Here is a 1,018,638-nt window from a genome sequence, read left to right as displayed (position 1 = left end):
GCACTTAATATAGATGTAATAGTTTAATGGTCAAAAATAAAGAAGCCAGCCTGATGTTCCTGGCAGTCACTGAGGAAGTGAAATGAAGTCCTAACACCTGATATAAGCACTGGAGACAAGATATTGGATTTGATGGACTATTGGTCTAATTTGGTATGCCAAATCTTGTGTTCCTGTTTGCCCCTAAGAGCATGGCCAAGCATAAATCATAAGACTGAAGGAACCAAACAGTCCCTGTTCACCATAACTTTAAAGTAGCATCTTTTGGAATAGAAAGTCTCTGACCCAGGCCTTGGTGAAGTACTCTGGGCCACTTATCTATTCCCATGGGGATGTAGCTCACCGCGGGTATTGAGAAGAACTGTGGGTATATAGTCATGGGAGGGCATTTAAGTACGTAGATCATTCAATAAACACTATATTGATTTATTGAGAGCACAGTTTCTTATTTGTAAAGCTGTTTAGATAATAAAATGCCAATACAGAGCAGACTGTGTTATACAGGCAGAACAGATGATTCTGTTCTCTGAGTGGCTCTGGGCTGGAGAAGGTGGATATTTGCTGATTTGCTTACTCCAGCAGAACCCCTAGAACTGTTTGTATAATATGTCCCTTGTTTAAATATGCTTTCGCAGTGACTAGGAATGCTTCAATTTATGCTGCCTTTTAAAAACTAAATAATACACTGGGCTTCAAGATCAAATGTGGCTGGCTCTCTGCCAGGGTAGTGCCCTGTAATGTCCTCAGTGTCCTTTCAGTTCTCTTCTCTGTGATGTGGAAACCACATGGCAGATGCAAACTCATGCATCAGGAGAAAAAAAAGTCATCTTGACAGATTATCTTCAGGAACTGCCTCCCGGGGTTTGATGACCTTGGGCATATTTTCCCTCTGGCTGTATTTGTATTCTACAGCAGACTTCATTTCTCCAATAGCTGATGATTTCAAATTGTCAGTCTTATCTGTTCTTGTATTTTTGGAAGTGACTTGCTTCCTCATAGCTAACCAGGGTCTCCTGCTACACTGGTAAGTAGATTTCTTATTTAGGCCCACCTGTGCTTCAGAAGATTTGAAATCAGAAAAGTTCTTCTGTGGCTTATTACATGACACTGTAGACATTGAAATACTGGCTGTGTGGGGAGCATTGAAAAAGCTTCCAAGAATTTATCATGTACCATTTCTTGACCATAGTGGGGGCTTCACCTCTGACGGAGACAGGGCATGAAAGTCTCTAGAGCTGAATAATAACATGTAAAGGGGAAAACAGTGGGTAAAATCCACTAATATTTAGTTAAAACCATTTTGATTCTTATCCTGAATCTACTCTACAAAAGAACAAACCATGAGCTTTACCTAATAAATTCTATTTTTTTCTCCTCCCTTTCTGTAGTAAATATTTAAATTGCTGCTAGTTTAAACTATTAATTTTAAGCAAGGTACACTTATTACCTAGATATGAGTTTAATTTTAATTTATTTTGCAATTATGCACAGATGACAGTTTGTTTAAATCCATTCACTATTGTTTCAGAAGCTGATTTTGTATGAGTTAGATGATGAAAATTGAATGGAATAGTTTCGCAAGAATTTTGAAGTTTTTTTTCTTTCTGTAGCCTTTAGGTAGGGCCTAAGAATAAGTACCACAAATTTAGCATTTTCAAAATGTAATCAGTGTAAAGAAAATATAAAGCTTTATATTTTGTTAATGAAAACATTACGACCAAGTAATATCAGTGGTGAGCTGAAGCCACTTCGCACCAGTTCACGTGAACTGGTTGTTAAATTTAAAACCAGTTGTTAAAGGGGTGGGCAATTGTGAGAGGGAGGTTGGATAAGTGGCAGAGAGTGGGTGAAGGGGGCGGAGGTTCTGGGGGTGGGGGTCAGGGGATGGGGAATGGAGGGGGTTAGGTAGGCATGGGAGTTCCAGGGGTCTGTAGGGGTGGTGGTGGATGGGGTCGGGGCAGTCAGGAGACAGGGAGCAGGGCAAGTTGGGTAGAGGGTGAGGTCCTGGGGGGCAGTTAGGGTGGGAGGGTCTCAGGAGGGGGTGGTCAGGGGACAAGGAGCAGGGGGAGTTGATGGGTTGTAGGTTCTGATGGGGGCAGTCGGGGCAGGACGTGGATGGGGGTGGGATTGGGGGGGCAGGTTGTTTTGGGAGGCACAGCCTTCCCTACCTAGCCCTCAATACAATTTTGCAATCCCAATGTGCAGGGCCAGCTGTAGGAAGTGCAGGGCCCGGTTTGAACAGCTTTGATGGGGCTCCGGCAGGGATAACTTAAAATAAAAACACGTAAAAAAACACATGGGGCTTGTACTCACCGGGTGGTGCTCCGAGTCTTCAGCAGAGGGTCCTTCACTCGCTCCGGATCTTCAGAGGCACTGAAGGACCAGCCACCGAAGGTCCGCCAAAGACCTGGTAGGGAACCGATTAAGATTTTGGCAGCTCATCACTGAGTAATATCATCATTTCTGTTGTATCTAGGTGCTCCCAACCAAGACCGAGGTTCTGCTGTGTTAAGCACTGTCCAAAGGCATAGAGAGAGCTCCTGCCTCAAGGAGTTTTACAATGTAAATGGATAATACAGACACACAGTGGGAGGTACAATGACTTTCCCTAGATTGCTTAGCAGATCAGTGCTTCTGATTCTAATCTAGAGCTCTTTTGACTAGACCATTCTGCCTTCCATTTATTCTTCAGAATATCATACTATCCTATCTCTTTCTCCATATAGGTGAAATTCACCCTTGCGCAAAGAGCCAACACAAAGTCTGTGCATCAACGAAATCCTATGTTTAGGCTTTATTGAATGGTACTTAACAGGAACCTGGGCATGTGGATTAATTTCACTCTGGCAGAATATTACCCTGTGTTTCTCACCAGCCACAGAAAATTCTTTCATCTCCAGCATGGCCTTTTCCCTGAAGCTACAGATGGGATCTGAGTGTGGAATTGGGGCAGAGGTTTTTTTTTTTTCATAGTTAAGATCATTTTGTGGTTTCCCAAAACATTTAGAATGCTCCTAAAACATATGAGCCCCAAACATCACTAAGTTCATCCCTTTCAAGTGAAATCTCAAAAGTTCTGTTCCCAGGCTTCTCTCTTTCCAGTTACCTCTTCTGTCCTTTCACAGATATGGTACTTACTGCACTTACCTATCAAACAGTCCCAGCAAACTTCAAGCTCTGTGGAACACTAGCTCTAGTAGGAACATTATGCTGTTTTTTCCAGCAGTATTTGAGTTAGTTTTTCAACTTGGATGAATTACTCAGCCTTAGAACTTGTAACCCAGCTACACCAAACTAGTTTGATGATCCTATTGTTATGAAGTCAAATAGAGTCAGGAGAGTCAGAGACGAAAAAACCCTGAGACATCTATCTAGCTCATCCTTCTGCTAGCAATGAATTGTTGCCTGAGAACATGTTTACCAGCGCTTTGTGCAGTTTAGTTTTAAATATCGTAAGCAATGAAACTCCCCATTTCCTTGGAAGATTTAGAAAGACGTTTTTGACTCTGTCAGGATGTTGATCTGGATTAAGGTTGAATGAATTACTCATTGCAAATGTTTTTTTCCCGATGAACTGAACCTTCCCTGAGTCTCCTTCTTCTGAATTATCCACGGCCTCAGTAAACAATCTTTCTATCAGTAACATTCTAGGTGGCACGTTCATTTGTCTATTGCAAGCAAAATTACTATGTTAAAATTCTCCTGTAAGAATAATTTTTGTATTAAGTTGCATTACCTACAGCTCATCAATCTACAGTGAATTTTAAACTTTTCTATTAAACCAGTTTAGATTAAATTTACAATCCATACAGGGACAAAATACATACCACCTGTAGGAAATATTATGGCTCAGAATGTCAGCATGGTGCTTCATAAAAGCTTCCAGACAATAGGGAAATAAACCTCTTTGGAATATATTTGGGAAAATGCTATGTAAGTATCTAGCAAATATTCTTTGGCTAGCTGCTTTCAGATCATACCTCGTGGAACACAAAGGATATCAGCAGGAAGATATGGAAATGTTACCCATAAAGCACAATTAAGAGTCTCTCTTATTTATTGGTAGCTTTATGCCAACTGCTGAAGCAGAATTGTATTGGATAACTACTGCTATGAAACGCAGTAATCTAGAGATCAGGGGCAGGATATGTCAGCAACAGGGCACCAGACTGGGAATCAGGAGACCAGGGTTCTCTTTTCCATTCTGCTACAGACTTATGTGACCTGGGACAAGTCTCTTCATTTCCTCATGTCCCCGTTTCCCTAGTGGTAGAAATGGGATGATAAATCTTACCCACGCTTGTAAAGTGCTTTGTGATCATAAGGACAGTCTACTGTGGGGATTTTTGCATCAGTGTAGCAAAAGCCAGGGTAAATGACACTGGTGCAAGCCTCGCTTTACACCTGTGCAGCACACCTACACTGGGGATTTGCACTGGTATACAAGGTATACAAGCCCTTAGAGGGAAGCACTAGTATTAGCTGCTGCTGATGCATGTGAAGAGGCAAGCTGCCTTTCTCTAGAAAGATCTTTTCACAATATGCCAAGGGCCTAGTCCTCACTTCACCTTGTACCCCATGTTCAATCAGTGCTACATGATGAAAATGCATGGATCACGGTGGTGAAGTCCAAATTCAGCACCAGAGGACACCGTTTTTGTTGTGTGATAATAGAGAATTACAGAGCAGTGGTGCTGGAATACTTTTAATAGTAGGGGACCTGAAAGCAGTTATTGCTTTTTACCTCATGCTCCCCCTTACCGCTGTCTGTGTCACACACACCCCAGAGCTGGGACCAGGAGTAAGGCCATGTCTCTGAGGGGGGGGGAGCGAACCCAGACAGGGGTAAGGGGGCTGAGACTGGGGCCACAGCTGGGGGCAGGCACAAGGCCAGAAGCGGGTGCTGGGCAAAGAGCCCCAGGCACTGGGTCAGGAGCCAGGGAGCGGGGTGCGGGGCCAGCGGCTGGGACACGAGTGTGTGGCTGGGGTGTGGAGCTCTGGGTATGGGGCCAGTTGTTGGGGCCCCAGGTAAAACCTGGAGGTGCTGCAGCAGCCCCCCTCCACACCCTTAGTTCTCCCACTTATGTTACAGTCTCTTTCTTCTAATGCTGAATAAGTAGTTTCAGTAGAATGAGGAAAACAATATTGTACCAGACCCTATGTGCAGCCCAGAACTTTTTCCTAGCTCTTCCTGCTACAGTTTTAAAGAAACAAGAGACATTGCCTCAGAGTCTTCCTATGAATGCTTTTCAAAGACATGGCCATTTGAGTGTCCAGAAGTAGCGAGGAAGAAGTTCAGCCTAACACCAAAATTGAAGGCTGCTTAACAATCTGAGAGCAAACACCCTCAGAAAAATGTGAGGTTGCAGAGAGAATGAGTGCTTGGGAAATTCTGCCTTCTCCTCACTAGCATCACCTTAGCCTTTGCCCTATTCACCTGCTGCCTTGGGAGATGATAATTTGTGTGTCTGATATATATAAATGCAGGATCAATGCTTCACAATATAGTACAAAATGGCTATGTGACATGCACCACCACAGCGTTAACAGATTTTAAGTCCAGAAAGTACCAATGTACCAAAGTACCAATGTGATGACCAACTCAAACATCCTGCATAGCAGAGGCCATAGAATTTCACCCAGAAATTGCTGCAGTAAGCCCATATCTGTTGAGTGAGCTAGAGCATATGTTTAGAAACACATTGAATCTGGATTTAAAGATGTGATGGAGAATCCACCACCTCTCAATAAATTACTCTATTTGTTAATTACCTTCACTGTTTAAAAATTGCACTTTATTTCCAGTATCAAAATATTTTGCTTCATCCTGGCCACTGGATCTTGCTCCACCTTTGTCTGCTAGACTGAAAAGCCCTCCATTTTCAGAAATTCTCTACCCATTTAGGTACCCATAGACCACAATCAAGTTATCTTTTAACCTTCTCTTGGCTAAGTTAAATAATTTAACATATTTAGTCTCTCACTACAAGGCAGATTTTATATGTGATGTAATATTCCTTGTTAATGGTGGTTTCCTCCAGAACTTTCTGATTTTTTAAAAGTGGATTTCAACATTGAAAACTGAGGTGGGGTTCAGTTATTTCACTTTGTGCATTTGACTGCACTGTGTAAATAGTCACTTTCACAGCTTTCTTTCCCCAACCATGTCTCTGATGTACTGTCAGTTTTTCCTATTGTTATCATGTGACCTATGCCAAGGAATGAGACAGGAACACTTACAAATATGAAAAGATATTTGTAAAGCCAGAAAAATTTGCAGGGTGGCCAGGACCAAGTGTATATGGTACCTGAAAGTACATATACCTCATTTTAAAACAGAAATTGACTAGATATGCTGATGACCTTTTCTCTTCTGACTGCAAAATTTGAAGTCAAACTTGCACAATTTTTAGGGAGATTTTTCTGAGTTGCAGGTGTGAAGTAAATGAATTATTTTACTCCTTTTGGTTTCACACAGTCAGAACAGAGAGTTTATAGTGTTTCTTCTACTGAGTTTGGAAAACATTTCTATCAGGGCAATGATGACTGCAACACAAAGTTCTGGAGTATCTTTGAAGTTTTCCCTTGGCGTTACAGTCAAAGGTCTTGGAGCTTTTGGAAGGCTTACAATTATCTCATTATAACGCAGACAATGTGTTAATTGATCTGTTTTCAGAGAACTACATTGTTCGGATATAATGTGGACAGTCAGAGAGCAAATATATTCAACACAGTGACCTTCCAAGAAAAGTCATCTCATAAATTTAAACTCTTTGATGCTATCTTAAAATTTTTAGGAAGAGCCAGAATTTCCCACGGGTTTTTATTACAGCTATCTACTTAGCAGCATAAGAGCGGGGGCAAAAGAGAGAAAGCAATTCATAAATGTGGCATTGCTTAGAAGCCTTTCACGCAGAGATGATTTTCTTTTCTTAATTTTCTGAAATTGGAACTGTCGTTCTCAGATAGCGGTTGGAGTGCTCAGTGTGGTTTTTTCCATCTGAGTACAGGTCAACTCTGTAGTTGTTTACCAAACTACTTAAGTAAACATCTCATGGGAAAAAAAAACAAAAAACCACCAGACCTTTTCTGCTGGGATTAATATACAACAAAAGTGATGCATTGCCTGAGATTTAATTTATTAAATTTATTTATTTATTTTTTATTTGCAGAGGCTGAAGCTGGCTTGCATCTTAATGAACACTGAGACACTGGATAAAGAGGGGAACAGAAATGGAGATAAGTTGGTGCCAGGATATTCAACGTTCACTCAGTTGCTCATTTTCTCTGTCCTTCTCTTCTCCAGTCAAGACATTGTTTACACCTCTTGGTCCTGTAATAAATGTACTCAGGCCCCTGTGTATTCTTCAAAGCTGCAGCTATGATTGAATTCGCCCTTTTCTAGGTGTTAACTCGAGAATTTACTGTAGGCAACATTCCTGCACTGGCTGCATGGGGATGGCCTAGGTGAAATAACTGATCTTTTCCATCTCAAACATGTCTGATTCTTGGACAATCCCATTTATGTGGCAAATATGATTGCGTGGAATGAGGGGTAACGTGTTCACTCCCCCTAAAGAAAGAGGTGGACAATAGCCCATACTCAACACCTGTTTCAGTTACTTGATTCCTCCACTGAAAAAGAATAAGGAAAAAACGAACCTTGACACATGCAAGAAACTTGCTGAACTAGCCAGTGGTGTCGTTAAAGGACAAGACTGGAAAGGCAGTAAGTTTGTTATTTCCCTCATTGTTCATAAAAAAGCTGCAGGGTCATCTCCTAGATGCTAGGATCAATTTGTTTAAAAGTGGAAGAGTAAGACAAATTTTCTGATTACACCAAAGCAGAAAAAGTTAGGAAAATGAAAGCTTAACAAAGCAGCAAGCACAGATGAATTATTGAATATATTTCAAAGTCATCCCTACTTTCTCCCATGCTCCCTGCTACACCTGGGTTAATGTCCCCAGTCTTATTTATTATTAATCATATCTATTAGGGTACTGCATAAGGGTCAATTGAGAATGGGGTTCCATTTTGCTAGACACTGTACAAGTATAGACTGAGAGACAGTCTGTACCCAGAAGAACTTGCCATCTAAATAAACAAGACAAAGTTTAGAGGTATAACTAGACATCTATCCAACCCCCCCGTTCCCTGTCTGCTGAACCTCCATGCCATCCAACCACTCCCTGTCCCCTGACTGCCCCCCTCGGACCCTATGCCCCTTATCCAACCCCCAGCCTGCCCCCTTACCCTGCCCCTTTACCATTTTGCCTACAACTGGCTGGTTTCTATTGACTCAAATCTCATGCAACAGCCCCGTTTAATAATTATAATAGAACAGGTTATGGTTCCTTCATGTACAGTGGTGGAAGATAAGTAACTGAATTGGACTGTCTGTTTCTGGAGTCAGGCTGTGACTGTGGCAGATATTAAGAGTTTTCCCCCTACATATGACAATGGACGAGGCAAGAACTTCAGAATGTTTAGAAGATGACTGGGACTGTGATCACACAGTATGTAGCTGTGAAAACGCAGCATGGAAAGTGTTAAATAAAAAAATTGTAAGACAAACTTTAAAAATAAAATTCTACTCTCGTTGTACATGTGGTGTAACTCCATTTACTTGCAGCCTGTCAGAATAACAGAAGCATGAGCAGTAAACTGCATGAGGCTAAATCTTGTAGTATATTTGGATAATATCAAATCATTTAGTTAAGCACAGCGCATGAAATAGTGAGCATGAAGTAATGTCACTCAAAATTAATTCAGATCAGCTTGAATATAAGCAATGATGTGTTTGAAAACTGAATGAAGGCCATAAAAGGTAAGGACAAAAGGTAGCATAATCGAGCAGAGGGAGGTGTACAGCCAGGATTTTTGTGCCTTCTAATGTCATTTAATGTCTTCATTTGTGACCTAGAAGAGAATGACAAACGCTAGGAAGTTGAGGGAAGTTATGCATGCTGTAAAGACAAAGATAGTGCAAAGGGTCAGCAAGAGATCACAGAATAATCATTCACCTTGGATGCTCAGATACCTGGAGAAAAGCAGGGGAGGGGAAAGATATTTAGTGTGAGGTGTAAAACCTGTAAGATACTGAATCCTCACAAATCAGACACCAAGAATTGTAACGTTCAAAAACCAGTAGGAGAGCACTTCAGTCTTCCTGGACATTCAATAACAGATTTAAAAGTCACCATTCTTCAACAAAAAAACTTCAAAATCAGACACTGCAGAACTGGAATTAATTTGCAAACTTGACACCATCAGGTTAGGCCTCAATAAAGACTGGGGGTAAGGCTACACTTGCAACTGTACAGCGCTGGGAGTTACAGCTGTCTTCATACAGCTGTGTACAGGGCCGGCGCTACCATTTAGGCAGCCTAGGCAATCGCTTAGGGCGCCAGAATAATTGGTGGGCGCCATTTTGCTGGAGGTGGCGGCAGGCAGCTCCGGTGGAGCTGCCGCAATCGTGCCTGCAGAGGGTCCTCTGGTTCGCGACTCCGGTGGAGCTGCCGCAGTCGTGCCTGCGGACGGTCCGCTGCTCGCGCGGCTCCGGTGGACCGCCCGCAGGCACCACTGAGGCAGCTTCACCGGAGCTGTGGACCAGCGGACCCTTCGCAGGCACCACTGTGGCAGCTCCACCGGAGCTGTGGACCAGCGGACCCTTCGCAGGCACCACTGCGGCAGCTCCACCGGAGCCACGGGACCAGCGCGCGGGGCGGCGAAATTGCCGTCCACCTAGAGTGCTCAAACCCCTAGCGCTGGTCCTGGCTGTGTAGGGCCAGCGCTGCAGTGTGGCCACACTGACAGCTACCAGCGCTGCAGTATGGCCACATTTGCAGCATTTGCAGCGCTGTTGGGAGTGGTGCATTATGGGCAGCTATCCCACAGAGCACCTCGTCCCATTTTGGCTCCAGGGATTGTGGGAAGGGGATGGAAGGGTGCGGGTCATTCCGCTTCCTGTCCCAACACCCCGTGATGCATCGCTTCACATCCCAGCAGTCACTGTTTTTCCGTCCACATTTGGCGCCATTGTGACTCTCCCAACGGTTTCTGTGCAGCTCGATTTCTGTGGGAAATGGAGCTCGAGCTGCTGAGGAGTATGCTGATGAGTCTTGCCAGCACATCATGTTTGGCAGTTGAGCTATTCCTTCAGTTCCAAAGTGACAGTGAGGAGTCTGACGATAATATCGAGTCGCCTGACATGTATGACACTAAATTGCTTGTGTCATTCATGGAAATGCTCAGCACCGTGGAATGCCACTTTTGGGCTCGGGAAACAAGCACTGAGTGGTGGGATCACAGGCAGTGGCTGTAGAACTTTCGGATGAGAAAAGCCACTTTCATGGCACTGTGTGCTGAGCTCGCCCCCACCCTGCGGCGCAAGGACACAAGATTGAGAGCTGCCCTGCCAGTGGAGAAGTGAGTGGCTGTTGCAATCTGGAAGCTGGCAACTCCAGACAGCTACCGATCGGTCGCGAACCAGTTTGGAGTGGTAATGTCGACCGTTGGAATCGTGTTGATGCAAGTTTGCAGGGACATTAATCGCATCCTGCTAAGAAGAAGCCTGTCTCTGGGGAACGTGCAGGACATTCTGGATGGCTTTGCACAAATGGGTTTCCCTAACTGTGGAGGGGCGATAGATGGGACGCATATTCCTATTCTAGCACCACCCACCTAGCATCCGAGTACATTAATCGGAAGGGGTATTTCTCTATGGTTCTCCAGGTGCTTGTGGATCACCATGGGCATTTCATTGACATTAACACAAGCTGGCCTGGAAAGGTGCATGATGCATGCATCTTTCGGAACAGTGGCCTGTTCAGGAAGCTGCAGGCCAGGACTTTTTTCCCAGACCGCAAGATCACAGTAGGGGACATCGAAATGCCCATTGTGATCCTTGGAGACCCTGCTTACCTGTTAATGCCTTGGCTCATGAAACCGTATTCAGGGAAGCTTGACAGGAGCAAGGACCGGTTCAACTACAGGCTGAGCTGGTGCCGAATGACTGTGGAGTGTGCTTTTGGCCGTTTAAAAGGGTGCTGGCGATCTCTGTATAAGAAGCTAGACTTGGGGGAAAGCAGCATCTCTGCGGTTATATCCACATGCTGTACCCTCCATAATATTTGTCCTGCAGTTTTTTCCTCCAGTCCTGCAGTTTTTTACTCTGTCTGGCAGAGTGAGCCATAACTGCTTTCAGCAAGTCTTCTTTGCTTTTTCGCGGCTTCTTCCTGAGGTTTTGTAGCCTCTGAGCAGTCGATGATACGGGCAGTGACGTAGTCAAGGACACTTTTTGAAAGGCAAAAATGGCAACAGTTAACAGAGGCATCATTGTTTATAATCTCACCCAGACAGTTATTCCCACACAGTGAAGGAGTTTACAGTCTTCACTTTAGCATACTTTTCCCATTCCAAACAGAGTGCACATAACCCACAGGAGCCATGAAATGGTGAGTAAGGGGACTGATTGCTTCAGAGATGTTTAGGGGTTTCTGTGCTTTGGGGAAAGCAAACTGCTGCAGGGGGCATCTATACTGAACAGTCTCACAATATTATCCACAGGAGTTAATCCTGGAAGATATCTCACTGCTGCGGGTCACCTGGGAAGAGCGGGAGGGTCTTCTACAGCAATGCAGATTCTGCCCTGGCCCCTATGCAGCTTGCCTGTGTGCAGCAATGGTCCCCCCACCCCTTGCGGCACAGTGGCGTGGACGCATTAGCCTGACTGGGACAAGGACCACAGTGGCTCTCCCTATAAACTTGCGCAAGCGCATTGCCCATGCTCTGGCTGAAACTTTTGAAGAGATTACTGAGGCCGATTACCACGATGTGATAGACCACATCAATGGGCTATTCCACATCTAGGCATGCATGCATGCAGCCCTAACCCTGCCTCCTCTCCCGAAACATTTCCATCCTGAAAATAAAAGCCGCTTACTGGTAACCCGCTCCTCTGCTTGTCCTTCACCAAGTACCGGCTGCTGCGACTGGCTACCTTCCTCCTGACTTGAGAAGAGCTCCTGGCTGCATGCCTCCTGGGACTCCAGGGTGTCTCCCCGCACCCTAGTACCCTCACTCTCGGTTTCCTCTCCCACCCTCCCCCCCAGCTCTGAAGTGTCCATCGTGGTCGTCGGATTGGCAGTGGGGTCACCTCCAAGTATCGCGTCCAGCTCCTTGTAAAAATGGCAGGTTGTGGGGGCAGCGCCGGAGCGGCGGTTTCCCTCGCGGGCTTTGCAATAGGCACTCTGCAGCTCCTTCACTTTAACCCTGCACTGCACCGCGTCCCGGTCATGGCCCCTTTCCAGCATGGCCCTTGATATCTGCCCATAGGTATCGTAATTCCTACGGCTGGAGCGCAGCTGGGACTGCACAGCTTCCTCCCCCCAAACACTGATGAGGTCCAGCAACTCGCCATTGCTCCATGCTGGGGCTCGTTTGGCATGTGGAGGCATGGTCACCAGGAAAGATTCACTGATTGTACTCCACACCTGGCTGAGCAAACAGGAAGGGGATTTTTAAAATTCCTGGGGCATTTGAAGGGCGGGTCACCTGAGGCCAGGACAGTAGAGTTCAAACTGATGAGCAGAGTGGCTGAACAGGCATTCTGGGATACCTCCGAATACCTCTGGAGGCCAATTACAGCGCTTTTGGTGGCCACACTGGCAGAGCAGTGCTGCATCACCAGCGCTGCAGTCATTATTCCCCAGGCAGAACAGGAGTACAGCCAGTGCTGCAGCCAGGGAGATGCAGCGCTGGATGTGCCTTGCAAGTGTGGACGGTGAGTAGGTTGGAGTGCTTCAAACCCACCACCAGCGCTGCAACTCTCCAGTGTAGCCAAATCCTGGGAGTGGCTGGGTCACTACAAAAAGTAATTTTCCCTCTGTTGATACTCTCACCTTCTTGTCAATTGCTGGGAATGGGCAACATCCACCTTGACTAAATTGGCCTCGTTAGCACTACAAACAGTAATGTTCCCTTTGTTGATATTCACCCCTCTTGTCAACTGTTGGGAATAGTCCACATCCACCCTAACTAAATTGGCCTAGTTAGCATTGACACACTCCCGCCCCCCCGGTAAGACAACTCCCATTTTTTCATGTGCTGTATATTTATACCTGCCTACTGTACTTTCCAATCCATGCATCTGATGAAGTGGGTTCTAGCCCATGAAAACTTATCCTCAAATAAATTTGTTATTCTCTAAGATGCCACAAGGATTCCCTATCAATATAGTGCCCTGAAGAGGAGACCAGCAGTGCAGGCAGAGGGAACTAAGCCTGTTACAGGAGGATGGCAGGGCATGGTGAAATGAAGCTGGCCCAAATTTTCCATTAGTATTAGGTAAGCAGCCCTCCCAAATGTGTAGTTAGTGCATCCATCACCAAATGGAACCAGAGAGGAAAAGATTTTGAGCAAAAGAAATATTCCCATTAGATGTTTATTCTAATATTTCTGCGAAGAGGTTTGGACAAGTTTTGCTATCTAAAGCAAAGCTCCAAGGTATTAAAAATCCATCCACCACTGAACAAGAGCTGCTTTGCACCAGACCAGGATATACAGCTTCATGCAAGCTACATTGTTGAGCTTGCTGAGTTACGTGAAGATGTTGGTATTTTGATCCAGAAAGATGCAACCATTCGTGAGACTGAGAGAGAGTGTTCACAAAGTTCTGCTGGAGTTAGCAACATTCCATGCAACTTAATCTATTTAAAACAATTACTTGATAAAACAGCTTTTTAAAATATATTTCTTTGGTTTAAGAGAAGAATTGGAGGGAGGACTAAGAGAGTACTGACAGTTCATTCATGTTCACTATGATGGAAATGGCTGTTGAAGAAGCCTAGGAAAGCTACCAATAGTAACAAGCCAAACCAGAAATGTCTGAGGCTAGAGTAAAAGTCCCAGGAGACAGTTGTCTAAGAACATAAGAATGACCATACTGGGTCAGACAAATGACCCATCTAGCCCAGTATTCTGTCTTCTGACAGTGGCCCGTGCCAGATGCTTCAGAGGGAATGAACAGAACTGAACAATTAGAGAGTGACCCATCTCCTGTCATCCAATTCCAGCATCTGGCAGTCAGAGATTTAGGGAGACCCCGAGCACGGGGTTGGATCCCTGACCATCTTGGCTAATAGCCATTTGTGGACCCATCTTCCATGAAGTTATCTAATTCTTTTTTGAACCCAGTTATACTTTTGGCCTTCACAACATCCCCTGGCAACCAGTTCCAAAGGTTCACTGTACATTGTATGAAGTAGTACTTCCTTTTGTTTGTTTTAAACCTGCTGCCTATTCATTTAATTGGATCTTGTGCTGTGTGAAGGGGTAAATAACACTTCCCTATTCACTTTTGCCATACCATTCATGGTTTTATAGACCTCTACCATTCCCCCCCTTCCACTTAGTCATTTTTTTCCCATGCTAAACTGTCACAGATGTTTGAGAGTGGTAGCCATGTTAGTCTGTATCAGCAAAAACAACAAGACGTCCTTGTGGCACCTTAGAGACTAACAAATTTATTTGGGCATAAGCTTTTGTGGACTAGAACCCACTTCATCAGATGCATGAAGTGAAAAATACAGAAGCAGATGTAAATACATGAAAGGATGAGGATTGCTTAACCAAGTGTGAGGTCAGTCTTATCAGATAAATCAATTAACAGCAGAATACCAAGGGAGAAAAAATAACTTTTCAGGTGGTAAGAGAGTGGCCCATTACAGACAGTTGACAAGAAGGTGCAAGTAACAGTAGGGAGAAATTAGTACTGGGTAAATTAAGTTTAGGTTTTGTAATGACCCGACCACTCCCAGTCTTTATTCAGGCCTAATCTGATGGGTATCCAATTTGCAAATTGATTCCAGTTATGCAGCTTCACATTGGAGTCTGTTTTTGAAGTTTTTTTTGTTGAAGAATTGCCACTTCTGGGTCTTTTATTGAGTGACCAGAGAGACTGAAGTATTCTCCTACTGGTTTTTGAATGTCATGATTCCTGATGTCAGATTTGTGTCCATTTATTCTTTTGAATCTCTCCGCATAGGGAAACATTTCTATAACCCTAATCATTTTTCTTGCCCTTCTGTGTACCTTTTCCTTTTCTATTATATCTTTTTTGTGATGGGAGACCAGAACTGCATGCAGTATTCAAGGTGTGGGAATACTATGGACTTATATAGAGAAACTATGATATTTACTGTCTTATTATCTATCCTTTTCCTAACAATTCATAACATTCTGTTGGCTTTTTTGACTGCTGCAGCACATTGAGCGGATGTTTTCCAGACACCTATCCATGACTTCAAGATCTCTTTCTTGAGTGAGAACAACTAATTTAGACCCCATCATTTTATATGTATTGTTGCCATTATGTTTTCCAGTGCACATTACTTTGCATTTTTCTCACAATGAATTTCATCTGCCCAGTCACTCAGTTTTGTGAGATCCCTTTGGAACTCTTCGCAGTCTGTTTTTGGCTTAACTACCCTGAGTAATTTAATATTTTCTATTTTGCTATCTCACTGTTTATCCCTTTTTCCATATCATTGATGATATGTTAAACAGCACTGGTCCAACTACAGATTATTGGGGGAACCCACTACTTACCCTCTCCATTTCTGAAAACTGACCATTTATTCCTAACCTTTGTTTCCTGTCTTTTAACCAGTTACTCATCCATGAGAAGATCTTCCCTCTTCACCCATGATGGCTTACTTTGCTTAAGAGCCTTTGGTGAGGGACCTTATCAAAGGTTTTCTGAAAGTTCAAGTATACTATATCTGCTGGATCATCCTTATTCACGTTGTTGACCCCTCAAATAATTATAAGAGATTTCTGAGGCATGATCTCCCTTTATAAAAGCTGTGTTGATACTTCCCCAACAAATTGTGTCCAATAATTCTGTTCTTTACTATAGTTTCAAACAGTCTGCCTGGTACTGAATTTAGGCTTACTGGCCTGTAATTGCCAGCATCGCCTCTGAAGCCTTTTTAAAAAATCAGCTTTACATTAGCTATCCTCTAGTCATCTGGTACAGAGGCTGACATAAGTAATAGGTCATCGGTGCAGACTCTGTGGGTGCTCCAGGGCTAGGGGTGAGAGCTTGGGGGAAAGTGTGGGGCCCAGAGTAGAACGGGAAGTTGAGCACCCTCAGGGTCTGGAGGAAGCCAATGCCTGTGTAATAGATTACATACCACAGTTACTAGTTCTGCAATTTCATATTTGAGTTCCTTCAGAACTCTGGGGTGAATATCATCTGGTGCTGATGACTATTGGCTGATTGAGCCTTAGTGTTAGCTTTTGTGGCATAGTGATAAACAGAAGCTTTGCTTCAGTTTTGTGGCAAATGGACAGAATAAATATAGAGGTTTTAAACGTTGCTGGTAGAATAAGTGGTCTCTGTAGTGAGAGTGAGATAGGAAGTAATCCTGCCAACGTGTGGGAGGTGAGATTAGGCGACCCAAGTGGTCTTTTCTGCCTCTCTGATATGTCTATATATAAGTCTAACATAACCCTTGTTACTATATAATGTGCACAACCAAGTAGCCACTATAATCCAGAGATAGTGCTGCTTCTTACTTCAGAATGAGTTACATTTGAGTAACAAAAGACCAATATAACTGAAGTGGAAACAGTTGGTTGCTGACAATGTTTGTTGTAAAACCAGATGCAGCTGGATAATATAATCACAAGACTGAAAATAATGCGAGAAAAATAAATACCCTTAATTAATTGTAATAATAATTAAAGTGTAGATTGTATTTTCATTCAGAAATCCTATTCTTAATCCCCAGAGGCCACACACAGAGGAACAATAACCCATGTGCCCCATAAGGAGATATCTCTTTAAGAGATCTAGAGAGAAGAGAAATGAGCTGTGTCTGGGTCACTGTTGCTAGGCCGATACACAATTCACATTCCACACCCAGAAGGTTCTGGAATTGGGTGCTGTGGTCATTTTGGGCATCTCAGTAGGTTCCTTGTACTTAGACTCATAAACTCCACTGAGGGCAAGTAGTCGGGGCAGTTTACAAAAGGACACATGAGCTGCATGGGTTGGATGAAGGTCATTCCCTGTTTCCCCCTAACTCTGAAGCATCGTGCAGCAGGTTAGTGCTATTGTTAACTTTTCAACACTGGGGAGCCGTGCCAGCGTTAATTATAGAAAGAGGAAATTGGGGGGGGGGCTAATTTTTTTCATTTTTTCTAATTTCAAATTTTCTTACCCAGTCTGGTTCACTAGCTCTCATCTTATTTAAATGGGACCCTAGGGAAAGAGCCATCTGTATTTTGCTATTTTCAGCCTTGTATTGTTCTTTTTATAGGGTTTTTCATGTACGTACTTAATACTGATTGGTAAGTCAATTAGTTGGAATTCCACTTGTATTATTTCCAGCCAAGCAGGGGTTAATCATATACTGTTGATATGGTAAATTAAAATAATTTGCTCTCTGTTGATGACACAGCATATTCAAAACGCTTTCCCCCCTTCTTCCATTTTTCCCATTCTTCCATTATAATTCACCCTCCTACAGCTTTTTCACATTCTCCCATGAATAATTTCTCTTTGTCTGCATCAACTGAATTTAATGCTTTGTAAAAGCTGGAAACTGCTTCTTTTGTACTGGTAGCTACTATTAATAAACCTTGCTATGGTTAACAGTTCTCACCTCAATGCGTCCTAATTTTCCCCTTGTGCAATGTAATGTTTAATTTGTAGAAATTAGAGAAGAGACAAATCAGTGGATTTATACTTTTCCTTAACTTGAGGTAGATCTCAGATATACACTTATACATGTTTTGGCCATTGTTGGAAGGAGCAGATTCTATCCACATGTCCATTCTTGATGTGAACGTTATTTTTCCCTAGCTTGAAATTTTCAATTTCAAGGACTGACCCTAGCTTCTGGGAATGACCCTCCAAACCTTAAGAGAGACAGAGAGTGTTTTACCGTCTCACTTTTCTGTAGCAAAATATATTTTCCCAAATTACAGGTTGGAGAGGCTCATTTCCATGCTATGTTTATTTGACTATTGGGCGCTGTCATAACATTTTTTTCCCAGATCTGGACCTTAGCGTCCAAAATATGGGTGTTAGCATGAAAACCTCCAAGCTTAGTTACCAGTTTGGACCTGGTAAAGCTGCCACCAGCCAGGGATTTATACAGTGCCTAGCTCACTGTGGTCTCCCAAAATCCTTCCCTGGGGGACCCCAAGACTCAGATTCCTTGAGTCTCACAACAAACGGGAATAACCCATTTTTCTTCCCCCTCCTCCCCTCCAGGTGTTCCCTCCCTGGGTTCCTGGAGAGATATACAGAAGCAAGCTCCATGAATCTAAACAGAGGGACTCCACCCTCCCTGTTTCCAGTCCTGGAAACACAAGCACTGAGAGAGCTAATCTCTCTTCCCCCCTCCCCCAGAGGGTATGCAAAGTCAGGCTTAGTAAATCTAACACAAAGAGATTTTCCCCCTGACTTATTCCTCCCACCAATTCCCTGGTGAGCTGCAGACTCAATTCCCTGGAGTCCCCACTAAAGAAAAACTCCAACAGGTCTTAAAAAGAAAGCTTTATATAAAAAGAGTGAAAAAGGACATAATATATAGTCTCTGTATTAAGGTGACAAATACAGGGTCATTTGCTTAAAAGAAAAAAATGAATAACCAGCCTTATCCAAAAAGAATACAATTTAAACATTCCAGCAACTACACACATGTAAATACAAAAGAAAAACAATATAAACCTATTGTCTTACTATCATTGTACTTACAACTTGGAAACAGAAGATTAGAAAGCCAGGAGACAGAAAGATCACTCTCAGAGCCGAGAGGGCACAGACACAAGACAAAGAACAAAGAACTCACACCCAAAACTTCCCTCCACCCAGATTTGAAAAAGTCTTGTTTCCTGATTGGTCCTCTGGTCAGGTGTTTCAGGTTACTCCTTTCCAGGTGAAAGAGACATTAACCCTTAGCTATCTGTTTATGACAGGCGCCTAACCTGAAATAACTTTCTTTAAGCACTGTTAGTAATGTTGAATATTAGGGAAGGCTAATGTTGTCTTTTGCCTTATACACAACACCACTTAAGTGTTGGACCTAGGGGTGCTGCAATACCCCTTGGCTTGATGTGGTTTCCATCATATACAGGGTTTACAGTTTGGTTTAATGGCGCCTCACTATTCAAATTATTCCAGCACCCTGCAATAGTATTACCATGGAGAAACCCCAGGTACCATGGGGCACAAATAGCAACGTTCAATAAATAGACACAACATGTAAAGCCTATGTCAGGGGTGGCCAGCCTGTGGCTCCGGAGCAACATGCAGCTCTTCAGAAGTTATGTGGCTCCTTGTATGGACACCAACTCCAGGGCTGGAGCTACAGGCTCCAACTTTCCAATGTGCTGGGGGATGCTCACTGCTCAACCCCTGGCTCTGCCACAGGCCCTGCCCCCACTCCGCCCCTTTTCGTCCTCTCCCCTGAGCCTGCCGTGCCCTCATTCCTTCTCCCCTTGCCCCCAGAGCCTCTTGCACACCACAGAACAGCTGATGGGGAAGGAGGGGGAGGCGCTGATTGGTGGGGCTGCCAGTGGGTGGGAGGCACTGGGAGTGGTGTGGGTAGGGTGACCAGACAGCAAGTGTAAAAAATCAGGACAGAGGGTGGGGGTAATAGGTGCCTATATAAGAAAAAGCCCCCAAAATCAGGACTGTCCCTATAAAATCAGGACATCTGGTCACCCTAGGTGTGGGGAAGCTGAGTGGGGGCTGCTGATGTATTACTGTGGCTCTATGGCAATGTACATTGGTAAATTCTGGCTCCTTCTCAAGCTCAGGTTGGCCACCCCTGGGCTAGCTACATATACACAATGCTGCTCTGTCTGGATCCAAAATACAGAATACAGTGAGCATTGGAGGGCTCACTAATTCATTAAAGGGATTCCACCTAATTCCTATCCCACCATGAGGCAACCCCCTGCTGAAATAGACAGTGTTCCTCTTAGCCACTTGTTTCTCGTTTGTCCCAGGAAAACTCTTAGGGCTCTCTCTCTTACAGTTGCATCTGCATTTTTCCGCCAAAGGAATATGACTTGCTTCTTTCCCACTCTCTGGAAGAAATTGACAAACTCCTCAGTTCTTCCAAGAGCTGCGTAGATCGAGGAGAACTTCTGAGGGTGCAGAGCTTCTATCTTGGCCACAAGCCACCTTCTGCTGTGCCCCCACATCCTCTTAGACACCTCAACTTGTTCCTGCTCCAGCACAGAATGATAATACAGACTGTACTACCATAACTTTCCTTTGGATTGTCGGCTGGTGGTGGGGAATTCTGCACATTCCCCTTCCTCTGGGCCATAGTCTCATTTCACCCCATGCATGGAACCCTCCCAAATCCATGAGGTCCTGGGGAAGGGGGAAATACTGCCACGGAGGTGGCTGATACTTCTTTCTGCAGGTGGGGGAAATCTGCATAAATCACGACAGTATAATCCAAGCATTAGCTAACTTGCTCTAGGATCTTTTAGGGTGATGGAAAATCTCCATTAATCTTATTTGTTAACCTTAAATGGTACAAACAGATTGGAAGTTCCCTATAACTTACAGTTGTAGCTGGGTACACATTCAAACATTTTAAAGGACTAGAAAACTCTATAGAAAATTAAGGGCTAGATCATGAAAATAGGTGTAAAGCCTGAACAGATGGGATGTATTTAGTGCTTTCTGGGCAGGAACTATTCTCTCCTCTGAAGCTACATAACCATTCTGTGGCTACACTCAGGGCCGGATTAACTCTCCTGTGGGCCTGGGGCTATTAGATTTTGTGGAGGCCCCTGTATACAAGATTTTTTCCTAATTTAAAACAAAATGATCACAATTATGGCATCGAGGCTATTAAGACTATACTAAACTTGCCTTTTAATTAACATAAAGCCATTCCGTGGTTATATTTCAGTCTTAAAACATGTAGAATATAGTTAAGTTAATTCAAAATAGCCTACTTCTTACCTTAGAACAGCTGATATATTAGTTTCTTTCTGGGAGGGAGTTTGGGTGCAGGAGGGGGCTCCAGGCAGGGGCACAGTGTTGCGGTACAGGAGAGGGTGAGGGATGTGGGATCTGGGAAGGAGTTTGGTGCTGGTGGGGATTCTGACCTGGGGCAGGCGGTTGGGGTGCTGGAGGGATGTGAGGGGCAGGCTCCAGCCAGCGGTGCAGCAGGGCTCAGGCAGGCTGCATGCAGTGGCCCCATGCCACTCCCAGAAGCGACCAGCTGCTGGCACATTTCTGCGTGCCCTTAAAGGGGAGGAGGACAGTGTTCACTGACCATGCCAGCAAGCGCCACCCCTGAAGCTTCTATGGCATGGGGCCATGGCATGCAGGCAGCCTACCTGAGCCCTGCTGCACCAGGGCTCTTGGCTGCAACCCCTAAAGCCCCTGCGTTAATCACCTGGCTACAACTGCAGCCCCAATTCTGCACTGGTTCCTGAGGCTCCCGCATCCCTGCACCATATGAAACACTAGTTGGTGAATTAGCATAGGGGCAGAACCTTTGGCCCTGCCCTTTCCCCTAGACCCTGTATCTTTTGTACGACTATAGATAGGAAAAATGGAGAACTAGCCTCCACAGTGTTAAGGGAAGACTAATTGAACCTGAAATCTCCTCCTGTCTCTCACGGAGTGGATCTGCACTGGTTCTGCTGAGTATAGCTGCCACACTCTCCCCGACTGTTTCACACTTCATTGTTCTGTTGTTTCCTCAAATTAGGGCTTGACTTGATAAGGTGCTAAGCACCTCCTGTGAGATACGGATTATCTGTAACTCCTAATGAAGTCATTGAGAGCTAAGGGTGCTCAGTACCTCACCTCAAGAGGAGTTCAACTTTGTGCAAAAGTAAATTCAAATCAGTTGCCCATTGAAGTCAATGGAAGGACTACCATTGAATTCAGTGGGTGTTGGTTTCGTTCCTTCATGAGAACAAAAGGAAAAGATTGACTCAGCAGGAGAAAAAAGAAGCAGGAATTATTCACCACCCTTCGAAAACTGAAGAGGAAAGCCAGCAATCAACTGGAGCTACAACACCTAAGCAAGCAAAGAACCAGGGATCTGAAATAGTGCAATGCGTGGACTGGAGAGAAGAGCGGCTGCAGGACACACATAGTCCTGATCCTTAATGTGCTACACTCGGGGCCCCCTGTGTGGGAGGGAATAAAACAGCTTTGCCACCCATGTTTCCCCTAAAATGCCCTTGTAAGCAAGAAATTGCATCTTAAAGTGATACTTATTAGTGATAATAACAGAAAGATTGTATATACTGTAAATCCTAATAGCAGCAGTTTCAGTGTCAGGCTGATGGATTGGGTGATTGAAATATATTAAAGTCCCCCATGCTCCTTACGTTTCCTACTTCAGATATAAAGATGCTGAAAGAAACCAAACAAGGGCAAAGGTTGACACATATGAACTTTTATAGGTAAGTCATGAAATCCAGACTGATTGATCTGGACAGCTTGCAAAAGAAACTAAGATATGATTTCCCTAACAATATTAGGTATATAAATACATCTCTATGGGCAGAGTATTCCTTGGGCTGCCTACTTTATCTTCTCTTTGATATTTTCTTAATTTTAGTCTATTGACTACCTGACATTTCTAATCTTTAAAAATTCATTTAACAAAAGTTACCTAGACAGAGAATTTCTAAATTATTTTCTTCTGATGAACAATCATAGAATCATAGAACTGGAAGGGACCTTGAGAGGTCATCTAGTCCAGTACCCTGCACTCAAGGCAGGACTAAGTATTATCTATACCATCCCTGACAGGTGTTTGTCCAACCTGCTCTTAAAAATCCCCAGTGATGGAGATTCCACAATGTCCCTAGGCAATTTATTCCAGTGCTTAACCACCCTGACAGTTAGGAAGTTTTTCCTAATGTCCAAACTAAACCATCCATGCTGCAATTTAAGCCCATTGCTTTTGTCCTATCCTCTGAAAAGAACAATTTTTCTCCTTCCTCCTTGTAACAACCTTTTATGTATTTGAAAACTGTTATCATGTCCCCTTCTCTTCTCCAGACTAAACAAATCCAATTTTTTCAATCTTCCCCCATATGTCATATTTTCTAGACCTTTTATCATTTTTGTCTCTCTTCGCTGGATTCTCCAGTTTGTCCACATCTTTCCTGAAATATGGCATCCAGAACTGGACACAATACTCCAGCTGAGGCCTAATCAGTGCGGAGTAGAGCAGAGGAATTACTTCTCGTGTCTTGCTTACAACACTCCTGCTAGTACAATCCAGAATGATGTTTGCTTTTTTTTGCAGCAGCATTACACTGTTGACTCATATTTAGCTTGTGACCCACTATGACCCCCAGATCCCTTTCTGGAGTACTCCTTCCTAGGCAGTCATTTCCCATTTTGTATGTGTGCAACTGATTGTTCCTTCCTAAGTGGAGTACTTTGCATTTGTCCTTATTGAATTTCATCCTATTTACTTCTGATCAGTTCTCCAGTTTGTCCAGATCATTTTGAATTTTAATCCTATCCTCCAAAGCACTTGCAACCCCTCCCAGCTTGGTATCATCTGCGAACTTTGTAAGTCTACTCTCTATGCCATTATCTATATCATTGATGAAGATACTGAACAGAACTAGATGCAGAACCGATGACAGCATGACTGTGAACCACTGATAACTACTCTCTGGGAACGATTTTCCAACCAGTTTTTCACCCACCTTATAGTAGCACCATCTGGGTTGTATTTCCCTAGTTTGTTTATGAGAACTCATGAGAGACAGTATCAAAAGCCTTACTAAAGTCAAGATATACCATATCTACTGCTTCCTCCTTTCCACAAGGCTTGTTACCCTGTCAAAGAAAGCTATTAGGTTGGCTTGACATGATTTGTTCTTGACAAATCCATGCTGACTGTTATTTATCACCTTATTATCTTCTAGACATTTGCAAATGGAATGCTTAATTATTTGCTCCATTATCTTTCCGGGTACAGAAGTTAAGCGGACTGGTCTGTAATTCCCTGGGTTGTCTTTATTTCATTTTTTATAGATGGGCACTATATTTGCCCTTTTCCGACTTCTGGAATGTCTCCTGTCTTCCATGACTTTTCAAAGATCATTGCTAATGGCTCAGATATCTCCTCAGTCAGCTCCTTGAGTATTCTAGGATGCATTTCATCAGACCCTGGTGATCTGAAGACATCTAACTTGTGTAAGTAATTTTTGACTTGTTCTCTCCCTATTTTTGACTCTACTGCATTTTCACTGCATTCGCTACTTTAGATTTCCAGTCGCCATCAACCTTCTTGGTGAAAACCGAAACAAACAAGTCATTAAGCACCTCTGCCATTTCCACATTTTATGTTGTTGTCTTTCCTCCCTCATTGAGTAACAGGCCTACTCTGTCCTTGGTCTTCCTCTTGCTTCTAATGTATTTGTAGAATGTTTTCTTGTTTCCTTTTATGTCCCTAGCTAGTTTGATCTTGTTTTGTGCCTTGGCTTTTCTAATTTTGTCCCTACATGCTTATGTTATTTGTTTATACTCATCCTTTGTAATTTGACTGAGTTTTCACTTTTTGTAGGACTCTTTTTCTGAGTTTTAGATCATTGAATATCTCCTGGTTAAGCCAGGGTGGTCTCTTGCCATAGCTCCTGTCTTTCCTATGCAGTGACTTCACGCTGTGCGAAATCACTACCTCTGCTTGAAGGAAAACTGCCTTATTTAACTATGCTGTATCTCTAAAGAGCGCCATCTTAATGTGTCTATCTGTTTCTCCCTTATAGACTTGTATAGCATGCTAGTCACTCTGATATCTGAATACCTCTGTGATATATAAACATCAACGAAGATGCAACATTTCATGGTAAAACCCTGTAACACCCCTGAACTGTCATCTTGACATCAGACAATCTCTTCCACTTGGGTACTGAAATAGTTCAAACTAGATTTTAAATAGCTACAAAAGTCTACATCCAAGTGATGTAAACGTTTAGATCGGATTCTGAGCTGGTGTAAATCTTCAAGGAGCTGTGCTGACTTACCCCAGCTCAGGAGTTAACCCTTGTTCTTTTCGTAGTTGTAGATGGTGGTATGAATGTGGGGCACCATACCAATTATAGAGTGCATTCTGTGGCTACTAAAGCAAGTTGGTTACATGCCAAATGATAAGGGAATGAATGCAGAATGCAACCCCTGGAGGAAATAGTAATTGTCTGTTGTCCCTGCTGTTGGTTTTATAGTTTCCTCAGAACTCTTAATGTTTGGCAAATCAGAAGTACCTCAGGGTAGATGTCACAAACAGGAGGTGGGAGAATGTAGAAACATGTTTTAGCTCACTCTAAGGAACCGGAACAGCTGTCCCAGCAATCCAAGAAGACAACTGGAGGAATTGCAAGATGATTTGTTTGTCTCCATCCTGGGCTGCTGCTTTCAACTGTGTTTTTCATTTCAGCCTCAAGCTACTAAACAAAGGGAAAGACCTGTCTGGAGACCCATACGCATGTTTCCTGTTTGCCAAGTACAGAAATATATATAAAGAGAAAATTCAGTTTCAACTCTGCAGGAGTGGAAGTGGCTTCCTTCTCACTGGAGAGCAGTCTGGATACTGAAACAGAGTCAAAGGCTTTCCATCTATGAGCAGAGCTCATTTTGCTAAATGTGCTAAACATTTTTAGATTACGTTTAAGGGCATTAGAACATTGTAGCCATTGGGAAGGATTACTGATGTGTGGATTAGGGGGTGTCACCACACTGGCACGTTTAGGGAGTTCTGGAGGGGACCACTCCCCTTCAGATATGACTTTGTTCACTATTGTGGTCGGAAGGTCTAAGCTGGGCCACAGTGTGTAGTAAAGGTGTGCCAGGCACCTGCCATCGGTCTGGGTTGCTAAAGGTTAATACAGAGGTACTGCTGCAAGACCAAGTGCATCCTGTGGCTCCTCTTATAGTGCCTTTGTCTCCAATCAGACTATCCATTACAAACTGCAGCTCTGGAATGCTGGGGTAACAAGAGCTAGTGTTTGAGGCTCATTCAGGATTCTAGAGCCATATAACAGAAAGTTTAGCAAGTACTCTGAGCTGCTGGGTTTCATGGTGATGCAAAAGTCAATGAATCACCCCTGAGTACAGCTGGCTACACCTCAAGAGTCTGCATGTGATTGATAAAAGCAGCAAAGAGTCCTATGGCACCTTATAGACCAACAGATGTACTGGAGAATGAGCTTTCATGGGTGAATACCCACTTCGTTGGATGCATGTGATTGATGGATCTCTGGTATTCTAGGGAGACATAAGTAGATATGGAAAGATGGAGAGCACTGATCTGCTGTAAGGAATAACCTGCTCCAACTGTTTTTGCTTCTTGCCTTCCTCAACAGAGTCACATTGTTTAACATGACTTAGATGAGTCTTCTCAGGCTTCATGTGACAATACAAACTAAAGAGATTTGCCTCTCACAAAGTAGAGGATTCCTGAGACCCAGGTAAGGAAATACATGACTTCATGGTAAATATGTATTATTCATTGGAATATGCCATTACAATCTGTTTCTGCAAGCTGTTGAATGCTCCTGGTTTGGAAATTCCTGTGTATGTGCATTGAGGGGTGGTGACTTTGCCTAACTGCTTTTATAATTCTTCATTGAATGTTCATTCGGTTTATTTTGCATTCAGAAGGGTTGGTCCTGTAGTTATAGCACTGGACTAGAGTGCAGGAGATCTCGATTCACTCCTTGGCTTTGCCACTGACTCCCTGTGTGACCTTTAGCAAGTCACTCAACATCACTGTGCCTCAGTTCTCTGTCAGTAAAATGGAGAGAAAGAGGAAGGATTATTGTCTTTAATCTCATTGGGTCAGGGACCATCTCATTCTATTTGAATGTACAGCGCCTTACCCTGCAACCCCAGTTTCATTTGGAGCTGTGATGATCATTGTGTACATGGCTGCAGATGCACCTTCTCTGACTACTTTCCCTTCTGCTCAGCAGTTTAAACCTCAGCAGTTTAAAACTCTTTGCTCCATCTGTTTGTGGTGAGTAGCCTGTTCCTCCTTTGCATGCAGTGCTGAGATGACTTGCGGTGATTCCTTTCTAGACAGTCCTTTGTGAAGCTGGTAGAACTAGATGAAAAAATGAAATATTTTCAGTTTTCACTTTTTCCTGATGAAAATTGAATTTTCTAGAATAATAAATTGTTTTGACAATGCAACGTTGGGAAAACATTGACCACAACTGAAAAAACTTATTGGAGACAGTGGCTAGGTGATGCTGCTCTGCTTATCAAGCATGCTTCTGTGTACCAGATGAAGCACCAATGGATAGGATACTGGACTGGGGGCCAGGATACCTGAGTTCTATTCCTGGGTCTGTCACTAATCTACCATGTGATGTGAGCAACTCACTTCTCCTCTATGTGCTTGTTCCTCTCCCATGCTTTGTCTATTAAGATTTTAAACTTGTCGGGGCAGAGTTTTGGAGACTATGGGTGCTTAAATACTAGTAAATTCCAACCTACCATCCAGTACCTTGCTAGTAGTTGCCAGAATGGAAACTGAGCCCTGACAGAGGACTCCAGCCCTGGAATCCAAATGACATAAAGCCGTGTTGGGGGAAATTAAAAGGATATCTGGCCTTCTCCAAATCCACTAAAATCAGTGGAAAACTTCCAGAGAAGAGGAACTGTTTTGTTGGTCCACCTCTGGAGACTGATGGAAATAGATATTTGTCACCAAGTAATGGCCAACATTACTGTAGTATCTGAGGCTTAGATTTAGGCTCCTAACATCCATTGAAAAATAGCCTGGGTACATAAGTGCCTAAAAGATTTTTTTTAAACTATATACAGGGGAAAAGATTGGGACCAGACTAGGAAGGAGTTTAGTCATGAAAGAAGCCTATTGGAACATCTCTGAGGGTGAGATATTACCTGTAATCAGTTTCTTAATGTATTAAGCTTAGACTTGCATGTTTTTGCTTTATTTTGCTTGGTGATTTACTTTGTTCTGTCTGTTCTTACTTGAAACCACTTACATCCTGCTTTTTATACTTAATAAAATCACTTTTGTTTATTAATAAACCCAGAGTAAGTGATTAATATCTAGGGGAGCAAACAGCTGTGCATATCTCTCTATCAGTGATCTAGAGGGTGGACAATTTATGAAGTAACCCTGAATAAGCTTTATTCAGAGTGAAACAGATTTATTTGATGTTTGGAGTCCATTGGGAGCCAGGTGCTGGAGCCAGGTAAACTTCTGAGCTGTTTGTATTTAAAGTCTGCAGCTTTGGGAGCCTGTGTTGCAGATCCTGGGCCTGTGTTGCAGCAGGCTAGCGTGTCTGGCTCAACAGAGCAGGATTCTGGAGCCCTAAATTGGTAGGGAAAATGGGCTCAGAGGTAATTTTGGCACATCAGGTGACAGTCCCAAGGGGGTATCTGTGACAGAACCCATCACACTATGCTCCAGATGGCTGAGAAGGGTTGATAATGGGATAAGGAATCTTTCAACTCTAGGCCACTGTCTCAAACTAGAGACAAGACAGCATGACAAAGAGCCAGATTCTGATACCCATATTCACACCCAGTAGCAACTTGTGCCCCAATTAGTCCCATTTGGATCAAATCTCTCCTGCACCAGAACTCCACGTGGAGAGTTGAAGCCAGCCCCAGCCCTGACAATACCTATAGCCGCTTCCAAGCAGCTGTAAGATCAGCCATTGGTGTAGTGTCTGTGCCCCGTCTTTATTGCTGATGCCAGAAACTATGGGGCTGCCGAGGTGCCGTGCCTGGATCCAGCTCAGGTGAGCCAAAAGGGGACTTCTCTGCTGGTGAACTGTGGACAGTTTCTGGCCCCTGTATGCCACCTAAGTAGCACAAAGGGGTTGGAATATAGAGAAGAATTTGGCTCACAGACTTCAATGGGACTTCTTGCAGAGGGAGATGCTGCTCTTACATTAAGTATCAAAATTTGGCCCAAATTGTGTATGCAGTTCTGGAACAACCCCAAGTTTGGGGTAGGGAGGAAAGGGGTATTATGAGAGAGCTCTAGAACTGTATATGTGGAAATAGCTAGCAGACGATGGACTTGAAGATGGCAATCAATAAAACGTTATGTAGTTCCTAGGGTTTGTAGGACCAAAAAACTTGTTATGCTTTGCAAATGGACTCCCCATAGCAACTCTTTATATCAGCTCCTAACAGTGGAAGTCAGATCATGGGTTTGATTCATGCCCATCTTTAGTTTGAGCCCTATAGCTTCGGGTTACAGAAAGTCATTATCACTGATGGTTGTTTGATGGCCTAGACTCTGGTTCAGACAGAAGAGACAACCATATCGCAATGGATGCTAATTGGTGCCTGGGTTAGCAATCTGAAAGGAGAAGAACAGAAGGAATCCAGGGTGAAGAACATTAGTTTTACACTGCTGCTTGTTAGTATTGCAGCAACAACACCACACTGGAAAGGGCATGACTTTAATGATCACAGGCTTTTCTGTCATAGGGAAAAGTTTATTTTAAATTGGATACGCCTGAAAATATATTTTCTTCATAAAATTGTTGTAAAGTAAGTTGTCTGATAATCTTAAATCATTTATACAGTGTGTGATCACCAACTTGTAACACTGCCTTTAAATATTAATGTCAGATTTTTGTTAATAAATGTAAAATATGTGCTAGGACCAAACCGATGTGCCCTTAAAAATACTGCTGAACCCTCACTGAAAAACTTTGAAGACTGTTGAAAATATAAGGATTGTCTTTTGTTTCAGGGGATTCTGAGGATCTGGCTACAATTCCCAGGTCTGGAACAGACTTCCTGTGTGACCGTGGGCCAGCCACTTCTTAATCTCTGTGTCTCAGTTCATTATCTGTAATATGGGGACACTAATAACGACACCTCAGCTACATTTTGTTTTCTGTATGTGTTGCCCCTTTTATTTTTAATATGTGGGATATTTGTATAAAAAAGAAGTGAACATCCTCTAAGAATTCTGTTGTAATTAGTGGGGTGATGTTGCAGGTGGAGTGTTATGCCAACTGATCAAGGATCAGCAGTAGGAGTTAACAGAATCTTAAACAGAGGTCTGATGGCCCAGAGGTTCAGCAATGGAATACCTCTCATCCTCTGATTGAGAGTGGTTCCAAGGTCATGACTGGTTGGTGTCCTTTGAAAATGGCTGGCAGTCAGTATCTAGATTCTGGTGGACAAGTGTCCACAAAACAAAACTACCGCTGCAATCAACTCTGATTAGCATCCTTCTACATAGCCAAGAAATGAATGGACGTAAACTGAGGTGGTTTCTCCAGAAAGAGGTTGAGTAACAGTACCTCTCCAATCTACCTCTTCTTCTTTGTCCTTTTAGCTACAGTGCTTAGCCTGGCCTTGGTTCCCTGCAGACGCAGCTGCTGGAATCTCCTGTCTGGCCGCCTCTATCCCTATTTTGCTGCCCTCTATTCCACTGCAGCTAAAATCACTACCCTCACCCATCACAGACTATATCACTCCCCTCCCCTAGTCTCTTCACTGGCTTCCTTTGCCTTCTCCCAGCTCTCTAGGCTCTTTTAACCCCCCCCCCCCAAGGCTTCACATACCAGCAAAGCCACTGCAATGCTAAACCCACCTCCCATTAAAAACATTCTTGCCCAGCACTTAGCCTACAATAGCTGACAGAAAGACAATGGGGAATAAATAAAGAGGAAAACAAAGCTGATGAAGGGTGAAGCTCTTAAATCTTTCTTCTGGGTTTCCCAGATCCTGTCTATTTAGATGATAGGATAGAGACTTTAGGTTTGAATCCCAAGCCCAGTTATGGCCCCCTTGTGCCAGTCAGGTGCATAAGGGCCATAAACCTGCCACAACCATATCTGAGAATTCCTTTGATGTAGGCTGCTGGCCCAAGAGTGCTGCTGTTGGACACTGTGCCTCCCTTCTCCTCCCTCCCCCCACCAGCTTAGGGGGTATGTTGTAGAAAGTGGCCTGGCAGGACTGTGCTCAGCACTGATCAGGCCTCACTGCACTTTGGGAACGATGTGGAAAAACTGGAAAAAGCCCAGAGAAGAGCAATAAAAATGATTCAAGGTCTAGAAAACATATCCTGTGAGGAAAAGTTGAAAAAAAATTGAATTTCGCTTTGGAGAAGAGAAGACTGAAAGAGAACTTGATAACAAGCTTCAAGTACATAAAAAATGGTTATAAAGAGGAAAGTGATGAATTGTTCTCCTTGTCCACTGAGGACAGGACAAGAAGCAATGGGCTTAAATTACAGCAAAGGTGATTTAGGTTGGACATTAAGAAAAACTTCCTAACTGTAGGGGTAGTTAAGCACTAGAACATATTACCTGGAGGTTGTAAAGAACAGATTAGACAAACACCTGTCAGAGATGGTCTAGATAATATTTAGCCCTGCCTCAGTGCAGGGGACTGGACTAGATGACCTGCTGAGGTCCCCTCTAGCCCTACATTTCTATGATTCTGCTTCTTCCTATCTGTCTTAGATACTTATATGGCTTCTGTTACCATAGTGTCTGAGCACCTCAATATTTATATCCCCACAGTACCCCTTTGAGGTAGGGAAATGTTGTCTCCATGTTACAGATGAGGAACTAAGGCACAAAACTAAATTACTTGCTCAAGATCACACTGGTTGTGTTGGTGGAGCAGGGACTTGAACTTACATCTCCCAAGATCCAGGCTAACTACTAGGCTGTTCTTCCTTGCTGCAGCAGCTACTCTGCTGTACCTACCCTCCATTGCTGTGGTTATAATCCCCTTTTTTTTTTTCTGGCATTCAGCCAAAAAACCTTATGGCTGCAATTGTAGCTGCTGTTTGTACTTGTTCTGAGCTGATATGGAAACATTCCCAGACAAAGCGACAGCATAGAGCAGTGGTTCTCAACCCACGGGCTGCATGCGGCCCAGTTAGCACACACAGCTGCAGCCCAGCTCAGCTGTGTGCTAAAGGCCACAGGCTCCCAGCCACGCAGTGGGCTCTGTGCTCCTGGCTGCCCAGAGGTCTCCTAGCTGCCGTCTGGCCCCACACAGCAAGGTTCGGGGGCTGGGCAACTGGCTGGTTTGGGGGGTGGTTAAATGGGGAACACAGTGGTTGTCAATCTGTGGCCCAGGTAACACTTTGTGGCCCGCTTATGTGGCCCACAATGATAAATGGGTTGAGAACCACTGGTATAGAGCCTTGAGTGACTGCAGATAAGTATTTGCTGTTTCAGCACACAAGAGGGAGCACAGGAAGCTGTTAACCATGCTCAGCAGATGTTTGAAGCTGGTGTGGAAGGCATCACTAAGGTCAGATATCCCTGCATGTACACACACACACCTCCTTGGTTAGAAGCTGGAAGCTCCTGGCCATGCAGTAGTGAGTTCTGTCAGGTGCACAGCGCTGGCAGCCATGTTGAGCACCTGTCAGATCCAGCCCAGCCCTGCAGGGAGGAGATTGAGCTGCCAGGAGTAACCCAGACTGAATCTGTGGATTGGAGCTTGTGACAAAGTGGGAATGTTCTTCATGTTTTCTCTGAATACTGTATGGGTCCTCCGTTTCCCCTATGCCCAGGGCCGCCCGGGAGGGGGGGGGCAAGAGGGGCAATTTGCCAGGCCCCGGGCTCCGCAGGGGCCCCCACAAGAGTTTTTCGGGGCCCCTGGAGCGGGGTCCTTCACTCGCTTGAGGGCCCCAGAAAACTCTTGCTGGGCCGGGCCCCGGAGCTTCTTCCGCTCCTGGTCTTCGCTGGTGGGGGAGTCCTTCTGCTCCAGGGCGGAAGGACTCCCCGCCATCACATTACCACTGAAGAGGGACCTGCTGCCGAAGTGCAACCTGGTCTTCGGCGGTAATTCAGCCGCGGAGGGCCCTTCCGTTCAGGGACCCGTCCCCGAAGTGCCCCGAAGACCAGCGGCGGGGGCCCCCCGCCACTGAATTACCACCGAAGAGCAGGCTGCACTTCGGCGGTGGGTCCCGCTTCGGCAGTAATTCGCCGGTGGGGGGCCCCCGCTGCGGGTCTTCGGGGCACTTCAGCGGTGGGTCCCAGAACGGAAGGGCCCCCTGCCGCCGAACAGGGCCGTCTCTAGACATTTCGCCGAGCGGGGGGCCCCCTGCCGCTTGCCGGTCCCACGGCTCCGGTGGACCTCCCGCGGGCATGGCTGCGGAGGGTCCGCTGGTCCCGCGGCTCCGGTGGACCTCCCGCAGGCATGCCACCGGAGCCGCCTGCCGCCGATGGCCCCAGGCCCCCGGAATCCTCTGGGCGGCCCTGCCTATGCCTTTCTTAAGTATCTAGGTGGTGGGATATAAGTGTGTGATTGTTGCAGAGCCTTAGAGGGCCAATGTGCACAGAGAATGGCTGACACTCTGTCTCCTGGCAACTGATGGCTGAGCCCCTCCCCTGCAAAGGTGCCAACTGAAGATCTTGGAAAACAAAGAGATCAAGTGACCTCCTGGCCCAGGAAAGAGACAAAGGCCAGAGGAGGGGCAGGAGAGTTCCAGTTTGGAGCTTGCTGGGGAAATGGAGGCAGGGCCCAGACAGGGCTCTATCTTCCCTTCCCAATATGGACCTGACTTAGGGGTCCTGTCCTGTACCTACAAGCTCTGTTTTAGACAGTGTTCCTCTCATCGAATAAACCTCTGTTTTACTGGCTGGCTGAGAGTCACGTCTGACTGTGGAGTTTTGGGTGCAGGGCCCTCTGGCTTCTCCAGGAGCCGTGCCTGTGCGGACTTGCTGTGGGAAGTGCACGGTGAGAAAAGGGGATACTGAATGCTCCAAGGTCAGACCCAGGAAGGCTGAAGCTGTGTAAGCTTCTTGCCCTGGAGACAGTATGCTCACGGAGAGGAGGCATGCTCCCCCAGAGTCCTGACTGGCTTCATATGGAGTAGTTCCAGAGCATTGCCTGGTGATGCTGTGACAGAGTTCAATATAGTTTCCTGTAACTTTACAGAAATCTGTGGAATTGAGAATGGGAAATAGTACAAAGGAGGAATTGCAGACTGGAGGCCAAGTGTCTTTCTGAGGGTACATCTACAGTACGAAATTAATTGAACTTACTCTATTCAAATTTTTGGAAGTGATTTTATACATTCGGTGTTGTGTGTCACTACTAAAGTGTGTGAATTCAGTACCGAGGCTAGCACTGAATGTCGGAGACCTGCACTGTGGGAAGCTATACCACAGTTCCTGCAGTTCCTGCTGCCCACTGGAATTGTGAGTTAAGCTCCCAGTGCATAATGAGGCAAAAACATTCTTGCGGGTGTTTCTGGGTGTGTGCAATCACTTGCTCCTCCCTCTGTGAAAGCTATGGCAGATGTCATACTGCCAGCAGATGGTGTAGTATGCTGTACCGTCTGTCTCCTGGTACTATAAATCCACCTTGCATGTTCTCTTGTCTTTCTATCTACTCTTTTATCTAACCATTTCCCGCCTTTTTTCAGCTACTGTGAACTGAGCAGCACAGCTTCTGCCGCAAACTCTGCTCTCCTGCTCTTGAGCTCTAGCGAGCTTCCCGATTCCATGAAAGCTACAGAAGACAACCATTTACCACCTTTTATCGGTCATCTTGAACCGGACAGGTTCCTATGTTTCGCGCCCTTTTCCCAGGATTACCCATGCAAGCGCCATAGTGCGGCAATCATGGAGTCCACTCAGATCTCCACTGCAGTTTTGACCATTGTAAATACCGTGCACATTATCCAGCAGTATGTACAGTACCTGCAAAACCAGGTGAGGAAGCATCGACAGTGCAGTTACTTTACTAATGAGGACATGGACACAGACGTTCCTAGAAGCACAGCATATGGCGACTGGGAGATCATGGTGGCATTGGGCCAGGTTCATGCTGTGGAACGCCAATTCTGGGCCCGGGAAACAAACACAGCATGGTGGGACTGCATAGTGTTGCAGGTGTCGGATGATTCCCAGTGGCTGCAAAACTTTTTTAGGCATAGGGCCACTTTCATGGAACTTTGTGACTTGCTGTCTCCTGCCCTGAAGTGCAAAGACACCAAAATGAGAGCAGCCCTCACAGTTGAGAAGTGAGTGGCTATAGCACTGTGGAAGCTTGCAATGTCCGACAGCTACTGGTCAGTTGGGAATCAATTTGGATTGGCAAATCTACTGTAGGGGCTGCTGTGCTGCAAGTAGCCAACGCAATCATTGACCAGCTGCTATCAAGGGTAGTGACTCTGGGAAATGTGCAGACCATTGTGGATGGCTTTAATGCGCTGGGGTTCCCTAACTGTGGCGGGGCAATGGACGGAATGCATATTCCTATCTTGGCCCCGGCACACTGTGGCAGCCAGTACGTAAACCGCAAGGGGTACTTTTCCTTGGTGCTGCAAGCACTGGTGGATCACAAGGGACATTTCACCGACATCAGCATGGGATGACTGGGAAAGGTGCATGCTTGCATCTTCAGGAACTCTGGTCCATTTGAACAGCTGCAGGAAGGGACTTATTTCCCAGACCAGAAAATTACTGTTGGGGATGTTGAAATGCCAATAGTTATCCTGGGAGACCCAGCCTACCCCTTAATGCCATGGCTCGTGAAGCCATACACAGGCATCCTGGACAGTAGTAAGGAGTAGTTCAGCTATAAGCGGAGCAAGTGCAGAATGGTGGTAGAATGTGCATTTGAATGTTTGAAAGGGCAGTGGTGCAGTTTACTGACTCGGTTAGATCTCAGCACAACCAATATTCCAATTGTAATTGCTGCTTGTTGTGTACTCCACAATCTCTGTGAGAGTAAGGGGGAGACTTTTATGGAGAGGTGGGAGGTTGAGGCCACTCACCTGGTGGCCAATTTTGCACAGCCAGACAACAGGGCGATTAGAAGAGTGCATCAGGGCTCGCTGCGCATCAGAGAAGCTTTGAAAGCCAGTTTCATGACTGGCCAGGGTATGGTGTGACAGTTGTGTTTGTTTCTCTTGAAGTTACCTGCCCTCTATATATATATGAAAGGAAATAAAGTCAAAATTGTTTAAACTGTTCTTTATTATTTGTTGTACAACACATTGAGAGAAATCCAAAGGTAGACCGTGTGTGTGTGTGTGTGTATTGGGTTAGGGGGGTGGAGGAGGAGGAAAGGACAACTCCAGAAGCCAAATCAAAAGTTCACATATGCCAGCTTTCTGGTGCTTGGGCGATCCTCTGGGGTTGAGTGTGTGGGTCCCTGTAGCCTCCCTGCTCGTGTTCTTGAGTATCTGGGTGAGGAGGCTATGGAACTTGGGGAGGATGGAGGGCAGTTATACAAGGGCTGCAGCATTAGATCCACCATACAGCGGAGCATGTCAGTTTGCTCCCCCGTGAGCCTGTCTCCTCTCATTGCTTGCATCCCTCATCTCTTTGTGTTCCTGTAATGCATTAAGGGACTCCACAATTGTTTGCCTCCATGAAATTCAGCTGGGCTCTATCAGTGTGGGAAGGCTGCATGAGCTCGGCAAACATGTCGTCCTGAGTTCGTTTTTTCCGCCTTCTAATCTGGACCAGTGTCTGGGATGGAGTAGATAGGTGCTGTGTTGAAACATTTGCACCTGCGGGAGGAGAAAAAGGGAGGGTAGTATTTTAAAAGATACATTTCAGAGAACAAAGGAGACACTTTGGTATGAGTAAGCCATCACACACTGCCGGACAACAGAATTCAGCTTGCAGGCAGCCCCTAGGGGCACATGAAGTTCTGCTTCTTCTACATTCATTTCAATGCTTTCAAACTGCTGGGCCCACTTTCCTATAGCAAGCAATGCCTGGTGGGTTTGTCATATAAAAGGAGGGTCTGTGGGCTCTCTCGGATGATTGCTTTACACAACACCCCCCAGCCCTGCACCCACCGTGTGACTTTGATGAGGCTCTGAGCAGGGATGAGCCCTTTACACTATATGCAAACAGCCCAGTGTGGCTGGGTTTCCCCCCGTCCCTCCACCGCATGGCTCCAATCACACTCTCACTCACCAGAAGTACCTTCTCCAGGGTCATGGTCCGAGAGCCCACCTTGGGAGTGGGGGGGAGGCTATTGGCTCCAGCATTAAGAATAGTTCCTGGCTGGCGGGGAAATGGATTCCCTCTGCTGCCTGTGCACTGTCCTCCTCCTCCTCCTCCTCCTCTTCACCCTCCAATGACTCTTCATCCTCATTCCATGCAACTCCCCCTTGCAGGTGTCCATGGACAGTGATGAGGTAGTGGTGGCGTGACCACCCATAATTGCATGGAGCTCACGGTATAAGCGGAATGTATGGAGCTGTGACCCAGAGCACCCATTTGTCTCCCTGGCTTTTTGCTACGCTTGCCTGAGCTCCTTGATTTTTGTACCATACTGCTCTGTGTCCCTGGAGTAGCCTCTTTCTGTCATGGCCCTGGAGACTTTAGCTTACACATTTGTATTTCTTTTTTTGGAACGTAGTTCTGCCATAACAGACTCATCTACCCAACATGTGATAAGATCCAGTACCTCCCGTTTGGACCATGTTGAAGCTTGTCTGCGAATCCGGGACTGTGTGATCTCCTGTGATGGTGGACTTTGCTGATTGTCACCTGTGCTGATGGTGACCAAACAGGAAACGAAATTCAAAAGTTCCCGGGGCTTTTCCTGCCCACCTGGATAGTGCATCGGAGTTGACAGTGTCATCCAGAGCTGTCACAAGGGAGCATTCTGGGATAGTTCTCGAAGGCCAATAATGTCAAATTGCGTCCATAATACCTTTAACCCAGGATTGCAATCTCAATTTAAGCACTACTCCATTTGCCAAGGTGGAGTACAGAAATCAAATTAAAGAGCACTTAAAATTGAAAAAAACGGTTTGGTCGTGTGGACAGAATCTTTTTTTTTTTTTCGAATTAACTCAGCTAACTCCAAAATAATAGACTAGTGTAGACCAGGCCTGAGGTATTACATCATTGATCTGAAGACACTGTGTGAGCCTAATTGTCAGGTTTTTCTTATTTGAAATAGTATATGTGCTCAATATTGTGCAGAGTGAAGCAACTGGTTGTGGTGCAGCTAAATGTAGTATCTTGTTGTCAATGTAAGCAGAGTCAGGATGAGCTCTACCCTGACATCTGGAGAAAAGAATTTCAGAGAGTGTATTTGCATAGGCACACCTACCCCATCCCAGACTGCCGAGCTGTGGGACTGCTTTGTGACAGAAATGACTCAACCTCAATTGTGTGGTACTTGCTAGACAAGGGACATGGGTTCCAAAACCCAGTGAATTGAGAGAGGCTGGGGACAGCCTGGTGGTGCAGTCTCCTTGTGGAGCCAGAAGCACCAATTCCACCCACTCCTCTCTCCACTGTGGAATGTCAGAGTTGATTTTTTATTCCCTTACGAATCTAGATACAGGTTACTGAACTGAACTCACTTTGGGCTAATGGTGCACTAGCCCTGGGGCTCCCCTACTATAAGCTGGGATCACTAAGAGTTGAAATCACTAAAGAGCTGGAATTACTGAGCTGAGACCACTGAGTACTGTGCTAACTAGTGGGGGAGCCTGAAGTTATACTGTGGAACAGAGCAGCTGGCAGAGTGGCGTGGAGCAGTTTGTGGGGACGGCTGGAGCGGCCCACGGAGTGAGCAGAGCCGAGCAGTTTGTGGGGACAGCTGGAGCAGCTCACAGGACAGCTGGTGGAGCAGAGCGGCTGGTGGAGCGGAGTGGAGCAGTTTGTGAGGACGGCTGGAGGAGCAGAGCGGAGTGGCTGGTAAAGCGGAACAGTTCATGGAGAAGGCGGAAGCACAACCCCACGGAGAGACAGGGCAGTTGGCCCCGGACCACATAAGGTGCCCCTTTCTACCCAGGCTGGGGGGAGGGACGTCTGCAGATAGACTCTCGAACTTTGGGGCTGCATTGACCCAGGACAGAGACTTTTGGATTGTGGGTCTTTTGGGACTGTGGGTGATTTCAGGGTTGCTGGACTCAAGAGCCCAGGGAAAAGGACACTGCCCAATTTCCTGGGGTGGGTCTTTGCTCACGGTTTGGTCTATGAACTCTAGTTAAGGAGTTTTCCCAATTTAATGCTTGTTTTTTATCTCATGTAACTAAACCTTTTCTACTACACCGAGACTCTGTGCTTGCGAGAGGGGAAGTATTGCCTCTTCGAGGCACCTAAGGGTGTGTGTAAGATTTTCCCAGGTCACTGGGTTGGGGCCCGAGCTGGTTTGGCATTGTGTTATTGAAACGAAACCCCTGGATACTGAACCTGGCCCTTGTTGCTGCCAACTCAGAGGGGCAGAAGGGTTACATCAATATACTACTAAGCAGGGTGAACCTATGCAAAAGCAGATCTCTGATTGATTATCAGAAGTCCTAGTCCCTGTACTTAGGGAGTGAGTCTGTGCGTGTGTTGTTAGGATATAGATATTCAGGCCTGTCTGCAAAGGCATATACTTTAAGAATTTAGGTGTATTCTTATCACTAAGCTAGTTATAGAGGCAGTGCCCTAACAAGGGCGAGGCGAGTGAGGCACATGCCTCGGGCACATACTCGGGTAGCGGGGAAAGGAGGGCGCAGAAAGTGGTGGAGAGAAAAGAAAAAATAGTGCTGACACAGAGATATTTTTAACCCAGGTGATCTCCCTGCCGGCCCCACCTGCCACCCCTGCATGCCACTTCCAAGTGTCCCCCAGCCCCGACTTGCTCCCCACCCTTCCCTGGCCCCCAGAGCAGAGAGTCCCTGTCTTTCCCCTGCAGCAACTTCTGCTGCAGGGTCCTAGTGCCCCACATCTCAATGGCAGGGCAGGCTGACTCTGAGCCTACCCTTCCCCCTCAGACCCTTTCATTTTCCAGTGGGACTCTTCAGCAGCACAGCTCCTCCCCCTGCCTGCAGTCACCACTCCTGCCTCATGCTGGGCAAGGAGGCAGCCCCATCCCTCACCCCCAGTGAAGCTACAGTTAGGGGCAATAGCAGGAGAGGAGGCACATGCAGCGTCCCCCGGCACCCACAATGGGGGAGGCAAGGGAAATTCCTGGACTTGAGAGGGGCCGTAGGAGCACATGCAGTGACAGTGTGCTGCTGGGGGGCAATAAGGGGGGGTCCTCCCCCAGAGCTTGCTGCTGCCAGCAGGGAAAGGGCTGAGAGGAGTCGTCCTCTCTGGCCCCTGTCTCGGAGCAGCCTGCCTGCACCCGAAACTCATCCCCAGCCCTGCCCCACTCCAGAGCCCACACCCCCAGTCAGAGCTTTCACCCCCCACTGCACCCTCAACCCTCTGCCTGAGCCCTGAGCCCTCCAGCACCCCAAACACCTCATCCCCAGTCCCAGCCAGAGCCTTCACCCCCCCACCCCAACTTCTGCCCCAGCCCTGAGCCTGTCCCACACCCTAAACCTCCAATTCCCAGCCCCAACCAGAGCCTTCACCCCCCACACTCCTACTTTTGCCCTGATCCCCTCCCACACCCCAAACCTCCCATTCCCAGCCCCAGACAGAGCCCTCACCTCTACTCTTGCCCTGAGCCCCTCCCACACTCCAAACCCCTCATTTGCAGCCACAGCCCACAGCCCTCACTCCTGCACCCCATCCCTATGAACTCCTTCCATCCCCAAACCACCTCCCAGAGGCTGCACCCCAATCCCCTTCCCCAGCCTAGGGCCTGCACCCCAGACCTTCTCCCTCACGCAAACTCCCTCCCAGAATCTTGGGCAGGTGGGGGTGCAAAGTTGGGGGGGGGAGTTTGGGTGGGGGCAGGTTCTGGGCACCACCAAAATTTCTACAAACCTGCCACCCTTGATCCTGCCCTGCAAACCTGAACTCCCAGCATTCTCAGGACACATGCTGATCCCTAGTGGCCACTGCTGATATCCAGCACCTCCCTCCTCTCTTTACCTGTGAATCCCTCTCTGGACTGGAACTGGACTGGAACCAAAGACCATCTTGGAAGCAACATTACCAGCCCAAGCAGTCAAAAATCATGAGTTAGACCCCCCAAAATCACAGGTTCTACCGCCGCCGCTTCATTCATTCTTCAGCGGCAATTTGGCGGCAGAGCCTTACCTCTGAGAGGGACTGAGGGACCACCACTGAATTGCCACCGAAGAGCCGGCCCTGGGGTAGGGCGCAATTTTATAATCTTGCTTTGGACGCAAAAATACCTAGTTATGGCTCTGTATAAAAGAAAGAATCAAAATTACTGTTTGTATGTGTAAGGGCCTTCTCTCACTGTGACAATCTGAGCCCTATTCTTAAGGCTAAGGCCTTTGGCTGAGTAGCAGAGGCAGCCATAAACTGGGAAGTGTATGGTTACATCCTTACATTTCAAACTAGTCACATTGAAATAAGGTGCTATTGGGTTGTTAGGAATACAATCCTGTCCTGTATCAGAGGGGTAGCCGTGTTAGTCTGGATCTGTAAAAGTGGCAAAGAGTTCTGTGGCACCTTATAGACTAACAAACATATTGGAGCATGAGCTTTCGTGGGTGAATACCCACTTCGTCAGATGCATGTCCTGTCCTGATATTCCTATCACCTCCAGAGAAAGGGAAAAGTCTATAAGATGTAAAAGGAAACTTCGTTTGATAGCATCCTGTCTGGCAAGAACTCACTTATCAACAGCTGGGATGTGAAATCCTCATTTCTGTATTGTTCTATCACTGTAGTCTCCACTTCCCTATTGTTTGTCTGTATAATCTCTGTCTGGTTCTGCGATTGTTTCTGTCTGATGTATAATTAATTTTGTTGGGTGTAAACCAATTAAGGGGGTGGGATATAATTGGTTAAATAATTATGTTACAATATGTTAGGATTGGTTAGTTAAATTTTAGTAAAATGATTAGTTAGGGTATAGCTAAGCAGAACTCAAGTTTTACTATATAGTCTGCAGTCAATCAGGAAGTAAGGGGGGAATAGGGGCGGGGGAATTGGAATCATGTTTCGCTAGGAGGGGGAAATGGGAACAGGGAATGGGAACAGGGACACAGGCAATGCTCTGTGGTGTCAGAGCTGGGAAGGGGGACACTGAGGAAGGAAACTGGAATCATGCTTGCTGGAAGTTCACCCCAATAAACATCTAATTGTTTGCACCTTCAAACTTTGGGTATTGTTGCTCTCTGTTCATGCGAGAAGGACCAGGAGAGAGAGAAGGTGAAGGAATAAGCCCCCTAACATGTGTGTGTGTAAAAATTAAAATATAAGGTTTAGGCCCTGTGTTGTATTCTTCATGTTAAAGGAAAATAAATCTCAAGTTACTAACATTAGTTTAGCTAGGTTGCACTGTAACTGCTGTGCTGCAACAATTTATCTTTGGAGTGTTACTCACTAAAAGACAATCCTATTAACTTCCACGTTTAGTGTTTACAGAGCTCCTTTAGAAAAATACCTTCAGTCCAATAGAGTTCAGTAGCACAGAACTTACCTCGCCTGTGCCATTAGTAGTACCACAGCTGAATGTGTCAGCAGCTCTCTAAGCTCAGTGAAGCAGAGCGGTGTGCTTTTTGGAAAAAGCATTTTAATGGAATGAGACCATCTCTGTTTTTTTAAAAAAACAAAATCTAGTATGGAAATTGATTACAGTTCCCTTTGTGGGGTGCATCAAGTGAGAAAAATGTGCTGAAGTCACAGAATCCAAGCCATTCATCAGTTGCGTACATAGGCAGGCTTCCTAAAAGTTTTTACTGTGCATTAATGATGACACCTAAATATTAACTGAAGGCTCATTTGAAATGGTGCTGTACAGATTGTGAACTGGGTGATAGTTCTGAAGGGAGATGTCACATTTTGGGGTTCAGCCAGATCAGTGAGAGGTTGTCATCACTTGTCCTGTAACCGTGGGTGTCTTAAGTGCCCTGCTGACATGGTTTACATGGGTTGGCTGTTGGTGTCCGGGCTAAGCAGTTCCCTGACTGTGCTGTGCAGTCCTGGTTCACTACTCTGACCTCCGCAGCTGGTCTACAACACAACAGCCCCACCCTGGTCTCCACCAACCTCAGTTACTACTTGCAGGGTGACCCCAGCACACTCCCCGTCCTGAATTTCCCCAGACCCTCTGCCCTGGAGGGTCCAGCCCACTCCTGGAGCACTCAGAAGTAAAGGAGTGAAGAACCTTATTAAAGAGACAGAAGCACAGCTCATTGCTTTATCTGGAGTAAACGATCACTTCAGTTCAAACACAGCACTGGGCTGGTTTAGATTAAAAGTAGAACAAAACCTATCTGTTTTTGATTAAATAAACTTCAATGAGTTCAAGTACAAGGGATAGAGACAAAATGGTTACAAGCAAGTAAAAGTAAAATATGTTTTCCAGTCACTAAGGCTTACCAAGCTACAGCCTTGGCTCAAGGTAGATTTCTTAGCAATGTTTTTCTTCCAGCCATGGCTGACTTTCTCCGTCAGGACTTTCCACAGAAATACAAGCTGTTCATTCCCCTTATCTTCCTATGTGAAAGGGCTTTGCCTAAGCAGGTTTTTCATTTATATTCAGTTTTTGGAGAGATTTCAACCCCGTTGGTCAAAGGACCCATCCTGCTGAGCTTGCAAGGCTCTGTACAGTGATAGATCCCCAGATGGCTTCTTCTCTTTCCTTATGCTTTCCCAAACTCATTGATTTGTCCCCAGGATGACCTCATGTTGTTCTTTCCTTCCTGTGGACTTCCCATCTCCATGCTGATTCATATGTAAATGGGACTTCCATTGTTTTTGGTCACACCTTGCTTAATTTCAGTGGCGGTCGATAGCTGCCTTCTCTCCAGTTTGGGACAGAATTCAAACTGCTTTCTTTCTTTTCTTTCTTTGTTTGGTCACAGACATTAAAGCATTCTATCGGTGAGTATTCATAATCCTTCATATAGTGTTAATACATACATTTTTACAATGCTATTAATCACCAGTGTGAAAAGACCTTATGTGATACATTTTTATAATACAGTAATATCATATTCAATTGCTTATCATTTGAGGTTCAGATCCTGTGCAAGAGGCTATCTCCCCTACTCCATAGGTTGATGGCTTTGTTTACCTTTTGTGTAAATGTGCCTTCATTGTCTTTGCCTAACAACAAGCAAATACCCATTCCTTTGTCTAGGGCAGATGGGGCTGATGCACTGCTTGCCAAACACATTTTAAGAACATAATTCTAGAACATCTCCATAACTCTTTGTACATAACTCATACATCATGTAAGAATGTTAATGAGCAGTGAGTTATTAGTTGTCCAATGATTTATCATATGCCTAATTTTGGGTATGTATCATGATAGTGTGTTAGGTGTAGTGAGTATATCAGGCCTGACAAGAGTTGCTGACACAGAATAGTGAACCAGCAGTGACACTCTAGGAGGGTGTGATGGTTCTTAGGGTGCCCAGGACTGAGTCACCTTGTTGCCTCTACTGCCTCCAGCGAGAGAGAGACTGGTTCATCCTTGACACCACCAGCCGGTTAGCTACCCAAACAGTCTCCTCGGGGCAATGCTAGCCCTCACTTTGCTGTGTAGGTTAACAATAGGTGGACCAAGACCCTCTGAAAACATCCCCCTGTATTATCCAGCCTCTGTCACTGGCTACTCAGAATAATACCAGGTAAGCTGTTCCCAAAGGAACAGCATACACACTGTTTGTTTGATCCTGCTGTGGATTAGCTTCTATATAACATCAGGCACTGAGACATTAGAGAGTGAGTAAGGATAATAGGCACAACAATATAAAACAAAGTAACATGTTTGAGAAATTAAGTTTTCCTCAACAAGCTAAACCTTTGTCTGAAGTAGCTAATCTCAGCTGAAGCAATCTCTGAGTCTCCAACAGACATAGCTAGAATTCCCCTTTTATAAATGCAAAAAGCACTGTCCTTTTTTCCTCTCCTTATAGCTCCCAAACTCATTGTTTTGTCCCCAGTGTCAAGATTACCCCAGGTGGTTCATTCCATGGTGTGCTGGCTCCATGTTGCCTTCATATCCTCATGTTTACTCCATATGGAAAACAGGGCGTCCATTCTGTCGTCTTAATCTACATGTGAACCAAGGCAGGCAGATGATTATACACCCTTTTGTCTGCAAAAGCTGTTTGTCACCCCCTGCCATATATACAATTTAAATATCATCTGTACATACATCTTACAATGATTAAGGCTCAGTATACCACAAGCTTTTATTAGAGACCTCACATGACCCTTTTTGCAGGAAAGCAGTGTGCTAGGTGTGATGAGTTTGTCAGGCCTGATAGGAGTTGCTGTTTGAGGCACTATGTACCTCAAAGCAGCACCTTGGAACCCCCATATTCACCCCTGTCATATAATTGATATGTTTCATATAAAGCATGCCATATAAGATATCACATGAGAAGTCATGATCTGCTGTAACCCATTGTTCTGTCAAAATATGTGTATCGGGGTAGGCAACCTATGGCACACATGCCAAATGCGGCACACGAGCTGATTTCCAGTGGCACTCACACTGCCCGGGTCCTAGCCCCTGGTCTGGGGGGCTCTGCATTTTAATTTAATTTTAAAGGAAGCTTCTTAAACATTTTAAAAAACTTATTTACTTTACACACAACAATAGTTTAGTTACATATTATAGACTTACAGAAAGAGACCTTCTAAAAACATAAAATGTATTACTGGCATGTGAAACCTTAAATTAGAGTGAATAAATGAAGACTTGGCACACCACTTCTGAAAGGTTGCTGTGTATGCTTATCATTAGTATGTATGAAGTTGAGATTTTGCTGTAGGGTGGTTACTGAAATATGTTGTAATTTTGAGAGTCTCCACTGCTAGCACTCCAGTGACCACAAAGGAGGGTGTTACATGACCATTAATTAGCAGGAGAGCTGTGAGCAAGGGGTTTACAATGCTGCAAGAGAGCTGGGCAAGCATCACAGCTTTCACCTTTCTCCCTTACAGGAGATAAAATGAGGCAAACCCTGTGGACTCTTGGGGTATCGCCTTATAAACCAGCAACAGGTAGTTTAACATTTCATCCCAGTCGCTCACCCACCTGGTTGCATACATTCCCAGCATAGATTTTAGAGTCCCATTGAACCTTTCAGTTAAAGGGTTTGTTTGAGGGTGAGATGAGGCAAATCTCAGCAGTTTTACCCCACACATTCTCCATAATTCACTAAATAACTGGTATATGAAATTTGACCCACAATCTGGTAAGCTGTCCTTTGGCAAACCTACTTGGCTGAACATAGCAAACAAAGCTGCAGCTGCTGCATCAGCCTCTGTATTAGACAGAGCAGCTGCCCCTGGGTATTAAGTGGGGAAATCCACTACTACCCAAATATATTTCTTTCCCCTCTGGGCTGTGTAGGGCATGGATCCAACTATATCCATTGGCATCTCAAAGAATGCTTCCTTGATTACTGGTAATGGGTGCAGGAAAGCCTTGTGGTGCCCTACAGGCTTCCTCTACTTTGGACAGAAGTAACAAGACCTGCAGGATTCCTTTACCTCATTCTGAATATTGGGCCAATAAAAATTCTTCTTTAACCTCTCACAAATCCTCTCTGATGCCAAGTGACTTGCAAAAGAACAATCATGGGCTAACAACATTAACCCCCCTCCCTCATGCTTACAAGCAACTGACTATGCCTGCTAAGGCTCCCCTTGACTTTGATGTCCTCTGCCCCCCAGGTGCCTTTCTCTACATTCTTTCCTCTTCCGACAAAATCTTCCCCTGTTTTTCTTAGTTGAGTCCTTGCGATGGTGTGTCCATGCCTATACAAGGCAAAGCAGGTTAAATTAGGTCAATTAACCTGATAGGCTGCACCTACAGGACAGCCAGACCTTGAAAGACTGATTGATGAAGTCCAGCTGGCCTGGGACAGGCTAAGTCTGTATAAAGCCAGCAAGCTGGGAACAGAAGTAGGGAGGGATTGGGGTGGAGATAGAGGGGGTTAAGTGTCCCCTGTTCTGGTCATGCTGGAAGCTGAATAAGAGTCTATTAGAGGGGGAGAATGGATACAAACTGGGGAGAAAAGAGTAGAAGCAGATCAGATAATAGTTGCAAAAAAACAAAGTTGAGGCTGAAAATAAACCAAAATATTAACTGTAAGATTCCTAGCCAAAAAAATAAGATTAGGTGATATTAATGCTGTGAAAGTACCTGACTGTAGTTAAAATAACGTAGGAGTGACTGTAAGACCTAGGAGGTTGTGAGCTGGTGATCATTCAGTACCAAGTAAAACCAAAGACCAAGCTGATAAACTGCTTAAAAAGTAAAATGCTAGGGAAAGTTAAAATAAATTGCCAGCTGCCAAAATAATTGAAATGAAGGGGGTGATATCTGGAGTGCCATTCGAGCTGACCAATGATGAGCTACCCAAAAGGATAAGTGAAGATAAAGTGTTAGTAAGTAAGCAACTAACTAGTAAACAAAGAGGAAGAAAGCAAGTCATCAATAGCTGTACTGATTACATTTAAGGAAGAGATTCTGAGAAAGCAATGAGGGTTTCAGATATTCAGAACCAACCCATATATCCCCCCTCTCCCTTAAGGTGTTATAAGTGACAATGGTTTGGGCATGTAGCAGCTGTTTGTAAAGGGAAAACAAGATGCAGCAAATGTAGGGGCAAAAAGCAGTGGCTTGGTAGGTAGGAGTGACTTAATGAAATTCTATTTGTAACAACACAGTTAATATAGATGGGGATACCTGTAGCAGTCGCTTAGATCCCAGTGCATATTCGGATAACAGGGAATGAAATGGCAGACAAAGCATCTAAAAATGCTGTAAGAAATGGAGGATTGATATAGACATACTCTTGATTAAACAGGAATTCAAAAGCCTAATACAGGAAAAAAATTAAATTAATGAAAAAGAGAGGAAGGAGTTCTTTTTTTTTTTTTTTAATTATGCCCTAGAATTGAGGATTACAATGTACTTAAGGCCTAGATAGGGCTAATGAAGTGTTTTTGCATAGAGTTCTAACCGGCCATTGTGGCTTAAACAATAATCTTTTTTTGAATAAAAGGCAAAGATGGACTATTTGCACTCTCTAAAGTGGAAGAAACAGTTGGTCATCTTTTATATATTAAAATGAGCAGGCTGATATAAAAGGTCCCTTTGAATAAACAGGACTTCAAATCTTTCATTGAGAGAGAACTTAAGAAGGAATGGGAAGAGCTATGGATCAAAGAGAAAAAGGATAAACTTTTCATGAAATATGTCTCCAACTTGAGGATAGTGATATAATAGCTATGAGAGAAGTGAAGTAACTATATTTAGAGTGCTAGCAGATCACTGTGATTTAATGGAAATTCATATTTACTAAATCAGCACAAAGATGGGTTGTATGACATATGCAAAGTCCAAGAAACAGTTGAGCATCTGCTGTGGCAATGCAGGGAGAATTGCACAGAAAGAAAGATCCTTTATGATGAACTGAAACTCCTCAAAGTGAAAGAATGTAGTCGAAAGGATTGGTGAGACTACCAGGAAAGTAGGGTGGCATTAAAAAAGCATTACTTTGCTTTTTTTTAGGCTACGGACTGGGTGAGTGGATACAGGTTTTTGCTTATGTAAAAACTGGGAGGTAGAAGTTATAGTCTAACACGCCAAGGCTGTTACATCATAAAACTATGTGAAAAGAAAAATTAAGAAGGAAAGGGGCTTCAGGGGAAGTAGTCTTCAGTCACTCCCTGGGGGAAGGATGTTTGAGTTGGTAAACCCAGAGGGGTGGGGTGTGGGACCAGAAGATAGAGAAAATATTAGGAAGGAGTCCAGGGAAATTGCAGCTGGGTCTAGGACAAAGCAGGTCACACATACCTGGCTTCTGCTAGCAGTGAGAGAGCAGTCTCAGGTTTGGGAGGGGTGACTTCTCCCCTGCTTCACCTAGCCACATTGCTATTTTCTGCTGAACAGGGGCTAGAGATGTTCTCTTCCCCATGAGCTGCTTTTCTATCCTCACAGATCACTTGTGGGAGCTCAAAACCATATTCCTTTTTACTATGGGTACCATAGTAACACTTAGGACAGACAGTAGATCATTACCAATGAACACATCAGCTGGAATGCTATCTAGCATGCCAACATTTAAAGTACCTTTTAGACCTGCCCATTCCAACTCTGTTTGAACTAAAGGCACAGTGGTTTCCAGCATTCCCAATGCACAGAGTTTTACATCTTCCTCAGGAACCATGTCAGCTTCCCTAGCCATGTCTTTTCTGACCACAGAAATCTGGACACCACTATCTCTCCAACCTTGGCATACCTTACAATTCTCCTTGGCAACTTTAAAAAACTCTTTATCAATCTCCAATGGGTCAGGGTACCATCAGGTATCCCGGTGGGTTCTGAATCCAACATAGTCTCATTAAACTAGATTGACCTAGGTTTGTATTTGGATTTCTTTTGTTTAGGTCAACTGCGTCTCATGGCGCAGTGGAGCCAGATGAGTAACATTTTTCTTGGATGTGTGATAGAGGCCTGTAAATATGATTAACAGGAGGGGATCAGTTCTGGGGTGGCGGGTTCCTGGACTCACCACTGCCCTCCCAGTCCTTAACTCACAAATTTAAAGTAACTTTGGACTTGAAAGGATAGGATCATATCTTTATTCTCTGTACAAGGCCTGTTAAATAAAAGGTTTTTAGTATATATTCATAAAAATGTGAACACATACAGCCTGTGGTAGGCATAAGCAGGCTAAGCAATTGCTTAGGGCCCCTAGCAGCTCAAGGGAGCCCCCTATTCACTTTTGATTAGAACTTGCCTCTTTTAGTATTGTGGGTGGAGACTGCCATAAATATTCCTGGTTAGGACCTCCCCCAATGGGCTAGCACTGGCTCTGTATACACACATAACATATGGTAAAGGTGTAAGTCCAGACCTATCCCATGTGTAAAGGTAAAATCTCTGAAGCAGATACTGAAACATCTTTAAGAGAAAATAAATAACCCACAGTTAAGAAAGCCTGTACCTTCTGGTTTACATGCAGCATTTTTCTTAATTTTATTGTTAATACATCCTGGATCAAGAACTCTGAGGACCATGAGACACACTGTTAATCTTTTGTTCTTTGGAAAACAGTCCATCTACAATCCAGCTTCTTTGTTCATGTAAAGACTGTTGTGGAAAAGATGTCCACTCAGTTAATTTTGGGTCAGACAAGCCGAGCCTTCTTTTATTGTTATAACAAGACTACAAGATTACAAATATGCATACAGGGAGAGACAGCGTAACCCTATGCAAGAGGTAGGCTGCTCTGCCCTTTACAATTTTACCAAGCTTATAAAGGTTAAAACCGCAAAACGTCACACATAAACATGCCCATATTTGGGTTATATTGCTAATACTGCAATTTAAGATTAATATTTTACCGTATCTGGCATAAAATATTGCAAATCAGCAAGCTATTTCAGCATGTTTTATGTGTTTTTGGCAGTTGTTGCCCTGGTCATTTTGTAACCCCTCCTTGCAGTTACCTTAAGTAAGCAATATTTGTCACACTATACTTGCCTAAAGCTGAGCTGGCACTTAAGGGACCCCTTGTCCTCCTTCCAGTTCCTCTTTTGTTAGTGTTTCTTACCCCGTTTTCTTCATACCTAGTTTCTTCATGCCCCAATGCTCAATATGCTGATAAACAATTTTAGCAGAAGTTTGTAACTCTTGCTTTTATTTAGCATAGTTTTGAGCTAAAGGCTTTGGGCTTGAAAGGTTGAGGGGATATAGGTTATTCTTATTTTGAAACTCTGAATTAACGGGGGGGGGCTATTTTCCCTATCAAAACCAATATAGGTCAAATCATTCAGTGATGCTAAAGTTTAGGAAGTAGACTATTTTAATGAAAAATTCTACTAAAATCCAGCTTCTGCTGATCTTTCCCATTTCTGTTTTCCTGATACTTTGTTCTTCCTACTTCTAACCACCTTGCAGTACAATTTTACTGAATTTTCAGTGTTTTAGAACAGTTAACCCTCTAGAAAGTGCTCTATTCTATTGATATAAATTTCTAGCTGCCGTAGTCTCTTTTACACACACACGCGCGCACACACACACACACACACACACACACACACACACACACAAAATTAAATGACACTTCAGAAAGCTACAACTCCTTTTATCACACTTCTTATATATGACTGGTTGACCATTTTTTGTTGACACTGTTTTTAAATGGAAAATTATTTTTTTGGTGATAGTACAATGTGCTCATTAAGTGTCATGAAAAAACTGAGAGGCTTTTGGCCAAAACTAGAAAATTTAATTTTTTGACAAAAAGTCAAAATTTTCTAGGAAAGAAAGTTTTTGACTAGCTCTGCTTGTAACCCTCAGATATGAATCAAGGAATATGATCAAAAAGGCCTGCCACACAACATGATTGTGAATGAGGCTTTTTTTAAACAACCAACAAAGTCACCCAAAACACAGGACTCGGTGGTGATGAGGGACTTCAACTACCCAGACATCTGTTGGGAAAATAACACAGTAGGGCACAGATCATTCAACAATGTCTCCAATAAATTCCAAGAACATCTTTTATTTCAGAAGATAGAGAAAGCTACTAAGGAAGAGGCTGTTCTAGATTTGATTTTGACAAATACAGAGGAACTGGTGGTTTGAAAGTGAAAGGTAGCTTGGGTGAAAGTGATCATGAAATGATAAGAGTTCATGCTTTTTAAGGAATGGTGGGAGGGAGAACAGCAGAATTAAGACAATGGATTCAAGAAAGCAGACTTTAGCAAACTCAGGGAGTTGGTAGTAAGACCCCATAGGAAGCAAGTCTCAGGAGAAAAACTGTTGAGGACAGTTGGCAGTTTTTCAAAGAGACATTATTAAGGGTGCAAGAGCAAACTATTCCACTGGATAGGAAAGATAGGGAATATGGAAAGAGACCACCCTGGCTTAACCAAGAGATCTTCAGTGATCTGAAACTCAAAAAAGAGTCCTACAAGAAGTGGAAACTAGGTCAAATGAGAGAGGATGAATATAAACAAATACCACAACTATGTAGGAAAAAAAATTAGAAAGGTCAAGGCACAAAATGAGATCAAACTAGCTAGAGACATAAAGAGTAACAAGAAAACATTCTACAAATACATTAGAAGCAAGAGGAAGACCAAGGACAGGGTAAGCCCGTTACTCAATTGGGAGGTGGGAGAACAATAGCAGAAAATGTGGAAATGGCAGAGGTGCTTAATGACATCTTTGTTTCAGTTTTCACCCAGAAGATTGGTGGTGATTGGACGTCTAACATAGTGAATGCCTGTGAAAATGAGGTAGGATCTGAAGCTAAAATAGGGAGAGAACAAGTCAGAAATTACATACACAAGTTAGGTTTTTTTCAAGTCACTGGGTTCTGATGAAATGCATCCTAGAATGCTTAAGGAACTGATTGAGGAGATATCTGAGCCATTAGCAATTCTCTTTGAAAAATCATGGAAGATGGGAGAGATTCCAGAAGACTGGAAAATGGCATAATATTTGCCCAGCTATAAAAAAAAGAAATAAGGACAACCCGGGGAATTACAGACCAGTCGGCTTAATTTCTGTACCTAGAAAGAAAATGGAGCAAAAAGTAAAGCAATCAATTTGCAAACATCTAGAAAATAATAAGGTGATAAGTAACAGTCAGCGTGGATTTGCCAAGAGCATATCGTGTCAAGCCAATCTGATAGCTTTCTTTGACAGGTTAACAATGCTTGTGGATGAGGGGAAGCTGTAGATGTGGTATATCTTGACTTTAGTAAAGCTTTTGATATTGTCTTGCATGACCTCCTCATAAACCAACTAGGGAAATGCATCCTAGATGGAGCTACTATAATGTGGGTACATAACTTCTCTCTGGGAATGGTTTTCCAACCACTTATCAATGATTCACAGCCATGCTGGAAGGGCATAACTAGTGGGGTCCTGTGGGGATCAGTCCTGGGTCCAGTTCTGTTCAATATCTTCATCAATAATTTAAATAATGGCATAGAGAGTAGACTTATAAAGTTTGCGGATGATACCAAACTGGAAGTGATTGCAAATGCTTTGGAGGATAGGATTATATTTCAAAATGATCTGGACAAACTGGAGAAATGGTCTGAAGTAAATAGAATGAAATTCAGTAAGGACAAATGCAAAGTACTCCATTTAGGAAGGGACACTCAGTTGCACACATACAAAATGGGAAATGATTGCCTAGGAAGGAGTACTGCAGAAAGGGATCTGGGAGTCATAGTGGACCATAAGCTAATTATGAGTCAACAGTGTAACACTGTTGCAAAAAAGCAAACTTTATTCTGGGATGTATGAGGAGTGTTTGTAAGCAAGATACAGGAAGTAATTCTTCTGCTCTACTCCACGCTGATTAGGCCTCAACTAGAGTATTATGTCCAGTTCTGGATTCCACATTTCAGGAAAGATGTGGACAAATTGCAGAAAGTCTAGAGATGAGCCTCAAAAATGATAAAAGTTCTAGACCCATGAGGGAAGATTGAAAAAATTGGGTTTGTTTAGTTTGGAAAAGAGAAGACTGAGAGGGGCCATGATAACAGTTTTGTAGTACATGAAAGGTTGTTACAAGGAGGAGGGAGAAAAATTGTTCTTCTTAACCTCTGAGGGTAGGACAAGAAGCAATAGGCTTAAATTGCAGCAAGGGAGGTTTAGGCTGGACATTAGGAAAAACTTCCTAAGTGTCAGGGTGGTTAAGCAGTGGAATAAATTGCCTATGGAGGCTGTGGAATCTCCATCATTGGAGATTTTTAAGAGCAGGTTGGACAAACACCTGTCAGGGATGGTCTAGATAATACTTAGTCCTGCCATGAGTGCAAGAGACTGGACTAGATTCATAAATTCAAAAATTCTAGGACTGGAAGGGACCTCGAGAGGTCATCGAGTCCAGTCCCCTGCCCTCATGGCAGGACCAAATACTGTCTAGACCATCCCTGATAGACATTTATCTAACCTACTCTTAAATATCTCTGGAGATGGAGATTCCACAACCTCCCTAGGCAATTTATTCCAGGGTTTAACCACCCTATAGTAGCCTCATCTAAATTATATTTGCCTAGTTTATCGATAAGAATATCATGCAAGACCTTATCAAATGCCTTACTAAAGTCTAAGTATACCACATCCACTGCTTCTCCCTTATCCACAAGACTCGTTATCCTATCAAAGAAAGCTATCAGATTGGTTTGACACGATTTGTTTTTCACAAATCCATGCTGGCTATTCCCTATCACCTTACCACCTTTCAAGTGTTTGCAGATGATTTCCTTAATTACTTGCTCCATTATCTTCCCTGGCACAGAAGTTAAACTAACTGGTCTGTAGTTTCCTGGGTTGTTTTTATCTCCCTTTTTATAGATGGGCACTATATTTGCCCTTTTCCAGTCTTCTGGAATCTCTCCCTTCTCCCATGATTTTCCAAAGATAATAGCTAGAGGCTCTGATACCTCCTCTGTTAGCTCCTTGAGTATTCTAGGATGCATTTCATCAGGCCCTGGTGACTTGCAGGCATCTAACTTTTCTAAGTGATTTTTTACTTGTTCTTTTTTTATTTTATCTTCTAAACCTACCCCCTTCCCATTAGCATTCACTATGTTAGGCATTCCTTCAGACTTCTTGGTGAAGACCGAAACAAAGAAGTCATTAAGTATCTCTGCCATTTCCAAGTTTCCTGCTACTGCTTCTCCCTCCTCACTGAACAGTGGGCCTACCCTGTCCTTGGTCTTCCTCTTGCTTCTAATGTATTGATAAAAAGTCTTCTTGTTTCCCTTTATTCCCATAGCTAGTTTGAGCTCATTTTGTGCCTTTGCCTTTCTAATCTTGCCCCTGCATTCCTGTGTTGTCTGCCTATATTCATCCTTTGTAATCTGTCCTAGTTTCCATTTTTTATATGACTCCTGTTTATTTTTTAGATCATGCAAGATCTCGTGGTTAAGCCAAGGTGGTCTTTTGCCACATTTTCTCTCTTTCCTACCCATCGGAATAGCTTGCTTTTGGGCCCTTAATAGTGTCCCTTTGAAAAACTGCCAACTCTCCTCAGTTGTTTTTCCCCTCAGTCTTGATTCCCATGGGACCTTACCTATCAGCTCTCTGAGCTTACCAAAATCCGCCTTCCTGAAATCCATTGTCTCTATTTTGCTGTACACCCTTCTACCCTTCCTTAGAATTGCAAATTCTATGATTTCATGATCACTTTCATCCAAGCTGCCTTCTAATTTCAAGGTCCCTTCCAGTCCTATGGTTCTGTGATTAGCAATAGATTACAAGTTCATGGATATTCACAGACCATTTTTGCTGATTGGATTCAGATACAAATTTTGTATCCATGCAGGGCTCTACCCGTGAACACTCTTCAATGTGCAGAGAGCCATTTATATCCTTCAGATAGTTCTATTGCAAAATACTATGAACCAAAGTACTGAAAAATCTTGTATTGGGCTCCCATTGAAATCAATTGAAAAAATCATGTTGATTTGAATTGGACTGAGATTTACCCCATAAAATCATTGTACATTATAGATTCTGCAAATAAACTCCGAGGCCAAGATTTTAAAACATGTGAGCCTAAAATTAGCTCTGAAGTCCTCATCAGATGACAAATAATGTCTGATTTTTTTATTTTGGAAGTCCTGAACACCTATGAGCTCCAGTGAGTTCAGAAACCTACTCTCCGGCACCTACTTTTGGATAACCTTGGGCCCATAGTAATTTTGGGATTCTTACCATATTAAATTGACTTGAAAACAGTTTCCTCTCTCCAGACATTTAAACACTTGCATTAGTGAATAGTTGCCAGGAAAGGATCAGCTCCAGAGTCTGGTACTTTAATTATCATACCATTTATCTTGCTCAGCGTGTCTTGGGTACCCTGTTCAGCATCTGGTGGCAATAACATTAGCTTTCTGTATAAATCATTTTTCATCATGCAATAAGAAATACACTGATTGGTGGCATACATTTGCACTGTAACAGGCCAGAATAGCTGCTTGCTTCACTTTCCCAGATTTATTTTATAAACGTAAACAATCTACACAGTCCAGTACTGCATAAGTTTAATGTAGCTTCTCTCTATTTTAGTACAGAAGAGTCTGACAAACCTCTCCAGTACCCTTCATTCTGAAGGCCATCACTCATTTTAGTCCTAGAATTACCCATGTTCTACATATCTGGTGCTCCCTCACTAATGATGTAGCAAACTTGACACCAGGTAATGTATAGGAATGGAATAGTATCCTTTTAAACAGGAGAGCCCTCTAGCAGTGCTCACTTTGTTCTAAATTTTAAAAGCCAGCAGAAACCAATCAGAGAAACAGTGCATATGTCGCTAGGCTTTACAGGTGGGTCTACATTTAGTAAACATTGTTCTTTAGGACGCAACTGTGCCCACGTGGGGTTTTTTCATATCATTTTGTTGTGCAAAGAGCAAAAGACATGACAATCAGAAAGAGAATCATTGCACTGAGACTACAGCTCTATTTATACTCAAGGAAAAATGAACATGGCTGTAACACCGTTTCTCATATTTTTCATAGTACTATTATGATATGATTGTGTCACAATCATAATGTTTTTCATTCAAGATAAGTCATGTGAGGTATCATTGGAAAGGTTATTATTGATTATCCTCTTTGCATACATGTATAATTTTTGTATCTAAAGTTAGGAATTTGACTATGCATCTGTACTATAAAAGTGTTTGCACCAGGGGAAAGCCCACCAGACAGAATGCAATCAGTCTGTCTGGCTCGTTGGGAAAATGTCAATGGACCATTAGGGAGAACAATAGTCTTTGAATGTGCTAATCTCCCACGTCCTGAGAAGCTTTCCTGGGATGCTACAAACAGCCTCTGACTCTTGACTGCAGGTCATGTGATCCAGTCACATGGTACTGGACTCCATGATAGAATACCAGTATTTTTCCATGAGGGGGAACCACACTGGAAAACCAAGAATTCCCACCATATGTAAAACCAATTTAAAGTAAAGGAGGGACATCATCAGTGTTCATTCTGCACTGAATCCCCACCCAGGATGACTTCTACAAATACCTAAGAAACAAAGACAAAGGGGCGGGGGAGGACTGAAGCCAGGCTAGCGGGTGTCTGGCCTGTAAAAGAAATACCTGAAGTTTTAAGCTGCAAGCAAGAGATGCTTGCCTTCAAGAACCTCTGCAGTCTGCCTAGAACAACATCTAGGATGAGTAATTACTGCTTGTAACCAGTTTTGTTAATGTCTTAAATTTAGTTTGCACGTTTGTTTCATTTGATAGATAATCTGCTTTGATCTGTTTATAAGGGTTAGCAATCACTTAAAATGTATCTTTTGTAGCTAATAAACTTGTTTTTGTTTTTCCTAAAACCAGTTGGGCTTTGGCAGCATGAAAGATGTGGATTTTGCCCATAGACACATTATATTCTTTAAAACTCTATCTACCTAGATAGACATTTGGCTGTCTTGTGTTTCCACAGTATCTGAGTGACTCCCAAGTATTTAAACATAGAATTAACAATAAATCACTCACTTGCTTCCTCTGTAGCCTGTAAGACATCTTATAGAAAACATTTTATTCCTCTTAAAACTTTTGGGTGATGGTGGTAGTGATGTTTGGAGGGGCAGGCAAAACCCTAAAGCCTTCCAACTCTTGAAACCTGAACTTTTTCTTTTTGGGGTTTTCATTTCATGCATACACACACACAACTTTTATGGGGGTGGGGAATACTTATGTTCTGGCCAGTTCTGGCAAAACGTGTGGCTGAAGAGATGAAGTTCCTTGAAAGTCAGTATATTGAGTTTTTAATTTCATACAGCTATAGTAAGGATGCTCCTTCCATATTTTGTATGGTAAAGCTATTCAATATCAACTATATAGTTGCATATAGTTTTATGCTGTGTGTTCAGTTAAAAATTGGAGTTGTCTAAGATGTTTGCAATACTTGTCATGTCAAATGTATGCTCTGAAGACGGAGAGTTGCAAAGCCTGCTCTTAATGAGGAATCATCTGTTTTGCAACATTAAGGTGTATTTTTAAAATTCTATGACATTAATCAAAGTAAAACTACTTCCCCCCTGCATGTACTACTGCTTGTAAATTTTCAAAGGCAAAACAAAAGTAAGCCTGTTTTAACTGAATAAGTAACAAAACTTATTTGAGATACTTGATTTATGTTTCTTACTGATACTGGTATATAACTTATTCCCATATTAGTTTAAAATAGTTACAGTCTAACTTTTCATGACGTACTTTACAATCCAGTCAATACAAATAAAGATGAAAGTGCCTGTTGTTCGTTTGAAGGCAGCAGCTGTCATCCAGGTCAGGAAAATACATGCTGGGCCTAAGGAGAGGATAAGTCATTGGTATATATAGCATTATGCTTTGTAGGAAAAGCAAAACAATAATATTTACATCTGAAAATACTATTTCAAGAGCTATGTGGTTAGTATTCAAGAAAGCAACTCTTGCTGAGTCCAGGAAGGAAAACTAAATGCATACTTCTAGTGTGTTTTCTGTCCTAAAGGACCCTCAGGCAATTTCAAAGTTTACATGCATTCTGGGGAGAACTGCATAACTTAACAGCACACAACACAACTACACAACAGATTAGGATGAGAAATAAATGAAGTAAGATTACACTTAGACCCAGGGCCCGCATTTCCATTTAGGCGGCCTAGGCAATCGCCTAGGGCGCCAGGATTATTGGTGGGCAGCATTTTGCCAGAGGGGGTGGCAGGTGGCTCTGGTGGAGCTGCCGCAGTCGTGCCTGCTGATGGTCGGTTGCTCCCGCGGCTCTGGTGGACCTCCCGCAGGCACGACTGTGGCAGCTCCACTGGAGCCGCAGGACCAGGGTGCGGGGCGGCAAAATTGCCGTGCGCCTAGGGCGCTAAAACCCCTAGCGCCGGTCCTGCTTAAACCATAAGCTTTTTGGGGTAGGGACCATCTTTTTGTTCTACATTTGCAGAGTATCTAGCATAGTGATCCATGACTGGGGCTATGAGGTGCTACTGCAATAGAAATTAAATAAACAATTTAATTTCATGTCTCCCAGTTGAATCTCCAGTAAGTGCTAGGTTTTACCTATGGCCCGAACTGTCACTGGATCTTGACTTAAAAGATTTTACACATGGGAAAACGTCCATAGGAAAAGAGATTGAAAAGACTATGACTGTTTGTTGTAGAGGATGCAATAGTGGTATATAAAATAATGAATGGGACAAAAAAGATAGATGAGGAGGTTCTGTGTACTGTAGCCCACAGAGCTAATTTAGCCTTTTGTTTTACTCAGCAGTAATGCAAGGATTTGGACATGGAAGGCTGGGCATCACAATTCCTCTAATATAAGAACAAGATGACATTCAATGAAATTGAAAGCCAGCAATTTTAAAACTGCTAAAATAAAATTCTATTTAAAAAAATGCTGAATTAACCCATGGAATTCATTGACACAAGAGACAATTGAGACAGAGAGCTAAGCAGGATTCACAAAAGACTTGGGTATTTATACAGATGATGATAACATCCAATATTATCTTAGATAGGATATTTATTTTAATTTGGAAGGGATAGCTAGCCTCATCCTATAGGAAGAAACTTCCCGTATAAGTTATTTCATAATTACCCACTTCAAGTTTTTGACATCTTGCACAGAAACATCTGGTTCTGGTTATTGTCACAGACAGAATACTGGACAAGATAGACCGTTTGGTCTGATCCAGTCAGACTGTTCCTATGTTTAATGAACACATGTACTCAAAACTGGAGCTGGTTGGAAAATTTCTGTCAAAACAGTTTTCCATCAGGAAAAAAAATGTCTTGGAAAATGTGTGTTTCAGAAAAAAATCAAAATTTTGTTTCAAATTATATTTTAATGTTTTTTCATTGCGTTTTATATTACTATTTTTTACATTTACTGCATAACCAGTCAACAGTAGTGGTGCATAATATTCCACTGTGTGGAAATTTTGAAAATTTTTGTTTTGAATCTGACCTAAAACAAATTCTGAAATATTCAAATTTCCTGTAAAATGCAAATTCTGAGTTTCCACCAACTCTGTACAGGACCGCTGTTTTATGTCTTATCGGACACCCATCTCCAGCAGTACAAGACTCCACAAGATCATGAGGGTGAATTTGATTCTTGAAGCTGCCAGACTGTCCTTATCTCACTACCTTCAGTGAGTAGGCATGTCAACACATACCACTGTTAATCCAGTCCTACAACACTTTGTGGTAACAGTTGTGCACTAAAACCTACTTTTAACACTTAAAAATAAATTGGTGGAATATATTTATCACCGTTGATACATATTTTGAATGCACTGCTGATTATATTGGGGAAATGAAAAGATACATATTTAGTAGGATTCTGTCAGAGGAGCAGAGCCATGAAAGACCAACTTCTTTGATATTTATTTCTCTTTGTGATGGAGTTTGCTAAACTCCTTGTTCAGGTCAGGGGTCAGGAGAGGGAGCTGTTGAAACAGAATCACAAAACAATATCAATATTCTGAAATCACTGTTGTAGGCCTAGCAGTGGGGAAAAAAGGCAGATAATATCTTGCACACGGAGGACCAAATGTAAGCAGGGGCAACTCTTCCAAACATCTGTACAGCAAAGCTATATTAGTAGGCTTCGGTTACTAATAACCTGTTTTAATCACCTGTGCTGTAGTTACCTATTTCAATGTAACTATTTTGAAGTTAGTGAAGTTGCCCCTGCTTACATCAGATCTGAATTTGGTCCTTAATATTCAGGATATTCGCTCTCCATTTGTATGCAAAGCCTTCGTTTTCCTTCTTAATTAGTAAACAAAAAATCTGCAGGGAAGTGGAGAGTGGGTTGGTTTTTTTTTAAACTGATTTTTGCATCTTATCTGGAATGATGCACATGTGTGCAAGGCATTTATCGATTTAATTTACATATCAGCCTTAAACAATGCAAACAACAATACAGCTAGTGCTTTAATACTTTCTTACATCTTATCTAGTGCTTGCAAACAAGCTGCTTTGCATTGAACTGGATAGAATCAAACTCTGAATGTATACAAACTTAATAAATATAACTTTTCAATAGTGCTGTAGAATATAGGGAGAGATTGTTGCCTGCTCATTAAAGCCATGTACTAAGCATCAGGTTTCTTGGGTTCTAGCCTCAGCTTATTGTAGATCTGCTGTAACAATAAAGTAAAATGTACACCCTTGTACATGTCTCCTGCAACCAGATTTCTCTTATGCAAGGGTGTGTGTATTTGTTTTCGACTAGTTTACATAGATGATTGCAGCTCTCTGATTCATGCACCTCTTTCTTCTGAGTGAACGGAAGTACAAGTGAGCTATCTGCATACAACAGTGTCACTAAGCACTGCTCTTCTGCAAACTTCACATAACACAAGTACCTGGGGCCACCCAATGAAATTAACAGGCGATAGGTTTAAAACAAAACAAAAAAATGAAGTATTTCTTCACACAACACAGTCAACCTGTGGAACTTGTTGCCAAGGGCTGATTTGAAGGCCAAAAGTATAAATGGGTTCAAAAAAGTATTAGGTAAGTTCATGAAGGTTAGGTCCCTCAGTGGCTATTAGCCAAGATGTAACCTCATGCTCTGGGTGTCCCTAAGCCTTTGACTGCCAGATGCTGGGACTGGATCACAGGGAATGGATCACTTGATAATTGCCCTGTTCTGTTCATTCCATCTGAAAGATCTGGCATCAGCCACTGTCAGAAGACAAGACACTGGGCTAGATGGAACATTGGTCTGACCCAGTATAACTGTTCTTATGTAACCAACAAACACTTTCAAAAGCAGATGTCATTTATGCAACCTGAGTCAAGGCAACAGATGAAATTCAGCCTTGTGCAGAGGGCCACCCCAAGACATACACAAAGACTAGGGACGTGATTTCCCTCTCACTTATATCAGTTTTATAACATTGACTTCAATGGAGTAATCCCTGATCTACACGTGTTAGAGGAGAATCAGGCCCTTAGTTATATGCCAAGTCTAAATCCCTCACTGTCATAAACAGATAGTCAAGGGTTAATGCTTCTTTTACCTGCGAAGGGTTAAGAAATTCACCTAGCATAGCTGACACCTGACCAGAGGAACCAGTGGGGGAACAAGATGTTTCAAAAGGAAGGAGGGAAGTTTCCTTTGTTTAGAGTCAGTTTCAGGTTCAGCCAGATTGAAAAAGATCAAGGAACCAGCCTCTTATCAGAGTAGTAAGTTTAGAAAGGAATAAATAGGTTTATGTTTATTTTCTTTTGTAACTTGTCTTTGTGCAATTAGAGGAGTAATAAAATTTGAGTATTCTTGTGTGTATTAAGGTTTTTGCCCAGGGGAACATCCTGTGATTTAAATCTGTTGTCTGTGAGATCAGCTTGTATGCTGTCTCCCAGAGGTTTTTTTCTTTTACCTTTCTTTTCTTTAATTAAAAACCTTCTTTTTAAGAACCTGATTGATTTTTTCCCTGTTTTTTAGATCCAAGGAAATTGGATCTGGACTTACCAGGGATTGGGGGGGGAGGGGGGAGTAATTCTTCCTTGTTTTAGTATCCAAGGGATTTGGATCAGTGTTCACCAGGGACTTGGTGGAGGAGTCTCTCAAGGTTACCCAGGGAGGGGAAGGTTTTTGGGGGGAAGAGCGTTTTCCAGAAATCTGGATGGTGGCAGCGAGACCAGATCTAAGCTGGTAGTTAAGCTTAGAGGTGTTCATGCAGGTCCCCACATCTGTACCCTAAAGTTCAGAGTGGAGGTGAGACCTATGACACTCATAATTGGGTTTAAATGTTAGGTGGTACATAAGACATGTTGGCTTTCTGCACAGCAGTGAATTTCATCCTCATTTTGTATGTAAAGGTTTGCAAGGTTGAGGTGCTACTTTAAATGTTCCCTTAGATCTCTGCATGAAGCATAGCCATAAACTCAGTTTTCATCAACACTGTTTTCTGCAGGAACATTTGATAGATTTTGTTCCCAGGTTAGATGTCGTCAGCAGCTCTCTCACTGGGGAGTTTTGTTTATGCTCTTTGGGAGCTTATCTCTCAGGAACTGTGAAAGGGGCTTTTGTGACAGCTGCAAGGAACCTTTAAAAGGAATAAAGTGTGTGTGTGTGTGTGTGTGTGTGTGTGTGTGTGTACATCAAGGCATTTATCAAGGAAGGTTGTAGGGTTTGTTCTCAGTGGTTTAAAATGCACAAATAATGTCATTGTAGTCAAGGCGTGAATTCCCAAGCTGTCAACAACCAGAAACTAAGCCTTTTAAACACCCAAGGTGTGAAAGAAAAACCTGAGCAGAGGTTTCAAAACATTATTTACAGCAATAATAGTCATTTATATTGCAGTAATGTCCCAAAGCCCCAGTCAGGGGTAAAGATCTGTTGTGCTAAGCTCTGTACACACAGACTGTTTGAAATCTAAGTGTATGACAAGTGCCAACAGGTGGATATAACAAGCAAATGGGGGAGGACAAGTAACAGTGAGATGATCATGATTAGCATAATAAGTATTGGTCACAGCACAACCACTTTTTAGCTTCCCAAGGGTTCAGTAGGGGCAAATTGTTGAGTAAAACACAAATATACACACACTACCATAACCCTCTTGGAATGGATCCTGATATAACATGTTTCTAAATTAATTTACTCAGTGACAGATTTGAAGGTGGCAATTTTGCAACAAAAAACTTCAAAAACAGACTCTAAAGAGAGACTGCTGAACTTGAATTAATATGTAAATTAGATACAATTAACTTAGGTTTAAACAGAGATTGGGAATGATGGGGTCATTACACTAATTGAATCTATTTCACTATGTTAAATTCTCCTCACACCTTCTATGGGTCATCTCAATTATCACTTCAAAAGTTCTTTTTTCTCCTGCTGATGATAGCTCATCTCAATTGATTAGACTCTTCCTGTTGGTATGCATACTTCCACCTTTTCATGTTCTCTGCATGTATAAATGTCTCCTGTCTGTGTGTTCCATTCTATGCATCCGAAGAAGTGAGCTGTAGCCCACGAAAACTTCTGCTGAAATAAAATTGTTAGTCTCTAAGGTACCACAAGTACTCCTGTTCTTTTTGCAGATACAGACTAACACAGCTGCTACTCTGAAATCTAGAATTACTAATCCACTCATTTCCCCCCTCCCTTTAGTGGATATTGCTGCATTGTGCAAACATCTCATCTTTAATATAAAATATAAAGGTTTTCTACATTGTTTTGAAGGTTTCCTCCTGCAGTGGGTCTCTGCTGTGCGTACTCAGATTGTTCAACAGCTTATTTGTTCTACACTTGGACAAACAACAGAGCACTGACAATATCAACCTTGCTCATTCATCTTTGATGAAGTGTTAATATCAGACTCCCTTTCTCCCTGCCTCAATCTCTATATCTTCCTGCTGCTGTCTCATCACTATGACAGAAAGCTCCAGTGAGCATATGGATAACGTTCGGATCAAAACCAAGTGATGCAGCAAGCTCAATATCATCTTTTAACCTTCCCTTACCTCCATTGTGGGGAACAGAAAGCAGCCTATTCATCTGTCATAAAATGTCAAATTTCTTTATATGTAGAAGAAAATTGACCCAGCTGCCATGTGAGAAAAGCAATTTTATTTTCCACACCCAGAAAACTTGAAATTGTCATATTTTGCCAGCTTAGCAAAAGAGAAAGAGTAAAAATAATTAGAAAAGAAACATAAGAGTCTCTGTCTTGGGAATTGGGGACGAGAGGAAAGGAGATTTCTTAAAGTGAAAGGAGAAAAAAATCCTAAACAAAAATGCATAGGACATTATAGAAAAGTACATCTGAGACAAAACTTGGAGGGCAAGAGTTAGATTTTCAAAGTGATTTAGCTGTCTAAATAGGTGTCTAAGTCCAAAATTTAGATCCTCAGAAACCTTTCCCATTGCTACCTAATCCTGTCAGCACCTAAATTTCCACTGGGCAAGTCACTGAGGTATCTGAATTTCCACTACTAAACATGTGCACTGCCATGTCAGACCTGTGCTTTGTCTTCCACTTTCCATGGGTCCTGCAGCGAGTGGACTTAGGGGCTGAAACCAAGCCAGTTAAGAAGGAAATAAATAAATAAATAGAATTAGAACAAATGACATAAATCAAGAGTCCAAGACAGCCCTTGTCAAAGAACTCATCCACTACAAGATTGTAATCACCTACATCACAGAGGCTCACCTGCCACAAAGCAATCAAGTCACTGTGGAAGGAGCAACTTTCCTCCACTCCAGTGGTCCACACCAAATTCAAGGTGTGGCACTTATTACTAGACAGCCTCTCAAAGATATTTTAACCACATGAAACTCCATCTCTTTATGGTTACTCCATGTCTGGCTTCAACACCATCATAAGTCACTGTGGCCTCCCCGGCCATGAAAGATGCATCACGTGTGGAAAAGGATGCATTCGACCCCCAGCTAGCACCAGAAATCCAGTCAACTCTGCCACATGACATACTGCTAGTGCTCAGAGATTTCAATGCCATGACTGACTGTGATCAAATTGGGTCTGAAACTGTGATATAAATCCCTTTGGTTCAGCATCCTCAAATGACACCACCATTCAGTTTTTGACACTTGTGTGCCACTGAGGGTTTGCCTGTCATGGGCTTCTAGTTCAGGCATCTGAGTACCTACTGCAGGATCTGTATTTCAAACACTGGATGTGCCATGAAAAAGTTCACCACCTCCTCCTCATAAATCACTCTATACTGAAATTTCACCTGGTCTTCAGTGGTGTGGAAGTACGAGTAAATTCAGACCACAGACTACTTGTCACTCAGCTCTCACTTCATTTTCAAATTACTTGCAAAGTAGACCTCCACCAACAGACCAATGTCCAGCATCTTTCTGAGGATTCTGTTGAAGCTGTGAAAATACAAACAGCCATTGAAGATTGTACACAAACCCTCTCTGGCAATGTGGAGATCACCTGGAGTGGTGTACATAATGCTGTATCACATGTCACTGCTGAAATAATCCACTTCGGATGGTCAAGCAAGTAACCTTGGCTTTGATATATTAGCAAAAAATCATGCTATCAGGAAGATGTTTAAGAACGTAAATGGTTGAAAGGCATTTTCCATGCCGTGGCACAACATAACTAATATCTGCATCAACTCCCTGGTCAACAAAGCAGAGGAGAGCCAAAAGCACGACAATCTGCATTCTGCCTACACAGCTAACATACAGCTGGCTGGCAGCCATACATAGCTTTCTGTCATTCCCATCACAAAACCAGGTGGCTCTTTCTGCTCATCAACAGACATGGTCCTGGGCAAAGGAAAAACACGTTATGGAAACTGACTGAACCATACACTTGTTGACGGCTGTCCAGAACCATGCGACCTCGCAAACCATGTAGCTGCAGACCCAGGGATGAAAACTGATCCTCTGACATTCAAGGAAACATGAAAGGCCTTCCAAAAGTTACAGAATGGATCTGCTGCTGGACCTGATAGAATTCCACCCCAGCTGATCAAAGCCTTCAACCCAGCGAGCATAGGTCTGCATCAACTGTTCTGGAAAGTATGGGCATCAAGCAGAGTGTCTTTGTACATGGCTAAGGGCTGTCATTTCAAGTGTGGCAACTACAGGCTGATCTTATTGCCACCAGTCTCTGGAAAGGTCTTCACTCACGTTCTGCTTGGCAGGATGCAGCCGCTCCTTAACAGACCTCATCATCCACAGCAGTCCGGTTTCACCACTGGAAGGCTGGCAGTGGATGCTGTCCTTAACTTCTGGCTTCTGGCTGAGCTGCACAGAGTATTTAATGCCCTCTTCACGTGGCATATACGACATCAAAGTGGCTATTGATTCAGTTGACAGGTCAGCACTTTAGCTTTTATTGGAAGGAGTTGTCATCCTAGTTGCTCTGCTAAATCTGGATTGTGGTCATCACACCAGTACTGGACAGTAAATTGGATTATTTAGTAAGTTTATTGCCTAAATGTTGTATGAAAACATCTATTTCCTCCTTTTTTTCACATGTTCCCCATTAACTTCTGTCCTTCGCAGGCATTTATGAAAGTGCTTTTTATTTTACTTGGCTTGCTTTACTACCATGTCAGTTTTAATACATCATGTAATTGACCCCACACTGGAGTTACAAAGCAAGTAGAAATAATACCTAGAAGGGGAGGAGGAATGGGAACAGACTGTCTATGCTTTGGACTCCAGATTGGTTGTGTGGTTAAGCTACCTGGGAGATGGGCAAAGAACGGGGGTTTCCCACTCAGAACTTTGATTGACACTTTACAGCAGCAAAGAACACTCAGGTCTCAATGCTCTGATTGGTAGATATGGGCATCTGAGACCGTTTTGTAGGGTAGTGATCTCAATTGGTAGGCTTAAACTTGAGAACCACAGTTAACAAAAACAAGTGGGGGGAAAAAAGTCCTGGTTTCAAACGTTATTAATTGAATGTCAGCATGGAGCATCCAGCAACTGTGTCTCTCTTTATTCCCTGTCTCTGTGCTGAAAACTCCTGTCCATGTTTAGACATGGCTTCTACAACCATGGAGTTCATTGGACTTGTCAGGCAGTGCCAAGCTAGCCTTGCCAGATGGGGGATTCTGCCTCCAGCTGAGTTCCAAAACTATATAGCACAGGCAAACTACAGTCTGCTTCTTTTGCAATATTTTTGTAAGCAGGAATCTCCAGCCTACAGGACTTATCAAAGCCAGGAATTGCATCAAGCTAGGCTAAATCCAGCATCAATAGGTGCATTTGTGCAGGGTCAAAAATATGCACTGCTTTTAGAAACCCCGCTGCAGGTTGTTGAGCTGTTTTTGCTATATCGTTTGACTTTTCCCCATAGCAGTAGTATTGTCTGAGCTTCTTTGCCATGCAAGAAAACACCTGGTGAGCACTGGCATTTAACTCAGCATTGTCAGAATGATTTTCATTACGCTTCAGCCCAGAACAGTACACCCATTACTTTGTTGTACGCTTGGTGGATTGCGACATGTTGAGATTCAAACCAAGTGATTAAGTCCATGAGTCCTATGGCATTTTTGGCAGCAAACTGAACTTCCTCATTCAGCTGCGCATCATTTAGACAGCTTGACAGTTCTGTTAAAACCTGTGTTTTCAGTGTCAGTATCAGCTCCTCTGAGACGAATTCAGAGTAGTACTTCAGGTGAGCTACATGATATTGTACAGCCATAACCAGAAATTCCAATGAGTAGTTACTGGCTCTGGGGGAAGTGCAATTCTTTGTTCCCCAATTTCAGTCATTTCACTCGTGTTTGCAATGTGTTGCCTGTATCAAAGTTTGTGGCTAGGACAGTGTTTAATGATCTTTTTAATGTAGCTGACCAGTTTATCAACTTTACCAAACTCGCATCTCCACAGCTCACTGATAAGAGAAATTATATGTGCATTACATGTAAAATGGACAGCATTTGGCATTAGACCTTGGAAAACCAATCTGAAAGATTTCATCATGTAAGTTGCATTGTCACTTATGAAAGCAGATACTTTGTCAAAGTTCGCACTGTTGTTAGCTTTCCTGTCTGTACATCTTTGGCCTTGTCAGAAATAAAATCAAACAGATCATGCAGTACATAGTTATCTTGCTCATCTGTGGACTCATCCGAAATAATTGCAAAAGATGCACATGAGTTAATTTGAGACTTCATCTCCTCACAATGTGTAGCAAAAACCTTTTGGAAGATAGTCCTGTCGTAGCTTATTCGCATTTGGTAAGAAACCGGCATTTTGTACATTCTGTTGAATGAACTCACACAGCTTTGGGTGATCAAGTTTTTCTAAGGGTATATTAGCACTTGCAAATGCATCCACAAGTTCTATTCTAGCTAAATGACAGGTCTTAAAGCTCTGCCTTCTTCTTAAAAGAAGAAATTATTATTATTTTTTTAAACTTTTCGTCTACTAACAATGCACTTTCTGCAGCCCCCTTTCTGCTTTGATGGGTTTCCAAGTCTAAATGGCGCTGAGTCGTTGCCTGATGTATGTGTGATCTAGTGAAACATTGCAGCTTATACAAAATAGTTTGTCACCATTGACATGTAGAATTTGACTTCCAAATTCTTTCATGTGACCCACTGCAGGAATCATTTTTGAGGTTTCCGATTTGCTTTGGACACTCATTTTACAGTAATTGCATGTGTCTTCTGGTAGGTAGTCAATTGAGATCACTACGCTACAAAAGCTCCCCAATGCTCATATCTACCAATCATTGAGTTGATCCCTGAGTGTGACTTTTCTACTGTCAAGTGTCAATCAAATAATTCTGTCAGGTGCCTCATCTTTCTTTTTCTTTTTATTGAAATGAGCCAATAATTGCATCTGGAAGGAGTGGGGAACTTCCATGTACAATGTCCCCTCCCCTAGCAGCTGTAAAGGAAGGGGGACAGGAAGCGAGTTGGGAGAAGGGGGTGCGGAGCTATCTGCAGCCGGGACAGCTACCCAAGAGCAGCTTTGCAGGGAAAGAGCAAGTCCTGTCTTGCCCAAGCCATGCCCGGACTATGAGCCCCCTTGTGGGCACTCCCAGCAGCACAGGGAAGATTGGACCCAACTCCACAAGCCTCCTCCAGCTGCAGGAAACTCTAGGGCTGCTGCCCAGTTCCAGAGCGTCCTACAGCAGGAGCAGGCACCTGGAGTGGGTCTGAGCTCCCCCTGAGGGTGGCTGTGCAGGAGGTGGACAAGTCCTGTCCCTCCCCAGCCTAGCCAGAGCTAGAAGCCCCTTTTGCTGGGATGCTTCTGCACTGGGGGAGATCAGATTTATTTGATCAGATTTATTTCACTGTCTGTGATGCATTTTTCATGGCCGTGAAATTGGTAGGGCCCTAGCTATGAGACAGGTTTTCTAACCCTTCATTCATTCTCATGGTTCTTCTCTGAACCGTCTCCAATTTTTCAACATCCTTTGTGAATTGTGGAGACCAGAGCTGGACACAGTATTCCAGCATCTTTCACACCCGTGCCAATACATAGATAAATAGCCTCTCTACTCCTACTTGAGACTCACCTGCTTATGCATCCAAGGATCACATCATCTCTTTGAAGATGACAGACTGCATAAGAGATGGGGAGTGGAAGGTAACTCTCTGAGATGATGAGTATGTGGTGATTAGTGTGATAAGCATAGGTCACAGCAAACCAACTCCCTAGCCTTTCTCAGTCGATCCTCAGCATCTCTCCAGCTGCCCTGTGGAATGTTGTTGTCATTATCATTTATTTGCATCTCCCAGTGACCTCAATCAAAATCAGGGATCCATCGTGCTGGGTGCAGAACCATAACAAAAGCGAACTGTCAGCCAGGTAATAGTCTGCTCTGTATCTTTAGGCTGCAGCCTGTTTGTTCCCTTTCCGGGTCACTAACATTTGATTATTATCTACTTAACATGTGCAGAGACTTAACTAGTTCAGCTTAGTTTGGGCCAGATCCTCAGCTGGTATAAGCCATGCTATGAAGTCAATGGAGCTGTGCTAACTGACACCACCTGTCTGCTAAGTTCCAACCATCGCTAGTAAGAGTTTTCCCTGTGGTAAGGACATCTAGAGCATGGTGAAGTGGTGTTCCCAGTCATTCCTTTCAATAACACTGTACATTTGGACATATTCTGTAGCATTCATGCATTCGGTACACATTATTGTATTGTTTCCTGGATGATATCAATAACTCCATTTTGTGAATCATGGTAAATACTGTCTCTTAGAAAATGCAGCTTTTTCATTCAAATTTTCCCTTCTGTGGGTGAAGTCATTATGATGACAATATGACTTTTACAGATCTTTTAACATACATTTTTGCTGATAAGGATGCCTGCAGTTAGATTCTATTGAGTTTCCTTCTGATAAATATTTCCCTCCTCTCAGCTAAATTAATTTGCAATAACAATTTGTCTCCAACTAAAATTGGAAATAATCACTTTAAATGGGAAATGAAAAAGACAATTACCCATTTGATGGTATTATTCTTATATTTTATCTGTTGTGATTATGAACTGCACACAGAATAATATTCTCTCTCCGCATGCCCTGGCTGTTGCCACCTCTGCAACTCATTCGTAGCTGCTGCTGGCCATCACCTCTCTGCAACATCACATTCTGAGGTTCCACCACTTAACTTAGCTCTTAGTGATTTCAGCAGGTAGAGGGGAACCTCACTGCCAGTACAGTTTCTGTGTTTTTTCACTGCAACTGTGTCCCCACACAAGGTATAAGGCTTAGCCTCTAGATTTGCTCAGCAGGGATGCCAGTGCCAGGAATCATAGGTGCTAGAACTAGGGGTGTGGGGAGTGCTGCCGCACCCCTATCTTGAAGTGGTTTCCACTATATACAGGATTTACAGCTTTGTTCAATGGCTCTCAGCACTCACACTATACAAACGGTTCCAGTGCCCCTGCCAGGAATCATCAACCAGAAACAAGGACTCTTAACTGAGTCTAATCAGCTCTGTTTTTAAACACTATGGAGGAGCAGGCCAAATGGTGTCTAGGACTTTTTAGCAGAGTCCACACCACCATATAGAAACACCTGTCTAGACTCTCAGCTCCACTGGGATTTGGCATCCCTACTCCCTGCATAGCAAGTCAGTGACTCCCTCAAACAAGGCAGGCTAAGTATGGTTCTGCTGCTTTTTACTCATACAATGGGGATAACAGCATGTCATTACCCTTGGACTCAAGTATTAGTATTCACCCACAAAAGCTCATGCTCCAATACGTCTGTTAGTCTATAAGGTGCCATAGGACTCTTTGCTGCTTTCAAATATTAGAATGATTTGTAATCCAACATCAGCCAAAATTCATCATTTTGGCAAAGCAGCTCCACCTGCTGCACACCTGGAGAGAGTGGGCATGTCTGTGCAAACAAGGTCTGCTCCTGAAGTCTTTCCCCACAGCTCATCACTAGATATCAAGGTAGAATTTACTCAAACCCTGCTTACATACAGAGCCAGTGGCAGATTAGCCACTGGGCCAATGGGGCCCATACCAAGGGGCACCGGTCAATTGTGGGGGCCTGGATAAATGGGCATCTCCACACCAGAACCCCACACCCTGACCCTGCTCCCCAGCAGGAGCACTGGGCGGGGTGGGAGAACCCCTGTGCCCCAACCCCATTTCCCGAGCAGCAGCAGCACCGGGGCAGGGGGTGGTCCAGGGGAGACTGCAGGCGGAAGGGGTGGGGAGGTGCCCCCACTTGCTCTGGTCCAGAGCCCCACAAAACAGTAATCCGCTTCTGTGCAGCGCTTGTCCTCAAGGTAGGGAGCTGCTCTGAAGATAGAAAGCAGTAAAAATGAAGATGAACTAATAGAAAGATCAAAAGATTGTCTAATAAAAGATAAACCCAATAGACAAAAAAAGAGAGAGAATACTGTCCTCTTTTTGCATGAAGAAACCAACACCAGCTTTGTGCCTTTTCTTCACTTGTAGACCTAAATTATTGTATAATCATAGAATATCAGGGTTGGAAGGGACTCAGGAGGCCATCTAGTCCAACCCCCTGCTTAAAGCAGGACCAATTCCCAACTAAATCATCCCAGCCAGGGCTTTGTCAAGCCTGACCTTAAAAACCTCTAAGGAAGGAGATTCCACCATCTCCCTAGGTAACCTATTCCAGTGCTTCACCACTCTCTGAGTGAAAAAGTTTTTCCTAATATCCAACCTAAACCTCCCCCACTGCAACTTGAGACCGCTACTCCTTGTTCTGTCATCAGGTACCACTGAGAACAGTCTAGATCCATGTAATATCATCGTAAGTTTTTAAATGATTAACATCATCCACTCCAGGATTTGAGGGCCAGATTGAGATCTGTATGGAGGTATCTATCCATCTGTCTTGCTGTCCACATGATAGTTTAGAGAGGTCTTTGGAATGGAAACAGTAAAATAAATTCCAAAATTTTCTATGAGCTTTATCTGTCTCTTTTCCAATGCCTCGTTTTTCTTACTCTTTCTTTTACTACCTCTCTTATTCCTGCCATTCCCCATCTTACCCCCTCCAAATACTCCATACCCAATCATAACAAAACTGTGTCAGCCTCATGCTTATTTGCTTCTCTTTGCCTCAGTTTTCATGTCTGTAAAATGGGGATTGTAATGTTTACTGGTGATGTTGAAGCTTAATTAATCTTCATAAAGCACTGTCAGATCTGTGAATAGCAGGTGCTCTAAAAGTATAAAATGGGATTTTCAGAAGTGCTCAGTGCTGGTCTAAATGCTGCCACTGAAGTCAATGGGAATTTTGCCATTGATTTTAGTGGGAATCAATGCTGAGTACTTTTGAAAATCTCTTCTATAATGTATTATTAAATCTCAACCAGCAATGTTAATTAGATCAGCACTCAGAGGGCCATTAATTACCATCAGGGCAGAAATTGCACTTTATGGGCAACATAAAAATCTTGTTGGGGATTAGAACCCCTGGCAGAACTGGCCTTAAATATGAATGACACCTGTTACCAGGTCAGAGTTCTGAGACGACGTACTCTAAGAGTGCCTTATGGCAACAGTAGGGGATAGTCATGAGCAGGGGTCCAGGTGCTGATGCTGAGGGGGGCAAGAGGAGCTTCTCCAGGTCTGTTGGCAGCATATGGGGAGAAATGACTAAATTCCTCTTCCAAAATCCTGCATTAATGCCATAAGGGGGCAGGATTGGCACTGGCAAAACTCCTCCCCCTTTCTTCACGGAGATGCTTGTAGGGGAAAATAGGATGAAAGGGAGGCCGTGTGTTGTCTCATCCATTTCCTTTACTAACTAAATGAGCAGTAAAAAGGGACTCAGCGAGCCAGTCTGAGACCTCCCATTTTCATAAGGCTAGGGATCAATAATCAAATAAAAATACATTAGTGAAAAATTAATGTTTAAGGCACTTTGTCTCAGTGAAAAGCTAAACTTAGCTTGGTCTTCATTATGATCTGTTTGTTTTATTTTATTTCAGCCTTTGGTAATAGCAGCATGTATTTATTAAGACATGTATAATGGTATCAATCATCAGGATAACTTGGATGCCTATTGGACCTATTTAAATAAATCTGTTACAGAATAACAAAATATTAAGCTTTTCCATTTAAAAGCTCAATAAGATCCAAACTTGATTAATAGCAAGCAAAACTTTCCCAATTACTGAACTAAGCTGCAGGCTAAGAAACAGCTTGGCTGGACAAATAACTCTTGCACTATGCCTTGATGTATGTACTTGAGCTCCAGAGAGAGTACTGTAGTTTCCCGAGGCCTGGGCACTCTAATGTAAAAATTCTGTCCCCCAGCTATGAAGAGTTTAATCCAAGGAGCCAAGCAACAAGAGCAATTCACCAGGTTGTTACATGTGTGTTGGGTCACAGGGAGACAGATGGCACTCAGGAAATGGGGTACTTATAATGTATAGGCATGGGGTAGTATCCCCTGTTACAGAGGGTCCCTCATGGCCAGAGTTCCCCCTGCAGCATCCTCCCCTTCTGTTCTCTCTCTCTTCAGGCTTTTTATGAAATCTATACTGTCCCTCTTATGAGTAGTACCAGCCCTCCATTTGGGGCTAGTTTAGTGGCTGCAGACTGTTCCACGTAGTCCTTAATGTCTCAAAATAGCATTGAGCATTGCAACCCAAGGTAGGGATTGCACTTCCCTTTGGCTCTTTGGCCACTCACACGGAGCTCTTCTGCCAGCATCTGTTCTTTGCAGAGTCACCACTCCTAGCCACTTCTAGCTGGAGCTCAGCCGTCTGGTTTATGCTCCAATACATCTGTTAGTCTATAAGGTGCCACAGGACTCTTTGTTGCTTTCTCCTACCAGTGTCTCTTCTGTTCTTTTCTTTTCTTTATTTTTCATGGCAAAGCAGACCTCGTTGGATAGTCTATAGCAGGGGGTGGGCAAATTTGTATGGCGGGCAATGAATGCTCACAAAATTGGGGTTGTTCAGAAATGAGGAGTTCAAGGAGGGGGCCCTGGGCTGGGGCAGGGGGATAGGGTGTGAGGGGGGGGTGATGGCTCTGGCTGGGGGTGCGGACTCTGGGATGGGGCTGGGAATGAGGAATTTGGGGTGTAAGAGGGTGCTCCAGGTTGGGACCAAGGAGTTCAGAGGTGGGAGGGGGATCAGGTGGGGCAGGCCGTTGGACATTGCGGGGTTAGGGCTCTGGCTGGGGGTGCAGACTCTGGGGTTGGGCTGGGGAGGAGAGGTTTGGGGTGTAGGAGGGTGCTCCAGGATGGGATCGAGGCGTTTAGAGGGCAGGAGGGGGATCTGGGCTGGGAAGGGGATTTGGGTGCGGGGGAAGGCTCAGAGCTTCAGGCTCTGGGTGGCGCTTACCTCCCGGAAGCAGCAGCTCCCAGAAGCAGCGACATGTCCCCTCTCCAGCTCCTATGTGGAGGCATGGCCAGGAGGTTCTGCTGCGCACTGCCCCATGCACGGGCACTGACCCTGAAGCTCCCATTGGGCACGGTTCCTGGCTAATGGGAGCTGTGGGGGTGGCGCTTGGGGCAGGGGCAGTGTGCAGAGTGGAGCCCCTTGGCTGACCCTACGCATAAAAGCCAGAGGGGAGCCGTGCCACTGCTTCTGGGAGCTGTGCCCAGCAACCCCTGAACCTGCTCCCCAGCTGGAGCACCAGAGCGGGGCAAGCCCCAGACCTGAGGGCCAGATTAAAATGGCTGGTGGGCCATAGTTTGCCCACCCCTGGCCTATAGCCATCACCAGCTATAATTTCTAAATACCTAGTGGTTTATATTCTCTCCTTCTACCCTGCGTCTTTCAGATAATGTAACAACACTGCTCAGTGGTTTGAGTATTGGCCAACTAAACCGAGGGTTGTGAGTTCAATCCTTAAGGGGGCCACTTAGGGATCTGGGGCAAAAATCAGTACTTGGTCCTGCTAGTGAAGGCAGGGGGCTGGACTTGATGACCTTTCAAGGTCCCTTCCAGTTCTAGGAGATAGATATATCTCCTATTATTTAATTTAATACGGCCCCATTTCCCAAGTATTTTTATTAAATAACATAATGTAACTTTTGTTACCTTAAATCATTTAAATGCCTCAAAAAAGCTTTTTTCTTTCTTTATCACAGTCCTTATATACCCATAACAGGTGATACATTGTTTTGTTTACCTTACAGCATGCACATAGTCCATCTTTTTTGTGTGTATACAAAAAATATTTTTGTTAAAATCACTTTGGCCAGTTTGTATTCTAAAAAAACAACACTTCTTTTTTCCTTTCCAAGTCCTCAAGTATGTCATTATCCTCAACTGTAGGGCACAATTTAAAAAAAATTAGCTTTTTATTTATTTATTAATTTATTTTTTGGTGATCCAAATTTTTTGCCATTCCTCTTTTGAATTTTTCTGTGTTAGACTTTTGAATTCCTGTTTTACGCAAGGGTATTTCTCTGTCAATCCTATTTCTTACAGCGCTTTTAGTGACTTTGTCTGTTGTTTCATTTCTAGTCACCTGAATATGTTCTCAGATCCAGTCTAATGCTTTGTATCCTCAACTGTACTAACTCTGTTACTAGAAATATACTTTCATTGATTAAATCACCCGTTTTATTGGAATACTGCATGATACAGAATAGAAAAAAAAAGATTGCTGCTCGGCTTACATCCCAAATCTAGTTTAATGCTAGTATTATTGCTATTAGTTTAGCTGTCATGAAAGCTACAACATCAGATATTTTTAGACATACTAATTCCTAATTTTGGCATAAAATATGCTATATCTACTTTCTGCTTTTTCTTTTTTTGAATCCATTTGTATATTTTTTATTTAAAATTCTAATTTTTTAACTTGTGATTATTATGCTGACCCAGAACTTTGACAACCAAAGTTGATAACTGGTCTGATTGATGCTCTGAGTACCATCACAGTGTTTTCTTATCTGCCCCTCCAGCTAGTCCCAGGCATAGTTTTAAACAGGTTGATCATTCCTTGCATTTATGTTTAATATCATCTATATGATCTTTCCAAAATAATTTAGTAGCAAATATTTACCCTAGGAATTTAAACCTTTTTTACTATATCTATTTGTTTTTCATACAGGTACAGTTTACATTCTCTCCTCTGTTCTGAGGGAGAAGACTGTCTATATATTGCCCTCCTCCACAGAGCTCCTTTTGACTGGCTGGAAGAGAGGGGAGCTCTCTGAGGCTCCTGGTCCAAGGCCCTTAGAGTGACAGTGTTTTGGGTTTTTTAACTCATCCAACTACTAATTTCACAGGACCACTTCTAGTCTTCTACCATAAGGCCATTTCCCGAGTCTTTGTTCTTTCCAGCTTTCTGGAACAGGGTCTTCTGACCCTTCACTACTCTTAAAGGGCTGCTGTACCCTATTTTAATCCCTTTAAATAGTCGTCATTGTCTTCTGAATTTCAGAAGCCAGCAGAACCCTGCCAGAGCAGTAGTGTGATTCATATTATGTTTGTTACATAAAGAGACAACAGCAGTAAACTATTAAAGCTTACATCTTTCACAGTTTGGCATACCAAATTGCAGCCAGAATGTATCAGTGGCTGATGTAAAGCACAGAACACTGGTAGAATTAGCTCATTATTGCTTACTCAACACAATAAAAGAGCCATCATGTCATCACTGGATGAAGCTTGCAGGTGCAAGGAAGCAAAGCCCATTGCAATAGTTGCACCTTGAGGTTAAAATGGCATGAATCACTGTGCCAAGGTCCACTTCTGAGCCACAGCATCAAGTCCAACTGTAAACAGAAGAATGTACCACTGTGCTATAGCTGTCTGTGAGAATCCAGGAGTGACAATGGACCCCAAATCTGCCTGTGTCACGACTAGGGTGAGGGAGGCTCATGCTGGAACCTGGGCTATGGGAACCTCCTCCATGATGGGGTCCCAGAGCCCAGACTGTAGCCCAAACCTGAACACCTACATTGCTACTAAGCAGCCCTGTAGCCCAAGCCCCACAAGCCTGAGTCAGCTGACATGGGCCAGCTGTGGGTGTTTAATTGCATGTAGCCATACTCTTAGGGTCATCTTGGTCTCAATGCCAACACTCCACGTCTCCTTCCAGATACAGAGCATCTCACCCTCAGCATAGACAGTGGCAGCCATGTTTAGGCTTTGGGGCTGAGCTAAGCTCAGAGACACAGTGACATCCTGGGCCCTGGGGAAGTCCATTGTAGATGCTACCTCAGCACACAGGGGTGAAAGGGCAACAAACAATTTGAGAAGCCCCCTGCTCTAGAAAGATGAGAAATATTGTATTAAAACTTGTAGTGCAATGGATACCATTTGAAAATTGGATGTTTATCCCCTTCAGCAGTTGCATTTCCCATTGTATGTATAGGGGAGTTGCAAATACTGGCATAAGAGTAAAAACAATGGCCAATATTGTACTGTTTCCTTGTACTCTACTGTCTGTCTGTATCCATCTCTTGTGTTCTGTCTTAAATTTACGTTGTAAGCAGTCTTTGGAGTAGGGATTGCCTTTTTGTTCAGTGTTTGTACAGAGCCTAGCTCAATGGGGACCTTGTCCAGAACAAGGGTTCCTTGGTGTTATAATAATAATAAATACAAATAATTAAAGTAAATTTCAATGGTATCCTCTGTGAATGGACAAATATTTAAATATGCCAATTTTTACAAAAACATTACTAAATAGTTGTGTAGATGTGTCCTCTCATGTGAGATTTTTATCCTGCCTATAGATGGAATAAATGCAGTGATCAAATGTGTCTTTTTCATCTCTAACTTCTATAATCCTTCATAGTAACTAAAATCTCATTTTACATTTCCTTTACTTTTATTAATTGCTTGCGCAATAGGACCAACAAATTGTTTTTTAAAAAAGAAAACTTACAAAATCGTTAGCCATGTTGCAATCTTGCAACAGAGTCAGTATTCACACATCCTCAATATGTAGTCTGTCAGGTAGGAATAAGTCACCCAAAGAAAAGTTTAGGATGGCATTTTTCCAGCCTAACTGTTTGGTGAAGTACATTAACAAGATAGGCAAATTGAGTAATCATCCTAAAACACACTGGTCCCAAGGTGCCATCTATGTTTACAGGGACCTGAGTGTTCCACAGGTAATTTGGACATGTTTCTATTGTGTATTTCTATTGAAAACAAAATGTAGCTTCTAACTTACTGTCCACGAACAAGTTGCTTAAAATGTTGACAATCATTATAAATGCCACCTGTTGGGATGTCCACTGTGTATAATGACAATATGAGAAACTTCTTTTTTAAACTTCTAAATATTAATCTCAACTCCACGGGGGTCCCTTAGCAAAAGTGATTTCTTCCAAATATGTTATTGTGTCAAGACTTTTCTTAATTAAATAGTACTGGCGAGAATCCAGTAATAACAAGAAAATTGGCACACAACCCAATGTGAGCAGGAGACTGGGGATTCAAGATGCCAAGCAGCCTATCACAATATTCTGTATGTACTTAACATTAATTAAAAACCAATGAATTACATTCCAAGTTTTTGCTGCAAATCTTTCCTGTACTAAGACTATGCAAGAGGCCTAACATAATATTGCTGTGCTGCTGCAATTCAGCGAACACGCCAACATTAATTTCTGTTGACATGTAAGCCTGGACATGTAACTTGGTACTAAGAGTAATGGACCAGTCTTTATCTACATAACCATACAGGTATTCCTGGCTGTCCCCCACACCCACAAAACTGTGTAATTGCTAGGACTGCAAAACTATTTGAGTACATATTCGCTCTCTTCCAACCAACATGGGATCTTCAAATTCTATACCTTCCTTTGTCGGTCACATTTTGATGTACTTCATTTGCTTCATTGTTCTACATTAATTCCACACATTTGTAGCATTCAGTTTACATCCCTGCTTAAAATCTGTTGTATGACATAAAACCTGAAATTAAAGATGAAAAAATTACCTATATGAGATGGCGATTATTTGGTGAATACATATAACTTGTATCTACAGTGGGTCACGCAGCAGGGTCAGCAGTGGAGCAGGGAATAGAAGCCTGGTCTTGAAACTCCTGATCCAGTGACCTAGTCATTTGTCTGTGCTGCTCTATAGCTATAAATATCACAGCTATTAATCTGCTGCCTCTAATCCTGGGAGGGAGGGAGGAGATCCTGGACATGAAAGTCATGTCATTTTTATGTAGAGAATATTTGTCACCGACCCAAGACTGGATATTGCCTTTCTAGGACCTATGACCAGTGTAATTTCAGGCGGTAAATTCTACACTTAAAGGAAAGAATACAAAGGTGGTTTTGTTGCGAGTTGATTTTTGAAAAATGATGTTGCCTATTTTAAACTGCTCAGAGGTTTGGAATTTTAAGAATAATCCCAGGTGACAGGAATTAGTGGGCATTAGACAGGTGAGGCAAATGAAGGAGCATGCTAAATACATGTTACTATATAGTTTTGCAATTACCTTTCATCTTGACTGTGAATCCTAATAACTGGTTGGAAAACTGTTTCCAGAGAGTAGTTATGCATCCAGTTATAGTAGCTCCATCTAGGTTGTATTTCCCTAGTTTATTTATGAGAAGGCCACGAGAGACCGTATCAAAAGCCTTACTAAAGTCAAGATATGACACAACTACTGCTTTCCCCCTTTTCACAAGGCTTGTTACCCTATCAAAGAAAGCTATTAGGTTGGTTTGACATGATTTGTTCTTGACAAATCCATGCTGACTGTTACCTAGAAGGTAGTAAGTTGATAAGCAATCAATTTGTAAACACTTAACTATTTACTCCATTATCTTTTTAGGTACTGAAGTTAAACTGACTAGTCTGTAATTCCCTGGATTGTCTTTATTTCCCTTTTTTATAGATTGGCACTATATCTTCCCTTTTCCAGTCCTCAGGAACCTCTCCCACCTTCCATGACTTATAAGAGATAGTATCAGAGGGGTAGCCGTGTTAGTCTGGATCTGTAAAAGCAGCAAAGAATCCTGTGGCACCATATAGACTAACAGACGTTTTGGAGCATGAGCTTTCGTGGGTGAATACCCACTTCCTCAGATGCATGCAGTTATAAGAGATAATTACTAATGGCTCATATCTCTCCTCAGTCAGCTCCTTGAATATTCTAGGATGTATTTCATCAGGCCCTGATGACTTGAGATCTAACTTGTCTAAGTAATTTTTAATTTGTTCTTTCCCTATTTTGGCCTCTGATCCAATCTTGTTTTCATTGGAATTCACTATGTTAGACGTCCAATCACCACCAACCTTCTTGGTGAAAAATGAAACAAAAAAGTCATTTAGTACTTCTGCCATTTCCACATTTTCTGCCGTTGTTCCCTCCCTCCCCCCTCATTGAGTAATGGGCCTACCCTGTTCTTTGTCTTCCTCTTGCTTCTAATGTATTTGTCAAACGTTTTCTTGTTACCCTTTATGTCTCTAGCTAGTTTTATCTCATTTTGTACCTTGGCCTTTCTAATTTTGTCCCTAAGTACTTGTGTTATTTGTTTATGTTCATCCTTTGTAATTTGACCTAGTTTCTACTTTTTATAGGACTCTCTTTTGAATTTCAGATCACTGAAGATCTCTTGGCTAAGCCAAGGTGATCTCTTGCCATACTTCCTGCCTTTCCTACACAGTGGGATATTTCGCTCTTGTGCCCTTAATAATGTCTCTTTGAAAAACTGCCAGATCTCTTGAACTGCTTTTCCTCTAAGACTTGCTTTCTATCAGGGCCGGCTCTAGCTTTTTTGCCGCCCCAAGCAAAAAAAAAAAAAAACCTGCACGGCGGCTGGAACAGCAAAGGGGGGTGGGAAACCAACCTGCCGCCCGGCTGGAGCAGCAAAGGGGGCGGGGGGCGGAAACCAACCTGCTGCTCGGCTGGAGCAGCAAAGGGGAGGGGGGGAACCAACCTGCAGCTCGGCTGGAGCAGCAAAGGGGGGGGGGGGCGGAAACCAACCTACCTGTTGGCCGACTGGAGCAGCAAAGGGGGGAGTGGGGAGGGGCAGGAATTCCAGGAAACCTGACAGCCGGTCGGAGCAATGAAGGGGGGGACAGGCATAAAACAAACTGCCCGGCCGTCCAGAGCGGCAAAGAGAAGAAAAAATAAAAAACCAAAAAGAAAAAAAAGACCTGTGGGGCGACGGGAGCATGGGTGCAGGGGGATTCCCAGCCCTGCAGACCCCAGACAGCAGAGTGCACACCCCAGCTAGTGGGTGTGGGGGGTGGAGAGAGAAGGGGGCGGCCAAGGCTTCCTTAAGCGAGGCGCTCGCCATGCAGCCCCTCCTGCTGCGCCGCTTGCTGGGAGAGCTCCGCGCTGCTCCAGGGGCAGGCAGGGAGGGACGCGAGCTTGCTGCAGAACTGGCACCGCTGCCAGCAGCTCCCCTCCTCTGCGCCACCGCCCCCTACAGGGCGGCAGGAGCAGCAAACCAAAATTAAAAATCCTGCAGGGACGGCTGAAGCAGCGAAGCACAAAACAAAATGGTTTGGGAGGAATGCCGCCCTTTGGAATCTGCCACCCCAAGTACCAGCTTGCTCGGCTGGTGCCTGGAGCCGGCCCTGCTTCCTATGGGATCTTACCTTTCAACTTCCTGAGTTTGCTAAAGTATGCCTTCTTGAAATCCATTATCTTTACTATGGCTGTTTTCCCTCCGACCATTCCTTAGAACTCTACCATTTCCTGATCACTTTCACCCAAGCTGCCTTCCACTTTCAAATTCTCAACCAGTTCCTCCCTTTCTGTCAACATCAAATCTAGAACAGCCTCTTCACTTTCTGAAATAAAAAACTGTCTTCAATACATTCTAAGAACTTTTGGATAATCTGTGCCCTGCCGTGTTATTTTCCAGACAGATGTCTGGGTAGTCGAAGTCCCCCATCACCTATAAACCTTCCCTGTTTATATCCTCCACCGGAGTTCTCAATCTTTATGAGTGCAAACACCCTGTGAGAAGCAAACTATTGGCTCATGCTTGAATATTTGTTGTAATCAAATATTCACATGCTGAGGATAAGGTGCTTAGATATGAAAGGCAAAATACTCCATTTGCTGCATCAGTGCATATTTGCACTGTAATGTAATTCTTATTATTTTACCTTTAAACTTGTGTTTCTAGGACAGGAAGAGGAAACTTTTTATTTAATTAAGGGCATGACTTGTTCTCTCTTAGTTTCCTTTCTTGCAAAGCATCCCATAACATGATCGATGAAGTCAGCTCAGTATTACTGTAGTTAAGAAAAACGATGATATCTGTTTTGATGTGTATAAGAACAGCTTCCAGCTGAGAACAGCTTTGCACATCTCCTGTAGTCTCAGCAAGGGGGTTGAGTCCCAGTAACTCACCTGATAAATATGCTGCTTGACTCCTCCGTGGTAGCTCATGGACTGTACACTGAGCAAGTCCAGTCAAAGAGAGGATTGATGTGCTGCTAATTGGCTAAATCCATTCCAAGGACCTGGACACTGGTCAGCACAGGAGAATGCATTAATTGGTAATGACGGGAGAATTATGTGCAGTCTGAAAAGGTGATGACTAGATGATGTGTGTGAAGCAACTTCCAGCTGAGAAAAGCTTAGCACAGATCCTTAACTGCCTCTGCAAGGGACATGTATTACCATTTAGTTCTCCTAGTAGAGATCTTATTTGTGGACCAAGGAGTTTTAGCACTGCACTGGTTTGCAGGCCACAAAGACAGTGGGTCTGATGCTGTAATGGTATAAATTAGGAGAATTTCCACTGTTGTCAGTGTGCAACAGCAACTCAACCCATAGGGCAGACAAAGGCCCCTATTAAGTGTAATGGTGGAGGCGGGGGGCACAGAGGAGCCTGTGCCTGGTTGGCAGATGGAGCTTGTTCAGTAATGTTTCACTTTTCCAATTAAGAAGTTTAGATATAAACAAAACAAAGAAACAAAAACAAATTGCTGAGATTTTTCTTTGCTTTTTTGGGGTTTTCATTGAAAGACTAAAATTTTTGGTCAAAACTGGACACTTCCATTTCAACAGAGTTGTTTTCGTCTGAAAAATCTTTGACAGCAATTTTTTTGCCTAGCTCTGTCAGCAGATACAATGCTCCTGAATTATTCATCACTGAAGTAAACTCCCTGTAATGTTGAATGAGCAGTGGGAAATCTTTTCTGCAAATATTCATTTGAATTCAAAACAAATCTCTGTTCCATTGGGTCTGTGAACCTTTCCTGGTTATATCCTCCAACACTGGAGTTCTCAATTTTTATGAGCACAAACACTCGTGAGAAGCAAACTATTGGCTCACGCTTAAATAGTTGCTGTAAATCAACTTTTAAATAGTATATTCAGTTGCAGAATTCATTCTTGTGGGTCTGCAACATACATCTTCGCAGGCATGATAGGTATAGCTATCCCATCCTGATTTCACAGCGAAGAAACTGACATGCAGGAGGTATGTGTGTGGCAACAGTTTGCAGGGTGTTTGTAGCTACGTTCTGCAGTGAAAAGCAGACTGCAGTAGATGCAGCAGTGAAAGGCTCTGGCAGTGAGAAAAGACTCCAGCAGTGGGGAGCTGCCAGAGCCGTTCCCTGCTGCCTTCCTGTGCTAGATCCCTCTGGTGGGGAAAAACTTAGCCAGCAGGACACTATGCCAAAAAAAAGCAATGTAGATAGGGGAGGCACTGCCTGGGCATGTAGAGAACCGTGTAGGGTACATACCCTAAGGGTTCAGACAGGTCTTTACTCATCTAACCAGTGCCTCACCATCTACACTGCTATTAATGCCCATTTTGGGGGCAGTGTAGTGTATGTACTGTACACACTGCTGACAGAAGTGTGCAGTGTTGATGTACCCAGAGAGTTAGGGCCCAATCCTGCATTCCTCACTCCTGCAAAGAATCCTATTGAAAAAAAGGGGAATACCAAGGTGGCGGGACCCATCCCCAAGTATCTTGCCTAAAGTAGCACAGCAAGTCTGTGACAAAGCCCAGCATAGAACCCAGGTCTCCTCCCTCCAGGCCCTTGAGCCATTGATCATTCTCCCTCTCAGCTTTTAGGAAGCCAAAAAAGTAAGCAAAGTGTCCTATGTGTGACCATGAATTGTCTCACAGAACAACATTATTTAATTTAATTCCTGTATACAATGAACTATCTAGAATATAGAATAAAGGGAGGAGATATAGCAAACTCTCCTCTTGTTCTGACCTGCAAATTTATTTATTAAGAACAAATTAAAGAACATATTCCAATAGCAATAAGATACCCCAGGACATGTTTTATGGTCCATTAATACATATGCTTCAGGGGCTTAAAAAGAACAAGGCCACACAACGCAGCTGGGTCTGTATTAATTAACATAAAACATGCCCGCTTGTATCTGATTGCTTAATTAAATGCTACATAAACTAGTGAAGTACAGTTATGTCACTATAGAGAATTTAAAAAAGGAGAATAGGACAGGCAACCATTAGCACAAATCAGTTGTCTCCTGCCACGGATCAGCTGATGTTTTTTCAACTGATAGGAATTTAAATGGAGCATGAATGGGAAAAAGAAGACTCTATCCAAAGGCAACAAAACTAATAGATGTTTGCTGTTTTTTTTTAAATGCACTGGTGTAGAGAACCTTTTCTGTCTGAAAATAGTTTATTTCCAAAACTTTGTCTCAACAAGGAAGAATCTTTGCACCTGAAAATGGTGCTTGTTAGCTGAGGTTCAACAAATATTAATTAAGGTTAACATTCCTTGCCCCACAGTGAAGCCTAGGTTCCGCAAAGTACTTAAGCATGTGTGAGGTCCCATTGACTTCAGGCTAACTGAGTGCTTAGGTGCGCTGCTGAATTAGGATATGAGAGAGATTCCTTTGCAGTGTACTAAAGCGAGCCATAGAGAGAGTAAGAGGCTGGCTCAAGATCACGCACTGAGTCAGTAGCAGAGATTGAAATAGAATTGATCTAAGAGACTTACTCTTTCCTGGTTTTAGATGGTCATGGGTAATACATCATAAAAACCCTTCTCAAATTAATTTATTTATATAGCAGCTCAGATCCAAAATGCTGAAGATTGTTAAATGAGAAAGGAGATATCACTGATTTTTGCTGTTCTGCTGTTCTGAGAGAAGCACTCTTCATTTATTATCACATTGCTGAAGTAAAATACCGCTTTTATTGCCGAGTAGCCTCTGTTAGTGCCGCGGAGTGTTGTTAAGGCCACTAAGTACTTCTGCTTCTGTAGCTCTGATGTCAGCTTCAGTAGCAGAGAGTACAACTTGCCAATTCAGCAGTCCTTCATTTTGTTCTTAAAGAAAGACCACAGACTCAGTCTGGTGGCAAAGGCACTCAACTGGGTTTATTGTCAATAAAGCATGGTACTAGTGCCCCCCAAAAAGCTACAAGTACACTAACACATGTATGCGTGCCACAAGGTACCAGCTCAGTCAGGACACCAGCCTCTAAGCCCGCACAAAGATACCTCTCCTATGACTTTTCTCCTTTTTACATTAATACAAACAAGTTATATATTACTCTTCAGGTGTTGTTAGTTATCACCCTCCTCCTTGTACCCGACAGTTCAAACAAAACGTCCTCATCCATTATCCTGTCATCCCATCCTTACCTTGTGAAGGGTCAATGTGCTCTTGTACCACCTCTTAAGAAGGTGTTTATATAATCACTCGAGAGAAGTGTGTGTCTTTGTACCCTCCTCTCCCACCAGGAATGTGCTTATTTGGTTAGCTGATGCCTGGTATGTTGTTTTGCCAAAGCCAGACCTACTCTAGTTCACAGCCTTTGGTTCATACTGTTACGTATGCTTAGGGCTCCAGCAAGGCCTAAAGCCTCTATGGCAACTTTAATTACTTAACTGCAATTGGTAATTGCAAGAAACCACTGAGGAAAAAGAGAAGTTTTGCCATAGACAGAAAGGTATGGAACATTTCCTTCAGGCAAGATTCGAGATGGGACAGGGGCATGCTTTTATTCATCCTGTTCTATGATAGGTTATTGACTCCTTCCTCTCCTCTTCAGACTAACAATAGAAATGATATCAGAAGCAAACTGGAGTCCATTATGGAAGGCTTAAAGGAGAATAGTGAAAGTGTGGGTTGCTCGAGCCCAGTTTTCAAATCAAGTATTTTCCAGTTGTACATATAGGTCAGGGATCAGCAACCTTTGGCATGCGGCCCACCAGGGTAAGTGCCCTGGCGGGCTGGGCCGGTTTGTTTACCTGCCACTTCCACAGGTTTGGCTGATAGCGGGTCCCACTGGCCACGGTTCACCGCTCCAGGCCAATGGGGGGCTGCAGGAAGCAGTGCAGGTTGAGGGAATTTTCTGTCAGAATGATTTTCTGACAGAAAATACAGTTTCCGGGGGAAAAAAAAAAGCCAAAAAAGCAGGAGAACAAACAAAGCATGACTCAAAACCAAGCATTTCAGGTCATTTCAACAAACCAGAATGAAACATTTTTCTTTTGAGAATGTTGAAATGTCTTGTTCTAGCAGAGACTTTTCCTTTCAATTTTTTTTAGAATATCTTTTCAATGGAAATTTTTGAAAATTTCAACTTTGTCTTGTTTTGAGATGAAAGAAAATGTTGAAATTCAATTTTGCACAGCTCTAATTATTGCTATCACAAATGGTGGCCACAAACACTACTGCATCAGGGAGATTGAATGGTAGATCTTCCACACCAAATCCGTGGGCTCTACCTCTTGAGCTAAAGGACAACTCTTTTAACTGTGACTAGATAGCTGTCATACTGACTGTGGTCATATAATAAAGGAAGACACAATCACATGCTCTAAGCAAGTATATTACATTAGTAATACAGGGGAGGATACTCTTTTGGTTTCAAAAACCTTTTGAGACCTGTGCTTTTTGGAAGAGGAAGATCTGAGCTCTATTCATTGTCCTTCAGTGAAGTTCCAAGTGTCGTGTGTCGTGTAGCTACAGCTATGGCAAGAGATTTTTATGTCTATGGTAGGACCTTGATTTTATGTACATGAGTATTACTAATGACTAGTTAGACAAACCATTTTTTCCCAAGGAGGAAAGAAAGATCACATAATGAAAGTGATATCCATGAAGAACAAGTTGACACAGTCACAGTGTAATCTTCACAGTCTGATGTCTTCAATGCACTGGAAATAGCTTGTAATTGGTTTGAAAGACAAGAAGAAAACAATGCAGTGCACCTTACTGCAACTTATCCATCGGACCTACTGTTGTTTTATAAACTTTTTTATTTTTATGAACTCAATCCACAGTTAGTTCATAAAACAGTGGTTCTGCTGTAAGCATTTTAACAACATCGTAGTTGCATTCTATCAGTCTAGTATGTGGAAGGTTTTACAGGATTGGGATGTTAATAGTCATTTACTTTTCCTAACCTCCTTTCCCATAAGATAATTTTTCTCTAATAGAATCTTTCTTTCCTTTATAACCAGCTTTCTCATTGCTCTTTTTATTCAGTTGCTTTAATAATGCCCCAATCCACTGAATTAAATTTTAAAATTAATTACATGGAATGAGATGTCATCAATAATGGGCTTGTGGTCTCACTTCAGGAGACAGGTAATGGGAAGAGAAAATTTGATAACAAAGAAGAGAGATTGTGTTTACCAACCACTCCCTGAAGCCCAGATTGCGCAGTTCTCCTTGTGAGCTCCTACTCACACTGACGGGCACTTATTCACATGAGTTGTGCCATGGAACTGCTCTTGTGAGTAAGCATTGTACAATCTAGGCCTTGATATGGTAATCAATAAAGATGGAAAAAGAATGCAAAATAGAAGTATAAAAGTCAGATGGAGCTTTGGTAAAATAGGTGTGAGGGCTTTAAAATGGCTGGCAGTGTGGCCAACTCTCAAGATTTTGTCAAAAGTCTTATTTTATCACAGTATTTGGTGGTTTTCTGTTAGCCCCAGTTCCTAAAGGCATGTGATTACTTGAGACTCTGAGGTTTCATTTAAGAATAAATGTTTCTAACCCTCATGATTAAAGAGAAAAGCTGAAAAACATTGAACACCAGGATGCAAAGACGAAAATCCAAAGCATTTATTTAAGATCAAGTGATTTTTTTTAAGCCAATTTCATGATTTTTGGGGGCTGGGTTATGATTTCTGAACTCGTGGGGGTTGGCAAGACTACTGAAGTGAGGAGCCCAGTGTACAAAGACCAAGTGGTAATAGCTGAATAGGATTTATTTCCTGCTAGCCTAACGGCCCCCTAGTACCCTGTGTATAAAGTGGATCTGAGAAGCCACAAATAACACTTCATGAATCAGTGGCTCGTTTAAGGAAAGCACAAAAAGAGATGGAGAGAGTTGAGACCATAGAAGAGGATAGTGAATTCTCCAGATGTACGTCATGTAGAAAATAAATCATCTTCAGATATCTGCTGGTGAGCCTTTGAAATTAACTTTTTTGCTGCAATTATTCAACGTGAGGGACATGCCCTTGGGGCTGCTCCACCTTCTTTACTAGCTGTCAAGGTTTTTCCCCACTTTGAACTTTAGAGTTCAAGAAGTGGGGACCTGCACGATCACTTTTAAGCTTAATTACTAGCTTAAATCTGGTACGCTGCCACCAGCCAGAAGTCTGTGTCTGGCACACCTTCTGTTCCCCCAAAACCTTCTGTGGAGAACCCAAGACCCAAACCCCTTGGGACTTAAAACAAGGAGAAATTAACCATCCCTCCCTCTTTTCCCCCCAGACTCTCCCCTCCCTGGGTTGCTTTGAGAGGCTTCACACCGATCCAAACTCCTTGGATTTTAAAAAAAGGAGGAATTAACCATCCCTCCTCCTTTCCCCCCACCAATCCCTGGTGAGTTTAGACTCAATCCCTTGGATTCTAAAACAAGGAAAAATCAATCAGGTTCTTAAAAAGAAAGCTTTTAATTAAAGAAAGAAAAGGTAAAAATTATCTCTGTAAAATCAGGATGGAAAATGCTTTACAGGGTACTCAGATTCATATAGACTAGACGGAGCCCTCCCCCCAGCCTTAGATTCAAAGTTACAGCAAACAGAGGTAAAAATCCTTCCAGCAAAAAGACACATTTACAAGTTAAGAAAACAAACATAAAACTAATCCGCCTTGCCTGGCTATTACTTACTTTTTTGAAACATGAGAGACTGATTCAGAAAGATTGGGAAAGCCTGGGTGTATATCTAGTTCCTCTTAGCCCCAAGAGCGAACAACGAACAAAACAAAAAGCACAAACAAAGACTTTCCTCCACCAAGATTTGAAAGTATCTTGTCCCCCTATTGGTCCTCTGGTCAGGTGTCAGCCAGGTTCACTGAGCTTCTTAATCCTTTCAGGTAAAAGAGACATTAAAGCTTAACTATCTGTTTATGACACTAGCCCTGTACTTTCCCTTGTTATTAACACTTGAAAACTGACAAGGGCTTTTGAGAGCTACATAAAATCAAATCAATATCAGTGCTTCCTGGGATGTTTTAGCTGATAAATCTCTCAACCACCCTTGTATTTTAGGGACTAAGGCTCAATACCAGGCCTGTGTGCTAACAGCATCAGAACAATAATATTGCCTCCCAGTGGTAGCTTGATGTTCCTGTTTTCTCTGGTCTCTATGCTTTCACAAAGTCTCTTTGATCACTCCATACTGGGATGATAATACCCAGGACGGTAGCTGATGACTTCAAAATGTCTCTGTTGGCTGTTGCCATGCATATGCTTGGCATATGTAAGACCACATTACTGGAGCACTACTGCCTCAAATGGCATAATACAATATGGCATGGTATGTAACATTGTCTCACAGTAAATGGGAATCTGTATTAACGGAAATTACAAGTCACATGCATGAAGCATCTGTCTTATCACATGTGGGAGATAACACATCAGCAGTGTACCCTGTGACATTTGAACTGTAATTGATTAAGAGATGACTTGACTCCACTATAATGTGATTCAGCAACTTGCTGCTCTTTTGTCAGGAAATAAAATATTATGTGTCCATAACTCATTATGAGTGGTGTGATACAGAATTAATTTCATCAGTTACCATTTACACTGCATAACTAAACCTTGTTACTTATTTTATATCCTGCAAGGTCCAGAAATCCACAAATATAAACAACAATAATAATTTTGTTTTAGGCACCAGTGTATCAGGGATTTTCTTAGATGTCTTAAATAAAATGAGTCCAAAATCAACTAAAATTGGGAGCCAGTGTGGCCAAGTGGATCAGACACTGGAAAGGTACTCAGGAGATCTGGGTACAGTCCTGACTCTACATGCTTTTTGCAGGGTGACCTTGGGCAAATCATGATCCTTCTTGGTGCCTCAGTTTCCCCATGTGCAAAATGGGGATAATGATACTGCTCTCCTTTTTTAAAGCACTTTGAGATCTATGGATTTAAAAGTGCAATATAGGAGCTAGGTATTATTATCAAATTTGAGGTCCATGATGAAATCCATCTGAAATTTTTACTGATCAATTTAAAAGATCTAAATCTGAGATGCTGTCAGTGTCAAGAGAGAAGTGATTCCAACCATCCTGGATACAACCAGTATCCTTCCTGATGCTGAATGCCCTAGTTGTTTAACATCTCATATGCTCTAACATAACTGGATGGAATGGATGTAGGCAGTCAAAAGATCAGCAAAGTAATAAGCATAGTCCACTGAAGAATTAAAGTGAAAAGGCATATACCCATTTGCATGCAGCCAGTGTGGAGCGAAGCAGTATGGAGAAAACCCTTTTATGCATCTCTGACAACTAAGTTCCTAACTTCAGGCAACAGCTCAGTATATTGGGTACCCCGCAATAAAAGTGGCATGCATTGCAGTAATCCATCCTTGATGTCACACAGTCATACATCACAGTCATTCTAGTGTGAGTGACAGGGCTGCAATCTGGCAAAGTGTGGTTCTACTCTGGAGTGTCTTGGTAAAAATGGCAACAAATTTGTGTCCAATTTGTATTCAGAGTCCTTTTTGGTGACCTTATTTCTGTTAACCCAGAAGCCAATATAGCTAAAAAGGAGGACGCTATGATCTGTACTTTCTTGTACATCATCAGCAGAATTGGTTACGAATTCCAATCGCTTACAGCGGTGCCAAACATATTGAGGAAAATGGAATTGCAGATGTCTTTGAGGACTTAATTTGAAGACCATGGTATTCTCAGGTAAAGTTGAGGGTAGAAATGCTCATGAAGGAAGAATGCAGCTTGACTGACTCATCCCACTTAGAGTTTTCAGAGCTGGCAGTCAGAAATAAACACATTTAATATGATGTCAGTGAGAGACAAAGAATATGAAAGGCCACAGTGCCATTCTTGTGGTGCCACTTTTCGGAGTGGAGCGGCACACAAGTTGCTCAAAAATTGCCTAAGGGGATGAGACCTTGCATCTGTAAGGGCTGACATGATAATGGAGTGCTCCTACTGAAATACACACCCAGAGAACTCTGACCTCAGTTCCTGACCGCAGATAATGGAAATAAGGGGCATCTGTATGTGGTTAATCAGTAGTGCTTTGGCCTCTGAACAGAATGCAGGCTACTGAATACACAATCTCACTAACTTTGCCTATGAAACACTATAATCTCCGCTCTGGACAAACTGTACCACAATTCTGAAGTCATGAAATTATCCCCTTGAGAGCAAAGTGGAAATCCAGACAGGACAAGTAGAGTAGAGAGAGACAGGTGGTGCTGGAGAAGAAAAGAAATACATACTGTGTGGGAGAAGGAAGGCTTTAAAGCTTGCATAGTGCAGGGCCACTGAGCGTGGAGAGGATAGCTCATTGATGGGAAGCCACTTGGAAATGTAAAGGGATTCTGCCAGTAGAGAAGAGCACATGCCCTGTGGGGCTTATGGGGAAATGTCTGCCAGAGTCAGCATTTGGATGAGGATGTACATTGACCCTTCCTGCATAATTCCATTGAGGAAGAGAAGCTGACAGGAGACAATGCAAAGCCTGTGATAGCGTTAGTTGGGTGCACAAATGAAGAAGACAGTGTAAATGCTGACAGGAAAAGAGGTGCATTCTATGTAGTGGAAATAGACTCCTGCTCTTTCTCTGACCTCTGCTGATTAGTAAGCAGAGGAAAGGAAAGGAACATGATTAAACAGCATTTCCTCAATGTAAGAGTCAATGCAGCTGCTTTATTCTCATGAAAGCCAAGTGTCATCTATGAAGGACAGAATCATCTGTTCTGGAACATTGACTCTGCAAAAGTCCCTTTACTAGGAGCAGTTGGGGCAGATGAGAATGGAAGTAAATCTGAAGGCAAGGCAGCTGAGAACTAAAGGTTGAAGATGATTAATTGTTATAATTCAGTCTATGACAAATGATTCTTTATAACATGAGTTTGGTTTGCATTACCTCTAACATATTTTTCCTTTTAGTGGCTCAGAGTGATTTTCTTGTTATATCATAAAACTAAGATTTTTATAATTTATGATGAGCTAAAGTATAATGGGAAAAAATAGGTGGGTTGTTATAAAATAGCTTTTTTTATTGGACAAGTACAGACTGTACATTTCATTTCTCCTCACACATCCCCAAATAGAGGACTAATCGTTTAAAAGATCGGTGTGCAAGTGTAACCTGTGAGGGAGATGTGCTATAGGTCCATCTCTACAGAGGATATGAGCGGTTATAGGCCCAAATTATAGTGGTTTGGCACTCTAGCTCATGTATTTAGCTCTCCAGGGTCCTGGTTCTATCCCCAGTGTGTTCATCATGAGGGTGGTCACCACACAAGCATGTGGTGTTGGAAACGATGGTATAAATATACACACATTTCTATGGTACTCATGACAATGGTATCTGTGCACCTCAGAAACATTAATGAATTTATCTTCCCATTATTCTTATGAGTAAGGAAAGAATTAATGAAAGCAGAAACTTATGCACAAGGGGACAGAGTTAAGGTTACACAGGCACAGTGTTTAATTGCATGCTCATAGTACTTTTTCTTCAGAATCTCAGCCTCATTCAGATTCCAACTTTAGATAAAGACAGTACTAGTGGAGTCACCTGTGTTACTTTAACTATAGGCATTGTTCTGTGTGTATGTGTGTGTAATAGAGTTGTATTAGTAGGGAAAGAAGCACAGATCACCATTATTATTGTTGCTTTGTATTGTGGTAATGTCTAGAGGTCCCAGTCATATATGAGGACCCCACTGTGGTAGGCCTTGTACAGATACAGAACCAAAAATATGGTTTACCCCCCAGGAAGTTTACAATCTAAATCGGGTCAAAGCAGGAGGGGTACCCCTTATATTCCACCTGTCATCCTAAAATAAGAATTTTAGTGAAACTGTCTTTGGCATCCATGAATAAAATAGAGCCTGGAAAGGCATTTCAAATTTTATGTCCCATGATGTTTCTGGTTATATAAACTATTGTCACAAATAATTTCCTGTGATACTTTAATTTTGCCTTATAAGATTTCCTACATCCCCCTGTTTATACACACCATATCTAAAAAGGCATTGCCTGAGATCTGTAAATTGGTCTAGCAGTCTAACTGGTAAAAAGCTGTCTGAACACAGAACTTTATTGCACGATTCATTACAAAGATATGCCTCAGGTATGAGAACATACTAAGGGATTAATTTTAGGATATTTACTCCCTCCTGGTGCCATGGATAACTAGGTATGAATTAAGCCATGGGAGGTAAATTTTAGGAGACCATGCAGTCAGTGTGATTTTTATTTTGATCATTGTGTCCAATCCATCTCCAGATATAAACAGTATTGATACCTGCAGAGTCGTCTACGCCTTAAAGATAACTAGTTTTATTTTGTAGGCAAGATCATCAGAAAAAGGGTTTCAGAAAAGATGCAGATTATAGTAAAGACAAACAATCTGAATGAAGAGAAAAAAAATCATATTGCTGCATTATAGTCAGGACATGAAATGAGCATTTCATACATAAACAGTCCAGCCACTCCTGCTGTTTTTAAGTCTTGTTGCATTCATGCAATTTGGAACAGGTATTAATCATCAGATACTAAAACCAGGTAAAACAAAACAACCAGTAATAAAAATATGTAATAATCTCCACGAGGTACCTTCAGAGCTGATCTTTTGCCTGAAACAAATTGGAGCTGAAACTCCATGTGTAACACTGTTTCTTCACCAAGTAAGTTTCCTTGCATATCAGAAGAATGGGGTTTAAGTAGATCAAACAGAGTCAAAGTTAATAATATAACAGGATCCAATTTATACCATCTTATGCATCATCTCTGAATTCGGATCATATTTCTGACATTTTTCCAGTGTCAGAGTTCATAATCTTTATGGTACTTGAAAATAGCTATCAATCATTTTACATATTCTTCCTGAAATTTCCAGCAATCATGAGATGGTCTTAAATTCTGTCATGCAGTCACTGAAGCATGCAGATTTTTTTTGTATTTGCCAGTTGTAGAATTTGTTAATTTGTGATCTATGGACCACTGGGGAGTTCATGCCAGAGATAGAATCAGAATAGACAGAAGAGAGTGATGAGCTGAAGAGCACAGGTAGTGTGTGTGTGAGGATGAAACACTTAGGACAGATTTTTAAAGGTATTTTGGCCCCTACGGATAGGTGCCTAGTGGGACTTTCAAAAGCATCTCATTTATCAAGAAAAGACAATGACTGGAGCTGAATGAAATTCATAGTCATAGTGGACAAGCCACTCAGCATGAGCTCCCAGTGCAATACAGTGGCAAAAAGAGCTATTGCAATCAATGGATATATAAACAGGGGATTAGTGAGTAGGAGTACAGAAATGGTTTTACCTCTGTATATAGCATTGGTGAAAGTAGCTAATAGGGATAATCATTGAATGGGGTTGTTTCCAATGGGATTCTATCAGGATTGATATTAGACCTGACACTAATTCAATAATTTCATCAGCGATCTGAAATTAAATATAAAATCGCTTCCGATAACATTTGGGGATGACACAAAGAAATATCAATGAGGACAGGGAAGTCAGAGAGATTGACCTGGATCACTTAGTAAAACTGACCCTATCCAAACAAAATGCATTTTAATACAGCCAAATGCAAAGTTCTACATCCAGGAACAAGGAATGGTGACCATACGTATAGAATGAGGTAGTGTATTCTCAAAAGCAAAGACTCTGAAAAGGATTTAGGAATTAGTAGACAAGCAACTCAGCATGTGCTCCCAGTGCAATGCTGTGGAAAAAAAAGGCTAATGTGTTCCTGGGATGTGTAAACAGAGAAGGAGTAGTAGAGAGGTGGTTTTACCTACATCCATGACACTGATAAGACCAATGCTATGTACACTTCTGGGTGTCCGAATTTTTAAAAGAATGCTGCAAAATTGGAGAGGGTGCAGAGAAGAGCCACACAAATTATTTGAGTGCTGGAGAAAATGCTGTACATTGAAAGATTCATAGAGCTCAATCTCTTTCGCTTATCAAAAATAAGACTCGGAAGTGCTTTGATTACCATATATACTGGTAAGTAACTTCAAAGGGAAAATACTAGGTACTAAAAAGCTCGTTAAGCTAGTGGAGAAAGGCATAATGTGAACCAATGACAGGAAGCTGAAGCAAGACAAATTCAAAGTAGAGACAGTGCACAGATTGTTCACAGAGAAGGTGATTAATCACCGGAACTACCAGAGAAGTGGCAGATTCTCTTGATGTCATCTGATTAAGGCTGGGTGCTTTTCCATTTTAGTCAAACACAAGTACAGGAGGACAAACTAGATGATCTAATGGTCCCATTCTGGCCTTAAACTCTAAAAATGTATGAAATCAGAATATCTACGCCAAGGGAAACTTCATTATTTCAATTGTTATTCATTCCAAATCAGAAAATTAGGATTCCAAAGATATTTTTTAAAATGTCAATTCAGAAATGTCAGAATGTTCTGTTTGGACATTTTTTGATTAAACTGAAACATTCTGACATTCCTAAAATAGAAACATTTGGTTTTGCATTGTTGAATTCACTTGAAAGGCTTTGTTTCAATTCAGTTTGACATCAAACTATATTACCCTGTTATGGCACACTGCCTCCTGGGATTTGCAGTTTGGAAACTTGATTCCCCCTCCCACCGCCCCACCCCCACCTTCTTCCCTCTAACTGGGCTCCCTCGCCGGACTACACTTCCCATGATGCACTGATGGCCACAGTCATGTTCACGGAGCAGCTTGGTAAGGGGGAGTCCATGTTGCATCATGGGAAATGTAATACCCCAGGGAGCGAGGCCACAGGAGAGAATGGTGGCATGAAGTATAACTCATGAGGAAATGCACCACAATAGGGAAATTAAGTTTAATATTCAACAGGCTCAAAGAAATGTTACGGATCAGTTCCACAAAAAGAAATATTCTGTTTTGGAACAAACCCACCCAAAATGGCATAGTTTGTTTTGATTTTCCATCAGATAAAATTGAAAACCTTTGGCTATAATAAAAATTTCCTGTGGAAAATTTTAATTTTATGGAAACTGCATTTTCTGTCAGAAAATTATTCCACTGGAAAATTGCTGTGGAAAATAATTCAGATTGATTATGACCTAACCAGTGGTCAGATGAAGACACATAGATTTTTAAGTCTAGAAATAGGGCTGGTAAAAAAAATTCCCATAAAAAATCCCAGAATATTTGGTTTTTGATTATATGAAATATTTTACAAAAATATTCAGTTTTTCATCAGAAAACTGATTTGTTTTTAGGTTTCATTAGAAAAAAAATTAGTTTTTCTAGTTTTGGTTTTTGTTGAAAAGGCAACATATTCCATTGAAAATTTGAATGAAAATAATAATGTTTAGGTTTCATCACAATTTTCTCCGGGGGAAAAAAAATTCTCACCAGCTCTAGCTAAAGGGAACTGCTCCAATCATCTAGTTTGATTTCTTGCATAATACAGGCCGGAGAATTTCAGCAGTAATTCCCAAGGGCATTTCCAGACTTCTTCCACTGATTGTTGCTTTGATGCCAATGTGTCTAAAGAAATTTAATTTTGTGTTGAAATTATTAAGGAAGTTAATAGTCATGAAAAATACAGCTTCAAAAAGCAGATGAATTGGCTGTTTTTTCTTAAAACTATGAAGAAGAAAAGCACCCAAACCACAGTATATGTTTACAAAAGAAGATATATAAAAAATCTTTAACTATAGTAGCATTAGAAGATGCTGTTATAATGTTCTTAACAATGTGCTCCCTACTGATCAGGGAGGAGGGACAGAAATTAATAGTAATTCCATATTGCTAGAAACCAACAGGATTTTAAAAGAAGAAAATGCTTGAAGACTCATGAACTACTAGACTTACATTTCTCTGTACTTTGACTATATCACTGGTCTCCTTAAGCTCAGAGCCTCATAGACTGTGCTGTTTACTAAGAAACCTGCAAAGGATTTAAATCCACATTCTAAGTACACTTAAAACCAATTTCACACTAGTGTAATTCCATTAAGTTTCCTGGAGCCACCCCTGATTTACCCTTAAGTAAGCGAGGTCAAACACAGTCCTTAGATCTTGATATTTTATCCTACCATTGTAGCCTCTGGATTCATTTGGGCGGACAAGCTTATCGTGTTTCCATTGCAAGTCTCTTTTTTATTTTGAATTGTCCCAGGCAGCTAAGGAGGGTGGAGAGAAGATGGAAACCATTCAGATCTGCATGTTTTATACATTTCCTTTTTTGGGGCGAGGGGGTTGTTGAAGGAGATGTTATTGATAAAAATAAAAATAAAATGGGTCACACAGCAGAATGTTGTCAAGCAAGATGGCAGCTGTAGTTTGGAATCCATCCAATGTGTTTCATATACACAGCAATCATAGTTAGCAGCAGAAATAGAAATCCTGTTCAGAATCTGAGGTTCACAAGAAAAGGTTTTCAAATATTAAGGCTGGTGGCTTATAAATTGGGACTCTTGAGCTCTAGATTCATTTCTCAGCTTGGTCACAGACTTTGTGTGGCCTTGGGCAAATGAATTAAACTCTCTAATGAGACTTTCCTGTATCATAGGTACTGTGAGAATGAATTCATTAATGTTTCTGAGGTACACTAGATTGAGTGCCATGAAAAAATACCTATAAAAATAAATCCAACGTTTGGATGCTAGCCTGACAATTTTAATGTGTTGCTTCTTTAATGTATTTATTATACTCAGATCAGTCTAATCTGTTTTTAAAAAAGTCTCCAGTGATGGGGATTCCACAACATCTCTTGGTAACCTTTTCCACTACTTAACTAGCCTTATAGTTAGAAAGCTTTTCCTAATATCTAAACTAAATCTCACTTGCTGCAGATTAAGTCCATTAGTTCATGTCATATCTTCAGTGGACATAGAAAACAATTGATTGCTGTTGTCTTTGTAACAGCCCTTAACATATTTTAAGAGAGACATCAGCTCCCTCCCGCAGTCTTCTTTTCTCAAGACTAAACATGCCAATTTTTTTAACTTTTCCTCATTTTTTGTTGCTGTCCTTTGGTCCCTATCCAGTTTGTTCACATCTTTCTTAGAGTGTGGCACCCAGAACTGGACACATTACTCCAGCTGAGAACTCACCAGTGTCAAGTAAAAGTGTCTTGTGTCTCAATACTATGTGCACGTGATGGGGTGTAACAGCCCCACACTGGGCAAGAAGGGGTTAACCCCATACTGTGCTCACCACTGCTGGGTATACTCCAGCTGGAGCCTCAGTATAAAAGGGAGCAGCCCAGCTTAGTTGGGGCTGACCGCCAAAGAGAGAGGACACACATTGCAAGCTCTCTCTCAGGAGTTGTGAGAGCCCCAGATCGCAGAGGCCAAGCGCATGAGACCTGGGTGGATATCCAGCTGCCTGCGGAAGCCCGAGAGGGGACAGAGTAGCTGGGACTTCCACAACCTGATGACCCCAGACGCCTGGGAGACCTGTGGACAGTATTGCAGGAAAGCAGGGTAGGCAGTAACCTAGGGAAACTAGACATTGATCCGGTTGCGAAATGGGCAGATCTCTGCTGACCTCGTGGTGAATCCATTTGCTGCTCTCAGGGCCCTGGGTTGGGACTCGGTGGAGCAGGGAAGACCCCTGGGTCCTCCTACCCCAGCCTCCACCCACTCTGGCCATTAGGCTACACAGCCCTGATTAGGAGGGCAGCCATATTCACTCTGACAATTAGGCCATGCAGCCCTGTATAGGAGGACCACCTGTTTGACCCTGACCATTAGACCACACTGCCCTGAGGCTAAGGACAGTCACTCAAGTTCAGCCATGGGACTATATTGCCCCTCCAGCTACTCAAAGGGTGATGAGGGTGTACCAGCCCTGTGACAGTGCACCCCTATTTATTTGATTGTATTTATGATGTATGCTACATGGTTATAAAGAGTTGACTCCTGTTGGAGCTCCTTTCACATCTGAAGGCACCAGGCAATGGCTTTAGATAACTCAGTCACTGGTACTTAGACAATTCAGAGAACTTACTGCTTTGAAGCCTATCCCCAAACCCTCTTCTCCCTGCCCCCAGTAGGGTGCATAACCCAGTTTGACTGCATTCAGGAGAAGGACTTACAAAGGGGTCCCTGGAAGTACACAGAGAGAGAGGGGCAGTATCTGCAGGGAAGCAGATGAAAGCCTAGTCCTCAGAAGAGGGCATACCTAGGATAAGTTGGATCTGGCTAAGCTTTGATAGAAACACTAAACTTTAGTTAAAATAAGGTGTGTGTGCGGGGGGAGGGGGCTCCTGTGTTATTTTAATGCTTTTCTCTGATTGCTCTGTTCCTATGGATAAATTATATATTTTGAAGAAAAGTGTTCTCAGTCACTGCATTTACCTACTGATCACAATGCCTGAAGGGGCATCTCTTGCAGGTGCAAAACCCAGTTGGGCACGCTGAGGAATCATGCTTGGTAAACATGGGTTCTGTTGCTGAGGGACCTGGTCTGTCAATAGGAAAATCATGGGATTCTACCCCAGGACAGGAATAGGCAAAGGCCTAATATCTGAGGGAGTGCACTCCAGAGAAACCAGTACGAGGTCAAAGGTGCAGCTTACCTTGTAACCATGACAGCAAACATCTGTAGCAATTTTTTGTTGTGGTTGACATTTTGCTTCATCCTTAAATGGAGAGCAGTCCTAAACAGATGTTGTTTCGAAGACATCTTGGAACTGTCTACGGTTATAAAACTTAATTTAGTTTAGCCAGGCTTTTCCTGTAAAAGACCAGTGTGGTACAATTATTGTAGTGTTTAAGTTAAAAAGTGTATACAGGAAAAATTTTTTTTAAGTTGACATTATTTAGCACTGGTGTGTAAACCATATTGGGGCATGAAGTTCATCTGTCTCCATAGAAACGGTCTAGGATACACTTTAGAGGGTGATGATGGCTCACTAGTCAATGAGTCCCAGAGTTTCCAGGGTAACAAATTGGCTGACAGCCTGTGTTTGCGCATATTGTCTCCTAAGCAACCTGAGCATCACCCACTGAAGAATTGCCAGGACACTGCACTAGATTGCCCATGAAGGATGCATCTGTCGCCATGGCAACAAACATTGCCAAATGAAACTGCTACATTTCTTCACATACATAGTTTCCTAAAACTTTAACAAAACATGTCTTTACCCTACCTTCCCCTTGGTTCTTCAAATGACTTGAGGGGAGCCACCTAGGACCTCCCAATTTTGCTGCTTGCTCCATCAGCTAAGTGCTGTTGGGATTCCCTCCAAGACCTTTTCCTACTCAGCTTCCCAAGAACTCAGTTCAACTCCAGGCTTTGTCACTCGTGTATCTGGAATATAGCAGTGTTATGCTGAATTGATCGGACTCAAACTTGGAGGGAGGGGGAAGTGGATGCAGGGTACATCACAGTTCCAGAGTTACACAGAAACCCTCTGCCTTTAGATACATTACACATCTCATTGCGTTTACTATAGACGGTATCACACATTTTTGGATTGCCTTGGTTACTTTTCAGGAATCAATTTCTGTGCAGCATGGTTCTCTTTACCTCATCTGCATTCCTAACAAGGGACAAAATAGGTTATCTAGTTCATAGTAAATAGTTCCCTTGGTGTGTTCACCCTCTTACCATAGTTGGCTCAGACATTCCGTCTTCTTAGCCTACTGACCTATTTACTTACCTTATTTAGCACAAGCATTCAGTTTTCAGCCTAATGATCTGTTTACCTTCCTGATTCTATCCTCCAAGAAATGAAGCCTCCCTCCAGATGTTATCTACCCATGTCAGGCCAGACCTCAACTGCAAGTGCTGGTTTAAAGGACCATTCAGGTAAAGACCCAGGTAGGATGTGAGATGACTAAATTCCTCCTGGATTATGAATTCTTTGGAGCAGGGTCCTGTCATAACATATTTCCCAGATTTGGACCTTAGCGTCCAAAATATGGGTGTTAGCATGAAAACCTCCAAGCTTAGTTACCAGCTTGGACTTGGTAAAGCTGCCACCACCCAAAAAATTAGAGTGTTTTGGGGCACTCTGGTCCCCCCCAAAACCTTCCCTGGGGACCCCAAAGACCCAAATTCCTTGAGTCTTACAACAAAGGGGAATAAACCATTTCCCCCTCCCCTTCTCCCTTCCAGGTGTTCCCTCCCTGGGTTCCTGGAGAGATACACAGAAGCAAGCTCCATGAATCTAAACAGAGGGACTCCACCCTCTTCGTTTCCAGTCCTGGAAACACAAGTACTTCCCTCTTCACCCAGAGGGTATGCAAAGTCAGGCTTAGTAAATCTAACACAAAGAGATTTTCCCCCTGACTTCTTCCTCCCACCAATTCCCTGGTGAGTTGCAGACTTAATTCCCTGGAATTCCCACTAAAGAAAAACTCCAACAGGTCTAAAAAAGAAAGCTTTATAAGAAGAAAGAAAAATACATAAAAATGGTCTCTCTGTATTAAGGTGACAAATACAGGTCAATTGCTTAAAAGAAGTATGAATAAACAGCCTTATCCACAAAGAATACCATTTAACACATTCCAGCAACTACACACATGTAAATACAAAAAAACAAACAATATAAACCTACTGTCTTATCTCTTTGTACTTACAACTGGGAAACAGAAGATTAGAAAGCCAGGAGATAGAAAAATCACTCTCATAGCCGAGAGGGTCAGACACAAGACAAAAGACAAAGAACTCACACCCAAAACTTCCCTCCACCCAGATTTGAAAAAGTCTTGTTTCCTGATTGGTCCTCTGGTCAGGAGTTTCAGGTTACTCCTTTCCAGGTGAAAGAGACATTAACCCTTAGCTATCTGTTTATGACAGGTCCATCTCTTGAATATCTGGAAAATGCCAAGCTCATCATGGGGGCTGCTATTAACATGTTTGAATAATAAGACAAGTAAGGTCACTATTCCTGACCCTCTTAACTTGGTCCTGAAATGCATAATGTGAATCCAAATTCCTCTGTCATAAGCACATTTTCCCCAGAGTACACCTCTACCTTGATATAACATGACCCGATATAACACAAATTCTGATATAATGCGGTAAAGCAGAGCTCTGTGGGGGTGGGGCCATACACTCTGGCAGATCAAAAAAAGTTTGATATAACGTGGTTTCACCTATAACACAGGAAGTTTTTTTGCACCCGAGGACAGTGTTATATTGGGGTAGAGGTATATGTGTCCCAGAGCATCACTGTGACAACTTAAAAACCTGTGCTGTGGATTCCCAGCCTGTGATTTGAATGAAATGCAGCAACCATTAGCAACAGGAAAGTAATCTATATATCTATGTCTTGGGAACCAGCCAGTCCGATATTCAGTGCTTTTGGAACTATCCAAATCCCTTTCCCTGTTCTACCTTACCACGTAAAAGCAAATCACCTATGATCTTATGTAATCACTAAAAACTAATTCTGTTCTAATAACACTGGTCTACAATTTTTGAGAAGTCGTCTGCTTCAGAGATAAAATGTGATATTTATTATGTATTTCAAATATGACAATTAAAACAACTGATTGGCTACTGTTTCTAAGATATTTAAGTTTTTACATTTTATGTCTATGTATATTGTGTAGATAGTAGAGTTTTAATCATAAATTGTAAACCTAGGTCTTTTCATGTGTTTATGGTTGCTTTACATGATAATATTTCACCTGTCCTGTTTATGTAACACTTTAAAAATCAGCAAAAGGGTTATATAAATAAAATTTATTATGAAACAAAAGGCAAAAAACTATTATGTACATAGTTTAGTCCTATTCAGTGTCTACTCAGTGCTTCTTGGCTTGTCTCTTGTATTCATTAAATGGAGCATCTCTTGTCACTGTCCAGCAATAGTCTGCAAGCATTGATGGGCTCCATTTGCCCTGATAGCCTGCCAGGAGATTCCACTGCTGTAGTCTGGAGCCCAACAGCTCTGCCTTACTCTTGGGTAGTTCCAAATCCCTGACAAGGTCATTCAGTTCACCTTGTGTTATGAGGTGTGGTTCAGAGGAGGAGGATGGGAGAAAATGTGGGTCCTGTGACATTGATGGTTCAGGACCAGAAGTTTCATCCTCTTCCTCTTCCTCGTCTGACTCAAGTGAGAACGATTCTGGTGCATCAGGAACTGGTAGTCCTTCTCTGTGGGGTACTGGGCGTATAGCTGATGGAATGTTTGGATAATGCACAGTCCACTTTTTCTTCTTTGACACACCTTTCCCAACTGGAGGCACCATACAGAAGTAACAGTAGTTGCTGGTATGATCTTTTGGCTCTCTCCAAATCATTGGCACTGCAAAAGGCATAGATTTCCTTTTCCTGTTCAACCACTGGCGAAGATTTGTTGCACAAGTGTTGCAGCATATGTGTGGGGCCCACCTCTTGTCCTGATCTCCAATTTTGCAGCCAAAATAAAGGTGATAGGCTTTCTTAACCAGAGTGGTTAGACTGCGCTTTTGTGATGCAAAAGTCACTTCACCACAAACATACCAGAAGTTATCTGCACTGTTCACACAAGTACGAGGCATCTCTGCTCACTTTGGCTAAACAGAAATGTGTCCCTTTGCAAAATCAAACACTGACAAATAAGAGAGCACAACACTGTATGATTTCTAGAGCTGATATAGGGCAATTTGTTTAGCAGAGTGATGGAAGCTTCGTTATGATCACATCATCTATGACTTCTAGGAATAAGATGATGCAATTCATATCGTGTATGACACAATACCAGCTTCAGATTGCATCATTTATTGTTTTGCCTAAAAAGCAAGTACTGTCCAAACCCAGTCATAGATTTATTCATAGATGCAGTCAAAGATGTATTTTAGTCATTTCTGGTTTAAGTTGAGATCCCCTCCCCTTTATAACTCACTTATCCTCTGCCATTCCCAAGTCAAGGGTCGTATATACTGACCCAATAGCATATCTTGAAAACTAGAGCCAATCAATAATTTTAAGCATCATTTTCGTTCTCAGTGACCAAGAACTAATAAAGTTGGACTACATTTATTTCAGAAGCATTTTGGCTGTAGAGCAGTGTAATTGACTCATTATTGCAACAATACAGCGCTTGTAAGAGCTCCCACTTCATCTCAAAGCCTTAGCCCAAAGAAAAATAACCACAAGTAGGTTAGATAAATGTCTATCAGGGATGGTCTAGACAGTATTTGGACCTTCCTTGAGGGCCGGGGACTGGACTCGATGACCTCTCGAGGTCCCTTCCAGTCCTAGAGTCTATGAGTCTGAGTCTATAAGTAAAAGAAAGCAAAATGTATTCAAACAAAAGGAAATCCTTCCACAAACAGCTTGACAATATTTACTGCCCTCGAGGTCTCCAGGAATCCACATGTATAGTGGAAGGACAAAACAGGCATATTTGTCATGGAACCACGCACTTCAATACAGCAGGAGACAGAAACTTTTCCCAAAGCACAATCCTTTCCCCTTTCAAGTGAATTTCAAAACTCCCAAGATGTTTCAGTGGAAGCGGGAAGAATTTGGATTCTTTCTTACGATAGTGAATATGCATTACTGAAGAATATTATAAGCCATGAGTTTGAAAAACATCACACACTTATGTTTATTAATGATAGGTATTGTATTGGAGAACTACACGACCACTTTATTCTGACAATGCCAGGTGGAACATTCATTCAAGTTAAATAACTTCTTATTCATGACCCTTACCCTCTCAGCCTATGCACCCTTAGGCAGCAGAGCTGAATGGGTTATTTTCAATAGAATCCAAGCTTCCACTGCCTAGAGGACATCTTTCAGATAGCATCAATAATACTAATTAGGGCTGTCAAGCGATTAAATAAATTGTGATTAATCACACTGTTAAACAATAATAGAATACCATTTAAATATTTTGGATGTTTTCTACATTTTCAAATATACTGATTTCAATTACAACATAGAATACAAAGTGTACAGCGTTCACTTAATATTTATTTTTGATTAAACGTATTTGCATTAAAAAAACGAAATGGTATTTTTCAATTCACCTAATACAAGTGCTGTAGTGCAATCTCTTTATCATGAAAGTTGAACTTACAAATGTAGAATTATAAACAAAAAAAACTTGCATTCAAAAAATAAAACTGTCAAATTTTAGAGCTTGCAAGTCCACTCAGTCCTACTTCTTGTTCAGCTAATTGCTTAGACAAACAAGTTTGTTTACATTTGCAGGAGATAATGCCACCCTCTTCTTATTTACAATGTCACCTGAAAGCAAGAACAAGCATTCTCATGGCACTGTTTTAGCTGGTGTCACAAAATATCTATGTGCCAGATGCACTAAAGATTCACATGTCCCTTCATGCTTCAATTACCATTCCAGAAGACATGCATCCATGCTGATGATGGGTTCTGCTTGATACCAATCCACAGCAGTGCAGACAGATGCATGTTCATTTTCATCCTCTGAGTCAGATGCCACCAGCAGAAGGTTGAATTTTTTTTTTGGTTGGTCCGGTTCTGTAGTTTCTGCATCAGAGTGTTGCTCTTTTAAGACTTCTGAAAGCATGTTCTACACCTCGTCCCTCTCAGATTTTGGAAGGCACTTCAGATTCTTAAACCTTGGATCAAGTGCTGTAGCTATCTTTAGAAATCTCACATTGGTACCTTCTTTGTGTTTTGTGAAATCTGCAGTGAAATTGTTCTTAAAATGAACAATATGTGCGGGTAATCATCCAAGACTGCTATAACATGAAATATATGGCAGAATGTGGGTAAAATACAGAGCAGGGGACATACAATTCTCCCCCAAAGAATTCAGTCACAAATTGAATTAACGCTTGTTTTTAATGAGCATCATCAGCATGGAAGCATGTCCTCTGGAACGGTGGCCGAAACATGAAGGGGCATACAAATGTTTAGCATATCTGACATGTAAATAGCTTGCAATGCCAGCTACAAAAGTGCCATGTAAATGCCTGTTTGCACTTTCTGGTAACATTGTAAATAAGAAGAGGGCAGCATTATCTCTCTTAAATGTAAACAAATTTGTTTGTCTTAGCGATTGGCTGAACAAGAAGTAGGACTGAGTGGACATGTAGGCTCTGAAGTTTTACACTGTTTTGTTTTTGAGTGTAGTCGTAGCAAAAAAAAATCTACTTTTGTAAGTTGCACTTTCATGACAAACAGATTGCACTACCGTACAATGAGGTGAATTGAAAAATACTATTTCTTTTGTTTATCATTTTTACAGGGCAAATATTTTAAAGCAAAAATAATATACACTTTGATTTCAATCACAACACAGAATACAATATATATGAAAATGTAGAAAAACACCCAAAATATGTAATACATTTCAGTTGGTATTCTTTTATTTAACAGTGCAATTAAAACTGCAATTGCAATTAATTCTTTTGAGTTAATTGCGTGAGTTAACTGCGATTAATCAACAGCCCTAGTACTCATGAACAATTAAAGCAAAGTAGGGGATTCACTGGCTCAACTAAAATTGCTAGTTGGACCTGGCTTTCGTTTGCCTTGTTCTTGATCAGACCTGCTTGTGCTTCCATATCTGCTTGGTGTCCTAGAAGTTTGAAAACATTTAACTAAATCACCTTCAGAATCCAATTAGGAAGCAGGTGTTATCTCTGTTTTCTTGCTAGGAATACTGAATGCAGAGATCAAGTCTCTAGCTGGTGGTTAAGGTCACACAAAAAGTCAGTGGCAAAGCTAGGATTTGAATTCAGGAGAACTCTTGGTTGTTAGGGTCATGCTTAATCTGCTAGAGCATGCTGCCCAGTTAAAGCAGTTTGACTGAGGCCATATCTACACTTACAGTTTTGCAGCGCTGGTAGTTACAGCTGTGTTCGTACAGCTGTGTAGGGCCAGCGCTGCAGTGTGGCCACACTGACAGCTACCAGCGCTGCAGTGTGGCCACATTTGCAGCACTTGCAGCGCTGTTGGGAGTGGTGCATTGTGGGCAGCTATCCCAGCATTCAAGTGGCTGCAACGTGCTTTTCAAAAGAGGGGGGTCGGGTGGAATGTGACAGGGAGTGTGGAGGAGACAGACAGAGTGGATTTTTAGAGTTGACACTGTTCTCAGCTCCCTGCCTTGCAAGTTCTAAGGACTGGAAGACACACAGTGCCTACCTTCAATCATTTTAAAAGTTCTAACTCCCTTCCCCCACTGCTCTCTCCTTCACTAAATGCAAATTATGTACTTTTAAATACCCGTCAGACCAGATAAGCAACTGCTCAACACAGACTTCCCCCTCCCCCTCTGCCATGTGAGAGTGCTGTTTCTCTCTTCAAGCAAACAGCTGTGAACATTCCAAAGTAATTCCCCTGCCTGCCTCCGCTCCCTCAGCAAACAGGAGCTGTGTTTGTTTTTTAAATAAGCAGTTTGGCTGAACTCCGAGCTCTCCCCTTCTTTTGGTTTGTTGTGGACAGGAATTCTGGGATACCTCCTTATACCCCGGAGGTCAATAAAAGCGCTGGTGGGCGTCCACACTTGCTGACCAGCTCTGGATCACCAGTGCTGGAATCCCTACACCTGAGGCTCGACCGGGTGTACAGCCAGCGCTGCAACCTGGAAGTTGCAGTGCTGGCCGTGCTTTGCAAGTGTGGCCACATCCTAAGTTGCAGCGCTGTAACCCCCTCACCAGCACTGCAACTCTCTAGTGTAGCCATGGCCTGAGTCACTGCAAAAGAGCTTTAGCTAGGTAACAAAACACCAAATGCAAACTCTCTCTCTCCTGACTGCATTTAAGGAGGTTTCTTGGGGATTTAGGCTAGTCTGGAATCCACATTTCCAAGTGAACCAGCCAATGGAGTTTATGGGGTCTAATCTGTAGCCTGAACACTCTAAATTGCACAACATTTGCATAACCCTAGTACATAATTTAGATGCTAAAATCCCACCTCTGTGTGCTTAAATGGCCAGCTATTGTCAGAATTCAAATATATCTTGAAAGCACCTCCAGTTTGAGGACAAATACAGGGCAAAGCAAAAGCCTAGTAGTATTTTATATTTATAAATTTTATGTCTACTCTTTGTGGTCAATAATCCCAAATGTATCTAGTTGGTCAGTCAGTATAGGTTAGTTGGTAGCATTCTTATGTCTTGGCCTAAAGGTCTTTGAGGGCTTGAACCAGGTTGGGTCTCATCCCCTGCGCTGGCACTACAATAAGGAACTGGAAGGAAATGGATGCACTTAGTGATGCTGCCATTTGGGTAAGATGTCAAAAGCCAAGGTGCTTTTACATGCTTCTCAGGATGCACAAACCAGGGAACCCAGGCAACCCATCGTCTCTGACCCCAGCACTCTTACCAAAGTAATATCAGGAATCATAGAAATCATCCTCAAACCACTCATCACACAAAGGCCCAGCTTCCTCCAGGACAGAACCGACTTCTTCCAGAAACTAAGCAACATTAATAGCCTCTCTCAGAACACCATCCTTGTCATTGTGGTTGTCACCTCCTATACACTAAAATCCCTCACAATGATGGCATTGTTGCCTGCCTCAAATATCTACAAGACAACACTCAGATATCCACCCCAAACAGATCACCAAACTCATCTGTTTCACCCATAACAATTTTACATTCAAACAAACACTTTATCCAAACCACGGGAACAGTCAGGGGTACTAGGATGGCTCTAGATGCCAACCTCTTCCTGGGCCAACATAAGAGAGAATTTATGGACAACTGCACAATGAAACCAATGATATGCCTGAGACATATCAATAATATTTTCGTTCTTTGGACAGGTGACAAATTCTTGCATAGATTTCCATCACACCCGCCTTCACATATTAAGTAACCACCCCAAATACACCAAGGAATCTGTTATCTACAGTCACATACCACACAATATAGTCCAAGGAGAAAATATGGAATATACAATCTAACACACTTAAAACCACCTTCACCAAACAAGGACACTCCACCAGAGAAGTACCATAGATTGCATCCACCCAAATAACCCAAGAGAACCTGCTTCAATAGAGAAATAAAACCCCTCTGACCGCAATCCCCTAGTTGCCACCTACCATTCCACCACACTGGAAACCACACAGGGCTTCATTAAACAACTGCAACCCACACTAAATGGGGACCACAGCCTGAAAAAAATCTTTCCTGAGCCCCCTCGTCTGCCCTCCAAACAGCTCCCCAGCCTCACCAAGTTCATCACCAGAAGCAAGCTCCCCACACACCAGGATTCACCAACTCGCAGTGGCACCAGACCCTGCCAGAACAACAGTTGTAAAACTTGTAGTCCTATCTCCACTGCTACAATTATCAGCACCCCCAACAACACATCTTTCAATATCTACACATGCCTATCACGATATGTGGTGGACTGATGTAAACCAAGGCAATTTAAATCAGTGATTTAAATCACTAAGTGGAAAGCCTCATCAATTTTAAACACCTTTCCCATTTGTACTTCAGTTGTTTTCTAAAGAAAGATGCATTCTCATTGTTTACTATAACCATAAAACTGTCGATTTACAACTAAATAGACCCTTTACAGTAGATCTGGTTTATCCTTTTGCTACTTAGGAGGCTACGCTATAACTGTGTACATTTAATCAGAGCAGTTACATAGCTTATTATTTTCAGATTCTTATTAATTTTTCATTTTTAATATGTTAGAAAATGGTGACTGATATATTGCTTATTTACTAACTAATTAATTTTTGCTCAGGGGTGTATGGGGTGCCAATGGCCAAGAAAGTGGTTCTGCAACGCTTTGTGGAAAGCGAAGGGCTTGACGAGGCACAAAAGACATCAAGGCCATCCACTGCAACCAAAGAAGTTACCAATCGTGATGATTTTTCGTACCATTGGTGTTTGGCTTCTAAGGTCGAGAGAGTGGCATTGCTCCCGTGCAATGGCTCTACCACTTAAAAAGCTTTCACGCACAGGTCCTGTGCAAATCATCAAACATCATCATACCACCCAAGTCCTGTGGTGATGGGGAGAGGCAAAGCGACAGATGGAGGTTACCACTGGGAGTCATAGTCCCAATCCTGCACGCAGGCGGCCTGTGAATAGGTGATCGTACAGCTCTGTACTTGGGGCAGCAGAGTTGCCCGGCAGCATCCCAGGCATCTGAGCAGCCCCCTTTAGGACAGCACTGCTCACCCTAGTAAGGGAGGGAACTAGAAAAGGTGGCCTAAAAATTGCCTGCCCTACAACAGCTGGCCAGCAAGCCGCGGCTGGCAGTTTAACCCAATCTGCGGCCGAAACCAAAAGAAAAATTTGAGAAAACTTACCATTGGTGTATGGAATGTTTGTACCCTCATGGATCGAGAAGCTGTTACAAGACCTGAGAGAAGGACAGCTCTCATTGCTCGAGAACTAGCCCGCTACAACATTGATATAGCGGCATTAAGTGAAACAAGATTACCTGGGGAAGGTTTCTTGAGCAAACCAGGAAGTGGTTACACCTTCTTCTGGAAGGGTAAGACTGAGTCAGATGACAGAATACATGGAGTTGGTCTGGCAATAAAAACCTCATTGATGCATCAACTCCCAGACCTTCCAGTGGGTATCAATGAAAGATTGCTGAAACTACGCTTCCTACTAAATGCCAGACGTCATGCCACCATCATTAGTGCATATGCACCCACTCTAACATGCTCTGACAACTCAAAGGAACAATTCTATGAAGATCTCGACAGACTGATCAAGGCCACACCTATAACAGACAAACTCCTCCTACTTGGAGATTTCAACGCCCGAGTCGGGGCTGACAATGATAAGTGGAAAGGAGTAACCGGGCCACATGGTGTAAGCAAAATGAACAGCAATGGACTACTCCTTTTGAGCCTTTGTTCTGAAAATGACCTGACTATTACCAACATTCTGTTCTGACAAGCGGATAAATACAAAATGTCGTGGATGCACCCTAGGTCCAAACAGTGGCATCAGATAGATTATGCCATTGTCAGAAGGCGAGACATCCGAGACGTAATGATCACCAGAGTAATGCAAGGTGCAGAGTGCTGGACAGACCACAGATTAGTCAGGACGTCTCTCCAACTTTACATCGCTCCCTCTTGGCACAAAATCCCTAAGCATGTGCAACCTGCTTTCAACATAGCCAAACTGAAGAATGCTCAATGTTTCAACAACTTTCAGAAGAGTCTTGATGACAAACTGACATCCCACAGACAACTGATCGGTACTGCAACCAAAAAGTGGGAGCAGTTCAAGCAGATGGTGACTGACACAGCAATAACATCTCTTGGACCAAAGAAAAGAACACATCAGGATTGGCTTGATGAGAACCAAAAAGAAATATGCTCAGCCCTGGAAGTAAAGAGAAAAGCCTTTATCGAATGGCAGAATGATCTCTCCTCAGTCTCCAAACGGGACCATTTCAAGTACCTTCAGAGCAAAACACAGAAAGACCTCCATCAGATACAAGACAACTGGTAGAAAAGCAAAGCCAAAGAAATCGAGCACTATGCTGAGACCCACAACTCAAAGATGTTCTTCAGTGCTATTAAGACTGCCTATGGACCTTCTAAACTAAGGACCACTCCACTGCTTTTATCAGACAACACAAGGCTGATTAAAGATAAAGAAGGCATCAACAAAAGATGGCAAGAACACTTTAGCAACCTTCTCAATAGACCGTCAACCGTGAATAATAATGTCCTCAATGAAATTCCGCAACAACCTGCTCTGACAGATCTTGACTCTCTGTCCATGACAGATGAGATTAAGAAAGCTGTTAGCCATATGAGTTCAGGAAAAGCTCCTGGAAAAGATGGGATTCCAGCAGAGATACACAAAGCAACAGGTCCAGCAGCACTAGCAGCGTTACACAGCGTGATCATCAGCATCTGGGAGGATGAAAACATACCACAGGACCTCCGCGACGCTACTATTGTCTCTCTTTTCAAGAACAAAGCAAGCAAAGCAGAATGTGGAAATTATAGAGGCATATCCCTCCTCTCCGTTGTAGGGAAAATCATCGCCCACATCATCTTGAACAGCCTAATAGCCAGTATTTCCAAGGCAAATCTACCTGAAAGTCAGTGTGGTTTTCGACCTGGCCGGAGCACGGTTGACATGGTGTTTGCTGTCAGACAAATACAAGAGAAGTGCATTGAACAGAACATGCACCTGTATGCTGTCTTCATAGATCTGACAAAGGCATTTGATACCGTCAACAGGGAAGCCCTTTGGACTATTCTAACACGACTTGGCTGCCCAAGAAAATTTGTCCAGATTATATGCCTTTTTCATGACAGCATGACAGGCGAAGTATTGGCTAATGGAGCCACATCTGCCCCCTTCAACATCACCAACGGTGTGAAACAAGGATGTGTTCTCACTTCTGTCTTATTTAACCTGTTCTTTGCATGCGTCCTCAACCATGCAATGAAAGATCTGGATCGAGGTATATATTTGAAATACCGGCACGATGGTTCACTTTTTGACCTCCGTCGCCTGAATGCAAAGACAAAGACAGTGCAGAAACTGCTTCTTGAGGCACTGTTTGCTGACGACTGTTCCCTCATGGCTCACACTGAAAATGATCTTCAGCACATTGTCAACAAGTTTGCTGAGGCCTCGCAACTCTTCGGACTAACTATCAGCCTCGGAAAGACAGAAGTTCTCCATCAACCTGTACCTGGATCAAATGCTTCTGTCCCAAGTATCTCCTTTATGGCACTCAGCTTAAAGTAGTGGAGAACTTTAAATACCTGGGCAGTGTCATATCCAGTAATGGATCACTGGATAATGAGATCAATGCACGAATATCCAAAGCAAACCAGGCACTTGGCTATCTGCATGTCAAAGTTTTAAATCACCACAACATCCGGATGTCAACAAAACTGCTTGTGTACAGAGCTGCTGTTCTTTCATCTCTTTTGTATGGGTGTGAAACATGGCCACTATATAGGCATCACATCAAGCAGCTCGAAGCATTCCGCATGCATTGCCTCCGCAACATCATGAAGATCTGCTGGCAAAACAAAGTGCTCAATCTTGAGGTCCTCGAGAGAGCCCAGATGACAAGCATCGAAATGATGATCATGGAGTGACAGCTATGTTGGACTGGTCATGTCAGCCGCATGGATGCCAACAGAATCCCCACCAGCTTCTCTATGGTGAGCTCTCCCAGGACATCCGGCATATAGGTCATCCACGAAAATGTTACAAGGACACCATTAAAGACAATCTGCAGTATAGCAGTATCAAACCCAGGGACCTTGAGGACGCCGCCAGCAACAGAACACAGTGGCGTACAACAGTCAGAAATACCTGCATCGCCTTTGAAGAAGACCGCTGCCAGCGTCTACAAGAGGCACGCAAACGACGTCACAGAGCACCAGCAGCACACAACCCACTGACTGCGAACTTCCCGTGCACCATCTGCAGCCAAATGTGCACCTCTAGAATTGCCTTGTATAGCCATCAGAGGGAACACCATGAGACCAACAATAGATGATTTGCTCAGATTTGTCATCATTGGATCGATGGACTACTAAGAATTTTTACTTATGATTTGCATGAAGCTGCATTAGGATGGTAAGTGGAATTTAATTAACACACAAAACAGCATATGCAATTGTTTTTTATTAAACAAAACCTGCCACTATTATGGTACATAGTGTCATATTTATAAGCCCTGACCATGAAAGATAAATGTTTCCCCTCTGATTCTGTTTTTATATAGAAAAGCAGTCTTTAACTTCAAGTTTATGAGAGCAGCTCATGGATTGAGAATGTTTTGTTTTATTTTAAGAGATTATAATAAATGTAGGCCTTCACATATATTGTATTAAATTCAGATTTCATTTTAAACAGATTTATTTTTCAAAAGAAAAACATAATCCAAATGGCAAAACTAAAAAAATCCAATGTAAATTTGAAAAATCCATTTTTATTATCAATTTTTGTCCACTCTGCTCATAGAGTGCCTAAGCCAGGGCAGTCCTTTCTCACAAGAAACTATGCAGGAGCCCAAGCCCCCAAACCCTAGTAATTAGAGCCCTCAACAGGGATGTAGGAGACCCAGGTTCAAATTTCCCCTTCTGCTTGATGTTCAGTGGATTATAGGAGTCATGTGTGTGTGCACGTGCCTCTGTTGAATCTGTTCCATTTTGTCTGAAATGCTTAAATAGTCATTATTCTGGCACAAAATAGAATGATTGTATAGCCCAGTGATTAGGGCATTCATCGGGAGACCCAAAGTCTGCTGACCCAAATGAAATTTTTGTCAACTTTTACAATTTATGAATTTTTTTTGAATTTTCATGTTTGATTGACCCAAACAGATTTTTTTTTCTATTTTTTTCAGAACTAGTCAGTAAATTGAAAAATCAGTTATTCGCCCAGTTCTAGTCTCCTATGGAACATCTTATTTCTAAACTAAATAATCAGTCTTTTCAATCTGTCTTTAGAGGAGAGTTTTTCCATGCCCCTGAATCATTCTTGTCTCCCTTCTCTGAACACCCTCTAATTCTGCAAGATCCTTGCCTCTGCTGTTGGTACATCAAGTATTAGGTTAATCCTAACCCAGCGATTGGTAACGTTTGGCACGCAGCCCGCCAGGGCAAGCTCATGGCAGGCCGGACCAGTTTGTTTACTTGCCGCGTCTGCAGGTTTGGCTGATCGCGGCTCCCACTGGTCATGGTTCGCTGCTCCAGGCCAGTGGAGGCTGCGGGAAGCAACGCAGGCCAAGGGATGTGCTGGCCGCAGCTTCCCACAGCCTCTATTAGCCTGCAGTGGCGAACCAAGGCCACTGAGAGCTGTGATCGGCCGAACCTGGCAGGCTGCATGCCAAACATTGCCGATCCCTGTCCTAACCCATGACAAGAGTTCCCTTTGCATGGCATAGATCTGTAATTCCTCAAGCATTATCTTAAGGATCTTTTATGATAATCTAAAACCTATAAATCCACCTTCTCTACTGTTCTTTATCTAAAGCTACTGCTGTGATAAATGAAGGGGTGGGTAGCTCCTTTTTATGGACACCCAGCCAGCCAGTTAGCTATAACATCTCTGTTAGTAACTGTTCTCTACTTGCTTTATCTGTAAAGGGTTAAATAATCCCCTAGGTAAAAGGAAGGGAGTGGGCACCTGCCCAAAAAAGCCAATGAGAGGGCTAGAACTTTTAAAATTGGGAAAAAACATTCCCTTTGTGTCTCTGTTGTTGCTCTCTGGAGAGATGGGACAGAGCAGAGACAGGACTGGAGCTATGCTGTAAAAAGCTGAGAATCAGGTATGAAAGCCACCAGATCATACCTAGAACTACTCAATTTGAAATCCCAGATATGTAAGTAGCGCAGGAAATGTCTAGAAAGATGCAATTAGGTTATTTCTTTTATTTCTGTAAGACTTGTGGACTCCTCTGTGCTAACCCCCAAATGCTTTTGTTTTTCTGGTAAACAAGCTGGACCTCAAGAAAACTATTCTTGATGCTTAATTATTATATTTGCTTTTTTAAAATCTAGCAGTAGCCTAAGTTCCAGATGTATGTTCTTTCTTTTTGTTTCAATAAAATTTATCTTTTTTAAGAACAGGATTGGGGTTTTTTGTGTCCTAAGAGGTTTGTTCTGTTGGGATTTGGTGGTTCCCAGTGAGTCTGATGCTGGGTAGAAATCATGGGACTTCGAGCCAATGCGATTCAATTCAATTCAATAAAGCTTTATTCAACATGTGCACAAAGAGAGCCCCTGGTACAAAGAATCAGGCAGAGTCCCTCCAGCCAGGAGCCTCTCCCCTTGCTACTTTATAGCACATGATGCTTATATAACAAGTTATATAACAACTTACATACATGAACCTCTAACCAATCAGAGTTAAACAAACCCATACATGGTTTTGTTTATCACATGCTCATAGTGCTCCAGTCCACATGCTGATCTCACACCCCTCCCCGTGGCCTTCTCCAGAATGTTCCGAGGCTGGTGAGCCACAGCATGTTTCCCTATGCATAAGCACCCTGTAAACCACATTTTATCTAAAATAAACACAACCATACCCTTCAGCTCATATGTTGTTTCATTAGCTGGAGGCAACAGCTGATTTCCTTTGTTTTCTTTCTCAGCTCTTCCCCGGGGGGGCTGGGATATGAATGAGCTTAAGAATACCCCACAGGAAGGAATTCCCAAGTGCTCCTTCCTGGGTTCAAAGAGGTTTTTTTGCATGGGCTGGTGGCAGCATCTACCCATCCAAGGTCAGAGAGAAACTGTAACCTTGGGAATTTAATACCAGCCTGGAGTGGACAGTATTAATTTTTAGAGTCCTTGTGGGCCCCCACCTTCTGCACTCAAAGTGTCAGAGTGGGAAACCAGCCTTGACAACTGCCTTCACACAAATCCTGACAAATCACCTCCTCAACTAACATCTTTTGCAGATAGGCTGGGTGGCAATTTTTTCCTTAAAACCCAGAATTGTTTTACCCCACTCTCACAAGCCAGCTGTGTGGGCTAAGCTGCTGAGTCTCCATGTCTAGCGTACCTGCAAAGCAGAGGATTCAGGGAGCCTGGGGTCATCAGCTGCGGGGGGCCCCCACTTTGACGGTAATTCGGCGGCAGGGGGTCCTTCCACTCCAGGACCCACCGCCTAAGTGCCCTGAAGACCCGCGGTGGGGGCCCCCCATTGCCGAATTACTGCCAAAGACCCAGCACTTCAGCTTTTCTCTGATGTTTTTACCCTAGAAGAGAGCAGTTGCGGTGCTGCTTGATGGCGCTAGCAGTGTCTGCGAAAGCTATTGTTATATAGTACCATGAGCAAGAGCTCTTTTTTAATGCTGCTCGGTACAGTAGTTTTCATTTACAGCTGCTGCAGATCTGTGCAATGATGAGTTTCTTGTCTTCTCTACAAAGTTGATTTCAGCAGTTACACTGCATCTTTGAACCACCCTGCTACATTTTCTGATGGAGCCATCCTATCTCGGCAGTTCAGATGGTTTGCCTTGTAACTTTATTCTCTTTCTCTGTGTATCCTGCATCCTCTTATCTGATCTGATAAAGTTTTAATGATTTTTCTCTTTTCTCAGTAAATTTCACCCCAAATTGTAATAAATTCCACTTCCTTGCTTTTTTTTTTTTTTTTTTACATAAAACAAATAATGACTTAGTGGGTTGTTGTTTTTTTTTTTATTTTCTTTTAACAGGTAGCAATTTGCGGCTAATGTAGCTCCACCCAACAGGAGAGGGGAAACTTTCAAAGCCTAGGAGATTGCTGCTGCATTTTACCCTAAAGGAGGAGGCACTGCAGCCTCATGGAAAGGGGTCCAGGATAAGGAAGTGCCTTTCAAATCCTGCAGAGCCTCAAGCTCCCACAGAGAAATCAAGATCCAGCAGTGGAGTCTCCCTGCAAAAGGTGTCCTCCTTGATTCTGTGCCACTGCTGGCCCTCCCCTCTAGCAGCAGCATGCACGGTGCTCCCTCTCTGCCTCCACCCTGCCCTGCTCTTCATAGAGGGGGATGTTGAAATTACACATAGATAGAGGAGAAACAAGTTCAGCTAACTCACAAATCCATTGTGTAGTTTGGGTTACCTCTGCTCAGGACAGGGCTGTGACTAGGACAGCTGCAATACTCAGGTACATTGACAGGGCTGTTAGGTGCAATGGGCTACCCACCTCCACAAGATTTGAAGGGGTTAAGTTGTCAGATAGGCCAATTAACTGCCCAGGCTGCACCTGAGGAGGAACCAGGGTGAAGGAATTGATTAAATGAAACTTAACTGGCAAGAACCAATGTGGTTTGTATAAAGCCAGGAGCTGGACATTGAATGGGGTTGTAGTCCCTCCCTGGGGATAAGTGTTTGGAGGCTACAGAGGCAAGTAGCCTGCAGCTACTCCTTAAAAGGAGGGAGTTTGGGCTGGCAAACTCAGAGAGGAGCCAGGAAGGCAGAAAAGGCTCTGGGGGAAAGCAGCAAAGTATGGGGTAGGGCAGATCTTTGCTGCTGAAGTGAGGGCCCTTGCGCTGGAGCCCAGAGTAGAAGCTGGGTCTGGCTTCCCCTGCTTCCTGGGTGAGAGAGAAGAGATATGTCACTGGCGGGGCAGTGAACTGGAAGACTGCCTGGGTCATAGATGTCAACTTTCCCTGGCGTCGGTGGGTGCTCGTGCCCCCCCGCCCCTGGCCCCGCCCCACCTCAACTCCACCCTTTCCCTGCCCCTACCCGAGCCCTGCTCCCTATTGGACCCCTTCCCCAAATTCCCGAGCCAGCCCCGCCTCTTCTCCGAGCGCGCTGTGTTCCCCTCCCTCCCAGCCGTGTGAAACAGTTGTTTTGCAGCGCAAGTGCTGGGACCTAGGGGGAAAAAGCGGACACAAAGCATGCTCGGGGGAGGAAGCGGAGGCAGAGGTGAGCTGGGTGGAGGAGCAGGGATCTGCCAGTGGGTACAGAGCATCCACCAATTTTTCCCCATTGGTGTTTCAGCCCCAGAACCCTCACAGAGTCAGCTCCTATGACCTGCATCACTGCAGGAGTGTCTGAGTCAGGGCAGCAGGGGTGAGGGCTGCCTGATGGTGTGGGTGGAAAGAGACTTTGAAGGACTACCCTGGAAGGGAAACCACTTAGTGACCAGGCTGGAGGGCTGAGTCACAAAGAGGCAATAGCAGCTCCTGGTGCAAGAGGGGCTGTAGGATGAGAGAAAAAGATGGGTGGCAAGACCGCCAAAGGAGAGTGCAGCACCTGGAAGGAGCTAATGCACAGATTGGCGAGGAGGTGGTGCCATTGTGGTGGGTGTACACTATGACAGAGTGTAAAAATATATAGCACCTGTCTGTGCTCTGCCAGGCTCTGTTGTCCAAGCATGTTGTTCCTGTCTCTCCAAACTTCTCGTGATGTCATTGAGGTACCACTATTGTGTTTAGAGCTCAATATAAGATGGAGAAGATGAGACAGGACTACATTGAGAGAGGAGTTTGTGTGTAACTTACACAATCCCTGGATTTAATTAAGCCTTGTCTACATTGGGGATTTGCCCTGATTAAGGCAGCAGCCACCACTACATTGGTTCAAACCCAGAGTGTAGACAAGTACAGCAATGGTGGAGCTTTCCCAGGAGCGCAAATCACGGCTTTCCTTATCTGCATTTGGAGTTTACACTGGCACAGCTACCTCGTGGGTGGGTGGGTGGGCAGATGGGGATACTGACAGCTGGCACCAGAGCAAATACACACTGTAGACAAAACAAGCCTTTATCTTGCAGCCTTGCCTCACAATTTTTAATGTATTTATACTTTAACACCCCTGTGAAGTAGGGAAGTGCTATTATCCCCTTGAAAAGCAGGCCCAAGCTTCTCCTGAGACTAAAATGTGTGTTCAGAAAGCCATTTCAGGAATCTAGCCTGGTTTGCTATTCAGGTGAGAAGGTACAAGCAAGTGAAGCATTGAGAACACAACACATCACTTAATTTATGCATCTGACGAAGTGGGTATTCACCCACGAAAGCTCATGCTCCACTTAATTTAGATCTCAAATCTCCACAGTGGCCCTTGACTCTCCCTGTGTACGCAGCCTGTGAGTCAAGATCAGAGAGGAGAATTTTAACCAACAATTCTGTGCACTAACGGATTAGTCAAATGTCCCTGAGGATATCCGTATTATCCATCGTTAATGGCTTACACTTTCCATGAGGAATGCATATGGAGATGCAGGGTAGCAGCACTATATGGTATACAGCACTCATTAAAAAAAAAATTGGATCAGATTCTCAGCTGGTGTAAATCAGTGGCGCTCCATTGGCTTCTGTTGTGCTATACTGATTTACACTAATTGAGGATCAGGCCCATTGTGTCTTGCTTTGGACCCAATCCTGCCCAGCTCTGATGTGGACTATTAGGCACAGATGTACGGTAAAGAGGGATGAAGAGGGCAGGAGGAGCATAGGGGAACCTGATCCCTCATTAAGAAGAGCATTGTTGCTCAGCCCCCCGCTTACTACTGCCTAGTATCTGGAGTAAGACTGAAGAGGGAAGCATATAGGTAAATGCCTTATTTGCAGGCTTTGAACTCTGCTTATCTGTGTCTCTTCAGACACACCCACTCGTAGCCTGCATCCCATCCCCTCTGCTCTCTTGAAATAGAGTAAGACGTATTTTTCTGAAGTATAGTTGTCTTGTTATTACTATTAATTTGTATTCCAGTAGTGCCTGGGGGTTCTGAAATTACTTAGGGTCTCAGTGTACTAGGCCCCATCCAAACACAGAGACAGAGCATACAGTCTAAATAGAGAAGTGATGTGATGTGACTTGGCCAATGTCGTGCAGCAGGATAGTTCCAGAGATGGGACTGACTACAGTCCAATGAAATACCCCCTGGGACTACACTTAAATACAGATTCAGAATTTATAAAGCCAGAAGGAACCACTCTGATACTAGTCTGACCTGATCTATAATACAGACCATGTGATTCTGGGGATAATTCCTGTTTGCACTAGAGCACATCTTCTAAAAAAATGTTCAATCTTGATATGCAAATTACCACCACAATGGTAAGTTGTTTCAGTGGTTAATACTTACTGTTAAAATGTGCACCTTATTTCTAGCATGAGTTTGCCTAGCTTTGCCAGCTATTGGAGCTAGTTATACCTTTGTTTGCTAGACTGAAGAGCCCAGTATCAAATTGTGTTGGTAAACTATGATCAGGTCATTAACCTTCTTCTCCTTAAGATAAATAGATTAAGCTCCTTGAGTGTCTCATTATAAGGCATGTTTTCCAGGCTAGTAATCATTCTTGTGGCTCTTCTCTGAACCCTCTCCTTTTTATCAGCATCTTTCTTGAACTGTAGACACCAGAACTGGATGCAGTTTTCCAGTAGTGGTCACTTCAGAATCAAATACAGAAGCAATATTATCTCCCTACTATTATTCAATATTCCTCTCTTTATACATCCAAGAATTGCATTAATTCTTTTGGCCACAGTATTGTATTGGGAGCTGATGTTCAGTTGATTAACCCTTTTTCAGAGTCTCTGCTTCCTAGGATAATTCCCCCATCCTGTATAGCCTGTATTCTTTTTTCCCAGATTTATAACTTTACACTTGGCTGTGTAAAAGTGCATGTTTGTTTGCACCCAGTTTACCAAGCAGTCCAGCTCACTCCATATCAATGCACTATCTATGTTCCAGCACATATGGCTTCAGCAAAACTGAATGGAGAGATGGGAACTAGGGCTGCTGCGCACTCCTGGCTCAAAGTGGTTTCCATTATCTACAAGGTTTGCATGTCTCTCAGCCCCCTCACAACTATAAACATTGTTCCAGCACCTCAGGCTGAAGCACACAAACTTTGTGTCTCATCCCATGTTCTTTATGTACAGTAAATTGCAACGTATCAGGGGGTAGCCATGTTAGTCCACAAAAACAACAAAGAGTCCAGTGGCACTTTAAAGACTAACAGATTTACTTACGCATAAGCTTTCATAGGTAAAAAACCCACTTCTTCAGCTGCATGGAGCGAAAGTTACAGATGCAGGCATTATTACACTGACACATGAAGAGAAGGGAGTTATCTTACAAGTGGAGAATCAGCACTGACAGGGTCAAATCAATCAGGGTGGATGCAGTCCACTCCCAATAATTGACGAGGAGGTGTCAATACCAGGAGATGGAAAGTTGCTCTTGTATTGAGCCAGCCACTCCCAGTCCCAGCAACTACACAGCACACGTGGGTTGGTGTTTCTGTGGTGTGGAATTGACACCTCCTCATCAATTATTGGGAGTGGACTACATCCACCCTGATTGAATTGGCCCTGTGCTGATTCACCACTTGTGAGGTAACTCCCTTGTCTTCATGGGTCAGTATAACAATGCCTACATCTGTAACTTTCACTCCATGCATCTGAAGAAGTCGTTTTTTTACCCATGAAACTTATGCCCAAATAAATTGGTTAGAATTAAGGTGCCACTGGACTCCTTTAAATTGCTATGGTTTGTCTTTCACGTTTCAGCTTCACTTTTCATTGAATGTTCCTATCATGTAACACATTAATATGGCACTCTATTTGATAGTAGTGTTTGTATTTTGCTTGGTGCTTTCATATAACGATGCAAACCACACAGATCCACGAGCATTTATCTCGGAACAAGAGAGAGATTTAAGAGCTCCTCTGCAGTAATCACAATCTTCTGTACTGATCTATAAATGAAATAGTAGGGGAATGGGGATGATGAGCTGTGCTTCCCTGTGGATCAGTGTACTGCATCTGTGGAGAAAGTGTGTTGCAAATGAGTAGAGGAGAAGAAACCTCAGCAAACGAGATGATTTAATAACTGCTGTCTGACTTCTATTGTGGCTGTTTTTGTTTGGTATGGGGCAAATCCTCAGCCTCAGTAGCTAGACCAGGGGCCCGATGGGGAGGAATCCTCCACCTAAGCAACAGAAAAGCTGCAGAGCAGGCTGTAGGCTGAATGGAAGCCCAGAAGCAGAAACAACCCATGTGGTGCTGATTGTTATGACTGGCACTAATCTATTAATTTAGATGAAACAAAGGACCCAAAGAGATAGAGGTTAACATAACTCTGTTATTGTCCAGGATTAAGCAGTGTTAAAAGGAGTTTGACATACAGAGACCTTGGCCTGCTTATTACCATGGCAAACACTATAAAATTCATGTCAAAGGTGAGAAATGTACTGATTTCAAACACACTAAAGGAAAAGAAGTAAAACAAAGCAAAAAGGATTGAAACTGAAATTGAGAGATGATGCAAAACATATAATTAACCCCCCTCCCCTAAAACTTTCCGAAGAAGGTGACTATTGGATAGAGTGTTTTATTCTACCAACCAGTCCTTCCTGCTGGATGTGACATTTTAGGGATCACCTGGACCAGTAAGGGAGTCTGGCACCACCTACACTGTATTTTTGGGGTGCCTCAATGTGGTGCTGCTATGGCTCAGATCTCTGACAGCAGTAGACTGCCCTCAAGCACAAGGAGTTACCCTGGCTTCCACCAGCCCAGTTACTCCTTGCAGGATGATACCAAGAGCTTTTCCCCCCATCCTTCCTCCCTGAGTTCTTCACTACCAAACACTTGGACTTTTTCCCCTCAAATTAAGAAACACAGTAAAAGAACTAAAAAAGAGCCACCGTGGCTTAACAACCATGTAAAAGAAGCAGTGAGAGATAAAAAGACTTCCTTTAAAAAGTGGAAGTCAAATCCTAGTGAGACAAATAGAAAGGAGCACAAACACTGCCAGCTTAAGTGCAAGAATGTAATAAGAAAAGCCAAAGAGGAGTTTGAAGAACAGCTAGCCAAAAACTCCAAAGGTAATAACAAAAATTTTTTAAGTACATCAGAAGCAGGAAGCCTGCTAAACAACCAGTGGGGCCCCTTGACGATCGAAATACAAAAGGAGCACTTAAAGACGATAAAGTAATTGCAGAGAAACTAAATGGATTCTTTGCTTCAGTCTTCACGGCTGAGGATGTTAGGGAGATTCCCAAACCTGAGCCCCCTTTTGTTGGTGACAAATCTGAGGAACTGTCACAGATTGAAGTGTCCTTAGAGCAGGAGCGGCGCCAGGGTTTTTGGCGCCGTAGGTGGGGGTCCTTCCGCGCTCCCGGTCGGTGGCAATTCTACGGCGGGGGAGGGCGAGTCCTTCCGCACTCCCGGTCTTTGGGACACTTCAGCGGCAAGTCCTGGAGTGAGTAATGGACCCGCCGCAGAATTGCCGTCGAAGACCCGGAGCGCGGAAGGACCCCCCGCAGCTGAATTGCCACTGAGGGTGGCAAAATGCCACCCCCCCACATCCTGGTGCCCTAGGCGACCGCCTAGGTTGCCTAAATGGAAGTGCCGGCCCTGCCTTAGAGGAGGTTTTGGAATTAATTTATAAACTCAACATTAACAAGTCATTGGGACCAGATGGCATTCACCCAAGTGTTCTGAAAGAACTCAAATGTGAAGTTGCAGAACTATTAACTAAGGTTTGCAACCTGTCCTTTAAATCGGCTTCGGTACCCAATGACTGGAAGTTAGCTAATGTAACACCAATATTTAATAAGGGCTCTAGAGGTGATCCCGGCAATTACAGACTGGTAAGTCTAATGTCAGTAACAGGCAAATTAGTCGAAACAATAGTTAAGAATAAAATTGTCAGACACATAGAAAAACATAAACTGTTGAGCAATAGTCAACATGGTTTCTGTAAAGGGAAATCGTGTCTTAATAATCTATTAGAGTTCTTTGAAGGGGTCAACAAACATGTGGACAAGGGGGATCCAGTGGACATAGTGTACTTAGATTTCCAGAAAGCCTCTGACAAGGATCTTACGTAAATTAAGCTGTCATGGGATAAAAGGGAAGGTCCCTTCATGGATTGAGAACTGGTTAAAAGACAGGGAACAAAGGGTAGGAATTAATGGTAAATTCTCAGAATGGAGATGGGTAACTAGTGGTGTTCCCCAAGGGTCAGTCCTAGGACCAATCCTATTCAACTTATTCATAAATGATCTGGAGACAGGGGTTGTCACGGTATAATCCCCCACTCTGAATCTTAGCGTCCAAAAGATGGGGTACCAGCATGAATTCCTCTAAGCTCAATTACCAGCTTAGTACTTGTAGCGCTGCCACCAACCACGAATTCCAGTGCCTGGTACACTCTGGTCCCCCCAAAACCTTGCCCGGGGACCCCCAAAACCCAGTCCCTCTGGATCTTAACACAAGGAAAGTAAACCTTTTCCCTTACCGTTGCCTCTCCTAGGCTTCCCCTCCCTGGGTTACCCTGGAAGATCACTGTGATTCAAACTCCTTGAATCTAAAAACAGAGAGGAAAATTCACCTTCCCCCCTCCTGCTCTCTCCTCCTCCCAGACTCTCCCTGAGAGAGAAAGTAATCCTAATACAGAGAGAAATTAACCTTTCTCTCCCTCTTCCCTCCTTTCTCCCCACCAATTCCCTGGTGAATCCAGACCCGTCCCCTGGGATCTCACACCAGAATAAAAAAAAAACAATCAGGTTCTTAAACAAGAAAAGCTTTTAATTAAAGAAAGAAAAACAGTAAAAAATTATCTTTGTAAATTTAAGATGGAATATGTTACAGGGTCTTTCAGCTATAGACACTGGGAATACCCTCCCAGCCTAAGTATACAAGTACAAAGTAAAATCCTTTCAGCAAAATACAAATTTGAACTCCTTCCAGCCAAATACACATTTGAACTCCTTCCAGCCAAATACACATTTGCAAATAAAGAAAACAAACATAAGCCTAACTCGCCTTATCTACCTAGCACTTACTATTCTGGACATATAAGAAACTGTATCAGAGAGATTGGAGAGAAACCTGGTTGCTCTCAGAACCCAGAGAGAACAACCAAAAACACACAAAGGCTTCCCTCCCTCAAGATTTGAAAGTATCCTGTCCCTTGATTGGTCCTCTGGTCAGGTGACAGCCAGGCTCACTGAACTTGTTAACTCTTTACAGGCAAAAGAGACATGAAGTACTCCTGTTCTATTAACCCTTAACTATCTGTTTATGACAAGGGTAAACAATGAGGTGGGAAAGTTTGCAGGTGATACTAAACTACTCAAGATAGTTAAGACCAAAGCAGATTGTGAAGAACTTCAAAAAGATCTCACAAAACTAAGTGATTGGGCAACAAAATGGCAAATGAAATTTAATGTAGATAAGTGTAAAGTAATGCACATTGGAAAAAATAACCCCAGCTATACATACAATATGATGGAGGCTAATTTAGCTACAACGAGTCAGGAAAAAGATCTTGGCATCATCGAGGATAGTTCTCTGAAGATGTCCACGCAGTGCACAGAGGAGGTCAAAAAAGCAAACAGGATGTTAGGAATCATTAAAAAGGGGATAGAGAATAAGACTGAGAATATATTATTGCCCTTATATAAATCCATGGTACGCTCACATCTTGAATACTGTGTACAGATGTGGTCTCCTCACCTCAAAAAAGATATTCTAGCACTAGAAAAGGTTCAGAAAAGGGCAACTAAAATGATTAGGGGTTTGGAGAGGGTCGCATATGAGGAAAGATTAAAGAGGCTAGGACTCATCAGCTTGGAAAAGGGGAGACTAAGGGGAGATATGATAGAGGTATATAAAATCATGAGTGATGTTGAGAAAGTGGAAAAGGAAAAGTTATTTACTTATTCCCATAATAAAGAACTAGGGGTCACCAAATGAAATTAATAGGTAGCAGGTTTAAAACAAATAAAAGGAAGTTCTTCTTCACACAGCACATAGTCAACTTGTGGAACTCCTTACCTGAGGAGGTTGTGAAGGCTAGGACTATAACAGGGTTTAAAAGGGAACTGGATAAATTCATGGTGGCTAAGTCCATAAATGGCTATTAGCCAGGAAGGGTAAAGAATGGTGTCCCTAGCCTCTGTTCATCGGAGGATGGAGATGGATGGCAAGAGAGAGATCACTTGATCATTGCCTGTTAGGTTCACTCCCTCTGGGGCACCTGGCATTGGCCACTGTCGGTAGACAGATACTGGGCTAGATGGACCTTTGGTCGGACCCAGTACAGCCGTTCTTATGTTCTTATGAGTCATCACTCCCACAGGTATACCACCACCCCCCATACCATTTGACTTTGGGATGCACACTGCACATGCTTTGCACACCAAAGATCTGCTTGGGGGTAGAAATAAAGTTTGCTTAATAGAAAAACTACACATTCAAAGTTGGAAATAGTAACAGAGAGCAAACATACTAGCTACTCAGAAAATGAACATAAAATGCAACCTCGACTTTGTATTTTCATATTAGATAAAATCCCTTTTCTAATACAAGCCTAATATTTGTCCTTTAATGGTTTCCCAGCTTACCTCTGACCCTTGGGGGAATCCACTGTTTCATGGACAGCTTCCCACTTAAAGGCTGCCCCTGAGTTTCTGGTTGAAAACTTCAGTTCCAAGCCTAAAAGGCTTCCCCCTTGCCCCCCACCCCCCTTTTTTTCCTTCTTCTCAGAGAATGATGACTCCTGGTTATTCAGAGCAGGGGACATTCGCTCTTGACTTAGCTAGGATGTCTCCATGTGTTCCCATTAACTGTAATAGTTCATTATATTTTTTTCCTAGACTGGACAATGGGTCATTACTTGGAACTAGTTTTTGTTGTAAACACCTAGCTTGGGACATGCTGCTCCCTGCTTAACTGCTCACACCCTGCTGTGATCTATAGCCGAATGTACCAGCACAAATTGAGGTCCACATACATACCTCATGATGCTCATCAAGTTCAGAACAATACAAGCTTTATGAAAGACCTTACTTGATATATTTTTACTCTGTGCAATCAGTTGGTTTAACTGCTTATTCTTTGGGTGCAAATCCCTTGTGCTGTCTGGACCATGCTTGTCATAGTGGGGAAGAAATATCTGAACAACTGAACTAAGCCTGAGTTGAAAATGATTGTTACTTTCCTGTGTTCAACAAAACAGACATGGAGGTGGGGGGTTGGGAGAAATATGGCTTCTGTTTTCTTCAGGATATAAGGTAGCTGGTCAGTGATGGATGCTTTAAGCTGGCAGATTGGCCACAACAGCTGTTGATCTGGACCCCAGCTTGCCTTCCTGGTCATGGATGGCGTCTGATTGGTCCAGACAGGTCCCACTCCTTCAGTGGTCCTTCTCCAGCAGAGCTGGATGGGCTGTCTCATCTCGCCATGCTGGGGCAGTACAGTCCATTTCAGGCTCAGATGAAAAGCAGAGAGAGGACAGGAGCAAGGTAGTGTGGAATGGAAAGGGGCACATGAGGGAGGGAGCAATGACAGTTCAGCATCCCATTGGCGGGTCAAGGTCTGGTGTCATGGCATCAATCCATCTGCTACAGGATCTCTCAAGCCTCTTTTTAAGGGCTCCAAAAAGAATGGTGCAGCTGCAGTTCATGAACCTCTTCCCACTTTCCATGGGTGAGATTCATAATTATTACAACACTCACGGCTGGAGTGTCTCTGGCAGCCCTGTGTGTAACTGCAGTTCAGAGCATCCCTTTCTCAGTTTCCCCCAATGGGCTTTCAGTGAGGCTTTTATGTTGTGAACAGTGCCCCTTCAGTGGTCTAATTTATTTAACCAAAGGCCAAAACATGGTACACAAGTTTTACCCTGTTAGGATGACCAGATGTCCCAATTTTATAGGGACAGTTCTGATATTTGGGGCTTTGCCTTATATAGGCACCTATTACCCCCACCCTCCATCTGTACCAATTTTTCACTCTTGCTATCTGTTCATCCTACCCCTCCTGTCCTAGCAGGATCAGCCAAATTAATCTAAGGGTTTATCTACACAGTACCACAGTCCAGACCAGGGGTCGGCAACCTCTGACACACGGCTCGCCAGTGGAAGCAACCTGGCAGGCCGGACCAGTTAGTTTACCTGCCGCGTCAGCAGGTTCGGCTGACAGCGGCTCCCACTGGCCACAGTTCGCCATCCCAGGCCAATGGGGTAGGTGGGAAGCGGCGCGGGCGAGGGATGTGCTGGCTGTGGCATCCCGCAGCCCCTATTGGCCTGGGTCAGTGAACCATGGCCAGTTGGAGCCACGATTGGCTGAACCTGCCAATGCAGCAGGCAAACAAACTGGCCCAGCCTGCCAGGGTGCTTACCCTGGCGAGCCACATGCCAGAGATTGCCGACTTCTGGTCCAGACTATGGGGGTGTGAATTGTAGAGTGCTCTAACACGTTGCGCTTTAAGTGCGCCAGGTAGACTCTGCTGGCATGAACTAAAAGATACCTAAAGTTCATGTTCGCCCCCTTTGAAACAGGAATATGTTCTGTTAATGTGAGCTAGCCACCATTTAGTTTGTGCAAGGAGATCTACCCAGGGCAGTTAGAGGGTAACATGTTAGCACTTGCTACAATTCTCACCCTCTGCAGTCCATAGGGCAGCACTGTGTAGACAAGTCCTTAGTCTATCTGCCCCATTTGAGTGCATCTGCCTCCTCTATCTAGGTGCCTTGCCACTAAAGCCTTCTTCATTCAGTGCTCAGCTCTGGAGTCACTTCTCTTGCCATCACCTGGAATGTGTCCTACTCTGGACATGGGTCTCCACACAGGCCAAATCACTTCAGCTTTACAGAGCAGTGTGTAGATCTGTTCTAGGGCTGTCAAACGATTAAAAAAAACTAATCACAATTAATCACACTGTTAATAATAGAATACCATTTATTTAAATATTTTTGGATGTTTTCTACATTTCCAAATATATTGATCTCACTTACAATACAGACTACAAAGTGCACAGTGCTCACTTTATATTTTTGATCACAAATATTTGCACTGTAAAAAACAAAAGAAATAGTATTTTTCAAATCACCTAAGTACTATAGCGCAATCTCTTTATCATGAAAGTTGAGCTTACAAATGTAGAATTATGTACAAAAAATAACTGCATTCAAAAATAAAACAATGTAAAACTTTAGAGTCTACAAGTCCATTCGGTCCTAATCCTTGTTCAGCCAATCGCTCAATCAAGTTTGTTTACATTTGCAGGAGATAATGTTGCCTGCTCCTTGTTTACAATGTCATCTGAAAGTGAGAACAGACATTTGCATGGCATTGTTGTAGCTGGAGTCGCAAGGTATTTATGTGCCAGATGCAATAAAGATTCATATGTCCCTACCTGCTTCAACCACCATTGGAGAGGACATGCATCCATGCTGATAACGGGTTCTGCTTGATAACCATCCAAAGCAGTGTGGACAGATGCATGTTCATTTCCAGCATCTGAGTCAATCAGATGCCACCAGAAGAAGGCTGATTTTCTTCTTCAGTGGTTTGGGTTCTGTCGTTTCCACTCTAAGACATCTGAAAGCATGCTCTATACCTCGTCCCTCTCAGATTTTGGAAGGCACTTCAGATTCTTAAACCTTGGGTCGAGTGATGTAGCTATTTTAGAAATCTCATATTGGTACCTTCTTTGCATTTTGTCAAATCTGTGGTACAGGTGTTCTTAAAATAAATATGTGCTGGGTCATCAGCCGAGACTGCTATAACATGAAATATATGGCAGAATGCTGATAAAATAGAGTAGGAGACATACAATTCTTCCTCAAGGAGTTTAGACTTACATTTAATTAATGCATTTTTTTTAATGAGCATCATCAGCATGGAAGCATGTCCTCTGGAATGGTGGCTGAAGCATGAAGGGGCATATAAATGTTTGGCATATCTGGCACATGAATACCTTGTAATGCCAGCTACAAAAGTGCCATGTGAATGTCTGTTCTCACTTTCTCACCAGACATGCCAAACCCATGAAAAAAACGCAGAAATTGGGCTTGTTTTTGGCTTAATTGGCTTGTGAGTTGCTTGTTGGCTAGTTTGGCTTGTAGCTTGTTGCTTGTTTTTTTATTGGCTCCTGGCAAGGGGGAGCAATGGGGGGGCAAGCAGGGGCAACTGGGGGAGAGTCAGGGGTACACAGTGGGTCCACCACAGTCCCAGACTGCACACTGGAGGGATCTAGTCACAGAGCGTGTTGGGGTTCTTAGAGATTGGCTTGTTCCGGTCTTGTTTTGAAATGGGATTAGCTTGATTTTTTGGCTGATTGTGAAAGTCGGGGTGCTTATTTACTGCATGGAAGTTGACAACTGTTTCTCACTCATGGACATCTGGATCATCCGGTGCAGTGAGATTCCAGAGCTTATGCGTGGTTTTGGCAGATTCAGCTCTTTGACAGATCCATAGATTTATAGACTTTAAGGCCAGAATGAAATCTAATTTGGCTTCCTGTATATCACAAGTCACGGAAATTCACTCTGTTACTCTCCACTGAACCCTTTGTGTTTGACTAAAGCAAATCTTCCAGAAAAGCATCCAGTCCTGATTTGAAAAAGAAGAAGAATCCACCATCTCCCTTGGTAGTTTTGGCTGGCACATCTACTTTTGGACCATTCTTCCCTGCCTCTTCCATGCCCTCTTGGCCCTGGCAGTGTTAGTAGAAAGACCCATGGTTGATTACCTTTTGTGACCATGCTCTTAGATTCGTCCTGTGACTGAACATGCACCATTGTTGGATTGTGTGATAAGGTACAATATCATATTTCCAGCTTTTGTGTGTATTATGTATATTACAGCAGGTCCTAACTGAGATCAGGGCCCGAATGTGCTAGATTATCTGCAAACACATAGCTTTGCTCTGAAGACCTCACTACTCTAAATAGACACAGATCAACTTCATTGCTGGGAATAGAATCAAAATCTCTTGACTTTCCACTCCATGCAGATCATTTTAAAATGGAATAAAAGAGAAGGTAACAAATCATGTGCTGTTAGATAATATGTCAGATATAAGTTCTTCTAGTAGAATGTGGATAATCAAGTAGTTTACACCTAGCAGAATTGGGAGGTCTATTCAGTTTTCTTTTGTTTATTTCAGTGGTGCACAGGGACCAACTAAGGTTTTTGTTTATTTCAGTGGTGCACAGGGACCAGCCAAGATCAGGGCCCTATGGTGCCATACACTGTACAAATTCAGAGTAAGAGACAGTCCCTGCCCAAATGATTTTACCATCCTAATAGATAAGATAGGCAAAGAGTAGGAGAAAAAGATATTTAACCATTTGCAAGTTCAGCGGTGGCTTTGTACTGTCCAATACATTAGACAAAAATTGTCATGGTCAACAATGCACTGTGGTCAAATACCATCCACTGAGTTCCCACTTTCACACAATAAATTTTACTATTAAATACATGGAACAATTGGAATTTAAAATGAATACATCAAACAGCATAATTTGATAGTTCCAAAAAAGATAATTAATGTTTGGTTAGATTTATTTTTCTTTTATTTTCCACTATGGAAATTTATTAATTGATTTTGTCAGACCGTCATGGCGTAAATCCCCACTCTGAACCTTAGCGTCCAAAAGATGGGGTACCAGCATGAATCCCCCTAAGCTTAATTACCAGCTTAGATCTTGTAGTGCTGCCACCAAAGGACTTGCAGTGCCTGGTATACTCTGGTCCCCCCAAAACCTTCTCAGAGGACCCCAAGACCCAGACCCCCTGGATCTTACACAAGGAAAGTAAACTCTTTCCCCCCACCGTTGACTCTCCCAAGTTTTCCCTCCCTGGGTTACCCTGGAAGATCACTGTGATTCAAACTCCTTGAATCTAAAAACAGAGAGGAATGCACCTTTCCCCCTCCTCTTTCCCCCTCCCCAAGAGGTAATACAGATGCAAGCTCTGTGAATCTAAAACAAAGGGATTCCACATTTCCCCCCTCCCTTCTCTCTCTCTGTCTCCCACCAATTCCCTGGTGAGTACAGACTCAATTCCCTTGAGCCTTAACAAGAGGAAAAAATCAATCAGGTCTTAAAAAGAAAAAACTTTTAATAAAAGAAAGAAAAAGAGTAAAAGGTGTCTCTGTAATTTAGTTGGTAAATGTTACAGGGTCTTTCAGCTTATAGACACTAGAGAGGAGCCTTCCCCCCAGCACAAATACACATTAAAATCATTCCAGCAAAATACACATTTGCAAATAAAGAAAACAATCAAAAAGACTAAACTGCCTTTGTACTTGTACTCACTATTTGAACAGAAAATTAGAGAGCCTGTAGGTATGTCTGGTTACCCTCTCAGAACCCAGAGAGAACAACAGACAAAGAAAACACACAAACAAAGACTTCCCTCCACCGAGATTTGAAAGTATCTTGTCTCCTGATTGGTCCTCTGGTCAGATGTTCCAGGTTCACTGTTTGTAACCCTTTACAGGTAAAAGAGACATTAACCCTTAACTATCTGTTTACAGACTAAAGAGATAATTGATGCAGACAGCAAAGGAAGTGTCTCTGTGATGACATAATGACTAGTGTGATCTAGTTAACTGCAGCAATTATGTCCCATCAGTGATAAGAGGGCAGAAGGTGTTTGACTTAAAAACCTGTCATCTGATGATATTATTTAAAATTTATCATGGCATGATAATTAAAAATCAGAGGTGGTGAAGTAGAGGAAAGTTTATGAAAACAAAAAGAATCTGAGAACTGAATAGTTTTGGAATTAATTAATAAACTTAACATTAACAGGTCACCGGGACCAGATGGCGTTCACCCAAGAGTTCTGAAAGAACTCAAATGTCATATTGCAGAACTATTAACTACGGTTTGTAACCTGTCCTTTAAATCGGCTTCTGTACCCAGTGACTGGAAGATGCTAATGTAACACCAATATTTAAAAAGGGCTTTAGAGGTGATCCTGGCAATTACAGACCGGTACGTCTAACATCGGTACTGGGCAAACTAGCTGAAACAATAGTAAAGACTAAAATTGTTAGACACATAGAAGAACATAAATTGTGGGGAAAAAGTCAATATGATTTCTGTAAAGGGAAATTGTGTCTTACTAATCTATTAGAGTTCTTTGAAGGGGTCAACAAACGTGGACAAGGGGGATCCTGTGGACATAGTGTACTTAGATTTCCAGAAAGCTTTTGATAAGGTCCCTCACCAAAGGCTCTTACATAAATTAAGCTGTCATGGGGTAAAAGGGAAGGTCCTTTCATGGATTGAGAACTGGTTAAAAGACAGGGAACAAAGGGTAAGAATAAACCATCAGTGAAATATCTGCACTCAAGGTAATTGGGGATTTCACCTCTTATTTCAATTATCCTTGTTTATGCTGCATGCTTGCAGGAAAGCCTGGTGGGCTAGTAATAGATGTGCAGCTTGCTGAGCCATACTCTAGACTAGAGGGTGTAGATTCAATTATTGTTATCAAATTATTGTTTGGTGAAACATGCAGGTATGTATCTGCTCCCACCTTACATCAGCCACAGTTCCTCTTGGGGTTTCCCACAAGGTGCAAACCAAAGCCATGTTTTGGAAGAGTATGGAGATTCTGTCTGCTCTGCCAGTTCTGCTTGCTGATTTGATTTGGATGGTGCAGGGGACAGGGCAATGACCTTATCTCCTTCTCAAAACTTTTAGGGAGCTAGTGGCCGTGGGACACTAGCCAGAGATGGGGACTGTGTCCCTCAGTGAGTTTCTGCAGAGAGGTGCAAGAAGGAAAGTGCCTCGCATTTCCTGCATATGCTCATAAAGCAAGAATCTGACTCATGATTATTATTCAATGCCAGCACACGGTAGGTTTAGAGTACATTCCTGAGTACCCAAAGGCTTGATTCAATACCTTGAAGTCAGTGGGAATCTTTGTATTGGCTTCCATGGACCCTTAAGCATGTAATGTGAAAACTGTTTAAAAAGGCAAACTACTTAAATTCAATATAGGAGACACACATGTGATCTGTCAAATGTATTTTTCTCCCTGAGTATCTACAGTACCAAAAATGCTAATTACTTCCCTGTCTTCCCTACTGATTTTGAACAAAATACAGGGTGCATAAAGAGAGAGAGTAATTCCATTTTTTTTAATTTGAGGATGTCTTCTAATAGTTCAATTACACTTTCAAATAAATCAAATTGGGAACACAAATTGGCATGTTTCACTGAATACAGTTGAGAGAGGGTTGTTCCTATGCTGCTTATCTTGGATTTGATTTTGTGTATTATAATAAAGTAAATAGAACTTTATTTCATAACTTTTTCAGGATGATATGGGTGTCAGGGTTCCCTCCCCACTCTGAACTTTAGGGTACAGACATGAGGACCCGCATGAAGAACCCCTAAGCTTATTTCTACCAGCCTTGGTTAAAAACTCCCCTATTCCTTGGATTAAGTAACGCTACACCACCAAGTGATTTAAACATTTAGGGAGGGCCACTTGGAGCCCTACCTTACCCAAATATCCCCCCAAACCCCTACACACTTTTTCCTGGGCAGGCTTGAGAATAATCACCCAAGTCCCTACACTCCCTTTCCTGGGGAGGCTTGAGAATAATATTCTCACAGATTGGTACAGGTGAACACAGACCCAAACCCTTGGATTTTAAAACAATGAAAAAACAATCAGGTTCTTAAAAGAAGAATTTTAATTAAAGAAAAGATAAAAGAATTACCTCTGTAAAATTGGGATGGTAATTACTTTATAGAATAACAAAAGGCTCAAGAACATAGAAGATCTCCCCTCTAGACAAAACCTTAAAGTTACAAATCCAGGGATAAACCTCCCTCTAGACAAGGAAAATCCCAAGCCAAAATAGAAGTAAGATAATGCATTCCGTTATTATTACTTACTAATTCTAATGGAGTTGGATTGCTTGACTTCTTGATCTGTCTCTGGCAAGCACACAGGACAAACAGACAAAGAACAGACAAAACAAAGCCTTTTCCCCCTCCCCAGATTGGAAAGTATCTTGTCCCCTTATTGGTCCTTTTGGTCAGGTGCCAGTTAGGTTACCTGAGTTTTTTAACCCTTTACAGGTAAAAGGATTTTGTGCCAGGAGGGATTTTATAGTACTGAATATAGAAAGGTGGTTACCTTTCCCTTTATATTTGTAAGAATGTGTTTATTTTGATCCATTTGAAATATGTTACTTGGCAGGATATCAAACTGATCTTTCTCCATTGTAGACCAGTATGTCAATGCCATGATAAATCCATCACTATCACAACTTCAGTTCTGGGAACCTTATGCTAAAGAATCTAAAAGGGATTCTGTTGATGTTACAGAAACAAGTCTTTAATGTTTTATAGATAAGCCATCCTCCTTTGTCTTTTCGCAGCCTGTCATTTATTAGCATCTATAATTTCCTAAATGATTAAATCAGAAATCACTTTTACTTTCACGGAAACATCTTCTCTTCCCCCACATAGCTGCAAGAGTTTAAAAAGAACAAGTTTCCCAATGGAAGCTATTCAGTTTCTCCTTTGTGTGTTTAAAAATAATCTATAATTTTCTCTACGTTGTTATGATGCTGTCCTACTAGTCTAGGAAGAAACATCCTTTATGGGTTTTTTTAACCTATTCTCAATAGCCATGGGAGTAGGTGGAAGTCTTGTGTTTAGTAGCCTGGGATTTAGACAACCTGGGTTCAGTTTTTATCTTTGCCACAAATTGCCTATGTAATCTTGGACAAATTATTTAGTCTTGCTGTACCTCAGTTTCCCTTCTGTAATAATTATACTTCCATTTATCTGTCTTATCAATTTAGATGTATTCAGACTTTTTAAGGGCAGGGATTCTCTCTTACTAGGTGTCCGTACAGTACTCAGTTCAATGGGGTCCCAATCTCAGTTGTAGCTCTAGAGCAGGGGTCAGTCAGACCTGCAGATGCAGCAGGTAAACAAACCAGCCCGGCCCTCCAGGGGGCTTACCCTGGTGGCCTGCGGGCCGGAGGTTGCTGATCCCTGCTCTAGACACTAGCATAATACAAATGATAATCTTCGGGGTCCAGTTGAGTTCTTATTTTAGCTGTGCACAGCATTTTCTATGCTTTTTATACCACCTGCAACATTCAAACCGAAAAGAAACTAAAGCAAGGAGGTGGAGGTGTGTGAAAAATGATGAGCTTGGAATGAAAGATCGTCTCAGTTACTGAGGCAGTGTGTACACTACAGCCTGGTCAATAAAAGTCACCTTTCATTGACAAAACAGTGAAGGTGTACACACAACAATGCTTCTCTTCCACCACCCACCATTTAACTTTCCTACTATGCCAATATAATAAAACCACATAGATGAACAGCATAGAGCTTTTTGTGTCTACATTAGAGTGACACCGTGTCAGTGTCAACACTGTATTTGCTCCAGGAGGTGTCTCATAATGCTCATCATGACCATTCTTGTCAGCAGTTTCAATTCCACTGCCCGGCAGCCAGGTACAGGCATATGTCCCTCCCCCTTTAAAGTTCTGGGACTTTTTGAGATTCCACTTTCTGTTTGCTGAACGTGGAGAGTTCACATTGCTTCTTCCCAGCTGATCATGCTGGCTTTCCGCAGAAAATGTGCTCCTGCCTGGACTGCACCAGAGTTGTTGGGTCTGTGGGGAGAGGAGGCTGTGCAGTCGCAGCTCGCAGGAACTTTGATACCTAGGAGCTGATTGCTCCTGGCATGGAGGAGAAAGGGCATGAAAGGGTCCTGCAGCAGTGCCAGGATAAGATCAAGGAGCTGAGACAGGAGTACCTGAAGGCAAGAGAGGCCAGTAGTCACTCTAGTATGGCACCAAAGACATGCTGCTTCTACAAGGAGCTGCATGACCTCCTTGGAAATGACCCCACCCTCACTGCCAACAACCCCATGGATACTTTGGAGGAACTGGAGGTCACAGCCAGCGGAGTCAACCCTGAGGATGAAGTGGTGGATGAGGAGGTTGTTGGAGGAGGATGTGGGATAGGTGGGAGGGTCATCTGGTGGCATGGTGATCCAGGACCTGTTTGTGACTCCAGAGGGATCTAGCCAGTCCCAGTGCCCTGGTGAACATGGAGCAGGAGAGGGAAGCTCCAGTAAGTAATCATTTTGCTTTGATAATGTACAGTGACATGAGGTAGAGGTCTCCTTTATTTTGTTACATAGTGCAAATGGGAGAAGGGATAGAAACTAACACTAGGTACTGTTTGCATTTGCTTCTCATTCCCTTGCACAGTTAAGCAGTGGGGGCCCTGTGAAAAAGTTTAATGCACACTGGGATCTCCCAGGATTCATCTATAGAGATCTCTAGGAAATGTTCCTAAAGGTACTCTGCAATTCTCTGCCAAAGATTCCTTGGCAGAGCTACTTTGTTTCTTCTCCTGCTGTAGGAAACTTTGCTGCACCAATTGGCAATTACTTCTGCAGGAACCAAAGCAGCATACAGACCTGATCTGAAGCTGCACACATGTAGGAGATGCACCCTTGCATCCTTTGTTACCAGTTGTAATGAGATATCAGTTCTGCTCACCCTTGCCTGTGTAGAACTGTGCAGGTATTCAGAATAGTGTCCCTAGGCGCTTGTAGTGATCCCCTTCTGAAACCACTCAAATCCTTTGTCCAATCGTGCCTTCCCCCCGCCCGCCCCAGGCTGAACTCATGTTTAGGGCTCTTGCCGTGCTGCATGCTTGCCAAGTGAAAGTGAGAAAGAGGTGTACGTAATTTTTAGGATTCAAGACTGAATGCACTCACAATACTGACTCTCTGATCAGTATTGTTTCTTTTGCTTTTGCAGATGTGCCCTTGAGGGCCAGTTCCTACACACTGGCACAGCACCTCTGTCAGATAAGGAGGCATGAAGTGCTGCAATCATCTGATCATGCAGATAGCTCCCCTACTAGCTCTGTTGTTTGGCTTTGCAAAATCAGCCACCAGGTGATCAACCTCAATACTCCACCCCCTGGGGAAACTTTCCCCCTTAGCTTCACAAATGTTGTGTAGAGCACAGCAGGCTGCTATGACCATGGGAATATTTTCCTCACTGAGGTCTAACCTGCCAAAAAGGCAGCATAAGCGACCCTTTAATCTGCCAAATGCACATTCTACTGCTATTCTGCACCTGCTGAGCCTGTTGTTGTTGAAGTGCTCCTTGCTTCTGTCAAGGTTTCCTGTGTAACACTCCCATGGCTTATGAAGCAAGTGGTATGCTGGGTCTCCCAGGCTCACTATGGGCATCTCAGCATCCCCCCATTGTAATTCTGTGGTCTGAAAGAAAGTCTCCGCATGCAGCTTTTTATAAAGGCCAGTGTTTTCTGAAGATGCATTCGTCATGCACCTTCCCTGATCACCCTATGCTGATGTCAGTGAAACAACCCTGGTGATCCACCAGTGCCTGCAATACCATAGAGAAGCAGTTCTTTCTGTAGACATACACCATTGCAAAATGGTCTGGGGCCAAAATTGGGATATGTGCCCTGTCTATTGCCTCTCTGCAGTTAGGGAATCACATTGCTGCAAAGCCATCCATTAGCTCCTACACATTGCCTAGAGTCACAGTCCTTTGCAGCAGAAAGCGATTAATGGCCCTGCATACTTGCATCACTTCAACCTCAACAGTGGATTTCCCAACTTCAAAATGATTCACGACTGACCAATAGCAGCCTTGAGTTGCCAGCTTCCACACAGCAATTGCCACTCACTTTCCCACTGTGAGGGCAGCTCTCATTTTGGTATCTTTAAACTGGAGGGCAGGGGAGAGCTCTGCACATAGATCCAGGAAGGTGGCTTTGTGCATCAAAAAGTTCTGCAGCCATTGTTTGTTGTTGCATACCTGAATCACAATCCCATCCAATACTTTTTTCCTGAGCCCAATATTGGCAGTCCACTGTATGAAGCTGCTCTATGAATGACAACATCAATCTTGAATTGTTTCTTTCCATGGCATACAACAGGGCAGACACCATGGATTCATTTTAAGATTTGCAGCTCATGAAATACTGCAGGATCATCTGTATTGTGTTCATAATGCTCATCACAAGACTGAAGAGCAATGCAGGATCCATGCTTTCAGGCAGAGAAGGCAGGCACGGAGTTTACAGGGGCGGTTGAAAGATAGTGTGAAATGTAGTCAGAAGCTCATGGAATGGAGAAATCTGCATCATGGGGCAGTGATCCCGCCCCCATGATGTTCTGGAAATGGATCGCAATACTCCTAATGGCAGAAGGTGATGATTTGCTAGAAAACCAACTGCGGATGCAGTCCGCCGACACAAGGAGCATTGTGTGTACATGCAGAAGTGATCTAATTACAGTGCTTTATAATTGTCAATGTAACTTAACTCTGTAGTGTAGATGTGGCCTGACACAGTCATTTTCGCACACTGCCCCTGGAAATTTTCCAGTTTTTCTTCAGCCATCGCCCACTTTTTTTTTTCTTCTGGTAGATCATACAGGAAAAAAAATGATTTGTTAATAACTTTTTAAAAAAAATATTTATTTAGCTTAAACTATGATGTCTTCTCCTTGGCTAGAGGCACATCATTTCTATTGATGCTAGTAGATATAATAGGTGTGTACAGAACACATTTCTTCTGCTGAAAAGTTTGGAGTGAATGGCTCAGGGCTCATGAGTTTTTCACCTCTCAGGGTCAGATTTTCAAAAGTATTCAGCACCCATTTTGGCACCAATGCCCATATTTTCAAAAGAGATGTGCATGTTGGGTGCTGAGCTCTTCTGAAAAGCTAGTTGTTAGTGTAACAATGGGAGTTGCTGAGTGTCGCACACCTTTGAAAATGTGGTCCTCATTTATGTGCCTAAATAAGAGCTGAGTTCTCTTAGAAATCAGGTTCCAACTTTAAGTGCAGAGACTTGGAAATCTGGACCCAGTTACCAGTTCATATCTAGCCCAGATCAATAGTGACTGAAAGTTATTGCCACCTGATTGGTGGCCTATTTAAAATGAGCTTGATGGTCTCAGTTCCTGTTTACTAAGATGGTTATTAATTGGCAACCTTTTTAGCAGCAGAGAGGCCCTGGATTGAATAGGGACAGAAAGTGGACTATGGTCTTGCTCCTAAAAAGATCTTTCTAAGTTACGAATCAGATTGTGACACATTTTAAGACATTGAACATAAATTAATAAGTGATAATAGTAATAAATAATAATAAAAAACAAACTGATGGGATGGTATGGAAAAGTTGTTATATGAAGTTTCATTGAACTGCTGGTGACACATTTAGCCAGGTAGTATATGGAAGCTTGTGCTGTTGCTCTCTGAGTAGAGGATAAATATAGGGTTTCAGAGCTGCCAAATGTCAGACAGCTCACAGGCCTGCCAGCATCTCAGATGAGAGAGAAATGTTCCTTGCAGAATACTCTTTGCCCTAGGGAAAGGTACACTGGGAACCATGAGTTTGCGACTCACCTCTTGTACTAATTACTATTACTACATCCATGTGGTTTATAATTCTTTTTACTGATCAACGTGTCATACTTCCTGCTCCCCTAGAGGCAGACTATCGTTCCCTACATTTTACAAATACAGTAGCTGAAAGGTTACTTAATACACCCATGTCTCTGATATTACAGACTCAAGTCTCATCCGGTCAGCCATACTACTGTGCAGAATGAATGTGCCAAAGCTATGTACTTGGCTATGCTGGCTTTAACCATTGATCACAGACCACACTCTGCTCCCAGAATCAAATATAGAACCTAGGAATCCTGCTCTCCAACGTTGCCCTGCAGTTCCATAAGTAACCTATTGGAGGCCAGGTGCCCTTTCATGTGTCACTTGTGTTTTTAGGCCTCAGTCTTAATCCTGCAAATACTTACACATGTGCTTAACGTCACACATTGTGAGCTGTTCCATTGAAGTCAGCAAGATGACTCATGTTGCCTGAAGTTAAAGAGGACCGTAACTGTTTGCAGGAGCAGGCTCTTATATTTTAAGCACTTCAGAGCTGCTATTAGCGGTAAATTTTTCAAAAGCTCCTAAGTGATTAAGGAGCCTAAATCCCACTGAGTTTTCAATTACTTTTAGAAAATGTGACTTAGGCTCCTACTTGGGCACTTTGAAAGTTATATCTTATATCAATATCTTTTTGTATTCTGCTTCATACAATAGAGGCCTTGACTGATTCTGATTGAAGTCACTCTGATGAATCCTGCACACGTGTTAAATTAACACAAACATGTTATAGAAAATAAGATGGAGACAAAGAATTTGGTTAGCATTTCTTTGTATTCTTTTTAGATCCACTCAACTCAGTTCCATTTGAAGGTTTTTCTCTGAGTGAGAACATATCTATCTAGTCACTTTTGTCTACTATTATTTATCTATCTAGTCACTTTTGTCTACTATTATTTATAATCATTATAACAATAGATGGCATTGTGCATGTATATGATATACATTTTTATAATGGTTATCATCAGTTGTTATAATAATAATAGTAACCACAAATGAGTTGTTAGAGCTGCCATTGGGGAGATGTTACATACTGAACTAGGAGCAATCTGACTGGATATTTTGTAGTGCAATATATTAAGCCTGTTTTTGTGCATTGTCTTTTTGATTTACTTAATATTTTGCTGGTTATTTGGTAGGAATAAAGTTGAATCTGCACCAGCAGATTACTGAATAATGTAGCCTCTACCTTCATGGTACACAAGTAACTTTGAACTTCAGAGGTAGAAGGACAGATTCCTTATTTAAATTAAATGATCTCTGATTCCTCCAGATACTCTTGCTCTCTCTCTCCTGCTCTCTCTAAAATGCTTAGTTCAGCCACTGTAAGGCTCCAATTCAGCAAAGTACTTAAACATGTACTTAAGTCCCATTGACTTTTTCCACTGATGTGCATAAGTGCTTTTGCTGAACTCGAGCATAAATAAATGAGGAAAATCATTTTATGGGGAATAATCCTAATTTATCTTTATTTATTTTTTTGCAAAACTATATCAGTGCACCCAACTGAAACAAGCACCCAACCGAAACAAGCAAAATGAATTGGTAGCCCTTTGACAGAGCCCTTGCCAACCATTTTTGTGACAAATGCATTGTGCCATTTCTTCTTTAAATCATCCTGCTCCTTGGTTTGGAATATGGAGGACAGCTGAAAACATGATGCTACAGAATGGCCCCATGTGATTTACACAAAATGATTATCTATCGGAAAGTACTTTATTTCTTAGAAATATATATTTTCAGGTGTGCTTGCTTGGAACATTGTTTTGAAGCAGTGACTTTAACTTAGAGGGCAATTCCATTTGGAAAGACCATGCAGCTAAAAGACAGCTAAATTGCAAGGTCCTCCAAGTCACATTTTCAGATAATTCAAAAAGTTTTGTAAAGTGTCATTTCCAAACCCGCTTGGACTTGAATCTGAAAATCACTCTGCACATGAACAAAATGTGTTCTAGACAGAAAGTCAAGGTCACGTTCTGAAGAGGTGCAACCTGCATCCCGAAGGCAGGTAGGGGACATGTAGATCCTCACAGTGAGGGGGGAGTGATACAGGACACTAATTCTATTCCCCTCTTCAGTCCATGCAACAATGCTACCTTTTCTTATTGGGTATGGCCAGGCAGGTAGCTAGAGAAGGTGAAGGCTATTTTCCCAGTGGCTTGTACAGCTGAATGGCCACTTGGTACTTTTAGCTAGGGAAGCAGTAATGGTGGTACTCCACAATGAAAATGGAGCAACTTTGGTTAGTTTAGGGGCTCCCAGAGGCTCCCACACACAGCAGAACAGAGGCAGAGACTGGAACCGAAACTGAGACTACCTGCCCCTCCTCTTCTTGAGACACACTAAGAGTCTATTGGGGACAGCTCAGGAGCCTGACAGATAAGCCAAGCAATAAACTGCTGCCCCCGAAGAGCCTACACATGGCTGGGACCACCCATGCATATGAACTAAGCCTGGGCAGACACCAGAGGAGAAGGAGTTACTGTGCCAGAGTCTGAGCAACCTGCATCAATGACCAACTACTGGCCCAGAAGAGGCTGTGTGTGGACAGATTACCCCATTGTGTAGGGGGAATGCTGACATTGGGGGTCAGTGGTGAGGGAGCTAGAAACACTAACAGATTTTTGTTGGAGGGGATTAATATAAGGACCAGAATGGAAAATACAAATGAACATCTCCTGTTAACACCATTAGTGCCTCTTAGCTTTCTGGTGCACAGGAGTGCAGGCTAAAGAAAGGGGTGAGCACAGATTGTGGGCTGGTGAGATCAAAAACATCCCAAATGCTGATAGAGCAGACTCTTCCCGGATGCTGCTAACAATCACACCCTCTGTTCTATGTGAAACTCCAGGTACCAAACTATGTTAGATGTCAATCCTGCAAAGGAGTCCTCAAGGGCAGACAACCCACCTGTGGGGTCAGTGGCACTCTAGCGAGCACAAGAGTTAGCCTGTGTGGATCTGTCTGCAGGACTGCGGCTAAAATTGTACAGTAGGCAGAGGCTTCTCCCTTATTTCTTCGACCTACTGTGCATAGGATGAATCACTAAGGAGGGACACTGAGTGTCATCAGCATAGTGTCCATGGTATGAGAGCCACCATATTGCCCGAAAGAGAAGGGAGTGAAGTGGAGACTTCCAGATCTGTAAGCACAGGTCACTCACTACAGCTTTAACTGAAGACCCAAGCTCTGTGTTGATGGGCTGTAATGGAGTCATATACTCCATGGGTGGGGCACAGAGAGGAACATGCCACATACACTTCCTGTACATGCTTCCTCTGGACAGAAGAAGCTTCTCCTAAGCAACTGAAATCCACAGCAGTTTGAATCCCAGAGAGACCCTACTAAGTGATGGCTGCCACTTGATGCTGATAGCTGATTCAGGATATCAAATCAGGGACCCACAGATCTATAAGTTTGAGTCTTTACAGCTGGAGTTCAAAGATCATGCTCTCTGTATTGCCCAGACTGTAACAGACTCTGTGGATCAGGCATGCAAGGCAATTTGTAACATACTGGCCAGTGGGTTAACAGGGTGAATCACTATCTTGGTGATCTCCTGTATCCATTGAATCCAAGTATAGTGTTGACTCATTTGCATATCTCTGTCATGACTCTTTTAACGTTTTTGTGCAGTGTATGTCACAGAGATCAGGAGAGTGGATTAGAGATTGGCTTTGTGGAGCGGAAGACAGAATTTCCCCCTAAGATTGTATGAATTGGTACTGCTATATTATTAACTAGGTAAATAAACATTGGAGAAAATATATGAGCCAAGAAAGATAATTTCAATTCTTTTGTTCGTGTTTCATAATGCTTTGGTAATTCTATGTGCACCCCACGCATCCTCCGAGGAAGGTTAATATTCTCTGACATCCTATTTTTCTTGAATCCTAAAATATGTATTTCTTATTCAGTGTTTACATAAGAAAATATTTTCCAGCAGCCAGTGCTGCATTATATCCCACACAATGCATCAGCAAACATTGCATTTTACATGTTGCTGTTCCAATCCTAATTTAGGGCAAAGCCCAGCAAAACTATTACAAGTAATAGAAGACATGCGGCATTCTGGGAACAAATCTCAGGTACAGATTGTCTGGAGGTTTCCTTCCTGGGGCCCATTATTCTGCCCTTTCATTAAATATAGTTTGCACACTGCCTGGAAAATGCAGTGACTCTACATTAAATCCTGTTGAACCAGATCTACAACTTAGTCTTGGTAATATTAAAGTGTTGGATCATGGCAGTGTTGTAATTTAACTGCCAAACAAAGGAAGGAAACTCTTTTTAATTAGCTTGATTTCTGTATATTATTATTATTTATTATTGTATTACCATAGCATCTAGGAGCCCCAGTAATAGACAAGGCTCCTATTGTGCTAGGCACTATGCAAACACTAAACAAAAACACATTCCCTGCCCCAAAGAGCTTGCGATCCAACTAAGTATTGCTGATTTGTAGTCCAGTCTTGCACCTGCGTAGCTTCACACACATGAGTAGTTTTATTGATTCTAATGGGATCAGTCACACGGACAAAGCTGCTGTGGTGCAGGTTTGCAGGACTGGGCCTTTGGTTTGGAATTTTCCCTAAAAAGCACTGCTACGCGAGGGCTGTGCTCCTGTAACACACATAAGCATGTGCTTCAGGCCATCGCTATCCAGAACAGCACATAAGCATGTGCTTAACTTTAAACACGTGACTTCCATGGAAGTTGCAATGGAAAATGATTAAAGTTTACTTCAATTAGACTTATGCACGTTTACTTGCTATGTTCACTAAGGAGACTTTTCAGTTTGGGCTACAAACTGTGAGACTCAAATCTTCAAAAACTTGTTTGTGCTTTGGTGGGTGTCCAGTTTAGGAAGTAGCAACTACCAATGTACATGAGCAGGTTGGAGTTTGCGCATGGCTATGAGGGCACAGAGCAGCATTGTATTGCTATTCCAGCTATTCATTGTAGATGTTTATGATCTATGGGGTGGCAGATAACATGTTATCTAATTTACCTGACATGTTCACCAGCAGTTCAATGAAACTTCATATAACAACTTTTCCATAGCATCCCATCAGTTCGTTATTTATTATTACTATTATTATTATTTATTAATTTATGTTCAATATCTTAAAATGGACCCAGCAAAAACTCTGGGTTCATATACAAACAATTAAAAACCCAAAACAAGCCTCGGAGCCAATGTTGGCATTAAAATCCTCTAGATCCACCAAAACTAAAAACTTTGGATGCAGGGAGAATGAAAGGCCTCCAGTCCTGCACAGTAAGGCAGCAGGAGAGAAGAGCCTAACCATCTTCATCTTCCTTCTTGAACCTGCAGACGTCTGTCATATGAACAGTTTTGCAGCTCCTGGTTCTGGAGGGCATGGCTGAGCAGGGGCCATAGCTGAAGGAGAATACCTCTATATTACATCATTTCCAGGTGAGCACTGCAGGAAAGTATCCACACAAATTGTTGCTGGACTTGCCAGTATTAACTCCCACGGTTTCTCATTTCACACTTTAAAGCCCTTGGTGGGTAAGAGTTCTTGGCTCAGACTCCGGTTTCTGTGGGAGCAGTGTTGGTAGTGGGACTGGGAACTAACATGGAGGAGTTGGGCTATTGTGCAGATCCTGTTAAACCCATGGGGTTTTGTAATGGATTTTACTTACATAATCCAGGAATAATGCGGGGTGTTTCCATTTTAAATAATCATCATTGGTGAAACAGTTAATATTGATATTTAAACTGTCATCATGAGACTTCAGAAAGAATACTCCATTGAGGTAATTGGGGACAGTTCACCACTCATTTCACCTATTGTCTGTCTGTCTGCGGGGTCCATGAGACAGTATTGTCTCAGTTCACGTTTGTAAGGGTTTCTTTAGCAGTGATGAACAGGACTGGTCGAAAATTTTCTATTAAAGTTTTGAAAATGGAACATCCAACCTCAAAATATTTTGATTCAGAAATGCCACTAAAAGTGTCTCATGGGAATTATAGTTCAGTTGCCTCATGTCACTCTTCTCTCATTTGGGCTGGGCTCCCCTGCCAGACTTCATCTCCCATGATGCACCAACTCACCTCACCAGGAGGAGGAGGAAATGGTGGTGACCTAAAAGAGAACAGAATTGAGACTGGAGTCAGAGCCATTAACTGAACTTTCTGATAGTGTTTCCATCTGCAACCCTTTAATTTTATCTGATTTTCAAATATTTCCTTTTTGACTCTGAAATTCTCACTGCCATGTGCATTTTTGGCAGAACTACTGTATTCTAATAAGATTGCTTACAATAACTTTGTTATCAAAAAGCTTTGAGTGGGAATTATTTTAGTTTTGTTTGGTAGTTGAATTACAAACTTAATGGGTGATACTCAGATGTCCAAGTACTGTAGTTGCTGCAGTCTGGAGCAGAAAGAGGTCAGAGTGTATGCTGTATAAAAGCCTTGGATGTAGTAGGCTTTTTTCTACTCTTGCTCCTTCTGCGCTCTTATAAAACTTTTTTCCCACATAGGAATCTTGTTCTGGTTCCCATGCTGTTCCTACAGACTTTATAAACTTTGCAGGAGCCCTGAGTGTTTATAAGCCTTCGAGGATTCATGGACTTTTTTTTTTCCTCTACCCCTATGGATAGAGCTTGTTCTGGCAGGATGAAAAACCTGCTTCTTCCATAGGGAGGGAGACTAACTTAATTCTGAAGCCATAGTGCAAATTGCTACAGCATACGGCAGGACAGCCATGGGGCCTCACACTGTGACTACTACTGTACAAAGCATGTTCAACTCCTCACACTAAGAGGAGTGAGCAGCTGAGCCTCCGGCTGCAGCTGAAACCTTAGGATTTGTCAAGAGGTAGTTTCTGAGCAAACAGAATTAGTGCCATGAATGCCTCTCACCTTCCGATGGTGAAACATGAGGGGAAGGGGATTTGGAATGGGAATGTGTCTTAGTGAGGCTGCTTCCTTGTAGCCTTTTCCTCAGCAATGGCCTGGCTGGAGCTAGGGTGATCCGGGAGCCAGATGAAAAAGGGACTTGGAAGTTAGAGAAGAATTTGCAACCAAAGGAGTAATGAGAACACAGCCTGAGGCAGCTCCAAGGCAGAAGTAGAGGTGGGAGGTTGGAGCAAGTGAAGAAGCTTCTGCACCCTCAAAAGCAAAGGAAAGAGCCTTGCCTAGTCAAATACAGTCCAGATGGCAATTCAGGTAAATCTTCCTAGAGTAGACAGAAATGGAACAATGGCATCTGGGAGTCAAATTTGGGATTGACCTTATTTATATGGTGCTATATGTTAGCAAGTGTGCATGGCACTGCCCTGAGGTCCCCAAGGCCTGATGCTCTATTGCCTTGCACCATGTGTCATCATTCACATCTTCTCAAGGTTTAAAATGCTGTAAAAGCAGAATGGTAAACAATACAGAAGGGGAAAGATTCTAACTGATACATTCTACAGGATAGAAGTGGCGACATCACTGAGATGGTATCTGTGTTGGGGGAGGCACAAATGATGTAATACCAGAAGGGAAAGGGCCAAAAGCGCATAGAATTATCTTTTATATTTAGATTTGGGTTTTTTTTGTGAGAGTTTGTAATCTTTTGCCTTATAATTATTGTATATGTCATAGTGTGTTAGCAACCGTGTTTTGGTCGGGTCTTTTCCTGTGAGTTTGTTTTTGATATAGAGGTTTCAAAAAGGTCAATAAGAATTAGACTCAGAGAAGTTATGGATAGGCTTCTTCAGCCCAGATCTGTTCCTGGGCTGAGTTCAGTGTAGCTAGGGTACAGTAAAAATAGCTGATGGCTTTGTGACATGTAGCAAGATGGGTCTGTAGCAGGAGCCACTAGATCCAACGGGCAGTGATCCCTGACATGAGGCAGATACTTATGTCTTACCATTTTTTGGTGTTTTTCTTTAAAGCTTCCACTTCTGGAATCAGGAGACTACAGCAGAATCTCGGGGGGGGGGGGGGGGTGTTTGTTTGTTTGTTTTTTAAAGTAAGTTTTAGTCCTTGTGGAGGAAAGCTTGAAAATATGAACCCTAAAGACTCAAAACCAAGAGGCAAATAATAAGAACCCTAAATATCATTATTTTTAAGCCAAACTCTTGAATTTTGGGACCTGAATTATGGTTTTTAAGTGCTTGGAGGCTGGTAATTCTAGCATGACCTTTGTAGCCTCAAACCACATCATGTGGAGTCAGTAGCTACTGGCGCCAATGAGTACAGGCACCCTTCCCTTTCCTGACTGCAAGGGGAAGAGGAGGGAGTATTCCCTGGTGCCATGCTGATCCTAGTTTGCCCCTCCTCTATTTTTGTCCATAAAGAGTGGGAGAGGACAGAGCTGGGATCCTGCCTGTGTTCCACATGCAGCACAGAACAGGCAGCTCTGTTTAGAGCACAGAGGTACCTGTTGCAGCATGCTCCATGATCCACAGCTTCAGAACTGTGAGGTGAAAAGAGAACATGCAATTTACAAGATTTCACAGAGAGTTAGGTCAGATTAGACACTTCCCTCCTCGCCAGATATTTGCCATGCCAGTGAGTTTGAAAGACAAAACTCTCCTTATTTCCTTGATGCAATCTGTAATCATGATAATGGTGAGTTCAAAGCTAGTCGTTCCTGGGTGAGTCAATGAAGGTTTTATTTCAATGTGAGGGGTAAATTAGTGTGGGAGACTATTTGATCCTGTCAGCTGCAGTGGGACGGGAGCTCAGTTTTGTTGTCTACTCTGAAGATTCATGATGTGGGAGAGCATATCCTTATGGATACAGTCAGGCAAGATAAGGGAAACAAACATAAAGTGACATTTTTGTTTTGAGGAATCTAGGCTGAGTGTCCCCAAAGCCAGACATCCCCAGGAAATGGAATAATATGGCGATACTTTAATATCATTTCTAGTGGCAGAATTTCAGGCTGCTGACTCTTGGAATTGAATCAAATCCACTGTACATAAGAGTTAGCAGCTGAGTGCCTAAAGCCTGCTTAAGTTCTCAGTAGCACCAATCACTGTGAAGGCACACATGATTGATTACACTGCCTTTCTGTTCTTGTCATGTTTGAGGGTTAGCAAGGGCCTTTTGGAGGAAATAGAGAGAGGTGAGCTTTGGAGTCATGTAAATACACCAGAATCCCAGCTTTTATTTTTTTTAAGTAAGTTTCTAGCCCTTATTGTGGTTGATGATAAGCTTGAAAATGCCAACCCTAAAGGTTCAAAAGCGAGATGGCAAATAAAAAACTCCAAATATGTGATTTAAAAAATCTCCTGCTTTTTAAGACAGTCTCATAATTTTGTGGGCCTTGACTCATTATTTTTGCACATTTTGGTTTGGCCCTCGATGCAGTTCCCGCGGAAGACTTCTGCTAACCCCAGCCTAGAAACAGAGCCAAATTCAGAGGTGAGTCTAAGGGAGTCAGAGTTGCTGTACCTTAAACCATCTTCCAGCATCCACTATGCTATGGCTCAGGAGGATTTAAATTGGTATAACTCACATGTAGAGGGGCCAGAGGAGACGGGCAGCAAGGAAAGTAACTAATGAGGGTACAAGAGGGCATAAATTAAAGTAGCTTCCACCCTACTTTAACTTGTAGCTTCTTGAATATTCATCTTCAGCTCAGCTACTGCCCTTCTTCCTCCCCATTCCCTCGAGCCCTGACACCTGGGGCAATGGCTAGCTGAGCTGGATTTGCCAGACACCTTTCTGCATGGATGTCCCTCCTGAGCAATCCTGGTCTGGCTTTGTGTCGCTCTGTGCCAAAGGTTACTCACTCCTCTGATTCTAAGGAGCCTCCTTCTTGGCTGGCAGGAAGAGAGCTCCACCTCCACCTTACGCTGACCTGGGGGAAAATGAAAGGGCCAGTAACTTTCACCACCTGCTGCAGCAGGATTTGCCCTCTCACCCTGCCCTGTGCTACAGGTTAGGGTTTATCTAGGGGAGATTGTATTGGCGTGTGATGGATGGATGGATGATACCGATGCTGTGCTGGCTAACGATTGTGTTTCCCTGTCAGTTTGGGTCAAACCAGAATCCCATCTGGGTATTCCCATTATTATTATTTGTCATTTGTATCATATTTCAGTCTGTCACAACTTTGGGGCTGACATAGGCTTTTCATAGGTAAATGTATTAGGCTCTTTAGTTCAGGGAGGAGAAGGCCTTACATCTCCCAGAATGGTGGATTCAGAGTGCAGCTGGGACAGAGAGCACTCATCAGCAGAAGCTGCCTTGAAGTCTGTCTCAGTGGCAGCTCTAACCCTCTCTCTGCGAATGGAATGTGGCTTGTAGAACAAGCCACAGGTGCAAAGCTGAGTGGACTGGACATTATCAGTAGGTAGGCAGCCATTTTGACCTTGATATTTGCCAACCAGGACCAAGGCTGTTGCGCTCATGCTCCAACTGTGCAGCTGCAACCACCCTCCTCCTTCATTTGTTTACATTTTTGTTCATTTAATAAAGTTGCAGCCATAAATGCCATTAACTTTTCCTTTGGTCATGAAAGTCCCTTTGAGGATCTCTTGGGCAGCAGCTCTTCATGTGAGACTTCCTTATGCAGCAGAAAGTGGGTGTAAGTATGCTGCATCAGCGAGTCTGTCTTCCACCACCTCATGCATGACCCTGAATTTAGCTCAGATGCTTCTGAGGGACATTCTGATACCAGGCAATGGAAGATATTTTGCAAGCTTTTATCTCTTAGCATTTACCAGTAAGTTGAGCTGTTTTATTTTTGTTGGTACATCTAAGCTCCCCATCCCTCTTTGACTTTGTGACTCGGTAAATATTAAGCATCAGTAATTTAACCCTGCTGTGATTGCCAATTTAATATGTGCCCTTAGTTACCCAGGGCATCTGAGATTATTTGCAGTTTTGTCCAGTTTTAGTACAAAATTAGACAAAACTTTAGGCAGAATTTTGCTTTGTGTTTTAGCATGTATTTGACCATGAAACTCCAACTGAAACTTGAGATTCATGAACCCACATGAATTGGAACCAAAATTGCAGACACTTCTGAACTAAAGCTGACAATTTTTGCATGTTCAGGTTCTGCTGCAGGAGTTCTGTCCTGTGAGGTACTCAGCACCTCACATGATCAGACCCCAAATTGATTAATTTGGGACATAGATTAGATTGGTGGGTTTTTTAAACAGTCCTTGGGGAAATAATGATAATTTACTGAGTCTGTTACTGCAGAGAAAGTGAATGAGCTTTGGAATGGTTTCATTCTGTCACAGTTGAGTAATTTAGGCTAACATTCTATATCTTTGTAAGTTATTTGACTTTCAAAAGTTTAATAATGAACTGCTTTTAATATGGAACGAATAGATTTCCTTTGGGAGTGAGGGATGTAAGGCAGATTGTTAACAGGTATCCTAAGTAGTGCAGCACCAAACAAACATCTTTTAAAGTTCTCTTTCTGATGACATCTTACTGTACAAGAGTTCGCTGGGGCTCAACCCTCTCCGGGGCGGTGGGGAGCCACACCGGCTCACTACACACAGTTGGTCCCGGGGAACTGGTCCGGCTGGGGGGTCTTCCTCGGTATCCCTTGCTGTAGCCGGCCGAAATGCAGTTAGCCTGGCCCTGGCTCAGGGCCGGGCAAGACCGCTAAGTCAGGAGCTCAGGCCCCCAGGCAGAGCTGAGCAGTAACAATAGTCTCTGGCCTCCTCAGGCCAGGGAGAGGGGGAGTCTGCCATCCACGAGTGGGGTGGCAGGGGGGACGCAGGCTCTCCCACTCCACTGCATTCCAGCCCGGGGCCCTAGCAGCGGCCGAAGATCTGCTGCTGAGTCACTGGGGATCCTTCCATAAAATTACAGAAAACTGTGTTAAGTATTGGGGGTAGCCGCGTTAGTCTGTATCCACAAAAACAACAAGGAGTCTGGTGGCACCTTAAAGACTAACAGATTTATTTGGGCATAAGCCTTCGTGGGTAAAACACCACTTCAGATCCAACCCACAGATTCAGGCTCGGTTATCCCTGACAGTTCTATCTCCTCCCTGCAAATCTGATCAGTGCTCAACATGGCTGTCGGTGCTGTACCCGACCGAACTCACTACTGCTTAGCCAGGAGCTTCCAGCTTCTAACTAAGGGGCTATGTGTGTATATGTAGAGGGTAGGTGCTTAACATACAAGGGATGTCTGCCCTTAAATGAAGTCTTCCATACCAGCTTCAGACAGCTACTGAGTTTGGTTAACAACTTCCTGCACTCCCTCTCCTGTGCTGAAACAGCAACTACTTCTTTGCAGTCACTCAAGGCTCTATACCGCCACCTTGTCTGGAAATGTTTTCATATCAGCTCAGAGCAAGTAGAAACAGCAGCTCTAATTACAGCAATAAGTGTTTTTAGCTCAACACCATGAAATAAGAAAAAGAAAAGAGGGTTACATATGGATCTGTTAATGCTTGCGGGAAGGGGTGGAGTTCCCTTCAGGCTTTTTGGACTTCTCCCATCAGGAGACCCAACCAAAGCCTTTAGAACCAGTGAACATGGGGATAAGGCAATGCAGTGCTGGGACCATACTGAAATTTGATTGAGGTTCATTTAACTGGTGTGAGGACACTTCCTTTTGCTGCATTCTTGCTGCAGTAACTTTATTATGTTTATTCTGTGAAAAAAAATATTAGTTTTGGCCACTAAAAAGAAAAAGGCAGGAGGAGAAAAAGAAATGTAGTTACTGCTGTGAAGAGAGCTTGGAGACTGGCCTCCTTTCTACAGCCAAAGAGTACAGATGCTTAAGATCATCCCTAGTGCATCTCTACTGAAGTTAATGGGGTTAAACCAGGCATGAATGTGATCTGTACGGTCTGATGCTCTTCTTGCTTACACCAGTGCAAATCTATTGATCTCAGTTGCGTTAATTCTGATTTACACAGCTGTAAATGAGAGGAGAATCAGATCCAACCAGCATTTGCTCTTGTAGCTCAGGCTTCCCCCCGTCTTGTCAATGTCCTGCTACCCGACCAGGAGGTTCCACCTTTAGAGATGAGTGCTTTACTAGTGAATTCCATTCCCATGTCCATTCAGTCTTAGCCTCTTTTCTGAGTTTGCCAAAGAGCTTGCTCATTAATGTAAATTGCAGTGGGGTTTATTGTGAAATGAACACTTCTCCACTAGGGACTTGACAAAAAACCGTCATATTTCACCTCGGATGAGTCATCAGATGAAAAATAGCTTTCAGAGGCGGTGCTTAGTGCTTACTTAGTACCAAAGTAATGGACTTTTTGTTGTGAATTATATTGAAAGAACCCTGAACTCAGTTTCTAGCATTTCATTTTGCTTGGATTTAATTTATTACAGGAATATCAAATTCTATCAATACAGGAATGGGGAAAATATTTAAACATTTGTAAACACTGGCCTAATTTTATTTTTCCTTTTTAAAATTGAGTCTGCCAGTAGGGCTTCAACTGCCAGGGGACCAATTAAAATAATTTGCCAATAGGCATCTTTGCCAGAGGACAGACACACATTTTCTTACCATAACAAAAATCTGTAACCTTCAGTGTAGCATATTATAATGCAGGGGTAGGCAATCTATGGCACGCGTGCCGAAGACGGCACGTGAGCGGATTTTCAGTGGCACTCACACTGCACTGGTCCTGGCCACCAGTCTAGGGGGCTCTGCATTTTAATTTAATTTTACATGAAGCTTCTTAAACATTTTAAAAACCTTATTTACGTTACATACAACAATAGTTTAGTTATATATTATAGACTTATAGAAAGAGACCTTCTAAAAACGTTAAAGTGTATTAGTGGCATGTGAAACCTCAAATTATAGTGAATAAATGAAGACTTGGCACACCACTTCTGAAAGGTTCCTGACCCCTGTTATAATGCATTTAGACATATCTGTCTTCTAGTAATATGGCATAAATGGTTGTTCTATCTTTCTGTTTCTATATAGCATGCAGTTAATTACAGGGATTCAGAACATCAGTTTCTTCCCATCATCATTCTAATCTACATGCCTTTGTGCGGTAGAAAGGGGTCATTTTAACTTGGCCACCAAGCAATTTTAAAAGTGACTACAAATATTTAGTGTAAAGAAACAAGAAATGGTAGGCCAGCTCTTACCAATTGTTTCTCTGACTGCCAACTCAGGGGTGTGACTACCCCTGTTTTAGTCACAGGTGTGCTTTTACTACCATGATCGAAACCAAGCAAAATATCAGTTATTAACTGTGGTTGTTTTATTGTTAAAGAAGGGAAAACAAAACGTTGCACAAATAAGGCAAAGGACAAAACACAAATGATAAACTGGTTACTTTCCTTCCAATCTCTTCTGTATGTCTCTCTGTAGAGAGCTTTTAATGGAGATTACACCTTTGGAGTGTGGACGCCCTCTGGGGGCATTCTTTGTTTGGTAAGTTAAGACCAAAGCATGTTGTTTCCCAATTTATTGTGATTTCAGTTTAGTATCTTATTAAATACTTTATGTATGATTTATGTATGGTTCACATCCACATTGGTCAATTCAGTTCATAGTCCGGGAGTACTCATGGGGTACCTCTATGCTGCAGGAAAAAAAACCCATGTCTGGCCTGGGTCAGCTGACCCAGGCTCATGAGGCTTGGACTGCTGGGTTCAGGGCTGGTTTTAGCCCTATTCCACCAATTCCCCTGAATCGGGCCCCGCGCCTAAGAGGGCCCTGCACCCAGTGAGAATCCCTTCCCTGGCTAGAGGCGCCTTTTTAATTTTTACTCACCTGGCTGCGCTCCGGGTCTTTGGCAGCACTTCAGCGGCGGGTCCTTCGCTCACTCTGGGTCTTAGTGCCGCCAAAGACCTGGAGCGAGTGAAGGACCCGCCGCCGAAGTGCCACTGAAGACTTGGAGCACTGCCTGGTGAGTGTAAGCCCCATGTGCTTTTTTACATGTGTGTGTTTTGGTTTTTTTAGTCATCTCTGCTGGGGCCCTGTCGAAACTATTCGAATTGGGCCCCACACTTCCTAAAGCCGGCCCTGGCTGGGTTAGCTCAAGCTTCAATGAATTCTTCATTGAGATTGCACCTTGGATCCCTTTGGAAACTGCCGCTAGTGTAGAATGCAGTGGCTTGCTTCTCAGGTGGACTTTCATGTTGTGAATACATAATACGAGAGCCAGAGTCTGCACTTGCTGCAGGCTAGTTAGTAGATGGGGTTTAAGCAGTTGGTATTGGTTAGAGTTGGCTGAAAAATGGAAAAAATAATTAAGCAAAAAACCCTCCAAATGTTAAAATTGTGTTGATTTTGTTGGGTTTAAAATGGATATCTCTCTCTCTCTCTCTCTCTCTCTCTCTCTCTCTCTCTCTCTATATGTGTGTGTGTAAATATATATGTATATAAATGTATCATATATATTTTAGATTTTTTTAATTTTTCATTTTCTTCTCTTCTCATTTTTTGTGGGTGGAGGGGAGGGTTTGTTTTGTTTTTTTTGTTTTGGCCATTGATTACAATAAAATGAGAAATGTCCAGAACTTTTTTTCTCACTTTTTCTTTTAATTCTTTCTACCCTGTAACTTTCCAAAACTTCTGCTTTGGAAAAGTTACAGCGTGGCAAAGTCACTGTTTCATTTTTTCTTTTTGTCATTTTGTAATTTTATCAAACATGAGAAATTTTGAAACATTAGAGTGGAAAAAGGGGGGAAAAGGGGGGAAGAGATCCCACTCCCACCTCCACCCTGGATGTCATTCATTTTATTGCCATCAGTGGCAAGTGAAAATACAAAATTTCTCTTTAAAATATCAGTTTTTGAAAACAAAGCAAATCTTCAGTTCTTGGTCTGAAATAGCCCCAATCTGTTGACTATCAGGGCCTGTGTCATAAACAGAGTGTTAAGGGTTAATGTCTCTTATACCTGTAAAGGGTTACAAGCAGGGAACTGGACACCTGACCAGAGGACCAATCAGGAGACAAAATACTTTCAAATCTGGGTGGAGGGAAGTTTGGGTGTGAGTTCTTTGTTCTTTTCTCTTCTCTCGGAGAGTCTGAGAGAGACCAGACATTGCTACAGGCTCTCTAAGTTTCTTTTCATATAGTATGTAAAACAGGCGGTTTAGGCTTTTTAATTGTTTTACTCTATTTGCATTTGTGGATCTGGCTGCTTAACTTTTACATGTGTAGTTGCTGGGAATATTTTGATTTGTATTGGTACTGGGGGGAAGGTCTCTTTCTGGTGTCTGTAAGCTATAGGACCCTGTATAGTTACATAGCTGGTTAACTTTTATATGTGTAGTTGCTGGGAATATCTTGATTTGTATTGGTACTGGGGGGAAGGTCTCTTTCTGGTGTCTGTAAGCTATAGGACCCTGTATAGTTACATCTTGAAGTTACAGAGATAATTCTTTACTTTTTTCTTTCTTTTATTAAAAGATTTCTTTTAGAGAACCTGATTGATTGTTTTTTCTCTGTTTCCCTTGTTTTATCCCAGGGGATTGGGATAACTCACCAGGACGGGTGGAGGAGACAGGAGGAGAGAGAGAGAAAATCTCTCTCTGTTTTCCTTGAATCTATTTGCCTCTTTGTGAAAGGAAAGGGAGATGTTTCTCTGTATGGTGATTTAAGAGGTTAGATCAGTATCTCAGGATAGCCCAGGGAGGGAAGTTCTGAGAGGGGAAAGGTGGGGGAATGGTTTATTTCTCTTGTTTTAAGAACCCAAGGGATCTGGGTTCTTGGGTCCCCAGGGAAGGTTGGGGAGGTCAGAGTGCCCCAAAACACTATATTTTTGGGTGGTGGCAGCCTATCAGATCTAAGCTGGTAATTAAGCTTAGGGAAATTCATGCTAGTATCTCATATTCTGGACTCTAAGGTTCAGATTTGAGAAAGAATGCTAGGACAGCCTGCTACAAAGCCCATTTATCTTCCTAGTCTTTTGGGGAGGAGCTGCGTGTGAGGCTGTGCAGCTGCAGTTTTGTTGTTCTTTGCTTTCTGTTTTCAGGAGACTGGTAGAGCTAGCTTAGTTGTATTAATGTATTGTATTTTTAATGTACAATAAAGGTGCCTGGAGCACTGGCTAGGCAGGTTTCTTATGTTTATATAAATCAAAATAAACTAACTAAATGAAGCAACCAAGAAGACCAGAGGCAATTTTGGATTTAGTTCCTGTGAAAATAAGAGTTATAATCAATTCACTAGAGATTTGGGCGTATTTCATTATGAGACTGCACTGCACAGTAATATCACACATTTCTAGATATGTCATTCTGACTCCAAAGTACAATATCACTTTTATTTCAAATAACCTGAAATTGCTTTGGGATCTCGCTGACCACAGGCTTGATGTTTTCAACTTCTTTTCATTCCTATAAGAAGAAGAGATTTCACATCACCCTGAAGATAGGTTGTATTCTTTTATTTTTTTAAAGGGTCTGATTCTGATTTCCTTAATCCCATGTAACTCTACTGACTTCAGTGGAATGACTCCTGTGTATGCTGGTGTCAGTTAGGAGAGAATGTCAGCTTCATTGATAAGAAAAGAGTTTGAGAGTTCTGTGTTCCATTCCTGGCTCTGTCCCTGACTTGCTGCGTGACCTTAAGCAAATCACTTGACTTATCTTTGCCTCTGTTTACCCATCTATAAAATAGGTATAATAACAGAGAGGTGAAGGATTGTCTAGTGCGTAGGGTGCTGGTCTTGGGCTTTGGAGATTCCATTCCTTATTTTATCATAGACTTCGTGTGTGACCTTGGCCAAGTCACCTGGTATCTTTGGGCCCCAGTTCCCCATCTGTAAAAAGGGCAGTGCAATTATCCTTAATCTCACATGGGTATTGTGGGGATAAACACATTAAAGATCATCAGTCATTCAAATACCATGGTGATGTGTCTCATACAAGTACTTAGGATGGAGGGACTAGACAGACAGCTGCTTCACAGAGATGTTGTAAGACTTAACCAAATAATTTTGAAAAGACATTATTACCTTTGGATGGGAAGATGGTGGATAAATACCCTGTATTCTATTACATAGCATTACATTACCACTTTATTTGCAAACAAGAGAGTTCCAGATATATCCTCTAGCTCGCATGCAAATTTGTAAACTGTCCGATATAATTTTATAGCAGATACATAATTGCTTAATTCTTTTGGTTGTCATAAACAGATAAGTAAGAGTTAATAGAACAGAAGTGCTTCATATCTCTTTGCCTGGAAAGGGTTAACAAAAACATTGAGCCTGGCTGTCACCTGACCAGAGGACCAATCAGAGGACAGGATACTTTCAAATCTGGAGGGAGGGAAGTTTCTGTGTGTGCTGTTAGAATTTGGTTGTTGTTCACTCTGGGGGCTCAGAGGGGACCAGATGTGCAATAGGTTTCTCTCCAATCTCCCTGATACAGGTTCTTATAAGTTTAGAATAGTGAGTACTAGGTAGATAAGCGAGTTAGGCTTATGGTTGTTTTCTTTATTTGCAAATGTGTATTTGGCTGAAAGGAGTTAAAATTGGTATTTTGCTGAAAAGATTTTAATTTGTACTTGTATACTTAGGCTGGGAGAGTGTTCCCAGTCTCTATAGTTGAAAGACCCTGTACCTGCTCCATTTTTTTTAAAATTTAGAAAGATAATTTTTACTGTTTTTTCTTTCTTTAATTAAAGCTTTTCTTGTTTAAGAACCTAATTGTTTTTTTTATTCTGGTGAGACCCCAGGGGACTGGGTCTGGATTCACCAGGGAACTGGTGGGGGGAAAGGAGGGAAGGGGGAGAGAGAGGCTAAATTCTCTCTGTGTTAGGATTACTCTCTCTCTCAGGGAGAATCTGGGAGGGGAAGAGAGGAGGGGGGAAGGTGCATTTTTCTCTCTGATTCAGGATTCAAGGAGTTTGAATCACAATGATCTTCCAGGGTAACCCAGGGAGGGGAAGGCTGGGAGAGGCAACGGTGAAGGAAAGGGTTTTCTTTCCTTGTGTTAAGATTCAGAGGGTCTGGGTCTTGGGGTTCCCCAGGAAGGTTTTGGGGGGACCAGAGTGTACCAGGCACTGGAATTCCTGGTTGGTGGCAGCGCTACAGGTCCTAAGCTGGTGATTGAGCTTAGAGGAATTAATGCTGGTACCCCATCTTTTGGACGCTAAGGTTCAGAGTGGGGAATTGTACCATGACAGTTCTCTTTAAGAAAACCTGCAATATTTAAGGGATATTATTCTCTCTTAAATTCTGCATGGGGGCTAGATTAGTTTCTGTGGAACCCTGTCTTAGAACACTGTTGATTTTATACCTATTAAATTCCACAGAATTCTTCCAGAGTTATAGTTTTTCTTTTCTTAGCAAGCATTTTTACATAATCAGGAGGTGTTCAAATACAACCTAGTTGGAGAAACATTAATCCTTAGATAGACAAGATAAAATCCCTTCTTCCCAACCTCAATCAAAGCTCCCTCCTTTCCTTCCTTGACTCAGTTCTCACATTCACAGTATCATACAAATTAACTATTTAAAAGACCCAATAAGTCATCTGGTGCCACCTCTATAGGGGACAATCTGCACTGGCCTATGGTATATGTCCCAATGTTTTCTGTGTTTAGGTGATGGCACTTTACTGTCTAAGGTCCTGTTCCTATAAAGGGATCTTTAAGTGCAAAGGTCCCTGCAGGTGAATCCCTTTGTAGGATTGGGGCCATAGAGATCTCTATCCTAGTGGTGAGGGTCTTCTGCTGCTCTTTCCAACCCCCTATCAGCATGGGTAAAAACTACTATGGATTCAGGAAAAAGCATAATGTTGGGAGATCTTTCTCTTGTATGGTACTCAGCTTTAAAGTACCAGGCATTGCAAAGGGGACCTTGGGCCTGATCCACCTCTAATGAAAGGCAGTCATTGAGTTAAAGTAGGCCCTATATAAATATAAAATGTACAGTTAGAGTAATAATGCTCATATACATGAAATTTTGTATTTATATAGGGCCTACTTTAACTCAATGACTGCCTTATGTGAATATAAGAACATAAGAACAGCCGTACCGGGTCAGACCAAAGGTCCATCTAGCACAGTATCCTGTCTACTGACAGTGGCCAATGCCAGGTGCCCCAGAGGGAGTGGACCTAACAGGCAATGATCAAGCAATCTCTTTTCTGCCATACCTCTCCATCCTCTGACAAACAGAGGCTAGTGACACCATTCCTTACCCATCCTGGCTAATAGCCATTAATGGACTTAACCTCCATGAATGTATCCAGTTCTCTTTTAAACACTGTTGTAGTCCTAACTTTCACAACCTCCTCAGGTAAGGAGTTCCACAAGTTGACTGTGCGCTGTGTGAAGAACTTCCTTTTATTTGTTTTAAACCTGCTGCCCATTAATTTCATTTGCTGGCCCCTAGTTCTTGTATTATGGGAATAAGTAAATAACTTTTCCTTATCCACTTTCTCAACATCACTCATGATTTTATACACCTCTATCATATCCCCCCTTAGTCTCCTCTTGTCCAAACTGAAATCCTCTCCTCATATGGGACCCTCTCAAACCCTAATCATTTTAGTTGCCCTTTTCTGAACCTTTTCTAGTGCCAGTATATCTTTTTTGAGATGAGGAGACTACATGTATATGCAGTATTCAAGATGTGGGCGTACCATTAATTTACATATGGGCAATAATATATTCTCAGTCTTATTCTCTATCCCCTTTTTAATTATTTCTAACATCCTGTTTGCTTTTTTGACCGCCTCTGCACACTGCGTGGACATCTTCAGAGAACTATCCTCGATGACTCCAAGATCTTTATCCTGACTTGTTGTAGCTAAATTAGCCCCCATCATATTGTATGTATAGTTGGGGTTATTTTTTCCAATGTGGCATTACTTTACATTTATCCACCTTAATTTAATCTACCATTTTGTTGCCCAATCACTTAGTTTGTGAGATCTTTTTGAAGTTCGTCACAGGCTGCTTTGGTCTTAACTATCTTGAGCAGTTTAGTATCATCAGCAAACTTTGCCACCTCACGTTTACCCCTTTCTCCAGATCGTTTATGAATAAGTTGAATAGGATTGGTCTGAGGACTGACCCTTGGGGAACACCATTAGTTATCCCTCTCCATTCTGAGAATTTACCATTAATTCCTACCCTTTGTTCCCTGTCTTTTAACCAGTTCTCAATCCGTGAAAGGATCTTCCCTTTTATCCCATGACAGCTTTAATTTACATAAGAGCCTTTGGTGAGAGACCTTGTCAAAGGCTTCCTGGAAATCTAAGTACACTATGTCCACTGGATCCCCCTTGTCCACATGTTTGTTGACCCCTTCAAAGAACGCTAATATATGAATCTGCCCTTATAGAGAATAAGACTCTAATATATGAATCTGTGACTGCTTCTGTAGAAAGCACAACAGTTTCTGCAAGTTCACTAAAGTACTGCCGGGCAGACCTGGAGACTAAAATCCTCGCTCATGCTTCCGCACATTGCCCACCCCTGAGGTGATAGGATCACTGCTAGCTGTGCAATAAGGCAGTTCAAGTCTTCATATCCATTCAGCCATTTTCCTCTTTCCTAAGTGTGTGATTTATCAGTGATCTGTCAGCAAATACCCAGAGATTTGTATTGTACTCCAAGTAATTTTTTGTGTGCAAAATAGGTGTTGTCTATAGTGCAATCTCCTGGAGAGAAAGGTCACTTAGATCATCTGTTGTGTTAAAAATTAGTTTATTTTACCTACAGGTGTCACCCAGCAGGATAAGAGATTGATGTTTCAGCCAGTGGCTTGTGTCAAGCCACTTGATGTTAGCAAACATCTCGACAAAGGCCCCTGGCCACAATGCTGCTCTTCTGTCCCAGTGGATGACACCTGTGAGTAAAATAAACTCATTTCTAATGGAACAGGTGGCCTCCATGCCCTCTTCTCCAAAAGACTGAGCTGCGGTGAATATTTATGATTGGAGTCAATGTATTCTTAGTCTAGAAGGATACCTTTCTCACAGAATGGAGAACATGTTCATTTACTTTTTTACACTGCAAAGAAAGAGAATGAAGAAGAAAAATACTCTCAAATGAGTGTGCTAGAAATCACCAGTCTTTTAAATCACCAGTCATGTTAAAAGAAATGTTTGTTTTATTGTGAAACTTAGTGTTTGCAAAGATAAAAAAAAGTGGGATTGTTTTGGCAGGGGCAGGGGGGAATTTACAAGAAAAAAATATAGGAACGGCTTCATTTTGCATGCACATTTCCCTAGATAAGTTCATGTAGGCGGTAGATTTAGAAAAGCATGCCTGGTATAAATGTCCAGTGCTGGTTTTTGCTCATCAGCATAGAAGCAGAGAGGATTTCAGTAAGTCTTTTTTACACACATAATATGTTCAATAAGGAATCAAAAGGACTGTAGTATTTGTAGCCAAACCTTTCACTTTGAATCGTGTCTCTAACAATGGTTCAAAGAAGACTTTCTAAAGATTTTTTTTCCTTTTCCATGGACTCAATCATATAGGTCCGTAGTCTTTACTCACATTCCTTGGTCCCATATATTTATTATGGTAGATTATTGGCTTTGACTCCTTCCCCCCCAACAATATTAATCTAACATTATTTAAAATGGAATTAATGACTTTTTAGTTTAAGATTTTTAATCTTTCAAAGTAAAAACAGCATAACATTAATTGAGCTTTATCATGATTGGGATGAAGGATGGGCTCATTTATCTATTTTTCTTATTAATTGTATTTATTCTTGTACCAATCCATAATGGGACACCATTGTGTTAAGTGCTGTATGAATCCCAAAGATCTTACAATTAAAATTGTAACAGGCCATGTTCTACAGTGTAACAACTGATATCTTTGAACCAAGAAAATACTTCAATGCATGCATGACTTTAGCCACAGGAGCTGACCTATAGATCTCAATGGGACCTGTTAACGTGCTTAAAGTTAAGTAGATGTGTAAGTGCTTTGCTGGTCAGTTGAAACAGTGTGAAAGGCTAATATGAGGGAATAGAGGGGAAGCGTAACAATAAGGAGATATTACATCGCATAATTTTGTGAAATGCTGAGGGGTCTAAGTCAGTGTTCTCAAACTGGGGTTGCTGCTTGTGTAGGGAAAATCCCTGCTGGGCCGGGACGGGTTGTTTACCTGCCCTGTCCACAGGTCTGGCCGATTGCAGCTCCCACTGGCCACGGTTCACTGCTGCAGGCCAATGGGGGCTGCTGGAAGCAGTGGCCAGTAAGTCCCTCGGCCCATGTCACTTCCAGCAGCTCCATTGGCCTGGAGCAGTGAACCGTGGCCAGTGGGAGCTGCCATCAGATGGACCTGCAATTAGGGCACCGTAACAAACTGGCCTGGCCTGCCAGGGGTTTTCCCTACACAACGGTGATCCAGTTTGAGAAACATTGGTCTAAGTCATTTGTGTCTATATCAAATAGCTGTCCAAGACTGCCACTCATCCTTATCATCATGGGTGGCTGTGACATTACCCAGGTTACAATCTGGACTGATGAACAGCTGTGTCCACCCACAGGTTGGAGAACTGAGAGCCTTTTACACTGCTTCACTACCCCTCCTGGTCTGCTTACACACAACCCTCAGCATGTAATTTCCAGTTATACTATATGAGTGTTGTAGCCAACCACTCATAAATTACACTGCAGAACAACACTAGCAAATTCCCAGTCCCAGACTCCCCCCAGAAATGTGTGTCTTGTCCAGGAAAGAGCTGGGCTGTACAATACAGGCTTGTATAAAGTATGTCATTTTATTAGTAGAAAATGACATGCACAAATCCTTTTATCCCAAATGGAGTTTCCCAAATACTTCAATCAAAACATACTAGTCTAGATAAATCAAGTTTATTAACTACAAAAGATAGGTTTTAAGTGACTATAAGTAATGAGGCATAAAAGTCAGAAATAAAAGTAACAATGCAACTAATACCTAACAGGCTAAGTGAATTCAAAGCAAAGGTCTCTCTCACCACATGTTCCAGTAGTCTTACTGGCTGAATTCCTTTCAGTCAGGATCCCTCCCTCAGTTCAAAGTTGTTTTCTTTGTTCTTCAGGTGTTGTGGATGTCATGGATAGAGAGAAAGAGGGGAATCATTTGGGGAGTTTGATCTCCCATCTTATTGCTCTTTCTCTTCTCCATCTGAGGTTCAGGAGATAGAATATCTTGTGGATGGGAACCCCCAAGCTGTTTCTTTGTCAAGATGTAGATTTTCACCCACATCTCTTCCTGGTCAATTTGACTTTTCTGATACCTGCCTGAGGTGTTGGCTGGCATTTTGTCTCTGGGGAACTGGTTTGTGTCTGCTCCCTCCAGACTTGGAGCATGTTTAGTAATACCATACAAAGGAATCCCACATGCCACACAAATTTTACCAGGAATAATGCTCAGAAAGTTATGAGTTTTCAACTGATACCTCACAAGACATACTTTGTGCAAAATTTATCATAATCCTGTAAAAGGGGTGAACATAGGGGTACAGACTGTCACAGTGGCTTATTTTTTTTAGATGTGTTAAAAGGTGTGTGTAGAAGTGTCTAAAATTTTTCTTTCAAATTAAACTTTTTCATTTTTTCATTCCTTACCTGAGTATCTGACACCAAATTTCTTGGTGCCTCAGTTGCATGTTAAAGAGTGTGTATGTGTAAGGTGCTCAGGTACTATGGTAATGGAGGCCATAAAAGTACCAGATTTATAAGATTTGGCTCTGGTGGTTTCAAAGACAGGAACTAAATTCTAACCTCAGACATGTGATGTGGATCACCAGGATCCTGAGAATAATCCATAGACACACACGTCAACCCAACAGAGCAGTTTGAGGTCTAAAGGATTATAAATCTAGGAACTGAGAATGTAGGCCACAGTGACTATGTAAAGGATGATGGACTCTATCTGGGAAGCAGTGACTCTGAAAAAGATTTGGGGGCATGGTGGATAATCATCTGAACGTGAGCTCCCACTGTGTGCCAGAGGACTAATGCAATCCTTGGATGTATAAACAGAGGAATCTCAGGTACGAGTAAGAGCTTATACTACCTCTCTATTTGGCAGTGATGCAACAACTAAATACTGTGTCCCACAGATGACTCGTACCAGCTGATACTAGTAGGGCACAATGTGAGGATTGGGGGGTGGAGGGGCACATGACCGTCCCTTGTGTTGCTTTTGGGAGGAACCTTCCAGCCCCATCTCCCTAGGCTAGGGCAACTAATCCACTGGCTCCTGGGGGGCTGGGCCACAGGAGCAGGGAGCACATACCAGGCTAGGCAGGCCCCAGCCTGGGGAGACTCACAGTACCACAGTGTCTCTACATACCTCTTGCGTCCTCACAGATGATTCAGCAGGGGGAGGGGCATGGGCAATGCCCATAAATCAGGCCAAGCAGAGGGACCCTGTTCCCAGGGCCTTCCCCGGCCTGGGCCCAGCCCAGGGCCGATGCACTCTCCTGGCTGGAATTACCTGGGGGAGGTCCTGTCCTTATCCCGCTGTGCCTCTCCCACCCAGCACATTTGTAGCTCACTCAGCCCCTGTCTCTGGCAGCCAGGCCCGGGGAGCCGAAGGCATGGGACAGAGCCACTTCTCTTGCTGAGTGAGGGTGGCTGCTCAGGGTCACTGTCTCTGTGCATTGCTGCGGCGTCTGCCTGCAAGGGCCTGCCTGGGGAGCTGTCAGGAATGGGGGCCAAGCGAGCTGGAGCCCTCCCCCTCCTCAGCACATTTCCAGCTCGCTCCACCCCACTCCCTAGCAGCTGGACCTGTGCAGTGGGGCAGAGTGGGTGGGCCACCACTGCCTCCCCAGCTGGACTCCCTCAGGCAGCTGCCATGCTGCAGGGAGGGAGCGACCCTGCACAGAGTCAGCCAATGTGAGAGGTGGCTGCATCCCACCCCCTCCACTCCCTGCCCGGGCTCAGCTGCTGGGGAAGGAACTCAGCAAGCTGGAAGTGCCAGTGGGGAGGCACAGCAGGTAGCTAGACACTCACAGAAATCGGGGGGGGGGAGGGGCACTTGACCCCGCATTCCCCTCTTATGTGTTGCCTCTGCTGTGTCCAGTTCTGATGTCCGCACTTTCAAGAAAAATTTTAATAAGCTGGAGAGGCTTCAGAGAAGAGCCATGAGAATGATTATAGGACTGGGAAAACGTATCTTATGGTAAGAAGCTCCAGGAGAGCAATCTATTTAGTTTATCAAAGAGAAGGTTAGAGGGTGATTTGATCACAGTCAAGTATGTACATGGGGAACAGGAATTTGATGATATATGGCTCTTAAGTCTAGCAAACAAAGGTATAATAAGATTGAATATCTGGAAGTTGAAACTAAACAAATTCAGAGAAGAAATAAGGCAAACATTTTAAACAGTGAAATAATTTACCAAGAGTTGTGGTGGAGTTTTTTTTTTAATCAATGGACATTTTTAAATCTATATTGGGTGTTTTCCTAACAGATATTCTCTAGTTCAACCACAGGTATTGGTCTTGAAAAAGGAATGAACAGTCTCATAGCACAGGCCATGCAGGAGGGCACAATGATCCCTTGTGGCTTCAAAATCTGTGAATCTGAAAATGGCACCTTAGAGGCCATAACTGGGCCTAACCTTATATTTCTCCTCAGACATTGAAAACTGAGGCTGAATAAAGAAAATAGTGTAAGAGGAGGGGTGGAGGAGAAACAAGGAAAGTCTTTCATTCATTCAAGCCTCTACTGTTTCTGAAATATATAATAATCCTGAAGGAATTACTCAGTATCACTTTCTTTGTTAAATGAAAAACGTATCTTAATTATTTTGTTAAGTTATAATGATGGAAGGTCAAAGTAATTAAGTATTATCTTTATTCTCAGCATGAGTTACCTATCCAGACAATAAGAGCTGACCTGCATGCAGCCCTCCTCTCTTAGCCCCTAGTTGTTAGAGATAAGGAAATTAGGCTGTTGTTTTGAACAAAAAGAAGTAACTGACATGCTCTGGGTGATTAAAGATACTGATTTAAGCATCTGGCTGCAAACAGAAATCAGCAGAATGCCAAGATCTGTCATAGAGTCTGACCTTATTTAGTTCAAAACCTTGAGGGCCTCCTTCAGATCTAGTCACAGCACCCCGACTTACACAATAAGCCAAAAATCAAAACAAACCAATCCCTAAGAACCCCAAGACTCTATGTGACTAGATACCGCTGGCATGCAGTCTGGGACTGTGGTGGGCCCCCTGTGCACCCCTGACCCTCTTCCCCCTTTGCCCCTGCTTGCCCCTTACTCCAGCTTGCCCTCCCTTACCCTGTTTGCTTCTGCTTGCCGGGAGCCAATTAAAAAAAAATGCAACAAGCTGCAACCAAAAACTAGCCAACAAGCAACTCACAAGCCAATTAAGCCAAAAACAAGCCCAATTTCTGCATTTTTTTTCCCACAGGTTTGGCATGTCTGGATCTAGTAGTATCTTACTTTGCTAACAGCCCCAGGATTAAGATGTTATTCAGCACGGTCAGAGTGGCAAAATCTGAATAATTAGGAATCATGGGATTTTTTGTACACTGGAAAATCAAGAGTGGTGGCTTTGATGCAGGGAGTGTCCTGTAGTACATTCCAAAGACATGATGTAGTCTGAATCTTGCAGTCTATATGGTGGAAAGCACTGAAAAGGTTTCTATAGCAAGGACTCAGCAGGATTAGACCTGGGAAAAGATTTTCTGATTAAATGTCTTTTGCCAGAAATGCCCATTCAGGTCAATGGAAACATTTCATGAATTTGTGTCAAATTCACCAAATAGTATTGGTTGAGGAGAAAAAAAGTTAGAAAAAAATCAAAATGTTGTTTTGACATTTCAAAACATGAAGTTTTGATTTTTAAATTTGAAAGTAATTTTTTGTTTTAAACTTTACTTCAATTTTATTTCTAAAAGGTTAAAAAAAACCCTTCAAAAACTGAATATTTTGTTTCAGGTCAGACAAAACATTTAGTTTGACCTGAAATAAACAAATTTCAACTTCTTTGGTATCATCCTTAACATTGGTGGTAGGGCTGTCAGGCTGAAGTTCAGTGACCTAGTTGCCCTTGAAAATCTGACCAAGTGATTTCAGAAAAGAAATCTCTTTCAATCTCTCCTTTCTTCTTCTGTTCACTTCCCTACTTTTAAAAGGTTTGCTCCTGCTCCTATTAAGTCTGCATCAAAATTCTACTTATCTAAACAGTAATATGACTGCAAGAACTGGAGATCTATTAAAATGTTAGGTAGAAATCTAGATGTCTTTGAAAATATGTGCCCACTAAAGATTCTGAGCATTGGATGGAGAGATGTTATCACCGAGAAATTACCAACCAGAAGCAATTTGCCACTGGAATTAGAAGAAAGCACTGGACATATTTGCACCATGTACTTGAATGCCAGCCCACAGACTCCCACATGAAGCTGTCAAGTAGAAACAAACCAGTTTGAGAACCTGAGGGTGCTCTCGAGAAACCTAACAAGAACCCTATCTGGGAGGATAGAACCATCAATCTCAACCCCAGAGAGCAAACGAAGCAGCAAGTGATGACAGAAGAGATGGTAGATACTAGTTTCTGCCCTGTGTGCTAAAATTGCATGAGAAGAATATTATGATAATAATAATTAGTTAAAATAAGGTAATAATATATTGGCTGGTTATATGCGAGATGGTTATTCTTTGCTCACACATTCAGCACTGGCATTTAGCTAAGTTCCCTGTAAGCTGCACTGGCCATGCAGCAGGCTGTCAAGGGCTACGCAGATGGGGAGAGGCGCCCCTCCCCAAGCCCAGCCTCTTGCCCAGCCTAGGCCCGCCGGAGCTGCAGGGAGAGGATCCCCACCCGGCCCAGCCAGGCTCACCAGAACTGCCATGGCTAGGGAGAGGAGCCTCTCACCTGGCCCCGAGCTGCTGCAGCGAGAGAAGGGTGGGGGAGTCTTCACTCCCTGCTGCAACCCCGGGGCAGCTTGCACCCTAAACCCCTTATCCCTGGCTCCAACCCAGAGCCCGCACTCCAACCCTCTGCCCCAGTCCTGAGCCCCCTCCCACACTGCAGACCCCTCGGCCCCACTCCCAACACACATCACCTCCATATTGGTGCACATACAAAATTCAGTCCGCACATGGACGTAAAAAATTAGAGGGAACCCTGGTCCTGGTAAGTGGAATTTTGAAGTGACATGCTCATAAGCAATACTGAGTCAATAGGGGAACAGTGGGTTCAGCTCACAATGCCTTTGCACTAACATTAGATAAGGTTCCCTTTCTTCCACAGGAATTTGTGGAGGCTCATCATTTGATATTTTTAAAAGATTATCTGGACAAAATATACTTTAAAGAATAAACTTTCCCAAGAGGATCTGATACCATTAATATAGTATTTTCTTTCTTAAAGTTTTATGAGTCTGATTCATTGGTAATATAATACTCAGTTTGGGGACTGTAAAGATAGTGTCAGAAAAGTTACCCAGGGATTTGGTAATAATAATGATTTCATTAGCTCTGTCAGGTAGTTAACATAAAATGTAATATTTGTCTGACCTATAAATGTTAGCTTCAACCTTCTTCTCTCTCCCTAACCAAACCAAATTTGGGAATTAAATCCTGACCCACTGAATTCAAATGGGAGTTTTGACTTGGGAACAGGATTTCATCTTCAAACAATTTGGAGCTGGGATTTTGTTTGGACCATTATAGATATTGAGCCAAGTGTGCAATCTGGTTTCAACAGGCATGTTTAGATCTAAGGTCTTCGGTCAGGGTCATCTCTAATATGAAGTTAAGAAACTGAAATATCAAGTGACATTTTGGGGGTAGATTCTCAACAACTGACTTTACTGGAATGACATGATTTACAATAGAGGAAGATCTGATCTATTGTATCCAGTACAATTCTGACAATAATTTTAACATGATTGTATCTCATTTTACATATCATGCTGCTTTCAGCTGGGATCTTTTGCCAGAAAGCCACTTGCTGCTTATTTGCTATTTTAATCAAACATCTTGTCTTGTTTAAGGGTAAATATGCAAGTGCTGTATGACACATTTAATTGATGTCATGCAATTATATTTTTGTGGCTGCTTTGAAATAACATCTGTCTGCCCCCTCTGGGTCCTCCAGAAAATTCCAGTGAGCAACATGGTCATCTCTGAGTCTTTCTTGGACGTGGTTTAAATATTGATCCAGTTTTGTTTCTAAGTTAATGTATACTAATGATGTCCCCAGTGCCATACATTTAAATTAACAGCTGGAGCTAACAGCCTGGAAGGAACCTCAGTGCTTTCAATTATTGCCTTGATTGCCCTGACAAATATATTGCTAACATATTAACATGTCCTTTTTAATTCTATTGAACCTGTATGTTCTTTAACTATGAAAGTATCATCCACAGTTGAGTGATTGTATGGTAAAGCATTTTCCAGGTGATTTCTATTGTGTTCAACTCATTATAAAGCATAAAGTGAAGAGTTTCAAAAGTGACTAATTTTAGGTGGCCATCTTGAGATACCTTAAAAGCTTGATTTTCAGAAGGCAGGTTGCTCAGCACTTCCTGAAAGTCAGAACTTGTTAAGGATGTCAAGTTGGGCATTCAAATCACTGGGTCCCTTTTGAAACTCTTGGCCTATGTTACTAGTTGAGATTTTTTTAAATATAAGTAAAATTAATTACAGGCACTATTCAACTTAGAATTCACATTAATATTAATAATAATATATACAACATTCTTGGTAGTGGTACGGCCTAGATTGAGTCACCCTTCCTCACACAGTGATTCCTCACACCATGAATAGTCCCAGTTTCTTCAAAGGTAACAAAAGCATGTAAACATTCACAAAACTAACATTGCTTGGCCCTGATATTTAATATTTCAGTACAAATGTACCTGACCACAATGCTGATCAATCCATTTGTTCACCTACAGCTAGCATCCTCTTAAGGGAGAGAGAAAAGATGGTCCTGTGATTGACACTGGCCTGGGATACAGGAGATCTGAATTGGGTTTCTACCTGTCTGTATGACCTGAGGCAACTCACCTATCTCTTTCCCCATCTGTAAAAAGGGGATAACACCACTTCCTTTCTCCCATTCAATTCAATGTGTAATCTCTTTGCTGCAGAGACTGTTTTACTATGTCTATGTACGGTGCTTAGCACAAAGAGGCCCTGATCTCCTGGTCACTAGGTAATGATTTGTTAATATTATCCTATGTGTCTTCATAAAGATACATAATTTGCAACATGACATTAAATCATGTTTAACATGTTAGGGAATTGATAAGGGGATGAGTGGCTAACAGAGTAGGGAACCTTGAATCAAGATTCTCTTATCTGTTCCCCATTTGGCCAAGGATTTGCTATATGAGCTTAATCACGTAATTATTCTCTGCCTCAGTTTCCCCAAATGGATACGGTAATGCTTCCTAGATGGAAGACAAGTTTTCTTGTGAACAAGAGTGCTGGAGTAGTAGGGCATGTCTAAAGAACAGGGTTCAGGAAAACAGCAAGGAGAATGGAGAAACATCTTGTTTAGAACAGCATGTAAGCCTGTGTTACATTTCAGTACACCTTGTCACTGATGAGGTGCTCTCAGTCTTGGAAAGGGGGGGCTAAAGAGAAAATCCACCCCTTAATCACTCCATAGGGATAAGGTATCTTAGATGCTGCTACAAAGGTCTGCTGCTAAACTGGGAATAAAATATAGACTAACAAAACTGAAATGAGAAATTAGAAAACCCAGACAGTCCTCCATGGTTGATACTGAGGGCCTCTGCAGACACTACACCTGCTCTCCCAAATCCAAACTTCCTACCCACAAATAACCATCCTGGGCAGAAGTTAGTATAATTCTTACTAGAGCTGATCAAATAGTTACATTCATTGGTTTGTGTCTGCATGAATAAAAGTACCGACTGCTGTGAGGGTAGGGTTACTGTTTGCTCTGATTCAATAATCATATTATTCATTATTCACAAATATTTGGATGAATGCTTGTTGAGTAGTACCTTACTCTGTGAAACTCATTGTCTTCAACAGGTCCACATGCAGCTTAAGGTCCTACTCAACAGGAGTAAAGGTTGCGTAATGTAAGCACTACTGTCTTGCACCAAAGTGCCAAATACTAACAAGCTTCACATCATCTCTATGAGGTAGGTATGCTATTTGAACAGGCCAGACTTCTCTTTTCCAGTAATATTTGGTATGAATTTGGCCCCTCTTTTTGGTTAACAAATTCTTTGCAAACCCATGCTGATTTCCACAAATTCATTAATCAGTTCTTGACTTTCCACCTAATAGTTTTAACCAGTAATTTTCATTGTCTGGGTCGATTGCTTTGACTATTTCATATTCATTATTTAGGTTTATGATTGGTCAGTTATGTCACATTATGCTGATTCTTCTCCCTGATTGGAAGACTGGAACTTCTCAAACAGGAGAATAAATGAGGAATAAATTTCTACTTTTGAATATTTGTGCAAACACTTACAAAACTTTCAGGACTTGTGAACATTTCATGATTGCTCAGTGGTCATCCAGATATTTGTGAGGTGGGGAGAAGGGAGAGAGGGCAAGGGATAAGCAGAAGAATAGGGAGCTTATAGTGAGACTTGTCAGACTTTGTTTTGATCCTACTGACATTTTAAAAATAATAGTATTGAATTTCTCAATACCTGAAAAGAGACCCTTGATCTTATGGTATGGGATATACAATTAGAAATCTTACCCACTCAGCTTGTGACAATGTATATCACGCCTTCTCTACCGCCTGCTGAAGTCATTGGTGTTCTGATGCTTCCCTCCCAAGGCAAATCCACTCAGACTGGGTAACCAACAAGATGGTTCTCCAGAGGCCTAGATGGACTAGGAGGAAATATTGACCAATCGAGGACCAGCATGCCAGTTAAGAAGGCTTGCCTGCCTTTGCTCAGGGGCAGAGCTGGATGAGACTGGAACAGAGGAGATGCTCCTCAGGGCTAACCCAGAACCCAAGCCCAGGCCTAGGCCTTGCCAAAAGAACTGCAAAAAAATCCTTTCAACCTTTGTGAATTTACATGTATTGCTTAGACATATTTTAAGCTGTAAAATTGATTTGTCTTGAGGGGGGAAATAACCTTCCTATTTAGGCTTATTTTAATGCCTGCCTTTTATTACTCAACTGTACTTTCATATTTCTAGTAAACATTGTATTACCCCTAAAAATAAAAAGAAACCCTAAATGCCTGCATTTGAAGGGATTTTCTCCCCTTTATTTAAAGGTTCAGACAGCCAAATCCTTAGTTGCTACTTTGTTACTTGATAGTTTGACAGCAAGCTTACAGCACAGGCTACCCTGCCCCAAGCAGGTGGCCAAACCTTGCAGACTCAGCTGGGGAATGCCTGCAGTACCACCCGTGGCCCTGAAGGGGGTACTGCAGATCAGCACCGCTTCCCACACTAACATTTACCCTTTCACATAGAATAAGATCACAGGCTGTGGTTTCAGCTGTGATAGCTGTACTCATGTAATTTAAAAATGTATATAATTGTATTTTGAGAGTTGATGTAACTGATATTTTCTATGAACTGTATTCCGTGATGTTTCCTAGAATCCCAGTGATGATGAGAAAACTGGAAACAAAATTACTTCATAAAAATTAAAGTATGTATACTTATCTTTTTGTTTCATTAGGGTAATTATATGAAAATTATATTAGGCAATTGTGATTTTAAATTGCTGCCAGTTTTAGATTCTTCAGAAGAGTTTCATATGTTGTCTATGTATCTGAGTGCTTGTGTTTGACCTCTGTCACTAGATGATTAGTGTGAACCAATGCAAACTGACACAATGTTCAGAAGAGTTTCATTGCTTGAACAATGCTGTTTCTATTTACAGTATCTAGTAGTTGAGTATATAGAAGTATATAGTAGGAACATATTGAAATGAGTTGAACCTCTTGCTTGATGAGAACAGGGTCCTGGATGTTGGTGTATTTCATGGTTCAAAAACATTGTATGCAAAATACTTTTAATGCCAACTTTTAAAAAGAAGAATGCAGCCATGTAAAGATGAGGTTCTATGAAATAAGTATGATGTTCTCGTGTATTTCTGCTGCAATAGGACTTAAGGATCTCAAAAGGAAGTTGGATCCTATTGTGTTAAGCATCGTACAAACAAATAACTCAAGGTACTCTCTGCCCCAGAGAGCTCACAGTCTAGGATTTACACCTTTCTAAATGGGTGTTCAGCCTTGTAGGGTCCTGAACACTCTGATCCCAATCCAGCAAATAACTTAAGTATCTACTTTTAGTATGTAAGGAGGCTGTTGACCTCAGTCACTTCACTGGGGCTGCACACGTGCTTAACTACTTTGCTAGATTGAGCTCAGAGTGTCTGAGACATTGCAGGATAGAGCCCCGGGTGAATAAATGGAGAAGCAGAAGTCTATGGGGAAATGGGGGAAGGACATGAAAATCACAGAAATGGGATCATTTGTACCAATGGGTGTTGGTGGTCATGGTTGCCAGCCAAATCATTTCCAGATAATAGGGGTTGTAGTCATCACAGCAAAGATAGGTTGGAAGAAGAGAATTCAAAGGGGATAAGGGCTTGTCTATACCATGCGGCAACACACACCAGCTGGGTGTGATTTTTGGCCCATGTGGCCCTGCTGGAGCACACTTAAAGTTCCCTTGTGCTTGAAACAGGACTACCCTTTTGTGCACTAGTGAACTTCTAGTTTATGCCTACAGGGTCCACATGGATCACATATTGCATGACATATTGATGCAGGCTCAAATCCACACCCCTCCGGTGAACATTGCCACACCCTATAGATAAGCTGGGAGGTGGTGGCTATGTCAAGGGAGTTCTTCACAAACATAAGAGGCAGCACAGAAGAAAGCATGAATGTGCCTATGGGGGGAAAACGCTGCTTACGTTATCAGTGTCACCACCATCTGTAATTCAGAGATGCAAGATATGGGTTTATGAGACCTAGAAGGGGGAATTAATTTAGCCCAAAATATATTTTATTTAACTTGCCTGTTTAAATACCGAGCATTCTTTATGTGGCTATTGTATCAATATCCAGCTTTACATAATTCAACTTTCCTTTCTCTTTTGTGTATTTTTATACATGAAATGCTTTATTTTATTTTTTATTTTTTTGCTTTTGCGAAATATAGAATCATATTGACTGAAAAATATTAATGGATGCTCTAAGCAAAAACTCACATAAGTGACACTGACTTCTGTTGTTGCTCATGGAAAGTTACAGGTATTAAATTAACCATAGGTATCTACTGTAATTGTCTAAATACAAGAGAAACATACTGAGAATTACACCATGTGAAAAGAATCATGTAACTGGGTGACCTGTTTGTTGAGAAATTTATAACTACACTTAGGAAAATGTTTATTTGTCCTGCTTTTACTGAAATCACATGGGATGTTTGCTACTGAAGCCAATGGGAACAAGATCAGATGTCCTTCTTTTTGCCCTTTCACCGAGGACCCAAGACTCATGTAATTTTTTTCATAAATGTAGGTTCTAGGGTCAACCAGAGAACAGGGATTTTTGAACTCTAGAGTAGAGCTGGATGCAATTGTTTGATCAACTAATAAATTTGCCAAAAAATATATTTTCAGGCCAATCAAAATTATTTGCGACTTTGGGTAGATTTGGCAAATAGTTTCAGCCCAACTACAAAAGTGAGGAAAAAAATTTTTAAAACAGAAACAGTTGCTTTTAATGTTTTGAGAGTTTTGACATTTTGGTTTCCAAATGATGATGTTTTGTTTAGAAATTTAGGTAGATGTGCTTTTAAAATGTATTTTAAAAGAATAAAAACTCCCAAAACATTACTAAAGGAAAATTTGGAGGAAAAAAAAGGTAATTTGAGGTTGAGCAAAATATTTTGTTAAACCTGAAAATTTTTTTGTTTGTTTTCTTGTTTTGTTCATAAAAGGCAAAAACAAAAACAAACAAAAACAAACAGTTTTAGTTTGGAAAAAAACAAATTTTTTTTTCTGATTTTTTTCTGTTTGGCCACTATGATGCTGTATGATTGAATATGGCCATTTATATTATTGATATTATCTTCTTCAGCTATCCCTCGATGTGAGGATGATATCTGCAAGAGGGTTCATTGGTGGGTTTTTAAGTGGCCGAGGAGCCCGATTCATGCTCTGCAGATTTTCCCACAGAAGTGACAGGTGTAATCTTGGAGGAGACATAGTTGTTGGCTGGAGTGTTGTGCCATTTCTTTCTTCCTTTGTTGCTTCTTTATCTCTTGAGCACATCTGTTCTCCTCAAAGTGAGCTGTGGCTTGGTGTAGGGTGTAGCACCACTGTGTTCTATTCTGCGCCAAGTCCTCCCAGTTTGTTGGGTTGATACCTCCTTTTTAAGGCATACTTTCAGTATGTATTTGAAGCAAATCCACTGCCCTCTGTGAGCCCTTCTTCCCTGTTAACTGAGAGAAGAGTACTTGCTTCAGGAAGTGAGTCTCAAGCATACATACACAGTGGCCAGCCCAGTAGAGTTGGTGTTTCATGACCTGTGCTTCTATACTGCTGATGCTGGCTGCAGAGAGAACGCTGATGTTAGTGCATTGGTCTTCCCAGCTGATCCTGAGAATCCTCCTGAGGCAGCGCTGCTGGAACCACTGAAATCGCTTGAGGTGTTGAGATGTTCTTGACTGTTATAGTCAGAGCCTGAGATTAAACTGATATCCGCACAACACAAGCCATGAGAGGTACAGATCACTGTTGGACAGACCATTGATTCGTAAGATCAGTCATGCTCGCCCCACCACACTGCAAACACCCAAAGACTAAACGGTACAACGTCAAAGCACTTCAAGACCAAGCCAGCTGTGAGACTTTCCAGAAACCTCTGTCTGATAAACTCTCTAAATTGCCTGACAACATCACTGATATTTAAGAGCACTGATATTACTACGGTTATACAATTACAACAAATCTTGTACAAAAGTATGTCATGTAAGGAGACAATGGAAAAGATATGATTTGCTATGTATAATTATCCTATTTGTATTCATGTATTATCATTGTATGTAAAGTTATGAATATTGTGACCATGAACTTGTATTTTATACATATATTGTATTGTAGTCCTGGGTAAAACTCACTAGATAAGATTTACATCAAGGCTAGACAGCTATCTGTTGATGGCCCGTTAAGGACACTTCACTCTAACAATGGGCCATAGAAGAAACTCACCTCACTCAGTACACCTTCCTGTGGAAGCCTCTGTAAAAATATGGGCAATGGCTGCCCCTGCGAGTCATCAAAGCACGTAAGGACATGTGATATGCTCATGTGACCCTGGACTTGATCTTGGGCCAGTAACTTTCCACAAACAAAGACTGTGAGGTTTGTTTAGAACAGTAAAATTCCACGCACCTGGCAGAGGATATAAAAGGACCCCTGAGATATCTCCATTTTGTCTTCATTTCCTGGTTCATTTCTCTGAACTGGATTTCGAAGAGAGCTCTAAACAAGGACTGAGGACATCCAACCTGTCTGGGTAATTTCCAGAGAGACTTTTGCAAGCTAGCAGTTTATCTGTCACAGGGTATGGCTACATTTGGAATTTCAATGTGCTGCCCCGGCAGCGCTGTGGGAGCGCTGCCGCGGCAGTGCTTTGAAGTGTGAGTGTAGTCGGAGCGGCAGCGCTGAGAGAGAGCTCTCCCAGCGCTGCATGTAAACCACATCCCTTACAGTGAAAAAACACACCCCTGAGCACAGCAAGTTACAGCGCTGCAAAGCGCCATTGTAAACGCCAGTGCAAAGCGCCAGTGCTCCAGCTCTGGGACCACAGCTCCCAGTGCTGCAAGCTAATCCCCACGGGGAGGTGGAGTACCTGCAGCGCTGGGAGAGCTCTCTCCTAGTGCTTGCGCTGCGAACACACTCGCACTTCAAAGCGCTGCCGCAGGAGTGCTCCCGCGGCAGCGCTGTATGGCTGCAAGTGTAGCCATACCCTGAGTCAATTCCTGGGGTAAAGTTACTTCCTGAGAACTGAGCATTGGTGTTTGAGCTGAGATTTCTGAAAGAGGGGATTGCCTGCATGCTGTTTGTGACTACCTCTGTTCAAAGACTGGAGTACATAGGGTAAATAAACAAGTCATAGTAGGAAAATACCTAGACTCCATTGTTTCTCTTTCAATAGGAAACTGACTTGTGGGGCCCTGAAAGCTACTCCTGTGCAGCAGAGAGGCAACAATATGAATTTGGGGCGGGATTTTCAAAAGTGCCCAAGTGACTTAGAAGCACAAATTCCATAGAAAGTCAATAAGACCTGTGCTCCTAAATCACATAGGGGCTTTTGAAAATCTCACCCTTAATCTAATTTTAGGCACCCAGGTTTAAAGATCTTGACTTAGCAGGGAAATAACAGGGAGAGTTAATGAGCCAAGGAGAGGTAAGGACTGCTGAGAAGAAGGTTTTTGCACTGAATGTTGCAAGATCATGTGAAGGTACAAGAAAGGTACTCCCCTTAGGGTACTTCTACCCTAAGGGGAGTAGAAGGAGTAAGAGGGAAGGTGTGCATGGCAGTCTACAATGTCCAGGGATGTTTTAAAATGCAAAAAGGACCATTTTGAATTGGATTATGGAACGTACAGGGAGCTAGTGGAAGTGGGAGGATAGAGGTGATGTGGTCAATCCTCTTTTGCAATGTAATAAATCAGGCTGCAATTTAAATTGGATTAGATTGAATAAGCATGGGAACTAAATGACCGTGAAGCAGGTCAGGATTGAGGGAGTGAACAGGGTAGCCTGTACTGTGCCCGCGGCCTGTTCTGTACTTGGCCCCTACATACAGGATTTTAGTCAGCAGGGCTGCCAATTCTGCAACTTACGAGTGCTGAAATTCACATAAAAACGTAAATGAACAACTCCTAAGCAGCCTCTTACTGTAGCTTTCAGAGCCTCATCTCTTCACACCCACAGTTTTTTAAAAAGTGTCAATAGCAATGAATTAAAAACCATTATGATATTGATTAGCTCTTAATTAATTCCCTCTGTCTCTAGCTCTAATTTTTCATGCATTCTATAGTTAAAAATATTATTGTACCTAATAGCTGTAATAAGTGTCAAATTAATCACAGTATCCTGTCATTTTGAAGTATAAGCTGGTGCTCTTGGTTTATTGTTTCTTCTTTAGGATAATTAAATTACAGTTTCACATAAAACCTCTCTAGTAATAATATTATGTGTATTTTGAATATGTTGGACCCGGCACCCTGTCATATTAATTTTTAATAGCCCTTTGATTTCCTTCTTAGAATTGTTTTGGTCATGTGTAGTTTTTAAGGCTGGATGAATCACGCCTCCAATATTCTGGGTTTATGCAAACAATCATAATATTTTGGACCTAAATTCATAATAGTGACTAAACATCCCGCAGAGTGCCTAGACTGACAGAAGGAAATCAGCAGCCTGAACAGGACAGAACAAAGGAGACTCTTAAATGAACCCTTTCTAGAACATCTGGCATTATATTGGCAGCCACTGATCAATTCTATAGCAGCTTTGATTCAAGTAGCTCAAAGTGCTTCACAACCATTAATGAAATGAGCTGTCACATTAATGTTTACCAAAGGGCCAAAATGCCCATCTGATCGCTACAACATGTCAGAGAGTAAGACCACAGCTTTCTCTGAATGAATCCCAGATTGTATTGTACTATATCACTTTTACAATGTCAGATCTTCAGAACTGGGGAGGTATTTATTTGGGGAAGATAACTAATGTGTACAACTATGGTGCTATGTAAATAATAAGTATGTATGTCCTGCAAATCCCTGTGTGTTTTGAGCACCATAGACTCATAGACTCATAGACTCTAGGACTGGAAGGGACCTCGAGAGGTCATCGAGTCCAGTCCCCTGCCCTCATGGCAGGACCAAATACTGTCTAGACCATCCCTGATAGACATTTATCTAACCTACTCTTAAATATCTCCAGCGATGGAGATTCCACAACTTCCCTAGGCAATCTATTCCAGTGTTTAACTACCCTGACAGTTAGGAACTTTTTCCTAATGTCCAACCTAAATCTCCCTTGCTGCAGTTTAAGCCCATTGCTTCTTGTTCTATCATTGGAGGCTAAGGTGAACAAGTTTTCTCCCTCCTCCTGATGACACCCTTTTAGATACCTGAAAACTGCTATCAGGTCCCCTCTCAGTCTTCTCTTTTCCAAACTAAACAAACCCAATTCCTTCAGCCTTCCTTCATAGGTCATGTTCTCAAGACCTTTAATCATTCTTGTTGCTCTTCTCTGGACCCTCTCCAATTTCTCCACATCTTTCTTGAAATGCGGTGCCCAGAACTGGACACAATACTCCAGTTGAGGCCTAACCAGCGCAGAGTAAAGCGGAAGAATGACTTCTCGTGTCTTGTTTACAACACACCTGTTTATGCATCCCAGAATCACGTTTGCTTTTTTTGCAACAGTATCACACTGTTGACTCATATTAAGCTTGTGGTCTACTATGACCCCTAGATCTCTTTCTGCCATACTTCTTCCTAGACAGTCTCTTCCCATTCTGTATGTGTGAAACTGATTGTTCCTTCCTAAGTGGAGCACTTTGCATTTATCTTTATTGAACTTCATCCTGTTTACCTCAGACCATTTCTCCAACTTGTCCAGATCATTTTGAATTTTGACCCTGTCCTCCAAAGCAGTTGCAATCCCTCCCAGTTTGGTATCATCCGCAAACTTAATAAGCGTACTTTCTATGCCAACATCTAAATCGTTGATGAAGATATTGAACAGAACCGGCCCCAAAACAGACCCCTGCGGAACCCCACTTGTTATACCTTTCCAGCAGGATTGGGAGCCATTAACAACTACTCTCTGAGTACGGTTATCCAGCCAGTTATGCACCCACCTTATAGTAGCTCCATCTAAGTTGTAGCTTTCCTAGCTTATCTGTCACCATATTGGGTGACAACCTATAATGGACTAAAGACAGTCTGGAATGACTAGCATTCCCTAATATATATATATATATATATATACACACCTCTACCCTGATATAACACTGTCCTCAGGAGCCAAAATATCTTACCGCGTTATATCGAACTTGCTTTGATCCGCTGGAGCATGCAGCCCCTCCCCCCAACACTGCTTTACCGCATTATATCCGAATTTGTGTTATATCAGGTCACGTTATATCGGGGTAGGGGGTGTGTGTGTATATATAAATATAATATTAATTCTATGCCACAGTGGAATTCAGAGAATAAAGACAACAGTGTTATTTTTAGCTGTAACCTATTCCAGAATGTCATTGAACCATTAGTTTCATACATTATAAAAATGGGTATACAATACAGATACATTGATCAGTTCAGCTGGTATTAGCAGCTGTAGGTGTTGTCTCACTGAAATTATAAACTGTAAATAGGAGTTATGATACCCAAGCAGGTGCAGCCATTTATAATATGGCCATAGGCAGATGGAAACTTACAGTATAACTCGTGGGAAGGAGTTGGATTCAGAAAGAAACAATGGATGGTTATTTGAGACTAGATGGTAGAATATAGAAGAGAGACACAAAATTAAGCTGAAATGAAATCAAGCAAGAACAAAAACACAGACACAGAAGGAATATGCCGTAAAGAACAAAGAGGCCAAAAAGAGTCCTAAGACAGGCAAATGAGATTTTATAGACAAAAATGGCAACAGAAATGTGGACTGCTGCAGCCCAAAATGACATAAAGGCAATGTACACTATCATTAGACAGTTATTAGGAACTAAAACAAATAAAAACCAACTGGTTCAAGACAATGAGGGAAACCTAACAACAAAGATAACAGAACAATTAAATATAAGGAGGTAGTGCTTTAATCAGCTAACGAATGACATGCCAATGGCCAATCCCCTGGATATAGAGGAAGGAGAAGATCTGAACATTGAACTAGAAGTAGAGAAGGGAGTCAATCAGTGAAAAAGTGGAAAGGCACCAGGCCTGGAAAATATCCCAACAGCAGTTCTTAAAGAAAACAAGAGACCTATCAAAATGTCTACTACAAAAGATATGGGAAGAAGAAAAATACCAGACAAGTGGGAAAAGGGTCATATAATGAAGCTGCTAAAGAAAGGAGACCATAGTCCGTGCAAAAACTTGAGGGACATTCAATTGCTGTCTATCCCATGTAAGTATTTGTGCATTATTCTAAACACAATAATGAACAGAGTAGATCAATAGTTACAACAAGAACAGGTAGGGTACAGACAGGAAAAATCGTGTATAGCTCAAATAATAATTCTGCATATCATCATAGAACTGACAAACGGTGGTCATGACTTTATAAAATTCATGTAGATTTCCAAAAAGCCTTTGATACACTGGATAAAACAGTTCTATGGAAGTTGGTGTATTACTAGAGAATCCCTCTAAAAATTGTGACCATCATGAAGAGGTTACACAAAAATATGACATGCCAGTAATACATAATGGTGAACTGACGCAGCCATTTTCAGTTATTACTGGCATCCCCCATAGATTGTAAGGCCAGAAGGGACCATTATAATCATCTAGTCTGACCTCATGTATAACACAAACTGTAGAACAGCCCCGAAATAATTCCTAGACTCTATCTTTTAAAAAACCTCCAATCTTGATCTAAAAATTGTCAGCAACACCACCACAACTCTTGGTAGATTGCTCCAATGCTTAATTACACTCAGAGTTAAAAAATTACATCTTAGTTCCAGTCTGAATTTGTCTTGCTTCAACTTCCAGCCATTGGATTGTATTATACCTTTCTCTGCTAGATGGAAGATCCCACTAGTGAATATTTGTTCCCCAGGTAGATACAAGCATGTCTTATGTCACCTATGGTCTTTTACTAGTAGTAGATTGGGTAACGAGAAGGACCAAAGAACAACCAAGCGGCATACAAAGGACTTTAATACAGAAGTTAGAAGACTTTGCAGATGACATCAAATTGCTATCCCATACCCATAGAGACATTCAAACCAAAACAAATGTTCTCAAGGGTTAGTAGGGTTTAAAATCAACACTGAGAAAACTAAAACCATGGGAAGTAATGCACAACAGGAAATACCAATAACTCATTCAGGTCATAGAAGAGGTCAAATATTCCACGTATCTTGGAAGCATTGTAAGTAACACTGGTGGAACAGACAAAGACATTAAAGCCAAAATAGTGAATACCAGATGTACTTTTGTAACCCTAGAGCTGATCTGGAGAAACAGAAATCTTGCCCTCCAAACTCTGAATATTTAACACCATTGTATAGTTGGTCAACTGTGTTCCTGAAACTTGTAGACTTAGGAGCTCACTAGCCAAACTCCAAGTTTTCTTAAATAGCTGCCTTACAAAAATCCTCAAAATCACATGATACAAAAAAATTACAACTAAAGAGCTATGCAGGACAAATCTGAAACTGATATGACAGGTAATTACAGAACAACAATGGGATGACTAGGACGCACATGGAGGAGAGCCATGAATAACATAAGACAGTAGTTGGACTGGAACTCCCAAGATAAAAGGTGACAAGGTAGACCAAGGAGAGGGTGACCAGACAGGGGCAGCTCCCCCACTCCAGTGGAAAAGGGGTTAAAGTCAGCCCTGGGGAGAAGGTTGTGGTTGAGAGCTGCTAAGCCAGGCTGATTGGGGAAGCGACTGCAGCTGGGCCATGCCCCAATCAGGCTGCAGCTGGCCTGTATAAAAAAGCTGTGAGCCAGAGGCCCAAAAACAAGTCTCTCTCCAGGCTGGGAGAGAGCAGTGCCTGGCTGCCTGCAGTAAGGGTACTGGAAGTGAAGCAGGGCTGGGGAGAGCCAGAGGAGCAGGGGAGCTCCAGGCTGGCAACTCCCCAGGCTGCTGGGCCTGGTCCAAGGCCGACAGAGGTATTGGGGGCACAGGAAGGCAGCAGATCTGAACCCCCTTGCCTATGATGAGTGGCGCTTACACTGCAGTCTGCCCCAGGGAGGGGGGGCTAGATGATGACTGGCAGTAGCCCAGACTGAGGCAAGGTGGGGATTAGAGGATTGGGGGTTTCCCAGAGAGGGGAGACCCATAGAGACTGGTGGGGTATTGCCAGGGGACAGCCTTAGGGTAAAGGGGCACCAGGGTCTGGGATTGACACAGAGCCAGCTACAAGCAGGACACTGGCCTGCAGAAGTCACTCAGGCTGGCAAAGAGCTAATTCCCTGAGATTACCAGCAGGAGGCACCACAGGGGTGAGTCCTGCATTGCTACAACCCAAAAATGAGGACTGTCCCTATAAAATCAGGACATTTGGTCACCCTAACCAAGGACAACATAAAGATGGGAGTTGTTATAACCAGGCGTCCTGGTTAGGTGATAACACCACTTGTTTCTTCTCAGACTCAAGCAACTGTGATGGGTTCCCTCCTGGGGTGCCACTTGAAACAGGAGTACCACCGAGCCTGCCTGTCCCACTAGCCTGGGTTCCCTTTACATTGTATTGCTGAGGCAAGGCAGCCAAACCCTCCCTCCGGCTTCAGACTGCACTTTCCCAGCACACACAGGTAGGGACACGCCCAGCTGCAGCTTTCACACACATGCTGAGATCAGCTCTGCATGGGACAGCTCAGCTAGGGAATTGCCCAGAACTCAAGTGCACACCCCCTCTGGAGAGTAAATCCAAAACTGTATCGTCTTGCACTGCACAGAGAACTGTGCAGTGCAAGCTCACTGAAACTTGCCTCCTCCCTCAGTGTGGAGGAAGATATGCACAGCTTTTTGCCCCTCCCCAGTTATAAAGTCCACAAACAGACTTTAGAGAAAACAAAACGAAGTTTATTAACTACAGGAGATTAATTTTAAATAATTGTAAGGGATAGTAAACAGATCAAAACAGATTACTTACCAAATAAAACAAACTCACAATATAATCTTAAAATACCGAAGAAACTAGTTACAACTCGCACATTCTCACCCTAAATGTTGTTTTAGGCAGATTGCAGAGATTCTTGAAGGGCAGCTGCACTGGCCTGTAGCTTAAACCTTCAGATATTTTATTCATAGTCTAGACATCCTTTCAGCCTGGGCTCAGTCCTTCTCCTCCCCTTCTCCACCTTACCTTTGTTTCTTAGATGTTTACAGCAGTCCTCCTGGGCAGGGATTCAGTGAAGAATGAACCAGGATTTCTCACTCCTCTGCTTTAAATAGGTTTTACATAAGGCAGGAATCCTTTGTATTCCAGTGTGATTCCCACCCCCAATCAGTGGAAAAGTACTAATTTTATCATGGAGTCCAGTATCAGATGATTTGATCACTGACCCCGCAGCCATAACTCAAAGTCTATTTGCAGAGTCCACAGGAAGGCTTTCCAGGAAGGTGGGAGATTAACGTTTTCAAAGACCTATTGTTTTTCCTAATGATCCTTTCCAGCCAGCAATGTAAATTGATTGCATTCTGTCTAGTGGGCGTTCCCCAGATGTAAACACATGTGTAATAGATGCTTAGAAAATATTCCTAACTTCAGACACAAAACGATATGTGCTTACAAATATGATAATCATATTCAGTAAATCATAACCTTTCCACTGATATCTCACATGACCCATCTTGCTTAAAATTCATTTCAGATATGCTATAATCATATCAGAACATCTCTATGAGGAATATGGGTCAACATAAGGGGTCACAGCAACCCTTTAACATCTCTTTGCTATCCCCCTTCCCAATGCCTTCACTGCAGGCCAACTTCAGTCATTTCTGGCACAACAGTCTCTGCTCTGGTTGCCATGAAGCCATGCAACAGCCTCTGAGGTTCCCTGCTTGGGCAGAGTCCCAGAAGACTATCAGCAGCAGCTTCTGACTTTCTATCACTAGCTTACCATCAGCTCCTGGCTTGGCCATAGCTCCTTATAGCAACCTCCACTCCCCTGACAAGGATTTCAGCTCCTTCTACACAAGTTGCAGTCCACCAACTGCTCTTCCTCTATCCCCTAATTCCTAATGTCTGATTTGTGTCCATTTATCCTTTTCCGTAGAGACTGTCCAGTTTGGCCGATGTACATAGCAGAGGGGCATTGCTGGCATATGATGGCGTATATTACATTGGTGGATGTGCAGGTGAATGAACCAGTGATGGTGTGGCTGATCTGGTTAGGTCCTGTGATGGTGTCGCTGGTGTAGATATGTGGGCAGAGTTGGCATCGAGGTTTGTTGCATGGATTGGTTCCTGAGCTAGAGTTATTATGGTGCGGTGTGCAGTTACTGATGAGAACATGTTTCAGGTTGGCAGGTTGTCTGTGGGCAAGGACTGGCCTGCCACCCAAGGCCTGTGAAAGTGTGGGATCATTGTCCAGGATGGGTTGTAGATCCTTGATGATGTGTTGGAGGGGTTTTAGATGGGGCTGTATGTGATGGCCAGTGGAGTCCTGTTGGTTTCTTTCTTGGGTTTGTCTTGCAGTAGGAGGCTTCTGGGTACACGTCTGGCTCTGTTGATCTGTTTCCTTATTTCCTCGTGCGGGTATTGTAGTTAGGAATGGCAAAATACAAAAACCTGTAGGAGAGCACTTCAACCTCCCTGGCCACACTATAGCAGACCTTAAGGTGGCCATCCTGCAGCAAAAAAACTTCAGGACCAGACTTCAAAGAGAAACTGCTGAGCTTCAGTTCATCTGCAAATTTGACACCATCAGCTCAGGATTGAACAAAGACTGTGAATGGCTTGCCAACTACAGAACCAGTTTCTCCTCTCTTGGTTTTCACACCTCAACTGCTAGAACAGGGCCTCATCCTCCCTGATTGAACTGATCTCATTATCTCTAGCTTGCTTGCTAGCATATATATACCTGCTCCTGGAAATTTCCACTACATGCATCTGAGGAAGTGGGTATTCACCCACGAAAGCTCATGCTCCAAAACGTCTGTTAGTCTATAAGGTGCCACAGGATTCTTTGCTGCTTTTACAGATCCAGACTAACACGGCTACCCCTCTGATACACAGGAATGTATACACATTCTGGGTAATATGAAAGAAGTCCATGTTTCCAAAACTAAACTGGCTCTTCGTTAAGAGAACTATTTACAGAGGTTCTGCAGCAGTAGCTCTCTAGCTACAGATAGGGGCTCCCCCTCTGAAGTACCAGAAACCAGGACCTCTGGGATGAGCCAGAGTCCATAAAACTGGCTGGATGGCTGTATGTACTGAGCAGCCCTAGCTTTCTCAGGACAGCTACCTCAAAAAAGGGGCAATGCTGGGAAAACCTGGACAGGTGACAACCTCACCTACAACCTGTGCTCCACCCTCCGTGTTCCACGCAGGTTGCTTCAATTATTATTGCTTTTTTTTTTTTTTCAACAGCATCATTCCTTTGCCAAATGACAACTCATGTCACAAGGCCTTGCATGGCTACTTCCCAGTGGAGAAGAAATTATTGATGAGCAATCTGGGATATTCTAAATTTAACTAGTTTTACTTACACATATACCTGTCCTGGAACAGAGATGCAGGCAATCTTTTCTTTCAGGAATCTCATTCCAACACCAATGCCCAGTTCACAGGGAGCAACTCTACTTCAAGGATTGACTATAATCAGAGGCCAAGGCAGAGAGCAAACTCTCCAGCTCCCACAGCTTCCTCTATCTAATGAGCACTCAGCAACCGCAAATAAATCAATAAACCTTCAGTACACACACCTGCCCCTATCCCTATCAGAAAAGTATATTAATACTGTATTGAGATGGAACTGCTTTTTATTTGTGAACCTCATCGCTATAAAAAAGTGGTTGCTCACAGAGGATTTGTGTTAGGAAGGCCTAGGATAATCAGTGGTCCTCTCTCCTCTGCAGAATTATGGCATTTTTTCTGTTGTGATTATAATGAATCTGCGTCGGTGTTTAACAAACACATCCTGCTCACTGTCTCTTTCTGACAGACACTTTGCTGCAGATCCAGAGGATCCAGCGGGAATCTTGCAGTTATGTAGCCTGGTTTCCTTATCTGTCAAGCAGAAATAGGTCTCAAACCAATACACTGGATCCAAACACATTCACTTGAGGACTTTGGTTCAGAACAGACACCTGGTTTCAGATCTGAGATTTACATCTAACCCTTATGTCTCCAAAGGACCAAGTAAAAACCCCTGGCTTTGAACACCTCAAAATATGGAGAGTTCAAAATCCAGATCAGGATCAGATCTTCCATTGACTGTCATGGAGCTACCTTGACTGACACCATCTAAGGATCTAGTCTAATGTTACATCCTTCCTGCCTCTTCTTTGTCCTTGTGACAGTTATTTGTTTGTTTTGCTTTAGATTGTAAGCTGTTTGTGGGCAAGGACTTTGTCTTACGCTCTGATCTGAAAAGCACATCACGCTCCTTGTACAAACAACAGGAATAATTATGATTTGCAGGCAGTCCCCACTTAAAACAGGCTGCATAGTAAAGGAGGGAAGCTGCACAGGAAAGCTGTCAGCTTATACTTTTCTTTGTGGGTGTACAAGCTGCTAGTGAGAGTTTGATTTGACCTAATTTATGTAAATACTAGAGAATTGTCAGTTCCTAACTGGGAGCTCTGCCAGATGGTCTGGCTAAAATGAGGTGTTTAGTGTTGGAAAATTGCTTGAAATTCACCATCAGTCAGACTGTACAGCTGTGCAGGACTGAGCAAAAACTGATGGAATTAGCACGGCTCTGTCAAATGAGCACTCTGTTGTATAATTAGGAATGCCAGTAACTCAATATATTGAAGAGTTAATTTGTCTTTATTAAACCTCAATAACTGTGTCAACAGTGTTTTGTAATGTAATGAAACTGGCTGTATTTGTGGCAATAAAAGGGTTTTTTTTCTGACTGATCAACAAAGGATATTGCTTGCAGTTTATAAGAAAACAGGAAGCATATGGGATGGTCTGGGGAAAATTGCTGTATGGTAAAGGACACAATTTCAATTACTATTATAGCTGTGGGGATGGTGAGGACATCAGATAGGGCCTTATCCTTGCAAGGCACTCATCTCCCTCAACTCCTTGTACATGTGCCGGTTCTCAACCATTCGGAAATAACTTTTTTTTCCCATCTACTGGTGTACTCTCTCTTTTCCAAATCAGCAGCTGAGATCAAGAAATGGAACTTGCATATCTTAAATTTCTTCCCTCACATTAAGTTCTTCCACTGTATAGCTAACTGGATTACTTTGCAGAAATGACCACTAAGGATATGCATAATGTGTCAGATATGCAATGAAATGTAAACATTTTTTACAGTATTTCGCTTCAGCTGTGAGATCTCCTCATAGGAGGCCAGAGAGGCAGCTTACTCTGAAGAAAGTTTACACTGGCTTCCTCATCTTGTATAACAGTGTTTCCCAAACTTTGGATGCTGCTTGTGCAGGGAAAGCCTCTGGCGGGCCGGGCTGGTTTGTTTACCTGCCATGTCCACAGGTCCAGCTGATCGTGGCTCCCACTGGCTGCAGTTCTCTGCTCCAGGCCAATGGGAGCTGCCGGAAGTGGCACAGGCCGAGGGACGTACTGGCTGCCGTTTCCCGCAGCTCCCATTGGCCTGGAGCAGCAAACCATGGCCAGTGGGAGCTGCGATCGGCCGGATCTGCATAAGGGGCAGGTAAACAAACCAGCCCGGCACGCCAGGGGCTTTCCCTACACAAGCGGCATCCTAAGTTTGGGAAACACTGTTGTTTAATATAAAGCAAATGGGGGTCTGGTGTGGCTAAAGGCCTGCTGGAGTTTGATTTTCTTGCACTATCTGAACATCTATCTCACTTCTGACATACAGAGTGACCACGGGCCCAATCCTCTTTTCTACTGCCAGCTCTTGGTCCCTCAGTCCTGTTGTACTGTTCTGGAGTGTATTCACTACCCCTGCCTTGCAAGTTAGAAGGGCTGAAAAGCTGCATAGGAAGGTGCTCAGATATCATCCCCCGTGATGGGGTTTATCAGTAATAGTGCTACACAGACCAGCTGACACCAGAGGCCCAGCTGCTCCAGTGTGGGGAAGTGGACTGGCCAGTTTCCACAAAAGGTATCACCGTTGGTTTAGGGAGGAGCAGGCTGGATGAAATGAGCCATTTAGAGTTGGAAGATCGATGGAAATTTAAACATCAGTCTGATGTTTAGCCGATCTAACCAGATGCCCCTCTAAGACATCTCTTCCCCAACTGCCTGCTCTGCTTTCTGAATACCACCAGTTCACAAAGCTTCTGATGAAGTGGCACCCATCCAGTTATCGAGTGAGCCATTCCCCAGCTTTGCTTCCATCCTTCCTAGGTATCCCCCTCCCATTGTCCCTCAAATCCTTAGTTTTCCCTGTTACTCAGGCTGGGTTATGCCTATTAGGCATAGACCAGAGTAAGAAGCAATGTGAATCCTCACTGCCTCAAGGGATGCATTATCTGGTATGTAGAGGAGTGTCCCACTTGCATGTTGATCCCTTTCCACAAGCTGGTGCAGGGGGATGGCAGAGAAGAGACAGGGCCATGGCTCCATACCACTTCCTTTCAGGCACTGTGCACTCCCAAGGGAGCAGGACAGGAATAACCCCTGACCTCCCCATTAAAACAAAAATTAAATTCTGCCTGGCCCTTACGTAGGCTGCACAGGGGCAGAAAGGCTACTTGATCCATCTCCCCTTCATTCATAGAAATGTAGGGCTGGAAGGGACCGTGAGAGGCCATCTAGTCCAGCCCCCTGAACTGAGGCCAGACCACATAAACTTAGAACATCCCTGACAGGTGATTGTCTAAGCTGTTCTTAAAAACCTCCAATGATGAGGATTCCACAATTTCCCTTACAGTCTATTCCAGAGCTTAACTATCCTTTTAGTTGAAAATGTTTTTCCAAATAACTAATCTAAATCTCTGTGCTGCAGAGTAAGCTGAAGACTTCTGATCCTATCTTGGATAGGATCTGTGATCTGTGATATTGGTCACAGTTCCCTTTTTAACAATCCTCACCATATCTGAAGACTGTTATCATGTCTCCATGTCAGCCTTCTTTTCTCAAGACTAAATGTGGCCAGGTTTTTAAACTTTTCCTCATAGGTCTGGTTTTCTAAAACTTATGTTGTTTTTGTTCCTCTCTTCTGCACTCTCTTTCCAATTTGTCCATATCTTTCTTCAAGCATGGAGTCCAGAATTGGATACAGGACTCTAGCTGAGGCCTTACTAGTACCGAGTGGAGCAGGATAGTTACTGCCTATGACTTACAACATGCCTTTTAATCCCTCCCAGAATGATAGAAGCCTTTTTCTGAACTGCATCACTGTGTTGAATCATATCAATTTGTTATCCACACATAAGGGGCAGGCCCTGAAGCAGAAGCCAGTGAAGAAGAAGGCAGAGGATTAAGAAAGCACCACTGATCATATTCATGTTGGCATGAACTACTGTCTAAGGCAGGGGTAGGCAACCTATGGCATGCGTGCTGAAGGAGGCACGTGAACTCATTTTCCGTGGCACTCACACTGCCCAGGCCCTGGCCACCAGTCCGGGGGACTCTGCATTTTAATTTAATTTTAAATGAAGTTTCTTAAACATTTTAAAAACCTTATTTACTTTTCATACAATAGTTTAGTTATATATTATAGACTTATAGAAAGAGACCTTCTAAAAACATTAAAATGTATTACTGGCACGCGAAACCTTAAATTAGAGTGAATAAATGAAGATTCGGCACAGCACTTCTGAAAGGTTGCCGACCCCTGGTCTCAGGTAATCTAAAACAAACCAGGGTCTGGCCTGGCTCAAGTCCTGCTAGAGACTGTTTTTCTTGAACTGTTTGTATTTATAAAGATGCACTTTTGTCTTCACTTATGCTTAATACATGGAGAAATATTGAGGCTAAAATGTAATCTAGTGATCTTGGTAGCCATCCAATTAAGTGCTGCATGCTGTCAGGTATTTAGAAGGATCACTAGTCATAGTGAAGTTTACTGGAATGGCTCAGCCAAATAGTACTCATGACATTTTTGGTCTTGCTTTATTTTCTCTCTCTGATAGGTAGGACAATAGGCTCTCCAAAGCACTTGACGTGTAGTTTTAGCGATCCCCTCATAACTATGCACCGAATGATCACAGAAGCAATATATGTATGAAGGTCTGAACCTTTCTGTAATATATGCTGTAGTTTCAAAGCTCTGTTACTACATTCCGAAGAGCAGTGTGCAGAATGATTACAGTCCTCTTATGTAGGACTGGGTAGGGATTCGGCATTAAGCCCCTGGTTACAATGACCAGAGCTAGCTGATCCTGTGAGTCCTGGTAGTCTTGCAGGAGGAATTCATTTCAGAGCAATGTAATTCACAGGTGTCACTTTGCATTCTCACTCTCAGTGTACCACTGTTGCCGATCAGTGGTAAATTTCTGGAAAGCCCCTTTAAACAAAAGGGGAAAGAGAATCTAAAAAGGATGAGTCTGTAAAATCCATTTAACATTTTTGCAAACGTTTATTCAAATACATTAATTTTTTCTAACATGTATTTTTACCCAGCAAAAGGCCATCACTGCAGAGTGGAACTTTGCATCTATTCATTTGCATCTATTGTTCCCAATCACCAAATCTGCCTCCTTGTTCCTTGCAGTCAATGATTACTTAGTTAAGGCACTTTATCTGGTAAAAGAGCTGGGGGTGCACTAGGAGAGCAGTTCTCAGCCTATGAATCTTGGCCCTCAGATGAGTCAGGAGCAGTTACCTGGGAGCTCAGTTCCACACTCATTCCCGACTGAAGAAGAATTGCATAAGCACTTCCAATGGATCCTCCCTGAGTAGCAGGAGTGATAAAGCTTCACACTGTTTTGAAATGCTGTGGGACTTACCATCTACTACGAAATACGATGGAAAATGGTGGAAAGGATTCTGGGGCACATCTGAGTGGAGCCAATTGCAAGTAGCGGAGTCAACATGTTGCACAGGTTCAGAAGCCCTACAGCGAGTGAGGAAGATGAGGAGGGATAAGCCCATACAAACACATTCTCAATGTAGTCAGTCAGAGCAGCAAGAAGCAAGGATGAGTCCAAGATGTAGCAGGGCCTATTTTAACTGCCATGAGACCAACTGGGAGCAACCTGATACAGTGGATCCAGGGGTTTCCCTCCACACTATGTGACATCAGCAAAGAATCTTGTGGCACCTTATAGACTAACAGACGTTTTGGAGCATGAGCTTTCGTGGGTGAATACCCACTTCTTCAGATGCATGACTATGTGACATGTCCTCCAGAAAGGATAGGTGGGCTCAGTGCCTTCTGGAGCTCCGCCTCACTCCAGATAGCACCTTCTTGCCTCTAACGAGCATTCCAAATGTCTGCAGGAGCATTTCCAGTAGGCATACTCTCACAAATGTCTGGCAAATCACTCATCTCCCCGGAAGTGAATAAGAAAGGTCACAAATAGGTCACTGTGGCATGTGGGTTGTGAATACTTTTTGGCTGTGTATACCCCTGCTCTGCTTTGGACATTTAAAACTAGCCTGGGAAAGCAGTAGAGCAGGGGTTCTCAAACTGGGGGTCAGGACCTCTCAGAGAGTTGCAAGGTTCTTACATGGCGAAGTTGAGAGCTGTCAGCCTTCATCCCAAAACCTGCTTTGCCTCCATTTATTTATACACCAGTACAAAAGTTTGCGAACCACTGTGGTAGAGAATGTACTATAGGAAGTTATCCAGCACTGGCAAGAAAATGAAACCAGTGAACCCAATTGTTTTTTTTCCAGCTCTGTCAGATCTATGGGTCTAAGAACCATTGTTTGCACTGGAGTAGAAAGAGTATAACGGTAGTAATGGAAAGTTCTTTCTTTAAAATAAATACATAAATCAATCCATCTTCGTCTGAGAACCTTGGCACCCTGGTTGAAATCTCTAATCCAGAGTTAGAAAGCCCTGAAAATCCTAGTTTATGCAAGGAAGCCTGACAGGCTTTTAAGCTTTCTGTCACAGAGAAGATGCTATAATGCTGGTCCAAGAGATGAAATGGCTATTTTCTGGCAGGGCATACTGCACTTGGTAAGAGCGAGACCCAAATTTAGCTGTTGAATTTTGTATAATGAAAAATATTTAGCAAAACACCTTCTCTGTTGTGATGGGCACAGTGCTTCCTAGTGATTTTGCTTTAACATTCTCAAGTTCTTGTCAAGTCAAACGCAGCAAAGACTCGCTGCACTGGAAGGATTTCGAAACAGAGAGCAGCAAGGACTGAAGTCTTATGGCCCTTAAAACATGTTAATCAAATCCATCAGGCCACACTTTGACGAAAGTGAGAGAATGGGCTCCCTTATTGGTCTCTAATGATTCAAGAAAGGAAGTAGCAGCAATTAGTTCATTTAACCTTCTTAGTCTGGTTGATCCGATTAGCTGGTTAATCCAGTATCAATATTATGGGTGACCCTTGTTTACCTGCACAAAATGAGGACACAGTCACTTGCTATGTCTGCTGATGCTTGCGTTCAAAGCTCATTCTTCCTTGGGAGTTAAGTGGCGATGTGGCCAGTAATTCATCAGAATTGATCTTTCACTTTTTCTTCCTTTTAACAACTAATCTGGCACGAGGATCCTTTTGTATTTGCCACTTTTCTCTAGACTGAGACTATCCCATGGGAAGTTGTAAAATAAGATGATTTTTCAAAATCATTCTTAAGAAGCCTTATGTGTGTCTGATCATTTTAGCTAGTAGGTTACGTATCCAATATTAATTTTCTACGTGAGAACCAGATAAGGGATAGGCTATGGAAAAGGTCCAAAAAAGGAAGCCTGGCCATTTTATGCTAACTTTTTTTTCTGATAAAGTATGAAATATAAAATTGCATATAATCATTCTTCAAAAAATGGATGTAGGACTGTCTCCACTTCTGATACACATGTATAGTCTTAGGCTTTGTAGCTGGATTCTTGAATCTATGATCAGTAAGATTCCCAAAGCGTAACCAGTTATGGTATCCAAAGATCAAAATCTACTATATCCATATCCCAGTTGTTGTGTTACCAGCCAGCCGAGGGTTAACTCCTGGGTTAGATCTCTCACCAGTGTGTGGAAGAGAGTAATGGAGCATTGTTGATGTCTGACGATATACTCTGGCACTCAGAGGCAAGCTAGTATCTCCCGGCTAATCATAGATGGAAGAGATTCCCGAAGAGCTGAACTTCACATCTGGTTCTCCTAGGTCTGGACTGTACCTGCAGCTGGGCTCTTTCTGGCTTACATATATAATTCTTTTTGTTTCTTTTGACTGTACTCCTTAAACCATTGAAATAATACAAATACATAACTCAGACTCTCACCATAACCAGTCTGAGGCAGACCACTTGGCAAGTTTGAAAATGTATGAACAACACTTTTCACATGCCTAGCTGGCTAGAGGATTGCTTGCCACTGATTATAGAAGATTGCCAGCCTAGGTGAAACCACAAAGTTCCTGGCACTCTTCAGGAAAGCTTGTTCTCCTAAGATTGGGAACCCCATTGGTTTTCTCTTCTGTTTCTCATTTCTAGGAAGGGAAAGGAAAGACGTACTGTACTACTTGGTCTAGCAGCATGTTAGTTTGCTCTTAGGCTACATAGGTACCTCCGTGCTCCCCGTTGCCTGTCATATTGAGCTCCACTTTCTCATTTTCCACTTCAAAGTCTGCTACAACTTCACCCTGGCCTTCATAGTGGTTGTTGTTCTTATTGTGCTTCTCTTCACAGAATTGCCAGTTCTGAGCTTCACTAAATCCTTCATCATCTTCTCCCTCTCTTGTCCTTATGGACTCTTCCTCTGGCCCCCCTATGTGATTAGTACAATTTCTCAATCCTAGTATGCCCCTCCTCTTTCAGTCCATTCCTAAAGGCTCTCTTCTTTCAGTTCTGTAACATCCTAGAACAGCTCTCTCGCCACCCCACTGCTTAGACATTTCATTTATGGGCACTGAACCCAGAATATTCCATAACTGGGAAAGCGATGCTGCAGTTGTATACAGGTAATATTTGATTTAACACCACATCTCATCTCTTTCAATTTTTTGCTTTATTCTTACTGAGTCTCTCTTTTACATTGCAAACTACTCAAAAGGCAGGGCTGGAACAATGCTGGTTCTTCAATAATCTAACCATCCCAATTAGCAGTTTAAAGAAAGAGAGAACAACAACAAGATGAACTTTAGCCCTCCTAGAGACAGCTCTCACCAGAGAAGAGCAGCAAGTGATTCATCACGACTATATCTGGAGTCATTTTTTCCCCTTGTCAGCAGAAGCCAACAGCTTGCTGAATTAATTACATGTCATGTCTTCTCAGGGTGAATGCCACCATCCACCAAAACCTGGGTTAAATTTAAGTTTTATCCTTTCTTGTGTTAACTGCCTGTGGAAGTCACAGCTCCCTTGGAACAGAGAAACAGAAGCCTGGTCTGTGCTTAAAACTAACCTAAAGACTTGTTGATGATGCTTTAAATTAGTTTTAATTCTTCTAATTGCCAAATTGAGTTGTTGCTGTGACGTGTTGGTAGGAGTTTGCTCTGAGGGTGTTTTGAAATCAAGTGAGTAATTAACTGCGAAATATTTTCACATAGGTTGCTGGAGATTTGAAATGATAGACTTGAAAATGTTGTGCATTCTTACTGGGGGTGTCCAATGCCCATTTGGGCTTTGAGGGAGAATCCAAACTCTCAGAAGTGTAGTGTTTGTGGAGAATCCATTCTGTGATCCATGCAGGCTTTTATATAGCAAGTGTAACAGCTGAGTCACAGTAGTTCAGGAGCAGACAAACTATGGCCCAGGGGCCACATCCAGCCCTTCAGATGTTTTAATCCGGCCCCGAGCTCCTGCAGGTGAGTGGGGTTTGGGCCTTTCCCCGCTCAGTGTGTGCCATGACTGCATACAGCTCCTGGAAACAGTGGCATGTCCCCTCTCCAGCTCCTACATGTAGGGGCAGCCAGGGGGCTCTGCACGCTGTCCCCAACTCAAACACTGCCTCCACAGCTCACATTGGCTGGGAACTGCGACCAATGGGAGCTGAAGGAGTGGCACCTGCAGACAGGCAGCGTGCAGAGGCGCCTGGCCACTCCTCCATATAGGAGCCAGAGTGGGGTCATGCTGTTGCTTCCGGGAGCTTCTTGAGGTAAGCGTCATCCAGAGCCTGCACCCCTGATCCCCTCACTCACCCAAATCTCTGCCCCAGCCCTGATACCTGTCCCATCCTCCGAACTCCTTAGTCCCAGCCCAGAGCCCCCTCCGCACTCTGAACTCCTCATTTCTGGCCCCATCCCAGAGCCCTCACCCCCTCCTACATCCCAAACCCCCAATTTCATGAGCATTCATGGCCTGCCATACAATTTCCATACCCCAATGTGGCCCTCAGCCCAAAAAGTTTGCCCACCCCTGCAGTAGTCCATTCCAGGCTTTGGTTTTGACTAGAAAGTGCAGACAGGGCTGGCTTTAGCAAGTGTGGGGCCTGATTCGTACTCACCCAGTGGCATTCCAGGTCTTTGACAGCACTTCAGCAGTGGGTCCTTCACTCGCTCTGGGTCTTCGGCGGCACTCAAGGACCCACTACCGAAATGCTGCCAAAGACCCGTAACGAGTGAAGGGCCCGTGGCCGAAATGCCGCCGAAGACCCAGAGAGCTGCCAGGTGAGTAAAAATTAAAAAGACGCTGGCACAGGGCCCTCTTAGGCACCAGTGCGGGGCCCGATTCTGGCCCTGATTGCAGAATTAGCTGCAAATGGAAAATCTGCATGATGTGTTGTGCGAGCTGCAGGATTAAACCTGTAGTGGTCTGTAGGATCTTAAATTAAATCTACATACAAGGTCTGTGTGATTCATTCCAGAAGTTCCTAATCAGTTAGGACACAAGATCCAGATTTCATAGCTGGCCCCTCTGAATCTCTGCAATGGAGTGAAGGAGCGTTGCTTAGAGCTAAGGTTTTGTTTAAGGCTTATCTCTCAAACATTTCCAATGACTTTTTGCATCAGAACTGTCTCACTTCAGCCACCACTTTCCCAAAGGTTTCCCTGCTTTTCCCCTCTGGGAGTGGAATAAACCACTGTGTCAGGGAGAGGTTGTTTAAAGCTCTGTCCACCTCTATGGGTATTCTGTGATTCTTATGCATGTGTGGGAGTTGCTGAGTAATAGGTCACCCCTCCATGCTGGTGGTATAATACAAGGTTTAACACTCACCTACTCTGAATGTGCTGTAATTGTTTCCAAATAAGTTGTGAAAGGAGAGCAGGAAGCCTATGTACTCTGTCTATTTACTTAATCAGCGTAAACAACTCCAAAACAAGCCTTTCAGAATTAGTGAGTAAATAATTATTGCCTAAAGCCTTTTCCCCTACCAGTCGACCACAGTTAGAATGGCACAGTATGTCACAAAGCATAATCATTTCCAGAGGGCTCTGTAATTGTGCTTTTAATGAGCACACCTCATTGTTATTCACTTGCAACATATACAAGCATAGAAATGTAGGATTGGAAGGCACTTCCATAGGTCATCTACTACAGTAGGTGCATTCACTGAGGCAGGACTAAGTATTATGTAGAAATACCATCCCTGACAGCTGTTTGTCTAACCTGTTCTTAAAACCTCCAATGACGGAGATTCCACAAACCATCCTAGGTAATTTGTTCCAGTACTTAACTACTCTTACAGTTAGGAATTTTTTCATAATGTCTAGCCTAAATCAACCTTGCTACAGTTTAAGCCCGTTACTTCTTGTGCTGTCCTCACTGGATAAGGAGAACAATTTACGTAATTATTATATCAATTTTTGTCACCTCTCAGTATTCTCCTCTCCAAAATCAACAAATTCAATTTTTTCAATCTTTCCAGGTAACTTCTGTTTTCCAGACCTTGAATCATTATTGTTGCTCTCCTCTGGATTTTTTCCAATTTGTCCACTTCTTTCCCAGAGTATTGTGCCCAGAACTGGGCGCAGTACTCCAGTTGAAACTTTATCAGTGCTGAACAGAATCAGAGAATTACTTCTCATGTGTTGTTTACAATACTCCAGGTATACAGCTCAGAATGATATTCACTTTTTTTGCAACTATATTACATTGTTGACTCAAATTAGTTTGTGATCCACTCTAACCCCCAGATCCTTTTCTGCAATACTCCTTCCTAGGCAGTCATTTCTCATTTTGTATTTCTTCAACTTCTTATTCCAGACATGGGCAAACTACAGCCTGCAGGCCACATCCGGCCTGCAGGACTGTCCTGCCCAGCCCCCGAGCTACCGGCCGGATAGCCTAGTCCCCCCTCCCCAGCTGTCTCCTTCCCCCCGCAGCCACACCGCCGGGCAGGCCGCGCTCTGGCCCACTGCTCCCACTGGGCAGCGTGGGGAGCGCAGCTGGCTCTAGCGGGGTGTCACGGCTGTGAGCTCCTGCTGCTGGTACGGGGGTGGGGAGTGGGGGGGTTGGGTAAGGGAGCAGGGGTCCTGGGGCAATCAGGGAGGAGGGGTCAGTTAGATGGGGTGGAGGTTCGGAGGGGGCAGTCCGGGGATGGGGAACAGGGAGGATTGGGAGTGAGAGCCCGGGGGGCCTGTCAGGGGGTGGGGATGTGGATAGGGGTTGGGAGGGCAGTCAGGGGACAGGAAGTGGGGGAGTTGGATAAGGAGGTGGGATCCTGGGGGGCAGTTAGAGGTGGGGGTCCCAGGAAGGGGTGGTCAGGGGACAAGGAGCAGAGGGCAGTTGGATAGGGGGTGTGAGTCCCGAGGGGGATGTCAGGGGACTGGGGGTGTGGATAGGGGTCGGGGCAGTCAGGGGACAGGGAGTAGGGGGGGTTGGATGGGGGGGTGGGGGTCCCGGGAGGGGGTGGTCAGGGGACAAGGAGCAGGGGGGGTTGGATGGGTTGTAGGTTCTGAGGGGGGCAGTCAGGGGGAAAGAAGTGGGAGGGGGTGGATAGGGGGCAGGGGCCAGGCTGTTTGGGTAGGCACAGCTTTCCCTACCCGGCCCTCCATACAGTTGCACAACCCCAATGTGGCCCCTGGGCCAAAAAGTTTGCCTACCCCTGGCTTATTTCTTACTAAGTGTCCTTCTTGAATTTCATACTATTTATTTTAGACCATTTCTCCAGTTTGTCCAGATCATTTTGAATTCTAAGCCTGTCCTCCAAAGCACTTTCAACCTTCCCAGCTTTGTATCACCTGAAAACTTTATAAGTGTGCTCTCTGTGCTACTATCCAAATCATTTATGAAGATATTGAACAGAACCAGATCCAGGATAGGTCTCTGCGGGACCCCCTCAATATGCCCTTTCAGTGCAATTGTGAACCATTAATAACTACTCTCAGAGTACAGCTTTCCAACCAGTTGTGCACCCACCTTATAGCAGATTTGTCTAGGCCAGTGTTTCTCAAACTTGTTTGATCATGCCCCCTTTGTGTCTGTCATTTACACACACACTGCCACACAAGTACATATACTGATTAAAAACACCCCTGCAATTCTCACTAAATATTAAACCAGTAAGGTATTGATTCAAACAGCCAACAATCCATTGTAATAAGAGCAAAAGCAAAATTGTGACTTGCAATTAATTATGCACACCACATTGTAGCAAACAGATGAACGTACAGATGGCAATGATTTCGTATAATGCTATGCAAGCTTAACAGAAATCTGTCAAAATGCACAGCACCTTATAGAGTCAAATGCACAGCATCACATGAACACCTGATATGTCTGGAGGAATCAGCTTTGCTAGTTATTCATTGCTGTGGATAAAATGTTTTTTTTCCTAAAGCTTCTCATGCCTGTCCCCTCCCGCCGAATACATTCTGGGTCCCCTAAGTGTGCCCACCTCCCAGTTTGAGAACCTCTGGTCTAGGTTATATTTCCCTAGTTTGCTTATGAGAGGGTCATGTGAGACAGTATCAAAAGCCTTACTAAAGTCGAGATATATCACATATACTGCTTCCCCCATATCCATAAGACATGTCAAAGAAGGATATTATGTTGGTATGACATGATTTATTCTTGACAAATCTATTTTAACTGTTACTTATTATCGTACTATCTTCTAGGTGCTTTCAAATTGTTTGATTATTTGCGCCATTATCTTTCCGGTGCCGAAATCAAGCTGACTGGTTTATAATTCCCTGGGTGTTCTTATTCCCCTTTTTATAGATAGGTACTTTATTCTCCTCTTTCCAGTCCTTGGATCTGTCCGATCCTTCACAGGTTCTCAAACATAATTGCCAATGGCTCAGAGATCTCTTAAGCCAGTTCCCTAGGTATTCTAGGATGTATTCATCAAGCTCTGCCAATTTGAAGACTTCTAACTTGTCTAAGTAAGTCTTAACTTATTCTTTCCCTATTTTAGACTCAGATCCTATTCCCTTTACACTAATGTCACTATGTAATCATCCAATCACTGCTAAACTTTTGGTGAAAAACTGGAACAAAATGCATTTAACACTTTGGCTGTTGCTGTGTTTTCTGTTATTGGCTTTTCCTCCTCAGTGAGTTATAGGCCTACTCTGTCCTTGGTCTTCCTCATGCTTCTAATATATTAGTAAAATATTTTATTGTTACACTTTATGTTCCTATATAGTTTTCTCTTCTTTCTACCTTGGTCTTTCTAATTTTGTCCCCATGTGCTTTTGTAATTTTTTTTATATTTATCCTGAATAATTTGACCTAGTTTCCACTTTGAAATTATTCTTTTTTGAGTTTCAGGTCATAGAAGATCTCCTGGTTAAGCCAGGGTGATTTCTTATAATACTATGACACCCTGGAGGTTCAATCCAGACCTTTGAGGGGCAGTGTCAGCCCTGCACTGGAACCTGGGTGCCTCACAATGCTTTGCTGCTATAGCTCCCAACCTGGGCTCCTCACAAACAAACTGCATGCAGGTCACACCCTGAGTGTCTGTGTATAGCCACAGCCCTGGTCCAGCAACTCTGACCCCAGCAGCCTGATAGCAAGCACCAGCCACACTTTGGCTTCTAGCAGCCTTGATTACTACTTGCAGGATGATCCCAACACACTCCAGTCCTGGATTTTCCCCCAAAATGTGTGTTTTGCCCTATTTAGTCCTCTTCTGGACACTTCAGATATATTATTTCTATGGCCCCTCTAAGGGGATCAACAAACAACAGTCTGCTACCTTACATTAAGTTATCCAGATAATTCACAACACTGTATTAATTTTAATTACAGAATTAAATGTTATTTACCTACAAATAGATAGGTTGTGAGTACAAGCAACAAGGCATTAAAGTCAGAAATGGTTACAAAAATGTAAAGATAAAACCGCTTTCTAAACTTAACAAACTAGACTTGGTTCAAGGTTGAAACTCTTATCACAGGTTTCCAGTAACATTGCTGACCAAATTCTCAGGCCAGGATCTGCTCCCAAAGTCATTCAGCTGTTCTTTGTCTTCTTAGGTGAATAGAGAAATGAATAGGGATGGATAACTTGGGGTGTTTCTGCCCCTCACTTTTATTAGTTCAGTTATGCTTTGAAATGCATTTTCCTGAGGGTTACCCCCTAGTTAAAGTTCTTTCAAAAGTTAAAGGTGACATGGTGACTTATGAGGAAAGGCTGAGGGAACTGAGATTGTTTAGTCTGCAGAAGAGAAGAATGATGAGTCAATAGAGTAGGAAGGAGAGTTTTAGGTTTCTTAGGAGCAAGGATGGGCTCCACCTAAACCAAAAGGAACCAGATTGCTAGCATGTAAAATTTAAAAAGTTGTAGAGGAGTTTTGAAACTAAGAGCTGGGGGAAAGCCAACAGGTACGGAGGAGTGTATGGTTTAGACAGAGACATCCCATAGGGGAGGATCTATTAACAGGAATTCTCTATGTCCTAGTAGGGAAGAGAGGATAGAAGTTGATAAAGAAAAAGTGGGAACTGAAGAGAAATAGTCAAATGAAAAGGAGTCCCATCCAATTACATAACATGAAGGTGGATAACTAAGAAGTGAAAAATTTTTTAAGTGCTTGGAGTCTAAATATGGAGATGGGTGAACTCGAGTGCCTGGTATTAAATGAGGATATTGATATCATCACATAAATGTGGTAAAATGATGGCAATCAATGGGACATGATAATACCACAGTACAAAATATATAGGAATGACAGAGTAGGTTGCACTGAAGGGGGAGTGGGACTATATGTGAAAGAAAGTATAGAGTCAAATACAGTAACAATCTTAAATGAATCAAACAATAGCATTGAATCTCTAGATAGAAATCCCATGTGTGAATAATAAAAGTATAGCAGTGGGAATATAATACTCACCACCTGACCAGGATGGTCCTGTTGGGTTCCGGGAAGTGGGTGGGTGCATATTAAAGGAGGGTAAAGCCTATGGGGAGGATCCACTGAGCCCAGGACTTAAATAATGACAAGGACAGGTTTGGGGGTCAAAGAGTCAAAATTAGGGAACCTGAAGGTGAAGATGAAGGGAATCAGGATGGAGGCGGTGATTAGGAAATGCTCAGGGAGATTAGCGAGGCTATTGAGACAGAAAATTCAGTAATAATTGGGGATTTCAACTATCCCCCCCATAGTATCTGCAGACATGTCACCTCAGGACGGATGCAGAGATACAATTTCTAGACACTATAGAGACTGCTTCTTGGAGCAGCTGGTCCTGGATCCCACAAGGGGAGAGGCAACTCTTGATTTAGTCTCAAGTAGTCCCCAGGTTCCTGTCCAAAGTGGAATGTAGCTGAACTGCTTGAAAATAGTGACCAAAATATAATTAAATTTAACAGGGGGGTGGGGATGGGAATACCAAAGAAGCCTGCCACAGTAGCATTTAACTTCAGAAGGGGAATGGCATGAAATTAGGATACTAGTTAAATGGAAATTAAAAGGAACAGCACAGGACTGCAAGCTGCATGGAAACTTTTCAAAACCATCATAATAGAGGCTCAAACTAATGCATACCCAATTAAAAAAAGTAGTAAGAGGACCAAAAAAGTGTCACCATGGATAAATAACAGAGTAAAGAGGTGGTTAGAGACACAAAGGCATCCTTTAAAAATTGGAAGTCAATCCTACTGAGAAAAATAGAAAAGAGCATAAACTCTCTGGCAAGTTAAGTGTAAAAGTATAATTAGGCAAGCCAAAAAGAATGTGAAGCACAACTAGCTCAAAACTCAAAAACTAATAGCCAAAAAAAAAAATTAAGTGACAGGGCACTTTTAGTGTGGGGTACTTTTGTGGTACTTGGTGGGCACCCCAGGGATTGAACCTACAGAGCTAAAAACATGAGCTGCTACAGTTTGAGCTAAAGTACCAAAGCTCTTTAATTAGCAGCTTCCACAATTTATATCCTCTGTGAGTTGGCACAGAATGGGACCTGTAGAACACACTCACCAGTGGGTTACACTTGCTCTAGAATTCACTTTCTCCCTGGGTTTCAAAACTCACCTGTTCTTGCAGGATTTTCCTTAGAGTGGAGGTAGAGAACTGGTTGAGGGAATAGATTTGGCAGCTATTCGGGGAGGTTGGGGAGTGTTTGTGGCTGGGAAAATACTTTGTTTTTTCTTGAATGATCTGTGCACTCATTTGGATCTCTTGTTTTCAAATGCTGCAAAAAACTGTTTCATTTGAGTTTGGGAATAAGCCTGGCATTTGCAAAGCAAAGGTATTTGAATAAATAAAACACACAAAAAGAATATGGTAGCAGAATGTCATTGAAAGTTTGCAAAACTCCAGGCATGCATGGAAAATATTACATAAATATGTAAGCCAAGTCTAAAAGGCTCCTGATGATGGATTAGACTGCACAGTCCTCCCTTGGATTCATTTTCCGTGGCTCAGTTTCACTCCAGAAAGTTTTCACTCCAGATTTACCATTTGAGTAACCTATTTAAGTACTTCTCTAATGTGTATTCCTTACTTGTACTTAAATTGATATCATATTACCTTATCACACATGGGCTTCATACACAGCTTTGACAGAAACCATTCCCACTCAAGTATCATCTGCAAATCTTTATTGAGAAGAGCATGTGTGTCATGCAACAAGGTAATGTGTGCTATGACATGTGCAGTGTTGCTTTCTATACACCAACTGCACTTTGTAATTGGTTATTAGACTTCGAAACCGGGGAGCTTTGAAACTAGCCCAGTCTCTAACAAAATTACATCTCCCTTTCCCTTTCCTGAAAATGAGTTTGAAAAAACCAAAATTGCAGTTTCTTCACTTTATTTCCCTGTATGTTACTGTCAGTTTGATACTTGTGATTGAAAACACTGGAGTCTGAAGACTTCTGATTATCGAGGGAATCGGCTCAGTACAGGGACGCTTCCTTCCCCTCCCAGTGTACCATTCTGGACTCACACCTGATACAGGGGTGAGTGCTTATTTCAGGCTTCCATCATTGCTTAGTCCTTGGACTGTTGCCTAAGACCACATACATGGATGGTAATTATGTTGTCAACACTCCAGTGCAGTTAAGAACCCAAGTGAGATGACCAATTCATTCCATATAGATCACCAGCCAGTTATCATGATATAAACTAGTAACCTCGCTTAAAAAAATTGAAGGTTTATAACTTTAACATAGCCAAAGTGCCCTTAATATAGCTATATTTATATATATTTGTGAGAAAAATGATTGGCAATTGCCTTTTATCTATTAAAAATGATCACCCTTCGATATAGTTTTCCCCTTCATGTACATTCAAAGGAAAGTAACCAAACCATTTTCTACCATTTAAACACATCCATCTGTTTTCTCTCTCTCTCCTTTAGCTGTCAAAAATATAAATTGCTATGCATATTTTTAATAAATTCCTATTACACTTTAATCATTGCCTGAAAATATCAGGTAAGCCTTGCTGCTTAAAATCCAGCTTCTGAAAATCTTTTAAAGGATGGAGCTAAGATTAGTGCTTTCACGATAATAACAGAGAGAAGTTGAGCTGAACTTGATTTATGCAAACTGACTTATTTGAAAGTAGTGTCCCTTCTTCCTACTCTCAGGCCTGGTCTACACTGGGGTTGGGGGGAGGATCGATCGGTCTAAGCAGGGCCGGCTCCAGGGTTTTTGCCACCCAAAGCAGCAAAAAGTAAAAAAATAATAATAAAAAAATGTCGTGATCGCAATCTGCAGCTCTACCGCCGCTGCTTTAGTCTTTGGTGGCAATTTGGCGGCGGGTCCTTCACTCATAGAGGGACAGAGGGACACACCGCCAAATTGCCATCGAAGACTCGGACGTGCGGCCCCTCACTGTTGGCTGCCCCAAGCAGCTGCTTGCTGGGCTGGTGCCTTGAGCCGGCCCTGGATCTAAGATACGCAACTTAGGCTACAAGAATAGCATAGCTGAAGTCGATGTATCTTAGATCAACTTACTTTGCATCCTCGCAGCACAGGATCAACAGCTGCCTCTCCCTCGTTGACTCTGCTTCTGCCTCTCGCCCTGGTGGAGTTCCAGAGTCGACGGGGAGCACGTTCAAGGATCAATGTATCGCGTCTAGACGAGACGCAATACATCGATTCACAATATATTGATCACTACCCACCGATCTCTTCTCTCTCCCGAGTGTCTAGATGCTCTTTTGCACGGGGACCACATTTTCAAAGGCACTCAACACCCAAAATGCTGGGCCTCTTTTTTTAAAAAGAAAAAAAATTGTCTGCTTATTCTGGTGTCTAAATGAAATCTTAGCTCTTTTGAAAATCTGGCCCATTTTCAATGCTGAGTTCTTCTGAAAATTTGGCCTGCGGAATCAAATTCTGGGGCCTTTGCTCATGTTGCTGAGAGTTTACTCATGTGAGTAGTCCCACTGAAGTGACTGGAACTATTCGGATGAATAAGGGTTTGTCTATATATGGAGTTATTCCTGATTAATTGTCCCTGATTAACTCCATATGTGGACACTTTTATTTCAGAATAAGAGTGTTTGCACACAGAGTAAATCAGGGATAACTCCTGTAGACCAACCCTAAGTGCTCACCAACATGTGTAAGGGCTGCCCAGTCTTGCCATTAGGGAGAGGCAGTGACGTAGCTAGGACAGAAAAACTAAGTGGGCCCCAGCTTTTGGGTGGGCAGGTGATGACGGTGGAGGGGAGAGTCAGAGGAGCATGGCGGGGGGGGTCAGGGGAGAGCAGTGGGAGGGAAGGTAGAAGGGAGGTGGGGCGCCTACTCCTACCCCCTCCAACCAGCCTTTACTACTCAGAAGGAATCAGAAGATGAAGTTGCCCGGGGCTCACAGGCTACAGGATGCACCCATGGCTCACAGGAGCCCCAATGCGGCTCGAGCTCCACCCACCCCTCTTGACCCTGGCTCGGTGTTTATCCGCGTGCCTGGCCATGTCCCTCTCCAGCCTGCACTGCGTGCTGCTTCTCCAATCTCCAGCCCCAGTGCTAGCCCTACCCAGACCCATCCCATGAGGCACACCCTACATGGGATGCCTCACCCCCCAGACTGTGGATTCGGGGGGCTCTGGCCCTGATTTGGATAGGCTTGGATGCTAAGTGGATGGGCCATGGCCCACCCAGACCCAGCTGTGGCTACGCCCCTGGGAAGAGGCACTGTCTCCACACAGGCGATTTGATCACCATCTTTCTATTTCCTACTTGTTTTCTGTCATGCCACAGTGTTTCCCAAATAGGAATACAGATGACTTTTGTGTACTATGTTTCCATTCAGGTAGAGCTCCAAAAGAGGCACAGTCTGGCTCCAAAAGAGGCAGTCTGGTCTAATGGATAGGGTGCAAGACAGGGACTTTGCAATGAAATCTGGTCCCATTAAAGTCAGAGTTTTGCAACTGATGTCATTGGGTCAGAATTTCACCCCTGCTTTCTAATCCCAGTTTTGATACTGACCTATTGTCTGAACTTGGGCAAGTCACTTCACCTTGGTGTCCCACTATTTTCACTCATCATTCATTTTTTATTTAGACTGCAATCTCCTTGGGGCACAGACTTTGTCTTACTATATATTTGTGCAGTGGGACCCAAAAGTTGGCTGAAATCTAGTAGCCTGACACCAGTTAAAATGAAAGATATATTAAATATCCAAATAACATGCAGCAGATAGAGAGCCACTGGGGAGATGGCTGGAATAAGTATAATCACAGTTACATCTGCAAGTCACAAAGCCAATATCAATATACACGATCATATTGATGCTAAATCCTCCTTGGAGGCTGTGTCCCTGTCCCAATATTCTTAGCAACAACTTGATGGACATCATGCATTTTCCCATATGTTCATACCAAAAGACAGGTACATTCTATTCTGTTCCATATAGGGTCTTATGCCTATGTAACCTTAACACCAGTTACAAAGCTAAATTCTCAGCAGAATAAACCCAGAAAAAGATACACCGAGATGGCCTCATCCTTTACAAACACCAACTTAATTGAGTAACCAAATGGGGGACTGGTATTTTAATTGCTCTAAAAAAGCATGTCTGGGTGAATATCACATAGTAGATAAAAACATCCCTTCCATTCAGTTGATTTGTCCCACTGAATGTGGACGAAGGTCACTGAAGATAAAGAAATATTGTGTTGTCTGTCACCTGCCAGCCAGGATATTCCATCTAGCTGTTAGCAGCTATTATAGCATAGCTAACAAATAGTGAGGTACTAATGGCTTGGCATAAATGCAACTCTTGCATCTCACATTGCAGCTGCTTCACTGACCCGCATACCACATGTACTGGTACCAGTATATCATGATTGTATCTAAGTGCTGAACCCAGTTATAGAAGCTCACAACACATAAGTAAGTTCTTTTTTCATTGCTCTAGGGCAGAGTGCAGGTGTGACTTGTAACTGAAAGGATTAAACAGGCATCCCACAGCCTGGCTCCAATACTTCAAATGCTCTTTCTCATGCACCTATTGGATGGTATGGCTTTGTAAAGAGAGGTTGGCAGTCAACAGGAGATTTATAAAGGGGGGGGTGTTAATTCTTTAAATGGAGACAGTATCACCTTCAACATGATTAAAGCTCTGTAAAGACAATTAGACTCCTCATCCTCCTTGTTATTTATTTGCACAGTCTCATTCAGGCTCCTTAAAGAGACAGCTACACCATGAGCCACTAAGCAAGTATCAATCAATATCCCAGGCAAAAACATAATTAATAATTATACATTAGTGTACTATTGAGTGACACTAAACTCCTTCACTTAAATGCAGAATCACTCTTTTTTGCCTCTGCAGCTTTTCTCACTGGCCACAGGCAGGTTACCACACACAAGCTTAGGGACCATTCCCTCCTAGTTACAAGTTTCTACACTGGTAGTGGGTAACACAGTTAAATCACCTTCATGCTTTCCTGGTGCCCTGGTCAAGATATCAACCTGATTAAACACAGTTGTCATATCCTTACCCAGCAACACCTCACCAACAGGCAAGATAGATGCATCAGCATTGCCCAATCCCTGGAACCTAATCATGACATTAATCATATGCAACCTGGTTATAATGTCATTACCCCTAACAGACCCAGCCTTAGGAACACTTCCTTCCTGGGTTTCAGTTAAGTCGAGAACCAACTCTGGGACAAATGACAAATCCTTAACTAGCATAAGCTGAGAGGCTCCTTCTGTCTGTTCCACAGACAAAGGCCTGGAGATACACTTTTCTTCAGCAGGCATATGACTATTTTCAACAGACAAACAATTAGAGAAACCCTCCATAGGCAAGTCATTGCCCCTAATATATAAAGGTTTAGGGGCACTTCCTTCCTAGTCATACTCTTGTTATTGGTAGCAGGTAAGGCAAGGGAATACCTTCATAGTTCCTTTGTGACTGGGTTATAGAATCATAGAACTGGAAGGGACCTTGAGAGGTCATCTAGTCCAGTCCCTTGCACTTATGGCAGGACTAATTATTATCTAGACCATCCCTGACAGGTGTTTGTCCAACCTCCTCTTAAAAATCTCCAATGATGGAGATTCCACAACCTCCCTAGGCAATTTATTCCAGTGCTTAACCACTCGGACAGTTAGGAAGTTTTTCCTAATGTCCAACCTAAACTGCCCTTGCTGCAATTTAAGTCCATTGTTTCTTGTCCTATCCTCAGAGGTTAGGAAGAACATTTTTTCTCTCTCCTCCTTGTAACAACCTTTTATGTAATTGAAAATTGTCATCATGTCCACCCTCCGTCTTCTCCAGAAGAAACAAACCCAATTTTTTCAATCTTCCCTCATAGTTCTAGACCTTTAATCATTTTTGTTTACAAAGAATATCAGGGTTGGAACGGAGCTTATCTAGTCCAACCCCCTGCTCAAAGCAGGTCTAATCCCCAGACAGATTTTTGCCCCAGATTCCCTAAATGGCCCCTTCAAGGATGAAGCTCACAACCTTGAGTTTAGCAAGCCAATGCTCAAACCACTGAGCTATCCCTCCCCCTTCTCTGGGCTTTCTCCCATTAATCCACATCTTTCCTGATATGTGGTGCCCAGAACTGGACACGATACTTCAGCTGAGCCTAATCAGCACGGAGTAGAGCAGAAGAATTACTTCTTGTGTCTTGCTTACAATACTCCTGCTAATAGATCCCAGAATGAAGTTTGCTTTTTTGCAACAGTGTCACACTGTTGACTCTAATTAGCTTGTGATCCACTATGACCCCCAGATCCGTTTCCACAGTACTCCTTCCTAGGCAGTCATTTCCCATTCTGTATGTGTCAACTGGTTGTTCCTTCCTAAGTGGAGTACTTTGCATTTGTCCTTATTGAATTTCATCCTATTTACTTCAGACCATTTCTCCAATTTGTCTAGATCATTTTGAATTTAATCCTATCCTCCAAGCATTTGCAGCCCCTCCAGCTTGCTATCATCCATAAACTTTATAAGTGTACTCTCTATGCCATTATCTAAATCATTGATGAAGATATTGAACAGAACCGGACCCAGAACTGATCACTGTGGGACCCCACTGGTTATACCCTTGCAGCATGACTGTGAACCACTGAGAACTACTCTCTGGGAACAATTTTCCAACCAGTTATGCACTCACCTTATAGTAGCTCCATCTAGGTTGTAGTTTTCCCTAGTTTGTTTATGAGAAGGTCATGCGAGACAGTGTCAAAAGCCTTACTAAAGTCAAGATATGCCACATCTACTGCCTCCCCCCTATACACAAGGCTTGTTACCCTGTCAAAGAAAGCTATCAAGTTGGTTTGACACAGTTTGTTCTCGAGAAATCCATGCTGACTGTTACTTATCACGTCATTATCTTCTAGGTATTTGCAAATTGATTTCTTAATTATTGCTCCATAATCTTTCTGGTACAGAAATTAAGCTGACTAGTCTGTAATTCCCCGGGTTGTCCTTGTTTCCCTTTTTTTATAGATGGGCACTTTATTTGCCCTTTTCCAGTCTTCTGGAACATCTCCCATCTTCCATGACTTTTCAAAGATATTTTATAATACTAACTTGACTGAACATAGCTTTAACATCATCCCCAATTAAAGATCAGCCGGCAATCACTTCCTTACACCAACTATAACTCCATGTTTAATACCCTTCCATTCAAGATGGCTTCAGGCTAAAGGCACATTCACAGTAAACAAAGAGAGGATTACAATATTCACAGTCTTATCTGATAAATAATCTTCCTCTCTGACAAGACTTGCTTTAACTAAAGTGATGTTAGAAGCTGTAACTTGGCCTAAACAGCGTTATCATTGGGCCTGTTGTGTTCAGTATAACTCAGCCTATGGCATCAAGTGTCACATGTATGTTTCATCCAGTGTATTAAACTTCTATTGGCTACTTACCTTTTTTTGAGGGGGTGTAGGAGGAGAGGAGGGAGGAGAGAAGTCTGATTCTTTTTGTTCAATTTCTCTCATATCTCAAAACTTAAAATCACTTCAATTAAGAAGAATATGAAGGACTGAACAATCCATGTTTATGATGCAGTTTTAATTACATTTAATAAGGAGAACAATGCTAAAGTTTAAATTAAAATTGTTTCCTTGGTCAAAGAGAATAAGCACATAAGATAGAAACTGGCCAACATTACAGAAATGACTGACAGAGTTAAACATTGAATGAAAGCAACATTGTAATAAAGTCTTGGTTCATTATTTTTTTTTAAATGAAACGTTGTGTCAGTAGCGCACTGAACTCTTACAAATAACATCATTGATAGGCTTAAATTAAACTCAGGAAACTTTACTTGTGCAGGATTAATTCCTTGGATAGAACAAGTTATTCAACAATTAAAAGTACCTTTTGAAAAATAGTTGGCAAAGGAGGTGCAGCATTTAATGAACTAACTCACTGAGCAAACTCCAGGATTGCTGTATTTTTCCCCCATAAGTGATATGGCACTTTTGGCAGTGTGATTGGTTGTACGTAACGTGCTTGAATGATGTATTTACACATGCAAGATTGTCATGCTGTTTTAAAAAAAATTCTGTACACAAATAAATCTCAAAAATGTAGGCACGATGTCTTTGAATGCAGATGGCTTCAATGCCACATCAGTTTATGATATACAGCAGAGAGGGCTATTAACATGCTTTTACCATCTCAAACTAAACACTACTGGCTGTAACCAATGACACTAGAGTATCCAGCTTGCTAGTCTCAGTAGCTTTTCAATGGTTCATAGCTGCTAATTGTGCAAAATATTCTAAAGCATCAAAAGTCTACTTGAAATTCTGCAGTGTAGCTGGCTTTCACTCTACTGGAAGTGACTCATTATTTTAGATTAGTTTCACTTCAGATTGAAGGGGGGGCAAAATTTGATGCTCTGTCTAATTTTAATGACAATCATCTTTCATGGTGTGCTATTGTGTAAAGCACCGAGGAAACTTTAAGTATAATTAACCTTTCCTGTGGCAGACTCCTGCCTAGGGGCCTGATCCAATCTTTATTAGCTGAAACACAGATGCCACAGTGACAAAGCCTGGCATAAATACCTGGATAGAGAACAGAGGTTAGATAGATAAGCTAGCTCATGGCTCTGATTTAAAAAAAAAATCTAGATTATTACACTATATCCCATATAATCATATGTTATCAGCTAGGGCATGTGGGGCTGGTGAACACACTGCATTTGGGGGAACCTAATGTTATATCTAATATAATTAATAGAATATTTGATTCATTACATTTTAATCAAGGGGAATAACAGAAATGGTTAGAAAATAGATTTGCAACAAAGAGTTAAAGGGAAACTTTTAGCAGTGAGGCTTTGAGCTAAACAGGACACAAGACTCCCTGCTTGCACCAGAGTAGATGAAAGGGAAATTCTGCCTGGCCCTTTTTCATGGGAACTGTTTGGAGGAGGATATAAAAAGCCTGGCTGAGAGAAGAGTCAGGAACAATTCCAGTCCCTAAGCTCAGGAGTATAGGGACTGCTTCTTTCCTGCTCTCCTGGGGTGCATGGTTCCCTGAAGTGGGCAGACATGAGGCTGATCTATGGTTCTTCCCCACCATTGTACAACAGCCAGTTGGAGGAGGGGAGTGCGTTGTGCTTCTCAGAGGTGCATAGTAGTATATATGCAGCCTCTGCATACCCAAGCGCTCTGAGAAGTCTTACCATGTGGTGGGCAGCTGCATAACAATCCTTTCTATGGGTTGTGACTAAAGGGCACAATCTAGCCCAATGTGATTTGTGAACTGGAGCCAAGTTTGCCAGCTCATACTACCACACTGACATCAGTGGGAGTGCTTGCAAGAGTAGGTGCTACTGCCAGCAGTGAGTGAGTTCAGGATCAAGCTCTACTCAAATCGAGTCACACATGGGGTAACATTTTAAAGTGCCTAAGTGACTCAGGAGTCTGTCCTGTTTTCAAAAGTGCTTTAGACACTTAGGAGCCTAAGTCTCATTGAAAGCGGATGAGACTTAGGCTCCTAAGTGACTTGGGAGCTTATGGAAATTGTACCCTGGTCTTTGAGAGTTTTTTATTTGCCATTTCAAAAATAGATGGCTCAAGTCATGTTCCCAAACAAATGGTCTGATTTTCAAAATTGAAGAGTAGCCAGTACTCAATGGGAGCTGATCGGTACAAAACTGTCACTTTTTGGGACCCTAAATGTGGAAATAGGAGCCTCAGTTTAGGCACCTATTTTTGAAAATTAGAATTATCATTGCAGCACCTGGGATCCCTAGTCATGGGCCAGGAACCCATTATGCTAGGTGCTGTTCAAACAGAGTGAAAAGATGGTTCCTGCAAGAAAAAGATGGTCTAAGTAATCTTAGTTTAGGTAATCCTTATGGAGAACACATAATAATCCATTTTCATGCGATAGTGATGGCCATTAAGATTTTTTAAGGCAATCAGACTAGGGTATCATCCTAATTAACATTTAAAAAATGTCAGGAAAGGCTTTTTTAGGAGAAGTCTGTAAATTGTGCAAGTGACTGCTACTGGCATCTAGTACAAGAAGAAAACTGAGCATTCTCCTTGATTTGCATCACTCATTTAGGGTTTTACTCTTTGACAGGTTTTGGCATTATCAAAATGGGGTTATTAGTAGAACACCACCCACTATCACAACACTTGTTAAATACAGAACCTATCCTGAAAAAGAATGATCATAGCAAAAGTTCTATCTAATTTTGATTGTTATTGCCTATGTGATTGTTCTATCTAATTTTGATTGCCATTTAGACACAGCTCAAGTAAAAGATGGTGCAAAGTACCACCACTCTAGTGGGGGCACCAGGAGCCATTCTGTTCTGCACCACTTAGGGCTCCCAGGTACAATAACAGGGTGGAGTTTACTGCCCTCCACCCCTTCTTGGGACACCATGTATCTATATAGGATAGGGAGGTAGAAGTCTCTGTGTTCCCAGACGGGAATTCAACCTGGCCCTTATGTGGGCAATGCTACCAGGGAGATGATCCCTCATCGACACTGTGCTTGTACTAAAGTCCAGGTATAATCTGTCTCTTAAAGAGCAAATGGGGGATTTTTTTTTCATGTTGAGCAGTAGTGCTAGATATTTAATGGGTGAGGATACACAAATGAGCAGTTGGAAAGCCTGTCTCCTGGCGCTTTGGGTAGACATTTATTCCTTGGGTTGACGTAAATTTTCATCCTTGTTTCTAAGCATTCAGGTTCACATTGAATGTTTTCTACCTCTTCTGAACCCTTTTTAGCTTCCATTTTGAGTATTAATGCAGTTAAATGAAAGATATCGAAGAACATGGGAGAAGAATAAGGCTATTAAAGAGTGATTGCTACTGTAGAGAGCTGCTTTTGTCAATGGGCCTGATTCTGCACTCCTTTTGTGTTCTAAGTTCACGCTGCAGTCAAGGGGTGTTTATGTTGTGGAAGAAGTAAAGGATATAAAGGAGTGCTTCCTCATGTCTGGAACTGATTGTAAGTCCATGAGTATTCTTCCATATTCTGCCCTGATGTTAGTCTGTGTGAGTCTTCAAAAGGCTCAAGTTATCACTGAACACATGTCTTACATGCAGATGTGCTTAGGAGTCAAGTGCTGCATAGACCTGGTGCTGGCCACTGCATTGCAGCAGATTTTTGCCTCACCCACCCCCCAGTGTGGACAGTGGCAGTGGGGAGGGGAGGGAATGGAGGTGTAAGGGAATTTTGCTAATTATTTTGTGTCATTTTGCAAGGCCTTTCATGCTTTTGCTTTTTCAGTGATATACTGATGAAATGGCAACATTCACATGGAACACATGCAAGGAGGTGAATTGTCATGTTTTCATTGTGAAGCCATTTTGGCTCAAAAGCAAGGCATTTTTTACTGAACACATGAAGAAACAACAGCAAACAGAGCAAATATAGGCCATTCCTGATTTTGTATCTAAAAAGCACTGGCCCAGCTGGTGTAAATTGGCATAGCTCATCGTTCCTGCAGTTTTAGTACTTGTGATTATGTCACATCCGTAACCAGAAGGCCACCTCACCTGGTCTACAGAAGAGTTCATGGGTTCTTTGATATCCATTTTAGATACATTGAATAATTGTAAAACTGCATTACCATAGCCAATTCTTCATTGCACTGCTGAAGAATGATTTCCTAGATTATCATAGATTTAAGCTAAATAAATATGTAAAAATTAAAGGCAGCAACTTCAAGACTTCATCCCACAATCCTTAGATTGAGTGAGCATTTTGCTTGCACAAGAACTTCAGATCAGATCTTTATTTTGGGCCTGATCATGCAGTATGCATGGAAGTCAACAGGAGTTCTTCATATGGTAGCCAGCATTTTAGCTATCACCAGGTATTGGACTGGGGACTTCTAGGACTGAACACATGAGGCTCTGCAGAATGAGCTAAAGAACCAGGCTCTGTGGCTAGGCACTGTGAAACTCTTCCTCTGTGGATCCAGCCAGTAGGTTACAGTGGGAGGTCTTGCGAGATCAAGTTCTTTGTTACTGCAACCATGTCAACATGAAACATTCTTAATATTACATTCATATTATTATTTTTTTACAATGCAATTAAAAATAACTCTTGCCCTAGAGGTTACATGAAGGGAATTATTGCAAAATATTTACAAAAAGATCTTTTTTTAAAAATGATCACATCAATTTTTAGCAGCGTTTTCTGGATGTTGCTGAAGGAATAATTAACAAAGGATGAACCAGAATCAATAATGCTTCCTACAGTTTGACATTATGAACTGTCTTCATACATGCTTGATAGAGGTTGAGGCAGTCTATGGATTTATTATTTAGACTTAGGGTGTAGAATCCAGCCAGTGAAAATAGCCTTTTATTCCAATGGAACAGGAATGCTGGGGGGTGGAAGTGGGGAGGTTGTTTTTAAAATGTGTGGTAGAAGCTTAACTCAAGAAATGGTTACAAGGAATACTATCTACAAGATCCACAAATACTTACAATAATCTATATATAGACAGAGATTTATTTATTTAACTGTAAAATCTCCATCCTCATACAGTTCTTTTAAAATTAGAAGTGGGGCAAAAACTAATCATTCTAAATCCAAATGTGTCATTAAAAGAAGGAAGAGAGCAATGTGTTTCTGCCCCTGAGAATGGGCTACTCAGAATCAGTCAGTTGAATCAGCACTTTCAGTGTGAAATCCTGGCCTCATTGAAGTCAATAGCTCCAGAATTCCATCCTTAATATTTTATGAAAATGCTCTTTGAGGACGAAAGTCATCCCTGTAATCATGCCTGTGCAGAGGGCCAGCATATGGCCAATGCACCACATCAATCTCACTTAAACTCATTGAAGAAAGATCCATCCCTCTGTGCTAAAGTGGGACTTAATGGATAGAATCTCTGCAATAGATGCTCTGCAAAGGGTTGAGTTTCACTTCTACAGAAGAGTTTTGCTGTAAGAAACATTCTGAATAGCATCATTTTGTTATAAATTCAAAACACTAATAACATTTAAAATCAAATCAAGAAGAAACTAAATAGTTTAAAAGATCCCAGATAGTCTTCCAAAAGCAGAATAATTGCTAACAGCCTTCTGTCCCTGAAGCACCATTCTCATTTCACTAGTGACCCATGTAGAAGACAGGGTCTCCCTTTGATTTTTTCTGACTTTTTCTTAAAGTGTCAACATTTGATATGCTGGTATCATAAATATTTTACAGTCTTCACACCTGGATACTCATTTCCTCAAAGATGCAGCTTATTACACTCATCCTGAGTATGTTTCAAATCATGCTATAAACATATAACCTGTATTGTAGACTAATAAAATAGTTTCTTTTTTTCCATATCAGAAATAATTGCATCTTACATTTACAAGTTTTTTTCAAAATGTACAGTTGGAGGGAGGGATTTTCTAACTGTAATAAAGTAATGGATAAAATTAATTTACGGCTTTTTACATAGGTATATGAGTATATTATTACATGGAAAAATAAACTATTGCTAAATGAAAAGAGAGTTTACTATGGAAGAACTATGTTAGTCATCTATTTTAACTGGATTTATATAATTGATTTCAGGTTTAAATTAAACCTAACAGCTGTGCAGTAACATACTATATACTTGTTCTTTGTTTAGCAAGCACCACCCACCATCATTGCAAAAGTATTCAAGATGAAGAGTACCTTGTGCTGCAAATAGCCCCACTGATTTCATGTAGACACCATGAGGAGCAAGATAACAAGGTACTAAGTGAGAGTAAGGTTGGCAGAATCTGTCCCTTAGGATAAAGCATTTCTTCTGACATCTTTTAGCCAGTTGCAATGAAGGGCCAGATTTTGGAACCCATATATATCTTAGTAAGCTGTTACTCACATGAGTAGGCTCATTAGCTTCATTTGGGATTACTGATGTAAGTGCTCACCAATGTAACAATTCCAAAATTTGACCCCTAAGTTTTAAAGTGCAAATGTAATTAGAAAAATGACTTTGTAAAAATGTCAATGTCCATGTCACATCTGCTTCCTATAAACATATAGAATATCTGCTTACTTGTATGAGAAGTTATTACAGTACTACTTTTCATTTAGCTCTGCAGAGTTAACACAGCAATGGGAGTGTGAGCTGAATGCTATTCTGGCTCATACATCACCAAATGATAAACTGAGCTCCATCTGAGTTATCTTTAACACTAGTGTTCATCTACAAGTTAGAAAGGAAAGCTTGAATGTCAAATCTCAAGTTGAGCTAGAAGTCTGTATAAACAATGTTGTGAAGTAAGCGAATTTGGTGCCACCTCCTGCGTTCCCTGAGCACTCAAAATTCCCATTGACTTTGATGGGCATTTCACACACACACAGACACAGCAATTCCATATTCAGGTGCTTGGAAGAAATGGAGGGTGCAAGTTTTATAGAGCCATTTTCAAAGTGGAACTATGTTTTAAGGGTGGTTTCTTATAGTTAAATTAATTTTATAGACACCACTGAGACAAATTTGTCCTCTTTAAATCCATAGAGTAATAAAAGGAATGAATTTGGCCCTGATTCTTTAGCTATTTCTCTTGGGTCATCATTTAGTGTTTCTCTCTTTCACCATCCTATAGAAAATGGTTATGTCTCTCCAAGATCTTTGTCCACTTAGTTTTCATCAAAGCAGTACTATATGCCAGTTAGGCTCTTGTGCTTCAGAGCACATTAGAAATACCAAGAAAATATGGAAGAAGATTGGAAAATCTTTGGATTTGTCACTTTGCCATAAGGTTTTGACTTTAGATAGATTTTATGGCAGGCAATGAAAAGCATTAAAGTGAGTTCATTCTTTGAAATTTCTCTCTAAAAATAGGGTCCTATGTTTAATGTGTTTTAGTGACTTCATATCCAATTTGCTTAGTGGACAAGTTTTTAAATATTTTTCCTAATGGTCAGCACAGTAAACCCAATGAAAGCTTATGCTCAAATAAATTTGTTAGTCTCTAAGGTGCCACAAGTACTCCTGTTCTTTTTGCGGATACAGGCTAAAACGGCTGCTACTCTGAAACCAACTTGGAGTGTAAAAGTCAAGTTGAGTTCCTTCCTTCTTATTCAGCATCATTACTATAGTAATAAAGATGATGCAAGCTAAATTATACAGGCCATAGTGGGGTGTGCAGGTGTAACCCATGTTGTAATTTGGCCTGCATGATTGCTGTTAGTGGAGAAGGAAAGGACCCAGCTTGAATTTCAGAGCTGAAAGCTGAGTTTGCAGAGCTGACCAAAAAAACTTCCCTTTTATCTTGCAAATTGTGAAGAGTTGACCTGGAGTCAGGGCCAGCTCTAGCAATTTCGCCGCCCCAAGCACGGCGGCACGCCGCGGGGGGCGTTCTGCCGCTCGCCGGTCCCGCGGCTCCGGTGGACCTCCCACACGCGTTTCTGCGGATGGTCAGCTGCTCCCGTGGCTCCGGTGGACCTGCCACAGGCGTTTCTGCGGACGATCAGCTGGCCCGCAGCTCCAGTGGACCTGCCGCAGGCGTTTCTGCAGAGGGTCCGATGGTTCCGCGGCTCCAATGGAGCTGCCGCAGGCATGTCTGCGGGAGGTTCACCGGAGCCGCGGGAGCAGCAGACCGTCTGCAGCCACGCCTGCGGCAGCTCATCTGGAGCCACCTGCTGCCCTCCCAGCAACTGGCAGAGCACCCCCTGCGGCATGCCGCCCCAAGCACGCGCTTGGCACGCTATAGCCTGGAGTTGGCCCTCCCTGGAGTCGCACTAAAAGACCACAGACATGGAACCTCATACTGATATTTTTAGAGCAGCACCCCACTTGAAGTCAGCAACCGCACCTGCTCAGTGTACAGGAAACGTTTAAATATCTAAGGGGAGGTTTTCTCAAAACTGTTCGGTATTGGCCAAATACTGCTCGCACTGAAGTCAGTAGGAGTCAGTGAAGTAAATAAGCGTTTCACCACTGACTTCAATAAGAGCAGAGCTAGGTCAATGCTGAGCACTTTTGAAAAGGGACACTGTTAGTGACTCCCCTTCATTTTACCAGATTCTGTTTGGAATTCATTGTTCCATATAGTTTTTGGAGCCTACAACTCGCAAATGAACTATATATACTATATATAAAATTAAGAAGGCAACATTTATACTATACATTTTATATCTATTATTTCTGTATGGTTATTATGTGTCTATTGCCCTTCAGTATACACACAACTCCACCGAGTACCCATGGGAATTCTGAGCACATATAAGAAGAAGAATCCTCCTCAAACTAATATAAATGTGTAAACAATTGTCCAGTTACATTGTATCATCTGAAGGAAAAAAGAGAAACAATATATACAGAAGACAAATAGAATAAATAAACTGAGATGGAGATATATGAAAATCCCTGTCAAGAAAGGCATTAGTGTTAAAATTCTCTTGTAGGACAAAAGGACAAAATTCTCCTCTTCAGTATACAAGCAAAACTTGTTTCCCTACAAGTACATACACAGAAATGCCAAGTTTGACACATAGATAGAAAGCAAAGTATCTACATCAATCTCCATGTACATATGACAGGAAAAAATTGCCCTCAGCCTTAACTACTATACCTTTAAGCAAATTAATTCATTATATTTTCTAAGAGCCAAATTCTGACCTGGGATCACTTCATGACTCCCATTGAAGTGAATGACTGCCTCATCCACATTTTGAGGGCAGGATTAGTCTCTCAGAAATAAAGCAGCTGGCATTCATGTTCTACTTTAATTCTGAAGCTGATTTCAAATTGGTATCTTGTATAAAATATCAATTTAGAAGAGCAGTGTGTTTTATCAAGACAACAGGATTCCAGTCACTCTATGCCATTAACATTGAAAGCACAGAAAAGTAAGCAAGCATGAGTGTAATCTTATAACTACATCACTGGAGTTCTTAATTACACTTCTTTGCTTCACCATAGGACATTTACAAGGTATCAGTTTTGATTTGGTCATTGTTGTTTAAAACAGGAGAAGGCTTGCTCTTCTGACCTTCAGTCCCCCCTTTGGATGTGTCCTGAAAGAAAAGCTTTGGCTTCCACAGTGACATTAGGATTCGTTTATATTCTTTCCGAAAATTCTGGTTAAGAAGTCCGTATATTATTGCGTTAAGGCAACTGTTGAAGTAGGCCATGAAATAGCTTACGACGAACAACCACTCAGGAATTTTTGGTGCCATTTCCAAAGGATTGATAGCTACAGCTAATCCAATTAAGTTTAGTGGTGCCCAACAAAAGGCAAAGATCACGAAAACCACAAACATTGTGAGAAAGTTTCTGAAGTCACTCGGCTTCAGTCTTGGTTTTATTTCTGATTTGACTCTTCTTCTTACTTGAATCACTAAGATCCAAATCCGAAAGTAGCAGAAGCTCACAATAGTGATAGGTACTATGAAATGAATTATGACAACAGCGATGGTGTAATAGGAGCTAGCAGTCTGAACAAAAGTGCATGAATAGATGCGCGGATCATACTCTAAAGAGCCAACGAAAAAATTTGGCACGATTGCAACAACTGTTAACGCCCAAATTAGGCAGACGTATAGCATTGTGTTCCACCAGGTATACACTTTGTCATAAGCAAAGCTATGGCATATGTAACAGTATCTGTTTATTGCAATTGCAGCAATGTTGAAAATGGAACCTATTACACTTAGTCCCATCACAAAGCCACTCAGTTTACAGTGCATTTCGCCCAAGGACCATCCATTGTGGAAAATGGCTAAGAGCACCAGTGGATATGGATACAAGGCCACCACCAGGTCTGCCAATGCCAGGCTAACCACAAATGCATTACCTACGGAAGAAGAAAAGAGAGGCAAATAAATATAGTCGTATTTATGAAAGAAAAGAAAATAGTTTCAAACATTTGTAACACGAACGTGTTCAAGGAACCAGCAAGACTCAGCTATTTAAATAGCAACCTGTCTGTACATGAGATCTCGCTCTGTCATACGGAACAAGCTATCACATAAATGTCAGCTGCTGAGTGGCTTATAGCTATTAGTGACTGATCTTAGGCCTATGGGCCTTCCCACAGTAAATACCCTACTATCAGCATCACTTTACTATTCTACCAACTTAAACATCAATAATCCATTATATATAAATTAAGTCAGTTTATTGTAACCAACTCCAGTAGTTGGAGAGAGCCTTGTGCAAAAATGTGATTGAAAAGGCAGCTGGGTAGGCAGATGCTTGTGTAGAGGATCGTTACAGGCTGCAGCTGTAATACACCTAGGGATTCAACAAACTGCAAAGGGAAAAATGACAGAAAGAGCAGGGATGATGGTACCAGGATGATACATCATATATTTATTTCAAATAGCTACACAATAAACTGAACTATGGATATTTTCTTTGGTATGTTGCCTACCCCTTTGCAGCTATTTTGTCATTGAATCAACTTAGGAGGAAGAGTGAAACACCTCCACCATCTTCTATATAAAAGCACACCAAACTATGCAAAATCATAAATATAGGAATGCAATGGAAAGAAAAAATATTTGGATGCACTGAAGTCTAGATTCTTTTCTACTGTTGATGTTAGAAGAAACTTCAATAATAAAAGTGAGGCTTATTGTCTCTCTTTAAATAATACCCTTTTCATCTATTTGAAGTTTCTGGATTGTATCTATAAAATCATTCCTGTATAAAACAGTAGGATATCAAAATGTATATTTGAAATGTGAAATATTTTACAGTAAATAGTGGTTCCGTTGATTCTGTGGGAAGAATACCAAATACCTTCTTGGCAACTTCCCAAAGTAATACAATAGGAGAGTTACTAATATTAGGTTTCTGATATTCAGGAAACATAAAAGATGTTCTTAGCTTGGCTCTTTGCTTGTTTTGATTGAAATCCATATAGTACTAGTAAAAAAAATAATCCTTTACACTGTGAACATAATTGTGAAAAAGACCAGTGTATTTTTAAAATCATGTGTGAGCATAAATCAGGTGTTCATTTACAGTGAACAATTGAGGGCTCAATCCTGGAAGATGCTGAGCATTCTGTTCTTGATCCAGTGACACACCTATGCACATGCTTAATTTTAGGCATATGAATAATCCATATGCTTAAATGCATTGCTGGATCTGGTCCATAGTGCTTAGTCCCCTTGCAGGATTCAACATTTAGAAACAATGGCAAGAGCAGTGACCATACAAATTTCTCCACACACTTTAGCAAATATACCTTAACCATACGGAAGGAATATGGAGCTCTGCTATTCCCCACTACTCAAAGGGAACTCTACTTCCATTAACCCCTTCACATGAGGTAAGGGAGAGTTATGATACTAAAGGACTTTGAGCAGATCACTGCGGACTATATGGCTCTGGGAAGAAGGATAAAAGAGTTTGGGGCACAAGTGGTGTTCTCGTCCATCCTTTCTGTTGAAGGAAAAGGCCTGGGCAGGGACCATCAAATTGCAGAAGTAAATGCGGGGTTACGCAGGTGGTGTCAGAAAGAGGGCTTTGGCTTCTTCAACAACAAGCTGATGTTCCAGGATTACTGCTGGGATGGGCTCTATCTACTGACTACTAGGAAGAGCATCTTTGGACATTGTCTGGCTAAGTTGATGAGAGCTTTAAACTAGGTCCAATGGGGGATGGTGACAAAAATACAGCCAATGAGTATCTAGGCTCAAGTAACAAAGACAAGGGGAAGGGGCTAATTTCTGAAGAAGGGTCTAGAAATAACAACTGCATTCAAAAGGCAAAAAGAAAAGCAACAGGACAGTCTGCAAAGTATCTTCGATGCCTGTATGCGATTGCAAGGAATATAGGGAACAAGCAGGATGAACTGAAAGTCATGGTATATAAAGAAAATTATGACTTAATTGGCTCAAGGAGCTCTTTAGCTATCCAAAACCCAAAAGGGATACACACGAGAAATGGAAGGAGGGGCATGTCACCAAGAAAGTATACATGGGAATAGTGCAAGTACATAGGGACAGAATCAGGAAAGCTAAGGCAAAGAATGAGTTACAGTTGGCAAGAAATGTTAGAAACAACAGGAAGGGGTGACCAGATGACTAGTGACGTTACCATAGACAATAAAGGGAAAGGGATGCAGATCAGAGTAAGTTAAGAATATGTCAGAGATCTTCTGACCAATTTGAATAAATTTGAATAAATTCAGATCAGCAGGGCCAGATGCTATTCACCCAAGAGTACTGAAGGAATTAGGTGAAGAAATCTCGGAACCACTAGCAATAATATTTACAAACTCATGGATGACAGGAGAGGTCCCGTAAGACTGGAGAATGGCTACTAATATAGTGCTCATCTTTAAAAAGGAATAAAAAGAGGAACTGGGGAACTATAGACCAGTCAGCCTGACTTTGATACCTGGGAAGCTACTCAAGCAATGTATAAAACATTCAATTTGCGAATAGCTGGAGAGTGGAGGAGCAATCACTAGCAGCCAGCATGGATTTACCAAGAACAAATCATGCTAGAATAGCTTGATTTCCTTCTTTGATAGGCTAACTAATTTGATGGATGGGGGAATGTAGTGGATATAATATACTTGGACTTCATCAATGGTTTTGACACAGTCCCATGTGACATTCACATAAGTACGCTGGAGAAATTCGGGCTTGACAGAACTGCCAGTAAATGGCTACATAAACAACCACAAAGAGTAACTATTAATGGAATGATGTTGGATTGGAGGAAGGTCTCAATGGGGTTCAAAAGGTATCTGTTCTGGGGTCCGGTCTTGTTTAAATCTTTAATAATGACCTGGATGTAGGTATAGAGAGCATACTGATCAAATTTGCTGATGATACAAAGCGAGAACAAGCTGCAAACGCTTTGGAGGATAGAGCTAAAACTCGGAGGGATCTTGAGAAATTGGAGACCTGGGCTATAGACAAAAAAGTGAAATTCAACAAAGACAAATGTAAGCTGCTATATTTAGGGAAGAAAAACCAAATGCACAAATACAGAATGGGGGATAACTGGCTTGGCAGCAGCATTACTGGGAAGATCAGGGAGTTTTAGCAGATCACAACCTCAACATGAGTCAGCAATGTGAAACTGTTGCAAAATAAGTAATGCAATTTTAGATTGCATTACCAGAGGCATATCATACAAGTCATGGAGAGTGATAGTACCACTCTACTCGATGTTGCATAGGCCTCAACTGGAGTACTGTGTCCAATTTTGGTCACCAGTGTATAGAAAGGATATAAAGAAAATGGAAAAGATCCAGAGGTGAGCGACACAGATGATCAAAGGGATGGAATGCAAGCCATCTGAGCAAAGGCTGAACAAACTCGGCGTGTTTAGTTCGGAAAAGAGGAGATTAATGGGGGATATGATAGCAGTCTTCAGATAATGAAAGGCTGCCATAAAAAAGATGGAGAAAAGTTGTTCTCTTTTTGCCACAGAGGACAGGACAAGAAGCAATGGTTTCAAACTGCAACATAGCAGATTTAGATTAAATCTCAGGGACAACTTCTTAACTGTAAGAACAGTAGAACAATAGAACAGACTGCCTAGGGAGGTTCTAGAAGCTTCTTTCTTGGAGATTTTCAAAAGGAGGCCGGATAGCCATCTGTCATGGATAGTTTAGACACAACAAATCCTGCATTTTGGCAGGTGATTAGACTAGATGAGCCTTGCAGTCCCTTCTAACCCTATGATTCTACCTTCCCTCTACAGCCAGGACAGGTACTCTGCAATGAGAGGAGACTGGCTTACCTCAAGACATATGCAGAAAATTTTTGAGGGAGCTCCTTGCTATAAATTTGGCAGCACTTTGCAGGCCCGGATCTTGCCAGCTTTATGATTCCCAGGATGCACAAACACCTTGATGTCCACTGTTCATTCCAAAACTCAGTTGAATGTTGGAATAATTTTCTTTAAGACTGTTGGATCCCTTTTTCTGTACTGTGTCTCTATGATGTGGAGTACAGAACTCAAAATGAAGGGGAGGCAGGGGATAAGATGACTTTAAGGCAAGTTTCCTGCCCTCCCAATCCTGAATTATTCTCATGGCTGGAGAGCGTCTGGCATCATTTAGACAGTCCTAGGAGTCTGGCTAATTTATGGCAGCTTTCCAGAATCTCCTCAGACCAACCCCCAAACTCTCTTCCTGCCCCCAGTTCCATTCCTGGTATGCACCTTACATCAGGATTGTGAAGAAGTCCTCAAAAAGCAGCCTTGTGGTTGTCTTCTGCAGTGCCTGGGCTGGGGGAATCCTCCACAGGTCAGATATAGGGGGTTTATGGCCCCTTTACTCCACTCTACCCTTCTTACTTGGCATAGAGGGGACAGAGCAGGGTGGGGAGGATCTCACCATGATGTGTATGCTTTATGGTAGTATCTTCACCACATTTTCCCCACATTGTGATAACTTTTGGGGAGAGAAAATTTAATCCAGGCCAACACATAAATCCCCTTAAATATCAACCAGGCACATATCTCAATTCAGCTAAAGGAATTGCCTATTACTTTCATAAAATTCTACCTTGCTTCTAGCCATCAGGAGATCTTCCCCATATAATTGAATCATTTACATTTCACACACACTTACAGGTGCAGCTTCTTATTAAATGCTGTGTAAAGATAATCCAGAAAAGCAGGTGGTGGTGCTGCTGGGGCAGTGGCAACAAGCCTTCTTTCCTTGTGAGAACATCTGTGAGATCCCTGAACATACTCAGTGTTTGTCTTACTGATGTCTTTCAAGAGATCATTCTCTCTCTAGTCCTGGAGGGGGCATGGCTGGAGAATCCGTGGTAATAGCTAATTAAATGTAAACCTGATTTCAGAGTTATCAACTAAAGCCACACTGTGAAGAGGGTTAGACTAGGTTGAGATGGCTGGGAAATTATTTACCCCTGTCATAAACAGATAGCTAAGGGTTAATGTTCTTTTACCTGTAAAGGGTTAACAAAAAGTGACCTGAAACACCTGACCAGAGGACCAATCAGGAAACAAGACTTTTTCAAATCTGGGTGGAGGGAAGTTTTGGGTGTGAGTTCTTTGTTCTTTGTCTTGGTTAGGTGACCCTCTCGGCTCTGACAGTGATCTTTCTATCTCCAGGCTTTCTAATCTTCTGTTTCCAGGTTGTAAGTACAAGGATAGTAAGACAATAGGTTTATATTGTTTTTTTGTATTTACGTGTGTGTAGTTGCTGGAATGTGTTAAATTGTATTCTTTTTTGATATGGCTGTTTATTCATTTTTTCTGTTAAGCAATTGACCCTGTATATTGTCACCTTGATACAGAGACCATTTTATGTCTTTTTTCTTTCTTTTTATATAAAGCTTTCTTTTTAAGACCTGTTTAAGTGTTTTTCACTGGTTAAGGCTAAGAAACGAAGGGAGGGGGAACATCTCTTTGTGTTAGATTTACAAAGCCTGACTTTGCATACCCTCTGGGTGAGGGGAGAGAGAGATTTGATCTCTCGGTACTTGTGTTTCAAGGACTTGAAGCAGGGAATCTCCTAGGGAACCAAGGGTGGGGAAATTTGGGAGGAGGTAAAGAGGGGGAAGGGAAGTGGATTATTTCCCTTGGTGGTGAGACTCAGGGCATCTGAGTCTTGGGGTTCCCAGGGAAGGTTTTGGGGAAACCAGAGTGAGCCAGACACTGGAATTCTGGCTGGTGGCAGCAATATCAGATCCAAGCTGGTAATTAAGTTTGGAGGTTTCATGCTAGCTTCTCATGTTCTGAACTCTAAGGTTCAGATCTGAGTAGGACAGTTATGACAACCCCATGAAACATTTTGATTAAAACAATTTTTTTTTAATTTTCAACAAAATTTTTCTTCAAATATTTCCAGGTTTTTGTCAAAAAACCCCCAACAAAAACGGAAATTGTCCAGTTTAAAAGAAACATTTTACCTTTCCATGGCCAAAGAGTGAAGTTTTTATTCAAAAAAAGAAAACTTTTCAGGAAAATTGAAAATATTTGGTAAATATTTCTGTTTAGTCAAGAAGCCATTTTCTGTTGAGGAAATATTTAGATGAGAAATTTTTGACAAGGTCTAATACTGCATAAGCAGCATCCAAGGAACACTAGTTTTTAGTCATAGCAAGGTGCACAGCACTTACATGTAGAAATAGAAATCAGATATAAAAGGCCCCTGGAAAAGATGCAGAAAGTCAGTGGGACTTGTGATCCTAAATGCATTTGGAGCTTTTGAAAATGCCACCTGTGATGAATAAGGCCATTCCAAACTGGTCCAGAAATGAATGTGACATTAGTGCATAATGTGTACTGCATTTTAGGAGATGGAGTGTAAAAGCCTGACAGAAGAATGCTTTCAGTGCTTTTTCAGACTATTCATTGCAAAATAAGGGCCAGAGTCTTGTTTCTTGTGGAGCTGAGTGCAGAATATGATCCTAAATTGTTATATTATTGCAATGAGTAGTTTGAAAAAGCAAAGAAAACCTTTTCTAATGTATAAATAATCTAAACTTTTGGAAATCAAAGGACTGTGATGTCTTTGAAGTTCTGTGAGCAAGCAAATGTTCCTTAATATGCCTATGATGCAGTCTCTAGCATGGGTATTATCCGTAAGAAAATTACCAGATTAGTGCAGGAACCACCCTTTGCTCTCTCCAGCAAGTCTGAAGCCACAGTATGCTCAAGTAGTTGGAATTAAGGTGACCAGATGTCCCGATTTTATAGGGACAGTCCCAATTTTGGGGGCTTTTTCCTACATAGGCACTATTATCCCCCACCCCCGTCCTGATTCTTTACACTTGCTTATCTGGTCACCCTAGTTGGAATGATTATTTCATCCTTACAATGTAACCCAAAGTAATGGGTTCCCAGATTTCAGTTCCATCCGCTACATTTGCTAAAAGATAGTGCTTACTGATCAGAAATACAGCTGCCCATTGGAAAGCTACATGATAAAATGACTTCATACTAAATAAAGCACATGTGCACCAATCAATGGTGAGCTACAGCTATTGAGAGCCAGATGATCAGCCCTGGATGCAGCAATGTACATGCACCCATTGTGCATTAAAATCTAACATTTGTGTGTACAGAGAGGCAAATGAACATTTATTTATCAATCCGTGTGCACAATTATACAGGTTGTACCCCCGATTTGATAGCAGGTTTGATAGTATATGTTTTTTGGTATGTGTGTTTGAGCATATTGTTTTTAATCCAACTTCACAGTAAATGGGATATCATTTAGGGTTTGTCTACAGTGGAACATCCAGGAAAATTAATCCAAAGTAAATAAAGATGTGAATTTGAAGTGGATTAGTTAAACCACATTAAATCCCTGTGTGAATGCTGTTATTCAGAATTAAAGTGGCTTTAATTCAATATAGTTTAATTCACTTTGGAAGTGAATTAAGGCCACTTCTTAATAAGAGGATTCACACAGGGTTTTAATGTGATTTAACCAACACATTTCAAATTCACACCTTTAGTTAATTCAGATTAATTTTCTTGGCTGTCCCTACATAGACAAGTCCTTAATCTCTGACAGTACTTAAATGACTATGGTGAGAAATTAAAGAACAAACTTTTTGTTAAAGCCAGGATTTTTAAATGCTGAGCACCCATTGTGGGAAAAGCAGGTCCTGTGAAGGTGTTTAAAGTTGGGCACCCAAAAATGGGAGTAGTTAAAATCATATTTTTAACTTTATTCTATTTCTTTAGTTTCAAATTGACATTATTTTATTGTTTTATATATTTTTATTATAGACTCATAGACTTTAAGGTCAGAAGGGACCAGCGTGATCATCTAGTATGACCTCCTGCACATTGCAGGCCACAGAACCTCACCCACTTATTCCTGAAATAGACCCCTAACCTCTGGCTGAGTTACTGAAGTCCTGAAATCATGGCATAAAGATTTCAAGTTACGGAGAATTCACCATTTAAATCACTAGTTTAAACCTGCACGTGACTGATGCCACATGCTGCAGAGGAAGGCAAAAAATCAAACAAACCAGGGTCTCAGCCAAGCTGACCCAGGAGAAAATTCCTTCCTGACCCCAACTATGGCAATCATTTAGACCTTGAGCGTGTGGGCAAGACCCACCAGGCAGATACCTGGGAAAGAATTCTCTGTAGTAACTCAGAGCCCTCCCCATCGAGTGTTCTGTCTCCAACTATTGGGGATTTTTGCTACTGGCAGTTGCCAATGGGCCATCATACCATCTTCTCCATAAACTCATCAAGCTTAGTCTTGAAGCCAGTTAGATATTTTTCCCCCACTACTCCCCTTGGAAGGCTGTTCCAGAACTTCACTCCTCGGATAGTTGGAAATCTACACCTAATTTCAAGCCTAAACTTGTTGATGGCCAGTTTATATCCATTTGTTCTTGTGTCCACATTGATGCTTAACTTAAATAACTCCTCTCCCTCCCTGGTATTTATCCCTCTGAGGTAGTTATAGAGAGCAATCATACCTCCCCTCAGTCTTCTTTGGTTAGGCTAAACAAGCCAAGCTCTTTGACCCTCCTCTTATAAGATAAATGCATCTGACAAAGTGGGTATTCACCCACGAAAGCTTATGCTCCAATACTTCTATTAGTCTATAGGTGCCACAGGACTCTTTGTCACTTTTTACAGATCCAGACTAGAACCGCTACCCTCTGACACTCTCATAAGATAGGTTTTCAATTCCTTGGATCATTCTAGTAGCCCTCTCTGAACCTGTTCAAGTTTGAATTAGGGCTGTCTAGTGATTAAAAAAATTAATTGCAATTAAAAAGACTAATTGCCATTAATCTGTTAAACAATAATAGAATATTATTTAAATATTTTTGGATGTTTTCTACATTTTCAAATATATTGATTTCAATTACAACACAGAATACAAAGTGTACAGTGCTCACTTTATATTTATTTTTGATTACAAGTATTTGCACTGAAAAAAACCAAAAGAAATAGTATTTTTCAATTCACTTAATACAAGTACTGTAGTGCAATCTCTTTATCATGAAAGTTGAACTTACAAATGCAGAATTATGTACAAAAAAACCTGCATTCAAAAATAAAACATTGTAAAATTTTAGCGCTTGCAAGTCCACTCAGTCCTACCTTTTGTTCAACCAATCACTCAAGACAAACAAGATTTTTTATATTTGCAGAAGATAATGCTGCCTGCTTTTTTTTTACAGCGTCACCTGAAAGTGAGAACAGGCATTCACATGGCACTGTTGCAGCTGAGATCACAAGATAACAATCCAAAGGAGTGCAGACCAATGCATGTTCATTTTCATTATCTGAGTCAGATGCCACCAGCACAAGGTTGATTTTTTTTTTTTTTTGGTCGTTCGGGTTCTGTAGTTTCCACATTGGATTGTTATTCTTTTAAGACTTCTGAAAGCATGTTTCCTACCTCATCCCTCTCAGATTTTGTAAGGCACTTCAGATTCTTAAACCTTGGTTCAAGTGCTGTAGCTATCTTTAGAAATCTCACATTGGTATGTTCTTTGCATTTTGTGAAATCTGCAGTGAAAGTGTTCTTAAAATGAACAACATGTGCTGGGTCATCATCCGAGACTGCTATAACATGAAATACACGGCAGACTGTGGGTAAAACAGAAGAGGGGACATACGATTCTCCCCCAAAGAGTTCAGTCACAAATTGAATTAAAGCATTATTTTTTTAATTAGCATAATCAGCATGGAAGCATGTCTTCTGGAATGGTGGCCGAAGCATGAAGAGGCATATGAATGTTTAGCATATCTGGCACATAAAAACTTTGCAATGCCAGCTTAAAAAATGCCATGCAAATGCCTGTTTTCACTTTCTGGTGACATTGTAAATAAGAAGAGGGTGGCATTATCTCCTATAAATGTAAACAAACTTGTTTGTCTTAGCAATTGGCTAAACAAGAAGTAGGACTGAGTGGACTTGTAGGCTCTGAAGTTTTACATTGTTTTGTTTTGTTTTTGAGTGCAGTTATGTAACAAAAAAAATCTACATTTATAAGTTGCACTTTCATGACAAAGATTTCACTACAGTACTTGTATGAGGTGAACTGAAAAATACTATTTCTTTTGTTAATACACACTTTGATTTCAGTTACAATACAGAGTACAATATCTATGAAAATGTAGAAAAACATCCAGAATATGTAATAAATTTCAATTGGTATTCTATTGTTTGACAGTGCAATTAAAACTATGATTAATTTTTTTGAGTTCATCATGTGGGTTAACTATGATTAATTGACAGCCCTAGTTTGAATAAATCTTTTTTGAACATGGGAGACCAGAATTTCATGCAGTATTCCAGAGGAGGTCTCGCCAATGCCTTGTATAATGTTACTAACACTTCCCTGTCTCTACCTGAAATACCTCGCCTGATGCATCCTAGGACAGCATTAGCCTTTTTCACGGCTACATCACACTGATGGCTCATAGTCATCCTGTGGCCAATCAGTACACCCAGATCTTTCTCCTCTGTTGCTTCCAACTGATAAGGCCCCAGTTTATAGCAAAAATTCTTGCTCTTACTCCCTACATGCATGGCCTTGCACTTTGTGTAAGCGGGGGAATGGTCCTGCTATGGTGGGGAACTTTCCTGGCTTCTGCACTAACTTCATGAACTGGGCTAGCAAAAATATCTGAGTCCTCACTCCCACTTCCTTTACTCGAAGGCCACCCTGCCCTTGAGGACTCCCCTTCCACTCTCCTGTCTGGCAGAGTCCTCATAACCCCAACAAGGCTGGGCCGAGGATTCCTGGGGGTTCAACCCCCAACCCTGCTGTGTTGCCTGGGATGGGGCTAGGATGTCCCCACTGCAGAGTGCTCTCTCTGCAGTGGGCACCTCCCTGACCCACTGATCATTTCATACAATTTAAAGCAAATACAAGTTGTTTAATTAACAATTACTTTACACAAAGAATAAGGAAAAATGGGAAAGGTTAAAGGAAAACACGTCACCCTGCTCTGTGGCAGGGAACTATAAACAGGGTCTCTGGACATCAGGGCACTTCAAAGTCTGTTCCTTGTAGGTATCAGGTCTCCTTCTCGGCCCTGGCAGTGCTGCAGAGATGCTGCGGGTTGGACATTTGCAATGGTGGTGGCCACACACCTCCAGGCTATCTTTGGTGGGACCCTTCTTCCCAGCTGTCATGGTAGAAATCCCCACTCTGAACCTTAGTGTCCAAAAGATGGAGTACCAGCATGAATCCCCCTATTCTTAATTACCAGCTTAGATCTTGTAGTGCTGCCACCAACCAGGACTTGCAGTGCCTGGTACACTCTGGTCCCCCAAAACCTTCTCAGAGGACCCCAAGACCCAGACCCCATGGATCTTACACAAGGAAAGTAAACCCTTTCCCCCACCGTTGTCTCTCCCAGGCTTTCCCCTCCCTGGGTTACCCTGGAAGATCACTGTGATTCAAACTCCTTGAATCTAAAAACAGAGAGGAGTGCACCTTGCCCCCTTCCTATCTCCCCCTCCCCAAGAAGTAATCCAGATTCAAGCTCCGTGAATCTAAAACAAAGGGATTCCACCTTTCCCCCCTCCCTTCTCTCTTCCTGTCTCCCACCAATTCCCTGGTGAGTACAGACTCAATTCCCTTGAGCCTTAACAAGAGGAAAAAATCAATCAGGTCTTAAAAAGAAAACTTTTAATAAAAAGAAAGAAAAAAAAAGTAAAAGTTGTCCCTGTAATTTAGATGGTAAATGTTACAGGGTCTTTTAGCTTATAGACACAAGAGAGGAGCCTTCCCCCCAGCACAAATACACATTAAATCCTTCCAGCAAAATACACACTTGCAAATAAAGAAAACAATCAAAAAGACTAAACCGCCTTTGGTTACTTATACTCATTATTTGAACAGAAAATTAGAGAGCTTGTAGGTACGTCTGGTAACTCTCAGAACCCAGAGAGAACACGGACAAGAACATACAAACAAAGACTTCCCTCCACCAAGATTTTAAAGTATCTTGTCTCCTGATTGGTCCTCTGGTCAGGTGTTCCAGGTTCACTGTTTGTTAACCCTTTACAGGTGAAAGAGACATTAACCCCTATCTATCTGTTTATGACACCAGCATCAGCCCCGTTGGGTTAAAATCCCTGTCCCAGTCTAGCCTGCAAGGACCCTTGGCTGGGAGTGTCTTTCTGTGCTGGGCCCTTTGCCTAAGGTCCCCCCTTGGCTGACCCCAATTGCTTACCTTACCTGGCTCTGTGGCTGCAGCTCTGCTCCTGGCACAGCATCTGCTCTCCCTGGACCATGTCTCTGGCTGCAGCTTTGCTCCCAGCACAGGATCTGCTCTCCCTGGGCCGTGTCTCTGGCTGCAGCTTTGCTGCCAGCACAGGATCTGCTCCCAATTCTGACCTGCTTTTCTGGCCCCAGCACAGCTTTGCTCCCCAGCTCAGCTTGGCCCCACTCTGTCTGACACAGGCAATTCCAGCTCACATGGAAGCCAGGACCCCCCCTGGCCTCCTGACTCACCTGCCCGCACTATCATAGAATATCAGGGTTGGAAGGGACCTCAGGAAGTCATCTAGCCCAACCTCCTACTTAAAGCAGGACCAGCCCCCAGATTTTTACCCCAGTTCCTCAAATGGCTCCCTTAAGGATTGAACTCACAACCATGGGTTTAGCAGGCTAATGCTCAAACCACTGAGTTATCCCTTCCCCTCAATCAGGCTTAGATGCGGAGGCTGACCTGGAGCATTGGCCTCTCCCCAATCTTTAGTGCTGGGAACTAGGCAACCAAAACACCCCCACTGAATGTTAGTAAGGGGACAACAGTCTATTAAATTCCACTATTAAATCTGCACTGTTAAATTCCATCCCATTTCTATTACACCAGTTTACAAGGTCATCAAGTTCTTCTTGTACGATATTCCAGTCCTCCTTCATATTGGAAATACCGCCCATCTTTGTTATATTTGTTCTTTATTTGTTTAGCCATGAATAAAATACTGGGCACTGGGGCACTGTACAATATACAAAAATAAAAAAGTCTTTGGGTTACATTTTTTTCAAGTGCAACTTACGCAATTAGCAGCCTACATCCTATTGAAGATATATTAAATATAAAATTTTGCATTAATATTAGAGTTAAGGTTACAGTTTTTAACACAGAGAAATAATGATATGCAAATGTCTTGGGGCTAAATTTTACTCTCGGTTACATCCATCTAACTAAGAGCAGGATTTGGCTGGAGTTAATGTTCCCTCAGTTGCATCCAACTGAAGTACACTGGACTTGTACATGGAAATCAGAAGGCAAAATTGAGCCCATTGTTATTTAAGACATATAGTTAACATTATAATTAGTCCTTCAAATAATCCTTCTGTGCACAAGGGCAAAATCAGTACTATGTATTAATGTAATAAGAATGATGATATGTTAGCCCTGTAATACAAAGACGTTAGTCTATCAAAGGGCAGTAGTGTGCTAGTTATCTTAACCACAAGAGAGAAGCTCAGAATAGTTTGTTTCCAGAAGCTCAAGGCAGAATGCCCTGGCATATTTGTTACTTTTATTAAGAGTTAAGTTGGAACATTTAAATGTGAAATCTCTGGTTTAGATTCCAGATTTCAAAAAGGCTGTAATAATGATACTATATTAATGGTATTGACTTCATAGTATTGACCAAGGAGGATTTACAGAGAATAACAAACCAGGTAGACTGGGAAAACTGAAAATTCAGACGGAAGATCAGCAAGGAGAAAGCAAACATTATGCCAATTGGAAGGCAAGAGGAAGAGATAAAGATCAAAGTTGGAGACAAAAACTAGAACAAGTGGAAAAATTTGTAAATCTTGGAGGACTAGTATCAAACACTGGGAATTGTGAAGATCACATAAGAAGAATTGGACTAGGTGCTCTTGCATTCAGATCTTGCAGAATTTTCTGGAAGGCGATAGACATTCAGATAAAAATGAAGATCAGCATACATAAGACAATTTTCATGCCAGTCCTGCTGTATGGTTTGGAGTGTTGAAATATGAGGAAAGCTAACAAACAAAAATGTTGACTGCAGAAATGAACTAATTGAGAGGAATATTGACAATTTCAAAACCACAGAAAATAAAAAATGAAGTGATAAGAAAACAGCTAGGGCAAGAAATAATGCTTTTACAGAAGATTCAAGAAAAATGACTGTGATGGTTTGGATACATGTTAAGGATGGACCTGGAAAGGATAATAAAACAATAATTAAGAGACATCAGAAAAGAATTCTGTATCCACTGTAGAGTTTGAATGGTGTGCAGTAAATAAAACACAGGGCCACTCACTGAATGGTGATAGAAAAAAATATTGAATAGGAAGTATGAACATGGCGCATCCTGTTATGAACATGATATGGATGTGTGAGGCAGGGGAGGGGCAAAATGAAAAAAACCCAAAGTTATCTCAGGTTATGGGCCTGAGTGACAGGGAGATAGTATTGTCCTCCGTGACAGAGAAAGGGTGAAATTCTGATCCTAATGAAGTAATTGGGAGTTTTGACATTGTCTTCAGTAGAACCAGGGATTCACTCAAGGTTGGTAAAATTGATAACAAAAAAACTTAGAAAATATGTCAAAATAGCAGACTGAGTGTGCCAGAGATGCTTACAATATGTTCACAGTTGGTGCATCTACGGGCAAACTTTCTGGCCTGACGGCCACACTGGATTTCCAGAATTGTGTGGAGGGCTGGTTAGGGGAGGCTGTGCCTCCCCAAACAGCCAGGCATGGCCCGGCCGTTGCCCCCTATCTGACCCTCCCTGCTTCTCACCCCCTAATGGTCCCCCTGGGACTTCTGCCCCATCCAACCACCCTTTCTCCCTGCCTGCCCCCAGAACTCCTGCCCCTGACTGCCCTCTCTGCTGCCCCATCCAACCCCCCTTTTTCTGATTGTCCCACCGCGGACTCCTGCCTCCATTCAACCCCCATTTCCCACCCTCTGACCGCCCCGACACCTATCCACACCCCTACCCCCTGCCCATCACCCTGAACTCCCCTGTGCTCTAACCCCCGCCCCCGCTCCCTGCCCCCTTACCCTGCTGCCTGGAGCACCGGTGGCTGGCAGTGCTAGAGCCGTGCTGCCCAGAGCACCAGGACAGGCAGCCACACTGCCCGGCTCAAGCCAGCAATGCCACCGTGCAGCACAGAGCACCGGGTCAGTCCACAGCTCTGCAGCTGCGCTGCTGGAATGGCAGTTTCTTACAAGCCTTTGCATCAGAAACTGCTACCAGTAGCACATTCCTATGGGGAGCAGTTTAATACACTGCACCTGCAGGAGCTCACAGCCCAGCCACCCAGAGCATTGTCCGGGTGGCACAGTGAGCTGAGGCTGCAGGAGGAAGGGGAACAGCAGGGGAGGGGCCTGGACCTAGTCTCCCAGACCAGGAGCTCAGGGGCCAGGCAGGAGGATCCTGTGGGTCAGATGTGGCCCACGGGCCATAGTTTGCCCACCTCTGGCCTAGTCCAATGTCGATGAAAGTCAAATGGAAGAATTCCCATTGATTTCAATGGGCATTGAACCAGGCCATTAAATAACAGAAGTATAAGGAAATAAAGGTCACTTACTCTAAAGTGGAAATCCTATGAGAAGCTGTTCTCACAGTACTTCCAACCTGACCTAAACCAGGTACTACAGGAAATCTTACTAGCAAAATCTGGCAAGTTTTTCACACACATTTCTCAACTAATGAGATCCAGAAAAGCATCTGCTCTCCAAAATTGCAGAAAATTGAGATGCACTAATTTAAGGGAACAAGATCTCCACCAATAAAAGATACAGTAATAAATGGGAATATGGAGTTTTCACAGGTTCTTACTTCAGTAAAGACTGTTAAATGTTTGTTTAACAAGAATGTGAAACACTGAAAACATATCGTATAGCTAACATGCACTAAATTGTGAAAGTCCAAGGCATGTGCACAAAATATGAAAACAAACAAAGAAAACCCCCAACCCATAATTTCTATCCAACCAAAAGTTTCTACAACTTTTTAAAGAATAGACTTCTTCTCAAAACAGAGCTAAGAAATAACCCACTAGCAACGTCAGGTAGGAAAAAGCCTGAGAAAAGGTCGGCCATGTCAAGGGAGGTGGCGAGGACAATCTAGCTGCAGCCAGGAAGTAAAAGGAAACTTTTATTTGTTAGAAAGGATCAAAGTTATTCTGCTACTCGGTTGAACTTCCCTAATAGCAAATGTAGCCAGTGGAATAAAAGCAATTCACTCATGTTTTGATGTTTTTCTGAAATGCTTATTACCCCATATCAGGGAGCCCTACATCTAAAGAAGTATATGCTAGGTCTGGCATTGGGTTTGCAAACATCTGCAGTATCAGTGGTTCTCAAACTACAGCCACCATTTGTTCAGGGAAAGCCCCTGGCGGGCTGCACCAGTTTTTTTACCTGCTGCCTCTGCAGGTTCAGCCGATCACAGTGCCCAATGGCTGCAGTTCGTCACTCAGGCCAATGTGGGCGGCAGAAAGTGGCAGCCAGTACGTCCCTCAGCCCGCGCCGCTTCCTGCAGCTTTCATTGGCCTGGAGTAGCGAACCACGTGAGCTGCGATTGGCCGAACTGTGGATGCGGCAGGTAAACAAACCGACCCAGCCTGGCCCAGCCCGCCAGGGGCTTTCCCTGAACAAGTGGCAGCCGTAGTTTGAGAACCACTGTGCTGTATGATTCAGAGCTTATTATGGGAGGGTCTCAGAATACTCATCCAAAGCTTACTCTGCTATTTTATAATGGGGTGTTCAAGTCCGTTAGCATCCCAAAAGGAGATTCTTATTGTCATGACATTTACTACTAAGCAGAAACATTGCCAGACTGGCCAGCCATGCTGGTGGGTTTGAGGAAACTGGAGTTGTTTAAATCTAGCATCTGTTACCTTGGATACTGAGAGAGTCTGCTGCTCCAGGAGAAGCTGGGGGCTGGGGAGATTGGGGTTAAATCCCAACTGTAGATTCTAATTTGAGATCATTGAAGCTGAAAGAAAGCAGCTGGATCCCCAGCTAAGCCTCCTGTTAACCAATGCAGCTGAGCTTTGTTCTGTAATCAAAGGTTTATAGAAGATCAGGCTTCTTCTCAGGGAGAAAGAAATCAAGGGAGAATTTCTGCTGTCTAACCAGAATTCAGCATGTACCTGGGTTGTTTTGTGTTGTAGATGATAAACCTCCACATGTTCTTTATCCTGTAGAAGCAAGATAATAAATGAAAGTCCCTAACACAGGGGTGGGCAAATTTTTTGGCCCAAGGGCCACACTGGGGTTGCAAAACTGTATGGAGAGCCGGGTAGGAAAGGCTGTGCCTACCCAAATAGCTTGGCCTCCACCAGCTATCTGACCTCTCCCACTTCTCGCCCCGACTACCCCCCTCAGAACCCCTGACCCATCAAACCCCCCCTACTCCTTGTCCCCAACCATCGCCTCCTAGGACCCCCTGCCCCTAACTGCCCCCGGGACCCCACCCCCTATCCAACCCCCCTGCTCCCAATCCCCCCGACTGCTCTGACCCTTATCCACACCCCCACCCCCTGACAGGCCCCCCTGGGACTCCCACACTTATCCAACCCCTGGCCCCTGACTGCCCCCCAAAACCTCCACCCATCATTCAGCTGGCCCCTGACGATCATCAAGTCTCTTTCAAACAGTGAGTGGCTTTTGTTTGTGACCAAGAGTTCTGTACCACAACAAGCTGGACAGTTGATACAATGGAACTGACGGGTTGGCCACTGTTTAGGGTTTCTTTCCCACATTACTTCTGGATGGAATTCTGTGCCACTGCACACCTGCAGAATCATATCCCCCAGAGATTTTTGTTTGTTTGTTTCCCTGCAGAATAATAGATTCTGATAGGGAAGCAAAGGGAAGCCACAAGAGGGATCATGTGCCCCCTCCCCGGCAGTGTTCCCAAGTGGTTCAGGCACTGGGAAAGATGTAAATCACCAACAAGGGCGGGGGACAAGGCTAGTCAGGCAAGACTCTCTCTCACTTGCTATCACGGTGTGCCCAGTGCTGAGGAGCAGAGCCCTGTGATGTTGCTGGGGCAGGTCTCCCTCTTGTGCAGTATTGGGTGCAGCCTCACTGCCAACTCTGTGTCCCTGGGGAAGGGTTGCAGGGTAATTCCCCATCTCTGTGCAGCCAGAGGGCAGAAAGCCCCAGCCCCTGTTGATGGCCCTGCTCTGCAGAGGCATGGGGCTGACCCAAGCAGGTATGGGGAAGTCACATGGAGCCTTGGCCAAGGGTACCATTTAGGGAGTGCATGGGGGTACCTACTCCCTCGTGAGTTCTGAACCAGAGGTCTGCTCACAGCTGCACCCCAGGCGGAGCTCCTACCTGCATCGCCACACAGTCAGATCCCCTCCTCCAGCTATCAGGGTTCTCCAATTGTGACTCCCATGGTCAGTTTCCTCTACTGCGTTAGGCCTCTGGGGGTGGGGCAGGCAAGGAAGGGGTCAGTCAGGGTTGGAGGGGTGAGCATATGAGACCCTGTGGTGGGAGTGTGTGAGCAGAAGGAGAGGGTTCCCAGTGTTGTAGCCTGGGGGAGGGGGCAGTGAGGTGGGAAAGGGGAGTCAATCTCCAGGGAAAAGGAGAGGTGAGGGCAAAGGGCTGTGCCTTGAAGGAAGGGGCAGAAAGTATGGGAGGAGCACCTGAAGAGGGATAATCCCTTGGTGAGGATCCGAGAGAGGGGGAGCTGAAGAAAGATCAGAGGCTAGGAGCAGCAAGGGGATCTTGGGATCCATTTGCCCTCAGAAGCAGGGATCACCCTTACCTGTCTCTGGGAAGAGAGTGGGGACAGACTCCACTAAGCTAATGCATTCTCTCAACTGACTAATCTGCTCTCTGCCTTCCTCCCCATCTCTCCTACTTCAGGGTAACTTGAACCTTGATCCTGCAGTGAGGATCCATGTGGGTGCAGGGGTTTCTTTAACTCTCTGCTCCTGGGGGAATCTTTTTTGTTGTCTGTATTGTTACAGACATACTTGTTGACTGGTATTTTGAAATAAATGGCAAAAATAATAGAAAATGATGTGATTATATTGGGTTATTTTGACAAAATGTGCAGAACTTTGCAGAATTTTTAATTTTTTTTTAGCGCAGAATTCTCCCAGGAGTAATGTGTTTTGTTTCTTTTGTTTGCTCTTCTTTCTTCCCCAAATTATTTATTATCAGAGGGGTAGCCATGTTAGTCTGGATCTGTAAAAGCAGCAAAGAATCCTGTGGCACCTTATAGACTAAAAGACGTTTTGGAGCATGAGCTTTCGTGGGTGAATACCCACTTCCTCAGATGCATGTAGTGGAAATATCCAGGGGCAGGTATATATATGCTAGCAAGCAAGCTAGAGATAATGAGGTCAGTTCAATCAGGGAGGATGAGGCCCTGTTCTAGCAGTTGAGGTGTGAAAACCAAGAGAGGAGAAACTGGTTCTGTAGTTGGCAAGCCATTCACAGTCTTTGTTCAATCCTGAGCTGATGGTGTCAAATTTGCAGATGAACTGAAGCTCAGCAGTTTCTCTTTGAAGTCTGGTCCTGAAGTTTTTTTGCTGCAGGATGGCCACCTTAAGGTCTGCTATAGTGTGGCCAGGGAGGTTGAAGTGCTCTCCTACAGGTTTTTGTATATTGCCATTCCTAATGTCTGATTTGTGTCCATTTATCCTTTTCCGTAGAGACTGTCCAGTTTGGCCGATGTACATAGCAGAGGGGCATTGCTGGCATATGATGGCGTATATTACATTGGTGGATGTGCAGGTGAATGAACCAGTGATGGTGTGGCTGATCTGGTTAGGTCCTGTAATGGTGTCGCTGGTGTAGATATGTGGGCAGAGTTGGCATCGAGGTTTGTTGCATGGATTGGTTCCTGAGCAAGAGTTATTATGGTGCGGTGTGCAGTTACTGGTGAGAATATGTTTCAGGTTGGCAGGTTGTCTGTGGGCAAGGACTGGCCTGCCACCCAAGGCCTGTGAAAGTGTGGGATCATTGTCCAGGATGGGTTGTAGATCCTTGATGATGCGTTGGAGGGGTTTTAGCTGGGGGCTGTATGTGATGGCCAGTGGAGTCCTGTTGGTTTCTTTCGTGGGTTTGTCTTGCAGTAGGAGGCTTCTGGGTATACGTCTGGCTCTGTTGATCTGTTTCCTTATTTCCTCGTGCGGGTATTGTAGTTTTGAGAATGCTTGGTGGAGATTTTGTAGGTGTTGGTCTCTGTCTGAGGGGTTAGAGCAGATGCGGTTGTACCTCAGTGCTTGGCTGTAGACAATGGATCGTGTGATGTGTCCAGGATGGAAGCTGGAGGCATGAAGGTAGGCATAGCGGTCGGTAGGTTTTCGATATAGGGTGGTGTTAATGTGACCATCACTTATTTGCACCGTGGTGTCAAGAAAGTGGATCTCTTGTGTAGATTGGTCCAGGCTGAGGTTGATGGTGGGGTGGAAGCTGTTGAAATCGTGGTGGAATTTTTCCAGACTCTCCTTCCCATGGGTCCAGATGATGAAGATGTCATCAATGTAGTGTAGGTAGAGAAGGGGCGTGAGTGGACGAGAACTGAGGAAGCGTTGTTCCAAGTCGGCCATAAAGATATTGGCATATTGGGGCCATGCGGGTGCCCATAGCAGTGCCACTGATCTGGAGATATATATTGTTATCAAATTTGAAATAGTTGTGTGTGAGTATAAAGGCACAGAGCTCAGCCGCCAGTTATGCTGTGGCATCATCAGGGATAGTGTTCCTGACAGCTTGTATTCCATCTGTGTGTGTGGGATGTTTGTGTAGAGAGCCTCTACATCCATGGTGGCTAGGATGGTGTTTTCTGGGAGGTGACCAATGCATTGTAGTTTTCTCAGGAAATCAGTGGTGTCACGGAGATAGCTGGGAGTGCTGGTGGCATAGGGTCTGAGTAGAGAGGCCATATATCCAGACAGTCCTTCAGTGAGAGTGCCAATGCCCGAGATGATGGGGCGTCCAGGATTTCCGGGTTTGTGGATCTTGGGTAGTAGATAGAATAACACTGGTCGGGGCTCTAGGGATGTGTTGATTTCTTCTGGTGTTAGTGTAGGGAATGTCCTGAGTAGATGCTGTAGTTTCTTAGTGTATTCCTCAGTGGGATCTGAGGGAAGTGGCCTGTAGAATTTGGTATTGGAGAGTTGTCTGGAGGCCTCCTTTTGGTAGTCAGACCTGTTCATGATGACAACGGCACCTCCTTTATCAGCCTCTTTGATGATAATGTCAGGGTGGTTTATTTATTACAATTATTTATTGTGTCATGTTTCCAAGGACTCCTGAGCACTTGCAAGTAGGGAAGACCCACCTAGGAAGATGATCAGGGAGGTTATGATTTAATTTCCCAGAGCCAGATGTAGTGATACAGCTCTGTATGGGGACTTTTCTGTTTTCAAAAAGAGTCCCTCCACAGATCTAACCCTGGGCTTGTGGCTGTCATTGGCACCTGGCAGAAGGGTTACATTTATTTTATCTGAACAGACTCAATTTTCCTAGTCAACACTGGGCCACCAATATCCATAATCCTGATGGCTCAGCTAGACCCTAGGCTAATCCTGGTGCTGCTACAGGGCTCAGTCGTGAGACCAGCTGTACAAGTAGGGAGCCACCGTGCGCCTGTCTGCAGGCCTGGCTTTCTTGTTTGGTATTGCCTTCTTTGAATTAAAAAAAAATGATAATTTCAAGATCCATTTGATGTTGGCTCTTGGTTTAAATCTGTAATGTCTGAGTCTAACCAAGCCACAACACATGGTCTCATTCTTCTTTTTCATCAGTGCATTAAAGAGGAGAAACCCTGCCAACCATATTCAGGCAAAACTCTGTTCATCTGAGCAGGAAAAAAAACAACAGGATTTGCCCCAATCTGCAGGTGGAGCATAGGATTAGATCTTTCATAGTCTGAAATTTAGATTATCTGTAGTACAAAGTGGATACACCATGGATCAATATCTAGGGTATTTTTTGAGATACTCTGGACATGAGTTAATCCTTATGTTAAGTAATGTACTGTGAACAGAAGCGTTAACATAATCCTCCTAGCAAGTATGGATGGGTTTGTTTGTTTTGCACAACAAAAGTTAAAAGTAGCAATGTCCTAATGTTGTTGCTACTTTCTCATGGTCAAAAATACTTTTTGGGTGAAACTGCAGAAGATTGATCTTGTGTAAAGTGACAGCCTAGATATTTTCACTAGGAGTGCGCCATCACACCTGAGGATTTGTGGATCAATAGCAAAAAAAAAAAGTTATTTTAAAAGTAAGGCAGAGGGCTTTGCCCTTGATCCATGGGCTATTGAGGGTATTTACTGTTAGTAGAAGCATGTCCTTAGAAGAAACTTTAAATACTTGGTGAGTATAATTCTCCCCTGGATATCTCAATTGAAATCCCTCTGATATGGCTAGGAGTTTTGTGTGCAGAACAAGAGATTAGGGAGGGGGAAAATATTTTTCCAGTAACTGATCCTGCATTTGTTATGCATCTTCTCAATTGCTTCTATGGGAGTTTGCATTCAGAAGAATAGGACCGGACCCTTCGTATTTTGAAAGCATAGGTATGACAGGGGGAGGACTTTGTAGCTTTATAACAGTGGTCCCCAACCTTTTTCGTCTGGCAGGCACCAGGTGATGAGCCATGGAGGACCGTGATGGTGGACAAGCATCCACTGAAATGCCACCAAGCAGCAACGTCAATAGGTGTCACTGCCGAAATGTTGCCAACAAGCGGCAACGTCAACAGGCATTGCCGCCAACAAGCAGCATCATCCAGAGGTGTTGCCACCAAAATGGCACCGATTTTGGCAGTATTTCAGTGGCAACGCCTCTGGATGACGCTGCTTGTTGGCGGCATTTCAGCGGATGCTTGTCTGCTGGCCAGTACGCAGGCGCACTTAGATGCCCCGGTGGGCACCATCGCACCCATGGGCACTGCGTTGGGGACCCCTGCTTTATACTTTAATATGATTGGGTGAACAAAATTCCTGCTCTATCCTTCTTAATTACAGAAAAAGAGTAAAGACAGTACTATAAGTGAGAGTTGTTTGTCCGTGCTGGTTCCCAAGTCTGTGAATTTTTTTATAATGTATCTCGAGTATAAAAGAAACTTCTGTGCTGCTCCATTGCTAAAAAGCTAATCTGGCACAAGCTATGTGACCCCCTAAATGTAGAACATTGCCCAGATGCAATGTCCCATGGTGAAATCAGTCAGTATTAATAATTTATATGACTCTGTAGTGCCACCTTGTGTTTCAGCTAAAATGGATATAATAAATTGTACTGTACCAACTAACTGTGGAAGGCAACATATACAAAGTGTGTGGTGGTTTGTGTTTCCAAAACAGACAAGCAACCATCTGATCTAGTCCTGAGAGGTACAAGGCTTCCTCAACTCCCAGTGCCGCTGAAAATTTAGGACACACGCAAGAGGTGCCCTGAATAAATTTATAAGCGAAGTTCAATGCAAGAATCTTTAACAATATATTTACTGTCGCTACTGTTTTGTAAACATTCAGACTCAAAAGCGTGATCATTTTGGGCCCAATTCCACCACTTTAACTTACGTAGAGCAGCTGTTACTCATGAGTTGTCCCACTGTGCTCAGTAGGATCCCTTGTTGGAATAAATGCCACTGCACATGAGTAAGAGTGACAGAAGTGGGCCCATAAATACAAATTTTATTATGTCCATTTTTCTTCTCCCCCTCATATAAATAAATAAAGTAATTGCTGTAGAACTTGCTTTGTTGAGCTTAGGTATTATTATTATTTTCTATTGTACAGAACTTTTCATCAGTAGATCTTAAAGCACAGGATCCTTCTCCCCATTTTATAGATGTGAAACTGAGACACAGAGAGGTGAACTGAATTCCTCAAGATCACCCAGCAGGCCAGTGGTAGAGCCAGGAATTGCACTCTGGTCTCCTGAGTCCCAGATTAGTGCTCTAGCCATTAGGTAACACTGCCCTCCCATGAAACTCCATTTAGGGCTAGGTCATGCCCTCAGGCACAGCCTTGATTAAAGGGCAGTGCATAGGAACATTGCCCCAGAGGGAGCAACAAGGGGCACTATGCATCATTATTACTGCTCAGAGGCATTGGCACAGATCCTCAAAGATGTTTACGCACTTAATTCCCATTGAAATCAACGGGAGTTAGCCCAGATCCTCAGCATATTTAGGAGCTATGTCTCCTCCTGGGATTCACCTATTGCACTGGAGCACACATTATTTTACAACACTCTGTTTCAAACTACTGTGTACTCCCCCCGCATAGCCAGCCAGCTCTGCTGACAGAAACTTGATGGGGTGGATGTATTCATGACTCCACTTGTTCCATGAGGAGAGATATGATATTCAGCTACTACATTTCCATCCCCAGCAGCACCTAGATATAAGATCCCACTAGCAAGGGGAGAAACCCTTACTCCCCTGCCTCCACACTGAGTAGCCGCCACAATCTAGCCCTCAGAATAGCCCATATTGTTACAAAGTGCATTTTCATTTCTAGTAAACTGCCACTTGTAGTGCAGTTCAGTGGAATGGGGGAAAGAAATTCACTAAGAGGTTTCCACTGTGTATGTTTGTGATACCTCATGCCTAAAAGCCTCTGGGTGCCTAATACAATCTAATAATAACAGCAATGGAAACAAATTTACTAAGGAAAAAGCATCGTGTTTCCCGTACCTGTCAGTAAAATCTCCATAATTTTCTTCACTTGAAATAATCCATAGATGTTGATTACTTCAACCACCAAATAATAGGAAACCTACATGAAGTATCTCAAGTATGAAAAACTCATCTACTGCTGACAAAAGAGGGTAATATTACCAATTTATAAAACACCAAAGATGTATTCTAGTAGGATCCCCCCCAATAACCAGCTACGCTATTTTCATTCTTATGCTCTCCTGTCATTTGTATTATGTTCCTTGTACCAAAAGAGGAATGTATAGAATTTTGTGGTGTGTTATTTTGTTAGACCTAAAAATACCCACTGAAAACTAGTCTGGAAGCAAACAATCAGATTAGGAAGTTTTCAGTGGTAGAAAAGTCTGGTCTATTCACAAAACTTTGCTGTCCCATTTAGGCCTCATAAATATGAATTTATTTTGTAAGAGTGGGCTAGTTCTTCCTCTGCTACATCCACTGAAACCTTTGTATCTGATAAATGCACCTCAGCTTTCTCTGCTCCTTTCCTTTAGTTTGTGATTTTCTCAAAGGAAATTATGCTTTTTTCTGAACATTGGAATGCAATATTGCCCAGGTTTATAAGACTATCTATATTGTGCCCTCTTTCAGAAAGGACAATCTCACACTCTGGAGCATAGCTGGCTGAAGAGTAAAACTTTCTTTGTGAGTTAAAGCACTGAGTTGGTTTGACATTAGTGGGTTTATGTTATTTGCAAGTATTCAGAGGAGAGGTTGATATTTGTGAAAATGTTCACAAATGCTAAAAGTTTCACAAGACTTAGCAAGATTATTCTGAGGTGCAGGAACAATTTGTATAGTGGGGGTGCTGAGAGCTATTGAACCAAACTGTAAACCCTGTATCAGACAGAAACCGCTTCAAACCAGGGGGTCCAGCAGCATGCTCAGCACCCCTATTCCAGCACTAGGCTATGAGAATATTCAGTCAAGAATTATTTGCCATTTATAATTTGCAATAAATAGTTCAGCCAGCAATAATGAATGGCAAATTCCTACTAGTCATCTTAGAAGATTGCAGGAAGCAGAGGATGTGAGCAGCAGTCCCTTAAGAGCCCATCTTTCCAGCTCAGGACCAGGGAGGGTTAAATGCAGGGCTAATATATGGGCTCAATCCAGGGGTAAGAGGCCTTTGGCCTGAGTGATACAAGAGGTCAGTGGTGATGCTCTAATGGTCCCTTCTGGCTGTAGAAGCTATGAATCTATATGATGGGGCGGGGGGCGGGGGACACCTTATTGCTAGTCCAAAAAGTAGCAGCATGTAATTTCTGCTAGCACATGCTGTCCATTAAGAGGGACCTACACAACTAAGCCAAAAAGTTCCCATTGATTGTTTTCTAGGATTGTTGGGTGCTCAACTTGAGAACCCTTATGCCTTGATTTGCAGTTCTGAGTGCTCTACTTCCATTAAATGTTATAGGAACTTTAGGTGCACCTTATCTCTGAACATTAAATCCTATCTGTTTCAGTGGCCACTGTTATACATTTGGGTCATAGGCTTTTACAAATGGAGGCTAAACTCCTTAGGGATGTTTAGAATAACAGTAGATCTAAGCAGCATTGGTAACACTCTGGATAGCTGTATAGAAGGCCTGGGTCTATCCTCTTAATTTAAAGATACCCCAGTGTGTCTGAAGCAGAGTTGGTTGAAAAATGGAAGGGGAAAATCACAAAAATTTTCATAAATTCTTTAAATTTTCATTCCTTGGATTTCAAAAGAGAACAATTTTTGCCAAAATTTGCATCAATTTATAGAAAATTATTTTTTTCTTTTCATTTTCTTCAGTTTTCCTCCTCTGCTCCCTTTTTCCTTTTCTCCATTTTGCCACTGAAAAAGGAAAATGATAGATGAAGGGAGGGAGGAGAAAAATGAAAGTGAAGCTCTGTTTAAATTTTTTGTTTTCCAGTTTCATTAAAAAAATGAATTTTTTTTAGTGTCTGTGAAAATTGTTGATTCAGGGAGAAAAAAGGCCATTTTTGACCCACCCAACTATACCATACCCTCCGTAGACCACAAAGTGATTTGAGGAAGGCAGTGTGATTTAGTGGCTACAGCACTGAACTGGGCCTCAGGAGATCTGTTTTATTCCCACCTCTGCCACTGGCCTGCTGGGTGACCTGGGGTAAGTCACTTCCCCTCTCTGTACTTCAGTTTCCCTGTATGTAAAATGAGGATAATGATATTGACCTCGTTTGCATAGTGCTTTGAAATCTATTGAGGCTATATAAGAGAGAGGTATTATTTACAAAGGAGGCGAGATCATTATTACAAACTGAAGCTCTACACAAAGGACTGATGACCCATCCCAGCGGGGGATGTTCTCTTGATTTGAACCTGCAGTTTACTCCATCACTGCTACAAGCCTGAACTAAGAACTTTGCCATTACTTTATGTAATTAATTCCATTATCCCTCCCTAGCTTTCTATTTCTTTATTGTGCTCTCTTCACAGGAATGAATTTTGCATCCCTGAAAAGTAGGAGCAGTGAAATAAACTTATCATTGGCAACATGCTTACAACAGGATCAGTGCATTTGGTGGGACATTATTTCTTGCATTAAAAAACATGGAGACCTTTTGCTAAAATATGCATGATAACAAGGGAATGGTTTGTATCTGTGTAATGCTTTAAATTTACAGTGTTACTGGAAGCAGCTGGAACTTGGAGGTAAAGTCTGGTGAGCATTTTGTATCTGTGGGTAGGTTCAAATCTTAACTGAAACAAATATAATTTCAAAAAGGAGAAAAAGCAGACTGTCATATACTGAATGAAATCCAGGAAACTTCTCAATACAGGCCATGTCTACATCTAAAATTTTGCAGCGCTGGTTGTTACAGCTGTATTAGTACAGCTGTATAGGGCCAGCGCTGCAGAGTGGCCACACTTACAGCAACCAGCGCTGCAAGTGGTGTTAGATGTGGCCACACTGCAGCGCTGTTGGGCGGCTTCAAGGGGGGTTCCGGGACGAGAGAGCAAACCGGGAAAGGAAACCAGCTTCGCCGCGGTTTGCTCTCTCGGTCCAGGAGCCAGCCAGCAAACCGCAGGGAAGGAGACCTGCTTGCTCGGGGTTCCGGGACCGAGAGAGCAAACCGGGAACGCCGCGGTTTGCTCTCTCGGTCCCGGAGCCAGCCAGCAAACCGCAGGGAAGGAGACCTGCTTGCTCGGGGTTCCGGGACCGAGAGAGCAAACCGGGAACGCCGCGGTTTGCTCTCTCGGTCCCGGAGCCAGCCAGCAAACCGCAGGGAAGGAGACCTGCTTGCTCGGGGTTCCGGGACCGAGAGAGCAAACCGGGAACGCCGCGGTTTGCTCTCTCGGTCCCGGAGCCAGCCAGCAAACCGCAGGGAAGGAGACCTGCTTGCTCGGGGTTCCGGGACCGAGAGAGCAAACCGGGAACGCCGCGGTTTGCTCTCTCGGTCCCGGAGCCAGCCAGCAAACCGCAGGGAAGGAGACCTGCTTGCTCGGGGTTCCGGGACCGAGAGAGCAAACCGGGAACGCCGAGTTCCAGGACCGAGAGAGCAAACCGTGGCGAAGCTGGTTTCCTTTCCCGGTTTGCTCTCTCGGTCCCGGAACCCCGAGCAAGCAGGTCTCCTTCCCTGCGGTTTGCTGGCTGGCTCCGGGACCGAGAGAGCAAACCGCGGCGTTCCCGGTTTGCTCTCTCGGTCCCGGAACCCCGAGCAAGCAGGTCTCCTTCCCTGCGGTTTGCTGGCTGGCTCCGGGAACGCGAGAGCAAACCGCGGCGAAGCTGGTCTCCTTTCCCGGTTTGCTCTCTCGGTCCCGGAACCCCGAGCAAGCAGGTCTCCTTCCCTGCGGTTTGCTGGCTGGCTCCGGGACCGAGAGAGCAAACCGGGAAAGGAAACCAGCTTGATTACCAGAGGCTTCCTCCTTCCGGAGGTCAAGAAAAGCGCTGGTACCTGTCTACATTGGATTACCAGCGCTGGATCACCAGCGCTGGATCCTCTACACCCGAGACAAAACGGGAGTACGGCCAGCGCTGCAAACAGGGAGTTGCAGCGCTGGTGGTGCCCTGCAGATGTGTACACCTTCAAAGTTGCAGCGCTGTAACTCCCTCACCAGCGCTGCAACTTTCTGATGTAGACAAGCCCACAGTCACCTGAGATGGAGCCAGTTAAGTATAAAGGCCTACTACTGTACTTAGATAAAGAAACACTTATCTGATTAATGAGGGCCTGGCGTCCTTTTGTGCATCTCACTCAAGTCAGAGGTCACTTAAACAGGAAATTTAAAACTAAGCACACTCTGCAGCATGGTTATCCGAAAGCAAATGATACTTAGATATGCCAGTCAGGAGGCTGTGATAAAACGTTGATAGTTCGTGTGACAGAAAGTGATTGGTAGTGATTCTAAACTATAGAGCACTCTAGGAAAGGCAGATTACTAAGCACTGTGTACTCATTGCAAAAACACCCTCATAGCAATTTACGAATAGTGAAAAACACTGCTTTTCCTTGCCAGACACTCTTTTCTGAACTGATTGCCATGTTGGCCTGTGACGTTATTGATATAAACTGGGACCATATAGAACATGGGTTCCAACCAAGGTCCAGTAGTGGCACCAAATCTTATGTAAAGGGGGTCATATAAGGTGTCTAAGACCAGATTATGGGTTACTGGTTATGATTATGCTGTCTGTACGTCTGTATCATTTTGTAGTTGAAGTTATAAGTATTGGCTCTATACTGTCTGTATTTCAATTTGGTGCTGCAGTTCTGGGACAGATCCCAGACAAGTTGGTGTTAGCTCTGCTTAGCCTGCTTAATGGCCCATTAAGGACCATCAGCTACACAATTGACCCATTGAGAGGAGGAAAGATAGCCTTAAAATGAAAGATCACTATTCTTACCACTTCTGCTCCCCTAGCCTGAATAGGTATTCTGCAATATTCTCTTTAAATAACATTTAGGCTGCATGGTTTAAAAACTCAAAAGTGAGGAAATGCAAATGTTGGGTCTAAACTTTTGGTGAACTTTGGAGCCAAAAAACACCCAGACTGGCCGTCTCTGCATAATCCTTTCTGAACCTTTTTGAACAAAGCACTGACCTGCAAACTACTCATGACACCCCCTTCCTCAAGTAGCCATTAGCCTTTTATCTCTATGCATTTACTTCTTAAACTTGCTCTTCCTGTAAAATCTTGATTGATTATGCATGACCATTATCTTTTGTTAATCACTTTGTTTACTTCTGTGTATAAATATTGATGCCCACCCCTAATAAAGGGGCCACACTTATTCTAAAGCTTTTGGGGTAGTGTGTGCCCGTTGATCAACGCATTGTGTCTGGTCTCTGACAGAATTGTGGGCCCATATTCCAACTCCGCACAACCTCGGGTGTTGGAGAGGTGAGTGAGGACTTGCTTTATTACCTAACAATTTGGGGGCTCGTCCGGGATTCCTTCTGGTGTGGTACCTCTGTCCAGTGGTCAGACCACTCATATATGAATTGGCAAGGCGCCACAGGAGATTCTCCTAGCCAATTCAATATTGAGGGGTCGTGTATTGGACAGCAGGGTAAACGCCAGTTGGAGGGCTCCTGTCAGACACCATGGGTCAAGGGACTAGCGTGCCTCTTGAGAGTCCGTTGGGGATTGTAAATAAGTTATGGAATGAAGGGAAACTCCCAGTACAGACAGGAATGTCTAGGAAGAAGTTGTACACACTATGTGTAAGGAATTGGACTGGGTATACCGCGGTATTGGCCGACTCGGAGATGAGGTGGCCTTCGTATGGCTCTTTCGAGCAGGCTGCCTTAAGAGGAGTAAAGAGCCAGATCGAAAAAGACCATCCGGGACAGTTATGTTACTGGTTTTGTTGGGACACAGCAGCAGAGCTGTGGAAATCTTTAAAAATTATGGCAGTCAGGTACTCTCCCGAGAGTGAACCCCCTCCAGGTTATTTCGATGAAGGGTGTAGACCACGGCGTGTTTTGACTCGTCAGCTGGTCCCCTCTGCACCTGCCCCTATTCCTCCGCAGGGGAACTCTCTCCTTGTAGCAGAGGGGAATCTGCAGGATCCCAGATTGGAATTTGTGCAGAAGGATGAGGAGGAATTGGAGGGGCCAACCTTGGGAGGAGTAGTTACTAGGCTTAGGTCCAAGCAGGTACAGCAGGGTGCATGCCCCCCCCCTGAGGATAGCCTAGAGGATGTCTCTGTCAAATCTCTTGCGAATAATAAAAGTATGGTTATAGAGATGCCTTTACAGGTGCACAATCAACCTTATATGAGCAATGATGGACGATTGCAACATGCTAGTATTGTGGAATATAAAGGATGGCTAGAATGGGATTTGAAAGAGTGGGGACAGTTGTCAGGGTCTTTTGGGGAAAATCCCCGAAAGATCATAGAACTTCTAGAAAGATTGTTTTTAAGTTATAATCCTACTTATACGGATGTGGATCAGTTGTTAAGTAGAGTTTTGACTGGAGAAGAACGTAGTAGATTGTGGATGACAGAAAGGACATGGGGAGATAGCAATGCAGCTAATGTTACTTGGATGGATAGGCGGGATCTGGCCGCTGGCTGGAATCCCCTAGACTGGACTCAGCTAAGGCTGACTCAGCTGCGAACAGATAGAGAGCGATTGTTAGAGAGACTCAAGGAAATGGCTCGCCGCTCGCCTAATCAGGCTAAGTTCATGCAGATTCGGCAGGAATCTGATGAGCCGCCCAGAAAGTTCTGGTCGAGGCTATTGGAGGGGGCCCGAATGTTCACTCAGATGGATCCTGAGAGAGAAGCAGACCACCCTACTCTTATTTCATTTTTTGTGAATCAGTCGGTGCCCCTGTAAGGGATTACTTCTTAAAGTTTCGCCCTGGTTGGGGAGGTGAGTCAGTCACTTCAGTGTTGGAAGTAGCTGATTTTGCCTGGGAGAAAGAAAGGGAAAGTAGTAAAAAGAAAGAGAAAAAGGAAGAATATAAGCTGATGGCTTTAGCTTTTCACGGTGGTGTTCGAGGCAAAGGCCGTGGCCGTGGCAGGGGATTCCAGGGTGCCCGGGGAAGAGGGTCCTGGCGACCCAGCCATCAGGAAATTGTTTTCAGTGCGGACAGCCTGGTCACTTTAAACGTGAATGCCCCTGGGGACGCCCAGAAGGTCTGGCTGCATCCGCAGATGCTTACACAAGTGAGGAATACACCCCTGCACCACCAGCTCAGCCCATCCCCCGGCCTGGATCAACTATGGAAAACAGCAGCAGCCGCAGCAAACTCAGCCTCCTCAATGACGGTACCCCGGGGGCGAAGGCAAACAATGTGATGGTCTTATTTCCTTAATGTCTTTAGCCGGCTCCTTCTCACTTTCTCTCCTCCCAGCGAAGAGCCTCGTTTAACCCTTTCAGTCCAGGGACTGCCTGTCTCTTTCCTCATTGATACTGGGGCTACTTTCTCTCTTTTAAATCATGCCCCCTCTCCCTGGCTATCCTCTGAGGTTAAAACTGCGACTGGGGTGGAGGGCAACCCACAGTCTCTGGGACTCACTTTGCCTTTGAATGTTATTTATGCTGATAATGTTTTTCTCACCGTTTTCTTTTTTCCCCAGCTTGTCCGATCCCTTTGATGGGCCGGGATTTACTCTGTAAGCTTGAGGCTACTTTAACCTGCACTCCTGAAGGGGTAGGATTATTGATGACAGTGTTAGGAGATTCGGCCCCTACTCAGGGTAATTGGGAAACACCCCCCTCTCTCTCCCCTGACCTCACTGACTTGCCTTCAACCCTCTGGGGAATTTCTGACACTGATGTTGGCCTGCTCCTTTCGGCAGAGCCCGTAAGGATTCAGGTAAAGCCTTCCTTAACCCCCCCGTCAGTCCCTCAATACCCCCTGTCGCTGGAAGCCCGGGAGGGCATCCGCCCCATTATTGAGGGATTCATTGCACAAAAGCTAGTCCGCCCTCAGCGCACTCCCTGTAACACCCCTATACTGCCTGTCAAAAAGCCTCCTAAAAAGGACGGAGACCCTGTTCGTTGGCGCTTTGTACAGGATCTACGAGTTGTTAATCAGTATGTGGTCCCTCTTCATGCAGTAGTTCCTGACCCAGCTACTATCATCAGCCAAATCCCCTGGGATGCTGAGTGGTTCACTGTTATTGACTTAAAATCAGCTTTTTTCAGCATTCCTGTGCACCCAGACTCTCAGTATCTCTTTGGTTTCACCTGGGAGGGACAAAGTTATGTCTGGCAACGACTTCCTCAAGGCTACAGAGACAGCCCCACGATTTTCAGCCAGTGCCTCCGCCACGACTTGGAAGGTTTCACCAGTCCGCAGGGGTCCACATTGGTCCTATACGTAGATGACATCCTATTAGGTAATCGCGAAGAAGCTGCCCTCCGCATCGATGGTAAGGCACTTTTATTATACCTACACACCAGAGGCCACAAGGTAGACCCTAAAAAGATTCAGTGGGTCTCACAGAAGGTCCGATATCTGGGCTTCCTGTTAACCCCAGAAGGAAGACAGATGGACCCAGCCCGCATAAAGACTATTCAAAACTGCCCTCTACCGAACACCAAGAAACAACTTCGAGGTTTCTTAGGATTAATTGGCTTCTGTCGCCCCTGGTTGCCGTCCTGCGGGGAGTTAAGCAAACCGCTCCACCGACTCCTGCTACCTTGCTCCTGACCCTTTGCAGTGGTCCCCGGACACTATTCAAGCCTTTCAGTTACTCAAGGACAGTGTGGCCTCCTCCATGTCTCTCCGCCCCCCCAATTACAGCAAACCCTTTCACCTTTTTGTCCACGAGAGGGGCGGAATTGCTAGTGGTGTCCTTACCCAGCTGAGCGGGCCCCACCATTTCCCGCTTGCTTTTTACTCTCAGCAAATCGACCCTGTCGCTCAGGGAACCCCATCCTGCACCCGGACTCTGGCAGCAGCTGCCCTGCTGATCACAAAGGCAAAGAGCCTAACCCTGGGTCATTTTACCACGGTTTGGACCTCTCATGCCTTGTCAGCCCTTCTGCGTAGGGGCACAACCCAGTCTTTTCGGCCCATCGTCAGCAACAGCTAGAGGCCGAACTCTTAGAAGACACTAACCTAATTTTTGAAAGGTGTGGACCCCTTAATCCAGCTACCTTGCTTCCTGACCTGCCAGTCCCCCAGGACCAGCACGACTGTGTGGAAGTAGTTTCCAGCATCTTACAGATAAGAGACAACCTGTTTGACGTGCCACTGGACAACCCCGATTGCATCCTCTTCTCGGACGGAAGCTCCTTCTATGTTGATGGCAAGCGTTTCACTGGTTATGCTGTCACCTCTGAATGGGACATTCAAGAGGCCGCCTCACTGCCAGGCAACTGGGGAGCCCAAGCCGCTGAACTCTATGCCCTGGCCCGAGCTTGCCAGTTGGCCGCTGGTAAGACCGTTACCATTTTTACTGATAGCAAATATGCTTTTGGAGTTGTGCATTGTCATATCCACCTCTGGAAGTTTCGAGGTTTCCAGACAGCTGCCGGTAAACCCATTCAGCACCTCCCCCTCATCCACAAGCTTTTGGACGCCCTCCAAAACCCTCCGTCCTGGCTGTAGTTCACTGCCGGGCCCATACTAAAGATAGCAGCCCCGTTACCCGTGGGAATGCCCTGGCTGACGCCTCCGCCAAGAAGGCTGCCACCTTACCTTTAGCCATGCCCACATTGGCTATTGCAACCTCCTCCTTTACTCCACCGCACCCCGTACCAGTACCCGCTGCTGAACTAAAATCATGGGAAAGCCTCGGGGCCACTCTGGTCAAAGGGACCTGGCTTATGCCAGATGGCCGAGCCTGCCTCCCTCGCTCCACATACCCTGTGGCAGTTCGCTGGCACCATGATAAAGGGGGTCACTACGGCACGCACGCCCTCGTGGACACTATCGCTCGCTTTTGGTATGCTCCAGGCATTCAACCCTATTGCCTATCAATAGTGAAAGCATGCAGCACATGTCAGCGTAATGGACCTGCTCCACCTCTTAACAAAATTAAGGGTGGAAGACCTCCGCCTGCTGCTCCATTTCAACATCTTCAAATTGATTTTGCAGATATGCCAAAGGCTTTTGGAAAAAAGCACCTCCTTGTTTTGGTTTGCCCTCTGACTTCCTGGGTCGAAGCTTTTCCTACTGCTAATTGTACTGCTGCCACAGTGGCGAAGATTCTCCTTAGAGATATTGTACCCCCGTTTGGCATCCCTCTTGTGCTCGACTCAGATCGCGGACCTCACTTTACTGGTCATGTCCTTGGCCATTTAGAACAAGGACTGGGCATTTCACACTCCTTTCATACACCCTACCACCCCCAGTCTAGCGGGAAAGTTGAGCGTATGAATAGGGAACTTAAGTTTACATTGGCTAAATACTGTCAGGAAACAGGATTAAAGTGGCCTCAGGTACTTCCCTTGGTCCTGTTTCACCTTCGTACTCGCCCAACCCGCGCATTGGGATTATCCCCCTTTGAACTGCTCTATGGACACCCCCCTTTCAAAGGCGGGGCGCTACCACGTGCTGATGTTTCACTATTGGGAGGGGATCATATGACTGCGTGTCAGTTTCTCTCCCTACAGGCTCGCCTCCGTACCCTTTGGAAAGCCTCGCAGTTTTCCCAGACCGTGCCGCTGGAGGAACAAATCCACCCGTTCCAACCAGGGGACTTCGTCTGGGCCAAAAAGTTCGTTCGTGACGACACCCTCCAGCCAAGGTTTACTGGACCCCACCAGGTTCTTTGACAACCCAGACTGCAGTGTTCCTGGAAGGACGCAAATCTTGGATCCACCACTCCCACGTCAAGCCAGCCGTAGTGGACCACAGTGACGGACCAGCAGCTCTTGTCACCACTGAGGACACTGCCTTCGACCAGTGGACCAGCTTACCTCTCTCAGACATTAGACTTAAATTAACTCGAAAAAAATGAGAGGACCCTTTATTCTGACAACTGTATGTTTTTATGCTTTTTCAGTTTATTTTCTGCTTATGAAGATAATGCTTTTATTAGATATTCCCATGAGGTTAAAACTCGTATTTTAGGAAATAGAAGTGATTGCTGGGTATGTACTCAATTTCCAGTAAATGCAGCACAGGGACTCCCCTTCACACCCATTCCCCTAACCACTGCTAATATGACTTGGATGCCACCGACTAGAATAAAAGATCCAGTCCAACCCAATCTTACATGGGACAAAACAGAAGTGCCAATTAACAAATATCTCAGGGTAACCAATCAAACAGGATCACTGTGTTTTGTTAAAGAAAAAGGGTCAACTTTTGTGGGAACAAGTAAATGCAACATATATTTTAATGGCACCGCCTTTAGTAAAAATCTTGGCTTCAAGCCTTGCGCATCCCACTTATCCCATATGTGGATCCCTCACCCCGATCCAACCTTTTCAACTTTTTCATGGAGGGGCAGGTTTTCAGAGTCAGTTTTTAAAAAGCCCTGCTCAGAGCTCGAGGGTGTCCAACTAATTGTTAAAGGATACACAATTGCCTTCTACAACTGCTCAAGCAGTACTACACTGCCCTTTGAGGACAACACTACCAAATTGTGCCTCTGCAGTTCACACAACGACCCCTCTGCGTTACCAGGGGAACAGTGGTACAACGGGCGGTGGGTTACCTCCTACTTTGAGAAATGGAATACCCAAAACGCATTATATGGAACATACTGGGTGTGCGGGCCCAAGGCTTATTATTTCCTCTCCCCTGATTGGGCAGGGTCATGTTATTTGGCATGGCTAGCACCGCCTTCTCGGATCTCCCTCACCCCCCCTCATTTTCCCCACGTTCGTAACATCCGTGAAACTGACAGAGATATTAATCTCCGTGATGGTTTGTCCTGGCAGCGGTGGGCTGGTCACACTAGCTTGAAGGGTGCTATCATCCGTCTACAGGGACTATTAGAATCTTTGACCAATGAAACTGCAACCCTATTTGAGAACCAGGCCGGGGAAATGTCCCAGCTGCGCCAGTTGGCTTTGCAAAACAGGATGGCTTTAGATATGATGTTAGCAGCCCAGGGAGGAACTTGCGCCCTCATAAATGAAGAATGCTGTGTTTTTGTAAATGACACCTACTCTGACACTTTTCAACGTACCAAACACCTAAGGGAAATGGCTAAAAACTACTCCTCTGGCCAGCCACCTTATGATTGGTGGGGAGCCTTATGGAATTGGCTGCCCGGATTTGGGTGGGTTAAAAACCTCTTGGTGGGTGTTGTTGGGGCCATGGTAGTCCTTATAATACTGTGTTGCTGTATTCAGTGTGTCCCCTCCCTCATAAACTCATGTAAGTCAGTTTATTCTTTTCCCACTTCAGCTAAAAGCCTTACTCTCTTCGAATTGGCCCAGGCTGAAATTGCCAAGCGGCCCTTGAGATCTTGAAATAGGGTGTAGCTTTTTGATTAATAGTTATCTCAAAGCTACAAATGGAGGAATGTTGGGTCTAAACTTTTGGTGAACTTTGGAGCCAAAAAACACCCAGACTGGCCGTCTCTGCATAATCCTTTCTGAACCTTTTTTGAACAAAGCACTGACCTGCAAACTACTCATGACACCCCCTTCCTCAAGTAGCCATTAGCCTTTTATCTCTATGCATTTACTTCTTAAACTTGCTCTTCCTGTAAAATCTTGATTGATTATGCATGACCATTATCTTTTGTTAATCACTTTGTTTACTTCTGTGTATAAATATTGATGCCCACCCCTAATAAAGGGGCCACACTTATTCTAAAGCTTTTGGGGTAGTGTGTGCCCGTTGATCAACGCATTTGTGTCTGGTCTCTGACAGAATTGTGGGCCCATATTCCAACTCCGCACAACCTCGGGTGTTGGAGAGGTGAGTGAGGACTTGCTTTATTACCTAACACAAACGCTAAGCTTGTATATGCAACTTTGGGCCAGATCCTCAGCTTGTGTGGCTCATTTGGAGCTAGACCAATTTATACAAGCTGATGACTCTTCCCCCAATCAATACAACATTTAATGACATGATTACATACTGCCTTTTAAACAATATAGGTTAGTGCACTGTGGGAAATGTATAGTGTTATGCTGGGACATTGGCTCAGTAGTGAATCAGAGGAAAGAGTGATACCTACTCAGTCACCAATAGCATATTTTACAGCATCTTGCATTTTCCTGGGATGTCTCTTATCAAAGCACTGATCAAGCCTAACCCTGGTTAGCTTATACCTGCAGAATTGAAGGGAATCAAAGATATTAAACTACTGTTTCAAGTTTCTTCTAATCCCACAGATGCAGGAGTTAGAGTTTACACTAGCACTCCATCCTTAACACATACCATCATGGTATTGTGAGACTGCCCATTTCCAATAAGTAAACCAAATGGGTTAGATTCTTGGGGCTAAAATGGCATTTCGGTTAGTTTTAGGCAGCCTTGGCAGCAGCTTTAAGTTATGGCAGCCTCCTGGTGCTGCCTGTGTTTTGTGGCATAAGACACGAAAACCGTAACTGCATGAACTATGGCTCACACACTTTAGCCACTGGCACTTGCAGGGTCCATTGCAGGCCCACTCACAGTGGTTCAGCACTGCCTGCACCAAGGGAATTCTCCCTCAATCCACTGCAGACTATTTACAACTTGTATACTCTGCCTGAGCAACATATGCGAGCAGACTCCTTCCCAGTGCAACAGCATTGATTTAAATGGTATTACATTTAGAATGATGTTGGCCCAATTGGGTAAATTAAGGGAAAATTGTCTCCTTGACTCAAAGTGTACTTGCTTTCCTTGGTCTGAATCAGACCCTTAACCTCATTTTAGTGTGTTGACTATACTACTTTTTCATCCTGACTGACAGTAGCAGTAATGGGAATAATGCCAATGCTGCCAGAGTCCCTAGCTGTGCTGTTTTGTTTTTTTTTCATCAGCAGGTCTTAATTTTTGTATGCTGTGGGAAAGCATTCATGTCCCTGCAATGGAACTCCTTTAGGTTCAAAAGCACATCTCCTTTTTCCTGCATTCTGTATCTCTGGATAGTGGGTATGAACAAATTTGCTAATAGTTGGGTTGGAGGTTGGAGCTGTGGGCTGTATTTCCCAACCAGATGATCCTATGGAGAGTAAGAGTTGCCAAGCACTTTTGAAAATGTAGCCTCTTCATTTCGGTGCCTAAGTGGGAACAGTTGGATGCAGAGCGCTTCTGAAAATCTCATTCTCTTTGTTGTTTTATATTTGTTAAATGTGAACAATGTGTTTGGCATTGCACCGATTGCAAAGGAAGACATGGTCGTGTGCCATAGAACTCACATTCTCAGTGGACTGACTGTAGATGTGCAGCAGTACTTACTACTTAGGTGGCTTCACAATGTACCATTTGCTGAGCCATTTCAGTAAAGGAAAGTTAGTTGCCTTTCATACCGAGAGTGTAGGAGGGAGTGCTTATTCACAGTGCGGGCACGAAAGCAAACATAAACCTGTTTACCTTAGCTACAATAGTGCTCTGCAGGGTCAGGTCCAGAGAGGAGTTCTAGGTGAAGATTCAAGTTCTGATTAAGGCAGAGGTCCCCAAACTGTGGGGTGAGCCCCCTCCCAGGGGCAGTGTGGAGGAATGTTCAGGGGAGAGTGGCAGGGCATGGGGTTAGCCCGCATGAGGGTGGGAGGGGTGGGGAGAGAACACCACACAGTGCCACTCTACCCCAGCCTCGGATCCCAGCTCCCAACCCCAGTCACGGCTCCCAGCTGCGGCCCCCTGCCATCCTGAGCCACAGCCCAGCTCCGAGCCTCTGCTCCTGGGGTGGACGGGATGGTGACACAGACAGGATTAAGGGGGGGCATGATATGAAAAGTTTGGGGACCATGGGATTAAGGTATTTTAGTGAAGCTTATACACTGTATTTTGTGGCCTCAGAGTAAGATTCCAGAATTCTGTCTCTTAGGTCTACATTGCAGTTGGGTGGGTGATTTGGTGTTCATGTAGACATATCCATGCTAGCTGTAATCTAGCTAGCTCGCTAAAAATATCAGTGAGGATGCAGCGGTACAGGCTTCAGTGCGGGCTGCACAAGTTCACTTGACACCCCACCCTGGGTACAGACTCACTTATACAGTTTCTGCCAAACCCCTCACCACCATGTCCTCAATGCCATGTTTAGCAAGTTAGTTAGACTATAGCTGGTGCGGGTACATCTACATGAGCTGCAAATCAGACCCCCAGCTACAGCATGGACGTGCCTTTGGCCTTCCCGGATATTTACTCAGTAGGGCTTTGCACACACAGCACACTAATAAGGTTCTGTTGTATTTCATTAAGAGCTTGTTCCTGAAGGGTGCTGTAACTGTCTCAGGGAGGTGCATGGTCTCTCACTGGATCAAGTCCCAGAGGAGTGTTTTGTCCTGGCTCCTAATTGTAAGGTAGTTTATTTTAACATTCCAGTACGATACCAGGATGTCAGATTGTTCTATTTAACAAAATTGCATGAATGAATGCAATAAAGTGTGACATATTATATACGGTCATTGACATTTATAACAAAAGTTCTTTGTTTGTGATGGGCTTGTAAATTTACTTTGTCATAACATTGGGGGTGAGAAATCAAACACTTAGCCTGGCATTTCCTGATGTGTAGGTACCAGGGAGAGTTTCATGAGATGTTAAAAAAAATAACAGGGGGGAGGTAAATGGGAGAAGAAAATGTAAGAAAGCATTTGTAAAAAGTGTAGGGGGGGAGAGAAATAAAAACACATGCTGTCACGTTGCAACCAATGTGAACTTTCACGCAAACATGGAGGTGCTGACTGCTGCATAGCAACTGACATGCAAATCACATGGGCACAGAGAGTGCTGCTGGGGCAGCACCAGGGCTCCCTCGATGGCTGAGGTTCCTAGAAGGAGGTTGGTTGTGGATGTAGGGGCTCGTGGTGGTGGGAGGAGGAAAGCAGCAGTCAGGGGCTCATGTGTCTAGGTGACTTCAGGGGGGCTCACCTTCCCTTGAAGATTGAGGGAGACTCCTGGGAGGGAGTGGGTATGGAGCTTTATGGGTCAGGGGCATCAGGCTGCAGGTTTGGGAGGGGTGTCTGAGAGGGCAATAGAAGGGTTAGTATGGTGGAGCCAGTGGCCAGTTTTTGTAACCCTATTTACAACTTTTAATATAAATGTAGGATCACATTATTGCCATGTTTGGAGTAGGGGAGTGGTCTGGAAATGATTTTTTGTGCTTTTAATTTTCAAAAAAAAACAAAACACCTCAGACCCCTGGGGTCAAATTAACAGAGATGAACCTAAAGAGGGTTGTGCCCTGAAAAAGTCTGGGAACCACTGATTTAGCTTAATGAAGTGTTGAAATCCTGTGGGCATTGGAATGTTTTTAGAGGATTGTAATAAAATCGGAGTTTGTTTATCTGTCAATTGAATGAACTTTGTGCTGTTGAAAGGTTCCATCCTGTTGGATGACTGGGACTGGTGGGTAGGTTTCAGTCAGCACAGCTCTGGATTTACATGAAAATCCACAGGCAACACTGTAGAGACAAACTGGCAACTTTTTCCTGTTAGGCTGCCGCTCCCCTGGCACTGTCAAGTCAGTGTAGCTGGGAGCAATAGGACCAATATAGCATTTTTTGTTTTGCTGGAAGGGAAATACTGTATGCAGTGCTCCCATAGAGTTATAAAATGAAGGGCTGGAAGGGACCTCAAGAAGTGATCAAGTCCAGCTCTCTGCACAGAGGCAGGACCAAGTAAAAGCATACTGGAGTCTCAGATGCATGCAATGTTAGGCCGTCACATACAGAGGACCTGACCCTGAGAAGAGACAATTTGAAAGGAGACTTGCAAGGAGCACAACACCTCTGAGGATTAGAGCTGGGCAAGAAACTCTTTTCCTATCCCAGGAAAAAAAATCAGATTCTGAACATTTTTCCTATCCTGAACTGGGACAGAGTCAAGATCTTAACAATTTTTGCAAACTGAGAATCCGGAAGAAAAAAATCAGTTTGGGTTAATCTAAATGCTTCACTTCAATCATTTTGAAACATTTAGTTCTCACATAGAATATTATTTTTAAAAAAGGTCAAATTAATTTAAATTTCTTAACAGAAAATCATTTTGAAATGAAAACCCACAATTTTTAGTATTGAAAATGTCAAATGGGGCTGTTGTGACAATTTTGAAGATTCATTGAAATCAACTCTTTCCTGCAAACAGATTTGTTTTCAAGGAATTGCCAAAACATTTCCTTGAAAAATTCCCAACCAGCTCTACTGAAGATCTGGCCCAGAACATGATTAGCAACAGATGGGGTACCTGGGAGCACCTGCCTGCTTAATAGGAGCAGAGCAGCTAGACACATTCAGCATGAAGGCAGCTCATAGAGGACATACCTCCTACAAAGCTGTTTCCTACAATGTAAGCAAATGGACAACCCAAAATAAACATCACTTAGTTTCCTTTTTAAGCACACTGAGTTAGGAAAGGCCTATTTAAAGTCAGCACATGAGGTGAAAGACTGGATAAGTGCACAGAGACAGATGCTTCCCTCATCAGCCAGTGGCAAGCTACTGCCAGGATAGCCATTCTCCTCTGACCCCGGTCAAGGTGGGTCCAGGTGGGCAGAGAATGCTTCTTTGAAAACTGTCCCAGGTAGGTTGATGTGGGCCTGGACAAGCTGGTCTGGAGGTTGTTCTGCCTCCAGCCGTGCTGATCCTGGCACCAGCTGGGCTTGCCTGGACCCAGCAGCACTGGTTAGCTGCTGGATCTGGGATCATCACTGCCCCATGTTGTGGCTGAGCTGGTGGGCCTGGAATTTCTTGTGCCCGGTGAAGGAGTTGTTGCATAGGCCACATGAAGGTGCATGTGCTGCTCCAGGGACCACTGGTCATACACTTTGCTCCTCTATGGGGGCTCCTGCACACTGGGCAACCTGGCTTCTTGGCACAGGATCTTGTCTTCATGCCTGTCTGGATAGGACTCCCCACCCAGCTGTTGCTTCCCCTCATTCTCCGATGAGGCATCCTGGGAGCCTCCTTTAAACCCACTTCCTTCGCCTTCCTGTTCCTCCTCCTTATCCTCTCTAGCAAAGTACTGCTTCTTCATCTGCTGGAAGTCATAGGGCTTTTTTGAATCCTCGTTGTCCTGAAGGGTGATTTCTGGCTGGGTCTGTGAAGACCATGGTTTGGGAATGGATGGCAGCAGAATGACTTGTATTTGTGAATGATTTTGCCCTTCATAACACCTGCTCTTTGAATTTAACTATCCCTGGTCTCTTGCTGCTGTTTATCTCTGCTCTGCCCAGCTTCAGTTGCTTCCAGATCTTTCCTGTCGTGGCTGGGGTGGGGTCTTTCAGATGTCCTTGTCCAGGTCCATGCTGCTGCCCTGGCACCATATACCATTCAGCTGCACATAAGAGGGCATGTCCTCTGGCTTGTCCAGCTGCCAGAACCGCTCCTGAAGGTAGCTTTTGCTGTCTTCAGGGCTGGCTCTAGGCACCAACAAACCAAGCATGTTTCAGGGGTGGCATTCTGGCCATTTTTTTTTTTTGCTTCGGGTGGCAAAAGCCTAGAGCTGGTCCTGGCAGCAGCAGTGCATTGTGCCCTAGGGCCGCTGCAGTTCACGCGGCGGGGGAGCAGAGCCTGCACCTTGTGGCTGGGCCTGGCAGGCTCCGAGCAGGGGACACTCAGGCAGGGGGCCACCCCACAGGGCAGATGGAGCTGCGTGCAAATGCCACTGGGCGGCCGCCCCCCCAGCGCTGCAGCCAGGGCTTAGCGAAGAGGCCCGAGCTACCCAGGGACTGCGTCAGGGTGGCCAGAAGCAACAGAAGAAGTGGGGCCATAGAGGGCAGGGCACTGCCGTGTGGGGCCAGCATCCCACTCTCCGGGACTCCAATCCTTCTGGGGCTACCCTGCCCCAGCTCCTCAGTCCCCTGCCAGGGAGGTGCCCTAGCTCTGCCCTCCCTGGTCCCAGCCAGTCCTGGAGGAGGGAGTCCTTGCTGGAGGGACCCTGGGCTGAGGTGTGGCTTGGGAGCCCCGCTGCTTACCCCAACCCTGCCAGTGCTGGACCAGCTGGAGGCAAGGGGGGAGCCCAGGGCTGGGGTGGCAGGGGATGGGGTGGGGTGGGGGGGAGAGCCCAGCGCTGGGGCGGCAGGGGAGGGGTGGGAGGGAGAGGAAGCCCAGGGCTGTGGTGGTGTGGGAAGGAGAGAGAGCCCAGGGCTGGGGCAGCAGGGAGCGGATGGGGGAAGGCACTGGTGGGCGGGGGTGAGAGACCAGGGCTGGGGTTGGGGGCAGTCAAAAATTTTTTTGCTTGGGGTGGTAAAAAAAACCTAGCGCCGGCCCTGGCTGTCTTGCAGCTCCAGAGCTCCTGAGCTGAGCTGGAGACCTATTGCAGAGTTAGGCCCTTGTCATGTTTGATGGCCCTGGAGACTAAATTCTCTGTCATCTAGAAAATACCTCTTCAGGGCACGGCCCATTTGCTCTTTCTCACTGGCTTTGAGGTAAGGCTGTTCCGGGACCTACCCCCACTTTAACACAGGTAACCACAGCTGAAGAACCCACCCAGGCAGTTTGTGTAAGCTCCATGATGTAGACACTGCTGCAACCAGGATCTGGTCTGATTGAAATGAGCAGCTACTTTACCCCTAAATGTGTGAATGTGACGCTGTTAGACAGCAGCACGATCTTATCAGAAAGCCCAACTAAAAATGACTCTCTGTGAAGAGCTGGATTATTATGCATTTAGGGCAAAATTTTCCAAAGCACCTAAATGTCCTGACTTTACTCCTAAATCACATAGGCATATTTGAATATCCCACCCTTAATACTGGTAGCACCGATGATATTCTTAAGAGATTTCTACACTGAAAAGGCATGGCACTTTACACACTCTAAAGACAAACGGAAATCAATAGGAAGGGATGCTATATATATGTAGAGTGGTCAAGTTGATGATTCACCGCCTCTAAGTAATGGCTACATTGAGCCCTGGCTTGGAGGATTTAATAGGACTCGTTGTTCTTCTAATATATAAAACATTCCTTCACCCCAGTTTGAAGTGTCATGGAAAGAATGATTACATTCTCCTTGTAAGACAAAGATGAGTGTGAAGCCAGCATTTTGCTCCATAAATATTGCTTATAGCCTCAGAATGTACAGTTTCAATGATATGGTTCACTAGTGACTTTCATCATTCATTACAAAAGATCTACAGACACGAGGTACATTTTATCCTGTCAGTTAAGAATGCTCAATAAATGTTCTACTTAGAAAATATTTACCATAATTCTTCCTGAAACCATCTGTAAGTTTCCCTGCTTCTTCAGTTGTGTATGTTTTTCTGACACTAGTAACAAGGAGAAGAGATGGACAAGTCAGACTTCTAAATGTTCTTCCTTCTTTGAAATGACTTTGTCGCTACTAGATATGAATGGTGGGGGGGGGGAAGGGTGAAATATATAAAGGGACAGATCCTGGGATGATTCTGAGACACACTTGGTGCAGCTCAAGTGCTATTTTATGGTCCCTGATCTTGGAACCATCTAACCATTGTCCAAGTACTTAGTATAAAAAAGATCAATCACCAGACAGCTCTATTTTATGCCAGCTGGAAGAACATGAATAGAGCTTCTAGGTACCACTACTAATAATTAACAATATGACCCACATCCTCCTTTCCAGCTCATTTGTTTTTAGGACCAAAACTTTTTTGTGCTTCTGAAGTCTATGGACAATATTTTCCTTCTGAAATGCCTGTGCACTCACAGGTGACAGTTGCACCCAGATTGCTAAAATACTATGCAAGAGGTTATCTTCTCTGGGCCCAAAAGGAGTGGAATCTTTTGAGAAATGTTGTTGCAAGATTTCCAGCCTGCTACTGCAGTTCAAATGATCTCTGAACATGTGGATAATTATCAAAACCACAACCAATCTTTCAAAGGTTCTCCAACACAGCTTAGTATGTATATTCAAATTAACTTCATTCAATAGTTAGACTATTCACATCACTTTAAACTTGTGCAGATATAAAAGCCAGTAAAGAGGCTGCAGATATAAAAGCCACTAATATGACTGCTTCAATACCATGGTGACGAATGAAATATAATAAGTACCTAGATATATTGGACAGAGACATAAATACAGAGAGATGATATAGGATTCATGCAAAACCCTCTTCAACATTTATACATTCTAGCACTGGAGTTGTGCTACTGTAGCGTAGACGTGTCCTACACTAGTGGAAGGGTTTTTTTTCCCATTATAGTTAATCTACCCCTTCAAGAAAAGGTAGCTAGGTCAATGGAAAAATTCTTCTGTTGACCTAGCTGTGTCAACACCCGGAGTTAGGTTGACCTAAGCATGGTGCTCAGGGATGTAAATTTCTCACACCCCTGCAAGAAGTAACTAGATTGATCTAATTTTTCAGTGCTCAAACTCAAATTAAGGGCCAAATCCATCTCCCATTGACGCCAATTAAATCTTTTCATTAGTGTCAATGGGAGGTGGATAGAGCTTTAAATCTTAAAATTGAGGTTTATGCAATGCATAGAGTTTTGTGTAAGTACTTTACACAGGAATGAATTTTACCCTTAGAAAGCAGCTCAAGATTTATAGTTGGTAAACAGAGTTATATTTGCAAAGCTGATATTGGGATCCTTATTTTACCCACTATTATTAGCCAAACAGCTAACTTTTGCATGCAACATTTTTATGATTGTCTTGCCGAATGTGAAGGATGTTATTTTATTGCAAGACAGAGTCAATGTTTGTGGGAGCAACATAAAACATAAGCAGAATCATGATATTGGTATTTAAATACAAAATATAAGCTGGATACAAGGTTTACATAAATAATATTTAAACACAGGAAGTGAACTGGATAAAATATAAACATTCAGGCAAATTTAATGATATCGAGTGAGGGATTTTACTGCACAATTTGTTTAGTGGCTATTATCAAATAGCTTAATCAAATGTTCAAGTAGCTCATTTGCAATTAAAAAAGGAAAAAAGCAGCAGTCCATACTCCACCTATGTATGGTGCAGACTTCAAAATATCAGTGCTTAATCTGTGCCAGGACCAAGCTCCGGCATCCGTAGGCTTGGTAGTTCATTGCCCTTGCACCACAGGGCTTGAGTTTTAGTTATAAAAGTAAAAAACTTGCTCGAGCCCCGGCATCTACTTGCATGAACCCTGGCACCTCTTTCATTACAAATTGAGCACTGCAGAATATCCTGGAAAGCTGACTTTTCATGGTATTTCTCATTCTCCTCTGTCAGTGCGGGTACACAAGGACAGAGCTAGGATAATATTACCTGGTGCCAAATAGAAGATGTGGCTGTTTCATCCCTGAGTTTAATATATTTCCTGTTTAGCTGAAATTACAGGAAAATGTTAACCATCCTAACATCACTCACACTTTGTACTTGCTAGCGCTAAGTCCAAACGTAAATTTGGGGATACCAGACATCATGGGCCATTTCTCAGTTATCAATTGGCATAGCCAGCAGAGAATTAGCCATAACATCTCCATTTATTATAGTTACTGGGAATTCTGTTTTTATGTCCCATGTTAAGGTAGAAGTTTCAGGACTGAAAAGATAATGGATTAATGAAAATCAGACATTGAGGTGTGGAAAATTACATCCTGTAGCACACTTTCTGCCACTTAGGCAAAGTTTTTGGTAAATCAGTCTAGGGTGGGGTACTACCAAGTTGCTACCGTCTTATGTTTTCTGAGGTCAATGTCACTTGTCCTCCTTGGAACAAGTCAATATGCTAGAACTTATTCATTTCCGCACTTCACCATTTGTCTGAACAGCATTTTAGAAGGAAATATAAATATAATTTCCTTGACCTGAGAGGCTAATATCTAGAATTATAGAAATGTAGGTCCAGAAGGGACCTAGAGAAATCATCAAGTCCAGCCCCCTACACTACTGCAAGATCAAGTAAATGTTGACTGTCCCTGACACGTGTTTGTCTGACCTGTTTTTAAAAACCTCTTGTGATGGGGATTCCACAACCTCCCTTGGAAGCCTATCCCAGAGTTTAACTACCCTTATAGTTAGAAAGTTTTTTCCAAATATCTAACCTAAATCTCCCTTGCTGCAGATTAAGCCCATTACTTCTTGTCCTACCTCCAGTGGACATGGAGAACAATTGATCACTGTTGTCTTTATAACTGCCCTTAACACGTTTGAAGACTGTTTTCAAGTCGTTCCCCCCAGCCCCTAGTCTTCTTTTCTCAGGACTATACATGCCAAGTTTTTTTAACCTTTCCTCTTACATCATATTTTCTAAACCTTTTATCGTTTTTGTTGCTCTCCTCTGGACTCTCTCCAATTTGTCCACATCTTTATTAAAATGTCAAGTATCAGAGGGGTAGTCGTGTTAGTCTGGATCTGTAAAAGCAGCAAAGAATCCTGTGGCACCTTATAAGACTAACAGATGTTTTGGAGCATGAGCTTTCGTGGGTGAATACCCACTTCTTCAGATGCATGTCTGCATCTGAAGAAGTGGGTATTCACCCACGAAAGCTCATGCTCCAAAACGTCTGTTAGTCTATAAGGTGCCACAGGATTCTTTGCTGCTTTTATTAAAATGTGTCATCCAGAGTTGGACATAGTATTCCAGCTGAGGCCACACTAGTGCCAAGTATAACAGGATTATTACTTCCTTTGGCTTATTTAGAACACTCTTATTAATACATTCCAGAATGGTATTAGTCCTTTTCGCAACTGCATCACACTGTTGATTCATATTCAATTTGTGATCCGCTATAACCCCCAGATTCTTTTCAGTAGCACTACCACTGAGCCAGTTATTCCTCCTTTTATAGTTGTAAATTTGATTTTTCCTTTCTGAACATACTCTCCACTTCACTATCTAAGTCATTAATGAAAATATTGAATAGTGGTGGACCCAGGACTGACCCCTCTGGGATCTCATTAAAAACACCCTTCCAATTTAACAGCAAAGAATTCATAACTACTCTTTGAGTATGCTCTTTCAACAAATTGTGCACCCACCTTATCAGGGCCACCTCCAGGCACCAGCTGAGCAAGCTGGTGCTTGGGGCGGCAGCTTCTAGCGGGGGGCATTCTGTCCAATCCTAGGGGGGCATGGCCACCTTTTGTTTGTTTGTTTGTTTGCTGCTCTGGCCGCCCTGTAGGGGGCGGAGGAAGGGAGCACCCTGCACCAAACTCAGCAGGGCAGCCCCTGTCCTTCCCTCCCTGCTGACCGGAGCAGCGCGGAGCCCTCCCGGCAGCCGGTGTGGCGATCGGGGCCGAGGGGTGAGCACCCTGCTGAAGCGCTGGCCGCCCCCCTTCTTTCTCTCTTCCATGTTCCCTTCTCCTCCCCCCCACTAGACCAGGCGCGCATTCTGCAGCACAGGGAGTCCCCCTGTACCCTGACTCTGGCTGCCCTGTAGAGGTTTTTTGTTTTAGTTTTCCCTGCTTTGCTGGCCACGTCACTCTCCATCCCCCCCGCCCACCCACTTTGCCGCCCCAGCCGTGCTGTGTTTTTGTTTTGTTCCCCCCTCAGGCTTTGCCACACTGCCGGTTTGGTTTTTTTGTTTCACCTGCTTTGCCACTCCAGCTGTGCCGTGTTTTTTGTTTTTTCCGCCCCCCACTTTACCGCTCCGGCTGTGCTGCAGATTCTTTTTCCCCCCTGCTTTGCAGTTCCAGCCGCACCATTTTTTGTCCTCCCGCCCCCTGCTTTGCCGCTCCGGCCACGCTGTGTGTTTTTTTGTTATTTTTTTTCCCCTGCTTTGCCGCTCCGATGCGCCCATCCCTTTTCTTTTTTGTTTGGGGCGGCAAAAAAGCCAGAGCTGGCCCTGCACCTTATAATAACTTCATGTAGACCACATTTCCCTAGTTTGCTACCTAACTTTGGTGAGCTCCCTAGGACATTGGTACTCAATATGGGTCCAATCGAACTCATCCTAAAGTCCATGGAAAGACTGCCATTGACTTCAGTGGCAATTGGATCTGGCTCTGTATGACAAACTGGCCCAAGGTGGCTCATGTCACAATCTGAAATATTAAGCAGTTAAAAAATTAGAAGAAAAATCCCCCCTTTAAAAATGATTTTCATTACTCCTTGTAGAAAGCATCTGGCATCTTCGCTCTCTGAATCAATGTGTCAAAGCATCTGCAGTGACACCACTGAATACTCAGCAGATCCTCTGGGTTTGGCCAGGATTGGAGCTCTCTTGTAGAGTGAACATTCTGTGGAAGTCAGAAAGCACTGTAAAGGGGCAGCCTTTCCAGAGTCCATGGGGAGATGCCAAGACACAGAGGAGTTGCCATACAAGATCATTTCAGAACTCCGCCTAGTTCCACATCCTGTCTGAGAGTAACCAGTACTAGTTGCTTCAGAAAGTGCAAGAAATCCCTGTATCATATTCATCTAGGTATTTTATCATTGTGATTTTTTTTAATGATCATTCAAACATTTTGCCCGCAGTAAGGCTCACGGATCTGTAATTGCCAGGCTCACCTCATGTCTTACTTAAAGATAAGGCACAACATTTGCTACCTTCAAGTCCTCCAGAGTAGAGAGGATTGCATATTTGCATTAGGGTTCAGCACTCCATTCTTAAATTAATTCAAGACCCAGGAATCTGATCGTGGTAGCTTGTTCCACATTCATTTAGCACTACATTCTACCACCTTTCTTTTTGACACCTCAGCTACATAGGAATTGCCATACTGTATCAGACCCATAGCCTATCTAGTCCAGTATCCCGTCTGACAATAGCCAGCACCTGATAATTCATAGGAAGATCCAAAAAATCCTGCAGTAGCAGATGTCAGATAATCTGCCCCTGAATTATAGTCTAATCATAATCCCTAATTTTTAGAGATTTATTTAAATCTGTTAACATGAGTTTTATATCCCTCTCATATTTTTTGTTCACATTAGCTATTACTATGAATGGCTCCTTACAAATGTTCAACCCCGCTTTGAATCTTGCTAAATGTGTGGTCTCTATACATTACTGTGGCAGAGTTCCATAGTCCAATTACACAGTGTGTGAAAAAGTATTTCCTTTTTCTTTTTCTTTTCTTTTTTTTTTTTGTTTAGAATTTTTTGTCTTTCACTTTCATTGAACATCCCCTGGTTCTTATGTTATGAGAACAGAAGATCCTGATCTCCCTTCACTAGCCCATTCATTGTTTTGTATCCATTCTCTAGCAGTACATTCTCTTTATTGTCTGAAAAGACTAGTTAACTCCCCACCATTGTCTGTGGCAAAGACTGATCTGAAATAGTCATTTAGTTTCTCACCAATGTCCTTATGGTATTGGGTGTTCCTTGTAACCCCTAGTAGCCCACATGATCTACTGATTATCTTGTGGGCTTCCTGCTTCTGATAAATAATATAGATATATAATCTTATTTGGTTTTACTTCTCTGCTCTTCAAATTCCCTCTTTGCACTCTGATTTCTAGCCTATGTGTTACCTGCTAGAGTTTATACACATTTCTGTTGGCTCCTCTTGGGTTGGATTTCCACTTTCTCTTTAGCTCAAATGCCCTCTTGTAACTTGTCATTTACCCAGACTAGGTTTTTCGCTTCCTTTCTTGTTTAAGGGTATGTATGCCTTTTATGACTCGACTCTAGCTGTTTAAATAGCCTCCATGTTGAGTCTAAGGAGTTTAATGTCCTTATTTTCAATGTTAGGGTCTTTTTGACTAGCTTCCTCTTTAAAAAATAAATAAAAATAAAGGATCAGATCCTCAGCTGATGTAAATTGGCATATATCTATTTACTGTAATGAAGTTATGCTGATTTATGCCAGCTCTATAAATAAATAAAGTTTGGTCAAAGTGTTAGCTTTTGATACACACCCTTCTCCAGCAACATTGAAGTGGATTATATTGTTATCACTGGGTGAAATCTTAGCCCTTTGAAGTTAATGGCAAAACTCCCATAGGGCAAAGATTTCAGTCATTATCACTTAGGCCTAGATCTTGAAAAGTATTTAGGCACCCAATGCTCATTAAAATTAATGTCTCAAAACCAGTGACTCAACTGTAGTTACTTTTTGAACTAGCTGACATGGAAGAGAACATGGCACTGGGAATCTTCTCCCATCCCATCTCCCAGAAAACAGAGACGTACTGTGTTTAGCTTACTAACGATGGGTAGAAAGAGTGGGCTGGTGGGGAAAGAAGGGAGAGAGTCTTGATGGAGGGAGGAAAGGGAGAGAAACAGAATGCTGTAAGGGATCAGTGTTTTGGGGATGGGAAGGGGTGAGTGAAGGACACGTGGGGGAATGTAGAGGTGAGATGACAGATTGATGTTGATGGCTAGAAAAGAGTAGCAGTACAATTGAGTGGGTAAGAAAGGACAGGTGCAGAGAGCCTGGGATGGGGAAAAAAAAAGGCGATACAGAGAGTGGAAATTAGATGTGAGAGAGAACATGGAAAAGAAGGGAGAGAACACAATGCAGGGGAAAAATGAAGGGAGATGTAGGGAGAAATGAGGAATAAGGGAAGGCTACAAATCATAATGGAGGAGAATATACACCCGTATGTAAAGAAATAGGAAAGAATGTGGTGTGAATGATGAGAAATGGGAAAATGAAGAAGAAAAGCACAAGTCACAATTACATTTTTTAAAGTTTATTTAGTAGGAAGTTGAATGCCAAAATTGTTAAAATACCATGTGCAGGAATGTTTTATTTTCTACAGATGTGTATATATTTACATATAGAAATAACCATTTATGCAGACATGTACATAATATGTGTATATATAGATATATAATTACATGTCAGGGGTGTAGGGGGTGCCCAGGGAGGGGTGGTACCTCTGATGGGGGGACTTGTCGTAACCCTTCGGCGGTGGTCTGTCCACTTTGGTCCCCATCTGTCACTCAGCTCTCACTTGTGGCTCCAAGTAGCTGCAGCATGCGCAGTGGCCACACCCCGGGCAACGGCTTCGACAGGTCGGCTAAACCAGGTGAGTGTAACTGATGGGACTCAAACCCTCAGTGAATTAGGGATATGCCTACCCTGCATGTGACGTCAGTTCCGGCGGACTGGGTGAAAGAGATCACTAAGATCCAACAGCCAAGAAGGCGGTACTGCAACGCTTTGTGGACAGCAAAGAGCTTGATGAGGCACGAAAAATGTCAGGGCCATCCACTGCAACCAAAGAAGTTACCAGTCATGACGATTTTTCGTATCATTGGTGTCTGGCTTCTAAGGTCAAGAGAGTGGGATTGCTCCCGTGCAACGGCTCTACCACTTAAAAAGCTTTCACGCACAGGTCCTGTGCAAATCATCATTTGACATCATCGGATTGATGGACTACCAAGAATTAATTACATGTCTATATACACCAGTGTTCTGATGACTCTGGGAGGGAAGAATGGAGGAAAGAGTGGAATTATTATTATTTATATAGTAGTAGCTTCTAGATACCCCAATCTAGATTGGAGTTCCATTGTGCTAGCAGCTGCTTATGAGCCTGTCTCTGTCTTTGTCTCTCTCATCTCGAGAGCACTAATATCTATATAAGAGCTAGTTTGGGACTGGAATAGTAGAGTTATCTATGTCTATATAAATATGGACTGAAAGTCTCAGAAGTGACTAATGATCTTAATGAGACCTGATTTTTTAGGGTGACTGTTCAGCTGAAAATGAGGCCCCTTTAAAGATATGTCAAAATTGGCAAACAACGATTAAGGCACCCAAAATCATTAGTCACTTCTGAAAATTCAGTACATTATGTCAAACCGAAAGAACAAGTTCGCTTATTTGATCTTTCCCACATATGAAGTTTTGTTTAATTTTGCAACAGGTTGGATAAAATTATTTCTCTTTCAAAATTAGACAATATAAAAGCACTAATTTCTATAAAATGAACCATTTATAGAGATCAGAAATTGCTCAGGATCTTACAAAAAGTCTGGCGAGAGTTACATAACTGGACAAGTGGTGTGGAGTCATACCAATTAGATATGAATTAGTAGAAAAAGCCTTCACAAATTCATTCCCTTTCTCTCAAGCACAATTGAGAAACAGACTTCAGTATGGACATCAAGCCTGCAGTTGTAATGCTGCCCAAACTCCCAATGTAGTAGGACAGAAAGATCAGGCCCTAAAAGCATCAGTCCTAACAATGCCCCACACTTCCTTGACTCTCCTCTTCTGCTGAATATGAATACCAACCTACACTTTTCTATATAAAGGCTAATGGGGCATTTCATTTCACTCAGTTCTGTGAGCCTCATATTATACGAAGGCTGTGAAACATTTGCTTTTGATCATTCCTTAACTGTATGGTGGATGATTCATAATTAAACAATTTGTAATTATCAGGATCTTAGTAAAACCTGAGACAGAACAGTGTGTCTAAATCTGGGGGCTATGACATAATGGTGTCTTGATTCCTGAAGAGAAGGTTATTAGTGATATTAGTTAAAGTAATTGAGCTTGGGTTCTTTATTCCCTAAATCCACACTGCTTAGTTGTAACCTTCATCTCACATCCTAAAACTCTCCCTCTGCCTCCACACAAGAGTTCACCAGCTTTTTCAGAGAGAAAGTAGTCAAGATCTGAAGTGGTCTCTCCCATTCATAGAACCACAGTGTTAGAAGGGACCACAAGGGTCATCTAGTTTAACTCCCTGCCAAGATGCAATATTTGTTGTGTCTAAGCCATCCAAGACAGATGGCTATCCAGTTTCTTTTTGAAAAGCTCCTGTGAAGGAGCTTTCACAACTTCCCAAGGCAGTGTGTTCCATTGTCCTATTGTTCTTACAGTTAAGAAGTTTTTCCTGAGATTTAATATAAATCTGCTATGCTGTAGTTTGAACCCATTGCCTCTTGTCCTGCCTTCTGTGGCAAGAGAGAACAATTTTTCTCCATTTGTTTTATGGCAGCCTTTCAAATATTTTAAGACTTCTATCATGTTTCCCCTGCCACCCTTAATGTGCCCCTTTCCAAACAAAACATGCCCAGTTCCTTCAGCCTTTGCTCATAAGGCTTGCATTCCATCCCTTTGATCATCTTTGTTGCTTGCTTCTGGATCCTTTTCAGTTTCTCTACATCTTTTCTATATAGTGGTGACCAAAATTCCTCCTATTTTCTCTCTTCCAGCACCCTGTCCTCCTTTTCTCCTGTCACCAACACCAAAGTTTTGGACTGCTCTCCTCCTCTAACCCTTCCACTGTCTCAGCCCCTCTTGTCTCTGACATCCATTGCCATCCACTCTCATCACCTCCTGACCTTCCCCAATATCTGACTCTCCTTTGCTCCTTCCCTTCACAATTACAAAGATGCTCAAAATCAACAAGATGAAATTCAATAAAGACAAGTGCTAAGTACAATGCTTAGGAAGAAAAGTCAAATGCACAACTATAAAATGTGGTGGCTAGGCAGCAGTACTGCTGAAAAAAGGATCTGGGAGTTGGAGTGGATCACAGATGAATATGCGTTAATGGCTGCAGTTGGGAAAAAGTCTTATCATTCTGGGTTGTATTAACAGGAGTGTTGTATGTAAGACACAGGGGTAATTGTCCCACTCTATTGACACTGGTGAGCTTCAGCTGGAGTACTGTGTCCAGTTCTGGGCACCAGACTTTCAGAAAGATTGGGACAATTTAGAGACAGTACAGAGGAGAGCAACAAAAATGATAAAATTTTAGAAACCCTGACCTAGGATGAAAAGTTAAAAACACTGGGCATATTTAGACTTGAGAAAAGAACATGGGGAAAATGTGATAAGCCTTCAAATATGTGAAGGGCTGTTACAAGAAGGATGGTGATCCATTGTTCCCCATCTCCACGGAAGGTGGGGTAAGAAATAATGAGCCTAATCTGCAGTAAGGGAGATTAGATAGTTTTTCCTAATATCTTAACTATAAGGATAGTTAAGCACTGAAATAGGCTCCAACAGAACCTTAACGCAGAGGGCTGGGCCAGATGATCTCTTCAGGTCCCTTCCAACCTTACAGTTCTATGATTCTATAATCCTATGCTCCAGTGACTTCAAAAAGTCAACTCTTGACCCACCTATCTTTCCAACTCCTGCCTCTTCTCTCTTCTTCCCTCCATCTCCAAAGTAATTGATTCTTAGCATTCCACACCTTCTCTACTACTCCATTAATGGTGATAGTCTTGAATGTCCATCTCTCTGATTCTCCCACAGTCATCTTCACACCTTCTTTCATTCTGCATTCTACACATGGAAATCTGACTGAATTGACCCATAAGCCTCTACCTATCTCTACCCCCTCAAATCCATCCTTAAGAGTCATTGTTTCCTGATGCCTAAAAATGAATTTGTGGGACAGTCACATGTAGATAAATATTTAAGGTTAAGAAGAGAATATGTATATTGAAAATAAATGTTTATGGTGTCCCTCTCCCTGACCCTCAGCATGTTGCTTGGCCTCATGAATTGTAAACTGTTGCTAGCACTTTGTGGGCACTACTGGACCTAATAATATGCATTAATAATTCTATTATGAAAATAATGCTTGTAACTAGTGACATCTTATGATACCACCATGCACTTCGATAATTAAATTTAAGTTTATTCCCACTATCATACTCACCAGTAACTTCTGTGCACTGTAAAATGAACAAAGCAAACCATATCAGCCTACCTACACAGAAGTCCTGATCATCCTTCCTCCTCTATGACCTGATGTTTCTGTCCATCTGAGCTTCACAAAGATGAGTGAACAAAGGTCTATTCATTTTCATCAACCAATGGGCACTAGTGACAGCAGTGTACTCCCAGACCCCCAGGGTTATTCAGAGCAGAATTGACACTTCTCTCAGTCTTTGGGTCATGCAAAGCTACAGTGATTCATATCTATGAGCTCTGATAAGTGATAGATCTATTTGTCTAAGGACTGGTAGGTTTTTGTGATGTTTTCTCTCCCCACTTACAGTATTTTCTCATCAGCAGAGGTACAGGTGGCCTCAGTGTAACAGGAGGAATTTTAAAATATGGACGAAAATGTCATTATCTTCCTCCTAACTAATTAGATTTCTACATGAAGTAAAGCCCAATAGAAGCATATTGTTTTAACAGTACTATATTATATGGCCTTCTAATCCACATCCTGCCCTTAAAATATAAACATTTTATCAAGTCACTAGGCAATTGATGACTAAACACAGTCATTTGCTAAAAGAAAACTGCTTTTAGATGAAAACTCAGCATCATCCCTTTTTCAGTTCAATATCTTCCTGATAGGTTATGTTCCTATATTTTCATTTTTCTGTTCCTTTGATTTATTTTTCCTACTGAAACTGATAGAGGCCAGATTCCTTTTTTTAAATTATAATAGTATCTAAGTATTGACCAAATGATAACAGAATAGTAATGATAGCTCTGTATATTGTATTCTTTCCAATTTCATTTATTTCTGCTTCCTAGAGAAGCATTTTTTCTTTGAAAAGCAAAGGCAACCTAGTTCTTAGTGCCTCTTACTGTTCAATTCAAGTCTAATCAGTATAGCTATAGCAGTTACTAGTGTCAAGTTACATAAACCAGAGTTTTGCACATCTGAAATGATCTTTGTACAAGTCTTATGCTTCAGCTGAACTACAAGAATACCATTTGTACCAGGTAAGTTAATACATAAGATAAAGAGATATTTCAGCCATTCTTATAGTAAATGAAACCTAGTGTATTGCATTGTCAACTGGGGGGGATGCATACAGATAGTTAAAGCACCAACGATAAACATTTAATGAACTGAAATGTCATCTCTTTACACACTATTTCATTTTTTGTATTTAACACAGGGACTGAATTTTCCTCAATTTCCTTCAGTTCAAGATCTATCCACAATGAATGTGAATCAAGAAAACACTGAAAAGACCTTTTCAAAAGAAATGAACCTCCCTGAAATAGACCTGCATGCTTAAAGTACTTTCATAATGATATATTACCAACTATATTTTATTAACAAAGGGAGGGTTCATAGCGAGGCTCCCGATGTATCTCTTTGACCTAAAATTCTTGTAGCACCAAAGCAGTCTCCCATTTAGCATAGAGATGGTATGGGGCATTCTGCGCCTAACTTGGATCTGGTCTTGACAAAGTTTTGTTACTTAGGACTGAGTTCCTTCACGTCAATAATGCATTGAAGATCTGAAGTAACAATAAAGTCCCGGAACCGCTTGTAATGGGAACTCTAACGATCTCGTTCCCTGCAGTTAGTGGGGATAATAACACCTTCCATTACATCCATATACCTAACAGTCGACTGAGTGCAAATATCCTATGAACAATCTAACTTTTTAGCACTTGTAAATGAACTCCTGTTCGGCTGAATCAGGCTGTAGACAGCACGTAGGCGGTATAACAAAAGTCCATTCAACGACATAAAACAAGAATGGGAAGTCATTCTAAAAGAGGCATGGCAAAGCAGTCCCATCTGGGTACCACTTATTTCCTCCCCCTGTCTAGTTCTGTAGGGCAAACAAATGTCTAGCCACCTGCATCTTTAGCCAACCCCAAACTGAATAAACTGCGAGGCAAACAGAAAGTTTATCAGTTACATCACCTCAAGAAATAAACACACACACGATTCGAAAAATCCCCTTTATTTGGTGTTTAAGGATGACCAAGCAGGCGGCAGAAAACGTTGGTTAATAAATATGAAGATTACTGTGAATTTGATAAACCCGCGGACAGTGGATTGAGTCTCTCTCTCCTACACACACACACACACACACACTCAAAAGTACCCTTAGACAGGTCTGAATCTCTACAAAGAGATTTCCCTCCCGTTCAGTTTTGGGGAAAGCTTTCAGTTAATCCTTAAACGCTATTTTATTACCCCGCATCCTTATAAAACACACGGCACCACACGCCGCACTAAGATTACCCGATGCGTTGCTAAGATATACTTGCTGCCCATTAGGAGCCAGTGCCGGGTTTAGCAGCTCGTTCGGGCTGAGGACAGGGATTGGCACAAGTGTAGGGCCAGCCCAGTGCCGTGGTTTCCGGACTGAGTTGCGGGGCTCAGCAGAGTTGGGAGGGCCCGGGCAGAGCTCTGGGAGTGGCCCAGTTGAAGGGTTCAGGAGAGGCAGCGGGATAGTTTCGGGCTGAGTACCAGGCTGCCCGTTGTATGAAGCCCCCTCCCCAGCCGGCCCGGCGCGGGGCTACTTGCGGAGCCGCCCCGTGCTTGGCAGCAAAGGGCTACGCCAGAGTCCAGGGGTGACTCTGGAAGTGGCCCGAAGCGGCCCCGTCCAGCCTCTTACCTGAGTTCCGGAGCTTGCGGTTCTTGAAGACCGAGACGACGACCAGCAGGTTGCCCACGATGTCCACCACGGTGGTGAAGATCAGCACGCTGGACAGCGCCGGGCACACCCAGGCCGGCCGCCGGGCCGCCGCCTCCCGCCCCGCCAAGCCGAAGCCCCCTCGCCCGCCCAGCTCGCAGCAGTTCCGCAGCGAGCCATTCCCCAGCATCGCGGCCGCCCGCGCCCCCTTCTCCCGCCCGCCTCCTCCTAGCACGGGCTGGGGCGCCCCGGGCTCCCCATGGCAGCGCCGGCTGCCGCCTTCCCTCCCGCCCCGGGTGCCCCGGCGCTGCAGACTAGCGGTGCTCGGCGGCGGGCAGGGCTTTAACGGGCTGCGCTCCCCCGCCCCGCTGCCTCCCCAGCAGAAGGCGCTGCGGGGCGGCGGCCGGGCGGGGCTGGAGGCAGCAAAGCGCCCCCCCCCACCACTCCCCCATCTCTCGCCAGCCCCCGGCCCGCAGCCCCGCCAGGAGCTGGGGCAGGCGGGGGAAGGGGTCGGCGCGGGCCAAGCGGGGAGGAGATTCAGAGCAGCCGGCCAGGTCCCTCCCCCACTGCCCCGCCTCCCCCCTCGCCCCCGCCCCACACACAGGCGCCCGGCGTGACTGCAAACTTTCCCGCGCGCCGCTCGCTGCAGCTCGGCTGCTGCCGGGGGCGCTTTGCTGCGGGGCGGAACCTGAGCAAGGGGAGGGGGGGGCAGCGGGGGCTCGTGAACAGGGCGGCTCCGAGTGAGTTAGGAGAGATCGGACGGGGGGGGTGGGGAAGCAGGCATGGGGAGGGAGCGTGTGTAAGGGGAGGGGATTCCGGACGGGGAGGGGAGCACATGCACAGGGGGGAGAGCAGCCATAGGGGATGTTATCACTGACGGTGGATAGGGGATGCATAGGGGAAAGGAGGATGCCTAGGGGAGAGGGAATCAAGGGGGGAAGGAAGGGTGCGTAGAGGAAGGAGGCTCACGGGGGAGGGGAGGATGCCTAGGGAGGGGGACATGATCAGGGCAGTGGCAGTCAACCTTTTTGCACTTGCGGACCCCTAAAATATTTCAAATGGAAGTGCAGAGGGACCCCCTGGGAAATCTCGGTCATAGTCTGCAGCAGTGGCATAGCCCGGTGGAGGGAACAGTGGGAGCGAGGCGCCAGCCGCTGCAGCGCTTTTACTGATGGGGCGGCGCTCCGGGCCTTCGGCGGCGGGCCCTTGACTCACTCCATGTGTCTTCAGCAGCATTTTGGCAGCGGATCCTTCAGTGCTGCCAAACACACCCCGGGGCAAGTGAGGAACCCACCGCTGAAGATCCGGAGTGAGTGAAGGAGCTGCAGCTGAAGTGCTGCCAAAGACCCCGAGCACCGTCGGGTGAGTAAAATTAAAAAGGCGGCAAGAAATTGAAAAGGCGCCACTTGTGCTCAGTGGGGGAGTGGCCACTGCTCCACTCCTCTCCCCCCCTCAGCTACACTACTGGTCTGCACGGGGTGCACCGGGGTGCACGGACCACAAGTTGAAAACCACTTAGTTAAGGGAATGGGGTGTGTGGACAAAAGGCAGAGAGCCCCAAACAGAGGCTGTGTTGGTGAGAGAGGAGTCCCAGATAGGCAGGCACCATGCAAGCTAGGGCCTGGCACCTGGTACAGTGGTAGTAAACAGCCAGGTGCAGGGCACTGCATGCTGCAGGGCTGGCACAGGGCCGGGGGCTGTGGCTGAGTTGGGAGTGTAGAGGATGCTGCTGCTGCTGCTGTAAGTGGGGCAGGCAGGGGTGATCACATGCCACAAGGGGTCTGGTCCTGCTGACGTGGATGTCCCCTGCTGCTAGCAGCAGTCTCACCAGGCACTAAGCCCAGCTGTGCCTCTGGGCTGTGTGAGGTGTGTGGGGTTGATCTTGAGCTGCAGATCCAGGGCCCTTCCTGTGAAGAGGCAGCGGGGGGGGAGAGGGCCCTGCATGGGGTAGAGGAGCCTTTCTGTGTGGGACAAGTCACAGCCACGGGTGGGGGTGGCAGCAGAAGGGCCCATTATGGCTCAGCTCACTGCTGCTGGGAGAGGAAGAGTTTAAAGACAATACTCATTAACAATAAGCCTCAGAGGTATCGATGTCCAGGCCTCTTCTTTCCCAGGACAGTGCTGGAGCTGCATGGCACCCAGCCAGGAGTCTGAGCTTGGACAGCAGGAGATGCCAGCTGGCATCCTGGGGCTTCCACATGACTCATCAGAAGAGGCTGGGTGAATAGCTGCCAAGGGAGCAATTCCTCCTTGGTTTCACTGCCTTTGACGTTTGAATGGCCTGACTAACCAAGATAAGGTAATTAAGGGCAGCAAGCAACCCTTCATCTCCTTTGTTTTAAACAGGGCAGAGCTTTGGATTTAGAGTTTATCTTAATTAAGAAGTCCATGTAATCCAGCTCTATCTAAACTATCTCTGTCAGGCTTAGAGTTTCAGAACTGATTTGGCAGGAGGCGATTTTCTAAAGCAAGTCTCCCTGCTAAAAGTCAGTAACTACACATGAGGCACCCAAGGAGGAGAACTTTATCTTCCTCAGGATTAGTCTAACAGCTAGAGTGAGTTAGTTGTAATGGGAAATCCCTCCTCACCTCCTGGCTCTACACCATCTGTTGTCTGGCTCTAAATGTTCCATTGCTTTCCCACCCGTTAAAGTAATTTCAGTCACTTTCTATAAAGTAATTTCAGTCACTTTCCATGGATTACGTCAGGGGTGCTCAACCTACAGCTCACAAGAGCATTTCATAGGTCCCACAGCCTGCTTCAATACAATATACTAATGGCCGATTCACTAGCATTTTGTCATCATGTTTACATCATTTTAGTTTACACAAGTGTGTAAATAAACAATACTGTACATAGAAATAACCTGTTTAAATACGTATGAAATAAGCTGAACTTAAAATATAAATCAATACAGGTGACTTTAAATCTTATTAAGATTTGTGGAATCTGTTTAGCCCACGCAAGATTGTGCTAAGGTTATGTGGCCCTCATGTGTAATAAGATTGGGCACCACTGAACATAATCATTTGCTAAATATAATACAATACACACTATGTATTATTAGTTGTGTTACGTTAATGCCAAGAGACACCACCTGAGAACAGGGCCCCATTTTGTTCGATGCTGCACAAACACTAGGGTGATATACAGTCCCTGCCCTCAGAGAGCTTACAATCTAAATAGGCATGACTTACAGAAGTGGCAAAGGTTACGCACATTGAACAACTATGATTACAGGAACCCAGATCTTTTCACTGCTAGTCTGATGCCCTATCTACTAGGCCACATTGCCTCCTGATATGACAGCAAGATTATATACAAGATCTAGACTTGTGTGCAACTTCACTTCCCCTCCTACTCCCCAAAACTTCACAGATAAATTGATTAATGTATGATAAATAACATCCAGTGTACTCTGTGAATTTCACAAGTCACGCAGATTTGACTTTCCTGGCAGACTTTGGCTATAATTTATTTATGTTGTAGGATTCACCCCTGTTGTCAGATGTGTTGTTAGAGGCTACCTGTCATAAACAGATAGCTACGGGTTAATGTTCTTTTACCTGGAAAGGAGTAACCTGAAACACCTGACCAGAGGACCAATCAGGAAACAAGACTTTTTCAAATCTGGGTGGAGGGAAGTTTGTGTGTGAGTCCTTTGTTCTTGGTCTTCTGCCTGTACTCTCTCGGCTATGAGAGGATTTTTCTGTCTCCTGCTTTCTAATCTTCTGTTTTCAAGTTGTGAGTACAAAGAGATAAGACAGTGGTTTATACTGGTTTTTTTCTTTTGTATTTACATGTGTGTAGTTGCTGGAATGTGTTAAATTGTATTCTTTTTGGATAAGGCTGTTTATTCATATTTCTTTTAAGCAAATGACCCTGTATTTGTCACCTTAATACAGAAAGACCAGTTTTATGTCCTTTTCTTTCTCTTTTATATAAAGCCTTCTTTTTAAGACTTGTTGGAGTTTTTTCTTTAGTGGGAATTCCAGGGAATTAAGTCTGCAACTCACCAGGGAATTAGTGGGAGGAAGAAGTCAGGGGAGTAAATCTCTTTGTGTTAGATTTACTAGCCTGACTTTTAATACCTTCTGGGTGAAGAGGGAAGTACTTCTGTTTCCAGGACTGGAAACAGCGAGGGTGGAGTCCCTCTGTTTAGATTCACAGAGCTTGCTTCTGTGTATCTCTCCAGGAACCCATGGAGGGAACACCTGGGAAGGAGGAGGGGGAAGGGAAATGGTTTATTCCCCTTTGTTGTGAGACTCAAGGAATTTGGGTCTTGGGGGTCCCCAGGGAAGGTTTTTTGGGGGACCAGAGTGCCCCAAAACACTCTAATTTTTTGGATGGTGGCAGCTTTACCAGGTCCAAGCTGGTAACTAAGCTTGGAGGTTTTCATGCTAACACCCATATTTTGGACGCTAAGGTCCAAATCTGGGAATATGTTATGACACTACCGGTGTGGTGCTCTGCTGTCTCCTTGTTGGTATCACTCGGCTGCGTGCGTGTGTTCCCTCTATGTGCTGCCCCAGCTCTGCGCAGATAGCTGACACAGCAGACCCGAAGAGAACCCCCAATGACCACAGAGTCTAGTAAGGTACGAAGGCACTTCGGCCAGGTTTATTGCCGTATTGGACACAATAATAGTTGCCTCTAGGTTTCTTAGCCTAATTCAGGGCATACTACGAATATGTACCCACGGTCAATGGACTCAGCTCAGTTAGTGGCGGGACTTTCCACTGCCCCCTAGGCCAGACAAAGACATCGCCCCAGGGATGCATTCTTATACACGGGTACAAACAAGTTACACATCACTCCTGACGTATTGAGGTGCAACCCCTCTACGTAGCAAGGTACAACCCCTCTACATAGTAAGGTGCCGCCTCTCACCTTGTACATGTTGGTTTGAACAAAACAACTCCATCCATCATATTACCCTTTTGCCCCTGTCATTGGGATGGGTCCTTGTTATCTGTGTGTAACGTACAAGTATGTGAATGTTCTGATATCTAGTGTTCAGTACCTTTTAGTATCAGAGGGGTAGCCGTGTTAGTCTGGATCTGTAAAAGCAGCAAAGAATCCTGTGGCACCTTATAGACTAACAGACTATTAGTTAGACTAACAGTCTGTTAGTCTATAAGGTGCCACAGGATTCTTTGCTGCTTTTACAGTACCTTTTAGGTACGTATCTTCTTGCAGCATCAGCCCTTTCCTTGCCAGCTTCTGTGAGCAGGGCCTGCCTCTGGCTAACAGCTTCACTTTGCTTTATGTTAGCAAAGTCTTGACCATTATTTTAGTTCAGGCCTCAGGCCTCATACTGGGCCTTTATCAGGGCCTTCACTTACTACAGCCCCTAACACAGACATATCCACCCTTAGGCTTCTGTTGATGGGCAATCACTCATTACCGAGTATGATCACCTTCCATGGGAGTTATGGGTCCTCAGGTAGCTAATAAGGCCAATCCTTGAACCATAAGTTCTATTACAATGAGGGCAGATGTTTTCAGGCTCAGCAGGAGGCTGTTGACCATGACCGGACACCAGTCTCTCCTTCCTCCTGCACCTCTTGTCCTCTTCGGCTTGTTGGTGAGCAAGTTCAAAATGCAAGGGAACATCATGTAGGACTTCTCTCCATTTTAAGCGGTCCTGGGCAAGTGTCTCCCAGGTATCAATGTCAATATTACATTTTTTTAGGTTGTCCTTCAGCAAGTCCTTATAACGCTTCCGTTATCCACCCACGTTACAGTACCCTTCTTTCAGCTGAGAGAACAGTATCTGTTTTGGGAGGCAATGGTCTGGCATCCAGACAACGTGACTATTCCAGCGGAATTGCTGATGGATGATCATTGCCTCAATACAGGTGGTCTTTTTCTCTTCCAGAACACTAATATTGGCATGCCTGTCTTCCCATTTGATCTTCAGAATCTTACGAAGGCAGCATTGATGGTGCCTGTCAAGGACTTTCAAGTGGTGTCTATAGGTTGTCCAAGTTTCGGACTCATACAACAGTGTTGGGAAAATAATGGCTTGATAAACAAGAAGCTTGGTGTCTGTTCAAATGTTGTGATCTTCAAAGACCCTGTGTCATAAACAAGAAAAAGCTACACTGGCACAGCTCAGGAGATGTTGAATTTCTGCATCAATATCTGCCTTGGATGAAAGATGACTTCCAAGGCAGAGGAAATGATTGATTTTCTCCAGTCGCAGTCCATTGATTTTGGGGCATGTTTGACTCCTGTTTGTACTTTGAAAGGTTCACTCTGGGAGCTAGTGCTGCTCAGAACAGTCACTTGAAGAAATTTTAGGACATTGATGTATTTACCAGGACATCCAGACTTAGAAAGTACAGTTCAGAGGGCATGGCAATTCACTGAGTCAGAGGCTTTAGTTAGATCAATAAAAGCCATGTACAGTGGTCAGTTTTGCTCCCAATACTTTTCTTCCAGCTGCCGTGCTGTGAAGATCATATCCGCAGTTCCGTGACATGGTCGGAAACCACTCTGTGACTCTGGTAAAATTCTTCTGATAGGAGCAGAAGGCAGGTTACAAAGCTCCACATCAGAACTTTGCCTGCAGTGGCTAGGAGGGAGATGATACGATAATTTCCACAATCCACTTTATTCTCTTTCTTGAAGAGGGTGACAATCAAGGCATCCCTCATTTCATTGGGTATCTCCTCCTTTATCCAGATTTTACAGATAAGCAGGTAAAGCTGCCAAATTAGCTCTGGTCCACCATTTTTGAAGATTTCAGCGGGGATCCCACCTAGACTTGCTGCCTTGTCGTTCTTCATCTGCATGGTGGCATTGTGCACCTCATAGAAATTGGGAGGGTCTCTGAGTTCATCCCTAAATGATTGTTGAGGGATTTGCTCAAGGACTTCATCTACAACCATAGAATTACGGTTAAGGAGATCTTCAAAATGTTCTTTCCAGTGAGAATTGATGGCTTCATTGTCCTTCAGAAGCGTGGTTCCGTCCTTAGAGTGAAGAGGATTCATGCCGTGACAAATTGGCCCATAAACAGCTTTGGTGGCACTAAAGAAACCACATGTATTGTGGATGTCTGTGAGGTGTTGGAGTTCTTGTGGTTTCTCAGTCCACCATTTGTTTTTAAGTTCTCTGGTTTTACGTTGTACTTCAGCCCTTGCCTTGGCATGGGCTTCTCTCTTTATATTACAATTTATGTCATTCTGCCAAGCACAAAATGCCATTCTCTTCTCATTGATGAGTTGCTCAATTTCAGCATCATTCTCATCAAACCAGTCCTGATGTTTTCTGGTGTGATAGCCTATGGTTTCATCACAGGCATTGACGATTACTACTTTCAACTGGCTCCAATGTTCCTCAATTTCATCTGGAAACTGATGCGAGCTTTTCTTCTAAGACTGCTTGGAAGTGGTCATGCTTAATATGGTCCTTCAAATCTTGAACCCTTCAGTTTGCGTCTGACCTGCTTCTTTTGCAGCCTCCATTTGGGAGCGATCTTAATTTTCATTGTGGATCAAATAAGGCGATGATCAGTCCAACAGTCATCAGCACTTGTCACTGCTCTTGTGAGAAGTACGTCACTACAATCTCGGGTACGAACTATGACATAGTTGAGGAGATGCCAGTGCTTTGACTGTAGGTGTCTTCAAGATGTTTTGGACTTTTCCTTTTGTCAGAAAAGGGTGTTCGTAATAATAAGTTCATGTTCAGCACACTGGTCAGGAGCAGAATTCCATTTGAATTACTTTTGCCAACTCCTTCTTTCCCGATTGTTCCTTTCCACAGGTCTGAGTCTCATCCAACATGTGCACTGAAATCCACTAGAACAGCAGTTCTCAAACTAGGGCTGCCGCTTGTTCAGGGAAAGCCCCAGGCAGGCCAGGCCAGTTTGTTTACCTGCTGCGTCCACAGGTTCAGCCGATTGTGGCTCCCACTGGCCACGGTTCGCCACTCCAGACCAATGGGGGCTGCAGGAAGGGCAGCCAGCATGTCCCTCAGCTCGCACCACTTCCTGCAGCCAACATTGGCCTGGAGTGGAGAATTGTAGTGGGAGTGACAGCTGCCACACACCTGTGTTCAATTAATACAAAAAGTAAGATCTGCAAGAGAAAGGAGGCCAAACCATGCATGTCTCAGTGCAAAAGGTCTGGGGGCCCACTTTGCACCATTTTCTGGAAGGATCTTGCCACATGCTCCTGCATTGCTTCTCTTCTTGCCCCATTATTGCGAATTTCTTGGAGAGGGGGGTGGCAGCTATATAATACAGAAAAACTTACTATATCGTATTTCCCTTCTCAGTGGCCCCTTCATGCTTTTTTTTACATGGGATTAAGGGCTACATAGCAAAGGGAGCATATGGCCCATAGTTTTTTCTCCCCATACTTTACCAAGCATTGAGTTTAGGATTAGCAGTCTACCGGTATTAACAGGCAAACTCCCCCAAAAGAGGCAGTTTTCTGGCCAATCCAACAGCAAAATTATAGTTACTCCATTATGGCCAGTTGCCTCTTTGAGGTACTTTCTCCACAGAAACTTGCACTGGTTAAACTAGTGCACACCCTTCAGTTTCAGTTTATTACTACTTTCTTGGTTTAATCAACTTAAGATAAACTGAAATAACACTAGTTAAAACCCAACTGTCCACTCAGCCTTTTGCATCAGTTTAACAAAATCAGTTTAAAAAATTTTGCTTTAAGTTAAAGTTGTGTAGCTTTGTATTTAGACATCTCTAAGGCAGCCTAGTCATCAACATCCTTTGCAAACTGTACATGAAAGAATGTCCCAAAATTTTGATATTTTGAACCAATCCAGTTCTGCCCTCAAAAGTACCACTACTGAGTGGACATTCCTCAGCTGCTGTCTTGATGCTGTAAAATAAAGAGCATTGTATCTGTTTAACAGGCAAGACTCAAGCCTACAATAAGCACAACTTTGCTTTCACTTTACCACCAACAAACTAGTAATGATCCATTTTAAATGGAAGTTTCATTGTTGTATTGTTCTTGAGGTATTTATCTTTAATGAGTTGTCAAAAGAATAAGCTGTCTCTGGACTGTCTCCAATTTGTCCACATCCTTCCTGAAATGTGGTGCCCAGAACTGGACACAATAGTCCAGCTGAGGCCTAAGCAGTGCAGAGTAGAGCGGTAGAATTACTTCTTCTGTCTTGCTTACAACACTCCGGCTAATACATCCCAGAAGGATGATTGCTTTTTTTGCAACAACATTACACTGTTGAGTCAAATTTGGCTTGTGGTCCACTATGACCCCCAGATCCCTTTCCACAGTTGTCATAAACAGATAGCTAAGGGTTAATGTCTCTTTCACCTGAAGCACCTGACCAGAGGACCAATCAGGAAACCAGATTTTTTCAACTTTAGGTGGAGGGAATTTTGTGTCTGAGGTCTTTGTTTTCTGTCTGCCTGCTTTCTCTGAGCTTTGGAGAAGTAGTTTCTGCTTTCTAATCTTCTGTTTCTAAGTGTAAGGACAAAGAGATCAGATAGTAAGTTATATGGTTTCTTTTCTTTGGTATTTGCATGAATATAAGTGCTGGAGTGCTTTGATTTGTATTCTTTTTAAATAAGGCTGTTTATTCAATATTCTTTTAAGCAATCGACCCTGTATTTTGTCACCTTAATACAGAGAGACCATTTGTATGTATTTTTTCTTCCTTTTTATATAAAGCTTTCTTTCTGAGACCTGTTGGAGTTTTCTTTTCTGGGAAATTTCAGGGAAATTGAGTCTGTACTCACCAGGGAATTGGTGGGAGGAAGAAATCAGGGGGAGATCTGTGTATGTTGGATTTGCTAGCCTGATTTTGCATTCCCTCTGGGTGAAGAGGAAAGTGCTTTTGTTTCCAGGACTGGAAACGGAGAGGGGGAGTCACTCTGTTTGGATTCACAGAGCTTGTGTCTATGTATCTCTCCAGGAGCACCTGGAGGGGGGGAAGGGAAAAAGGATTATTTCCCTTTGTTGTGAGACTCAAGGGATTTGGGTCTTGGGGTCCCCAGGGAAGGTTTTTCAGGGGGACCAGAGTGCCCCAAAACACTCTAATTTTTTGGGTGGTGGCAGCAAGTACCAGGTCCAAGCTGGTAGCTAAGCTTGGAGGTTTTCATGCTAACCCCCATATTTTGGACGCTAATGTCCAAATCTGGGACTAGAGTTATGACAACAGTACTCCTTCCTAGGCAGTCATTTCCCATTTTGTATGTGTGCAATTGATTGTTCCTTCCTAAATGGAGTATTTTGCATTTGTCCTTATTGAATTTCATCCTATTTACTTCAGACCATTTCTCCAGTTTGTCCAGATCATTTTGAATTTTAATCCTATCCTCCAAAGCACTTGCAACTCCTCCCAGCGTGGTATCATCTGCAAACTTTACAAGTGTACTCTGTATGCCATTATCTAAATCACTGATGAAGATATTGAATAAAACCAGACCCAGAACTGATCCCTGCAAGACTGAACTTTTTATGCCCTTCCAGCATGACTGTGGACCACTGATAACTACTCTCTGTGAATGGTTTTCCAACCAGTTTTGCACCCACCTTATAGTAGCACTATCTGGCTTGCATTTCCCTAGTTTGTTTACGAGAAGGTCATGCGAGACAGTATCAAAAGTTTTACTAAAGTCAAGATATACCACATCTACCACTTACCCTCTATCTACAAGTCTTGTTACCCTATCAAAGAAAGCTATCAAGTTGGCTTGACATTATTTGTTTTTGACAAATCCATGCTGACTGTATTATCTTCTAGATGTTTGCAAATTGATTGCTTAATTATTTGCTCCGTTATCTTTCCAGGTACAGAAGATAAGCTGACTGGTCTGTAATTCTCTGGGTTGTCCTTATTTCCCTTTTTATAGATTGGCACTATATTTGCCCTTTTTCAGTCTTCTGGAATCTCTCTGGTCTTCCATGACTTTTCAAAGATAATCACTAATGGCTCAGATATCTTCTCAGTCAGCTTCTAAGTATTCTAGGATGCATTTCATCAGGCCCTGGTGACTTGAAGACATCTAATTTGTTCAAGTTGAATATTGTGCACTGGTATGGAGCAGATGCAGCCACACACGACTTGTGGATACCCATCTGAATACAGTAATGCGGTGCATGACAGGCATCCTTAAGTCAACTCCAACACCATGGCTACCTGTTCTGTCTAACGTCACTCCCTCGCTGATACACCAAACTGCTGCAACATTCTGCAAAGCTCAGTGAATCCAGGAAAATGGATGCCTTCCTATCCACCAAGACCTTGACATTGATCCCCTGCAACGTCTTAAGTCCCACAGGCATTTCTGGGGACATTCATTAAGCCTCAAGCAATCAGGCTACAGTCAGAAGGAGGCTTGGAATGCAGATTGGGCTAAATAAGACTTAACAAATAAAATAAGACTTAAAAATTGTACCAGAACCCATTCAGAAGGTTCTTAGGTTTGACCTTCCATGGTCATCTTGGTCAACTCTGAACAGAATTCGAACCAACAATGGTAGATGTGCACATCTAATGCACAAATGGAAAATCAAGGACTCCTCAGCGTGCGAGTTTGGTTCCCCACAACAGACCATCAAACATATCACTACCTAATTCCCAATTTATGAATATGAAGCATGCATTACTGCAATAAATTCTGCAGTTCCTGATGTAGCCATTTGGCTCGATCAGCTTCAGGTGAAATTATAGCTGCTGCTCTGCACCAGCCATACAAAAGAAGAAGATTTAACTGAGATAAGAATTTGGTCCAGAAACTTCAGCCATACTTTAAAAAATAAGCACCTAATGTGGGGCACCTACCCCTTACTTAGGCACCTAAGTAAGAGGATCTGATTGTCAAAATTGCTGAGCACCATCATTTTCCATTGACCCTAATGAGAACTGCTGAATGCTGAACACTTTTGAGAATCAGGTAACTTATTAAGGAGTCCAAGAGCCCATTTTTTAAAGCCTTGACTATCTATCATTGCTTGGAATCATTGAGACTTTTCCCAGTAATGCTTTCCTGTGTTATGTCTGTGGATGCTCTCTCTAGGAAATGCTTCTTTTAGTTTTTTGAAAAAGATCACCCTTACTCTGATTTTTTTTTCTTTTACTTGAAGTGGGATGTGGTACTTCATCTACGAGTGAATCTGGAAAACTGCACTGAGAACAGTCATGGGTAATTAAAAAGTGTTTGTTCAGAATAACTTCTGCTGATTATATAAACAGATCAATTTTGTGGTTAAGGTACTCCTATTGAGCTGTAATATAGAGAAATGCCTTGGTATTTAAAAGTAATATTAAAAATCTTTTATTTTCATTTGAAAAATTCTACGCCCCTGCCCCTCATTTTATGTCTAGTGGAAGTAATTTTATTCTGTGATGTAGGTCCAGGCATTTTTTTTTTTAAGCAATATAAGGCTGTGTGTGTCTGCTGCAGGACAAAACCAAGGAATTGCCTGTATGGGGAGCAATCAAATATTCCACACATCACTCAGCTGCCCAAGGCTGTTCTCTGTGGATTGTTCTTTTTTTCCTGAAAATGTGTGGCTGCTTCCTGAAGATTCATTCATGCTCCCGTTTTCTGTGTTTTACTGATTTTTTTTAAAGGGACTTATCTTTAACCAGCTGTCACAAGTGTAAACTTTTCATGAACATGAATGTAATTTCAGAAGAAAGAAGTTGCTACTGCTGGCGTCCATTAAATTTTCCGTTTCCCAGTAGAACAGAAGAAAAAATTACCTCTCAGCACATTCATTATGTTATCACATGTTTCTGTAAAGTACCAATGCAATTTGAACTTGAATGCACCATCTCTTAAAACACCTTTATGCTTTCAGTTGTGTTAATTTCATGGTAATTTAAACTCTGCACATCCTGGTGGAAGCCAGAATCTAGGCTGCTCTCCTGCTTTCAATCTGATCCAAGTTTAATTCTTTCAAAAACAGTTTGACTTACTTTTGAGTCAAATCAGGCCCAAATTACAATGCTTAAAAGAAAGCCTCTTCTGCCCATCACTTCTTGTCTACTGTTGAGAACCTGCACAAAAAATCAGTATCTCCTTGCAGAAAGGAGAAACGGTGCCATCCCAGAAACAAAGTTGATTGACCGACTAACTTTTACTATTTGATGTGCATCTTTTTTGCTCCTACACTATAAGAAGGTACTTATCTAGAAATCAAAGCCTGTGTTGTTATCTTTGTTGTATATTTTTTCCACCTTTTAAAAATAGCTTTATTTTCCCCTAGAACTCTCCATAAAAGTCAGTGGGATCTTCCAACTGGGTGACTGCCATCCAACTCCCCACCACAAGAACAGACAATTATTATTTATTTGTAGTACAGTAATATCCAGAGGCCTCATCCAAGACTGGGGCACCATATGGTAAAAGCTGTGTAGAAACATAGAGACAGACCCTGCCCCAAAGGGCTTATAAGCTAAATAAACAAGACAAAGAAGAGTGAAAAAGGCAGTGTTCTCATCTCCATTTTACAGAGTTTAAGTGACTTGCCCAAAGGTCACACAGTGAGTCTGTGCTACAGCTGGGAACTGAATCCAGTCTCCTGAATCTTAATCACAAGACCTCTGAATGAGTTAAACTGGGACATGTGGAATAGTTTATTATTCCTAGGGTATGTCTGCACAACCAGAGCTATGCACAGGCTAACCCACTACAGCTAGCTTGACTCTAGCTAGCGCCAGTAACAATAGCAGTGAAGACAATGAGGTGGAGGGTTCAGAGTGGGCTAGTGAAGCAGGCACGAACTCAGGGTCCATACCAGGCTTGTACTACTCATGCTGTGTTGTCTTCATTCGTATAGTTAAACTAGCTGGATTCAAGCTAGCTTGGGTAGGCTAGCCTGTGCGCATACCCTTAGAAAGTAGAAACCTTTTCCCTTGATCATGTCATTTTTTGTGCTATGCAGCTTAAGAAATCTGTCAAAGCTGTATGGTAGATCTGACACTCGGCAATGGGATGGCAAAACAACAAAACTAGCCCTATGTGACGGAATACAGCCCTGTATTCACACCCTTTACACCACTGTAATGATCTTTGTACAAAATATGCCCCTGTGAGGTATCATTTAAAACTAATAACTTCCTGGTCAATAGTATTATGGTAAAAGGTATGTGGCACCATGTTCAAACCTGAGTAGGCAGGACTGGTCAAGCAGGTCAAGTTAGGAGTGAATTGAATGCTCTAAAAAGTGAACTAATGGTGGCTCGAGCATAGTGCAGTGCCAGGTGACAGTTCCAAGCACATCTCTGCTGACTCACCCCAGCTCTAATCTTAGATCCTCCAGGATAGGCCACTCTTGGGCCTCTGCTGCCATTCTGCATGGTGGTTTTATGGCATTTATAAACACAAGGCTGGAATGAAATAGACTAATTTTCACTCATGACCTAAACTAGTATTTGAGCATGCCTTTCCACAGGTGAAAGGCAAATTCCATTGTCCCACATCACCCCTTAACTAATTGCATTTAAAATGGAAAGCAGAGTCACAGAGCTCATATCATTAGATTGAGTGACCATAATTTCCTTGTCACGTAGCATTCAGGTTCTTGTACTAAAAGCAGCTGATAGTTTTAGCACAGCTAGAAAGGCAGGATAATCTGGGAGTAGTGACCACAGGGTGGCAAGTCAGCTGTCCCCATTGCCTCACCACACAGCCTTGGGTAAGATGTTTTGCCTTTCTGTCTCAATTGCTCTGACTTTAAAATGGGGATAAGGAAACTTGCTTACTTACCTCATAGATGTGAAGTGAGGATTAATAAATTAATCTGATTAAAAAGCTAGAATTTAATTTTACCTATGCCACCAAGCTAATACTGTTTAGGTTCAGGGCACACAAAACACTCATGAATATCCTTATGTCTATAAAACATTCTGTAATTCTCTGCCAGAACCCACAAGAATAACTGATATTACAAAGGTACTTTCGTGGTGTCTCTGAAAAATTCTCTGCTCTGATTTTAGTGCAGTTGCCTATCTGTAATTGAAAGCAGAACTGGGTCTGTTATGTGGAACAGGGCACAGGTGTGTGCTAGCTAATAGTTAAAACAATCTTTGAAATAAGGAAGGGGCTTGAATTTTCTCTTCGACATCTTCCTACCCTGCAGTGCTGCTTTGATAATTCAGAGTGAGCACAGTTTGTGGGAGGCTTGAGTCCTGTCATAGTGGAGTGAGACTGACTAGGCATATGCCAAGAGTGTGGCATGTAACGTTGGCCTTACTGGCTATGTGTGCCAGCTCATCTTGGGTTAGCAGACAGTGCTCTTGCCCCCTCACTTCATGCAGTTGAATACAGGACAGGTGGCTAACATTATAATTAGCATACACGATATAAAAGATGGATGGGAACCCTTGCTTTCCAGGTATAATTGAAACCCAGCTGGCCAACGCTGCAGGCTCAGATGACCCTGACCAAAAAGTCTGTTCAACATAAGCCATGAGAAAGATGGCGAGACAGTGCTGTTTACACCTGGCTCTGAATGCAGCCCCAACGCCACTAGATTTGAAGGTGTGATTACCTTGTATGGGAATCTTAAGAAGGGTGAAACGGGGGCACTATGTACCACACTGATGTACAGTTCACTTTACCACAAAGTCCCTGCTTGAGTTGACAACATTTCTTTCTGCAGAACCTCTGAGGTTGCCTGAACTAATTGGGTGACTTCAATTTCCAAATGGATGACAATCCCTGGGGGCCAACTTAAGCTCCCATGGTCAGCAGGACAGCCATGTGACTGTCCTATGTGGTTTTTGGATTCACATAGCTAGAGGTACTCTGGATCTTATTTCTGAGGTGGGATTGGAGGCAAAAGGGATGGTAAGTATGTCCTTTCCATGGACTGACAGGTTCTCTTGGGCCATGTTCTGCAGTACTTCATCAGTCCTTACTCAAGGAAAAGTCACACTACTCCAATGGATGTTTTGGCTGAGAAAAGACTGTGGGATTTGGCTCTCAAATTTCAATATAAAGTTCTGATTGTTTCTTTTATATGGTGCGTATATATGAATCTATGAAAATTTAAATGAGTGAAATCCTTACTTTTCAATAGTGCCAGGATTTGCCCCATTAAGTACTGCAATATTTCAAACAGTGGCATACAGTAGGATCTCAAAGTTACAAACACCTCAAGAATGGAGGTTGTTTGCAACTCTGAAATGTTTGTAACTTTGAACAAAACATCATGGTTGTTCTTTCAAAAGGTTACAGCTGAACACTGACTTAATACAGTTTTGAAACTTTACTATGCAGAAGAAAAATGCTGCTTTTAACCATCTTAATTTAAATGAAACATGCACAGAAACAGTTTCCATACCTTGTCAAATCTTTTCTTTTACAGTTTGCCTTTATTTTTTTAGTAGTTTATTTTTAACACAGTACTGTACTGTATATGCTTTTTTCCTTTTTTGAGGGTCTCCGCTGCTGCCTGATTGCATACTTCCAGTTCCAAATGAGGTGTGTGGTCAGTTTGTACCTTGGGTGTTCGTAACTCTGAGGTTCTGCTGTATTTCTGTTGATTTATAACCATTGATAGAAGTAGCCAAAATATACACTAGACATATTTATATAAATGCACAGGTTGCAAATCTTCTCTGATAAATGTCACCAAAAAAAAATCAGGAGGATGAAGAATTTATCCAGAAGTAGAATTTTTCATAAGGTTCTGTCAATAACAGGGGGAAAATGTACCCAGCTTCTGTTCAATGCTAAGGATTTATCCTCAGGAATGTAGACAGAACACTGGCATTTAGGATTGCATATTGATGTGAACAATAATGATAGAAACGCAGGGCATTTCCTGGAGATTAATGGCTGTCTGGGGCTTGAGGGTCTCAGCTGCACCAAGGGGCATTCACCTCAAATGGATATTAATCCCCAGGAAATGCTCTGCACCTCAATCATTATTACTTAAATTAACATGCAGATGTGGAAGTTCAGTCTACGTTCTTAAGTATAAAATGAAAAAACAAAAACATGATATGTGGCTATTTTTTAAATGGCTGATGCTGTTTCGGTTGGTACCATGTGTACAGGGCATCTCTAGACAACTACTAGCCTGGAGTTTACACAGTCAAATTCCTTAAATCATCTGTCAATATCATTATATGAAACTCTACTGCAGAATGGAATATCATTAAAGAAATGTAGAAAGAGGGGAGCTGAAGGCTCAGTGTGATGAATAGATATGCCACATACTGCCCCCAGTGATTAAAGTGGAGTGAAACGAGTGGCAGGTTGCTTTGTGCCAGCAGAGGAGGAAATTAGAGTGGTGGTCCCCCAAGACAGGGAAATGGGGGGGAGCTCTCTCTCTGCTTTTAGGTTCACTACCTCCAGTTCCCCCTTAATATAACTGGTCTCCCCTTTAATATAACCCCGTCTCCACTCACTCAGTCAGTAAAAGATACCAGGCTATTTGAGGCAAATTAAAAAAAAACTCATCAGATGAGCAGCTAACTACATACAACTAAGATGGTAAATACATTAAAAACATTCTAACCAGCTTTGCATCTTATGAAGCCACTGAATTGTAAACAGTAGCTTATATCAGCACAAAATTGCAGGCCTAATCTTGCTCTCACTGAAGCAAAGGAGAATCTTGCCACTGACTTCACTGGGGGGAACAAGATCAAGAGCTATGCACATCAGAGAAGGAAAAATGCTCTGGTGATTACAGTGCTAGAATCTAGTACCACTGATGGTGCTAGGTCAGTGGTTCTCAAACTTTTGTACTGGTGACCCCTTTCACATAGCAAGCCTCTGAGGGCGACTCCCCTTATCAAATAAAAATATTTTTTTTTATATTTAACACCATTATAAATGGTGGAGGCAAAGTGGGGTTTGGGGTTGAGGTTGACAGCTCACAGCCCCCCATGTAATAATCTCATGACCCCATGAGGGGTCCTGACCTCTAGTTTGAAAACCCCTGTGCTAGGAGGATTCCTGACCCCTGCATATCAGAAGCGTAAGAATAGGGACTGAGACTGGTCCCTTTCATAGTGAGGATAGGGCCCTATTGCACACCTACTAAGGTCTCAAGGTCTCTAAAATGAGCAAAGTCTGGTGCTTCATCAATGACTATATGGTTTTATTGACAAGCAACTCTGCATTGATCAGATAATAGCTGTTGGTTGGGGTTGTTTCCACTGTTGCCATGTCATTCAGAGATGCGGTTCTGTCATTGGTCAAAGTGAAGGAAATTAAATGACTGCTACCCAGGGTACTAACTTGCCAGAATCTCCATGGATCTAATGGGAATGGGTCACCTCTACCACAGATGCTTGGTGAAATGGAAGGACAATAAAGAGAAAAAAGTGGAGTGCAATTATGTCTGCTAGAGAGAATGGTACAGCACTGGAAGGGTTTGAAATTCCTAGATTCGGTAAGCCCTAAGGTTGGAACTCCAACAAGCTCAGCTAAGTCTTCCTCCTTTCTAAGTGAGATGGATTGAATAGTATGTAGTGCCCTTCATGTATGAAGTCCTGTCTGCTCTATGTGAACATGTGAAAAGTAACGAGCTTGTCCTGGATGTTTTTCCATGCCCGAAATATCACTTAATCCCATCCAGTTGTGCATTATCTATCCTCTGGAAGCTGCCCTTCATCCCTGCGAATCTTCAGTGACACGTATGTAGAGGGAAAATCATCTCTGGGAAGCACTTAATAGCATTTAAAAGTGAGAAGTAAGTGGTGCATCTGTCTTGTGCTGGCCCTTGGCCAAAGGTAAATTTCACCCATAGTTTGTAAGCCTTTGAGATGAAAGGCTAAATGTTAAATAATAAAGTCTTTCTACTTAACAGGAGAGATTGTTTCAACAGGCATCACAATGAAGCTTGGAAATGTGGGGGAACTATTTTTGCATTCTAGGCTCATGTAATAGTCTTTGTGTACTCCAGGCACTTTCCCATAGTATAGGGGGGTAAAATCATGTTAAAGAGCAAAGTTGTATTTATTGTAGATGTTAATTATTCAAACATTGACTGGAATTCATTAAGTAGAGGAAAAGGCCTGAAGGAATGTTTGTGGAGGTGGTACAAAATTGCTTTTTAACTCAATATGAGCATCAAGCAACAAGGAAAGCAACATTGCCAGACATGTTATTAAGTAACAGAGGATATGAAAACAAAGGCAAAGGAGAATGCAGGAAGCCATTTGGATCAAAGTGCCATTAGGATGAGTTTTAAACAACAAGGGGAAAAGTTAAAATAGTCAACGGTATAAAGATAAGTTTGGTTTGGAAGAGATAGGGGATGAATGGAATACAATTAAATGCTATAAGACACCACAGTGGAAGTTAGAGAGTGAAAGGAAATGTGACAAAACAGTGTTTCTTTCTACCTTTTTGCATTTCAAATGCTGTGTTACTAAAAAGCATATAATGGAGAAAATGGACTTATTTGAATAAGTAAAAAGATTTATAGTATCATTAGGAGGAGGAAAGAGACAATCAGAACTATTAGATGCTTATGGTTTCAGGGAAAGAAGACAGTGAAGTAGTGAATAGACTAAAATTCCAAATGTAAAACCTTAAGGAACATTACAATAGCAAATACATAGAAATGGTATTTAACTAGTATATTTCAGCCAGGGATCCTAGAGGACTGAACCTTTCAAAGCAGACTAGAAACTGTGAGTAATTGAGCTATGCAGGTTTACACCAGCTGAGGATCTGGCCCTGAATTGTCATGGATTTACTGGTAGCAGCCCTTAAGCAGCACACAACAATACTATGCAACTGAAGAATATCACATCCAACTCAACCCACATAGGAATTGAATTAGAATTGTAGAAGCTTGGTGCTAACTTCCTTTTTGTCAGCAAAGGGGTCACACATTTTTAATGATCAGTGCTTGGGCTGAAAGATGGCACCTCCCAATGCCCATCATATTAGGCTAAAAAATCAGGAGCAGCAGCACCACTTACTGAATTATCTCAACAGCTCCATTTCCTGCAGCACCCTTAGAGCAAGGGTAGCCAACCTGAGCCTGAGAAGGAGCCAGAATTTACCAATGTACATTGCCAAAGACTCACAGTAATACATCATCAGCCCCCCATGAGCTCCCCCGCCCTGCTCCCAGCGCTTCCTACCCACCAGCAACCCCGCTAATCAGCACCTCCCCTCCCTCCCAATCAGCTGTTTTGCAGCATGCAGAAGGCTCTGGGAGGGAGAAGGGAGGAGTGAGGGCACTGCAGGCTTAGGGAAGAGGTGGAGTGGGGGCAAGGCCTTTGGCAGAGCCAGGGGGTGAGCAGTGAGCACCCCCCAGCACATTGGAAAGTTGGCACCTGTATCTCCAGCCCTGGAGTCAGTGCCTATACAAGGAGCCACATATTAACTTCTGAAGAGCTGCATGTGGCTCTGGAGCCACAGGTTGGCCACACCTGCATTAGAGGATGGGGTTTCCAAATGTCATCAGTGGGATCAGAGTTAGGCCAATGAAAAAGTGGGTGGCTAATGTTTAATAGTTCTCAGATTTAAGAAATTACAAACAAAAAAACCTATATTTAAAGAATATTATCAGGGCTGCAAAGTCAAGTACTCAAAAGTTGGGGACATGCCAGAATTAAGGTATGTATAATTGACATTCTATACCTTGGGAGAGCACCCTGTAACCCCTATATTCTTTATTTACATAGAACTGTGATATGGCATATAAAGCATGCCGTGTAAAGATATCATGGGAAAGGTTATGATCTGCTGAAACCCACTGTTCCATCTAAATATGTACATCATTAATGCATATGAAGTAACGATAATTGTGTTGTAAGGTTATCACTAAAATATGCTGTGGGTTTAGGAAGCACCCAGATATTAGCTCCCCAAGACAACAGCAAGAAAAGTAACCAGCTCCTGGGCAGGTGTCAAACAATCATCAATAGCTATTGTCCAGCAAGGGAGTTACAATTCAGTGACTCACCTGAATAAGGCCACACCAGGAGAATTGCTCAACCTTGCCTAGAGACTCAGCAATGCCCACCAGACATGCCTGGACTTGTGTTCTTCAAGCACATTGGCTAAGGATATAAAACAAACACATTGGCCATGTGCTGGGCCTTTTCTCCCTCCCCCAACCTATGCTGCAAACAACAAGGCCACTCAGAAGACTGAAGACTCCAACAGGGGAGACTGACTTAAGTTTCAGTGGTGAAACCTGTGTACTCTAAACTGCAATATCTACTGGGATGAGAAAAACTGCTTAATCTAGATGTTGTCCAGTCTAATAGGGTTGAAATTGCTTTAGACTGCGTGCTTATATTTTCTTTTCTTTTGGTAATTAACTCTGACTTTTTGCCTATCCCTTATAATCTGTCCTTTGTAGGCAGTACATTTGTTTAACTGTTTATCTTTACCAGTGAGTTTGTCTGGAGCAGTGATTCTCAAACTTTTGTACTGGTGCCCCCTTTCACACAGCAAGCCTCTGAGTACGACTCCCCCCTTATAAATTAAAATAACTTTTTTAAATATTTAACAATATTATAAATGCTGGAGGTGAAGTGAGGTTTAAGGTGGAGGCTGACAGCTCGTGACCCCCTGAGTGGTCCCGACCCCCAGTTTGAGAACCCCTGGCCTGGAGTATTTTGTAAACCTGCTCAGGTTTGCAAAGGCTGGTGTATGTCCACTTTCCATTGATGAAGTGGTGAACCAATTGTCATAACCTTAGTCCCAGATTTGGACCTTAGCATCCAAAATATGGGGGTTAGCATGAAAACCTCCAAGCTTAGTTACCAGCTTGGACCTGGTACTTGCTGCCACCACCCAAAAAATTAGAGTGTTTTGGGGCACTCTGGTCCCCCTGAAAAACCTTCCCTGGGGACCCCAAGACCCAAATTCCTTGAGTCTCACAACAAAGGGAAATAATCCTTTTTCCCTTCCCCCCTCCAGGTGCTCCTGGAGAGATACACAGACACAAGCTCTGTGAACCCAAACAGAGTGACTCCTCCTCTCCGTTTCCAGTCCTGGAAAAATACATACAAATGGTCTCTCTGTATTAAGGTGACACAATACAGGGTCAATTGCTTAAAAGAATATTGAATAAACAGCCTTATTCAAAAAGAATACAAATCAAAGCACTCCAGCACTTATATTCATGCAAATACCAAAGAAAAGAAACCATATAACTTACTATCTGATCTCTTTGTCCTTACACTTAGAAACAGAAGATTAGAAAGCAGAAACTACTTCTCCAAAGCTCAGAGAAAGCAGGCAGACAGAAAACAAAGATTCAGACACAAAATTCCCTCCACCCAGAGTTGAAAAAATCCGGTTTCCTGAATGGTCCTCTGGTCAGGTGCTTCAGGTGAAAGAGACATTAACCCTTAGCTATCTGTTTATGACACACACCCCAAATTGCAGACAGTGGGGAAGCTCACTGGCGGCGATTTCCTTCTAGAACTTGAAAATAAACAGATTAATACAACACATGCACCTTTACATATACCCCTAAGTATATAACTAACAGACTTCTACATTTTAAGAACACTTTTTAACTACTGAATTCTGGGAAACTCTCACGGGAGAGTGCATCAGCTACTTTGTTAGAAGCTCCTGTGATGTGCTGAATCTCAAAATCAAAATCTTGGAGAGCTAAACTCCAACGAAGAAGTTTCTTGTTGTTCCCCTTGGCAGTATGAAGCCACTTTAGTGCAGCATGGTCAGTTTGTAGTTGGAACCGCCGTCCCCAAACATATGGGCGTAGCTTTTCCAGGGCGTACACAATGGCATAGCATTCCTTTTCACTGACTGACCAGTGACTTTCCCTCTCAGACAGTTTCTTGCTGAGAAACACGACAGGATGGAAGTTGTGATCTGTTGCTTCCTGCATGAGCACTGCTCCTATACCACGCTCAGATGCATCTGTGGTTACTAGGAATGGTTTGTCAAAATCCGGGGCCCTGAGCACAGGGTCAGACATGAGCATCGCCTTAAGCTGGGTAAAGGCCTTTTGACACTCATCAGTCCACTTAACTGCATTTGGCTGGGTCTTTTTGGTCAGGTCGGTCAGTGGGGCAGCGATTTGGCTGTAGTGTGGTACAAATCGCCTGTAGTATCCGGCCAAGCCTAAGAAGGATTGGACCTGTTTCTTTGACCTTGCGATAGGCCACTTTTGGATAGCATCCACCTTGGCCTGTAGGGGGTTTATGGTTCCTCGACCCACCTGGTGCCCCAGGTAAGTCACTCTGTTTTGGCCTATTTGACACTTTTTGGCCTTAACAGTTAGTCCTGCCTGCCTGATGTGCTCAAAGACCTCTTCCAGGTGTAGTAGGTGTTCGGGCCAGGAGTCTGAATAAATGGCAACGTTATCGAGGTAGGCAACTGCAAATTCTCCCAGTCCAGCTAGTAGACCATCTACCAGCCTCTGGAAGGTGGCGGGTGCATTTCGAAGGCCGAAAGGAAGGACATTGAATTCATACACCCCCGCATGGGTGACGAATGCTGACCTCTCCTTGGCAGGTTCATCTAGCGGTACTTGCCAGTACCCCTTGGTTAAGTCTATTGTAGAGATGAACTGGGCACGTCCCAACTTTTCCAATAGCTCATCAGTGCGTGGCATTGGATAGTTGTCCGGACGAGTTACTGCATTTAGCTTACGGTAGTCCACGCAAAAGCGTATTTCCCCATCTGGTTTGGGTACCAGAACCACTGGAGATGCCCATGCACTGGTAGATGAGCGGATTATACCCATCTGTAGCATGTTCTGGATCTCCCGTTCTATAGCAGCTTGGGCATGAGGAGACACCCGGTAGGGTGGGGTTCTAATTGGGTGAGCATTACCTGTATCAATGGAGTGGTATGCCCGTTCAGTCCGTCCTGGGGTGGCTGAGAACAATGGGGCGAAGCTAGTGCACAGCTCCTTGATTTGTCGCCGCTGAAGACGTTCCAGGGTGGTTGAGAGGTTCACCTCTTCCACGCCACCGTCTTTTTTCCCGTCGTAGTAGACACCGTCAGGCCACTCAGCCTCATCTTCCTGGACTGTAAACTGACAAACCTGTAAGTCTCTGGAATAGAAAGGCTTGAGAGAATTAACGTGGTACACTTTAGGCTTTAGTGAGGAATTGGGAAGTGCTATGAGGTAGTTTACAGTTCCCAGGCGCTCTTGGACCGTGAATGGCCCTTCCCATGATGCTTCCATCTTATGGGCCTGTTGCGCCTTCAAGACCATAACCTGGTCTCCTACTTTGAAGGAACGTTCTCTGGCATGTCTGTCATACCAGGCCTTTTGCTCCTCTTGAGCATCCTTTAGGTTCTCTCTAGCAAGGGCTAAAGAGTGTTGGAGGGTGCTTTGTAGGTTGCTTACAAAGTCTAGAATGTTAGTTCCTGGAGAAGGCGTAAACCCCTCACATTGCTGCTTCACCAACTGTAATGGCCCCTTAACCTCGTGACCATATACAAGTTCAAATGGTGAAAACCCTAAACTGGGATGTGGTACAGCCCTGTAGGCAAACAGCAACTACTGCAACACTAGGTCCCAATTATTGGAGAATTCGTTGATGAATTTTCGTATCATGGCCCCCAAAGTTCCATTAAACCTTTCCACCAGGCCATTGGTTTGATGGTGGTACGGGGTGGCAACCAAGTGATTCACCCCATGAGTTTCCCACAGTTTTTCCATGGTCCCTGCCAGGAAATTAGACCCTGAATCTGTAAGGATGTCGGAGGGCCAACCTACCCTGGCAAAGATGTCTGTTAGGGCCAGGTACACAGTGTTAGCCCTGGTGTTGCCTAGAGCTACTGCTTCTGGCCATCGGGTAGCAAAGTCCACTAAAGTCAGTACGTACTGCTTTCCTCTGGGCGTCTTTTTTGGGAAAGGGCCCAGAATATCCACAGCTACTCCCTGAAATGGGACCTCAATTATGGGGAGTGGCTGGAGAGGGGCCTTGACCTGGTCTTGAGGCTTTCCCACTCTTTGGCATACCTCACAAGACCGGACATACTTGGCAACATCCTTGCCCATCCCCTCCCAGTGGAAGGACTTCCCCAACCTGTCCTTGGTTCTGTTCACCCCAGCATGGCCACTGGGATGATCATGGGCTAAGCTTAAGAGCTTCCCCCGGTACTTAGTTGGAACCACCAACTGTTTTTGCGGCTGCCATTCTTCCCGGTGTCCACCAGAAAGAATTTCCTTGTATAAAAGTCCTTGGTCTATAACAAACCGGGATCGATTAGAAGAGCTGAGAGGCGGTGGGGTGCTCCGTGCCGCCGCCCAAGCTTTCTGAAGGCTGTCATCTGCTTCCTGCTCAGTCTGGAACTGTTCCCTTGAGGCTGGGGTCACCAGTTCTTCCTCAGACTGTGGACTTGGGCTTGGTCCCTCTGGAAGCGATGTAGGTGATGGGGTTGTTTCCGTTGCTGGTGTACCGCTCCCCGCTGGTGCACCTGAGGGTATTTCAGGCTCTGGCTGAGCCTTTTGGGTATGGCTGTCTTTTGCTTCTTCCAGTTCTGGCTCGCTGGCGCCTTCTGGCGTTGAGTTTGAAGATGTGGTTGCACTTGCTGGTGCTGGTTGCTGTTCCAGTTCCGGGCCTGGGACTGGAGATGCTGTGGCTGTTTCAGTGGTAGGCATGGAATCCGGGTCCACTACCTCTGTCTGGGTCTCTGGTAACACAGACGGGGCCTCTGTGGACGGCTCAGGAACAGGAATGGGTCTGGAAGCTTGCCTGGTTTGGCTACGTGTAACCATTCCCACTCTCTTGGCCCGCCTCACCTGGTTGGCCAAGTCTTCCCCCAGTAGCATGGAGATAGGATAATTGTCATAGACTGCAAAAGTCCACATTCCTGACCAGCCTTTGTACTGGACAGGTAGTTGAGCTGTAGGCAAGTCTACAGCTTGTGACATGAAGGGGTAAATTGTAACTTTGGCCTTTGGGTTGATGAATTTGGGGTCAACGAAGGATTGGTGGATAGCTGACACTTGTGCCCCCGTGTCTCTCCACGCAGGAACCTTCTTTCCGCCCACTCTCAAATTTTCCCTTCGCTCCAAGGGTATTTGAGAGGCATCCGGGCCTGGGGATCTTTGGTGGTGTAATGAATTGCACTCGCATGGTGTTCTTTGGACAGTTGGCCTTGATATGTCCCAGTTCATTACACTTAAAGCATCTTCCATCTGATGGGTCACTGGGCCGAGGTGAGTTACTGGAGACTGGTGAGGTGGAAGGGTAAGGTGTCTGTGGCTTTACTTGGGTGGTATGTGGGGTCTTTGGCTGTCCTCGGTTGTAGGGTTTATGGTCTGTGTGCCCCCTGGGGTAATCGTTCCCCTTGACAGTAGCTTTCTTGCTTTCTGCCAGTTCCATCCATTTGGCTCCAATCTCCCCCGCCTCAGCGAGATCTTTGGGTTTTCCATCTTGTATGTACCGTGTGATGTCTTCAGGAACACCATCCAAGAACTGCTCCATTTGTATGAGGAGGTGCAGTTCTTCCAAGGTTTGAACGTTGTTTCCTGTTATCCAGACCTCATAGTTTCTTGCAATGTAGTAAGCGTGTTTGGGAAATGACACCTCTGGTTTCCACTTTTGGGTTCTGAAGCGCCGACGGGCATGATCTGGGGTTATCCCCATTCTGTATCTGGCCTTGGTTTGAAAAAGTTTATAGTCATTCATTTGCTGCTTAGGCATTTCGGCTGCCACCTCTGCTAAAGGTCCATTGAGTTGTGGCCTTAATTCTACCATGTACTGGTCTTCGGGGATGCTGTACCCAAGACAGGCTCTTTCAAAATTTTCCAAGAAGGCCTCGGTGTCATCACCTGCCTTGTAGGTGGGAAATTTCCTGTGCTGTGGAGCAATAATTGGCACCGGGTTGTTAGGGTTGGCTGGCACATGCAGCCCAGCTTTTGCCAAGTCCAGTTCATGTTTTCTCTGTTTTTCCTTCTCTTCATTCTCTTTTTGTTGTTTTTCCATTTCTTTTTGGTGTTTTTCCATGTCTCGGCGGTGGGCTGCCTCTTCTTCTTCTTGCTTCCTTCTGTGGGCCAACTCTTCTTCTGCTTGTTTCCTTCGGTAGGCCACATCTTCTTCTTCTAGTTTTCTTTTGTGTGCTGCCTCTTTGATTTGTTCTTCTCTTTCTTTCATCTCCATTTGTCGCCTGTGTTCAGCTTCTTTGAATTGCTCTTCAGCCTCAATTTTTGCCTTAGAAGTCATGATTCCCCTGGCCTGGAGTATTTTGTAAACCTGCTCAGGTTTGCAAAGGCTGGTGTATGTCCACTTTCCATTGATGAAGTGGTGAACCAATTAATAAATTTGTACTGCTATTCTTGAATAGTGAAAGATGGTATATTCCTGAGGTACAAGGCTGGGAGTTGGGGGGATTTGGCTGGCGCTTTTCACTGTGTGATTCATGAGTGACTCTGGAAGCATTCATGCAATCTAGCTGAGTGTGGGGCTCCACATACAGTTGTGCTGAGTGATAACAGCACCTGGAGGAGTTTGCTGCTTGTCACTAGCAAAGCATTGTGAGAGACAGCCCAGACTGGAGAGTTAAGGGATCACAGTGGTCCAACAGTCCCAGGCTGCACTCTGGGGATCCCATCACAATAACATGATTGTAAGGATGATCCTTCTTGCAGCATCTGAACTTCTAAAATGATTTGTAGGTGTAACAATGCAAGACAAATGTCTTGCTATTGAAGGATGGGCTGAGTGCAAAGTAGAGTGAAAGACTTTCCGAGGCTGCCTCTGGAGCAAAATAAAGAGGTTTGGGTTCTCCACTGCCTTGTGCCCATTTACACCTATGTTAAGTATTTTGCACTCACCTTACAGAGGTCTAAAGTGACAACACAAGGTACAAGGTGGTGGAGAATCAGGCATAAGGAGCCTGGGAAAGAGGCTCCTATCTAAAGCAGAGAAGTGCTGAGGTTTAGGATTTTTAGTGACAGTGCTAGGCAGTAAGTAGTTTAATCCATTGATATAATCTAAGATCTGACCCTGGGGAACTGGAGAATGAAGCTGCAAATAGAGAAAAAGTAGAGGCGGAAATTAGCAAAAGTTGAGTGAGGATTCCATTGGCATACTGTGAAGAGTTCCAAGGGATCTCACAAAACTCAGGTGATTGGGCAACAAAATGGCAGATGAAATTCAATATTGATAAATGCAAAATCATGCATATTGTAAAAAATAATCCCAACTATACATTCAAAATGATTGGCTCTAATTAGCTGTTCCCACTCAAAAAAGAGATCTTGTAGTCATTGTGGATAGTTCTCTGACAACATCTAGGGGAAAAATTTGTATAGACGGGGTGCTGAGAGCCATTGAACCAAACTGTAAACTCTGTATAACAACAAGTCACTAAATATCATAATGCCACTATATAAATCCATGGTATGTCCAAACCTTGAATACCGTGTCGAGTTCTGGTCACCCTATCTCAAAAAAGATATTGGAAAAGGTACAGAGAAGGGCATCAAATATGAGTAAGGGTATGGAACAGTTTCCATATGAGGAGAGATTAAAAAGACTTGGACTTTTCAACTTGGAAAAGAGACAACTAAGAGAGGATGGGATAGAAGGCTATAAAATCATGAATAGTGTAGCGAAAGTGAATATGGAAGTGTTATTTACTTCTTCAGATAACACAAGAACCAGGGGTCACCCAATGAAATTAATAGGCAGCGGGTTTCAAACAAACAGAAGGAAGTATTTCTTCACACAATGCACAGTCAACCTGTGGAACTCATTGCCAGAGGATGCTGTGAAGACCAAAACTATAATGGGGTTAAAAAAAATTAGATAAGTTCATATTAGCTAAGATGGTCAGGGATGCAGCCTCATGCTCTGGGTGTCCCTAGCCCCTGACTGGACTGGACGATAGGGGATGGATCACCCAATGATTGCCTGTTCTGTTCATTCCCTATAAAGCATCTGGCATCTGGCATTGGCCACTGTCAGAAGACAGGATATTGGGCTAGACAGACCATTGGTCTGACGCAATATGTCCATTCTTATGTTCTTATGGCTCTGGAGATATCAAAAGGCGTTTCTACTGGAAATGGAGAGAGATTTTTATGAAAGTACGGTGTGAGGGGGGTATTAATGGCACAGAAGGAAAGGACCTGAATTGGATTTGTGTCTCCAGGACACAGCCCATAAAAATGGGCAACGCGTTGCTGTGTCACGCCAGCAGAATCCCAAGACTCAAAGAGCCACGATCCTTGCTCAAGGGCAGCAGGAGTGTGTGGGCGTGTTATTGGCTGCTGACCTATGCCCTCAGCAAATTACTGTCTCTTCCCTGTGCCCATGGACTGGGATGATAGAGGGTTGTGGCCAAGGGGGGGAGTAAGCAGCTGTGCAGATCTTTTTGCGTTTGTGCATCAGACCCAAAGTCCAACTCTTCTTCCCCCTCATGCCCCTGCAAGATTGTTTTCTTTGGGCTAGAGTGTAACTTGGCCCACACAAACATTTTGTGTGCCTACAACAATATTTGTACGACACCCAAAAGTCTTTGCTGAATCATCTAGGAAAGGAAAAGGATAGAGCTACTTAATAGCAAGGATGTGGAAGAAAGGCAGACTGACTAGTGGAGCAGTAGTAACTGAAAGGCTGGCACAGAAATCCACTTCTCTGGACAGTATTCCTAAATAAGTAAAGAAGACAGTTTTTCATAAACAGATCTCAGGCTTCTGAACATTGTCTGAGAAGGGGCAGCAGCAATCAGAGTATATGAGTTTTCTTTTTACAAGAGCAGCTGAGGAAGAGAAGGGTTACTATAGAACAGTCTGCTTCATCTTGTTTCCAGGCTTTTTTGCATAGCTTATGCAAAGGAAGATAGAGCAGGGTTTCATAACCAGAAATTTTGCATTCAACAGCAACTTACAAATAAGATTCTTTAAAAAAAATAACATTAGGTCTAATGATTAAGAGAAAAATCTATTTTATTTTCTTGTCCCAGTGTTCAGTTTATCTGGTTGGTTTATTTCTTGTCTTCGTTTCTCAGTGAATCCGTTGCTCTAGGCAGTTTGAATAGTTATGATTTCTGAGATTTCTTGGAGCATTTTTTTGCAGTTCAAAAGAAAGTTTAGGCCAAATATGAAAAGGGCTTGTGCCATTAGTTTGGGCTTTGGGAACTGCAGTATGGAATTTGTTCTTGCCAGGTGAGTGCAACAGAAGGCACAAGAGATGAGTTATATGTTTTAGAAGAGGCATGCTGGGATTGTGATCTGGAAAATTCCCATGCTAAGGAATTGTCAAATGTCTCTCTCAACAGCAAGTGGATTTTGGGGTGTAATTAAAAAATGACGAAGTGGGTACTCACCCACGAAAGCTCATGCTCCAAAACGTCTGTTAGTCTATAAGGTGCCACAGGACTCTTTGCTGCTTTCACACCCCTTTGTTCCAGTTTCTTCCAAGTATCCTGGGGGGTGGAGATGCTCTCTCTTTAGCCAGCTGAAGACCCAATGGAAGGGTTTCCCAGGGGTTTAAATAGACTCTCTTGTGGGTAGAGACCCCCTCCTCACTCCTGTGCAAAGTCCAGGTCCAAGATGGAGTTCTAGAGTCAACTGGGCAAGTCACATGTCCATACAGGCAGAAGCCATTTTCCAGATGGTATCTTGCATGTCTCCAGGAAGACTTTAGGTGGACTGGAGCATTCCAAGATGCATTGGACCCCAAGGGCTTCCTGATCAGGTACTTAACCTTGCAAATTTCGCCGTAAAGAAGCTGACCAAATGCCTCACAAAGCTTACTTAGAAATCAAGCAAGTATACAGCCAGTATTCTTAACATCAAGTACAAAATGATATATGTGTACAAATAGGATGAATAGATATAGTGGACCATAACTTTTACAGAGATATGTTACGTGGCACAGGCAGCACAAAACATGTTCATTATTGTCATTCTCATAAAGCATTATGGGGGACAGAATCACAGCCCCTTCAGGGTTGAACTCACAACCCTGAGTTTAGCAGGCCAATGCGCAAACCACCGTGATATTCCTCCCATAAGAGAGGAAAAATCCCAGCTTGATTTCCAGAGCCATGGCAGTAAGAAAAAAAAATTAACTTGTTAACTGAGCAAGTTTCATGCCAAAACTCAATGAGAGAATAAACATAGAACCCCAGGGTCGCATTTTTACAATCACTTTTCAGACTTGTATGCCAGTTTAATGTTTTTAGGAACTTCACCCTAAAACAAAGACTCAAGGTTCTGAATACAGTCTGCCTTTAGCTGCCCAAGCTCTGAGAATACAGCACTCCAGATGACTCTCAATCATATAAGGGTCAAACAGTGATTACATGTGGTGATCAAACAGTGGTAGAGAAACATCTTCATCTTTCTCTTAACATTACATGAAAATCTCCAAATCCCATACCATGAATTGTTCTCTCATCTACATTTTAAAATGCTAAAAGAATAATGTGCTTTAAATAATTAGGCAGTGGATTGCTATCTTTTAGAGGTAGAGATCTCATAATAACAGTCGCATCCAAGTTCATGTAAAGATTCATTTGTATACATTATTTTATCCTCACTCTTCCTCAATATACATCTTCTCTCTCTTTTCAGTTCTAGTCACTGCAGAAGCTCCTTTTCCCCAAAAAACATATTGCAGAGCTGGGAAACTGAGCTATGCAAGCCTTTTCTTTTTCTTTCTTTGTGCCTGTCCATATTTTTTTTTTAAAAATCAGTCCTATCTTCCACTTGCTAATTCTCTGGAAATGTTCAGTCTTTTTGCTGGGAGTTACGTCGTTATGTATTAGCAACTTGCATGTCACCAAGATTCAGAAAAGATGCTACCAAGAGACATTCTCAAAATATGGAGAAATCCTTTTGTGCAGCAAAATCATCTTGACCAAGTACCTTGTTATCTCATCTTATTGTTTCACAAAGATGTTAGTGAAAGTCATGAAGAGTGTGTTTAGGCTTTTAAAAATACCCTCTCAACTATAAAAAAAAACTTTATTAAATGGACATTTAAGTCCCTCACCATCCAAAGTTATCGCATCACCCATGCTCACTGAAGAACAGAGACAGCTGCATGAGACACCATCAGAACTGCTTAGAGAATGTCCTGCAGCATATGCATTCCAAAGAGATCCAAGGATTTAGTCACAGATTCTAGCCTTGTCACTAGCTCATTTGTAAGCATCACAAACTGAGAGATGATAAATGTACCAGTATGGCTACTCAGAAGGAACTAGAGTCATAGGTGATATATAGGATAGTGGCATTTACATGTCAGTAAGCTGCCATAAGAGAATATCAATTGGTATGATTTATACGATAAAGCAGGGGAAATGGGCACAGGAGGATTGTAAAAAGAGGGTAGATATAAAATAAGGCAGGATGGCTACAAGAATATAAAAGTGACTCTATAAAAATGTCACTTTCTTACCCAGCATATCTGCCCCTTTTCTGTCTTGCTTTACTGACCAAAAAACAAACAAAAAACAAAAAAAGCACACCACAATTTTTACTCCAGTTAAGCTTTATATTGGCTCTTCTGTGCTAAGGAAAAGTGAGCTGGATTCTCATCTGCCTTGTCAATGAAACAGTCAGCAAAATTCAAATGGTAGAGTCTTTATTACTGATAATAGTGGAAGAGGCAGAAAGAACACAGTTGATTTTCAGATCCTAGTTCTGAGTTTGTTTCTGGTAGCTAGACAAACCATATTTTGACTTGTAACATGTAATTACCCCACCCATCACTAAATCCCTCCACTGCCTCCCCTTCCTCCACTGCATTAAGTCCAAGCTTTTTATCTTTACCTTCAAGATCCTACATATTTCTGTCTTTCCCTATTCATATGCCCTTGTCCCTTAAAATGTCACCCCCTGCATCCTTAGTTCAGCCAATGCCAATCCGAATGGCATCTTGATCCACTACCCACACAACTGTCTCTATGCTTTCTTCCGTGCCACCCTCCCACTCCTGGAACACCTCCCTTTAACTTGGAGGCAGTGTGGTCCAATGGATAGAGCACAGAATTAGGATTCATAAGACCTAGATTCTACTCCTGGCTCTGCCACTGCCTGTTGGGTCACCTTGGACAAGTCACATTACCAGCCCATGCCTCAGTTTCCCCATCTGTAAAATGAAGATAATGATGCTGACCTCCTTTGTAAAGTGCTTTGAGATCTACTGATGAAAAGCATTATAAAGAGGTACTCTTATTATTATGAACTTTTCCACATGGCTACTGCCCTCTCCTTATTCAAATCCCTCTTAAAGATCTACTCCTACTGTGATGCCTGAAGAAATCAGACAACTAATAATAGCTAAGAAGAGGGGTGGTAGTAGGGGATCGTTTATACACATTGTACAGACTGACAATATCCTGAATTAACTTTACTGAATTAAGTTGAATGTCTTTGGGGTCCATTTTATTAAAAAATATGATTGTGTATGTGTTATTGTGATATGGTATTGTAACTGTAGTATCCTCCTGGCCAAGGCAGAGTCTACACTGCTGGGGGGAGTCTCTGGCCAAGAAAAGGCACATGGAGGAATGCAGCAGGGAAACTCCCTTCCACCCCAGAGGCATCCCCCGTCTCTTGCTGTAAACTCATGCACACACCAGAATAGTACAATGAATATGGGAAAGGAAAAAGGTTTATTTATATAGAGATGAATGAAGAAAAACAAGGGACAAAAGACAGGGGGAGTGGTAAAACAGGATGAGGACGCATGGGCCCGGTGGTACCACAGTATTAAAGGATAGATGCCAAGCACTGCATCTAGACACATAGTTCAGGAATCCTGGGCAGAGTTCCAGTCTGGTAGTGAGTCCTGGGTGCTCTGGTCATCTTCGGTGCCAGTAACCTTTCCCCAACAAACCCCTTCAGTGCCCTCATCTGCCATTGTCCACAAACCCACACAAAGCGACGTCCTCCCCACTTAGCTAGCTGCAGCCTCCCTCCTTATTCCCAGTGCAAAGTCACAAGTCCCAGTACTCACAGCCCCAGACAGCTCTGGTTACGATCACCATGATACTGGGTCTGGCTCCGATTTGTCCTTCTCAGGTGATTCCTTCCTGGCATGGTGCTCCTCCTGGTTCCTGTCCTGAGTCATCCCCAGTCAGATGCTCTGTCCCTCATGCGATTTGGGCTGGTTCTCAGCTGTTTTGCTGCATGAGGGCCTGCTCGCTGTAGGACCTCTTGTCTGGAACTACAGCCACCCACTGGTCCCCCTCCCCTGGAACAAGCAGCATTTCTCTGTCTCAGAATGAGGTTTCAAAGGGACCATGCTCTCTAAATCCCAAGGGGTTAGAGTGTGTCCCTTCTCTAGGAGGGATCCTAATGTACTTCCTGTTATCAGCCTTTGAAGCCACCCCCATGGAGAAATATGCATATACTAGTTCAAACTGGATTCTCCACAGACAAAGAAAGAATTTTGGGATAAAAAAATAGCCTGGTTTTTAACTGGCCCATGGCATTCTTTCTGATCCAACAAATAGACAGGATCTCTGGTGGATGGAGGGCACCAATCATAAAGACTGGGTGCTAGTTCTGAGCTCAAGCTGTGATGAATTGTGACCACAAAGGAAATCATGTGGGAGAGGTGTTGAAGGACTGCTCCTGCCAAAGCCCATGTCAGAGTCTAGGTGCTGTCTGGTAAGCTTATTAGCATGTGTGTAGGATCTTCTCTTATGTTTAATAAGTTGTCTCTGTAATGTTTTCACCTTAAAAATAAAATAGGCTTGCACAGGAAGTGCTGTGTGGTACATTATAACTATAGCAATTACACCTGGTAACCATCTCTGAAAAGAAACCAAGCAGATGTCCTTAGGTAGCCTGTCTGTGCTGGGGATAACACAGGGAACTATGCAGTTTGAAATACTCCAGTCAGAAGGGAGCAAGTGGCGGGTCTCCATCCAGAAAGGCAACAGCTAGGGAGCTGGAAGCCCGAGAGTGGGTGCCCTTGCTGGATCACTGAGGGGAAATTACAGGTGCAATTGCCCTGAACTGTGACACACATGACGTATCATTTCTTTCTAAAAATAGACTTAGAACGAACAAGCCATGTGTTGATAGTAACTCAACCATTTGGTTTGCATGTAACATTCCTTTCCCCTACCCTCCAGCCTTTCTGTTTCAATGGCAGAAGCAATCATCTTGACTTCCTAGCACCTTTCAGATGCTACACTAAATAATATAAAATGGTACTGAATCACTGAATAATAATACTGAGCACACTTTGATATTGAAATAGAGGCTGAAAAATATGAAGCCGAACAAAAATGATTTCTTCTACTTTAGTCACGTTTTCCGGCTATAACTTCACTTTAATATGAAATCCAAGATTTGAGAATTATCTCATTATGTCTGCCAGGATTTTAAAAACAACCTGCCCCCAACGCACACACACATCCAGGTAAAAATAAGCAAAAATAGTGAACAATGAGACCTAATTCTGAGATGACTTAATGTAAGTTACACACCAGAATGGGAGAAGGGCTAATCTGTAGCAGAAAATGGAACTAAAAGTAGGCTGTAAGATACAGCAAGAAAACTTTCTACACACTCCTGCTTGTTGCTTACCGTTTAATGCCCTGCCATTCCATCCCCTGTGCAGGTGACACAGAACTACTGATATATAACTTACACGAGCATTTATATCAGTTCTGAATTTGGTCCACCATCCTGTTTTATCAGAGAGATATAGGCAAAAGCTTTTATGTATTTCTTTGAAAATTTCAAAGATAATTCCTGAATTTGATATTGAAGTCCAGTCCTGCAATGAGCATCAAGCAGGCACAGGGGTCCACCCATATGAAATTAATTATGGCATTGGGGCCATAATCTGAAATATAACTATAAAAATTACATAATGACAAAGCTCCATTTTTTTTCTACCGTCAATATTTCAAAAGTTTTGTCTGATGACCAGCAGCAAACTCAAAATCCAGGCTCTGAAAACTGAAACTGTGTTTTTTCTGCCTCTTCCATTATCACAACTAATAAAAAGTATACCATTGGAATTTTGCTCGCCATTTTGTTGACAATGCAGGAAAATCCAGTTCCCTCTTCCATAGACCAGCAAAGCCAATACAGCATAAGTGGAATGAAGTGGGTTTGGGTCATTAAAGTAAGCAACTGTCTAAGAAACATGTGCGGAGCTATGCTGTGCAAGAAAGTAATTTCCTGATGATAGCCACATTAAAGCATCCGGAAACAAGTTCCTTATTGTGCAGGCTGAGTTAGAAGTCACAAACAAACAAACAGGAAGAATAAACTGAAAGGATATTTACCAGATATCATCATGTGGATCTTCAGAACATTAGCAGTAACTGGAATTTGTTTAAATTTCAGCTATATTAAGTTAATGGGTAATGCAGAGATGTAGGAATGCACTGGTCTTGTATGTCAATCACGTCACCTGCAGCATGTGTGAATTTGGTTTCCATCTAGACGTAGTATCACTGTAGTATGATATTACACTGAGGCTTCAAGTGAAATCAGAGTCCTGTTGTCCTAGGCACTGTATATGCACTAAAGGAGGACACTGCCTCCCCTGAGGAGTTTATAAATCTAAATAAAAAAGGAGAAACTGAAGCATAAAAAAGTGAAGTGACTTACCCAAGGTCACATACCAGGTCAGTGGCAGAGCCAGGATTAAAACTCATTCTCACTATTCCTAGACCAGGCCTCTATTTGATAAATAACATTTGTGGAGGGTTTCCCCCGCCTGACCGGGGTGTGACCTGGAACTAGGGTACCACCATAGGCGCCGACTTCCCCTGTATCCAGAGGGGTGCTCGACCCCACATTCCACCCTGGTCCCACTGCCACTCCACCCCTCTCCCAAGCCCCCACATCACCTATTCCCCGCCTCTTTCTGCCTCCTCCCCTGAGTGCGCCCTTCCCTTCCACCTTTCTGGAGCCGACCTGCATGCCGCAAAACAGCTGTTCATGGAGGGCAGGAGGCGCTGGGAGGGAGGGGGAGGAGTGATCAGCGGCGCCGCCAGCAGCAGAGAGACACTCAGGTGTGGGGGGAGGTGGGGAGCTTGGCTGCAAGTGGGTGCTGAGCATCCGCTAATTTTTCTCCGGGGCTGGAGCACGTACAGAGTCAGCATCTATGAGTATAACTGAGCCCCCTGACCCACCAGCCTGTGCTCCCTTTACACTGTACTGCTGTGACCAGCCTGGCAAACCCTCTCCCAGGTTCCAGCACATATACAGGTAGGGACACACCCAGCTGCAATCAGCTCTGCATGGGGAGGCTACAGCTAAGGAATTGCCCAGCTACTCAAGTGCACCCCCCCACCCCATAGTGTAAACCCAAAATTATACGGTCTTGTGCTGTGCAGAGGTCTGTGCAGCACAAGCTCATAAAATTCGCCTCCTCCCTCCATGGGGAGAAGGATATGCAACAGCTTACTGCCCCAAATTATGACTCCCACATACTGGTTTTAGACAAAGCAAAAATAAGTTAAACAAAAGATAGATTTTAAGTGATTATAAAGGATAGCAAACAAATCAAAGCAGATTACAGTAACTCCTCACTTAAAGTCATCCCGGTTAACATTGTTTCGTTGTTACGTTGCTGATCAATTAGGGAACATGCTCATTTAAAGTTGTGCAGTGCTCCCTTCTAATGTTGTTTGGCAGCTGCCTCCTTTGTCCACTGTTTGCAGAAAGAGCAGCCCATTGGAGCTAGCTGGTGGGGGCTTGGAACCAGGGTGGACCGGCAGCCCCAGGGTTCCCTAAGTTCCCTGTGCAGCAGCCACCGAGCTGGCTATCAATTGCTGGCAGTTCAGCTGTCCCTCCCACCACTGCCATGTGCTGCTCCTGCCTTCTGGCGTGAGCTGCTCCCGGGAGCCTCCTGCTTGCTTTGCAGGGGGCAGGGAAGAGGGGGACTAATGTCAGAGTGTCCCCCTCCCCTTGCTCCTGCCCCTCGCTTACCCCATTTCCATAGAGCAGGGAAGGGGACACAACAGGGCTCAGAACAGAGGGAGCTTGCTCACAGCAGCTGCTGTCTCAACTTGCTGATCTATTTAAAAAGGCAATGTACTTAGAGGGGTCAGCGTACTTAAAGGGGCAATATGCATCTCTCTCTCACACACATAGGGCATGTGTCTCTATCTCTGTCTGCCATGCTGTCTCCCTTCACTCCATTTGTGCTGCCTTGTAGAGTATGAGGCTACATTAACAATGTGTTAACCCTTGAGGGCCCAGCCGAGTACTAGTTTATTAAACTGTTTGTTTAAAACGTATGCTGTATGTATGTGTGTATATATATAAAAATACACCTCTACCCAGATATAATGCGACCCGATATAACATGAATTTGGATATAACGTGGTAAAGCAGTGCTCTGAGGGGCAGGGCTGCTTTACCATATTATACTCAGCAGTGGGGCTTGGGTGGTGATTTAAAGGGCCTGGAGCTCCCCACAGCGGCCAGAGCCCGGGGCTCTTTAAATGACCACTAGAGCCCTGCCGCAGCTACCCTGATATAACACAGTTCCACCTATAACGTGGTAAGATTTTTTGGCTCTCAAGGACCGTGTTATATCGGGGTAGAGGTGTATAGTCTTTTGTCTGGTGAAAAAAATTCCCTGGAACCTAAATCCCCCTATTTATATTAATTCTTATGGGGAAATTGGATTTGCTTAACATCATTTCGCTTAAAGTCACATTTTTCAGGAACATAACTACAGTGTTAAGCAAGGAGTTACTGTACCTAGTAAACAAACAAAACACACAAACTAAGCTTAATATATAAAGAGATTGGATATGAATAGCAAATTCTCACCCTAAATGATGATTCAAGCAGACTGCAGAGATTCTTAAGGGGCCAGCTGCACTTGCTTATAACTTCAAAACCCCAAGTATTTCTTTCACAGGCTAAAATCCCTTTAGCCTGGGTCCAGCACTTCCCCCCATTTCAGCCTTTGTTCCTCAGGTGTTTCCAAGAGTCTCTTTGGGGTGGGGAGTCATTGAAGAACCACTATGATGTCACTCCTCTGCCTTAAATAGCTTTTGCATATGGCGGAAACCCTTTGTCTCAAAGCTTGCTTCCCACACCAGTCAGTGGAAAAACACTGGTATTTCAAGATAAAGTCCAGTACCAGATGACCTGGTCACATCTCCCTGTAGTGCCACAGAAGCCATTGCTTGGAGGCTGTTTGTAGCATCCTCAGAAAGAGCCCCCTCCTCTCCTGTGGGAGATAAACTTCTTCTAAGGCCTATTGTTTTCTCTAATAGCCCTTCCCAGCCAGCCATCTAGACTGAGTGTATTCTGCCCAGTGGGCGTTGCCCATGTGTAAAAACATTTGTAACACAGATACGTAGTCAATATACACAACAATATTCAGAAGCAGGGGACTGGACTTGATGACCTCTCGAGGTCCCTTCCAGCCCTACAATCTATGAACTTCAGATACAAACATGATACATGCATACAACTAAGATAATCATATTCAGTAATTCATAACCTTTTCAATAATATCTCACATGACCCATTTTGCATAAAATACCTCATAGTTATGCAATAATCATATCATAGTAATATCTCTGTGAAGAATATGGGGTGTAGTGCCACAACACTGTCTCCGCTAGCAGATCTTTATGAAGTGTTAGTTTCCAGTATTGCCAACTTCAAGTGTTCAAAACTTGTGAGTTGAGCCCTATAAAAACAATGAAATTGGCTCAAATAATGAGTTTTATAAAAATAATACATTTGGGGTCCTTTTCAATTTAAATTTTGAGCCTTTAGGGTACACTCTGGTCACATTTCAAGCTTTTCTCCCCAACCAGGAGACCTAGAAACTTACTTTTTTTTAATTGAAGCTGATATTCTCACATGACGCCATGACTCCAAAAGCTGGGACTTAAAGAAAAACACCAAATATTGCAATGCTTGGGATAACAATCACACAAGCTGGCAATGTTGAAATTCTTCCATCCTTACTTTTGAGTAGCACTTTACTCTGTGAGTCGTTCTATTTAAATCAATGGGCTACTTATGGAGTAAGGTGCCACTCAATGTGACTAAGATGGCAGGCTCTAGTTCTATCTAGAATATGAAATGATACACCTGCAGAAACATAATACATGGGTAACCAGATAAGATTCTACGGCCTCTCTGACAGAGGAGGCCAGGCTAGATGATCCTTTCTGGCCTTAAACTTTATGAATAGACAGACAGCTCATGTAATTAACTATATGGACTCCCTCAGACCAAAACCACTCCCATTTTCATGTCTGTCCAGCTTAGGCAAAATCTGAACAAACAGATGGGTCTCACACGGCACAAGGAAGATCAAACACATCCCAATCACTATGAAATACAATTCAAATTGCCGTTCATGAACATCTTTGTGAAGAAAACACTGCAGAGCTCAACACACCTATGAGGCATCAGCCCTCCTACATCTCAAAAAGAGACAGGCATGTTTTCATGATCATGCTCCACCACCAGCAACACATGCCAGGAAGAGGATTAACTGTTAAGTGTGTTCTGATTACACTACTGCATGCATGTTGACTACATTTCTTGCACTTACCCTGTGGCAGGGTTAATTTGATTGGCTTACCTCTTGGTACGCATTTGAGCTAGGAGTGGTCTACACCACAGCGCTGAAGCTGTGCTACTGTAGCATTTCTAGTGTACCCCCACAGAGGAATCTTAGGCTTAAGTTACCAGTAAAGCTAAATCTCGAGAACAATGAGAGTTTGGACACTAACTCAGGCTCTGGGTTCTGATCTACTGACGATGGGTCAGAGACATAATCCATTCATATTCTGCCACAATTTTAAATGCCTTGTGTGTCAAGGACTGCTAGGGTGGTCTATGAAAAGGAGAAAAATTATGGTTCATTCACACAGCAGATAATCCTATTTTTAAAAAGAACAACTGCCAGAAAGATGAAGTAGCATGCTGAAATGTGTAGTCTTGTGAAAATGTGTGTTAAACAGTGAATGGAAGCATAGACGTAAGATCACCCGAATAAAATTTCAAGGTTCAAGCCTCATTGTTCTTTTCTTCTGAATATAATTAGATTTCCACTTTTGTTCCATTTATCTACATCTGTTCAAAACCAGACACTGCATTTTTTTCTTCATTCCTGGATTTTGTTAATGTTGTTGGGTGGGGTTCACCCAGTGACAGGTCACTAGAGTGTGGGGAGAAGGAAAAGACAGTTGCCAAAATTTAACCCTGTGTGTGCTAGCACAGTAGTAAAATAATGCCATTAAGGATGTTTGTATGACAGCATCTGTAGTTTTTGTTGGGGGATAGGGAGGCATAAGGAGCAAAGAGAGAGGAAATGGCCTGTTTGCCAGAGTCAGCTGGTTTTGGTGACAAGAGAACACCAGGTTTTAGGAGAGGTAATTAAGGAGCAAAGTTTAAATAATGGTGAAATTTTCTATAAGGATGGATAATTGTATTAGAAAAACACCTCTGATGTTCAGCAGAGAACATTCAGTGCCTGAGAAGCCTACAGAAGCGTGAAATCTGACATAAAAGAAATCCAAGGGACAAAATGCCAATTAGCTCCAACTTTGATTTACATAGTGGAGACTGTCATCCACTGACAGTCAATGATTCTGATGTCCTTTGCAGACACGGTACATGTGCAGATTGATTAATTGCCCACAATATCTCCTCATACAAGCCTGTCACATATATATTTTCAAAGGGAAATTTCCTCCAGATTTTAAGCTACAGGTATTATAGTTAAGGCTGCACCACAACTTCTGTTTACAGGTTGACTTTTCTAAGTATTTTAAAATGCACGTGCTTACTTAAATCCCTTTGAAATTTGGTGTGCCTCAAGACACTGCAGGGGAGGGTTAGTGATCCAAATTTGAAATCATTTGAGCTAGTGGTTGCTCAGATACAAGCCATGGGAAAATAGTCATTTTTCACAAGCTTCAAGGTGAGTTGGGTTTTTTGTTTTGTTTATGCTTGATTTTTTTTGTTTTTTGATCAGAATTAGAGGTCAAACTATTCATGGGATACAGGTCAAAATAGACTCAAATCTGTCAAGTTTTACCCAAGGAACCCACTAAATCACTAAATACAGAATAGTATCAGAGAGGTAGCCGTGTTAGTCTGGATCTGTAAAAGCAGCAAAGAGTTCTGTGGCACCTTATAGACTAACAGATATAATGGACCATGAGCTTTCGTGGGTGAATACTCACTTCGTCAGTGGGACATGCGTCTGATGAAGTGGGTATTCACCCACGAAAGCTCATGCTCCAATACGTCTATTAGTCTATAAGGTGCCACAGGACTCTTTGCTGCTAAACACAGAATGATATTTAAGATTTTTTTTTTTTACAATGCTCATGCACTAATACAGAAAAATGGCTAGAGGGTTTCCATTCCCTCCATTTTGTATGTTTTAAAGCTCAGCTCTTGTAAGTGTTCTACACAATTTTTTCCCCTAGTTGTTCTTCAGTAGCGTTAGATGGAATCCTGTGGGTGGGAGCAATGGGCTGTAAAAGGAGGTGAAGGGCTCGTACATCAGCAGCTCTGGGGTTGGCTCAATAACGGTATGTGTATTAATGGGCATAGTGGGGTTTTGCTGAAAAAGGGCAGAGTTAAGGTTGCATGGGTAATTTAACTGTGCATTTCCTGGTTTTCTGAAGCTGAGTGTTGCTCAGCTCAGCATTCTGCATGAGGACAACATAACTCTGTGTTAGTATATTTTTTTGCCATTGAAATATTTATATATATTTGCACTAAGTAACAAATGACCTTTTAATATCTGAACTGCTGCTGCGGTAAACGTGACTGACCACTGCTGCATATCGTGTTGCCTAACAATGTTGAGTAACTATGATACAGTATTATCCAGAACCCAGCATGATGACTGAAGAGAAGAGATTGGGCTAATTAGTATGTTAATTAGAATCCAAAGATTAATCGTGTCTGTTTTTTGACTACTAACAGTTCCTCATCTCTAGTGGTAAGTAACCCAGGCAGTAAGTACAATACCCTATATCATAGCAATTAAAAACTAAAATGACCCCCAAACCAAACATGGAATTAAGGGGAATACGTTCCACCCTAACTGCATTGAACACTTCCCTAACTGAGCACAGGCTGACCTTATATCTTGAGGCATCTTTACTTACTTTGTCATGTCCTCCATCATCATGTGATCTTCCTGTTCTCTTAGTTTCATCACCTGAGTCAGCCTTGAAACAGGCACATGGGGCCTTGCCCATGTTATACCTTTTGTGCCAATTCTTTGCGTCCGAAGGAAAACTCATTGATACATATTTTACACACATCCAAAAACATTCTGTCTGACTTTTGTGAGCTACATAAATGACACCATAAGATGAGGGGCAGAGAAAAATTGGGCCCTAGCTTTCCATGCTGTCACAGGATGATACTGACCCTTTCAGAGGGAGCAGGGCCAATGCTTCTAATCTGGCCAATTAAGAGGGCAGGCAAGCACATAGGGGCTAAGAGGGCCAGGAGAATCAGAGCCAGGAAGTGACCTCATGAAGGGAAAAGAGATTTGGTAAGAGAAAGAGAGACACTCAGCCAGGGTTACCTGGGTCAGTCAGGAATGACACCATGGAGTGAGGGGGGGGGAGAGAGAGAGAGCGTGCCAGTGAGTCAGAGCAGACTGAGTCAGTCAGGAGAAGAGAAGGAAGTGAGAGCTGTCTGAGGTTGTTTCTGGGAGAAGGCTGAAGGCAGAAGAGCAGCAAGAGGGGTTTGCTAGCTGGCGTCCCCAAACCAGAGAACCAGGGTTGGGGAGGGCTGAAGGCCAGGAAGCAACAGAGGGAGTTGTCTGCTGGCTCTATGCCAGAGAGATGGAGCCGAGGGCTGGAGAGGGTTGCAAGCAGCAAAGCAGTGGCAGAGCCTAATCGTTGACATCTCCGGAGCTGGAGAGCTGGAGTGGGGCTGGGGCAATGAGGAGTGTTCCCCGGTAAAGATGATCTCTCAGCAGAGAAGCTGTGGGGTTTCCTGTTAGGAAGTCTGGGTCTGCATGCCAGCTGGAAGGGCTGAAGTGGCTATTCTGGCAGAGGTATAGCAGAGGACTGAGAGAGTCCTGGCATGGCCAAAAGGTGCCAGTGTTTGGTATGTAGGGCATCAAGGGACAAGGTATCCTGAGTTTTAATGACTGCTTGCACAGGGTAGGGAAATGGACTTTTGTTGGCAATTAAATGAACTGTGTTTTGGTAATGAACAGTCCCCAAAAAGTGTGTGGGGGGTTATTAAATAAGAAAACCAGATGTGAATTTAGTGGGCTACCTCAGGAGGGAAATTGAGGCAAGCACATCTGTTCTGCCATGACCTGCTGCAGGAGGTTGCTCCAGGTGGAACTACCCAGTGATACCTGGTCATTCTTTTAGATCTGTCAGCAATTCTTTGAAACCGTTAGCCATGAGGTGGTGGTGATGCAGCTGAGAACCATGAGGTGAATTACGAAGTTGTATTTGCATGGATGTTCCTTCCACTTTCAAAGATCCCAAAGGAGAAATTAGGAATTTATCCATCCGCTCCGAGAGTTCTCTCACACAGGGTCTCTATTCTAAGATTACTCAGGGGGCTTGTTAGCCTGCACTGCCATGACTCATGCTGATGCCATTCAGCCAATGTCCTCTTTTGTTTAGACCCAGATGGTGCAATCTCAGCTTTCCCAGCGTCTAGCCAAGGCTAGTCATATTACATAATATTTGTCAAGCACTATGTATGCATGCTATTCAAGACACAAAACACACAGTCCCTCCCTCAGGAGTTCAAATTCTAAACTAGACAGGCACAGTGTGGACATGACTCACTGTGAAGCCCAGAAAAGAAATTGTTTATTGTCCCTTTTCTTGTGGACATTACAAAAGTATTTTAAAGAAAATAGTGTAGTGCTTACGTTATCTGAATTATTCCACTTATCTAGGTTTTATAAGGTCACCCATCTACATGTTATCCAAGTGCCTTCCACGAAAAAGGGACCAGGACATGCCAGGGTACAATCTAGACTAATGAGTAGCTGTGTCACTCCTGCCCTGTAACCTGCGGTGTTCTTTAAAATGCTTTGCTGCTGTGGCCTTCAACCTGGACTGCTCACAGCCTCCAGCATGTAAGTCACTCCCAGTTCTGTCTGTGTTTGTGCTGCAGCCAGCCAGTCACACCTTGGCTCTTATCAGCCTTGATTATGTTACAGGGTGACCCAACACACACCCAGTCCCAGATCATCCCCAAGAAATATATGTCCTTTGCTGCCCAGCCCTTTCCTGGACAGTATACATATGGTAAGTCCATTATTCCTTTAAAACAGAATAATATGAATGTAACTTGTTACCCTAAATAGAGTTACCCAGCCACTTCAACTTGAACACATTGGATTAGTCAAAACAATAAAACAAATTTATTAACTACAAAGAATAGATTAAGTTCATACAAGTAATGAGGCATAAAAATCAAAAATGGTTACAAGAAAAATAAAGATAAAATGCAACAAGTGCCTAACTCAAACTATATTAAATTCAAAGCAAAGTTTTCTCACCACATGCTTTCAGCAGTCTTATTGACCAAACTTTTTAGGTCAGGACCTGTCATCCAGAGTCCAAGGGCTGCATCCTGTGTCTTTTTAGGTCCAATGAATGCGGTGGGGAGGGAAAGAGAGAGATGGATGCTTTGGGGTGTTTGTTCCTCCTTTTCATAGTTTCAGTCCCCCTCTCTTGAAAAAAATTTCTATCTGAGACTCTGTGTCTCCTGGGTCTATGTGAAAGACTATTCCCTGTTCCCCTTCCCCCCGCTTCCCCACCTGTTTGAACTTCCTTTGTTTGCCCACCCTGCTTGATGACTCTGTTTACAGCTTAAATGCAAATTAAGGCAAGCATATATTCCTTTCTTTGTTCTGCCTTGGCAGGTTGTGGGGTTTGGAAGATGTGCTAAAGAGTAAGGGTACGAATCAGTCACAGATATTGCAGATTCCATGAGTTTACAAGTCCTCTGCAACTTCTTGAAAATTCCTGTAATTCAGCCCATTCAGCTTCAATCCTGCATAGCAGGGTGGAGGTCCACTCTTTAGTTTCTTCTGTGGGCCCCAGTGAGTCTAACACTGACCCTGGTTGTTGCTCAGCCAACAAGATGTGTTGTAATTGAGCAGTCAAGCATGAGGAGCACTTGTATAAGTTTTAGTTGAGTGAAATTAAAAATGGCAATGCCAAATACACCAATAAGTAAAGTGGCAAACACTGCTGCAATGCAGAGAACTAGTAAATTTCATTAAAGTGGCGAGTGATGTTTTATACAGCATGTAATGTTCCTGTAGATTACAAGGGAAAAGCAAGCTGCGACAAACATATAGAAAGTGCTTGGCAGAAACGTAAGTTACGAGGCCTTGAATCAAGTCTGGGCGAGAAAGCTAAACTACAAAAAAGGATGAGTGAACTGTTTGAAGACCAAAGAACAGATGAATCATAGGATAGATGTTTACTGACTTACAGAGGCTTTCTTCATTGCTAACATTCCACTATATGTGCTAGACAATCCTGCTGTGAAAAGCTATCTGGAAAGCTCCATGAAAAACATCAGTGCTATGTTTTTCAGAGATGGTCTGAAGTAGATATATTTGCCAAAGCTTTCTGAAAGACATGTAAGTGACCGGAAAGAACTGCTGAATCAATGGTTTGGAATTAGTCTCATAGCAGACAAAACTACTGGTGCAAAGGGTGCTACATAGTGATTATCCTGGCAGTGCCCCATTTGTATTTTACAGACATTTCAAACTGACAAGGGGAACGTAGTTTGGAACTGAAGTCTTTGCTAATATTGTGTGTATGTTTGGAGACTGTTAACTTTAAAACTGAGAGTCACACAGTGGTGGAAACAGTTCAGAAACACAGAATTCCTTTTGATAAAGTCACTGCTTTTGTCACTGACAATGCTGCATATGCAAACAAAACCTAGGAACGAAGTCTCAAACAGCTTTTTGTGAATGCACTGAACCTCTTCTCAACTTAGTGGTTGATACCTGGAGAAAAATATTTGGAAAAGTAAATGAAATTGTCGTTGACGTAAAACGTATTCACTACCTGCACTGCCCTGCAAAGTATGGTTCGGTCAATCATTGCAGGAAAGTGCCTGCAATTCCACCTTCACCGGTAATCACATTGTAGAACAGCTGGTTTGAAGCTGACCATTTTCATACTAGCCACCTGCATTTTTTTGAGGAGTTGGCGCAAAGCTGCAGTTCATCTGTTGAAGATGTGGTCACTTTAAGTAGATCACTGGAAATAAAAGCAGATATTGCAGCAACAGAAGTGTTTGTACCAAAAATGATGGCAACTCTTGTTGCTTAAAAAAAACAGAAATCAGCTCGCATAGGATGGCAAATAATTTAGCTGATTTTGCCATTTGGGTAAGTCCTTCAGTGGGACTATTGACAATGCGTGAGCTAAGAAAGCCCTTTGGGAAAACAGCTATAAAATCAAATCCGACTGGTTCTGAACAGTTTTTTCAATCTACTGCCAGTTTTTTTAAAGCCTGCTGAATGTTTGATCCCAGTCAAGCCAAACTTCTTGACGTTGCATCACTAAATGTATTTGAGTCTATTCCCATGTTTGAAGACAATGAGTTGGCAAAAGACAAGTTTTGTAGCTGTAGCAGTGCAGTTTCTGAAATGAAATGCCTTGACGTTGTGGAATTTTAGTGCAACTTAATAGATCGCTTTCCAAGTCTGTCCGTAATAAGCTCTGAGGTGTTTATTGGTGCCCGTTAACAGTGCGAACTGCGCAAGATCATTTTTGTCTTACAAAGATATTTTGCGAGATGATAGATGCTCAAGGAAAGATGACAACCTGGTGATGTACAAGATGCTGTTTCAGAAATCATGGAGAAATCTATTAGTAAACGACTAACAATTAATCTTGTCAGTAGTCAAAATTATATAAAGTTTAATAGGCAATTTAAAAGCTTCAGTACAGATAGTGAAAACTGCATTACTGTGTATACATTTCCCTGATTTATAGTTTATTGCCTAGGTCCTGTCTATGACTTTTAATAAAAATACCCGGGCCAAAATCATAGCCTTGCTAATGACATCATACAGGGGAATCTTATAACTTCACATACAATGCTGCCACACATATTTTACCATAACAATATGGACCAGCAAATTCTGAGTTTTCAAATGATACCTTACAAGGCATACTTTGTATAAAGATTATTACTATAGTGTGTAGGGTATGAATATAGGGGTATATTCTGTCACATGGTCATTTACAGATGACAGAGCAGTTGCACAAAGTCACAAGGCAGGTCAGGGGCAGGAAGAGAGCCCAGGTCTCTCATACATTGGACTATGATGCTTCCATTCATAGCGGGGTGCAGGGAAGAAGGCACAGACACAATTAGTGGAGCAAATGAATGGGGTGGGAGAATATGCATTGTGGTAATGGGGCAGGTGTCAGTACCTAAGATAGAAAAAAACACAGGTGAAGTATAGGCTCAGGGAGTGACTGCAAAGAGACTATGTCAGAGATGTAAGCCTGCAAGACTGGGGCCTGGATGAGAGATAATTGTCTAACCTTCAGTCTGGGTAAGACAGAATTGATACTGGTGGGATGGAAGAAAAGAATCAGGAGAAGATGGGGATTGTGGAGGCAGCATCTTCCTCCTTATTTGAGGAAATACGCTCACCGGTGCTTAATTTGTGCTAGAGCTTGCAAGGGCTGAGCCCTGGCACCTCTAGGCTTGGCAGTTCATAGGTCCAGCATCCCTGGGCTTGCCGCATCAGTTATGAATAGGGACCTACCAAATGCATGGCCATGAAAAATTTATCATGGGCCACAGAAATTGATCTCACTCATGAAATGTGCTCTCCCCTGTGAAATCTGGCTATTGATGGGGAGACTAGATTTCACAGGTCTGGGCAGCTGGAGAGCAGCAGCTGCTGTCTGTGAGCCCAGCGCTGAAGGCAGTGCTGCCACCAGCATGTTATGAAGGAGAGGTGAGGGGGCAGGGCTGATCATAGAAGTGGGTGACTGGATGACGGCCCAGAGCCCTATGGTCAAGGGGGCACCATGATCACCCCCACATACACACACAGCCAGCCCAAGGCCCCTTTAACTCCTGAGCACTGGGCTTGGAGCCGGGAAAGGCAGGGCTGGGGATGCCCCACCTGGATCTCCTACTGTGCACTGAACTCCATCTGCTAGTCCCGGCAGGCTGGGGGGGGGAAGGACTTCTTCCCCTGCACGGGCCAGGTCAGACCCACCTCCGGGAACCTTCCCTGGCTGCAGGAAGCTTGCAGCTGCTGGTTGGAAGCCAAGTTCTGAAGATCAGCACAGAAATGAGTGTGGCCTTGTATGGTATTGCCACCTCTGTGCTGCTGCTGATAGTGGCACTTCCTTCAGAGCTGGCTACCCAGTCAGCAGCTGCCCTCTGGTTGCCCAGCTCTGAAAGCAGCAGCGCAGAAGTAAGGGTGGCAATACTGCAACCCCCCACCCCCAACAAAAGTCTTACAACCCCCTCTCCCTCAACAATAGCCTTACAATCCCCTCCCCCCTACAACCCCATTTTGGGTTGAGATCCTCATGGTTACAATGCTGTGAAGTTTCAGATTTAAATATCTGAAACCACAAAATTTACAGTTTTTAAAATCTTATTGCCATGATGTGATGCATGGCTAGAAAGGGTTAAACATCCTGCTAAATAAATAACCCTCAAAAGACATGTGGGGAGATAATGTTTGTGTTTTTGTGTATTTACATATGTATGATTAGGGTTGATAATGTAATCAACAGTCCCTGTCTATGCTGTATTCTGGTATCATCTAAATGAATTATAAATATGGGATCTCGGTATTCATTTCTTTGAAATGTATAGCAAATAATCTGTGAATGGTGGAGGAACAAGCAAATGGCCTTATGTTAATTCATATAGCTAAGTACCAGTGATGGACCTCCTTCAAAGTCATCCTAATTACCTTTTGTTCCCTGAGGAACTCCCAACTTGTCAAAGAGGACATGAAATTGTATAAAAGATCCTTGGGTCCTAATTCTGTCATCTCAGATCTGCTTAGGCTTCATCAGAGGAAGTTTGAATCACAAGGCTGAGGTTCCAGTTATGCTGGTGTGCCCTGAATATATTTGGACATTGGACTGTGACCTATTAACTGAATTCTAAAAGAACTCTTTGCAGCTACAAAGCTCACCATCTCTGCTATGAATCTGAACATCAATGGATTGAATTCATGTCTGTATGTATGTTGATCTTTTAACCATACTCTCTTTTTAAATAAATTTTAGTTTAGTTAATAAGAATTGTCTGTAGCCTGTATTTGGGTAAAGACCTGGATAGTCAATAACCTGTGAGGTAATGTGTCTGATCCTTTTTTCTTTTCTACAATGAAATAAAATTTATAGAAATTAATATATTTGAGGTGGGTCCCTGGATGGAGGCCTGAGGCTGGATCACTTTAAGAAAACTGTGTTTGGACATCTGAATAACCATTAAGGTAATAAAGCTGTTTTATGCTGGCTTGGTAAATATAAGTATTGGAATATCCACCAACTTTTTGGGGTTTTACTGCCCCATTCTTTGCAGTTCACTGTAATTGAGTGACCACAGCTGGCCCCCATTAGGACCCCAATCACACATGAAATTGACTAAAATGGAGCATGAATTTGGTAGGGCCCTGTTATGAAAGTAAAAAGTATTGCTTGAGCCCCAGGAAGTAATTGCTTGAGCCTGGCACCATTTTCATTACAAATTAAGCACTAATGCTTGCCCTTTGCTAACAGAGTTCACAGTCTGGCGGTCCTGCTAGAGCCTCACATGCTCCTGGGATGAGAAGCAGCAGCAGCCAAGATATTTTTTTCCAATCTGTGCTTGGCAATCAGGTGGCAGCCATTTCTGTCCATTCCAGACCCTTCTCTAGTTTTGTCACTGCCAGGACAGATTCTCACTAAGTACTGCATATGAAACCACTCGGAAACTTCAGCCAATGCCTGCCTGTATCTTAATGGGTCTTCCTCCACAGAACATAATAATAGCTGTGTTACACAAAAAGCATTGAGTTCCCAGTTTAATGTTCCCCCGTTGCAACAGAAGGTGCTGGTTTTGATCTATAAAGCACTATGTAGTTTGGGTCCTGGACCAACCTTAGAGGCTACTGCTCTCTCCAAACCTGACAGCTGAAATCAGCAAGGTGATTGACATTGCCCAGATGGGAGCTGGAGGCAGCGAGTTCTCAATTCTGAAATGTCCCCACAGGTCTGCCAGAAACTGAGTTAACTTCCAGGGCATGTTCCCTGTCTATTCACTCAAGGCTCATTAGTGCTGTCCCCTGCACTATTCTCGAATGCTTTGGGTGGGCAAACTGGTGCAAAGAGGCTCTCTATAACGTGCACTCCTACAAAGGACCCAGCATAGTTGAGGTCCTCTAAGAGCAAAGTGGTGAGAAGCATGTGCACTCGCCTGCCAACAGGTTCTGCCATGGTGGGCGGGGGAAGAGAGGGTCATAGCTGTGCAGAGCAGGGGTTATGCCCCTTGGAGATCCACCAAGCGTTGTGCGAGCTGCAGGCACAACACCGCCTGAATCTCCCTCTTTGCAGCTGTGTCATGGCCAGCTCTTTATGTTTTAACGTAGGTTTGAAACAAAATTGAATTAGTGTCCATCCTGCCAATTATAATTCATGATCCACAGAGGCTGAAGAGTTATTTCCTTTCATGTCTTGCTAATTAACTATTCTTACAGATACCTACCAAAGTGAAGAGGGAATATGGAACTAGCAGCTTGTTCTTGGCAAACAGATATGTTTCTCACTCGCTTTTTTTCCTTTTAGTCTCTTAGTAGAAATGGTTGCGATAGCAGAAAAAACTAAATAATGTATTTTTCAGTGGGTACTCAGTAAAAGTTCATGTAATGTCTTTACCTGTAATGCATCACCTGATGATGCATTACAGGAGCTAATGATGAGCAAGATTAACTGTGACTCTTACCTTTTGATCATTCAGTTATTGGCTCATTTTTTCTGTTCTCCAGAATAATGGTAGGAGTGCAACCACAAAACTTAGTCATTGCGCCTCTTACATCTAGAATTATTGTTTCTTATTATAACCATGTAATAGGCATGAATGTAATTTCACTGTCTTTACTGGACCATGGTTAGTTGAATTTTTAGTTTAAGCGGTATTGACTTTTTTAGATCATTCCGATGTTTCCTTAAGAAACATTTAAGAAAATACTTTAAATTAGAGTATTTTCAAACTTAAGGGGTCTAGATTAAGCAGGGCACTTAAATGCATGCCTAATTTTCAGCACCCGGGTTGTACTATTGAAGATAATGAGTGCCAAAAGTTAGACACCTGCTTAAGTGTCCTGCTGTATCTGGGAGCCGTAGGTGAGAGTGAAATGGGTGTAAAACAGTGGCATTCTGCTCTGGTAACATTTGACACTCTCTTTGCACTGATGTAATGACAACACAAGGTGGCCAGGCAATGAAGCATCAAGCCAGAGGTATAATTTTCTCAAGATTGTTTATCTGTCACAAATCCAATGTCTGAGGTCAACATTTATTCATTGATATGCTTATTTGACTCAAAAGGTGATTGCACTTCATCCGTAAGTGAAGAGGTTGATTTTATATATGTATGTGCCCCATAACTATATCTCTCTATCTCTAATCGCTGTATGTCTCTATCTCTATATATATACCCTAGTCCTGCAAAAACATGCAATGGGACTACTTGCATGTATAAAGTTACATACCTGCTTAAATCTTTGCAGGATCAGCCCCATAGTTTGTAAAATAGGTCTGCCACCAGAATGAAAGTTGCTTATTTAGACATATAGAATTGTATTATCGTACTTGGTAAGATTAATGAATTACAGTCACTGCACTGCATGGTTTATTGACATTCAGAGTAAGTTACATAATATTTTCCATATCTGTTAAGGATTGGGAAGACTCTGCTAGGAGAACACAGAGATCTTAAATGTGTTTTTGGCGGCCTGTTTACAATGTGTGTCAATTATTGATCAAAAGGGAAGAGGCTGGAATAGTTACAGGAATGGTCTATTTGTAATATACGTCAAGAATTGCCTACAGCTAAGGATGGGTTGTCTTTTTAAAAATGAGTTTACAAATCTAAATAAATAAATGAAGGAATACATTATTAATGCAACTTATTACTCTATAAAAAGCAAGAGTAACACAACATAGATATGCAGAATGAGTGCAGAGGGGGTATAAAATGCTACCATTCTGACATAGTAACATATTACAATTGCATTGCACTGGAGGAAATGACTATCCAAGGTCCAGAGGCTTAGAAAAATGTGCCTTTTGTACAAGACCTGGGAATTTTTATTTCAAAATTGAATATCCAAACATTTAGGGCTCAGTTGTGCCCAGTTCTGTCTGGGCACAAAAGATAGGATAGGGAAGGCACAAAGAACATCTGTGCAGGGACCAGGCACAATGCAATCCTTGTTCTCTCCAGACCTCAAGGACCAGTGCACTTAGCTAGCACTGTTGTCAGTGATGGCCTTCTCAGAGAAAGAAAGGCTGTGACTGTGGTCCTCATTCTCTGGAGCACACGAGACAGATAGCGAGTCCCATGCAGTAGGGACTGCTCGTTGCAGGCTGTGAAAGAGAGGCACAACAACCACACTCGCATTTGTGCTCCTGGAGGCATTGTACCAGGATGAAGACCATGCTCGACAACTTCACTCCTTTGACACAATGGGACTTTCTGCAATAAGGGTAAAGCTCATCTGTGTAGCAGAGAACTTCCTCAGGGGCTAGTCCAAGACTGTGGAATGAACTCCTCCAGGAACTAAGGACCACCACAGAACAAAACCCCTTCCACTCCAAGTATAAGTTGCATTTCTTTGACCTGGTCTTCTCCAACACAAACATAGCAACATTATATAAATAAATAAATTCCAAAACAAACCCTGCACAGAGAAGCAACAATATGGGAAGGAATGTCACAACAGTGCCCTCAGTTTTCATTCCAAACCTGATGTTTCAGACACAGTCTTAATATAAAGTCCACCAACAGTTTGCATCCACACACAAATACACTATTAATCACTCACTCAGCTGCAGGTAGAGGAGGGGAGGTGGCAGCTCTGTGTCTGGGAAGCAGCCTTCACACCTCAGAGAACTCTTACACTGAGCATAAGGATGGGAAGCTAGCCACGAGTAGTGAGGTTGCCAACTTCCAGTCTCCATAACTCCTCTCTTCATGAAGCACTATCAGCCAAGGCACAGCCAGACCTGCTGGAGAGCACAGATCATGAGGGAATCACAGCCATGGACAGATATAACTCCAAACAAGTAGTAAACCAGAGAAAACTGATCACTTTCCCCTCAAACAGTACCCTGAATTCACATGGCAATGTCTGCATATAATAAACTGTTCTGAGGATTACCTGGTTTTATTGATGCAGAAAAGGTCCAAGATGCAGCTACTCTCAAACTAGGACCTATTATACCTGGCAGCAAGGTGCTCCAGCATTTTGTCAGTCACAAGTACTTCAGTGGGACACTAAGGCTCTCTTGTCACTTTACTCCCTAAGCCCATGTTTCCTAAAATGTGGGATGGACCCCTTTTGGCTATTGCAAAGGACCAGTCAAAGAGTCTTGGCCAAACATCTGTTCTTCAGTCCCAGCTTTCATTTTGAAAGGAAGTTAGTCTCAAGCTGCAAACATCATGAGGAAAACCTTGAAAATGTGCCCTGAATGTACTGATGCAGTAATGTCTGCCTGCATTTGAAGAGAATCTAAAACAATAGCTCTGAGTTTGAACTGCCCCATTTATCTCAATGGGTGTTAATAATGCTACTTTAGGTGTCTACATAATTAGCTATTTTGCTAATTATCACAACATGTGAGGAAGGAGAAGCATCATGTTATGAAGCTCTATACAGTCTACTTCGAGAGCTTGTTTACCATAGAAAAGGAGTTGAAGTGAGGTATCAGGGTTCCCTCCCCACTCTGAACTCTAGGGTACAGATGTGGGGACTCACATGAAAGACCCCCTAAACTCTTTTCTACCGGCTTAGGTTAAAAACTCCCCGGTTAAAAACTCTGCCGGTTTAGGTTAAAAATTCTCCCTTGTACCTTGGATTAGGTAAACACTGCCATCACGAAGTGATTAGACAAAACTCAGGGAAAGGACTACTTGGAGTTCCTACTCTCCCCTAATATCCCCCAAAGCCCTACACCCACTTCCATGGGGAGGCTTGAGAATAAACAAGATGAGCACAAACCAACCTTGGTTTTTTTTAGGACACTAAAAAAAACCCCATCAGATTCTAAAAAAACCCAGAACTTTATTAGAAAGAAAAAAGGTAAAAGAAGCACCTCTGTAAAATTAGAATGGAAGATAATCTCACAAGGCAATCAGATTCAAAACACAGAGGCTTTCCCTTTGGGCAAAACTTTAAAGTTACAAAAAGGAATACACCTCCCTCTCAGCACAGAGAAAATCACAAGCCAACATAAAAGTAAGCTAATGTATTCCCTTGCTAGTACTTACTAATTCTAATAGAGTTGGATTGCTAGCTGTCTTGATCTGTCTCCAGCAAGCACCCAGAACAGACAGACACAGAACACACAAAACAAAGACTCCCCGGCCCCCCCCCCCCAGATTTGAAAGTATCTTGTCCCCTTATTGGTCCTTTTGGTCAGGTGCCAGCTAGGTTACCTGAGTTTCTTAACCCTTTACAGGTAAAAGGATTTTGTGCCTCTGGCCAGGAGAGATTTTATAGTATTGTATACAGGAAAGTTGTTACCCTTCCCCTTATATTTATGACACGAGGTCAGTGTTAGCTTGGGATATGTTAACTAACTTCAACTTAACCACAACCATTTCCTTAGTGTACGTAGGGGTAAATCTTGATTCACTCAATTGGGATCAAATGTGTCACCCTGTGTCTACACCACGAAAAACATTGTGGTAAAAATATTAGTTAACCCACTCTGACCTGAGCTCAACTTCTTTGCTAGTGTATGAGTGCTGAGTGACTGTTCATTTTGGATATGCCTGTAACAACGGCAGGTTGCGACCGGTTTCATTTTTCTGGAGGAGAGACTCAGCTTTCAGATGTCTGGGGAACACTGCCCATGGGACGCATGTGACCGGACTGACTGGCAGCCAAACCAGACAGCAGCTGTGTTACAAAAATTAAGAATCATGATGACCTGACAGGACAGCAGCAGCAACTCCTCCTTTCTCTTAAGGACCTGTCCTATTTCTCCCCTTATCCTTCATCACCCTGGCTCCTGTTTAACAGCAAGAAGCGCTCAATGGAACGTGAAGGTGGAAGCGGTAGCAGGACACTATGGAGGCTAATTGGGCAGTAAAAGCAGGAGGACTTTTGACCTCTCCTTCCCTCTATACTTCGTGCTTGCAACATATGTTTAATGTCCTGCAAGAATTGCCCAAATTACCAGATGAGCTTCAATGGTATTTGTAGTTAGCAGGCTTATAATGTTAATAGCAGGTCCTTCTTCTGTAGCACCACTCGGTCCCAAAGAGGTGCTCCCTCCCTTCACCCTTGGTCCCCTGCAGGAGAGACCGAGAGGGGGAGAAATGGCTTGTGTGCAAAAACTACTATTGTCAGATGCTACCAGTGTGGTGCTCTGCTCTCTTCAATGTTGATATCACTTGGCTGCGTGTGTGTGTTCCCTCTGTGTGCTGTCCCAGCTCTGTGCAGATAGCTGACACAGCAGACCCCAAGAGAACCCCCAATGACCACAGACTCTAGTAAAATACGAAGGCATGTCGGCCAGGTTTATTGTCGAAGAGAAACATAGTCTCCAGCTCCCTGACAAACGAAGTCCAATGTGTTGCTAAGGTGCAGCTAGCCAGTACTTATGTGCTCCCTGGCAATAGACTCAGCTCAGTCAGTGGTGGGACTTTCCACTGCCCCCTAGGCTGGACAAAGACACTGCCCCAGGGATGCATTCTTATACATAGGTGCAAACAAGTTACATATCACTCCTGACGTACTGAGATGCAACCCTTCTACATAGCAAGGTACAACCCCTCTACGTGGTAAGGTACCGCCTCTCATCTTGTACATGTTGATTCGAACAAAACAACTCTATCCATCATATTACCCTTTTGCCCCTGTCATTGGGATGGGTTAGCCTGTTCCTTGTTATCTGTGGAATGTTCCAGTATTAGAGTGTCCTGGTACTGTGTTTATCCTTCAATACACTATATGGATATACGTTTATGCAACATCAGCCCTTTTCTTGCCAGCTTCTGTGAGCAGAGTCTGCCTCTAGCTCACAGCTTAACTTTGCTTTATGTTAGCAAAGTCTTGACCATTACTTTAGTTCAGGCCTTAGGCCTCATACCAGGCCTCTGATATCTCAGGGCCTCCTCTTACTACATTCACATGTGCTACTTGATATATTCTACCCCTCAGAGTGTTATATTCACATGGAGCGTACTAATGGGGTCATTAGCTCAAACAAGGGCTTAGACTACAAATTACACAGACTTGGTTTCTTCATAAAATACTTGGTGAGAAAAACAAGGAGCAGTTAATTTATAAACAGGACCTGGCACTGTTTTCTGTGGTGTCTGATGGGACTGCGTCTACATCTGTACCGAAGAAACGCTCATTCACTGCTTGCGGCAAAGAGTGAGAAGAAAAAAAAATCTGCCTTGAAGGGCAGTGAAAGCACAGGGAGAGGAGAAGGAGGAGCTCTGACCCCCTGAAGAATTGCATGGGCTGTGGAGAGGAAGTTCACAGGGTCACTCTCTCCCCAGTCAGAGTGGGGAGCATTGTTGGCTAATGTGCCTTTCTCACAACCCCATTAGTATAAATCTCAGAACTCTCCATTCCACCTTTCAGCCAAACACCTGCAGTGCTGCTGGCTCTTCAGGAAGGCCCCTGGGATCCTGTCTTCCCCTACTCCACAGTAGAGGGGGCTAGACTGGGGAAAGGGAGTGGGAATATTTCCTCATAGCTCCTGTCCTCAGGCTGTGGGGAAGTGGAGAGGCACATGGAAATATCACTCCCTTCCCTGAGGCAGTGGAGAAGAGAAGCAAGGGTGGGTACAGCCTGTGCAATGAGGAGGGGAGCTGGTGGCATCTGTCAGGGATCTTCACTGCCCCCAGCCATGGAGAATTTGTCAATCCCCACTCACAAGCACTAGGGTGAAGAGTTGGGAGGAGCTGCTGTCTGCAAGTGGGGCATCTTCATGTCTTTCCCCATAGGCAGAGTGAGTGAAAGATGTAGGGAGATGGGGCACAAGTCTTGATGTAGGCAGCAGGAAAGAGACTCATCGTGGCCCCAGTTCAGGAAACCATCCCTATTCAGCACAGCACTTCAGCACATGCTTGACTTGAAGTACATCTGTGATTTGCTGTCCTGAATGGGAATGGACTCTAACCAGGTGCTTAAGTTCTTTCCTGAACTGTAGCTGTGCAAGCAAAAGCAGTGTTTGCTTGGTGTTCTCCCAGCAGCTACCTGAGGGAGCTTTGAGCAACTGTGAAAGGAACAGCGAGGGATGGAATAAGGGCCAGAAACCCACCCCTTGCAACGCAAAAGGGTAACTGGCTCAGCTCAGACTGTGGGTGATGAAAGGAGGGAATGTGGGCACTCACAGAATACTCACAGAACCTCACTCACAGAATACTTGACAGTGGGAGGACATGTGTGAAGGAGAGAAAGCATGGCTGGAGAACCAGAGAACATGCAGCAGAGAGTCAGTTAAGGGACAGAAAAACAAAAAGCATGGAAAAGCAGAGGGCAAGAAATACCTCTCAGTGCAGAAGAAAAAAAATGAAGCCATCTATCCCGGCCACAACAAAAGCTGAGCAAAGAGAAAACATGTATAGAGTGAAAGAAAGAACCCAGCAAGAGGAACATGCAGCTGAAGAGCCAGGCTATCGCAACTGAGGAACATCTTCAGAGCAGCCATTAAAAGCACAGGCTTCACAGGAACTGAATTGTGATACTGCAGACATTATAAAGAGAACACAGAGAAAACAAACTAACACAATTGGAGCCACTTTCCCAGCAATAGCCCTGGAAAAGTTAAATTGCACAAACACAGGTTGGGCTGGAAGATTACAACACTTAAGACAGTGTGAGGTTTCAGTGAGACAGTAGATCCTTAAAGGTGCATATGAGGACTCCACCGTCTGAGGGAAATCCAGCATGCAGGGGGCATTCCTAGTTAGCTCAGGGATGGGGCCTAGTGTGGGAGGAGGTCTGGCCAGAGGATAGGTGGGAGACTTTTCCAAAGAAGCATAAGTTAGAGATGTCTTATGGCTGTTTTAACTTGCACTAGCTGACCCTAAGATTGTAGGGGCAGGAAAAGCCACCTTTCCTCCTCCTTCACTGGCAGCTGTACTAAGCAGGAGCTTCATATAACTGGAGAATAGAGACCAAGAATTCCCAGTAAGAGTTACTCAATGAAAGATGCCTCTGCTGAGATCCAGGAAATGCGTCTGTTAATTGCAGAAGCAAAAAATAATGACAAGAAGTTGAAACAAACCTTTGATGCTCACTGTTGGGGTCCATAATGAGAGATATAAAGTGCAATTTAACCACAGTTCATAGATTCAAAGGCCAGAATGGACAATTGTGATTATCTAGTCTCTCCTCCTGTGTAATATAGGCCATAGAACTTCCCCAAAATATTTCCTAGCACATATCTTTTAGAAAAACATCCAATCTTGATGTAAAAATTGTCAGGGATGGAGTCTCCACCACCATCCATGGTAAATTGTTCCACTGGTTAGTTACTCTCACTCTTAAAAATTTACTCCTTATTTCCAGTCTAAATTTGTCTAGCTTCAACCAGGGCCGGCTCTAGAGTTTTCGCCGCCCCAAACAGCGCACCTAATTGCCGCCGCGGACGGCAGGGGCAGTCCCTGTGCCCTTAGGGCAGCAGGCGCGTTTCTGCGGCGGCGGCAATTTGGGGGCAGCTTCTATGTTTTGCTGAAGCCGCCCCGGACAGCTAAACATAGAAGCTGCTGCTGAATTTCTCTCACTACGGAAACGTGCCTGCCGCCCTAATGGTGCATGGACTGCCCCCGCCGCCCATGGCGGCAATTCGGTGCACTGCATGGGGGCAAAACAACAGGGACTGCCGCCCCTTGCAGAATGCTGCCCCAAGCACCAGCTTGGAATGCTGGTGCCTGGAGCAGGCTCTGGCTTCAACTTCCAGCCATTGGGTCATGTAGCACCTTGCTCTAACAGAATATCCTTAGCAAATGTGTGAAGCATGATTTGCTTATCACAAATACTATCTTTGACGAAGGGACAAATATAAGACCATTTGGAAACACCCACATTCAGAACACTGGCATCTTCTTGAGTATGTCAACGTCAGAGTTAGTGATTGTACTGATGTCCATATTACAAGAATCATGAGAGGTACAGATGACTGCTGAACAGTCCATCATTTAGGCAGATCAATTATGAACATGCAGCTTACACCACAATACCATAAACAACCGAATGGAATGCAGAAGAGATTTAACATCAAGGCACTTCAAAATCATGCTAGTCATGAGACACTTCAGCCATGCCTCTTTGACAAGCATTCTGACCTACCTGACAACATCAATGACATCCAAACCATTGGGAGGAGTTCCAGACCATTATTCACAAGGCATATGCTGAATTGATTGGATACTCCACCCACCGCTGTCAGGATTGGTTTGATGAGAACAAGAAGGAAATCCTAGCACTTATTCATCAGAGGAGAAGCCCATTTAGCACTTGGAAAAATGAACTTTCTAACCAGCAAAAACAATAAACTTATCATCCGCTTAAAGCTGTAGTTCAAAGGAAGCTGCATGACATCAAGAATCAGTGGTGGCAAGCAAAGGCCATGGAGATCCAGAGCTTCACTCATCAGCATAACACAAGAAGCTTTTTTCAAGCAACGAAAGCCATCTATGGGCCAAGTTCAAACAGCACAACCCTTCTGGAATCCCAGAACAGCTTCACCCTTCTTAACAACAATGTAGCCCTCAAGCAACATTGGAAGGAGCATTTTGAGACTTTATTCCACTGCAAATCTGAAGTCTCAGCTGCCACCATCTAGTCCATTCTGCAGCACCCAGTAATAGAACCTCTTGCTGACCTGCCCCCATCTTCTGAGGAAGTTTACCAAGCCATAACTCAGCTAGAAACAACAAGGTGCCAGGCCCAGATGGCACCCCCTTGGAGGTCTTCAAAGCTGGTGGAATAGCACCATGTAAAAACCTCATCAACTTCTTGTTAGAATTTGGGTTAAGGAGGAAATTCTACCCAACCTAAAGAATGCCAATATTGTGACCATTTTTAAGAAAGAGGACAAGTCAATGTGTGGGAATTACTGAGGCATTGCCCTTCTCTCCATTGCTGCGAAGATCTTTGCTCACTTCCTTTTGAACTGTCTCCTTCCTCATCTCGAGGACATCCTTCCAGAATCCCAATGTGGTTTCAGACCATCTCGGGGCACCACTAATATGATTTTTGTTTCACAACTGATCCAAGAGAAGTGTAAAGAACAACACTAGCTCTTGTTTATGGCATTTAATGACCTAACTAAGGCCTTTGATTCCATCAATCATGACATATTATGGAAGGTGCTGTCTAGGTTCGGTTGTCCATTGAAACTCATTCATGTTCTCAGGCTAGTTCATGATGGGATGACCACCATCATCCTCTGTAATGGTTTGGAGATGGACCCTTTCACCATCCATACTGGTGTCAAGCAAGGCTGTGTTATTGCCCCAACACTTTTCCCCCTTCTATCTTCCCCGTGATCTTGATTCTTATTTGTGACCACCCTTGTTCTAGAAATTGATTGAGTATTACATGGACAGCCAGCTCTTCAACTTCAGGCATCTTCATTCTAAAACTAAGGACTGTTATGACCAACCTTCAGTATGCTGATGACTGTGCTATTCTCACACACACCAAGGCTGACTTGCAATCCACCCTATATCTTTTCTCAGGCTCCTATCATAGCCTGGAACTTTCCCTCAACATTGGTAAGATTCAGGTGCCCCACCAGCCTGTGCCAGCACAAGTTGCTCCCTTCTCCTACTAATTGTCATCAGTGATGAGCCCATTAAAAATGTAGATAATATCCCTCACTTTCATAGTCACCTCTCTCAGACAGCCAATCTTGATGCGGAGATTGAACATAGAATCCATTGTGCCAGCATATTCTTTGGAAAGCTGCTTTGTTGTGTCTTTATTGACAGAGATCTGCAGATGGAAACTAAGATCCTGGTCTACAATGCAGTAGTCATCCCCACTCTTCTCTATGGGTGTGAAACATGGGTGACATACCAAAGTCATTTAAAGTGTCTGGAGTGGTACCAACAGTGCTGCCTTAGGAAGATTCTCTATATCTGATAGGTAGACCATCAAACCAAGGCCAGTGTTCTCTCTGCAGTTAACGTCAACAGTGTTGAGTCAAAGATTATGAAACACCAACTTCACACACTGGGCTGGCCATTGTATGAGAACAGCTGATACTCATCTTCTAAACCAAGTCCTCTTTTCTCATCTTCTCAACATGGTAAGAGAACTTGCAGTGGACAGAGAAAACACTACAAGGACACCCTGAAAGTATATCTTAAGAAGGAAGGCATTGACCTCACAAACTGGGAAGAGCTGGTTGGCAATAGACTGCAATGGTGTCACATCAGACATCAAGCCTCAGCTCATTTTGAAGAGAATCGTCTTGCTTAAGAGGCTGAGAAACAGCAGAGGAGGAAGAAAGGTGTACAGCATCCTGGCCAGCAGATGTGTTGTCGCCAAGCACCCACCTGTCACATATGTGGAAAAACCTATAGAGCATGGATTGGACTCGGCCATATTGTGACTTTTCCACCTGGCAGACATCATCCTTGTATTGAGGTATAGTTGCAGCTGATGACCACCTTTCTTTGATAGACTGAAGAGCCCATTATCAAATATGTGTTCCTATGTAAAAGCAGCAAACAGTCCTGTGGCACCTTATAGACTAATAGACGTATTGGAGCATGAGCTTTCGTGGGTGAATACCTACTTCATCGGAAGCAAAGTTCACCCATGAAAGCTCATGCTCCAATATGTCTGTTAGTCTATAAGGTGCCACAGGACTCTTTGCTGCTTTTACAGATTCAGACTAACACGGCTACCCCTCTGATACTTGTTCCTATGTACTTATTTAGATTGTAATTCGGTAACCCCGTAACCTTCTCTTTGTTAAACTAAATAGATTGAGCTCCTTGAGTCTATCATTGTAAAGCATGTTTTCTAATACTTTATTCATTCTCGTGGCTCTTCTCTGAATTTTCTCCAATTTCTCAACATCCTTCTTGAACTGGACACAATATTCCAGCAGTGGTTGCAACAGTGCCAAATACAGAGGTGAAATGACCTCTTTACTCCTACTTGAGATTGCTCAGTTTATATATGCAAGGATCACGTTAGTTCTTTTGGCCACAGTGTCACACTGGGAGCTCATGTTCAACTGATTATTGACCAAAACCCCCCAAAGCTTTTTTGGAGTCACTGCTTCTCAAGATAGAGTGCTCCATCCTGTAAGGGTGGAGTACATTCTTTGTTTCTAGATGTATACATTTGCAATCAACCATACTAAACCATATATTGTTTGCTTGCACCAAGCAATGTAGATTGCTCTGTGTCAGTGGCCTGTCCTCTTCATTATTTACCACTCCTCCAACTTTTGAGTCATCTGCAAACTTTATCAGTGATGATTTTATGTTTTCTTCCAGGTCACTGATAAAAACATTAAATACTGTAAGGACAAGAACAGATCTCTGTGGGAGCCCACTAGAAACACACTGGTTCAATGATGATTCCCCATTTACAATTGCATTTTGAGACCTATCAGTTAGCCAGGTTTTAATTCATTTAACGTGTGCCATATTAATTTTCTATCATTCTAGTTTTTTAATTAAAATATTGTGCAAATACCAAGTCAAACATCTTACGGAAGTCTAAGTTTATTACAGTCAAGACTATTACCTTAATCGATTAAATTTGTAATGTCATCAATAAAATATCTAGTTAGTCTGACAGGATCTATTTCTCATAAACCCATGTTGATTGATATTAATTATATTACCCTCCTTTTATTCTTTATTAATCAAGTCCCATATCAGTCACCCCATTATCTTGCTTGGGAACAATGTCAAACTGACAGGCCTATAATTATCCAGGTGACCCTGTTTATCTTTTTAAAATATTAGCACAATATTAGCTTTCTTCCTGTCTCCTGGAATGTTCCCAGTGTTCCAAGACCTTAGTGAAAATGAACATATGTGATCCTGCGAATTCCTCAGCCAGCTCTTTTAAAACTCTTAGATGCAAGTTATCTGGGCCTCCTGATTTAAAAATGTCTAACTTTATTAGTTGCTGTTTAATATCCTCCTGAAACACTAGTGGAATGGAAAGAGTGTTATCATCATATGATGAGGTTACATCATCTGTTTTCCACTGAATGCAGAACCAATATATTTATTGAACACTTCTGCATTTTCTGCATTATTATTTCTAGTTCTACCATGTCCATCTATAAATGGACTAACACCATTAACATATTATTTTTGTTCCTAATATACTTTAAAACACCTTACTGTCCTCAGTTCTTCTGGCCATGGAGTTCTCCATATGTCCATTTGCTTCCCTTATCAATTTTCTACAATTCATAACTTCTGTCTTATATTCATTACCAACTTCCCTTTTTTTCCATTTGTTATATATTATTTTGTTTAGTTGCCTTCACTTCCCTGCTACCCTGAACAAGATTGTGTAGTCCTTTAAAACAGCTGTATAGAGCCTTGTAGAACTTTGGCAATTTTCTCAGTTACATGTAAGAAATAAGAAAACAAACACAAATAATTTACACAGTAAATGGACTGTGTAAATAGACCTCAAGCTTTTGTTGGCCTTAATGGCTGAAAATGCTTTGCTAACTTCCACCCAGAATCGAAAGATTTCACCTTGCATGCCTGTGAATTACCTAAAAAAGTAACACACATATGCAAACAGATACTAAAATTAGCAATGCCCCTCACAGGCATCCACTTAAACAATCTATCAGCTGAGTAACAGGACTTTGAGAAATATAACCAAATGCATGTGTCTCTGTGACAGAGGCTATACCAAAATCATCACCTAACTTCAACACACCACAGCAGTCCAAAAGGCAGACAGCTTGTGACTGATTAGGCCTTGTATAAGAGCCTAGGGATATAACACAGAATTGTCTGTGGACTTGATCGACAGGAATGTAACTGTGGTGATTATGCAACAAAAAAGAGTAATATCACAGATCTGACTAGCAAAGTTACAGATGAAAGTTCACAAGGGATTCCAGTGTATAAAGAAGTATCACACAAGAGCTCTTTAGTCACTGTGGTGGATTGGTGTCGGTCACAATTAAAAAGGAAAGAATGCAAAACCTTAACATGTGGTAATAAATAAAAAATTCAACAGGGAAGAGCAGAGATGTGACCAGTTTGTGGAAGGGGCACTCACCAGCTAGGAGGATATAGCTCATTCGGTGAAAAACATGACACATTAGAAACATCGATGTCAGATGTTGACCTGTGATTGTCTTCAGCAACCAGTTTGGCCAAAGACTTTTATTATAAACACACGGCCAGCTGTCCACACTTGCCTCAAAGACAGAGGGACGAATAAAGATTAGCGAGAAAATGAAATGCAAAAAATATCTGAAAGTCAGGGGAACCCTAAAAGACCTTAGTAATTAGCCAGCTTTGCCAGTACCAGCAATTCCTCTAGCATCACTCAAAATGGAAAGAATGTCTAAATTTAGATGTGTAGCTACTACCATGTATGCAACAACCATTTATAGGGAAAGCACAGGTATTCTAAGACTGTAACACAATGACCTATAGGCCTCAAGCCTGTATGACATTTATCTTAGCATAGCTAAGGCCTAGGTATAAAATGGTATGGTAGTAATGAAGTAGGCAGCTACTAGATAAATTGTATTTAACTTATAATTTGACTATAAGTAATAAGATAATTATTACCGTTAAAGAAAGTGGTATGTGATAGGTAAAGGTGAAGTGAGATACAATAATCACAAAAGCATACTTATAGAATTTTAGGGAGAGTTTAAAATAATGTTGAGCTTAACTGAAACTGACACGTACTAACTGCAAGTGTACCATGGTAACTAATTGGTATAAATGCTAACGAGTGTAATGTAAATGATTAGTTAAACTATGGAAGATGGGAACCCCAATATTACTGAGATATGGAATTATGTATAAGGAAAAGAGGCTAAAACCCCCATTGAATATGCATAAGATAGGAGGCACTAGACTAACCCTCTATAAAAGTTAAAATCCAGTGTAACCCATGCCTGCACCCCTGTAGTGGCCCCCATCCCAGTTAGAGTCTACAGTCTTGGCTAAGAGCCACGTGGCTTATAGCTCATGCAGTAGAGACTCATACACTAAGCTTCAGAAGTCCCAGGTTTAATTCTGTTCACTGACAACTGGGGTCTGTTGGTGTTACGCTAGTCTGAGGGCATTGGAACACATTGGTCTAGTGACCCTCTGTGGCTCACACCTGTTCCATAGTTGTCTGCAAAGGATGATGCAAGTGGTGGACATTTTGTATTGGCTCTGTCTCCTTTGCTATATTACAGTGTCTGTGATCCTGTTTGTTTTGCTAATAAAGTTTATAACATTGCTAGTAAAGAAAACACGCAATGGATTGTTTCTCATGGAGTCCTCAAGGCCCTCATTTTACTGACAGCTTCACTACTGTAGCCAGGTCATAGGCAGAACTCTCACAAACTACTGCATGGTAGACTAAATTAAATACCCCTCCCCCCCTTGTAAGTTGGGCTACAGATGCAAGAAAAAAGAGGCAAAAATAAAATAGCAACATGGATCCGATGTGAATATAATCTCCACAGAGCTAGTCATTTGCCTGAATTAAACCAAAGACAGTGTCTGGTGGCTTAATTTTCAGCTCCATGGCAAGGTTGTTAGTCACGCAGTGAGGAGGTGTAATAATCATGCAGCTCTACAATTCCAGAGTATACTCAGACCTGATTGATATTGCTGGGTATCACCATGATGAACACCACTAACAAAATTCATTATTTTCTCTATGGAGTATTATTTCAGCAAGATTCCCTACAGCATTTCATTGTATCATTTCATTGTATCAGAGACTGTAACACAGAGCAGCAAGACTGCAAAGCATGCTGTGCAATGTGCTAATATGTTGGATTGTAATGAATATCACAAGGGACATGAAGAGAGCTTACCTGCTAAGACTCTTTCAGCAACTTGCTCTCATGCTAGGGAAAATAATAATTCAAAAAATAAAATAAATCAGTGCTCAATATTTGTGAACCAGCTAACAATGGTTAACTTGAAGCCTGTTGGGTATAGTTCATGTTAATGTCATATATATACACACATGAAAAATTGCACATATTTCAATTATATCTTTCTCCTATAATAAAAGGCTGAATTGACAAGATGCTTTTTATCACCATGACTGCTTTCTCATATATTATATGTTGCTCGCAATCCTTTCCCTGTCCTTTGTAAACTGCTGAAGGTAGAGACCCCATTAAGTCACCTGCCACAGAAGCTTGCTCAGAACTCGGCCTCCCAGAACTACTACAATACACATAAAAAAGTTGATTGTCCTTAGTCTAAGCAAACTCAAATTGATCACAGACTTCCCAGCAAATAGAGATACTTCAGGTGTGATAAGAAGACTTCTGGTAATGAATACAACTAGGGAAACTCAGACCCCATCTTTTAGAGTTATACAGATACTAAGAGAGCTCATGTTTCCATCTATGCTGTGGCACTTTAAAGTGTCAATGGGAGAAAGCTGGTAGTGGCAGATGCTGCATCAAATGCAGTATGTACGTACTGAAAAGACAATAATTTCTGGGGACATATTTAAACCTTAATGAACTCTTCCCCTATGCAGTATCAAAACAGATCTTAAGCCTTTGCTGGCCATTCTTAAAAAAGGAAAAGAAGGAAAGGTTCCCCTGTCAGAGAGAGCAGGACTTTGAGAAACGAGTCCAAGTGCATGTTGACTTTGACACAGAAGATTCCCAAATCCACCACCCAATCACAAAAAAGTATAGCAGTTCAAAAGACAGACGTCAACCCAGATCTTGCAAAAGAAGTGAGAGACATAGGACAGAACTGCTTTGTGATTTTCATACATGAATGGCAGTAACCCTAATGAAAAGAGGTTTGTTGCTGAAGCAACATCACAGAACAACACCACAGTCTTTCTCAGCAAAGCTATTGAAAATTGACAAAGGATGCTAATGCATAAAGGAGTGGGATACAATGCTTTATCATCTCACCTTGAATAAAAAAATGTGAGCTCACGAAAGAGAAATCAGATCTGAAGACCATACATCCTCAGTCTTACTGATGTGACTGAATCTGATCCACGTAAGATAAAACTAGATACACAAAGGTATTTACGCTCCTAACTTCCATCAAAATCAACAGAAATCAAAAAGTTAGGAGCCTAAATACCTCTGACGATCTGAGCCTGAGTTTCCAGCAAATAAAAATGCTTTAAAATGATAAGATTCCAGGGCATGCGCTTACATCTCAAAACTTTCATACCCACTGTTGTACAAATAACTCCATCTGGTCTGGTGTGATATAATGAAAAGAAGCAGGCGATGGCAGTAGAAGATGCCCTATCATATGGCCAGTGGACATCCCTTTTGCAGCTTCAATAAGAGAGAGATTTGCTTTCATTTCCTGAGTATAACAGAAGCAGAGCAGTGGTGTGTGTGTATACTGTGAAATAGGGCACTTATGGACATTCTAATATGTTTAGCCTTGCTGTGTGTATGTGGAGTTCATGATCAAAACACAGCACAAGCCTGGCTTGGCCCTTCTTGGAGCAAAATGCTTGAATGGAAAGACATTCTCATAAGTAAACAAGGGAAATGTGGCCTACATGAAATTAATATAAGGTGGATGCACAACTGGTTGAAAGAGTGTATTCAAAGAGTAGTTATCAATGGTTTGCTGTCAAACTGGGAGGGCATATCTAATGGGATCCTGCATAGATCAGTCCTGGGTCTGGTATTAATCAGTATTTTCATTAATGACTTGGACAATAGAGTTGAAAGTATGCTTATAAAATTTGCAGAGGATGCCAAGCTGGGAGGGTAGCAAACACTTTGGAGGACAGGTTTAGAATTCAAAATGACCTTGACAAATTGGAGAATTGGTCTGAATTCAACAAGATGACACTCAATAAAGACAAGTGCAAAATCTTTCACTTAGGAAGGAAAAATCAAATGCACAATTACAAAATGGGGAACAACTGGCTAGGCAGAGGTACTGCTGAAAATCATCTGGGAGTTATAGAGGATCACAAATTGAATATGAGTCAACAATGTGATGCAGTTCCAGAAAAGGCTAATATCATTCTGGCATGTAACTACAGGGGTGCCGTCTGTAAGACACGGGAGTAATTATCCCATTCTACTCAGCATTGATGAGGCCTCATCTGGAGTACTGTGTTCAATTCTAGATGCCACACTTTAAGAATCATGTGGACAAAGTGGAGAGAGTCCAGAGGAGAGCAACAAAAATGATAAAAGGTTTAGAAAACCTAACCTATGAAGCATCCAACAAAGTGGGTATTCACCCACAAAAGCTCATGCTCCAATAAGTGTTAGTCTATAAAGTGCCACAAAGGTTAAAAAAACTGGGCATGTATCATCTTGAGAAAAGAAGACTGAGGTGGGACCTGATAACAGTCTTCAAATACATTAAGGGCTGCTATAAAGAATTTGGGGATCAATTATTATTCTCCATGAAGGGAGAACAAGAAGTAATCAGCTTAACCTGCAGCAAGGGAGATTTAGATTAGATATTAGGAAAAATAATATAATGGTAGTTAAAATCTGGAATAGACTTCTAAGGGTTTCTAAAACAGATTAGACAAACATCTGTCAGGGATGGTCTAGGTTTACTTGGTCCTGCCTCAGTGCAGGGGGCTGGACTTGATGGTTCATAACCCTACATTTCTATCATTCTGTGAAAGATCTACTGCCTAGAATCAAAAAGAATTTCACCTTTATCACCTGCACTTTATCTAGAAAAATACTACATGGATCAAAAAAGAGTGTCTAGCATTTGCTCTTGCAGAGGCAGAAGAGGACTTTGAGAAATGAGTCTGAAGTGCATGTCAGCTGATTGACAAAACCCACCATGCAATCTCCACAGATAGTGGCAGGTCAAAAGAGAGACAACATCGATTTGCAGGTCATCAGACTTTACAAAAGAGCCTGGGGACATAAGACAGAACTGTGGGTGGATTCTATTCCTTATTGGCAGGGAACGTTAACATGACAGAAGTTCTGCTGCTGATGCAATAATGATATTGAAAGTTTACTAGGCATTCCAATGCATAACAAAGTGTGATGCATGGACTCTTCATCTCACCTGCATTTAAAAAAGTGAGAGCAATCAGATTTGAGGAACAAGTGCTAAAATACTGTCAGTGGGCTTAACTCTTATTTAAAAAAAAATAAAGAGAAAAATATTCACAGACTTTTCAGCAAACAATAATAGTTCAGGAGTAATAAGACAACATCAAAGGATGAGCATATGTGTGAGGAAATTTATAACCAACCTTCCATGTGTTTTATAGCCAATCCAAGAACCACCTTGTTCTAGCATGAAAGGGTGCCTAGGTGTAGAACCTGGCAGTGGCAAATGTCTCACTGTATGATCTGGAGGCTTTTCTCAAACAACTTCAACAAGAAAGAGAAAGGCAACCAGTTGCCTTCGTTTCCTGAGGCCTAATAGAAGCAGAGGAGTGATATGTGGATAGAAAACCTCCTACCTTTATTGGCATGCCAATGTATTTAGTGTTACTGGATGGGTATGGAGCTCACTATCAAACCAGAACAGATGACTTCCTTGGCCTTTCTTGGATTGGAATCCCTGCATGAACTTCCAGATTTTGCCTTAGACACTAGCACTTTACTTACAGTAGCACCCACAAATGCCAAAAAATGCTGGTAATAGTAATTTCTAAGGCTCAACTCACCAGGGCCGGCTCTATAGTTTTCGCCGCCCCAAGCAGCTCACCGAATTGCCACCGTGGGCGGGGGGTAGTCCTTGTGCCCTTAGGCGTGGCAGCAGCAATTCGGCGGGGGGACTTCTATGTTTAGCTGAAACCGCCCCGGACAGCTAAACATAGAAGCTGCTGTGGAATTGCCGCTGCCCCGGAAACATGACTGCCTCCCTAAGGGCACAGGGACTGCTCCCGCCGTCCGCGGTGGCAATTCGGCGCGCTGCTGGGGGCAAAACAACAGGGACTGCCACCCCTTGCACATTGCTGCCCCAAGCACCAGCTTGGAATGCTGGTGCCTGGAGCCGGCCCTGCCACTCACATAGGCTTTGCTGAAGGAGACACAGGAGGCTGAGAATTTTTCTGTGTGTATTTTGACTCTATTACTGAGAATATTCCAAAATCCTGCAAGAAAGACCAATATCACAAACTTTGTGAGCACAGGTGATGTCAACAATTCACAAAGGATGCAGAAGCAGAAGCAAAGGCCATGCAATGGCCCTTTGGCCAGTATGGCAGATTGAAGTCAGCCCACAAATGCAAGAATAATGGGAAATTGCAACATATGCCACATACTGAAGTCTTATCTTCCAGAAGTAATGATGCCCACTTCATTTTTATAGAGACCTTCCAGCATGTGGCAAGAGATCTAGTCATCTTGAAGAAGAACATTGTAACAGAGTTCTTCTCATCTACTGAAGTGGTCGATTTGGAGAAAACAATGTGCTGTACAATTCATCGACTAAAGTCCATAAACAGTTGTTAACTGCCTGCTACAGCCTTTGATGGTTTTCCAATAGTTTAATTTAAACACATGACCAGCTTTCTTCAGAGAAATAGGGCAGTGGAAAGAGTCTGTGGAATTTTAAACCACCTGAAAATGTCAGGAAAACAAAACAAAAACAAAAAATGATACAACTCTCCTTGCAACTCTTTGATGCATGACATTTGCGCAGCAGAACTCTTAATGAGAACACGATTTCGTGGCCTGCTGCCTGTAGTTTAATGGAACTAATGACAGATTCCTGGGACCATGCATTGTGAATGCATCCAGTTATTACACAAACCATAGGGCTCTGGAGCTCCAGTCAAAAAGGTTTCCAGGGTGTCGCATAAGAACTTTCAGATTTCAGAAAAAAATGAAGAGCTTTCCACCTGTGTGAACTCCTTTCTTAAATGACATGGTAGAACGTCCTCGTGCACTGTGGAAGAGGAGAGAGGAATGGTCAGATGCACAACTTAAACTGATGCCAAACGAATTTTTTGTTCAATATTTTGAAAAGAGTAAAGAACTGGCAAATGTCAGTGGAGTGATGCTGAGAATTCTCCGTAAGTTATTCTTTATTTGCATTGTGGTAGCACCAACACAGAGCCACACTGTGTTAGGCACTGTTCAGACATATAACAAAAATGGCTCCTGCCTCAGAGAGCTTACAACTTCAATTGTATATTACATAATATACCACATTGAAATGGACATTAAGATACAAAATATGTTTGGAATGCTATCATTTTATTTTTTTCATATCAGGGCCCTGTTATTTGATCGTCAGAACTCTGACAAATATGGATCGAGGATGCTATCTCAAAAAAACCAACAATAAGGTGAGTCACAAATTGAATGTTATTGGACTAAGAAGATGTACAGCTATGACTCAATTAAAAAGCAAGTGCTCAGATGGCAGAGCAAGCAAGGTACCTTCTTCTCCCTCCCTCCCCCCAACCCTCCTCGAGGTGGGAGATTAACTCACACAGATGCATCTCTGAACCCTGGGTCCTCACTGACCAAGGACAACCACTGTGAGTGGGATGTGATGAGGAAGCAGAGGGGGCACAGAAAAGGAAATTTTGGTTGTAGAACTCAAGAACATGAGGCAGAAGACACTGCCCCATGCACTCTGGGGTGGGTGTCCTGCTCACAGTTTTGTGATTATGAATCTTGCTTGCAGTATTTTCCCTAATTAATGTCGGGTGACTTCCCTCCTTTCATTAAAAGTTTCTTTGCTACACTCAGACTCTGTGCTTGCAAGAGGGGAAGTATTGCCTCTTAGTATTGCCTTTTAAATCCCACTCCCATCCTGCAATACCCACTCCCACCCACTCCTGCATTGTTTCTTGGATTTTTATCCCACTCCTGCTATTATGGCAGTGGGACCCATGGGATTCCAGTGCCACTTCAGGGCGCATCCTCACATTAGGAATCATAGGTGGGTAGAAAACGTTTTTATTTTTCATCTGAATTGTAAACTACTGAAAAAAAATCAATGTCCCTACATGCCCCACCCCCATCCACCCCTAGAGGCTACAGCATATATTTAGATACCCTGGGCTGGTGTAAAGCAACGTAGCTCCACTGAAATCCCTGGAGCTACATTCATTTATTCCAACTGAGGATCTGGCTCATCATCTCGGGATAAGTATATTATTACCTCCTCCCCATCTGTATTCCTGTTCGCAGGTCACATGTTACTCTCAGGTAATATGAAAGATCCTCCATTATTAAAAGCTTTATTAATTATGTTCTCTATATATCAATATTCAGGAATGGAGTGGGGGCTTCATTTGCTTTGTACTGATTTGCTGCAACAAAACACAGGAATATAAATTTGTTTCCAATGCCTTAAATTTCTTCCTCATCCCTGTTCCTGAAACACCTTAGCCAGGGACCAAAGGCAATCTATTATTTATAAGTTTTATTTGCAGCAAGATATTTAGCAATAAACAAGATCCATCAGCTGTTGCCACAGCATAGGGATAAGGGTACGTTTAGCTATTTTACACTTTAGGTAAACACCAGGAATAACTTTATGCTTCAGATATTGGATGTTTGTTTGCTGTTTGTGGTTCAGCCCCAGACGCGGGGGTACTGATAAAGATTATTGGTGCCAAAAAAGAACAGATGTGTTCAAGCACCATCATGACTTTCAGGAAGCAAATCTCAGCAGTCACAGAGAAAAGTGCCAACAATTGCTAGGGTTTAAATTATGAGCTAGTCACCTCACTGGATATTAGGCTCTCTCTGTTCCATTTAATATGAATGTTGTGTGCTTGCCTGGTGAGTCTCCTCTGTTCAACTTGCTTATGTGTTTATTATTTTTATTATAAAACATTTAGCTAGCACTGTAAATGGCACTTCCCAAACAGAGAGAAAGCCACATTCCTTGCCCTGAAGTGCTCCCCGTGTAAATAAGAGAAGACAAACACAAGGCAAAGCAAGGATAACAGTCCAGGAGAGTATAGAAGAAGGGCTTATTGGTGGCCAGTGAAAAGGAGGAGGCATAGGTTGAGGTATTTCACAGTGCACTGATCAACAATGAATAAAGAGCATGTATCCAGGGTTGAGTGGGGAGGAAAAAATTGGCGATAAGCTTTCATGCTCCACCCACAAAATAAGCTCCCTCCCTGCGAATCCCCAGAAGGAGATGTCAGTCAATGGTGATTGCGCAAGAGGCTCAAAATATGATTGTGCTGCTCTACGAGGCTCCTTGAGATTGGCATCACCTTGGAAGGGCTTGAATCTGTCCATGGGCTCCACTAGGCTCCTTGGGCCAGATTCCCGGAGGTATAGGTGCAGATAGGCTCCTAGCAGAATTTGCAAAAGCACCTATGTCGTGGAGGTGCCTAACATCTCTTGGAAGCAAATGGGGATTAGGTACTTTTGAAACTCACACAGGTACCTTTGAAAATCCCACTAGGTGCCTATGTTCAGGTGCCTAAATACCTTTGTGAATCTGACGCCTGCACTGGAGGGGCACAATGTCAACATTGTTAACTATCATCATTCAGCATCTGAGCGACCCCCTCACTCTGATGAATAAGAATGATCTCCCTTTCTGAGCTATTACTCAGCAGGCTCCCCTAAACGTTCCTGTATCTGGTACACTCAATCCACATTTTTAGGGTTTCTTTGCACCCCTGCAAGCTAGAGGCTTACTTTTTTTAAGGAAAGCTGAGATTTTGGAGAACAAGACAGTGGTTTCATAGAGGTATGCCATATACTGCACCACCACCTCTCAGCTGCAATATGGAGAGTTGCCTAATTGGGTATTGTTTCTTTAAATAAGTTTACAGCAGTGAGAACAGGTTGCTGCTCTGACCAGAGCTGGGAAAGGAGGAGATGTTGTGGGGACAGCTCTTCCTAGCTACCCCATAAGGAGCCTGGAAACTAAGAAACGCTAGAAAACAGATTGAGTCTGTGTGTGCATGTAGCTGAGAGAGACAGAAAGAACTGTTAATGGTTCCCTCAATGCAAGGCCCCATTTCCTGCACACAAGGGACAACTGCCTGTGTGGCAACATCTCTCCCTGCCCCAAGCCCTACAGAGCATCCTCCAGGGGCTGGGAATCCTCAGATAACAGGGATAGGCCAGATACATGAAGGGATGGGCAGAGGACAGCCAACACACATTGTCCCTTATTATGTTCACAGCACAAACACAGAGAAGTTAGATCAAAACAAACACTCTTACTGTAAGCAAGGCCAGTGCACGGATGTTTGGTGTCCTAGGTGAAACTTTCATCTTGTGCTCCCCCTCCCCGTGCCCCCGCCCTGAGGCGCCCATCCACCCTGAGGTGCCCCCACCGCAGGAGCTACCCCCCTCTGCCCTGAGGTGCACCCCTTGCGGCAGCTTCCCACCCCCCACCTTACTCCCTGAGGTGCCCTCCCCGCCCCAGCTCACCCCTGCCCCGCCTCCTCCCCGAGCACGCCATGGCTGCTTCACTTCTTCCGCCTCCCAGGCTTGCGGCACCAATCAGCTTAGGTGCTGCAAGCCTGGGAGGTGAGAGAAGTGAAGCAGCCACTGCTTGCTAGGGGAGGAGGCAGGGCAGGGGTGAGCTGGGTTGAGGAGTTTCCCTGCGTGCCGCCCCCCAGTTACTTGCTGCAGGCGGCCCTCCCCGCGCTCCCTTGCCCCAGCTTCGTCCACCTAAATGCCAGTGACCGGGGTGGCCGAAGATCCAGCCACCATGGTCACTGCTGAAGAAAATGGCGCTCCCCAAATCTCAATGCCCTAAGCGACTGCCTAGGTCGCCTAAATGGTTGCACTAGCCCTGGCTGGAAGGTTGCAGTGGAACCATTGTGTCTCAGAATTCAGAACAATAATAAGATAAGAATAAAAAATCAGAGACACAGAGAGAGAGATTGCTGCTCCCTAGGCAGTGAGACACAACTCACCCCATGTTACTTTAAGCTGGCTCTTTTCAGACTGACTTTACTCCTATGCTTTGCTGCAGAGCCCGCTAGCCTGCAGACAGCACCAGGAACCCACCCCTCCATGCTCTAAAAGTGCTTGTTTGCAATGCCAACGCAGTCCTCAACAGACCACAGGCCTAGCCACCCTGGCCCCTCAAAGTCCTGTGAAAAACCCAATGGAAAATTAATGCACAGTGGAGCTATGTTAACTTTGCTGTGGCCCCAGCAGCGCTGGGGAAATCCATCTTAAAGGTGGATCATGAGGTCAGCAGTAACCGTGGGACTCTGTGGCAATGCAGCTCCATTTGAAAATGAGTGACAGGTTGTGGGAATGCTAGAATGCTTGTCACCCTTATCTTCTCTCCATATCCCCTGGATCATATTGGTGCATCTGCTGCTATTTGTATGGTATCTTTCCAGCTGCCCAGTGATCCACTGAAAACCAGCAGATAAGCTGACCCTGTTTCACTCTGCTGCTTGGATGCTATGGTCAGCAATAGCAGGGCCTTACTCCTCCACTACTACAAGTGGGGGGAAGGCTCTCTTCATCCACTCCCCCTTGCCCCAGCAGCAGGTCTCTGGAGCAGCAGCCGCTGGAAACTTACAAGACTCTTCTCTGTTTCACAGCAGTTGCTCAGAAGCTATTGGGAAGTAATGAGACTAAGCAGATCCTTGTCAATTTCACTCCACTCCTACCAGCTCCTGTCTACTTGCCAGACAGCTCTGCTGACATGTCACTACCAAGTGCATTTTTTCAATGACATTTGTATTATTGCAGTGCCAAGGATCGGCCATGGACCAGGAACCCAGCATGCTATGTGCTGTACAGACAGAGAACAAAGGAGGTAAGACAGATTTGTACATGAAAAAAATGACCATACCCCTTTGATGGAACAGCAATAGTTTTCATCCCTAAAGAGTGAAACAAACGTATTATAGAAATAAGAGAAACTCAAATAACCGAGGCTTTTACCAACGTTAGATTTCAGTGGTTGTGACTTAGCAGTGAGAACTGATATGATGACAGCACACACTGACCAACAAATTGTGTACTTTGGCCATCCCGTCATTCTGGACTGCCATATGTCTCCCTTCCTGCGCCTGCCTTTAACAGAGGGCTGCCATTCTGGCACCTCCCTTCCATTGACTCAAATGTGGAATGAAGTATGTGGCCTCCTCCAAGGTAGCCAACCATCGCATTTCATAGATAGACTGGCAAAGAACAAAGGATGCTGTTGATTCTGACCTTGAAGCTTACATGCTGAAAGGGACTGTACAGCTAAAATTAAACATAAAAGAGATACTCAAGAGTCAGGAAGTAAAGCAAATGACCGAACAGCAATAATTTTCTGGAAAGAAAAGACTAAAGTTACCTGAAGTTCACAGCCAGTATCAAAATCTTTATGGACTTCAGTGCACTCTCAACATAGAAAGCCCTGTGGTAAAATTTGAGTGTTAATTTTATACAAAGAGAAAATATTAATACACTAATGACAAAGAGCAAGGATCAATCTTTTTTTTAGGCTTTCTAATTACAGTTGCATTATTTAGAAGCTAATGGCCTCATAAGAATTGATAATGATCTGCCAAAATATTTAGATCCCGGCAGGGTATGAAATTGCAGACCTTAAATTCTGATTGTTAATTTCACTTTCCCCGATTTTAATTCTGGTACAATTTTAGCATCTTAGAAAAGGCTACTGTCAGAGGCAATTTCTTTATTCCAGTTTAAGGCACAGAGAAACACATTTTTAGATGGCATAAAACTTTGGATTCTAGCTCTAGTGGCATTTTAGAAATAGCTTTTAAATTACAATGTATGGAGGTTTAAGAGTTGGTGAGTGTGGGCCTGATGGGAATTTTGCCATTGATTTTAATGCTATCATTTTTATTTTGTACCTTTGTCATAAACAGATAGCTAAGGGTTAATGTCTCTTTTACCTGGAAAGGAGTAACCTGAAACATCTGACCAGAGGACCAATCAGGAAACAAGACTTTTTCAAATCTGGGTGGAGGGAAGTTTTGGGGTGTGAGTTCTTTGTTCTTTGTCTTGTGTCTGACCCTCTCGGCTCTGAGAGTGATTTTTCTATCTCCTGCCTTTCTAATCTTCTGTTTCCAAGTTGTAAGTACAAAGATAGTAAGACAATAGGTTTATATTGTTTTCTTTTGTATTTACATGTGTGTAGTTGCTGGAGTGTTTTGAATTGTATTCTTTTTGAATAAGGCTGTTTATTCACTTTTTTTTCTTAAGCAATTGACCCTGTATATTTTCACCTTATATAGAGACTATTTTTAAAGTATTTTTCTTTCTTTTTATAAAGCTTTCTTTTTAAGACCTGTTGGAGTTTTTCTTTAGTGGGGACTCCAGGGAATTGAGTCTGCAGCTCACCAGGGAATTGGTGGGAGGAAGAAGTCAGGGGGAAAATCTCTTTGTGTTAGATTTACTAAGCCTGACTTTGCATACCCTCTGGGTGAGGGCAGGAGAGAGATTAGCTCTCTAAGTACTTGTGTTTCCAGGACTGGAAGCAGGGAATCTTCTAGGGTCGTCCAGGGAGGGGAGCTTGGGAGGAAGTAACCAGGAAACAAGGGGTGGGGGTTATTTCCCTTTGTTGTAGGACTCAAGGCATCTGAGTCTGGGGGTCCCCCAGGGAAGGTTTTGGGGAGACCACAGTGAGCTAGGCACTGTATAATTCCTGGCTGGTGGCAGCTTTACCAGGTCCAAGCTGGTAACTAAGCTTGGAGGTTTTCATGCTAACACCCATATTTTGGACGCTAAGGTCCAGATCTGGAAAAAAATGTTATGACAACCTTATACTCCCAATCATCCAAATAGCAGAGGGAAAACAGATTTTATTCAGATAATCCCATGACACTAGGGCTGTAGAGGGCTCCCTACGCTGACCCTCCTTCCCTCTCTATTATTGCAGGCACATGGTGCAGGGTTGAAGGCTGTGGTTCTGGTGGGGCAGAGCAGAGAACCCCTAGTCAGGACCCTTAAAGGAACAGGATCCTGAGTTTTTCCCCCAATCCCTTCCTAATTCCCTAAATCTGCTTCTACTCTTCCACCAACAAACCATTTGCTGGGCCTTTGTTCACTACAGCTCCCTTGAAAGGGGTCTTCTGACCCCTTTAAGCTTAAAGGGACCAGGACACCCTATTATACCCCATTTTACAGCTGGATAACAGAGAGGGAGATTGAGTGACTTGCCCAAAGTTAGACAGCAAATTTGTGGGAAAGATAAAAAAAATTGAATGTAGTTCTCCTGAGTCCCAGTCCAGTGCCACAGACACAGGCCTACCATTCGTCTCATAGGATTTGGCCCTGTGTGTGGTTACTGCACCATTAGCTAACAGTTGACATAGACAAGGTAGTTAGACCGGGAGGGGAAACAGAGGCACAGAGGCTTGCTCAAAGTCACCCAATAGACTCATGTCAGTAATAGAACCCAGGTTTCATAATGACCAGGCCATTGTTCTAGCCACTACACCTTTCCCCCATAATGACTCTGGTTAAGTTAAACTTTCTGCTAATTGAGAAATTTCAACCGCAAACCAGTGAATTAGATTAGCATTCTCTCTCCTTGATTACTGGAAGAGGGAGGGGGGCAGGGAATCCTGTGGTCATTGAGTAAGACTTCACTACAGCCTTTGACATTAATGCTCCATCTTCATTGTCCATGATATATTCCAGTAAGGAGTGGCCATCTTAAATGTTTTGATATGTTGAGTTAAGGTTAGATAGGTTTGCCAGGTACCATTCTTTTTGAATTACTAATATTTACTAGTCATATTGTTTTATACATTGAGTTAAAATCAAGTCAAATATTTACAATATGAGTGGCTATGTAGACAAGGCTCACTGGGCTTAGGGATTTGTGACATGCTTAGTTCCAACACAGGGGTAGGCTTTGTATCAGATGATTGAAAAGTGGATTTCCAAAGCAGCCAAGACCAAAGGAGCCAATACCTGTGCCAAAATTTGCCTTTTCCTCCCTTATTGCTGTACTTTTACCATACACAAACCAGTTGAGTTTAGAAAACAGAAATAGGTTCCATAGGAATTAGCCTATTCAGTCTAATCGAATATCCACTTTGTTTCAATGATATGGGAGAAATAGCAACTGAAGCAAAAAGATGATGGAAATGAGGTTAGCAGGGGGAATGACTAATTCTCCCACAGGGAAGCATGTTAGCCAACTTTCAAATTCCATTTCCCCCTTTAGTTGTAGGGGAACATATCTTCTGATGAGGTGATAAGAAAAAGAGGATCTTCCCCAAAATATCCTGGACCTTTCATTCACCATGTGTCCTGAATAAGGAAAATGGATTACAGCTCTTCCAAAACCCCACGCCAAGCAGCAGTAGAAGAAGAAGAGAGCTCCACACAAGCTGCACACTTTAAGTAGATGCTACATTGATTGCCTGATCACAGATTAGACCAGGGGTTGGCAACCTTTCAGAAGTGGTGTGCTGAGTCTTCATTTATTCACTCTAATTTATGGTTTCACGTGCCAGTAATACATTTTAATGTTTTTTGAAGGTCTCTTTCTATAAGTCTATAATATATAACTAAACTATTGTTGTATATAAAGTAACTAAGGTTTTCAAAATGTTTAAGAAGTTTCATTTAAAATTAAATTAAAATGCAGATCCCCCAGACTGGTGGCCAGGACCCAGGCAGTGTGAGTGCCACTGAAAATCAGCTTGTGTGCTGCCTTTGGCACGTGTGCCATAGGTTGCCTACCCCTGAGTTAGACTGATGTTCCCTTCCGTTCCTGAAAGAACCAGCTAGCCAAAAGCTATGGATAGGAGTGGAAGGAAGAAGAAAAGTTCGGAGAAAAGGATAAAGTGTATTACCTAAGACCCAATGAAGTCTATGAAAAGGGTCCTCTTGATTTCTAAGGGCTTTGGATAAGGCCCCAAAGTCCTGCTTGTTATAGGTATTTTTCAGTATGGAAGCTCTTAAGACACAAAGGAAAGTGCTGTTAAATGCAAAATATCCGCTTTAACGTGACATTATACCTACATATATGTTCTCATCACCCACAGGATCTGAGCACCACCTCAGCATTAATGAATTTATCCTCACAACAAATAAGGGAAGGGAAAGGAAGCATTATTATCCCCCTTTTACAGATGGGGAACAAATATACAGAGAATTGAGGCTCAAAGTAACACAAAAAGTCTATGGCAGAGCCAGGAATTGAACCAGGATGGCTTGAATCCCACTTTAGCACCTTAAACAAGACTATTTCTTAACATACACAAATATTCAGGAAATTCAGAGACCGTTCCCTAAATCTGCTGGAACTTGGCTACATTGCATATGATCATAATATTGTCCTATTATATATTGTGCATTGAGAGGACATTGTCAAGTTTAAAATCATATTAAAAAAAAAGCACATTTCCTTACCTCTGGCACTTAGATTATTATAAGTGAAATCATTTTTAAACTCAGGTTTACCTTTCACCATTGTTGCTGGCTGTTTACTTGCGCACTTTGCTTAGTTTGGACAATGAACATAAATTAGTAGATGGGTTCACTTTCAGTTTAGTCAGTTCCTCTTTCTAATGTTCATACACCAGAATGATGCTATTATGTCATTAAAGTGCATGATTTGGAGTGAGACCTGGGACAATAATGGGTGCCCACAGTCAGAGATGCACAGTCCCCTGGGGAGGCAGGGATAGGACTGGTTCTAGGAGCCGATAAGCAGAGTGATTGCTGTGCCACTAGGCTGGGAGTGGGGGGATGGTGATGGGGAGTTGCCTTTTTCCCCTCCTCCACTCTGATTGGCTGGCTGTTTTTTTGGTTTTGCTTCACTGATTGGCTTTTGGCTGGTCCTTTTTGTCCCTCTTGTTATTGCATGGCTGTCTAGGGGGCAGTGGACACCAAAAAGGGGGCACCAAAAACATTTTCTCTCCTACCCTATAAAACAACTGAGGCTGCTCCTAGGTAAGGGAGGAATTGTGCCTCAGGAAAGCAGTCTTCTTTAGGGCTCTGTGCAGCTGAAGAGGGGTGGGTGGGACTAAGATAAACATGTAAAATTAAGGCACCCAAATCAGTGGTCAGCTTGGAAAATTTCAACATATGGGCCTGATTTGTCAGACTTACTGAGCTCCCACTGCTCCAACTGACTTCAGCAAAAGCCATAGGTGCTCAACTCCTCTGAAAATCATGCTCCAGTCTGCAGAGATAGGGAGCCATATTGAGAAACAGAGCGGCCTCATGGAGGAGTCTGTATTGAGGTTACTGAGCACACATACCATTTCAGAGTGGTAGCCATATTAGTCTGTAGCAGCAAAAAATAACAAGTAGCCCTTGTGGCACTATTCTCAACAGTTGACAAGAAGGGGTGAATACCAAGGGAGGGGGAAATACTTTTGTAGTGATAACGAGGCCAATTTAAACAATGGGCCACTTTGATTGCATTGGCCTCCTTAGCGCTACAAAAGTAATTTTTCCTCCCTTGGTATTCACCCCTTCTTGTCAACTGTTGAGAATAGGCCACTTCCACCTTAATTGAATTGGCTTCTTAGTGCTGACCCCCCCACCTTAGTAATGCAACTCCTATCTTTTCATGTGCTATAGTATATATTCTTCCTACTGTATTTTTCACATCATGCATCTGAGGTAGTTGGTCTTAGCCCACGAAAGCTTATGCCCAAATAAATAATCTCTAAAATGTCACAAGGCCTCCTCGTTATTTGAGCACACAGAAAGAGACACCAGCTCTTCCTGAGTCTCAAGCTTGCCGGCTGAGGCAAACAGCCTATGCTGAACAGTGTTACTGCATGGCATCTGCCTAACTCATCTTGCTCCAGAGGAAGCAGTCACGGAATGGCTTGCTGACCTCAATATCAAGCTTACACTGTGTATTTACTATTGGACCACAATATTCTATGCTCAGCTTGGCTTTGTTTCTGAATTATGACTCTGTTTTGTTTCAGAGTGAGGGGTCCACCTATATTTTTAGAGTCCAAGTCTAGTCAAGCCAGTTAATCAGAATAAAAGTAACCTCATTATGTTCATGAACAGTTTGCATGGCACACCATGAGCTTAACGCTGCATCTCAACAAAATAAACTCAGTAAACTCAGTGACTAACTTCACTTTTTCTGGCATTCGAATTATACCCATTGGCTAGATGGATATGATGCATTTTGCCACTGTGTGCTTCCATTGCCGATGAGGCGGAAGTGACTCACTGACATGTGGGCTGACCAACACAACCGAGTCTTCTAGCACTGAATCATATCTTAATTGACTATGACGAGACCATATCTCTCTTTTCCTACAATATTTTTAAAGGGCCCAAGGCCGAAATGTAGGCTCTTTTCCTTTTCGCAATCTTCTATTACTATACATTTAAAATATGGAATAAAATAGCTTAGACTAGAAATCACTTAAGACCAGAGTATGGTAAGTAATATTTTATTCTATGCTGAATAGCTAACACTAGGACTAGCATTGCTTCTTAATTAATTGTAAAGCTGGTCAAATATTATTCCTCAAATGTCTTATAGGGGTTTTATTATTGGCTAGAAAAATCATCAGACATATGGATGTGAAACAACCAGATTTGCGTGGATCATTTTTCTGCCATGCATAGGTGCCCTCAACTTCATGGAATAATTTATCTGTGAAGAAAGTTAACACTGGAGCTGGGTAGCAAAAATTAAATGATAATTTAAAGATGAAGTCTTCCTTATTACCAGAATATGCCCTTTTATGGGAGTTCGACATGCTAAATAGCCAGGAGCATTGTTTACGTCCAATATCTCTGATTTACGTGATGCCATCAACAGGAAAAAGCCAGTTAACAAACTTTTAACCCTTTCTCTGCTTAAATACCTTCTGGTACACTAAACCTGGTACATGGAATAGCACACAAGTTACAATCTTTAACCACTGGGCACTTCAGCCATCTATCCTCTTATGTCTTATTTAAGTCTCTTATGCATCTTTTTGTTCTGTGTTTGTATAGTGTCTAGTATAACTGGGTTGTGGTCCATTAGGCAATCTAAATAATAAATAGCATCTCCCCTGTTTTGTGGGTGAGCTATGCCTAATGTTGCTCATCGGTTCTGTTGTCAGAATACTAAAATAATGTCTTACACTAATTGATAATGTAGTTAGCTTGTGGAAAAGAAATCAGATGAGGTAGGTAGACTTCTGAAGACTTGAATGAAGCTGGTGGATATATACTATTTATTGTACCATTAAGTATATAAAAATGTATCTCTGCTGAAAAATGGAAGAGGCAGCATTTGCATCAGATGTAGCACCCATTTACATGCAGGAAATGTTCAGCCCCTGCAACTCAAGAAATGAAACCCATAGCAAACATAAATATTTCATAAGAAACTGTGAACCCTCATGAAAACTTATGTAAAAGTTGAATGGAACCACACAGAGATTTGTGAGCGGGGAATGTGGTGGGGAGAATGTTAGCGGAGCTGAAAATAAAACCATAGAAAATGAGTGGCAGAAAGGGATGTCAGATCTAGAGAGAGCTAATCCCCAGAGCATCCAGGAGGAAGTGCCCTAGCAGTGAGTGGTCAGGAGCTTGACTTCTGAAAGGAGGTAAGCAATGAAAAAATTAGAGATGAAACACCAAATTCTGCCCTCACATCTTTACAATCCAGCTAGTTCAGCCCTCGGGTTGATTTGGGGCCTAAATTAGAGCTGCTGTAACTGACGCTTGCCTGCCAATAGCTCCAAATGTGCTGTTTCCTAGGGGCTATCCTCTTGCCCCCAGCCATGCCCTGATGTACCGGTACACTGCAAGGGTGGCCTAGAACCTTTAATCGGACTCTGTGCCACACAGGAAATCCATTCATACCAAGGGAATTTCCTGGAGGGCAAAGGGACCATGAAGTCTTCATTTTAGTTCATGCTGTGTTTTTCATCACCCAATTGTCCAGAAAATCCACCCTAGCTCACCAAGTCTAAACTACTCAATATTTTTAAAGAGATAACAAGGTAAAGAAATAAACCATCTCATGGTCACCTTATCATGACTAAAATAAACATAAATCAAGATGAACTGCTCAAGTAAAATACCTCTGCAGGGCCCTGTGGTTAGCACCACTCTTGCAGCGTATTTAAAATGACTCTGTTTACAATACCACAATCAAGCAATCTAGAATTAATGTGGACTCAAAATAGCAAAGTGCTGTGCTGATCACACAATACATGGCCCCAAATCCTTACATTACCATGTTTGAATGAAATTTCATTATTTAAATAATCATAAACATTATTTCCTTCATTCCTGAGCAAGGCTAGCCTGATAGAAGCCCCTGCGGGCTGCATTAAGGTACAAAACAAATGTTAACGTAAGTTTGGTTCTAATGCACTGTGTGTAGGTCTGTGTGCTTTATATACACAGTGGTGTTGTAACCATGTTGGTCCCAGCATATTGAAGAGACAAGGTGGGCGAGGTAATATCTTCTATTGGACCAACTTCTGTTGGTGAGGGAGACAAGTTTTTGAGTTTACACAGAGCTCTCGGAATTTTTTTCAAGGAAAACTGGCTTCATCAGTTCAAAGAATTCTGCAAAATACCACATGGCTTTCAAGTTCTTTTGTCATAAAATGGCATTTTTAGATATAGTCAGCTAAACAGGCCCACGTAGATTTGATGGCTTTCAATTACTAGAACAACATCACCTGCAGTTTTCCACTGGCACTAAATAAGCTACTTCAGCCACATGAACTGCTATATAAAAATTGTGAACAGTGACTTCAATATAGCTCACCACGCTGAGGATTTTGCCATTCAGACTGTACAAAAATGGCAGCAATTAATTGAAAGTCACAATCAAGGAAAATGTTCAAAGAAAGTGCAGTATTGTTGGGATGCATTCTTCCCTCTGACACAGGAATACATAACCACACCCCTGATCTCTGCTTCACCCAAAGAGGACATGGGGCAGCTCAGCTGGGGCAGAGTCTTTAAACCACCTTTGGGCCACATCTCCCTTCAGATTCTGGACTGATTGAGCACCAGTCTAACTCCCACACCCCAGCATGACTTAGAATAAGACGGAGAATATATTATTGCCCTTATATAAATCCATGGTATGCCCACATCTTGAATACAACGTACAGATGTGGTCTTCTCATCTCAAAAAAGATATACTGGCATTAGAAAAAGTTCAGAGAAGGGCAACTAAAATGATTAGGGTTTGGAACGGGTCCCATATGAGGAAAGATTAAAGAGGCTAGGACCCTTCAGCTTGGAAAAGAGGAGACTAAGGGGGGATATGATAGAGGTATATAAAATCATGAGTGATGTGGAGAAAGTAGATAAGGAAAAGTTATTTACTTATTCCCATAATACAAGAACTAGGGGCCACCAAATGAAATTAATGGGCAGCAGGTTTAAAACAAATAAAAGGAAGTTCTTCATGCAGCACGCAGTCAACCTGTGGAACTCCTTGCCTGAGGAGGTTGTGAAGGCTAGGACTATAACGATGTTTAAAAGAGAACTAGATAAATTCATGGAGGTTAAGCCCATTAATAGCTATGAGCCAGGATGGATAAGGAATGGTGTCACTAGCCTCTGTTTGTCAGAGGGTGGAGATCGATGGCAAGAGAGAGATCACTTGATTATTACCTGTTAGATTCACTCCCTCTGGGGCACCTGGCATTGGCCACTGTCAGTAGACAGGGTACTGGGCTAGATGGACCATTGGTCTGACCCAGTATGTCCATTCTTATGTTCTTATGTATGTACATTGTGTACCCTACTCCTGTTCTCAGCTCACTCGGTGATTGTCTCTTCTTCTGCTCACTTGGCCCTCCAGCCAGGTCCCCATTTAGTTCACCCTTGTAGGAGTGAGGAAGTCTGACAGGATCACTGTCCAAACACCTTGTCCAGAGGGCGTTCAGCCCCAGCTTGGAGCTTTGTGTCACTGTACCACTGGCTGGCAGGGTAACCTGGGCCTTCCCGCTACTCTGGGTCTTAGTCCGGAGACACTATAACTAGCAATCCAGGTCTGCTCTGTCCCCATACCTGTTGCTGTTTCCCTGGGCTCCTTCCTACCCAGCCTCTTGTTTCCCTTGCCTGTGTCTGGGTTTACCACAGTACTCTACTCCCCATAGCTACTTCACTCCTTCCTAGCCTCTTCCTAGACTTCTTACTCCAGGATAGGCTCTCAGGGCTTTCTCTCTTCCTGGACTTCCTCCTTATCCCTGACCACTACCCTCATCCCAGGGAGCGACTGGAGCCTCCTTCCCCTGCAACCCTTCTGCTTTTAGCCTCAGTGGAGGCTTTAAAGTGCCGGCCCAGTCCTTCCCCAGCTCGGCCTCACTCTTCATTAACCTGGCCCTCCCTTTTGCAGGTGATGCCCTGCTTGGTCCCAATAACAACTCAGACATGTGGCTAAAGGGAAGAGACATTTTCCTGGGACTGGCAGAATGCAGAAGGTTGCAAATACCATAGTTACACTGCGTAAATAATTGCAATTCAAAGTAAAACAACAGCAGTTCCTATTTGGGCCCTTGGGGCAGTTCAATAGAGAGTTAAGGTTCCTCAAGTCTAATGCCTGTGGGTCACTATAGAAGCAAGCAGGAGCTTCCAGATTTCCAGGCCAAGATTAGTAAGCAGTGATTAGGGCCCTTCTGAACTGGTTCCCTGCCCAGCCTCTGCTGCTTCCCCACAGAATCTGCATAGGTTTGACTACAGCTGCAATGTACTCCAGTCACACCTGTTCACATGGAGTTCCCCAGCTCCAGCTTGCTTTGCATGCAGTTTCCTGGTTATCTCCCCAGCATTCAGCTTCCCTGATGCTCCCAGTTTGTCATGTGGTCACTGCTTCCCCCAGAATGAGGTTACTTCCTGGCTCAGGGTCCCCAGAAAATTTCTGCCAGTCCCTGTCGTGGCCAGACAAAGGGTATGTACTCGTATATCCACCTGGAGGGTCATAGGTCAGAGGGGAGGGGGTTGATGGCATGGTAGTTTCCTGCTTAGCAGATCATCCCATTCTTTCCTGCGTATCAACTGCAGTGTTTAGTGAGTTCCAACCAGTCATACCTGTACAACCATCCTGAAGGCAACAGCTCTCACTGGGGGTAGTATCTGGCCTGCCAAACCTATATTATTGGCAACGATGCATGGGAAGGTAAGAACCCAGCTGGACTTTAAGATCTTAAGGTGAATTTGTAGGGCTGACAGTTAAGAAATATAAATATTTTAATTCATAAAGTGAGCACACTTGAGACAAACCATTGAGACAAACCTGGAACATCATTTAGCTAGCTATTAGTATTAATCATTTGGATTGCGGTAGCATCTAGAGGCCCCCACTTGCTCGGTCCCGTTGTACTAGATGCTTTAGAAACATAGTAAATGACAGTTCCTATCCCAGAGATCTTACCAACTACAGATAAGAAATCATGGGGTGATGAGACAAACAAGCAAGGCGAAGAGGGTGGAGACCTACAGAGTGAGAAAGCATTTAGGATGTTTTTGCATCAACCAATTGTGTGCATATTGCGTAGCCATCAGTAGCAAAAATCACAAGGAGCTACCTGGTAAACTTCTGTACATCTTCTGTCTGTCTGAATTTTTTCCTTCCATTTGCCTCCTCAACTCCTGTGAATGAGTTTTCAGTTTCTTCTATACCTTGGCTGTAGCAGTATTAATCATTCTTGCAAGGCACTGCCAATTTTGTTGTGTTTTTCATTTCTAACCCCTACCTCCTCTCAAATCCTTTCCATTGTGTCAGAAGGATTTTTTTCGGACTATTTCTTTCTGATGAGTAAAATGTGATTTTTCCCCTTGGACAGTAATGCATTCCCTTGTTATACGCAGCAATAGCCCCAGAATGCCACTTTAAACTGTACTTGAATGATTTAGCACATAAACTGCAAATGAATGAGCAAATTTGTGAATAACTTCAAGTTTTCTGCCTTTGACTGTTGCACTTTATGACCTCAGCAACTCAAATTGCCTTTCCGAGACATAAGGCACAAGAATAAAAGCAACAAATAGGAGGGAGGGTGTTTTGTCAAAGCCCATTTCATTTAAGGGCAGGTGTTAGCAGCTAATATTTACCTTACAGGCAGAAATATACAGTTTAAATGTCAGATAGTTAGATATTGCTGTCTATATATAACGGGCCAGATTATTTGATACCTTCAGCATCTGCCATGCAAAGCAGAGATGGGCATCATCAGGAAGCCAGTTACGGTTCCTTGATTCTATGCCCAACCTCAGATGCAGATTGGAGCAGCCTGGGGGCTACTCTACCATGCCCCAGCAGGCAGCTAGCACATAAGGGACTATCCACTAGTTGGGAATTGCACTCCAGACACCCACCCCCCTTGTGACCCTGGACATGCTTCCGGCTCCAAGAGATGTTGTGGGCAGAGAACTGTTAGAACCAACCGTGCTGACTGTAAACCCTTGGTGGAGTCCCCACATCAGGGCAATCCCCAGCACTGGCCTTGCAGCCAGTCTCTGTTCCCGAATGGGTGGAAGGAAAAGGAGCAGGGCAGAGACTCTACTCCCAAAATGTATGTATTGAAAAAGATGTGAAAGTACCTTGTATTCCTAGGTCATTTAGACCATTATGTACACTGTGGTGGGGAAGTGTGATTCCCAGCCTGGGTAGACAGACAATGTAGATGTTGCAGCGCTGGTGGTGGTTTGGGCTAGCCACCTGGGTCCAATCAACATGATGAGGATTCTGCTCATGCAGCTAACTCCGGAGCTCCGAGAACAGCAGCACTGAGCAGCCGTCACAACTTGGCAGCAGTAACAACATTCCTCAGCACTTAACAATTCCCAGATGCCCTGGTGCCCCAAAATGGTACCTGTCCATCTTTCTGCAGACCTAGCCAATGTTTCAGCCCATGAGCAAGCTAACCCGTTTGCCATACCCCTTCCCCATCCACCAGGATGGCTATGCTAAGAGGAGAGCTGGCTATATCCACCTTGCTCCTCAGCCATTTCAGAGACATTATGCTTCCTGCCACTAAAATGGTACATCTTCTTATTCAGACCTCTGAGGCAGCATAATATGGCCCACTGTCTCTTGAGAACCTAGGCTGAAAATTTCAAAGGGTCAGTTGGAGTTGGACACCCAACGCCCTTAGGCCTCTACAAAAATGCCATCCCTAGAGGATAAAGTGAGCCACAATAATACCAGACACCTAAGAGTGGCAGAAGGAAGGTTGTAGAGGCCCAGAAAACTATAGAGGGAAATAAATACTGTAGCTGGATTTGTTGCTGCTGTTGTTTACAAAAGACTAGATAGTTCTGTGATGGATAACACTTATAGTGATGCAGGATAAGATTACAGAAATCCTGCCTGGCATGGCTTAGGAAGAGAAAAAACTATAAGATGGCAGACACGACTGTATCTTCTTTCGACCAGGCCTGGGATTTGATCTCTCAGTGACAAGGCAATGGCAGACTGCAAGATCCTGAAGTCTAGTTCATGCTGATCAGCATAAATGAACTCAGCACCAACCACAATCTGAGTTAATGAACTCAGCACCAACCACAATCTGACTGATGGTGGCTCTGAACCTTCCTCATATCACTGAGACCTAGCTGCATTACCCTGCTGGCTCTGTGTTAGAACACAGCTCCGTGCTGATTAGAGCCGAGCATTAGCCTAGAGAAGGCCAGGGAGAAGGAGTGGCTGGGCTTTTAATTCTTATGTATATAGCACCATAAGCATACACATGGCTTTACAGAGCAGGGAAAAGACTGTCCCTGCCCCGAGGAGGAACTTGCAACCTTAATTTTACATAACAAGACAACAAGGCATGACACACGAGAAGAACAAGGGCAAAATGGTGACAGATCAAGAAATGCTGCATAACACACAATGTCTTGCCAGCTTCCGGTTTGCTTTGGTTTTGTATATTAGCACTATTCTGAGGGGAAGATGGAAGGGGGAGAGCTCAGGTAATAGGAAGGAGCAGTTCTTGAGGCGAGATGAGAAGGAAGGAGAGTAAGGTTGTCTGGTGTACAGGTGCTGAGAGGGCTTTTTGCATCAGAGCTCAGAGGCTGGAAACCTCCAGTTCCAAAGATGGACTGGTGTGAATGTCGTCACTGTGTCTAACAAAGCCAATGTGAGATTCCTCAGGGTGCACAGGGGAACATGAATGAGGTGCTAAGAAGAGCAAGTCACCACCTTAGATTTCAGGGTGAGAAGAAGCCATTCACACACTGTCTCCAGTAGGGCTGTAGATAGCACTACTGCGTTAGCTGAGGTAAACCAGGCTTCTCTCACCTATAAAGTCATCTCACTGCCATTCATGGAATGGCGCTTGTCTTATGAATGCTCCTTTGTCCCGACGTAAACTTGCAGCTGTCAGCACAGCCAGCGCTAACTGCTGTCAGCACAGCTAGCGCTAACTGCTAGTCTGAGAAGGAAACATTGCAAGCTACCAAGTCTCCACAATGTGCTAAAACAGCCGTAGAGGCAAGCTGCCAGCAGCTTTTTATAAACTGTGGGCCATATGTTCCCTTGACTAGCATGCTACTGAGCAAGGAAACATATTAAATAATCCCCCAAAGAGAGGGGACAACACCCTGAGCAGGGCAACAGTCCTGAATGATACCTTACAGAGATCATTTCCTGCCACTTGCCTCGCCCCAAAACAAGAGTGCATGAGCTCAAAGGAACCTTTAAAGGGCATGTTATAATGAGGGAGTGGGAAGAATGACCCTAGCAAGGAATTCTATAGTGGTTATTTGAGGAAAACCTGAATGAGCTACTGCTCATACAAGCGCAGCAATAACCTCCAGTGTATATGCCTGACTTGGATGCAGCCCTAGCTTCATAGAGCATGAGGTGAAAGACTCAGGGAGCAGCAGGGCTAAAACTGAATCACCAGCTTGCTGAACACAGGCTCTGCCTTGAAAAGTTTTCTCTGTAACTCCAGCCATGGAGCTCTTGTGGAGTATAAACTGCACTGGCTTTGACGGTCAGTGGAGTTTGTCAAAATACGGACACATCAAAGAGGCTGTTTGAATTTAGCTAGTCTTATACGATATCAAAACAGGTAACATTTCATGACATGCTGATCATTTCAGAAGAGGAGCTGATAGCACTGTATTAGTTAAGGTTGCCTGACATTTTACGTTATGAGACCCTGTATTCAGTTGCTAATGACTTTGATGAACATTAACTGTTTGGGTTGAAATATGTCATGTTGTGAGTCTGCCTCTGGCTAAATTTTCTGGGAAAATTTCAGAAAAAATGCTTCAGCGGTTTTTCAGAACAAGGTTAACAAAGAATACATTGTTTGGTCCAAGTTAAAAGGTTATTTTTTTACAACTTCTTTGTTGAGAAGCTCTAGCACCTTCACACTTTGGAGCCAGAACTAAACATTTGGTAGGAGACTTGTCCGGCTGTCAGGTATGTGCCTTTTGCAGTCTCTTAGAAAATCCCCCCCAAAAAAATTTCACCAAATTATGATTGTCTGAAAATCTCAGTTGGCAAGTGCTCAGCGGAGAGCTGCTAGCATTTGCCAGCTATATTCTCTGAAGATTCCATCTGCACTGTACATCTTCCATCCCAGGACTGTGGGGTCTGAGCAGTACTTTCTCTGCAGTTGCTCTTCCCAGTTGCCATGGGCTGCTGGGTACTGGAACAGAGAGCAGGATACTGTCTCTCCTGTGATCTCAATGATCAGACTGATGGTGCCCAGACAGCAAGGAGGAAGTTTGACTGGAATGCAGAGGGGTGAGGAACTGGGGCAAAGTGGGAATGGCAAAGGGGGTGACAGGGATAAGGGGCTGAGGTGGGTTAGGAAGACAAAGACTTAGACATGTGGGATGGTGGGGGTAGGGGACTGAGATGTGGAGCTAGAGGGAGGATTGGGACTGGGGCTGGAATATGGTGCTGAAGGGACAACCAAGGAGACAAGGGACAACCAAGACTGGGATAAGAAGGCAAAAGGGGCTGAGAGGAGACTGGGACTAGGAAAAGAACAAGCTGGAGAAGCCAAGAATCTGTATCAAATAGCAGGCAGGAAGCTCAAGAGTCCTGCATATCCCCATTCCTCAGCTGTGAAGCCCACTGACAAAATGTGTGCCTCATTTCCTTCTAAGGGTTGACTTACATAGAGGATAACAATCTACTACCACTGTCAGTTGCTCTGCTAGCTGAAGTAGCAGAGGGCTGCACTGTGGACCTAAAGATACCAACCCTGCTGATGAACCACGTGGGAGTCAGTGTGGTTCCAAATGATAGTTAGCTTTTCAGTTAGCTTTTTTTAAAAAAACCTGGGCAATTACACACAAGAAACTACATGAAGAGTATATCAAGGTTGCAAAGTCAAACATTCCAGAGATAGGAAACACCAGAATTAAGGTTGCCCCAGCTACAAATGCAAGAATTTGTATATCTCAGACTTTCTTAATCTAACTTGATAACCACAAATCTGTAATGGTCTGATGGGGTGTTTAGCTCACACTTGCCCGGAAAGGGTTAATGGAGAGTGAGCAGGGGGCTAATTAACCCACCAAGCCACAGCTGAGGGGAATCAGGTGGCCAAGTAATTGCCTGACTGCATGAGGAAGCCCACCTGCAGAGGAATGAGCTGGGATGGGACTATAAAGACAAGATATTGGAAGCAGAAAGAGGGCTGCTGGGAAAGTCTGGAGTCATTCCTTGGGAGAAGAGAGGTGTCTTTGGAGGCTGTAGGGATAGATAGTCCACAGTTACTTTCTGGGAGCACCAGATAATAAGGGAAGGGATCAGTGAAAGGCAGTAAGGTCTCAAAGGAAACAGACCTTGACTGCTGGCTAGAGGGTCCCTGAGCCAGTGGGGCTGGTTTCCCCTGCCAGCCACAGAGGGAATGGCACTATAAGGTAGTGAATGGGCAGACTGCCTAGGACCGCTGGAGAGGAACGACTTTGATAACTCGGAAGGGGACAATGCAGATCACAACCTGGCTGGAGAGCTGAATCACAAAAAGGCCACAGCAGCTCCTAGAGCAAGAGCCAGAGACAGAGGTGGAGTGACTGCTTGCAATTGTGGAGGGAGGTGTTGACCTGCTGAGCTATTCCCCAAATGACCAGGAGGAAGCGCCATGCCTGCAGTGCATGCAGCACTTCATTATACAAGAAAATTTCACTCACCCTGAGGAAGGTGGATAATTTGAGGATGAAAGCAGGTGGAATTCCTATTCTGTCCTAACTGAGCTTCCGGACATCCACACACTTATTTAAATGTGTATATATATACACACACACACACACACTCACATACTGTATATTTCATTTCAACTTTAAATAAGAATTATACACTTCCCTCTGAATTCCCAACTGAGTGTGACTATTCCTAGATTCCTTCCTTGTTCCTTGTACTCTGCCTCAGGGAAACGTTTAAACCTTTTATACTTCTGAGTTGGAGCTAATAAAGTCCACATGGTATGTCTATACGGGGACCTAGCATGTGACAGCCTGTGACAGTGTGTCTCACACTTTTAAATAAAAAGATTCCTAGGTTTTATTAATTTTTTTCCTAAAAGGGAATTAAGAAATGTATATGAAAGGCAGAGTAGCACTACCTGGTTTCCATGAGAGTCAAGTAAGAGATAATCTCATAGGATAGTAAATGGAAACCTTATTTTGAGGAATATTTTATCCTTGAAATTTTGGTTGGGTTTTCCATGCATCCTAGATAGTTTAGAAGTACTTGAACTGAAGTGTATAATGGGAGCGTATGAGAAGGAAAATCATCCCGATAGCATTAAGGAAAAACAAGCTGAGGGAAATCTTGCTAACAAATGTATTTACCTTAAAGAGTTTTCCTCGGGTTCAAGAAAGGATGTGTCGCCTGGGAATTTGGTAGCTGATAGAGAAAAATTGTGGCCAACTTTAGAGTCTGATCCTGAATTTAGGCCCTTAAAGATTTAAGGGGGCCTGATGGAAGTGAGAATTATCATCCTTCTCATTTGCTAGAAAAAGGTAACTCAATAATGGCTGAAGAAATCTGGGATGTCCTCAAGCCATGACACCAGGCCCCACAAAAGGACTTAGACATCTACTCCTACTTTAGGCACCTAAGTCCAACTTTTAGACACCACTGAGATCCTCAAAATCCCTACTCTGCTACCTTCCAACCCTGGAGGCACATAAAAATCCCTTGGCATCTACATTTCTGCCACTGAAGTCCCCAAGACACCTAGGGTATCTTTATATAGAAGCTGAGAGGGGTAATTCCCAGATCAAGTACAGGGCTGGCTCTTGTTTTTTTGCTGCCCCAAGCAAAAAAGGCTGGAGTGCCGAAGCAAAGGTGCCACCCCAAAGGGCCGGAATGCCGCCCTTTGAGAAGTGCCGTCCCTAGAGCCAGCCCTGATCAGGTAGATGTACACAGGCTAACTTGGCTCAGGCTAGCTTCTAAAAATAGCATGTGGCCACTGTGGCACTAGCTGGCCATCCAAGTGCATACCCAAGGCCTTGGGTGGGATTGTATTCAGGGGGCTAACCTGAGGCACTGCAGCCTTACTGTTTGTAGCACACTAGCTGGAGCAGGGCTAGCTAGGAAGCACATCTCCCAGCTGCTGTGTAGACCTACCCTACATTTCTGCCTCTGGGCATCTGCACTCCATGAGAGAGGTGGGGCTTATGACAGTGCTATTGGACAGTTAGGTGCCTGATCCTGGTTTGCTGGCTATTGTGGATCCCATACTTAGACGTCCAATTTTCCCCATGCATTGTATAGGGAGCCTAGCCCACCCCAAGGTTTGTGGATTCTGCTGGGTAATAGCTGCCTAAAAATTAGGCTCTGCATTACTGAGTGTTGCAATGTCTAAGTCCCTTTTTGGATTTGGGTCTAGGAGACCAGAGTTATTCAGGAGTTGGAGATAGATAGAGTAGCTTTGTTATTATCAGTGATGCATCATTTGTTAAGCGTTGGCAGTGTGCTCAGCATAGCTCTGCACACACGTCTATTACCCAGTTCTTGCTGAAATCAAGATGTATATCTCAGACCATGAAGAACTGACGCAGTGCATGCTCTGATTGGAAGCTGAGTAGGATTCAAGGTAAAGACATTGGCTCTGTGTGTGGGAGGAAGGTGAGGTCACTGATACAGAATCACCTCCTACACTTTGGCAGCCGTATGTCACACTTTGAAAAGGGTATTAAACATTAGGCAAGGCAACACATAATCTTTTAGTCAGACATTTTATTCTGGTCTGACCGTCGTCCCTCTGCACATTTGTGTGCTCTCTCCTAACTGCTCCTTTGGGGCAAAATTCCACTCTCCATTCAATCTTCCATTGACTTCAGAGAAGTTACTGCAGCTTTATACTGTTATAATTGAAAGCAAGATTTGGCCCCACATGTCTCCTCCCACTCTTATCTTTTAGCCACATTTCATGCTTGAAACTGCCTGTCACTTCTCATGCACCAAGCACCCTCTCTCTCCTCTTTCAAACCTCTCCTCAACTCCCTTATTTCATCCAGGCTTCCTACATAGCTTCCCCAAGAATGTCCATGCTTCTCCCTCTGCCTGAACCATTGTCCTGTGTGACTCTCCAGGGCATAGACTGTGTCTCTTTAAATGCTCTATAAAGGAGCGGGCATATTTATGATGCTCCATAATAACAGTATTATTCACAGCAGGTAAGTTTTACTATCCCCACTTTACAGATGAGCAAACTGAAGCACAGAGAATATAAGTGATTTGTCCAAGATCACAAGGCAAGTCAGCGGCCGGGCTAGATGTTGAGAACAGGAATCCTATCTCCCAGTCACCTGTTCTAACTACTAGATATCTGCACCCTCTAATGGAAAGAATTCTGGTGGTCCTAGAAATCTAATAAGTCCCTTTTCTTTGATTCATAGATTTTCAACATCAGAAGTGTCCCTTATGACCATCAAAACTGACCAGCATAACACAGGCCATAGAATTTTACTCAGTCATTCCTACACAGAGTCCAATATCTTTAGCTATGCAATATACAAACTCAATATCAAGATTATTTGACCCACTATTTCTCTGCTGTGTCCCAAATAGCCTGGAAATGAATAACACCCTCTAGCTGCACTGGACAGGGATGTTAATAATGACATTTCTCCTTGATTATTCTAATACAAAACACTTTGAAGAAGTAGACTACTCCATTTAAACTGAAATGATTGTATCAGTTCCAGCTTTTCCCATCTTTCCCTTCACAAACAGCAACCTGGGCAGCTAATATACAAGGGGTCAAATCTTCAATTGGTGTAAATCAGCACAGCTGTGCTGAAGGCCTTGTCTGCACTAACCCGCTAAGGCGATTTAAGTTACCCTAGTTAAGTTACTTAACTTAAGTCCATGTAACTTACATTGACTCACAGCAGTGTCTACACCATACTGTGTTAGTGGGAGATGTTCTCCTGTAGACATAGCTTCCGCCTCTTGTTGAAGTGGAGCACTGAAGTTGATGGGAAAGCGCTCGGCCGTTAACTTAACGCGTCTTCATTATACCGCTAAATTGATGCCCACTGCATCTATCACAGCAGCGCCAATTTAGTCCATAGGTCAGACAAGCCCAGAGTCACTGGAGCTCCGCGGATTGAAAGCAGCTAAGGATCTGGCTCTAAGCCAGTGTTTCTCAAATGTGGCCACCATGGCCGCATGAAGCACCAGGGGCTTTTTATATAGCCACGGCCTCCTGGGTGGTAATGGGGGGGTGGCAAAGCAATGGCTCCTCCTCTGGGGCCTGGGGTTGGGCCCTGCCATCCTCTGGAGCCACAGACACTGGAAGAGCAGGCAGCCTGTGTGAGTTTCCCACCTTCCCAGGGGCAATGGGGCTCAGGCTCTGTCCCCCAGCCATGGAGCTTGGGCTTGGGCTTAGACTCCGGCCCTGGCTCCGGCCCCAGTCTCACCACCGCACCCACCCTCATCGCCTCTGGGCCCCACTGCCTCCTATTGGCCCCAGGCTCTGGCCAATGACAGCAGGCTCCATCCCCCAGCTGCAGGGTTTCAGGCTCTGGCTGCAGGGCTATGGGATCCAGCCCAAGCTGTGCCGCAGCAGCAGATGCTGGCTCCAGGGTCACCCCCTACATCACGCCTGGCCTCTGCTCCATCCTCCAATGCCGGGTTTCGGCCGTGTGCTCTGTCCTCTGGCCACATGGTGCTGGGCTTTGAGCTCTGGCCTTGGGCTCACCATCCCACCTCCATTACCCCTGGCCCCTGCTGCCTCCCTCCAGCCAGCAACTGACTCCCTCAACCCTCCATCCATCCCCAATTGCCCCTGAACCCCGCTGCCTCTCTACCCACTTCCCCATCCAGGGCTGCATTTGTCCCCCAGCTTGCCAGGGCTGAGTAAGTCTGTTGTGAAAAGTGATATTTGTATGTTTGTTAATACCACTTTTCACTGCCTCCCAATTAGCTAGCAAGTCTTCTGCTGGGAAAAGTGATATTAAACATACAAATACCACTTTTCACTGAAGCAGACTTACTAGCTAGCAAGGCTAAAAAAAAGGCAACCAAAAAAAGCAAAAGAAATAACAACAAAAGACAAGAACATGCAAAGCACCTTATTTGTTTCTATTCTGTTTAGGTCCAGTAAAGAATAGAAACAGCAGTACATTCTTTTTATTATTGAGTCTGAAAAAAAAAACCCGCTACATAAATAAATTACAATGATTTGGACATGTGTATGTGCTTATTTATCTGTTTTCCTAAAGTAAATTAAATATTTTAGGAAAAATTGTCAGATCAGCCACCTGGAAGAGTTGGTAGCAGCACTCTGAGGCCACCAAAAAAATGTGTTGTGAGAACCAAGCACTTTAAAATGACCGTAGAGTGAGGATCAAACCTCTGTGGGTCATTCATTAGAATATACTCTCAGAATACTTTAGATCCATTTATTTTAGGGCAACTTCAGTTTTACAAACCACACAGTTCCTTTAATGTACACATGTAATAGGAATGGCCTCATGTCAGACACAGAAGATAATTCTCCAGCAATGGAAAATCTCACATCCCCACTTTGTCTCACACTGACAGATAATCACACATGGTAAAGGCCACGCGGGATCCCCGTGTACTGGAGTGCAGCCAGAAGCAAGGTGAGGTGGATGACAAACCTGAATTGCAGGGCAGGACATAGGACACTGTCATGAATATTTCCACGTTGAGCCAAAGGTCACCTTTCATTGAAACTCAGGGAGACCAAAAATCACATGCTCTAATGAGCAAAATGCTGATTTTTGACATTGCCTAACACTGCAACGCTGAACAGGACCAGTCGAGTTCTGTGCTTTCCATGGGGACACGGAGCAAAAGACAGATTCAATAAATCATTAACAAATTCACTCTCCGGGCAGGGCACATGGTAATTAATCTCATCTATGTCACTGTTGCTTTGAGAGCTAACTCTGTAGCTGACAAGCTTCTCTTTGGTACCATTTCTGCAAGTGGTTAGAGAGCTGGCATTGGTGGGGCAGCCCAGGAGGTTATGGAGTCGCTTGTAGGAGCAAGTAGCAGCCCCATCTCCTCCTTGGGACCCTGAAAGAGCCTCTCTGCAACAGTAGTTGCCAGCAATGGTCGAGATAGGGCTTTGATTTCTCCTGCCACTGACCTTTCACTTCATGCAGCCCCAGGGGTTTCTTTGTCAATGAGCGGGTATGGCTGCTGGTTTAGCTGCTGAATAACACATGCTTTTTGCAACAGTTGAAAAGAATTGTTACTCACGTGACAGCATCCACACGTTCCTCCCTCTGTTGTACGATTCTCCCTTTTGAGTTCAATGATTCTGTAATACTGCTGCTTTCTGTCAGTGCTACAAAGTTCCATCAGCAATAATTAGAAACGTGGGTGACATGTCTCAGGAGCCACCTTGATACCTCATTCTGAATGGGGCAGGGGAGGAGGAAATCAATCCATAACAGTGTAAAGAGTTAATAAGAGGAGTTCACACTTCTCACAAACAGACCAAGCAGAGGGGAAGAGAGACATAAAACTTAAAGGGCTTTGCTCAGGCATGAGTGATGAGCGGGTGCACTGGTAGCAGAGTCAAGATTCCAGCAGTTAAAGGAAATCTGCCTGACCAAGGGACCAGTAAAATGTGATTATGGCCCTCAAGATTTTTCCCAGTGGCTCCTGAGGCACTCAGCACCTATCAGGATATGACCTAATCCATAGGAACACAGGAATTGCCCTACCAGATGAGAGTGGTGGTCCATCAATTTCAGTACCCAAGAGTGGACAATACCAGGTGCATCAGAGGAAAGAAGCCTGCAATAGGGAGTTAAGGGATAACCTGCACCCAGGCAGGGAAAGCTTCCTCCTAATCCCCAAATTAGTAATTGGTTTATGCTGAATGCTTTGAGGGTGTCTATCCTTTTCAAAGGGAAACACGTGTTTTTAAAAGAAGAGCTGATCTTTTTTTTTTTAATTTGTACAACAGTGATAGAGTCCTTGCATACGTTCATCTCCCACTCTAAATGCTGCGCCAGAGGCAGGAGGGAGGAGTTTGCAACCTCACAAGATGGCAGGAGTGTGGTTTGCAAACATCAAGCATCCCAAGAATCTTCAGGGAAATCACGCCACAGGCATGCCAATTCCAAGCCCTCCCTGGAGGCAGCTTTCCCTTCCCCCCTAATACTTCCGCAGCGTTAACTCTCATGTAGATTTCTGATTAGGAATTGACAGGGTCCACGGGGGCAAATCCAATGGAGCACGGCTGCTCCCTGAAACCCCTGTCCTCAAAACCTGTGGAACATCAAACTCACTGTCTTTCTACAGTGGACTCCCCACCCCAGTTCCAGCTGATTTTACTCCTTGTGCAGAGTAAGTGTAGAGAGGAGTTGGGTTCTTATTGCCAACACTAATAGCCCTTCTACAACAAAGATGTACTAAATATGACTTACTCTTTTACTCCTTTTCAAAGAAGTCAGACGACTTTTGGACACCTTTATCACAGTAACAGGCCACAGCAACCAGTATAAAAAAGAAATTTGCAGAGAACTTGGTTCTTACTTTATTGTTGCACAGGGAAATAGTTTAACTATGAAAGCATTTTGAATCCCCCTAGAAAAAGCTGAGGCAGGAGGCTTTTGTGTGCACTCTGTGCTTCTGCTCTGCATAAACAAAATAGTCTGTAACTTCAGCGGGAAGAACTAGGACATCAGACCTGTTGTTTGTATAGTGGACAGGACCCACACTTATTGCTCTGACTCCTGGAGACTAGAAGAATGTTTTCAGGAAGTGGGAATGCAAAATGCAATCTTTCAAAGCAATGACTCTACCCAGGATGCTACTGTGTCTCAAACAGGACAAAATATCTCTCACCGACATAGCATGGTGTGGACAGCGCTTTAAGTTGGTGTAACTTACATTGCTCAGGGGGTTATCGTTTTCAGACTCCTGAGCGATATAAATTACATCGACTTAAGCAGTAATGTAGACCAGCCCATAATCTCACGCATCTCAGGGGTTGGAGGGAGCGGGGAGGGTTTGTAGTGGGTAGGGTGTTTGTGTGAAGAGAGAGACTTAGAGACTTATAAAAGTGTCTATCACTTTGGTATATTGTATGATGCACCATTAAAAACAACCATTAACAAAAACAAAGTCACAAACTAAAAATATCTAGATCAAAATCTTAAACAGATTTTATTAGACACTCAGGCATCTACGTACAGCATATTTCGCTAACCCTGGTAAATACCAGAAATGCTTCCAGCTAATATGTCCCATAACACTTTTTCTAACCAAAATTTACAAAAATATTGGAGTAATGTTTCATTAGTCTTTCCACAGTTTTGAATTCAAATTTCCTCCCCTCTCCAAAAGCCTGTCACCTGGCATTAATGGACAAACTTAAATATTCCAGCAAATGCCAGAAAAGGCAACTGATGTGTCTCTTAGTAGCAAAATGTGTAATACTCAGAAAATAGAACACACCTCCAGTTTATTTACAATGGGCAGGAGAATTGTCAAACACAGCTTTGACAGAGAAAATAACTATATTGGTAACAAATTGAGGAAAAATACATTGAAATGTGATGTGCAATGAATGCTTAAATTAGCTGTGGTGTAACACAGTTTGTACACTGGGGATTAGGTAGGTTTTCCTATGTTACTCAGGGGTGTGGATTTTTCAACCCCCTGAGCAATGTAGCTGGATCAACCTAACTTTTTAGTGTAGACCAGGCCTGACACTCACCACATTCAGTTTGTGCTGGATTCCAAGAGGGGGCATAAGTCCTCCTAGGAGAGGACACTGACTCCCATCCTGGAGGGTTCAACCCCAGGACCAGGTAGCAAGAGTCTAAATTGCTATGACAGGTCTGGAGATAGAAAGGTGATCTGCCAGGTGAATGGGTCTTTATTACTTAAGCCCAACATGTATTAATAGATTTGTTCTGGATTCAAATAATATTTTCATAGATTCCGAGGTCAGAAGGGACCACTGTGATCTCTTAGTCTGACTTCCTGGATAACACAAGCCAAATGATTTCCCTGAAATCATTCTTGTTTGGACTAGAGCATATGTATTCATTTGCCATGTGCTGGTGTCTGTGGATGATAGCTATTTTGAATCATTATCCTGTGCAATAATTTCCCCATAAAAGAAATACCAACTCTTGGAATAGTTCACAGTGCTATTCCATCATTTCCAAAACCACCATATGTTGCCATTCATGCAGGATCTCTCTAACAGGCAATAACTTTGTAGTGACTTGAAAATGACAGCATGTGAGTCACAGAGTTTCTGACCTGGGCTTCCAAACATTCTTCATCTTAGGCAGCTGATTAGTGAGTGGATTTGGCAAATATAAATATGCATAACAATGCATACACTCCTTAGTTTTCTCAACAAACTTTCTCAGTCTCCTCCGAGGCATTATAACAGACAAAACTGGGTTTAAAACTGTCCAATGAGACTAGACTGCATCACCCTACTTTGAGATTTGACGTATGGCCCAGTTCTTAGGTAAAAAACAATAATCCTGTGCCGCAGATTTGTCTCAGCACATTTCATATAATTAGGGGAGCCAGTGAAGAATCAACAGAGAATCAGCAGGGTTCTCCCCAGTCACTCGTATTTGCCTTCTGTTCTACTGAACAAGAATAGGAATGTTCTGAGGCCACCTACTGTTTATTTTAAGGACCTACATGTTAAACTTTAGGACACTATCCAAGAGATGTGACATTTCTTAATGACGGAAAAGTAGGCCTCATCATTTATTAAAAAGTCATGATAAGTTGAAAACAGAACAGCATGAAACTCACCTGCTTTGCTTTATGTGAATCTTTATTTTATTAATAATCCCTAGCTCATATATAAGGCTTTTCATAGGGAATAACTATTGTTATACCCAAATCTGTTTATTTCACTTTATCATAATGAATGCAACAAGTACTCTGGGAGAGCCTTTATAAGAATACAGTGAACAAAACTCAGACTCTCCCAAATCCTCCACTCTCAAATGCTGCTACCACCCTGCTCTGGAAAATTCTCAAGACATGGGGTGAAATTTGGGGGCCAACTGAAATTAATGTGGGGTTTTATCCTTGATTCCAATGGGGCCAGGATTTCATCCATGCTGTTTCTCCCCCCAACAGAGCCTGAATTTGCTGACTTCCAGGTGATACTGCAACTCCCATTTGTTCTCCCAGGTTTTTGCAATTGGGAGGGATGAGTAGAGGGTGAAGAGATAATGGTTGCAGCAACTCACACCACTTCAGAAACTATTCTTGACTGAAAGCCTCAGGCCACTCACAAGTCAACCCAAGCTGCATTTGAACACCTGTCTTTGCACTGCAGCACAAATGGAATTTAACCAGAAGCTCCAGCCCAGCACAATCTGACCCTACTGCCAGGTGTCCCTAGCAGTAGCAAAGACTAGGCTCAATATAATGCTTAAGGATCGCTTTTTAAATGCAGCAAAGAATCCTGTGGCACCTTATAGACTATAAGGTGCCACAGGATTCTTTGCTGCTTTTACAGATCCAGACTAACACGGCTATCCCTCTGATGCTTTTTAAATGGACACTTGGCTTGATCCTCCCCTGTTCAGAAAGCACTCGGAAGTCCTTGAAAAGATGAAACATGAAAATCTTTTATGTGGGAAACAGATATACAGCTATTGACATAATAAAATGAAATTAACAAAAGCCAGAAAGATTGGCAGACCCCACACTCTGAGTGGTTATTAACTGCCTGGCTTGTTGGGGGCGCACAACACTTGTTAAAACATAATTCCCGCACATCTATAACTCACTCCTACAGCCATGGAGATTAGGGACAGTCATCTGGTGCTGGGGCATATAGCTCTCCTCAGCCTCTCTGCTCCAGTGTAATGGAGGTCCCACTATGGTCTTTTGCTGCCAGGTCCCACTCAGCAAAGTCAGCTTCTGCCAAAGCTCCTGTTATGATAAAAATGAATGCAGCAAGGGTGTTGGGTGTGTATACAATCTGTGCATACACTCCCCAAAACATACCCTTGAACATCCCTCATATTAAAACTCTCCTATTATCTCCACCATGCTTTTGAGGGCAAGAGAAACAGGGTAACCTCTAGTTTAGCAAAGTTATCTCCTCCAGGTCTGCTATGCTAGGTTCTGGCTCAATAAAGTCAGCTCTACCAGGGATTGTGCATCAGGCCCTGTTGTGCACAGTCATCTGTACTATGTCAAGTGGTACTGTCATGGTATAAATCCCCACTCTGAACCTTAGCGTCCAAAAGATGGGGTACCAGCATGAATCCCCCTAAGCTTAATTACCAGCTTAGATCTTGTAGTGCTGCCACCAACCAGGACTTGCAGTGCCTGGTACACTCTGGTCCCCCCAAAACCTTCTCAGAGGACCCCAAGACCAGACCCCATGGATCTTACACAAGGAAAGTAAACCCTTTCCCCCACTGTTGCCCCTCCCAAGCTTTCCCTCCCTGGGTTACCCTGGAAGATCACTGTGATTCAAACTCCTTGAATCTTAAAACAAAGGGAAATGCACCTTCCCCCCTCCTCTTTTCTTTCCCTGTCTCCCACCAATTCCCTGGTGAGTACAGACTCAATTCCCTTGAGTCTCAACAAGGGGAAAAAATCAATCAGGTCTTAAAAAAGAAAAACTTTTAATAAAAGAAAGAAAAAAAGTAAAAGTTGTCTCTGTAATTTAGATGGCAAATGTTACAAGGCCTTTCAGCTTGTAGACTCTAGAGAGAAGCCTTCCCCCAGCACAAATACAAATTAAAATCATCCCAGCAAAATACACATTTGCAAATAAAGAAAACAATCAAAAATACTAAACTGCCTTTGTACTTGTACTCACTATTTGAACAGAAAATTAGAGAGCCTGTAGGTACGTCTGGTTCCTCTCAGAACCCAGAGAGAACAACAGACAAAGAAAACACACAAACAAAGACTTCCCTCCACCAAGATTTGAAAGTATCTTGTCTCCTGATTGGTCCTCTGGTCAGGTTGTCCAGGTTCACTGCTTGTAACCCTTTACAGGTAAAAGAGACATTAACCCTTAATTATCTGTTTATGACAGGTACAAATTACAAAAGGGTCATAGGAGCAACAAGAGGGAAATCGGTGGGGGAATCTGCTCAGCAACTTAGATCCAAGAAGCCTGGGGAATAAGCAGAAGAAATGGAAGTATTAATACTTAAGCTAAATTATTAATTAATTGGCATTACCAGGACTTCGTGGAATGTTTCATGTTTATTTTGCTTCATTATTCACTAAAAAGTTAAAGATGACTAGATAGGAAACACAACATTGACAACAAGGCAGAAGGAATGCAAGCTAAGATAAGGAAATATAAGCTTAAAGAATATTTAGAACATAACATAACAACGGCCATACTGGGTCAGACCAAAGGTCCATCTAGCCCAGTATCCTGTCTTCCGAGATTAGCCAATGCTGAGTGCCCCAGAGGGAATGAACAAAACAGGTAATCATCAAGTGAACCATCCCCTATCACCCATTCCCAGCTTCCAGCAAACAGATAAGTTAAATATATTCAAGTCAGCAGGGCCTGATGAAATTCATCCTAGCATCCTGAAGGAACTAGCTTAAGCAATCTTGGAACCATTAGCGATTATTTTTGAGAATTCATGGAGGATATATGAGATCCCAGAGGACTGGAGATGTGCAAACAGTACTTTTCTTTCAAAAGGAGAGCAAAGAGGACCCAGAGAATTATAGATTGGTCAGTGTGATGGGGTGAACTAGTCTGGATGCCCCTGCTGGAGGCCTTATAACCCTGTCTCACCCTGCAGCAGAAAAGAGCAAGACAGAGGTCCTCCAAGCTACCTAGAACAGCTGTGTGGGACACAGCCAATGAGAGGGTCTGCAGGGAGCAGCCAATCAGGGCCCAGCAGGCTTGCAGGGACTGAGAGAGAGCAAGAGGTGCTCCTGGCTGGTTGCAGGAGTTGAAGGGGTGGACAGAGCAACTGCAAGGGACTAAGCAGGTAGGTACAGGGAGTGAGTCAGTGGGGAGCTGAGGTCAGCAAACTGAGTCCAGGAGGGGTGGCTCAGCAGGGAGGCTGGGATCACTGAGGACTCAAGTAGAGGCAAGGGGTTCCCAGGGAAGAAGCCCTTGGGATGCTGCTCAATTCCAGAGTAGGACCCTTGTAATCTAGCCAGATCAAACAAGGGTGCCATGATGGCCTGTTGTACTGGTTAAAGACTGAGCCCAGGGAGGGCTGCAGAGGAGCACGCACCAATGGAGGGTACCGCGACAGGCCCTGTTGGACAGTGAGAGGACTGAGGCAAGGAAGGGCTGCAGGACACTTTTGATTGTGTACCTCGGAAGAGGTTTTGTCAGTTTTGCACACAGACTCAATGTGACTCGGCCAGAGGGCTGAGTCACTGAAGACTGGCCTGACAAGCGCAGCAGCTGACGGGGGCACCGTGAGTGAAGGAAACTGAGAAAAAACTGCAGGCCTGCACACACTCAGGGTTGCTCGCGAGAGGTGAGTGCACCCATTCTAGTCAGCCTAACTTCAATACCTGGAAAGATACTGGAACAAATTATTAAACAGTCAGTTTGTAAGCACCTAGAGGATAATAGGGTTTTAAGGAATAGCCAGTATGGGCTTGTCAAAAACAAAATATGCCAGGCCAGTCTGTTTTCCTTCTTTGACAGCGTGACTGGCCTAGTGGATAGGAAGGAAGCAGTAGATATGATATATCCCAAATTTTAGTATGGCTTTTAATACTGTCTCACATACAGTGTCATAAGCAACTAGGGAAATGCGGTCTAGATTAAATTATTATAAGGTAGGTACACAACTGATTGAAAGACTGAACTCAAAGAGCAGTTATCAATGGTTTGCTGTGGGGTCCTGCTGAGGTCAGTGCTGGTCAATATTTTCATGAATGACATGGATAATGAAGTGGAGAGTATGTTTATAAAATTTGCAGATGACAGCATGCTGAAAGAGATTGCAAGCACTTTGGAGGACAGGATTAGAATTCAGAACCACCTTGACAAATTGGACAATTGGCCTGAAATCAATAAGATGAAAATTAATAAAAATAATTGCAAAATACTACATTTAGGAAGGAAAACTCAAATGCACAACTACAATATAGGGAATAACTGGCTTGGTGGTAGTATTGCTGAAAAGGATCTAGGGGTTAGAGCGGATCATAAATTGAATATGAGTCAATAGTGTGAGGCAGTTGTAGAAAAGGCTAATATAATTCTGAGGTGTATTAATAGGACTGTCATATGCAGGCCATAGGAAATAATTTTCCCTCTCCATTAGGCACTGGTCAGGCCTCACTCGGAGTACAGTATCTAATTCTGGATGCCACACTTTAGGAAAGATGTGGACAAATTGCAGAGTCCAGAGGAGAGCAACAAAAATGCTAAAAGGTTTCGAAAACCTGACCTACAAGGAAAGGTTTAGAAAACTGGGTATGTTTAGTCTTGAGAAAAGAAGACTGAGGAGGGACCTGATAACAGTCTTCAAATACATTAAGGGCTGCTATAAAGAGGAGGGTGATCAATTTTTCTCCGTGTCCATGGAAGGTAGGACAAGAAGTAATGGGCTTAATCTGCAGCAAGGGACAGTTAGGTTAGATATTAGGAATAACTTTTTGACTATAAGGGTAGCTAACTCTGCAATAGGCTCCAAGGGAGGTTGTGGAATCCCCATCATTGGAGGTTTTTATAACGGATTAGACAAAGACCTGTCAGGGATGGTCTGGATTTCCTTGGTCCTGCATCAGTGCAGGGGATGGACTTGATGACCTTTTGAGGTTCCCTTCTAGTTCTACATTTCTAGGATTCTAAGTTCTGGTTCAATGAAGACAATTTTTTCAGGCTCCAGAATGCTAGGGAAGTAGCTCAGAGCAAAGCAAGACCCCAACATAGTCTCTCCTCTCTCTGTCTCTCTCTCTCTCTCTCATTCATCATCAAACTCAGTGTGTCATGAATGAATTGAACTAAAGGGACAGAGAATGTGAAGAGAAGAAAATTTCCAATTGTTTATGTATGAGTGCTAGGAGACTGGGTAACAAGCAATAGGAATGGGAAACTCTCATTGATGAGAAGAAATTTGTTACAATTGGCACTACTGAAACCTGGCGGGATGAGTCACATGATTGGAATGTTAAAATAACTAGTTATACCCTGTTTAGGAAGGACAGGGAAGGTAAAAGAGGTAGAGGAGGATGTTCTAGAGTTATTGATACCTCAGAAATCTAGAATGTTGAATGCATATGGAACAGTGTGCTAACTAACAAAGCCCAAGAGAGGGCTCTGTTACAGATCACCAAATCAAACTAGACAACAGGCTGCCTTACTCCTTAAACACCTAACTGTAATGTATGGAAAGAAAAATTGTGTTATAGGGTACTTAAATTTAGGAGATGTCCTATAGATCTCATGTAGCCAGTAGGAAAACATCATTAGAGTTTCTAAAAATTATACATTTAACACACAAGGTATTGCAGCCAACATGAGGAAACTCTATTTTGGACCACATTGTGATTGATTAAAATTAATTAATCACTGAAGTGGAAGATGGTGATTTCCTAGGAATCAGTGATCATGACCTGATTACACTCAATATGGGCAACCAGAGGGCAATCCCAATCAGTAAAATATGTGTGAGTGTGTTCTAAATATATATAGTTCTAAAGGGCTAATTTCCCAAAGATGAGGAAAATTATGAGCAAAACTGATAGAAAAATGTGAATGAAAACAGGGAGTTCTTTAAGAGATTATTAGATGGTCAAAAAGCCATGACTATACAATCAAAGACAACTTTGGCTAAATATTTCTGTTTTGCATTTGGAAAGAAGTAAGATGATGTACTCATATCAAATAAGGATGATTAAGTTCTCCAGTCCATTATTAACCAAGGAAGATATTAAATATTTACCAGGGCAGTGCTTCTCAAAGCCGATCCTCCACTTGTGCAGGGAAAGCCCCTGGCAGTCCGGGCCAGTTTGTTTACCAGCCGCATCCGCAGGTTCGGCCAATCACGGCTCCCACTGGCCACAGTTCACCGCTCCAGGCCAATGGGGGCTGCAGGAAGGGCACCCAGCACATCCCTCGGCCCACACCACTTCCATCAGCCCCCATTGGCCTGGAGTGGTGAACCACTGCCAGTGGGAGCCGCGATCGGCCAAACCTGCTGACATGGCAGGTAAGCACACCATCTGGCCCTCCAGGGGCTCTCTCTGCACAAGCAGTGGACCAACTTTGAGAAGCGCTGTACTAGGGGATAAACATTTTTAATTCTACAGGCCTGGGACACTTGCACTCAACAGCCGGAGAGAGTTAGCTGAGAATCTCTGGCCCATTGATGTTAATTTTTAATAAATCTAAGAATACCAGGGTAATTCCAGAAGAATGTAATAGCACTAATATTGTGCCAATATTCGAAAAGGACAAGTGGGATGACCTGAACAATTCTTTTCTTTAATCCATATATATTTTAAGAACTTCTACGCTGAATGCTTCATTGCATATTTTTAACACGGCTCTTGACTTGGCTGTGAAAGGATTATTTATAAATATATCCTATCCAGTCCTTAACTTTTTTCAGGCTCAGTTTATATTAAAGCTACAACTTTCAGATCTGGATCTTCAGTTTCCCAAAGAGTGATGGAGTGTTCTTCTGAATTTGACAACAAATCTTACTGCCTTCACAATGAAATGTAAAATATGCTTCTTCAGCATCACTTTCCCATTAAACTCATACACACACATTTCCTCCAACTTGGTGATTGAAAGAGAGAGAAATGTTGTATAAATTGCTCAGATACAAAGCTGATGTATTCAGAATGGGTAAGTAGATGAACTTAATCCTTTATCTCCAAATTTGGGGGTGCTTAGATGTAGTATTTTGGTCCAGAACCCCCTCATATTTCTTTACAAGTTTATTTTGTACTGGATTCAACTTTTTATCCTTCAGTTGAAGCAAAGCTCTCTGGGGTAAGTTAGCCCATTTGTATTTCATATTGCTAATTTTTAGTAATTTGTTACCATTACTAACATTTTAGTAGTGAAGGCCAAAAATCTGTGCTGATTTACCTTCCGTGCAACCCAGTTGACTTCAGTGGATTTGTACAAACTATGAGACAGCACAGAAATTGGCCCAATCTATTTGGCCTTCAGATCCATCATTAAAACAATTTGAGTTTAGCTGGTACAAGAACTACCTGGGATCCTTATTGATATATGATAAACCACTTGGAAAAAAAGACTTTGGGTTTTCTTCCACAATTGAATGTGCCATTTTAAGTAGTATTTTTACATGAAGTAGGAATATTGGAGTGTTTTAAAAAGTAGTTATTAGAATAATTACATTAATTTGCTGTGGTATGGAGGGAAGTTGTTTCTCTTGAATGCCTCATGCTTTAGTTCATTAATAACACTGCTCTACAGCCAAAATGCTTCTCAAATAAATGTAGTCCAACTTTACTAATTCTGGGTCACTGAGAACGAAAATGATGCTTAAAATTGTTGATTGGCTCTAGTTTTCAAGATATGCTATTGGGTCAGTATATACAACCCTTGACTTGGGAATGGCGGAGGATAAGTGAGTTATAAAGGGAAGGGATCTCAGTTTAAACCAGAAATGACTAAAATACATCTTTGACTGGATCTATGAATAATTCTATGACTGGGTTTGGACAGTACTTGCTTTTTAGGCAAAACAATGAATGATGCAATCTGAAGCTGGTATTGCATCATACATGATATGAATTGCATCATGTTATTCCTAGAAGTCATGGATGATGCAATCATAACGAAGCTTACATCACTCTGCTGAACAAATTGCCCTATATCAGCTCTAGAAATCATACAGTGTCGTGCTCTCTTATTTGTCAGTGTTTGATTTTGCAAAGGGATACATTTCTGTTTAGCCAAAGTGAGCAGAGATGCCTCCTACTTCTGTGAACAGTGCAGATAACTTCTGCTATGTTTGTGGTGAAGTGACTTTTGCATCACAAAAGCGCAGTCTAACCACTCTGGTTAAGAAAGCCTATCCCCTTTATTTTGGCTGCAAAATTGGAGATCAGGACAAGAGGTGGGCCTCACACATATGCTGCAACACTTGTGCAACAAATCTTGGCCAGTGGTTGAACAGGAAAAGGAAACCTATGCCTTTTGCAGTCCCAGTGATTTGGAGAGAGCCAACAGATCATATGAGCAATTACTGTTACTTCTGCATGGTGCCTCCAGTTGGGAAAGGTGTGTCAAAGAAGAAAAAGTGGACTGTGCATTATCCAAACATTCCATCAGCTATATGCCCAGTACCCCACGGAGAAGGACTGCCGGTTCCTGATGCACCAGAATCATTCTCACTTGAGTCAGACGAGGAAGAGGATGAAACTTCTGGTCCTGAACCATCAATGTCACCGGACCCACATTTTCTCCCATCCTCCTCCTCTGAACCACACCTCATAACACAAGGTGAACTGAATGACCTTGTCAGGGATTTGGAACTACTCAAGAGTAAGGCAGAGCTGTTGGGCTCCAGACTACAGCAGTGGAATCTCCTGGCAGGTGATGTTAGGGTTTCCATGTTCCGTGACCGTCAAAAGGATCTTGTCCCATTCTTCTTCATGGAAGGTGATCTTGTAGCCTGCAACAACATCGATGGTGTGATGGCAGCCCTCAACATCGTTCACGATCCAGATGAGTGGAGACTGTCCATTGATTCATCAAAGACAAGTCTTAAAGCTGTTGTGCTGCATAAAGGCAATGTTTTGCCATCAATTCCAGTTGGTCATGCAGTCCATATGAAGGAAACCTATGACAACATGAAACAACTTTTGAGGTGCATAAATTATGACCAACATCAGTGGCAGCTTTGTGGCAATTTGAAGGTTGTTGCTTTCTTGCTTGGTCTGCAGACTGGATATACAAAGTACTGCTGTTTTCTCTGCGAATGGGATAGTCGTGCAAGAGATTCCCACTACATCAAGAAAGATTGGCCACTCCGACAGTCATTGGAGCCTGGGAGGAAAAGTGTTCAGCATCCACCACTTGTTGAATCAAGGAAGATTTTGTTACCACCCTTACACATCAAGCCAGGTCTGATGAAGAACTTTGTCAAGGCCATTGACAAAACACAAGCAGCTTTCAAGTACCTCTGTGGAAAATTTCCAAGGTTAAGTGAAGCTAAGATAAAGGAAGATGTCTTTGTTGGTCCTCAGATTTGTGAACTTCTTCAAGATGATGCATTTGACCATGCACTGCATGGCAAGGAAAAGACGGCATGGAAAGCCTTCCAGTTAGTGGCAATAAATTTTCTCGGAAACAACAAGGCAGACAACTACAGGTTGTTGGTGGAAAACCTCCTCAAGGCATACAAAAGCCTTGGTTGCAACATGTCACTAAAGATACATCTTTTGCACTCTTATCTAGATTTTTTTTCCACTGAACTGCGGAGCAGTGAGTGACGAGCACTGCGAGCGATTTCACCAGGACATTGCAACAATGGAGGAACACTATCAAGGCAAATGGAGCTCATCAATGCTTGCAGACTATTGCTGGACAGTAACAAGAGATGTTCCATTTAATGAATACAAGAGACAAGCCAAGAAGCGCCGAGTAGACACTGAATAGGACTAAACTATGTACATAATAGTTTTTTGCCTTTTGTTTCATAATAAATTTTATTTATATAACCCTTCTGCTGATTTTTAAAGTGTTACATAAACAGGACAGGTGAAATATTATCATGTAAAGCAACCATAAACACATGAAAAGACCTAGGTTTACAATTTATGATTAAACCTCTACTATCTACACAATATACATAGACATAAAATGTAAAACTTAAATATCTTAGAAACAGTAGCCAATCAGTTGTTTTAATTGTCATGTTTGAATTCAGCATATCAAAATACATAATAAATAGCACATTTTATCGCTGAAGCAGACGACTTCTCAAAAATTGTAGACCAGTGTAATTTTCCCATTTGCTCTTTTTTAACTCATTAATTTTCAAATGTTGTAGATTGATGCTGAAGTGAAGCCAAAGTTATTCATTCATTCTGTCATCAGCTTCAAGCCATCTTACAATTATCGGTATTGAGAGAGACAAGGTGGGTGAAATCTTTTATTGGACCAACTTCTGTTGGCGGAGGGCACAAGCTTTCGTGCTCCACGGAGCTCTTCTTTGGGTCTGGAGTAGGTAACCATATGGATAGTCTACAAAAGTAAGTCAACATAAGGTATATCAACGTACAGGCACCACAGTAATTTAATCAGTGTTATGTCCACACTAGCGCCTTCTGTCGGTGGTGCACATCCTCACCAGGAGTGCGTGCACCAGCTGTCAGTGTGGAGCTTTGTGGTGCACCGATAGCTGGAGCCCCCCCACCTGTTCAATAGAAGAATTCATCCAGTGATCGAGCTACCACCTCTCTGAGATGTGAATTAACAACAGCAACAGGAGAACCCCTCTCATCACGGTAGTTAGCATCTACACTGAAGCACTACAGCAGCACAGGAGCGTCAGTGGAGTGTTTTAAATGTAGATATCCCTAAGGCCTGGTCTACACTAGGAAATTAGGTCAGATTACTGTGTTGCTCAGGGGTGTGAAAAAATCCACACTCCTCCCCCCTAAGTTACACAGTTCATAGAAGATTAGGGTTGGAAGAGACCTCAGGAGGTCATCTAGTCCAACCCCCTACTCAAAGCAGGACCAACACCAACTAAATCATCCCAGCCAGGGCTTTTTCAAGCCAGGTCTTAAAAACCTCTAAGGAAGGAGATCCCCCCACCTCCCTAGGTAACCCATTCCTGTGCATCACCACCTGCCTAATGAAATTGTTTTTTCCTAATATCCAACCTAGACTCTCCCACTGCAACTTGAGACCATTGCTTCTTGTTCTGTCATCTGCCACCACTGAGAAGAGCCTAGCTCCATCCTCTTTGGAACCCCCTTCAGGTAGCTGAAAGCTGCTATCAAATCCCCCCTCACTCTTCTCTTCTGCAGACTAAATAAGACCAGCTCCCTCAGCCTCTCCTCATAAGTCATGTGCCTCAGACCCCTAATAATTTTTGTTGCCCTCCTCTGGACTCTCTCCAATTTGTCCACTTCCTTTCTGTAGTGGGGGCCAAAACAGGACACAATACTCTAGATGCCACCTTACCAGTGCTGAATAGAGGGGAATAATTTCCCTCTATCTGCTGGCAATGCTCCTACTACTACAGCCCAATATATGTTAGCCTTCTTGACAACAAGGGCACACTGTTGACTCGTATCCAGCTTCTCATCCACTGTAATCCCCAGATCCTTTTCTGCAGAACTGCCACTTAGCCAGTTGGTCCTCAGCCTGTAACGGTGCATGAGATTCTTCTGTCCTAAGTGCAGGACTCTGCACTTGTCCTTGTTCAACCTCATCAGATTTCTTTTAGTGTCATCCGAGAACTTGCTGAGAATGCAATCCATCCCATCATCCAGATCATTAATGAAGATGTTGAACAAAACCAGCCCTTGGACCATCCCCTAGTGCACTCTGCTTGATACCGGCTGCCAACTAGACACTGAGCCACTGATCACTACCCATTGAGCCCGACAATCTAGCCAGCTTTCTAACCACCTTATAGTCCATTCATCCAATCCATACTTTTTTAACTTGCTGGCAAGAATACTGTGGGAGACCATATCAAAAACTTTGCTAAAGTCAAGATATATCACATCCACCACTTTCCCCATATCCACAGAGCCAGTTGTCTCATCATAGAAGACAGTCGGTTGGTCAGGCATGATTTGCCCTTGGTGAATCGATGTTGACTGTTCCAGATCACCTTCCTCTCCTCCAAGTGCTTCAAAATAGATACCTTGAGGACCTGCTCCATAATTTTTCCAGGGCCTGAGGTGAGGCTGACTGATCTGTAGTTCCCTGGATTCACCTCCTTCCCTTTTTCAAACTTACTTAATCCCCCACATAGACAACACTAGGTTGACTGGGGCATTCTCTCATCGACCTAGGTACCAATTTTGGGGGAATTGCAGTACCTACTCTGAGGGGAGACTTCCCTCTCATCAGCATAGATAGTGTCTTCACTGAAGTGCGACATCAGTACAGCTCCGCCACTGCAGCATTTTAAGTGTAGACAAGCCCTAAGATAAATACAAGGTGGGGCAGATTGGTAAGCATAAGGAGTCAACACTTGTAGGCAACCACTTAAAATGAAGTGAGCATAGACTCATAGACTTTAAGGTCAGAAGGGACCATTATGATCATCTAGTCTGACCTCCTGCACAATGCAGGCCACAGAATCTCACTCAGCCACTTCTATATCAAACCTGTTGTCATAAACAGATAGCTAAGGGTTAATGTCTCTTTCACCTGAAACACCTGACCAGAGAACCAATCAGGAAACCGGATTTTTTCAACTTTGGGTGGAGGGAATTGTGTGTCTGAGTCTTTGGTCTGCCTGCCTGCTTCCTCTGAGCTTTGGAGAAGTAGTTCTATTTTCTAATCTTCTGTTTCTAAGTGTAAGGACAAAGAGATCAGATAGTAAGTTCTATGGTTTCTTTTCTTTGGTATTTGCATGAATATAAGTGCTGGAGTGCTTTGATTTGTATTCTTTTTGAATAAGGCTGTTTATTCAATATTCTTTTAAGCAATTGACCCTGTGTTGTATCATCTTAATACAGAGAGAACATTTGTATTTTTTCTTTCTTTTTTATATAAAGCTTTCTTTTAAGACCTGTTGGAGTTTTTCTTTACTTCAGGGAAATTAAGTCTGTACTCACCAGGGAATTGGTGGGAGGAAGAAATCAAGGGGAGAGCTGTGTGTTGGATTGCTAGCCTGATTTTGCATTCCCTCTGGGGGGAATAGGAAAGTACTTTTTGTTTCCAGAATTGGGAACAGAGAGGGGGGAGTCTCTGTGTAGTTTCACAGAGCTTGTGTCTGTGTATCTCTCCAGGAGCACCTGGAGGGGGGAAGGGAAAAAGGATTATTTCCCTTTGTTGTGAGACTCAAGGGATTTGGGTCTTGGGGTCCCCAGGGAAGGTTTTTCAGTGGGACCAGAGTGCCCCAAAACACTCTAATTTTTTGGGTGGTGGCAGCAGGTACCAGGTCCAAGCTGGTGACTAAGCTTGGAGGTTTTCATGCTAACCCCCATATTTTGGACGCTAAGGTCCAGATCTGGGAATAAGGTTATAACACCTGTGTCTGAGCCATTGAAGTCCTCACATCATGTTTTAAAGACTTCAAGGTGCAGAGAACCTTCTAGCAAGTGGCCTATGCCCCACGCTGCAGAAGAAAGCGAAAAACCCCCAGGGCTTCTGCCAATCTGCCCTGGAGGAAAATTCCTTCCCAAGCCCAAATAGGGCAATCAGCTAAACCCTGAGCATGTGGGCAAGACTCACCAGCCAGACACACAGGAAAGAATTATCTGTAGTAACTCAGATCCCACCCCATCTAACATCCCATCACAAGCCATTGGGCGTATTTATCGCTAGTAGTCAAGGATGAATTAATTTGCAAAATTAGGCTATCCCAGTATATCATCCCCTCCATAAACTTATCAAGTTTAGTCTTGAAGCCTGATATGTCTTTTGCCTCCACTACTCCCCTTGGAAGGCTGTTCCAGAATTCCACTCCTCTGATGGTTAGAAACTTTTGTTTAATTTCAAGTCTAAACTTCCTGATAGACAGTTTATATCCATTTGTTCTTGTGTCAACAATGGTACTGAGCTTAAATAATTCCTCTCCCTCCCTGGTATTTATTCCTCTGATATATTTATAGAGAGCAATCATTTCTCCCCTCAGCCTTCTTTTGGTTATGCTAAGCCAAGCTCTTTGAGTCTCCTTTCATATGACATTAACACCTCTGCAGTTGTAAGATGATGGAGGGCTAGTAGGCAGCAGGGTGTATTACAAATAGTTGTAATGAGTCATAAAACCAGGGTCACTGCTAAAACCATGGTTCTTAGGCCTGATCTACGCTAGAAAATTAGGTCAGAATAACGACATCGGTCAAGGGTGAGAAAAATCCACACCTCTGAGCAGCATAGTTAATCCGACCTAAGTCCTCACATAGACAGTGTTAGATCAATGGAAGAATTCTCCCATCAACCTGCCTACCTGGAGAAGTGGATTACCTCTGCCAGTGGGAGAATCCCTCCCATCAGCATACATAATGTCTACACTGAAGTGGTGCAGCAGCACAGCTGTGCCGCTGTATCATTTTAAGTGTAGATGAGTCCTTAGTGTCCAGCAGAGTTATGAATTTAAATTCCCAGGTTCCTCTTCTGAAAGTGTTACATGAACCACCCTCCTTCCCCCACCCCATGCTTAACAATCTGTCCCAGCTTGTATTTAGCTTACACAGTCTAGTTCCATTCTCCAGTCCCAAAGAAGAGCTCTGTGTAAGCTCAAAAGCTTGTCCCTTCCACCAACAGAAGTTGGTCCAGTAAAAGATATTACCTCATCCACCTTGTCTTTCTCATATCCTGGGACCAACACAGCTACAGCGCCACTGCAAGCAATGATGGTATTATGATTTATTTACATTGCAGTAGCACCAGCCAGGGGTTAGGGCTCTGTGAGAGGTGCTGAATAAATGCAGATGGCCTATGCCCCCCAAAAGCTTACTACCTAGCTATAAAATGAGACAGGTGGATACGACAAGGGGATGAGGAAGCACAAGATCTTGGTGAGATAAAGCGTGGTGGGTGGGAGGCAATGTGTTGAGTTCTCCTGTCCCATGGAACTCCAGAGTTGTAATACATTGTCTCTCATTTCCTTCCAGCCATAATCCCTTCCTTATTGGGAAGCCTTAGGCACATCCATTGAGGTAGCATGGGAGGGCAAGGAACAGCTCTGCCACCAGGTGACATATATGAGACCCTGAAACAGTTGTGACTTATAAAGCTATTGGGAGTAAAATATTGTTTTCTGCAATTCTAAGGATCCCTGGTGATGCAAGTGTCATTACTGAGAGCTGGAAAGTAAATAAGAGAATCTGAACAGCTGGTAATTGTTTCGTTTCCTACATATTTCATCTCTCAAATGCAAGCAGCACATAGAGTAGAAGAGAAATTTTCTGCTGATAAGCAATTAAACAAACCAAGTGAAGCTATGGCCTACAATGGTCACTATTTGGGGATTATAGGGAAAACCTGGAAGGAATCCCCTCTCTCTGGGTAAAACCTTGGAACTCAAAGTACTCTCTTCCGGCAAAATTAGCTCCTGTGGAGAGTGCTAGCGTAAGACATAGGCACCATTATAATCCTACTTACATCCATTAGGATATCTGGCTAAACACTCCAGGCTTGGTAAAAACTTAATGAAAACATACAAGCTTAACTGCATCACATCAATTGCAAAAGCCAGCTTGAGTAGTTAATTTCTTCAGGACAGCAGAAAGGTGCTGTGTTCCTAGCTCTGCGCCGGAAAGAGCAAGCTGCTTATCAACAGCGCTGTAACAAAACAGAGGGCTTGGTTGAACTGTGTTTGGAATAAAGGGCCTATGTCATAAACAGATAGCTAAGGGTTAATGTTCTTTTACCTGTAAAGGGTTAACACAGGGAACCAAACACCTGACCAGAGGACCAATCAGGAAACAAGACTTTTTCAACTCTGGGTGGAGGGAAGTTTTGGGTGTGAGTTCTTTGTTCTTTGTCTTGTGTCTGTGCCCTCTCGGCTCTGAGAGTGATTTTTTCTATCTCCAGGCTTTCTAATCTTCTGCTTCCAAGTTGTAAGTATAAGGATAGTAAGATAATAGGTTTATATTGTTTGTTTTGTATTTACATGTGTGTAGTTGCTGGAATGTGTTAAAATGTATTCTTTTGGAATAAGGCTATTTATTCATTTTTTTCCTTTAAGCAATTGACCCTGTATATTGTCACCATAATACAGAGAGTATTTTTAATGTCCTTTTTCTTTCTTTTTATATAAAGCTTTCTTTTAAAGACCTGTTGGAGTTTTTCTTTAGTGGGGACTCCAGGGAATTGAGTCTGCAGCTCACCAGGGAATTGGTGGGAGGAAGAAGTCAGGGGGAAAATCTCTTTGTGTTAGATTTACTAAGCCTGACTTTGCATACCCTCTGGGTGAGGGGGAAGAGAGATTAGATCTCTTGGTACTTGTGTTTCCAGGACTGGAAGCAGGGAATCTCCTAGGGTCGTCCAGGGAGGGGAGCCTGGGAGGAAGTAACAAGGAAACAAGGGGAGGGGGTTATTTCCCTTTGTTGTAAGACTCAAGGCATCTGAGTCTGGGGGTCCCCCATGGAAGGTTTTGAGGAGACCACAGTGAGCTAGGCACTGTATAATTCCTAGCTGGTGGCAGCAATTACCAGGTCCAAGCTCGTAACTAAGCTTGGAGGTTTTCATGCTAACACCCATATTTTGGACGCTAAGGTCCAGATCTGGGAAGAAATGTTATGACAGCCTGACACCAGCATTTCCTCTGACAGCTCATTATTATAGCTAGAGCAGGGGGATGAACTTTTTGGCAAAAACTGTTTGTTCAAAAATGTAGACTTGGGTTGACAGAAACATTTCACAAATTCATGCTGATTTCAGTGAACTGTTTCTGTTGTGGGGGAAGGGGAATGGAAATATCCAAACAGTTCAATTTGACAACAGAACACTTCACTTCTTTGGGCTAGATTCACAGAGGAGCATAGAAGTCCAATTCCAACCTTCTGCCACCGTTTGAGAAACCCTGAAGTAGATGGTGCTGGCAGCCCCCTTATACCTGACAGCTCAGTGGTCGGGGCACTCCCCTGGAGAGAAGTACCTGCTCCAGAGCAGGAATCCAAGCCTGGATCCCGCACATCCCAGGTGAGTTTGCTAAACACAGGGCTATTACCACTCTGCCTACTCCTTGGTTTTGTGAATGGCACCTCAGTCATCCTGTGAATCCAGCCTTTCACTTACAAGTTGCCTTTGTATTTAATTTTTTAAAAAATAGTCAACAATGCCTAACATCACAATGAAATGTTTGGTTTCGGTCAACCCAAATTAATTAGTTTCATTTCTGGCTTTTCTGTTTGCCAAAGCTTCAGCTTTGGGTTGACCCAAAATGAATTTTTTCAATTTTTCAGAACTGCCAGTGGACCAAAAAAAACCCCAAACCAGTTATTCTCACATCTCTAACTATAGCTTCAAGGCCTGGTACACCACCATCTGAACCCTTGTGTAGTCATTTACTCCTGGGCAAAGTGAGTGTAAATGGTACCAGTCAAGATTTAATGGAGTTTTACATCCAGTTTGAACAGGGATAAATACATGAGGGGCAAGGCTCTGAAAAGTCACACCTCCATTATCGAATTGTTCTAGAGAAAAAGCAAGCATCAGCAGATAACAAAAAGCTACTACATCCACATACACTTTGCAAAAGAAGGAAGGTTAGTACTGAACAAGTTTTACAGGACTAGTGAGGCAGAACTAATGCAGGAACGATGAACTAGTGCACTGAGCACAAGCTTATCTTGTAGTCCCAACTTTGCTTGGTGGCATTGGACAAGTCACCAAGAGTCAAGCATTTAAAAATGGCCTCTCAATTTGGTCACTTCAGTTTTTGGAATCCCAGATTTTGACATTCAGAGCTGCTGAAATTCATGGAACCCACTGAGTTTAGTCAGTAATGTATACACTCAGCATCACTGAAAACTAAAGGTTACAGTAAGTATCCAAAGCTAGGCCCTCAAAAATGGAAGCACCCAAAACTATAAGCCTCTTTTGAAAAGCTAGGCCTTAACTTCTCTGTATCTGGTTTCACTTTCAGTAAAATGGGGATAATACTTGTCTCCTTGGGGCACTGTGAGGGTTCATCAGTTAGTGTTTGTGCAACACTTTCAAAGCATCACACGCCTTTAAAGTGCTAAGTATTATAGCAAGAAAATACTTCGCATTACAAACCTGATTTTAAATCTCTCCTTTAATGTCACCAAAATCCAACCAATCTGACTGAAATTTCTCATGCATGATGTCCTACCAATGGAGACTTTATTGAGGTGAATCAGACAAGGTATCTAGCATTAGCTAGTGTCCTAGGAGTGAAGACCTATCATAGAACCACAGTAGAAATTGTATTACAAGAGTTGTCTGCAGTCCTGGAGCTGTTTGGAACACTTGAGGCAGGCTGCTGAAGTTCTGCCATTAGAAGACTGTTGGCCCTGGCCCTGTGTATATATCCTTATTACTCCCCACAAGGAAGTAGCAGGACAATAAGGAAACGTTTGCAGGAAGGTAACACTTCTCCCACACTAAAAAACAAATTACTCGCCTCATGCTCATCACATGGCATTTTTACTAGCAGTAAGTGACAGCGACTTTTTCTGTTCTTGTCAGTAATATTTTCTTTTCTCAGATGAACTGAAAGTCAGTGGAACCTACAAAGTCATCCTATGATGAATCTCTGCGGTTTTACATTCTTTCACATATTTTGTTTTCAAATTCCTTTTAAAAAGTGTTTGTTCCAATTACTTTAATTCCTCCTTAACGGAGCTCTTGGCAGGGCTTCTCCATCATTCCTTGTTCAGAATGCACAGGGAGTCCAGCTATAGGAAATCCACAAAACTGGTAGTGCCTCCCTCCTCCCAGGAGGTGGGAGAAGGTGCAACACAAAGGGGTTTTAATATCTGAGAGTCGCAGGGGTGGGAAAAAAGGCTGCTTCTTTTCTTATCTGACCCCACTCCTCCCTCCTTCCAGAGCCTGCCCAAACCGCAGCCACCGCAAGCTGCCCATCTATTCAAAGAAACTTTGCTTCTGCTGGGTGCTGGCACTACTGCAAGCCAGCTGCAGAACCAGTATCTGCAGCTGCCTGATCCCATATTTTGAATCTAGATATACATGTCACATCACAATCACAGGTTGCAACAAAACTTGTGCTCTGAACAGTCCCAGTTTGGGGTTCAAACTCCAGTGTGGACTCCAAGCTTTCCTGAATAATTGGAGTGTTCAAATCTAGACGTTTGAGGAACTTTGAATTTGGCTCCAAATCCAAGTTTGTATCTGGGGTTTTGGTTCAGGCCCATCTATGCTTCTAATGCTAGTATGGCCCAGAATGGCTGTGACCATTTCTTGCAGGATCAGCCACTAAGTGTTGTTTCATAGCAGGTAAGTATCAGCCCCATTTTACAGAAAGTGAAACCTGAGACTGGGAAGCTAAGGTCTAGTTTTTCCATAGAAGTGCTGATGTCCAGATTCTGGGAACAAAAACCAAAAAATCTGGGTGTTCTTATACGCCTACATTTCTTTCCTATAGTAATGTAAACCAGTGGTTCTCAACCAGGGTACACATACCCCTGGGGTATGCAGAGGTCTTCTGGAAGTACATCAGCTCATGTAGACGTTTGCTTATTTTTACAACAGGCTAATAAAAAGCACTAGCAAAGTCAGTATAAATTAAAATTTTATATAGCCAAATGAGAAAGTAAGCAATTTTACAGTAATAGTGGCTTTGACACTTTTGTAGTTTTATGTCATTGTAAGTACATAGTTTTTAAGTGAGGTGAAACTTGGGGTACGCAAGACAAATCAGACTCTTGAAAGGAGTACAATAGTCTGGAAAGGTTGAGAACCACTGATGTAAACTGTAGTTAGTGCATTGCTATGTTGCCTTCTAGTGGTGGCTAACCCACACAGAGCCCAGTGGGAAGTCTTTTAGTTGAGACAGAAGAACCTCCTGCATTTAGATCCTAAAGTCCAGAGTTCAAGTCATATGGCCAATGAGTGGGGCACTATGTCACGGAAAAATAAACTGTTCATCAAGTGAATTAATTTTTGAACATATGGCTATGTTCTGTTATTATAAATTTGGAAGGGACTGAAAGTTGTTATTCTCAGACAGCTATTTGCTAGTCAGGTGTCCCTATCATAAACGTATCACTGATGCCAGCAGCCTCATTGTGGAGACGAAATGCCATGGATGGAATGAACATATAGGTAGCACTGGCTTATTACCTATGGGGTGGGCCGTCTAGATCATGAGTGAGGTTCATTGGCAGAGCCATGTGGTTAAAGCCTCCTGCCCCTCCTCCATGTTGTAAGTGCTCTGTGAATAAATGACATTTCAGTCACCCTGGCTCTCAGTCTGGTGCTTACCACAGGTAGTACAATGACTTTCCAAAAAGAACAAGGAGTCCGTGGCACCTTAAAGACTAACAGATTTATTTGGGCATAAGCTTTCATGAGTAAAAAACCTCACTTCTTCAGATGCATGGAGTGAAAGTTACAGATGCAGGCATTATATAATGACACATGAAGAGAAGGGAGTTACCTTACAAGTGGAGAACTAGTATTGACAGGGCCAATTCAATCAGGGTGGATGTAATCCACTCCCAATAATAGGTGAGGAGGTGTCAATTCCAGGAGACGCAAAGCTGCTTTTATAATGAGCCAGCTACTGCCAGTCCCTATTCAAGCCCAAATTAATAGTGTTAAATCTGCAAATGAATTTTAGCTCTGCTGTTTCTCTTTGCAGTCTGTTTCTGAAGTTTCTTGGTTCAAGAATAGTTACTTTTAAATCTGTTATAGAATATCCAGGGAGGCTGAAGTGTTCACTTACTGGCTTTTATATGTCCAATTTGTGTCCATTTTTTCTTTTACGTAGGGACTATCTGGTTTGGCCAATGTACATGGCAGAGGGGCATTGCTGGCACATGATGGCATATATCACATTAGTAGGTGTGCAGGTGAATAAGCCCTTGATGGTGTGACTGATGTGGTTGGGTCCTCTGATGGTGTTGCTAGAGTAGACATGGGGACAGGGTAGGCAAAGAGGTTTGCTACAAGGATTGGTTCCTGGGTTGGTGTTTCTGTGGTGTTGTGTGTAGTTGCTGGTGAGTATTTGCTTCAGGTTGGGGAGTTGTCTGTAAGCGAGGACTGGCCTGCCCCCAAGGTCTGTAAGAATTCCAAAGAGGCAATTGTTATTAGCTAACCCATTAATAACCAGAAGGTTTATTTAACAAACACTTGTATGATTATTATTCTCCTTGCACTGTGGACTTGTTTGTGGCTTTCCTTTCGGTAAACACTTTCAGTGGGCCCCATTTCAGTCTCAGGCCTAAACTATAAGCTCCTCAGGCCATGACACATCCTACCAGTGACCTTGAATTTCCATCTTTGTTTCTGTTAAAAATCATCATTCTGTTTGAGAATGGTTATTTTATTTCCAACTGTAAACAAGATGGTTATCTCTGTAGCAACAGCAATTTACATCAGGGGAGAGAAGTTGACGCAACAGGGAGAAATCAGTCATTTATCCTTGACCTCTCTTTGAAAATCAGAAAACCTCTTACTTCTAAATACTTTCATATTCACCTGCTAAGAATACTGCATCATTTCTGAGCCAGCTGAGGCCACAGAGATGGCTTTGATCAACAAAACTGAAGCACTTTAATGATAATTCTTCATTCTGCTAGCAGTATACTGGCCAATAACAAACTAACATTCCTCCCACCAAATATTTCATTTTTTCATTTAACATGTGATGGAAGTGGTAGGGAAAACAGTCACATCTGAACTGTTGAATCATCACACTACTTGATGCTGATGGCAACTTTTTGGGCCGATGTTGATAAGGACCTTTTACGTGGCCCATTCATCATGGGCTACACTTTTAACTTTCACTATCAACTGCCCCATGAAAGCAGGTTTTAAGCCACATTCTACCCCCAAATGCATCAGTGCGGGTGTTGAATAGATTGTCGATACCGGCAATGAGTTCCAAGTGAAGGATCATCAGACAATTAAATGAGTCATTTTAGCTGCTGTTGCCTAGAAAATTGTGATTCCAGCTGATAACAACAAGGATGATTATGAGGAAGCACTTGCCCACAGTTGATTAGGAAACATATCCAGGGCATCACCCTTCATGGAAAAAATTGCACGGAGTAAAACCTGGTAAGATTTTTATAGTTCAGCTCATAGTAGAGCATGAGGGATCTACCAGCAGCAAAGGATATGATTCTTTCCTTTTTAAAATATCACAACAGTGTCATTCCTGTTGTTGTTGTAAGATGCCTCGGAATTTAGGGCCAAATCGTTCAGTCCTTACAGAGACTTGCATATTAATTTCCAGGGGCATTTTACCAGTGCAACAACTAAGGTCCCTTAAGAAATAAAAATTGCAAATACACATGACATCCTGCCCTCTGCCCCTTATGAGCTTTGCAAACATAAAAATACCTTGTTCACTGAGTGGTTACACTGTGCGGGGACCTTACCCTATTATCCTTCATGCCCAAAGCAACCTAGGTTCTCCACAGCTGGGAAAGTGAGAGCAAAACTGACTTCTCCCTCATAGTTAAACTGAACTAAAGCCTAGACACCTCAATCATTTTTCTCTCAGAACTGGAATTCTTTCCGACTGTTCTTTGAGTACATTCCTCACTTGCAGCGTGGGTGCCTTGTAGTTCTCTGTGTACAGGAAAACCTAGGATTGAGCTTGACAGGAAAAAATGGAGGAAAAGTCCTGCCCAGAAAGACATCACTGTTTTTGGTAGATGCAGACCCTGCAGCATTCCCCTATAGAGAATGTTAATTATGAAGAAATAACAGTTACCTGGGTTGCTTTCAGTGATCTTATTTTGCCCCCTTAAAATTGGTTCCAGAATTTCTCTGCTTCCAAACATTGCAAAGCCTAGTGTGAGCAAGTGTTCCAATGCAGCCAAAGCAACAGTAAATGGGAGCTTTACATAATACAAAAATTGCTAATTTGATTCTTAAAAGTTGGGCCCAGATTGATTTCGCCATCAGTTCCCAAAAGGTTCCCAACTTTCAGATTACAAGAAGCATTCCCACTCTAGTGGTTAATGTCCTTCACTCCATGTCTTTTTTAGTTGTTTATATAGTTGTTAAATTAGATCCAAAATCTCACCCCTTCTTCCCTTTCCCCCCGAATGCAAAGCCTGAGTGTACAGAGAATTGCATGACAAACAGCACCTACAGAATTAACCAGCAGACAATGCAATCCTACATTCCATCGATCAGGGTATAAAATACACTGTTTCTATAGCAGCAGCTGTAACAAACTATTTGCTCTCTCATGTGAGTGTTTTGGCTGCTGGAAGAGTGTAAGAAAGGGCTGAATATGGAAGAAAGAATGGGAAAGAAGAAAGAATATGGCAACAAGTACTTTAAGCCAGTACAGGCCTGAACAGAATTCAAACCTAAGATATGCTCACATTTTTCAACCATGTGCTCAACCATGACAGATGACAGGCTATCTGCGCTTGCAGTTATCTCAATCGAAAACAAGATTGCCAGATCTCTGGTCTATGACGCATTGATTAACCAATTTGTGGAGAACAAGGCTCGAAAGAAGCGCTTTGCGTAAATACGGAATACATGTACACTGTAGGCCTATGTATACATAATATGAGCCCTGTATATTGTATAAAATAAATACCGCATTCCAGTTTCTGCATTGTAAGGGGCCCCGGACATATGTTCGGAGGGGGCCACATTCTTTGTTGCTACAGCCCTGGCTCTTATGTTGCTTCGAAAATAATTGCATAACCATAGCACATAGCACTTACACAGCCCTTTACATTTTCAATGCACTACACAAACACTGACTAATTAAACTTAAGATTCAGTCGTAAATCTCCTAACATGCCCATGCTGGGGAGTAAAGGGGCATAAAATGCCCTCTTGTTCTTCTGCTTGGGCTACCTATGTTGTTACTCAACGCACGTGGGAGAGAGCATCTGTCACCAACTTCCTGCTGTTATTTCTGTGCGGCTGGGAAGGGAGTAAAGCTGGGCAGGAAAGGATTTTTCCCATCATTGAAAAATATGAGATTTTGAAAAATTTTCCTTTCCCAAATAAGGATTAAAAAGTCAAAATTGCAAAAATTTTCATGAACCAACAATCCAGAAAAGAATTTGATTCAGGCCAGCCAAAATGTTTAATTCTGATCATTTCAAAATAGTGTTTTGATATGGACCTTTTTAATCTTTTTTAATACAATTAGCTTAAATTTGTAAATGAAACAATTTCTAAATTTCTCAAACAAAAAATAACTTTTAATTTCCAAGATGTCGATGTTTTGACATTTTTGAAAATTATTTTTCCAAAATTTGTTGAAAGTGACCCTTTCCCACAAAAAAAAAGGTTTGACAAATCAGCATTTTCCAACAAAAAATTGTTGTTGAAAAATTCCCAACCAACTGTGAGGGTGTGACAGCAGACCTCTGGCTCCACCCTGTTTTCCCCTCCCTCAGTGCACCATGCCCTACTCCTACAGCAGTGCATCTATGTGCTACCCCTTACATGGTGCAGGCTGCAAGACTATAATTTATCTCTTAGTTTGGCAAATCTTTGGGGCAGAGATTGCCTTTTATTACATGTTTGCATTGTGCCAAGCAAATTGGAGTCCTGACCTCAGTTGGGGCCACTAGACCCTACTGACATACAAATAATAAACAACTGACAAAGAATAAAACCAGAAAAATCTACAGAGTCATTGGAGTTTTTCTGTCTGTTGCAGTAGTCTGATGTTACCCTGTATGGATATTTTGAAAAAATGGTACTCAGAACAAGAAATACCAACCACATAGAATATCTAACCATTGCAACAAAACTCCTTGCATTGGCTATCGATGTCTACCAAAAAGCAGCTAATGCTGCTTGAAGATATGCCCATGAGAAGTATAAAATATATTTGCTATTAGCAGATGTGGTCAACATTTTTCTGTCCAAAAATGGCCACCACCACCACCAACTTTTTTTTTTTTTAAACTTTCATGGTTTGACAAAATTAGAGACAATAGAGAGAGGAAGTGGGGAAGGAGACAAAGGGTGCATCTACACTGTATAAAAGCCCACAAAGCAGTGAGTCTCATATCCCCAGTCAACTGAATGGGGCTCACACTACCAAGTTAACAATTGACATTCCTGCCTGGACTGGAGCCCAGCAAGAGAGGAGGGTCTCAGAGCCCAGACTCCAGTCTGAGTGGGAACATCTGCAACTGCTATTTTTAGCCATATTCCAATAGCCTGATTCAGTTGACCTGAACGCTGAGCCTTTTTTTTTTTCTTTTTGCAGTGTAGATGTACCCAGAGAGACAATCATGGGAGAGGTCAAAGAAAGAGGATGAACTGTAGAGTGATTTAAAGACAAGAGAGAGAAGCTTCAGCTGTTTGTAGAAGGTGGCCCTGCAGAGAGTTAAAAATGGATTGGATCATGTAAAGCACTGAGATCCCTCCCATCGCATGGCCTTCAGGAGATGTGCAATGTCAAGCCTTTTGTCAAAATGATGGGAGGGGAAGCTCAGAGAGCTATGTACTGGGTGGATATTGGTACTTCTTTTCATGGGCTGCGTGTGAACCTCCCTGTTTGGGGAGGCTGGCCCCCTTCCCCTCCCTTCTGCCCTGAGGCGCCACCCCTACCCTGCCCTTCTGCCCCCAGCTTGCCTACCAGAGACAGAGAAGTCCCCAGCATCCACCATGGCCAGAGGAACCCAGGTCTGCCTGCTGGCCAGTCCAAGCCCCAGCCATCCTGAGCCCTGGCCCACCCAGCCCCAAGCCCCAGTCCAAGCCCCAGACCAGCCACCCTGAGGTGAAGCCCACCCGCTGGCCCGAGCCCCAGCTGCCCTGAGTCCCAGCCTGCTAGCCAGTCCAAGCCCCAGCCCACCAGCCCAAGCCCTGGCCCACTGGCCGGCCCCTGCCTTGGCCAGCCCAAGCTGTGCCAAGCACCAAGCCCTGACCCACCAGCCAGCCTGAGTTGAATCCAACTCTTGGCCTGAGCCACCCCACCGGCTGGCTCAAGCCCCAGGTTGCCAGCTGCCCCAGCCCACCAACCAGCTCAAGCCCAGCCAGCCCACCCCTGGCCCTCCCGAGCTCCTGCAGGCGGGAAGAGGAGCCTTGGGATGGAGCATGGGCAGGGCCACTGCCTGGCTGTTTGGGGAGGCTTAGCTTCCCCGGACTATTATACATGCCATCTATGCTTCTTTCGGGTCTTAGCAAAGCTTTCCTTACAATTCACAACAGAATAAATGTAACACAGTACCTAAAGTTACTCTGTTTTATCTAAATCTCAAACTCTCTTCTCTTTAAAGTTCATTTCACCCCTTATGAACTCTCTTGGTAAAGGTGAAAAAAAGCTGCTGAGAGCATCTTAGTCACATCATTATTATTGTTTGCCCTAATGGTCTAAAGGGTGATTGCATTTCCATCACAGTACATTGGGCAATTTTTCTTTCCCACATCCTCATCCTGGCCAGCTCCAAACCACACAGCATCAGGAAATACACAGCACAGCACTATGCCTGGAACAAAAACAGATGCTACTACAGAAACTGCAACACGTAGCTGGTCTATTTCTTTAGGTGTGGGCTACACACAAAGTTGTCCCAATGTAACTAAAGGTGTGGTTTCATGCCAGTTATATTAAATCAGTGCAACTTTCATGTGTGGATTCTTATATCAGTTTAAAACTGGTGATACTGGTTTAGTTTACACTTGTACAGTTTTAAATCAATATACAAGATAGTCCACGCACAAAAGTTGCATCAGTTTAAGAAAGGTGACTTTAAGTTAAATCAGTGCAACTTTGGTGCACAGACAACTTCGTAGGGCTCCTCTACACAAGGAGTTATTTAAGAATCACTTTTGCACTTCAAATTCACACCCTACCTTAAGCTGAATTAACTTTCAAGCATCTACACCACCTTAGCGTGAAATTTTTGTCCTCCATGCAAAGACTGAATTCAGAGTTGAGCGACAACGAGGGGCCCGTTAAATGGGACAAATCCTCCCCCAACTCAGAGCAAGGTGCCGGGCACCTGCTATTACCATGCTGTTTGGGAGGGCCTCCTTCCCAAAGACGTGTTGTGGAGAGTAAAACTGTGAAGTTAGTGCCAGGCCTGCTCTTCAGCTCACCCATTCGCAAAACCTTGTCTGGCTAAGTGAGGCCCCCCTGCCTGGCACTCCATGTTGTACCACTATGGATGTTCAACTATATTTTGGGCCTTTCGTGGCACAGGGAACAATTCCTAGCCCCTTCTCTTCGTTTATTATGTCATCTCAGGGAGATGAGGCTCCAGCCTGGTTTACACTAAAGAGTTAGATCAAGCTAGGAGTGTGATAAAGCCATACCCCTGAGCGACGTAGTTAAGCTGACCTAAACCCTGGTGTAGACAGCAGTAGGTCACCGGGAGAATCCTTCCATTGACCTAGTTACCACTTCTCAGGGAGGTGGATTATCTACATAAAAGGGAGAACCCCTCCTCTCAGTGTAGATGGCATCTACACTGAAGCGCAGCTGTGCTGCTGAAGCATTTCAAATGTAAACAAGCCCTCAGAATTACTACAGTAAAATAAAATACTCATCACAGGTGATGAGTCCAGCATCCAGTGGAGCTAATACAAGATTGGGTATCAGGAGAGTGCGCTTCTAATCCCAGTTTTACTACTAAATCATGGTGTGTCCTTTGGCAAGTCACCTAGGCCAATGTTTTCAACAATATTTGCCTAAAGTTAGGCACCTAACTAAAAGTACCCTGCTTTTCAGAAGTACTGAGAACTTGCAGACATTCAGTATGTCTAGAAGTCAGTCCTCGGTGTATTTACATACCTATGTATGGATCTGGGGGCCTAACTTGAGGCACACAACTTTGAAAATGCGCTAGTGTAAATCCATGTAGCTCAGATGTCTTAAACAGAACTCACTCACTTTGCATTAGCCCAAGATTTGGCCGATTGGATTTAATCTGTCTGGCTTTAGTCTCACCATTTGTAAAATGAGGATAAGGATGAAACCCATCCTTTGTCATTATGCCTTGAGCTCACACTTGTTTTTGAGGCCTAGGGATGAAAAGCACTAAAAAAATACAAAGCCTTATTTATTAAAGGTTATTCTAGTATTACAGAGAGAAATTATAATATTTTTTGTTTAGTATATTTTCTATTTTGTCTCACAATGGGGCATTTCAACTGAAAAGTGCTAGAATCTTGCAAATATACCAAACAGGGTCTGATATTTAACATGTATTACTCAATACATATTAAAACAATAACATTTGCAAAAGCTAACCACAGCCTGATTAATATATACAGACCAAATTCTGACATACTTACTCACACTAAGTCGTATCTCAGTCTGTGAGCAGTCCCCTTGAAGTAAATGGGAGTAATGTGCTATTCATCAGGAGTAAGGACACCAGAATCTGTCCTTTGAGCAGGTGATGAGAAATAAAGGCTCGCATTGTCCTGTATTGCAATGAAATGTGCAGTTAGCTATTATACCTTCTGGGAGGTAAGGAACAAACTGCTCTCCACCTTTCCAGTCTGCTGCTCACTCAGTCTTCTGGGACTAGATCATTTGCTGCCATCTTTTCTTGCATTTATCACAGAGTAGTCAGGCACTAATATATTATTCATATGAATGAGAGTGGCAAAAGCATGACTGGTGTTCAGGAACAGGAAGGGAGGTAAAGAGAGAGCTGTAGAATCTTTATGTGCATAGGCTGTTGGCATGTATCCACTCCACACCAGTGCCTTAATTTGAGAATAAAAGAGTCGTAACTGGTAGCGTATGCCACTTTTATTTTCCTTTCAGCTACTAAAATGCTCATTTTTCAAAGAGGAAGGTTTTCGCCAGCGATGGAACGGGCCCTCAAATCAGAGAGATGGCAAGGAAGTGGACACACAAGTTTTTGTGGGTTAAGCAATACTCTCCACTGATGAAATCCACTCTGGGCAGATGGCCAGATGAAGCCCACTTAAGTCAGGCTTATGAGAGGACTTAAGCAGCACACAGGTCTTCTCCTGGCCTCTGTCCAAGGATAAATTTCACCCTTCTTAGGTCTCAACATTCTTTGGTTAAAAATGGCATCATCTCAGCAAAATCCGATGGAACAAAGATTTTCTAACAGGTGTGTGGACCACTGGCAGCCTGCATGCACACCCCCCTGGGGGCTGCAAACATTCTGAGGCATAAGCAGTGGGAATTTAATGGGAAAGGTGGGTCAATGAGACAATCTCTCCTGTACAAAGCCGCCCACAGGAAGAAAGAGCCAGTAAACCCCTGAAATAGTCACATATAATTTCTAACAAGAGAATTGGCAAAGTAAATGATAAAGGGCTTAATACTAGTCCCATTGCAGCCAATGGCGAAACACCTTTTGGCTCAAGTCCCCCCTATCACTTTTCCTTCTTCCTCTTTATAGTCTTCAAATGCCCTTATATGTAAATGTCTGACTTGACTGTACTTGCGCTGGAAAGTGGAGCAAACATGTGGAGCCCCTCAATGAACATACATACTAGTAGTGTGGGGAGGAGTGGGAAGTAGGAACAACAGCATTTTGGGGGAAGAGGGGTTAGATTCTCTTCCTTAATCACTGTAACAATCAACATGGCTTGCCAGTGTAGGTGTATCCACCGCCTGCTCTCATTTTATAAGCTCATTTTCTGAGCTTGTTCAGTAGGCGATTTGACCTTTGGTGAGAGATGCGGCTGCTGAGTTTGCCAGTGGGGTACAGAGTGACACACAAGTTATTTTTAGTCAGCTGTGTGTTCAGTTTCTTACTGGTCGCAGGTACACATGGAGGATAGGGAAGTTCTGGATTTGACGGATCTGTACACTCTCTGCCTTTCTTCACAAGGAGAGCTCTCCAGTATAAAGTTTGTACCTTTCTTGTGAGTTTAGTAGATACAACCAGTTTAGCAATATATCCTGATTTCTAGGGCATGAAATAAAAGTTCCCTAGTGGAAAATATATGTTCACCTCAGCGCATCATCCCTGGTTCCAAGTGCCTGAGCTGATAATCAGTGACCTAAACTCATGGGAATAACATTTATTTATGGCAATATTTTTGGTACCATACACTGGACCCTAAATATTATACATTCATAGTCCAAAAATATGCAGCAAGACCTCATTTCTGTTTTGTAGGGTTCAGGTCAGCTCTCAGTTAGGCACTGAGAACAATGGGAGCTGCTGGGTGCTGAGCAGGGTTGAAAAATCTGGCCACATGTATTTACATTTCTGTAAATATGGTCTTTTACACTAAAAGCTAATGCCATTTCTCAATTTGCCATGATGGGGTACAGTCTAGCTAAGGGAAAGGCATGCATAGATTAGCGTGTAGGAGTTGTGTGTCCATGATACTATCAATGAGTCCTTCAAGGCTTTACACCTGGACTGTTTCAGGACAGAAGGTACAAAGTGTGAGGATGTGCAGGGGACTGGCTCCTAGAGCAAGAAGCCTTCAGCCTGGGCATTGGGAAAGCAATTGTAAATCAATTCCCAGGCTCTAGGTCAGATTTCTTTCCCTCCAGCATCTTTTCTGATATGAAAAATGACAGCTGAGTCTCCTTCGAAAATCAACTAGGGAGAAAAATGAGGCTTAAGTTACACTAGTGAGAGCCCATTAGGAAGATAGATAAACAAAGCCTTACAGGGCAGTACAAGTAGGAAGGAGATTGGCATTATAATCAATCTGTGTGATCCGGACACCACCACTGTACAGGCACCAGTCTGAAACAAAGCCATGTGCTGCTGACACCAGACACACTATCAGTAGATAAATCTCACGTTCACCAGGGCTAGAACTCTGGTCTTTCAGCTCCAAAGAGGCAGACTGCTAAGACTTTGAGTTGAAGGGGGAACATGACTACATAATGGTAATTGTGTCACATTCTACGGAATGGGGAATCCCAGAAAGCAATGACTCTGGAAAGGATTAAGGGGTTGCAGAAGATAAGCAACTGAATGTGAGCTCCCGGTGTAATGCTGGGACAAAAAGGGCTAATGCGATCCTTGGATGTATAAACAGGGGAGTAGGAGCAGGGAGGTGATTTTACCTCTGTATATAGTCTTGGTGAGACCAATACCAGATTGCTGCATCTGATACTGGTGTCCCCATTATTAAAAAAAATGTTGAGAAATTTCAAAAGGCTGGAGGGCTGGAGAAAATGCCTTACTGTGTGGCCATGTCTGCTCTACAGTGGCTACAGCAGCACAGCTATGGCACTGCAGCGGTGTGGCTGCAACTAGGGCCGGCTCCAGGCGTGTGCTTGGGGCGGCATGCCACGGGGGGCGCTCTGCAGGTCACTGGGAGGGCGGCAGGCAGCTCCCGTGGACCTCCCGCAGGCATGCCTGCGGAGGGTCTGCTCGTCCCGCCGCTCCGGTAGAGCATCCGCAGGCACGCCTGCAGGAGGTCCACCAGAGTCACAGGACCGGCGAGCAGCAGAGCGCCCCCCACGGCGTGCCGCCATGCTTGTGGCAGTGAAATGGCTAGAGCCAGCCCTGGCTGTAACACTGTTGTGTAGATGTTTCTTACGTCAAAGGAAAGGGTATTTCCATCAATGCAGTTAATCCATGTCTCTGAGGGGTAGTAGCTTGGTCAACAGAAGATTTCTCCGTCAACCTTGCCATGTCTCCAGTGAGGGTTAGGTCAGCCTAACTACATTGCACAGGTCACAACATTTTTCACAGCCCTGAGCAATGTAGCTAGGTTGACCTAATTGTTAGGTGCAGACCAGGTCTGATAGACTCAAAGAGCTTGATGTGTTTATCTTATCAAAAAGATTGAAAGGTGACTTGATTACAGTTTTAAGTGAGGGGGATTAACCACTGGAATGAATTACAAAGAAAAGTGATGAATTCTCCATCTCTTGATACTTCAGATCAAGACCGGATGCCTTTCTGGAAGATATACTTTCGTCAAGTACAAGTTATTGAGCTCAATACAGAGACAAGTGGGTGAAATTCTGTGGCCTGTCATATATAGGAGGTCAGACTAAATGGTCCCATCTGCTCATTAAACTTCATGAAACTTCTCTGTGATCCAGCTGATAGCTGTCAGCATAATCATCCAGTTACATATGTGACCCTTCTGCCCCTCTGAGTTGGCAGCAACAAGGGCCAGGTTCAGTATCCATGGGTTCCTTTTCAATAACACAATGCATAACCAGCTCGAGCCCCCACCCAGTGACCTGGGACACTTACATACCACCACCCCCAGGCGCCTATAGGAGGCAATACTTCCTCTCTCGCAAGCACAGAGTCTGAGTGTAGCAAAATCGTTTTAATAAAGGAGGGAAACAATGCGGCATCACATTGGAGAAACACCACAAACAGGATTATAACACAAACCATAAGCAAAAAACCCACCTCCATGTACGTTTGGCAGTGTCCTTTCCCCCTTAGGGTCTTAAGTCCAATCACCCCAAAAATGTCTGGTCAGTGCCACCCCAGAGTTCAAAAGTTTATCTGCAGAGTTTTGCCCCCCTCAGTCTGGGTGGAAATGGGGAGGTGGCCCACACAGGGTGGTAAGGGGCACTTTAGTGGGCCAAGGCCAACTGCTCCGCCTCTCTGTGGAGTTCTGCTGCAGCCTTCACCATGACCAGCTCCACTTCACCAGCTGTGCCGCTCCTCCAGCCGACCCGTGAGCCACTCCAGCCATCCCCACAAACCACTCCACTCCGCTCACTGTTCCATGGGCTGCTCCAACATGCTGCAAACTGCTCTGCTAGCCACTTAGCAATAGGTCTTCAGGCTCCCCCACTAGTTAGCACAGCACTCAGTGCTCTCAGCTCAGTAATTCCAGCTCCTTGGTGATTTCAGCTCATAGTAGGGGAGCCCTGGTGCTGGTGCACCATTAGCCCAACATGAATTCAGCTCAGCCACCTTTAGATGTGGAATCAAATGGATTAGCTTGACTCTTTAACACTAGAGAGAGGAGGATGTACAATTGGTGTTCTAGGCCCTCAAAAGGGGCCCATACCATCACATACACACACCAGGCCCCAACCTTTATCAATTCACTGGGTTTTGGAACCCATGTCCCTTGTCTAGCAAATGCTACTTAACTGAGGTTGAGTCATTTCTGTCATAAAACAGTCTCATAGTTCCTCATTCACATAATCAGGGTAACACCACTTTATTCTTCCTGCCCCAATAACAAAGAAATTGGGGATCCCAGAGCTGTCAAAATAACCATCCCAGGCTGCCGTGGGCTATGCTAGGTGAGGTAGGCGTGCCAATGCAAATACCTGAAATTCCTTTCCACACTCCCCATAATTCACCACCAGATGTCAGGGTAGAGCTCATCCTGATTCTGCTTACACATACACTGTGGAAGCACAGAAAGGTATAGGATCCAGGGTAATACGTTACAAGGTTGTTAATATTATGCTTTGATACTGGCCACTGGAAATAAAATCATTTTCATAATTTGGGGAATTTAATGCTATTAACAGCAGTCGTCAGAAATGACCAGTAAATCTAATTTTTTCACTTTACTCCACACTGATTAGGCCTCAACTGGAGTATTGTGTCCAGTTCTGGGTGGCACTTTTCAGGAAAGATGTGGATAAATTGGAGAAAGTCCAGAGGAGAGCAATAAAAATGATTAAAGGTCTAGAAAACGTGATGTATGAGGAAAGATTGAAACAACTGGTATGTTTAGCCTGAAGAAGAGAAGACTCAGGGGGACACGATAACAGTTTTCAAGTACATAAAAGGTTGTTACAAGGAGAAGGGAGAAAAATTGTTCTTGTTAACCTCTGAGGATAGGACAAGAAGCAATGGGCTTCAATTGCAGAAAAGGAAGTTTAGGTTGGACATTAGGAAAAATGTCCTAACTGTCAGGGTAGTAAACCACTGGAATAAATTGCCTAGGGAAGTTGTGAAATCTCCCTCACTGGAGGTTTTTAAGAGAAGGTTAGACAAACACCTGTCAGGGATAGTCTAGATCAGGGGTGGACAAACTACAGCCCCTGGGCCAGATCCGGTCCCGCTCCGGCGCTCCAGTCCAGGGGCTAGGTCGGGGGCCGGACCACGTGGCTTGGCCCTGCTCTGGCACTCCAGTTCGTGTGCCAGTTTGTGGGCCACACCACATGGCTCCCAGAAACCGCGGCATGGCCCCACTCTGATTGTCAGTGGCCTCTCCACGCATAGGACCCTGAGAAGGGACATGCCACTGCTTCCAGGAGCCGCTTGAGGTAAACATCACTAGGAACCTGCATCCTTGAGCCTCTCCCCACACCCCAACCCCTCTGCCCCAGCCCTGATCCCCCTCCTGCTCTCCAAACCCCTCAATCCCAGCACAGAGCACCTTCCTGCATCCCAAACCTCTCAGCCCCACACCAGAGCCTGCACCCCAGCCAGAACGTGCAACCTTTCCAGCACCCCAGCCTGATCCCCCTCCGAACCCCTCGATCCCAGCCCAGAGCACCCCTCTATACCCCAAACTCCTCATCTCCAGCCCCATCCCAGAGCCACACCCCCAACTGCACCCCAACCCCAATTTTCTGAGCATTCATGGCTTGCCATATAATTTCTGTTCCCCAGTATGGCCCTCGGGCCAAAAAGTTTGCCCACTCTTGATCTAGATAATACTAAGTCCTGCCAGAAGTGCAGGGAACTGGACTAGAAGACTCTTAAGATCCCTTCCAGTCCTGTGATGCTATGATTCTAACCTCCAGTTAAGAGCTCTATTTCCTGAGCCTTACAAGGCCCCTGATTGAAAAATGTCTTTCAACTGTATTGCTCCTCACATTTTTCGCTTTCAGAGCACGATACTACAGCATGAATATATATTTAACAATGACATTTGCTATTTGATTTTTCAAGTGACCTTATCAAATAGTTTAGGCCTAAATTTAAGTTTTGTAACAATTCTATTGATAGAATTGTTTTTGTGATTGTTTGTGTTTAATAATGAGCAATCTTACAGTAACAAATATTTTCCCTATAAATTCAGGATGGAGGGGGAGAGAATCACCACGGAAAGAGACTGAACACTTCCAAGAACTTATTGTAAACAACCGCAAGGAAGAAATGATTATTTTTTTCAGAACATGCAGAATCCATTGACGCACATACACTCCTTAAGCCCGCTTATTCTCTATAATGTAGTGTATTGCCAAGGGGAAAAAAACAGCGCACTTCTACTGCCAGAAACTCACTTCATTTAATGAGTCATCTAATCAAGTGTCAGAGCAGATGCCTGGAATCAAACCTTAACTGTGATGCAGAGCAGAGGCTTTCTTGCCATACCAGTCACTGATATAATAGGAACTTGATAGATCACTTGGTTTTTCTAAATTTCTTTTTGGTTCATATTCTTTTTTTCATAGAAATAGGTAGCCTGTTCATTTGAGGAATAAAATGCATATTTTTGTCTCCCTCTTGTCCTCATCCACCCCCTTATGCAGGAGTACAGTAACTCCCCACTTAACGTCCTCTCACTTAACATTGTTGCGATCTTACGTCCCTGCTCGATTACAGAACCTGCTCCATTTAAAGTTGTGCAATGCTTCACTATAAGGTTGTTTGGCTGCCTGCTTTATCCACAGCTGGCAACCCCCCTATCAGCTTCCCTACACACACACCCCCACAGCATCTCCAGCCTGCCTGCAGACCCCGCAGATCAGTGCCTTCCCTCTCCTCCCCCCCCCACCTCCTGTCCAAAGCAATCAGCTGGCTTGAGGTGTTTGAGAGGGAAGGGAGAGGAGTGAGGACTCGACGCGCAGGATCCCCCTCCCCCCCTGCCTCTTGAACACCGAAAACCAACTGATTACCAGGGGCAGGAGGCAGGGGAGGGAGGGGGAGGCTGTGCGCCATGTCCTCGCTTCTCCCCCCTCCCTCCAGTCCCCTGAACACCGCAAGCCAGCTGATTTCCGTGAGCAGGAGGGAGGGGGGAGGAGCGAGGATGTGGTGAACCTCCCCCCTCTCTCCCCTGCCTTCTGCCCCCCAGCAATCAGCTGGCTTGCGGTGTTCAGGAGGCAGGGGAGGAAGGGGGGAGGAGTGAGGTTGTGGCATGCAGAGGAAATGGGAGGACGGGGGGAGAAAAGGCAGGTTAAGGGTGGGAGCTTGGGGTAAGGGGTGGCATGGTGGGCCGAGGGGTGATTCCCCCACCCTGGTGCTTGCAGAGTAGGGGAAGCTACTGCTGCGCAATGTGCTTCTCCTAGCCTACAGCACCTTCAGCCTCCTTGCCTGCCTCATTGTCTCCAGTGCCAGTGGGCTGTTCCTGTGTGGGGTAAGGCAGGGGCACCTCCCAACTATGGTACTGTACTGTACTGTATGGAAAAAAAAATTTCCTGGAACCTCACCCCACCAATTTAAATTCATTCTTATGGGGAAATTAGATTTGCTTAACATCGTTTCACTAAAGCCGAATTTTTTAGGAACATAACTACAACCTTAAGCGAGGAGTTACTACATTTGACTTTTAACTTGGAAGTTGGGGCATGCCCACACTACAAATGTAAGTCAACGTAAGTCAGCATATGCTGACCTAACTATGGAGGTGTACAATGCTCCTCCCACTGCTTTAACTCGCCTCCTAATAAAGTCACCTGGATGAGAAGCATAGAGCTTTTTGTGACATAGTTATAGTGACACAGTGTAAGTGTAGACACTGCATTGCTTATGTTGCTCTAAATGGCCTGCAGAAGGTGTTCCACAATGCCCACTGTGATCATTGTGGTCACGGTTTTGAACTCTGCTGCCCTGCAGCCAGGTACACAGGTTACTCCTGGGGGAATTGTGCATGCACACAGAATTCATGTCCCCCACAGATTTCTTTGCTTCCCTGCAGAAAAATGATTTTCTGACTGTAAGCAAAGGGAAATGGCAAGAGTGGTCATGCACCGCTTCCCAGCAGAGCGAGTGCATTGTTTTGGTAGCCTGGAGTAGCCATCAGAGAGGTAAATGACCACAAAGGGGGAGGGTTGGGAATGCCCCAGCCAGTGGCTCCTCCCCTGTGTCGGGTTCAACTGCTAGTCCTGGCTGGGATGGGGGTGGAAGAGGACAGGACTTCCATTTCCCCTCCAAGGAGAAGCCAGGGCCAGGGCAAGGGCCAGAGCCAGAGCCAGAGCCAGATCAGACCCTGTCATAACATATTCCCAGATTTGAACTTTAGAGTCCAAAATATGGGTGTTAGCATGAAAACCTCCAAGCTTAGTTACCAGCTTGGACCTGGTAAAGCTGCCACCACTAAAAAAATTAGAGTGTTTTGGGGCACTCTGGTCCCCCCAAAAACCTTCCCGGGGGACCCCCAAGACCCAAATTCCTTGAGTCTCACAATAAAGGGGAATAAACCATTTCCCTTCCCCCTCCTCCTTCCCAGGTGTTCCCTCCCTGGGTTCCTGGAGAGATACACAGAAGCAAGCTCCGTGAATCTAAACAGAGGGACTCCACCCTCGCTGTTTCCAGTCCTGGAAAACACAAGTACCGAGATAGCTAATCTCTCTTCCACCCCCCACCCTTCACCCAGAGGGAATGCAAAGTCAGGCTAGTAAATCTACACACACAGAGATTTTTCCCCCTGACTTCTTCCTCCCACCAATTCCCTGGTGAGTTGCAGACTCAATTCCCTGGAGCCCCCACTAAAGAAAACTCCAACAGGTCTTAAAAAGAAAGCTTTATATAAAAGAAAGAAAAAATACATAAAAATGGTCTCTCTGTATTAAGGTGACAAATACAGGGTCAATTGCTTAAAAGAATTATGAATAAACAGCCTTATTCAAAAAGAATACAATTCAAAGCACTCCAGCAACTACACACATGTAAATACAAAAGAAAAAAAAACAATAACCCCTATTGTTTTGTGATCTTTGTACTCACAACTTGGAAACAGAAGATTAGAAAGCAGTAGACAGAAAAATCCTTCCCATAGCCGAGAGGGACAGACACAAGACAAAGAACAAGGAACTCACACCCAAAACTTCCCTCCACCCAGATTTGAAAAAGTCTTGTTTCCTGATTGGTCTTCTGGTCAGGTGTTTCAGGTTACTCCTTTCCAGGTGAAAGAGACATTAACCCTTAGCTATCTGTTTATGACAGACCCACCCCCAGAAACTTCTCTCAGCTACAGGAAGCTCTACATCTCCTCCCGCCACACATCCCACCCCTATTGTTCTTCAGCCACAGGGGTCACTGTGTGGAGAGCTGTACCGCTGTCCATCCAACCTCCATGTATCCAGACCCCCATACCCAGATCCCCCCACCGAGCCTCACCTCCCACACACACACCCAGAACCACCCCACACATTGAGCCTCCCACACCCAAACCCCCACCCTGCCAAGTCTCACCCCCGCTGCATCTGGACCCCCACCCAGCCCCTCCCCCCTGCATCCAGACTCCCACCCCTGCACACAGACCACCCCTTGCTGAGCCCCTCACACTTGAACACTCATCAAACTAGCCACACTTCTCCTGCATCTGGACCACCCTGACCATCCCCCACCACCCCCACCCCACTAAGTCCCAACCAGGTGCACCTGGACCCCATATTACCCCACTAAAGCCCACTCCCCAAGCACCCAGACACCCCACTGAGCTCCACCCACCCAGACCTCTCCTGCTGAGCCCCAACCACCTTCACCTGGACCGCCCCCCAGCAGAGTTCCATTATCCCTGCCCCGAGAAACTCCAAATGAGCCTCTGTGCATCCAGAACCTCCTGCTCCCAGATCCCCACTGAGCTGCCCACGTATCACCCTCTCACCCCACACCAAGCCCCTCCACACTTGCATCCTGCCAAGCTGAGCCTGCTTGCCCCATATCTGATTGGGAGCCAGGCATGGGCATGCATGCAAAACTTTGCCCCTTTCACTTGCTATCTTGGTCCCAGGGTGTTTCTGGGGCAAGCCCAGCCCTTGTGCTGTGTCAGTGTATGTCTATACTATGGGATTATTCCGATTTTACATAAACCGGTTTTGTAAAACAGATCGTATAAAGTCAAGTACACATGGCCACACTAAGCACATTGATTCGGCGGTGTGCGTCCATGGTCCGAGGCTAGCGTCAATTTCCGGAGCGTTGCACTGTGGGTAGCTATTTTGTAGCTATCCCATAGTTCCCGCAGTCTCCCCTGCCCCTTGGAATTCTGGGTTGAGATCCCAGTGCCTGATGGGGCAAAAATCATTGTCACGAGTGGTTCTGGGTAAATGTCGTCACTCATTCCTTCCTCTGGGAAAGCAATGGCAGACAATCATTTCGCGCCCTTTTTCCCTGGATTGCCCTGGCAGACGCCATAGCACGGCAACCATAGAATCTGTTTAGCTTTTTTTTTTTACCGTCACCGTATGTGTACTGGATGCCGCTGACAGAGGTGATACAGCAGCGCTACACAGCAGCATTCACTTTCTTTTGCATGATAGCAGAGATGGTTATCAGTTGTTCTGTACTGTCTGCTGCCATTGTAAATTGGCAGTAAGATGACAGTTATCTGTTGTTCTGTACTGTCTGCTGCTATCATAGGTGCCCCTGGCTGAGGTCAGCCAGGGGTGCAAAGGCAAAACTGGGAATGACTCCCTGAGTCAATCTCTCCTTTAAGGTTTCTAAAAATAGAGTCAGTCCTGCCTAGGATATGGGGCAAGTGTACTAGAGAACCAGTGTATCAGAGAGCACAGCTGCTCCATGTCAGATCCTGCAAAAATGATGAGCTACATGCCTTTCATGGGGGGTGCCCCTGCAACAACCCCACCAGTTGCTTCCCTCCTCCCTCAACCTTCCTGGGCTACCATGGCAGTGTCCCCCCCATTTGTGTCATGAAGTTATAAAGAATGCAGGAATAAGAAACAGTGACTTGTTAGTGAGATAAAATGAGGGGGAGGCAGCCTCCCGGTGCTATGACAGTCCAGGCAGGACACTAAGCAGTGCGGGGGAGAGAAGCCCAGCATCCTGCTGCTATGATAGTCCAGGCACAGAATCTTTTTTTTATGCAGGAAAGGAAGGGGGCTGATGGAGCTCAGCCCCCAGTTGCTATGATGAGAACAGTTATCAGCCATTCTGTACTATCTACTGGGAATGACCGAGAATCATTCCTACTTTTACCCAGGCACCCCCAGCCAGTGTCACCTGAGGCCAACAGGAGCACTCACAGGCTGATGGTGATGGTGATGGTGATGGTGATGACAGATATCAGTCATATTGTACCATCTACCACCAGGGAGGGGAGAGGAGCGGATACTGCTCTTCACTGCTGCAGCATCGCGTCTACCACCAGCATTCAGTAGACATAGGGTGACATTGAAAGAAGTAAAGAAACGATTTCTTTCCCTTTTCTTTCACATGGGGGGGCGGGGAGTAAATTGACCAGCTATTCCCTGAACCACGCCGGACAATGTGTTTGAACCTACAGGCACTGGGAACTCAGCCAAGAATGCAAATAGTTTTTGGAGACTGCTGTGGACTGTGGGATAGCTGGAGTCCTCAGTACCCCCTCCCTCCCTCCATGAGCATCCATTTGATTCTTCAGCTTTCCGTTACGCTTGTCACGCAGCACTGTGTAGCCTGGAGATTTTTTTCAAACGCTTTGGCATTTCGTCTTCTGTAATGGAGCTCTGATAGAACAGATTTGTCTCCCCATACAGCGATCAGATCCAGTATCTCCTGTACGGTCCATGCTGGAGCTCTTTTTGGATTTGGGACTGCATCGCCACCCGTGCTGATCAGAGCTCCACGCTGGGCAAACAGGAAATGTAATTCAAAAGTTCGCGGGGCTTTTCCTGTTTACCTGGCCACTGCATCCGAGTTCAGATTGCTGTCCAGAGTGGTCACAGTGGTGCACTGTGGGATACCACCCGGAGGCCAATACCGTCGACTCGCAGCCACACTAACCCTAATCCGATATGGTAATACCGATTTTAGCACTACTCCTCTCGTCGGGGAGGAGTACAGAAACCGATTTAAAGAGCCCTTTATATTGATATAAAGGGCCTCGTAGTGTGGACGAGTGCGGCGTTAAATCGGTTTAACGCTGCTAAAATCAGTTTGAACGCGTAGTGTAGACCAGGCCTCAGAGTCGAGTGCAGCCTCACCTGCATCCGAGTCAGGTGCAGCTTCATCACCGAGTCTGTGTCCTGGGAGGGGCTGCAGGGTGATCTCCCACCTACGTGCAGCCACTGGCCTGTGCTCCCCACTGTCATGCTGGAGCCTCCACCTGTATTTATTGACAAAATGTGCAGAGTTTTGCAGAATTTGAAAACCTTGTACACATTTTTTTTTTGGTGCAGAATTCCCTCAGGCGTAAAAGGTGAATGCCCATCCCCCTTTAAAGCCTCAACAATTTTTTAATTGCTCTTCCTGTTTGCTTGGCCTGGAGAGCAACTGCCCAGCTCACCATGCCGGCTCCATGCAGCGAACACACTCCTGCCTGGAGTACCTGGGTGGTGGCGGATCTCCTGGATCTGTAAGGAGAAGAGTCTGTGCAGCAACATTGATAGCTACGGCCAGATCACTCAGGGCATGGTGGAGAAGGGTATGACAGCAACATGCTTCAGCATTGCATACAAATTATGGCATTGAGGCAGGTGTACCAGAAGCCAAGAGAGACAAATAGCCACCCCAGTGCAGAGTCCCAGACATGCCACTTCTACATGGAGCTGTATGCCATCCTCAGCGACAACCCCACCACCACCACCAAGAGCCCCGTCCAGAGTCACTGACCACCAGAGTGAACCCAGAAGATGATGTGCTGGGCAAGGAAGTGGAGGCAGAGGACGATGGGGGACAGGCAACAGGGAGATCCAGTGGTGTGGGGAGCCAGGACCTCTTTTTATCTCCTGACATTCTAGCCTGTCCCAGCAGTCAAGCTCCAGTGAGCCTGATGTGAGGGGGGAACCTCTGGTAAGTTCTCTGCTTGACTACTGCAGGGACACTTCGGGTCATGGACTGCTCTTGTAATCGGTCTACAAGAGGCAGTGAAATAACCAACACAGGTACAGATGCTATCTTCTTCTCACTTCCCTGTACAGCGAGGCAGAGGGAGCCCTGTGGAAAGGTTCATTTATGCACACCAGGCTGTCCCGTGACTCCTCCACAGAGATCTCGAGGAAACTTTCCTGGAGGTAGTCTGCAATCCTCTGCTGAAGGTTTCTTGGGAGGGCTGCTCTATTTCTCCCCCAGTGGTAGGAAACTTGCCATGTCACTCGGCAATTACTTCAGCAGGCACCATAGCAGCACACAGAGCAGCAGCATATGGTCCTGGTCTGCAACTGCAGGCATATAGGAGCAGGACCCTTGTTGCCTCGGTTAACTTCAGGAGTGAGAAATCAGCTGCATTCAACCCCGTCTGTGAAAAGCAGTGCCAGGATTCAGTACAGTAGCCCTTGGCACTAGTACTGATACCCCATGGCTACACCCCCTTTGTCCCAACTTACCCCCTCCTTCCTGGGGCTGTGTGGGCACCAAGGGAAAGTGAGAAAGATGTGCTTGTTACTTGTTTGGATCAAGGGTGTAAGTGCACTGACAACACCACCTCCATCTATTGTTTCTTTAGCAGCTGCAGATGTGTCCTTAATGGTCACCCATGCACCAGCGGAATGCCTCACTCAGATAAGGAAAAGAAACGGGAGGAGTAAGGCAGACACGTTCAAGGAGGTGCTGCAGTCATCTGGTGCTTCAGACTGTGAGCAGAGAGCACAGTGTGGGGGAATCAGGGAGAAATTGCAGAGCAGTAGTCAGGATAGGAACCAGGCACAGGAACAGATGATTAATGCTGCTCGGGGAGCAAAGACATGTTACGGTCCCTGATTGAACTTCAGGCTGAACATACCCATGCCTGCCTTCCCCTGAAGCCCATACAGAACTGCCTTCCTGCACCTCCCCTCACATGCCTCATTTCCTCAGGGCCCTCAACAGTACCCCAGGCATTCCACCCTGTGGGGCATTTCGCACAATGACTGCTGGACATACACCCAGCTCTGAGAGCCTCACTGGCAAACCTGCTTGGGAACTTCCTGTTCCTCATCCTTTAAAGATACTTTCCCCTGTATGCATGAAATCTAGGTTACCAATACATAAATATGTTTGCATGGGCGTGTGTGACGATGCGGTTCTGGAGGGATCCTGCCGACTATGCCACAGTGGCGTAGTCATGCTTGGATCCCGCCAGAACCACTGACGATGCTGTTCTGGCGGGACCCAACTGAGAGGGCCAGTTCAGGACCAATTGCTCAAACAGGGCAGTCACAGCCCAAGGCTGGGGTTTTTCCACCTCTAAGGTAAACCAAACCAGCCAGACAAAAATGACTTCGGTTTCACCCCACTGGCTAACCACAAGTCACACAAGCAATTTCCTTAGACACTCCAGTCTCCCAGTATCACTACCAGTGCCACTCATCCTGGGTATGAATGGTTATGAAAACCAACACCCCAATAAAAGAAAAAGGTTCTCTCGATCCCAAAGGACCAAGACCCAGACCCAGGTCAATATACACATCAGATCTTACCCACAAATCACGCTGTTGCCAGTCCTTTAGAATCTAAAATCTAAAGGTTTATTCACAAAGAGAAAAAGGTAGAGATGAGAGCTAGAATTGGTTAAATGGAATCAATTACATCCAGTAATGGCAAAGTTCTTAGTTCAGGCTTGTAGCAGTGATGGCATAAACTGCAGGTTTAAATCAAGTCTGTGGAGAAAATCCCCTGCCGGGATGGGTCATCAGTCCTTTGTTCAGAGCTTCAGTTTGTAGCAAAGTCCCTTCAGAGGTAGGAAGCAGGATTAAAGACAAGATGGAGATGAGGCATCAGCCTTATATAGGCTCTTTCAGGTGTAAGAACACTTCTTTGTTCTTACTGTGGAAAATTACAGCAAAATGGAGTTTGCAATCACATGGGCCAGTTCCTGCACACCCTTCTGAGTTACATGGCGTATCTGCCTCCTCTCAATGGGTCAATTGTGTAGCTGATGGTGTTTAATGGGCCATCAAGCAGGCTAAGCAGAGCTAACACCAACTTGTCTGGGGTGTCACTCGGAACTACAGCACCAATTTGAAATACAGACAGTATACAGCCAATACTTATAAGTTCAACTACAAAATGATACAGACAGCCTAATCATAACCAGTAACCCATAACCTGGTCTTAGACACCTTATATGACCCCCTTTACATAAGATTTGGTGCCACTAGAGGACCTTGGTTGCAAACCATGTTCTATATGGTCCCAGTTTATATCAATAACGTCACAGCGTGGAATAAAACTGAACTTATGGAAAGTGAATGACTTTTTATTATTCTCCAACATATGGTGACTATTGCTAACATTCAGAGATAGTACCAATAGGTGCATTGGCTGTGTTGTAGTAGCACGCACCCAACCCATGTGAAGAAGAGGAAGTAGCCGCTCCAATCAGCACACACCAAAGAGGAGACTTGAACTGCTCCTTGCGGGAGGGGCTACAGGCACACCTTCTTTTTGCCTGCCCATCCACAGTTCACAGCCCCAGGCACAGCACTTATTTCCCCTTAAGAATGGAAATTAGTTTAAAAACTACCTTTATCAGCTCCTTATTGCACTGTGACCTTTACAACCAATTGTAAATTTTCCATTCAATTTTTTTAAAAATAGAAAATATCTTTTTCAACAAGACAGATATTTGTGGGAAAAAGCTTTTATTTTGGACCAAAACAAAAAAGGGGGAGAACTTCTTTTGATGAAAACAATTGTTTAGTTTCCTGGGGAACCACAACAACAATCACAACCACACATGCATTTTTATGTTTTCTCACTGGAATAAAGATGGTGGGAGGAAAGAGAGTAAAAAAAATGAAAGAAAGTTTTATTTTGCCCCTCATCAAGGATCTAGTCCCTCTGCAGCACTCCCTTGGGGAGCAAGAAGGTCATGCACTTACTCAGGGTCTCGTCTGATTTGGGACAGTTGTCATCATCAGCCCAAGAACAGAAACTCAGCCCTCCAGTTGAATCCCTCTAGAGTTTACCACTTCTAGGATTCAGAGAAAACAAAAATAATGGTGAATGCAGGGAAGAAAAGAAATGGTTTTAAATGAGACACCAGCCCCTCTTCCTTCTGGTGGGCCTTGGGCAAGCTGCAGTCTAACTCAATGTCACTTGATCAACCCCCATAAATTTTTCAAGGTGATTGTTTAGAGTCCAGCCCAGCTTTCTGTCAGGGCGCTTAGACAGTCTGTAGGCATGGGAGCAGGTTGTGCCCTCCATCAGGCCTCTCACTGGGAGCTGGAGGAACTAGAGATCTGTCCTCATTCTAGAGCTGCCTCTTACTGAGCTGGGCTTCTCCCTGTTGGAACTCTTCCTCCAGTCCTGACATGCTGGGCAGGTGTGGCAGAGCAGTTCTACTCAAGCTTGTAGCAACTCCTTAGCTCTTCCTGTCTGGTGTGAGATCTGCACCCTGTCACATTGCAGCACTGAAACGATTGTTTTTGTTCAAATATGGAAAATTTGAAACCAAATGGAAGTTTTTTTATTTTTTCAAAAGTTTTCATTAAAAATGCTTACTTTGTTTTTATCAATTCCCAGTGGCCTTTTCGCTCTCCCCACATCAGTTTGCCATGGACAGATATTGCTAGAGCTGTGTCAAATTCATCTGTACTTTATTGTTCATTTAGTGTGAAATTTCTGCTTTGTGTCTAAGCACACTCGGGCGCAATCATTTCAGACATGAAGGTTACTGCACCTGAAGATAGGCACTTCATCAAAAGACACTCCCTGCTTTACTTGTAAAGTTAACCACAGGAAGTAATGCTTTCACATCTCTTTATACTGAGATTTTATTTTTAACAACAACAGAAACATCTTAATGATTAAGACAGAGAATACTTTGTGCCTGGGATTCAGTACTCTTGAGGTTACTTGCTCTCAACACTGCGGGGCTGCACAGGGGAAGGGGGAAAATCATCTGTCAGATAGTAGAGAAAATAAGAAATTAGATTGCCATGTAGAGGCTCCTTATTGTTTGTGGGCTTCTTCAGTGTGTGTAATGTGATCTTCTACTGTTGCTGGAATGCTTGCTAAACAGGTGGAGTGCCTCCATCAGCACTGGTTCGGTTTCAGTGGCTTTCTTGTTATGGGAATATTATTAGACTGGAAGACAAATGAATTCCAAAGTATGTTGATGGAGGAATGGCACTGCTTGGCTGGCAATGATGCAGGCACCAAGGTGAGATTGTTAGTGAGGCACATAAACTGAACATCCAGCCAGACCACCATAAGCACCTTGTCAGGGATCAATCCAGATGGCACTTGATCTGCAAGGATGCTATGTCCCTTTGGGATATGCCATGGTGGTCCTGGTGCTAGTTATGGTGTGGGCACAGAAGGGTGAATTCTGGTCTGTGTCCAACAAGAAAAGTTAACCCATCCTTGGAGTAAAGCTTTCAAACCATGCCCAGGAAGACAGAACTAATTCCTTCAGGAAAGTCCTTAATAAAAAGAGAGACTATTCTCCTGGGAAGCGAAACAGAGATTTTGCTCTGTGGAAACAGACCATGCTTATTTCACCCTTCTGACCTCATAGAACTAAAGCTCTTTTCAGCTGCAGAATGTGTGTACAATCATGGTTCTGCATTGGCTGAAAAATGCAGATCAGCCTCAAGCTCTGAGTGAGCCAGGGAAAAACAGAAACACTCAGCAGAAAAATTCCTCAGCCATCAGTAGTAAACCTGAGCCCCAACTGGGGGAAAACATCCAAGTTAACTGGAGTTCTCCTGAAATGGAAAAGAACTATATCTAGACAATATAGGGATGTGATCCTACCTAATGAACTAGACTGGATTCTTGGACTACTGAAATTGCTGAGCTCTGCATCCTTAAGAAATAAACTGTGATGCCTTTGCTCAAAATGGCAACCCAACACTTCTCTCCAGCACTGTCCAACTGGATATGCTCTAGAACAGAGGTTCTCAAACTTTTTCTTTCTGAGCCCTCCCCCCCGCCAACATGCTATAAAAACTCCATGGCCTACCTATGCCACAACAACTCAGCCTCTCAAGACATCCACAGTGCTGTCCAGCACTAAGGGGGGAAGTTTTGGAAGAAGCGGGTGATAATTCCTATTGATTTGCTCCCTGCCATTTGTGCTTCTGGAATTCTCCACCAAAGTTCCTAGATATGAAGTCAGTGTCACAAAGACAAGCAAAAGACAATAAACCAAGTGCCTAGCCCAACCCTCCTGCCCACCCTCAGCACTAATGTTCAGGGCAAAACTGTGTTGCCCACAAAATAATACAGCCTGGGTGTCCATATAGCGGCACAGATCTGTTGAAGGCTTTGAGGCCTAGAATCTAGTCCACAAGGCTCAGTTCAGAGCATTCAATGAACCCACGACCGGTGCGCTCCTTCTTGACATGCACAGAGGCAGCAAGGTGCTACCTTTGAAGCGATGCAACATTGCATACCTCACAAAGTCCTCAAGTGCAAAGCACAAGGAAAGGAAGTGGTGCTGTGCCATCAAAACTCCTTGCCGTCATATTGGACTCATGTCAGCACTGTCCCAGAGAGAGTCTGGAATACAACCATTCAAAACCAGCCTTCCCCTGGCAGTGCCTGTACCCAAGAAGAGAATGTGTTCCCATATCAAGGTGATAGCAAAGGATGAGCTGTTAAGCCCTTAGATTTCCAAAATATTTCAGCTGTACCAATAGTGCTCCCAGTTCTAGGGCAAGGAACTAGGAGATCCTGCCCTATCAAAGACACTTGTGTCATAACAGCCTCTCTCAGTCAATTCCACATACAACATTGCAGGGCTCCAAAAAGTCCAAAGTGGGAGAAGCTGCCCAGAAGCTAAGATGCTGGTGTGATGGAAGTAGGAATTCTCTGTAATATTTTCATGAACAATGTGCACATCAGTTGACCTGTTTGGCTTGGTATTGCTTTGCAGTGGTGCAGAAAAGTTAAAGTGCTTCTCCTGGAAAAGAGGGAAGGCATTTGGGTCACATGGCTGGCTGGGATGACCTGAATGAGTCATCAACAGATGGAATCAATACATATCAACGGAGGACCCAGAAAAGACAATTGGGACCTCAAATGACCTAACAATTATCACTTAAGAGGTAGGCTCAGGCAGGCTGAACATGGGAACTTAGCACGGTTTTGCAGCAGGACAATGGACTGGAGCCATCAGGGACCTGAGATAAGAACAGGGTACACAGACACTCAGCAGCTCTCGAGGAAGAGCTCTGTGTAGCTTGAAAGATTGTCTCTCGCCACCAGCAGTTGGTCCAATAAAAGATATTAGCTTATCCACTTTGTCTTTCTAATATCCTGGGACAAACATGGCTAGAAAAACACTGCATAGCTAAGAGCTAGATATTATTAATTATTATTATTATTTCCCTGGATTGTCTTTTTCTTCTCTCCTCTTTGTTTACATAGTCTTTTGTCTTTTCAAACAGACAGGAGAGCTAGGGCTAGTAAAAGCATATGCACATGCAGCCAAGAATTAAAGAAGGAATGACGCAGGCTCTATCCTCCCAGGCAAAGGAGATGGGAAAATTAAAGAGGGAATCAGGTGGGCAGGTTGATGTCTTTGCACTGGACATAGCTGACAGGTCTTCTTGCCTCATTGCTTCCTGGTAGGTGGAGACATGCTGCTACCTGTCAGGGCTGCTCGCGATCCCTGGTGGGAGGAGAGGAGGTATATGACAAAGAAATGGAGGCTAGCATAGCTCAAAGATTCAATTTGCTCACAGTGACTAAGGGAAGGGAATCCCTTTCAGCATTCTTTGGGAGCCAAAAATCATCCACCTGTGCCTCCATTTCCAGACATCCCACCTAGGTCATTGCCCAGGCAGCCATCCTCCCCTCAAATATGGTCACTAGCTATGTGAACACTTTAGGGGAGATCATGAATCAGCATGGAGTACAAGCCAGCAATGCTGCACAGATGAAGGTCAACTCTATGTTACCTTCACATCAGGCACCGCACATAGTGGTAGGCATCCTGCAAGAATGAGTCAGACAGACAAAGATGAAGACAGATAGAAACTGTTCTCTTACTTGGAGATAATTTTAAGATTCCAAATAGTAATTCCTAGTCTAGCAGAGTGTAGTACATGGGCCAGTGTGTATGCTAGCCACTGCCTTCTGCTGGAGAGGGTCAAACCTGCTCAAGTTGATAAGGGCTTGTTGACCTCTAGGGACAGCTAGACATTCCATTTACTTGGAATAGCAACTGTAATGCTCGCAATGGTCAAGTGGTGGTAAATGGCCTGTGATTTTGGACCACAGGCCCCAAGATCTGTCCTAACATGCTAGTACAACACCTTGGGCAGCTAACGTTTTCTGAGTAAAGATGACGCTGAAGTGCTTCACAGTCATGGATCCACTGTAAAATCCACTAGCCCTCCCTTGGAGCTGCATGGGACTGGTACAACTGTCTGCAGCATGATAATGTTCCCCTCACTTCATGCACCTGGGTGAGAAATTTGAAAGGCTCCTGTCATAATATAATTCCCAATTCTGGACCTTAGCATCCAAAATATGGGTACTAGCATGAATTCCCCTAAGCTTAATTACCAGCTTAGATCTGTAGCGCTGCCACCAATCAGGAATTCTTTTAGGGCCTGATACCCTCTGGTCCCCCCAAAACCTTCCCAGGGGACCCCAAGACCCAGATTCCTTGAGTCTCACTACAAAGGGAAATAAACCATTCCCTTCTCCCTCCTCCCCTCCAGGTGTTCCCTCCCTGAGCTCCTGGAGAATTATACAGATTCAAGCTCCGTGAATCTAAACAAAGGGATTCCACCCTTCCCTCCCCTTCTTCTTCCCTATTAAGTACAGACTCAATTCCCTCGAGCCTCAACAAGGGGAAAAGGAAACTAAACAGCTCTTAAAGCAAAGCTTTTAATAAAAAAAGAAAGAAAAAGTAAAAGGTTTATCTCTGCACTTTAGATGATAAACAGTTACAGGGTCTTTCAACTTATAAACAATAGAAAGAAACTTTCTCCAGCAGAAACACAATATAAGCTACTTCCAGCAAGTACACATATGCAAATGAAAAAGAAAACAAATTAAAATGCTATGACCGCCTTTTCTACTTACAATTCTGAACAGATAAGAGACTATAGCAGGGAGATTGGCAGAAACCTGGTTACACCTCTAGCCCCGTCCAAGACTCAGAGAGAACAAAGCCAAAACCAAAACCCACAAACAAAGGCTTCCCTCCACGAGCTTTGAAAGTATCTTGTCTTCTGATTGGTCCTCTGGTCAAGGTCGCAGGTCACTGTTTGTTAACCCTTTATAGGTGAAAGAGACATTAACCCTTAGCTATCTGTTTATAACAGCTCCTAATCAGCAGTACTGGCACATGGGATGAGATTCTGATTAGCTTCTGCAACATTTACCCATGGAAGTGAATTTGGCAGGAGGGTAGGCAGATGGCAAGTGTATCACCATCCTGTCTCATGATCAAGGGGACTTATTATTATTTGTATTCTGGTAGTGCCCATAATATGCTAGGCATTGTCTGCATGCACAGGAAGATACAGCCCCTGCCTTGAAAAACTGGCAACCTAGAAAGCCCATCACAAAGCCAGGATATGTAACACTCCACTATTTGCCTGTAAGGCCTCAGATATAAGGCCTCAGTTAGATCAGGCCCACGGGTGTTAAATGAGCAGCTTATGTTCTCCAGATATCTACACAGCATGCCTGAAATCACAAGACTAGGTAGGGTTCTTCATGGATACCTAGCACCAAATCTCACTGAAACTCAGGGTACGTCAGTACTACCCGCTGCATCGGCGGGTAGTGTTCGATGTATTGGGGATCGATTTATCGTGTCTCATCTGGATGTGATCAACTGAGTCGCTAATCGACACCCATACTCCACCTCAGCAGGAGGAGTAAGTGGAGTTGACTCGCCACCGTGAGGACAGCCAGGTAAGTCGAACTAAGATACTTCGACTTCAGCTATACGAATAGCATAGCTGCAGTTGCATATCTTAGTTCGAAACCCCCTCCTCCCCCCGCTAGTATAGCCCAGGCCTCAGTGGGACTGGTCTCCCCTAACTCCCTTTGTCTCTTTGTAAATCTCAGCCTTAGCTCTTTGCTGTTAAAGCAAATTAGATTGTAAGCGATCATAGAATCATAGGGCTAGATGTACCATACACGGCGTCTAGTCTAACCCCCTGACAAGATGTGGGATTTGTTGTGTCTAACCCATCCAAGACAGATGGTTAGTCAGCCTCGTTTTGAAAACCTCTAGTGAAGGAGCTATTGAAGTCTTAATGTGTGTTTGTACTGCATCTAACACAGTGGGGACCCAATCCTTGGACCTCTGGGTACCACCGTAGTACAAATAATAGGAATAGCGGTTAGCAGAGTTTTAAATACAATCCATTTCAGCACATCTGTATTACAAACACAAACACACACTCTGATTTTACAGATAAAAACATTACATTGAAACTCATCTGTTAACCTGTGTAGTGCCAGGAGTATGAATTTCATTTCCTCTTTGAGTGATTTATCTATGCCTGCATATTTGGCAAAGCAGTTTTCTGGGGTCAAAGCATGACAAGGTTTGAGCTTCTATTGAGTCAATTCTTTTGATGATTCCAAGTTTTTGGTCTTTCCTCAGTTATGGTGAGTGACGAGTAATTTTCCTCTAGCTGATAAGTTCCATTACCTTCCCCCCCTTTAAAATTAGCATCCTCTGCAGAAACCACATCAAAACAGTCATCTACTGTTGAAAACATCTCAGGCTAAAAAAAAAATAATAATAAAAAAGTGAACAAAACATCTTCCCCGACAATTTAGAAAAGGCTTTTATTCCTGCTGCCGAGTGCACAATGAGTAATTCCTTTGTAAATGCTAAGTCCACTCAAAAGGCATGTTAGAGTAATGTTTTTGAAGGATTATGCTTTCATAATCACAGCCAGGAAGGTGACGTTTCCTTACTTGATTACAAATCTGAATGCAAAATAAAATAAAAAACAAATAAATAAAGAGATGAAGTAACATGTAAATATTACATGTTATAAACCAAGACTCACAATCAGAAACAAAGTTAGTGGCACCTGCAAACTCCAGAGTATTAAAATATCCTTTAAAAGTGCTCTCATGCAAAGGCTGGGTCCTTGGCAATGTATTGTGGGAATGGCCAAAGGTTAGTCTGTGGGCCAGGAACATACCACAGGGTTTCCACATTTGTGGCAGTCCTCATCATTAATACATTCATAAATGTATTATATTATTTATAATAATAATAATAATAATCTATTATTAATTTAATAGATTCATAAATGTTATGTCCAGAAGGGACCGTGATGATCATGTAGTCTCACCTCCTACATAATACAGGCCAAACAACCTCATCCAGTAATTTCTGCATCAAACCAATAATTTCTGTTTGACCTAACACATATATTTTAGGTCAAAATCCAGTCTTAATTTAAAGATGTCAAGTGATGGAGCATCAACCATGTCCCTGGGTAAGTTGTTTCAATGGGTGATTATTCTTCTTGTTAAAAATTTGCACTTTAGTTCTAGTTTGAATTTGTTTAGTTTCAGCTTCCAATCACCGGCTCTTGTTATACTTCTATTTGCCAAATGAAAGATCTGTCTACTATCAGAAATCTCATCCCCGTGTAGTTACTTGTAGACTGAAATCAAGTCAGATATTAGTCTCTCACTATAAGGCCTTTTTTTCAAATATCAAATTAGTCTTGTAGCTTGTCTCTGAATGCTTTCCAATTTTTCAATATCCTTTTCTGAAATGTGGACACCTGAACTGGACACATTATTCCAGTAATTGTCTCGCTGATGCCACACACCATGGGACTACCACCCTCTGTACCCTTACTTGATATTCTCCTGCTTATACATCCAAGTATGCACCTGTCTTTTCACATACAGACTCACTCTTGGGGCTTGTGCTAAGCTGGTTACCTGCTATGACCCTAAGTCGTTCAGTGTTGCTGCATTCCAGGATACAGTCCCCCATCTTGTAAGGGTGCCCTACCTTCTTTTCCTCCCAGATGTACTGCCTTGCATTTGGCTCTGTTAAAATGTGTGTTGTTCAAATGAGTCCACTATGCTAAGTGATGCAGGTTGTTTTTTTATAACTGATGTGTCTGAATCATTATTTACCACTGTGATGGGGTACACAGAGCCCTCACTTGGCAACAGTGGAGGCTGAGGAACTGCTCAGGGCTCATGCAGCTCCACCCCACCACATCTGCAGGGCATGCATGGGCTGGAAAAGGAGCCTATAAGGGGGAGCAGAGCAGCTCACCTGTTGGCAGAGAATAGAACAGAGCCCTCAGCTCCTGAGGAAAGGGCTGACTGAAGGAAGGAGCTTTCTAGATGACCACTGCCAGATGGCCCCGCCTGATGCTGATGCATCCTGAGAGGGAATCATTCCCCTCTACTTCTTAACAACAATTTATTTGCATTAATTCCCCCTTGATTTTTGACTACCCTGGAAGGGGAGAGACTTTAAAGTGATTGCAGGTCACTGAAGAGGTGGAGCAGCCATCATCAGGAGACCCTGCAGGGAGAGAGCCTGGCCACAGGGAAGAGCCAACAGTGAGTCAACACCTTCACAACTGGTGGAGAATGCCAGCACCCTCCCCATGCCTAGAGAGAAGGGAGGACTGACTGACCCAGATAGTCAAACACCCTAGACCTAAAGGCATGGGTTGGGAGGCAGCCAACATGGATTGAGAGCTGGGGTGTCCAAAGTGTTGCTCGCTAGCTGCATGCAATTCTTTTACAGTTAAAGTGTGGCTCCTGGAGCCTCTCCTACCCCTATTCTCCACCTACCTGACTTGAGGGGGAGGGGGGAGAGCTCAGGACCTTTGCCTTGAAGCAGGGAGGTGAGGTAGGGACTTCTGCCTGGTGGGGAGGTGCTCAGGGCTTCAGCAGGAGTGGGGCTGACGCCCTGAGTCCTGGTAGGTTCCTCCTATGTGGCAGAAGCCCCAAGCCACAGAAGGCACACCCCAGCTCTCAAACTTCTAAAGATTGTCCTGTGCACCTCGGAGGGCCAGTAAGTTTGGTCACCCCTGATCTAGAGCATCTTGTCACGTGGATAAGTGAGAACCAGTAGCAGCAACAGGCAGCGCAGCAACAACTCTTGCAACGCATGGCTGCCTAGCAGCCACACTGGTCCAGGACTTGGGGGTGCAACAATAGGAACAGCAGCAAAGACTGGTCCAACAGGTATTGGTCCTAATGCAGCCACAGGATCTCCTAGAGTTTCCTCTCCGTTCACCATAGGCCCCATGGCCCTGCCTGTGCCAGTGAAACTCATAAAGATGGACTCCAAGAACAACCTGCAGGCCTTCCTGCTAATGTTTGAATGAGAGGCAATGGCAGCCCAGTGGCCACCTAACCAGTGCCGGCCAAGCTTACCTGACAGGACCAGTGCAAGCCCATATAGGGAGCTGAACACAATATCTGCCCAAGATTATGCCCAGGTGAAAGTGGTAGTCTCAACCACCTTGACATTCTGGAAGAGAACTTCTGACAGAAGTTCCATGGGGAGAAATACACCCAGCCTCACATGGTAGCCCAGAAATTAAGAGACCTGGGCTGAAGACCTGAAACCAGGTGACTCGGAATGGAGTTGAGGAGGCCGAGCTCACTGTGGTGGAGCAGTTCGTCTGCGTACATCCAGCTGGGGATAGCGACTGGTGCTCAAACGCTGACCAAAGTCCCTACCTATGCTGTCTGATAGAAAATAACCTAGCTGCAGAAAAAGCTCTGGCAACATCACATGAGCAACTGCCTGAGCCAAGGGGGCCCTTTGACTCAAGGGAAAACCCACCCAGGCAAATCAGTGACCGCACAATATGGTCTCAGCAGCACCAGCCTCTGAGGGACCCAATAGGTTGTTGGGCCTTGGTCTGGCCTCCACTGGGAAATCCCAGCATTTCATGACCCAGCCCACACAGAGACCCCTGGGACCTCTGTGGACATCTCCACAGGAATGCAAGGGAGTAGGAGCACATAAGGAAGGGCTCTCTCAGAAATTAGGCCCAGGGCCAGCATGCACTCAGCCAGCAATGGGGGTTGGCTTTTTATGCGGGTGCCCAGATTGTCAGTATCATGATTGCTCCTATATGGAGTGTGGTTATGGAGAGATGTGGCCTGAGGAAAGATGCGCCATAGGCAAACCCCAGCAAAAGTAATGGGCCCTGTTCAGATAAATGGAACAGAGATAGATTCCAGGTGAGGGCAGATCGTGGTCTGGGACAGCTTGGTCCCAAAGCCTAAGGCTCTCAAGGGAGCATATCTTTCTACATTGTATTCCTGGAAACATTAAACCCTGTCCCACTACGCATATGTGCTTGGCTGTAGGTGAAACATGAAGTCCCTTGTAAGTGGGGCTGGCCTGGACATTAGCCTGCCTCATTAGCCTGCCTTGGGTCAGGACTGATAAAATGACTCTGAGGTACTGAGGGAGGTTAAACCCGCCCCACAGGGATTAACTGAGATGGGCTCTCAAAACCTGTCATGCTGGCACGTGTGGGTGGGGAGCCCGAGACAGGGTATCTGACCCAAGGAGAAGTTTCCCTAGAAGGGCCACCTAATAACAAAGTGACGTTGGCCCCCCTCCAGAAAAACGGACATCCTAACTAGAAGGACTGTCTTCATAAAGGATCAGAAGGAAGACGAACCCTTGAGCCAGGCCAACTACTGAGGGTTAGCAGGGAGCTAACAGACTCATAAAGAGCAGAGCAGTACCGCTGGTTTGAGCTCTAGGCAGTATGGTTGTACCAACTAGAAAAAGACAGACTGATGGGTGAAATTCAACTGCAACTCCTCGTTCCCTGACCTCATAAGCACAAGATTATATGACTGGCTCACACTATCCCCTCTCCAGGTCTCCTCAGTCATGAAGAAGACTCTGTCCAAGATTCTGGACTGATTTTTTGAGAGGCCAGGATTCACCGAGAACTTAACGTCTTCTGAAGCTCCTGTCCCAAATGCCAACTTATAGGACCGAAAGGAGTGACAAAAAACCCTCTGATCCCACTCCCCATAGTAGGCATGATGTTTGAAAGGATTGGAATGGACCTCTTCAGACCCTTAGCAAAAAGTTCAGTTGGTACAAACATGTATTAGTTGCAGTCAGGACCCGCTGTCCTGAGGTAAACTCACTGTATGTCTCCTTAGGTACCCCAAAGTTGTAGTACCTAAGGAGATCCTCACTGATCAAGACATCAACTTTGTCATGTCTGCTGAAAGAGGTGTTGTAATCTATTGAAAATAAATACTTTACATATGTCTGCAACACCCTGAAAAGGATGTTAAACAAGTTCATTGCTGAGGATCCCATCAGCTGATCTCTCCCCTGTCATTTGTTGTTTAAGAAGTTCCCCAATCATCTACTGGATTCTCCCTCTTTGAACTCTTGTACCACAGGAGACAACCTTGGGGAATTCTTGACCTGGCCTGTGAGATGTGGGAGGAAACAGGTTCCTAGGACAAGAGTGTTGTACAGAATGTAATGAAGCACTGGGAGAGGCTCAAAACCCTAGGGACCTTTCCAAAAGAAAACTTTCTCCATGCTCAACAAGCCTAGCAGTGGGCCTACAACAAAGATGAGCACATAGGGCATATTTAAGCCTGGCAATTGGGTACTACTTCTACTCCAGAGTGCAGAGCCCACGTTACTTGATTAAATGGCCAGGGCCATACAAAGTAGTATGCCAGATCAGGCCAGTTAACTATGAAATCAGCCAGCCTGATAAGAGAAAGCGAACCCAGATCTACCATATTATCTTCTGAAGCCATGGAAGGAGTGGGAGAGCTTATTTATCATTCCTTATCTCCCTAAGTCAGAGCTGGGTCCCCAAGACCCACCTCACTGGACCCAGCTGCTATATAAATGGGAAGACACCTTTGCCCAGAACAGAGAGCCCAGCGAGAAACCTAGTAAAAGCCTTCTCAACGGTGTTTGTATCCCAGCCAGGATGGACTCATCTTGTGCAACACTACATACAAGCAGAAGCTGGGCAACTCCTGGGAGAGCCCACAGCAACTCCGCTCCCCCAAAACACAAGAGGCTGTGAGGCAAGAGGTCCATGCAATGTTGGAACTAGGGGTTATTGAAGAATCCTGCAGCAACTGGTAAAGTTCAGTTCTATTTGTCCCAAAGCTGGACAGCGCTATCCAGTTTTACATAGATTATAAAAAGGTCCATGCTATCTCCAAATTTTATGCTTAATCCCCTGCCCTAGTCAACAAACTACTAAACCAGCTAGGTGAGGCCCAATATATCATCACATTAGACCTAACCACGGAATACTGGCAGATCACGCTGACAGCAGAATCATGGGAGAATACTGCCTTTGCCATACTGTTTGGCCTCTATCAGTTTAGGACTATGCCCTTTGTTTAGGACAGTGCCCCAGCGATATTCCAATGGTTCATGGATCAAGTTCTTCAACCACATAGTCTTATGCTGCAATCTATTTAGATGATGTGGTTGTCTCCAGGTGAGATTGGGAGGAATATTTACCACAAGTCGCAGCTGTACGTCAATCACTACGGGGAGGGCCCGGCTAGCTGCAAACCCAGCAAAGTGTAAGATTTGGAAAGAAGAAAACATTTATCTGGAACATACTTTGGAGAACAGCAATGTCCAGCCCCTTGTGGACAAAGTCTAGGCTCTCAAAGCATGCTCTTCTCCAGCCATGAAAAAAGTCCAAAGGTTTTTGGGGCTTGCAGGTTATTACTAATGATTTGCCAAGATTTTCAGTAATATCAGCTCCCCTAATACAGCTAATTAAGGACAGTAGCTCCAAGAAGGTTCCTGGTTGTAGGCCTGTGAAAAAGGCCTTTCAGAAGTTGAAAGACCATCTATGCAAAAAGCCTGTCCTATTCAGTCCTGACTTCTCAAAAGAGTCCATTTTGCAAATCAATATCTCAGAAGTGGGCCTCGGTGCAGGACTCTATGCTCTATCTGAGCCATAAAGTGTTCCCAGGCATATTCTGTGATAAAAAAGGAAGAACTGGCCATGAAATGGGTCATGTACTCTTCTTGCTATTACCTCCTGGGAAATTCATTCAAGCTCATCACCGACCGTGCTCCCTTGAGCTGGTTAATCGCCATGAAAGACGCAAGGACCCCAGCTTATGTTCTGATATCTGTCCCTCCAGCTGTGCACCTTTCAAATTCAGCATAGAGCTGGAAATGTTCACCAAAATGTTGATTTTCTTTCCAAGGGGGTGGAGCAATCTGCTGGCCCAGATTTCCTAGAGGCCATCTTGAGGGGGAGGGCGTCTGATGAGGTTTACAAATCCCCCCTGGACAGCAGGGAATTAAGGAGCAGCTTGGGTCTCAGGCAGCTCCTCCTTAGGGGTGCTGGAAATTTTTTTTAGTGGTGGGTGCTGATGATGGAAACCATATATGTGATGTTTGTTATTACCACTTCAAGCCAGGGAGTGCACCAGCACCCCCACCACCCTTAGTTCTGGCACCACTGCTCCACTTTGCCACACCTGTAAGGCATGCATAGTTTGGAGGAGGAGCTTAAAAGGGGTGGCAGAGCGGCTCCCTTATTGGCAGACCAGGGGAGAGAACAGACCTGCAGCTCCTGAGGAAAGAGTTGACCGGAGGCTGGAGCTTCCCAGATGACCACTACTCAAAGACCCCCTTCCTGAGGGAAGGGAAGGCCAGATTCTGATGCCCACTGAGAGGAAATCATTCCCCTCTACTTCTTAGTAGCTCAGTTTATTTGTGTTAGTTCCCTTTGCATTTTTGTTAATAGGCTATCCTAGAAAGAGAGAGACTTTAAAGTGACCTGGCCAGAGGGCCAAGTCACAGGAAGAGGCACATCACCACAAAGATGGAGCAGCTGTCAGTAGGAGACATCGAGTGGGGAGAGAGCTGCTATGCCATGCCTGGCCACAAGGAGGCGCCAGTGGTGAGTCAAGCCACTTCACAAGGACTAAGGTAAATGTCTTACAAAAGTCTATAATGTAAATACAGTAGCTATTACCAACCACATTTGTGATAGCATCAAAAAACACTATCCAGTTTGTTTGACAAAACCTATTTTCCACAAAATCAAGTTGACTGGATTATGTTACCATCCTTTAATCCTTTTCTGTGTGCAGCCCATATCAGTGACTAAATGGATCAAATGCTGAGAAATGCTCTTACCAGTTTGTTACTAATGAGGGTTTTAGCAAGGATCAAAATTATTTTTTTTTCATAAATTTCCAGTATATCTGAAAAAATTGTGTATCTGGTGTAACATATTAAATTCTGCTAGCCAAAGAATCTATTACAATTTTTAGTACTTCTAAAAATAATAACTCTTGCATAACAATTCTTGTAAAGGTTGGCAGATCTTTTGGGAGGGTAATTTGCAGGCAAGCTATTTTCCCTTTCTTAGTATGTCTGCTGGAGCACTCTGGGAGTTTAGCTCCTAAGCAAGCAATAGGCCTTAGAGAAGTCTGGCCCATAGGTCAACAATTCTCAGCACCTGTGATTCCCACTGAAGTCAATGACTGGTGAACCTCTGCCTCCAGTGGGGTTTACAGCTGCCCAGTATCTCTCGGGATTTGAACTACATCCCATTAAAGCAACAGACACCTTTAACTCTGTGTCCTGTGTCCAGTTTTGGGCCCCACACTACAAGAAGGATGTGGAAAAATTGGAAAGAGTCCAGCGGAGGGCAACAAAAATGATTAGGGGGCTGGAGCACATGACTTATGAGGAGAAGCTGAGAGAACTGGAATTGTTTAGTCTGCAGAAGAGAAGAATGAGGGTGGAATTTGATAGCTGCTTTCAACTACCTGAAAGGGGGTTCCAAAGAGGATGGATCTAGACTGTTCTCAGTGGTAGCAGATGACAGAACAAGGAGTAATGGTCTCAAGTTGCAGTGGGGGAGGTTTAGGTTGGATATTAGGAAATACTTTTTCACTAGGAGGGTGGTGAAGCACTGGAATGGGTTACCTAGGGAGGTGGTGGAATCTCCTTCCTTACAGGTTTTTAAGGTTGGGCTTGACAAAGCCCTGGCTGGGATGATTGAGTTGGTGTTGGACTAGATGACCTCCTGAAGTCCCTTCCAACCCTGATATTCTATGATTCTAACTCCCCTGTTGTCTGCTGCAGTTGAGCTACTGACCATGGCTCCATTCCATGATAAATACCGTGAGATTTTCAGGTGAAACCCAGTGGAGGACTGTATGTGCTTTTTGTAGTCAATGGCATTTCAAATGATCAAAAGCAGTTCACCTCTGAAACAATTACAACAATGGGCAGTGGGACTGATGGCAGGATGGTTGAGTGTAGCTCTTGCTATATAAATAGGTTGCAGAAAGTATCTGCTTGTCCTAAAAGATATCAATGGTTGTTTTTTTTAAATACCCTCTATTTTTAAATGCACTGCTATTAGGTCTTGCCTTTCATGTGCCTGTTGTAGGTGCAAGGGCAATCATCAGGAGGAAATAAATGAGCATATTTCTATTCTCTTGATCATAGCAGTGCTTGCATGCTGATCACAACTGATAATGCTGTAACCAATAGCAGGCCCATTGGTTAATCTAGTACAGTTCTGCAGCCACTAGTTTACCCTCTGTTTAAAGTAGGGATCCATGTAAACTGTTATAAGCACATAAATAGTTATAAGCAACTGTAGACCTGTTAGGTTCTATAACAATTTATTATTTATTAAAACATCTATTCATTATGTATTAGCCCTTTATAAGCTATGTAGAAATATATCTTTAATATAGAATGTGTCCAAACCAAGATTTCTTTTTTTTTTAATCCAGCACAAATATACAAAAGAGCCATTCAGTTTAACTGCAAGTGGAGGTTTGTGGGAATCAACCCATAAATGCAGAGGAATATAAAAAGTTAACAGTTCAGAATTATATCCGGTCGTAAAAGTTTTGTCCAGAGTATTTTATTTAAACGTGGAAGCCTTCTGTTCTTATGTATCAGTGTTTAGAAATTATATATGCTATTGCTCCCTTCAAATGTTGTAAATTGCCATATTTTCTACATTGCAGAGGATTCATTTCTAAAGGCTAGGCTTGTTTATCATGAACATGACTTTTCTGTGGAAATTTAATGATTAGATACACCAGCTCCAAACACAGAATGGAACCAAATAATTTGTATTAGAGGTTATCAAGCATTTTGCATATGACATGTCTACATTAGGAAAAATAGATAGCTCCATAACAACTAGTCCATTGTAAAATCTTAGGGTAAAATCCTGGCCTGATTAAAGTAAATGGAAAATCTCCCGTTGACTACAGCGGGCTAGGATTTCACCTCTAGGATAGACTTGGTAGGTTTTAGTTTGACTTCATTATAGCTGTTAAGGTAAGCTTCAGGGGGAAGTCTAGGGTTGACCTTGACCAATTACATTGAGGTAGGACTACAACTTGCCCCATCAACACTACTCTTCTGTGTTAGCTACCTGGTTATAAAAACACACCTCCCCCCTTCCCCCAAGTATAGACATGATCAGATTGTGGATTACATTTTAACAGGTAGATTGTCTTGTGGACAGTCCATTTCCTGGTAGTCCATGCTACCTCCCCTCTCATTTGTGATCGAATGACACCCCAACTGCTACATGATAGTGGCAACTACAGCAAACGCTCACTTGGGAAAGTAACATCAGAAAATTATTTATTGCATTTTAGCTTCTTTGAATGAAATTTAGCAGATGGAGACAAGGAAGAGGAACCAGTACCAGGTGACCAGCACACACTTCATGATCCACCAACAAGTGCTCCACAATTTAAGGATAACTGTTCTATATGCTATTACGTTAAACAAAATCAAACCAAACTAACGTTAAAAGGACTGTTTTTTAAGTTGCAAAGTCAAACACTCAAAAGTTAGGAAATGCAGAATTTTGATTGTCCATGTAACCTTAACCTCTGACCCACAATCGTTCATTCCATTGTTAGACCCCCAAGTGGGGCCCCAGGGCCAGACTACGGGTGCTCCGGCCTCCACCCCCCAACGGATTTTTCCCCCAGCCCTCAGAACTGCCACTGGTCACGTAGCTGCTCAGAAAGCAGAACTTGCAACAGGAAAAGCAGCCTTGTGGTCAGCCAGCCTGGAGGGACACAGTTCCCCTCGCGACGGTTGCTTCCTGGGTAGAGATGTTGGGGCCCGTCTGCCTCCCTTGTATGGGCATTTGCCACTCGCGACCCCCCAATTGGCTTATCACAAACTATGACGACAAATTTACTATATATTGCCGGTCCCCTCCCGGGGACGGGCGGAGAGACCCCGAATTCCTGTCGAAACCGTATCCAGGCCTGATCACCCTGAGGACTCTCTCGGCTCACGCGTTTCCTGAAGCCTAACCGCTTGCCGGCCGTAATGAAACTGTTGTGGTTTGTATGTGTAAGTATAATTAGCTGTTAAGTATTCTGTACTGATAGATAAGAGGCAAAGACTGATTCCAGCCGCCCCAAGATTCCTGCTAGGGGAAACCCGTTGACCAGGAACTCTTGAAAGCAAGGGGGATCAGTTGAGCCTCACAATTTATTTAGGGAAATTAGTTGCTGCATTTATGATTACTAATAGCACCAATATCACTTCTACTAACCCCTGGAACGACCTAAATAACTATTGGGACTTGGAAAAATACCAGGGCCAGCTTTTATTTGTAATTGTAGTATTTGTATTATTTGCTTTGGTAGTGTATTGTAAGCCCCAGATGTAACTAATCGTGTTATCCCTTATCCCTATCTGTGATTCATTTAATAAACCCTCATTCTCTTGAACACTAAGAGTGATTGCTTGCGTGCTCTCCGTCGCTACCTGTGGGCACTTGACACCCCCCCCAGGGCATCCAGTGATCGAACCTCCGCCCTACCCCAACGCTCATTACCCGGTAGATAACGGGCACCTGGTGGCCATATCGGTGGAGCAAGGGGCGAGAGTAATCAGTAATCAACATCCATGATCACACACTGTTTTTAACACAGGACCCCAGACTCCTTCAGTGCACAGGATGGGTGGTGTTAAAGAAAGGAGGCAGCTGTTCAATACATTTAGCTTCATCATTTAATTAGTGGTTTCTGCCTTATTTACTGCACACATTCCCAGGCCTGCAGCACACACATAATTAATCATTTCCTTGTGACCTTTCACAGGACACTTATTACTGTGGTGTCTAAGTGTCTCACAAACAATGAATTAATTTATACTGGAACATAATAGGGTATTATTAGCGCCATTTAAGATATGAGGAAACTGAGACAAGAATTCACTGTAACCACACAGTGAATCACTGGCAGAGCCCAGATTGGAACTAAGGCTGCTCTGACTCCCAACACTAGGTTTACGCCTCCAGACCAGACAGCCACAATACTATGCATGCACAGCTTCCCTTGGCATCAGCTGGAGTTGTAAGCGTTCAGCACTTCTTCACCTCAGGCCCCAAGTGTCTCAAACTGGGCACCCAGAAAATGAGGAAAAGACGGTTACTCACCTTTGTTACTGTTGTTCTTCGAGATGTGTTGCTCATATCCCTTTCAATTAGGTGTGCGCACGCCGCATGCACGTTTGTAGGAGACTTTTTACCCTAGCAACACTTGGTGGGCCGGCAGGTCGCCCCCTGGAGTGGCGCTGGTATGTTGCCTGATATATACCCCTGCCGGCCCATCCGCTCCTCAGTTCCTTCTTGCCGACTACTCTGACAGTGGGGAAGGAGGGCGGGTGTGGAGTGGATATGAGCAACACATCTCAAAGAAGAACAGTTACAAAGATGAGTAACCGTCTTTTCTTCTTCGAGTGCTTGCTCATATCCATTCCAATTAGGTGATTCCCAAGCCTTACCTAAGCGGTGGGGTCGGAGCAAGACGTTGCGGAATGTAAAACCGCTGCGCCGAAGGCGGCATCGTCTCTAGCCTGCTGGACCAGTGCATAGTGTGATGCAAAGGTGTGGACGGAAGACCAGGTGGCCGCGCGGCAGATTTCCTGTATGGGAACATGTGCCAAAAACGCGGCAGATGATGCTTGAGCCCGAGTAGAATGGGCAGTTAGAGGACCCGTCGGAACATGGGCCAAGTCGTAGCAGGTCCGAATGCAGGACGTCACCCAAGATGCAATACGTTGGGAGGAGATTGCCATGCCCTTCATACGCTCCGCCACTGCCACAAATAGTTGAGGTGAGCGGCGGAAGGGCTTGGTCCGCTCGATGTAGAAGGCGAGAGCCCTTCTGACGTCTAAAGAATGGAGCTGTTGCTCTCGTCTCGAGGAATGCGGCTTCGGGCAAAAGACTGGCAGGAAGATATCCTGGTTAACATGGAAGGCGGAGACGACCTTAGGGAGGAAAGCCGGGTGTGGTCGCAGCTGCACCTTGTCCTTATGGAAGAGGGTGTATGGAGGGTCCACAGTCAGTGCCCGAAGCTCCGAGGCTCGTCTAGCCGAGGTGATAGTGACTAGGAAAGCTACTTTCCAGGACAGGTACAGCAGCGAGCATGTGGCCAAAGGTTCGAAAGGGGGCCCCATGAGCCTGGCTAAGACAAGGTTCAGGTCCCAGGTAGGGGTAGGCCATTTGACCTGTGGGTATAGTCGCTCCAAGCCCTTGAGAAATCTTTACACCACTGGGTGGGAAAAAACTGACTTGCCAGCCTCGCCCGGATGGAAGGTGGATATAGCCACCAGATGTACTCATAGAGAGGAGATCACCAATCCCTGCTGCTTGAGAGACCACACGTAGTCCAGAATAGTGGGGACTACTACGGACTATGGAGAATGGCAGTGCTGGATGCAACAGCGGCAGAAGCGCTTCGATTTCGCGAGGTAGGTGGAGCGTGTGGAAGGCTTCCTGCTACCCACTTGCTGTACTGCAGCGGAACAGCGCAACTCCGACTGGTTTAACCAGCCAGGAGCCATGCAGTCAGATGGAGGGACTGCAGGTCCGGATGGTGCAACCTGCCAAAATCTTGTGTGATCAGATCCGGCCAAAGAGGCAGGGGAATTGGGTCTGCCAGGGACAGGTCGAGCAGCATGGTGTACCAGGGCTGCCTCGGCCAAGCCGGAGCGATCAGGATGAGGCGGGCTCTGTCTCTTCGGAGCTTGAGCAGGACTCGGTGGATGAGAGGAAAGAGTAGAAAGGCGTAACAGAGACGTCCCGTCCACGGGATTGCACCGCTATTTTTCCTGTGGAGACACCACTTTTAGTTGTGGCCCAGCCATGAGCCTCCTCTTATATCCAATGAGGGTTAGCCCTTAAGCAGCTGGCTGCTTCCACACAAGTTCTTTCTTATGATTGACACTTCGAGAGGCTTAATTATAATAAAAACAATTTTTTATTATTTATTCTTCCAATAATATTCAAATGATAACTAGTAGTGCAATACTTACAAGCAATTAAATTAATACTAGCAGCAGATTGTATCTATCTCTAGAATATCTATTGTTACAGCTGATCAGGCCGTACGTTATAATAATAACCTTACCTTTTTAAAATAAGCGCCTATATATGTTCCTTTATTGCAACAGGCTTTTACTCTTTGAATGGCTTAAACGCAGCAAAGCTGAGTCCACTGTTGCCCCTGTTTTGCCTGTATCCCCAATCATCTGACGCCTCTGGTGGAACCGGATACTCTCTAGGGTGGTCCGGGTTCAATACGAGATCTCCCTTGGTGGGGATGTGTCTTGAGACCCTTCCCAATCCCGCTCACTTGGGCTCTTGACCCGCCACTCAAGGCAGATCTCCCATGGTGGGGATGTGTCTGTCTGAGCTTAGGCCTTGTCTCCAAGGATTTTGAGATTCTCACGGCTACCAGTTGACTGCGATTTCCTTACGGTCCGTGGACCGGGCAGAGACCACTATTGGCACGTCCTTCACTGAGGATCAGGTACCCCAATGTGGCTCGCCCCGAATGTGTGCCCCGAGCGTCTTTTATGCGATTTAGTAATACAGGCAAACACGTCAACAGCGCTTCTTATGCAAATTACATTTTGCTTTGTGGTTTGCGGTTAAGCGCATCCTGTTCAGTTATAGCGTATTTCATCCGTTGTTCTAAGAATCAGCGGAGGTCTCTTGCACAGCTGTTCAGCATAGCAACCGATAAGGCCATAGGTCAGAGCAGGCCCAGCATTCACAGGGATCAGGAACGCATCCGACAGGGAGCCCGGGGAGCGACCCTGAAGAGAGCAGAACCCCTGGCATTTCCTGTTCACTCTGGATGCAAACAGGTCTATGTGGGGAAATCCCCACCTCCGGAAAATCGAATAAAGGACGTCCGGACGGATGGACCATTCGTGTGATAGAAAGGATCTGCTCAGGTGATCCGCAAGGGTGTTCCGCATTCCCGGGAGAAAGGAGGCCACTAGATGTATGGAGTGGGCTATACAATAGTCCCACAGGCGTATTGCTTCCTGACACAGCGGGGAGGATCGGGTCCCGCCTTGCTTGTTGATGTAAGACATGGCCGTTGTGTTGTCCGTGAACACTGCAACACAACGGCCGTGTAACTGTCGCTGAAATGCTTGGCATGCCAGTTGGACCGCTCGCAGCTCGCGCATATTGATGTGGAGCATCAGTTCCCATGGCGACCAGAAGCCTTGTGTGCGCAGGAGCCCCAGGTGGGCACCCCAGCCCAGCGAGGACGCGTCCGTAGTCAGGGACATGGAGGGCTGGGGGGGGTGAAACAGCAGGCCCGCACACACTTGAGATGACGTCGTCCACCAGCCGAGGGAGTCTAGAACATCCGGTGGGATTGTCAGGATTGTGTCTATGGCGTCCCTGCCTGGCCGATATACTGATGCGAGCCAGGTCTGCAGCGGGCACATGCGCAGTCTTGCATGCCTCGTGACGAAGGTGCATGCTGCCATGTGCCCCAGGAGAGCGAGGCACGTACGAGCAGAAGTGGTTGGAAAGGTTTTCAGGCTTTTGACCAGGGAGACTATGGCTTGGAACCGGTGCAGGGGTAAACTGGCTGTCGCCAGGTTGGAGTCCAGCATTGCCCCAGTAAACTCTATCCTCTGTGTAGGCACCAGAGTGGACTTGTCTGAGTTGAAGGTCAAGCCTAGACTCACAAACAGCTCCCTGATGATGGCGACATGGCCGAGCACCTGCGCCTCCGAAGTGCCTCGGATGAGCCAGTCATCGAGGTAAGGGAAGACATGTATTCGACGACGGCGTAGGGAGGCAGCGACAACCGCCATACATTTGGTGAAGACCCGAGGGGCTGAGGAGAGGCCAAAAGGAAGGACAGTAAACTGGTAGTGATCCTGATTTACCACAAAGCGCAGATACCTCCTGTGCGGAGGATAAATTGCAATGTGGAAATATGCGTCCTTCATGTCGAGAGCGGCGTACCAATCTCCGGGATCCAGGGAAGGAATGATGGTTCCTAAGGATACCATGCGGAACTTGAACTTTTTGATAAATTTGTTCAGTCCTCGCAGGTCCAGGATGGGTCGGAGGCCCCCTTTTGACTTGGGGATTAAGAAATACCGGGAATAAAACCCTTTGCCCCGTAACTCCTCCGGTACCTCCTCTATAGCTCTGATTAAGAGGAGCTTGCAAACCTCCTGGATGATAAGTTGCTCGTGAGAGGGGTCCCTGAAGAGGGATGAGGAGGGGGAGTGGCAGGGGGTGGAGAAATAAACTGAAGATGGTATCCAAACTCCACCGTGCGTAGGACCCCACGGTCCAAGGTCAGTTGGGAACACGCCGGCAGGAAGGGGTGGAGGCGGTTGAGAAAATGAAGAGGATCCAGGGAGGGGATTGGTATACTGCTCTCAGGCGCACCCTCAAAAGTTTGCTTTGGGTCCCTGCGGTGGTTTGGCGGACCCAGAATTGTTACCCCCTTGAGGTCCCGACTGACGTCTGCGGTTCGGGCGGCCTCATCTCAGGGCAAAATCCTGTCTGGGTCGAGGCGGGGGGTAAGGGCGCTGGGGTTGTGGGCGGAAGGGCCGTCTCTGAGTCTGGGGTGTGTGCATTTCCAGTGAATGTATAATAACCCGGTTATCCTTCAGGCTCTGTAGTCTGGGATCTGTCTTTTCTGAGAAAAGACCCTGCCCGTCGAATGGCAGGTCTTGGATTGTATACTGCAACTCAGGCGGTAGTCCGGAAGCTTGTAGCCACGATATTTGACGCATGGCTACACCAGATGCCAGCGTTTTGGCTGCTGAATCTGCGGCATCTAAGGATGCTTGCAGTGTGGTCCTGGCGACCCTCTTCCCCTCTTCTAGGAGAGCTGAAAATTCCTGGCGTGAGTCCTGGGGAACTAATTCAGTGAACTTGCCGATAGCCTCCCAGGTGTTGTAGCTGTATCGGCTCAAGAGGGCCTGCTGGTTCGCCACACGGAGCTGAAGGCCTCCCGCAAAGTAAATCTTGCGACCCAGCAAATCCATGCGTCTGGCTTCTCTGGATTTTGGCACAGGAGCTTGCTGGCCATGATGCTCCCGTTCGTTGACTGATTGTACCACCAACGAGCAGGGGAGGGGTGTACGTAGAGGTATTGTACCACCAACGAGCAGGGGAGGGGTGTACGTAGAGGTACTCATACCCCTTGGACGGCACCATATATTTTCTTTCCACTCCGCGGGCTGTGGGTGGGATGGAGGCCGGGGACTGCCATATGGTGTCTGCCTTGGCCTGGGTGGATTTGATGAAGGGGAGGGCCACCCTGGTCGGGGCTTCTGCAGAGAGTATGCTGACGACCGGGTCCTCCACTTCAGGAACTTCCTCTACAGGAAGGTTTATATTTTGGGCAATGTGCCGCAAAAGGTCCTGATGTGCCCGGAGATCAATCGGCGTGGGCTCCGATGATGATGTGCCCGCTACTGCTTCATCTGGGGAAGAGGAAGAAGACAACACAGGGAGGAGTGGCTCTTGTACGGAAGCCTCGTCCTGAGGGACCTCCGTCTCCGGGACATCCTGCTGTGCCAGGGGATGCGCAGGGTCTTCCTCCGTACCCGAGGGGGGAGGCCGGCTGACTGTGGCCTCTGGTGCACGGTGCTCCAAATGGCTGGAGCGTGTTGGGCCCAATGGCTCTCCCTGGGCTTGGTGGTAGGCCCAAGGCGTCCAAAAGGACCATTGCGGTTGTCCATGGTCCAGGTGGGCCTGTGCATCAGAACCCCCGTAGGAGGTGCTGTCCGCGTGTGGAGAGGCAGACGAGTGGCGTGAAGGCCACGGAGGAGCTGACGACGACCGTGCCAGGCCTCTGCGCCCATAGATCTCACCTCTGTGCGGTGCCGGTGAGCGGTACTGGGAGTCGTGGCGGTATCTTGATCAGGACCAGGACCTGCTACCAGCTCGGTGCCGGGAGGTCGACCGGTGCCGTGTGCCATCGTGCCAGGAACGGCTGCGGTAGGAGCGTCGGTGCCGCGATCTGGACCGGTGCCAAGAGTAGCACAATGGCGACCGGGATCTTGAGCGGTGCCGCGAGTATGACCGGTGCTGTGGGGAGCAGTACCGGGACTGCGAGCGGTGCCAGGATCTTGAGCGATGACGAGGGAGAGAGTAGTCTCTAGATCTGTAGCGGGACCGACGGTGCTCGGTAGTGCCCAGTGAACGTGGCCGCACTATGGTGGGCTTGCCCATCGACTGAATAACTCGCACTGGCGGTGCTGGGGGTTGGGGCAATTCGGGCTCTGTAAGAGCGATGAGGTCACGCGCCACGGAGAAGGTCTCCGGTGTGGAGGGCGCGACGAGCTCAACCGCAGGTTGTGCTGGGGAGCTGAGAGGCACCGGACTCAACGGCTCCTGAGGAGCTGGAATCGACGGTGCGGAGATACTCGGTGCTGCGGCAGATGACGGTGCAGGGCAGTCCGGTTTGGAAGTACGCTCCGACTGCGGTGTAGTTGTAGGTGCAGCAGGAGCCTTGTGCTTCTTACTCCTCGGGGAGAGGGAGCGGTGCCGGCTCGGGTGTTGGGCCGGTGAAGGGTGGGGAAGCGAAGCCCTTGTCGGTGCCGGGCGGTCCGGAGCAGAAGAAATGCTTGGTCCCGGTGCTGGAGTTGGTGCCGACGATGGGGGAGTCAACGCTGCCTCCATCAAGAGCTGCTTTAAGCGACTGTCCCGCTCTTTCTTTGTCCGGGGTTTAAACAACTTGCAGATCCGGCACTTGTCCACAAGGTGGGACTCGCCTAGGCGCCTCAGACAGGAGTCGTGCGGATCTCCTGTGGGCATCGGCCGATGACAGGCCGCACAAGGTTTGAAACCCGGTGAACCGGGCATGGGCCCCGGTACCGGGGGAGGAGAAGGCACGAACCCCCGATCCTCTATAACTATATACAGAACTATAAATAACTAATTTTAAACACTAACTAGAACTACAATAAAAGAACTATATACACGGTACTATACAGGAGTGAAACGCTAGGGAGGTGGAGAACAGCTAGCCGTGCTCCACAGTTCCAATGACTGACACGGGCGGTAAGAAGGAACTGAGGAGCGGGCGGGCCAGCAGGGGTATATATCAGGCGCCATGCTGGCGCCACTCCAGGGGGCGACTTGCCGGCCCACCGAGTGTTGCTAGGGTAAAAAGTCTCCGACGAACGTGCATGCGGTGCGCGCACACCTAATTGGAATGGATATGAGCAAGCACTCGAAGAAGAACATACATTTCGTTAGTGGCTACCTGCCAAGATTTTGGTTTAAGTGACTTGCTGAGCAAAATAATGGAAAGCCTGTTCCAGAGGCAGGATTAGCACTGAGTTCTCCTCCATGGCATCAAAGTGCCTTAGCCATAAGAACACCCTTTTTCTTCCTGCAGCCGCTTGCCTTGTTCTCTTCCGACTTTTAAAGCAACTGAGGCTGAGATCCTACAAACAGCCTCAGACACTACACAACCCTCAATTATGGCCTGAGGATTGTCCAGCCTGGTTGCTGAATCATTGTTATTTCTATGTGGTGGTAGGGTCACTGAGTGACCTCCAAGGGCATTGAGTCCTGAACTGAATAAACCAAACAACAGGGGAAAGGACAAGGTAACAGTACAGAACTGAAACCAAGTAAACCCCCAAGCTGAGTTCGTCCTGCCAACTTCAGTGAATTCATAAGCCTACAAGACGACTGCCCCCAGAAGGACATGGGTCCCTCTCTCCAGGAAGGGGCAAGGGCTGGAATCTCAGACCACAGTTTTCTCTGAGCTGGCTTGGTTACTGAGAGGTTTTGTTGCTTGCTGTCATTTATTTTTGCTATTGAATAAATAGGTTAATAATAGCTGTGAGTTCTTTGCTTGTCTGAGTCATTACACCCGTTCATGGGTGAGAAGAGCCCACGTGACAAATAGCGGGATCGTGACCCTGAAGCTTAGACAATGGGGCTCAGTTATTACCAACCGTCTGCCAGCACGGACTATACTTTTTAGTAATTTTGAGATAGCAATAACTTGGTGTTCAACGAACCCTTAAATCATGCCTAAACCACGTTGTCCCTGTCTATATTCTAGCTCCCCCAGTTCCTTGAATGGCATCTGAGGAAAGACTGGGCTCCTGGCTGAAAGGAAAAGACAGTTACCTTTTCTGTAACTGGCGTTCTTCGAGATGTGTTGCTCAGGTGTATTCCACAGTAGGTGTGCGTGTTTGCCACCTGCACCGGTGCCGGAAGTTTTTCCCTCAGCAGTACCCGTACTGGGGGAGCACCGCTGTGATCCCTGGAGAGGCACCTCTATATCACGCTATAAGGGGAGCTGTGCACTCCTCCCACCCTCAGTTCCTTCTTGCCAGACAACTCCAACAGAGGGGAAGGAGGGTGGGATGTGGAATACACCTAAGCAACACATCTCGAAGAACTTGCCCGGGACTGAGGGCCTGACACTGGTGGTTCCCCGGGTATCAATAAGCTCAAGATGTCTCGCGTGGCCTCTGGTGTCAACGGCATCCTCACTGCAGGGGAGGCCCGCGCAGACAGAACCAGGCTGATCCTCTCAAAATGAGTCAGAGACCTAGGACCCCAGGGGAATTGAGGGCTGCCCGGTTCAGGACCAGCCTCACCCCTCTCCTTTTCTCAGTGCCACTGTGAGATGGAAGTCTTCCCTTGCTTCTTGGAAGGGGAGTGGTGCCAGCTAGTGGAGGGGACTTTGCTATGCACCAAAGATGCAGTGCTGGGTGCTGAGTCTGCTTGGCATGCTGGGGTAGGGACCAGCGCCGATTCCATCAGAAGAGTGTGAAGCCTGATGTCCCTCTCCTTCTTAGTCCACGGCTTGAATGACCTGCAGATCTTGCAGTGTTCACTCACATGAGTTTCGACCAAGCAGAGGAGATGGTCAGTATGTGGATCACTTCTGGGCATAGAATGGCGACGGGAGCTGCACGACTTGAAGCCTAGGGCACGAGGCATGCCCTGAGCCCACTCTAACTACTTGAAAAACTACTAAAAGTAACTGTACCACTAAGCTCAACTAGAGAAGCTGCAGCGAGGCTGGAGCAAGACATTCCGACTGCCTTCACTGGCGGCAAGAAGGAACTGAGGGTGGGGGGAGCGTGTGACTCCCCTTATAGCGTGATATAGAGGCGCCATTCCAGGGGTAGCAGCGGTGCTCCCCCAGTACGGGTACTGCTAAGGGGAAAACATCCAACACTGGTGCATGCGGCGAGCACGCACACCTACTGTGGAATACACATGAGCAATCACTCAAAGAAGAACATGCCCTGCTGAACAGAGGTGCTGCTGACAAAGGGCTATATTGACAGCATTGTTGTTCCCCGGTGTGGCTGAACAAGCAGGAGTAAAACCATCCTCCTTCCTCAGATGGTTACTCTGGCTGCAGGGAGGAGACAAAGGTTGCTTGCAAGTAAGCAAGGAGGAGCCCAGCCTCCCATCGCCCTAACAGATAACCGGCATCGGTATCCTGGTGAACAGGGAAGGGGTATGCTGCTCCATGGGGAGACGTGAGTAGCACACAGAAGGGCAGATCAAAGTTAGAGTTACCTATGCCCTGTCCCTTTAAGGATTGAAGGGCTGCTGAGAGGGGTTAAAGGGAACAGCTGTGGTTGCAGCAGCAGAGTAGTGTGCGCTCTGCAAGGACTGGGTTGGGTTGGGTCACGCTGTGTGTGTTTGTCTGGATACAAAGTTGAATAAAACTCCAGTTTTAAAATGGTCCCTGCTCTGGGAGGGTAACATGCGTCATAACTGACTTCCTCTCCAGAGCGTGGGAGGAATGGTGTCTGGTTGTGAATGATATGACAAGCAAAGCTGTTCCTAAACCTACTGCGTCAGACTGTACATCTCTCTTTAGGGGGGATGAATAATTAACATTGCTAGGGGCTGGGTCTAATTTATACAGGTCTTAGGGGAGAATTGTAATAAGATGATGAAAACAATGAAAGATCCTTTGAGATGAGAGCAGCAGCAGGGAGGGCTTCTTATTTTCTAATAAAAAATAATGCAGAATTAAGACTTGGAGCTATCTGCAGGGGCGGTTCGTACTTTTGGTCTTCAAGAACTCGCTGCCATGGGAACACGTCAAAACTTACACTGACTTCCGGCAGACAGGCTCTGGGAGCAGTAGGTGGTGCGCACTTCCATTGAAGATAAGGGGCCAGATTCACAAAGCTACTTAGGTGCCTAAAGATGCCTATGGATGTGGAGGCTCTTAGGTACTTTGGAGTTTTGAAATGAATGGAAGGTACCTTTGAAAATCTGGGCTTTAGTGGGATGTTTGACTTCAACAAGAGTTAGCGTAACTCATTGAAGCGCTTTCATAAAAGGCAGTTGGTGCCCATGTCCATCGTTAGGAGCTAGAATTCCTTTGTGCATCAGGCCCCTAGAATTGGGACTGATGCGTGGGACTACATGTGATTGAAATTAGGCACATCTCAACAACTTGATCCACGGCGGCAAGCCACTGCAACAGTACAGGTGGGACCACCTCATTGCAGCATGCAGAGAGACTCTTAGCACTTCATGTCTCTAGATCCCATCTATTTACTATCAGAGGGGTAGCCGTGTTAGTCTGGGTCTGTAAAAAGCGACAGAGTCCTGTGGCACCTTATAGACTAACAGACATATTGGAGTAAGAGCTTTTGTGGGTGAATACCCACTTCATCACCCACAAAAGCTCATGCTCCACTATGTCTGTTAGTCTATAAGGTGCCACAGGACTCTCTGTTGCTATCTACTTACTAGACATCCTAGCATCCAGTGCTAGGTACCAGAGCTAGCTGCATTCTTTTTATCAATGCAGTAAGTGCTACCAGTGAGTAAATCCCCCCCACACTCTGCCCTATGCTTGGGATCTTCACCTTTCCAGCACAGTCCAGCTCTGGGTCTAACAGCCACAATTTAGCTCTTTCTTTCAAGCTCCATGGACTAGTGACTGTGCCTCCTGCTCTGTTCTGTACAGCACCAAGCACAGTAATTGTTCTCAGTTAATAATCAAATGCAATAAGTTGCGATATTGCAATGAAATTTGCATGGTTAAAGTTCTCTGAAGTCCAAAACAGTCACTCCAACAGTGATAGCTCACCTGCATCACAGATTTGTTATAATTATTACATTGGTAAAGCTGCTATGCAATAGCACTAAATGTGTCCAATAAAATTACAAATGCATGAGGTAGGATTTATGGTATTAATTTCAGTGCACAGGTAGTAACAAATTTAACTATATATTTAACCAGGTAAGCAGGGACAGAAAAAAAAATATGGTTGAAATGTTTGCCCCACTGAAGTCAATGGGAGTTTTGCTTCAATGGAGCCAGGATTTCACCCTATATATTTGTAATGAGGCTGAATTAGCATACCTGTTATTATCGTCACACCTGTTTTTGGAGACTAACACTGTACTGCCCTGTAATTGTATTAAGAATTATCTAAGCATTTAATTCTTTAAGTTCTTTTAAAGAACATATATTGTGAAAAGTGACCTGCAAAGGAAAACAAGTGTTGAATGTGCATCTTTTTTCGCCTCTTTTGGAGGTATACACTAGGCATTCCACAGTGTGCCCAGCTAATGGATCATCACACAGAGACTGAGGGCCAAATTCTCTGCTACACCTGTTTACAGCAACATTTGACCCTGGGACACAAGCTTATGACACTTATGAGTTCAAACAACTAGTGACCAGATGGGAAAACCTGAATTTGGTTCTACACAATCCTGCACTGCTTTGGGCTCAACAGACTTCTCTGCTCGCTGAAGAACCCAGGGCCATATTCTTACCTGCCATTGACTTTACAGCAGTTCCTCTACTGTTTTGAGTGGAGTCATTCCTAATTTACACTGGTGTAAGGGAGAGCAGAAGTAAGCCCTAAAATATCAGAAATGAAAATCCAGTATCAAATTCTCTCAGGCAAACGAAAGAAGCTGATATTGGCAGGTATGAGGGCAACAAGTATCGTCAGGGAAACAGAAAGCCAGAGAGGCCTTGTCATGTCAAGGGAGAAAATACCAGCCGTCAAAGCTAAACTACTGGAGAAACAAGTCATAACTGAAGCAGTTTCCTCCACCTGCTGTTCAACTGTTCTGTCCTCTCTTCCTGGCTCATGGGTTCCGCTCCCTGCAGTTCATAGCCCTTATTTACAAGTGAGGAATTGGGGCTCGGAAGTCTCTGTTTGTTGCAGCATCTAACTACAGGTAGAGAGCAGGCAGGGGGTTTGTAAATTACTGTTCCCACACTGCAGAGAGAGTCCTAGTTACAGGGGTGATTTATTTTTAACTGGGAGGGAGAGGGGGAGAGAAACAGGAAAAGATGCTACCAGGAGTGGCAAGGCTTCAATTTGTAAATTGTGACACTCATTTAAGTTTAATGATCCTGAAGCCTCTATCTCTTCACTTCCATTCGATCCACACAGAGGACTGTGCAGTCTCTGTCAGTGAGATGCTCAGATACTACAGCATGGGGGCCAGAACTGCCTTGTTAGATAGATGGCTTCTTTTGCCGAAATGTTTCTGTTTTGCAAATGCAGCTTTTGTTTTACCCTGAACATCCCACTGTGAACATATAAGAAAAGCCTCCAGGTGAAAACCCAGCACCACTGAAATCAGTGAACTCCCACTGACTTCAATGAAGCTGACATTTCCTCCTCTGTACCTATTCATGTTTTCAATGCTTTGTTATTTTTATATATTGGAAACACTATTTATCACAAATGCTGCTTGTTGGCATAAAATGAAGAATTCCCCTTCTTTAACCTCATCTAATTACTCATACTTATAATGATAGTTTTATTGTCCCACATCTCTTAGTAGTTTTGAATAAAATTGCTACCGAATCCTCAGGCATCCATTCTGAGAGTGTTATGGGAGCAAAGAACCGGGGGCTGATACCAGAAAACGGGAGAATCACTGAACTGTTTGCCATGGAAGGGGAATAGAGTTTTACTTTAAGAGTGATTTTGAAAAAGCACTCGCTGTATTAGCAGTTCTAAACTGGGTTGAAATTAATTTGTTTTGCCTGAAAAAGATGTTTGCCAGTGTCTCCCCACAGATCTTGCACTCCCTACCTCTCCAAACAGGCAGATGGATCCTCCAATGGCTGAATTTTTGACTCCTAGTCCTGAGAGCAGCTTGCCTACATGTGGTCGGGTTCCAGAGCATCCACATCTGTTTACACTGTCTGTTTGGGGAAGCAGTGAAAGAGCAGCCTTCTACCTCCAGAACAAAGGAGATGTGGACTGAAAATAAATTAACATGGTTCAAATGAGGGCCCTGAAGTCTCAGAAAAGCTTTGTTCCCTTGAAAGGTATAGACCAGGGATGGCCAACCAGAGCCTGAGAAGGAGTCAGAATTTACCAATGCACATTGCTGAAGAGCCACTGTAACACATCAGCAGCCCCCCAGCAGCTCACACTACCCACTCGCGTCTCTCACCCACCAGCAGCCCTGCCAATCAGCACCTTCCCCTCCCTCCCCATCAGCTGTTTTGTGGCATGCAGGAGACTCTAGGGGGAGGAGGGAAGAGTGAGGGCATGGCAGGCTCAGGGGAGGGAGTGGGAATGGGTGGAGGGCGACAAGGCCTGTGGCAGAGTCAGGGGGGTGAGCAGTGAGCACCCCCCCGGCACATTCAAAAGTTGGCGCCTGTAGCTCCAGCCCCAGAGTCGGTGCCCATACAAGGAGCCGCATATTAAATTCTGAAGAGCCACCTGTGGCTCTGGAGCTAGGTTGGCCATGCCTGGTATAGATGCTTTTGCTTGGCATCCTGCTTTGTTTTCCCACTATACAACTTTAAATTCATGTTTCCAGGAGGCCAAGGAATAGTATCTGAATTCTGATCAGTGGTTTAGTTTCAAGTGATGCCATCCTATGAACATCACTCTGCCAAATTGGTGGTGTGAGAGGTCTAAATCCATTCTCCAAACGGTTTTGTATGGGAGTCATTTAAAAAAAAATTGTATGGTTGTGTTCTGTAAACAGGATTAAAATGTGTTTAAAGGGCTCTGAAACAAACAGTTTCCCTTCTTACTTGGAGCCAGTGTTTCTTCTCAGCATGTTGGCAGCAGGTGGGTCAGAAGATCTCAGCAAATGTGTCTAGAGTTAAATTAATCTTGTGGGTGGGTGATTCCCTTGAATTCTGCTGTCATGAATCCCTATACACAAAACTCTGAGTAGACTGAAAGATCTCTGAGACAGGGACTTTTTTTTAGTAAATCTGAAAAGTGCGTGCTTTCTGGATGACAACGAACAGTAGGGAGAACTATACATTGCAATGTGAATTTTCCCTAGACTGCTGGCAAAATTTATATGCCTCATCTGAATCCCTCTTTTCAAAATGCGTCCTAATGAAAACGTCAATAAATAGGAAACACATGTAGGTTTTTTTTGTTTTTTACTTAAACTTGTTTTAACCATCAACTTTAGCAAATTTTGGCAGTTACAAACCTGTACACTTTTTTTCCTTTTTTATAGCAAAAGAACACAAGACAATACTGCTAACAGCAATTATGAAGGAACGATTACTCTTCAGATGAGGGCCGAGATCCACTCGAAGTGATTACCTTCTCCTTTGCATACGGGTGTTTTTTTTGTCGATGAAGAAATGATGAATCTTAACAGCTACTTGACTTGGCGTAAAAATCATGTCTCTAAGTCTTTGTGCAAAACACACTGATTTTAAAAAAAGTCAATAAAAAAAATCTTCTTAAAAAACAGAAAAGTTAAATGAAAAGAGCTGAACCAAAAGGAAAGTTACAGTACATTTGAAATGAGTAAAAATTACCATTTTTTTCAAATCTAAATTTTTTTTTGTTTTTTTCTGTTATTACCTTAAAAGTTTAAACCAACTTGGATGACTTTCTTTTAATTATATCAAACAAAAATTTAAAGCAACCTGATTGGCATCAAATATCTACAAAAGCCTGGTAATTTGAAACCATTATATACATTATTTTTATAAATTTCTTTTTAAACACCAAAACATACATCTTTTACATACCAGCCTGCTTGTAACAGGTAAAATTTACAAGACAATCTTTCTGATACAGTGCTTTAAAGAGAACTGCTTCCATTTCCCAAATGCATTTGTCACTTCCTGAAAAGCAGTAGTATGGGCTCATAAAATTGTTAAATAGTAGCAATTCAGGTATTCATATGACGGAAGAATAATTACAGTACTGAGGGTTCCAATCTCATTCCCGTAATACAATTCAAGTGCATCCTTAACACTGGTAACAAGAAGTTATGGCCTTCGCGTAATACTACGTATTTGGAATTATTGCTTTTTGTTATTACATAAAGAAATGAATTTCATTTTATTCTTTTCCCGCCCACCCATCTGTTCCTCCCCCATAAGATGTGACTATAGGTAAATCAATGCCCCTTCTGTTAATGGCTGACTTTGTAGGTCAAGTTTACAGACTACAAGCTAAAGGCAATGGATAGTAATGTGAATACTGTTAATTTCTAGGGCTTGTTGTATTACTGATGTGTACTGAGAGGACAGAGATGCAAACTGGCAAAAAAGCAGAGATCTATACCATAGAGCACGTACCATCACGAATCTGAAGAAGTCTATCTCCCCTTTAGAACCTTTTAACTTCCATAATTACTCATGTAATAATTGAAAAAAAAAGACTATAATGGTAATATTGATCTAACAAAGATGCATTTCCTCTATTGGTTTAACATAACTGTTTTCCTTAATTATGAATGATACCAGCCTTTTAAAGAAAGCATTGCAGTAATCAACAGTAATGGTCCACCACATCTTGAGTTGCTCCTGGGTTGTGGAGTTTAAATATCATGGCATGATTTTCAAACAGGAATATGACTTGCTACACAAGTGTGTATATATATACTATTCCTGTTAGACCTGCCTTTTCCATTGAAACTTGTATTGAGGCAGGACAACAATTGTCATGTAACATATTGTAGGCTTTATAACAGGCTAGAATTCTTTTTGTTGAGGATCAAAGTTAAACAACTCTAAGATACATGCTCAGCATGAGATTCTGTGCTGTGCCTCTGAGAGGTGCAGCCCAGGTGGAGCTGGAGTCTCTAAACCACCTTCGTGTCTTCTTGACCATGGGCTGTTCCTGTCTTCCAAACCTTGCCTTGAGAAAGGACTCTGGAAGGTCAGCCCTATGGCTGCCTCCTGCAGTGCTTGTGCCAGGCGAATCCTCCCCCACCTTTATGTGGGACTTTTAGGGCCCCTGTACACCACTTTGGCCCTTTTACCCAGTGTAAAGGAGCCAGAGCAGGAGTACTTGTATTTTTTCCCTCAGAAGCTCATAAATTGGAGGCAAAATGTTAATAATAATTAAAAAAAAACATGTTTGCCAGATCCTCCTTTACGCTAGGGCCACTTTAGAGGGTCTTGGCAGTGTAAATGGCATTGACACCCACTTTAAGGCCCTTAAAGGAGCATTGGTGTAAATGAGAACAATAGAACATATGCATCATGTAAGTTAGACCCACAAACATACTTGGCAACCTAAGAAATTCTGATAAAGATACGAATTTATTTTCTGAGTAGTTGCTGCCTTTTTTTTTTCTTAAATAAAAAGCGAAGAGTGTATTTACCATAAAGGACGGTGGTTTTGCCATGGAATAGCATCATTTGATATTGCAGTCGGTCTGTGAAAACTCTTTACAGAAGAATCTGAAGGGAAATATCATGTAGTAGAGACATCTACAGGAATGTGAATTGTGACACTCTACAGGCACAGTTAGTCAAGACTAGCAGGGATTCTGAGGAAAGACCTAACGAGGCAGCTGAGAAGACAGCAACAGAAAAAACCCATCATACGACAGAGTAACATACATCGGATGGAACAGTGCAAACTACCTACTCATGCACTCAGTTGGTTCATATCAGAGTTAATCAAAGCACACCATTAATTAAAAAAGCAAATAAGATGCTGAGTTGTATTAGCAAGGAAACAGAAAGTAATGTGAGACTGTTATTGCACGCATTAATGCTTGAGAAGGTTTTCACCTTGAGATCTGCATTCAAGTTTGGTCACTGAAAAGAACTAGAAGAGAACCAGAAAGGCAATAGAAGTGGGGACAGGCATTGAGGGGTTTCTATGTGAGGAAAGACTGAATACAGGAGGTCTATTTAGTTTGGAGAGGAGGAGATATTGAGGTATATAAAATCATGAATGGTACGGAGAAGGTTAATCATGTGCTCCTATATCCCCTTCTCCATAGCACATTAACAAATTGGTGCTTGACTAAATGAAATGGTAACAAAATTTAAAAGCCAGAAAAGGAAGTATATACTGAAGCTACATGTATTTTACCAGTCAAACTCACTGCCCACAAGATATTACTGAGGCAACAAGCTTAATAAGAACCATTGGTCTTTTCTGGTATGACAACTGCTATGTTACAACTGTGTTTCCCTTTGTGACACTTTTGATATGTCCCTATAAGGAAAATAACTTAGATACCAGTGTCTCGGGGATCTAGTACCCAAAGATGGTTTCTACAGATGAAGATGGTGAGTATATTTAATAACTAGTTGGAGGCAAAAAGAGAGTTCATTGCATAATAGTTCAAAATGTGGTACACTGAGAGTTGACTTGAAGCAAACCCCAAGTATGCCACAGCCATGTGCTAAAAGAGTATTAAATTCACAGAAATTCATATCAGCATTAAAACTATTGCACAACAGCTAAACTTGCAGCTTTTTACATTTGTTAAAACTCAAAATATTCCTATCCTTGAAATAATACTAATCTATTCCTTGCAACCACTTCTCTGCCATGTAAACTTTGTAAGCAAGGCATGGTCATGCTGCATAACTAAATCTGTGCCTTGGCTGCAGCCAAACTATTTCATGGTGTGTAGGGAAGTCCCTCATTTTCCTCGCAATCATGATCTATCTGAAATCTGTATTTTTTCTTTAAAATGGTGGGAGAGTGGAAGGGAAAGGGGATCAGAATGTACCATGAACACATTTAGAACATATCACTCTTACAGAAGCACGTCTGCTTTGAGGAGACCAAGTGACATTCATAAATTCAATGAACACGAACTATATGCAGGCAAGTACTTCATAATACTTGTATGTGCAGTACATTCTCTTGCCTAAAGTCCACTTGATTAATTATGTACCTCTACGTACTGTAACTGGATTGTTTTCTAATGAAGAATTGTTGCACGATCCAAAGTAAAACCAATCTTCTACTGATATATGATATACTGGAGGGAAGCACTGAAATATCAGGTTACACTGCAAAGTTTAGAGACCATGTTTTATTAAAAGTGTCACAAGCTACACAACCATTTAAGAAACATTCTCAATAATCTGTTTCCTTTTGGGGCAACTTGTGAATAATCACCAGCTGTATGATAAGAAATAAGACAGACTTATGACAACTGAATGGGTAAAATTCAGTTCAGTTGGGAATCTCTCTTCCTAAAAACGATCCAGTTAACTTATTTGACCAAGAAACAGGATAAGACAGCAGCATGAAAAACCTGTTAGAGCATCCATTCATCCATAACTTCTACCTATCCAATACACTTTCAGAATGACTGAGTTCCGCTAGGGAAGGATGTGGATAATAAAACATTAATGCAAAGTGGAGACTTCCTCCTATTCAATGTACAATGTATAGCCACAGAGATGTACAAATGCTGTAGAAGTACTCATAACTGTAGTTAAAAATATTTTCACAGCATCGAGTAAAGGGCACATATAGATTTTTACTGCAGTGAGTGGAAAAAACAGGTTTCCATATTGCATTTAACCCACTCTGGATGATTAATGTGAAATGCCAAAATTAACCTGAGGTGGTGTTTTTGCATTTTACAGTATTATACAAAAGCGCTTTAACTCTGTGAATATGATTTGGGAGTTCTGAGGGAATACAGGACCAGATACTCAGCTGATGTTGATGTAAATTAACATATCTCCATTGACTACACCAGTCGAGGATCTGTTCCACAAACTCGAGGGCAGGACATTTTTCAGCTGTAGCTGATCTAGCAATTTAAGATTATAGTAGAGTGTGTATGCAAACTAATTTAACTGGACTATGACAGCATTATGACTGCTGTTAAAAAGCTGCAAGGAAGCCCAAAATAAAAGCAGCAAAACGTGGTAGTTCAGGTTCAGTTCTGTTCTCAGATACATGGTCACATTCGGTACACAAATCATTGGGAGTTACACATGTGTATCTAAGGGCAGAATTTGGCCATTAGTGTGTCAGACTCGCAAGGGTTAAATGTCACAATATTTGGAAAGTCTCATAATTCAACGTATACACACACATCTGAAAGTAAGTTTGAATAATGGCAACCAACCTAGTCTAGTTTGGTGTATAATATATAATGTATATATGTGTCTTACTCTATGCACACAAGGTAGGATTCGATGTGATATATAAACAAAACTATAAATAAATAGTTATTTATGGACAGATATCCATGTTGATAAGTTTTCTTTTAAATGCTTTTTTAACAAAACCAATGGAAATGTTTTACATATGACCAAATTATTTCACTCTTTAGCTGACGTAAAATTTCATGCAACGATGCCTCTTGGAATCATCCTCCCCTTTGCTAATACTGCAGGGAGAGATTGTAACACTTTTAATAATACAATACCAAATAAATAGCAGGTGAAGAAAGGGAACTTAAAAGGTGAAATTGTTTCCCCCCTCAGAAACTCTGTGAGTGTACTCTTGGTAATAAATAGATGGTACATATTCTCCAGATTGTCTGTAACAATTTTGTGGCACACAGCTTAACATAACTGGTCTCTTTATGTCTGCACATACAGTATCATTTTTGAACAAGTTAATAGGTTATATTGGATTTCTGCCTTGCCCAATATACATAGATACATCTTTACCAAAATGTCTTCTCAGTATTTATACTGTTAATTGGACCAAAAGACCACCAGAAAAAAAGTCTCCTTTACACTTGTGTCTGATGCTGGGTCTCCACAAATGGAATGTGAACGTTATCTAGGATGAGCTCCTCCACACTTTCAAAGTCACTCATGGCTACTTCGGAATCGTCAAAGCCACAGCTGGCTGAAATGTCAGATGAGGAGGCATCCAGAGAGTTGTGTAAGGATAAGGGCATCTTACCTGCACTAACATTTTCCATGCTCTGGCCTGGGACAACAGCAAAAGTACTAAATTCATTCACAGTCTGAGACCCAGCAGCATCCATCTCGTTGGGGAAATGATGAGGAGGGAGGTATTGGCTAGGGTGGAACTGTGGCCGCCGTCTGCAATCTGGGCTGAGTGTGCTAGCCATTGAGACTGGCTGTGATGGTGGAAGGGTTTCATATTGGTCTGGATAGTCCTCTGGGAGTGGAGGAGGTAACTGGTCCTGACTTAAAAACTCCTCTTCGTGAGGAGGAGGATAGTCACTATCGATGTCATAGCCACCAAGGTAGTAATCAGTTTCCAGTTCCCTGTTACTTCCATGATGCACCGAGCCTCCATCTGCTGTTTCATAATTGGGCACTTCCTCAATGTCAGACAAACGAGCGCTTGGCATCCAGTCAGAGGTGTCCCAGTGATAAGCTGTAAAGGGGAACAAACTCTTTAGGATGGAGAGTAACTAATAAGAACAAAACCTACTGCATGCACCTGCTACAGAGCAAATATTCACAGCAAATTTCAGCCACAGATGCAAATATAATCAGCATGCTCCATAGCCTGCTAAAACCGGTCAGCCATGCTCTCCCCAGAGGGGGGGGAAAAACAACTTTACATCACGGTGCCAACACAAAGATTAAAAGAAAAAACACAAAACCATCTGAAAGCATTTCACATTGAAGGATGCAAGTAAGTACAGTATATTAGAAATTATGAGTCTAAGAAACCAAAATGCTGGAAATCTGTGAATTAATATTTTTCACAAGGGATTAAAAAAATCCAGCATGCTCAAAATAGCATATCTGTCACCCCCAAACAACTTTGTTTTAGGAGAGAAAATACACAGGACACACAAAGTGAACAGCTGAGAGGTCAAAAAGTATGGATGGCCCCTGAAGTAAACACTGAATGGCAAAATTCCCAAGCATGCAGAATTTGGACATAATATAATTCGGAAGAGGGAAGACATGAAGCACATTGATACTGAGAAAACAGAAACCAATGCCTTCCATCCCCCCTCCCCCCCCCCCCCCCCCGACACAGTCCAATAGGCAGAAAGCATCTCAGAAAAGTCACCTCTGTTGTAGTTCTGTCCTTGATCCATAACAGACACTGTTAGATACAAAGTGAAAAGTAAAAGCTGGTAATTCAAAGCTTGCTACCAGCATAGAGTTACAGGTGAAAATACAACTCTTAGCATGCATATGTCTAAAATACAGCTGGCGGTACATTGTTTTAATAGCATTTTTAATTGCGCCTTAGTTTAACGTACCAGGTAAGCTTGCCCAATCAAACACAGGCATATATGGAAACATTCTGTCACTTGCAGCAGTAAGTCATATTCCTTTTCTTTCGTCATCCTAATTATCTATCCTCTCAACAAATATGGAATTAAATTAAAGCTGGAATTTAAATTAAATTAATTAAAGCCATCCAGAGTGAGTAAGGTTTATAACTGTATAATACATTTCTCTCTCTCTTGCTCACTTTGAAATGGAAAAATAAGAATCTACTATTCTCAGTTCAAACAAATCTGAGCTCACCCAAGTTCAGATACCATGATGATGGGCATGATATAAAAACCTGAATAGAACAGAAAGCCATTCCACGGAGTCATCAGCTATACTACCCAAGATTGCATGCTCCCCGATCCTACACCCTTGATGCCCAAATTGTTCTGCCATGCTAGCTGATAGGGGAAGGGGGATTCCAATATGGTGAAGTGAAGAGAAGAGGGATAAAGCAGTGTAACCTGTTACATTTTCTTAAAAATAAGTTCTAGTAATTCAATCACTAGTTACTATGCTCAACGCAGGAATCACTGAGCAAAAATCTATGGACTGTGTTATTGCAGGAGGTCAGATTAAATCATGATAAAGGTATTTTATGGCCTTCAGATGTATTAACCTATGTATCCCAGCCAGGGCTGAGATAAAAGAGTGAGAGAGAGAGAGAGTGTGTGTGTGTGTGCGTGTGCGTGCAAGGAGGGAAACCATCCCAGTTCCCTGAGCTGGGGCCTGGAGCAGAACTGGGTGGCACTCCCTCCCCACCTCATGTGGGGGCTGGCCTGGGCCCCAACTTTGCCCCGCCCAAATGTTCCTCCATGCACCCCCTTGGGGGGGTGTGCCACACAATTTGGGGACCTCTGGATTACACTGACAACACTCTTTGTTTGTAACCAGTATTATGCTCTCCTCCTAGCTATCTTCAGTCAGTGCAATTATACTGTACCCACGGCACACCAGATACCTTAACAGCTGCATCTTTTCACTACCCAGTAGAACCTCACTAATTTGCTGACCTGCACCACTCACAATTCCCACATGAAATAGTGTCCTCTGCCCCTGACTTCTCAGCAAGGGTTTAACAGCAGATGTTGGTGCGTGGTCTCGTGATTAAGGGCTTGCCTATACTGCGAGCGGCATTAGCTTTGTCGCAAAGCCATAGTCACACTGCTGCTTGCATCGGCAAAACTTTTTGTCTTTTGCAGCGGGGGCTTTTTTTGTCAACAACATCACAGCATAGACATACCCGAAGAATCCACTGCTTTTACCCAACTCTACTATGGAACATCTAGGTCTCACATCAGGAGTTTGGAGGTGGGCACAATATTTTCAGTGGAGGCTTCTGAAATTTATTTCCATATTGTCTTGAGTCAACTGACCATTATGGTATGGTGTGCAGCCAATTTGTTTTTCAAGTTTTTGTCTTGAGAAACTGAGGTATTGGCATTGTTTCTTATTTTCTTAATTTGGGGTCGAGTCTATTTTATTAGTTAACATTGATTACCTCATTGTATTGGTTTTATTACATTGTATATTTTAGACAACTGCCTAGGGTATATTCTTAGATCTCAGGAAATAAGCATGTATGTTCATAAGCTATTCCGGCTAAATGAATCTTTGAAAACTGCCATGAAAATACACTAGCCTGGGCACAAAATCATCTACCTCAGCATTTATTGCCATTATAATAAAGATATTATTTGCCCATTCTTAAACATTACTCAGCCTGGGCTAGCAGCAGTCTGTAAGGCTGGACTAAACTATACTTCCTAAATAAGGGTGAAATCCTGAGCAAGCCAGACTTGATGGGCTTAGTAAATACATAATAAAACCTAGCCCTTATATAGCACTTCTCACCAGTAGATCTCAAAGTGCTTTACAAAGGAGGAGAGTATAATTATTCCCATTTTACAAGTGGGGAAACTGAGGCACAGCAAGGTGAAGTGACTTGCCCAGCAAGCTAAGTGTTCCAGCTGGGAACAGAACCAGTTGTCCTGAGTCCCAGTCCAGTGCTTTATTCACTAAGCAACACTGCCTCCAATGGGGGGCTATGAAACCCTCACTCTAACTGAGAACCAGGACATGTTTTTGTAGTAGCATCCATAGCTTTCTGCACAACCCGTGTGTTGGCACTGTGGCCCATTTGGCTACGCCCACACCTGCTGTCAACCCCCATCTCCTCTCCATGCAGTCCTGTGACGTGAAGAGCTGCAGAACTTAGCTCCACTGTGATCAGGGGTTAAACAGTCCCCATGCATGGTCCCCCAGCATCTTTCTGTAGGACAGACACAGCAGTCTGGCTACGCCATGAGCTTAATCTTCCTCCCATTCAAGTCAGAGTAACTCCCATTGACTTGAATGGCACAGGATCAAGCCCCGTGTGCCCTTCCGTATCCTGGATGTCACCCAAAATTACCGAAGTGGATTTTGTGATGCATCATCCTAGCTCTTATTCTGTTGTGTTTGTTTGTGACCTTGCTAATTGGTAAAGCCATCAGCTGTAGTGGGTTTGCCAGTCAGTGTAGATTAGTGAGGTTCTTCTGTAGTGTTTCAACAAAGAATACAGGAGGCAATGTTTGCAGAATAATTATGAAAAAAAAATTAAATACCTTCATTTTCTATAGTGTCAACTACATTGTTGACAAGCTGTATGACAGTCACTATGGAAGCTTGTGGAAAAGGGAGAGCAGAAAATAAAGGGAGGGGAAGGATAGCTTTAGGTTAGTATTTAAAAACACACACAATATGTTCCCACATTAAACTTTCTCAAACAGAACTGGCATGGAAAAGGCTGCCAAACAATTCATGAATTATGCAGTGGTTTCCAACACATTTCATTTCAGATAATCCTGTCTATTTTTCAAATGGAAAAGCACATGGTGATAAATTCCAAAGCATTACTTCCAACAAGGCACATGCAATGATGAATATCAAATCATAAATTCAAACAGGACTGTCCAGCTGATTCAATTAACCAAAGTAGTATCTGGTTTTACCAGATACTAATCTCAAATTAATTCTTGCTCAAAGTCCTCCAGAGACAGTGGGGTGTGTTCAAAGCAATCATTATCTTTGAGGCAATCATGCAGATCTGAAATGGTGTTAAGCCTTCAACTTAATCTATTTCCTAATAGAGATATTTTACTTATTTACGGTGCATACCCTGCACCATAGTACCTCCAGGACATTAAGCAGTGCTGCTATAATTAGGACACAGTCACATTTTCAATCCAAATTTCGACCACGTTAAATAAAATGCTATGTTGAATGTCCTGTGGGTTCAAAACATGTGTTTTACCAGTAACCAATCACAGTTAAATACAGGACCAAACAGCATTGTATGGCATAGACATCTTGAGGGTAGCAATGAGTGGACTCCAAAAGGTCCTGGGTTTTGGATGAGCTACTTCAAGTTCAGATGCTTATCTGAACCTTCTGATCTCACAGCTTGGCAAACCAGGACTTGACATTTTTTGCGAACAAGCTTTCATAGGTGGTTTCTGAATGTGCAGCATTATTCTGATTAATATCCCATTCTGCTTCTGCTGGGAGGCTAGCCCCTGCACTTGAGGCATGGCCCCAGGCCCACTGGAATCGTGGAAAGACTTCCATTAAATTGGTGCTGAATCTTCATGAACGAACAGTCTTTCCCATTTCTAATTACCATGAGCCAACTTAATGGTCCTGGGAAGAAGGCCCCTTATTGAGCCAGAAATAGCCTCTCTTCTAATGGTATTTAAGCCCATCCCTCATTGACAGCCATTTAGCAGAGAGGGGCCTGGTTAACCAAATAAACCATATCCTTGAGCTGTGTTGACCTTATAGATACCATCAGTGATTATATGATTATAATCACATAAACAAGGGAGTCCCATATCTGTTAATGCACCATGAGTAACAGAGAGGGATAAAAAACCCTCCATTATATGGTTAGCTGCTGCATGACTGGGGAAAGAGGGTGAAGGGAGCACTACCTGGGGTGCCTTGCCAGAGATGCAGTGAAGTGCCCTCCACCACCTGGCTAGCAGGGTTCCACCAGCCTAAATCACAGAGTCACTGCTTAGCCTAGCAGTGCCAACTTGTGCAAGATTTGGCACACACAATTTGGAGAAATAAAAAAAATCTTATCCATCCCTCTGCTAATACAAATGCATGGCTAATGAAAAAAAAAGGCAAAGCCCGAAGAGAATATGATGCTAGTGTGAAGCATCTGAGAGACAAGAGTTGAAAACAAAATATTACAAACCAGGGTCGGCCTCGCATGGAAATAGCAGCACAAAATGTGAACAGAATGTTGGGAATCACAGAGAAAGGAATAGATAATAAGACAGAAAATATAATATTGCCTCTATATAAATCCATGGTATGCCAACAACTTGGATACTGCATGCAGATGTGGTTGCCCCATCTCAAAAAAGATATATTGGAATTGGAAAAGGCTCAGAAAAGGGCAACAAAATTATTAGGGCTATGGAACGACTTCCGTATGAGGAGACATTAATAAGACTGAGACTTTTCAGCTTGCAAAAGAGACAACTAAGGAGGGATATGGTAGAGGTCTATAAAATCATGACTGGTTGGAGAAAGTAAATAAAGCAGTGTTATTTACTCCTTCTCATAACACAAGAATTAGGGGTCACCAAATGAAATTAATAGACCGCAGATTTAAAACAAACAGAAGGAAGTAGTTTTTTCACACAACTCATAGTCAACCTGTGGAACTCCTTGCTAGATGATGTTGTGAAGGCCAAGACTACAACAGGGTTAAAAAAAGGACTAGATAAGTTCATGGAGGACAGGTCCATCAGTGGCTATTAGCCAGGATGGGAAGGGATGGTGTCCCTAGCCTCTGTTTGCCAGAAGCTAGAAATGAGCAAGATGGGATGGATCACTTGATGATTACCTGTTCTGTTCATTCCCTCTGGGGCACCTGGCAATGGCCACTGTCAGAAGATGGGATACTGGGTTAGATGGACCTTTGGTCTGACCCAGTATGGCCGATCTTATGTTAAGGAGTTACCTTTCCCCTTGGGATCTGAGTTTGGGTTCAGAGACCAGTTGCAAGAGACAGCAGGGACTGGGACTATTTGCAGAGGCTGTGCACTCAGTCTCCTCCTCATGCTATTCTGGAGGGAATCCCTCTGGCTGATTCATTATGACAGGGGTGGTACCCATGAACAGGATCAGCTCTGGCGGAGAAAACTAGGGGTCTCAGCGTATGGTCCCTCTGATCCCTGAACCAACTCACCCACCCTAGACCCCCAGTACAACAGTAACCTGACAGAGTCCTTTTAGGTTTGCTTTAGCCCATCCATTCAAAACCCCTTCTTACAGGAAACAGTAACTTGCCTTCAAAGTGTACTCTCAAAACCTGTGTGCTGAGAGCAGGCATTATTTTCCTATTAACGTTTACAAGGAATTTTAAGACATCGTTTTCCTTTTTTGGTCATAAAAATTAATCCTAACTACTCTGAGCACAACAAACTGAGACAAGCAATTTAAACACATTCAAATGTCATCTTAAAAAAACCCCAGTCACAATAAATGTTCACAATAAAAAGCATTCAAAAGAAATGTTAAGAGTTATGAGATGAACCTACTGAAGCTATGGAAACCCACAGAAAAAGCCCCAGACCAGCAACCCTCGGGGGGACGTATGCTGCCTACCCATGTATTGATACAAAGTGAATGAACAGTATGATGTTTCTCTTAGGAGGAAGCAGCAATACCTTTTGCTTGTAATGGCACTTTTAGACGAACTATTCCCAGCTCCAGCAAGATGAGCTTTATTGCTTCCATATATGGAACAAGCTTCCTGAGTCAGTGGAAGATGAAAACCCTACACAGTTTTGCTAATAATTTTTGCAACATGATGCAACACATTGCCCAGTCCCAAAAGAGGACAGTCTGTTGCAGTCCAGGTCATGTGCAACCTTGATGGGAAGTAGTATAATAATGACTCCTCCTTCATGTCTCCTTGAGGCTGGTGAGCAGCTATGCAGTTTCGGGGGCAACACTATGACCTTTACAAGACTGATTCATTCACTAACTTTAGAATGGAACTACAGTGTGGGAATGTGAGGTGGTGGGTCATCCCTGAACCAGAGCCTGATTAAACCATTTGAGGTGATGAGTCATTCCTCTGCTAAGCTACAGTCAATGCACAAGCCAGGAGCTGCTCTGGTGACTCTCAGGGCACCTATATAAGCCGCACAGGAGAAACAGAAGCTTAGTCTGCCCAGAGTCACAGAACAGCTTGGAACAATCCCTTGCCTGATAGTGGTGATGGGTCCCACAGGCCCTGCTCTTACTCCAGCCTTGTTTCCAGTCCTGCTCCTGGAGAACCACTTAACTGCTTTAGAAGGAGAGTGTCTCCTTACTCCCTGTGTGTTTCTCCATGTATGTCTGAATTCTGTCTGTGCTCCTCTTTGGGGGTCCTATAGTGAAAAATCACAAAAAACAGAACACGCTATTCTGCACTGACTTCTGTGGGATGAAGCCGATGACTTAAAAGGCCTTCCTATTCTCTCTGAAGCTCTCTGAGCCTTGATTACAGTAGATACTGGACTAGAATTCTTATCTTTAAGAGACATATTTTAAATACTGCTTCCACAAAATGTGTGTGGACACGAAGGGTCCAATCCAGCTCCCAGGAGGAGTTTTGCCTAAGGTTGCCAACTTTGGTTGGCAGTATTCCTGGAGGTTTCATCAGATTACATAATCTTTAATTAAAGATTAATCTTTAATTCCTGGAGACTCCAGGAAAATCCTGGAGGGCTGGCAACTCTAGTTTTGCCATTGACTTACAGGATCAAAAGCTTGCACTCACCCTTGTTAGAATTTGGTTGGTGTAAAAGGTAACTGCATGCACGTGCAAATGCATGTTTTGCAAATGCAACAGAAGTGCAACAAATAATGCAAGATTACATAGCCAGTTTTGAAAATTTGGTCTTGAACTGCATGGAAGCTTGGCCTTAACTGTAAGGAAACTGAGTCTCTGCTCTTTTTGTTTTAAATAAAAATGTGCATTTTTTTTCTTTTACTTATTTTGAAAGGGGAGGAAAAAATAATCAATTGGACAAGAAAATTTGAATGTGTTCAGTTTATTCAGATATAAAGGAAAAGGAAAACAGTCACTTGTTAGATAGCTACCATCCAGCTATAATCAGCATTTTTTGTAGCCTATGAATTAAAAAGATAGCCAAATTACTATCCTGTCTGTGAAAGAAAGAGTAAAATTCTCCCCTTCATTCCGGGGGAGGCATCAATTATACATTCTCCACTCATTCCAGACGGGATATGGATCCAAGAGGAGAATTTCAACCGAACACTGGTATGAGGTATGATTGGGACTGTTTACTTTTTATCACCAAGAACACATATTCTAAGCTTATTACTGTGCTTATCATTTTGGGTTTGAAAATTCTGAACATCTTACAATAGAAGGGGGAAGAGTGATTGTTGTTAAAGGACTGCACTGAGACTCAGGAGATCATAGGTTCACAGATTTGTTCCAGGCTATGCCAGGCTTTCTGTCCCTCAGTTTCCTCCTCTGAAAAGTGGGGAGAATACCATTTTACAAGGGAGCAGAGTGGATAGATTCATTCCTGTATGGGAGATGCTGAGACTCTATGGGCATGAGTACCACAGAAAAGGTGAAAATGTCTGAAATTTCTATTTTCAAGGCATGGATGAAAAGTCTGAGTCAAGTGAATAAGAGGAGTTACTCACCTGTAACTGGAGGTCCTTTGAGATGTGTGGTCCCTATCTGTATTCCTCTGTGGGTTATGCATGTGCACCATGAGCCCAGAGCCAGAACATTTGAAAATAGTGTCTGTTGGTCCATGCATGCTCCCTGCCTCACCTCATGCCTCACCTCACAAAGGACAGGCCGGACTGGCCACCTCTTTGGTTGCTTCTCTACCACAAATCAAATAAGATCTGAAGCAGAGGGGAAGGAGGGTGGGTAGTGGAATACAGATAGGGACCACATATCCCGAAGACCCTCCAGTTACAGTAACCTCCTCTTCTTCTTCAAGTGATGGTCCCTATGGTATTTCACTGTGGACGACTGACAAGCAGTACCTAAGTAGGAGCGTGTGAGGATGTAGATTGTAGGGCTGAGAGGAGTAATCCTGTCCCAAAGAAGGCACCAGCAGAAGAGTCCTATACCTGGGCATAATGTCTCGCAAATGTGTGAATGGAGTCCCATGGGGCTGCTTTACAGATGTCCTGGAAGAATGCTTCCTGAGGAGATACCAGAGTTGTTGCTTGGTAGAATGAGCTCTTACCCCACAGGGGCTGGGGGTTCAAAAGCTGATAAAGTAGAATGCAGCCAGAGATCCATCTGGAGATTATCTGGGTCGAGATGGTGTGTCCATTGACTTTTTCTGCTGTGGTGATGAACAGTCATGGGGACATCCTGGTTGGTTTTGTAAAAAGCCAAGGCACGCTAAACATCGAGGGAGCGGAGTCTTTGTTCCTCTGTGGAAGTGTGCCGCTTTGGGAAGAACACAGGTAAGAGAAAGGATTGGTTAAGGTGAACTACCAAAACTACTTTAGAGGTGAATTTCGGGTGTAGGTATAAAGAACCTTATCCTTATGGAATTTAGTGTATGGAGGATCTGCCATCATCACTTCAAGTTCATCAGCCCTTCTCGCTGAGATGATGTCTACATGGAAAGCGACCTTCCTGGAAAGGAAAGACATGGAGCAAGTAGCTAAAGGCTCAAAGGTGGAGCCTTGTATGTACTGAGAGAACACAGCTGAGGTCCCACTAGGAGGCAGGCTTTTGAGTAGGTGGGAAAGTTCACAGAGGGAGGGATAGCTCAGTGGTTTGAGTATTAGCCTGCTAAAACCAGGGTCGTGAGTTCAGTCCTTAAGGGGGGCCATTCAGGGATCTGAAGAAAAAAATCTGAAGGGGATTGGTCCTGCTTTGAGCAGGGGGTTGGACTAGATGACCTCCTGAGATCCCTTCTGATTCTATGATTAGGCTTTTCCAGAATCTATTGGTCAGCAGCTGTGCAAAGATCAAGTAGCCCTAAGAAGGTGGATTGTATGCACTGATCACTGCCAAGTGTACTTACAAGGAGCTGATGGACAGAGACAGGATACAGTCCAAGATGAGAGGAATATTTGTAGTCTCTGGGAGAATGCCTCTGCTTTGCCCAAGAAGAGAACATTTGAGAGCCAAAATGTCCTGTGGAGTGGCAACAGATTCAGATCTCCCCAGTGTGAGAGGTTTTGCCTGGGCCGTCAGAGCTGGTAAGAAGGGTGGTATCTGAAGTCGGCAGTGATCAGACTTGGTTGGTGCGGACAGATCCCGGGGCTTGGGAGGAGCCGGGGATGACCATGCCAGTGGACAATGGTCTGGTACCAATGAAGCCCAATGCTTTCAACTTCCTTGTTGTGCCTCTGGGACTTAGGAAGTACTAAATCCTCATAGGCCAAGCCAGTGGGCTTGCTTACAGCTGAGTCCAACTTCTTTCAAGTGGACTTAAGAGGAAGACTTAGTGCTTCCTAGCATTCTGACGTGACCCCACCGTAGGGTCTCTGCAGGCAGATTCTCTCATACCAGAGTCAGACTTCACAGCAGGAGGTGCACTCTTTGCTGAATCAGGCTGATGTACGGGATGTGTGTGGGGGTGTTCCTGGGCCTGGGTCCAACTGCGGCCTCAGGGTCTCCATGAGGATTTGCGGAGAGGAAGTTCCTGCCCTTCTCAGGTATGGCTGGGGAACAATCAGCAGATACTGCACCTTGCCACAATGTGAGTTTCCCCAAGGCAGTACAGGCCGCGCTGGTGGTCATCGCTGACTGAGAAGGATGGCGAGCAGGAGCACAGAGTTTGAAGCCTGAAGTCCTGGGCATAGTCTGGTACTCAAATGGGGCGAGAGTGGGGGGCTAATAGTTTTAAAAAAGATTAAAACTTTAAAAACCTATTAGAACTGTTAAACTATTTACAGACTAGATGATTCTTATTTTGTAGAAGGAAGCTGAAGCTGTGGACACTCAAGTTTTTCACCTGGACCCTGTGGCAGTGAGAAGAGACTGGAGAGGTGGTCGGTCTGCCCCCAACTCACCCCTGGGTTGGAAGCACAAGGTGACCCAGGGCATATGGACAGACCAGAAGGCACTGCTTTCAAATTCTTTAGCTCAGGGTGCATGGTGCATGTGTGTGCAACCCACAGGGGAATACAATAGGGACTATCACTCGAGGAAGAATCTGTGTGATCTGATGACAAGACAATTTCCCCCCCGAGGAAAAGCATTCGTGAGCACAACAAAAATAATCGCTATGCTGCTTGTGAGTAAAAGGTCACAGCTTAACCAAAAGGGTCTGTGAATGCACTTCACTTTAAGTGCTTTTTCTAATATTTAAGAGCACTTAAGGAAGAGCTGTACGTGATGACTGAGGAACTAGATCTCCACATGCTTCATTAACTGATTGTTGAGAACGTTAAGAACAATTTCTTTGTGATAATCTTCCTGATGCATCTGAATTAAGCATCCACTTACACAGCAGGAGCATCCAGCCTCTTTTCAGACCACTGCTCATCATATGCCATCCTTAAGAATAGAGGTTTGATCGGCTGCTTAATTTTAGGCCCCTTATATTCACCCCTTGTATAACCTTATATCAACCACCAAGGTAATAATTTAATACATGAGAGCAGGCAACTAACTTTCTCTGAGTTGGGATGTAACGGTATTGATCATTCATCCAGCTGTGATTCCTAGCATGACAGTCACAAATGACTGTCCACTGAAAGGTAGTGGAGGTTTTTGCTGAGACTCCTAAAGGAGACTTCGCAAACTTTATAGGATCTCCCTTTGAACGGACTCTTGAGACATGAAAAAGATATTGCTCCAAGGCTGAAAGACGCTGCTGCTTTATATCCAGGTCCATTACATTCCTTGCATTTTGGATCTTTGGGTCCGTTGTAAAGCTGGGTCTTCCTAGAACAGCTAAGGGCTTTTTTCCCTTTAATTGGCAAAAAAAAATCACAGAGAGGTTTAGAACCCAGGAGCTCTGTGCTCCCGAGCCTGTGCTCAGACTGCATGAGATTTTCTACTAGATTCCAGCCCTCTCTCTATAATGGCTGGATGGGTTTACAAGACGTGGAAACAACTGAAAGTGGTGGCAACCTGTGCTGATCATTCGTCCCCAATATAATAATGCTGGAATCATTTCTTACCATTATCATCACCTGAGTCTGACTGGAAGGAGCTGAGGGACTGAATTTCAGAGTTGCTGCCTTTATTACTTCCGGCAAAACAGGTCACCTCTTCAGCATCATCAACCTCTTTACCTTCATCAATAGCAAAAAAACAAAGCAAAATGGCACTGTGTAGGTATGCACATATGTCTAGTTATACAACTGCAGAGTGAGTTAAATGTTGCAAACAAGTAGTTCCCTCTTGCTTTTGTTGGAATAAAATTATTTACTTCAACTGTGGGAAATGACCTCATCTATTGGACAAGAGGACAGCCAATCTGAATTATGTTTTTGAAACATTTGACAAGTTTTGAAATGGCTGATGACAGCCGACGCAATGAAGCAGCAGCTGTTTTAAATTTTCCCATTTGAATGCTGTGTGGGATCAGAACTAATTAAAATTATGATTCAAAAGGGTGCTATAAACATCTTATACAATAGATCCTAATTACATTGATCTTTACTGTTCACTGTCCTGGGGCAGAATCTCATCCAGGGGCTGCTCCAATGCCCACTGAAGTTAATGAGAGTCTTTCCATTGACTTCAGGGGCCTCTGAATTAGGCTCTACTTGCTCTGCCACTGGTGAATAGTCACAGTGATTATACTTTGCACTTCCAGAGCCTTTCCTCTTCAAGCACTTGACAATTTCTCCTAACTCCTGAACAGTTCAGAAAGGTACTTAATTTAACTGCCGTCTATGGTATATATATATTTCCAATCAAACAACTATCAAAGTGGCACAATTACATTCTGTAAAAAGCATATTTAGGTCTTTATTCTTCTTTTGATCAATGAAACCGTGTTTATAGGTAAGAAAAACATATCTATATCTGCAAATGCTGCTGTCTTCAATATAAGTGGCAAGTCAAAAATTAAAACACTGCCAGAAAGCCTGAGAATTATACCCTAAGTAAATAAAGGTTATTCTTGTACTTCACAATGCTAGAAATATATTTGGTCAAAATTCTGACCTCATTTACATCATCCAATTGAAGTTAAAAGGTTAAGCTAGTTCTGCACTTGCCCCTTTGTTCTCGATTAATAATTTCCAGAACAATGGGACTTCCCATATTAAGATAAAGGTTGTAGTATGGGCTCCTTCAGTTGGAAGTTTTAGTTTAATCTACAAAACAAGGGTTTCAAGCTGCAACAGAATAAAAGAGGAATGAGTTTACTAAGAAGAAAAAAAAAAGATGAGGAAAAAAAAAACTTTGAGGACCCGTGCCCTAATACAAAGTGTCTTATCAAGCACTGCCTTGTGATAAGGCCAGAGGGACATACAGCCTAATATATGGCCCTTGGAAACTGCTATTTCCTGATGTGATAACCTGTATCATGTCCCATGTGTGGATAGACTGTACAGAAATTGAAGATGTGTTTTGCTATCAGTAAAAAGGGAAGAGAAGCACTGGGAACACAAATGGTTTAAATATGAAGATAATAGATTGTACAAGGTTTTAACATTTAGCGCAGATGAGAAAGTAATAGGTTGAAAATGTGGTTATAAGAGCAGCTTACACTCTTCCAACAAGCAGCTTAAATATTAGAGATAAAAAGCACTTATTAATTCATTTCCTGCATTAATTTTTAAGTGCTTTGTCTTGTCTAGTTCTAAATACCCCTTGCAAGACTGATTGCCCAAGCTAGGAGAGCTCACAGTCAGGAAACTTCGCCTAAAATTTTCCATTTCAACAGAAAGACACTTGCACTTCATCATGCGACCGGAATCCTCAGAGCAGTCTTCCTCGAATGTTCTGAACAAATATAAAAAGTAGGTGGGTTGTCATATTTTGATGATCTAAACAGGGCACTTGTATACCTAGTCTCATCCTAATTACATCCTTTCAGAACTAAGCAATCACTTTCTCTGCGAAATGTAACAACTGTGAGTACATTAGTCTGGGCTGCTTTCACTAAGACTCATTAAGTGTTCCCTGTTAAATTTACCTAGCGTTAACCAGACAGCACATCCTGCTTCATTCTCCTACCCTTGAGCTCATAAAACTGCTGTACTCTAACAAGAGCTGTTATAACATGTGTCAGAAAGGGAAAGTAACACCCAGCTTCAGATGATGCTACTCACTTTCAGTACCACCGTCCCAGGTACTCTTCCTGATGGAGTCACAGTCAGATCGACAGGGAGACATGGCTGGCAGGTTGGGAGCCACGCTGCACACTACCACACCCCGCCTTGCTGTTAGTATACGAGGAGACTCTGGATGAAATGTCGTCATCTCCTGATGCTCAACTCCAAGTCCATCCACTATCTTGTCTAAATTGTTCCGTGAGTCACTCTGGAAGCAAGGGGTGTAAGCCATGGGTCTCACAGGGACTTGCGGTGGCCCTACCTCTTGGTAGATATTGCGACTGTCCCCACTGTTCCTTAGGTTCTTGAACTGGATCCCGTTGCTCTTGTTGAGCAGAGCAGCAGTAGCCGGGTCCTGGACCAGGGTGATATTGTTGCGTGAGTAATTTTTCCGGAACACTTTTTTGCGGAAAACTATGAACAGGATGATCAACACAAAGATAACAAAAAGGACGACTGCTATTCCTATTAGTTCTTCTTTGCCGACGTAGGAATGTCCGGCTTGTATGTTGGGTACCACCACAGGCCTGAGGCCGCAATACTGCCCCACATATCCAGGAGTGCAGTTACACAGAAACGAGCCAAAAACGTTGATACAGGAGCCGCCATTTTCACATTCCTCTCTTTCACATTCGTTGACATCATCTTCGCACCTTAAGAGAACAAGACATGGCTATAGATCTCGGAGGAGAAACCTTAGCAATCAACACCACTTACCCTCATTTATTTAGGCTGTACAGTCAGCAACTGTGTTTTGTACTCTCCCAGTGTCTGGCGAATGAACATATTATCCAGCCACATTACAATATTTAAAATCTTCTAAAGATGGAAACAAGTTCTGCTGCTTTTTAAGTCAATGACAAGAAAACATACTGGAGAAAAGAACTGATTAATCCTACTAGTCAGGAAAAAGGACTGATTCACCATTGCATTACTCCCAGGTTTTATGCTGGTGCAACTCCATTGATTTCAGTGGAGTGAAACCGGTATAAAACTGGACCCATATAGTGATGAATCAGGCTCACAGACTGTAATAAAAATGCTAACTTTTCCGTAGGAGTTTTGGACCATTCCATGAGATTCAATACAAATTGATATCCCTGCTGTACAATTCCACAGAAGAGTTCAAATAACCTAACAAAAGGTTAGCATTGGCTATTAAATTCTATATGATTTTAGATGGTTAGGAAAGAGAAAGGGAATGGAAATGAAAGAGAACAAACGGGGGAAAAGGAGATATCAAAACTGTACTGATATGGGAAAGGAGAGGGTGATGGGGACTTTCAAAGGAGCCTATGGGAGTTAGGTGCCCAAATTTCAGTAGAATCCCTGAGCTAAACAACAACTTTGGGAGCTAAGTTTAAATACCCACATTGGAAAACTTTGGCCTAATTGATTTCTTGGATCATGTTGATGTAAGCAGAGTCAGGATAAGCTCTACCCTGACATCTGGTGGAAAGAATTTCAGAGAGTGTATTTGCATAGGCACGCCTACCCTATCCCAGACTGCTGAGCTGTGGGACTGCTTGGTGACAAATGACTCACCCTCAGTTGGGTGGTACTTGCTAGACAAGGGACATGGGTTCCAAAACCCAATGAATTGAGAGAGGCTGGGGACAGGTATTTGTGCCTGGTGGTGCAGGCTCCTTGTGGAGCCAGAAGCACCAGTTCCACCCCCTCCTCTCTCCACTGTGGAATGTCAGAGTTGATTTTTTTTATTCCCTCAAGAATCTAAATACAGGTTACTGAGCTGAACTCACTTTGGGCTAATGGTGCACTAGCACTGGGGCTCCCCTACTAAGAGCTGAGATCACTAAGAGTTGAAATCACTAAAGAGCTGAAATGACTGAGCTGAGAGCACTGAGTGCTGTGCTAACTAGTGGGGGAGCCTGAAGATATACTGTGGAACAGAGCGGCTGGCGGAGTGGAGCAGTTGTGGGGATGGCTGGAGCGGATCACGGGACAGCTGGTGGCAGCGGAGCGGCTGGCAGAGTGGAGTAGCTGTGGGACGGGTGGAGCGGCCCACAGAGTGAGCGGAGCCGAGCAGTTTGCAGGGAGAACTGGAGCAGCTCATGGAGCAGAGCAGTTGGTGGAGCGGAGCAGTTTCTGAGGACGGCCGGAGGAGCAGAGTGGAGCGGCTGGTGAAGCGGAGCAGTTCGTGGAGAAGGCGGAAGCAGAACCCACGGAGAGGCAGGGCAGTTGGCCCCGGACCACGTAAGGTGCCCCTTTCTACCCAGGCTAGGGGGAGGGACCTCTACAGAGAAACTCTCGAACTCTGGGGTGGCATTGACCAGAGACTTTTGGGTTGTTGGACTTTGGGGTGATTGGACTTAAAACCCTAAGGGGAAAAAGGACAGTGCCAAACGTACTTGGAGGTGCGTTTTTGTTTATGGTTTGTGTTATAACCCTGTTTATGGTGTTTCCCCAATGGGATGCCGCATTGATTCCTTCTTTTATTAAAGAGATTTTGCTACACTCAGACTCCGTGCTTGCGAGAGGGGAAGTATTGCCTCCTAGACGCGCCCAGGGGGGTGTAATATGTGAGTGTCCCAGGTCACTGGGTGGGGGCTCGAGCTGGTTATGCATTGTATTACGGAACCCCTGGATACTGAACCCAGCCCTTGTTGCTGCCAACTCAGAGGGGCAGAAGGGTTACATTAATATGGCCTCTTGGTAAGCCACGTGATTTGGCTATACTTTGTTAGATAACTACAGGCTTTGGGGTACAAGATGCCCTATGCAAAAAAGACCTGGTATTAAAATGATTCAAAGATGACAATTCCCCACCGGTAGTTCACTTACGTTACTCCTGTCAGTCCATTTTTGCAATTGCAGATGAAGGCATTGCCTATCGGGTCACACGACCCTCCATTCCGACATGGATTTGGAAAGCACACTGTGATCTCAGATTCACAGTTTCTTCCTGTGAATTGAGAGAGGCAACTACACTGATAACCTGGGAAAATAAAAACAAAAGCAACAACAGGCACCTGTAAATACAACTGTCAACACACGATACAATCTGGTTACATTAGTAGCTGCCGGGTAAATTGAAACAGAATCACTTGGGGTAGGGATTCACACAGGAATTCTGGCACGCAACTGTGACCCACATTAATAGCAATGTGAGAGTCTGTCCCTTGCTGGTGGCCAGACCTTATAAGAAGCATATACATCTGCAAATGCCTGTGCCCTAATGGAGTCGAACTTTTGGCTCCAGGAGTATAGCCAAATGTGTTTACATCTAGAGTCCTGGGTTCATTCCCAACAGATGACACCACCAAAGAAGCAGTTACAGTCAGTAAGATTTCCTTCATTTTCTGATATCAGCAACTGTCCTTTGAGAAATCCTCAGGGCTTCCGTGCAGAATAAATAAGTGCATCTAGACCAGGGGTGGGCAAACTATGGTCTGCAGGCTGAATCCACTGAGGAGCACTGAGGAGCAGGGTCTGATGCCTGCACTGCTCTGGTGCTCCAGCTGGACAGCAGGGTCAAGGTTCCCGGAAGCAGCAGAATGGCCCTGCTCCAGCTCCCATTGGTCGGGAACTAAAGCTCTGCACGCTGTCCCGTCCCTAAGCGCCGCCCTCGCAGCTCCCATTGGTCAGGAACTAAAGTCAATGGGAGCTGCAGGGGTGGTGCCAGTGGACTGGGCAGCACCCAGAGCTGCCTGGCTGTGGCTGTGCACAGGTGCTGGAGAGGGAACATGCCGCTGCTTCTGGGAGCTGCTTGAGCTAAGCACCACCCAGAGCCTGCACCCGTGAGCCTCTCCCTGTGCTCCAACCCTGATCCCCCTCCCGCCCTCTGAATCCTTGATCCCAGCCTGGAGCACCCTCCTGCACCCTTAACCCCTCATCCCCAGCCCCACTCAAGAGCCTACATCTGCAACCAGACCCCTCATCCCTTCCCACACTCCAACCCCTTACTCCAGCCCTGATCCTCCTCCCATCCTTTGAACCCTCGATCCCAGCCTGGAGCACTCTCCTGCATCCTTAAGCCCTCATCCCCAGCCCTACCCCAGAGCTCACACACCCAGCCGGAGCCCGCACCTCTTCCCGCACCCAACTCCTCGCCCCAGCCCTTATCCCCCTCCTGCCCTTTGAACCCCTTGGTCTCAGCCCAGAGCACCTCCTATACCCCAAACTCCTCATACCCATCCGCACCTCAGAGCCCACACCCCCAACCCGAGCCCTCATCCCCTCCCGCACCCCAACCCCAATTTCGTGAGCATTCATGGCCAGCCATACAATTTCTATTCCCAGATGTGGCCTTCGGGACAAAAAGTTTGCCCACCCCTGGTCTAGACACTTACAAAATATTTCCAGTTCAGACATTTACAAGGATGGTACACCAGAGTTTACCAATCTCACCACTAGAAGAGAAAATTGCATGACACTAAATTAAGAATAGACATGAAAACGATATTTAACATTTCTATATAATCTGCCATCTAAGAGACTCTGTGTGCTTTGCAAACCGTAACTGACCCATCCAACGCTCGAGTGAGGTGGGAAAGCAGTATGACATCCATGGTTAAGAACCTGTTTAAACACAGCCTGGTGTAAATCAGGATTTACTCCATTGAAATTGATGGAACAGCTTGGATTCGAGATCATACTATTGCCCCCAAGTTTCCTGCTCAGTCTCATACCGAAGGTCAGCTGCAGTTAGAAACAGAACCCAACAGTTCCTAGAGCTTCCAGTTTCCTTGCACACTCATTTTTGTAATGATGAGTAACATTAGTGAACATTGCTTAAAATTAATAACCTGGAACAAATTTAGTGTTGTGGATGCTGTCGCTGGGCCTATTAGACAACTGTAAGTATCACAAAGCCACATATTTTCAGTTTTCCGGTGTCAGTGCTGCATCTGCAAGAGGAGATGGGTTTTTTTCCCCCAAATTCAGACATTCTGAACATTCAAAGATTTGGACAAACACACAGAGTGGCCTAACGAGATGCGAACCTGGCAATTCCATATGCATTATATGATGCTAGCCTATTAGGAGGATTTCTTGTTACCTGGAAAACCATTTGCTTACAAATAGTTTGGAAAGGAATCACTGCATGAATGAACAAGATTATGTCAGTGTTCTACTAGTGACATCTATAGACCAAAACACGTCAGTAAAGCATTATAATCTCTCTGTGTATTTAACTTAACCAAAATATTTAATTCACATACAAAAGATTTTATGTAGAGAGTTGTCATGTGACAATGTAATAGCCGAACTAATATGTTTTCAGTAGATTCCTGACCTAACCAGACAGTATAAAATGAAATAAAACATTTTTATAAATCAAATTTCTTTATCTAAATTACTAATAATTACCAAGAATCATATTAAAATATAATTTTCTTGTCACTTTTTGTATGTCTCTGAGCTTGAAAACTGAAAAGAGGTTAGTCAATTTTTCTTTCACGTTCTCATACAATAAAGCATGATACTACAATGTTTGGATTGCTAAAGGAACCCTGTTTCCACTGGAAATAAAAAAGTATGCCATTTTCATTATTTTTTATATTATTTGCACTGAGAGCAGCATTTAGAAAATCTGAACCCTCAGATGCTCAGAATGGATTAAGCTCCATTGTGCTAGGCAGTGTATAAACAAAACAAAAAAGTCTCTGTCATATAAGTTTATACTTACAAAGCTGCATTTTACACTGAATTTTGGCCTTTAAAATGCAGTCAGACAGTAGCCTAGTACACTAAGCAGCACAATATCTAAGTATAGGGATCCATTTCTTAGGTTAGGAAAAAACATTCATAAAACAAGGTAAATAGAGACCACATTTATCACTGATTTAATCTCAGGGCACTAATCCGGAACCTACTTATGCTAATAGTTTGGGACCAAAAGTGGCGGGGAGACAGCTTTCCGGTTGCACAGATAGCCCAACTCACTGAAAACATGTTCAGGAGGATGCCACTCACTCCAGCACATTCACGGGTGGAGAACTATTCTCCGTGGGGAACTATAGAAGTGAAGCACTGAGTATGCTGGAGATTATTGCCAGCGGGCCAGTGCACAAAGCAGATTCCCTGGCTAAAAGACTGGCCATTCCCTTTACTCCTGCCTATCCCTTCAGAAGTGCCTGTGTTCTTGTTGCATGGCAGTGACTGCAGGTCAGGGGTGAGGACTCCATAACTCAAGGACAAGGTTTGACCTTGAAGCAATTCCCTTTGGCTACTGTTTCTGATGTGGGGTTCAGATTTAGGCCCCCAGGGAGGAGGTATGATACACATTGCATTTCATGGGACATACTATGTGATAAAGTTAACTATTATCCCACTGGCACTATGAGAAGAAAAACACAAATCTGCTTCCCTAAAAAGGCAGGCAGCGTTAAAGAAAACACTAATGACCTCAACCACGGAAAAGAGCACATTTCAGATGGTCTAGGGCTTGATCCTGCTGCTATTGAAGCCAGTTGGGGAGGCTGTGGATGTTCAGCACCTCTTCAAGTCAAGCCATGTATTCCGGTGCCTAAATATGGATTTAAATGCCTAACTTTATGTACCCAAGTTTGAAAACACTGGTCTATATACTTCAGTGCGGTATGAGTCACTGCTGAACTGATGTTTCAAAAGGGAGCAGAGGAAGATGACAGATAAAAAGTGTTAATTATTATAAATAATAACACAAATACTAAGACCATCATGTGTACTTTGTCTTCCTGACATTTTTAAAGGTGTGCATATTCAGTATAGCACTTGTCTGCCAGAAGGCCACCCTGCAAACCTCAGGCCTGGTCTTCAGCTGGTGTGAACAGGAGCAGTGCCCACAAACACCAGCTGAGGAGCTGATCTTTCAGCTTTTAATAAGGCTTTTACCACCACTCTACCAACTTGCCTCTCCTCAAGCCTCGACACTTTGACTTCAGCATCTTCCTTGCCTCCACTGCTCACCTCTCCCTTTTTGATGATATAAAGTGTCAAGAGGCACCAGGACACTCAAGCAGAGCTTCCATGAGGTCCCAGAAGAGGAGCCTCCAGCAAGCAATGACACTTGCAGTACTACACAGGCTTCTCATCTATACACATATGTTTGCTTGGCTCCCGTAGTGCTAAAGAAGTTGTAAGCAAGGAGGCACTGTGCCATTGTAGCAGATGGGATGACTCTATGCAGCTGTTGTGCAGAGAATGTGTCTGTTGCTGGTAGAATCTCCAGCCTGAACCTCTGAGGCCATGGCTACACTTACAGTTGTACAGCGCTGGGAGTTACAGCTGTCTTTGTACAGCTTTGTAGGGAAAGCGCTGCAGTGTGGCCACACTGACAGCTACCAGCGTTGCAGTGTGGCCACATTTGCAGCATTTGCAGCGCTGTTGGGAGTGGTGCATTATGGGCAGCTATCCCAGCGTTCAAGTGGCTGCAACGTGCTTTTCAAAACAGGGGGGTGGGGTGGAGTGTGACAGGGAGCGTGGGGGAGACAGAGAGAGTGGATTTTTGGAGCTGACACTGTTCTCAGCTCCCTGCCTTGCAAGTTCTAAGGACTGGAAGATACACAGTGCCTATCTTCAATCATTTTAAAAGTTTTGACCCCTTCCCCCACCCCTCTCTTATTCACTAACTACAAATTATGCACTCCTAAATAGCCTTCAGACCACATAAGCAGCTGCTCAACACGGACTCCCCTCTCTCCTCAAGCAAACAGCTGTGAACATTCCAAAGCAATTCCCCTGCCTCCGCTCGCTCGCTGGAGCAAAGAGCAGCTGTGTTTGTTTTTTAGATAAGAAGCTGCGGGGAGCTCGGAGTTCAGTCATTCTTCCGGTTTGTTGTGAGCAGGCATTCTGGGATACCTCCTAATACCCTGGAGGCCAATAACAGCGCTTTTGGTGGCCACACTTGATGAGAAGCGCTCCATCACCAGCGCTGCAATCGTTACACCCCAAGCAGACCAGGTGTACAGCAAGCGCAGCAGCCAGTGAGTTGCAGCGCTGGATGTGCCTTGCAAGTGTGGACAGTTACTAAGTTGCAGCGCTGTAAACCCACCACCAGCGCTGCAACTCTCTAGTGTAGCCAAGCCCTGAGCTGCTGCCTATCCTTAGGTTCACTCGACTTTATTAAAGAGGATGTTCCAAACAGCTGCCAATTCTTTTTAATATGCATATGGCTCCTGTTTCCATCAATTACCTGGCCTTCTTTTGTGACATGCTTTGCTTTTACATCAGTTTCAGGCATGTCGTTTCCATGCTGTGCAGTTTTATTTCACCAATTCAGGGTTGGACATACAGAAACAGGTCTTGCCTCAAATCAGTTATACAGGGAGCTGATTGGATGAAGTATTGGAGCAAAAGGGGAGTTCCCTGTTTTGCATTTTGATACGATTCTGTACATAACTGGTTGGTTTGGGGACCAGAGTATTTTTCATCCAAGCAGATTCCTGCCACCTCCGGTTTGTTTTAGCTTTCTCACACAGACATTGACTCCCTTGCCATTCAGACTGTAATTACAATGAATCTCTATGTCCTTCGTTCAAGACTCTTGGAACCAAATTGTTTCTGTGAATTTATGGTTAGAATCTTTTACCTAATTTGAAACCATAAAATTCAATCAAGAAATCTGGAAGAGCTGATCAGCAGTCGTTTAAAGTTATACAAATAATAAAACGCTCCAACTCTCTAATTTTTTTTTTAATCTTAAAGTCTTTTAAACATCAACATTAAATGGAGATGTGATGTTAAGATTCCTTTTGTAAATCACGGTGTTTCGTTTGCATCTCTCTGAAGGAGAAAGAAAGAGAGAGCGCGTCAGCGAATGACCATACAATTAAAGCAGCCTTTTGTTCTTTGCCTAACTTTCATGCGTGTTTTGAGAAATACCTGCTTCCCATGTTAAGAGCTGTAAAATGCATCAAAATTTAAAAATACCATATAAATGCTACAAAGTGTATTTTTCCCCCACTTGGGATTTAAATGGTATTTATGTAAAAAGCAAGAGCTCATAGAATGAGGAGGAGGAAGAGGAAAGGAGTGTTGTTCTCTACTCATACTTCACCCATGATCCCAGAGAAGATAGATGCCGCTGTTAAAATGATACATACTAAAATAGCTAACATTGATCTTTATGATGTTGTCATTAGGATTCAGAGTTAGTGTCTCACTAGTTAATAATGGGGCAGCTGCATCTTTCTGGGAGCTAGTGTCTATCCGTACAGATGGTAAGTCAGCTTCTGTCAGCTCATGTTCGAAAGATTTTCTTTAAAGCGGTAAGGGTGCGATTTTTTTATCCTTTAATTGAAAGTTTGAATTCTGCAGAAACTGAAGGGCTGAAAGAGGGCTGCTGGTACATAATGTCATCACATACTGGTTCAAACCAACTCCCGAGACTCAACCCAACATGATTTTGTTTTTCACTCAGACTTGGGTAAAACTGCCTGTTCAGACAATTCAATCAAGGCCAGATGTACAGCATTGATCAAATTAAAATGAAGTAACTGTACTTCTAATTACAAGGTTTGTAATCTAAGGTTTGTTTCTGTGACTGATGCAAAAGTTGGTCCAATATTCATGCTTGTACTATTAGTACATTTGGTTACAGTAACGCTGTGTATGCCACTGCTGTTTGCCTGCCTTTGTTCATCTTGTTACAGGAGCAGCTAGATTGCCATTTATTATAGGTGGGTCTGATAGCATTACTTATTATTAAGGTTGCCCAACACTTCTCATTTTAAGACCCTGTTTTCAGTGGCTTATATTTTTTTATCAATCTCCAACCGTTTGGGCTGAAATTTTCGATGCCTTGGGCTGATTGTTTGGGGAAACATTCAGCTGACACAGTGCATCCATAGGTCGGGGGAAGAGGCTGGGATTGGTTGACTGGAGAGGCTGGAATTGGGAACCGGATGAAAGCGAAATCTGGGACTGGCTGAGCAAGGAGACTAGGAGTTAGGAGGTGGGGAGCCCGGGAACTGGTGAGGGAAAGGGGGCAATGGAAGAACTGGGAGTCAGTTGCCCAGGAATGGGAATGTTGAGATTGAATGAGCAGCTGGGGAGCGGGGAGAGGAAACTGAGTCTGGCTGGATTAGGAGAATGGAACTAGGAACCAGTGGGGGGAATGGAGACAGATCGGACAAGGAGCTACAATGGGAAAACTGGGACTGGCTGAGCGAAGAGAGTGGGACAAGGAAGCAGAGAGGGGGGACATTGAGGTAAGGAGCTAGAAAAGGAGGTTGGGGCACAGCTCAGAGAGAGAGATTGGAACTGACAGACACTGGGGGGAGGGGAGAGACATTCTGGATGAGGAGCTGGGAGTGGGGAACTGGGACAGGATGTGGGGAAGAATCAGGACTAGGTCAGGGACAGGTTGGAGGAGATGGGACAGAAGGGTTCAAGCTTGCGGGAAATGGGTAGAAGAATCTGTGTCAACGAGACAACACTCCTCTCCAGAGCATGGACCAAAGAGTCCTGAGTCTCACTGCATCTCCCCTGTCAGAAAACAGCTGTGAAACCCACTGGAAAAGTCTCCCAACCTCCTTTACTGCCAGTCCACACAGCAGTGATAGGTTGTCATCCACCATCAGCCATGTGGCAGAGGTTTGTGTGATAGATCTAAGGGTTCCAAGCCTGCTGATGAGAATCTGGCTTAAAAAAAAAAATTCTAGGAAATCACACTCCTTCTCCCCAATCCTCTCTTAAAAGAACATTAAGGTTGCAAAGTCAAGCACTCAAAAGTTAGGAAAGGCCGGGATGATGCTTTCCTTTTAATTCAGCCTTCTTGCTCATATGCTTTATGATAGAATCTTTAATTAGATTAATTTTTCCCCACAGGATCCCTGCTTCATTCAGTACACAGGATGCCCCTGCTTTAGGAATGAATCAGAATTGTGTAGTAGAGAAGACTGTCGTGTGCAGGATCCCTGCCTTTTTTGATGCAGGAGCTGGAAGTAATGTGTAGTTATGAGGCAGGGGACTGCAGGAAGAGAAAGGCAGGTTTCACGGTTAGGGCAGCTGAATGATGCCAGGGAAAACTAGACTGCCTTTCCTGTGCAATTCTAAGCAAAGCACTTAAAGAAACTTTTTACAGGTAGTCCTTTTAATGTGTATTCCTCATTTTCTGGGTGCCTGACTTGAGACTCTAGGGTCTAAACTGTGGAAATGTGGAGCTGTGTGGCAGCTGTGCTTTGAACATAAAAAGTGATATACGATGCTAAGTGCTTTGACAAATCAGGTCCTGGGTGCTTCAAATTAGGCACTCAGAATTAGTGGAAACTTTTGACCTTAATCTCTCTGTGCCTCACTTCCTTATTTGTAAAATGGGGACAATCCCACTTCTTCACCTCTCGGGGGTTTTGTGAAAATAAATTAATGTCTGTAGAGAACACAGCTACTATAGATTCATAGATAAGGCCAGAAGGGACCTCTGGTTCATCTGGTCTGACCTCCTGTATAACACAGGTCAGAGAACTTCCTTGAATTAATTCCTGTCTGAACTAGAAAAATATACAATATTGATTTAAAAATTGCCAGTAATGGAAAATCTACCGTGATCCTTGTTAAGTTGTGCCAGTGATAAGTTACTCTCATTGTTAAAAATTAACATTTTATTTCAAATCTGAATTTGTCTTGCCTTGACTTCCAGGCACTGGATCTTCATTTACCTTTGTCTGCTAAATGTGATGTTTGCCACAGAAAAACAATGAGGAAATTAGTAATTCTGTATTTAGAACAGGACTTGAACAAATAGTGTACAATAAATAAGGCATGCAGCCACAATGAACAAAGAGAAAACAAAATAATGAATAGATGTTAATTAAGTGTGCACTGAATGAGGCAGGAGTCCTGCAGAAAATATAGTATGTGATCACACATTTAAAGACTTACTATAATGCACACACACAAGGGGACCAAACTGAGGTTGCACGGGCAATCTTTTTGAGTGCTTGGCTTTGCAACCTTCATAGTGTTCTTTTGATATGGTTTTTTGGAGTATAAGCCAGCATCACCACATTCTCTCTGAAACATTAATGGAATTTGCCCTTACAATGTCCCTGGGAAGTGTTATTACTCACACTTATTTAAACAGTTGGGAAACTGAGGTTTTGGGAAATTAACAGTATGTCTACACTGGAGCTGGGAGTGAGCTTCCCAGCCTAGCACACGCTAGCTTTGCTCAAGATAGTGCACTAAAAATAGCAGTGTGGACACTGCAGCATGGTAGGCGGCATAGGCTAACCATCCCAGTACAAGCCTACCCTCACCCCCTAAGTCTGTATTCAGGTAGCTACCCTATTCGTGCCACAGTGTCCATTCTGGTACTTTCCCCATGCTTGCTTGAGCAAAGCTAGTGTGTGTGTCTGTCTACCCGGGCTGGGAGGCACACTCCCAACTTAGTGTAGATATTCCCTACATGGCTTGCTGAGACGGCAGGCACCAAGTCTGCAGCAAAGCCAGGAATTTAACCTAGGTCTCCTGAGTCCCAGATCAGCACTTTACTCATAAACCATCCTTCTTCCTTGCCATGATCCATTTAGCTGATCATACTCCTGTGTGAGCCATTGCTTTGGCTCCTGGCACCTTATGTTCAGGTTCTAGATTCTTTTGCGTATCTAGCCCTTTCCTAGTTGGCATCATCCTATGGACCATCTGGTTATCCTCCATTCACGAGCAGAATGCCCACACAGGTCAATCAGAAGCAGTTCTCCGTATTGGTAGAAGTGCCCTACATGAACAGCATGTGGTCTTCAGCTTCTGAGCTGCTCAAATTGTACAGTTCTACCTTTAGGGTCCTCCATACTTTAATTTTGGAGAACTCCTTGCAGAAGGCCTCTGGTCTCAGCCCCTCTGTATGTCTTAGCAATACACTTTGATCTATTGGGAGTAGTCTTTTTCCCTTTCAGACATGTCATCTCTCTTTCTCTAGGAGTGCCCAAAGAATGGCCTGAAATGCCTCTAAAGCTGTAATGGCAAGAGGAAACCAAAGTTGATCAAATGTAGGTTTTATTGCTGATGTACAGAAATAACCAGCCATTTGTACTGAGAAAGGAAGGCATCACCTCAGGGATGGCATTACGGATGTCTGCATTTATTTTACATTTTTATGCAAATTATATGTAAATTAGGCATGACTACTGGTACATTGCCAATGACTCTTTGACGTCACAGTGTTTCGTCGTAGCTATAACTCTGAGCTCTCTTTGTTTTTTCTTAATTTCATGGCAAATTCTAGTAGGATTATTATAGGAAAAGGGAATTTACAATTGTAGGCAGACTACTCTGGAAAATTCAAATTCAAAATTTATCAAACTAAATTCTGCTTTTATGCTGAACACTGCTCACTTTGGGACAGATTCCAACACCCTTATTCATAGTTAGTAGCACCTTGCTCCAGTGACTTCAACGACCCTGTGAAGTAAGATGCTATGTAAAGCACTGGGCTGTAGGTGCTGCTGTGTTATCTCGATAGTCCTTGACTTAACTGGACCAGAATCGGGCACCTTTGGTAGCAAAATACATGTGTGTGCACTTCCCCCCCAAAGAAAAGCTGCCATCTCCTTTCCTAAGATAAAAATGAAGCTTTGTATATTTTATTTTAAATCCACTGTGGGTGCTACCATCTCTGCCAGCAAGCGCAAAGTTCTGCCATCCTTAAAAGCATGCTACGATTTGTGGTTATATAACTAGCATTTGACACGGTGCAGGGATCTCCTTTCAACCCAATGTAATTATATGCTTTTTTTATATACTGAGGATGGCTCACACTAACAGGATTGTTTTGCCTGGTGGAAAAAAATGGCCATGACTTGTCATAGCAGGCTGGTTTATAGAGCCACTCATGTATAGTTAGGGCCCACTGCTTTGAAATTATGGAACTATAACAACCTTTTATTTACATATATTGCTGAAATAGTAAAAAGAGCAAACAGATTTCTTAACTAGAGACAGCTGAAATATCCCCTCTGGGCACTTTCCTCCTCATTGAGGCAATAACGCATGCAAGTCTAAATAACTTCAGTGCCTGGATTCCAGAAGTAAATTATCTTGACTTGAACCATTTATATTACTCTAATAATAAAATGGACTCGACATTTGGAGCTGCATGCATCCGCCACACTGCCCTCCTGTAAATTGGAAATACATATGGTGTTGGGAAAAAGAATTACCATGAAGTGATTTGTTAGAAAGGTCTCAATATACTCACCATGCAATTGCTAGACAATACAATAAATAGATTCAAGTTAAATCAATAAAAGACGCAGTTCCTACTCTCCCCATCTTGCTAACTTGCTGAATACTTGACCTAATATATTATATATGGAAACTGAGTTAACGTTTCATCTTTACTTCCCAGGATTTCAATAATCTTGTTCAGCAGTTTCTCAAAAGCCGCTGCCTCTTTTTCACTCAGAATTATTTCCTTTCCCCCTTTTTTGCACGCTGCTTATTTTCTTTCCTTACATTCGCAGGTAAAGACCTTACACAAACACATGAGCTTCAACATTTGTCTTCGTGCTGCACATCGAAATCCCATTGCCATGCTTGGTGTTAATACTGAGATTCTTTGTTAATGCACGTGCTGTGGGTTCATTTCTTTTAACTATCTTTGCGCTTTCTTCCATTGACCATACGTCTACAGCTTCCCTGACTCATCCTTGATCTTACTTGTTGTGAACCAAAGCAAAGTAGGAAGCACTGAGGTAAATACTGGGATGGCAGCAGGGTTCTGTGGGCCAAATTAAACCTCTCACTAGCGGAGCTGTGAAGAAGGTATCTTGCACGAGCAATGGCTGCAGGCCATTCAGCAAGCCCTTCTCATATGCTCAGGGAGCACAGACAGACCAGTTATGGCTGCTTTCTGTACAAGAGCACTAGGGAAAGTGCCTATAACCTCCTCCACGTGAAAGCGAAAATCCAGCTTCTGTGTTTTCTTGAAATACTGCTGAAGAACAGGGCCGAGACCCGGAGCAGAAGAAGCTCCGGGGGCCCGGGCCCCGTGAGAGTTTTCTGGGGCCCCCAGAGCGAGTGAAGGACCCTGCTCCAGTGGCCTCGAAAAACTCTCGTGGGGGCCCCTGGGGGCCTGGGGCAAATTGCCCCACTTGCCCCACCCTCTGGGCAGCCCTGCTGAAGAATAAGCTTGCTTTTACAGAGGGAAGAACTCCGGAGTGTGCAAGTTTCCTGCAGATTTTCTTCCATTTTTAAAAGTGAATTTCACTCCAGTTGAACTATTTAATGTCTGTGTAGGGCTGGTACTGAGAAACAAGAAATAGATGCTAAGTAACATTATTACTAACAGGTGCTTGGAAAAGGTGCCAGACTGCTTAATAACTGGAATCGGAGCCCACAAAGCCAAGGAAAGGCTCTACCCCTTCAGGTGAGGGAGGGGCCACAGAGCCCTGAAATCAAGAAATTACAGGGGACAAAAAAATGAAGAAAGCAGGGACAGAAGTGCAGGTCACAGAGCCAAAACCAGGGCTCAAGAAGGGGCCGCCAAGCAGAGAACGCCAGGCAACAACGTTCCAAGGAGGAGTCCAAGGAGTCAGTGGATGCTGCATAGAGGAACCCTACCTAGACATGTGAACATATGAAGGACTGAAAAAAGGGCCCACAATATCTGAGAACAAGTGCCAGGAGGCGGCTGATGAGTAGGTCCTGGGATTTTGTAAGGCCACAGAAGATGCGTGCATAGAGGCGCCAACCTAACCTGACAGATATGGAAAACAAAGCACTGAATTGTGCATGGCAGAAAAAAAAACTTCCTCATTTATGCGCTGCGAACTCTGACCGGGAGGGCCTAGCCTTAGCAACAAGGAGGTAAATTTGTCTCCACACCCATTCAACACTCTCACTGACAGGACAGCCCAATCATACCAGTGTTTTATATGATTTGGGCACCTGCTCGTTGGGAATTTGCTACGAAACCCACTTCACACAAGCTGTCAAGACAGGAACAGTCACCTCCAATACAGGTGTGAGTCAAAACAATTGCGTTGCCTCGTTACCAAGACCCAGAAGAGTTCAGTTCCCCCGGGACTCTAATGCACATGGGCTTTGTCTGCAGTTTTATAACACTACAGACTCACAATTTAATATATAGATATGTACTCAAAAATGGATGACGGCGTTGTGGAAGTCTAAGTAACAATCTGTTCCGGTTTATATAGAGAAGTACAACCATACTGTGCAATCTGTGATGGATATTAGGTACCACCATTTTTGTTTGCAACCTCTGTTGCTGTAAATGGATTTTGAAAGCCTCAGCTGAGCACCTCAGTAATTGTTATGCTATTGGTATCTACATAAATAGGATTATAGTAACACCTAGTAAAATACAATCTCCTCCTTGAATACTAATACAGTGAGAATGGGTGAGTGCCATTTAGTTGTTGTTTATGAAGCTGGCAGCTTTTATAGACTTTGCCAAACCTTCAAAGCTTTTATAGAGTTTATGAGACTTTCCCAACGTCTTTCTGCATTGAAAGACTTGTGACATAGACTGAATGAGAGACAAGGTGGATAAGGTAAAATCTTTTATGGGACCAATTTCTGTTGGTGAAAGAGGCAAGCTTTCGAGCTCTTCTTCAGCTCTGTGTAGCATGACAGCTTGTCTCTCTCACCAACAGAAGTTGACCTAATAAAAGATATTACCTCACCCACCTTGTCTCTCAACATCCTGGGACTAACACAGATACAGCACTGCAATAGACTGAATGAGACACACAGACATTGCCTCCCCTGCAAAAAAAGTAAAATGGAATTAAAGACATTTACCACCAGATGGCAAACTAGTACAGCTCCCTCCGTTCTGGCAAGGATTCCTCTCACATGCATCAGGGTACAGAACGCAGCCAAGCTTTAATTCAGTCAGGCCAACCACTTCTGCAAAGCTGCTGCGCTTGTTTTGGAGCGGCAGTTCATTGTTATTCAGGATAACAGAATCCAGGCAGCCCTGAAAACCACTCAAGACCTGGGTTGTCCTCTTGTCAGTCAGGCTTCGGACATTATCCACTTGCACCAGGGCTCCAAAGTAGACAGAGCTATCTGTACTCAGAGTCTGGAAGTAGAGGGGAGCTTTGCGCCGCTCCACGTAACTGTCATCAAGTGATAAACTTGTGAAATTCCGATTGAGCTCCAGGAAGACCGAGTGCCAGTTCCCATCATTAACAGTCCTGCCAGAAATTCCCAGGATTCCCGGGCCACTTCCACAGTCTAACTGGAACCACAATTTGCCATCCATGATCTGTGAGGGTAAAAGCAAAAACCAAACTGCTTAAAATATTGGTTTTACAACACTTCCTTAATGTGTGTCCTTAAAACTGGTCTGATACTTCACACGAATACTGTGGTATATTGTAGCAACCATTCACAACAACACACAGACACAGCGGTAACAACATAAATAAGTTTCACACTACAGGAGAGAGAGCGTGACGGTGTAATCTAAGGGATAAGGCACTGGGCTGGGACACCTGGCATCTATTCCCAGCTCTCTCATGTGACTTTGGGCAAGTCACTTCATCTTTCTGTGCCTGTTTCCTCTCCCATCTAGGGCTGGTGCAACCTTTAGGCAACCTAGGTGGTCGCCTAGGGTGCTGGGATTTGGGGGGCGCCATTTTCTTCAGCAGCGACTGCGGCGGCCGGATCTTTGGCCGCCCCAGTCGCTGCCGGCATTTAGGCGGAGGGAGCTCGGGTAGGGTAGCGCGGGGAGGGCCGCGTGCAGTAAGTAATGGGGGAGACAGCACGCAGGGGAACTCCCCGCCCCAGCTCACCCCTGCCCCACCTCCTCCCCGAGCACGCTATGGCTGCTTCACTTCTCCCACCTCCCAGGCTTGCGGCACCAATCAGCTTAGGCGCCTCAAGCCTGAGAGGCGGGAGAAGTGAAGCGGCCATGGCGTGCTCGCGGTGCTCGTGTGCAGAGCAGGGGTGAGCTGGGGCGGGGGGGGCGCCTCAGGGCAGAGGGGGCAGCTGCCGCGGGGGGGGGGGGATGCCTCAGGGTGGGATGTGGGGGGGGGCGCAAGGTGGAAGTTTCTCCTAGAGCTTGAAACATCCTTGCATCAGCCCTGCTCCCATCATGTGAATATCTTGTCTGTTTAGACTGGAAGCTTTTGGGGCAAGGACTGTCTTGCACTGTACATTCCCTGTGCTTAGGACAATGGAGCTCCAATCTCAGCAGGGGATGCTAGGTGCTAATACATACAAATAGGTTTAATGGTGTTTACATTAGCTGGGCGGCAGGTTTCTGCATCCCTGTAGCTTTCACGAAGGAGCAGTATTTTTGTTGTTTTTCCTCATGTCACAAGGTCATTCCCCTCTATCAACAAACAGTGGAATCCTGATTAACCAGGGGTCAGTTATGACCTGTGGAGTTTACTTCTCTGCACTCCAGCTTCCACTCAGAAAATGAGAGAACTGCCTGAGAGCTTCTACTTTCTTAACTTCCCTCATATTTGTACTGAGCTCATCACTGTGGTGTCTGAGCCTTTAATTTAAACAACATCATCACCACAACGTAAAGGTCACACCTGAGTCTATTTCCTCCCTCTTCCTCTAGAGGCAGCTGGGGATTTATTGATGGTGGTGGTGATTATTACTGTTCCTCATGCTCCTTGTTGGGCTGGTGGCAGAGGAATGTAGGTGCTGGTTAGGAAAGAGAGTCTAGTGTAGAGAGGAAACTGGACTAGAATTCAAGAGACCTGGGTTTAATTCCTGCCTCAGACTCCTCGTATGCTATTGCGGAAGTCACTTGATCCACCCTATGCCTCAGTTCTCCATCCGTAAATCAGAGTTTGCACTTCCCTACATAGGAGGGGTTGTGAACATACAATCCACTGAAAATTGTGGGGAGGGCCAGTGCACGTACATAAATACTGACAAGTGGAAACCTATGCTTGAGTTTTCCTGAACTTGAAGCTTGGCAGCATTGTGGGGAAGGTGAAGTTCTTGGTCCCTCAAATCCAGAGCACAAAGATTGGCTTCCCTGATTAGCTGTTTATCCAAAGGTTCTGAGTGAGGACCATGAGGAACTTTAAAATGCCTGACAGATTTGGGAAATATTTCCCTTGATGTGCTAACACATTCATTGGATCCACACACTTTTAAAAGCTTTGTAACTGTTTTACTTTTATTTCTTACTAAATGCTGTCCTTCAGAGGCACAATCTTTTTGCTGTGAGGACACGCTACCATCTCATCTGGAGCATGGTGATACAAATGACAACCCAGCCTCTGATTTAACTGCTGCCATAACTACTTCTTCCCTTAAAAGTCATACAAAGTGGGCACCTGTAATAGAGATGTCTCAGCTTTCAGCTGTAGTGTAGCACAATGAAAGGAAAACAGCCTTCAGGCCTTAACTGATGTAGCATCAGGGATGAAACATACAGTTGGCAGAATGAGGATGGTGCACTTACTCTTTTAGCCCTAGAGACCAGTGTTCAGATCTAGATTAGGTTACTGGTGAAAATAAGTTTGGTGGTTTCTGCAGGTCCTTACTGTATGCTTTGCAGTTTTATTTTGAATAGCCTCTGCACTGTGACTCAATATGCTTTATCACATTCTCTAAGCAGTATTTACCCTCACCAGCTCCATTTTGGGACAGCTCTGTTCCAGTGTTTATCTCCCACGTAACGTATAGACACTGTATACTTCCACAGCATTCCATGCAGCAGACATTCTGCTAAGAGGACTCTTTGTGTCAATTTACACTGGTGGAAGCTGGCATCTACCCAGGCTGTAGCTGGTCCATATATCTAGCCCATTATATCTATTTTACACCTGGGTAAACTGAGGAAGAATAGTTAACTGGGATGCCAAAGGTCAAAATGCAAACCATGGCAGAGTTGAGTATAGAAACCAAGAGCGCTGACTCCAGATCACCTGCTCTACAGGGTCTCAAGCCATGGTCTGTGCAGCACATACCAGAGAGCTGGCAAGTCACAGGTTGCTGGCTCCACCTCCTTGGGTCAACAGGCCTATCATTAGAAGAAGAACACGGAGACTGTTGGAAACAAGAAAGAAGTGCCAGCCTACCTGCCTCTACTAGTAGCTACTGCTAGATAACAGGAGAAGATGGAACCGGAGCAGCTTCCAGGGACTGGAGCCAACCGCAGAATGACTACAAATAACTAAACATTTCCGCATGTTTACAGATGGCGTAGTTGGCAATGGGATGTTGTGCAACAGCGAAAGGGAAATAGTTTCCTCTGATCAGTAAAAGAGGTGGGGGGTGCGCAGGAGGCAGTGATCCCCAGCTCACTCTAGCCACCAGATACACTCACTGAAATGTGTCTGTCTCTGTCTGTGCATTGCTTGGTTCTAGAAGGTACTTTAGTTTTTTACTTTCATCTGCACTTGAGTTTGCACAAAAGTCCAATAAAATATTAAAGCTAACACATTCCTGGACATTTCCCCACTCCTTGACATTCATTTTTTTCCCACTTTGCTGGCTTTGGAAATCTAGGTAAAATATCTGGGACAAGTGCATGGGCTGAATTTTCAGCTACGGCCAACTTCCATAAGACCTTATGCCCCACCACTCACGGCTTCTGATCCTGAGATTGGCCAGATTTGGACTGGTTGTAAGTTTGAATGGGCCTGCTCCAATTCATGCTAGGGGACAATGGCTCTAAAGAGGCTGTTCCACTGCCCAGCACTCAGAGGATGGGGCGCAGAGCTGGCTAAGCCACTTGCATACCACATAGGGACTCTCTTCAGCTGCTTTACATGCAGGAGTGGTGCCTGGCAGATGAAATGGTCAGAGGACAAGGGGAAGGATTTGGCCTTATGAGTTTATCATGAACAACCCTTTATTTAAAAGGCCTTGACCAGACAAACCTGTAGGTGTCTGAACTAAAGAACTGAAGAAAATTGGAAATGGAACTAAAGAAAATTGGAAATGTTTCTAACACAACAAACTTAACTGATAAGAGTTTAGAAATCTAAGCTGTTACCGTCTATTCCCAAAGCTCAATAAAGGAAAAGGCTGAGACGTGTGTATAAAAGTAAATCTGGATTCACCTTCCTTTCAAAGTCTTATCTCAGAGGGCTTAAAAACTGGCCGTCAACAACTACTTTAAATTAAAAGCTGGCTTATTAAGCTATCAATTGAAGAGGAATCTTTTCATCATCAAGATGGCCCCAGAAACTACAGTTGTTGTTTTTAAATTAAGAAGCGGCAGTTTATTTTTCCCCACGCAACAAATAAACACTCCAATTTTGTAGGAGCAGTTTAGACAGGCGGTTTGAAAGCTTGGCCTGACATGGTCTAAATACAAAATACAAGGGCCAGGGGGGGGGGGGGGGGGGCAGGGAGGGACGGGAGGGAAGAGGTGCTTTGAAAAGTAGCCATTACAGCAGCGGTAAATACAGTTCTTTCCCTAAAGGCTTTTATTTCGCTTACTGTGGAGTCTATTCTCCTGCATAAAACTCCCATAAGGCTCATTATACCCTGAAAGGTCCATTATTGACATGCCTTTTACCGGTATCCACGTAACATGTTTTTCCAATTATCCATCTAAATACAGCACCGTACACACACTCTTGGGACAAACATGACACAGTTTTTATCTTGGAGACAATATTTTAAAGGATCTTGAGTTTAAAAATGCTTTACATATCTTCTCTTGTAGCTTTATCTTCTCTTTCCTTTCTTTGTCATCTGTTTCATCTTCTCCATTCATATGTTTATTAAATATTACAGCTCCTCTGTATGCTCTGAAATCTCATGTTAATTTCATTAAATGAAAAACACATGAAATTCAAGAGAGCAAGGATTGTCCAGGGGTTATGGCTCTAACCTAGGACTTGGGAGACTTGCATTTATGTTACCGGTAACAAACTGATAACTAAAACAGTTATAAGTTACCAGGACCAGAAAGTATTCACCAAAGAGTTCTGAAGGAACTCAGATATAATATTGTAGAATTGCTGACTGTGGCATGTAACCTGTCACTTATATCAGCCTCTGTACCAGATGACTGATATAAGTCAATGCCAATTTTTAAACAATACTCCAGGGGCGATCCTGGCAATTAGAGGCCGGTAAGCATAACTTCAGTACCAGAGAAACTGTTTGAAAGGACAGAATTATCAGACACACAGATGAACACGATTTGTTGGGGAAGAGACAATACATCTTTCGTAAAGATAAATCATGCCTCGCCAATCTATTAGAATTCTTTGAGAAGGTCAGAAAACTTGTGGATAAGAGGGATCTAGTGGATATAATTACTTGGACTTCCACAAACCTTTGACAAGGTCCCTCACCAAAGGCTTTTAAGCAAAGCAAGCTGTCCTGAGATAAGAGGGGATTAGGGATAGGGAACAGCTTCTATATGAGGAGAGATTAAAAAGAATGGGACTTTTCAGCTTGGAAAAGAGACAACTAAGGGGGGATATGATAGAGGTCTATAAAATCATGAATGGTGTGAAGAGAGAGAATAAGGAAGTATTATTTATCCTTGCACATAACATAAGAACCAGGGGTTACCCAATGAAATTAAAACAAACAGAAGAAATAACTACTTCACACAATGCACAATCACTAGGAACTCACTGTCAGAGGATGTTGTGAAGGCCAAAAGTACAACTGGATTAAAAAAAGAATTAAATACGTTGATGGAGGACAGGTCCATCAATGGCTATTAGCCAAGATGATCAGGGATGCAACCCCATGCTCTGGGTGTCCTAAATCTCTAGCTGCCAGGAGCTGGGAATGGATGACAAGAGATGGATCACTTGATGATGACCTGTTCTGTTCATTCCCGCTGGGGAACTTGGCATTGGTCACTGTCAGAAGACAGGATACTGGGCTAGCTGGACCATTGGTAAGACTTTGTATGATTGTTCTTACGTTATGTCCCTGCTCTGCTACAGATTTCCTGTGTGACCTTGGTGCCTCAGTTTTCAATCTGGGAAATGGGGATATAGCCCAACATTAAATACATTAAAGATTGTGAGATGCTCAGATACAACAGGGATGGGGACCATAAAGTACTTAAGAAAGACAAACACACAGACAGTTACAGCCCTTAATGTGGTCTACAAGGGAAGCAAGGTGTCCTGCTCAAACTGTGACTTCAGCTGCAGTACGCAAAGCAGGAGCTACATGATATGAGTAAGAGAGTGAGGGGGGCTGAGAGCAGGAGGAGGCCTGGCCCCACCCAACCTACTTGCTGGCTACAGAAGCTGGACAGACACACAGGGAGGAATAAACTGCTCCACAAAAACAGGCAAAGCAAGTTACTGCTTCTCCCAGAGCAGGCACTGAGTAAAGGAGAAATTGTTGCTCATTAAGTCACAATTCACCTCTGGTCTTTCTCTGGGGTAGTGAAGCAAGGTGCTGCCCCTTCCTTAGGGCAGGCTGTCAAGATACAATCTAATTTTTGGTAGTGCATTGAGAGATATGGGAAACAAAGCTAAAATTTTGTCTGAAGGTGGTAAATGCTAGCAAATGTTAAGAAAATCGAATTAAAAGCTGGTTTCAGAGTAGCAGCCGTGTTAGTCTGTATCCGCAAAAAGAACAGAAGTGCTTGTGGCACCTTAGAGACTAACAAATTTATTTGAGCATAAGCTTTTGTGGGCTTCAGCCCACTTCATCGGACGCATAGAATTAAAAGCTGATGCTTAAGTCAGGTTCTGCAGATTCCCATGCAAATAGCTTTTACGCCTTTGGACCTAAATTGAATGGCTAACGGTTTGCTGGTCTGGGACTTCAGCTCAGAACAGAGCCTCCAGTGCTATTTTTGCACATACAGCGAGGTGTAAACTGCCCCATCCTGTGGTAGTACAGTCCATGGCACCTCAGTGGAGACCCGCTCTGATTAAATTAAAGAATGATGCCATAGATTCACTGCAGGGCAGCCAGTGTTTCTTTAAACTGGTAATTCATGAACAGCTGAGTGCTTCCTACCTCAGAACACATCTTACCTTATGGACTCTCTCCTTACAGCTGCATGGGCTGTAACATAAATATATAAAGTAACTCCTCACTTAAAGTTGTCCCAGTTAACATTGTTTCGTTGTTACGTTGCTGATCAATTAGGGAACAGGCTTGTTTAAAGTTGTGCAATGCTCCTTTCTAATGTTGTTTGGCAGCTGCCTGCTTTGTCCACTGCTTGCAGGAAGAGCAGCCCATTGCAGCTAGCTGGTGGGGGCTTGGAACCAGGGTGGACCGGCAGCCCCCCTATCAGCTCCCCCATCCCACAGGTTCCCTGTGCAGCAGCTGCCCAACAGGCTAGCAATTGCAGCTGTCCCTCCCCCCACTGCCATGTGCTGCTCCTGCCCTCTGCCTCCTGCTTGCTGTGGGGGGGGAGGGGAGGAAGAGGGGAGCTAATGTCAGGGTGTTCCCCTCCCCCCTGCTCCTGCACCCCGCTCATCCCATCTTCTATAGAGCAGGGGGGGCACACGACAGGGCTCAGGACAGAGGGAGCTTCCCAGCAGCTGTCTCAGCAAGCTGCTTATCTAATTAACAAGGCAGTGTACTTAAAAGGGAAATGCGCATTTCTCTCTCTCACAACACAGTATGTGTCTCTGTCTGCGATGCTGTCTCCCCTCCCTCCATTCCTGCTGCCTTGTAGAGTGTGAGAGTTAACTCTTGAGGGCTCAGACAATTGCTAGTTCATCATTTAACAGTAAGGCATTCCCTGGGAAATATCCCACCCTCTTCCACCTTCTGACTCCTTCACCTCAACCAAGCTTCACAATCATCATCGTGTACCAGTATTAAATTGTTTGTTTAAAACTTATACTGTGTGTTTCTGTACATATATAATATAGTCTTTTGTCTGGCGAAAAAAAATTCCCTAGAACCTAACCCCCTCATGTACATTAATTCTTATGTGGAAATTGGATTCGCTTAACACCGTTTTGCTTAAAGTCGCATTTTTCAGGAACATAACTACAACGTTAAGTGAGGAGTTACTCTATTTGGACACATGTATGTGCCCTAGCATACAAATATATAAAACTCACGAAATATGTGACATAGGCAGAGAGATGCTTCTAAAAGGTGATGCAATTTGGTATGTTTCAATTGTTTCATTCAATAAGCAAAATGAGCAAAATGAATATTGTAAATTACATTAAAATATTAGCCTGGCAGAGGGACTTGGATCAGTTCATCAAGACAGGTAATAAAATGATCAAATGGTTCTTCTGACATCACCTTAGGCTTCCATAGTCCATCTACAATCACATACCATGGATACAACATGATGCCTCCTGATCTATCTAGGGAAATATTTTGTTAGTGGGATTACATTTCAGGTTCATGTCTGTAAAATGGTATATTTAATACTGAAATATTACTTGCTTCAACTCTAGAAACACCTGGGATCACACCCACGCTTCACTCTTATCCTGCATACCGTGATGTAGTAATACATTAAAATGTGTAAAATTCACTTAACTAAGCTATGCAAAGTTTCACACTGACTGCCTAGACTAAAAAATATAAGATCGCCGTATACCATTCAACAGTTATGTTTATTGCATGACAGGAAAATCAGTCTTTATTTTTCAATCTCTTTGATTTTATAAAACAAGTGGAACTTAAATGAGGATTCTCATCCAAAAGGGCCTAATCTTGGTTAACCTTATTACTTTTCACTGATAGATGTTACATGAGAGAAAGGAACGTGTGATGCAGTTCTTTGCATGTGTAATCATTCCTAGGGAAAAGGCAAAGAATGACATCTCATTTTGCTCCAACAGCTTAAAATCAGGAAGCATACATCTGAAAGAATTTACTTTTAGAATGGCTGACCCCTCTAAATCAATGGATAAATTGCTGCATTTGAAACAACAAAATAAAAACACCCCTATTATATCAAAGTACTATAACTAAAAGCTTTGAACAGGATGGTAGACATGCAGTTTGTTCAACTAAATTGATTATTCAGTGAAGAAGGACCCTGTGTTACGATTATGAAGCATTTCCATCCCCCGAGTTATCATAAATGTATGAGCTTCCAAAATTAAGCTGGTCATTTAAACATTAAAGACCATATTGTGCTATCAATTTTTCAGTAGATATCTGTGGTGGTGACGAAAGCTTATTTCCAAACCAATGGTACAATATGCCCTAAATATATCTCTGGCCTCAAGAGAGTTTCACACAAAGCCCTAAATTGGTAGCATCAATATTGGTCCATTTTCTACCCTCATTTAGGGTTTGATTCTGTGAAGTGCTGAGCCCTCTGGCTCTGATCCAGCAAAGCACCTAAGCATGTGCTTAAAACTTCGCACGTGTATAGTCTCAACGACTTCATGTGCCTGAGAATAAGAAAACAGTTCAGTGCTTTGTTGGATAGGGCCAGAGAGCTCTGCACACTGCAGGATCAATCCATCATCCCCTTCTTTGAAATATCTCGTCAGATTTAACTTAATTGAAAGCAGTACTCAAAACTTCTGAATAACAGTCTCACATTTAGAGACCTCTGTCTAGTCTATCAATCTCAGATACGCATATGACCGGCATTACTATAGTATTTGAGTGGCTCACAATCTTTAATGCATTTATCCTCACAACACCCATTTTACAGATAGCGCCAATTTTTCAAAGGTGCTTAAGAGATTTAGGAGCCAAATCCCATTTTCACAAGTGGCTTACGAGTCTAAGCCTGAAATGGGCTAAAGATGGCCTTCCACAGAACCACTTTTTAGGCTGTTCAGCAAAGAGTCAAGTCATAGAGACTTCATTCAATATAACAGGAGTCTCCACCTACCCCCCCGCCGCCTAGAAGAACAATCATAACTCACAGATTCGATAAGCCACCTCATACAAGCAGGGCAGCTTTTTTTTTTTAAAAAAAAAGAATGTTGTTTTTGAAATGCAGCGGTATGAAGGCACATTTTCCAATCACACAGATGCAAAGGAAAAACAAGTGTGGTTTAGAATACACAATCATCTGAACGGCCAGGTCTTACATCTCAAGTAGATCAACTCTTGCGCCTAGTCACATACAATGGTCATATAAGATACAGCACCCAATGGTCCATATTCAAAGAACACTACTACTGCAATGCATATCAAGCTGCTTTTTTGTTTTTTGTTTTTGTTGAAATTGCTGCTTTTCCCTGTTACCATGAAACAGATCAATCTTCATCTTCTCAACTCACAGCTGAAATGAGAACAACATTCCCCAAAGCAAGAGCCAATGAGAAAACATATAATCAGGAAAATAAGTGCAGGAAAGATAACATTTCAATTACCTTCAGAATTATACAGGGATTTGCTCTGGTGTACATTATAATCCCATTGCTTTGCAAGGTTCGCAGACGCAGAGCCAGCTTGAATTCTTCTTTCTTGCTATTTTCAGAAACCCGGTATTTGATGTAACTATTCCCAGCAAAGCTAAGGGAAGTGTGCCCTGAAATAGCCGTTTTGAGAAGATATATATTGCAAATGAAGTTAATAAGAGAATATAGGTAGCTAACAAAGAAGAAACTTTAAAATAAAACTCACCTTTGACTGATTAAAAATGTGTCTCCATTGCAAACCACACACCACAGGATTTGGGGAGAATAATTTCATGTAAGGGGGAAAATCCAACTCACCATTCTCAGACAAGAAACCTTATTGACTTCCTTGGAACTACTGGCAGGTGTAAGGTGAGAAGGATTTAGCTCTAGCAGAGCACCAGAAATCAGAATGTGCTGGTGAATTTGTACCCTCTGTTAGCATCAGGATATTTCTCACTATGAGTCCTACTGAAAGCCCATTGAAGTCAATGGAAATGGTCTGCTTGACTTTGCATCAAGACCCTAGTACCTTGGTAGTTAACATAAGCTGAATAAAACGTACAAGATTCCTGAAACGTTCTTTTCAAGACAGCATGGTATTTTTATCACAAAAATTACAAACGTAATGAATGTTAACAACAAGTAAAACCTTGAATTAATATCATATGTCTCCTAAAGGATCCCAAAGTGCTTTGCCGCTAGCAGGGCACTATCCAGTGATAGCAGTTCTCTAGAAAGAACTATCTGCTCAAAAGTCCCATGTTTTACTGATTTGGGGCACCATCCTGATCAGATTCAGGTCAATGAGAGTTTTGTTTGTAGATGCAGAATCAGGTATACACAACCAGCATTTCTTACAACACTCTTAAGTAAACGGAGTGAGACCAGATTCTGAGAGGTGTTGTGCATACACAACTCCCATTGACTTCAATAGCAATTCTCCGTATTATGATACATTGACAGCACTTATATAAAAATTACAATTTTAAGTATTTCCTGGTTACTCTTTTGATGGAATCTGCACCTGAACATTCTCCGAGCTTCCCTGGTGGGCACTGGCAGATGAATGGTCTTCGACTAGCTTCGTACCCCACACACTGCATGTCCCCAGGACACGGCTTCTCCATACAGGGATCACTGGACCCAGGACACAGACCTCCTGTGATCAATTGAAACACGTTAAGAATACAATGTCAAACATACACCTTGGCAACAGGAAGCAGAAAGAGACTTAAAAACTGTAACAGAATTTAACTTTAGATTGTAAACTCTGTGGGGCGGGGATGTCTTTTAAATAAGTGTGCGAACAGCACCTAGTGTAATGGGGTGCTGGTCCTTGACTGAGCACTTAGGTGATGCCAAAAGACAAACGAAAAATAAATATAATAATAAACAATTGTGACCAATTCACTGGTGTCATGATGGCTTTGCCAGTGTTTTCATTCCAAAACCCCTCTCTGGAGGGGATCTAGAGTTGACCCATGAAATACATTACTAGGGCTACATCCTTCTTCTGTCTTGCCTCAAGTCTGGAGAATTCTGTGCAGGCAGGCAGGGATAGCTACGCCCAGGTTGCACAGTGTAAGGAATGCTCCTTGTGCAGGTGGTCCTGCAGCATCCTCACGCTCCAGAATGGCATGCTGATCCTTCCAGAAGAGGAAACCAACCCCATAAAGCTAGATTCTGGATACACTGCTAGGCGCCACAAATCCTGTATCCTCCCTCCCAAATGTGGCTGCATAAATTCCACTGCATCTGGGATCCTGGACAAAAAAGGAGTGGACAGGATTTTTCTGTCTTTGAAGCTAAGTATTATCCTACAAAGGATTCAGGGTGGAGACATTTTTTTATTTTAAAAAATAATCATATGGGTTATTTTAAATTATATATTTTTAAGACAGGAGAAGTTTAACACTCTAAATAGTTAGCTTCACTTTACAGACTTAAATTGGGCAAAATAATCCTTAAAATACTCAAACTGTATTTAGTGGCATATGTAAATGGGTTAAAATTACTTAAACTTTGAATAGTCATGACAGCTGAGGCACCATCATTACTTTCATAAGGATTCTGATTAGGGACACAATTTTGGTTTGACCTATATCCATGAAGATCTCCTGCTGACCTTAAGGGGTAGTCTGGAGGCAGAATTGAGTCCTTAAAGTCTAAATCTTGCTTAAAAAATCTTTCCTTACAACACAGGCACTGCAAGCACTTCAAAAATTCCCTAAATATGTAACATCCAACAAACTCAGATGGCTGCTAAGGGCTTGATTTAAAGCTAATGGAAGTCAATGGAAAGTTCCCATTGAATTTAATGGATTCTGGATCAGGACCTTTTTTTGTCTTTTTAAAACCCTTAAATACATATATATTTAAATTATCTCAGTCTGGAAAGGCATGTAAACACTGTAAACCACAACGCAAATGACCACACAGCCTCTGAAGGAGGCACTGAAGCTCATCATATCAATCCTCAAACGCTTCTAGAAAGAGACACTTTCTTTTTAGCCACCACAAAGAAATGCAAAGGAAATTAACATGCACTGGGCCAAGTTCTGCCCTTGGATGAGTTTGTGGGACTTCTAGTGAAATACATGTGGTTATGCACGCCAGCCTATGCTTGGGATTTATTTGTTTCTGTTGATCTGTATCTATGGCTTGAAAGGAGAGAGGGCTAGTGGTGGGGGATGGATAGAGTTAGCACTTCCTAGTCTGTCTAACTTAAATTAATACATCTCAGAGTAGATTTAAGGACAGGAGAGTCCCCCCTTATTGAATATTTGCTGTTCCTGCTTTGTGTCACAACCTTAAAGTCATTTGAATGTGGGTTTTGGGTTTTTTTTTAGTGCATGTATTTTATTTACAGTGCATACGGAAAGTAATGAACTTGTAATATGGCAAATCCCTCCCACTCCTTGCGGTTACGAAAGAGACTACGTTACTGTTAACACACTGTTGTACAAGCCAAGCATGGCTCAGACTAAGCATAGCTCAAGTTACCTGGCATGGTAGGTATGTTCTGGAAACAGAAAACTTATTACTGTAGGTTTCAAAGTGGAGATGGTCTGCCTACAAATATGGCAGAGATTATCAATGTCTATGCTTGACGAGCAACACAGTCAGTTTAACCTTTTAACACCTCCCCTCCTTTGTCAAACATTTGTTTAAGATGTCTGTGCAGTAAACGAGCACTGACGTGAAATGATGCATCTTTATTAATCAGTGTAATAGGGTATATTAACAGGCATAATAATGAAGAAGAGTTCTGTGTAAGCACAAAAGCATGTCTCTTTCACCATCAGAAATTGCTCCAATAAAAGATCTTATTTCGCTCACCTTGCCTCTTATGCATAATACTAGTAATATACTATCACATTTCAACTCCTATAGATACTAACAGGGATGAAATCAACAGGCTTCTATGAAAATTTAATTTAATAGAGTTCTATAGAAATATTCTAAAATTATAGAATTTAACTGAGAATGAGATATTTTCGATAGGTGTTTTTGTTTGGTTTCTTTTTAAACAACAATCCTATAGAATTCTATAGCAAGGACATAATTCTCTAGAGAATGGTACAAATATTCCATTGAAGGATTATAATTTACTCTTCAATTCCATCAGCTATTTCAATACATTCTCATTAGTGTATGCTCTCTACATGCAAAGTATATCCGTTCTTTGAAGATACTTAAACTTTATGTAAGGCAGTAATTTAAGTGAACCTCTCTGTAGCTGACAAATAGACAAGTCACTTGGGCAAAAGCCCCAGAGCTTGTGAATATGCTGAACTGCTGAGATTTCAGAATGTGGCACTGCACATTTTCACAACCCTTTAACCTTTGATTAAAATCTCTGACATTAAGCAATAAATCAATACTTGGCTTCTCTATCAGTCTCTGCCACTTTTTAGCTGATTCTAACTCTTGATTTGTAGTTCAGATTCATCATTCCATGGTCCAAAAGTATATGGAAAGAATCTAATATATTTATTATCACCATGAAGATGTAAGCTTATCCTGGCAGACTATGAATGCTTGTTTTTTAGATAAACTACAAGCAAATTAACTTTTTATTCATCCTGTGGATTTCACAGCTGTGACAGAAGTTTTAAAATATTTAAGCCTGGGAGAAGAAATGTTTTTATGCCTATTTGTATGGTTATAAGTGCATAAGCTACAAATCATGCACTACTATATGGTACTGTTTTAGCTAATGTGCATGTTCAGGCTGATTTCATAACCACACTGAGTAAAATTGTAAAATAATTCAAGGATTTGTTATCCACAGCCAGAGTTGTCACATTTCCACTCTGAAGTCCAGCATTTTTACCATTCTTTGTTCTTTCCGAAAGAGATTCAACAATATGGACTAGGATTGATTTTATTTCCCCTAGACAAGTCCTGAAAATCCACGGCATTCCCATGTAACTCACATCACTATTAATAAATCTGTTTCCAAGAAGGAATTGCACAGAACCATGAGGTTAGGGTCAATCAGTAACTGACAGGAAATTTTGGGAGGGAGTTTGACAGATGATCTCTGTTTATTGCTCTAGGAAGAGGTAGAACTACTCCAAGGTCCCTGCCAGTACAAAGAAGAGGAAAATACTTTCTCAATTCTAACTGTGGCAACGACTTCATCCCTGTACATATAAGCAGGAATCACCCTGAATCATGTAATCCCATTTGCAGGGTTGCCCAGGCTCAGTGTTTTGTGTTTTTCTGAAAGCCCAAGCTCCTGGATATATGTGACTACCTAAAAAAATCTCTGATTTCATTTTAAAAAATAAATGTTTAACTCTCGGTTGCAGAGAAAAATTTGAAAGTGACTCCTAACGGCTACAAATACTCAGGCAAATAAAAAGGAGCCCAAACTTATTATTGTAAAAATCCTCAATTTTTAAGACAATCTCATGAATTTTTTGAGTGGGGGGGTCTGACTCATAATATTTGAATGCTTGGGTTGGCAATACTGCAGTTGTACTCTTGGATTAGGGTGACCAGGCATCTTCATCTGTTCTAATGTAATGGAATTTGTCCCTGGTGTTAGTGGAACTGGCTAGATATCTGACCACCTCTGCGCTAGTCTGTAGCAATTCCCACTGTGCCTGTCTCTACTTGCTTCACACACCTTTGGGCCTCATTCCTCATGGTTTATACCAGCTCTCTGCAACATCCCCTACCTCAGTGCTCTGGCTATCAACAGCAATCAGGGGTGAAAGTAATTTACAGGACTTACCAGTACTGCCGGAGTCCTGAGGGGGCATGTCCTCATCCAGAAGAGGCGTGGCCTCTCAAGATTTAAAAGCCCTGGGGAACCAGCTGTGGCTGGGAGACCCAGAGTCTTTAAATCAGCCAGGGGCTCCCAGCTGCAGAGGTGGCTGGAAGCCCCCCGGGGCTCAGGGGCAAATTAAAGGGCCCAGGGCTCTGGCTGCCAGGGGGAACCCCAAACTTTGCAGGGCTGGGACAGGGATTTAAAGGGCCCAGAGCTCCTGCCACTGAGGGAAGCCCGGAGCCCTTTAAATCCTGGCCCCAGCCTGTCCGCCAGAGCCGTGGCCGGGATTCAAAAAGCTCTGGGCTGCCCACAGCTGCGGGGAGCTCTGAGCCCTTTAAATCCCTGCCCCAGCCCTGCCGCTGGAGCTGCAGCTGGGATTTAAGGGGCTCAGGGCTGCCCACAGCGGTGGGGAACTCTGAGCCCTTTAAATCTCAGCCGCAGCCAGGATTTAAAGGGCTCAGGGCTGCCCACAGCCGCGTGGAGCTCTGAGCCCTTCAAATCCCGGCCCCAGCCCAGTCGCCGGAGCCGCGGCCAGGAGCTGGGCCCAGAGCCCTTTCAATCCCCACCGTGGAAGTCGATGCGGTCCAGCATGGTGTACTGGCTCTTGCCGGTACGCCGTATCGGACCGCACCAGCTTACTTTCACCTCTGACAGCAGTTCTCCTTATTGATACCCATTATGTGGTACCATAAGGGAATCTCATCACCTACACAACCCAGTGACAATTCCTTTTTTTCTCTTAAAAAACATGCCCCTTTCACTCCAGGGCCAAGTCTCTCTCAAACCATACCTCTTCTAAAATCTGAGCCATGTGGAAACTACTGATATCCTGTGGGGCACAGAATTCCAAAGGCTGATTACCCGGGGTGGGGGAAAGGAGGGGAGTCTTACCTTGCTTGTAATCTATACTTTAGCGGCTCAAAAGCACTGTGTGTCAAAGAGAAATGGATACAATCAACTTTTTCCAACCTTAGGTGGTGCACTGGCTTCAAAGGCAGCATACATGTTGTAGGGGAGAGATCTTGGTATTAATGCAAAAATGATATTAATTATATTATAACAACTTATTTTTTATTAGGTCATTACAAACTTTAATGGAGGATAGGTCCATCAATGTCCATTAGTCAGGATGGACAGGGATGGTGTCCTTAGCCTCTGTTTGCCAGAAGCTGGGAATGGGTGACGAGGTGGATCACTTGATAACCTGTTCTGTTCATTCCCTCTGAGGCATCTGGCATTGGTCACTGTCAGAAGACAGGATACTTGGCTAGATGGATCTTTGGTCTGACCCAGTATGGTTGTTCTTATGTTCTTAAACTTGTTTACGTATTTATTGAACATTAAGATACAGTTACAAGAACGTTATAGCCAGGATGCTTGGAAATATAACAATACACATGTTTAGCTAGTTATGTTACAAAATGTTAAAGCTAATCAAAGAAATTCAGGAAGATTTCTACTCCTATCCTCCAAGTATAAGCAAACATCAAGATGACAAACCATGTTAACCATGTTTTAGGAAGAAACCTGAATATGATTGGAATGTAGGGTGTATCCGAGCAATATATCTAGGTACTGTGGGTTCTACCAACCTCTACTCTCTTGTAAGAAAACTTATTTGTGTTCTTAAAACCTTTAGAGAAAAACATTGTCAGAGATGTTTTAAACTTTTGTTATTTCTTAAATGTTGAAATGACAAATAGCTTTGGAGATGTATGTTTGCAAAGGTATCTAAATGTAGGAATAGTAACATGTTTAATATATATATATAGCAAGGTAATTTGATGCTATAAATGTGTACTAATATAAGAAGTCATTTAAGTATAGAATATTTACATTAATAGGATGCTAATTATTTACTGGCAGTGTGCAAGCAAACCCTCATCCAACTCCAGAAGACAAGAATAATCTCTTCTAAAACTATGACAAGAATCAACACTTTTTTATATTATCTAAGCTGTAAAAAAACTTTCTCTGAGTTATTTAATTTCAAAAGACTGTTTGGAGAACTGAAATCTTTTATATAAAGAACGGAGTGTTTGGACTTTTTCAAAACGGAATTTCATTTTCTGTCAAACTCTAATAAAGTTGAAAGAATATCTCAGAGGATGGATCAAATAAAAAGAAACAGTTAAAACTAGCTTTGAAAGTTATCTGATGCTTTTGTCCACAAGAAGAACAAAGGCAATGAAAGAAATGTTGCATATTCATTAAACAGACTGCATATTCAGGAACTGGAAGTGTCAGCTAAGCCAACCCTGAAGGCATTAAGCCAATGAAAAGGTGAGAGTAACCAACTTTGAAACTAAACAAACCTGTGTGTTTTCTTGTAAATTTCCTAAAAATTGGAAAAAATGCATATAAAAGAGTCCAAAGTGAGCACCTCTCAGACACACACCCCCTGCTGTTCTGCTTAGACAGCAAGCACTACACAACTTATCCTGTGAATCTCTACTTGCAAGCTGCCATGGATAATTAAGAAAAACAGAGAAGACTCAAGAAGAAACCAGCCCAAGGAAGACCTCCCCAAACTTCAACATGGACAGGTGAGAGAAGTTAACTAAAACACTGAAAAGGGATTAGATTTAAATTTATATAATAATTTTATCGGGATACTTAAATGCCACTGTAATTTAAAATATTAACAGTTTCTCCTGATAACCACCAGCTGGTTAGGCCATGTATTGCTGGAGAGGAGATGGGATAAACATTGGTAAACAGAGAAATAGCGGGATTTAATTATACTTAGGATTCTTAATATTTGTAACTGGCCTGCTTTAAGATAGCTACTTTTAATTAAATAATTTAAATATTTCCTTTGATTTCAGATGATTTAGTTAAGATTGTAACTTTGCCCAACTACAAACTGCTCAGTTATCATTAATAACTAGACAGGATTCACTTGCCCTTAAACACATATTTTTTGCCTGTTTATCCACAGCTTTAAGTAGCTAATAAGATACTAAAACTGAATTCGGAATAATAATAATATATTTTGGTCTTAACTTACCAAAAAACAAAAAGCACCCCACCACCGCCAAGGGAATCCACTCTAAAAGGTGTAATCTCTACTAAAAGACCTCCATAGAAAGATATAATATAGTAGAGATCATTATAGAAGTATCAGTATTATTATCTGTGCTCTCTCATTTGTGTTATTTTATTTAATGCTTTCTTTCTTCACTAGTAAAATGACCATAATTAATAACTGATTATTTTGCTTGGTCTTAGTCATGGTCTCCTAAGATACATAAAAGAATCTCTATGACTGAGTAGTGGGAGTCACATCCATAATATGGCAATAAAAGAAACAATTAGTAAGAGCTGGCCAACCATTTCTGTAAACTAAATATTTCTAGTAATGTTTAAAATAAAATTACATGGCTCCCAACAAATAAAACGACGCCCCATACCGCACAATGTGTTCGGCACTTTGGAAGAATCACACCATTTTAATTTAATGCCTAAGTGCACACTGGATGGGAAGCTACGATCCCCCTCTCTCACTCAGTCTTCTTAGCTGTACTACCATGATGGCTTACAAGGGGCATGATCTATGTGGGCTCTATGGGAGTCAGCGGGTCTTTTGGAGGAATTTGAATGAGCAGAAAGTGCGAGTCTGCCACACTGGTATTGGCACTTGGGTTCACTGGTGTAGGACTGAGAGGTTGTGAGGACTTCTTAGCAGGTGCTGTGCACGCTCAACTCTTACAATGGGACCTGAGGGGTCACAGCACCTCTAAAAATTGGGCCCTTTTATTTATTTATTAGTGGCAGAGGATCACAGTGCATTATATTTAGTTATTTCTGCCTCCCTTCAGAATGGACCGGGTATAGCTCCGCAAGACCTAAAGCCTAGATTCCTTCTTGCCTCCCATGAATTTATGTTTTGGTACAGGACAGAAGAATCTATTCCTGTCACACTGTAGAAGCAGCCATATGCACTCTAATATAGAGGTGTGAGCTTTCACTTCCACACAACACTTTTGGGGACAGTGTTCACAAGGCTCCTGAATGATTAAGTCTGAACCATATTCGAACCTCTTCCCTAACGAACACATTTTTGTAACCCATGGTTTCAAACACTGCCTAGTGTAGTGCAGATTATGCTCCTCATAAAAGTTCCTTAACAGAGGCTAGAAATGGGACTGTGTACAAGACTTTATGGACAAATTGGTTCCAACAAAACTCACTCTCCACCCCCTGTGAATCTTTGTCCTAAAACTAAATGTAAACCAAATCTTTAAGTTTTTTTTAAAGGATAATATAACATGAAACTATCATTTCTGCCTCTGAAACACCAAAATATCAAGAGAATAGCTGTTTATTCCAGTACTTTTCACATGACTGGAAGCACAAATGCCAGAAATCTCAGGAGTTAGCCTGTTATTGCAAGATTTTTTAGTTATTGACTCTAAAGGTTCAGACTGAGGTGTCTGAACTTTTGGACTTTATCCTACCTTAAGTGAGCTGCTGAATCTTTAGAGGTTCACAAGTTACCTGCTTTAACAGTCTCTTGGCATTCTGGTGCTAGATAGCTTAGTTTCGTCGTAAAGGTAATCTAGGTTATGCACAGCTGGCATGCATAATTTGCGCATATTTTGACATCTGGCAGTGGGAACTACGTTCCAAGTCTGATACATATTTCAAGAATGTGTGAATTAGCTCAAACTCAGGCTTCCTTGGTTATAATTGAATCTGATCAGTGAAAACATATGCAATATTTTAACGGGTTTGTCATGCTTCAATCTATCAATATTTATTTGGCTACATCATTAAACTACTCTAGAAACAAATATAGTAGAACACTGATTCTGCTGAATGTGTCTTGCCAAAGCTATCACGTTAAAGGAACCATGAGGAAATCCATCCTAGTATTTTGTGTACTATTTTTCCGCTTGCTATATTTATATGCATATAAATATGCAGATACACACTCATTATGTTTTATCAGACAGAATACACACACCCATTTCTGAGGAAAGACTGATTAAATGAACTATCTATGGTTTGCTTTAACAAAAACTAAAGAGATTGAGGCAGGTTAATTTTCTACAAGTATCCAAAGGGAGCAAATGCCACTGACCAAGGTTAAATGCTTTGGATGGTAAACAAGGGGTATCATTAGCAACAATGAAATGAAAGTAAGAATGGAAAAATGTAAACTGAATAGCAGGAAAAAATTTCTGTCAGTGAGCTCTATGGGGGGAGGGATAGCTCAGTGGTTGGAGCACTGGCCTGCTAAACCCAGCATTGTGAGTTCAATCTTTGAGTGGCCACTTAGGGATCTGGGGCAAAATCAGTACTTGGCCCTGCTAGTGAAGGCAGGGGGCTGGACTCAATGACCTTTCAGGATGCCTTCCAGTTCTATGAGATAGGTATATCTCCATTTATTATTATTATATGGATTCCCCATTGATTGGTACATTTAAAATTAGACTGGACAAAGATACAGTTTCAAGACAGTACAGAATATACTGTAGGTAATAGTCCTGCACTGGCTTGGCTAGATGATATGATAGCACTGTGCAGTCCATTCTATGAAAGTCTCTATTGCACAGCTTTTGTATAGCCAATAATAGCAGGGATTACTATAACATACATTTAAGCCAGTTTGAAACACTTAACACTATCATTTAACAATTAGCTCTTAAATGTGCATAAAAGACCTCAGCTCCAGTATTCTGATCTTCTCACATGCACTCAACTATCGGGGCCCTATTATCTCCCCTCTGCAGGACTCAAGTGACTCCAGCTGAAGTTCCATGCATTGAGGCCTGACCCAATCCACTCTGAAATCCATGGTAAGACACTCATTGACTTCAATGGGAGCCAGAGCAAACCCTTAAGGAGGCTAGGCTGTCAGACTGAAGATCTGCCACACACATCTGACAGCAAAATGTGGTGCACAGTCTTTATGGGCTGAATGCAATATACGCAAATGCTGCAGCCTCACTGACTTCAGAGGAGTTTTGTCCATTGACACCAGCAGAAAACAAGGTACCATCTCTCTGTGGGTGTTTACGAGACGGGAGATTTAAATGTATTGATTTTACAGCAGCTTCTTATTTCACTCTTGGGCAAAGTGGAATGAAGAACAGAAAACTGCGCAAACAGAAGGAACAGATTTATTATTATAACTGCTTGAAGTTTTTTACCTAGTACACAGAAGCAGAAGGAAGATGGGCAACTTAATGAATACGCTGTCCATTCCCGTATGAAATCCCTGTAGAACAATTTCATGAACCAGTGCCAGAGTGATTAAAACCAAAACCAACCACACACAAAAATGCACATACCTGGAAGCCTGAGTGTAGGTCAAAAGGTCAGAAGCAGTACTTGCTCCCAATTACCATTATCATTGGTTTCCATCCCCCCCACCCCAAATATGAATGAACAAGGCCTTTCCATCTTTATCGCTCAGGTTAGAGGTCATCCTCACTTTCAAAATGCTGGGTGCAATCTCTAAATACTGACTGGGCAGTTTCTGACATGACCACACTTTATGTACATTTCAGGTCTGTTACGGATTGGGTGGAAAACCACAGTAGAAGGTTTGTTGATGGCTCTGATTACCATGCCTCCAGCAAAGTGGCCTTTGGTCACAGAAGGTGAAAGTTCACCATCTTCCATTTACATCAATAAACATGAACAATTCTTAACCAGCCTCAGAAATCAATTCCTACCATACATTTGCCACGTGCTCTTTAACTAAATGAATTGAACTGCCTCTTCCAATCTGCATCAGAGAAATAAAAACTATCCTAACCCATAATGTGGAAAGATTGAAGATGAAGAGGGAGTAGCACTCACCATTACATGTGCAGCGTACATTTCTGTAGAAACGGGGACACACAAAACTAATTCGCGCTGTGCTATAGGTCATCAGGGAATGGGAATCAATAGACAGGCTTTGTTCGCAGTGCTGCTCCTGACAATCCAGTCCAGAACAATTCTTCTCCAAGATAGCCGAGATGCGAATCACATTTTCTAAGTGTCTCCTTGCATTGGTAAGCTTCTGAATCAAATAAGCAGGCTTATAGAATCCACTGGTATGCATCTGAACTGCAAACAGCATGTCAAGCTGATTGGTGCCTGCCACAGGCTGAATGCTGATAATGTGCAGGCTATCTTGTTTCTGCGAGAGCACAGCATTCCGCAAGGTGCGCCTGAACCCATGCATGTGGAGCCCCACAAAATCTTCAGGGGAAACGTTCTCAAATCGGATGGTGACTGTGTTCCGCAGCATTTCTTGTATCAGCTGTTCCACGTGGACGACAACATCGATGGGCACTTGGAACCGGCCATCGCTGACGGACACATTCAGTGTGTACTTGCCATTATCTAGCCCTCCCAGGGCAATGATCTTGCCATCGTGGCTGTTAACCTTGAAGAGACTTTTCTGATCTGATTTCAGGGTGTAAGTGAGAACATCATACACATCTTGATCTGTGGCATGAATCTTTCCAATGACACCCCCTGGAAAGTCATCTTCCATGGTGACTATAAAGATCTCCAGTGGAATGGCTGTTGGTTTGTGAATGCTTTCTTCAATAACCCGCACTTGAATGTAAGTGTGGGACACCTGTTGAGGCTTTCCAGAATCTTTAGCCTAATTTCATTTGGAAAGAACAAGCACACACATAAATCACAGTCAATAACAACTCCTCACTCTCCCTTTTCCTCCTCCCTACTACTATATTTATATAGTCTGTCATCCTGACACTCTTTCAAAGCACTTTACTAACTACATACATACAGAAACACCTTGCTCCCACATTGCAATGCTGCCACCTCTGATGTGGAATATAAAAACACCTTATGGAAATTAAGAAAACTATATCACAGGGTACATCTACACTACCCACTGGATTGGTGCATAGTGATCGACTTATCAGGGATCAATTTATTGCGACTACTGTAGATGCGATAAATTGATCCCTCTGTTATCGACTCCTGTACTCCACATCGATGGGGGAGTGGTGGCAGTCAGCCCTGCGCCCTGAGGACACAAGGTAAGTTGACCTAAGATACGTCAACTTCAGTTATGCTATTCTTGTAGCTGAAGTTGCGTATCTTAGGTCAATCTCCCTCAGTGTAGACCAGGACTAAGTGAACTGCTGAGGGAAACATATAGGCAGACTGAAATGTGACCAGAAAACCACAGATAGAACTTGTACTCTGGTATTACATGGGATCTTCTATTACCACAAATGATCAGGTTTTTTATTTTAGTCCCACTCCCATTTGAATGATGGCCCCTCCTGCGCATCTGATGGCGCATTGGTTCAGTATGGACTCAAGGAAGAGAGTGCCACCTACTTAATCATCAGGACTGCTTTCTGCAGCAGCTGGGCATGTTTCAGAAGTTTCTGACCACCTTGACCCTGCTTAGCTTATGATGATCTTAGAAAGTTTGGGTTGGTTTTTTTAATACTCCTTTCTGTATTGCTTTACCTAAATCACTCAAGAAACATGCTTGAAATAAAGAAAAATTATCACTCTCCAAAGATGACATAAGATGCATGCTCTATTACTAACAATAAAATATCGGAGTAGAACTGAGCTTGGACAGCTGACTCTGTGACCCAGAGCACATATGATAGCATCATATGCACTTTTTATAGAGACCAAAAGAGCAAGTCTGACAAAAAACTCAAAGCCCTCCTGACAGAAGGCCGTGCAAACGTGGATCAATATCCTTTTTGTGTAGTAATAAAAATGCTCCATTCAGCTCACTATTAAGATTTACTACTCTTTCTGAAGGAGAACAACAAAAGAACACAGACCTGCCACTTGATCCGAAGATCTTTACTGGAGAATTGAATGTGGTTATAAAAATCAACAAGGAAAAAGAAAAAAATAGAGAATGCTAATAATGCTGTGCCTTCAAGAGGAGCAGTGGGTGCTGAGCACCTCTGAAAATCACACTCTCTCACTGTGAATAGGGCTGGAAAGCCAAAAAGGTAACTTTGTTGACCTGTCCCTCCTCCAAATTTAATTTTAATAAAAAAACAAACAAACAAAGGAGGACAGGTGGTAGAGTGGAAAGAGAGGCTCTTCTTTAAGCTGCCCTGAACTGTCAGATATGCTGGTGGGGTCCAAATACTCCAAACAACATTAAAAATGTTTTAATTGTAGAAGCCCTTAAATAAGAAAGGAATGTGAAGGGTCTATCAAGCCTCCAAAAGTCAACTACAACTTTTTTCTGTACATTTTGAAACATTTTAGACTATGATGTCTATCTTTTACTCCAGTTATATCACAGTCATAGGTACATCAGTAAAATTGCAACCACATTTCCGTTACATACGCTATTTATAGTCACACCAGAACTTTGCTTAGGAAAATTAGTTTGGCCTGAAAATTGGCAGTTTTATAATAAAGGTTAAGGAAAGGTTTGTTTTTTTTTCCTGTAAGGCTTGAGAATAAAATTGGTTTCAATGCTTATGAGTTTTAGGTTTGCCGCAGAATAACACCCAACTGTTTTCCCCCTGTAAATCATGAAGAGAAACAGACAACGTACTTTTGAGTTAGATATCACAAAAATTACTCTGGTTACGAAGCTCCTCAGTAGCGATTTCTATTATTAGCTCTTTTTTCACCTCCCTTATAAACTAAACAAACCTGGAAATTTTTCATGAGTTCTTGGTTTGTTTCGGAAAATGTATCACTATATTTGCGGACTTTGGAACTGATGTGATTTCCTTCCCTATAACAATATTTTGTTGTTGCTCTTTTTGTTGTGGGTTTATATGTGCAGAAGGTATTTTCTTCTGGCTATTCTATTCCCCTACTTTCCTTCCTGAGCTTTATAAAAAAATTAATGAAAATCTTAAATCATACGCCTGCTACTCACAAATCTCATTCCATACAAATAAAAGTGGCAAGGTGGCTGGTTACCTATTTATATTTATATGAAATTGGGTTTGTGAGCAGTGAAGGAAATGCACTGTTTTTGCACTGTATATTGCAATGCATTATGCTGACTAACTGAATAAAATCAATTAAAAACAAACCAAACAGGCAACATAAAAATAGTGGCAAAAATAACATGACACTAAGAGAGTTTTCTTGGTTTGTGCTGACATGCAATAATAAGGCCATACCTGCACACAGAGCATGTATTCAGTTGCTACCATGTGCCTGAAGATAACTGCAGACCTCAAAACTCCATGTGGGTCCAACATAAATTCCTCCTCTTCATTGCCAGTCAGAATGGTGAAGGTAAACGGGGGGCCATTGTGAAAAGAATCATTGTCTGTCACTACCAGCTGCAAAATACTTGTGCCCACGGGTTTATTCTCCTTTATGCATATGCACAGTGTATAAAGAGAAATTACAATCATCATATTGTTAAAATAACATTCAGAATACACAAGAAAATGGTTTTTGCAGAGCAGTACCCCATAGTTTTACATTCCACCCCATTGTGCTCCAATTACACACATGCAACACGATTCACTTGGCGGGAAGCACAGAGATGACTGATAGCAGAATTTGACACAGCATCTCTAGCGAGGTGTCCAGGTTTGGGTTTTTTTTTTAAACCACCACTGTATTTGTTATACATGACCATTTGTACACTGAATAAAGCGAAGAAAACTTTCAAGTCTTATCTGCTCATCACCCGGTTTAGGGTTGAGCAGCCATTGGTATATTTAGCAGGACCAACATGCATTTTCCAGGGTGATGCTGTGCTTGCCAGTCAGAACATTTAGCTGTCCCCAGTACTATGAAGGTAATCACACCACAATGCTGCTTCATAACATTTTTCATGACTGCACCCCAGTGTGATCATGCAGCATTGTGATACAATGTTCATGGTTTTCCCACAGGACACACTGAAACGGCTAACATGGTGTTGCCAGAGATTTAGATCCTCTCCAAACTCTTCCCCCAAAAAGAGCTCTGACCCTGTAAAGGAAGAAGTGCTAGAGACTCCATGGAGTCCACTAGGGACTCTGCAATTGCTCTTGATTTTATGGGGAAAGATACTGAAATACCACAGTGATTGGGGGCAGTATAAAACTCTAAGATAGATAGATTCATCTTCACAGTACTAGGCGTGGAATACACTAGTCAAGAGGGCAGAAACTCTTTTCAGAGGAGTATGGGAAATGGAAATTCCAGAACTTCTTTCATTTTCTTCTCTCCTCCTCTCAAAGCCTCATGCCCTTCCGATCAAGGAGAGCTTGAACCCTTTCTTTACAATTTGAGCTTATTCATTGTCTAGCTGTGGGACAGACAGGAAAGACAAGAAAGCCCAAGATGGCAGCTGGAACCACTTCATTTGCAGAAGAAGAATAAAAAACATTTCTTAGACAAGGGGAAAGTTTCTGAACCAGCTGGGATAAATGGTAAAATCTGTGGCAGATTCTGAGGAATCTCAGTAAACACAGAGGCCTGTCAAAGAGTTAAGAAAAACATGCTTATCCTTTGCTTGAAAGGAGACAATTTGATATACCTTGCGCTGATCAAAAGTAACTTAATGGTAACCAAATGCTTTCATGTTTAAAGGTCAGATCAGTTTTTGATGTGCAGGATAAACTTACTTGAATTACAGCTGTATAGTTGGCCGGTGTAAACACAGGGCTATTATCATTCACATCAGAAATGTCTATGTTGACCGTCACAGATGATGACAAAGGAGGGATGCCACTGTCTCTTGCCTGAATAACTAGCGAATATCCAGACACCTGCGAAAAGGTGAAAACATTAAATCAATGTGAAAGGGGTCCTAAATTTCAGCAATCATTCCTTCCATCCTGTGTGCCACGTATCACATTCTGTGGAAAGCTGTCTGGCCTCATTACTTGTCTTGCCCTTTGTATAACATTTCCCTGTTTAGTGCTTCACTGTGTCCCAAACTCTGTTTTATAAGGCTATCAATAATCTGAATGGCTTCACTATATTAAAATAACTGTACCAGACAATGCATACTGTAGATAATGGTACACTTCGAAAACAAACTGCTTGGTGCCTTGCGTATAATATGCAAAATTCACCATTACAACTTTAACTTATAAGCAACTCAATATTTTGAGTTTCCTAGATGTCAATTCCAAAGTTTTGGTCAGGTTCCAATCAAATCAGGATTTTAGGAATGGGTTTCAAGACACTTTTGTACATGATTTCTGAGAATGTGTCTCACTATCTATCTAACATGAAACATTTCTAACATGTCCTTTGCAAAGTATCAAGGTAAAGTTCATAGAGAGGTGGCCTAAATGATTTGAAAAACACTTTCAGTGGCAAGTAACACCAGTGCCTCTGTAACCCCTGGCTTGGATAGGTAGCTTGCAGCTGGATATCATCTGCCTTCCACTAAAGAGACAGATTTTTCTGGGTACTTATTAGAAACAGCCACACAATACATGTCATTAGGAGAGCAGCTGTCTTTAAACTTTTGGGACATGTTTTTACTTCAGACTATAGCACAAACCACAGGGTGCCTGCAGCACTATGTTTAAAACATCACAACAGCACCTGGGGAATGACTTTTCTTATTTCCCTCTCTCCTATGACAGGCTTTGGCTGATTCAGAGTTGGTTGTTGTCTTGGGACTTCTACGAATAATATTTTTTCTGTTTTTTGTCTTTCTGTGCTCTCTGTCACTTACCTTGGATTTAAGGACTTGACCTGTCTATGTTTACCCCTTTGAAATGAGTATTGTTTCTCCTTCCAAAAGTTTAGCCTATACATTTTTTTTGTAAATGAATGAGGAAACCCTATACTGATGTCCTAGAGTATATGCTATATTCTACATATTTCAGAGCTGGGCTTGCTATATTGTCTCTGAAGAACATCAGAGACAATGAACCAAACTCACTACTGATGTAAGCAGGTGCAACTCTGCTCACATTATGTAATTGCCCCTGTTTATACCAGTGGTGAATTTAGCCCTACATACATGTTTACATAAAGCACACATGTGTGCGTCCTTTGCAGCTATACTAAACACAAACATTAAATTAAAGCAAATTAAGAAATTAAGGCTGTACTGTTAAAAATATATAGCACCTATCTAGCCTATAGACCACAATGCAGCACAGAACAAACAGATGCAATGACTGCATGACTTCTGTGTCCTTAGCACCACTAGTGCTACCTGCATTGTTTGGGCAAACAGACAAGGATTTCCCTATGTGTTATAAGATTGCTGAAGTCATGTAGCTTTCTCCTATGCTCACACTAACACTAGGCAAATCATCTTTGTTTGCAAAAAGCTGTTATTTGAGAGGCGGGTGAAATGGTGATAAGTTGTCTTGGGTGAACGTTGTACTGGGGTAAACAAAGCAATGGGATCTCTCAAATATGACTACCTCTATAGTAGCTTGGCCACTTCACAACATAACCTTGCTAATGATATGTCACACACATTGCCAATTCAAAGTTGAGGTCTTGGCTCTGTGCCTGGTGTTATTGTCCAGAATGTGTTACAATCACTGTTGTGTATGTGTATGATAGAAACAGGGTGGCAGCTCATTAACACTACAGCTTTCTGCATTGTCACAGGTCTGTTTTCTTTAATCTGATTTTATGCCAGTGGAGAGGGGAGCATTTCAAGCTCAGTTTACTTACAGAAAGGACTGGGGTGAAAAGAGTGAATTGGGCAATATTAGAAATAGATGATAGAATATTTTTACTGACAATTGCAGACTACATAAATGACAAGCCTGCAGTCATGCAGAAAGCCCGCAGCACAGGTGAAGTAAATATACATATGCAATTTCTAGTAAGTTTAGAAGCCCAGCATGTGTTATCTTACCTTTTCTCTGTCCAATCTCTTTTTAATCTTTATAAGTCCCAAAACAGGATCAACTGAAAATTCATTGTCCCGATCACCATTCACTATGGAAAAATGAATCTGGCCATTGGTAGGACTATCCTGGTCTTCTGCTATCAACTTTTTGAGAAAAGAATAAAATTAACTATACAGATTAAGAAATATTTCTGTGGTACAATAAGAAATCAAACCCCCAAAGGAATAACTTTACATTCCATCAGGTTAGTAGATATAACTTACTGGACAGTGCATGTTTGTCTAAAACTTCTCTCATCGTGAATTTGGACTGGGAAGATTATTTGCAAGGGGCAAGCCCATGTGTGTGTTACACAAGTCATATGAAAAAAGTACCAATGAGCCCTTTGTGTTGCTGCATACGATCATACATTTTGTTTAGGCCACATAGAATTATAGGGTTAGAAGGGACTGCAAGGATCATTTTGTCTAACTCCCTGACAACATAGAACAGAAAATCAAAGAATCATAGGGCTGGAAGAGACCTCGAGAGGTCATCTGGTCCAGTCCCCTGCACTCAAGGCAGGACTAAATATTATCTAGACCATCCCTGACAGGTGTTTGTCCAACCAGCTCTTAAAAATTCCCAATGATGGAGATTCCACAACCTCCCTAAGCAATTTATTCAGTGCATGTGATCCACTATGACCCTGATCCCCTTCCGCAGTACTCCTTCCTAGGTAGTCATTTCCCATTTTGTATATGTGCAACTGTTTGTTCCTTCCTAAGTGGAGTACTTTGCATTTGTCTTTATTGAATTTCATCCAATTTACTTCTGACCATTTCTCCAGTTTGTCCAGATCATTTTGAATTTTAATCCTATACTCCAAAGCACTTGCAACTACTCCCAGCTTGGTGTCTTTATAAGTGTAATCAGTAATTTGTGAACTTTATAAGTGTAAACTTATAAACTGCAAACTTTATACGTGTACTCTCTATGCCATTATCCAAATCATTGCTGAAGATATTGAACAGAACTGGACCCAGAACCGATCCCTGTGGGACCCCACTCATTATGCCCTTCCAGCGTGACTGTGAATCACTGATAACTACATGCAGGATTTGTTATGTCTAAACCATCCAAGACAGAAGGCTATCCACATTTTAGAGAGAAGTTATTTTAGAAAATTTATTGACACTCTCGAGTGGGATTTTCAAAGGTGCTAGGTGACTTTTAATAGCAGCTGGATGTCTAACTTCCTTAGCGCACGTCCAGACTAACCCGCGGCATCGGCGGGTTAAAATCGATTGCTCGGGGATCGATATATCGCATCTAGTCTGGACGCGATGTATCGATCTCCGAGCGCGCTTACATCGATTCCGGAACTCCATCAACCCGAACGGAGTTCCGGAATCGACACGGAGAGCCGCGGACATCGATGCCGCGCCGTCCAGACTGGTGAGTACCTCGATTTTAGAAATTCGACTTCAGCTACGTTATTCCCGTAGCTGAAGTTGCGTATCTAAAATCGATTTTAATACCTAGTCTGGACGTGGCCTTAGGAGCCTTTGAAAATCTCAGCCTTAAAATCTTTTAATGCTACTCATTTACCCAGCCCTTCCCTACTAAAGCCAGCTGTCTCAGATACAGTAGAAGTTGTGATTTTGAGGTATGCTACGTTGCATGCCAGCAGGGCTAGATTAAAACACTTTTTATTTCACTGGAAAGTCATAAATTCTGCCTCTCCAAAGAGAAACACTATGTGTTTCTAGCTCTAATGAGCTGCAAGACATCAGACATCACCTGTCATGGGTCCAGGGCAAAATTATGCCTAGGGCGGAGTGCTAAATTGAGAGGAAAAAAGAAACCATTTAATCTTTGGGGTTTTTTGGGGGGAGGGGGTTGCAAATGGCAGCTGCTTTGAATGTTGATTGGTGGTTTGGAACATTAAACGTAGTTCTAGAAGAGACAGAATATCGGACAGACGGTAGGTGAGGTGGTCAAAGGTGCAGTGGCTATAATAGTTTATCATCTGCCCGGACACGGAATAATCATTTATTATATCCTTATGCAAACACAATTATTCATCGCAACACCTTGTATTGACTTTCTGTCTGAAATCATATATATTATACTCACCATAATCACAGAATCACCAACTGAAGCATCTTCACTGATGACTGCACTGTAGGCCTCTTGATTAAATTTTGGTGCATTGTCATTCACATCCGTTACATTTATGTTCACTGTTGTAATAGCACTTAGGGCTGGCATACCTCCATCTTTTGCTTCCACTCTTAGGTAAAAATCCTTACACATTTCATAGTCCAGAGCTTCAATTACAGAAATGGATCCTTTGAAAGAAGAGAAGGAATGTTAACAGCTCTAAAGAAGCAAACTCTGTGAACAGTAATATTATCAGCATAGTTATAGCCAAAAAATTACCAGTATATAACAGAATACATTATTTAACACCATAGCAAAATACCACATGATGCTACTGAAATGATAATGCCAGCAAATCCGAGGAAAACGTACAATTAGACATCTGCATTTCTTCTTGTATAAATTAAAGAAAGATATAATAACGTGAGCTTATATATCACTTCTCAGGATAGGAAGTGGTTCAGAGTGATTAATGGCACCACTAAAGGTAGCTTTTATTACACCAGTGCCATAGGTGGGTAAATGGAGAAAGCACAGTTTAATGACTTGCCCGGGCTCACAGGGAGTCAGTGGCAGAACTGGAAATAGAATCCAGAAATCTTGATTCACAACTCAGTGTTCTGAACTCAATAAACATTCTGGCCAAAATTTTCAAACCTACATAGCTAAAGACACCTAAATCTATCTTTAGGAGCCTAAATACAAGAGGTCTGATTTTTCCATCGCATTTAGTACACACTACTCCACCTGAAGTGGGAGCTGTTGGGTGATCAACAGCTTTGAAAATCAGGTTAGTTTTGTTTAGGTGCCTAAATATGGACTTAGGAACCTAAATTCAGGCAACCAAGTTTAACAATGTTGACCTCTGTCTCACAACACTGCAGGAGCAGAATTTTTCTTTATCCAATGATTTGAATACATTTTCATCTTATTAACTTCATGTACCAATGCTACCCTTAGGAAATAAGAACTTTAAATACAAATCATTAGCCAGAGGTTTTTCTGTACTGAGTAAAATGCATTGAGGGTGATACATTGGGCACTAAGGGGAAGGGTTGAGTAGCAATGCCAGTCAGATTGCATCACTCCCCCTTTGGCATGATTTGCTGAGAATAGGAGCGCTGAAGAGATCCTGTGGAGAAGCTTGCACTTGCTAGCAGGAACTTCCAGTTGATAAACGGCATGACTGAGGGGGATTATTTTTCAAGCCTTGATCAGGCATGTTACATCAGTACGTGGCTATCTGGAATCTCAGCTCCTGCATCAAAACTGGTAATAATGAAGCTGTCACACATTAATGAATAATAAATGCTATTTTCTTCTTGTGTGATTACACTTCACCTCTGTCTTTTATTGGCTTCATTGTCAAATGAAAATGTAACAATATTTAAGTATTTCTTTCCATGGTACTTATGTATAAATTCAACTACTCCTTGCTGAAATATTGTGGGATGAGGGAATCCTGACTGGGAGAGATACAGAAAGATGACAGCTCCTGCTGTTACTTAATCGGGATAACGAATAGATCCCAACCAGGAAACTGAAACAGCAGTAGCCTTTTGGAATACCCAGTGTTTCTGGGTATTTCTATGAAAAAGTCCAAGCAAGCTGTTTTTTTAAAAACTCGTTACATATAATAAAAACATAAAGGATTTAAGTCTACTTTCACAATGCTGTAAATCAGGAGCAACCTCACTGAAGTCAGCGCAGTTCTACACGGTTATAAATGTAAGGCCAGAGACAAGCCCTTAGTGCTCTGTCCATTGATCAATCTTCTCCCAGTCTGCTGAGCATCAGCAGTGAGTCACATTTGGGTAGCACAGCAGGTTAGTCCTTAAGGGCAGGATTGCAGAGCCTTTGACCACACTGGTGAGCACTTGAGGTGCTCCACTGTGCGTAAGTGTTCATGACTGTAAGTAAGGGCTGCCTAGTTGGGCCCCAAGAACTAGTTTCTGCTATCCGTACTCAGAGCTTATAACATCCAAGGCCACTGATTCATGGAGTAAGGTACTATCCACCTGTACTGAATCTGGCCCTAAATTACACCACTCTTTTTCATGTGGAACTTGTCTAAAACTAATTCCACAATGAAAGGATCTATAGAGCTGTCTTTGGAACTCATTGAGTTCTATAGGTTTCCCCAAAGCACTATTAGTTAGAGAGACTCTTTTCGTGAGTGTTATACTACAAACCCGTCTTTGAGTTGATCCTAAATTTCCCTTTCTCGTTTCCAGACCTGATGAGGTAGGTAATCTCTGCATTGGTACCAATGTCTTTGCTTGTTGCAAAAACAGCCAGTATTTTGGTGCCAGGTGAGGTATCTTCAGGCACTGTAACAAGGTAGTCTCTTCTCTCAAACACAGGAGGGTTGTCATTAATATCCAGCACTGTAATGGTAACTGTAGCAAATGAAGACAGGGAGAACACAAGGCTCTGGTCTGATGCTTTTACGCTGATGTTATAGGAAGGCTGCAGCTCTCTATCAAGTGGATGCTCCAAAATAATGATCCCTGATGACCTATCCACAGAGAAGTAACCATCTGCGGAGTCCGCTAGGGAATAGACCACCTTTCTGTTCACACCTGAAAGAGAAGCAAAGATGAAAAAAAAAATGCTTGAAGGCAAAACAGTTGCAACCTTGGTGCTCATTTCCCTAGCACACCATGCGATGTGGTGGTAGTGGAGTTGAGTGGCCTTTCTTATACCAAAAATCCCTGGTGAGCAATCTGTGCAATCCTTTACACCTCACCATACGGTGTTGATTCAAAAAACATGGTAATCCTTCAGCAAAACCAACAGGCAATGCAGTCTAGAAGCAAGGCCCAAAACTGCGAACCAGTGACTACTGAGATCTAACCCATGACTCTGTGGCCTTGAACAAGTAAATAACATTTCCATTTCATTTTCTCCATTTGAATAATGGCGATATTAATATTCGCTGACTTCACTGGCATTTGAGAGATTAACTAGCAAATATTTGTAGCAAACCTTGAAATGTAAAGTGATGAGGAAAAAAAAATTGTCATACTGCTGTGATAAATGTTTAGGGTCCAGTCCTTACTGAGGTCACTCCAACATGAGTTTTGCCTGAGTAAGGATGGGCCCTTATGTTGGGCATAGAAGAATTCCCACAAATGACAACAGCAGCAGTTGTGCATCTATTTCCCCTTTTATTCCATGTTGTTATTACACCATTCCATAGTGACTACTTAAATCAAGTACAGGGCCTCTGCTTTTCTGCTATGTACTGTACAGACCTTGAGAGAGACAGTTGCTGCCTGAAGAGTTCATAATCTAAATAAATAAGAGACAGACAGAATATGCTGAAAGTGCATTGCCTCAGAGCACATCTTGAAGAAACAGCAATGTATGTATGGAAAAACAAATACATCAGAACCCCTTTATCTTATCTAATTGGGAACGGGGCTGATCAGATTATCAAAAATGTGGATAATCAAGAGAATGGGGAAGTGTAAGGCTGCTTCCCCATCTAGTGGCCACAAGAGAGATCACCTGCTTCTGGATCTGTGCATGACGGTTGTTCGGTTAATACAAAGAGCTGGATAACAGCGGTTCAGATAAATTGGGTTCTAGTGTGCACATCAGGTGGCAAACTACATTCTTTCACTACCAACATTGCCTTCATTCCATTGTGCACACAGTATGAAAGTTAAAAATGTGTGTTGAGGAACAAAACTTTGTCTCTATAGGTTGAAATTTGTCAGATGGGATAGTTGCACCACTCAGTCCCAGCAACAGTATGGACATTTTAGAAAGGAAAGTATTTTTTTGGGTTGAGAACAGTAATGGAATTGGGTAATGTGGTCTTTTATTTTTCAGATCCCAGTTATAGTTCCAGAAAGGCTTGGCTTACTTACCTTATAGTAACTGGAATTCTTTGAGATGTGTGGTCCTTATGGGTATTCACTGTGTGTGCACATGCGCTCTTTGTGCCTGAGACCACAACTTCTCCAATAACCTGGTCCATGCCTGCGTCCTGCACCTCCTTGTGCTCCTAGCTGAGGACATAAGGGTAGCATAGACTGACCATCTCTCCAGTTCCAACTCTACCATGAATCAGAAGATGACACAAACAGAGAGAAAGTAGGGCAGGCCATGATTATCCATAGGGACTATGCATCTGGAAGAAATCCAGTTATTATAAGTTAAGTAACCTCCTTTCTTCTTCAAGTGTGGGTCTCTATGGATATTCACTGTGCATGGCTCCCAAGCAGTGTTTGTTGAGGAGGAGGGTATGCTGTGCCACCAAGCCAAGTGATTCATCCACAGTAGAAGCTTGGACCAGTGCATAATGCCTGGTAAAAGTTTGTATGGAATCTCATGCAGCTACTCTGCATATCTCCGAGGGGGGAGAGGTTCCCGTATTGATGCCACTTGCACTCTTGCATAATGGTCCCTGAGGGGCTTTCATAACATTATGGGAAAGAATGATGGAGGAGAAAATCTACCTAGAGAGCCTTTGCGAGGAAACAGCCTTCTTCATTCTTTCAATAATAGCAACAAAAAATTTAGGGGTGCTGTTCTGTGCAGGCAGAAGGATAAAGCCCTGCACACATCCAGGGAATGGAGTATTGTCTCCTCCATGCTTTGTTGAGGCTTAGGGCAAAACACTGGAAAGTGAACAGTCTGGTTAAGATGGAACTCAGTAGGCACTTCAGAGGTGAACATAGGATGAAGCCACAACAAAACCTTCTCCTTGTGGAAAACTGTACAAGTTAGATCTACTTTAAGGGCTCCGAGATTTCCAACCCTTCTAGCAGAGTTAATCATTGTTAAAAAGGTCACTTATATAGGTGCAGGAGAGGATGGGAGGCTAAAGATTCAAACGGTGGTCTCTTGTGAGCAGAAAAGATAAGGTTCAGGTCAAGCTGGATGTCTTGCGTGACAGAAGATACTCCAGTATGAGGGGAGTCCTGATCACCGGTTACCTGCTGGGGTATGCTGGAACCAAAGGGAGAATTGTTTCCATTTAGCAAAGTAACGTATCTGCATAAAAGGTCTCGAGCTGTAACTGAGAAACTCGTAGAGAGCAGGCTCTCTCTATGTTGGTTGTCTATCCAAAACTCATGCTGCCAGATGTAGAGATGCTGGGCTGGGATGGTTCATCCTGGCCAAGTTCTGGGACACCAGGCCCAGGAATGGTTGTAGGTAAATGGATGGCGTGAGGCTAGGTATAGTGTGGTAGTGAACAAGATTTGCCTCAGCCACTAAGGCGCTATCAGGATCACCGTTATTCCATCAAGTTTGATCTTCTTGTGTATGCAAGGAAGCAGAAGGGTGGGAGGGAAAGTGTATATCAGCGCTTCTGACCACTTCCCCAGGAAGGCATCCCCTTTAGAGCTGAGGCCATGGGCAGCCCAAGAGCAGTATCTCTTTTTGTTGTGCAAGGTTACAAACGGATCCCAGGATGGGACACGCCCCAGATTGTTTGAAGGTGGGGGGAGTTCGCACTGGTGGTCTTTGTGTAAATGCCTGCTGAAGCTGTCTGTGAGGGAAATCATCACCCTAGGACATGTTGGGTGATTCTGTGCCTGATGCACCAGTTCCAGAGCTGGACTGTCTCTCTGCAAAGTGTGAAGGATCTTGCTCCTCCCTTCCTGCTTGTTTATATAGTACAAGGTGGTCGTGTTGTCTGCTCTGACTTGGACGTGTGTGGACCAAACAGTGAGTATAAATGACTTGCTCATCTCCTGAGCTGCCCAAAGCTCTAACAGGTTGATATGTAGTCTGGATTCCTGTGGGGACCAGGAAGCGTGGATTGTCTGACCGTCAAGATGCACTACCATCCCAGCAGGGAAGCATCTGTTGTGAGTGTCTTTGTACGGAGCGTGGGAAGAAAGGAGAACCCCATACTGTGTCTCTGCTCTGCCATCAGGTGAATGATGTCAACATGTCCTGAGAAAGAGAGACCTTCTTGTCCAAGGGACCCCTGTTTGTGGCACAGACTGTAACCACATTTGAAGAGATAATAGGTGCAGACATACAAATGGAGAGATATAGGTACACCTCACCAAGTGACCTAACAAGGCCAAGGATTGGACTGGAGTCTGAGGGTGAGATGAAGCTGGTTGATGAGATCCCCAGTGGTGAGGAGTTGGTCTTGAGGTAGATTAAGGCCTTGATGTGACTGAGTTTAGACCCATCTCAGTGAAATCTATGGTTTGTGTGAGCATCAATGTGTCTAAATTGACTTAAGAGTCTGAGGGAATGAAAGAGCTGGAGTGAGGTGGTGGCTATTGCTTGTACCTCCTGGCATGATTGACCCGTGAGCAGCCAATTGTGCCGTCAGGGAAATATTGGTCTTTCCTGTCTGTGAAAGTATGTGGCTATGACTGTAATTACTTTTGAGAATACCCTTGGGGCTGTCAGGAGGCCAAAGGGGTGCATCTTGTACAAAAAGTGCTCTTGAACCACTGTGAACTTGGAGGAGATGTGAGCTTCCCAGAGGCAATACAGGCAAGTTTTATGCAGGTCGCTCATCAAAGCCCAGGGGCAGGCATGTCAAGGCTTCAAGCCTGGAATTTTGAGCACAAAGATGCCTGAAACGGTGGTGGAATTGGTGGCGGGAACCCCCTCTCCCCAATTTCAGCTCACTAACCATCACTACAAGCCACACTAACTAACTATCCAGACTAAAAGTCCTATCTACAATAGTTACAAATTTGATGAAGCAAATCACCTAAGAGCAGAAATTGACACAGAAACGGAGGTTCCATCCCAGACAATGAGTAGAAAAGGACTTGGAGAGGCAATCAGTTCGCACCATCCTTTGCTCTCAGTTGGGCTTACAATGGGGGACAGGATGGAGGAATGGACCAGCGGACACTGCTATTAAAGAATTTCTGGTCCTGGGCACACTTGTGCACTCACAATGATATTCTTAGGGAATAGCACTCAAGGATTGCAGAGATGTGTATGCTAAAGTTGTCTGCAGTAACAAGGCCTGAAGTGAAGGTACCATACAGTTATACTTTAGTGGGATAGCTATTTCAAATCTTTGTAAAAGCGAATGCTGAAACAACCCCACACAAGTTTCCTGGTTGCTGGTTTATTTAATGCACAGGTCCTAGGAACTGCAACCAGAGATTATTATTAAAATGCAAAGATCCATTAAAGTTGTAGATTCCCCATTCTTAGCCTCTATCAGTGGAGTATTTGTTGCCCTCATTGTCTGAGAACTTTACAAGCCTGACATTAATTGAACAAGCAAGAGCTACCGATCCCTTCCAGGCCTGTTTTGTTAATTTAAAGTTTGTGACAGTATTATTCTGCTTTACAGCAGTAGAAAAGCACTGTAAAAATGACTGATCAAAAGCCACACAAATCACATTTGTTTTCCACTTGACATAGTAGGAGTACAGTATTCACACCAGGGGGAGCTGAGGGACTCTCTTTTCTCCAGCCATGCTTACATAAAAGCAACAACAAGAACAAAAAAAATAGATGCTATTTAAATTACATTAGGATTAGCTGGCTCTCCAGAGAATCATGAAGTCCTTGATACACCTATGGTGTGTTTTAAACATTCAAATGTAATTAAAAATAGTCATATAATTGCCAGTATTCTAATTCATTGTTATTTGTGTTACAGTAGCACCAAGATGCACCGCCTGAAATCAGAGCCCTATTATGCAAGACACAGTAGAAAAACAGTCCTCGCCCCATCTAAACAGACAAATGGTGGAAGAAAGGAAGTATTATCTGCATTTTACAAATGGGGAACTGAGGTCAGCACAGAAAGACAGAGAGCCACTTGCTCAAGGTCACACAGGATGCTTGCGCTGAACCTGGAACTGAACCTAGATCCTCTAAGTCCCAGTCCAGTGCCTTATGCCCAACGTACATGGCTTAGACCAGGGGTAGGCAACCTATGGCATGTGTGCCGAAGGCGGCACACAAGCTGAATTTTAGTGGCACTCACACTGCCCGGGTCCTGGCCATCGGTCCGGGGGGATCTGCGTTTTAATTTAATTTTAAATGCAGCTTCTTAAACATTTTTAAAACTTTATTTACTTTACATACAAAAACAGTTTAGTTACATATTATAGACTTTTAGAAAGAGACCTTCTAAAAATATTAAAATCTATTACTGGTCGCAAAACCTTAAATTAGAGTGAATAAATGAAGACTCAGCACACCACTTCTGAAAGGTTGCTGACCCCTGGCTTAGACTGTAAGCTCCCTGGGGCAGGGACTATTTTTTTGTTCTGTGTATGTACAGCACCTAGCACAACAGGGTCCTGGTCTTAGGCACTATGGTAATACAAATAAATAAATACATATATAACAACAACAACTAGATGAACGCAAAAAACAATTCCCTGTACAGTAAGGTTCTAACACCCTGTGATCACCTGGGAGCCAAGTTTTTAAGAGGACAGAAATACGGAGGTCACTTTGAAAGCACAGGGAAAATGAGCTCGTACTTACGAAACAAGGCTAGAAAGAGAGATTAGTCTTAGGGATTTTCTAAATGTGGCCAAACATAGGCAAACTCCTGGAAGTAGCAGATTACGGAGGCAATGGCCTCTGTAGTTCCAGATAAGAACAGGTTTTGTGATGGGTGAGAGACAGAGAGGTGGCCCCTAGAGTAGCCGGGCCAGAAGGCACTTAGGAGTTTGCTGACTGTAACCGATACCTTGAACGAAACCAGGCAATTTGCAGGCAGCTATCTCAGAATATGAAGCCCAGATAGAATGTACCCTTGTTCTCCCATCCTACTCAGAAGGTGGACAGCCTGGTTCTGCAGTACTTGCTGAAATTTCTGAGTGGCCTTTGTGACTTGCTCCAGCCTAGAAGCATTGTGCAAAGGCATGGATGGAAACGGGCATTTGTGGCCACTGCTGCTATTTGGGAGTCTAGAAGCAGAGATGTACTAATGGGACCACAACTTCTTTGACAAAGGGAAGAGAAAACCTCAGTTTATGAGGTGATCATACACTCTCCTAAGCCCTCAGGATGCTTCCCCGTACTGAACAGCATTCTCGCCAGCCTTTTCAGGTTGATCTTAAGCCAAATGGTTTTAATGCAGGTCACTATTTCTTCCAGTCATTGAGAGATAAAGCTTTGAGTCTGTTTAACTGTGACACATCATCTAGAATATGAAAAGCAAGCCAGGCCTTTGAAGGACTTCACCTTTGGCTACTCATCCAGCGCACCATCAAACAGTCAAAAAATCTGATGATATACAAGGTAGCAGTAATAGCATCCCTTGTATATGGGTGTGAAATGTGGACAGATTTACATACACACATGTGCCTCTCAGGCAACTTGAAAATTTCCACATGTGCTGTCTCCAGTCTGTTCAGAAGCTCCACTGATGAGACCAGGTCTCAAACATTAACATCCCTGAAAGAGCAAAAACATCTAGTATTCAGGTGATGATCATCAAAGCTCAACTTAAACGGACACATTATCATGATGGGCAATGATTGTCTGTGAAATAAGTTTTCTATGGCGAGCTGAAACTTGGAAAGTGCAGGAGGGGTGATCAATGAAATGCTTCAAAGACACCCTCCTAAGCAGAATCTCACCTCATGCAGCATAAATGATAATTTTGAAGAAATTGCCACAGCCAGATCTGAATGGAGTGTAACTATCAATAAAGATCGTAAACGTTATGAGGAAGACAGGTGCAATAACTGATAGAAAAAAGGGCCAAGTGTCATGCCAAGTCTTCAGTGGGAATCTGCACATTCCTGTGTTATACCTGTTCATGATCTTGTACCTCATAGATAGATACAGCCATATGGAAACAGACTTGATGCTGTGATGCCATGATCAGATATGACGGACAGCCATCCACCTTGTGGCTAACTGTATCAGATGCTACTGTCAAATTGCAAAGAATTAGAAAGGACACATTCATCACTAAGAGAAGACTGTCAAGAAATTCCACCAGTGTGGTTTCTGACCTATACCCAGGTTTGAAATCAGACTGACCAGGCTCAGGGGAAACTGAAGATTTCAGATATCTCCAGAACTGCTTCTCCACAACCTTCTCAACAATCCTTCTCCAAACCAGAAATTCAATGCAGGTTAACAGTTGTGTAGACTGCCAATGTCAAGGTAGAACTTCTTGAACAGAGAGAGTTTAGAGTCTCTGAGAAAACTTGGCAGCCTGCCATCCCAAAGGGAGGCACTGACAATCTCCTCCAGTAATGAGCCCAGAGTCTCTCAACTGGCTTTAACCAGCCAGAGTGCATATGGGTCCGAACTGCAAGTTGTGTCTTGAAGTATACTCAGCACTTCTGGAACCTCAGCAAGAGAATCTCTTTGATTTCTCCGTTCAAAAGGTCCTTAAATATAAGTATTGGCTTCCATTGTCTGGTGAAGGATTGGTGGATGAAGCAACTTGTAGAATGAGTTTAAATGCAGGAAGCCATAACTCTGGGGTTTATAATCTGAATGAAGTATAAGCAGACTGATCTCCTCTTGCTGCTTCATCCAATGATGCTTTTTAATAGTCTTGGCTACATGATTAATAAAATATGCCCAGTATTCATTGATAAAACTAGTTACAAGGGATCCAACTCAGGGCATGGCTACACTGCAATCAGGAGGTTGCACCATACCTGAGCTAGTTTTGATCGAGCCAGCTCACTAAAAATAGCAGTGATGCTGCAGCAGCATGGGAGGCAGCATGGGTTAGCCACCCAAGTACATATCCAGGGTCAAGAAAAGGCTTGTACTTGGATGGCTAGCCCATACTACTGCCCGTGCTGCCATGGTTTCACTGATGTTTTTGGCAAGCTAGCTTGATCAAAGCTAATTTGGGTGGGCTTATATGTGGTGCAATCACACCCCCCAGCTGCAGTTTAGACATACTCTTAGAGGCCTGTCATGGGAAAAAGGGGGTATGGCTACTGCTAAATCTCAGGGGAAGAGATGTGCAGGTGCAGATGGAGGGATAGCTGACTTTCTGAGAGGAGAAGCCCTGAAATTCTTTTTGGGAAACAACAGAAGAACCCAACAGATCTGAATCTTGTTAAATCAGAGAGGCAGACACCCTGGGTTCTCATGACACTGACTAATGGTGTCTGCATCAGTGCTCTGCTGTGTAAGACAATCATGTCCTATCCAGGGGTGAAAGTAAGCTAGGCCACTTACTGGTATGGGCTGCGGGGGGGACCCTCCGGCCCACGGAAGGGCTGGGGCCTTGGGTGGAAGGGGAGGGGCTGGGGGTCAGCATCCCCCAACCAGCCCTTTCAGGCTTCCTGACTAGCGGAGGCAGCATCCGGAGCTGTTTTAAAGCACTGGCCCCAGAACAACTGCTCTCTTTGCCCTCCCCCCCAGCCCATCGGAGGCTGCGAGGGAGGGGAGGCCAATGGGGCAGGGACATTAAAGCACTGTAGGGCCCTTTGCTGCGGCAGCGCTTTAACGTTCCTGTGCCCCCCCATCGACAGCGGGTGGGGGCCCACAGGAACGTTAAAGCGCTGCCACGGCACAGGACTGTCCTTAAAGCGCTGCCATGGCAGTGCTTTAATGTCCCTGTCCCTTTTACCTCCCCTATCGGCAGCTCTGATGGTATGGACCCTAAGGGCAGGGCTGCTGACAGGGGAGGCAAAAGGGGCAGGGACATTAAAGTGCTGCCACAGCAGTGCTTTAATGTTGGCTGGGTATGGGCCGGTGCAGGTTCTTACTGGTATCGAGTACCAGCTTGTACCGGCTCACTTTCACCCCAATCCTATCAGAGACCTGTCTGTGTTGCATGAGAAAATGCTGCAGTACTGCTGTATGTGGAAACAAGACCAGGACCAGATAGGTAGTCACTCCTCGTGAAGACAGCCAGGCTGCCAGGTTGCAACATCAGGATGCTATTATGAGCCAGAGGAATCCAACTGGGACACTGATGGATACTGTTCTTTGGTGGGTCTCAGCCTACATGTACAAGCAGAACAAAAGGAGCCTGTAAGCAGTGGACCTGCAACCTTTCTGCCTCATCCCTCTATGGATCCAGATCTTGATGCTTGAGTATGTGGGCAAAATACATTGAAAGAGCAGCTGCTGCACAAACAGAAAAGAAAACATGGAACATGAAGAAAGTTTCATAAAGTGCAACAGAGGCTGACTCCATCCTTGAAGTTGAAATTGATGGCTCACAGGCAGGGTCCATTAAAGGTGTTGAGATAAATGGGCCTGGTAGATTACGAGATCCTGCTATCTGGCAGGAGGAAGGAAACTAAGGTCTTAATTTTCTGCTATCTGGCAGGAGGAAGGAAACTAAGGTCTTAATTTTCTCAAGCCATGGATGATCAGGGAAACTCTCTTGACAGACACTCACCCGGTGAGCCCAGAACTACGGCCCGAGGTAGCTGCTTGCCCAGAACCTGGACCTCTACTGTTAAGTGAGGCCCTTTCATTGGATCAGAAGATCCAATTGGTGCAAATGATCTCAGACTTTGCTAAGCTGTTCTCCTCAAGTCTGGAGAGAACATACACAATACAATATCATCAGGAAACAGCACCAGGGCAACCGGTTAGGGAGAATCCCTGACCTTTACTGAAAAGGATAGGGGACACAGTAAGAAAAGAGGTGAAGGCCATACTGAAAATGGGATACTGAGGAGTCTCAGAGCAACTGCAGGGCCTGTATATTCCTGGTCCCTAAAGCGGATGACACAGTTCAATTTTGCATTGACTTTTAGAAGGTCAATGACATTGTAAAATGCAATGCCTACCCAACGCCAAGGGTGGAGGAGTTGTTAGAGCAATTGGGCCCAGCACAATAGGTCAGTCCCCTTGATTTTATAAAGGGCAAACTCCCCTGCCTCCATCCTTCCAGAAGACGCCTGTATAATCAATCCCCTTTGGCCATTTCCATTTAAAAACTACACTGTTTGGGTTGCAAGGATTGTCAGCAACTTTCCAGCATCTTATGAACCAAATCCTCAGACCTCACCAGCAGTAGGCCGTGGCTTACCTTGACAACACTGTCATCTATAGCTATATGTGGGAAGATTTCTTACAGCACCTAAGGGCAGTACTGACACTCCTACAGGAGGCGAGCCTCATTGCTAACCTGGCAAAGTGTATGTTGGCCACAACAGAAGTAATTTATTTAGGGTATTGGATAGGTGGAGGCCACGTGAAACCTGTGTTAGACAAAGTCTTTGTGTGTTAAAATCATATCCCCTGTCATAGACTAGGCGACAAATACACTGCTTCTTGGGCCCGGTGGGACTCTATTGCCAGTTCATCTACAATTTTGCACTCCAGTTTAGCTCCCTTGCTAAAAGGTAAACACCAAGAACATCCAATGGGAGGACTGGTCTGATGAAGCTTTTAATACCTTGAAGACACTTCTAAGCCAGGTGTCGGTCATCATCAACCCTCACTTCACCCAGGAGTTTATTCTCTATACAGATGCTTCGAATGTCAGCCCAGAAGTGGTGCTCTCCCAGGACCCAATCCTATATGTAAGCAGGAAGTTGTTCCCCCGGGGGAGACAGTATTCAGTTATTGAGAAAGAAGCTCTGGCTATCCAGTGGGCTGTAGGCTCACTCAGGTATTACCGCCTGAGTAGGTCCCTTTTCCTTAGTCACTGACCATGTGCCCTTGCAGTGGCTACACTCCATGAAGGGTTAGAACCCCCACATTATAAACTGGTATCTAGCCCTCCAGTCTTCCAGCTTCTGGGAGCAGCAACGTGCAGGGAAAGAGCATACAAATGTGGATTTTTTTCCCAGGTTGACAGAGACTGGCCTGACACTTGAGCAAGAAACCTCTGTGGTCTTGGAAGGGTTGTGGGAGATGGGACACGATGCTATCCTGATGATATAAAGGTGTTCATGCACTCAGGTATCGCTAGTTAGGCACACCTGCAGAACATGTTCCACCTGAAGAAGGGGAGCTTAAAAAGGTGATGCTCGCCACAGGAAAAGAGAGAAGTTTACCCTGGAGGAGAGGCAGTTAGGGATTCCCAATTCGCTCCAGCAGCAAGGGAAGTGGCTAGCCTTCCCTTTACGCTCCTGCCTCGTGTGGGGCAAGATGGACATACAAGCCTGATACAGGCAAGAGGCCCTGTAAGACTGCTCCTAGCCAACAGTCTGTGGATGCACTAGGGGAATAGTGCCAGCATTTGAGGTAACTAGACTCAAAAAGGGCCCTGGGAATGAACTGAACTCCTGCTGGGAACAGTGAGATTGCCCAGGCATGGTAGGCTCCCATAGGGGACCCTGGGGCAAGAAACTGAAAGAGACAACAGCTGAGCTCAGGCTGAGGGGGACTACATTCAACCGAAGTCAGTGGAGTTACCTCAAGGATTGACCCGGACCAAGTTCAGCAAGGAGTGAGGATTATCAAATAATGCCTTGATTAAGTTGCTTTCTGGACATGACATCCATTTACTTTTCTGCAGCTCACAAAGCCTGCTGATGACACCACATAATCATTTTCTTTTCAAATATTAAAGGTTTGTAGTATGTTTCTCTTTCTGGTTTTAATCCAGCTCCATTGACTAATTAAGAAAAATGTTTTCTCCGGGAAAGTTAATTTACTCTATTTTAATTGAATTTTTAAAAGAATTCATTCTTTCTTTTTAAATAAATGAGATTGCTCAAGAAAACCAAAAAGAGAGGGTTGAAATATTTTCTTTACTAGAGAAAACAAACACACTGTTAAAGCATGGCAAAAAGTCAAGACAACCATAAGAAAAAATATTCTATGAATATGAAAAAAAAAAAAAAAGAAAGCTGTGTCACAAGAGCTGTGAAATAACTGGTTACTTTTCAAGTTAGCAATTATCTGTAAGCAGACTGCCTAACTTGGAGGAGGGATAGCTCAGTGGTTTGAGCATTGGCCTGCTAAACCCAAGGTTGTGAGTTCGATTCTTAAGGGGGACATTTAGGGATCTGGGGCAAAAATCTGTGTGGGGATTGGTCCTGCTTTGAGCAGTGAGTTGGACTAGATGACCTGCTGAGGTCCCTTCCAACCCTGATATTCTAAGAGTCTAATTACAGTGCTTGCTCCCATCTCCATTTTTCATGGTGTAATTATTAGCCTTAGGATGCTCCTATGGCAGTGGTTCTCAAACTGTTGGTCCGGACCCCAAACTGGGTCATGACCTGGCTTAGACTTGCTGGGGCCCAGGGCTGAAGCCAAAGCCTGAGGGTTTCAGCCCTTGGTGGCAGGGCTCAGATTACAGGTCCCCTGTGTGGGCCTGAAGCCCTGGGGCTTCAGCTTTGGCCCCCCCACCAAGAGCAGTGGGGCTCAGGCTTCAGTCCCCCATCCTGGCTTCATGTAGTGATTCTTGTTGTCAGAAAGGGGTCATGGTGCAGTGAAGTTTGAGAACCCCTGTCCTATGGCCTTTCCTGATTACTCAACTTTTAAAACCCAGAGTTAACGCATGGGGTTGGGGGTGGCACAACCAAAAACTGTAACTCAAAGGAGGGGCTCAGCTCACAAAGTTTGAAAATAGCTCGGTAGATGATTTGTGTGTGTGTGTAATTTTACATATATATCATACTCTGAAAACTGAAAAGGCAGACTGGGGAAAGATAGACCATACAAGTAAAATGGACAATGGGTCAGTGACTGACATGCACCTTGTTAAATTAATTCTTTATACACATATGCAAATTTGAATCTTGTTAACTTAATTCTTTATATGTATACACACACAAACAACAGAGAATTATCCACGTCCCTAGGCCTTTTTTGCTAGTAGTATTTCATTTTTATTGGAGTTTTAGTAGTTCCCTCGGTACTTGCAAGGATTTAAACACTTTGAAAAAGAGCAGAACTTCTGACAGAACAGATATTAATCATAGTTACTGAGATCTTTGCTGAAAATGTTGTATCCTCCCTCAACCAACAGAGGGAAAAACTCAGAGAGATGGCATTTAGAGATAACTGCAGGTACAAATTAACCATACATAGATATAGAAAACACTAGATAATGGAGCTTGATTCATTCTCTTTACAGAGCTGGGGCAAATGCACCCCAGATGGGACTGACTGTAGTGTGAGAGCAGAGTGTTTGCATGTCACCCTCACATACATGAGGGAAGCTATCACTTACTACACACAAGGGTCTATAGGAGCCCCAACTAGCAGAGCGTGCATGACATGGGATGTGCTGAACATAATGCATCCTCTGAGCTACCTGGACCTAAAGAGCACCACACACTTTTGGATGGGTGCAAGCCCATAATGCCGCTTTAATCAGACTTGGGCAAAAATTCTGCTGCCAGGAGCCTTCCGCTGCAGGCCATGACAATATCCAGCAGAAATCCTGAAGAAATCAAGCCCAGGAAATAGAATCTGAATGGAAGTAAATCAAATAGCAGAGACATACTGAGCCATAGGAGTCATACAAGATGTGGAGCAGCCAAGGTCATCACACAAAATATCCCACTGTGTGGATACATTTTTTAAACTGACAGGTACATCTCAAAGCATGGTGTTCTGCTATGAGGTTACAGCCTTTCAAAAGAGCAGGATACATCAGCAACTAAAAGCACCGCTTCACAAAACTAAAGGGATGCTTTGGAAATGCATCACAGAGCTTATTCATTGTATGTGTTGCTTTATGATGTATTCAAAACTTTTCTTTAGGTTTGTAGAAATCCTTCCCAAAATTGCACTCTTACACTATACCTGTGAAGTTTCACCCTCCCAGCAGAGACCATTCCTAGACTTGTCTTCACCTCAGGGAAGAGAGATATGTGCTCTAATAGTATAATTTGCTCTGGACAGTCTCAGACAACATGACCCCTAAATCCTTTTGAGCATCACTCCTTTCCACATATGGTCTCCGACTCTGTAGTTCTGGCCTGCATTCCTTGTTCCTAGATGTAGAACTCTGCATTTGGGTATATTAAAGTATATTTTGTTTGCATGGGTCCAGCTTACCAAACGGTTCAGATTACTCATATGACTGCCCTGTCCTCATCATTATTTAACACTCCACCAATCTTTGAGTCATCCACAAATTTTATAAATAGAGATTTTTCATTCTGTAATGGTGAAAAGCCAGCCTACAGAGTGGCTCAGTGAGAACACTGGCATGAAACAGTACTTCATTTTATCTCTGCTGTTATTTGGCATTGCCATAAACAGCATAGTAAAGAAGTGCATCTGGAGTACTAACACTGGTATAGCATCAGGAGATAGCAAATTATTAGAAGAGCTACACTTTGCTGATGATAGTATGCAACTAAGTGACATCCCCAAAAACTTACAAAAAGAGTCAATCTGGCAAACACAGCAGACCATGTAAGGCTCCAAATTAGTTATGCTAAAACAAACATACCGGAAACCCAGACATCAAGCAGTAACATCACACTAGATGGCAAAAACATCAAGGAAAGAGAACAGCTTCCCCACCTGGGAGCACTGTATTGGCCAGAGATCTCAAGAAGGAAAGGATGTCAAAGATATGAAAGGCATCTACAGTATTTACTAAACTCAACAACATATGGAAATCATTGATATACAGCATCAAATCAAAACTGAGAATTTTCAATTCAAACACATATGGCTGCAAGAAGTGATGATCTTTTAGACAGAAAACTAGAAAACTAGAAGAAATATGTGCCTATGAAAGATTCTGGGCATTGGTTGGAAAGACTTCATCACCAAAGAAAAGATCCAAGAAAATACGAACCAGCAACTTGTTTCCACTAGAATCAGAAGAAAGCGCTGGACATATTTGGAGCATCTACTCCAGATACCAACTCACAGACTCCTACATGAAGCTGGCAAGTGGAAACCAGCTGGTGTGCGGAAATGAGGGCACCCAAGAGAAACCTCAAGAAGAACTCTAAGCAGGAAGGGTAGAACAATCTATTTCAACACAATAGAACAGTGGAAGTAGCAGCAAATAACAGAGAGGAAAGGAGAAGACTAGATTCCACCCTGTGCAGCAACACTGGAAGATGCAATGTAAATAATGATTTTATATTTACTTCCATATCATTGATGAAAATGTTGAATAGCTTCAGTCCTTGTACCAATCCCTGTGAAACCCCACTAGAAACATCCTCATTCAATGCTGATTTCCCACTGGCACCTACTTTTTGAGATCTGTCAGACAGCCAGTTCTTAATCCATTTAACGTGTGCGTTATTGATATTGTATAGTTCGAATTTTTTATCAGAATGCTGTGCAGTCATAAGTTAAATGCCTTACAGAAGTCTACCCTTATCGACCAAACTTGTAATCTCATCAAAGAATGAAATCAGGCTTGTTTGACATGACCTATTTTTCATAAATCCATGTTGACTGGCATTAATTATATTCCTATCCTTTATTTCGTAATCAATTAAATCACATATAATCTTTTCCATTATTTTACCTGGGACTGATATCAGGTTAACTGGCCCATAGCTAACTAGGTCATTCTGCGTTCCTTTTTTAATATTGGCACAACATTAGCACTCTTCCAGTCATCTGGCCCTTCCTTAGTATTCAAGATTTATTAAAAATTAACATCAGCAGGCCAGAGATCTTCTCAGAAGGCTCCTTTAGGGATCTTAGTTGCAAGTTATCCATGTCTGCTGAGTTTACAGTGTTTACCCCAGTAGATGTTGTTTCGCATCTTCCTAAGTTATTAATGGACTGGAAATTACTTCATAGTTCTCATGTGATATGAGCACATCATCTTCCTTCTTTCCAAATACGGAAGAGAAATATTTATTGATCACTTCTGCCTTATCTGCATCGTTATTAACAGTTAGCTATTTAGTAATGGGCCTACAACAGTCAGGATTTCTTTTGTTCCTAGTATAACTAAAAAATTATTTCTGTCCTTAGCCCTGGCAGCTATGGATATTTCCCTGATGACTTTATTTTCCCTTATCAATTTTTTGCTCTTCATAACTTCTAATTTATATGATTTCTATTATCCTCCTTTTCTATTTTTTATATACTGTTTTTTATTGCTAATTTTTTCTTCATTTTGCCACTGAACTGGGTGGGTTTTCAGCCAAAGTTATCTTCTTACTTAATTGTGGAAATACAGCTTTTTTGAACGTTTAATGCATTCTTTTAAAGAACTTTGAATCTTCATACACATTATTCTATCTATTTTTTTTATCTCAATGAGGTTTGCTCAGCTTTCGGAAATTACCCTTTTGAAGCACGAAGTATTTATGGTAATTAATGGAACTGTCCCCCATTTGTCCATATTCAGTGTTATCTGGTCATGATCACCAGTCCCTCGGCACTTATCATCCTTCAGTCCAGTGATAATTCATCTTTATTCATCGTAAGGAGCTATCTTGTGTTGGGTAAAATATCTTTTGTGTTAAAAAATTATCATGTACAATTCTTAGAAACTGTGATGTTGGTTGAATGGTACCTCCAGCATATGTCTCCCATGACAGACTGATCAAATAAAAGACTGACTAGAAGGAGCTTGTTAGACTTCAATAAATTGCCAAAAACACCAGTACTGGATGAGGGAAATGGAGAGCTGGATCTGCCAGCTGGCCACCACAAATGTTAAAGCTCCAGGGATGGGGCCGACTCCAGGGATCAGCCCAGCAAACAGGTGATTGGGGTGGCCATGGGGAAGGGGCAGCACGTCTGGCTCTTCGACGGCGGGTCCCTCACTCCCGCTCAGAGCGAAGGACCTGCCACTGAATTGCCGCCGAAGGCTGAGGCAGCGGCGGTAGAGCACCAACAGATCACGATCACGGCTTGGTTTTTTTTTTGCTGCTTGGAGTGGGAAAACCCTGGAGCCGGCCCTATCTAGGGACCAGATTTCTAGAGGCGTGTAGGCACCTGAAGATGAATACTGGTGCCAGCCTAGTTGGAAGTAGTAGAATTTTTGAAAGCATCCAGGCACCTAACTCCCATTGGATTTCTCCATTAAGTTTTCCTGTAGGGAAGACGTTGCACAACAGATTCCACATATCAGATTGCTATGGTGTCTCTGCAAATCTGGGAGACTATCTGCTATGCCGTAAAACTAGTAACATCTCAGGTCCCAAAGCCTCTATACTCTATCTACAATAGCAGGATGGTGGGCTATTTCACTAGTTTGCATGATACAGGTGAGCTCCATGAAAAATCAGGAATTTCCAGTAAAAGTAGGGCAGATAGCAATGCTATATGTTTATGTTTAAAAAAATCAATAATTGTAGTGTAACAAAGGGAGTTGTGTAGCCCCTCCACTTTCTTCCAGATGCCCACTTAATTAACAGTTTGGACCATCCATCTTTGGGGAGAGGTAATATAAATTGAACTATGCACTGTATTGAACTATGCTCCTTGTTATCCAAAGCAATTCTCTTCAACTGAAAGTTGTGAAATTGGAAAGCAGAGCCCTCTCATTCCTGTCCCCCTCTAGCATGTGTATCTGCCTAGATACAGATGGGAGCTACCAACTGTGTATCCAAGAGTTCAGAAGAACAATGGAGGTTTGATCAGTTCATTCTTCTGCTTCCAGAGCCAGCCATATGAAACAAAATCAATGAATGTATTAAATATAAATCTGACAATTTAGGTTCAAATCCTGCATAGTACTGAGTGCCCTCTGTGATGCTGTCAAGCAGGTTGCCAGTTCCCACCAAGGCAGCAGGCTAATTCACTCACATGCTAATAGAAATCAAAGGAGTGTCAGAAGGCACTGTAATGTGATCAGGCCAATTCACTTGTGTGTTGTCATAATTAAAAAGGAAATGTGATGGTATTGTCTTCATTTATCTGTAACCTGTTGAATGCGATTACATTTTACATAATACATCACTGTACTTAATTAACCCTAGATCAAAGCATGTATTAGAGTTTAGATGAGAATTTACTTAACGTGTAAAACTGCATGAAAACTAATGAAGGATTGTTTCTGGCTATCACATTGTTCATGAAAACCAAGGAAAGACTGGCTGGATGGCTTAATTCAATGCATTATGTATGTCTCTGTAAAGTTAACCAGGATTGAAGTCTTAGAACTGTCAATGAGAAGCATGCTAACTTCAAAGCCTGGGTCCTTGTGTTCAACAAAGGGAAATCTACAGAACCATGTTGTGATGGGAACACATGCCAGGCTGCTTTCTGGGGAAAACAGCTATAAGAATCTACCTTGGGAGCGATCCTGCATCTCTGAGCCGTTTGGACACTTTCAGGGGGCATTCCAGATACAAGACAGAGATCCCCAAAGCTGTTTTGGGTAATCCTGAGAGATTTATGGAAATCAGGAGATTACTAAGCCTTTGCTAATCATTTGGATTTACAAACACTGACTCACTTGTAATGTATTTTTTTTACATTAATCTCTCAATAACTCTCATTTCTTTTTCTTAGCTAATAAATTTCTAGTTAGTTTACTAAAGAAATTGGCTACAACATTGTTTTTGGTGTGAGATCAAGCATATCCTTTGACCTGGGGTAAGTGACTGGCCCTTTGGGGTCAGGAGTGACCTAATGTGAGGTGATTTTTGGTTTTAATAATTTTTCATCACTTAGCCCAGTTTGTCTGGGTGGCAAGATGCATTAGAGAGCCTCAGGCAACTGTCTTTGGCTCCATGGTGAGATTAATATAGCAATCCAGCAGTGCACAGTTGTTACTGGCTTGGTGAAATTGAATTATAGAATATACCACCAGTTTGGGGTGTAAGAAAACAGGGCACACCATCTGACCTGAGATTAACGCTCCCACTTGTGAGCTACTCCAGACAGCATGACACCCTCAACTCTTACAGACTTCATAAGGTCTCTTAGGAAAAGCTCAGCACATTTCATGACCAAGCCCTTAAGAAGCAACCAGAGTCACATCCATGTGTTAAATAATATATTGAGAAGCAGGTACTGCACAACAAAAACCATCAATAACTTAGCAATGGCACCAAATCTTCCTACTGCCTGGAAATTGCCCTAATTATCCTAAGAGTATCTGACCAAACATTCATTCAATATAATGCCAGTTCCTCCACATGATGTATTATATTTAGTGGGAAGCGTTCCTGGAGCCAACAACATGGCTTGTCTTTCAAGCTCTCTCTCAATGTTCTCCATGCTGGCATTCCTTCCTTCATTCTTCTGAAAAGGGTGCAAGTTCTCTAAATTGGAATTCACACTCCTTACAGGTATCGAGTATATGGCTCTTCAAGGACCGAAATAGTAGAGGAATTGGCAGACACTGACACTGATCGTAAAATGCTCTGTGGAAAATATGTTTTTCGGCTCATTACAAGCTACACAAATGTTTTCAAGGGAAGTGGAGGATACTCTACAGAGATTTAACTACTGCATGTTATGAAAAAAATATCCGATCCTAATGCATTCATTTCCACAACAGTGGGAATACGTTTTTTTAGTGCTGACTAATAAAACACTGAATTGTATTAAAATCAGTTTCATAAACCAGAATAACTCCTCCATCTTACACAGCCGTCTATGATTTACAGCTCTAAACATTATAGGAAGCCTATATATTCTTTCATATTTGTCATCACCTATCCACTTCTATAAAAATATGCAGTCTCAGAAAGAGAATGAATGTAGCAATTACCTCCATTGTTCGTGAAAACTAATGCACAAACTCCATTGTTCATGAAAACTAATAGTTCATCATCTCATTATGTAAAGTTGATTTTAGCACAAACTTTTATCAACAACATTTATTCCAAATTCTTTGCTATCTTTTTTTGTTTTAAATGTCACTTCGTACATGAGAAAAAGCTAATTAAAACAGCAGTGGAAAATAAAAACACTGGGTTTGCAACATATGTATTGGCTTACTAAGAGTAATTGGCTTTTTCACTACAGGGCAGTACAATAAACAGTAATTGTGATTTTTCAACCAAGGAGCATAATGTGTTCTTTATAGATACAGTAATGAATGTTTGCAGCTTATTCTTTAACTTTACTGAATGCAGCAAATTTAAACTAGCAACCTTAACAACAGAGGATACTACCAGCATCTATTATAATTCAGAAAAATATGAATAAAAAGTATTTTCCACTCAGTGGAAGATCCTGGTTTGTAGGTAACATCACTCATGCCCAAAAATAAAGCAGAGAAAAGAAAAACTGTCAGACTCTATATTTATCTACCTAAAATAAATTAGATGAAAAAGAGCAAAGGTTTTTACAATTTAACACTTGTGTTACAAGACAAAAAAATCGTGCCTAGATTTCATGATTAAGTTCCTCACATAACAAAAGGCTGCCATTAAAAAAAAACCAGTAAGAAAATAACCAGAATATCTCCAGTCTATACAAAGTACAACAATAGCAGAGTAAAATTATAACAAAGTTGTGATGAATCAAGGCCTATATTTCTCTACCCAGGTACAGATTTCTACTGGTATATAACTATATTACCAGCATAACACAAAAAAAGGCATGGAGAACTTCAGCTCTAAAACAACTTGAGATCTTTATAGCACAAAAGTTTAAACTTAACTCTAAATCCATCATAACTGCTACCAGTGATCTCTACAATAAGAATATGGTGATGACAGACTTCCTTGGCCACTGCAATACTTATACATCTGTGACATCATGCCACACTCAACAATGAGCAGCAGCAAAGGGGATAACGAAGGGGAGAGGAAGGAAAAGCAGAAGGGGTGAATAAGGAGAGACACAGAAGGAAGAAGGTGCCATCTCTGTCACAATTCCGCCAACCCATGCATTTTTTCTGTGTACTAGTTATTCTTAGTAACATTTCTCACTTACCTACATCAGGATCCGTGGCCTGAACTCTGGTTAACAAAGCTTTAGTGGCTGTATTCTCATAGACACATGCGGTGTAATGATCAGTAGAAAACATTGGTGGATTATCATTAACATCTTCCAGGAAAAGATGGATTTCTGACTGGCAGAACCTGCCACCGCCATCTGTTGCCCTGGCAATCAAGTTGTACACAGGGATTTTCTCTCTGTCTAAAAGGGCTAAGGTTTTCAACTCACCTAAAATAGGGTAAAAGCAGCAATCATCATTATTAATATAAAAGATTATTCATTTTTAGATATTGTAAGTACCAGAAAGATCACATATTTTTCAGGAATTAAAAGAAAAAAAGAGGGAAAAAAATGGAACAAATAATAGTGTCCATCATTGAAAGGAATACAAAATCCTGAAAGCTTCATTTTTACTTCTCTTTATCCACCATAGTTAACTGCCAGTACAAATGCAGTACGTAAGCCAATCTGGATGACCTTCAAAGCCCTACAATTTCACCCATGGCTGAGAGTATAATAAACAGTATTTTTCATGTCTGCCTTTTGGTTACTCTCATAATCTCCATGGCTCTCTAGATTTCTAAACACATAAATGCACTGTAAATCTACTGATGACAGCCGAGATAATCAAACGTAAAGGGTCGTAATGCTGATCTTTGCCAACAAACAGCTCAGAGAGTCTCAGGAGGTGTCTCTGTCTTCCCGTTTAGATCAGATCTCTCATTCTCAGATACACGTTATAGGCCAATGAAAGGACACAGGTGTGACCATGGGCATTAAGAACAACCACAAGGTAGCTTGTTCATATGCCACAAGTTTTAAATATTATCTGCTTCTTATAAAACAGATAAATAGTCTTCAACCATTAACATATCAGCAAAGCATCTGGTACTAGTCAGCAGGACTGATTTAGTCTTTTATATGCCAGATCCCATATTTAAATACATTACACTTTATTCTGATAGGGGACAATAGCCCACCTTTAACATACTAAACACCTCCCACTGCTTCAACCTCTGTGATTTATGGAAACAAAACAGTACCATCAGATGCAATGCTTCCTGTTATTAAACCATGTATCAAATACCATGTATCAAATCAGCAATACCCCCACAACACTCCAACATGCTAATAAATACTATATCCATGGCCCTTCCACCCCAAAAGCTTGGATGAAAAGATAGTCCTTGCCACTGTACTGAAGATCAACACATTCAGGCTACTTCAGACCCTGGTGGAAGAAATGATTTCCAAAGCTGAAGGCTCCTCGTAAACGTTCGGTCAGCAGCTCCCTCTCTTTTATACCAAGTGGGTTCCAGCTCAAGGCCTCTGATGCCCACAACTGGTTTGAAGGTCTTGCTGGGAAACGTAAGGGTTAAATCCCCTTCAATGGATGGAATATCCAAGGTGGCTATCAAAGGGGTTCCTTCCCTTCTACTGTCCTATAACTGTCACCTTCAAAGTGGACATAAGTGCCTGCAATAATATAAACTGACAGCACAAGTTCAGATTTCCATGTGACACTTTAATGGAAAATGCATTAGCAATAATTGGCAAGAACTCTGGCCCCAACTGGTGGCCAGGGTTAGCAATGTCATTCAGAGACAAAACTTTTGTCACCTTACCGCTTTCTGGATCTAAAAAAAATTTATTGTTCCCAGGTCCAAACAGCGAATAGCGAATTTCACCATTGGATCCGATGTCTGCATCCTTAGCCCTGATCTTAAGGATGACTTTGTTTGATGGAATGTCTTCAGGAAATAATGCTGCATATGCAAACTAGGGACAAAAGCAGAAAACACGGGAGATACAAGAGCTGCAGTTTATATTATCTTTGCACAGACATAATTTTGCATGGTTACTCTCTATAGTGCATGCACTTACAAAAGAAAACTTTTCTTAAGGAACTTTAACTCATCAATATAAGATCTGAACCATTTTAAGTATCACAACACCAGCACAAACTAAAAACATTAGTAGGAGTGCAAAGGTGTTAGGAATAAAAAGGCAGACACACCTCATACACTGGCTACTCTGACTTTTTCTTGAACGCTCCCCTCATTTCACTACTGTAGCAGTACAACTTCATCCTTGATGGTGAGTGTGGGAGCGCAAGGACAGGACACAGGGTAATTTTACCACTGTATCATCTGTTCTCAGATAGGTCTAGATATCAGGGTGGTTAAACTGCCAGTGGCTACCTGTGTCCTGTCTATACTGACCCTCTCACCATTGTTACCACTAGAGGGGCTGCACCAACAATAATCTAACCTCACTACATAATAAGACAACTACCAGTGTGGAGAAGGCCAAGCCCCTCTAGCTCCACTGCTATGTTCTCTAAAACACTATCCTTCCACCTGCTTTAGCGAAACTATCTACACCCACCAGTGCCTCCCAGAACTCGTCAGGCCACTGAACTAAGAGTGTACCATGAATGGAGCTAAGAAATGAAACTGGAAACCAGTGATAAATAATAGTGAACTTTATAGGAAAACTTTATGTCTAGTAAAATATTACACAACTAAAATTTGCTGACAAACCTGATCACAGACAGGACTATTATCATTAACATCAGTGACCGTCACTTCCACAGCAGCTTGTGTTACAAACAGGCCATCGGTAGCAGTGATGTTCAGAAAATAAATGTCTTGTTCTTCCCGATCTAGTGGTCTCTTCACGTAAACCTTCCATTCATTCTGAACCAGTCCCAAGGCGAACTTCCCTTTGGGATTCCCTCCTACAAAGAGGCAATAGAGGCCTATCAGAGCTTTGCATTCATTCAAACATAAACACAGATGCAGTTTAAAGGTGCCACAAGTAAGCAGCTACCATTTCTCCTCATACCATGAGAAGTGCCTTCAAACTGGTAAAATTTTGGAAATCTGTAATAAGATTATGGTCCCAGGCATTTGTGGTCCCTTGTATGAAAGTAAAACACTAATATCCAAAGAAAACAAAATCCATTTAGCAGAGCTCAAGATGATCTCTTGTTTAGTTCTCCTGAAGGGCAATCAAATTCAAACTGTGAACAATCAATAGTCTTCTCAGGATGGTACAATTGTCTTTCCACTTAGTCTCAAGAGAGGATGTAATACACTGTAGCTCTTGTTACCAAGACAATTTCATTAGCTGTTGATTATGCAATCAAGGAATGGCAGTAGGTTCTATTAAGGAATCCTTTAATGAAAGCTTTATCATACAGCTGTGTTGTTCTTATACTCATTAGGATTCTAGCTGTTTAAAAAAAAAAAGTTTACATGACACAGAAAGACACATTAGTATTAAATAGCCCTAAAGAGGGGTCATTTAAGGAATAGTTCAAAGATAAGCATTGCAATTAGATCAAATTTATCAGAGAGTGAAAGCTAGCGAAAGCCAGCTAGGAGTGAAGGAGATGAAGCAGAACAGCTTTTTATTATGCTGAAACACTGACACCGAACCTGGCAATATTACTTTTCCACATCATTAAATTGCATGGAGACAAAAGCAGCTTGTAGAGAGAAAGACTTGTCCCCATCATCCTCAGAGACGGAAATAATGTCATTTCACACACTGAAGGATACAAGGAATTAAAAGTGATGTGAAAAGGGGCATGGTTCTTTGTCAATAACATTTCTAACGGTTATTTACACTTGCATTTGAAATGGTATAATCCCTAATCTCTTCTATAAGATGATCACCTTCAATTACCTTCCTTTGCTGTAGCCTGTTCTCCAGTCTTTGTCTTTATGTTGTCAGATTAGACTGCAAATTCTTTGGGTCAGATTATTACGACTTCCTATCTGTGTGTACAGCTCCTAGAACATGCCTGGTCTGTAAAACTACCTGTACACATTCACCACATTCAGGCAGAATGGCATCTGTTTATAATGAACTCAGATGCTGCACGAATTGAATGGGAAGATGGAAAAGCCCCACATTATTTCAATGAGCAAACTACAATTCAGGCTAACCTGCTATTTAAGCTTTTCCCACTAAGAGAAGTTTGCTACTGTTCTCTTAAAGAGAGACTGCAAAGATTTTTTTTTTTAAAGGGCTTGTGCCCTACTTCTTTGTAATGTAAAAAGGCAGCTCAAATGGTGTTTTTTCATTATTATTTTTTTCTCCTTAGCAATATCAAGAATGTAAAGTCTGATGTTCCTTGGCTTTGCTGGAGGGCTCACTTAGTGTCTTGGATGTGTGCTGTGAGATCTCTTGGCCCTTCCTGGAAAAGGTAGGTTTTTAATCTTTACTCCCAACTATTTATGTTCAGTATGTGAGAAAATAGGTATTAACAAAAACATAGAAAAGAGAAAAAGTTATAAACCGTTGGAATAAAAAAAAATCACTCTTCCCCTGTGATTACATGACTTAATTAGGTGTGGCTACCTAGCATCTCAGATATCATAACTCTGCCAGTTCTCCATAAAGTCTCTCAGGGGCCTGGTCTATACTAGGAAATTAGGTTGGTATAACTACATTGCTCAGAGGTGTGAAAAATCCACACTTCTGCATGACACCCTTAAACTGACCTAACCCCCAGCATAGACAGTGTTAAGTCGACGGCAGAAATCTGTCGTTGACCTAGCTACTTCCTCTTGGGGAGATGAAATACCTATGCTTTCCTGTCGGCATAGGTAGTGTCTTCACTGAAATACTACAGTGGCACAGCATTTTAAGTAGACAGGCCCAGGAAAAAGAGGGCAGATGAGACATTCCTGAACTTAAAACCAAACAGAAAGGTTGAACATATATGTTAAGCCTTGTGTGTATATCACACACCAGAAAAAGAGGGAAGTTTAGATTATTGATCAGCCACATATTTTATAGAACCTTTAGACTGAGTGTGTGCATTCGTATTAAAATATAAAGCTGGTATATCAAACACTTAACCGTTTTCTGTTTATAGCAACCCAATGGTCATAGGCTACAATCCTGAAAGGCCCTCAGCTCCCGGTGACTTCCGTGAGAGCACAGGATTCTCAATGCCATGCCGAATCAGACCCTTGCTAAAGCTGTGTAGTGACAAAAAATGGATTTCCCCAAAAGACGGTCAGTTGTATTTCATTATGCAATGTGGGCTGGATCCAAAGACCAGTCAAGTCACTGAGAGTCTACCGTTGACTTGACTGAACTATGAAGCACATCCTAATTGGGCTGGAGAGAAAGGTAGGCACATGCTGATTAACATTAAAACATCTCCATTTAAGTGCAGCATCAAGGTAAAGAAGCATAATGTTTCTCCACAGCTGGTTGCGAACCAGCCATAGCAAGAGTTCTGTTTAATATAACAAAGCCTTAAATGTATATCTTTAACTTCATGATGGCATTCAATACTTTTCTGCACTGTGCATGAGAGTTCTTTAGTTAAAGCAAATGATTAACAAGCTCCAGTTAACATGAAGCAGTATGCCCACCTCATGTATATCCCATTGCTAAGTAAAGAGGAGAGGTAAAAACTTCAATCAGTTGGCTGTTGGTCCTGTTAATAGTAATACCAGCCTTGAACAACTCTATAGTCATTACCACCATGTTGTTCATATGCTGGGAATTATGAGAGTGTGTATAAAATGTTTGGGTGTTTAAGATCCCACATTTCTTTCCCTTATTCTATTAGAAGATTCATCTGAATGATCAAGAAACCTTAGTGATAAACACAAAACATGTGAATCAAAGGCTTGATTCATATGTCTCTTCCTTTTTTGTTATCATTATCCTTCCTTTCTCCATTGCTCAGCACTGCTGCTATATTTTGCTGATGAAAGACTGAAGGCATATGATAAAGTGTTACCGAAATAATGAGATGTAAACAGTAAAACACTGTCAGGGAAATAGTCTTAAAAGGGAAGGAAAAAAATAAGCTGTGGCTCAGGGAACCATTTTCTAGAACTCATATATATGCCCTGCTGCAGATCTCATTCTGCAATGATTAATTAACTTTTCCACTAACATATTTAAGCAGATTCTGAGTCCTAAGGGCATTCTAATTAATTAGTTTTTCACTCTGAATAATGTAGAATTTCTAAATGGAAGCCTCCTGACTATGAGTATTAATGGATTCTTTAAAATCTGTTGGCAGTTTTCTTATGTTCTGCTTTGAATGTCACAACACTGAAGTGTTAGCTAAAAATAAAAGCAACGTTTCAGAATGACTTTGAGGCTAAGAGAATCTGCATTATCTTTCATCTTTTGTTACTTGAAGTTTGACTACTGGACTGTTCCCCCATGCCCTAGTCAGCACATGGTACAAAACCAACATGGGCTCAAGTTTAATGAAAGAAAAAACAGCTAGACACAATGAAATCCACAAACATGCTGATCCCAAACAAACAAATCTTGATACACATCATTACTAAAGCGCACATAGGTAAGTTATAACAACTAAAAGAGTAGCTGAAAACTAGATATTGATCACATGAGTTTTCACTGTGACTTCCCTATTCCTAGTGCACACTACAGTGGTTATTTTATTTTGTTTCTTTCTTTGGATTTCATATTTATTTATTTAGAAATGTCTGGTGCCTATCTGGAACTGTAGGGACTTTATGCATATTAAAACCAATAGTGTTTACACAACATTTAAGACAGTGCACATGCTCACTGAGCTGCCCAAATGATAAAGACAACCCACCAAATTCTACCACCACTACACCTTAGCTTTCGAGGAGGGTGGGTTAGTTCAGTGGTTTGAGTATTGGGCCTGCTAAACCCAGGGTTGTGAGTTCAATCCTGGAGGGGGCCATTTAGGGATCTGGGACAAAAATCCATCTGGGGATTGGTCCTGCTTTGAGCAGGGGATTGGACTAGATGACCTCTTGAGGTCCCTTCCAACCCTGATATTCTATGAAAATATTCTTATATCTGCCAATATAACTCCTCCCGCAAATATCAGGGCTCTCAGAAGTGGCTATCTGAATGACTCTAATGGTATGTCTACACTGCAAGAAAACACCCTCAGCTGGCTTGGGCGGTGGGGCTACAGAATTTCAGTACAGATGTTCAGGCTTGGGCTGGAGCCCCGGCTCTTGGACTCCGCAAGGAGGGAGGATCCTAGAGCCTGGCCTCCACCCCAAGCCCAAACATCTGCACCAGTGGCTCTCAAACTTTCCAGACTACAATACCTCTTTCAGGAGTCTGGTTTGCCCTGTGTACCCCAAGTTTCACTTCACTTAAAAACTCATTGCTTACAAAATCAGATATAAAAATAAAAAGTGTCCCAGCACACTATTACTGACAAATTGCATCCTTTCTCATTTTTACCAAACAATTATAAAATAAATATTGTACTTACATTTCAGTGTGACACTTGAGCCTGTTTTTCCACTTGTGAGCCTTGTCTGAAGCCAGAGCCCCAGGTGGTGAGGCTGAAGCCTGTGCCCCACTGCCTAGAGCTGGAGCATGTAACTTAGCTTCACAGGACTCAGTGTGGTATGGGGCCTCAGACAATTGCCCTGCTTGCCCCCCCCAATACCAAGCCTGCTCTTGTGACACCCTCCCCCAAATTCATCCTGTGACCCCCTCCTTGAGAACTGCAAACCCCAGGTTGTGAAACACTCTCTATATTAGTTGAGTAGCCCTTGGAAGACCTCTGTGTACCCTCAAGGGTATGTGTACCCCTGGCAGAGAACCACTTATCTACAATACAGTTTTATAACCCCACAGCCCAAGCCCCATGAGCTCAAGTCAATTGACATGGGCAGCCACAGGTGTTTTACTGCAGTGTAGACATACCCTAAAGGACAGATCCTCAGCTTTTGTTTATTGTCTCCATTGACTTCAGCCATTTACACCAACTGAGGATCTGCCCAGAGGTGCTTGAAATGCACACAAAGCAAGAATTAAAAATGTGCCACTCACCCCAAAATTATTCAAATACCCATTGAGCTTCCCAGGCAAAATAAACACAGACAAAAAGAAAATAATACTCACCACAAACAACATAAACTCTCCCTTCCACAAATACTGAGAAAGAGATGACTAAGGGATCCTTCTCTCTTAATCAGAAACATTGGCACTGGCTTCAATGATTTGCTGGATCAAAGTTATAACCTCTGCCACATTTTCTGGTTGCTTTCCCCCGATCCACCAGCATTACACCTCAGTCTTATCTGAGATGGGCATCAACCAGCTCACCCTCGCCCAGGGTCAGATGTCAGTCAGACACTGGGCTAGACAGACCATCTGACCAGGTAGGTCAGGCACACTGAGGATGTCAGACTGAGTTCCACTGGCACACTTTTAAGCTGCTATAGTCCATGCCTCCTCACTAAGGGCCTGAGCCTCTCAGCTGCTGAGCATCCTCTTGTTCCCACTTGCTTCAACAGGAACTGTGGGTGCAGAGCAGCTTCAAGGTCAGGGAAGCAATCTTAACAGCCTCAAACAGTGGTTATGCCAGTTACTTTAGGCTGTGTCTACATAGGGATACTCAGGAAAGTTAATGTAAATCAACTAGAGCTGTGAAGTCAATGCACATGGTGTGTGGATGCCCTCATTAAGGAGTAAAGTGGCCTTAATTTACAGTAACTTAATCTGTCTTGAGTCAGGCCCCCTCCCCCACCTCCCTGAAGGTGACTTCACACCTTTTAGTTGATTTGCCTTAACTTTCCTGAGTTTCCCTCAGCAGACAAGCCCTCAGATGTCTAAATACTTTTACAGAACCTGCAATATTTGCACAAGCAAGGGCATTCCCCTACAGTAATTACAGGGCCCTGTAGGCAATACTGCAAACACTAAGAAAGCCTTGTCTATTTGTCTAAAGCAATATTGACAAGTCTTCAGACAAGAACAGGAGCACTTGGGGCACCTTAGAGACTAACAAATTTATTTGAGCATAAGCTTTCTTCTTCGGATGCAGCATCCAAAGAAGTGGGCTGTAGCCCATGAAAGCTTATGTTCAAATAAATTTGTTAGTCTCTAAGGTGCCACAAGTGCTCCTGTTCTTTTTGCGGATACAGACTAACACGGCTGCTACTCTGAAACCTGACAAGTCTTCAGTAACCCGCATGAAAGGGCCCATGGTTTATTGCAGGCAACTGGCCAACATTGCGCTCTCACAAGAAAAGCAACAGTGCCTCTTCCATCTCCAGCTATCACTGCCAGGAACTTTCCGATATGTAACAGCCAGCTTTTATACCATGGCTTTCATCGGTACAGATCCCAAATTGTTTAACAAGGACTGTCAATAAATGGGCAAATAGGCATCACATCTTCCACCAGTGAAACGCAGATGGCTCTAGGTTCGAAAACGGCAGCTGTTTACCAGCACAGAGCAAGCCTGAAGAACAGGTTTGAACTGAGGAACTGTATCTAAATTAAATTGAAAGTGGGAGACGCATGTTAGTCAAGCACAGTGTTATTATCCATATTAAGAGTTGGCCAGAACACTGAGATTAATGACTGTATTCTTGGGGAAAGTACTATGGGAACTTTAGTCATCACAAGTGGTTAGAGTTTTGATTTTATGCCTCATCTAAAAGGCGATTTTTCCACACATTCTGTGTGTGCTGCACATCCTCAGGGAAAGGTATGAAAGGCTATTCTGAGTGCACCAAATGCCATTCTCATCATTTACTTTCTCTTCCCTTTAATTCAGTGATCCATACTTGCTCCAGTGAATGGCTTAGGCGTGGTGGTATTTACAGAACAATAATCTGGGTCTCAAAATACCTTCAAAATGACACAGTCACTGAAAAAAATCCCCAGCTATTTTGATGTCATGAAATGTTGAAATCCACTAGATGAACTCATTTTGAACTCAAAGTATGAATCAAATGTTTCATTAGTGAAAATGCAACTGTATTTTAACATTTGTTTTGTAGCCAATAGAATTAAATGTTTCTGGATGATTTTCATTCCACAATTTTCCATATCTAAGAGGATGTCTTAAAAAACTGAAGATAGCAAAGCCTCTTTGATATTATGTTCTAGCAGTTGCAATGGTATCACATGTGCCTTTTAAACCTCTTGTCTTTTCAGTAGTAGCATTTTTAGAATTTACTATGACAACACAAAATCAGGAAGGGATAGTTTTGAAACTTTTAGGTCTTATGGGAGGAGACTGGTATTAAACTGGTATTTTTCTCAAATTAATGAAAGTGGATTAATACATAATGTATCTGTATTGTGCATTAGAACAGGAGATTGACGACTTCAGGACAATTTACATAAATGGGAAAAATGCTAGTTAATAATTATCTCAGTGCACTAAACTACTCCCAATTTGAACATCACTGGTTTGCTTTTCTACAGCACTTCCCATTTGAGGATCTCAAAGCTCTGGACAGACAATAATTATATAGGTGTCACAAAGCCTCTAGAACACGGGCATTATTATTCCAGTTTTAAGAACAGGGACAATGAAGCACAGAGAGGAAGTGCCTTACCCAAGTCACACAGGAAGTGGGTGGCAGAGCCTTCCAGTTTTGTTCTTTATTCACAAAACTATCCTTCACCTCCTGTCCTTATAGACTATTCTGTGATACCCTATTAATATACCAGTTTAGCCTTTACAGGTGCGGAAGAATTTACTTTCAAACTGAATGAAGACTCTTTTCAAGTGGTCAAAATGAATTATTAAATGACTTGAAACTGATGGTATTGCGAACGTATATGATGACAAATCCATGGGACCTAAGACTTCATGATTGTTACTATACCACATGCCACGGCCATTCTCCATTTGATAGCAAAACCTAAGACAGAATTCAGATCCTCCAGTTCCAAATACACAAACCCATGCACCACTTGAGCTAAATGAGACTTCTTATTTTTGCCCATTACTTGTTAGCAGTACTGAGTCTATGACAAAACTGGTAACAGTTCTAATTCTATCCAGTGCAGACAGTGGTGCACACCAATAATAACAAGGTTATTACAATATAACCTTTACTCCGATATAATGCGACCCGATAAAATACAAATTTGGATATAACGCGGTAAAGCAGTGCTCTGGGGGGGCGAGGCTGAACACTGGTTGATCAAAGCAAGTTCAATATAACGCGGTTTCACCTATAATGCGGTAAGACTTTTTGGCTCCAAGGACACTGTTATATCAAGGTAGAGGTGCATTAGCAGCTCTGCAGGATGGGAGGCAGGAGGAACCAAAACTTTACTCGCAAAAATGTACTGGAGAATGCAGACAACAGACCAGACATAATAAACACAACTCATTTCCCCCTCCACCTCGCTTCCCCCACCCCAAAACATACAGACATTTAATTTTGCTCTGGAAATAGAATGGCAATAAATATAGCATGATAGGAACAAACAATATTACTATGCTTGGAAAAAAGATTAGTAATAAATTAACGTTTACACCATACTGCACGTAGCTACTGCATAGGTGCTAACCAGAACAGCAGTGAGAAGGGTTACTGCTGCCCTGGTTTGTGATACGACGCTTCTGGTAAGTGGGGAAAGTGTGGTATTCCTCCCTCCCTAATTTACAGTGCACATCAATTTTTCCACAGATAGTGATTTTTTAAATTGAATTTTTAAATGAAAGTTTAAATGAAAATTCCCCTCTCTGGAAGGGGAAGGGTTTAATTAAAAAAAAAGTGCTTAGAAATGTAAGGGCTTTCCTCTTGAGAATAAATGCTGTTCATTTTCCCTGGTTGATACATTAAGTTCTGATCTTTCCCATGCTGACACATCAATCATAATGGTTACACTTCCTTACAGCATGAAGTCTTGGGCTGTGAAACTGGGGAGGGGGTGAGGGAGAGTGACACACACACAAATCCTTTTCTCTCTCTCTCTAAGCTTCACTAGTTGCTACAAAATTCTGGTCAAATTAAGAACAATAAATCCAAGAGAAATAGAACTGACTTCCTTGCAAGCTGAGGATGTACTTTAAATCCTGCTAAAACTTTCATGCTAATCTGTACTAAATCTCAGTTCTTCAATAAGAGCAGGTTTCAGGAAGTAAAGGGGTTTGCAACATTCTTACCTGTGATATGGTAGCTAACCTGTCGATTGACTTCAGATGTGTCTTCGTCCCATGTGTTGAGAACTGCCACAACTTCACCAGGAGGGTCACTCTCTTTTACGGATCCTCTGTACACCTCGTGTTCAAAAATTGGTGCGTTGTCGTTTATATCTGTCACAGTGACAGAGACTAAGGTGGTGGATGAGAGGGAAAAAGCTTCTCCCAGATCTGAAGCCACCACTGCAAAAGTAAAAGTGGGATTCTTTTCATGATCTAGGTCCTTCAATGTGCTGATCCACCCACTGTTGCCATCGATTGTGAAGGCTTCCATGATCTTGTCCAGCTCCGATTCTGCTGAAAGAGTATATGTGACTTGCCCATTTGCACCCCAGTCCGCATCAATTGCTTTAACCTGGATAAGATTAATCCCTGTTGGCATCCCTTCCATTATTACAGCTTCATAGTTGGCAGCTTCAAACACAGGCTTGTTGTCATTTACATCCAACACTTTAACCTCCACATCCACAGTTAATACAATGTCCACTTTGTCTAGCTGTATGGTGGCTGCAACTTTAAAGTGAAAAGCAGGATTTGTCTCATGGTCAAGTTTCTTGTCTAGCTTTATGATTCCAGTGTCTTGGTCTATGATGAAAATCCCCTCCTTGTTGTTTTCAGCCAATTCACCATTAACGGTGCTATATACAGCACCCTGGCTTGGCAAAACATGTAAAATGTCAAGGGTGCTTCCTATGACAGTGTCTTCTGGTATTGTAAAAGAATATTGGGGTTGGGAAAAGGAAGGTAAAACAGCTTCTGGAGGTAAAACATGGATATAGACAGGAATAAGGGAATGCTTCATGGGAATGCCACCATCAACTGCTTTGACGAAGAATGACAGAACAGTGTTTTTCAGCTGGTTAAAGTTACCTTTGGTGACCATCCATCCATTGTCAGGATCAATTTCAAGCAGATCTGCCACTGAAACAGAGGCTTCACTATACAATGAATAGGTGATTCTTGAATTAGCTCCATCATCTAGATCTAATGCTTGCACTTGGGTGACCAAATGACCTTTTCCAACATCTGCTTTGACACTTGCTCTGTATTCTATTGTCATAAACTGGGGAGTATTGTCATTCTCATCCACTACGATCACTCTCACGGTGCAGAAAGTCGTTCTCCCACCTCCATCCAGGGCCCTCAAAAATATACTGATATCCCCTTCCAAAGGGTTCTCTCGGTCCAATTTCTCAGTTGTTAGGATCTGTCCATTGTTATCAATTAAGAAGCGGTCCTTGGCAAAATCATTTATTATGGAGTAGTTTATCTGACCATATATACCAGAATCTCCATCTGTCGCTTTTACATGGATTACCTTAGTTCCAGGGGCAGCATTTTCTCTAACCTCTATCACATAAATACTCTGTGAAAACATGGGGCTATAGAGGTTAGCACCAAGGATCCGGATATGCACCTGAGCTGTGCTGGTGAACAATCCATCCGAGACAGAGACATTTAAGCTATACATTGGCTCCATCCTCTGTTTCCGGTGGTTAGACAGAGTTATAATGCCACGCTTGCTGTCCATTATAAAGCTGGTCCGATCATTTCCAGACAAGATACTGTACTCCAGTCTGTCAAAATCAGAGCTGTCAGCATCAGAAGCTTGGACACAAGTCACAAAATGGCCCCTAGGGGCCAGTTCACTCACGTAAGATTCATATATTAACTGGTTAAAAACTGGAGGGTTGTCGTTCATATCTGTCACATAAATACTAACAAGAACTTCACTGCTCAGTGGTGGGAATCCATTATCAGCTGCCCTGACTTTTAAGCTGCACTGCTGTAATAGTTCATGATCCAACATACGGGCTGTCAGGATTAGGCCACTTGTGCTATCTATGTGAAAATAATCAGTGCTGTTAAAGGAGTCCTGGACAATCTGATACTGTATAAGTTTGTTATTTTCAGAGTCTGCATCGGTAGCAACAACCTGCAACACAGGAGTCCCAATCAAAGATGCTTCGGATAAGGTAGCATTATAGGCCGAGTGATCGAAAACGGGAGGATTATCATTTACATCATTAATAATTAAGTCCACAGTGACTTCAGCCCGAGCACCAGTGAGGGCATCACTGGCTCGTACTGTCAGCTTAAAAACAGAATTTACTTCATAGTCCAGTGGGCTGATGACACTCAGAATGCCAGTGTCAAAGTCAATGTTAAATTGGTTGTAGGGATCTCCATCAACAATGATATAAATGATACCCTGGCCCTCTGGGCTGGTTGCATTTATGCTAAGAATTGGGGTGTGCATTTCTATGTCTTCATTTACAGAAGCTGTATAGAAGGGCTTGTCAAACACAGGCATTGCTTTATTAACTATAGTAATAAGAAGTTCTACTGAAGCAGATAATGATGGATTACCACCATCTTTTGCAAGAATGATAACTAAATACTCTATATTAGATAAGTCAGAGTTGAAGGCTTCTCTTAAATTGACACTTCCAGTTTGTCTGTCAATTTCAAAATGCCCATAGTCTTCTTTCAACAGATAGGAGACTTCACCATTTGCACCCTTATCTTTATCAATGGCTGTCACTCGATAAATTAGGGTACCAGGCTCAGCATCAACTTGTACAGCAGCATAGTAAGGCAGCCCTACAAACACCGGAGCATTGTCATTGATGTCCTCAATGTTAACTCTGACAACCACCCTGGTCACACGCAGATGATCTAGTTCACGACTTGCTTCAACGACCAGCTCATATAGCTCTTGTTTTTCTCTGTCAAAGGGGATGCCCGTCGTTTCAATGACTCCCGAGGTGGATTTGATCATGAACTTGTTCCCCGGGTTTAATATACCATACTTCAAGGGCTCATTGAGACGGTTTCCAACAGCATTCACCACAGCTACCTTTGTGATATTAGTGCTGTTCTCCGAGATAGATGTGGAATAAAAACTTTGTGTAAAATGGAGCCCACTATCCATGGCTTCTTTTAACATTATGGTCACCATAGCAGTGCTGTAAAATTTCCCATCAGACACTCTTACTATAAGCATATAGTGATCTTTGGAAAGAGTATTATTTTTTATGGTGAGTACTCCAGTACTTGAATCAATCAAAAAATGGTCCACATTGCCTTCAATCAGACTGTACGTTAGCTCAGGTGGAACCTCTGAATCTGGGTCTGTAGCCTTGACTTTAAGAACCTCTACACCAACGTAAGTGGGCAGAAGCAAGACCGTCTCAAACACAGCCTGACTGAAGACTGGAGGATTGTCATTGATGTCAGTTACTTCAATAGTAACTTCGACTGGACTCTCCGCTGTGAGCTGTGGATTTCCGTTATCTCTAACATGCACATGGAAATGGAAGTGGGCTATGGTTTCATGGTCTAAATTTGCAATTGTTCTGATTGCGCCAGTGCTGGAATCTACAGTGAAGTATTTCTTAGCAGTGGATTCAACAATCTGATAGACCAGCAAAGCATTTTGATTACTGTCGGCATCCGTGGCTCGTATCACCAGTGGGTTGTTGGCTGAGCTCCGGACTATACTGTTTACAGGAGCAGCTTCACTTATGCTGCCCGAGTATTGGGAGAGGAGAAAAACTGGCAGGTTATCATTTTCATCAACAATCTGAATGCTGATGGTCGCATTTGATGCCATGCCTGCCATGTTAGTTGCTTGAACAATGAGCTGGTAAGAGGAAGTACGTTCATAATCAAGTGGCTTTTGACTCGTGATGACTCCAGAATATGGGTTTATAGTAAAGGCTCCATCCACATTCCCATCCTTGACCTCATAAACTAATGTAGACTGACTGATTGCAGAAATCAAAATGACTGAAGTTCCAATATTAACATTTTCATTAACTTCTGCTTGGTATTCCTTGTGTGTGAACTTTGGATGGGAATTATCTGACATGGTCACAGAAATGCGTACAATTGCTGTTGCAGACAGTGGTGGTGAACCTTGATCAGTTACTTTGACTGACAAAACAAATTGTCCCATTGTTGTCAAGTCCAGTTCCTTCAATACTGTGATGATGCCTAAAACTGGTTCGATCTTGAATATGTTCCCAGTGTTTCCTAAAAACATAAATGTTGAAAGCTATATTAGAAGTGAAATACTGAAAAATCAGAAAATTCAATGTTCTAAAACGAATCTGACTATGATACCGTCACATTAACCCACAAGCGGTTATCAGTAATACTAGTAATTGCACAGAATAGAAAAAAACAGGTACCTAAATCTGGGCTCCTAAATCCCTATTTAGACATCCAGATAAGTGGCTTGATTTTCACAAGTGCTGAACGTTCGGCAACTTCAACTGACTTCTGAAAACCTGACCACATATTCAGGTGTGTAAATATGGCCCTAAAAGCCCCTTTTTGAAAATCTTGATTTATACATTTGTTTCATATTGATTAAAACAAAGTCTTTTTCTCTATCTTTAAATATTTTAAATGATCTTAATGGTTAGTGCAGGCACTCAATATCTCTGAAACCCACTCTGAAACTTCTATTTAGGTGCCTACACATGAAATTAAGAGCTAAATTAAGATCTCTAGTTTGAAAATTTGGGCAATGTATATTATGCAAAAGTAAAATGTGGGAAAGTGCACCCCCCACATTATGGAATTAGACTATCAAATAGTTGCATACCTGAGACACAAAAAGGGAATCAAAGGCTAATAAGCCAATAGCTTGATAAAGGAATAACAATTCATGCCCTGAAATAAACAGGCTATTAAGCAACTGTAGAGAGGATTACTGTAGCTCAAGGCTACAAAGAACTGACTACAAAGTGTTAGAATATAATTTAGAAAAATTACAAGGAACAATACCATATAAAATAGATTAAAGTATCTTGTGTCAGAGAGGTTTACTATTTGATTTCTGAGGGAAGAGAAATCTAGATTAATAAGATTTTGTAGAAAATGTTTTGAGATCAGTGCAGATAGAGAGGTCACTGACTGTATAAAGAAGAAAATAATGTGTTTGGATCACAGGTTTTTTTTTTTTTTTTTTTTAACTAACATGATATACTCTCTGACTGTTCTTCGGGAGACAGATGCAAAACTTCAGGGTCTGTCCAAGTTTTTAACTGTTAAGAACATAAGAAGGCTATACTGGGTCAGACCAAAGGTCCATCCAGCCCAGTATCCTGTCTGCCAACATTAGCCAATGCCAGATGCCCCAGAGGGAGTGAACATAACAGGTAATGATCAAGTTATCTCTCTCTTGCCATCTGCCTCCACCCTCTCACAAACGGAGGATAGGGACACCATTCCTTACCCATCCTGGCTAATAGCCGTTAATGAACTGTTACTACATGTGACCTCTATTAGGCAACATTTTTTTGTGTGGCATCTTAAGTAAGTGCTTAAAATGTGGTTCACGGTGTGTGTGTATATATATATATATATATATATATATATATATATATATATATATATATATATACACACACACACACACACACAAGCTCTAAGCTCCTTTTTCTCATTTTGATTCCAAAGCCAAACAGCCTATACTAATTCTGTACTAATTCTGAATTTTTATTGTCAAACCATTCTTGATATCATGGTAGCTCATCATGGAGACTATTCCTGGGATCTTTTTGCTAGAGTCAAGGGTCCATGACCCCTGTAAGAACATTTCTCATACACCACTGAGTGGTAACCATTAGTAAACAGTGATTTTTTAGTGGCAACTGCTACAGCTGTTGTGCAGAGAGCAGCATGTGTGAAAATTCCAGCTGGAGAACAAACTATGTGGTGACCTAAGAAGTAAATAAATACAGATTCTCTGAAAGCTGTACCTGACTGCTAAAACTATCCGTATTTGCTGCAGGGTCTGAGGCACAGAGGCTAGTCCAAACACGTCAGCTATACGCACACCCGTATGAGCTACAGAGGCCCAGGGTCATGCTAGCTAAACCAAACTTTGTGCTGTTCACTGAGAAGCCCGGGGTGCGGATTCCCACAAGGATGAGCACATTGCTGGCACTGACAAACATTGCGTATGGCAGAGTAGTTTTATTTTGGTACTATTAGCTAATAGGAATTAGTTACAGTCACAGACTTATGCATGTAAGGATGGGGAGGAAGGTGTTTTTCTCCTTTCGAAATTTCTTATTAAGCTATGAGACTACTGCTTTCATCATTCAAAGTACTTCCTGTGAATGAAGAAGCTGTGTATGATCTGAGCCCAGCTGTTAAAATCAGCATCCTCACTGCACCCAATTTACAGATTATAGAAATTATAGCAACTGAAGCCTCAATTTTGATACATCCAGGATTGGAGCATTTGTGCATAATGAAACCGCAGGAGTTCAATTTTATAGTAAATGGAGGCTTTAAGCCTGGAATAGCAGACACAGCTCACAATGAAACAGAAACAACAGGCAGTTATAGAAGACAAACCTATATGCAAATACTTTGGAGGATAGTAAAATTCAAAGGGATCTAGATAAATTGGAGAACTGGGCTACAGACAAGATGAAATTCAGCAAGGACAAATGCAAGGGCTACACTTAGAGAAGAAAAACCAAATGCACAAATACAGAATAGGGGATAACTGGCTTGGCAGCAGCATAGCTGAGAAGGATCTGGGAGTTGTAGTGGCTCACAACCTCAACATGAGTCAACAACATGATGCTGTTGCAAAAAGAGCAAATGCAATTTTGGGTTGCATTTACAGAGGCATAGCATGCAAGTCACAGGAGGTGATAGCATCCCTTTACTCAGCACTGGTTAGGCCTCAGATGGAGTACTGTGTCCAGTTTTGGTCACTGATGTATAGAAAGGATGTAGAGCAGGGGTTGGCAACCTTTCAGAAGTGGTGTGCCGAGTCTTCATTTATTCACTCAAATTTAAGGTTTCGCCTGCCAGTAATACATTTTAACATTTTTAGAAGGTCTCTTTCTCTAAGTCTATAATATATAACTAACCTATTGTTGTATGTAAAGTAAATAAGGTTTTTAAAATGTTTAAGAAGCTTCTTTTGACATTAAATTAAAATGCAGAGCCCCCCAGGCTGGTGGCCAGGACCCGGGCAGTGTGGGTGCTGCTGAAAATCAGCTTGCGTGCCACCTTTGGCACGCATGCCACAGGTTGCCTACCCCTGATGTAGAGAAACTGGAAAGGATCCAGAGGTGAGAGACGAAGATGATCAAAAAGATGGAATGCAAGCCTTATGAACAAAGGCTGAAGGAACTGTGTATGTCCAGTTTAGAAAAGAGGCAGGGGTGAAAGTAAGGCGGTGTGGGCAGGTATAGTGTACCAGTAAAAAGTGGCTGCTGGTACCGGCTCGTACAGCTGACTTTAAAGCGCTGCCACCACCAACTGGGGCACGCAAAAGGAACAGCGACATTATAGCGCTGCTGCGGCAAAGGACCCTGCTTAAAACTTAACGTTGTTGCCCCTTTTGCCCCCTCCCCGGGCCACTAACAGGGTGTGCAAAAGGAGCAGCTTCCCTGGGGACGGTGATTTAAAAGCCTCGGGCCCTTTTAAATCGCCACTGGAGCCCTGGGGCAGCACAGGCCAGGCAGAGCGGATGGGCTGGCTGGGGGATGCTGACTCCCCAGCCCCGGCCCTTCCACCCGAGGCCCCCGTACCGGTAAGAGTTCAATTTCACTTTCACCCCTGAAAAGAGAAGACTAAGGGGGAACATGATAGTGGTCTTCAAATACGTGAAAGGCTGTGTGACAGGATGTACTTACCCCACACTAGAGAAGGAGAAGTTAACTCCACATGCTGGGTGGAGGAAGCCACATCCCTTTGCCACTGCTGGGCATGCTCCATCTGGAGCCTCAGCATAAAAGGCCAGCTCAGTTGGGGCTGAGGAGAGAGAATGCTCATTGCAGGCTCCTTCCTGGGAGCTGCTGGAGCCCCTGATCGTGGAAGCCAAGAGTGCCGAGACCAGGCCAATACCGGGCCGCCCACGGAAGCCCAAGTCATTGGGAGCTTCGCAAGCTGATGAGCCCAGAGGTCCAGGAGACTTGTGGACAGCAACACTGGAAAACAGGGTAGGAAGTAACCCAGGGGAACTAAAGATTGGTCCGGTTGTGGAACCGGGACAAAGGCAGCATATTTCGGATTGATCCTCACTAATCTAGTGGTGAATCCATTTGCTGCTATCAAGGCCATGGGCTGGCACCTGGTGGAGCAGGGATGGCCTGGATCCCTCTACCCCGGCTGCCAGCCACCCCTAGATGGCGGCCCACTTCTCAACTGGCTGCTTGGTCACACAGCCTTGACTAAGAGGGCAGCCATATTGACTTGGGCCACTAGGCCACATGGCCCTGCAAGTGAGGGAAGCCATATTGACTCTGGCCACTAGGCCCTGAGGCTCAGGGTGGTCATTGGGACTCAGTTGTGGGGCTATCATGCCCTTCCCCATGCCCCAAAGAGTGAAGGGGTGTATTGGCTCCACAACAGGTTGCCACAAAAAAGATAAAGAAAAACTGTTCTCTTTTGCCACAGAGGGCAGACCAAGAGGCAAAGGGTTCAAACTACAGCATAGCAGATTGAGATTAAATCTCAGGAAAAACTTCCTAACTGTAAGAACAGTAGGACAATGGAACAGTCTGCCTAGGAAAGTGATGGAATCTCTTTCACTGGAGGTTTTCAAAGGGAGGCTGGATAACCATCTGTCTTGGATTGTTTAGACACAACAAATTCTGCATCTTGACAGGGGGCTAGACTAGATGACTCTTGTGGTCCCTCCTAACCCTACGGCTCTATGATTCTGTGATATACTATGTAGAAAGGAGGAAAACATACAGCCTAAAAATGGCCATCTAATAACCTAAACATCATTTCTAATCATCTTATATTCCATCTCCATTATGTACTATATTACAAATGCATTGTAGCCATAGTCTTACAGCACTACATTATTTATCATGTGTATTGTGGTGCCACCTAGAGGCCAACCAGGTTGAGGTCCCATTGTGCTAGGTGTGGTACAAGGATACAGTAAATAACAGTCTCTTCTCCAAAGAGCTCACAGTCTCACGGATGAGACATCAAAGGTGGACAAGACGAACCAGTGGGCTGTGGGACAGATGGGCAAATAAAAATAGTAGGACATGTGCAATTCTCGACTGGCTTGCTGTCTACCTCTTTAAAAAAAGCAATAAACCAATCCCATGCCCTCACCCCCACCGAACACAGACACACACACACAATAGGGGATGTAAAACTATATCCCAGTGAGTGAATCATAGAGTAGCAGCACAGAGGGGAGTAGATGGCTTGGGTTATGGAACAAGGAGTATTTTATTACTAGGTTGCCGGTTGGAATCTGCTTCAGGTAGATGCTCAGGTCTGGTGGCCTTGAACAAAGTGATCTGCTGGCCTCTGCCCAGTGCTAGTGGAACAGAAACCCCTCGGTTCTGTTGCCACCCCCACTACTTACACTGGGCAAGTCACTTCTCCTCCGTTTCCTCACCCATCCTTAGTTTGTTTTGACTATTTGGACTGTTCTAAAACACCATTTCTTCGGCTCTCATATTGGAAGCCACAGCAGACTGGCCAAGGATAGAACAGGCACAGAGACAGAGACCTGGGTGCCCTCTCTCCCTGGGGTGATCCCTTAGGAAAGGGTTGAGGCATATTGGTGTGGCAGTGCGGGTGAACTTGAAATGCAGCTGCCCAGGCTGTGCTCATTCTGTGATGACCAGGGCTTAATTCTTCCAGGGTTATTAATCTATTGCCTTTCCTGAGGGCCACAATAAATCAAACTTATTGCATCTATTTCTTTCAAAGAAAAGGCCACCCGTAGAATGGTGATGTACTCTGTGCAGGACTGTATTTCCCCAACACACTACATCTGAACATAATGCTGTGCCACATGTATTTGTATGGCTGATGGGAGCACTGCCTAATTAATCATGCATAGAGTCATATGTTGTGGCAAGGAAGATGAAATCAAATCGGACAAAACCAGCCACAGCTGTCTGTCCATAGAGCTTGAGACCAGCTCCTCCCCCAGACAGTAAGTTGTCTGATACTCTGCTGGAGCTGCTCGCACTCTTGACACTGGCTGACCTTACAGGAAGACGTTCACAGGAAGGACAGGTGGAGGCAGAACCAATAAAGAGGTAGTATGAAGCAACGGATAGAGTACAGGATTGGGACTCAGGAAACCTAGCTTCTATTCCCACTTTGCCACCAGAAGGGACCACCGGATCATCCTGTCTGATTTCCTGTGTGTGACAGGAACACCAACACCATCCAGCACCTGCACACTAAACCCAACAACCAAAATTAAACCAAAGTATTACCGCCCATGGGAGAGCAGACTATTATGTGCCACAAACAGAGAATAGGAAGGAAGATGACCAAGACCCTTGGAATAGCAGGGAAATGATTAAGTGAGATACCCAGATAATCCTGGCAAGAGACTTGTATGCACATGCTGCAGAGGAAGGCGAAAAATCCCACAAAGTCACTGCTCATCTGACCTGAGAGAAAATTCCTTCCCAACCCCACATATGGTGATCACTGAGCATGTGAGCAAGAACCAGCCAAAAGCACCTGAGAGAGAGAGAGAGAGGTCAGTGCCATCTCAGAGCCATGGCCTTCCCTGCCCAGTGTCCCATCTCCAGCCTTGGCTGTCCTTAATGCACCAGAGGAAAGAGATTAAAAAAAACCAACCCAGAATACATGGGAATCCCTTTCTGACCCCTGAAGGTGGCTGGCAGGAACCCTGAAGCATGAGGTTTTAGGAACATAAAAAAAACAGGAAGTGAGCCCTAGGGCTGCTGAGCCCTGCCCCCCACCATCACACGCAACCCCATCACACAGGGCAGGGACTCCTTCTGTGCATCTGAACCCTTCCTAGTGCAATGTTCCTGATCTACGTTGGGGCCTCCAGAGGATATCATGATATAAATAATAAACCTGCATTCTGACCACATGCATAAATAATATATATGATTACTTAGATTGTTCAGCTTGGCTGCTTTTCAGGTCTGTATTTAACTGTTTTCTGTTTACAACAACTTATGACATTATCTTCTTATTTGCTTAATTGAAATTCCAATTCCTGTCATTCTTACAAAACCTCCAGAGTAGAGATGGGGTGAACAAGAATGGGGGTTTCTTAGGATTTGTCACCATGAGAAAGTTGCATGGTTTAATTTAAGGTATATAGTGCATAAAGCTGTGCAGGCACTCTTATTTTGGGTTGAGAGTGGCTTATTTCAGTTTAGTTAAACCTGTTCCTAATTGATGAGGGGAAAGCAGTGGACGTGTTATTCCTTGACTTTAGCAAAGCTTTTGATATAGTCTCCCACAATATTCTTGCCAGCAAGTTAAAAAAATATGGGCTGGATGAATGGACTATAAGGTGGCTAGATCGTCAGGCTCAACAGATAGTGATTAATGGCTCCATGTCTAGTTGGCAGTTGGTATCAAGTGGAGTGCCCCAAGGGTCGGTCCTGGGGCCGGTTTTGTTCAATATCTTCATTAAGGATCTGGAGGATGGCGTGGACTGCACCCTCAGCAAGTTTGCAGATGACACTAAACTGGGAGGGGTGGTAGATATGCTGGAGGGTAGAGATAGGATAAAGAGGAACCTAGACAAATTAGAGGACTGGGCCAAAAGAAATCTGATAAGGTTCAACAAGGACAAGTGCAGAGTCCTGCACTTAGGAAGGAAGAATTCCATGCACTGCTACAGACTAGGGATCAAATGTGTCGGCAGCAGTTCTGCAGAAAAGGATCAAGGGTTACAGTGGACAAGAAGCTGGATATGAGTCGACAGTGTGCCCTTGTTGCCAAGAAGGCTAATAGCATTTTGGACTGTATAAGTAGGGGCACTGCCAGCAGATCGAGGGACGTGATCATTCTCCTCTGTTTGACATTAGTGAGGCCTCATCTGGAGTACTGTGTCCAGTTTTAGGCCCCACACTGCAAGAAGAATATGGAAAAATTGGAAAAAGTCCAGCAGAGGGCAACAAAAATGATTAGGGGACTGGAGCACATGACTTATGAGAGGCTGAGGGAACTGGGATTGTTTAGTCTGGAGAAGAGAAGAATGAGGAGGGATTTGATAGCTGCTTTCAACTACCTGAAAGGGGGTTCCAAAGAAGATGGATCTAGACTGTTCTCAGTGGCAGCTGATGACAGAACAAGAAGCAATGGTCTCAAGTTGCACTGGGGGAGGTTTATGTTGGATATTAGGAAAAACTTTTTCACTAGGAGGGTGGTGAAGCACTGGAATGGGTTACCTAGGGAGGTGGTGGAATCTCCTTCCTTAGAGGTCTTTAAGGTCAGGCTTGACAAAGCCCTGGCTGGGATGATTTAGTTGGTGTTGGTCCTGCTTTCAGCAGGGGGTTGGACTAGATGACCTCCTGAAGTCCCTTCCAACCCTGATATTCTATGATTCTATGACTTAAACAACACGAGACAGTCAAAGAGCCAAGAAAACACTGTTGCTCAGGGCTGGGTATGTAGCCTTAGTTTTTCTGGAATGGCTAAGGCTACACAAATATCACAAACAATAAATATTTTGTGGCCATTGGAAAACTCTTATATCTCAATAAGAAATGAAGAGGATTGTTTAGATATTTTGGAAACTGGCTCAGCTGTTGAACTTTCTGAACCGCGTTTTCATAGGTATGCTTAGTGTTTGTCTATTCATATGTTTAAGATACTAAGAATAATGGACGAGATCCTCAGCTGCTGTAAATTGGCATGGCTCCATTGAAGTGAATGGGTCTCTAGGAGAGCATAAGCATTGCCTGCATAGATCAGTCTGCGAGATCAAGGTCTAATAAATGAAGTCTGTGCCTCAGTTAATCATTGGGACCATCATGGAGTATGGGATTCCTCTTTGTGATCTACAATTGAGAAGTGTGATATAGGTGCCAAGTATTATTATTATTAAAATGGAAAATTCACATTATTTTAAAATGCAGCGTGCAGCAGCAACACAAAAGCAATCTAAGAGATAGGATTTTCCATTTTCTCACTTTTTGCAAGTATCTCTACTGAATGCATTCTAATTTCCGGTTTTGGAAAGGGTTTCTAAACTCAAATCTATAAAAGCAATAAAATGTTCACCTCTTACATATATATGCATACACACAGAGATGCATTAAGGAAATTAAAGCATGAAAAAGACAGGATTGACAGCCTTGGGATTCACATCCACTAATTTTCCACAGCAGCAGCACAGCATGGACAAAGGCAATGGAACTTTCCAAAAAGTCTTGCTATTAGCTCTATTCTGGAATAACCAACTCTAGGGCCAGAAAGGAAACTCAGGCCTATGTTATACTTAACATTTTTGCCAGTATAGCTATGCCGGCAAACCTTCCCAGTGTAGAGATAGCTTATATGAGCAATAAAGTGCTACTGCTGGTATAGCTTATACTGGTTCAGTGAGAGAGATAAGCTGTACCAGCCAAAACACTTTTATACCTGTATAAGGTGCCTCTATACTAGGGCCTTCGCGTGCATAGAAATCTTGGCTGGGAGGAGGAGAGATAGCATACCCTATGCCAGCAAAAGTGGCCTCAGTCTCCCTGCTCCTCTGATTAAAATGTCAACAAAGATGCCAATTAGCACCAGCTGTCATTGTGTTAGTTTATGATGAAGCCATCCTGTCCACTGCACTAGAATGAAGCCAGTAAAACAAAAAAGTAGACATCAGATGGAATGACTATCAACTACTGACTTGTGGGTAATTTGAACCAATGACCTAGAGGTAAAAGCCTCCATAGCCATCTAATTAAAATGAAGTCAGCTCTCTCTGATCAGTAGCTTAAATGTTGAAAACAGCAGACAAGAATTTGTAGTTTTTGTACACTTTCATCAGGGGATAGCTAGATCAAGAATCTGTAAAGATTTCTTAGTGTTACCCTATCTCTGAATTAAAGCCAGCATAATCACTCTTTTTGGTTTATAGAATGCATCATGTTGCAAACTTTTCTGTCCCTGTGCTCTAACCTGCTTCTATAGTGTAGGTAAGCTCTGCATTTTCTCCTTTGTCTTTATCCAAAGCAGTGACCTGCAAAACAGCAGATCCAATAGCTGCTGACTCATACACCGAGGCTTCATACAAAGGACTGGTGAAGTAGGGACTGTGATCATTGGAATCTTCCACGTTTATGATGACTCTGGCCAGGTTTCTTCTATAGGGAAACTCCTGATCTCGAACCTAGAGAAAAAATGCAGGAGAAACATCTTGAAATAACTTTATTAGCAATAATAATAACTATCTGAGCCCTGGCAACGTGCTCACTGCTGTACAATACACAAAATACAGACTTTTTTCCACCCTGAAGGCCTTAAAATCTAAAAGACAGACAAACAGAGGATATGGAATAAAGTGAGAAATCAAGAGAAGAAAAAGACTTGGAGGGTATTTTAAATTTTAATTTATTGTAAATTTATTCCTAGTGCCCCGCACCGAAGATGTAGGTTTTTAAAGTGATACAAAATAATGCTGTAATGTCTCATTTGATGTTCAGTTTTGAGTTTGTGCCAAAGGTTCTTTAATGCTGACAAATATAATATAAACTGCTATGTGCCATGCCCCTCACTGACACCACAGAGTGAGAACAAAGCAGCAGTATGTACAGGGCATATCTACGTAGCTTTGTTCCTTCTTTAAAAATAACTGTATGTGATTGCACACACAATTACCAGTTATCTGGCTATTTAATCATTTGCATGTAAAAACCCGATTTGTGCATATAGGTTGCATATAGGCATGTAGATTTTTGTATCAGCAAATATGAACATACATTTTTGAAGATCACGGTACCGATGGTAAAAAGAATAGTGCTGATGCTAGGGGGGGCTGAGCACTTTTCACTTAGACTCCCATCAATAGGGATTGATCAAACCTCGCAAGAGGGACTCAAAACCTTGCAGACCTGAAGCTATTTACTCCTGTAGCTTCTTTTACTCTCACATCCAAAATCTCAGCACTGGCTACAGTGAAGATCCTACCAGCAGGTGTAAGACAACCTTGAATATTTTGGTTCTTCTTAAATAAAGCAAGCAAACTTCACATAATATGGAGGCTAAGCACACTGTCCCAGCAATGATTTCCATGCCCCAATGTCTCTATAGTCATGTCTGCACTTTTTCTTAGCTCCTGTCACATCTCACTCACCAGAGGCCTGCCTTCTCCTTGGGCTCTGCGTGCCTGAAGATAAGTAGAAGTATGTGGGATGATGCCTAAGTTGTTTCCTCCTAAAGCTAGACTTGCATCTAACAGGCCACTTGGTGGTGCTTCAAAGGGCTTATTCTGCAGAGTTCTTAGATAGCTAAAGAAAATTAGTAGGTTACAGTGTTTAAACTAATTTAGTTCTATGTTTTGTTTTAAAATTAACCTCCACTTCATAATATGCAACTTCCACATCAAAGCAGAGCACGCTCTGCTCTATAATTTAGGCACATTGAGCATACAAACCGATAATTAATTTTTTCTCTGCCTACTCCAAAGTTTGGAAATGTAGCTGGAAGCTATTTGGTATATGAATATCTACCTTGAAATAAACCTATATAAGTAAACTATATATCAGGCTGCCATGCTTCCAAAGGCTGCAGCTTTGTGAATGGCAAGAAAGTGATTCTTCTGCGAGTGACTTCTCAAAGAACTTTTTAGATTTTCTTCAAAAACTCTGAAAATGATCTCAGATGAAAGGGCCACACATGAAGAGATTATAACATTTCTTGTTTGTTGTCCATCAAGATGGCAAATTATGTCATATTACATAAAATGTACCGGTAATAAGTCTTGCAGAGCTTAAATAAAAAATGTAAAATCAATGCAAAGCAGTGCAGGAAAAGATTAAATTAATTACCATTTAACATACTGAAAACTCTTTGCTTATCCAAAAACTAAAGCAAATATACACTTTGAACAGCAATGACAGTGTTCTAGGTATCAAGCTTATGTTCCATTCTTACCATTACATTAAGGATGTGCTTATCTTGAGCTTCATGGTCTAATCTCTCGGCAGTGTATAGTACCCCTGTGCTGGGGTCAATTCTGAATTTTCTCATGCTGACTGAGTCAATGCTGCTGTGAACAGTGTAGCTCAACTTGTGTTTCTCGTCTCTGTCTATAGCTTCGACCTGCAGTATCTCAGTATCAGGGAGGATGTCCTCCGAAATCGTGACATCGTAACTTGGGTGAGAGAATTCTGGGCCATTATCGTTGTTATCCAATACTTTGATAAGAACCTACAGATAACATTAAATAAATAAATCAGTAAAGCAACTGTGACTAACAGTTACTGAAGGCAAGTCAGTTCACTCAACAGGCACTCAAAGAAATATGATTTGCTTTACACAACTGTATGATATGTTACTCATATACGTGCTGGGGCAGAGGAGTCGCGAAGCATCATTTAATGTTAAACAGTCACCTCCACAACCAAAATAAATAGCAAGAGTATTCAATGGGAAAGCAAGTTGATCTTAAGTAAAATGATCTATCCTAGAGAGGATCATTAATGATCTAAACAAGAGATTCGCAATACATAGGTTTCCAGCAATAATCAGAATAACTTAGTATTTTGGAACTTAGAATTGCTATAGAGACATTAGCTTTGTGGGTGTTACTAGAGAGCTGGACACAGATTCTGGGCATTTTTTCTCATGATCATCAAGGCCACAAAACTGATAATTTTCCTTCTGTTTAAACCTGTTCTCTTACCGGACTAAGCATTCATTAAATCCCGTACCCTTCTCAGCCCCACATATTGCACTGTGATGTACTATCAGTCAGTATGTTGGTATCCAGACACAACAGTGATGGGTCCCGCAAGTGTTCATCACATTTTAAGCAACAATCCTCTTGTAGGAGTGGAAATTTGGGCCAAGAATCAATTCAAGGCCACATAGATCTAAAGCCAGGTAAATCGGAACATATTTTCAAGGATAGGTGATCTAAGGGCACTGGCTACATGGCAGATTTATTTAAAAATAATTTACAATTCCATACAATCCCCTCATGCCTATGCTCTGCCCAGGACTCCAGCCTTTATGGCCCACTTGTTCAATTTTCCTTCAAACACTTTGGTGCTTTCCCCCAATCTTTGCCTTAAGCCTGGGAGGAGCTCTCCATAACAATCTGAAAAGCCACTACATTATTCTCTTTCAAGTCCCTCCTTAAAACTCAACTCCAAAGTGATGCCCACAAAACAGTGGTACACTGAAACTGCAGGGTATTATACTATTGTAACAGCTCACTGTTACCCTGGTCTATCCCCACCCGATTGTTGTATCCGCCTGCTCTCTCTCCTCATAGGTTACAGGCAGGGCCCTCTTTTCATTATATGTGCATGTGTACTGCCAAGAACAACAGGGTCTCAAATCCTGATTCTAGATGCTACCTCAATTCAAATGGTTAATAATCACCATCCCCACCTTCAAGTTTTTGCTTATTTATAATTTCGACAATATGTAACCATAAATATACCACAAAATGTGTTTATCACCAGCCGAGGAATCAGATCCCTGCTGTGGGCTTGCTTTCAAGCCTGAATATGCTATTGATTACTTCCGGGTCCCTGGCAGCAGAATCATAGAAGAGGACAAGGAAAAGTGTTTGTAACAGTGAAACAGACAACAACAAATACAGCTGTATCTTTCATTGCATTGGGGAAAAGCAGTCTCTCCCACAGAGGATGTCTGGGAAACTCGATACACGTTTTACAAAGAGTGCATGTAACACTAGAGATTAAGAATAAATGTACCACAGGAGGGAATCTATCATTCAAAAAAAATAGTCCTCACAGGTTGCCAGCTATAAATGGACTCATTATGATGGACTTTTATTATTCAAAAGTTTTAGTAAGAGATAAGGAATGAACTGAGACACTGCCTAGGAGATGTAGCTATAAACCAAACGCATGTCTGTTGAGTGATCTGACTATCCTCCAGGATACTACCTCTGGTATAAAGAAGTGTCTCAACCTGGCTCTTTTGTAGCAGAAAGAGTGTATTACAGTGCTGGACCAAGTCCAGCTCACCCACACTTTTTGTTTTAGTAGAGGAAAAATGTATTTAATCTGTTACTACAGTATCACATGAAAACACATGGTCTCAGAGGGAAATGAAACTTTAGAATTCCATGTTTGTAAGCCTTTCTTGAATACTTTACCAGACAGAGCACAAGCAGTTGCAAGCTCCAGTCACAATGACCTAGCCTGGGAACTGACTAAAAAGCAGTTGAAATGAAATAGTCTATGTCTTAACGCTATAAGGATTTCGCATGTGACTGTGCATTTGGGAAGGTTTAATCTTTGACAAGCTTATGGGGACATGAAGAAGGGAGGAAGCTGTATTAGGTTATTTTTTGGAGAGAGAGGCCTGGTCTACACTGGTGGAGGGGGCGGGGGTTCGGTCTAAGATATACAACTTCAGCTATGAGAATAGTGTAACTGAAGTCGACGTATCTTAGATCTAATTAAAATTACTTACTTTGCGCCCTTGCGGCGCGCTGCAGCTCCCCCGTCGACTTTGCTTCTGCCTCTCGCCAAGCTGGAGTTCAGCAGTCAACGGGAGAGTGATCGGGGATTGATTTATCGCGTCTACACTACATGCAATAAATCGATCCCTGATAGATCGATCACTACCTGCCGATCTGGTGGGTAGTGTAGACACACCCTGAGACGTATAATAGAGGGATAAACATATGTCATTAGATCTAAAATGATGACAAACTACCTTTACTCATTGCAGTTTTATTTTTGTTAACATACATAATACATCAAGATATGTTTCTAATCTTACTGAGATAAATGAATCCTTAAAAAAAACAGATATAGCACTTAGGGATTTTAGATGCCTTAAAACACGGGGAAAGATTTGGAATAAAAATAAAGATCCTAATTCTGCTCTACATGCACACAGAGTAAGGCTACCTGACCAACAACTTGCTCCTTTGTGATCATAGAAAAGAGACACTGAACCAATGTGAATGTCAGAGAATATGATGGGAACATGATCTCCAGCATCTAACACTTAATAAGAAAACTATTCAAATAGAACATTCCCTAAAACCTGTGACAGTTTCAACCCTTGCCACATCCTACTATAAAGCAGCGTGATTATTATTTGCTACATTGTTAACACAGACTATAAGGAAAAGAGATTTATTTTGATGTTGATTTAATTAGTGGCCAGGAGCTTTGTCATACCTCAGTTAATTGAGACAGTCTAACTGAGAAGTGCACACTTTTCAAACATTAAATAGCATTTCACTGAAATGCTGAGTGTATTAGATTGCACAGCTATTATTATAGCACAGATTACATTCATTTTGGGATCATTACAAGCTGCCATGTGAGTTTTTTTTTTTAAACTAATGCTAGAGTGTTAGTTCAATCCACTCTCTCGATAGGAAACAATGGTTATGCAAGCGTGGTAGCTCACAGTGACAAGTCTTAACAGCACTGAATTATGTGTTACAATGGGGACGTTAACCACACACACCATGGTTGCTGCATTGTATAAGATTATACAAATGGCACGGTCGCTTCTCTCTAGGTGTTTATGTGCAGGATTTCTGATTCCATTGTGGCAACCACAAGAGGTAAGATCAAGTGGTTGTGATATCACAACCCAGAGATGTGTACATGCCTTTGTTCACCACCCTGATTGTGCAATCACAACTCCTTGATCTATGATCTCATTGTGACGTTGCAGTCTATATGGTTTTATAAAAATATGCTAATGAGTGAATATAATGTAACTGGAATATGCTTCATGCAAAAGGTCTCTTGTAAGGCATCGTTACAAAGCTTATAATCTACTGAGTGTGTTCATCCTATTTGTATAAATGTACCACTCTTGTATCTGAAATTAGAAATATGAAATATAACTCTGAGGGCCTATTGTAATTATGCAAAGTGTGGGCCATTAATGGTGGTCTGGAATCTTGATGACTCCCATTAACCAGGACAATTGTCCGCAGATGGGTGTGTTTTACCTGAAAGTCTTCCTGTACACTGTGTGCTGGCAAGTGGGCAATGAAGTCTGGCAGTGATCATGTCACCTGAACTGGAATTCATCTTTAACCTGGTCTCTTTCCATGGGGGGGGGCAGAGAGGGACAAAGGATTCCTGCTTTGTGCAAAAGATATATAAAAGGGTGGAACAGAACAAAGAGGGGAGGAGCCATCATGGAGAAACTCCTAGCTACCACCTGAGATGGAACAAGAGCTGTACCAGAGGAAAGAATTGTGCCCAGGCCTGGAAGGTGTCCAGTCTGAGGAAAAAACTTACTGAAGCATCTCTGAGTGTGAGATTATCTGTATTCAGTTTGATTAGACATAGATTTGCATGTTTTATTTTATTTTGCTTGGTGACTTACTTTGTTCTGTCTGTTACTATTTAGAACCAATTAATTCTACTTTCTGTATTTAATAAAATCACTTTTTACTTATTAATTAACTCAGAATATGTATTAATAGCTGGGGGAGCAAACAACTGTGCGTATCTCTCTATCAATGTTAGAGAGGGTGAATAATTTATGAGTTTACCCTGTATAAGCTTTATATAGGGTAAAACAGATTTATTTGGGTTTAGACTCCATTGGGAGTTGGGCATCTGAGTGTTAAAGACAAGAACACTTCTGTTAGCTGCTTTCAGGTAAACCTGCAGCTTTGGGCCAAGTAATTCAGACCCTGGGTCTTTGTTGGAGCAGACAGGAGTGTCTGGCTCAGCAAGACAGGGTCCTGGGGTCCCAAGCTGGCAGGGAAAGCAGGAGCAGAGGTAGTCTTGGCACATCAGGTGGCAGCTCCCAAGGGGGGTTCTGTGATCTAACCTGTCACACTCTTTCAATCTCATAATCTAAGCAGGGCTGAGCTGGGTTAACATCAAGAGACCAAAATGGAAACCAAGATGCTACAGGAAATCATAGCAGTGATTCATAAGGTGGCATTCTTTCTGATATACCAATGAACCAATGATCCAACACATTCTTAGGGAGCACTGAGGTGGCTCATGTGCTCCTTGCATAAGACTGAGGTCCTAATTAGTTGTGGTCATTAAAAATCCCATGGAACCTTGCACTTTAAATTTTCTTGGTAGTTTCACGGATAAGGTGGTTTTCTTTTCACTTTCTGACCTGAACTTTTATGAAATCTTGATAGTTGCTGTTTAGTGGTTGCCAACTCCCTCCCTAGATATGACTGCATTTTAGTGGTGTGTGAAGTGATCCATAGCACATTACATATTATTTATTACGTACTTTTCATTTCTATTGTACCTTTCCATCTGGAGATCTTAAAGTGTGTTATGAACATTAATGACTGAAGATGACACTATCAACTTGAAATTTAGTCTATTAAAAAAGGAGTTAAAAGGAATTTCAGGTACTGTCACCTGCCCCTCTGTATCCCTGCCAATCTGTTATGAGTTTAGAATCATATTTTCCTGTGTTATTTAAAATCATGTTCTCTCCCCTATTGCTGAGTGAAAGTCCCCTCCCCACCCAAATAAAAACAGTGGAAACTGACTGTACAGGGGAAAAATGATTGTATACAAAGTGTTTCAACTCCACAAACTGGACAAAGTATAGAATTTTGTTTTCTCTGAGTTCTTTAAATTCTAGTAATCATAGGAGTTACTTGCAAAAACCGTAGGTAAAAAATGTGCAGACATGAGTATGATTTTTAAGGGGATGTTATCCTATTAAGCCTCACAGCACTTCTGTGCGGTAGATAAATATTATTATCCTCATTCTACAGATGGGAAAAAACAGAAGGGGGGATTATATGATGCTGTATGATCAAAATATAATCATTTATATCATTAATACTGACACTGTTAGACAGATGCAACAAATCTCGATCAAAGTATGTCACGTAAGGTATCAATGGAAAAGTTACAACCTATCAAATATGGTTACCCTATTTGTACGCATGTATCATCTTTGTATCTAAAGTTGTGCATATTGACTATTGTGACAGAGTCAGGCCAGATGGCTACAGGAGAGTGATAGAAGGCAGATATATTAGCCCCAGGTTAAGTAGGTCCCCTTTCCCTGGGTAAGGTAACAGGGAAGGTTCCAGAACAATCAGGAGCTTTCCGGAAACAATTAAGGCAGACAGGCTGATTAGAACACCTGTAGCCAATCAAGAAGCTGCTAGAATCAATTAAGGCAGTCTAATCAGGGCACCTGGGTTTAAAGAGGAGCTCACTTCAGTTTGTGGTGCGCGTGTGAGGAGCTGGGAGCAAGAGGTGCAAGGAGCTGAGAGTGAGAGTGAGAGTGAGAGTGTGTGCTGCTGGAGGACTGAGGAGTACAAGCATTATCAGACACCAGGAGGAAGGTCCTGTGGTGAGGATAAAGAAGGTGTTTGGAGGAGGCCATGGGGAAGTAGCCAGGGAGTTGTTGCTGTCATGCAGCTGTTACAGGAGGCACTATAGACAGCTGCAATCTACAGGGCTCTGGGCTGGAACCCAGAGTAGAGGACCGGCCTAGGTTCCCCCCAAGCCTCCCAACTCCCGATCAAACACCGGAGGAGTTGACCCAGACTGTGGGTTCCACCAGAGGGGAAGATCTCTGAGGCGAGCAAATCTGCCAATAAGCGCAAGACCCACCAAGATAGAGGGGGAACTTTGTCACACTATGTACCAGTATTTCAAATATGTTTGCTCCTGTGGTAACACTCACTAGGTAGTTTATGTCCAGTCTAACCCGCACATTGTGAATGGATCATTCAAGTTGATGGCCCATTAAGGAAAACAAGAGCCATAGAAAAAGCCTGTCCCTGGCCCAGTGAGCTTTCTTTTGGACACTTTAGCCAGAATATGGGTAATGGCTGCTCCTATGAGTTATCAAAGCATGCAGGGGCATGTGACTTGCTCATGTGACCCTGGACTCCATCTTGTGCCTATAATTTTCCACAAACTAAGACTAAGAGCAGTCCTTCCACATGGGAAAAGTTATAAAGGACCCTGGAAGGATCTCCATTTTGACCTCTTTCCTGCTCTGATCTCTGGACTATGGACTTACACTGAAAGGAGCATTCCAACTAAAGGACTGAGGACATTCCAATCTTTTGGAAGTTACCAGAGGCTTTACAAGTCAGCAGTCTGTAACATCACTGCTACAAACCTGATCCAAGAACTTTGCAATGACTGTATGTATTTGATTTCCTTAACCATTTTAACTCTCTCTCTTCTTTCTTTTCATCTTATAAATAAACCTTTAAATATTAGATACTAAAGGACTGGCAACAGCATGATTGTTGGGCAAGATCTCAATTATATCTTGATCTGTCTATGCAGCTGATTTGAGGATTAGAAGGACCTTTTGTCTGATGAAATTGGTTTTAAATAACTACTCATCAAAGTCTAGTGTCTGCATGGTGAAATGAGTGCTGGAATACCTAAGGAGACTATAGTTTGGACTTCTTGTTAACCAGTGTGAGAGAGAAGTTTACTTTTGTTACTGGCTTAGTATACCTTATGGAAGAATAACCATCAGTCTGGGGTGTGTCTGCCCTATTTCTCGTCTGTTCATCCTGAATTTGGCATCCTCAGCTGTGACCCACTGACACACAGTAACAGGCTGTTAAATGCCTGATTGATTATCACACAAGGGGTCTGGGGCAGGGCTGGGAATAGAATCCAGATCACTTGACTATTAGAGGTATATTTTTGATCCATTTCCGCATTAGTCCTGTCACCTTACAATATTTCCTTATCTTGCAGAAGATTTCCTGCTATGATGGTTGAATTTTATAGACTAAAAATGAGTTCCAGAGAGGAAAAAAAGTCCTTCTCTTCAAAAAAGGAGCAATGTTAAGGTGACATGAACATCACACACACACAAATAGGTCTTGATTACACACGTGAGGATAACGTTAAATGAGCGGAACTGAATTCAGTCAGAGTACTCACGTGAGTAAAGTTACTGAAATACACAAGTATTTGCAGGATTGTGCCAAAGTCCAGGGGTGAAATCCTGGCCTCATTGACATACTTTCCATTGACTTAAATGCAGCCATGATTTCATTCCTGAAGCCTGAAAGCCTAACCATCCTACAGTAAGGGAAGTGTCTTGTATTTTTTACAAGAATTAAGTCTTATCAACAGAATTGGATCCCAGGCTAACAATGCGTGTGTGTGTGTTTCAAACCCTTTTCTTTTGTTCCAAATTGAAAATTTGACATGAATGAATCTGCCATTCATTACTGTTACTTCACGGATCAAGTAAGCTTTTAATAAGACAAAGATTCATTGGCACACATCAGGACTGGCTTTGAAAAATATTCATATACTAGCTGCAGTTGCCGAAAGCTGTTGTCAACTTGGAAGAAGGTAACTGTTAATATTGTAGGTCAGTGGAGCATTATGTTGACAAAATACCTAGTATTTAAAATGAAAGTCTGATTTTAAAAGTTCTACGTTACATCTCCTCAGTGAGATGCAATGAAAATATTTAATGCTTGCATTCTGTTAAGTAGTAATGGCCTCAGGAAATCCTCTTTACTGAGGTCGCCGATTAAAACACTTTTCATATGCAAACGTTATCTGAAAGACTTTATCCACCTCATAAAGCAAACTTCCAGCACAGCAATCCTTGCCCAGATAGCCTTGAAAGCTCATATCTTTTCCAATATGTAGCAGGCTCTACAAAAGCTTGCCCATTTCTGGTCACATTGTGCCCTATCTAATTTACAGTCCGAACAAGTGTCTTGTTATAAAAGATCTCCCTCTCCCTACTCACTTCCTATTTCCCACAGTTCAAGCAAATTTCAAATAAAGGACCTTGTGGAACTCCAAGCTTATAAATTAGGCAAAGTAACTCTCAGAGCATTACCAAAGACTTTGTATTCAAAATGGCAAGTGACAGGCCTAGAGAAATACAATCAAATCAAAACAGAACAAAGCCTAATGCAGGAAGTCTCTCCAAAGCCGTTTTTAATGTTGCCCATCACAAATACTTCTGGTCGAGGCAAAATGTAGTTGAATAAAAACTGGACACATGCCAGGAGCTGCTTTACAGATATTTGAGACTGGAAGAATCCTCTTGGGCTAATTGCTTGGTCAGGGAACTGTGTTGTAGTACAACCCATTAAGTGCCTGAATTGCTTCACCTCAGCTTACGCTTTTGTACGGGTTTTGAAAACCTACTTTGATTTAATATTGCTTTCAAAAGTGTTACCACACAGGTTTATTTGCTACAGCCTGAGAAGTTTTTTTCTCTACCCTTCTAAATTTTCCATACAAACAATTTCTCCACCATCCTCAGTGGCCAGTCATTCATGCTTTGACATGTCTCTGAATTTATACTGAAATGAAAATGAAACATCACACACAGCCTCCACTCCACAGACTAGCATGTGGTAAGACAGTGCTGGGGTTGTGGCCTGAGGAAAAAGCCAGGCTCTGGAGAGTGGAGGTTCTCGTTCTGGAGAACTGTCCTGCTCAGAAAAGTAAAGAATTGAATTAGAACAAAATGTAGCTTCATCTCAGTTCTGGGCACCATTGACAGCTACTAACTTAATAGTTAAGTCTTCTAAAACTGATTGATATGGGAACAGCTGTGGTAGTGGCTAAGCCCATGTACCATCCATGCCATCAGGAGACAGCAGAAAAAGGACTTCAGTGAAAGATCCAGTTTGTTTAACTGGCAACCTGGTAGAGGGCTGAAAGACATTTTAAAAATGCATCGAATTGAAGTGCACATGCGGAGCTATCAAGGGCTATGATGCTCTGCTACATTTTGACCCATCGCCACTGCTGGTTGAAGATGAGCCTTTTGGCATTCTGCAGAAACAACTTTCCTCTCATGTGAAAGATCACTATGATTTATTAGGTATTCAGTTCAGCAAAACTATTTCCTAAAATAAACGTGTGCCCTGTACAAAGAGAACAAGTTCTACATCCTAAATGTGCCATCTAAAGGATTCTAATGAGCAGAAAAATGCCATGACTTTCTGCAGAGAGGAGGGAAAAGATCCATGAGTAATAGCTCTGGCTGAGGCACATTCAACCACAAGACAATTTGGCTGGGCTGGGCAAAAGCATTTTTAACAGGAACTACAAATATTGCTCACAGAAAAATGTGTAGGAGTAGAGACCTAAGCATTCACAAAGAATGAACCAAGCCATCATGAGACTGGTTTATAAATAATGAAATTTATTTTTTAAAGTTTTTTTTCCTTTACTGTTTGGATTTTGACCCTTCGGGGTTCACATTTTCTCTGAACCAGGAGGAATAAAACTTTCATTAACAAAAACCAAAAGGAAGTTGTGTTTCTGAAATGCCTGCAAGCTGCATGGAAACTACATAAAACCACCATAATAGAAGCTCAACTGTATACCCCCCTGCCCGCAAAAAACAAAAACAAAAACAAAACAACAACAAAAAACAGTAAGAGGACTAAAAAATGCCACTATGGCTAAACAGGAGACTAAAAGAGATGGTATGGGACAAAAAGGCAACCTTTAAAAGCTGGAAGTTAAATCCTACTGAGGAAAACAGAAAGGAATATAAACTCTGGCAAGTCAAGCCATTGTGGAAAAGCTAAATGAATTCTGTGCATCGGTCTTCGCTGCAGAGGATGCGGGGGAGTTTTCTACACCTGAGCCATTCTTTTAGGTGACAAATCTGAGGAATGGTACTAGACTAAAATGTCAATAGAGAAGATTTTGGAACAAATCAATACAGTAAATGGTAATAAGTCTCCAGGACCAGATGGTATTCATCCAAGAGTTCTGAAGGAACTCAAATATGAAATTGCAGAACTGCTAACTGTGGTATATAACCTACAACTTAAATCAGCCTCTGTACCAGATGTCTGGAGGATAGCTAATGAAACACCAATGTTCAACAAAGGCTCCAGGGACGATCCTGGCAAGTACAGGCCAGTAGGCCTTAGTTCAGTACTAGGCAAGTTAGTTGAAACTATAGTAAAAAACAGAATTATCAGACACATAGGTGAATACAATTTGATGGGGAACAGTCAACAAAGTTTTTATAAAGGGAAATCATGCCTCACCAATCTCTCAGAATTCTTTGAGGGTGCCAACAAACATGTGGACAAAGATGATGCCGCTGATATAGCATACTTGGACTTTCAGACGGCTTTTACAAGAACCCACAACGAAGGCTCTTAAACAAAGTAAGCCATCATGAGATAAGAGGGAAGGTCGTCTCATGGATCAGTAACTGGTTAAAAGGGTAGGAATAAGTGGACAGTTTCAGAATGGCAAGAGGTACTTAGTGGTGTCCACCAGGAATCTGTACTGGGACTTGTGCAGTGCAAAATATTCATAAATGATCTGGAAAGAGGGCAAACAGTGAGGTGAGAAGTCTGCAGATGATATTAAATTACTCAAGATTGTTAGCTCCAAATCTGACCATGAAGAGTTGCAAAGGAATCTCACAAAACTGACTAGGCAACAAAATAGCAGATGAAATTCAGTATTGATAAGTGCAAAATAATGCTCATTGGAAAAAATAATCACAAGTATATATACAAAATGAGGGTCTAAATTAGCTGTTACTGCTAAGAAACAGACCTTGGAGACATAGTGGATTGAACAGAATGTTGGGAACCATTAGAAAAAGGATATACAGTAAAACAGAAAATATCGTAATGCCACTACATAAATCCATGCTACATCCACAACTTGAATATTGAGTTCAGTTCCGGTGCCTAATTTCAAAAACAATATATGAGATTTGGAAAAGATACAGAGAAGGGGTATAGAACAGCTTCTGTATGAGGCGAGATTAAAAAGACTGGGACTGTTCAGCGTAGAAAAGAGATGATTAAGGTGGGATACGATAGAGGTCTACAGTACCATGAATGGTGTGGAGAAAGGGAAGAAGGAAGTGCTATTTACCCCTTCACATAACACAAGAAGCAGAGGTCATCCAATGAAATAAACAGGCAGCAACTTTAAAACAACCAAAATAAGTACTTCTTCACATAGTGTGCAGTCAAACCATGGAACTTGTTGCTAGAGGATGTTGTGAAGGCCAAAACTATAACTGAGTTCAAAACAAAATCAGATAATTTCATGGAGGATAGGTCCATCAATGGCTGTTAGCCAAGATGGTCAGGGACACAACCTCGTGCTCTAGATGTCACTAAACGTCTGACTACCAGAAGCCAGGACTAGGCAACAGCTCGATAATTGTCCCATTCTGTTCTTTTCCTCTGAAATCTGGCACTGGCCACTGTCATATGACAGGATACTGGGCTAGATGGACCACTGGTCTGACCCAGCATGGCTGTTCTTATGTTCTCATGTAACAGCACGACTCCAAGAGCTGGGGCATTAAGAAAAACCATCAAATAAAATTGCAAGAGTTGGTAGCACTGGCGTTGACACAAATAAATCATTCCCTACTCCTCTGTACCTTTCCATGTGTTTTAGAATAGTGAACAGCGGTTTAGTGTAAGGGGAGGCAGGAAGGCAGAGCACCCAGTTTCTTTGTTTCTCCAGCAGCTGGGCTGGAAGGTTCTTGTGAAATTGACAAGACACTTCCAGGTGGGCAGCTGGGAAACTAAATATTTGTTTTAGTTCTCCTAAAATGATCTTTTTCTTCAAATACCTTTTTGCAAAAAAAAATTGACATTTTGTCCTGGTTTGTGATAATTTTTTTTTAAAAGCCAAATTTTTCATGGGGAGGGATTTCTATTTTCTGGCCAGCTCTATTCCTGACCTCATTTTATCATGGCTGGTCAATACTGAGAAGAGAGTGGGGGAAAGCGTACCATTAAATTGATTGCGTGCCAGCAGAAGCCCCTCTTTGTTCAATTGAGGGCAATATACTCTCCATCAGATTAAATCTCATGGCCTAGAGCTAAAGCAGAGTCCTAGGGTCATGGCTTTATGGTTTCATTCAAGGGTGGGGACAGCAGATGTCCCCCAAGGACTAGTGAGCAGGTGATACCTGCAAGAATCACATTTCTCATGAACTCAGACGTGGTGTACAACTTCAGATTTTTATAAATTATCACATTGCCTTCAGCAATGATGAATTAAGTGGAGGAAAAACAATCCCCTCAATGGCTTGTTCCTGGCTTAGCCTTCCCAGAAGTTAATCAATCTAATAGGTACCTTCATACTCACGCTCCAATAATATATAAAGTAAATCAATATTCCTCCCTCACAACTACTGCTGCCACTTTGCTTGGATCATAGCAAGACTGCATTAAAATAGATTTTTACTGGCATAAAAAGTGGTAGTTGCAGCCTTGATGAAGGGGCAACATGGTAAATGGGAACAATACATTAACACGAATAGTGTCTCACTCATGAATCTGCATGGATCTCTGTAACTTGACATCGTCCACTCCCCCATCAAACATCCTTTAATTTATGTGGAAAGCTTTAAGGCCTTCTTGGGTTTCTTAACTTCTTTCTTTTGCCTTCACCAAAACTAATCTATAACACAAAACATGTGAGTTTTAAATCATAATGGTTTTGCTCCTCTTACTACACTGTAACATACAGTGTGCAGGGCCATGGGGTGAAGGAAGTCTCAATCATTTATCAGAATTTAATAAATGTGCAGCTACTGATGAAGCTAAAGTCGTTATACAGGTCTTCACCACTGATCATATTACTGAAACAAAAACCTTTGGCATTTTTACAATGTCTTTTACTACTTCTGACTCTGTAATGCACCAAATGCCAAAAAGAGAGAAAGGAAGAACAAGTGCTGTTGAATAAAAGGAAATATGGCGCCATTAAGCATGATGAAGATCAGCTGTTTTGTAGTAAACCACCACATGTTGGGGTAGGGGGACACGCAGGAGGGCTTCTTTTATTTTTATTTTTTTTAATGAAGCAAAGGGATTTATAGATGCATTCCTCCCCCGCCCCAAACACCTCTTCCAGAAAATATTTTTACAAGTAACATTAAAACTAGGGCTGTCGATTAATCACAGTTAACTCACAAAAATTAATTGTGATTAATTGCAGTTGTAATCACATTGTTAAACAACAGAATACAAACTGAAATTTATTAAATATTTTGGACATTTTTCTACATTTTAAAATATATGGATTTCAGTTACAACACAGAAAACAAAGTGTACAGTACTCACTTCATATTATTCTTATTACAAATATTTGCACTGTCAAAATGATAAAAGAAATAGTATTTTTCAATTCACCTCGTAAAAGTACCATAGTGCAATCTCTTTATTGGGAAAGTGCAAGTTACAAATGTAGATTTTTGTTGTTGTTACATAACTGCACTCAGAAACAAAACAATGCAAAACTTTAGTGCCTACAAATCCACTCAGTCCTACTTATTGTTCAGCCAAATGCTAATACAAACAAATTTGTTTACATTTACGGGAGATAATGCTGCCCGCTTATTTATAATGTCAGCTGAAAGAAAGAACAGACATTTTCATGGCATTTTTGTAGCCGGCATTGCAAGGAATTTATATGCTAAACATTCGTATGTCTCTTCATGATTTGGCCACCATTCTAGAGGACATGCTTCCACATTGATGATGCTGTTAAAAAATGTGTTAATTAAATTTGTGACTGAACTCCCTGGGGGAGAACTGTATGCCTCCTGCTCTGTGTTTTACCCGCATTCTGCCATATATTTCATGTTACAGCAGTCTTGGATGATGAACCAGCACGTTGTTCGTTTTAAGAACACTTTCACTGCAGATTTGACAAAATGTAAAGAAGGTACCAATATGAGATTTCTAAAGATAGCTACAGCACTTGACCCAAGATTTAAGAATCTGAAGTGCCTTCCAAAATCTGATCAGGACTGGGTGCAGAGCATGCTTTCAGAAGTCTTAAAAGAGCAAGACTCCTGTGTGAAAACTACAGAATCTGAACCACCAAAAAAGAAAATCAGCCTTCTGCTAGTGGCATCTGACTCAGATGATGAAAATGAACATGTGTTGGTCTGCACTTCTTTGGATTGTTACTGAGTAGAACCCATCATCGGCATGGACACATGTCATCTGGAATGATGGCTAAAGCATGAAGGGACATATGAATCTTTAACGCATCTGGCACGTGAATATCTTGCAACACTGGCTACAACATGCCATACAAACGCCAGTTCTCACTTTCTGGTGACACTGTAAACAAGAAGCGGGCAGCATTATCTCCTACAAATATAAACAAACTTGTTTGTCTGAGCGATTGACTGAAGAAGAAGTAGGACTGAGTGGACTTGCAGGCTCTAAAGTTTTACACTGTTTTATTTTTGAGGGCAGTTTTTTTTGTACATAATTCTACATATGTATGTTCAACTTTCATGATAAAGAGATTGCACTACAGTACTTGTATTAAGCTAAGTGAAAAATACTATTTCTTTTATTTTTACAGTGCACATATTTATAATAAAAATAAATATTAAGTGAGCACTGTACACTTTGCATTCGGTGCTGTAGTTGAAATCAATATATTTGAAAATGTGGGAAACATCCAAAAATATTTATATATGTAGTATTCTATTATTGTTTAACAGCACGATTGGTGGTTCTATGTCTGCAGTGTAATGTACCCTACAGAACTCTTAGTAGATTATATTACTATTTTACATGAGATATTTTTGACTTAGCACATGGGGTTTATTTTGTTAAATAAACAAATGTGAGTAACATAGTTCAGCTCTTTTTATCACTTAAGTGTGAAAATTCAAACTTTTGAATATGATAAAAATATCTCACATGAATTTATATATGAGAATTATAGAATATGAATATATGGAACACTATTCAGTATTTCCTATGTTATAAATTCTCATCTCTAACATTATTTCACACTCTATAAAAGAAAACAATCTTTCTGATTTTAATTCCTATTTTTACATATGAAAACATAACTTCTAGAAAAAACTAGTTAATAAGTTAATAATATGTCACACATGAAACGATAGTTATTGCTATATCTGCTTTAGCCTGTTACTGTAGTGTCTGAGTACCTCACAATATTTAATGTACTTATCCTCACTTTAGGGAAGTTCTACTATCCCTGATTCAGACATGGAAAACCGAGGCACAGAGAAGATAAGTGATTTGCACAAGGTCACACAGGAAGCCTGTGGCAGAGCACAGGGACTTGAGCCAAGCCACCCACAACCTACTATTTATTATTATTTTTCCTTATTTGTATTACTATAGCACCTAAGGGTCCCAGTCACAGACCAGGACCATGCTATACTAGGCACTGTATAAACAGAAGAACAAAAAGACAGTCCTTGCCCCAATAAGCTTACCAAGACCAGTGTTCTAACCACTGGGCCATGCTCTATTAAATGATGGGTTTAGGTGGATACCCACTATGAAGTACAATTTTCATTGTGGGCAACTGTTTTTTGGTTTTTTTTTGGTTCTTTCTTTTGGTTATTTATCAAGCATTTTAGTAACATACTATTCAATATCTAAATCAAATCTCTGAGGCTGCGTAAGTGATTGCATTGGATATGTAATGTGACATGTCTGGCCCACAGAGATTATGTTTATATTTAGGATTGGGATAAAGAATTAGCCAATATATGTAAAAAATTCAATTTGCTAGCTGCAAGCTTGTATGAAATGCTTCTGTTTAACTGTCACTGAAGGCTCTGGAGATAAATCAAAAAGTATAAACTGGAAGTACTGTAAATAGCGAAGGTTAAACAGCTCATAATTCTTGAAGGTTTGAGACTTTGATCACCCTTTCAAATATGGACGGGGAATTCCCAAACTAAGCAAAATGAGACATTTCTGATAACGGTTACGATAAAAAAGCAAAAAATAAATCTGCCATGACATCTTTTTGCATTATAAAGAAGCAAACAACATTACAGACCTAATGTTTTCATTTCCTCTGCAGGCCACCTTTAATCTGGGAGGCCCTGTACATTCCATGGATGTAAATTTCATCCTAAGAGTATTAGGTGCCTGCTTCATGCACACTTCACTCTCATGCTGAGTTAGGAGTCAAGGCACTAAGTAGTCCATACCTCTCTACTGTACCTCACTTTGAGGGACATCTCTCCTTTTAGTTCCAAAGTTGTCTATGCTCCACACAAATTCATCCCCTTACTTGTATAGTTGCAAATTACTGACATCAGAAATAAAGAACTGTAGAACTGAGGTTAGACAGTCATTGACAAGAAAGGAAGGAATCCCACAGCACAAATTTCCTGCCTGAATATTTTCGTCTGTCTCTCATTTTGGGTCTTTGCCATACATTATGCCACATTTAGGCACGGGTAGGTTGAGAGGTATGAACTTCATTTGAAAAAAAAAGAAAAGAAACAGAAAATAATCCACAGTATTCTACAGTAACATCCGCAAAAACTGCAGAATCACTATTGTAAGATGATGTCCTCTGGACCATGTGGGATAATACAAATCTGTGCTGTCAACATCTGTGCCTAGCTCCCATCTGATATGGAAACCCTCAGTTCTAGGACAGAATCTTGGTTCAACATGAACATGAAAACCAGAAGAAATGCCACTTTTCTAAGTATTAAACATTCAAGTCTCTTCAAAGCAAGTGGAAACATGCTTCAAAATATTCACCAAATGCCAAATCATTTAATTTGGCTCGCATGGGATGTTCTTTTAATTCAGATGGCACAATTGTTTTATAAAATTGCACAAATTCACCAAAAAAATGAAAAACTTGCACACAAAGAAGGCAATACTGTACCTGAGTGGCTGCAACATTTGTTCCATCGGTGACCTCTACAGTCATGTTATATATTGACCTCTGCTCTGCATCCAAAGGCTTTGCGATGACAATAGTGCCCACACCCTTCTCAGCGTCGAAAGAACTATCGAAATTCCCTCCTAATCGTTCACAAAAACACAATTCAATTAGCGATCTCTTGAAACTTTCCATAGAAAATGTATCTAGGGGTAGGTGTATCTGTTTACTGACAACCATGTTTAGGGCCTTCTTTGTGCATAACCCAGTGAATTTTAGTGATACTTTTTGTTCTAAAATAATTTACATTTTAAAGCACAGTTTTGTACACTGTAAAACAGATATTAGAAAAATGCCCTGAAAACAAAAGCTTCAACGATATATTTAAGTGAAGCATAATTAATTGCATTTATAAAAATATTTTAGGGGTTTTAAACCCACAAGATATGTGTCCTTGTAATTCCTGTAATGAACAAGCATAAGGTTTGTTTTAAGAAATTCATTTTAAGGGGGTTCAATTCTGCAAATTTTATGTCAGTGGGCGCAAGGACTAAAATAAGTACGGCTTATAATATATATTTGGAAAAAAGAATGTAATGCAAATGTCAAGAATATGAAAATATTTGTCAGGAGAGGTCAAATAATAAGTCTCTCTCAGAAATAATTAAACAGAGTTGACAAGGAAGACACTAAAAAAAACTCAAATCAAAATAAACCTCTGAAACTTCTCTCTGCATCTTACATCAGAATTGTTCCAAATACACAGTTGTCCTGCTAAACCAAATTACCTACAGCAGTGCAAAAAATATTGCAGCAGCTCATAGAGTAGAAAAAAAAATCAACAAAAGAATAAGGGAAAGCCATAAACAACCAAAGATTAAAAGGTTTAACAAGAATATTCTACCACAGCTACAGTTCATAAGTTAGAACTGCTCATTGTGCAAAAAGTAGGACTGAACTAACTGCTGCTGTGCTTCCCCCCAACTCAGGGAGGTCATCTATCCCAATTTTATAGGGACAGTCCCAATATTTGCGACTTTGTCTTATACAGGTGCTCATTACCCCCAAGTTTGCCTTCTGGTCACCCTACTCAGCTATAAAGAGGAGTTTATTATAATTCCAACTCAGAGATTTTCTGGAGCATGAGGAGCGAGAGGAGGAATAAGACTAGATGGGGAAATAACTCTTGTGCTATTTTAATTAAATGTCAGTATCATTCCAGGAGCTATATTTTCTAAAGGCTTGATCCTGTGAGGTGTGGAGTGCCTTTGATTCCCATTCATTTCAGTGGGTGTTTAAAATGTTTCAGGAGGTTCTTAGCCTCTCTAGCGATCAGGTCTGTAGTTGAGAGATTTCATTCCATTGATTGTTTTTGCCCCGTAATTTTACTGAATGGCTGCTTTGTTCCAGTGAAACCTTAACCATTTTTGGGAGGCGGGGGGCTACTGTTACTCCTTCCTCTCACACCCTGATACACAAAAAAGACTAGGAAGAGGAGCAGGCAGGGCCTCACCCTGACCTGCAACTGTTAGATGCACAGTGTGGGAGTTTAGGGCACCATCCGAAGCTGCGGGGCAGTCATTGAACTCCCTCTGCACATTGGGAGATCCAGAGGGACCTGTCTCTTGCACTGCCCCACCAGGGAACTGAGCCTATCAGGCACAATGTGGTCCTCCGTTAAAACACTGCAATTTGGTCTGCTGTGATTTACAAAGAAGAGAATCACTCTCATTCCCTGCCCCCTTTCTGTACAGCCAAACCATTTACAGTTCCCAGCAGTTATATATACTTAACAGTTTTTAATTGCTAGTGAAAGCATAATTGCTCTTGACATTTAATTACAGTTATGGAGATATCAAGTTATTTGAAAACTATAAGATCATACGTTTAAGGGTATTTTTTTACGTTAACCTAAAAAAAAAGAGAGGTCATCTCCCAATTAATGTTTTTAATTGATTTACTTGAGAAACACTACATGAAAAAAAAATCAACTCTGGGGAAAAAAAATCGTTTGAAGAAGCGAGTTTGTAGATGGTTGCAAGGAAACCTGCGCTGAAACGAAGCTAGCCTTGGGATAGTCTGCACTTTTCAAAGAAAATGTTTCATACTGATAACCGTGAGAAATAAAATGAAAGACTTTAATACAAAATGCTTTATAACTATCTTAATGAGCAATCAAAAACAGTGTTATCAGCATGCAGTTCCAAGGAAACTCTGCATTTAAAACTTCCAAGAAGTTAAAACTGAGAGATTAGCAATGCAAGTTTTTAAATGTCCTTTTCTTGCTTGCTATGTATAATGTTTAGGATGAGGACAATGCAGATTGTTCAACACTGTGCCACCAATAACACCTATCTCTACCTGCTCTATGAGTCACAGACAACTTTGACTAACTCCATAATACCTTCCCTAAAATTAAGAAACTTAATTCAATTGGATTAATAGTATAGGCTCTCATGTGGTCTTCCAAAATTATATTCACAATATATTTCTCTCCCTCTCTCTCTTTCTTGTCCCTCCAACCAATTAGCAGGGCCTCGGCTGTGTTTATCTTTCATGGTTCAGTTTTGTATTAAATAGTGTGTTACTGAGGAAAGGCTAGGTCAAAGAACTGGGTCTGCATATTAGGGTGAGGTTTGTTAACAGCCCAATCTCTGTTGGGATTTAGGGCCATATTTATGGGTAATTTGTATTTAGCATCAGCTATAGACAACAGAGAATTTGTCACTTGATTATTTCATTTAGGGGAATGACCTCTCACTCAGTCTGAGATAGTTGGGTTGTGCCTCTCTTCTAGCATACACCAGAGGCTAGTCAAACTTGTGACTGAGAGTTCCAGGGCTTAGCTACACTTCAAACAATCCCTCACCAGGTGAGTGTTTCCAAAAGTGTATTGAAATGTTGAAGCCTTACTAGTAAATTAGCCATAAATTCTTAATTGTAACAGCTTGTACAAATGTATTCACCACATACATGGACTTCAAGGAGGCAAAGATAGATGCACCCAAAGGAATTTCCTCAAATGGGACAGAATGGGGAACAGGTGTTTCCCAGAAACAAAATCATAACAAGATTTTGCTTCTGGAACCTGCTTCTCCCTAATCCGAGACTTCAGGGATGTAGAAAGCAATGGAGAAACAATACTAGGAAAGGAGGGATAAAGTAAGACAGAAGAAATAGAACTCTTGCCTTCCCTACAAATTAGTGGAATTAAATTATTATGTCACCAGTGCTTGGACCAACTTCCTTCCAAAGGATGCTTTCAGGGGATGGCTAAGGAGGTGGCAGCTTTACAGATTTCCTTTGCGATGGCTCTTCATGCTGTTGCTGTGGAAAGTACTTGGAGGGCTTCAATCCCATCTGCAAGTATTTTATTTGCAGCTGTGTAAGCTTCGGCGATGCAGTTTCACACATAGCCACAGAATATTTAGAAGCTTTCAAGAAGAGGAATTTAGGATGAAAGGAGACAAGCAAGGATGACATCTGCCTCAACTGTTCAGTTCTATTAAGGTAAACCACTAAAGGTGGGGGAAAAGCACTTTGCTATGGTCCTGGAACAGCTGGTTTCCTGTGCCTGATCTTTCTACCTTGGCAATGGTAACAGAATATTTTCCAATCTCTTGCATAAACCAAGAAGATGGAAGATCTTCATAAGGTCAAGGGTTAACCTAACACCTTAGAGGACTATCCCAGTTTATTTAAGGTCTGGCCCTGGTATAATAGATCCTGCCTATTGAGAGGACAAAGCAGAGAACTATGCAACAGCCCTATGAGATCTTAGCAGCACGGGCTTCTTTGCCAACTTGGGATGATGAAAATGATGGCTGCTTCCTCTTTTATCTTTTGAGTCACTCTTCCTAGTATAGTAAGGAGCAGGAGGAGGTGTAGGGAAGCTGAATTGGGACACCTGTGAGCCAGGGTTTCCGTTCTCTTGGTGAAGATGAGTTTCAGCTGCATTTCTTGACTGGCTGTAAATAGAGCCGGGGAAAGGTGTGCTATTTGGCACCAACTGGAACGCTTCTTGGATTAGGGGCTATTCTCAGTTACATGTCTGCTGATGGCTTAGCCAGTCCACTCTTGCATTCTATATCCTCTTCTTGTGTATCAATCTGAAAGCTAGAAAGTCTTCTGCACACAAAATAACCTGCCTCATTCTGGCAATTAGAACTGAAAGTTCTCTTGCTAATTTCTACATCATCTTATCTGACTCAACCAGGAAATGGCCCCTTTCTCAGGTAGCCCCTGAAATGAAGGACGGACAGGCTGACCATTTTTATCTCTAGGAAGTTGATGTTCTAGAGAGTCTGACTTTGTCCCTGATAACTGTGTACTGTGGTTCCCCAAGCGTGCTCCTTCATGGTGAGGAGCTGGCATCCACGGTCAGGAAGCAGTGATTTTGACTCTGATGGTAGAATCCTACTATCACATTGGCTTCTTGTTTCAACCACAGGCCTGCCACAGATGCAGACCAGGGAAACTGCCAAACTGGAGGTGCGATTTTTGTGTATTCTTGTGTAGTCTTGCAGGTGGGGTGACCAAGCAGACACAAGAGCTGCATGTAAATGTAGATGGGTGAAACTCAGACACTCCTTGTAGATTAACACCTGCATCTTGCTGAATAATACTTTTCTGTATCTGGAAGACTGGCCCCCTTCCTTGTATCTGTTTTGAAACCTAACTGTAATCACCTGTGAGGGAATCAGGGATTTCTTTTTTTTTTTAGCTGATCAGAGACCCGTGTTCCTGAAGCATGGAGAGGATCTTTAGGGTTGCCGGCTTTTTGTCATGGTGCTCTTAAAACATACTAGCTCAGAATAGGCACATGTGACTTTCTAGACAGCAGCAAAGAATCCTGTGGCACCTTATAGACTAACAGACGTTTTGGAGCATGAGCTTTCGTGGGTGAATACCCACTTCCTCAGATGCATGTAATGGAAATATCCAGGGGCAGGTATATATATGTGTGCTAGCAAGCAAGCTAGCGATAACGAGGTCAGTTCAATCAGGGAGGATGAGGCCCTGGAGAGGGTTTCTCAGGTTATTTAACCTAATAACATTAATTTAAAAATTCCATTTTATTTTTCCTTACTGACAGACGTGCACGCACACTGGGGTTTATCTCTTTGTGATACACTTGTCTTTATTACCCACACTGATGCAGAAAGGTCAAGAGGAGACAGTATCTTATTTCAGTGCCATAAACCTTCCCTCTTGTTGGAACGCCTCCCACTGACTCAACCTCATCCTAGTTTCCCAGGTATCCTCCCATTCCTATCAGCAGTTCAGGCTGAAATCCCAGTTTCAGCTGTAGCAACTTCATCCCAGGTAAAAGTCTGAAGGCAGCCGGGCACTTAAGGGAACTGGCCAGGCCAGCTTTCACAGGGCTCCTAGGTTAGGTAGTGCGTCCAACCTGTCGCACTCGCAGGCTGCCACATGCTGCCTTTTTCACGGGCTGGGGTTTTGTTCCCTGAGTTCCTTTGCTATTGTCATTTTCTCACTGAGTGGCAGGTTAGTACCTGCCACAATACTGGCTCCCAGTTTTGCTCCCCTTTACTAAGATTAGGCAGCCCCGCTTCACTGCGATAGCGGGAAAAGGCTTTTCTGTGCTCATTCCCTGAGGCCGTGTCTGCCTCCCGCTGGGTTACGGGAGTGGAAAGTGCCTCCCTTCCGGCACGCAGCGGCTCGGCCGCTGAGTGCGGGTGTAGCGTTGTACCGAGCCTCTCCCACCTTCCCCTAGTTCCGGGCTCTGCACTGACTGGATCGGCGATTGGTTTCCTCAGGCGGCACCTGGCGCGGCTGGAGCCGGGCTGGGCCACGCCGCACCGGTGTGACGGGCTTTGGGGCCGGGGTCTGGTGCCTAGTTCCCCGCTCGTTGCTCTTACCCCCCCCGCCGGGGTGCCAGAAAAGGCAGCATGTGGCAGCCTGCGAGTGCAACAGGTTGGACACACTACCTAACCTAGGAGCCCTGTGAAAGCTGGCCTGGCCAGTTCCCTTAAGTGCCCGGCTGCCTTCAGACTTTTACCTGGGATGAAGTTGCTACAGCTGAAACTGGGATTTCAGCCTGAACTGCTGATAGGAATGGGAGGATACCTGGGAAATTAGGATGAGGTTGAGTCAGTGGGAGGCGTTCCAACAAGAGGGAAGGTTTATGGCACTGAAATAAGATACTGTCTCCTCTTGACCTTTCTGCATCAGTGTGGGTAATAAAGACAAGTGTATCACAAAGAGATAAACCCCAGTGTGCGTGCACGTCTGTCAGTAAGGAAAAATAAAATGGAATTTTTAAATTAATGTTATTAGGTTAAATAACCTGAGAAACCCTCTCCAGGGCCTCATCCTCCCTGATTGAACTGACCTCGTTATCGCTAGCTTGCTTGCTAGCACACATATATATACCTGCCCCTGGATATTTCCATTACATGCATCTGAGGAAGTGGGTATTCACCCACGAAAGCTCATGCTCCAAAACGTCTGTTAGTCTATAAGGTGCCACAGGATTCTTTGCTGCTTTTACAGATCCAGACTAACACGGCTACCCTCTGATACTTTCTAGACAGAATTAGCCTGGCTAACATCATCATCAAAACTTTCATGAACACCCTTGTTGTAAAGAACAGGCTGAACAGAAGGGTTTTATAATGCTAGGAGCAATTTCCAAAGGTGAACCTGAGAAAGTGCCAATTGCAGGGCCTGATGGATATGGTAGGAAATGTGGCATGCTTTTTATCTTTTCTTTTCCATTTTCTTCTGTTTCCATTGTGGATTTTTTTACTTTATCTTTAGAGGGAGAAATATAGAAAGTAGAAGGTGTAAGAGCCCCGTGTGTCCCTCCTTTGCTTGTAATTTGTTTAAGATTACAACAGGAGTGTATTCCTGTAAGAGCCCGTATCTTCCTCTGGGAAGAAGGGGAAACCATGCCAGAGTTCCATGCAAATGACTCTATTACCCACTGATGTGTACGGAAGGAAACTCTAGAGCTTTTCCCCTTTGAAGAGCACTGGACCAAGATAGTGGGGTTGGACATACTCCTGAGAAATCCCTGATTGCAGAGGATGGTCTGTGTTGTCAAGTCCCAAGCATGATAGAAGACTATACTGAGTTTAGAGAGGTATCTACAGAGGAGACTTGGCTGAAGTGGGGGGATTTCTTAGCCCTTTCTCCTGGCGTCCTTGGGCAAAGTGTGCCTGGTTCAGCTGCTGGGCAGGTCTCCACACGGAGCAACTCTGGGTGTTCAGGTTGTCTTATACAGCCCTGCTTTGTCATGATGTGGAGGGAAAGAGAAAAGGAGTTTGGTCAGTGGTTCTGATTCAGGGAGCAGAAACCCAAAATAATATTTGTCCCAAGGCATGGGGAGGGGGGAGTCTTGCTTAGCCCTGCCCCAAAGTTGAGTTTTAAAACCTAGGCTGCTAAGAGAAAAACGTGGGACAGCTGAACCACTGCCCTGTATGCAGTGCTGGAGGCACAACGATGGAAAGGGAATGGACAGATTCCAGGGTCCCAAGGAAGAGTCTAAACTGCCTCTGGCATTTGCAGAAAGAGGTACAGCCCAAATTACTCAGACTCAGGGAGAGCTCAGGATAGGAAATTTAGCTTTCAAGTTCTGGCGGATCTAAAATAAATCTATATGCTGGCAAAACAGATACAAAGTATTCTGAATTCAACTGCAGCATTCAGTTAAAACATGGCATATTTTAGAAATAGTAGCAACATGACATGCAAAGCAAGACTTCATATGTAAAACATTATCTTAGGTCTGGTCTACATGGGGGAAGGGGAAATCGATCTAAGTAACGCAATTTCAGCTACATGAAGTTGACTCCGCCTGCGCCTCTCGCGGTGGTGGAGTACAGGAGTCAACAGGAGAGCACTTGGGGATTGATTTATCACGTCTAGACTAGACACGATAAATTGACCCCCACTGGATCAATTGCTGCCCACCGATCTGGCAGGTAGTGTAGACATACCCTTAGAAAGAGAAGGACACTGCAGAGATATTTTGAATTTCAGCAAAGTAGCTGTTAGTAGCAAATCCAAGGCTATGATTTTTGTGAGAAGCTGAGGACAGGGCAGAAAATTAAGGCGTAGGGGAAAAATATCAAGAAATATAGTACACACTTCTCATAGCAGATGATTCAAAAGAGGCTGGGGAACCACATGTTTTTGGCACTCAGTGAAAATCAGTGTAATGTGGTTTTCACGGGAAAAGTTTACATTATTATTAGCCAGGGATACTGAAATTACTGGAATTTAAGCACAATGGGGTAGGAAGGTCCTGCTCTAGTTTTAAAAGATGCCTGTCCTTTTAAAGGCCTACATCAGGAATAGCAGGAAGGGATAGAGAGAGACCTATTGGGAAAGTGTCAGAAGGGTTTTGTGCAACATGCTACATAAGCAACAATCAGCACCGTGCAGCTCAGCTAATGCAGCAAAAGTAGCACACTAATTATCGTACCACTCCCACCACCACTGCAAAGGGGTGAAAGAGACAGAGACACAGAGAGTGCTCAGTTTACATGGGAACAAAAAGAATTTCAACTGTCTTGGAGCTTCTATTCCATTGAAAATGAGTTTCTAATCCACCAGTAATTAAATATAACAAAAACTGAGAAAATGGGTTCTTGCATACAGGGCCTTCACAATGCAGTGCTGTGGGCTCGGTGTGACTTGACAGACATATTGAATACATGCTGAAAACAGAAATCAGGTTTGACTTTTCAACTATTATTGATTAGAAGGGCCCAAATAGAAGGCAGCCTCCTATGTGAGGAGGTGAATTCCAAATTAAACAAACAGGCAAGCAGATATCAGAAAAAAATAATGAAGGAAAATCATGATACTGGGAGAGTCTGGTTCTCATATATTTTATGAAGCCAATAAACATAAAGGTTGAACTCCAAACTCTGAGTTAAATCAGGCACTTGCATAAGCATGCAGGGCTCCCATTGACTTTACTGTGGGATGCTCATGGAGATGCAAGTGCAAAATTCAGATCAGGGCAAGGCTGCTGCCCTCTTTTAGTGTCTGGAGCCATCAGTCCCTCAGAGCTTCCCATATAGTAACTGACACTGATTAGAAGCAGTTAAATTAATCTAAACATAAAATACTTAAGACTGTAAGCTCTCTGTGGCAGGAACCACCTTTTTGTTCTTTGTTTGCACAGCACCAGGCACATAGTGCTACTAGGCACTACTGCAGTAGAACTACTACTACTAGTACTACTAATAAAGTAGATGGTCACAGGGAAGACTAGGGAATCAACTCTGCAATGTACTGGGAGGTGCCGCGTGCCCAGAATTGCTACTGAAGTCAATGGAAGTTAGGCGCTCAGCACCTCTTGGTACCGACTCAACATCTTTCAGTATCAAACCCAAGAGCCTTTATGGACAACGTTAGGATATTTTTTTCAGGGGGAGGGGGATTAAACTAAAACCTATTTTAAAAAGTAAATAAGCTATTCTAGCTGTAAGTACTATGTTGAATTGCAAACTACGGGCTCTAATTACCATGCATGCTCCTCATCAGCCACCTCTTTGGGAGGCAAACATGTTGAGCATCATTACGAGGAGGTGCTGGAACAGGAATAATTACAATGATGCGCAAGAATGTAGCTGGAAAGCAGCAGCCTTCTCTCAGAGTTGAAGTTGAGAGCATTATAATGAGAGTGGTGGGATTCACTGTGCAAAAGACAAAACAGAGTGAAGGGCAGAGAAGTCCAACAAGAAGTTCAAGTTCAAAAAGTGACAATAAAGTCAATGGGGAGGGGGCTCCCCCGGGAGGATAGTTAGGGTCAGCAAGAGGAAGGGAATGTAAACATGATGCTAATATAAACTACTCATGCTGTGCTAAAACTATCGAAGAATGCAAGGGAAGACAATAGGAGATGTGTTTTGCTCTTCTCAAAGGGCTAATGCAGGGGTAGGCAACCTCTGGCATGCAGCTCATCGGGGTAAGCACCCTAGTAGGCCGGGCCGGTTTGTTTACCTGCCGCATTGGCAGGTTCTGCCAATGAGGGCTGCAAGAAGCAGTGCGGGCCGAGGAGTGTGCTGGCCGTGGCTTCCTGCCGCGCCTGTTGGCCTGGAGCGGCGAACCACGGCCAGTGAGAGCCGCTTGGCCGAACCTGCAGATGCGTCAGGTAAACAAAGTGGCCCGGCCTGCCAGGATGCTTACCCCGATGAGCTGACCCCCGGAGCACAACAGCATTGGGTTTAGTTTTAATGATATTTGGCATCTCAGAAACCTAGCTACAGATACACGAGGAAACACAATAGTTTCCCCTCCTGAACTGCACAGATTGGCAGTTAAGGACAGAAAGGTTACAGAGATGTTAAGTGAGTTGCCCAAAGCCACACAAATAAATCAGCGGCAGAGCTGGGAACAGACCTCAGGAATGCTGTTCCAGCTGCTAAGCAATACTCCTTCTCCCCTCTTTTTCTTATATCCACAGACCTACTGCATTTGCCTTTGCATTTAAAATACCACTACTGTCATGCCCTCTCCTGCCTTTTACCAACCATGCTTGCTTTCCTTCCCCCACCTTTATAAGCAAAGTTATGGAAGGCAAATTGGTCAATTTTGTGCTTGAAATCTCACATCTAAATTTATTTCTCTTTTTCAGCTTGCATTCAAGATGATCATTTTGGTGGCTTCATTTGCAACCCACATGCTGATGCTGCTAACGCCTATTTTTTTTCCATTTCATGTTTTAAACGGACAGCACTGAACTGTAAAACATATGATTTTTTTTGTTAAAATTGTGAAAATCCGTGAATAAAGGGATAATAATTGGATACGATAAAAGCTGTCATAGAAAAGAATGTATCAAGTCCTTCTGTCACAGACACTTACGAAAGATGTAATCTAATTTGCTTCAAAGAACTTGTAAAAAAAAAAAAAAGGCAGCTTGGATAGTTGTATTTTAGCAAATGTGTTTGCACTAAGGGTACCTTCTGTTGAACAGTTCTGCCCACAAGCTGTCTGTAGAATATAGAACATCTCTCGAGCATGCTTGCCACCTTGAAGCAGGGCAGTCGGAAGCAGAAAAAAAAGAACAGAATGCAGAAAAAAGGTGAAGAGAGAAATGAAGGACAGCAAATCTAAGTACCATAAATACATTTAGAAATGAGATTAGCAAAGTATGATAATAGAATTTAAATGACAGACAACATCAAGATTGCAGTAAATAACATACTATGAAAAAAAAAAACAATCCAGCCATCCAGCGCTTTCTTTTCAGCTTAGCTAAGGAGTCATAACAAAAGCATGAGTATTATTATTATTATATTAAATTAGGCATTTTCATCTCAGCATCTCACATTTTTAATTTGGGTGATAATTCACTGTTAGTTTTCTCACTCTCAAAACCACACATCCTGAGGTGTTTTTCTTGATACCTATTCACAGCACTGAGTTCAAACTTACCGACTACATCAAACCACAAAGGTATGTTAGCGGGTTGCACAGAGACTACTCCCACAATTTCTGTCACTCTATCGCTTTCCATGACAGTGAAGTTGTAGAAGGGCTCACTGAAAGTCAGTGATACAGGTGAGGGTACAGGTTTCTTAATCCACTCAATATGGAGGCGCGCAGTTGAAGACTTCTGGGGTCGTCCATTGTCCACTGCTTTTATCTGTTACGTCAAGAGAGAACACATACGGTGGCTTAACATGCTGCTCTGTCAATGCATCTTGAGTATATTCCTGCCACCAAGGTAAAGTTGGGTTTACTGTGGACATTTTCAACAAAGTCATTTTTATCAAAATTTTTCATGTGAAAGTTTAATCTTTCAGCGAAAATCAAAATGGTTTGATATGGAAATGCTGCTGGCCTCATGGGAGTTGTATTCTGAGGACCTCATGCTCCCTTTCGGTCCAGGCTCCCTGGCTGGACTACAACCCCCAGCATGCACCACAGTTATTCCTCCTGCTGAGGGAGGAGGTTGCATCACGAAAGCCCCTGGCCATGGTGAGTCATGAGGGACATGGCCTAGCCAGGGAGGACAATGGGGACATGAGGAAACTGAACTAAAGCCCTTCATGAGGAACTGTGACAGGATAGCTGGCTCAAAATATTTCAGTTTTCAGCCTAAATATGTAAGTTTTCCATAGTTTCATAGGGTTAAGATCTGAAGGGACCTCCTGTGTATCCAATGCCACTAAATTTCACCCAAAATCAAAAATTTCTGCAGACACTTTTCACTGGTAAAATCTCATTTAGCTGAAAACTCAATTTTGTGCTAATTTTTTTAAAACTAACTAACTAAAATGACCTGCCCAATACCTGAGATAGAATTTATGTCTAAAGGGATTGTTACTACTTATGGTCTTCTCTGCACTTCTGAGGCAGCGAGGGGAACTTGACAAAAGTAAGTTATGTCAGAGGTTTGAAGCAATCCTTGCTATGCGGAAGGGATAGAAACCACTACAACTGGCACTGTCAAATAACACCAGCAGTATTGTAGGGACGCATGAACTAACAAAACAAATATTGAATAGAGAGGGCTTTCAGCATGGTAGATGATGATGACTTCAATATCCTATATAGGCTCTTTTCACCCTTAGCTTAACTCCATAGATTTTACATCTGCTGCAGTTTTTGTGAGATATCGGGCATTAATATTTTGTCATTCAAACAGGAAAAATAGCAAGATGGCATTTACATTAATGAGATGTAAAGATCTATGTCTGCTTGCCAGGCCAGTACTAAAAAGATAAGCAGTGGGGGAGGTTTAGGTTGGATATTAGGAAAAACATTTTTACTAGGAGGGTGGTGATGCACTGTGATGGGTTACCTAGGGAGGTGCTGGAATCTCCTTTCTTAGAGGTTTTTAAGGTCAGGCTTGACAAAGCCCTGGCTGGGATGATTTAGTTGGAAATTCGTCCTGATTTGTGCAGGGGGTTGGACTAGATGACCTCCTGAGGTCCCCTCCAACCCTGATAGTCTATGAGTCTATGCTACAAGTAACAGACAAGTAAGAATCTCAGCTTTTTAACAGTACATGTCATATGTTTCTAGTCAAATAATTCACACTTTTAACGTGTTATTAGTGCCTGAGTCTACCGGTGCTTTATTGATACTGGTCCAGAATTGGACTAATGTAGTTTTCATAGAAGACTTTTCTAAAATGTAATAGGCTTTCACTCTCAGGAAGTTTGACCTGGGTTCTATTCCTAGCTTTGCTACTAAGATACTGGGTGACCTTTGGGAAGTCACTTCACCACTCCATGCCTCATTTTCCCCATCTGTAAAATGGAGATAATGATATTTACCTTTGCACTTGCACTATTGACCTGCTGATGAGAAGCATTACATAAGAGGTAACTATTATGATTAATAATCTTCTCCAAATTTCCCTTAATTTCACCCCATTACTCCTATTTCCAGTCTAAATAATTCCTATGTCTTGTGTTTACACTGCTGTTGTTATTTTCATCATTATTTGTATTACTGGAGTCCTACTCAGAGATTCCAACTGAGATAACAGACCTACTTTGGCAAACACAAATATGATCCATGACGACATATATGTGGACCAATGGCCTTTTTTGCTATTGCACTTGGACTGCAAAACTATTAACTTTTCAGTATGTGATCATCCTTCAGTCTCTTACAGTACCATGTTTTGGATTATTTCAACCCATTTTCCAAAATGATTATTTTCTTCCTTTGTTTCAGTTTTTCTAGATCTATTTATGTTGCTTCTGTGCCTTCAGTGTTCACAATTCCTCCCAACTTAGGGTTAATTCTTATTAGTATTTATATTATACCGGGGTCAGCAACCTATAGCACAGGAGCCAATTTTTACCAGCCAAGGTCCCGGCCTCCGGCCCCACTTAGCCCACTGCCTGCCTGGGTGAATGGAATCCTAGGCCAACAGCAGGCTGAGCAGGGCCGACGGCCAGGACCCCGGCTGGCAGGAGCCGGCAGCCGGAACTCCAGACTGTTAGCTGGCTGAGCCGCTCAGCCTGCCGCCAATCTGAGGTTCCATCCACTGGCCACGCTCAGCCAGCTGCCGGTGTAGGGTTCTGGCCGCCGGCCCCTTGCCAGCTGGGGTCTCAGCCCCACTCAGCCCGCAGCTGGCCTGAATGGACGGAACCCCGAGCCGGCAGCGGGCTGAGTGGGGCTGATGGATGAGACCCCTGCTGGCAGGCGCCGGCAACTGGAACCCCAGACCGGCAGCGGGCTGAGTGGCTCAGTGCGCTACCGGTTTGGGGTTCCGTTTGTCGCCTGCGCTGCCAGTCTGGGGTCCCGTCCGCCAGCCCTGCTCATCCCGCTGCTGGCCTAGGTAAACGGAACCCCAGGCGAGCTGAGTGGGGCCAATGGTCAGGACCCCGACTGGCATTAGCTGGCAGCTGGAACTCCAGATTGTCAGCTGGCTGAGCCGCTCAGCCTGCCGCCGGTCTGGGGTTCCAGCTGCCAGCCCCGCTCAGCCTACTGTTGGTCTGGGGTTCCGGCTGCCGGCCCCTTGCCAGCTGAGGTCTCAGTCCCGTTCAGCCTGCTGCCGGCCTGGATGGCTCAGCTCACTGCCGGTCTGGGGGTCTGTCCACCAGCCTCTGCCATCCGGGGTCCTTGCCGTCAGTCCCGCTGTCCCTGACGCCAGCCCTGCTCAGCCCGCTGCCAGTCTGGGGCCCCTGTAAATGTAAAATTTATTACTGGCACGCAAAACCTTAAATCACTGAAGACTTGGCATGCCACTTCTCAAAGGTTGCCGACCCCTGTATTGTACTATCAATGTGCATGGTGCTTGATAAGCGTGATCCTTTGGGCTTGTCTATACCAAGAGTTAGTGCCCGGCTAGCTGGGGCGTAAATCTACAGCACTGCTATGTGCTAATTGGCTGCGTGGAACCTGTGGCCATGCACTAGAAGTTCCACACTGCACTTTGACCTACCGCTGTTTCAGAATGCAGTAGGTCAAAGCATACTGCAGAACTTTTAGTGAGATGCAGCAGGGTACACATAGTGACTTAGTGTGCAGCAGCCTGATTTAAAGCGCAGCTTACTGTACAGTAACTCTCCAGACAGACAAGCCCTATGTGTAGAAAAAGACATGGGATGACAAACATCTGGGTCAGAGAAGGGAGGATGGGGATTACAAATACAATTTCATGTGGGTGCTTTGGTCAGTTATGCCAACATCCTGAGAGTTTGGCTAGTTTTCCTTTATTTTAGTGTTTTTTCAAGTTATACACTATAGGAGATATTTATAAATATATATGTATAGTATCAATTAATGTGATTAACACACTTTTTAAAAGGCTGGCAGTATTTGCCTGAAATACCATATCCTGTTAGCCAGTGTTGATCTTGCTGGGAAATAGATAAAGGTAGTCTGGTGAACTGTAACAGGTGGTTTGTGGGAAACAGATTAAGGTGATCTGGTGAACTATAGCAGATGGCTTGTTACTCTGCTTGGATTTAAGAGGGGTTGGCTCTTTAGAGAGAGAGGATCAAGGCTGTATCCTGAGCAGTCCTGGGGTAGGAATCCGAGTGGGAACTCGGCCTGGGGAGAAGACTTCAGCTGACTTTACATTACAATATTTTATTAATAAAGCCAATTCCCAAGAAGTGAAAGAGACCTGGCTTGCAGTGTGAGATCTGAAAGGCACCTTTTCATTGTGCTGTTTACGCTGACACCTAGATCCCTGATGAAGATGTGAAATAAGACATGATGAAACATCGATTGATGCGGCACACTACTAGACACCTGCGCCCACTCAATACTTTGCTGTCATTATCCTTTGTTTAAGTGCCAACCATCAATCGTTTTCAATCACACAAGAGTGTTTCAATACATATGGATTTCTGGAGTTCATATGCCCCTAAATTTGATTCTATCAAAAGATACCACACATCTCTTGTCTCTCTCAGGCCTGGTCTGCACAGTTTTTGGGCCCCATAACTATTTTGGTTAAGGCAGTGGTTTTTTTTTACTGAAATAGTTATTGCAGTGCAACCCCTAGTGTGGGTGAAATTACACCAGTGTAAAAGTGCTTTATGTCAGTACAGCTTATTCCCCTTCACTTACAAGCAAAAACCCAGGGCTAATAAGAGGGTAGGGCCAGGAGGGCCATTTGACCTGGGCCTCAAGCTCAAAGGCGGACTCAAATCTAGACACCTGATATAGATTTTTCCTCAATAATTAGTGCATTTGCACAGAGAAGGGCTAGAAAAGCATTGGTTAAATAAAAAAAGTATTTAAATTATGTCTCACTCTTTTTTTGGTGCCATATTTTGTTTTCATGTATCGTCATTTTTTAATTTTTATTATGGCTAGGGGGTCTCAAAGCTGGAAGTGGCCCGGGCCTCTCTGGATCTCTGAGAGGGCCTCCATAAGCCATACTAGTATAATTACTGTATATACTCGTTCATTAGCCCATTCATTTATAAGCCGATCTCCCACGATGGTTAGGTAAAAAGAGCAAAAACTAGATGACCCTTTCATAAGCTAACCCTATATTTCAGGGGTTGGCAAACTTTGGCTCCTGGCCCATTAGGGTAAGCCTCTAGTGGATCTGGACGTTTTGTTTACCTGGAGCATTAACAGGCATGGGGTCCCAGTGGCCACGGTTTGCTGTGGGGCTCCAGGCCTACAGATGCTCCAGGTAAACAAAACAACAATGTATTAGATATTCAATTCAATGATTCCATAGAGTTTAAAATCATCAAATTTAGGTCTAGACCCGTTTATAAGCCAACCCCTGCTCTTTGATGCGTCACTTTTTTACCAAAAATAATCGGCTTATGAAAGAGTATATACGGTACTTTTATACCAGTATAACTGCCTCCACACTAAGGGGGTTGTATAGTTTTAACTGAAGTGGTAGAGTTAAGTGGTACAACAACTGTGTGTGTAGACAAGCCCTTGGTCTATGTTTTTTCCCATGCATTGGAAAGACAAACTGATGCTTTGAAGATCTACCTTTTGAACAACCTGAGAAGAACTCATTATGTGCTATAGTATGAAAACATTCAGAGTAAAAAGAGCTTATTTCTTTATCTATAGTTAGGTATGACAATTGGATTTCTTAATAGGTTAAGGTTTTACATATAACTCCTAAATTAGGGAAAACTATGTGACATTATTTATACTAACTTTAAAAAACATATTATTGAAACATCAAATGCTGTGTGCTTCTTCTGGTTAATGAAGCCTTACTGTTAAGATGTCATAATTCCCTGCTGTGAATTGCTTTCTGGAAGAAACCATCCCAGTTTTAGGGTCAATAAAAAATTTCCCATCATCATTTCCATCCACGATGCTGTAGGAAATTTCTGCATTCGGTCCTTCATCTTTGTCAAATGCAAAAGCTCTGTAGATTGGCTCCCCTCTTTTCTTGCGGTCCCTCTCAGGCAACTTGATCTGATAGACTTTCTCCGGAAACTGAGGCTTGTTATCGTTTTCATCCAGAACTTGAACCACCACCCAAACAGTAGATTGCTTGGGAGAGATGCCTCCATCTGTGACCGTCACCTGGATAAAAATATATTTTTATATATATATAAGAAGAATTATGGAATCTAAATCTAATGAAACAGTGTCAATGGGTAGAATGACCCACATGGAAAAATAACTCTTTGGCAGTCAGCAAGGTCTTCCCTTTAAGGAGTAATGTTTATAACAAGAAATCCAGCAAGTTCATAAAGGCAAAAAGAGAGAACACAGAAAAATCTCTAGCTGGGGGTTCAATTAAGAACCTAGAACCTCAGGTGTAGAAATCTATTACTTTTTCCAAAACATATTCTCCTGCCTCTCTCTCTCGAACAGCCCCTGAGCAGTGATGTCAAAAGAGATGGAAACGGAACTGAAAATAACCACTGCTCACCAGGGGGATCACGTGGGGCCTTTGCACGACTGCAATTTTTTTAATTTTTTTAGAAGTTTCCTGATTCATACACGGAAGAGATGTGATTTCTTTATAGCACTGATGACAAATTTAGCACATTTCTTCTTAAATTCTGAAAAGATCTCTGTCATTTTTTCATTCATTACCCAGAATCTGACAGCTCATTAATCCCATGATTTGTATGGCTGCAGTGGAAATAGAGATACATATATCAACAGAATAAAACCAGAGACATTCTTGGTAAAAATTCTTGGTGCATTGTGTAAACTATACAGCAAGCTGACAGTAATAAATAAGCACCGCAATATGAGGGAAAAAAAGAGTTAATTAGGAAGTTGGCAGAGACATAAAACAGAATTACTAATAATTTTAATTATTAAATATTGTGAAAATGAAATGATCCAAGATCAGCAAAAAGTCGAGAGACTCAGTAATACTCTTTTTTTAAAAAAAAAAAAAAGAATCAATCAATATACATGTCAAGCTTTCCCCCATCTTTCAAGTACAATTTTAACAAGTTAAGTAATAAGGCGGAAAGAGACTTCTTGCATGAAAGAAGCTTGGATTTGCTTTCAGTTAAATTTGCTAACATGCCAATTCCCACAATAGCAATTTTTGATGGTGGTCAGCCAAGATATTACATACTTTCTAGTCTGGCTGTGCCAACCATTGAAAGTGATGGCTCTGCTGGTTAACTGCTCAGTGGGTTATTTTTGTCTAAATGTCTCCTTTTTTCTCCTTACAAAACATAAAGTCCCATCGCCCAGTCCTCAGAGAAAGTAAAATTGTTCTGGAAATCTTATCCCCTGACATTGTTCACTCCCTGCAATTAGAAACCTAGATTTAGAGTAAACACTGAAGTAGTCTTGGAATCAGCAGCAGAAGCATAGCATTTTTTAGGAAGGAGACAAGCTGTTCCCCCCCCCATGTTTTTAACCACACTTTTTAAAACTGAAACCATGGAAAGTGCTGGACTGACAGCTGTGGAGATTCAAACCCTCTCTTTACAGACAACTGTTATGGCAGCACCCATCAGCAATGAAAGATTGCCCACATCATCCAACCACTCATCTGAGGAGAGGGACCTGCTCTAGCAGTGTGTCAGCCTTGGGCATCTCTCTTCAGAGACCGTCAACCTGGATGCCAATTAATACCGGTTGGGATTGCAGTGTCGTGATGTTCACACTTGTCTGCTGAGAACTGGACTGAGACCATCATTGTATTTCTCACAAGCCACTAAATCACCATCTGTCAGTCACTACCTGAGCAACCAGCAATCTAGAGGTGAAAGTAGGGTGACCAGACAGCAAGTGTGAAAAATCGGGATGGGGGTTAGGGGTAATAGAAGCCTATATAAGAAAAAGATCCAAAAATCGGGACTATCCCCATTCACCCTAGGTGAAAGACTCATTGCCAATGAGCTCAGCCAAATAGTTTATTGTCACTGTGGATTTGCCTCTTCCATACTGTGAAGTTAACACCTCTGGAAGTAGCAGTTGCTTCACTCAATAAACCCATGAATGCCAGATCATTTGTAAACAGAAAGCAATACCCCCAGTTTATCACTAGCATAAAAAAGTAAGAAAAAATCTGCCATCATGAAGGATGATCCCACCGTACTTCTGCTCTCTTGCTGCAGAGCAAGACAGGCAGTCGGCATGAACACAAGTTAAAGAAATCCTATTCTAAAACTTCTGCTGATTGAGAGATAAAATAATCCACAATACCGGCAGTACAGCGAGGATGTAGCATACCAAAACAAAATGAGCCATGCTAATTTCAACACCAATCAAAATACAGCGCAATGCTTTTATTATTTCTATAATGTCCCTAATGCACAGAAAATGCCAGAGTGAGAGGGAAAATACTGATGTTCGCATAATGAAATATGACACTATTACCAGGGAAAGATATATCTTCCAAACTTCCAGAGTAACATTGCGAACAATGGAGAATACAAATAAAAACATTATCGGTGGTGCTGGTAACACAGCCCTTTTAAGATCACCTGATACTTCTATTATTAGATCCTGTTTTCACTGCTTATGACTTTGCCAAACTTTAATTCTTTGGGCTGAAGTTTTCCATGCCGGGTGTCTTGCCTCAAATTTTTTTCCCAGCATTTTCTGAGAACAAGGCGAGGGAAAAATACATTGTTTTGCCCACGTTAAAAAATTATGGGGACCTTTTCTGAGAGAAGCTCTTGTGCCCTAGACTTTGGAGAAGGGATGTGACATTTGGCAGAGGGGTAGTCTTTGCGTCAGGGATGGGCTTTTTGCTGGCTCCGTGAAAATCTGCCCAAATTTCGCCAAGTTTTTTAGTCTTTGAAAATCAAAGCTCGCACATGCTCAATAGAGACTTAGATTTTAGCAGCTAAATACCTGGAAGGATCCATGCACACTGGGCATGTTCAAGGTTGGGGCTGAGCGTGACTTTCCCAGTAACAGCAGCAGGCTGTGGCGGGGGTCAAGACACCTGAACTGAACACAAATCTCTCCTCTGCTCTCAATGCCCCCGATGCCTGCGCAACCTTATTTTGTCCCACTTGTGCATATGTATTACTATGCAGTCTTTAACTGCATGATCATATGCTATTTTCTCATGAGATCCCTGCCCCATTCATCACACAGCCTTCTGTGAAGAGGGATCAGGGTTGTGTAATGAAGAAGATTGTCTGTAGGACCCCTGACTCATTTGTTGCAGAAGTTGGAAGGTCTTTAGTGAGTGAGACAGGGCATTGCAGAAGGAGGAGAAAAACATGGTTAAAGCAGTTGAATGCTGCTCTGGAGAACTGGATTCTATCTCTCCCTCTGCCACAAAGTTCCCATGTGATGCTCGGCAGGTCACTTAATCCAAACTTTTTATAAATGGTAATTAATTGTGTGCTCCTCATTTTCTGGGTGACTGACTAGAGATCCTGGGGACTGATCTGTAGAAGCAGTGAGCCACTGAAGTTAATAGGAGCTGTGCTTTGAACATATAAAGTGTTACATCATCAGGCCCGATGCTCTTCACATCAGGCATCCAAAATTAGTGGACACTTTTGACTTTAATCTCTCTGTGCCTCAGTTCCTCTCTGCAAAATGGGGATGATAATATCCCCTCATCTCACAGAGGTATTGTAAAAATAAATTCATTAATATTTGTGAAGAACTCAGGTTATATAATGATAAGCCGCTACAGAAAGACCACGAGGAAATTGTGAGTCTGTCTTTAGAACAGGCTTTGTGTACCAGGCCAGCTCTAGGCACCAGGAAACCAAGCATGTGCTTGGGGCAGCACAATTTCAGGGGTGGCATTCTGGACACTTCTGAGGTTGTTTTTTTATCGTTCGGCAGTTGTGCTCCCAGAGGTTTGTTGGTTTTTTCGCTTGGGGCGGCAAAAAAACCAGAGCAGCCTTGTTTGAGTAGCATGCAGTAAACAAGGCATGGGGCCACACAATGAACAATAAGGAGAGAACAAAATACTGAATAGCTGCTCGTTATGGGAACATCATCCAGTCTGCACTGAATGAGGCAGGGGTTCTGAGGAAAAAATAATGTGAGATCACATAATCTAGGGCTATCATAATGCATATGCACAAGAGGGTGGAATGCTGGCATTTTCTAACTTTTCAGAGCTTGACTTTGCAACTTGCTAATGTTCTTTTAATGCAGTTTTTTTGTGTACACAGATAGATCTAGATACAGATGAAGATGCCCTTTAACCAGACAGCACTGATTCTGGGGCCAATTTTGTTTTGGAGTTGATACAGGATCCAAGTTTTTCTCTCATTCCCTTTTTGCTTTTTTTAAAAAAAAAAGAAGTGAATTTTCTAGTTTCTTAATTTACAAAACTAGCTTCTCCTATTAGGAAGGCATTGGTACAGGCTATAGAGTTAAAAGCGTATTGTGATTGCTTCTCAAAGTTGAATTAAAATCCTTTGTTTTACTCTTTACTGACTGAATTCAGTCTCCAAACTTGGAACAAAAAACCTTTCAAAGTAAAACTGAATTTTCTATGGATTTTTTGCAGTAAAATATTCTGTAATTCTGTACAGACAACCTTTTAGAATACTCCCTTTCTGAATTCTGGAATTATTTTCCGGAGATTTTTTTTAAAGTCCATCTAATACAGGAGCCAGATGAACCACAGGGCTTCAAATTTTACTCATGTGGAGCAAGTTGTAGGACAGGGATCCATCTCATTTCTAGAATACCTTGGACACTGTCTACATAATGGGACATACAATAAATAAATTTAAAAGTTATTTCTAAAATTTGTGAAACCAAATCTATTCTGCCAATGGCAGCTGACAGATATGACAAATTACGAGGAACCGCCCCTAGCCCCACTAGTGAGTCAGTGGATGCTCATGAATCTAATTATTTATATAGCACCCGTGATCAAGAAGAACCCCCCATTACCATTACACTCAATTTATGTTTTCAATATTTTCTTAACCATGAGTGCTAAAAATTCCTAACACTCATCATTAAGAAAATGTTGATAAAATAAACTGAGTGTAATCGGAGTCTTCTGCACCGCCATGGGGCTATAAATTTTTGTAAAACCTATTTCTGGAACATCCACGGAATGACAAATATATTCAATGATTCAAATATACGTCAATAACAATTGAAGACAGTAATGGTAACAACTAGTAGGGTTAATTAAATAACAGAAATTAATACATTAATAACATTCAAAGCAACCAAAATTATACATTTTTACTTTAATCCTGAAATTTGTCAAGTCTGCTCTAAAATTGTATACCCTGGAGGAGAAAGCTTTATATTTAAGCTTCTTCTGGGTGACACAAGCTTTTCCAATTGCCAAGCTGCAGCTTCACATGAAAAGCTCTGAGTGCCAGACAGAGGAAACTGAAGTGTTAGTTAAAGCTTTATCTCTCAGGCATGTAAATTTAAAAAAATCCAAAACCCAACAACCAGAGATCGGATTGAAGTGCTATTCCACTCCCTGGATAGCCCTTTTCTCCACTCCATTGGCCTATCTCCAGCCCTGGATTGTCAGATCCCACATTTAAAACAGATTAAAATAAAAGAGAAAAAACAAAATGACTTTCAAAATCACCTCCCCCCAACCCTGCAACTTTGCAAGTTTAAAGTTTCTCAGACATATTCCTACACATCACAAATTCTGAATAGCATGGAAACAAGAAGATATCTCAACAATCACCCAACACAACACCAGCCTCCAAGCACTAGCTCATTTACATCAGGACACTCCAACACACCAGTATGTTACACTGAGCTCTCTAATGTACTCACTTTCAATTCAACATTACTACAGTCCTCAGAGCAAACATCAAATAGTTAAAAAACACACTGCAAGGTAGTGCGGTGATCCGCTCACAAACCCACGAAAAATCATCTGCAATTTTCTTGGAAAAATTGAAATCTCTTGAAGTTCACTGCAATTTTACAATGGCTTTAGGGATTATTAATCAAGGCTGTGCTGAGATATACTAGTTCATAGAAAATTTTAATTTATACATGCTTATCTGAAAATTCCATTTCTTCGAGTAACGAGGTCCATAGCTTGGTTACAATGGATACTTCAGCCATCTTGCAGCTTTGGAGCAGAACCAGAACTGTCAGTCACTGGCAGCAGAAGAATGCCTTGCCTCCTGGAACAGCATAATTCAAATCTATTTTCCTAAATTACAGATTGTGTTCCTCAATATACACTGAAAGAAGAAATTCTTCTACTGCAGATTATGATAAATCCCAAGTAATCACAACAAACTCAAAATCATGGATGTCAATTTCCGCTGCTATTGTGAATGATCCATTTTGTCTCCAGGATGAGCCAGATCTGTCCACCTTATTACTCAACAAAAGGAAATTTTCAGGTAATCATGGATACATTTTCCTATTCTTCATTACGCTAAGGTCTGCCTACACATTACAATCGGATTTTCATAGTAATGCGCCTCCAGAGTGGGATTCATCCTTTAATTACGGACATCCAAAAAAAGGTAGATTTTATGTAAGTAGCTCCTCTGTCTTCCTGACAACAGAAAGAAAATGGCATCTGCTAACACTGGATGACCAATATACAGAATTTGGTGAACTAATGGCTATCTAGCAGACCTCAGTACAGGAAACATGCCTACTCTGACCTGAGAATGCTGGTGCCTCTAAGTACTGGACTTGCTGATTAACTGAAGGAGGACTATTTCCTGAATTTGCTTAGGAAATGAATTCCATGGCCATTGTAAGAATGACTGATCTGAATTAAAATTACAATAATGGGTCTCATTAAAGAAGGCTCCCCCCAAAAAATAAAAAAACTTATCTGATTGGAAATCATAGCCAATAGGAAGCCTATATTAGGATGGGTAGTACATAATGACACACCCTGCAGGGGTTCACTCTGCGGAGTGCTGTAAATAGCTGAGGTTGTGCTTTATGACCTTGTGCAGCTAGGATAAGGTTGGTACCGTAAGGAAGTATAATAGATTGGGATTTGTACAAAACTTTTTTTAAACATCCACAATACAGCACTTCCAGAGGAATTCAAGGCTCTTTTACTGGTTTAACTTGGTAGCTAAACTATGGATTAGTTTACTTCTCTTCTGGGGTCCAGGAGATAAATAACAACGTAATTCAAATCTTCATTTTAAACATGTCTGTTCCTGGATGGAGCATTCATCTTGCAACAGCAGACCTCCTCTGTGAGACAGACATCCAAAGATCCAGTGTTAGGTTAATCAAGGCAGAAAGCTATAGCCTCTTCAGCCAGAAAGGGATAAACAGTCACTCTACCTCTCTTGGTTCCTATTTTTGGGAGTAGTGGAAAAGGTGGGAACACATATAGCAAGGACCTCCCATAGCTTTGTAAGATGTCCCCACATCCTGGATTGTGACACAGAAACAGACTACAGGGCACTTCATTTTCTGTTTTGAGGTGCAAAGAAGTTGACCACCAGCCCCGCTGCCAATCTGACTTCTGCCATGAAGGACATGGTGTTCATCTCCCCTTTTGTGGGCAATGCACACAGAGATAGGAAACTTTGCTCCGCCCAGGAGAGGAGAATTTCTCTCTGGGGTAGGTCTGCTTATGTTCTTCCCAGTTATTATGAAAACACTATCAGACTGTGATGGGGTGCTCACCCCCCATACTAGCATGTAAAGGGTTAATGTGGCTCAGAAAGGGCTAAACAACCTGATATGCCACAGATGTGGGAAAGTTAGGCTTGATAGGAAAGACCTGATTGAGAATGGATCCCAGCTGAACAGGAGCTGACAGGGCTGGTATAAAGTTAGGAAGTTTGCAGCAGGAAGGGGGCTGTATTGTGGAAGCCAGCAGTTTCCCTCTGCAGCCCAGAGAGTAAGGAGGAAACCCAGGGAGAAAGCAGAAGCCCTGGGATCCTATCCCTGAACAGAAGGTTTACCCAGAAGGGTGGTGGAGTGGAAGCCTGAGAGAGGTGGAAAGGAAAAAGCCCAGGGAAACGGCAGCAAGTTTTGGGACCAGGCAGACCTTGGCCTCTGATTCAAGAGCCCCTGAGCTGGAACCTGGAGTAGAGGGCAGGCCAGGGTTCCCCCACCGGTCACTAGGGATGCCACTCTGACGTGAATTGGATGACTGTGGGGAATGATACCTGGCCAGCCAGTCCAGGAAGCACCCCAAGTTACAAAGAGGAGGCACTGCAACTCCTGGAGCATAGGAGAGGCCACAGCACAAATAAAAGATCAGAAGGGGTGTCAAACCAGATGGAGCTATTCCTCAGACACAGCCACAAGCAGACACCCCATTGTGACACAGACACACTGACCTTTGTGACCAGAACAGGTCTGTTTTCCATGGGAGGTGTTCGGAGACCTCACTGAGCCACTCACTTCTAGCTGGTGGTGCTGTGTTCTCTCTTTCTGGAAATGATTCCCTGGACAGAATCGTAAGATCCCACCACAAAAAGAAATCTCCCAGTTGTGGGAGTGAAGAATATACAACTGGAACTAACTTTCTGCTGATCAATGATATAGGGCAAGATATAGGGGGGACATCCAGAATTAGTGGATAGGTATCATATGAATTGTGGATTACTGAAGCATGCCTGTGCATGAAATCAGAATTTCCAATAAGCTCCAGTAAGAAGTGGATTCTTGTTTCTGTGACACCACTTGTTTTATGATCATCTTCATCTTTTATTACTATTCTTGAGGTAAGACCTTATACCTGATAGTATTCATCCTCATTCCAGACCTTTAATAAACTTTCTTGGCACAATGTGTCTGTGTTTGTGCAGAATCCAAGACACTCCAGGAACAATATCAAACTGTGTGTTTACTTCAGCTTTCTCTGCATAGGGCCTAGATCAGAAAACACTGTCAGAAAAAGATGCATGCATTTCCTTCTCTTGTAAAGCCAATATTATTTGCTAACAGGCTCCTGGAGAGAGACCCTGGAACAAAACGGTAATAATCAAAGTTTGAAAAAGAAAAAGGACTCGAAAACATTAGGATTGTCTGAGGATTGAAAGATGGCCATGCTTTGAAGACAAGCCTCTAATAGATTCCTAGATTCCGAGGCCAGAATGAACCATTGTGATCATCTAGTCTGACCTCCTGTATAATACGAGCCATAAAACTTCTCCAAAATAATTCCTACAGCATATCTTTTAGAAAAACATCCAATCTTGATTTTAAATGTGCCCTAATCACAATTAGGAACTTATCTACATGTTTCAGATGGGGTCCTGCTCTGCTTGTCCCTGATTTTCTGAGACTAGAAATAGGAGGGTAAGTGGGTTGCAAATGTCCCATTTGTAGATGATGGATGATTTCATTCATTTCATTCATATTGTGGCTTTTCTATGTCCTAAATCTGTTCCTGAAATTTGTGCACAGTTCCATAGAGTACCCACTTTGGGCAATGTTCAGTGACCTCATTAGATCAAAGCTATGGATAGTCCTTTTACTCCCAAATCGAGAGAACTTTAAACCAACCAGGAATCTAACTTCAGAGAGGGCTGGCTGAGCTGTATATAGCTCTGAGGCAATAAAGGACAGTTACTGACCCTGCACTGGTAACTAGCTACCACTTGCAAAGAGTACTTCAACTTGCCACATGACTTGTGGTATTCCTTTTTGGAATGTCTGGCAGGAGTCAGAATCATAAGTCAACTTTTCTGATGACTCTAAATAGCCTCATCTTTCCATGAAGTTCCCATTGTATCTCTGATAGCTGGCAACAGCTTTGTCTGAGCGTCTGATCCCAAGGACTAAAGCACCATACATTTGCATGGAACAGATCTGAATCCCCACTTCTTCTTCCTCCTCCTCCTCCTCGGAGAAGCCCTTAAGCCATGTGATTTTTAGGTTAGGAGAGACCACAAATATACTATTCATAGAATCACAGAACTGGAAAGGACCTTGAGAGGTCATCTAGTCCAGTCCCCTGCACTCAAGGCAGGACTAAATATTATCTATACCATCCCTGACAGGTGTTTGTCCAACCTGCTCTTAAAAATCCTCAATGATGGAGATTCCATAACCTCCCTAGGCAATTTATTCCAGTGCTTAACCACCCTGACAGTTAGGAAGTTTTTCCTAATGTCCAACCTAAACCACCCTTGCTGCAATTTAAGCCCATTGCTTCTTGTCCTATTCTCAGAGGTTAAGGACAACAAATTTTCTCCCTCCTCCTTGTAACCACCTTTTATGTTCTTGAGAACTGTTATGTCCCCTCTCAGTCTTCTCTTTTCCAGATTAAACAAATCCAATTTTTCCAATTTTCCCTCAAAGGTCATGTTTTCTAAACCTTTAATCTTTTTTGTTGCTCTTCTCTGGACGTTCTCCAATTTTTCCATGTCTTTCTTGAAATGTGGTGCTCAGAACTGGACACAATAGTTCAGTTGAGGCCTAATCAGCATGGAGAAGAGCAGAAGAATTACGTCTCATGTCTTGCTTACAATACTCTTTACAATATTCACTATGTTAGCACTGTTTGTGAAATCCTGTGGAGAAATTCATGGGGTCACATGACTTGTTGGCATTTGTTTTGTCAGTTTGCTGCAACCTGAGAGTTTTCATGCTCAGAGGAGGGATCTGAGAGGATGCCTGCTTGGACATGGCTGCCTGTGAAGGGTCCATATGGTGAGAAGCCCATTGCTTCAGGTAAAAATCTCTCTCTGTTAGAAATGCCTACTCCCTGACCACCAACAAAAACAGCTGCATGTATCTTTGGTAGCAATACTAGGTTCAATTTTGATTGGTGCACATCGAGGAACGTTGTAGCCTTATAAAATGGAGACTGGTTTTTCCAGATATGGGTTGCTGTCCCTCTTGGCAATCCATAGCCAACTGCTGGGAAGAAGGTAGCTACAGCTGTCTAAGGCCATTACAGATCTCCTAACTGAACCTATTTGAACCTGTAACTCTCATTTGGAGTTCCCTAAGGAGAAAGAGTTCCCCTTGTGGTAGTGTGTGTACATATGCCTAGAGGTATCAGACTGGTCCTCTGTCATGTTTACTCTATAAGGGTGATCAGGGGAATGCAACACTAATGACTATCCCTGAGGCTGCACTCCATGGAAGTGAGCACAGGAACCGGGTGCTGGATTATCTGTCCCACTGCACTCAGCGAGGGTGACTGGGGAAACAGTGGTGATTCTATTTTTTATTTATTTCTCTCTTGAGAGTTTGTCCCCATAATCCTGCTTTGGAAGGCAGAAAAAAACTGGGCTCTGAGACAGCTCTGAAAATACTTCAAGTGGCTGGCATCTTCCTGTCCTCAGAAAGGCTTGGGCTTGTCTCCTCTCCCACACAGAGAATCGTAGGACTGGAAGGAACCTCGAGAGGCATGGCCCCCTTCTGACTCTCTCTGAAGGAAGGTTCAGCCTGGGTCTCAAGGATGGGCTTCCCAGAAGCTCTACCCCTCTCTAGTGCATAAGATCCACATTGGTCAGACGGGTCTGTGTTTCCCATTGTAGTCTCAGCCTGGGTTATCAGCACAGATCCCACATGGGGAGAGAGGCTGTAACAGAAGTGGCAGGAAGGGGAGAAAGAGGGTCCCAAGGGTCCCTCATCAAATTCTCTGGCATTGGCAGCATCTCTGCTGCATTTAGTGCCCTCCGTCAGCAACCCAGGGGAAACTGGAGGGGAGGAAACAGCTGAGTTCCATAGTCACAGGCAAGGCTGCTGGCATGGGCTAGAAGGTCTCAGGTGCAATCATCTTCAGGCAGAAGGGGGCTGATTACCCTGGAGCCAGTTCTTTTCCAATCCTTCCTAGCTCCTTTCCTGCCAGGGATGGGGGAGCTGAGCTGACCCCACCCAGAGTGGGCTGTGAAGGAAACTGCATTCTACAGGGGTGGAAGCAAGAAGCACAATCCTTTCCTTTGGCATCTCTGGCTTTCTGGGCCCAGCTCACTCCGAAGCCTACAGGGGCACCAGTTGCTACTAATACCTCAGACAAGGAAGCAGAGCTGCGGAGATTGTCTCCCCAAAACTAAATGAAGCCACAGGATAAAGCTGGGCATTATCTAGTCAGTACTCAATGCAACTGTTAGCCTAAAAGATTGAAGTAAAGTTTGGAATTTCCCTCTGCAGGAGGGAGGTCTGGCTGAGCTGCCAGCCACCATGATGGCAGAAAAATATGGAGGTGAGTTCAAGAGGCAGGGCATTCCCCTCCTGCCACTGACTGCCTGGTGTGGTTCTGCCTCCAAGTTGCAAGTGCACTGAAGTATCCATTGGATCTGATCTGCGGATGTTAGCATGAAGAAGAAAGATAAAGATTCTGAAGGCAGAAGCATTTCAAGAAAAAGATGAAGACAGCAAAATACAGCATGTACCTACAGTCCAGAGAAAGACAGGCATAGTGGCTACAATTTCCAGAGGTTTCGTTTAAAACAATACCCAGAATTCTTACTGGCAATGGCACAAATACAGTCAAATTGCTCTTCTGAGTTAGTGTGTGGGGAAGGTATGGTTATTGTGTGATCTCAGTGAAAAATAAACTATCTGGGAACTCTAGGACAATTATTTTTGTAAAATGTGCAATTTACTATACTAAATTTAGGGCTTATTGATACAAAAATCAACATGCAATAGATCTAAGAGATCTTGGAAGTAAAACAGACATGAGGTGGGCAGCTGTTTAGTTCATTTAATCTAATGCAAATTTCTGAAAAACACAAATGACTCCAACACTTATTGTAGAAAAGACTGCCAGTTATAGCAATGGGACTCATCTCTGCTTCTCTCCCATTGGAGAACTGTTAATCTGGTACTCATATGTTTTCAATCATGAAAATTAATCACTCACTTTGGCCAGATATGATAAATGAGTAATTTATAATTCAGTTTTAACAACAGTCTGTTAAACACACAAACACTTTAGGTAGCTGATTAGAAAAGCCACTCATTTCAGGCCACATCCAAACTGGAAAATAACCAAAACAATGTAATATTCAAAACTAAAGATTAAATTGTCAGATAGTTTCAAGGCCTTAACAAGAAGTATTGCTAACAACAAGTTTAAGAACATTAACTAAGAAAAAAGCTTTTGTTATTGAAAAAAATTAAAACAGTTATTGGCTTGGAAATAAACATTTTCAATCCAAATATTACAGGACTGTATTAAGAAAAGTTTTGATGTTTTTGAATCAAGACTGGATACCTTTTTGGAAGATATGCTTTAGCTGAAAACAAGTTATTGGGCTCAGTACTGGAATAATCTAGTGAAATTCTATGACCTATGCTATACAGGAAGTCAGAGTAGGTGACCAGGACATAACCACTCAAAGCAGCACCAGATCCTGCTGTAACAACAGATTCAAAACCGAGGATCGACACCCTACCTTTCAAGATGAACAGGGCCTACACATGCCTATCACAACATGTGATATATTTCATCCAGTGCATCAAGTGCCCCAATAACTATGTGGATGAAACAAGGCAATCACTACACTCTTGAACGAACTCAAAAAGAAAAATGATAGAAGATAAAAACATCACATCACCGACTGACAAGCACTTTCCACAAAATGATCACTCTATATCTGACACCTCAGTCCTCGTCCTCAAAGGAAACCTGCACACCTCCAAAAGACAAGCCCAGGAGTAGGGTTGCCAATCCTCCAGGATTCTCCTGGAGACTCCAGAAATAAAAGATTAATTTCCAATTTAAAGATTATGTCGTGATGAAACCTCCAGGAATATGTCCAACCAAAATTGGCGACCCTAGTGGTGCTTTAGTTCGTAACTTTGCTAGACAAAAATCATGACTCTATAAAGCAGTGGTTCTTAACCCGTGGGCCTCATGCAGCCCAATTAGCATACAGCTGCAGCCCAGCTGTGGGCTAAAGAAAATTTTGAAATTTGCCACCCTGGTGTGACAGAGGGCGGGGCTGGTTGAGGGGGAGACAGTGTCTGGCAGGCTGCTGGAGCACGCCTGGCAGCAGGGAGCTGTTGAGTGCCACAGGGGGGCAGGAGAGTGGGTCTCTGGGCAGGTTTGTGGGGAGGGGGAGCGCTCTGGGCAGTGAGAAGGTGGGGGGCACTGGGAACTAGGTGACTCGGGTCCTGGCTACCAGCTGCCTGGCCCTGTGCAGCGGGGTGCAGTGGCCCTGCACTGTCTGGCCTCACACCTCGCTCCTGGCCCCGCTGTGTGGAGGAGTCTCTAGGCATAGGAGACTGTGGAGGGGGGAACGTTGTGGTTCTCAGCCTGTGTCCTACATAACACATTGTGGGCCACATACACGGCCCACAGTGATAAAAAGATTGAGAATCATTGCTACAGAGACACAGGTTTTGTGTCTCATTACCACAATCAGTAGCCCACTAACCATCCTTTGTCCTGTGACTGCAGAAGTGTTAATTGCCCACTTGATCTTCAATTGTCTCTTGCAACATGTGTAAACTCCTTACGCTCAGCAATCTGTTCAACCTTATATTTATCTGTGACACTCTGATTATCTTTCCCAGATCTGAAGAAGAGCTCTATGTAGCTCAAAAGCTTGTCTCTTTCATCAACAGAAGTTGGTCCAATAAAAGATATTACTACCTCACCCGCCTTGTGTCTCTCATATCCTGGGACGAATATAGCTACAACACAACTGCAAACAAAAGTTAAATACATAAATTTATTTTATTGACCTAGTTGTTTGAAAGTCTAAAGAGCAAACAAGGGGAATAAATAGTGAAAAGCAAATTATATTTACATTTTAGTTGTAATAATCTAAGTTATTAATAGTAAGACAGGCAAGGATTTTTTGGTTATATAAAAACTTTTACAGTGTCCCTTCAAAAACAAAATACAGTCCCACATAGACACTGGTTCAGAATTTCAATACACTTGGAGACTGTCATAACCTTAGTCCCAGATTTGGACCTTAGCGTCCAAAATATGGGGGTTAGCATGAAAACCTCCAAGCTTAGCTACCAGCTTGGACCTGGTACTTGCTGCCACCACCCAAAAAATTAGAGTGTTTTGGGGCACTCTGGTCCCCCTGAAAAACCTTCCCTGGGGACCCCAAGACCCAAATCCCTTGAGTCTCACAACAAACGGAAATAATCCTTTTCCCCTTCCCCCCTCCAGGTGCTCCTGGAGAGATACACAGACACAAGCTCTGTGAATCCAAACAGAGTGACTCCCCCTCTCTGTTCCCAGTCCTGGAACAAAAAGTACTTTCCTCTTCACCCAGAGGGAATGCAAAATCAGGCTAGCCAATTCAACACACACAGATCTCCCCTGATTTCTTCCTCCCACCAATTCCCAAGTAAAGAAAAACTCCAACAGGTCTTAAAAGAAAGCTTTATATAAAAAAGAAAGAAAAAATACATACAAATGGTCTCTCCGTATTAAGGTGACGAATACAGGGTCGATTGCTTAAAAGAATATTGAATAAACAGCCTTATTCAAAAAGAATACAAATCAAAGCACTCCAGCACTTATATTCATGCAAATACCAAAGAAAAGAAACCATATAACTTACTATCTGATCTCTTTGTCCTTACACTTAGAAACAGAAGATTAGAAAACAGAACTACTTCTCCAAAGCTCAGAGAAAGCAGGCAGACAGAAAACAAAGACCTCAGACACAAAATTCCCTCCACCCAAAGTTGAAAAAATCCGGTTTCCTGATTGGTCCTCTGGTCAGGTGCTTCAGGTGAAAGAGACATTAACCCTTAGCTATCTGTTTATGACAGAGACACTATCAATCTTTGTGTACTAAGTTATATTTACGGCATTCTGGAATGGATAAGTGTAAAGCTTCAAAGAAAGAGCTATTACTCCATTAACTTCTCATGACAGCACTGCAGTCTGCTACATGTCAAGAGAAAATCCCACCTATCATCTTTCATTTGCTATCAAGCTTCCAATGCTCGCCCATGATGCCAGACTCCACTGTCCATTTGTGGAGTTTTCAAAAATGCACCTCAATGCTTTCTCCCAACCTGCCCCACGTGCTTGGTAGGCACTCCATGTAAACATCCACAAAGCTAATATTCTCCTTCAAATTCCATCTCAAGACTCTCCTTCGCCATGCTGCCTGCATAAAATGTGACAGTGGTTAGACTGCTACTGTGCCGGGACCACTGCCTATTATGCTGACCTAGAATGTCTTGCTCTTTCCTTGTACTCCCCCATCCGTCTATATCCACCTGTTGTCTCGTCTTGTACTTAGATTGTAAATCCCGTGGGGCAGGGATTATCTTTTTGTTCTGTGTCTGCACAGTGCCGAGCACAGTGGGGTCCTGATTCATGACTAGGGCTAGTAGACTCTATAGTAATATAAATGAAATATACATTAGCAATGCATGGGGACAGTTAGGTGCATAAGAATGCAATTCACAAATGCCACCATGCCAAGCTGGGAGCTCCCTGAACTAGCCAATAGGAAATGCCGAGGAGGATGCAGCGTAAACCCTGCCTCTCAAAGGGAGTTAGGTGCCTCAGTCCAGTCTGGAGAGAGGCACCTCCCTGCACTCAGGATTCACAGCTGTGAATGGTCTCCTGGAATTAGGCACCTAAGCCAAACCAGACTGTTCTCAATGGAAAACAACAAGGAACAGGAGGAAGTGGTTCACCTCTCATACCCTACAGCCCAGTGATTAGAGCACTAACCCAGAAAATGAGAGATCTGGGTTCAAATCATCCCTCTGCCTGCTGTGGAGCAGGAACTTGAACCCAGGTCTTCCACCTCCCAGTGGACTCTGGGCCAGAGGTGTGTGCTCCCCTCTCTTGTTGAAGCTGCTCTGCTTTGGACAAAATACTTATATAATCATTGGCCAGAGAGTGAGACTGACTCTATAGTCCAAGGGCTAGGGCTCCCACCTGGGACACCCAGCTTCTAGTCCCTGCTGCAGTGACTAATTAATTATACAAACTTCACAAGGTTTTTTTTGACCTTCTTCATGATCTCTTATACTATTTCACTTGAAGAAATGTTCAGGTTTTACCCACCTATGTTAAGTGCAAAGGCCGCCTTCAGTCCAGTAGTTCCTTTCCTAACGTACCTAATGGAGCATCTACTTTAGCCATTTGTGATTCTTTCTTCTCTGGGGCTGAGGAAGACTTGTGATCAAATACTGATATTGAGAGCTGTTCTTCTATATCCTTGCCTAGCTCCACTTTTGCAGATAACAGTCTCCTTCAAAACTCTTATCTTCAGACTTCAGAAAATAGAGTAGCTCTCAGCCTGACACCTCTTAAAGTCCTGGTGCCCGCCGGCAGAGAGGTGTGCATCAACTACTAAGCTCATCACATTACCATTCTCTTAGGAGACCCATCTACCCTTCATTTTCTATTCATAAAACTTGATTCCAATCTTCACTATCAGCAGGAACTAAACACCTTTTTCAAAGTTTCCTTAAAATTATGATGATTGCTATTCAATTCTAATCTCTTCCCTTTCACATAGGCTAGCCCAGTCTCTCCAATCACATGAGCTATTAAGAACAATTCTGCCATGAACAAAGACGTAAGATTTTAGTACCACTGTGATGGAGTGTTCACTCCACACTAGTCCTGGAAGAGTTAATAGAAGCAAGAGAGACCAATTAGCCAGAGGCTGCACCTAGAGGGGAAGCAGGCTGCAATGAGGATTAATTAGGGGTGAAGTTCACTTGATCAGAAACAGGCAGGGCTTCTATAAAGCCAGGAAGCTGCAGTCACAGCCCTGATACACAGGGAGAGAGCAGGAGCGCAGGAAGCAGTCCGAGGAAGGAGCAATAAAGGCTGAGAGAACAGACCTGAACTGCTCCTTCGAGGGCCCCTGGATTGGAACCCAGTGTAGAGGGTGGGCCCAGCTTCTTCTACAAGCTTGTGGGAGTGGCGTGGAGAGTGGCGATATAGGCTGCCTGAGACTCTGTGGAGAGACACTGTGGTGAGACTCTCTAGAAGGGGTGGATGATGGGGAGTTGGTCGGAGGCCTAAGCCACTAAGGAGAAGTGCTGTAGCTCCTTACCAGCAAGAGAGGGGCAGCAGAGGGAGACAGCAGGCTGAGCGATTGCTGGATGGGGCGTGAACAGTGGTGAGCTAATTTTCCAGGTGTGCCACTAGGAGGCGCCAGAGCAGTGTAGAGAGCAGTGCCCTGTCACAACCGCTATCAACAAACTGCCCGTGCTGTACCCAACTACCTTTTGCAGTTTGTTTCATGCTTTAACTGTCTCCAGATAGGCTGTGTTCAAAATACGATTCAACTTACCAGACACTGTAAAAAATTAATCAACAACAGAAGAGGTACATCATGTCCTAGCTACAGTCTGCAGACATACCATTTTTTACTATGACTCCTCCAAGCTAAGCAATGTTGGTGCAGGTCAGCTCTTCTATGGGAAACTTCCCAGGACTGTATTTATGATTTAATATGTAGCACTCTTCCCTCTGATTCATAATAAGCCAATGTCACTGCCTGGTGTTAGCACGTGCTGTAATGTTGAATGTGCCGTCTCTCAGATAAGACATAATACAGATGTCCCAGACTCCATTTTCTTTAAACCGCCCCTGGCATTTACTGAAAGATGTGCGGCGTTTATTGTACTATCCTGGCCATATCCCAAAGTGAGTAAATATATTCTGCCCACCTAAGTTCCCACTTCTGTTGCACCTGGATAACAGCCATTCTACCCTAAACTGTAGTGTAATACTGCAATTAACAAACGGTTGCCAAGTCTCATGTCAGAAGTTGCTGCATTCTAATAGTGGATCATGCAACCTTGTGTGTAGTTCTGTTATGGATGCACTGATGTTTAAAATGAAGCTTGTAAAGTTTTATGTAAAAAAAAAAAAATTTGCAAAATAAAGAGACTTTTTACTACCATACAAATTAGAGGTAGAAAAGACCTATTAGGTCATTAGTCCATTCCCAGGAGAGGCCAGAATTATTACCTCTAACTCCAGTTACCTCTAGTTGTCTGTGTCCTAGCTGATGCAGAGTTGTGCCACCATACTTGGCAGACTATTCCAGAACCTACAGCATCCAATCCTCAGGAAGTTTTTCCTGGTATTCAGCTTATTCCCTTTTTTAATTGTATCTCATCACTTTAAAATGAGTATTAGTTGAGAGGAATGATGGAAAATCCCTAAACATTATCAACACTATTCTGGATCTTCACACTAACTGGTGGTCAATTTTACTAGTTAATTTCAGAATCAGCCTGGGGCTTATAGTGGTCAGGACCAAAAATTCCTTTCAAATGCTATTTTTGGAGAAGTTTTTATCTTCATGATTTATTCTTTTTTCTCCTTTAAAGTTCAGTTATCAGTCTTGAAAACCCAGCCTGGGAAATGAAAACCAAATTGTATCTTTTTTGGCTCACCTATTGTGACCAGCACAAAGATTCTGCAATAGGAATTCCATTAACAATTCCGTTGATGCAGAATAAAAGCCAGTTTTTCTTTTTCATAGGTGCACTGGGTCTCCAGTTCTCACCGGAAGTAGCAAAACTGTATTTTTCCATTAAAGTAAGTAGATGTGGCTCTAAAGACATTTAGGGACTGATTCACTGTTGCCCTGAACCATGTGTAGGCATTTTATTTTAATTTTTATCTGAACAGCCCAGATATGGTAAGATGTATGGGCTGCTAGTAATACACGTTGAGAGGCTAGAGGCAAGCAGCATTGCCCTGCCGAACCAAGTGCATGTTGTCCAGTGAACCAGATTTACTGGAATCTGCTCAGTAGAGAAATATATCAGATGTGAAATTCTGGCCCTTTGAAGTCAGTGGAATTTTTCCCATTGACTTCAATTGGGGTAGGATTTCATCCCTAGTGCTTACTAATTTTACTTGAGTCCACGTATAGCCTTTTCCTAAGCTTTGGCTCCACGCTGCACAGCATGCAATACCAGAACCTGCAGGATCCAGGCCTTTGCTTAAAGAAAGGGGTACAAAAGATGCATACAACTGATTTCAGCGGAGCAGGATCAAGTCCCTCCCGTCTATAGTTATACTGGTTCACTCCATGCAATCAAGGTATATACATTCTCAGGAGATATCTGTCTTTGTCTGACTTCACTAAATCAGGACTTTTAAACTATGGAGCAAATAATTCCTTTTCGGGATATTAGCAACTAAATAAAGTGCTCAAGCATCACTCCTATAGTTTATGGAGTCACTATAACCTCTTGATCAGTGGCCCTCAAACTTTTGTACTGGTGACCCCTTTCACATAGCAAGCCTCTGAGTTGACCCTCTCCATATAAATTAAAAACACCTTTTCATATGTTTAACACCACTATAAATGCTGGAGGCAAAGCAGGGTTTGGGGTGGAGGCTGACAGCTCACAACTCCCCATGTAATAATCTCATGACCCCCTGAGGGGTCCCAACCCCTAGTTTGAGAACCCCTGCCCTTGATGGAATTATACAGTCTCATCATTTACCTGTTTATTCTCCCTATGGCATACCAATAGGAGAAGCTGGTGACACATGACAGAACAGAGGGAGGATAGCCAGAGAGAAAGATCAGCCAAGGTGAGTGATAACTGGATTCCAAAAGTCATAAAACGTGGCTGAAGTATAGGGAGTATCATTCCATGTAAACGTCTCCGTATTGCGAAATGAAAGTTAAGAGCAGAGCCAGTCATTTACATGTAACACTGAATTACAGGAGGAGATTTGAGGGTCCCAGTGAGCAGGACCCCCATTAACTTTTTAGTACTAGGGTCTAATGCTATTGGTAAAATGAGTGGATCTTAGAATGATGAGCAGGAATGTCCAACTGAGACAACTTCATCATGCTATTAGCCTTTTGAAAGACTGTCCTCTAGCAAATATGATCCAGGGGATAATAAAACACTGCACGAGACAGCGTGCTTAATTTGATAATGTGAGACTGACACAAGGGAGAAGAATCAGAATTTACCTTGACTGATTTTATGGACATCCAATTAGTTTGTAACAGGATGAAGAGAGAGAATGGTCGGGGCAGAATTAATTGTTCTGAAACAATTTTGTGGATTTTTTAGCATGATAGATTATAGAAGCGAAGTTTCCACCTGAGAATCTTCCTGACACAGGGCAAATCTCTGATGGGACAACTGTGCCCCAGCCAGGCCCTGGGCAGCAGTCCCCATCTCTAGGTATTCGGGTCAGAGGCAGGAGGTGCTATGGCAAAGTTCTACTATCCTCCACTGGAACAGGGCTCATGAAGCACCCTATGTCAGTGACGCAACAGAGCTTCCTAGCAGCAGCTCGAAATGGTGTCAGGGGTAGGGCTGGCCTTCAGAACCAACGAGCTGTAACTGGCTCTCTGTTCCCCCATCCCACCTGCTGTGGCTAGCAGAGCTCTGGCACAAGAGTACTGTAAAACTCACTGGCAAATCTCTTGTCTGCAAAACTATTATTTGAGTGTGTAAAATCAAAGGTCAACGTGATGTCCTCTTTCAAAAAGGGGCTTTAATCTACTAATTATTGACCTGATAGAATATTTAGATCTCATTAAGAGACTATAAAAGCAGCAAAGAATCCTGTGGCACCTTATAGACTAACAGACGTTTTGGAGCATGAGCTTTCGTGGGTGAATACCCACTTCTTCAGATGACATGCATCTGAAGAAGTGGGTATTCACCCACGAAAGCTCATGCTCCAAAACGTCTGTTAGTCTATAAGGTGCCACAGGATTCTTTGCTGCTTTTACAGATCCAGACTAACACGGCTACCCCTCTGATAATTAAGAGACTATTGAGTAAAAGGTAGGTTGTGTAATTCAGAGTGAGTTTAAGTGATCTGCAGCAAGGGAGATCTAAGTCAGATATTAGGAAAAACTTTTTAAATTTCTAACTATATGGATAGTTAAGCACTGGAATAGGTTGCCAAGGGAGGTTGTGGAACCCCTGTCATTAGAGGTATTTAAGAACTAGCTGGACAAACACCTGGTCTAAGTATACTTGGTCCTGTGTCAGCATGGGGGAAGAGGCAGACTAGATGACATCTTGAAGTCCCTTCCAGCTCTACATTTCTATCATTTTATGAATATTCATATTTCACTGCTCATGCATGGTGAGGTCCTGTGCTAAAAACCCTTGGGAAACAGTGCTGAAATCTGCATTTTAAATCAGCCATTTAGACATCCCAAGGCAAGCCTATATTCTGGAAAGGCTAAAAGCAGAAATAAGCCCAAATCACAAAGTTTGGATGTAGACTTGTGATATTGCCAAGGTTAAAGGATTAAGATACAGTGCTATAGTTGCCATCTCCACAACTACATGTGTTTAAACCATGCCCTTTGAAAACAAACACAATTTTTTTTGGTTACAAAGCACACAAAAAAAATGTCTTTTTTAGTCCTTTCTTCTCACCCTACCCCACCCCTCAGAAACAGACCTTTGTCTTGATACTTCCATACTGAGTTAGTTTTTACAGGAAATGGATGCCTGGGGATAAGAAATAAAAGCAAATTTGATTTTATTATTTTTTAAATGTCACTCCCTTGCTTAGCCTCGGCATCTCAGCCTGCAGTGAATTTGCATAGTCAAGTTATATCAAGAGGCTTATAATAGAAATGTTGAAAGATTCTTAACTATAGCAGGACTGGGTAAATGCCACTGGCATATGCAGAGAAGATACACCATGGCTTGGCTTTGGGTATTGCATTTAATTCCATGAAGAAATGGTTATACTGTACTCAGAATTCACAACATTGTGGGGAGTTGGTTGCTTGTGATGATTTGCCCATGATCAGAGGTGCAACACACAGCAGCTGCCACCTTCCTTCCTGCCCCTGTAGAAGAAAGCAACAAGGGACAGCCTCGCAGCTAGGGGATCCTGCTTCTCCATGGGGGGGGAAGCCCTGGCTGGAGTCTGTTGTGTATTTGGTTGTCATGGTTTTTATTGCTATGGAAACTGAGTTAGATTCTTAGGGGATAGCTCAGCCTGTTTCGGCCGGTTAGGCGAGCTCTGTGTCTGTAAACAAATCGGAATTTTGTTAGCTGTCTGCTCTCAAGTGATTTCTTCCTAAACCAGCTGCCCCCAAGGATATAACAAGTGGCGACGGAGGATAGGATTCCGGTGCTGCTCTAGTAACAGAAGGAAGTAGAAGTCAAGGTAAATAACAAACAAACAAAAAAACTGCTTGTTTGCACTGACTGTGAAAGTGAAACTAAAAATCATGGCTACTCTGACTGGGCCATTGGAACCTTTTGATGAGAATATAGTGCAGTGGCATGTGTATACTGAGCGTTTCGAGCTTTTTGTTATTGCAAATGACATTACAGAAGCGAAGAAGGTGCCAATATTCTTAAGCGTTGTAGGGGCTAAAACCTACTCCCTGATACGCAGCTTACTACACCCTGTTAAGCCTGAGACTAAATCTTATAGTGACATCATGGATTTCCTAGGGTCCCATTTTTCCCCCAAACCACTGGTTATTCCTGAAAGATATCGGTTCCACAAAAGAGACCAAAAAGAAGATGAAACAGTTGTACAATTTGTAGCAATTTTAAAAAAGCTAGCAGAACATTGTGAATTTAAATGATGCCCTGCTTGACAGGTTAGTGTGTGGCCTCTACAGTGAAGCTATACGGAAGCGCCTACTGACAGAGGCTCAGCTTTCATTACAGAAGGCTGTTGATATTGCTGTCTCCATGGAACTGGCTACAAGGGAGGCACAATACATTGGTGCATCCCTTAGGGTGCAAAAAGTGTCACAAGAACCTACCCACAAAACTGTGCAGAGTCAAGAATGTGTGGTAAGCCAGGTCACCAGGCATCAGAATGCTGGTGTAAGGACGTGGTGTGTCGACACTGTGGCAAAAAGGGACACATTGAGTGTGCCTGTAAACAAAAGAAAAAGAGGCCTGTGGTCTGGCTGATAAAAAGAGGAACCCTGCATACCCTAGAGCAGACCCAGGATGATCAAGGTGGCACTTCATCACAAGAGGAAGTGCCACTGCATGTTTTGTCTTTGGCGGTGGGCTCACATGAATACTGGGTAACCCCGTTGTTAGATGGCAAACCTGTACGCATGGAACTGGACACCGGTGCAGCTGTCTCACTGGTCTCCGAGACTGTGTATAAAGAAAAGCTACAGCATCTTCCGCTTAAGGCAACAAAAACTGTTCTGAAGACGTATATGGGAGAAGCTGTGCCTATGCTGGGCACTACTGATGTTAAGGTGGAGCTCAATGGACAGGCTGCTAAACTGCCACTGTTGGTGGTGAGAGGTAACTACCCAACCTTAGTGGGTAGGTCTTGGCTTGGGAAGATTCAGCTGAACTGGGCAGAAGTGCACCGGATGACTAAAGAAGAAACCAGTCTAAACCCTATACTAAGGAAACATGCTGCTGTTTTTGGAGATGATTTGGGAAGTATGAAGGGAATCACTGCGACATTGAACATTAAACCTGACGGTCAACCAAAATATCTGAAAGCTCGAACTGTCCCATATGCCATCAGGCCAAAAGTTGAAGCAGACCTGGAGTACCTGGTCACCAATGGAGTCCTAATACCAGTTACCCATAGCTCATGGGCCACTCCTATCGTTCCAATAGTGAAGAAAGATGGCTCTCTCCGGATCTGCGGTGATTTTAAAGTCATTGTCAACCCAGTGTTGTGTGCAGAGCAATACCCGCTTCTCTGCATCAATGACCTCTTCGCAAGCCTCGCTAGGGTACAAAAGTTCAGTAAGATTGATCTGAGTCAAGCATATTTACAGATGCACGTCGATGAAAGGTCCCAAGAGCTGTTGACTATTGTGAGTCATAAGGGGCTTTATCGATACTGTCGCCTACCCTTCGGAATAACGTCTGCTCCCGCCCTGTTCCAGAGGGCTACGGACCAGATCTTGTGTGGTTTGTCAGGAGTTCAGTGCTATCTGGATGATATCCTGGTCACTGGAAGGAATGAAGAGGATCACTTAAAGAATGTAGAGGCTACCCTACAAAGACTGGAAGAGTATGGCCTACGAGTTTGCAAAGACAAGTGTGAATTCTTCAAGCCCTCTGTTGAATATTTGGGACACATCATTGATTCTGCAGGTCTTCATAAGGCCCCTGCAAAAGTTAAAGCTATTGTGGAGGCTCGCCCACCTCGAAATGTAAGCCAGCTGCACTCATTTCTAGGACTACTGAACTATTATGGAAAGTTCATCTCACAGCTAGCCTCACTGCTAAAACCACTTCATGAGCTCCTGGGGCAGAACAAGGCCTGGAAGTGGACTGAAGCCTGTGATGTTGCATTTACCAAAGCTAAGGATGCACTGCTAAATTCTTAAGTTCTAACGCGCTTTCTTCCATCCTTACCCCTACAATTGGCCTGCGATGCCTCCCCTTATGGACTGGGAGCAGTCGTGTCACACATTATGCCTTCGGGAGAAGAGAGACCTATTGCTTTTTCTTCACGCACTCTAAGCAAAGCAGAAACTAACTACGCCCAAATCGAACGTGAGGCATTAGGAATTGTTTTTGGAATTCGGAAGTTTCATCAGTACCTGTTTGGGTGAAAGTTTACTCTTCTCACAGACCATCCACCTCTGACGTCAATTTTTGGACCCTACACAGGCATTCCCCCATTAGCTGCTAGTCGTATGCAACATTGGGCATTGTTACTTTCAGCACACATATATGAAATCAAATATTGGAAATCCACTCTGCACGGCAATGCAGATGGCCTCTCAAGGTTGCCTTTGCCGGTCAAACATCAAGATAGCGCCCAAAAAGAAATCTTCTACTTTGAACAGGTAGAGAATACACCCATCACTGCTACTCAGATAAAGAAGGCAACTCGCGTTGATCCAGTATTGTCCCAAGTTATGGACCTGGTGATGCATGGAAAATCTTGACAAACCTCTCTGGTCTCACCCGACCTTGTTACCTACATGTCTAGGAGGACGGAGTTATTGGTGCAATCTGGTTGTTTGTTGTGGGGGAGACGTGTCATTATTCCACCACCACTGAGATCACAGATGTTAGAACAGCTACATTCCGGTCACTGTGGAATAGTGTGCATGAAGGAAATTGCAAGAAGCTATTTTTGGTGGCCTGGATTGGACAGTGCTATTGAAGAGAAGGCAAAAGCTTGTGTGTCATGTTAGGGTGTGAGGAATGCACCCCAGTGGGTACCCCTACACCCATGGGACTGGCCTGAAAACCCGTGGCAACGTATTCACATTGACTTCGCTGGCCCACTTGAAGGAAGCATGTTCTTGGTGGCAGTAGATGCACATTCTAAATGGCCAGAAGTCTCTATAATGCCGTCCACTACTGCAGAGAGTACTATCCAAGAACTATGGGGACTCTTTAGTCATTTCGATATACCAGAACAACTTGTGAGTGACAACGAACCGCAGTTCGTCTCTCAGGAGTTTCAAAATTTTATGAAGGCAAATGGGATACACCACATCACGTCAGCACCATATCATCCATTCACCAACGGATTAGCTGAAAGATTTGTGCAGACAATCAAACACGCTTTGAAATCAGCAAGGGGACAGCACTCCATTCAAAAGCGTCTGGATACCTTCTTACTTTCCTACAGAAACACACCTCATGCTAATACCCAGGCATCCCCGGCCTTTCTAATGATGGGACAACAGCTGCGCACTTGCTTTAATCTGCTGAAACCTTCTGAACCCCGACAAATTGTGCAACATCAGCAGCAATATCAAGTCATCAGACGGGCACCCAGAGCAAAAGACCGAACCTTTAGCCCGGGACAGCCAGTTTTGGTTTGGAATTATACTTACAGAGCTAAACCGGTTCCTGCCATGATCATCACTCAAACAGGACCTGTTTCCTACACAGTCCGGACTGCAGAGAATCTTACCTGACGGCGACATGTAGGTCAGCTGTTGCCAGGTCATGCCAGTCCTCAGGACACATCTGCAGTTGAGTGGTCTGACTTCACCTCTTCTGGTGAGACACCGAATCACGAATCACCTGTTCCTGACTGTTTTCTTCCATTACTGCCAGCGGCTGAGATACCCCTTTGCCCAGCACGAGCTGATACCACCTCCTCACCTGTTCATGCTGCGGACCCTGAGCCCATGGTACTTTCGGGTGCAACAACACCAGAAGTTCGCCATAATACACCTAGAGACAGAAGGCCTCCTCATGGTTGTCTGCTGCTTTCAGGAAGGGAGGGGTGAGGCTGTACCCAGAACCACCTGCGACAATGATTTTTGCCCCATCAGGCACTGGGATCTCAACCCAGAATTCCAAGGGGCAAGGGAGACTGTGGGAACTATGGGAAAGCTACAGAATAGCTACCCACAGTGCAACGCTCCGGAAATCGATGCTAGCCTTGGACCATGGACGCACACCGCCGAAGTAATGTGCCTAGTGTGGCCGAGTGCAATCGACTTTATAATATCTGTTTTATAAAACCGGTTTATGTTAATTCGAAATTACACTGTAGTGTAGACGTACCCTTAGGGAATACCACTAGTTTCCCCTCTCCATTCTGAAGACTTACTATTTATTCCTACTCATTGTTCCCTGTCTTTTAGACAGAGAAGAAGTATCCCGCATGAAAAAAAAACTGTGGGAAAAAAAGAGCAAAGAGTTTTGAGGAGACCCAGAAGAGGACAGAATTGCAAAGGCCAAGAGAAGATTTCAAGGGGCAGGGTATGATCAGTGGAGTCAACAGCCGTCAAGGAGGCTGTGGATGGAGGCAGAGGTGCTGAGACTGAACTATGCAGGGGTCACTTGAGGCTTTGGGAAGAGTTATTTCACTGGAGTGGAAGGTAGAAAGCAGAAAGGATTAAGGCACTGAAGGAGAGAAACGTGAGACAATAGTTGTCAGTATGACACTCAGTGAGTTTAGAGGTGAAGTGGAGAAGGGAAGCGTGTGGCACGTGGAGAGGAAGATGGTGTTTTTGTAGTCTCCGGAATGTCAATGTACCACTCATTGGAAGAGCTAAATTAATTTTTTTAAACAATCAAAATTATACCTATATACTAATAGCTCACAGCGAGAAGTGTTCCCAAGTAAGAGTGAAGCCAAACTACCCACAGGGAAGACAGTGGTCTCCTATGCTGTACAGGAAGTGGAGAGGAGATAGGAAATGTACACAGTGGCCATCTTTGCTAGAGGTAGCCTGTAGCCTCACTCTCTCTGAGAACAAAGAGGATGATCATTCTGAAAGAAGGAAATTCTTTGTGTGGTTCTCTGAAGGAGAACATCAGTGAGAACATTATCCTTCAAAAAAAGAACAGGAGTACTTGTAGCACCTTAGAGACTAACAAATTTATCTGAGCATAAGCTTTCGTGGGCTACAGCCCACTTCATCGGATGCATAGAATGGAACACACAGACAAGAGATATTTATACATACAGAGAACATGAAAAGGTAGAAGTAGCCATACCAACTGTAAGATGCCAATCAACTGAGATGAGCTATCAGCAGCAGGAAAAAAAAAACTTTTGAAGTGATAATTGAGACGACCCATCTTTTTGCAGATACAGACTAACACGGCTGCTATTCTAAAACGGGTCATTATCCTTCAGTCACTGACGAGGGAGAAACCTTCAGTTCTGAAGGATATTATGGGGGGAAATGAACAGTAAACCTAAAAAAAATCTACACAAAAGATTTCCATTCTACCAGATTTATTCAAGATTCATCTCTCTGCCAATTTCTAGATAGACTGAAAAGACTTGAGCCAAAATCAGGAAAAGAAAAGGCCTCATACTGAGTGCTACAATTCTTAAAGGACCTATTTTAAAATTAATTTTAACTAATCAATAATTTTACTTATAAATTCTCAGAAAATGGCTTCTGTAATCAACAAGTAAGTGCTCTTAATTTTCAGGAGGCTACAGTGTATTTCTCATACATAACAAGGAAGCTGAATCCCTGCTTTAAGTGCAAAACACAACTCAACGTTAGCTATGAAGCTGCAGTTGGAAACCTCCACAATGAGCGTATGTTCTGTATATATATTATACACAGTCACAAATCAGGAATCCATAGCAGCTGTTAGGTACTGTAAATGATACAAAAACATGACATAGGACTAAAGTAGATACGCTTCAGATAACACAAAGAAGCTGTATATCCAAATAGATTCAAATTATGTGAAAGATTCCCTGCCATTTCCATAGAAGATTAAAACACTGGTACATTTATAAAAACAAGTGTGAAGATTTAGTAAACCAAGATGTCCTCCACAATGACTTTTTGTTTAGTAAAGCATGGAGCGTGGCAAGTGGTTCTGGAGGAGACATAGTAAGGGGATAAATCAAACCAGCATGAGCCTCGTGGATGGGCTCCGACCAATAAAACAGAATGTTGTGCATTTCTGAAGATCTGTCAAAGTAAAAACCTATGAACCTTGAACTAATCTCTGAGCTAATTCATCAAAAGGAAAGCTACAGCAGACAGAACTCCAAAATTATGACAGAGAACAAGATATAAATGAACTACAGAATTTGCCTACATAAACTTACTGCCAAGAAAAGTTTAAAACAGGAAGAGGGAAGGAAAACCATTATAGCACGGTCCTTTTTATTACATCATGCATTTAACAAACTTCTAATACCCTAATTTTCATAAGGACACAATAATATTGGGTGTTTTCTTATTAAAACACCCATCCATTCTGTTTACGCTACGGTAACACCCATCATCTCCTAGTTCTCCAAACACAAGGGATGACATAGGAAATGTCCATGTTAGGATAAAAGGTATATTTTAAAAAATGTGTTAGTGAACACATTTTAACGGACCCATTTTACAACCCTATCATAGACAGCTGGCCAAGATAAACCCAAGAGGGGAATCTAGGCTACGGCACAATTGACTAACATGTCTGTGAAATACAGCTAGCTCTGTCTAGCTAAATCATGTTAACTAATACGGTTTAAAAAACACACCTTTTCTCCTACTGTGGACAAGCACACTGTCACTGATGAGGAGTGTGTGAGACCTCTCAAAATATATATCCCATAAATAAAAATGGGAATGCTGCAGGTTCTTAACTCACACCATGGTAAATCAGGAATAATGGAGCTCAATGGAGTTAAAACTCACCTAAGTAGATCAGTGTTAATTAGAAAATTAGGTCGCATGAGAATATGACCATGACATAATGATAAATGTGAGTTGTCCCTAACTACAGCAACTGCAATGCTATATTATTCAACATGTCAGTTAACCAAAAGGTCATGTTCTCACACATTCTCATTTTCCAGTGAAGAGAAGCTCAGTGAGACCAAAATGGAGCCCAAGATGATGAGCCCTTTCTGACATACATTTAGGAACCTCAGCTCCAAGAGCTGCTCAACCCTTTACAGTTCATTTCTCCTCAGAATCTTGTTGCCTGGTGAAATTTGATCTTGTGGAAATGTCCTGCAGCTAATACTCCATTGGGGAAGTGAGACCCAGGGATGCCAATTGGCAGAGGGCCCAGGGTGGGCATAAGTTTTTACAGGGATCCCCTAGGTCAGAGATATACATAATAATTCATCAAAGGGTATGTGAGGGATCTACTGAGAGCCAGTAGCCCACTGGTCATCATAATCAATGCAAAATGTATGTACGGATATTGAAGGAGTTATGTAACTATGCTAAAAATTATGTTCTTAAGGTCTCGAAGTTAAAGCAGTTCACCTAGACATGACATACCTCGGAGATGCTTATTTCAGGCAGGAGGTAACAGACACCTATCTCCCTGTCTTCTCATTTGTGCATTGTATGCCTCACAACATCCACCTATTTGCATACTGAGTTACAGGCAAAAGAAGAAGTTGTGAAATCTACCAGGAAGGAAATCTACAAGATGAAACAAACAGCAGAGGGGTGTTCGGTTTCTGAATAAAGAGAAAGGGTTGTTCTGGTATACCTTGAGGTGCAAGAAAACACACTGAATCCCACATCTCAGAGACAAACTGACAAGGTACTTGTCTCATAAAAAGAGGACCAGAGCAAGGATTTTGGGTGAGCACTATTCTACAAGACATAAGAGCATCTTATTAATTAAATCTAGGTTCTAGAATGCATGTGATAATTTTGTTTTACATGTAACCATTTGTTTCCAATACTACTACTTGCTGCTGCCTGAATCTCAAAGTTGTGTTAAACTTGTAAGGAAAAAAAAATCCAATGCAGCCAAGGCCTAAATTAAGTAGTCGGTTAATACTTTAAAATTAAAGGCTAAGATCTGCAGTAGACATGAGTGAAACAAACATTTCCTTTGGGATGCACCAATTCCAAAGAGTTTATAGAAATATCACGCACAAGGATTTCCAGGGTTCATAGTCATTCTCATCTCAATAGTATTGTAAGCTCATCTCAAATCGATTGTGGACCTCAGTCCATCTCCTAGCAGATATACATACAGTCTCTTCCTTGCTGTGGTAAAAATTACCTCAGCGATGTTCACACACCTCTCACTGATTATGTGCATCTTGCACAGGAGCCTAAAGGGTCTTAAATAAAATAAAAATGGCTGTTTGTTTTCCGCAATATTCACGATGCTTTACATTTTAGCACTTTTTCTTTTGCCTTAAAAAAAATTCATTGTCAAATTTAGTTTTCCTGCTACTTTGGCCTCATCTACAGCCTTACTTCTCAAGTTGCTGTCTAGAATAACACAACATCTGGAATCCACTGAAATGTGTTGTAATCAAGGAAAGAGAAAAAAATATCTGTAACAATGCCATGCCTTAACTATTTTGCAGCTTTAAATTCTTGTACAGACCTCTTGGTTAGCAGATGAAGTAGTGATATTTCCAATCATGCATTTGATAACTCTGTGTTCTTGGGTCACATTAGTAAGAGATGATGCTGTAGTCTATGAGTCACTTATCATGGCGGACAGATGTAATCACAGCCAGACGACTTTCACATTCTGCTGTGTAACATTTTATGCCTCAATACTCCTGAGATGCAGTGTCCAATGTCATATGTAAATCTGGCTCCTGAGCAATGATTTTAACCTCCAAAGCCAGTCCCTGTCTTTGGAAAGTTTTTTTGCAACTTCTGATAATAGGACCTTCAGAGAAATGGCATTTTTAAGTGTGTGCCACCATTTTGCTGCTATTCGTTTTTAAGCAGGCTTCTGTAAAGATTCAAATTTAATTCCTTGGAGTGTGCAGAGCAGGGGCAGAGGAGTAAACACAGACCATAGACTTCAAGGTGTCCCTCAGCTCTTGTCTTTGATACAGAGGTAGAGCCCACAAAGAATGCAGATCTCAGCATTATTATTATTAACATTACTGTACTGCCTAGGAGCCCCTGTCATGGACCAGAACCCATTGTGTTAGGTGCTGTACAAACACAAGACAAAAAGACAATCTAATCTCTACCCCAAAGCCCTTATAATCTAAGCAATAGACAAGAGACAATGGATGGATACAGATGGACCAGTACAAGAAAGCACAGGACAGTAAAAGAAAACAATGAGACAGTATTGGTCAGCATAATAGCCTGTGACCTCAGCACACAAGGAATGCTGCAACTTCCTCTGAGTTGCCTGGCAGCTTGGCCCAAGCAATGGCACTGCATGCTGGGAACTGTAGTCTCAGTGTGCTGTACAGCCACATTGTTAAGTATGCTCCATTATATACACCTCTACCCCAATATAACGTGGTCCTTGGAAGACAAAAAATCTCACTGTGTTATAGGTGAGACCGCGTTATATCGAACTTGCTTTGCCCCCACCGTTCATTGTTCCCTGACCGCCCCTCCAGAGACCCCCATCCCTAATCACCCCCAGGACGCCAACCCCTACCCAACCCCCGTCCCCTGACTGCTCTGACCCCTATCCACACCCCACGCCCCCTGACAGGCACTCACCAGCAGCGGTGGGAAGCAGAGCAGCCCGGCCCCAGTCTGCTCCACTCCGCCAGCTCCCAGCCGTGGCGCTCTGCTACCCGCTGTTGGTGAGTGCGGGGAGGTTGGGGAAAGGACACTCCCTGTACTCACCTGCGGCAGGAAGTGGAGCTCTGCGGCTGGGAGCTGGTGGAGTGGAGCGGGTTGGGGCCGGGTTGCTCCGCCTCTGCTGCTGCTGGTGAGTGTGGCGGGGGAATCACTTCCCTTAAGCCCCCTCCCCCAAGCCCCTTCCCCCAAGCGACACAGCTGGGGCCAGGGCGAGGGAAACAGAGCCGGCTGCTCCTGGCCCCTCGCTAATCCCCCGGGCCACTCTGGGACTGCAGCTCCCCCAAAAGTGCCCTCCCACAGCTCCTGCCCCCCCAGACCCTTGGAGGGAGGAGCCCCTGACCACCCCCGAGACCCTCTGCCCCTTATCCAACCCCTTGGCCCTGGCCTGGCCCCCTTAACACGCTGCTCAGAGCAGCGTGTCAGAGCTTTACCACGTTGTATGTGAACTCATGTTATATCGGGTCGCGTTATATCAGGGTAGAGGTGTACAAATAAAGCTCCCAAACAAGTGATCCACACGCAGGGAGATCCACTAGGGTCTGAGTGTGGCCCACCACCTCCCAGGAATGAAACTATTGGTTGGGCAAAGTTTGGGACATCCTCTTGTCAGTTTCATAGGCCCCACTCACAAATCAAATCAAATTTCAGACCTGTTAAAGTTTATTTCTTTCCTGTTTTTAAGCATTTCTTGCAATGCTGTCACTATAATGTTGCTTTTATTACCTTTTGAATAGGGACGCTTAGACTTACATTGCCATGCCAAATGATCTTAGATCAAAGGCAGCCTACAACTTTTCTCTCTCCTCTCCTTGTGGCAAACACAGCAAAGCCATTCCAGAAAACTGTTAACTAAACAATTTTAAGTTCAAGCTATAAGTGGTAGTTTGCCTTCCTATATTACTAGTTTCTCTTGCATCAGCTAATGGACTTCAGTTTTAAAAAGGGAAAGGCATGTGCCCTTTTAGCAACACTTAAACCTCAGATAAAAAAAAGCTGAACCAGATATGTTGCCTAGTTTATATCCCAATTGCTAGCACGTCACCAAGAAGGAATGCAGTTTTCTTTGCCAAAAGTGGGCAAAGCTAAAGTTATATGAATAGATGTTTACACAAATTCATAATTTAGGATTTAAATAATCAATCCTCTGTATAGTACTGGCTACATCTCAGAAGCTAAGCAGGGTTTAGGTGTGTCAGTACATGGATGGGAGGCTTCCACAAAAAACCAAGGACACTGCAGAAAGTAGTGTTGTGAGATGAAATTCTTCCATATGACTCCATACTAAACCAGTGCTCTGGCATGGTGCGAGGAGGACACTGTGCTATTTTAAGTGCTATCTTTTGGGTGAGATGTCAAAAAGCAAGATCCTTACCCACCTGTGGTCATGCCACAGCTTCCAATAATACTTTTCCCCAATTTAATATTCAGGACAAATTTCAAATTGGTTAACAACATAGCCACATATCATTATTACCCTTGCAGTTTCAATTTTTCATTATGGATGGAAACTAACTTTTTAGAAGGATATATTTCTGACTGGCGGGAGGGGGGAGTAATTATGTTTCCCTTTGATTACTGCACATAAATATACGCTACATAACAGAGATTACATAGTACTCTTTGCTACTGTACTCACAGTAAATGGTAACCAACACGTTTCACTGGAGCCCTCGCATTTTGGCACTTACATCAAATCTACCCATTTATCTTCATTACAATCTCTTGCACTGTTACTGACCTCCTTCTCAGATTTATACTAAATCAGACCAGCAACAAGATTGATGAGACCGGTATTTACAGATTTGCTACAAAAGCAAGGCATTTGAGAGGTACTGCTACAACATTCTGATTGAACAAAGTTGGTTAGAAATAAGCAGGGAGTCAGACAAGGCACTCTCTTCCCCTTATTAATAATGATCCTTGAGCTGAAATTTCAAGGGCAAGCCTGTCACAACTGCTTCTTAAAAACCATTAAGTTATAGTTAAACTTTTCAGATAGTTAACATTTCACCCATGCTTATCTACAATGGCTATTAGCAGCTATTTTTTGTTCTTTATGGAGACTCTACTGAAACTACCTTTTGATCAATCATTTAGTTAAAGAAGTACTACAGAATAAGGTAAGAAATTACAAAGTCCCTTGTCAAGAATTTAAACATGGAAAGGCTATGAGTACATTTTCAAAAGTGCCTAAGAGAATGTCCACACTGCAAAGAAAAATCCGCAGAGCTGTGTCTCAAAGTCTGGGTCAAATGACTCAGGCTTGAAGGGCTCGGGCAGTGGGGCTAAAAACAGCAGCGTAGGTATACCTGCTGAGACCTGGCGAGGGGGAAGGGTCTTGTGATCTACTCCAAACAGGAAGATCTACGCTGCTGTTTTTAGCCCCACAACCCAAGCCTTGTGAGTCCTAGACAGTTGATCCAAGCTATGAGACTTGGTGTCACGGGGTTTTTCTTTGCAGTGTAGATGTGCCCTAAGTTTTTAGAAGCCCATGTCCCATTTTCAAAATTGACTACGGTATTCAGACACTTTTGAAATTGTACCCTATATTACTAGTGAAGTAAAAGGAGAAAGCAACATTTGACTACATCTTTTATGAAATTTCAAATCATGCTGTTCTCGGGTTTTGGAGCCTCTGTTGAGAATTGTACACTAAAACCTCAATCTTCTCTATACAAAAGGCTAATCCCCTTGTTAAATACAGGGCTTGCAGTGCAAGAGAGTCCTAGCTAACGAAACTCATCAGGAGCATGTAAATTTTACAGATGCCTGCCCAGGATGGCTTGAACCAACGTTTGCAACAGCTCATTCTGAAACCACTGAAATCGAGAACATATACTCAGATCTCTCTTACAGAACGAATGTGCAAGTCAATGAGCTGTAACTTGGATTAAACAATTCACTCCCATCAAGCTGCACATGTACACAGCAGAGCAGAACGGGAATTATTTATATTCCTGGTGTCTCAGAGTAAGCTGACAAAGAACAAGGTTGTAGAAATGGTTTACTTTCAGCCTCCGTATCTCAGACAGCTGTCACTACAGTTGCTGTAAAAGGCAGACCTAAACTTTTCACGCTCTTCCCAGAGCTAACATTCCAATAGTGCTGCCCACTGTTAGCTTTTACATCTTTGGTGAGTAAGAACTATGCAAGAAAAAATGAGGGACAAGACTCCAAAACCCAGGAAATATTAGAAAATGACAGACACACAAATCTGGGAGGGAAGCTGGATGAAGGCAGGAAGGAGCATCTGAGAAAGATGTAATAAAAATGGTGCAATGTCCAGTTATTACAGGGGAATAAAGGTAGAGTCCCTGCAAATTGTAATCACATCTCATTTTGAAATAGGTATTCATTTTAACTCACTTGCTTAGCAAGCAGATAACTACCACAATTTCACTCCTTTCATCAGTTTCACAAGTAAAGCATGGATCCATTTAAGATATTCTGCAGAATAATCTGAGAAAACTGCATTTGGATTGTTGTATGTTAGAAAGTAATGTAACAAGTTGATATTTCCCCCCTAATTTAAACTAGAATCATCCCACTAGTAAGTATATAGTAAAGTGAGAAACCATGCAGTATGTGATCCACTGAGATCAAATTACATCTGCCACGAAAAAAATGCTACTAGACAGTAACCATGTAATAATGTCCTAAATCCTAGAATTATTAAATGATTTTACAAACGTCAAAGAAATCAAACCTTTATATTAAAAAAAAAGGAGGGGTTACAAACTTTTCATGGCAGATTTAAAAGGTGCCTTTTTCAAAGAAATAAACAAATGCACCTCTGTCCTGTCCCTCCCCCCCGCACAACAATTTAAATCTTTTAGTCAGGAATCTAGGTAAGAATTCAGGAAGAGTAAAGTCTATCGCATAAGTAGGTTCTGAAAGTTAATGTATTCCTTTGTATGTATTCTTTGACGTGTGCAGAATACTTTAACTACGGCCATGGATGTTCATTATAAAAAGACGGACACTGGAAAACAGATAACTACAAAAAGGCATAGTCTAGGAGACGAAGGCACTAGATGGGGGTTCAAGAGATCTGAGTTCAATACCTGATGCTACCACAGACTCGCTGTATGACTTGGGACAAGTCACTTTGTCTTTGTGCTTCAAATCCCCATCTGTAAAATGGGGGTCATGGTAAACAGTCCCCTATCCTACAAGGTATTGTGAAGATCAATTCATGAAATATTGTGAGGCACACAACTATTGTGTGAATCAGGGGACATACAAGTACCTAGATTAACAGAAGGATGGTTTATATTGGACAGCTGTGGCAGAGTGGAATAAGCACGGGTACTGGAATCAGGAGACCAGGGTTTGCCACTAGTTTACTCTGTGACCTTGGGCAAGTTACTTGACCACTTTGTGCCCTATTTGCTCTGCCTGTAAAGCACCAGCGTGAAGCGCTTGGAGAGCTATGAATGAAAATGTGCTATAATACTGCAAAGTATCATAAACCATTAGCCCCCACAATCTCATTTTGCTTTGTTAACAGCTATTGTGAACGGGGCGGAGACAGACCTTTCACCAATGGAACTTGCTCTGTAAGTACTTTGTTGTCTGGGAACAATGCCTCAATCAAATTCAAGTTGAGAAAAGGGCCTGACTATTTAAAAAATAATTAAAAGGCATTCTAACCAGGAAAGGTCCATTAATGCCTCATATATGCACCATGCAAGCGGAAACACAGGTTGCCGGGTCAAGCTCTAATAAGATCCTTTCAGAGGGAGCCAGTTTTACTCTTTTTTATGCCAGACAGACTCTATTGGAGACAGGGTATGAAACAAAGCCGGAAGGGTAATAATCGTACTATTGGGAGACCATGGTAATCTTGGCAATTAAGGACTCCCTAGGAGGTTAATTAAACACATTGAGAGTCAAACATTTCACAAAATGTTTCAAGTATGTCATAAAAACATGCCCACCTTAGACAGCTCAGTTCTGAACCGTCAACAGCCTATTTGTTTTTGTCATGCTGAACTTGCCTCCAAGTATGCTGCACAAATGGCAAATGTTAACTTTTAATTAGCAAATGAAAAGACCAACTAGGTCATCTAGTTCATCTCCCTGTCAATGCACAATTCTATTCCCTGCAGTAAATTTTTGCCCACTTGGCCCAGTTTAGTATTAAAAGTCTCAAGCAACAGAGCTCCTTCCACTCTGTTCAAGAGGCTATTCCAGACCTTGCTGTTTGCATTTCTACTTTCCCGATTGCCTACACTTTTCTGTGCTCAGTTTCATCCTATTAATCCCAATTCTAAACCTCCTAGATCACCCTAAACACTTTATCTCATTCCTTTATGTATGCACCCTTCAAAAACTTGTAGACCAATCAATATCTTTCAAACTGGACAAAAATCTGAGGAAAGCATCCAGCCTAGCGGGCTAAAGCCTGAGTTTTATAAATAATACGAGAGAGTTCCCCTCTGCCTCCACCATTGAAGATGTATAACGCTTCCCTTTTTAAGGGGTGAATCCTTTGGAAAATTGGCATCTGGCGTGTTTCATTCAGATCCCCTGAGAAAACACAGATGCAGAAAAGACTTACAGTCCAGACTCCAATTTGTCCAATAAAAGAGATTACCTCACCCATCTTGTCTCAGACCCAAGTTTCTCATTAATATATATATATTCCAAAATCTATGCCAAATTCACTTCAGCTGGCTATCTTCCCTAGCAGTAAAAGCTGAAAAATCTCCAGTTATCGGAATAAAGAATTACTTAGCTAACTTTCCAACTGAAGAAATCTCTTAAAGGAGATAAAAAATTCCTTTATTCCTCCTCATTTATTTATAGCCTGGGATATTTGGGATTGTACAGAAACATATAGAGGAAAAAAAGTTAGCAGGTCAGATAAGAAATTAACCTTCCTCTCTTGTTGCTCTGTACTAGGCCAAGTACTTAGGATTTTCCTCAAGCAGTACTAACCAGGGGAAGGAATATCTGCAACCAGAGATTACTACATTCTTCTGCCAAATAGTGATTGTAACAAAAAAACATTCTGACCCTGCAAGGGTGCTTAATATGTCCACATATTCTTTAGTTAACACTGCTATGAGGAGAGTTTGCAAAATCATATTATATGGATGGCTGTGTCTATCGGATGATCTTACACAGTAGCCCTCGTTTTCCACTTGCACCAATGTGAATCAGGAGTAATTTCAGTAAATTCAGGGCAGTTATATCACTCACTGTAAATTAGAGTGAGATCAGAATCAAGTCCCGTATATGGAAAAGGATGGGAACATTTTATCACATGGTTTTTAGAGCGACGAGGAAGAAATCAAGTATTCGACCTGGCAATGCACAGGTACAGTTTTGTGAGAGTTACACATATTACAGATAGTTATTCAGATGAGAGGACACTATGGAGAGGGAGTTGAAATAAATCTTCCACTGCAAAGAGTAATTTCTTACTTGGAAACTGTAGCTGATAGGTTTAAATTTGAAATTTCAAAAATGATTCATCTTGATGATCCAGCCAGTGAGCAAAACCAGAGTTTACTTCCACTCACATTAGGGTTTTGCATATAGATTCAAGATGCAATCTTAGGCCTCAATCCTTCAAAAATTTAAACGTTTAATTGCACAATGGAAACAATCCCATGTACCAGCGGTTTTCAAACTTTAGCAACCTAAGGATCCCCATTTTGATTTAAAATATTTCAGGGACCCCAAACCCTCCCGCTCAGCCCCAGGCCCTGCCTCCACTACACCGCTTCCCCCAAGGCCCCACCCTTGCCCCACTTCTTCCTGCCTCCCTGCTCACTCCATCCCCCCTCCCTCCATCACTCACTCTCCCCCCACCCTCACTCACTTTCAGCAGGCTGGGGGTAGGGGGTTTGGGTGCAGGAAGGGGTTCGGGCTCTGGGTTGGAAGTTTGGCTTCAGGAGCGTGCGAGCTCTTGGATGGAGTTTGGGTACAGGCTCTGGGCTGAGGCAGGGAGTTGGGGTGCAGGATGGGGTGCAATGGCCAATGGGAGCTGCGGAGTCGGCGCACGGGGCAAGAACAGCAGGCGGAGACCTGTCCTTCCCCCTACCCCCCATCACAGGGGTCACAGGGACGTGCCGGCCACTTCCAGGAGTGGTGCTGGGCCAAGGGAGGCAGGGAGACTGCCTTAGCCCCACTGCACTGCCAGACTTTTACTGGCCTAAAATCTTCTGGTTTGGGTTCAGTAGCCTCCTGGAGATAGAGGGGGAGGAGTTGAGGGAGGGAGGGGGAGGAGTTGATCAGTGAGGTCTGCAGACCGCCTGGAATTCCTTTGGAGACCCCCAGTGGTCTGTGGACCCCAGTTTGAGAAATGCTGCCATATAGCACTAATCACAGGGTGCACAGTTATCCATGTGCAGAAGTCTTTGCAGAATAAGGGCCTTCCAAACTGCATTAGAAATTCATTAAAGGGACACAGATGACTGAAATATCACATGCTTCTCTGAAATATTTTAACTTATTGTTACAAGTAACAAAAAATTGCTACAACCAAAAGAGATTAGAAAAAAAATGAATATCTGTCTATTTCTAGTTTGTTCATGTGTTTGAAAGCATTTTGTGAATTGTCGACTGAATTATTTCCCCTGTATAGTTAGTCTGGTTCCCCTCTTTGTGATAGCAACAGGAGAGGGTAAAGCATTGTCTTAGAAATAGGGAGAAAAAATGGTTCTACTGAAAATTAACATGGAAAATTAGACAACAGGGGTAATATCACAAACAAGCTTTAAACTCATTATTCAAAATTGGAAAGATTTGAAGATGGAGGTACCCCTTTAATATGTATTCCCCATCAGAATTACCTCGAGAAAATGCTCTGCCTGCTGCTCTCGATCCAATTTTCTTGATGTTGTCGTAATCAGACCTGTGGAAAAAGGAGAACATTTGGTTGTCAATATCTGCTGGATCAACGTAAGTCTCTCCACTGACCATACGAAACAAGTTCATCTGCTGAATTCTCCAAAAGTGTGTGTGGAGGGATTTGGAACAGTATCATGCCTAGTTTTCTTGATGTCTCTCCGACATCACCACAGTCAGGGTTTGCCTGAAAATGAATCTGTAAGAGGAAAAAAGAATACAATATTAAAAACTGAAAATGGGTTACAATTGTGTTTATACAGTTAATACACTGTAGTTAGTATGGTGAATTAAAAAACCTCAGTAAAGAATCACTAGCTGTTTTGTAATTAGGAATTTTAATTAACATTTGCATATGAGTGAAATCTTACAGTAAGTACCTCATTAAAGATTTTCGAGTTCTTGAATAATTAATAGGATAGGCTGCCAATTACTTCTGTGCCAAAGATCGGTCTTCTGTTATTTAACTTTCAGATAGGTTTTTGATCTCTCTTTTTTGTTATTATATTTGACAAAGAAGGTTATTTCTGTAATAGCTACTTGTATGCATAATGATTGCCAGCTCTTGTGCATTGACGATTTTGTACAACGTCATCATTTTGTTCCATGTATAAAGAGCTTTTAAACAAAGTAACTTTTTACATTAAAAAGATCAAGACATCTTTACTTTAAACAATGCTCTTCTATACACTAATAACCTCATGCAGGATTTAGACTTAGCAAAGAAAATATGAGACACTCTCACAGACTTTACTATGTTGTTAAAAATAATTTTAGCTTTTATTTTTCCTCAGTAGCAATTAAAAGTTTCCACTTCTACCTCACACAAAGTGTTCTTTGAATAGCAGGAAACATTGTGTGCTGTCTTGGAGGTAGATTCTGACTAGTGTTCAGAGACCAGAATCCCAGAGGTATATATTTTGTTGAAGACAATGCCAATGTACCATATACTTTGCAAGAATTCATCCTTCACATTTGCTAGAAAAACAGGAGCAGTAATATCCCATGGCTGAGCTAAAAGACTCACTTGTTTAATGAGAGGATTTACCCTTATGACGACCATGATTTTGTTCCGAATAATAATTGTTATTAATTATAATTATTATATCTTACATTTATATTGTGCCTTTAATCTCAAAGCACTCTAAAGCACTTTACACACTGTCACTTTCTACTTAGGAGGAATCACTTCACTCACCAGTAAAAGAGGGGCTATAACTAGGAGCAATGGGATTAAATTAAGAAAGGGAAGTTTTTCCTGATATTTCAGACTAACAGCGAGATCTATTAGACTGAAAAACAGACTCCCAAGAGAAAGTGTTAGAAACTAGACTAGACTTGACAAAGCATCAGAACAAATTGTATACTGTGTTATTGAGAATAATCCTGTGCTGGAAAAGGATGACAAAGACATCAGCAGGCTGTTTCGATCTCAGATGGTTATAATTTTGTTATCTGGGCTGTAAGCTGACTGCAGTTGTGTGGATTTAGGAAGGCACCACAGTGGATGACAGGTTTGTGCCATGCATGCAACTCTGTATTCTGTTTGAATGCAGATCATCATATATGAACACAAGGAAGAAGTCACTACAAGCAGATGCTTGTTTTCAGCAACACCTTGTAAGAGCAACTGCCCCTTACAAGCAACATTTCCCCTGGGAACACATTCTCTACTGTGACTTATCAACACTCCCTAATAACAGCAACAGTTGCTTAGGAGCAACATAGCAAAAGGGCACTGATATAGTGCTACTAATGGGCATTCACTGTATTTAAGAAAATATTTCAGTACCAACAAGATTTTAAAGTGGAACTCATTAAGCTCTTTTGTGGCATTCAGACACCACTACAGACACCTGTGCTCAGCAAGGGCATGTATCAATAGAGCTCTCATTATTGCTGAAGATATGATATCTCTTTATATGCCCTCCCACTCTCTTTTTGCGAAGGCACTATTTATAAATGGTACCCAACTTCTTAAGCCAGCAATGTACATGCACAAAGAGTATGGACTGAAGGTCGGATAGTCAAATGCATCCTATACCTTCTCAAATGGTTTTGCACGCATGCGGCATGGCCAGTCATTACAGTGAGTGATATGATTAGGGTTGCCAAATTTCTAATCGCATAAACCCGAACCCCCTTACTCTGTCCCCTGCTTCGCCCCTTCTGAGGCCCCACTCCCCATTCACTCCATCGCTTGCTCTCCCTCACCCTCACTCACTTTCACCAGGCTGAGGCAGGGGGTTGGGTGCAGGAAGGGGTGAGGGCTCTGGCTGGGAGTACAGACTCTGAGGTGGGGTCAAAAATGAGGGGCTTGGGGTGCAGGAGGGGGCTCCAGGCTGGAGCCAAGGGTTCAGAGTGTGGGAGGGGGGTGCGGGCTCTGGCTGGGGGTGGGGCCAGGGATGAGAGGTGTGGGGTGCAGGAGGGGTCTCAGGGCTGGGGCAGGAAGCTGGGGTGGGGGAAGAGGTGCGCGAGGGGGGCTCAGGGCTAGGGCAGGTGGCTGGGTGTGGACTCTGGGAGGGAGTTAGGGTGCCAGAGGGGGTTCCGACCTGGGGCAGGAGGTTGGGGTGCAGGCTCCACCTGGGCGACGCTTACCTCAGGCGGCTCCCGGTCTGGGGTGTAGCAGGTCTATGGAGGCTCCCTGCCTGCCCTGGCTCCACAAGGCTCCTGGAACCTGCAGCATGACCCCTCTCTGGCTCCTAGACGAAGGGGCCAAGGGGCTCTGAGCACTGCCTGCGCCCACAGCATCACTGCCACAGCTCCCATTGGCTGCGGTTCCTGGCCAATGGGAGCTGCAGAGCTGGCACTCGGGGTATGGGCAGCATGTGAAGCCCCCGTGGCCACCCCTTTCCCTAGGAGCCGGACATGCTGGCCACTTCTGGGAGCCGCATGTAGCCAGACCAGGTAGGGAGCCTGCCTTAGCCTCGCTGCACTGTTGACTGGAGCCACTAGGGTCCCTTTTTGACTGGACATTCTGGTCAAAAACTGACTGCCTCGCCACCCTAGATATGATTTCTACCCCACAGAGACAGCACATCTTACTCTCCTTTTGAAATGAAAGGTTCACAATGGACTGTTCAAGCTAAACCTTCCAGTTGGTAAAACACCCTGGCACCTGCCACTGGACAGGCAAAAGGGACGGTCACTATGACCAATTTTCACAGGTGCGCTTTTATAAGTTTGTTGGGTTCTTTTAAGCTACAGACATTGGTATTACAGTTCTATCCAGTGGCCCCAAATACATCTGGCTCCCATTCTGCTATGTGTTCTTCCGAGCAGGCGCTGTCTATGTGTTTGTTCAGTGCCTAGCACAGTGGGACTCAGTTCTTGGCTGGCGCTTAAGTACTACTGTAATAAACATGATTAATGATATAATAATAAATACAAACACATAGCAAGTCCCTAGAATGGTTCATATAATTTCAATGAAATGGCTACAGGAAGAGAAGAGCAGCCATTAGACTCCACACTGAACAATGCTTAGTATACGCTCTTCAATCAAACAATCATCTTACTCAGAGATGGCTATAAATGTTTCCTATAAAGGCTGTTGATGTTGGGCCAATAATATCAGCCCCCAAGAGTGCCTTCAGCTGAATTTCATGGGTTTTAGTCAGAGCAGAATTCAGCCAATGGTGTTGTAACATTTTTTCCCTTGCCAAGGTTATTAATGTAACAAATAAGTGAAAGTAATAGTACTCAGCACATTTTAAATCTTCCAAGCATTATACACACCTTAACCAATCCATCTGCCAACATCTCAGTGAGTATAATCCTCATTTGAAAGGTGGGGAAACTGAGGCAACTTGACTAATGTCACCAAGCAGGGCAGTGGTAGATGTGACAGTAGTGCTTTATTTATTGATAGTTGGTGGGGCTGGCGGGTTTAGGACTACTACCATGCCCCACCCCATCCAGAGGAGAAGATAATTTGCTGCTCTGTTTGAAGGGCAGCCCCCTTTCTGAGTTGCCAGCTGGGAATTGTTCAGTCAGTCTCTCCCTGGCTGTCAGGCAGTGGTAAGGGAGGATGCTTGCTGCTCCTGACATTCAGATGTCAAGAGAAATTATCTCCCCGCCACCCCCACCGGACACCAAACAGGAAGAAGGTCCCCTCCTCGGGCTTAGGGAGGGCTTTGTAATCACAGAAGTGTGTTGCGCCAGCCAGCTTCAGGGGCTCGGTCCAGAGTCTTGGCTGTACACGAGCATGGGCGATGCTGTGAGATTTCCTGCTTTCATTCAAACCATCCTATCAACTGACCTTCTAGCACATCTGCTCCCAGCCAAGCACTCTAAGTGGAGAGTCAGCTAAACTTTTGTGAACTTCAAAACAGATTCGATCCAGGTCAAATTCTGGGTCCAGAGAGGCCTGACTAGATTAGTCTTAATTTGCACCTTTACAGAGCCTTTCATCCATGGATCTCAAAGCAATTTATAAGCATCCCCTGCAGGATAAACAACTATTATTATCCTCACGTTACAGAGAAGCTGAGACACAGATAAGCGACTCACCTTAGGTCACAGAGTGAATAAGTGACCCCACCAGGAACAGAACTCTGAACTCCTGATTCCATGTCTGCTGTTCTAGACATTGCACAACAAACCCTCTTTGAACCAGTTCACTAACCTTTGCTGTTAATGTACATATATTGCAGCGAACACGTTTGCATAGGAACAGTTCCGAGTTCAACAATGAGGCTAGCACTCTGCAATGGTAAAATATGGACATGGAATAACTAATATTAAAATAAGCAAGCCAGAGAGTGCCAAAAACTTTTAGCCCTTGTGTTTAGCTTTTTAGTTTTGCTGATTTGTGTCATCATGGGTATTTGTGTGATATGCAAAAAACAAGTTTATTTTTACTTAAAATGATTCCTTTGTGATTTAATTTTTTTAAAACAGTAGTTTTGCTTGGATGGTTAATCATGTGTTTATGCAGCTTTTTAAACTGTATCTGGGGAAATACCCAAAAGTACTTATTTGCATTACAGGCCTGATGCCATTTAGGTTTCAAAACAGAAAGCTAGATTCTCAGCTAGTGTAAATCAGTGTAGCTCCGCTGAAGTCAAAGGAACCACATCAATTTACAAGCTAAGGATTTCGCTGAGAGGATTTTGTTTTTTTAATTTTTGGTCTGCTTATCTTTAATCGTGAGTATATGAAAAACTCACTGTAAATCACTACTTTTTGTGTAACAAGAAAAAAAGTATTTTTTAATAAATTGCATCAAAAGTAATTTTTAGGCAAAAATCTGACAGTCCATGTCTAATTTCAGCATCCATTATTTTATTGGTATATGCAAGTTGTACTTTCTTTGAATGCATAAAATGTCATTTAACTCCTACCAAAGCTGCAAATCAAAATTAAGTTCTGCCAACCTTTCTGATAGTTTACCATGTACAGTACTGAAAATGTAAACATCTTTTATAGGACCTTTGTTACACTAACACAAAACTCATGTTTTTTGGGGGCTTATATGATTAACTTGACAAGGAATGTAGGTCTGATATGCAGGCTGAGAGAGTATCTTGTGTAAAAGCAGACAGGTAAAGGAGAAGCTAATAAAGGGGTCGGCAACCTTTCAGAAGCGGTGTGCCGAGTCTTCATTTATTCACTCCAATTTAAGGTTTTGCATGCCAGTAATACATTTGAACATTTTTAGACTGTCTCTTTCTCTAAGTCTATAATATATAACTAACCTATTGTTGTATGTAAAGTAAATAAGGTTTTTAAAATGTTTAAGAAGCTTCTTTTAAAATTAAATTAAAATGCAGAGCCCCCCCGGCTGGTGGCCAAGACCCGGGCAGTGTGAGTGCCACTGAAAATCAGCTCGCGTGCCACCTTTGGCACGCATGCCGTAGGTTGCCTACCGCTGAGCTAACACATGACTTTTCGCCAACACTGAATCTATCCTTTTAAGTCTAAGATGGAACTGATGTTGATTAAAATGGAGGATGACAAATAAACAAATGAGGAAATAATGCTTCAACTGTACTCTTCAAAGATGTGATACCAGAATCCCATATTTAATAGGCACAGGATTTAAATAAAGGTCCTAAAAAGTATCATCAAGAGCAGACAGACTACACTGTGCTGGGCACATGCAGCTCTGGCTTGCACCCTCGGAAAGCCCAACTGTCCCTAGGTTGTTAACATCCATATTGTATAGGTCAGTATTTCTACGCCTTCTTAAATAGCAAGGGAACAGGATATGCAGGATTTGTGATGAGCAGTATACGTAGGATTGCTCCTCCTACATGTACTGTCTCATGCAATTGCAAAGCAGGTGAAACTGGATCCTAACTCCAGTACTACCAAAGCAAAACAAAGAACAAAACAACAAAGGGACATGCAGACTGGCATAATAGGATTTGAGAAACCAAACTGCCAGGGATGAAATTACTGATTTCCATCCTCCTCCTCCATTAACCTGGGGATATGGGCATTTAAGAGTAGTAGTCCAACAGCAACACAAATGATCTGCATAGGTCCTGCTTATCATTATGGCAGCTGGCAGAAAAATACTTTCCAAAATGTGTTGGTAGCTGCTTTACAAAACTCAAGATGATACCTCTGCTCTTGGAGCCTACAAGCAGAGACGGCCCCTTGTCCAATGTACCCTGATTGCTAATACTCCTTCTAAGGTAATTCCCCTAATCAAACCTGCCAGACCCTTTTAAGGAATTTTAAAACCATGCTGCCAAATACCACTCAGCTACACACAGTGAGTTATTGGATTAGCAGCTAAAAAGTTGTAATTTAAACTGCTGCATACCCATTGCATTACTAGCTCCAGCTTCCTTCCTAATGTGCTGGCTACCTTAAGTTTAAAGCATCAGTTAACTCAAACTAGACATTTTTGTGCATGGACAGGAGTGTGGGTTAGTGGCAACACTCGAGTTACACCTTGAGTTAACAATGCAGTGAAGACAAACCGTTAAGTTAATCAATTTTTCATAATCTTATTTAATATGTATTATTCTAAATGTTTGCATAAAAATATTTGGAATATTCTCCACTGCTATCAATTATTTACATACACAGTCTGATTGGTTAATACCCTATGAGGAAGTAAACAAACCTGTGGACTCATCGTATAACTATCTTCAGCCAGGATTTTCTTCCTGTATATAAAAATCAATACATATCATCCTTACATATATTTGACTTCTGAGAAATATTCATTTAGTGGATCTTAGGTACCAAGGCATCTAAGGACTGAAAGTTAGTTTGCCGCAAATATTCCTTCACACAGAATATCTGAGTCTCCCTCATAGGTCTAATACTAATATTAATCCAGGGAAAGCTCAGTAGCTTTTTCCAATGAAATGAAATTATTTTGATTCTAACTGTAGGGCCAGATCCTGATAACCTTATTCAAGCTGAGCTGCAACTGACAAGGCCAGATGCAATTTGCCACAAATTGTAAAGCCTTTATGGCAAAGCCACATGGACTGATACTATATAGATTATAGCTGAGATCTCAGCCTGAAGCTTTGCTATATCCTGGTTTCATGGGAAAGCTTTCCTCTCACTAAGATATTGATCCTGGCCTCCAAATATATAGACTTAGAGATGGTACCTAGAATATAAAACTAGGGAGCTTTCTCCACAGAATTGTCACCGGTCTGTGCTCATTAAGGAGTTTTTGCACCTTCGTTGCCACTGATGCATATTCCCAGATTTTTAACTGCTGCTCTCAAGTGCTGCAATGAACAAAGATACAGTAAGAAGAAGACCCACCAGGTTATCGAAGCAACTTCCAGAGGATAGCCTTTGAAGACTATGTCCAGGTCCCAGCAGTCAGATGCTGAATAGGTCTATGCCTAAACAAAATAGTGAAGCTGACCCATAGTTTGAGAGCAAGAGGAAATTGACAGCATAGTCTCCAATGTTCATACTGATCTGTATCTGGGGTAGGATCCTGACCGACCAAAATAGAAATAGTGTGAGTAAACTGACACTAATTCCTAGTTGGCCTAGACAATCATATTTCTTGCTGCAGAAGTGTTCCTCAGCTAAAAGAAGGCTGGCCCTTCGACATAGGAGGCTTTCCCAGATGTAAGGAAGCAGTTGATTCTCTACTAGAAACTTCAGAACTGGACATTCCTTCTTTAAAACAGATCTTACCTTAAAGGGGAGTAATCAAGGAAGCTTTAAATAGGTTAATAACTGACCACATTCTGAGAGACTTATTTCCTGTGTGCCATAAAATACCACGACAATGATTCCTTCTCTTTGAGAGCGTGTATAGTTTTTTTTAATAGTTTTGATGCAGAACCCATACTCTAGTGCACCACTATTTGTTCTTTCTGCAACAGAAGGGTGTTCTGGAAAAGTCCAAGTATCCCTCCTATAATCTGTATGTATATGATTTCCTAGCAGAAAACCAGTTTCTTTCTTTCCCCATAGCCTCTCAAATACATACACTTGGTTCTCTTGTTCAAAGAAGAATGGCAGGCCATCTTTTTTCAAATTGCTTGAACTCGCTTGATTGAGAGTGAGATTTCTAAAAGTGCCTAGACTTGGAACTTGTGCTTCTAAATCACTTAGACACTTTTGATAATCCTATGCTTGGTCTCAGTCTTAGAAATTTCACCATTGGTGGTGAAGGCCTGTAGATCCTAACAAAGAAAACAGCATCTAAAGGTCCCTCGCAGGAGATTGAAACATTTATCTTTCTCTACCTAAACCCTCAAAGTCCTGAGGAGAGCCTCATTTTTGGAACCTGGCCTCAGGTTGATCAAAAGCCTAATTCCTCTTCACAGGATATGAGGATTCTGCCTCCAGCTTCTTTAAGGTAGAACCAAAGATGAACACTAGACTAGGATCCAAGCTCTAAACAGAAGTAGAGAGAATCAAAGGTAGCAGTAGGCTTCCATACTGGAATCTCAACCACCAATGAAACTTGAGTTTCAGGGAGAACACAAAGTATATCCTGTAGCCCAGGAAGCCCTTTATTTTAACCTGCCCCCTAAAAGTGAGATTGTCAAGGTTTTTTCCCCACTTTGAAATTTAGCGTCCAAAAAGTGGGGACCTGCATGGACTCTTCTAAGCTTAATTCCTAGCTTAGATCTGATAACACTGTCACCAGCCAAAATATAGTGTTTGGCACACTTCCTGTTCCCCCAAAATCTTCCCTGGGGAACCCAAGACCCAAACCCCTTGGGTCTTAAAACAAGGAGAAATAAACCATGCGCCCTCCTATCCCCCCCCCCCCCGCCAGACTTTGCCCACCCTGGGTTGCCTTGGGAAGCTATACAGATCCAAACTCCTTGGATCTTAAAACAAAGAGGAATTAACCATTCCCTTCCTTTCCCCCCCCACCAATCCCTGGTGAGTTTAGACTCAATCCCTTGGATTCCAAAACAAGGAAAAATCAATCAGGTTCTTAAAAAGAAAGCTTTTAATTAAAGAAAGAAAAAGTAAAAATTATCTTTGTAAAATCAGGATGGTAAATGCTTACAGGGTATTCAGATTCATATAGACTAGAGGGACTTCCCCCCCCCAGCCTGAGATTCAAAGTTATAGCAAACAGAGGTAAAAATTCTTCCAGCAAAAGACACATTTACAAGTTAAGAAAACAAACATAAGACTAATCCGCCTTTTCTGGCTAGTACTTACTATTTTGAAACATGAAAGACTGATTCAGAAAGATTGGAGAAAACCTGGGTGTATGTCTGGTCCCTCTTAGCCCCAAGAGTGAACAACCCCCAAAACAAAAAACACAAACAAAGACTTCCCTCCACCAAGATTTGAAAGTATCTTGTCCCCCCATTGGTTCTTTGGTCAGGTGTCAGCCAGGTTCACTGAGCTTCTTAACCCTTTAAAGGTAAAAGAGACATTAACCCTTAACCATCTGTTTATGACAGAGATGTTCAAATCTCTTCGCTCATTTAAGGAGAAAGGAACTAGGTCAGGTATCCTAGCTTAGCATCTGCAACAAAAGCTGCTGTGGATTTAGCCATTCATGGAATTGTCCAACATAATGCATCTAGTGGGAAAGATAAGAGACTGTTTCATCAGTGAAAAATTCACTTTATAAAAAAATGTTCTGAGCCTGTTCTTAATAATTCTAGGTAAGGTGATTTTAATAGGCAGGAACCAACGCCTGTTGGTCAACCCCTATTGGGCACTGATTCCTAAAAGGTGGGACAAGCAATTGAAAATATCTGGTACAGGTATGGAGATATCAGCCCAACAATGAAATAGAAGAAGAAACTAATGCTTGTGCTCTCAGGAAAAAAAATTCCTGACTGAAGAAGTCAAAGGACAGGTAATAAATATTGCCAATTAACAGGAGTTTACTAACTCAAATGATCAGAAACTCATTCCTGAAAAGAAGATGATGGGCCTTCTAGAAGACCCAAGTACACAGCAATTATAATCACAAGTCAGCATAGAACTTTCATTCATGAACTGTATTCAGGAAACAGCCTAAAGAGACAGGATACTTCTGTTCAGAAGCACAACCATCAACTGTAAACATCCTTGTTTTCCCCTGATGGTACAGAATTAAACCTGCAAGCCTAGGTTGATCAAGGAGGGTCACTAGAATACATTATGTTTTTCAGTAGTGCATGTTGGAGTATAAAATTGTCCAGTATCCATGACAGTGGAAGTGCAGAAATGATTAGCAATAATCAGGGCAACTCTATTATCCACGGTGAGCAAGAGGCATTTTAAACACTCTAACAGCCCATTCATCTAGCATAAGAAATTAGCGATTGACATAGTGAAATTGCATATCAAAGATAAATTATAGAATATAATTTAAATTTGACTTGGGGATGTAAACAAACATATCATTTTATATAATTACACATGTAAACCTCTAATTTAAGAGAATGTATTCTGATCCTAAATGAATGATCCTATATTGAAAAAAAAATTAGGAAAACAGGCTCTGTAATTACTTTAAAGATTACTGCATTACTGGTTTTGTTGAGATGACAATGAGACTGAAATGACCTCTCTCTCTGAAATAAGCGAAACATAAAATGCTACCACTTTAAAAACATTAACATTTTCTTTTTAACATGTGGTTATATTAAAAAACAACAACAAAACCCCCAAACAGTTGAAATTGCACTTTTTCCTTTCACTTACTTGTCCCTGATGCATTTCCTGAGAGATAGCTGCTTAATTTAACAGACAAAAAGGCGGATTCCTACAGTAAAGAGATGATAATTAAAATTCTAGACTTGACAAAATAAAGTGAAGGTAAACACAGTAAGGGAGGCAAAATGAGAGGATGGACACTAACAAGGCTTTTGATACTGTCTCGCATGACCTCATAAACAAACTGGAGAAATACAACCTAAATGGAGCTACTATAAAGTGGGTGCACAACTGGTTGGAAAATCATTCCCAGAGAGTACTTATCAGTGGTTCACAGTCATGCTGGAAGGGCATAATGGTTCTGCGTCCAGTTCTGTTCAATATCTTCATCAATGATTTAAATAATGGCATTGAGAGTACACTTATAAAGTCTGCGGATGATACCAAGCTGGGAGGGGTTGCAAGTGCTTTGGAGGATAGGATTAAAATTCAAAATGATCTGGACAAACTGGAGAACTGGTCTGAAGTAAATAGGATGAAATTCAATAAGGACAAATGTGAAGTACTCCACTTAGGAAGGAACAAACAGTTGCACACGTACAAAATGGGAAATGACTGCCTACGAAGGAGTACTGTGGAATGGGATCTGGGGGTCATAGTGGATCACAGGCTAAATGAGAGTCAGCAGTGTAACCCTGTTGCAAAAAAAGAAAACATCATTCTGGGATGTATTAGCAGGAGTGTTGTAAGCAAGACATGAGAAGTAATTCTTTTGCTCTCCTCCGTGCTGATTAGGCCTCAACTGGAGTATTTTGTCCAGTTCTGGGCGCCACATTTCAGGAAAGACATGGACAAATTGGAGAAAGTCCAGAGGAAGGCAACAAAAATGATTAAAGATCTAGAAAACATGACTTACAAGAGAAGATTGAAAAAAGTGGGTTTGTTTAGTCTGGAGAAGAGAAGACTGAGTGGGGACATGGTAATGGTTTTCAAATACATAAAAGGTTGTTACAAGGAGGAGCGAGAAAAATTGTTCTTCTTAACCTCTGAGGACAGGGCAAGAAGCAATGGGCTTAAATTGCAGCAAGAGCAGTTTAGGTTGGACATTAGGAAAAACTTCCTAACTGTCAGAGTGGTTAAGCACTGGAATAATTGCCTATGAAGGTTGTGGAATCTCCATCATGGGAGATTTTTAAGAGTAGGTTGGACAAACACCTGTCAGGGATGGTATAGATAATATTTAGTCTTGCCTTGAGTGCAGGGGACTGGATTAGATGACCTCTCGAGGTCCCTTCCAGTTTTATGATTCTATGATAAGAACAGGTTTCCATTATTTTTAGCATGTTTGCTTCTTGATGGTACTGTTTCTCTGTTTCTGTGGAGGTTAAGACACGAGTGTTGAGTGTGTAGAGACAGGACCAAGTTTTCAAAAACAGATGCCTGATTTGTGCTAACAAAATTGGAACATACACCAGTTGGGTGCACAAAGCCTGCAAGTGACATGCAAATCTGATACATGAACAAATTCCCTGTTTACAGACCCAAATGTAGTTTTTACAGGTGCAGGCTTTGAAAAGTTGGCCCATGTACTTTGAGATCTTTCAGGAAGCCAGACAGCATATACATGACAGCTATTCAGAGGTGCTGTGACAGCAATTACGGTTTAGGCTTTTCAAAATCATAACAGTATTTGGGCTCATTGTATAGAAAACGGTGACTTTTTACATCCCATGCCAGGGCCTCTGATGTTCGTCATTAATCAAAATTAATGGAGGGAGAATGGATGCTGCTACTGGTATTCAGTCTCTGCCTATTCCGTTTGCATTTTATTATGTATCCAGGCTAAACATGTACTCTATTCTATTCTGCCTAACAAACTCTAAAACTGAAACAAGCCAAACTCTTATTTCTCTAATGCAACCAAGTGCCTCACTATGAATATCAGCATGCGATAGAAATCAACCACCACCACATAATTGCAACGCCCAATGCCAAACTCCAAACATCCCTGTGTAACTGTTAAAACAGGTCTACAAAAAGATATTTTACCTGACAGTGCAGGCATTTTACTGAGAATACTAACGTATACTGGAGTCATCTCAGCTTCTGATACAAGTACATATTGACATTACAAGATAATCTCAGAGAATAAGAATATTTGGCAGAAGAAGGAAATGATAATAAACCCTATAATAACTAGTCTAGCAGCCAGTCTGGTCTTCTCAAGGAAGCTTGTGAACACCAGGGCATTACTTGTGTGCCAAACTGTTGTCTGAATTATACAGATATAACAGAGCGGAATATGACTTTTATATCCATAAATTGACTCCCAAGAATTTATTTCTCAATCTCCTCCTCTATATCTTGGATGGTAAACTTTATATTTAGAATATGCAAAGGGAACACAACACCCATATTCCACTAAAGAACTCCCAGATCCTCACATATTGGCAGCATTTTTCTTCTGATCTGTTTGGGAACTTACATCTATCTATGCATGGTACTTATGTTGCCCCTATTCCTGCAGTAACTGGGCATCTCACAATGTATTTAGCCTTACAACACCCTTTGAGGTGGGGAACTGCTATGAGCCCCATTTTACAGATAACGGAACTGAAATGCACAAAATGTAAGTGAGTTTCCCAAAGTCACACAGGAAGTTTGTGGTACTACAGAGAACTGAACTCTGGTATGATACCAGTCAGCTCTGTGTTCTTGGGGAACCAGGGCGCAAGTATCCAGCCTGTCTGACTCATAAAAGATACCCCCCACCAGCTTCTGCTTAAACCAAAACCTATCAGAGAAAAGACTTGCAGAGAGCAGTGAAGGGCAGTGGGAGACACATCTAGATCCCTCCTGACAAGGGTGACAAGATTAAGACATCTCCATTAGCATACAAAATGGCGAGCAGAGACAACTCCCCTAGCCTCATCTGCATGGAAGATGGGACAGGGATACATCTCAATTTACATACAGAATGGAGAACAGAGAACCACACTGAACTCTGGAACTAGAAAAAGTAGGGAAGCACTGCATCCTGGGAATCTCTGCTCCAGATGCTAATGAACCTATGCCTGCACACACCCAGCTCAGCAGTTACCAGACCAATTGTAGTAATGAATCCTTAACTGATATCCAAACACTGAAGCAGCCTACCTGCATTGTGAGATCCCTGGAAGAAAATACCACCCATAGCCAAGAGTGATCAGCTCCTACTGTCTAGCTTAAAGAAAAACCCTTGAGTCATCAGTTTACCTGTAAACAAATCTAGTGTTCTCCCTCCAACTATCGTATTTTCTCTGCAAAAATCCCTACTCACCCTCTAGTCAGGTTCTGATGCTTAGATCCAAACTATGCATCAGTTCCACTGAGACTCCATCTTCTCCTGACTGATTGTGCTGGGGGCTCTGCCAGTCTCCTGCCCTCAGGACCTGAGCTACCACCATCACCTGGGAACTCTGACCATTTCAAGCTTCAGTGAGCGGTGAGATCCCCTTCTCTTTCTCTCTCTCTCTCTCTCTCTGTTTTCCTTTCTACCTTAGGTGTTAACCTTTAATAATGTATGTTATGTTTGTTTAGACTTTCCTTGTGTAGTTATCACTATTATTCAATAAATAACTTCTATGGTTAAGTTGGTTGCTTCTCTCTCTCTCTTGCTGAACTTTACTCTTTTGTGTTTTTAGCTTCCCCCATTCACTCTACAGCAATGCTTCTTTTACCTAAGCTAAAGATCCCTGCAGCGCCCAGAATACTGTGGGGTTTGCTCATCAGATAGGTTACTGCCAGTACAATTGTGATGTGAGAGTGGGGACAGGGACGTGCTGAATTTGGGATGCATAAGGGTAACAGCTTAAAAGTGCTGCTTGACCCAGTCCATGGAGCCCAGGGGCATACAAGGAGAGGAAGCTTGAAAGTGCAGCTTCCTCCAGCCCAGTGAGTCCAAAGACAAATAAGGGGTCAGCTTGACAGTGCTGACTGACCTGGTCTGCTCAGACTTGATCTTTTAGAAAGAGAGTGAGTGTCTGTGTGTGCATGTTCATCCGGTTCTGGGGCTGGAGGAACCTGCAGGATACCTCCATTGGGAGGGGCCTTGCAGAAGGGAGAAGTAGAGCTCCATATGAAAACATAAGTGACACAAGCAGTACATTGATAGAATTACAGAACACACCTCGGCCCCGCTCCCAAAAGAGTAACCCGAATAAATGAGCATACCCCAAAGTAACAGACAAGTATGGTAACAGGTATCCCAAAGCCTTTGGCCTGAAGCACTGGATCATCCCTCTTTCCATCCTGACAACTGTCAATGTAATACCCAAGTGGCTTCCAAATATTATGGGGGAGTGGTAGCGAGGCCCTAGTTAAGGTTGCCTCAGAGAACTTTATTTTAAACCACAGAAAACAACCATAATAATACATCTTTATTCTTCCTTCTCAGTTTGTAGGATCTTTAATTCATTGTGTGTGTTGTGTGCACGGGAAAGAAAGACCAGATCCTGTTGAAAACCAATTAGTCTTATATGGGTTGAAGTTCAGAGTCATTCTAATTTCTTGTAAGAGTGAGCTCAACTATCTGGGTGCAGCCTGGAATGTGTATGTTTACACACACAATCCCTGTCACAAACAGCTCACATTCTAAGTAGATAAATGACACATGAGAGATAGGGAAGTTGAATATTAATCAAATATATATAATTAATCAGATTAAATTATCTGCCAGTACATTGGCGCATTTCGTTCCCTCCTGTTTTCTGCCTGTGGCCCACAATAGTTTAATCTCCTGAGAGCTGTAATACTTTGGTCTAATGCTGGTGGTTGGGATTGGTGTGGCAGTGTTTACTGGTCTGTGATATACAGGAGATCTGGTAGTCACTTCTAGTCTTCAACTCTATGACTCTATATAGAATTTGTATGTGCATTTGCAATTTTAAAATTACAAACTGCAATGGGGCAAGGCCAGATAGCCACAGTAAAGTACTGAGAAACAGGTATGTTAGCCCCAGGCTAAACAAATCCCTAGGACTCTGGTAACCAAATGGCAGTTGCTCCAGGTTAATCAAGGCACCTGGGGCCAATTAAGATCTTTCTAGAAGGCAGTGGAGATAGCTACTTTAATTAGAACACCTGCAGCCAATCAAGGCAGGCTAATCAGGGCACCTGGGTTTAAAAAGGAGCTCACTTCAGTCAGGCAGGGAAGAGCCAGAGGAGAAGGAGCGTGTGTGAGGAGCTGGGAGCAAGAAGCTGAGAGTGAGAGAGTATACTGCTGGAGGATTGAGGAGGACAAGCATTATCAGACACCCGGAGGAAGGTCCTGTGGTGAGGTTAAAGAAGGTGTTTGGAGGAGGCCATGGGGAAGTAGCCCAGGGAGTTGTAGCTGTCATGCAGCTGTTACAGGAGGCACTATAGACAGCTGTGATCCACAGGGCCCTGGGCTGGAACCCGGAGTAGAGGGTGGCCCCGGGTTCCCCCCCCCCCCAAACCTCCCAACTCCTGATCAGACACAGGAGGAGCTGACCCAGACTGTGGGTTCCTCAAGAGGGGAAGATCACTGAGGTGAACAAATCTGCCAATAAGCACAGGACCCACCAAGGTAGAGGAGGAACTTTGTCACAAAGAATATAAATTAAGTGTCAAACCCTCCTTGGCCCCTCAGCCACACAATCACTAACAGACGATTTTGTATAGGTGTTACGGTATTCAGTAGCCCTGAGGAGTCCATGATAGCTTCAATGCCATGGAAGGATTGAACAATTAACCAAGATACTGGCGGGGGGGGGCAGGCTGTCACAGAGGACGCAAGCTCTCAGGAATACTTCCCCACAGTGATTCGCAGGTTAAAAGTTTTACAAGTTCTTCATTTAAAGATAAATGAATAAATAAATTAGAATAAAAACATTTGTCTCCTTTGTGTTTTCCCTTCAGAAAAAAATTCAGTGCCTCCTACACAACTAATTGTTAATACGATGCCTCTGTGTAGATTTTAACAACTCCCTAGGTCACTCTTTCATTTTCAATGAGAAATTACAGCATTCCATTCTGGTTGTAATTAGCATCTAATTAGTACTTGTAGAAGTAGCTATAAATATATCTAACTCCTGGCTAGTTTAGTATCCAATACACATGATCATTATACAATTTCCTTTAATTTTTCTATGCACAAAGGCCTGCTAATGTCTAAATCGAGTGAGCCTAGCTAGCCTATGGTTATAATTTATGCCAGTCAGTTTCACCCTTTAGAAAAAAGGAAATTTGTACAACATGAAAGGGAGGAAAGAGGAGGTGGTGCTGCTCTCAGTAGTAAGAGGGTGTGCAAATAACTCACATGCCACTCTGTTGTTTAATGCATTACCAATCATTGCTTGATCTTCATTTCTAGCATATTATGACATTATAAGAAGGATAGGGAATTAAGTCCTCAGTCAGTGCTTCTGTAACCCATATGCGTAGGTCACAGCATGGTGAAGCTTTGGAATTTTCTTTTATCAATTGTAGGGGAGAGGTGGACAGTTCATCCCCTAACAAACAGAGCTGTCACTTGCGCCTCCTAATCCAGACTCTCTTGTCACCTTTTAAAGGAAAATGATTTTACATTTTTCCACCCACATTATGAATGAGCATTATACTTGACAATGGGTAAAAACCTCCCTTTTCTCCCAACTGTGATCAGAATAAAGAGATTGATTGCTTATTACAAGCAATTGTCTGTAGCCAGCAAAGCCAAGGTTTATCTGGACTGCCAAAGCACCATGTTAGCATTGCCCTTTGCTGGCCGTAGATTATCAGAATCAGGTAAATCTCATCTTCATCTCTAGTAAAAACACTTTGTGGTGTGACCTTCCCTCAGCCAGATGCAGAAGGCAGAGCTGCAGAATTAAGCCTCTCATCCAGATTATGGCCTTATTTCATGACCTAATTAGTACCTTGGAACTGTTAAAATCTGTTATAATTCACGAAGTGGCTAACGAACTGCACTGGGAGCCCTGAGTTCCCTTCCCCGCACTGCCACTATCCTGTTCTGTGACCTTACATGAGTCACGTTGTGTTTCGGTGCCCCAGTTTCCCCTACTGTAAAAGGAGAATAACAATGCTCTTTTTGAAAAGTGCCTTGAGACCTATAAAGCAAAAGCACTGTGAGAGCTAGATACTATTACCTAATAGTTCTGCAAAGCACCAATGAAATTCACCTTAATTGTTCTCTAAGTTTAATTGTTAAATAGCTAGGGGGGGAAGAAAAAAAAAACCCTCCTTCAATTACTGAAATAAATTCCTTTCCTTACCAGGGGTTTATACTTTCACTTGTCTGGCAGGGTAACCACCCCAATGACAAAAACTTATTTAAATGGATTTCATCATAAAAATAAAAACCATCCCAGACTACAGACGCCCTCACTAATAATAATAATAATAAAGCCAGCAGCAGCAGCAGCAGTAAACAAACAGACTTTTTCCTCAAACCCAGCATTTCTCTATTTCAGCTCCTGCAAAGATCAGTTTCCACCCCCTCCAAATGAAAATCCCTGCCTCAGCCTCCCTAGACAGCTACCCAAATGAGTGAGCCTTGCACGGTGCCTTACAGGTCAACATATTACAGGAGCGGGGCGAACAACACAGAGAGAAATTAAGGAGCCCTCATAAAGAAGTGTCGCAGACTCCAAGAGAGATGGGCAGTTCGCTGAAGCACATCCCCACCAGGTCCCTTTGCACCCCACAGAAGGGACCACTAAATCATTTAGGCTGATCTCCAATATAACACAAGATGCATAGTAATAGAGATTGAAGGCTCTAGAACAAGTTGGTGGCACCAGATTCATAGACTCCACATGGAAGCTGCGGGAAGTGGGGCGGGGTGGGCCACCACTTCCTGCAGCTCCCGTTGGCCGGGAACGATGAACTGTGGCCACTGGGAGCTGCAAACAGCCATTCCTGCCGACGCTCAGATAAACAAAGTCTCTCGTGGCCCGCCAGAGGCATACCCTGAACAAGCCATGAATAGTGTTTGGGAACCCCTGATCTAGTCTGACCTCTTGCACACTACAAGCCACAGAAACTCACCCACCCACTCCTGAAATAGGCCCATAACCTCTGGCTGAGAGACTGAAATCCTCAACTCTTGATTTAAAGACTTCAAGTTACAGAGAATCCACCATTTACACTAGATCAAACCACCAAAAGACCCATCCCTCACACTGCCAGAGGAAGGCAAAACCCCACCGTCCTCCAGGCTCTCTGCCAATCTGATCTGGGGGGAATTCTATCCTAAAACCAAATATGGTGATCAGTGAGCCCCTGAGCATGTGAGACACCAGGGAAAGACTTTCCTATAGTAACTCAGACCCCTTCCTGTCTCCAGCCATTGGAGATATTTGCTAATGGCAATTGCCAATGGGCCAGATGCCATTGCAGGCAACTTCATCATATCATCCCCTCCATAAACTTGTCAAGCTCTGTCCTGAAAGTTGGTGTTTTTACCCCTACTGCTCCCTGGGAAGGCTGTTCCAGAATTTCATTTTTCTGAAGATTGGAAACCTTCATCTAGTTTGAAGCCTCAACTTGCTGATTTCCAGTTTATATCTATTTGTTCTTGTTCCAATATAGTCCCTTCACTTAAATAACTCCTCTCCCTACATGTTTATCCCTCTGATGTATTTGTAGAGAGAAATCAGATCTCCCATCAGTCTTCATTCTGTCAGGCTAAACAAGCCAAGCTCCTTAGGTCACCTCTCATAAGGCAGGTTCCCCATTCCATTGATCATCCAGGTAGCCCTTCTCCATACTTGTTCCAGTTTGAATGAAACTTTCTGAAACAGAATTGCACACTGTATTCCAGATGAGGTCTCAACAGTGCCTTGTACAATGGCAATAAGACTACCCTATTCCTACTGGAAATACCTAACCTAGGATTGCATTAGCCTATTTCACCGCTGCATCACACTAAAGGCTCATAGTTATCATGTGATCAACCAATACACTGTTATATTAATTAAGATGGAATATATGGGCTAAAGGTATTAACATAACCCGGTCAATGTCCAACATTAAACCGCGTCAAACAAAAGCTTGGTATACAGAGACCTCCGGCTGCTTGCAATCATGGCACACACAGCATTAAAAATAATTTTTATTTTTATTAAAGATACAGAAAAGAAAGAAAATCAGTTAAAGCATTTGAAATTTAAAGTATTAAATAAACCTTTAATTTTAAAAACATCCCTTGTCCCTCTCCCCTTTAGTGGAGCGAGTTTTTTAAAGGACTCTGCCCCACTACTGTATTTTCTGGGGGGAAAGAGAAGTTGTTAGCTGAGATGGGCTGGAGATGCTGCTACTGCTGCATTCCAATCCTGTTTCATCTCAGGTGGTGTCTGGGATTCAGTTGGAGCTGCTGGGGGTGGCAATGACATCTGAAGCCCTCTCTCTGGTCAGGATAACTCTCAGGATCAGGATGATTAAGGCCTGGGGTTCCAGGAGATGGTAGGGAAGGGAGCCACGATGATGAAGCTCACCCCAGCAGCCTCTGTCTGTTCTTTCGTTATGTTCCTCTTTTTGTTCTTTTATACTTTCCTCACAAAATTTTTTTCTTGTAAGGACCCAAAAAGGAAGAAGTAGGGGATAGAATTATTTTGTCCACCAATTAGGCCTAATATCTGACATACCAATTTTGGCTCATTACCTTCCAGCTCCATATCTTCTGTTTTTAACACATAATGTCAACACAGTCCTTGAATCATACAAACTTGACCTTTTTGTTTAAATTAATTCAGTTATTCTGCCTCCTTTTCATACCTTTCCAGTCAATATTTTTATTATAGGTTACTGTAACATCTCATGACCTTTTACATACTTCTTCAGTTGAGCTCACAATTTAGGTAAATTCATAGGCTCAATTATCTCAACACCATCCAGGTCTCTCTCCTCTTCTGTTCTTATAAGTCCACTGCTTATAGCAAAAAAATCTTGTTGTTAGTCCTTAAGTGTCTGACCTTGCACTTTGCACTATTAAATTTCATCCCTTTTGCATTATTCTGGTTTCCAAGGTAGTCCAAATCTTCTTGTGTAATATTCCAGTCCTCCTCTGTATCAGCAATACCTCGCAACTTTGTGTCATCGGTAAAATTTTATTAGCACACTCCCACTTTACCTGCCAAGGTCATGAAAGTGTTTAAATAAGACTGGTCCCAAGACTGATTCTTGAGGAATTCCACTAGTTAACTCCTTTCAGCTTGACAGTTCTCCTTTCAGCATGACCCATTGTAATCTTCCCTTAACCAGTTCCTTACCCACCTTTCAATTCTCATATTAAGCCCCACACTCTCCACTTTTAACTAATAATTTCCCAAATGAAACTGTCTCAAATTCTTTACTGAAATCCAGGTAGAATAGATCTACTGCTTCTTCTTTGTCTAAAAAAATCAGTCTGGCACAATCTACCCACTGTAAAACTATAAGCAAGAGTCAATGAGTTGCTACTGAAACAGACAGACAACGTGGGGGTGGGCGGGTTGTGGAGTGGTGCCTGGCTGAATGAAGTGCTATCTGTGAGGGCAGAAGCACGAATGTTCAGAAGCTGGGCTGGAATGCTGCTAGAGGTTGTTGCAGCTGCAAGGAACCACTCTTCTCTCTCTTTTTTATAGTCTCTCCTCCTCCACCACACCATTGCTTTCAGCCATCACTTTTACAGAGCCTAAATGTATTTCCCTTCCCTAAACCTATTTCAGTCTTTTCCCCTTCTGTTTTGTTTGAGATCCTCCTCCCCCAGCCTTTGACTTCTTCAACCTATGATGATCACCTCCACATGGAGGAGGGATGAACATGGTTGTCTCCAGAATTCATGGATGCAGCTCTTTCAGTCACACAGCAGAGACCTGACACGCTGTCAGTGGGCACTGCAGTATTCCCAGCCCAAGAAGCAAACGGCATTGCTACAGATTGTAGTTACCACTGCACCAGTATCCCTTCTCCCATTCTCTCTATTGTGACCAAGTTCCTCCTCTACCTTGGTGGGTCCTGCGCTTATTGGCGGATTTGCTTCTCTCACAGATTCACCATGTGGGTCAGGAAGTAGCCCAGAGACCTTCCCCTCTGGTAGAAGCCACAGTCCAGGTCATTCCTCCTGTGTCTGATCAGGAGTTGGGAGGTTTGGGGGGAACCTGGGCCCGCCCTCTACTCCAGGTTCCAGCCCATGGCCCTGTGGGCTACAGCTGTCTAGAGTGCTTCCTGGTACAGCTGCGTGACAGCTACAACTCCATGGGCTACTTCCCCATGGCCTCCTCCCAACACCTTCTTTTTCCTCAGCACAGGACCTTTCTCCTGATGCCTGATAACGCTTGTCCTCCTCAATCCTCCAGCAATATGTCTTCTCACTCTCAGCTTCTCGTGCCTCTTGCTCCCAGCTCCTTGCATGCACGCCACAAACTGAAGTGAGGTCCTTTTTAAACTCAGGTGCCCTGATTAGTTAGCCTGTCCTAATTGATTCTAGCAGTTTCTTAATTGGCTCCAGGTCTCTTAATTATCCTGCCTGTCTTAATTGGTTCTAGCACGTTCCTGATTACCCTAGTGCAGCCCCTGCTCTGGTCACTCAGGGAACAGAAAACTACTCACCCAGTGACCAGTATATTTGCCCTCTACCAGACTCCTGTACCCCACTGGTCTGGTCTGTCACACTATCTATATAATTATTTCTCCTCCTCAATTATCTGTCTCTTTTCTCCCCCACCTCTGTCCTAACTTCCTCTGTTTTTATTCTAGGTGGGTGCTGCTGGTGACTTTGTAGCAAAAATGGCCATCACCTTCAAACTGTCATGACTACTGCAAGCTCAGAAGCAGCATCAACACCACATGTTGCATAACTAGCCTGTGTAAACTGTATTCAGACTCATTTGCAATACTTCTTATTGCGCTACTGGATACAATGATTCTGAGTAAGTGGGATGCTTGGTGAGCTTATTTGCATCTCATTACCCAGCATGCTCTTCCTCCTCAAAGCTATTTTCATAGCAGCATTGTTGTCCAAGCTCTGGGAACAAGCGGAAAGATTTGGACATGTTTTTGGATGCATGGAGTTCTTTTCTGCTTGCTTTGCTCCCCCTTAGTAATGAAAGGCTTTGCACAGTGGTCAAAATGATCCAATTTTCCATTTTACAGTCTGTGTGTTGGTTTTTTTTCCTCCAGTAATTTAAGTTATCAGGAGCAAATCTTGAACAAGGAACACGATTACAGACATGTGAGCCTAATGTTCCTCTCTGTGAGGTGCTCAAGCCTGAAGGTTTTGATCGGGGAGTAAGAAATGAGTTTAAGTTCCATGTGATTTAAGTTAGTTTGTAGGAAGAACATATTCCAGAAAAATGGGATTGCAAGCCTGTTACCTGGCAAAGGGCAAATATCCTCGATTATAACTCAGTGATACCAGCAGCTTGCTTTGCACATTACATGGTTCAACTAAGAGCACGGAACATATCCGCTCCTGTCACTATCTACATCTAAAGGCTGAAATGATTTCTCTCTGTCCAATTCATTTCAAAGTGTGTAGCTTCCAATTACAAGTATAATATGTCAGCCAGTACAAGGATCTATAGTCTGAGCCACCACAGTAAGTTTTTGCTTTCTGGCAGTTTTACAGCATCAAAGGGTTGATTTAAAGATCACTAAAACATTTTTTTCAACCCCCATACCAAAAAGAACAAAAGCGTTTCAGACATAGAACTCAAAACAACACTTAAATAACTTAAGTTCTTTATTGTTTTCAATATCTGCTTAGAAACGTGGACATAAAATTCCACTCGTGAATGATTTTACTCTTTTTCAATTGACACTTCGAACAAAGGAAAGAATTTAAAAAAAAACAAAAAAAAAAAACCAGGCACATCAGTTCTGTTCACTTGAATGGCACTTCTCATCCAAAGATTACACAGCACTTCAAAATTCTTAACGAGCCTCAACACCCCTTCTGAGGCACCTATTTCCTCCATTTTATAGAAGGAAAAAAACTCAGGCCCAGAGATAATGACAAAGAATATCTCTGGCAGAACGAGCATTAAATCCTATATCTTCAGACTCCCAGGCTTGTGCTTTAAAGATCAGGACCAGGCGTGTTCTTTCAAAATGAAAACACACAAATAATGTGGAGTAAAAATTATTCACACAGAAGTGACAAAATCTATGGGAACAAGAGACGCTTTCTGCCCCCTTAAACCTTTGGAGCGACAATTTCTCAGGCCTTATGCGACATGAGTCTCCAAAACAGTGCCATGGGAACATGCTCTAGAAGTTTATGCCTATATACCCCTTGGACAGACAATTACACCCTCCCACCCACACAGGTTATTCATTTTTCTAGCAATATATCCCTTCTGATGCAGTAATACGGGCCTAGTTTAGGGCCATTTCCATGACGGGCCAGCAATTGATCCTTTAGGATCCAAAAGGACTTTCATGTTCAGATTATACCTCTTCTGAGTGACAGGAATGTATACCATGTGGTGAAACCATAAGAAATGCTGCAAATGGCACAGGCTAAAATAATCACACTAAGCTGCCTTAAAAGATAGAGAAATACTGTCAACCTCTCTAAGGCTGAAGTTTCACATCCCCTATCATAGCAAAATGCATTCACACTGGAATCATTGGAGCTGGCAGTACTAGGTCCCTGGGGGAGTCATGCAGGAACACTGGAGAGGGATTTCTTGGGGGCTGGCCCATGGCTGTGGAATCCTCATGCAGCAGAAATCAGGATGACAACAAATTTTACCACTTTCTGAATAAACACACATTTTTTCACTCTCTCTGTAATGGCATAATAATAGAGTGAGCGGATAGGGAATGCAGCCCTGCACACTGTAGTTTTATGTAATTTTGTTGGTGCCCAAATACCAAGTGATGGTCACAATCGCTACATATCTCTGTATAATACACTTCAGTCTATGTCCAGCCCTCTAAACTTCAGAACATAAAAATGGCCATACTGGATCACACTAATGGTCCATCCAGCCCAGTATCTTGTCTTTCAATAGTGGCCAATGTCAGATGCTTCAGAGGGAATGAACAGGACGAGGCAATATTGAGAGATCTGTCCCCTGTCATACAGTCCCAGCATCTGGCAGCCAGAGGTTTAGGGACACCTAGAGTTTGGGGTTGCATCTCTGACCATCTTGGCTAATAGCCATTGATGGACCTATCCTCCATTAACTTATCTAATTCTTTTTTGAACCCAGTTATAGTTCTGGCCTTCACAACATCCCCCTGGCAACAAATTCCACAGGCTGACAGTGCATTGTGTGAAGACACACTTCCTTTTGTGAAGGCTCATATTGAATACGCCATGCCTGCACTGCACTTCTATTTCAAACTATCCATGGGCCAGTGCATTTCGTATCAAACAGAATTGTAAAGCTACAGCTAAAAGGTATGTTAATACATTATGATATTTGACATGTCAACGTTCATCAGCCCTGTGCAGAAGGCAGTTAAAGCTCAATATTCAAGTACTTCCTCATGCAGCCAGTGATTCCAGCAATATTGCACCGAACAGCCTTTGTTGTGTTTCATTAGTGAGGAGGCATTGAGGGGTGCTGCAGATGTGCATCTTGCTAAGAACTCCGTTCCACTAGCAGGACGAAGGTACCAAGTCACGGGTGAATGACAGACAGGCAAGGTAACAGTGGAACAGTTAGCAAAACAATTAATGTTCACCGGTCCACTCTGTGTGAACAATTATTACATTTTAAAACCCAAACCATTATTTTTGTCAGTCAAAGCAAGTAAGGCAAATAAAAATCAAATGGATTCATTTTTTTAAAGGGAAACAGTTAGCCACCTACAAACCTTATGTAATATTAGTAAATGGAGTAAATTTTCCCTGAAGTCACACCAGTGCAAGCCAATGGGTATCAAGGGATCAACAAAGGGAAGAACTGAACCCTAGGAGACCTGGCTGTGACTCCCAGGAGCTACAGTGCAGAGGATGCAGCCTAGGAGAAGGAAGGAGACACCAAGGTGGCTGTATGCAACCTGAGTTCCCTCTAGATTATGGGCTGTTATAGTCAGTCTGACCTCTGGCGTAAATCAGATCAGTTCCAGGATGTGCCTATGTGCCGCTGAGAAGCCAAGATTCTCCTGTAGTAGGTAACACATCCCCCCACTCCCATCGCCACCCTACCTTGTCCCTCCTCCAGCAGCCGCCAAACCCTTTCAGTGACCTGGTTCAATCCCTGGCCCCTTGTGACTTGTTTTATGCTACTGAAGCAGCACATAGGGCTAGAGTTGAGGGGGAAGAGGGCAGAAGTGGTCCCTGTATCTTCAATCAAAACAGTGTAAGTTATTTACACAATTCCATTTACACTTACACAAGCCTGATAAAAAGACAAAAGGTGAACATTCAGTCTGAAAGTTTCCATGCCACATTTTAGGCCTATTCTACACACAGATTTCGTACTACTATAACTACAGTATGTCAAGTTAGGTGTGTGATTTAAAAAAAAAAAATCGTTACACCAGGACAACCCCTAATGGAAGCAGTTCTATTGGTATAAAGGTGCCTTTTATGGGTATAGTTTATAGGAATAAGCTATCCGAGTATAAGCACATTTATACTGGTATAACTGCATTCACACTGGGGGAGGTGTACTGCTTTAAGTATACCAGTGTCATTAAAGTGGTACCACTTGCGTGTACAGACAGGATTTAAGCCTAATGGTAATTAACACTGACATTTTCAACTACCATGAGCAGCTGAGGCTTACAATGGAAATAGACAAAGACCTATAACAATTTGCTGTACTATCAGACATCGCTGTAAAACAACTCTTCTTTCAGTTGATTTTGTCACATTTGCAGGAATGTTATCTTTTAGCATGAGCCCTCAAGAACTAAAAGTTGCTTGTGACCATTTTTCTATTAGAACACTGCCTTTGGACAGCAAAACAAAAAAAATAATCAATTCAGCCAATGACATTTCTAATGAAAGGGCTAAGACAACACAAAGGCACTGATAAAAGTGGCAGTTAACCCTGTGGTAGCCGTATTGTTCTTGTTCACAAACACTGAAAACTTAAGCAACACCAGGAGAGAGAGGAAGAGGTCTGCCATCTGTTGCTAGTGGTGACATCACCCTATTTAGCTCAACCATTTCTTTTCAGGATTGTGTCTGCATCATTAATCAGTACCATCCTGAGGCTGCCCCATTCAGCCAGGCCTAAACTGTCAGCACTTGAGCTCTGCAGTTCAAAAGGGACCTGCCAAAAAGCTTGGCCTCATTTTTAAAGAGGCTTGGACTCATATCAAGATTCCTTTGGACAGTGTACTCGTCCACCAGTACTGGTAGAAATACTGCATTTTACACTATGTAATTTGAAGAATAAAGTAATCCAGGGTTAAAATAATCCCCAAACATACCAAACCAGATACTGCTTTCCTTCTGTGATCAAGAAGAGTCCTCGGTGCACAGTGAAATGATTTGCACCTATGAGTCTTTCCCTGCAAGCCCCAAGGAAATCTATATGGGAACCACAACAAACTTCTCGCACAGAAAACTCAATCTCTAATAAGAAAGTAGAGACTCCACTAATTCAGCAGTTCTCAAACGTCATTGCACCATGAACCCCCCCCACTTCTGACAACAAAAAATAACTACATGACCCCAGAAGGGGGGGAACGAAGGTGGGCGGGGGAGAGGAGCTGAAACAGGCAGGACTTTGGCTTCAGCCCAGGTGGTGGGGCTCGGGCTTTGGTTTCAGCCTCAGCCCTAGGCCCAGCAAGTCTAACACCAGCCGTGGCAACCCCATTAAAATGGGGTCACGACCCACAGTTTGAGAACCCCTGCACTAATTCATTAGAGAACTCTGTCATTTAAAAAGTGAATTTATCATAATTTGGTAAAAGGAGGAGAATAACCCTTACCGCTGGAATTCCCCATGAGACCGATCTCCCATGTGGCGATCTTTCACATTACTATTAAGTATTGTGGTAATACCTCAGAGCCACAGTCATTGTCTAGGGGCCCATTGTGCTAGGCAAATATGCACAAATATTGTAAATTCTTTCTAACATTGTACTTAGAGCACAGTGCCCCAATTACCATAGTATCGGAGTCTTTCACAAACTAATGTATTTATTCTCACAAAGTACTTTTGTCACCACTTTACAGATGCGAGCTGAGGCCCAAGGAGGCGAAGTGACTTGCCGATAGTCACACAAGAAGCCTGTGGCGCAGCAGGGACTTCAAACTAGGACAAGGATTTTTACGTCATGCACCCTAACACCACCAGACAAACTAATAAACAGTAATAATAAGGACAGTCTCTAAGGGATATTATGAAATGATGTTGTATGGATCTAGTCCATTATAACTCTGTATTTGGGGCTAGGTGAAAATAAATAAATAAATAAACTGTAACATTGGTTGAATTTTTCTCCCCCACACTTTTTCAAAGGCAAAACAAATTCCTCCTGTCTCCTGAAATCTTTGTGGTTCCAGCCATACTGCTATTCTTGCTGCTCAGTGGGTTTGGGATTTTTTTGCCTCTTTTCATTTTGCCTAGAGTCCCAGGACTCAGGGAAATAGGAGTAACATTGCCACAGGAGAGGTGGAAACAGTGAAGCTGCCAGAATCATGCATGGAGCAGGAAAGAAACATTCAGCATATTTTCTGAATCAGCTGTGAAAGAGGAATTTATTGAAGGGCAAAAACAGTATCAGAGAAAAAAGCAGCAAATACATAATTGATTTGACAGTGGGTCAAATTCTGCTGTGATTTCTGGACTGACTGCAAGGAAGTTGAGTCTGGCCTCGTATGTCACGAAAAGGGAGCGGGCAGAGCAATGCAGGGAGGATGACATGGTTTCATTACAGACAGGATTATCACCAACCTGGGAATGGCACTCAGAACAGGAAAACAGAAAGGGAGAAAAATTCAGGCCTTACTGAGACTCTCTGAATTTGGGCTGGATTAAAAGACATTTAAGAAGAAAATGGCTTTAGATATCTGAAGGTCTTCCACAGTTCACATTAGTCCATTATCTGAGTGCCTGATAATTGTTAACCTCCCAATATTCCTGTGAGGTAGAGAAGTACTATTATCATTATTGTACAGATGGTCCTACCTTCCTTCTTTGCCTGTGAACAGTTTGACTACATAGGATAAAAGGAAGAGAAGAAAGGTTTACTTATAAGGATAACAATAATAGTTCGAAAACTATGGAAAAAATAAGAAAGAAAATAATAATCTGTAATGAAAAGCTGCTGACCAACACTCTGGTTCATGGCATACGCAGAATCTCCAAAGTGGATGTTTTCTGTTTGGGAAGTTGCGGGATGAAAAGCACAAATATATTTTTCCCCTATTTAGTTATAAAAAGTTTAAGAATGTTGAGAACAGAGGTGGTAGGATATTCACCGAACAATTCCAGACATGAAATGTTACTTCAACAATTCCTCAAATCTGCTTCAGTTCTTATACAGTGCAACGGTCAGTGTCAAAACGAGGCATAAAAAAAGCAAGCTTGTTAGCTTGAGGCGATAGCTACCAAAACGCTAGCCAACCAGTGTTCACAGGGGACAGAATATAACCAAGAAATCCATCAGCTCCAAGCATGAATCAACAGCTACATATTTAAGGAATTTCCATATTTAATTGGACTGGTGCAAGTGGCACTTTCATTATAAAACCGACCATGGAGACTGGAATTGGAGATACCTCGTTGAAAAATAGTTTAGACTAGGCCTGTTGATTAATTGCCCTTAACTCATGAGATTAATTAAATAAATTAATTGTGATTAATTGCAGTTTTAATTGCACTGTTAAACAACAGAATACCAATTGAAATTTATTAAATTTTTGGATTTTTTCTACATTTTCAAATATCTTGATTTCACTAGAACACAGAATACAAAGTGTACAGTGCTCACTTTATATTATTTTTATTACAAATATTTGTACTGTAAAAATGATAAAAGAAATAATATATTTCAATTAATCTCATACAAGTACAGTACTGCAATCTCTTTATTGTGAAAGTGCAACTTACAAATGTTAATTTTTTTGCTACATAACTGCATTCAAAAACAAAAAAGCATAAAACTCTACAGCCTACAAGTCCACTCAGTCCTACTTCTTGCTCAGCTAAGAAACAAGTTTGTTTACATTTACAGGAGATCATGCTGCTCGATTCTTATTTACGTCTTCTGAAAAGGAGAACAGACATTCACATGGCACTTTTGTAGCCAGCAATGCAAGGTATTTATGTGCCAGATATGGTAAACATTCGTATGCTCCTTCGTGCTTCGGCCACCATGCCAGATGTGCTTCCACGCTGATGGCACTTGTTAAAAAAACAGTGCGTTAATTAAATTTGTGACTGATCTCCCTGGGGAGAACTGTATGTATCCTGCTCTGTATTTTACCCACATTCTACCATATATTTCATGTTACAGCAGTCTTGGATGAAGGAACACTTTAATTGCAGATTTAACAAAACGCAAAGAAGGTACCAATGTGACATTTCTAAAGATAGCTACAGCACCTGACCCAAAATTTAAGAATTGGAAGTGCCTTCCAAAATCTGATCAGGACAGCGTATGGAACATGCTTCCAGAAGTCTTAAAAGAGCAAGACTCCAATGTGGAAACTACAGAACCCGAATCACCGAAAAAAGAAAATCAACCTTCTGCTGGTGGCATCTGACTGAGATGATGCTTAGGTCCGCACTGTTTTCAATCATTATCGAGCAGAACCTGTCATCAGCATGGACGCATGTTTTCCAGAATGGTGGTTGAAGCATGAAGGGACATATGAATCTTAATGCATCTGGCATGTAAATATCTTGCGACGCCAACTACAACAGTGCCATGCGAACACCTGTTCTCACTTTCAGGTGACATTGTAAATAAGAAGCGGGCAGCTTTATCTCCTGCAAATGTAAACAAACTTGTTTTCCCTGAAGATCGGCTGAACAAGAAGTAGGACTGAGCAGACTTGTATGCTCTGAAGTTTTATGTTGCTTTAATTCTTTAATTCTTTAATTTAATTCTTTAATTTAATAAAGCTTTTTTGCACAACATTCTATATATGTAAGTTCAACTTTTATGATAAAGAGATTGCACTACAGTACTTGTATTAGGTGAATTGAAAAATACTATTTCATTTGTTTTTACAATGCAAATATTTGTAATAAAAATAAATATAAAGTGAGCACTGTACATTTTGTATTGTGTGCTGTAATTGAAATCAATATATTTGAAAATGTAGAAAACAGCCAAAAATATTGAAATAAATGGTATTCTATTATTGTTTAACAGCGCAATTAATTTTTTTAATCACATGATTAATCGTGATTACATTTTTTTAATCACTTGACAGCCCTAGTTTAGACCCAGAGTTTGATTTACCATAAGCTACTTACAGTCTGGTATGGACTGTCCTCTAGAACTAGTAGAAATGTGCTTATTCACAGTTTACTACTTTGCCCTCCAAAAATGGCAGCCTATCTTCCACATCTCAGCAGAGATTTGATAGCACACACACACACACAAAAAACAAAAGCTTTTGTGAGTATGGCTGGTTGAAAATTGTGCATCGATACTCTTTTTCGATGGACAATTGGGGTTTCGATTAAAGGTACTTTTTGGTGAAAAACCTCTGCTTTCCAAGGGAAATGTAGTTTTTTTCCTTGAAAAACCAAACACTCAAAACCCAAAGAGTTTTCAGTTTCCATCCAAACTGTTTCAGTCAAAAACTGAAATATTTAGATTTGAATATCCCAGTATGGAACTTCATGGGAGCTGTAGTCTGGTTCCTCATGTCTCTATTAGCCTCTATGGGCTGCTCTCCCCAGATGGACTACCTCACTTATGATGCCCCACAGCCAGGGACTCCAATGATGCAACCCCCTTTCCTTATCCATGAGAGGATACTGTGCTCTGAGCAGGTGGTCCAGCCTGTAGAAAGGGAGCATAAGGCACCTGAACAGCAACTCCCATGGGGCACCACACAGCAGCATTCCCAAAACAAAATATTCAGTCTTCAATTTTTCAGTGAAAATTAAATAATAATAGTAATAATAATACATAGGGCCAGATTCTAAGTTTTAGTGCCGTCCTCTCTGTGCTACAGGAGTGGTGCAACAAGGACACAATTTGGCTGTGTGTGGCCGTCAAAATTCGCCTGGTGGAGGGGAATTCTCAGCTGATACAGAGCTGGCCCTTATATTGACCTGACTCCTCCACCCTGGCTTAGGGAGCATGTGCTGGAGTAAGGGGATGGGGCAGACTCAGCACTTGCTATGAAGATATAGCGTTGAATTTTTTATCAGCTACACTTTCACTAATGCACAAATCTCTCAACAAGGTGATCGGGCAGCCCAATTCTGACTGTTCTGGTGTCAGAGTCAGACTGCAACCAGCCCTTAAATGGGTACTCAGGGATAACTGTGGTATTCCTCCCCATCTGGTGTCCATCATCAGCCACTGGAGATATTTGCTGCTAGCAATTGCAGATCAGCTACATGCTATTGTAGGCAGTCCCATCATACAGTTCCCCACATAAACTTAACAAGCTCAGAAGCCAGTTAGGTTCTCTCCCCCCCACCACCACTGCTCCCCTTGGAAGGCTGTTTGAGAACTTCCCTCCTGTGATGGTTAGAAACATTCATCTAATTTCAAGCCTAAACCTGCTGATGGTCTGTTTATATCTATTTGTTCTTGTGTCCACATTGGTGCTTAACTTAAATAACTCCTCTCCCTCCCTGGTATTCATCCCCTTTGATGTATTTTTAGAGGCCAATCATATCTCTCCTCAGCCTTCTTTTGGTTAGGCTGAATATGCCCAGCTCTTTGAGTCTCCTCTTATAAGTCAGGTTTTCCATTCCTTCATCATTCTAGTAGCCCTTCTCCACACCTGTTCCAGTTTGAGTTCCTCTTTCTCAAACATGGCAGGCCAGAATAGCACACAGCATTCCAGATGAGGTCTCACCGGTGCCTCGTATAATGGTACTAACATTTCTCAGTCTCTACTGGAAATACCTAGCCTAATGCATCCTAAAACTCCATTAGCCTTTTTCACAGCTGCATCACACTGGTGACTCAGTCATCTTGTGATCAACCAATACACCCAGGTCTTTCTCCTCCTCTGTCACTTCCAACTGACACGTTTCCAACTTATAGCAAACATTCTTGTTATTAGTCCCTAAATCTATGACTGAGCATTCTGCACTATTCAATATATAAGGAAAATATTCTTAAAACAAACTAGTAAGTTTTCAAGTACCGTTTTTCTCATTTTCCCTATCCATAAATTTCAATTACTATCGATGGAAATATTCTTTTGTTGGTCTGTGTGTAAAGAATGAAAATCAACATATACCAACTTTCACCGATAAACATCTAATCCTTCCAAGCCTAGTTCTATAGCACATAGCTTTTTTTGCTTAGCTGGAAAATGGCCTTGCAAGCAACTTTAGAAGAGAGCCCTTGCAAGCCACCAAGCCTCTGGCACAGTAAAATATACAAAACCGCACGGACCAGCACTCACTTGGGTCCTATTCTTCATCTTTCACTTCCGCCTCACTCCTCTCCTCCCCAGTTAAAAAATCCATGTGTGGCTTGTTTTCTTCTGGCAACTTGGTCTTGAAGTTTTACTGTTTATACAGTCAGACAATGATCATTACTACTGGTGTGAAAACACAGGCATCTGTGGTTCTGATTATGGCTAAATTCAGATTGCAACCTCAGCTGTTAACAGTTTAATGTCTGTCTCTCTCTCAAAAAAAAAAATAGCAGCCTCTAATTATAGAGGATTATTTGAAACATGTCTGGAAAATGTGCACTGGACCTTTCCAGTCAGCACTACTCTCCATGACCTCCTGCTGCCAGCAAAGCAATGAAGCAGAAATAACTGGGAAATTTCCTTGCTACATCACTTCTCAGATTGCGCTTGCCGTTTCTCAAGCCTGTCATCACACTCGTGCTTGCTTTCAGTAACAGCTCCTGGCAGGGAGTATTCTCATCTCATACCACAATATTCGCCAGTTGTCAGATATTGGCAATTTGGAGTCTAAGTACCAACACAGATAGAGATGGGGGGGGGTAATGTTGTTAGTTGGAGACAAATTATTGAACTTCTAGTGCAGCCTCCCCGTCTCCCCACTAAACCTCCCCAAAAAGTCTAAGTTTGTATGTTTTTTCCAAAACAAGTGCAGAAATTGTGGTTAGGAGATGGACACCATCTGATTATAAGAATGTATTTGCAAAGATTCTTAACATGGACCCACAGTACTTAACCTCCACTGATTTAAATGGGACCTAGATACCTTTACAAAACTGGGCCTATGTCTTGCTCTTTAAATTCTAGAGCAAAGGCTCATGTCTAATCTATACCACCATAGGGATAATGCAGGATGTACTGTGACTCACAAATACACCCGAGTCACAACTACACCCCTGCTTCTTCCTTCCTTCTGGAGACAGCAATTTATGCCAGGAGTAAATTACTACAAATATCTCCCCCACCCCCAGCTCTCCAGTGCTAGCTTGGCTATTATGATCAGCGAGTGGAAGGGGCAGAGCCAAGGTTCCATTCATGCCCTCTCCACTTGCTGCAAGGATGAAGTAAGTGGGTAAATAGGCCTGCTTATAGTTCCCCACGCAAGGCTTGGGGCTCCAACCCACTGCTGCTATGCCCTGAATTGACAGAGGAAGAAAACTGCCCCAGTCTGTCCACTCCGATGCTTGCTTTACAGGTAGCCAGGCAGGGAGAGACCTTGGCTGCTTCTGCTCTGTAGGCAGCGTAGGAGGAAGTAAAATGGGGGTGGGTTAGCGTAGTCCCGGGCTGCTGCTCCTCTTTGGGCAGCAAAGAGGAGAATCTAGGCAAGATAAATATGAACACAACAGGCAATTGGTACGGTAAATACGGTATCTTCCAAAGGCAGCTTAGAGGTTGTGACCTACATATGGCCTTGCTGGAGAGGCAGTGGACTTCTGCTGAAGAGCAAAGGGAAGAAAGCACCTAGGTTCCTTGGTGACAGGCGCATTATCCATACCACAGGTAGATGATAAATTAGCTAGACCTTCCAGGCTCTCCCCTAGAGTGTCAGTTAAGAAGATTTTATAACAGACACACCAGATAGAGCTGTCAGAACGTGAAACGTCCAGATACTCAGTGATCAGACTGACAGCTGTATTGGCTTCTCTTTCGCTTGGCTACCTCCAGAGAGGAATCAAAGCCTCTGTCATCCAGCAGCCATCATTAAAATTTTGAGATAACGAGCATCTTTAGTCAGAGTAGCTACATAGTCATCCCTTTCAGTTCCTGCTTCCTGTACCAAGGAAGGCGAAGTATCAGTCACAGTCTTCTTTTGACAAGTTTACCAGAGGCTCGCAGTACTGTTTGCCCATCTGCTCTTATGACACTTTGAGCATTCTTTCATGTTCTCCGCATCTCTAACACACTTCCGGCTCATTTAACAAAGCTTATGTTAGCTGCAAGCACTGAATGAGCCAATTTGCTCTCTCTCGCCAAAAAGGGATTTTACAGCAACCTGGTTGTTTCCTGTAAGGATGCTGAACTCCTCCTTCTCAAGCCAAAAAGTAAGGAAAGGCTACAAACAATTCCACAAGATAAATATACGCTCACTGGCTGAATGGCTCTACACACCACAACACGACCAACAGCAAATCAAAATAGGGGGAGAGGCTTGAGTGGATCCCCTACCTAGTAATGTTAGCACACAACTCCAACAGAACAGAAAGATGATCAAAGGACGGCTCCCTGTTCTTGATTAACCACTCCCAATATTTGCTGTTCTTTAAAAATAAAGTTGCAATTTGCATTACCAAGCAGAACAGCCTGATGTGTATAAATGTACATTTAAGAGATATTATGAATTGTATTTTGCATATAGACACATAATTTTACTTAGCAAATACATAATAAAATAAAGAGACAATATTTTAGCTGTGATAAAGTCAGGCTGGACAGCTACAAGAGGCTGACATGTTAGCTCTGGAATGTTAAAGGCCCTTTTCCCTGCAAGCTGAGAAGGGGTTACCTCAATGTCAGTTAGGGACACCTGATCCCAATCAAGGGCTGCCTGAGGCCTTTAATCCCCTCCTCTGGGCAGAAAAGAGAGGAAGAGAGAGACAAACTGCTGCCAGGCTAGTGGCAGTAGGGAAATAAGCTGCTCCAGGGAGAGAGTCTGTGGCTCCTTTCCATAGAGGAAACAACCAAACCTCAGTGCCTGTTGGGGAAGGACTGACATCCCAAGGCAATCAACAGGGCAACACCCTGCACCAGCGAGGAGGCAGCGAAAGGTACCTCTCTAGGGTTTTATTGTTCATGAGACTGTTTCCTTTTCATTTGGTGGAGGATCACCTCTTAGGTCGACCCTCAGACCTACCCTGAAAATACAACCCAGGGAGAACAGAAGGGGGAAGGCAAACCCTGCCCTGAGTGGGGCTGATTACCCCAGGCCCGCCATCACCAGAGGGGAAAACGTTAAGTCAGGTGAGACGGAGGAGAAGCTTTTCTACATAACGTATACAGTACACGTAAAGTGGACACAGAAAAGGTTCATCACACAACCGAAATTCTGTTTTTCCATCCATGATATTCTGAGTGCCTCATTTCTCAACCTTAATGTTTCATGAAGATTAGTTTTTGCAAGGAATCCCCACTCCCCCTACCCACAGTCTATGTTTTCAACAATGATTCTGGATGACTCAGTTTCTGAGTCCCATAACTGAGACCCTTAAAAGGCCCCTTTAAATTGTTTCAAATTGAGTACCCCAAACCATTAGTTGCTTTTGAAAATTTACACACAAGAGTGCATGCATGCCGTACACACATGGTGTAAAGACAATTCATATTAAGAGTCTACAACTTTCTGCTCAGTCAGTCTCCAACTGAAAACTTCTTTTCTGTGTCAGCTTCAAGAAGATAGCTAAGTTTTACATTAAGAAAATGACTATTTTAAAAGAACCATGGAGAAGTGGGCACATCATGACTGAGTAACCATGTTTCAAAAGCACTTAAGCTCCTTTGTCTTTCAGTGGGATTTATTGTCTGTAAGTGACTGGCACTTTTGAAAACTGGACTTAGGCTTCTAAGTTTTGTGTCTTCACCCCATTCTCCATATGGTTAGTGACTCTCACCCATTGTGTTATGCCTAAATTTAGAGTATATGTAAACCACCTAGTACTTTTTGGTGCTGTGCTAATAATTGGTAAAATATTAACATGAATATAGAATATCTGAATTAAGGTTTGCACGTCCGTCCTCTTGAATGTGTCATTATGACAGTTGACTGAATCCTAAGGTCTGGCCACCTTTTCAACTTCTAGGTTGTACGAGGTATGTGGTCATATAGAGTACAAGTGCTGATAAAAGCCATGGCAGCTAGAGTGCTCCCCTAGGGACTGCACTGCTGGCTGGAGATCCCTGAGTGTAGCATACTCTGGCCAAGCCCCCTTCCATGTCCATGGAATGCACCCTACTTCTGCATAAGGGGTGGAACAGGTGGCACAGGCCTGGTTCTGATGGCTTTACCTTATCCTGGGGCCCTCTACATTAGGGAAATCCTCCAGCAGTCATGTTAGGGGAGCTCAGTCATGCTGGGGAGATAGAACTAGAGGCTAGGTTCTGACCTATGCGTTTTAGTTAAATGAAGATGTACCATTTCTCAAATAACGCAGTAAATCTTTACTGATTTCGGACCAGATCATGAGATGCAACTTCAAGAGGAGTTACAGGTGCTTAGCATCTCTCAGGATTTTTCTCTAAGGGCCAAATTTTTAAAAGATATGTAGGTGTCTAGGTGGATTTCCAAGGCACCTCTAAGCCATAAGCCATTAAAGATTCACTGAACAACAAAATCCATCAATCAGAACAAGGGAATAGAACACGTTAAGTTGTTACACAGGTTCTAAGCTTATAGGAAAACGCTAGTATGCCATTAACTTTGTCTTCAGTTCCATGATAACAATCTGCTTCATGCTCTATTCCAGATTTACACCAGTGTAACTGGGAGAAAAATCAAACCTGGCACCATAACCTATACACACAAAAGGACTAGAGCTGATTTTGCACATGGGACCTTGACAACATTTAAAAAACGGTAGTAAGTGGAAGCAAGGACACAGAGTAGCCAATTGTGATTGCTCACATGCTGAGGAGAGAGATCTTTCTCAATTCTGTTTCAAAACAACGAAACTGCCCTAATCTATCACTCTAATAAACAGATAGCTAAGGGTTAATGTCTCTTCACCTGTAAAGGGTTAACAAACAGTGACCTGCAACACCTGACCAGAGGACCAATCAGGAGACAAGATACTTTCAAATCTGGGTGGAGGGAAGCCTTTGTTTGTAGTTTTTGGGTTTTGCTTTGTTCTCTCTAGGCTCTGAGAGTGACCACACATACCTACAGGCTCTCTAATCTTCTGTTCCAATTTTGTAAGTACAAAAGTAGAAAGACCGTTTAGTCTTTTTAATTGATTTTCTGTATTTGCAATTGTGTATCTGGCTGGTAGAGTTTTACTGTGTATTTGGGTGAAAGTATTCTAAATTGTATTTCTGCTGGAGAAAGCTTTCTTTCTATCGTCTATAAGCTGAAAGACCCTGTAACTTTTTACCATCTAAATTGCAGACATAGACCTTTTATTTTTTTTCTTTTTATTAAAAGTTTTGCTTTTAAGACCTGTCTGATTTTTCCCCTTGTTGAGGCTCAAGGGAATTGAGTCTGTACTTAACAGGGAAGGAGAAGGGAGGGGGAGAAAAAGGGCGGGGGGAACCCACCTGATTTCCCTGTGTTGTGATTCAAAAAGTTTGAATCACGGTGATCTGCTAGTGTACCCAGGGCGGGAAAGATCTGGGAGGAAGAAAGGAGAAAGGGGAATCCCTTTGTTTAGATTCACGGAGCTTGAATCTATATTTCTTCAGGAGCCCAGGGAGGGAACACCTGGAGGGAAGGAGGGGGAAGGGAAATGGTTTATTCCCCTTTGTTGGGAAACTCAAGGAATTTGGGTCTTGGGACCCCCAGGAAAGGTTTTGGGGGAGACCAGAGTCTATCAGGCGCTCTACTCTAAGTCCTGATTGGTGGCAACAGTACAGGATCTAAGCTGGTAATTAAGCTTAGAGAAATTCATGCTAGTACCCATATTTTGGACGCTAAGGTCCAGATTTGGGAATTATACTATGACCATCACTATGACAGAAATTTACCAAACAATAATTAACAAAATATGCTCAGACATATTACACTCCAAAACAAAACGGACCTCCAAGCTACCAAAGTACTCAATGACAGAAGGAGACATACGGACAGCATTTGTCTACAATATGAAGCTACAATGTGTGTCAACAACAGGGCAGCTGAACCTGAACAGGTTCTAACCAGGATTTCTAACACAGTGTGAAACATGTTTGTCTTTTGCTGTACTGGCAGCTAAACCACACACAGCATCAGTTCAGCTGCAGCTGTTATTGAAACCTGTGGCCAGCGATAGGTAAATTTCACAGTGAAGACACTATGTGGATAGGATACAGTAGAGAAGCTAAAATAAACTGATGCCAGAGATTATACCCAACTGCAAAATGGAAGAGACACTGAAAAGATTTATGGCCAAGGACAAATGCAGTCAAGAAACCCCAAGTACTGCTGGAAGGATCCCTAAAAGTGATATTTCTCCCCATCCTGGCTAATAGCCATTGATGCACCTATCTCCCATGAATCTATCTAGTTCCCTTTTGAACCCTGTTCCAGAGGTTGACAGTGAGTTGGTGAAAAAATATTTTCTTGTTTTTGTTTTAAACCTGCTACCTATTAATTTCATTTGGTGGCCCCTTGTTCTTGTATTTTGAGAAGGAGTAAATAACACTTCCTTATTTACTTTCTTTATACCACTCATGATTTTATAGACCTCTATTATATCCCACCTCAGTCACCTCTTTTCCAAGCTGAATAGTCCCAGTCTTATTAATCTCTCCTCATATGGAAGCTGTTCTATACCCCTAATCATTTTGGTTGCCCTTTTCTGAACCTCTTCCAATTCCAATATACCTTTTTTGAGATGAGGCGACCACATCTGCATGCAGTATTCAAGGTGTGGGCATACCATGGATTTATATAAAGGCAATATGATATTTCCTGTCTTATTATCTATCCCTTTCTTGATGATTCCCAACATTCTGTTTGCTTTTTTGACTGTCGCTGCACATTGAGTGGATGATTTCAGAGAACTATCCACAATGATTCCAAGATCTCTTTCCTGAGTGGAAACAGCTAATTTAGACCCCATCATTGTATATGTATAGTTAGGATTATGTTTTCCAATGTGCATTACTTTGCATTTATCAACATTAAATTTCATCTACCATTTTGTTGCCCAGTCACCCAGTTTTGTGAGATTCTTTTGTAGCTCTTCACAGTCTGCCTGGGACTTAACTATCTTGAGTAGTTTTGAATCATCTGCAAATTTTGCCACCTCACTATTTACCCCTTTTTCCAGATTGTTTATGAATATGTTAAATAGGACTGGGCCCAACACAGATCCCTGGGGGACACCACTATTTACCTCTCTCCATTCTGAAAAGTAACCATTTATTCCTACCCTTTGTTTTCTATCTTTTAACTAGTTACCAATCCACGAGAGGACCTTCCCTCTTATCCCATGACTGCTTACTTTGCTTTAGAGCCTTTGGTGAGGGACCTTGTCAAAGGCTTTCTGAAAATCAAAATACACTATATCCACTGGATCTCCTTTGTCCACATGCTTGTTGACCCCCTCAAAGAATTCTAGTAGATTGGTGAGGCATGATTTCCTTTTTCAAAAACCATGTTGACTATTTCCCAACAAATTACGTTCATCTACATGTCTGACAATTTTGTTTTTTACGATAGTTTCAGCCAATTTGCCTGGTACTGAAGTGAGGCTTACTGGCCCGTAGTTGCTAGGGTCACCTCTGGAGTCCTTTTTAAAAACTGGCATCACATTAGCTATCCTCCAGTCATTTAGTACAGAAGCTGATTTATATGATACGTTACAGATGACAGTTAGTAGTCCTGCAATTTCACATTTGAGTTCCTTCAGAACTCTTGGGTGAATATCATCAGGTCCTGGAGACGTATTACTGTTTAATTTATCAATTTGTTCCAAAACCTCCGCTATGACACCTCAATTTGGGACAGTTTCTCCAGTCTGTCACCCAAAAAGTATAGCTCAGGTTTGGGAATCTCCCTCACATCCTCAACAGTGAAGACCGATGGATTTAGTTGGGGATTGGTCCTGCTTTGGCAGGGGGTTGGACTAGATGACCTCCTGAGGTCCCTTCCAACCCTGATATTGTATGATTCTCTGAAAGAATTCATTTAGTTTCTCCTCAATGGCCTCATCGTCTTTGACTGCTCCTTTAGCATCTCGATTATCTAGTGGCCCCACTGGTTGTTTAGCAGGTTTTCTGCTTCTGATGTATTTTTTTAAAAATTGCTATTACTTTTGGAGTCTTTGGCTAGCTCAGGAATCAGCAACCTTTGGCACGTGGCCGATTTGTTTACCTGCTGTGTCTGCAAGTTCGGCCGATCGCGGCTCCCATTGGCTGTGGTTCGCCATCCCAGGCCAACGGGGGCTGCGGGAAGCGGCGGCTGTGGAGGCTGTGGGAGCTGCAATTAGCCGAACCTGTGGACATGGCAAGTAAACAAACCAGCCCGGCCCACCAGGGTGCTTACCCTAGCGGGCTGTGTGCCAAAGGTTGCCGATCCCTGGGCTAGCTGTTCTTCAAATTCTTTTTTGGTCTTTCTAATTATATTTCTCCATTAATATTTTTAAACTCACACCCAATTTTACTGTATCAGAAGCTAATTATGATTCTGTGATCAGTTGGCCAAAACAATAAAGATCATCTAGTCCATCCTTCTCCATCTAGGTAGGATCAATTATACCTAGACCATCCCTGACTGGTTTGTCTTACAAGTTCTTAGAAACCTCCAATGATGGCAATTCCACAAGCTTCCTTGGTTACCTAATTCTAGTACTACATCTTTATGGTTAGAACGTTTTTCTTAATATTTAACCTAAATCTCCCTTGCTGTTACCTTTAGTCAATATGTAGAATAATTGATCACAGTCCTCTTTACAACAGCCATTAGCATATTTGAAAACTGTCATCAGGTTCTCCTCTAAGTCTTCTTTTCTCAAGACTAAACATGCCCAGTTTTTTCAACTTTTCCTCAAAGACCAGATTTCCTAAACCTTTGATCATTATTGTTGCCCTCCTCTGGACTCTCTCCAATTTGTCCACATCTTTTTTAAAATGTGGCACGCAAAACTGGACACACTCCACTAGTGCAGAGTATAGCAGAAGAATTACCTCCTGTGTCTTACATACACAACAACTGTTAGTACACCCATAATCTCAGCCCTTTTTGCAACTCCATGTTGGCAAATAAAGCAGATGGAAACATGGTATTTTCCATTACAAAATTCAAGAACACAAAAAGGTAATAGAAATTTTTAAATGTTTTGAACTTTTTTTTCTGCTTTCAAAAGCCAATATTGGGAGCGTGGGGGGGCACGGGAAGGATTAAGTCAGAAAAAAATCAAATGCATTGACAAATTTTGCATTGTGAAAAGTATATTTTGCATAGAATAAGCAAGTTTTATCAGACATATTTTTTCAGCTCTATTGGCAAGTGAAAGAAAAGTGTGCCAAGGATGGCGTCTGAGGACACACCAGGAACACTGTCCTCTCCCTTTGCATGTTATAATGGGTAAAAATAATTAACAGAAAAAACTTGGTGGCCATCTTGCAGGAAGGCTTGGGATTTAACTCCCATCTTCCACTTCTATTGCCCCAAGATTTGTGTGTTCCCTCCAGAGGACTAGTGGGCTGGGGAACACTATGGTGACAAAAGACAAGTCCTTAGGAAAGGAGAGTGGAGCAGGACTTGATAATACTGAGGCCCTGGACAGAAAGGAGCAGCCAAAGTGGAAGGGGAGAAGAGAAGAAGAGAGACTTCATCACACAGTATAAATACTCTTCTCTAGCTTCAGCACTAGCTTGTGGCAACACCATTGACTTCAATCACCCTGGAAAACAGCAGGTCTATTTGTCTCTTTCACACACAACAGCACTTTTAAGACTAATCGCCAGCGATTTTCTACAAACAGCTATAAACTCCCCCAAAAGAGAACCACAAAAATGATTTCACTTAAGTCCCCAAAACAATTTTAGTAATAACAGTGTTATTTGCTGGCAGTCTTATATTAGGGATTAAATTCACACATTTTATTGTTGGCTCTTCTTGTATATCTTAACCTTTTGGATGCCACACTCTCCTTGCTAGGGCTGAAGGCAATTTATTTTTTATACGTGATAAGATCACCAGATTCTCATAAGCCATACAAATGCAGCTTCACTGTATATATTGTATTGCTGTGCTTCCAGGGAAACTTTAAAGGGACAGGTTCACCAGTACACCCTGGCGGCTTTGCAGTGATGCAAAGCTGCTGCAAACTCAATTTAACTGACCAACTAAATGGGTTTATGACTGTTATGCATGACTAGAACAGCACAAAGCAGCTGGAGCTTCTCAATGTAACTGGCCTCAGGGAATCAACATTCCATAGGAAAATGTTATGAGATTTAATGATGGCCATTCAAGGACAACATCAGCTTCAAATCTAGTCTTTTTGAAAGCATGAATTACAACAATAACATCACATAGTTCTTTTCATCAGCAGAACTTGAAGTACTGAAGAGTAGTAGATCAAAGTACTACACCTATCTAAACCCTCCTGCTGAATGTTGTGATTTTCCAGACACATTTAAAAATAAAAAAAAAAACTACTCTTTCTGTTTCACACTGCATGAAGGACTTATACAAAAAAAGACCTCTGGGACAAAGGGTATGTCTACACTATGGGATTATTCTGATTTTACATAAACCGGTTTTGTAAAACAGACTGTATAAAGTCGAGTGCACGTGGCCACACTAAGCACATTAATTCAGCGGTGTGCGTCCATGGTCCGAGGCTAGTGTCGATTTCCGGAGCGTTGCACTGTGGGTAGCTATCTCGTAGCTATCCCATAGTTCCCGCAGTCTCCTCCGCCCACTGGAATTCTGGGTTGAGATCCCAATGCATGATGGTGCAAAAACAGTGTCGCTGGTGATTCTGGGTAAATGTCGCCACTCATTCCTTCCTCTGTGAAAGCAATGGCAGACAATCATTTCACGCCCTTTTTCCCTGGATTGCCTTGGCAGACGCCATAGCATGGCAACCATGGAGCCCATTTTGCCTTTTGTCATTGTCACCATATGTGTACTGGATGCCGCTGACAGAGGCGGTACTGCAATGCTACACAGTAGCATTCATTTGCCATTGCAAGGTAGCAGAGATGGTTACCAGTCGTTCTGTACCGTCTGCTGTGCCACTGTAAATTGGCAATGTGATGACGGTTATCAGTCATTCTGTACTGTCTGCTGCTGTCATGGGTACTCCTGGCTGGCCTCAGCTGAGGTCGGCTGGGGACGCAAAGACAAAAATGCGAATGACTCCCCAAGTCAATCCCTCCTTTATGGTTTATCTAAAATAGAGTCAGTCCTGCCTAGAATATGGGGCAAGAGTACTAGAGAACCAGTGTATCAGAGAACCAGAGAACACAGCCGCTCCGTGTCAGATCCCACAGAAATGATGAGCTGCATGCCCTTCACTGGGGGTGCCCCTGCAACAACTCCACCGGTTGATTCCCTTCTCCCCCAACCTTTCTGGGCTACCGTGGCAGTGTCCCCCATTTGTGTGATGAAGTAATAAAGAGTGCAGGGATAAGAAACACTGACTTTTTAGTGAGATAAAATGACGAGGAGGAAGCCTCCAGCTGCTATGATAGTCCAGGCAGGACATTAAACGGTGGGGAGGAGAGAAGCCCAGCATCCCGCTGCTATGATAGTCCAGGCAGTACAGAATCTTTTCTTTAGACATGAAAGGGGGAGGAGGGCTGATAGAACTCAGCCCCCAGTTGCTATGATGAGGATGGTTATCAGCCGTTCTGTACCATCTGCTGGGAATGACAGGGAGTCATTCCTATTTTCACCCAGGCGCCCCCGGCCGACCTCACCTGAGGCCAGCCAGGAGGACTCATGGGCTGATGATGACGATGGACAGCAGTCATATTGTACCGTCTGCCACCGGGGAGGGGAGGGGAGAGGATGCTACTATTCATTGCCGCAGCACCGCGTCTACCAGCAGCATGCAGTAGACATAGGGTGACATATAAAAAAATCAAGAAAAGATTTTTTTCCCTTTTCTTTCATGTGGGGAGGGGGGGTAAATTGATGACATATACCCTGAAACACCCCGGACAATATGTTTGACCCTACAGGCATTGGGAGCTCAGCCAAGAATGCAAATGCTTCTTGGAGACTGCGGCGACTGTGGGATAGCTGGAGTCCTCAGTACCCCCTCCCTCCCTCCCTCCATGAACGTCCATTTGATTCTTTGGCTTTCTGTTACGCTTGTCACACAGCACTGTGCTGTGGCCTCTGTCTATCATACAGCGATCAGATCCAGTATCTCCCGTATGGCCCATGCTGGAGCTCTTTTTGGATTTGGGACTACATTGCCACTCATGCTGATCAGAGCTCCACACTGGGCAAACTGGAAATGAAATTCAAAAGTTCGTGGGGCTTTTCCTGTCTACCTGGCCAGTGCATCCAAGTTCGGACTGCTGTCCAGAGCAGTCACAATAGTGCACTGTGGGATACTGCCCGGAGGCCAACACCGTCGATTTGAGGCCACACTAACCCTAATCCGATATGGTAATACCAATTTCAGCGCTACTCCTCTCGTCGGGGAGGAGTACAGAAACCGGTTTAAAGAGCTCTTTATATCGATATAAAGGGCCTCATTGTGTGGACGGTGCAGTGTTAAATCAGTTTAATGCTGCTAAAATTGGTTTAAACGCATAGTGTAGACCAGGCCAAGGATAGCATGGCTCTGTGATTGTTTCCCTCACGCTTTGCATGATGGTTGTTTTTGGATAAAGATATAAAATGGAATTAACCAACTACATGACTATCATTATCCAGGTCACTTAGCTTGTGTGTTGTAATCCAGTTTGCCTCTCTATTTTTGTCTTTTCAGACTGGAAGGCTAATAAAGCAGTAACCATCTCTTAGTATGTTTTTGGACAGACAGGTAACAAAGCCCCACATCCTGATCCATCCCACTGTTCCCTACTGCAATAAAAAAACAACGATGAAACAGCACTTCCAGGTACAGGAGATGTTAAATTCCAGCCTTTAAAACTAGAGAACAATTTGTGAAACTGAAAAGCTCTCCTTTTCACAATCAAGGAAAAGCATCAGTATTTGGCACTGAAATACTGTTTCTAAAACCCACCTCTTAAGCAGCTTTACAATGAATATGAAACCCCTCTTTAATATAACAAGAATTTGAAGGATGTGAACACCAAGGAGATGTTTAAGGTAGTCAAAGTATAATGAGAAGGAATAGGATGAAGTTAAGGAAAAGGAGCATTTTGCCTAAATCAGGGGAAAATTCCTAAGGGTGAAGTTGATCAGGCCCTTGAAATGACTGAGTCACCGAGAACTGGACTGAACAGAACACTGAATAAATGGGAGGGAACAATCCTTCTCTGGTTCCAGGGGATGTGTTAAATGATCTAATAAAACCTTTTCATCTCCAATTGTAGAGGGGCAAATCCAGAAGACCTTACTGAGGACCCTGTCCTGCAACTGCATCCATAGGTTAATCCTTGCTCCTGCATAGAGCCCCACTGACTTCTGTAGGGCTCCCAGGGATCTGAGATTTAGACCCTATTCAGTCATTACTCAGGAAAACTCACATAGAAGTCTGTGAGTCAATGAGAATCTCCCCGATTAAAGGTCTGACTAAGGGCAAGATCTTGCCTCTAATGGAAAGGATTGCAAGACAAGAAGGGAGGAAACTCCATGAGATTTCTCTTGCAGAATTTTCTTCAGACTTTTGCACTGGGGATAGTAGAATCTTCCCCCCTCCTCTCCAATAAATCAGCTGGAGGCTTTGACTCCAGAACCTGCCAAAAGCTTCATGAGATATTTGTCTCCACAATGATTACAGGATCTCCAGCTGCACACTCCTGTTTATTATCCTACCCACAATTGCTCCTGGATCTTCTTTGCCCCTAAGAGTAATTCAATATGTGACCCAAGGACCTCTTGATGCCACCTGAGAGAGGGGTATATTAGCGTACAAGGCTCCCAAGAGTTCAGCAGGTCATGTAAGGTCTCTACTGAAAGCCTGTGTCACACTTGTTGTCATAATCACTGTGAGATGTATCTACACAAGCTATGTGAGGAGTTATGCATATATACTAAAAAATACGTTCTCTAGGTCTATAGTGAAAAAGTCACAAAGTTAGAGTGTCTTGAAGCAAACTTCCCTAGACAAGGGTGGGAGACACTTCTCTCTCTAGCAGACCATTTTGTACTGTGTGTCATATAACAGAAGTCTACTAGCATACTAAGTAAAATGCTAATGAATTGCTGGCAGAGACGTCAGAAGGACTTTAACAGGAAGAGGTAAACAATGAGGAAGGAGGAGGAACCCTATTTTCAGGTGGGCATCAAAGGTCAGTTCTGGTATATTTGGGTGTCCAGAGATGCATCTTTGTCATCCTTCCATCTGTGCGGATAAGCTTCTAGCAGGCTTGATCTTATGAAAGTGGGATCTTGGCCAATCTGCTTGACAATGCTGGAAAAGGACAGAGAGTAAGGTATCCTATAAGATACAAGGAGGTAAGTGAGGTAAATTTAGGCTCTAGAAAGTGTGGAATGATTTTTTTATATGTAACCATTTGTTTCCAATATTCTTTCTCACTATGACTTGAATCTCTGTTCTTTGATAAAAAACGGTTACCCACCTTTGCAACTGTTGCTCTTCAAGATGTGTTGCTCTTATCCATTCCAATTAGGTGTGCACGCGCTGCGTGCATGGCCGTCGGATAATTTTTACCCTAGCCAACACCTGGTAGGTCAGCTGTGGAGCCCCCTGGAGTGGTGCCTTCATGGTGCTCGATATATACCCCAGCCGACCCAGTCCCTCCTCAGTTCCTTCTTGTCAGCTACTCCGACAGAGCGTAAGGGGGGGCGAGTTTGGAATGGATATGAGCAACACAGCTTGAAGAACAACAGTTACAAAGGTGAGTAATCTTTTTTTTTTTTCTTTGAGTGCTTGCTCATATCAATTCCAATTAGTTAACTCCTAAGCCTTACCTAGGCGGTGGGGTCGTAGTGAAGCAATGTGGATTGTAGGACCACTCTACCAAATGCCATGTCATCTCTGGCGCGCCAGAAGATGGCATAGTGTGAAGCAAAAGTGTGTACTGAGGACCAAGTTGCAGCTCTGCAGATCTCCTAGATTGGCACCTGGGCCAGAAAAGTGGCCGACAAGGCCTGGGCTCTTGTGGAGTAAGCAGTGAGGGGCGGGGTCAGTACACCGGCCAGATCATAGCAAGTGCAGATGCAGGACATGATCCATGAAGAGATCCGCTGAGAGGAGACAAGGAGGCCTTTCATCTGGTCCATCACCACAACAAAGAGCTAGGTCGTTTTCCTGAATGGCTTTGTACGCTCAGTGTAGAAGGTAAGGGCCCTACGGACATCGAGGGAGTGCAGGTTGGAGAGTGGAGCCGGACTTGGGAGTACTAAGGCCCTGGACAGAAAGCAGCAGCCCAAGTGGAAGGGGGGAGGGGAGAAGAGAAGAAGAAAGACTTCATCACACAGTATAAATACTCTTCTCTAGTTTCAGCACTAGCTTGTGGCAACACCATTTACTGCAGCTGCAAAAGTATCCGGGGTAGACGGCAACTGGACCTCAACCACGCTGCAAGTCGGGGATTCCAGGGGTACCGGACTCAGTGGCTCTCTCCTCGGGGCCAGTGTCAACAGTGCCGAAGCCGGAGGCTGTGCCACTAGATGCTCCCCTGCGGGACATGTCTCCAGGGGCGGTTCCAGGGAGGCTGGTCTCTGTGGAGCTGGGCCACCCTTTTCCGGCTTCTGGTGTCACTTCTGGCTGGGAGAATGGGAGCAGTGCCGGGCTGATGATGTCGGTTGCAGTGCCGGGGAGCATCGGTGCCATGGGTCATGATCAGAGTCCAACTGCGGTGCCGTTTCTACTTCTGCCAACAGGGCGCTGCACATCGAGGTGCTCGGTGCAGAATCTAGCGTGCCACAGGAGACTGAGGGCTAAAAGCCACCTCCATGAGGAGCTGCTTTAAATGAAAGTCTCGCTCCTTCTTAGTCCAGGAACGAAACCCTTTGCAGATCCTGCACTTCTCTGCTTGATGAAATTTCCCCAGACATTTCAGGCAAGAGTCATGGGGGTAGCCCGTTGGCATAAGCTTTGAGCAGGAACCACAGGGCTTGAATCCCAAAGCTTTGGGCATGAGCCCAAGAGAAGAATCAGGGAGGAAGTGAAAGACCCTCCCGACCCCAAGTAAACAAACTAACTATAACGATCAACTATTAACTATTAGGTATACACTAGAGAGAGTGGAGAACAGTGAAGCAAGACTCCACAGTTCCAACGACCATCACGGGCGGTAAAAAGGAACTGAAGAGGCACTGAAATGCTGCTTCATTAGTTTTCAGTAGATTCTCAGCAGGATTGGCAGGAGGGATGACATATGTAGCACACCTACCACTCCCCCAATTTATGTGTAGCTCTCTCTAGGAGCTGGGATGAGTGCCAGGAGTAAATCCACACACAGATTAGGGATTCGTGCTCCAGTCTTGAATATGGACCTCAGAGCTAGTCCCTATGATTCTAAGAAACATCTCAAAGAGTGTAAAACTGTTTTAAGGCCTGACAAACCCTGCCCCACATATTTATAAATGATTTTATTAACATTAGAGTATTGCAAAGCCCCAGCTAGAACTCAGGTAACACGGAGAGTTGAGTTCAGTTAAAAATAATAACTGGTCTACAGATTAAAATATTACAACATATTTGTAGTCCTAACAAAATACAGACTCTTCCACAACACACCTAGAGCGAGCCAACACCTTGAAAAATTAGGACAAACCATCCAGCAGAGCTTTTCAGCACTACAGGTTATTCCCTAACCAGAACTGGATGGATTGCACCATAAAATGTCAACATCAAAACAATATCGAAAAAATAATTACAGACAGTGTTAGTGTTGTAAGCTGATAAGGACCAGATGGTCTTTTGTATTTATGGTTTGCCTTGTGCATACAAATGCTTTTGGGATCTAATTAATCTCCTACAAAACTCAAACTGGGTAATTACTATCATTATCCCCTTTTCAAATAAATCTGAAGTCTAAACTGCAATTAAGTTTTTTACCTTACAATTCATATCCACAGATTTTAAGAATTGTTCTTTTCATAAAATTACTTTCAGTGACTGATATAAATAAAGTGCAGAAACTTAAAATACAATTTTAAAAACAGATCCCTTCTGTATAAGGGAGGATTGGCTATATGACTGTAAGTGCTTTCCAAATAAGTGAGGCTTTAATGGTGGGATACACCTGATTTTGCCATCATTACTAATGTTGAGTGGTACTTTATTCCGATTAGCAAAATCCAGAATCAGGTCGTAATTAAGGTTCAGTTTTTAAGCTCCGTAATGGAAAGCAGCTGAAGAATTTATATGGAGAGCCATATAACTACTCATATACACAATGCGATAATCTTTTACAAGGTATGAAGTGGCAGTGATTGTAATTAACTTTTGACTCTGCCCCAATAGGCAACACACAGGTTGATCAAGGGCTATGAAAGAGCAGCGCTGCAAATAATAAGCAAAGAATGTCATTTTTATTGGTTTCTTGCCCTCAGGACAGCTAATCACATGACAAAAGTATCATACTACAGAAAAGCTTGACATTGTAATAATGTGAACCAGTGAACTCATTTAATGGAGAATTAATCAAAATCTGTCCAAAAATAGATAGTAGATAAGATGACAATGTTACAAGTTTAATCACACTCCCCTGACCTACATAAATGATTATAGGTTACTGAGGGGTCAGAATCCTTCCTTTTGCAAGACAAAAAACCAGCAAGCGGTAATCATCAGAAATAGTTGTTCCGGCCACTAAGGTGACCAGATGTTTTCAGGGACCCAAAACATTCTGGTTTTGCTGCTGAAATGTATATAATTTACACCTCTGTTTCTGTAAAGACTGTTTGCCATCCGAACTCTGAAATCAACCGAAACACTGAGCTAAAGTGATACCATATGGTTCATTTTATCATGGCCTTTCTTGTAACATTAACCACTGCTGTAATGGTTTCCCTAGCTGTGTTCTTGTGTGTGTTCTCCTCCAACCCTACCCCAACACCTCCACTGCTGTTTTGAGGGTCTATGCTAGGAATTTGTTTTTACTTTGCTGATGCAGGGGAGACTTCTTTTAAGTATTATTTATTATCTGTTAAGTGCTGATTTATATCACTTTTTAAAAAAAATCTTTGATCATTTGTGCTATTGCTACATTTTATTAAAATATATACTGAACTAAATTATAAATGCGGTGGGTTTTTTTCAAATGTCACTATTAGAGTAGGGTATCTTATCTGAATTTAACACAACTGCCACAGGCAAAAAAACAAAATACTGAAAATTAAGTCCCTGATCATGCAAACACTCAAAGCAGGTACATAACTTTACGCACATGAATAACCCCATTGACTTCCACTCGTGCTTAAGAGTAGTTAAACTCTGGAGTAGGTCTCCAAGGGAAGCTGTGGAATCCCCATCACTGGAGGTTTTGCAGAACCACTTGGAGAAACACCAGTCAGGGATGGTCCTGGTTTACTTGGCCCTCCATCTGTGCATTGGTCTGGACTTAATGACTTTTTGAGGTCCTTTCCAGCCCTACAATTCTATGATTTCTACGCACTTATGTATAATCCGTGGTGTCATGGTATAATTCCCCACTTGAACCTTAGCGTCCAAAAGATGGGGTACCAGCATGAATTCCTCTAAGCCTAATTACCAGCTTAGAACCTGTAGCGCTGCTACCAACCAGGAATTCCAGTGCCTGGTACACTCTGGTCCCCCCAAGACCTTGCCCCGGGAACCCCAAGACCCAGACCCTCTGGATCTTAACACAAGGAAAGTAAACCCTTTTCCTCACCGTTGCCTCTCCCAGGCTTCCTCTCCCTGGGTTACCCTGGAAGATCACTGTGATTCAAACTCATTGAATCTTAAAACAGAGAGGAAAATCCACCTTCCCCCCTCCTTCTCTATCCCCCTCCCAGACTCTCCCTGAGAGAGAAAGTAATCCTAACACAAAGAGAAAATTAGCCTCTCTCTCCCCCTTCCCTCCTTTCTCCCCACCAATTCCCTGGTGGATCCAGACCCAGTCCCCTGGGGTCTCACCAGAATAAAAAAACAAACAGGTTTTTAAACAAGAAAAGCTTTTAATTAAAGAAAGAAAAAGCAGTAAAAATTATCTTTGTAAATTTAAGATGGAATAGGTACAGGGTTTTTCAGCTATAGACACTGGGAATATCCTCCCAGCCTAAGTAAACAAGTACAAATTAAGATCCTTTCAGCAAAATACAAATTTGAACTCCTCCCAGCCAAATACTCATTTGCAAATAAAGAAAACAACCATAATCCTAACTCGCTTTATCTACCTAGTATTCACTATTCTGAACTTATAAGAGCCTGTATCGGAGAGATTGGAGAGAAACCTGGTTGCACGTCTGGTCCCTCTGAGCCCCCAGACTGAACAACCACCAAAAACTAACAGCACACACACAAACTTCCCTCCCTCAAGATTTGAAAGTATCCTGTCCTCTGATTGGTCCTCTGGTCAGGTGACAGCCTGGCTCACTGATCTTGTTAACCTTTCACAGGCAAAAGAGATATGAAGTACTTCTGTTCCATAACTCTTAACTATCCATTTATGACACGTGGATACAACTGTATTCGTACTAAAGCTTTCCCTTGGTGGAATAAAATGTTTGGCACTGCCAAACAAAATTGCTTTAGTGTTAACAAGGAAAAGTTAATAAGACTTTCAGTACTGTAACAAAGTTATTGGGATTTTTTTCTTTTTCTTTCTTTTTTTTTGTTTTAATGCACAAAGCCATATTTTTTTTAAATATGAGAGTCCCTAAATCCATGTTTAAGGCACCTAAGCATAAGATTTTTGAAAGCACCTTGGTGACTTAGGGGTACAAGTACCTTTAACCTCAAACTACAAACCCTGAGGAAGGAGTACAGCCTGCTCAAAGCATTTCAGCTTTCCTGGCATGTGAGAATTCCATTTTGGATGGGGCGTTGATACAACCATAGCCCAGACTATTTGCTTATCAGTGAGTTTTAGCTTGTTGTTCTTTTCACAGTAAGGATGTTAATGAAGCCCTGACCTTATCTTTGTCAGCACAGATGAGCATTTTAAGTATGAAACTTCTTAGCAGAAAAAAAAATCTGTATCAGATATAATAAAGCAATAAAATAAGGCTAAAAATAAATAGCAATAATTACAATTACCCAAGAAACCAGAATCTCTGACCTCAGCAAGCAACATCCCACATTTGCAGAGCAGCAACAGAAACTCCTTAAAAGCACCAAGAGGTCTTTTCAGCCATTCAGAGACAAATACATATGCATGTGTGTGTGATATAGTAGCTAATTTGCTGATCCTCAATTAAGAAATACCCCACATCAAAATCCAGCCCTGTCATGGCTCCTGTCGACCTGTGCATCGCGTTGCTTCCTTGCTTGATGTTTTTGGTGAGTGAGGGAATTTCATTCTACATGAAAAGGATTTCTGGTTATTCGAAGTTTATAGCTAAAACTCTTTTTCATAACCTCAAACTCAATTGTCCTGCTAGTGGCATGGCTTGCAGATGGCAGTACAGTTGTGCTGTGTCCAGAACAGTAATTGACTTGACTGTCCATTTTTTAATTGGGGATTGAAATATCAAATTGGTTCAGCTATTAATGCTGATGCTGCAGCATTCTGCCAGCTTGCCTGTTTTTTTGTATGACAAGCGGATTTGTGATCACACCATCATTAATGAGGTCCATAACTGCAGCAAGAGATTGCCTTGGTCATGGATTCAGGAAGCTGTGCTTCAGAAAATAATACAGCACAAGAGGGGAAAAATGGGTCAAAAAGACAAGAGTCAGAACAAGGAATGACAGGTGCTCCTGCTTCAAAGACCAGAGCATTACCAGTTTCATAGATTCAGTAATCTAAGTCCCTATCTTAATTCTCCATTCAAGCTCCCGCTGGTGCTAAACTTTGGATAAACAGATATCCAGAACTGGAGCATTAAAAGTACACACCTCTCATATGGCTTCATTTAACATAATAATAAAGATTACATTTAAATGGTACTTTTCACCTTGAAGGGTCCAAAAGTGTGTTTAGGCCTTGAATCTGGAAAACAGCACACATGCTGAAGTCCATCCATACTCAGCAAAGCACATACTTAACTTTATGTGTTTCCCCAAAGTGCTTTCTGAAGTGTGGCTTAGACAGACAGATAGATGCAAACAGGAGTAGCTATTACTAATTGTGGCAGTTCTCTTACCAAGGGGTGATAACACAAAGAGCATGTTACATATGCTATGTAGGATATCAGCAGGTTCCTGGGTAAAACTTAAGAAGTCGTGCTTGATCTTCTAAAGCCATATATGGGTTAGACCCCAGTTGCTTCAGACACCACTTCTCTCCCTGTATGGTACTTCAGTTACAATCATCTGAAGCAACTGTGATCAGCTGAGATGACCAAGCTAGACCCCTACTTGCTCCTCATTCAGACCAGTGGAGGGCTTTCTGGCCATGTGTTCTTGGACAAGGAGTCTGCAACCAAGAAAAATCACAACCCCTTCTTCCCCTAAGTCTATCAGAACCTGGATTTGGTGACATTCAGGACATGCTGTAAGTCTTGCCTGTTTCCCTAAGGCTTTTAGGGGTTTTCCCCATTTCTTTTTTAAGAGTTTCCTCGTCTTTTTTTAACATGGCTTTGATTACTGCTTTTGTAATAAACCTAGAGAACTTATGACCAACACAAATGGGAGGAAAAAACTAGGAAACCTTCCAAATAGAAGTAGCTATGTAGTTTATCCTTAATAATCCTAGATCATTATTGTAATTATTAATACATGTATGTATTATCAACAATACCACCTACCAATTTAGAAGTAATGAGGAATACTGTAACCAAAAAATATATAACTATATGGGAAATTTTGGGAAGGCAACACAAGATACAAAAGACAATTCATCCGCTCTTCTCCTGCAAAACATAACACAGGATCTTTAATGATCATGTGTGAGCAGGTCCTTAAGTATAAGTTTCATCTAAACTGGAGAAGTGGGGATGGAATCTAATGGATCCTATTCCCTCGTTGCCTTAATTATAATTATTTATGTTACCATAGTAACTAGGACCCAGTTGTGTGAAGCATTACCAGATGTTAATATTTTCCATCGCCTGGACAGTGCTGACTCACTGTTATGACAAGGAGCAGAATCAATGCATGGACTAAATAAGGAAGTGTGATTTATTCCTTCTCATAACACAAGAACTAGGAATCACCAAATGAAATTAATAGGTAGCAGGTTTAAAACAAACAAAAGGAAATATTTCTTCACACAATGCACAGTCAACCTGTGGAACTCTTTGTCAGCTGATATTGTGAAGGTCAAAACTGTAATAAGATAGACAAATTCATGTAGGATAGGTCCATCAATAGCTACTAGCCAGGATGGGCAGGGATGGTTTCCCCAGCCTGTGTTTGCTAGAAAATGGGAATGGGCAGCAGAGGATAGATCACATGATGATTACATGTTCTGTTCATTCCCTCTAGGGCATCTGGTATTGGCCACTGTCAGAAGACAGGACACTAGGCTAGATGGACTTTTGGTTTGACCCGGTATGGCTGTTCTTACATTCTTATGACTACTGGCTATTGTAACTCTTTAGGAAAAACTTGGTCTTATGTTCCACAGTAATGATACAAGTATCAGAGGGGTAGCCCTGTTAGTCTGGATCTGTAAAAAGCAACAAAGAGTCCTGTGGCACCTTACAGACTAACATGTATCGGAGCATAAGCTTTCGTGGGTGAATACCCACTTCGTCAGACACATGTAATGGAAATTTCCAGAGGCAGGTTTAAATATGCAGGCCAGAATCAGTCTGGAGATAACAAGGTTAGTTCAATCAGGGAGGATGAGGCCCTCTTCTAACAGTTGAGGTGTGAACACCAAGCGAGGAGAAACTGCTTTTGTAGTTGGCTAGCCATTCAGTCTTTGTTTAATCCTGAGCTGATAGTGTCAAATTTGCAGATGAACTGAAGCTCAGCAGTTTCTCTTTGAAGTCTGGTTCTGAAGTTTTTTTGCTGTAGGATGGCTATCTTAAAATCTGCTACTGTGTGGCCAGGAAGGTTGAAGTGTTCTCCTACAGGTTTTTGTACATTGCTATTCCTAATATCTGACTTGTGTCCATTTATCCTTTTAAGTAGGGAATGTCCAGTTTGGCCGATGTACATAGCAGAGGGGCATTACTGGCACATGATGGCGAATATTACATTGGTGGACATGCAGGTGAATGAACTGGTGATGATGTAGCTGATCTGGTTAGATCCTGTGATGGTGTTGCTGGTGTAGATATGTGGACAGAGTTGGCATCGAGGTTTGTTGCATGGATTGGTTCCTGAGTTAGAGTTGCTATGGTGCGGTGTGTGGTTGCTGGTGAGAACATGCTTAAGGTTGGTGGGTTGTCTGTGGGCGAGGACTGGCCTGCCTCTCAAGGTCTGTGAAAGTGAGGGATCATTGTCAAGGATGAGTTGTAGATCACTGATGATGCGTTGGAGAGGTTTAAGCTGAGGACTGTAGGTGATGGCCAGTGGAGTTCTGTTGGTTTCTTTCTTGGGCTTGTCTTGCAGCAGGAGGCTTCTGGATACACGTCTGGCTCTGCTGATCTGTTTCCTTATTTCCTCGTGCGGGTATTGTAATTTTGAGAATGCTTGGTGGAGATCTTGTAGGTGTTGGTCTCTGTCTGAGGATTTGGAGCAAATACGGTTGTATCTCAGTGCTTAGCTGTAAATGATGGATCATGTGGCGTGTCTGGGATGGAAGCTGCAGGCATGAAGGTAGGCATAGCGGTCGGTGGGTTTTCGGTATAGGATGGTGTTAACGTGAACGTCACTTATTTGTACCATGGTGTCTAGGAAGTGGACCTCCCGTGTAGATTGTTCCAGGCTGAGGCTGATGGTGGGGTGGAAGCTGTTGAAATCGTGGTGGAATTCTTCTAGAGTCTCCTTCCCATGGGTTCAGATGATGAAGATGTTATCAATGCAGCGAAAGTAGAGAAGGGGCGTGAGTGGACGAGAACTGACGAAGCGTTGTTCCAGGTCGGCCATAAAAAAGTTGGCATATTATGGGGCCATGCGGGAGCCCATAGTGGTACCACTGGTCTGGAGGTATATATTGTCACCAAATTTGAAATAGTTGTGTGTGAGGATAAAGTCACAGAGCTCAGCAGCCAGTTGCGCTGTGTCATCATCAGGGATACTGTTCCTGACAGCTTGTATTCCATCAATTTTCTCAGGAAATCAGTGGTGTCACAGAGATAGCTGGGAGTGCTGGTGGCATAGGGTCTAAGTAGAGAGTCCACAGTGATACAATTACAGGGACTGATGGAGTTTGTGACGATGAAAGCTGGCTGCCCTGACAGGACTGACAGTATTCCTCACTACTTCTGCACGTGCCAGTTTGCCTTAATGAAGTTGCTGAGATGTAAATTCAGCTGAGTTTTGGTGGAATCAATAAGATTCCAAGATTGATAGGCAGGAAGTATACTGATAACCTTACACAGTTGATATCAGTTGTCTGCTTATTTGTAGCACAGTTGCTTCTTAACAAACTGTAGGTGGCAAACTTCAGACAACTGCAAAGTGATCAGGGAGCCATAGAAACACACACAGTATTTGCTGCAAAAAACTTGGTTTCATTCACTAATACTTTCCGAGTTTGAATATATGGTAACTAAGAGCATTCAGTCAGGCTCAGGGCACTAGAGCTTCAAACACAAAAGAATTAAGATGATCAGATATTCACCCAGGGAATGCTGGAAGACTTCCACTTTTCTTGAAAGTGTTTTATGTCTACGGTGTCATAAGAAAGTGCCAGGGAATGCAGGTTCTTAGTGGTTTTATCATCTTATGACAATGACAACTTGAGAGTTCATTTGTTCACGTGTGTTGTATGCAGGGCCGGTGCAACGATTTAGCGCGCTAGAATTTGGGGGGAGGCATTTTCTTTGGCAGCGACCGTGGCGGCCGGATCTTCGGCTGCTCCAGTCGTTGCCGGCATTTAGGCGGAGGGGGCTGGGGCAAGGGAGCGCGGGGAGGGCCACCTGCAGCAAGTGGGGGGGGGCGTCATGCACGGGAACTCCCCACCCCAGTTCACCCCTCCCCCTCCTCCTCCCTGAGCACGCCGTGGCTGCATCACTTCTCCCGCCTCCCAGGCTTGCGGCGCCTAAGCTGATTGGCACCGCAAGCCTGGGGGGCAGGAGAAGTGAAGCAGCGACGACATGCTCGCGGTGGAGGCGGAGCAGGGGCGAGCTGGGGCGGGGGGATGCCTCAGGGCGGAGGGCGGCAGCTGGGGCGGGGGGGTGCGCCTCAGGGCAGGGGCTCGGGGACGGGGGAGGGCAAAAGGTGGAAGTTTCGCCTAGGACGCAAAACATCCTTGCACCGTGTCACAAATAGATAGCTAAGGGTTAATGTTCTTCTACCTGGAAAGGAGTAACCTGAAACACCTGACCAGAGGACCAATCAGGAAACAAGACTTTTTCAAATCTGGGTGGAGGGAAGTTTGGGTGTGAGTTCTTTGTCCTTTGTCTTGTGTCTGTCCCTCTTGGCTATGGGAAGGATTTTTCTGCCTCCTGCTTTTCTAATCTTCTGTTTTCCAGTTGTAAGTACAAAAAATAAGATAGTGATTTATATGGTTTTTATTTTGTATTTACATGTGTGTAGTTGCTGGAGTGTTTTGAATTGTGTTCTTTTGAATAAGGCTGTTTATTCATATTTCTTTTAAGCAATTGACCCTGTATTTGTCACCTTAATACAGAGAGACCATTTTTATGTATTTTTCTTTCTTTTCACATAAAGCTTTCTTTTTAAGACCTGTTGGAGTTTTTCTTTAGTGGGGAACTCCAGGGAATTGAGTCTGTAGCTCGCCAGGGAATTGGTGGGAGGAAGAAGTCAGGGGGAAATCTGTGTGTGTTAGATTTACTAGCCTGACTTTGCATTCCCTCTGGGTGAAGGAGGAGGGTGGGGGGGGGGGAGCTTGGCTCTCTCTTGGTGCTTGTGTTTTCCAGGACTGGAAATAGAGAGGGTGGAATCCCTCTGTTTAGATTCACGGAGCTTGCTTCTGTGTATCTCTCCAGGAACCCAGGGAGGGAACACCTGGAAGGGAGAAGGGAAGAGAAATGGTTTATTCCTCTTTGTTGTGAGACTCAAGGAATTTGGGTCTTGGGGTCCGCAGGGAAGGTTTTTGGGGGGACCAGAGTGCCCCAAAACACTCTAATTTTTTGGGTGGTGGCAGCTTTACCAGGTACAAGCTGGTAACTAAGCTTGGAGGTTTTCACGTAACCCCCATATTTTGGACGCTAAGGTCCAAATCTGGGAATAGGTTATGACACACCGGCCCTGCGTGTATGCTTGTGCATAACAGTATTTTTTAATTAGTTCTCAACAAGCGCAAGGCAATGGAGCCTCACAGTTACAAAGATTAGACACAGATATAATTATGAAAATATGAACTGTACTCTAAAGAAGATGGAGCAGACCAGGTCCTGACCCAAGGAGCTTACAGTCTGATAGAATGAACACTGCTGTCCAAGAACAGCATTAATTATAGCACTTACATTAGTGCATTTTGTCACAAAGCTGATGCTCTTCTGAGGAGAATTTTCTTCACTAAGCATCAAGAGTTTCACCAATGTTTATGCAATATACAAACTGTATCAGAGACCTCTTTTAAATACAGCTAAACAGCTAAGTTCCAAAAACAGCTTTAACATTTAAAGGGTTTAGTAGTTGCCAGCTGAACAAATCCCACCTAGATACCTAAATTCAGAATATGGCTGATGTTAGAAATGACAAGAATTGAAAGTTTATGGACATGTATCTATCTATAGCACTTATATGTTACCCATTGCTGTCGATCTGAGATCCTCACAACCTTTTTAATGTATTTGTCCACAGAAGCACTACTATTCCCATATTACAGATGGAGAACTGGGCATGGAGCGGTCAAGTGACCTGCCCAGGGTCACACAGGAAGTCTGGCAAAGCAGGGAATGGAATCCAGGTCTCCCAAGGTTAGGCTTGTGGCCTAAAAACTGGATCATTCTTCCTCTTCAATCAACGTGTGCCTTCCTATTAGAGGTTGTTTCTCTCCTGGACAGGGCTGAGGCCCATTGGCAAGGCCATGTGGGAAATTTCGCTCTGTTGCTGTCTGTGTTGTACATTTTCTATGGATTTACAGAAGGCTTCATTTCCCAGGAATGCCAATTTGTCATCTATTACAAGTGTTACATACTCACTCAAAATAAACCAACCTGAATCCAGTGTTAGAAGAAGAGTCCACTACCAAGAACAGAAGCAACAAGAATGCACGGGATACTCATGAAAGCTAGCTTCTCCGCTCCAGTGACAACATACTCTTTTGAAGGGATAGTTCACAATTATCTTCCCCCATTACTTAAAAACATTTAGCTATAATTTGTGCAGCCAAGACCACTTATCTTTCCTTGGAACAATTCACGCCAACTAAAAAGGCAACTACAGCTTTTATAGCGAAGAGGGGCATAATCATCTGGTTCACTGCTGTTTCCTATAACAACACAAGAGCACAATGATCCACCGCACCCTAAAAAACACCTTACCCTCCACCAAAAAAAAAAATACTGTCTTTGCTTACAAGTGCTACTGTAGAAATTAACATACTAATGCTGGTTCCATGGAAAATCCCACAAAGGTTACCAATGTTGATCTTATTGATGTTGTCATTTTTAATGTTGCATTGATTTTGTTTTCGCTGCAATTGTGATTGTCTTTGCTTGATGATAATTCTTGACGAATGTTCAAAAGAGGCAGTTCAGAACAGCTAAAGTAGAACAGCCAAAATAAAATGTGTTCAGTTTCTACATCTAATAAACCCTTTTTCTTTTCTGTCTGCAGCTAACAAGGTAATGATAATCTCATAAAAAATTGGTGGTAAACAAAAGCCTTTGCAATTCTGAGTTACATTTTATTTGAGAGGGGGGTTAAGAATCACATTCCTTATTACTTTTTGAACAAAGAACGGGGGGGGGGGGGTCGGCAACCATTAGCCCTCTTCACACAATTGACTATCACAATGTCATATTAGGGCTTTCATTTTCCCCAACATTTCATATTGTACAGAGGGCAATGTAGCAACAGAATAATCCTCTGGAGTTTTGTTCTTAGCTATTTGCCCCATGAATAATTTATTCACACTGAAAATAACAGACACTTCCCCATGAAAGATTTGTTTGGGGTTGTAAAATGGTAAACTTCACAAAAGCTGTAATCATCACTTAACACACATATTGCTATTATTAATTAAGTCCAGAGACATCAAAAGGGAACAATAAGCATCAGCTTTCAATTTCCTTTAGAAAAGACAGTAGCAAGCAGCACAGTAGCAGCTGAGTTAAATGGCAGCTCTGCTTCCACAAAGTTAACCATGTCACATGTTAGACAAAAAGCAGCAGGCACTCCTGGATTTCAAGTATTGGACCGAATTGCTTCAAAATGCTTCAGGGTCAAAAAAATCCTTTAAAATAAATTCTGCCTAGCTGGGAACTTAAAGTTTCTTTTATGCTGCATACAGACAACCATGAAGCAATGCTGAAGTCATATCGACATAATGGAGTGCTAGAATCCTACAGCACTGCAGATCATTTTACAATATGGTATGTTTTGCTTTATTATGCTTTTTAGCTTTGTGCTTTGGCTGAGGCCCATTTATACATTCTCTGGTCACTATTTCACCTGCTTCCTGGTACACTTCTCACTTCCTAGCTCCCATCATAATACCCTCACCCTCCTCTATTTTTTAAGCTAGGGAATCATTCCAGGAATGAACGATTAATTTAACCGCCACACCACGCCTATCCACACAGACACAAAAAAACTGGCACAACGTTGCTGCCAAACCGTGTGTGATCAGAATCTCTCTCTTTACATTTCATCATCATCATCATGATGATCCTATTATACCACTGGCATTTAGGGCAGTGATGAAGCTCCTCCACTCCTGTCTGTTTCTGGCAAGTCTTTCAATGGTTCCCCAGCTGTGCCCCAGGTTTTTCAGCTCAGCTTCCACAGCTCTTCGCCAGGTTGTTTTCGGGTGGCCTCGTTTTCGCTTGCCTTCAGGTGTCCATCTTATTGCTACTCTGGTGATGGAATCAGTTTCCATCCGAAGCACATGACCGATCCATCTCCAATGCCTCCTGGCAATGATGGTGCTCAGATCCTCTTGGCTGCACTGTGTCAATAGAGCGTGGTTTGAGATTGTTCTGGGACAAAGGCTACGGAGGATTTTTCTGAGGCAGGTTGTATGGAATGAAGACAGTTTGGACATGTCATACTTTCTCATTTCCCAGCATTCTGCACTATAAAGTAGTGTTAAAAGTACACAGCTCTGATAAATTTTGAGTTTGGTTTTGGTGTTGTATGTTGATGATTTACAAACTGTATTTAAGCTCCTGAAGGTGCGCCTGGCTTTACTGATTTTGTTCTGGATGTCCTGGCTTGTTCCACCGTCCTGGCTGATGGTGCTGCCCAAGTATGTGCATGTTCCTATGTTGGTGAGAACATAATCCTCTATCCATACTGGTGATGGTGAGGCAATACGAAAGGTCACAATATCTGTCTTATTGCAATTGATTTTCAGTCCAATTTGCAGACTGAATGCATTGACTCAAGTTGTTTTTTTGGTATATGGTGTTGCATATGTGATAGGAGAACGACATCCTCTGCAAAGTCCAGGTCTTCAAGGGATGAGAAGAGTGTCCATTAGTGCCTCTTGGCATGTCTTCTGTCGTATGCCGCATTACCCAGTCGATGGCAATGTTGAAGAGGATTTATATTTAGGACCTGTATTGTAATAAAGGAATTGCCCTACTGGATCAGAATCAGTATGCATCTAGTCCATCCATATTGTCTCCAATAGTGACTAGTACCAGTTGTTTCTGAAGGAGTTGAAAGCAATCACATAGTAGAAGTTTTTTTTCTAACCTCCACCCATTAGTCGTTGACTTATGCCCTGATGCATGAGAGTTTAAAGCTCTAGTAAATATCTTACCCTCTCTAATGCAACCGTAGTTAATCTCATTAACAACACAACTGTCTAATCCTTTTTTAATACTACTAAATTCAATACCTTGTGGCAGTGAGTTGCACAGATTATTTATTTAGTGTTATTTTTAATTCCCATAGTTTATTGCTTGATATAATAATAATAAAATAATAATAATAATAATAATAATAATTAATAAATCCCTTTGTAATTTGATCTTGTGAGACATTGAGCATCTCCAGTGATGTGCCCAACTCCCTCAGCTTCTATGGAGAGAAAGGCCCCCACAGCACCTTATAGGTGATACTTAGCACCTTTCATAAGATCAAAACCGATGGTGGAATAAAGACTACATGGAGCAACTATTTTCCCCTACATGTATTTCCATGTTCCCATAATCCCTATTAAATATGTATGTGGATAAAACTTCTAGCCCTACAGTTCTTGGAACATGTTTCAACATTTAAAACATTAGCAGCTTTAGTTCCTCTCCTTCCCTGCCCCACCCCTGAACAGAGCAGCAATTTAAAACCTTGCAGCAGACCCAATGGAGATGATCTGCATTGAAAATATGCTATTTCAAAACAAAAATGATGAGCTCCCTTTCTGAACTGACAAACAGATTGTAACTAACTGTGATGAAATATTTAATACCACAGGTTCTTTGTAGTTCACTTTTAAAATCCCTGATTCCTTTGAGAAAACTGTGGAAAACATACTAACAAATTCTGCTGACACAGTATATATTCTGGGGTTGTTGTTTTTTTCTTCCTCTGTTTTCATTACTAAGGAAGTTAGCATGAAAAATCGATTGTTGTTGCATAGAAAGTCATCTGTCTCTGTTGCTTAGTCCTCAACTGCAGCCATGAGCATGTGCTTGTGACTTCATAATTGCCTCCACAACAATTTACAGAAGAAGCCCCATTTTGCAAACTAACTGGGGACTGAGGAGTTCATAAAAGCGAACATTTCAAAATTACAATAGGAATGCTGCATAAGTTGCAGTATGGTGCACAGCATCACTTTCTTCCTGTCCTTCAAACAACTGCAAACATATTTCCAGGACACCGAAGGCACTGGAATGGACGAGATGTTGATTTGGTTCTTCATCAACATCACTTTCATGATGCGGGAGGTTTCCTAGGGGAAAATGGTTCATATAACTGGTTATTCGTAAGATTGATGCTCGTAAAATCAATGTTCTACTGTATTATGATGTTAGAAACAGAAGATTATTGACTTCCAGTGAGGAATAAACAGAACAGGAGCTGATGATTTCCAAAGCAACAGTGATCATTTTTCATATACATGTTCCTATAGGAACAAAGTAATAAACAAGAGAAGGAAATACACCACAATTTTATTTCACAGGGAATCTTTCACACACGTTCAACCACCACAACTGCACAGAATTAAATACAGTCCTACAGGAAAATACAAAAGTAGTATCCATGAGTTTTAGTTCAGACTGAAAATAAGAATAAATGAAGCAGACAGATGCGGAGAGAATGTATGCAGATTGCAGGAGCTGCGGAGGAGAAGGCTCTCACTCAGGCAATAGTAAAATTATGTGAAGAGGTAGAGCAAAGATAGGTCCTAAGATAAGAAGAAAAAAGCAGGATGGGAGGTCAAGAGGCATGAGATCCTGGAGGTAGACTGGAGTAAGTGCATGAAGAGTTTTATAAAAACAAGGATTCTGAAAAGAACGGAAAGATAGTGAAGCTGCTGTTCTGAGAATACAGATCGGATGATTGAAAAATAAATATTTATACTGTAATTCAATGTTTGCAACTAGGTACTTTTTCCATGAGATATCAGTGGGTCTTTAGAAGTAACACAACACTCATTATGTGAATACTCAACATATTTAAAATGTTAAAAAGCAAACATTTTTAAGTGCAACATACTGCTGAAAAGCTTTACCACAAACCATCAGAAACATTTCTGTAAATTTGGGAAACATGGAACCATCAATAATGCATAGTCAAACTTTAACATCCCGAATACACTAGTTGCTAATATCGATCCTTAATGCAAATCTAGGCCAAATGCTGACAGAGATGCAGAGCTTCACACATATACAGTTAATGCATATATCTTATATACACGGCTTCAGTAACCATTTCACTAGTGGGATTCTGTCAGTGCCTTCCAAATTAATCTGATTTACATTTCTGTTTCTATTGTTCCATGCTTTCTTCCACTGAGCTTCATAGTTGGAGCATGCAGTATGTTCACAACAACATATTCATCAGAGGGGTAGCCGTCTTAGTCTCTATCACCATGCCTCTGATGAAGTGGGATGGTTACAGCCCACGAAAGCTTATGCCCAAATAAATTTGTTAGTCTCTACAGTGCCACAAGGATTCCTCATTGTTTTTGTAATATAAGATTTATCAGAAAATGTATTTATTGTTGCCTGCTGACCATATTTGGGTGGACAGGTATCAAATAGGGTCCACAGGTAAGTAGCTCTCCTGAAGCCTTTTAATGTTACGACTAGTCAAAACAAAATCTAAAACTGAAGTGAAAGGAAAAGATTAAGACGAAGCACAACGGAGCTAGCAGAAAGAATGAGAGCCCGGCAGGCAGCATACCCTTTGCAAAGGGGAAGTGGCATAGCAAAATCTCTGTGTTTTTCTGTCTCCATCTGCTGGAAGAAATTATAAATGACCCGCTGTCTCGGCAACAAGGAGGAGGAGAGAGGAATTACATTTGCAAAGATGAAATGTAGTAATAATGAGAGGTCCATACAGGAGTCAGTACAATGAGTTCATGAGAAGCAAAAAAGAACCAAGCTTAACAGCTGAGAAAGGCAATAGAGCAGAATAAAATCTACCCTGACAGTCCTAACAATATCAGTCCCATATGTTCTGTACTTTCTCTATTAACCGTTTGTCTGAACAATAGAACCCAAACCTCTTACAAATCACAGGACTCGTGCTATAGGCCATCTGTCAAACAAGCCATTGTGACAATATCCCTAACTTGCCTCAACCAAAATTCAGTACTATGAACAACTTTCCTGTAGATGGAAACAGAATGTCTTTTAATATGAACCTGGTGTGTTCATTCTTGGGGATCTGACAATCATTTCAGGGGTTGCAAGAACTAAGAGAAGCTGAAAGCCTGACATTCAAATAATTCATACAAAGACCGGCTTCCAAGAAAATAAAAATGGGGCATTCGCTCATGGTCACTGTTGAGCTGGGTGGTCAGATTGTACTGGCTTCTTGTTTTCAGCTATTAACTTGCATTAAGACAGCTAAAAAATACATTAAACATCTTCCTAATGTCACTTTTCCATGTAAGCAACTGCTGAAGTAGCTACAGCGATGTTGTGTGACTGTGAATGGAAGGGGGAGGTGTCCACAGGCCATCGCTCTATTAAAATGTGTTGCACCTTATGAAAAAAATTGGAAATCAATGACAGATTTAAAAAAAAACAAAAAACAATCTGCAGCGCGGAGTGCGAGGAAGCAGCAGGTATTCTCCAGAGGGAGATGTGATCATTGCCAATAGTTACATTAAAAGAAAAAGAAGAGTGAGTCTGGTATCTAAGTGCATTTCTCTGCTAAATTTGACAGTAACAGCTCTGCTCCCAGTGCTCTCAGTTTGTGTCTTTTGAGGGCTCAAGTTGACAACATGATGGTGGCAAGTTTCATGATACTGACTTCACTAGCCTCAGGTGTCATTCGTGGTGATGACAGCAGCTGTCTTGGACTGTGTAGTGGGAAGGTTAAGACACAAATGCCAACATCACTGACTTACTGTGTGTTGCTAACAGAGAGCAAGTGCTGGCAGACAAAGTGTATGAATAGGCCAGGATGGCTCCAGACAGCCACCTCCCCATAAGTGCTGACAACATGATGCGCCAATAACAGAAGCTGAAACTATGATGCAACACAGAAGAAGACAAAAATCATACAGGTCTATATAATGGCCACTGATTTTATACTCTCTAAAGAAGACATACTGAGCTCCATTCCACCTTTGTTTATAACCCACGGACTTCAAAGGGGTTGCATGTTGCATATGCCAGGGCAGCACCTGTCCCTTATGTCCTTGGATTGAAATTCACTAAGGAAAAGAGAGCCTTTCAAACCTACCTGCACCACTTAAGCAGTAAGAAGAACAGGAGTACTTGTGGCACCTTAGAGACTAACAAATTTATTTCAGCATGAGCTTTCGTGAGCTACAGCTCACTTCTTCGGATGCACAGAATGGAACACGCAGACAGGAGATATTTATACATACAGAGAACATGAAAAGGTGGAAGTATGCATACCAACAGGAAGAGTCTAATCATTGAGATGAGCTATCATCAGCAGGAGAAAAAAAACTTTTGAAGTGATAATTAAGATGACCCATAGAAGGTGTGAGGAGAACTTAACCAAGGGAAATAGATTCAATTAGTGTAATGACCCAACCATTCACAGTCTTAGCAGCGGGTCTGTATAAGGATGGGAGAAGCAGCTATACAGGCAATCTCTATCTGTTCTGTGCACTGCAGAGGGGAACTCCATGTTGGCTCTGAACACGGTGATGGGAAGGGGATCACTGGGGCAGATCAGAAGAGAAGGACCAAGATCTGTATTTAGGCCTAGATGGTGAGCAGACCCTGTGAGACTGTGCAGAGGCAGATGGCTGAGCAAGATGCTTCCCCTCATCTCCTCCCCAGAGGAGCACACAGGACATTCACAGTAGTAGTCACTGCATTCTCTGGGGAGCACACAAACTGCTCACTCTTGTTCTCCCCACCTTCACCACACCCCCAGGGAATAGGACACTCAACAGGGGGCAGGGAGGTGGGATCAGGACCTGTTCCCACACTGGGACATGAAGCAAGCCACTGTCCTGGGGGAAGCGTTCTGTGTCAGACTCGGCACAATTACTCCTGGTGGAATTCTGCATCACTGAGCATGTGCAGAATTCATGTCCCCCGCAGATTTCTTTGCTTTCCCCACACAAAAATGACTTCTGACAGGGAAGAAAAGGGAAGTCACAAGAGCGGTCATTTGCCCCTCTCCAGCAGCGCAGGCAGGTCAGTTTGGGTACCTGGAGCAGCCGGTAAAGACATAAATCACCCTCGAAGGGATGCGGGGGGAGCAGTCTTGTGTGAGAGAGAGAAACTATCCCTCTCACTAGCTATTGCAGCATGCTCGGGTGGAGAGGCAGGGCTTTGGGGTGTTTCTGAGGAGATAGGAGTAGGGCAGGCTCTGTCCCTTCAGGCAGAGCAGAATGTAGCAGCCTGCTTGCTTAGTGAATTGTTCCCGTTGTCTTAGTGAATTCCCCCAGGAGTACAAAACAGATGTAACAGTTTTAAGGCTCCTTTACATTGCCAGAGTGGTGTAAAGTACAGTATGGCCTTATAAATGTTTATAGTGCTTTAGTGATTAGAACTGGTCTAAATTTTTGGACTGAAAAACATTTCCTGTCAAAATGTGCTCCCTGAATGGTTTGCTACTGACCTTTCTGGAGATAGTCAGTAGCTAATATAAATTGGGAGTTTGATTCCCCAGGCCTCACTTGCTCTTCAGTTGCCTATAATGTAACACTGAGCACATGGCTGCATATATTTGTTGACTAGTAACTAGAAATAAATGGTCAAGCCTAGCTATATTACTATTAAAGCAAGAGGATTTAGGGGTTTTCTCCAATGCTCCCCACTCTCATTCTCCATCCATTGTATTGTAGTTTAAATAAATAACCAAAATAACTGAAACCAGTGTGATTATATTGCATTATTCTGACAAATAAAATAGGCAGAATTTGAAAATATAATGTGCAGATTTTTTATTTTTTTGGTGCAGAATTCTGACAGGAGTACACAATGCACACCTCCCGCTTGCCTGGAAAGGGACAATATCTTCCCTGAAAAAAAGGTGTAAAAGGAAGCTTGGCTCTGCTGATTGTGAGTGGTTCAGTGATAATTATCCAAGGTTTCAGACGACTACAAATGACACGAGTGACCTACAATTATGGGGAACAAATGATGCAGTGATCGTTACAGGCTGACATGCCTGCTTTCTACTAAAAAAACAATAGTTAGCTCCTCAAAACACTATGGGACATGCTGTCTGATACCCATTTACTTTTATTCAGCATGCTCTGGTTTTAAATTCCCTTCTCACTAAGGCCTTGCCAAGTAGTAGGGTTTTTAGCCACTGGTATAGCTACAGTTATGCAAACTTCTAGAGTGAAATCCTGATCCTACTGGAGTCAGTGGGAGATTTGGCACAGACGTCAATGGGACCAATATTTCACCCCTAATGCAGAAGCATTACATCAATGTACACCATGACTTGCACCAATGCTGCACTCCTACAATGGGTGTTTGCACTGGAGCAGTTACTCGGGTATAACCACAATAATGGCTAAAAACCCAGTGTGGACCAGCCCTTACAATGGTATAAATCCAAGGATTTCAGTGTAATTGCACCTGATTTACAACAGCATACATGAAAAGAGAATCCAGGCTTCCTTGTTAAGCTATTTTCGACAAATCTGAAACATCCGATTCAGGTATTAAGAATGTGCTGTCACCGGCATTCATTGCTAATGTATTTATTGTGCTGAGATTTTGGTGTGTTTAGAAACAACTTCTGAAATTGCACATTGTATTCAAGCAACTACCTCCTGGGGATGCTAATTCTTCGTCAGTTTAGGTAGCAGTTCCAAAGGCAAACACAATACAACAGGAAAAACTACTTGTAATTCACAACTGCAACTGAAACAAAATGATCTAGGTCTCTGAAAAGTTATAGTAGAAGAAAACAAACATTCAGAAAATGTAGCTGTAAAGTAAAGTAAAAACATTATGGCCCAGGTCTTGTGTTGCCCTGTTCCTTGAACACACGTGCCAATTGAGATAAATCATCACCATTCTGATTTACTAGTGTTGTAGGCTCACTTTGCACTGGTGCATGCGCACTGGAGTCAGTGCAAATCACAATCACATGTTTACATATTTAGGACATATGGAGTTCATGGCAGCATTCTGGTCCTGTTAGTCCCTTGTGGCTACAAAACACACAGGCTTAAAGGGCCATTGTCAGCTTTAACATAAAATCCACCCTTGTCTGAACAGATTATAGTAAATTCAAGTAACGCCTAAGATTACTATACATTTATTTTTCTTCTGATCTCTTTAGTGCAGTAATCGCAGCTGTTACTTGGAACAATACCGAGTAGTAACGCTGCAGACATAAATGTGAATCATGAGCAGCCTACGTGTAACATTTTGAAAAGTGCCTAAGTTATTTAGGAGCCTACATCTCACAGACTGAGGCCATGTCCACACTAAAATATTAGGTCGACCCAGCTGTGTCACCCAGGGGTGTGAAAATTCCACATCCCTGAGCAACTCCTTTAAGATAACCTAACTCTAGTGTAGACGCATTAGGTGAACAGAAGAATTCACCTCTCTGGGAGGTGGATTAAACCCTCCCAGCGCTGTGGTGAGTGTCTACACTGAAGCACACCAAAAGCACAGCTGCAGCAGTTTCAGTGCAGACATAGCCTCAGGCTCCTTGGTGTGTAAGTCACGTAGGGACAAATTTCCAAATTAAAATCAATGGGAGTTAGGTGCCTAACCTGCTTAAGCACTTTTGAAAATCTCAATAAGTGCCTACTTGCATCTTTAGGCACCTTAGTGCCTTTGAAAATCTGTCCCTTAAGCACTTTTGAAAATTTTACTCTACATCTCTTTAATAAGGCACAATACTGGTCCCATAGTTAAATGGGAGGAGATTCTCATTTTTAAGCTGATATCTTGACTAGTTGGCGAGAGAGCACAATGGTCCCTATTAAAAAGCTATCAGCTACCACTGATACCACATTATCATAAATATTCTATAAAATGGCATAGCTTTAATACATGCTCATTACTGTGGTATCAGAGTACTTACGTCTTACATAGGAACCACAGGCAGATTTAGGGAGCCTTACACATAGGCATGCACCACCCATGCCCAACAAAAAGAGGAAATTAATTTTAAAAAAATTAAACCCCCAAGATCCTACCCCAAGCAGAATTTTGACCCCATAAAGAGAGACGTGCCAGACTCTCCATGAAGACCATTAGGGCACTTCACTATTGCTACTGACTTTATAGGGAAGGTGCTCAGATACTATGGTGATGGGTATCAGCATAAAACCCTAAAATAGCTATATAGGTTTGAACAGTATTCTGTAAAGCTCATGGCCATCAGACAACACAGCCAACATGGGGGAAAAATTTGGGGAAGAACTTGTTCCTTTCGAGTCAGACATCATTATCCTGCATCTGCATGTTAATGAAGCAGCTGTTTCTTTGCTAATTGTTCTTCCAATAAACTGGGGTTTTTTTGGTTGCAATTAAGATTTTCTCATGGGATTTATCATTAGAACCATAAATATGTGTATTTCAATTTTACAAAGACAACAAAAAGGTGCAGTTATATCACCAGGCTTACACAAGATGTCATCACATGATGACACAACCTGGAATCCTTAAAGGGGTGGTCAGGACGTGTGTGGCTACCTATGTACATGCTTATTCACTGAGTGTTTCCCTTCACACATGTAGTGAACAGTGTTTTTAAACTGGCTTGCTCACAGTTCGGCATCTAAATCCAGACACTGGCCCCTAAATAAATGGTCTGATTTTCAGAAATGATGAACGAGTCCACAGGTCCCACTGACTTCACTTTGGTGTCCTTGTAAATTTGGTATTAGAATCGGAGTTCAGCTTATTTTACAGTCAAATAATTGTTCTAAACACTCTTCTTCTTGATTAATTCGTTTTAAGATTGCCCAGCAAAACATTAATTATCCTTTCAAATGTGCAAGAGGTATGCAAAAACTCAAATCTGCACTTTTTTTTTTTAAATGGGATCAAATCAAAAGCACCTTATGAATAAACATATATTTCAAAGTCCCCATGAGAGTCCGCCAAAGACTATGTAAATTAGGGGGTACCATTTTCTGCTTCATGTTTCCAGATGTAATGAGAAAAACAGGACAAAAACTGGTGAAAACTGTATATGGGTACAATCTTCTGCCATTTGTTTTCACATGTAGTGGATTTGGCTTACGGTCTAAATTCAGAAGATCCAATCCTAGCTTTGACACTGACTTAATGAGTGACTATGAACAAGTCACTTAACTCCATGGAGCCTCAGTTTCTCCAGCTATAAAAATGTGGGTACTGATATCCTGATCTGAATGATGTGATGGATAAATGATAGTTGTGGTGTGCTATGTAAGGTCCTGATTCAGTAAGGTACTTTGGCATGCAGGTAATCTCACTAAAGTCAATAGAACTACTTGTGCTTAAAGTCAGGCATGTGTTTATGTACCTTGCTAAACTTGGGTCAAAGTTACAGTATTATTCAGGTCAATCAGGGACAAAAATGGGAATACCTGACATGGGGTCATCTGGACATTTTTTCCAAAATAAATTAGGCAGAAAAGATCACGCAAATGCTGCAGCATCAAACATAAAAACAGGAAAATTTGGTACAAATAAATAAATAGAAACCCATTCTGTCTAGCTTCCAGTACTGAGTGAAGGTTGTACTTTTATTAAAATTTCAACACGTCACAGTTGTGATGAAAGATTTTTTTTTTACCCTCTACTGTAGAGTGCTTGCTTGAAGCTCAGTTATTGCTATGCAACATCTCAGATATGACAACAGGTGTTACCTTGTATAGGATAAAACAGAGGAGTTACAGAAATACTGGTTATATCTTAGGGGCCCAACTTTCAGTCTCAGGACAGGTAAACACCCAGTGATTTCAACAGGATTTGTCTGCATTGAAACTGCTTGGTGAGTGGCCAGTTTCTAAAGGTGTGGGAGGAACTATGAGGAGTTGGGAATAGGGGGAACAGGGGAATAGACGGAATAGGAATGGGGAGAGTGCCACTAACGAGATGAAGGCTCAGATTGAAAATCTTATCGGTAGCAAGTCACTACTGTCCCTGACTTCTTTAAACAGAACAACTCTTCCCTCAGGCAGCTCTGTCTATCTGTCTCAGATACTCATATGGCCCCCAATGGAGAGATTTACAATCTTTTTTAATGCATATATTCTCACAGAGAACTGACTGGCTAGGTGACACGTCCAAGGTCAAACAGGAAGTCTGGACAGCACAAGGACCTGAAACCAGGTCTCCAAAGCCCTAACCATGATCATAATCATAACGAACTGAACTGCTCTCCAGCTACAGTATGCCAATGTTACTTTGATAACTCGAGAAAGAGCCACATTAGGAAGGAAATAATCACTGACATGATCAATTGTAACAGGGCACATTAGGACTAATATGGTTCCCTGCTCTGCTCAAAGAGGAATTGCCACACACAGGTTCATGAACCCAGGGAAGAGGCCAAGTTCGTTTTAACTGAAGTTTGATTTATTTATTTAAACAGCTAACACGCTTTTAAAAAGGCTGTGTAAATCGGTGGGATGATTGAGCAAAAACAAAACGCAACTACCAGAGAAAGACCTTCTCAGCAGGAAGGAAACCTCAAATGAACAAGGTAACATAAGGAAAAAGAGTTCCTCATCTGGGCATCAACCCAGCCCTCAGTGTCAAGTAGGGATTTGTCCCCTTTCTGCCTCTTCAGCAACCCCTCTGACAACTCTCCTCTTAAACACACGAGCAAGGGGAATTGCACAGGTTGGCAGCTGGAATTAAGCCCTTGGGAATGCTTCAGCCCTGTGTTACACACTGTTTTAAGTCACCAAATTCGTGAGTTCCTGATTCATTCTTTTTTCTGACTGGTCTTGCTTCAAATGCTTTGTCTCAGATATGTGTGTTCTGAAAAGATTCAGTGTTTTATAGACAACTGGCAGCATCCCCCCTAATTTATTATTCGCTAACTATCCACATTAAACACAAAGCAGGAAATAACTGTCCAGTTAGCACAGGTAGATCAGAGGAATGGACCAAAGTCAGGCCCCACTTTAGCCAATCAGATCAGATTCTATGTGGATGGCTCACAGAATTTGTACCTACAACTAATATTTTAAAGGAGTCAGGAACTTCACTGTTGAGGGCTAGTATGAACAACAGGGTGACCAGATGTCCTGATTTTAGGGTGTTTTTCTTATATAGGCTCCTATTACCCCTCACCACCTGTCCTGATTCTTCACATTTGCTGTCTGGTCACCCTAATGAATAATGTTTTCATACAAATGCTGAAAATAAATTTGTTCTTTACTTTGTCAGATCCTATCCAATGAATGGACACGACGATTGCTATTTCTGCCCTTTGAAACAAACTATTAGGAACTTGTCTTGTTAAAAGTGACCTGCACAAGCTTACAGGAACATCCAACAGCTTCAGAATCATACGCTCAACTTCCAGAGCAGCAAAGTTAAGAGGAAAGTCAGCCCATGAAATGTACACACAGCTATGTTTTTCTGTTCTCATTTTGAAGGCTTAAGATGTCACACCTTCCCTGGAACCTTGCTGCAAACTAGACATCACTACAAGGTCACGGAAGGATGCAACATTTTTAATAGAATAGTATGTTGCAAACTGTGACTTGCAATTGGAATAAGTCTGGGCCAGCAAAATTAGTGGAGGGGCAGGGGAATCAGGTAGGTAAATTTAACATCTTTAATTTTGTAAAATCACTGAACTTTTAGATTATTATTTTCAGATCATCCTTACAAATATCTAGGCTACAATACTAAAATAAATAATAATAAGTTAAAGTTATGTAGTCCTCATCCTGAGCGAATCCAAATTCAAAATTATATGCAACCCTGAAGCATTCAAATTCCATCTGTTCTGCAAGAAGAAGTATTTTGTCAGATTTCATTATTATTATTATTCTCAGGAACTCAGTGTCATTCAGTGGAATTTATATAGCAGGGGAGGTATTACCCTGAAGAACAGTTAAAGACTCCAGGACAGGTTTCAGGCTGTAAAGAGCAGATTTTGCGCAAGGTGCAATACAGTGAAAAGTGGTGTAGGAAATTCCAGTTAGTACCAAAAATGCAATAGACTCTAATGTCCACAAAGATCACTCAGAGTCTTCGTTTTTAAGGTCTCATCCAAAATAGGAAAACACATAAGCTGCACGGTCTGCAATTCATTTGCCAGCAAAGGAAAAAAGGACTGAGCTGATTCTGCCAAGATCAAACCTGTAGTTCCAGAGAATCAAGGTATTTTTAACCTAATGCTTAGACCACTAATTGATCTCCCCTGGCAATTCATGTGTCATCCTGAAGTACTGCAAAGCATTTGTAGTCCACAAATCATGGAATCTACTCCCGAAGCGCAGCCACTACTGCTTTGAAGTATGAAAGATTAACAGCACACAGCAATACTATAAAACAGAGCAGGCACGGACAGACACAACCAATGTTTTATGGGCAATACAGGAGGTAGCAACTTCATTTTTGCCATTCACCTTCCTTCTTCCTATTAAGTATGTGCACAATTATTGCAGTTCCGTCCATGATGACCATTTATTGTGTATGTGTTGTATAAATATTTTTACTAAAACACATTTTATATTTATTTTGCTGGAAATGGCCCGTTCTGAATTTACACCACAAATATATAAGTTAATCTAGATCTGGCTTTTGGAGTAATAACCATCTTTGACTTGCTAGTGCTACAGGTAAAAGTCAGAATGGAGACAGACACTGAGATTACGGGAGGGGGAAGTGGGAAGAGAGGACAAGGCATCCTTAGATAAAAGATCATGGTGAGCTTTACCAAATCCTTGTCAACACGTCTTACATGTTTCGTTATGAGTTACTACCCCAGGAAGACGACAGCTTCTCTGATAAAGCTATCAGGTAAGGGATTGTGGTCACATAAAAAAAAAAAATCCACATTCCAAGGTTAGGTCTTCTCACATCCAAAAGGATTAAAAATATATAATCTCTTTGATGGAATTGCTTGTTATTTTACAAACTATGGCTTTTGTGACCTCTCTGTCTGGTGCTTTCCACAAATATTGGTAAACCAGAGAGAAAAACAATGCAAATGCGTGACAATCAGTGAACTCTAAAATAAATTATGAATCTTGCATTTCAAAGCATGTATATTTTTTATTTATTCATTCATTCATTCATTTCTTCTGAGTTGCCCTTAGATGGAGAATATCTCCCCTGTGTCATTGTTAAGAGGATAAGAATAGTCTTATTGAAATAAACCAATAGTCCATTTACAGTAATCCAGTATTATATCTTCAACAGTGGTCAGTGCTGGATGCTTCCTAAGGAGTTGTAAAACCTCTATTATGTACCTATATGTCCAATTCTAGGCATCATGGAGGGAAATTTCTTTTTGACTCCAGCAGGTGATCATTTCCGCCCCCCCCCCCCAAAGAATAAAGACAGATATCCCTTATAACTTTTATCCTACCAAGTGTAACAGCATCTGTGCAATTCTTATTCATATGTGTGTCTTTTGTTGTTGTTTTATGAAATAGGTGTCTCTTACTCTACCAGAACTTCTGAATTTTGGCTTCTTGATCCCCAGAAAGCTCCGGAAACACAGGCCCTTCCCTTCAGTCGGTGAGGCCACACCTTAAAGTAATGAAGAGTAAATAGTGCTATTGTAAACCTGAGCCAATGCTCTCCCACTCTCCAATAAGGTCAGACAGAGAAAGGCTAACTCTGTTCTGTAAAGTGACTGTAAAAGTAACACAGTGGGGTTGTGTCTCCAATGAATCTGTATCACATTTGCTCAGTTTACAAGTAAAAAGAGGAATTTTCTAACTGCCAGCCCTATAAATTCTACCTGGCTCATGGAATGGCACCAATAATGAAAATTATATGGGCCAACTTTTCCCCTCAAAATATGCTTGTGCAATCCTATTCTCTTGACTGGGACTGTAGAGCTCTAAGTGAGGGATGAATCAGCCTCCCCAAACCAAGTTAGATTAGTGTAAAAAGACCAGAGTTTGGTTCTGCAAATGGAATTTAAAGCTAGATCCTGCTGCCATGGAAGTCAAGGGGACTAATATCACCGAGATCAGCAGTAGCAAGATTGAACTCTGAGTTAACAATTCGGTCAATGAAGCACAAGCCACAACTGAATCTGATTAAAATGTGCAAGTAAGAAATAACAGAAACTTGCTCTTTAGAAATACATTTTTCCCACCTTGCTCTTCTGGCCAGGGACCGTGTCTACACCTGTGTGTTTGTACAATAGGGATCTGATACTGACTAGGGTCTCTACACATTACTGTACTGGAGGTAATCCATAATAACCTTGAGATATTGCAGTAATGAGGTGATACAGGAGAGTCACATCTTACGCGGGGGTTAGGTTCTGAAATCAGCGCGTAAGTTGAAAATCGCATATAGTCAAACACTCATTGAGTGGAATGGCAGTCAGAATCGCCCGCACTACAGGTACAGTATTTAAATTGTTATTCTTCTCTTTTTGTTTTTGTTCTGCAGAATTTGTATAGCTAAAATCATGTAAGTTAAATGTGTCTATGATTCAACTCTACTGTACAGATCAGTATATTTCTGAATCTTGCTGGAAAAGGCCTGAAGAGAGAGAGAGCAGAAGATCAAATGTTCTCCCTGCCTTTAATGCAAATCAAGGGGAAATCAGCTTCCAAATTTAAAACTATAAAAAAGCATTTGCAGTTTGTAGGTAGTTTAACATTTTGGTAAGTCTGTGACCACTTCAGGCTGCCTGGCTGTTACTCTGCGACACACATTGGTCCTTTGTAACTTCATGATGGCAATGGAGATATATTTTAGATCCTCCTGTTTGCCTTTTCCAGCTCTCCATGGATGGAGGCCCTTGCCAACACTTCCATGCTGAGGCCAGCTGGCTCTCCTTGCCTGAGTCCTGCGTGGTCCCTGGCCAGCAACAGTATGTGTGGGTGGACTTGGCTGCTTTTGGCAGAATAAGCAGAGGTTCCCATCCAATTACTCCACTATGGGAAGAGAAGCTTTTTTACCTAGCTAGCACCTCAACATGGCTTTGGAGGGTGCTCCAGTGGTGGTTGCACCTCACTAATACAGAGAAAGGAGTTATACCTCTACCCCGATATAATGCGACCCGATATAATACGAATTCAGATATAATGCGGTAAAGCAGCGCTCAGGGGGGCGGGGCAGCACGCTCTGGTGGAGCAAAGCAAGTTCGAGATTACACAGTTTTATCTATAATCTATTTATCTATTTTTTGGCTTCCGAGGACAGCGTTATATCGGGGTAGAGGTGTATATCATAGGGCTCCACATGGCAAAGCAGCCTGATATTACACAGGTCAGAAACAGATCTGCAGATGTAGCCAATTCATACAGCGTATGATTAATTAATTAATTAATTTGAAGAATAGATGATCCACCCACCGGAGGGCCTGCAGCTGAGCAGGCAGGACACTACAGGAGTGGTCCTCAGTTGCTGGGTCATTCTCAGTCTGCCACTAACAAGTCTAGTTCTCCTTCCTAAAATGTAAGTAGGTGAAAAGCCCTCCCTCCGCCTTGAGAGACTGTATGGAGGAGACTGCCCATCACATCCTACTGTAACTCTGTTAGGACAATTTCATGCTTTGAAAACACTGAGATGCTTTGGCTGAGTTATCCTCCACTAAGAGCAGGAAGCAGAAATTGAAAGATCTTCTTCTTATTTTGCCTACATTTAAATTCTCTGTGACCCAGTCTAAGCCTAACCCTTGACCTAAGCAGCAGCAGAAAACCTGCTTTGGAGTAAGAGTGGAGAATACTATACACATGTTAACTGCTTAAAACCACTGGGCTGGTTGCTTGTGCAAGATTGGTTTCCTTTATTTATGCATCTTTGCATGACAAATTGTTCTCAATACAGCAGCTGATATAAATGTGAATGGCCCCTGTTAAAATATGCTAACCAATGTCTCCTCTTTATTACTGAGGTGTGAAGGAATTGTTTAAGCTAGACAAAGGATGACTAAATTTCTTCAGACATGCTATAGTAAAAGCCTGCTTAAAGTGCGGATCTGCTTCCTTAAATCAAGAACCCACTTGAGCAATAATAACCTCTTTTAAACGCAGCCTTTTTTTTAAAGTTATTTTTAACGTTATTTCACCTATCTGGCCCCCCTTTTTGGTCATAGGGACTAGACCTTACCTATTTATGTTAGGTCTGTAAAGGCCTCCATTACCGTAGTACCTGAGTGAGTCATAATTCTTAAATGTATTTTTCCTCACAACACTCTTGTGTGATAGGGTAGTGCCCCTTTATTACTCCCAGTGGAGAAGTGAGGCAAGGAGAGATTTTGTGACTTGCTGAAGGTCACCCAGGAAGCCTCTGCCAGAACAGAGAACTGACCCTAGGTCTTCCAAGCTAGCACTCTACCCACTGAACCATCTTTTCACTAGATCCCGTTTGACTAGGAAGTAGAGGCTGGGCTGGCTGTTGAAATAAGGGCATTTATCCACAGCTATGGAGACATGACACCTGCTACCTTTTCCACATGAGGATCCAGACCCTCCGAGGCTCGTGTGCTCTTGGCTCTAGTGGGTCCCAAGCATATCCTGTCACAAAGTTAGAGAGCCCCAATAGCACAACTTACAATTGGCTGCATATCATAGAATCATAGAATATCAGGGTTGGGAGAGATCTCAGGAGGTCATCCAGTCCAATCCCCTGCTCAAAGCAGGACCAACCCCTTCTAAATCATCCCAGCTTGTGCTTTGTCAAGCCGAGCCTTGACAAAAACTCCAAGGAAAGATTTTCCAGTGGGAATCTTTCAATAACTTGGCCATACTCATGATATAAAGGCCTTAGCTCAGGCATCCTTGTTCCTTTCATAGAATCATAGAAGATTAGGGTTGGAAAAGACCTCAAGAGGTCATCTAGTCCAACCCCCTGCTCAAAGCAGAACCAACACCAACTAAATCACCCCAGCCAGGGCTATGTCAAGCCAGGCCTTAAAAACCTCTAAGGATGGAGATTCCCTAGGTAACTCATTCCAGGGCTTCATCACTCCGCTAGTGAAACAGTGTTTCCTAATATCAAACCTAGACCGCCCACACTGCAACTTGAGACCACTGCTCCTTGTTCTGTCATCTGCCACTACTGAGAACAGACTAGTTCCATCCTCTCTGGAACCCCCCTTCAGGTTGTTGAAGGCTGCTATCAAATCCCCCATCACTCTTCTCTTCTGCAAACTAAATAAGCCCAGTTCCCTCAGCCTCTTCTTGTAAGTCATGTACTCCAGCCTCCTAATCATTTTTGTTGCCTCTGCTGGACTCTCTCCAATTTGTCCACATCCTTTCTGTAGTGGGGGGGGCCCAAAACTGGAGGCAATACTCCAGATGTGGACTCACCAGTGCCGAATAGAGGGGAATAATCACTTCCCTCAATCTACTGGCAATGCTCCTACTAATGCAGTCTAATATGCCATTAGCCTTCTTGGCTTGTTGACTCATATCCAACTTCTCGTCCATTGTAATCCACAGGTCCTTTTCTGCAGAACTGCAGCTTAGTTAATCGGGCCATAGTCTGTAGCAGTGCACGGGATTTTTCCTTCCTAAGTGCAGAACTCTGCACTTGTCTTCATTGAACCTCATTAGATTTCTTGAAAAACCACAATTATTTAAAACCTAGCAGCAGGTTTGTTATAGATCTAAGAGTTATAAAATGACTCAAAGCCATGTCTCATGAGCCGCATGCGGCTTTTTACACTTAAAGTGTGGCTTGTGGAGCCCTCCACACCCCGCCCCTCTTTTCCACCTACCAGACTGCAGGAGGGAGCCAGGGAACTCTGCCTTGCAGGGGGCGGAGAGGTAGGGGCTTCTGCCCAGTGGGGATGGGTGTCTCGGGGCTTCAGCCCCACAGGGAGCATTTGCTGGGGCTCAAGCCTTCAGCAGAAGCGGGACTGAAGCCCTGAGTCCCAGCAGCCGCATCCCGCGAGGCTGACGCCCCAAGTCCTGGCAGGTGTACCCCAGCTCTCAAACCTCTGAGGATTGTCGTATGTGGCTCAGAGGGTCAGTAAGTTTGGTCACTCCTGCATTATATTATCTGACACCTATTTGGTGGTCTCAGTTAAGTTCTCCGTCAACCGGTCACTATGTCACAAAATTAATCACTGCCAATGATTCCTTTCTGATACAAGCAAGTATGAATGGACATGATTTTGCTCTTGCCCCTAGAAGTGGGTCCCTCCCTATTTCAGGAATTAGGCAACTGCATTCTGTAAAGGTAGCAAAGTTTTTAGTACCACTGTGTATACCACACTTGTTCTGTAAAACTGTTTCTGGGATGGTCAAAGCTGGAACCTATCAGCAGCACTAAATTTGTATCAGGGAGAATGAAAATGTTTTTGATCTAAAAGTGAATTTTAGATAAGACTGTACAGTACAAACTTAACTCTTTAAAGAAAATAAATTACTCTGTTTATGTTCCCTTTTGCATTATGCATGTCCCACATCTATTTACTAGGTGAAGTATGTACTTTCAAAACAACAAAATAACCTTGAACGTCTGACTGGACAGAATCCATGCATTGTCTTACATTTTTACAGTCTGTCAAAGAGCTTATCACACTGGCTCTCCCAGGAGTTAAGTGACTGATACACAATAAAAAAAAATTATGATTTTGTCTATATTCTGCAGTTGCGTGGCGGACATTAATTTAAGGAATATATTGTAATTGCTTGTGTCTTCTCTATGCACTGAGTAAAAGGATAACTCACTTGTGCAACTGAACTCCTTTACCCTGAACAAACAACAGAATCTCAAATCATACGAAGCCAGATTCCACCACACTTACTCACGCTGAGCAGTAATCAGTGTGAAAACTGTTGGGACTACTTGCTGCAAGAGGTGCTACTTCGTGTGAGTAAGGGCAACAATTCATAGAATCATAGAATATCAGAGTTGGAAGGGACCTCAGGAAGTCATCTAGTCCAACCCACTGCTCAAAGCAGGACCAATCCCCAACTAAATCATCCCAGCCAGGGCACTGTCAAGCCTGACCTTAAAAACCTCAAAGGAAGGAGATTCCACCACCTCCCTACGTAACCCATTCCAATGCTTCACCGCCCTACTAGTGAAAAAGTTTGTCCTAATATCTAACCTAAACTTCCCCCATTGCAATCTGAGATTATTACTCTTTGTTCTGTCATCTGGTACCACTGAGAATAGTCTAGATCCATCCTCTTTGGAAACCCCTTTCAGGTAGCTGAAAGCAGCTATCAAATCCCTGCAAAATTGGGCTCGTAAGATGTACACCAGTGTGCAGGATGCAGAAAAGATCAACGTGTAAATTAAGCAACGAGACCAGATGAAACAGAAATAGTATATGCTGTTGCATACGTGTACTTTGTTTAAAAGGAAGTGAACAGTAATTGGGATGGGAAGAAAACCCACACATCTAATTTCTGGCCTTATATAGAAGCAGTACTGTCATTCAGAAAGTGTAAACAAGACTTCAGAACTTGAGCTGTTCACTTCCAGAAATCCTATCTGGGTAGAAAGAGGACCTTCGCCTTGAAAGCATTAAGACAAGATTGTGGAATTGGTTCTTTGGTGGCCAGATTGATGATAATGTAGAACTAGAATGAGTAGAAATCCATGTCCGAGTCTTGACGATACACCCTGGGTTTTATGCTCATTTCCCATCACTCCTACCACCTTAATGTCAGAGCAGGCAATCTTTTCTCCAGCTCAGGAGCACATCAACAATGGAGAACAACTGAAAATGGCTACACAAGATCAGAAGGCACCTTGTCACTTTCAACTCTTGGAGCAAGAGAGCAGTGTCTGTGCAGCACTCCCATCCCCGATAGCCTGAGAATAAGGCACATACTGGGTCTCTAATCTTTGTGTACAATTTAAGGATGGATAAACTCATGTTGCGTAATTTCAAATCTATTAAAAAATCATGGATTTGAAAGTTCAGCTCCAACACAAGTCGTAACCAGTTACGATTTCTTCTAGGAGACAGTGCAAAGAAATGAACACTTAGCTCGGTTTACAACATGATTTTGCATTTCTGGATTTATGGCACTGCCACAGAAATAAAGGAATTTGTCACTGCTCCTTTAATTGTACAATTATACATATACACACAATCTTTTAAGCACTTTCAGTGTGGCTGGTGCTGTATAGGCAGAAAAAGATCTCACCCATACCCCAAGAAGAATTCAAGGTTATCCCAAGCCTAAATCAGACCGATAAAGTTCAGGGACACCACACCGTAATACATCAGAGGCCAGAGACAAGTCCACTCTCAAAAACAGTGCAGATATCCTTCAATACCATCATCTACAAGTTCCTTCTCTTTGGTAGATGGCCACTGAAAAGTTTTGTGGAAGAAACACAGTGGTGCTGATATATTCAAAGTGATTCCCTTTGTATCAGCAAATCATTCGCTATGTTTCAGTGGGTCTTCAGCATGAATAACCTCTATAAATAAAAATGCCTATTGTTCCAATTTTGTCATATCCGCATGTGTCCTAAATGTATCAGCCCAAAAGTGTATCTAAAGTAATTAAATAAATAATGTTAGGTTTAGCAATGTTACTTAATGAAGCACAATAGTTTAATTTGAAAATGTATAAGATAAGTTCAATCTACTTAGCATTTTATACCCCAATTCTGGATACCCAGCGAATATAACCAGTGAAACATGGGCAGGAACATGACAAAGTTGACATGCAGATTTCTTCCTCTTTTTAATATATGCTACTGAACAAATGTTATCTAATTACTACTACTAAAAGAATTAGCTGCTTCATTATGAAAAAAACATACTACTTTTCTTTCACTCATTCCCTCAATATAGGGAATATTAAATGGATTTTCTATGTTTGTGTTAGGGTTTTAGTGGATTATGCTAGTGGGCAAGGATTCAACATAGCTCTAAATCCATTAATAAAAAGATACAAAATATGGCTTATCTTAAGCTATTGCAGAGAAAATGACTTACATAAGGAAAACAAATTCACAACAATAATAATAAAGGGATTTAATAAGCTGACGTTCTAAGATAGTTAGATCCTGCTGAGAATGTAGACCTATGCCATTGTACAGTTACCCTTACAGTCAAGGCTACCCAAATTCAGTGAAGCAGACTTGTGGAGCATCTACTTGCAATCTATATTTTATGTAGCTTTCTGCTTATTAGCCTGCTCCCATATGTCCCAAAACTGTGGCAGCCAGAAGGCACAGATAACACATTGACTTTTAAAAACCTATCTCATAGTAAGTTTGTGCTGGAATGCAGTCCGTTTCCGAAAACATATAGCATTTTGTTGATCACAATATATCTATTCTTGTCACCCCAGCCCCCCCCTAAAAAGGATTTTACAACAGCAGTAATTCTGAATGACCCTTTCCTATGCCTGCTATCTCATTCTTCATGTGGGACCATTTGGGTGACAAATATCTACTGGTACAAACGTTTGGACTCATCCCAAAATGTGAAAGTCAAGGGAAAGGAACTGTGCTGTGCTAGAAAATAAAAGTGTAACACTATTGACAAAGTATGTCATTAGATAACATATTCAATGCAGCTTAAAATGTGATCAAATAGCTTGTTCCAGTCCCCAAGTGAAACACCATTTGATTTTTAAAAAAAAGTGAAGTCACACTTCACCTGATGGATTACCATACAGTTTAAAACCTGATCTCAAGGTTGCTGCTTAGGCGTGGATGATGGAGGTAAAATGGTTATAACATTTAATTTAGAGGAACTAACTAAGGAATAAAATAATTCCACAGAATTAGCCACCTTCCCATTCCTTATCTTTAGTAGAATATCCGCATTATCCAAATGACTGAGGATTGCATTTCCAATCCCTTTGAAATTTATTTGGGCACATCTAATCTCAGTTCAAGATTTTACACTGCAACAAACTGCTGACCTATATCAAGTAGGAAAATCCCGGAGTACGTGTCATTCCCAAAATCTGTGTTACTATCATTTTGTGTTTCCACCTTAAATTATAAACAAGTAAATTCCACATATAAGAATCAAAGTGTGATCTTGTCATTTTTTCTCTCTTTAATATTCAGTCATTAACAATGTAAGAGGCAAATTCTGTACTGATATATAACATATCTGAGTTAAACTGAGTCAATGAAGTTATGAGTGGCAGTGAGCATGAAATTTGGCTCTTAGGCACTGCTTTGTACACAAGTCAGCATTTATTTCACACTTTCTCTCTGCAAATTTTGGAAATCAAATCTCTGTCCCAAAACATACAAAGCAAACCTAAGGATATCAGTCTGAAAGGCATGGGGGAGGGAAGATATTTGAAAAACACTCCATACACGTCCAGCCAAAATCCTGATGATCCTTGAAATAATAAAAACAACCCATTTTCCATAGAAAGGACTTTGCCCTCCACTTTGGCTGGAGTTAAAACCTTTCCCAGAGAATGCCTGGAAAATTGTAGTCATTTGCTTTTTGGACAGCTTCTGTGGTTAGACTGTGCATCCCTAAATCCGAGAAAGTACCAGAGTACACCATGGCATTCTGGATGGGAGGGAGATTTGTGCATTCAATTAAAAAAGGCCTTGGAACAAATTGTCTACTGAGAAATTAGCCCCCTAAGTTATTCTGAAGTGAGGTTTAGCTGTCACTGTGGCTTTTCAACACAGGGCTAGGAGAACTTTGATAGAAGAACCTTATTAACGTCTTTATTAAAGGCTTCAGCATTTCAAGGATTTAAAAGATATAAAGTACCTTTCAGAGGCTGTTTCTGTACTTATTTCTAAATGCCCTGGTGATCAGAATTTCCAGAATTAGTGAGTGAAGGCAGGAAAAAAGGATTGGGTGAGATAATATCTGAAGATTTTATTAAATTCCCTACTGTGAGTGCTACAGAGGTAAAAACAGGACATATTTCTCCTGTTCCCAAGAACTACAACCATAAGTTGTGTCTCCAGGACATACTTTACAGACATCCAAAAAAAAAAAAATCAGATCAAGCAAAAATATTCTTAACTAACCAAGAAAGGTAATTTAAATATATAAATAGTATATAAAAATGACTATAACCGCATCACAATAAGCTTAGTCATTTTTTTAAACGATCATACATACCATGTGCATTAACATTATAAATTCTTTAAAATCTGCTATGGCCCCTGGGGGAATCAAATACATATTACATTACCTCCTTCTTGTATATTTCATTGTTTAGGCTCTTAATAAACTCCCCCCTTCCCATAAAATCCATGGCTAAACACTAGGCTATTACTAAAAGTGAACAAGTATAATACACCCAAAGGAATGCACAACCAAGGTTGCCTAAGGTATTGCAGAGGTACCTTCTGACATACTATGAACTTCTAAGCATCAACCAGAACTGGGATACTCCTCTCTTAGCCTCCTGGCTGCTGCAAAGAGTGGGGTGGGAAGGAGGAGTCTCCATTATTTGGGTCATTCACAAAGGAAGAACCTCCAGTACCTGTTGTATTGCTGCTTGTAGTCTTACATGTAGCAGAATCATGAAGCTGACATGATCCTTGATTGTTTCACAGCTATCCAGAGGACTAGAGAGCAGAAGTGAAAATGAGCATAGTTTTAAGGGCCCTCTCAATCTGCTCCTAACTCATCGATGCTACCAGCTGCAGCAGAAGCACCTGAACTGAACATGCACAGAAATCGGAAGGCCACATAATTTCCATTTGCATTCAGCCTCATTTCAGAAGCTTAAAATGCCCATAAAACCTACATTTAAAAAATAAAATAAAAGCTTAAACTGATAGCTTAAGTCCCCATGCTGGTTAAGAAGAGCTTGACATTTGTCACTCATGAGTGGTTAATGTAACTTCCAAGAATGGATAATATATACTTTACTAGAGATGAGAGCAAGAGTGAAAAAACGATTACACTTAAAAAATGACTGCACTTTAAATAACAATTTTATCTGCATTACTACATGGAGTTCTGGATCTTTGCACTTGATTAATAACCACAGGTCACTTTTCAAGCCAATGGGCAATAGTTTTTCCACTCTAAAACCAGAGAGCAAAACTCAGTTGTCAGATAGATGCAGTAAATCTTAACTCTAATATTCTGCTTTACCTACACACCTGTATCTCCTATTTCCACCACCCTGTGAGCTGTGCACTGGGGAGAACAGCATATCATGAGAGCATTAACATGTGGATCTAAGTGGAGAATTTTGGACTGAGATGGCACTTTTGCTATTTTATTAGACTCATTATCAAAAGAGGGAGAAATAGTAAAGCAATGTTCACTTCTGGCTCTGCCTCCCTTCAGTTATCAAAGTTAATTACTAAATAGCTTTCAGCGGGAACAATTTATTTTTCTGGACAATATTCTTTGAAGGCTACAGTTAAAACAATAAATTAAATCTTGATAAGTCACACACAACATCTTTTTTTATGTAACCTCTTCAGAGGGACATATTCTCCATTTTCATTAACCTGCAAAAGCACAGAGGTTGAAAGGTTAAAGCTGTTTAATTGTTAGTATATGTTAATCAGTATAAAAATGATATTCTAACGCGCCACTGCTGGCAAAGATGTTCTATTTTCAGATACAGACCTGTATACTCTCCTTTTCTCATTAAGCTACATTCACAAGTATCACATGGTATATATAACTAGGCTTTAAAGAACAGAATTTATTATTATAGATAAGGTAAGAAGAAGCCCAAGTCAAATGTTTTGGGAGTATAGAAGTACTTGGTTCATCACCATTTATCATTATTATTATTTCTATTCTGGGAGCACGTAGGAGCCCCAGTCATGAACTATCACCCCCTTGTGATAAGTACAGTACAACAAAGGAAAAAGGTGGTCCCTGCCCCAAGGAGCTTACAACCTACCACATCCTCTCTCTTTACTGTGACTGTCAGGAGTTCCAGTAGGACTGGCTGCACATCCTGCTCTACCACTTTGGTGGTGGGTCTCCTCTTCAAGAGGAAGCATGTAAGACCCAACAACCAATTCCCAGCACAAAGAGAACAAGAATTCAGCCCAATGCCCACAATAACCCAGGGATCTCACTCCAGAGAGGGCAGCAGGCCACCAAGCCTCCCCCTCAGCAAGACACAGTATTGCCAGCACCAAACATTGAAAATTGTGAGTCAGACCTTCCCCTGTCCTGAAAATCACAAGATATGTTTTTAAACCAGTGATTTTTTTTCCCCCAAATAATAGAGTTTGGGTCTCTTTATTTGTCTCCTGGGTTTTTTAATCTTTGGGGTTCATATTTTCCACAACCACGAGGACAGAAAATAACTTCAATTCCAGGCTTAAAGAAAACCGCCAAATATTGCAAGACTAACCACAAAATGATGAAAGAATGAATGCTTGGAAGAGCACTGGAACTTAGGCACATCTAGAGAGACGAAGTGTGTGCTTCCCAAGAGATGAAGCATGGTCCAGTGATTAGGGAGTGGCTTAGGATTTGAGAGATAAGGATTCAGTTCCCTGCTCAACCATAGACTTCCTATGTGACCTTGGGACAGTGCGGGGAAGGGCAGCTCCTGGGATTCTTTACACACCTTTCTGTCCCTTCCTAGGCCTGCTGTTGCAAGGCAGGGAGGGGAAAGAGCACAGGAGCTGTCCCAACGCCACTGCTCCCAGGTGGGAGGGAGAGGATGGAGCAGAGCTGCTACTGGGCTTTTTCTGCAATCACTTTGCATATGTCTGCACAGCAGTTGGGAGATATGAGTCCCGCTCAGGTAGACATACACATGCTAGCTATGCTATGGCTAGCATGCTAAAGCAGCAGTGTGGCCACGGTGGCATGCACAGTGGTTCGGGCTAGATGCCTACAGACAATCCGCCTGACCCCTTAGACATGTCCTCAAGTGGCCATCAGAGCCTCACTGCTCTCTTTGGCACACTAACTCGAGTAGAGCTCGCACACGCATGCCTACCCGATGGGCACTGGAACTAAAGCTGCTGGCGGTGAGGCCAGTACCCCTTAGCTTGAAGTAATAATAGCAACCAAATGCATGGCTTTCAGCATCGACTGCATTTATAGTTTTATTCAACAACTTTATGCAATGGCTGTTAATCTCTCTGGGCCTCAGTTCCACATCTGTACAATGGAGGACAATAGCACTGCCCTGCCTCTTTTTTTTGGCTAAATATATGGAGATATACCTATCTTATAGAACTGGAAGGGACCCTGCAAGGTCACCAAGTCCAGCCCCCTCCCTTTACTAGCAGGACCAACTACTGATTTTGCCCCAGATCCCTAAGTGGCCCCCTCAAGGACTGAATTCACAATCCTGGGTTCAGCAGGCAAACACTCAAACCACTGAGCTATCCCTACCTCCGAAAGGTGCTAGTGAGGGTAAATACACTAAAGACTGTGAGAAACTCAGATAAAGGGGGCCAGACAAGTATCTTGGAGAGGTTTGCATAGCGATGGTGGAGTTGGATTGACCATCAAAGCTTAACATGATGTAGCTAAACTTCCGATAATCATCCAGATTATCGGAACAGAATCAAGATGACCTTCCATAATGACTGAGGTTAGCCTAGTGCTGCTTCTGATGGAGGCAGAATTTCTTTTCATGAGAGCAAAAGACAACTGGAAACACAGTAGGTAGGTAGGCAGGTGTTAATGGGACTGTGACTGTGGGGAATAAGAGAAGGAGGGAATAAGTGATTAGAGGAGAAAGCGAGATTGAGGCCTCCCTCTGAATTCAGAAGGAGAGTGACTAGAAAGATTTCAGCTATGTTCTCTTGCAGCCTTTGACAGTAAAAATATCTGCTGAGGTTGGGGCCCTGCAGAACAGCCCAGATCAGTGGATGGCTATATAAAGTCACATTCTCTTCTCTCTCTAAAATCCCTGCCTAACTGGCTTTAGATTACATTTCAAACAGTCTCTTCTTTAAAAAGCTAATTAGATGCCAAGATTTTTTTAGGTCAGTGACTGTGTCTCCATAGGCCTCAGTCTAGCTCAGGTGCTGAGCAGTATAATATTATTAATTATTCATAGCTAGCAAATACCTATCTAGAGATGCTAGGCCTGCCATTTAATGCACTTCTGAAAGGCGCTCAGCTGGCACGGTGACAGGAGTAGGATAAAAACCTGAAAAGAACAGAAATTAATTTAATCTAGGCATTTCTAAAGTGCCCATCATCACAGCATCTCAGGCATGATTTTAGCAACAAATTACACTTGTGAATAACCCTGTCTCCAGGACAAATGCCTCACGGTACATCCTGCAACCTGTGTGCCATGCAGCGGATCAGTAGAGCTTGGCAGAGAAAGCTCACCCCTTTCTAGGCTGGTGGCAGGCAAGCAGCTCCAGAGGACCCCTCTGCCCCTTCCCAGGCCTGGTATTGCAGGGAGGGAAGGGGGAGGTACAGAGGAGCTGTCCCATCTCTGGGCTCAGAGGTAGGGAAGGGGAAGAGGGGCAGAGCAGTTGTGAGGCTCTTTCTCCTCCACTCAACCCCAATTCAGTGAGAATGGTTTCCGGTTGCTGACGGCAAGGGAGATCTCTGCCTACAGCAGCGCTCAACTTTTTCTGACACAGGAGATGAGCAGAGAGCCAGTCAATCAGAGGGGGTTTCCCTCATGCAGGGCTCAAATTCATGTGAGGGTTGGAGCTTTTAGCTTTTCATGTCATTGCCAGGATGGGCTCCATCCCTGGGCAAAACGCTATCACTCAAGAAAAAAAAAATCATGACAGTTGGCAATACTGACGGTGCAAGTGCTTAGAAGACGGTTTCAGCATGAAACAGAGACAGAGAATGCTTCCTGCAGTCATTGATCCTGATCCTCTGCTCATTAACACTATTTTTAACACTGCTTGCAACATAGTTGACTGATCTGAAAGAAGAACGGGGGGCCAGATACAGGATCTATTCTACAACGGCTGCCAGGTTTACTACCTGCTGTGGGAGCAGCAGCAACCTGGAACACACATCGATAGATTTTTAGGCCAAAAGGGACCATTAGGTCAGCTAGTCTGACTCCCAGTGGAATATAGACATAGAATCTCACCCAGTTACCCCCGCATCAAACCCACTAGCTTCCATTTGATCAAAGTATAACAGGACCTAAGAAATTATCCACTGTAATTATAAGGTAAATATAAAAACAAGTAAAAAAATGCAAACCATTTACCTATACGATTCATTACCTTTCAGGACTGAAATATGGAGTTCAACAAATGACCCTACTGAGTAAACTGACAACGCACACACTTTAGCAGACAATCCAAACCTGTTTGGTGCCAAGACAGACAACTATTCTAACCCACCTTCCAAGAAGAAAACTTGAAAAATAAGTTCAGGTTTTAATATTCAGCAACTTAAATGTCAACTTAAACATATGGCCCAGGATGTACATTTTATAAAAAGCAAAATCCAATAAACAAGTTATTTTTAGATTCCAGTGGGGACAGTTATTCTTTTAAACAAATAAACATTCCCTTGCAGTGTTACCACCAGACCCCAAAACTGAATTAAATTATAAACCAAAACAACACTGACTTTACAGATTTCTGTCCATGCTGTTAGAAACACACCAAATAAATAGAGAACATAAATAATAACTAATGCCTAAGATTTCTTTTTTTTTTTTTTTTCATTTTTAATGACTACAATTATACCCATGAGCACTGACAAAGATAGAGGAGTAGCAACTGTCTGTCATGGAGAGCGCAATGGAAAGGAGAATTCTGAGAATTTCAATTTGCGACCAAGTCCCCAGTGAAGTGATCAGACAGCAGAGTGGAGTGCAGGACATCATTGTTGAGAGCAGGCATAGTAAAATGCAATGGCCTGGGCACGTGGTGAGGCTCACTGACAATCAATGGACTGCTATTTGAGAGAAGCAGCATCGGCTGCCCCAGTGGCAAAATTCTGACAGGTGAATACATGACCAAAGTGCCAAGGAGACAGATTAGACTAGATTAGACTATCCCTTCTTGGGGCAGACAACATTACTCACCAATTGTGATTGATAAATTCACAACAGTGTTGGTTTGCAATGTGTGCAGGCCTGAAACTGATGGTAAAAAAAAAAAAAAAGAAAACAAATACAATCTTCAATAAGAGCCTCTACCTTGCAATTGTAGAATAACACTAAAATTCACAAATACCAGAAGGATGGTCTTGATCCATTTTTAACAGTCTGAGAGAGGAGATATGTCTGGAACTCTAAATTAGCTGGCTAGATCTTCATGTCCCCGAACTGGTGGGTATTACTGTACATGGGTATTACTGCACATTTAGACTAATTTTCCTTGGCTTTTGCCAGTAAAGGCAGCACTAGATGAAAAAGTGAAAAAAACCCTTCATCCCTAGAAATCTACTGCTTTAAAAAATAACTCAATACTTTTTTCTTCAGGGGGAATATCCATGCAGGATGACAAATCACTAAGCCATACGCATCTATATTTTGAAAAGAAATTAAGTGACTAATCAGTTCAATGTGGGACACAGTCACCTCATCTGAACATAAGCAATAATTCACACAAGTTCAACCCTCTGTGTTTTCTCTGAATTTCAGCCGTTAGTGCAGGGATTATGGAGGGGCTGTGCAATGATTATAGGGCTGTGCAATGAGTATAGAGTTCTTGGTCCTTCACAGTGACCAGAGAGGGGCAGGATGTGTTGTAGAAGGAGCTTAATAAAGGGAGAGACTGCCTGGTCCAAAAGTCTCTAGTCACTACTTCAAAAGCCATGGGTCTTTGTGTTTATGGCCTCACATAAGAGAGAGGCGCTTAGGTAGCTTTATACTCCATATGCAAGTTGGACCCTTGTCCTTCCTGCTGGCAAAGGCCAGTGGGCAGGGGCAGTTCCAGGCACCAGCGCACGTGCCTCGGGTGGCAAGCTGCAGGGGGGCGGCCTGCCAGTCGCCATGAGGGCAGCAGTCAGGCTGCCTTAGGTGCCGTGCCTACGGGAGGTCCATTGGTCCCGTGGCTTCAGTGGCAATTTGGTGGTGGGTACGCCGAAGATGCGGGACTGGCGGACCTCCCACAGGCATGCCGCCGAATCCAGGTTACCAGCAGACCTACCGCAGGCATGCCACTAAAAGCCGCCTGACTGCCATGCTTGGGGCAGCAAAATACAAAGAGCCGTCCCTGCCAGTGGGGAATTGTATTGTCATTTGTCGCTTTGAGGAGCAGAACAATCTAGTGCTTCCTATCTGGAGGTCAGCCACAGTCTGGCTCTATTTAACACAGGTGTGGCTTTCTCTATTCTCTGCATTATAGTGAAATGCTGTACCTTACGTAATGGACTAACTCTTCTGTCTTAATTACAGTGTCTGAGTACTTTCATGGGCAGAAACTACCTGGTACTAAACGGTTCTTTAATCTATCAGAGAAAGGTGAAACAAGAAGCAGTGACTGGAAGTTAAAGCCTGACAAATTCAAATGGGAAATATGGCACAAATATCTAACAGCGAGGATGACTAATCACTGGAACAAGCTACCAAGGGAAGTGATGGATTCTTCATTTCTTCCTGTCTTCAAATCAAGACCTGTGTGGAAGACGTGCCTTAGTCAGATACAAGTTATTAGGATCAATGCAGGTATTTCTGGTTAAAATTTTATGGCCTGTGATATACAAGAAGTCGGACTAGATGATTTTATGGTCCCTCTTTCTGGTCTTTACTGGTAGAGGTATAACGCTATATCATACTGGCAACATACTCCTAGTCAGGATACAATTTGTCCTGACAAAGCTGCTGCTTTTCCCAGTATAGCTTATTTCACACACACACCCATAAACGAAACAAGTTATACCAGTAAAAAACACAGTTTCGCCAGTACAACTTGTGTCCATGTTAGTGGCTTCTGCTGGGACAGCTATGTCAGTCAAAGATCACACTTCTTCACGCCCCAAATGACATGGCTACAGCAGAAATGTGTAACGTAGACATGGCCTATGCATTCCATACTGTCTTACCACAAGTCTACACTACCGCACTACATTGGCACAGTTGCACCAAAGCAGCTGTGCCCTGTAGCGCATCTGGTGAAGACGCACTAGGCTGATGGGAAAGTTATCTCCTGTCAGCATTACTCCTCCAGCTCGGCAAGAAGTGTAAACTATGTTGGTAGGAGAGTGCTCTCCTGTCAGCCTAGCACATCTTCACCAGATGCGCTGCTGCTGTGCCGATGTAGCACTGTAGTGTAGACTTGCCCTAAAACACTATAGAATTCATAAGCCATGTCTACATTACAGACTTCTGCTGTAACCATGTCGATCACTTTTTCACACCTCTGATCTGCGATGTAAATTAGATCAAATTAACCAGTAGTGTAGACCTGCCCTACGAGATTATGCCAAAACATTATCAGAACAAAAACTGTTTCTTTATCTTCAATTTGTAAAAAAAAAGGGAATAATCCCACAAATTACAGTAGACATCTCAAAACGGACAGGCAAAAATGTTCTCTGCCCCTAAATTACATCCTCAGAAGGGAACAAAGTCTGGAAAATATCAGCTCTTTAAAATACCTGAAAGTTTTTCCATTTTCACCATCTAATTTAAATCTAATTTAATATAAAGACACGGAAGCCAGTTCAGACAGTTATCTTAGCTGTGAATTTGCACCAAGCAAATTATTGTTTCTAATAGTCTCAAATGAGCCAAACTAAATACATTTTCTCACTTCACACTCAGTCATTTGGGGCTCAATTCTGCTTCCATCTGCGACAATGGCAAAAATCCCACTGACTTCAATGAGAACAGGGCAGGGTTCTTATATTGTAGAGATTACAGGATAATCAGTTTAACTTTTCTTTTCTTTTTTTTTTAGACAACTATGAAACAACAGGAAGGGACATATCTAGTCTTGCAGAAGCAGGAGCAACGACATTGAACAATGAAGTTGCATGATCTTACACTAGTGCTCAATTAGACCCTATCAGCCTGGTGTAGTCTACACGTATTTATCACTGATAAAGTGCTGCCTGGTTTCCAGTGGCTATATGTCAAGACCATATAGAAGTATGTGCTAGCCACTTCTCAGGCAAAAAAGAAATTATGGAGTGTAAAATTTTCACACCTAAATGACATAGAAAACTAAGTTCATTTTCAAAAGTGACAAGTCCCATTGACCTTCAGTTTATAGTTAGGCTGCTAAATCACTTTTGAAAATGGGACTTAGGTGCTTTTAAAATTTTACCTATGGTCCCTTCCCCAACAATGATGCAAATCAGTTTCACACCAGAGACAATGAAAAGTACGTACAAAATTCAAAGTAGGGGAAGGATAACAGCTAAGGTAAAAAAATCACACAGTTGTTTACACTATGTTCACATCATGATAGTTCCCTGATGCTGAGGGTGGGAAGGGCTTTTATTTTTTCTGTAAATAAAATCACTTTTCAGGTGATGAAAGAAGTGAATATGTGATTTTTTTTTAAAAGCAGCTGAATAGTTAAATGCATTTTTGTATTTTAAGGGTAATTTCTAATTACTTGCACAATTACTCATCCATCTGTTTACTACATATTGTCGATGTCTGTGGTTACACATGCTTGAATAATTATTTAAAATTAAATATTGTGAAGAGTCAAATTAATTTCTCTGAGCATAGCAAATCGCAGGAAGGCTGCAAGATGATAAAATGTTTGCCCCCAGAAAAAGAACAAGCCATTCTTATCATACACCTCACCAAATGCATCTACGGCTGTTTTATACCTGATAGGGAATTTTTTAATTCCAAATTTGTAACAAAGAAAAGATTAATTACATTCTGCTATCACTGAAAGAGTGATTTAAAAACACAGTTTGCAAATATCACAACAGAAAACATCATGTTCCCACTAGGAGGCAACTTGCCATTAAGACATTTCTAGTTTTGTTCTAGCAGAAACATCAGACACACCTTTTGTAAAAAAAGATGGTGAACGTACTTGGTATTTGAACAACCTTGCCCAGTAGTAATGGTATTTTAGGCACGTACTAAAGGAAATCTGTTATTTGCATGCATCAGATCTTAAGTACCATGAATTACAAAAAAAATTAGAGTATTCATAATTGAATACATAATTCATACATTTTTAAGGAGGACCACTGATTATCTGGTTTGACCATCCACAGAACACAAGCCATAGAATTTCACCAAGTCCCACCTCTCGCCAAACTAGATCATACCTTTCAGAAAGACACCTGGCCTAGCTAAACTGTTGCAATTGTGGAAAGATTCACCCCATCTTCCCCTCCCAGCTTCTGGCAGTCAGAGGTTTAGGGTCACCTCAATATGAGGTGTCATAGTATAATTCCCAAATCTGGACCTTAGCATCCAGGATATGGGTACTAACATAAAGTCATCTAAGCTTAATTACCATCTTAGATTCTGTAGCGCTGCCACCAATTGACCAAAAAGACACTGAAGGGGAGGTGGTTCCTTGAGATAAACATGCAGCAAAGTGAGATGAAACATCAGCCAAAGCCTAAATCAAGCAGCCAGAGACAACAGTATCCTCATCCCAGCTTGCAATGCCTTACTGCAAATATTTGCACTCTTTTCTAACAACCTCCTTTAGAGGCCAAAATGGTCAAATTCACGTGTTTAAAGTTGGACTTCAACGTATACATAAAGGCCCCAGTTCCACAAGATGTTTTAGCATGTGGCTAACTTTAAGCATGTGAAATGTCCCACTGAGGTAAACAGAACACCACACATACTTAAAGTTAGGTACGTGCTTAAGTAGTTTACAAAATCAACAACACAGAAACCTCAACAGAATTGACGTGATTTCAAAATGTGCTGAGAGACCCCAGCCACTGCATTGCTCACCAGCCAGGGGCGGCTCCAGGCCCCAGCACGCCAAGCGCGTGCTTGGGGCGGCATGCCGCGGGGGGCGCTCTGCTGCTGGCTGGGAGGGTGGCAGGCAGGGTGCCTTCAGCAGTGTGCCTGCTGAGGGTCCGCTGGTCCCGTGGTTTCGGTGGACCTCCCGCAGGAGTGCCTGCGGAGGATTCGCTGGTCCCGCGGCTCCACCAAAGCCGCGAGACCAGTGGACCCTCCGCAGGCACGCCTGCGGAAGGTTCACCGGAGCCGCAGGTCCGGCGAGCGGTACAGCGCCCCCCGCAGCATGACATCATGCTTGGGGCGGTGAAACGTCTAGAGCCACCCCTGTCAACAGGGATGAAAATCAGGCCACTTTTAATTTAGGTGTCTACATATGGAATCAGGATCCTAACCTACAGAAACGTCAGTGTGAAGACTTTGGCCCAAGACTAAATTTAAAAATAATTATTTCAATTTTTGGTAACATTCTGTGGTATGCTATACCATGTCCACTCTGTCCTGTTTTCTGGCTATAAGACACACAAGGAATAAAAGGGTCCACTAAGCAGTGGAAGTGTGTTTTATATTTGAGAGTTTTATATATGCTGAGGGAGAAGAACCCAGCTTTGTCACAGGATTCCACTTACTTATTTTTTGATGATTGAAAGACAGTATATCTTGTCACAAAAAGGCCCATAAAATACTATTCATAATACACTTCTATTCTAATACTACTCTAAACACTAGACATGAGTTTTTCAAATCTATGGCTAACTGTCTCCCATAATTTCCTCCAAGTGAAGCTAAACATAGTATCAGAGCTAACTCCTTTATTTATTCATAACTTTGGTTATACTAGGCTTTTAACACTAGAAAAAAAGTAGCTTGAAATCAATACAAGTACAGTGCACACACATTTTTCTTGTATTTCTTAGGACACCGTCTCAAAATATTCTTTTTTCTAGCAAGACAAGCAACATCACATTCTGTCATCAGTGATTCAAATCTTAATCCTCGTGAGGTAGACTGCAATCTACACAGTTCCGCTATCTGCAGATTTTCAAGTGAGACCTGAAAAACTGCACACCCATTAACTCTGCATGGTCATTTACAGAGCCCATGGCATTTTGCTTCATGGAAAAACATTTCTAGGACCTGCCTGAAACCTGCATAACCAAGGTTCTGTCTTAGCATTCAGGTATTAGTCACCTTATAAGACTCAAATGTATGTTCTCTGTGTACTTAGATATTTCTATAGGTCCAATCACCACAGAAACTGACAGATTCTGTTACTTTTGGTAACATTTTGATGTGGGTGAAGGGTGGCAGGGATGCAGAGGCTACAGGAATGTTTGCTATAGAATACAAGTGACTAGTTGAACACACATTACTGGTGAAGATGCTTTTTGTGCCGTTATACTGTTATAGCATCCCCTTATCAGAGTACTCCCGTGCAGCACTGTGTCTTCTGCAGCTCCATCCAGCCTCCAATACCTTCTGAGTTGAAGAGACTTACCCCTCTGTCTATGTAACTTACGGGTCTATCCACTATGGGGCACTCAAATTCCACAGTAAGTATGAAGCAAAATAAACTCTTCCCCTTCCTCCAGAACAGTGGTCCCCAACATTTTTGTCTGGTGGGTGCCAGACGAAGGACCGTGGTGGCGGTGGAGCATCAGCCGAAATGCCGCCGAATTTCTGTGGCATTTGGGCAGCGACGCCTCTCAATGTCGTCACCTGTTGGCAGCAAGTGGCATCATCGAGAGGAGTCGCCGCCGAATTTCTGCGGTGTTTCGGCGGCGACACCTTTCGATGATGTTGCTTGATGCTGACAAGTGATGTCATCAAGAGGTGTTGCCGCCGAAACGTCGGAGATATTCAGCAGCATTTCGGTGAATGCTCCACCACTGGCCAGGACGCAGGAGCATTTAGATGCCCCTGCAGTCGCCATGGCTCCCGCGGGCACCGTGTTGGGGACCCCTGCCCCAGAAGATCTACTAGGCCACCAGTCTTCCCCATTTCCTGACTCTAGCCAGACATCTCTCTGACAGTGAGAGCACCACATCCTCCCTCTCTCTCTGCCTGCTCTCCTCTGATTGAACAAGATTTTCCAAGACCTACCCAGGAAGCCTGCCTCCTGCTCCAGATGTCTTAATTTGGCCTGATTAGGTCTTCAGCAGCCCATTAACTCCTTCTTGCTTTGCATGGAGTCTGTGTCTCCCATTATAGATATTTTGAAGATATAAATGTCTTCATCTTCACCAGCTCAAGAGCTATAAGGATGAGACAGATGAGAAACCAACTTTCCCCTCTTTTCAAAACCTAATTTTACCATACTAATTTCTCCCTACTGTTACTCACACCTTTTTGTTAACTGTTTGAAATAGGCCAAAAATGATTTTTCCTCCCTTGGTATTCTACTGTTAATTGAATTGTCCCATTAGACTGACCCATCCCACCCCACCCCCGCACCTGGTAAGGCTACTCCCATCTTTTCATGTACTGTGTATAAATATATCTGGTACTGTATTTTCCACTCCATGCATCTGATGAAGTGGGTTCTAGCCCACGAAAGTGTATGCCCAAATAAATTTGTTAGTCTCTAAGGAGGAATAAGGACCCCTCATTGTTTTTCCCTTCTTCAGTAATTTACCTTGAGTAGGGAGATGTGAGTGAGGGTATGCTTGCATGGGTTGATGGGAGAGACCCTCTCTTCCAGAGAATGGAGGAATACAAGAAACAGTCTCTGCCTGCTGCTGCAGCCCTAAGGCCAACAGCCCCTAGGCTTCAAACCTTTGCTGTGTGCTGACACAGAGGGAACAGCTGAGTGTGTGAAGAGCTCTTTCTCAAGCTCCAGACATTCTGTCCCTCCCCATTGTTACTCCACTGCTCCTTGGGATCTCCACAGCTGTGGTGGTGAAGGGCTCCTTCACAAGTGGCCAGGTGTTGAGAGGTGTTGCGCAGCTGCACATCTCCATGAGCTTATCCATTCTGAAAATCGGGTCACTTTATTTAGGTACTAAAATTTAGGTACCCATATTTAAAATGTTGGCCTCATTTTCTTCCTAAACAGATTTCCACAGAAGGGAACACTGTGATCATCTAGACTGACCTCCTGCATAACACAGGCCACAGAATGTCTCTAAAATAATTCCTACAGCTTTTAGAAAAATATCCAATCTTGATGTAAAAATTGTCAGTTATGGAGAATCCACCACAACCATTGATAACTACTGTTCCAATAGTTAATTAATCTTACCATTACAAATTTAAACCTTATTTTCAGCCTGAAATTGTCTAGTTTCAAATACCAGCCATTGGATTATGTTACACTTTTCTCTGCTAGATTGAAGAAACCATTATTAAATATTTGTCCCCCATGTAGGTGATGATAAACTGTTATCAAGTCACCCTTTGACCTTCTCTTTGTTAAGATAAATAGATTAAGTTTGTTGAGTCTATCACTATAACTATTAGGCATGGTTTCTAATCCTTTAATCATTCTTGTGGCTCTTTTCTGAACCCTCTCCAATTTATCAACATCCTTCTTGAATTGTGGGCATCAGAACTGGACAGAACTGCTCAGAGGATTCAGGGGGCCTGGGGCAAAGCAATTTCGGGGGCCCCTTCCATAAAAAAAAAGTTGCAATACTATAGAATACTATATGCTTGTGGGGGGGCCCCCGCAGGGCCCAGGGCAAATTGCCCCAGTTCCCCCCCCCTCCCCGGGACTCTGGAACTGGACACAGTATTTCCGCAGAAGTTGCACCAGTGACAAATACAGAGGTAAAATAACCTCTCTACTGCTCCTTGAGATTTCCCTTTTTATGCATCTCAGGATCTCTTTAGCCCCTTTGGCCACAGTGTTGTACTGAAATTTCAAGTTCACCTAATTATGCACCATGACCCCCAAATCTTTTTCAGAGTCACTCCTTCCTAGGATGGAATCATCGATATATACTCATGGTCTCCATTCTTTGTTTCTAGGTGTATACATTTGCATTTAGCCATACTAAAATGTATATTTGTGCTTGCATCAAGTTTACCAAGAGATGCAGATTGCTCTGAGTCAGGGACCTGTTCTCTTCATTATTGACCACTCCCCAATTTTTTGTGTCTTCTCCAAACTTTATCAGTAATGATTTTATGTTTTCTCCGAGGTCGCTGATAAAAATGTTACATAGCATAGGGCCAAGAACTGGTCCCTGTGGGACCCCACAGGAAACCCACTCAATGGCAACGTCCCACTTACAATTACATTTTGAGAATTATCTGTTAGCCAGAACTTAATCCATTTAATGTATGGCATGTTAATTTTATATTGTTCTAGTTCTTTTAATCAAAATGTCATGCAGTAAAGTCAAACCCCTTATACAATTGTAAGTATCCTATGTCAACACTATTATCTTTATCAATCAAACTTGTCATCTCATCAAAAAAAGATAAAGTCTGAGAGGATCTATTTTCCATAAATCCATGTAGATCTGCATTAATTACATAACCCTCTATGAGGGGGCTTAACCCACCATCACTTGTAAGTTAAGAGATAAATAAAGGATATTCGCTCACCCACCTGATCTCTTTATTGTGCATTTAAATAGTATAGTAAAGGGAGCCATACAATAATATGGCTAGGATCTCAGCTGACACAAACTGGTATAAGATCCATTGATTTCAATGGAACTGTGCTGCTTTACATGAGCTGAGGCTCTGTCCCAGAACAGAAACATTTTTACAAACACGTTCCTTGATTCCTTCCACCTGGAAGAAAAAAGTATATGACTTTGGGGGATGGATGTAAGAAAAAAGTATCAGGACTAATTTTGTCCTCAGTTACAGTTGCAGATACACAATACGTCACTATCGAAGGAAGTGCCCATTCTAAGACAACATAAGAGAAAATTTTATGGCAAATGAGAGAAAGCACAAAATGTTATTCCTAATGTTTGTGTTGGACTGTTTTAGTAATGACATTGTACTATTTATTGATCAGTGAAGGGACAAGCTAAACACAAATGAAGTGACTGACTGGAAAGTGGTAGCAATTAAAATCCCCCACTAACTCTGGCTGGTCTAGCATTGGAACACTCACAGTTCTGTCCTTAGCCCCCCCGGGACCCCTTATCCCTGCGAGAACTCAGCTGCTCACATGGCTTCTATATTATCTATATGCCGGTAATCCTCAAAATCTATCTCCCCACTCACTGATTTCTATTGTGAGCTGCAGTCTTGCATCAAAGACAAGTGCATCATTTTCATAGGGTGTTTTTTGGTTTTGTTTTCGTTTCCCTGCTATTATTTATAATAGTTTAGGACATGAAGTGAAGACTACCTTACTGATATAGATCTTTCAAAAAAATTATGTTGGCAAATGTTTAGCATCCCAGTGCCTCAGTAATAAAATTTTGCCATTATAGTATATAGCGTCTTTTATCCAATTATCTCAATTATGCCTCTGTCTCTGATAATTCAATGAATATTATTCTGTAACTTCTGAGTGTATAACAGACCTAATTACTAACCTTGAATATCAGTGGGAGGTGAATGACTGGGTGTGCAGTATATCAAAGTGGTTGCTTGACCAGTTTTGACTAATCATAGTGTCTAGAAGTGTTACGAATAAGGAAATGATACTGAAAGACAAGACAGCACAGAGCTGAAAAGGAGAGATTCTAGCTTTTGCTAACCTTTTGAACAGAGTAAGGTAATTGACATCATCTACAATAATTTAGATTCATAGGGAACTATTGCCAAAATTTCACATAACAAACTGCTCTAAGATCCAAATTCTGTATGGGCAGGAAGATAGAAGGAAATTACTTAACTGCATGGAAGTATTCGGAAGGGAGAGGGGTCCCAGAATTTGGATCACTACTCTTCCTTCTTGAAAGGGACTGATCCAAAGCCCAGTTGAAATCAACGGAAACACTCCTATTGACTCAATGAGATCTGGCTCTAAAGGTCTGATTCTGCCAATCTCATTCCTGTTGAATAGCAACTTCCTCTGTGAACAATATCAGCCTACTTGGCTATATCATACCAGACTTGTTAAGCAGAATTCCCCACTGAAGGAATATTCTCCTTTAAAGCTGATGGTACAATTAATGAACGATGGCATAATGGTCCAATGAAATCAATCAGGAATCTCATGGAGTGTACTACTACTCAAAAGGAACAAAAGTGGCATCACTGAGGCTTAAATGGATGTAAAATGTTCTGTAAGCCAGTTAAAATGTGCTGATCACAGAAAAATGAAGCTGGCAATTACAATAACAGCAGAGCTGTTGGTAACATTTAAAAAAGAGAGGCTCCTGCTCTCAGGAACTTCCAGCAAGCTGAACTGCCTCTGATGTTTAACAAAACAAAACTCCATCAGCATAAAACTACTCTAATCAGAGGAGACTGAAATGTTTTATTTATTATTGGATTAAAAGCAGAATTACATTAGCACCACCTGAGATCAGGGAAGCACTGTGCTTGGTGTTACACACAAAGACTAAGAGCCAGTTTATTCCCTGAAGAGATTTCAGTCAATAGACAGACAAAGAGTAAAAGGGAGGCAGGGGAGTGAAGTATCTTGACTAAAAAATCATACAGTAGGTGGGAAGTCAAGCTAGGAACAGACCCCCAAGGCTCATAACTCCCGCTGCAGTGTCCTAGCTACTAGACTACACTCTGATGCACTCTAAGGAGGCTGGATATGCATCTTGCTGCCTCAGCAAATAGCCACATATTTTTAAAATAGCTGTCATTTAGACAGAACTTTTCACCTTCAGAACACTTCATGACAATTCAATCTGACCACAGTCACATGAGGTAGGTAAATACCATTCCCGTTTCTAAAAATTGGGAAAGGGGGAAGTTATACAGCTAGCTCAAAACCAAAACCTGGACTGGCATGGAGGACTTAACTGGAAACATACTATAGGGAATAACCTGCATCAGCATGGAGATGGACTTGATGATTTATGTCTTTTCCATTTGCTATGTTTGTAGGTACACCTCTACCTCGATATAATGCTGTCCTTGGGAGCCAAAAAAACCTTATCGTGTTATAGGTGAAACCACGTTATATCGAACTTGATTTGATCGGGCGGAGCGCGCAGACACCCCTCCCGCCTCCGGAGCACTGCTTTACCGCATTATATCCAAATTTGTGTTATATTGGGTGGCGTTATAACAGGGTAGAGATGTATTTGCCTTGAGGCTGGGCCTGTGCCTAGCGTGCATGTATAGTGTCCCTAGAAGGTACTACAACAAATAATATTGATCTAAGGAGGTTATACTGTAGAAAAATATCTAACTGTTCTATGGAAACGTGTACTTTGGACTAGACTATGTAGCCCTTAGTCATGCTGATGAGCAGTTATACAAGTAGTCTCAGTGACTGGAAGAGGAAGGATGATTCTCTTCTTTGGGCACTAGCCAGAGACCTGGGTTCAATTTCCTACTCTACTACAGACTTCGTGGGTGACCCTGGGCAAGTCACTTCATCGCTCTATGCCTCACTTTCCCATTCTGAATGTAGCACTCAAAAAGCTACATAGACATTTTTTTCCCCTTGGAGAGAGATGAGGTTAGAGTTGCCACTACTCACAACTGAAAAAATTAAGCCATAAGAATAGCAAGACCTTTATTCATGAGGCTTATAAAGTGCCAGTCCAGAAGAGGTTTACTTGAAACTTTGATGGAATGCAGAATGTCACCCCTACTTCAAGATGGGACCTATGAAGGCATTTGTGAATGTTTTCAAGTCACAAAGAGACAATACAAGTTGCTTATTCTTGCAGAAATGATGGGCATATGAAATAGCTTCCAAACAATCTAGAGCAACAAAAGCACCCAAGTAATTTAAACATCTATTAGGTATTATTGATCCAGTGTCCATTTAAAAAAAAAAAAGTAGGTCTCTGTAAAAATAGCTTCACATAAACATTTTACGATCTTGCATTGTTTGTAACTACTCCATAGATTAAGGGATTTATAAACTGAATTGATCAGCCACATACAGTATGTTACCACAATGCAGTACTCCGGTCCTAACCAGGTCAACTTGGGTTTGCTCTTCCAAGGTACTGAACGCTTCCTGGTTGGAGCTGAGGGCCCTCAATTCCCAATGACATTAGCACCTCCCAGAAAGCTTTCAGCACCGCACAGGATTAGGCCCACTTCCCAGGGCAGTTCTGCCTCACTCTCAGATGATTCCCACTAGCTGCAGACTGAAGCAGTGATGACAAGCTCTGGGAGGCTCCACAGTCAATCACGGAAAAGCCACCACAGGACTGGGTCTTTAAGGGGCACGCAAATAAAACCACAATTTACTGAAAGATCCCAAGAGAGCTTCACTGTCTACATATATTGGAATGACTCATCAAGGAAACACCACTTCTGGGTTGAAATAAGGCAATTGTTGAACAGCATCTGGCTATATCCCTCAGGAGTATAGGATATGTGAATATTATATCCAGATGAAATTGGAGAGGGAATTTAGATTGACAGAATTTAGAAAACGTGGGAGTGTAGAGGAAAGGGGGGGCTGCGGAAATGGGGACCATCATCTGTAAAGCCTGTTTTGATATAGCACAGCAAATCAGACATCCTGCTTCTGGCTAAGCTAGGCCATATGCCCACTGCCTCAGATGGTGGCAAAGAACAATTTAGGCTCATAATACGCCTCAGCAATTGTCCAAAACTTTTCATGGTGGGTCGGAGGCATTTTATCTTGGTCCCAGCAATTAGAGTATGGCCTTCATTAACCCTATACTAGCTTGCATAGTCATAGAATTAACCAAGCCTCTCTTGAAATCCGTCTGTGGTATTTGAAAAGCCAGGTACTGCCACACCCAAGAAGCACTACTCTAAAAAAAGCACTGGGTTATATGTATCATTTCCAATTATATTAACGAATCTGGTGTTACAATGTAAGCACACAATAGTTTGGGAGTGTTGTTGGTCAGGCATTGTTAAATCAAATGGAAAACAGTAAACTGTACTTGTAACACACCAGGCAACCTAGGGACAAATTTAACTTACAGACACATCAGTATAAATCTGGAGTGACTTCATTAAAATCAATAATTAATTTGGAATTACACTGGTGTGAATGACAGCCGAATTTGCCTGCAATCATGCTAGTTAAAATATGTCTTAATATAATCTGCATTAGACTGAACAGAAGCCTATGGGGTTTGTCCAACATATCCTCTCCCCAAAAAAGTAATGGTTTGAATTAAAATTCATAATTTCTTTCAGAGCACTAAAAAGTAATAAATCAGTGCAGTAAATTACTGCTATGCTGCGCTGTGAAATTAACACCTACATACATGAAATAAAAATAAGAATTTATGGCCCTAATCAATCATTTTTTATAACTCCATCGTCTGTCTTATTTATCTTCTTCCACCATCCTCTTCCTGATAATTGATGCTAGCTTCAGCGCTAACTGTTTAGCATGGCCACAGAATTTCCAACAGTTTTCTTCCCTCACAGCACTACTAGCAGTGGTTAGAATTCAGCTAGCCTGAGAATTCATGCAACACTCGAATGCTTCTCTGTTTTCATCTCTTCCATCTCTGGTGATTTTTATATACAAATAACACACACCCATGCATCAGTTCATGCTGTTTATTTAGCTGCTCCATGTTCAGTGTTAGAGAAAGATGGAGCCCTAGAAGGCAAACCTGCATGTAGGTGTGATGAGACTAGCCATGAAAAAGGACGACGCTACACGTAAAATTTTTAAAAGTGCTTAAGTGACTTGGAAGCCATTTTAAAAAAGTTACTTAGGCAGTTAGGAACCTTAATGCTTAAGGGCCAGATTTACCAATGTACTTAGTAACCTAAATTGATAGGTCTTACTGACACTCCTATCTGCATCTTTAGGGGCCTAAATCCCTATGCAAGTCTGGCCCGAAGTCACTTCTGAAAATAAGACTAAGGGCCAGATTTTTAAAGATATTTAGGTGCCTAAAGATGCAGTTAGCCCCCAAATTAGATTTTCAGAAGTGCCTAGGTGCCTAACTGAAATTGGAATCAATGGGAGTTACGTGCTAAGGTGCTTTTGAAAATTTTACCCTATATCATCTTCATACATATGCAATCGCCCTTGCTGAGCAACACTAATAATGGAAACACCTAAGTTACCATTTTAAGTGCAGTAGGTGTCTACCAAACAAACAGGTGTAAACACACGTTTCCTTACTGTGACTACAACCATACTGCAGCCCCATTTGTTCCTTCCTATTTGAAGTGCACTTCTATCCACAAAAAAAAAAGGACAATATCGAATTTAAACACCCCTTGCACAATAAATCAGGGAAAGTCAGAGATGTCCTGTTGGACTTGTTAAATTAAGCGAACACTATTAACTGTTCTACAGGAAAAGGCAACCTTTAATAGCTCCCTGAAAGAGAGCACAGATGATTTATGGTTTCATACCGCTCATGTACTACATTATCCACTTGGTGTCTGTACTTATGCATATCAGCTCATCACAGAAAGCACAGTTCTGCCCACCGGATGCCACTTACCTATACATGATAACAAAATCTAGGACATGAAAGGAGGAACCTATATGTAAGGAAGCATTTGCACCACAATGTCTGCTGTGCTAGAGAGCTCAGGGATGATGGTAGGATATTCTGACAGTTTCTTCTGGTCATTCTCCTCTCAGATGTAGAAACAAGAGGTACTGAAGCCAGTTCTGCCACTCACACAAAAACACATACCCCAGAACAGTAGGATTGCCAACTTTCTAATCAAACAAAAACAAACACCCCTGCCCTAATTCCCTGCCCCATATCCAAGCCCAGCGGCGCAGCAGGGCTCAGGTAGGCAGGCTGCCTGCATCCCGTGGCCGGTGGCCCCATGCCACTCCTGGAAATGGTATCTGTGCACCCCTGGCATGGGGGAGGCAGCTCCATGTGCTGCCCCTGCCCCAGGCAGTGCACGGAGACCCACTGCTCACCTCCCCCAAAGGGGCACGCAGAGACATGCCAGCAGCAGCACAGCAGGGCTAAGGTGGCTCCCTGCCTGCGGTGCCTCCCACTACGCCACGCTGCTCCACTCCTGGAAGAGCCCAGCATGTCCCTGTGGCCCCAGGGGGAGGGTGTCTCTGTGTGTTGCCCCTGCACCAAGTGCCGAATCCACAGCTCCCATTGCCTGCCCCCTACAACCTAGGAGCCGCTGCCAGAGGGGTGTGCCAGTCGCTTTGGGAGCCACACCGCCGAAGGTAAGCGCCACCTCCCTGACCCCTGCCGCACCCCAAACCCCTGCCCCAGTCCAGAGCCCGCACCCAAACTCCCTCCCAGAGCCCGATCCCCGCACCCACTCCTGCACCCCAACCCCCTACCCCAATCAAGGTACCTCACTTTATTTTCATTTACTTCCTATTACTTGTAATATAGGAGGAGGAGAAAGAAAAAAATAATGAAAAAAAGGGTGGAGATAAGAGAGGATGTTCTTTTTGTAGGCTGGGTCCTGAGGATGGGGCCCACGAAAATGAAGCTGTGCACAGGGGCCCACAAGCTCTAAATCCGCCACTGGTTAAGGACCAAATATTTAAAGGTGTTGAGGTGTCTAAGGATGCAGGTAGACACCGCACGGGATTTTCAAAAATGCCCAGGCACCTAACTCCCACTGATTTCAACAGAAGTTAAGAGCTTAGGCACTTGGAAAATCCCTCTAGGCATCTATCTGCATACTGAGGTAGCAACAAAATACCCTAAAAAAAAATCTCACCTTAAGTCACTTGCCAAAAGTCTGCGGCACAGCCAAGAATCAACCCCAGATCTCCAGTATCCCAGTGGCATGCCCTCACCAGAGGGTGATACACTATGGTGATGAATATAAGATAAACTATGGTGTAATATAAACACATGGATAGATATTGCAAACCCATCCCATCAACATGACAGAAATGTATACAAATGGAATGAGCACTGAAGAGGATGAAGGCAAGCTTAGGAGAAAGAGAAGGTGGAAAACCTTGTCATTCATGAATTGGTGAACTGAGTGTATAGAAACAGCACTATAAAATGGACCAGCCAGAAGTGATTCTTTGGAAATACCAAACAAGCTGCACCCAACAAAGCCAAGGATTTGTTGAATCTATGATTTGTGTGAAAGAACACTCAATGGTCTCCTGTCCATGCCAGTGTGGTCCTAAATGGGACACTACTTTAATTTTCACTCACAAAACCTGACTAGTCATAGATGAAAGATGACCGACTGTTGACATTACTTAAAATTGTAGAACTGAATTGATCCCGTGGCACAGATGAATAGTCTCATTCTGAGGCAGAAATACCCAAAATACCACTCACCTATACTGTCATCGCTACATCGCCACCTGTGACATATCTGGGTTCACATTAAACATATTAAGCTTTATTTATTGTACAGCATGCTGCAGCATTTAAGTCTGCCTTGCAAAGCACTACATAGATTACAGATTGCTGAACATCAGATAGCACATAAAGCCAGCATGCCACACAAAAATCTAAGACTAATCTCTTCTGTACATGCTGGAGGATGATAAATATATTTCTTAATTACTAGAAAACATCACAGCTGTGAACCTGTTTCTTATAAAAATCCTATCAGTAAGAAACAATGTGGTTCGAGAGAGGTTTAAAAGTAGCTTGGTCAGCTAGCTGAAGGCTACTTTCTAAAGCTAACACCGTATGCTTCTCTCTCAGCTTTGAGTCTCCCATCTCCCATTGCTGTCACCGAAAACTGTGCTGCTAAAACCCACAGCACTTTGATAATTTATGAGACTGTGATTCCAATCCCGGGCTTTAAAATTGGAAACCTCCCTTCTCAGCACCATAGAACCACTGTGCACATATGCCATCAATCCATCCACAAAAGAACTTGAGGGGGAGGGGGAAAAGAGGCATCCCACCCAGTTTTCAGTGTTTCCCATTTTATTTCTCTTTAAGTAAGCTGCACAAAAGGAGTAGATTAATCCCACATGTACACAATCCTTCACAAATCATGCACTAGCCAGAAGGTTCCCATAGCACAATAAGGTCCTTCCTGAGTTACTGAAATGAACTTAAATATTAAAAATCTTACTTGCAGTCAGCACTACAAGCTCTGAGAATTTCAAGGGCTCAAGAGAGGAATGGCTGAAGCCTCTAGTTCCAGCCATATAACAGTTTTACCTCATAAAACTAAGCAAAGCAAGTTTCAAACTAAACTCTCTGTTGAAAAGAAGAGAGGTACCTTGTGAGGGGAAACAGTCCTGGTTCCCTGACCAAGGGAGCTCTTGTAGTGAATATGACTATTATTTGTATTACTGTGGTCTTGTTGCTGGACCTGGACTGCACTGTACTAGGTGCTGTATAAAAACAGACCAAAGAGATGGTCCATGCTCCAGTAAGCTTGACACCGAAGGAAGTGCAGTTGCACTGAACAGGCTGTGCTGTAAGGTTTGGGGAGCCAATGCAGGGGAAGCCCATGCATTATTACAACCCAGCTTACCTGGGGCTCTTTTCACAATGGAAATTTGGGGGTAGGGCTAACCCTCCTCTTCCATCCTTTATCATGGGAAGGAGTGTGATTGGGGCTTTAGGCTGTGTATCTGCAGCAGATTCAGCGACAGCACTTATTAAGGCCAGTCTGCAGGGCCATGTCTGAAAAGAAGTCCGCCAATTCTTTTACTACATTTAGTAGATGGGCTGCCTGGCCAAATACTGAAAGTTATTTACCCCGTTATTATTCACAACTAATTGTATTTGCCTTTGACTGTGCATACACCTTCTCTTTTTCCTCCTGTTCCTTTTGAAAGCTAATAGATGTAAGTCTTTTAAAAAAAATGTAAACTGAGGTTTATTTAAAAGCAGTGCAGGAGCTCTGAAATATCCCACCACCTCCTTGGCTACAGCATATGGTGTCAGGTCCACATCAAGTTGAGGAGGTTTGCAAGGCAGATAATGGATGGTAGACAGCTTGATAAACAGGTATGCATGCAGGATAACATATGTGGTCTCAGGCTCAACCACCTATTACACTCTTTACTGTTCCCGGGTGTTAATTCTTCCAGCTAAGGTGTGGTATTTATAGCACCCTTATTCAGGAAAATTTTAAAGCACATGCATAGTCCCACTGAAGTCAATAAGTGAGTGCTCAAGTGCTCTGCTGAACTGGGGCCCAGGTGAGCTAACAGGTGACTGCAGTGCAACTCAGAAGAATAGCCAGACAGACAGCATCATATCTGTAACATGTCATACATATGCCCAGAACCCCAGCTGGTATAAATCTGTGTAGATTTAATTTAAGGCCCAAGAGACCATTAGATCATGTAGTCTGATCTCCTGTACAATACATGCCATAAAATTGCATCCAGTTAACTCTTGTATTGAGTCCAATAACTTGAGTTTGACAAATGTTGACTTCAACAGGGCTACAACCAAATTACAACAGATGGGAATTTGTCCCATAAACTACAAGAGCTCTAACGCACTGGCAAATCTTCCCCAGCAGCATTAAGTGTATTTAGTACAGCAAAGCCCTAACCCTTCGGGTAAAGTTGATTGGTAATATCAAAAGCTATGAAAAGATGAGTAAGAAAAAGATCATCATAACGGCACAAAGAAAATATTATTTGTGTTGCATCATCTGCAATGAAGATGTTTGTAGGCATAAAGATGTACACAACAGTACCACAATCCTTGCACAAAGGCTATGGTTACTGCCACGCTATTTAATCAACTGTGAAACTGGAACTTGACTGTCGGGAAAAAAAACAGGCAACAATTTGCCCAAAACATCCACACACAAAAACAGCTTCAGAAAAGTCCAATGCAAGAGACACGCAAAGAAAAGCAGTTCTGTACAAAATCCATATTGACCAAGAAACAGAAAGTCGTAGTATCTCATTACCTGTTTTTGGATTGATAGCGAAGAAGTTCTGAGGGTTTCCACTTGTAATCCTGTAGGTCAGTTTTTCACTGGTGCTGGAGTCGGGATCTTGGGCCTGGATGTGAATGATGGATACATCCTTAGGGGAGTTTTCCATGACAGCCGGATAATAAATGGGTTCAGAGGTCAGAGGGGCATTGTCATTCACATCTTCAACTTCAATATAGACCTCGATGGTAGCATAAAGTGGGACGACACCACGATCAGTCGCATACACTGTTAGCCAATAGGATTTAGTTGTCTCTCGGTCAAGGACATCTGCAGTATAGATAACTCCTGCAAGAAAGAGTGTAAGCACATACTGTGGGTTACTCAAAAACAACAGAGATAATAAAAGGCACATCTTCACCTAGTGTTTAGAGGGAGAATACAGTGCAAATGTATAAAATGTATCAATCGCAAAAAAATGCCAAATCATTAAATGCGCATATGGACACAGTGACAACAGAAATCTATCCTCAGCAATCTGTTCTCAAACCCTGCTCAACAGCTCCACCCTTACCCTAAGAAAAATCTGGGAAAAGAGATGGGTTTAGCAGATTTGGAGTTGGGAGGGGGAAGGTCCAGAGTGAATAACACATTGCCAAAATGCCCCGGGCATTAACCCCATCTTCTTTAAACCCTGGAACTGTCACATCAGTGGCTGTCAACCTATCTACCATTGTGGGCTGCATACACAACACTCAATGAGTTATGTGGGCCGCATCCACACAATATACACCTCTACCTCAATATAATGCTGTCCTTGGGAGCCAAAAAATCGTACCACGTTATAGTGATACCGTGTTATATTGAACTTGCTTTGATCCACTGGAGTGCGCAGCCTCGCTCCTCCAGAGCACTACTTTACTGCGTTATATCCAAATTTGTGTTATATCAGGTGGTGTTATATCGAGGTAACAGTGTATATAGGCCTGTATGGCCCTGAGGATGTCACATGGGCTGCCACTATGTGCTGATTGGGCCACAAGCGGCCCACAGGCCACAGGTTGAGAACTACTGTATCAGATGATCACAATGGATGAGAGGGAGACAGTTCCTCCTCTGAAAAGACCTGAGACTTCGTTACAGATATTGAAACAAACAGAGTATGAAGATTATAATTACTGACAATGCTTTCAAATTAAACCAAACAGTGATAACTTATCACACATTGCATATGTCCCACATAATCCACAGCCTGCTACTTAATCATGGCACATCCAGTCCACCTGCTGAGGACAGAAAATATCAACAGGTTTCCCATCCACTCTGGGTGTGCATGTAGAGCTGCCACCCTTTAGGATATATATAACTATACACCATGCATTCCCTTTCCCAAAAGCCATCCACTGACCTTCAATTCAGTCTAAAGTGATGTACAGACCCATTTTTCTCCCACTGAAATCAACAGCAAATACCACACTGACTTCAGTCAAAGTATCACAGGGCATTTAAACTCTTAAATTGTAAATTTCTTGTGGCATAGACAATTTCTTACATAGCTCCAATCCTAATTTCAGAATTTACGTTCCTATCGACTTCAGAGCAGACTCTGTGTTTGAAGAATGATAAACACAATAACAGTGCACAAGTAATAATAATACCAAAATAAACACATTCAGGTGTATTTTTCCCCCACCACTTTTGGGATGTATACAGAGACCGTTTAGTTATCGTAAATGGTAGGGACACTAACATTTTGGCAGAAACACCAATATAGCTGAACTCAAGGATGAGATATATTAACAGGGACAGTCTGGAGAAAAGCAAGTCATGCTGCTAATAGAGAGAAATTGTGAAGAAGCTGTAGGGAAGGATGGTAACACATGACACTTGGATTTAGGCACAGATGCATTTGGTACTAGATAAAGAGTTTAAATGCATCAATTTATCATTCAGGAGGCAGATCTGCTCAGCACTAATGGGTTATTTTTGATTACATCATACAGCACAGGGGGAGGAGAGAGAAACTCCAGGTGTCTGAATGGCTTATGTACCAATGTGGGCCAAGGATTGTATGCAATCCACAAGGCTTAGCACAGCTCCTCCAGATAGTGAAAACAGCAGGGAATGACTAAGGCAACTCACTCATGTTGTTATACCTCCAGAGAAGTACCACCTTCTGGGGAGGCTAACATATTCTGATTCAAACTAGATTATCCAGAGATCAACAGACAAAGAAATGACTTTTGGATAAATAGCCCAGGCTTAAACTGACTCAGGGCCTTCGTTTTGGTTCATGACTGAGATGAACTTATAACCACAGGGAAAATCCAGTTGTGGGGTTTGACTGACACCTACCAGATTCCTATGTTGGAGTTGGGGGTGACCCCAGGTATGCTTTTTAGCATGTGTACAGGTTCTTTTATTGTTTTTATGTTTTCTCTGTAATGCTTTACCTTAAGAATAAATGTGTTTGCTTAGGTGGAGCTGTCTGGTAACTTGTAAGCAATACACTGGTCACTGCCCTCAGAGAAAGCAAAGTGCAGGCACTGGCCTTTTAGGCAGACTGGCTTGCTGGACGTATTGGTGCAGACCAGAGAGCCTTAAAATCGCTGGTCAGGAGGGCGTGAGAACTGGATCTCCACTCAGGAGAGGTGGCGGCTGGGAGTCAGAAACCCCTATGCGGGTGCCCTTGAAGGACCATGGAGGGAGAAATGCAGATGCAGTTACTGTGAAACTGTGACAGAAGTCATATCCGGCACCCTCCCCACTGATTTCTGTTCAGCCCTGGAGAGAATATAGGGCCCAAGTAGTCAATTAGTAGAAGTTTCTGAAGTAGGGACACTTGTCCACTAGGAAGTATACTTACGCTACTTACTTCTATGCTTTACAAAGTTTTTAAACATCATAAAGCAAAAAACCTTTTTTGGTGTGAACAGCCTATCTGATAAGAGCTCCCAGGCACTTCAATCCAACACACAGACGGAAAGACAGAGAGAGAGAATATGGCACAAATTCCAGCAATATAAAAACCCAAAGTCTTTTTCCAGAAACATCAGGTCCATGACCTTGCTGATCCAGATACATTAATCTCCTAACACAGGGAAGTAACACAGTGCTTTAGGAAAAAGGGAGAGTATATTCTAAATATCTCTTGTCGGCAGGCTCTGCCACATAATGACTTTCTGTAGAAACATGGATGAAATATGTAGTGAGGAGTGATGGAAATACCTAGAAGTCCAAAAGAGAAACGACATTCTGTGCATGAAAAGAGCCCATAATAAATAACACACTCTGGAAATAAAATAAATCAATCAATCCAAACAGGATGGGATAACGCAAAGAGATCAAGAATAAATAGCCATAGAAATGCTAATTTATCAAAAAGACAAGAGGAATTATTTTAGATATGTAAACAGAAATTGAAATGACTGATTTTTCTTTTCTCAAAGAGAGCAGAGGAATGTGCTGGGAAATTAACAGCTGCTTTTGAAGCTGAATTCCGCTAATATTGCGCTGACAATAAATATATTTTCTGAGACCTTCCTTTACTGCGGGCAACAGTTACTTTGCACTTCTGCATTTTAGAGGGAAAGGATCCCGAAACAAGTGTTGGCAATTGCCAATGGGTCTTTTCCAATGCATTTAAAAAGTGATTTATTAAAATGTTCCAGCTACAGATTAGTTTCCTTTGCTCAGTATTTCTTGTCATTTCACCTGTCGTGAAACAGAAACTTGATAAACAGATTAAAAGTTTATCTACTTTCATTTGGATGTTCTCTAAATATATCACCTCCCCATATCCTCTGCTAACAGAGTCTTTTGGAACTCCCCACAAGAGTACTCCCAAGTGAAGCACAGTAATTTCCTCCACATTTATTGTCACTACAAAAGCATCTACAGGATCCACTAAGTTCCTAATACCTGATCCAAAGCCCAATGAAGTCATTGAGAGCCTGTCTACCAATTTCGCTGGGCTTTGGATCAGAAGCCTAGTGCATAACCAACAACCCATCTGATGTTTCCTGCGGTCTGTTGGTGCCTCCCCCAACCCCCGCTTTCAATAGAAAGAGAACTTTATTTTAAAAAGTCTAACCTTTATGACTGTGAACACTTCTCAAATGTGAACCAATGCATCATTGTCTTCCTGTATGTCTAGACAAACTAATCTTAAGAAAGCTCTTAGACAGCCCCCAGACATTCAGAAGGATCAAACTTCATCTCAATGAGATGTTAACTCTGAAATCCCATGATGGCATTTCACTACCAATGTTTGCTGATCATTATATTGGCATGAAATAATGTGCATATCACAGAGTGGTTGATATAATATTATCACAGACATTAGGAGATGGAAAAGATTCTACTAGATAATCCAAAACTTGTCTTGAACTTATCTCTGTAGTATCTGTGTATGATTGAGAATGAGTAAGGAAGGAGAGTAGACAATGCGTGTGAATGCAGGATCACCAGAGATTCAGAAAAGACTCCATTCTCGTCAAACCTGTAGCCACTATTTTACTCCTTAGCAAATAAAATATGTCCAAGGTAGTTACAACTATGGAAATGTTTGCAGAAGAAAAGAACTGTATGTGCACCTGCCACAAAAGTCAAGAGAAGTGGAGATTTGTGCTTTAAGCTGCAAGCTTTTTCATGGACATGGGGTGACCTTCTTCATGTGCGAACAGCCAACAAATTTTAAAAGAAATACAAGTGAGACAGTCATCCCCACTGTGAACAATTCAAGAAGTGCCAAGGATCATCATCAGTGATTCAGAAACTTTTTTCAGGAGGGAGGGGGAAGATCTGAGTTATTTCCAGACCATTTTAAAGCTGAACTTGAAAAACACATTGATGTACAATGTTCCAATCCACTGTCACCATGTTTTATGAAAGACTCGCTTACTGAATTTTTATAAAATGACAGCTGAGTTCCAGATATACAGTATATAAGAAGGCAGTTTGTCGCACCCTCTGTGGAAGTGATTAGATTTGTGACCAAGTTTTTCTTACAGCGCTGCTATAGAAATCAAAGCTTTGCAACTCCCTAAAAGCCTGAAACTTATATTCCCTAAGGCACGTGGTATCCTCAGAGACAGAAACCCAAGCATCAAGAAGGTGGGGTCAGAAAAACACCACCATTGATCTGCCTTCCACTACAGCCATCAAAGTACATTTGGCCTGCGTGATTTGCAAATCACTGTGTGCGCTAAGAAAATTATAAATGAAAAACAACAACAGTGTGCATTTATCTCTGATTAAAATCCTACGCGCATTTCAATGTAAATTAAACACAGCCCTTGGACTCTGGGCAACATGCCAGCATAGCCCTCACTACTGCAAAGGTTGTGCTCAACTTTCTTCTAGAGGCCTGTTTTCCCTCTTTCCCCAGCAAAAGAAAAGGAGTTAGCCACTTTCTCCATTGATACTGATAGATCCTCACCCATGGTGCACACTGAAAAGCTACATTAAAATGAGAAAAATAAAAGATTGTGTGAATTAGTGGTACAGGGGACAACGAGCCAGTGGCCTGCAATTCTATTCCTGGCTCATCCAGTATTCTGCTGTGTCCTTCAGCAAAATCGCTGAAAGGGTCACAAAATCGCTGAAAGGGTCACAGTCACTACAGAAATCATCTGAAAGTTTTGTATTAACTTTTATTGCAAGAACCAACTCAAGGCGGTTACAACCAAAACGGATTAGAGAAAAACATTACCTGCTTGGCCTTAAACTCTGCTAGCCTGTTGTTGTTATTAAAATAGTACTTGACTAGCAGAGCCTGGTAGTTTGCAGTCTAGAACTGTAGTCCCGCCAAGGAATATACATTCTAGCCCAGCAGATCCATCCTCTTTGCCACCCTGTCCACAGAAGTAGATTCTGTAGATGCTGGGTGCCCGCTCTGCTGCCACATGGACCACCAGAGAGCTGCATAGTGGATGAGTAAAAAGAAAATCTGCCCTTTCGGCAGGTATCTCCTCTCTGCTCTCTTAGGTGTGGAGCACAGGAGGCAGGGATGTGTCACATGCATCAATAGCATTCCAGATGAGTGGGCATCATGGTTGTTATCAGTACTATCAGATCCTATTTGCACCAACCATTCACACAGAGAAGTCTCTCACCAGATCCATGTGTGATCTCTCAGCCTGACCAAGCCCAGCTTGGGGAGGAAATGCTGCACTTAGGAGTAGTCTGTGGTGGGGATCTGCTCTTGTGCCTGTGAGAATGTTTTTTATTCTAATGTTGGGACTTGTCCTTGGCCTTTGGTACCAACAGATCCAGGGCATGGGAGGTGCTCGGAGGGGCACTCACCACAGGTGACGGTCATTGTACCAGTCCCAGATCTGAATGTGTCCTCGGTCTCATAGCTTCCTCCATCAAGTTACTTATGGAGGCGTAGCTCTCAAGCTTCCTGGGTTTGGGGCAGGAAGGACTTGCAGATGGAACAGCAAGTTGCAATATTCGCCTTGCTGAGGCAGTAAAGGTGCCTCTGGCGCTTGTCGCTCACAGAGAATGAGCATGGGCAGGAGACACCATTTTTAAATCCCAAAATCCAGGGTACTGTCCTGGGGATTGCTGGAGGGGGGACAGGGAGCGATCTGTCCCTCAAACAGGGAAAGAAGAACAGTAACTTATCTATCTACCTACAACTATTTATAAGTATATGCTGAATAAAGACTAGTCATTCTTTCAGCAAAAACTAAGAGTGCGAAGGAACAGAGGTTCCAACTCAGACCATAAGGCAGTAAGAGGGAACTGGAGAGGCGTTGACCCACTCTACTTATTATGCCCTGAGCTGGGAGAATGAGGGGATGCAGTACACATGTGTGGGTCAACGGACATCGCTAACAAACACTTCCAGCCTCAGGTGCATGCGCGCCCACATAGGGACCATCACTCGAAGAAGAAGAAGAAGAAATACTGTTACAGCACATGAGAACTGGATTTCACTCCTCCGCCTTTGAAACAAAGGAGTCGAACACAAACAGTTTAGGAAGTAGTAATCATTCGGTCTTAAAATAAAAGTGTGCGCATTATGCATAGGTAGGCATAGATATAAAGAACATTGTAAAACTCTGCTTTATCACTCAAAATTCACAGGGGAAAAAAAGATTGATTTTCAAACACTACTAATTATTCATAAGCCTCATCAAAGGCTCGGTGCTTTTAATATTAGTGACCCTCAGATCACATTTGTCACCAACCAGTAGTCTAGTTCCTTGGTAATGTTTCCTTTTTAGCTAAAATAAATTTTAAAAGATAGTTGGATAAAGACATCTCTCAAAAGCTGACAGTTGAAAATAAAGAAAACAAAAAAGCTTAAAAACCAAATCAGGGCTCGTTGAGATTAATACATTATTCACAGTCAAAGAGAAAAAAAATATGGTTGAAACTAGGGCTGTCAAGCGACTAAAAAAATTAATCATGATTAATTGGGCAATTAAAAAAAATAATCACAATTAATCGTACAGTTAATTGCGCTGTTAAACAATAATATAATACCATTTATTTAAATATTTGTGGATGTTTTCTACATTTTCAAATATATTGATTTCAATTACAGAATTCAACATAGAATGCAAAGTGTACAGTGCTCACTTTATATTAAAAGATTACAAGTATTTGCACTGTAAACAAAAACAAAAAATAGTATTTTTCAATTCACCCAATAAAATTACTGTAGCATAATCTCTTTATCATGAAAGTTGAACTTACAAATGTAGAATTTATGTACCAAAAAACCTGCATTCAAAAATAAAGCAATGTACAATTTTAGAGCCTGCAAGTCCACTCAGTCATACTTCTTGCTCAGCCAATCACTCAGGCAAACAAGTCTGTTTACATTTGCAGGAGATAATGCTGCCTGCTTCTTGTTTACAATGTCACCTGAAAGTGAGAATAGGAGTTCTCATGGCACTGTTATAGCTGGCATCGCAAGATATTTACATGCCAGATGCACAAAAGATTCCCTTCATGCTTCAACCACCATTCCAGTGGCCATGCATCCATTCTGATGACGGGTTCTGCTCCATAATAGTCCAAAGCAGTGCGGACCGACATATGTTCATTTTCATTATATGAGTTAGATGCCACCAGCAGAAGGTTCATTTTCTTTTTTGGTGGTTCAGGTTCCGTAGTTTCCGCATCAGATTGTTGCTCTTTTAAGACTTCTCAAAGTATGCTCCACACCTCGTCCCTCTCAGATTTTGGAAGGCACTTACGATTCTTAAACCTTGGGTCAAGTGCTATAGCTATCTTTAGAAATCACAAATTGATACCTTCTTTATGTTTCGTGAAATCTGCAGTGAAATTGTTCTTAAAATAAACAACATGTGCTGGGTCATCATCGGAGACTGCTATAACATGAAATATATGGCAGAATGTGGGTAAAACAGAGCAGGGGACATACAATTCTCCCCAGGGAGTTCAGTCACAAATTTAATTAATGGATTTTTTTTAAATATGCATCATCAGCATGGAATCATGTCCTCTGGAATGCTGGGCTAAGCGTGAAGGAGCATACAAACGTTTAGCATATCTAGCACGTAAGTACCCTTCAATGCCAGCTACAAAGTGCAAGGCAAATGCCTGTTTTAATTTTCTGGTGACATTGTAACTAAGAACAGGAGACCATTATCTCCCTTAAATGTAAACAAAATTGTTTGTCTTAGCGATTGACTGAACAAAAAGTAGGACTGAGTGGACTTGTAGACTCTGAAGTTTTACATTGTTTTGTTTTTGAGTGCAGCTATGTAACAAAAAAAATCTACATTTGTAAGTTGCACTTTCACGATGAAGAGACTACACTACAGTACTCGTATGAAATAAATTGAAAAATACTATTTCTTTTATCATTTTTACAGTGCATATATTTATAATAAAAAATAATATACACTTTGATTTTAATTACAACACAGAATACCATATATATAATAAATTTCAATTGGTATTCTATTGTTTAACAGTGCGATTAAAACTGTGATTACCGCAATGAATTTTTTTAGTTATGATTTTTTTTTTAGTTAATCGAATGAGCTAACTTCAATTAATCGACAGCCCTAGTTGAAACTAGTATAGGTCAATCCATATTTATTTATTTGTTTGTTTGTTTGTATTACCATAATACCTAGGAGCCCTAGTCATGGACCAGGGTTCTGTTATGCTAAGTGCTGTATACACAAACAACAAAAACATGGTCCATGCCCTAAGAGGCATACTTGGAGGCATGGATCAGCATTCACATTGCACACCTCAGCAGTACTGAGCAGGGCCGGGAAAGCTAACAATCCAACCCGCAGACCAAATTCAGTGATGAATCCTGGTCACATGCTATCTGAGGCACATATGCTAAGAAGAACATACAATCCAAGTATAAGATAAAACACCTTTGATGGATACAGACAGACGGGGGAGTACCAGTGATCAATGAGAAAACACGGTCAGCATGAATACCAGTGGTTTCAGCACAGCAGCAGCCTAATCGCTGTCAAGTTCTTTGCAGCAGTCACAGCAAAAAAGAGTTTAAACGAAGGACCTGGAGGCAGATAATGAAGTTGCTTTGCAGATCTTTCTCGTGAGATTTGCAAATATAATCCCAAATGTCAGGACCAGCTCCTGCTCCTGGCATTAGCCAATTATACTATTTTTGAAGGACTGAAAAGTAAAGGTGTATAATTACAAGAAGCCTGACTTTAAAAGAGAGTGAAGAGTGACATAATTTGTAGATAAGATTTTTCTCTTAAAGATTAAGAAATAAAATGTAGGGTGTAAAGAGCCAATATTATCCCCAAACCATGTATTTTTGGCTTGGGAAGCTCTCAGAGGATAGGCCTTGATGTTAATAAAAATAGGGTCTATACCTCCTTCAGTAGATTAATCTTTGTATGTTGTATTTACTGTTTATCTAAATAACTTCAGTCCATTTAATATGCTGACTGCTCTCAATAACCAGTGCAAGAGCTGAGTTGCATCTTAGGGGCCTGATTCAAAACCCTCTGAAGTCAGAGGGACTCAGAGTAAACCTAGTACTGTATCCCACCCCACGTCAGGCCCCTTCAAGTCAGCAGCTATTCTTCTGAATGCTAGTGACATCACAGCAACCACAGAACCCAACCTGAGCACACGCGTGGCATATAATAAGTAGCACCCACTGCTCCCATTTAAGCACCTTTGAATATCATGCCACTAATTTAAGTGCTTAAAGGTGGATTTAGGTGCCTAAATCTAGGCTCCTCACTTTGAAAATTTTGCCTTCCCATTTTAAATATACCATCTCTTTTGTAAATTTTAGGGCGTATTAAAATGCCAACCCAACTCCCACTGAAATGAATGGAAACATTTCCATAGATTTAAATTGGAATTAGAGCATGCCAAGGAATGGTTCCAAAAGCAACATTAACTCCGTGCAGTCGTGCACATGTAGAATTTTCTAATATTATTTTTCTGTTTAAATGCATAGCTTACTATCTTACTGTTAATGTTGTGAAATGTATTCCATAAACATACCAACCATGCAATGTAAGCTTGTTAACATTCCCGCTGGAACCTTAAAACTCTTACTTTTTGCCATTTTTGACTGTGCAAATTTAATGTTGCATTAACAAGAAGCCTTTGCATTTGATACAATACTCCAGTTGATAGCCTAATAAAAGAGAATTAGGGAGCCAATTCTCACTAATGTAATTTCTATGGATATTAAACACTGCATGCCAATATAAAAATTCCAGCAGTCACATTGTTTGATACAATTTCTTGAACGTCCCAAACTACCCAGGGTTAACCAGGGTTGTGAGTGGCCAGGGCATTCAACATACAGTAAAAGTTTTTGTATCCGGCATGCTGGGGGAATGTAGGGTGCTAGTAAGTTAAAAAAAAGTCCAGTTAACTAAGAGGGAGAGATTTTGAGTGTGGGAGGGGGCTCAGGGCTGGAGCGCGGGAGAGTGTGTGGGGCGCGGGCTCTGGGAGGCAGTTTGGGTGAGGGAGGGGGCTCAGGGCAGAGGGTTGGTACGTGGGATGGGGTGCGGGATCCAACCGGTGCACACCTCAGGCAGTTCCCCACAAGTGGTGACACATCCCTGCTGCTCCCAGGTGGAGGCACATCTGGGTGGCTCTGCATGCTGCCCCCGCCCCACCCTGAGTTCTGGCTCCACATCTTCCATTGCCCAGGACCGCATGGCGCAGTGGGAGCAGGGAGGGAGGGAGGAAGCACCAGCGGGCAGGGACGGTGCCTGTGGACGGAGGCAGCGCACAGAGCCGCCTAGCCGTGCCTCCACCTAGGAACAGCAGGGACATGTCCTCGCTTCCAGGGAGCCATATGGAGCCAGGTAGGGAGCCTGCCGGCCCTGTGCTAACTGGACTATAAACAGGACTTTCAATGAAGATCAGAAATGCCAGTTATAGGGCTTTCCACTTGGTAAAGTGCCGGATAACACTGCTTTTACTGCATTAACACGGAAAAAAATTCCAGGTTTTCAGATCCACCAAAGCCACAGACCTCCAATTCATGTTCCACATGACATCTCATTACTTTAGTCATTTCACTTCAACCATGGAGCATAGCTGTGTCATAAACAGATAGCTAAGGGTTAATGGCTCTTACACCTGGTAAGAAGTAACCTGAAACACCTGACCAGAGGACCAATCAGGAAACAAGACTTTTTCAAATCTGGGTGGAGGGAAGTTTGTGTGTGAGTCCTTTGTTCTTGGTCTTGTGTCTATCTCTCTCTCGGCTATGAGAGGATTTCTGTTTCCTGCCTTTCTAATCTTCTGTTTCCCAGTTGTAAGTACAAAAGATCAGATAGTGATTGATATTTTTTTTGTATTTACATGTGTGTAGTTGCGGGAATGTTTTGAATTGTATTCTTTTTGAATAAGGCTGTTTATTCATATTTCTTTTAAGCAATTGACCCTGTATTTGTCACCTTAATACAGAGAGACCATTTTTATGTATTTTTTCTTTCTTTTTATATAAAGCTTTCTTTTAAGACCTGTTGGAGTTTTTCTTTAGTGGAGAACTCCAGGGAATTGAGTCTGTGCTCACCAGGGAATAGGTCGGAGGAAGAAGTGTGGGGGAAATCTGTGTGTGTTAGATTTATTAGCCTGACTTTGCATACCCTCTGGGTGAAGAGGGAAGTACTTCTGTTTCCAGGACGGGAAATAAAGAGGGTGGAATCCCTCTGTTTAGATTCACGGAGCTTGCTTCTGTGTATCTCTCCAGGAACACCTGGAGGGAGGAAGGCAAAAGGTTTATTTCCCTTTGTTGTGAGACTCAAGGGATTTGGGTCTTGGGGTCCCCAGGGAAGGTTTTTGGGGGGACGAGAGTGCCCCAAAACACTCTAATTTTTTGGGTGGTGGCAGCTTTACCAGGTCCAAGCTGGTAACTAAGCTTGGAGATTTTCATGCTAACCCCCATATTTTGGACGCTAAGGTCCAAATCTGGGAATAGGTTATGACAAGGTGTGCAGCGTTTGTGGGAAAGATAGAATCCAGAAGCCAGTAGGAATATTATATTTTTCTTTTCTCTGCTAGGGGCTTTTACGCAGAGAGAAACAGTTTGGCTTTAAAAGGAACCAGAGAGAATTTTTTTCTCTGCTCTCTCTTGCAGTTTCTGGCTTGCATATTAAGCAAGGTACCATTAAGCTGTGACAAACAGGTCTTTTGTCAGTCAATAGCACTCCCATTAGGAGTCAAATACCAGCACTATACACATGCAAATAAAGTGGTTTTTCTGGTTTTCTTTACATTGAAAAGATTAGCTAGAGGAAGAAAGGGAAAAAGGCACTGTTGCTAGGCAGACCCTAAGAGACAACAGAGCCTGCAGTTCAGACACAAGAAACAACACAACACAAGAAAACAGGAACCATGACTTCTAAGGCAAAAATGGAGGGCGAAGAACAAAGCAACGAAGCATAACACAGGCGACAACTGGAAAAAAGATAAAAAGAGGTGGAGCTGAAAGAAAGAGAAGAACAGATCAAACAGGCAGCCCATAAAAGAGAAAAAGACGCCAAAAATGCAGCCCACCACAGGAAACAAGAAGAAGAAGAGGCAGCCTACAGAAGACAGATAGAACTCCAGAGGGAGACCCACCGACAGGCCATGGAATTAGAAAAGGCTAAGCAACCTGCTCCAGCCAATCCCAACAACCCTTCGCCAGTACTTGTTCCACAGCACAGGAAATTTCCCACCTACAAGGCAGGTGATGACACTGAGGCCTTCTTGGAAAATTTTGAAAGAGCCTGTCTTGGGTACCGCATCTCTGAAGACCAGTACATGGTAGAATTGAGGCCACAGCTCAGTGGACCTTTAGCAGAGGTGGCAGATGAAATGCCTAAGGAGCACATGAACGACAATAAACTTTTTCAAACCAAGGCCAGATACAGAATGGGGATAACCCCGGATCATGCCCGTCGGCGTTTCAGAACCCAAAAGTGGAAACCAGATGTGTCATTTCCCAAACACGCCTACTACATTGGGAAAAATTATGAGGCCTGGATATCAGGACACAATGTTAAATCCTTGGAAGAACTGCACCTCCTCATACAAATGGAGCAGTTCTTGGATGGTGCTCCTGAGGACATAACACGGTACATACAAGATGGAAAACCCAAAAATCTCACTGAGGCGGGGGAGATTGGAGCCAGATGGATGGAAGTGGCAGAAAGCAAGAAAGCTACTGTCAAGGGGAATGAATACCCCAGGGGGCACACCGACCATAAACCCTACAACCGAGGACAGCCAAAGACCCCACATACAACCCAAGTAAAGCCACAGATGCCCTATTCTTCCACCTCACCAGTCTCCAGTAACACACCTCGACCCAGTGACTCATCAGATGGAAGATGCTTTAAGTGTAATGAACTGGGACATATCAAGGCCAACTGTCCAAAGAACGCCATCCGAATGCAGTTCATTACACCACCATCACCCAAAAGATCCCCAGGCCCGGATGCCTCTCAAATACCCTTGGAGCAAAGGGAAAATTTGAGAATGGACGGAAAGAAGGTTACTGCGTGGAGAGACATGGGGGCACAAGTGTCAGCTATCCACCAATCCTTCGTAGACCCCAAATTCATCAACCCAAAGGACCAAGTGACAATTTACCCCTTCATGTCACAAGCTGTAGACTTGCCTACAGCTAAACTGCCTGTCCAGTACAAAGGCTGGTCAGGAATGTGGACTTTTGCAGTCTATGACAATTATCCTATCCCCATGCTATTGGGGGAAGACTTGGCCAACAAGGTGAAGCAGGCCAAGAGAGTGAGAATGGTTACACGTAGCCAAACCAGGCAAGCTTCCAGACCCATTCCTGTTCCTGAGCTGTCCACAGGCGCCCCGTCTGCGTTACCAGAGACCCAGACAGAGGTAGTGGATCCAAATTCCATGCCAACCACTGAAACAGCCACAGCGCCTCCAGTCCCAGGCCCGGAACTGGAACAGCAACCAGCACCAGCAAGTGCAACCACATCTTCAAACTCAACGCCAGTGGGCACAGGGAGCCAGAACTCGCAGAAGCAACGGACAGCCATACCCAAAAGGCTCAGCCAGAGCCTGAAATACCCTCAGGTGCACCAGCGGAGAGCGGTTCACCAGCAACGGAAACAACCCCATCACCTACATCGCTTCCAGAGGGACCAAGCCCAAGTCCACAGTCTGAGGAAGAACTGGTGACCCCAGCCTCACGGGAACAGTTCCAGACTGAGCAGGAAGCAGATGACAGCCTTCAGAAAGCTTGGGCGGCGGCATGGAACACCCCACCACCTCTCAGCTCTTCTAATCGATCCCGGTTTGTTATAGACCAAGGACTTCTATACAAGGAGATTCTTTCTGGTAGACACCGGGAAGAATGGCAGCCGCAAAAACAGTTGGTGGTTCCAACTAAGTACCGGGGGAAGCTCTTAAGCTTAGCCCATGATCATCCCAGTGGCCATGCTGGGGTGAACAGAACCAAGGACCGGTTGGGGAAGTCCTTCCACTGGGAGGGGATGGGCAAGGATGTTGCCAAGTATGTCCGGTCTTGTGAGGTATGCCAAAGAGTGGGAAAGCCTCAAGACCAGGTCAAGGCCCCACTCCAGCCACTCCCCATAACTGAGGTCCCATTTCAGCGAGTAGCTGTGGATATTCTGGGTCCTTTCCCAAAAAAGATGCCCAGAGGAAAGCAGTACGTACTGACTTTCGTGGACTTTGCTACCAGATGGCCGGAAGCAGTAGCTCTAGGCAACACCAGGGCTAACACGGTGTGCCTGGCCCTAACAGACATTTTTGCCAGGGTAGGTTGGCCCTCCGACATCCTTACAGATTCAGGATCTAATTTCCTGGCAGGGACCATGAAAGAACTATGGTAAACTCATGGGGTGAACCACTTGGTTGCCACCCCGTACCACCATCAAACCAATGGCCTGGTGGAAAGGTTTAATGGAACTTTGGGGGCCATGATACGTAAATTCATCAACGAACACTCCAATGACTGGGACCTAGTGTTGCAGCAGTTGCTGTTTGCCTACAGGGCTGTACCACATCCCAGTTTAGGGTTTTCACCGTTTGAACTTGTGTATGGTCACGAGGTTAAGGGGCCATTACAGTTGGTGAGGCAGCAATGGGAGGGGTTTACGCCTTCTCCAGGAACTAACATTCTGGACTTTGTAAGCAACGTACAAAGCACCCTCCGATACTCCTTAGCCCTTGCTAAAGAGAACCTAAAGGATGCTCAGGAAGAGCAAAAGGCCTTGTATGACAGACATGCCAGAGAACGTTCCTTCAAGGTAGGAGACCAGGTTATGGTCTTGAAGGTGCAACAGGCCCATAAGATGGAAGCATCATGGGAAGGGCCATTCACGGTTCAAGAGCGCCTGGGAACTGTAAACTACCTCATAGCATTTCCCAATTCCTCACTAAAGCCCAGAGTGTACCATGTTAATTCTCTCAAGCCTTTCTATTCCAGAGACTTACAGGTTTGTCAGTTTACAGTCCAGGGAGACGATGCTGAGTGGCCTGTCAGTGTCTACTACAAAGGGAAAAAAGACGGTGGCGTGGAAGAGGTGAACCTCTCAACCACCCTGGAACGTCTGCAGCGGCGACAAATCAAGGAGCTGTGCACTAGCTTCGCCCCATTGTTCTCAGCCACCCCAGGACGGACTGAACAGGCATACCACTCCATTGACACAGGTAATGCTCACCCCATTAGAACCTCACCCTACTAGGTGTCTCCTCATGCCCAAGCTGTTATAGAATGGGAGATCCAGAACATGCTACAGATGGGTATAATCCACTCATCTACCAGTGCATGGGCATCTCCAGTGGTTCTGGTACCCAAACCAGATGCGGAAATACGCTTTTGCGTGGACTACCGTAAGCTAAATGCGGTAACTCATCCAGACAACTATCCAATGCCACGCACCGATGAGCTATTGGAGAAGTTGGGACGTGCCCAGTTCATCTCTACAATAGACTTAACCAAGGGGTACTGGCAAGTACCGCTAGATGAACCTGCCAAGGAGATGTCAGCATTCGTCACCCATGCGGGGGTGTATGAATTTAATGTCCTTCCTTTTGGGCTGCGAAATGCACCCGCCACCTTCCAGAGGCTGGTAGATGGTCTACTAGCAGGACTGGGAGAATATGCAGTTGACTACCTCGATGATGTGGCTATTTTTTCGGACTCCTGGCCCGAACACCTACTACACCTGGAAAAGGTCTTTGAGCGCATCAGGCAGGCCGGACTAACTGTTAAGGCCAAAAAGTGTCAAATAGGCCAAAACAGAGTGACTTACCTGGGGCACCAGGTGAGTAGAGGAACCATAAACCCCCTACAGGTCAAGGTGGATGCTATCCAAAAGTGGCCTGTCCCAAAGTCAAAGAAACAGGTCCAATCCTTCTTAGGCTTGGCCGGGTACTACAGGCGATTTGTACCACACTACAGCCAAATCGCTGCCCCACTCACCGACCTGACCAAAAAGACCCAGCCAAATGCAGTTAACTGGACTGATGAGTGTCAAAAGGCCTTTACCCAACTTAAGGCGACGCTCATGTCTGACCCTGTGCTCAGGGCCCCGGACTTTGACAAGCCATTCCTAGTAACCACGGATGCATCTGAGCGTGGTATAGGAGCAGTTCTCATGCAGGAAGCAATGGATCACAACTTCCATCCTGTCGTGTTTCTCAGCAAGAAACTGTCTGAGAGGGAAAGTCACTGGTCAGTCAGTGAAAAGGAATGCTATGCCATTGTGTACGCCCTGGAAAAGCTACGCTCATATGTTTGGGGACGGCGGTTCCAGCTACAAACTGACCCTGCTGCACTAAAGTGGCTTCATACTGCCAAAGGGAACAACAAGAAACTTCTTCGTTGGAGTTTAGCACTCCCAAGATTTTGATTTTGAAATTCAGCACATCTCAGGAGCTTCTAACAAAGTAGCTGATGCACTCTCCCGTTAGAGTTTCCCAGAATCCAGTAGTTAAAAGGTGTTCTTAACATGTAGAAGTCTGTTAGTTATATACTTAGTGGTATATGTAAAGGTGCATGTGTTGTATTAATCTGTTTATTTTACAGTTCTAGGAGGAAATCGCCGCCAGTGAGCTTCTCCACTGTCTGCAATTTGGGGGGCGTGTCATAAACAGATAGCTAAGGGTTAATGGCTCTTACACCTGGTAAGAAGTAACCTGAAACACCTGACCAGAGGACCAATCAGGAAACAAGACTTTTTCAAATCTGGGTGGAGGGAAGTTTGTGTGTGAGTCTTTTGTTCTTGGTTTTGTGTCTATCTCTCTCTCGGCTATGAGAGGATTTCTGTTTCCTGCCTTTCTAATCTTCTGTTTCCCAGTTGTAAGTACAAAAGATCAGATAGTGATTGATATTTTTTTTGTATTTACATGTGTGTAGTTGCGGGAATGTTTTGAATTGTATTCTTTTTGAATAAGGCTGTTTATTCATATTTCTTTTAAGCAATTGACCCTGTATTTGTCACCTTAATACAGAGAGACCATTTTTATGTATTTTTTCTTTCTTTTTATATAAAGCTTTCTTTTAAGACCTGTTGGAGTTTTTCTTTAGTGGAGAACTCCAGGGAATTGAGTCTGTGCTCACCAGGGAATAGGTGGGAGGAAGAAGTCAGGGGGAAATCTGTGTGTGTTAGATTTATTAGCCTGACTTTGCATACCCTCTGGGTGAAGAGGGAAGTACTTCTGTTTCCAGGACGGGAAATAGAGAGGGTGGAATCCCTCTGTTTAGATTCACGGAGCTTGCTTCTGTGTATCTCTCCAGGAACACCTGGAGGGGGGAAGGGAAAAGGTTTATTTCCCTTTGTTGTGAGACTCAAGGGATTTGGGTCTTGGGGTCCCCAGGGAAGGTTTTGGGGGGGACCAGAGTGCCCCAAAACACTCTAATTTTTTGGGTGGTGGCAGCTTTACCAGGTCCAAGCTGGTAACTAAGCTTGGAGGTTTTCATGCTAACCCCCATATTTTGGACGCTAAGGTCCAAATCTGGGAATAGGTTATGACAAACTGGAATATGGCATTGGCCATCAGGATTCTACTATTTATTATATTAGCCATATAACAACGTGCACCTTGACCCCAATATAACGCGACCCGATATAACATGAATTCGGATATAACGTGGTAAAGCAGCGCTCTGGAGGGGCACAGCTGCACACTCCAGCGGATCAAAGCAAGTTTGCTATAACGCAGTTTCACCTATAATACGTTACGATTTTTTGGCTTCCAAGGACAGTGTTATATCGGAGTAGAGCTATATTAAATATATATATATACATATAAATCATATATATATATATATGAAGGTTGTAAAACTACAGAACTAAAGTAAATACAGTATTTGCAAGTTGGAAGTCCCTCAGAGACTGAATTGAGGATAAGCAGCAGACTCTTCTCAGTAATAATACATTTATACAGCACCTTCCATCCAGAAGGATTTCAAAAAGTTTGACCATGTGGGGTTTAGAATCACTACAGCGACTTCTGAGCAGCAGCTGTTTAATAGCACCCCCCCCCCCATTAGGGTTGCCAACTTTCTAATTGCACAAAACTAAACACCCTTGCCCTGCCTCCTGCCCCTGCTCAGCCCAGCCCCTTCTCCGAGGCCCCGCCTCCACTCACTCCATCTCTCCTTCCTCCCCCTCATTCACTCGCTTATTTTCACCAAGCTGGAACAGGGTGTTGGGGTATAGGCTCCAGGGTCGGGCCAGAAAGGGGTTCAGGGTGTGGGAGGGGGCTCCAGGCTACGGCTGGGGGTTGGGGTTGGGGTGGGGATGGGGATGAGGGGCTTGGTGGCAGGAGCAGGCTATGGCAGGGTGTTGGGGTGCAGGAGGGAAGCCTGGGTGTACAGGCTTCGGAGTGGGGCCAGAAATGAGGGGTGTGGGTGTGGGAGGGGGCACTTGCCTCAGATTGCCAGCCAATGGGAGTTGCAGAGCTGGCACTCAGCAAGGGGCAGTGCACTAAGCCCCCATGGATCCCCCTTCCGTCTAGGAGCCAGACATGCCAGTCGTTTCCCAAGAGCCACGCGGAGCTGGGTAGGGAGCCTGCCAACCCTGCGCCAACTGGACTTTTAACAGCCCGGTCAGCAGCGCTGACTAGAGCCACCAGTGTCCTTTTTTGACCGGGTATTCCAGTCGCAAACCGGGCACCTGGCAACCCTAAACCCCACACATCAGCGTAGGACACATAAGTGAAGCATATCTTATCACACTGAAACTGCAAGTGTCAGGAATCTCAGTGTCCAAGCAACCTAACAAGCACATCTGGCCTGTATTAGGCTGCCTGACTGGCTATATATGCCTGACTGGATGGAAGAGTCAGCAGAGCAGCTGATGAAAGCATTCACCCATGGCTGCGATAGCTCCTGTGCCTTGTTCCCTGCCTTGCTCCTGCCTTGGACCCAACCTGGCCCCCCTCCAGGTAACCAGTTCTAACCCTTGGCTCCATTCTGGACTCCTGATTCCAGCTCTCCTCTTCTAGCCACTAGACATGACTCCTGCTCTGACTATGGGGGCTTGACTCCTGCTCCAACCACTAGGAATAACTACCCACACATGAGTAATGTGACAACAAGGAGAATTAGACAGGCTAAATATAATCATTAAGCTGAAATTTGCCCCAGACATAATAGACAGCACAATCGACTGATAAACAAAGAAATTGCCAAATTGCTTTAATAATCAGATTAGGTGAGAACCCTGGCTTCATGTTTAATTGAATGACAAAACCTCCAATAACTGTGCATTCTCTGGCATCATGCATTGGTTTACCACAGATTCAACATGTCTCCTACATGCAAATGCCTCCTACTGAATTGTACAATCATAGAATGTCAGGGTTGGAAGGGACCTCAGGTGGTCATCTAGTCCAACCCCTTGGCTCAAAGCTAAATCATCCTAGCCGGGACTTTGTTAAGCCTGACCTTAAAAACCTCTAAGGAAGGAGATTCCACCACCTCCCTAGGTAACCCATTCCAGTGTTTCGTCACCCTCCTAGTACAAAAGTTTTCCTAATATCCAACCTAAACCTCCCCCACTGCAACTTGAGGCCAATACGCTTTGTTCTATCATCTGTTACCACTGAGAACAGTCTAGAACCATCGTCTTTGGAACCCCCTTTCAGGTACTTGAAAGCAGCTATCAAATCCCCCCTCATTTGTCTTTTCTGCAGACTAAACAATCCCAGATCCTCAGCCTCTCCTCATAAGTCATGTGCTCCAGCCCCCTAATCATTTTTGTTGCCCTTCGCTGGACTCTTTCCAATTTTTCCACATCCTTCTTGTAATATGGGGCCCAAAACTGGATACAGTACTACAGATGAGGCTTCACCAATGCCGAACTGAGGGGAATGATCATGTCCCTTGATCTGCTGCCAACGCCCTTAGGTATTCAGCCCAAAATGCCGTTAGCCTTCTTAGCAACAAGGGCACACTGTTGACTCATATCCAGCTTCTTGTCTACTGACACCCCAGGTCCTTTTCTGCATAACGGCTGCCTAGCCATTCGATCTCTAGTCTGTAGCAGTGCATAGGATTCTTCCTTCCTAAGTGCAGGACTCTGCACTTGTCCTTGTTGAACCTCATCAGATTTCTTCTGGGCCAATTCTTTAATTTATCTAGGTCCCTCTGTATCCTATCTACCACTCCTCCCAGTTTAGTGTCATCTGAAAACTTGCTGAGAGTGTAGTCCATGTCATCCTCCAGATCATTAATGAAGATATTGAACAAAACTGGCCACAGAACCGACCCTTGGGGCACTCCGCTTGATACTGGCTCCCAACTAGACATTGAGCCATTGATCACTATCCACTGAGCCTGATGATCTAGCCAGCTTTCTATTCACCTTATACTCCATTCATCCAGCCCATACTTCTTTAACTTGACAGCAAGAATACTGTGGGAGACCGTATCAAAAGCTTTGCTAAAGTCAAGGAATAACACGTTCACTGCTTTCCCCTCATCCAGAGAGCCAGTTATCTCCTCATAGAAGGCAATTAGGTTAGTCAGGCATGACTTGCCCTTAGTGAATCCATGCTGACTGTTTCTGATCACTTTCCTCTCCTCTAAATGCTTCAGAATTGATTCCTTGAGGACCTGCTCCATGAATTTTTCCAGGGACTGAGGTGAGGCTGACTGGCCTGTAGTTCCCCAGATCCTCCTCCTTCTCTTTTTTAAAGATAGGCACTACATTAGCCTTTTTCTAGTCATCCAGGACCTTCTCCGATTGCCAGGAATTTTCCAAGATAATGGCCAATGGCTCTGCAATCACACCCACTAACTTCTTTAGCACCCTCAGTGCATCTGGCCCCATGGACTTGTGCTTGTCCAGCTTTTCTAAACAGTCCTGAACCACTTAATTTCTCCACACAGGGTTGGTCACCTCCTCCCCATGCTTTGCTGCCAGTGCAGCAGTCTGGGAACTGACCTTGTTCATAAAGACAAAGGCAAAAAAACACTGAGTACATAAGCTTTTTCCATATCCTCTGTCACTAGGCTGCCTCCCTCATTCAGTAAGGGGCCCACACTTCCCTTGACTTTCTTCTTGTTGTTAACATACCTAAAGATACCTGTAACAGGGTGGGACTCACCATCTGGCGCCTCCCGCTGGTGACTCCGGGAATTAGCTCTGTCTGGCGGAGTGCCCCCTCTTGGTGGTGTCTCATCCATCTTTCCGCCCTCTCCCTTGGCTTCTCTGGACCTGTGTTGCTCCCTGCTCGGCGGCATCCTCTTCGAAGCCACTGCCCTCCGGCTGGGCCCCTTGGTCCATCTGCACCCCCTTCCGAGGGTCGGTGATCAGCAGTCCTACACTCCAGCCACTATGTCCAACCACACCCTTTTAGTCCAATCCCTCTTGTCAGGGATCTGGCATAGTATAATGGCCGCATCCTACGGCAATTGGCTGGGTGTACTGCAAGGGGGAAGAGGGGGGACCCAGGCCCGCCCTCTACTCTGGGTCCCAGCCCAGGGAACCTCTGGTGGCAGCCTCGCTGTCGTCCTTCTCTCCCCATATCTGTCTGCTTCCCTGGGCCGCTTCCCCTACGGCCCCTTGCACCCGCTAGGCTCTTCCCTTGAGGGCCTGCAGCCTGGTGGCTATGGGCTCAAGATCTCTAGCTTCCCCGAGCCCAGCCAGCACTGCGCTGTCTGTGGTGCTAGCCTCCACCCTTAGAGATTGACCTTCTCCTCTCGAAGGCCTGGAACAGACAGACTGCTCCTGCTCTGGGCAGCCTTTATATATGGCTGAGCCTGGCCCTGACTGACTGTCTCTAAACCTGGCCCCGATTGGCTCTCAATAAGCACTTCTTTAATTGGCTCCCTGTCTGCGCAGGCGCCCTGGCCTGCCACAGCCCACACTCACAGGAAGTGAGGCAGTCCACCCCACTACAATACCCTTCTTGTTACTCTTTAAGATCCCTTGCTAGCTGCAACTCCAAGTATGATTTGGCCTTCCTGATTTCACTCCTGCATACCTGAGCAATCTTTTTATACTCCTCCCTGGTCATTTGTCTGATCTTCCACTTCTTGTAAGCTTCTTTTTTGATCAGCAAGGATTTCACTGTTAAGCCAAGCCATATTTACTATTCTTTCTACACATCGGGATGGTTTGTTCCTGCAACTTCAATAAGGATTCTTCAAAATACATCATCAACTCCGTTTCCTGCAGGACCTGGGTTTCCCTGAGGACCTCCACTGTCTTACTGGGAATAATTCTGCTTAATTTTGGAAACATGATGAGACAAACACCGAGGTTGCATGGCTGCTGATATTAATATTAACCTTCCTGAGAAAGCTGCATTTTTGTAACATTTGAAAAATTGTGCGTGTCCTTCTTAAGCCACATTAGGTATTCTACCATTCAAGGTTAAGTATTTTCCAAACTAACATCCTCAAATAACTTAATCTTGACACTGTCAGTTCCCATGAATTGGCTTTATCTCATTATATATATATAAACATAATTTCAAATCGAAATGAAACACCATTTTAAAATGACAACTGCAAAGCCACATATGAATTTCAAAGCAATTTTCCAAGATCATCATCAAGATATTGAACCGCACATTCAAGCCAAATACATTTTCTATTGTCTTCTTTGTATGGATGAAACTATATGATTTTGCCAATATTTTCACCTTACTGGGGCTTTTCACAGTTGTTAGATTTACCGATACAGTCCTATACTCAAGAAAATGTTCACTATCAATTTGCCTTAATGCCAATAGTAATTTATCGAGGCTCATTGGAAAGAAACAAACAGACTTTTATCTGGATCGATCAAGTGCATGTTTCTGAAAGCATACTTGCTTAGAACAGCCAGAAAAGAACCAAAATAGCTTTAACACTATCAACTTGAGTCTAGCTCTAAGCCATATACGTCCTAGTGCATAAATAATCTATTCCAAAAGTGGCAGCCCAACACACTTCATCAGCACTTACTAGTGCAGCAAAAATTGTAAAGCCTTCGGCAGAGAGGAAACCACAGTAATTCTTAAACTCTAACACCTATCCTTTCCTGCTCAATATTCCTGGGTCGGCCACGAGGGATGGTGAAACTATCCTGACAAATCTGATGTGTAACTGGACTGGACTGCCATAGTCCTGAAACCATACTGTTCACCCTGTATAGCCAAAGATCGTTACTGTCTGCATTTCCAAGAAGACCTATTTCTCTTCATCAGTTTTATATCCTGCTCACTTTCACAACATAAACACTTGCTTTATGACACCTATTTATTTATGATCAACCTCACACTATTTGCTGAACACTGCTAGGCTGAAATTTGCAACCAAAATGACAGACAGGGGAAAGGGCTGCAGTCACAGGAACTCTTCATCTGGCATTTGGAACTAGAGTAATGTATAAATGTTTATGGGAAGTTCAGCATGGCTGAACAGAAGTATGAAATAACTGAAGAAACATAGCTGATTTTCTGATTTGATGTCTATTGCATATATGCATTGCTAGCATCCTTTTAAAGAATGTTTCATGAATATTCCACATGCTAAAAATATTTCCCCTTTTATCTGAAATTCAGAGATGCTGGTAGGATCCTAAAACTATAGTGACAATGTCAATCAAGTCATATCAAGAGACATATGTGTGTGTGCATTCTCTCTCTCTCTCCCCCTCTAAATTCATCTTGTTCAATAGCATTAAAGTAAAACTAATATAAATGTAGAGATGAATTCTAAGACTGTAGAAAGCAGTGACTCTGAAAGGATTTGGGAGTCATAGGATGCGGCTATGCTGCAATGAAAGACCTGCAGTACAACCACCCATGACCCAGGCTATCCAATGCAGGCCCATGAGGCTGTGGGGCTAATCAGCAATGTAAAACCTTAGAGCTTACAAGTCAAAGCATGAAGAAGCATACAAATGTTTAGCATATCTGGCATGTAAATACCTTGCAATGCCGGCTACAAAAGTGCCATGTGAACACCTGTTCTCACTTTCAGGTAACCTTGTAAATAGAAAGCGGGCAGCATTATCTCCCGTAAATAATAACAAACTTGTTTGTCTTAGTGATTGGCTGAACAACAAGTAGGACTGAGTGGAATTGTAGGTGCTAAAGTATTTCTTTGTTTGGTTTTGAGTTCAGTTATATACCAAAACATTTTTACATTTGTAAGTGCACTTCCATGATAAAGAGATTGCACTACAGTACTTGTATGAGGTGAACTGAAAAATACTCTTTCTTTTGATCTTTTTACAGTGCAAATATATATGCTGGGCTTCTCATTCCTGGTTGAAGAACTAGAGGTGCAAACTCTTTGTCAGGATTGCTTCCTCCAACATTATTTCTCTTCTCTATCCTCTGAAGAGATGTGTGAAGGACATCTCACCTTTAATGAATTAAAACTACCCTATTCTAGACCTCCACAGGCTATTTCTACTGCTTGGAGCAGAAGCTCTCCTGGTTGCAGAGGGAAATGACGATTAACTGGAGGCCAAAGTTAGGTTTAGCTGTTTGAAGGAGATAACATCTGTCAACACAGAGAAAAGTTAGGGGTGACTATCCATCCAGTTTAATAGGGATTACAGTTCTCTTGTGCTTTTGCTAGTCAAAAGCTTAAGAAAACAGTGGTTTTCTAGACTCATTCCTCTTCCTGGGCAAAAAGGATGTGTCATACTGTCCTTCAATCACATGGTGCCTCCTCCTTGTCCATCTGTTATTTGGTGCAGGAATCATGAGTCCCTCACCACTCACACAGGAGCTCATCTGATGGAGTCCTCAACACACTTCCTTCTGCACTGATGCTTTACTGGAGCTGGTGGAACCACAATATTGGGACATGCTGTCTCCACTTACCTCCACCCATTGTGTCTGTATCAGGAGTTCCTAAAGGAGAGATGGGGCCAGAGTAACAGGACACAAGACAGGTGGTGATGAATAACATTTGGCAAGCTACTGACTTCTCTCCAAGTTGGCAGCCAGGGAGGCTGCTGAAAAAACTGGCTTCAGTGCTTTCATTAACTGTAGGTTGGATCTGCAGAGATATAGTTAGGTAGAAGGCACAGGGCCAAATGCTGCTCTTGGTTTCACACATGTGGCTCAGCTGGAGCCCTGCACATGTACCTGCAGAAGTTGGTCTTTCACTTGCAGCCAAAAAGGTGATATTATTGGCGGCCTGTTTCAAGCTCATCGACCCCAAAGTCACTTTTGCCAGCAACCTCGCTGGCCTAAGAATCCTACAAAGAACAACATTTCTAATATTTTAAGCACTTTGATCTTCTATAAATGCTGTTTCAGAAATATATAGTTTCATGTGGGAGATAAGAGTCCTCTGTGAACCTTCATCACTTCCAATAGCCTCATCACCAATATGTATCCTCCCACTAAAAAGTGAATAAGATGCAATAAGAAGCATCCTACGATTTCCCTGGAAGATCCACTTCCCCCTGAGTAACACAACAAATAACCAACTCAGAACTTTCTAATGGTGATGGCAACTTACATTTATAAGCCTCCTTCTCCCAGACAGCCCCCAAACTGATTACAAACTTTACCCAGAAACTATTTCATCTATCACAAAGAAGCAATTACCTCTATGATGGTGGAAAGTTAGAGAAGTAGAATGCAATTATCCTAATTGGAAGTTGGCCAAGACATTGCTGGCTACCAGACCTACTCCTGGGGGAAAATGGCATGGGACCTTTAAAGTGGGCAGAACTTTAGTTTCCAGCTCAGAAATTGAGTTCTCATTATGACAGTATATATAGCATGAAACCTTGGCTTGTACAAGCAGCATTTTAATTGTATTTCTGCCTCACTCCCCACAGTCTGTCCAATTCAGGGATCAGCAACCTCTGGCACGCAGCCCATCAGGGAAATCCGCTGGTGGGCCAGGATGGTTTTGTTTACCTGCAGAGTCCTCGGGTTCAGCCGATCGCAGCTCCCACTGGCCGTGGTTCACCATTCCATGCCAATGGGGGCTGCGAGAAGCAGCGTGCGCTGAGGGATGTGCTAGCCACTGCTTTCCGCTGCTTCCCGCAGCCCCCATTGGCCAGGAGCAGCAAACCGCAGCCAGTGGGAGCCGCAATCAGCCAAACCTGCGGATGCTGCAGGTAAACAAACAGTCCCAGCCTGCCAGCGGATTTCCCTGATGGGCCACATGTCAAAGGTTGCCGATCCCTGGTCTAATTCATGACAAAAAATGGCAGGGTCAGAAAGACTAGGCATAAGGAAGTTTGGTAAGAGGCAGTGTTCATTTAATCTTCTTGTACTTTTAGTTTGGAAATTTTCTTTGATAATATTCCCCAATCAAGACAATATTCCCAGACACTCTGCAGACAAGAGTATGGAAAGAAACACAAAGCTGAGAGACAAAAGGAATAGTGGGCAAATAAGAACAATGAAATAAAACCTATGATATGCACAACCATAGGCTGCAGTGTGATCTTTCAAGATCTCAAAAGCTAAGATGGGGAAAGCTGAGATGAGAGTGTGCTAGTAAAAACCAAGGTGATACAGGAAGTGGTATAGGTGACTCAGCAGGTTGTACTCTACCTTCTGACTCAGAATGGAATCAATCACCTAACGGCACTTGGTTGCACTGGACTGTTAGAGGCTCTGCCTTTCAGGTGGGTCATATAACCAAGTCCCTGACCTCTTATATGCTTTAAAGATCCAATGGCAACTTCTGATAGTTCCCCCCAGAGAAGTCCCATATGCTATTATGTGACACAATTGTCACTTTGGCTAGAAAAGCCACTTCCTCGCACGTAAGGACTCCCAGTAGCAGAGATGATCTAAAAGCTCAAGAGAAGCTGTGTGGTTTACTGCCCATTCACTTTGGACAATGCTAAAGGTATTCAAAAGGATTCCGGGGAAGTTAAGGTAGAGTGAGCTCACGCCTGGGACTTTGATTTTTTTTTTTTAATTTTTATTTTTTTTAGGAAAATAGAGAAAAAAAAACAGCAGGAAAGAGCAGATGGCAGCTACCCCCAGACCACTGCTGTGAGCAGGCCAAACAGGCAGTGGCAGAAACAGCTGGTGAAGTCTGGAGAGAGGCTGTCCAGCAATGGGTAGAAAGAAAGAGGCTAGTGGTGAACGAGGCGCCAGTGGTGAGCGAGGCACCAACTGGCACCAGAAGAGAAGGAACGCAATAAGTGGGAGCCAGTGCAGGGACCCCAGTGGCCAAGTTGCTTCGTTGTGAGGGTGTCAGTGACAGAGCTGAAAGGGAGAAAGTCCATCTGAGTAGGAACAGCAGAGATAGCCGTAAGAGGTATAAAAGGGAAAGATAAAGGAAGAACTGTACAGTTAAACGAGGAAAAATAACTCAAGTGTCTCTAAGTAATTAATAAATGATTAGAAAATCACTGTTAGAAAACGATGAGAAAAGTAAAGCAACAATGAAATATGAAGGAAGTAAGCTGCAATAAAAGAGAACCAGGCTTAAGAAATAAGGAGGAAGTAAGCTGTACTGAAAATAAGAAAAGAGTAAGGACTGTAAAAGAAAAAGTTCGGACAGTATCTTAAGATATACGATGTGAAGTGACAGCAATACAGAAATTGTCAGAGAGCAAATACACTAAGCCAGAAAGGAGCAGAGGGATAATTGCTCAATCTAGAAGTCAATGCATCATGTCAAGGGTAACTGTGGTCTTTATTTAATTTGGAACTTGGGTAAACAAATATTGTATATGAGGACTGCTCAAGAGGTAACATCCTAAGAACTTTTCTTCCAAACTCTGGGCTTACAGAGGCTGAAAACTGAGAAACTGAAACTGGAACTGCAGGGTTATGTTCTAGTGTGTTCTATTTTCTAATTCCCAATTCTGTTTATTTCATAAATATTAATTGTTACATATAAAGTGAGTTTAATTGAGACAGTAGATAATATGTAGTAGACAAGAGTATAGTTATTAGTAATTAATATATAGTAAAAGCAGCAAGAATCCTGTGGCACCTTATAGACTAACAGACGTTTTGGAGCATGAGCTTTCGTGGGTGAATACCCACTTCTTCAGATGCATTCTTGCATCTGAAGAAGTGGGTATTCACCCACGAAAGCTCATGCTCCAAAACGTCTGTTAGTCTATAAGGTGCCACAGGATTCTTTGCTGCTTTTACAGATCCAGACTAACACGGCTACCCCTCTGATACTTAATATATAGTAGGTAAGAGTGATAGTTTATAGTAGTTTATGATGTAAGCCTAAGTAGTAGTTCCTGCTAAAACAACTACGGTAACTTTGATACACTTGTGATTATTCCCCACTTAACTGATTTGTAGTTTCCCCCAACTGATTGAGATAGAACATAATTTGGCCTCTAGACTGTCTCTGGCTTGTTTTAAATGCATGCACACACAGAAATTCCAGCACCTCAAATTTAGAGTGTTTTATGACTAGACACTGATCTTTCTGAAAGGGGAAAAAAGGACATCACAATAAAGTAAATAATGAAATGTGTCAGTACCAATACTTACTGTATTATTCCTAGAGACAAACTACTGGCTGTAAGAGCTAATGAGAAATAAACCACAGAAAATAAAGGTTTTACTATGTGTGGATGCACCACAGATGCAGGCTTACTTCTGGCTATGCTTTACAGTGACTTCTATCACCATACCATGTTTATTCATATCAATGAAACTGTATATACATAGGTATGTACATTTTATACAGATGCAGACTCATATACCAAATGTAAGAGAAGACAAAAATGAAAGAAAAATGAATGGCATACACAAGCCAACATTTTTTTTCTCTGCATGGGTTGCCTTACAAACCCATATTCTTATTTAGGATGACATTCTGATAAACATTTGGCATTAGAATTTGCACTCTAGAATATTTTAGCTTTTAACATCTTCTTGTAATTTGTCCTTTAAGATCTGAAACACACAATAAATATGGTTTGCGCTTGGCCCAGGGCTAACCTAAAGGCCATGTTTAAGCCAGCAAGACAATACTGTTGGCTATTTATGCAGTATTTTAGACCAGGGTTCCTTTTTATAAAAGGAAAGGCAATATGAGCAAAGCATAGAATGCAGTTTAATTTAATTTTATTGTTTTATTTCAAATGTAACTTTGCCAACTTAACAATAAAAAAGGCAGGAAATTATCCCAGATCCAAGAGCAGGAAAAAGCATGGCTGCCTCTAATTGAGTTTCCTTCGTTCTTATCTCCTATAGATCCCTTAGATTGTTTTCCGATTTCCTTTCCATTTCTTCCAATAAATGACTCTAACCTATGACCTCCATTTACCACCACACATTTATCTTCTGTTCTTAATTGAGATGTAATGTGTCCACTTGCCCAGTTCTGAGCACCAAAAACTCTGACAACATGTTGATAAATACCAACTCATTTTAGAAAGCTCACTTTGACAAGGTGAAATGTAAAGCTATATTCTTGGGTAGTTCTGGTCCTTTAAAACAGAATTTATCATAAAAACCTACCAAGTAGAAGATCAGAAAAATGATCAGTTATGAGAAAAAGCAGTTATTGGGTGAGTGGGTAGGGGCGGTATTTGCTTTATTGGTGCAGTGTGGAAGTAGAGTATTTTTATTGTTGTTGAGGGGAGGTAGGAGAAAAGGTTGGGTTAGGAAAGTTTTGCAGTCTAATCATTTGTATTTTCCATGCTGAATCATTATAATATTTAAATTATTTGATATATTTTAGAATGTTCAATCAAACTTCCGCCACCTCTGAGTTTTACTTTACAGTAAGTGATATAATTGGTAACTTTATTAACAAATATTTTGAATTTCCATCCCCCCTTCCATTCAGGGATCTTGTACCCTTTTACAAACTTTAATTAAACCCACAAGAGGTACGCATTAGTGAGCCTGTTTAATAGCTGAGCAAGTCTATGACAGAGTCAGGAATACAGGAGCTTCACGGTTCCTTTTTCTATCTACGAAAACTCTGTCTGAGAAAGATATATGGAATTTTGAAACTTGCAGAAGCAATATTTTAAGCACTTGGAGGAATACCGTTAATTTAACCGGGTACCCTATGCTATAGTGAAGTCCTAAGTTTGTACAAAAAGCATGGCGGCCAAGCACTGAACCCTGCAAAGTAAATAAAAAAATCGCTACACACTTATTGTAAAACGCCCTATGTTTATGACATTGGTACTAAGTGAAAGAGGAATGTATTGGAATCATAATGGCAAGAGTCTGAGTGAAACTCTTTATTCAAATCTTGTGTACCAAGATTTTGCATGTTTATGGTTCTTTTCCCCCCAAACAGATGGTCTGAAAGGACCTGTGGTCAAACCATCTAAACTTAGTCTCACTTGGCTGGCCAGAAGAGATTGAGAGTTTCAGAAAGACAATACTCTTAGCCCCAGGGCAGAGAAAGAAAGGGAAGACATAGCGTCAGAGAGCAATGTGTTGGTGTAGTCACCAGCATTGGTTCCAGGAGACAACTTGTGCCTGGTCTTCAAAGCCACAGTGATGGGACTGATGGTGAATATGTAAGGTGTCTGATTATGTGCCCTGCCAAAAATGTAACAGGGTGGATAGATTAGGACAGTGTCTCAAACTGGGGTCGCCGCTTGTGTAGGGAAAGCCCCTGTCAGACTGGGCCAGTTTGTTTACCTGCCCTGTCTGCAGGTCCGGCCAATCGCAGCTCCCACTGGCCGCGGTTCGCTGCTGCAGGCCAATGAGGGCTGCTGGAAGCAGCGGCCAGTAAGTCCCTTGGCCCGCGCTGCTTCCAGCCGCTCCCATTGGCTTGGAGCAGCAAACCGTGGCCAGTGGGAGCCGTGATCGGCCGGACCAGCAGACGGGGCAGGTAAACAAACCAGCCCAGCCCACCAGGAGCTTTCCCTACACAAGCGGCGACCCCAGTTTGAGAAACGTTGGATTAGGAGGAATCTGAGAACAAATGACAACCTTGCCATGACAGGTCCTGTGACTGCTGACTAGCATGCTCTTTCAAAACGAGTGAGAACAGTATTAATATGATGGGCAAAATCCTCCTAAGAGGTTTCCCGTTCAGCCTTGATCTTCCCCATCTAAACACAATCAAAATGTAATCCAGCGGCTAAGGGCCCAATATAACATAGGTATTCTGAACAGAAATCACAGCTATAAGAAAACATCACCGCAGGCAGCAATGGCGCTAAAGAGAACAATGCCACTCTCAGCATGAGTGCTCTTTATCATGCGCAGTACCAAACAAGCATCTGCTGCCACCAGTTAAAGCACTAGTTCCATTCAGTGACATCCAGCATCATGAGTCAAATGAAACATTTGCTAATTCTTCCAAGAGGCAGCCAGAGCAAGCCAAAAAAGACAACAACAACACACACACACACACACACACACACACACACACACTGCTAACTTTGACACAGAGAGCTTGCCCAATGCAAGATTCCCACATCATTAACCACATCTTCAGTGAATCTGACTGTGTAAATATGCCTCCAACGTTTGCTTTGTGGTCCAGCAAGCAAGATGGGACAATTTATGCCAAACTCGGTAAATATGTCACACCACACATTGTTGTACAGCAGTGGAATTGGCCACAGGGCAAACCTCTCTCAAGTTCATATAGTACAGAGGGCAAAGGCATGCACTACTATTCACAGAAATGGTTAAAGCACTAGGGAAGGCAAAAATCTCAATATATGCATGTACCATAATAGCAAAGCACAGGGTGCTTTTCCCCCCAAGGACAAACAGACGCTTTATTTTTCTTTCCACTATAAATAATTGTTTTATTTTAATAGGTAAAGATAATCAGGCATGCACATGGTTTCCTGCAGAGCAGCAATATTAAACCACTATGTTACAGCCATTCATAAACTGATCACATGTCTGGAATTGCTTTTTGCTGTCCTCATTATTAAACCCGCAACACTAAAATGATTAGGCTCACAAGCCATTTTTGAAAATCTAAGTAACACCGTATCGGGCTCTTAATGAAGTTAAGCATTTAAAGCACTCAGATCTTCTCTTTTTGATGGCTGCAAAGTTCTGAACATGGATATGGTTAGAATTTATGGACCCGATTCTGGTCTCAAATCCCATTGATTTACACTGGTGAAATTTCATTTTCTTCAATAGATTTATTATCTAACATTCATATGCAGCATCTGATATGCTCATGGCATTGCATGTAAAAACAAGATCCCTGTCCCAGAGAGATTACCGTCTCAATTGAGTAAGAGAGCACAGAGAACAAGAAGTAAATCAGCAACAGGCAAAGAGGAAAGAGTATACTGATAAAGCCAAGGGGTAGGAAGGTGACACATCATGCATCCTGCCAAGTCAAGGCTTTTTTTCTTTTTTTAAAATGCATTGGTTATTGTTTGAGGGACTATTGGCAAAGGCGAGCTTTGATTAGGGATTTGAAGTACAGGGACATTGCAAGGTGTTCAGACAATGAGGGCATTCCAGATGCAGGGAGTAGCACAGGAGAAAGCACCGAGATACTTGTGCAAGGAAACAACGAACCAGGAGTGGAAAGAAATGAAACTGGAAGATCACAAGCTTAACATATAATCTTATTGCTGTTTCCTTCCTCCTCACTTCCCCTTCCCTCCTGTTTTTGATTACACACACTTGTTGCCTGTTGTCTTAAATCATACTGTAAGCTCTTAAGGGCAGAGACTATACTCAGCCTCCATCTCGACTGAGGTCTCTGGGAGTTTCTAGAGTACATATAATAAGAAGGGGAGAAGATGGCTTTGCAGCAAAGTTCTTCATGTGAGATAGGTGGAGGTGGAGGTTGCTGTGATCTATCTGGGACACATTTTGGCAGAAGGATGGACATCCAAGGAATAGATTTTGGAGCTACTGCAGAAGAACACCACCATGTTTGCAAGAGGTCAGAGAGAAACAGGACAAGGGGGACTGAGTTTGTGAGTCTAAGTAACAAGAAAGAGAGCAGAGTTACCTATTGTAATAGAGCAATAAAGGTTAGAGGGCTCAGACTGATACAGAATGTTTCCATGATGCTGAGAGCAAGCTGGTGGAAGGGTATCCAGAAGCAGTGGTAAGTCTGAAGAGAGAGGGAAGGTTCAGAGGAGGGGAGAGAGAGATGTATGAGTAACAAGCATAGAGGTGGCAGCTGATGCCATAAAAACAGACATGGTCACTCAGTACAACAGTGCAAAAAAGTGAAAAGGAAGGTGACCAAAGATGGACCCTGTGGGATACAAACAGAGTGGGAAGGAGGAGAAGATGAAACCACCAAGGAAAGCACTGAATAGCTGGTGGAAGGATAGAACACCAATTAAATATGGAGTTACAAAGTCCTGAGGAGGAGAGAGAGCATCGAAGAGGATAGAGGGATTGATTGTACTGAATGAAATAGACCGGTCAAGGATGATGAGGATGGGAAAGATGCCTTGGGATAAGGCCAGGAGGAAACTGTTAGTGATTTTAGTCAATATAATCTCAGTGGAATAGAGGGGGCAGAAACCAGAATGTAAAGGAGAGCTGTGGAGGCAGCAGGAGTAGGGAGCAAGCACAAGGAGCTTGGATCTGAGGATAAGAATAAGATGAGGTCATAGCCAGAGACCCACGAAGGTTTCAGAGAAGATTTGTATCTTTCCAGAATGAGGAGACAGTGGCATATTTGAAAACAGATATAACAGATGGAGAAAATAAGGATGGGGGCAGTGGGACAACAGGAAGAATGAGGGAGGTCAGAAGGCAGGCAGAGATGAGCTCAAGGGGAGCAGGCCAAGTCGCTGGAGAGTAGAAAGGACACTTTAGTATCAGGCTCATTTATAGACAACAGAGAACACTCAGTCCCTACCACACTGGGCTGGATGCAGCCAGTCACCTAGTCATAAAGGGTTCAGTACATCCTGCCACCAGACCCTGGAGCCACTGAGACACTATCTGACACATCACCTGTATGGGAAACCAGTATCAAAAATTGTAAAGTCACTTTCCAACCTACCTACAGTTCTGTATTCATTTCCCTTTTATAAGACATGAACTAGTTTAATAAATCATCCAGATGAAACCAGGATGGAGTATCTATTTCTTGTGTTTTAACATTCTCTAAGGTTAGAACCTGACCTGCCAAGGAGGAACTAGCAGCTTGGGCAGCTTTCAGCTACACAAGTTATAGTTACAGCACTTCTAAAACATTCACTGTAACCACCATACATGTCTCCCCTCCTGAATTTCCATCATGGAAATGGCAACTAGTTTCCATGTGCTGCTCCCTGTTAGACTTTGGGTGCAATCCTGACCCCACCGAAGTCAATACCAAAACTCCCACTGACTTCAAAGGAATCAGGATTTCACATTTTATTTTAGAAGTTTCCTATAAGATAAAGAAAAGACCCCACGAGACGTGCACTGCAGAAAATTCCTAAAACATTTTTGTGACATGCATGCATCAGTCAGTTTTGTTTTCTGACTTTATATATTAATAATCTCCCTTGGGACACCACTATTTACAGAATATAATATGATTTCCCAACTGTTTCTTTCATTAACTGGAGAAAGGCACTTTATGAACATATAAAAAAGACAGAGGCTCAGCCACAATTAAAACAAAATTACATTTGCTGACCTTGACAACAAAAGAAGTGTTGGGGGGAAATTCCATGTAATATTTTATGTCCTGAACTAATTAAACGTCTCATTCCCCAAACAGCCAGCTAGCAAAGATGAGCAGCACCTCCAGATGAATTCCTATTACTATAATGAGCACAGCCTCAAAGGAGCAAGTCAATAAAAAGAATCTCCTAGCTGGAGGATGCTGAATGAAATTTGGACTTTTCTTAATTTAACAGCAATTCCTTATTGCATCATTGCAATGGTCTCAGTTCAATTTTTCGGTAATGAATTTGGGGTTGCAAAAAAACACCCAAAATAAAATAATTCTGCCTCATCTTAGTCTGCTAAATTCTTTTCCTTCACTTGTTGCTGACGATGAAGAACAAAATGTCACTATTACACTTCCGCATGCATTTGAAATTTAATTTATTAATTTGAGAGAATATCACAACCAGACACTAGAATAAAAAGTGCCTTTTTATTGTGTTATTAAATTGATGTTACAGAGAGTGCCCTAGGCACATCACATTGTTCCTCAAATGCCTAGAGAGAAATAAAAAGGATATTTTCCTCCTCCCCACCATCTCCATTCCTTCACAAACACTGTGCCTCTGGCAAAAGAGATTACACTAGTGCCTTCTGCAAAACATCATACCTGAATCCTGTTGTGTCTGTTAGATCACATATGGCTTTCCTTAATTACCTCATTCAGGAGAGAGATCACTTTTCATAAAGGCATAGACCCAGTTACAATAACTGAGCTAGAATGTTCACTCAATTATCAGAACAAAATCAGAAATCATTAACATTTCAGGCCAGATTGTGGCAAATTAAGCCTTGACCCAGGTGCAGGGGGAAGAGAGAACAAAGGGAACTCCAAGAGGAATTCTGGATAACTTGGGAGTTACTAGCCTGCAAGTGATAATTACAGACGTAGGAGCAAGTGGGATTAAATGTAGAAGGAAGGGAGATTGGCAAGTAGCCCCCAGCAAATCAGGAAAACACAATATCATGAAAGCCCAGAGGAGGAACACATTTAAAGCAGGAGACAGATCAAGGAGATCATCTGACTGAGAGAAGACCATCACTGACCTTATTAGGAGCAGCTCCAGTGACTGAAATCATATTACAGATAATCTGGTAAGGAACTGAAGCATAAAAGTCAAGGCAGTGGTATAGATAGCACATTCAAGGTCTTGTGGGCAAATGGGAGGAGGAAGAAGTAGATGTAAGTCAGACCAGGTAAACAGGGCAGGGGAGAGGGGAGAGATTTTAAGGATAGGGTATTGCAGCCGTGTTTAAAGGCTGAGGGTAGGGTTGCCAGGTGTCTGGTTTTTGACCGGAAAGCCCATTCGCAAAGGTGGCTCCAGTCAGCACCGCTGCTGGGTCATTAAAAGTCCCGTTGGCGGGGCTGGCAGGCTCCCTATCTGGCTCCACGTTGCTCTCAGAAGCGGTAACATGTCCCTCTGGTTCCTATATGGAGGGACGGCTGGGGAGCTCCATGCACTGCCCCTGAGCCAAGCTCCAGCTTCACAGCTCCCATTGGCTGGGAACTGTGGTCAATGGAAGCTATGAGGACAGCGCACAGGGGGCACCACACAGCATTATCTTCTGCAAATGCACACAAACTTGTTTGTCTAAGCGATTGGCCTGAACAAGAAGTAAACTGATTGGACTTGTAGGCTCTAAAGTTTTACATTGTTTTCTTTTTGAACGCAGGGATTTTTTGTACATAATTCCACATTTATAAATTCAACTTTCATGATGAAGAGATTACACTATAATACTTGTATGAGGTACACTGAAAAATACAATTTCTTTTATCATTTTACAGTGCAAATATTTGTAATAAAAATAATATAAAGTGAGTACCGTACACTTTGTACTGTAATTGAAATGGATATATTTGAAAATTCAGAAAACACCCAAAAATATTTAAATAATTGGTATTCCATTATTAATAGCACCATTAATCGTTAATTACTTTAATCGCCTGACAACCCTAGTATATAGGCATATGTACCATCTCAGGTAAGCAAAAGATGTACAAAATATAGTGTAAAGCACCGTTTAGTTGTAAATCTACATGTTTTTAAAGTTATATCAAACAATGAAGAATGCATCTTTCTTTAGAAAATAACAAGTTGATGGAAAAAGTTGGTTAAAATCTATTATTCAAATAGTTTCCACTTGGTGTATGTTAAATAATGATTAAATCAGACTGATTTAAATCAATCCACTTTGCTACCAAGCCTCTTTTTAGCCACACTGGATACAAACTCACACACTGAGCACTATTTTACCTTACTCTGACAGGGATGGAGCTTCGTCCCACAGGACCTGATAATCTGTTCTCCTCTCCTCACACTGAACAGATAAATTAGTTGCTTATTAAGAGAGGGAGGAAGAAAGAAATCAGAAATGCATTTAAAACTTCTCTTGCCTGGTTGCAGCTGTGAAAAGCCATGCAAGAATAACTAAGGAGTTATTTTACAAAAGTGAAAAAACTGGTAACTATAACCTTATATGATACTAGCAGTCCTTTCAAGGTAGCAGCCTTGACTTTTCTCCTATAAGAGTATGTTTTTCTGTACAGACCACTAAAGCTAGATAGCCATCTCACTATACGTCTGAAATAAGAAACAGACATATACCATAAATATATAAAGCTGAAATTCAAGCTGATTATCATTTAATCACATATTACCTGCTAAGAATTAACAGTTAACACAAAAGAACTGGTCTTTCATCAAAAGCAATTTAATTAATTCCTAAGAAATGCATTTGTAGATGCCAAATCAGATGGAGGACTCAACAGGGGGATACATATATGTCTTCCATAACGGCGCACAAAATTCTAATTAAGGACAGAAACATAAAAGTGATAATGGAAGGAAGGGTTATAGGAGAGAAAGAAATCTTGAAAGAAATCATGCCAGATTTTCTATTTCTTGTTTTGGCTCCTCACTTTTTCCCTCCATATGCAATCAAAACACACACACGCATGCAAAAACCTTATATGTGCAGCCACCCAAGAGGCCTTGTTCTTACAAAATATCTGCCAGTGTCGCAAGTTAACCTCCTTGCTCTATTTGGGGAAATGGGGGAAATAAATAATAAATTCCATAATATTATTTTACTGAGCGTGTGCAGCCTTTCACCTAACACCTGTGATGCTGAATGGTTAAAAACCATGTGATAGGATACAAGAACATAAGAACATACGAACGGCTGTACGGGTCAGACGAAGGTCCATCTAGCCAGTATCTGTCTACCGACAGTGACCAATGCAAGGTGCCCCAGAGGGAGTGAACTAACAGGCCATGATCAAGTTATCTCTCTCCAGCCATCCATCTCCACTCCTTTGATGATCAGAGGACTAGGGACACCCTTCTTTACCCTTCCTGGCTAATTATGCCATTTTATTTGCTTTAGCCCACCAATGACCTTTACTTCCATAGTTCCCTTTTAAACAATTGTTATAGTCCCCAGCCTTCACAACCTCCTCAAGTAAGGAGTTTTCCGTAGCAAGTTGACTGTGTGCTGTGTGAAGAAGAACCTCCTTTTATCTTGTTTTAAACCTGCTACCTATTTTAATTTCTATCGGTGACCCTAGTTCTTGTATTATGGGAATAAGTAAATAACTTTTCCTTATCCACTTTCTCAACATCACTCATGATTTTATATACCTCTATCATATCCCCCTTAGTCTCTCTCTTCCAAGCTGAAGAGTCCTAGCCTCTTTAATCTCTCCTCAAATGGGACCCTCTCCAAACCCCTAATCATTTTAGTTGCCCTTTTCTGAACCTTTTCTAGTGCTAAAATATCTTTTTTGAGGTGAGGAGACCACATCTGTACACGGTATTCGAGATGTGGGCGTACCATGGATTTATATAAAGGCAATAATATATTCTCAGTCTTATTCTCTATCCCCTTTTTTTATGATTCCTAACATCTTGCTTGCTTTTTTGACCGCCTCTGCACTCTGCGTGGATATCTTCAGAGAACTATCCACGATGATGCCAAGATCTTTTTCCTGACTCGTTGTAGCTAAAATAGCCCTGTAAGCCGGTCGTGTCGGGGCTCGTCCCTCTCAGGCGCGCGGGGAGCCAGGGCGCCTCCTTACACACCGCAGTCCGGGTAGGCTTAGCCCCTCTGCAGGTGCTGAGGGGGGTAAAGGGTCTGCAAACAGGGTAGAGCCCCGGCCCCCTCTAGCCGGGGTCGGGGCTCTCAAAGTAATAAGCCCCAGCCCTTGGGCAGGGCGAGGCCGTAAGAGTTCTAGTTAGCCCTGGCTCTTTGGATCAGGCAGCGCAGGTGGCAAAGTCAAAGGGGCCCAGCCCTTGGTTCGGGCAGGGCACCAAACACAAGTCTAGTTAGCTCTGGCCCTCTGGATCAGGGCCAGAGCAGCGGCAATAGGCGGGAAGAGGGGGAGTCTGCAACCGGTTATGAGTGGCGGGGGAACGCAGGCCCTCCCACTCCACTGCGTTCCAGCCCGGGGCCCTAGCAGTGGTCAAGACCCGCTGTGGTCAGTGGGGATCCTGGCCACAACACAATGACATGGGTTCGGGCTCTTCAGGAGCCCAAACCAGGGTCGGCTATCCCGGGCAACTTCCAACCTCCCCCTCTCTGGGTACCTGGTCCTTGCCAGCGTCGTCTGGGGGGTCCCAGACCATGGGCTCCTCCGGGTACGGTCGTGGGGAAGCTCAGGCCACTCCTCGGGGTATCGGGTTACACAGCAGGTCAGGCCAAGTTCATCCGGGTATCGGGTCTGAGGGCAAGTCCAGTCAGCGCTCCTCTGGGTAGTGGGTGCGGGCAGGTCGGCTAGCGCTCCTCTGGATATTGGGTCACGGGGCAGGTCCGGCCCAGCGCTCCTCTGGGTAGTGGGCGCGGGGCAGGCTGGGCCTGGCGGGAGCCCGGGCACCAGCGTCTGTCCTCTCTGGCAGCCTGCCTCCAACTGAGCACTGGGGCCGGGCTTTTATACTTCCTGTCCCGCCCCTTGACTTCCGGGGGGCGGGGACAGGCAGTGCTGACTCCGCCCACTGAGGCACCTGCTCTGGCTCGTCCCTCTCAGGCACGGCGGGGAGCCAGGGCGCCTCCTTACAAGCCCCCATCATATTGTGTGTATAGTTGGGGTTATTTTTTCCAATGTGCATCACTTTACATTTATCCACATTAAATTTCATTTGCCATTTTGTTGCCCAATCACAGTTTTGTGAGATATTTTTGAAGTTCTTCACAATCTGCTTTGGTCTTAAATATCTTGAGCAGTTTAGTATCACCTGCAAACTTTGTCACCTCACTGCTTACCCCTTTCTCCAGATCATTTATGAATAAACTGAATAGGATTGGTCCTAGGACTGACCCTTGGGGAACACCACTAGTTACCCCTCTCCATTCTGAGAATTTACCATTAATTCCTACCCTTTGTTCTGTCTTTTAGCCAGTTCTCAATCCATGAAACGATGTTCCCTTTTATCCCATGACAGCTTAATTTACGTAAGAGCCTTTGGTGAGGGACCTTGTCAAAGGCTTTCTGGAAATCTAAGCACACTATGTCCACTGGATCCCCCTTGTCCACATGTTTGTTGACCCCTTCAAAGAATTCTAATAGATTAGTTAAGACACGATTTCCCTTTACAGAAACCATGTTGACTATTGCTCAACAGTTTATGTTTTTCTATGTGTCTGACAATTTTATTCTTAACTATTGTTTCAACTAATTTGCCCGGTATCAATGTTAGACTTACCGGTCTGTAACTGCCGGGATCACCTCTAGAGCCCTTTTAAAATATTGGCATTACATTAGCTAACTTCCAGTCATTGGGTACGGAAGCTGATTTAAAGGACAGGTTACAAATCTTAGTTAATAGTTTCCCAACTTCATATTTGAGTTCTTTCACCAAAATATGGGTGTTAGCATGAAAACCTCCAAGCTTAGTTACCAGCTTGGACCTGGTAAAGCTGCCATCACCCAAAAAATTATAGTGTTTTGGGGCACTCTGGTCCCCCCAACAACCTTCCCTGGGGACCCCAAGACCCAAATTCCTTGAGTCTCACAACAAAGGGGAATAAACCATTTGCCTTCCCCCCCTCCAGGTGTTCCCTCCCTGGGTTCCTGGAGAGATATACAGAAGCAAGCTCCGTGAATCTAAAACAGAGGGACTCCACCCCCTCCCTATTTCAGTCCTGGAAACACAAGTACCGAGAGAGAGCTAATCCTCTCCTTTCCTCCCCTCACCCAGAGGGTATGCAAAGTCAGGTTAATAAATCTAACACAAAAAGATTTCCCCCCCTGACTTCTTCCTCCCACCAATTCCCTGGTGAGTTGCAGACTCAATTCCCTGGAGTCTCCACTAAAGAAAAACTCCAACAGGTCTTAAAAAGAAGGCTTTATATAAAAAAAAAATAAAAGAACATAAAAATGGTCTCTCTGTATTAAGGTGACAAATACAGGGTCAATTGCTTAAAAAAATATAAACAAACAGCCTTATTCAAAAAGAACACAATTCAAAACACTCCAGCAAATACACACATGTAAATACAAAAAAAAATCTCTTTGTACTTACAACTGGGAAACAGAAGATTAGAAAGGCAGGAGACAAAAAAAATCCCTCTCATAGCCGAGAGAGTACAGGCACAAGACAAAGGACAAAGAACTCCCACCCAAAACTTCCCTCCACCCAGATTTGAAAAAGTCTTGTTTCCTGATTGGTCCTCTGGTCCGGTGTTTCAGGTTACTCCTTTCCAGGTGAAAGAGACATTAACCCTTAGCTATCTGTTTATGACAGCGTTACATTAGCTAACTTCCAGTCATTGGGTACAGAAGCCGATTTAAAGGACAGGTTACAAATCTTAGTTAATAGTTCGGCAAATTCACATTTGAGTTCTTTCAGAACCCTTGGGTGAATGCCATCTGGTCACAGTGTGACTTGTTATGTTGAGTTTATCAACTAATTCCAAAACCTCCTCTAGTGACACTTCAATCTGAGAGTTCCTCAGATTTGTCACCTACAAAAGCTAGTTCAGGTTTGGTGCACATGCTCCTGCCAAACAAGGAGTTAACAGTCCTTAAGCTTCCGCCATCCTTTTGCACAGGTGCTCAGGAGAAGAGCTATACATGGCCTAGCTTCAGTGAAAAAGAATGCCTATGTCAACACTTCTCAAAGAGTAGGTGCATCCCCCTGGCGGAGGGGTCCTCACAACAAATTTTTGGTGGCCTCAGAGTGCTGCCACCCAACTATTGCTGGTGGCCCACGCTGACAATTTTTCCTAAAATACTTAATTAACTTTAAGAAAAACAAATACATATGCACATACACAGGTCCAAATCATTGTAATTGATTTATTTATGTTGAGATATTTTGCCTGAGTTTGAACAGAGCCTAAAACAATAGTTTTGAGGCACAAACTACCTTGTATACGTCAATGGGTGCTAATTTAGCTAGCAATTATGATATTTTCTATGTGAATCTTCTTACCTATTTCATATTAATCAGTGCTGGTTGAACAAAAGTAATTCAGAAATTTTCTGACAAAAGAAAAGGAGGGGGTGGGGGGTACTTTTTCCACACAAAAATCAATCTGTTTTCTCATCAACTCTAGTGGGGATGCATCAAGTCATGAGACAAAGGAGAGGCAGTAACAAATTACTAATATCTACTTCAGCATTTCCTAAAGTGTGCGTGGAGGGGAGAAGAGAAAAAGAAGGAGAGGAATGCTAGGTAGGAGGGGAAATGCAAAAAATAAGATATGTAGGCCACCTTTTATCCCATGACAGGACTGCAAAAGGGTAATGATTTGTTTTATTTTCCCGAAGGGGACTCAGCTTTCAAAAGTCTGGGAAACACTGACCTATGGGAAGGCTCTTCACCCAGGGTTCTAGGGCTGGATTGAACTCCAGGCTGAGAGAATATTCTCTTAACTCTTTTTAGTTTCCAGTTAAACACATTTTTCTTTAAGAAGGAATCCTTGCCGATTCCACCTGTTTTGTTTCTGCTAAGTCATCCCACCAGCTTCCACCATAATACAGCAATATGGAGCTTGTTGAAAACCTCCAACTCGCTCTCAAACACTCAGACCTGCCTTTCAATTTGATGTTGGGCCAAGTGGACACCAGTAAGATTTCAAAAGAGAGATCTGATGCTAGCAACCGTGTGCTCCTTACATGAGTCTATCTGAATGTCAACACACCTTCTGGTAACTGGCAAAAAGATTTTTTTCTAATCAGGCATTATTTGTTTCCTGTAGCGTGCCCAGTGCGCTGGGAGCTGCGAAAGCTCAAAACAAGATGGTCCTTCCCCCAAAGATCAGATAAACAGGCTAAGGAGAGAGGAATGGGTTATCCCATTCAAAGAGCAGAGACAAGGTGATGACTGGCCCCACTAGATAAAACAGTCAAGTTTTGTTTGTTTTGTAAGTTGCATACAGAGACTGACCCTCAGCCTTTCTCTTTTTTATTCAAGTAATTTCTTGGAGATCAGAGTGCTCCGCATCATTGAGAACTGAGCTCTAAATTATGACTTCTCAGCAAGAACTCTGCTATTGTACCCTGCCAAGGAAGCAAGGCAGTTTGTTCCCTTGGCTCAAATACAGCAGTCACAAAGCTGGACAGTGGCCCACCAACTTCCACATGGGAATAAGGGAGCTGTGAAAATTAAGGGGGGGGGGGAAGGGGAGGAGCTGCCTTTGATGGACACCCACCCAGACACTTAGCTGTAAAATCCCTCTTGGTAGCTGTTCGCTACTTGCTTTACCTGTAAAGGGTTAAAAAGTTTCCCAGGTAAAGGGGAAAAAATGGGCACCTGATCAAAAGAGCAGATGGGAAGGCTCTTAAAATTGGGAAAGAAACTTTCCCTTTGTTCAGTTGCTCTCTCTGGGCTGCAGGGACAGAGCAGCAATGCTATGTGCAGGAATGCTGTGTAAGGTTTGAACCAGGTATAAAAAATTATCTTCCATACCTAGAAGGAATCATTTGGATAGGGAAGATTTAGATAAATGCGATCAGGTTTATTTCTTTAGTCTGGCTTGGGATCTCCTCTGTGCTAAGCCCAGATGCTTTTGTTCGCTTGTAACCTTTAAGCTGAACCCCAAATAAAACTATTTTGGGTGCTTAATTTTTGGACTTGCTCTTTTAAAATCTAGCAAAAAAACGGTTGCCCACCTTTTAGTAACTTTGTTCTTCGAGATATGTTGTTCACGTCCATTCAAACTAGGTGTGTGCGCGCCGCATGCACACCATCCGTAAGATTTTTCCCTAGCAGCGTCCATAAGGTCGGCCCTGGCACCCCCTGGACTGGCGCCACTATGGCGCCCTATAAAGGGACCCGCAGACCCTCCACCCCCTCAGTTCCTTCTTGCCGGCACTCCGACAGAGGGGCAGGAGGATGGGTATTGGAATGGACATGAACAACACATCTCGAAGAACAACAGTTACTAAAAGGTGGGTAACCATTTTTTCTTCTTCGAGTGGTTGTTCATGTCCATTCAAAGTAGGTGACTCACAAGCCTAACCTTAGGTGGCGGGTTGAGATCACTGCTGACTGAGTACTGCACAGCCCGAAGGCGCATCATCCCTAGCCTGGTGCGTGATGGCGTAGTGTGACGAGAACATGTGGATGGAGGACCACGTGGCCGCTCTATAAATCTCCTGAATTGAGACTGAGCCAGGAACGCCACAGAGGAATGCCTGGCCCTAGTGGAGCGGGCCGTGACCAGAGGGACAGGGGTCTTAGCGATTCTCTCAGTGGATCGCGACCTACATCCGAGAATGCTACCACTTAGCTGAGAGGAGACCGGGAGCCCCTTCATCCTATCCGCCACTGCGATGAAGAACTGAGTTGAGCGTCTGAACAGCTTGGTACGCTCAATGTAAAAAGCCACGGCCCTGCGGACATCCAAGGAATGTAACCTCCACTCCTCATTGGAAGAGTGTGGTTTGGGATAAAACACTGGGAGAAAAATATCTTGACCCATGTGGAACTGTGAGACGACCTTGGGTTGGAAAGCCGAGTGAGGTGTAACTTGGACCTTGTCCTTATAGAAGACAGTGTACGTGGGCTCGGATGTTAACGCCCTTAGCTCCGACACCCTTCTGGCTGAGGTGATCACCTCCAGGAAGGCAGTCTTATATGACAAATACAACAGGGAGCATGAAGCCAGGGGCTCAAAGGGAGGTCCCAGGGGGACAGAGAAGACCAGATTCAGGTCCCAAGCAGGGGCGGGCTGACGAATATGCAGAAATAGCCTGTCCATACCTTTGAGGAAATGCCCGACCAGCGGGTTCGCAAACACCGAGGTACCCCCCTCTCCCAGGTGGAAAGTCGAGATGGCCGCCAAGTGAACACAAATCGAGGAGAGGGCGAGGCCCAGTAGTCTGAGGTGGAGCAAATAGTCTAGGACAATGGAGACTGGGACCCCCAGCAGAATGTGACCACGCTGACCCGACCATATAGAGAAGCGCTTCCATTTGGCCAGGTAGGTGGCCCTAGCTGACTGTTTCCTACTACCAAGCAGCACTTGTCTGACCTGCTGGGAGCACTGCATCTCCACCGGGTTCAACCATGGAGCATCCATGCTGTGAGGTGAAGGGACTCCAGGTTCGGGTGGAGGAGGGAGCCCCGGTCCTGCGTCAGTTCCGGGAGCAGGGGCAGCGTCAGGGGCGCCTGAACGGACATGCGCAGGAGTGACGTGGCCACGCCGTAGCTATCAGGATTACCCGTGAATAGTCCCTGCGAATCTTCAAAATCACCCTGTGTATCAGGGGGATTGAAGGAAAGGTGCAGAGCAGACCGACCCCCCAAGACTGTAGGAAGGCGTCCGACAGAGACCCCTCACTGCGGCCCAGGAGAGAGCAGAACCGTCGGCACTTTCTGTTTTCCCTCAAGCCGAACAGCTCTAACCAGGGAAAGCCCCAGAGCTGGAAAATTGAGCATACCACGTCCCATCAGAGGGACCACTCGTGACCCCAGAACGAGCTGCTGAGGGTGTCCGCCAAACCGTTCTGCTCCCCCGGAAGGTAGAACGCCGTCAGGTGGGTTGCATTGTGGACACAGAAATCCCACAGCGCGAGGGCTTCTCTGCACAGGGGAGACGAGCGTGCACCCCCATTTGTTGATATAAAAGACTGCCGACGTGTTGTCCGAGAGGACTGAAACACATCTGCCGGCCAGGTGGGACCGGAAGGTCAAACAAGCCAGGTGAACCACTCTCAGCTCCCTGACATCGATATGCAACTTGAAGTCCTCTGGCGACCACAAGCCCTGCGTCCTGAGGTGTCCCAGGTGCGCTCCCCAACCCCGATCCGAGACATCTGTTACTAGGGAGAGGGAGGGTTGAGGGGCAGTGAAGGGGACACCCATGCACACTTTCTGCGGGTCGAGCCATCACCACAGCGAGCTTAGCACCAAATGGGGAATGGACACCACTGAGTCCAAGGGGTCCCTGGCCGGGCGATATACTGTCGCTAACCAGGACTGTACAGTGAGAAGCTGGAGTCTGGTATGGTTTACCACATAGGTGCACACTGCCATGTGACCCAACAGCCGGAGGCAGACTCGCGCCGTGGTAATCGGGGCGCGATGCTGTCCGAGGATGAGCTCAGAAATTGCACGTAACCTGGATTATGGCAGGTACGCTCTGGCATTGGTAGAGTCCAGAACTGCTCCTATGAACTCTATTCGTTGTGTGGACTTGGCTTTGTTCAAGAGGCCAAGATTGAGAAAGGACTGCCTGATGAACAACACCTGGGTCTCCACCTGCTCCTTGGAGCGGCCCTTTATGAGCCAGTCGTCCAGGTAGAGGAATACCTGGATGTCCTGCCAGCGCAGGAAGGCCGCCACAACTGCCATGCACTTCATGAAGACCCTTGGAGCAGCTGACAGGCCGAACTGCAGATGGGCGTCAGCCATGACAAACCTGAGGTACCGATGGTGTCGGGCATTGTGGCAATGTGGAAATAAGCATCCTTTAAATCGAGGGCGGCATACCAATCTCCTGGATCCAGGGAGGGAATAATCGAGGACAGGGAGACCATGCGGAACTTGAGCTTTCGTGCAAACTTCTTCAGCCGCCACAGGTCTAGGCTGGGTCTCAGGTCCCCTTTTGCCTTCGGTATTATGAAATACCAGGAATAGAAGCCTTTGCCGCTGAGCTTCCGAGGGACTTCCTCCACCGCCCCTGCCTCCATGAGGGACTTCACTTCTTGACTTAGAAGTTGAATGTGAGATGGGTCCCTGAAGAGGGACGGGGAGGGGGGCTAGTGGGGAGGGAGGGAGGAGAACTGGATAGAATATCCCCTCTCTACCGTGCGGAGCACCCAGCTGTCTGGGGACCAGGCTCGGTAGAAGGGGGACAGACGTGACCCAAAGGTAGGGGTAGAAGGATCCAGAGTCTCGATAGGTAGGTCGCCCTCGACTGTACCATCAAATAGGGGGTCTAGGCCCCTGTCATAAACAGATAGTTAAGGGTTAATGTCTCTTTTACCTGTAAAGGGTTAACAAGCTCAGTGAACCTGGCTGACACCCTGACCAAAGGGGCCAATCGGGAGACAAGATACTTCAAATCTGGGTGGAGGGAAGTCTTTGTTTTGTGCTGTTTTCTTTGTTCTCTGTTCTCTCTTGGGATTAAGAGAAACCAGACACGTACCAGATTTCTCCAATCTTACTGAAACAGACTCTAAGGTTCCAGATAGTAAGTAATAGATAGAAAGCGGATTAGATTTATGTTTGTTTTCTTTATTCGCAGATGTGTATTTTTGCTGGAAGGATTTACCTCTGTTTGCTGTAACTGTATTTTATGCTAGCGGGGAGGGAGGTCCCTGTAGTCTATATAGCTGAAGACCCTGTAACATTTTTCCATCTTGATTTTTACAGAGATAATTTTTACTTTTTTTTTCTTTAATTAAAAGCTTTTCTTTTAAGACTGATTGATTTTTTTATTCCTGTGTAAGGACCCCAGCGGCTGGGTCTGAACTCACCAGGGAATTGGTGGGGGAAAGGAGAGAAGGGGGAGGGAAAGGTAATTCTCTCTGTCTTAGGATTCAAGGAGTTGGGATTGGTGTCTCTCTCTCAGGGAGAGTCCGGGAGGGGGAGAGAAGGGGGAGAAGGTGAATTTCCTCTGGGTTTTAGATTCAAGGGGTTTGAATCACAGTGATCTCCCAGTGTAACCCAGGGAGGGGAAAATCTGGGAGGAAGGAAGGAGAGGGGAATGGTTTATTTCCCTTTGTTTTAAGACCCAAGGGGTTTGGGTCTTGGGTTCCCCAGGGAAGGTTTTGGGGGGACAGAGAGTGTCCCCAAACACTATATTTTGGGTTGGTGGCAGCGTGATAAGAGAGCTCGGGAGATCAGCTTCCCCTCCTTCACCAGGGCCGAAAACTCTGACCTCGAGTCCTGGGGAAGGAACTTCGACATGGCTGAACACGTGTTATGACCATATCAGCTTACAATTGCCTGTTGGGTGGCAATGCGGAGTTGTACGCCTGCCATAGAGTACACTTTTCTGCCAAAGAGGTCGAGTCTTTTAGCGTCCCTGCTCTTTGGTGTTGACCCTTGAAACCCCTGATGCTCCCGTTGGTTGGCCGCATCCACCACCAGAGAGTCGGGGGGGGGGTGTACAAGTGTTCATGCCCTTTAAAGGGGACAAAATAACGCCGCTCCGTTCTCTTGGCAGTAGGGGCCAGCAAGGCTGGCATTTGCCATAAGGTGCAGGACGTATCCGCTATGGTCTTTATCAGCAGGAGAGCCATCCTGGATGGCTCTGAGGGAGCCAGGATGTCTACTACAGGGTCCGCGTCCACCTTGATTTCCTCGGCTTGGATTGCAAGGCTCTGAGCTGCTCGCCAGAGCAGTTGTTGGAGGATTCGGATGTCCTCCAGGGCCAGTGCTGCAGCCGTCCCCGAGATCGCTTCATCCGGGGAGGAAGATGAGGAAATTACATGGATCGGCCCTTCCTCCAGTGCGTGCAGTCCTTCGGGGTCCTGTGGCACATGGTACTGTGGTTGCGGGGCCGGTTCCGATTCTAAATGCGGCACTGCGACCGGTACCGGGGTCGCCAGTGAGCAGCTTGGCATATTGGGCGGTGCCTGCTGAGCCCAAACTGTAGCTGCTGCTGGTGCCGCTGCCCAGCTAGGGGGTGCTGAACTTGGATATGGCACACCCCTGCCCGGCGACGGTGCCAATGGAGGAGGCAGCTGCGCCGGGGACACCGACGCCGAGGAGACCTAGGCCGACCTTGATAGAGGACCAAACGCCTGGCCTACCGACTGGTGGTAGGCCCAGGGGGTCCAAAACAGCCACTGCGAGGGCAGATGCCATTGCTGCTGCCACTGTGGGTAACACTGGTGGCTCGCCTCCGAAACCGATCTCCTGCTCCGTGACCGGCTGGAGCGGTAGGAGTCTGCCTCTGAGTCTGAAGTCTCTGAGTATGAAGACCAGCAGGGAGCAGCACCCGATGCCATTGGAGTGCGGTGCTGAGACGGCAGGGAGCGTCTTATCTGGTCCGGTGCCACCTTAGCGGTGCGGTGCGGGGAGGGAGGCGACAGCATGGCCGGCTTGCCCCTTGATTGACCTGGGGGATGGGCCGCAGTAGGCAACTCCCTACAGTGCGGGGAGGCCGGCATCGGGAGTCCCATCAAGTCTGAGGCCGCCTCTAACACCTCCGGTGTCGAAGGGAGGCGCATGTCTCCGCTGAGGTCCAGGGATCTAGGCCGGTCCAGACTTGACCACCCTCTCTGCGGTGCAGGAGTCGATGGAACAGCCAAAGGCTGTAGCCCAGTCTGTCCGCTTCCACCCGTGGATGGCGTCGGCCTCGAGTCCTGATGGGGTGACCGTTCCCTCATCGGCTTTCTCTTCTTAGTGGGCACCGGCGACGGTGAGCGGTGCCGCACTGAGGTCGACTTCTTATGACCCAACTCCATCCGGTACCGGGTTTTAGATGACTTGGGCTGGGCCCTAAGTCCTGATGCCGGTGCCGAGGCGCTCCGCACCGAGGAAGACGTGCTGGGCACCGCCTCAGCCAGTTCCGGGTCCGAGGGTGGCCGCAGGGCAGCCTCCATCAGGAGGACTCTAAGTCTTTGAGCTCTGTCTTTGAGAGTTCTCGGGCAGAAGCCTCTGCAGACAGAGCACCGGTCCTTTTGGTGGCTCTCTCCGAGGCACCTCAAACAAGCAGAGTGCGAGTCATTCTTGGGCATGAATTTCCTGCAGTCCTTGCAGATTTTAAACCTGGGGACTCGGGCATGCCCAGTGGGCGACGAAACTTAGGGGGGGACCCCCCAACTACCAAGAACTATATACAATGACTTAAGTAAACTAACTATAACGTAACTATATACACGGACTATACACAAGAATAGGACACTGCTAACTTGCTATGCGCAAGAGAAGTTCCAGCTAGCCGTCACCGGCGGTAAGAAGGAACTGAGGGGGTGGAGGGTCAGCGGGCCCCTTTATAGGGTGCCATAGTGGCGCCACTCCAGGGGGTGCCAGTTCGACCCTACGGACGCTGCTAGGGGAAAATCTTCCGGCTGGCGTGCATGCGGCGCACGCACACTTACTTTGAATGGACATGAACAACCACTCGAAGAAGAAGCCAAAGTTCCAGATGTATTTTCTTTTTTTTTGTTTTTAATAAAATTTACCTTTCTTAAGAACAGGATTGGATTTCTGGTCTCCTAAAAGGTTTGTGCACATGCTGTTTGATTAGCTTGTGGCAACAGCTAATTTCCTTTGTTTTCTTTCTCAGCTCTTTCCCGGGGTAGTGGTGGGGTGAAAGGGCTTAAGGATAACGCACAGGGAGGAATTCCCAAGTGCTCCTTCCTGGGTTCCAAGTGGGGTTTTGCATTTGGGTGGTGGAAGTGTTTACCAAGTCAAGGTCAGAAAAAAGCTGTAATTTTGGGAACGTAATACAAGCCTGGAGTGGCCAGTATTAATTTTTAGATCCTGCAGGCCCACCCTCCTGCACTTGAAGTGCCTGAGTGGGATTCAGCCTTGACAGGAGTACATGACAAGTAGCAGTGGGGGAAGTGTCCGAGAGGGAGTAGGCCCCACAGACCTGCTCCCCCCACCCTCCTCACGTAGGTGGGGAGGCTCTGCTTCCAAATGGGCATGGCAGCACAGCCACGCTGGTAGATGTATGCTGTGCCAGGTATACAGCTGGTACAGGTTAAGTCCCCTCCAGCAGTCAGAGGAAACCTGGAGGCAAATTGACACTTCCAGTTAAACTTGTTTCCGAGATTGCTCCTGGGACAGCACAACAACATGTAACCGTAATTGGTTGCTGGCACTAGGGGAGTGAAAAGGAAAGAGCAGTGGCAGCAAAGGTATGACTGAAGCCCCATGCATGCACAGCCCCTCTGGAACCTATCTGGGAGGGATGAGGTCATGGTCCTTCCCTCCCTCCACCCCACATTCCAGACAGCACCAGCAGGTATTTTCTGGGTAACCTGTTTTCAAAGCCCCTGGAAACATTATGTCATACATGACCATAATGTCTCCAGGCACCATTCTCAGGCTATGGATCATTTCCTTTTCCTAAGCATGTCTGTCTTTCTCTCTATGACATAAATGCACCTTAAGCTCACTGCACACCTCTAAATAATTTATTACAATAATACTTGTTTAATTTGCCTCTTCTTGAAGATTCAAACGCCATTCATCTACAGATCAACAACTCTAGAGTTCTAAAAAGCTGACTGCTATTAGTACAGGATTTTTTTTTTAATGAGGGTGTTAGGCAGAGATGCTGTGCAGAAGTACACATTCAGGACTATTTTGTATTTGCCACCTGTGGGGTTAATGGAAATAGTCCCATCCTTTCTTGTAGAAGATGATGCACTTTTTTCAGATTAAATCATTTGATATCCTCTCTCTGCATTATGTTTAATTTCAGCCCAGTGAAACTGATAAACTGTTGTCATTGGCTTCAACCAATACTGACTTTTAAATCTGTAGATTTTCATACCAAGATTCTAATGAAAGACTCATTCCCAGGCCCTAAAGTAATTTTTCAATTTACATCTGTCCCTCTTCTACTCTGTCTTCTAGACATATTCCATTTTAGGGTTTCAGTTAACAACAGATTTTTCCTATTGATAGATAGCTGGTTTTCTAGATAACAGAGATATTCATAGTCACCTTCTGGCCTTTACCATGTTGAATGTCAATCACACGGGTTAGTTTTTTTTCTAATACTGGCCTACTTCATCTAGTCCAAAATTCCCTTTTCCAGACACTTGACCAAAAAGCAGTAATATTTCCACATTAAAGGGGGAAAGCTCATGTCATTGCTCTTCATCAGGAATTCTCTGCCCCAGCAAAATACTGTTAATGAAACACACCACAAATGAATTCTAAAATTAGTCAGGTCTGAGATCACAAATATTAACACCTTATAAGGTAAAGTGGCCATATCTGAAATCCGCATTTAACTAGGAGGTTAGCCAGATCCCACCATGACAGGGGTTATTCTCGCCTGTACTCCTGATGTTCTTTTAACTAACTGAAGTGTAGGAGAAACTCAAGTCTTAGGTACAGGTTTAAAAACTTGGCATGTCCTATGGTTGGTAGAAAAAAATCAGATAAAATTAGATTTTTTTTTGTATAAATGAAATTTTTCACAAAAAGTTTCTTTCTATGGAAAATTTCTATTTCTATTTCTATTTCTATTTCTATTTCTATTTTTATTAAATCAATTAAATCAGTTCAATTACAGGAATATTTATTAAAACCAATAACTGGAAATGGTAAGAATCCCCTCATGCTTGTTTCTGGGTATTTAAATTCAGTTAAATGCACAATAAATTTTGCATTGTTTCAATTTACATGACCCTAGAGTCTTTACATATCCCATAGGCAAGATTCACATACTTATAAACTGCTATTAAACATGAACATATGGTGGACTGGAATGACCTGCACCATCACCACTCTTACAGGAGTGCTGCAAACAGCCTTACTGTCTCTAAATCCACTCAGACAGCCTAACACAAGGACAAAATCCCCCTTCAGGCCAATAAAGCTGCTTTAGTTCCAGAAGCGACTCAGATGAACAAATGTAATATACCAAGGAGCCTATGGTGAGGGTTCGGCCTCCCATGTGCCAGCCTGGCATCTTGGTATAAGTCTGACTCTGGTCGTCTCTCTGGAATCATTATCTTTCACACAAGCAGATCCATAAAATTTCAGTCAGATTATCACAGATTGTGATAATCTATTCTGACGTCCTATATGACAAAGGTCACATAATTTCACCAAGTGGCATGGATTTCAAGGGAGCACATGTAGTATAAGGAAGATAATTCCCCTATGGGCAGCTTATTTCCTAAGGGCTCTTGTGCCTTCCTCTGAAGTAATGGGCGCGGGCCAGAGACAGGACATCGGACTAGATGAGTCACCGGTCTGATTCAGTAGGGCAATTCCCATGCTCCATAAACCCTTCTCTCTTGTTTTATTGTTTCCCTATTTAAAAAAGGAAATTGGATCTATCAAGACAGATAAATAATTAATACTAAACTGATCTCTTATTTACTGATCACCTCTGCTGTCCCTTTCAATCCTTCTGTCAATACACACACTATCTCTAGTCTTTGTTTAGTTCTTTAGCAGCTTGCATCCTTCAATTATATAACATGTCTAGCAGCACATGTTCACAACAGTATATAGATCACTATGAATTCAAGTCTATCAAGACAGCAGCACATTTTGGTGCACATTTGTCCACTGGGTCCAGTGTTTATTTCCCTATATACTAACATTCTCTCCAGACATCGAAGACTTAGTTTACCTTGTGTACCAAGATACACAGAGGATGTGTGTAACTTGCAGCACATGTTCCTCACAACTAACGGCCAACTCAACCACACCTCCATCTTTTTGTCCATTGACTGCTATGATATTGCCACATTTATCTTTAAGACAAAATGGAGAGGCAATTACACTGTTGTATCATGCTCATTCACTCCAGATCCATCTGCATCTCATCATCCTATATAAGTACAGCAAAGCCAACAACAACTTCATCTTCTCTACGAAGAAGCACCTCCTTTTTTCATTTGCACTTGTCACCTTCTTTTTTCTTATCCTTGCTCCTGATATCACCAGCATCTCCACTGGATCTCTTCTTGTCTCACTAAAAGCTGCTGACAAAAATCTTACCTGATCTTTTCTGGATCACTCCAACTCCAACCTCCTTTTTCTCACTAAATCACTGGTCTTCCCTCACTACGTCTTCTGGCACAACCACACTACATGTTTTCTGACCCATGCATAGTACCAACAATATCCTTCCAGGGGTATCCAACAATTAATTCCTTGCCCCAATCACGGAGTCTTCTCTTCCAGTCCTCCATGTGACTTTGGTTTCTATCACTCTATCCTTCTTCAGTGTGTGAAACAAGATGATGCCTGCTGCATGTGGTTCTCCTCGTTTAAATTTAAGCTATCTAAGCACTTATTTCTCAAGTTGAGTGGAAGTATATCACTTCTGTGAGATGTCATAGCCCCATGCATGACACTCCTCTTCCTTCCTCCTTTTCCCTCTGGAAACTCAATCCTAGATTCAGCCTTGGACATCACTTCTCTGTGAATACCTAACTCTGTATCTTCATCAATCACATTGCTGCCACAGTCAGATATTTTGAACTCATCTGTAACACCAGTTTCTGTAACCCATAATAGGCTATGGAAATAGCAGTCACAGTTTCCCTACTTAAGACTAAGTTGAGTTTTGCATGTCAAACAAATTCAACCTCTTTCTCATGTATGAAAAAAACAGCATATCTTTCCCACATTTACATCACATATTCTTTGAATACAGAATGAATTTTCTGAGACTTTATAAGTAGGGCCATTAAGTTTATGATTTAAAATTAATCGAAAATGGGTCCTTTAAAAATGTGTCAACCAGTGTTTGATAATAAACTGCAATTCCTCCCTGTAGGAACACCATGAGGGGGGGAAAAAACTGATGCCTTTAAAAATCAGTTTACTCTAATGTGCAATAATGATTATTACATTGTTATTACATGGTGTACCCCTGGGCAGAGTTCAGAATTCTTTGGATGTATTAATTGCGCACTTCCATATCTTAACATGTTTGGATATCATGGGTTTACTATGCTTGTTTCAAGGATAATTCCAATATCCTAGTAATGTGTGTTAATCTAAATTCCAGACATGTACTCTCAAACTTAACTCCACCTTAATATAGTTTTTATCTAGCAGCCAACTAGAATCACCTGTGCAGACTGATTTTTTTTTTGTCAAAAACAGAAATTCAGAGAAAATTTTCAGAGGAAACCATATCCAATTTCACCATGGTGGCAACCAACCCAGACAGTTTCTGCTTATTCATTTTAATGGTTTTTCCAACTTATCAGTTTCAAAACCATAAACCACTTGTGTGCACACAGCCATATTCTGCTTTCTGTTTGAAATGGTTAATGGCACAGATTCCATCCAGAGGGAACCATTAGATCATCCAATCTGACTTCCTGTATATTACAGGTGTGATAGTTCTTGGGCACCTAGGACTGAGAGTCACTTTGGAACCCTCTGCCTCTAGGAAGACGGACTCTTTTTTGTGATAGCTGGTTGTTAGCTCCTTGACACCACCAGTCTTTCAGCAAGTCAAGTCCTCTCTGTGCTACGCCAGCTTTCCATCACCTTGCGTGTACCCCAACCCCATCTGAATCATTCACCTGTGACATCTAGCCCCTGACACTGGTTACTCGCAGACATTTCAGATCCTGTGCACTCTAAGATGCAGTATGCCCCACTTTACCAGCTTTACCTTAAACCATCACTCCTGTAAGTTACACAGCACTTGCAAGCACTTACAATGAAACACATGTAGATTTATTTAAGAAAGAATAAAAAGATTTAACTAGAAACAAGACAAAGTGAGGGAAATGAGGTTATAAAACAAAATAATAAAATGCGAGCCTGGGTCTGCACTCATCAATAGTTACTTTTCCTATATATTAAAGTAGATGCCTATTGCAGAGCTGGCTGGTTTCTTAATAACCAGGATCCAAAGCGTTCATGAAACCCAGTTCTCCGCCACCCCTCACCCCCCTTCCCCAAGGTGTTTCCTCAGTGAATGGATCCAAAGTGTCTTTTTCTACACTCTATTGTACTGAAAACAGTCTCTTGTTGCTATTCATGGCCAGGGTGAAGCTCTGTCTGTGTAATGTTTGTTTCTCACCTCTAAGAGATTTTTATAGCTTGGTGGTGCCTCTGATAGCTTCCATTGATAGTTTTGGGAGAGAACGAATCTGGTGAGCTGAGCCTGGCACTACCTCACCGGCTGATTAAGGAGACGTGACAACTCCCTCTTGCTTCGATACACCATCCCCAAGGCCCACTACATCTTGATGATTAAAATCTACTCCAAGGCCACTAAGCAGACTTTCAATATGCATACATTGCTCCTTGAATATTGCTTGTATGTACATCTCGCAAAGGTTATGAGTCAAGACAAGTTATGAGCTCTCTGTCGATACCTAACTCTATCCATTACATCATAAATGCTCTGCCAGATATATGTTTGGTGTAATGAATTTGTCAGGTCTGAGATGAGGACTATTTACAAAGGACCGTTTGCCAAAAGGTCTGTGTGTCAGAACAGGCCACAGAATTTCACCCAGTTACCCCTGCATTGAACCCAATAGCTTGTGTTAGACGAAAGCCCATTTTCCAGAAATGCATCCAGTCTTGATATGAAGACACTGTGAGACGGAGAATCCAACACTTCCTTTGGTAGTTTGTTGTAATAATTAATCACACTCACTGTTAAAAATGTGTGCCTTATTTCTAATTTGACTTTCCCTGGCTTTCTACTTCCAGCAATTGTTTTTTGTTATGTGGTTCTCTGCTAGATTGAGGAGCCCTTTAATGCCTGGTATTTTTATTCACTGTAATCAAGTCACCTCTCGATCTTCTCTTTGATCAACTAAACAGATTGAGCTCTAAGTCTCCCACTGAAAGGCATTTTCTGCAGCCCTTAAATCAATTTTGTGTATATTTACCAATTTCTTCTGATCCAGGCAAAGGACTCCACATTTCCTCTGGGAGCTCCCAACTGTCCCCCAAATCTGGACAGAGTCACTGAAGTCTCTCACATGCATCCGATGAAATGAGTAGTCACTCACGAAAGCTCATGCTCCAAAACATCTGTTAGTCTATAAGGCGCCACAAGACTCTTTGCTGCTTTTACAGATCCAGACTAACATGGCTAACCCTCTGATACTTAAAGGCTCTCTTGTCATGTGTATTCTCGTTATTTAACTAAAGCAGCATCAACCCTAGGACCTGTAATATACATCAACCTTCCAAGCAGCATTAAACTAATCAAAATACCATTACACTGAGAAAAAAAAATCAATGGGCTTTTCCAGTACTATAAAATGGATGCTGAAAATCTAGCTAAACAGATCACCACACCCCTCCCGATAACATCTTGTGTATTTATCAGCCTATTACCCTTCATGCTTGTAAAGTTTATTCTCCTGTTTGGCTCTTTATCACCAAATGTCTTGGCATACCCAGCACTTAGTATGTGCATGAAGAGGCACAGAAATAAGTGCTAACTGCTTTTGGTGACCCTATCTACAATAAAAACACAACGTTGCCCAAGGAGTTTGCATCCTGTAACAATAATAGTCAGGACGAAAGTTCCACGAAAAATAAAAAAACAATTTGGATCTAGGGTGAAAAACAAACCCTGAAACATCTGAACTGTTCGGCTCGTCCTTTGTTTCATAAAATCGTTATGGCTCATGGAGCCTGTTTTCTTATCCTCAGATAATGAAATTTTTTCCTATCACCATCTGCTTCCTAAGGTCTGTCTATAGCACGCCAGCACCGTGGTACTGGAATATTCTGAACTTCCAGGACCTTATGTTTAAACGAACAAAACAAAAACAAAACAAAACAGCTTTTACTCTCAGGTAAGGAGAAACCATCTGCAAGCTTTAAAAAACCAGAGATATAAAACAAAGCACTCCTTTCAAGTGAAGGCTACAACTACAACAATTTGCATTAAAGTTAGAAGCAACTTATGGCATGGTTGCTAGAACAAATAACTGCATCAGAAAAGGCATATTTTGATATATCATTGCTTTTGATAACATACGGGCACATACAGAATATCAGAAAACAACCGCAGATAGCAAAGAGTGATTCGTGGGCAGAGAGGTTACTCCAAAAGACCACTGTAAATAGAGACAGACTTTTCCCCAGCCTGTTGTTTAGAAGAGGAAAGACTTTGGGTTGTTCAGGGAGGAAGACTATGCACACAGTTAAGGCCCTGGACTGGGACTCAGGAGATCGGTTTGAGCATTGGCCTGCTAAACCCAGGGTTGTGAGTTCAATCCTTGAGGGGGACATTTAGGGATCTGGGGCAAAAATCTGTCTGGGAGTTGGTTCTGCTTCGAGCAGGGGATTGGACTAGATGACCTCCTGAGGTCCCTTCCAACCCTGACATTCTATGATCTTGATTCAATTACTGACTATTATCATAGAATATCAAGATTGGAAGGGACCTGAAGAAGTCACTTAGTCCAACCCCTTGCTCAAAGAAGGATCAAACCCCAACTAAATCATCCCAGTCAGGGCTTTGTCAAGCCTGACCTTAAAAACCTCTAAGGAAGGAGATTCCACCACCTTCTTAGGTAACCCATTCCAGTGCTTCACCACCCTACTAATGAAAAAGTTTTTCCTAATATCCAACCTAGACCTCCCCACTGCAACTTGAGACCATTACTCTGTCATTTGCTAGCACTGAGAACAGCCTAAATCCATTCTCTTTGGAACCCTCTTTCAGGTACTTGAAAGCAGCTGTCAAATCCCCCCTCGTTCTTCTCTTCTGCAGACTAAACAATCCCAGTTCCCTCAGCTTCTCCTCATAAATCATGTGCTCCAGTCCCCTAATCATTTTTGTCATCCTCTGCTGGACTCTTTCCAATTTTTCCACATCCTTCTTGTAGTGTGGGGCCCAAAACGGGACACAGTACTCCAGATGAGGCCTCACCAATGCCAAATAGAGGGGAATGATCATGTCACTCGGTTTGCTGGCAGTGCTCCTACTTCTATAGCCCAAAATGCTGTTAGTCTTCTTGGCAACAAGGGCACACTATTGACTCATATCCAGCTTCTTGTCTACTGACATCCCAGGTCCTTTTCTGCAGAACTGCTGCCTAGCCACTCGGTCCCTAGTCTGTAGCAATTCTTCCATTCTAAGTGTGGGATTCTGCACTTGTCCTTGTTGAACCTCATCTCAGATTTATTTGGGCTCAATCCTCTAATTTGTCTAGGTCTCTCTCCATCCTATCCCTACCCTCAAGCGTATCTACCACTCCTCCCACTTTAGTGTCATCAGCAAACTTGCTGAGGATGCAATCCAGGCCATCCTCCAGGTCATTAATGAAGATACTGAACAAAACTAGCCCCAGAGACGATCCTTGGCACACTCCGCTTGATACTGGCTCCCAACTAGACATGGAGCCATTGATCACTACCCACTGAGCCCGATGATCTAGCCAGCTTTCTCTCCACCTTATACTCCATTCATCCAGCCCATACTACTTAAACTTGATGGCAAGAATACTGTGGGAAACCATATCAAAAACTTTGCTAAACTCAAGAAATAACATGCCCACTGCTTTCCCCTCATCCACAGAGCCAGTTCTCTCCTCATAGAAGGCAATTAGGTTAGTCAGGCATGACGTGCCCTTGGTGAATCCATGCTGACTGTTCCTGATCACTTTCCTCTCCTCAAATGCTTCAAAATGGATTCCCTGAGGACCTGCTCCATGATTTTTCCCAGGACTGAGGTGAGGCTAACTGGTCTGTAGCTCCCCTCATCCTCCTCCTTCCCTTTTTCAAAGATGGGCACTACATTAGCCATTTTCCAGTCATCCAGGACCTTCCCTGATCGCCAGGAGTTTTCCAAGATAATGGCCAATGGCTCTGCAATCACATCCACCAGCTCCTTTAGCACCCGGACACAGTGCATCCAGCCCCATGGATTTGTGCTCGTCCAGCTTTTCTAAATAGTCCTGAATCACTTCTTTCTCCACAGAGGGCTGGTCACCTCCTCCCCATACTGTGCTGCCCAGTGCAGCAGTCTGGGAGCTGACCTTGTTCATGAAGACAAAGGCAAAAAAAAGGCATTGAGTACATTAGCTTTTTCCACATCCTCGGTCACTAGGTTGCCTCCCCCATTCATTAAGTGTCCCACACTTCCCTTGACTTTCTTCTTGTTGCTAACATACCTGAATAAACCCTTCTTATTACTCTTAACATCCCTTGCTAGCTGCAACTCCAAGTATGATTTGGCCTTCCTGATTTCACTCCTGCATGCCTGAGCAATCTTTTAATACTCCTCCCTGGTCATCTGTCCAATCTTCCACTTCTGGTAAGCTTCTTTTTTGCATTTAAGATCAGCAAGTATTTCACTGTTAAGCCAAGCTGGTTGCCCGCCATATTTACTATTCTTTCTACACATAGGGATGGTTTGTTTCTGCAACCTCAATAAGGATTCTTTAAAATAAAGTCAGCTCTCCTGGACTCCTTTCCCCCTCATGTTATTCTCCCAGAGGATACTGCCCATCAGTTCTCTGAGGGAACTGACTTCTGTATGGCCTTTTTTAATTCAATTATGGCTAAAATTGTAAAGGTATTTAGGCACCTAACTCTCATCAATTTAGGCATCTGAATACTTTTAAAGCAATCCAACATATATTCTCTAAGTCTTTCAGCTCTCCATTTGGACTGGTGTTTCTGGTTAGTTATCGAGTAAGTTTGAGCTTGAAAGTTATCATTTAAATTGTAGCAACTAGGAGCATCTCTTACATCTCCTCACAAGATGAGAAATCAGCGTCTAGTGCAGGGGTGGGCACACAGGCCGGATCTGCCCATCTGGCCCTCAGCATTGCCAACCACATGGCGCAGTGGGCCCCACACCATTCCCAGAAGCAGGCAGCACCAAGTCCCTGCAGCCCCTGGGGGAGGGGGAGCAGAGGGCTTTGTGCATTGCTCTTGCCTGTGGGTACCTCCCTCTACAGCTCCCATTGACGGGGAACGGGGAACCCAAGCCAATGGGAGCTTTGGGAGAGGAACCCACAGGCAAGGGCAATGTACGGAGTCCTCTGTTCCCATCCACCAGGTGCCACAGGGACATAGCGCTGGCCGCTTTCTGGAGCGGTGCGCGGCCAGGGCAAGCAGGGGGCCTGCCTGGCCCTGTGCATGCTGCTGCCACTCCGGAGCTGCTCCTGGCCCCGGTGCACACTGCTCCGCTCTGGAGCCTGCACCTCAACTTCCTGCCCTGAGCCCCCTGCCACACCCCAACCCTCTGCTGCACCCCTCCGGCACCCCAACTCCCTGCCCTGAGCCTCCGTCACATGCCACACCCCTCCTGTACCCCAACTCCCTGCCCTGAGCCCCTTGCCGCACCTTGCACCCCAACCTTCTGCCTTGAGCCCCCTACCGCACCCCTCTCTGCACTACTGCCCTGAACCCCCTCCCACAGTGTGCACCCTCTCCTGCACCCCAACCCCCTTCTCTGAGTCCCCTTGTACATCCCACACCCCTCCTATGCCCCAACCTCTTGCCATGAGTCCTTTCCTACACACCACAACCCCTCCCACACCCCACATTTCCTCCCCAATCGAACTCCCTGCCCCAGACCTACATTCATGGCCGTGCATGCAATTTCCCCACCCAGATGTGGCCCTCGGGTCAAAAAGTTTGCCCACCCCTGGTCCAGTGTCATGCTCGGGGAGTGGTCTGCTGAGTACCATCTCCCTTGTCACACACACACACTTTCCCGAATTTGCAAAATGTGCATTCAAGCTCAAGAAAGAAGACTTTTATATGCTGCTTCTTCCTAGGTGGGGAATCTGATTTCCTTCTCTTGTGCAGAGTAAGCCTCTCTGTGGAAAGTTTACTAGCTTTTCGACAGAAACAGAAGAACCAAGACTAGAATGCCTACTGTGCCATTACTGTCTAGATGAAGGTACACAACTTAGGCCATGCCTACACTTGCCATTTAAAGTGCAAAAAGTCCCTTTTTTAGGCAAAAACCATGGGAGCGTCTACACTTGCTAATGACTTTTTGCAGTGAAACTCAGAAGCTTCATCGCAAACAGAAAGCCACCTCCACGAGAGGTGAACAGTTCTTACCGCTGATCCTTGTACGTTGCTGTGCAAGTGGAGACATGTTCTTCCTGTGTAAACAGTTTTTAGCCTCCAGAGGCTATCCCCCAGTGCTTACAGTGATCACTCTGGTCAGCAGCTCTGTTGCTCTGACACCAGGTAAACAGACGTCTGTCCCTCCTCCTGTAAAGCCCCGGGAACTCTGTAACTCCCTTTCCTGTTTTGTTTGCTAGTGCTCATCTGGCCAAGTGAGCATGGCTGCTCCATGGAGCAAATGATCCCCCGCTTGGACCCTGCACTCACTCCCCCTTCCCACAAGACCCTATCATCAAAATGGAGAAAGCTGCCCTGTGGAATAGCTGCCCTCAGTGCGCTGCTCTAAGTGCTGCAAATGTAGGCACTATCTGATGCCTGTGGAAGTGAGCGAGTACACAAACCAGTGCTTTTCTTTCACTGGTTCCCTATCCCTGGTAACACTGACAGCGCAAAAACTCTGCAAGTGTAGACATAGCCTCAGTCCAAAGATAGGGGTCTGGCTTGCGTAGAGCTTGGGAAAGAGAACATAGGGGCCATCTGTTGTACTGGCTGGCCTCTGCGGAGTGAGACACCTCTCATGCACACCGTTGCCCTGGATTTGAGGGGTGTATATAACCCAGAATGTGATTAAGGTAAATTATGTGCATTCAGCCACCCTGAATTAATGAAACTGAACATCATACAGTTAAGGGTTAATTTGGCTTTTGGAAGAAAGGTCAAAAGGAAGGTCAAAACTAGTGGCAGTTTCTGCTAATCAGAATGGGAGGAGGAGGACAAACATATAAACAACTGACTGAAAACCTTGGTGGTTGGAAAATCTTGTCTAAATGCCTCTGATAATAAAAGTTTATTGAAAGTTAGAAAAGTGATGAGATGGTAGGGGTCATTATGACCTCTGTGTTTTGCAGAAGTTAATTATAAAAGATTAGCTAATGGGGTGTACTTTGGAGCAGTCCTCTGAAGCCATCTTGAGAGATGTTTTTCCTGATATCCTTTCTCCCCAGCAGGTGGGTAACTGCAAACTTGCTGTTAATTACTCAATGCCATTCCAGATGTTAGCTAAATATCTGGGATGTTCTAAATCTATTGCCTATGTTTGTGTGTGCTTAAATCTAATAAACTGCACTTTTAGACAAGAGCATGCTTACTTGCATTACTCCTTGATCAGACAGAAGTGCTGTGTTCCTGTTGATTTATTCCTTACACCACCTGGAGTAAAATAGTTAAGTTGCCCCAAAAACCCCAGGGTAACACCATAAGTGAAGTATCAGAGGGGTAGCCGTGTTAGTCTGGATCTGTAAAAGCGGCAAAGAGTTCTGTGGCACCTTATAGACTAACAAACATATTGGAGCATGAGCTTTCGTGGTATGTCTATATGGTGCCACAGAACTCTTTGTCGCTAACACAAGTGAAGAAACATGCAGTCGATGCGATGCAGTGCAAACCAGAATGCACGTTCTCTCTTTTCTCTCAGCTATCGCCTCCTATTTTCTCTCTCTCTACTTCTCTGTACTCCCCTAAACCAGAGTTGCTGCTAGAAATGATTGGCCAAAATTAAGGGCAGATGAAGATCATGATCAGTCTGATGAAAGATGGCCCATGGCTCTGCTGGACAGGCAGATCGCAAAAGGAAAATCAATTCGGTTAGACTGGTGGAAATTTTAATCTCAGAATTGTCACACTGCACGAATACATACACACACAAACACACTGTGTTTGCTGGCTAGAATAAAAAAATAAGGAAGTGTTTCACTGCCAGAACAAAAGCTAAACTCCATGAACTAGATAGATGGAGAGCAGAAATGCTGAGGAATGACTTTTTGGTAGTTGCTGGAGATTTAAATTAAACAGTTTTATTAAATAACACTTTGCAAAACTGGCTAAAAAATTACCTAGAACATAGGACTGGCAGGAACCTCCTGGGTACTAACTCCAGTTTCCTGGTATTTCAGGCAACCCCATCATATAATCCCAATCCTAAATTTACCAAGATCCACTTTAAAACTAGTTAGGTTGTTTGCCCTCATTACTCCTATTGGGAAGTCGTTCCAGAACCTCACTCCTCTCATGGTTATAATTTCCAGCCTAAATTTATTCAGGGTCAGTTTACAGCCATTTGTTTTTGTGCCAACAATGTCCTTTAGTTTAAATAGCTCTCCACTCTCCCTACTGCTTACTCTCCTGATGTATTTATAGACACTTTGATATTTACATAGCACCAATCAGCATAGTATGGAGGCACACATGCTTCTTTCTGAGTATCAAGGATTGATACATTAAGACCAAAGTATAACATCATGTCGAGTAAAGTCAGTCTGCACGAGGAGTCGTTATTCATGAATTTCATGCTGCAAACAGTGGGTGTAAGTTCTGTTTGTCCCAATAAAAACACAGGTTACTGATACAAAAATAAGTGAAGAAAAATTAGGTATTCCATTTAAAAAGTAATTAATTTTTGCAAAAGGACAGACTATACTTTTTGAGATGTATATAGAATTTTCTATTATGCCAGCACTTGCCTAATTTAGAAATTTTTAAGCATAAAGTATTTTCAGGGAGTTTGCACAGGGTTTCATACATCCTAAAAGAAAGCCCTGTGAGGAATTCTCAAACACATGGTCACTAATAATAACTGCCTCACCTCATGCAAGATATACAATTAATAATATTCAACCCATATCGTACAAATTCTGTCTTTTTTTCCTTTTGTTTTGCCAAGAAAAGACAGATGGCACAGACCATGAAATCTGGTCTCCCCTGTGAAATATGGCTATTATTGTAGGAAGGTCAAGGTATTGCCACTCTTACTTCTGTGCTGTCTACAAAGCTGGGTGGCTAAAGAGCGGCAGTGAAGTAAGGGTGGCATGGAATATACTGTATGAAGACATCTGCAAAATTTGCAATTTATGCTGTGACCAACCCACAAAAAGTGTGATTTTTTCCGTGATTTAAGTAGACCCTTAATTATAAGACTCTGTTTTCAACGGCTTACAACTTTGCCAAACTTTAACTGTTCACATTGACATTTTTCATGCAGGGTGTCTGCTTCAGACTGAGGTTTTTGGTTTTGGGGTGGTTTTTTTTGTTGTTTTTTTAAGTTCAGCAAAAATGGTTCAGCCATTTCTCAGAACGAGCTTAAAGAACAATATGTTGTTTTGTTCTTGTTCTTAGAAAAATCTCAGATAGCACATGCTCAGAAGACAACCTAGTAATGTTTGGCATCTCCATTCTCTGAAGATTATACCAACATTGAGCATGCTTTACCCCAGGGCTGCAGGAACTGAGCAGGATTTTTCCTGCAAATGGCTGCTCTCAGATTCTGTGGTTGCTGGACACAGGAACAAAGAGCAGGGAGTCTTCTCCTCTGCTCTCAAAAGTCACCTACTGGTGCACAGGTAGCATGGAGGAGGAAGTCACTTGTCTTGGAGCAGCCTTAGGAGCAGACTCAGACAAGGACCCCAGGAGGGTGGAAGGAAGACTGACCGTCTGAGCATGGAGACTGGAGAGGTGCAGACTGGGGAGACTGGGATGAGATGCTAGGGTGGTGAGGGAGAGGAGGAAAGAGAGGCAGGACAGGGACAAGGACATGCTGAAGGGGACAAGGGCAGAGGGTCAGTGAACACTAGAAGAGCCTGGAGTGGAACCCAGGATATCTTGGGTCTCACCATTCCTCTGCAATAATCAAATTTCTGTGAAACTCGCTGGCAAAGAATATGTCTCATTGCCCTCTAAAAGCTCATCCACACAGAGCATGACAACCCATCACTGCTATCCATTATTCTGTTCAACCAAGTGGCTGTGGATTTAAAGTTCCAGCGCTGATGATGAGCCATGTGGGTATCAATATAACAGCATATGACAGAATTTGGTTTTTTTCAGTATGCTTTTTTAAAGTCATAGGAAAACACATACAAAAAACTGTATTAAAGAACATTAAAGGCTCCAAAGTCTAGCATTCAAAAGTTAGGTAATGGCAGAATTAAGGTTGTCTAGGCAATATTAATTCAGGCCCCTTGTTTTAGGAGCCCCATTTTAGTCACCCAGGTTTTAAAATGTTGATCTTTGGCTTAATCCTGCAATAAGATCCACACAAGCAAACCCCTGCATTTGTTTGAAGCCCCATTGACACTATTACAGATGGGCAGACCCCTCCCCCACACCTAACACACACACGCACGCACACACATACCCACACACAATAACAAACATAAATTTAACTATCCAACATACAGCGAGGTATTTTAGAAAATATATCATAATGAACAGGTTTGACCTCACACCTATGATTTGGCTAAGTCTTCCAACCATAGCCTGCACTGAAACAGCTCCTGATGCATGTAATACCAGAGGAGATGATATGCGGAGTATGCAAACAGATGGTAAGCAAGAAAATCCCAAGTATGAGTGGGAACGGGTAGGAGGTACAAAAAAATTAAACCTGGGATAATTAAAGAAACTGCTAACCTTGTGTATTTAAAGACGTGCTTCATCAACCAGTAATTAATAACTTAAGCTTGTGACTACTTCAAATCAACTGTTTTACTATATTTGTTATATGTTTGTACAGTGCCTCATACACAATGGAACTCAGGCCTCTGGCCTTACCACAATGCAAATAACAATAATTTAGAAAACCATAAAACCCAATAATTCAAACATGGCCTCCTTTTGAAAATGCATCAGCATTTAACCTTGTTAAGTGTGTTGCAATATTGCCCGATGTAATAAAGAGTACTGACACGCATGCAAAGCAAGCATGACAGTGGCTTACACATAGGAATCTGCTGCATAATGAGAATTAAACAAGAAAAACCAACAAAAAAAAAATCTTAGAGAAACAGCATCAAAGCATTATTTTGCAACTTCAGTCCATCTGTTTTTGTTATTTTAATTCCTCTCTTCCATCTGCATTTATTTTGGGAGCGATACTGTAAAATGCTTCTGTGTACTGTAGTCGCAAACTAATTTGCCCTTGACAAAATCCTGATAGTGTTACTAGTTTTACTTTGCTTTCTGGTACAAAGCAAACCGGAGTCTCTCAAGACTTTCAACACGCAAATATAATTTCATTAGTTTTCAATCAGTAGTTTGTACACGTACAAGCAAAATAAATTGATTTAGCACCTTAGTCCTGTGATACTGAAGTCTAAAAGGAGTGCATTTTCTTCCTCTATTGTACCCTGTCTGCAAATATTAGTTACCATCATGGAATATCAAGGAAATCAAATAACGGACCCTTTTTTCATAATCACACCAGCAGCTGCAGTGGCATGTTTCAATGGCTATCCACTGGAACTCATTAAGAAAGCATTATGTATAGTAAATTAAAATGCAGAATTTATGATCTGCAGACAAAAGGATGACAAAGCTTATCAAATGTATGCCTTGGACAGGGCTTTAAATGACATCGTCCTCTTAGAACAGGTGACTGCGCTCTAGGATATTTCTGTTTGTAATGAGCAGACCAGAGCCAGACAATCTATATCTGGCTTTATGGAAATTGTTCTAAAGAAAATACTGCATTCCCTAACCCAATGAAGCAAAGATTTAGATTGGGGCTGAACAGAATTTTAAAACAGCTAAACTGTGTCTTTAAGGCACATACAATTACAGAACAATCACAACAGTAATACTAATCAGTGGTAATGTAAAATTATCCGTCGTAATAAACATCTGCTTTTGCAAAATCCATGTTGGTTTTAGTACAGTGTGTCCAAGGAAAGAAAAGCAAATTTAGAGACAATAGGCCAAAGAAGCTGGTCCAGTGAAGTCAATGACAAAACTCCCACTGGCTACTGCTACTCCTAACAGTTACAGTGGTGTAAATCTAGTAAGAATCTGGCCTTTCACATCTGCATTACCAAAGGGCTGTCTCTCCCCTTTCTAGGCAGCTTCACACTCAGGGCTAGTCTACATTAGAAGTACTACAGCAGCACAGCCGCACCAATCCAACTGCGCCGCTATAGCATGTCTGATGAAGACGCTCTCTGCTGACAGGAGAAGGCTCTTCTGTCAGCATAATAAAACCACCTCTGCAAGAGGCAGTAGCTATGTTGGCAAGAGAAGCTCTCCCGCTGACACAGTGCTGTCCACACGGGCGCTTAGGTGGGGGTAACTCATGTTGCTGAGGAGGGTGGCTTAATCAAACCCCTGAGTGACATAAAGTATACTGACATAACCTGTAGAGTAGACAAGCCCTCAGATTAGAATTTCAAGAATGGCCTAGTCAGTATCACAGCATTCAACCTCCACAGAACAAATAAATCCTTTGTTATCATTCAAATGAATGGACATTTGAGCAACACTGCAGTAATGGACAGATCTACAGGAGACTTCCAAAGCAGCTGACGAAAGTTAGTAACACAAGCCTGGTCTACACTGGGGGGGGGGATCGATCTAAGATACGCAACTTCAGCTACGAGAACAGCGTAGCTGAAGTCAATGTATCTTAGATTGACTTATCTCGCATCTTCACGGCGCGGGATCGACGGCTGTGGCTCCCCCGTCGACTCCGCTTCCACCTCTCACCCTGGTTGAGTTCTGGAGTCAATGGGGAGCACATTCAGGGATCAATTTATTGCGTCTTGTCTAGACGCGATAAATCGATCTCCAAAAGATCAATCGCTACCAACCAATCTGGCGGGTAAGTGTGGACGTACCCACAGTTTACAAAGTTAATTCTGTACATAAACCAAGCCCCATACTTGTCTGACTAACTGCCAGATCAGTTCAACAAGTCATGACAGTCTGCTGTTCGTCATTTTGTTTTTATGTTATGGATGGTTTCTAGGTGTGTGGAGCATATACCTTTAACATGATAAAAGGTTTTCATAAAAACAATTTGAAATCCAAAGCAAAGGACATAAATTGTCACAAGCTAACAGAGGAACGCAAAGAACATTCATCAGATGGTTTCCCTCAGACGCATAATTAGCTTTGCTTTTGTGCTGGCGTTGCACTGAACATGACAATGTAGGGATCACAGTTATGCTTCAGTAGATCTTTGATTTTCCAGGGTCAGCTCTCTTTGAAGAATATCACTCATTTACTACAAAATAAAAATACATCAACAAACTGCCCAGAACCAGAAAAGTGCTTAACTATCTGCTACATCTTTCATGCAACTACAGTGTCAATGTTTATGCTCCTTGTCTCACCTGTGAAAGGGGAAAAAAGAAACTCTCTCCCCCAGAACCCATTTTACAAACAATTGTCTAAAATTACTTTGGGCCTGAAAATCCAAATGCGACAAAATTTAGACAGGACTTCAGGGTAGAGGGACAGAAAGGTTAACAGCTGCTTTAAAAAAAAACAGACTAATTGAACATATCTTAGGCCCTTTTAAGCCAAGGGGAAAGCATTTCTATCTATTTTCCAGTGCACCCTAGTAATTGCCCTTATTTAACATATACTTTACAGAGCCTATATAAGCTGGCAAAGAGCGGTAGGTAAAAATTAAGTACAGAAGCAACAGAAACTTTGGCAACGGTTTGACATTCATTCACCAAAATAAAAACAAAGGTTTAGTAGTAGAGAGTACCATCATGCCACCGTGGCTCTCCAGAAGCGTGGAGTTTCACCTCTCTCATTCCTCCAAAATCCAGTTGTGCAAGTAGGCTGGTATGCTCCGGTACATTGTACCAGCAAGCTATTTATAGCCATTATGGCATGCAGTAACTCCTCACTTAACGTCCTCCTGCTTAACATTGTTTCAATGTTACACACCTGCTCCATTAGAGAACATGCTCATTTAAAGTTGTGCAATGCTCCCTTATAACATCGTTTGGCTGCTTGCTTTGTCCACTGTTTGCAGGATTCTCCAGAAGAGCAGCGACTTTATAAGACAGCATTGCACAACTTGTAAGCAGGGTGGGCTCACAGCCCCCGTCAGCTCCCCTACCTGCCCCCAGCGCCTCCCACCCACTAGTGGACCCCACAAATCAGCGCCTTCCTCCTCCCTCCCCCTGCCTCCTGCCCGCAGCAATCAGCTGTTTTCGACATTCAGGAGGCTGCAGGGGTGGGAGGAGGAGCGAGGCTGTGGCGTACTCTGGGGAGGGGAGCTGCTGCTGCTAAAGGTACTTCCTAGCCTAACATGGCACAGTCAGTCTCCTTGCCTGACTCACTGCCTGCAGTGGGCTGTGCCTGAGTGGGGTAAGGCGGGGGCACCTCCCAACTACAGTACTGCACAGTACATAGGTTTGTAAACACACAGCATGTGCCTGCTAACCCCCCCCGACTCCCCCAGCAACTCACCGTTGCTTTATGGCCCAGCCGCCACCCTGTTCGGGAATAGGGCACTACGCCAAGCGCTTGCAAGGCCACCAGCTGTCTGCAAAGCAGCTGCGGGAGATGCATAGAAATGGCCCTGCCTTGCTGTCTTGCAGCTGAATACACAACATTCCATCCACTCCCCCCCCCTTTGCTGGGGGGGGGTGTAAGAACACGGGGGCAGCAACCCACCCAAAGCAAGTCACAGTAATAGCGTTCCAGCACCTGCTTCACTGTAGCAAGGAGGAGAAGAGGCATAGAGATGCACAGAACCTGGCCCTGCTCCCATGAAAGTCTGTGAAATCCACAGGAGCTTTGCCATTCACTCTAATGCCAACTGCATCTCTCTGCCCCTGCATGCACACAGCAGGGAGGGGCACAGCCCTGCAGCAAATGTTATATTCCTCCTCTTACTACATTGGCTGCAATGTTACCTGGGTGCTGAGTGCATGGTTACTAGGGGAGATACAGCAGGGCCAGCTTTTCCAGGGCATCCTGGAAGACAGGTCTTTGCTCCTCTAGCAGGGCTCCTGCGAAAGTAAGAACTGCTGGGATTCTGCTCCTTTCCCCGCTGTTGCCCTCTCAGCAGGGAAAGGAGCAGAACTCCCAGCCCCGCCCCGCAGCCCTCTCCTCTAGTGGGGCTGCCGCTGTGTCTTTCTGGTACAGTAACTCCTCACTTAATGTTGTAGTTAAGTTCCTGAAAAATGCGACTTTAAGCGAAACGATGTTAAGATAATCTAATTTCTCCATAAGAATTAATGTAAATGCAGGGTTAGGTTCCAGGGAATTTTTTTTTGCCAGACAAAAGGCATTATATACATATACAATATAAGTTTTAAACAGTTTTAAACAAAGTAATTTAATACTACAAACATCACTGCTGAGTATGAAGCTGGGTTGAGGTGGTGGAGTCAGAGAGCAGAAGAGGATCCAGAATGAGACCTACAAAGTGCTGAGTAAATAATAAATGAAAGTTGACTTATTACATAAAGACTGTATTCTTCCCTCCAGGGCCGGCTCCAGGCACCAACCCAGCAAGCAGCTGCGTGGGGCAGCCAACAGTGAGGGGCGGCATGTCCGGGTCTTCGGCAGCAATTGGCGGCAGGTCTCTCACTCCCTCTCGGAGTGAAAGGCCAGCCACTGAATTGCCGCCGAAGACTGAAGCAGTGGTGGTAGAGCTCCCGCAGATCGCAATCACAGCTTTTTTTTTTCTTTTTGCTGCTGGGGCAAAAAGCAGCCTAGAGAGCTCCCACGAAAATCAGCACCAGATCTGGTATATATTGAAGGAAACATGAAGTCCTGGATTTATATCCTGACCCATGGACAATTATTAAAAATGGTCCTCTCCTTTGAATGGCTTTGACATTCCAGCTCTATACTGATGAAATCCTCCCCCAACTGAGTAGCACAAACAGAACACTCTCAAGTGTGACGACTCAGGTGATACCTTAGCTGCCCTCAAACTACACTCGGGCTCCATGTAGCTACTCGAAACACTGCAGAATAATATTCTCTGTGTTCCAGAAACTAGAGCGTGCACAATGACAATCTCAGTAATTCTGAATACTATCAGAGTCCTATTGAGATTCATTCTTCCAGAAAACGCTGATATGTTACAACAGAATGCATTACAGCTTGTCAGTAAAAATTACCGAAGTAGGAAAAGTACTCCACAGTCAACCACACTGGCCATTTAAACCAATTAGGTTCCGTTTGATCTTCATCAGACCCACAAAGCCCAGCTCTCCTATTCTTCTTAACAGGCCTTAATGTTAGGATTTCTTTCACTCTCTTCCCCGCCCCCCACTGTGAGAATTAGCAGGCCTCATTTGATAGAGCTAAGAAAATAGCCTAGAATCTGAAAATTAAAATGAGGCTTTCAGCTACTGGGCACTGCTAGGAGAGTGAACTTTCAGACAGGCATTATAGCTTTTTATGCAATCAAACAGCTGCAGATTGGGGTTTCCATTGGGCAGCTCTGTTTTCAAATGTTCATATGCTGTTATTTATTATTTGATGAGCTCAGACAGGGAAGGCAGGGCTAGGACCCTGCTCTCAAGCAATATGCAATCAAAGGCCCTGATCCTGCAAACTGTAACCACATACAACAATTTACACCAGAGGTTCCCAAAGCAGTGCCCATGGGCGAAATGGTGCCCGCGAGGGCATCTGAATGTGCCCGCATCCTGGCCGGCGGTGGAGCATCCGCTGAAATGCCGCCGAATTTCTGTGGCATTTTGGTGGCGACGCCTCTCGATGACGCCACTTGCCGCTGACAAGCGGCGTCATCAAGAGGCGCTGCCCCCGAATTTCTGCGGCATTTCGGCGGCAACGCCTCTCAATGACGCCACTTGTCGCCAACAAGTGAGGTCATCGAGAGGCGTCGCCGCCAAAATGTTGCAGAAATTCGGCGGCATTTCGGCAGGTGCTCCATCACCGCCACAGTCCTTCGTCTGGTGCCCACCAGACGAAAAGGTTGGGGACCACTTGATTTACATGGTGCATGCCCTTTTGAAAAGCTTTACTTTGGGCAGAAACTTTCCATGCTCTGTCACAGCCAGAAAGTGAACATTTGGGGAAACTTTCAATAACTTTATTTTAGCTGATTTTCAGTTCATCAAGGGAAGGGGAAAACTGGTTTGCTAGTTTAAAAAACAAGAACACAACCTCCATTTGTTTAAAGACATGAAGAAATCAAGGAGAGAAAAAAGGCTGACATTTGAAACTTTGCAAGGAAACAGTTTTCATTATAGGAGTAGAGGCTTCATTGTCATAGAAGTTAGAGAGTGAAAGGCCCTACCTACTGCATCATCTAGTCAACCTCTTTGTCGACAGGGTGTTGAGAGAAGCAATTTCAAGTTATAAGCACTCGCCGAGCATTTCACCTGCTAAGACTTATAACTATTAACAAATCATTATTATATATTTATGTTACGGTAGTGACCAAAGGCCTTAACTGGGATGAAGGGGGAGGTCTGTGCGTGGCACTGTGCAAACACACAAAACAGACAATCCCTATTCTGAGAGCTAACAATGTAATGATGTCCTTATCCTTTCATGACACCACTGGATATCAACCCTACTGAGTTGGACAGGAGATTGAAAATATCTGGCTGAAACACACCTGGCAATACCCTTGTGGGGTGGAAGGGAGAGAGCGAGAGAAAAGCAATTACTTTTAAAATTAGGAAAGGAGGAAATTAAACATCTCAAGATTTTCAGATCTCTAAAGCCAGTGGGCTATGAAGCGGTCCAGCCCATGCAGAATCAATTGCAAGATCATGTCCCAACCTTTAGAAAACTAAATTTCTAGCTCTTTCAATTGTGATGATGAAAATGCAGTTAGAGCACATAAGCAACCTTAACTCTGTCCTGTAATATTAGGCAACAACCATACAATTCTGATTAATGCACTTTAGTACCTGTGATCCCAGATTGGATGAAAGCAACTTATAAAGACATTAAGATTTTGTCATACTTGTTTTCCTCATGGTATCATTACAGGGCCGATTTAAGCATATTTGAATGGCAGTGATGGAATGTCCACCCCACACAAGGCCTGAAGAGGTTAATATAGAAAGGTGGGCCAATTAATCGCAGAGGCTGCACCTGGAGGAGGGTAATGAGGCTTAATTAAAGAGGAAGCGCAGCTGGACAGAAACAGGAGTGGCCTGTATAAAGCCCAGTGGCTAACTGTAGAAGGGGCGGCAGAGAGTGAGACAGCAGTCACTCTCAGGGTAAGAGAAGGCAAGGTAGGACGTAATCCAGGGATACAGAAGTAAGCTTTAGGATTGTGCAGACTTTGACTGCTTGTTGTAGGGCCCCGGGCTGGAAATCAATGTAGAGGGTAGGCCTGGGTTCCCCTACCAACCACTGGAGAAGTGGCACCATTAAGGGGGCAGTGGGTCCAGAGTGAGACTGATACCCTAGAAGTGGAGGACTACAGAGACCCAGCCAGAGGGCCAAACCAAGAAGCAGGAGCAGTTGAGTCCTTAAAGAGTGAGGCTTTGTCTACACTGGACTTTAGTCAGTAAAACTTTTGTTGTTCAGGGGTGTGGGAAAAAAAAAAACCCGAATGACTAAAGTTTTGCCGACAAAAAGCACTGGTGTGAACAACGCTTCGTCAGCAGAAGTGCTCTCCTGCCGGCAAAGCTACCGCCGCTCATTGGAGGTAGAATTTTTTTTGTCGGCAACAGAGCTCTCTCCTGCTGACAAAGAGCAGCTACCCTGTGCACCTTTTAGCATCATGGCAGTAGCAGCACAGCTGTGTCTCTAAAAGGCGCATAGTGTAGACATAGCCTTAGAGAGTGACAGAATGCAAGGAGCATCCATATGGCAGAGTTAATCCCCAGACTTGGCCAAGTGCTGGCGCTCCTGTGGTGAGCAAAACACCCTGTGACAATGGCCTAACTATACATTCCCATATCTTAACATGTTTGCATTTCTTATAAATTAAAATTAAATTGTAAATTTCTTGGGTTTGCAATACAAGTCCACACACGGAGTTGGACAGGAACAATTAATCTGCTTAAAATTCAGGATTAATTTCCCTATGTTGACAACCCTTACAGTGCTAGCCTCCAGGAGCTCAATCTGCTGAGTTTAACCAAGAGAAGGTTAAGGTGGTGACTTGATCACTGTCTATAAGTATCTATCTTGGGAACAAAACATGGATAATGGACTCCTCAACCTAACAGAGAAAGACAAAGCAAGACCCAATAGCTGGAAGTTGAAGCTAGACAAATTCAGACTAGAAAGAAGGTGCAAATTTTAACAGTGAGGATAATTTCTCATTTGAACAGTTTATCAAGGATTCTCTCTCCTGGCAATTCTTAAATCATGAATGGACGATTTTCTAAAAGGTCCACTCTATTTCAATCAGGCATTAATTGAGCAAAGTTCTGTGGCCCATGCTATATAGCAGGTCAGACTACATAATCACAATCGGTCCTTCTGGCCTTAGAATCTATGAAACGTCCATATATGTTTTTAAACTCTTAAGTTACTGACATGTACTCTCCACATTAATACACCTTTTTGTGGAGGAATTTCCTTGGTCTTTCTAAAAATTATTAAACTTTAACACATGAATACCAAAGAACCAACTCACTGAGAATGCTACTGTGTGATATTTGAAAACATGTGATATCTACCTTAACACATTTGTTTTTGAAATTTTGATTCCAATTCAGTAGCATGCTCCAGAGCAAACTCACCAAAGAGCAGTAGCCAGTTAAGCTGGTTGTACCTGCTTTGCGTCGCTGGATCAGCACTGAGCAGCCAAGGCATGGTGAAGCTGGCCCTTCATCTGCAATTGGGTTCTTGCAATAATTTTAACAACAATTTTTGTTTTTTTTAAAGGCAAACTTACTAAAGACACTGCCAGGATATGAAACAGTGGAATCCGGCTTCCCTAAATGAAAGGAAATAGAAATTCCCTTTATTTTGGTTATCTGTGTACGCCCAGATGCAAACTGGACAACCCCTGAGTCCAGAGATGGGTGAGATCAGGGCTGTGAGATGGCATGGAAGTGGAGAAGGGAGATGGGACTAGAGAGACTAGGGCAAAGGGGGAAAGAGAGAGGATTCTGGTCTTCATGCTGCATTATTACAGTCAATGGGAGGTTTGCTATTAACTTCAAGAGGAGCAGGATCAGACCCTCCATGAAAGGGTGAGGGTGCTGGAGCAAGGATCTACTTGAGGCAGGGGATTTCAGTGGTAATCTCAACAGTGATGGGGAGGCCAAGGACCTACCTGAGGCTAAAAGGGAGAACAAGGTTGAGCTGTATTGACCTGGCTTTGTCTGTAGACTATAAAACAACAATTAGATATAATAATTGTTAATTTAGCATAATTGTAATCTAATTTCTTCAAATGTAGCCTATGCATGAGATTTCACTGATTTTTAGCTATATGGAAAGTTTGAAGAGTCTGTGCTCTTTCATTATCATCATCATTTGAGACCCCGAAAAGGGGGGGGGAGTAATAAGCTACTAAATTTCTTAAAAGACCTGTTTTTCAAAATTAATTTGAGCTCAGAGCAGTTAAGAAGTTTACCAAAATTATCAGAAAACTCATTGTGCACTCAGCACATGCTGTCATTTTGGGAAGGAACATTGTTTTCTTTACACATAACAAAAATCTCTGCCTTACATGGAGAACTCAGCCTTAAATCTGTGCTATGGTCAGCACCTCCACACTTCACTTTCTCTCTCTCTCTCTCTCTCTCTCTCACAAACACACACACACACACAAAGAGCAATTCAGCGTCATCGCCAGTCAAAAATGACATATTATTCAAAATAAGCAAAATCCTGCTGTGCGTATCTCCTTGGGTGCTTTATGTTTATTTAAATTTATTTGCCAGTCATGGTCTACAAAGTATTTAGATTGAGATGGATTTTTTTCCCCCAGAATGTCGTTTACTATCGAAAGCTATAGGGAAGCCACAACTGTTTGATGAGCCTTTTGAACAGGAGAAACAGGCGATTGTTACTCAGAAATATCTTTTTGTCATTTATCACTCCACCACTACCCCCCCAAAAAAAATGTTTACACAGCTTGTGAAGATTATTTTTCAGGAAATTAAATCTCTGTAACACCTTCATCTCCTTAGCACACTTGCCAATTATTCCCCTCCCTCTGATTCCAAAGACAAGCAGTGCTCAGAAAAATGAAGCGCATGTATTTAACTTGGAAAAGCCATGTGTGTCTACTGTAACCGATAGTCCATGATTACCTCCTCTGTGATAAGTGAAATCCACTGTGTTAAGACTCATTGCTCGTGCATGAACGCTGCCTGCTGGGACGGTCGGTATTGCCAAGCTAGTTTTATTATTCTCTTTCTAGATGGTTCAGAAAGTGAAGATGCCAGAGCGAGTGGTGCGGAGATAGAATTACTTTATCCCCCATATTCCACAGAGTGGGTATAGTACGGGCCCCAGTAGTGCACGCTTCCCCATTGCCCTGCCAGTGCATTTCAATGCTTACTGGGACAGACCTCCCCTAGAAGCTGGAGAGTATTACTGGTCCTCTGTTTTATTCAGTCCTCATCTCCACTGCAGAGTATGGCAATGAGGGGACCAATCAGCCCAATTGCTGAAATCCTGCATATGCCTACTGGTGACAGCAGAAGTAATACTATGTTCCGGTGCTACAGTGCTGGGGCCAAGGACTTAATTCTGCCGGGTGCTGAGCATTCTGGCCCATTCCAGAGAAGTTAAAGCACATAAGCAATCCCCTTGCAGCTTTGCTGGATAGGGCCACAGGGTCAAGGATCGAGCCTCATGTAAGTACTGAGAGAGCAATAGTGTTCGAAGGGACCAATTAGGTTCAACAGATCTCTCCAGGAACTAGGTGCACTGGAGTATTTCTCCTAATTGCTTGGTCTGGCTTCATTTGTCCTGCGGCCCAGAAATTCCTTTGCTGCCAGAGAGACAACATTAACGTTCTTGGCCACTAATTGTTTCCAGGTCCATGTGGTTTGTGCTGCTGTCCGTTCAAGGGGTTCTTGGCGCTCCCATTTTGTCTCCCTCATTTTGTCCAAGCAATTTCTTTCTAGGGCTCTTCAGAAAAGCCTACTAATGTCTATGAAGCACGTTAATCCCCCCCAAGCCTTCAAAAAATAAAACAGCCTCCTGAATATGTATGACTTGTAAGTGCAGGAGCTGTAGCCACTGCAAAAAGGGCAAAAGAGCAATTAAGCAGGATACTGAAGGGCAGATATATCTGCCAAGATTTTCAGAGAAGCATATCTTATGAGGCGTGAACAGCGTAGTGGACTGATAATGGGATATAGATCTTTTCATCTCCTGGCTGCCAGTGACAAAAACCACCACAAACGGCATTGTTTGGTAATCTCAGCTGGGGCCTAAAACTGAGGGGAGACACAGAATGAATTTCCCTCCAGGCAGGGCTTGGAACCTTGTGCGGAGACTGCACTGCCTCTACAAGGTCTGGATCTGTTCTGGAGACAAATAGAGAACTTTAGTCTTCTGGGTTATCAATCCAGCACTTTTCACAAGCACCAAAACTCACATTCATTTTCATTATTTTAAATGTAAGCTCCCAAAAATGGAGAAATCTCACCTTGGAGCTGCACTCAAAGCTACTCATCCACTGTGAAGTTCAAAACTGGTCATCTTTGTCAGCTATGATTTGCCGGCAATGATTTTTTTGCACTGATTTGCTGGAGAACATGATTTGTCATCACAATTTCTGGCATTTCAAGGAAACTTTCAAGGGACCTCACAGTCCTTCAAATTGCATTCCTCTACCATGTCCCTCCTTCCTTCCCTCTCTTATACCTTGTTAGCCAGTCAGCTGCTAGTGGTGGTCATCCCTGTGTTTTTGTGGCCAGTTTGTCATATATACTCCTATCACACACATATCCCAGCAGACACAGGAGGGACTCAAGACACAATAAAAATGAACACTTTATCCAAGGCTTTTCTTTCATTTTGAAACAATCCAAAAGACAAACTTGGATGGCGTCTTTAAACAGATGTTATACAAAAAAATCTAGGTTCTCTCAAGTCTCTCAAAATGTGGATTCCACAATAATAATAATTAATAATAAATAATATTTTTCCAGCCCATGGACAGACATAAATTGGAAAAACCATGAGGCTACATGTACGAGCTGAAGTTAAAACTTTTTAATCACGAACAAGCTGTAATTAATCTTCTTTTACCAACTGCTCACTTGGCACAAGCAGATTCATAACTCTTGCTGGAAGTTGCTGAACTGCCTATATTCATTGACTTTTTTTTTTTTGCTTTGGAAGGTTGGTGGACACTCTCACTAAATGATTATACTGGTTCAAAGTCAGGAAGGCACAGAACAGTGGTGGCATTGGTCATTACAATATTTTAAAGTATGAGTATGTGGGGGAAAGTGCAATTTAGAAAAACAAACAGTTATTTTGTCTCAGGGTATTGTGCAACTGTAACTGTGATCAATTCATCTGCATATAGAGCGTGCAACGGCACACAGACTACTGGTTAATTGAAATATGTATCTATCCCATTATTGCCACAAGTGAGAAGCCTTTTTCTTTCAATGGAAAGAACACTGTCTAAAGATGCTAACATAACAGTCTCAACCCAGAATCACTTAGCTGCTTTACCTGGAATCAAAAAACAGAACTAAAGAGCAATTCAGTCCTATTCCAGCCGCTGTGTTCTGACCCAGGGGAAACACATCAATAGAGCAGAGGTCGGCAACCTTTCAGAACTGGTGTGCCGAGTCTTCATTTATTCACTCTAATTTAAGGTTTCGTGTGCCAGTAATACATTTTAATGTTTTTAGAAGGTCTCTTTCTATAAGTCTGTAATATATAACTAAACTATTGTTGTATGTAAAGTAAATAAGATTTTTAAAATGTTTAAGAAACTTCATTTAAAATTAAATTAAAATGCAGATCCCTCCGGACCGCGGGCCAGGACCCGGGCAGTGTGAGTGCTACTGAAAATCAGCTCGCATGCCGCCTTTGGCACGCGTGCCATACGTTGCCTAACCCTGCAATAGAGCATACAATACATTTATTCTAGAGGTAATAGGCCAGATTCTCATCTCAATCAAAATGACGTAGCTCCAAAAATCAATGGAGTGACTCCCAATCTACACCAGTACAACACAGATCAGAATACTAGACACTTCTCTCAGGAAAACCCTACGTTTGTAGCTGTTAACAATTTCTGAACTTCATTCAAAAATACTTGCAAAATATTAAGGGGCAAATTTTTGAAAGCTGAACTCTATGCTGTAAACTGCTAAACATGTACGCATGGGTGAAAGCTGTTAATTATACATACAGTTATCTGTTTTGTACATGCAGCTACTTCACTTATTTATTCAATTCCTTGTCTGAACACTCGTGTGCATATTTTGTACATGCACTTGTGCATCTATGTTTTGAAAATATGGTCCTACATTCAAAAAAAAGAAAATCAAAACATGAAACACATCTATGAACTCTTATGTAACCAATTGTTGTATTAAACAGAGAGGTTGTGTGTGCGCATGAGCGTGCACATGTGCAGACAGGCATGTTCACATATCAACTCAGCTATGTTGAATGCAACTTGTCTTCTAATTTATTTTCCTTTGGGGAAGAATATTACACCATTGCTATATTTGTTGTTCTATTATTTATATTTTTGCTGATTTATTGTAAAAATCCTGCTTCAGATTAGACATTCCTGGCTAGGATTAGAACATTTTAATAAATTTTGCTAGAAATTCAATGAAAAAAATCTAAACATGCAATTTACATCCACTGGATATAAAAAACAAGGAGAACAACAACAAAAAGCAGTTGTAACCCTTAGCATGTTTTAATTTAATGCAGATGTGTCCTAACAAATAAAACGCATTTAGTAGTCTATATTCATCCTCAACTAGATAATCAATTGCCCATTCCTTAAATCGTTGCATATTTAGCACTAACAACAAATATATTGAAGACAGACCAAGATATAACAATAGAATTAATAATAATTTTATTTCTAAAGTGCCACTCCTTGGGCTGCTACTTAAAAGACAACAAAGCACATAACATAACAAATAAATCAAGTGACATCATTTTAAAAAACAAAGGCAAAAGCACGCAAAATCATACCACTAAATACCATCTTATAGTACTACTATTTTTAATTTTGGTTGAATGTGTGATGATCAAGAAATATATGGACTAAAAGCACTGTCTAGTAACAGATACAGCACATTGTACAGTATATGGGGTAAGGTTGGTTCCCTATTTATCATGTTGTTGTATCAACACATCTCAAGATCTGCCCAGCGGCACTCCAGTGCTTGGTCACCTCTAAGAAGCTACTGACTGCAAAGAGCTATGTGAGATTTGTAACAGAGAAAAAGACCCTCTAATAACTTAGCTAAGGTGTCCAAAGCTCTTTAAACCTTTTAATGTCATTCACATATGAAAACAGTGAAAAGCACAGTGAAACTGCTCTGCATCTGAGGAGCTGAGCCAAAGCCCATTGAAGGCAACAAGAGTCATTCCATCGTCTTCAGTGGGCTCTGGATCGAGACCCTTAGTAAATAGCAATATTCCTATTTTTTCTTTACGCATGCAACAGTCCCGTAACATACTCCCAAGAAGAATTTCCTCTGGTCCTTCAGCAGCCAGCTGACCTTTCCCCTGGTTACGCTAGTCTATCACCCATGGCCTACCAGGCCTTGTGTGGCCCAGATGATTTTTTCTGCTGGATCTGGCTATTAGTGTTTAAAATTAATTGGCTCATCCTGGATTTAAAAAATAATACTTGGTCTATTCATCTATTGTTCCAACTTTGTTACCTTAAAAGCAAGATGTAAATTCTCGTGCGGCTAAGATCTAGCTGCATAAGTTGTATGAATAAAATGCCTGAGCTATAAACATTCGTTTGAACAACACAGCATGCGTTTTGCAAGGAAGCAGTGTGTATGCTTGGGGAATTTCAGTTACTGACCTCCTCCAGTGCCTGACAGAGATGCTAAATCAGGAAAGGTTATTTTTAGAAATGAAAAAAACAATTTTGCTATTTTCTTCTTAATGTTATTAACTTTGACAGACTTTTTTTTTTAAGAAAAACACTGCTTGTTTACTTATCCCATTTATCACTTGTTTTCAACACAAGTTTCCATAACAGAATATTATAATTTTTTAGCACAGTTAAGTATATGCATCTCAATGCAAACTGATGTACATTTGCAGTGAGCTCCATTTAAGGAGATGTATTCTGCACAACAGCGATTTACTACAGTATTTGTGGTATCCAACACCTGAAATGGGAAATATGCAACCTCCAAAGCAAATACAGTATTTAACAGCGCCTACTGCATGTACAAGGCGTCCAAACTTCATGAAAAATGTTGGCAATATGCCCAAGAATCATACTATTTTTGCATTTAATGAAGCAGATTAGAGGCACACTTTGTATGAAGGTGCAACCCACAAAGACAGTAGGCTACAACTCTGAAGGAATGGACTGAAATAAAGCAATGCACGATGGGAACTTGTGATGTAGTGGGGATTTTCCCCATGTTATGTTGTATGTGAGCCTCTGTGAGTCTTACTGTTTTGCATGAATGCAGTCTGTGCCTCAGTTTCCTTGTGTATTGCACCAGTGTCTAGGTGGTGGGAATAAGGGTGTGTGACTTTTGTGGGGGCTGCTCCAGCTGCCTGCATGGATGCTATGGCTGCCCCTTCATAACCTGAGGCTCAGGAGGGGGATGCGACCAGGTGACTCTTGGCTTGGGAAGTGAGACAAAGGCCAGAGGAGGAGCAACAGGCAGGGCAGGGGCTAGGCAGCTGGAAGCAAGTCAGTCTCGTCTGGCTTGGGGTGCAGGGTGAGGGTCAGAACCCTGGCTCTGGGCTCCCTTCCCCCCAAGATGGACTTGGCTGAAAGACTGAATTCTGTGCTAATAAGTTCTGTTCTACACTGTGTTCCTGTTGACTAATAAACTTTCTGTTTTACCGGCTGGCTGAGAGTCACGTCTGACTGCGGAGTTGGGGTGCAGGGCCCTCTGGCTTCCCCAGGAGCCCTGCCTGGGCAGACTCACTGTAGGAAATGCATGATGTAGAAAGGGCTGCTGAATATTCTGAGGTCAGACCCAGGAAGGTCTAAGCTGTGTAAGCTTCTTGCCCTGGAGACAGTCTGCTCACAGAAAGGAGGCATGCTCCCCCAGAGTCCTGACCAGCTTCATATGGAGTAGTTCCAGAGCATCACCCCTGTGACTCTGTGACAGAACTACATGGAGCACCCTTCAATGTTGTCTGCGGACCACGTTTATTTTGGTCAATCCTCATTGAGGTTTGGGTGCAATTAACATCTGGCATTAGTAAACGCTCCTATAAAGGGTTCCATTCCTCAGTAAGGATTTACTGCTTTTGATTATCAATTTTTCATTACCATCAAAAGTGAGGTTAAAATGTTTCAGAGGCAACTGCTCATATTAATATCTCAAACACATGCTCAGACTAAAGCTGTCAGTCAGGGAAACTGATGTCATTCCAGCTGCCAAATAGCTAGGGAAGCAAGTAAAGAATTAAATGTAAATACATCCACATGAGATAGGCTAGAGAAAGGGAGAAATACAGCCAGCCAAGAAGATTTCTGAATAAAAGCCAAGATATACAGATAGGGGCCAAGATTCAATGGCCACATCACATTCATTTCATTTAAAAAGGAAAATGCATAAAAGCAATAAAACAATATGAACACTTTATACGACAACAGTAAATACAGAGACTTTTTAAATAGTTTTTTACTTAACTCTCCAGTACCTCAAAGCCTAATAAAGAACAATAATTAAGGTGTGGTAAATTAGCTAGACTAGATAGAGAATTGCTTCTGTGAGGGACAAAAGGGAGTTTAGCTTCTAAATACAGAACTGTACGATGTATGGAGGCACAGCGGAGTTGGGTGTGCAACTTTAGCCTCTACAAACCAGTTCCTGAAAAAAGTGATCTCTTTCTCAAGGAGTTCAATTTGGGGAATTTTTCTTATCTTTCCAGGGAGAGAGGGTGAAGGAAAAGGAGAGAAAATGAACTTCAAAGTAACTTCTCTCTAGAGATCAAGCTATGTGATAATATCCTTTCATTGCAGGGGAGAACCTAAAAAGTTTGATGATTTTGAGGCATTTGCAAATACCAGCACAATTATGCTTATTAACAGGAGCTGGAACTGACTGCATGATCTGCCAAACAAAGGAATCCAGCCCTGAAGGGAGCCCAGTACCCTTGACAACAAAACTAAATCAAATCTATGCATATATTACTTTTGCTTAAAGAAACAGACAAGATGGTTCCTTGTCCTGTTGCAAATGGATTCAGGAGTGGTTACACCTGCCTACCTATCCCCTAGGATTCCATCGCTTTTTCTTCTGGGAAACAAAAAACAAGCTTTTATTTAAATAATTTAAACTGGAGTCAAAAATACATTCCAAGAGTTGTGGTGGCAGCATAAAAAGGGATACAATGGGAACACAAGCAAATACTGTATTTCTAAATCACTCTGCACTTTTTAAGCATATCAGAAATAGGAAAATTGCCAAATAATCAGTGGGGCCACTGGACGATCAAGGCATTAAAGGAGCATTCAAGGAAGATAAAGCCATTGCAAAGAAGCTAAATGAATTCTTTGCAGAGGACTTCACTACCAAGAATGTGAGGAGGATTCCCATACCTGAGCCATTCTTTTTAGGTGACAAATCTGAGGAACTGTCCCAGATTGGGCTGTCGTAGAGGAGGTTTTGAAACAAACTGATAAATTAAAGAACAACAACTCACCAGGTCCAGATGCCATTCACCCAAGAGTTGTCAAGGAACTCAGATATGAAACTGCAGAACTACTAACTGTGGTATGTAACCTATCACTTAAATCTGCTTCTGTACCAGATGACTGGAGGATAGCTAAAAAATGATGCCATTTTTTAAACAAGGCTCCAGATGCAATCCTGGCAATTAGAGGCCCGTAAGCCTAACGTCACTACCGGGCAAACTGATTGAAGCTATAGTAAAGAAAAGAATGATCAGACACTTAGATTAACACAATTTGCAGGGGAAGAGTCAATAAATCTTTTGTAAAGGGAAATTGTGCCTCACCAATATATTAGAATTTTTTGAGGGTGTCAACAAACATGCAGATAAGAGTAATCCAGTGGATATAGTGTACTTGGACTTTCAGAAACCTTTGACAAGGTCCCTCACCAAAGGCTCTTAAACAAACTAAGCACTCATGGGATAAAAGGGAAAATCTTCCCATGGATTAGTAACTGGTTAAGAGACAGGAAACAAAGTGTAGGAATAAATGGATAGTTTTCAGAATGGAGAGAGGTAAATAGTAGTGTCCGTCCAGGGATCTGTACTGGGACCACTGCTGTTCAACATATTCGTAAATGATCTGAAAAAAAGGAGCAAACAGTGAACTGGCAAAATTTGAAGAGATAAAAATTACTCAAGATAGCTGAGTCCAAAGCAGACTGCAAAGAGTTCCAAAGGGATCTCAGAAAACTGGGTGAATTGGGCAACAAAATGGCAAATGACATTCAATGTTGATAAATGCAAAGTAATGCACATTGGAAAACGTAATCCCACTTATACATACAAAATGATGGGGTCTAAATTGGTTGTTACTCATGAAAGAGATCTTGGAGTAACTGCGGCTAGTTATCAGAAAACATCTGCTCAAAGTGCAGCAGCAGTCAAAAAAAGCTAACACAACGTTAAGAATCATGATGAAAGGGATAGTTAGTAAGACAGTAAATATCATAACACCACTGTATAAATCTCTGGTACACCCACACCTCAAATACTGTGTGCAGTTCTGGTCACCCAATCTCAAAGAAGATATATTAGAAATGGAAAAAATACAGAAAAGGTCAACAAAAACAAGTAAGGGTATGGAACAGCTTCCATATGAGGAGAGATTAAAAGGCTGGGGCAGTTCATTTTGGAAAAGAGATGACTAAGGGGTGATATGACAGAGGTCTATTAAACCTTGAACGGTGTGGAGAAAGTGAGTAAGTTAGTTTTATTTATCCCTTCACATAACACAAGAGCCAGGGGTCACCCAATGAAATTAATGGGCAGCAGATTTAAAACAAACAAAAGGAAATTCTTCTTCACACAATGCACAGTTAACCTGTGGAACTCGTTGTGAAGACAAAAAGTATAAATGGCTTCAAAAAAGAATGAGATGACTTCATGAAGGATAGGTCCACCACTGGCTATTAGCCAAGATGGTAAGAGATGCAACCTGCAACCCCATGCTGTGAGTGTCCCTAAGCCTTGGACTACTAGATGCTGAGACTGGATGAATCGCTTGATAACTTTCGTATTCTGTTCATTCCCTCTGAAGCATCTGGCATTGGCCACCATTGGAAGACAGGTTACTGGGCTAGATGGACCACTGGTCTCACCAAGTATGACCACTCTGATGAGGTGCCATTCCTGCAAAGACTGGATTTCTTCCCTTTCTAACTACTGTATATGTGCAGCCTTTACACACTTCTCTCCCAGATGTCCTTAATACCAGACCCTCCTCTGAGTTCACAGTAATAACAAACAGGAGATGAAAAATCCACTTCCTACTTATCAAAGCCATCTGTAGAATCTGAACTTTAATTCAAAGCTTCTAGCATTTAAAGGTTGCAAAGATAACCTTGTGCCCATTAACAGATCCAGAGCCTTCCTTCCACATTTGCAGACAGATTACTCCCCTGTTCGGCTTCTGTTGACACCGCTAACTTTTCCACAGTCAGAGTTAAATGGACTAATCTTTAGCCAGTTTCACAGGTAATATCCAGACCCCTCTGGGCTTGAGTGAAATTGACACAAATCATGTAATTTTTCTCCCTGACACAGTTTTGGAAGGTGATGTGCAGAAGTAAAGGCAGGGGAAGAGGATGGGAGCTGAATGAAGAGGCAGAGCAGCAGGCAGGAGGCTGGGGAGAAGAGAAGAGACCCCTCCCACACTTACGCCAGCAATGAAGTTGATGGAGAACATCAGAGATTAACCACTGCCGAACAATCAATAGGCTATGATGCGGGGGAGGAGAGAGATGAAGAGGAAGAGTGAGATATCTTCCCTTCTAACAGCAAAGGTGCTGATGGTGGGGAGGTCCCCAAAATATCAATTATTTACTAGACAGCAGTCTCTAGGAAAGCTGCAGCCCTCAAGAAAGCTGGAGAGAGACAGAGAATCCTAGTAGGAATCCCATTGCCCACCTAGTTGCTTGGGCTGGCTGGCTTCTCACCAATGATTCACCCTGGACATCATTAATAGACCCTATCTCCACATATCATCATATTCTGCTAGTAGGTTTAGTCTTCTGGCTAGTTAATCATTGTGACACAGAGGCCCATTGGTGCCAAAGAACAAAGGGTTCACTGTTCTTTACAAGCAACTCCTGTCTCAGACCTGACAGACTCACTACACCTAATACACCACTTTCAGGGTAGTGTGAGGGGTCTCTACTGAAAGCTTGTAACTTTTCAATACTCATAATCATTGCAAGATGTGTGTATAGGTAATATGTAAGGAATAATGTAACTATATTGAAAATTATTCTCTTAGGGTCTTGGAGTCAAAGTGATTCACAGAAGCTCAGGCTAGATCAGTGGTGGACAACCTGTGGCCTGTCAGGGTAATGTGCTTGCGGGACACAAGACAGTTTGTTTACATTGACTGTCTGCAGGCACAGCCACCCGCAGCTCCCAGTGGCAATGGTTCGCCGTTCTCGGTTGATAATTTTTCCCCTGCAAAAAATTGCTTCCACCAAGAGTGTCTGCTTTCTGTGTAAAATTTCAATTTGTCATCAAAAAACTCCCAAGCACTGGGGCACAGGGCCCAGAGCCAGTGGAGGGCAGGCCTGTAGGTGCCCTGGCCAAGGGCTCCTACCATACACTGGGCTCCAGCTTCTGGTCCTGGCCAGGCTGGTGAGAGACAGGACTTTCTCTCCTGGGGCCAGGTCAGATCCACCTCCGGAAACCTTCCCAGATTGCAGGAAGCTCTGTGGCTGCTGGCTGGGAGCTCAGCTCTGAAAGCAACGTCACTGCCATCAGCAGTGTAGAAATAAGGGTGTCATGATATGGTATTGCCATCTTTACTTCTGCGCGGCTCCTGGCTGGGACACTGCCTTCAGAGCTGGCCAGGCAGCCTCCGCCACTTTCCTGCCACTCAGTTTTGAAGGCAGCACGGAAGTAAACGTGGTAATACCACAACACTGTACAATAGCCTTGTGACCCTCCCACAAGCCCCTTTTGGGCAGGGACCCCCAGTTTGAGAAATGCTGGTCTCCCCCGTGAAATCTATATAATCTAGAATAAAAGTACACAAAAAGCCAGACTGCATGTGGGAGACCAGATTTCATGGTCAGTGACATATTTTTCACAGCCGTGAATTTAGTAGGACCCTAGCCCTAGCCATAAGGGTAAAGCTCAATTGCACAGGGGACAGAACTTCCTCGGGGCTGAGCTGGGAATGTGGAACGAACTCCTCCAGGAGCTAAGGACAATCACAAACCCCACCGCCTTCCCTTCCATTTGCCAGGTACACTTCTTGGACTAATCGTCTCGAACGCATACACAGAGCAACATGAACATTTAAAAACAAAAACAAAACCCTGCAAATAAAACACCAAGCTACACACACAATTCTCCCACTCTGAGTAGAGGGTGAGGGACTGTCATAACCTAGTCCCAGATTTGGACCTTAGCGTCCAAAATATGGGGGTTAGCATGAAAACCTCCAAGCTTAGTTACCAGCTTGGACCTGATAAAGCTGCCACCACCCAAAAAATTAGAGTGTTTTGGGGCACTCTGGTCCCCCCAAACCTTCCCTGGAGACCCCAAGACCCAAATCCCTTGAGTCTCACAACAAAGGGAAATAAACCTTTTCCCTTCCCCCCTCCAGGTGTTCCTGGAGAGACACACAGAAGCAAGCTCCGTGAATCTAAACAGAGGGATTCCACCCTCCCCGTTTCCAGCCTTGGAAAACAGAAGTACCGAGAGCTAATCTCTCTTCCCCCCTCACCCAGAGGGAATGCAAAGTCAGGCTAGTAAATCTAACACACACAGATTTCCCCCTGACTTCTTCCTCCCACCAATTCCCTGGTGAGCACAGACTCAATTCCCTGGAGTTCCCCACTAAAGAAAAACTCCAACAGGTCTTAAAAAGAAAGCTTTATATAAAAAGAAAGAAAAATACATAAAAATGGTCTCTCTGTATTTAGGTGACAAATACAGGGTCAATTGCTTAAAAGAAATATGAATAAACAGCCTTATTCAAAAAGAATACAATTCAAAGCACTCCAGCAACTACATACATGTAAAATACAAAAAAACATATAAATCACTATCCGATCTTTTGTACTTACAACTGGGAAACAGAAGATTAGAAAGCAAGAGACAGAAATCCTCCCATAGCCGAGAGAGACACAGGCACAAGACAAAGAACTCAGACACAAACTTCCCTCCACTCAGACCTGAAAAAGTCTGGTTTCCTGATTGATCCTCTGGTCAGATGTTTCAGGTTACTTCTTTCCAGGTGTAAGAGACATTAACCCTTAGCTATCTGTTTATGACAGGGACAGAACAAACCACATGGGCCAGAGGCTAGTCACATCGATTAATGCACTACTGGAAGGTGCCCAGATGCTGCAGTCAGGAGAGAGGCATAGAAAGCTACATAAATAGAACAGAATCGGACCAGACCATAAAATGATTGATGGCAGAGTACATTTAGATTGGATAAAAAATCTGGTCAGATGGTTTCTTGTTCTGAAGGATATAGCTTGTATTATTTATTTGGAGTTTATTTATTTATGTATTGTTTGCATGTTAGTGTAGGAATGAGGATGTATGTATTTATACTGGGGATGGGGATATGTTATTGCCTTGAATCTCTTTTGTCTAATGGCTCATTTATGCTTAATTATGTTTTTAGGTCTTTTGTTTGTTTTTTGTGAAAGTGCCTTAGAATCTTTTGATCATAGACCAGAAACAATATAGTTGTATTATCATCATGCAGAAATCTGAATCTGAAATATTCTTTGGAATGTAAGAAACAGATGTCTTAGAAAATTGTGGCTTGCAGCATTTGTAGTAAGACCATTATTTAGGAAGACACTGAAGAAAACAGGATCTAACGAATAGAAGATTCACAAGATATTTTCTCTGTGACAGAACTATGCAAATACAACTCGTTACACCAACAGGAATGGAATGTATTACTATCTCGTTTGAGGCAAGAGCTACTTAATTCTTTAACATTGTAGTGGCGCGGACTGCCCCCTGGGAGGATGGGCTGTGGCAGCCAAGGGAGCCTGCGCAGCCCAGGAGCCAATCAGAAAAGGGTTTATGGGGAGCCAATCAGGGCCTCGATTGGAGGGAACCAATCAGGACCAGGCTCATCCATATATAAAAGCTGTCCAGAGCAGGAGCGGTCAGTCTGTCCCAGGCCTTCGACCGGGGAAGGTTAGTCTCCAAGGGGGAGACTAGCACCGCGGACAGCACAGTGCTGGGCAGGCTCAGGGAGGCTAGAAGGCTCTAGCCCATAGCTGCCAGGCTGCAGGCCCTGAAGGGAAGGCCTTGCGGGTGCAAGGGGCTGTAGGCGAAGCGGCCCAGGGAACAGACAGAGGAGGGGAAAGAAAGAGGACAGCGAGGCTGATGCCAGAGGGTCCCTGGGCCAGGACCCAGAGTAGAGAGTGGGCCTGGGTCCCCCCCTTCCTCCTTGCAGTACACCCAGCCATTAGCCATAGGGAGTGGCCATTATAGACTACGCCCGATCCCTGACAAGAGGGATTAGACTTTGGGGTGTGTGGTTGCACATGGTGGCTGGAGTGGAGGACTGCTGATCACCGATCCCCGGAAAGGGGTCCAGATGGACTAAGGGACACTGCCGGAGGGCAGTGGCCTCGAAGAGGATACCGCCGAGCAGGGAGCAACGCGGGTCCAGCGACAGCAGCGGACAGCAGAGGGCAGAACAACGGACGGGACACCACCAGGAGGGGGTGCTCCACTGGAATCGAGCTAATTCCCGAAATCACCAGCAGGAGGCGCCGCGGGTGGTGAGTCCCAACCCATCTACCACATGCATCTGATGTGGCAATTAGCTCACCATTAAAGTTATCGTCCCTTCCATGAAAGATTAAGGAGCGCTCGCTGGTTATTATAAAACACATTCGGGTTAGTAACAGTCTTGCTGTTTGTTTCCTTGGGTAATGAGCATCAAGCTTCACATACTTTTTTTTTTGTAAAAAGCCCTAAACCGTCAATATTAATTTTCTGCTAAGTGACCAGGGATTCATTTAACATCATCTGCTACAGGGCAAAGCAGCCTTGTGATTGGCTTGTTGAAGTTAGTGGGTTTCCTATCAAAGCTTCCATTGATTCCCTTCCCACTTGGAAAAGCATTCACAGTTTGTCCCGGAGCAGGATAATTGGCAATTGGTTAAGTACTTACACAGTTGTTTTCAGGAAGAGCATTGCAGTAAATGGGCACTTGCAAAGAGCCTTGATTAACATTTTCCTCAAAACTCCTGTCACTGACGTTAATAGGTCTTTTAAAACATACATGCACTGTATTCTCACCCTTGGCCCTTTACTTACAATGCAGCCTCAACCCACTGTGTGAGCATGTCAAAACTTCCTTATTTTTAGCAGCACACAGAATCCCAACCAGACAGTGTTGTCAAGCCAGTCATTTATATATAAGAATGAAAGAAAACTGAGAGGCAGAGCCATGGTCTAAACAGCTGAAAGCTAAAATCAAAGAAACATACTTTAGTTCTGCACTGTTGTGCTTGAAATCAGCATCCAAGCAGCCAACATTTGCTGTTATTACCCCTGCTGCACACACACACTCCACAGAGCTAGAGAGGAATGTGTATTTTGAAAAACAATCAACCCCCGCTCTCAAAATAGATAATTAAATTTACAGCCTCTCTCACCCACAGGAGACAGTTATATGCAAAGCGATATTCCCTGCCGGACCTCACGTTGATGCACCCCACCTCCTGCCTAATACTAATGAATGCCCCAGTCCTGCTCTCACTGAAACAGAATCAAGGCCTAAATGCACAGCATATTCGCCTAGCTATCCCCATTACCATGGGAGCGGAACACCTCGCACTCCTTAACTTATTTATCCTCACAACACCTTTGGGAAGTGCTATTAGCCCCATGAGGCACAAAAAGTCCTAGGCTCAGGCCCTCAAAGGCATTGAAGTCTCTAACTCCCACAGAAATCAAAGGGCTAAGAACCTAAATACCTTTGGGGATCTGAGCCTAAGTGACTTGCCCAGTGTGACCCCCAGTCTGTGGTGGAGCAGGGAGTTGAGCCCAGGTCTCCCAAGTACCAAGCCAGCAACCTAACTAGTATACCACATCTTTCCCTCTTCCCCATAGCCCTGTGAAGGTGCTCTGGATGGTTCAGGCTCCATGGACGGTGAGTTACAGGTAGAAGGGAACAGCTGTTCTCCACAGCATTCCCTCCTCCCTCCCGCCCCCAAATCTATATGCAAACCCCATGGCCTGTTGGCACCATATTAACCAAGCCAGCAGCAATTTGTAGGGATTTCTTCATTTCGAAGTATGAGGCAGACCGAGACATACCATAGCAGAGATCTGAGGGCAGCAGCTGGTTAGAGACCCTGGTAGTGTGTATTCACTGTGCGAAGGGAAGTGTCAGATGGCAAAATGGCATACAGCAATGCCTATTTATCACTCCAGACCTGGGCTAAAATCTTCACTAGGTGAGCAGTGCTAATGAGTTCAATGGTTTCAACCATCTCCCTATTTGCAGACTTCATAAAACCACCACTCCCCTTCCACACACACACACACACGTGCACGCAAATGATTGGCCATTTCTGCTCAAGGTCTGGAAGAGTTAGGTGCAACGGAGCAAGACAGCAGAACAGAACAAAGTGCGGGCAGCTTGCTTCATTATTGCTAGCTCAGTAACAACCACACACAATTCCTGGCCAGCACTATCAATCCTGCATTTTCACAAAAATGTGTAGGATACATGTGGATATAAAGTACGCACACAGTGCCAGTTTGTCGTCCCCCCCTCATTTTGGCAATTTCACATGATTTACACATTAGTTACTGGAGTTCCAAAAACATACTAGATGCTTTAGACCAGGCCTGCACAACTCGTAAAGCGGCGAGGCCATACTACTCCAAAGAAAACAGCTGAGGGCCGAACCCTCCCCCCAGCGCCGCTGAAACACCACCACTCCCTAGCTCCCCTCAAAATACAAACATCTCCCTCCCAGCGCCGCCTGCATCGCGGTCACAAACCCTCCTTCCCCAGCACTGAAACAGCTGTGGGCCGAAAAGGAAGGCTGGGGGTGGGGGTGATACTTTATTAAGAATTTTTCAATTAAAGCAAATAATTTTTTAAATTTTTTTAATTTTTTTATGAATCAGGGGAAAATGAAAAACACCTGTTCCATTGTAAGAAAACATTTCTACTTTCCATAATTACCTTGCAAATTTAATGAGAGATATTACATCTCTTTTAAGCAACAAGCTTGTCATATTCGGGGGTCATATTTGAAGTGGATATTCTCATAATGTCTTCCAAATGGTTGTCAGAGAAGAATGTTGCTTGTTTTCATTCACGTTCATGATGGAAAATGTTTGTTCACATATGTAAGTGCTTCCAAAAATGCTGAACGTTTTCAGTGAAACTTTGACAAGATTCTTGTATTTTTCATCATCCAGACTTTTGCAGAAGTCCCGCAGGCTGCTTTCTTTGCCTATTTTGGTAAACTGCTAAACACTGAAGTTCAATAACATCCAACTGCAAATCTACATCTACAATGGAAACTACCACTGACATTACATGCTCAAATTTTAAGACTTTGCTACACAAAACCTGATGATGTATAATGCAGAGATGTTTGGTTATTTGTCTCCCAATAAATACTTCAATAAGAGTAACTGCTCCAACATTTTTTCCGCACATAGCCGGAGAACCATCAGTATGGCCACCGAGTTTGAGAAATCTAGTCCCGACTTATCATTCATGCATTTAATCACTTCACTGGAGATTTCTTTTCCGGTTGCGTGACCCATCATGGAGCACATGCCAACAAGTTCTTCAGTAATTTCAAAGTTTTTATCAATACCTCTAATAAAAATAAGAAGTTGGGCAGTGTCTTTTAAATCGGTGCTTTCATCCATAGCTAGGGAGTAAAAGCAGAATTCACTGACTCTCTGCTTTAACTGATCACTTAGATTGATAGAAATGTCAGCTATTCTTCTCTATAGTCATGTGTGATAGACTGACATTCTCCAATATTCCCTTCTTTTCTGGACATAACTCAGATACAGCAACATACACTTTTTTAAAAACTCACCTTCTGTGAAGCATTTCCCAGCAGCAGCAATATCCTTAGAAATTTAAAAGCTTACTTTAGTAACTGTATCGTTCTCAGTGCTCACATTCTTTAAAATTTTGCTGTTCTCCACTAGGTTTTTTTGCTAAACTGGCTGCTTTAATTATTTTTTCATTTGGGTTCACTTTGGCGAGATTGGGATGTTTAGTTTCAAAGTGCCACCGAAGGTTGTATTCTTTCGGAACAGCTAACGTTTCGCAACACATGAGGCACAGTATTTTGTCTTTGGAAACAGTACACAAGTATTTATTCGTCCATTCAGTGTTGAAAACTCTGTGCTCTGATTCTATTATTCTCTTTTTCTTTTCACTCATGGTAGCCATTATGAAGCTCAAGATTTTGTTGAATATATTCACACGCAAGGGAAACACTCACAGTCACACACAAAGAGAAGAGATATCTCATGGCGTGTGGCACACTAGCAAGGCACTGACCGTGTGTGGAAACCTGTAGAGGGGGAAAGAAACGGCGCACCTAGGGTGACCAGATCACAGCAGTAAAATAAGACCCGCCCCCTCCCTGCTCGGCCCCAACATCACACCCCTCTTCAACCCCCCAGAGGTCACTATATTACTGCACACAGCAGTAACAAAAATTAAAATACTGAAAAAGGATGCCTCCCTCCAGCCACCGACTCGCCGCTCGCCTCCTCACTCCCCCAAGTATAAATCCTCGCCACCACTGCCCACCCGCCCACTCAATTTGTCATCCCCCCACAAAATAAGGGGAGGGGAAAAGGGGGACAGTTTGAAGGGATTTTCTGGGGCTATGAACTAAGCCGGGGAGGGGAAAGGAGGGCAGCATGAAGGGATTGGATGTGAGTGTCCAACACAAAAACACAGCGGCTGCAGGGAGCCCTGGCCGTTAGGGCAGTTGGAGCGCAGTACACACATGCAGGGCTGTGAAGTGGCTGAACCCAGGTTCCGTGCAAGGATATTTTGCACCCTAAGCAAAACTTCCACCTTGCACCCCCTCCTCCCACCCCATCGTGCATATCGGTTCATTGAGGGGCTGTCATAGTATCTTTCCCAATTCTGAACCTTAGCGTCCAAAATATGGGTACTAGCATGAATTCCCCTAAGCTTAATTACCTGCTTAGATCTGATAAGCTGCCACCAATCAGGAATTCGAGTGCCTGATACACTCTGGTCCCCCCAAAACCTTCCCTGGGGACCCCCAAGACCCAGACCTCTGGATCTTAACACAAGGAAAGTAAACCCCTTTCCTCACCGTTGCCTTTGTCAGCCTTCCCCTCCCTGGGTTACCCTGGAAGATCACTGTGATTCAAACTCCTTGAAATTAGGTCTCCTGGAGAGAGAAACAAATTCACGCTCTGTGAATCTAAAACAAAGGGATTCCACCCTTCCCCTCCCTTCTCCTTCCCTGTTAAGTACAGACTCAATTCCCTTGAGCCTCAACAAGGGGAAAAAAATCAGGCAGGTCTTAAAAGCAAAACTTTTAATAAAAAGAAAGAAAAAAGGTAAAAGTTTATTTCTGCAATATAGATGGTAAAAAGTTACAGGGTCTGTCAGCTTATAGAAACTAGAAAGAAGCCTCCCCCCAGCAAAATACAATTTAAAATACTTCCAGCAAACTACACATTTGCAAATAGGAAAACAAATAAAAAGACTATACCGCCTTTCTACTTTTGTACTCACAAAATTGGAATAGAAGATTAAAGAGCCTGTAGGTACGTGTGGTCACTTTCAGAGCAGAGAGAGAACAAAACCAAACCCAAAAAACACAAACAAAGACTTCCCTCCACCAAGATTTGAAAGTATCTTGTCTCCTGATTGGTCCCCTGGTCCTGTGTTTGGTTCCCTGTTTGTTAACCCTTTACAGGTAAAAGAGACATTAACCCTTAACTATCTGTTAATGACGGGCAAATCCCAACGAGCCTTTATAGATCCCAGAGGCCAACCATGCCCAGGGGTTGCTCCCTAGGCCAGGTCCCCCCGCTGCCTGAACTCCCCTGGAGGGTGCACAGCTCTGCCAAAAGCCATCCCCACCCCATTCCGATGGCCACCGCCCCGACTCCATTCACTGGCTTTGCTGGGCTTGGGCCGCTGCAGCAGCTCGGCAGGGAGGAGCCACCTTCCGGAGGCACCAGAGAGCCAGAGCATCCTGCTTGCTGCGGTGGTGAGCCCCAGCCATGGAGGAGCCAATGCGGTGCAGGGGGGCAGCAGCCACCCACCCCTCCTGCCCAGGCTGTGGCCCGCCACCTCCACCCGCCCTCCAGGGGCTCGAGAAAGCTGCAGCGGATGCATGCGGGCGCTGGCCCCCATGCGTCCCCCAGCTTTTCCCTCGCCGCGCTTGGGCTCTGTGGCTCCCACAAGTGTGAGCCACCACTGCTGCTGCCCCTCCTGGAGCAAGCTCAGGGCCCCGTGCCCCGGCAGCTCACATGCCCAGGAGCTGTAAAGCCTAAGTGTGGCGAGGGGCGAGCCGGGGGGCGCATAGGGGCCACCGACTGTATGCATCTGCTGCAGCCCGCAGGAGCCCCCCTGGCGGGGGGGCACCATGTCATCGTGACGAATAGTTGTGTCGACTTACAGAACAACCTGGTTCTGTCAATGTAGAAGGCCAGAGCCCTTTGGACATCCAAGGCATATAGCCTATGCTTCTCCTGCGATTTATGAAGCTTCAGGAAGAATACCAGTAAGCAAATGTCCTGACTCGAATGAAACTGAGAGATGACCTTGGGGAAATACACTGGGAGTGGTCTGAGCTGGACTTTGTCCTTACAGAAGACTGTGTATGGCGGTTCCAAGGTAAGCACCTGAATCTCAGACACTCGGCAGGACAACATGACCACAACTAGGAACGCAAGAAAGATGGAGGAGAGAGTACGAAGCCATAGGCTCGAAGGGGGGACCCGTGAGCTGCAACAACACAGAATTCAAGTCCCATAGCAGGATGGGGTCCCTGACTTGTGGGTAGACACATTCCAGGCCTGTCAGGAATCTGGCCATGTTGGGGTGCCACAGACTGCCATGGTTCTGGGACAACAGGTCTGATCTGAGTGGTAAACGGAATGGTGTTGCCACTGAGAGGTCCAGCAAAGTGCTGAACCAGTACTGGCGCAGCCATGTCGGCACTATGAGAATGATCCTCACCCTGTCCTGTTTGATCTTTGTGAGGACTCTGGGTAACAATAGCACAGGAGGGAAGTTGTACATCAGGGCCTACAACAATGGGAGCAGAAGGGCGTCTGACAGGGATCCTCTGTCCATGCCCCCAATCGAGTAGAAGACATGGCATTTCCTGTTCTGCCGGGATGCAAACAGGTCCACCTGGGGAGTTCCACACCTGTGGAAAAGGGAACTGACCACCTCTGGATGGAGGGACCACTTGTGATGAGATGAGAACGTCCTGCTGAGGTGATCTGCCAGAGCATTCCTGGTCCCTGGAAGGTGAGCGGCTACGAGATGGATGTTGTGCTGCAGGCAAAAGTCCCGAAGCCAGAGGGCTTCCTGGCAGAGGGCTCCGCCCTGCCTGTTGATGTAGAAGATCGTAGCCGTATTCTCCGTTAGGACTTGGACCACCCTGTCCTGAATCTGAGGTAGGAAGGTTTAGCAAGCCAGTCGAACCACTCTGTGCTCCCTGCCATTGATATGTACAGCGCGATCAAGACTGGACCAACAGCCTAGAGTGCCGAGGTGTGCTCCCCATCCCAGGTTCTAGATGTCGGAGACAAGGTCACTGATGAGGCCAGGGTCGTGAAGGGAACTTCCTTCAGCACCGATGCAGGATCCTGCCACCAGGGAGTTAGGGACGTAAGCCAGCGTTAGTAATGCCCAAAGGGGTCTGAGGCAGAGACGCATGTACCGGACCACATAAGTACATGCCGTCATGTGGCCCATAAGTCTCAGGCACATGTGAGCAGTGGTGAGTGGGTGGGCCCACAGACTCACAATGAGGTCCACCATGGCCCAGAACCAAGCCTCAGGAAGGAAGGCTCTGGCCCCCAGTGGGGTTGAGAACTGCCCTGATGAATTCTATGCATTGTACTGGGTTTACAGTTGACTTTTTCTCGTTTATAATCAACCCTAGGTCATACCAAGTGGAACATACCAGGTCAAGATGCCTCTGCATCTGATCCTGGATCATCCCTTTATCAACCAGTCATCAAGGTATGGGTATATCTGAACCCCCTCAACGTCGCAGGTAAGCAGCCATTGGCACTATGCATTTTGTGAATACCCTCTGGGCTGACAAGAGACCGAAGGGCATAGCCATAAACTGGAAATAGTGCCCGCTCAATGTAAAACGAATGAAGTGCCAGTGCCCCGGGAAGATGGAGATGTGGAAGTATTCATCCTTCAAATTGAGGGCAGCATACCAGTTACTCAGATCCAGGGAGGGAATGATGGAAGCCAGGAAGACCATCTGAAACATCAACTTCTTGAGAGACTTGTTGAGATGACGCAGGCAGGGGCGGCTTCAGGCACCAGCACACCAAGCGCGTGCTTGGGGCGGCAAGCCACTGGGGGCACTCTGCCAGTCGCCACAAGGGCAGCAGGCAGGCTGCCTTCGGCGGGTCCGCTGGTCCTAAGGCTTCGGCGGACCCTCCGCAGACAAGCCGCCGAAGGCAGCCTGCCTGCCATGCTTGGGAGGCAAAATGCCTAGAGCCGCCCCTGGACGCAGGTTTAGGATAGGTCTGAGGCCTCCTTTTGCCTTTGGAATTAGGAAGTAGCCTTTTATGTCTCACAGGACTATTTCCACTGCCCCCAGATGTAGGAGGTTTTCAGCCTCCTGGACAAGGAGTTGCTCGTGAGAGGGGTTCCTGAAGAGGGACGGGGAAGAGAGGTGGGAGGGAGAAGAAGCTTCAAACTGCAGGATGTAGCCTGAAGAGACCATGCCTAGCATCCAGCAGTCCAAGGTGACCTGGGACCAGGCTGACTGGAAAGGATGAAGGCGGTCAAGGAAAAGGAAGGGTGGATCTGGTGCATTGGGTGGGGCACCATCCTCGAGCGCACCCTCAAAATGGTTGTTTCTGGCCCCCCTGACTCTTGGGAGGGTCAAGCTGCATGGGAAGTGGATGGAGAGCATCTCTTAGGCCCCTTGACCTTCTGTCTGTAGGAGCCAGACATGGGAGTTCCCCAGGACTGAGACTGCATCTGAGGAGGAGGTGGAGGGTGGAACAGGCTTCCTGGACTGTTGTGGGGTGTGCAAACCCAAGGAACGGAGGGTGGCTCAGGAGCCCTTGAGCCCATGGAACCTAGAGTCAGGTCGCTCAGAAAAGAGCGATGAACCCTGGAATGGCAGGTCCTCTATTGTGGTCTGCCTCTCCTGGGACAGTCCAGAAGCCTGCAGCCAAGAGCAGCATCACATGGTCACCACTGACCACCCTGGCAGCCAAGTCTGTCGCATCCTAGGGCATCTGGAGGACTCCAGGGGCTACTGCTGTGCCTCTGCCCACCAACGTGGCAAACTCTTGGGCACGATCCTATGGGAGGGCCTCTGTGAACCTGTTTAGGGAGTCTCACAGGTTAAAGTTATAATGCCCCAGAACTGTAGGCTGGCCATCGAACAAACCTTCCTCCCAAATAAGTCCAGTCTCTTGGCCTCTTTATTTCTGAGCGTTCCACTGGGGTGGCCCTGTCTGCCACTCTCGTTCACTGCGGACATGACCAGGGATGCCGCAAGGGGATGAATACAGAGAAGGGACATAATATTTAATAATATTATTAATATTAATAGAATATTATGCAGGGACATAATATTTCTTTTCTGCCTTTTCGGAAGTAGGCAGAATAGATAAGGGGGTTTGCCACACAGACTTGGCTAACGTGAGCACCCCTGGGTGGACGAGCAAGGCAATCTTTGCCAGAGTGGTGGTAGAGATGACGCTGAAGAAGTCATCTGCTTCTTCAGCCACCTCTTCAATCTGCAAGCCCAGATTCTCTGCCACCCATTTAAGGAGAGCCTGGTGCTCCTTAAAATCATTCAGGGGTACTGCTGGCAAGGGAGGGTCTGACAACTGCATCTTCCAGGGACGATGATGATGTGCATTGCCTGCGGAAGTGTGTTGTCCCCTTCTTTCTCAGGGGAGAGCTCACTCGGTGCTGGGGTACAGTGCGCCGCCTCAGCCTCCACCTCGGTACCGTGCTCTGACAGCAATGCCAGCGGTTCCACAGCCAGTTTGTCCAATTCGGCCAGGGAAGGCGGAGAGTATTAGACCAACATCACCAGCACCCTGCATAGGTTCTAGTACTGCCACTGGGGGGGTCACTGTTCTTGTTGCATCGGCACCAGGGACACCCCAGTCTCTTGTGTTGGTGGAGACGGGCTGAAGTCGTGATCTGACCCCGACCACTGCCCCTCCGGCAACCATAGCGGGGCCGTTGAGGCCTGGGTCTGCCTGCTGACCCTAGTGGGTGATCAGTGGTGCAAATAGCGCTGCCTACCCGAGGATCGGTACCAAGGTGAATGAAACCAATGCCAAGATCCTGAACTGCTTCTCCAGGATGGCGACCAATGTCAGGGAGACCATCTGAGAGAGAGTGACCAGCGCCTGGACGTTCGCCGGTACCAGTGGTATGGGGAACAGGGCCTTGTCTCAGGAGTCCCACGTCTTGTTGGCAGGGATCTTGTCGGGGGCCTAATCCTTCTGGCCAGTGAGCTGGGGTGCAGAGCCAGGAACCGAGGTCACAGCGAAGGAGACCTGTGTCTGCGGTCTGGTGACCGAGGGTGTTCTCCAGTCTATGTTGCTGCACCCCAGTGGGCTTAGTCTTTGATGATGGGGACGAGGCTGTCTCAATTCCCTAGTGTGGTACCTGCAGAGTCTGTCAACTTTGCTCTTTAGCCGCCGGAACCACTTCGGGCACTGAAGGCCCCATTGTAGGCTGGGAGACCTTTCTGCTGCCTGGCCGGGCTTCGGGGTCGGATTGCGGCAGCACCCGCTTGAAGCCTCGAAGTAGGCACGCTGCCGAAGGGCTCCACTACTTCTGCCACTTCCTGGGCACCAGCAAAGGGGAGCGGTGCCAGACCAAGTACAGTGGTGCACCAAAGCTGATCCACTCAACACAGGGTCAGGCGTGGAAGACTCCAGCGCGGGATGAAGAGCTGATTCCATTAGGAGAGCCCTCAAGCGGATAGCCCGCTCTTTTTGGATACGAGGGGGAAAGTTTTTACAGATACAACACTTGTCTTTCCTGTGGCTTTCTCACAGATATTTGAGACAACCGTCGTGCGGATCACTGACGGGCATTGGCCTGTTGCATGTCGAACACAACTTGAAGCCAGGCAAGCAGAGCATGCCCCACCTTTGGCGAAGTCCCAGCAGGGACTCTAACTGCTGACTAACTACTATACTTAACGAACACTACTAACACCTATTTACAAAAGGCCCTGAAGCACGCAGTCCATTGGACAAGAAGAAACCACTAGCCCTTGCTATGCAAGGAAAGGCGCTCCGACTAACCACCACGGTTGGCAAGAAGGAACTAAGAGGGCCCAGGGCCGGCAGTGGCTAACATATCGCTGCATGGGAACGCCATTCCAGAGGGTGCCACAGCCAACCCTACGGATACCACTAAGGCAAAAATCTCCAGCAACTGTGCATGTGGGCGTGCACACACATAAAATGGAATCGACGTGAGCAAGCCCTTGAAGAAGAGTTGTTCTGCAAAATGGAAATATTAAACAGCTCACAGAGCAAACTGAAATAAACTACACATATTGTACATTATAGATCCCTTTATATCTAGCTTTATATTTACAGAGCAGTTACATACTCACAAAGAATACAAAGTGAAGTAAATTCTATGAAATACCAATTAATGCATCTGGAGAAACTGTTGAAAACATTAATATTAAATAAATGTATCTGGACCATGGTAAAACAAACCCCTCACAGAACCACAAGGTTAGAAGGGAGTGCAAGGCTCAGCTAGCCTAACTCCCTGCCAAGATGCTGGATTTGTTGTGTCTAAACCATCCAAGGCAGATGGTTATCCAGCCTCTTCTTGAAAATCTCCAGTGAAAGAGTGAGTTTCCATGATTTCCCAAGTCAGCCTGTTCCATTGTCCTACTGTTCTTACAGTTAGAAAGGTTTTCCTGAGATTTAATTTAAATCTGATATGCTGTTGTTTGAACCCATTATCATTTGTCCTGCCCTCTATGGAAAGAGAGGACAATTTTTTTCATCTCTCTTATGGCAGCCTTTCAAATATTTGAAGACCATGATCATGTCCCCCCTCAATCTCCTCTTTTTCAAACTGAACACACCCAGTTTCTTCAGCTGTTGCTCATATGGCTTGTATTCCATCCCTTTGATCATCTTTGTCAATTGCCTCTGGACCCTTTACAGTTTCTCTACATCCTTTCTATACATTGGTGACTAAAAGTGGACACAGTACTCCAGCTGAGGCCTATCCAGCACCAAGTAGAGAGGTACTGTCACCTCTCGGGACTTGCATGCTATGCCTCTGTTAACATAACCCAAATTGCATTTATTTATTTATTTTTGCAAAAGCATAATTAAAAAGTAGCAAATTAACTGAAGACCTCAGAGTTTCTTCTTCCTTATAAAGCGCCTAATACACCATTAGCTTTCTATTAAGAAAACAAGAAAACAGACATTCCCTGCCGAGTTACTACATAATCTATTCTGGATGGTTAGATTTTAAATTTCTAGTATAGTGAATTTACAGTGTTGTAACCACGTTGGTCCAAGGATATGAGAGACACAAGATAGGGGATGCCATATCCTCTTTTTTTCTTTTCTTTTTAAGATTCAGATACACTGCTTACTTCCCCAGACCTGAAGAGCTCTGTGTAGCTTGAATTCTTGTACATTCCACAAAAACTTGGTTCAATAAAAGGTATGACCTCCCCTACCTTGTCTCTCTAGTATACAGAAAACATTCTGTATGTACAGTATGTATGTTACTGACATCCGTTATATTAACCATGCAGTATGATGGCTAGATATGATACCAACATCTGTCCTAGTATTACTTTATGCACTCCTAAAAGTATCTTTTTACAACAATCAAGGGGTTCTTCACAATTTTTTGGTGGGTAGAGTAGAAAGGGCAGGAAGGGGTGTCAAAATCAAGATTTACTTGTGTAAATAAAAAAAAAGATACCAAGTAACATTTTTGGTGGAATTTGTGAACAGCCACAAATATTACATATATGGTTATATATATGGTTCTCCTCCTTTTCCCTACATGAGCTTCCACAAGCAGGCACTTCTTTCTTTCCTGGAATAGAGCCAAGAATTTTAAACATGCCATAACAACTATATTTCTTTATTTCCAACTCATACCTGTGGCAACCTGGCAATCCTTCTCTGATGAGCCCAGCACAGCATCCAATCTATTTCTAATTATCTGATTCTCATGAACTGTGGAAGGGTGGAATACTGAGCAGAGAAAGGGATGAGACAAACAGGGTGCCAGGATGCAAAGGAGCATAGCAAGAGATGGCACAAAGAGAATACATGTATCGGGGGCACAGTTGCCAACTTTCACGTGGTAAATAAGCACCTTGACTTTCACAATAAGCCAAAAATCAAGCTAATCCCATTTCACAACAAGCCAATCCCTAAGAACCACAACACTCTCTGTAACTAGATCCCCTCAGCGCGCAAGTCTGGGATTGTGCTAGGCTCACTGTGCACCCCTGCCTCTCCTCCCCTTGCCAGGAGCCGATCAAAAACAAAAAGAAGCAACAAGTTATAACAAGCAACAAGCCAAAAACTAGCCAACAAGCAATTCACAAGCCAATTAAGCCAAAAACAAGCCCAATTTCTTCATTTTTTTCGTGCGTTTGGCATGTCTGATGGGGGAGACATTACCTCATGACTTAAGTAGTATGCAAGGCTTTACAACAAATTTTGAGGAAAGAATAATTCAATTCAAAGAAGTAAATGGAAAATAGGATGAAATGCAACACGAGTTTTCCAAAGATAGATCATGCCAGAATAACTTGATATCCATCTTTCAGAAGATAACGGATTTTTTAGATAAGGGAAATGTAGTAGATTTTTTAGATGAGGGAAATGTACATGGATTTCAGGAAAGCATTTAACACAGTACCACATGGGAAAATATTAGTTAAATTAGAAAAGATGGGAATTAGCATGGAAATTAGTATGAGAATAGTAAGGTGGTAAAGGAACTGGCTAAAAGGGAGATGGAAACAGGTTGGGCTGAAAGGGGAACTGTTGGACTGGAGGGAGGTTATTATTGGACTTCTTCAAGGATCAGTCTTGGCAGTGATCTCATTTCAATATTTTTATTAATTATCTTGGCACAAAAAATAGGAGTGTGCTAATAAAATGTATTCATGATACAAAGTTGAGAGGAATCAACTACTACCATCAGCAGAGGAGGATCAGAATACTATACAGGAAGATCTGGATGACCTTGAAGACTGTAGTAACAGAAATGGAATGAAATTTAATAGTACAAAGTGAAAAGTCATGAGCTTGGTGTCTAATACCAAGAATTAGTGCTATAAACTGGAGGCTTATCAGCTGGGAGCAACAGAGGAAGAGAGAGACCTGGGTGCGTTGCTCATTCACAGTATAACTATGAGCCACTAATGTGATATGGCAGCAAAAAAGGCACATGTGATGCAAGGATGTGTCAGGGAGACATTTCCAGTTGATAAAGAAGTATTAACAGCTCTGTACACAGCACTAGTAAGACCTCAGCTGGATTACTGTGTACAGTTCTGGTCACTCATGTTCAAGGACGGAGAATTCAAACTGGAACAGATGCAGAGGAGAGGTACAAGCATCGTGAGGGGCATGGAGAGCCTATCTTACCAGAGGAGACTAAAACAGTATGGCACGTTTAGCCTAGCAAAAATGAAGGTTGAGAAGGGATATTATTACTCTCTATAAAAACATCATGGGAGTAAACACTAGGGAGGCTGAAGAGCTTTTTAATAAAATGACAATGCTAGCACAAGAACAAATAGGTATAAACTGCCCATGAACAAATTCAGGCTGGAAATTAGAAGGAGGTTTCTAACTATCAGAAGTGAGGTACTGGAATAACCTCCCAGTAGGAGTTATAAGAGCACACAACTTAAGATCTTTTAGGAGAGAAATGGATGAAGTTATGAGTGGGATTGTATGATGAGGTTGCTTGTGATGTTGGAGGACAGAACTCAGCAGCCCCAAAAGTCTCTTCTGGTTCACGTCAGATGTTCCTAAAATCTCATGCATCAGGGCTTCAGCCAGTCACCTCCAGGGATCAGGAAGGGATCGCTCCCAGCCAGTGCATTCTGGTGCAGTGTGGAGTTGTTGGGTTTTTTGGTCTCCTTTCTCTGAAGCATGGTCACAGCAGGTGATGGGACACTGTGGTGCGGCTCGGCCATGGTTTGTCCCTCAGCGGGGCTGTGGGGTATCCCACTGCCTCCCTTCCAATAGTCTTAAGCTCGGCCCCAGGTCAGGGCGTGGCAACAAACACTGAGTCAGTATGCTCAGGTCCTCAGGCAGGGCTGAGCAGCCATAGTCTTAAGCCCAGCCTTAGGTCAGGGCAGGGGGACAAATGCTGAGTCAGTAATGGTAGGTTTCGGCCTCCTCAAGCCAGGGAAAGGGGGAGTCTGCCACCCCCCAGAGGTGGCAGGGGGGACGCAGGCCCTCCCACTCCACTGCGTCCCAGCCCGGGGACCTAGCAGCGGCAGAAATTCGCTGCTATCAATGGGGATCCTGGCAGCAACACATTGACATTGGCTCTGGCAGTGCTGCAGCCAGACTGGGGTCAGCTGCCTCCGGGCTACTTCCACTCTCCCCCTCGTCAGGTACCTGAGTCGGCGTAGCGTCACCAGCAGCCTCAAACACCATCGGCTCCTCTGGGTAAGTGTTCGAGGGTGGGCTCAGCGGCTCCTCGGGGTAGCTGGCAAGAGGCAGGCTAGGCTCTTCCTCGGGTTAGCGGGCAAGAGGCAGGCTCGGCCCTTCCTCAGGGTAGCTGGCGCGGGGCCGGCTAGGCCAGTCCTCCTCGGGATAGCTGGCGCGGGGCCGGCTCGGCCGGTCGTCCTCGGGATAGCAAACAAGAGTCAGGTTCAGCCCATTGTCCTCGGGGTAGCGGGCACGAGGCAGGCTCGGCCAGTCCTCCTTGGGGTAGAGAGTGCAGGGCAGGCTCAGCCAGTCCTCCTCGGGGTAGCGAGAGCAGGGCAGGCTTGGCTGGCCGAGTGTGAGCTCCAGCTGGCAGCGGCCGCAGATGTCTGGTCCCGGCGGTGGCTGGGCTCCTACTGAGCTCTGCAGGTCAGCTTTTATACTTCCAGGTCTGCACTGTGACCTCTGAGGGGCGGGTGCAGGACTCAGCGGCTCCGCACACAGCGGGGTTGGGGAAGGTTTGTCCCTCAGCGGGGCTGTGCGGTATCCCACCACCTCGCTACGGACACATAAAGAACAGAGCTGGTGCCAAATATTCTCTCTCTCTCTCAGGTGCTTGGCTGACTACTTCTTGCTCACAACGCTTAAGGTCTGTAAGGTCTGGGATCGGTAAGGAATTTTCTCCACATGGGATTGGCAGTGACTTTGGGGGTTTTTTTGCCTTCCTCCAGAATGTGGTATGTAGGTCACCTGCCTAGACCCTCTGGGTATATCTCAATCAGTTCCCTGTCACTGGAGCCCCGGGTTCTCCTGGGTCCCTCCTAATCTCTGCCTGTGGCACATAATAATCTAATTTCCTGTCGGCTGTCCTACCTTCATCAATTATCAGTGGTGGGGGTGAAGGGTGGGTTTGGTGGCTATGACACACAGATTAGACTAGAGAATCTGGTAATCCCTTCTGGCCTTAAATTTTATGACTGATTATGTTATTGAGAGAGAGAGAGAGAGAGAGAGAGAGAGAGAATAGAAAGGTAGAAAGGACTGGAGAGGAAGAGAACACTAAGGACATAAAGGGGAGAAAGGGCAAGAGGAAAGGCAAAAGAGGGAGTGAGATTTATAAACTCTTGGCTTTCAATTGCAAAAACAGCAGCTTTTAAACAGACTAGGGTGTCTTGGAACACAGTCTTTTTCCTTACATAAAACATAACTGCATTCAAAGTACATTTTTGTACAGTCTACCTCAACAGTAGAACAAACAAACTTTCAATGCAGTCTAATACATACACTCGCTCTCAAAACCACCCCCAATAGCCTTTTATTTGCACTACGGCAGGGATACAGAGACAATCAGAGCTGGGTTAGCTTGGGAGTACCTGCCTAGTGAGTGGATTTACCTTTACAAGTATGTTTGTTATAGATTAATTATGTATTTTCTTAGCACACTGTGTACATGGGTATTAGCTTATATACATGATTAAATATATATCGGTAAGTATATCATATAATTAAAATACTTAAATACACAAATAAAACATTGTAATTGCATATGAAACCTATGTTAAACAATGTTATTTAGGCTGCACAGTCCAACACCTGAAAGTCAGGAAATACCAGATTCAAAGTTTCCTGTGCAACTTGTAATTTGTCCCCTTTGTTCATATGCACTGTGGTAAGGCTCGCATTCTATTTTTTATAAAACCTGTAACAGGGTGCTGAGTCAGGAGCTGACTCAGTACCCTGGCACTCAAACCCCAATGCAAATTAAATGGGACCTTAATTGGAAGATCAATTAACAAGTGCTGCTATAGCTAAAGGACTAGATAGAGGGGGATGCAAGGACAGCAGCTGTGAGCAGATAAATGGCAAGGAAAGAAGCCCTGGAACGGGTGGGGAGGGGAGCTGAGAGCCTGAAGGAAGACAGAGCTGGCACTGCTCCTTTCCTCCAGCAGCAAGTGCGGGACCTAGCTGGGACATGTAAATACTACAAGTGGTGGCAGGCTGGAATAATGTAACAAAGCACGGTAGTGATGAAGGAGACCTGAAGTGGGTATGGTCTCTACTTAAGGAAAGAAAGGACTCACAGGAAACCATCCCAAGGCAGGACCCCTGCCTCATTCAGTGCACAGGATGGATGGTCCTTAGGGAATAAGACATCTCTTCAACATTTCTTTTCATTCTCATCATTCAATGGGTAGCAAAGCACCAGGCCTGGAAAAGGATATGAAAAATAGTTCCATAGAATGTTTTAAACTCCCTCAATCACTTCTAAACAGCCTTCCTCTATCACATGCGCCATATGCAGTTTACATGCTGGTGTGATGTGGGATAAAGACTTTTTGGTATTTGTTTGGGTCAGTCTGCATAACTTCCAAACAATTACTGAGGCTGGAGAAAGCTGAAGGTGACATATGTAGGAGACCTGGAGCAGACAGTGGGAGACGAGCAAGAGAGTTGCCTATGGCACATGTATCAGAGAGGTGTGGCCACACTAACTTCTTCCAAGATATTTTTATTCTGTGACTCTACTGTGCCAGTTGTTCATGAACAAAAGGAGACTTTGAGCCACCCATTATACAGTTCTTACGAAAACAGGTCATGAAGAGGATCCTATCAAGCCCTTACAGAGACACACACAAGCTGAGGAGGAAAAGGTTGTATTTGGAAGGAGATGTATTATAGATGAGCAAAATGTTACTGTTCTAAAATATTTGCAGTGTCATTTCAGACAATTTTCTTTTCAAAGTCTTATTTCAGAGTAACTAGATATCAAAGTTAAAATCACAAAAAAGCATCTCGACTAGCAGATTACCTGCAATCCTGTGCTTACTATGAAAGCAAAGTGACAATGAATTTTTTTAAAAACAAAAATGATAAATTAACGAGGTTGTTTTCAAATTTATGTGCACAATCCAAACCCGTAAGCATTTTTGTTTGCTCTTTTAGGACACATTGCTTTTGAATTGTGTAGTATCAACAGGCAGGAGGAGTTACCTGATAGGAAACATGGCTAATGTAGCTTAAGAAAGTTAATACACTGGACCCTCGCTAGAACGCATGTCTATATAGCGTGAATTCGCATATAGTCAATATATAGCGTGAAGTCGCGGCCATGGATCCCAAATTTTATTACTTTAATTGCAATTCATTTTAACGCGGTACCGCACATGGATCCCAAATCCCACCTTCTAGCGAGGATCCGGTGTATATGGAGTCAAACAGGGTACATTATAAGCAACACTAAAAACACAGTTCATGGGGTAAAATAGCACCGTGAGACTGAGCATAATAAACTGATTGCCTGGCTTATAGGCTATGTAGGATAGAAGTCATTTTAAATCAATTGAGTTATTGTTTCTTAGCAATTTGATAGAAAGGAGAAACAGTGTAATTGGCAACCAAGTGCTCCTTTGGGAGCTTGAAAACAGCCAGCTGGATTTGTAAACTCATGTTAATCTGTTTGGGCCAAATCCTGAGATAACATAAATGGAGGTGTAAGGTACGTGCTGAGTGTAAAATCGGTCAGAAAACAAATGTGAGTGGAAATGCATCAGAACCTGCGGGGTGAAGGAATGCACCATTTGCCCATGATATAAATATAATCCTGGCTCCACTCCCCCGCCAAGACAGACTACACTCAATTTAATCAAGGGCCAATTTGCCCACATGGTCTTCTCTAAGCAGAAACCAGATATAATTTGGAGAGAAATACATTCAATCTGCATTATTAATTAGCTTGTTTCTGTTTATCTACATTTATATATAATTAAGTAAAAGGACTTATAAATAAACCAAGATTTTCAATTTCTTCGAAGACACTGTATACGGACTAGATTTCAGTGCAGAGACAAGTACAATGGGAAAGATGCTGCGTTTATCTCCCTGATCACTGTCACATTAAATACATTTCATTTTACTCTCTATTAACCCAACTGCTCTTTTAGATGGTTGAAAACATTCACCCTCCTCTTTCCAATTATCAACTTCTCCATTTGGTAAAGGCAACATGTGTTTGTTCTCCTCCATTGTGAGTGAAGAAAAATTTGTTACAACCCTTATGTTTAACAATGAAAAACTTTAATATTCCTTTTTTATAAATTGTTAAACTGCACCCCCCACACCGTCCAAAAAAGTCTCAACTGATTGAAACATTCAGCTCTGGACAGAATATTTTTGAGGATCATAGGTTGTTGCAAAGGTAGTTGAGAAACAAAGCAGAAAAACTTCATTGGAATAAGGAATTGGACACGGATTCTGCAGGGGTTTAGCTGCAGCCACTGCATCCAACTCAATATCATTAAAAGCACTTAGCTGCAATTCTTACATATTCTTTGTCACAATAAAACCTATTCTCTTAAAGGCTATGGACTCTTTCAGAAGCAGTGGGGAAGGACAAACAATTCCTCCTTTGACAGAATTCCAGATCAAGTGACTGCTACAAGATATTGGTTCTGAGAGTCCTGGCCACTTGGTTGAAAGGTAGACACACAAGCCAGGTCTCAACATGCACCAGAACTGAGGCCAGAGTCCCTACAGGCTCAGGACTGGAGTGACTGCCTCTTGGAGTGACTGCTCTCCCAGGTGACCATCTGTACTATTAAATGAGTCTATTTCACTGAGATGGAATTGACACTTAGCTCTTGGAGGCAATAGCAGGATGCAGATTCTGGCCTCTTTCCCATGGGTTGTAAATTGACAGGGAGGAGCGAGCTGCTGGAGACAGGACAAAGGTATGGGAAGTGTTTTGTTTGCCTACAGACTGAGGCAAGGAGAGTCCAGGGAGTGTTACATTCAGGCTGGGAACTCAGCGCTTCTCCTGGAAGGAAGAGTTGAGTTCTATATCCATCAGTCCTACAGAGATGCCAAGGAGGGGACAGTCCCCTGAAACACAGGTGAAGAAGTATGTGGAAGGGTAACAGCTAGACAACCCTCCCCACCGCCACCCTCCACACCCCCCCGAAAAAAGATTAACCAGAGTCACAATTAATGGGGTGGTTGGAAGAAGTCCTTAGAACATGCTGTTAATGAAGAGGAGGAGTTGTGTTTGGTTACAATACAAACAGAGAAGTAAGTACAGCACTCAAATTTTGGTCCTCTCATGAACTCAGGGCTATGATTAAAAGTACACAAAAGGAACAAGGCTTTTCCACCTGGGCCTGAACATCTACAGATGGTAGTTACCACATAAACTCTGAATAATCCTCTTAATAGTCACTTTGTATTAGGCTATTTGCTACCAAGGAAACACGTGACATTTACCAATAGGAAGTTCTGGCAGGACATGAAAAACAGAGGTGGTAGGGAATTTTTTGACAAGGTGTTTCTTTAAACAAAAAATACTGATTCATCAACACCAAAACTTTTCAGAAAATGTTCAGTCTTTATGAATTTCTTGCTTGAGAAAAATTTTGGAAAAAAAAAATTTCAGATTTTTCAGAACATCCCATTTCAACATCTTACAAAAGTTTCATTTTTCTGTTCAAAATAACTTCTCATTTTGAATTTTAAGTTAATTTATAATAAAAAATAAAAATGAAATGTTTTGACTCCTCTGATCCCATTATTTTTTCAGTTTTCTCAAAAATTAAGATTGCCTTTTTATCTCAATTTGGGGAAAATTTGTCATAATGTCAAAAATTCTCACTGGATGGGAAAACCATTTCCTGTCCATCTATAGTAGAAACTTAGCTGCCTCCAGTAAACTGTGACAAAAGCTCCTAACAAAATACCAAAACTAGAAGTTTAAAGCAAAATTACTTTGGTGTCTTATTACTCTTGTTAGCTGCTCAGCTTTCAATTTCTGAAAACTACAGCAGACCTCAAAAAAAATCCCCATACTGAAGATTCAAATTGTCTATTATGATGTAATCAAGGGGTCTCAGAACATAGTCTTGTGCAGCATTTCAATGGACTGTGAAATTACTTACATTAACGGACAGTCCTAGTTTCTATTGGGAAAGGTGTAGAAATTAATGGACACTCTAAATAAAAAACGCTGACAAATTCAGTTATTTCAATACTTACAACTCTTGTACAGTATGAGACGCCTGGTGTTGCTTGACTGCATATGCTGCCAATATTTTCATTTTTCCATAAAGGTAAATTTTTAGGTACCATATTAAAACACCTTTTTGAGGCACCGAAAAGGTACAACCTGACCTGCAGCACAATCTTCTCAAAGTGCTGTCCCAGAAATGGGCCTCAACCCTGCATTGGGCAGGACCACATCTAGTCAAGAGCAACCAGGTTAGTTTCCATGGCCTTCTCCACTGAGACTTTCAGCACTTGGTGCCAAATGTCATGTGGACATATATGTTTATACAGTGCCTAGCACAACAGGTCTCTGACCTGACTGGCCTCTTCGGTGTTTCCATAATATCAATAATGAATAATGATAGGAACTAAAATAGAAACACAGCAATACTGATCAGGCCCAAGTTGTATCTAGTCCAGTATCCTGGTTCTGAAACTGGCCAGCACCAGATGCTTCAGAGGAAGGTGCACAAAATCCACAGGCAGATGTGGAATAATCTGCCACTTTTGGTCTCATCTTCATCTCTGATAATCAGAAACTGGCTTAAGCTTAGAAGAACATTTACTCTCTCTTCCAAAAATTGTGTTGTCATTAATCACAATAATTCTGGATAGCTACGTAACTGTCCATGTGACACACATAAATGATCACCTCCCACAAGTTATCAAACTGCTATCAGATGGCAACGTAACTGATCTGGGGCCAATTACCCTACAGTGCAAATGTCTATCTCCATTAATAATTACCCAGTGCTTACCCCGCCTCTTGAAAAATGTCTTTGGGTAATGCTGGAAGAGGTCAATGTATAACACAGGACAGCAGATGAGAATTAATTCTGTTCTACAAGCCATAGCCACCTTCCTTCCTTAAACTCTTAGCAATGAGGTAGCAAAGGGTTGGGTTTTTGTTTGGCTTTGGGCGGTGGGGGAGGCAGAGAAAGAAAGCTGTGAGATTACTGAAACTGCTATAAATGCCAGATGGATAAAGTACAACCGAGATACAATGGACACAGCAGAGAGATGGATTATGGAGACTGCACTATAGGCCTTTTACAATATTCTCTGATTCTATGATCGTCCTACTCTTAAATGCCAAGGATATATGAACATCAAGAAATATCCGACCCTCAGAGATAATGAATAAAGAAAATGTCTGCTTTTAAATATAATGTTAAATGCCCTAAATGCTAACATCTAACTTCTGAATAAACATGTTCAAATCCAAAGAATTCAGAAAGGAAAAATTAAAGCACCTGCTATTTATCCTCTTACAATTTATATAAACAATTTATACTACAGATCTGAGCCATCCTACAGTCTTTGGCCCTAAATCCATCTCCTTCTCACTTCAAAGGGAAGGATTGTAATTTGACTTTAAATGGAATTGGAATGGGATCTAAACGAGTCTCTTTCCAGCTATCAGTTATTATATGTGACCATTTTTCTCTGAGGGGTGGGGGCTTGTTTGTTTGTTTTCCCAGACAGTCAAACTTTAGAGGAACACTGCAAAATAGACCAAATTTACCTGGGCAATGCAAAACCTTTATCAAACCAACTCTTTGTTGTTGTTGTTGTTGTTGTTTTTCTTTCCATCCTTTGTTTTGCTGGAATCTCAAAAGTCAACAATTGCTGCATATTTCATGAAGACCAGTAACAAAATGGGGCAGTAAATGGGACATGGAAAATCATGATTACGGAAGACAAGAGAAAGCAAGAAGGGATGAGAGCTATGAAAATCAGAGTTGAAAGGGGGAGCATAGAGGGAAAGCTCACTGGGTCCTAAAAAGAGATTTTTTTGGCCAAGATCTTGAGAATTAACAGCTTTTGTTGAGAAATGTGCAACATTTCCATATTTCACCAGTCAGACCACATTAGATATACTGCTTGCAGGATATCACGTTTCAAGCCCGTTTCCCTGGCGGTGTCTTCTTGTCCCCACCATGTTGCAATAAATCATAACTTTCTGAATTATTGCTCATCCTGCTTCTAGGCCTGAACCTCTCCATTTAATCAACTGCTTTCTGCTCAGCCTAGGTGATAAGGGAAAAGTGAGAAGAGAGCAGAGGTCAAACGAAAGAGCAAGTCTCACAGCACAGAACTGAAATAGACATTGGCCAAAGCTTTCTAATTTGAGAGCCTAAAGTTAAGCCCCTAAATCAAGGCCTGCTCAGAAAGCTCATTGGAAATTAGCTTCAATGAGTTCTGGATAAGACTCTAAATGGTCTGATTTTCAGAGGTGCTGAGCACCCCAACTTTGGCATCAGCAGAAGCTGCAGGTGCTCTGCTCCTTTGAAAGTCTGGTCACTTATTTAGTTACCTAACATCAGGCTCCCAAATTTGACAATTGTGTGCTGTGTGCCCATGCTGCAATGTGATGGTAATGGAAGCGACAGAGGACGCGAGAAAAGGCGAACTTTTTTTTTTTTAACCCTCAGGAAAGGGAGCCTAGTTCAAATTCGTACTTGATAACACTAAGGGTATGTCTACACTGCCCCACAATTCTGACTACAGGGGTGCAAATGGCAGTGCATCCTAAGTGCTGTATCTCCCCCATGTGGACACTGTGGGCCCAACGAAAAGGTTTCTACTTCTCATTAACATAATCCTGGTTGAAGATGTTAATGCCAAGTAGGAACCTTTTGGTTCTATCCCGCAGCATGCACAAGGGGGACTTTCAGTGCAGAACCTTGGGGCACACAGGCACTCATGCCCCATGGTGCGAATTATGAAGCAGCGCAGATATGCCCAAAGTTGACTGTGACAGAAGCCTGGCTCAGTAGCTGATGGGAGATAACGTTGATTCCTTCCCAGGTAACAGCTTGACTGGCAAGATGGGATGCCACCAAGTAGATATTAATGTACCTAAATAAATGTCAAGTAGAAACTTCAGGCTGTGCTGCAGGTAAGTCCTTCCCTGAGAAAGTTGCTCAGAACCAACCAAAGTTCTTTCAGCTAGGCCAATAATTGCACAGGTACTCTGTATTTGGGCTAGACTGATACTGGATAAATACTTCCTAATAGTTTCCATAAACTTTTGAGAGAATAAAGCAAAGTGTGCCTATATTCTTACCCATATGAAGAGCCCTGCTACACGCATGACGACTGCTTCCTAAGACTTTGTGATAAGAGAAGAATTTAGCTGCTGATTAACATATAGAGACTTTTCTCACATTAGACTCAAAACCTGATTTTTTTTTTAAATCCACAATGTACAGACACTTCTATTTTATTTAGTTAAGAAGCGATCAATCAGTTAAAAATGGTTTGATTTTACATGTCCTTTATAACAAACATTCAAATATGTAAACTAACACTCAACATTCGTGGCATGCTCAAATGATAAATACGAACAAGTAAAACGTACAGGGCCACAAGAAATGAATACAGCTTTTGATTTAGGGGATATGTAATTTTATACACATAATTCTTATTATAGTCAGGATTGGTAGCACACCTATTATTAAGGTTGCCCAACACTTTCCATTATAAGACACTGTTTTTAATTGGTTATAAATTAGCCAAACTTTTAACTGCTTTAATGGTTGAAATTTTCCATGCCAGTAGCCTGCCTCGGGATCAGGGCCGGTGCAAGGATGTTTCACGCCCTAGATGAAACTTCCACCTTGTGCTCTCTCTCCCCCCCCGAACCCCACCCCCTGCGGCGCCCCCCCCATGGCAATTGCCCCCCCACCCTGAGGCACCCCCCCCCACGGCAGCTCCCCACCTCCACCCTGAGGCTCCACCCTGAGGCGCCCCCCCGTGGCAGCTCCCCATCCCCCACCTGCCGCCCTGAAGCACCCCCCCGCCCCAGCTCACCCCTGCTCCGTGCACGAGCACAAGCACCCTGAGCACGCCATGGCTGCTTCACTTCTCCTGCCTCCGAGGCTTGCGGTGCCAATCAGATTAGGCACCGCAAGCCTGGGAGGTGGGAGAAGTGAAGCAGCAACAGCGTGCTTGAGGAGGAGGCGGGGCAGGGGTGAGCTGGGGCGGGGAGTTCCCCTGCGTGCTGCCCCCCCCTTACTTGCTGCAGGCGGCCCTCCCCACGCTTCCCTGCCCCAGCTCCCGCCGCCTAAATGTCGGCGGCGACTGGGGTGGCCGAAGATCCGGCCACTACGGTCACTGCCGAAGAAAATGCCACCCCCACAAATCCTAGTGTCCTAGGCGACCGCCTAAGTCGCCTAAATAGTTGCATCGGCCCTGCTCGGGATGAGGAAAATTTTATTGGAAAATTTCAGCCAAAACTGTTGACCCATTTCAGAGAACAAGGCCAATGGGAAATACTTTGTTTTGCGAATGTTAAAGAAAGTTTGTGGTGACCTTTCCTTTGAGAAGCTCTAGCTTTGAATGAATCATGGTCTGGTTCTCGGCTCTGATTTGCAGAAATGGTCAGCACTCACAACTGTGACTGAAATCAATGGCAGCTGTGCTTTGAACATACACAGTGCTATTGTAATCCTACATACTCTTTAAATTCAGGTCGTGGGTGTCTGAAATTGGGCACCCAATGTTTAGTACATACATCTGACTTTAATCTTTCTACACCTCACTTCCCCATCTGTAAAATGGGTATAATACCCCTGATCCCACAGGGGTGCTGTGAAGACAAGCTAATGTTTGTGAAGCACCCAGATAATATAGCGATAAGCATAAGAGAAAAGCCCATGAGCAACTTAATAATTCTGACCTCAGAGCAGAGATTGAGTCATATGCCATAAATAAGCACTAGGGCATTCATTGCTTAATAAGGGTAAAACAAAATACCATCCTGTGCTCCAAATGACGCAGGAATCCTGCTGAAAAAATGGTATGTTACCATATAATTAAAGACTGTATCATAATGCACACACACAAGGCGGCCAAATTAAGGTTGCCTGGGCAACCTTAATTCTGGCACTTCCTAGCTTTTGAGTGCTTGATTTTGCAATCTCAATAATGTTCTGCTAATGTAGAGTTTTTTGGGTAATATTTTATATACATTTATGATTATATAAACTAGATACTAGGAGAAGAGGTTTTCAAAGATATTCCATACTGGCTTTACTCTGCTCCCACTATAGCCGGGGTTGTTGAACCATGCTCCTGAAAAATCTCACCCCAGTTTATAATGTAATTTTATACAGCCCTATATTTTCTTCTTGAAATCATTTCTGCAGCTACAGGAATTATGTCCATAGTATCATGCCCTGAATGCCTATGTTAAAGAGTTTCTTTTGTCCTAATAGTTCATACACAAAACCTGCCTGAAGCTGGCAACAGTTCAACAAAATCCAAGTTCAGTTAATCCATTTTAAAAAAGAGTGGGTATTTCTGTATGTGCACTACCCTGCAATCTAAACTAGCAACTGTGAAATACAGTCATTATCTTACAGCACTGATCTAATTTTCGATTGAATGCCCTAAAATGAGGGGTTTCTTTAAAATACAAAATATAAGGACTGGGACTTAAAAATGATAATCTGACAGCACTTAAAACAGAATTTATTTATTTTTTTTACTCCCATCACATTAAATAACACCAACTGACAGGAACTTTACATTCTGCATGAATGGAGATGCAATTGCTGACTGTAGGAAATCTCAGATATAAAACGCAGTGGGAGACTGGTATTATGCTCATTAGATCACTAAGCAGCAGCACTTATAAACAGAATATTTAACTAGAATCCTCAAAGATATTCTAATGCAGCTGCCATAATGTACTTTGAAATTTTCCACCTAATGCAAAAATGCAAGAGACAAGAAGTCATCTCCCTTTAAAGCATACAGGTTCAACGTGAATGTTACCTGATTAACTCACTTTGTTATTAATTTAAATTAATAAAGAAAACAAATACAGTATGCTACCATTTATTAATATTAATGTTGAGGTCATGTAGGAAGAGCTCTGTATATCATTTGGCTAGTAGATTTAAGTGGGATTTAATAAAATATTACAGGAAGAAATCAGGGAGTAGGATGATAGGGAAAGAGTATTTCCTTATGGAGCTTATAAAGGATCAAGAAAACAAGACGACTATATTATATAATGTACATAATGTATAATTCATTAAGAGCCGACAAGATTATTTAAGAGAAAAAACAAAACCCATCACTGATGTGCTTCTGAATTCAATAAAAAAGGGAATCATTTTCTGCTGTCTTCCCTTTTTAATTTCCTACCAGATTTAATTCTCTGATTCAGTACTGTCATTCTTACCCATGTCATATCATACACAAGCAATACTCATTAAAGAGAAATGTGAATTTGCCATGAGGCGGCCTGTATGATATTAGTCAGTGAACTAAGTCTAGGTCCTAAAGCGAGTGTAGTGTCCACCTTATTGGGAAATTTCAACACCACTACAACCAGGGCTGGCTCCAGGCACCAGCCAACCAAGCACATGCTTGGGGCGGCACCTTGGGTGGGGCGGCACTCTTTTTTTTTTTTTTTTGGTTCATCGGGGGCAGCACTGAAGGGTTTTTTTTTGTTTCAGCGGCGCGGTGCTCGGTGGGCAGGGCTTCAGGCGGCGCGGTGCTGGGGGGGCGGGGACTTGGCATGGCGCTCGGAGGGGGGACGCTTGTGCGGCACGCGGGGGCGGGGGCTTCAGGCGGTGCGGCACCCAGAGGTAGAGCGGGGGCTTGCGCGGTGCTCGGGGGGCGGGGCTTCAGGCAGCACAGCGCTTGGAAGGGGGCGGGGGCTTTGTGTGGCGCGGGGGCTCACGCGGGGCTTCAGGCAGCGTGGTGCTGGCGGGGGGTTCGGCAGTGCGGGGCTCGCGGGGAGGGTATGGCGGGGTAGCGCTCTTCTTTTTTGCTTGGGGTGGAAAAAAAGTTGGAGCCAGCTCTGACTACAACTCGACCCCTCTCTCAAAGTTTCAGTATAGAGCCCAAGATCTGACTGCATATGAAGAATCATCCTGCTCACATCCAGAGGAGGTATTGCCCTCTAGGTCAAACCTGAAGTTCAGCACTGGCTGAGCAGCACGGGGCAACTCATACTGCAGCTGACTATGTCCAACCTTATCTGGGTATAAGCAGATGACGGCAGTCTCCATGGCTATCAAACTGGCTCCTTTCTCCAGCACTGAAATTAACTTTAAAAAAAAATCATTTGCAAAGTCAGGCGAATAAATAGAAAGTTAAATTGGCTGAAAAAAAAATCAGCAAAAGCTGGAAAGCAAAGATACATTCCCAAGGGGGATAAATTCACAGTAAGCAAGACATTCCTATAATTTCCTCTGGTGCTCATTGTTCTAGCATTAAGATGAGGATGGAACTCTTCAGATATTCTTCTGGCTGTAATAAGTAATTCAGAAGGAATCCCAGCATAATTTTGCAGGAATTAATGTCCACTTAATATAAAGCACTACCAAATCTACTGCTTAACAGACAGCTTTACAGACAGCTATAACTGGAATGAATTGATGTCATCTGTACACGAGGAAGAATCCATTTGTGACCCAAATCTTGTGGAATTTAGCATAATTACACACTTTATCGTTTGAGTGATTTTTTCATTCAATTAGGCGTTCACAGGGTGGTTACAATCTAATCACTTGATTACATTTACCTCTTGATGAGCATTTCCCCACAACTAACCCTAAAGAGAACAACCTTGGCAATCCAGCCAAGCTATGAGAAATATGAAGGATGTTTCAAACTTAGAAGTCAGGCTACCCAAGGCAGAGTAGACAGGTGAACATTCACATTGAACTAAGCGAACCATTAAGGAGACCACAGTGTGGGTGCATGACAAATACACAGAGTGAGACAATGAAATAGGACTAAAGAAGCCATACTGGGGGAAACAGAAGGTACTCTGCTGTAATTCAAGGAATGAGATCACGGTAGCACCCAAAAATAATACAGACCCTTAAAAAAATAACTCATGTAAAATATAAATATGCTCCCAGCTAAGCAGCTATGAAAAGTGTGCCTGTTCAGTTCAATAGTGAGACAAATGCATTATTTCCATGAAGCATGAAACAGATTATATTAGGGGAAGTGAGACTTGTGTTCCCTTTCAGTGCACGTAGTTGGGGAGACACTGTGGTGTTTATTTAGGGAAAGGCTAATTAGGTATGAAGCCAATAAGAATAAAAGCCCTCTAACATGCTAAAAAATACAATTAGTAAAGAAACTGCACCAACTGCAGCTAAAAACTTGGTCTTAAGGGGAGTCAAGGGACACATAAGGATCCAGCTCCAGTTCTCCGAACCACTGACTCATGAAACGGTTTATTTGTCTTCATGCCAAACTAGCTTCCTGTGAATATAATGATGACGCTATGGACTGTACGGGCTGGTGGGTCAAAAAGGAATCCCTGATTAATTGCACTGACATGCTTATGAAAGTTTCATGTCAGGACATCAAGTCACCTGAGGAGAGAGGCATGGGGGGAGTGGAACAGGGTTTGCTTCTTTTCATGCCATAAGGTGCAAGTCTGCATCTCAAATACTAGGATAGAAACTTGCCCAAAGGATAAAATTACCCAAAAATGACAGCGGGGGGAAAGGGAAGGCTGAGCTATACAACACTCTTAGTACACAGAGAGTCTCACAAATTAGATGAGGTAACACAACGGGCTAAATTCTGTTTTCCCCTCACTGAGGCACACTGGTAGGAGGGGAGCAGAGATGAAATAATCGGCTGGCAGTTCTCCAATCCTTCTGCTAATACAAGGAGGGTGTCTTTTAGGGCCCTGTAGGCAGGCTGGGTGCAATCAGGCACAGGAGCATTGAGGTGCCAGTCAGAGCCAAGCATGGCCAGGGAAACTAAGCAGGAATGGAACAGAGATAAATGAGCTGCCTCAAGGAAAAGGGAAGCCCTAGAATTGAGCTACCAGACAAAAGGGGAGAGAACAGCAGGAGAAGGGTCTAAGCAGAGCTCAGAGGCTGCCTCTCAGAGGTAGTGAGAGGAGAAGGGACTGAGCAGAGCAAGGGAATGGAGACCGGGGAGGAGAATGGGCTGTGATGAGCTATAGAACAGTGAAGCCAGTCAGAAGGGAAGGAGCAGGAGCTTCAGAGTAATAATAATCCAATTAAGTTCCTAAAAGTATCATATGAAAGTGTGGTGCAGACCTCTGGCACCTGGCACATTGCAACCCTGGCTCTCTGCAAAAGGAGCACCCCACTGAGCCTGCAATAATACTGCAACACAATTCAAAGAAGTCCCATTGCTAGAGACATTAAAAATTGGATTTAACAGGACACTCTAGGATATACTTCAACGGGCAAAGGAAGGAACAAGACCACCAGCTCAGGGTCATTTCCATCTCAGATTTCTAAGACTCTGTGAAGTCCTCCTAGTGATCATTACAAAAGTCTAGAATTTGATTTCTTTTATAAATATATTAACATAAAGTATTCCACAATCACTTATTTACTCCCACCCCTGCACTTTTACAGCGTGTCATGTATCATGACCAAAACAGAGTCAGACCACTTTTTAACCCCCGCCCCCACTGTAAAAATCGAAAGTATAATTCCTCTGTAGACATCAGAACACAAAAACCTACTCCTTCGGTGAACAAAGGCCACCAGTATCCCTTGAGATATCTACTGCACTGTCTTGCCAAGCTCACAATTCACTGCTTGACATTCAGTAATAAATATGTAGCACATTTGTCCTTTGCAGAGTTCTTCTGAATCCCATTGCATTAGATAAAAATATGACCCAGCCAAATCACCTTCCAAAATCCAGAAAATCATTCCACTCTGAGATGTATATTCTAATCTTGATGTGCTGGGTATTATTTGAATAATGGGCTCTAGCAGGAGTTGGACACATAAATACTCTGTGCATTAGAATAGGAATAGTAGTAGTAGTAGTAGTCATTTGTACTGCAGGAGCACCTAGGAGCCCCAGTCAAGGACCACAGTCCCATTGAGCTAGGTGTTCTACAGGCACAGAACAAGAAGATGGTAAGATCCTTAAATTTCTGCATTAAGAGTGCTGAGCAATCTGGCCCTGGTTCAGTAAAGCCCTTAATAACATGGTTAACTTTAAGCGCATGAGTACCTAATTGGCTCCCAGCATTTGAGGATTAAACCCTCTTTTCACTTTGATAATTCATGAACTAACATCAATTCCCAAATTACCTCCTTACACCTGCTCCCAGAAATCGATCTGCTGATGTGACACTCATCAATGCACTTTTGGATACGTGTTCCTTAAGCGGATAGGCACTAGGCACATTTTGATTTATAGAGGTGAAAGCAGTTGGGAAGGGGTGTGAGCTACTGAACTCCGATAGCATTCCACACAGATGAGCACTGAGTGCTGTGTGCTCCCAGTCAACTGGAGGTTACTGCAGCAGTTGCTCCTAAGGGGAAATGGAAGGGGGAAAGGTAGAAGGAGGATTTTGCAAGGGATGAAAACAGATGACAATAACCTGCTCTCAAACTCTGAGTAGGGAGGAGGATCATTATCAGCTCCTTTGACATCAGAGCTGGTGTAAACTCATGCCCACAGTATACACACTCTCTTCAGAATGTGGAGACTTGCAGCATGCAGCCATAAAGACATACACAGGGACTACCTGAACAGTCAGATGTTGATTATCTATCTATGGGACAGCAAGTGAGTCATAAAGGAAAATAACTGTTCAAATTTTCAAAGGGGTGTGCTTCCAAGTCTGGTGCATGTAAAAAAAGTGCACATGGACTGAGGGCCTGTTAAAATATTTAAAAAGTCACTCTCACCCAGGACGATGAGTCCTGCCTGAGAGGAAAACAAGTGGAAACTACCATGCGGAGTGTTTAGAGCCCACATGAATTTGAGGTGGGACTTTTCAAAAGCACTCCAGGGATTTAGAAACACAAGTGCCATCTGATGGACCAAAGGGAATTGTGCGGCTCTGTCACTTAGAACAGTAAGAGTGCAATGTGGGCCGAGATGAGAAAAAGAAAGCAGTCCTGGGAAAAGTGCAAACTAAGCCCCTTTCAGATGGGCTATCAACCCATCTGCCAGCCTGGAAGAGAAGAGGTGGCAATGTCATTAGGAGAAGTAAGAAGCGGTCAGTTACACAAGGCAGTTCCAGGGTCTGAGAGCAGCATAGCAGCAAGCATTGGAACGCATTGTAAGGGAAGGGAGAGGATGTCCTCAGTTTAGCTGCGCTGGCCCCACTGCTATACAAGAAATAACAATGTAACATCTACTTCAAGGTCAGCAAAAGGGAGGAGACTGGGAAATATAAAAAGCACCTGAGATAGAGAAGACCTGGGAGTCATTCTGAAAAGAACATTCTTCTGGTAAGGTACCGTGCATAGAAAACTGAAGCACGTGCAACAAAGCAAAGCAGACCATTTGTTACTGCCTGCATCAGTCAATCTGCATCTCCTGAAGATCAAACAAATATATTCACTAAGTAAAAAGAAGTAAATGAGAAAAAAGAGCGAAGACAGTGGATCAAACAGCACTAAGAGGGATGGTCTTGTGGTTAGATTACAGGACTTCAGCTCTGGAGATCTAAGTTCACACCTCATCTCTGCCACGGACTTTCAGTGCAACGCTAGGCAAACAACTTCTCTATATACCTCAATTCCCTATCTAAAATAGAGATGATTACATTTCCTTATCTCACACTACACTTGTGAAGGCAAATTCATGAAGACCTGAATTCAGCAAAGCACATAACTAATCCCACCCTTGTTCAGCAAAGCACTTGAGTATGTGCTTAAACCCCACTGAAGTCAATGGGATTTAAGTGTTTTGCTGAATCCAGCCCTAATGTTTGGGAGATACTTAGATACTAAGGGGAGTTTGGGGTGTGCAGGCCCTCTCAGAGGTCCAGAGAGGCCCAGGTCACTTCCAGCTTTTGAGGTCCCCTAGCCATAATAAAAATTAAAAATGATGACACATGAAAACAAAATAAGGCACCAAAAAAAGAGAGACAATTTGAATATTTTTTTACTTAACAAATGCGTTTCTAGTCTTTGTCTGTGCAAATGCACTAACTGAGGAAAAATATAGCTTTTGTGCGCATACAAACAAATTGTGAAACGTATCAAACGCCAAAAAATTAACAAGTGTCTAAATTTGAGGCCCCATTTGAGCTTGAGACCAGGCCAAATGGCCCTCCTGCCCCCCTCTGATTGGCCCAGGAGGGGTGCATAAAATTGCCTACAATAGAAAGGGCTGAGGGCACTAAAATGCATATGAATTGACTGGAGAAAGTTTCAGGAGGGGAGGGGGAAAGAAAATAGCACTAAAAATGTAAGACAGCTTTCCAGTTAATTGAAGATCAGAGGTAAGTGGAATCAGAAAATTAAATGGGACTGAAGGTATGTTAGGTTCACAGCAGAAGGCAGGAGATTACTTAATAGTCTTAGACAATTAAATTAATTCTCTTTAATCTTTTTATACACATTGTAAATAAGATCTCTGTATCCCTTGAAAATTACCTTTTAAAATCTGGGTAAATTAACTAATCCTGAAATCCATGAAATCCCAGTTGTTTTTGCTTTGGGGAGGGGGGTTGTTTTTGTTTTGTTTTGTTTTTTAACAAAAACCAAGCAGGGAAGAGCTTCGTAAACAGTTTTGACCGTTAGAGAGCCCAGCACTCTATAAATTTATTCCAAAAATGAAACCCCCCTTGAAATTGCTAGGAACAAAATGGTCATTTACATGGAATTGGCTGCGTTATTGCTACACTTCCTTTCCACTAATCAAGAGTATGCACCCTAAATGTTAACAGCATTGCACAGAAGGAAAAACCAAAACAATTATTCCAGTAGCTAGAGACAGAGTAATTCGAGGGATAAAACTCTTACTCCTGGTTCCTGGAGTATGGTTCTCAATCTAAGGTTAAGTCCAAACTGAAAACATACAGGGGACAAAGCAGTGGTATCATCATTTATAGGTGGTTCGTACTTTACTTAGGGTTGCCAGCTTTCTAATGTCTGAAACCCAGACCCTCTACCCTGCCTCTTCCCTCGCGGCCCTACCCCTCCTCCGCCTCTTCACCCAAGTTCCCACCCTTGCGCCACTTCTTCTCTCAAGGCTCCCCCCCCATCACTCACTATTCTCCCTCTGCCCCCTTCCTCGTCCTCTCCACTTCCCTCTTTCCCCACTTCCCAGCTGGGCCCCCTCTCCTCCTGGGCTGGGCCAGGAGCTGCAGCCCCTGACGTGAAGCCTGCCTTCCCATGAGATGCAGGTAGGAAGTAGCCCCGGATGAGCAGGGGTTGGCATGGATTGATGACCTGGTGCCTCCCTTCCCCCACTCCTGTGGCCAGTGCCAGTTCCTCTTTTTTACTGGACTGTCTGGCCAAAAACCGGACATTTGGAAACCCTAAGATTACTACTACCAATAACCCGATCATTACTGTCAATATTTCATCTAAAAACATAGTGAAACTAACAAAGGATCATTCTATCAAGTTTATGCCAATTACTAGATCTCAAATCTATTTGTTACTTGTGTACTGTTTTAATAAGGGAGTGCTGCATGTACAGGTGTACATGGAAATGGGCAACATGGTGTTCTGAAGTTACTGTGTACATTGCTTACTCACAGCTGCTGGAAGGAGTAAAATCTGTTTCTGGCTTTAAGAGTATGGCACCCTTCAGTCACTGCACCACAATGAAAATTTACTGCAATATTTCTCCTTTTACTTAAGTGTTTTATTTAAGGTTTAGAACACACAAAAGAAAGTATTTCTTCACACAACACATAGTCAACCTGTGGAACTCTTTGCCAGAGGATGTTGTGAAGGCCAAAACACTTTGGGGGATGACTAAAACATTTCCTTGTGGTGCTGGGAACCCAAACACCATGATCACTGTGCTAGACACAGAGCATGAGAACCAGAAATTAAAGACTAACTAAAAAAAGAGAAACTAACCTGCTTAGTTTCATACTCCAGTAGGAAAGGCTGTAAGTAAACCAACAGGATACACTAAGATCCTACAAGGTAAGGGAGCAGCCTTCTTTAAAAGAATCATGATAATTGTTTATATCACATAAAGCAGAAAGTTGTGACAAGTTAATGAAACTTTGCTGGAAACATTCGTTTACCAGGTTGGAGCCAAAACATCAGACACTGTTGATAGAGCCCTTCACAGATACAAAAACATGGATCCGCAAGCGATCCGCATCCACCAGAACCAATATGCATCCAACTCATGATGCACTAGCCACCTTTTACGTGTATCTGCATTCCCACCCGCAGCAGGATGGGGTGGAGGGTGAGGTCTTGGGAGGAAGAAGTGGCGTGAGGGCGGGGGCTCAGGGAAGGAGTGTCGCATCACATGCTGCTCCGAGGGGCTCACAAGCGACGGCAGCAGCAGTGTGTGTTGCATCACAACAAGGCGGAGAGGTGGGACGCCACAGCCCCACCCGCTGCCCAGGAGCCGGCGGGCCGGGGGCACAGCTGCCAGGCCAGGCCATGGTGGGGACACTGGCGCTGCCTGAGGGGCTCGAGCTGCTGGACAGGAAGTGATGCAGCAAGCGGGTGCTGGACAGCCCCAACTCCAGCCTGCTGTCCAGCCCCAGCCACTGGCCGCCGGCCCCAAGCTCGCTGCACCCCATGAACTGCCCAAGCCAGATGCCGCGAGCCAGGTATCGCTGGTGAGTAGAGCCCTGCGCAGTTCTATCTGCATCCAATCCACTATCCACAAAAACAGTCTGCAGACATCCACGGATATGAAGCAGATATCCATGTATTTGCAGGGCTCTACCTATAGACACTACTAATCTACTGCTTTCTGTTTCTAATTGCTGCCTTAATAACCTGGCCTAAAGCCCAAAATTTGGAAATCAGTTGCGCAGATTCATTCCCATCACCAGAAAAGTTCCTTGTATTGCATTTAAAACAAGAACATGATGGCATGGCTTTTTATTGACAGGACAATTACGCTAAGAAAACAGCACTTAACGTAAACTGATGGTGGCTGCTGAAACTATTTAATGGGGTAAGTCAAGAGATAAGTATTGATCTCAAGTGCCTTAGCAAAGTTAAACAGAGGGACAATCATCTTATTCTGTGTTTGTACAGTAGCTAGCACAATAGGGTTCTGGCCCAGGAGTGGGGCTCCTGGGTGCTAACGCAATACAAATAACAATACATCATAATTACACTGGAAATCTGAACAACAAAAATAGTTACAGATGGTGCCCTGGGGTGATTTACAAACTAAAGGCCCACGTATGCAACGAGGTTTCTGCAGGTTCACCCATGCCAAACTCTAAAGGATCAGGGCCTATATCGATATGCAAGTTCCAGCTCTGTTTGTAAAATAAGACAACCACAGAAACCTATAATAAGCAGTTTTGCCATTCCATTGACTTTAGTGGCCCCGTACCCAGAAAATAAGACATACATTTTTAACAGTGATGGTAATTACCCATTGGAACAATTTATAAAAGGGTCAAGCTGGATTCTCCATCACTGGCAATTTTGAAATCAAGACTGGATGTTTTTCTAAAGACGTGCTCTAAAATTATTTTGGGGAAGTTCCATGGCCTGTTGTATACAGGTGGCCAGACTAAATGGCCTTGCAATCTTTGACTCCTCAGGGAGCACGGTCAAAATGTATCAAAAGGCAAAACATGGCCCAATAAAGATTGAGATAGCTTTTCCCAAAGTGTCTAGGTGACTTAGGAGCACAACTCCCTGATTTAGGATGGGATTCTCAAAACATGTGAGTCTTCCCAATGGCAGCACAATCTTTCCTGCCCAGTAAAGACTTTACATTAAAATTAATGTATTGTTTTGTTTTCTCAGAACAGCACACTAAGTCAGAGTTTTGGAATATCATTCCTTCCCAAAAAGCTGAAAAGAATGATCGTCACTATGAATACAGATCTGTCGAGTATCTCCAAATCAGTTAACCGTTAAAAAAAAAAAAAAAAAAGTGACTACTTGGAATAAATATATTAGTTTAAACAGTTGCTGTGATTCAGCAGCTTTCCTTGGAGATCAGAATGGGAGAGAAGTGGGTTCTGAAGGAAATTCCTCTCCTTTAACATCCTCTCAAGCAGAACGCGACTGTTTTACACAAGACTGTGCATTTTGATACTGACTTCCATCATATGCACCCTCAGCGCTTTGCAACCATTAATCAAGCAAGCCTCCCCACACTCCTGTGAAATGGTAATCATTAGACTCATTGCACAGATGGGAAAAGTGACGCATGAAGAGGTTAGGCTCACTGTCTGGGGGATGCTTTTCTCTTATATAATTTACTGCAAATGACCCTAACATTCTGATTTTTGTTTTAGAAATCACAATAAATAAAACAATAAAGCCTAACTAAAGCACTAGGGGCCCTGCCATCGCTTCTGTATCACATACAAAATAAGCAGCCCAATCAGCCTAAGCCCTTAGTAATATCCAGCCATAATCAGCAGTAAAACAGACCAATAACCGATTCAGCTACAGACTCGGCTCTATTCCATCTCTGTTCCTCTTTTCCCCAAAAGCCTGGTAAACACAGAGGTCCTTACAATCTGCCATAACTTTCAGCCTCTTCTTTTATCCAGTATAGCAGTGGTTCTCAAACTGTGGGTCAGGACCCCAAAGTAGGTCGTGACCCCATTTTAATGGGGTCGCCAGAGCTAGCTTAGACTTGCTGAGGCCCAGGGCTGAAACTGAAGCCCAAGCCCCATCACCTGGGGCTGAAGCCGAAGCCTGAGGGCTTCATCCCTGGGTGTCAGGACTCAGGTTACAGGCCCTCTGCCTGGCGTTGGATGCATTTCATCACAAATGTCTGAGAAGACTATTGTGAATAATATACAGAGATAGGAACATGAATGAAAAAGTCAGAAAAATTACTGGACAAGGCAACCATTCACAAATAATCTGCAAAAGAAGACCTCAGTGGCTGGGACGTGAGCTGAGAATGGGAAAAAGAACACTTTCCAAATACCGCCCTTGAATGGAAACCAGAAAACGCAAGAAGAAAGAGAGGAAGACTGCAAATAAAATGGAAACAAACAGTTCTGAACGACTCCAAGCACAAAATGGGAAGATTTGGAGAGAAGGGCAGCTGACAGGGAAGGATGGCAAATGTGGGTAGCCCAATGTGCAACAAAGCACGGGAGGGACTAAGGCAGGGGCGGACAAACTTTTTGGCCTGAGGGCCACATCAGGTTTCGGAAATTGTATGGCGTGCCTGTTAGGGCAGGGTGTTCCTCCCCAAACAGCCAGGTGTGGCCTGGCTCTCGCCTCCTCCCCTTCTTCTCACCCCCTGACACCGCCCCCCCCCGGACCCTAGTCCCATCTAAATCCCCCTGCTCCCTGTCCCCTGACTTCTCCCGAATCCCCACCCCAACTGCCCCCCCCCGCCATCCCATCCAACTCCTCCTCTCATTCCTGACTGCCCCACCCAGGACCCCTGCCCCATCCAACCACTCCTTCTCCCTGACCGCCCCCAGAACCCCTGTCCCTGACGGCCCCCCATCACCCCACCCACCCACCCCCACTTCCTGACTGCCCCTTGGGACCTCTGCACCCATTCAACCACCCTGTTCCCTGCCCTCTGACCACCTCAACCTCTATCCACACCCCCACCCCCTGCCCACGACCCTGAACTCCCCGGCACTCTATCCAACCTCCCTGCTCCCTGCCCTCTTACCCCGCTGCCTGGAGCACCGGTGGCTGGCAGCGCTACAGCTGCACCACCTGGCTGGAGCCAGACACGCAACCGCGCAGCACAGAGCACCAGGTCAGGCCAGGCTGTACAGCTGCGCTGCCCGGCTACCCAGAGCATTGCGCCAGCAGCACGGCGCACTGAGGCTGTGGGGGAGGGGGAACAGTGGAGGATGGGGAGCGGGCTAGCCTCCTGTGGCAGGAGTTCAAGGGTCCCGCGGGCCGTAGTTTGCCCATCTCTGGACTAAGGTCTAAAGTAAGGTGTGTGGCTGAAGGCCCTTCTCCCACACACATATGCACAAGTGGGATGGTGGGGCATTGGCTTTGCCCCCTCTCCCCATCCAGGGTAGCAGGGCTCGGGCCAGCACAGGGTTCGGTTCCCTCTCCTGGAGTCATGTAGTATTTTTTGTTGCCTTGTGATCTCTTTCAGAAACCCAGTGTCCCTGAATGGCATCCATTCTTTGAGGGCACTGAATCTTTCCATCTAGTCACATATTCATTTCTGCACACCGTTGATATCCAGATGTCTGCATTATCTGAGCATGTTCTGATCACCAGAGAAATTTCTGGCAGTGTTCATGTTCTAGCTAGAGCTCAGAAGTCTGGGACCCCTTGCTGGAACCTCAACGCTTAATTTGGGAGCTGGACCACTGAACCAAACACTTGGGAGACTTGGGTCCTAGTCCCTGCTCTGGCACAGACAACCTATGTGACTTCAGGCAAATCAGTTTCTCTCTGTGCCTCAGTTCCCCATCTGTAAAATGGGGATAATAGCAGTGCCCTGGCTCAGATGGGTGTTGTGAAGATAACACATTAAAAGATTGTGAGAGATATGAAGGAGGAAGAAATGTTCCTGAAGAGCTCGCTGAAGTTTCTCTCTGTCCAAGCCAAGCCTGGGGGCGGGGAACAGAAATCCCATGAAATACCTGAGCCAGCCTGAATGAATTTCAGTCTGAGATTTATAGTGACAACAGGAGGAAAAGAGTCTCCTCTGCACTATAATAATATAACAGTTCGGCAATTTGCCTGCCATCATGGCCTGTGGCCAATAAAAGGTAAGGCCAATAAAATGATGTGGCTCGCTATCCTTTGTGTCTGTCTCTGCTAAGGCAGAGTTATTATAGCATGAATTTAAAGCCCTGTTGGACCACTAGAAAATCCGAGCAGGACACAGAAGCTCAGATGATCCCCAGCCGCAGCAGCTTTCAACACTCACTTGGCTTTTAATTATGAAATCTCTCTCTGTCATGGTATAATTCCCCAGTCTGAACCTTAAGAGTCCAAAAGTTGGGGTACCAGCATGAATTCCTCTAAGTTTAATTATCTGCTTAGATCTGATACGCTGCCACCACCCAAAAAATTATAGTGTTTTAGGGCACTCTGGTCCCCCCAAAAAACCTTCCCTGGGGACCCCAAGACCCAAAATTCCTTGAGTCTTACAACAAAGGGGAATAAACCATTTCCCCTCCTTCTCCTTTCTTCCTCCCAGATCTTTCCCGCCCTGGGTACACTAGGAGATCACCGTGATTCAACGCCTTGAATCACAACACAGAAAAATCAGGTTTGTTTCCCCCCCTTTTCTCCCCTTCCCAGGCGTTCCCTCCCTGGGCTATCCTGGAGAGATAGACAGATTCAAGCTCCGTGAATCTAAACAAAGGGATTCCCCCTTTTTCCCCCTCCCTTCTCTTCCCCTGTCTACCACCAATTCCGTGGTAAGTACAAACTCAATTCCCTTGAGCCTCAACAAGGGGGAAAAAATCAGACAGGTCTTAAAAGCAAAACTTTAAATAAAAAGAAAAAAAGTAAAAGTTGTCTCTGTAATTTAGATGGTAAATATTACAGGGTCTTTCAGCTTATAAGCACTAGAGAGAAGCCTCCCTCCAGCAAAAATACAATTTAAAATACTTCCAGCAAAATACACATTTGCAAATACAGAAAACAGTCAAAAGACTATAACCGCCTTTCTACTTAATACTCCCTATTCTGAATATATAAGAGACTGTAGCAGGGAGATTGGCAAGAAACCTGGTTGCACGTCTAGTCCCTTTCAGGACCCAGAGAGAACAAAGCAAAACCCAAAAAATACAAACAAAGGCTTCCCTCCACCGAGATTTTAAAGTATCTTGTTTCCTGATTGGTCCTCTGGTCAGGTGTTTTTGGTTCCCTGTTTGTTAACTCTTTACAGGTAAAAGAGACATTAACCCTTAACTATCTGTTTATGACACTCTCCCCCTCTCTCTCTCTCCAGCATACAACAAGCTCCTGGGAGCACTGAAGAAAAACCTTCCACAAACAATCTCTCCTCCCCCACTACCCACACACACATAGACCCACTTGGCTCCTGTCCCATGGGGAATGCATTGAGGGATGGATGGTGAGTTACCTGTCCATGAGGAAATACTTCCCCAAGCTGTTCTCCCCACTGATCAGCCCAGACAAGGTGAAATTCCAGACCACTCTGTCTCTGAGAATGCAACTTGACTTTCATAGGGTCACAGGGTGTATTAAGCTATGTCACCAAGCAAAACTTTGTAACTTTATTTCCAAAATCACAGCTCAAATACTGTCTTTTCTTTTCAGAGACACATGGCCATGCTTTTAGAGGCTCTATAAATACACTGAACGGCTCCAGTCACACTCTGCACTAGGAGTTATCAACGGCTTTTATGAAGTCCTTTATTTAACAGCTTTTGCCTTTTATTTAACTCAGCTAAACACCAGTCCTACTCACTCTCCACAAATAGCCACAGTCTCCTTTTAAGCTGCCCAGTTTTAAAGCACATTATTTCTTTTCAGTCATTTTTTCCATTCTCTGTGAGGAAATTTCACACCTCAGGAGGTGCTCACTCCTGAGATTGAACTACCTGTTAAAGATAAAACTAGCAACAGGCTGTCAAGGAAGCAGACACTAATACACAGCACCAGATCTCATTAGTGCATTGGTGGTTGCTGCTGCTCGTAGATGATGTGAAGAAATGCAGTCCATTTCTTCTGAATGCATGTACTGAAGGGACATAGTTTAATATCCTCAGTACCGTCGGGAGAAAAAATACATTAAAAATTGTGATGTCCCTAATGGGGGCCATATAAGTACTTGGCTAGACAGATTCTGGCCCTATTAACGATTTCCCACAGTTGAGATTCCGCCACTCACCCAGCTGACCGACTATACAGCCAGTGGCTAGATCTGGATACTAATCACTCCTACTGGTGACAGGTTCAAAGAGAGAGACTGCCGATTACCTGGGAAGAAGTCCCAGAAGTCCATGGAAATTAAGGGCATTTGGCACCTCTCCAAAGGTGTCTAACAGTTTTAAAGGTCAGACTCGATATCACACTGGGACTGCATTTAGAACCATCTCCATCTGCTGGCAGTTTTGCCAGCAGACTTAGACTTTTACAGTCTGACTAACCGAATCTCTTTCTGAGAGTTGTGGCTATGCAATGTTCTCTCCCCCTCTGACAATAAAAGGCTCTGTTTCCAGCAGAAAGGTGCATGTAATAAGAGACAGCTTTTTGGAAACTGTGTGAAATTCCATTAGCGTTATCACTTAATAATAACTGGCTTAAAACAAAACCCAACTCTAATATAGCTACCGGGGACATTGCATATTACACAATATAAACTAACTGATCCAAACAGAACATCTCATCTGCACTAGGGGGAGTTTCTTACTAACCCCAATGCCCTTCAAAGCATATTTTCTCCTATCTAACGTAAGGGCAGATGTCCCCATTATCTATATGAGTGTCTGATATTTATCTGAATCCTGAAAAGCTCCTGGTCTCCATAATATGCCGTGGGAATAATTTTTTGAGGTTAATTATAGGCCGAAACCTGTGAAGTGCTAAGAAAATCCCCTCAATTCCCTATGAAGTCAATGGTAGTTGAAGGTTTTCTGGACTCTGCAGGAAATTCTCAACGCTTTGCTGGACAGGGTCTTAAACGAGGTAACACACCAAAAAAACAAACAAATTTATATATATCATAGAATCATAGAACTGGAAGGGACCTTGAGAGGTTATCTAGTCCAGTTCCCTGCACTCAGGGCAGGACTAAGTATTAACTAGACCATCCCTGACCAATCTGCTCTTAAAAATCCTCCATGATGGAGATTCCACCACTACCTCCCTAGGCAATTTATTCCAGTGCTTAACCACTCTGACAGTTAGGAAGTTTTTCCCAGTGTCCAACCTAAACCGCCCTTGCTGCAATTTAAGCCCATTGCTTCTTGTCCTATCCTCAGAGGTTAAGAACAACAATTTTTCTCCCTCCTCTTTGTAACAACCTTTTATGTACTTGAAAACTGTTACCATGTCCCCACTCAGTCTTCTCTTCTCCAGACTAAACAAACCCAATTTTTTTCAATCTTCCCTCATAGGTCATGTTTTCTAGAGACTTTTAATCATTTTTGCTGCTCTTCTCTAGACTTTCTCCAATTTGTCCATGACTTTCCTGAAATGTGGTTCTCAGAACTGGACACAATAGTCCAGCTGAGGCCTAATCAGCCCAGAGCAGAGCAGAAGAATTACTTCTCGTGTCTTGCTTACAACACTCCTGCTAATACATCCCAGAATGATGTTTGCTTTTTTTTTTTTTTTGGAAAAGTGTCACACTGGTGACTCATATTTACCTTTTGATCCACTATGACCCCCATAACCCTTTCCGCAGTACTCCTTCTTAGGCAGTCATTTCCCATTTTGTATGTGTGCAACTGATTGTTCCTTCCTAAATGGAGTACTTTGCATTTGTCCTTACTGAACTTCATCCTATTTACTCCAGATCATTTTGAATTTTAATCCTATCTTCCAAAGCACTTGCAACCCCTCCCAGCTTGGTATCATCTGCAAACTTTATAAGTGTACTCTCTATGCCATTATTTAAATCACTGAACCGGACCCAGAACCGATCACTGCAGGACCCCACTAGTGATGCCCTTCCAGCATGACCGTGAACCACTATTACATAAAAATAAAGGTGGGGGGAGGGGAAAGAGAAGGGATGGAACAAATCACGTGATTTGGATTTTTTGAGTTCTAGTCTTCCCACAGCCCACAGCAGACTTCCACTGACTTCACTAGTCTTTGGACTGGGTCCCTTGCTAGTACCAGGATTTTTAATTTTTTAATTTTTTTTTTTTTATTTAGCTATTTAACTTTGTCATTCTTCATATGGAATTTTACAGGTTTTTCACGTTGTGGCTTGAAAGCCAGAGGCGAAAGGAGGTGTAGCTTGATGGAAATGAGTTTTGAGAAGGGATTCAAAGGAGGGGAAGAAAATGAGGCTTATCCTGGCCTATGGGGGCAGCGTGAATAAAAGGTGTGCAGCCATGAGTGGATGCAGGGAAGTATAAAGAGTTAACACAGCATCAACCATGAATGAAAAAATAGCAAAAACAGAGGCATGAAATGGAGGTGAAGGAGACATTGTGCAGAGCCCTCATTAAACTGAACGTGAAGTTAGGCCCTGATTCAGCAAGGTGCTTATGCACTGAAGTCAATGGGAATACTCGTGTCCTTACAATTACACACATGCTTAAAAATACTCCTGAATTGGGGCCTTAGGTGGGTAGCTAGTGGAGAGATTTGAAGTTTGGCAGAGGGCAGGTGGAGATGGGCATGACTGAAGCAGAGGGCAAGGAAGACAATCCTGGCTGCAGCTTTTTTAATGGATTGAACAGAAGACCGGGAGGCAAGAGTTGTCCAGAGATAAGGCACAGACCAGAGCACTGGGGCTCAAGAGGAAAGCATGGGCTTTGGAGACAATGAAAAGACTGAAGCAACAGGATTTGGTTGCAATTTATACGTAAATGCTAAAAATTATATCATCCATAATCACTTCAGAAAGAGGCTTATTTCAAATTGCAACATACAGACATTTTCCTAGAAAAGCCAGACTCAAATACTTTTTCCCATTTAGATATATAGCTGCAAAGCCAACCAGGCCTCACTCTTTTTTTTAATTGATTCTTTTAATTTAATTTTCTATCAATTCAAAGAGCTATAGATTTTAACCTGTGAACTAAGATATCTGGCTCAACATCAAAATTAAAAAAGTAATTTAATTAGCAGAAAAGCATTTGCTAACAGACGGAACTTCTCCTGGCTTATTACCAAAAGCAGTCCTACTGAAATCAAGCTGTATTCAATAGCACTACAGCCAAAAGTGAACACTACTACACACAGTAGCATTTGCAGGGTCAGGCCTTACACATTTGCCTTTGTCTTCCTATGAAATACAGAGTTGTGTAACTACAGGGCCATTGATATGTTCAAAATAATTGAAATTGAGGTTTGAAAGTCTTGATCAGTTTTTAATTCCTATCTAGCTTTGTGTCCTGTCTTCTCCTTATATCCAGTTAATCTGTAATTTTAAATAGCATTAGATGTTAAAGTTTGACATGTAATTAAAATAATGGAGATGTTAAGACACACATTACACAAAAATAATACTGTTCTGCTGTTGCACCTTGTTCTAGACAGGGATAAGTGGGCTAACTTATCCCACTTAGAGAGGTTAGCCCACTTATCCTTGCCTAGAACAAGGTGCAACAGCAGAACAGTATTATTTTTGTGTAATGTGTGTCTTAACATCTCCATTATTTTAATTACATGTCAAACTTTAACATCTAATGCTATTTAAAATTATAGATTAACTGGATATAAGACGACGACAGGACACAAAGCTAGATAGATGGGGATGTTTACGTATAGACTAATTATCTCCATTTGAAGAAAGCATAACTAAAAGCTGGGCAAAAGCATGTGAAAAATGTAGGATCATCTTAGAAAGAAAGTGTGATATTGGTTAATGAATGCTAGCAATAACCCGTGCAAAAATATCTGTGGGGTGTCTCTAATAAAAGTCATCATTCACTGAGGGCGAGATCCTAGCAATTACTCATGTCAAGTAATACCTTACACTATGAGTGGTCTCAGTGACTTCAGTGGAATCACTCATGGAGAAATGAGATATTAAACCAGATCAATTTTATCAGAATTGCCCCTAAAAGACTATCATAGCCTTGAAAACAAAGTAACTTCCACATAAACAGAGTGTGTGACAAACATGGGGCTGCTTTGTAGTAATTTATGAATGCCGTATGTTGACCTGGTTATTGAGATGTTTGCTGTGGGCATGTACTGGTTTAATTTAGTAGGAGGATGTATGGAAAACCAAGCAGGAAGAAAAGATAAGGGTACAGAAAGCTGAAGGGAAGAACTGGAGATGCCAGAACCTGTGGGATAAGAATGGTTGATATACAGGGCACTGTAACCCAGGACCTAGTCTAAGAGTGGGAAAATTGCATGATTCCCCCATGAGACATGTAAAAGCAGGAGGCCTGACACAGCAGGAGGTGGATCAGAGAGGTCACAAAGGGAGTAGAGGTGGAGCTAGCCCTGTAACTAGCACAGGCTGCGCCTTATAAATACCAGGGGCAAAACCATGTCAACACACTCTTTTGAAAATTTAATTTTAAAGCACTGGAAATGCCCATTGGTATAAACTCCCGATAAAAAAAAAATCCAAGGAAAACCTTCCTTCCCACCCCCAATATATTTGGCTTCCTCCTGGTCTTTTTTTTTTTTTGGCAACACATTAATGCTAATAAGACACAATAAGTGGTGACAGCTGAGGACAAGTATAGGTTGTGTATTTTTACCATATAATATTATTTCAGATGATCTAGAATTTATGTTTTATCATCAGGAGCATCCTGGATAACAAAGGTGCTTGCAAATGGCAGTGGTGTTTGATGGCTCTCTAGTGGCATATTCCAAAGAAGGGAAAACGTGTAAAATTACACACAGCTGTAAAAGTTGTGCGTTATAAACCATTTTATGTGGTATTAAGCTGTGAATGTTGAACAGCTTGACTGGAATAATTCTGTGTAACCGACTTCACATAAGTGAACTTTCAAAGTATGCCATAATTATATTAGGGCACCTTTAACATAAATATTTTAAAAGCTGATGTATGTTTTAAAGTTTAAATGATTAAAATAAAATTCCCCCTGTCAAATCCAGACAGACTTCATTGCCTTTAATAATTTGCAACCAGATGTGACAGCAAAATTTATTTTTTTATAAAAATACACACAAAGATTACATCAAAGGGTTTTTGTTGCAATTAATTTGAACAGCAAAAGGATTATCTTAACATTTACTTTACAGAACTGGTTGGATACCATCAATGCGGAAAGATCATATTCTAAAGTGCTGCCGGAGATAACTTACAGCTGAACAAGAAAGCACCGCCAAAAGCACAGAAATGCCTGTGTTTTACAGGAATGCTGTACTCACAACTGACACAAAGTATGTTTGCAGTGTTGTTGCAGCCATGCTGGTCCCAGGATACAAGAGAAACATGACAGGTGAGGTATTATCTTCTACTGGACCAATTTCTGCTGGTGGAAGGGACGAGCTTCCACAGTCTCAGATTCAGGCCAGAATTCTGCTCCCTGGATTTCACCTCTGATATTCTGTTCTATATGACTTCTAATATAGGCAATAAGAGGAGAGCAGCACGCTAAGATCTGATGCACAGCCCAAAGAATAGAATTTTGCCATAACAAGCATCCTAACATTACAGAGGGAAATGAAGCATAAATGTGGACATACAGATACAAATGAACAGTTGTTCGTGCACACACAATAACAAATCAGTGAAAAATGGCTGATATCCATCACCATATCACTAATGAAGACCAGGTCAAGTCTTGATGTTCTCACAGCTAAGAGGTGGGAAACTTAAAATTGTTCTTAGGAAGGTGTCTGAAACATTAGCCTCTACAAATGAACTTTACAAAGTAAACACTTGATTTTGGTATTACTTTAGGCTAAGTTAAAAACTAATAGACAGGTAGAATCATAGAATAGTAGGACTGGGAGGGACTTCAAAAGATCATCTAGTCCAGCACCCGAGGTAGTTACTGGAGAAGAAAACATATTGCAGGAAAAAATTAAACCATGATGGCACTGCCATCTTTTTGTGTGACAGCAGAACCCCTTATTCCTCAGCAGCAGAGCTAGTCAGAAACTGGGTTTTGGTTACCTTGTGGACAATTTTGATTTTTCAGGGAAAAACTGAATACCAAAAATGTTAATCCGAAGACTTTTGGCTCAAATCCAAAAATTCAAGTTGGAAATTTGCACCTGTGCCTCATGGGAGTTGTAGTTCATATGCCTCATGTCCCCATTCTTCTCTGTGGGCCAGGCTCCCTGGCTGGACTACATCTCCCATGACCCAGCTCCTACTGACGTTCAATGAGACTTAGACTCCTATATAACTGTCACTTTTGAAAATGGGAATCTAAGTCAATCAGGCAAGTAAATTCCTTAATTTTACAGGAAAACTAGGAGCATCCCATTATACCTAATAATGCAAATACTTGAACCAGGATTTTAAAATAAATTGAATTGAATTCTACATGCAACTCTTACATAAAAACGTCCATATTCGGTCAGACCAAAGGTCCATCTAGCCCAGTATTCTGTTTTCTGACAGTGGCCAATGCCAGCTGTCCCAGAGGGCATGAACAGAACAGGTAATCATCAAGTGACCCATCCCGTCGCCCATTCACAGCTTCAACTCTTCATAGATTTAGTCAGCAGATACAACATATTTTAATTTAAAAAATGCAGACCATAGCCCATTTTCATTTTCATTTCATGTTCTTTTCAATAAACCACTATGCTGGCATCACATAAATATTTATCAAACTCTACAACTCATCAAACTGTGATATAAATGATAGTATCCTTCAACTTGCATACACATTACTTACGAAACTCTTTTTAGAAGATAGCAGTGAGATGCAAACAGTCTGAAGCCATAAATGTATTCCTTTGCCAGAGAGAGACAACATGGGCATGCTTATTTTGTTGTAAACTATATTTCCTGGTGTTTCATGTTTCCACTGGAAATAAATTTAATCCATGATTAAGGTTTTCCAGAAGTGACTGGCTTCTTCTTTGGACTCTGTTTGTCGGGGTATTTCCATCACTCTTTAGGTAAAATTAAAGGCTTCACAACTGTGCATCAAATTGCTGCACTAGTGACAGTGAATCACTACATGTAATTTGCAATCATTTGAAATCCCATCTCCATTTAACGGCATCCATAATTTTTTTTTTGTCATTTAGGAAAGAGAAATATTTCTTAAAGGTAAAGGCTTGGCTTTGTTGGTCTAAAGTTTCAGGACTTAAAAACAAAATAAAAAAAAAACACACACACACAAAAAAAACAACCCCCGCCCCCCCCCAAAAAACCCCCAAACCCTACAGACCACAGTTAAAACCCTGACAGGGTCAATTCAGTCTTTCATTCTTCTGAAGCAGAAAAATGTAGAGCCAAATAGTTTATTGGGGGTAGAGAGAGTGACTGAGGCTCCTAAGTGACCTTGAAAATAGGATTTAGGTTCCTAAGTGAATTTGCAGCTTTAGAAAATTTTATCTCTGCTTTGTATGGATATTAAAGATCTCATAGGATTTTTAATAACATTAGAGTTTTACCCGTATCTATGTACAGCTGTGACTTCAATGGGACCTTAGCACATGCTTCAGTGCTTCCCTAAACAGGGCCCATAAACTGTGCTTCAGTTTCCTCATCTGTAACAACGGAGATGATCACGCTTTCCATATCACGGGGGGCATTAGGGGGCTACATTAATTGATGCATATAAAGCATACTGAGATCACAGTACCAGAAGGCACTATTTGTCTCCAGTCTCTCTGTTTGTTAGGAAATCATTTCATTCTGTTTCTACCATAGCTAATTCCTTGGACCAAGCTGAGGTAAATATAGGACCCTTCCTAGTGCAAGGCTGTTACTAAGGGCACCAAGGCAAACTGTTGTGAGCATAGGCCAGAATGAAAGGCAGAGCTTGAGTTAAAATTGGTGTTTCATTGTACCACCGAAACACGAAAAGAGTGAGGCTCTACGGCCTGGTCTACATTGGTGGGAGGGGGGAAATCGATCTAAGTTATGTAACTTCAGCTACGTGAATAATGTACCTGAAGTCAACATACTTAGATCTACTCACTGCAGTGTCTTCACTGCAGTAAATCAATGGCTGACGCTCCCCCATCGACTCCACCTGCACCTCTTGCCCTGGTGGAGTACCGGAGTTGGCAGGAGAGCACTCGGCAGTCGATTTATCGCGTCTATGCACCAGCAGCATTCCAAGGTTAGGACACGAGTGTAACATAGCATTACACACACACACCCCTCCATAGCATAGAAGCTAGTTTACAGAGGGTATAAATTCTAGGCACGCCTAATAAAACTAGAGAGAGGGACACACGAAGCCACTTCAAAAGGCAGTGCTGGTTGAGGAAAAAGAAGAAGAACACCAAACTCCGTCACAGCCAGGATCACATCCGGTGTCCACTACTGAGGGCTTTTAATGGCAAACTACCAGCCTATAAACAAGCTAATAGAAACAAGGAAGCATAAAGAATAGGCGAAGAAATGAAGATGATTTGGAATTGTACACATAGAAAGGAAGTAAACTAGCTCTCTAGTTAGCATATAGGGATGAACACACTCTCCATAAAATCATAGGATTAAAGGGACCGCAAAGGTCATCCAGTCTAACCCCTGCCAAGGCACAGGATTTGTTGTATCTAAACCATCCAAGACAGATACTATCCAGCCTCCTTTTGAAAACCTCCAGTGAAGAAGCTTCCACGACCTCCCGAGGCAGTCTGATCCATTGTCCTACTGTTCTCACCGTTAGGAAGTTTTTCCTGAGATTTAATCTAAATCTGCTATGCTGTAGTTCAAATCCATTGCTTCTGTCCTGCCCTCTGTGACAAAAGAGAACAACTTTTCTCCATCCTTTTATGGCAGCCTTTCAAGTATCTGAAGAATGCTATCATATCCCCCCTTAATCTCTTCTTTTCCAAACTAAACACACCGAGTTCCTTCAGCCTTTGCTCATATGGCTTGCATTCCATCCCTTTGATCATCTTTGTAATTCACCTCTGGATCCTTTCCAGTTTCTCTACATCCTTGCTATACATTGGTGACCAAAACTGGACACAGTACTCCAGCAGAGGCATAACTAGTGCTGAATAAAGTGGTACTATCACCTCCCTAGACTTGTATGCTGTGCCTCTGTTAAAGCAACCTAAATTTGCATTTGCTTTTTTTGCAACAATATCACATTGCTGACTCATGTTAAGGTTTTGATCTGCTACAACAGATCTTTCTCTTCTCAGCAGTGCTGCTGCTAAGACAATTTTCCTCCATTCCATATTTGTTCATTTGGTTTTTCTTCCCTATGTGTCACACCTTATATTTGCCTTTACTGAATTTCATTTTGTTGTCTATAGCCCAATTCTCCCCTCTGAATTTTAGCTCTATCCTCCAAAGTATTGGCAACCCCTTCTACCTCTGCCTTTGTATAATCTGAAAACTTGATCGGTATGCTCTCTCTACCTATATCCAGTTATGGAGGTACAGGTATAGAATTGCATCCATAACATGCAATTCTTCCACATGTAGCCAACAAGATTAGGAGATAAAATAACTGGATGTTTTCTGCCAACACCCTTACACTATAGGAGAGATTACATTAAATTTTGAGATTTTTATCGACTCCACCTACCTGTAGAGGAAAATAAACCCATTTGCTGGGTTGGCACAGAGTGAAGTTGAAAAAAAGCTGAAGTTTGGCAGGGGAAGTGGGAGGGACATGGATATAGGGAGGAGGGCATCAGTGGAGTTTAATTATGTGAACTTCACCTATTTAGTAGCCAGAGGCACAGCCACAGTTTTCTGCTACAAATTTGACTCACGAAATTCTGAGGTGCTGAATTCTATAATTCATCAACTAGTACCCACAGAGATGTCCATCACACAGGCCAGAGAGAAGAGTTCTGGGATGAAATCCTGATCCCAGTAAACTTCCACTGATTTCAGCAGGGCCAGAATTTCACCATGTAAACTCAGATGTAGCTTTGATAGCACATGGAGTGATATAGACAAGAGGGAGTAGAGCTGGAATTACGCCCATTTACACAAAGACTGAATTTGGCATCTTCTTCTCATTAAGGCAGTAGCCAAAAATACTGATTTTTTTTTTGTAATTCTCACTTTTGCTTTCCTTCACAAGTGTCACAAGAAAGACAATGGATAAGTCAATAGAGCAGGTCAGTTTAAAAAGTGACAAATAAAGTGCATGAAAAGTAAATAAGCAGCAATCTCCTTGTAAATTAATTAAATCTGTGATTTCAGTTCTTCATTACACCTAGAAAGCCAATTCATCATTCAACAGCATTTAAACTTTCACTGGCCCAACAGCAAAGCTCAACAGATTTCACCCATTTGGCAAACAGATCAGATTTTGCACTCAGATTACAAGGGTACAAAATAACACCCAAAGTATCAAAACTTGTTGTCTACATATCCTCGATCACAACTGTAGTCACCTTTCCGGGTGGCAAAAAGCACCCGATTTCTTCAATCACTTGAAGAATTTTTTGAAGTATCAATATTCAGTGTAATCACAAGGACAACTGAAGGAAGGTTATTTTTTAAATGCTTTGCTGTTAGGTAATCTTTCAAAACAGTCGAATGAAATACTGCTAAGGGGCTTGTTTGATTACCATTTTTAAATATGTTTCAAATGTGAAAGAAGAATGTATTTATTCCTATATTTATTTATTTTTCAAATGATCTATCCCAAAGATTGATTATTTTAGGCTTCAATTCAGGAAAGCATGTAAACACACACTTAATTTGAAGTAGATAGTTAAGTCCCATTGAAGTCAAGCACATGGTTAATTAAGTATGCACTGTATTCTGCTGCTCTGGGGCCATAATCCATTGTAGGCAATCAAATCTTTCAAACTAGTTGGAGCATAGGTTAAAAATCTGGATAATCTAGTTAAAGTCTTCAATGAACCCCCAGTTTTTCAGAATTTCACCAGGTAACTTCCATTGCCTTTAGCTCGCTTTATTTTGTTTAATCCTAAATATGACGATTTGGGGACTCTTGTCTATGCAGAGAGTATGAATTCTGTTTGATATCGGAGGTTTTTTATAAGTATCTGCACCAGGCTGCAAACCCCATTCTGAATGTGGGGCTTGCTGCCTTCTCTCTTGCTCTTTTAACTCCATATTGATCTGAAATTTCAAGGGACAGTGGCAAAGAGATAATAACAGAGGGCTGTTGAGCCTTGATGGTCTTCTATTCAAACAGATTTCAGAGGCATAGCCATGTTAGTCTGTATCAGTAAAAACAGTGAGGAGTCCTTGTGGCACCACAGAGACCAACAAATTGCTGTACATTTATACCTGCTTATTGTATTTTCCACTCCATGCATCTGATGAAGTGGGTTATATCCCACAGAAAGCTTATGCTCAAATAAATTTCTTAGTTTCAAAGGTGCCACAAGGACTCCTCGTTGTTTTTATTCAAACAGAAACACCCTTGGACAAAGAGTTAGCTGCTACCCAGAAGAATCAGTCTGCCCAGGTGGGAATCAGATCACCTGGTGAGGGACTTTGATCAGGTTAAACAGCGGGGTCACTTGACAAAGGGGATGAAAAGTTATAAAAGATATGGTGTCTCAACAGTCATTTTGAGACGAGAACACAAGCAGAGGAAGCTTGGGAAGGAGTATGGAAGGAACCTCACAGCAGAGGTCAGAGAGATTCCTCTCTAGAATGGTAAGGAAATTGAGATGGGGGAATGCATACAGGTGTGGTTATTTTGTCTAGATCAGTATATTTCTTGAGCTATCCAAGTAAAGAGAAATTGTGTTTAGAATCCTGTGCAAAGCAGGTCTACATGTCTGTTAGCTTTTACTGTCACCTGCCCCTGAAGAGGTGAACTATATACTGAGAGCACCTACACAGCTGGAGTTCTGAGAGAAGGTGTGTATAACCTAAGGGGAAGTCTGAGAGGTGATCACGAGTCTCAGGAATAATGCAGTTAGACCACGGGATCTGCTATCAGGAGAGAGTGCTAGACAGAGGATCTGCACCCCAAGAGTGTGCAGAGACATCCCAGCCAGGGGCAGTGTCTGGACTCTGTTCAGAGTCATCAGAGTTAAAGCACATGGGGCCCTGTGAGGTGGGGGCCTAACATAAATCTGCCAATCTAAAATTGTGTTTCTACATCTATAATCATTTACTTAAATCAACGTAGCCCAAGCACCTACAGCTCCCATTATCTTCAGTTGGGGAGCTCAGCCCTTATAGAGAGACCCCTTTTAATGACAGCCCTGAATATTGCTTCAGGCACCCACGTTGGCAATTTTTGGCCATATGGCTATAAATACATCGTTTGTGCCCAACTGCAGTATATAGACTGTAGCTCAAATAGGTTTGAGATGTTTTCAATGCTTTTATTTCATATTAGACCCCCATCTGTTTTTCATAACGTTCACTTTAGAATTTTGATATTTGATTGAACAGTTTGAATTAGCCAAAACATACATTTTTAATCTAATGCTTTAATACCACATTCAAAATTAAAAGCTTCAGAAAAACACATGGTCTGCTTAAACCACAGCAAACCCAATACATTTAATGTAATTTCTTAAGATGCAAACTAATGTTTTCTAATTTCCACACTTAATCTACTATCACAGCTGCACCATTACTGCCAACAGCTATTAGATACTTAAACAGCCAGTTCCTAAACTGTGTTTTACTACACAGCTTCTCCTGCTTGATGTTTATGTTTTATAATGCTGATGGCTTTGCAGTTAAAATCTTTAAAAAACAAACTTCTTAATCAGCGTTCAAATATTGTTTTCCAATGTGCATGTTTGAAATTTTATTCTTATGAAGAGAATCAATATTACAACAAACTGAATTGTGCATTATCTCAAAGCATATGATACAGCGTGACATATTGTTTCAAACTGCTGAATGTGAATGAAAAACAGCATGCCAGCATTATGAGTAATACCACAAAAACAGGAATTCTTTCATCCCCAAACCTATTTCACACTCCTCATTTACTTTATTGGGTTCAACCTTTAGTCAAGGTCAAGAGTGCAGTGACAGTCCGCAACAGTGACGTGAGTAATTTATAGTTATCAACAGATAATACAGTAGCTGTAATGGAATCCCCACATTGCTTTTCAGTGGAACTGTATGGTGACTGCAAAGTAATGTCTATTATTTCACACCCATCGCGTGATGGATATATCCAGTCTACCAAAGTTCCTCCTATACCTTGGTGGGTCCTGCGCTTATTGGCGAATTTGCTTGTCTCACAGATTCACCATGTGGGTTGGGAAACAGCCCAGAGACCTTCCCCTCTGGTAGAAGCCACAGTCCAGGTCAGTTCCTCCTGTGTTGGGAGTTGGGAGGTTTGGGGGGAACCCAGGCCCGCACTCTACTCCAGGTTCTGGATCGCAGTTGTCTAGAGTGCTTCCTGGTACAGTTACGTGACAGCTACAAGTCCCTGGGCTACTTCCCCATGGCATCCTCCCAACACCTACTTTGCCCTCACCACTGGACCTTCCTCCTGATGTCTGATAATGCTTGTACTTCTTAGTCCTCCAGCAGTACACCTACTCACTCTCAGCTTCTTGAACGCCTCTTGCTCTCAGTTCCTTGCACGCACTTCCTCTCCCCGGCTCCCTTTGGCCTGACTGGAGTGAGCCCTTTTATAGCATCAGAGGGTCCTTAATTAGAGTCAGGTGCTTAACGGTCTCACCTGACTCTTAGCAGGTTAATTGGAGTCTGGTGTTCTCATTAGCCTGGAGCAGCCCCTGCTCTGGTCACTCAGGGAACAGAAAACTGCTTATCCAGTGGCCAGTATATCTCCCTTCTACTACTCTGCTGTTCCCAGCTGGCCTGGGTCTATCACACAAAGTAATAAACTCTTCTTATATCTATGCCTGAAACATTTATATTTATAACTTTATCTTGCCTATTATGAAGAACTGAACTTATGCTACATTATGAAGCGAAATAATTATCCATATGCTTTACTTTTGTAAAAACTTCTATGAAGGTTAAAGTAAATAAAATAAATTAAGTAATCTAAACTTACCGGTTTCTTCATCTATGCTAAATCTTCCAAGGCCACTGCCATCCCTGATGGAATACTGGATCTCCCCATCCCTTCCAGAGTCTTCATCTTGAGCTATCACTTGCAATACACTTGTTCCAGTGCGGGAGTTTTCCTTTACAGTTCCAATGACTGCAAAGTCAGGAAAATAAGGAGTGTAGAGATTTTCATTAACATCCACCACTTCAACCTCGACAAAAGAAACGGAAGAGAGGGAAACTGGACGTCCTTTGTCTTTTGCACGCACAGTCAAGTTATAGAACTGTTGTTTCTCGTAATCGAGTTCTTTGTTCAAGCGGATAGTGCCACTAGCTTTGTCTATTTCAAATCGTCCATTGTAATCATTCACCAAAGAGTAGCGCACTTGACCTCCCAAACCAAGATCTGGGTCGTGAGTTTCTAGCCAAGCTATTACAGTGCCAACTGGCAGATCTTCAAGGACCTTCACACTGTAGCTAGATGGAATGAAAGCTGGAGAACAATCATTCACATCATCCAAAAAAAACCTTCAGAGAAACAACAGAAAATTGCTGATGGCCAATCTCAGCTTTGTCCCTGGCCTCTATCTTTAGTGTATAGTTTGCTTTCGATTCTCTGTCTAGTTGGTCAGAAACATACACTACTCCAGTAGAACTATTGATGGCAAACTGCTGTGTGTCTGTCAATACTGAGTAAATCACTTCACCGCTAGAGCCCAGATCTTTATCTCTAGCTTCCACTTGGATCATTTCTGTACCAATACTCAAGCTTTCTAAAATATTAACTGAGTAACTATCCTGTAAAAAAACAGGACTGTTATCATTTGCATCCTCTATAGTTACAGTCAATAGTCTCCATGTAGATTTCTGGGGATTACCTAAATCATAAATTGTAATGTTAAGGAGATACAGCTCTGTTTTCTCTCGGTCCATGGGCATAAGAACTTTAAGAAGTCCTGTTTCCATGTCAATGTTAAAGCAACTATCTGTATTTCCATCAGAAATTGTATAGACAACCTTCCCATTAAATCCAGAGTCCGCATCATAGGCTTTTATTTTCAGGATGCTAGCACCAACTGGAAGGTCCTCTCTAACCACTACATCAGAGGGAAAGGATTTATCAAAGTGTGGAGCTTGCCTGTTAATCGAATAAAAATCAAGGAAGCCATCTTCCAAATTCAGCTTCACATTTGCTTTTGCCTTCTTGAGCAATTTCTCTGCCAGCTTCTGAGCAACTCTAGTTTCTCTACAGCTAAAGGTCTTTGAAGACACTTTCCCATGTACTATTGAAATGTTAACGAACATGGCATCAGCAAAATTCTCTCCATCTGTAGCTGTGATCTTAAGGCCGAAATTGGTGTTCTTTATGCCAGAATTAACAAGAGACTTTTTAAGTTGCAGCACACCGGAGTCAGGATTTAAATAAAAAATTCCAAGCTCATTTCCAGAGATAATTTTGTATTTCACTAGTTCTAGCTCATCTATATCTATGGCAGATATAGCAGTGATGTGACCACCTATGGGAAAGTCAGATGAAATCACTCCCTGACAAGCCACTTTCTCAAACAACGGCTTGTTATCATTGACATTGCCTATATATATAGTGACATTAACCTCGCTTTCATGACGGTACGGCGAACCCCAATCAGAGGCTCTGACAATGAACCTGTAGCTCTCTGGAGAAGACTCAAAATCCAGTTCTTCAGAGGTGCTAATAACACCAGTAAACTGGTTTATCGAAAAGGGCAGTGAATTCAGACTGGCAATGCTGTATGTTATATATCCGTTTTCTCCCCTGTCCTTGTCAAATGCGGAAACTGACAAAACGCTGGTTCCTACAGGAACACTTTCATTGACAAAGGAGCTGTACGAAGGCTGTGTGAACTCTGGAGTGTGATCATTCGCATCTTCTAACCTGACAATAACTTGTGCTTTTAAATCACCACCTTTGTTTACTACTTCTAACTCATAGAGTTCCTTCTCAATGATTTTCAAAGAGTGAGAGGTGATAATAAGACCTGTCGTGGGATTAATCTTAAAATATTCAGCATCTTGATTAGGAGATATTATATATTCCACATCCTGTGGTTCAGGCACCAACTTAACTATAACTACCACTACTCCTGGAGGGGAAAATTCACTGATTGACACATCATAAACTTCCTTTTCAAACTTTACTGGGACACTTTCTCTCTTGGGACTAGCGATGTGGACCAGTTTGACTGCAGAAAACTTCTGAGGAGACCCTTTGTCCTTTGCTTGGAGAGTAAGATTGTAACCATAGGGGAAGTTGTCCCAGTCAATGGGTTTTCTCTCTTTGATTTTGTACTCATTAATCCATTTTCCCTCCTTAGCCAGAAAGAACTGTTCTAAGGGATCTCCAGCTACGATGGAAACAGATTCAATCTCTCCATTAGCTCCTTCATCTAGGTCATCAATGTTAATAACAGCATACGTAGGCTCCTTGTCTAATGGAAAGGGTATGTGGGTTACCACACTTATGGTTGGGGCGTGTTCGTTTATACGTTCAATATGAACATAAAGTTTGGCAGTGCTGCTTACTCCATTGTTTCCATAAAGTTTCATCCCACGATCCACAGCCAGAACTTCAAGGTCATATCTGTTTTTCTCATCACAGTTTAACCGGCCACTTAAAGAGATAACTCCGCTAGTTGGGTGAACTGAAAAGAGATCAACTTTGTTTTTGAAGTAGTAATAGAATTCGCCATTGGACCCAATATCTGCATCTGTGGCTGTCACCTGTGCAATACTAGTCCTTAAAGGAGTGCTTTCTGCTATCGTTACAGAGTAAGTGGTTGGTGAAAACAAAGGTCTTAGATCATTCATATCCAAAACCTGGATATTCACTTTTGTCCATGCTTCTAAGTCCTCTCCTCTGACAGACCCTTTTACTACCAATAAATAGTTATCTTGGATTTCTCTGTTTAATATAGCAGAATTCCCACCTTTAGTTCTTATTCTGAGAAAGCAGAAGTCAGCAATTATGACTTCTTCTGCTTTGAAAAAGCCTTCATCATCGCCAGACACTATCTTGTACTTGATATCCCATGAAAGATCTTCCAGTGTAATACCCATTCTACTTGGACTGTTGACATAGGTCCTGGCTGCAGAGTTCTCGTACACTGTAGCATTGTAAATGGAATGCGTAAAGTGAAAGCCGAGTGGTATTGTCCCTTGAAGCCCCTGGCAAACACAGGCCAAAAGCTTGACAAGCAGGATGGTGAGGCAAGACAATGGGGGTCTTGTGCCTGACCAGCAGCCCATATTCATCTCCATCACATCATTCTTTCATCCTAAGACAAAAGAAGAGAAAAGAATAATTAATCATAATTAATAATGGGGAGAGGAGAAATCTTCACTGAAAAATGTCATTATTTAAAAAAAAATGTTCAGAAATTGCATTATTAAGAAGTAATACATTCAATGGTGGCAGTCACTGCCGAGTAAATGTGGTAGAACTGAAGTAGATAACGTCAGTCTAATAGTGATTCTGTGATATATTATACTTTGGGAGGACTTGCTACTGTATCAACATATAGGACTATATGTTACTGGATTATAAAAAATAGGAAATCACCAATCCCAAGCACCATCACCCCAATCAAAAATAATAATCACTGTGACAAACAAAAAGAAACACCCACAAAACCCCGAACAGAATAATACCACACAGGATGATCGACACACAGTGACTACAGAGGATAATCACTGCTAGTCCACCAAAGACCAGACTTACTAACTTCCAAGGCATGCTACATCTTTTTGCCCCAGTATTTGAGGTGGGAACGGATGTTATTGCTTTATGTGTAATAATATGGTGGGCAAGTATCAAGTTTTGCACAGTCTAGAATGGTAAAATAGTACAAGAAGCTAACAATGGTACACAAACACTGACCAGTTTCTTACTGTAGTAATATATTCCTATATAAAATAATGAAGAATGAATTAAGCTTGCTTAAGTATATACACCCATACAAAGAGTATGATAAAGAGGTTGCAAAGCCAAGTTAAGGTTGTTTGAAAGACATGAACTCTGCCCCTTCATGCACATATATTACAGTACGGTCTGCAATTACATGAGCACGTACTTTGTTTTTTTCATGTGCCTTCTCTGCTTCATTCTGTGTGCATATAATATAATGCACAGTGAATGAGACAGGTTTTAAACATTTTTATCTTCACTATTCAGTAGTTGCTGGTTGTCTCTGTAGTAGGAAGAGAGCCCAAGACATAAGCCCTTGTATTAGAGGCCTGAGCTAAAGTAATGGTCATAACTTGCTAATATAAAGCAAAGTTAAGTTGTGAGCAAGAGGCAGGCCCTGCTCACAGAATCTGGTAACGGGGCTGATATTGCAGAAACACTATTTCCTACATAGTGCTAGGCATAAGAATATATAAGCAAACCCATTCCAGAAAGACAGTACCAAAACACTTCGATACCAAACACATTCCCCAAAGATAACAGGAACACATTGACCCCTCCTAAAGATAAAGTCAGGATGACAGCATAATGTATAGAGATGTTTTGACCAAACCAACATGTACAAGGTAATGGGTGGCACCCAAATACGTCAGAGGGTGGCACCTAGATACATATGGGGTAACACATAATTTGTTTGTACCCGTGTATGAAGATGTATCTCAGAGGGAATGTCTTTGTCTGGCTGAGGGGAGAATGGAAAGTCCTGCCATTCACTGAGCTGGTTCATTGTCACCAGCATACATGTGTTAGTGTATCCGTAACCACTGAGCCGGGGCATTAGCACCGTGCTTCATCGGCAATAAACCTGACCAAGTTCCTTCGCAGAAAACCGAGTCTTTGGATTTACTGGGCAGTTCAATCAGAGCCTGCTGTACAGGCTATCTGGCCAGAGTCAGTACAGCATGCAGAGAGAACACACACATGCAGCCAAATATCTGACCACAGTCTCATTAACTGCACACTGTCCAAACTTCATATTCCTGGGGAACATCTCTGGAATTTCTAAATGTTATAGATCACAATTTCCTAACTAAAGGGTGCTGCATCCAACACAAGGGAATTCTGTATTAGACTTCATCTTAACCGATAAAGAGGAACTCATCACAGAACTAAAAATTAACAGCAGTTTAGGTACAAGTGATCATGACTTGATCCCATTTATAATGTGCAAACACAACAAAGTCCAGACCAGCGATTTATATACTTGGTGTTATAAAAGGGCCAAATTCACAAAGCTGAAAACAATTACGGGTTAAATCAGTTGCAAGGAAGAATTTAATCAGAAAAATATGAATGATAATTGGGAACTGTTTAAGAACTCTTAACTAGATGTCCCACAAGCTGCAATTAAGGACAAAGGTGGTATTGGTTAAAGAAATTACCTGGTTTAGAGCAGAGGTGAAGGCAATTATAAAAAATTAAATATATTTAAACATAACAAATGAAAGAAAATATAAGCTGATAGTAATGAATATAAATAAAAAAGCTAAGAATTGTAGAAAATTGATCAGGAAAGCAAAAGGGACACAAGGAGAAATTTATAGCCAGCAGAGTTAAGGACAAAACAGCCTTCTTATTAAGCATATGAGGAACAAAAAGAGTCCTAATTATGGTATTGGTCCTGTCAAGGTATCTTTCCCACTTTGAACTTTAGCATCCAGAAAGTGGGGACCTGAATGTACCCTTCTAAGCTTAATTCCTAGCTTAGATCTGATAGCGCTGCCACCAACCAGAAATTTCAGTGTCTGGTACACTCCCTGTCCCCTAAAACCTTCCCTGGGGGACCCAAGACCCAAATCCCTTGGGTCTTAAAACAAGGGGAAATAAACTATTCCCCCTCCCAGACTTTCCCCTCCCTGGGTTACCCTGAGAGTACATTGATCCAAACTCCTTGGATCTTAAAACAGAGAGAAATTAACCTTCCCCCCACCTCCTTTCCCCCCACCAATCCCAGACCCAATCCCCTTGGGTCTTAAACAAGGGGAAAAAATCAATCAGGTTCTTAAAAGAGAAAGCTTTTAATTAAAGAAAGAAAAAGTAAAAATTATCTCTGTAAAATTAGGATGGAAAATGTTTACAGGGTCTTCAGCTTATATAGACTAGAGGGACTCCCTCCCCCCAGCCTAAGATACAAGTTACAGCAAACAGAGGTAAAATATCCATCCAGCAAATTACACATTTGCAAGGTAAGAAAACAAACATAAAACTAATCCGCATTTTCTAGCTAGTACTTACTATTTTGAACATAAGAGACTGTTTCAGAAAGACTGGAGAAAGACCTGGTTGTACGTCTGGCCCCTCTTAGCCCCAAGAGAGAACAATGAACAAAACAAACAGCACAAACAAAGACTTCCCTCCACCAAGATTTGAAAGTATCTTGTCTCTCGATTGGTCTTCTGGTCAGGTGTCCGCCAGGTTCACTGAGCTTCTTAACCCTTTACAGGTAAAAGAGACATTAACCCTTAACTATCTGTTTATGACAGGTCCACTACTAGATGCTAGAATTATCAATGAAAATGCAGAACAGATAGAAATATTCCATAAATATCCCTGTTCTATATTGGTGGGGGGAGTGCAGGGGGAAACAGATGGGGGAAACAGATGATATAGTCATATCAAATGATAACACGCTTTCCATTACATTGGTATCTCAGGAAGATGGTAAACAGCAGCGTGCTTAAGTTAAAGTTAGGCATTTTTAATTCAGCAAGTCCAGGTAACATGGAGCATAGGGGAAGTTCCAGAAGACTGGAAGAAAGCTAATATTGTGCCAATATTTTAAAAAGGTAAATGGGATGATTTGGATAATTATATGCCTGTCCGTCTGATATCGATCCCCAGCCAGGTACTGGAGAGGCTGATATGGAACTCAATTAATAAAGAATTAAAGGATGGTAATACAACTAATGCCAATCAATATGGGTTTTATGAAAAATTGATCCTGTCAGAATAACGTGATATCTTTTTTGATGAGATTAAAGTTTGGCTGGTAAAGGTAATAGTCATGATGTAACTGATATTTTGATTAAAAACGAGAATGATATAAATTAACATGGCACACATTACATGGAATAAAAGCTGGCTAACTGAGAGATCCCAAAATGTTGCTGTAAACAAGGAATCATCACTGAGCAGGTGGGTTTCTAGTGGGGTCCCACAGAGATAATTTCTTGACCGTACACTATTTAACATTTTTATCAACGACTTGGAAGAAAACAAAATCATCACTACAAAAATTAGAGGAGAGGTAAGTAATGAAGAGGGCAAGTCATTGATACAGAGCGATCTGCATCACGTGGCAAGCTGAGCACAAGCAAGCAATATGTGTTTTAATACAGCTAAATGTTAATATATGCATTTAGGAACAAAGAATGTGTAGTCTTGGCTTACAAGATGGGGGACTGTCCTGGGAAGCCGTGACTCTGAAAAAGATTTAGGGGTCATAGTGGATAACAAGAGTGTCCTGTGGAACGCTGTGGACAAAAGGGCAACAGGAGAATCTCAAGTAGGAGCACAGAGGTTATTGTACCTCTGTACTTGGCACTGGAACAACTGCTGCTGGAACACTGTGTCCAGTTCTGATTTCCACACTTCAAGAAGGATGCTACAAAATTGGAGACGTTTCAGAGGAAAGTCCATGAGACTGATTAAGGGATTAGAAAACCTGCCTTATAGTGATAGACTCAAGGAGGTCAATCTATTTAGTTTAACAAAGAGAAGCAAACAAGGGTTGAGGGGGGAGACTTGATTAGTCTATAAGTACCTACACTGGGAGGAAATATTTAATAATGGGCTCTTTAATCTAGCAGAGAAAAGTATAATATGATCCATTGGCTGGATACTGAACCTAGACAAATTCAAAATGGAAATAAGGTTTAACTTTTTAACATTGTGTCTTATTAACTCCTGGAATTATTTACCAAGGGTTGTGGGGGATTCGACAATGCTGACAACCTGTAAAATCAAGGTTGGATGTTTTTCTAAAAGATCTACTCTAGGAACTATTTGGGGGAATTCTTTGGCCTGTGTTGGACAGAATGTCAGACCAGATGATCACAATAGTCCCTTCTGGCCTCGGAATCTATGAATGAAGCAACAGTCTTCAAGATCTCTGCCCCAGGTTTGCACATCCTGTCCACCAAGAGCTTAAATGCATTCTCATTCACTACATAGACCAACTAACACAAACTTTCTTAGATACAGCTACTAGGGCATTACAAGAGTGCGTGTGTACAATAGTTGGTTTCCTTCTTGATTTGTCTTGTTTTCTACAAAAACAAGTATAGGTGTTAGATGAAGTGGTTTCCATCGTGTACAGGGTTTACAGTTTGGTTCAATGCCTCTCAGCAGCCCCACTACAGAAATTGTTCCAGCACCCCTGAAAACAAGCAGATTTCTTTCACAAATCTCTTTTTTATCCCAAGCCGAATACCAAGATATTTCAAGTATATTCTTATTTACTACCATTACACTCCATATTGTTACTGAAATATCGGGTCTGCCTAGCTGAGAGCCAATTAACAGCCTGACACGGATAAGGAAAAATGCTTTATTCTGCAGAAAAAGGGGAGCCTATACCTTGGTACAAAAGACTCTGTCTTACACAAATTTCACAAACCTTTTATACACATTCAGACAAAGACCCTTGCGTGTTAATACTTGATTGGTAAGTGTAAAATCTCATGCTCCCGTTATCTGGGTAGTACTGACTGGTTTGGAGCAGGATTTTCCTGCTTTGAGGCAAAGGAAAAGAGATAGTGCAAAAGTTCAGGCTACTGTGTCCATGAGCAGTACTCCTCCCCTACCCTACTGGCCGCTTGTAATCTATTAAGGGGGGTCAGCCAGCTTTCACAATATTATGAATTTCTACAAGAAGTTTACAAAACATAAAAATAGAATGATGTATATTGCTGAAACATACTGAGAGTTATTGTTCATGACATTTTCAATATTGTTTCCACTTGATACTTTCTACTTTTAAAAAGATTTAGCTAATTCACCAGTAAGTTTACAAAAAATAAGAATGATTCCCTGTACACAGCGCCTGATCCAAAAGCTATTTAAATCAATGGGAATCTTTCCACTGACTTCAAATGGCTTGGCGTGTGCCCATAACAAACACAAAATAGTAAAGTATCAGAGGGGTAGCCGTATTAGTCTGGATCTGTAAAAAGCGACAAAGAGTCCTGTGGCACCTTATAGACTAACAGACATATTGGAGCATAAGCTTTCGTGGGTGAATACCCACTTTGTCAGACGTGACAAAGTGGTTATTCACCCACGAAAGCTTATGCTCCAATACATCTGTTAGACGAAGTGGGTATTCACCCACGAAAGTTTATTCTCCAGTATGTCTGTTAGACTATAAGGTGCCACAGGACTCTTTGTCGCTTTTTACAAAATAGTAAGTTATGATCAGTTTTTTAATGTTTTTTCAGGCATCCTAAGAGTGTTTGTTGCCAATTACTTTCACAGCTAGGAGTGAAAATCCTAAAAGCTCCTTTTAAAAGATAATTACTATAAGACCCCCATTGCTCTTATTTTCATAGAAAAGGAAACATTTCAAAGCTGCTTGAAACGGTAATAAAGGAAATGTCAGAACACAGGGCAGAAAGGGGTAGGAAGAGTTGTTGGTAATGACAGGGGTTAGCTTAAGTTTCCAATGTGAGCTCAATACCCACTGGGAGATGTACAAATTGTGTATGAGTTTCAGAATATGAATTCAAGTCAGAGTTAATGCTTCCTGTATAATAGTATGATGATTGCACTTTTAAGTACTACAGGCAATCAATTTATTTTACTGACATTATGTACATCAAAACACTTTAGCTTCTTGATTCCAGAGTCTCTATTCCATGGCCTAACAGCTTAATCAATAATATTTGATCAACTCTCCCAAGTGTTTATCAAGACAATTTTTATCAAGAAAATATTTTCATAGGTAATTTCTCCCCCACCCCCATCAGGTTTTCTTTTGTGTTGTATAAACGAGACAACAGAAGTCTCTTTTACTGGAGATGATATAACCCACCAGCTGGGTCTGTTACTGGACAAATACCCCTCCACATCTAGATCAGCATCATTCTGTAATTTAAACATGAATGTGATGATTAGGAATGTATCAAGCGATTCACAAAACCAAGTAACACTGTTAACCCATAGATGCACACAGTTATAAGCACTGTTGTTTCCTCACAGAAACACGCTTTGGGCATTTGCAAGCCCTGGTTTCACCCAGGTTATTGATTCCTGATAAAAGCTAAGATGGCACTTTCCTTCTGGTGGGGAAAGATGGGGTTTTATTGTCATCTCATGCACCAAAAAGGCTTGAGCAATTTCTATTCTTCCAGAACAGCAAATCTTTTTAAACTTAACCCAATGGGATGAAAAACTGACGGGCCCTTATTTTCATGTGATTCATTCCAGGCGCTGCTACTAAAAAATGCTGCTTCAACCTAGCGTGGCAGACAATGTTGTACAACAGAAAGTATCCACAATAAGTGCCACTGAGAAAAAAAGCTGGCATGGGGGCTGATTTATGGAAACGGGAATTATAACAAGTGAGACAAAATTAATACCGAAATAAAAGGCTGTGCTGGTTATGTGGTGTGGCACTGTTGAAATACTTACCAGGCCGACCAATGTTTTGCCTTTGTCACAAGGATGCTTTAGACTCTTCCCTCTGCAATGCAATCATGGCCTCAACCCAGTGTTCAAAGGAGACTTACGCCTTCTGAAGTAACCCAAGTGAAATTTTTGCAGGTTTACAATAGAAAATGATTTTACTTTTCAATTGAACAGCAGTTCTGCAGCCACTTATACCCAGTCTGGGGTGGCCTAGCCCTGCCTAAGTCCACACAACAGCTTCCTCCAGCTAATTTCTCTCTGCCACAAAGCCTCTTAGTGGTCATTACACATGTCCCCAAGACTTCCACACTCAACTCCCTGCGATCAGTTTTCCCAAGAAATTCATTACTACAAATAAAAATGATGTACACGTCTACCCTTAGGTTAGCCAGACTGAAGGACTGTTTCAGAGGCAGAAATTAAGCAACTGATCTTTATGAAGTTATAGTATCAGAGGGGTAGCCATGTTAGTCTGGATCTGTAAAAGCAGCAAAGAATCCTGTGGCACCTTATAGACTAACAGACGTTCTGGAGCATGAGCTTTCATGGGTGAATACCCACTTCGTCAGATGCATGTAGTGGAAATTTCCAGAGGCAGGTATATATATGCAAGCAAGCTAGAGATAATGAGGTTAGTTCAATCAGGGAGGATGAGGCTCTGTTCTAGCAGTTGAGGTGTGAAAACCAAGAGAGGAGAAACTGGTTTTGTAGTTGGCAAGCCATTCAGAGTCTTTGTTTAATCCTGAGATGATGGTGTCAAATTTGCAGATGAACTGAAGCCCTAACCAGATCAGCCACACCATCACCGGTTCATCACCTGCACGTCCACCAATGTAATATACGCCATCATATGCCAGCAATGCCCCTCTGCTATGTACATTGGCCAAACTGGACAGTCGCTACGGAAAAGGATAAATGGACACAAATCAGATATTAGGAATGGCAATATACAAAAACCTGTGGGAGAACACTTCAACTTCCCAGGCCACACTACAGCAGACCTTAAGGTGGCCATCCTGCAGCAAAAAAATTTCAGGACCAGACTTAAAAGAGAAACTGCTGAGCTTCAGTTCATCTGCAAATTTGACACCATCAGCTCAGGATTAAACAAAGACTGTGAATGGCTTGCCAACTACAGAACCAGTTTCTTCTCCCTTGGTTTTCACACTTCAGCTGCTAGAACAGGGTTTCATCCTCCCTGATTGAACTAACCTCTAGTTTGCTTGCATATATATACCTGCCCCTGGAAATTTCCACTACATGCATCTGACGAAGTGAGTATTCACCCACGAAAGCTCATGCTCCAAAACGTCTGTTAGTCTATAAGGTGCCACAGGATTCTTTACTGCTTATGAAGTTATATTATCTCAAACACCTAATGAAAAAGTTTACGGAACTACCACGAGACAGGGAATATATTACGGTAACCTTTGCTCTTTTCCCAAACCACCGAGCTGTCTCTCTCTCTCTCACACACACACACACATTTTATAACAAACACCTTTATCTATATGGAAACACATCACAGACAGACACTGTTTTCAAAAATATTTAAAGAATTCAGGCCAAAATCTAATCTCAATTACTCTGGTTTTATAGCAGCATAAGTCCAATGAAGTACATGGAGTTACCCTGGATTTACAACAGTGTAGATAAGATCAGGATTTGACCCTTGAGCCCTAAGTTCTACCTAGAAAAAGTGCATGGACATCCTATTTGTGGGTACAACTTTGAGTTCAGCATTAGGAAAACCAGCCCTTAATGTTATGCAGTATCAAACTTAGTAGTGATGAGATAAATTTTATAGTAAAAGGCTCCTCATGGCAATTTTTCATCCTTCCACATATTCCTCAGAATATCTCAGTGTCCCAGTGGATGACCTATTCAACTGAAACTCGGACTATATAGGAATGTACTTATTTATTTACTGAGTCCCTTTCATATCAGATTTTCTTTTTTAAAGAGCCTCATAATGCATACATGCTTGCCGCACAGGAAATGTCATGTGATAGTTATAGGAACAAAGTAAAAAGCAACCCACAATAAACGGAGACATCAGTTTATAAGCACTCCTTGTAAAAAAAAGTTACACTTTCAAGTAACAAGGAAAATTATTACTTCAGTTTGATTTTGAAATGTTTGGGCAGCAGCTATGCCAAAGAATTTCCTGACACTGCCTGAAAGATTCATTTAAAAGCAAGAAATTAGCTCTCCATTAAAAGCAAAAATTAAAAATGAAAGTCATGTTACCAATACACAGGGTGACTCTAGCTAAGAGTGCAACACCCTAGCACAATAGATCTCTCTAAATGAGGCAGGAATTTCAAATGCTTTGCACATACCAGGATCAGGGACATTTTTATATTATGTACTTATGTCTATTATGTATGTATGTTTGTACTATACTATGTAGATTAATTATGGTGTTTTCTCCCCACCCCCAAGCACATACAATGTGGGTGTGGTAAAGGACATAGTGTAGGTATGGCTTTCATGACTGTTATTAGTGGGCGGATGATTTTGAATTGATGGTACATTTAGATCCAAAACTCTTTGAGCGGGGTCCATCCTTTTGTTTTCTGTTTCTACAGCATCTAGCACAGTGGCTGGGGGGAGCAGGTTCCTGGTCCATGACTAGGGCTCCTAAGCAGTACTGCAATGAAAAGAAACAACAACAATAATGATCAGAGGCAACCTCTTACTGTACACACAACTGTATTTTGAGGTTTCTAACCACTGGAAGAGCCCCCAGAGGAATGGACCGGTATTTAACAAAATGAAATGAATACATTTTTGCAGAGACTAACTTTAAAATCAGTCGGCTAGTTATGGAATTAGTATTTAATATTCCTATGACAAGAGCCCAATTATGATGGAGGCCGCACTGTGCTAGATGCTGTACAAAGAGTAAGAGGAATACAATCAGATATATTTTCTATTTACTCTTCTTCTACCTATATACAGTAACACAACTGTTATCATCTGTGCCTTAACCTAGCCACTGCTAATTGCATGTCTTGAGGAGTACGCTTAAACAAAGGAATTCCATGCGAGTGCAGAGGATGAGAAGGTGCAGAGACATTGGGCTTGTCTCCACTTACCAGGGGATCAGTGCTGCGGCCATCAATCCACTGGGAGTGGATTTAGCGGGTCTAGTGAAGACCCATTAAATCGACCGCCGATCACTCTCCAGTCGATTCCAGTACTCCACCGGAACGAGAATCATAAGATAAGTCAATGGGAGGTTTCTCCTATCGACCCTGCGCAGTGTAAACACCTCAATAAGTCGACCTAAACTACATTGACTCCAGCTACATTATTCACATAGCTGGAGTTGCATATCTTAGGCTGACTTAATCTCGTAGTGTAGACTTGCCCATTGTGTGAGCAGCTGACAATCATGTAAATGAAATAATGAGAGGAATGGAGGGAGAGATAGTGTTCTGAAGGGCCTTGAACGTGAATACAACAGCCTTGAACATGCTGTGGCAAGCCACCGATCCACACTCAGCTCTCCAGTTAGAAGCCACCCTGACTAACCAGTCAATAACCTCTATCACAATGAGTAACCATAAAATCCAAACTATATGCAGCCTTCCTAGATTGCTGGAGCCGTTCATAGGAATACAATAGTGCAATGTCAGAGTGAAGTTTCCTTTTTTCCTCTTGGTTCCAACAATCTGGGCTGCATCTAGCACTAGTCTAGACCAGATCGGGGGTGGGGTGGAAAGAGAGCTGACATGGCCAGCGTTACCATGCACCTGAATGATGTCTCTAAAGTAGCACCATCACCCACACAGTTAATATAATGGGAAGGTATGAACTGAGTGCTCAGTGACCTCTGGGATGATTTTGTTTGCTGTGACAGACTCTTTTGACCCAGAAGATCACCCTACCACTAAAGAATGAGTTTTACTACTTGAGGGAAGTGATATACATGCTTCTTGAATCAACTCTGACTATCCTTAACAAGTTCCAATCAAGGGGCAGTCTATTCTCTGAGACCCTTAAAGCAAAATAAAAAGTGCATCCATCAGATTAGCATGTTTATCAGACAGCTGTAGTAGGCTCATATCCTCTTTGGCAGACAAGCCACTAGAGGGAGACAAAGACCACATTGTCATGGGCTCAGATGGCATTTCTACCAGCCAGCTGGCTGGGTAAGGTCATTTATGGAATTTGTCAGATTGGAGGACAGCTGCCACCACAGTTGAGAATTCCCTCAGAGCTGCCATGAGACTGAAGGACAAAGCAGCACATTGAAAGGAAAGAGAAATTGATCAGTGCCTCAAATTCCACACACACTCCTCAAGGATAGGGCGAACCCCACCCCCACTTATTCTCCGAATGAGCTCCCACCACTGAGAGAAGAAGCCTGTCCCCGTTCCTAGAGGACACACGCAGAATTCTGGGATAAAAATAAACAGTTTTTGTCCAGCTTTGCCAATGCCAAGTTTATTCCTTTTCCTCAGAGACCTGGACTCTGAGGAACTAGGACTTGAACAGCAATCTGCTGAGAGAGTGGCCTATAACACTAGACATCTGTAACCTTTTTCTTTCCAGCATGTGTGTTTAAGCCACAAGTTAGCATTCTAATGGTGCAGTTTTATGTTCTGAGACTGTGCTCTCTAAATCAATAATTTAACAGCTGATGAGTGCATGTGGGAATTGGGCTTTACTGCCCTACAGATTCTAAAGACAGCATGTCGGAGGCAGCACAATTCTAATTGCTGATCAATGCTGAAGTCTAAATAACTCGTAGCAACGTGACCTATCCGAAGTATGAGCAGCAGCTCAAGGTTTTCTTAGACAGAAGCACCCTAAATCTTACTGATAACTCATTCCTGTCACTCTTAGACTATTCAGGATAACAAGGGTAGGAACTGTTAAAACAGTGTTACCAAGGACCCAATCCTGTGCTTTCACTCAGGCAGATCCAGAGAGCCTGACTGATTTCAGTGGGGCTCCACACTGGCACAGGGAGGACATCTTGCTTCTGGCAAAACTGGGAACCATGTATGTGCACTTCACCAAAATAAAGGGCATAACAGGCAACAACAAAAGATTTCTGTCATGATCTGTTGTCTGTATTGTAATGAACTTGCTAGTGTGTTTTTACACCACTGACCTTAACTGGAAGGAAACTGCTTAACCGTATGTCTAGGCTCAAAGCTCATTTTTAGCACCAACAGGAGTAGAGTGATTTGGGAGCAGAAAGATCAGAATTCTATTCCTGTCACAAAACCACCATAGTAAACGATTGTGAAAGTCACGCTGTAGGTTGCCACGGATTCTTTAGAGCATTTACCTAATTATGCAGGCCTGATCATCTGCATTTTGTCAAATGCAATATGGCGCAATGTGAAAAATCAGAACATTAAAGATGTCTGGCAATGAGAAGTAACGTACATGTTCCTTTCACAACCCCCAACAATAGCTCAAAACAGATTAGCAAGAAGCAATGGTGATACTGGTTGGGAAAAGAAATAAAGACTGAAAACTGGAATTCACGTTGTGCCACAAGGCACTAGAAAACTGATGTTTGACCCCAAAACACAGCAGAGAGAGAGAGAGACAGAATGATAGTAGATATGCTACTGACGAGAAAATGACCTTTCCTAGAGATTAATCCGTTTGCAACAGGCAACGCAGTAAATTCTAACCTCCGTCATAGCAGCAAATCCTTCAGCCGCCTGAATGTAATCTTGCAGGAGAAAAGCCCACTCAGCATGAAGGAAGTGTAATTCAGGACAGCCCCAAGGAAGTGAAGATTCAACCACCCAGCAATGTGTTATGAATACCTTGCTTTGTTTTATACCAGGTGCTGGGGGGATATTTCCATACACCAGTTAATGTCAAGTATCAGTTCATCAACAAATACTTCAAACTTGTGAACGTGATTTCAGACATCTGTTGACTTCTTGAGATGCTGGCGCAGTGGTAGAGTCTTTCAAATACCTTTCACAGACACACGCACGCACGCACGCACACAGAGCATGAAACATGGCTTGGGGAAAGGAGAAAAAGAAAAAGGAATAATTTGCTTCCATGTGAACTGTGTCAGAAAGAGAATTCCAGAGCGCGATCTTACAAGGAGATTTTAGCTTGTCCCTTGGTAGTCCATTTGGCTGGAAACAAAGAATGATAAACAGTTTTCATGCCTTGCAGATCCCCAATTCCCACTCCCCCACCCTGGCACCTACTTTTTAATCCCTGTCAACTATTTTAAAAGGAGGAAGCTACTGAGCAGTTTCAAATTCATCAAGCTACTTCCTGGGGCTATCATTCAAAGACCAGTATTTTAATTATTCTTTGTTTTTAAAAAGCTTTACCCAGTATATCTATTTTGATTACAATACTTTTGAGTTCTGTATTGAAACTTCATCCTATGCAAGGTATGGCTATAGGAAATTTTGAAAGAATGCATTCCTTTTAGTATTTCCACAATTATCCCATTATTATTAAATTAACTGTATAGTCCACAACATACTAGGTGCTTTACAGATATACAGAAGGTAGTCTCCTATTATTCTTTTTTTTATTGTGGCAGCACACATGACCCCTCAGTCATGGACCAGGACCTCACTGTGCTAGGAGCTGTACAAACACAAAAGTAAAAGAAAGGTTTACAATCTAAGTTTCAAACAAGGAATACAGAGAGCTAGGCGGTGGAGCACAAAGAAACAAGGACTTATTCTAGGGCAGTTCTGCAAGTTCCACACGACATCAGTAGTCTGACAACCAGCGACAAAGCCAAGCACTCTTCTGCATGCAGGAACCTCCATGAGAGTTATGCACATGCCATCCACATGAAGAGGGTAAGTCTCTTTGTCCCCTCCACCCCCCGTGTCAAGACTATGTATGCATGTTTATTAATCTGCTATTGCCTTCAAGCTAATGGAGAAGGGTCTTTTCACTCAAGCCGCAAAGGCCCTTGTTTTTAGTACCCGGCATGTTTTCACACATACACACACTCCGCATGCCCACTGCAAGTTTGTCTCCTGAATAAAAATTCAAAGAAATAGAACTCTGTATTTAAAAATAGGTTTATTGTTCGGTTGGGGTTTTTTTTAAGCAAACAGACATTTATTAGTTTGTTTGGAAAAAATCAATATTTCCAATATAAATTCTATGTTTAATTAACATTTCCAGGAGGGAGGGAGGGAGGAAGAGATCAGGAACAAAACTTAGAAGCATAAAATCAGTAACAAAGACATTGTGATTTCAACTGCAAGTACAGACATTCTCTTTCCAGGAAAATGTGTTACCATTTAGGAGTCAACTAACCAGTGTTACTGAGATCCTGCAGTTATTTCTCTCATTAAAGTATGCCAGACACTACCATGTAGTATCTGCTGAAAACTGCTCAGTGCTTCATGATGACCATTGTGAGTGATATTAAATAAGATACCTCTTAATAAATACCTTAGATAACTACCTTGGAAAACTGCCTTTAAATTACTTGACATTAAAGGAAATCCCATAAAATGATGTATATCATGAATAGGTCTGAATATGAATAAGAGGCTGCTAGACAACTCTCTAACACCACATTCTACAGGCCATTACCCTCCGACTCTACTGAGGATTACCAAAAGAAATTACACCGTCTGCTCAAGAAACTCCCTAAAGAAGCACAGGAACAAATCTATACTGACACCCCCCTAGAGCCTCGACCAGGAGTATTCTACCTGCTACCCAAAATCCATAAATCTGAGAATCCTGGATGCCACATCATCTCAGACATTGGCACCCTGACAGCAGAATTATCTGGCTATGCAGACTCTCTCCTCAGGCCCTATGCTACCAGTACTCCCAGCTATCTTCAAGACACCACTGACTTCCTGAGGAAACTACAATCTATCAGTGATCTTCCAGAAAACACCATTCTAGCCATTATGGATGTAGAAGCCCTCTACACCAACTTTCCATACAAAGATAGACTACAAGCCATCAGGAATAGCATCCCCAATACCATCACGGCAAACCTGGTAGCTGAACTTTGTGACTTCTCCCTCACCCACAACTATTTCAGATTTGGGGACAATTTATACCTTCAAGTCAGCGGCACTGCTATGGGTACCCGCATGACCCCTCAGTATGCCAACATTTGTATGGCTGACTTAGAACAACGCTTCCTAAGCTCTCGTCCCCTTACGCTCCTACTCTATTTGCACTACATTGATGACATCTTCATTATCTGGACCCATGGGAAGGAGGCCTCTGAGGAATTCCACCAAGATTTAAACGATTTCCACCCTGCCATCAACCTCCGCCTGGACCAGTCCGCACACGAGGTCCACTTCCTAGACACTACAGTGCAAATAAGCAATGGTTACATAAACAACATCCTATACAGGAAACCTACTGAACGCTATACTTACCTACACGCCTCCAGCTTTCATCCAGACCACATCACACAATCCATTGTCTACAGCAAAGTTCTAAGATACAACCGCATTTGCGCTGATCCCTCAGACAGAGACAAACACCTACAGAATCTCTATCAAGCATGCTTAAAACTGCAATACCCACCCGGTGAAGTGAAGAAACAGACTGACACAGCCAGAAGGGTACAGAGAAGTCACCTACTACAAGACAGGCTCAACAAAGAAACTAACAGAACGCCCCTAGCCATCACCTACAGCGCCCAACTAAAACCTCTCCAGTGCATCATCAAAGATCAACAACCTATCTTGAAGGCCGATCCCTCACTCTCACAGATCTTGGAGACAGGTCAGTCCTCACTTACAGACAGACCCCCAACCTGAAGCAAATATTCACTAGCAACTAAACACCACACAACAAAAACACTAACCCAGGAACCAAACCCTGCAACAAACCCTGGTGCCAACCCTGTCCGCATATCTATTAACCTAACCACATCAGCCACACCATCATGGGCTCGTTCACCTGCACATCTACCAACATGAAATATGCCATCATGTGCCAGCAATGCCCCTCTGCCATGTACATTGGCCATACTGGACAGTCTCTATGCAACAGACTAAATGGACACATATCTGACATCAGAAATCATAACATTCAAAAACCAGTAGGAGAGCACTTCAATCTCTCTGGTCACTCAATAACAGAACTAAAAGTGGCAATTCTTCAACAAAAAAAACTTAAAAAACTCCAACGTGAAGCTGCAAAACCAGAATTAATTTGCAAACTGGATACTATCAGATTAGGCCTAAATAAAGACGAGGAGTGGTTGGGTCATTACAAAACCTAAACTTAATTTCCCCAATACTAATTTCTCCCTACTGTTACTCACACCTTCTTGCCAAGTGTCTGTAATGGACCACTCTGTTATCACTTCAAAAGCTATTTTTCCTCATGCATACTACAGATGTCACAATTTCAGAAAAAAGGATCATGCCATTATTCCATGCCCCTCCCTTTTCTTTTTTCTCTTTCACAGTGGCTGTTATTTGACACATTTACCCACAGTGTGGTATTCGAGAAACTGCATTATCAGATCCCTATCCTAAAAGTAGAAGAAAGCTCCAGCAGTATCTTAGACACTGCTACATGGGAACTATTGCCCATATAATGGCAACCAGTGTAAGAAGAAAAAAAGTTGTAGTCTGACCCCATTATAACTGCGAAAAAACTAGCAGCAAATTCCAAATACCTCTTCTCCATTGTAAATGGACTCATCTCCTAAATACCCTATCACTTTCCAATGGCTTTCCTAGAGTCAGTGATTATTTGTGACCAAAGGTCAAACTGAAAAAAATAAATTAAAAAAAAAGACGGTAATACTCTTCCAAGCTCCGCCTAGAAAGTAAGCCCCACTCACACAAGATGCTACTGACAGCAGATTTTGCACATGTGCAAAATATGAGTACGCATGGTCTCTGAGATTAGCTCCTCCTTAAGGCACTCCAAATATATTTTCAGTCTCTGCTGCCCTTGGATTCCCTGCAGTGAGTCTCATGTGACCCCAGTGGGCTTCTTGGATTCCGAGAGGCTCCTTGTTGACTGAGGGATGGGAAAAGTGGCAGTATTCTTGGAAACCCACACCCACGGTGCCAAAGTCATCTGTCACTCACAGTACAGTATGAAGATCTTTCATAACAGTATTGCCCTTCTCCTTTTTTACATGGTTTGACAAACAGTGAAAGTATTATCGTTGGTCAGTACAGCACACTGGACTTCTGGGTTAGAACCCACAGAACCAAATGGGACAATTCACACAACTCAGAGCTGTTGTCCCAGGTACTGTAAATGCAGTCAGAGGTCACCTCTCTTTGTCTGTATGCTTTGGAGGCTCTCTCAATAGCAAGAAGAGTGAGAGACTTTTTTTTTTTCTTATTAAATGAAAACTTAGATTCTGGAGAACAAGATGGGTAGAGTAAGAGGTGCTGATGCACTGTACTGTCATATACCGGCGGTGTTACAGCCCTGTCTCAGACTCTGATGAGGCATTCTCTTCAGCACGCTAGAACATCTGGTGCAACTGCTTGGTTTCATAGACTGCATAACTAGCTAAGGGAGCATCACCCCAGTTCAAAAGGGATTCAGCTGCTAATGTTGGAGACATAGCCAGAGGAAGGAAGCCCCTATGCGGTTCCTTTTCTGGTGTCACTAGCGGCTGGTGTAAGATAAAGCAGCCCTCTATCTGCTCTGTCCTACACCAGGGGAATCATACTGGTGCACAGGGGCTCAGGATAAAGGCAAATTGCTACTTTTACACAACCTCTATGGCAAACCTAGGCCATGTGCTCTGCAGCCATAGCCAAGGGTTTGTCCACCAGTTTCCTTGATAAAAAGATACAGAAAAAACTACTAACCTGTTTTCTGGGACCCAGATACCCTAGTGTAGATAACAGTATTTTGTTCCTGCTGTCTATACTCGTAGCAGGTGGATCACAGAAAACCAGACTGAAAGCGATGTTTCTCATGTTAAAACACAGTATACCTTCACAGACAAACTGCGGTACAATGACTGGTTGTGACTTGTACTATTTCTCCACCTAGACTTGATCCTGCAGTCCTTACTCAGGCTAAGTGCTCCATAAAGTTAACAGGTATTTTGAAGTATCAGCCTCCTTGGTTCTTTTAAGGCACGAGCCAAGAACAAAAAGTAGGGTTATGAAAGGAGCAACGTTAAGCACAGTAACACAAATTTTACAATATTATAAATCCACACTGGAAAAAAAAGCAAGGCTCAATTGTGACGTTAACTCTTATGGGTAAGAAAAAAAATTGTAGCATAATATATTTCTGTACAGCCTTTATAAAGGAAGGTTCTGAACAGCTTTTGGCATTTGAAGAGAATTTCAATAAAGCAGAACGTACCGCAAAAACACTGTCTTACACCTGTCCCAGGAATTTATGTCCAAATGCTATTGTATTATTCTCTGTATTTTGTGTGTCTCTGGGGCGATGACTGTATTTTATTAAAAGAACTGTGATATATTGCTTTTAAAGAGAAAGTATTTACAGGGAACGAAAGAAGCCTTTTTAATGCTAAGAGGAGCTGGCTCCCATTTAATTAACCCTTTTAGATAACTGGTTGCCTTAAAACATATATTTATATGTACAGTGCATTTCATCTGAGTCCCACTGCAGTAATACTTCACTGAACTATAGAGTATTTGGCACCGGAAGTAATTTAAGTAGAGCCTGCATGGATACAAATTTGTATTCGCATCCAATCTAGAATCCGCAAAAATGATCCACAGATTTGTAGGATTTATATCCGCACCTGAGCCGTGATCTGCAAAACTGGTTCATGGATATCCACATCATCAGATGCACATATATGTGGATACAAAATCTGTGGATTTTCAGGGTTCTACATTTAAATGTCTACATCCTTGTTGCTCTAGGATATTCATAAGGCCTTACTGGTCTCAAAAAACCAGTTAAATATTGATTTTGTTTGACATGTAAAAATATTTCCACTCTCCTTCCCCTCTTCACCCCCCCCCGCAAATTAGTTCTAAATATTTATCAAGTACCATTTCTAGTAAACGTAACAGATGTGTAATATGTATTGCAAAGCTACAGTGCTATCAAAAATCCAGACACACATACACAGACATATACGGCACATACTACACATTCTAGCCAAAATGAAACAACAGTAATTACAGCATATTACAGAACTGTTAGTGCACAGCAGCAGGGTCCACTGGGCTGATGTGTGTGCAGCAGGCTAGACAGTTATCGATTTACAATCCAGCTTGCTGCGCACTAACTCTCTGTATAGACACATCCTTAGATGACTACAGATTTCCTCACCTTAGCTTAGGTATCCAAGGTGGAAAATGCTGACCTTCAGTGATACTCACAGGGTATAGACTGAGGGAGAAAAGCTTCTCTATTACAATAAACTTAACCAAAATTACCAACGTACCATAAAAATATGTAATACTATTTAAAAAGACACATTAAGTATAAAACTACACTTTGCATCAGTCATTTTAAAAACATGGCAGATTTTACTTGTCACCCAGCATTTAAACAGCTTCTCTTCACTGCTGTTAGAGTCTTTGCAAACAAAACAGCATGAATTTGAAGCTGAAATGAATAGTAGCACTTCAATTCTTATTGAAACCGCATTCAACAATATAACTCCACTAACAACATGCAAGGTTTGCACATATTATGAAACATAACCTGTTCTTGGCTCAAAGTGAGCTGCACAAATTAGCTGACAAAATAATTTCCCTCTTGTTTTTCCTCTTTGGAAAGGAGAACAACAATCATCACTCATGAACTAAGGGAGAAATCTTTATTAAAACTATTAGAATAACCAAGCATCTTTAATGTTTGTCTTGTAATGATATGCTAAATGCTTAAACAGTGTTGTAATGAAGTTGGAGAGTACTGTATAAATGTACCTCCTAAATCACCACACAGAATGCAAATTCCAACACCACTGGACAGTTTATTAGTGTGAAAACTGTCAATGCCTCTGACGCACTGATAGCTTAGACATGCTACAACTTGAAAAAAAAAGAAAAGCTAACAAGTTACCTTTGAAGAAAGGACCATTTTATCTGCCATGTATGAACAGTCTCCTCCCAGCATCTTGCTACAGAGCCTCTGCATGTGCCGTGTGATACTTCATGCATGTTAGTCACCTTTGTGAGTTGTTTGGGGGGGGAAAAAACCCACCTTAATTTTGAGTATCAACCATTAATTTTGAGCAACAAATGATACAAAGACATTTTTGTTTGCACACAACTTCCAAGTGGTGCTGAAATGTGCATCAGTAGAAACTTTCACCATAGTTAGGGAACCTAGTGGTCTGAAATTTATTTCTTTAATGCTGAGAAATCAGCCTATTCATGGGCAGAGTTACAGCTGCATTACTGGAAGTAATTTAAAAACAAATACTTATTTTCCATCATTTTTATTCCACACACAGTGTTATTTTCTAGGACCACAGGCAATTTTAAGGGCAGGAAGCCAATCTGAAACTGATTTGCACTTTGGAGGGTTAGCACTTGTACCACCACACAATATTTCTGTTCTTGAAAAGTTTCTGGGGTTTTGTTTAGGAAAATGTTTAGCTGCTCTCATCACTGCCTGAATAGCTTACGCTATATAACAACCTTAGTTTAAATAAATTCCACTGTGTTCATTGACCCAACCATTCTTTCACTGAGCGTTGGTGTCCTCTACTTTCAGCAGCTGACACAGCTTTGTTGTGTACATACACCTCAGAATTCCAACGTCTTCAGTCATCTCATCTTTCTCCATGACCTTTGCATCCTTGTAGAATTCAAGTTTCCTCTTGGTGCATCATTTCCACATCCACAATGCTCTTTATATAAGAATATAGACAAAATTCCATACCCTAAACTCATTTGCACTGTCCATCTAGCTCATTCATTTCTCCAGCATTAATTTCTTCCTTTGTCTATCTAACAGTAAGACTGGTCAAACAAGACAGAATGCCAGACAATTCCACTCAAATTAACATCTTCCTTACTAGTCAGACCCCTACATCGTCAAAAAACAGCAACTGTCCATAATTTCCTATGCTCTGGATACAATGACCTAGTTCCAGTCTCACAGTAATTTAAGAAGATATATTGCAGGTATCTTATTGCCTGTAACTGTATCTCCTCGATATAATCATAAGAAAAAGGAAGCTTCCCGTTTAAGAATCCACCCGTAACTGATCAGAAAAGTAATCAATGAGGATGTCTTACTTTCCAGTAATCTACACATGCCAAACTCTTGAGCCTATTTCAACATCAGTCATTAATGGACCATTTGAGACAGTAGCTCGAAGAGTCTCTTCCATATTGATGATCATAGGGGCTGCCTTATTACAGAAAGAGACAGCTGACTCATACAGCCGTTGAGTCTTACACCTTTGTAAACTCTTATTTTCTTTTCTGTTACAAATAATGATCAGACATCCACGGGGAACTCTACTAGACCGAAGACATGGACTTCATTCATACATTAAGAGCTCACAGTAAGCACACTCTCTTCTACAGGAGCTACTTTGGGATGTTGGAAGCCACTACTGTTCCTTCTAAATGCCAAAGTTTGTTTTGCTGCATCTTTCCTCTTTTCATTGTTCCAACAATACCTCTGACATGGTGGACGGATACATGCACAAGAATTTTATTCCCTGCCCATACTCGTCTTCTTCATGCTTCATACATCCATTAATCTCAGGCTTTCTTCTAGGTTATTATATAGAATTGTTTTGTAAGAAGCAGCTAAAAGATCACAGCAGGGAAGCACAAACAGGGAAATCTGTAGTGAAATTACCTCCATGAACTGAATTGGGATGGGACTAATCCTGCACTGCCTCAACACTGGACACAGATATTTAAAAGTCCAATTTACTGGTATGAAATAGCAATGCTGTTGTTTTCATGATGACTGAGGATACAAGTAGAGTTAACTAGAAAATCCTCAGCAAGACGACTCTATTCAGACCAGGGCAAAACAAAGAGATTACCTCTCCTGCCTGGGGCACCTCTCCTGCCAGTACAAGTGTTCTAGTGGTTAGACCTCAGAACTGGCAGTCAGGACATGTACATTTTCTTCCTAGCTCTGCAACTGACTTTCTGTGTGACCTCAGCCAAGTCATTTATGGCCTGATTACTGAGCACTTGTAGCTCATGTTCACTCCAGTGGGAATGTCAGGCGCTCAGTTCCATGAAAAATCAGGTCACTAACCTCTCTGTGCTTCATCTTATTTATCTATAAGTTGTGCTTACTGCTTATCTGCCTCACAGAGATGTTGTGAGTTTTAATTAGTTTATGTCTGCAAAGCACTTCAGGATCCCTTGATGAAACGTACTATATGTGTTCACAGTATTACTGTTGACTGCTAAACAATCTACTTGGTGTCTGAGGGATAACTAGCAATAGCAGCTGAAGGAGAATTCCAAAGGGACAGTATTCCTTACTCAGCAGCTCTAGTCTCTGTGCTAAGCTGCCTGGGATTCCTAGATGTTTCCGAAAGATTATATGTTTCAGAGGCAGAGTTTCAGCAAGATGTGCACTGGATTAGACATGGGAGTCAGCAGTTACACCTTGGCCCTGGGATGGAAAATGTACTTATCTGGTTCTTTCAGCTAAAATAATTAAGTCAGAACATGGAGATGAACAACAACAACAAAAAGTACCAGAAAGGTTTTATTTTTCAAACACTCCAAATGGCTTAAAGTTGTTCATACTTCTGTATGCATTAAATTGCTCAGGACACAGATGTATTTATTTATGGCTCAGAAAAGAATTCCCAGCTCTTAGGATTTCCACAGAACAAGCACCCCCAGTTCTGCCTGGCCACCTTAGCCAACTCACCATGCAATTCGCCATTATAATGCTAATGCAGTTCAAACAACCAAACCCTGCATATTCTATTTATGCAATAAGCCAGTCTTTAGGTCACTTAGTTGTGTCAGTTTAAACTTCAACGTTCCCATGCAGAAAAACTCATCTTTTATTTACTTGTGCGGGAAGAGATGGCAGAGAAAAAACATTTCATTATAAAATTGCTCTTTTGTTTATTGGGCCTGGTCCCACATCCACTGAAATATATCGTAATTTTTCATTAACTTCAGTGGGCATTGGATTGGTCCTATGGTGAATATTTTAAAGTTTTAAATATTTTTAACTAAATAATTTTATATTATCTTAGCAGTATAAAGCTTCCAACGAATTTGTGTGTGCATACACGGATACACACAAACACATCCATTATTAGGGCCTGATCCAATGTCTACAGAAGTCAAGGAAAAGGCTGCATTGACTTCAATGGACTTTGGATCAGTCCCTTTAAGTGAATTTAAGGCTTGAGTCTACAACCGTTATTCTCACTAATAGACCCATTATTTCTAAAAGGCTCCCCTCAAGAGCAAAGGACGATGATCAGGTCATTAGTGCTCATGAAAGGTCCTGAATTCCCAGTAGAGAGACAGACATTTTTTGCAACTAAACTGAAAACAGGGTATTTTCATGCTTAACAGAAAAAACCCGCTCTCTCTCTCTCTCTCTCTCTCTCTCTCTCTCTCTCTCTCTCTCTCTCTCTCACACACACACACACACACACACACAATCCCATTTTGAGTCATTTGTGACACCTTGTTAAAAAAATAGGGACAATTTTCAACACAATTAGGCTCACATTTGAGCAAAAATGAGGACACAGCCGTAACATGTAAAAATTCAGAGCACAAGATTCCCACGCTGGCCTTGAAATGAGCCTCAACCCTGACCTGCAGGAACTGCTGTAGAAAAGTTCTACCATCTCCAGTCAGTCTTTTGCCTCTCTGTACAGAACACTGACAAGGGACACCATTAAAATCAATTAGTGTCAACTGTGTAATATGCACATCTGTCCATTAAGAACTAGAACAAGACCACCAGCGTATATCAGCAAGCCACTAAGACACCAGCTAGTAACAATTTTGGCTAATTACCATCAAGCACTACATTCAAGACAACAATCAAGATATGAAAGCACCAGAGTCCTTTATCAGCCCTACTGCCCACAATCCAACTCCCACACCATCTATCACTACAGACTGGTTGAATGACAGAAACAGCTAGCCCCATGGGGTTTCCCATCAGCAGATGGCACACAAACTGCTGCCCAAGTCTCCCGAGTGCAGACTTTTCCATGAGAGGGCTCCATCCTAGGAATAACTAGGAGGGAGTTTGGAAGCAGGTACATGTGTGTGTCCCAGAATGTAAGGTGTGTAAGTGAGAAACAGACAGTGCCCTGAGCTGAACAACCCTAAAAGTACAAAACTGGTGTTGATGACAAACAACCTGGACAGAGTGGGGCCAGGCAAAGCACAGTAATATGCAGAAAACTAATCCCTTATTCAGAGAAACTTGGTACTCAGCAATAATCCACACTAAAATAGTAACACGGCTACCCCTCTGATACTTGACACTAAAATAGTGTGGCTCTTCCCCCCCCTCTAGTGGCTGAACCACACAAGAGGTTTATGAATCTTCTGCGGCTGCTCCAAACGGACGGACAGGGTCTTTACCACAAGTAATGAACATTTAGGGGTTCAGATACAGAAGTCCCCATTCAATCCCCGCAGACTAGGGTTGTTGTTATACCGTAAGAAAGCAGAGGGGCCGAATCATGACTTCTGAGGTGGACAGGATACATTTTACGTTTAGTGGCAGCTGCACACTTGCAGATTTTAGATTTAGGTGGTCAAAGAAATACTCTGCTGTGAATACCTGCAGATGAGATGAAAATAAACCCTTTATTTCCCTTCAAGAAGCACAAGAGAATCAAATATTCACTGACCAAGAAAGTCTAAAATTCCCAAGTTTTAACCTAGTTTGAGGACGAAGTTTCATGCCTGAAAGTTACGTGCATGTCAATGGGGGTCAGAATCAATCACTGGGAATCTTTAATCAATTCTTTGTCTCAATGATCTTTAATCAATTTCCCCAGAACCACATAACCATATGGTCATATGATACCCTTCCATTTCTGAGAGAGAACACAAACAGAAAAAAAAAAAACTTCACGTCTTCACCAGTCATCCTTTTTATGTGGGAACATTCAAGTCACTTTCCTGGGTTGCCAGTGCTAAAATATGCTAGCAGCACTAAGGCAAGGGAAGACTTGCAAAGAGCTCACAATCTGTATTCAGCATAATTAGCAGATGCCAATTTTTAACTTATTACTGCTTCTTCATTTCTGTATTCTAAGGAGGACATCAGTGGCAACCTGTTATCTAAATGATTGTTTTCTTTGTACGGATATAAAGCAGCAATCATGGGAAAATATAGCCTCAGAGCATGTGTTAGCAAATATCCATCTCATTTTGAAATGACATTAAAAAAAACAACCAACTGATGTAAATGAAGAAATTAATGCCTTTAGATGGGCCCCTGTCTCTTTCTTCACACTTTGGATTTTAAAGCACTGCAAACTAAAAGCACTGGGTATTTGGCAGAATTTCCAGTTATTTAAATATGCACAGTAAGATTAGTAAAGGAGCTTGCTCAGCTGAATCTGCTACTGATCATTTTAAAACAGATGAAACAAAAGCACTTAAAAGGATGTATTTTCTATCCAGAGAATCAAAAACTATAAATGAATAAATAAGATGGAGCCTTTCAAATTCAGTACCTAATAAAGCAATGCAACCTTTAAAAATGTTATTGCCAAACCACCAAAATAAATAGAATGTGTAACAGTTCAAGGGATCGATCTATAGTAAGTGCATACACTTTCATTCTTCAAAGCCAGAATGTTTCATAAAACAGACAGACTAAGGTGGCTGCTACTCTGAAACCTTTAAAAGGATGGACGTGCAAAAAAATTTCTTTGCTCATCAAGGTTATGGCTTTAACAGGTTACTATAGTATAAAGATCACAATGATACAGTCCAAACAGCATCTTCCGCTGCTTTGTGTTTAGTGAAGGTTTCATTCCTCCCATAACATTTTGCATGTTCCAGTATATCATACACAACTATTCTTACAAATCTGATTATGATTATACAAGATAAATGTAAAAGCCAAGCTGTCCCTGTGTGTAACCTCTCATTTTCCTCTGATAAACTTAGATTAAAAAAAAAAACAGTCAACAACTTAATTTTCTGCTAGACATTACAATAAAGCTCCATCATTATTGTGCACAATAGTTAAGAAGAAATAATATCTCACGTGCTTCTCTAAGCCCATATGCATGCACAGCATAGGATAGCCTCAGTGCAAACATATCCCCCCTCAGTTAAACTGGTCTTTGTGGAAACTAATAACTTTCCACAGTAAGCACTGTAATCCAAGTAATAATTTTAAAACTGGCATAAGCTGCAGTCTGCTGAACTAAGGCATTCTTACCTTGCAAAGAGTGTTTGAGTATATTTAATTAGTGTAAAAGGAAACAATGAACATGCTGCCAAACACTCTCTCTCTCTGTGTGTGTGTGTGTGTGTGTGTGTGTGTGTGTGTGTGTGTGTGTGTGTGTGTGTGTGTGTGTGTGTGTGTGTGTGTGTGTGTCACACACAGAGTATATGTCTTAGTTGGGAAAGACGACTAGAACGGATCAGATGCCAAGTTAATATCTTGCCTTTAGACCTCAACCAATGTTGAGTCAAGTGGGGGAAACTACTTGTGATTTAAAGGAAAATTTTCAGGAAAAAACAATTTTTCCTCAGAGGTGAAGAGCTTTGACTGGATGATGTACAATAGTGTAAGTCAAAAGCCCTCATATCCTTCCTCCTCATGAGCCAATTAGTTGCAAACATCAAACAAACACTGCACAAAACAATGCACAAAGACGTTTAACAGAAAAATGACAGAAGCCCTTACCTTTGCGTCAGAATAAGTGATCAATAAGCATAATAAACTCAGTGGGCACGGTTGCTGCGCACATCTCTCTGTGGACTTCTCTCTAGCAGTCCCAAAAGCACTGAACATAAAAAACTCCAGCCTGCCTGCTTCATTCTTCGGCAACAGGGATACATGCTACCACGGTAACAAGGAAAAGCAAAAAGAACTACAGATCTTAATTTCTTAAAAAAACCCTTGTGCTTATATAAGAAAAGAGAGGCAAAAATAGAGCATACTTTCACTGAGAGAAACTGGCCTTGGCCGTATACCTAACCCACAGCAGAGGATCATTAAGTTTGAATTTCCCTGCTTGCAAGCTTTCTGGAGAAAAATAAAGTCTGTCCTGGGAGGGGGGAAAGCAAATGCCTGGATTGGGGGAAGGGGAGAAAAGGAGGAGGAGGAGAGAGCTCCTATGTGACATACATATGGAATGAGCATTAGAACAATGCTAACAGGATAGCCAAGCAACTGCTCTCTAGGGCAGCAGGTTTCAAAGCAGAGCGCCACAGTTTTGCAGGAAGGAGAGGAAAACAATAAAAATGTATTATTTTTTCCTCCACGAAAAGAGGAGCTAATTCCAAAAATGAACAGGAATAAAACAGTAAGTTGCCAAATTCTGCAAAAATCGCCTTGTCCGCTTTCCAGCAATGCAGGCAGAAGCCTGGATGTCTAATACACTTACATTTTATACAGCTCACCATGGGTTCGTCCTTCCCTCCCTCCCGCAGCGAAGCTCTCGGTCCCGGGGGGTAAGAATTCCAGTGGACCCAATTAACACTGTACTTTGCTAACTCCTTAGTATGATCGATATAATATAAGCTGTTTTATAGCAGTGTTGAACAATAAAGCAGCCATCCAATTTGTGACTGTTAGAGGGCGGGGGGGGCTTCCACCTCACCCATCTATCTCAGAATGATCCAACAAGAAGGAAAAAAAATCCACCGGTGCAAATGAGTGACAAGCTATTTGTTAGAAACTTCATAAAAGCATAAGGTTGGTTACTCATTTCAATGAAGGCTCCACAGTATATTTAAATATAACAGATCTTTCAAATCAGTGGACAGAGAACAACTCTCAAACTGACTTTCACCAGGTCAGTTTCTGTTGTCTAATATACCTGTTAATGGACAGGAAGTTTGTTGATGGGTTTGGGAATTATATCAGAAGCACATTTATTTTAGGTGGATTCCCCACACTACGATTGCATATTTCAGTAAATAAAATGCATTAACAAGTTCGTTGCTTTAAGGGAATTCATCAGTGATGTGTTGACTGGCTCATTCCAATAGCACGTGCCACAATGCACTCCTCAAACTGCAAATTATTTTAATTTGAAGGGGAAGTGAGTAGGAAGCACTAACTCTCTCTGGTCCTATTTTCACTGATCTATCAGTCACAGATTGCCATGTAAAACCAATCTGCTACAGGTTTCCACAATGGAGGAAAAGCAGTTATTAGACAACTGCTGCCATTGCAAATGAATACAATCCAATCTGCAACTGACTGATACAGTTTGCACAAGATGCATTAATATAAGAACGATCTAAATCTGACCTGTTTGTTCTGGAGTCTCAAGTTAAAAACTTTTCTCCCCTTCAGACATTTGTATCAATTTTTTTAAACCCAGGGGAAATGAAAGACAGTCATTAGCTAGGCAAAAGCAGACATTTTATTTTGCATGGACTAGCGCAAATCCAAGCTAACAAAACCCAGAAGTGGACTTGCACACAAATACCAACTTGCATTATCATTATCTGCTATTTCCTTTTGTTTCTGGTGTGGCCCTAATCTATAAACCAACCACAATAAAAAACAGTGAACTAGTTCATTGACTGAACAGCTGGGTTTACAGCAGCAGACTCAAATCCATCCTGTTAAATTAATGGGCGATTGCATTTCCATAAGAATAAAGGTCAATTCAAAATGTTCCGGAAGATAGACATTCATGCGGAAGTGCTACTGAAGGTATTGAAGAATTAAATAAGGGAATAAAAAACCCATGATTAAATAATTTTAAGGTTATGATACTAACTGAAGGGAGAAAAAACAGAACAAAATACTGGGATTTAATGGCTGTCCTGCATTACCTCTGAATACCACTCTGTTTGGCAGTTTCCCCTACATCTTGTATGGTTATTTGCATTCAGATTATTTTCTTCATCTTTCTGTGATGGCCTCCATGTTTCTGAAAGGTCCTCAGTCATAAGCCACCTTATAGTGTTATCCCATAAAATATCGCATTCTGCTGAGCTAAATTACCCTGCCGTTTTAACTGGAAGTTCATTTCTTATCGTAAATGGTAGTGTAATGCTAACTTCTGTTCTGTTACATTCCTTCCCAGAAGTGGCTGCACTTTAGTGGTTCACAAAATAAGCTCTCTCTCTACACAGTGTATCTCAGTTTAAGTTTATGAAAAGCATTGGGATCCCTTCCAAACAATGCTTAGCCAAGTTGTCCTATTGAGGATGCCCACCAAAACTTTCACCCTCCTTCCGTGAGCCAGTGAGATATAAGACGCCAACCTCCGGAGAAAGAGAAAGAGAGGGGTTCACTGCAAAGACTGCAAATGCAGCATGTGAAAAACTAGGCACAAGGAACACTGGAGAATGACTCTCCCTTCTCCCTGAGGCTATGTGCCTGAACTCCACAGTTCAGGTACACAGGGCAGCAAGAACTGAGCCCAAGTGTCAAACCAAGGTGTTCACGCAGCAGGAATTCTAATTTTAACCAAATACATTTTATTTGCATGAATCAGATGGGCTGTAATGTGTATTTGGGAGGGTTAAGTATTCACTACTTTAATGGAGGCCGCATAAGTAATTAAGCCCCACACAAGCAATGTATCAATCTCTCTTCCCAACACTTCTGTGCAGTAGAACTGTGTTAGCACCCACATTATACACACAAGGAACTTGAGCCACAGAGAAATTAGGTGATTTCCCCAAAGCCACAGAGGAAAGTCTGGGGCAGAGCACAGTACTGAACCCAGATCTCTCAAGTCCCAGCCCGGTATGTTAGTCACAAGACTGCTTTCCCCAGGTGCAGACTATAAAATCTGAAATATTTCTAGAGTCAAACTTCAGCATAGCAGCCATGTTAGTCTGTATCCGCAAAAATCACAGGAGTACTTGTTCTAGAGTCAAACTGTTAGTCCCCAAAAACCTTCAGGCTCATTCTAGTCTATTTCAGGTACAACTCAAGGGGCTGGTGATGCTGGTTAAGTGCTGAAAAGGTTGAGAACCCGGCTGCCTTAAGAACTCCCTTCTTATTCCCAACTGCAAGAGCTAAAGAGCAAGGGAGCCTAAAGGAGAGAAGCAGTTCCTGACAGTCCTAAAGGTTGAACTCTTGGGAGTCGGCAGCTCAGCATCCTCAGCAGAAGTTTCTTGCCAGTGGAACAAACTCTTCCTCATGTTCCCCACAAAGCACGGGGTGAGCAAGCTTCGCAGCACAGAGCAATGCACACTCAACTATGTTTTTGACAACACCCACATGGATCTGTTTGCCAATGGGCAGAGGGTGACTAACTCTTGGGTTGGCTTCTTTTGTTGTCTATTATGTGAAGTACGGTATATGATTTTTATAGAGTACCCATGTATCACAGTCACCAGGAGCAAACGAGAGAGAGAGAGAGAAAGAGAGAGAGAGAGAGAAAGAGGGAGAAAGAGAGAGCACATGTGCAAGAAGAATTAAGATACTTGGGACATTAAATCAAACTGCACATTTCTGTTTTAGTAGAAGAACATTACAATAGTCATGTGGTGATTCCACAGGGGAGGTGTGAGAATCTGAGTCCCTCATTGGTACTGTATTTCTGAGCTAGAAGGAAGCCCTGCAGAAGCAGCTCTCATAGTTACAAGAGAATGCTGGAAAATGTTCCCTCACTATAACTAATGGAGTGGTGTTTTCCTGAGTCTGCAGCCAACCTTCCACACAGAGAAGCAGCAGTTACCAGAGCCAGTAAAGAACCCCCAGGCCTTACATCTCCCACTACAGCAAACCAGGCACCCGCCGATCTTGAGGGGCAGGAAGGCAGCTTGCCTTGGTCTATCCTGGCTTGGAGCAAGGGGTTCTGACACATGGGTCCCCCAGAAAGGGGTGCACGTAGTTATTTTAGCTGAAAGAATCAGATAAGTACATTTTCCATCCCTGTTCGCAGATTCTCCTAGCCTCTGGCTCCCCTTCAACGGAGCCTGAATGCTCCACTGGGCTCTGCAAGACTGGCTACCTGTAAGCATGTGACTCACTGACCAACACACCCTATGGAGGCTGGGCATGCCACAGCAGACTCTCCTCCTTTGGTGCCTACTGCTGACTGCTGTTCTGACCGTATGGCGGTCTGCTTCTTCTTGCAACTTGACACCTCCTCCCTACAAGGTCACATACTCCCACCCTCTCTGGGGCAAACCAATAGTTCAACAAGTAATAGTCCATCTACTTTCATGCTGGACCCTCAGTCTGAGTCTGAACTCTGGTTCGTATCCCTGGGACACGGGGCTTCAGTCGTCCTTACCCCCAGTTGGAGAGAGGGGATTCTGCTCCGCCTTCCTCAGTGGACTGGTGAGAGAACCCAAGTCCTCCCTCTCCACCAGGTCCTATTCCAGGGAGCCTTGAAGCAGCAGCCAAGGACTGACTACACAGACCCCTGGCTGCCTCCTGGACCACTTCCCACCTTGCCTTGTCCTGGGTCTTGCCTCTGCCCGGGCTCCCAGCGTGCCAGCTCCCCCGTCACTAAGCCTCTTCCACAGGTTCACAGCAGGGCTTCTCAGCACTTTCTGCAACTCAGCTGGTTCTGCTGCAGGAGAGTTTGCTCCAGTCCCCTGGCAGGGCAGTCCCTGACACAGCAGTCATCTTCCTGCTCCCTGCAGACCCCTCCACAAGTGCACCGAATCCTAGGCAGACTCACTTCCTGCCACTCCTTCCCAAGTGCCTTGGCCTCCCTGTTGGATATCTACCTTTCTTCCAGGAGGCTCTATCTGCCAGCAGTCCCACCTCGCTCGCTGACTCCAGCCATGTTTCTCTCACTGAGAGCCAGAGATCTACTCTCCTTCCTGGTCAGGCCTTACCTGAGCCAGGCTCAGCCCTTTTAGCCTTTCAGATCTGACACTTACTGCAGATGAGTGGGGGTGAGGCTGATTGCGCCCTCAGGCCCTCTTCAGGCCAAGTGTGGGATTGGTACATGCCACCAGAGCTCCCCTCCATGGGATTCAGATGGCCCTTACCCCCACAGAGTTCTGGGGGACAGATGAGGGGAAGAGAAAATGATGCCACCCTTCCAACTGTTACATGATACCAAAATAAAATGCCATGGAACAGACCACACAAATCTTAGTGTTTGGTTTAATATAGTTCAGAGAAAAGAGTGGTAATACAACATGAATCATCCTCTTCTCTCATCGTTTGCTTTAGTTACATGGAAGCCCATTCTACAAGAGCAGTGATGAGCACCTAAATCAGGGGTTCTCAAACTGGGGGTCGGGAACCCTCAGGGGGTCGTGAGGTTATTACGTAGGGGGTCGTGAGCTGTCAACCTCCACCCCAAATCCCACTTTGCCTCCAGCATTTATAATGTTAAATATATATAAAAAAGTGTTTTTAATTCCTAAGAGCGGTCACACTCAGAGACTTGTTCTGTGAAAGGGGTCACCAGTAAAAAAAAGTTTGAGAGCCACTGACCTAAATAAAAGTCCAAGCTAGAAAAATTTATCAAAGAAGCGGAGCTGCTACTAAAAGAGAAAGGCCAATCAGTATTTACTGCTTTGAGGGCAAGAACTAATGACCAGTGCTAATGGAGTAACACTGTACACCACAGAACTGTAATACAAACACTTGGAGAATTTTCTCCTTTTCTCCCCTAAAAAGAGAAATTATATTTAAAAATGGCAGCACTGAAATAAACAGCAGAGTTCTGCAATTTATACAAATGTTTCCCCAACACCTTTGACCCCAGTTGCCAATAAGGGAAATTAAAACAGTAAAAGATACACATTGTTTTACACCACATAACAGCTAATTCACATTATTACAAGCATCGTCAACTCTGCTCATTATGTAAACCTTGCAACTGTACTATAAGAGTTAAAGCTTGAGGCAAATAGGTTGCTTAGACTGATTTTTAGAAGATACTGTTTTTGATGATTAAAAAGCAAATAAGTCAGCAGATTTTTCTCTCCATTTTCCTTTCAATAAATAAATAAATAAATAAATCCTGACTTCAAAGCACTGATACTTCAAAATAGGAACAATTGAACATACATGCTGATTTGGTCTTTGCACAAGAATGAGAGAAATGTCTGAACATTTTAAATATTTACCAAAAGAGGGAGTTTGTATCATGTTTCAGAGTACTAGTTTATACATACTTTTCACAGGAGATGATTCATTGAGATCAGTAGGTATGGATTTTTTTCTTTTTCTTTTAAATTACATTTTAATACAGGAATAAATAGAACGAACACGTAATAGTAGATTTGTAAAAAAAAAAAAAGAGTAAAAACAACCTTTTACAGAGCTTAGCATCGGAGAAGGTTAGCTAAATAATTACGATTTACAATCGCACAATAAACCACTGTGGAGGTTCAGCTGACTAATGGTCTGTCTATTGTGTAGCAAGTACCAAAGATAAAAGGCCAATTTCCTATTTATAAATTGCATTTCAGTAACTTGCAACCACCAGCCCATAGGCTGGATTATTAAACTCCCACTCCTATTAATCACGGAGACCCATCAAACTGTTGTTGGGAATTTCTGCACCCCATTTCCACTCTCCTCATCTTAGCCCCACTCACGATTTCACTGTTAAACATCTGTACTCCACAACTATATATAAAAGGGTAACTCAGTGATCTATCAAACAACAATGCTTGCAGAGAACGAATGGCCCTAATGTTAAAGCTGTGAACCAGAATTCAGGAAATCTAGGTTCACATCCTGGCTCTGCCACAGACTTCATTTGTGACCTTAGCCATGATCTCTCCCTGCCTCGGATCCTCTTCTATAAAATAGGAACATTCCCCCTCCCTTCATCTGTTTTGTCTATTTGGATTATAAATCCTTTGTGGCAAGGACTGTGTCATAATATACTTATGCACAGTGCCTCGCTCAAGGGAGCCTCAAACAAACAACCACATAGGCCCACACAATGTGGAAGAAAGCAGGGAGAAAAAAGACAAGCACAAATAAAAGTACCAACACTAGATATAATAAATTGCTAAGTGGCATGTCAATGATCCCACAGTGGGGCTGGCAGAATCCCAAAGGCAGCTTAGGTGGAAGAGGCCACATAAGCTTTACAGTGTCTCATGAAAGAGCGCAGGAATCCCCAGGTCATGTTCTCTGGCTTTAATTGACCAAGAGCTGGCAAAGAGTCTTGTGGAAGGTACCAGAATACACAGCACAGAAGACGAGGACAAAGATCCACATCTCCATGATAGAGGTAAAAGTCCTGGCAGGAATAACCTTGTAGCAAAATCAGCATCTGAGGCCTAGTTGCAGGAAAGAGGCATGAGGATCATGAATGTTCCAGGAGACACTCTGGAAGACAGCAGACAAAAGGAGCCCAGAACTGACAGATGAGAAGAATCCAGTGCTCCACTGGAAAAATGCACATGAGAAGGGAGGGGCTGGGGCTATGGGTAGCTTGATATCACTGGAGAAGGAGAAACCATTCAGTAAAGGAGCAAGGCACTAAGTCACACACCTCACAAACTGGTTTTCATTGGAGCAGGAACTACCAATAGTCAGATATTCTGTGTTAAGTATCAGTGGGTTTAGTCAGTATTTGCACCGGGAAACCCCAGATGTTGCAAAGTAGTGCTGGTGATTCAGTGGGTGAATTCTTCTCTGAGAGTCAGTAGTACACCAATTCTCCTTTCATTCAAGATGTAAAAGTGAAGCCTGGACAGGGCCATGGTCATTAGACAACCCCATGCTACTTTTGCAAGAATAAGGGTGTTACTCTTTGAACAACACCAGCACCTTGAACGTAACTGAGGCTATACCTTCATTACAGCTTATGTCGGCATAATCGCCCTCCTGAGCGACATAAGTGACGCTGATACACGCACTGGTGTGGAGAGCACTATGTCGGTGGGAGAGCTTCTACTGTTGATGACATAGCTTCCGCCGTTTGCAGGTGCTGGAATAATTAAGCCAACAGGAGAGCTCTCCCCCGTCAGCTTAGCGCAGCTACCTTAGAGAGCTTACAGCAGCACGGCTGCATCAGTGCACCTGCGCTACTCTAAACTCTCTAATGGAGCCATGCCCTAAGATTCCCCAGAACGAACTCCCCCTCTTCAAGCTGACATTGGGGGAGATACAGTGCTGCACTCCTAAGACATGCAGCACAGAGAAGGAAAGAGGGGCCATTCCCAAGTTGGTTTTAAGACCATTTTGTATTCTCCTAATCCTGGGCTGCTCTGGGGGTTGGAAAGAGGCCCATCTAATTTATGGCAGCTCCCCAGGGTGTTCTATGGGCCACAGTGCTGCCTGAAATCTCTCTGCTGTGTAACGTGGCCGCACCTTTAACCCGCCCCTCCTCCTCCCGATATTGAGGTTTGTGTTGGGATCTGCAGAAGGCAGCGTCACAGCTATCTTCCACAGTCCCTATGCACGGTCAGAAAAAGGACTTTTAGGGGCCTCTTTTACACTGCTCCTGTCCCTTTGCCGAGAGTAAAGGGGCTAGAGTAGGGGGTGACATCTCACCCCCTCATGTACAGGTGAAGAAAGGCTACCACAATCCATCCCAGAGGCAGCAACATTTGGTGACGAGCAAATACTGACATGTTACGGGTTAAACAAGATATCCCAGAGAATATCCATAAAACACACAAATAAGGGTAAAGGAAAAACCAGAGTCCCAATAATACCCATCATACATCCTGCAAACTCAATGGTGTCATGCAGGGTGGAAGCTGATAGGGAATGAGGCTCACTGTGCAAAAAGAATATGCTTTTGTTAAATTGTTAATGCCAACGCCACACTGGGCAAGTATTTAGGTTTATGGAGGTTTCCTGGAAGAGGCAGTGGCAAGGCTAACCTCTCAAGGCAGAGAAGTGATGAAGTTTTGTATATTTTTATATGTTTGTTCAGCGTCCAGACACTACAGGCACTTAGAACCCTTTAAATAAACAAAGCATGTTGGAATCGTTCAACATGAGAGCAACTATATAAATTCAGGTTAGCAGCTATCGATGGAAATGGTTATGGAAGATTTACAAGGATGTCGGGATAATTTGAACTCCCAAAGAAGAAACTAAATAAAAATCGAAAAAAAAAAATTATAAGGCCAATAGCCGTTCAGCAAGCTACAGATCAGACCAAAGATCTGTGAATAATTCAAGCAGCTACCAAGGAAGAAAATACACCACTGCTCCTCGCTAAAATTTGCCCATGTTAACAGAAGAACATACATCCCATTATAGGGAGCCCGAAACGAGAGATTCTGTAATCATGAGCCAGAACACGTAGTCATATATAATTAATAGAGTATTCTGAAAATGAGCTAAAAATGAAGCCAAGAACTTCCCTTTAAGGAATCATCCTGCAGTGCTTCTGCAAGGCACTGCTAGACAAGCAAAAGATATTAAGATGAAGAGAAAGGGTCACACTTTCTGCTGGTGCAGGTGCAATTTTTCCCATTTAAGTCAATGGAGCTATAATAATTTATACCAGCAGAGACTCTGGCTCAAGATTTTTACCTTTGTGAAATGAGAGAAAGAAGATTAAAACTTCTAAAAGTTTTAATCTAAGAGCTGTAATTTAAGAGTGCAAAACACTGGTCTAGACATTTTTACAACATCTTAAGGGTGAAATGAAGGTACAAGTAGTGATTTACTGAGATTTAGACAAGTCAGTCTTCCACTGATTGCATGCCTGAAATTTTAGAGTTACTAAACTACAATGCAGCATTATTAAGTGACAATACAAATCAAGGGACATTAGCAGTTTTATAATATTCTAGCACTGTGTTTGACTCCTTAGTATCAGAGAGGTAGCCATGTTAGTCTGGATCTGTAAAAGCAGCAAAGAGTCCTGGATGCATCTGACGAAGAGGGTATTCACCCACGAAAGCTCATGCTCCAAAACGTCTGTTAGTCTACAAGGTGCCACAGGACTCTTTGCTGCTTTGACTCCTTAGGTATTTATAAGTTGCCCTGTGCAGATGCAAAGTTTGTAGATAGTTAAACTGCCTTCTATTTTGCAGGGTCACTACGATATCTAGTGTTCTTCACTGTATACCTGTACTTCACACTGACATGACTTGGGAGACAAATATTCAAATAGCAGATTAGAGAACAGACCACAAAAATAAATGATGCACAATGTGGTTAACAGAAACGAACTGAAATTCTATAAACTGTGTAGGACAGAGCATCAATATGATGAAATTGATTAAAAATGGAATATGTAACAATATATCTGGATTCTTTCCAGCACATACAATCAGTTCCAGGATCATGGAGTAGAATATAACCATTTACACACGTATAGGCCCTTGTGATGAGGTATATAGGCCTCACATTCATGAGGAAGGCACCAGAGAAGCCCTATGTGTGGGGCTAGCCCCACCTCTCCAGCCCTGTCAATCAAGTATGGTAGGAAGGAGACCTTTAAAAAGAGGGAATCTGCAGTTAACAGGAGGAGAGATCACCCTAAGCAAAAAAAGGCTGGAGTGACTCCTTAAGCAACAACGGGAACTCCCATGCAGATCTCTCCTCTGACCCTTTGGGGACCACAGCAAACTCTCAGGGTAAGCTGACAGAGTTAGCCCCATAACCAGCCAGCCAGCAGGACTCCTAGAAAACTGCTACGCAGACAGCCCGCAAGTGAGAAGGTACTGCTGGCTTTTTCCCCTTTGAGTTGACTCCAGGAAGAAGTTATTCTCAAGTGCATTGCAGCATTTATTGTCCTTTTGATCCCGCACTGGAAGAGACACGAGAAGGGCCGCAAAGGACAGAGTCCCCATTGCAAGGACTAAGAAACTGGGACCTGAACATAAGCTACCCAGTGTAGATAACTGAGTGTGGCCAGGGTCTCTCATGGTCTGGGTGAAAAACAAAGAGGGCTCTTTCAGGCTCTGAAAATCCAATTTCAGACTCTGCAGTAGAATGAAAACAAAATAAACCCACAAATATGAAAATACAAATCAGGTGAAACTGTCAGACTGCATGTGCAAACACAGTTTTCGCAAAGGCAAAATGCATTTCCCCTGGGGCAGATTTTGAAGGTATGTTTTCAGACACAAACTGAAAATTTAGAGCCATTCCATAACAGGAATAAGAAGTACATAGCATTAGTTTTAACAGCTTTAACTATCAGTCGAAGGGACTTTTTCTTTCACTAGCACTACTCTTACTGGTGACATGAAAACAATGAATTTAGAAGGCTGACTACCTTACTAGACTGCTCTGAAAGAGTTAAAAACAGCAAAGAATCCTGTGGCACCTTATAGACTAACAGACGTTTTGGAGCATGAGCCTTCGTGGGTGAATACCCACTTCTTCAGATGCATGTCATCATGCATCTGAAGAAGTGGGTATTCACCCACGAAAGCTCATGCTCCAAAACGTCTGTTAGTCTATAAGGTGCCACAGGATTCTTTGCTGTTTTTATAGATCCAGACTAACACGGCTACCCCTCTGATACCTGAAAGAGTTAAGTGCTTCCCTGCTTAGATCTTTTCCTTTCCTGTGTCTCATGGTAAGTACTGGAAGATTTATGTGCAATGAATTTCCAATTACTGATCTCCACCAGCTGGGCTGTCAATCAGACTGCCTATACACTGGATGTCTTCACCTCTGTGTTTCCTTGTTATGCACACATGCTCACAAAAGCATATATTACTACGTGAAGATTCCCATCAACTACAGTAGGTTAAATGTTGTCTTGGCCAGCCCAAGCTTCCACAGTCCTCAGTCTTTGGCTTGGCTTATTTTCTGCTCTGCCCTAGCTACAGAACCCAGGAGAGCAATTCCAGTGGTGGATCTGAAAGACCAAAAAGAATTTTGAAAGCAGAATTACATTTTCTGTGACCTTTCTTCCCCCAGCAACACCCAATGAGGAACTAACTGATGGATTGATAGAGGAAGCCAGGTCTCTTTTCACATCAGGAGACTGGTGAGAGATTTTTAAGATGTTACAACTGCTCTTTGAACTCTATGACACCAAAATCCCCATAGGGTGATGCAAAAAGCAAGGTTTAAAAGGACAGACAAAACCACTACCCTCTGCTGACACGTCACCTCATTTCGTCCAGGCAGAAGTGCATGATGCTTTCAGACAAACTAGGCAGGCCATCACTGGCAACACAGCAGGAGCTCCAAAATAGCATCCTAGGATTCTCCTGGATTGGGTGGCCCTTGGTGCCATTAACAGCTCCCACGCTCCATCTCATATCCAAGGTTTCACATCACAAATACAGATGACCACACAGTGATAAGTCAGGACCTCCAGCTTCTTTTTACCACTTCCCTCTCTCTCCCAACCCAGACATAGGGCCCAATTCCCTTCACATGGAGAACAGCAGCAGCCACAGCTGGAAAGGGCCTTCACACACCCCTCGACAGGATCATTTGCTTATTTCTGAAACAGGCACTCTGGATTTCTCTTGCCACATTTGTTGTGTCACCATTTGCAGCTGGACTCCCCACTCCCTTTATGCTGTCCCTCTCTGATCACTGCCATGCCTCAGATGCCCAACACTGCTTTACAGAGCCCATTGCCTCACCTACCTTCCTACTCTCCATTCTCTCTCTTCCTCTAATAATCTCCTCCTCTCCTACATTTCTGGTTGCTCTCAAGAGAGGTCCTGTAAGATTCTGTACCTTTTATTAAAAATGGTACAGAACATGAATGACATGTTCCCGTAACCCACCTGATCACTGTTGTTTGGTGTACCCTTCCCCACACCTCTTTGGTGGTTATTTTGTCATTTTATCTTGCAAGCTACTCAGGGCAGGGACCAGGTCACTCTATATGTTCAGACAAAGATCCTCAATCTCTGCCAGCTTGAAACACAATGTATATAAATAAATAATATGATCGAAATGGGTAGCACCAGGTTGTGGTTTAAAAAGGATCTTTGAAGCCACTCTGGGCAGGAATTCGGGAAGGCTTATGGGTAATTGTATCTCAATTTAAAACTAAGTGGAGCAGCCTGCATTACAAAATCAACAACAGTTCACTCAACCCCTTCCTAGCAGTGACAGTGGCAACGAGGAAACCAATTTGGAATAATACAGTAGAGACACTGATCCCATGCTCTCAAAAGAAGATTCATGGAAGCTACGAAGAACAAGGAATATAAGCTGCCAAAGCAATACACTAAGTCGACCCCTCTCTCACATGAGCAAGCATTCTGCATCCACAATCTATCCAAGTTCTACCAGCTTAAGAAACAATAGGATAGCTTGATTCCTGTTTTTTTTAAGTAACCAAGATGAAATTCTGAATTTTTGCAAGCTGTCTGATGTGACAATGAGAGAACACATACATATTTTTGCCTTAGTTTATATTGTGCAGTCCCTCTTTTCCTACATTGGGTTAACTTGGTTTTTCAAAATGATCTACACGCAGAATTTGCATGAAGCCAAATTTCACAAATAAAATCTACAGCACTTTTAGCTCCTTGAGAGTGCAGGCCTGCTTCAATACTTAGACTGGAGACCAAGGAAAACCTAGAGTCCTACATGGAGTGCTGGTGCTGACACAGCAGATTTTCAATCACAGATTTCTAGTGTCCAGTCCAGACTGGGGCCCCAGTATAGAAGGCACTGCTCAAAACACAGAAAGATACAATGTCCTACTTTTGAAAACATGAAAGACATTCTTCCATTCAAGTCGGTAGGGCACTAGAAGGCACTGAGCTCCTAGCAATTGTGTCTTCTGAATAAGACCTGAGGAATTAACCATTTGTAGCCATAAAAAAGAAAACCTTGTGGCACTTTTACAAGAAAGGAGTGTTAACAATGGATTCCTGTCCAAATTCCAACTGAGTTCAACCACGCTACTCCCTCAGTTACAATTCAATCTGGCTCTAAATGTGCAATTATACAGTTATTACATAACTGCCAATGCTTAGGAAAAGTAGAATCACAACCAAGTGACATTAGCAGTTTTACCATCCATTCCCTTCACTTGGTACAGGTGTGTTCTTTCAGGGTCCAGCTACACAGCCTCGGGCAGAGAGCCTCCAAGCCTGGGTCAACAGACTCAGGAACACGGGGCTCAGGTTACTGTGCAACTCAGGCTGAAACACAGGCTCTGAAGCCCACCCCGCCCTCCCTAGGCTTCAGAGCCCAAGCCGCGATGTCTACACAGCTATTTTTGGTGCAGTAGCACAACCCCCCAAGCCCACATCTGTCAACCAGGGCTTGGCAGCTTGGCAGGAGGTGGAATACAGCAATCCAGGTCCTGCTATGGAAACACATGCATCCAACACATTCAGAAACTGCTGGGCCTAAAACCAAGTCAAACTCAAACAGCTGAATCAGTACAAAAGCTAGAAACAGATGAAGCTGGAAGATAAATGTGAGTGTGGAAACAAACAAAGCTGGGGGTATATGCAAGGCAGCACTAATGCTGAGGGCGGGTGTAAACATACAGAGTAGGTATTTGAAGGCCAGCTGGCAAAGTTTTAATTCTCAGAACATCATCATTTCCAGACCGCCAGTCAAATAAATCCTTGAGATAACACCCAGCATTCCTGCGGGCAGCTATAAAAAGACAGAGAAAAGTGGCCAGGTTAAATCATATTTTATAAAATAAGATCTACACCTATGTTTCAACATCAAATGACATCTTGATTATTAAAACTGAAACAGTTATAAACTTCTAATTTCCTTTTCACTATTTATGAGTTGGTGTACTTCATGTGTTTCTCATACCTGGATTAATGCAAACCAGCTAGTCTCTTTCACTCTTGTTTAGTCAGTTTCACTCGCAGGTTCCCACTCATCTGTATAGTGCAGCAGTGTTTATATCACCCACGTTGCAAGACTAGCTCAGTGGTTTGAGCGCTGGCCTGCTAAACCCAGGGTTGTGAGCTCAATCCTTGAGGGGGACTTAGGAATCTGGGGCAAAAAAAAAAAAAAAATCAGCACTGATTGGTGAAGGTAGGGGGCTGGACTCGATGACCTTTCAAGGTCCCTTCCAGTTCTAGGAGATAGGTACATCTCCTATTGTTTATGCTCTGAAACAAAATTTTCCCTGGATTAAAATAACAAAACAAAAACTATTTCTAGTGGTGTCAGGTTTTCTAGGAGCAAGTTTTACAAAAGCTAAATTTTGAGCCACATATGAGTCGACATTATCCCTTTTAATGCTCATTATCTTCCGCCCAGAAGCAAGGGACAGTGGCAGTACAAATTTCCCCTATACTGCCCTGCTAAAATGGCAGGGCTGAAATGGGGAGGAAAGGGTTTTATTTTCCTGAAAAGAGGCTCTCATACAGCTCTCAAAAGTTTGTATATATAACTGCAAAAGGTTAAACCCCGTAAGGTGTTACTCTGATCTGATCTCCTAGGGTCGATGAAGTTACAATGGTGTAAAACCATGTGTAGCAGAATCAGGCCAAAAAACTCTTAATGAAGAGTGAGCTGGATGTCTATATGGATTTCCGAAGGTGGACTGTTTTTGTATCAAGACACCTCCTATATATTATTGTTTAACCTCTTTCAGGACTTAGATCTTTGATTTCAAACTAGCATCCACAGTCAACAAGATCAACAGCATTGAGTAAATCCACAGGTATCGAGGAGACAGTGATATTACATTTACCTGAAACACGTGCTTTGCGAGACCTTAACACTCTGGAAAAATAAGTTTACCTCCTACAAAGTTGAATCAACTTTAGTCAGGGCTTTAGTGACAGTAATATCAAATAATCCATTTACCACCTAAAATTGTTACAAGCTAAGATACTGAATTATTAAAATTTACAGTACATCTGTCCTCTGTCTGTTCAGAGTGCCTTGATTTCAGCTGCAAATAAGAGTCTAAAATATCTCTGATACAATCACTATCATTTGTGGTTCACTTAGGGTTAAAGTTTGAAAGCCATCCATCTGGGTTTGTAGTTTGTAGTTTATTGCCACCATGACCAGCTGTGAAGCTTAGGCATTTTATCAGGAATTCAATGGCACAGCAAAGCTTTAAAGTATACACATACATTTCTGATTCCAAGCAAGCAGAAAGCATGCAAATAAAAAATTATGCCATGACTAACCATTCCCATCATTCCTCCCAACTTTCTTCACAATGAGCTGAATCAAGAATTTAAAAGTGGTCACAAAATCACCATTTTTCCCTAGAGAAAGGCTTTTTTTAAACCAGAATGCACAGCACAGATTTTTCTGTTTTTGTGATTTAAAAAAAAAAAATCTGTTAATTTGTGTTAACAGAATATTTGCAGAGTGGTTCAAAAACGTGACAAGCCTTGCAAATAATGCTCACATTTTCCTTCCCTGCATTGCTGTGAGGTCATAGAGAAGTCAGAATTTAACCACAAGTGTAAGCAGCAGCATATTTTCTCTTTGAAATAGCTGCCACCTGGGGGCATTAGGTGTGTTTGAGCAACCTAGTTCCGTTAAGCCAACACACCACTGTGCAGTGGTATTGTGGAGCTTTTTTGCACACAGCACTTGTGAGAGGTGTGACTTAAAATCAAGGGGTGAAAATTGATCAGGGGGAGGAATGCATAAAATTAATATCAGGGTATTAACAGTGCAGACTGCCAACCAAAAAGCACGGAAGAATGTACTCTTTTTAAAAAAAAAAAGCTATTACTTCTATTGCTTTAAAAAAATATTGAGCAAGCAAGAGAGAGAAAAAACAACAGGGATCAGTTATTGAGTGGCACAGTGACACTGGAAGAAATAAAATTGAAAGCAAGTAGAAAAGATGAAGTGCCTGAACACATCTGAAAGATTCCTGCTCCGGGGATGCTTATGTATCCTCCTGACCTCTGACACTGGCAGTTCCAATGGTGACACAATGGTGTGCAAGGCCTTACAGGAAGTGACAGGGTTCCCTTGCAGAAACGGGTTGATTGGATACTGTCCCACTAATGACAAAAAAAATACGGTTTCAAGTGTGAAAATTGGGTCATGGACAAATACAAATGGAAAAAAACTCAGTGTAACAGAGCAGTGCTCCTGGAGTCAAGATGCTATCAGTGATAAAGGAGTAGTTAGTGGCACAAAGCCCAAGGCATTTATTCGTGCCATCATTATTACAGACATTTCTAAAACACCCATTAACCTAGCATTGTTGTATTTGGAGGCTGACCTAGGTGAACTTTAGTGTATTTGCCCTCCCCTGCTTAGTCCAGTCTATGTCTGTTGTCTTTCATCATATTTCTATGTGGTCCAATAATTCATCCCTCTTCCCATTCACCCCCCAACCTTTCTTCCTTTCATGGCATTGTGCAGTTGGCCTTTCAATTATGCTCTAGCTCTTCTCCCTTCCCCCACCCCAAGCAGTCCAGGCCCTCCTCTCCTCCCCCATTCCTTCTCGACTCACACACACACTGGCTCACTCGCTCTCTCCCACCTGGAGTCTCTTTCTTCACCAGTCACCCACACTCTATTCAGAAGCCCCTTTCTCCATCTTTTCTGACTTGCCCCTTTCAATCTCTCACCCTCTCTTCTGGGGTTCTCTTCCCCATCGCTCACTTTTGCCCTGCCTCTCACCAAATGGAGGGGTAATCTGCGGTCAGGGGTACACGAGCAGAGCCAGGCTGCATGGGGGAGGCCAGGAGCCTTCATGAGGCAGAGGGGGGTGAGCAGGCTGGAAGAAGGAAGGCTGACAAGCCAGGGCAGCTGCTCCTGAAAGACAGCAGTGAGACTGGGGGCTGGGTGAGCCCGTTCTGTGAGCAGCCCAGAGCCAGGATCTCTCACACACACATGCCTCTTTTCGCCTCATGCTCACAGTAGCTTTGCAGAAGTGGTGATGCAGTATCAGCAGCCACCAATACCTGGCTCCAAGGTTTGGCCGCATTCACACGCCTCTCTCTGGGAGTTCAGCTCATCCTATTCCCAGCCAAGAAAAGTCATGCATCTCAGCAGCCCTCTGTCTCGGCAGAGGAAGTGGGTACTTTCCCTGGAATTCAGCAAAGCGTATCAAGGGCCACTTGTGGGCACTCCGCTGTAGCATCTGCCTGCCAGAGAAAGGGTAGGGCTGGATGGTATCCTCAGGAAGAGGAGGAGGGATGCAAAATGTGATCAGCAGCACTGGGAGAGGAAAGGATCAGCTGTGTGCTGGTATGTCTCACTGGCAGGGTGAGGGAAGGGACAAAAGCACTGGACTGTGAGCTAAGGGTACAATTCCACACCCTGAAATAAACTAGACTTCTCCATTCACTCCTTAAATATTAGAGAAAAATCAGATTTCTTAAACACCACTTAAATGATCCTCTCCCCCAAAAGAATTAAATTACCATGTATTGCCTATTCCGCCTATTAAAAATTTATCAATTTATTCATCACTTCTAGAATAGAGACCTTTCATTTGTTTTATAATGAAGAAACCTTTGATCTGCAATTCTCCACGGCTACTATTTTTTTAATTCTTTCAGTTCTTCTCATTAAAAATAAATCTCTGTTCTCCAAAATGCAGCCACTTTAACAATAAGAAACTTGTTTTAGCCTTATCTTGATTATGTACACTGAAGATGTTAAAGAGGATTTTTTTTTCCAAATGGGAACAGAACTGTTCTTCAGTAGAAAAATGCCACTGTATAATATGCCTAAGAATCACCAAGGCTGAAGATTTGCAACTAACCAGTGTTTAGAAAGGGAGATGAAAGGGCAGTTTCCTCAATCAGTGCAAATGCAAACAGTAATAATAAAGCTGCACACACAATAGCCTTGTCCTGGCATAGCATATCAGGCCAACTTTAAGTCAATTTGATGCACTGAATGCTCTTAGGCTACACTTGAAATTTCAAAGCACTGCCGCGGCAGCGCTGTGGGAGCGCTGCCGTGGCAGCGGTTTGAAGTGTGAGTGTGGTCGGAGCACCAGCGCTGGGAGAGCTCTCTCCCAGCGCTGCACGTAAACCACATCCCTTACGGGTGTAGCTTGCAGCGCTGGGAGCCGCACTCCCAGCGCTGCAGCACTGATTACACTGAGGCTTTACAGCGCTGTATCTTGCAGAGCTCAGGGGGCTGTTTTTTTCACACCCCTGAGCGCAAAAGTTGCAGCGCTGTAAAGTGCCAGTGTAGCCAAGCCCTTAGCTACTTACCGAACCACCATAAATAAGGATTGCTTTTATACTCAAAGCCACAGCTTCAGGAGATAACTCAGAGATCATATTTTAGTCAGATCTTTTTCCCCTCAGCTTGTTCACAATGGCTGGATGTACAAAGACACTCCCAACAAAACACAAATGTCTTACTACTTGGGTGTAGCTGTCCACAGTATTACATTTATTACACACAGAGACTTAACTATAACCAAGCATGTGGCTGAGACACAATCCTTGCTTTGTTTCACATAAAGGGTCTGATTCTGCTCCTACTGAAGTCAGTGGTAAAATTCCCAGCTGGGTCAGACCTGTAATACCTTTAGAAAAAAAAGTACACATCCTACATGTCTTTCCAGAACCACATGCTTCCACCTCTCCATTAGTTTATCCAAGCTTTCATAGCTACAAGAATTTGAGGTGAGAAAACGTACTGCACTGACCCTTTGGGAGGCATACAGAGCCCAATTCAGGGTTGTCCCAAAATCCCTTCCTGCTGCTCTATCATAAAGGTTATGTGGAGCTGCCATAATAGTCACTGAGAAATTACCCTGGCCCAGGGGTCGTCCCACATAGCACAGAGCTGGCTATTTTGGTGCTACATCACCTATTCCCATAACATAGGGGGCACGTGTCATTAACCTAGTCCCAGATTTGGACCTTAGCGTCCAAAATATGGGGGTTAGCATGAAAACCTCCAAGCTTAGTTACCAGCTTGGACCTGGTAAAGCTGCCACCACCCAAAAAATTAGAGTGTTTTGGGGCACTCTGGTCCCCCAAAAAACCTTCCCTGGGGACCCCAACACCCAAATCCCTTGAGTCTCACAACAAAGGGAAATAAACCTTTTCCCTTCCCCCCTCCAGGTGTTCCTGGAGAGAGACACCGAAGCAAGCTCCGTGAATCTAAACAGAGCGACTCCACCCTCCCTGTTCCCAGCCTTGGAAAACAGAATTACTTCCCTCTTCACTCAGAGGGAATGCAAAGTCAGGCTAGTAAATTTAACACACACAGATTTCCCCCTGACTTCTTCCTCCCACCAATTCCCTGGTAAGTACAGACTCAATTCCCTGGAATTCCCCACTAAAGAAAAACTCCAACAGGTCTTAAAAAGAAAGCTTTATATAAAAAGAAAGAAAAATACATTAAAATGGTCTCTCTGTATTAAGGTGACACATACAGGGTCATTTGCTTAAAAAAATATTGAATAAACAGCCTTATTCAAAAAGAATACAATTCAAAGCACTCCAGCAACTATAGACATGTAAATACAAAAGAAAAAACCATATAACTCAGTATCTGATCTTTTTGTACTTACAACTGGGAAACAGAAGATTAGAAAGCAGGAAACAGAAATCACTTCTCATAGCTGAGAGAGAGGCAGGCAGAAGACCAAGAACAAAGGATTCACACACAAACTTCCCTCCACCAAGAGTTGAAAAAATCCTGTTTCCTGATTGGTCCTCTGGTCAGGTGCTTCAGATACTTCTTTCCAGGTGAAAGAGACGTTAACCCTTAGCTATCTGTTTATGACAGCACGGCAGGAGTTGCACTCTGCCACAGTTCTCCTAGCTGCTAACCGAGTTCTTTGGATAGGGCTGGTTGAAAATTTTCCACTGAAAAACCCTTTTTCAATGAAAAATTGGGGTTTTGACTGAACGACATTCTTCACACCCAGTGTCTGCTTTCCAGGGAAAATTTAAATCTTTTGTTGAAAAACTGATGAAAATTCCAAATTTTCCATAGAAAACGTCAACAAAAAAAAAGTCATTTTTGCCCACATTTTCCATGGCAATAAAACCCACTTTTCTGACCAGCTCTGGCCTTGGGACCACTACAAGGCACAAGTTAGAGCAGGTCCCAGAACAGAGAAAGCACAATGGTGGTAAAGCCCCACATCTTTATTCTGGTGCTGAGGTCTGCTCAGGTGCAAGGATGGCTCAAGCCCATAGAAGTCACTGAAATATTTAAAACACTGATTTATCAAAACACACACATTGTGGGAAGATCCTCCATAGTATTGAAAGAAAGAAATAGCTAACCTGGTAGAGCACCAACAATGTATTCCACTGCCAAAGTAAGAGAGTGTATCTCAGGATCAAGAATTACTTAGATTCCAAGCCTCCAACCAGTGGTAAACAAATACATGATGAAGGCACGCCACAGAGTTTCTGGGGAAAGGCAGAGTCATACTACTCAGACAGCAGCTCTTGCCAACAGACCTATCTGTAAAGAGTACTATCATTGACCATTGAGGAGGCTGCCAAGCTGCTTACCAGTGATCTCTTCTCCACCTCCTCAACAAAGCTAAAGTAAGTAGCTGCTGGACTTAAGAGGGAGCAGAGACGGGGCAAGCAGGAGGCAGAGAAATCAGGCAACAGCTAAGCGTAAAAAAAGATTCCATAGAAGACCCCATTGCTAAATAGCGTTAATTACATTTTTGGCACCAAATACAAGATGAACTGAAAATATACCCTGCCTTCTATACACTGAACACGCAAAAGTATAACCCAGAGATAAGAGTTCTGTGCCAAAACAATTCATCTAAACATAAATGGATTAAATTTCACAATTTTGTGAAAATGAATTCATCACTAACACAGCCGATCTATAACTGCGCGTCACCAGATGTCACACAGACTATGAAACAGCCCCTTGAGTACACTCTTCACATGCACTGCACAGTGTTAGATGAGTGCCCTGAATAGGGTATTCCAAGCACTTATCAATCTGCAATACGTATTATTCTTCTTCAATAATCTAACCCTGTCATCTTGTTCCTGTGTACATTAAAGCTTGCTCAGCATGTTCAATTTGCTATAATTCTTGCAGTAATTCTTGCAGCCTAACCATTTGGCAAAACGAAGCCGCGTTAATAGATAATAGCTTGCCCTCTTTGCAAACAGGAGGCCCATACTAGTGCACTGTCAACTACAAATGCAAAAAAACCCAGACGGAAATAAATAACATTACAATAGCACCTACAGAGGCCACAATTAGGTTCGGGTTCCGACTGTGGTGGCACAATACAAATGACTGCAGCACACCTGAAGCGGGGGAGACATTGTCTGGGCTTGCCAGAGGAACGTAATAGGGCTTTACAAGAGAGGCTGCAAAAAGGGGGTGTGTGGGGTGTCATAAACAGATAGCTAAGGGTTAATGTCTCTTTCACCTGAAAAAAAAGTAACCTGAAGCACCTGACCAGAGGACCAATCAGGAAACAGGATTTTTTCAACTCTGGGTGGAGGGAAGTTTGTGTGGGAGTCCTTTGTTCTTGGGTCTTCTGCCTGTACTCTGTCGGCTATGAGGGGATTTCTATTTCCTGCTTTCTAATCTTCTGTTTCCAAGTTGTGAGTACAAAAGATCAGATAGTGATTTATATGTTTTTTTGTATTTACATGTCTATAGTTGCTGGAGTGCTTTGAATTGTATTCTTTTTTAATAAGGCTGTTTATTCATATTCTTTTAAGCAAATAACCCTGTATTTGTCACCTTAATACAGAGAAACCATTTTTATGTATTTTTCTTTCTTTTTATATAAAGCTTTCTTTTTAAGACCTGTTGGAATTTTTCTTTAGTGGGGAACTCTAGGGAATTGAGTCTGTGCTCACCAGGGAATTGGTGAGAGGAAGAAGTCAGGGGGAAATCTGTGTGTGTTAGATTTACTAGCCTGACTTTGCATTCCCTCTGGGTGAAGAGGGAAGTGCTTGTGTTTCCAGGACTGGAAATAGAGAGGGTGGACTCCCTCTGTTTAGATTCACGGAGTTTGCTTCTGTGTATCTCTCCAGGAACACCTGGAGGGGGGAAGGGAAAAGGTTTATTTCCCTTTGTTGTGAGACTCAAGGGATTTGGGTGTTGGGGTCCCCAGGGAACGTTTTTGGGGGGACCAGAGTGCCCCAAAACACTCTAATTTTTTGGGTGGTGGCAGCTTTACTAGGTCCAAGCTGGTAACTAAGCTTGGAGGTTTTCATGCTAACCTCCATATTTTTTACGCTAAGGTCCAAATCTGGGACTAGGTTATGATACCTGAAGCGGGGGAGACATTGTCTGGGCTTGCCAGAGGAACGTAATAGGGCTTTACAAGAGAGGCTGCAAAAAGGGGGTGGGGGACTCAGCGTGGCGACTCTGACTCATCCCCTGGGAACATACGAGTAGCACGTTTTAAAAGGTGCAAGCCCGGGTGTTTGAAGTCCTTTCTCCAGGGAGCCAGCAAGGTGGCACTCACCCTCCCTCCCCTCAAGGTGGGAAGTATCATTCCCATTTCACAGATGGAGAATTGAGGCACAGAAGCACAGAGCCTCAAAATATTTAGGTGCCTTACTCTCCCCTTTGAGGATCTGGGCCAGAGGCAATAAGATCACATAGAAAGTCTGTGCAGAGCAAGCAATTCAATCCAGTCTCCCAAGTCCCAGTCCAGTTAACCACCCAGTCCAGCTTATCAGTCCATTTTTATTGACCGTGTGTTATGCAGGAGGATACTCAAAAATCCCTTTTGGCCTTAAAAATCTATGACTCTATGAACAACCTGTGCATTCACATATATTTCATATTCTGAATCTTGGTATTCTGGAAAATTACCGGTACTCCCAATTCTGCCTTCTCTTTTCTTTTTTAAAATATTTTAAATGCAGCATCCACCGTTTCTGAATCCTGGCTGCACTGGGCATGCATATTGAGCACGAGATAACAGAGAGTTTGCCAGTGGTGTGATTAACCCTACCCTTTTGCCTTTTCTGCATGTCTCTGATTCTCCTGTATTATTGCCCTCGGCGTTCCTGTAAAGATCCAAGTCTCTTAACGTGACCAATAAAAACACCACATCCACACTATCAATCTCAGTTTATGCTGCATACTGCTAGTTTGTACAGGAACCAAAAAACTCATATTTCTGATGAAGGGTCCAACAGATTCTTCATGGCAATATATAGAAAGTGCTTTAAATACTGCTGGACAGTATGTCTACATGACCGGAGTTTACATTTTCCCTTACTTGTTAGTATTTTCTCTCCAAGATTTGGTTACCCTGTGAAAGCGGTGGAGTATTCCTGAAAGAGACTGTAGTAGCTTCATCTGCTGGGACAAATGAGATGGCCACAAGGAAGTTTACTTTGAGGGAAAGGACCCTGAGATGCAGTGACTTAAGTAGTTCAAAAAGCAAATCAATTAGCTTTCTGAGAAATACGGGAAATTAAGATAAATACACTCTCCTACCTGAAGTTCTACAAATGGAGTACTGGTCACAACCAAGGAAAACAAAAGCCCAAAATGCTAAATTTAATGCAAAAATGTCCATGCAACTTATTGATATAAACAAAAACAACAAAATGGCAGTGAGAATCTATCTGTCAACCAAATATTATTTTTTAAAAATGCTTATGTCAAAAGTTCCTGGATGGTTGTCCATGGAGTAACCGTGGCACTTGGTGATCTGCAGAGAGCAGAAAGCTGGCTGGTCACATAATGCTGGCTCCTTCTCCTTGTCCCCAAGTGCTATAATGGTATTTTCTAAGTTTGTTTTTAATACATTAAATACTTTCCTGTTACTTTCCCGTGTAAGCAATTGATGCAGTTGCCACAGGGATCGGGCATGAGAGACAAGGTGATCTCCATGGGGAAAAGTAGTTTACAATATAATCCCTCTGTTAAGATGTGCTCCACATAATGAAAAAAAGAAAGTTTGAGACCTCATGGTTTAGTGCAGTGGTCCGCAACCTTTTCGGCTGGCGGGCACCAGCCGAAGGACCACTGCAGTGGTGGAGCATCCGCCGAAATGCCGCCAAATTTCAGCGGCATTTTGGCGGCAACGCCTCTCGATGACATCGCTTGCAATCGACAAGCGACGTCATCGAGAGGCGTCCCCGCCGAAATTCGGGAGCAATGCCTCTCAATGATATCACTTGTCGACGGCAAGCGGTGTCAGCAAGAGGCGTCCCAGCCGAAATTCGAGGGGGTGACGCCTCTCGATGACATCACTTGTCGGCGACAAGCATCGTCATCAAGAGCTGTTCCTGCCAAAATGCCACTGCGGCATTTTGGCAGGTGCTCTCCCAGGGGCCTGGATGTGGGCACATTAAGATGCCTCCGCGTTGGGGACCCCTGGTTTAGTGCAATCAAATTACTTCTTTACTACAACTCCAAGAGAGTATGTGCCTGAGTCAACACTGGTACTTGCTATTTAAAAGCTCCAAGGTTCTTCCTCCCTCCTAGACCACCTACTCTGAGGGCATTTCTAAATCAGATTTCCTGGAATTATCCCTACCCTGTATCTTTCTAAGGGTTGCAGGATCAGGCACCAACCAATTGATAATGAACTAATAATAATACCTAGGCTCTTCCATTGCCCTTTTCATGAGTACATCTCAAAATACTTGACAAAGGAGGTCGGTATCATTATCCTCCTTCTAGGAGTTCACTCCTCTACTTCTTATTCAAAGGGGTCAGCTGCTCAGCTGGGTCCCTATATTCCCCTAAAATGGCTACAGTTATAGACTCTTCCCTGGCAACATGGAGCAGGAACCTTTCTGTAACTGAATCCAGGCTGGCTGAGTGGAGTTTATTTGAATGTTTGTTTTCCATACTGCAGGGTGTATTATGCTGTTGTAAGACTGTCTGTCAGGGGTGCTTGGAACTCCTGCATAGGCACCTTCCTTATCTAAACAAACAAAACTGGGCATTCACCCCAGTGGGAAAGACCCACACAGTCCCTACAAACACTTTGAAGCCCTGTGCTAAGGGCTGCAGCGTAGATGAGAACCCATGCTCTGGGGGGGGCATGCTCACTGATGATACAATTCTGCAGCTGTTTCTCAGAAGTACGGTGTCAAGACACTCATGGGTTTGGAGGCTGTAGTTTTGGGGACACCATTACTTCCAAACCTGATGCTTTAACTACTAAGCTATTCCATCTGGCACTAGTGGCAGTATTTATTATTTTTAATACTGTGCCTTCAGGCACAGGCAAACAAAATAAAAGAGAATGACAAGTTTCCCTTCAAAGTGAGTGTCAGCTGAAACAAGAAAGCTGTGTGTGCACTTTATACTTTTCATTTTAGAATGCGTGTGTGGCTCCTAGATAAAGCATTACAGATACACTACTTCTGACTCTAACCGTTCCTTTGTATTTAAAGAAACACACAGAATGCCACGAGCATTCATTATTGTTTCATACCAGATTTGAACCAACTAAAAGAACCTAGCTCAGAAAAATGAAAGGCCCATTTTGCTATTGAAAATGGAAAGCTTCTCATTAAAAGGAAAAAAATAATAATTGTGGAGGGAAAACGTCTCCTTTTAACTACCTACTATTGTTCCTCCCCAACTGTGCTTTGGGCAGTGCAGATTAAGAAAGTATTAAGAAAGAATGTTGAAGGAAACTTGAATAAAGTTTTTAAAAAGTGGAGCTCCCAAGAAATGTAATAGAAGTTTAATCTGATTAAAATATTAATACAAGTTTCAAGAACAGAGACTTACCTTTTAATAAGGAAGTCTAAATGGCATGACAATTACTTTCACATTTTTGTGAACTGTAGATTGCTACATAATAGGCTATAAAAGGCAATGTGTTCAGTTAGCCATTGCACTTCTCAGAGGCTGATAAACAGCCTATAAATTCAGTTCCCACATCAGAAATATTCTAATATAAGCACTCCAGACAATTCATTCCTACTATGTAGAGGCCTGATCCAAAGCATACTGAAGTCTACGTAAGTCTTTCCATTGTTCTCAGTGGGATTTGGATCAGTCCCCATGATATATTAAATAAGATATACTTAAAAATAACTCACAGTAGTAATAACTGGAGGCATGATTCTCCTCTTCCTTGCACCAGTGTAAATCCGTGGACTTCAATGGAGTTACACCTGATTTTACACCAGCATAAGCAAGGGAGACTCTCAGCCAATTTCCTAGAAAGGCAGCTTAGTAGATTTCTCCATCAAAACCCTTCTAGGTGTGCATGTGGTGAGGGAAAAGACCGTTGGGATGTCACAAACTCAGATTACAAATCCCAGTCACGGTTTAATGGAGTCTCCATGGAGTTAACATTTTCTGCTCACCCCTCAGTCCCTTATACCAGCCATTCTAAATATCATCCAGCTGCCCTCCTCTAACTTTCATTTGATTTTACTGCAAGGGTCTATAACGACTTCGCTCATACACTTCTAACTTAGTTTTGATAATGTGTAGGCTACTGTACAATTATTTACAGCTAAGTCTGCAGGCTATATTACTAGATCAATAACCTTGCCTAGTATTAAATGGTCTCACAGCAGGTCACAAATCCTCCTTTTATTATAATTCAAATCCTAAAATATCTGGGTTTCTTTTTTTCTAAAAATCTCTGCAGGTTTAGTAACGTATGAAAGAGCTTTGTTTCTTTCTTTTTTTTTAAAAAAAAAGGTGCAAATATTCTGATTCTACATTTCACTGTCTGCACTTAGTGTGTGTGAATTTAGCTTGGGAGAAGAGTATCAGAACCCCAACCCTAGAGCCAGAAGAGAGAGAGAATGAGCAGTAGCAGAACAAATTTGTTCAAAACCATCCTGTCTGTGTTCTGGTCCTAGAGGGGCCACAATGTTAGAGGTGAGAGAGGATAATTCAGCCCCCACATCAACTAACTCCTTGGCCTATTCACTCAGACTGCCAACAAAGGAGCCAGTCATGGTGTGATGCTTTTTGTGGCACTGACACCTTTCCACTAGGAAATGGACTTGACCCCTCCATTCCCATTATCGGGGCCAAACAGGTGTCACACAGTAACAACTTCAGCCAATGCTCAAATGAACTGACAACCAAGAATTCAACTGCTCTTCTGTAAATGTTCTCAGTGGAAGGGGAATCACTGACATGTCCTGCAGGATCAGAGACTCTCTCCCTTTGTTTATGGCTAACTGGGAGAAGGGTGCTGAATTGATGGGAGGGGGGAATCTCACAGCTTCCTGCTGTAGTAACATGAGATCAGGGGATGGAAGAGGCTGAGAACCACTGCTCTAGTGTATAATTCATTACCAGTCCCCTGAATCGACCAATATGCAAGCTTCCTCCTTTATTAAAAGAAAAGTCTGCTACATAAATTAAGTTTTTACACACGCCTGATTTTCAAGAATATTCACTGCAGTTAGTACTGACAAGCTATTTTCATCCTAGTCATTTATTACACAGCAATTTATTAAAGCCTTATAAACACAAGTGTAAGCTAGCCAGGAATGCCAGAAAGCAACAGTACAAGCCTTTAGGTCATGAACCTTCCTGCCAGATGGTATCAGTCAAAGTGGACTTAGCAAATGCTTAAACACCTTAACAGATTCCCTAACATGAAAATATGACAATTACTTCTGGAGAATTTACAACCAAAAAGGAAAGGGAAAGGCTAGGTTTAGATCAAATTATGAAAGGCTGTTTGAGAAAAGCTGTAGTACTAACTAACGGGTTACCACAGCCTAGTGAAAGAATTCAGACAGATCACTACAGGAAAAAGCATTCACCTCCTTCTTCTGCATTCAGAGCAGATCACTACCAAAAATGCTGTCCAGAGGGGATGGCTTACTGATCTAAGCCTCTGGTTTGAAATACCAACTCTCTCAAACTGCAAACTCCTGTCCCAATAGGATCAACGCAGCCCTGCATCCTGTTATATGCATTTTACTGCATGGGGAACTTCCAGATATGACCTTTAAAATTTTGTCTGCTCGCCATGGGCAACAAAGATCCCACAGTACTTTTAGCAAGATCAGCAGAGGGATTTGCTAACATGTTTCTGAGCAAAGCTTCCTATCCCTTACACATCAGATGGTCCCCACCCTCCAACCACAATGGGGGGCACATTTCAGTGGTGCTGGATGGGTGTAAGTTAAGTGCTTTAGGATCTTTAAAATGAAAGGCTTCAAATAAATATAAATTATTATTAATAAATAGGAATTATTCAGACAGCTTCTTCAGAAGTTTGGAGGGCAGTGCTGTAGCAGTAGCCATGATCTGGATGCTAGCATCATGAAGACACAGGTGAAGAGGAAATACAATCAGTCAACCTTTAGATGTATGAGCCTGGGGAAGTGGGAGGGATGAGAAAAAAAGGGAAGAGGAGATTCGTCTCATATAGATGAGCTCCATCAACCCAGAAGACACTGCTGGGTCATTACCCACTCATAGCAGTGGCAGGGCAACTGAACTGAAGGTAGACCTAGCATCATTTACAGGTTCAGTGACCTGAATGGAACCCTTTATTGACTGCCTCCTTCTCTGAAGCCGCTGACAACTTCACAGCTCTCTGGCAAACCAACAAAATCCTCACTCATCCTTCAGAGTACAATTGTGAGGAAAATTATCATCTTAAATTAATTCAATTAATTCTTCTTCCCTCTTCTGCATCAGCCTAGGAGAGCACTGGAAATTCTCTGCCTGAATTAAAAACCTCCTCAGGTGTGCCAGTGAGGCCTGGCTTTATCTGACATCAAGGGCCAGATCCTGCAAAAGCAACGAGTGCCCTCATCTATTGGTTTCAAAGGGAACTGCTGGTGTTCTGCATTTTGCAGGAAACAAATAAGCATCTCATAGAATCAGGACCAGATCCAAAGCCCACAGAAATCCATGAGGGTCTTTCCATTCATCATTACCTTTAATTTTGTCGTTGTAGCACCTGGAAGCACCGTTGTGCTAGGCCTGGCACAACTGCACAGCAAGAGGCAATCTTTGCCTGCAGGAGCTTACCATCTAAGTAGTCAAGTCAGACATTAAGAATGGGAGTTGAAGTAACATGCCAAAGGTCACACAGCAGGTCATTGGCCAAGCCAGGAACACAAACCAGGTCTCTTGATTTTCAATCCTATGCCTTATCCATGAGATCACACTGCTTCAGGGGGCTCTGGATCAGGCCCCGAGATAGCACTTTAGCGTATCACCACCAGGGTGCAGATACAGAGGTAAAATGATTCATCTTAAGCCAATGTACCACTGAAATCACTGAAAGCTGCTCCACCTTCTATTGTCACAGGGGATCATTACCCTCCCCTAGCTGCAATACCATTAGAGCTAGTAAATGGACTAAATGCATCGGCCAGGGCAGCTGGGTTTCTCTTTTGTTTTTAATTAAGATACACCGCTCAGACTACAACGAGATGTAAATTCCAGGTACTGTATTTTCCAGCTTCTAGTTTCAGAGTATTGTTTTCGAGGTCTCCTAGTCCCTGACCCATCTTTTCTGTGCGCACTGTATTTAATGTACGAATTTTACACTGTGGAAGTGAATCAATGCTCTTTATTTTTAGTTTTTCTTCCTGCAACGCCACAAACTCTCTTAACACTGTATCTCAGAACATCAAAGATATTCACAGATCAAACTGACAAAACTGCTCTCTCTGCTTAAGAAGTGAACCCAGCCGACTTACTTGTAGGAAAATCAGAAAGCAAACAAACACAAAAACAAAAAAACCCACCCCGAAAATGAATCAAAACAGCAGATTTTGTGACAACAAACTAAAATTCTTCGGGGGGGGGAGGTGAATGGAGTAACATTTTTTTTAACCACTCATATGCAGCAAAAGGAGAGATCAATTTGAATTAAGACAACCTCAAAGTGATGGAGTGGGAAAGCAAGACATAATAACAATGCACTTCTGCCTCATTAGAAGCAAACATTTACTGGCCCCTTATATCTCCCTGTCTCCCCCTCTCAATATTCCGACTCTCATCATAGCTGCAAGAAATTTTAACTTAACTCATGACCCTCAGCTCAGTGAGAATCTTCTAATTCACCCAGTTCAAAATGTTGAATTATTAAAGTAATATGCTCTGACCTAAGGCTATTTAAGATACAGGGATATCTCCTCCCGGGGAGGATGGGGAATATGACTTTACATTCCATTCCAGCTCCTCACATAAAACATACTCTAATCAATCTCTTCGTTCTTTAATTTTCTTCCCAAGCAGGATTAAAAGAGACTGAAAAAAAAATACAATTACTTCAAAACACCCCCCTTATATATTCTGTAATGGAGCCTGCGCTTAAAAATATCCCCAAAGCCTCCCTCAATTAAAAAAAAAATTGTCTGGAACATACTGCAACTTGTATTTTAGTTGGAGCCTGGGGAAATATGTAAAGTATTAATCGGAAAAAATCTAATACTGCATGTATGTCATCTGACAGAGGGGAAAGAAATGATTATAAAGAGCAACTTGAAGATTAGAAGGATGCTGTCAGCTGTCTAGCTGAAAATTTCTGATGTGCTAATATTATAATACCTCAGATTATTACAAAAGAAGGATGTGAGCTAATTATTACATTTCTCTGTATCTTCCAGTTTATTTATTCTGTGCATTATGTAAATAGTCAGTTACCCTTCCTAGTCTCATGTACTAGCATTAAGACACCACAGCCACATACTGGTCTGGGGCAAGACTTGACATCTCTGCAGGAATCCTTTTATAGATTTCAGCAGCTGTTGCATGGTCTGAGATACGCATCTAAGTATATGAGTGTTCTACATTGTCAGCCTAGCTCAGGCAACAGGCCGCCAGATCAGGAGTTATAAGACCAGGGTTTTCTATTCCCTGTTCTTTCATTGACTTAGTATGTGTGACCTTGGGTGAGTCACTTAACATTTCTGGGTGAAATCCTGCCCCCACTGAAGTCAATGGGGACAAAAGATTTCATGCTCTGTCTCTAAGGAGCTTGAGACACACTGGCCAACTTCCAACTATCTAGCATGCACGCCCCCTGCTATGAACAGTTGGATATGCAGGTGCTCCCATACAGGTTGAGAGCAGGTAAGAGCAAAAGAAACCCTGAAAAGCCCCTTAAATTGATCAAATAAAAACATCAAAGGACATGAATAAATTAAGCTTTACAAAGACACTTATACTTTAAAATGTGTTCATCTTCCCCAAATTCAAGTGGACTCAGGTTAGCGCTAGTTGAAAAAGGAACAAACATCTTTTAAATTATTCTTGAAAAAAACTTTTTGCAACATTTTTTGTCAAAATTACAAAGTTTAAAAAAAAAAAGTTTACCACTTCATAAGCTGATATTTTAAAATTAGAGTAGCAAAAGACAAGTATTGAGTTTATCAATTTTCCAGCACCAAAACCTGTGCTAGCTGTTTTACCAAACAGACACACAGATTACTGCCCCAAGATGATCACAATTCAGTCTTTGACTGTATGTTATCCTCTACCCAAAGGAGCTAAATGAAAAACCTGAAGCAATAAAATCTGTGCTTATGTAGGCAATTCTTTACAAAATCCCAAACATTGTGGAGTCTGTTCCCTCATTTGAGTGCACTATTCTCTTAATGTTAATAGATGTCAAGCACGTACTCATCATGGATAAAAAGTAAACATTTCCCAAGAGTTACCACTACCAGTGTCTCAGGTATTGCCTACTGTTATTTCTAATTTTCCACACAGGGGAAAATTACAGTACCTGCTGACAAATGCTGATTTTTTATTGAGAACCACCATACTCACAGATAAGAGAAAAGACTGTGTTTATTGCTAAAGGTAATCTTATGATTTAAAGGGACCTAGCAAGCAAGTTACCGTAATTCATTTAATCTGCAAAGGTATTTTACTCAATTACTAGCCAAGAATTATGGACTCTGCAACGTTATAACACACAGAGCTTTAGTCATGCTTTCAGCAGAGCTTTTTTAACACATTGTGGCTGTAGCTATCTGGTTGTTGCTATGGTACTTAAGGAATGACACAGAATACTAAAAGTAGTATGCAATGTAAACATACAGCAAAGTAATTTCAGAAGCAATCACTACAGGTCAAGCATGGATTTACATCCATAAATGCCCATCAACATTGTGTCATGGCATCAGGAAGCAATAATAGTTACCAGTAATTACAAAAATTGCATTTACATGGTAATAGATCCAGGGGGCTAAAACTAAGTAGCACTACTCACATGAAGCAGGGGTAGTAACCAACTATTCCACAGCACACTCGGCTGCTCTGGCTCTTTAGGGCTTGGTTTAGGGACGTGCAGGTACCAGCAACTCTCACTGCAATCAGTACTTCCCCATCATCTGGCTCAAATACTCAAAAGTGCCCATTAATATTTGGCAGCCTCCCATTTCTATTTGGTTTCTCTATAAACCTTCCATGCTACTATAGCCTCTACTGGTTATGTAATAATGCATCTTTTGAGAAGAAGTCTTGTTCTTAACCTTTAATTTGTATTTTGTAGCAAGATAGTTCCTGATCACTGTTTCCAGAGTGATTCTACCAATACCCTAGTCACTGCCCACAGCTCCAGATGTCAATCTCACTTCTTGGTGCAGCCTATAGCTCCTCTCCTCTTTCCCCTGGACACCCAGTGTCCACCTGGAGCATACCCTGCAGCTACTGAAGGGCAAGGCTTCCTGAGTCCAATATTGTTCTGTATATTGCTCTGGTTTAGTGTGGTGTCTGTAAACCCCATCACACAGAGCACAGGTTCCTTTAAGTTTCTTCTTAATGAGACACACATCTAGACACTTCTCCCTAGGACAGCCAGCCTACTAAAACCACTTCAGTCCTCCTTTGTACAGGCCCTTCACACTGGGACAAAAGACCCTCAGATTTGTTCATCTTCTAGCCCTGTCTGGTTTGCTAATGCAGACAAAGTGAACAGCTAAATAATACTTAGATGTTTGGCAAATACAAGGCAGGACTGTAATTCAATATTGTCGATCGGACAGTATTTGCACACAACAGAAATAGAACTAGCCACATTACAAGCGAAATGAACACTATCCAAAATTCTGCCTGCATTAAGAGCAATGCCAAGTTCTATATATAGATGCGTTTTGAAAAACGGATTTAGCGAAGAATCAGTCGTGGCAGGAACTGGGAACACTAAAAGCTTGCTGTTGGGGTTTTTTTGCTTTTTATAAAATAGGACACTGAAGATAGAACTTCAAAAACTTGTACTCATTTGTGGGGTGTTTTGTTTGTTTGTTTTGGAGGTAGTGTGGCCTTTACTTTAGCTTGGACAGGGAAACCACCACAGTAGTTATTAGTTTCACTATCTGTTCATAGTTTCACTTTCTGGCTTCTGGCACCAGCACAGTGCTATCCTGTCTGAAGGCAGAACACTGCAGGGACATGTTGGTATCGCACTGAACCTGCTGGCTCCTTACTAGGTTCCTTCCCCTCCACTCCGGCTGAGCTGGAGCGAAGGAACCTGATCAGAGGAGGCCACTCTGCTACCCAATTCTACATCTAACTAATAGAGAGCTCTATAATCCCTCTGGTACATGAAAGGGAACTGCAACTCAGTAACAGAAGGCCAGGTTGGCCAGAGGCAGAACGCTGGGAGCTGGCACTTGAATTCTGGAAGCTGGGCAGAAATTCATAAGCAGGGAGCCAGCAACACCTTCAGTGGGAGGAAAAAAGCATCGGCAAAGTATGGAGGGGTCAAACGGAAATTTTTACCTTTATACCCACACAGTGGGCTGCCACTACAGGCAGGTTGGGAACTGCTGGTCTGAGTTGTGTGTTGTAACAAAGCAACTGGGTAAAGTTTTCAAAAGCATCTAAATGCCTTAGGAACCTCAGTCCCCTTTTCAAAAAGGGCAGACACTTGGGAGCCTAAGTGTCAATGTAAGTCAATGGGACTTAGGCTCCAAAGTGCCTACGGCATTTCTGAAAATAGGACTTCAGTACTTTTGAAAATTGTGTCCACTGTGCTTAGGATATTTGCACCTTTTACTTCTGGCAGTCACCTGTCACTCAGTATTTGTGAGAACTCACTGAGGGCTGGAGTCTGTGGAGCCTCACACTTGGAACACCTACATCAGTTGCCTCCAAGCTCATGGCATGTAGACTGTACTACCAGATATCAGATGGAACTAGTGTCATCCAACATTTCTTGCAATAGGGGTATGGTACAGTATGGAATCAACTGAATTCCACCAATGCTACACAGGTGTCAACAAGATCAGAATCAGGCCTTCTGTTTTTTCCATCCAATGCAATGTCAAAAATGTAAGTATATACTAACAAATGCAGTGATTTCCAAGCCCTAAGGATATTTACCTTTTAACCTATAAACATAGTGGGACTATATTGCATCCATTTTTCAAGCCAAAACAGAGTGCTTGGAACTAATAACAGAACCTGATCTAACGACGGTTAGCTTCCATGGGAGTTGGATATGGCTCAGTGCTTTCACAGCTTTTTCCTCATCTGCCAGCCTTTGGAGAAAATACCCAGAACTTGAAATTAAACCTGATTGTTCCATATGGCAATGCTGAGTGTTGAATTATGAGGGCTCTTTTCCTACCCCTTCATTTTCTTTATATCTTCAATTTTGTTTGCCAGTGCTAACTTAATATACAGTATTAACAGGAGTTAATTTCTTTCCTGACTCAGGATCTCACTAGGGGAATATTGTGTGCTATTGTGGCTGTTGGAAATCATTACTTCCATATAAAAAATTAACCTGGGTCACTATACTAATCTTTTCTTTATTTTACTTACAGAAAAAATACCTGTCTTATTAAAATCAGAGCTAGCACAATTGTTAATGCAAATAACTGAAGCCCCAACCACATTAAATACGCAAATGTTTCCATTTATGAGAGTCCAAGTGTTTTTCCAAATCAATAAATGAAGAATACGACCTTAGTGCCAAAGATGAAAAATTAAATAAGAGATCTAAAGAATTGTCCTGTTCACTTGTCAGAGATAGTTTTCTATCCTACCCGCCTTGATGACAAACAAACCATTCATGTGAATCAACTCCCCACTGAAGCCAGCCTTACACAGAAAGAAGACAACTATTATATACATTTCAGAGTAAGATATGAGACTAAACCCTAAAGGGAACACTGTTAAATGGTTTGAAAAGGGAAGTGATGGACAGAAAACAACTGAAGCTGTGGAACACGCTGAATGTAGTGGTGATATGAACTGTGAGGCTCAACCTGTTAATCTGTAAACTCTTTAATGCTGAAATACATGCCAGGTCTGACCAGGAAAAAGCACTATCCATGAAGCATCGGACTATAAATTGAAGAATAATTGATTTTTCAGTTCAATGTCTGCAACTAAACATCTGAAAAAAAAAATCAGTTCATTTCAATCCTAAACTGATGTCTTTCAGTCAGTCATCTTTTCTTGAGGCTGAACAAGCCCAGGTTTTTTAACCTTTCCTGATCGATCGGGCTTTCTAAACGTTTTATCGTTTTTGTTGCTCTGTTCTTCTAGGTGCTTACAAACTGATTGTTTAACAATTCCAGTATCTCTCCAGGTGTCAAAGTTAGGCTGACTGGTCTGTAATTCCTGAAGCCCTCTTCGTTGCCGTTTTTAAAGACAGGTACTACGTTTGCCCTTCTGCATTCCTTTGGGGCCTCCAACTGCTGATCATTGCTGATGCTCAAAACTTTCCCAAACTGTAGCAGAGTGAAAATTGTCTTGGAGGTTTCTGCTGCTGCTATTCAGAACACGGGGCCTGATTAAAAGCTCCCTTAAGTCAGTGGAAGACTTTGCATTCACATCAGTGGTCATTGGACCAAGCTCCAAGGGAACAGCAGCAGTGGCACAGCTATTGTTCATCCTGTCCAGTGGTATTTGTTTTCAAGCCATGGACATAGTTAAGAAAGTACTAACTTTCTATTTGCAGCCCCTGCGCTCCCTTCCTCTTACACCCCAACCTCTTGTTTATGGCTCTGACTTGTTCAGTCTTGTTTTATATTTCGATGGTAAGCTCTTCTGGTCAGGGAACATGTCTGTCTGATTTAATTGGGTAGCACCTAATATAAGTATCAATGCCTAAACTCGAATTTAGGTGCAGCCCAGGTTTAAAAGGTTGCCTGAAATATATCCTGGTTTAAATAAATTGTTAATGTTTTCATGTGAAAAATATTAAGCAATAATTCCTTAATATTGTTTTTCTTTCAATCTCACAAAAAAATTACTTCATCACCTCTCTTATGCTTCTGTATTGCACGTGATCAAAAATATTCATACCTATGTACATCTAGACCAGAATCCAAACCCTAACTTAGTCTCTTCACTTTTCTCAGATCACGTCTAACAACACTGAATAGCATGAACAGCTGGTGAACTGTCGGTTGGGGAGGTTAGCTCTTGGTTGCCCCCCACCCCCTCTGAGGACCTGTTCCCCTTCCCCCACCAGAGCACTCTCCTCATTGCAGCCGGCAGCCCCGTACCTTCCACCACAGCTCCCAAGCACGGGGTGGGCGGTGCATGGTCCCCCCCTCCAGCCCCCAAGCAGCGCCGCCCCCCCCAGCTTCATGCACAGGGCATGCACCCCCCCCAGCCTCCCTCCCAGTCCCCCAAACACAGGGTGGACAGCCCCAGGCTCCAGCTCCATCCTCCAGCACTGGGCAGCCCCAGTCAGTCCCAGCCACCTTAGCCCCAGCACACTTCCTTGAAGAGGAGCAGCCTGCCTTGACTGGGGCCAAGAGGGAAGGGCAAGCAGGAGGGGGCTTCAGGGTGTGGACGGGGCCGTGCTGGGCTGTTTGGGGAGGCACAGTCTTCCCCAGCCTATGTGATGCACTGCCCGTGCTTAATACGTTCTTTTTTGTTTTAAATTTAATTCTGCATATCTTTCCACTGCTAAATATGATTCCTTCCAAAATTCCGAGGGCCCCACCTTTTGATGTATAGAATTTTTGGATATGAAAAATGATACAGCTTCTATTTCACTGACTCCTCCTTTCCTTTAATAAGCTACTACTGTTCTACACTATCCAAGCATAATAAAACAATTTTTCTCCTACTACTCAAACTGTTAAATATCCACACAAAACCAGAACTGGATACCAATAGTTTAAATTCTGTTACTGGTTGTCTGGCATCCTACACATTGGCACAAAATCCAGATGAATTGCAAAGCATTTTAATGGGCTATGGGTTTCCTCATTTAAGATACTATTAACACATGTTGATGATTACGTAGGCTAATCTGTCATTTAAAAGGCATGGGCCAGTTATTGCATTCATGATAGTCAGCTACAGAGATACCTAAAACTGATATTACTTGCGGATAGGGAAAGAGGCTGAAAAAATGTGGACTGGGGACAAACAAAAATATACTGCAGCTTATGCTCTGATGGCTACAGGTTTATTTAAAGAAACTCTTTCAAAACATGGAGATTTTTAAACAAGAAACAGCTGACGGATTCATGGCCCAATTTCCAAAGAAAATTCCCTGAGATTTGGGCTCTCTTAGCACTTCTGAAAAGCAGGCCACCAGGTTTTACATAATCCATTGCACATGTGCACTCATGGAGACTGAGCCAGATGTTTCCATGCTGCTTCCACTACATGCCTTTCTGTGGCTACAGGCTAGAGAGAGATGCTGTAAGGTCCCCATTTTTTCCATCTCAGGTCCCTTCTCAGATGACAGCTGTGCAACGTTCTTCAGTAAATGTTAATTTCATTTTCTCTCCAGGAACAAACAGCTCGGCTGATGAAGCACAATCTCGGGCTAAAGAAAACTTTACTGCCCTTACAAGCACCGTGCAATAGCCAAAGGGTTTAAAAAGGGGTAGATAAGGGAAAAAACAGCAATATAAAATCATTACCTTGGATAATTCCAATGTTTTTCAAAAAAAACATAGTGCCATTGTCACGCTATCTGGATGGACTCACAACAGTGTGTGCCTACCTCAGGTCAGACTGTCAAAAACAGAGCAGATACTCCAAACTGACTGTATGTTCTATAATTAGATTTCACCAACCCAGTAACACCGTAATAGTCTTACCACAGAGTCATAGATTGTCCCCTTAGGCTCCCCATCTATTTTGCCAGGCAAGCTGGACTTAATGATAATTGGTCACCTACACCAAAGATCACAAAAATATTCAGGTTACTTCCAGTCCCAAGAGACCAAGGACATACCTCAGATCTCACACCAAAGACGCTTGTAGCCAATCCTGTAATAAATTACAAAGATTTAGTAACTAGGAAAAAGAAATAACAGGATTACTGATACGTGAAAACAAGCAAGCAGCATACTTAACACAAGAGAATTACAGTCTGTGATTCAAAAGTGACAGCTGTAGTACTCTGTCAAAGTGTCTTTGAAAGTTAATCCATGCCAAATAGTATGGAGATCTCTGTGAAAGAGACCCAGTTTCTCCCTGTCAGTGATTTTTATCCCATTAACTCCAGGGTCCAAACTGATGGGATGAGTTCATACGTAGGTCTCTCTTTCCTAGAGGGAATTATGAATTCAGTCAACAAAATCTCTGTCCTTTGATGCTACATGATAGTTCATTTGCCTTCAATGGGCCACAGATGTACACTTTACCTTAATCAATGCTTCTCTTTTATTGTTTGCTAAGTTACACAATTACAGAGGTTTACAGTGCAAACACTCATTATAACTTTATACCATGGGCTATAGAGGTTATGAGTGACATCAACACATGCAGCATCCTACAAGCATTTTATAAAGTCTAAACACTAAAGTCTAAACGCATTCTTATCAACTTAACATGTAACACACAGGTAAGCAAGACTGTTTTCCAGCTATGCATTTGTAAGCATTCAATGAGGCCTGGGCCCTTGGCATGAGATGGCGCCTGGCCTACAAGCATCACAGCCATCCTCTTGCTGTATAGACAATGGGGCAGATCAGCAAATATCAATGTCCTCTACAGAAGTGTATTGCTTTTTATTTTCACAATAGCTTTTCCAATCTCCAGCCACCTGGTGCAGATCTTAGATTAGTGCAGATGACTAAATCCAAGTTTTATGACCAATCCTCCTGGAAGATACTGTTTTCAGCTGAAGAAAAAAAAGTGTTAAAAAATTTCAATAATAAAAAGAAAATTCAGCACGCGTGTTCTAAAATTTAGGGTCCAATCTCATCATCTTCACTCAAGCAAAACCTCCATCAGCTTCAGTGGACCCTGCAGAATATACATGAGTTCAAAAGTGTGAACCAAAAGTGCTGAGCACTGAAGTGCAGCTGCAGGTAACGCAGAAGATGGGAACTTTCTCTGTTCTGTCTTGCATTCACAATAGCAACCAGAGTGGCTACACGTTGTATCCTGCCCCTAAGTCCTTTGCTAGACATTAATCAAACTGGTAAGTGAAGAAGGGGAATCCAAGGACGGTGCCAATATTCTTCAGTCTGACTAATCTCTGGCCCTGCCTGTCCGTCCCAGAGGAAAAGGGGAAATCTCAGTTCATGACAAAGCAACCCCACATCTTGGAAAATCCTATAAAATTAGATATGTAACTTTTAAAATTGAAAGAGTTTCCCTTTTAAAACATTCTTATGGAATCTGATAGAGAATTATATCCCCGATATAAAATTTCTACAGGGTGCTCAATAAACCTATAGGAAGCATCTCATTCTATAACAGATTCCAAAGTACTTTTCTACTACTGGGTCTGTAATAGGAGACAACTTGCTATATATTTTCAGAAACAAAATGTCTCAGTTCTGAGCCAATTGTGCAAGGTACAGAATCCCTCCTGAGAGGTGCTGAGCACTCTCAACTACAGCTGAAAGTTGCAGGACTGATCCCAGCATGGCTGCACCTTCGACATGCTGTTTTCATTAGCAGTCACTCTTGTTCAGCAACCACATCTCAAACTGGTAGCCACAAGAGAAAATGGTTACACAGAATGATACAAATGTAGGTCTGGAAAGGACCTAAAGAGGTCATCCAGTCTATCCCCTCACAATGAGGCAGGACCAAGTAAACCTAGACCGTCCCTAAGTGTTTGTCTAACCTGTTCTTAAAAACCTACAAGGACACGGATGCCTAGGTAACCTGTTTCAGTGCTTAACTATCCAGCGTTTGAAAGCTTTTCATAACATTCAAACTACACCGCTACCTCCATATAACGCCACCCGATATAACACGAATTTGGATATAACACAGTAAAGTAACAGTAAAGCAGTGCTCCGTGGGCGGGGGGGGACGGGCCTCCGCACTCCGGTGGATCAAAGCAAGTTCAATATAACACGGTTTCACCTATAACGCAGTAAGATTTTTTGGCTCCCAAGGACATCGAGGTAGAGGTGTAATTCATGCTTGCTGCAAATTAAGCCATTTCCTTCTTATCCTATCCTCTGTGGACATGTAGACCAATTGATGACCGTCCTCTTTACAAGAGCCTTTTATATATGGTGGATGTTGTTACTATTCACAACCACCCTCTATTAAAGCCACTCACTGTGTGCTCAGATCTGTACCTGACATACAAGAACCTGCCCCAAAAGGGTTAGAATCTACTGGACAGAAATGGAAGAGATGAGACACTCTGAGAAGTCTAGAGGAAGGATTAACGTTAACAATTGTATCATTTTTTTTCTTGTTCACATCTTGCGATCATCAAGGAAGCTTATGAAACTCAAATGGTCGCCATAGCTTCTAAATGAAATCTCTGATGATTCTCATCTGGGTCTTATGTTCTTTTCCTTTGTAGGCTGATTTCCATGTGAAGCTTCCAACATTATTTACATGGGGAAAGGCCATTACCATTTGGTAGTTAAGCAACTGTTGCTCAGTTGTGGCAGTCTTTCAAAGCCACTATGTTTTTTTTAAAAAGTTTACTTTTTTAAAAATGATGGATTGTCCTCAAACAAACCAAAGAGGGTCCTCATGGGAGAGCAGATAAGGAGCTTTTTGTTTGTTGTTAAATGGTTTCTACATTTGACCATAGGAGGTCAAGAATACAGATGACAATGTGTTTGCATGTAGGGGAGTTACTTGTGCTTTTTGCTGGACATATTATACATTTCACAAACTTTTCAGCTTCCAGAGGACCCAACATAATCAGAAGGCAAGTGCTGTTGCTTGGAGGAGAGCTTGAGTTTTCCTCCCTCCTGTACAACATTGTAATCCTCATCTGTATACATGGGATAAACTGATTCACAATCTATCCAGTCTTTCTGCTGATCAGATGGACTGCTTGGGGGCATGAGACCTAAAACCTTCTGCAGAACAGAAAAGGCCACAGGTCACTCTAGCTGGGGAAACGCCATCCTACTGAATTCTAACTTCAGCCACAATGGCGCATATCACAGTTAGGACTGCACATTCACAGAAATGAATATTTTACCAAATATTTCTTTATTACCTGGATAATGGTTAAATTTACAGTGTCCCTGCAAATCCAGATATGCTAAGGTATTCAGGCATGATAAAAGTGAATCGGCAGTATGTTATGTGTAAAGTTGTCAGTGACGGTGTGTAAATCAGACAGATGTTTAATAGTGTTTACTAGGGTTGTCAATTAATCGCAGTAACTCATGCGATTAACTAAAAATAATTAATCGTGATTAATCACAGTTTTAATTGCACTGTTAAACAACAGAATCCCAACTGAAATGTATTAAATATTTTTTGATGTTTTTCTATATTTTCCAAACATATTGACTTCAATTACAACACGGAATATAAAGTGTACAGTGCTCACTTTATATTATTATTTTTATTACAAATATTTGCACTGTAAAAATTATAAACAAAAGAAACAGTGTTTTTCAATTCACCTCAGACAAGTACTGTAGTGCAATCTCTTTATCATGAAAGTGCTAGTTACAAATGTAGATTTTTTTTTACATAACTGCACTCAAAAACAAAACATTATAAAACTTTAAAGCCTACAAGTCCACTCAGTCCTAGTTCTCGTTCAGCCAATCGCTAAGACAAACAAGTTTGTTTACATTTACGGGAGATAGTGCTGCCTGCTTCTTATTTACAACGTCCCCTGAAAGTGAGAACAGATGTTCACATGGCACTTCTGTAGCTGCTATTCCAAGATATTTACCAGATATGTTAAACATTCATATCCCCCTTCATACTTCGGCCACCATTCCAGAGGACATACTTTCATGCTGATGGTGTGTGATCCTCTGTACCTCGGGGGAACAACCTACACTCCCTTGTTCATCTTTATAAAATGATTGTGTGGCATCCAATGCAAAGTTTGGCATGTTGGGGGTCTTCAGAAGGTTCATGATGCATTGAGCATGGTTGTTATAGTGATGTTGTTATAGTAATGTTATAACTTTTAATTTCATGTATATAGTTATGAGGCTGAAAATGTATACTCATGGTTTAAAGCAAGCCCAGGCAAAAACTCTCCAAGAACAGAGAGGCAGTTCACACCTCATCGGGGCACGTATGGGACAAACCCAGCCCAGCCTCACAGGAACAAAGGACGCTGACTTAGGCAACAACAAAAGGATCTCTTAGACTCTCAAGTAAGTCACAGCCCTTCCTTTAGTCAGTTTGGAACTGCGATGAGGTAATGCCCACCTGACTCTGAAGGGGTGGGGGCAAAGCCAAGAGGGAAGAAAGAATATGAAACAGGGAGAGACATTTGCCATGCTCTTCCTCTCTCTTCCATCTACATCTACAGACACCACACCAAGCGACTGAAGTGCTCAAAGGGGAGAGCCTGACTGAAAAGTAACCAGCCAGCCCATGGTGAGAAGAATATAAGTTTGTAAGGGCACTGAAAGTATTAAGATCAGCATAGAATGTGTTTTGCTTTTATTTCATTTGACCAAATCTGACTTGTTGTGCTTTGACTTATAATCACTCAAAATCTATCTTTATAGTTAATAAATCTCTTTGTTTATTCTACCTGAAGCAGTATCAGAAACTTCTTGGGATAACAAGCCTGGTACATATCAATTTCTTTATTAAATTGACGAACTTATATAAGCTTGCAGCATCCAGCTGGCGTAACTGGACCCTGCAAGACGGAGATTCCTAGGGTTGTGTCTGCGACCCAAGATATTGGCTAGTATTGTTCGGTTGCGCAATCAAAGAAGTGGCTTACAAGCCAGAAGCTGTGCTTGAACAGCCTAGGACTGGGCTGGCTCCCAGAGTCAAGGATTGGAGTGACCTAGCAGATCACTGGTCCAGAGAACACCAGATGGGAATGTCACGTGGCACTCATTCAGAAAATAATGCGTTAATTAAATTTGTGACTGAACTCCTTGGGGGGAGAATTGTACATCTCCTTCTCCATTTTACCCACATTCTGCTATATATTTCATGTTATAGCAGTCTCAGATGATGACCCAGCATGTGCTGTTCATTTTAAGAACACTTTCATTGCAGATTTGACAAAACGCAAAGAAGGTACCAATGTGAGATTGCTAAATATAGCTACAGCACTCAACCCAAGGTTTAAGAATCTGAAGTACCTTCCAAAATCTGAGAGGGACGAGGTGTGGAGCATGCTTTCAGATGTCTTAAAAGAACAACACGCCAATGCGGAAACTACAGAACTCGAAATACCAAAAAAGAAAATTAATCTTCTGCTGGTGGCATCTGATGATGAAAATGAACATGTATTGGTCTGCACTGTTTTGAATCTCTATCGAGCAGAACCCATCATCAACATGGATGCATGTCCTCTGGAATGGTAGTTGAAGCATGAAGGGACATATGAATCTTTAGTACATCTGGCATGTAAATATCTTTCCATGCTGGCTACAACAGTGCCATGCAAACACCTGTTCCCACTTTCAGGTGACATTGTAAACAAGAAGCGGGCAGCATGAAACCTCTATGTGAAACCAGAATACTATCATCATTAATAAAGAGAGGCAATATATGTAGAATGTACTCACTCATCCATCACCCCTCTGTTGTATTCAACTCCTTTCCCCAGCACACAGACTGAACACAGAAGAGCTTAAGACCTTCGTGGAGAGGGATGACAAAACCGGCTTTTTGGATTTGCATGTTATGCCTTGTGATGGGGCAAGGCCTGATGGCTACAGTAAAGTACTGAGGAACACGTATGTTAGCCCCAGGCTAAACAAATCCCTAGGACCCTGGTAACCAAATGGCAGTTGCTCCAGGTTAATCAAGGCACCTGGGGCCAATTAAGATCTTTCTAGAAGGCAGTGGAGATAGCTACATTGATTAGAACACCTGCAGCCAATCAAGGCAGGCTAATCAGGGCACCTGGGTTTAAAAAGGAGCTCACTCCAGTCAGGCGGGGAGGAGCCAAAGGAGAGGAAGTGCGTGTGAGGAGCTGGGAGCAAGAGGCACAAGGAGCTGAGAGTGAGAAGGTGTGCTGCTGGAGGACTAAGGAGTACAAGCATTATCAGACACCAGGAGGAAGGTCCTGTGGTGAGGATAGAGAAGGTGTTTGGAGGAGGCCATGGGAAAGTAGCCCAGGGAGTTGTAGTTGTCATGCAGCTGTTACAGGAGGCACTATAGACAGCTGCAATCCACAGGACCCTGGGCTGGAACCCGGAGTAGAGGGTGGGCCCGGGTTCCCCTCAAACCTCCCAACTCCTGATCAGACACAGGAGGAGTTGACCCAGACTGTGGGTTCCACCAGACGGGAAGATCACTGAGGTGAGCAAATCCGCCAATAAGTGCAGGACCCACCAAGGTAAAGGAGGAACTTTGTCACAGCCTTTAGTTATTAATATCGCATCATAAACGTACACTGCGCTTTACAAAGCAAATAAGACCCGTCTGGATAGCTCATAACGCACATTGATTTCTCTGCACTTATACTTTATATTTGGTACAATGCCATTGTGAAACTGCCATTGAATTAGAGTTTTACAAAGATGCCAAGATGGATTTACAATTGCTACACATTGTGAAGACAACAGCATTACAACAGGAATTGTTGAGGCAACGTTTAGAATTCCTCAAATTAATATTTCCGCAGTATTATTTTGCACTGGATTCTCCCGTTGAACTATCAATGCAAGGACCAGGAGTGATTCCAGCAGAGGAGGAGATGGCTATGCAAGGGCTAAGAGGGTTGGGACTTTAACACATGAATCTTGATCACCTCTGTGCCCTGCCACTGAGTGGCACAATGAACAGAGAGCATGTGCAGCATTAACCATATGGGTTTTGATAGGGATCCACGAAAGAGACAAGTCTTCTGCCCAGCTAAGATTTAAAAAACATCAATCCCCAATGGTATCAAGCTTTGGTCCACATCATGTCTGCATAACTCATCAGTCATTAAAGGTTTGGCCACTATTCTCCTATTACAGTTGTGCAATTTCATTTGCCCTCCCTGGTGTGCATTCAGATACTAGATGATGAGTGCAGCATAAACGTCACAATACCCTTCATTTGGCTATGCCATATCTTTTGCACATTTCTTATCCTGGCTCCACAGAATCCGCCCTGGAAAACGAACACCACAAACATAAGTAACTATGTAAGCAGTTCAATTTCAGTAGGAACTGTTGGTTTTCATATTACTCTGGGCCACATAAGAGGTGTCTACGTATGGGTTTAGATGCCTAACTTTAGGCACCAGAGTTTGAAAGTGTTGGTGTAGGGCCTGTGAAAAAAAGATTATTAACATTTCTGTAACTGTTGATTTTCAAGATGTGTTGCACATGTCCATTCCAACGTAGGTGTGTGATCTCAGTTGCTGGAATTTTTTCCCTTAGTGGTATCCGTCGGATCGACTCCAGCATCCTCTGGTGCCGCGCCCTCATAGAACCTGTAGAAGGGGCCCTACTGACCCCCACACCCCTCAATTTCTTCCTACTGTCTGACTCTGATAAGAGGGGACAGAAGGCAGGTCTTGGAATGGACGTGTGCAACACATCTCAAAGAACAACAGTTACAGAAAGGTTAGTAATCGTTTTTTCTTGTTCAAGTGCTTGCCTAAATCCATTCCAATGTAGGTAACCCACAAGCAGTTGAACAGGAGGTAGGCTCAGTCAAGGACAAGCTGACTGCAAAACTGTGCAGCCAAAGTTGGCATTGTCTCTTGTCTGTTAAGTAATGGCATAGTGCACTGAGAATGTGTGCTCCGAGGACGATTGCTGCCCTGAAGAGATCTTGAATAGAACTTGCGCTAGGACACAGCCAAAGAGACCTGAGATCTTTGGGATGTGCAGCCAGGTTAGTTGGAGGTAGGACTTCTATGAGTTGATAACTTGCACAGATACATGAGGTAATCCAAGATGAAATCCTCTCGGCAGAGATAGGGAGTCCCTTCATTCTCTCAGCTATCGCTATGAGCAGCTGAGTTGATCTGCAGAATGGTTTGGTCCTTTGGATATAAAACGCCAGGACCCATCTAACAACTAAAGAGTGTAGACGCTGTTCCTCCCTATTCACATGTGATTTAGGTAGAACACAGATAGAAAAAATTGTTTGGCTGCCATGAAATTGTAAGACCACTTTCGGGAGGAACTTCGGATGCAGGCACAGCTGTACGTTATCTCTGAAGATCACATACGGAGGTTCTGATGTGAGGGCTCAGATCTCCAAAATCCTCCTAGCCAAAGTGATGGCCACTAACAAGGCCACGTTCCAGGAAAGGTGCAACAGCAAGCATGTCATTAGCAGTTTAAAGGGTGGGCCTGTAATCTTTGACAGGACGAGGTTAGGTCCCAGGGAGGGTTCGGTTCCTTTACTTGAGGGTACACCCTCTCCAGGCCTTTTAGAAAATGGATTACCTTTTTATGCAAAAAGACCAATCTGTTGTCAGATTAGGATGGAATATTGAAATGGCCGCCAGACTGAAGGCCAGGCTTAACTGCTTCAAGAGCAGAAAGTACTCCAAAATAAGTTGCAATGAGGACTGCACAGGTGGAACTCCGTACTGGGAAGACTAGTGAAAGAATTGTTTCCACTTTGCCAGGTCAGTCACTCTGGTGGAGGGTTTTCTATTGCCTAGTGGGATTTGAAAGACCTGCTCCAAGCAAGCTTACTCTTCCGAATTCAGCCAGGGACGTTCCAGGCCATCAGATGAAGAGAGTTGAGGTTCAGGTGTAGCAGCAGATTATGTCTCTCAGGAGATCAGGTCTGAGTGTAGCAGAAGCCGGATTGGGGTCTCTGCCGAAAGTCTTGACCGGGTGGTGAATCAGTGCTGTTTGGGCCATTCTGGGGCTATGAGGATGACCCATGCTCGGTCCTGCTTAATCTTCATCAGAAACTTGTGTATCAATGGAATGGGGCAAAGGCGTAATACAGGTGAGTTGTCCATGCTAGCAGGAAGGCGTCCGCAGGGAGCAGAACTGATGGCATTTTCTATTGTCATGAGTAGCAAACAGGTCTATAAGGGGAGTTCCCCACCAGTGGAAGATGTCCCTTATGATGTCCAGTCAAAGGGATCACTCGTGGTGAGTGGAGAAGGACATGCTGAGGTGATCCACAAGTTGGTTCTGTGTACCCAGCAGGTCAGATGCTTATAGATAGATTGAGTGTGTGATACAAAACTCCCACAGCGCAATTGCTGACATAGGCGGAAGAGCTCCGCTCTGCCTGTTGATGTAGGACATGGCAGTTGTATTGTTCGTGAGAACCGAAACCACCTTGTCCATAATAGGGGGTAGAGATGCTTGGCAAGCTAGGTGGACCACCCTAAGTTCCGGATACTGGTATGGAGAGAGAGTTCTTCTTGGGATTATAGGTCTTGAGTCCTGAGGCACCCTATCTGGACCCCCAAACCCAACACTAAGGCATCAGAGACAAGAGACATCGACAGTTGATGCCTCAAAAAAGGTACTCTTGCACAGACCATGCATTGGGGTTCAACCACCAAGTTGAATCAAGGACTTGAGGTGGGACAGTGAGTACCATGTCCAGGTGATATCATGAAGGTGAATACACCCTGGCCATCCAAGCCAGCATAGGTCTGAGATGTAGCCTCACATGTTGCACCACATATGTACATGATGCCATGTGGCCCCAGAAGGCTCAAGAATATCCAGACTGTGGGGACGGATGTGTCTGAAAGGAATTTATCAGGGTTGAGATTGAGCGAAAACAATTCTCTGGAAGTAAGGCCTTCACCTTTAGGGAGTCAAGAACTGCCCCAATGACCTCTATCCTCTGTACATGGATAAGGGTGGATTTATTAGGAGGCCTAATGCCCAGAAGGTCGATTGAATGAGATGACGTCAGATCCACCTGAGCTCTGGACCGTCCTTTGATTAGCCATTCATCAAGATATGGGAATACATGAAGTCTCTTTCTCTCGAGGAAAGCCTCTACTATTGCCATAGATTTGGTGAAGACCCATGGGGCAGTCAACAGGCCAAACGGGAGAACCGTGAACTGGTAATGAGTCTGTTTCACAACAAATTTTAGGAACCTTCTGTGGCCTTGAAAAAAATCGATATGTGGAAATATGTGCTTTATACCAAGGGCAGCATACCAATCTCCTGGAGCCAGCGAAGGAATGATGGAAGCCAAGGAGACCTTGCAGAACTTCAAACTCTTGAGATAGTGGTTGAGATGACACAGGTCTAAGATCGGCCTGAGACCCCCCGTGACTTTTGGAATTAGGAAGTAACGTGAATAAAACCCCTTTCCTCTTAGATAATGTAGAACCTCTTCCACGGATCCCACCTGAAGGATTGGATTTCTTGTTCCAATAGTTGCTTGCGACACGGGTCCCTGAAGAGGGACGGGGAGGGGGAATGGGAAGATGCAGTTGATAAAAACAGGAGAGTATAACTTAATTCTCTTATGATTAGAACCCAACAGTCTGAGGTAATGTGGGTCCAGGCATTGAGGGAGAGTTGGTTGGAAAACAAAGGGGTAACTGGATCCAGAACAGAGGAGAATGAGATGTCGTCCTCGAGCACTTCATCAAAATGAGTGTTTCAAGCTGCCTGTGTGTCTAAGGCCAGACTGCATCAGCCCTGAGGAGGAGGTCGGTGGAGGGGGTTTATGCCTGAACCGTTTGACTGACAGGCTGCACGAAACAGCATCCAGTCTGTTGAGTCTGTATTGACCCAGAGATTTTAGGGTCGCCATGGAGTCCTTAAGCCTATGGAGTCTGGCATTTGTTTGCTCTGAAAAGAGCGAGGACCCTCCGAATGGGAGAACCTGGAGGGTCTGCTGCACCTCTTCAGGGACCCCAAGGACTGACACCACGAGCTCCTGTGCATGGTAACAGTCATAGCCATCAATCTGGCCGCAGAATTGGCAGCATCCAAGGCTCCATGCAGGGAGGCCTGGGCTGCTGTCTTCCATTCTTCGACTAGTGAAGGGAACTCCTGTCTGGCCTCTTGAGGGAGCATGTCCTTACATTTTTGCATTGCCTCCCACATATTAAAATCATAGCGACCCAGCAAAGCTTGCTGATTTGCTATTCGGAGTTGTAGTCTACCCGTCAAATAAGCTTTTCTGCCAAACAAGTCCAGTTTTTATGGGTCCTTTGCCTTTGCTTTGCCCACTTGACCTTGCCAGTCCCTCTCATTCGCCACTGCCACCATTAGAGACTTTGGAGCAGGAGTGTGAAAACAGAAAGTCGTACCCATTGGCTGGTACGAAGTATTTGCGCTCCATCCATTTGGCCATAGGGGAGAGGAAAGCGAGGATCTGCCAGAGTGCTCTAACTGGGTCCATGATTGCCTCATTAAGGGGTACAGCCACTCTTGAGGGACCTGCTGCAGACAAAATGTCTAGTAAACTGTGTGTCATCTCTTTGACCTCTTCAGCATGGGTACTCAAGTTTGAGGCTACTCGCTTTAATAAGTCTTGGTAGGCCAGTGGTGGGCAACCTGCAACCCGTCAGGGTAGTCTGCTGGTGGTCTGCGAGACAGTTTGTTTACATTGACCGTCCGCAGGCACAGATGCCCCCTACAGCTCCCAGTGGCCATGGTTCACTGTTCACGGCCAATGGGAGCTGCAGGAAGCAGCAGCCAGCACATCCCTGTGGCCTACGCCACTTCCTGCAGCTCCCATTGGCCGGGAACAGCGAGCTGCAGAAAGTGGGAGCTGTGGGCAGCAGTGCCTTCAGATCATCAATGTAAACACTGTCTTGCAACCCACCAATGGATTACCCTGACAGGCCACAGGTTACCCACCACTGTGGTAGGCCTTGTGGTCATCTTCAGGTAAGGCACACCGGAAGTCACCACTGCCTCATTTAGGGAAGAGGAGACAGTGGCTAAGGTTGTTTGAGGGGCCTCCTCCCCTTCCCCTCTGTCTCGACTGAGACTGGTGGGACTTCCTCCTCTTGAGGTTCAACAATGGGCTTAGCACCATCGGGGATCTCGCATTGTGGTACTGGAGGTACCCTACTTTCTGAGGCCACAGAATACAAACACCTTGAAATAGTGTCCTGCCCCAGGGGAAACCCCCACGGGTTCCAAAAAGGCCACGGCCTCTGGGACCATGGGGACTGGCACCCATGCAAAGCGTTTGGGGAAATATTGCAGGGTAGGATTGGTGGGGTGGACAGCGCGGACTGTCCTGACGGTGGGGAGAGTAGGACTCCAATGAAGAAGATAAGCTGCAGCAGGGAGCTCAAGGCGGTGCCGACCCTCTCGGTGCGGGCAAACAGTGTCACAACGAAGTCTGAGCCGAGGCTACCATGGGTTTTCCCCTAGAGGGTGGCCTGGGTGCCACACAAAAGCTGGGGGATGGCCCTCTGCTGCTCATCGGTACTGGTGGTGCCAAGTCCTGAATCTCTGAGAACCCTGGGACCGGAAAAGTGAGCAAGTCACTAGCAGCCATAAATGCCTCTGATGTTGATGGTACCACAATCTGATCGGTACGCTGTCTCCTGGAGGATTGCTTTCCCATGCTCCAGTTAGCACAGTTTTAGGGGGTACTGAGGCTGACGGAGGTGGCTACTGCAGTTCTGGGGAGGGAAAGCAGCCTGACGCAGGACTCGCTCTATCCCAATCCCCTTGCCTGCTTACTTTCAGCACCGGGGAATGACTCTTCTCCTGGTGCTTATGGTGTTTCTTCTTGGCACCAGGAAAGAGGATCAGTGCTGGGACTCTCAACTGGTGGGAGGAATACTCCACACCAAAATTGGAGCTGAGTCCAAGCACAGCTCCAACGCTGGTGTTAGGGCTGCCTCTGTGAGGAGGACCTTCAACCTCGTTTCCCAGTCTTTCCTAGTGCTCGGTTAGAAGTCCCTGCAGATCTGGTAATGGTCTTTCCTATCAGCTTCCGCTAAGCACTTGAGACAGCTCAAATGCGCATTGCTCAAGGGCATTGACTTGCCACAGGAAGCGCAGGGCTTGAAGCCCAGTGGCCAAGGAGTGGTCCGGCACCAGGGAGCGGACCAGCCTTGCCAACTAAATGTGGAGTTGTCCAAAACTAATGACTAAAACTGTGACTAACTAAGTAAACTACAATAACTAGATACATGGGAAAAGCGAAGGAAAGCCACTGGGAGAAATTGCCTGCACAATGAGGGAAGTTCCAGCAACCGTCACGGGCACTAAGAAGGAAATGAAGAGGTCCCGTATGGCAATGTTATGAGTGTGCGGCACCAGAGAGGGCTAGAGCTGACCCAAGGGATACCACTAAGGGAAAAAATTCTGGCAACCATGCTCAGGGCACGCACACACCTACATTAGAATGGAGATGTGCAAGCACTCAAAAAGAGCAACAGGACTTTGAGAACAGAAGCATAGTGCTTCTGTTACCCCATACCTTTGGGCAGCTCAACAGCAATAAGGACTGAACCTGGTACTTCTGGATCTAAAAGCATGAGTCTTTTCTATCTCATCTAAGAGAACCAGGTCTCTTAGCCAAGCTTGCAGCAGGTCCATCAATATCTGTATGTGACCCAGACACCACTGGAGAGGGACAGAGTGCCACACGGAGTGGGTGTGGGCTACACGTGGCTATGTAAGACGGAGCTGCGTTAATTACATGAATGCTAGGATTGCCAAGGTCCACTCCCATAACCTGAATTTCACTGCATATAAATATCTCCTCTACTCTCCAAGAACAATTCCAAGGTCTTTGCCTCTGGTGCTACTGCCACTTGCTGCACAGACAAAAGACTTAAACTGTTCACTACATTCTAGCAGGTCCCATGCAGCTATTCTTACTCAATTTCTGCCCTGGAAGGTGTTTGGTGCAGATTTCTGTGGATCCGAGCACTCTGCCTCTCCCTTCACTGTCATTATCCCCAACAGGCTACCTGTTAAAACATCCACAAACTGCCCTGCCCAACCTCAGCACTTGATTTAGGAACCCTCTTGTATGCACACTTTGAATCTGGGCTGTCCCTTTAACCCACCCACACTGGTTGGGGAACATTTGTTTGGGGTAAATGACCATTTTTTTTTTTACCAATGTAGCCCTCACACACTTGTCCCTACAGCCCTGAAGAGATGACTCAGTCTGCGCTGGCTGTAAACATCCCATGGAGTCACCATCAGGCACCCTTGACAGAGTTTGCTTAAGAAAGGACCTATATGGGGTTGGGTCCGGTGTGTTACAGACACTGGATTGGCCCCGCACTGTAGTTAAGAAGGCACTAAATAAACAGGGAACCGTAGAGAGTCCTTCCAGACTGACCCATCTTTTTCAGGGCGCTCTCATGAGAAATACCCCTGGTTTCTGGCAGATACTGACAAGAATAAAGTTGGATGCAGTATCACCCAGAAAAGAGAGAGTTTCCTCTGCACTATGAGGCAGCCTGTTTTCTTTCCCAAGTAGCAGATGTTCCACTGACCCAAATTACGGTATATCCCCCTTTACTATCCATGTGCAGCAGATCTGGTATTAACATCTTGGTCAACTTTGGCTTTGGCTACAGCAGTGGGGCTTTTGAACCCTAGCCAAATTTTAAGATCATCTTGTCAAACCTTTAAGAGCTACCAAAACATGTATCAGCAACATCACTGAAAGCGACAGCAATACCCATACAACTGCCTATGCATACACTCAGCTTTCCTCACAGGAGCGGCCCAGTTGATTTCAGGGGGATAGCTCAGAGGCTGATAACTAAGGGTTTTGCAAATACTTACACACGTTCAACTATTACATCATTTTTATTCTATACAGCTCCTTGTGAAATTTCACTTAAGTTCAATGAGCTGGTTAACTGTATTGTACAATGAATGTTTCTCAAGAATACCCAGGGTTCTTTTATTAAGTTTTATGTTGCCATTTTTGATAAGTGGGGGAAAAGATAATGAGGTGCTACAAGGAAAAGCCAGAACCTAGTTTAATATTTTAGAAATAGCTTGGTGCTTTATAGACACTATGAAGTAATGCTTTGGGGTGCTTTCCCCTTGGTCTCTTGTGTGTCCTTTTCAGCCATGCAGCTTGATGTGTCTACCATCTTGGTATTATCCAATCCCTTTTGTAAAAGGCATACCATTTTTAAATCTAGCTGCCTGGTTAATTGCTTAATTCTGTGTAGAGCTGAAAACAGAACTGATGCAAGTGAAGTTCTCCTGAAACAGAGTGCATCTCATATATCCATCTATGAAATTAACACTATTGATGCCACAAACAAGCCAGCATATGACAAAGAATGAATGCAAGCAACAACATTGAGCACACTGGTGAGATGCAGTTATACAAACACACCTGACCAAGAATGCAACTGAACCAAAAGTTACTGTATTCATCTCTTTACAAACAAAACCTCCCTGGAACAGGACTATTCCCCCATTGTAATAACTGGGGGCCTTACAGGGAGGTTCATATCCACTAACAGGATGTGCAGAAAATAATCACATGAAAGCAGAATGGACCTGATCCTTGTAAGGTTTTCCACACATTTTAAGACGAGAAGGGACCCTTATTCTGACCTCCTGCATAACACAGGTCAGAGAATTTCACTAAGCATTCCTGCATCAGGCCCATAATTTCTAGACAAGCTAGAGCATCTCTTTAGAAAGACATCCAATTTTTAATGAGAGTCTTTAAGTGACAGTGTATCTACCACAAGCCCTAGGTAATTGTTCCAATGGTGAATTGCTCTAGCTGCTTTAAAAAAAAAAAAAAGGGTCTTGTTTCCACTCTAAATTTGTCTAGCTTCAGCTTCCAACTATTGGGTCTTGTTACACTTTTGTCTGGTAGATTAAAGAGCACTTTCTTCTCCCTATGTAGCTACTTAGAGACTATGAGAAAGTCACCTTTATTATTGCTGCTTTCACTTCCTTTCTTAACCAGGATGGTTTGGATTTCCTAAAACCAACAAAGCCTACTTTTGCGATAGCAAAGTTGTGGTGTTTGGGGGCATCTGATAGGTTTTCTTAAACTTCCATTTTTGTTTTGTTTAGATGTTCTTCCCGATCAGTTTTGCCCAGAAGTGGTGCCAGATGCAAAGATCACACTTGAAACATTGAAACCAACGCAACTGCAATCTGCTGAGCAACTTGACACACTAGGATTGTGACATTACACTCCATATTTTTATGAAAATATGCTTATGATATGGATATGACACACCAGATGTACTTTATGCAAGATATCATTGGAAAGGTTATGATTTACTGAATGTGGCTATCCAATTTGTATGTGTAACACCGACAGACCCTGGTCGTCAGTGGCAGGATCAAACCAGGGACCTCGGGAGCTTAATGCATGAGCCTCTACCACATGACCTAAAAGCCAACTGGCTGTTAGCTAAGGCTGCAGAGCAGACTCATTAATCGCTCTCTCTCCAAACGGTCTCGGTACCACTACATGGGACAGAACGCCACAGCCAGAAGGTGTGTGGTTTACCTATACATGTGTCATTTCTGTATCTAAAGTCAGGAATATGGACTATGTAACAACTACAACTGGGTGTGTACTGGGAAGACACCCACCAGATGACAGGCCATCAGATTCGATGGGCCATTCGGAAGGAACAAGACTATGAAGATACTAATCTCTCCCCCTCCTGGGAGGCATCCAGTGACATAACTGTGAGACTATTAGGCCAAGTGGTCTTGTCACCTGATCCTAAACATTCCCTGTGTCTTCTTGTAACTTTCCACTAAAAGGAAAGGGGTGGGAGTCAGGTTTGGAAAACAATGGATTCCCGTCTTATGTAAATCTTATTTAAGGGTGGGGAGGAAGAAAAAGGGGACGCTAGTCCATGGCCTGTCTGCCCAAGAAGAAAGACTGTTAAAGACACCTGAAGGGCAGGCAAGGGGGGAGTCTAGACTGCGACAGGGTCCAGTCTGAAAAGAAATATAACTGGAACATTAAGCTACAGAAACTTGCCTAAAATAACATTTAGGGTAAGAAATTGCATTTTGTAACCTGTTTCTTAAGTATATTGAGATTATCTTTCGTACTTTGCTTTATTTGCTCAGTAATCTGCTTTGTTGTCTGTTATCTCTTATATTCACTTAAAAGTCACCTTCTGTAGTTAATAAACTTATTTCTTGTTTATAATATAACCCAGTTTGTGCAATTCATAATGAGGGGAGAGGGGGTAAAAGGCTGTGCATACCTTCTTCCACACTGAGGGAGGAGCCGGATTTCATAATATACCTTTGGGTCTGCATTCCAAAGGAGGTGGACACCTGAGTGCTGGGGCAAGTCCCTTAAACTGAGTCTTCCCAGAGCTGATCTCAGTGTCTGTGTTGTTCTGCAGTTGGGTATGGCCCAGCCTGTGTGCGTGCTGGAGAAGGCTTAACAGCCTGGCTCACAAGACAGGTAAAAAGGGTGCCCTGGCTGGCAGAACAGGTGGGCTCAGTGGTATCTCAGCACATCAAGTGGTATCCTAAAGGGGACAACCCATCACAAGGATCAATATGCAAAAGTTGAATGATGCACCATGCAAATAATTAACATCAGAATGACCATATGAGTCAGACCAATGGTCCATCTCACCCAGTATCCCATCTCTGACAGTGACCAGTGCCAGATGTTTCTGGTAGCTGGAAATTTAGGAACACAAGAGCACAGGGTTGCACTCCTAACCATCCTGGCTAGGAGCTATTGATGGATCTATCCTACATGAAATTATCTAATTATGGTTGGAATCCATTTATGCATATAACAACATACTTATTTTATTATATACATGGAAGTAGGCAAAACTTACATTGATTTCCATGGGAGATTTGCCTGACAGAAACACAGGATTTGGTCCTCAGCCGCTTTCCACACTGCAACGTTTTAAGAGTTGGTGTCAGCCTGTTAAAATAGTACAAGAGGTGCAGACAAAGCCTCTAAATTCACTCTGCAAACTCCTGGCAGCTAAGGATAAGGTCATTACTGAAGATTATGCTGCCAGTGTACGAACACTGCATTTTCTCTTCACTCTGTCTCCCCCTTCTCTACTTAGAGAAAATGTAACTCTTGACATTGAATGTACAAGTGATTTCGCCCTACCCAATAACTAAGAGGACAGAAGTACAGTTGAAAAGTAAAGACTGCTTTGTGATTTTCAAAATAGTTTCAGAATGATGCACCATATATATAAAATTGCCATAGCATTTCACACTCCCGAATGACGATTGAATCTAATCCAAATGATACGTGTAACTTTAAAACAACCCTGATTCCAGACTTACTAAAGCACTCAGAGATTAAATATTTCAGACAGGAAAGCTCCACTTGATTTTCTCTTCATCTCAAACAAGCAACAAGGAACAAAATGAAGCAGAAGTCAAGTACCTGATATGACACCATATTTTTCAGTAACTCCCAACTTACCATCCTCTCACTTAACTTTGTTTCAATCTTACGTCCCTGCTCGATTACAGAACATGCTCCATTTAAACTTGTGTAATGCTTCACTATGTCGTTTGGCTGCCTGCTTTATCCACAGCTGGCAGACCCCAATCAGCTCCCTTACGCCCCCGCCCCCCACACAGCGCCTCCCGGCAGACCCCACAGATCAGCGCCTTTCCCCTCCTCCCACCACTCCTGCCTGTGGCAATCAGCTGGCTTGCGGCGTTCGGGGGGAGGGAGGAGTGAGGACTCGATGTGCAAGCTCCTCCGCCCCCCGCCTCCAGAATGCTGCAAACCAGCTGATTGCTGTGGGCAGGAGGCAGAGGACAGAGGGAGGAGCCTGTGCGCAAAGTCCTCACTCCTCCCACCTCCCTCCTGCCCCCTGAACATTGCAAGCCAGCTGATTGCCACAGGCAGGAGGCAGGGGAGGGAGGAGTAAAGGGGTGGGAATGCGGAGTTAAGGGTGAGGAGGAGACAAGGCGGGTTAAAGGTGCGGGCTTGGGGTAAGGGGTGGCGTGGGCGGGCTGAGGGTTGAGCCCCCTGCCCCTGGGGCTTGCAGAGTAGGGGAAGCTGCCGCTGCTGCTGCACAATGTGCTTCTCCTAGCGTACAGCACCTTCCGCCTCATCTGCCTCATTGTCTCCAGTGCCAGTGGGCTGTGCCTGTGAGGGGTAAGGGGTGGCACCCCCAACTATAGCACTGTTCTGTACTGTATGGCAAAAAAAATTCCCTGGAACCTAATCTCCCTGCCCCCAATTTACATTCATTCTTATGGTTGAAATTGGATTCGCTTAACATTGTTTCATTTAGAGTCGCATTTTTCAGGGACATAACTACAATGTTAAATGAGGAGTTACTGTATATATACACATACATACATACACACACACAGAGCAATTCTCAGCTCCAAGAACCATCAAACATCATTGTTAATTACAAATGCTATAGTTAATTTATGGAATTATTTTAGCCGCACATGCAGGCACATTGAAGTCTTTTGAGTAAAGATTTCACCTTTCATCCACGTATGGAAATAAGATGTATTTACTATTGTGCTTGCTTAGTAACAAACACCAGGCATTAAGCTTGAGAAACAGTTTTAGTGATTAACCAACAAAGATCTCCTTCCCCATCTTCACATATTTCTGCACTACTGCAAAAATTTACTTTTTAGACTGACATTCTCCAGCCCTAATCTCTGGCCAAAAGGAAATTTTTGTTTTGTTTTGTTTTTGTTTTTCTTGTTGTTTTAGCAAAATCTCTTTAGCCACATTGGAATTCTGAAAGGGTGTGGTTAAACCCTCAATGAACCTGAATATATTACCTTCAATGGCCACAACAGGAGACAGAGCCTGATGCTCCTTTTTAGGTACCTGATCCTGCAACCCTACCAATATCTTCAGCCTGCACTTCAGTATTGACAGGATCAGGGCCGAAGTATATTAGTAACATTATGCATGTGAGTAGTCCAATTCAAATCAACCGGAGCACTGGCTTGCAGGACTAGGGCCTCAGTGAGTAACATCACAGGATTGGGAGCAAAAGGACCAATGTGTACTATGGAGCATAATCCCTCTCCCCCATCCCCCCCAAGATCTTCATCTTTTGGCAGCTCCATGCCACCACATGGCCTAATACAGCAAAGGTAAGATTTTTGGCCCAGATCCTAAAAAGGACCTAAATACCACTCATTTTGATGAGACAAGTTGGATGAGATAGTATCTTTTATTGGATCCACTTCTGTTAGTGAGAGCTCTATGTAGCTCAAAAGTTTGTCTCCTTCACCAACAGAAGTGGGTCCAATAGAAGATATTACCTCATCCACCGTTTTTCCTCTAATATCCTGGGACTAACATAGCTACAACAACACTACAAACACTCATTTCAATGGGAGTCGGGCACCTAAATTGTTTTGATGATCTTGGCCTTTGTCTGCATTCTTAGTATTAAGCATTGCACTGATCTGCAAAGTCAGTCCACTTTTGTGGCATGTGTTTCATCTCCCGGTTGTGTGGATGGCCTCGCATTCCGTTACTATGCTGCATGAAGGAAGCTATGTGATGACAGTAAGGATAAAAGCAGGGAAGCTAAAGCATCCCCTGAATGTGAGTAGAGTATCAATCTTTCCAGATACCAGAAACAGAAAACAAGACAAAGCAAAGCAAGAAGCCTCCCTACATAAGGTGATTTATGAACTGGTAAAACCCAAGAAGTCAATCACTAGGTAATGAAGTAAAAAAGCAGGTGTGACAGAACACTTGGTTGATAGCAATTACTCTGACATGTCTGGATTGAAAAGATTCAGCTCATTTGCACAGAAGTTCTGCACTTCTGATAACTACTGATTGATGTGGAAGGTTCACGTGCATTTTAGTGCAGAGGTCTGACTTGCTTTTTCTCTTTAATATACCAATTGTCACCATAAGTCATGGTGTCTCTGTGCATGAATACATTCTTTTTCTTCTTTTATCAGGCTCAGGTTTCCACCAACATATTAAATATCTGTTCCTGTTTGTTTCTATTATGGAACTGCAGTCCTTGTAGGCCTACAGGATTAGTTTAGTCAACCCGGTGCCTATAATGAGACACAATGCACTTTAGGGTCAGCTTAATATTAGAAAGATCTCCTATGTTCCATGAAAACATTCTAGCATACAAGGATATCTGTAACTGAGTTTGAATGAGAGAAGATCTAAAGTCTGGAACTTGACATCTCCCCAGCTTCTGAACATAATCATTCGGTCATCTTTTCCTTTTTCTTTGACAGCTGTAATATCTGCAATTAAAAGCCGAATCAGCGGGGGCTGTTTCAAGAACAAAGAAGGTATTGCAGTTCAGTGAAGCTCTGCAAGATCCAGAGGGATACGCTAGAATCAGCATTCCGGTTCATTAATCTGTTCACTCTAACAGCATTTTGCAACTGTACATACACAATATAGGGATCATTCGCCACTGAAACACAGCCAACTCTGGGGTGGAAAGTGACAGCCATCATGCACCAATAATACTACAGAACAGTCCTTATTAGCAGAACTGAACAACATCCTCTATAAACTTAAACTACACGGTGAATTTTAGGGACACAGAATAATTGTTCCACTGGAATTTGACAAAACAAAACCTGAATGTTTAATACCCTCCGCACTTCCATGAAGCATCATGGGAACTCTTCTTTAATGACCACACATGATCAGGAATTTGGGTTTTTGTTTTTTTCAGAACAAGTAAACGTCTGGATCTGTAACAGAAACACAAGAGGATCCTGATAGCAAATTCCTAGTGAATCTTAAAATGGCTCTTGGAAGAATACTTATTTGCACACATGGGGGGCAGGGGGGAGAGAATAAAGGAGTTCCAAAAATGCTGGACACCTGAAGATTGAGTCTTAGGAGTCTCTAATGGGTAAATACTAATCAGAATTATGGCCTTAATCTGTTTCTCAATTACCCCATCTCTTAAATGGGGATAGTTATACTTACCCACCATGATGGTGTTAAATTACTTTATGACCACTGGGTGTGAGGCACTACTGCAGTATTGAAAACTGCAAGGATTACAAAAGTATGAGTGAGGACCCAAAAATCATGAGACTGGCACAGAAATCTTGAGGGGGGTTTGTTTCTGTTTTTTAAGTAATCTGGGGTTCTTTTTATTTGCCTTCTGATTCACATTTTTCAGGCTTTTTCTCTATAAACACTTAATTCCTCCCATCCCCAACTTAAATCATATCAATTCAGGGTTTTCAGAAAACCCAACAAATTGTGAAACTTGAGATAAACAGTGCCATCGTAAATGAAAATAATTAGATGTTTGATCATGCTGCTAACATTTCCTGTTTGGTGCAATATTCCTGCCTTTAGGCAACATCGAGCTATGGTAGAAACACTACACAGGGCAAGATGTGTGTTCTGAGAGAACTGACTATAAAAATAGATGGGGCATGTTATCTCTGTGTGTGAACAAGTGTAATGGATGCAAGTATTTTTTATTTTTATTTTTTTTTATAGACACAGATTCTACGGCCAGAAGGGCCCATTGTGATCATCTGTATTCTGACCTCCTGTATACCACTGGACATACAAATTGCTCAAAATAAATCCTTGTAGCCTTTTATTTATTTAATGTTAATTGTACTGCAGTAGGTTCAGCTCTGGTGGCTACAGTCTCAAGTTCATCAGAGTTATCTCTGGTTGTTCTGGATCTAGAGTCCACAGGATGTGGAAAACACTAATGTACTCAATGCTTTTTTTCCCTCTGTCTTCATGAACAAGGTCCGCTCCCAGACTACTGCACTGGGCAGCACAGTATGGGGAGAAGGAAACCAGCCCTCTGCGGAGAAAAAAGTGGTTCGAGACTATTTAGAAAAGCTGGACAAGCACAAGTCCATGGGGTCGGATGCACTGCAGGTGCTAAAGGAGTTGGCGGACATGATTGCAGAGCCATTGGTCATTATCTTTGAAAACTCATAGCGATCAAGGGAGGTCCCAGATGACTGGAAAAAGGCTAACGTAGTGCCCATCTTTAAAAAAGGAACTACAGGCCAGTCAGCCTCACCTCAGTCCCTGGAAAAAATCATGAAGAAAGATCTTCAAGAAATCAATTGTGAAGTGCTTAGAGGAGAGGAAAGTGACCAGGAACAGTCAGCACGCATTCACCAAGGGCAAGTGATGCCTGACTAACCTAAGTGCCTTCTATGAGATAACTGGCTCTGTGGATGAGGGGAAAGCAGTGGACGTGTTATTCCTTGACTTCAGCAAAGCTTTTGATATGGTCTCCCGCAGTATTCTTGCCAGCAAGTTAAAAAAGTATGGGCTGGACGAATGGAGTATAAAGGTGGATAGAAAGCTGGCTAGATCATCAGGCTCAACGGGTAGTGATCAATGGCTCCATGTCTAGTTGGCAGCGGGTATCAAGCGGAGTAACCCAAGGGTCGGTCCTGGGGCCAGTTTTGTTCAGTATCTTCATTAAGGATCTGGAGGATGGTGTGGACTGCACCCTCAGCAAGTTTGCAGATGACACTAAACTGGGAGGAGTGGTAGATACACTGGAGGCTAAGGATAGGACAGAGAGAGCCCTAGACAAATTAGAGGATTGGGCCAAAGGTAATCTGATGAGGTTCAACAAGGACAAGTGCAGAGTCCTGCAGTTAGGAAGGAAGAATCCCATGCACTGCTATGGACTAGGGACCAAGTGGCTAAGCAGTAGTTCTGCAGAAAAGGACCTAGGGGTTACAGTGGACGATATGAGTCAACAGTGTGCCCTTGCTGCCAAGACAGGTAACGACATTTTGAGCTGTATAAGTAGGGGCACCGACAGCAGATCGAGGGACGTGATCATTCCCTTCTATTCGACATTGGTGGCACTGTCCAGTTTGGGGCCCCACACTACAAGGATGTAGAAAAATTGGAAAGAGTCCAGTGGAGGGCAACAAAAATGATTAGGGGGCTGGAACACATGACTTATGAGGAGAGGTTGAGGGAACTGGGATTACTTAGTCTGTAGAAGAGAAGAATGATAGCTGCTTTCAACTACCTGAAAGGGGGTTCCAAAGAGGATGGATCTAGATGTTCTCAGTGGTGGCAGATGACAGAACAAGAAGCAATGGTCTCAAGTTGCAGTGGGAGAAGTTTAGGTTGGATATTAGGAAAAACTTTTGTACTAAGAGGGTAGTGAAGCACTGGAATGGGTTACCTAGGGAGGTGGTAGAATCACCTTCCTTAGAGGTTTTTAAGGGTAGGCTTTGATAAAGCCCTGGCTGAGATGATTTAGTTGGGGATTGGTCCTGCTTTGAGCAGGCAGTTAGACTAGATGACCTCCTGAGGTCCCTTCCAACCCTGATAGTCTATGAACACATGAAACCATAGGCAAATAACACAATTACAAGAGCATCTATCTTTAAGCAGTTTTATTAAGGATACCAACAAAGCAATAAATGTCACATCTACAATTCCTAAAGATAAGTACCATAGTACCATTTATTCCTACAGACACCCTCACATCCTCCTAGATGGTGTTAGTGTGTGCTGGCCCTCGCATGGATTGATCAACAATATGAGAGTGGTATCTGCTGGAGTTTTCCATAGGAAGCTCCATTTTCCTACTCTGAACACCTTTTTTATATTGTGATTCTGTCTATACCTACATTCTGTGCATGTACATTAAAGTGTCAGTCTTCTCTTTCTTACTGTTCAGTGTCCTCTAGAAACACAAGGGACCCCGAATTCTATAGGCTATGTAGGTTCTCATGAACATTGACATACCACCTTTATCCTATGGTTAAGGCACATGTTGGAGACAATATTTACTGTTACAGCATTTTATAATTTAAATGTAATCTTCACGGCCATACTTTCCAGTATTATCAGTTGGTACTTCTTTTCCCATAATCTTTTGGGTTACTTTTCGGTCATTGACTTATACCATCATTTCTTGTCTCCAAGGCGCAAAATAGCTAAGCTAAAATCTTGCAGGCCTCAGCATACAGGTTCTTGTGTTTCAGCTTGTCTTACTTATGTCTACTACATGGTTTCTCTAAATACTGATCAATCTTATACTTCTATAATCCTACAAATTAACTCTAATTAACATACAATTAATATATATGGTATAACATTGATTAATCATAACATCACATAATAAAGGGATAATAAAATAAATCATTAGGTACATCCTAGAGCATAACATTGAGAAAAAACATCCAGCCTTGATTTAAAATTTGTCAGTGATGGAGAATCCACTACAACCCTTGGTACAGTAAAAACCCAGAGTTTTGAACACCTCAGAAATGGAGGTTGTTCGTAACTCTGAAACATTGGTAATGCTGAACAAAACATTATAGCTGTTCTTTCAAAAGTTTACAACTGAACACTGACTTCATACAGCTTTGAAACTTTACTATGCAAAAGAAAAATACTGCTTTCCCATTTAAAAAAAAATAGTTTACATTTAACACAGTCCTGTACTGTATTTGTGGGGGGTGTGGGGGGTTTTTTGGTCTCTGCTGCTGTCTGATTGTGTACTTCCAGTTCCAAATGAGGTGTGTGGTTGACTAGTCAGTTTGGAACTCAGGTGTTCGTAACTCTGAAGTTCTCCTGTGCATTGTTCCAATGATTAATTACTCTCACTGTTAAGAATTTATGCCTGATTTCCAGTCTGAATTAGTCTACCTTAAACTTCCAGCCGTTGGATTATGTTACACCTTTCTTTGCTAGATAAAAATCCCCTTTCAACTCATCCTCACTGAACACTCCACTGAGAGAGAAAACCTTCCAACTCATTAACCAATGAGGACACTGGTGTAAAATGGAACCGCTTCAAATGACTTCTCATTTTGCAGGAGGGAGGGGAAAACACTGCAGTGAGTGAAGACAATGCCTCTCCCCCCGCCTCCAGCTATCACTCTGTTATCTGAGTACTACCTCACTTGCCTGCTAAAGTGTAAGCCACTGCCACCAGATGTCAACATTTAAGGGGAGAATCCACAGGTAAGAAGTGTAGAGAAATGCTACAGCCATTCTTATGTGAAAAGATCACTGCCCAGATAATTCCTTAGCTCTTAGGAAAACTGAATGTGTATGAGTTCTCTCACAGCTGACGTTTTAAAGTCATTTCAACAAATTTGCTCCTCCGTCATTAAGAAAAGGCTATTTCTGCCAACAAAGTTTCACAGTTTGTCACCTATTATGCATCGCCTGCTATAGCTAGGAAGCTTGTTGAAAATAGCAATGCACCTGCGTCTTCAGTAGAGGCGGTTGGAAATTTTCCAGTTTTCAAAGCTATACTGGTTTGACAAGGTGTTCATTGGAAATGGAATAGGGGAAGGAGAAAGAGAGCGGTCTTCTATAGATGGGTGGTAAGGGACACTTGAACCTGGGCCTCCCACGCTCCAGATAAGTACCCTACCACTAGGCCCATTGTTCATTCCAACATGAAATGTAAACAAATTCTGAAACCTCAGAATTGGACTGGAATTGTCACTCTCCAGCCAGTTCTAGTCTTGTATACTGAGTTAGCCCAGCTGATTGGCACCCAGGTTCGCCTACTCAAGACCTGTTCAAATTACTGCCTGCTCACTAGTGCCGAGCTCGCCCATGTGTGTCACTACGACAGCTGGAGGCACTTCAGAGTGGAACATGGGTTTTCCCACCCAATACATTTTGGGAGAAACCATCTGTCCTTCCAGGCAGAAGGGTGGAGGAAAGGCACTGGACAAGATTAGCATTCGAGTGATTTAGACTGCATCCTCACTGCAAAAGGAGGTTACCAGCCCAAGTGAAAGTGGCACTGGTTTCTAGCCCACACATCCCAGATGGCCAGCTAGCCTCAACAAAAAGCACCACTAAAGTAAAGTGAGAGGTTTGTGTGTGTGGACAGGAGGGGAATTAGAAAATGTGTAGGCTAAATATGCAACAAAGACAAACCCCAGCTAGCTGCTCTAGCTCTTCTTACTCCTGGGGGAATTGGCACAGAATTTATGTCATCCGGAGATTTCTTTGCTTCCCATCAGAAAAATTACTTCTGAGGGGAAGTAAAAGGAAGCCACAAAAGCGGTCACTTGCTCCTCCCCAGCAGCCCGGAGCAGACAGCGGAGACGTAAATCAGTGCAGGGAAGTGAGGTGGCTGGGTGCGCTTGCATGAGGAGATGTCAATCACTACCGGGGGCAGGGCTGGGCAAACGAGCGAGAGAGACTCTGTCTCCCTGGCTCACTATTGCACTGTGGCCAGCATGGAGGGGCAGGCGCTGTCCCCTCACACAGAGCATATGTAGCAACCTGCCTATTTAGTTGTTCCCATTCTTGCTGGTGAATTGTTCTCATTCTTGGTGAATTCCCCCAGGAACATAGAACAAGTATAAAAGTTTTAAAGTTCCTTTACACTACCAGAGGCTGTAAAAAAGCAGTTTAAATGACAGTGTGGCCTTGTAAATGCTCATGGTGCTTTAATTAGCAGCATTGGTCTACATTTTCAGACTGAAAAATTTTCCTGTCAAAATGTGCTCCATTACTACTGACTTTTCTAGAGATGGTCAGTAGCCAATATACATTGTGAGTTTGATTCCCCAGCCCTCACTTCCTCTTCAGATGCCTATAATGTAACACTGAGCATATGGCTGCCTATATTTGTTGACAAATAACGAGAAATAAAGGGTCAACCCTAGTTACATTACGATTAGACAAAGGGATTTGGGGGATTTCCTCTAACACTTCCGCTTCCATTCTCCATCCATTTTATTGTAGCTTAAATAAATTACCAAAATAATTGAAACTGGCATGATTATATTGCGTTATTTTGACAAACAAAATATGCTGAATTTTAAAACAGTGTGTGCAGAATTTTTAATTTTTTGGTGCAGAATTCCCACAGAACTCTTCTGTTTTCTCTATATCAGCTGCTGCTATGATTGGCTTAACATCTGGACAGCCACAGCATTAAATGTCTCTCAATATTACACCCTGTTCTCATGTCTCAGGGCTCCTAAGAGTTATTAGGAAGTCAGATTCCAGCTCTCACTTCTGTAGCAACAGTAGTTCACCAGCAGCAGCTCTCTCACTACATGGCTTCCCTTGCAGTACAATAAAGAAGAGCTTTCAAAGAGGCAAGGGCAAATCACTCCTTAACATGCAATATCGAAAAATTACAGAGCAAGAGAGCTCATCTAAACGTACAGGGAAGTCCACCTCAAACAGATGTCTTCATAAGATAAATCTAAAAGGATATCAGGTTTCAGAAGAACATTAGCAACAATGGGAAGTTATTCAAGGTTTCCTTGGAGTAGACAAGGCCAAAGACACTAGGCACCCATGTTCCATGTGTCGACCCACTGCCTCCTCAATTTCCATTTTGCTGCTTCTCTTATGGGTAAACACAGATGTAGTGTCTGGGGAACAGTGTGCACATGAGGAAGTGGCATCATTATGCAAGAGTATGAGACAGGAAGTGTAAAAGACCAAACACAGCAAGCGACAATCCATAAAGGAAACAAGCTGAAAAAATACAAAACAATATTATTTTCACTAACTTCTTACAGTTTTAATAATCTTGTGTGTTACTTTTAACTATAGGAGAGGCAAAATGTTCTGACAAATACGATTATCTAGTTAACAGCATCCCTCTAAATGGATGTTGCATGGACATTCTGTTTCAGAGATCCATAATGCTGTCCAGAGGCAGAGAAAGTGGGAATCATAAAATCAAAGTTAGTATGTTTTATTTAATAAGTAATAATAAGTAGAACTTGCAAAGTGCTTTACACTTTTAAAATGCGGAATAAATATTCAGAAGTGTATTACAGCCCCACACAAGGTAATTACATGGTTAACTCTCTTGAGTGTGTTCTGTAATGAGCATTTAGGAACATGTTTTGCCACTGAATACAATAGATGACCTCCCTGCATCTCATTTACATTTTAATTACGTGTGACAAAAGCACTGAGTCACGAAGTAGAATTTTGTTCCTAATCCTTGCTTTATTTTGATTCCACACTAGGCAATATTCAATGGTAAGGAAATCTCAAGGCTTTCGTAAATGGGGGGAAAAGTTGCAGAATAGCTTACAACAAACTATGAATTTAAAGTATTACTTCATTTTTCTTCTCTTGAGTCTAGCAGTGCATGACAAACAAAAGTGAAGTCTCTGGAACATTTTCACAATGAAAATATGTAAATAAATTACCCACTTATGTTGATTGATGAGTGTTATTTTGGTTGAAAACAATGCAAGTCACCCTCACTTTACAAAACAAGATATATATCAATAAAATGAGTCAGACTCGCTAAAGAAAATATTTGTTGTAGCCTTATGCTATTTTTACTGAACCTTCAATTACGGTTTTTAGAGAAAGCGTGCCAATTTCATGCACCTATTACCAACTGTTAAAATGAGACACAATTCTCCTCTAGTAAAGCATCTCTTAATACACTAGTTAAAAATACACACAGGAAGGTTATGGAGAACACATCATCATCCTTCAAGATCCCAGAAATAAGTGGTGAAAAAACTGAAGGCACTCAGAGAACTTTACAGAAATAGCTTTCTATCAAAAAAAATAAATAAATACTTCACAGCATCCAGTGTCTCAGTTTCTCCCAGCATGTTTTTCACAATCTATACATAACTTGCATAAGGGAGAAAAATATAACCCAGTTCAAACAAAGCATTGCTGCAGGTAAACTCATGTTTTCGAACTAAAGTTTAAAAATGCCTAACAGCATCTTCCGAAAAGCATCAAGCTCTATTCCAGCCTCTATATGCTGCTCAGGCAGCATACAGGGGATGTAAAAAGGCTGCAGGAGGCTAGGGAATAATTATCCTGCCACAGGAGCAGCACAAGCCTCAGCACAGAGGGCCTGCCTGGGGGTTGCAGGAGGCATACATCTCCAGATACTCAGCACTACCGGGACTCTGAGCTGCAGAGAAACCGACAGGCAGCCCTGAGGCTGCCCTGCTTTCTGTAGAGGGGTCTTTATAGCCTCCCCAACAGCCAAGAGTCCAGAGGTACAATGCTGGCGAAGTCTTTTGTGCTGTGTCTTATTCAGGAAAATTATGAACGCAGTGAAGAGTCTGAAAACGTATCAATGTTTGGAATCATCTACAATCATGATACCAAGGGGACATCAACGATCTGGATGGCACACAAATGTCACTGGACACTTGAGACACATAGGCCAACAGTTTTCATCTAACTTTTGTCATCCAAGTCCATAGGCAGGCCCCCTATATAACAGTGGCCTGAATTTTCAGAAGTGCTGAGCCCCTGCAACACATGCACTGAAGTCAATGAGAGCTCTGGGTACTTGGCACCTCTGGACAAAAAAAAACCATCAAGCCACTTTTCTTTAGGCACCTCTGGGCACACCTTTGAAAATATTGGCTTAAATGTTTAATAGCAAAAAATATCCTCTAGATATCAAAATATACATCCAATCCACACATGTACACAAAAATCTGTGTGTGGGGTGTTTGTTTTTTAAGACCCAGACATACCAAACTCTACATGACAAATCCTCAGTGCACAGTAAATACAGAATAACATATATTGCAGGGATCGAAACATTTACCAGACATCTATGAGCTGGAGGACTTGACCTACTAGTCAAAAATCA

The 1,018,638-nt window shown here is 43.0% G+C and overlaps 2 protein-coding genes and 1 long non-coding RNA gene across 3 annotated transcripts; all 3 read right to left on the bottom strand.

Annotated features, from left to right (window-relative positions):
• Window positions 1–222,741: 222,741 nt before the first annotated feature.
• Window positions 222,742–282,775, bottom strand: MTNR1B (melatonin receptor 1B). Its single transcript, XM_030550902.1, has 2 exons — window positions 282,568–282,775; window positions 222,742–223,610 (listed from the first exon to the last, which is right to left on the bottom strand). The coding sequence occupies exons 1-2, from the start codon at window positions 282,773–282,775 to the stop codon at window positions 222,742–222,744; spliced, it is 1,077 nt and encodes a 358-aa protein (XP_030406762.1).
• Window positions 282,776–463,500: 180,725 nt separating this feature from the next.
• FAT3 (FAT atypical cadherin 3) lies at window positions 463,501–949,153 on the bottom strand. The gene is given in 29 exon segments (XM_030559193.1): window positions 463,501–469,645; window positions 470,297–470,332; window positions 473,115–473,174; window positions 481,702–481,815; window positions 483,808–484,463; window positions 486,613–486,766; window positions 500,521–500,989; window positions 510,960–511,117; window positions 512,014–512,148; window positions 523,084–523,882; window positions 526,380–526,577; window positions 527,826–527,969; window positions 530,042–530,179; window positions 532,155–532,369; window positions 534,374–534,763; window positions 555,831–556,064; window positions 557,462–557,615; window positions 558,380–558,576; window positions 567,766–571,839; window positions 581,719–581,929; window positions 583,693–583,968; window positions 601,389–601,528; window positions 612,804–613,014; window positions 618,543–618,857; window positions 659,302–659,363; window positions 771,327–771,641; window positions 918,540–919,059; window positions 919,061–921,849; window positions 948,954–949,153. Coding segments are annotated over 28 exon segments (13,767 nt in total). The 5' UTR covers window positions 921,833–921,849; window positions 948,954–949,153; the 3' UTR covers window positions 463,501–469,025.
• LOC115649961 lies at window positions 847,088–860,962 on the bottom strand. The gene is made up of 3 exons (XR_003999971.1): window positions 860,949–860,962; window positions 856,055–856,058; window positions 847,088–847,169 (listed from the first exon to the last, which is right to left on the bottom strand). It is a non-coding gene; the product is annotated as an uncharacterized LOC115649961 (long non-coding RNA).
• Window positions 949,154–1,018,638: the final 69,485 nt, after the last annotated feature.

Source organism: Gopherus evgoodei, chromosome 1, assembly GCF_007399415.2.
Source record: "Gopherus evgoodei ecotype Sinaloan lineage chromosome 1, rGopEvg1_v1.p, whole genome shotgun sequence".
Lineage (NCBI taxonomy): Eukaryota > Metazoa > Chordata > Testudines > Testudinidae > Gopherus > Gopherus evgoodei.
Note: the sequence above shows the minus strand (reverse complement) of the source record. Positions and strands in the feature narration are given on the sequence as shown.

Excerpts from the sequence above, each read along its gene's own strand:
- MTNR1B (XM_030550902.1), bottom strand. The coding sequence starts at position 282,775 with ATGCTGGGGAATGGCTCGCTGCGGAACTGCTGCGAGCTGGGCGGGCGA. Across the intron at positions 223,611-282,567 it reads CCGCAAGCTCCGGAACTCAG|GTAATGCATTTGTGGTTAGC; the intron begins GTAAGAGGCTGG and ends CTTCTTCCGTAG.